The following is a 1,153,433-nucleotide window of genomic DNA, read 5'->3' as shown; positions in this document are numbered from 1 at the left end:
ACGAGATATTTCCTTTTAGATTCAGGAAATACTGCATGAGCTAATTAACTGTGCTGGGTGCCTTGCAATTGGGATTCTGGCCAACCAGTTACAGATTAGAGGTTCCAGAGACTGAAACTTGGGTCAGGACTGCTGACAGAACTCTGAAAAACATTTTACTTATTTAGATGACTGGTTCATTATCAAAGGAACAGCCAGATGGAAGAGGTGCATAGGACGAGGTACTGGGAAAGGGCGGAAGCTTCCATGCCCTCAGAGAGCTCCACCCTGCAATCCCCATGGCTCACCAATCTGAAGCTCGCAGAACCCCAGTCTGGGGTTTTATAGAATCTCCGTTATGTTGATATGATGATTAAATCATTGGTCGTTGGTGACTGAACTCAGTCTTGGGCCCCTCTCCCCTACTGGGAGGTCTAGGGGGTAGAGCTAAAAGTTCCTATCCTTTTCACATAGTTGGCCTCCCTGGGTACCAGCCCCCATCCTTAGTTTACCAGGGGCTTTCTAAAAGTCACTTTATTAACATAACAGAAGACATTTTTTTACTCTTATGTCAGGAAATTCCAAGAGTTTTTGAGCTTTGTTTCAAGAAAGAATTGGAAGACTAAATCTTATTGCAAGTCACAATATCAGGGCTGTTACTCTGATTGGTTCAATTTTGAAGCAAGTCCATTGTTGTGATTGGACCTTCTTCAAGTGTAAGCAACCATAAAAGGATAAAATAAAATTAAAATCATTAAATGTAATGGGTTTATTGAAGAATCTTTGCACTTTGTGGTATAAACAATTTTATAAATTACTTAATTTCAGGAACTTTTTTTAAGTTTGTAATTATCTTTAGCTTGCCTGAGGCTTTGATTTTTTTTTTTGGTCAATAGTCAGATCTGGGCAGTCTTTTGTTGCCTCTGCAGTTGCTGATTATCTGGGGGAAAGGCTAAGTCTCTGAGGAATGGATAGATGATAGATAGATAGATAGATAGATGATAGATAGATAGATAGATAGAGGAATATTATTTCTAAAGCTAGGATTTAAAGACAAATTTAACCAAAGTCAGAAGGACCATTAATTTACTTACCTACTGGCCAGAGGTAAGTAAAATTCAGTGAGAATAGAGGTTAGTATAGTGACCTTCCACCGATGTAATGTCCAAGCCCATTCCAGCCCCTCCTCTAAGTTCTATACTTTATGTGGATCCAGAGGCATTGCTGAGTCCCTCTTCTGTGAACACTGAGGACCACAGGGAACTGGAAAATAAGTGAGGATTTGTCCTCACCTTCTTTGCAGGCACCACATTCCTTTCAAGCCCTGCTGTCAAGTCCTGCCTTGCAAGAAAGAGCCTTCCCATCTTCAGTCTTTTTGTTAATTTATGCCTTCACATCTCAGGGACATATCAAAGCTCTCCTAAGAAACTTCTCATTGCACTCAGTTACAGAAGCAATGACACCACCCAGGAACGATAGGTTTCTGCAGTTTAGCAAGCATCAGCTGGCCAGTGAGTTGCTACTAATGTCCTTATAATTATCCCTGACTCTTATGAGAGATTGTCTTGAAACGCCCCTCTCTCACTTGGCTTCCGCTGGATGAAAGTGGAGATGTACATAGAAAGCGTTTTCTTCAAAAAGCTGCATTCTCTATATTTCTTTCTCTCCTCTTACACATTAATCTACTCTATGCTGTTGAGAAGAGGGATTGAAGAGAGTGAGGCCAATAGTACTACCTTCTAGAAATTCCAAGGCTTTCTTTAGATTATGGAAACATATGGGAAATACTGATTTCAGCCTCTGTTCTCATTCATAAATCCAGCCAATAGAAAAAAAAATTCTTTTCAACATTATATCTGCCTTAGGTTGCATTCTGTTTGAGAGAATAAGATTAAAACCAACTGTGATGATTAATATTATGTGTCAACTTGACTAGTCTAAGAAATGACCAGGTATGTGGTAAAATAATTAATTCTGGATATGTCTGTGAGGGTGTTTGTGGAAGAAATTAGCATGTAACTCCGTAGACAAGAAAGTAAAGATCACTCTCATTAAGGCAGTTGGGCTTCATCCAATCCATTAGGGCCTGAATTGAACAAAAAGGCAGAGGAAGGGTGAATTTGCTCCCTGAAAGTGTCAGGCCGGATCCCCAACCCACCAGACTGCTAATGACCTAGTCAGGCCAGTTTCCTGAACTTGGTCATTCAGCCCACTGGACTGCCCATGACTCAGTTGTCCTGACTCACTAGGTAGCCTTCAGCTTAATCAAAACTCTCTCCCACGGAGCACAATAGACACCCGACACCAGCCACACTGGCCGGTGGTCAGACTGACCCTCCGGTACCTGGTACCTGGGAACAGCCCGCCCTTTACCTAACCCACGTCCGGGCTCATATACTGGAACCCTGAGGCATCCACCCAAAAGATCAGGAAACTAACCACTCCCCATCCCACCACAGTCCCCACCTGAGCTTTTTCTTTTGAAAACTCCAATCCTGCCTTCCCCTGTGCTGAAGTCGACCCTGACACACCCTGCCATAAGTACAGCATCGAATAAAGGAATTTGGATCAGATCACCCCATTCCCCCCTCCTCTATTTCTCTTGAGTTTCTACCACTCCCTTTTCTTAATCTAGGACCTCCATTTTTTCTATTGCTGATTCTAGAGAGTCCTCAGGGCCTCAGATGTGGCTAAATTACCAGCTCCCTATATGTTTCTCCAGTTTGCAAATGGAAGATTGTGGGACTTATTGGCATCCATAGTCACACGAGCCAGTTCCTATAATAAATCTCATATATGTCTATATCCTGACTAATATATGATGCTATTAACTGTTGCTTTCTACATGGGCAGCTGGGAAGCCAAGCAGCAACTATGCATAGTGTTCTGACTCCTGATGAAAAACAACAGCCAGAATGCAGGGCATTCCTGACCTTGGGCTCAACTATGTTTCCTTTACTTCTATATGCAGGGGAGTCTATTTCTCTGAAACAAAGGATGCTGTAAAAACTAAGTTTCATTAATATACGTGAAGTTATTACAACAGTGCTTGGCACCTAATAAGTACTTAATAAATGTTAACTGTTAACTATAGCTTTGACTATCCATCGAGAAATAGAGACTTTTTGGTCAGTCCTTGAATGTGAGCTGGTAAGCTGACCTTGTGATTTGCTTTGGTCAATAAAAGCACACAGATAAGTTGGGTGTGGCTGAGCCGTAAATAATCACCAGGGTGGGGCAACTCCAGGTTGATGGAGCCTCAGATAAGGTGTTGCTGCCCTGGGGCTCTGTGAGGGGGAGGGCTCAGGAAAGGGACAGGGCTGCTGCCTGGCCTCTAGAGTTTTGTCTAGAAGAAGCTGTTCCCAGTCACTCGCCCTGATGCCAGTCACTTCAACTTCTCCCATATACCACTGGTGCCCTCTCTAGCTGTTGTCCTCTTGCTAGAGCCCAGAGGGAGTGAGTCTGCATAAGTCCTCAGTCCAGTGTGGGCCCTTTGAGAGGAGACTCCTCAGAATACCACAGTTTCTTCCACCACTCCAACCCCCACTGACATTTACAGCCAAAAGTTATGGGGATTTATCTTCCTGGCACTGGAACCCTGGGCTGGATGGTCCGATGTGAAGTTGGGATGCCTCACTCCGAGGTATCCCTCCTGACTTTTATTCGTGACACATGGGTGTGGAACCTCCCATTCCATGTCTCTGTTGAGATATGGGAAATTGAGAACATAGCCTGACCAGAGCAAAACAGGCTGATTGTAATCTGTTTAGTTTTGAATTTTGAAACCCCACCCTGTTCCCACACGCGGTCTTTGTCAGCAAATAGCTAACTGCCACGTCTACTTCCGTTCCACGCTTGCTTGCTTGGCCCTATATAAGGACTTAGCTGTAAGCGCTTGGCATGTCTCTCATCCACAGCCCTTTTGGGCACCGTGTCTCTGGACACCCCGAGAGTTTGCCCCTGCGCAGGTTAAACTTGGCCAATAAAATAAGAGCAAAACCCTGAAAGGTCTTCTAAAATTATTCTTGCGTCCAGTGGATATAACATCTCCACATCTCTCTACACATCTCCTTGTCTCTGCCCTTCCTACCCATCTGGATGAATGTTGATTTCTTTAATTCCTTGGTTGTCAGACTTCCATACAGCTCAATTTTCTGAAAATTCTGGGTGATATTTGTTTTGTAATCTAGTTGTGGTTGTATGAGGAGGCGAAGCATGTTTACCTACACCTCTATCTTCATCAGATGTCAGAAATGCCTGTCTGAGCCAGCCTAGATTGGTGAACTTCAGAATTAAGAATTAAATAAATGGTTCTTGTTTTAATTCAAGATTTGGGGTAATGCTCCTCTTCCAGTCAATGTCTATCTCTGTGCTATTCACGACTCTTTCCTTACCTGCAAAATGCGACTCAATTTTCAACACCCGTTTCAACTGGTATTTCTTCCAAGAAGATTTTTCTTATTTCCTCAATTTATGTGTTATTTCACCTGTAATCAAACACTCATTTTGATATTTGTGTCCCTTTTGTGGTTGTTTTCTTAGTGTGCCTTGTAGAACTGTTGGTGTGGTACTCATCTTGGTTTCCCTATAGCTGGTGAGCGGACACTCACTAGGCACAAGACTGTGACTGGAGCACAGCCAATCACATCACTTTCCTCATAGTGATTTGCCTCAAGAGGTGAGCACCAGAACCAAGCAGGGCCATTCAGAGTCTGCATGTATGACATAGACTCTGAAGAAGAGAGGGTAGCTTTCCCTTTAGATAAAGAGATCTAAGGATGTAGATTGGGTGCTACCTGGGACAAGGAAAGGAATGAAAAAGGGAGAGAAAGCGACTATAGCATAAATGGCCAGAGCCACAAACAAAATGAGGAGACAAGCAGATCTGAGGAAGAGAGAGGTAAGTAGGGGTGGAGATTGTATCAACATTGAGATCCCAGATTTGGAATGCTTTGGTGGTGGTTAATTTTTATTCTTCAAGCTCTATTAAATTTTGTTTTGATTACAAAAAAGAATCCTTCCAATTATATTGTGAATTTAGGCAGGTTAATGTGGACCATCATGCCGGTGCTTTATCACTTTTACTCAGGTTGATACCATAATATGTTGTCTAAACAGAGGCACTTCTGAGAGTTAGAGGGTGCTATTAATAATTATTCTGAGAAGACAGGTGTTAACTGGGACTATCTCTGGGCCTCACAGAAAAAACATGTGAACCTGGATCTATAAATCTGAGGACCAGATGCTGGAAAGTTGTATTTCAAAAAATCCAAGCATAGACCCTCTATGAATCTGCTGTGGCAGCTGGTCAGCCTCTCATTCTTATGGCCCTTTTAGATACAATAATGCAGTTAATAAACAAATAGCGACAGGAAGCAAGATTTATCAGACTTGTATCAATGAAACTCTGGAACTATGTTGTGTTCATGTTGAATATTTCTCGAAGTTCTATTTATAGTTATTCTAACTTAAAGAATAAAAAAAAAGAATAAACCCAAACTTCATCTTAATTTAGAGGTGGGAATTTTCCTTTAAGATACCGTGTTTCCTATCTGTGCTGGGAATCGGAGAAGAACTAAATTAATATCATGTTTATGTTAGTTGTCACATTAGTTGGGCTTATAAATGTCATACTCAGATAAAACTTTGTGTTGGTCACACAGTAGAACACAATGTATGACTAAGGCTGGAGACATATTTTAATTATTTTTAACTTTCTTTCTACATAAGCTAAAGCAGTTGAGATCATAGCAATTAGTTTCCCAATCCCCAGGTTTTGGGGGATGGGTGGTGGGCGGACTTAGGAAGAGCTGACAGGTCAGTGTTCTGATGGAAAGCAGCAAGAGGCAGGACTATTAACACAAGATTGAAATACAACTGGGAGTAGTATTATGTTGCCCATCTTGTTTTTTCAGTTGCTAACTCAACACCCAGTTTTACTCTTTACAGTTTTTCCCATGGAATAAGCAGTCAAATACAGAGGAATAAATCAGCAGTGTGTGTGTGTGTGTAGATGAGGCAGCAATGGTTGTCATCTAAAACATTTACAACAACCTTCACAGTCATCCTCAAAACAAAATGCATATCAGAAAAACCTTGGGTATAAGGTAAGGGTTACCACTTTTATCTTTACATCCTTTTTCTTTCAAAATAAAAATTCAATAATCAAGGCCCTTTTGTCCTTTAAAATGTCGAATGTTGAGTTCTCTATTCAGATGAACTTTGTTGGTGAGCTACAAAGAGCCAAGATAGACCCTAATGTAATTCAGAAGCAATTCTGTGAAATTGAAAAGCGGAAGTTAACTCCATCTAAGAAAAACTAGGCACTTACTCTATACATAATTAGTAACTGAAAGGGAAATTAAGATGATAAGGACACAAATGGGTATACTATAAGACAAGCTAAGAAAAGACCTAAAAAAAGGTTTCAGTTATCACAATGGGGAGTGATGATGGAGTAGATAACATCAGTTCTGGAAAAGTTAGATAAAACTTATTGGAGGAAGAACTATTAGAAATTGGCCTTTAAAGTCGATGATAATTTTCAGGCATAGATAACATAAGAAAAGAGGCATTTCAGAAATAATGAGACTTCCAGCCAAGATAGAGGTGTAGGTAGACACACTGTGCTTCCTTGCACAACCAAAATTAAGGACAACAAAGATTTAGAAATGAAAAAAACAATCAGAACTGACAGAAAATTGAACTGTATGGAAGTCCAACAACCATCCATCCAGACCAGTAAGAGGGGCAGAGTTGGCAGCCTGCAGAGAGGGGTTGAGGCAGGAAAAGTGGTGGCTGGCAACCCGGGCGCACAGGCAGTGGTTGGCAGACCCCAGGCTTGGGGTGGCAACAGGGAGACCAGGTGAAGGGTGCAGGGCGACTGGCTGACCTTGGTCACACATTCTCAGGCAGATAAATGAGGTGAAAATGGGCAGCAAGATTGACTGCACAACCCAGGGTCCCTGTGCTGTGACATAAAGCCTAAAAGCACTGATTGAAAACACTTGTGGGAGTTGAGGTGCCAGGATAGACTCCCAGCTTCACAGAAGAGTTTGTTGGAGAGACCCACAGGGTCCTAAAATGTGCATAGGCCCACCCACCTGGGAACCAGCATTGGAAGAGCCTAATTTGCTTGTGGGAAGTGGCAGAGGGGACTGAAATCCAAGGGAGAGCAGAGCAAGTGCCATTGTTCCCTCTCTGACCCCGCCCCAACATATAGCATCACATCCCATTGACTGGGTTGGCCCACCCTGTTGAACACATAAGGCCCCACCCCTCACTACAGAACAGGCATGACCAGACCAAAATAAATGAATGAATGAATGAATGAATGAATGGCTCAAACGAAAGAACAGATCAAAGCTCCAGAGCCAATAAATCTAAGTGACCAAGAGATAGCAACCTGTCAGATGCACAGTTCAAAGCACTAGTGATCAGGATACTCAAAGAATTGGTTGATTTTGGTTGCAAATTATATGAAAAAGTGAAGGCTACACTAAGTGAAATGAAAGGAAATGCACAGGGAACCAACAGTGATGGGAAGAAAACTGGGACTCAAATCAATGGAGTGGACCATAAGGAAGAAAGAAACAACCAACCAGAAAAGAATGAAGAAACAAGAATTCAACAAAATGAGGAGAGGTTTAGGAACCTCCAGGACATCTTTAAACATTCCAACATCTGAATTATAGGGGTACCAGAAGGGGAAAAGGAACAGCAACAAGTGGAAAACTTATTTGAACTAATAATAAAGGAGAACGTCCCCAATCTGGCAAAGGCAATAAACTTCCAGGAAGTCCAAGAAGCTCAGAGAGTCCCAAAGAAGTTGGATTCAAGGAGGAACATAAGGCACATCATAATTATATTAGCCAAGATTAAAATGAAGGAGAGAATCCTAGAAGCAGCAAGAGATAAGGGGACAGTCACCTACAAAGGAGTTCCCATCAGACTGTCAGCTGATTTCTCAAAAGAGACCTTGCAGGCAAGAAGAAACTGGAAAGAGGTATTTCAAGTCATGAAAGGCAAGGACCTACATCCAAGATTGCTCTATTCAGCAAAGCTTTCATTTAGAATGGAAGGGCAGATAAAGTGCTTCCCAGATAAGGTCAAGTTAAAGGAGTTCATCATCATCAAGCCCTTATTATATGAAATGTTAAAGGGACTTACCTAAGAAAAAGAAGATGAAATTATGAACAGTAAAAAGACAGCAAACTCACAGATATTAACCACCACACCTAAAACAAAAGCAAACTAAGCGAACAACTAGAACAGGAACAGAACCACAGAAATGGAGACCACATGGAGGGTTAACAACAGGGGAATGGGAGGAGGAGAAGGGGGGAGAAGGTACAGAGAATAAGCAGCGTAGATGGTAGATAGAAAATAGATGGAGAAGGGCAGGAATAGTATGGGAAATATAGAATCTAAAGAACTTATGACATATGGACATAAACTAAAGGGGGGAATGAGGGTAGGAGGGGGTGTGCAGGGTAGAGGGGAATGAAGGGGGGGAAATGAGACAACTGTAATAGCATAATCAATAAAATATATTTAAAAAGAAATAAAACCTCAGGGGAGGGAAGTTTGGAACAGTTTCTAGGAATAGGTAGTGGTAAACTGAAACTGCACGATAGAACTGGAAGGCTAAAAGAGCAGTGCTGTATAGTCGAGGAACACACGTTGTAAACCGTATCACTTCCTCATGTCAGCACATTAGCTAGCCTATCCTTGTACATTCGCATGCATCTACACACACAAACACACCTCAGGCAAATACTTTGGAATTGGTGGGTCACAATCAGATGGGGTCTTGGTAGATATCTTCGCCACACACCACTGCTATTCTCTTTATATTTAATTTCATTCTGAAGAACTTGTGATATTTTAATTGTCAAGGAACCTCATGACATGTTTCACAGTCCAATGGTCAGATTTCAATGTCACCACATTGCATGTTCTCTATGTCGTATTTATAGATGGGAGGGCACTATAATGTCCTCCTTGCCCAATTCCATGCAAGTGTTTTGGTTCAGAGACTCTTGACTAATAATCAGATGTGTGTGTGTGCATGTATGCGTATGTGCAGGTGATGGGCAACTCACTTGCAAGATTTTGAATAAAGGAACAGCTTCAGGTGCATTTATCTACATATTAATATATAGAAAAAATGGGAAGACAAAGTAATTGGGAAAATAGTTAAAAGCTTACAAAAGTATTAGTAGGCTCTAAGCATAGGTAGGAATAGCGAGAATGAATGAGAAGACAGTTTCAACAGACTTTGTCAAGGTAAAATCAGTAGAAATGCTGTCAAAGGGAGGCAGAGAGAAGGTAACAAGTATGATTTTGAACATAAGGCATTTACATTTTTCCACTGGTGTTTTATGTTTAAAGCTAAACTTCCAAGGATGTTATTTAGAAGGAACTAAGTGGTAGTAGGAAAGAATGAGATAAAAAGTTTTAAGAAGAGTCTTTGCTTCCGTCCAGATGGACCAGCATTTAGGTTGCATCACGTGCCCAGTTAACAGGGAGGGGCAGAGAGAGAACAAATTGAAAGAATGCACGTGACTGCTGTTTGTGAATGAGATGGGAGCCGTGAGTTTACTGTTCCCGCAGAAGGTGTCAGCTCCCGCTAGCCTGTAGAAGTGTGGACAAGAAGTGAGACTGATCTGACTGTGGCCAGACCGATCTCAAATTTGCCCTTCGTATTGGCCTTAGAACCTAAGCACTCAAAAGTATGATTCCACTCTGTGGTTTGGAAGAGAGAAACACACATGGCACTTGGTGTCCAAATATTCAGGTGCCTTCAGCATCTAAACATCTAAAAATGCTTCTATATCCATGCTTTAAAAGAACTTAAAGTCATTTGACAATGAAGACAACACTTCCAGTCTGGTGTTTAATATTTTTACTTCCCAGCAGCATAATACCACTTTGGTCAAGTTGAACCACTGCACAATTTTGCAGCTCTTTCAGAAAAATAATAGAGACAATTGGAAAGACAATCACATGCAATGGTGAGAAAATAGTACTACTGCCCAATTTCTTCCTATAAATGTGAGATATCCTTGGTTCATCTCCACACTGTGTATTTATTATAAGCCCTTACAGCAAGGGTTTTTCTTTCAGTTGTTGTTGTTTTTTTAGCACCAAATAGACACAGTGGCTTACAACAAATAATTCTGAAAAGTCATCAAAATGTTTATCACATGTCAAATTTTCTGGATCTGTACTTTCATCCACATCCCTGGCTTGAGTGTTCTTCATGAGAGAGAGCTACAATACAGATTGCGTCCTGTTTCTGCCACTGCTGTGGTTTGTTGACTGTTAACACTGTATACTACTTTATACTTTCAAAGTAATTTTATATACTGTCATTCATTTATTTCAATATAATGGTGTCTCCCAAGCCACAGATGATGGTTAGACATATGAGCTCTTGCGTTAGTGCATGGGTTCAAATCTTAGTTCCACCTGCCAGCTGTGTGACCTTGAACAAGTCACGTATATATCACTGCTTCAGTTTTCTTGTCTGTGAAATGGAACCTACTGAGTTGTTGAAGGGATTCAATGAGATAGTCTTTGAAAGTACTGAGCATAGTAGAACCTAGTAAGAGCTAAATGTTAGTTCTGAGTAAGTTATTACTTATGTACCTTGTTGGGGTATAACTACGGTGTGTGGATAAACTAAGCAGCATTTTTGAGTGGTGTGTTTAGAAAAGCTCATAAATTTGTGCATGGGGTCTTTGTGATTTCCATGGGGTTAGGGATTTTATTTCCTTTATCAGCTGTGAAAAGGGACCCGATAAACAGGAAACTCTCTAGTTATGGCTGGTGTAGCGTCGAGGAGGTCCTCTGAGTAAGCTCTGGGAGGGCACTCTGTCTGTTTGCCACTGTATTTCCAGACCTAGTACATATCAGGTATGCAATATTTGTTAACTGAATAAACACATGGAAAAGTCTTCATAGCAATGTCATTCATCTTAAACCCAGGTACATTCTAGGAGTCAAATATGAGAGTAATCTTTTCAAAGCAAGGCAAGTTTTGGAGATGGTAACTCCAATTAGTATAAGCTCCTTAGAAAAAAGTTAATACAGATGGAGGGGGATATTAATAATATGCTTAATGATGTGACATCATTTTTTAAGATAAAAATATAGTTTATAACATTTATTAATGGAGTTCCATGTTTGGATTATCCTTGCCAAGGAGCTTTTATAAAGAACTAGAAAGTTTGAGTTTTACTGCTTGTAAAACCTCTGAATCCCCAAAACACGATTCCTATCTAAATGTCCTCAAACCCTTGAAGCCTTTGAAGTAACTGATTCCAAACTCATGCGTCTAGCAAGTATTTGTAAGGAGTAAATTCTAGTCCTCACTATAAAATTCAGAAATTGTAGTCCTAATTAGTATAAGTTGGTAAAATATTCGTTATCCGAAGGCAAGTTTATTTGGGTCTCCACCTGTTCTGTCATTCATTCATTTAACAAACATTGACCACTTACATTGTGCCAGACATTAAATCAGGAGCTAAGGATACACCAGCCCACAAGCCAGTCACATTTAGCTTGTGACCTAGAGAGGGTCAAGGTGCGTAGGACTATCACAAGTTTGGGGCGATTCTGCCTTCTGAACCTTTAGAGCATATATTTCTACTTCACAATGCTGCCTAAGGCTAATCGAACAGGCTGTGTGTGTGTATGATAAACACAAACTAGCTAGAAGAAATCCAGGCATTATTCACTTATCCACAAATATCTACGGAGGTTTAAAATGTCGACAAAATATTACGTCTTGGAGCCCTACAGGCACATTGGAGTAAAATGAACTGACATTGGACCGGTTTGATTGGCCATGGTCAAAAACTGCATCTGTAAATTGATGCGATTAATCTCTAGGCAAGTTCTTCAGAGACAGCCTGTAAACTCCTAACACTGGATTTTGTACTTAGACCCTAGCATTGTCTTACAAAATAGTGGTAATTCACAGAGAAAATTTCCTATGGATTACAGGATGAAGCAGAGAAAGCGTGCTATTCTTTCCAAAGTCAATGGTAATTTAAGTTTATTATCTCCCCAGGGATCTTCTATTTCTATTTGAAATGGTACCGAAATCAAAATACAAATGCCCAATAAAAAAGGTTCTGGTACGTGTATTTGCCTTGAAAATCATAGCAGCAAAGAGTTGAGAAAACTCCGGCCACCAATTTGATTAAGAGAAAGAGCAAAAATTCACCAGAATCACTGAATATTCACAACTGTTTTTCCCCCATGATTTTAATATCGAGTTTGTTTATTATGTTAGAGATTGCGCTTCATGTAAGAGCAATTGACAGGTCTTTAGTATGGTTTTGGACGTGTGACTGGTTCTAATATCATCATTACTAAGAAAGAGTGCTAAAATAAGTTGTGGTATTTTCTTCTGTTACCTCTGGATTCAGGGAAGCCAGAGAACCACAGGGACCCTTTCTAAGTCTTTGGAATGGTTATTTTTTTTTATTAAAACTTTAGGGGAAGACTTACATTTTAAGAACTGGATTTCACTGAAGAAAACTGGCCACTGGACCGGTCACCTGTATGTAGGACCACTGACAGGAGTGATCTGTCTTAGATGCTTTAGGTGTAACAGGTTGTTCTTTCACTGTGACAAATGGCCTGGCGTACATTTATTAGCACTTGACATTATGCAAATGAAGCATAAAGATACAAAGACTTCTAGAAAACACAAATGTAAGGTATGTGCTCATTTGATAACTGTTCTGTAATTCTGTGACAATGTTTCTATTGATGTGAATACATGACAACTTAACATTAACCAAACACAGCTAAATAAAAACATACCTTAAGCTCCAAATTTATACAATGTATTAAAATGTGTTGAAATGACCCTTTTCTCATTACAAGGGTTCAGTGATCTCCCTTTCTGAGAATCTGTGGCATTGCCCAAATAGCTTTAATATTTCTTTGTCAAATGATAACTAAAATATATGTCTTATTAAATTTTTCTTATAAAAATGAGAACTACCTCTTATAAACTGAATGTACTCAAGCAGTCCCAGTCGTCCCCTTTAGCCGTGCTTGTCTCTTCTGTAAACCTATGTTTACATCACAGTCAGGGTCCTCACCCTTTCCCTGCCCCCCATTATCTAGTAAAAAAACAGTGTTTTCAAGGATGAGACTCTGTCACCATAGCAGGACCTTGTTGAAATTGGTGTATCTCCTTCCTGGTTTCCTGGCTGTTTATTCTCTGTTGGGTGATGGGAGTGTGAAGAGTAGGTAGAACTTGGCATTGACAATACCACCTGAGGGGGCAAACTAAAATGTGCTGGGTAATTTCTGATTAGTTTTATTTTATTTTCAAGGGAACAGTTCCTAAACTGAGCTTTATACATTTTTAATTTGGAGGACTATCTGCAATGCAAAATTTACTGTATCTTGGGAAATCAATTTCTGCATTTGAGAAAAAAGAATATTCAAATACTTGCCTCAGTTTCAATGATCTATCTAGAAAGTTGCAACTGGACGTTTATTCTTTTTTCAGGTATGCTTCTGTGCTTCAGCTATTTAAGTGTGCGAATAATTATTGCTTCCTATTCATTCCATAGAGTAAAATCAGACTAATGTGTCTAGATTTACCATAAGTCAAAAGTTATGATCTATGCATGTGGCTTTAACAGGTCATTTTCCAGTAAATGGTACTTTCTGAAAGATGAGTTGCTCATTGTCTATTTACCTACATGAATCTATGTAATGAAGTAAGTATCTTCACCCTCTAGGAGCAGCAGTATTTTTTCATTCACAATATTAATACAACTGGTTTACACATGCTTAATCTTAAAAGGGATAATACTTTGAACCTTAGATTGCCAAAAATACCCTTTAGGGAAAACTGATCTAAACTTTGTATCACATACAAAAATATGCACATGTTTGATAATTTAGGTTCTTTTTTTAAAGCCATCAGCTTTAAAATATCAAACAGCCTTCTAGGACAGCACATCAGTGTAAGTGGGAAGAGCTTAGGTTTCTGTTGAGTTTATCAATTGAAAATATAAAACAAAAGGTATTGAGAGCAGGGTTATATATAAATATCATATGAAGATCAGTTCATGAAGCTAGGTCTTTTGCTAATTATTCTCTTACCAGGTTCATAACACTTGGTAAGAAAAGACTTAGGTTGGAAACAAATATACTCTGATAATATATATTTTGTGGAATAAATATACATTATATTCTGTTAGAATTAATAATAGATACAAGCAATACTTAAGTTAAAAAAAATACAGTACTCGAGTTCTGCATCCTTGCTTCTAGCAAACTAAAATTGAGCCCATTGCTCCACTCTACTAATACATAATAAAACTCATGGAAACATAAAATAAAAGCCAACTGCTTCAAGAACCTGAAAAGAGTATAAATATATAGTATAATTACTTGTTTTCGAGAGGGGAAAAGATGTTGACTTTGCAAGTCACTGAATTTCTAATTCTGACAGCTCAGCAATATGGATATGAAACAGGTCAGGGCAGGGGGCAATGTGTAGGTTTAAGTGGAGACAATATTGGACTGATGCAGTTTGAACTACAGCCTAATGAGGGATTTCTTAATCTCTGGAAAAGCTATAGACCCAAGATTTGCTTAATCCTGGCCCTGGTGATTTATCTGAAGGTTGTGGGCTTTATTCTGGTATTGTTTCAGTCTGCAGCCTGGAAAGCCTCTCAGCGGACATGGAGAGTCTCCACTGCAGTGAATGGAAGGTCTGTGTATGAAAAGGGCGGTGAGCGGTGGGGGCGCAGCCCCGGAGACAGAAGGTGTTGAGTTGCCTTGGTAAAGAATTTATATACCACGAGTTCACAGCTTCTTGACAGGTATAATTATCAGTGTTGTCTTCTTTTTACTGTGTGCTGGGATTCAGAAGCATGGTTTCAAATCTGTGACTACCAGATGTTTGATCAAGTAGCTTTTCTTCAAGGACCTGAAAGGGAGAAATGAGTGAAGGGAAAATCGGTGATTAGCATTCATCAACTACAATATGCTAAAAATACCAAAAGAGCATGTGCTGTGTGAGAATAGTAAGGATTATTTTGGGTGCTATCATTCATGCACGATCTTCCACATGTGAAAAATTTGTTTGATGTTTGCAAAGGAAGTAATTTTCAAATGAGGGCGGAAAAGACACCAGTTGTTCCCTAAAATGAAATAATGAATACCAGTTTGGAAACATTTCAAATGTAAAACACTTCTCCTCCCGGATAACCCTGTTTGTCTACAGGAAGGCAAAGAATGGACGACCTTTACATTACGAAGCTCAGGGCAGTCAGGGACGCTCTTGTTGAAGTACAGCCTGCGAAGTCTCTCTCTCGGACAGGCATGGAGCACTGACATTTCTTCTCTGAAGCAGATGTTAGGCCCATTCCTTCTCTCACGAGATCAGCCTGACAGTTACAACAGACCAGGCAGCTGCCCGTCTGGTCAGATTTGGGGGAGCAGCCTCCCCACACGCTTTCCCAAGACCTGTCACTCTTTCACCATTATGGAGTCATTTCTTTCAGAGAGAACAGTGATGTTCAATCCTTGCTTTTAAAGCTGCAGATATGTTTATTTCAATGAATGCAGAGCACCATACACAAAACAGATTTTAAGAAATTGTTCTAGTTGATGTGAAAGTGGGAGTGAGGGTGGGCGGCAAGGGACTCACATGCTCCTGCCACCATGCCTTCTACAGACGTGCCTAAAAGCCCATGTGGCCTACAGAGTGCACCTGAAAGCCATGCATGAGGCCACTGTGCTTCTTCAGGAGACACCTAAGTAGACATTGCATATTACTTACCTCTGCCGTTAACACTCTACCAACTACAAGATGATGATGACTACTGCTACTATTACTACTACTACTATTACTACTGACCGCTCACTAATTGCCACATGTTAACGTTTAAAATTTTTTTTTAAATTTATTGAATTATTGTTCAAGTACAGTACAGTTTTCTGTTTTTTACTCCCATCCCAGCCCACCCACTCCCGTGCCCCCCACCTCCCTCCCATTTCCACCCCCCTTAGATGTTGTCCATGTGTCCTTTATACTTGTTCCTGTAAATACTTCCCCTTTTTCCCCTGAAATTCCCTTCCCTCTCCCCTCTGGTCACTGTCCCCCTGTTCTCTACTTCAGTGTCATTGTTTTTATTTTGCTTGCTTGTTTGTGTTGTTGTTTAGGTTCCTGTTAAAGGTGAGATCATATGGTATTTGTCTTTCAACACCTGGCTTATTTCACTCAGCACAATACTTTTGCTTCCAGTTCTTGGCTATTGTAAATTGTGCTGCTATGAACATTGGGGTGCATAGGTTGTTTTGTTAAGTTTTATATGCTTTTTCTTATTTAATCTCAACAAACTCTTTTATTAAACCTTAGATTCAATGATTTTGTATCAGTCCTATGTGACAGTGATCTAGAGTTCTGTTTTTAACAAGTTTATTTTATTATATCTGTATTTACATGTCCCAAAAGAATGGGTCTCAGAACAAGTCAATTTTAGTAAGAGTCATGGATCTCCTCATTCATCAAGAGAGGGAGGAGGCCAGAGGGACATGCCAGCAGCTGAGAGAGCACAGGCCTCCAAACTGTGGGTCACCGCAACACCCACAGAGAAGAACTATCTGCCTCAAGTGCTCTCATTATTTTCCTCATTCCCATGATTTATAATGCAACAGGCTGGTGTTATTTTTTAAAAATAAAAGCCATTTACCCGTACTTGTGCAAATTTTACTGATCAAATTGCTTTGCTAACTTTCTAATGAGCCATTGTGGGAGGCAGAATAATGGATCCCCAAAATGTCTACATCCTAATCTCCAGAACCTGTGAATAGGTTAGAGTCCACAGTCAAGAAAAGCTGAAGTTGTGGATGGAATTAGGGTTGCTCAACAGCTGATGCTAAAATAGGGGGATTGTCCTGGATCGTCCAGGTTGGTCCAGTGTAACAAAAAGTGGAGCGAGAAGGAGCGAGTCAGGGAGGGAGATGTGAGGATGGAAGTGGCAGTCAGAGCAATGCAGCACAAAGACAGGGCCACTGTTTCTGGTTTCAAAGACGGATGATGGGACCACAGGGCAAGGACTGTGTGCAGCCTCTAGGAACTGCAAAAGGCAAGGAAATGAATTTTCCCCTAGAGTCTCCTGGAACCCAGAGAGACTATGATGGACTTCTGTCCTACAAAATTACAAGATAGTAAATTTGTGTTCTTTTAAGTTACAAAATTTGTGTTAATTTTTCAGGCATATAGGCAACTGATACAGCTGTAATAATGAAGTACTTGGAAGGTAGGATACTGTTCTGGAAGTGAGTGGTGAGGGTGAGTTAGATAACTCCACCTCTAAACAGCGAGGGGATGACTCTCTGGAAAGCTGGTGTGGATGTGTCTGTGAGGAGGGACAAAGGAATATAAGGGGGCAAGTGCCACTGAAGAAAGAGGTGGAGTAGCCTAGTAGTTAAGAGAAAGAGGCTCTGAAGCCCATGGTCCTGGGTTTGAATCACTGCCCCACCACTTACGAGCTATGTAAAACTTGTGTCAAGTTATAAAAATCTTACATGACTTACTTTCTTTAAAGTGAAATTAAAAATAGTACCTAATATTCATATAATTACTAGGAAGATTAAGCAATTTTATGTATATGTACACACATATATACATTATATATATATACACACATATACACACATATATAAATTATATACATATATTTTTTTTCTTAAAAGACTTCTTGGCACATACTATTTAATAAATTTTATCCAGCATGATGATGATTATTTCTGGTCCACTGTCCAGCTCGGTAACTCTGGATTCCTGGGCTTCAGTTTCAGAGTCACCCTCAGGGACCTGGTCCTCTCTGTGACTGGCAGTTCTGGCACAGCTCCCTGGGTCTGAGCATTAGGCTGTGGCTGTGGCCATAGCAGTGGGAAGTATAGAATAATCAGTAGTGGACAAAATAAGGAAGGAGAGGGCCTGAAGAGCAGGAGGAGAAAGAAGTCAGTGATGCCTCTGGGAAACGCCAGCTGCTTTGTAAATCTGCTAAGATTTAGCCTGGTTTTGAATGTAAATGAACTCTCCATCCTTGTGCCAACAATAGGAGGTCAGAAAAGCTAAAGAGGCTTCTGGCCAATTTCCTCAGAATGCTGACATCTCAGAAAGTATTCCTTATTCTTTCCACTTTTATTCTTTAGAAATTTAGGTGACAGATGAAATATGTATTTCCATACTTTATGAATGTATATTAAGTCAGACTATAAAAAACCAAGATGCTTAGCCCTGATTGGTGTGGTTCAGTTGGTTGGGGTAGAGCCACAAGGTGAAAGGTCACAGGTTCCAGACTGATCAGGGCACATGCCTGGGTTGTGGGTTCCCCCAGTCCAGGCACATATGAGAAGCCACCAGTCAATGTTTCTCTCTCACACTGATGTTTCTCTCCATATTTTTCTTCCACTCCTCCCCTTTCTCTAAAAATAAATAAATAAATGAAGTCTTAAAAAACAAAAAAACAAAAAAAAAAACCAAAACTGAGATGCTTAAAGCTAAATAAATGTCAACTCCCAAAATACTAATTCTAAGAATATATGCATCTCTATGTTCATTGCAGCAATATATATAATAGCCAAAAAATGGAAGCAACCTAAGTGCCCATTAATAGACCACTGGATTAAAAAAAAAAAGCTGTGGTCTATATATACAATAGACTATTACTCAGCCATAAAAAATAAAATTTTACCATTTGTGACAGCTTAAATGGACCTATGGTATCATATTAAGTGAAATAAATAAGTCATATAGAGAAGATAAATACCATATGATTTCAACTTATATGTGAAATCTAAAGAAGATAATTAATGAACAAAATAACCAGAAATAGACTCATAGATATAGAAAAAAGACTGATGTTTGCCAGATGGGAGGATTGGAGGACTAAGAGATCAAATTGAAAGGATATGGGCGTACAGACTGGCAGTTATAAAATAGTCCTGGGGATGTAAAGTACAGCATAGAGAATACAGTCAATAATATTGTAATAACTATCTATGGAACCAGCTGGGTACTCGAAATATGGGGGGGGGCACTTTGTAAAAGATATGATTGTCTAACCACTATGTTGTATACCTGAAACTAATACAAAGTAACATGGAATGTAAACTGTAATTGAAAAATGAAATTTCCAAAAGTAGACATAATGCCCTGGCAGGTGTGGCTCAGTGGATTGAGCACCAGCCTGCAAAACAAAAGGTTACTGCTTGGATTTCGGGTCAGGGCACATGCCTGGATCGCAGGCCAGATCCCCAGCTGGGAGCATTCGAGAGGCAACTGATTGATGTATCTCTCATGTATTGATGTTTCTCTCCCTCGCTTTCTTCATCTTCCCCTTCTCTAAAAATAAATAAATAAAACTTTTAAAAAAGTGGGTATAGCATAAAAACCTATATTCACATTCCTTGTTTAAGCTTCTGTAATATAATAGTATAGTGATCATTTGTACTACATTTTAGAAAATATAATCTATTCTTCCTGATTATCAAACATGGAAATTGGAAAAAAACAACAACTGCATTTTACTTCAAGAGTTTAACATTAGAAGTAGGTATGAGATGCTCTCCACATACTGCCTGCATTTGACATATTTTTCCATTTGTACCCAGCTGTTAGTATTTCTGATTACTCCATAATTTATATAATGTTAGACTTTTAAAAAGTTCTTTCTAATTTAAAGGACAGAGATTATATTTTGTGTGATAAACAGTAAGATAATATTTGATATATATTTTGCTTTGCCTGGTCTTTTGACTTGTCAAATTTTAAAAAAAAATCAGAGATCTGCTCAAAGTAAATAGCTTTGGTCAAATTAGCTTTGAATCTCTGAAAAAGCAACCACAGCATCAGTTACTAAGTGTAACAAAATCCCATGTCATTCTCAAAAATCTTAATTAATTAATAGTTGAACAAGAGCTGTTGTAGGTCTCTGACTGCAAAAATCACCACAAAATCCGAGGGTGACCTGACTTGGTTGTATTCTGCTTGTACTTGAAATTGTCACTACGGTTTCATCTCCAGGGGCCCTGACTGTGTTGACTGAAAGTGCTGTCTTGGCAGGTGTGAATATACATTTCATGTTCACTCAAATAGAGCTTTACCATAGCCTGTAAAAGAAAGAACATAGCTTGCAAATGCCTTTCATTAAAAATGCGAGTCTTTGGTGATGACAATAGGAAATTCTGAAGTGATTTAATGAAGGGTGATGGAACAGTAAAATGGAATCCAGTATATGGCCCAGAAAACATTTATGGCCAAGCTGTATATTTCTAAAGATGACTGAATGAGCATAATGTTGTAATTTTTAGAAGTCAGAATGGCAACATATTTCTTTCAAAATACTACAGAAAAATTTTACTATGGGCCAGTGACGTATCAATGAGCAGAATTGGTATAAATCTATAATATTGAGGATGGAAGAAAAAAATGAGTTAGTGGAAAGAGTGTCAATGTTTGAGTAAAAAGTACTGAATTGTTGCTATTAGCCAAAGACCTCTGAAAGGATGCTGAAAGGAGAAATGTAGAGACCTTCACATCCGGAATGGGTAGGAGAAGGATATGGACAAAATGACTTGTCCATTTGCATCCATGTCACTCCCTGTCAATGGTGTCACCCTGGTCCAAGCCACCACATCTCCTGCCTGGACTACTAAATAATAGCCTCCTAATTGGCCTCTGTTTCCACTCTGACCCTGCAATAACCTACTCTCGCTACAGCAGCTAGAGTGACCTTTTCAATACCTAAATGAGATCATGTCACTTTCTTGCTGAAATACCTCAGCAATAAGGTATTTTTTTTGTTGCAATGAGAATCCAACTTCCCTCAGTGGTTTAAAAAGCTTTCTGTGACCTGGCCCCCATCTACTTCACTGTCCTTCTCACTCATTATTCCCCGACCCCCCTGGCTTGCTTTCTGCTCCTCAGATGTCAAGCAGCTCGGGTCAGGCCTTTTCCTTCTCTTCTGCTTGTTTCCAGGCTTCTCCTTATCATTTCAGTCTTGGCTTTAATATCATCTCCTTTGGGAAGTTTTCCCTGATTGCCTGATTGAAAGCCATCACCTAGCCAGTTTCTATCCAAGCCCCTACCTGTCTTAGCTCTGCAAAGTGCTGGCCCCTACTGGATATTTTAATTGACTTGTTTATTCATTATCTCCTGTAACCAGAATGTAAGCACTGTGAGAACAAGTGCTTTGCTTTGCTTGTGCTGGTTCTACAGCTCATCGAACAGTGGCTGGTCCATCGTCGTGCTAAATATTTATTGTTGAATAAATGTAGCTTTTAGAATGGAATGGAGTTTTATATAAATACACCAAAGTAAGGTGTACATATAATAACACTAGCAGGCTATAAAAGAAAGACAGATAGTTGAGTTCTAAGACTCTCTGGGGACATACCCCATGCTCTGTATTTCTGCATGTGGCTTCTGCTTTTCATTAAGTGTCATAGAAAATTGAAAGTTTCATGTTGTATTCAATGTTTTTGGTTGTGCAAATAATAATCTGACTTTGAAGGAGTTAAAATCACCATTGCCCATTGTTATTTTCCCACGAACTTTTGATCCTCATTTCAAACACACTTGCAGACATCATTGTGTAGAGATATCTGACCATAGGAACTGTGGCTTTCAAAGGTGGCTTTTAACAGCAAGAAAAATTCGTATGTCTGCAGACTATTGGATGTTGGCAGATGAAATACCTGGAAAAAATATGAAGGACACAGGGACAAGAACTAAGGGGGGTGGAAATGGGAGGGAGGTGGGGAGTACGGGGTGGGGTAGGGCTGGGATGGGAGAAATAGTCAAAAAACTGTACTTGAAAAATAACTAAATAAAATTATTTAAAAAAAGAAATACCTGGTAGAGTAAGAAAAAATAATTCTGCGCTACTTGTAAGTATGGTTGTGGGGAACTCACTAAAAGTTATTGCATCTTCATCTAAAAAATGGGGTTTTACTGATGCTTACCTTGAAGGGTTCTTCTAAGGGTGAGGGATAAACCTGTGAGAAGGGCCCAGCACATAAGCAGGCACCTCAAAGATGGTGATTCTTACTCTTAAGATTTTTCTTGAATTTTCTTAAAATATATAGCAAAATCTGATTTAGCATTCTTTGCCACAAAGTGGAATTTGGAAAAAAGCAGGTGCATCTTAGATACATTGTAAGTGAACATCCAAAGAGGATTTCAAAATCTCTCATAGCGTGGAACACTGGCAGGCCTCTACCTCTTTGTTTTCAGTGAAGCAGTCTCTAATAAACTGGACTTCAGTATTCTAAAGGGGATCCTCCCAAGATCAGCACTATGTGGTTGTTTAGTCTGTACACTGTGCCGAGGCAATGGGCCAAGAGAATGAGCAGGGAGATGGATTTCAGCCCCCGCTCTCATTGTCTAGCTTTGTGCCTGAGGATCTGGGTTTGCTCAGAGGTTAGATTTTTCTAATTTGTATAAAAGCATCCAGTGGTCTGTACCTGGCCCTTCCAAAGTATACTATTTTCCAAATTAGCTTACATTTGCAAGGAATATGGCTGAAGGACACACAATGCAAGCAACTATTGTGTTTACATTTTCTGAGATTATTTATATTTATGGGATTTTGTTTTGGTGGGGAGATATCTGATAATTTTGTTCCAGCTAAGAAATTATGTTAAAAAAACAAACAAACTAGACTACGTAATGAACTTTCCCTGTGTAGAAGAAGGTACTTCTCACCTATGACATGTGGTTTTGCTGTGTTTGTTGCTGCTGCTGCTGTTGCTGCTGCTGAATTAGCAGTTGCTGCTGCTGTCGACGCCGGGCCGTTCGCAGCTTTTCAAAGCGGGCCTCCATTTCTTCCAGGACCTTCGGGGTGTACCGCACCACCAGCTTGACGCTGTCCTTAGCAGCCTTGAGGAGCTCCACGGCCTTCTCATGGTGTTCGCCTTCCACACTCTAAAAAGACAGTGACATTTCTTAAAGGGGAGGGCTTTCATGTTGTTTTTCCTGAGCGACAAATCTAAAATGAGTATTATAAAATCCCAAAGATTGAAATTTCAAGAAGGCATGGCAAATACCACTTATTGCATTATTATCACTTGTTAGTACTTTTGTGGTTGAACTATAATCAGCTTAGGATGCACTAGAGCACAGAATGGATTGACTGGGGCTTCAAGTTAAGAGGGTGAGAAATAATGAAGACCTAAAATATGATGCTATCATCGTATTTAGCACAATGGAAATGAGATTCCTAAGTTTTTTCTGGAAGAATAAATACATCAGTCAGGAAAATCTTGAAAAAAATTTAAAAATAGTCATGAAGGGTGACTTTTCTATCAAATATTAAAATTTATTAAGAATGTACAATGAGTAGAGTTGAGTCTTACTGGTGTAATAAGAGATAGAAGAGAACAGAGAACCCAGAAGCAGATCTACCATACGTAAATTTTATTATATGATAAATGTGGAATTTAGATCAAAGGGGAAAAAGACTATTAAGTAATGATGCTGGAACAAATAATAATTAAATGACCCCAATTTCATAGTCAATGCTAAATATAACAGATTGATTACAAATTGAAATGTAAAATTAAAACAATAAAACAACTAAAATGCGATGTAGGTGAACACTCATTATCTTGAAATGAAAAAGTAATTTTTAAGTAAAAATAACAAAGATAAAAATCATGAAATCAGATTTAAAATTTATAAGTTTCTATTTCTCACATACCATAAAAAGGTTAAAAACAGACCAGAAAAAAAGATATTTTCAATATATGGCAGTTTATTAATATCCTTCATATGAAAAGCCCTCACGAGTCAATAATGATCTAAGCAAAATGGGCAAGTGAACCCATGGACAAGTAATAATTAAAAAAAACCCCATATGTTCAACAAAACTATGAAAAAATATTTAAGCTCCCTAGTAATCAAATATAAACCCAAAATATTTCATTTTTAATTTAAAAATGGTAAATGTGTATTTTCCAAATATAATATATTGACAAGACTGTAGGAAAAAGGGACTCTTATACACTGATAATTGAATAAAAACTGGCACAATTTTTTTGGACTCCACTATTGTTATGCATTGAATAAACATTTTATAATAAATATAAGTTTAGTTTTAGTTTCACAGAAATTTATGAAGGATATAAGCACAGATGCACACACACCTACAAAGTAGTTATAATATAACAGAAAGCAAAAAAAAATACAAATCAATTCTTGGCTTTTGAGTCTCAGAATAATCATTGGAACGCAATGGCATATACAATAGTTAGGGAAACTACATGTCTCTAGGTTAATACAGAGACTGCTTCTCTCCAACCTACTAATGCTTCTCCAGGTTGGAATTAGGGAGAAGCAAGATAGGGAAGGAAGTGATGAGACATGATAGGCCCCTGACGAAAGGAGTCAACGTCCTCCCCTCTCACCTGATTCCCCAGGGCAGGTGACACAACGCCTAATTTACAAGACCAAGGTACAAAGGCCTTTCTGCTTTGCTTCCAGGATAAAGCTCAGAGAAGAAATGTGTGTGTGGCGAGACAAACAGGGACTGAGATGGGCTTAAAGACTGCCCCGAACCTGAGAGTGGCACTGAAGTGGCAGAGGAGGACACCCCCCACTGGTGACATTACATTTTCACAGCCCAAGTGGAAGAACTATAAAGTAGATACAATATTGTGACAAAAATTATTTGTATTTCAAGCCCACTTCAATTATATCTTGAGATTCATATTTCTACTGTGATACAGATTAGAGGTGAAGATTTAAAGTGTCAGGTCCCATTCTGTGGTCTGCTTCAGCAAAGTGCATGGGGACTGAGATAAAAAAAAAAAGGTTTGCATTTAGCAATGAGGCAGTCATCGGTGGCCTGTAAGGGCACTGCTCCAGTCATTTGTCCAGGAAGCCAGGCAGATAGTAAGGATTCAAGTAATAACCATTACTAGCCCTGCAGACACCTTATGTTACTGCTCCTTTGCCAAGTCTGGGTAACACAGAATTATAAATAGCTGATGGACAGAATAAAATTTTATCTGTGGCTGAATCCTAGGAAAACAGGCTTGTTTATTCATTAATTCATTCTTTTAATTGTCCACCCTGTCACTGACTTGTTCACTGAACAGATGCTCATTAAGCACTTATTTTACTAGTTATATTTGTAGTTCTTTGGAAGAACATGAAGGACATGAGACACTCTGTACAATATAAACTCTAATTTTCAATATGCATGTAATTTCTTTGTAACTTGTCTCAATAAGAATTGTTAATGTACGGAATTCTCCTTTAAAAGGAAAACTGGATGATTTGACTGTCCATTCCCTTCTCTCATTTCTTTTTTTATATTAAAACTTAGATGTTTATATGGTTCAATAACTACGGTTCACCAATTTCCAGGCTTGATGATTAGTCTCCAGGTTTCTTTTTGGGTTTTGTTCTATCTGCTTTCATGTAATAGGGCTGGAAATTCTAGGCCAGACCTGTGGAGGCCCATTATCCCAGTTTAGGCACTATGCCTGCCATTTAAAGTTGCCACAGGAGGGCTGTGGTACTAATACCTGGGACCATTAGGCTCTCAGCACCGTGAAGAGCTGAGAGATACATGGCTGTATATATTTAGGAGGAGATTATGTACCTAATTCCTGATTCAGGAATTTTCCTTTATAACAATTGGCTCAGTCTGAGGAGTCACTGAAAACTTGCAACACCAGCCTTTCAACAGAGCATGAAACTATAGCCCTTAAGTGACTTGAGGAGACCTAAGAAGGCTTCTGATTTTAAAGTGAAATCCCTTCCTCCGTTTAAAACCTGAAAGTCTATACTTTCTGTAAAACAATTTTATACTTCCTAAAAAAACTTCTAGACTTTTAGATTTCATTCTCTTGCTTTCAGGGGCTTGCTGTACATATCGCAATCTGAGGAAGTCACTGGCATGGATTAATTTAACAAGACTTTCCAACGGGCATCTGGTCACCGCTGGATGTTACTACAGAGGTAAGAGCTGGTGAAGAAGGAATACGGATGTACAAGGTACCCAGCAAATACTCAGACCAAAAAGAAGTGTGGTCCTGCAAGAGAAAAGCCCCCCTCCCAAAAATATCTGCCTCACAGTTACGCTTATTTTGGCCATGAGCATTCACTGAAATAAACTAAAATGCACTAAGAACAGACATTCCTATCATGAAAATATTTCTATCTGTACCTGCTACATTAAAAAAAAGAAACATAGACATCAATCTGGAAAGGAGAATTCAAATAATTTTATAATCATTTCCAAATGCATTAATACAAGCTAACGAAATACTAAACTGCTGTAAAACCATAAGAATGGGATCTTCTGTAATGATACTATAAAAAGGGATATATTTTCATTCAGGAAGCTGAGGGAAAAAATAGCTTGGTAAATAACCAGATGCATACTTGTTTCATTAGCAATCTCATGCATTAGCAAGCCTAGGAAGCCTTAAAATTAGTTACCTTGACAGAAGTTTAGCAAATCAGCGACTGGGAAATTGAACATGGCTGCATTCTGATCTTTCATTCCTATTCTATCTCCACGCACTGTGAGACACCAAAATGAGTGATATTTCTAGGTACACCCAATTTCCTGGTTGATTACAAATCTTCTCTAGCAAGAGAGAATTTTGGATTGCACTGCATATGTGAATTTGCTCTCTCCCCCTTTGATGGTGGATAAATTCTGACGCATGTGAGACTCCTGACAGAGCAGGTGCCAGCTCTGGGGAGGAATACTGGTCTCTGTACACGGTCACTACATGATGTGCAGGTCTTTCTCTGTAGAGATTACACCAACATAATCCTGATCCAACTTGTTGATAAAACTACTTAAATACTTTGGTGGATAACTAAGAGTTGGCTACACTATCGGTTATTCTAGGTATATCTAATTTAGGTTTATGTATAGGCTCCCAAATGATAACAGTCATTCCTTTGGATTCAGAGCCAAATGGTGTTTTCAGGGAATAAATGTTTTCAAGGCTATTGGATTATATTATTTTACTGCAAATAAGGAGCTCAAAAACTCAGAACACTATATCTGTATAGGCCCTTAGAGATAATCTTGTTCATCTCCTTGCAACTTAAAAATAAAGACCAAGAATGGCTGTGACCTGGTCCATTTTATAAATTTGCTAGCTGCAGGGCTGAACCAGAACTCATGATTCGTGTTGATGCTCTTTCAACAACCTCATTCTGCTCTTCTAGATTGACTAATGTAGACCATGGTAGGTTGGTTTTTGTGTGATGTGAAGAATAAGAACTAACAGAAGACGAGGATAATACCTGTCAACTCCTTACTCTAAACGGTATGAGCTGGCCAATGGAAGAGCAGGGTGAGGCTACAAGAAGGTCTCACTGTTAGTGGGTTATGATCCTCAGCTTTGAAAAGGCCCCAAAGAGCCAAAGACAGACCTACTTCTCTCCCTCAAAGGCGATTGATTATTTTGTTTTTACAATAGTTTTGCTTTTAGTTCCTTAAGGTATTTTGATATTATTTTAAGTATGTGTGTATAAACATATACATGTGTGTATATACTCTAATGTTTATTAAGCACTGATTAAGTGCAAGGCACTGCTAGCTGCTACATGTGCATTTTATCTGATCCTCATAACAACTCTATAAGAAATTTATCCTAGACCCTAGGTAGTAAGTAGAACAGATAGAACTGAACCAGAGTCTAGGCTAGTACCTACCAATCCAGAGCCTTGAACAAGTTAATAATGAGAAGTAAATATGGTGGCTTTTCCTATTCTTTTTTTTTTTCTTTTTTTGAGAGCAGAAAGAGGGCTGGGTAGGTAAGAAAATCTTATAATTTTGCCTTGGTGTAGCTCTATAGCAGCATTTTTGGTAATTGAAATTGAAAAAAACCTTATATTGATTGGATGTTTCATTAAGAACGAAATATCTCTGCACAAGCTGCAGGATATATTCAGAAAAAACCTTTATTGCTCCTTGATCCTTTTCTTTTGTCAAATATGTTAATTTTCCATTCTAAATGTACTGTATTATCTTTTGATGAAGAAACATGGCAAGCATATAAAAAAACACATTTATCCCTTGAAAAAAATATGCTAATGCTCTTTCATAGTAATTTGTGCCTGCCTAAATGGTAATATCAATTTTGGTGCATAGTAGTTTATCAGTTTATAACCATTCTGCTGCCATTAGAGTGGCTATGGGCAGGATAAGTCTTATTGTTGTGTGCTCAGTAAACAGTTACTGAATAAACTCACTCTCTTTCTCTTTACTTCGAATAAGCAGCTAGTACTGGGTTTGGTTTGAGCTTCTTCACTTATCAGCTTCATGAGTCAGACAAGGTGCTTAGTATCCCCAAGCCTCAATTTGCCTATCTGTAAAATGGGTATCACAGAGTATCTACCTAACAGGATTATGGTAGGCATTAAATTTAAAATACATCTTTGGAAGAGCATCTGGCCCTTAAATAGTCTTCAACAAATGCTAAGTCTATACTGAACAATTTCCTCTGTGATAATCTCGAGGTAAGGCTTCAGGTACTTAAAGACAAGGGCAACAACAAAATACAATTTGCCTTTGCTGCAGTATGAGTGTCCTTTATATTATCTAGGAAGCAAAGTTTACTAAATAAATTAATAGTGTAAGGAGTTCATGGGAAGAATGTTTAAAACGACTTAGGTAACTCAACTGCTTCTAATCCCAGTCAGGTAATTTAGAAGCACTATTTCCATGCATACAATTGATATGCTAATTACAAGCCATCATCTTTTTGTTTGTAAAACTGTTCCTGCCAGTCTCCCCACGGCATCCCACTCGGTGAAAGAAAGGAAGTGTGTACAGGAGATTCACCTGATAGTTCATGCAGAACGTGAGTGAGCCTGAGAGGGAAATCATCAAACAGCTAAACAGTGTGAAAGAGCAAAAAGAAGTCAATGGGGGTGGGGGTGAAGCATATATATTTACACATTTGTTTTTATCCTGTGAGAGTAGTTACAAATATAAAAAAAATTTGAAACATGAAAGCGAAGAGGAGCAGACTCAGGGGAAGAAAACCTAAAGGGAGCAAAAGCTTAAAAAAAAAGTCAGTGCCAAGAAAAAACAAATCTAACATTCGGTTGATCTCAGCCCACTTTTCTGATCTGGAGACTAAAACTGCAAACATGCAGCTACTACATCTCAGTTTTAATGCTTTACAGTAACTCTACTCCACTCTTGACGTTCTAGCTCCAAAAGAATGAAAAAATATACCTCATGATCGTGGGTGAAGAGTAGACACATACAAATATATATACACATATATACACATAATACAAACACACACGTACACATACATACTTGCATTTACACAAGCACACATGTACACATGTATGCATACACATACACACACAACCATCTTCAGTAGTACAAATGTGCTCACGTTTGTACTACTGAGAACAAAACAAAGAATCATGGGAAAATATTCCTAGAAAGTGAGATCTTTAAATCAGTCTGTTAATTTTGCTTCATCTAGAAAGTCAGGAATGGAGGTACTCTTCCCAATCATGATTCACACTGATTTGTGCTTCTAAAATGCATGCGGTGCCTTCCTACACTCTGCCACCCATGACTCTCCGTGACGCTAAATCCCCAAGGACAAGAGCCTCTTGCAAATAAAGGTTCAGAAGCAGGAATGTCAACATTGCCAGTTTTCAGTATCTGCTTCCAGGTCTGGTTTGGCATAAGCGAGGGACTGTGGGGGGTAAGAACCCCCACCCTGACACACCCTCGGGGGACCGTCTCCCCGTGCTAACCCCTTCTACAGCTCCACTGAAACCTGCACCTACATCTCGGTCACTGAAATTTAGTGTCACTCCAAAGTCAAGTCCATTGCCAAACCAAGCCTCAGCAGAGCCAGGGCAGAAAGCCAGAGATCAGGGTCAGGAAGGTCCACGTGGGAACTGGTGACAAATCACTAAGAGTGTGACCTCTGGAACATGACCTCCGCATTTGCGCCTCAGTCCCCTGACGGAGACACTGCCAGGTTTAGCACTGAAAGTCCTGGGAAATGCCTCATTCCCAGACAAACTGAGACAGTTGGTCCCCTATTAAGACACAGGAAGATGTTACAAAGATTAAAGAGTGCAGAGAAATGCTAGGTACATGGTATTTCTCCAATAAATGTTTGTGTTTTTTAAAAGTCAGCAGCCCCTGTGGAATTTGAATTTTCAGTGGGCATGAAGGGAAGGAATTTATCAAAGGATGGATCCGTTGAACACTGAAGGGCAGCAAGAAGGGAAAGGCAAGAATAGATCCGAGTTAAGAGAAAGGTTTGAAAGAGTAGGTTTGAAGGCACCTGGCACCATGTTTGCTCACTACAGTTCTGCCAAGAAGGCAGACCCAGTACCGTGGAGCATTACCTCCTACCACTGTGGGATCCCAAGGATGATGGTGCTGGGCTTAAAATGGCAAAGCTAGTTTAGAAGAAGTACCCAGACTCAGGCGAGGGCTTTTAAGTGTTGATGAACCAGTGCTGCAAACCTGGGCCCTGGAAGCCCACCCTTCCACAGTCCCCACTGATCTTTACGGCAGGTGGGCTGTTACGGTGGGGAGGGAAGGGCTAGTGCCAGAAAGGTCTACGACATTTTTCAACTTCCAACCCCCCCGCTACGCTCAGCCCAAAAGAAGTTTCTGGGGAATGTTATTTTACTAATAAGCATGGAATTCATCACCCTACCTCCTCTCTCTAGTTGACAGCATGTATTATGCTGCAGGAACACCAGAATTCTGTCAACCAGAAGAGTTGTTTTGTTCCTCTTCAGCATTTATTCTAGTGATCTAGAGACCACTGTTTTCTAAGGGTGTCACAGAGACAATAATAGGTTCCTGAATTATTCAACCAAACCCTTCAAAGATACACTGTTTCATTTGACCTGTTTTAGAATCCTAGGTTCTCAGGCAATTAATATAAAAGAATATGGGAGAAACCAAAATATCTAGGCAGAAGTTGCCTGAGACCAGACCTGTCAAATGGGTTTCCTTTGAAATGTAAAGCAGCAGGGATCTTTAACTTGTCAGGTGCCATAAATAAGAAAACATTGGTAATAGCTATAACATTTAATTAAATTGCAGAGACTCGACATTACAGATGCCTCCTTGCAGGAGAAGAAGTGAAATTTTTTTAAAAAATGCAGGTTTATTATTCAATATCTCTCTGGCTGTGCATATAAATCTCTTTCCCAATTAAAAGCACACCCACAGAATATTCTTGAGATTTGTCACCAGTGACTTATACTGAGATTTTCAGGTAGGCCTACAAAATAAAACTTACTTCAAATGCTCTGACTGGATCTAACCTCCAAAGATTCTTGCCAAGCCTTCTCTCTGGTTCCTGCTTTCATTATCCAGGCAGCCCCCCAACCAGACACCCTGGGGACACCTTTAACTCTCCTCTCAACCCATACCCGACTAACCTCCAATACAGGTTGACATTCATTCTGCATTCACCATCTCATTCTCTTTTCCCTCTTATCTCTTGTAACTTCTTGTCTGGATTTTTAAAGTGTTACGTGGTTCCTCTCTTTTCTAAACTCTTCTCTGGATTTTGGTCGGAGTCACTTGGTGTTCCCATGCCCTGGCCTGCAATCTAGTGGTTTGCAGAGCTGCGGCAGACTGTCACAGAGGGCGGGCACTGGGCCGCACTGACGGCTTCTCCCCAGGACCCGTCACAGGGCACGGTGCTTTCCCAACGTCTGTTTAATTCATCTGGGAGAGCCAGCTGGCTTTGAGGCGCAGGCCCAAAGACTGCCTGCTCAGTGGTTTAGGACAAGTTATTGCATCTGCCTGAGCCTCAGTTCCCACACATGCCAAACAGTGAAGCAACATTTTCTTCAAAGGTGTCATTTAAGATTTGATGAAATGCCCACGTATAGTGCCAAGTACTAAAACTGGCCCACAGAACGCACCCAATAAATGCAAAGCACTTCCCTCAAAGAGGTTCAATTCTAGTTCTTTATATGCATCTTCAGTATATGAACAACACCATGCGTTTGATTTTACCGCCTATCTCAATGTTTCCATCATTTCTCAGTTTTATTCCCTCTGCCTAGAAGGCCCTTCCTCAATTCTCCTTAGTAAGCCTCCCCCATCACTCAAATTCCATTCCAAATAGCACATATTATCTGGTATGTCATTTTCGTGCTCAAAATACAGTGCGAACACCTGACAACGGCCTACAAGGACTTCAAGACCTTCACTCTCTCCTACCAGCTGGCCTCTCCAACTTCATTTTCTGAGTCTTTCCTTCCCTCTCATTCACACCCGAAATTAGACTGGAGCCCTCTCCTCCCCTCTCCTTTCTTGCTTTCTATATGGTGCAGGCCCGGGTCATTTCTGGCAGAATTTTGTAACACTAGCTCCCACTCATAAAGTTCTCTTGGGCAAAGATGCTCAACTTTATTCTCAGGGACATACAGATTAAATTCCAAAAGGGATAAAAATCATTCACTTATTTTTTAAATGAGAACGGATTTGTAAAAACAAATTAGGAAGGATTTGTAAAAACGTATTATCATACAAAATGAAATAGAAATCAGAGGTCGATTTGGCGGTATCTGTTAAAACAAAAAAGAATATGCCCACATCCGTCTTCACCTGGCTTGCCACATTTTAGAATTCACCCTAGAAAAATAGCTATTCTTACACATAAAGATTTTCAATGCAGCAGTGTTCACAGTAACAAAACGCAACCCAAAACCAACTGGGTAACAAACTAAATGTCCAGCGATAGGAAAAGGGTTAAATTAACTAGGGTGTCCACATATTATAGGATACTATTATACACAGCGGATCACAAAACCTAAGCAATGACAAGGCATAATATCCAATACTTCTGAAAATGCGAGTTATAGCATAAGTATACAGAAATGTAAGTGTTATTTTAAAACTTACTTAAAAGAATAACAACAACAAGTAATGTGTCTTGAGTGTATCCTATCGGGTACTCTTATATCTGCTTTACACTTACCAAAATAGTTATTCTTCCTGACGACCCGGTGCGTATGTTCCAGCCCAGCTTTGTATATGAGGAAACTGAGACACAGTGTCAATGAGCACACCAGTAAGAGGTAACAAATCTGTCTCCACGGGTGGCCTCTTAATCACTGCTACATCATATGTCCATCTCTAAAAATTAATATATAATTGACTAAGTGTATGTGTGAGAGTGTGTGTGTGCACTTGAGTGCAAAAGGTTTTGATAAATGCACATCACCATAGTGATTCTTCACGGAGAAGGTGAGACAAAGGGTAATTTTCCTTAAAAAGTGTGTTGAGGCACAGCTTTGAAGTAATGTGAGCGAAAATCAATTATAACTGTAATGGCCCAGATAATTTAGGTGAAATGAAGTAATTTTTAGCTGCAGTAACTCAGAAATTATGAATGTAGAAGTCTGTTCTGTGAGCACTTCAAAACCCCAATAATAAGGGAACACCACGGACACTGAACAATCACGCCCGAATGCCATTTCTGCTGGTAGTCTTAATCTGTTGAAATATGACTTTTCCTTTTCTCCATTTTCTGTTTTTTTCCTCTTTCTTTATCCATGCTGGCATTTCAAGTATATGGCCTGGTAGATCATTCATGTTTAAGTGTGAGTGCCATAAATCCAGCTTTTCAGAGAATGATGTTTAACTGAGAAATAGGGAGAAATAATTATGAAATACTGCATGTTTAAATGTTTGCTTTTCATCTAATGGCTCCTCCGATGAAAAACTGCAGAGATTTCAAGCTTGATAAATGAGAGATCCCAGGGAGAGTTACAAATCAGTCAGCCTAGGAGTGTTTTTGAAAATGAAATGAGTTGGTTTTATACTTCTCCTTTGCTATGATTATTATTGATCCTCTCCCTCCTTCGTCCCAAATAAGTGTGCTCTAACAACAAAGAAACAGCTATTCCCTACATAATGAGATCTGCTTCTAATTCTGGCCCCTTCTAAACCACTCTTCACACTGCAATCACAGTAATCATTCTAAAATGCAAATTTGATCATGTCAGTCTCTTGCTCAAAATCCTTCTGAGTCCCCACATTGGTCAGATACAGCTCAAAGTCTTCAGCCCAGCACGCTTCATTACAATCTGGCCCCTGCTTAGATTTTCGGCCTCATTTGCCAACGTTTATGTCTCCAAACGGAAGAATTTGCAATTTTCTCTAATATCTGGACTCTAATATTGTTCCTTCCTGATGTGCCTCTTGCACCTCCCTCACTGCCTCCCATCACCCATCCAACGCCTCCTTGTCTATGAGTTTCCTCCACAGGGGGAACCAGCTCTGGCCACCCTGTGCCTGGGCTGGGTGCCCCTTCCATGATCTGAGGGAACCCCATACTTATTTATAAAATAGCTTATGTGGCAAAGATGATCTTCTCCCTTGCCTCTTTCTTCTCCACACCTATAAGCATACAATCAGGGGTACCGTTTTTGCCAGTGACTACGGCAACGCCCAGCCCAATAATATTTTACCAAACGAGTGAATAAATATCTAAGTTTAATGCATTGGGTAATGTTTGTTCATCAACAAATTTGTACCTTAACTATGTTGTCACTTCTCTGAGAAAACAATTTTTTATTTAACCCCATGGCTGATGCCTTAATTATGAACTAGTAACAATGATCACAACTAACACTTATTAGTACTTACTATGTGTTAGGAAGTATGTTATACCACAAACACGAGATAGCTACTAATATCATCGCTTAGCACTGTGGAAACTACGATTCACAGAAGTTACCAAATTACCTGTCCATCTCCACAAATTACAGTGAATTAGTTTTTGAGAATGAAATGGCACAGGGCATTTAGAACGCTTAGCAAATTTCTGGCTGGTTGGCTCTCAAAGGAAATCTCTGCTGCTTTGGTTATCAGTTTTGTTACTACACTTGGACTCTGCTTTATTTCTAAACCACAGTTAGTGTGGATTTATAAATGACCATTTCAATGTAATTTAAATAGGTTTTTTAATTACAACTTTTTTAATTAGCAGGAACTTTAAAAATTAAAAAAAAAAGTAAGCAACTACCACTGAACTCTCATGTCTAGCTTCCTTGCTGCTTCTCCAGTATGACAGCAGTTCCCAGCGTAGAGACTCTGACTCTTTCCTTGGATGGAATGTGCCTCCCCAGGCACTCACGTGGCTCACCCCCTTACCTGCTTTAGTCCTCTCCTCAGGTCTCACCTCCTCACCAAGGCTCCTCTGCCCAGAACCACAGCCTCTCCTTTTATTCCCTGGCCTGCCTGTCTTCCTTACACTCTACTGATTTCTCTCTCTCTCTCTCCCTTTTTTCTTTAATATTTGCCACCATCTAACATTATATGTATTTCCTTATTTGTTTTGTTTGTTGCTAATCTACTCTACTGGAATATAAACTCCATGAAGGAAAGAATATTTCTTTTTCTTTTTTTCCATCAAAGATTCTTCACTGCTTTGAATAGTGCTTGGTACACTATAGATGCTTAATAAATACTTGTTGGCTGAATAAATGAGTATTAAGACTATGTCCAGGAAATGTTATATGAACTTGTTTGGTCACATATATGCTCTAGATACAGGGCATTCATGTATGTGTTCTTAATTTACTTCCCTATTTAATATCTCTTAAATTAAGGGTTTGGTGGAGCAAATGAGCAGCTAATCTCTTAGAGAAAGCCAGCGATGGTAGTCAGATCCAGGCAGAATAGTTCCACAAACATAGTTCCAGTTACAAGTCTGACTCAGGTCCCTGCATTCCTTTGAATAATCGCAAGTTCATCACAGGAATTTTAATGACTGTATTCGGCTTGTTTTACTAACAGAATAATCAAACATGCCCACTAAAATTAAATGCTTGATGATTTTCTTAAAAAATAAATAAATTCATTAAAACCCAAGCAGGTTAAAATGACTGGGTTTCTTGTTGGAACACTCCAAATGTGTGTAAAATCATATTCAATACAGCTGGAGAAAATCATATTTTTAAGACACCATAAAATGACTGATGTGTAATCTGACAACCAGCATCACACAGTTTTGCGTTATCCCTCCTGCCAATTAATAAAAAAGGACCCATGTGAAATGGTGTGTGCAATGGGTTCCTTTGGTAATGGGCTCTAAATTGCTATAGCATGGGCAGTGATGTTTAAAGTTGCTTCCTATACTACTTAACCATCAATAGCAACAAAATAACATTTAATATGAACTTTAAACAGATTATGGACACAAAAATAAAGAGAACTTCAGGGTTAACAGCTGTCTCCATCTATCCTGGCGCCAGCCTCATTTCAGATACATTTGTAAAACTTGGAGGGTTCTCCGGTCCCCTGCAGACCCCAGGCACAGACTCCGAGTGGTCAGACAGGTGCCGTGCCTTTTATACTGAGGTGGAAGAGAAAAGTGGTGAGGCTTGGCATATTTCTGTTTGTGGTACCGGCACAATATTTCTACAAATCATCCACAGCTAAAACTAAGGCAAATAATAAGTGATGCAGCTATTTCTATTTACAAAATAACTTAACTAGATGTTTCTAGGAAAATTAGATAAAACTTAACTCCTGTAGAATATGATTTGTGTTTTGTTTACTGTTCCCCCCTCAGTGCTAAGGCACATGGCACATTGATAATTTTTTTGGCAGTTGATTAAAGACTTTAAGTTGATATTCTTAATGTACTGTTTGCCTGCAGAGATAGATTCAATAGTGATGGGCTGTTAGTCTTTTGGCCTTTGTCATCCACGGTGTTAAGGTCAACACCATGGCAGGTGTTCTGCCAGGGGCTCCTTTTCACAGACTCTTTTATTCAGTGACAAGCCTTGGACGCAGTCTTTTCCAAAATGATCCTCACCTTTGAAATTCCCTACATGCTACAACTGGGTGGAAATCAATTCTGTTCACATACACCATGCAAGGCATGTGACAGTGGGAAATTGTAACCCGTTCCACCATTCTTTTGTCTTTGTTTCTGTAAATGCTGACTTTTACTAATACGTAGCTTGTAGATAAATACCATGCTTGTATAGGAATCCCAGATACTAACTTCCAAAGATACAGACTTGGACCTTCAGGCATCCCAGCTCCAAGAGACTTACTGACCTCCAAACTGAACGCCCAGACGATGTGAAGCCAGGATGACACACACAGTAGACCATCATTGGCCTTACAGCGCTCCTCCCGTGTAGAGGACTTTTCACCCCCCACCCTTGATCTTTTTGTTCTGCTTCCCCTCCTCCCTTCTTATAAAAACCTTTGCTTGGGCTGATATGTGGGATGGGCTTTGAGACATGAGTCCCCCACCTTCCAGGTGGCTGGCACCTGAAAATAAACCACTTTCCTTTACATCAGCATGTCTCTCGAGTATTGGCTTTCGAAATGGCAGGCAGCTGGACCAGCACTTAGCTACATTCATAATGTATGCAATTCAAATTTTAATAGTGCAGCTCCTCAGTCTTCATGAAATTGGACTAATTTAGTTAAAACAATGGTTCTTAAGCAGGCATGATTTTTGTGCCCCAGAGGTCAGCTGACAGTGTTTGGAGATGGTCACCCGGGAGAGGGGAGTGATACTGGCCAGGTATCCTGCTAAACAACCCACAATGCACAGAACAGCCTCCTCAAGAAAAGATTATCCTGTTCAAAATGTTAACTGTTCCAAGGATAAAAAACTCTGATTAAGACAAATGAAATTTAGTAGGTAGGAAAGTGATGCAGTAGGAATTAAAAAAAAGTTTTCTACATTGTTACAATACTGTGAGTTTGCTAGAACTCCGCTAATTCATTTTAAATTAACACCTGTAAAACTAAATGAAAACCTGTGCCCTTCCCTAAAACCGCATTTTGTACACTTTCGCTGGGATGGCCCGCAGGTACCACAAACTTCTGGGTGCTAAGCTCCTCACCTCCTCACACAACTGCTCTTTTCTTCCACATCCATGCCAGGAACCTGGGACTTCTTCATAATTCCCTTTCCTTTATCCCACATCCAACCAGTCATGAGTTCTGGATTATAACACCATAACCTCCTAAATAGTTTTCAAGTCTTTCCTTTCTCTCTACCCTAACTCCTCTTCTTTTAGTTAAGACCTTCATCATGTCTGCAAAACCCCTCAGAGAACCCTCATTTCCCTCCACTTCTACACTGACCCCATTCACCACAGAAAAACCATGTTATGTTTTCCATTTCCTAACACCTTCAAATGCTACACCCAGGCTTCTCATTATGGCACAGGGGACCTGCTGCAACAGGGCCTTGACCCATTGTTCCAACCCCAGTACCACCACGCCTTGCCTTACTCTTTAGTTATACACATCATGCTGTTTCTCTTACATGTTTGTGCATGTGTTGTCCCTGCTGCTGGAGTATTCCCCCCCAATCCTCTCACTGTGGCATTTCCATGGATGGCTACTATTTAACTTTTAAGATCCTACATATCCTATCGTCTCCTCTACAAACCCAGAAGGCTTATTGTTTTCCTTTTTAAATTCTGAATTATCTGCCAATACTGTTCACATTCCCCAATGGCAATAACTGGCTGGAACTGCAATGGGGCCTTTCTTCCCTAGACTGGCACAGTCCCAAGCAGTCATCTCCACTCATTTGTATAATCTCCTCTTGGACTCAAAGCAGTCAAATTTGTTACTCCTACTTCAAGGACAGCCTTTTGCAAAACCAAATGTAGTGCAACATTATGCTTCCTTGTCTTTCAGAGGTAGCTCAGAGACAGTCTAGAATCTTCAGTTTCTCTAATATCACATTTTACTATTTATCTGAATGTTAATGACTAACACACATGTGCTAATAAGTTCAGAATAAAAAAGCTGAGTTGAGATGCAGGTGCTGGGTGATAGATAAACTAAGCTAGGGCAATGCTAGGAGATTAAATCTGATGCATACCAGCCTTGTAATCATTTAAATTCATGCTCTATCAAAAATATAATTACAACATACGCAGACTTTACCTTCAGGATGTAAAGTCTCCCACCTAAGTTCGCAGTCAAAGTTGCATTCTTAAATCTTAAGCCACGCTACATTTACATATTTGTGGTGATAATAGGCATACCTATGAATAGAAACATTACTTTTCCTGAGAAGTGTTAGGTGCCACTGAAGGGCTGGAATGTAATTTTAACTCTGAGTAAAGCTGACAGTGATAAAAACCGCTAACTAGTGATCCTGTATTTATGAGAGTAGGCAGTGAACTGAGGCCGGATGGCCTATGGTTCAAAATGACACACTATGCAAACTCTTTCTTTTTTTAAACTTTGATTTAGATTTTATTTTGTTATTTTTAAACAAGTTTTTAGTCATTTGGGTATTTTTTAAAGATCAAAAGTATTTAATTTTTCCATTTTATATCATCTTGTATCAGTACCATGCCGCTCCTTTAAAACTGGCCATGCTCTCTGGCCGAACTAAGAAAGGTGAGGTTCTGCCATGCAACTGACAAGACTCTTTCATTGCATTTCCCAAATCAGAGGCTCAGCAACTTACAGCTGAGTTAGAGTTCGGGCATCTCACACGAACTTCCCAGTAGCACACATAGGATGACTTATGACATGTTTGAGTCTCATCTGTCTTCCTTTGAGAAAAGTCAAGAAAAGGACAAGATCAAAACCCATTACAGAAAACTGTACAAACCTGGAGACCGAACTTGGTTGCATTTCATTAGGTGTACTCATGTGACTGTGGTGTATTAACAACACTCCAGCTCTGCTTTGGGTGGGTGCCGGAAGTCTATAGACCCACATTGAATAAGACAGAAGAATGTTCCTTCTCAAGCACATCAGGCATAAATTGAATCATAAAATGTAGCATTTAGGCAATAGAAACTGGTTTTTCTACCAATGATTAAAACAATAACTAGTAATTGGATGTGGTGAGTTCCACAAAGCGTAAATGATGCCAGAACTTGACCCAGCCAAGAATTTGGAGGCAAACACAGTATTCCTGAGATGAACCACATACTTCTCAGCCAAGAGGAAAAGGATGATCACTGTATTTACAGTTTCTGTTTTGTAAGTTGAAACTCTGTTGTGATAGTAGACATGGAGAGTTCCACTTAGAAGTTTGACAAAAAAGCTATTTAATAATAATATGGCAACGATGCTGTGTTTTGTGGAAAAATAAGGTCTTATTTTTGCCAACGCTATATTTATTCATTCTCTCTTTTATCCTCATGACTATGGGGAATGATAGAACAGGGGTCACCCAGGGGTCACAGGGGTCCCACATGTAAGAACTGCCCCAAAATCCAAGGACTTGTCCATACCTTCCAATAAGTGGGATACAACTGCCTCCGGAATTGGAATATTCGATTGGTGACTTTTACTGCCTCTTAAACAGAGAACAGAGGAAGTGACTTAGTCTGAGCTGAGAATGTAAATGTATATGCAGGCAAAATGTATATGCAGGATAGGAAGGGACTATTATCTGCCTTAGAGGAAAGGAATTTACATTAACAGTTAATAATAATTAGTAGTCAATAATAATGAACAGTTACTATGTTTTCAAAAAGTAGCCGCCACAGTGGCAGACACTTTCCCACAGTCTTTTGGTTAATCTTCAGATCCACACTTTGAGAAAGGTATTGTTATTTCTGCTTTACAAATGATAAATGACCAAACAATGGTTAGAATATCTTAAATTTCTAAAAAATTATAAAAACTTGAAATGTGATGTTTTATTTGAAATGTTCAAAATGTCAATTAACAATAAAGTGAAAATTTTCTGATGTCTATTAAATGCAACAACAGAAAGATGAAAATGGCTTCTAAAGTTGTTAGTAGATGCCAGAACTTAGTGATGTGGTTTAGAGTATGAAGAGAAAATTTCAATATAATAATAATAATGCCCTAGAATAGGCAAAAAGTATTTTTTATTTCTGAGTGAATATTCATAGAAGGTATCAGAAATCCTTAGTGCATCACCAGAGCTAAGATCTGATGGACACTGAGATTCTGTTTGCACTTAAAACAAAACAGACATTTTGGTAGCACTGTATGAATGTGCCTCATCTGGTTCCCAACCAACTCTTTGGCTAGCTTATCCAACTCTCCGTGCTGCAGTCCCTGCTTTTTTTTTTTAAGATTTTATTTATTTATATTTAAAGGGGAAGGAAAGGAGACAGGGAGAGAAATATTAATGTATGGTTGCCTCTTGTGTGTCCCCTGCTGGGAACTGGCCTGCAACCCAGGCATGTGCCCTGACTGGGAATCGAACCGCGATTGTGTGGTTCACAGGCCCATGCTCAATCCACTGAGCTATACCAGCCAGGTCTGTAGTCCCTGTTTTTTGTTCAGCCACTCCTACCAGACAAGTCATGGACTTTCTTACCTGGGGATCTTCTCATAGGCTCTTTTCTCTGATGGTGACTGACTCTTCTTTCTCACCCTTAGTCTTAGCTTAAATGTCACCCCTGAAAAAGGCCATTCCTAACACTATGAATGGTAGCGCCTCTTATTCTTTTACATGGCATCTCATTTCCTTCTCCTTTCCTGCCTTTAACATTTGTCATAGCATTTAATTATAAGGCAGTGCTGTATCCTAAAGTGTACATTTGTGATTGTTGTGCATTTCCTCTCCTCCTTTTCTTCCCTTGGCCCACATCTAGGGAGAAAAATAAAAAGGACTCAAAATTAGTTGAAAGCCCCTGGCTGTAAGGTAGAAAAAAGATGTTTGCATTTTTTCACCATCTAAAGATCAGACAGGACTGGGGCTGGAGGAGTAGGGGGAAGAGGAGTCTGAGGGACTTCATTGACTATAAAACATACCCGAGGTGAGAGGAAGAGAAGAAACTTGCACTGTCAGTACCAGGAGTAGAGCTGAAATACTCAGCACATTCTGTCCTGAGTGGGAACCCAATGTGTCCATGGCCTGTGGGCAACCGATCCCATTCCTTGCCCTGGACGTTTCTAAGCCCCCTGGATTCAGGACATGAGCACACCGTGGAAGGCTGGTTAATGGTTCTCACACACATCAGTTCTTATTCCCCAGAACCTACAAATGATGCCTTATGTGGGAAAAGGGTCTCTGTCAACATGATTAAGTTAAGGATTTTAAGGAGATTACACTGCATGGTGTTGATGGGCCTCACAAGCATCCTTTCAGGAAGGAAGTAGAGGGACATTTGACAGAAAAGAAGGTGATATTCCCATGGAGGCAGAGATCTGAGTGGGGTGGCCACAAGTCAAGGACAGCAGGCAGCCACCTGCTGCAACTGGAAGAAGCAAGAAAGGGGTCTCCTCTAGAACCTCTTGAAGGAGCACAGTCCTGCTCACAACTTGGGTTTGGCTCATTCAAACTGATTTCTGACTTCTGGCCTCCAGGACTGTGAGAGAATACATTTTTTATTGTTTAAGCCACTGAGTTTGTGGTAATTTGTTACAAGAACCACGAGAAACTAATCGGCACAGGCACATTTCACTACATTGACCAATGTGGAACTGAACCAAATCCCTGGGAAAATTTCCTTTAGGCTAGGACACAGGGAGGATATATCACCACTTACATATACATCCATGTGCATATGTTTATTATTAGCATCATTATTTTCTTACCTTCAACTGGGCAGAAAGTTCCAAGAGGATTATAACCTTTTTCTGTTTTGTTCACCATTTATACCCAGGGCTTAGCTCAGAAGCTGTCATATAATAATAATTGGTCTACAGATAATTGTTGAATGAACAAAAAACTCTGTGAAATAGCACAAAATGAGGAAAACACAAACAACAAGTGGTAAGAAAATGAGGCTAACAACTATGAGGAAAACTGCACCAGTAACTGAACTTAATAGTCAAATATCCATTATCAGCAATCTAAACAGAGATTTGGGTCAGCGTGACCCCCGTGTGTGAAAGCTCTCTAGTAGCTGGAGATCTGCACTTTAACAGTGGCCAGATGCCAGTGTGTTCTGGCACTGATACACTTTCAATCAATTTTTTTCAACACAATCTCAGTGTGTTGCTCTCAGGTCAAGCTGGTATAGCAATGTCCGAGAGCCAACGGACCTGGTGCCCGTTCCTGCTGGCTGAAATCACAGGGTGAGAATGTAGCCCTTCGAGCCAGTAAGTTATTGTTACTTATTCAACTGGGACAGCACCATATCTCCCTGTTCCACTTTTTAAATGAAAGGAACTCTTATCATGAGCCAACTCAAAACGAAGGCGGCTGAATGCCACCTGCTCATTGTGGCAAAATATACTAGATGAGCACCATCTCATCTAGTGCTGCCTTATTGGTGCATTCTGTTGGTGAATGGAATAAAATTTGAGGAGGGAGCCACCCGACTGTACTTCTCTTCGCTCCTTCACAATTGTGAGTGGAATGTCACAAGATGCCATTCACTAACAAAAATTTTCAACACTTAACTGAAATTCCAGTTTGCACTTCTAGTTAATTACAACCCAAACAACCTCGTTCTCAGATGCCAAGAAAGGCAAAGGGTCTGGAATGGACTCCTAGGCAGAGACAGAATGTGAGAGAATTGTGCTACTTGGGGCCTCCTCAATCAAGGACTGAGGTGGGGACGCTCGCCCCAGGCCTTTGCGGCAACCGAAGGCTGGCACTCTGCCTTCCCCCTGTGTGTCTGCCTGGGCTCCCTTCAGACTATCGAGTGGACCCAGGGAGCGATGTGGGTCATCGGGGCTATACCTGGCTGTGTGGGCCACACGCTCTGGGCCCCCAGTGTTTCTGTGCCTGGCACAAAGGGGAGCGAGGAATTAGGCAGACTGAATAATTCAAATGCATTCAAACCAAACTCTTCCTGCCTCTCTGTATTCTGTGCCATTTGAATTCAAGTAATCTCCTTTTTCAAAATGTTACCATTTTTAAGATTAGGTCTTCTCAACTTTTCAAAGGTCAAAGCCTCTTATGAGAATTTGAGAAAAACAAATATACCCTCTCCAGACCAAAAATGATCTTTTTTATGCAAACACATAAAGGTGAAGACACCTTGATCTTTTCTACACCATACATGAAAATACTAATTTTCGAATGGCTGAGATACTTATTTACCTTTAAATCATGATGAATAAGGCCAGACTGCCTGGGTTAGAATTTCCAGCTGTGCCATTCAGTAGCCGTGTGCCCTTGGGAAAGCTACTCAATCTCCATCTTCCTCAGTTTCCTCATTTGTAAAGTGAGTGCTAGTGAGAGCGCCCACTGAAGATAATTGTGGGGAACTAATAAAGTCATTATGTAAAGTACTTAGTGTTCCTTAAGTATAAGAAAATGTATATGGGACTTCAACTATGTGCTGAGACTATTCTAAGACTAAAGACAAGGCAATGAACACAAAGTTACTGCTCTCGGTGGGGCAGGCATTTTAATCTGCAGCTTCAATTTTCATAAAGTATGTATTTCATAAAGAATGACATGTATTTCAGAGTAATATAAATTTTTTTTATTTGTGTCTTTTCTTTGTTCAGATAACAGAAAATAAGATTTTAAGACACATTTTCTCTCTAGAATGCTGTAGCTTCTTAGCACTTAACTCTGAAGTTCTAATTTTTTCTATCCTCATTCCATACCTGACAAACAGTATTTCTGCATAAATAATTTGGGCTGTGAGTATCATTTTTAACTTGGCATAGATATTTATAAAATGGGAAATGACTAGATGTTCCAGGGAAACAATTTATTCTGTTTCATCCCTAAATTTTTACTCATTCGTCTGTTAGGCTTAAAAATCAATTAGCACCATGCATGCACTGTATCGATAGCTTTATTTAGCAGTAACGACAGAGCCAGGTGAATTTAGCTGCAAAATTTTCCCACCAATGATACTCTAAAACAGTGCTTGGATTTCAGATGCTAATGAAGGCCTTTCCTCTATGTCTTTCCTCTATGACATATTTTTAAAGTTCTTGTGATTTTATTTTATCTTTCTTTCCTCTGCTTCCTGCTTACCACCTGCCCTCTCCCCCATCAGTACCAGTAGGCTATCAGCTTTCAGCTTGATTTTTTAAGGCTTTCCTCCTTTGAAGAAATATCAGGAAATAATTATAGATATACAGGAAGTTGAAAATAAGTGTACAGGGAGGTCCCAAGCACCATTTACACACCTTCCCCAATATGAACATCTTGTAAAACTATTGTGTAATATTAAAACCAGAACACTGACCTTGGCACAATCCAAAGAACTTAAAGATTTCCATAGAACTGACTTTTAAAATGATAAATTATTATATTTGCTAAGCATTAGTTATAATCATGGTAAAAGTTGAGATTTACTTCATGTGTATATACTTGGGTGTGGGTCTGTGTGTGCATCTGTGTGTATTGACGTGTGTGTGTGTGAGAGAGAGAGAACAGAAAGAAATGGGGTCCTACCCATTTCATGAGACTGTTTTGAGGAACAAATAGGAGAATCTCTTGTGAATACTGCTCATAAACTATAATATACTGACTAAATAGAAAGTGTTGTATTGTGTCACAGTATATTTATAACCTTTGTGTTCAGAGAAAACGTCTCAGCAGTGTGCACAGAGACAGTTGGAGCCTGACCCATGTGAACACCTGCAGGAGCGGGTGTGTAGGAACATATGGCAGTCTCATTCAAATTTCATCTCAAGACAGAATTAGAGTCACAGTTAAAAGGGACCTTGGGCCCACTGTTCCAAGTTCCCATATTTTGAAATGCTCTTGCCAGTGGCCTTCTAATCTCTGATTAAAACCTCAAACAATGATCTCACCATCGACAGGAAGCTAAATAACAAAACAAACAAGCAAGCAAAGTAAAAACAATGACACTGAAATTGAGAACAGGGGGACAGCGACTAGAGGGGAGAAGGGAGGGAATTTCAGGGGAAAAAAGGAAGGATTTACAGGAACTAGTAGAAAGGGCACATGGACAAAAATTAAGGGGGTGGAAATGGGAGGGAGGTGGGGGGCATGGGGGGAGTCGGCTGGGGAGGGAGTAAAAGAAAGAATACTATAGTTGAAAAATAATTTAAAAATAAATTTTAAAAAGGGGAAAAAACCCTCAAACAATGGACACATACTATTTCATGACTCAGTCTTTCTCTATTTAGAGAGCTCTACCTCGTGACTTTTACTCACTGGTCTGGGCTCTGTCATCTGGTGCCTCACACACTGGAGGGCAATGGAAGGCAACGATCATTCCCCGGTGCTTTCTTCTCCGTCTTAAACAGTCAAGTCCTTCTCTAACATGTTCATTATATGCAAAACTGCTCATCTCTGAATTAGCTTATTGTTCTTTTTTTAAAAGTATTTTTAATAATAACCCAAGGATATGCTGATTAATTTCAGAGGGAGGAAGAAGGAGAGAGGGAAACATCAGTGAGAGAGAGGAGCATTGATGGGTCACCTCCCGAACCTGTCCCGACCAGAGACTGAACCCACAACCTGAACCAGTTAGTGTTCTTCACACAAGGATGAAACAGGGTCAGGCACACACAGCGGGCTGCCTCACGCAAGCGATGGACCAATCTCCCTCCACATCTGTGCGTAATATTTGTATTCATGGGCACTACAACCACTTTAACATGTTTTTGTTTTTCTTTTTCCCAAGTTGCTTCATACAATATTCCTCTTAATTTCAACAAAAATCCCCCAGGCTTTTTCTCTGTTCCACAGTTTGATGGTTAGCCATTCCCCTAATTCTGCACGCAGGTAGACAGTTTTCCAGGTATGTGAGCAGGACCTGGTGTAAATTCTTGTTAAATTAGGTCTACTGTACCATGCTACTGAAATTTTTTACATGTGGACTCGATCACCACACGTATTTACTTCCCCGCTGGCTCTATATTGGCTGCTGCCTTTATAAGGAATTCTTTAGTCTTTTCTCAAAATTGTTGATGAGACACTTGGGGGTAAAACAGTGAAAAGGGGATCATTAAAAAGCTATAAATTCTATCTGTAACATTTTGACCTCCTGTAAAAAATTTTAATTGACTCAGCTCTAAGTTTTTACTGAGGGTTGACTTAAGAAGCAGCCATACACAAAAAACCTCTGTATTTTCTATAAAACTGCATTAGGTGATTCAATGTCTCATTTATAAAAATTTCATGGGAAATTTCTTTTGGAACTCAGGAATAGAAAAATTGCAAACTGGTACAACCACTATGGAAAACAGGATGGAATTTTCTAAGAAAACTAAAAATGGATCTGCTTTTTGACTCAGCAATTCCACTGTTAGGATTATATCCTAAGAACCCTGAAACACCAATCCAAAGGAACCTATGCAGTCCAATGTTCATAGCAGCATAATTTACAATAGCCAAGTGCTGGAAGCAATCTAGGTGCCCATCAGTAAATGAATGGATCAAAAAATTATGGTACACTTACACAATGGAATTCTATGCAGCAGAAAGAAAGAAGGAGCTTCTACCCTTTGCAACAGCATGGATGGAACTGGAAAGCATTATGCTGAGTGAAATAAACCAGGCGGTGAAAGACAAATACCATACGATCTCACCTTTAACAGGAACCTAAACAACAACACAAACAAGCAAGCAAAATATAACCAAAGACACTGAAATAGAGAACAGGGGGAAAGTGACCAGAGGGGAGAGGGAAGGGAATTTCAGGGGAAAAGGGGAAGGATTCACAGGAACAAGTATAAAGGACACATGGACAAAAACTAACAGGGGTGGAAATGGGAGGGAGGTAGGGAGCACTGGGGGCGTGGACTGGGATAGGAGTAAAAGACAGAAAACTGTACTTGAACAATAATTACATAAATAAATAAATAAATAAATAAATAAATAAATAAATACATGCCAAAAATTTCTCCCAATGATAGCTGAGTTGATATGAGTTTCCTTCTTTTTGACATCTAAGGTACTAAGATACTTTCAACATCTTTCAGATGTTGAAAGATCCACGATAATTTCTTTACTTTCTAGGTAAGGCATTAGGAAGTTTTTCCTAGAGTACTGAAGTAGTTAAGGTTTGCTTAAACCCTACAAATCATGTTCTTCCAAAATTTGTTCTCAGTTTAGAATGGCATGTTCTGAAAATCTTCCATATTAATTTCCTTAAATGGTACTTTAAGTGTAAACAGTAATAATTTGACACTTGCTAATCTTTTCTTTTTTGGCCCTTTCATTACAAAGTAAACCTTTTCATTAAATACTTTGGTCTGACTAAAGTTATTTATATAAAAAAGACTTCTGGATTGGGTGTTAGAAGCCCAAGGTCTTGGCCTTGGATCGACTACTCTGAGTGACTACAGGAAAACCACTGGGTCATGCAGTTTCTCATTCACAGAAGGAAAACTACCTCTTGATGATCATCTGATAAATATTAAGATACTTAAAATGTACACAGCTTACTTTTAAATACTTTAAAATAGGTCATTTATAATATATAGTTTGATTATATGGATGTGCAATATTTTAAATATCAAATTTAGGAGCTTTGTAAACTGATCCAAAGTGGTCAGAAAGTAGTATGTCAGGAAGGCTTTAGAGACTGGCCACTATATAAGCATTTGTTATACCCATTTCAATGAATAAATGATGCTTTGCTTATTAGCAATAATATGGGAAAAATGGATTCTCGCTGACAAGATTAGTGACTCATCAACCAGCATGCTAAATGGAACTTAATTAATATGGAATATTAAAGACTTTTGGAGACATTCCCTACCTTTACATGAACAGGGTACAGGAATCTTAAAGAGGCCCATGGCCTGTGCCTTAGGATTAGTAGCACAAGTTTGATCTCTAAACCTTCCTATTTCCAACGGTCAGTCTAATAGATTTCTGGTTGTCTGATGCTGAATATAGAGGTGCCAGAATCCTGGTCTTGGAATATTGTTTCATCTGCCTCAAGCGAGCCCTTTTTCTAAGGTACTGATTGTAACATCTGAATGGACACAGAACTATGATTACACCAAACTTATAGAGAGGTTGCATGAATCTATTAATGACTCTTTTGTTAATAAACATTTGCCAAAATTTTGCCTATGAGTACAGGAGAAGTTGCTGTAAGACTTACGTGTAACATAACCAGCTTTAGCACTATCATAAGAGGATCGCTAACCCTCCTCAGCCTGCTTCAGTAACCATCCTTACCTATTCAAGATGTGTATCATCAAATTATTACCGGACAGTTCTCCACAGACATTTTGCCTTATTTTAATCTTTATCAACACCCTTCAAGTTCCTACTGCCCTTATCCAGATTAGAAAATTTACGTTTAGGGGATATTAATCTACAATCATATGAAAATTGAGTGGTAGAGTCTTATATGTCCTATTCATCTCTCCAATTCCCACCCCATCAAAAGCCTCCCGTATAAACGCACATCGTCATTGCAAGGAATGGATGAGTAATTATGAAATGCCTACAAACTGTGTTGTTCCTGCAAACACATGGGCTAAATCAAGACTCTCTGGCTCCCTTGACAAACAGTTAAAAGTGCACTGCCTATTAAAGTGATTCACATATATTTATTATGCTTTACATAATTACAATTACTATTAATATAATTTTGGTTCTTTTTGTACTTTTCACGTTTTGAATTCTATATGTTCTTGTGACCTACCCAATATATTCAGAAAAATTGGAAATTCATACACTAAAGCACAAATGATTACTCTGAGACCTAATTAATTATATGACCTAGCTCTAGAGCAGTGTCCTAGAAAGTTTGACTCCAAAATTACTATTTTCATACTTTGAAAAAGTCACAGTTACCTAAAGGTCAATAAAGCACTCATCTCAAAGCATTGTTACATGGACAAAAGTAAACAAAATGGTAATTTTAGAATTGGAATGCTGAAGTAATGGAAAGCATTCACGGGTTGGTGATTTTGATGTACACGAGGGATTAGCAGAGGTGAAGGGGTAGTTTTGGGCTCTACGGAACTATTAGTCAGGCAAAAGATAAAAATATATAAAATGCAAGATATAAGTACAAAACAATTTACCCCATAGTTACCAATAAAATAATACATTTTAAATGCATTTTAATCTGGATAGTCTAAGCAGAAATCATATGTCTGCAGAAAAACCCCAAATCTAGTTTATTAAAATCTTAAGTTTCCAGGAAATAAAAAGGTAATCATTGACATGATCTTATTTACGCTTCTGAAATGTGTGTTTTAGGTATTTATTTATTTAAAGACTTTATTTATTTTTAGAGCCAGGGAGAGGGAGAAGGGAGAGAGAGAAATATCGGTGTAAAAGAGAGGCATTGCTCAGTCACTTCTCCAACTGGGGACCTGCCCAGGGCACATGCTCAGGGCACAACCTAGGCACATGCCCTGACCAGGAATTGAACCAGTGACCTTTTGGTTCGCAGGATGGCACCCAACCCACTGAGCCACACCAGCCAGGGTGGTTATTTATTTTTGATGTAAGTAAAAATTATGGGAAGAAAACTATTCATTTTACAGTAATCTATTTCTTCAGCAACTCCTCACTACATGTGGTGCTAATGGCATCCAGAGGATATGAGGTTATGACAAAAAGTATGTTCCTCTTTCTAAAAAATGTAATATATTTTAATCTGCTTTAAGCTCATGTGAAAATTAAAATATCGATATTGAATAATAGATAATGTAATCAAACATTTTTGTGGGGGAGGCTGACATTTTTAGTAAACAGTAGCTGTACACTTGCCTTAAAGAATGATCTGAGAATTATCCTTTTCCATGTGCATTTTCATACATGCTAAAATTATCCCTCCTCTTTAACTAAATAAAGAATGTAGGGTGAAGAGTTCTATCTTTATTTTTAAAATATATTTGCTTATCAACTTTGAATAAAAAGTACCTGGAAATTATTATGTTCTCTAAACATTAATTCAATTAGAGTGTTAAATGAGAAAAATTCTATCAGTTGGGATGATTTTCCAACTAGTTCGTACATATATCATATCAGAACAAGATGAATGGAGGCACAAAAACTGCAAGTTACTGCTTTTGTTGGTTTAATATCCATCAACTCTTAGGAAGCTATTTGGACACCAAGTTATTATTTGTTCTAGGACTTCAACACTGGCTTCAGTAACAACAGGGGGAAAAAAAAGAATGTGTTTAAGGAGAAAACCTCTAGTTACTTTATGAACATACCACTCCGTTCACTGACAGCAGCTGGTCTCCTCTTTTGAGGCCTCCATGTCTTTCGGCCACGCCTCCAGGAATGATGCGAGAGATATAAATGGGGGAATTTTGCTCCTTTCCTCCCATCACGTTAAAACCAAGGCCTTCATCAGTCTTTGGCAGTTCGACTACCCGAGGATGGGAGTGGCCTTCACTAGCAGCAAAAGCTGCAACTGTTGCCTGCAAGAAAAGATGGTCATTTGGTAATACAACAAGGAAAGCATGGCTAGTCATATGCTTTGCAGGGGGGCGATCAGGCAACTCCTCATATTTGTATAGCCTTCTCCTGTGAAGAAAGAACACAAAAGGGAGGGCTGTTCTGCACGCAGATATCACCTAAGGTTCAGTTTCTTTGGTCAAGTCCAGTCCAGCTATTTCCAACTTTCTAGACCTTGTCCACTATGATAAAAACTTCTCTTTTACAGAAAACATTTTCCCCAGTTATCTATTAGATGGAATTACTCTTATTCTTATACTCCAAATAGGTTTGGTCCATATGCTACCTACATATGGCACATATACTGTAATCATTATGTACATATGGTGACTGTGGGCACCCAAAGGGCAGAGCTGGTAGCTGACACTTCTCTGTATGACACACAGTGTAGCCTGGTGCTTACACACACATCTTCATAATAATTTATTTAATACACTGAGAAGCACTTATATGTATATGGGTATGTGCTAGCAAATACATCTATAATTTTCTGACTGCAAAAGACCACTGACTTGGCAAATTTGGTTCTTTTTTTTTTTTGTGAATGCCTAAAAGAAAATAAGAGTTATAATAAAATAATAGATTCGAACAGATTACTATTTCTGATCAATATTCCACATTTTTTAAGATACCCTCTTTTCTGGCACACGCCTTTTTTTCCCCTGAAATTTTACATTGACATTAACTACTACAGCAATGTAGGTATAATGAGCAGTCTATGGTTTTATACCTAGTTATACAAAATATCATTTAACATGGACATGATTTTACTTTAAAATTCATATAATAAGTTAAAAAATAAATCATATGAAAAAACTTACCATTAGTCCCCACCCCTCATGGAAATAAAATTACGGCATAATAAAATTAAGCAATTTCTAACAAGAAAATATTCTTTGCCTGCTTCTTATTTTCCACCTCCATTAACCTTTCTTAATCAGTTAATTAGATGCCTATTATAAAGTGATTCACTAAACACTGTAAAAATATTGGTTCCCAACTACTGTACATTCTTCTCCACACACAGCATTATCGCATCAATTTAGCATTAGCTACCGTCTGCATTTAATGAATGAAGGTGAATGATATGGAAATAATGGCTTGTTTTTAGCTACATGCATTTGCTCATGCAAACCTTGTCATCATGCATAGTAATGGCTGACATGGATGCAATGCAGACAGCCCAGAAACAACCAGAAAATATTGTGCTATTGCAACATTATGCTGCTATCCTGCTGTTCTACATGAATAAGAAATGAGAACGGTAAAACACTACATAATTCTCTTTCCCCTTAATTAAACCATGTAGGGATCATTTTTTCTCTGTGTGTTCCACTTCAGTACAAGCAAAGCATGATGTAATGATAATAATACCCTTTTTTTGCTTGGGTTAAAAAAATACTCACAAATCTACAGTGTTCAGTTACAGGACAAAACTAAGAAATCTGGAGAGAAACCAAACAAAAAGTGATATAACACAAAAAGAATTAAATGAAAAAGTTTGGTTATTTTCACCAGTTCTTATTTCTTATATATTACTAAAAACATAAAAAGCCTTTAAAGAACAAGTGTGTATGAATTACAATATTTCTGTATTTGTAATTTAAGAACAGCATTGGCGATTTTAGTTTAAAACTGTTATTTCCTAATGGTCTATTTTCCAGATACTTGTGTGATTCTATCACTGTAACATTCCCATTGGTAGGGTCTCTGCAATATTCAGATTTAAGTTTTTAAGGAGCAAATGTGGTCACCACCACAAAAGGTGACACGGTGGCCCGTTAAGTCAGTATCACATTCTTTCAGCAGAATACCCGCTGCTCCACAGCTTACGTGCAAGATTCCTACATTGCTGGGTGTCAGGTGAGTTCTCCTAATGACTAACTGAAATCAAATCTGTAGACTTGTGCGAATAAATCTTCATGCACTGAGTAGGGAACAGGTTCTTTCAGATCAGAGGAATGTGTCAGAAAAGCAAGTAGTACTTCATACAATGAATCAGTAGATTTGCTTGTGCCAAATGGACATTTAGTGAGTTTAATGAAATCATTCTCCTTTCTTAAGCTACAGAAGCAGCAGAAACGTTCAATTTTCCATTAGGATTTTTACCTGGGAAGTAGTACTGGTTCTAGACTCTGGGCTGCCACTGATGTCTAAATTCTCTTACAGTGTACACACGAGAATACCTGAAACACACACGCGCACAATCAATTACTAGATCACTGGGGTTAAGTATATTTTTAAAGTTACTCAAGTCTTACCTTTGCTGTGGCCCTGGCACGAAATTCGGGACAGCCATTAACAGTTATTGTTTCATGCATATATTGATATACCTGAAATGTTCACATAAAAAAAATGTGTAAGAACATGAAGAATATTCATTCTTTCATTGCAGAGGGGACAGTATATTTTCATTGCAATACAAAAGTTCCCTAACACAAAGTGGACTAGGTCTGAATCAATTATCCTGATGACTTGGGCCCAAAATTCCTCTTATTTTTGGGGGGGGTGAGGGGGGAGAGGTGGGACAGAGAAGGTAATCACTTTTATTCATAATTTTTAAATTTGGCTGTTCATGTTTATCAAATAAAAGAATTCATTTATTTTTTCATATATACTATAAAAACTACTTTGTCAGTAAAAATTGTCACCGTTATATATAGCTCTATCTGTCAAATGTGTGATAAAAATTTTATATATACATACTTTTATATATAGTTACTTCCTGAATCTAAGTAACACTTTAAAAATAGTTTTCTAAATTAATATTACACAAAACTGGAATAACTATCTTTTCTTTCCATGTTGGAGGATATGTTACTGTTCATGACACACTTGTAATTCACAGATAAAAAAGTACTCAGGAGCAAAGATAAGTAAGAGACGCATATAACTAGTAACAGAGCAACATATCAACTATGTGTTCACATCAATATGTAAAGAAAACAGTAAGAATGCACGGTAAAATCTAGACCCAGAATGATGTTGTGGAAAGCATAAAAGTTTTGCTGACTAATAGAGCTAAGTTGGAGCCTTACATTAATATAGTTGGGCTAATTACTATTATTATTAAATGGTTCTCACATTTTTTGACCCCAATCTTTCAAGAAGAAATCTCTTATGACTAAAAGTTCATCAACACTTTTTAAGAAGAATTAATCAAAAACTGTAGTTTTCAACTGGGACAAATCTCCCCCTCCCCCACCACCAAGGAAGGAGACATTGGCAATGTCTGGGAACATTTTGTATTGTTGCCAATGGGGAAAGGACAGTGTTTCAGCATGCTCCTGGCAGCCACCCACAGCAAGGAATTATCTACCAAAACCTCAATCACGCTGAGATTGAGAAACCAGGAACTAAGGAATCAAGCTATAGCTTTTCTTTTTATATGCTAAAATTAGTAAGCCATAAAAACACACTTGCATAGCGCCAAGTAAAGGGGCTCGAAAATTTTCCATAAATAATTTTTGGAGTAAATTATGATTCTGGTGTGCACTTAATGAGAGCTTAAGCTGAGTGTATTGCTAAGCATTTTATATCTATGAATTCATGCAAGTCTCACAATTAAGGATCAGGCAATCTACCCCTGAGCAAACAGCCACGGACATGCCGACATGCTGATCTGCCTTCCAGGATCGCATAGCGAGTCAGGGGCAGATTTACCCAAGATGGTACTTAACTGCCTCGAAAACCTCTCCTCTTTCAATCACACTGGGCTTTCTTCTATTAAGAGAACATCAGACCACTACTGTTTTGGCAGCATGAATGGGAACAAAACCTTGCAGATATCACAAGTACTTATTTCTATTTTTAATGAAGGCATCCAGGTTGTATATAGTACCTACCATTATAGAAGTGGTGGCTACAAATGTATAATAAAACAATTTTGAAAATGATAAATTCCTCACTCAAAATGAAAGTGAAATAGCATCCTCCATTATGCTTATAATATACTAAGATTAAGTGAGACAATCCCAATATTATTGCCCATCTTTTTGTTGTTGTTCAATAAAATAGTAGATTCTGATTCTTTGACTTTCAAAAATGGGCTGAAGAGGGCATGGTTTGATTCTAGAGTCAAGTCAAATGTTGGAGATACCAATTTTATTTTTATTAGTTATGTCACCTTATGAAAGTTTCTTATCCTCTCAATTCCTAAGGGATAAAATGTATCTTTGACTATCTTGCTTTTCAAGGATAATTATAAAAGTATTTGTGAAATTATGAAGAAAGTTGCTCTGGAAAGCTAAAGTATCTTACCAGATACCCTGAGAGATTTCTTAAAGGGAAAGCAAAAAATGGTTGTATGCGCTTTGAGAAGGGGCAGTGGGGCTCAGATCTCCAGAGCCCCTGGGTGCCCAGACTTTTGGCAAACATCAGTGGCAGCATTTTGAAGCACAGTCTATTGCTTAAGATGGGTTTAATTCCTGGCGAGAGTCAAACACTTGACAGAAACTCTCGTAGAGTTTTACCTTTTTGTGTCAGTGATTTCCTAACCATGAGTGCTTAGCACAGATTCAACAGCATTTTGCATATTTAGAACATATTTGAAGCTCTTACAAATTTATAAATATAGATTGATTTAGAAAAGGCAATAGAAATTGCCTGGTAGTGAGCTGGTTCAGCAGATTCATTTATTCATTTGTTCTGCTAATATTCTGGTAAGGATGTTTGGTACTTAAACCAAAATTTGAGAGAAAAAATTAATGGCTACCTGTAGAACTCTGAATTAACATTAATGTTCATTATAGGTCTTGTCAATTTTTTTTGAAGAGTTTAAATTTTACTTTTTATATTCAAAAGCAAATAGGCTCCTTTTACTGGATGGAAATTTTATCACTGAGAAAATAACAAACACTAATGAAGTAAAAGCTTCACTTTAACTTCAATTTATTTACCAAGTTTATAACAGAATCCCCATTTAGATAGAGTTTAAGACAAACAGCTGAAATTCTAGCACAAAAGGATTTTTGCTTTTGAGATTTTGTGTATACACGTATATGCAGACTCTGTAGACAATGCCACAATATAAACTACTCTGAACCACTCTTGATTTTAAAAACCCTGACTGCTACAAATAAGTCAGTAAGGCGTGATCAAGCTACACCATAAATTGCTTATCCTGGATTCCTCTTCAACGTGACCTTAAGCAACGACCTACTACCTGCGCATCTTACTTTTCTGCTACGTGAAACCTTCCCTTCAAGAAGCAGTCAAAGAAGATAAAGTATGTAGCCCCATAAGCCATAACCTATTATCCTTATAATAGCTACTATATTTCTATTATTACTTTTATATTCACGACTAAGAGACAATTGGAATGATGCCGTTAGAATTTAGCTGTTTGACCAGCCAAGTATGAAAAAAAGGCCTTGAGTTCAAAACTAGATTTTGATTATGTCTTAGTTTTATTACTTCTCATATTTTGATGTTATTTAAAAAGTGCCATGCGAACCAGACACTAGGTGGGCCTGCCTAACCCAATCCGCTCCGCTGAGCATTGTCTGACCCTATGACCCAGTTCCGTCCAGTGAGAATTCAGTTGGAAGCTCCAGAGGTTTCTGGAAAAGTGTTGCTCTCTTGGTACATGTTCTGTTCTCCTCCCTTTTCTACCTTCTCATCCTAAGTGTGGATATAATGAAACCCGCAAGCAGTTGCCTTTCTCTCAAAATGTAATAAGGAAAAATAGTCCTATTTGTTTAAATCACTGAAATTGCATTTTTCTGTTACATTCAGCCAAGAGAATTCCTGATTCCTGATTGTTAGATTATTCAAGTAAATGTTACACAGAATTGTGCTTTCTTTAAAGCTGGTTATCTTCTAGTCCCAAATTCCAAAAGTTATAGTATAATTAGTTTATTAGGAATTTGTGTAAATTTATTAACATGAGGGCTTAGAAACTGAAAGAAGACAGATTAAAACTGTAGTTTAAAACAGGGTGGGGCAAGAGACTAAGTCTTTGGAAAACACTGTTAAGAAAATGAAAAGACAGGTTGATTGAAAGAAAATAACTGCAAAACATATATGATAAAGGCCTCATATCCAGAATATTGAAAGAACTCTCAAAAGTCAATAATAACAACACTACCCAATTAAAGATCAGGTAAAGTATTTGAACAAACAGGTCATCAAAAATGATATATGGGTGTCAAATATGAAAAGATACTGAATTTACTCACTGGGGAACAATTAAAATTGAAACCATAATTAGGTCCATCGACACACTTCAGAGATTGTCTGGATTTAAAACAAATACTGACAGTACCTAGTAAGGGCAGGAATGTCGAACAACTAGACCTCTTGTACACTGCTGGGTGAAATGGAAAGTGGCACAGCCACCTGAGAAAACAAGATAACAGTTTTCTACAAGGTATATATATGTACACTGAATATAAAATTCACTTATCTATATCTAGCTATTAGCCAAGAGAAATACAAGTGTATATTCATACAAAAATGAGATGCAAACACTTCCAGTAGCTTTATTTATAATTGCCACAAACCAGAAACAACTCAAATAGCTTTGAATGATCAAGTGGAAGTAAACCCATACAATAAAATAATGAAATAAAAAGGAACAAACTACTCATATTGCAAGTGTGGATGAATTGCAAATGCACGTTTGCTAAGTGAAAAAACCACACTCGATGATGACTGCATTTATGTGACACTCTGAAAAAGGGAACTAATAGGGCCAGCAAAAGATCAAAGGTTACCAGAAGCTAGGGGTGGAGATGAGCTGACTACCAGGAATGGGGGACTTTTGGGGAGTGTTTGAACTGTTCTGCATCTTAATAATGGTGATGGTTACAAGATTGTATGTGGTTATTAAAGCTCAGAGAAGTAAACACTGAAAAGGGGAAATATAACACTATGTAAATTATACTCCAATAAATCTGACTTTTAAAAAAGCAGAAAATACTTTTAAGAGATGAAACTATTTAACATATTTAATCTTGATTTTTAGAAACTAAAAATAAAGGCTTTGAAATCCAAAGACCTACAAACATTTAAGAAAGTGTTTAATATAATAAAAAGATAACCTCAGCTCTCATTCCTCAAAGCATGTAAGTGTGCAGAGCAACAGATATAGTTCAGTGATGGTAACATCTCTTTCAAACACAGGATTCTCCAGAGATTTCATGGTGCCTCATCATGAACAGGCTTGTGGCTAAAATATCAGTAGCATTACAATCAGGATTAAATAAACCCCTCTATATTAGTGACTAGCAAAAAGAATAAACCTTTCAGCAACATTGTGAAAAATGAAAATGACATTAGACCAAGTTACTTCAAGAGAGAAAAAAGAGAAAAGACATAACCCTAGAATTATTACAGACAATGAATGAAAAACTGGAAAGTCCAACTGGAAAATGACATGGTCCAAATCCTACCACATTATTGTTTATTAACTCTTATTAAATGTATGGATTTTACTAAAAAGCATGCAAGAATGTACTTTTTGTTAATAAAAAACTATGTAAGTATTAAAACTGATATTTATATCTATATTTATCTATAATTTTTAATAGGTTTCTTGTTTTTCAGATTTTCAAACTCAGGGAAGGGTAAAAAAAAGTTACTTGATGTAGTTTTTTACTTTAAAATATTTAAATATTTTCATAACAAAAGTAAAGATTGAGCTCCTCCCATCCTTTTACAATTACAGTCAACCTGAATGGTTGGATAAGATTCACAATATTGTTCCACAATAATTTTTATTATACTATAATAAAAACATGGCAGGTTTTATGAAAGCAGGTTTTAGGACAAGGAAATTACCTAAAATGAATTTGTGGTTCTAAATTTAATTGCATTTAGTGGAGTGAAGAGCAGTCATGCAAAAATTGAGTGCCCTGATATAAATGAGCATTCTGCATTTAATATGATTAGAATAAAATATAAATAGAGCTTAAGTCACAGAATATGTGGTCTACTTATATTAAGAGGTTTTGTAGAAAAAAATTCCAGATCAATTAAAAATTGGTTCACCTATTAAGGAAGACATATTACAAAAACCTCAATTTTTTGTCTTGAGTTTTTCTGCCATTTTGGAAAAACAGCAGCTATAAATTTTTTAATTTATTTAAAGCTATAACTATCCATGTATTTATCATATACAGCTTGTATATGCTTTTGTGACTATGGAAACATAGTGTTCAAAACTGCAGTGTTAGAATTTCTATAAACTAATGAATTTAGTATATGAAATTTAACATCTAGAACCAACTATTATTTGTAAAAAAAAAGAAAAGAAATTACTGGTTACAAGTCATGTCTGCTACAGTAAGACCATCAAGGATCAAACCAATCCTTTGAAAATCGAAGAAGGTAAGATTTCCAGAGGAACGTCTTTTCCTACAACTCTTTATATGGCTATCAACTTTGAGGACAACATGCCACCCAGTGGATAAGGAATATAGTGATGGGAAGCCCAGGAACTCCAACCCGCAGCGGCGGGGACACCGAATTCTGACCTCACCCCCCACTGCCTTACCCTCAGTGCTGGCCTGTGGGATCTGTAAACAGAACCTTTGTCGGCCACCAGAGCCAGGCAATCAAGGGGCATCCTCTGGGTGGCAGATGCAAAAACCACTGTGCCAGGCATGTGCACGAATTCCATTTGCTCTTCAAGCTGAAACTTTTAAGAAGGTATTGTGACAGCATTAAAATATATCCACAGATTCCCTGATGCTCTTCCATTTAGGAAGTATTCCCTCGAGGCTTCCAGTCCAGATGGCTATGTAGGCAGACATGGCTTGCCTTTGCACAACCACAGCAAAATTACAACTAAAATGTACAACAACCGTCACTCAGAATGGTCAAAAATCAAGTTGAATGGAGTTTGACAACTACAGAATTAAAGAAACCACATCCAACCAGACTGGTAGTAGGGGGCACAGACACAGAACAGGCAGGTCCCTCACCCATGTGCGGTAGATAAAAATTCAGGAGGAATATCTTAGTAGTGAGCAGATCAAGCCCCACACCAGGCCTCCCAGCCCAGGGTTCCAGTGCCAGAAAGGTAAGTCTCCACAACTTCTGGTTGCAAAAACCAGTGGGGATTGAGTCCCTGGAAGAAACTTCTGCAGCCCCAAGCAGTTCCTCTTGAAGAACCCACACATGTACTCATGTACTCAGGCTCACTCCCTCTGCACTCCAGTGCTGTAGTGGCAGCTTGAAGGGCACCAGCAGGATACTGGCAGAAGCCGAAGTGTCTAGCATCGGGGCAAGAAGATACCATTGTCCCTTTTCTGAGCCGTCCTCCTACAGAGCCATAGAGTCAGCCGGCTGGTACCATATTTGACTCCATGAACCTGGCTAACATGGTTGACACACCTTGGAGATCCCCACCCAACTTACAGGCCCACCCAAGCTGCTTTTCCATATGAATGGCTGGTCTTGGCTTATGCTTCACAACTTCCTAAATCCTATCAAATAAACAGCTGCCTCAGTGAGCTCCAGGTCAGGCACTAGCAGCAGCCACATTAGTTTCACAGTATGGCTTTACCTGGTAATCTCCAAGCCCAGCACAAGTAGCAGCCATCTCAGATTGCTTTATAGCTCAGGAAGGATGGCCCCAGGCCAAAAGGGGATAGGGGATGACCTATCCAGCACCACCCAGGACACCCCATGGGCCAGTGTACCCAGTGGACATCTACAGATTACCTCAGAGCACTGTCACCCTGCCCATGCACAGCTGTTCCTCCAAATAGAACGGAGGTTAGTGGTAAGTAGTCACAGCCTGTCCTTATAGTTGACTGGCCTGGGTAATCCCTCCCATTCATTGCCAACAGCAACCAAGCCTCAACTGCAAGAGGAGAGTGCACTCAGCCCACATGAAGGGCAAACCTTGAAAACCTAGCTTGGGTGATAGGGGAGACTGTGCCACTGGACCCTGCAGGACACCTACTACATTAGGTCACACTACCAAGACACACAGTCAGAGAAGTACTACCTAATACATAGAGGAAAAAAAAAACCAGGGAGGCTACCAAAACAAGGAGACGAGAAACATGGCCCAAACTAAATAACAGAACAAAACTCCAGAAAAAGAGCTAAATGAAATGGAGGTAAGCAATCCATCAGATGCAGAGTTCCAAACAATGGTAATGAGGATGCTCAAGGAACTTAGGGAAGACCTCAGCAGCATAAAAAAGACCCAGTCAGAAATGAAGGATACATTAATTGAAATAAAGAACAATTTATGGGGACACAACAGGACACCCACTGAATAAAGAAAGTATTGATGGGAAGTATCGAGTGGATGAAGCTGAGAATCAAATCAGTGACTTGGAAAACAAGAAAGCAAAAAGCAGCAAATCAGAACAAGAAGAAAAAAAAATCCAAAAAAATGATGATAGTGTAAACAGCCTCTGGGACAACTTCAAGAGGTCCAACATTCTCACCACAGGGGTGCCAGAAGGAAAAGAGAAAGAGAAGAATTTGGAAATCTACTTGAAAAAATAATGAAAGAAACGTCCCCTATTTGGTGAAGGAAACAGACATGCAAGTCCAGGAAACACTGTGAGTCTTAATCAAGCTGGACCCAAAGAGGCCCATCCCAACACACATCATAATTAAAATGCCAAAGGTTAAAGATAAAGAGAGAATCTTACAAACAGCAAGAGAACAGCAGAGAGTTACCTACAAAGGAGTTCCCATAAGACTGTCAACTGATTTCTCAAAAGAAACTGCAGGCAAGAAGGGGCTGGAAAGCACTATTCAATGTGATGAAAAGTGCAGACCTATATCCAAGATTACTCTGTCCAGCGAAGCTATCATTTAGGATGGTAGGATAGATAAAGTGCTTCCAAGATAAGGTAAAGCTAAGGAACTCATCATCCCCAAGCACTTCTTATTCCATGAAATGTTAAAGGGACTTATGTAAGAGAAAGATTAAAAACTATGGACATTAAAATGACAACAAACTCACAACTATCAACAACTGAATCTAAAAAATAAAAAACAAAACAAAACAAAATGAACTAAGCAAATAATTAGAACAGGAACAGAATGATAGAAATGGAGATCACATGGAGGGTTATCAGCAGGAATGGGGAGAGGGAAGAAAGGGGACAATGGTGCAGGGTTCAAGAAGCATAGCTGGTCGGAACAAAATAGACAGGGAAGAATAGCATAGGAAAGCGAGAAGCCAAAGGGAGAAGCCAATTCCCCTGTATCATGTACATGAACTACGGGCATGCGGGGGAATTGCTGGAGGGAAGAAGGGTATCAAGCAGAAAAGGGTAAAGAGAGAAAAAAACTGGAAGAACTGCAACACCATAAGGAATAAATTATACTTAAAAAAAAAAGAAAACTACTGACTCTGCAATTTTTAGTTGTAAAGGACCCCAAACGCCTTCATTTCCAGAGGTGTCCAACCTCTGGCCTGGCCACATGCAGCCCAGGATGGCTATGAATGTCGTCCAATGCGAAATTTTTAATTTACTTAAAACGTTTTTTTATCACTTTATGTTAGTGTTTGTATATTTAACGTGTGGCCCAAAACAACTCTTCTTCCAGTGTGGGCTAGAGATGCCAAAAGGTTGGACACCCCTATTTAGGCAGTTTGCCTCATTGCTTCATTACCATTATTTCAACCATGCTTTTGCAGAATATAGTAAATACCTTTGACCAGATACCACTTCCTCGTAGCAATGAAGAAGAAACTTCAGTGAACATTTGTTGATACATCTATTGTTTTCAAGAAATAAAATTAAGCCTTACTACAGTCTCCTACTTCAGTTGTACCCAGGCAATATATCTGACAACCAAGTCATTGTAGTAAAATGGCTTTTTGTTTTTTAATTTATTTTTTTACTTTAAATAATTTTTTATTTTTCACATACAATATTATATTAGTCTCAGGCATATAACTCTGTGATTAGACATTACGTAACTTACTAAGTAATCACCCTGAAGAATCGAGGAATCATGAGACATCATACATAGTTATTACAATATTATTATCTATATTCCATATGCTATACTTTACATCCCCATGACTATTCTATAACTATTAATTTGTACCTCTTAATCCCTTTACCTTTCTTACCCATCCCCTTTAGTCCCCTTCCATCTGCCAATTGTCAAAATGTTCTCTGTCTCAGTGAGTTTTGTTTTTTTAGATTCCACATATAAGTGAAATCATATGACATCTGTCTTCCTTTGACTGACTTATGGCACCCAGCATAATGCCCTCTATGTCCAACCATGTTGTTGCAGATGACAGGATTTCACTCTTTTTTATGGCTGAGTCATATTCCATTGAACATATATATCATTTCTTCTTTATTCATTCATCTATTGATGGACACTTAGGTTGTTTCCATATCTTGCCTATTGTAAATAATGCTTCAATGAACATGTGCATGTATATGTGTTTTCAGTTTCATGAAATCAACACCCAGAAGTGGAATTGCTAGGTCCTTCTTTGACTCTTGTTATACGCCTTTTGTTTGAAAGTCTATTTTGTCTGATATAAGTATTGCTACCCCAGCTTTTTGTTTGTTGGTTTCCAATTCCATGAAATATCTTTTTCCACCCCTTTACTTTCAGTTTGTGTGTGCTTTTGATCTGAAGTGAGTCTCTTGTAGACAGCATATGTAAGGGGTTTGTATTGTTATCCAATCAGAGGATGGCATTATTTATCATCAAAAACAAACAAATAATAAAACCACTGCTGATTTAGAAGACTGAAAACAAATGTGTAATGCTGAGACTAGAAGTTTCTAGCTCTCCCTCTTGCATGTTAGCCTCTGTACACTTTCTTACTTATTGTCCTGATACCTCCATGGTCAGCAGCCAGGAGCCGTGTTAAGCCATAGTTTACTAGTGATACTAATAGTGTCTTTTGAAGGTTTGCAGCCATGAGATTGCTGCAACTTGTGACACCTTCTCTTTCTGCAACATGGTCACGAGAACTCAGGTAGAGGTTACCTGCTTTGAAGCAGATATAGCTGGTCCTCTCATTTTATATTCTACCTTCTTAGGCCAAATAAACATCTCAGGGCAGACTGGAGGAAAGGTGGTGGGGGAGGGTGTTCACTTAGGCATATGGGCCCAAATTTCATTCTCTAATCTATACTAGATTTGGGTGCTTCCCATGCTAATATCACAGTGGCCATTTGTTCCCTATTTGGTTATGGTCCTTTCACCTAGCGTCCTTGGTTGATAACTAACTGAGAAGGAAAGAGGGAATGAAGAAGAGGATTTGGGCACTTCTGGACCTCTTGCTATCTATGATACCATTTTTGCTGTTTATGTAATTTTATTATTTTTTCTTTTTATTAAATTTACTGGGGTGACAACAGTTAAAAGATTAACCTACAGGTTTCAAGTGTATATTTCCATGATACGTGATCTTCATACTGCATTGCATGCCCACTACCGAAAGTCAAATCCTCTTCTGTCGCCATATTTACCCTTGACCACTTACCCTTTACTAACACACGACCCCCACCACCCTTACAACCCCTACCTCCCTTTGGCAAGCACCGTACTATTGTCTGCATCTATGAGTTTTTGTTTGTTTTCTCGTTTCTTCATTTGTTGCTTGCAGTTTTATACCCCACATATGGGTGAAATCACATGGTTCTTAACTTTTTCTGTCTAACTTATTTTGCTTAGCACAGTATTCTCAAGATGCATCCATGTTTTCACCAATGAGAGTATTTTGTCTCTTTTTATGGCTGAGTAGTATTTCATTATATATTTGTACCACATCTTCCTTATCCAATTATCTAAATCCCAATGACATTCTTTAAAGAAATAGAACAAAAATTATCAGATTTGTATGGAAACACAAAAGACTCTGAGTAGCAAAAGCAATCCTGAGAAAAAAGAACGAAGCTGGAGGTATCACATTCCCTGACTTCAAATTCTACTATAAAGTGACAATAATCATAACAGCATGGTATTGGCAGAAATACACACACACAGAGATAACAGTGGAACACAATTGAGAGTCCAGAAATATAGCTACATGAATATCAGCAAATAACTTTCAATAAAGGAGCCAAAACATACAATGGAGAAAAGAAAGCCTCTTCAATGAATGGTGCTGGGAAAACTGGAAGGACACGTGCAAAATAATGAAACTTGACTACTGTTTGTCCCAAGGTACAAAAATGAACTCAAAGTGAATCAAAGTCCTAAATATAAGAATTGAAACAATAAATTGCATAGAAAAAATATAGGCACTAAACTTATGGACCTTCACTTTAGAGAAGACTTTATGAATCTGACCCAAAAGGCAAGGGAAGTAAAGGCAAAAATAAATAAATGGGACTCTATCAAACTAAAAGGCTTCTGCACAGCAAAAGAAACTGACAACAAAACAAAAGGGCGACCAACTGAATGAGAGAAGATATTTGCAAATAATAGCGCTGACAAGGGGCTAACATTCAAAATACATAAAGATCTCATACAACTTGCCCCTAAACAGACAAACGATCCATTTAAAAATTGAACAAAGGACCTGAACAAACACTTCTTCCAAGAAAACATACAAATATCCAACAAATTTATGAAAGGATGTTCAGCTTTCCTATTAGAGAAATGCAGATCAAAACTACAACCAGACACCACCTCATTCCTGTTAGAATGCCCGTGATCAACAAAACAAGTATGGAAGAGGGTGTGGAGGAAAAGAAACTGGTACAGGCAGTATGAAAAACAGTATGGAAGCTCCTCGACACATGAAGAATACAGCTACCATCAACTCTTCTTGTGGATCTCTACTTGGAAAATTTGAAAACATTTGTTTGCAAAGACACATGTGCCCCTATGTTCATTGCAACTTATCCAGTGGCCAAGACATGGACACAACTGAGGGTGTCCTTTAATACCATCTTAATAGCACTGAAACTTCAGTCCACCTCTCACAGCTCACATGTATTTTCAAGATCAACTACATGAATCACACCTTCTGCTGCAATGTGATAAATGCCATTTATGATTTACTTTAAAGGATATTAAGTAGATGACAACAGTAGAACAGATGAATTGAAATGGTCCCTAATTTTAGACTAATCTTCTGCTATTACTAGACAGAAGAAAAATATAGTTTCAAATTGCAAATGATCTCCCATGCTTAGATAAAGATCAAGATGAACATTTTGGACAAAGCGATGCCTTTAAATATCTACACATCTGCTTGAGCCAAGTTACAAAGAAAGTGGAACTTTTTCTGAAATGATGTTTATAGGTAAATTTTTATAAAAAGGACATGTTAGGAAAGTTCTGTATTACTCTACTTCCTAAATGATGTGGGAGGGATGAGAGGACCCTCAAGGAATTTATTCTGGAGTCAAAGTGGATTTAATGTCCCTCCTGAATGACAGTAAATTGGACATCCTTTCATTTGTTTCTGGTTCTGTAGGATCTCAGTGGGGAAGTGTCAGGACTATTGGTAGGTTACATTAACAGTCCTAAGAATTTTGATTAATTTGGAAACTTCCAGAAGTTATTTTTTCATCACTTGTTTTACATGAATTAAAATGACTATGGCATATACTTAATTTTCCAAAGGGAACAGAAATTATTTTGTTCAGTTTTATAGTTTTACAATTATTCTACTATATAAAAACAGAATAATTAGTTGTGAAGCTATAAAACTGAAGAATGACTATAATTTTTAAAAGTCTGCCATTAAGCAATTTCTCTACTTACTTTAATTGGGTTCTATTAATTAGGGGTTTACGTATATAGCTCTCATAAGACAGTACAAATGAAATATTTTGCGCAAATCATTTAACAACTGCAAGGAAAAAGTGAGATCACAAATAAGAGAGCGCTTCCACAGGGCCCACATGGCAGGAGGCCGAGCTACCAGGGAGAAATCTCTTTCCTTACGATTTTCTGAAAAGAATTCCCGTAAGGCAGCTCTTCCAGTCCTGTCCTTGTCACACAGCCAGAGTCCCCTGTGACAGGAAATCCCCAAGCCAAATTTGTGGAAGATGTCATTTCCAACTAGTTTTGCACCATTCCAAGGGACTGGATTATCTGTCTTTGTTTATTTTGTGTGAAGCTCAAAGTGTGGGACCTTTTTACTGATTAGATTAAGATGATGTGGAATCTCATGAAGGATCCCAATGTGCTAGGATATTGGCTCAGTGGAATGATATTACCAGTAGAGTTTTTTGTTTGTAAGAGTTGTAAAATCAGTTTCTATTTCTTAAAATAAGTCTTTATCTGAAAGACAAATGAATAGTTTTGGATCAATTAGGTGTATAATGTCATTGTCCTATGAATCATATCAGTCATATGACTCAAAAATGAACACTACAGAAAAATTTTAGCTTATTAAGAACCAATCTGAATATTACATTGAATTAAAATTATTACAGCTAATAATAAGGTTGCCAAAGTAGCAGTGAAAATATGGGATGCATAATTAAATTTGAACTGCAGAGAAAAAATTATAACTTTTCCGTTTTAGTATGTCCCACACAGTACTTGGTATATCATGAATGAAATATGGCTGAATGTACACTATGATAGTTTGGTAGGCAGGAGAGGCTAGATACAATTCAGAGTAGAATAGTGAATTTGATCGGGGAGTAAACTGAATGGAACTTGGTGATGGTAATCTTTGGGTGAGAATAGATGGGAAGAGGTTCAGTTTGGTCTTGTGGGCAGAAATGAGGGATGATAACTTTGACTTTAGATGATGTTGTTTGAGCTGTCTTGTGAGAGATGTTATATAAGTCTAAAGATCAGAAGAACATAGTCTGGAAGATATAATTTGTGAGTTATCTATCTAGTTGGCACACAAAGCCTACTGTGTATATGTTACCCTCTAGGAGAAATTTGGAGTGAGAATAAAGAGATTCTTGATGGGCTCCAACATCTATTTATGTAACTTATAAGCCAAGACTTAGTTTTATATTTAACCTACACAGCTAAGGCATATTTTTTTTAATTTAAATAACTCAGACATACTATTTTTTAAATAAATTACATTCAGGATAAAGGGTATACCAAGCAGTAAGGTTTAAAAATTCATTTGATAATAAAAGTAATTCATATACACTACAGAAAATGTGTATGATATAAAATTGTTCAAGCAAGAAATACAAAAAATGCGTAACACAGTCAACAATACTTCCGATAAATATGTATCATGCCAGGTGGGTAATGAAATATTTTGTAAAATAACATTGGAAGTTAAAAAGAAAAAAAGAATAAAGTACTTTTGGCTGATGTGGCTCCGTGAATTGAGCACCAGCCAGTCTGCAAACTGTAAGGGTGCAAGTTCAATTCTCAGTCAGGGCATAGGACTGGGTGGTGGGCCAGGTTCCCAGTTGTGGGTGTGTGAGAGGCAAATATTTGATTTCACACATGTTTCTCTCCCTCTCTTTCTCCTTTTCTTCCCCTCTCTCTAAAAATAAATTAAAAAAATCTTTTTAAAAAAGACTAGGGTAAATGCTAATATCTCTTCAAGATCCTGATTTCAATTCTTTTAGATAAATACCCAGAAGTTGCCTCAAATTTTGGAAACGCCAAAGTTTTGTATAACAGCTGCAACATTTTGCACTCCCACCAGCAGTGGGCAAGGGTTCCAATTTCTCCATATCCTCATTGACATTTGCCTCTTGCTTATACTCAGTGAAATAAGCCAGTAAGACAAACACTGCATGATTCCACTTACACGAGGTATCTAATATAATCAAACTGAAATAATCAGGGTGGAATGGTGGTTGCTTGGGGTTGGGGGAGTGGGGAAATGGGCAGTTACTAAAGACTGGGCATAAAGTATCATTTAAGCAAGGTAAATAATTTCTAGAGTTCTATTGAACAACACTGTACCTGTATTCAAAAATATTGCATTGCACACTTAAAATTTTGTTAAAAAATTTTATGTTAAGTGTTCTTACTACAACATATTAAACACTGGGGTAAGTACATCTCTTGTCCATATCAACTGGGAATTCTTTTTTAAAAGCTAAATGATAAAAGGCTTGTTTTGGAGTATATTAAAACAAACATTCTCTTAACCCCAAAGTATACACGGAGTTTAGTTTTATAAAAATCTCAACTGCACTTTTGCCAAATTTCACATTAATAAAATCACTTGTTAAACATGTCAACTATACCACAATTAAAATGGTTGTTAAATATTATTTACACAGATCTTTCATTATTTCCATATCTGTAAATCTCAAGAGACAATATTACATTCATAAGTTTAAAGGCATAATACTTATAACAACATATTTATTCCTCTGTTGAAAGCAATTTGGCTTACCTAGACATCTGATTCCAGATGACATGGCAAACCAGTTTCATGAGTCACTTCACAAGGCTGGATCCTTCTGCTCTAATTATAATCCTACTGCTCTGAGTATCCCAATTGCACTTAGACCTGCTTAAGATTTTGTGAAAGCTACTTTAATTTCAAGACTAGAAAGAAAAAGTAAAAGAAAAGGATCACTTTACTGCTGCAACAGAACACAGCAAAAATGCTGTGGAGAAAATAATGGACTGTTTACACTTGCCATCTTAGGGTAAAAGCATTTGAATTTTTTGTTTTCAAAAATGATTAATTTTATTTGCCAGGAAACAGGCGTGAGTTTTCATTAGGGTTATTATTGGAAGATCCCTGGCAAAGGAAAACATCTGCATTATTATCCCAACTGTCAGAAAAATTATGTGGCGTGCAAAGCAGTCAATGCCACTTGTCTCAGGCAGCAGAGATGCTAACTCACTAAAAAGCCCAGACCTGAGAATGAGCTAAACTTTATTTAACTTCTGAAAGTGATATGCTGGGTTTAATCATAGAATGTAGGAAGACATAAAAATTGCAGCATTTTTATATGAAAATATTTCATAAGACATTTTCTTTCTGGAAGAAAAAGTAGGTCAGTTTTATCCACATGGAAGATAATATGAACCTGGATGCATTATCAACCTGTCCTTGGGCACAACAAAAACCTGCCTTTGTATTTCCATATCCTTCAAATTCAATCCAATAAGAACCTCACTTTTGCAGCCAGGGGAGCTCAGAAAGTTTTAATGAGGTTGAAGTGCTTCATTACTATCTACCCTCAGTCAGGTAAATGCTATCAATTCAGATGGATGCAAAGACTCTCTCTCAGCCAAGGATTATTCCTGTCACAGTGCCCATTCACTTTTATCAAAGGTAACTGTCCCCATAACTCAGCATTACAGAAAAGCAATCTTCTGATCTCATTCCTATAACTCTATAGCGTCCTCTTTATGTTCTTACTGCTTATGTAGATGCATATTTTAAAAAGTCTTTTAATGTAAAAAAAAAACAGGATTCGATAATCGCTTTTCTCATCTATTAAGCAAATTATCTCTCTGTATTATAATATTAAGGAAATTCTACACTGATATGACAAATGAAATACAAAACCCACTCCTCTGTCAATTTCCCAGACTTGGTTTTTAAACTCAGTGGCCTACCCTGCTGTCTATAAGAAAAGGGATGGCTACTTATGCTGCACCTGTCCAGTTTTTATTACATCACTCGAAGACAAATAGGGAATCAAAGTCCCAGTCCAGTGACTGAGCAGTGGAGAAGAGGGATGAATGGGATCAGGAGAACGGTGCAATATCAGGTACATTTCCCCCCCAAACTGGAAGTCTTCTCTGGCAGCCGTCATATTAGATCATGATACAGTGTGATCACAAACAGCATTAGGACTGAGGGGACCAAAAATAGCCCCTCTCGGACTGCAAGGTAACTGAGATTCTCAGCAAGATCTGGAGTCCAGCACATTGTATTTTTGTGGAAGTGTGACAAGAGAAACAGGCCGCTCCCCTCTGGCTCTTAGAGAAGAGGAGGGACTGGTGAGTCACTGCTCTGTGACCACGACCCTTAAGAGATAGGGGACGGGAAGGTCCCCTTCTCAAAATGAGAGCAGAAAATGCTTCTTCTGTGAATTGGTTACATGTTAGAAATGTTGCCAGGATTCACAGTGAGCTATTAGGCTTGTTGTCCTTATTTCCACAAGTGAAATATAAAGTCACCGTGCATCATTTCACAAACTGTTTCTTAAATTCAAATTACAATAACCATGGACCATGCAAAAGATAAGGTATCAGAGGGTCTAAATCTTTGATTCACCTGTGGTTAAAAAAATTTGTGTCTGTGTGTGTGTTTGGGGGATTTGCAACAGCTGATGAGGATAACAAATCTTCCTTAATATTATGCCTAAGAGAAACCAATATTTGTTTCTATTATGTCAACACATTCTTCAAGGAACAAACGTAATAACGATAGAAAGATTCTCTCACTTTTAATTATTTTACATGAATTAAAATTTAGGTTATTGAATAGATACAAAGCTTGATAAAAGGAAATAATCGGTAAGACTTTGAAGTGTAGCAGGTACATTGACTGCATCAGAATATGGCTGGTTCAGTTTGATGGCTAAGTTCCTCTGAGAATCATGAAAGCATTTTCCTCACTCTTCCTTGTTTGTTTTTTTAATCCAGTGTACACACTCAAATGAATAATGCTTTTAGTGTTTTTTTTTTTACTTTAAATTGTTTTTTCAGTTAGGAAGCACTCAGATGGAAATAACAAAAAACAAAATTCAAAATGGCTCCTACCAGATGGTTCACAGATGTTGCTGCACAATGGAATCACCTGGGGCTCCTTAAAATATACTGACGGCTGGTTCCCACCCGACATTCTGATCAAATTGCAGTAGGGTAAGAGCTGGGCATCAGGATCTTTCAAAGCACTCCGGGTGACTCTCAGGTGCAATAAAGTTTGGAAACCACTGACTCATGCACTGAGAATAGCTAATAACAAGAAAATTAAAGGTAAGGTGAATCTAGAGAATTAGTGTAGGGATTTAATCTTGTCATCAAGGCCCCAGGCCTTTCCTCCTCTGGAATGCTCAGAAAGTGAGCTTTCTCTGTGGAGGCTTGTTCTCTGTGTGGTACTCAAAGACTTCCAAAAATCACATCCAGACAAGACAATATCCAGTAGAAGTATGGGAACTATCTGTTTCCATGTCTCTTTCAAAAACTATATTTCTCAGAAACCTGTCATTGGACATTCACTCTTGGTACATTAGCAAGATCAAAGTCATGTCCCCCCACCCTGCTGAACTAATTGCTCACAAGGGGCTCAACACTGGGGCATGCCTCTTGCATTAAGGCCATCAGATTTAGCTGAGATTAGGGTCTCCCTTTCCTAAATTATGTGGAATGTAGGGATGAAGAGGTAAGGGGTATAGGCACCTGAATACAATCATATTTCTTCTGGTTAGAAAGTAAAAGATGCTGTTTGGTAGGAAATCTAAAGTATCCGTCTGCTCTATCCTTCTCCGCATATTCTACCCCATTCCCTAGCTCGCCATCTATTTGTGAGTCTTCTGTAAGACTTCCGTGAACTTTTTCCTTATACTCCTCTCTTCATTTGAACATTATACTCCCTAAAAGGAGAATCATGATGATGTCAGGGCTCAGAAGAATACCAACGGGAAACAATCCCATTCTTGAAACATGTCTCCATAGTGTATGGGCTTCTAATAAATTTCAAAGGTTTTTAATTTACAGATTGCTAGTATTTGCAATCCACCCCCTCAGGCTCAGAAGTGTGTAAAAAATTCTTTTGCAAGTGTTTTATATTACAAATTTAATGCATAAGCAGTATTTTGATTTACATTTAAGTATACTTCAGAGTTTCAGTCCACACAAAAATACTCATTCCTTAAGTGTTACTACACTGATAGCAAAAACAAAGAGAAAGCTGGAAGCAGCTATTTTAAGCCTCCAATAATGAAATGATGAATGGTTACCAAGATGGCTACCTTGGTCGAGTTTCTTCTCTCTGATAGTAAAGCTGCCTCCTTGGGAGTGCAACAGGAATCACAGGAGGTCGTCTGCCTAGCATCAGGGTAAGCATTCACAAAGTTCTTCCAGCATGTCAGTGTTTGCCCGCTTTGGACATCGACCATGCTGGTAAGAGAGGAAACTGACAGGAGTTATACCTCTCTTTTCATAGCTACATGTTATTTGTCTTCTGGTATAATTTAGGTCAAAGTTCCTGGGAACTAATTAATTCAGAAGCCAGGAAGTAGCTAGAATCTCATTTGACTGTCCCCTAACAGAAAGGTCTGAAATGCTGCCTGCCAAATTGCTCAGCAGACCCATCGCTCAGCTCTCACTGACTAAGTGAGCACACAGAACCTCTGGATAACATCACTGGAGGCCAGTAGTTGCCTCCGGGTTGGTTTCACAAAGGGTTCCCATGAGTCATAATCACTACCAGGGAGCAGGACAGGCTTACCCTTGAGGAAATCCTGAGCAGAGACTGTTCTTCAGTGTCAAAACCCAGACCCCCTGCATCTCAACTGCTCTGCACTTGACACTTAAAAAAGGTGGAAAACAACATGATACCCAGTCTAAACAATGAAACCATTGCCAGCAAGAAGACACAAGGTACAGCACAACATGAAGTTAAGGTGGCCTGAGTTTTGGTTTGGATGGACAAAAATCCATGGCATTTAGCAATTAAAACCAAGGTATATTAAACTTTACAAAGAAAAAAAACCTCATGTGGTTCATGAGACAAGTGAGCTGAAGCCAGGAAGCTAAAGTGAAGGTTTCATAGGAACTGAATTTGGTATTTAACAGGCGTATGTTTTTTAGTCACACATAAATATGAGGGGGAACCCCCCAAAACCTGGAATTATCTTCCCCAGGGTGGGCCTCTTGTAGTACACGCCTTCCCAGCTAGGTGAGTGTTCTAGGAAGCCATCGGGATCAGTGCACCAGCTGGCATTGTTGTGAGAGGCTGCATTTGGCTTCAGTGAATTTTTTTTGAAGACTCTTTCAAGGCATTTGCCCATTTCACGATGGGTGATTTATGAGCGCACCTGCCCACACCAGGCTCAGTGTTCAGCAGTTTTTGACCAAAAATGGCATGACCTGTGCCCTACTCTCTCTATTCACCCAACCTTGCCCCAAGCAATTTTTTCGTTTGTTTCTCTGGATGAAAAGGGCCCTCAAATGGAAACATTTCACCAGTATGGAAGAGGTGAGACAAAAATGGCAGAAGCACTAAAAGGCATCAAAATTGATGAATCCAAAAACTGTTTTTAGCCCTGGCTGGTGTGGCTCAGTGGGTTCAGCGCAGGTCTGAGAACCAAACGATTGCAGGTTCAATTCCCAGTCAGGGCCCATGCCTGGGTTGCAGGCCACATCCCCCACAGGGAGTGCATGACAAGCAACCACCCGCTGATGTTTCTCTCACTCTCTTTCTCCTTCCCTTCCCCCCTCTCTAAAACTAAATAAATAAAAAAGAAAAATCTTCAAAAAACTGTTTTTAGCAATGGAAAAAAATGCCTTGATTGCTGCATTACATCAAAGGGTGAATACTTTGAAGGTGACTGAAGTTTAAACATATAAGAATAAATACCCAACTTTTAATAAATAAATTCTGTGGTTCTTATTTGGTCCCTCCTTGTAGAGCATTCCAATCTGCATTAGAGAATTCCTTGGGGCCAGGGAGCACTCTGTGGACTCCCAGACAACTCTGTCCTTCCTACTCAATTCAATACCTAGAGGTTTGGGCTGAAAACACTGTCTATTAGCACTTTCAGATTTTTTAAAAATCACATTAAAGGCATCCTTAGAATAGACATATCCTTAATATTTAAAATGTTGGAAGTCATTTCACTAAATAACATATTTTTGAAGATTCTAAGAAGTAGATGGCCATATAATCATATATACTCATATAGTTAGAAACTTAAATGACTATACAGCCACTAAAAGCATAACTTAACTGAATTATGTCTACGGTAATATGTTTTTGCAAGCTGTCTTCAGTCCAAAAGAAAGCTACACTTGAATGCTCTCAAATCTGGCCCATGGGGTACTGGGAGTAGGTGGACCTGAATTATAGAACAGGGTTGCCTGTAAATCAATGTTCTAAAGTAAAAAAATTACAGAATCAAATATTTCCAGTGAACATTTCTCACCAACTTTGGAATTTGTGAAGAGGTAAATAGATGATTTAAAGAATAAGAAACCCTGCTGTATGAAGAAAATGAAAGGATATGAAAATGATTAAGTTAGAGAGAGGAAAGTTGATAAACTGATAGACGCCAAGAACTTTTGCTAACTCCTAATAGATTTGAGATCTCTCTTAGAATTTCAGTGTATAAAGTATTGCCCGTCAGTTATAAATGTACAAATGAAAAAGAATACATTATGGAAATCCAGTCCTATACTTGGGACAATCGGTACCTCTCTGCATGATAGAAAAAGCTGCCCCTTCCTCAAAGTAGGATCATCTGTCAGGAAACTGCCATCAACATCCAGATCCAGATGACCATGAAAAAAGTGGCATTCCTGAAGTGTGCAGTGTACAATCTTGCTTGGTGCCCCTGAGAAGCTCCAGGGGAATTGCTGAAGTAACATTTACCTCTTCAATAAAAGAGGTAAATCCTGCCAGTCCAGGTGATCTGAACTCATGCTACGTACAAATCCTGAACAAGACTTGGTCTGGGGCTGGAGGATAAGCAGTGCCTAAAATGAGCAGAAAGAGCAAAGCAAGAATGGAGGCCTGAGGAAACATCCCAAAGATGCACGAAATCACGACTGTCATCACAAACACCTACTAAGTGTTCAGACCCATCAGCTATGGCCTACTGGGAGATCACAAAGGGCCATGAAGTCTCTTGTAACTAGACACGATGAGGAGAATAGTTGTTGAGCCAAGACCAGGGCCAGACTATGTATATCAGAGTCGTGCAATTCCCTGAGGGCTCTTCCAGGTGCTAGCTGCCAATTGAAAATTAGTATTTCTTTACACAGGGAAAATATTTTTTGTTGCACTATCATAGGCACATTCAGATTCACTAATTATGCACATAATGTATCTTTGTGCATAATGACTATAAATATTATATGTTTGTACTATTTTCAGCAACCAACAGGATTCTAAAATATTATTCATATACCTTAGGAAAGGTCAATGAAAAATTCTGCTATGGGAAAAGCATTCACATAGAAATAACCTAAGCCCCTAGGTCATTTAACTAGTAACTGCAACATTTTTAAAAGAAACAATATCACAGATTTAAAGAATGTTAGGCTAAAAAAGGGGGGGGAGTGCACCCATCTCACTCAGCTTCTTTCCTGCTTCCAGACAGCACAAACCTAAGGCAGTGGAATGAGAAAACATAAAGAGAATATAACAGCAGTTACTTGGTTTTTAAGGGCCACATGAAAGAGAATGGAAGGGGGGACAGTGGGAAACAGGAGATGTTTCTCACAGGTAGCACACAACATAGAGTAAATTTATTTCCTAAATAACTTACTACATTAAAGTAAAATTATATATATATATATTGGATTGCAGTATCTGAATGATATCTAAGAAAGTTCATATCTGTTAGCAGAGGAAGTCAGCAAGCTTAATTACAATGCAATGTCTTTTAAATCCAATGAAAGTTTTATATATTCAAATTAGCTATTGTATTGAGGAAAAACTCTCCTTTCACTCTTTTTTAAAGCTGCCAGTATGTACATCAATATAAAATACACTGAATATAGCTCAATAAGCATATGTTTTCTAACAATTATATATACTGCTTTTCTAAAAGGAAATCATTATTTGTACACACCTAAACATTGCAGTAAGTAAACAAAATAGCCAGATAAATAATTAACTTATAAATATTTTTCGTATAAGCTCATGTTTAATTAAGTACCCGCTGTAAAAGATTTTCAACATTAAATGTAAATATATTATGGTCAAAAACTTTCTGGAATCTTATTATAAATGAAGAAATATAATTTTTTATCATTGGAAAGTGAATGAAAGCAAATTATCATTTTATCTTCAACCAAATAAAAATGTTTAAAAAATTATTCAATATTTATTTTTCTGATTACTAAATCGTTATAACTATTTAGCTAACTAAACTAAAAACAGAATAAATGTTCTAAGATTTTTTTTTACTAAGCCATAACTTAACAGGACCCAATTTTTATTATATAGAAATTCAATTCAGACTTCTTGTCAATATGGTGCCACAGGCAGTCATGGTTCACCTATTTGCACAACCACATCAAAATTACAACTAAAATATAGAACGACCACACTCAGAACCATCAGAAATCAAGTTGAGTGGAAGTCTGACAACTACACAATTAAAGAAACCATATCCATCCAGACTGGTAGGAGGGGTACAGATGTGAAACAGGCTGGTCCCTCACCCACGTGTGATAAAAATTCAGGAGGGATATCTCAGGAGCACACCAGGCCTCCTAGCCCAGGATTCCAGTGGCAGGGAGATAAGTACCTACAACTTCTGGCTTTAAAAACCAGCAGGGATTGAGTTGGTGGAAGAAACTGCTGGAACCCCAAGCAGTTTCCCTTAAGGAACCCACATGGCCTCACCTATTCAGACTCAGTCCCTCTGACCTCCAGCACTGGAGTAGCAGCTTGAAAGGCACCAGTAGCATACAGGGTGAAACTGAATGTCTAGTATCAAGGCTAGTAGAGGCCACTGTACCTTTTCTAAGGTACACCATGGGGCCTGCAGGCTGGTGCAATATCTGAGACTCCATCGACCTGGCTAACACTATTTGACTCACCTTGGAGATCCCCAGAGACTCTGCCCCACCCAATTTACAGGTCCACCCAAGCTGGTTTTCCTCATGAATAGCTGGTCTTAGCTCATCCTTTACAATTTCCTAAATCCTCTCAAACAAGCAACAGTTGTCCTCAGTGAGACCCAGGCCTTGCCTGCGAATCTCCAAGCCCAGCATAAATATCAGCCAGCTGAAGATAACTTTGTAGCTCAGGCAGGGTGGCCTCAGGCAAAACACAGGTAGAGCCTGATCTTGACCTGCACCACCCAGGAAACCCCAGGCCAGCACAACCAGTGGACAGCTACAGACCACTTTGGAGCAGCACCACCCTGCCTCTGTACAGTTGATCCCTCATGGAGGGTGGACGTTGGTGGTGACATGGTCACAGCCAGTTCTTGCTGCTGACTGGCCTGGGTAAATCGCTCCCATTGACCTGCCAATAGTAACCAAGGCTCAACTACAAGCAGAGGGTATACTCCGCTCTGCTTGTAGTTGCAAGGCAAACATGAAGGGCAAACCTTGAGTACCCAGCTTGGATGATAAAGGAGGCTATGCCACTGGACCCTTCAGGACACTTAACTGCATTAGGTCACACTACCGAGATGTGGAGTCAAAGCAGCTCTACCTAATACATAGAAATAAAGATAGGAAGGCTGTCAAAATAAGGAGACAAAGTAATATGGCTCCAATGAATGAAAAGATCAACACTCCAGAAAAAGAGCTAAACAAAATGGAGATAAGCAATCTATCAGAGGCAGAGTTCAAAACAATGGTTATGAGGATGCTCAAGGAACTTAGTGAGGATCTCAACGGAATAAAAAAGATCCAGTCAGAAAGAAAGGATACACTAATTGAAATAAAGAACAATTTACAGGCAAACAATAGTAGAGTGGATGAAGTTGAGAATCAATTCAGTGATTTGGAACATAAGAAAAAATAAAACAACCAATCAGAACAAAAAGAAGAAAAAAGAATCCAAAAAAATGAGGACAGTATAAGCAGCCTGTGGGACAACTTCAAGAGATACAACACTTGCATCATAGGGGTGCCAGAGGAGAAGAGAAAGCAAGAAATTGGAAATCTACGTGAAAAAATAATGAAATAAAAATATCCCTGATTTGGTGAAGGAAACAGACATGCAAGTCCAGGAAAAACCAAGAGTCCCAATCAAGCTGGACCCAAAGAGGCCCACCCCAAGACACATCATAACTAAAATGCAAAATGTTAAGGACAAAGGGAGAATCTTAAAAGCAGCAAGAGGAAAGCAGGTAGTTACCTACAGGGGAGTTTCCATAAAACTGTCAGCTAATTTCTCAAAAGAAAGTTGGAGGCTAAAAGGGATTGTCAAGAAATATTCAATGTCATGAAAAGCTGGGGCCTACATCTAAGATTGCTCTCTACCTAGCAAAGCTATCATTTAGAATTGCAGAGCAGATAAAGAGCTTCCCAGATAAGAAAAAAAATTAAAGGAGTTCATCATCACCAAGCCATTATTATACAAAATGTTAAAGGGATTTATTTAAGAAAAGGAAGATCAAAACTATGAAGAATAAAATGGCAAAAACACATATCAACAATTTAATCTAAAAAACATACTAAGCAAATAAGAACAGAGACAGAACCATGGATATGCAGAGTGTATTGACAGATGGAAGATGAGTGTAGGGGAAAGGGTGAAGAGGTGAGGGGATTAAGAAATACAAATAGTAACAGAATAGCCATGGGGAGGTAAAGTACAATATAGAAAATGGAGAAGCCAAAGAACTTACACACATGACTCATGGACATGAACAATGGTAGAGGGGTGGCCTGAGAGAGTGGGGGTGTTGTGGGTAAAGGGAGCAAAGGGGAAACAATCAGGACAACTATAAGAGCATAATTAATAAAAAATAATTTAAAAAATGACTAAGGACAAAAATATGAAATGAAATAAACTATACATAGAAAAAAAGGAATTCAAATTGGGGAAAATTCATTTGCATAGTCACATGTTCTAATGTGCATATACTTCAATTTGTCTTTGTACTTGGCAAATCAAATATTATAAAGCCATAATGATCATGATAATCAATTCCTTTTGTTTTTATTTTTATACTGTGAAGATTAAATGAATATTTGTAATGGACTCTTTACTCCCCAAGTTTATCTTTTCTAAAATGAAAATCTAACTCTTAAGTATAATTCAGTGGTTCTATTACTTTCAGCCCATAAGTCTTGAGGATCTTGAACATTTCTGCCTCAGCTGTAATAGAGTGCCAAAATTAATTAAGGTAAATGCACATTCTAAATGATTCTCTTCCTCTGAATCACTGAGTGATCGCCTATGCTTGACAAGGTATTTTGCATGAAGTTCAGAATGTGATTTGAATCAAACTCATTATAAAATCTTCAAGCATAATAATTAATAAATTATTGTCTTCTCATGAAACTATCTTCAAACATTGAAAATATTTATTACTGGCGAAAGAGGAGAAAAAGATGGTGGCAGAGAAGGAGGATATACATGTACATCCTCCCAGAACCAAATTGAAAATAAAATTAAAGAAAAGACTGGACACCTAAAATTAACGAATGACTGCTTGAAAAAGAGGTTTGTAACCAAGGACAAGAAAACAAACAAACAAAACACTAAGACCTGTAGGCAGGGTGAGGTCCTTAAAGAGGCCTGCTCCCGAGGGCAGTGGGCTGAGGTGGTGGTGCAGCTGTGGGAGTTTCCCCCTGAAAGGAGAGAAGCAGGGACCACAAACTGGGTTCCTAAGCACAGAGTGCCAGTGCTGGGATCAGCAGACCACATAGCACCCAGTGGTGAAAGGCCGCAGTGTTTGTCTCTGCTGAGGGAAGATGACCTGCTGAACACAAATCCAATATTATTCTTTTTTTTTTTCTTAATTCTTAAAGGAGCCATAGCACAGGTCTTGTGTCCACAACCACTCATCTTGGGTCCCAGCAAAGGGAAGATTGGTGTGGACTGCAGTCTGGAGAGGAGGTGCTGGGGGGTAACATGGGGGACTGACCATGGGGCTCCCTGTGCCACAATATACCTGGATTCTGCAGCAGCCATCCTGATTGAGAAGGGCAAGCCCCTCCTAAAGAGAAAGCAATTTCCTTTCCCTGTGGGATATCGCTCATCCCACTCACCCTCTCTGCAACCCTGCTGCCTCCATCCTGATCTTTTTTCCCCTTACTTTTATGTAGTTCGTTCAGTTTTTGTTTTGTTTTGCTGTGTGTGGGTGTGTGTGTTTTTCCTTTCTTTCTTTTCTCCCATCCTGCATCTTAGCCCCTGCTGAGAAAAGAGCAATATATGCAGACTCAAGGGGTGTCACAGGCTGCAGGGAGCTGCCATACCACATATCCTCCCAGGAAAGCCAAAGAAACACCCTCCAGGTTTCCGGCAGACCCAAAAACCTGGACTCTGAAGTCCCCACCCAATAGCCTACAAGGGGCCCCACCCAAATGAGTGTAGGGAAATAATCCAGAACAGATTCAGACTAGTGGTGTGGGGGTGGGAGACACACTAACCACCTTCCCTGAAGGCTGAAAGGCACCTTCCCTGGGAGATCCAGGAGTCCCGTCCTCCCCAATCCCATGGAAACCCTCTCAGAAACAGTTGGGTCTACGACTAGTCTTAAGGCAGTGACATCAAAGGTGAATCTTTGTATGTCAAGGATACCAAGGATATAGCAGCATTAAGCAAAAAACTAAATAAAATGTATTTAATTGATACGTACATAACATTTCACCACAATGAAGCAAAATATACATTCTTCTCAAATGCACATGGATCATTCTCAAAGCTAGATCACCTGGTAGGACACAAAATAAGCCCTACCCTATTCAAGAAAATTAAAGTCATATCAAGAATTTTCTCAGACCACAATGGCCTAAAACCAGAAATCAACATCTAGGAAAAAAAACAACCCAAAACATTCAAATACATGGAGACAGAATAACATGTTATTAAATAATTAATAGGTTAACAAATGAGATTAAGGAAGAAATAAAAAAGTACCTGGAAACATGAAAATGAACACAGAACAATCTAAAATCTATGGGACATAGTGAAGGCAGAACTGAGAGGGAAGTTCATAGCACTTCAAGCCTACCTAAAGGGGATAGAAAAGTCTCAAATAACCTAACCCTACATCTAAAAGAACTAGAAAAACAACAACAAAGAAAGACCAGAGAGAGCAAAAGGAAGGAAATGATTAAGATTAGGGCAGAAATAAATGACATAAAGACTAAAAATACAACTCAAAAGATCAACAAATCCAGGAGCTGGTTCTTTGAAAAGATAAACAAAGTTGACAAACCTTTAACCAGACTCATCAAGAAAAATGAGAGAGGCTGTGAATAAATAAATCAGACATAAAAGGAGAGAAACAACAACTGTTAGCACAGAAATACAAAGGACTGGAAGAAACTACTATGAACAACTATGTGCCAAGAAATTGGACAACCTGGGAGAAACTGATAAATTTTAGAAACATACAACCTTCCAAAACAGAATCAGGAAGAAGGAAAAGAAAACTTGAATAGACCAATAACAACTAGTGAAATTGAAGCAGTGATCAAGAAATTCCCAGAACAAAAACCCTGGACCAGATGGCTTCACAGGCAATTTTTACCAATCAAAGAACTAACACCTATCTTTTTCAAACTATTCCAAAAGTTTCAAAAAGAGGGAAGACTTCCAAACTCTCTTTATGAGGCCAGTAGTATCTTAGTACCAAAACCAGGTAAAGAAAACAAAGAAAATTATGGGCCAATATCTCTGACGAACTCTTAACACAACATTAGCAAATCAGATCCAGCAATACATTGAAAATATCATACACTATGATCAAGTGGGTTTTATTCTAGGGATGCAAGATCGGCACAACATCTGCAAATCAACAAGCATAATACATAATAGAAACAAAAGACAAAAATCACACGGCTATATCAATAGATGTGAAAAAAGCATTTGATAAAATCCAGTGTACATTTACGATAAAAAACACTCAGCAAAGTGGGAATAGAGAGTGCATAATTCAGCATAATAAAGGTCATATATGAAAAACCTACTGCCAACATCATATTCAATGAGCAACAAGTAAAAGCATTTCCCTTAAGATCAGGAAAAAGGCAGGGGTGTCTGCTATCACCACTCTTATTCAACATGGTACTGGACATCCTAGCCACAGCTACCAGACAATAAGAAATAAAAGACATACAAGTAGGAAAAGAGGAGCTTGTTATTTGCAGATGACGAGATATTCTATATAGGAAGCCCTATAGAGACCACCCAAAAAATTCACCTAATAAATGAATTCAGCAAAGTAATTGAATACAAACTCAATACTCAGAAATCAGTGGTATTTATATATACCAATAATGAGCTATCAGAAAAAGAAGGAAAATAATCCCATTTACTATTTCAAGAAAATAATTAAAGTACCTAAGAATAAATTTAACCAAAGAGGTAAAAGACCTGTACTCAGAAAACTGTAAGACACTAAGAAAGAAACTGTGGAAGAATCAAATAAGTGGAAGCATCTGTGTTCATGGATTAGAAGAATCAATATCATTAAAATGTCCATACTACCCAAAGCAATATAAAGATTCAATGCAATTCCTGTTAAGATACCAATGGCATAATTCACAGATATAGAACAATATGTCAAAAATTATATGGAACACAAAAAGACCCTTTCCAAATCTTAAGAAAAGAATTGGAGGGATCACAATACCTGATATACAAACCACACTACAAGTCCACTGTAATCAAAACAGCCTGGTACTGGCATAAAAAGAGACACATAGATCAGTGGAACAGAATAGAGAGTCCAGAAACAAACACAGCTCTTTATGGTCAATTAATATTTGACAAAGGAGGCCAGAGCATACAACGCAGTAAAGAAAGTCTCAATAAATTCTGTTGGGAGGACTGAACTTGTACACGCAAAGAAAAACTCCAACAAAAACCGAAACTAGGTTACCCATCTTACACCATACACCAATAAACTCAAAATGGATAAAAGACTTAAATATAAGTTGTGATACCATAAAAATCCTAGAGGAAAAAATGGGCAGTAAAATTTTGGAGATCTCGCATAGCAATACTTTTGCTAATATATCTCCTATGACAAGGGAAGTAAAGAAAAATATAACCAATGGGACTACATCAAATCCAAAAGCTTCTGCACAGCAAAGCAACCATCATCAAAATGAAAACAGAACCAACTGTATTGGAGAACATATTTGCCAATGCTACATTGGACAAGGGTTCAACTTAAAAATATATAAAGAACTTGTAAGACTCAAACCAGGAAGACAAATAACCCAATTAAAAATGGGCAAAGAATCTGAATAGTTTCCCAAGGAGGACATATAGATGGCCCGCAGACATAAAAAATGTTCAACATCACTAGCCATCAAAGAGATGCAACTTAAAACCATCATGAGCTATTACCACATACCTGTCAGAATGGCCATCATTAATAAATCAACAAACAACAAGTGCTGAAGAGAATGTGGAGTAAAGGGAACCCTTGTGCACTGTTGCTAGGAAGGCACATTGGTGCAGCCACTGTGGAAAACAGTATGCAATTTCTTCAAAAAACTAAAAATGGAAGTGTTTTTTTTAAACAATTCCATTGCTGGGTATATATACCTGAAGAATCCTGAAACACGAAGTTTTTAAAAAAATGTATAGACCTCTATGTTCACAGCAGTGTTATTTACAATAGCCTAGATTTGGAAACAGCCTAGTACCCATCAGCACATGAGTGGATAAAAAAAATCTACGGTACATCTATGCAATGTGGCAGAAAGAAAGAATTTCTACCTTTTGCAGTAGCATGGATGAAACAAAAGACTATTATGCTAAGTGAAATAAGACAGTTGAGGATGTGAGGGTGATCTGGCTGCAACATCTGTCACCCCATTGATCCCCAGGGTTGAAATAAGCCAGTTGGTGAAATAAAATATCCTATAGTCTCATTTATAAAAGGAATCTACTGAACAATAGCAAAACAGAATGACAGGCATAGAATCATGAAACAGACTGACACTTGCAAAAGGGGAGGGAGGCGGTGAGGACTGATTGAAAAAAGATGAAGGGATTAGTCAAAGAACATATATGAAGGGACACATGGACATGGATAAAGGTGAGGGGACTGATTATGGAGTTAGGGTGCATGATAGGTGGAGTTGGGTGAAGGGGAAAATGTTGGACAATGGTGATAGCATAAACAATAAAATATTTATTTTTAAAAAATGAGGTGACTTCTGGTCAAGATGGAGGCATAGGTAGATATACTTTGCCTCCATGCACAACCAAAAGGACAACAAATTTAAAGACAAAAAACAGCGAGAACTGCCAGAAAATCAAACTGTATGGAAGTCAACCAAGGAGTTAAATAAACATTCATTCAGACCTGTAGGAAGGGCGGAGAGGATGCACAGCCAGACTTTGGCTGGTGGATTGGGCAGTCCCACATTTGTGCAAATAAACCAGGAGGAACAACTGGGGAGCAAGACAGACCACACAACCCAGGGTTCTAGTGCAGGAAAAGAAAGCCTCCACACTTCTGGCCATGAAAACCTGTGGGGATTGCAGTGGCAGCAGAAACTACAAGCCTCACGGGAGAGTTCACTGGAAAGACTCACAGGGTCCTAGAACATACACAAACCTACTCACCCAGAAATCAGCAGCAGAAAGGCTCAGTTTGCTTGTGGGTAGCAGGGAAAGTGACTGAAAGCCGGTCAAAAGCTGAGAAGGTGGCATTGTTTTCTCTCAGACCCCTCCTCCACATACAGCAACACAACCCAGCATTGTGGGTTGTGCTATCCTGGCAAAAGTCTATTTAAATGAACACTTCTCCTCTGAGAAACTGGCCACCTCTCTTCACCAAGCAGATCATGCCTCGGTAGACTTATTCTCGTCTGCACTAGGGGGAGCTCTGCAGGTGGAGCCCCGCCCCAACATGTCCTTGAGTGCTTTTTCCTTTTTGCTCAGTTCCTCCACACCCAAACTCCACACCAGAGCTGTCAGCCTCCTCTCTATGAATCTGTCTGGATTTAGCTGTTAGCTAAATCAGTTAGTTCATTCGCTTCCACATATTAAGTGAAATCGTTCTCTCTGATTGGCTAATTTTACTTAGCATAATGTTCTCCTGGTCCATTTATTCTGTGGCAAAGGGTAAAATTTTCTTATTTTTTATAGCCAAATAGTGTTCCACTGTGTATATGTCCCATAGTTGTTTTATCCACTTATCAACTGATGGACACTTAGGCTGCTTCCAGATCTTGGCGACTGTAAATAACACTGCAGTGAATATAGGTGCTTATATTTTTTTGAATTAGTGTTTCTGGTTTATTCGAATAAGTTCCCAGAAGTAGATTACTGTTTCATAAGGTAGTTCCATTTTTAATTCTTTGGGAAATCCCCACACTGCTTTCCACAATGGCTGAACTAATGCGAATTCCCACCAACAGTGAAAAAGCGTTTCTTTGTCTCCACATCCTCACCACCACTTGTTTGTTGATCTACAGATGATGGCCATTCTGACAGGTGTGAGGTAATATCCCATTGCGATTTTAATTTGCATCTCTTTGATGGTTACTGATGTTCTCTTTTCACGTATCTATTGGCCATCTGTATGTTCTATTTGGAGAAGTGTCTATTCAGTTCCCTAGCCCATTTTTAGTTGGATTTTTTGGGGGTATTGAGTTTTATATGTTCTTTATAAATTTTGGATATTAACCCTTATCAGACATATTAGCAAATATGTTCTCCCATTCAGTGGTGTCCTTTAATTTTGATGATGATTTCTTTTACTGTGAAAAACCCTTTTAGTTTAATATAGTCTCATTGGTTTATTTATTTTTTCTATTGTTTCCCTTGCTTGATGAGATATATTAGAAAAAAAATACTGCTAAGAGCAAGATCTGAGATTTTATGTTCTATATTTCCTTCTAGTATTTATATGGTTTCAGGTCTAACATTTAAGTCTGTAATCCACATTTAATTTATTCTTGTGTGTTATAAGAAGCTGTTCTAGTTTAATTTTTCTGCACATATCTGTACAATTTTCCCAACACCATTTATTGAATAAACTATCTTTAGCCCACTGCATGTGCCTGCTTCCTCTTGCAAATATTAATGGACTATAAAGATGTGGGTTTACTTCTGGGCTCTTTATTATGTTCCATTGGTCTATATGTCTGTTTTTATGCCAGTACTACCGTGTTTTGATGACTATGGCATTATAGTATGGTTTGATATTATGTAGCATGAGTTCTTTCTCAAGATCAGTGTTGCTATTCAGGGCTTTGGGGGTTTCATATAAATATTTGAAATATTTGTTCTAGTTCTGTGAAATAGATTATTGGCATCTTGATAGAAATTGTGTTTAATCTATAGATTGCTTTGGGTAAACTTGTAGAGGGAAAAAAGGAGAAGAGAGTGGGGGATCGAAACCTATTTAGAATATGTCTTCTGTGAGAGATGAACATTTTAATGTTGTTAATTCTTCCTATCCACATACATGGTATGTGTTTTGCCTTATTTGTATCTTCTTTATTGCTTTCTTCAGTGTCTTATAATTTTTCAAGGACAGGTCTTTTACATCTTTGGTTAGATTATTCCTAGGTATTTTATTCTTTTTGAAGCAACTGTAAATGGGATTGTTCTCTTAATTCCCCTTTCTGATAGTTCACTATCGCCATATAAAAATGCAACTGATTTCTGGATATTAACTTTTTATCTTACTACTTTACTGAATCAATTTATCAATTCTACTAGTTTCTTGGTTGAATTTTTAGGGTTCTCTCTACATATCACATAATGTCATCTGTAAGTAAGGACAATTTTACTTCTTTCCTTCCAATTCAGATGCCTTTTATTTCATTTCCAGGTCTGACTTCTATGGCTAGACTTCTAGTACTATGTTGAATAAGAGAGGTAAAGGTGGACATCCCTGTCGTATTCCTGATCTTAAGGGGAACACCTGCAGCTTTTTCCCATTGAGTATGAGGCTGACAGTGAATTTGTCATATACGGTCTTTGATTATGGTGTATGATCTTTTCGATGTATTGTATTCAGTTTGCTAGTATTTTGTTGACAATTTTAGCATTTACATTTACCAGGGATATTGCTTATAATTGTCTTTCTTTGTAGTATTTTATCTGGTTTTGGAATTGGGATTCATAAAATGAATTTGGGAGTCTTCCTTCCTCTTGCATTTTTTTGGAATAGTTTGAGAAGGAGAGGTGTAAGTTCATCTTTAAATGACTAGTAAAATTCACATTTGAAGCCATCCAGTCCAGGGCTTTAGTTTCTTGGTAGTTATTTTTATTACTGCTTCAATTTTACTAGGTGTAATCTGTCTGTTCAGATTCTCTGATTCTTCCTGATTTAGTTTTGGAAGGTTGTATGTTTCTAGGAATTTTTCCATTTCATCTAGGTTGTCCAATTTGTTGGCATATTATTGTTCATAACATTTTCTTACAATCTTTTGTATTTCTTTGGTGTCAGTTGTTATTTCTCTTCTTTCGTTTCTGATTTTATTTCTTTGGGTCCTCCTTCTTTATTTCTTGATGAGGCTGGTTAAAAGTTTGTCAGTCTTGTTTATCTTTCCAAAGTACCAGCTCTCGGATTCATTGATATTTTGAATCATTTTTTAAAACTCTATTTTTTGTTTATTTCTGCTTTTATCTTTATTATTTCCTTCCTTCCACTCACTATGGCCTCTGTTCTTTTCCAAGTTCCATTAAGTATAAAGTTAGATTTTTTTAAATTTTTTTCTTATTTCTAGATATAGGCCTATAATGCTATGAATTTCCCCTCTTAGGATTGCTTTCCCAATGTCTCACAGATTTTGGATTGTTGTGTTCTCATTTTCATTTGCTTCAAGTTATATCTTTTGATTTCTTCCTTTACCTCATTGTTGACTCGTTCATTGTTTAACAATATGTTATTTAGCTTCCATGTCTTTGTGTATTTTTCAGTTTTCTTTTTTGACTGATTTCTGGTTTCATAGCATTATGGTCAAAGAAGATGATTGATATGATTTCCATTTTCTTAAACTTATTAAGATTTGTTTTGTGCCCTAACATGTAGTCTCTCCTAGAAAATATTCCATGTGCACTTGAAAAGAACACATATTCTACTGCTTTGGGATGAAATGCTCTGAAGATATCAATTAAATATGTTTGATCTAGTGTCTTGTTGATTTTCTGTCTGGAAGATCTATCCACTGAACTCAGTGGGGTGTTAAAATCCACAACTATGTATTTCTGTTTATCTCTCCCTTTATGTCCATCACAATTTGTTTAATATGTTTAGGTGCTCCTCTGTTGGGTGCATAAATGTTTACTAGGGTTATATCCTCTTGTATTTTCTATCATTATGTAGCATGTTTCTTTGTCTCTTACTATAGCCTTTGTTTTAAAGTCTATTTTGTCAGATATAAGTATTGCCATCCAGCTTTTTATCCCTTCTATTTTCATGGAATATCATTTCCCATCCTTTTACTTTTAGTCTGTGTGTCTTTTAATCTCAGGTGGGTATCTTGGAGATAGCACATATACAGATCTTGTTGTCTTATCCATGCAATTACTCTATGGTTTTTGATTGGAGCATTTAAGCCATGTACTTGATAGATACAATTTATTGCCATTTTATTTTTTAACTATTTTCCTCTGTTTTTTTCTTCTTTTCTTCTTAAAGCAAGGTCTTTAACATTTGTTGCAATACTAGTTTGTTGTTAACAAACTCCTTTTTCTTGTCTGGGAAGTTCTTTACTGCTCCTTCAATTTTAATTGATAGCCTTTCTGGGTAATGTAGCCTTGGTTGTAGGTGCTTGCTGTTCGTTGCCTTGAATATTTCATGCCAATCCCTTCTGGCATGAAGTGTTTCTGTTGAGGAATCAGCTATAGTCTATTGGGAGCTCCCTTTTAGGCAACTGACTGCTTTTCTCTTGTGGCTTTTAATTATGATGTGTCTTGTTGTAGACCTCTTTAGCCCCATCTTTTTTGGGACTCTGCACTTCCTGGGCTTGTGTGTCTTTTTCCTTCACCAGGTTAGGGAAGTTTTCTATCATTATTTCTTCAAATAGGTTTTCGATCCCTTGCTCACTCTCTTCTCCTTGTGGTATTCCCATGCTACAGAAGTTGTTACACTTCATGTTGTCCATAGGTTTCTTAAACTCCCCTAATTTTTGAAAATTGCTTCCTTTATGCTGCTTTGCTTGTGTATTTTTTCTACCTTGTCTTCCAAACTGCTGATTCAGTTCTCTGCTTCATCTAAACTACTGTTTATTCCTTGCAGTGTACTGTTTATTTTAGATATTGCATGCTTAATTTCTGACTGGTCCTTTTTTATTGCTCCTATGTCTCTTTCATGCTCTGAATTTCCTTATAATCATTACTCTAAACTCTATCTAACAAATTGCTTCCTTCCATTTTGTTTAGTTCTTCTGGAGAATTCTCTTTTTCTTTTATTTGGGTCCTGTTTCTTTCTTTTCCCACTTTGGCTCCTTCTTTGTCTTAGTTTCTATGTTTTAGGTAGATGTGCAAAGAGTCTGGTCCAGACCTATGTTGGATGATGCCTGTGACCAGCCCTGGGCAACTTGTTTGTAGCTCTCAGCAATCCCCAGCTCGTGGCTCCCTCTGCTGGGCCAGTCTCATTATGGTGATGTTTCGTCTGTCTGTCCTTGGTTACAAGGCTTCTCTCCAGCTACTGTTCAGCTGGTTATTCAGGATGACTTTTCTATGATTTAGTTGTAATCCCAGTTTGGTCCTGAAAGGAGTTTAGTGTAGCTTCCACCTACTCTCCTGCCATCTTGGCAAAATATTTATTATTGAAAAGTTCTTTGGACTGCTATGAGATCTTCATAATTGTCTAAGGCATTGAATTTCTTCCACCATTATTTGGCTATTTTAATTTTTATTGAAATAAAATTGATACTCTTTGTCATGTATGTAAAAATTGATATTCTTTGTCATATTTTATAAGCTTGGTTAGGAATGTCTCATTTACTTAGTGATGTCAATTCCCTCAATGTATAGTGGTAGTTGGTTATTCTCTATCCTGGACACTGAAGTAACTACTGCCCCATCTGTCAGAAAACTGAATTATTTTTCATGAAATTTTAGTAGACTTTTCTCACAGTTCACTTTCTGAAATAAATGTCACAAATATCTGTCATTCAAGCAGGTGCTATTAATCAAGTTGAAAGGAATATAGTTTCAATCAGAAACTCTTAGAGATAGGATTCTTTAATACTGTTACATGATCACTACCCATTCCCACATTGACTCCATACAGGTTTATATTCCTCAGAACAGTCAGCCCTGAAAATTCTTTATGTGTGTGGCACTGTCCTTCTTGTATGGTTGCATGCCTGCTGGTATTCAGGGTGGGACCTGAAATATGTTTAGAAAAGTATGTGAAGAAAATGATGTTAAAGAAATCAGTAAAAGAGAAATTAGCTATTCAGTTGGGCCTTCCAGAAAGACTAATATCTTTCTCCTTTCCTGACCTTAAAGAAAGAAGAACATTATTGCAGTTAACATGGAAAATGCACATCTGTAACTCTCATCAATGTGATGCTCCTGTGGACTATCCAGTCCTCCATGTTATTCTTTTTACTAATGTCCCTGGTCACTGGCCCCGTCTTTCCGGAAGCAAGACTGAGGAGAGGAGGACTATGTATCTCTCTTGGCCTCTAACCCCTCAGTTGTTGACTCTAAGGTGAATGAATGGTTTGTTGTGTTGTTTTTGTTGTTGGTTGGTCAGTTCTTTATCTGATTTTTCTATTTGCTTATTTCTTTGCATAGCCCTTTGCAAAGCCCTTTGAAAGATTCCTTTCAAAATGACCTGCTGCCTCTTGCCTATCAACTGGCAGGTCTACGTGCTCTGACTGTACCTCCAGGTGCTAGCAAATGAGAAATGGACAGCAATGTGATTTAGGGCTGAACTTTAGAAAGTGGGGCAAGTCTGGGATCAACCAGTGCTGACTTATAAGAAACAAAAGCATGGATAAAAGGCAGTCAAAAAGTTTCCAATTATCAGGCTTAATAAATATTTGGGATCCCTCATATGGTCAATAAGTAGACATGGAAGGATAGGCAGTTTAAGAAGACAGGGTTACCTGTAACCTTTATCTTTATCCAGCAGAGTAGACCTTCTCCCTAACTCATGGTTGTTGGTTTTAAAAAAGTTTCCTCCTGTGTAAAATGTGATAGAAAAGGATGGGATTTGAACCCACGTGTGCAAAGCACAATGGATTAGCAGTCCATCGCCTTAACATTCAGCCACCTCGTGCATCCACTGTGGAAAACAGTATGGAATTTCTTCAAAAATCTGAAAATAGAACTACCTTTTGACCAGGCAATTCCATTGTGAGGATTATACCCTAAGAATCCTGAAACACCAATTCAAAAAAACCTGTGCACCCCAATGTTAATAGCAACACAATTTACAATCATCAAGTGCCCATCAGTAAATGAGTGGATAAAATAACTATGGTACATTTACACAACGGAATACTATGCAGCAGAAAGAAGGAGCTCCTACCCTTTGCAACAGCATGGATAAAACTGGAGAGCATTATGCTAAGTGAAATAGGCCAGGTGGTGAAAGGTGAATGCCACATGAGCTCACTTATAAGTGAAACCTAATCAACAAAATAAACAAACAAGAAAAATATAACCAGAGACAAAGAAATAAAGAACAAATTGACAATAACCAGAAGGGAGTGAGGAGGGGGATAATAGGGGAAAGAATGGGGAAGGGTCATCAATGAATATGTATAAAGGATCCATGGACAAAGCCAAGGAGGGATAGGATTGAGGTGGGTGATGGGTGGGACAGGAGAGAGTGGTAGGGAGAAAAGGAAGACAACTGTACTTGAACAACAATTTTAAAAAAGTTTTCTTGGCTCTAGTGCTAACTTACTAAGGAAAGGACTAAGGATACTTTTAAATAGACATGCATATCTCTGGTAGATCCTGAAACACACCTGCTAAAAGTTGGTCTTAAAAATACTAGATATTTCAGAAGGGATGCTGTAACTGTCATAACTTGTTTTGATGATACAATGCCAGTTATACAAAATTAGTAACTATTTTTTTTACTTGCCTCCTAGAAATCTGAGTAACCACATATGAGGGAATATATTACTAAACACATTACACTGTCTTATATTAAATGAGACAAAAAACAAACTAGAGACCAAAAATTCAAAAAATGTCATTGATACGCATGGAACATGATATGAATAGGACTTATGAAAGTGGGGATTATGATGAAATTTTCCTGATTATTTTAGTTCATCACTGGTAAGTAGTGAAATGACGTTTCACTGTCTCCACATTTCAGAATGACCTGTTTTTGCCACTGTCCACAGCAAGTGAAACTAGAACCAGGATCAGGACTCGGGAGACTGTTCTGGCCCCAACACAGGCACTCACTAGCTGGATGGACAGCTTGTATCCTCCAGATCTTATTTTCTCATTAGTAAATTTAAGAGGTTATAAGTCAAGATGCCAAATGGATCAGTTTCATTTACCAACCCCCTAAATTAAAAAATATATATGCACATATATATATTCCAGGAAAATAGGCCATAATTTAACCTGGTTTGTTATCATTAGATTCACAAAGAAGTTTATGACCCCTTAAAGTCTAAGAACTACAGAACTAGGTGCTTTCTAAGGTTCCTTTTTTTCACCCTTTACATATTACTAAATTTCATCTCAAGTACAATTTTTTTACATTTACTACCTGAAAACCCATGTGCTAACATATTTGCACATTCATACAAATGTATACAAATACATAAAAAACTTAACATTTTAATTCTAGTTACAGATCAGTTGTAAGAGTAAGAAACAACTTTTTAAATGTAAAAAAATTGACAATACTTACATATTATCTTTCAATGTTGGGAGCCATTTTAATGTAACTAAAATCTCATCCCAAACTAGATATGTCATCATGTTTTGACTGGGATTTGTAAGAGCTCAGAATCCCATTAAAAATTCAAGGCTTATGGAAAAAGTATATGTCTACTACTGAAGATGGGCCATCTTAATGAATGTCTTTATATATATATCCAACACATTTATTAAATGCTCATTATTTAACAGACACTATGCTAGGTGCTAATTTTGCTGTGATGACTGAAATTCTCTCTACCTTCAGTCAAGTAAGACAGATGACTCCACTTAAAACATTAATTAACTTTCATGAAAGAGACCCACAAATCATGAATGAAAAACTATTCTCTACTTGAGATCATCAGACTATGTTCCTTTTTTTTCTTTTTTCCTGATTGGACCTCGGGTGGAAAAAACAGAATTGGAATTATTGTGACCTTTAATTTATAGCACATGTTCATCACTGTCCATGAATTTATGTATGCTTGCTTTTGTTAATTTACTTTTACACACACAATAAACATTCACAAACCTCCTAATGAGAGAAAAGCTAAGATCACAGCTTAGCTAGGATTAAAATCATGCTGCCACCGCTCTGCAACTCAACACTCATTGCCTTGGCTCTCCCAAAAGGTATAAGCAGGGCAATAATAAAGAAATACATAAATGGGCCGCACTTATCAGAAAACCCAGAACACACCCATGTGCATGGTCTTTGGTGTATAATAATGTGACAGATCAGGGAGAAAGTTATGGATCAGTCAATAAATAGAACTGGAAATAGTTACCCTTATAAACAAAAGCCAAAACTGAATCCCTACTTCACACTATGTACAAAATTCACTCTTGGTGGAGTAAGAACAAAACTATCCAAAATAAAGTTTTTACATGTAGTAGGAAACATAGATGAATATCTTACAGGCATTGGGGTAGAAAAATATTTCTTAAGTGATACACCAGAAAACCCCTGATTATTTAAAAAACAATGTGAATATTTAAAATTAAGAACTATATTTATAAAAGACATTTGAAAGACAAGTCACAAAGCAGAAGAATATATTAACTACATCACCAGTAAAGAATTAGTAACAATACATAAAAGAAATATAAAAGTATAAAAAGCACAAACCAGCAGAAAAATACATCAACAGATGTTTCACAGAAAAATAAATATATATGAATAATAATTACAAGATATTCAACAATTTAATCATTTAAATGCAAACAATGACTACAATCAGAAACTCTTTTAGTATATTTCATTGGTAAAAGATTAAATGTTTCATACACCAAGTGTCAGAGGTAATGGGGACACACAACTTCTGTACTACTTGTTGGAGTATAAAATGGAATGGTTGAGTTTGTTTCAGAACTGTTTGACAGTATCTCTTAAAGTTGAACATCTTTACACTGAATGATCCAGAAATTCCACGTCTACATATATACCAAAGAGAAGTCTTTGCCACCTAACGGGAAATGCATGTATCTTACTAGCAGCTGTGATGATCATAGGGAAAACCTGAAAACATCTCAAACACTTATCAGTGGCAGAGTGAAATAATACTGTGATATATGTAGGCAATGGAATATCACCCTACAGTCTAAACAAATGAACTACAGCAATACAAAAAATATAATGGAATCTTAGCAGTATATTAACTGTAAAAGCATATCTGCAAAAATTTCATCAGCATGATACCTTTTTATAACATTCTAAACAAATTAAATTAAAATAGTATATCTGAGTAAAATAAATGAGCACATAAGCTATATAAAAAGCAAGGAAATGATGAATACATATGTAGAGGTCAGTTTTCAGCTCTAAATCTTGTATTTAAAAAAGGGAGAAAGGAAGGGAAGAAGGCAGAAAGTTAATAATTGCCTTTCATATACTTGAATTATGGGTGAAATTTCATTTCCTTTTCTATGCACACATCACACTGAGGGATAATAGCAAGCTTGTTAAAAATGACTATCTGCAACTTAAGATTCATTTTAAACGGCTTGTATAAATGGATTTGTTTCCATATATGTCGGCAATACTGAAGCAAGAAAAGGTTAAATGACTTGCTCATTGGGGAAAAAAAAACAGAGTTGTCATGCATGTACTGAAAATAGTTCTGATTTTCAGTTCTATGATGTCAACAGAAGACAGAATGTTCACTTTATTTGACTGATATAAAATTCAACTTCTCTGAGAACTCTATTATTTTAAACAACTGTGTAAGTACATGTAATTACAAGCTTCTGGAAAGATCTACTGTTTGTTTTATCATTTGTAATAGCAAATAGAAAAGCTCGAGTGGAGTATTTACCCAACAGCGATGCTAACAGCCTTCAGAGTCATTATGACTATTTGTGAAGCTTTGTTTAGATATCTTTAAGATCAATGACCCATTAGTGCAATTACAGTCTAAGATGGTTCATGCTACCAGACCCTGTTCTTGCTACCAGAAAGTGACATGCTGATGATATAAACATGCCCCGCATTATAAAAATGCGTCTTTTCTCTGAAAAAGCTGCTGAAATAGAACTGTATAGTATAAAAATTCTGTTTTCAGTGAATGATATAGTCATTTTGTTTTTGTGATTTTCTGCCATGCAATTATAAATTATATTCTCCAAAAGCTCAATGCAATGACCATGTTCATTTTTTGTTATTATTTTTATCAGTATAAAAATAATATCAGTTCTTCCCTTCCCATTCTACACGTCTCACATGGCGTCATATTCCTATCACCCATACATGCTCAGTCGTACATAATGACATGTAATCTACACACACAAACCCCACATAGATTACTTGCTATGTAACTACAGATTCACGAGACTTGAAAGGACCTTAGAGATAGAAAGCAACTATTCAAGTAATTCCAACTGATACTAGAATCCCTTATTAGGGAGTAGTCTTCATTTTGGGGGTTGGAGGTAAAATGGGAAAAGATATCATGGACTTAATTGAGAATCTAATGAAGTCATAGTGTTATTTCAAAAAAAAACATAGTTGCGTGCAATTATTGATGACATTTTTTGCCATTGACATTTAGCTACTCCACATATTACAAAGGATTATATAACCTTTTTTTTTGTAAACATTAATGACTGCTTCCTGGAAAAAATAATTCCAAATTAACTTAATCATATGAAAAGAAAACCGTGTCTGCTTAAAACACATTTCAATAAAAAGGTTGCTTTATTTGGTTTGGAAAAAATTAAAATTTAGAATGATCTCTTACATGAAAATATTAATGTCATTTTTAGTGCCCAATCAATTTTGAGTCTATTTTAATAACAGCCAGTGTTCAAAGTTGTAGTTCACATCATTTCAGTAGCAAACGGAATTAAATTCCCTATCAGAGCAGAGTACACTCGTGTCAAGGTGCCTGAGTTTTCTGCAAGATACTTCAAGTTGAATTCAGATTTCACTAAAAGTCAAATGAAGTTATTTTCGGAAAGGTTGGCATCAACAATACAGCCTGTGTCAGCAAGGAAAGACATTTGAATCCTGTTTCAATTTTAAATCATCTAAGCAGAAGTAACGTTTATAAGAGTTTTATCGTCTTTCCCGCTGTAGATACTTCCCATGGATAAATTGACAAGGCTTTCTCCTTTTCAACCCCCTTTCCCCACAGACATCCACCTTTCAGCACTGGACAGGCACTTTGATCTGTAATGTCTCCCTTCACATCTGCAATGCTTTCCAGCAGCAACCACACAAGATCAGCGAACCTGGAATCTATCCGCTAGTCTTCTAACCTCTGCAGGAAAGTGAAGCCACTGATAAACTTCTCTTGTCAAACTGTTCAAAGATACAGCAATCCTTTACTTAAAAAAATAAATAATTAAAGTAAAATTTCCTACCCAAGTTCACCCAAGCACATTAGCACATGCTCTTGGAAAACCAAGAAACATTTGACAGTAAAAAGAACAGATTTTGCTCCATTTCTAAATAAAAACTTGAAAATACAGGTTCCAGGCTCTGGCTGTAAAATTACCAGACCACTTTCCACAGAGCAGGCAAGGCATCTTTTCACGTAATTTTCAGAGACTTTGCCACTAATGCAGGCTGAAAGTTTTAAGTATCTATGAAAAGCAGAACCCCTGTCTTCACCATCGTAATCAAGCTGGATGTTGGACCCAGAAACTCCATGCACGTATAGTATCAAAATTGTCCTTCCACTTGGAGTTTTGTCTGACAAAACTACTTTTCACTGTTAGAACTTGGCCCTTAAAGTATCCATGGGGCGTGCATGCTCTTGTGCTCTGTCTCTCTCTCCCTCTCTCTCAAATGCACATAGTAAGACATAAGCATTCACATAGTAGATAAAAATCAGAGTTTTACTAAAACAATCGTATTTTTCATCAAATTTCATGCCGAGTGGGAATAGCACGGCTGTTATTTTGACTATAACTGGCTTCAAAACATGAGCAAAATGTCAGAGTTCAGAAGTAGGTTATATCAAGTGAACAGAGCCACTCTTTTATTTTTGTGTTGCTGCTGTTCTGAGCCATGAACCAGTGCAAACGTTTCTACAGTACATTATTCAATCAGGTTTCCTCCATGGTACCTTTGCTGAAAAATGTCTCAAGACATGTTGGGGCAAATGTAAGTTGTGGTAAATTTCTACTCATTTAACATTGGACTTTTTCTCCAGAAAACAAAAATTCTATATTGTATGGTGTATTTTCAGGAATGTCAGAAATAAGCTTTTTTGACTTCCTGCTGGCAGGAAACCTAGCACAAAAGAAACAGTCCGGCTTTTGTGTCCAATCACATTTAGCAATGCGAATAAAATCAAAGGAAATGTTAAGAGCCATCAAGCTTTCCCTTTTTTGTCATCTCCCAGCTTAAGCTAAATTCAATCTGCATAGAAAGAGATATACATAAACATAATGCCTGATACATTACTGTTAATTGTGATGACCGCAACGCTATTCCAGATGTCTCTATACAAAGAGCAGATGATAATTTTACATGACGGATCCATGCCACTCTGTTCAAGTTTAAAGTAAAACATTAAAAACATATTTTGCTATGAAATTTTTTGCATGCAAAGGCAAGAAAAGAAAAATAATACAAATATGTATCTATGCTTTATATATAAACATATATATTTGCTCGTGTATATATATTTGCTTATACTCTGCCTACAACATGAAGCCTCTATATGACCTTAAGTTGAAAACTCTTGCTCTTAGAGAGTTGTCCTACCTGAAACAAAGAACAAAAGGTCACAAAACTATGATAGGAGCAGAATATTACAACCTTTTTTTAGAATAGAGAACTATACACTTGAATATTGCATAAAGGCTAAAGGAGGTAATAGCATTAAGAAAGAGGAAGCAAACGATAGCTACTGCAATTTGGAAATGAACTCACAGCATAAATAGGGATAATTTGTGACAACAAAAAACATGGGAGGGAGTAAAAGTTTGAATTTGCAAAGGGGGATGAAGGTTAGCTGCATTCAGAAGAAAAAGGAGTACTGTGTATATGAAAGTTTCTTTTACATAAACCTAATGGTGATTACACACACACACACACACACACACACACACACACACACACAAAGATATATAACTTTAAAAAAAGACAATACAGAGGAAACACAATACAGACAGAAACATAAAGGGAAAAAAACCCAATAGATTCACAGAGCTACCAGAAAACAGAAGATAAAATAACTATAGGAAATCTTTATACATCAATAATTACCCTACATGTAAAAGAACCGAAACCACCAATAAAAAGGCACAGAGTGGAAGACGGGATCCAGAAACAAAACTCATTATCCACTGCCTTCAGGAGACATATCAAAGCTGCAAAGACAAATATAGACTCAAAGTGAAAGGGTGGAAAACAATTCTCCAAGCAAACGGCAACCACAGAAAAGTATGTAGCCACACTTGTATTAGAGAAAATAGATTTCAAGATAAAACAGGTTAGCAACAAGAGACAAAGATGGTCATTTTATAATGATAAAGGGTATACTACACCAAGAAAACAATACTTCTTAGTGGACATGCACCACTCAAGGAGCTGAAATATATGAAGATCTACTAACAGACTAAAGGGAGAAACTGACAAAAACAAAACCACAGTAGGGGACCTAACACCCAATGACAGCTCTAGATAGATCATACGAACAGAAAATCAATAAAGAAATACCAGCCTTAAATGACACATTAGATCAAATGGTCATAATTGACATTTACAGAGTCTTTCATCCCCAACCATCATATTACACATTCTTCTCTAGTACACGTAAATCAGTCTCAAGGATAGACTATATGTCTGGACACAAAACTAGCCTCAACAAATCTAAGAAGGCTGAAATCATTCTAAGCATATTCTCTGACCACAATGTTTTCAAAATAGAAATCAATTGCAAAAAAGAAGCAGAAAACCCCACAAATACATGGAGATAAAAAAGCACTCTGAAAAAACTATTGGGTCAAAGAACAAATAAAAGGTGAAATCAAAAGTTATACCGAGACAAATAAGAATGACAATACAACATAAAAAAACCTGTTGGGATGCACCAAAAGTAATATTATAACAGGCCTATCTAAAGAAACAAGAAAAATCCCAAGTAAACAACCTAACATTCTATCTCAAAGAAGTAGAAAAAGAAGAACAAAAACAGCCCAAAGTCAGCAGAAAAATAGGAGTAAGAAAAATTAGAGCAGAATTAAGTGAAATAGAGAACAAAAAAGACTACACAAAAAATTAATGCAACAGAGAGCTGGTTCTTTGAAAAGATCAATAAACTTGACAACCTTCTGGCTATGTTGGGTTAGGTTAGGGTTAGGTTAGGCCGGAATTAGATAAAATTAGCAGGGAGGACTAGGCAGGCACCAGACTGTCTCAGCAAGGGAGATAGAAAAGTAAAAAAAAAGTACAAAGAGTGCTGCACAAGATAAACCGCCCATGTATGACCTTGTCATTGCATGGCCTTGTCTTTGCAGAAAAGTATCCATTGTAGTAAGCAGAGATGTGTGTGTGTCCTCTCAAAATAGCCAATTGCTAAGAGCTACGTCTGCTTCTGTATTTGCTGCTTGCTTGCTTGTTTGCTCACCCCAATAAAAACCCCAGGCTGTAAGCGCCAGGCGCGACTCTCATCTGCAGCCATTTTGGCACCGTGTCTCCGGAGACACCCCGAGAGCTCACCCCTGCGCAGGTAAAACTTTGAAACTTTGGCCAATAAAGTTCCATCTTAAACTCCTGAATGCTTCCGACATTTGCTCACGTTGGGGTATGTTACAGCTACACTCACAAGAAGCAAAGAGAAAGAACTCAAACGAAATTAGAAAAAGAGTTTATAGACTGATCAACAGTGGGGAAACTGAAACAACCATCAAAAACTTCTAAAACGTGAAAGTCCAAGACCAAACATTTATGGAAGATTTGATACTTATCTTTCCCAACCTCTTCCAAAAAATTTAAAGAGGCAACACTTCATAACACATGTTATAAGGCCAACATAAACCTGGTAACAAAACCTGGCAAGGACAACACACAAAAAAGAAAACTACAGACCAACATCTCTGATGGATACAGATGCAAAAGTCCTAAATAAAGTACTAGCAAACAAAATACAAATATATTTTAAAATAATACACTATGGCCCTGGCTGGTGTAGTTCAGTGGACTGAGCGCAAGCCTGCAAACCAGAGGATCACAGTTCAATTCCCAGTCAGGGCACATGCCTGGGTTGCAGGCCAGTTCCCAGCAGGGGACCCACAAGAGGCAACCACACATTGGTATTTCTCTCCTTCTCTCCTTCCCTTCCCCTCTAAAGATAAATAAATAAAATATTTAAAAAATAATAATATACCATGTTCAAGTGGGGTTCAGTCCAGCGGTTCAAGGATAGTTCAACATATGCATATCAATCAACATAATATACCACAGCAGCACAATAAAGAATAAAAAAATTGTACGATCATATCAGCCCTGGCTCGTATGGCTCAGTGGATTGACTGTGGGCCTACAAATCAAACCAGAGTTGCTGATTCGATCCCTAGTAAGGGCACACACCTAGGTTGTGGGCCAGATCCACAGTAGGGGGCACATGACAGGCAACCACACATTGATGTTTCTCTCCCTGTCTTTCTCCCACCCTTCGCCTCTCTCTAGAAATAAATAAAATCTTAAAAAATAAAAATCATATGATCATATTGATAGATGAAGAAAAAGCATTCGATAAGATACAACATCCATTTATATTAAAACACTCAGTAAAATGGGTATAGAAGAACAGTACCTTAACATAATAAAGGTCATATAGGACAAACCCTCAGCAATGTCATACTCAGTGGTAAAAAACTAAAAGCTTTCCCTTTAAGATCAGCAACAAGACAAAGATGTCCACTCTCATCAGTCCTATTCAACATATGACTGGAAGTCCTAGTCAGAGCAGTAAGGCAAGAGAAAGAAATAAAAGGCAACCACATTGGGAAGAAAGACGTGAAAGTGTCCCTTTTTGTAGGTTATGTGATTCTTTACGTAGAAAACCCCATGCCCTATCCAGGTGGCTCGGTTGGTTGGAGCATAATTCTGTACAACAAAGGGTTGCAGGTTCAATTCCCAGTCAGGGAACATACTTTGATTGTGGGTTTGATTCTTGGTTGGGGCCCATATGGGGGCAACCAACTGATGTTTCTCTCTCACACCACTGTTTTCTCTCTTCCTCTTCTCTAAAATCGATAAACTTATCCTCAGGTGAGGATTAAGAAAAAAAAGAGAAAACCTCTAAGATTCCACCAAAAAACTATTAGAAACAATAACTAAATACAGTAAAGTTGCAGTATACAAAATCAATGTACAAACATTCACTGTATTGCTATACACTAACAAAATTTTATCAAAAGAAATAGAAAAAAATTATTTTGCAATTGCAACAAAAAGAATAAAATACCTAGGAATAAACTTAACAAAGAATGTGAAGGGCTTATGTCCTAAAAACCACACAGCATCATTAGAAGAGACTAAAAAAGAAATATCCAAATTGAAAAATATTCTGTATTCATGAATCCCAGAATGTTATTTAAAATCCTAATGATGTTATTTAAAGAAATAGAACAAAAAATGCCCCCACCAGATTTGTACAGAACCACAAAAGACCCCAAATAGACAAACCAAACCCGAGAACAGAGAACAAATCTGGAGGTATCACACTGCCTTACTCCTGACTACAAATTATACTACAAAGTGACAATAATCAAAACAGCATGGTATTGACAGAAAACAGACAGACACACAGACTAATGGAACAAAACTGAGAGCCTAAATTAAACCCACATTTATGGGCAAAACAAATTTGATAAATGAGCCAAAAACATACAATAAAGAAGAGAAAGCCTTTTCAAAAATGATGACAGGAAAATTGGAAAGCACACACAAAAGAATGAAACCAGACAAGCAATAGTCAACTGGTTTGCCATGGCACACTCGTGTGCTGCAAGAATTTTAAAAATGTGCAATATTTGGCTATTTAGTCAGGGATACTAACCTCTTTTCCTTTAGATTACCAAATTAAAAGCAAAGGACAATGGTCAATACAACACTTGCTATCTGGTGTGAATGAATCAAAGTTATACATATTTTTTGTCAGAATTATAGTAATTAGTTTGTGTGTGCCATGAGATAAGAGGCTGTAAATTGCTGAACTAGACTATCGTTTGTCCCCATGTACAAAAATAAACTCAAAATAGATCAAAGATCTAAATATAAGGACTGAAACAATACATTATATAGGAGAAAACACAGGTGCTAGACTTATTATGGACCTTGGTCATAGAGTATTTTTTGAATTTGACCCCAAAGGTAAGGAAAGTAAAGGCAAAAATAAACGAATGGGATTATATCAAAGTAAAATGCTCTGCACAGCAAAAGAAACTGACAACAAAACAAAAAAAGCAACCAGCCACATGGGAGTTGATATTTGCAAACATCAGCCCCAATAAGGAGTTAATATTCAAAGTGTATCAAAAACTCATACAACTCAAAACCCAATAAACAAATAACCCATTGAAAAAATGAGCAGAGGAACTGAACACGCACTTCTCCCAAGAAGACACACAAATGGCTAACATATATGAAAAGATGCTCAACTTCAGTAGCTATTATGGAAATAAAAATCAAAAGTACAATGAGCTACCACCTCACACCTGTTAGAATGGCTAGTGTCAGCAAGACAAGCAATAACAAGTGCTGGAGAGGTTGTGGAGAAAAAGCAGCCCTCAATCACTGCTGGTGGGAATGAAAACTAGTACAACCACCATGGAAAACAGTATGGAGGCTCCTCAAAAAATTAAAACTAGAGTTATCAGCAACCCCTTTTGTGGGTATGTACACGAAAGATTTGAAAACATTTATTCACGGTTTTATGTAGCCCTATGTTCAATGCAGCATTATTCACAGTGTCCAAGACATGGAAACAACTGAGGTGTCCTTCACTAGATGACTGGACGAAGAAGACGTGGTGCATATATACAATAGAATACTACTCAGCCACAAGAAAAAGTGAAATACTATCATCTGCGACCATATGGATATATCTCGAAAATATCATGCTAAGTGAAATGTCACAGAGAAAAAGTTAAGAGTCATTATGATTTCACTCATATGTGGGTCATAAAACTGAAAACATCAAATGAACAAACAAGAAAAATAAACAACTCACGGACACAGACAACAATATGGTGGTTACCAGAGGGAAGAGGGGATAGTAAAGGGTAAAGGGGCCAAATACAAGAGATGGAAGGAGACTTGATGACTCTGGGTGGTGGGCACACAATATAATAGACAGATAATGTATCATAGAAATGAGTACTTGAAACTTATATACTCTTATTAACCATTGTCATCCAGTAAATTTAATTACAAATAAAATGTAAAAAAGTTCCCCAAAACACTTGCTCTAAAGTGATCTGAACTATGAGCATTGAACCTCTACCGTGGTCATGGGAAACCTTCTACGTTACAAGTGAGCTCATTCCTGGGTGTTGCTAATTATCTGCATTCTTCTATTTATTATCTAGTGGTCTACCATGGTTACTTCCCTTTCCCACTACCCTACCAAATAGTAAATGACAAGTACCATATTAAACACTACTTTTCTCTTTTTGTGGCTAACTATCTCCAAGTCCTTAACTTCTCATCTTATGACCGGTTTCCAGATTCTTTCCTATGCTGGTTTACTTTGAACCAACCCACACTGTCAAAATCATCATTAAAGTATGGAGTCTCCTCAGAGAGAAAAAAGATAAGAGAAGGAGCAAATGGGAGCTAATCTAGAAGCAAACAAAATCTGTCATCCAAGTGTCTCAAAATTTAAAAATTTATGAACCATCTAATGGGCATGGGTATTTACATTGGTTACCAATTTCATGTAGTTTTTAAAAAATTTATCACAGCTTACCAAACATCCAACATAGGTTTTTAAAAATTAACTTTGTTTTACAGCAATTACAGCATGATATTGCTTATAGCCTTTATCCAAGGTAAATCTGGCTTGATGTTTGTGTATTGTCACTCAGAATAGCTTAGGTTATGCTGTGGTACAATAACCCCAGTATCTTGGAGGCTTAGGTTAACAAAAGTTTACTTTTTGCTCAGGCAACATGTTAGCAAAAGACTGGCTAAAGCCTATAGTTCTCATTTTCTCACTCTGCAACCCAAGCTAATTGATTTTTTTTTCTTATAAAACATCACTAGTCTCACAGCAAAGGGAAAGAAATTGGGAATTCATGCCCTGATTCAAAGGCTTCTATGATAAAATGGCTCAGATCACTTCCACTTGTACTTCCTTAGCAACAGCACTGCCATGACCATCTGCAGCTTTAAGGAGGGCAGAGAGACCCGATGGTGACATGTGCTGACAAGAAGAGAAATAGAATATTTCTCAACAATCCTACTATTGTAGAATTACAGATTCCAAATTGAGTTTATTGATTTTCTTATTTTACAGTTCTACTAGATGAAAAAATACTGACATACATCTGGTCCTTCCCCAAGGAAGGCAGTCTTTGGTGACTGTTATTCGGTTCTGGATTTGGGGGTCAAATGTGCATATGAGAGTCTTAAGTGTGGGAATAAGTCCTGCCCACAACCTGCCACCTCACACACCAGATCAATGAGCACATAACCCTGGAAAGCAGAAAGCCCAGATGTTTTAAAAGTTGGAATATGATGATAGTAAATAGATTGTTATTTCTCTTTTAATTATTGTAGTTTCAGAAAAACCTTTATATTCTGTTGCAGAAATTGGATATGATCTTAAAATGTGACCACTCATACACTACTGATATTTTTTTTAAATCTGAGGCCCAAAGAATATAGATGTTGGGGAAAAGTTCATCTCTTAGCATATTGAGCTATCTAAACAGCAATTTAATTCTTTAAGAAAATTCTTTTATCCAAAATCAACATCTTATCATCTGTATACTTCAACCCTTATATTTCCTATGTTTAATGAGTAAGTTTAGTTCATTCAAGCTAATTGATACAGTGCTGAACAAAAAAATCACAAAAACAGTCTTTACTGAAACTATCAGCACCATAAAAGTTTCATCTTTCATTCAAAAATTTGTGTGCATTTTCTCTTGCCAGTCAGTACCTCTCGCTATGTAAAAGCAGCATTGTGCATCAGCCTGTTTATCTGAAAGGGTCTCTGAAATTATTTGCACAAATTGGGTGCAACTTAATTATTAATTGGGCCCTTTCAAGCTCCTGCAGTAATAAAACACAAGCAAGATTGTTGGGGCAACTTTGCCAGCAAGTGCCCCCATCCGCCAGGAATGAAAATAACACTACCAAGACATGGTCTGCTTGGGGAGGAGAGGTGGTCAGTTTCTCACTGGAGAAGGGCCAAGAGCCCCTTCCTAAATGGCTTTTATTGGGTTCTAATGCATAGGAATACAGGCGATAAGGATCAAACAGTAGATAACATTTCAAAGAAATCTGAGGGCTTAATCTGAGTCAGTGTCTGTCAGGTAAGGGGGTTGCAAAATCTTTGCAGGGGACCCACTCCTTTGCAGGAGACATACTCATTTCCTGTTCAGACCCTTATCATATGAATGAAAGCACTCTTAGCAAAGCAGGCTTCACAGGACTTTAGGAACTCTTTCTTATGCTCAGTTACCCCACTCTAGCTAGCAAGGGGCTGAACCGCCTTCCCCATCATAGGTTTTTAGGCTTAAGTGGATTAGAGCCAGGAATCGCTTCTCTCAGATGGAAATGGGGACTCAGGCTATGTCAGAATAGCTAGGGGGCGAGGGTCTATCACTTCCTCATTGTTGCAGCCCCCCTGAGTCCTTCTTTGAGGGCCTCCCAAGTGATTGTGTCTGGCTTAGGTTGCCCCCCTCTCTGAGGGGGGGGGTCTTACCTGTCTCTGCCTAACCAACCAAGCTTTGGGGGCAGGGGATGAAGCAGAAGCAGCACTGCTGTCAGAGACAAGCTTTGTCTCCTTAGTGGCTCACGGCCCCGGAGGTCACTCACTCAGCCTTAGCCATGGGGGGCAGTTACAACTCCTGAAACCAGGCAGAGCGATTCCCAACACAAGATCAGTACTGCCTGCAACTGTCTGTATTCTATGAGTAAAGCTCTATGTGGACTGGCATTTAAGTGCAACACATTTATTAATAGATCAATGTCTTCCTTAGTTATATATGTAGATGTCATGCTTCAGGACTGATCCCAGCAAAGCATTTTCAGTCTTTATTGCAGATTACAGAAAAATAGTTAAGGAGAGAAAACATCTAATCTCTTTTAATCATCCATTTTTACTGAAAAACAGCAAAATTTCATTAAACTATTCTTCCCATATAAAAGCTGTACACATGCCAAGAGCAGATTAAGTGGTTGCATCAAAATGTAAAACAAAATATGGGATTGCTTCAACATGTAACAATAACTACTGTTGTGCTTGTGTGAGGCAATTAGAAACATTGGCACTAGACTGCCCTACTTCCTTTTCAAGCATAACCTGGGTTTTGTATCTTGTTGGCAATGCATGACCCGTGCCTGGTCTTGGTCTGGTGAATGCAACAAAGAATGATGCCCCTGAGCTTCCTGTCCTCTTCTCCTGCTGTCATAACAAAATTCACAACTTTTCCACCAGACAGTATCAAGTAGCAAATAATTTGGGAAAACTCAAATAATTTAACCACAGAGACTCAGGGCGCCTTTTGAATAAGAAAGCAAAATTTCAAAAGTTTAAGGCCAGCATAATGGCCAGCGTCCAAGAGACTTGGAATGAAGTTTCATTTTCAGATATTCACCATTGTACAATGTCATTCTCCCTACTTGCTCTTTTCTTGTTCTCTTTTTACATTTTTATTGAATTTTTTGAGGTGACATTGACTATTAAATTATATAGGTTTCAAGTGTACAGTTCTAAAATACATCATGCCCTGGCTGGTGTGGCTCAGTAGACTGCTGTCCTGTGAACTGAAAGGTGGCCAGTTCAATTCCTGGTCAGGGCACATGCCTAGATAGTGGGCCAGGTCCCCCATTGGCGGCGCGCAAGAGGCAACTAATTGATGTATTTTTTGCACAGTGATGTTTCTCTATCTCCCTTTCTCCCTCCCTTCCCTTCTCTATAAAAAGTATATAAGTAAAATCTTTAAAAAATAAAGATAAAATACATCAGCTGTATATCGTATTATATATACCCAAAGTCAAGTTTTTTTGTCATCATTTATCCCCGCTTTACAATCTTGACAATCTTGAGCTGTTTCCAAATCTTGACTATTGTAAATAACACTGCAATGAACATAAGGGTGAATATAGTCTTTCAACTTAGTGTTTCGGGTTTCTTCAGATAGATTCCCAGAAGTGCAATTTCTGAATCATAAGGCAGTTCCATTTTTAATTTTTAGAGGAAAGCATACTGCTTTCCGCAGTGGCTGCACCAGTCTGCATTCCCACCAACAGTGCACAATGGTTCTCTTTTCTCCACATCCTCTCCAACACTTGTTTGTTGACTGATTCTGACAGATGTGAAGTGGTATCTTATCGTGGTTTTAATGTGCATGTCTCTGATGTTTGGTAACACTGACCATCTTTCATATGCCTATTGGCCACCTGTATGTCATCTTTGAAGAAGTGTCTCTGCAGGCTCTTTGCCCATTTTTAAATTAGATTGTTTGTTTTGGGATGTTAAGGTATATAAATTCCTTATAAATTTTGAATATTAACCTCTAATCAGATGTATCATTGGCAAATATGTTCTCCCATTCAGTGGGTTATCTTTTCATTTTGTTGATAGTTTCCTTTGCTGTGCAAAAAACTTTTTAGTTTGATGTAGTTCCATTTGTTTGTTTTTTATTTCGGTCTCCCTTGCTCAAGAAGATATATAAGAAAAAATATTGCTATAAGAAATGTCTGAGGTTTCACTGCCTATGTTTTCTTCCAAGATTTTTCTGGCTTTAAGTCTTATATTTGAGTCTTTAATCTATTTTGAATTTATTTTTGGGTATGATGAATAGACTGTCCATTACCCATTGTATGTTCTTGTCTCCTTTGTTAAATATTAATAGACCATAAAAACATGGATTTATTCTCAGACTCTCTATTCTGTTCTATTCATTGATCTATATGCCAGATCTGTTTTTATGCCAGTACCACCATGATGTTTTATTATGGACTTGTAGTAGAGTTTGGTATAAGGTATCATATATAATCCTTCCAGTTTTGTTCTTCTTTCTTAAGACTGCTGTGGGTATTTGGGGTCATTTGTAGTTCCATATACATTTTTGGAATATATGTTCCAATTCTTGAAATATGCCATTGGTATCTTCATAGAAATTGCATTGAATCTACAGATTGATTTGAGTAGTATCAGCATTTTAATGATGTTAATTCTTCTTACCCATGGACATGGAATATGCTTCCACCTATTTGTATCTTCTTCAGTTTCTTTCTTCAATGTCTTATTATTTTCTGGGTATAGGTCTTTTACATCCTTGGTTAAATTTATTTCTAGGTACCTTATTTTGTTTTGTTGTAATAGCAAATGGGATTGTTTTCCCCGATAGTTTATACACTATTGGTGTATAAAATGCAACTGATTTCTGAATATTTATTTTATATGCTGCTACTTAAATGGATTCATTAATCAGTTCTTGTAGCTTTTTTGTTAAATCTTTGAGGTTTTCTATATACAGTACCATGTCATCTGCAACAACATTGTACCTATTCCTTTCCAATTGGGGTTTATTTATTTATTTATTTATTTACTCGACTGAGGACATGCTTATTGATTTTAGAAAGACTAGGATGGAGGGAGAAAGAGAAGGAGGGAAACACTGATGTGAATGAGATACATCGACTGGTAGCCTCTCATACGTGCCCCTACTGGGGACCAAACCTGGAACCCAGGCATCTGCCCTGACCAAGACTCAAACTCATGACCTTTCAGTTTACAGGACAATGCCCAAACACCTGAGCCACACTGGCCAGGGCCTTTTTATTTTTTTTATCTTTTCTGATCACTGTGGCTAGGACTTCTAGCACTACATCGAATAAGAGTGGTGAAAGCAGACATTCCTGTCTTGTTTCTGATCTTAAGGGAAACACTTCTAGTTTTTGCTCATTGAGTATGATGTTGACTATGAGTGTACTTTTCTTTACTGGCCTGTGGATTCACCTGCCTGACAACATATATTCATATTTTATGCTTTATTGAAAAACTTTTAACTAGATTGATTCACATTATTATTTTGTGATTCAGAACTGTTGTATCATATTGTTATTTTTACCATTACTGTCCACAGTTAATATAAAGTAACACAAAAAGAACAATAAAAAATTCCAGCCCTGGCTGGTGAGACTCAGTAGATTGAGTGCTGGCCTGTGGACTAAAACATCGCGGTTCAGTTCCTAGTCAGGGCACATGCCTGGGTTGCTGGCCCAGGTCCCTGGATGGGGCCCTACAAGAGGCAATCAATCAATGTTTCTCTGCCTGTCTTACTTTCTCTTTTCCCCTCTCTCTATAAGTAAGTAAGTAAGTAAGTAAATAAATAAATAAAATTTTAAAGAAAGAAAATTCCAACTTAACAAAGGTATTATATAGACAATACCTTACAACTTGTGTGAAATATTAGCCAAGATGAAGTCACCAAAGTAATTTTATACATAATGCATTGCCTTTAAAACAAAATTATTATAAGGATATTACATAGTTCAGTTACAGATTTCCCCTACCACTAATGATGCACATACCACCCTTTAGCACTGAAAAGGTTTATAAGGTGTATTTATAATTCCTGAACTTCCTGTCAAGATGGAGGCATAAGTAAACATGGCTTGCTTCCTTGCACAACCACAGAAAAAATTACAACTAGACTATAAAACAAATTTCACTCAGAATTGTAAGAAAATCCAGCTGTACGGAAGTCTGACAACAAGGAATTAAAGAAGTCACATTCATACAGACGGGCAGGAGGGGCAGAGATACGGAGATGCAGAGATGTGAAATAGGTGGTCCCACATCCGTGTGTAGTGGATAAAAATCAGGAGAGACACCTCAGGATCGAGTGACCCCAGCCCCTCACCAGACCACAGAGCCCAGGGTTCCAGTGCCAGAAGATAAATCCCCATAATTTCTGGCTATAAAAACTGGTGGGGAGGGTTGAGGCAGAGGAAGAAACTGTGGGATTCTCAGCTGTCTCTTCTTAAAGGGCCCCAAACAGACTTAGGACTTATATAGACTCACTCCCTCTGGGCTTCAGCACCGGGGCAGCAGCTGAAAGAGCACCAGTGGCATATAGGGAGAAACCGAAATGTCAGGCATCGGGGTGAGTGTTGGGGGACAGCTTCCTCCTGGATAAAACTCCAGAGGCCAGGCAGCAGTACCGTCTCCTTCCTGAGCCCTCCCCCACACACAGCCCCAGAACAGCAACACCTTATCCGAGACTCCATCAGTCTGGTTCATGGGGGTTGGCCCACCCTGGTGATTACCTGTGGCTCTGTCCCATCCAACTTACTTGTGTGCTTATCTACAATAGGCCATGTTACTAACACAGGAAGTCAAAGTAGCTCTGTCTAATATATAGAAACAAACACAGGGAGGCCACCAAAAATGAGGAGACAAACAAATTTGACCCAAATGAAAGAAAAAAAAAACTCCAGAAAAAGAATTAAACAAAATGGAGATAAGTAATCTATCAAACACAGAGTTTAAAGCACTGGTTATTAGGATGCTCAAAGAACTCAGTGGGTACTTCCACAGCATAAGAAAGATCCAGACCGACATGAAAGTTTCACTATGTGAAATAGAGAAACATTTACAGGGAATAAATAGTGGAGTGCATAAAGCTGAGAATCAAATCAATGATTTGGAATACAAGGAAGAAAAAGACATTCAATCAAGGAAGAAAAAGACATTTCAATCTTCTTGGAATAACAAGAAGAAAAAAGAATCCAAAGTAAAAAGGATAGGGTAAGGAGCCTCTGGGACAACTTCAAACATACCAACATTTAAATCATAGGAGTGCCAGAAGGAGAAGAGAAAGAAAAAAAATTGAAAACTTATTTGAAAAAATAATGAAAGAAAACTCTCCTGACTTGGTGAAGGAAATAGACATACTAGTCCAGAAAGCATAGAAAGTCCCAAAGAAGATGGACACAGAGACAACCACACCAAGACACATCATAATTAAAATGCCAAAGATTAACAATAAGGAGAGAATCATAAAAGCAGCAAGCAAGAGAAAAGCAGGTAGTTACCTACAAAGGAGTTCCCATAAGAATCATTTTTCAAAAGAAACTTTGCAAAGTAAAAAGGATTGGCAAGAAAAGTGCCAATCCTTCATTCAAAGTGATGAAAAGCAAGGACCTACAACCTAGATTACTTTATGTGGCATTTAGAATTGAGGAGCAGATAAACTACTTCCCAGACAATGTAAACCTAAAGGAGTTCATCATCACCAAGCCATTATTATGTGAAATGTTAAAGGGACTTATTTAAGAGAAAGATCAAAACCATGAACATTAAAATGGCAATAAACTCACAACAAATGAATCTAAAAAAACTAAGTAAATAAGCAGAACAGAAGCAGGATCATAGATATGGAGATGATTTGCAGGGTTATCAGTTGGGAGGGCGAAGGGGGTGATTGATGGAAAAGGTGCAGGGATTAAGAAGTACAAAAGATTGGTAGGCACAAAACAGACAGGGGGTTGTTAAAAACAGTATAGAAAATGGAGTAGCCAAAAAACTTATATGCATGACCCATGGACATGAACTAAGAGGGGCTGGACTGCCAGAGGAAATGCGGAATACCAGGTAGAAGAAGGCAGCAGAAGAAAAATTGGGACAACTGTAATAGCATAGTCTATAAAATACATTAAAATAATAATTTCTATATAGTGTCTCCATATTTATTTTATTTTACTCTCATTCTCTTTTTCCTTAACAAACACTTTGAAGAAAACGTCCTGTGTGATGGTTTGAACAGATATCTATACTACAATTACATCTCCAGACCCAACTTCTCCTCCAACCTGCACATTTAGGTGCCAGCTAGACACTTCTATTTGGATGTCTGAAATTCATTCATTATGTCCCAATTGAAACTCTGGATAGTCTTCTCCATACCTGATCTTCAGTAACGATTCCCATTGGTTATATCACCACTCATTTAGTTGTTTAAGCCTAAACCTAACAACCAGTTGAGAATTCTCTCATCCTTCGAACCAATACATCAGATATTTCTGCTGACTCTATTCTAAAAAAAATATGTATTGAGTCTGACAACTTCCCACTACCTGCACTGTTGCCACCTTCACCCGGGCTGCCATCCTCTCATCTCTCACTTGATCTACTCATCCCTTTATTACTGAATTCTGTTATTTCCACTCCTGCACACACACTTGTACTTTCACAGCAGTCCGAGACCTTTTAAAACCTAATCAAGTCAGGTCAAAACTCTCCAAGGGTTTCCCAGCATGATTAGAATGAAATCCAATGCTCTTCCCACAGCCTGCTACACCTTACATTAGCAGCTCGCCAGCTGCTTCTAGGTTGTCTATCTTTGCTTATTTCACTGCAGACATTCTGAGTTTGGGGATGTTCCTTCCGTGGACTAAGATCATTCCTGCTTCTGGGTTTTGCAGTTGTGGCTTCCTGTGCTCAATACACTATAACCCCTGACATTTGTGACTCGTTCCATTACTGCAAACAGGTTATTTTCTTATCACCCTGATTTACAGCACCTTACTCCTACTCCCCTAATCCTGCTTTACTCATAAGTACAGTCTCAGTACTCCCTGACCTTGTACTGCACATTTGTTTATCATCATTTTCTCACTGGAATGTAAGTTCCATGTAGGTACAGATTTTGCATTGATCATAAGCCAAATTCCCAGTGAGCAGAGACATACGTTTCAATGTGCCCTATCCTTTAGTTAGTCCTGTGGAAAGTAAAAGAAGTGATAGAATATCTAAAAATGAGAAGTTGTCCGCTAAATCTCGTAGACATGGCACTCTGTGAAGGAAGAAAAGCATGTACAGGGGATTCTACCTTGACCTACAGAGTGACTACTGGAGTTTAACCATGAGGAGGCCTACGGCGTTTCCACATATCTTAGTCCTTTTCCCACAGAGCAGCTGGTGGCCAAGAATTCATACACTTGGAGATGTTTCCTTGCAGCCTTTGTCCAAATTTATATTAGGTTGAAACTTGGAAATACTACTATGGTTATTCACTCAAGCTGTGTTCATTATGAACAAAAATTAAATAGTCAACAACTTCAGATGATAAATACATAGCACAGGTACGGTCTAAATCAAACCTTATCAAAATCCAAATGTAACCACATTGGGCAGGCTACAGTTTAAATCTATAGCAAGCCCTGGCTGGTGTAGTTCAGTGGATTGAGAGCAGGCCTATGAACCAAAAAATCACAGTTCAACTCCCAGTCAGGGCACATGCCTGGGTTGCAGGCCAATTCCCAGCAGAGGATGCATGAAAGGCAACCATACATTGTCATTTCTCTACCTCTCTCCTTCCCTTCCCCTCTAAACATAAATAAATAAGATTAAAAATAAATCTATACTGAGAGCAGTTTTGCATGTTTCTGTCTTAGTGACCTGAGTTTTTCCCACCTAATGACTACCCATCGACTAGCATTGTCAAAGCAAAAGAATGTGCATTGGCCCCAAGCAGAGTTGCACAAAGGGAGGTTGACCAAACGTTCCTGGAGAGGTGTTTGCCCTCTGGTAACATATGCTGTCCGGGTAGTCATTAGGTTAAGACCTAATGACATCCACTCTTTAAGAGGATGATGGCAGGTAATTCATTACTGGGGACTTCTAGCAAGGCAAGTATATTGAATATATGGACTTTAGGTTCTAATTAAGAAATAATTTTTTAGTATCTGATGGGGAAGGCGTGATGGGCTTACTGAATATCATTTTATTCAAAAAGCGTACAGTCTGTATCCCTCAAGTGAATGCTCTTGTAAAAGACGAAAGATTTATATGATCTAAAGAGAAACCAGAGTATGAACTCTCTTGTAAACAAATTCATTAGCTGGCAAGTCAATTCCACCACATGTCAATATAAGATTCAAATAATCATTACTACACACTTGTTTCACCTTAAGAATCTTAAAACTGTTAGTCAAGAAAGCATTACGAAGATTTGTTAGAAGGGCCTACAGCCTGTTCAGAGATTTTCCATTATTGCCCAAGACCAGTGATTTTCAACCCATGTACCATGAGAATTTTTAAAACAAACACGCAATACCTGAGTATTTAGTCAGGGACACTGACCTCTTTTGCCTTAGATTGTCGAATTAAAAAATGACAACAGCCAACACAACAATAGCCATGCAGTGTAAATGCCCTGTCTTGAACCATAAACGTATAGGTTATATAATAAAGTTGCATCTTATTGGTCACTTTTCATAATAAGGTTATGTATGATTGGTTAATTCCTGGTACCAGAAATTCTTATATATAAGTACAGGCACCTGACTTTTTTAAGTCACTTTGGAGCTGAAAAAGTAGGTAATTACTAATTTTTTTTGTAAATCAACAAAAAATGTACCTATTTTTCTCTCAGATTGGCAAAAAAACATATTTTTGGGTGTGCAGCAGAATTTTCATAATTAGTTTATGCATGCCAGGAGATGAAAAGGGTTGAAAATTGCTGCATGAGACAGTACTGTCTAGTTTGGAAAACTGTAACTTTAGTCAGCCAGAAGCTACTCTTTTGGATTTGCCTATGAAAGATTTGGCTGAATGATTTTTAAAGAAAATCTCAGCCCTCATTAATTATGATTATTTCCAACTGAATTTCCAGATGACTTTATGTGACCACTAGTTAGTTTAAACTACATGTAAAAGTTACCTGCTAATAAGGCAGTCACTTTACTGGTACCATAAGACCAACATTTGGTTTTACATGACTGTATAAATCCAGACTGGATCTAATTTAAGAATTTAGCACACTAAATTATATTTTATCATCTGTCCAAGGAGCTAAAAAAAGAAGGCAAAGATGTAGCTCCAGTCTTAACTACTTCAACTATTCGTGTGGAAGAGTCCTATTTTCCATTCAGAAGATGTAGGTGTGGCTGGCACAGTTATTAGAATCTTGGGGTCGTACCTCTCGAATAGCAGTACAAAACTCACTCTGAAGCACTTTTTTAAGGGACTGTAGCTTGTGCACTGGTACTTCTCCAGATTCCTGTAGTTTTTCCAGTAATTCAATGGCTCTGGCAACATCTAAATGGAAAAAAAAATCAAAATGGAAAGATCTAGAGTGAACTGTGTCTCATCAGCAAAGTATCCTTATTCCAACTGAATGGTAACAATGAAAATCAAGTGGAATTAACTGCAAAATCGGAATTTACAATTTATAGTTTATTGATCTAATCTTTCACACAACTTTTCACTGAATGCATCTTCTTCGATAGTTCATAGATGATACTTCTGTCACATAAATTAGTTTGAATATTCTTTCAGAAAAAAAATCAAGGAACATGTCTTTTATATATTCTGACACCTCAATAACCAAATGACTCTTGTCAATTTAACTTCTGAGATTTTTTTCAGTTTGATTTTTCCAGAACTATATCACATTTATCATATCTATAATTTTATATATATTAGTATAATAATTTGATTAATGTGCATCCCTTAAACTTGTCTATAAAATCCTAGAGGGTATGAATTTATCTGGTTTCACCATCACTTCATCTTGAGTCTGGTATCATATGGTGGATAAATATTTAAAAATGAATGAATGAATTAATGCGCTTTCTCCAATGAACAGACATGGTGCTATTCCAGCCCTAGGACAGTACCAAGCAAAATAGCTTTTAATAACAATTAATTTAAATGTGTCCCTTTCACTCAACAATATCAAAGGTTAATGTATAAAGAAACGTAGTTTTTTTACAGCCATAGCTTTAAAATTCCCAGGTTGGTTCCAGAGAACATGATACAATGAAATGCCACTTTAAAAATGCCTATAGTAATCTTTTCTACATGTGTTGCAGCATATAGTCAATAACTCACTGAAAAGTCACGTAGGCATTTATGTATAGAATAACTTTTCAATTCCTAAGTGCTTAGTTCCAGAAAGTATTCTATATCACTGCCATTAGATTATAAATTCATCCACCCATCTACTAATATGTGTTCCTATTAGATATGGTATTAAGTTTAACAAGAATAAGACACTTCCTTTCTGACCTCACTACTAAAAGAGAAAGGAATATACTGCATAGCCACCTAAAATAAAATCGTTACCACCTCAGAATTGAGGTGGGGTTTTTATAGCCATCTATGTATCTAAACAAAGAATATAACCAGTAAGTGACTTAACTGAAGGTTTTCCCTTGATGTACTGCCAATTGTGGCCCCCAAAAAAGCACAAACCATGAAATCAATATGACACTGCCAGTTTCAAAAATCTGTCTTTTTGTACATAAACTAGAAGTCAGCATAGTCAGCTGGACAATACCAGCCATATCCACAATCAATAAGGTACCAAGCTAAGAATTTTATGCTTTTCTAACAGCACAAGACTATACCTAGACATCCTCGGATATATGAAACTCTCAGTGTTTTCTCTTCTCTTCCTAGACTCCATGCTACAGCACCCCCAGCCTGTCTGCCATGCCAGGCCATAGTATCACCTCTCACATTCACATCACCCTCCGGGTGATGCTCAAGTTCAGCCGTGAGTCAGCAAGGACTGTGGGTTTTTTCTCAAAAATGCTTTTTGAATGGCGCCCCTTTACTTCCTTACTCAAGGAGGCCTTTATTATTATTTTTTACCTGTAGTACTGAACATCTTCTAATTGTTCTTTAAAGTAACTTTTTCTTTTTCAGTCCATCCTCCACACTGCTTCCAGAATGATTGTTCTGGATGTAAATGTCTGTTACACTCCCCCTCATAAAACCTTTCCTGGCTTCCCACCGCCTACAGGGTGAAGTTCAGATCACCTAGGGGTACACACAAGCCTCTTAACAACTGGCCTCTTCTGACTCATCTCTAGAAACCTTCTCCTGCCCGTCTGGTATTTTAGCCATCCAAAATCTTTGTTATTCTAGGACATGCCATAGAATTCATGCCTCCGTGGCTCTGCACATCATCACCTCCTATCCCTGGAATGTCTAGGAGTGCTGGGAACTCTGCTGTGCATGGGACATACAGTGGTAAAGGAGACAGCAGGCTGCTCTAGCTTCTGTAAAAGTTACAGATTTGAGGGATCGCGGACATGCAAGAAAGTGGGCATGTGCTGTAAAAGAAATACTACAAGTCAGTGCATGAATGTATGGCAAAGACATTTATCACCATTCATAAAGTCAAGAGAAGACTGCTTTGTGGCAGTAACAACAGCTAAATAGTGTGTAGGTAGGGAAGTGCAGGTGGGAAAAATGGGTAGACTATTCCAGGAAAAGAAATGCAGATTGAAGTCTTCTCAAAAGAGTGTGGGCATTCGGAAACAGAGAGGAGCTCGGTTTGGCTGAGACTGAAACCAGGGCCAAAAGAGCAAGAGATGAAGTGGAGAGAAGAGATGAAGTATAGAGGGTGATTTTTAGTCACATAGGGAAGACTTGGCTTAAATAGCATCTCCGTAGACACGTCTTCCCTGATTCTCTATGGCATATTTAGTTGCTATGATATCTGTATCCCTACAGGTCTCTTTCTGCTTATCTATTATAATAATTACTACTCTCTGAAATGCCTGTTTGCAAAATAAAAGATACTCTTGCAAATCTATAAGCTTCTTGACCTGTCAGGGGCAATATTTTATTTGTCATTGTATCCATAGTTCAGTGCAGAGTATTTAACAACAACAACATATATATATCATCATATATATATGATGATACATTAAGGAATGAGCCTGGCTCAGAAAGTCAGGGATTAGAGTTTCACCTCTATCTAGGTGGACGCATTACTCTCGTGAGACCAGACCAGCAGCCTCGGTCAAAACTGGTTTGGATCTGGTGTGGGACAAGCCTGAATCTGCAGACTAAAGGGCATTAGGTAATTACACTGGGGGAAGTTCAGAAAAGCTGCAAATCTGATATTCACAACTTTTCAACCTTGGCTGCACAGTAAAATGATCTGGAGTACATTTAAAAATATTTAATGCCTGAAACTCACCCCAAACAAATTGAACCAGAATATTCAGAACAGTGGTTCTCATGCTTGGCTACAGATTAGCATCACCTGGAGAGCCTTAACAACCACAGGTGACTGGGTCCCACCCCCAGAGCCTCTGATGTGATTGGCACAGAGTGGTGTCTGGGCATGAGGTGCTTTAAAGACCTCCAGGTGATGCTCAAGTTCAACCAAGGTTAAGAACCACTGGCCTAGTTGGCATGGCTATTTTTATAGACTCTATGTGATTTTAATGTGCAGTCACAGTTGAGAAGCTCTGGTAGAGATTGATGGTTCTAAATCCTGAGTGTGCCCAAGAATAATCTAGGTGAACTAATTAAAATGTAGGTTCCTAATGCCTCATCTCCAGTTTAAAGATATTGATTTGGGAGGTGGGAAAATAAGGCTCAAAAATTTACCTCTTAAACAAATACCTGGTGCTCTGGCTGCTGTGGCTCAGTGGATTGAGTGCTGGCCTGCGAAGCAAAGGGGGTCACTCCATTCCCAGTCAGGGCACATGCCTGGGTTGTGGACCAGGTGCCCAGGAGGGGGCACCGGAGAGGCAAACACACATTGATGTCTCTCTCCCTCTCGTTCTCCCTCCCTTCCTCTCTAAAAATGAATACATAAAATCTTTAAAAAAAATAAACAAATGCTTGGTGATTCTGAAGTTGCTGGTTCACAGACCCCATTCGAAAAGAAAGTAAAATGACCTTTGAGGGTTCTTTCAGCCCTGGCATTACAGGACCTCTGGAATTTTCTGTTATTCTTTAATTCCTCCTTGTAGCAGGATGCTGAGTGAGATGCCTCCCGGAATCTTGGAATTATTAGTAAAAGTCCATGAATAAAAGTAATTAGTATTGGTAGAATACTACTACATTCTAAAGCAGTATTCTTTAGCAAAGGCTTCTCAAGAGAATCCCTTATGGAGGTTTTGAACCAGCCTGCTACTCCAGACCAATTAAGTCAAAATTTGTAAAAGTGGGATCTCTTCATCATGTTTTTTAAGAGCTTCCAGATGATTTCCACAACCATCCAAAGTTGAGAAATACTGCTCAAAAAGGAGCCATCGAAGAATCCAGACACACCCCATTAAGACATTAAAAGCTGGGCCAGCCCAGTTACAATACACCATAGGCCATTTCCAATTCTTATTACGACATACTTGTGAGATGAAGGAGAATTCACAGGGAATTGTTAAATCATTAACTTGGGACAATGTGCCAGGTCTTTTGCTTCCCTTTCATTAAATAAATGAGAAGTGTTCCAACAGAACCAAATGTAGCCGTTGGGGGTGCCTGCAAGAAGGGAGACAAGAATCTTTCCTGGACGCACAGGCAATGGACTTGGTGACCTGCCTGCCGCCTCTGCCTATCTAATCAGAGGCACAGAACAGAGGACCAGTGCTTACCTGGGCCTGAATCAACTTGCTCATACTCACACAAGAAAACGTAGCATTATGAGGTTGTGAGAGGTACAGCAGTTGCTGAAGGCCAAAAAAAGTCTAAAAACCAGAAGTGGGGAAAAAAAAGTGATGTTTAGGTCCCTCCAGCCCAGACCTGGCTGGTGCTGCAAACAAAGAGGTGGTGAGTGACAAACTGGACGCAAGACAGAAGTTCTAAATGGAATTCTGATTCCCTTCTGCTCTGTAAAAGTACCAGAAACCTTCAAGGCCTGGCTCTGGAAGGCTGCAAAAGAAGCCTTTGAGTCAGCGAAATACTTGTTCTTAAAACTATTGTACTAAAGTGTGTGTAGTTTATTTGTGAGTTCCCTTAAGGCTCTTATTCAGAACTTCCTTACAGTTATTTTATGAAACTATTCTACCAAATTCAGTTACTACTGTAGAAGTCTGGGCTTACTAGTACAGCTCAGATGAGGAGAAATATTAGACAGGGAGATGAGGGAGGCTGATTTACAAACACAACAAAAGCATGAAGATCTAAGAAACCAACTCGTCTTGTCTGCCAGCTCTCCGGTTCATACCTCCACCATTTACCCCATAATCTAAACAAAATAGTTAGGTGTTACCCTTGACTCCTCACTCTTTCTTGCATTCTGAATGCCATTAATTCCCACTTCTAAAAGCATCAGTAAGCTTTTACTTGATGTACTCCATACAGCAGGGGCCACTGTATGCTAACAGCTTCATCTTTTAACCCATTTTATCCTTATAGCAACCTTGTGGGTGTTAGAGTCGAGGAGGAAATAAGTTGTTTCTGCTAAGCTGTTTGCTCACTCAAGCCTGAGTAGAAACCGCACCCACCCCCAGGCAGGTGTTCCAGAGAGTTAGGAATTGGTCAAAACGTATAGAGGGCTTCCATGTGTCAGGAGTTGTTGTTAAGTGCTTCACACCTGAGCTCCTTTAGCCTATCGCTAACTGCCACCTTTGCTTCTGGAAACCCGCTTGCTTGCCCACTTCTATAAGAACCCTAGCCTGTAAGCGTTAGGCGCGACTCTCATTTGCACCCATTTTGGCACCGTGTCTCCGGACACCCCGAGAGTTCGCCCCTGCGGAGGTAAAACTTTGAAACTTTGGCCAATAAAACATCTTTGACTGCCCGACCGTCTCCAACCCTTCTTGCTTGTGAGAGCGGAATGTAACATGGGTTAGTAAAAATCCACATTATGCAATGGAAAAAATGAAGACTTATAGAGAATTTAAGTATCTCATTAACAAATAGGAGATCTGGGTTGGGAATCTGAACCTAAGTGATTCTAAACCCTGTGCCTTTTATTTTTATTCCAGCCATAGCTTTTCTTTCAGCAGCCTTGTCCTTTACCATTTAGTACTTTTATAACAGCTCTGAGCTCTGCAGGCTTCCTTGGTCAGAAGCTGAATTTTAACCTTCCTTCCCTCAATAAACACTGACCCCTACCCACTTGCCAGCATAAGCATACCTTGCACATGGGTTCCAGACCACTACAGGAAAGCAAGCGTCACAATAAAGAGTCATAATCTTTTCACTGGTGGAGGGCCTTGCCTTCAGTTTGTAGGGGAAAAAAGCAACATCTGCGAAGCTCAATAAAGTGAAGTGCAAGAAAACAAGGGATGTCTGTAAACCTCTCTCAGTTTTTACTGATCATCAGAACCACCCGGAGAGCTTTTAAATGCTATGGAGGAATGGTTCTCAGCCTTGTCCATCCATTGGAATCACCTGGAGGCACTGGGGAAAATAAAGCTAAAACCCAGGTACCTAGATCCTTCCCATATATGTTTTTGATTTCATTGCTCTGGGGTACGGCCTGAACATCAGGGTCTTCAGAGCTCCCACTGGTTGTAATGTGTGGTTATGGTGAGAATCACTGATATGGACTCTCAAGGTACACCCTGGAGATTCTAACAGCAATGTTACTCATTATACTAACTGCTGTCATATATAGTGTTTAGTGTGGCATTGTTCTGAACACTTTCCTTCTCTTAACAGCACCATGAGGTAGGAACTATTATCCTCCCCATTTTACAGAAAAACAAAGTAAGACCCATGGTATACAAAAGTACTTCTCCAGGGAGCTAGTAAGTTGTAGAGTCAGGGTTTTGAATCATGGCAATATAGCTCTAGAATCTGGGCTACATTTGAGATGTGGCTCAGAAATCCATACTCTTAAAATCATTTCCGGCACCTGTTCTCCAAAGCTGTTCACTCAGAGGTTAAGCTAACCTGACCAACAAATCCTTGCTTGAAGGCTAAAGTAGTGGTTCTCAAATTTTAGTTAACGTAAACATTTAACTGTGGACCATTTACTAAAAGTTGAAATAAAAAAAATGATCTGGCTGATGTGGCTCACTGGATTGAGCACTGACCTGGAAACCAAAGGGTCACAAGTTCAACTCCCAGTCAGGGCACGTGCCTGGGTTGCAGACCAGGTCCCCAGTAAAGAGCACTCAAGAAGCAACTGCACATTGCTATCTCTCTCTCCCTTTCTCCCTCACTTCTCCTCTAAAACAAATAAATAAAATCTTTTTAAAAAAGTAATCATTTAAACAAAATGAGGCCAACAGTGGAGCCTGGAAATCTGCCCTTTTTGTCAGCACCTCAGACGGTGCTAGTACAGGCAGTGGCTCAGAAAGGTACTTCACAGGTATGTGTGACCGGAGGGAAGGAAGTGGATGGCCACAATTTAGTCACTGCTTTCTTAGATCACCTTATAACATTTTCACAAGTCTATGATAGGATGACTGCTATTTCCATGATGTAGTTGAAGAATGGAAAAAAGAATAAAAACAACGACTAAGGCTCAGAAAGGTGAATTGTCTGGCCCGAGGCCATACAAGTAGTATAAACAGCAGCACCAGGACTCAACAAGAGATGTGCTGGACGCCAGTCCCATGTTCTGTTTATTTCTCTGTTCTCTCACAGAGAAAGGATTAAAAATAAAACCATGAAGGGATGGCAAATTAATTTTTTTAAATATAACATCATGGACCACTGTAAGCTGGGACAAATAGTCTTAACAGTGCCCAAAGTCCCAGAAGGTAACCCTTCAATACATTATGGTATAATCAATGTGTTCATATTGATAACATATTAAAAATGATCAACTCATCATCGATTGCCTATGATGGTGAGAAAATATTTGGAAAGATTTACTTTCAGATAGGTTGAACACTGTAACCAGAAACAACCACAAACTATTGCAACATAGATGAGATGAGCTTCCAGAGATCTAGCATAGTCCAATTATCATCTCTTTCCTGAATGATGAATTTTGTTTAGCTTGATTGACATTTCTACTGCCAAACTGAACCTGTGACTCATCCGAATCTGGCACTTGGATGAAGATGGAGCTGGATCACTTAAAGCACATTAGTCACTAATTCTATAAAAATGTATTGGATAGTATGGCAAACAGATAAATTATTTGACCCAAAGCCACCTAAAACCACAGTATTCCTTTATTTCTTCCACTGTAAAAGCTATAGAAAGCAAATACACTTCTTTTTCTAGACTTTTTGCAATTTGGCCAAGTTGTTGCAAATGTAAAAAGTCACTGAGTATGGCTTCCAAAAAAGCTTTGTTTCCTCCATTTTACTTGAATTTATTGAGGTGACATTGGTTAATAAAATTATATAGGTTTCAGGTGTACAACTCCATAATACATCATCTGTATATTGTACTGTGTGTTCACCACCCCAGGTCAAAGTCTCCTTCCAGAAAAGCTTTTAAAATAGACAAACTGCTGGCATATGCCTTCAGCATTTTGGCCTTTGTACCCTTCCTACTTCCCCATTCTCTTACCAGCTATAATATCCCAAGGTGCCCAAAGGTAAAAGAGCCATTTTTTGATAATGACAATGACCATTACATACCTAGAAAGGTGGAGTAGAAAGAAGGAAGGGACTTAGCCTTTGATGTCATCACTGAGCTGTGTACTAGCCTTGACCTGTGCAATCCCATGATTCTTTTCCGTGAGACAAACACATGTCCTACTATTTGGTTTTCTGTGGCATGCAACCAAATACAAGCTGATCCAAGAGCGCATCGTTCTAGGCTGCAGGGATAAGGCTGATGTTATAGAGAAACTAGAGTCACAAATGGCAGTCCGTCAGTTAAGGTAGTCATGGGAAGCCTCTTGAGAAGAAGACATTTAGACTTAGACTTGAATGTCAAAAAGGAGCCAGAGTCATCTGAAAGTCTAAAGGAGGAGGATCCAAAGAGAACAGCAGAGGCAAAGACCCCACAGTGAAGGGGAGCAAGACTAGCTGTTAGAAGAAGAGACAAAACCAGGGTAAGTGACACATGGTGAGTAAGGCAGAGAGCAAGAACAACAGTGGTGTGCTGGTAACTAATTAACAACCACGTCTCCCAAATAAATAAAATTTTAAAAAAGCAGTGCTCTCGTTTGTAGCATTTGCTGATTTCTGTGAACACTCCTGCCATGGTCTGTTTCAAGCTACCCACATGACATCACTGGCTAGCAAAGTTCTTGACTATTTAACAGTCCAGAAAGTATCAGTCCCAGAACACCACTGGATAGGAGACAAAATTTGAGAAGTAAACAGGAGCCACATTTTGTGCAAATATTTCCTAAGTAGGTTACATTTTAGTAAAGTTGCTAAAGAAAGCCATTGGAGAATTTTGGGCAGAAAGATGATATAATTGACTCACATTTTATAAGTATTGCCATGACTGTTGTTTGATTAATTGTAGTGGACCAAAGGTATATGTACAGGAAACCAATCAGGAAGAAGGCTATTACGCTGGCCTGGCAAGCAACGGCGGAAGCAATGGCAAGCTCTTTTGTTAAGTTGACTAGATGTCTTCTTTAAAAAGGCATACTCTTTAAATATTTTTTTGATTACAGTTTACATTCAATATTATTTTGTATTAGCTTCAGGTGTACAGCAGAGTGATTAGACAGCCATATACTTTACAAAATGTTCCCTCTAATATTTTTCAGTGCCAACTGGCACCACACATAGTTATTACAATACTATTGACCATATTCTCTATGCTGCACTTTACATCCCCGTGACTGTTTTGTAACTGCCAATCTGTACTTCTCAATCCCTTCACCTTTTTCACTCGGCCCCCCAATCTCCCCTCCCACCTGGCAACCCTTAGTCTGTTCTCTGTACCTATGAGTCTATTTTGTTTGTTCATTTATATTGTTCTTTAGCTATCACATACAAGAGAAACCATAAGCTACTTGTCTTTCTATGTCTGACTTATTTCCCTTAGCATAATCCCCTCTAGGTATATCCGTGCTGTCACAAATGCTTAAGACTTTGTTAAAAGTCATACTCTTGAGCAACCAAATTTTAAGCAGAATGGCTATAAACAATAAATGTATAGTAAATACTATATAAGTCATTATTAAGAGTACAGTTTAAATAGAGTACATGATTTCTGTACATCCAAAAATTGGGCCAAAGATTGCTCAGTTTAAAAATCTAATGCTGTACAGCACAGCATGTGCACCGACAAAATAAAATAAATGACCACGCCGCTTCCCACCCCACTGCTGTTATATGAAAGGACGCTGTCAATTTACAGGTTACTGATGAGACAGAAAAAGCAGCGTGTCCCCCTCATCAGACACTCATCGATCTCTGCTTCAATCCACCAATGACTTGTCATGATCTTTAAATGCAGGCTAATTGGTAAAGACTAAGAGGAATGGCTCAATTGAAACGTGCTCAAAAAACTTTACTTACGAAGATGTTAAAATGATCTCTTTTAACACTTATCCAAAGCTGAATGAACTTTCCTTCATGGGATTTGGGATGAGTCTGATGTATATCACAAAAATGTTTGACAACACTAGAATTTTTAAATCATGAATTTATAGAATGACAAAATCCTGGCCCAGGCTCCACTTAAAGTATTTGCAAATGCACAGCAACTAGGGGAACAATTTGTTACAAAAGGAAAGGCTGTGGACCTTTAGGTACACAAAGCTTAAGCTATGGCTTTGTTAAACAATCCCTGTTATGTGGCTGGAATGAGTAGTATGTTCCCAGTTTTTCTAGGAACCCTATTCAGCATTTTGTTTGTTTTCTTCTTTCAAAAAAAATCATCTAATTTTCCCAAACAGCTAAAATTTAAGCTTGACTTGCCAACCATTACCTGAGACTTCAAGAAATCAAAAGTTTCACCTTTATTTTTGTTTGAACTTTCTCTTATCTCTGTTATATTTGATATCTTTCCTTTTACTCTATAGTTTCACCTCACTTTTCTATTTAATCTTGCGTCCATATTTTTATGTCATGATAGCCAACTATAATCTTCCTAATCAACGTGAAATGAGCTCATTCCATTTCTCTTGTTTCCAGGCCTGCTGTATTCCATGACAATTGTGTGTTGTTGGGAGTCTATGGGGAATGAGCCCTGGCCAGAATGTGATCTGTTTTCGCATGTTTAAAGTAAGTTGAGCAACCTACTGCTGTTTTGTTTTTTGCTACATACTAGAATACCTGTGTCCTAATAATTTTTTGTATGTGCCACTATATCCAATACAGAATAGTGACAACGATAGGGACTTAAAAATTATTTGTCCAATAGAATTGATTGCATGGAATATATTTTCTTGTTATATTTATGTAAGTATTTGCATTCACTAGTTAACAATGATATTTGTGCTAACATCTATTTGATAAGATTTAGGTGTCTTACAAAATCTGAATTCCAAGAAAGTGAGAATTTAATGGACTGTACTTTATCTTTCTGTAATGATCAAGTTTTATGTACAAATGGGAGGAGTAAGAACTAATTGGTGTGAATTGGAAGTGGAATCAGTTCATTTTAGCACTTGTGAATATTTTTAAGGAAGTGTTATTTTAAGCCCTCTGGGGAGGTATTTTAAAGTACATTGTCAAGAACTACAAAAATGTGTATGCATACAAATTGCTTCTAAAGTTTCCTGACAGAAATGCACACAATGAGCACTTACGCATTAGCCAATTAAGTATGCTGGAGGTATTTCTGTAGAACTACAATAAAACTACCATGTAGTGAGTAACAATATGATACCTCGATAGTACATCACCAGCTACGCAACCCTTTCCATCCAAAGGATTCCTTATTTACATTTCATCTATGACTTCCCTTGATTTTAGGTGCAGCCAGACATAAAAACAGAACATATTGCACAAAGCTTTAAGTCTAAACCGAAGTCCATGTATTTTATCTTTCCTTTCATGACTCCCTATCTAAAGAAGTGTCACTACGGGTTAGTTAAATAATTATGGCCTGGCATCTTAACATACTAGGCATGAAAAGACCCGTTCCCTTAGGCTCTATGAGTGGTAATATTTCCCTAGCTTAAAAACAACTAAGGTTTTATATCAGTAGTGATACCACCTGTGCATATCATAAAAATGGAAGTTTTTCCTTGTAATTATTATTAGCAAATCCCAATTCCCTTTCTCATAGTGCTCGGGAAATTGGAAGAGAAAGACTTCATGAGGAAATTGCTGGAGAGACATCAAATCAAGTTGGGTGTTTCTAGAGTTACAGAGAAACCTGACAAATTTAACTTTTTCACATCCTCAAATATCTCCTATACAAGGAAATGGATGAATATTTTTCTATAAACTGACATTTTGATATATTATTCTGCTATCAAGCCACTTAATAATATGCTTCCTCATTTCCCTTATCACTACTGTATCATACTGTCATCCAGTTTCTTAGCTACTTAGAGAGAACTGTTTGGTGAAGTGAGCGCGGTGCTTTCTACATCTTTAAATGAGGATTAAAGGACAAAGGGAAGCGTGGTGTTTGCAGAAACTGTTTTGGCGAACAGCGTATGTATTTTGTTGAGAACACGATTACTATCAAGCTGAATAACAGATGATTTGAAATTCCAAGTACAAATCATGAAATGAGTTTCTCCTCGTTATGTTAGATTCCTCAGGGCTGCTTTCTCAGACGTTCTATTGATGTTTCTTTTATAAACTGAATGTTGGGAATAGAAAAAGAGGAAAAATAATTGTTTAGTAACTTACTGCATCTGCATAGCAAACTATTAGTAACTAATGAAGTGTTATTTGGTCATAAGTATAGTTATATAGCAGATTGAATAAATTTAAAGATCACTGAAAACAAACTTGAGTACTTTTTTTTTAATCATAAAGAAAAATTGCAGCTTGGCAAGTTTATAGGGTAAGTATGAATCCCAATCATATGCTTTAGATAATTTTCTTTTGCTTAAAAAAACTTTTACCAGAAAATAAAGAAAAGAAAAATCTTAAACATTTCATCATAACTTTACTAATCATTTTTCTAAATTAAAAAAAAATTTCAAAGATGATTCAAAATAATTTAATGAAGTGAGTTACTTTAGCTTAAAATTAAAGTAGCTATTTTATTTTCTCTAAGTCTCAAAATTCATTATTTTACTAAGAATCATAATCATGCATATATGGTGATTCCATTTCTCTGAAATTTTCACTTTATGATAAACATGTTCTTTGTTATCACATTATTCTTTATATTAGAATTAATAGAATTCTGACTTATTTACTGTTACCATATATTTTTCTATTCATTTTAACAAATACTGTGGAACAATTGAAATATTTTAGAAGTATCTGCTCTTTTAAGAACAGATTCGTGTAAATTCACCTGGACCTGGGGCCTTTGTTAGGGATAAGTTCAGCTTTTCTCTACTGTTTTTGTTACTGGGCTTGCCCCATTCACCACTTCCCAGTCAATTTCTTCAGTGTTGGAATGTCCATTTCATCTCAACTTTCATTTTTTTGCTCTAAAGTAGTATACAGGGATTTATACTTTTAAAAAACCTCTTCTATATCTACAGCTGTGTTCTATTTCTCATTTCAAAGTTGTTTATTTTAACCAGTGCTCATTTTCTTGGTTAGACATGAGAAATATTTATTCCTTTTATTGGTCTTTTCAAAAACCCAACTTTAAGTTTTACGATATATATTTTGTTTCATTACCATGAAACAAATTTCATGGTAGTTTATATCAGTTTATTTGCTAGTATCTGCTTTTATCCTTATTGCTTTCTTCTTTGTAGTTTGCTTAGGTTTTACGTGTGTGTATAAATGACCCTACAATTTCCTCAGAATCCCACTGTAGATACATCTAATGGGTCATTTCTTTCTACTCTACCATTTAATTTTTTATTTCTTAAAGCAAATGTTATTTAGAGCAAAAAAAGATTCCAAGGGAATGGTTTTAAGAGGATTGTACTTTATAATATATTTGACTAGAAAAATTACTGTGTGATTTCTCATTTTGGACTTTTACATTTTTTAACTCATATATGGTAAACATTCCACAGATGTTTGAAAATAATAGGAAATAGATACAAACATATATGAGTGTTCAAGCTTGTTAAGTGATTTATTAAAATCCTAGTGTTATTTTTTATCATCTATTTGAGCTGTCGCTCTGAGAAATCGTGTGAATTACTAAGATTCACCACTAAAAGGTTTTCCCTCATGCACATATATTTCTAACTACCGTGCTAGGTACATAAAGGTTTGGGATCCTAATAGATTCTTGATGGTTTTTCTCTATATTAAATGGCACCCTTTGTTTCCAAATCTTGGCTATTATAAATAACACTGCAATGAACATAGGGGTGCAAATATCCTTTTGAATTAATGCTTGGGTTTCTTAGGATATATTCTCAGAAGTGGGATCACTGGGTTAAAGGCAGATCCATTTTTGATTTTCTGAAGAAACTCCATACTGTTTTCCACAGTGTCTGTACCAGTCTGCATTCCCACCAACAGTGTGTGAAGGTTCCCTTTCCTCTGCTGCTGAGTTGTACACTTGAAACCTGCATGGCTTTGCGAACCAATGTCATTCTAATAATTTCAATTAAAAAAATCACTCTTTGTCACCTTTAATTTTGGCTTCAGTTCTATTTTTTATTGATGTTTTAATACTATTCTACTTTTGTGCTAACTTTTCCCTGGCATTTCATCTCTTTATTTTCAAACTTGATCTTCATGACTGTCTCTTTTTCATAACACCTTATTATTTTCTTTGATATGTTTTTCAAAGCATGTACTCTGCTCTACTAATTCTCTTTGCTCTGAGAGAACTTTTTGAGGTAGGTACCTTTATAAATATGCTCATTCTAAAAAAATGTTAGGTTTTTTGTTTTTAATTTAATATTTCTACTTAAGGATTTAGACTAGATGTATGCTTCCATAACCTAATAGGAATTCCCGTCCAGCGGTCAGTAACAGTTTCTAACCCTAAGAGCCTACTTCCAAGACAAGGAGGTGGGCAAGTGGCAGAGGCACAGCCGCTTCAGCACAGAGGAGTAAGGAGGTGCTTTGTCACTGGCTGTGATGGTTCAGTCCCTCCTGGTCTTGAGCATTTCTCAGTAGTCTGGGATGGCACTAATGCAGCCAGAACTGGGAGTATGATACCGTAAATCCCAGACCAGGTCATTTTCCACCACACTACTCCATGCTTACTTGAAATTGTTCACACTTGCTTTTGTCCTCTGGTCCTAATTAAAAATAGCTTGCTGTATACACAAATGTGTATCATTATGGTTCCAACATATTAAAAATCAACGTTCACAGATCGACTATGTCAATGCTGATTTTTTATGAAATTCAATTATGCTAGTATATAATAAGTTACAATACAATTTTGACTCAGGAGAAAGTGTAATGGAAATTATCACCATAAATGCTATAGTTTTCATATGCACCATTGTAAGGGCAGTATGTCTCATCAGGACAGACACGTGTATGCATCTAGGGGAGGCACAGAGGAGTCAAACGTAAGAGAAAGATGCTGATTTTTATTAAAAAGCTGTCAAATGTAGCAGAGTGCCTGGCATGAAAAGTAGGAAGGGACTTTCGTTCCAGCCTCTACTTTTTAAGTAAGGAAACTGAGCACAAAGGACATCAAATGATTCTCCTGAGATTTTGATCACCAGAGACAACTTGGGGAGGATGAACGTTTATTCTCAAAGTAATCCCTGGAGAGAGAAGACTGAAGCACTGACACGAGGCAGGAGATCCTGTATGAGAAAGAAGCCATTCTACACTGTTCTGTACTTGACACAGTAGTGATGTAGAATGAAGTTTGCTTTTTAAAAAATCGTATGCAGAAATAAGGGCTTTAAAACCATTTTCTATGCATTTTTGATTTGCTTTTCCATAAATGCTAATGGTATGAATATCTCTTCATATGTTTACTTACCTTCTGTACATTTCTTTGGTGGAGTATCTATTCAAATATTTATTTTTTAATTGGGTCATTTATTTTGTTTAATTGTTGTTTTAATAAGTTCTTCAAATATCCCAGATACAAATCCTTTATCAGTTATGTTTCACAAATACTTTCTCTTTGTCCTTGTCTTCTAATTTTATTAACAATACCTTTCAAAGACCAATAATTTTAAATTTATGATCATTTTTTATTATGGTTCATGCTTTTCATATTCAGTCTAAGAAATCTTGGATTAATCCAAGGCATCAGAGATTTTCTACTATATAGGCACTTTCTTTTAAAAGAATATACTTTTAAGTCTTTTAGATTTAGATTAATCACCCATTTTGAGTTGATTTTTGAGTATGTGTGAATGCTTGAGGTTCAGTGTTTGTGCATATGAACATCCCATTTTTACAGCACTATTTACTGTTTCCCAGCACAGCTGTTGCCCATCCATTGACTACATACTTGTGAACCTATTTCTGAACTCTGTTCAGCTTCTTTGCTCTGTATGCCCATACTGTTCCTAATATCACACTTTCTTGATTGCTATCTTTATAGTAAGTACATTTTGAAATATAGTACTGTAAATCCTCCAAATTTGTTCTTGTTTTTCAATTTTGCTATTCTACATCCTTTGCATTCATTTGCTTGCCAATTTTTACCAAAAAAAAAAAGACTGCTTACTTTTTTTAACTGGGATTGTGTTGAACTATGTCATAATTTGGAAAAAATTGACACCTTTACAATATTGACTTTTCCAATCCCATGAACATAGTATATACCATTCCATTTATTTAAATCTGTAATTTCTCTCTGCAATGTTTTCTACTTTTTGGTATATGATTTTTGTGCATTGTTTTTGCAAAATGTGACTCTAAATATTTCATGATTTTGATGCTATTGCAAATATTACTGTCTTTTTATTTTAGTTTCCAATTGTTCGTTGCTATTTTATAGAAATATAATTGATATTTTTATGTTAACCTTATATTTTCTCACCTTACCAAAGTCACTTATTAGTTTTAGTAGCTTTTTTGGTATGTTTTGTAGAATATTCTACATAGGAAATCATTTCATTAAGAAAGATCAACCACTCCAGCTTCCTCTGGCAACTGGTTGTATATCGAACTCTTAATACAGGCTCACTTTTTTTTCATGTTCTACCTTGACATAAAGCCTTGTTTTTCTTTTTGTTTGAGACCTATTCCCAACACTTTTTACCAACTAATTGTTTATTTATGCTTCAGATCTCAGGTCAAACATCACTTCCTCAGGGAAGCTTTTGCTAGAACAATTCTTCACGTTCTACTTTTTACTACCATTTTTCATTAATCCAGCCAACAAATGCCTACTGCCTACGACTGAATGTCTACTATGTGCCATGGTTCTTTCTTACCACAATCTATCTGTGCGTCCTAGTACTTACTACTATTGTAATTATACACTTATCTCCATGATTTTTTGACTATTGTCTCTCTCCTGTAGATTGTAAGTTTCTTGAGAACAGAGTCATGATTACTTTCTGTTCTCCTCTGATGTCCATGCCCATGAAGGCCCTAACATGGGCATGTCCTCATTAAGCACTGAATAAATAATGAGCCGAAACAAAATACCTGTCCAGAAGATAGAGAAAATATTCTGTGCTTGCTTTGGTAGCACATATATTAAAACTAGAACAATTCATAGAAAATTAGCATGGCCCTTGTACAAGGATGACATGCAAATTTGTGAAGAAAATATTTTGCAGTAGCATTGGCTGGCTCAATGCTATTCAATGTACACTGCTCAAAAGACTTTCACTAAGTTTAAAATCACAATTCAATCTCCATACATAAAAATGTATCAGAAATACTTTATAATGTATTTTTTTTTAAGTTCTAGGAGATGAAGTTTGGAGCTCGGCTTGTAGACTCGAAGCACAAGGAGTTAATTTTAAAACTCACAAATGAGACATTTATTTGGGTAAAAGATACTATAACTTCATATTAGACTTAAATATAATTTTATATTTTGTCAGATAAAAAATATTTAATCCTACAGACCACTACACGTCCTTAAAATTATACTCGTACTTTTTCTAGTTCATGAGTCATTGGGATCTAATTGACTCAGGTAAACAGGGAAATGTGATAAATTTGAAATGACTTGTTGATCAAGGTCTTGATTTTATTGTAAATGGTTTGGTTTTGTTCCATTTTAAAGAAGATTAAATAAAATAAGCTTAGTTTTGTTTATCTTTTAACATGAGAAGATCCAAATGCTTAAATCTAAGTATAAATTCACATTTTTAAATGCAAGACAAATTACCCACACATAAACAAGTTTAATTTGGGAGGCATTATTTTTCAAGTGGTATTAACCTAAACCATTCTTGCTATAACTTACTGAGTAGTTTTATCTTATCTTTAATTACACATTCACTGAACACCTTTTCTCAGGTAAAAGTACTCCATCACTTTTTATTAATGCTTTAGACACATTTATTTTTTCTGTTACATTTATCAAGGTCACCTATAATAGCTAAGAAAAAAAATTAGTATGTCTCATTTAGGAATCTCTTTTCTTCTACATGCATCTCAATGTCAACACTTATTAATGAATACAAACAATGCAAAAGAAAGAAATTATTGTGCTGATTTATTAAACAGGGATTGAAGTAGCCTTACTTTTTTTCCTGACACTTCAAGAACAGAGTGCCAGTTCAAGTGCCATAGAAGTTCAAAAGCAGTCAGAGAAAAAGGCACACTGTTTACCTGAAAACTATTGTTTATTTAAAGACACTGTTCTTCTCATGTATGGACGTAGATGATGAACCTAACATGTGACAATTACCTTCAAAGAACATTTTAAATTGAAGTAGATATGAAATCAACATGACTATTCTTATCAGAAGTCTTAGCCTCCTTTCAAAAATAAGTTATAGAAAATGTGTAATTTACATATTTTAAAATTTAATGGGTCTTAAAAGTTACTCAAGCCAGTGTCCTGAAAAGTGCAAAAAGAAATCCTTTATGTAAATTGAACCACTATCCTTCTGTTTTATCATCACAATAACCAGTAAACTGTAAAATTCAAATAAGCATTTTAGGAATCTCGAAATATGAATAAGTGCTAGTGCATTCCAGGTAAAAATAAGAGTAAAAACATAGATTTTTCTGGTTAAAAAAAAGGAAGATTCATTGCTTTTGTTTGCAACTAAAATGTCAAATGCAAGAATTCACATGGCAGGAAGTGAGCCGAAGAAAAATACAGGTGCCTAATTCACAAGATACAAAAAACCGTATAAAGGTGACCATCTGGGGAGAGCTGGCTGACTTAATTTTCCTACAAGCTTACCGTCTGCTCTATATTTTTCTTCCAAACTCCATATTCTGACCTCAAAAATGCATCTACATGTTTTGTTACATGCATTTCCTTATAAACATAAATGCGTGCAGACCTAATTATACAAAGAATATTAATACAACGAAGGACATATTGTGTCGTATTTTACTTAATCTCAGTTTGCCGATTTTTAAAAAAGGTTTTGTTTCCAATGGTGATGCCTTTTGAGCCTTTCAGCTGTTCTGTAAATGACAAGCACAGTTCTAAGAAACAAAGACATCTCTGAGAATGGTGGTTCACAAGAAGGCCTAAAAGGAGGCCCAGAAGGCAGACCTCTAGAATGTCAAAGACAGGAGATGGGAACCTAGGATTATAAGCCTGATGCGGACACAATGGATCATCGTGAAGTAGCAACAAAGCTAAAGCGGTGAGGGTCTCCGGCTTGTCACAAAGCACTGATCGCCCAAATATCCTGAGTATGTCAGGACTTCTGAAAGAGCCATCACACTTTCCTGCCATGGTGAATTAATATGCTGAGCAGAAAAACACTTTTTACATGAGTCTTCTTTTTATATCTGAGCTGAATGCTGAAAATTATGCTTCTCATACTAACAAAAAAGTACTTATTTTCAAGTACTTGTTTCCATTATTATTTCCAAAACTAATCTTTTTTTCAATCCTGACTTTTATTATAAAATATCTGTAGGGATTACTTCTTCCATATCCCCATTTCACGTTCTAATCATTGGAAGATTATTCTCTAGCACTATATCCTATATAGTGTCTGTGCTTCAGAAAGTTTTTCCAATTTTCAATACTTTTCCCAAGTCAAAGCCTCTCAATTTTTACTTGTTCACCAGCCCCCGCCAGCATCCTGGAGCTCATTAAGTAAGTGCTAAGGTTAAACTCATTGGCTTCTTGAACCAACATGCTTCCCCTTTGACTTTTTTCTTTACATATTTCTCTGCTTATTAGTCCATAAGGCATGACTATTATTATCTCTTTCTTCCTTCCCATTCCCATAACTCCTCCTCAAGTCCAGGTCAGGTCATCTGGATTACAACATTAATACAGTTCCAAACTGTCAAACTCTTCCAAAGAATAACAGGGTCCTTTGAACAAAGAGTTTCGTATTCCACAGGACTTGGAAATTCAAGTACATCATAGACTACATTTAGGGACATTTTAAGTTTGTTTCGCCCAACACTGGGAAAGTCGATATTTCCTCCTTCATTTACCATGGATACTTTTTCAAGGAGCACCCAATAAACTCTCCCAGATTAATGTTTGTAAAACACGGATCTTCAGCATCCAATCAATTCCGCAACCAATTTTCGTATTAATTAACAGACCTTTCCACTTTTCTGCTCAAAATTTTCAAATACTCTCAATTACCCATCAAAGAAAGCTAAGCACCTCTCTCTGCAACCTACATGTTTCATCTTATCTTTCACAACTTCAGCTCTGTAGTTTAGGATCTGCTGTACGGCAACTGCTCATCTCCACATCAAATAAATGTGTTGCATCAAATAAATGTATGCCATCACTCAGCAATGAATCAACCATTCACACACAACTATGGTACTATCAGCATCTCTTTAAAGACTTAATGGTTTCCCGATGCTCGCCAAACTTAAATCAAGGTGCACTTTGCTGAAGAAAAATGTATTTACTTTCTTTTCTCCATGGTTTGAAAAACTCTGCTATAGACAATTAAAGCTACCTACACTGAGTATTTTTAGCAAATTAATTTGTCATACTGCATGTTTTTTTCTGAAATAAAGGTGGGATGTGGCGCTTACTTAGCATAACTGAGTCAGTTGGAGAGTAGATGTGGACTGATCATATTACCTGCGATCACTTTGTGTTTACCAGTATGAAAATACATATTCTCGTTCAATTTAAAAGAAAAACTAACATCTGTTGAAAGTAGTTATAGCCCATTACAAACTTTAGGTTATAAATTTAACCACAATACTTATTTGTTCAAGAAATATTTAATTGTGCATCTGCTTTGGGTCGAGCATTATACTTGGTAAAAAGTAGTCAACAAGATGGACATAATTGTTACCACAGCATATAGTTCTTACTATTCTCACAGACATAGGAGTTTCAAGCATGTTGAGAATTTTATTTCCCTTCAGCTACTATACAATTTCTATACTTCTTTTGAAAGCAAAAGTTCTTGGGAAAGTTGTTTATTCTGTCTCTAAAATATCTGTTTTTATCCGCTGTTGCACCTACTCCAATGAAGCTTTCACCTGCTATTTCAACAACATGCCAGAACCAACAAGGACCTCCATCCACACTGCTACATACAATGGACAATTCCCAGATGACATCTTACCTCACCATTAGCATTTCACAAAGATGGCCCTTCCCATCTTCTTAAAAGGCTCTTTTACTTGGCTTCTTATCACCATTCTCCTTTGGTTTTCCTCCCTGAATGGTGCTTCCTCATCTTCTCTATCTTTAAATGTTAGAATTACCCAAGGCTGAGTCACCAAACATCATCCTCCAGATGGCTTTAAATACCATCTATATGCTGATAATTTCCCTATTTATATCTCCATCCTGGACTTTTCTCTTGAGCTCCAGAAGTTTATCTAGAGCTTCTAACTCAAACTCTCCATGTGGGTGTCTAGCAGCTATGACCCAAATCCATAATCCTCCTGGATTAGCCTGTTCCCCTTTGCTCCACTATAATCTTTCCAATCTCAGTAAAGTGAAGCTTCACCTTTTCAGATACTCAGGCCAGATACTTCATTTCTCTCAAATGCTGTATTCAGTTCAGTCTCTCATCAAATCCTGATAGCTAAATCTTCAAATGTATCGAGAATTTGACCAGCTATCACTACCTTTCCTGCTACTACTGCCCAGATTCCAACCACCTTGACTTCTGATCTGGATTTTTTTCATTACTTTCTCATCTTCCTGTCTACCCTTTACCCCTTGGTCAACATAGCAAAGAAAGTCTGCTCCAACTAACATCTCTCTTGTGGGGACTTGCGGCCAAGATGGAGGCATAGGTAGATATGCTTTGCTTCCACACACAACCAAAAGAAGGACAACAACAAATTAAAAAACAGAAAACAACCAAAACTGCCAGAAAATAGAACTACATGGAAGTCTGACAACCAAGGAGTTAAAGAAGAAATATTCACCCAGACTGGTAAAAAGGGCATACACATGCACCAGGCAGGCAGAGAGGATGCGAGACAAGCTGGTGGCTGGTGGACCCGGCCAGTGAGACCGGGTGGTCCCATATTCACTTATGGATAAACTGGGAGGAATAATTGGGGAGCATGCAAACCAGGGTTCCATCGTAAAAGAACTAAAGCCTCAAAACCTGTGGCTGTAAAAATCAGTGGGGGTTGCAATGTTAGGAGAAACCCCCAGTCTCACAGGTTAGTCTGTTGGAGGGACCCACCAGGTCCTAGAACATACACCAACTGACTCGCCCTGGAATCAGCACCAGAAGGGCCCAATTTGCTTGTGGGTAGTGGGGGAAATGACTGAAAAGTAGGGCGATGGCCAAGCAAGCAGCACTGTATCCTCTGTGACCCCTCCTGCTACATGTAGCACCACAACGTCAGGAAGTGGGTGGCCCCACCCTGGCAAATACCTAAGGCTCCACCTCTTACAATGTAAAAGGTGCCCCAAAACAAAAAAACATGGCCCAAGTGAAAAAAAACAGATCAAAACTCCAGAAAAAGACTAAGTGAAACAGAAAGTTCCAAACTATCAGATGCACAGTTCAAAACACTGGTAGTCAGGATGCTCACAGAAATGATTAAGTGTGGTTGCAAAATAAAACAAAGATGGGAAGGTTATACAAAGTGAAATAAAGAAAATATACAGGGTACCAACAGTGAAGGGAAGGAAACCTGGACTCAAATCAACAATTTGGAACAGAAGGAAGACATCAACATTTGACTGGAACAGAATGAAGAAACAGGAATTCAAAAAAATGAGGACAGGTTTAGGAATCTCTGGGACAACTTTAAATATTCCAACAACCGAATGATAGGGGTGCCAGAAGAAGAAGAGAAAGAACAAGAAATTGAAAACTTATTTGAAAAATAATGAAGGAGAACTTCCCTAATCTGGTGAAGGGAATAGACCTGCAAGTCCAGGAAGCTCAGAGAGTCCCAAACAAGTGGGACCCAAGGAAGCACACACCAAGGTACATCATAATTACATTAGCCAAGGTTAAAAAGAAAGAGAGAATATTAAAAGCAGCAAGAGAAAAGGAGAGAGTTACCTACAAAGGAGTTCCCATAAGACTATCAGCTGATTTCTCAAAAGAAACCTTGCAGGCAAGAAGGGGCTGGGAAGAAGTATTCAAAGCTATGAAAGGCAAGGACCTACATCCAAGATTACTCTATCCAGCAAAGCTCTCATTTAGAGTGGAAGGGCAGGTCAAGTACTTCCCAAATAAGGTAAAGCTAGAGGAGTTCATCATCACCAAGCCCTTATGATATGAAATGTTAAAGGGACTAATCTAAGAAAAAGAAGATCAAAATTATGAACAGTAAAACAACAAACCCACAACTATCAACAACTGATTCTAAAAACAAAAAAACAAGCTAAGCAAACAACTAGAACAGGAACAGAATCATAGAAATGGAGATCACGTGGAGGATAATCAGCAGGGAGAGGGAGGGGACAGAATGGGGGAAAAGGTACAAGGAATTAGAAACATAAATGGTAGGTAGAAAATGGACCAGAGGTGGGGGAGGTTAAGAATAGTATAGGAAATGGAGAAGCCAAAGACCTTTAATGTACAACCCATGGGCGTGAATTAACAGAGTGGGGGATGCTGGTGGGAGGGCGGTGAAGGACAGAGGGGAATAAAGGGAGAAAGAAAATGGGACAATTGTACTGGTGTAATCAATAAAATATACTTTAAAAAATTAAAACATATAAAAAATAAAATCCCTCTTGTGGCTTTAGTATCTTAGCATAAACGCCAAAGTCCCTAAAATAGCAAGCCCCAGCCTCATCCAGTCAGGGGGTGCAGTGGCCTACCCTGAGTGCTCAGGTCAGTTCCATGAAAAGGTCCTCACCATCTTTCAAGAGGCCCCAAGGTGGCCTTCAGCAGCCACTGCCAAAACTTCTGGAGGTAGATTAGCCACGACTTTTGCACGGTGACCTCACTGTTTGGAACCCTCCCTGCCAGACCACCCCAGCAGTGCAGAAGAGAGCTATGAGCTGACCTTCCACCAAGGTGACAAGGGATGGACCTAACTCCAGCCCTGGACCGCACTCCTGGAAGCCGTCATGTAGCCTGGCTTGTTCCTGGGGCTGCACCTTCAGGACCTGGGCTCCCTAGAACCATCCTGCCTGAGCCTGCAATCTGCCCCTTCCCTTCTCCCCCTGTTCATCCCAGTGGTAACTGTAAGAACTAAAATGTCATAGCTTGTCAAAGAGTAAGCTTTCAGGAAGCCTGTCTTTGACTTTACCTGTTACTACCTACCATTTTCCTTGTTCACTCTGCTCCACCCACTGGGCCCAATCCTGTTCCTACAACACTTTTAGAGCACTATTGAGCCCGACGTTTAGACTTGCTGCTTCCTCTGGGCCACTTTCCCCCAGTTATCACCAGGGCCAACCCCTCATTTCCTCACAGTTCCTTTTTTACAATATCTAATACGTGGTCCTCCATGTAAAAGAGCTACTCCTCATTTCCTTGGCTCTCACACCCCACAGTGCTGCTTCAAGTTTTCTTACACATTTATAATTATATAAAGTGCTAGGTACCTGTTTATTTCCCTTTTGTCTGCCCTCCACCTCCGTCCCACTAGAACAGAACCTTCAGGAGACGTGAGATTGTGTCTGTTGTGTGCACTGCTGCTCCCCAGGGCCTAGAGCAGGGGCTGGCCCAGGGGAACCAATAATATTTGTGGGGTGTATGCTTCAGTGAATTTTAAGTAAATTCACTCGAGTGAATTTACTTGAAGTAAAAAGGTCATTATAAAGTGCTACAGAAGCACAAAACAAAAGTATCTAACCCAGGCCAAGGCAACAAGGAAAGATTTCTTGAGGAACTAGCAACCTGAATGTTAAGAAGACTTTTGCCAGGAAAAGGAGTTTGCCAGGAAAACGGAGGAAGAGGAAGGGCAGGTGTTCCCCACAAAAGGAACAACATTGCCAAGATCCTGAGTTTATTGGTTCATTCAACAAATATTTACTCGACACCTGCAACGGTCAAGGCTATGTTCTTGGCACTTTGGCATAAGGACTAAAGGGGAAAGACCACATACAAATAAATATTGGATAAATGGTTAGTTTATTAAAAAGCTATAGAAACAAATCTGGACCTATACGATCTTGTTAAGATCAATATATTTCATAAAAACTTAATTGATTTTTAAAAATCTGGGATAGATAACAGAAAATGATAGAAGTAGGGGAAGAAGACTATTTAAATGTGGTCGATAATATTTCCAAGGAGGTAAAGTTTGAGCACAAAACAAATGAAGTTCAGGATGTGTCATTATTTGAGGAAAAATCATTCCAGGCAAAGGAACAGAAAATCCAGGAAGATATGTTTACAAATGGAAAGAACAGTAAAACATTGGCCATACAGACTGGGAAAGAGGGAGGCTAAGAAGAAAATGTTAGAATCCTACTCTAGAAACCCCAGCAAGCCAATATGGAGAATGCTGGACAACAGGAAGCCACTGAAGAGTTTAATTTACTGAATGGCATCATCAGATTAATATCTCAAAAAACCAAAGCCAAACATAAGGCTCATGCCCATTACTGGATATTTTAAGATGTAACCCACAACAGGTTCCTTTCAGGTTTGACGGTCATTTCCAGTGTAAGCCTATTGCATCAGATAAAGTGAAAATGGTGTTAAGTAATTTTTCCTGTAACGGTTTGTAAAAAGAAGTTTTTAAGCTTTTCAAAATGTTAATATAATTTAATGTCTTTCTATATTTTAGAAGAATCTTTTATTTATTTTTTATTAAATTCATTGGTGATATTGGTTAGTAATAGGATCATATAGGTTCCAAGTGCACATTTCTATGACACACGCTCTGTACATTGCATTGTGTGCCCACCACCCAAAGTCAAATTTATCTTCTGTCACCACATCTTTGGCTCCCTCTACCCTTTACCACCCACTCCCATGCCCTTCCCCCTGGTAACCACCGCAGTGTTCGCCTCTATGAGTTTCAGTTTTATACCCCACATAGAGTGAAAGCATGTGGTTCTTAGCTGTTTCTGATGGATTCATTTCGGTTAGCTTAATATTCTCGAGCTCCATCCATGATGTCATCACCACAAATGGCAGTGTACCCTTTTTCTCATGGCTGAGTAGTGTTCCATTGGGTAAATGTAGCACAGATTTTTTTTATTTTTGAATTCTAAAGGTACATTTCCTTCTTTTTAAAAGATTTTATTTATTTATTTTTAGAGAGAGGGGAAGGGGGCAGAAAGAGAGGGAGAGAAACAGCAATGTGTGGTTGCATCTCACGCGGCCCCCCACTGGGGACCTGGCCCACAACCCAAGCATGTGCCCTGACGGGGAATCAAACCAGAGACCCTTTGGTTTGGAGGCCAGCACTTAGTCCACTGAGTCAAGGCTGTACCACATCTTCCTTATCCAATCCTCTATCAAAGGACACCTTGGTTATCACATGTCTTGGCCACCATGAATTGTTGGGAGACGGACAGCAACCGTCCCTTGACAAGGTCAGGACAGTTGAGATGCATCTGCAAGGCAGAGGCAACTGTGGCTTGATTTCCTGTCTGTCTCTCCTTACAAGTTTGTTTTGGCGATCAAAAGGTGGTGGACACCTGTATTTCAGGTTCATTAATTTGCATAATTCCAATGAAGTTGTACAAAATAATTTCTTGACCAGAGAACAAAGTTCCCTCTAATGAAATAGCCCGCGAATGTTTAAAAGTTGTTGGAGTAACAGCCTCTCCTTTACCTTGAATAAGAATATATATCAATTAGACAGGCAAAGAAATAAAAAAAAGGCTGGTTAACTGTTACAAACTAAACACGTAGAAACAGTTACTAGAGAGTCAGTTTAAAGTACACAGAGAAACATTTTAGACAGAAAAGGATAGATAGCTAAGTTAGACATCACAAAGGCCTTATAATAAATCTCCTATTACCTCTACTCAATCTAGCATATCCTTTTGCCCTATGACAAATTCTGAGAAAGTTTAATATGCAATAAGACATTCAAATTCTGTACATACAGCTATTTCTAATTGCATGACTTATGGCTCTCCTGGTCAAAATAATCTTTGTTTATGATAACTGAATCTATGGGAACTTTCGTATTTTTCCTGGTTACCTTTGTATTGTTTTTTTCTGCTTAACTGATCATGCTATACTGCAAACGTTAATCACTACCTAAAATGAAAATATAAAAACCTTCTTGTACTTGCAATAAACAGAACAGAGCTTCGCTGTCCTTTGAGGTGTGTTGTTGTCTGTTGCCCATCGCCAACGCCTTACCCACCTTTGGGGATCCCTGGACTCTAGTGCGGCTGGTCTGCAGCAATGAATGATGTTGCAAGACCATTGGGATGCATATATTTTTGGAATAAATGTCTTCAAATTTTTCAGGTCGATACCCAGAAGAGGAATTGCTGGATCATAGAGTAACTATTCTTAATTAAATCCTAATGTTATTTTTTTAAAAAGAAGAATCATTAGTTTGGTATAGAACCACAAAATATTCTGACTATCCAAAGCACAAAAAGAACAAAACTGTAGGAATTAGTTTAACTGACTTCAAATTATATTACAGAGCTACGATAATCAAAACAGCATGGTATTGTCAGAAAACCACACACAGAGACCGATGGAGCAGAATTGAGAACCCAGAAATATAAAAATAGGTATGTGGGCAAATGATTTTTGAGAAAGGAGCCAAAAACACACAAAGGAGAAAAGACAGCCTCTCCAATCAATGGTGCTGGGAAAATTGGAAAGCCACATGCAAAAGTATGAAACGAGATTACAGTTTGTCCCAACGTACAAAAATTAATTCAAAATGTTTCAAAACCAAAATATAAGATCTGAAACAATAAATTACATAGAAGAAAACATAGTTACTAAACATATAGACCTTGGTTGTAAAAAAATCTTAGCATTCTTTCCTCACAGTTTTGAGTAATCTTTTAAAATTTTACCTATTTTTGTGTGTCACAGTCTTTTCTTATAGTTTCTATTCTCTTGAAATATATTTTAATAATTATAAATATGCTTGTTTTATAGTCTCTTTCTGAATTCTTTTGTGTCAAGATTTAGTTTTTCAGACATACCTTCTCCTCCCTGAGTTTCTCTCCCCTCTGCCAGAAACACAGGGCTAATTGAGACTCTAGCTCATTGTGAGCCCTTCAATCAGTGTTCTACCTCTTTCTGTTTCTGATGGGTTATTGATTGTGAGCGCGCCTTTGTCAGGAATTGTATATTCTAAGAGAATCCAATGTAGCTGGATGTTTCTGAAGGGTGCTGTCTTTTCATTTTACTTCTTTTAGTTTATCCGAGCTTAGGATTCATTTTACCTAAGATTCTTGAGAGTTTTCCTGAACCAACTCTGGCATGGAGTCAGACTCCAAGCTATATAACGCAGTTTGGGGTGTGGTGATAGTGCAGGTCTCACCCCCTGTTCCTGCCCGGCCCTCAGCCATGTGCTTATTCCTAAATCTGAGACCACCTGACACCCTTCTTATCTCCCTCCCTCCACTTCTACCAGGTGTCGCTCCATACCACTACCAGTACGGTCTATACTTCCCTTTTCATTTCTGGCACCAGGAGATTACACTTTTCCATTTGCAATGTAAAACAACAGTTTTTTAAAAAAATTTAAATCTTATCTAGCACATCTTAATGTTTGTAATGAGAGAGGCTCTGTGTTAGCTTAGCCTGCCATATTACAGACTCACTCAAATTAGTCTCTGAATTGGAATTTAATTTGAAATATGAGCAACAACATAAAGACAGTTTGCCTGACCAAACAGTTGCTCAGATGTGCAAATAAGTAGCAAAAATTAGCCAGGCTGCAAAAATGCTTTCAAAGTCTGTCTTCCCAACTGGGAACAAAATATCTTACTCAACCAGGGTAGAGTGAATTAGCTCACACAGGATGAGTGAATGTCCCAAAACAGTAATAGTAAGGGGTATAGAAACCCATTAAAGCAGAAAGGGGAGCAAGCACGTGGCAGAGCGTGGGCAGAGGAGACACGAGGTGCCGCACAAGCTTGTATGAATTCAGCCAAAATTGTAAACAAATTAATGAAAGTCCAAATGTGAGCTAGCCTGAGAGTGGGGAACCTCTGTAAGTAGTTTTTACAGGATTTTTTCCACAGACTTTCACTGGAAGATCATGAGAAAGAATGGGTCAGGATGAATATACTGGAGATGAAGACTCATTACAACTGGGAGAAAGTATAACCCTCTGTTCCAAGGGGAGGTACAGAAAACAGACCTATTTCCAGGATCCTGTACCAACGCTATTAGTGGTCCCCCGCCACTGGGCAGGAAACTGCCCCACACAAAACTCTCCAAGCACGAGGACAGAGCTTAGTCTCGTGGGCCAAAGAGAGGCAGGATCACGAAAGCCCCATCCTTGTGTCCCAGACACAGAGACTGAGGTTGGGGCAGGACGACAGGGAAGCCCTTTTGTCCCCCACCCCCAGGCTAGTAAGCACCGAGCAATAAGCAACAACAGCCGACCCTACCCTCGCGGGAAGCAGGAGAGCAGAGAGAGAGCACCATGGGGGACCTAGGTCCCCAAGGAAGGCTGAGAGCTGACCGTGCAGCTCCTCAGATAGTTAAATTAAGGATAAATAGAAAAGACATTTTCTTTTCTCATATTTGAGTGCTCTAAAAAGAAAAAAGCAGAGGTCAGTAAGAAGCATTTTCAGTGAGAGTCAGACAGTGATGAGTTTAAGCTTCAGAGAACAAATGGTCTCTGTCGCAACTACTCAACTCCACTGCTGCGGCACAAAACAAGCCGCAGACGACACGTGGATGAAATGAGTGCAGCCATGTTCCAATTAAGCTTTACTTATGAACACTGAACTTTGACTTTAACGTAATTTTTATGTATCACAAAATAGTCGTCTTCTTTTTGGTTTTTCAACCATTCATTTAAAATGTGGAAATTAGTCTTAACTCAAGGATGGAGCTAGCCTGGGGGGTACAGCTCATGACTTCTGCTTAAAAGCAAAATTAATAGCAATGAATTATGGGTTTACTGCAACAATGAGAAAAAGCAAGCAGTTTATTGTTGGGTATAAGTCATATAATTTGAAAGAACATTGTGATAATTTCAACATATGTACCATATTTTTTTGACTATAAGATGCACATTTTTCTCCCTAAATTTGGGAGGAAAATGAGGGTGAGTCTTATAATCTGAATGTAGCTTACCTGGCTCACTGAGCAGAGGGGGAAGATGGGGGTAATGGTTTATGTTATTTATGTTATTAATATTGTACCATATTTTTTGCTTCAAAATTTTTTTTCCTATTTTCCTCCTCTAAAACCTTGGTGGGTCTTACGGTCTGGTATGTCTTACAGTCCGAAAAATTTGGTACTCTCCACCCTAGGGCCACCACTGCAAATGATTTAATTAAAAAAAAAGACAAAGCAAGATTAGCAGAGTTCTACATCAAGATTAGGCCAGGAAAATATTATCTGAATATAAAACAACCAGTTAGAGCTGTATCACATGACAATTTACAAAAACAACATCTCACCTTGAAAAAAATGTCAGGAAAAATTTTTAAGAAAAAAAAGAAATGCATTTTCTTTTAAAGCTCTGAAAATAATGGAGAACAATCCAAGTAAAGAATGCCTGAAAACTTGTTAGTATATATAAGATGGACATTTGCAAACCCGCAGGTGGCCTTTGGCTGGGAAAACAAAACTGAGCAGGAAATTAGGCATACCTTGTATCTGTGTACCACAAATCTTGTTTATGGCTAATTTCAACTACTTAACTACTCAGTTAAGTAGTTAAGTAGTAGTTAACTACTCAGTAGTTAACTGAGTAACTGGTTCAACTACTTAAGATTGCAAAGGCCAACAATATGTGATGATTGCTATAACAAATACCACAGACTAAGTGGCTTGAAAAACAGTTATTTCTCACAATTCTAGAAGCTGGGAAGTCCAAGACTAAGGAGCCAGTAGGTTGAGCTTCTGGGGACAATCTTTGTCCTGAACTGCAGACTTCTGCTTCCTGGAAGTGTCTTGATATGATGGACAGACAGCTCATTCTGGTTTCTTTTTTCTCTAAAGATACTAGTCTCATCCTAAGGGCCCACCCTCATGACCTTACCCCATGGCCCCGCCTCCAAATTCTATCACATTGGGACTTATGCTTCAGCATATGGATTTTGGTGAGACACAAACATTCAGACAATATATACACCCAGTCTTTGCTAGTCCCAGTTTTAATTTGGATGCCAAACTGGGAATACTTAGAAAATGTGTGACATCAGAGAAATGAGTGTCTGCATGTCAGAGAATGCCTTGTTTATGCAGAGGCATCTATCTGTCAATCTCGAGTAACTGAAATAGGTCTGAGAAGCTGGAGTGATGCAGAATTTCCCTCTCAGCAATCAAAACAAGTATCTTAGCATTCCTTGAGCAATATGTGTTAAGTTTCACTGCCTTATTTGTCTTAATGTCCACCGTTCCTTTACAAAGCCCCATTTTCTAGAGAATATAAGCTGCACCAAAGGAGGAAATGAGTCCTCCATTTTTAGGTTAAATGTTTTAAAATTAGTAACTTTTGGCTTAAAGGGGTAAGCTTTAATTATCTGTAAGTTTTACTTAAAAGGAACATCTCTTCTACATTCAATGCTAGACAAATATGGAATTACTTTACCTGGTCCACTGAAATCTATTTGAAAACATCTCAAGGCATTTTAATGACGATGGGTAGGCAGAGAGTGATTATGTCCTTCAGGACACTTAGTCCGAGTCTTAAAGTGAAAATAGAAGTCACAGGCCCTGGCCAGGTTACTCAGTTGGTTACATCATTGTCCTGATATGCCAAGATTGCTGGTTCGATCCTTGGTCAGAGCACATAAAAGAATCAATCAATGAATGCATCAATAAGTGGAACAAACCATTATTTTTTTCTCTCCCTCTCTCTCCCCCTGCCTCTCAAAAATCAATCAATAAAAAATTTTTAAAAAGAAGTCACAAATTTCTCTTCATACCTGAGATTCAGGTTCTGCTACATTCTCATATCCATATCTCACTTATACTAACTGAATGCAATTACTGTAGGGAAAGGGGTTTGGAGGTACAATATATTATCACTTTTCCACTCCCTATGTGAGCCTGTCAAAAGTCCTGGTGTGTGAAGGAGTTCTGCCTGTGCATTGCAGATCATTGACATCTGAATGCCACAGTCATTACCACTTCAGTCACTGGCACAGCATGGGAAGAAAGAAAAAATATTGCTACTACTTTTTTATAATTCTATCTATGGGCATTTTGACTTTTAGTACTAAGAAATTAATAACTGCCATGAATAGTAAGCACAACCATTTGTTAAACACCTATTTTATAATAATTCTACTCGACTTTTCAAATTCATCGCTTAATCTTTACTATGTACATTCCTTTTATAAGCATTGTACAAAGTTCTCTCCCTTTTGTCCTTGGCAGCCAGCTGTCCTGTTGTGTCTCTTACCTGACTGCCTGTTCTTTGAAGCTTTTGCAAGCACTTCTGTGTCTGTTTCCCCTTTCAAGTTCAAGTTCTTCAAGGCTTATTATAGACCCTGCTACACACCTATGCACTTGATCTACACGGCCTCAAGAATTAACCGACCTCAGCTCCAAGTGCTTTATTTATCCTCTTTCTGCCTCAGTTCCCACATCTTCAAAATACTAATGGCATCTGCTTCAAAGGTTTGTTGTGAGGAGTAATTGAAATGAAACATGGAACGTGCTAAGCACGATGCCTGGCATGCAGTCTATGCTCATTATGTGAGAGCTGTTGCTAAAATACTCAAACTATGTTGCTCATAAATTATCTGTTGAATGGCTATCTTCCCTAGACCGCAATTCAGGCCTTAGCGTAGGCCTATCTACCCTTAGGCCTTGATCTGGGCCCTTGCACATAGTAGATTTTCATTCACTTTCCCCTGGCTGGCTAGTTGAAGGACGAATTAAAGCAATGTATCACCACGCTAAGTGGGTGTCTTTATTCCCATATTAAGAATGAAAGAAATACAATTTGGAGAGATTTAGCAATATTCTAAGCTCCCATAGATAGTAAGCGGTAGAACTGCAATTCAAATCCATGTCTGTCTATCGCACTTTCCATGTCTCACACTGGGCAAAGTGCATGCTCTGGGAGAAGAGTTGAGGATAATCACTCATTACTGAGGACTTACTGTGGACCTGGCAGTGTCCCTAAGCACTTGCACGTGTCTTCTCAGTTCATTTTTATAGCAACGTTAAGAGGTGCAGACCACTATTACATTCAGTTTTGCAGTTGAAAACAAAAGAACAAAGAAGATAGTAACGGGTCAAAGTTAAATAGCTAGTAAGAGACAGGTGTAAGCAGGCTTTGACCCCAGACGGCTGCCTCCAAAAACTCACCTCCCTGCCCGGCCTGGAACACATGTATCTATTTCAGAGTCTCGTGATGCTTTATAATTGAACAGCACCAAAAAGGATCAAAAAGTCACTGTTGGTTATATTTCCCCCAGTAACTATTTAGTACACTTTGATATCTGCATATAAATGGAATATAAGCACTAAAATCTCCATAAATTCTAATCCTAGTCCTAAACAATGACTGAATATTAAAGTCTATCTGTAACAACTTTCCCAATTTGTGGCTCAACTTTTGCCTGGTTCCAGTAATCCAGTAATAGGATATTCACTAATTCCCAGAAGGTACTCATTCTAATTTTGAAGAGAATAAATGTAGGGGATATTTTTCTTAAATAAGAATCAGTCATCTTGTATCTTCTGCTCACTTCCCTGGTTTTAACCCTGAAATGTTGCAATATTTGAAGACAAAACACTAATATATTAGCACACATTTGAGCACTTAAATCTCAGTGTTAGGCAATGGGAACACAAAGATGAACATAAATAACTTACAGTGTTAGGGTGACAACAGTATAAAAGAAAAATTCAATCTTGTGTAGTAAGTGTTCTCCTGGAATTATGAAATTGGAAAAAAAAGCATTATTGGAGCACCAAGAAAGAAGTGATTTGGAGAAAGGGCTGGCAAATTCAGTGTGTGCACACAGAGGAAACTTTTTGTTTTGACCTCCAGGCATCTCCAAATGCTTCCTGCTTCTAGAGGATACTAAATAAACAGGTTCCCTGCCTCTTACTATAGTCTGAAGGCAACAAGCTTCATCTGTTCCTGCCCTCTGGCAGTAGGGTGTGCATACATGACTTCCAGGACTCAAGAAAGAAATAACTTTCATTGCTGCGTGGTCACTATGTCAAGCCAATTCTAAGTACTTTATACCATTTAACTTATTTAAAGCCAGCATTCTAGGAGGTCTGTCCTATTTTTATCATTTCCCCTTTTACAAATAAGAAAACAGATTTTAAATAGTCTAGGAACACTGGAAGTTACAGAACTAGTAAATGAAAAGGCTATGATTCAAATCCAGGCAGGTTGACTCAGGTAACACCTGTTGGCCACAGCTCTACCTGCCCCAGCCTAAGACTGAATCCTGATGGCCCGACCTACGTCTAGGGTCCATCCGAGGTTTCCAAGGTGCCTGAATGGAGTCCTGTGGGGCAGTGTTCACTGGTCAGTACAAACAAGGGAAGTGAATAGCCAGGGCTACCCTCTTTCCTTGTGAATGAATGAATGAATGAATGAATGAATGAATGAATGAAGACCACATCCATTTCTACTAAATTTTATCTGTTACTGTAACCTGATGTTACAAAAAAAAAAAAAGGAGGCATTTTTGTTAAGCTATGTCACCAAACACACACTTATTAACCAAACTGCAGTTCAGCTTCTCCTAGGATTGGAACTTTAAACCAACCAATTTGGAAATTCCTGATCGACACGTGTGCAATAATCTGCCTGGCTAAATCTGCCTCGCTTCACTGGAAGCCATCCCTAACTAAAATAATCTACTCGTTTAACTGAGTCACCCTCGTTCTGCCTGTAAAAACCTTCCATCCTGTTCAACTCTTAACCTGCCTTCCTAGTTGCTACATAGGATGCTGCCGGGCTCATGACTCACTTCATAAATCCAATGAGATCTTTAAACTTACCTGGTTGAATTTCGTTCTTTAACACTGTCATCCAAGCTAGGTATAATTTTAGAGTATTGATATGGTTAGTCAAATCATTTGCTATTCCTTCTAGTTCTAGGTTACTTGTAAAAAATTTTTATTGCTCTTGTACAAAATATTTGGTGATAGTGTTGAATAAGACAGAGAACCAAACTGCCTTGGTGTCGTGTTTGAAGCCCGAGACTGCAAACCACTTGAAACCCAAGACTACAAACACCCCCTTCACACACCTACATATTTTCTACGAGGCTTCTATGAGAGTTGTGATGTCAGGAGAATAGCATGGCTATGGAACATACTTAAATTTGGACAAGTACTTGGGATCTCTAAGAATAGAGATCCCAACTACATAGGTTCTGTGGAATCACCCCTTTCTTTTCCAAGTGCCAATATACCACCCCCCCTATTAATATTGATAGGGAAACTAAAGAGTTAACGATTTTTATCCGTATTGATAGGCTTTAAGTGACTACTACTGGTAGAAGGCATTCCACAGGAACTGGAATTCATGACTTATGTGAATCATGGAGGAGGTCTACAAACTGTTCAGCCTTAGTTCCCCAGGGGGCCCTTCACTTCCAGGGAGAGAGGCAATAAAGAATTGTTGATCAGCAGATAAAGAAGTACTAGGAAAATCTGCTGCAAGACTTCAACTCTTATCCAATTAACCTTTTCTCCAAACCCCTTGCCTACCCTTTCTTGTCCTTATAAAAATGTCAACTTCAGATATTAAGTTGTAACAGGAAACACGAACACTGACTTTTCTGGGTTTAATATGCCTTAGCTTTTTCTGCCGGGTAGACTGGACCACAGAGTCCTAAAACAACTTTCTCACCTTTTTGGAAACCAAATTATTTGTCTATCAGCAATTACTGCTCTTCTCCAACATTCCTTAAAAATTGCTTTCAGCAGTCTTTCAGCTCTATTCTCCAAAATTCAGCTGTGATTTGATTTTTTTTTCCATTTAACTTGAGGGTTTAAATCTTAACTGCAATCCTGTGATTGCCATTATTCTATCTTTTGTGGGGAGGAGGGTAAAGAAAATTCTTTGACAGAAAAAAATCAGAATTCATATTGAAGTATCTGAACTATTACCACACTGGGCAAGTAAACAAAAATAGCAGAACCAGTTGAACTTGAAATAGCTACATTGCTTCTAGAGGGAAATTACCACCAGTTTAAATTTTATGTCCTAGATTTCTGTTCAAGACAAATAACTAAGTAAAACTGCAAAATAATCTCCAATTCAACATAATTTTTCCCAAGTCATCTTGTACCATATTTATTTTTACTAGGCAAGTCTTCAAATTCAGCTAGCATATAACTTAGTAAAGCTCAATCATCAATCATTGATGTGATCAATATGACTTTGTTAAGCTTACGCTCACATTTGCAAACACAGAGTGATTTCAAATTAAATCTTCTCTAATCTCTTTATGGGGACATAGCTCTATCGGTCATCCATTTGTGGTTAATAAAATAAGATAGAGGGGGTGGGAGGGGCAGAGGCGAGCAAGGGAGAGGGAAATTTGGGACAACTATAACTGAACAACAATAAGAAAATTTAAAAAAGAAAAGTAATAAATGGGTTTGGATATGGAAAAAACAAGATGTGGCCGTGTAGCTTGTGTGTGTATGTGTGTGTTGGGAAGTGGAATATTCTGTGGGGGCCACACCCAACTTTTTTTTTTAACCTTTTCAGTTGTGTTCTGGCATTAACTTGCCTGGTTTAATTAACGACTTAAGATAGCACCTGCATTCAAGCACTGCAACCAGAGCTATGAATGCCAGCACCAGCCTCTCACCTCTTTTCCTGGCCCTGGCAAGCCTTCCGCTTGTAGAGGTCCACTACTACACACCCACAGAGGCAAAGTGATAGCCAAAGATAGCCACTGCTTTTGCACGGTTGCAAGGTTAAAAGGTATTCTGGGTTTTTTCCCATTAAGAATAAATCTCAGGATCCTAGGTCCAGCTAGAATTAATTTCTTTCATTCATTCAGCCAATGAACAAATTGTCAAGTTTGCCAGCTATATGCCAAACACCGTGTTGGGCTCTACCTCTCTAACCTAATGAAAACTACACCCTAGTAGAAAGATATCAAGGCTTAAAAAAAAAAAAAGAGCTGTGAGAGGTACTGGTTTTGCACCTGTAATACAATCCCTAATATCCAGCATGCATCTTCTCACTTGGTAATACTCAGTAAATGGTCCTTTATTCATACTAAAAAGCTAAGCCCTAGCTGTGATCCCTGAAAAAGCACTCCAAAAGCAAAAGCATTAATTTCATAAATCACCAGACCACACCAAATCCATCTCAGGCCTTGGATGGCTGACACAAATTAGAAGGTATTCATTCACTCAATTTATTTTTCTTTTTCTGGAAGGTCTATCATTAAATTTCTCGGTTTCAAAACTGCGTTATAAGGCTCTCATTAAATGTAAAATAACTTTTTAAAAAAATAATCAAAAGTCTTTGGAAATTTGGGTCCTTCTCTTTCCAATTTTTTATTATCAAAGACAGAAAAAGACAGGTAAATGTGACAGAACTCTGACTTCTCGAAAATGCTCTGGAAGTGCAAAGGGAAAAACTCAAATATTGACTTGTTTAATGTTCACTGATTCCTAGAGAAAACATGAGAAAGCAAGCAAGCACTTAATGTTGGTGAACTAAAATATGTCTGGCTGCGGGTGTGAGAGGCTTTAGGACAGGAGCCGTAAAGTGAAATCATTCCCTTTCCTGCCCGTCACCATCACCAAGGGGCACATCTTTAAACAACGTAACAACTAGCTTAATTTCTACTTTCCTTCTTCCTTAAACTCTCCTCGTTTTATGTATAAATATAAAGAGGAGAGATGAATGAGGCTTTTTGGAATGTGAGTAAAACCAATTTTCAGGCAAATACAGATTTTATAAGAACTGGTGAATACAGCTTATTAGAAAACCTATGGGCTGCCCAAGGCTTGAATTTGCAGATACATAAAGTAATGAGCTCTGCATGTCTCGAAAAGTGAAAAGGGAAGAGAGAAAATTTTTAATGTATCACAAATTCTATGAAAAGGGTGGCACCATGGGATTTGCATTTGCATTCAATTTTTGCTCTCATGTTATTTCTTTTCCATAAGGTTGAAATCTATACAATAAAAGCTTTGGTTTTAGATTAAAAATTTTAAGGAACAAAAGTTGTATTTTTTAAAAAGGGGAAACACATCAAAAGTTACTTAATCAACATTTTAATTTAGGACATTTTGGAGCTAAAAAAAATCAAGATCCATTTATGGAGCTTTTCACACTTATGCAAATTATGAAACCTGACTTCAATTCACAGAAAAGTTGGATAACTGTTGACACTAACAATTTGTTTTATGTAAGCACCAAATACAGATTGTAAGCTACTGATCATTTCATAAGCAAAGTCTCAAATATTTAAGATAAAATATTAATTACTCCTAGAAATTATTTTAATTATCCATTTTCTCCAAGAATTGGTTTTGCATTATTTCTTTATAAGCCATTTTTTTAAAAGCCAGTCTGCTTAAAGTTTAAGGGAAATGCTAGAGGAAGTAAAATTTTGAGGAATTCTCTATTATGTTTTTCTGACCTTGAGCTAGAAAGTGAAGGAGGTTTGGAGCTACTGGACTCAAGAAAGTGCCTAAATCCATGAAGTCTCCTACATCATGAAGTACTCCTGTGTTCTTTGTTATGAAGGTGCTAAGTGTCATAGATTGTACCCTGCTTTGGTCCCTGGAGTTTAACTGAAGGTCATTTCTGATTTTAGAGACTAAAACCTGGGCAAACTAACCACTGCTGGAGGGAAGAATCACTGTGAACATTTTAAATTCTGGAATTGAAGAATCCACACTAATCTCCTTATCAGCATCTTCTCTTTGCCACAATGGTACTTTCATGTGCTACTTTCTACATTACTGTCTAACATGAAATATTAGACTGAAAATGACTATCTCTCCTACTATTACCTGTGGGATTCAATAAGTAAATTCATGCATAGTGATATGTAAATTACAGCACTCACTATATCTTTGAAAATCTAAGTATAATATATAATGTTTTAGCCTAGGAAAAAGAAGCAACAAGCTGATCTGCAGATTTTCTTGGTATGTTTAATAACCAAATTTCTAACCCAGGATAGATTAGTTGGAGTGTTATTGTTTCTTGGTAATTTTTTTCATTTGCATTGGTATAGATGTATTAAGCAGATGGTAGGTGAGTTGTACATGTGGAACTGCTTTTATGTGTATTTTTCCCTCTAGGCAGAATACTTTTTTCCTACGGATCTCATTAATACAGCAGAACTGTTTAATTTTGCTTCCTCAGTGAGCCTTCTTTGACCAACACTATCTAAATCAGTCCTTCCCTATTCTCCTCTGTCCTAGAGTCACCTTTCTTATCTTACATGCACTTCCGGTTTTCAACTAATCTAAATGCTTTGTATAAGTTGCATCATCTAGCCCTTAGCTATCAATTTCTTACATCCCAGTTCCTATGACTTTCCCTTGTGCTCTCTTCAAGCCAATTTCTCTGATGGTTGCAGGATGTACATGGAGGTTGTCTCCTGAGCACATCTGCAAAGTCTGCTTCCTAAGGTGCTTCAGGTCTCTTCTCCAGTGTCACCAAACCAGAGGGCCACCTTTGACTATCATATTTCAAACAGTAGCCCCCGTTACTTTCCTTGATGCAGTCTTACTTTTCACACTAGCACTTACAGTTGGATATGTATGTGTGTAGTGTGAGCCTCTCTCTTAGCATGTAAACTCCAGTAGACAATGTATTTTGTTCATTAGTACTGCCACGTTGCTTAAAACGGTGCTTGCCATAGGCTGTCACTCAATACTTATTTGTTGAACTCATTAATTCCTTACTAGTACCCACTAGACTCTTAAGGGCCATAAAAGTAGGAAAATTGGTTCTGGCATTTCTATAGCATGTTGTATATAGTAGGTGATAAATAAATAATTAAGGAATGAATGGTTTCTGTGTGTATGTGTTTGTGTTTAGACTTCTTTCCAGGTAGACTCTAATTACCACAAAGACTAGAATTATGTATGTTCAGCTTACCAATGTATACCAGTCCCACAGTAGTATCTCACACATAGTAGGCACACAATAAATAAATGAAATCCCCAGGACTGGGATCTGAACAAATAGGAAACTACTCTGCCTACAGTCACCCAGAGGCTTCCATAAAGTTCATCTGAAGTCTTGACTAAGATGCTACAAAAAGAACTTGCTCTCAAATTATATATTAATATTCAGATTTGCTTAGATGTCCAAGGGGGTTTTCGTCCAACATCTTTCCTTCCTCTCCTCAGCCCACCTGCTACAATCCCCCTTAGTTAATAATCACAGTCTTGGTGAGCTATGGTTACTGCTGGGAATCGTCAAGCATGTAGGGAAAAAGAAAGGTTAACAACTACTGGCCTGTGTTCTCACTGCCATCCTTCCCAGGGCCAAACTGTTGTGAACCTATCAACGGTAGGTTCACGATTTTTCTACTGGGACCAGGGAGTACGTCAGGCACTGAGAAGACAAAGATGAGAATACATACAGCTCCCTCAAGGAACTCGATTCAACAAGGAGAGAGATGCCACAGAGTGTGAGAAATGTTCTGATGGGGTTAACACAGCAGGTGACCTCTGAGAACATCAAAAGGCATCAGAACCAGCTGGGAGACTGGGCTGATCTGGAAATGCTTCCAGTAGGTGACCAGAAACTAGTCCTAATTTTCATTAATCAAATTAAAGCTGCACAGTGTCAGAATCACCTAAGCGAAACTCCTTAAGTAGCACAGAGGAAACCTGATGCTCCAGACTACCTGCCTCGTCCGAAGTATCAGAGTTACAGCTAGGACCCAGATAAGTAGTACTGGGCTTTGTTTGAGACTTCCCCCCCTTTTTTGGAGGATATTTTTCAGAACTCTATTTCATCAGTTTAATGATACAATTAATTCATTATATTTTAATAGAGGGAAAATATTTTTATGTAATGATTTATGCACAGCAGTGCTGCCAATAACCATCATCAGTAAATGACAGACTTTGCAGTGAGCTGCTGGTGCATTTATTCAGAGACAATGACTGTCTCTTCTCTCTAGCCTCTTGAGCTATTACTACATGAAACTAATCACTCTGGGAAGAACAGGTACAGTCTGGCTGTGAACAAGAACAAACTTTAAGAGTAGATTGCACTTCCTCTTCACAACTGAGGGAGGCATCTAAGGGTTAAGGTAAAACCAAAAAAGTGAAATATTTTCAGTATGTAGTAGTATATAAAATTGCTCAGGCATGAATTTTCTTGGATTATTTCTTTATTTATTCCTAATGTAGCTGTTTTACTCGTGATATTTAAAGACTGATTTAGTCATGGGACAATGTAAAAGTTCATCCCATTAAAACAAAAATACTTAGGAAACCCATAATTTCTCGTAGCTTGTCATCTGGCTCTTAGTGGCAATGGGTGTATTCTGCTTAGTGCAGATGGTGATGCTGGGTGAAACCATGGATTACACAATAGATTTCTGAGTTCTTTAACCACTGTTATCAATTCACTAGTTTGCAAACCAACATTTCCCAACATAAAATCAATCAGTTTTTTTCAACTCTTACCTCCAAGTAATGTTGCTATGAGCACCACATAACATCTGTCTGGCGCCAAGAGATTGCGTTAAAGTCGCCCACTATCTCTCTAAATTAAAAAACAACCTCACTGGCTTTTTCAATGTACTCGCAGCAGGATGCTCTCTTGCCTTGCCCCACAGCCCGGTTTAATCCGCTATAAAGAATATTTTTAGAGGCACTTCGAACTAAATCATTTTCGTCTGAACACATCATTAATGACCAAATGGCTGTCCGGGGTCCTAAACCCGACCGCCACGGACGGGGACGAGCAGGTGTCCTCCGCTGCAGAGTCGTAGGACTCCAGCGCCTTCACAATTGGGCGTCCGAAGCCAGAAAAGAACCCCAAACACACGGGGGCAGGTATAACCCCTCAGAGGTGCAGCAGACAGGCCCGCATCGCAGAGGAGGTCCCCGACCTCAAGCTTGGAGAGGAAGCAAACAGCGCTTCCCGAGTAAGTCACAGAGCGGGACCCGCTGGGTCGCAGGTCAGAAGTTGAATTTTAACCCGGTCGGCGCTGCGCCCCAGCGCGTTCCGCAGCCCGGACACCGCAGTGGCGCCGGTGGAAGAGAACGACAGTGGCCGGGGCGGGGAAACTGAGAGTTGCAACAGCCGGAGAGCTCACGACAGCGGGGCCAAAACGACCCCCCTTCGTCTTCGAAGCGCAAAGCCAGGGAGAACCGGACTCGGCTGCTCGCGCCCTGCGTTGCCCTTCGGCGGAAGGTGGCTCCCCGCCGCCGGAGCCCAGCCGCCGTGCGCCCGGGCTCCGCTACCCCGGGGTGGCTGCCTGGGCATCCGCCGCCGGACCGACCACCGTCCCCCGGTGCCGGACAAACTTCCTCCTTTCTGAGCCCCCGAGTCTTGGGCTGCAGGCGCCCCCGCCCGGCCCGGCGAGCTTCGTCCCTGCCCCTCCGTAACCCCCGGCCCCGGGCGCGTAGCGGTCGCCGCGCGTCGGCTCCAACAAAGCCCGCAGCCCGGAGGCGACCTGGAGAAGGGCCGGGAGTGGCGGCTGAGGTTGCCCAAGCCCGGCGAAGGCACACCTCGACCGGGCGAGTGCAGCGGGGACGTGGCGGGCAGAGAAAAGGGAAGAAAGTATCTCCTCTCGGCGCGAACGCCCTGCCCTCTTCGCTGGTCCTCGCTCGCTCTGCTCCCCCTGCCCGAGCGCGTCCGCCTGTCCTGGTGGCAGTTGGCAGGGACAGAAGGGGAGGTAGAGGGGACGCGGTGGCCTGGCGGGAGAGCCGCTCCCTTACCTCTGTCCAGAGTGAGCGGCTGGACCACTGTCAATGTCGCCATGTCTGCCGTGGGAGCCGAAGTGACGCTCGGCTTCAGCAGCAGCAACCGCTGGTAGTGAGAAAAAGAGGAGGAGATTGGGGGCGGGGGTGGAGAGGGAGGAAGGAGGGGGAGGAGGAGGGAAGGTGGCGGCGGTGGGGGGAAGAAAGCTTGGGTGGGTCGGCAGCCAGATGGAGACGCTACTGTTTCGCTGCGGGCAGACCGTGAGAGGCGGGGGGAAGCTGAGCAGGTAGCGGGGAGCGACCGCAGCACGGGCTGCGGAAGGGAGGCTCTGCCCGGGAACTTCGCTGTTCCACCCCGAGGAGCGCTGCACGCGGGTGTCGGTGCTGGTGTGTTGCTTCCTTTCAACTTTCCAGTCAAACAAAATGATCAGACCACATGAGGGAAGGAAGTAGAGAGAGGAAATTTTTTCAGATTAAGAGAAATTGTAGTCCCATTCCCCGGAGAGAAAATGCTTCTAGTTCAGAAATGTTGGAATTTAATTACAGTTGCTGTTAATTTCTGTTAAGGCTTTTTTTTTTTTTTTTTTGGAATGTTGACGTTTACAAAGGTTTAAGGTAACTAACTGACTTAAGGCCACGGTTCCATCACCCAGGTCTTTATTAGGGTCCTGACCATATTATACCTTAAGAGCAAACTTCTTAAAAATGGTTTTAAATTTAAAAGAGGGAGAGAAGTTCCATTATTAAGTTTGTAAAACGTGTACCTAGCACGTTTTCAGAGCATTTAGCTGGTAGTTGTTCAGAGTTGCCACTTAACATCTGTGTCAGGCACTGAGTTACAAGTGTAACAGAACATGTGCCATGGCCTGACTTAGGAATTCAGTACAGTTCCTTCTTTCCCGCAGTTTACCAGTCTAGTGGGGCCTGATGTTATTAAAAGGGTGACTTTAGAGTCAGTTAATCAGGATTCAGTTACCAGAATCTTCAGATATTGGCCATGACTCCTTTAATTGCTTTCTCTATCTTGCCACTGTAGGGACTTGTTTCCTGATGAAGAAATTAAGGAGTATATGGCAAAACCGTATAAGCAGAATGGTCACGATCGTGGGTTTAGGATCGTAAAGGGCAAAGCTGCCTCCACTTCCCTATGACAGAGCAGAATTGGTTTGGCTAGCAATGTATCCTGTTTTATAGCTAAATATTGGGGTATGATCTGTGTCATTGTCTTCTGATCACAATATGGATTCCTAGAGATCTTTTTCATCTATGGTCTACACTTTTAAAAAAGGAAGCAAGATTTCACCAATGATTGGAGAAAGTGAGATGATTGGCCAAAACATCCAATGAATCCTAAAGGCACCTCTAAAACAGTAGTTCAATATACCTATATTTTCACTGAATGTATTAGAAAGAACCTGATCTTGAAATTCAAGTCTTAGTTATGTGCTCTTTAGAAATCATGTAATTTCTCACAGATCCCCAGTTTGCCCACCTATCAAACAAGGGAATAATCTTCACTCTTACTAAGAGTCTGTAAAATGAAGAAACTAATTTTACCCCACAGTCTTCTGAGTTTTATGAGGTTCTAAATATGCTTTGAAAACAGTAAGGTATACACAAATTTATTTATACAACAAACGTGCATCCCATCTGAACTGTGCGGCAAGCACTCTGCTAGGTGCTGGGCTTGCGGAGATTAAAGAGTTCTGGCCCTGGCCCTGGCCAGTGCTCCCTCCAGGATGGGAGACAAGGGAGCAAGCTGGGAGAATTCCCAGCGGAAGTGCTCTGAGCACCAGAGACAGGAAGTGTTGTGGGAGTGAGGAAGAAGCAACAATTCCACTTATCATTATTCCCATCCTCTAATCAGGGGCGTCAAACTCATTTTCACCGGGAGCCACATAAGCCTCGAAGTTGCTTTCAAAGGGCTGGATGTAGTTTCACCTCCTTAACAGTTAAGGAGTAGTTACATTTATACACTCCTAACATTATTTTGGCCCTTTGAAGGCAACTGCAAGACTGATGTGGCCCCCAATGAAAATGAGTTTGACACTCCTGCTCTAAATCACAGAAATAAGTTGAATTGTGCATAATAAAAACAGAGTATGTTTCAAGGTTATGCACAAAATATTGAACTCATTCAATAGTTGAGAATGGAAAGAACATACAAATCCCTTGGGCACTAATGTAGCTCTTTTAAGAACACGTTTTATTTTTACTACGTATTTAAGCAGCTTCACTCATAACTCTAAAAGCCATAATTGTACCTATTTCACAAGAAATCTGACATTGTGAGGTCCATGAAGGTAGGCTTGTATCTTTTTGTTTCCTGATGTACTCCCAACAGCAGACATTTAATAACATGTTTCTAGATTTATGCCTCGAGGTCCCTAATTGAAATTTTTCTTTATCATTTTTTCTGCATTAACTCTGTAGGGTTTTTATAAAGATTGAAAGAGAAAGCAAAAGGAAGCATAAATCACTATGTAGTCATTGGTTATTATTTCTAAAAGCATCAACTTCAATGCCTTTAGCTTATTACACATATGTAGAAAATGAATAATAATTCATTATCTGTCAGAATTTGTTTTTTATGAAATTTGAATAACTACTGTCTCTCCAGTAGCATGTATGAATTTCTATACATTTGAGACCTGCAGAGACAGAATGAAATGTTCGTAATCTCTGCTGTTGCTTGGATAGAGGTGCCCACACTTAGGTTTCTCAAATAATCACCTGTATCACTCCTGTGACGTCCATTAGGTGTCAAGGTCAATATGCTTGATCCACTAATGTGTGTGTCGCTTTGTTGATTGTGTATTAATCAGAGAATTGTTAAAACACCTGGGATTATACTTTTAGCTATTCAGTTACACAGTCACTAAAATTTCTCATTAAATAATACACAGTGGTTTAGTTCATTGGCACCTGTATTTTTAATGGAATCAGTCGATTCAATATATGCTTACAAAGCAGTTTTTATGTGCCTGGGTTGGTGCTAGGTTGTTTTCCCTTCTCTTCTGTTTTCAGCCCAGAAAAAGTAGGTATCGTTATTTCATTTTATAGATAAGCAAACTGAGACTAGGAGGTTAAGCAATTTGCTTAAGAAGAGTAACACCTGTGTAGTAGTGCTTGCGCTATTAATTAAGAAGTAGACTTCATTTTGTACTTTGGAAGATTTAGTGATTTTAGCATTCTATTTCAGAGTTCCAGATATGTAGCTGTATCCTTTCTCTTTTTTGTTATGTTTGAAATGTATTGAAAAGAAAAGGAATACATAGAGAAAATAAAGTCAAAGCAGAAAAAGACTATGATTCTGGTTCCATTTTATGGACATATATAGGTTAACATTGAAATGACTGCCTACTTTGAATATAAAAATCTCTTCTTGTTAAAAAAATTATTCAAAGCTACATTAAGATCTGTTTCCCTTAATTGAGTCTTTTTTAATTATGTGACAAAATCAAGAGAGGGTTTTCATAAAGCATTAGCATACCAAGAATCTGTGTTTAGTTAGATTATAAATGGAGTATAATAAGTACAGTTCCATGTGAGAAAAATAGCACCTTCAAACTGGAATTCTTTCAGCCTTTAGTGTTAGAAATCATCCTTCACTGATTCAAAATATCACTTTATCTTTCTTAATTCTCACAGCTTTGTCAAAATAGCACTAGATTAAGATGAAGTGCCAGCCTATATCTTGGAACATAAAAGTTTGTGGGTTTTTAAAAAATAGAGAATCTTACTCTATTTATTTTATCCTTAGGTTGTTTTGGTAATTAATGTGTCTGCTCATGCAATGTACTTACTACATGCTAGGCACTGTTTCTGGCTCTGGGATTGCAGTGAACAAGAAAAGGTCCTGATTTTGTGAGGGGGAAAGAGACAGTAAAGAAAGTAATAAACAAACAAGAAAGAGATTAACTAGTGACTACGTACTAGTCAAAGAATGAGTAATTTGATGTTTGAATTGGGTCTATGGTAATTTCAGAATTACAGAAGACAGAGGCAAGAAGAAGGGTGGTTGGTCCCAGCAGCAGGAGAGCAGAACCAGGGATGGGAGGGCAAGCCCCGTGCGTTTGGGTAAAACAGGCAGTTCAATTTGGAGTGCAAGAAAAACAAGCCTAAAGATGGCCCTTAAAAGTCAGGTTGGGAAAGATAATGTCATTAACAGAAAGATAACAAACCCTTTTCATGAATGACTTTGTGTCCATCCTACAATGATAAGTGCAATCTGAGCTAAGGAAAAAAAAAACGGTTGTAGCATCTACATTAAATTACTATGTTACTGTTATAATATCAGAATGAAATGAAGAGTTACTAATTCAGAGTTGGATGTTAGAAAACTAAAGATGAAATATAGACATTAAAAGTCGATTCAAATTATTTTTTATTTCTTTCAAAAGCAATAGAAAAGAACTTTGAGAGAAGAAAATCCATAAAATCTGTAACCTGAACAATTCCTCAGTCGTAGTGTCTTATTTGCATTATTTTACATTGCCAGTTATCATGCACATCATAAGTATAATAATTAATTCTTACTTTGATTCTGCCATAGGCAATAACACATATTAATCTAATAAGTGCAAAGTCTTTCTGATACTAGTGTGTATTATTTGTGCCTATGTAACTCAATATAAAATGGTGTTTTTGTTTTTGTTTGAAAGGTACATTTTTCTATTTTCACAGTTGGAAGTTATGATAGATCTTTTTATAATGAAATTTAAATTTAAAGCATAGAATGTCCTTCTCTTTCTTTATGAATCTCAACCTCGTATCGACAGCATTGTGAAAGCCTAAGTAATACAAGAGAGGTAAGATAAATGATTTTAAAAAGTGGTACTGGAACCCATCTTCTTTCTCACATATACTCAGGAGATATTTCCAGATTTTTAAAATTCACAACCTATAATGGCTTAAAATATTTTCATTGCCACTGTACATTAAAAATTGAAGAAGTTCAATTTTGAATAAAAAATTATGGTTTTATCCAACAAATGTTTATTGCCCACCTGTTATATGCCAGATGCTCTACAGTTTCTGGGGAGATTCAGTGTTAAACACAGAGAGAGTGCCTGTTCTCATGGAGCTTAGTTTCTTATGAAGGGAAACATAAAGTATAGGTAGTACTAAGGACCACAAACTAATATACTGAAGCCTGTCACAGTGATTCAAAGCCCAATCATGTGCATCTTGTCCCAACATCACTTTCAGTAACATCACATTGATATCTTTGGATTGGCCGTGATGATGGTAGTATTTACACCAAAGGTATTGGCAAATACTATATATTGAATATTCGGCATTGCCCCCCCAACCCCTGCAAATCTGAAAGCCAGTTGTTAAACATTTACCAGCACATCAAAAAGTCTACAAACAAATAGGAAGTTGTGATGAAATATGCATCAAGGGAGAGGAGGCTACTTTAGAATGGTCATGAGTCACATTTCACTTAATAGAAAAAGTTTTAAAAACAAATCTACACTGTATTTGATGAAGTACTGACTAGGGTGCTGGACCTGAGATGGAGTTAGAAGAAGTAGATAGAGGCAGGCATATTTTGTTTTGTGGAGTTTACAAAATATTTGGAAAGGACATAGAAGAATCAATGCAAGGGCATAGAATTAATTACAAATTATGTATTAATAAAAATAAGTGATATTATAAATTGTATGTATTAAAGATAAACAGAAAAAGTAGATTCTGTAAATACTTGCTGGAGGCAGTTTATGTTGACTTTCAGAAGAAACTCGGAGATATTTCTTTCCTACATCTAGATAATAAAATATTAAACCTTTGAACAGAAAGCCACTCTTTGCAGTTTTGAATTGAAAGATTGCTACCAGGCAAACCAGGATCTTCAAAGAGATGGCATGAGAAACTAAAGAAAAGGCGGGGCCATGATCATTGTAACTGAGTATCTGTGTTGCTAGAGAATCTTAACCATGGTGAAGTGAGAACTCTGTTAATTTGATCTTAAAAAACACACTGATGATGGCCATTGCCCATTTGTTTGGGACTTGAACTTCATTTACACTATGTCTTAAGTGGCTTTTTCTTGAAAATCACTTCAGCTTCTGACTTTTTAAAAAATTCAGTTGAACTTATTTATCTCTAATTCTGATACTATGGAATTAATTAAGAATATTTGGGAGAAACAGGTGAAAAAGTCGTTTTTGAATTCTTCCCATATTGTGACCCAGGACAAAAATTGAGGCTAATAACAGAATTTAGACATGCTGAGGGGCCTGCATGCCAGTAACTAGCAAGTGTAAGAGCAAAATGCATCACTAGCATGGACAACACATTCAGAAGAGAATTCCAAACTCTTATGTGTCCTCCAATGCTCTAAAGAAAAAAATCACTACAATTTTAATTACAGTGATCCCTCACCTATCGGCGGGAGTTACATGCCAGAGACCCCTGTGATAGGTGAAAATTCGCAAAGTAGCTGTGTTATATTTATTTTATTATTTATATATATATTAAGGCTTTATAAACCCTTCCCACACTCCTATAAACCTTTCCCACACTCTTACGAACACTTCTTATGCTCTTAAACACTTTCTACACTCTTAAACCTATGTAATTTTAACAACATATAAAATTCTATATGGGTACTCACCGGTGAAGTATACATTGCCCCTCCTATAGAGCAGTGAGGGACGACTGTACTTTGTATTTAAATATGATCGCTGGGTGCAACCTAAAGCATAAAGTATCTTTTTCTTGAAAGTTATCAGTGAGATCAAATTATGCTCTGTTAGTTAGACTAAGTTCCTCCCTCTCAGCTTCTCGCCCTTTCCTGCCCTTCTGGTCCTGAATGAACTCATCCCCTTGCCCATGCAGGTGGACCTTTGTGATGTTTATAATCTAGTATTGCCACTCACCAAGTCTGCAGTTATACAAAGTATATCTGCTTCCTGAAGTATGTTGTCTCTGAGATATTTCCTCTTTCAAAGATTTCTTAATTTTACTTCTTGCTCAAAGCATTTACCTACATAATAAAAATATGGCTTTATTTTGGCCTCTTGAGAATTTAACTAGAATGAGAAAACTTGAGACAAATGAGGATGGTTTTAACTCTGCATATCTTCAGATTCTTGTTACCTGGAATTTTGCATTAATAAGCAGTGGTAAATCAAGCCAAACAAACACTTTTGTCTAACCCCCAAATCAAAGCAGTCTCAAACAAATGGAGAAAGTATGCAAATCTTTGCTATTTTTATCTAGGATAGGCAAGTAAATCATTCTATTAAAATTTCTATAAGCTTATGTATTCCCTTGTTAACAGAATTTTTGTTTTGAAATTTTAAGTGTAAAATATTGGGCGTGGGAAACAATTCTCAAAGGGCATTACAAAAGCCTGCTCACTGCAAGTAATCAGTGTGAGTAGGGTGTTTATATATGTGTGTGTATTCTTCTGGAAAATATGCACACACACATGCACATAACTTTTTAAAACTCAACTAGCATTACACCACATTTTATACCTTAATTATTTTATCTAGTGATATTTTCATGTCAATATATATAGATTAAATAATCCCTCTTAACTTTATAAAGTTCCATCAGAATAGTTTCATATAGATGTAGTTCCAGGTGGTTTTTAGGTTTGTGCCATCTCATACAGTGCTACAGGTGGATTTTTCCCTGTTTTTATTATCTTTAAAAGCATGAATAACACTCAGTTATAGCCTTCTACTTTTGTATAATATAGTGCTAGTATGGCCATTTTCAGTGATATGCTCCCAGATTATAGTACGGTGACCCTTTTATTTCTCTTTAATCGTATGCATTCTCTCACATACTAATTAATAACTCCATAGAAATGAATATTTAATTGAGTTTCTCAAACCTAGAATGCCAGAGTGATTAAGAAAGAACTAGTTGCCACAGACCATGCTATTCTGTTTAGAATGAATGGTATGATACACCATCCAGCGCCCCATTTAGTCAACAATAATTATTATATTTTTCAGCGACAAAGCCAACAGTATATACGTCTAAAGCAAGTTGACATTTAAAAAAAAACTAAAGTATATTTTTTGATATTGTATTAAACAGACTTTTCACCAAATGAAATAAGATAGGAACACACGTGCACACACAAAACAACACAAGGAGGTGTTTAACTACTCTATTTTTTAAATAAAATAATGCATCTATTATTAATTGGTGAAAAGCATATGTAAAAATTAAAGCGAGAAAGATTTTTTTCATTAAATGTAACTAGTTAGTATTTCAAAGAATATTTTAAAAGTCAATGCATGCAGTGCTCTCTACTGGTCTTCTCTTTATTGCAACTACAGTCAATGCCAAATGCGTATTTACAAAGAGGGTCATGAAAATCATCTCTATCCTGAAAGACTACTACTATTTTTATTCTAATTTCTATTTGACTTCTACTTAAATGTGTGCACACAAGTATTCATTCTTGAATTTCTATACAGAAGTCAGTTTTGAACTCTGCAAATGAATTGTTGCAATGTGTCATCGCAAATATTGAATTACATAATAAAGTGATAGTACAAAAAGATGGATTTAGATCTATAATGTAAGGCATACCGTTTTTCCTTTCGGTTACAAGCAGTGGCAGCATGCGAGGTGCTTGCTTTCCCTGGGCCCTGCAGATGACAAGTGAAGGCTTCCCAGGAGGAGAATGGGTGGCTGTGTGTATCTTGCAATTCATAGGTGACAGTGGCCACCACTGTGGGCTCTTTTCTTTCTTTTTTTCCTCTGCCAGTCCTTTCTACATCACTCCTCTAATAATAAAATATCAGCTTATTATTGCTTTTTCTTGTAAAGCTTAGGAGAAAATTCTGTTACCAATAGTTACAAAAGCAATTTGTTTTAGAAAAGTTTGTGTGGAGAAGGGGAAGGGAGAGAGAGAGAGAAAGAATATACACTCATTTATTCTGTGTTTTATGTCGAGTGGCTACTGTGCACTGAAGATAGAACAGTATCAAGGCCATCAGTACCTTCCTGGAATTATTGGTGTTTGTGGAATCATTTCTCAATTAAAGCAGTTACAATGAATAATACTAAGGAAGTGCATGATGAATGTAACTGGCGTACCTACACCAAATCTGGGAATTCAGAAAGACTTCTCCAAAAATGGGACATTTATGGTGTATTTAAGGACAGTCTGGAGCATGTTTAAATACTGGGGAGAGGTAGCTAGCAGAGATGGAGGGCTGAAGATCGAGTAGAAGAAGTCACAGGTAGCATGTGGTTACAAAGAGGGCAGGTGAGAGCATAGGTGGCAAACTAGGCCTTGGTAAGTAAGAGAAGGGTGCTTCTTCCTTGGAACCAGAAGCTGAGATAATGAACATAATTGCAGGGAGGTTTGTACAATAGAATCTGTGAAGAGATTGAGGGAGGTTCTGTTGGAAGGCTTCTATAATTTGGGTAATGTCTTACTCGTGCTAGAACCAAAGGTCTGAGAAGAGTAGAGCATTTTGACATAACTATAGCATGGAGTTGGTCAAAGTCCAGGTCTAGTCGGTCCTTCAGGGATTTTCTCCCCCCAAGGTGGTTGATAATGCTTCAGTCCTGTGACCTCTGCTCTGGAATCCCTTAAGTACTAAACCGTGGACTTTGTGAGTGAGTTGGTGAATACATCTTAATATTCCTTAAAGGAAAAATGACACTATAGTGTAGCATTATGTAGTTTCTGCCAAGAGCACTGAACTGATCTGTGCTCTGTGAAAAGTCACCTTTCCCATCACAGAGCCTGACTGAGTGAACACGGATAGAGGGGGCACTCGCAAGTCTGGGGAAATCCTGGCCTAGGTTTTCCCATATAACCATCACTTATCTAAAACATGACATAATGATCCTATGTTTTTATTATTAACTTTCAGTACGTTATACTTGGCCTACTAAAATATATACTTGCTTAGAGCTTATTTCTAGTTCTTTATGACTATTGATATTAAATAGTAAATGCCTGCATGTGCTATGACTGCTGTATTTGGTCTGCACACAGAGAAAGCCATTTAATTCTTTTTAAAAAGATTTTATTTATTTATTTTTAGAGAGGGGGGAAGGGAGGAAGAAGGGGAGGGGAGAAACGTGGATTGGTTGTTTCTCGCACACCCCAAACCAAGAACCTGGCCTGAAACCCAGGCATGTGTTCTGACCAGGAATCTGACTGGCAGTGTTTCAGCTTGTGGGACGGTGCCCAACCCACCAAGCCATAGCAGTCAGAACACAATTTAATTAAAAAAAAAAAACATTGTTATTGACTGATTTTATATATATATATATATATATATATATATATACACACACACACACATATATATCCACTAAATATATGTACTATATATAATATAAATACATTTTATTTATATGTATACATATACATACATTTTAACAAGTTGCATGTACCCAAATACATTTTTTTAGAGTGAGGAACGGCTCAAACCCAGGTGATAATCATTCCAGTGCTTTATATGTTACTACATTATTACACTAGATTATAAATGTCGTGAGCAGAGTGACAGTGTTGGTTTGCCACTACATATTCATTGCCTGGCATGTAATTGATATTTAGTAAACATGAGTGAATTAAGGAATGAGTAAAAGAACCACACTACCTAACTGGCATATAATATTCATTATAAATACATTTTACAATGGAAACTCACTTCAACCATATTGACTGATTGCTTACTTTGTACAACATATTTCTCTAGTATGTTTTATTGAGATTTACCATAAAAGGATAAATAAAATGTGGGCCCAGACCTACAGGAATTTATAGCTGCCACAACCATCTGCATAACAGGGTAAGGCATGGTAAATTCCCTGACACACAAGAGTTATGAACAAAGTGTTACACGGAATATGGAAGCCATCATGAAAAAGATGGCATTTATGCTGCATGTTTAAAAACAAGATGATATTTTATGTGAAGGTAAGCTTAAAAGACATTTCAGTTGAACTAAACAGAATGTGTAATTTTATGGGTATTTTATAGTGTTAATGGTTTTATTTTCTTCTTAAACAGTCCATTGGACTGAGAAGTGGAAGGAAGTAACAAAATATTAACACTAAAAAGAAGCTGGTAAATAAGGGAATGGCAAGTAGGGTTTACTCAACAGGCTTCTCTGGACAGGAAGGTGACAGAATGTTTTTGTTTTTTAAAATGGTATATTAAAATCTATTATAGAAAAATGATTATAACTTCTAAATGTATATTAACAGGTCAAAATTATTCATATCCACTGGTGATGTTCTAATCACATCTGAAGAAATCAGATCTTTCAGAAGCCCTAGAAACAAAGATTTGGTTCATTGGTCAGAGGGCATCATTTTCTCTCATGTTTATCCTGCTAGAAATGAAAAGGCATAGTACTGTTTTGAGAGCTGATGAATTTGGCTGTAAAAAAATTGCTAGCATACAAAGAAAAAGTATATGGTGCCTTAAGGTTGAAGTTCTGAGGAGTCAAAGTTTCTTAACACCCCACATTCTCTTTAAAATGTCACCTATGTATGCTCAAATACTTCTCATTTCTGAGCTGATAATTGTAGTAGTTTATTGTACCTCAAAGTAGTCTAAAAAGAACAACAGTGAAATAATGGAGAAAATGAGAGGTTTCTGTGTGTCTAGGATATAAACAAATCCTGGTATTGCCTTAAGGATGAGATGTTCCTTAGGGGAGGCTTTTGGGAATCATTGAGGAAACCTCTTCATTCCAAGATGACTTTTGAAATAATGTTAATTTGTTAACTCAGTTGAAATGTTTTAAGGAAAATGAACTGAATGAGGACAAAGAGTGACTACAGAGATTAAAATCGTGGTGCACTGAATAATTTATATCATTTCTACTATAATTACTATTATCATCAATTTTAAAATTAGAGATAAAGCTTGGGAAAAGTGGAAAATGTCACTGCGCCCATAGAAATTGTACAGGAGTAGGCAAAAGTAGGTTTAGAGTTGTGAGTACATAAAACAGAATTTATTCTTATGTTATTACTTATTAAGTATCATATTACTTACTTGTATTACAGCTGTAAACCTATTTTTGCCCACCCTGTATTATCAGGTGGGAAGAATCTTTCTCTCTTTACCTCAAGTCTTTATGTAGACAATATTCCCACCATACATTTTTGGCATAATAATATGTTTGTACATAGTGACTGATACTTTTATTCAGACTAGCAGATATACAAGAAAGATTCACATGTGTAAGACATTTTACTCATAAGATTTATCTTTCGTTCTTATATGGGATGAATATAAATGTTATAACTCTCAAGACAGAGTATTCGCATTTGATGTCGGTGGAACTTTCACATTAGTAGATAAGATAAAATATTTAGGGAATAGGAGAGATGGGAAATGAGCACATTAACAATTTTGTGTTATATGCAGCTCATAATTGTAGCTCTGTGAAGAGCTCCCACTGAGTCGATGGGAACTGTGGGTGGAGTTAGTGCCAGGTTAATTGTTGCATTCAACATCATGCAGAAGAGAAAGTGGAGATAAAATTGCAGCATTTATATTCCTGCCCTCTAATTTCTCTTCATCTGTGTACTTGTTATATTTTTCTTTACTCGTTATTACTTATATTTCATGTCTGGTATTTTTCCTCCCCTGACTCCTTGGGTTATTGAAGACATATTATAAAGCTGACTTCCAAGGCATTTTAAAAATAAAGAAAATACCACCCATCTATAGTGGTATTTTCACATTTTCAATAGAGAGTGAAAATATAGTTCCAAGGAAAATACTACCAAGTGACCTCACTGAAAAATAGATTTTGTGAGGAGAGGCATTTTACTAAATGCCTCCATGGCATGCTAGAGATTGTGGCGTACCACCAACGCCAAGCCTGCAGGTAATTTTAATTATCATCTGACTGGTCATTTTTCTTTTTTAGTAGGTTTCTAGTCCATTGAGAGCCACCTACTCAATGACTATAGAAGTTTCTTCTATGTAAGGAAAGAACCTCTGGGTTCAAATATTCAGCTTCAATACTTTGGTTTCCGTATTTCCCAGGTCCTCATCTTTACCCCGTGGTCTCCATCTGGGTTGCAGTATAATAATACGTCAAGGGTGGTACTACCTACCTAACATCAGCTCCAGGTTTAAATTCTCTTTAACTTTGAGATTTCAGAATGTTGTCAATGCTTTTTCAGTACTTCATTCATTCAGTTTTTTCTGAAATTTCTGATATTTGTCTAAATTAAGGAATGCCTATATTTTGCTTCTCATCTACTGATGTAGTCTTTATGATTTCACTCTTCAAATTTTCTGCTTGTCTGTTTTCTTTTATTTTCATTATTTTTATCAATATTAATATTGCCTTTCCCAAAATCTTATTTTGTGAGATATCCCTTTGCTAAGGAAAGCATTTACACAAATCCTAAGGGAACTGAAGGTATTGAAAAGCAATATCAAACAACCTTTTGTGGACTGCAAATCGTAATGCTGATTAAATGCAAAAATCCTTTCTAAAGGGAAATAAACAAAGTTTTCTTTTTTGTCTTCATCTTTCAAGGAGAGTTCAGGAAAAACAACCTTCATCAGGTCACAAATTTTGTTGAAGCGTTTAGTGAAAAACAAATTAAATTGGTAAGCTATCATCACATATGTTTACTTTTTATTTTTATTACATTTTTTGTTCTATTATAGTTCTCCCAATTTTCCCCCCTTTGCTCTCCTCCACTCAGCTCACACCCCCCACCGTCAGCCCCCACCCTGTTGTCCATGTCCATGGGTCACTCATACGAGTTCCTTGCCCTGTTCCTTTCCCTTCTTTCCACCCTTCCCCCGCCCCCTCTATTTAAGTTTAAAATTGCCATTGCCTTGCTTACCTCACAAAGTTTTTTGACAGAGGAAAACTTATTCTGATTCTAAAAAATCACTTAAAAATCTTAACTTTTACAAACCCAAGCACATTCTTTTTTAATTAATTTTTTGCAGAGATTATATATCTTTTTAAAATAATAGTTTATTTTATTGTATATTTTTCCGTTACCATCATCCCCTTTGTGCCCTCTTCTACCTCCTCCGCTGCAGTTTCCGCCCTGTTGTCCACGTCTGCAAGTCTTTCCATTTTTGCTCCGTCCCTGCACCCCAAGCACCAACCAGCCCAGCCGTCAGCCTGCTCTCTCTCTCGAGTCTGTCTCAGTTTGGCTTATTATTGAGTTTGTTCATTAAATTCCACGTATGAATGAAATCCTATGATAATTGCCTTTCTCTGACTGTCTTATTTTACTTAACATAATATTTTCCATGGCCATCCATGTAAAATTTTGTTTTTTTTAACGGTCAAGTAGTATTCCATTACTTGAACGGTCAAGCGTACCACAGCTTTTTTATCCACTTGTCTACTGATGAACACTCGGTCTGCTTCCAAATCTTGGTAATTGTAAATAATGCTGCCTAGAAAATACTAGAAGAAAACATAGGCAATAAAATCTTGGATATTGCTGGTGGCAATATTTTTTCTGATATCTCATCAGGCAAGGGAAGCAAGAGAAAAAAATAAGCAAATGGGACTACATCAAACTAAACAGTTTTTGCACGAAGAAAAGCATCAACAAAATGAAAAGTCAACCCACTATATGAGAGAACACATTCACTGATATGTCTGGTAAGGGATTAACTTACAAAATTTATAAAGAACTTATAAAACTCAACACCAAAAAAATAAATAAAATAAACAATCCAATAAAAAAGTGGGCAAAGGACCAAAATAGTCATTTCTCTAAAGAGGACATACACATGACCAGTAGACACATGAAAAGATGTTCACTGTCACTAATCATTAGAGAAACACAAATGAAAACTACAATAAGATATTACCTCCCACCTGTCAGATGGCTATATGAACAAATCAACGAACAACGAATGTTAGTGAGGATGTGGAGAAAGGGGAACCCTAGTGCACTGTTGGTGGGAAGGCAGACTGGTGCAGCCACTGTGGAAAGCAATATGAAGATTCATCAAAAAATTAAAAATGAAACTGCCTTATGACCCAGTGATTCCATGTCTGGGAATTTATCCAAAGAACCCAAAACACTAATTCAAAAGAATATATGCACCCCACGCACACTCTGTGGTTAAAAGGCTTATATAATTATGTTGTTCTTAGGCTTATTGATGATTTTGATTTTTCTTTTATGTACATGGACACTATGACTCTTATATTCATTTTCTTGAATAGACAAAAAAATTAATAATGTTTAAACTAATTAAAATATGTTAAAGATGCCTTTCTAAAACTTGACGACATCCTTATCTCCATCCGATGAACTCTTCTCAGTGGGCACTGGCTTACTCATCGAAGGAATGTAAATGTGTTTCCTTCAGGATGAGAGGTCGCTGACCTTCTTTATCTTCTTGGCCTGCAATCCCTACCCACTGCAGGATTCATTTAATAATATTCTGGTGATACTTGTGACTTTGAAGTTTTCATTTGGACACAATAGTGCTTAGGTGAACTATTGTATAATTCAATTTGTATCATTGGATCATTTAAAAGTTGCAATCCAGGGATTCTTTTAAAAAATTATAAGTGCAGAAATATAAAAATAGACTCAGACGACTGCAGTTGATCCCCCAGCTTTTATCTAGCATTAACATAAAGTATCTCCATGGCAAACAAATGCATTTACCAAGTTCAAATAAGATTTTTATAATCCTCATCTTGTGCCAGAATTTTTTATCCATTAGGTTTCTAAAATGTAAATATCAAGACATAATTCTATGCATCTTTAATTTTTCAAGGTTTTAGGCAAATGGCCTAGTTCCACTAATTAATATTGGGCATGTTGCTGAGAGTTAAACCAACCCTGGGAAATGTGGAAGTTCCTTACTCATTTAAAGGACAAAAGCTGAACATTGACAAAACCATATTTTGGTTTAGCTTTTTTGTTTTGTTTTTTATCCTCACATCTAACACATGAAAAGTGATTAGGGCTTGTCTGAATAGGCAACCGTACTAACAAAAATATATTTCTAAATATTTATATTTTATAAAAGATTTTATTTATTTTTACAGGGAGGGGAAGGGAGGAAGAGAAAAATCCCTGTGAAAGAGATACATTGATCAGTTGCTTCTTGCACACACCCCCTACTGGGGACCTGGCTCACAACCCAGGCTGTACTAGGAATCGAACTGGTGACCTTTGGGTTTGTAGGCTGGCACTCAATTCACTGAGCCACACCAGACAGGGCTCTAAGTATTTATACCTTAAATTTTGTGTACTAAACACCTGCTATATCTGTGCAATATAGCAGGTGGATTTGTTCCACCTAAAAATTTCTGAAACCTAATGAACAGATAAGTTATCTGTATTTGGCACATTTCAGCACTGTTAGGGAGGGCTGACTTCTGCTTACATTGCATTTGCTTTACAAGCTGGCTGTGATTTTGCAAATTACAGTGAGATTGCTTCTTCCCAGGGTTAAGTTCCAAAGTCCTCTGCTAAGGCAAAATTGCCCTTGAAATCCTTTATGTCACTCATAAAACTTGATTTAGGGTCTATACTTTTATATAGTAATTTGTAAGTGCATTAAACTTTGAGGAGTACTGTGCTAAAATTCAAACAAATTCTAAACCCTTGGTGGTGAATGACCCAGTGCTCAGTGACAATGTGGTTTGGAAATTCAGAGTTCCTGCTCTGAAATCAGTCTGGACTTTGACTCCTAGATCCATTGCCTACTACCTGTGTGTCCTCAGCTGAAGGACTCAGTATCACTCGCTCTGTTTCTGCATCTGTAAAATTGGATTATAATTGCACCTACGGAACAGGTCGTTGTTAACATCAAATGAGACCATCTATGTAAACTGTTTGAAACAGTGTCCGGAATGCAGTCATTGTGTTTGCTGTGCCTCCTGACTTTATGTTAACTGTGAAGCTCCTAATGGAGAACAAATGATGGATGAGAATGATAAACTATTGCTGTTTGCCTGAAGGATTTACTCCATTCTTTTTTAGTAAATCAGTTTCTGTAAACTTAATAAATATAAAGAAATTGTTCCCTGGGAGGAGGTAACAAGATAAAATGTCACCTGGCACCAAGTAGGTAATGTGTGCTGGATTTTAATCCAAATTGTGTATGAGCAGATGGAGGCGTGTACTATTCTTGGGAAAGGCATGGAGATGACCTTGACTGCCTGTGTCTATCGTTTTCGCCTGTCAGTATATTCTGAGGCCCCAAATGAGCAGGAATCAGTCTCATGCTCCTAAACACTAAATGCAGATTAAATAAGGGTTAGTTTCTAAATCCAACTGAAAAGTTAAATGTATGTACAGTGTAAGTCCACGGTGCTTATATCTCTCAGTTCACTTATACTGCATACAATTGTTTTCACTACTTCGCCAAAAAGCATCCCTGTCCATTATACCTAGCCAGGTTTCAATCTCATATCCACCCCAGATAAGGCAGAATTCCCCCCAAAATGCTTTCTCCAAGTACTCTGCCTTAGAGCCACTGGTTCTATGATCTACCCCACATTTCCCTAAGACACACAAACACATGGACCTTCTGTAACTGCAATTACTTAAACTTCTGCCCCTCTGTCACCAGCCCATCCACTGAGCATTGTCTGGTACGGACATCAGATATATGGGGGAGTCCCTGTGTCTGCTTGTGTGAGGACAAGTTGTATCTTTTCCTACCAGAAAGTGGTGGCAGGGGGATCCTCACATAACCCATCTGAATGTATCAGTCATTCAACCAGTATGTATCCAGTAGTGGGCATATCAGAGGCTGTGTGGTGCATTTAGGATGCCAATAAATGAAAAAGATCCACTGATTTTGTTACACTTCTGAGATGGTAGAAAAGAATGGAAACTATATTCATGAAAATTCGCTATAGTATATGTCACCAGTGCAACCCTGTAGATGGCCAGACCAGAATGTTTCCTACATAAATATGAAAGACTACTGAGCATTCAGGTGTATGAACTATTTGTATTTGAATGGCGAGTATAGCTACTTGAAAAATATAATATTTTCCCTGTTCTACTTTTCATCTATGAAGGAGAAAAGGTGCAAAAGTCTCACATTTTTGCTTCATTTTTCTCATTCTACCAAGTTTCCAAATGTGAAGTGAGTCTTTCATTTATATTTTAAATTAGAAAATGAGGAAAACACTTATGGATACTGCATCTCTGTGCCATATTTAAGTACAGATCATTATTTTTTTAATCACCTTTCACTGTGTTGGTCAAAGCTTATTACAATGATTTATAAATATCTGGACATTTTTTAATGTCATAACAATGTTGTCATAACAATGTTGTTAGCCACTGTGGCTGACAAATGATGATGGCTACAGTGGTTGAGGGCCTATTATATGCCAGGTAAACACAGAATATTCACGAACATTTTAAAATTTAGTCTCCCTTGTGTCTCTATCAAGAAGATGTTAATACTATTTATATACAGATAAGAAAATCAATACACAGAGAAGCTAAGGAATATACCATATTTTTCAAACTATGATGTGTCTGGAGTCTGCATCATAAGACACACTTAGGTTTTAGAGGAGGAAAATAGGAAAAAAAATTTGAAGCAAAAAATGTGGTAAAAAAAAAAGTGCCTTATAGTCCAAAAAATACGATAACCACTCTCTCTCATAACCCTGATTTCAAAACCACCTTCCTTTTCCTCTGCCCTACCCATACCTCTCAAAAAACTATATTTAAAAAACCACTATAATGAAAGAAAAATACCATATGATCTCACTTATAAGAGGGATCTAACGAACAAAATAATGAGCAAAATAGAACCAGGCACAGAAACAGCGAATAGACTTAACAGCTGTAAGAGGGGACTGATTGAAAGAAGGGGAAGGGACTAGACAAAGAACATACATGAAGGACTCATGGAGGTGGACAATAGTGCAGGGACTGACAGTGGAACTGGGGGGTGGGATGGGTGGAGGTAGGTGAAGGGAGAAAAAGTGGGACAACTGTAATATATAAACAATAAAATATTTTTAAAGCCCTGGCTGGTGTAGCTCAGTGGATTGAGCATGGGCTTGCAAACCAGAGTATTGCAGTTCAATTCCCAGTCAGGGCACATGCCTGGATTGCCGGCCAGTTCCCAGCAGGGGACACACAAGAGGCAACCATTGATATTTCTCTCCCTCTCTCCTTCCCTTCCCCTCTGAAGATAAATAAAATCTAAAAAAAAACCAAACAAACAAAAACACTTGCGCTGTTTTAAATATATATATATATATATATTTTTTTAAACCCCACCCTGGATTGTATCAGCTTTTCATCCACTGTTGGAAAGCCAGCTCCCCTATCGCTAGCCCAGTCTGTCCCTTGTTGATAGTTCTGATGTTAGTGTTCAAGTTTGGCAGCCATTTAAATGTCAGTGGGCCAAGATCACTTGTTTGAATAAGGCTCTAATGTGGACAAAGTAGAGAGAGAAACTATAATTATATAGAACAATGAGAATCAGTGAAGAGATTGATTTCTTTGGTGCTACAATATATTTCTTGTAAAAACTAACACACCCAAAATGTTTGATTTAGTTTCTTACAAATGTATATAATTGGCTCTAAGAATTGAGTAGTGATTTTAATGGACCACATGTGTGTAGTGAAGTGTTTCTTTTTCCTTTAAATCTCTTTTAATTACTCGTATAAACTGTGCCCATCTCTAGCTCCTCTTGAAAAAACTTCAAGCCTTCTCAAGGCACAGAACCAATGTCTTGAAAACAATTTACATTTGGCTATTTCAATCACTATGAATGGCTCCTTTTAGTTTTTGGTGTCTTAATGCTTTGTTCTGTTATTCAAATGTCTTCGAAAAGTTAATAGTTTGGGAAACAGCAAAGGACCATATGCTATAATCATCTTAGCTGGTGGCTTTTTTCTTAATAATGTTTCTTGAGTGGTTTAAGTGCATATTTATGTTCTCTAATGTAAGAACTTCAAGCCAGTGTAAACCAGGGACATGTATGTCATACTTCCAGGATGTCTCTGGCAATCATTTCTTCATAGAATCCCAGATTTCATACCTTTCCTACTTCATTTCTTTTAAAGATTTTATTTATTTACTTTTAGAGAGGGGGGAGAAGGAGAGAGAAAGAGGGAGAGGAACATCTATGTGTGGTGGCCTCTTGCACGCCCTCTACTGGGGATTTGGCCCACAACCCAGGCAGGTGCCCTGACTGGGAATCAAAAGGATGACCCCTTTGCTTCCCACACCAGCACTCAGTCCACTGAGCAACAGCAGCCAGGGCTTTTATTTTTTATATGAGTTTTTAAAACTGTACTAGAAACTTTATTACTGCTATGAGTATGCCTCCCCCAAATTTATCTGTTGAGATCCTGACCCCCAGTGTGATGGTATTTGGATGTGGGGCCTTTGGGGGGTGATTGGGTTATGATGATGGAGCCCTCAAGGATGAGATTAGTGCCCTTATAAAGAAGACCTCAGAGAGTTCCCTCACCCCTTCCACCATGTGAGGGCAGAGCAGGAAGATGGCCATCTGAGAACCAGGGAGCAGGCCCTCGCCACCCGTAGAATCTGCCAGTGCCTTGGACTTCCCCACTTCAGAACTATGAGAAATGTATGTCTGTTATTTGTAAGTTACCCCTTGATGGTAATTCATTACAGCAGCCTGAACGCAGACAATTATGAAACCTTTTATTTCTGAACATACTTAAAATATTGACCGAAACCTTTCTAACTTACATTCAAAGTTAATATCTTTCCATAAACACAAATATTCAAGTTTGTCATTTCATCCTTTTTATTTTTCTAATAGCTTAATTAAGATATAATTGGCATGCCATAAAATCCGCCCACTTAAAGCACACACTTAAGATATATTTACAGCCATCACCAGTATATAATTTTACAATTTATCACTGTAGCATCCACCAACGCGAGCAACAAATGGTCGGAAACTTTCAGGAGTTTAAGATGGAACTTTATTGGCCAAAGCTTTACCTGCACAGGGGCGAACTCTCGGGGTGTCCGGAGACACGGTGCCCAGAGGGCTGCAAATGAGAGTCGTGCCTGGCGCTTACAGCCTAGGGTTTTTATCGGGGTGAGCAAATAAGCAAGCAAGCAAGCAAACACAGAAGCAGACGTGGCCATTAGCGATTGGCTATCTCGAGGGAACACACATGGCTATGCTTTCTGCTTGCAGCAGTGGAAGACTTTCTGCAAAGACAAGGTCATGCACAGGCGGTTATCTTGTTTGTTCAACACTCTTTTTATTTTCTATCTTCCTTGCTGGGTCTGGAGCCTGCCTCAGGTTCCTTGTTCCTCTTGGCTACTTTTATCTAATTCCTGGCCTAACATCACCACCCCAAAGAAAACACCATGCCCTGTAGCAGTCACTCCCCATTCCTACTTCCTTGAATTCCTAGCAACCTTCTATGTCTCTAGATTACATATTCTGAGCAATTAATATAATAAAATCATATGTGACCATTTGTGTCTATATTTTTTGTTCTCTTACCATGATGTGTCAAAGTTCACCCATGTTGTAGCACATATTAGTGCTCCATTCCTTCTTTTACAGATAAATAGTAGTCCCATATACAGGGTGTATGATTATTTCCCTTAGGCATATACCCAGGAGTGGAATTGCTGGATCTTCTGGTGAATTTATGATTAACAAATTTAGGAACTGCTAATGTGTTCTCTATAATGACTGTACCACTTTAAAATTCCACCAGCAAAGTGACTTTCTTGTACTTATTCAGTGTGTTCTTTGTTCTGTACAACCAGTGAAATCTCTTCTCAGTTGACTTAGTGATCAGCTAATGATTAGAGAAAGATTTTCTTAAAGGTCCTAAACCAATCAGTCTCCCAGTCTTTGCTGAGGGGCCTGTTTGGATGTCAGAGTATGCCTTCAATACTCCCACACACAGTTAAAACTCCACCCTAGTCTTTCCTTTCTGCTTGGACACAGCACCCATGAAAGGCAAGAGATTAGGGCCTTCTCAAGTCATTTCAGGGCATATGCATTTCTCTGCATATGAGTATGGGCTTCTAGATTTTTAGAAATAAAAATCTAGCTGAACCTTTACAAACCCCATAATGGATATCTCATTCTTCCATTTCCCTTTCTAAGATTTTTGATCAACCACTTGTTAGGTGCAACTAATATCCCTGCCTCGGGAAGCTGCAATGTTAAACAGTTACCACTAATTGTTTTTCACAAATACACTACAGATAAGAAACAGGTGGGAGCTTTGAGAGTTTTAAAGGCAAGTTGTAAGAATGTAGCTTTACTTTTAGCAGCTGCTAGGAAGTTCAAATAATAGCACTTCTCTGAAGATGGCGCTTTGGGGAACTCAGTGGCTGCTAGGCTGCTGCTCGTTACAGCTGCATAGTTGTGAGCCTGGTGTCTTCAGTGCTGTTATGGAGCTGGGAAGAGGGGGACAGAAGGAAGGTAGGTTAAATGCCACAGAGCTCATTGTACTTACTGAAATTTAGCCTTTTTTTTTTCATAAAGTCTGTGATTGTTATAAGCCTTTGGTTATTTTCCAGTTTTAAAGGTTGATTTTTTAAACAACTATGGCCATTATTCCTGTTGATTTTATAGAGAGCAGATGTTCAGAGATTTTACTCGGCTATTCTGGTAGTGCTACTTGGGTCATCCCTTCTCGTATATCTCAGTAATGTCTTTTTTTATCCTCACTCAAGGATATTTTTTCACTGCTTTGAGACAGACAGACATTGATGTGAGAAAGAGACATCAATTGGTTGCCTCCTTTACACACCCTGACCAGGGATCAAACCCTCAACCTAAGTATGTGACCTGACTGGGAATTGAACCCGCAACCTTTTGGTGCACAGGATGATGCACCAACCAACTGAACCACAACAGACAACAGCCAGGGCATTAGTAACATCTCAAAGTCAGCATCCCACAACAAACTCATTCAACTCTACATAATCTTTCTCCACATTGAAATCTTCTTTTCTAGATTGCCTCAATGGGTAGCCCCAATACCCTTCAGGCTGCACTAGCCAGAAATCCAGAGGCTAACCTTTATACCTTCTCTTTCTTTCTTTTATCTCCTACCCCATGTTCAGTGTGTATTATTTTCTAAATGACTCTCAAATTTACCTACCTTTTAGCACCTCTAGGAAAAACACCAGTTTTCAAAATCTGCCTTATGTATTGTATAATAACCTTTTAACTAATCTACCTGCATCAGACCTGTCTGATCATTTATCCACGTAGACTGCATGATAATTTTAAATGGAAAAGTGGTTACATCACTTTCAGTTAAAACTTTTAAATGCTTTCCTACTGTTTTAAGATAAAAAGGCAGACCTTCTCACTATGATCTTCAAAGCTCATCCACGGTCCAAACGATGCTGCACCGTGAGGTAGTAGCACATGTTCTTTCCTCTACCTGGGAAATTCTCCCTCTTCTCTTGGTCTAGTAAACATTTACTTACCCTTTAGATTTGATCTTATCTATGACTCCCAGAGAAGATTTTTACAACTCTCTGGTTAAATCACATAGCAGCACACACTTGTCTTTGCCAGCAATTATGACAAGAACAATTTCACATTTGTTTATATGATTATTTAATATTTGTCTCTTCTATCAGCCTGTAAGTTATTTAAGGACAGAGGTCCTTTCTGATTTTGCTCAGTTTTATCTCCAGACTTTTAGCACAAAATCTGGTGCAAATGTTGTGATCCATAAACTTTTGTTAAATAAATGAACCCCGATAAATGATCTGTGCTAAGGATATAATGGGGAAAGCAAAATTAATTCCTTACCTTTTAGCCAAGAAGTTAAACAGGATAACTATCAAGCAATCAAAGGACTCAGTCTGTTTGTCTGTTTTCTCTTTAATATTTTACTATTTATTAAAAGACACATTGTTTGTTTTGAAAAAATATGTAGAAACTGTGAACATCAGGCCAAAGGAAACATGTATGGAATTTATATACTCAACTTGGACATAATCAGTATAATCAGATTTTGAACATTATTTTGACAATGAAGTTTCTAATAACACATTGTATTGATTTTCTTAACACAAAGTACCAATAAGCTAATAGATATTTTTCTATTTAACAGATATTCTCTGATCTGGCATCATGGAGTAGATAATTTAAATTTATTATCAACACTTGTTTGAGGACTATCTAGTTTTTAAAAAATTATTTTCTGCACAAATGGGTGATTCTTAAATTTTTTCTTATTACATCAGGGTAAACTATTAAAATAATTGATTTGTGGTCAATTATGTTCAAAATAATATATCTTTTGAAGGTAATATCATTATTCTTCTAAAAGATTGCATTGCTCCCTTAAATTTCGAATAGATTGAGAAAGATATTTCCTGAGGGTTGAATCAGGGTCTATCGATTGACTTCTATCATCAGAGGCCCAGTGTATCAACGATAACTTATTCCAACACGACCTAACCCAGCCCTTGTGAAATGTCAGTTTTTATTTCAGAAAGATTTCCAGTACTGCTTAATTTGGCTTAGAACCATCATTTTATAACGAAGTATGTCATCACAGATTTAAAATGCTTCAGATGACAGCTTTGGATTTCTTTTTTTTTTTTTTAATACAATACTCTTTATTGTAAATTCCATATAGCCCATTGGGTTTCACAGAATGTTGATGGTTTTTTGCAGAAGTCTTTTATCCAAAGCCTACCTGTGATACAATTGATAAAGAGGTGTAACTCACACATAAACATTGGCTGATAGTTTTCTTAACGTTAGACAAAGGTGAAACAGCAAAGTCACATGTCAGAACTGTATACATCTATTAAAAATATGAATGACTTCTTCACTGAACCAGATAATGGTTTTTTAATACTGTAAGGATATTTTCTTAAATGTGCTATTCACAGTGGATTTCTTTGTTTACCTATTTAGAGCATCGAAATTTAACAACCTCTAAAAAAAAAACTATGTCAATTTTAATGTATTTTTGGCATAGAATTGCCCTTGAAATACAAGCTACACTTCATAAGCTGCACATTTTCTACCTAGACATGGTTTATTTTTTTGGAAATGTGTTTGTGGTTAAGAATATTTTTTCCTTAGAATGTCAGAAAAACTCGTTTTCTTAAATGCTGATTTTTCCCTCCAAGTATACAAATGAACTGCCATTCTATTGTGTTGCTCACTCTAATTTTCCAAACATCCTGCTAACTCGCTTACTGTTTTGGGTTAGTTTCCAAAATACAGTGCTTGAATTAAATATGTCTCCAGCAGATTTTACCCTTTAACTGTATTCTCTTCTCTCCTTTGTGCTGCTAGTACATAGAACATCTGAATGACTTTATTATATTTCAGAGCATGGCTGTTATTTCCTGCTATTTTTGTCTTTCTTCTTGAAATAAGGCTTCTTATTTCTCTAGCGTTTTTCGGATCAGAGCCCATTAGTTACAAATGCAGAAGCTGCAAAAATAGTCAAGTAAAAGTACAGTATATTGTTTTAAGAGAATAAACATACTTGGAGATCTTTGTTCATTTTATTCTGCTTTGGATCCACATGGTGAAATAATTCCTGCATCTAAATGTGTAAGAAATGGCCATCTAAATACAATGAATTTGCAAGTGTTTTCTGCCAGATCTTTAAATAAGCATTTAGTTTTACAGAAAAGTTACTAAAATAGAAGAGAGTTCATATATTCCTCATACCTAGTTTTTCTTATTATTAACAGTTTATGTTAGTATATTTATTATATTTAATGTGGCAATAATCTGATGCATTTTCATGGACTTAAGTCCATAATTATTTCACACTCCCTTAATTTTTACCTAATGTCCTGTTTTAAACTTTGTTCCAGAACTCCTTCCAAAAATTTACTTCGTATTTAATCTACTTCGTAGTTATGTCTTCTTAGCCTTCTCTTGCCTGCTACAGTTTCTCAGATTTCCCTTGTTTTTGATGGCCTTGACAGTTTTGAGGAGTACTGGTCAGATATTTTGTGAAATGTTCCTCAATTGGTCTTTTTTTAAATGTTTTTCTTGTGATTAAACCTGGTGTATATTATTTGCGGAGGAAGATCACAAAGTAATTTTCTCATCACATCACATCAAAGCTACATACTCTCAACCTGAATTATCGCTGTTGACCTTGACCTTAGCACCAGGACAAGGTACTGCTGCCAGGTTTCTCCACTATAATGTTACTCTTTTCTCCCGTTTTCCCATTTTGAAGGCAGTCACCATACACAGTCCAACTTCAGAAGTGGACAGATATGTTCCACCTCCTTGAGGGCAGAATATCCACATCACTTATTTGGAATTCGTCTCTACTAGAGATTATTCTATTCTCTTTTGTTATTTATCAATTCAATCAGTTATGCATATTAGTTTAGACTCATGGAGGTTTATTTTAGACTTCGAATTATAACCCAGTGCAATTGTTTATTTATTCAAATTGTTTTAGCTTTAGTGATTGGAAGCATATTTTTTTAGCACTTCTTTACTTTCTAGCACTATAGATGCTCCAGGCTCATTCTGTATACTTCCTGCCACAGCCCTAGAATCAAGCCATTTCTTCAAAACGTCCTGGTTCCTTTTGCTGGAAAGTGGTAACAGAAACCAAGATCTGGGCACTAGACGCTCTGTCATATTTTTTCAAGATAAAGGCATGAAACTAATATTTCTTGAGCTTCTACTATAAGTCAGAGATTAGCAAAAGTGTTCTGTGAAAGGCCAGATAGTAAATATTTTACATTTTTGCAACTATAGGGTCTCTGTCACAACTATTAAATTGCCTTTGAAGTGAAAAAGCAGTCATAGACAATATGTAAGCAAATAGGTAGAGCTGTTTTCCAATAAAACTTTATTTACAAAAATAGGCAACAGAGTAAATTTGGCTGGCCTTTGATATAAGTCATAGGTATGGCTCATGTGTATGGGAAACAGTGAAGAGGAACGAGAGAGAGAGAGAGAGAACAAGCTATGAATTAAATGAGTTATCCTTCGAGTGAAAGAGTCAGGGACTGAACTAAAGTGATCTGACTATATAAAGTCAGTGTTCTTTTTGTTTCATCCTATGTTCTTTTAATTGGCTCTGCAAATTATATCTTAGCAGTTCTTTGTATTTTCTTTTTTCCAGCTTTCAGTCGTAGCCTGTGGGGGAATAAACTAATCAGTTGTCACAAGCAATATAACTGAGACAAAGATGTTGGTTCTCCATGTTGTACTTGGATACTAATCTTATTTACTTCTAGTCACATGTTGTATACTTCTAAACTATAGGTTATTAGTTCATAGATCAACTTAGCTAACAAAGCTGTTTGCTCAAATATGCTGTGGAAAAGAGTTGTTCAAAGTAAAAACATTTTCCAGCTAACATGGTTTTGGCTGGCTATATATCTGTGTAACCATGTAATGAGGCACCTCCTGTTCACCCGCAAAAACCAGCATGCGAAGATGATAAATTCAACAATAGTTTTCTCCGGAGACTAGCAGAGGAAGACAATGAAAAAAGATGGATTTGACAATTTCAAGGTAGGATTAAACCATCAAAGAAAGGGAAGAGAGAGAACCAATGAAGACTGAAGTTACCCTAATGTGAGACCAATTGATGTCTTAGAATATTTTAAATCCATTGCTGAGCCAGATACTTTCCCTGCATATCAGTTATGTCATTTCCAGATCAGTTTTGAATTATTCTCCAGTGGTAAGCTCTCACATTCACAAATCCCTCCATGAATTTATAATTCTAGATGCTAAGTTCATTGATCAAACTTTCTCTTGCCAAGGCAGTCCAACTATTGGAAATACACTGCGTTTGCTTCATTGTGAAACAAAATCACCAGTGTGGCACCTATTTATTCTCTCAAACTACTATTAGTCATAAGTAATCAATAAAGAGGTAGAGAAAGATAATGAATTATAGGTTAATCACACAATATTTCTAGATGCATTTGCCTTATGCAGTGCATAAAAAGTCTCCTCTTATTGATTATACATTTTTCTGATTGTTCAAGATCTGTTCTCCAAAATACCAATAATTTTTTCTTAGACTGGTATCAAATGAAACAAATTTCTCCTCCCACTAGGCCATTAATCAGTGATAGATATCAACTTATAGTGGTGTGTTTAAATAAGACACCAGTTCATATAACTTTTGATCTTTCATTATGAATACCTCTGGGGCAAGGACAAAGTCTGTGGGGAAAAGGACTGGAGTAGGAGACTAGAAAAGCTAAGTAGGAAGTTCACAGTGTTAGACTTTTTTTGATTCCTAGATAATGTTTCCTAGGATATTAATAATAATAATATGAAAATTGATATTAATGATAGAAATATTACAACACATAAATTATAATGAAATGGTAATAGTTGTGTTCACCAATCAGAAAAACATAAGCCACTCTAGACATTCCAAGTGCAAAGGGATTTGTACAGAGAATTAGTTACGAAGTTCTTGGACTGGCTGGGCGAACAAAAGAGTACGAAGTTTTACCCACTGACCCAGAGTCCGTACCACTCCTGTGTTGACACCCTTTCTTGCCGTAACTCTGTTGGAGGCTCTGTCCCTGGAGGTACTGCAACTGAGTGGGACCCTGGGAGCCACGCTGCCAAAGAGAGCCTCTATGACCCTGCTGCTACCCCTCTTGCTTTCCGATCTTCTGAACCCAATGAGCAGGGAAAATGAGTTTGAAGGCTACCACTTCTACAGTTCAAAAATGAGTGTAGGAAGGCAAAACAAGAGCTTATGCCAATGATAGACAACAGTTTAAGTATTTCGGTAAATAGGTAAAGATAAAAAGGTAAATAGGTAGATAGATGATTTAGTTCTCATAACAGCCCTGTGTGGTAGGCATGCTTTATTTCACCTATTTCACCAAGGAGGAAACTGAGGCATAAATAGGCAAAGTGCTATCAAATTCGCACAACTATTCCGAGGTGAAATTTAGATTTAAACCCAGGTAATATGATTCTAGAGTTCATACCTGTGATCATTCTACTACAAATCAACAAGCACAGGTGCTCTGGACCATCATTCATCTGTCCAAAGGAAATAAACTAGTTTTTTCCAGGGGCCCCTTTCTGAAAATTTCTGAATCATACCTGTCCAGGTATTGCATTATGACCCGATCTTCATGTGCCCACTGGTATTGATCAAGTTTGATATGTATAGCTCACCCACTTTGTACAACCAACAATTTCAATAATAAGTAATTTCACAGAGATTCTCTGGCCGGGTCACCTCCCCTTGAGCCCCTGCTGCTGCTACTGCACCAATTTCAGCCTGAGGAAGAATCCTGTTCTTCCCTTCCCCACACCTAATGTGACACAAATACCTCACCCAAACGTGGGACGGTCCCTTCTTTTAACTTCTCACAAAACAGCTAAAGATGAGGCTATCACTTGGCAGGGTTTTATTGAAGGCTGGAGATAAAGAAAGGCTGTCAACGCACAGGATAAATTACAATTGCAGTGAAATGAGGCTACTTTCGGAGTGCACCAGCCCAGGCTTATCCTTAACAAGTGCTTGTCACCGGGCACCGCTTGCCCTGGTTTCTGACCTGCATCTAAATGGCCAGAGCTAAGCCATTCTTTTCCACATGTCACATGTTTGAGGCTGTTTGTCTCCATCCGTGTCTTGGCCCCCTGCCTAAGCTTCAGTTAGAGAGGGAATCCCTCTCTCACCCAAATTCAAGACTGAATTTGCCAGATTTTTTATCTTTTCCCTTTCTGAGAAAAAAGTATCCAAAATTTGGGTCAAAGGGACAACTGCATGGCCTGTCGTGACCAACTTGAGCACTGTCCAGCAGGTCTGCGCAAAGCTTAATTCTCTAAGAGGATTCAATTTGCTTGATTTACTATTGACGAAGGTCCATTCTCTCTGCAGTTAGCTATTAACCTTTAGAACATTGTTAAAGTGCAAATGACTTTTGTCCAGTTAACACTATAAATGATTTCTGTCGGATAGAAAAGATCACCCCACAGGTTGTGTTTTGTGGTCCTGGAAGATAGTAAACAGTTTGGTACTTGACAACGCCATGTCAGCATTTCTTTGTTTCTGAGCCTATACACACTTTGGCCTTTCCTATATTCTACTGAACCAGTACACCCTCTGGCTTAATCCTTAATTAAGGCTTTCAACACGAGTTTGTTTTATATTTTTAACTTTTAGAAAACTATACTTTGATACTCTGATTGACTTCTTCACATAATTAGTTAAAATAGAAGTGTCCACTTCCCTGAGCAAATCTTACCACCAGGTTTATGCTTAGTTTTGTGGAACCTGGAAAACATTACACATATAGGTTCATGTATGATAAGACTAAATATTTAAAGATTGTAAATCAAGATTACAGACTATGAAGTGAAATATATTCTACCTTTCTACCTTGACAAGTGCCCTTTCATAATGATTACACTGAAAAGGATGAATTAAGCTCCAGTAATTTTTATATTAAAGGTGAGTAAAATATCAAAAATGAGCAAATTTAATTATTCTAGCACATGATTTATTGTTCCATTGAAAAGAAAAAAATTATTTGGGTAATAGAGCAAAACATACCTAAAATATAAATTATTATATATTTATTTCAAATGTATATTTTAGCTTATATGTCAGCAAAATTATTCATTATGTTGTAATAGAAGTTTTCACATAATTTGTATTCTATTGACAATAATGCCAACCCCTGCTGAGTCATCATAATGTTATGTTAAATAGGGTTTATATGACTTAGAACTTCAATTTGGAGAAATTTGTCTGGAATTGTTCATAAATTTATAATGTAATATTTATGTTTGGGATTATTATATAAAGTTATCTGTTCAAATGTTATAATGGGGGTAATATTTGAAAATTTCACATATCACAGGAACTATACAAACTAATTTAATATAAAATTTTATTACTTATATCAAGAATTTTAGCATTTCATAAGGCAACATCCAGAGCCATACATGTTTCTTGACTTCCTTCAATGTTACTATATTATAAAGAACATTTAAAGTACTATTATATGGCTCACTCAATTTGCTCAACTCTCTATTCCACCCAGACCAGACCTTGAATTTATTAGTAGTCAATGAACAGTCTCTAGAGAAACTGATTTCAGTATTATTTGTGTGTGAATCTTCTTTACAGTCATGCAAATATTTTACTTCTTTAATTTCTTTATATTTTACTAGAAATTCAGTCTCACTGGATACTTTACATGCACTGTATTTAACTCAGGAAAATAATTTCTTGCTCCAGTGGAGGTTTGCAGGGACACCATCCCCTCCTACTGTAGTGGAAGTTACTGAGCATACACTCCTTCACCTTTTCTTTCTTTTTCTTGTCTCTCTCTCTTTTTAGCTCACACTACCAAACTCAACTTTCTCATGATAGTCTTTTTTGTTATAGTAAATGTTGTTTTTCACTTACTCAATCAACATAATGGCACACCTACAGTGTATCCAGCCCTGGGATTAAAGAGATCAAAGCCACATTTCTTGATTTGATGAAATTCGGTACTGTATACAGAGTCCTTGAAAATGTGACTAGACCATGCCAAACAAATCATGAGTGCTGGAGTTTTTAAAAACCTTGGTTTGAATGAATATAGTGACTTCTTGCAGGAGATTATGGGTAGCTTCCAGATTAATCTTTGTAAAACTCAGCTTTCATTAGCTCATGGCTCCAGCTCAAGAAAATAAAATAAACCACTATTGTCTAAGAAGAAACCACCAAATCATTTCTCTAAATTTTGACATAGCATATTTTAAAATGTCTAAAGCTAAAACATCCAACCTGACTTTTGTTTACCTAGTTAAGTATTTGCAAACATTATTAAGCAAAAGTTTATATTAAACAGTTGTAGATAGCACAAATTCAAAATTGATTTTATTTTCTATCAAAGACCATATTTTTATTGTTAGTATTTAAAAGATTGTTTTACAAATGGTGTTGGGAGAACTGGACAGCTATGTGCAAAAAATAAAATAAAATGAGCACAAACTTACGCCATACACCAAAATAAATTCAAGGTGGATAAAAGACTTAAATAGAAGCCGTGACACCATTAAAGTCCTAGAGGAGAACATCGGCAAGAAAAATCTCAGAGATTTCACGCAGCAACTTTTTTACCAACATGTCCCCTAGAGCAAGGAATATAAAGGAAAGAATAAACAAATGGGATCTCATCAAAATAAAAAGCTTCTGCGTGGCTAAAGAGAACAGTATTAAATTAGCAAGACAACCAACTGTATGGGAAAACATATTTGCCAACTATACCTCAGACACAGATTTAATCTCCAAAATATACAAAGAATTTACACGACTCCACTCTAAGAAGACATCTAACCCAATTAAAAAATGGGAAAAGGACTTGAACAGACACTTCTCCAAGGAGGACATACAGAATATCCAGAGACACATGAAGAGATGCTCAATATCGTTAGCTATCAGAGAGATGCAAATTAAAACCACAATGAGATACCACTTTACAATGGTCAGGATGGCTGTCATAAACAAAGCAACAAACAACAAATGTTGGATAGGGTGTGGGGAAAAGGGGACCTTAGTTCATTGTTGGTGGGATTGCACACTGGTACAACCATTATGGAAAACAGTATGGAATTTTCTCAGAAAAATAAAAATAGACCTGCCTTTTGACCTAGCAATTCCACTACTAGGATTATATCCTAAGAATCCTAAAACATCAATTTCAAAGAACCTATGCACCCCAATGTTCATAGCAGCACAATTTACAATATACAAGAGTTGGAAGCAACCTAGGTGCCCGTCAGTAAATGAATGGATCAAAAAATTGTGGTGCATATACACAATGGAATTCTATGCAGCAGAGAGAAAGAAGGAGCTACTACCCTTTGCAACAACATGGATGGAACTGGAAAGCATTATGCTGAGTGAAATAGGCCAGGTGTTGAAAGACAAATACCATATGATCTCACCTTTAACAGGAAGCTAAACAACAAAACAAACAAGCAAGCAGAGTAAAAACCAAGACACTGAAATAGAGAACAAGGGGACAGTGACCAGAGGGGAGAGGGAAGGGAATTTAAGGGGGGAAAATGGGAGAGATTTGGAGAAGCAAATATAAAGGACACAGGGATGAGGACTGGGGGGGAGGAAATGGGAGGGAGGTGGGGAGCACCGAGGGGGGAGGGCTGGGATGGGAGAAACAGGCAAAAAACTGTACTTGAAAAATAACTAAATAAAATTATTGAGAAAAAATAAAATAAAAGATTGTTTTAATACTTCAATGTCATATCCAATTATTTACATCAAGCCCCATGGAGACTTGTAATATATGATAAAACTTTCTATAATTAATTTCTGTAAAGCGAATGCACAACAATTTTTTGCATCACCTGTATAAAATTACAGGTTCTAAAAATGTTGATACATATTGAAACCTCAAATTACCATCACAAAAATATTAAAATTTTATACTATTTCAAGTGCACAATTTTATATTTCTATGATATTCTCAGACCTATTATGGAATTGCTCAAAGATGATAGAATAATTCCATGCCGAAGACTAATTTTTAGTAATTTGGATTTTCAAAGGCAGGTTGTAGACTAACTCCATTTGAGAGGATAATAGCTTGGTATAATATTTGGATATGTGAAATACAGATTGCCCAAATTATCCAAAAATAGAGCAAGATCTCCACGCATTCTTTCTTAGCACTCCTTGAGTTTAAGGTGTGGTTTCATCATTTTCTTCTTATTTGAGAACCTCATTGTTTTCCTTAACTTCTCTAGTATCAATATATCTTGTTTTAACAGCATGTAAAATGTAGATTCCTCATGTGCTACAGCCACCATATAATTCCTGGTTAAAGATCATATACTCATAATTATAAATGACTGAGATTCAACTTTTTTATTTATGAGTAACTTTCCAAAGAAGAGAGTACATAATCTTTACCAAGGCTAATTCTTTGCCATGGCAGGGCATCCTTCATGTATATTCCAGCCATTGTTAATATTCCTCAGAAAAATTCTAGCCATTGTTAATATAACAAGAACAGTTTGCATGACATTGAAGTGACCTGGCAGGCAAGGAGAGTGGACTGGAATGTACATGCATGAACAATGATGACTTCACTGTACTAGTCAGTGGGGGGTGGTAGATGCCATTGAGTGAGTATGTGTACTGTGTAGCTGCTACACTCAAAATGGCTGAGCTAGTAGAGCAATTAATCTGCATCAAATTTTGCATCAAGCAAACTTCCTACCAAGATGGAGGCGTAGGTGGAAACATTGTGCTTCCTTGCACAACCAAGTTTAAAGACAACACAGTTTTAGTAACAAAAACGCAGCCAAAACACAGAATATTGAACTACATGGAAGTTCAACAACAACAAACCATTCAGCCAGACGGGTAAGAGGGGTGGAGCCAGCAGCAGAGCAGGGTCAGGCAGGAAAGATCCCCTGACCCAGGTGCCCAGGCAGCCGTTGGTAGATCCCAGGTGTGGGGTAGCAACGGGCGGACCCAGTGAAGGCGCAAGGCGGCAGGCTGACCATGGTCCCACATTTGTGTGTAGATAAACCAGTGAAGGAGCGATCAATGAGAGAGACCACACAGGTCCCAGCGGTGGGAAGCAGCAGAGGGGACCACTATTGCCCCTCTTTGACCCCACCCCCACATACAGCATCACAACCCAGCGACTGAGTTGCCCCACCCTGGTGAACATCTAAGGCTCCACTCCTCGTACATAACAGGTGCGAACAGACCAAAATATGGCTCAAGAAGAACTCAAAGCCCCAGAGCCAATAACTCTTAAGTGATCAAGAAATAGCCAACCCATCAGATGCACAGTTCAAAGCACTGGTGATGAGGATGCTCACAGAACTGGTTGATTTCAGTCACAAGTTAGATGAAAAAATGAAGGTTACACTAAGTGAAATGAAGCAAAATGCACAGGGAACCAATAGTGATGGGAAGAAAACTGGGACTCAAATAAATCAAGTGGACCAGAAGGAAGAAAAAATGACCAAACAGAAAAGAGTGAAGAAACAAGAATTCCAAAAAATGAGGAGAGGCTTAGGAACCTCCAGGACATTTTTAAATGCTCCAACATCCGAATTATAGGGGTACCAGATGGGGGAAAGGAACAGCCACCAGTGGAAAACTTATTTGAACAAATAATAAAGGAGAATTTCCCCAATCTGGCAAAGGAAATAGGCTTCCAGGAAATCCAGGAAGCTCGGAGAGTCCCAAAGAAGTTAGACCCAAAGAGGGACACACCAAGGCACATCATAATTACATTAGCCAAGATTAAAATGAAGGAGAGAATCCTAGAAGCAGCAAGAGATAAGGGGACAGTCAGCTATAAAGGAGTTCCCATCAGACTGTCAGCTGATTTCTCAAAAGAGACCTTACAGGCAAGAAGGGGCTGGAAAGAAGTATTCCAAGTCATGAAATCCAAAGGCCTACATCCAAGATTGCACTCTCCAGCAAAGCTTTCATTTAGAATGGAAGGACAGATAAAGTGCTTCTCAGATAAGATCAAATTCAATGAGTTCATCATCACCAAGCCTTTATTATATGAAATGTTAAAGGAACTTATCTAAGAAAAAGAAGATAAAAATACGAACAGTGAAAGGACAGCAAACTCACAGTTATTAACAACCACACCTAAAACAAAAGCAAACTAAGAGGACAGTTAGATCAGGAGCATAACCATAGAAATGGAGATCACATGGAGGGTTAGCAACAGGGGAGTGGGAGGAGGAGAAGGGGGGAGAAGGTACAGAAAATAAGTAGCATAGAAGGTAGGTAGAAAATAGATAGGGGGGAGGGCAAGAATAGTAGGGGAGACATAGAATCTAAAGAACTTGAGACACGTGGTCATAAACTAAAGGGGGGAACGGTGGGGGAGGGAGTACACAGGGTGGAGGGGAATGTAGGGGGGAACAGAACAACTGTAATGGCATAATCAATAAAATATATTTAAAAACTTTGCATCAAGCTTGAACATACCTCTGTGGAAACGATTTGGTTGACTCAGAAGGCCATAGTATGGGCAACTGGTGATTGGCAGCTTCATCACAACAACATGCTTGTTCATGCACCACATCTCTTGCAGTTTTTTTGTGAAACATCAAATTACCCAGGTGACTCAAACCCCCTACAGCCCAGATTTGGTGCCCTGCAACTTGTGGCTTTTCCAAAAACTAAAATCACCTTTGAAAGGGAAGAGATTTGAGACTATTGATACAACAGGGCAGCAAAATACAACAGGGCAGCCGATGACAATTGGGAAAACTGTGTGAGGTCCCAAGGTGACTACTGTGAAGGGGACTGAGGCATCATTGTCCCACGTTTCTTATATTTTCTTCAATAAATGTCTTTATTTTTGATAACACATGGCTGGAAACTTTCTGGAGATATCTATCATCTACTTATATCTTTCTCTCCATATATATGTATGTACATGTATATATATAAAGTATACATGGCTGGATACTTTCTGGAGAGATTATCTATATCTATATATCTATATCTATATCTATATCTATATCTATATCTATATCTATATCTATCTATCTATCTATCTATCTATCTATCTATCTATCTATCTGGAGAGAGAGAGAAGAGACAAGATATTTTGAACAAAGAAACAAGTATTCAGAAGTAGAGATTTTAAAAGTCCAAATCATTATCCCAGTCTCTATCAAGAACAAAGAGGAGATGGAGCACTTGCTTTGTTTGTGTTTAAGTAGTCTAATAAGGTGTTCCCCACTTCCTAACAGAGCAGCCTGTGTTTTGAAGGATTATTCAAATTTCACCATTTGCTTCCAAGTTCCATTCTAGGACTGTTTTTCTAATTTTATCCTACCTCAGAATATGGGTAACATTTTTCAATATTGAGATCTAAAATAGTTAATGTGTATTTTTTCAAATTGTTCATTTATTCATGTTAAGTATAATTTACAGTAGATTTGTTCCACTTTGGCCACTATTTCAGTTTCTGAGGATAAAAGTACACAATTCATGGTTTTGGCTTTCTAAAAGATACATGCAATTGTCTGGTATTTATTTGTCCATGTAAAAATATTTCTGTAGGCAAGGTGCCTTGGGATCACAGGAGAAAGATCTATTTGACAAGCAGGCATAGCATCCATTCCCAGTGCTATTTCTCCAGAGTAATGAGAATTAAATTCAATTCCCAATATTAATCTACATTCATTTTCTGACTGTTGATGACCTTGAAACCACCATGAATAGCCACAATTTAAATCGGGGGCAGGAGAGCCCAGCTGTGGCTCCCCTCTAGCAATATACCAAAGCCATAGAAAGAATAAATTTGACCCGGTTACAACCATATTTTTCAATGGCCATGACTGTCCCCACTGCACACAACACAGTTTATTCTGCTGGAGGGATCAGTGGATTATCTATTGTCTCTAAGATGCTGTATCGAAAACAGCACTATTAAGATTGACGGTAACACAACAGCTTTTAGAAATCAATGTGAAAAATATAATTTGTTAATTCCAGATAGCCATTAACTGTTTATCGTTGTAACACAGAGTAGGAAGTTACAGATGTGTTTCTTTTCCTCTTTTGATGTGTTTCTGCGTTTAGTATCAACAGACCAAAAATATGCCAATGAGCGCTGGCTCATGAGGAGTTACCAGAGTGATCACACATAACAAAGTCAAGAGCAAAAAATCAATAGCACTCATTTTAAATCGCCTAAATCATAGGATGTGGTAAATCACTGATTCCTGTATTGAAAGTATATGAAATATATTTATGAAATTGTACATGAATTAAAGTATAAAATATAATTAAATATTCATTATACAGTTCCTTAAAAATAATTAATGTTAGCCACATATTTATATATACATATAAAATCTTTCAAGTCTCTCTTACAAGTAGCCCAAAGCATGCTCACAGATATTACCACATTTATCTTCATAATAGCCCCTATGAGATACAGAGGGGTTATTATTATTACCTCCTTGGAAATAGAGAAGTGAGGGAGCAATAGGTTAATGAATAGAGAAAGGTATAAAATGATTTATAGCTTCAAAGCCCTGCAAAATAAAACCATGCTTAATTTACAATTTATTTTTTTAAACTATGGTTTCCCAGGTGTTTTAAAAGTAATGTTTTCCTTTTACCTTATACTTTATCTGACAATTGTAAAATCTAGTGGTTTTTCAATTACCCTCAATGCTCACATTTTATTTCCAAGGTTATGTTCCACATAACAAAATGATGTCTGGTGATGTGCATCTAAATATTAATAAGATTTTTGTCAATAACTAATATATGAAGAAAATTCAACAATTTCTACTTATGCATGATTACTTGAGTAGTTACTTTATGGATAAATGTAAAAAAATGCAACATAGGTTTCCCAATATGGGCTTTACTATTCTAAATATACCTCAGATAATCATTCATTTTCAAATGTGTCATATTGAGAGATTTCATGAGGATGTAAAATGGCTAACATATGACTCAGATCACTTTTATAAGCTTTGTTCAAATGAAAATTTGGGGGGAAAGTCCAATATACTTTAGTTACAAAAAGAACAAGAAAAACCCAGACAATAAGAGTCTCTAAACCTGACGTTAATAGACAGTCTGCTCTTGTATACCAACCATGGGGGATGGTTTAATTTATGTTCTAGCCTAAGGGGGAACTCCACAGAGGCACTCAACTTGTGTTCCACCATTTGGCTCACTTCTTCATCTCCTTCCAGTATTGATATCATTACTTTGCTGATCTTATCTCACACACACACACACACACACACACACACACACACACACAGCTTTAAAGGAAAAATCAGAGGCAAGAGGTTAGAATACTTTATTTATTTTCTTTGTTCTTTCTTTTCTATTTTTTAATGAAAGAAGCATAGACAGCAGATAGAAAATAGAGGGGGGGCAAGAATAGCATGGGAAATATAGAATCTAAAAAACTTGAGACACATGGTCATAAACTAAAGGGGGGTAATGGTGGGGATGGGGGGGTAGGGTGGAGGGGAATGAAGGGGGGGAATAGAACAACTGTAACAGCATAATCAATAAAAAATTTAAAAAAAAGAAAGAAGCTATGTATGTGTAATTCAAATATGGTGATAGCATAGGATTATCCATCTCCTGACTATAGTTTCTAGAAGGGGATTCAGTAAATACTCACAGCTTGTGTTTACTTCTTTTGTGGGGATATGCATCCAGCTCCCTTGTACTGATAGACTACAGCCATTGGGCCACAGTGTCTATTCCATGGTAAATGCTGCAGAATTACTTGAACATAACTGAAGTGTATATATCAATGTCAGAGGTTATGCCCTGGTGAAGTATTCCAATTGGAAATGAAGGGCACCTGCAGTGAGGAAATACATGTAGAGGAGCCAGCATATTGCCTGAGCAACCGTCGAAGCTACTAAATGAAACTTGTTTACCTTTTCTTCCTCCCTTTCAGATTGTAGGTGGCAGCTAGGCCATCGTCTAGGGCTTCTTCATTAGCATGTGTGAAAATCTCAGATGGAGAATTGTTAGCTCTGTGCACTGACACTCAGTGACGGCTCTTCTTGATGGCAACTAGAGACTCAAATCCACTCTGTATTAAGTCTTGTTGATCACTCAAATCACGTGGTATTGGTTTCTCTAAATGACTATTTCAGTATAACAAAGTGTCTTTGGTACTACAAGGCACTTGACCTTCTTCTCATTGGCTCTTTTTAAAATGTGTTGTTGATAAGAAGAATTCTCCTTTTCATATCTGTCAATAAAGGCACTTTGATAAAAAAAATAAAGCTATTTAGTGAATATAATAGTGATGATACTTTTGGGTCTGAAGTGAATTGGCTCTACATCTCTTCATGCCTGGACCTCGCTCAGTGCCAAATGCAGAGTCAGACGGCGATGTGATTCACAACATTCTAACTTGCTTTACTCTGATAGAAATGTTTTGGCTGGATTTGGACCAGGCTTGAATACTAGACAGGGGTATGGTGTGAATGGCAAAAAAGAGAGGTTTGATCAGGTCCTCTGAAGCAATTGTGTCCTCTTTCTTCCAAAATTCACTAATGTTTTTTTGGACAATTTCCAGTTTTCTGCTACTTTTGGTTTTGTTTTGCACAGCACTTAGGGCACTGTGAGTTCAGCTGGAAGAGCACACCACGCTCGAACGAATGAGATAAGGAGTCTCCCCTGACCACCTAATCTAAAGTGACCCTCTTTCCCCAGCACTGCGCAGTCCATTGTCCTGTTTAATTTTATTTTTTGTCCCTTATTACAACCTCACATTTTCTTGTTCACCTAGCTTTCTGTTTATTATCTGGCATCTACACAAAGGTAGGGCCACCAACATGTCGAAAAGTGCCTGAACTGCTATCATCATAAAATACATATTTGTTCAATGAATATATAGATGAATAATACTAAGATTTTTAAAGGTTTCCTCTTCAAGAAAGTAATTATTGTTGTCAGGCTCATCTATTTAATTTAGTTTAGAACTACACACACATCCCTGGGAAATAATGAAACAGTTTTGCCCCTACCATCCTTAATTCACTGGAACAAGAAAAAGGAAGCCAAAATAATCCACCCTCCTTCATTTCTTAAAATCGATGAGTAACCCCAGCTACTCTTCAGCACCATGAAACCGAAAACAAAGGAGCTCTGGCCTGTCTCAGATCTTAGGCTGGAACTGAGTCAAATTAGGAACATAATGAGCCGAACAAAATTCTATTACTTTTTTTGAAGAGGTAGAACTTATTTGTAAGAATGGTGCTGGACAAGGAAAGATTTGTATCTTTAGAATCCACCTATTATCAGTGTAAAAGTCAAATAGATAGAAATTGTGGTTATTGAATTTGTTATAGCCATATATTGTAAGCCAGAGATTTTTCTGCATTACTGCTTCACCTGGGACATACAACCTGGCAGCTCTTCCTTTCCATTCGCGAGTATAGAGGTTGATAAACAGTTTCTGCCAAGACACTGAGATACAGAGCAGTAACTCTCTGGGGTCAGCCTGCACCTCAGTGCAGCCAATGCCTGTATAGCCCAAGTGGTCCATCTTAGGAGAAAAAAATGTACATCTAGTAAGTTCCCTTTTTCTGTGGTTAAGTTAGTATAAAGGGATCTTTTATTAAACCAAAAGGAGTGATGTCTATTTCCATGTGTATAAAGAAAATGTCTGTTTGTATTATTCAGAATACCAAGGTTATGTTGCTGTAGTAAATAAAACTAAAATCTTAAGCCCTTAAAATAACACTTACTCCTTGGTTGTAGGTGAACATGGTGCATCACATGCATAACATGGGGACATGGGATCCAGACTGGAAGACGTTCCACCCCCTGAGAGGTAAAGTTGCTCTTTCAATGCGATGCTTCCACATTTGCCTCGGTAGGGGAGCAGGCATGAGCATTTGCTCTCCACCCTAAAATGCTTCTGTCCAAAAGAGAGAAAGACACTTCTTACTGTTGCTCGCATTTAATGCACCTAAGCCAGTCACATGGTCATTGCTAACTTTAATAGGATATATTTTCTTCTTGTCCATCCAGGAAAACTTTAGTTATGTCTTCCACAACAGCTCTGAGTACAAAAGAATGGTTACAATAGAAAGTGGTGGCAGCTGGGCAAGGCCCAAAGGTGTGGGGAAAATCCTTTATAGTGGGAAAAAATAATAGGCAGCAGGAAAGTGAAAAATGGGTATGATCTAGTCAGTAAAAATGGAATGTGTTACCTTCTTTTTGCTTTCTTTTCCTTTTACTTCTTTCTCCCCTTGCTTCTCCCTTCCTTTACCTATTCATCCTCTCTCTCTCCCCTTCCTCTGCCTCTCTTTTTCTTTTTCTTTCTTTCCTTTGATCCTTGACCCAATGTCTGGTATGGGACAATAATATTGCTAATAATTTGTGGTTGTAAAAATGAAAAGATGGCACATTACTAACACCCGAGGATGTCACTCGGGCCATAGGCTTGACTCCATGTCTGTCTTGAGTTCTTTTTTTTTTAATCCTCACCTGAGGAATGTTTATTGGAGAAAGAGAGAGAGAGGAGAAAAAGAAACACTGATTGGTGACCTCCTGCATACAACCCGAATAGACACTGAAAGTGGAACCTAGGTACGTGCCCTGCTCAGAAATTGACACAGAAGCATTTTGGGTATTTGGGTCTATGCTTCAACCAGCTGAGCCACCCAGCCAGGGTTATATCCTCACTTTTAGTTTTAGAACATGAGACCATTTTATTGTTGAGGTCACACTGCATGAGCTCCCCGAAAAGAAGGAATAGAAATTAGAAATATATTTTAACAGTCTGTAAGTCCTCATTGTATTGCCTTCCTCCTGTCAGTGAAGAGATGGCATCTTCATGAGCAGGGGCAACCAATAGTGCAGGCACAGAGTTTCTGGTTCCAAGCTACCTTTAAGTGGAGGCCTAGCACCACCAACTTTTAAGTAGCTGAGCAACTGAAACTATAAGCCTTCTCTGTCATTACTAGATGCTCATCTGGTTGCTTTGAATTCTTCGTAACCAATCACACTATTTAAATATAAACCAACATGTACATCATCATAAAAAATAATTTTTATTTCTGGGCCTAAAAAGTTTCAGATTTGTTCAGTTACCAACTAAACAGATTCAGACTACAATATTCCTAGAATTTTCTCTGGTCATAAGCACAAACACTATGTAAAGAATTTATAATATAAAATAAAACAATAAAAAATGGAAAGCTATAATAAAAATAAATAAAATTATAATGTACCAAGTTTATATACTTGGATAATGCTTAGTAATACAAGTGAAAAATAATAGCTAACAATTTGATGAGTATTTTCTGTGTGCTAGGCAGTCTGTTGAGTCTTTTGCAAGGATAATCTTATTTGATTTTCACTATACATCTGTGATGGAGGCAGACTTTGCTAACACAAAGATGCAAGAAGCAATGAGAGTAGAGTCCAAGGTCTTTCCAAGTATTCTTGAAGAAATAAAATCAACAGAACCTTCATACATGGTGATGTTTGCAAGTAAAACTTGAAAAAATGATTAGGAGTTTGCCAGGTATATAAGCATTCCAGGCAGAAGGAAAAAAACAAGTAGAAGTACAAAGACTCAGTCGGTTTAATTGATCAAATCACAGAGTGCATTTTGAGCCATGATAAAAAGTATGGACTGTATAGTGTAGGAAACCATCGAGGAATTATAAGCCAAAGTGACTGTGTTATTTGCTTTTATATATTGGCCTCTGGTAATAGAGGATGGATTAGAATAATATGGAAGAGAACTATAAACTTCTTTAATATATGCACAAGTAAAGGTCACAGAGTTGATGGGTATAAAAAATATGGGCTTCAGAGTCACACAGAACTGGGTTTGACACCTAGCTGTGTTACCCAGCCAACTCTGTGACCATGAGAATATTATTTGCCTTATTCTGAGTCTATTTTTATCAGTAAAATAGAAATGATACCAGTGTCTACTGCATAGACTTCTTTAATGATTTAACAAGAGAATGGTTATAAACTCCTTAACATAATGCCTTGAACATAGTATGCACTAAGAAATATTAGCTCTTATTATTGTGCAAAATGCATCGTACAATATCTTACACATAGTTGGTTCTCAGAAAATTGTTGTCTCTGCATATGCATTTAGATATTGATATCTTTATCAGTTTATTTATCTATGTCATAGTAGATAAATAGTTATAGTACCTCAGTTATAGTGCCTCAGTTATAGTACCAAAATGTATTATAAAAGAAAGAAATGGACAATGGGGTGAAAACAAAATGAATAGAAAATAGCACTCTGGGAACTCTTTTTCTAAGTTGAGAAGTAGAAACTAGAACTCTTTTCTCCATGCACTCCCACAAAGGCTCAGCCCCCCCATGAGAAATCAGAGAAAGCCACACATATTGTTCATGAAGAGACATCTGGTGAAAGCAGAAGAAAATTTTGTGGGCTGTGGTTTTGCAAAAAATAGAAAGTAGAGTCCAGTTTGCCATAGGCACTAAGATGGTGATTCTCAACAAGGAGCACAAGTAAGAGATTTTCCATCTTTTGTTGGTATCCCAGCAGTACCAAGGCAAGGGAGATGGCAGCATGAGAAATCTGCTTGTAATAATTAGCGTCTCAGTAGAAAAATCTCTTAAATGTGTGAATGCAGTTCTGATTCCATAGTACTTGAAAATATGTGTGTGGCATATCTGCCAACAGAAATATAATATATCAGTTAGATTTTAAAAGAGAAAATAAAAACTATTCTAAATAATCTAAAAAGGAAGAGATTTAATACCAGGAATTATAGATGAATGGATCAAAAAGCTATGGCGCATTTATACAACAGAATACTACACAGCCATAAAAAAGGAAGGAAATCTTACCTTTTGGATGGATAGACCTGGATTTTATTATGCTAAATTAAATAAGCCAGTCAGAGAGAGACAAATACCACATGATCTCACTTATATGTGGAATGTAATAAACAAAATAAACTGATGAACAAAGCAAAACCAGAGGCATAGATACCTGGAACAGACTACAGCTGTCAGAGAGGAAGGAGGAACTGGTGAAGGGATTGGTCAAAGGTCACAGACACAGATAAAGGTGTGGTCATGGCCAGAGGTAAGGGAGGGAAAGAGCGGAGGCTGGGTGGACGGGGACAAAGGAAGGGAAAAGGGGAACATCTGTAATAGCATAAGCAATAAAAATAAAGTTAAAAAATTAAAAAAATAATTCCTAGTAATGAGAACCAGAGGCCTGTAATCAAGGTTACTTTACCCAGCAAGGCTCTCAATCAAGACAGAAGGCCAAATAAGGAGCTTCCCAGAGAAAATTATACACCTCCACCAAACCAGCTCTGCAAGAGATGCTAAAGGAACTTCTTTAAGGAAAGGAAGGAAAAGAGAGAGAAGAGAGAGGAACACAGCTACAAAAATGGCAATGAGTAAGTACCTATCAATAATAACCTTAAATGTAAATGGATTAAATGCTTTAATCAAAAGACATAGAATAGCTGGATGGATAAGAAAGCATGATCCACACATTTGCTGCCTGCAGGAGACCCACCTCAGGACAAAAGACCCACACAGACTGAAAGTGAAGGGCTAGAAACAAATTTTCCAAGCAAAGAGGAATAGACAAACCAGGGTAGTAATACTCATATAAGACAAAATAGACTTAAAAAAAAAAAAAACAGAGCCATAAAGAGAGACCCAGAAGGCCACTTCATAATACTCAAGAGAAGAATGCACCAAGAAGACATAAATATTGTAAATATATATGCACCCAACATAGGAGCATTCAAACACATAAAGAAAATTTTAGAGGACTTCAAGAAAGATATTGACAGCAACACAATTATAGTAGGGGATTTTAATAACCCACTGTCAAAATGGACACACCTTCCGAACAAAATATCAACAAAGATATTGTGGCATTGAACAATGCCCTAGATGAAATGGACTTAACAGATATATATAGAGCCCTCCATCCCAAAGAAGATTAAATATGCATTTTTTGAAATGCACATGGGACTTTTTCAAAGATAGACTATATGATAGAACACAAAACGAGCCTCAACAAATTCAAGAAAATTGAAATTATACCAAGCATTTTTCTCTGACCACAAGGGACTGAAACTAGAAACCAACCCCAAGAAAAAAAACCCAAAACACTAAAAATAATGGAGGTTGAATAGCATGCTATTAAACAATGAATGGGTCAAGAATGAAATTAGGGAAGAAATCAAAAAGTTTCTGGAAACAAACAAAAATGAACTCACAACAGCCCAAAATTTATGGGACACAGCGAAGGCAGTCCCGAGAGGAAAGTTCATAGTGATACAGGCCTACCTAAAAAAGATAGAAACATTTCAAACAAACAACCTAACTCTACACCTACAGGAACAACAACAAAGACAGCCCAGAGCAAGTAGAAGGAAGAAAATAACCAAGATCAGATCAGAACTAAATGACATAGAGATAAAAAGCACAATTCTAAGGATCATGAATCCAGGAGCTGGTTCTTTGAAAAGATAAACAAAATAGACAAGCCTTTAAGCAGGCACATCAAGAAAAAAAGACAGAGGACCCAAATAAACACAATCAGAAATGAAAGAGGAGAGATTACAACTGACACCACAGAAATACAAAAGATTGTAAAGCGTTACTACAAACAATTATATGCCAAGAAATTTGAAAGCCTAGGCGAAATGGACAAATTTCTAGAAAAAATGCAATTTTCCAAAACTCAAGGAAGAAGTAGAAAGCCTGAACAGACCAATAACAGCAGATGAAATTGAAACAGTAATAAAAAAAAAACTCCTGATACACAAAAGCCCTGGACCAGATGGTTTCACAGGAAAATTCTACAAAGCATTTAAGGAAGAGCTGACCCCTATCCTTCACACACTATTCCAAAAAATCCAAAATGATGGAAGACTCCCAAACTTTTTTTATTAAGCCAAAATCATCCTAACCAAAACCAGATAAAGACACAACAAAGAAAGAAAACTTCAGGCCAATATCACTGATGAACATGGATGCTCAAATCCTCAACATAATATTGGCAAAACGCATCCAATAATACATTAAAAAGATCATACACCATGACCAAGTGGGATTCATTCCAGGGATGCAAGGATGGTTCGATATTCACGAATGAGTAAATGTGATACATCACATAAACAGAAACAAAGGCAAAAATCACATGATCATATCCACAGATATGGAAAAAACATTTGATAAGGTACAGCACTAATTTATGATGAAAACACTCAGCAAAGTGGGAATAGAGGGAGCATTCCTTAACATAATAAAGACCATGTATGAGAGACTTACAGCCGACATCATACTTAACTAAAAGTTTTTTCACTAAGATTAGGAACAAGACAAGGTTGTCCCCCTTCACACTTCTATTCAACACAGTATTGGAAGTTTTAGCCACAGTGATCAGACAAGAAAATAAAATAAAAGGTGTTCAAATTGGAAAGGAGGAAACAAAACTGTCATTATTTGCAGATGACATAATAGTGTACATAGAAAATCCTATAGACTCCACCAAAAAACTGCTTGACCTAATAAATGAATAGGGCAAAACAGCTGGTTACAAAGTCATTATCCAGAAATCAAAGGCATTTTTGTATACCAAGAATAAAACAGCAGAAGCAGAAATCAAGAAAAAAATTCCATTTGATATAGCAAAAAGAAAAATGAAATACCTAGGAATAAACTTAACCAAGGAGGTAAAAGACCTGTATTCAGAAAACTACACAACACTGAAGAAAGAAATCCAGGAAGACACAAACAAATGGAAACATATACCATGTTCATGGACTGGAAGAATAAACATCATCAAAATGTCCATACTACACTACCCAAAGCAATTTACAGATTCAATGCAATACCTATTAAAGTCAAATGGCATATTTCACAGACATAGAACAAACACTTCAAAAATTTATATGGAACCATAAATGACCCTGAATAGCTGCTGCGATTTTGAGAAAGAAGAGTAAAGTAGGAGAAATCAAATACTTGATACCAAACTATATTACAAGGCCACTATAATCAAAATAGCCTGGTACTGGCATAAAAACAGTCACATGGACAAATGGAACAGAATAGGGGGCTCAGAAACAAACCCAAGTCTCTAAGGCCAATTAATATTTGACAAAGGGGGCAGTAACATAAAAATGGAGTAAAAATAGCCCTTCAACAAATGGTGTAGGGAGAACCAGACAGCTACATGCAAAAAAAAATCAAACTCGATCACCAACTTACACCATACACAAAAATAAATTCAAGGTGGATAAAAGATTTAAATATAACTCCTGACACCATTAAAGTCCTAAAGGAGAACATAGGCAGGAAAATCTCAGATATTTCATGCAGCAACATTTTTACTGATATGTCCCCAAGAACAAGGTACATAAAGAAAAGAATAAACAAATGGGATCTCTTCAAAATAAAAAGCTACTGCACAGCTAAAGAAAACAGTATTAAAATAAAAAGAGAACCAACTGTATGGGAAAACATATTTGCCAATCATACCTCAGATAAGGGTCTAATCTCCAAAATATACAAAGAACTTACACGACTTCACTCTAAGAAGACAAATAACCCAATTAAAAAGTGGGCAAAAGACTTGAACAGACACTTTTCTGAGAAGGACATACAGAGTGTCCAGAGACACATGAAAGAATGCTCAACATCACTAGCCATCAGAGAGATGCAAATAAAACCACAATGAGATACCACTTCATACCAGTCAGAATGGCCATCATAAACAAAGCAACAACCAACAAGTGTTGGAGAGGTTGTAGAGAAAAGGGAATCCTAGTGTACTGTTGGTGGGATTGCAGACTGGTACACCCACTATGGAAAATAGTATGGAATTTTCTAAGGAAACTATAAATGAATCTAGCTTTTGACCCAGCAATTCCACTGCTAGTATTATATCCTAAGAATCCTGAAACACCAATCCAAAAGAACCTATGCATCCCAATGTTCATACCAGCACAATTTACAATAACCAAGGGTTGCAAGCAACCTAGGTGCTCATCAGTAAATGAATGGATCAAAAAAAATATGGTACATATACACAATGAAATTCTATGCAGCATAAAGAAAGAAGGAGCTACTAACCTTTGCAACAGTGTGGATGGAACTGGAAAGCATTATGTTAAGCAAAATAAGCTGGGGGGTGAAAGACAAATACCATATGATCTCACTTTTAACAGGAACGTAAACAACAAAACAAACAAGCAAAACATAACCAAAGACACTGAAATAGAGAATAAGCTGACAGTGTCCAGAGGGGAAAGAGGAGGGAATTTCAGGGGAAATGGGGTATGATTTGCAGGAACAAGTATAAAGGACACATGGACAAAAACTAGGAAGGGTGAAAACGGGAAGGAGGTAAGAGGGCTGGGGTTGGCTGGGATGGGAGTAAAAGAAAACTGTACTTGAACAACAATAAAATAAAATAAAATCTCTTAAAAATTAATAATTTTAAAAAAGCAGTTACTTAAAAAAAAAGCACGAAAACCATTGGGTATATTGAAAGAGTAAAGATTGGGAAAAAGCACCATAACTCTCAGGTTCAGTGCCAGCTTTCTGAGACTCAGTCAACTTGAGGAAATGTAAGGATCCACTTATGTGTAGCCACCTTATTTATAGCATTTATTTATAGCTAACTATGAGCCCAAAGCAGACAACTTGGAGGGGAATACTCAGAGGCTATTGCAAAATTTGCCATCTGCTAAAGCTCAAGAGATGTCCCCAAAGTAGATAAACAAATGAAAACTTATATAAATGAAAAGAGACTCAACACTAAAAGTCATCAGGAATATACAAACCAAAACTACAATTAAATATCACTTCACAAATACCAAAAAATGGGTAAAACAAAACAAATATATAGCACCAAGTATTTGTTAGGATGTGGAAAAATAGGAAACTATTGAGAATTTAAAATTGTGAAACCCACTGGAAAATACTTTGTCATTTTCTCAAAATGTTAAACACAGAGATACCATATGACACAGCAAATTCAATTCTAAGTATATACTAAAGACACCTGAAAACTTATGTCCTCACAAAAACTTGTATGTGAATATTTACAGAAGCATTATTCATAATAGCCAAACTTTGGAAACAACTTAAATATTGATCAACTGATGAGCATATAAAAATATGGTATATCCACGCCATCCTCCATGTCTATAAGAGATTAAAGTACTGATTATATTGTGTTATAACATAGATGATTAAAATATCATTGTAAATGAATGAACTAGACAATGAACACCACATATTGTATGATTCCCTTCATATACAATGAACGGAGTAGGCAAATCCATAGAAACATTACGTAGATAATGACTTCTAAGGATTGAAGTCAAGGAGGAATGAATAATGATTGTTATGGGGTTGCTTTTGAGGGTAATAAAATGTTTTAAAATTAGATAGTAATGAATGTACTGAAAACTGAATTGTACACCTCAAATGGATAAATTTTTGATAGCATATTATATCTCAATAAAACTATAATTCAAATAATTGCAGAGCTTAAATTTGAAACAAAAATGAATACTAAAATGCTAGTTATTTAATCTTTTATATTAACACTTAGAAGTATAAGTTATAAAATACAAAACAAACTATAAAAAAATCATATGAGATTAAATTTTTTATTCACAGGTTATAAAATAAGGAGGGATTACAGGTGGTTTAAGAAATTAGATTATAAAATACCAGATGGCACCAACTATTTGAGCTTTTGTACTGCAGTAATATGATGTCAATTTGTGCACATGGTGAGGGCCTAATACATACTTTTAATAATATGTCTCTATCCATTACCTTCCAGCATTACAATATTAAGAATGTGTAATGCTTCTGGCCAAGATGGAGGCGTAGGTGAAAATACTGTACCTCCTCACACGACCAAAATTAAGGACAACAAAGATTTAGAAAAAAAACACAACCAGAACAGACAGAAAATTGAACTGTGTAGAAGTCTGAAAATCATTGATCCAGACTGGCAAGCGGGGCACAGTCTGTGGTCAGTTGGACAGGGGTCATGACAGGAAAAGGCAGTTGCTGGCAGACCCCGAGCACAGGGAGGCAACAGGCAGATCCACTGAGGTGTGCAAGGTGGTTAGCTGACTGCAGTCACACATTTGTGCACAGATAAACTAGGCAAATATGGGCAGTGAGACAGACCGTGCAACTCAGGGCCCCAGCACCAGAAAATAAAGCCTAAAATCACTGAATGAAAAGGGGCCAGGAGAGACTCCCAGCCTCACAGGAGAGTTCATTGGAGAGACCCACAGGGTCCTAGAATGTGCACAAGCCCACCCACCTGGGAACCAGCATCAGAAGGGCCCAATTTGCTTGTGGGAAGTGGCAGAGGGGACTGAAATCCGAGAGAGAGCAGAGCAAGTGCCATTGTTCCCTCTCTGATCCTGCCCCCACATAAAGAGTCACAACCCAGCAACTGGGTTGCCCCACCCTGGTGAACACCTAAGGCTCTGCCTCTCATACATAACAGGTGCAACCTGACCAAAAAATTGTAACTCAAACAGAAGAACAAATCAAAGCCCTAAAGCCAATACTTTTAAGTGAACAAGAGATAGTCAACCTATCAGATGCACAGTTCAAAACACTGGTGATCAGGATGCTCACAGAACTGGTTGATTTTGGTCGCAAATTAGATGAAAAAAATGAAGACTACACTAAGTGAAATGAAGCAAAATGCACAGGGAACCAATAGTGATGGAAAGAAAACTGGGACTCAAATCAATGGAGTGGACCAGAAGGAAGAAAAAAATGACCAAACAGAAAAGTATGAAGAAACAAGAATTCAAAAAAAATGAGGAGAGACTTAGGAACATCCAGGACATCTTTAAATGTTCCAACATCCGAATTATAAGGGTACCGGAAGGGGAAGAGGAAGAGCAACAAGTGGAAAACTTAAACAAATAATAAAGGAGAATTTCCCCAATCTGGCAAAGGAAATAGACTTTCAGGAAGTCCAGGAATCTCAGAGAGTCCCAAAGAAGTTGGACCCAAAGAGGAACATACCAAGGAACATCATAATTATATTAGCCAAGATGAAAATTGAAGGAGAGAATCGTAAAAGCAGCAAGAGATAAGGGGACAGTCACCTACAAAGGAGTTCCCATCAGACTGTCAGCTGATTTCTCAAAAGAGACCTTGCAGGCAAGAAAGGACTGGAAAGAAGTATTCCAAGTCATGAAATGCAAGGACCTACATCCAAGATTGCTCTCTCCAGCAAAGCTTTCATTTAGAATGGAAGGGCAGATAAAGAGCTTCTCAGATAAGGTCAGGATTAAGAAGTTCATCATCACCAAGCCCTTATTATATGAAATGTTAAAGGGAATTATCTAAGGAAAAAAAAGATAAAAAATAAGAACAGTGAAAGGACAGCAAACTCACAATTATTACAACCACACCTAAAACAACAGCAAACTAAGAGGACAGCTAGAACAGGAGCAGAGCCACAGAAATGGAGATCACATGGAGGGTTAGCAACAGGGCAGTGGAAGGAGGAGAAGTGGGGAGAAAGTAAAGAGAATAAGTAGAATAAACAGTGGGGAAAAATAGACAGGGGGAGAGTAAGAGTAGTGTGGGAAATGTAGAAGCTAAAGACCTTATGACACATGGACATGAACTAAAGGGTGGGAATGTGGGGGGGAGTGGGTGTGCAGGGTGGAGGGGAATAAAGCGGGGAATGGGACAACTGTAATAGCATAATCAGTAAAATATGTGAAATTTAAAATGCTAAAAGAATTAGTAAATGTTAAATGATAAACATTTTGGGAAAAACATAAGTGTTTTATAAACACTATGTGTCTATTGAAGTCAAGAAAATTATTTTAAATGAACAATTTAAAAATTATTTAAAATAAAATAAAATGGATCAATCTGAGGTCTGTGGAACAAACACTGCATGTGGATTTTGCTTCCTAGTCCCATAAACTTTTCCCAGCAGCATCAGTCTTGGGCTCACTGCCATAAGATCCCAAACACTGTTTCTAACCAAGAAATCAGTTACTGTGCTACCAGTGAGGGAATAAACTAATATCCATGGGAATCCCCCATGTTATCAGATATCCAAACATCTAGATGTATCATGAGAACACGAGTCTGAAATTAACCAGAGTGGTTCATCCTATCACTAATGTCGGAATTCTTTTCCTAACAATTTTGGCTTCCTAGTTCCTGAAGGAGGAATGGTTCTACCGAAGGACAAAATGAAATATCTATGAAATGAGAAGCTGAGATTTCAAATGAAACAGCAGGCAAAGAAGGGATTTATTAAAGAGTTCGGAGTGAATGCCTCTGCTAAATAGTGTACCACCAGGTGAAGGAGAAAAAAATTTAATGGGCAACTCTTGCTGCATCCATTTATGGAGGGAGGAATTAATGGAGGAGTCAAATTCAGGAATAAACCAGGTAAATTCAGGAATAAACCAGGTAAAGAATTACAAGCCAACTGAGGACAAGGATGATCTTAAACAGTTACCAGAAAAAGTTACCAATGATATCAAGTATTGGTTTCTATTGGTTGGTTTTTATTTAAGTTTAGAAATACTATAGCGTCCAGGCATACTTTCCTGCTTAATTTGTTATAAGCATACAAGGTGGGGCAAAAGTAGGTTGATAGTTATTTGTGTGGAAATAGTATAATAATTAATAAATAATAATACAAGAATAAACTGCGTTTCATGTACTCACAACTGCAAAACTGCTTTTGTCTCACCTTGTGTATATTAACTTAAATAATTTTTTCTTTCCCCTACTATTTTATGTAAAGTATTTTGCTGGTGCAAACCTTTATAACTGGTTGTTCAGGATAAAGTTTAATAAAAAAAGTTGTGACCAAACTGTAAAGATAGGTAACATCATCCTAATTTAGATAAAGTAACTAATGGAATTTGTGATCACTCTTTTATAGGGAGAGAGTGATCACATCTGATTTGTATAAGAAATAATTACAGTTTGTTAGATTTAAGAATGTTCTCATTTCTAGTGTTTTTTTTTATTTTATTTATTTATCTTTAGAGGGGAAGGGAAGGAGAGAGCAGAGAAACATCAATGTGTGGTTGCTTTTCATGCATCCCCTGCTGGGAATTGGCCTGCAGGGAACTGGCCTGCAACCCAGGAATGTGCCCTGACTGGGAATCGAACCGCAAAATTCTGGTTCACAGGCCCAAGCTCAATCCACTGAGCTACACCAGCCAGGGCTTCTAGTGTTGTTTTTAAGTTTAAGTTTAGGTAGATGGTCTATATGAATGCTGAGTGGCCAAGGGAATGATTGTATTGCATATTGTTATTTCAAGAGCAGCAAGTATGCACCTCTGTTTTCTTCTCATTGTGTCCTCATATCACAGTGACTGGAGGTTTAGGAGACAGACTTCCCAGAATTTTTGGCAGCAGGTTCTGGTTTAGAATCCACTAAGTAGAGGCCACAAAATCTGAAAGAAGCAGAAACCGTTATTCTCCATCCAGTAAGGATTGACTCATGATCTTCAACAGATTCACATCCTTTGGATCCTTTGGAACTTGTTTCTCTGGTGCAGAGTTGAGCTGAAATCGTTAGTGCAAGTTTCCTGTGATTCCTGGAACTTCCTTTCGTCTCCACTCCCATGTGGCAAACATGAAAACATTCTCTGAATCTATGAGTCTGTTTCCGTTCTGCTTGTTCGTTTGTTTGTTTTGTTTTTTAGATTCGATTATCAATAGATATGTATTTATTGCCATATTATTGTTCATAGTTTTCATCTTTTTCTTAAAGAAGACCCTTTAACATTTTATATAATAGCGCTTTGGTGATGATGAGCTCCTTTAGCTTTTTCTTGTCTGAGAAGTTCTTTGTCTGCCCTTTCTAAATGATAGATTTTAAGGATAGATTTAGAAAGGATAGACTCTCCTTTCTAAAATGATTCTAAATGATAGATTTACTGGGTAGAGCAATCTTGGTTGTAGGTCCTTGATTTTCTTTAAAAATCGTTATTGCATTTTTTCCATTACGATTTAACCTCCTTCCTTACTTGTCATTACTTTGAATATTTCCTTCCTATCCCTTCTAGTCTGCAAAGTTTCTTTTTGAGAAATCAGCTGATAATGGGAGCACCCTTGTAAGTAATTTATTGCTTTTCTCTTGCTGCTTTTAAGATTCTGTCCTTGTTTTTAACCTTTGGCATTTTAATTATGATGTATCTTAGTGTGGGCCTCTTTGGGTTCATTTGTGACTCTGCACTTCTTGGACGTGTAAGTCTATTTCCTTCAGCAAGTTAGGGAAGTTTTCTGTCATTATTTTTTCAAGTAAGTTTCAATTTCTTGTGCTCTCTCTTCTCCTTTCAGCACCACGTTGATGTGAATGTTGGTATGTTTGAAGTTGTCACAGAGGTTCCTTACACTACCCTCAATTTGGGGATTCCTTTTTCTTCTTGTGATTCTGGTTGGGTGTTTTTTGTTTCCTTATATACTAAAGCACTGATTTGGTTGTCAGCTTCATTGATTCTACTGTTGATTCCCTGTAAATTGTTCTTAATTTTGGTTAGTGTAGCCTTATTTCTGACTGGTTCTTTTTATGTTGCTTCTATGACCTTTTCTTTATGCTGTTCTCCCTAATTTCACTGACCATCCTTATAATAAATGTTTTGAACTCTGTATCCAGCAGACTGCTTGTCTCCATTTGGTTTAGTTCTTTGTCTGGAGTTTTGTTCTGTTCTTTTATTTGGGCCATGTTTCTTTGTCTCCTTATTTTGGCAGCCTCCCTGTGTTTGTTACTATGTATTAGGTAGAACTGCTACAACTCCCTGTCTCAGAAGAGTGGCCTGATATAGCGGGTGTCTTGTAGGGTCCAGTGGTGCAGTCTTTCCTATTACCCAAGCTGGGTACTCAAGGTGTGTCCACTGTTTAGGCTGTGTAAATCCTCCTCTTGTAGTTGAGTCTTGATTTCTCTTGGCAGGTCAATGGGAGGGATTAGCCCAAGCTGGTTAGTTGCAAGGACTGGCTGTGATTACTGACCACTAACTTCCAACCACCATAGAGGATCAGTTGTGCAGGGGCCTACTCCACAGAGCAGAACTTACTTCAGCAGGGCCATGGTCTGCCCTGCTGAGTCTGCCCTTTGAGTGTGTTGCTTGTGGAGGTGGTTGGATGGTAGTGCTGCAACGTGGTCTATAGCTATCCACTGGGTGCTTTGGCTCTGGGGCCTCCAGGAGGTGCAGGCAATGGACGTCCACTGCCTGTGTTCCGACCAGGACCACCCAGCATAAGCTACAAAGCAATCAGCAGTTTGCTGCTACTTGTGCTGGGTTTGGAGGTTCCCAAGATAGCCCAAGCTGTGAACCAAGGCCAATTGCTGCCAGTACTGGGCCTGGAACTACATAGCAAGAGGTGCAGGGCACACTGAGACCAGATGCATCTTATGTGAAAGAATGTAGGAAAATCTGAAGAATGGGTCAAGACATTTGTATGGAAAAGCCACTGGAAACAGCGTGGGTGGGCCCAAAAGTTGGTGGGATGGAGCCTCAGGGAATCATAAGCGTGGGGCAAACAGTATGAGCCAGGTTGATGGAGACTCAGTTATAGTGCTCACCTATCAGCTCTGTGGCTCTATGGGGGAGGGCTCAGAAAAGCTACAGTGGCCTCTTCCAGGACTTTTGTCTGAGAGAAAGCTGCCCCCTAGCTCTCACCCCGCGGCAAGACACTTCAGTTCCTCCTTGTGTGCCTCTGGTGTCTTTCAATCTGCTGCATCCATGCTGGAGCTCAGAGGGAGTGGAGTAAGTCTGTGTGCAGACCCTTTAAGAGGAACTGCCCGGGACCCTGGCACTTCATCTTCCACAGCCTCAATCCCTTCTGGTTTTTACAGCCAGAAGTTATGGAGACTTATCTTCCTGGCATTGGAACCCTGGACTTGGGGTGCCTGGTGTGGATCTGGGTCTGGTGTGGGTCTGAGATCCCAGTTTTTATCCACCACATGTGGGTATGAGATTAACCCATTCTTTGTCTCTACACCTCCTTTCAGTCTCAGTGTGGTTTCTTCTTTAATTCTGTAGTTGTGGGATATCCATCCAGCTCTACATCTGAGTGGTTGTGAATAATGGTTGTTCTATAGTTTAGTTATAATTTTAATATGGTTGTGTGAGGAGGCAAGCCATGTTTACCTACACTGCCATCTTGACTAGAAGTCTACTATTACACATATTTTAAAGATGCAAAAACAGAAGCTCAGAGAGGTGACATGCCTGCATTGTATGGCTCAAAAATGGTCAACATTGCATTTGTACCCAGGCATTCTGATTTCAGTGACTTTATTCTTAAACATTGCAATGTACTGCTTTGTGATGCAATAAATAAAGGTCAACCTGAAGACACATAGTCAATAAAATTGGTTAAAATGAATAATGTAGGTGAGCATAGGTTTTATATAGATTGCAGTGTTTTCAGAGGCTTCCTGTATGACATGATTATGCCCCTTTCCTCGTCTATCTTTCTGGGCCCCCAGTGTCCATTGCTATTCTGGTATTTGCTACTTGTTCGAAATAGGATGATGGCCATGTTGATAGCTAACCTTTAATGAGCACATACTGGCCAGGCACTGTGCCAAACATTTCACAAATGTATGAAGGGGCAATAAAAAAAAAAACCCGGAATTTATTTGCAAAAAAATTGTGTATATATTCTTACATATTTGAACTTTATTCACCTTCAAAGTACTCTCCATTTGATGTAATACATTTATCGAGATGTTTTTTTCCACTGCTCAAAACAGTTTTTGAACTTGTTGATTTTGATGCCTTTTAGTGTTTCTGCAGTTTTCTGTTTCACCTCTTCCCTAACAGTAAACACTCCCCTTTGAGGACTTTGTATCTGGGGGAAAAAAAGGCACTTGGGGCTAGATTGGGTAAATAGGGAGGGTGGGGCACAAGGGTCATTACATTTTTAAAAAATTATTTTATTGTTGTTCAATTACAGTTGCCTGCATTTCCCCCCTATCCCAGCCAAACTGACCTCCTTCCCTTTCTTCCACCCGCCCCCCTTGGTTTTATCCATGTGTCCTTTATAGTAGTTCCTGAAAAGGCTTCCCCTAGTTGTCCCTCCCTCCTCCCCTCTGGTTATTGTTAGATTGTTCTTAATTTCAATGTCTCTGGTTGTATTTTGTTTGCTTTTTTCTTTTGTTGATTATGTTCCAGTTAAAGGTGAGATCATATGGTATTTGTCATGACATTTCGGTCAGAAACTGCTGAACGTCAGCGTGGTGTGGGCAGGTGTGCTTGTAAATCATCCATCATGAAATGGGCAAACACATTGAAAAGAGTCTCCAAAAAATGTCACCGAAGTTGGACACAGCCTCTCACAACCATTCCAGCTGGTACATTGATAGAGATGATCTCCCAGAACACCCCCCTAGTGGGGGAAGCCTGTACTACAGGGGCCTGCCCTCCAGGAGATAATTCCAGTTTTGGGGGTCCCCTCTTGTATTTCATACACTGATTACCAGAATCTTATTATTGCCCACATTTTATAGACTGGAAATTTGAGGTCTAGATGATTAAGTGATTTTCTTATGTAGGTAACAATATAAATACTAACCAAGCCTGCTGGCTGCAGAGCCTGGCACTTAGCCACCGGGCTCTCGTGTTTGGGAAGCAGGCTCTAGGACCGAAATGCATTCAGGTTCCATAGGGAAATTCCTGATACCTTGAAGGCATTGGAGAAATTCAAATCTAATCTTCTCTGTCTTTCCTTCTCTCTATAAATATCTCTGTGAAAATAAACTCCTGCTCAGGACCTAAATTAAAATAAAGTGGCCAAGAAAATGAGGCCATTAGTCTAAAACAAAATCTTCTCCCTGTTTTGTGGACAGTGGATTTTTGTGCAACCTGCTTCTCAAGGCAAAGTCTGAGTTGATTTCCTGCACATGGAAATTTTCTTCTCTTAGTTTAAAAGAAAATGGAACTAATGAGGAGAAGAAAAGGCTGTGTGCTTGTAAGGAGGTCTTGCAGATATCTTTATGTGTGAAGTATCCAGAAGGCAATAATTTGCTTTCTCATTAATTTCTTTCTCAAGTGACATGAACATCTACTTTGGACTGGTGAGGGGAGGAAACCTGGATCCAAGTCCTTTGAGGTTTCAGGCTCCAGAACTCCAAGGATTAATAAAGCATTCTGATGTCAGTTGGCTGACACACCACACTTTACCCTGTGCTTCGGTTTGATCTGCTTTAAACACATCAGCTGGAGAACAGCCCTGTGCCCGTCAGCTGCCAGGCTTAATGTGATCCAGGTTCCATCTCTAAACACAACCCTGAAAAATACATTGCTTCTCTCAGAGGCAGTTATCTGCCAAGTGTCTTGTTATGTGTTCTCACAGTGCCCAATTAAACTTTGTGGTGATAAACACAGTGGTGATATATTTGTAAAATTATTCTTTTTCTATTTCTCTTCCTCTTTGGCCTGAAGATTGTGCTGTGTTATAGACTAAAGAGGTTGGCTTAGTTGTAACTGTTGTAAATTGACAATCAAAAGTTACAGCCACATGGTTTAAAGAAAATAGTAAGAAGCACTTTTTCAGGAGATACACTAGTGAATGTAGTTTTATGTTTTAGAACTTTGGTAGATAGATAGATCACTGAGAAGGGAAAAAGACCTCAGGTTGAGAGCAGGCTTTGTCAATAATTCTACTTCTCTTGACATATGATATTTAGACTGGGAACTGTCAAACCACTGGGTTAAATATACATTTAGTTTGGAGGCACTTACTACATATATATATGTATATATACATAGTAAGCATATCTATATGTTTAGTTATGCTATAAATAACCAAAACAATAATCAAATATCCTAATTTAATAATGAAAGCATATAGGTGATCAAAGTCACACACTTATTTCACTTCAAAGGCTGAATTAAAAATAGGCATATTCTAATTAAGATCAGTACTCCTTCCAATAAATGGAAGACATTACTAAGTTTCATAAATATGTATCAGCCAATGAGAGCTCTCTTTTGTGAGTAATAAAAGTGAACTCTGGTTAACTTCAGTGGCAATGAGATTTACAGAATAAATTCAGGAACTGTGAAATCAAAATCAGTGTAATTAGGCTTCCATTGGGCCAACCAAGAGGCTGATTTTGGTCAAAACTCCACCAGCTTCCTGACTGCAGTATCCTCTCCAGGCTGCAGGGCCACCGTGGGATACTGGCAATTCACTGGACTTGCCACAGCAATTCCCTGAAAGGTGCGGATAAGTTATGTGGGTAAGAAGTCACAAGTCACTTGAGGAAAGCAGGTAACTAGACTCATGTCAGTTGGGTGAGCTAACACACTGAATCAGGATTCTGTGGGAGGTATGCTCACATTGTTACCTACAGCCCAGTTGCAAAACTGTAGCACCCCCTCTTGTGTTGAGCAGCCTCAGAGTCTATTTTCACTCATGTTCCCACACTTTCACTGACATAAATATCAAAGTTCTGAATTTAGTTGAGCTTGTAGGAATCATGCTGATGTGTAGTTCTAAATGGAAGTCTGGAGACCACCGTACAGGAGGATGAATCACTGGGTATGAAGGAAATGGACTTGTCTATGTAACACTCTCATGCAAGAAAGTTATAGTGTTTTAAGCAAATGGGAAGGGGTTTCTTTATCTGGCAAGAGAAGTTTCGTGGGACTGGAGAACGAGGGCATTTCCCATCCTCCCAAATGTTATCTGCATAGACTTCCCTGCTGTGTCCTCAGTCTTTTTCAACCAATGCCATAACTGGTGAGCCACAAATGGGAATCTCATGCAATTTAATTTTTTCCCAGTAGTCACATTTTAAAAGTTCAAAAGAATCTATGGAATTCTTTTTATATTTTATCTAACCCAATATATCCACATATATTATAATTTTAACATACAAACACCATAAATATTAATAATGAGATTTTTCGTTCTTTTTATTTTAAAGCACTTAGTCTTTAATATTCAGAGTTTATTTAGCTATTGGGACTAGTGGTACCATAGTGAACAGCACAAGTCTTATTCTCTTTCTCTTTTATTTAAGCTTTCCAAGTATAATTATAAGTAGTCACCCCACCGTACAGTCTAGAAATCTTTATGCCTTGCATACGTGTGTTGCCAGATTTCTAACTATTATAGTAAAAGGAGATTTTCTTTCCCCTTCATTCGTCTTTAGACCGTAACCAATCCAAGAATTCTCATTTCTCTAAGCATCTGCTATCGACAGTCTAGTCCCAAATACCAATTTCTTCACCAAAGCTTTTGTTGTAAACAACATCAACTCTGGAGAACCTAAGAAGAAATTACTTTCCTGAATGAATGCTAACTAGTTCCAGAATGTATAGAAAAGATGGAGAATAAGTATCAGGAAATAAGCAGGCCCTATAACGTTAGGGATCGCTGAATACAGTCAAGCTTATCCTAAGGATACCATTCTTGGAACTTCTTCAAGACTCTCAATACTGTTCCACTAAAGTCTTTATCTGTACCTGCATCTTTGCCGATTCAAGATCAAAGCTGAAGAATTTCACTGGTTCAGTATCATGAGATGGCATTCTAGGGAGCCTGAGAGGGGTGATATTTGAATCCTTCATCTTCTGTGGTAGAAGATAAAATTCTTTTATCGGTTGACTCAAGAAAATTCTTCCCAAATAAGGAGGGTGATAGATAATAAATGGTAGAATAATAGTGGTAGAATAAAGAAGTCAGCTGTCCACTACATAAACACTCAAGAATAAACACAGGGGAATAAATGCATTTTCATTTGTGTCAAACAAATTTATGACTGTCATAAATGTGCTCAACAAAAACTAAGGGCTTACTTTACTATTTAAATGAGAATTTATTATCTTTTGTGATCCAATTTTTATTAAATAGTTTAAATTTCAAAACATAATATTTTTTGTTTTAACAAGTCAAAAATTTTTTAAAGGCACAATTATTCCGAAGTAGCCATTTTCAATAATTTGAAGTTTTTTCTCTTGTCCCCGGAGTAAGGTTTTAGAGGCTTTTCTAAACTACTTTGAAATGATAGTCTCCATCAACTCTTTATATTTTGATTTTGATGTTGTCAGCATCTTAAAGTCCCTAAGAAAATAAATCGCTTGTTTTGAGAACAGCTTTTAAAGAGCATGAGAAATCTTTGTTTTGGTATTGTGGCAGTAGTGTTCAACATTTATTTTTTATAGAAGAGAAAGTCACAGAACTCACCATTTACGTTAATTTCAATAACACTACACTAGGATTTAAAATGCATTTTGGTTGCCATTTGCCATGTCATCAATTGCAAAGGTTAGAAAAACGATGTGCACTGTGCCCTGATCATGCCTGTGTATCATTTTCTCCATGCAATGAAATGTGAAAATGGCAAGACAGTGAACTCTCTGGGATCAAGGGACTGTGTAAGACCTCATCACAACCAACCGATAACTCCACTTAATGAAGAGGAATGCATGCAGGACACAGTGCAGCTGAATGTGATCCAGGCGCTGGCAGATACCTAGCAATGGAGAACTACAGAAATTTAAAAATAAGGTGTAATCTAATTTTGATTGACTCTAAAGGGAGAATGACACAAGGAAATTCATCTGCTGAATGTTACAAGTTGCGGTCTATTTTTCTTAATTTTCTAGGCTGATACCTCAGTACAGATTTTAGGCTAATCAGAAACATCCATTGATAACTAATAGACTTTATGATTAAGACAATATTTCAGGGTTATACTGTAAAGATACATTAATATTATAAAAAATCAGCTATACTTTTATTTGTTCTGTTTTACCCTCCATATATAGTAATTAACATTTTTATTAGGTGCCTACTATCAGCACATTCAGAACATGTAATAGTAAGCCATATAACTAGGTAATTAATTCAACTTTTTTATAATGATTGAAATGCCAGTTTGGTAAATGTGTCCCAGCTGATTATATTGGAAGCAATTTGATGTAATCAGCCAGCTAAGTGACTTATCTCCACCTGGCATATTGCTACTTTCTTCATCCTACATTAGGCACCAGTGCCAAAATGAGCTATGATTTCAGCTGCTTGATTATTGATACCCATACCTACTCAGTTATAGAATACTTTGCTCTATTAGACCCATAAAAGCACCCCACCTAGTAGAGAAACCAACTATATTGGGAGTCTTTGTTTCCCAGACTACTGTGTGTGCCAGTCAAAAGATAGGAACAAACATTGATGGAGACAGAGCTGTCTACTATTTTACAAGCAGAGTATTCTTGGCAGTAAAAACAAGTCACAGTGAGGAGGACTGAATGAGACACAGCATCTGAGGGGAAATGGAGAGGCAATCTGTCACTAGCATATCTGATTCAGTTTTTTAGCTTCTACCATATTCCCACTCCTCATAGAGTATGCTCAGCTCATCAGGTACTATCTTCATTGTAAACATGAATCCAGAGTACTGAGAACTTCATTCTTATTTCCTGTCTCAAGATTCTGCCACGTATGGCTCCATACAACTGTATACATATTATAAGGCAGTACAGAAACTCATATAAACTGACTTTTATTAGCAAATCTTATTAAGAATATTAAATACCATATTACATAATATAATAAAATGTTTTACTCAAAGACATTCTCCATTACTTCCTGTAACACCTGACACTTTATATATACCTTCCTTTATAATGTCCTTAGCATTCTGGGTGTTGTTTTTGTTTACTCAACAAATATTTATTGAGAACCCAGTACATTCCAAGAACTATTCTGGTAGTAGTGACTAGAGCATGAACAAGGGTATAAGCATCCCTGACATCGTGCAGCTTAAATTCTGGGGAGGGGAGGCAGACCACAAACAATAAAATACAAAATATCAGAAGGTAATGAGTGCTACGAACCATTGGAGGTATATTTTCAGACGAGGTCGGGCACATTCAGGGTGGTATGGTCATAGCCTGCAGGTGTATTTTCAAATAGGATGACCAGAAAAGGCCTTGCCAAGAAGATAACATTTGAGGTAAAACCTGAGCGAGGACAAGGATTAAACTTTGTAGGCAACAGAATTAAGTTATTAATAAAGAAATGGGTTTGTGTGACTAGAAGTAAATTACAGGAAAATACATTAATGTAGGTATTAGAAACTATTAATACAATAACCACAATGCTGTTGACAGAAGTACTCAGTTTACTATTAGACGCAGATTCCATATACTGTCTGTATACTGTTTAATCATATAACAATGGAACTTTAAATTAAAGCTGTGAAATGAGTGTGAAAAAACACACAACATGCTGAGTACAAAATTAAAACCAAAATTAAGCAAACAGAAGGTAGCAACATGTAATGGTAATGAGGTATGATAGTACGAAAGGTACATAATATACAATCAGTATAGTGTTATGAGACAGGTCAGGCCTCATTATAAATCTACCACTAGAATTTTTAGAGACCATTTTGTTAGTTGGAGGAGAGACTGTGCTTATTTTTAATTATAAATTTAAGCCCTGATTGGTGTGGCTCAGTGGATCGAGTGCTGCCTTGCACTCAAAGGGTCGTGGTTTGGTTCCCAGTCAGGGCACATGCCTGGGTTGTAGGCCAGGTCCCCAGTGGGGCGTATGAGAAGCAACCACACACTGATTTTTCTCTCCCTCACTTTCTCTTTCCATTCCCCTCTCTATAAAAATAAATAAATAAAATCTTAAAAAAATAATAAGCTTAAATGTAGAAGGCTATTGTCTAGTTTGGGTAAGAATGGATCTTATGTTATTATTTAAAGCTTATTACCAAAAACATGAAAATTAGAAACTTGCTAATATATTTTTATGCTTCCATTAATAGATGTTAATTTCCTTCCTCATTTAAAAAAACTGAACAGGCTTTCATTTTATCTTTAAAAAATAAAGACGCCCAATAAACAATTTTGATTTTATCATGTCATTCATACAAATTAATTAGATCAAATTCATAAAAAGTCAGAATAGTTCACTAGGTTATATGAATAATAAGCCCATAAAAATAGGTCATTCTAGTGATTTGCTTAGTTTTCTATATATTGAAGATATTCCAATGGATAGCACATGTGTTTTTCTTTGGATTTATTTTATTTTTATTAGTATCCTACAAAATACCTTTAATCCAGCTACCACTGTTGGTACAATTCCCGAGGTATAAACTCAATTTAGCTTTTAAAATGTTAATCACTCATTCTTTGAAAATACACAGGATACCTGAACATTAATTAACTTAAACTTAGATTAGTTGATGAAAAAGTTTAATTTAATATTAACTTTAGCAGTGATGAGATGTTATAAAAAGTACATTTATATATTCAATGAGCACAGCCTTTAGTGGAGAGAAAGGATCCTTTTTGCCAAGGAGATTTATTCAGTTGCATCGTAAATATTTTATAAATTCAGTCTCCCAAAAAAGGGCACTGGCTTATTACTGATCTTCTCATTGCTCTCCTAGAAACCATACAAAGAATCGAGGGGAGTGAGGAAGGAAAGGGGAAGTTCACACACCACCTATCCTACAAAATTAGAAAACATGGAGATTTTGGAAATCGTGCATATATAGCAAAAACATATGAGAGTGTGGAACTTGCAGGAGACACTGTGGTTGCAGGGTGTTGGGGAAAACTGGGGTGTTCTGACGGGCAAGCACCAGACATCGCTAGGAGATAATCGTTCTCAGGAGGAGTCTTACATGGGGTAAGGATATAAAACCCTAATTTAAAAAAAAATCCCCAAAGTAACTATTTATTGAAATAGAAAATAAAATTTCCCTTAATAAAATTATTGGATATAAAGCAAAGAAAAATGAGAATATCCCTGTGGGATACAACCAAATGTATACTCAGGTAGAGTGACATGCGTCACAGAGGGCATTCTTCTTCTGCTGCTGCTGCTTCTTCTTTTTCTTCTTCTTCTTATTCACTGCTATACACAGTAATATTTATTAATCTTACAAACACAACTTTCAGGGAATGAGGCCAGAAACACAAGCAAACATCAACTATAATGTTCAATGTATATAAAAGTATTAAAACAAAATAAAAATTAATCTTTGATGATAGAGCTAGGGAAAATTACTTTCAGGAAAGAGGGTAGAGTTAGTGGCTTGAAGGACTTCTGACCTGCTGGTAATATCCTGTAATATCATAATTGGTGTGGTGGATGCACGAATACACCCAACATTAATCTAAGACTTGGGTTTTGTGCACCTTTCTGTATGTATTTTCTATTGAAATATGTGAAGATGACACAACCAGGGTGAAGCACATGCATAGGAGGGTAAAATTATATCCAAAATAATCCTGAAAAATTCAGACCCAGTATTTTATGGTTCAATATTTTAAAAATCACATTTAATATAAATAAATAGACGGTCTGTACTTGGTTCAAAATACATTCTGAACCAGTCTCGGCAAAGAGCAATATAAGTAGAAACAAGTATTGTCTTTGATTAGGTTGTTGAAAGTAGACATTTAGAACAAGTTTGAAATACAAAATGTTCATTCAAGATCAACGTATGTGAAAGGCAGGGTGGAGAGGGGAAGGGGGCATTGTTTTAAAAAGAAAGAAAAAATGAATAATTATTCAAATAAAGACTACAGAAGGGGTAGAAATAGTTAGCAGAATATATCAGAATAGAAGTAAATGGGATCACATTAGAAAATTTGTGTTTATAAATTTTTAAGAGAGAAACCATAATTTATAAGTCCAAACATTGTTTCTATTTTGTTTTTGTTTTTTGCATGTGTGTGGAGTATGAGGATGTGGGTGTGTGTGTTCGATAAAATAAAATGTAAACTTTATGATAAATGTGATAAATTTTAGGCATAAAACAGGAGAGCAATTAAAATATTAATTAGTTTTTGAAGACTACTTTTCATAGACCTACTAATAAATTTTAAAATATTATTAAAATAAAAAGCTTTCTAAAAAATTACCAATATTGACTCTAGAAGTAAAAATGTAAATTCTGAAAAAACTAATAACCATGAAGAAAAATAAAATAAGTGGCTAAATTTATTAAATTACTTATTAAATTCATTAGGGAATTCTTCCTTTAGTGGTCATAAATACAGATGCAACCATGCTGTATAAATTGCCACAAAATAGGAAAATGGATTTTTTTGTATCATTTTGAAGTTAACATACTCCCGAGATCAAAGCATATTACAGTTCTAACCTTATGCACATGTGCTTATGAATACATCAAATTAATATCCTTTGAAAATAATAAAAATCATAATAAATAATCCTCTTCAACCACATAGCTATTCATGAGAATTAAGAGATATATTAATATCAAGAAACATACTAATATTAAGGAATTTCATCAGTGTATTATTAAAAAAAACAACTATTATTTCAACAAATGGCCAAAAAGGTATATAATAAAATCACACACCTAGAAACTGATGATCTAGGAGAAAAATGAGACATGTGGTAACATAGAAAAATAGATTTAAAGAGCTTAAATACCAGTTTACATAATGTTGGTAGTAAGAATTGGAATATGATGAGGATAAATATAAAGTCAATGTATTAAGTAAGAGGATGTTATTGTGATCTTTATAAGTGAAGTTTTAATGGAGTATGAGAAGAAAAAGAAAGATTAGACAGAAAAAGTATACACTTGTGGTGATTGGCTATGATGTCAACACCTCATAAGTAATCATGGTGTTTTGCTGTGTATAGTGAGCACCCATGTTTTGTGCACATTACACATGGGATTATTATACCCATGATATCACTATAGTAATCACTATATCTATATATAATGTGCATCTTCATTTATCGCTCAAAAATTTGGGCTAATAAGTGTACATTATGCACAGCAAAATATAGTAGATTGTGTGGCAAATGATCCAGTTTCTTGAATACCAATTTTGGAATAACTGGAATTTAAAAAATCATATGCCAAAGTAATGACTCTATTATTTATAAAATTCATTAATTCTTTCTTTCATTCCCAGTAGATGAGCAGCTATTAGTTAGAAAGCACAGTACCAAAGGTTCCAAGAAGAACCGAATTCCATTCTGTTGAACCATAAACAACCCCATACAGCTGCAGCAATTTTGAGAAAAAAGAACAAAGTAGGAGGGATCACAATACCTGATATCAAATTGTATTACAAGGCCACAGTATCCAAAACAGCCTGGTACTGCCATAAGAACAGACACATGGACCAGAACAGAGAGCCCAGAATAAACCCAATTCTCTATGGCCAATTAATATTTGACAAAGGGGGCAGTAACAGAAAATGAAGTAAAAATAGCCTTTTCAACAAATGGTGTTGGGAAAACTGGACAGCTACGTGCAAAAAAATGAAACTTGAGCACCAACTTACACCATACACCAAAATAAATTCAGGATGGATAAAAGACTTAAATATAAGTTGTGACACCATTAAAGTCCTAGAGGAGAACATAGGCAGGAAAATTTCAGACATTCCATGCAGCAACATCTTCACTGATATGTCCCCTAGAGCAAGGGACATAAAGGAAAGAATAAACAAATAGGACCTCATCAAAAGAAAAGGCTTCTTTATGGCTAAAGAAATCAGCATTAAAATGAAAAGAGAGTCAACTATACGGGAAAACATATTTGCCACTGATACCCCAGACAAGGGTTTGATCTCCAAAGTATGGAAAGAACTCACATGACTCCTTTCCAGGAAGACAAAGAACCCAATTAAAAACTGGGCAAAAGATTCGAACAGACTCTTCTCCAAGGAAGACATACAGAGTGTCCAGAGACATATGAAAGGATGCTCAGCATTGCTAGCCATCAGAGAGATGCAAATTAAAACAACAATGAGATGCCGCTTCACACCATTGAGAATGGCCATCATAAATAAAGTAACAAGTTTTTGAGAGAATGTGGAAAAAAGGAACTCTAGTGCACTGCTGGTGGGAATGCAGACTAGTGTAGCCACTTTGGAAAGCAGTATGGAATTTCCTCAAAAAACTAAAAATGAAACTGCCTTTTGACCCTGCAATTCCATGGCTTGGATTATACCCTAAGGACCCTAAAACACCAATCCAAAAGAACCTATGCATCCCAATGTTCATAGCAGCACAATTTACAATAACCAAGTGCTGGAAGCAACCTAAGTGACCATCAATAAATTAGTGGATTGAAAAACTGTGGTACATTTACACAATGGAATACTATGTAGCAGAGAGAAAGAAGGAGCTCCTACCCTTTGCAACAGCATGGGTGGAACTGGAAAGCATTATGCTGAGTGAAATAAATCAGGGGGTGAAAGACAAATACCATATAATCTCACCTTTAACAGGAACCTAAACAACAAAACAAACAAGCAAGCAAAATATAACCAAAGACACTGAAATAGAGAACAGGCTGACAGGGACCAGAGGGGAGAGGGGAGGGAATTTCAGGGGGAAAGGGGAAGGATTCACAGGAACAAGTATAAAGGACACATAGACAAAAAACTAAGGGAGGTGGAAATGGGAGGGAGGTGGGGAGCACTGGGGGGTGGATTGGGATGGGAGTAAAAGACAGAAAACTGTACTTGAACAATAATTAAATAAATGGGAAAAAAAGAAAGAAAAAGAACTTATGCACTCCAATGTTCATAGCAGCACAATTTACAATAGCCAAGTGCTGGAAGCAACCTAAGTGCCCATCAATAAATGAGTGGATTGAAAAACTATGGTACATTTACACAATGGAATTCTATGCAGCAGAGAGAAAGAAAGAGCTCCTACCCTTTGTGACAACATAGATGCAACTGGAGAGCATTATGCTGAGTGAAATAAGCCAGGGGGTGAAAGACAAATACCATATGATCTCACCTTTAACTGGAACATAATCAACAAAAGAAACAAGCAAGCAAACTATAATCAGAGACAATGAAAGTAAGAACAATCTGACAGTAACCAGAGGGGAGGTGGGAGGGGATAATGGGGAAAGGGTTTTCAGGAACTACTATAAAAGACATATAGACAAAACCAAGGGAGAGGGTGGAAGCAAGGGAGGGAGAGAGCTTCGGCTGGGCTGAGAGGGAGGGAGCTTTGGTTGGGGTGGGAAGGAGTGGTGGGAGGGGGGAAATGCACAGATCTGTAACTGAACAACAATAAAATATAAAAAAATAGCAAACTTTAAAAATTTTATTCTGTTCACAAGAAGTTTGCATTCTAATTTTGGGAATTAAGACAATTAAAATACAGAATAGAATATTTGTGTCTAAAATAATTTTTTATCCTTGCAAAAAAAAACACCCAAAAACGAAAAGCAAAAACAAACAAAACAAAACAGCCCCAGAATATCTCTGTTTCTTGCAGTCTATAGCTTAAAGCATATCCCAGAAAAATGCAAGTTATTACTTTTTAAATTATATCATGTCTTGAAAATAAAGGTAGCAATGGTTAAACACAAGGTCTGTCCAGAAGGTATCCAGCCACACAATATGAAAAATAGAGACATTTATTGAAGAAGATACAAGATAAAGAAAACATTGTATCTAGGACAATGATGCTTCATTCCCCTTAAAGTTAGGCACCTTGGGACCTCACACAGTTCTCCCAATTGCCATCAGCTGCCCCATCATATTTTCCTGAATGCCATCAATGGTCTGAAATCTCTTCTCCTTGAAAGGTGATTTTAGTTTGGGGAAAAGCCAGAAGTTGCAGGGTGCCAAATCTGGGCTGTAGGGGGGCTGAGTCACCTGGCTGGTTTGATGTTTTGCCAAAAAACTGCATGAGACATGATCCATGAGCGAGCACGTTCTTACAACGAAGCTTCCAATCACCGGTTACCCATAGCTTCAGCCTTCTGAATTATCCAAATAGTTTCCACAGAGGAATGTTCAGCTAAATGCAAAATTTGATGGAGATTGCTCTGCTAGCTCAGTCAGGCACTTTGAATGTGATGGTCATGCAGTACATATGTTCACTCAGTGTCTACTGTCCCCACTGACTAGTACAGTGAAGTTGTCACTGTTCACTCATGGGCATTCCTGTCCCTTCTCCTTGGCTGCCAGGTTACATCGATGTCACGAAAACCATTCTTGTTGTGTTCATAATGGTTGGACTTTTTACAGACAGACCTCATCATATGTTAAGCCATGATAATGTTTAATGTTTCCCAAAGAAAGGCAATTACTTGGGCACCTCAGGCAGTAACAAAATTAAATCATAACTCTTTCAAGGAAAATAGTTGGTTATTCAGAATTTCTGTTTGTACACAATAAGTCTCATTCTCTTTCTAAATACTGACCAAATTTAGTTCAGTTCTGGAGAGTATAGGTTATCTTCCATCAGAATGTTCAATTGCCAGGAGAAACAGGGTAGGACTAGGTAAACAAAAATTGCAAAAGTTGGAGAGTGAGGTATTGATGGGTTAGATAATTTGCCCCAAAGTACATTTTAATGTTAATTAATTACAAACATAGATTTTGAAAAAAACATTTTATTGAGCACTCATACTCATTTTGCATAAGGTACTATGATGTGCAAAGGGGCAAATACATAAAGGAACAAGGACAGTGTACCCAGTTGCAGTTTATAATCCATCTTCATCATTTCTTGAAATGCACATCTTTGGGATAAATTATTTCAGTTTTGGCTTATCTAAAAATGCCTTCTATTTTATCTTTATTGTTAAAGAATATTTTTGCAAGACATAGAATTCGGATATCTTTTAATACATTAGAGTTGCCATTCCATTTTATTTATTTTTGCCTAGTGAGAAAACAGGCCACTTAATTCATATTGCTGTTCCCCTGAATGCAATGCATCTATTTCTCCCTCTTGCTGGTTAAGATACTGTATGTGTCTTTTATCTTCATTATGATGGTGCTGTCCCTCAGTGGACTTTCTCTGCATTTACCCTGTGTGGTTAGCTGAATTTCCTGTTATTCATCAAATTTGTAAAAAAATTCTCCAAATATTTTCTGCTCTATTCTTTCTCTTCTTCTAGAACTCCATTCACAAGTATGACAGACCACATTTTAATTTTTTATCACAGTTCGCTAAATGTCTGCTCACTATTTTTACACATTTTCCCTATCTTCAGATTGCATAATTTTGACTGATGTATGTACAAGTTCACTGACGCAGTTCTCTTGTCTCCAGTCTGCGTTTTACAGCACAAAACGTATTCTGTAACAGCTTCTTTAAAGCCTTTGTCTGTTATTCCCGATATCTCAGCCACCTCAGGGCTATTTCTGTGGAACAGTTGTTTTTTTTCCTAGTGTTTTGACAACGGGTCATATGTTCCTACTTCTTTGAAGTCTAGTAGTACTTTTTGTTACATGTTAGACATTGTAAACAAAATTTGTAAAAACTGCATTCTGTTATTTTCCTCTGAAAGTGTCCAACAGTTAAATTATGGGTCATTCTTCTTGATTTTGTGGAGACTTGGTTTCATACCTTGCTATCTAGTTTAAACATCTGAAATTTATTACTTTAGTAGCTGATATTTCACTAAATCTAGCTGCAATATTGTTGGGAGCAAATATAATGACAACAATAACAAAAAGCAAAACTCTAATAAATTCATACACTTTTAGAAGGTAGACTTAAACAGCCAGAGAGAAAAGAAGCAAGCCCACTGTTTTCCCATTGCCCACAGGATTTAATGCAATCTCCTGTGACTGAGACACATTCCCCTTAACAGTGGCATCCCACATAAACTTACCAGTCTTCTCATCTCTGTGTATTCTACTAACACCTAACTCAGTAGAACTTAACTCAGTTCAATACTCAGAGATTTTGCAAATGCTGTCTTATATACCAGGAATACTCCATGGCTACTATTTTTTAAACACTGTTCACATGCTACTCATAAAACCTGTCCTAATTCTATCCAGCAAGATTAGGCCTTGCATCCTGAAACCTTCCACAATACTTCTTTTCAAGTCTCAATTACAGATTCTATCTCAGCATATCACTTCACTAGAGGGATTCTTCTGGAGCAGTCACTCATTTATTCAGCAACAGCTACTCTGTACATAAAATGTACCAGGCATCCATTTGGGTGAGCAGGATGCAGAGATAAAAGCAACAAAAATTATTTTTGTCCTAAGAGTTTAGTGGATGCTGTATCTGGATTTTATCTTGAGAAACAGTACTAGACAGTGATTAAGGAGAAAGATTTTGGAACTAGATTGCATTGCTGGAAGCCCGTCTCTACCATTTACGAGCTGTATACACTTGAGCATGTTACTTAACTTCTCTGAATCTCATTTTCACCATTTGTTAACTGTAGATTATATTTCAGAGCTTTTGTGTGAGCATAAAATGAATTAAAGTGTGTAAAACATTTACAATGATATCTAGCATATAATGACTCAATAAATATTTAACATTATTATATTCATATTTCATACATAGTGTGATATCAAAAAATAATAGATACAAACCACATACTATTGAATGAATAAATGAATGAATATCTGTGCTTCTGGAGTCAAAATATATCATACATAAAAGAAATTTTATTTTGATTTTTTTCTTTCCTAACTGTGTTTTATATAGAAAGTTCTGGTAAGGAAATTTTACTAGTGTTAATGCAATAACCGTGTTTGCCCCTTCCATATGGTTACTTTCATTTGCTCATTCATTCCTTCCACAATTTTTATGTTCTTGTTTATTAAAAGCAAATAATGTTACATTCCTTTTTTCTTAAGTTTTTATTAGCTAGATGATGTACATATAACAAAATTTAGTATACAATGAGTATGTGAAGGAATTAGTTAAATTAATCACACATGCGAAAGTGTACACAAACTAGTTGGCAAGTGTTAATTTAAATTGTGTGAAATAGCCAATATTTTAATGGTTTTCATTATTCAGATGGAAATTTCCTATAAGTCAAAATAATAGCAGATAATAAAAACATATATTCCATGTATCAGAATGATATGGAAGTTCATGCCCTGGCTGGTGTGGCTCTGTGGGTCGAGTGCTGGCTGGCCTGCGAACCAAAAAGTCACTGGTTCGATTCCCAGTCAGGGCACATGCCTGGGTTGTGGGCCAGGTCCCCAGTAGGGGGCAGGTGAGAGGCAACCACACATTGATGTTTCTCTCCATCTTTTTCTTCTTCCTTTCACCTCTAAAAATAAATAAATAAAATATTTTAAAAAAAGGAAAGAAAAGAATAATTTGTCAGTTCTGAAGAGGAGAAAACTTTCACTCAGGTTGGCCAAATAAAACTTTAAAAAATGAGGTGAATATAATTTGAAGAAAAGGTAGAGGAGAGTCAAGTTGTTCAAAGCAGTGATTCTCAAAATTTGGTCCCGCAATTTTAGATGAGCATAGAAATTAATGAGCAAAATACAGCTTACCCAAAAGAATGGCAGTGATGTATTTTTAAAAGTTACTTCATTTACTTTATATTTTGTGTATATCCCATTTCCTGAGTTGGAAAGTTTAGAGAATTGCTCAAGACAGAGCATCTCTAATGAATAAACATTCTTATAATTAAATTTTACAGATGCAATTTGATAGATCTAATAATTTTTTAAAGATTTATGTATTTATTTATTTATTTATAGACAGAGGGGATGGGAGGGAAAAAGAGAGGGAGAGAAACATTAATGTGTGGTTGCCTCTTGTGCACCCTGCACTGGGGACCTGGCCTGCAACCCAGGCTTGTGCCCTGACCAGGAATTGAACCAGTGACCCTTTGGTTCACAGGCCAGCACTCAATCCACTGAGCCGCACCAGCCAGGGCTCATAAATGTAATAATTTTAACCATCTGAGCCTATATACAATATAATAATACTTCCCCAACATAATTTTTATCTAATATAACTTTTAAAATTCCTAGTGACTAAGCTGGTTTCAATTCTCTATTTTGTAGCACTGAAATATTCCTGGTTAATAAAAAATTGTTTTTTTAAAGATTTTATTTATTTATCTTTAGAGGGGAAGGAAAGGAGAGAGGGAGAGAAATATCAATGTATGGTTGCCTCTCCTGTGTCCCCTGCTGGGAACTGGCCTACAATCCAGGCATATGCCCTGACTGGGAATTGAACCATGCTCCTGTGGTTCACAGGCCCGTGCTCAATCCACTGAGCTACACCAGCTAGGACTAAAAAAATTGTTTTTGATCTCCTTAGACATTTATTTAGTAAAATGCAGCAACATACATTTAAAGGAGTCAGCTCTTTGTTCAAAACAACTCATTTAATCAACAGGACACCAAACTGCTGGCCACTCAATACTGAAAGCACAACATAAAATTTAAAACACCGTGTGACTTTTAAAAAGGGATTTTCAGTAAAGTTTCATGTTTTCAAAAGTTCTTAAGTAATTTAAACTAAAATTAATGATACACTGTTGATATTTCTCATTTGAAAACCTGAGTTTATGTTTTTAAAGAAGAAAATTTCAAATTGCCTGTGTGTGTTCTTTGCAATAACTCTCCTTAGGCAAGGGAGAAATTTGAATAAATTTCATATGAATTTTTATGCTTTTAAATATGGGTAATGTTATTTCAGTATCTCTGCATGCCATGAAAATAAACAACATAGCTTTTCAGTTTTTGAATAAAATATTATATTACTAAAACAATGTGTTTTGTCTAAAGTACTTATTCAAAATTACTATGCTAACTAATTCAAGCATTATTCCCTTATACGTATCAGTTTTATTTCTGAAATAGTTATTAATCAAATGAATATATAAGGAGACAATGGCATTTTAATGTTGTGGAATCGACTTTGAATTGGGATTTAGATATTTGTTCATTACATAATAGGTAAATTAAATTGTCTTTATCAGCTCTGAAGCTCATTGTACAATACTAATACCAGATTCACAAAGAATTCTGAAATTACTGTAATAATGGCTTAGAAAATGCAAAGTGTTTGTCAGAAGATAAGCTATTGTCTTGTCTTTTTCTTTCCCATAGTTTAATCATAGTCTGTACTCATCTCATGTTTAGGAAAAAAAATTTTTCTATACCTAGGAGAGAGATTTGTTTACCAAAAACCTTTCCCAATACAGAAGAAAAAAAGAGATAACTCGTCTCTGCATTTAAATAATCTATATAAAAGGATTAAAATACAGTCTTTGACTTTGATAAAATTATTTTTCAGTTGATCCTACTTGAAAAATAAATATGGTTTTACAGAATCAGCCATAAGAAAATATGTCAGGAATCTAAAGGCAGACATCTTCCTGCATCCCAAACATTTCATCTTCATGCCAGACCGTCCTTCCATTATTCTGGTATCTTTTCTAATTTGGGCAGTTGTTCTTTTCCTCACCACTGCTGAGACTAGTTTTCACAATGATTCTTCCCTGTAAGGCAAGCAGTTTAAGGTATGTCCATGTAAGAAACATCCAAACCTGTAGAGAAATTTTGAACCAAACTGATAACAATTGCTGGGAAGCAAAATTTCAAGAGATTAAGAAAATGCTCCAGAGAATGGCCATTTTACAGCTTATTTTATATATTATAATGAAAGGAGGAGACATAGCGGAGTTACATGAAATCCATTAGTGGTAAAATAAGGGAGCTGGAAAAAACAAGAAGGGAAATCTCCGAGGCCGAATAAAAGTAAAACAGAGCGACATACCTCTTTTATGTTGGCAGGTACAGGATAGTTAGTGACTAACATGTACAGCACATAGAGATGCTATGCATCTCAGAACAAAATGATACTGAGGAATTCTGTAGTAGTCTTGGGCTCTGGTGTGATGCATGTGCCATGAGGAGCTGGGAAAAGAACATCCCTCTGACACTTCAAAGGTATGTTGTCTCAGATGCAGAAAGACAATAGATAGTCTCCCTTAAGATAAAGACTGAAACTTTATCAAGGGAGCTACAGGCCAAGGACATTACTACCCACCGTGGCCTGCTTTTAGTCTTGAGATGGTAGTGCCAGTCTTGCTGGCCTCCCCTGAACTTGCAAGTTTTAGTAAGTGGCCACTTTTTCATCCGCAGATATGACCCTACCTAGTGAAAAATACATGAATTTTAATACGGAGAACCCAGAGAAGAGAATATCTAAATGGTGAAATCTCAGTATCATAGTATATTTAAGCCAGGTTCTCTTCCATTACACTATCAAGCAGATACCTCCAGGGAGAGCTGGTTGTATATGTGTACCTTTGTACTAAATACTTATAGATCTATTTTCTTGGGTGGTGGGTACAAATTAACTCTTATTGGCATAAGAAAAATAAATGTTTTACAAGTTAAAATTATGGATGAGAGAACTGAGGTCTAGGGAGATGATACCAAAGGAATATTTGGCTGTAGGAAGAAAGCATTTGTCATGCCAATAAGCATTTAATAGAAACCTCCCCAAGCAGAGAGCGGGGGAAGCATCAAAAGGCAGGAGGGGCAGCTGGATATCTGGTGCGTTAAGCACTAGTGATTCTTATCAAGCTGTAACACATACTGCAGAATCTTCAACTTATATTTACGGAAGACAGTCCTTGTCTGAGCACGCATGCCCTCCATTTGACTCCTCACTAACCCCTCCCGTAACTTCCTGCACCCTCCCACGGGTGCTCAAAACAAGGCAAGAGAGTGAAAACACCAATAAACCAACAAACACAAACAGGGAGACAATTTTTATTTGCCTGACTTTTTCATCGCTTTATAGATTGGTGTAAAGTGGAAATCTTATTTCTTTACATGTAAATAAAATAAGTAATCTTTGGTTGATTAGACAAAAAAATGACAGTATTTCTAAGATTAGTTTTCAAAAGTAACGATTTTAAGTGTTGGTAATAGGTAAAAGCTATCTAAAATTATCTTTATTATATCTAAATATAATAAAGAAATAACAGTCAAAATCTCCAAATGTTTAGTCTAGTATTGCCATTTTGCAAATATATGCATCATTCCCAATATCTTCCTAAAATGTTTAAATAGTATGTGTATTTTATATAAGCATTATTTAACTCTATTGTAATTAACTTCTTATTTCTTGAAACTGAGGTATATTTACTAACATCTTAGTACTGATATATTGAAGCATCTTCAAAACTAAAAAATATATATCCACATAAAAAACAAAAAAAAACCCATGTATTTTAGGTGCAAGATATCAAAAGCCAGATGTTTACTTGGATTTTTCACACTATATGAGGAGGTTTTGACATTATAAAGTTATGAAAAAACTTTCATTTTTATTAAACCATATATCCGCATTATGCCACATTAATGACTTATTGAGGTGGAGTTTAGATAACCAATTAGTGACTATGTTACAAGGAATGGAGTAACATGAGACAAACAGTCCTCAGTCATTTCAAATTTTCCACTTGCTCTCTCATCTCAGTTAATGAGACTTCACTAACAAAATGTATAGAAATAAAAACTTTTATAAAAAAACACAAACTACAAAAAAACTTTTAAATTGATTATTGAGTAGGGTTGATTGGTTAAGAGAAATATATAGAAATCTATCAAATATCTCACTTATTTATAGTTGGTAAACTTACCTAAAAGCTTTAAAAATATTTATGTCAATGATTAACAAGCTCCGTCATTGATAGTTGAGTGAGGATGGGAATTCTGGAATCTGGAACTGAGAATATGACACAACAAACATAGAAGGAAGACAAGATAAATGACAGGAAGCATTCTTTAAGACAATTTACCAAGCCCTGGCCAGGTGGGTCAGTTGATTGGAGTGTAAACCCCACACTCCAAGGTTGTGGTTTGGTTCCTGGTCAGAGCACATACCTAAGATGCAAGTTTGATTTCCAGCTGGGGCGCGTATGGGAAGCAGCCAGTCAATAATTATCTCTCATATGGATGTTTCTCTCTTTCTCTTCCCACTTCCTCTCCCTCTAAAATCGATAAATATATCCTCAGATGATGATTTAAAAAAAGAGACAATTTATCAAAAGCAACATAAAGAATATTGTCTGAACAGTCCTGTATCTATTGAAGAAATTGAATTTGTAACTTTAAATATTCACAAAAAATAAAATGTCAGCCATTACCAGTGAGTTTTTCTAAATATATCAGGAAGAAATAATACCAATTAAAAAATTTTATTGGTAGGTAAACATGGCTCGCCTCGCTGCACAGCCACAATACAATAATCAACTAAATTGCAAAACAACGTTCACCCAAATTGTCAAAAATTGAGCTGTATGGAATTCTGACAATTAAGGAATTAAAGGAGTCACATTCATCCGGACAGGTATGGGGGTGGAGATGTGGAACAGGCAGTTTCACACACACATTTGGTGGATAAAAATCAAGATGGACACCTCAGGAGAAAGGGAACCCGGAGTCCACACCAGACCACAGAGCCCAGGGTTCCAGTGCCAGGAATATAAGTCCCCATAACTTCTGGCTGTAAAAAAACAATGGGATTGGGGTGATTGAAGCTACTGCAGTATTCCCAGGTGTCTCCTCTTAACAGGCCAGCAATGGGCTTAGGAATTGCGTTCCCTCTGGGCTCCAGCATCAAAACAGCAGCTAGAAAGGCACCAGTGGCATACAGATAGATACTGAACTGTCTGCCATCAGGGTGAGTGCTGGGGGACAGCTTCCTCCTGGACAAATTCCAGAGTCCAGGCAGTGACCAATGTCCATTTTCCGAGCCCTCCCCACACAGAGCCACAGAACAGTGATACCGTATCTGAGACTCCATGAACCTGGTTCATATGAGTTGCCCTGCCCTGGCAATTACCTAAGGCTCCACCCCATCCAACTTAGAGGTGTGCTTTTCCACAACAGGCCATGCTACTAAGACAGGGAGTCAAAGCAGCTCTGCCTAATACACAGGAAAAGAAAAAAAACACACAGGGAGGCTATGAAAATGTAGAGGCAAAAAAATATGCCCAAATGAAAGAAGAACAAAACTGTAGAAAAAGAACTAAACAAAAAGGAGATAAGCAATCTATCAAACACAGAGTTCAAAGCAATGGTTATTAGGATGCTCAAGGAACTCATTGGGTACTTCAACAGCAAAAATAAAAAATAAAAACCCAGGCAGAAATAAAGATACACTAAGTGAAATAAATAAAAAATTGCAGGGAACCAACAGTGGAATGGATGAAGCCAAGAATCAAATCAATGATTTGGAACATAAGGAAGCAAAAACACCAATCATAACAAGAAGAAGAAACACACTTAGCCTATCCTTTAAAACACTCTTTACTTTTTTCTTTTTTATAAATCCAATTATAGTTATTTTTTTATTTTTTAATTGTTGTTCAAGTACAGTTTTCTGCCTTTCCCCCAACCCCTCCCCACCAACCCAGCCCTTCCCGCCTTCTTCCCATTTCCAACCCTTCTTGTTATTATCCATGTGTCCTTCATAATTGTCCCTGTAAACCCTTCAGCCTCTTCCTCCATTATCCCCTCCCCACTCCCCTCTGGTCACTATCAGCCCATTCTCAATTTTAATGTCTTTGGTTATATTTTGCTTGCTTGTTCATTTTGTAGATTAGGTTCCAGTTAAAGGTGAGATTATATGGTATTTGTCTTTCACTGCCTGGCTTATTTCACTAAACATAATGCTCTCCAGTTCCATCCATGCTGGATGGGTAGGCACTTGCAAAGGGTAGGAGCTCTTTCTTTCTTTCTGTTATGTAGAATTCCACTGTGTAAATGTACTATAGTTTTTTGATCCATTCCTTTACTTATGGGCACTAAGGTTGCCTCCAGCACTTGGCTATTGTAAATTGTGCTGTTATGAACTTTGGGGTGCATAGGTTCTTTTGGATTGGTGTTTCAGGGCTCTTAGGATATAATCTTAGCAGTGGAATTGCCAGGTCAAAAGGCAGTTCCATTTTTAGTTTTCTGAGGAAACTCCATACTGTTTTCCACAGTGGTTGTACCAGTCTGCATTCCCACCAACAGTGCACTAGGGTTCCCTTTTCTCCACATTCTCCCCAACACTTGTTTGTTGCTTTGCTTATGATGGCCATTCTCAATCGTGTGAAGTGGTATCTCATTGTGGTTCTAATGTGCATCTCTCTTATGGCTAGTGATGCTAAGTATCTTTTCATATGTCTCTAGGCCCTCTCTATGTCCTCTTTGGAGAAGTGTGGGTTCACGTCCTTTGCTCACTTTTTAATTGGATTGTTTGTCTTCTTGGGGAGGGGTCATGTGAGTTCTTTCTATACTTTGGAGATCAAACCCTTGTCTGAGGTACCAATGGCAAATATGTTTTCCCATACAGTTGGTTCTTTTTATTTTAATGCTGTTTTATTTAGCTGTGCAGAAGCTTTTTATTTTGATGAGGTCCCATTTGTTTATTCTTTCTTTTATGTACCTTGTTCTAGGGGACTTATCCATGAAAATATTGCTGTGTGGAATATCTGAGATTTTCCTGCCTATGTTCTCCTCTAGGACTTTTATGATGTCACAACTTATATTTAAGTCTTTTATCCATTCTGAATTTATTTTTGTGCATGGTGTAAGTTGGTGATCAAGTTTCATTTTTTTGCATGTAGCTATCCAGCTCTCTCAACATCATTTGTTGAAGAGGCTATCTTTGCTCTATTTTATACTTCTTCTCCCTTAGTCAAATATTAATTGACCATAGAGACTTGGGTTTATTTATGGGTAAATAAATAAATTTATTTATTTATTTTTGTTCCATTGGTCTATGTGTCTCTTCTTATGCCAGTACCAGGCTGTTTTGATTACAGTGGCCTTGAAATACACGTTGATATCAGGTATTGTGATCTCTCCTACTTTGCTCTTTTTTCCTGAAAATCACTGCAGCTCTTTGGGGTCATTTATGGTTCCATATAAATTTCTGACATGTTTGTTCTATATCTGTGAAATATGTCATCAGCACTTTAATAGGGATTTCATCGAATCTATAAATTGCTTTGGGTAGTATGGACATTTTGATGATGTTAATTCTTCTGATCCATGAACACGGTATATGTTTCCATTTGTTTGTGTCTTCCTTGATTTTTTTCCTCAGTGTTGTGTAGTTTTGTGAGTACAGGTTTTTTACCTCCTTGGTTAGGTTTATTCCTAGGTATTTTATTTTTCTTGTTGTTATATCAAATGGGATTTTTTTCCTGATTTCTGTTTCTGATACTAGAAAAACATTTTTAAAAGAATAGTATAATGATAGAATACTTCCAGATAGCAATATCTTATTTCTGAAGTATTCTATAAAACTTGCTAATTAAAATTGTCTGCTCTCTCTGAGTATAAAAATCTTAACTACAATTTCTGATGGAAGTTCCTATTGCCATAATTATATTAGAAAGCTTTCTTTGACTCAATTATGAGAAATTGAATGAGGATGATTCAGCTCACACTACGGAGAAATCCAAATGTTCTATGCAGTTAAATACAATTAAATAACTATAAATAATTCATAATTTTTCGTTTTTATCACTAAAGCACTTGCTCAGACCCTTAGACATAAAGCCAAAAAACTGCCCCTGTAAAGTATCCTTTCTTTTTCTTTGTCCAGCTTCTACTGATCTCTGAATGTCCCAATGTCCTCCAATTCTATTAAGCACCGATATAATGCTGTTTCCTCTTATTGGGAAGATTACTATTCATAGTGAAAGCTGATCAGTTTATGATTTACACTATTCCCTCTCTCACTCCTCGTGCTTTTCCTTCTTTTAAACCAGAAGGTTCTCCCTCCTGGATATAGATGAATGAATCATTTTTGGACATTTAACCCTAGCTGGGCCAATCAGATTCTCCCTTCCAGGAACTTGAAAGGATGATTCAGAGACAGGTGGGCAGTCATTATGCGTACATAATTATGAAGCTGCAAACTCAGGAGTTGTAGAGTCCCCGGGCTTGAGAACTCATGCTAATTGAAGAGCTCTAGATTTCTCCCATAGCAGTGGTGTGTATATATGTGTGTGTTGGGGATGGCAATATAAGCATTCTTTCTTATAGTGACTTACTCAAACTATAAAAATAACTCCTTCAGTCATGGACTGCTATAAAAGAGACTTACAGAGGGGTTCACCATAATAAGTGCTACTACAATAAAGGACTATAACAACCTTTCACAATGAAAGTCACTATTTGGAGGATGAAAAGAGTTAATATATATAACAAATTTAGAATGGTCCCTGGGAAATAATAAGGACTCAATAAATTTTACCTATTACTATAATTATGAAAAACTGGGTTGGTGAAATGATACAGAATCTCTTACAATTAAAAGTGAGGTATGGTGGAAAAGTGAAGAAAAGAGGAATGACAAGTTTATCAGCATATGTGAAAATTCTGTCTTGAGAGTTCATGAGACTGATCAGAAAGGAAAATAAAACTATTGTACTTAGTGGCTCAGTTCTATAGAGGATTGATGAATATACAATGAGGAGTTTTATTACCTTCAATTTTCTCAAATGTGTTTTTAAAAATTTACTCATTTTCTTTTAATACTTTTAAGTATTCAGCCAAAATTGGTCCATTTGAAAGTGTATCACAAATAAATGCAGCTTGAGATCCAATAAACTAGTTAATGAAATTAATGTAGTTTTTGTTGCCAAGTCAACCATTGCTGAATGATTAATTTAATTTATAAATATTTTTCATGGAAAAAATTATGGAGGGTAAGAGCAAAGACTTGTTTGAACCAAGTTATATTATTTGGCTGTCTGTACAGGCAAATTCAGCAAATAAAAATAACAACTGTCCAATCCAATTATGTATTCCAGAAAAATAATTTCTAAGACACTATATATAATCTTGCCTTCTATATTTTAGTGTCCATTAATAAAATGATCAAATAAAATGAATATAAAATACTTAAAGCATTACAATACTATTACCTAATGTTTATGTATATTTTACTGTGTGTCAGATTTTTGCTGGGCACGTTGCCAAAAAGTTCATTTATTTTTCCATACAATGTCTCTCATAGTGCTTAGTTGACTTTTATTTCATTCGAAACAATTCTGTTAGATTGCATTGTGACGGCTATCATATCAGCATGCATTTAATAAAAACATCAAAATTGGTGAATTTTTGTGTAGCCATTTTGATATTGAAGATGAAAGAAAATAAGCCACATTTTTGTCACATTATGCCTTATTCTTTCAAGGTAAAAACACACCTGAAAAGCAAACAAAACAAAACAAAAAAAAACAACAGAAAAAAGATTCGTGCAGTGTATGAAGAAGGTGCTGTGACTTATCGAATGTGTTCAGTGTGGTTTGCAAAGTTTTGCACTGGGGATTTCTCACTGGTCAATACTTCATGGTTGCCTGAGCTAATTAAAGTTGATGGTGATCAAATTGGGACATTAACTGAGAAGAATCAATGTTATACCATGCAGAAGGTAGCCCACATACTCAAAATATCCAAATCAATAAAGTTATTGGTGAAAATGAAAAATGTGTCTCTTATTCTATGGGAAAAAATCAGACTTTCTGGCCAATCACAAACATAGGTGGTTTCTTTTGATTTTTCAGCCACACTATAGGGCAGGCTACTCAGGACATTGATTCTGGCATCCCCAGCCTGTCTCTTTCCTCACTGTGAAGTCACTATGTGGCCTGTTTAAAACTGAGCCTACCCCCAGATCAATGCATTGTCCTAAATCAGTAACAGTACTCCTTCCCATTATTTGTACTGTAGAAACATATTTTTTTTTAAAGAGAGGAGGGGAAACACCAATGTGTAGTTGCTTCTGTGTGCCCTCTACTGGGGACGCAGCCTGCAACCCGGGTATGTGCCCTGACTGGGAATCGAACCGGTTATCTTTTGGTTCACAGGCCAGCACTCAATCCACTGAGCCACACCAGACAGGGCTATAGGTATAATTTTAATGGCTAGGCAGGGGCCCCAATTCAATTAAATCAGGATGTAGCTTGAGGGGCTTGTAATTTGACGGATATGAGGAGAGAAAAACTCTCTTACTCTGGAATGAACAGTGTGAGATGGGAGAGGCTCAGAACTAAAGCAGTCATATGGCTAACCCAAAGTAAGCCAACATTGGCAAAAACCTTAGAAAAATGGATCCAAAGCTGTGATTAAAGCATTCCTGTAGCCGATGGACTCTTAATTACATGAGCCACTAAACTGTGGTTTTTAAGTTTGTTTTGAGTAGTTTTGTGAAACTTATAGTCAGACATGCTAAATTATTCATTACATGGGGAAAATTAGATTCAGAAATATTACATCATTGTCTAAAAAATATTTTCTAGAACTAGGATTTGGATTCTGGAAGTCAGAACTCCAGAGCTGTGAGTGTTTAACAGGTAAGACAGATGGCCTTCCTAAATGGTTATTGGAAGCATTGCATTCACTATCAACACATTCAAGGAATTTTAAAGTGTGTTTCTTTCTTATTTCTTCTAATTGAAACGTTATTCATGGTGAGTTTTTTCTTTCAATTAATTTCTTTGGACAAAGTGAAATGATTGAGGTAATTATTTTTATGTTTTGGAATCCAAATGCTTGAAATGCTCTGTATAAAAGAATTTTGGAAGATTGAATAATCACAATAATTTTTCCATTTTTATATCTCTAAATCACTGTTGGGATCTTTAGAGTCTTCTGTCTATGATGTATTGAACAGTTTGCCTGGGATATTGGGAAGAATAAGAATTTAGGAAATTAGAAGTTTGAAGACCTTTTATTAAATTCAGGAAGTCCCTGAAGGCTCTATGATACCGGTCAGTCTTTAAATCTCAGTGTCTTCTTCTAAAAAATTGGTTAATAATACTTCCCTTGCTGTTTCTTGAACAGATGAAATGTGATAATAAAATAATCTATTATTGCAGGAAATAAACCCTCAGAAAAGGATAGCTAAATCAAAATATTTTTGTAAATTCTATAGCATAATAGAACCAATTAATAGTAAAATCCAATATTTTTACATTTCCCCCTCAATTTGGCTTCCTTACATTAATCGTGTTGGCAATACATTAATTCCTCCTTTACAACATAGAAGAGCACTAAGAGTAAACTCATGATTTTATTGGACACATTTGCACAACTTATCACCCTTAGTTAAAAGTCTCTTATCACCCTTCAGGTTCATTCTGTTTTGGACAGGATATTGACTTTGTAGTCATAGAGATTATAAAGTCAGGGTCAAATCCTGACCCTGATTCTGTAATTATGCAAGTTGATGTTAACATCTCTCAGGTCATTTGGCAAAAAAAAAAAAAGAACTTTAAAAAAATGAAATACATGAGTGCATTACAAGCGCTAGCATCAACTACAATAATAATATAAATAACATATGTAAAATGCCTATATAAGTTAGTCATTAGTTTAAGATTCCTTGCCATTTGTGTCTCTTGCTTATACCCTTCCTCATTGTCATTTGAGCACTACTATTTCAGGATGGTTTTTCTGCGTGTTCAAGGACCAGTACCTTCCCCTTTAATGACTAAAATTTATTCTCTTTGAAATCTGAGTAAATAAAGCAATTTAGAAAATAGCCATCAGACAGTGCTGAATATGCTTTCTTTTATTTTATTGTATTGTATTTTTAAATATATTTTATTAATTATGCTATTACAATTGTCCCATTATTTTTCTCCTATTTTTACCCTCTGTTCAGCAGCCCCCTTCCTACCAGCATGCTCCCCCTTAGTTCAGGTTCATGGGTCATACATATAACTTCTTCAGCTTCTTTATGTCCTAGACTATTCTAATCCTCCCCCTGTCTACTATGTACCTACCATTCATGCTTATTCTCTATAACTTTTCCCACATTCTGATAACCCTCCATGTAATCTCCATTTCTGTAGTTCTGATCCTGCTCTAGTTGTTTGCTTAGTTTGTTTTTGTTTTGCTTTGTTTTTAGGTTCAGTTGTTGATAGTTGTGAATTTGTTGTCATTTTACTGTTCACATTTTTGGTCATCTTTTTCTTAGATAAGTCCCTTTAATATTTCACGTAATATGGTAATGATGAACTCCTTTATCTTTACCTTAATTTGGAAGCACTTTTCCTGCCCTTACATTCTAAATGATAGCTTTGCTGGATAGAGTAATCTTGGATGTAGGTCCTTGGCTTTCATGATTTAGAATACTTCTTTACAGCCCCTTCTTGATTATAAGGTCTCTTTTGAGAAATCAGCTGATAGTCTTATCAGAACGCCTTTGCACATAGTTCTCTCCTTTCCTTTTGCTATTTTTAAGATTCTCTCCTTCTCTTTAATTTTAGGTAATGTAATTATGATGTGCCTTGGTATGTACTTCCTCAGGTCCAATTTCTTTGGGACTCTGAGCTTCCTGGACTTCGTGGAAGTCTATTTCCTCTGCCAGATTGGGGACATTCTCCTTCATTATGTTTTCAAGTAAATTTTCCATTTCTCACTCTTTCTCTCTCATTCGGCACCCCTATCATTTGGATGTTGGAACATTTAAAGTTGTCCAAGGCCTAAAGAATTTCCTACGCCTCTCCTCATTTTTTTGAATTTTTGTTTCTTCATTCTGTTCTGGTTGAATGTTTCTGTCTTCCTTCTGCTCCAAACCATTTACTTGAGCCCCAGTTTCTGGTTTCCTTCCTTTTACTGTTCGTTCCCTATATATTTTCTTTTATTTCACTTTTCATAGACTTCGCTTTTTCCTGTATTCAACCATACTCAACCATTTCTGTGAATGTTCTAATCACCACTGTTTTGAACTCTGCATCTGGTAGGTTGGCTATTTCTTCATCATTTAGTTCTATTTTTGGAGCTTTGTTTTTCAGTTGGGCCACATTTTTGCCTCTACACACCTGTTATGTAGTAAGGGACAGGGCCTTAGGTATTCATCAGGGCAGGAAACCCACATTCCTGGGGTGTGGCACTGTATGTGGGGGAGGGATGTGAGAGGGAACAATGCCACTGGCTCAGCTCTCAGTTGGCTTTCAGTCACTTCCCCTGCTACCCACAAGCAAATTGGGCCCTTCTGGTGCTGATTCTCAGGTGGATAGGGTGGGCTTGTGTATACTCTAGGAACCTGTGGGTCTCTCCAGTGAACTCTCCTGTGAGGCTGGGAGTTTCTCCCACTGGTTTCTCAACTCCCACAGATGTTTTCAGTCACAGGTTTTGAGGCTTTATTTCCCTGCGCTGGGGCCCTGGGTTCTTTAGTCTCTCTTGCTCTCCAGTTGTTCCTCCTGGTTTATCCACATGCAAATGTGGGACCACCTGCTCTGCTAGCTGCTGCCTTGTCCACCCGGGTCCTCCAGCCTCTGCCTAGCTGCACATCATTTCTGCCCAGCTGCCCACCTCTGCCCCTCCTACTGGTCTGAATAAACAGAATGTTTCTTCTTTAACTCCTTGGTTGTCACACTTCCTTACAGTTTGATTTTCTGGCAGTTCTGGTTGGTTTTTGTTTTTAAATTTTTTGTTCTTTTGCTTGTGAAAATAGGCAAAGTATATCTACCTACATCTCCATCTTTTCCAGAAGTCCCTAAATATAGTGTAAAGTGAGGCTTAGAAGTAAGCCAAACAATATTTTTTGTGTTTCAGACAAGTTAATAAAATTCTTCTAAATACCATTTGAAAATATTGCTTCAGAAACTTCACATGGCTGAAGAAATGTAGGGTCCTTCAGAAGTGTTCGTTTAATTTTTACCGGAAAACAAAGACCAAACTTGTCATGAACATTAGAATGTCTTATACTTCCATGGATTTGCTACACATACATGCACACACATTTGGAAACCACACACAAATTAATGTATCTAAATTATACAGATTCAAAATCTTTCCTCTATTTATATATATAAAATGAAATTTTTAATCTTCAGAGCATGAACAATTGTTTTAGCTCTCAATTTTTCATGTACTTTATAGATCAACTTTAAATTTCACTGTTTTAAGTTAACTTTGCTTGCTTTCCCAACAGACTAACACTACATAGCATATATAAAACATGTTTTTTAAAAGGTGCTTTATAATGCATTATCTTCGCTAAAGTAAATTAAGGGTTTCTCTCAAAGGAAAAGAATGTCTGTATAGAATGTTAATAAGTTAAATGTTCGTTTTCATGACACCCCATTTCTATTACAAACAACACTGGTTCTTAAAAAAAGAAGAAGAAAAAGAAGAAAGAGAAGCAGAACAAAGCAATAATCTAAAATAAAACTGAGCCAGTGCAGAGTAAGTCAGTATTCAGGGCAGAGTGATGGCAACCTCTCCCTCTGCATATTTGTCATTAATATGCTTTGCACTTCTCAGTGTCCACAGGAGATTAACCTATACAAAGTAAACCACATTGGAAGTACAAGCCTCTCTAAAGGAGACATATATTGTATAGGGTCTATCATCCTGTGGTCCGGAAATCGGTGCCAACAAGGGGATATATTAGTATGCAGGCACTTATGTTATATTCTTTTTCCAGTTTTTGTTCTTGGAATGAGGTGTCCCCATAAAACTTATTAAAGCTCCTATTTCTGCAGCTGACACTCTATGAGGATTGAATAATCTAAGGGGTAAACTGAAAGTTGATATAACTATGCAGGCATTTTTGATGAAACATTAAATAATAGGTAACTGAGGAACTGAAAGTCAACATAAGAATTTTTTACTACTTGGCACTCTAATCTGAGTTTTAAATACTTGTTAAAATTCTTTAAAATTGTCATGTTCATACAAATATAAGGTATTAGTAGTCTAATGAGTATTTAAACACAGAGATGAGAAAATTCAAATGAGAATTGTACATTTCTTTTCCTTGATCATCTTTAAGATAATGTGTTACATACTAGGCAACAATGGGGAAAAGGGATCATTATTTAATAAGTTATTTGTGGATATCTGCTTATTACTTTGAAAGACACACTGTATTTTGTCATGTATAATGCATGCTTTTTTGCCCAAATTTTTTAAGGAAAAATAAGAATGCACATTATACATGGGTATAATGATTACATACCATGGCATAATAATTGCGTGTATAATGAGCACAAAAACTATGGGTGCACATTTTACATGGCAAAATATGGTACCCTGGGATTCACAAATAATGCAAACTCACAAAATAGATCATCCACTTTCAACAAGTAATTGTGCAATATATCCCAAATAACCAAAAGGTAAAAAAAATCTTTGTGAACTGACCACTGATAGAACAATTAATATTCATCAGATTGGTATAATTAGTCTTTGAGGATATTTGTAGGGAAGTAGAACTCATACCTAACTGATGATAGTGCCAATTTGAAAGTTTCTTAGAAGAATAATTTGATGATAGGTAATGAATACAAAAATGAGCAAACTCTTTACCCTGGTACCTGCACGCCTCGGTGCCACCTTAGAGAGACAAATGCTCATGTGCACACAAGGATGCCTTCTGCTGTATTGTTTGTATTACCGAAAATTGGCTTCACTGTGGTTATTGATGGAGTGAAAATAATTAGAACCATATCTCACATCATACCTCATAAAACTGATTCCACAGGGATTAATGACTCAAATATAAAGGCAAAACCGTGTAAAATGTTAAGGAATGTGTAGAACATTTATTTTTTTTATTGGGACAGGAGAGAAGAGAACACAAAAACATAATATTGCAAGTCATATATAAAAACTTGCTGAGATATATACTACATTAAAATGGCAAGTTGTTTTTAAAAGACACTGATATCTACAAAGGCATATCTTAAACTTAAAAGGACATTTAAAAATGCATATATAACAGGGTGTTTTTGGAATATATAAAATAATTATTACGATCAACAAGGAAAAGAAAAATAACCCAGAAGGAAGTAGGTAGAGGATATAAGTAGGTAATTCAAAGAAAATATGATAAAATTATACTTAAAGTGCTAAACCTGTTCCCTTTCAGCTAAGATGAAGGCATAGGTAGATACACTTTGCCTCCTTGCACAACCAAAAGAAAGACAACTAATTTAAAAAGAAAAAACAACCGTAACTGACAGAAAATCAAACTGTATGGAAATGTGACAACCAAGGAGTTAAAGAAGAAACATGCATCCAGACCAGTAGCCAGGGACAGAGGTGGGTAGCGGGATGGAGAGGATTGTGGTATGGTGTTGGCTGGTGGACCTGGAGGTCCTGCATTGCATGTGGATAGACCTGGAGGAATAAGAGGGAAGTTAGAGACACCACACAAACTAGGGTTTCAGCACGGAGAAATAAAGCCTCAAAACCTGTGACTAAAAAACACATGTGGGGGTTGAGGAGCCAGTGGGAGAAACTCCCAGACTCACAGGAGAGTTCACTGGAGAGACCCACAGGATCCTAGAATGTATACAAAACAGCCCACCTGGTAATCAGCATTGGAAGGGACCGATCTGCTTGTGGGAAGTTGGGGAAGTGACTGAAAGCTGACCAAGAGCTGAGTGAGTGGCATTGTTCCCTCTTACACCCCTCCTCCACATCCAGCATCACAAAGGAGCGATGTGAGTTTCCCCGTCCAGGTGAATACACAAGGCTCAGTCCCGTACTATGTAACAGCTGCACCAAGACAAAGAAATATGGCTCAAATGGGAGAATAAAGCTCCAAAAATAGAATTAAGCGATGAAAAGATAGCCAACCTATCAGATGCACAGTTCAAAATACTGGTCATCAGGATGCTCACAGAAATGGTTGAGTATGGTTGTAAAATAGAGGAAATAAGTGAAGGCTATAAAAAGTGAAATAAAGGAAAATGTGAAGAAAAGCAACAGTGAAGGGAAAAAAATGACTCAAATCAACAGTTAGGAGCAGAAGAAAGAAATAAACATTCAATCAGAACAGAATGAAGAAATAAGATCTTCAAAAAGATGAGGAGAGGCTTAGGAACCTCTGGGACAACATTAAGCATTCCAACATTCAAATCATAGGGGTGTCAGAAGGAGAAGAGGAAGAGCAATAAATTGAAAACATAATGAAGGAGAACTTCCATGATCTGGGAAAAGAGTTCAGGAAGCTCTGAGAGTCCCAAAGAAGTTGGACCCAAGGAAGCACACACCAAGTCACATCATAATTACACTACCCAAGCCTAAAGAGATGGAGAGAATCTTAAAAGCAGCAAGAGAAAAGGAAACAGTTATCTACAAAAAAGTTCCCATAAGACTATCAGTGTATTTCTCAAAAGAAACCTTACAGGGAAAAGGGGCTGTAAAGAAATATTTGAAGTCATGAAAGCCAAGGTCCTACATCCAAGATTACTCTACCCGGCAAAGCTTTCATTTAGAATGGGAGTGCAGAAAAAGTGCTTCCCAAGTAAGGTCAAGTTAAAGGAGTTCCTCATCACCAAGCTGTTATTATATGAAATATTAAAGTTACTTATATAAGAAATAGAAGAAAATCAAAAATATGAACAGTGAAATGACAACAAATTCACGGCTATCAACAACTGAACCTAGAAAAACAAAACAAAAATGAACTAAGGAAACAACTAGAACAGGATCAGAATCACAGAAATAGAAATCACATGGAGGGTTATCAGCAGGGAGAGGGAGGGGGGAAAAGGCACAGGAAATAAGAAGCATAAATGGGAGGTACATAATAGACAGGGGGAGATTAAGAATAGTATGGGAAATGGAGAAGCCAAATATCTTATATGTATGACCCATGGACATGAACTAAGGTGGAAAATGCAGGTGGGGCAGGGCAGAGGGGAATAAAGGGGACAGAAAATGGTGCAACTCTAATAGCATAATCAATATAATATATTTTTTAAATGCTAAACCTCACTAGTAATCACAGAGATAAAAAATTTACATAATATCTTGACATCGTTTTGCAGAAAATAGTTTGACAAAATTGTTAGAATCTGATAAATATAGGGGTAAATATAGGTGAACTGCTGAATCTCCTAAAATATTGGCCTGAATGCAAATTGGCATAACCACTGTAAATAGCAACTTGTCAATTTGAATTAGTAAATTTAGAAATGTGCACACATTTTGATAAAGCAATTTTATATCTAGTCATATATGTCAGTGAAACTCTAGCACATACGTTCCATGTTAGAAGCACAAAATATTCATAACAGCATTAAAATAAAATATGATTGTTTTTAGTTCTATCATCTCATTTCTGAATTTTTTGAAGTCTGATTTTATACGAATTTTATGTATTTATTTCTGATGTAATTTTCCTGATACCTCTTATCTCATTTTTAGGTAGGTATGCTTTTTTATATCTATCTTTCTATTGGATGGCTTCTCCGAGGTCTTTCCACTATATGGGTGTGCCTTTATTCTTGGTTTTCTTTTTACTTATGGGATTCAACCTTGATATTTTTCTCATGCTCATTTTTTGTGTGAAATTAGTTGCCCTTACCTTTTGAAGGGAGATTTGATTCAGAGGTATTCTCTAATTTCACAGAGCTTCTTCTGTGGCTCTCTGTAGTAGCTTGCTTCCTGTTATTCCGACTTTGCTCCCCCCACCCCCCTCCCCCACACACTTTTACCTGGGCATTCCCTTTCCTTCCTCTCTCTTACCTATGTCATGCTGAGTCTGGTTTCCATTGCCAGGGGTGCCCAGGGGTGTGTGACTAGAAACTGGGCTTGGCAGATCAGTTTTGAACCTTGTTAGAACTAGAATGTCCCCATTCCTTTACGTTTCCTTACAGCAAGCCCTTGCATTTATCTACATTTGGAACATGCCAAAGCTTCTTCTACTGCCAGCTCCAGTTGTTCCTGTCTCACAGAGCTTTCTAGTGAACTTCTGTTGGCTGCTCATGTGTTCTCTTTTCAGGCTGAGGCATGTCCCTCTATTGTTTTACTTCTTCTTTGTAGCTCTCTGGGTATATTGCATTCCTTGTCTCATAGAGGCCTTGCTGTGGGAGAAGCAAACTGCCATATTGTGAGCTGCCCTATGGAGAGGCCCATCTGGCAAGGAAGCAAGGAAGGCCTCCAGCCAACATTTCGTGAAATGGAACATGATGCCACACTAAGAAAGGATAAAGGATGCTCTTTATGCACTGATATGAAAAGGATATCAATTATAAGTTTAAATAAAGCAATGTACAGAAGAGTGCATAGCATGCTACTATTTATTTAAAATATTTCTGGAGAGATACACAAGAAACAAGTAACAATGGGTACCTATTTGGGGTGACTGAGGTGAGTGGGTGAGGACTGGGTGGCTAAAGCACAGAGGTGGGAGGGAGACATTTAACTCTGTATTAGGGTTCTATGCTTATGGACTTTGGAGCCAGGGGAATGGATTAGCTATTCCATAAATTAGGTAGTTGTTTAAATGCTTAAAGGGAAAAATAAAATACATATCAGAAATGCATTTACTTTTTTGAGAACAAAACGAAACATAATGTTTAATAACAAAAAGCAAGTTGAATAAGAAAAACCAAAGGAATTCTGTGTGGTGACTATATATGTTTTTATAGCAGGTAAGTCAAGAATATATAACTTATTGATAGTTCCTTATATTGTAATATTTCAAATATATGCATAGTAAAATAGATTATAAATTGAGGCTAATGGTTCTTTCTGGAAAAAGGAAGAGATGAATAGAATTGGGAAAGAGAAAGCTAGGTGACTTCAAATGTATCTTTTACATAGTTAGTTCACATTAGGTCACATGGGCTTAAAAATTTCAGAGCAAGGAATTATTTTAGGAAATTCATTTAAATATATTTTAGTGATATTAACATTAACTAGACTTCTGTAAAAAGAATTGCATAAAATTGAAAGATGGCTATAAATTGATAGCCATTAGACTTATTTAAAAAGGTTTCTGTAAAGAAACATGAAAGCTCATGTATCTATCTTCAATATTAGGAGCTATAAAAGTAAACATGCTAGTATTATTAATATCTCTTAATTATTGATTACTTTACCAAGGCAATTTTCTTCTACATTTATAACAACCAATCAATCTGTAACATGACTAAAGCCTACTTTGAAAAAACAAAGTGTTGTAAGCTCACTGTAACAATAAAAGTTAAACCAAAACAAAACAAAACAAATATAATACTTCAAGGATAACAGAGCCACTCACATGTAAAATGAGTAATTTTTATAGAACCACCTTAATACAACCCAAGAGTTTACCTGAAATTCAGAGGTCTTCTAGTTCAACCTATTAACTTGATGTAAGAACAGTCTCCATAACGTCCTGGAAGGTTGATTTTTCAGTTTGCATTTTTATCCAGTTGATCCTAATATGTCCTCCAGAGAAATGTGGAGCAAACTCAAATCCTCACTGCATAAACCCTTTCAAATACTTGGAAATTGTTTAATGTATATTTTAAATAACCATTTATAAGTTGTATATTCATATTTTTTCAATTAAAAAATTATAAGTAATCTAGGCCTTGGTAAATTAATTTCTAAGTGCATCAATTTGTCAAATTGCTTTTAAATTTAGTTCTAAAAATTACTATATTACTACTCTGGATGCACAATTAGAGTCAAAAAGTCAACTCCTCACCAGAATTAGGAAGATAAGTCAGGCTTGGTGGAGATCATGGTGAATTAGGCTGCCTACCACTGTTTAAAGTGGGTGTATTACTCAGGTTAGGTTAAATGATGTAACCAATAATCCCCAACTCCTCATAGTTTAAAACAATAAAAGTCTATTTCTCATTTACATTACAGTAGAGATTAGCTCCGTCCTACTCCATCGCCATCTTGAAAGCCCCCCGCTGGCTTCTCCTCCTCTGATCGGACACGTTTCTCTCCCTTTTGTACTAGGAACTGGTATCTGCTCTGTCCTTACAGTGGAGATTAGCAATGGGTACTCTACTCCCTGTAATATCCAGGGACCTGGGCTTCTTTCATGCAGTGTGTCCATCATCTCTTGTGGCCTCGAAGTCTTCCGACTGTGTCCTCTGCATCAGTCAGACATCTGTAAGCACTTGGGCATTAAGCATCATATCGACAATTTTTTTTGGCAGCCATTCCTTAAAGTTAATTATATTATTATTAACTATATTTGATTTGTTGAACTCAATTAAACACACATACTTAATTTGTTAAGAGATGTGACTTGGTTATATGCAAAGGAAAGAAGGAAGGAAGGAAGGAAGGAAGGAAGGAAGGAAGGAAGGAAGGAAGGAAGGAAGGAAGAAAAGATTGATTGATTTAGTGAACACATAGCATTGTGTCTTCCAGAAGGATGACAGATACTCAGCTCATGACTATTAATGATGTGTGGGCATGTTGGCCCAAGTTGCTAGATCTTTGAATTTTTTAGGAGAATCTACAAATTAAATTTTTTAACATGACATCTCCTGATTTTTAACATTGGCTACTAAATCACTCTTTTAATGACTCTGTATGAACCAAACAAAATATGTCTGAACCCAGATCCAGTCTGAAGGCCAACAGTCTACAAACTCTGACTATATTAAAATAGCACACAATTGAGCACTGAGGAGAGGATCAAAACTCAAGATTTCTTCTCCTGTGCATCGTGGCTGCATAGTGTTCTAACACTAACATGTTAGTCATCATGCATAAGAGGAATTGGTATGTGGTTCCACAGGAGACAGAGGGTGGGATGAGTTTTCGTAAACAACACTGTGTAACAAAATTACACCCAGTAAACTAGGATGGAGACTTAAAGACCATTGCACCTAGTAAATCAAAAGCCAGGTCCAGCTTCCACCCTGTAGTAAAGTGCTCCTTAGCCTCTTGAAATCTGCAATGCAGGTGCAGAAAGACTGCACATAAATGCAAGTCAGGGTCTGCAACGTAATGCAAGCCTGACTTTGTGGTTTAGACTGAATTCATCACAATTCTAAGAGGTATGGTATACCTCTGAATAAATAAATCATCATTCTGAGGTATGGTAGCGAGGAAAATTTTGTGAAGCAGGGAAGACGAAGTAAGGCATTGCAAATTTAATAATGGAGAACTTGTGAATATTCACATGAGTGGAAATGAGATAAAGAAAAATGGATTTAATTAAAACAATGAATAAAGCCTTCCCCCGCCCCAAACTGGACAGGAATTTTAAAGAGCTGAACTAACTTTTAAGTTCAGCCTTAACTGGTTTCCTGGGTGGCAGAGGCTTCTAATTTTGTTCTAATCACTATTCTCACTTCTTTCTCAATTTTTAGCTGGGCACATAACTTAGTTCCTTGCCTTTAGGTTTGGTCATATGTCTAAATTCTAGCTAATGAATATAAGGAGAATAGGGTGTGCAACTTCCAGAAAATGCTCTTAAAGAGCACCCTTTTCATCCCTCTCTCCTTGTTGCTGGTTAGAACCAGCTCCTAAATGCTGAAACGACAGTAGCTATTAAGGGACCATGAGGTGGCCTAGGGGGATTTTAGCATGTCAATAAGACAGAAGCCTGAGCTAGAGATCTTAGAGCTTCCTGAATAGGAGAGATAAATAAATTTGTCTCTTATTTCTGCCTCAGGTATTCTCTTTATTATTTTTATCTTAATTTTTGCTTTCCCCCCAATACTAAAGCTTGAATATATTACTTTACCTCCTTGAGCCAAAATTTTCTTAAAATGAGGTAGGTAAATTTATTAAGTGGTCTCATTGACACCTTCATACTTTAATATTTTAATACTTTAATATTTTGTATGATTTAGAAGGGAATTTTTTAATAATCTATTTAAACAATTGTACTATATCAGAATTTGCATCAATATGCATCAATAAATAATACAAATATTTAAACATTTAGTCATTTACTCAGGTATTTTTTAAATGCACAGGCATTTGTCTTTGAGAAAGTGTGGTGATACACATCACACCTAAAATGGAATAGACTATTTTCTAATGGGAATTGGAATAAAAAATTCCAAATCAGCTCATTCATTAACATGAAACTCAAAACGAAAGCATACACCATTAGCAATCATATTAAAATATTCATAATCGAGTCTTTAAAACAAGTGAGCAACATTAGTGTCTACTAAGCCTACATTTCCAAAGTACATTCAATTGAAATAAGTTTTTATAAGAAATCAACAAAGTACATATGCTGGAATTAACAGTTTTTCCTGCTTTTATACATATTTTCTTTTGAGATATTCACCAAATACATTAGAATGGGAAAAGCCCTGAGCTGTCTCAAACAAGTAGATAAACAAAAAACATTTATTTTTGTTTAATCAGTTATTTCTGCAACATATTTGACCACAACAATATTTTTCTTCTGAAGAAGGCTTGAGAAAGAGTTCTAGATGGTATTCTTTTCTAGATTCTTATATCCTGCTGCTTCACCATTTAGGAAAGTAAACAAAGCCCCAAGGTAACAGACAAGTCAAAATCAGTTTGTTATTTCACAGCACTTTCTGCAGGAAAACTGGTTGTAAGCCACAGCTTGACATTCTTGGAGGAAAACATGAATGATTGGTGAACTCAGTTTTAAGACACTGCACACACAATTTTGCCTTTTATGCTGTGCCTTTTGTAGCAATGCTCAGCTTTGAATCCTGAGACCCATTGTCAATCCTATTATGAACAAGGGTCAGACAATTGACATACAGCCCTGGACTTTATATGCTTGGAAAAAGATCTTAAGAGAATTTCAGTGGTTGCTTCTAGGCCTTGTCGTGGTCATAAACATTATAGTTCACATAGGCGATAAATATTTGAGGTTTTTTTATATTGGAAAAACGGAAACAAGGAACTAGCTTAAATGACAAAAGTAAAATACAAAAATAAACAATTAGTACTTGGAAACATCTCGTTTTTGGGTACAGAATAATTTTTTTTTGTTCTTTTAAATGTTTCGTCTACCAAGAGTACAGAAATCTTCTCAGGGACTAGGAGACTCCATCTGGTGACTTTGTATAATATTACTGTTAAAAGGCTCTATTTTTCCCAATTATAAAACATCTAAAGACTGATTCTTTCGAGTTTTGTGATTGTGCTGAGGAAAACAGATTTTTCTTTAATTTCTTTAAAGCATTCAAGAAAAGTCTGAAAGCTATTTTCATCATTTATAACACCTCCATAGATTTGTAATACAAAAGTAAAAAATGGAAAGAAAAACTGGTGAATATCAAGAATACCAAATCCATAAAGTTACTAAGAGTCCAAAATATTTTGAGAAGTGCTATCAAAACTTACCTTAATATATTTCTCCTGGAATTGTAACTATTAAAAGGCCACAGAGGACTGTATTATAAACAATTGGATTTTGAATAATAGAAGAGATGATAGGTTTTCATTTATTCAATTGCTTACAAATGGATGAATCAAACACTTGGTCGAACTTTAATTTGTATTACATTTGCACTTATAAATCTAATTACATAAAATGGTGTGCTAAGAACAGTTAATCAAATGCTATTATAGATATGTAATATTGACTTAAAACTGTCATTCTGGGAAGAGCCCAGAAATCAGTAAATTCCAAGTAGAACATGAAACAATGATTGCCTTCACATTTAAAAGTATATGAATGCTCACACATAGCTCTTTTGGGTAGTGATTAGCATCGATGTATGTTGATAGGTTAAAACAAAGGATAGATTGTACAGGAAAGAGAGAACATCTGTAGGAGATCAGATGAAAGCCTGCCAATTTTAGTTTTTAGCCAAATTGAGTTTCACTGGGCTGTTAATAACTTTATTGGAGGTGACCATTTGTGCTTGGTTTTGGAACCTGTTATTTTATGTGATAGCAAAATGTAATAGTCCATATGCAGCTCAGAGAGAAAAACACGTTCAGTCATAGAGGGTTGTATTTTTAAATTTGATCGAAATGTTTATTTGCCCACAGCAATATTTCACAAAGCCCTTGAACTTATGAACCCATGCTATTCTACATGGATGGTTTAACATATACAATGTTTGATGGTTTTTCTGATAACAACTAATATTAGTGTACGAAATTCACAATATTCTATTTTAAAATCCAGCATAACATTTTATTTCAAACACGAATTTAGTTCTCTAGGGAGGACAGAGACTATTAAATTTTCAAAGCTTCTCAGTGCTATTCCTGTATCTAATAGAAATAGCCAATTGAAAATAACCAATGTGGTTTCTCCAGGGACTCTTGCTCTACCTTATTACACAATGTCCATTTTCTGAGACATAATGTAATTCATAATTAATCTCCAGCTTATTAAATTGCTATCCTGACCTTTAGAGATGACTATTTTTATGTGAATAAATTTTAAAAGTTTCTAAAGAAACAGAGGCACTGCCTGCTATTATTGTTGTATGCCTGTTTCTCTTGTAAAATATGTTGCTTCAATAAATAAATTGCAGATAAGTTGTTTCTTTAAGTATCAAAGACATTATTTTTAACAATAGGTATTTAAGTTATAGCCCTACTAAAGTGAAAATGAAACAAAAAACCTACTAAAATAAATACACTTACCTACTTGCATTAAGAAACAGCAAATATCAGGCATAATTAACTTTTCTTTGAACATGTAAGAGCCATTTTCATGGCCATCAATGTCGTTATTGGTTTTAATATATTTCCAGGTCCTCCCTTACTATTATTTAGTTATTATATAACATTTTAGTTTTCCAGTCAGTGCTGCGCAAATGGGAAGTTTTCCTATTAAAAAAACAACTTGGGAAATGAACGCATGCATCCTCAAATGAAGCTCTCAACTCTTCTCTTTCTAATTTGATGTAGACTGAGAAAAAGATATCCAAACTTGTTGGAAAAGTGCATTCGTGACATCTAAGATTGAATCCTGGGTCTAGCCAATGATTATTATCCAGGAATCATAGAATACCAGATATTTCAATAGACCAGAACTTTTCCCACTTATTATCAGGTTCTCAAACTTGTTACAGATGTTGAAGTTGCCAGAAGATTGACCGCTGGTATAAAATAAATGTATTATCAATGAACAAATGACATAATAATAAAGTGTTGTGCTCTTTGGCAATACTATTATGTTAACAAATATGAGCTCTGCCTTAAGTGTTTTTATTTTTATTTATTTCTTTTTAGAGAGAGGGGAAGGGAGGGAGAGAGAGGGAGAGAAACAGCTATGTGAGAAACATGGATCGGTTGCCTCTCGTACCCACACCAACTGGGGACCAAACCTGCAACCTAGGCAGGTATCTAGACCGAGCATTGAACTGGAGACCCTTTGCTTTATGGGACCATTCCTAACCAACTGAGCCACACCAGTCAAGGCACTTTAATTGGTTTTATATTTATTTATAATATAAAGGAAGAGTCACACACAAACTTTAGAATCTGCTGTTTTTTCCACATATAAGGCCAGAATCAGTCTTAAATAATAGTACCCCGAGAAGATAATAATTGAAAACTACAAGATTAGTGAACATTCCCTTGGGAACGAACTCTCTGGGGTTTGTTTTATGATCCCAAACTGTCATCTGTACTTCTATTCTTATCAGTATTTCCTGGGCTGACTATATTGATACTTTGTCTCTGTTACATCTACATTATAGAGAACTAAGATTGTCTCTAAAATTCATCTGTTTTTATATACTCTGAGTCTATTCCCAGCCCCCTAAGATGTTGACTTGATAAGGTCAGTGATAAATTAGAGAATGGTGATCACAAAGAAACAATGTTGTTAGATAATCATTTTAGAGACTATCTGGATACTGGGGCAATAGTCTTTACATCCAGATCGTTTAAGTCTTTGTAAAAATATGATTTCATTGGTACAATTATTATGTTTCTTTTCCTGTGTTTTTTTTCTTCTAGTTTTGGTACCTTTATTCTGTAATAAAGTTTAAAAAAATGGATACTAAAGTACTAAAATTGTTCATTTTAACCTACAATGCTGATTGTAATAATCTTTATTTTATTTCATGAATTTTCCTGAAATTTCTAATAAAATGACAGGTAATTTAGAAGTGGATATATATATATTTTGGTTTTAAGTGGGTCTCAGTGAAATTTGTTTTATGAAGCATATACTATAGACATTCTGTGGTACTGGCATAATCTCCAGGTGAGAGGCTGTTGTGGATTTAGATGGCACCTAAAAGCTAGAAAGCATTCTGCTTAGAGAATGATTTCCTTATTTTGGTGTCTGTGGCTCTATGAATCTGAGCATGTTTTCTGCCATTTTTACAAAATTTGTGCTTCATTTTGTGTGTGGGTAGTAAGTGTCAATTTACTTATAGTATTCAATTCAGCAACTAAAAACTCAAAACCAAGAAAAAGGGGGGAATCCATTTTCTACATTCTAAAGATTGCTAAAAATAATTAAGAAGCCATGCTCTCTGACAGCTTATTACTAACCAAAGAGCTCAGCCATTCCAGATCATTGCCCTAGTATTTACCCCAACTGCAAAGCCTTTTAAGCAGAAACTTAAGGAGTAGCAAGGCTGGAAATTATCTAAGTTATGAATTATTAACCCAGGGAAGAAATTCTGGTTTTCATTTCTTTGCTTTAAGAGTAGAGAAATGGTGCTTTCCAAATTTAAGAGAGAAGGTCTCAAGGGGTGCCACCCCAGGGGTTAGAAGACGTCAACACTGGTATCTTACTCCTCAGTTGGACATTTTCTAACGAGGCATACTTATTGATTCATGCCTATCTGTTCAGACTCAAGAGAACTTGATTATGGATATGAATTCAATTTGATTTATTAAAAATTTCCAATAATTTTCTGTTCTTCATATGTATTTTTTGAACTGAGTCATTTCTTCCTTTTGTCTTCTTTTTAAATCATCACCTGAGGATTTATGTTCTCATTGATTCTAGAGAAAGAGGGGGAGAGAAACATCAATGTGAAAGAGAAACATTGATTGGTTACCTCTTGTAAGTGCCCAACCAGGGACTGAATCCACAACCCAGGCAAGTGCCCTAACTGGGAACTGACCCATGATCTTTTAGTTTGCAGGATGACACTCCAGCTAACGGAGTCATACCTACCAGGGGGTTGAGTTATTTCAGAATGATGTGCATTCATTAAAAGCAACATATTCAATAAACATTATCTAAAAAAGTAACAGTAAACTTTTGTTAGAAATATCAAACTATTTAATATAATCTTATAATGAGGTTAATCTATTTTAAAATATGATGGGGGTCCTACAATGGAATTTATTTATAAAAATTATGTATTAATTCTTATATGTTTAAATATCCATCACTTTCAAACTACTCTCCATTTGATGCAATACACCTATGGAGACATTTTTTCCATTACTCAAAACAGTTTTTGAACTTGTCGCTTTTGATGCCTTTTAGTGCTTCTGCCATTTTTTCTTTCACCTCTTCCACATCAGCAAAACATTTCACTTTGAGGAAATGTTTTTCATCTGGGGAAACAAAAAAAAGTCTCTCAGGGCAAGATCAGGTGAGAAGAGAGGGTGGGCCATAAGGAGGTCATGCTGTTTTTGGTCAAAAACTGCTGAACACTCAACACGGTGGGGCAGGTGTGCTCATAAATCACCCATCATGAAATGGACAAACGCATTGAAAAAGTCTTCAAAAAATTTTACTAAAGTAAAACGCAGTCTCTCATAATGCCAGCTGCTACACTGATGCGGATGGGTTTCTAGAACACTCACCTAGTGGGAGAAGCCTGTACTACAAGAGACCTGCCCTCGGGAAGATAATTTTGGTTTTGGGGGATTCTACCTTCATGTTAATGTATGCAGAGGTGTATATTACTTAATGTTAGAATGCAACAAGTTCATTTTTATAGTTGTACAGGCCCAAAAAATGCTTTCATGAATATGTTGATAGGAATGACAGTATTTTAAAATATAACTCAATTATTTGAATTATTTCTGTTATAAGTAAAAACATAGTAATTTATCATCAAAACTCATGATTAATAACCTATAGCAAAGTTCAATGAAGTCCTCCTTCAATTTTGTCAAAAGCAAAGAATTTGAAAACCACTGACTTGCAAAATCATTTGTTACCTAGTGGTCAAAATAATTTAATTTCCTTATTTCTGGTAATGCCATTTCAGAATACTAAGCAACTATTATCTGTAACTATTACCTTTATTAATGGATTTAGTTTAACTGAACAATAACTAATAAATATACAGTACAGTTTTCCCATATGCCAGGTACCATTTGTTCTAAGAACTTTCTGTATCAGGTTAAACCATATGAAGCTGCTGTCTCTATAGCTCAAAAGTGGTTGAGTACAGAAGCTTCATGCAGTTTAACCTATTTATTAGTCACTCAGCCCTCATCATGATGTTATGGCTCAGTTCTATCGGCAGCCCATTTTAAAGATGAAAATAAAAGCACAAAATTCAAGTCACTTGATTGGTAAAGTCAGGATTTGAAATTTTTTCTGTACTGAAAATAAAAACATTCTCAATTTCAACTCAAATTTGCCAATATCATATTTTAAATGTTTTTATCTTGCCATGCACCCAAATAAACTTTATAAAAACTTTGGAGTTGCAGATTTATCTAAATTTAAACCCTATGCAACTTAATTGGTAAAGCCAGTTCTCATTGTCAAGTAGAAAAACTATTATCAAAAATACTCTCTGACAAAAACAACAAGTGTTGGAGAGGTTGTAGAGAAAAGGGGACCCTAGTTCACTGTTGGTGGGATTGCAGACTGGTACAACCACTATGAAAAATAGTATGGAATTTTCTAAGGAAACTAAAAATGAATCTGCCTTTTGATCCAGCAATTCCACTGCTAGGATTATATCCTAAGAACCCTGAAATACCAATCCAAAGGAACCTATGCACCCCAATGTTCATAGCAGCATAATTTACAATAGCCAAGTGCTGGAAGCAACCTAGGTGCCCATCAGTAAATGAGTGGATCAAGAATCTATGGTACATTTACACAATGAAATTCTATGCAGCAGAAAGAAGGAAGGAGCTACTACCCATTGCAACAACATGGATGGAACTGGAAAGTATTATGCTGAGTGAAATAAGCCAGGTGGTGAAAGATAAATACCACATGATCTCACCTTTAACAGGAACCTAAACAACAAAACAAACAAACAAGCAAGCACAGTACAACTAAAGACACTGAAATAGAGAACAGGCTGGCCGTGACCAGAGGGGACAGGGGAAGAAATTTCAGGGAAAAAGGGGAAGGGTTTACAGGAATAAGTATAAAAGACACATGGACAAAAACTAAGGGAGGTGGAAATGGGAGGGAGGGGAGAGGGCTGGGATGGGAGTAAAAGACAGAAAACTGAACTTGAACAACAATTAAAATAAATAAATAAAAAATAACTCTCAAAGAAAGTCTAACTTCATTTTTCTACTTAAATAAACATGATAATACTTGTTTTGAAAATTATTACAAAAACCACTGAGAAATCTTATATGAGACATGTCTTTTTTTTGAATCCTCACCTGAGACTATGTCCCCTAATTTTGAAAGAAAGAGACATCAATGTGGGAAACATTGATTACCTGCCTTTCTTAGCGCCCCATCCAGGGATCCAACCTACAACCTAAGTGTGCGCCCTGACCAGGAATCAAAACTGTGACCTCTTGGAATACAGGATGACACTCTAATCGAGTCACACCAGCCAGGGCTAAAACATGTTCTTTTTTTAGAATATGTTTTCTTAATAAGAGGATATAATGAGTCCTCTTAATGAAGATGTGATTCATACAATTTTATAATAACATAAAACAATGATAAATCATTATGCTATTTCTCATTACTTAGCTTTAATAATGGAATGTAATACATAACTCAGATCATAAATCATTTATTTACACAGAAGTAATTTCCTTAAATGTGTGTACATACCTGTATCAAACTCTAATGCTTGCTCATTGGGAGCAATTAAATTAAAATCATATATAAAGTCAGGAAGAATTTTATTAATTTTACTAGGCATGATGATTAAATTTTTCTTATATATACATAAACAGAAGCTTCCCTATTGCTGAAAACTGAACATTCTAGCAGCTAGCACACATTTTAATTTTTGTTAATAAAAAGTACAGAATAGCCATCTTATAAAATAAGAGGAAGATTAATTAATTAGAATATTTCATAGTATGACTTGATAAAAGTTGTTAACTATGTTGTTGAATAATACATGCCAAATCTGAAAGAAATCATTAAAAATTTATTTATAGGTTTTACCCAATGTACCATGACATTTTGGGTGATCTCAAAATATTCCAGTTATATTAAAATTATATAATTTATTAACCTATACTACTTCAAGTCTTCAAATTTTTTTCTTTAGATAATGACATATTCCAAACATGATTTTCAGAATGGCTAAAAGGAACTGCTTGTATTTAAGTAATATTTAAATTTATTAAAAATTGTTTTAAATATTTAGTATTTCTTATATTTTACTGGCTTTTCTCTCATGGAACTTCCTCAAAATTGATACATTCTTTCACAGTAGTGGGAAGATGGAAGAAGTGAGATCTTTAAACCACAATTATCAATACCAATCTTTTAAAAATTTATTTCTATTATATTTTTTCAATACCAATTTTTTTTAAATACCAGTTTTTCACTGTCAACAAAAATATCCATAAGAAATATCTATAAGACACAAGTCTTTTTTTAGATTTTATTTATTTATCTTTAGAGGGGAAGGGAAGGAGAGAGGGAGAGAAATATCAATGTATGGTTGTCTCTTGTGTGTCCCCTGCTGGAAACTGGCCTGCAAGCTAGGCATGTGCCCTGACTGGGAATCGAACTGTGGTTGTTTGGTTCCTAGGCCCACACTCAATCCACTGAGCTATACCAGCCAGGGCAAGACACAAGTCTTAAGATGGTTTGTACTGCCTTCATTATTTGCTGACAGTGATTTGTTTTCTTATACCAATATTTTAAAGCCTCTTTGTTTGATGACCAGTTTTTGATGAGAGATTTTTGAGGTGTGTGCTCTTCTGTGAATCAGGACAGAACACATAGGGAGATGGAGGTGGAATGGGAGAAAGTGCTTTTAAATTTCTTCCCCAAAGAAAGGAAATTATAGGCCAGTCTCTTTAAAGAACAGAGATGCTAAAATCCTCAACAAAATACTAGCAAATTGGATCCAGCAATACATCAAAAAGATCATACCATGAACAAATAGGTTTCATTCCAGGGACATAAGGATGGTCAATAAACCTTAGAGTCTTCCAGTCAAGATGGAGATATAGGTAAATGTGGTTCTCTCCCTCCCGCAATCATAGCAAAATTACAGCCACACTACAGAATAAGTATCATTCAGAGCCATCAGAAAATTGAGCTATATGGAAGTTCAACAGCTAAGGAATTAAAGAAACTACATTCATCCAGACTGGTAGAAGGAGCGGTGTATGGCCACACAGAGACACAAAGCAGGCTGATCCCAAACCCTTGTGTGGTGGATATAAAACAGAGGGCTATCTCAGGAGTGAGGGATGCCAAACATACACCAGAACACCCACCCCAGGGTTGTAGTGCCAGGAAGATAAGTCCCCAAAACTTCTGGCTGCAAAAACCAGCAGGGATTGGGTTCGTGAAAAAGCTGCAGGATTCTCAGCTGTCACTTCTTGGAGGGCCCTGCACACAGACTTATTCAGACTCTCTCTCTCTGGGCCCCAGCACCAGGGCAGCTCCTTGAAGGGCACCAGTGGCATAAGGGGAGGAACTGAAGTGTCTGCCATTGGGACAAGAGCTGTTTGACAGCTTCCTCCAGGACAGAACTGAGACAGTGGCCATTGTTTCTTCTCTGAGCTCTCCCCAACACAGAGCCACAGTCTTGTGGCTCCATATGTGAGTCTCCATCAACCTAGCTCACATAATTAGCCTTGCCCTAATGGTTACCTAAGGCTCTGTCCCATCCAATTTATGGATCCATCAAAACTGGTAACAGTGGCTTTTCCATATGATAGCTGGGCTAGGTGCAGGCTTTCAGACCTCCCTAAATCTGCTCAAACAAGCAACAGTTGAAGTTGGGGTACCAGGCTGGGTACCTCTTGCTGAGTCGCCACAGGCCCAGCACTAGCAGCAGCAATCTGCACATGACTTCATAGCTAATATGCCAAGGATCCCCAGAAAGAACACAGGTGGTGGCTGACCTCAGCCTGCACTACCTGGGAAACCCCAGAGCCTGGGCACCCAGTGAACAGTTACAGACCACACCAGAGCACCACTGCCCTACCACCTCCACAAGTGACAGACAAAAATGGTTGCTGACCAGTGGTCATAGACAGTCCTACCAACTGTCTGGCCCGGGTAAATCCCTCCCATTGACCTGCTGACAGCAATCAAGGCTCAGCTACAAGAGGAATGTGTACTCAGCCCACACAAAGGGTGGACCTCAAGTACCCAGCTTGGGAATAGTGGAGACTGTGCTGCTGGCCCATATAGGACACCTACCACATTAGCCATGCTACCAAGACACAGAGTCACAGCAACTCTACCTAATACATAGAAACAAACACAGGGAAACTGCCAAAATGAGGAGACAAAGAAACATGGCCCAAATGAAAGAACAGAACAAAACTACGGAAAAAGAATTAAGCAAAATGGAAATAAGCAATCTATCAGATGCACAGTTCAAAACACTGGTCATAAGGATTCTCAAGAAACTTAATGAGGACATCAACAACATAAAAAAGAGCCAATCAGCAATAAAGGAGACACAATTGATATAAAGAATAATTTATAGGGAATCAACAGCAGAATTGTTGAAGCCAAAAATCAAATCAATGATTTGGAACATAATGAAGAAAAAGACATCGAATTGGTACAGCAAGAAGAAAAAAGAATCCAAAAAATTGAAGAGGGTGTAAGGAGCCTGTGGGAAAACTTCAAGCATTCCAATACTCACATCACAGGGTTGCCAGAGGGGAAGAGAAAGAACAAGAAATTGGAAACCTATTTGAAAAAATAATAAAAGCAAACTTTCTTAATTTGGTGAAGGAAGTAGACATATAAGTCCAGGGAGCAGAGAGTACCAAACAAGATGGACACAGAAGACCATAACAAGACACATCATAATTAAAATGCTAAAGATAAAGACAGAATCTTAAAAGCAGCAAGAGAAAAGCTGAGCATTATCTACAACAGAGTTCCCATAAGACTGTCAGCTGATTTCTCAAAAGAAACTTTGCAGGCTAGAAGGGATTGGCAAGAAGTATTCAAAGTGGCAAAAACCAAGGACCTACAACCTAATTTACTCTATCCAGCAAAGCTATCATCTGGAAGTGAAGGGCAGACAAGGTGCTTCCTAGACAAGGTAATGTTAAAGGAGTACATCATCACCAAACCATTATTATATGAAATGTTAAAGGGACTTATTTAAGAAAAGAAGATCAAAACTGTGGACTTTACAATGGTAATAAATACATAATGATCATCAATTGAATCTATAAAAACAAGCTAAGCAAAAAAGCAGACCAAGAGATTCATAGATATGGATAATGTTGGAATGATGGCCAGTTGGGAGGGGTTTGTAGGGGAATAGGAGAAAAAGTGAAAAGATTAAGAAGTACAAATTTGTAGTTACAGAATAGCCACGGGGAGGTTCAGAATAGTATAGCAAATGGTGTAGCCAAAGAACTTATACCTGTGATCCATGGACATGGATAAAGTTGGGGGATTGCCAGAGGGAAGGGGGGAGCGGGGCAGAAGAGGTCAAAAGGGAAAAATTAGGACAACTGTAATAGCATAATGAATAAAATAAAAATATTTAACTTTAAAAAATAAATGTGATACATAAGCAAAGAACAAACAGCACATAATCATATAAATAAATGAGAAAAAACATTTGATAAAATCCAGCATCCATTTATGATAAAAACACTCAGCAAAGTAGTAGAAGAGGCATACCTCGACATAATGAAGGCCATGTATAAGAAACCTGCTGTCAACATCCTATTCAATGGGCAAAAACTGAAAGCATTTCCCTTAAGATCAGGAACAAGATGGAGGTGTCTGCTACCTCTGCTCTTGTTCAACTTAGTATTGGAAGTCCTAGGCACAATGATCAGACAAGAAGAAGAAATAGAAGGCATCCAAACTGGAAAAGACCTGTCATTATTCGCAGATGATGTGATATTATACAAAAAAACATACTGGCTAAAGCAGAAAATTACTCAACCTAATAAACGAACTAGGCAAAATAGTGGATGAAAAGTCAATATTCAGAAATTGATGGCATTTTTCTACACCAATAATGAACTATCACAAAGAGAAACCAAGAAAACAACCTCGTTTTCTATCACAACAACAACAATAACAAAATAAAGTACTTAGGAGTAAATTTAACTAAGGAGGTGAACTTGGAAAACTATAAAACACTGAAGAAAGAAATTAAGTAAGGTACAAGTAAGTGGAAGCATATACCATGTTCATGGATTGGAAGAATTAACATAATTAAAATGTCCATACTGCCCAAAACCATCAACAGATTTAATACAATTTCTATTAAGATACCAATGGCACAATTTACATATCTAGAACAAATATTCCAAAAATGTATATGGAACCAAAAAAAGGCTCTGAATAGTCTCAACAATCTTGAGAAAGAAGAACAAAGCTGGAAGGATCACAATACCTGATATCAAATTATACTATAAGGCCACTGTAATCAAAACAGTGTGGTACTGGCATAAGAAGAGACACATAGATTAATGGACCAGAATAGAGAGCCCAGAAATAAACCCATGTCTTTATGGTCAATTCATATTTGACGAAAGGCAAGAACATAAAATGGAGTAAAGATAGTCTCTTAAATAAATGGTGTTGGAAGAACTGGACTGGTACATGCAAAAAAAACAAAAAAACAAAAAACTAGACAACCTCCTTATACCATATACCAGAATAAACTCAAAATGGATAAAATATTTAAATGTAAGTCATGATACCATAAAAATCCTAAGGGAAACACAGGCAGTAAAATTCTAGATATCTCTTGTAGCAATATTTTTGCCAAGGGAAATAAAAAATAAACAAATAGGCTACATCAAATTAAAAAGCTTCTGCACAGCTAAAGAAACCATCATCAAAATGACAATGGAACCCACTGTATGGGAGAACATATTTACTAATGATACATTGGACAAGGGTTTAATCTTGAAAATACATAAAGAACTCATAGTACTCAACAACAGGAAGACAAACAATCCAATTAAAAAATGGACAAAGGGCCTGAACAGACATTTCTCCAAGGAGGACATACGAACGGGCCATAGATGTATCAAAAGATGCTGAACATCACTACCCATCAGAGAGATGCAAATTAAAACCATGATGAGATATTACCACACACCTGATAGAGTGGCTATAGTTAATGGATCCACAAATTGTGGTACATATACACAATGGAATTCTATGCTGCAGAGAGAAAGAAGGAACTACTACCATTTGCAACAACATGGATGGAACTGGAAAGCATTATGCTGAGTGAAATAGGCCAGGTGCTGAAAGACAAATACCATATGATCTCACCTTTAACAGGAAGCTAAACAACAAAACAAACAAGCAAGCAGAAAAAAAAACAACAACAAAGACACTGAAATAGAGAACAAGGGGATAGTGACCAGAGGGGAGAAGGAAGAGAAGTTAAGGGGAAAAAAGGGGAGGGATTTGGAGGAACAAATAGGAAGGACACAGGGATGAGAACTAAGGGGGGTGGAAATGGGAGGGAGGTGGGGAGCAAGGGGCGGGGGAGGCTGGGATGGGAAAAATAGACAAAAAACTGTACTTGAAAAATAACTAAATAAAATTAAAAAAAATAAATCCACAAACAAGTACTGGTGAGGATGCAGAGAAAAGGGAACTCTAGTGCACTGTTGGTGGGGACGCAGACTGGTGCAGCCACTGTGGAAAACAGTATGGAATTTCCTCTAAAAACTAAAAATGGGATTGCCTTTTGACCCAGCAATTCTATTGCTGGTAATATACCTGAAGCATCGCAAAACACCAATTCAAAAAAATTTATGCATCCCTGTTTATAGCAGCACTATTTATAATAGCCAATATTTGGAAACAGCTTAAGTACTCATCAGTAGATGAGTGGATCAAAAAACTATGGTACATTTACACAGTGCAATAGTACACAGCAGAAAGAAAGGAATTCCTATCTTTTGCAACAGCATGGATGGAACTGGAGACTATTATGCTAAGTGAAATAAATCAGTCAGTGTAAGACAAATACCATATGTTCTCATTTATGAGGGATTTTATGAACAAAATAAATTAATGAGCAAAATAGAACCATAGGCATAGAATCATGGAATAGGCTGACAGCTATAAGGTGGGGGGAAGAGGGGGCTGATTGAAAGCAGGTGAAGGAATTAGTCAAACAACACACATGAAGGACCCATGGACATGAACAATGGTGTGGGGACTGATTCTGACAGGAAGGTGAGGTGGTGGGGTGCAAAAGGGGAAAAATAGAACAACTGTAGTATCATAAACAATACAATATTTAAAAACACAATAAATTTCTTGTACAGATTCACTCTCATCTAGATCAATCTTAGGAAAGAACACATATGAAAGTGAGTAAATGGTAATTGATACTCTTTAAATTATCCTTGCTCTTTATTCCTTTTGAAGTCTCCGTGTTATAATGCTTTGTATACATACCTAGGTTTAAAGACTGCTCCAAAGAGCATTGTAAAGGCTCTGTTTAAAGAGAACTAAAACTCTCTATTTGTACCCAGCCAAGTCCAGACTCTTCAATAACTAAGTAAATAGATGAATAAGAAAATATACATGTGTGTATAAACATATTTTAGATAATCTGATAGATTCTTTTATCATCAATTAACTTTTAATTAATCATCACATAATTTCTATGTAAATTTGTTCATGGTTTTATTAGACTAAATATAACATAGTAAGATTGTGTTCTGTCATTAAGTATTTCTCGGTCTAGGGCCTATAGATCCTTAGGGATCCACAGATCCACTCTCAACAATGTATAAGCTCTCAGGTCTGAGAAAGTCTGATGAACAGACTTGGTCATTAAGTGTTTATGTCATCAGAGCTCCTCTTATCTTGGTCAAATTACAGCTTCCCACTTACTAGCTATGGATCCCTGGGCAAGTTACCTTCCATCTCTGAATCCCAATAGTTTCTTCTGTAAAATGAGATACATAACGTGCTATAAAATGCCCACTTCCTCTTTGGTTGAATTAAGAGAAACACTTCATTCACCCACAAAATCAGTAAGTCAAGAATATTATTTCAGAATAACAGAGAATCCTTGTAATCCTAATGTTTGGATTCTGGGTACAATTAAATAAATATGATGTATAATACTTCAGACATAATTATTCTACTTTAATTATTCCTTTAGTCACCAGGATCAAACTTTTTCTGTGATTTAAAGAATGAGAAAATTTTATTGCTAAAAGCAAATTAGTCTGGTAACTAGAATATAACTTTGTTTTTTTTTTAAGTAGAAGAAATATATTTACTTTTATGGTGAAATTTAATGAAGGTTAACTTTAATTGGAGTGAGTAGTTCATGATATGATTTGACAAAATGGATTTTAACTATCAATATGGATTTTTATTAAATCAAACTTCCTAGAAGTTCAAAATGTTCTAATGATAGAAAATTTTCCAGAAGAAATACCTTAGCAAAAAATATGGAGCACATGGGGGAAGAAAATATTAAAGTGTTAATAAAAGTGTGTTTTGTGGGGAAAATGGAGAATATTTGGGCTCTATGGTAAACACTGTGTACTTCTAATTTAGACTCAGTTCTTATTGTACAAAGGCTGCAAGCAATTGATAAATAGATTTCCTACCAATATCCAGGTCAAAATCATCTTTCTCTAGGCCAGTTGGCATGCAAGTAATGCAAATTTAACATACAGCAAGGTAGAGCATGCTGAATGATATTTAAGAGAGGGAAGCACGAAATAAATTTGGGGTTTTTCTCATATCCTCTGTATTCTCTAGGTATCTGTCTACTGTAACAAACTCTCTCTGAATCTCACTGGCTTAACACATTTGTTTCTCATTCACATCACGTCTCACCAGAGAGTGGTAGACTCTGCTCTTTATGGTTTATCAGGGACCTATGCTCCTGACATGTAGCTCTACCATCTTCTAGGTCCTGGAATTTTCCACAGGATTTTTCTGCAGTCATTTATCAGAGAAATAGAGAAAAGGATCTGCAGTATCTTTTCCAAGGGCTTAGGGGCCAGCCTAGGACAGCACACATCACTTAGGCCCACAGTGATAGGCCAGAACTTGAACTATTCGCCCAACTTCATAAGGAGTTAGAAACGTAGTCCAGCAGTGCACCAAAAAAAGAAGAGAACATACGCATCAGGCAACAACTGTTTGGGCTCTGCTGATGCTCCACAGAAATGCAAAAGACTGGGTCCAGTTCCACATATTCTTGCTGTTGTGTTAATGATGTTACTTTTGCAAATGTTTCTACTAGATTCACACACTACTTTTATTTAATCATAATTGACATTCATTAATTTTTAACTCTGTGAAACTGAGTAATCTTATAAACATGGTGACTTAATTCTATTGCAAAGAAATTGAGTTACTTATAATAGAACCAATTAAATAATTGCCAACATGATAAATTTGAATGTTTTTAATTTCAATTTCCAAAAAAATTCCACAAAGAGTAAACCGTTTTACAGAGCACCCAAGTAAACAAATATCAAAATCTTGATGTTAATAATAAAAACTACGATAATAAAACAAAAATTACATAGGTCTTCTCACCAACAAATTACTAATTTATAGCTAATAAGATATACATTTTATCATGATAAGAACTAACAACAAAGAAACATCACCCAAACCCTGGTAATATAATATTGTACTGTCTTAAAATGGTACTGACTTGTAAATATTCTTCAACCTTCTATTCTATTATTTATTATATGTTAAAGTCTGGCCTATTGTTTTGTATTTTCAAAACACCCATATCAAGAATTTTAAGTTTCTTATTATCTCAAAACTCTAGCTACCAAAGCTTGGATAATGTCACTTCTATTTTAATTGATGCTGCATTATAAACATTTGAGATTTAAATTATTAAATTTCCACTCTTAATAATATTTTTTTCTCTGAGAGAGATTGGGCAAATGCTGTTTGCCAAAAATGCTAATATATGTTTATTAGAAGATCCAGGATGTCTGGAGCTGAAGTTTGAGATCTCAGCTTTCCCAAAGTGAAATAATCATGACCATGTGTCCTAAGCAGAAAAGTATATGCTTTACTCAAGGTTCAAACATTAGTTAGGCCATAGACCTTTCTACCCAGAAATTTTCAAGCATTAAAATAATGTAACTATTATCTCATGTCAATAAAACTGATGAACATCAGTAATGTTTATACTGACATTAAAGGTGCCCATATTATTTCACTGCAAACATCAATACCAGTGCATTTATCCTGTAATCTATCTCAACCCTTTAAATATTTTTCTGTAGTTGCACTCTACCCTCTAAGTACAGTCTTACAGTTTCTGATTTGGTTCTAATTGGAACTCTTCCACATACTATCAATTTAGTCCTAAACAAGACATCACTAGTAATTTGGATTAGCATTAAATTTATTGCCTATAGGATTTCCGCCAAGGTGGAGGTGTAGGTGGAAACACCTTGTGTCCACTCACAACCAAATCTAAAAACAATAAAGTTTTAACAACGATAAATGCAACCAAACCACATAGAAAATTGACAAACCGGAGTCCGAAAACAATGAAATGCTCAGCTAAACCGGTAAGAGGGGTGAAGCCAGCAGCAGAGCGGTTGGCCAAAAAGATCCCCGACTGAGGTGGTGCACAAGCAGCTGAAGGCGTGGATCCCAGGTGCGGGCTAGCTATGGGCAGACACAGGGAAGAGGCCCGGCTGGCTAACTACAGTCGGTCAAGCATTTGTGGACAGATAAACTAGTGAAGAGGCGAGCATTGAGACCGTAAGGTGCAGGGCAGGGGGTCTCGCACATTTCCGGATAAACAGGCGGGGGGGGGGTGGACTGGGCAAGCGGAGAGGACCGCCATTGCTCCCTCTCTGACCCTGCCCCCACATACAGCATCACAACCCAGAGACCTGGGTGGCCCCGCTCTGGTAAACAACTAAGGCTCCACTCCTCATACTTAATGGCCAGAACAGACCAAAAAAGGCTCAAGAACAACTCAGAGCCCTAGAGCTGATAAATCTAAGCGACCAAGAAATAGCCAAACTTTCAGATGCACAGTTCAAAACACTGGTGATCAGAATGCTCACAGAACTGGTTAATTTTAGTCACAAATTAGAGGAACATATGAAGGCTAAACTAATTGAAATGAATGGAAATGCACAGGAAACCAATAGTGATGGAAAGGAGACTGGGACTCAAATCAAGGGAGTGAACCAGAAAGAGGAAAAAAATGACCAAACAGAAAAGGATGAAGAAACAAGAATTCAAAAAAATGAGGAGAGGCTTAGGAAACTCCAGGACATCTTTAAACACTCCAACATCCGAATTATAGGGGTACCAGAAGGGGAAGAGGAATAGTCACGAGTGGAAACCTTATCTGAACAAATAATAAAAGAGAACTTCCCCATTCTGGCAAAGGAAATAGACTTCCAGGAAATTCAGGAAGCTCAGAGAGTCCCAAAGAAGTTGGACCCAAGAAGGAACACACCAAGGCACATCATCATTACATTATCCAAAATTAAAATGAAGGAGAGAATCCTAGAAGCAGCAAGAGATAAGGGGAATGTCACCTACAAAGGAGTTCCCATCAGACTGTCAGCAGATTTCTCAAAAGAGACATTACAGGCAAGAAGGGTCTGGAAAGAGGTATTCCAAGTCATGAAAACCAAAGACCTACAACCAAGATGGCTCTATCCAGCAAAGTTTTCATTTAGAATGGAAGGACAGATAAAGTGCTTCTCAGATAAGACCAAATTTAAGGAGTTCGTCATCACTAAGCCCTTATTATATGAAATGTTAAAGGGGCTTACCTAAGAAAAAAGATAAAAAAGATGAACAGTGAAAGGACAGCAAACTTACAGTTATCAACAACCACACCTAAAACAAAAGCAAATTAAGAGGACAGCTAGATCAGGAGTGAACCATAGAAATGAAGATCACGTGGAAGGTTAGCAACAGGGGAGTGGGAGAAGGAGAAGGGGGGAGAAGGGTACAGAAAGTAAGTAGCATAGACAGATAGAAAATAGATAGGGGGGAAGGAAAGAATAGAATGGGAAATACAGAATCTAAAGAACTTGAGACACGTGTTCATGAACTAAAAGGGGGGAAATGATGGGGGAGGGGTGTGCAGGGTGGAGGGGAATGGAGGGGGGTGAAATAGAATGAATGTAATGGCATAATCAATAAAAATGTTAAAAAATAAATTTATTGCCTATAAAACAGGGATAATTAGATTTAATTTAGTTTTTACTATAATAGTCTTGGCTTTGCTGTATATTATAATTATTTTGACCTTCATAGAAATTTAAGAATTCCATTACATCTCTTCACTACAACTTAATTATAACAGTTTTGTCTTTTTGATAACCAAAAATGCATTTTTGATGTCGAGGTTTAAATTTATCTCCCTTCTGTAGAGTCTTATAGACTGCTATCACATGTAACACTGTCCAAATCAATGGGCAATGCACACAAGGTAGATCATAAAGAAGCATATGGGGCAAAAGTTAGCCCCTTTCCTATTAGCGCTTATCTAATCCTGACCAGAATAAATTGTTCATGTGTAAGAAAATTTTGGTATTTGCAGTCACATCTTTAATCCATATATTGATCATGGGCTGTCAGTATTGAAGTCCCATGAGACAGTGCACCATTAGCAAACCCAGGCCACTTCTCCATCTGGATGTGTTGCCGGCCTTTTGTCACGGATGTCAGATTCAGGAGCATAGTCCGGTCCAGAGCAGGAGGGTCAAACTCCAAAGCTATATAAGCATAAATCAGGTATCATTTCTGTTTCTGAAACTCATCCAATAGCTCTCAACCGCATTTACAGTAACACTAAACTCCTTTCCATAGTTTCTGAGGTCCTTCATGACGTAACTCTTCCTATCTTGCATTCTCAATCTCTCAACCTTCTAATATGCTTCCACATCCCTTGTTAACTTTCTGACTGCCATGTATGCCAAGCTTGTTCCAACAACAGGGACCCTGCCCTTGTCGGTCCCTCTTGTCCTCTATCTAAAGTTCTTTTCCCACAGATATTCACATGGTGGTCTTCCCAAAATTTAGGTCTTAGTTTAAATATCACCTCTTTAGAGCAATTACTTACCCACTCTTTATTTTTTCATTATAGCCTGAATCCTTATAAAAATATTTCTTTATTGTTATAATGTGCTAGAATGTACATGTTTATTTTAAAAAGCCATTCTGAAATGTGAATTGTTATGTGAAAGTGGATTCGTGCCTTATTTCATAATAATGGAACAAGCAGAGTCTGGGTTCAAACAGAGCAGATCAAGATTGTACAGTCTACAATTCTCCCCTAACTGGCACCATCCTCATGCACTCACGTTCACAAACACAGACAAATGCCACTAGTTTGGTTATTCAGTCAACTAACTTGTATTAAGAAGTGTTTACTATGTGTAGAGACTGTGTAAAGTGTGGGACAGTGAGATTAAACTAAGATTATAAAATATAGTTGTTCAGGGGCTCATCGCCTTCTGAGGGAGGAGGATTGGTAAAGGAGTAATTATAGCAGCATAATAGAGCTATAGCAAGGATGTGAATTGGGCAGAGAAAAGCAAGGGCTCATCTGCTTAATGTGATCAGGGAATGCATCCAAGAGATGAAGATATTTGTATAAAATCCTAAAGAGAGTGTTTGAAAGATTGCCAAGGCGAGAAAGGCACTGAAGCCGGAAGGGAGGTTTTGTGAGGATCAAAAGAAATTGTATTTTTCAAGAACTTGCAAGAAGCCAGACACAGATAGAGCACAGGTGTGTGTGTGTAGGAAAAGACAGAGTGCTCAAGTGTAGAAGAGCCATTTGTCAACACTGATGGTCACTTAGTGAGGGGCTGCAATTCTTTCTTGTACAAGACTTTAATATCCTTGGGCCCTGCTCATGTTAGTAGCAATCTTCAGTCCTTATGACAAACCAAAAGCATCCTCACTCTTGGTAGCCAGTTTTCAATGTGGTGGTGGATCATCCAGACTCGCTATTCATACCTTTGTATAATGTCATTCTACACTGTACATGAGTTTATGTGACCAACAGCATAAAGCAGAAATGATAAATTGCCCTTTGGAGTTTGGATTATAAGAGATTATGGAGTCTGTCTTGGTCTCTCTCTCTCTCTCTTTCTCACACAGACACACACACAATTCAATCACTCACAGCCCTGTAGAACTTGAAGCCTTTTCAACAGCCACATGAGTAACCTTGAACCAGATTCTTCTGCCCATTCAGATAACAGTAGTCCTGACCAACAGCCTGAGTGTCCTCATTAGAGCCAGAACCACCCAGCTAAGCCATTCTGATTCTTGTTCCGTTGCAGCTCATATGAGATAATGAACATGTGTTATTTTAAGCTGCTAAATTAAGGTATAATTTATTAGCTAACAATAGATAGGAATGCATCATTCACTTCCAAATGGCCCCTAGGGGAACAGTGTGGATACCAAGTGAAACCAAAGGTCTATGCTAAGGGCTTAAGACTTTTTACTGTAGGAAGTGAGGAATCATGGATAGATTTTAAGCAAGAGATTTTGATTTATGCTTTAGGAGTTTGGAATTATGCTTTTTGCCTTGAACAGAATGTCTTCCATTCCCTTCTTTGGTCCTTCATTATTGCATTTTTATCTACCTCTAAAATGCCTAACAAACTACATGGTATTTGTTGTCTTGTTTCCCTTCTGCCTAGACCATGAGCTTCCTGCAAACAGAAATGGATTCTTACTTATTTATAAACCATCTTTTGTGTTCTTGGAAACCTGCGGAGCATGGTGATAGGCACTCAGTACCTGCTTGCGATTCACTGAATGATAGGAGGTAGGCAAACCTGAAGAAAGGGGGTTGGCCTGGCAGCCTATTACTTTAAGTCATTGGAGAAGTAAGAAAGGCATGTACTTCAGAGACAATAGAGAATAAGAAAGCAGAAATCAGTCTCTTTATACATTTATAGTTAGTTTTGCAGGTGTAATCATCTACTGAGAAACATAAACCTTTGTACTGCCTATTTGCCCTGTTGCAGCTCTTAAGCAGATACAAAAGGGGGAGATTTCAGTAGCTGGTGTAGTTTGGCAGGGTCCAGTACTATTAATAGAAGTTTGTTGTTAAAAACAACAATAAAAATGACAAATAATAAAATTAAGTGACTAATAACAATTTTTTTACTCTTTCAAATGTGATGAGTTGATTTACACTAGATGGATATAAGCCATTTGATGCTATACAGAAATAAACTCTGTGTCTACATAGAGTGATAAGTACATAACTACAAAGAAAGAAACTTTATATTCACTTCAAGGTATCACAGTGGCTGAATTAAACACCAATGAAAGTGTAAGCAAATAACAAAGAGATGTCAATTGAAATCCTTTTTATACACAATGTATCTTTACCAGAAATTCTGAATACATTCTGGAGCATTTGATAAAATGTACAAAAATCTGTTTTAAAATAAATATCCTAAGAGAGTGGAAATATTTACTCATTCAAATCTAAAAGCAGATAGGAAATTGTATCAACACATAGAACATCTAAGCATCTCATCATTCAAAACAATGGTTGCCAAAAGATGTCTAAGTACCCAAAATGTATTCCGTGCTTTTTCTTCTTCTTCTTTGTTTGTCTGCAGTGCTTCTGATAAATAAATGAGACACCTGGTTTCACAATCTACCTAATGTCTTTACCTGTATATTTTCTTCCATTTTAAAACAGTACTTCAGTTGAAATCCTTCTTTTGTCTTTAAAATCCCCAAATTAATGCTCACTTCCTTGTTACATAAAAGCAGCTCTTGTTTTGGCAACTTGGCCTTGAGTTTCATTTTCTAGTTTAATTTTGTATACACAGACACACACAGAAAAACTGGCATTAATAGTTGATATTAAGCAATTGACTACACTTTGAAAAAATATTATTGCGAAGAATATTTCTTTTCATTTTTGTTCTCTAATAAATATAAATTTCATACTTATTAATATAAATATATCGACATAATTTGTTACATTTAAAGTATCATTACAAATATTTAAATACTCTATAATGGTTTTAGTTTAGTAATATGAGAGAGAAATGGTAATTTCTTAGAAATTATCTATGCAGAAGAATTAAAGTGATCTTTCAAGGATTTTGATGGTATGATTAAAATATTAGTTACTTGAATTGTATTTTTCATCAGAACTTTGTGGATGAGATACTTTTTCCTCAATGCTAAATTGCTATGCAGATGCAGAGAGAAAAAAAGAATTTGAAAACATGATTGGAAATCTTTGTTTAGGTTGTTCCTTTCAAGTTTTTTTTTTCAAAGTAGAAGCAGCTAAATACTTTTTCTAACTAGAAATAAATTCTAGTTGCCTTTTTTTCAGAAATTACAATAAAGTTTATGGATGAATCCCATGCCTTATTTTATTGCTGGAATGAACTGGAATTGTACAGGGCCATCCCATTAATGAGAATTAATTAATTAATGAGAATTAATTAATTAATGAGAATTTGTTTTATTTTATTAAAAATATTTTAAACACATGCAATTCAATTCATTTACTTTTACAACAAATAATTCCAAAGGCTTAACTTGTTTGTTGGTATAACATCTTTATTATTTCAAATCAAAACATCACATGTTCTAGCCCAATATGATGATGCAGCATAATTTAGCTCCTCTTTGTAGCTGCAATTCAGTAACTTGTTTCATTCCAATGATTCCTGAGACATCTCTTAGGTTCCGGTTCCTCCTGCTTGCCCATGGTATGTTCTATGTGGAACCTGCTATAAGTGATTTCACAGCCCTCTTCCTCTTCAAGTTGCAAATCAAAGAGATGTTCTCATATTCGGCATACTTACTATTGTTGTTCTTATTTCTGTGGGGACAGAAGAATTGGGGATTGTGGGGGTAGAGAGAGCTAGCTCTCTGACAACCTAGTTGCCCTGTGCGCCTTATCATGGACGTTTGCTTTAGAACTCAGAGGACTAACGTCTTCAAAGAGCCATTCTACCCCCATACAGTTCCTGTTCCAACTCACAGCTGTTGGAGTCGCTGGGAAGGCTAATGTTCAAGGTAGCATTTTTTTTTCCAAATACACTGTCTTACGATTTAAGAAAAATGCTTTCAGGCATGGTCACCTGTGTTTAATTTCCAATTTTTGGCCTTTTTCCTACACCTCTTTGTTGTGCACTCTGGTGACGACTCTTCATTTACCAAGGGCATTTTGCTCAGGAGACCTCTGGAGCTGACACCAGCTCCTGTCACACCGGATGCCTTCATCAACTTGGTTAACCAGAGCCAACCAGGCGGCAGGGAGAATAGCCCTCTTGGAGTAGCTGTTCTGCTCTCACTTCCTCTTCATCCAGCTTCCTACTCTGTGCCCACTTTTTCACTGTTCCCTTTCTATTTCCTTCTGGTGGTGACTCAGGGGACTGCTCCAACTCTGCGTCCTGCCACCAGCCCGCTTCGCACTGGATGGCTTCGTCAACTTTGTTAAGCCGCAGCGGAGGGATGGCAGCGGTCTCGCTCTCCCACTGTCCCAATTCCTCTTTGTGTTCTTTCTCAGGGGAGCGGGCTTCACCCCCATGAGGGTTATGGAACACCCACCTACTGTCACAGGAACTCTGTGAAATCCCACGCGGCTGCACCTGTCGAAGTTCCATTGGAGTCCCTTTGGCTCTCATTGGTTTCCCTATAGCTACTGTAGTGCCAAAATCATGCTGGATTATGACACGCAGGGAATACAGGGCTTCGCTTATAGTGGGCAAAGGCGGCTGGGGCACGAGGAGGCCAGGATACTCACTGGGCACCACTGAATGGCGAGCACAGATTTCCATCTCTGGATCCTACCCTAGGAACTGAGGAAGGATTATAGGCAGGATTCTGGTACCAGAAAATTGGGTAAGGCTGTTTTATTACTATGTGGGCAAAAAGAAAGTATGCACCATATCACTTTAGAAGCTGTAAAAATATTTTTAAAGCTGTGAAAATCAGCATAGTTTCCAGAAACCCTTTGCTGAATCAGAATAAATGTAGAGTGTTTCTGCAGGCTCAAGTCAGCTCAGCATGTCTTTGCTGCAGACATCAACTGTGTACTTTGCCCAAATGTTTCCATGTTTAACTTGTCAAATTTTTGTACTAACCATGAAATGGATGTATAGGAACCTTCTTGTTTGTGTGATAAGCAAAATCTCAATAGCTCTAATATTTACCTACTTACCCAAAGTTAGACATTTGACTCTTAACACATTTATGTGAAGATATAAATTGGATGGCCAGCAAAATACATGACCAGGGTAATCTACAATTATTTTAAAATTGTGTACTCTTTAATAACTTTTCTTCTCTCTGGTAAAAGGGTTTGTTTTTACTAGAGATGACCAAACCGAGCTAAAAATTGTAAAGTGGGAAAATATAAACTGTAGGATTTCTGTGTCTTTTCCCCCTTTCAATTATAATTTCACTCTGCTTTCCTCTTATTTATTATTATTTTTTAGCATCTTTCCCTTAGGAATTAAGTTTTCTTGCTCCAGGCTCCTTTCCCTTGTTCTTTCTTTTGAAAAAATATTTTATTTATTTAGTCTTAGACAGAGAGCAAGGGTGGGAGAAAGGGAGGAAAAGAAACATCAGTGTGTGGTTGCCTCTCATGCGCCCCCTACTGGGGGCCTGGCCTGCAACACAAGTATGTGCCCTGACTGGGAATGGAACCGGCAACCCTTCAGTTCACAGCCTGCACTGAATCCATTGAGCCATACCAACTAGGGCTACAAATGTAACTTTATTTTTTTAATGCATGCTTAAATTAAAATAATTTATTTAGAAATTGTTTGATTGTACATTTTTTAGTATTGGTACAAAGCTGAAGGTTTCGAGTGTTGATTGTTTGGACCGGTCGGTTGTTCACAGGCTTTGCTGCTGTCCTAAGTTCATTTGGTTTGCTCCTGCCCTGATGCTAAGCAATTCACACATATTTAAAATTTGCAGCAACCCTATGAGATAAGCATCAACCTCAGAATACAGATACTAAAATTGCAGTGTAGGAAAGTTGATATATTTTCCAAGTTTTTCTACTTATTAGTTACTAGGATTCAAGTGAATAGTCAAGAGATAATGATTTTAAGCTATTCGCATGCTTAGTGACCAGTCAATAAGCTTTTAGTGTCTTACTTTAAAGGCCAATGATTTACCCCCGGGGCCCTGGGCTGCATTTGACACTACTTGGCACCGCCCTGTCTAACTCCAGTAGAGGTGTTTAGTCTCCCGGGCCACTCCCACTCTACCTGTACACTACCTGTGCACTACACTCCTGGCCTTCGCTTACCGTGCCTTCCTTGGACTCGTGCTCTTCCTTGGACTGCATGAAACTTATGTTAGTCGTCTATGTTGTACAATTACTTAAAACAAGACAATGTGAGCAGCCGTCACCCCTAACTCAAAATCGTGATTTTGCATTCTGCATTTTGTTACTCGTGGTTAGCTGTAGTCCAGAAATACCTCATGGAAAATTACAGAAATGAACCATTTACAAGTTTTAAGTTGTGGGCTCTTTTGATGAAATCTCACACTGTCATGTCTGTCCTGCCTGGACTACGAATCAGCTCTTCATCCAGAGTATCCAGGCTGTATAAGCTACCTGCCTATTAGGTACTTAGTTTCCACCTTGGTTATCAATCAGGATTGTCTGGGTATCACTTGTGTTCCAGTAACCCTCACTTTACTTAATAATAGCCCCAATGCATAAGAACAGTGATTCTGGCAATTCAGATATGCCAAAGAGAAGCCGGAGAGGGATTCCTTTAAGTGAAAAGATATGTATGTCCGTGTTGCAAAAATGTCGCCTACATAGGTTTCAGTACTTTCCAAGGTTTCAGGCCTTCCCTGTGGACTACGTACTGCTGAGTTCAGAGAAAATGGTTTCATCTGCAATGGGGGGGAGTGTCTAACTTTACCTTACACAATCCTTTGATTAGTCCTTTTGTTTTTAAGCCCTTACCTTTCATTTTGAGCCTTGACAGGAACCCAGGGCCTCTAAATTCTGAGACATTCCAGGTTTCTGATGAGAAAATATTTTTTTTCCTCTAACAGCAGTTAAATTCAGCTCCCAGCTCACCTTCTAAGTCATAGACTACAAATCTACCCTCTTTCCAACCTCTCATTTGGTTTCTCCTCTTCTGTTCCCCTTGTCTTTGTGGGCCTTTACTGCCACCACCGCCACCACCACCTCCTTGATTCAGTGGGGTTTCTAGATGAACAGAAGTCATCTGGATATTTAAATTGTCATATTTTATTGGAAGTCTAAAATTCTTCTTCTTCTTCTTCTTCCTCTTCTTCTTCTAGTAGAAAGTTAATCAGCTTAGTGGGAAAAACCCTGGACATTGGAGTCAGATTCCCCATCTTATTCAAGTCAGGGAACAGAGAAAATGGAGACATTTGTATAGGACACTGGGGTAAGCAGCAAGACTGAAGTAGACTGTCCCTAAGCCAGCCCTCTCCTGCACGCAGTGCCATCAATATCATAGCACACAGAGCCCACAGAGTGGCTGGGCTGCCGAGCTCTGAGTATCAACAAGGTTTGAATCCTGTTTTGCTTGGTAGCTTCATGGCCTTGATCAGGTTAACCTCTCTTAAGCTTCATTTGTAAACACGGGAATTATAATTCCCACTTCTCAGTATTCCTTTGAGAATCACAGGGGCTAACATACTTGAAAGTGAGAGCGCAATGTGTACACACAGTAAGGCAACAATTGTCTGCTTCCTTCCATCATAATTCCCCCAACAAACCACATCTTGCAGTACAGGTACTCACATATTTGTTAAGCAAATGCCTGAGGTGGACATCATTGTAATTCCATAGGGAATGATTTAGAGTCAGGGGATCTTGTATACCAGAGAGCACCATTAAGCACCTGGGCAGAGGGAAGGAGGGAGCCAATAGGTTAAATGATCTTGTAACTTTCTCTGGATTCAAGTAGGGGCAAGCATCTTTTGCTATTGGAAATCTTTTGATTTGAGGCCTTCGGAAGGAATAAAATAGGCTGCAGGTGTCAGGGAAAAGTCTAGTGCCTTGTTTCTCAGCTGAAAGGAAATAGCTGAGGCGGTTAGTTACAGAAATTTTCTTTGTTTTGCAATAGATTTACTTCTGTTCTGCTTAACCTTTACCTCTACATTATTCTTTTCTTGAAGAATAATCTGTTTACAACTTCTCAAGCTTACAATTCTTCCCAGGACCAGGGATATTACACTATTTCTCACTTACGATTTGGGGTGCACGTTTTTACACTTAAAGCTGCAAATACTGTCACACCAAAACGGAGTGTGTTTCACATAATCCAAAGGCCAATGAAATCGCTCCTGAATTTCACCATGATGTAAAAAAAAAAAAAAAAAAAACTGGGAAGGAGCTTGAAGAATGTTAAATTCATGTAGCTAGTAATTTATACCGCCTTTCTCTTAATTTTCCCAACTTCCTCTTTTCCTCATTGGTTCATTTGATCTCCATGAAACTCTTCTTTCTTGCTTTTGTTTTGTTTTGTTTGTTTGTTTGTTTTTGCATTAAAAAAGCCACAGAAACTCAAAAGAGGCAAATTAGAAGGGAGGACATGCAACAAGTCAGTTCTTTTTGCCTCTAATCCTGTGGGGAGTCCAGACAGCAGATGAACCCCTTATCTCCATGGATTACCTACCCCCCACCCCGGGGAAGCCTTTCCCAATTCTGCCAGTGAAACCTCCTTCCACTTCTACAGCTGTCAGGAAATCCTGGAGCAGTTTTGCCCCAGGAGCCGTATGTGTTTTTAATAACCAGAGACTGAGCTGAGTTTTAGTTTTTTAAACTTTTATTTATGTATTTTACAACTACTTTAGGGGCCTGCCGCAAAACCCAGGTTGACAGATTTCCGCTCTGGGCAGGCCCAAAGCGATGCGGCTTCCACCAGTTCGCTCTCCAAACAATAACCCAGAGAGGCTGTGCCTAACTTGCCGGCTTAAAAACAGAGCGGGACCGGCCCGTGCGCCTCATCCTAGGGGCACCTGTGTGTGGGAGAAGGGAGGGCGTTCTGAGCTCCAGGGCACTTTCCCTGGGAACCGTGGGGTGGGCGTTGCACCGAGGGGTTAGATTTCTTGCAGGGCCGCAGTCGCCACCCGCAAGGGCGCTGTGACACCGCCCCCTCTTCTCCAGCCTGTTGCTTCCCGGGTGGCTCCAGGTCGGTTTTTCCCGGCGACTCTAGTGTGACTTCCAAACTCCGAGGCTCCGCGCTCTACCCGAAATCTGCCCCCGCCTCCCGCCGGCTCCCCCGGGCCCAGGAAGCCTCCAGCACCCAACCAAGCCCAGTCGTGGTCTGGAAAGTCCACCCCAGGGCCGCAGGTCGCAGAGCCTGCGAGGGGCGGGTGGGGGCAGCTGTGGGCGATGAAGCCGTCTTGGCTGCAGTGCCGCAAAGTCACTGGTGCCGGAGGACTCGGGGGACCCCTGCCCGGGTCCTCACCCGCTCGGGGCGCCGGCACGGCCCGCAGGGCTTACGCGGCCCCCGGCCCGCGGGGCGCTCTCGGGGGCCGGGGCTGCCGCGCGCTGTCTTCGGGCGGCGGCGGCGAGTACAAGACCCACTTCGCGGCCTCGGTGGCCGACCCGGAGAGGTTCTGGGGCAAAGCCGCGGAGCAGATCAGCTGGTACAAGCCCTGGACCAAAACCCTAGAGAACAGACACCCTTCCACCAGCTGGTGAGTGACTCCTTCGCCAACCGCGATCGATCTCTGGGCTTGACGCTCCCTGCATCAGGAGCCTGGAGTTCTATTGGAAACGAAAATCGAGACTGGAGATGTGTGTTCAGATCTTTCAGTTTGTGTTTAATTTCAGTTTCATAGATCTGTTGCCTTCTATTGAGGGGCTCAGTTATATTGTGAGTCCAGTTTCCTATAGACAGAGATTTACTTGTATGTCAGGGCTCTACTTGGCCCTGGGGATGTTAAACCAACCAAAATAAAGGCCTGTGCACAGTCCAGGGTGGGTGAAAGCCATGCAAACTAATGCAACCAGTTTCTTTCACTCGGGAAGCGTTGCTAAGTAGCCCTGGGGAAGAAGAGGGTAGAGGAAAGACTTCAGTAAAATCACAGCGAAGCACGGTTTGGGCGGATAGGCAGGTCGTCTCCAAGCCCAGGTGGACCTAATTATTGCAGAGCAGGAGATGGAAAACAGGTTGAAATTGGATAGTTGCTGTGGTTGCGAATAATAACGGGTGTTAGCGAGGGAGGTGGAAGGGGCGCTGCCAGTCAGAAGCTGGATCCAGAAGGGTTTTCTGTGTCAGGGTAAGTAGCTTGGATTAGGCCCAGAACCCTGCTTTGCATAGGAGGTTGCGGAATGGAGTGCCCAGAAGGAATGCACCTATAGGTCAGGGGTGCTAGAAATCATGGTAGAAATAACAGGTTTTCTCCTAGAGCTGCCATAATAAGTAGTTATAGACACTCTTTGTATATTACAACAGAGATACATTATAGAATAAACACCAAAGTTACTAGACTATTAAGGGTGAGGCGCAGTCTTGAGAACTGAGTTGTGGCTGATATTTTTGGCTCTGTGCCTAGCTTTTAAGAGTGTGGTTGCTCTCATCTCCCAGCCATGAGGGAGAGATGTTTTCTGTAAAAGCTGAAGAAATACTGCAGTAAGGTTCACCATTCCCATTTCTAAGTACCCAGCAGTGAGACGGGGGGAAATGACATGGTCCGGTTCACATCTGACACATGCCCCCTTGTTGAGCAGAGAACCGGGAAGGGGAAGGACAGGTTGACCAGAGTCTGATCTGTGTTGCCGCCATACCCTGTTCTGTCCTGTCTGAAAATGTTTACATGTTTTTCCCTTTAGAATCTGAGTGCCTTTCCTCTCCCAGTTCTTTTTACACCAGTAGTGTTTGACTCACCCTCTCTTACATGCCTGGCAGTTCCCAGGCACTAGGTATACACCAATGAGCAACAGAAAGCCCCTGCTCTCGGGGGAGTCATCATAACTGAGAGCTGGAACCAGAACCCTACGTGTGAGTCTTGGCTTTCATAGTTACTGGCTGTGTGTTCACATGCATGTTACTTAATCTCTCCGTGCTTCCATTTTCATTTATAGAAATGTAGAAATGGTATGAAGATTAACTGAGTTAAGAATTAAGACCATGTCATGAATGAAATAGGCCCTATAAATATCAGAAGAAGAACGACTAACTTTTAATTCTTATACCACAATTATTTTAGAAGCAGGACACCCTCTTAGTATTTCTTAGATCAAAACACAGATTAGTTCCTCTCCTAGCTGTGTGTTCTAAAAGTTCTGTGTCCACATTTCTGTCACAAAATTATGGTACTGAAATGATTTATGTGACTGTCCCTCCCCATAAACCTGTGTGCAAAGAACTTAATTAAAAAGTCACTGAGACATTCCAAGTAAAAACCAATGAGGGCCAAACAAGGCAGAGACCAGACATCCATGGAAGAGAAGGAACGAGTTGCTGGTGGGTTAGTCTGGGTTAGGAGGGCCCGGGGGAATGGAGTGGGTGAGGAAGACAAGACCAAGCGTCAAATAGACATTGAAGACCTGGAGATTTTCACTCTACCTTCTTTTTTTTTGCTTAATATCTAGTTGCTTGCTTAAATTTTCTAAAATTGTGTGTAGAAAATGTTTTTAATGAAGCATTTTGCCACAGAATCCTTGCATTTTCAAAATTCAGTACGTTGTAAATTAGTGAAATCTGATTAGTGAAATGTGATTCAAACACTACTAACAATTGAACTGAAAAATTCAGTCAATTTGAATTTTTTATCTCTGCAATCTTGGAATCTTGCAGTCATACCTGTTTAATAGCAGGCCAAGAGATCAAAGTGAGTAAGAGATAAATCTTGGGTCCGTATTTATTTCAGCAGTGTGACGCAATTTTACTCAGAAGTTTGTTTGGCAGAGTAGAGTTGGGAAGAGAAGTGGAGGTAGGGGCCGGACGTCTAATCTTACACTTCATTCAGTAAGTAGTTTCAGTTTGAATCCATTACTGTGTTGGAGACATATTTGTAGATACTCATCATTAGTTAAAATTTTTCTACAAAGCTAAACCCAAGGGCAGGGTGAATTTTTGTTGTTGTTGTTGTCTTTATATCCCTAGGGTCTACAGCAAAGATGACATGCCTTTTAACATGATAGTCAAATAATAGTATACATATGTTGGATGATCTTCTCTAGGTCTTTGGAAAGTGCTAAGTTGGTGTGAACACAATATGATGAGGAGCTTTGCTTATTTTCTTTGAAGCTGGGGTCTGGGAAGAGATGTTGACAACCAAGTCCTTAAGTAAAATGAGGAGGGGTTGCTGCAGCTAATTGTTCTCTCCTAGATGGAACTGACATGCATATGGTCAAGATCCAGGATGCCCTTTGGATACCCAGAGGCAAGAGGAACTTTTGTTTTTTGTTACTATCTGGTCTGTCTTTAATGAGAGTAAGCTCCCTTCGGAACATATAGGCCTTTCAAAACCCCCAACACATAAAGAGTAAATGCACATCAGCTTCCAAAAAGGCATAGATTTCTCAGTAGCAGTTTACATATGCAGTAGCATGAAGATGCAAGTCTTTAAAGGTGATGTACTGAAGGGTCTGTCCATTACAGTGAATAATCCTATGAAATCCATTTCTGCTATTATAATCTCTGAGATATTTGAATCCCAGTCACTGTAGGTTCCTTAGCAACTTATGAAGAAATGCCCTTCTTCATAGTTTGGTGGCTAATTCACATTGTTGACACCTGGCTTTTGGGGTAAGAAAGTTTATTAAGGAAACTTCAGCAACTGCAATGCAAGGTGAAGCAATTAGAACTCCTAGTAATTTCTGTAATCCTGGAAGAATGGAAAGGATGATTTGGTTGTTTTCTCCGGATTAGACACCTTGCTCTCTATCTGAAGCTGGAGTCCAGCTGCCAGCCCCTGAGGGACAAGCAATGCACTTGCCTCATGCATGGCAGTTGACTCTTCTGCTGGGTCAGCAGTTTATCCCTTTCCATGGAACCTCTGTCATCCACTTTAGTTCACATTTATTTGAACAACATTCAAGGATAAAGCTCTTGTATACTAGTTAATTTAGATTTTAACGTATATTAACAGTGACCATAAAAAAGAAAAATGATTTCAGCTTCGTTAACATTTATGTAATGGAAATAGTGTTCGTCAATATGCAAAATTGCAATTATTCACTAGCTATGAGGTAAATGTTTGATTCCATCAAGTCTTAAAATGAATCATGAGAGTTAAAGACATCAGTCATTCACTCACTGGGTGTACAGTAAAGAAAAATGATGCCAGAGAAATGTGGTGATAGAGAAAGAAGTCACCACACAGCAGTATGGGAAACACATTAAGTAAATATTACCAAACTATTTTGAGTTGCAGAAGGTTCTATAAAATACCATGGTTAATGGGGGATTTAACATCGCTTTCTCTAGAAGAATGACAGGAGTCTTGAGGAATTGTTTAGAATGAGATTATAATGAATAGGGATTGGATGTGAGAAGAGGGGAGGAACATCTCAGGCAATGAAAACAGTATCTGCAAAGGCTTTGAGTTATGTAGTAGCTCAGTAAATTCTAGAAACTGAAAGAAAGCTAATGTGGCTGAGGCTTAAGGAATGACTGGGAAATCATCAAGAAATGAAAGAAAAGAGCTATGTTGTGAGGGGTCTTATGAGTCATGTTAAGGATTTGAATTTTTTCCTGGCACATGTTATATAATACCTGATTAAAACATGAGTATCTTACTCTTTTTGCACGGGAACAAGACAGGTGTGCGTTCAACCCTGTTACCAGAATAAGTGGGCCTCTCTGTCTGGGTGCATGAAATTGGAATCACATGCAAGCAAGAGGTAGTTGAGGAAATGGTGCGGAGCCCGGAGTCCCAGGTAAACTAATGCTCAAAGACCTGGCTCCCAGTGGCTTCCAGGGGATGGGTTATGCAGGGGGAAAAGTCATTAATCTTGGTGGTGGAAGGACTTAGTGCCTTGGGTTCTATGAATTGATTAGGGCCAAGATAGGGGCTAGTTGATCACTGTATGGGGGCCCTGATGTCAGCCTGGATGTTGTTGTGTCTGATCACCTGAGGGTGTGGTCTAAGGGTATAGTTAGGATAGGGTCTTTCTGCTTTCTTTCTTAGAGCTGGGGCTGAAATACAGCCAAAGTCAAGATGTTATCTTGAGCTTCAGGGAAATCTGTTTTGTGCTGAACAGGCCTGAAGCTTTGTTCTTAAGTTTGATGCTGACCAGAATCTGATGTCCTAAGGAGTTAACGATTGAGGAAGGGAGTGGAAGGACAGAAAGGAGAAAAGGTCACGTTAAAGGAATGGGGTTTCTTCATGTTTACAACCTCGGGTCTTCCATTTATCTTGAAGGATCTTCGATATTCTCATTTGCAAAATGACAATAATGGTAGTATCAGTTTCTTAGGATTATATGGCTGGGGGGTAGTGGAGGAAGGAGCTTATGAAACATCCAGAACTGTGTCTGACATACAGGACTGGAAAGAAATATTCTCATAAACTAATGGGGTTTAGGAAGTTTTCAGAGATGTGATAGAATTTGAACTGGATCATAAAGTAGGACCTAGGGGTAAAAAAACATTTTAAGTGGGGAACACATGTAACAATGGCATGGAAGTAAGAAAGAACCACATGTGCTTGGAGGATTGGTATAGCTGAACAATTGGCTTGTAGCGGTTATTTTGAATTACTGGAATTGGGATTCAGAAGATAGTTTCAGGCTGGTTTTAGGAGGCTTGGAATCACAAGGTAAAGCATTTGCATTCACTTGTAAGTCACAATCTCACTGAAAGACTGCAGATAGGTGTTGTTTGACCCAGTTGCCATTTTTTGAAAAATAAAAGTTATCAGTATTTAAACTGATAACTGTGGAACATTGAAAGATTTCACCTAAAATATAAATTTTCTTTAGCAATTCAGTTTTTGGGCTTCTCCTGAAAAAGGAAAAAAAGCAGAATACATGTCAGCAATGGGTCATCATCCTTTCATGGCTGGAACTCAGTGGCTGCTGTCCCAGGCAAAGTTAAATGTAGGGACTACCTGGTCACAAGGTGCAGAGAAGGAGGTTATGGTGACTGCAAGGATATGAGTCAAATGTCCAAGTGGAGGGATTGATTGTGAAGTTAAAGATAATGGGCTGAAAATGTGAGAGGGCTCGATGTAGAATTTAGCTATAAACTGCAAAGAGGTGGGAGTTGAAGCCTGGTGAATGTTGAGTGAATGGATGGGGAGAGGAAGGAAAAGGAGGAAGAGAGAAGGAGACAGAAGGGAAAAGAGAAAATACTAAGAACTAAACTTCAGAAAGAAGTGGAAGAGGAAAACAAGTGAGAACGGTTGGGACTTGTTCAAAGAAGTAGGAAAAGGAAGAGTGGAATACTTCAGTGTCATGGAGAAAGAGAACAGAAAATATGGGGAAAGTCAATGGAAATTAAGGGCTCTGGAGATATATATTTTGAGGCTATTGAGGATTGAAAGAGCAGTTTGACTGAGATATCCTCCGTGACTTCTAATTGTGTGATGTCAGTGGAGAGAGGACGGCCAGAGCCAGCACAGTGCATTTCAGAGTGAACCCATTGGAGGCAAAAACATTCCATGGATACATGTGATCGTGACTGAAGGGGAGACAAGAGACAGCATGCCAAGGTACCAAGGTCACATAAAAGATATTCCCCACTCTTTACTATCCCCTTAGCTCCCCTTAGGAGAAACCCATGTTTAAAGGCAGTAGCGAAGAAGTCTGTGGAACAGGAATAAAGGGAATTTTCCTATTTGAAACCTATTCTTCATCAGCAAGACTCCCTGTTTTTGCAAGTTTAACTTTGTGTGGCTTATCTTTTTTTTTCTTTAGATATAGATACTGGAAGTTCACAAAAGAAAAGTGTGAGAAAAATTTAAAACATGGAATAAAGAGCTACTCAGCAGGTCTGGATGTTTCTGTTTATACTATTCAGCTAGGTATCTAAACATTTGATTGTAAGGTTGACAGGGAAGATAAGGAGACAGTTGAAAGGGGATGAAAAAATATTTGTTCACCTGTTCTGGGGTTATCAGGCATCATGCTGGTAAGTTGTTCAGAGGGGGGAAAGTTCTCTATTTTGTACTGGCAACTTTTTTATGAATTGACATGGTTTCAAAGAAAAATATAATGGGAATATTATATAATCAGAAAGTAATTTAACTTCCCTATGGAATTTTGGTTTTTGGCAAATAATTAGGCACATAAAACTGTTTGGAAAATGTAATGTTTGTTTGTTTTCTAACTTATTAAGAGTCTGTGAAATTTCCTTTATATTCCTCATATTTTACAATTATATTTAATTCTGGTTTGAAGGTGAGAGTTTTGTCTAAAAATGAAAAATTTGTCCCCTTTGACAAACTCTAAAGGAAATGAATTTATTCATAATATTGTGTACAGTACAGGCATATTTAAATTTAAATTCTATTTTATACATATAAAAATATATTTTAAGAAGATACATGGTCAGCATGAAAACTGCCTGTTGGAAATACGGTTCCTCAAAATAACCTCATTGAAAAGACCAATTTTACAAGATGGGCTTTATTTTATATTCTGAAGGTCAGCAGCTTGTTGCTGTGCTGTATCTAATTTTCTCAGTCTGTCACACAGCTGAGTCTTCAGGACAGAACAGAGTGAACTACAGGAATGCTGCAATTACATAAGCAAGGATGGATTGCCCGACACATGGCGCAATCAATGAACAATAGAAATTCGAGCAGCTGCTACCAATCCACTACCAGGTGTGGGGGGAAATCCAAGATCTGAGCACCTCTGGAAGTGACTTACTTTTCCTTTGTTTATCCCATACTGTTATTGAAGGGGAAAAAACAAACCATGGTTTTAAATTATTGCCTCCCCTTCTCCCCCCTTCTCCTTAAAAAAACAATTACCACCGTTATAAACTACAAGTAGTAACTTCATGAAGAGATAATTACTTTTCATTGTAGTGTTACATTCACAAGAGAAATGTGCAGGAAGCTAAGGCATTCTTGTGAAAATATGTATGAATGCTGTGATACCCACCTAAATTACATTTTTAGGAAGCACATCTTAATGTGGAACTCAAATTCTTGATCTAAACTATGTGGATAGAGGGCTTGTTGTAAAAGGTATTAGTTATATTTGCTTTTGCTGGTATTGTAACTAAATGCGGTAAGGGGCCAGTGCTTAGAAAGAAGAGATAATATTCTTATAATACCTAGAAAAATTGAAGTCGAAGAATTTTGAATTTGAAATAGTCCAGTTGACAGTCTTAGAATAGCTTTTATTGAAAAGAAACTTAAATTCTAAGTTAGATAGAGTTTAATTTAAACTCTGAAGTAAATAGTGAGTTTTACTAATTCAAAATACAAATTGCTCTAAATGGGAGAAAAGCACTTAAAGTCCTGTAGGTGTTTGACTTAAGAGCTAACTCTGGACAATAGGAACACCTTTTCCTTAGGCTTTGATATTAGAATAACAACATTTACCAAGTATAAGCTTTTAAGATTTCTCTCCTAAGTTGCTTCCAGCACTTGGCTATTGTAAATTGTGCTGCTATGAACATTGGGGTACATAGATTCTTTTGGATTGGTGTTTCAGGGTTCTTAGAGTATAATCTTAGCAGCGGAATTGATGGGTCAAATGGCAAATCCATTTTTAGTTTTCTGAGAAAATTCCATACTGTATTCCATAGTGGTTGTACCAACCTAGGTGCCCATCAGTAAATGAATGGATCAAAAAACTATGCTACATTTACACAATAGAATTCTATGCAGCAGAATGAAAAAAGAAGCTCCTGCCCTTTGTGACAGCATGGATGGAACTGGAGATCATTATGCTAAGCAAAATAAGCCGGGTAGTGAAAGACAGATACCACAAGATCTCACCTAGACAGGAACCTAAACAACAGTCAAACAAGCAAAATATAACCAAAGACACTGAAATAGAGAACATGCTGATAGTGTCCGGAGGGTAGAGGGAATTTCAGGGGGGAAAGTAAAGGTTTTACAGGATCAAGTATAAAAGACACCTGGTTAAAAACTAGGGGGTATGGAAATGGGAGGGAGGAGGGAGGGCTCAGTGGGAGGGTTTGGATAGGAGTAGAAGACAGAAAACTGTACCTGAACAACAATTAAAATTTAAAAAAAAGATTTCTCTCCTAAATGGATATATCAGTTATGTAAAATAAATTTTGGAAGATTGAGAAAAAAGAAAGTATGCTAAGTATCTCCTGTGGACATGTCCAATATAGATATTTGTAAAAAAAATTTAGTATACAGAAAAAAAATTTAGTAGATAAAGGGACATAAAATCAGTATTATTGACTATTAGCTAAATAACTGTAAGTACAAGCATTGCAGCTTAGAAAAATCTACTTTTGCACTAATCCCACTTTGCTTTCTCTGTACACTTTTTCTTATTTTTATAGAGCTTCATTGATTCTCATTTGAGAGTTAAGTGCTTTCCTAAACCACAAATGCTCTGACTTTGCCTTCCTCCCAGCAATCCCTCTCAGTCAAGGCCGAATGAAGTTTGCCACTATTACCAATGGAAATTTGTCAGATACCCTATTTTGGTGAGTGGAAGAAAAAGCAGAGGATCATTATTTGTGAAGAAAACAAACCGATATCTGGGTTACAATGTTGGCTCCACTCTTTGAACATTACTTGCCCTCAAAAAGTCATAAGCTAGGGGGAATTAGAAAGGGCAGATGTGATGGGCATTATTGTTAAGCAATATCTATTCTCCTCTACCTCTGAGCACACAGGGATTGGATTTCCCCACATAAGTATGGTTATGTGATTAAGGTTGTGGCTCTTGCAGTGAGAGGAGTAAGGCGTGCCAGCAAGCTCCCACCCTTGCTGCTCTCTGCTCTGTGAGACGCTGTGGAAGCACAGGTAGGATAGAAGTCGTCTGGATGGCTGAGCAGAAATGAGTAGATGACAGTGCTTTGGGAAGTGCACCTGAACCCACAGTGAAGTTGCATAAGTGAGAAATAGACACTTATTTTTGTGAGTTACAGAGAGTTTACAGTTATTATTGTGGTGAATCCAGGCCCTTCCTTACTGATTGAGATTTACAGGGTGGGGCAAAAGTAGGTTTACAGTTGAGTACATCAAATGCAGAGTTAATAAAGCTACTGTAATAATCATAAGCTGTGTCTCTTTTTCCATAGTACAACTGTAAACCTACTTTTGTCCCATCTTATAGAATATTTGAAAAGATTAAGTGTGCTAATATACATAAGTAGAGCCCATTTTATAGTTAAAATAGCTTCATTTGTATTCATGCTATGAGCCGGGTACAGTACTAAGGGCTTTGATTTACTTTAATATTTATAGTAATACTTTCAGTTTGGGTCCATTTTTATTCTCATGTAACAGTGGTAGAAATGAAGATGCAGAGAGTTTAGGAAACTTGCCTAATTTTTTAAAACTATTGAGTAGCATATCTAGAATTTGAACCCAGGCAATCTGAATTTAACATCTATAATCTGTCTAAATACCATATTGTTTCTATAATAATAGTCTTAGTTAATTTTAGTTTATTTTCTTACCCCTTTACCACCGAAACAACTAAAAGTAACTTTAAAAATCTCAGATAAGGTCAAATTCAAGGAGTTCATCATCATTAAGCCCTTATTATATGAAATGTTAAAGGGACTTATCTAAGAAAAAGAAGATAAAAAATATGAACTGTGAAAAAACAGCAAATTCACAGTTATTAACAACCACACCTGAAATAAAAGCAAACTAAGAGGATAGCTAGCTAGATCAGGAGCAGAACCATAGAAATGGAGATCACATGGAGGGTTAGCAACAGGGGAGTGGGAGAAGGAGAAGGGAGGAGAAGGTACAGAAAATAAGTAGCATAGATGGTGGGTAGAAAATAGACAGGGGGGAGGGCAAGAATAGTATGGGAAATATAGAATCTAAAGAACTTGTTACACATGGACATAAACTAAAGGGGGGATTGGTGGGGGAAGGGGTGTATAGGGTGGAGGGGAATGAAGGAGGGGAAATGGGACAACTATAACAGCATAATCAATAAAATATATTTAAAAAATCTAGATCTACATCTAAGTAACATTTGGAAAATATTCCTATTAAATATATTATAGAATAATATATTGATGTTCTGTGAAAAAACTATATACGTAAAATATTTAAAATGTGTACAACAGTCCCAAAGGTAAGGAAAGGATAGGAAGGCTTCATTACATCGTTACCTACTGTAGAAGTATTTCCTAGACAGTAGAAGGCAATATTAATCTCCTCTTGTAAAAATGCTCTGTTCATTTTTTGGCTTAAAGAAAATCTGTAATGAGCACATTACTCATTGCTTACAGTATGATTTAATATTATCGTTATAAAAATGATGATAAATAACCTAACTAATTAAGCTAATTACGTATATTTGAAAAACTTCCTTTCCTCCAACCTCTTAATAAAAGACAAGTACTAGGACTTGTTGCATGTTTGCAGTTGTGAAAGTTGCTGATTTTCTTTACTTTTTTATGCATTCAGGCATCGTATCCTTTCCTGTTTTTCTTTCTGCTCTTCATCTTAATCCTAGTGCGGGCTTACAGACCTGCATATGTGAAGTGCGGAGATAAGTTTCTCAGGAAACATATTGCACGCAACTTTCTTACTTCAAATATGATATGTCACTTTTCGAAATTCAGTAGAAGGACAATGAGTTGTGGGCTCTCTCGCTGTTCTGTTATTCCGTAAGTGTCGCCAAAGCCCGGGGAACAAATGACCTAAAAATGTTCAGTACTTCCTTTGAGTGTTTACAAGGTCCGCCACAGTAAGACTTGGGATATTTGCACGGCCTGTATAGGACTGAGCAGGGAATTCGGATGTGATTATTTTCTAGCTTTGGACTGAGTGATTCCTTTCTTTAAAGCTGATGTGTTATCTCTCAGTAAGGATAGCGACAACAACTACAACAATAAACAACCGTAGCAATGACAACAGCAGTTGATAATTACTGAGCACTGGCTCTGGGTTAAGCCCTATGCTAAGATTATGTGCATATGTTTCTTTCAATTCTTCCAACACCTTATGAGATGGGTGTAGTTAAAATGCATTTTTATAATTGTGTAAACTAAAACACAGGGAAATTAAGTGACGTGTCAAACAATGGTGGGCTTAATTTTTCAACCCAGTCGGGTCATACTGTATTGCTTAATTTTTGTACTGAGTCATAACTACACTTTTAACTTCTGCCTGGAAGTCATCTGAGTGTTTAGATGTCAGGACCTAGAGAGTACAGAAGAATGAGAGCAGTGTTAGAATTCTAAAAATATTAAATCAGATGTAACTTCCTTTCTCCTCATTTGTTGTCTGTGTTTCTCTGTGTCTTCCACTTTCTCCTCATTTTACAGGAATATGTCTTCATTGTTTTCCCGGAGTCAACTTGCACATGTCTTACTGACAAATGGTTCTTACCTGCAAAGCATATCACCTTGAATCTTATTTCCCTCTAAGCTAGTTTGGCAAAGAAGGCTCAACGCTCATCTCCATTTTGTCACTGTACATTCACTATAAAAGCTTGCACTCCAGAAATGTTTTGTTCATACCAGTAATTTAACAAATCACCATGAGGCAGTGGAAGGGCAGGAATCAGGCCTCAGTCACCTTTGTTATATCCATAGTGGAATGCACAAAACTGTGTCTGTGCATTGAACTGACTTTAAAACTTTAACATTTCTTAGTCTAGCTTCTTAGTCTGCATGTGTACCTGAATTGCAGCTAGATATTATTTGACTTACCCATCCTACCTGAACCCAGAATGACCCATGAATCTTTGTTCTATCAAGGCATCAAAGAGTTGAAAATTATCTTGTCTTCATGGTTCTAAATTTTATTAAGGGGCAGTTGGATCCCTTTGCTCCTCTTTAGCTCCTCTACCTTCAACTTGTGGCAGAGAATATTTTACATCAGCATGGGTTTCTAGTCAACAAGCCGGAGACACCCAAACTGCAAGGAGGGAAATACGTACCCATTTGAGTGTAGCCGGAAACGGCTGTATCTTTGGCACACATCAGATTCTAAGAATTTCAGATTTAAGAACTGGATCAACATTATGTTACTAGATTGTCATTTTGTAGTAAATTTGTTAACCAAATGTATCATTTTATTAACCAAATAAAAATCCCTGTTTAAAAGTGATAAAAGATATACACACCATATGACTTCAATTTTAAGTGGAATTAAAAAAAAAAGAAAGAACCCCCCCAAAAAGTAAAACAAAACAAAAAACAGGTTTATAGATAGAACTGGTTGCTGTTTTGCAGAGGGGAAGAAGGATCTGGGGTGGATGAGTTGAGAGAAAGGGGTCAAAAGGTTGAAACTTCTAATTAGGAAATAAATGAGTCATGGGAATGTAATATACAACATGATGAGTATAGCTAATAGTGTCGTATTGCATATTTGAAAGTTGCTAAGAGAATAAATCTTTAAAGTACTTATCACAAGAATAAAAAAGAAAAATTGTAACTAGGTATGGTGATGAGTGGTAACTGGACTTATCGTGCTGATGATTTAGCAATTATACAAATGTTAAATTGTTATGTTTTACACCTGAAACTAACATAATGTTATATGTAAATGATGGGTCTTCCAGGCAAGATGGAGGCGTAGGTGGAAACAATGTGCCTCCTTGCACAACCAAGTTTAAAGACAACACAGTTTTAGTAATCAAAACGCAACTAAGACACAGAAAATTGAACTGTATGGAAGTCCAACAACAATGAACCATTCAGCCAGACCGACCCAGGTATCAGGTCGGTAAGAGGGGTGGAGCCAGCGACTGGCAGAGGAGGGGTTGTGCAGGAAAACTCAGCCAGGCTGACCCAGGTGCCTGCGGCGGTTGGCAGATCCCAGGCGTGGGGTTGTGACGGGCAGACCAGCGAGAGTGCGAGGTGGCTGGCTGACTGAGGTCACACATTCACGTGCAGATAAACCAGGTGAAGGAGCAAGCAGTGAGACAGACCACGAAGGCCTCAGCGGCAGGAAGCAGCAGAGGGGACTACTATTGCCCCTCTTTGACCCCACCCCACATACAGCTTCACAAACCAGCGACTGAGTTGCCCCACCCTGGTGAACACCTAGGACTCTTTCCCTCATAAGTAACAGGCGCAAACAGACCAAAACATTATGGCTCAAGAAGAACTCAAAGCCACAGAGCCAATAACTCTAAGCAACCAAGAGATAGCCAACCTATCAGATGCACAGTTCAAAACGCTGGTGATCAGAATGCTCACAGAACTGGTTGATTTTGGTCACAAATTAGAGGAACAAATGAAGGCTACACAAAATGAAATGAAGGGAAATGCACAGGAAACCAATAGTGATAGAAAGGAAACTGGGACTCAAATCAAGGGAGTGGACCAGAAGGAAGAAAAAAATGACTAAACAGAAAAGGATGAAGAAACAAGAATTCAAAAAAATGAAGAGAGGCTTAGGAACCTTCAAGACATCTTTAAACATTCCAATATCCGAATTTTAGGGGTACCAGAAGGGGAAGAGGAACAGCCAGGAGTGGAAAACTTATTTGAACACATAATAAAGGAGAACTTCCCCAATCTGGCAAAGGAAATAGACTTTCAGGAAATCTAGGAAGCTTAGAGAGTCCCAAAGAAGTTGGACTCAAGAAGTAACACACCAAGGCACATCATAATTACATTAGCCAAGATTAAAATGAAGGAGAGAATCCTAGAAGCAGTAAGAGATAAGGGGACAGTCACCCACAAAGGAGTGCCCATCAGACTGTCAGCGGATTTCTCAAAAGAGACCTTACAGGCAAGAAGGGGCTGGAAAGAAGTATTCCAAGTCATGAAATCCAAAGACCTACATCCAAGATTGCTCTATCCAGCAAAGCTTTCATTTAGAATGGAAGGACAGATAAAGTGCTTCTCAGATAAGATCAAATTCTAGAAGTTCATTATCATGAATCCCTTATTATATAAAATGTTAAAGGGACTCATCTAAGAAAAAGAAGATAAAAAAGATGAACAGTAAAAGGACAGCAAACTCACAGTTATTAACCACATCTAAGACAAAAGCAAACTAAGAAGACAGCTAGATCAGGAGCAAAACCATAGAAATGAAGATCTCATGGAAGGTTAGCAACAGGGGAGTGGGAGGTGGAGAAGGAGGGAGAAGGTGCAGAAAATAAGTAGCATAGACAGTAGGTAGAAAATAGATAGGGGGGAGGGCAAGAATAAGTATGGGAAATATAGAATCTAAAGAACTTGAGACATGTGGACATGAACTAAAGGGGGGGAATGGTGGGGGAGGGGGTTTGCAGGGTGGAGGGGAATGAAGGGGGGAATAGGACAATTGTAATGGCATAATCAATAAAATATATTTAAAAAAACATAATGTTATATGTAAATGATGCTTCAATAAAAATAGTGTTAACAGTCAGAACAGAAATACTATTTCCCTTAGAACATGTTTGTGGTATTGCCACAAATGACAACAATCTTAATATTTATATTATTGGAGTAAAAGCTGACCTTAATGTAACAAATGCTTGAATTAAAATATAAAGCTGATTTTATTATTAGTTTAAAATGTTGGGCCCTGACTCCTCAAAATTTCATACATATTTGACTCCTCAAAATCTGCTACAAAGATTTCATTATTTACATAGTTTAAGAACTACTGGAAATATGATTGGTAATTACAGGCTTAGTAGATCTAATTTGATGAAATCTCCTGTTAATTTGATGAATTTATAAAAGGATAATTTTAATATTCAATATAAGTTTTATATTAATATATTTTAACATTTAACATTAATATGTTTTAATATTTAATATAAAAATTTAAATTAGTAAAATATACTTTTAATCAGGAAGATTTTCTTTTTCTCACTAAATATCTAGTTATTTCAAAGGCCATAATTAATAGCAATAATAACACTCAAAATCTCTTAAATCCTAATGGACAATCTCACTTTATATGTGTGAGTTTGTGTGTGTGTTTATTTGTGTGTTCGTGAGAATGAAAGTGTTACAGGATACAAAAATATTATTATGTTAATAATAACTACAATAATACCCCTTACCATGTTTTTTAACTTCTCAAGGACATACATTTTTAAAGAAGAATTTGGGGAAGAGTAAGTAATTTGTGCATGTTCACTTGGCATGCAGGTAGGAGATTTGGCATGAAAAACCACATCTGTTAGGGTACTACTGTAGCTCCTTTTTGTATCATATTTCCTTTCTAATTAATCCTATTTTATCTTCCTAATACCAGTGTTACAGATTTAAAATCAAGCCAGGTGCTTTTATTTACACACACACACACACACACACACACACACGTAGGTGTGTGTTTTCTGACTTGTTATATTTATAAAAGTGAAATTTTTTGGTTCTAGAATTTATTCATTAATTAACTAATTTGTTCCCTCATTCATTCTTTCCTCTTTCTCTTGTCCATTCAGCAAATGTTTATTGAATGTCTTCTGTGAGGCAGGTGCTAAACCAAGTGCTGAATGAGAATTTAGATAGTGTGTAACTTTAAAGTGTGAGTCTAGAACAGTGTGCAACATTAAAGGGGAAAAATTGTTCTTATTATAAATGTTTGCTTGCAATAAGATAGCTTTTATTTTTCTGTTTAATGACAGAGCAGTAATCACGAGTGATATGGACTACTTAGTTATTATTCTTTGAATAATAGAATTATTAAAATGGCAATAAAATTAGTTTTATTTTACCATCAACTCTACTCAGAATTGCTGTTGTTGAGTTGTGAATGATAGAGCACACCACCTTACATTTTGGTGAACAATGGCTGTTCTCCAACTAATGAATCCCTTAATACATAAAAGACTCAGCCGATTTAATTTTATCCTTTTGTGGAGCCTCTCCTCTTCTTGTAGAAGTGCTAGCACTCAGGAAGGCGAGGGAAAGAGAAGTAACAAACATGCAAAAAGGAATAAAAGGAGCTAATGGGCTTCGTTGACATTAGCTAGATAATGAGTTTTGGGATAATTGCGCAAGCCATACTGTATTCAAGTTTCAAATTATTGAATGCTAATGGAAAATGCTTTGTTTATGAATGTGATGTGTAGATAGTGGGGGAATTGGAAAAGGGAGCAGAGATGTAGTACGTGATATTATTCCCATATTATTCTGAGGATAAAGCTAGGAAAAAAGTCATACTAAAAATTATATCTATTTTGCTTCACATTTTAAGTTATGCTCAATAGTAAGTATATAGTCAGTTAAGTTAGTGTTATCTTTGTAGTTATATCTGTGTTGTGTCTGTATCTGTAAGGCTTCACCTGGGAGAGGTGAAGGTGGTAAGTTAGATGAAAGATATCACGTGGTTTAATTAAAAGAGCAGAGGTTTTATGCTCACAAGACTTAGGTTTGAGACTTAGGCTTGAATTACTTTTCCTTGACATTTCTTTATTCAAAAATAATTCCATAATTTAGGTTACTGTTTTTGTTTGGCGAGAAGCACTATTACTTTACATTTTAATTGGGTAAACTTAGGCAAACCAAAATAGACAGAAAAATCAGCTTAATATCTAAATACATTTTCAATATATAATCTCATGTATATCTTGGTATATTTATCTTCAATCTTTCATTTCTTTCTTTGTAAATTTTATTTTGGAATAGTTGCAGACTCACAAGAAGTTGCAAAACTAGTACAAAGATTTTCTTTGTACCCACTATTCAGCTTCCCCCAAGGGTAATATCTCACAGGACTAGAGTACCTTATCAAAACCAAACTTGACAATTGGCAATAAACTTCACTAGACTACAAACTTTGTTCAGATTTACCACTTTTTTGTATGCACCTGTGTTTTTGACACACACACACACACACACACACACACATATATATATATATGTTTGACTTTTTAAAATCTATAATCTGTGCTTGTGTGTCTGTTTGACTTTCTATTTTTGTTCTTAGAAAAATGGAATTATAATGCTCACACCACTTGATACCTCATTTTTTCCACTGGTAAAACATTGTTATTTTTCCATATATCTCTTCTATTTCATGATCTTTAATGTCTGCAGGCTATTTTAACACATCATTTGGTGAAAGTAAATTATTTCACAATCTCATTATGTTGAAATTTAAGTGGTTTCTTTTTATCAGCTCTTATGAACAGGAAGAAACTTGCATCTTTGGATACGGAATTCCAAAGATTTCTCTCTGTGTGTCTCTTCCTCTCACTGTGTGTCATTTTTCCTTCCTTCCTCTGATTAATTCTTAGATTTTTGGGTCAAATACAATTTATATACTTTCTGAGGTACATTGTCAATTTTTTCTCCAAAAAGATAAATAAATATTGTGAAAAGGTCCCACCACTTTTGTCCCTATGAATTATTTAGAGAATAAACAAAGGTAACAATTTAGTGGACACTGAACACTAGGCTCTGTACAATCTTAACATTGTGTCATATTTGCTTCAGACCTTTTCATTTTAAGCAATAAACCAAAATTCATGCTCTCTTTGTATGTTCCCCAATTATGTAGCCTTTACAGAAATAATCTCTGAAGGATTTAAAAGGCTCAATGGGAAGAAAAAGTTCTTCGATATTCTAAAATGATTTATTGTATTCCTCCTCTTTAATAAGAGCTTGTATTAAACATTTCTCTGTGGACACAAGCTAAGTGTTGTGCAGAGTAAGTTAATGAATGTGGTGCCTGCCTTCTGGGAGACTCAGCTATAAAGGAGTTTCATCAGAATATTGTAGTATGTCATTCTGCACGAGTTACAGCCTTAAAGAGAATGAAACAGATAGCTAAGACAAAGATGTAAGAGAGAGACAGAAAAATATGCAGTCCTAAAGGCTAAGGTTTAGAGCACATTAATTTCAACCTTTACGTATTTCTCTTCTTTCTTCTTCCCATTTGTCTTTAGCCAGCGTAAGATAACACTCTGAAAAAATTAGCTTCCTCTTCCCCTGCCTGATGCTGGGGTTGGGCTCTCTTTTCCTTTCTCCCTTTTCCCCTTTCATTTTTGATCTTTCTCCATCATGTCATTATTATCATTAGGATTAAATGCTGATAGACATCCTCGCTCCCCTCCAACAAACACCAGTCGACAGTAGAGAGTGTGCCCCCTCCTCTTTCTCTGGATTGCTTTGAGGTTTGCAGGGTTATGTTCTCGGGCCTCTGTGGGCATCCAGGTCCGGAGGTCTGGTTTTCTAAGAATCTGCTCTTGCCTGGAGTTTAGTTTCTTCTTGAGCTCATCATTACTGATTTCTAGGTTGTATGATTGACAGCCACTACTCCTAAGAGAGTCTTAAGTGCTGTTTTGAAAAGGGCCGACTAATGAAACCTACTCTCAGTGAAAACATACTTTTCAGTTTACATTTATTTAGGATTATCTTTAAATTTTAATAAGTTATGCTTTGACGTTTAAATGTGCTTTGGTAGTATCTTTTACATTGACCTTTAATATTAATGTAATTAATTATAATTTTATATTTTAAAAAACACTTTATTATTTTTTTATCCTCACCCAAGGACATTTTTCCCTCATTGCTTTCAGAGAGAGAAGAAGGTAGAGAGGGGGAGGGAGAAAGAAGAGGGAAAGGGAAAGAAACATTGATTTTTTTTTTTTTTGCCTTCCTGTATGCAGCCTGACCAGGGTATTTGCTCTGACTGAGCATCAAACCCACGACTTTTAGGACCTTTTGGTCTACAGGATGACTCTCCAACCAACTGAGCCATAGTGGGACCAGGCCATTTATCTTTTTCTTTTCTTATGTTAAATCAAGTCCTGTTTCCTTTTGCTTCAATTCTCTGTTTCCTGCATTTTTCTCTAGAATAAAAATAAAAAAATAAAATGACGTCCTCGCCTTCTGCTTTGAATTTAACTGTCAAGCATGACACACAATGGGTGGGTCTTTAAGATGATTCATTTATGCCTTTTCTCTTCATTGACAGTGGATCCAGTTCAGTTAGCAGGTGTTGATTTCTTGAAAGCCTTTCATTCCATTCTTTTTCCTTTTGGCTGCATGTCTCACCATTGGCAATTCACTCAGTTTTAACCTGAGATGATCTGGCCAGGCTGCAGACTTCTGGGCTGTCCTTTCATGTCGAGATGGAGCAAACTGTGGCCGCAGCTGGGGGGCTGGGGCCAGGGTCTAAGTGCATATACTCCTGTATAAAGGATTAGTAAGGCTAAAGGAGTCTCTCTCTTTGTGTTAGGTTTCTCTGTTAAAATAATTGTCCTATATAGAGATGTGCTTTCCAAGTACTTTTTTCAAAAACAAAATCCCTAGTGGTTAAATTACCATAAGGTTATTGTGCTGCCCCAAGTAAGCAATTACCCCAATTTGGAGGGTTTCCTGGAACAGTCAGTTGATACTGCCCAAGGCCAAGTATCTAATTTAGATGGGATGTCACTGTGTGAATAAAGCAATATGATGCCCTCTTAAAAATACTTAAAGCCTTCTCTGTTTGTGGGCAATAGTAGTCTTTGGAACTAGTCATTGTGTTTCATGAGTGTTTACCTCATTAGACTTTATTCGTGTTAATGTGTCAAAAGAGTACTATGTCAATTCACACTCATTCACACTTGCAGACATTTATTTATAAATAATTATTGAGCATTTGCTGTATGCTATTAATGAGCTAGTGCATGGTCTCTGGCCACAGAAAATGGTATCCAGTGAAGGTACAAGAGTTACTCAAATAAGCCCACAGACATAAAATGGGAGACTCATGACATTTTTCTTGGAGTTAGAATGCACTAGATTTCATTCTGCTCTCTGTTGGTTTAATAATTCTGCAAAGTTACTCGTTTGGGGAATAACCTATTTTCCTCAAGGGGTAGTCTGTAAAGCAAAGGATTTGATGTATATAAATCATTTTTATCAAACTCAGAACCTGGCACATTATTGGTGATTTAAAAATGTTAGTTTCCTCTTCTACTTCAAAACAGTTTTTTTTTTTTGTCTTATTCTAAATTTCCTTTAAAAAAACATACACTTGATTATCAGAGATGGAAAAATCTCAGTTTTCTTTGATGCCACTTTCCTTCTACTTTGAGTTCCCTTTGATTTGTTTCCCAAAAAGTCCCCCCACCCTGTTTCATTACTTACCTTCACTTCCTTGGTTTGTCAATAGGTACTAACTGATTCCATTTCCTTGATCTCCTCTCAGTTGCTTCTCCAGTCTGACCTGAAATCCATTTCTGGGCAGGTCATTCCCCCGCTCAAAACCCTTTAATGGCCTCCCCCTAAGAAGGCATTCAAGGCTTTTAAGATAAAGACTTCGCTGGTCGTTCTTGCTTTAAGCTCATGTTATGCTTCACCTCAAACACACTCCCTTATTTCAACTACACTAATGCACCTGCACTTCCAAAGCAGAACCTGAATTTCGCCCTATTTTTGTACCTGTCTCACTTGACATTGCCATTGAAAAAACAAGCAATATTGTCATTAATTTGCCATCTCTCTCCTTATGTACCTTTACTTTTCACATTTTTTTTAAATTAAAAAAAAAGGTTGAAAGATTTGCACAAGCTAAAGAGAAATCAGAGCATCCTCCTTCTCCCTCTATCCTAACTTCTTGGCCATGTTGTCTATACTCTGGGTCCTCCTCTCCCTTATGCACCTGACTCCGCTGCCAGGTGGCCTCAGTCCTCACCACTCCATCCAAATTGCCTCCGACTGATCATCAGTATCTATTTGTTGCTTACTCAGTGGATTGACTTAAAGTCCTTACCTTAAGTGGTCTCTCTTTAGAACTTGACTATCTGAACAATCTCTGTCTCTTTGAACTTCCATGAATTGTATTCACTGTGTAGTATGGTAGCTGGTAATGAATGTGGCTATTTATGTTTAATTGAATGAGACTTAAATAAAGTGTAAAATTCACTTCTGAAGTCACACTAGTCAAATGTGGCTATCGAACACTTGAAAGGTGGCTAGTGTGACCGAGGAACTAAATTTTAAATTGTATTTACTTTCAATTAATCTAAATATAAACTTAACCAGCTGCCTGTGGCTAATGGCTACCTCGTGAGCATGAAAATATAGAACATTTCCATGATCACAGAAATTTCTATTGGACAGGCCTCTTGAGCAAGGTTTGGCAAAGTTTTTAAGGGCCAATTAGTACATATTTTTGCCTTTGCAAGCCAGGTAGTTTCCATTGCAAACTCTGAATTCTGCTGTTATTGAGCAAAAGCAGCCGCAGAAAACAGGTGAACAGCTGAGAGTGGCTGTGTTTCCGTGCAGGTGGTGGGCCAGGTTTCTCACATGGCTGCAGTTTGCTGGCCCCTCGTACAACCCTGGTTTTCAAAATGCATTTGTTTTCATTTTCTTCCTCTTTTTCTGTAAAATGCTACCTTTTTAGTCTTCCCATTTCTCCAATCTCTCCCTCCTTTTCATCTTTACCTCACTTCACTGTTGCGAAGACTCTATAAAGACACCCTCTCCTAGTGTCCTGCTCCAGCCCACCATACCCATTGCTTTCAGAACTTATCTAGGCCAGTTCCTTCATTTGTAAATATGTGTAAAAATATTATTGCCTGATAGAGTTATTGCATAGGTTATGCCTATCAGGAGCACAATTTTATAAACAATGAAGTACACATTTGTACACATTTCATGATGCATAAAATTGTGTTCATGGTAAGTGTAAGTACTCTCACACTAACTCATCAGCACTAAATAGGGGTTCAGACTTGGAGCCTGACTGGCTGACGTCCAATCCCAGCTTGTCACACACCGTTGTGGTCCTCGGGTAGGCTACTAACCACTCTGTACCTCAGTTTCCTCATCTGTAAAATGAGGATGCTATTAGTATAAATGCAATGCGGTTACGAGAATGAAATGAATGAATTTATGTTCAATGCTTATAGTATTATCATGGTGCAAAGTGCTACGTTGCTGGCTTTCATTTTATTTTGCTGACTTTATGAGGGAAGAAAGGCCTGGGTATGTTAATTTGCCTGCAGTCTTCCTGCTAATAAATGACATGTCTGAGATTCGAATTCTGCCCCTTTGACCTTAGAGTCCAGGCCTTTACCCTCCACTACATTCCTTTCGACAGCTACTGGCTCCTTTCCATAGTCTCTTCATTGGAATTAATCTCATCTCTGCCCTGCACTTTCATTATATTTAGTTTACACTTCCATCAGGAAATCGGCCACATTTTCCTCCTTATTATAATTATCACAAATCAGTCTATCTTTTGAGAGTGAAGAACATGTTCCCAGTTATGTTTTTCTCTATTTCTTCATAGTCCTAAGTCTAGTCAACAATAAATTATTAAATTTGTTAAATAGAAAAACTTGTAAAGAGAAAACCATTATTGATAATAAATGTATCAATAAATAGAGGTTTGTAATCTGCTAACGTCTCCTTATAAAACAGTGAGTTATTTCTAATAAACATTATATATTCATCACTGGTATATAGATTTAGTATTTTAGTGTGTAGATAACCAAATGTATTCATCATCTTTGGACTTGATTCATTTAACTTTTAAAAAAGAACTTGACATTCGTTTTTGTTTTTTTATGAAATTGTGATGAAATGAAGACCCAAATAGTAGGTCACCAATAAAAGAAATTAAAATATGATCCAAAGAAGGAAGATCATATCAGAAGGTAAATTATGTGTTGGACTTTCCAGTGGTTTAATAATGAATCTTTGCAGATGACAGAAGTCAGTAGCTGAGACTACAGAAAGGGCTACAACACGGTGGTTGTGCTGGAGGGAGGAAGCTTTCGACAGTTATTTCAAATTGAAACATGGTCGTTTGTGAGTTACATGTGCCACACCATTCAGAGTACATTACATTTTGTTCTTGGAATTGGAGGGACTGGTGAAATTGAGAGGAACATTTTATACTTATTAATTCAACTTTCCAGAGCTGGGTAATCAGATTCACAGAGTAAATGCTATCAATTTCCTCCTCTAAAAGAAGTAATTTTTTTGTATGTCAGAGTTTTTTCCTTTTATAATGTTTAAAAATGGAATAAATACATGCTAAATAAAAAGAAATTAACTCTTAGCAAGGGGAAATTGGTGGTGATGGAAATTCATGGAAATAAGAATGACGTGAACATTTGCTACCAGCTCCTCTGGGAGCTGTGGAGATCAAGGCCGTGGAACTTGTCAGGCTCCCGATCTCTTCTTACAGATCCTTCAGACATTGACCATGTTCATTGACCTAGCCCAGTGTGTGGGCTAAGTACACACTCCAGTGTAACTTCTTTGATGAACGAGGCCAGAGTGAAATACAGGGTGGGCTAAAGTCTGGTGTTAGGTATTAAAAAGTCTGATTCAGGGTAGGCTAGGGTGAAGAAGAGAAGAAATCAAAGTCAAATAGGATTCCCTGCAAATAGCTGAGTCTTTTTGTGCTAGATGTAAGCTGGCAGCAGTTAGAAAGGAAAGGGCAAGGGAAAGTAGACAATTACGAACAAGGAGAAATCCATAAGGAATTTCAAGAACTTTTTTCTTTACGGAGCTTCTTCTGATGACCCTGAGGAGTGCCTTTGTGAGCTTGGACACTGATGATGTCCACCTTGACAACTTTTCACGGACGTCTAAGATTGCTGTAGTGACTATATAGTTGCACTAGTGGCAATTCCTCCCATTTCATTTGCCCTGGGATGTATCCTGCTGTTTTTTTAAATTATGAAATATGGCAGCTTTAAAGTTTGTTTCAATTTGCTAAAATTGACAAATCTTAAGACTTTTCGTTTATCGGTCAGGATAAACTAAATTTTGCTGCAGGGATAAACAACCCTCAACTCTCCCTGGTTTAAAAAACCCAGGTATGTGTCACTCATACAAGTTTATCTTGGGTTACCTGGGAGATTTGCTCCACATTGTCCATCTTCACTGAAGGATACAGGCTCATAGTTACCCCTTGGAATGTCACTTGTTTTTGTGGCAGAAGAAAGAGTGAAGAAAATGTGAATATGCATTGGATCTTAAAGATGTCTTTGATGACTTCTGTGGCCATGGCACAGGCCAGAGCAGGCTTCTTGGTCCTGCCTCATTTTATGGGTATGAAAGTGCAATCTTGTAAGTACCTGAAGTGAGGACAGCGGAAATCATAGTGGACAGCAGGAATGGTGATCACAGATTTATAGCAAATCTCTGTGTGATTAGAAGGTTCTATGTAGCCCTGTATTATAACTGTTCAGCAGCTTGAGGTTGATTTTGATGAGAAAAAATGAATAAAAGCAAGCAAAAATTTTATGGTCTAATTTTTAGTTTCCGAAGTATGAGTTTAGATATTGTCATAACTATAAGAAATGCTTCTTTTTACTAAGTAAAAATTAAAAAGACATTTTCAGCCCTGGATGGTGTAGCTCAGGGGATTGAGTCCTGGCCTGTGAACCAAATGGTTGCTGGTTCAATTCCCAGTCAGGGCACATGCCTGGGTTGAGGGCTGGGTCTTCCGTTGGGGATGTGCAAGAGTCAACCACACATTGATGTTTCTTTCCTCTTCCCTTCTCCCTTCCCCTTTCTCTAAAAATAAATAAATAAAATCTTTAAAAAAGATGTTTTCGTTTAATGAAAAATTTTTTATTAATATTAGTTATACTGATTATAAAGTTGATAATTTAGTAAGACAAAGAACCAACCAATTTTGACCATTTTAATTTATACTTTATTTATATACATTTAAATCACTTATTCAATACATAAATACATGTTCATAAAAATTAAGCAGCACAGAAATAATTTATTAGATAAAAATATAGACTATCCCTTTTCCATGCTGTCCCTCAAATTCTTCTTTACCCAGAATTTAGCACTATTAACATTTTCTTGTCCATTTGTCTAGAATCCTTCTTGTTCTTTTACACAACAGAGATTAACACCCAAGCAACTTCCTTTAAGAAGTCCTCTTGGAGTTATATATCTTCTCCTAAGTTGCTGAACTCTGTACTTTATGTGGTCATCAACATGATATGAGAAGGCTGGTTTCTCTCCACTCTTACCACACCGGTTATTTTACCTTTCTATCCATCCAGTGGGGAAAAGGGCTTCTCATGGTTTTTTTGTTCATCCACTTGATTGTTGTTAGGGCTGAACATGATTTTTTGTTGTTGCTTATTGGCCATTATTGTCTTTTTCCTCTATGGATAGTCTCCTGAGATTCTTTGTCTATTGGATGTATTTTCTTATTGATTTTTAGGTATGCTTTAAATATCACTGAAATTGCAAATGAATCTTTCCCCTTGGTATTGATGTTGAAAATATGCCCTCCCCATAGCTTTATGTTGTTTTCTATTCTGTCTGTCTGTCTATCTATCATCTATCTACATTTATATCACCATCTATCTATTATCTATCATCTATCTACTTTCCCAGTTGTTTACCTGTCTATTTACCTGTACACACAAACACACACACACACACAACTGAGTTTGAGCAGGTGCTGAGTGGTGTAGATTTCAGAATCCAAGTAAGGATCTCTGTTTACTCATTAATGCTGATTTTGGTTACTGGAGTCCTTCTTCTTACAGCCTAATTTTTAGGGACCATTTAAGGGAGAAGTGGGTTTTTCAGGTGGTAATGGTACATAGGGTTTTTAGGACCCAAGACATTATGCAGAACCTGTTTCCATTCTACGGGCCTTGAAACTCCTAGAGGGTCATCTGTGCAGAGGCACATCCTGTTTCAGAAAGTTAGGCAGCAGGCTGTTAACTATTTGTCTGATGTGTATGTGTGTGTGAGGGGGTTGCTTATGTCTTAATTATAGATCCAAACATCCCTGGTCCATCTTTTATTTCTACCTGCCTCTGATCTTGAAGTTATTTCAGAGTTTTATTGACCGATTTTTTTTATTACACAGCCATTTTATTACATGCTTTATTAGGATTTATAGGTTTCTCATGAATGTATTCTGTAGTATGATTGTATAAATTCTTCTACATCTCTATATTCTTTTATTTTGATTTAACAGTGTGTAAAATGTCACGGAAATGTTTCTGGGCCTTGAGAGCTTGTTTGGAGGTTCGAGCAGGGGGGCGTGGCTATTGTGTACTCTGGACCGAAGACCCTCCTCTCCTCTAATTGGGAGGGTCATCCTCTTCCACCAGGTGCAGGGCTTCAGGAGTGATGCATCTGGACCAGTGAGGGAGGAAGGGGACCCCCCTAGTCAGCCAGATCAGCCCGATCAATGCTGGAGATCAATGGGGTGACAGATGTCGCTGCCAGATCGCCCTCACATCCTGTTTCTGTATTAATATACTCAGATCTACCATGTTTCTCATGACTTCTGGACTCAGTCATTCTGCTCCTGTCTGCTTTATATATTCCCCCAAATTTGCCACTGTTCTTCTGACGAGTGGTAGCGCCATTTCTAGTGGTTCCACTATTTTTATCAATTTAACTTCAGTTTTGTGGTTTTTTTTTCTGTTTCTCAAGTGGGCTATATGATATATTTTAGGTTGCTTACAAGTTTCTGCAGAAGAAATTTGAGGCAAGAGTGGGGTGGGATAAAGAATATGAAATGTTTTCTTTCTTTCCTCAATGGAATTAAAAGCTGAGTTTAAAGAGTTATTTACAAGACCCTATTGATGTAACATTCCAAGAGTTATATATAGAACTTCTTTGGCCCTGACGTAGACTCTATTACCTGTCTCTTTATCTATCTGTCTATATCTATAAATATAAAATGCTAATACATATGGGACAAATGGAGTAGCACAAACGAATGAGGACAGTAAGCATTAGTCAAAAAAACGATGCCTGAAAAGTTGATAAACACATACAATTGTACTGCCACATTACAATATGTATACACATGCATACCATGCAGTACATGTGTAATAGAGGTATATATCATGTTGCACATATATACATGAATAAATTAATGACACCTTGAAGAGATCAATGAAAAAAACAAGAGTAGAATTTCCTCTAAGCTATTATCTTAGAGGCAAAACTTGCAAAAGAAAATAAGTTTATGTGACAACATAAAAATTTTAATTTTTTACGTCTTGAACACTATAGTTTAAAATTAGTGAAACAATTTAGAAAATAACTTGTAACAATGTCAGACTTAAGTTTAATGTCCTGTATAAAGTGCTTTAAAATATTGAGAAGACCTTGTACTTAGTAGTAGTAATAGAAAGAAACTAAAATGGAAACTGTTTTTTACTTCTCAAGTTGGAGAAGACTGAGGATAATTTGTTTTTGGAGGACTGTGATGAAATGGGTTTTCAGGTACTGCTGATGGTTATACACACCGATTCACTATTTCCAAATAGCAATTTGGTTGTTTTGTTTGTGTGCACATGTGTTGTTTGATTGTAGGAACCGAGCCTGCAAATATAATGAAAACAATGTGACCAATATGTCTCTACAAGACACATCATTCCGGGATAATTTAAAATAATGACAATAGTGTGAAGGCAGTTTGAAACAATGGAGGATTAAGTCAAATGTTAGAAATTCATTGCAAATTTAGATCATTTCCAAATAAGATAAAATACTGAGACATTAATTACCAAACATAAATTTATCCACTTTTTGCTTTCTTTTACAGAGCGATTAAATCTATTTTGGTCTATTAATAACACATGTTTTGTGCAATACTAAGAGATTTTTTTTTGTCAAAAAGCATGTGCTGTTAGAACTCATGAAAAAATATTTATGTCAGCTAATCCATAGAATGTTAAAGACATTTAAAAAACAGCTCATGATCGCTTAATTCTTGGTTTTCACTAGAAGTGTGGTTCCTGAGGGTTAAACATTCTACTGCTTAACCCTCACGAACCTATTTATATAATTAGGTTTATATAATTTATATCATTAAACCTATTCATAATAATAAGAGGAACATCTTTGTGTGTAAGGAAAGTAAAATGTATGTTGCAGTAAAAGAAGCTATGAGGAATGAAATACATGTTGTTCAGGGAAAATAAAGTAATTTTCTCCTAAAGAGAGACCAAAAGCAAAAACTGGACAAAATTTGAATATAAAAAAAAAAGAAAGTTGTAGAGGTTTATAAAAAAGAATCTTTGGAGAGGAATTTATGTTTGGTCAAGCTGACACAAACATAAATGGCACAAAATTAGAATTGGTCTTCTTTTTGTTGGAAGGACATGTTTTGTTAGACTTCTGATCTGATTTTGATAATGAATTGAAAGTCTCTTTATCTTTCAAGTAGCCTACCTAGAAACAGAGTGGTTGTGCTTTGTCAGCATAATTTCTGTGTTTCATATTATCTCTGCGATCAAGTCTTTGATTATTTAAGTAAAGCTAGTCTCTTCAGTATTAAAGGAGCTAAGTTTTGCCAGCAATTATGTAATCTTCTGTATCCACTTTTGAAATCTTTTATTGTCAGTTTGGTTGAATAGATGATTAGGTACTGATTCACAATGACCTATGACCCTGTTTAGTCAAGTGGCCAGTCCTTCTCATATTCTTGACGAACTTCCCCAAATCAAATTCTAAATGAAGTCCTTCTAATTCTTAGCTAACTTGGATATTTTTAACAGGGACCAGAAGATTTGTTCCCTCATGTAGAGAAGAGAAATATTAAACCAATTAGGCTTTCTTTATATGTTAGATTTCATGGCGAGCATTGTCAAAGAAATGGTAACTGACCTTCCTAGGTTCTGTTGAATGGATGAATATTATCAATATGTTAATGTATTGTAGAAATTATATAAAATTTATGTCAACAAGGGGGAAAATTTCCCCTTATCCCTCTTGAGTTAATATGGCTAAACTAATAAAATTGACTTAAAACAGATGAAAAGGGGAAAAGCTGATTTAATTTTGTGCATACAGGAAGATAAGTGGATACTCAGAGAGGAACTAAGAAAGCAGGAAGATTTTATATCTTTTAATCCAAAGTAACAAAAATTTGTTGAAGGGTCAAAAAAAAAACCCAGCTTAGGTTTAGGGGCTCATTTGTGAGGAATCTAAGCAAAGGATGCGCTTGAGTAGTACATTAGTTTAAAAAAAGTAGAATAGTTTATACCTGCTTCTCCTCAGCCTTGAATTCTCTGATTCTGATGATAAGGATGTTTCTCTCAGTCTCCAGGTGCAGGGAGGGCACCTTGCACAGGGATTTCTCACTTCCTGGAGACAAAGGATGGTTAAGGTGTCCTTGCATTGCCTGGTTTTCAATTAATTTTAATTCAGAATAATCAGTATTCCAAAGTGGCATATTTTGGAGTTGCCTGCCCTATGCCTCACCATTCTAAAATTCTGGCTAATAATATCAGTCATAATTCCAGTTATCTTCTTATAATGAGTATGTTATAGAAATAAAATTTGTCAATTTATTGTGATAAATGCTTATCAGATCTTTTAAAATGGGCATTTTTAAGTTTTGTCATTTATAGAGAGTTACTGTTTTACTTTGATGCTTCATTTTTAGAGAAATTCATGGAAAGGACTCTGACAAATATTTTAGAATACAAGTTTCTGGTAACTTTCAGACCATACCACTGAATTGGATGTAAGGAAACTCGTTCTCTTAAGCTGTCTATGACTTACGGCAATTTGGTAAAGTACATCTTTGTGAACAAAGATGAAACAATCACTTTTTCACTCTACCCGATCCCTCTGGAATTCAGAATATATCAAATAGCATTCTTTATTTTCAGAGCAATATTACGTATTATTTGAGTTCAGTAAGAATCTGTCCTCCTTGTAGAGAGGCTACTGCTTCTTCTGCGGCTAAAATTCTGTTACAGAAAATAAATTATGCTGACCTGGGAATCCCTTTTGAACTTTAGTCATACGACTCGGGCACTCATTTCACCGGTCAGGGGATTCAACAGGTCTCCGATGGTTCTCAAACATTGTCCCTGTGCCTACTACCTTCAGATCTTTGGCTCAGCGAGTCTCATTATCATAACTCATGACCTGTGCCCACTGGGATTCATTTTCACTTGCACTTGGCAGAAAAATCTATATGGGAGTTGCTTAAAATATTATCTACTCAGAACGTATTGCACAATCAGATTATTGGGTACATCTATTGCATTACCTAGTCAATCAGAGACTCAGCATTGATTATCACCCTTAAATTTACACATTGCAGAATAAAACTAGAGATGGCAGGTGATGTGTCTGACAGTGAAGGGATAAGATTTTCAAGAATTTTGTTTCCACATTGGAGTCTTGCTGCAAATGAATATATGGTCAGAGATTTATTTAAAACTTTAGGGGCTATTGCTGAATCTATTGCCAAAGCCATCGCTGCACTGGAAAAATCCTTCCATTTACTTGTTCAAGTTATTTCAGAGAACTGAATTGCTTTTGACTATATTCTAGCAGAACAAGGTTATATCTGTGTCACTGCCATGTACTTGAATAAATTCTTCAGGACTGATAGAAACACAATTATGCAAAAACCAGAGAACAAGCCCACTGGTTATAGCTACCTCTGCAGGGCTTTTGGGCTTTTGACCTGTTTAGATGGGACGGCCTCATGGTTCAGAATTATCCTACAATGTGGAATCAGTGTCCTGTTTTTGAGTTTTAGGACTAATTGCTGTTGTTAAACCCTAAATCAACTGTCTTTCACAATGCTGTAAGAACTTCACAAGAGTGATGGCAGCGCAGCATTTTGAATTGATTTCTAATACATATAGGCCCTTAGATGGACATTTAAAAGACAAGATGGAAAATGATTTGAACACCAGTGCTGAACCTTGCTAGCTTTTGCTTCTTTCATAGGACTGGATGACAAGCCTTCCTCTGCTTTGCATGCTTGTTGCTCAGAGGTGTCTTTGAGGCTTGCAAGAACACCACTTCCCCTCCTATGTGGGGTATGGCATACCCGGACCGAGCATTCCTGACAATAGGGGATCACGATGTGAAAAGAGGAGAAAATGGAGAAAATCTACTCCGATTGATAAGTGATCCTTTTGACAAAAATACCGTGATCAAAAGGGAAAAATGTGAAAGTTGACATAAGTGGAGCCATTTTAAAATGGAACCGGAGCAGCTATTTCAGAGGAACAGCCTTCCATGTCCTGTTTCTGAACCTTTGAACTGGGCCAGACCACCCACATTCCATGACACCAAGAATGAGAATTTCCTGTTGACAGGACCGATAAAAATGAAATGTTACCTAGTGACCACATCACCTGACCAATCAATGAAGTACAAATATGAAATATTTTAAAAACAACTTACCTCATCCTCCTTTTTTATTTCATAAAAACCATGATTCCTCTTCTGTAATCCAGAAACTATTTGGATTTTTACCTAAATCTGTTTACCCCCAAACTTGCAATTTTGGGATCCCAAATAAATACTTTGCCTCATAAACTGGTTCTTGTATTTTAAGCTGACAAGGTAGGCTGTGGGTTGGAGGTTGGCTGAAAATGATAATAATTTTGGACTTATTTTTTCCAGTATAAATGTCCAGGGGACTGTGGGCTATAAGTTATGGAACTCAAAAAGAAGATTAGGGCTAAAGCCAATGGTGGAGGTTGAAACCATAGGAGTGTAGTGATCACTTAGAGAAAGTATGTAGTGGATAAAGGAGTGGATATAGAATGTTAAAGCTTACTGTCAATTAAAAATTTGGCAAAGGAAGAAGATTCCATGAAAGATATTGTTGGTTTGCAGACCAACCCCCGTGCAGAGAAGGCAAGAAGAAACCAAGAAAGAGGCAGGCCATTCCAGATTGGTAGGTAGCAGATTTAACAAGCAAGGCAACTTCCATTCCAGATTTGTCTTCAGTGGCTGCAAGATGAGTAGATCTCTGCACCTATCCACTAGAATCTTAGACATTTATATAGAGGTCTTAACTGGATTCAGTCATATATTCAATCCGCATGGTCTCAACAACACCTTACTCTCTCAAGATTATGTCTTTGGAAAGGCTGCTAGTTTGGGAATAGTAGGTGTGATATACATTGCAAGGACCGGAGCAGGGTGAGAAGCCTCCAATTGTCTGGGTTAAGCTGAAGGTGAATTATAAAGTAAAATTTCCATGACTATTTGGAATCGAAAGGGCCCCTTTCTGTGACATGTCAAAACATGATTGAATATTGTGCACAAAATGTGGTAGAGTAGAAGTTGTAGATAAAGAGTAAGAGAAAAATGGCATCAAGACATGTTCCAGCAACTCAACCTTCATGTGACTCAATTGCAGTCTTTTCAGAAACAAAAGCAAATGTAACAACAAAAAATACACAGGGATATCTTATAGGAAAATTTTATATAACATCTTTCCTTATTTTTGCTACAGATGTTGAGTGAACTGTACCTTTTTCTTGATGTATTGGTTAATTATGGCTATAGTTACGCTGCAAATCAAGTAACCATAAAATCTCTCAATCATGAAAAGCAGTTATGTCCATGTATCTTCAGATCGTCATGGGATCAGCTGATCTGGGGTGTGTGTAACTGGAAACGTTGCCCCAAGACATATCAGGCTGGGTTGAGCTTTCTGCTTCTTGTGGGCTCTGTCCCGACCTGCAAATATTTTTTTTTCTGAGCTCCAGGCTGAGAAGGAGGCAGCAGTAATACTTGGAGGCTCTTCTGGAGAAAGCAGAGGTGAGGAAGAGCAAGTCTAGTGTCCAAGTGCTTTTAGGCCTCTGCTTGCATTGTGTCTGCCGATTAAATAAAGCAAGTCACCTGGATAAGCCAAAACCAAGGGAATTATTCTTCACTGCAGGAGGTGGGGGTGTGGGGGGAAGAGACAATGTTTTTGAACAAATATTGAATCTCTCACCCTGGGTAATTCAGAATCATTATGTTAATTACTTCTTGTGCTATGCTGTGAGGTAGTCATAGCCAGTGTTATTGAAGTATGTAGTGTCGTTTGATTGTGATGAAATGATCTCTCCTCCTGCTGCCGTCTGAATCTATTACTACTTACTGCTGCCGCTGTGTCTACAGCTGTTCTTAACTCCCTGCTTAATCTCACTCAAGACTCTTTGAGTGAAGACCTGACAGTGATACTCAGCTACTTAACAGGAATTTTCTTTCTTTTTTTTTTTTTAAAGATTTTATTTATTTATCTTTAGAGGGGAAGGGAAGGAGAGAGGAGAGAAAATAATGTATGGTTCTTTTTTTCGGAATTTTCTTGTTTCTTCAATATTTTTCCTGTTATTTGGTGTTATAATGTTTGTTTGTCTGACAAATGGACCATTGTTGTGCTTGTATTTTTACTCTAACCACCTCCTCTTCAAAAAGTGGTAAAAGCTTAGTCTTTTCTTTTCATAAAAATAAGTTATATTTTCTTAAAAATGTATTTCCATCCATCTACATGATGTCTGTATTTTCAAAGGAAGGCATTGATCTATTAAGAGGTGAAAAGTACTGAATCACAAAATTTCATAAAAATTAAAAATTTTATATGCAACACATTATTAAAATTACAAAGCATTTCCAACATGTGGAAAGAGGTTATATATTTTTTATGTAATTGCAGATATCATATTTAATTGAAACTAATATAGCATCTGTCTGTCTGTCCATATAGATATCTTTCAAAGGAGACTTGAATTTACCAGTAAGTCTAGTTTTTCCTTTTTTGCAGCAGCTACCCAAGCTTCAGCCATACATCTATCATTTGCTCTCTCAGCCAATTGCAACTGTGCTGCACTTCCATCTAACTCATTGTCTCGATGTAGATTATTTTATTGCTCTATACTCTAGTTTCATCCTACACAGTAAAATCCACAAAGATGTCACTTAGAAGAGTGAGGCTTTATTTTTTTTAGTGTACGTAAAAGTAAATACATAATCATTAAAATCAAAATGTCCCTTGTGTACCATTTTACGCATCTAGTTTATGCAATCGTTGCCTGGCATAACAAACACGGGAAAGCACTGTTGTAAGGGCAGTGCTGCCAACTAGAAATGTGCAAGGCTAGTTAAGTATCGGTGTCTTTTGAAAAGAGTTATTCATTCTTACTTTCCAAATATTTTTCAGGTTTGTGGAAGGAATGCTTAACATTTGTTATAACGCCGTTGATCGTCATATTGAAAATGGTCAAGGAGATAAGATTGCGATCATCTACGACAGTCCGGTCACAAACACTAAGGAGACTATCACCTACAAGGAAGTCCTGGAGCAGGTAATACCAAGAGTTTTCCGGACATGTCATTTGGCAGTCACACAAAAATTCTTTACAGAGCATACATTATCATTGTCAAACCTTTAATTTTCTTAATACATGGACATGTTACCGTATTTTTGATGCAAATCAAAAATATATTTGGTTGCAAATAGAGGTGTGCTAACTCATTGGAAGTGTTTTTATCCCTTAAATTTATATTTTATGGTACTGGGACTCTCTGAGAATATGTTTCAGTCCTTTCTGGCCTTTGTTTTCCATCCCTCTTGCCATCACCTCTTCCAGCCATTCTAAATTTAGCTTTTATACTGTCGAAGCTATCGCCCAGCATACTTCTTACTCATGTCAGATCATCACTTAAACTGACACCAGAGGGTTTTTTTTTCCTTAAGAAACAACATATTATTCTACCCTACCTAGATTTTTTTTCTTAAAAATCGCTGTTACTCAGAGAGTAAAATGGGGACCACTGTGACATATAAGATGCTTTGAATTCCGATCATGGCATCCCTCAGTTTTATTTCCCAATGTCTGTGGTCATGAACACAACAATGTTTTCACCCGGGGTGTCCTGTCACTCCCTCAGACACTCTTGGCCCTTTGTAGCTCTTTGCCCATGTTCATTCCTTACGCTTATTTACTCTTTCTTTGTCTTTTTTCCCCACCTGTGTAGTTTGTATGGGAATCATGATATTGACAAATGAATTATGAGATTTTCTTTTAACATGAGGGTAAGAAGGGGGTTTCAGAAACAATTATAACAACGTTTGAGCATTGTGGACTGCGGGAGAGCTGTTGTAGCTGTGTGGGGCATTTATCATATTTTGCCAGGTATAATGTGCAACCTTATTTTTCCCTAAAGAAATTGCACAAAAGGTGCGCTTTATACGTGGTAAAGTATGGCATCTACATCTGACTTAAGGGGAGATGTTAGTGTAGACCAGGGTTTCTGAACCTTGACACTACTGACATTCAAGTGAGGGAATTCTTAGTAGTGTTACAGCAGCATCGCCCTGCTCCACTGTCTAGATGCCAACAGCAGCACGGCCCTCCCAACTGTGATTGTTAATGACACCAGATGTTGCTCAATGTCCCCTGGGTGGCACAATCACCATTAGCTGAGAACTACTGGTTGAACAGAGTCTGTCCCACTAGGATTTGCAAGCCCTTGCCCTTAAATTAAGGCTCTTTGAATCACATTTTTTCCTTTGCTTTTTAAATAAATTTTTAGAGTTTGTTCAACTCTCCATGACTCTCTGAAATTAATATCCTTTTGCAATGGCCATGTTCCTGTTGAACCTTCTAAGAGAATATGAGAAAGGCAACTGAGACAAAACAATGAGCTTCCCCAATCCTGAGTTCTTGCACATGATTATGAGAGAAAGCAGAAGCCAGTTTTGCTCAGGCTGGATAACAATCCCAGCCCCAGCTGATTTAAATGTTGAAGGATTTATGAACAGGGAAGACTGAACAACCAGACTCAGAAAAATGGTACACCCCGAAGAAGAGGCAGCAGTGGTGGGTTAGGAGAACCCACACATTTTCTAGTAACTAGACTTGCTGACTTGAATCAATATCCTATGGATTGACGAAGGAGGAATACCTAATTAGCCCGATTTAGGTTACATGTCTAAGGTACCAGGCAGTGGGGAAAAAATGTCTTTCTCTCAACTTCATCACAGGAACCGGGGCCCTGCTTACTTCTGGGACTCTAGTTCGGGAAATCCAACCTAATAAGGGACAGCCCAAGACAGAACAAAACAAAACAATTTTGAAAATATATTATTGGTAATTTATATTGTTCTGGAGATAAGAGCTCTGTGTTTTCTCAATAATTTATATTGAGAACTCATATTGGGGCTGAGGAAGATAGGCAGGCACTCCGTTACTGAGTGACTTTGCTGTCATCTGAAGCCCTGCCTTAATTAGAAAGCGTGAATTTCTTGATAACCTGTTATACTCCATGTTTTATTTCAGGCTTGCATTTTCAGCTTTTAGACAATGTTTATTCTTTCATTAAAAACTTGTTCTTAGTTAAGCATATCCTCACACTTTCATTTTATTAATATTAAGGCCCAAGATGCTGGGAAATCTTAACTGATATACAGATTAGGAAGCTAATTTGCATGTTATAAAAATGTTCTCTATATCCACATATTATATTTGATACATAACCAAACAGCAGAGTCAAAGAAAAAGCTTTAGAGAAACCTAAAATCTGGAGAGTTAAGTAATGGTTATTGTTCTTCTCATTTTCTGTTTCCTTTTTAATTAAGTACATAACCATATGGATACAAATCAAGTACATAAAAATGTGGCTGCAAATACACATTTGGCTTAGAAGCCGTTTTGCTTCTCATCTTGATTTTCTAATATTAAGTGTGGACTCAGACCCTTTTGAGGTTTGTACTGGTTCATTGGTTTCAGTGTAGCTTGTCATCAAAGTACTTAAAAGGTCTGTTTCTCTCACCTGCTGACAGCGTCTGATTCCCCAGGCTTTTCTTCTCTAAAGTAAAGGAAGAACTGTTAGGAAAGAGAGAGGCATTGTGTTCCACTTTGATTACTTTGGTTCCCTGTGGCCTTTATTTCATTAAGTAGAGAAGACAAAGAAAGATTTTATGGGTAACGCCTTTGTGAACAAACAGAAAGAAGCGCCTTTGTACTTTGCTTGTTTTAATCTCCTGCCTCCTTTCTACTGGGAGTTTCTGGCTAGGTAAAACTTTAGTTAGCATTTCTTATTTAATTAGTGAGCCAACTAATTTTAAGCTAAATTGTTTTACTGACATGAAAGAACTGGAGGTTTTGCAGAACGATTCAGAAGTGGAGCTTTTTCACAAATTGCCATCTTTCGTGTGGTCCTGATAAAATGAATAACTATAATTTTTGTAGAGAGGTTTGAGCCTGGTTTAAGATCAATCATTCATGCCACAAATATTTGTTTTATATGCCAAACCCTGTTGGGAACATGGGATACCAGGTAAATGGTCCCACCCCTGATTTTCAAGGGACTAAACTACCATGTAAACATAGTAAAGAACAGGATAGGGGTGGTGTTATATTCTGTGAACACATGGGGAAGCACTCAGCTAGCCAGAGGTTGATGACATAGGAAAGCTTTCTGGAAGAGTTAATACCAGAAATTAGTCCAAATGGCCGAAAGTGGGAAGGGAAAACTGGGGAGAGGGGGGTCTCGCAGAGAGAAGGAGCAGGTCCTGCACAGATACTGAGGGAGGCCCGAAGCTAGTGCCCCCACAGTGACTTTGATGAGAAGTGTCACACAAGGGGTTAGGGAGAGCTAGGGCTAGACTGAGCCAGACTGGAGGACTGAGAGTGCCACACTATGTGTTTGTATCTTATTCTGAGGGCCATGGAGAGAAAAAAACAACATCCAACTCTGTGACCTGTGGCTCACTGTGACCTTTCCGTGACCTACTCCCGTGACCTCTGCAGTGCTCTGCACTCCGCAGCTGCCCTGCCTCCCACAGTCAACTCCTAGGGCCCGCTCCACCCCGACCCCAGACCCTTTGTGCTCCCCTGCCCTCTGCTTGAAGTAGTTTAATGCTGTTTCTCTTGTAGAATAGTAAGTTCCATGAGGGCAGGGTTTTTTGTTTTGTTCACAGAGACGGTGCTTGGTACACAGGCAACATCTGTTGGATGATTGAGGAATGGATGAATGAAATACCATTTAAAATTTCTAGGTGACTCTGGTTTCCTGTATTACAGAAACTTATCTTTTGAACTGTATCCATAATGGAACTCAATCTTCTCTCCAAGTAAATTCTAACTTACTATCTGTCAAGGATTTTAGCTCATTTATATTTGGCTTGGTAGTTCAAAATAAATATCTCCTCCTTGAATTTTTCACAAACACAACTCAGATCGGCATTCCAGGAGATACGTGTGTGTTCATGGTGTCCCTCTTCTTAGCTTCTTTCAAGTTAGTAACCTCAGTGAAATAAAAGGTGTGTGTGTGAGAGTTTGTATGTGTATACATAATATACATACAGTGTTTATCATTCTTAGAAATTCCTACATTGACTTTATTTTCTCCACTTCTAATTTTACTTAGAATTTACCTTTATATATGGTAAATTTGTTTTATTTGTATGTAACAATTATATATACATACATATATATATGTATATATATATATATTTGTATCTATTCACTAAATAAGAACATGATCCTCTAAAGGGCATTTGAGAAATTTTCATGAATATATACAGGAAAAATTGATGAAACCCAGTCTATGCTGAATTTTTCTGATTTAATTTAAACTGAAAATGCCTATTATCTCTATGAAAGGTAATTTTTGGAAATATAATTATGGCAGTGGTTGTAATTATGAAGGTTGAATAATTTAGAGGGGAAAATTACTCTGAAATCTAGGGTCATGTCCCATAAGTTCTTCTGAACTCTGCCCTTTAGAATGCTCTCTTCAAAGTGTGAATTTCACTGTCTCGGAAACATGTCAGGGTGAGATAATATGATATTCGCTTGTCAGTCACATCATTAGTATTTCCTCAAGCAAAAACCTGAAACAAAAACCAGATGATGCAGGAGGTCAGTCCTGCCAGTGGTTGCCTTGTTGAAGGGAAAGGATTCCACAGTGCCTCTTAAGAGTTTCCTTTTCTTAAACTTCCTAAATAAGCAATGCAAAGTGCACTTGGGTTACAGTCAGCTCCATTAAACACTATCTCTGTAAGGTAAGTTACACTTTTCCTGTCTGGTAAATAAGTGAATGATGCTAGTATGAGAATGAACTTCCAATAGTTCATGTATGTGTTTTCCTAATGTGTAAATTTTATAAACTTGTATTGAAGTGTAATATATTCAGATTAATGCATAGCTCATAAGTACAAAGTTTGTTGGATTTTCACAGATAGAACATGCCATGTGACAAGATCTGTCATATAACCAGAGACAGAATATTCCCAGCCCCCTAAAACCCCTAATTCTACCTTCCTTCAGTCATTTTCTCCCCACACTCACATGATTATATTTAGACATCAGAAGACCACTCACGATGGAGTTTACCTGCTTGAACTTTGAATAACTTGAATAATAGAATGTACTCTTTCCATCTGGCTTTTTTTCACTCAACATTTTGTGTATAAGATTCTTTCATCTCATTGCAAGAGGCTGTAGTCTGATCACTTGGGTTGTGACCAGTTTGGGCTACCAGAAATGATGCTGTGCACTGGTGTTTGTGACCATATATATGCATTTGCTTGGGGAGTGTGCTTAGGAGTAAGATAGCCACCTCATGGAATGTGAACAGGTTCAGTTTGTGTAGATAGTGCCAAATAACTTTCCAGAGTGGTTGTCCCCATTTATATCCTTCTTCTGGTACATGAACATGCTAGTTGTCGACCCTTGGGATTGAGAATCTCAACTTTTAATTTTGGCCTTTCCAGCGAATGTGTCATGATACTACACTGTGGTTTAAGGTTGCATTTTCCTAATGACTAATGAAGTTGAGCTCCTTTTGCTGTGCTTCTTTGCCATTTTTTGTTGTGCTTTTCTCAAGGGCCCATTCAGATTTTTATCCATTTACTTTTCTATTGCAGTTGTTACCATGTTAGCAAGCTGTGGGTGGAACTTTCTCACATTTCAATAAAATACCATATTATTCTCTGAAAACCTTAAAAAAATAAAGATGTTTTAATGCAAGTGTTGATTAAGTAGTTTTAAGAATCTAAAGCTGAGAAAAGAGTCTTCCCGGTTTTAAACATAATTAATGATAAAATTTGCATTTACTCATCCCTACTAGTCTTTCTTTGGAAGGATGTTTGGAAGCAGATGTCCTCTGGTAGAATAACTTAAAGCAGGAGGCATGAGCCCAGCATTGAAGGCTGGAAATGATCTACTGAAGAGGAGGCTGGACTACTACCTTTAACAATAAAAGGCTCTAGATATATTTATTTTGGGTGGTCTTTCTCAACCTTGTTTTCCCATAAGCCTCACTATTTCTGTGATTTATTTTGTGTAATGCAAGGTTGTATCATGAGTGTTAGCAGAAACACTTGTATTTAATTTGAAATGAAAGATGAGTATATATCAACTAATGATTTAATTTTTTAAATTGAGATTGTAACTGGAACCTTATTTTGAATTACTTTTAGAGTTAATAAAATTTAAGTTAGATTCTGAGAGTACTCCATATAAAGAATATAAATATTAGATCAATTTAATAAATAACATAGGAAGAAATTAATTAAATAAAAGTCATTTTAGTATTTCCTAGCTTCCTTTTTTTGTTACAGCCACGTATTCGAAGCTAAAAATGTCTAAAGATAATTTTTACGTCAACTCAAAACAACAACAATGTAACTGACTCTTTAGAATTTGAGATCTCAGCCAGATTTTTAGAAATTATGTGGTTTCTGAAATTGAGATAACTGCTTGAAGTGGAAACTCACTTCTTTTCATTGCTCCCTATTCCAGAAGCTATTTAATCATGCTTTGAAGTCCAGAAGTCTTTACTTGTACCTTTCATATGTAGTTTACTTTTGCTTTTTATTTTATTTGTTAGTGTACTTACATTATTAGTGCGCCTATTTATTAGTATATCTCTCAACTGGAGTAAATACATCTTGAGAAGAGGTAATATTATATTAGACTTATTTATTTTACCTCCACAGTGACTGATATAGGCCTTGTAGTATAAGTTCATGTTATATATTGAGTTTATAAGAAGAGCATTCACTAACTCATTCATTAAAAATTGAATAAAGATATAACTTTTGTTTACAGGAAATCATTATTTCCAAATATATCACTGATGCCCTCTACACTGTGATAATTTTTTACATGGTGAAATTTTTATTTAATTTTTATTATTATTTTAATCTTCACCCAAGGATATACTTATTTATTTTTTTATAGAGAGAGGATGGGAGGGAGAAAGAGAGAGAGAGAGAACACTGATGTGAGAGAGAAACATTAATTGGGCGCCTCCTGTACTTGTCCCAACCAGGGATTGGACTCAAAACCTAGGCATATGCCCTGACTAGGAATTGAACCCTCAACTTTTCAGTGTATGAGACCTCACTCCAGCCAACCTAGCTACCCAGCCAGGGCAGGAAATTTTTATTTTTTAATAGGGTGAGAATCTTTCTTGTTTTAATGCATTAGGTTCATACAATATGCATACAATAAAGTTGTATGCAATACAAACTTTGTTGCAAATCCAACAAACTTTGTACTTATTCATACAATAATGCATACAATAAAGGTTCATATCCTGCCTTACCTAAAGCTCTGCTAAAATTAGCTTACTTTTCCAATCTTAGAAACCTGGAAATCCGGTCCATGGCTTTTATTCTTACACATGTTTAATTAATTGGTTATCATTCATGAATAGGTATTTATTAGATGACTTGTCTTCAAGTTGGCTAGATGGTAACATTTACAAAATTAACACAATGAATTCAGTAGATCATCTGGCTTTGAATTTGTTGGACTGGAATGATGATGATATTAAATTTTTTTATTCAAAGCATACTGTTAGTGTTACAGAACAAAAGTGGGGTTTAGCTGTCTGTTGTCGAACTCAGGCATACTCCATTGGTGGGGAAGGAAAAAGGTCTATTAAAATATTGCATAATTTGGGGATTGGGAGACTCCCAGGCTCCAGGCTCATTTCTTCAGCAAAATATAGAAAAACCCATTTGTTTCCCCCAAAACTGAAACGCAAAAACCATGCCCAGAAATCCTACACCATCCTTATCTGCCCTTTTTGGAGCCCAAGGCTGCTAAGCAGGCGCCTTTCCAGGCTCAGGCTTCTTTCTGGAGTGTGCGTGCAGGACTGGAGCTCCTGTCTCAGTGCTGTGGCTGCCTGGCTTCCTGCCCTGGGGCCTGGGGCCTGGGGCCTGCCACCTGGCCACACAGCTTTCAGGGCCCACTGGCCATGACTGCTCTAGCTCCTGGCAGGGAAAGCAAGGGTAAGAAAAGGATGAGTGTTTTCCCTGTTCCTCCATTTAAATCTCGTGACCCCAAATTTCATGCACTTTGGAAGAGGTCAGCTCCCCAGCCATCCTTTCCTTTTCCCAGGCTAGAGCTGGCAGGTCAACACCTCCCCCTGCCACCATGTTCTGAAAGGGAGTAGGAGGGCTTTTTCCTCTATCAGACACCCTTGCCAGCCTCCTGCAGACTCTGTGCACATCTCTCTCCTGTGGCGTCTCTGCCTGAGGCCAGGGAAATCTGCTCTCACGTACCACACTAACAGCTGCTCTCCCCCTGCCCCCCAGACCCCGCCTTGTCTGTTTCCTGTGAAGCTTCCCTCACTCTGGGGCCTGGCCAGGCACCAGTATCATTAGGACACCTAAGGTGTATCTGGTACTACTGTGGGTACCAGGGATCACAGTAGGAGATAATATAGTCTTTGCTCACAGGAAAGTTACATTTTAACTGGGGAGGTATAAGTAAAAACATAATACAATGTAACTGAAAAAAAGTACAATGTAAGTGAAAAATACATGTAAGGCTACAGAGTGACTGGGGTGCCATTTTAACTAGGTTTGTCAGAGAACACTACTTGCCTTTGAAGAGATGACCCAGTGAAATAATGACTGGGAGCGAACCATTTGATCATTTTAGTGAACATTTTAGCGGAAGTTGTTGATAATGCTGGCGGGTAAAATATTGTTGAAGGGTAAAGGCAGTTTTTAAACTCAAGGAGGAACAGAATAGGAAAAAGAATTGTTCCTATAAGTAGAAGTGGAAGGAATTGGTAACTATTATTCTTTTATCTGTTGACTAGCACCTGTACCTGTTACATAGGTAGCAATTTTAGGACAGCTGAATGCATCAACACTTTTAGTTTCTGACTTTGATAATGTATGAAATTGTGAGATTTGACCTGACATATTTTTATAGCTAGTAGAGGATAAAGCTAATTAACATAAATTAAAGACATTGGTTCAAGTGATGTAATAAAGATATGAAGATAGATTCATATTTTGAGTCTATGAAACAAAATATTTTCTTTTTTAAAAATTAATTTATTGTTGGCACTATTGAAACGAAATGTTTTTCATGTAAAACTTTTGAAATCAGTGAATATGTAGATATTTATTGTGATGCTGTAACATTATTTTAATTCATTTGGCAGTTTTATGCTCACATATGGGCATTTGTAATAGTTAAGTAAAATAAATTTAAATAAATCAATGAAAGGTTACATTTGATAGAATTGTTGTCAAGATTAGAGAACATGGAAAGTTGATTATTCATTTTTTCATGCCATACTTGATTTAAGATAATTTCGTTTCCATTACACAACTGAATTACATTAACTTCATTACGTATAGTTTTTTTGGGAAATTTGATCTACTTATGAATATTTATGATAAATTCTTGGTATACATAATTTATGTTTGCTTTGCTTATTAGTTACTAGTGGATGCATTATTTCTGTGAATTTTTCATTTTTAAAAATGTGTGTGGCTCCTTTTGTTGAGTGACGTTAATGCCATTGGAACAAACTCAACTACTGCAGTGATCTCACGTCCTTGTGCCCTTCCTGGGCATTTGTCATGTTCTCTCCGAGCTCTTTGTACAGACTGATTGACTTTCAGGATATACTGGCCAACAGCCCCATAAAGGTTAACAGGAGCACAGCCAAATAAATGCTGGGAAGTGGGGCTGATGCAGCCAGAATAGTTGTTATGTTTTACTGTCTGTAAAAATGCCAGAGGTGTTTGTTTAATTAAAGCTTTGATTAAATAATCAGTGCAGAATTAATCTAAGTGATGCAGGTTCCGGTTGATGTCTCATGCATTTTCATATTTGTCTTACATTGTGAGGAAAAACTCAAAGAAACCAATTTTTTTCTCCAAAATTGTGAGATTTATCAACACTTTATAGAGGAAAAACATTCTTACATAGTTTTTGTACTGACTTAAGTTATTTTTATTTTACTGTATAGTTAAAAGTAGGCCTTTATACTATCTTTAAACTCAGTACATATACAAAATCATGTCTGATTTATGAACAGGTTCAAAGCAAATCAAGAAAGTCAGTAAAGCTCAAATTGGCAATATTCATTTTATATAACGAGTGACATTTGCTGGAATAAATGACATTGCCAAGTGCTTATGGTTTTGAGTACCGGGTCCCTATGTCCTTTAAATTTGGAAACATGTGTCTGTGATGCCTCAAATCTCTGTTTGTAGGAATACTTGGATTTTCAAGCCTTTTCCTATACAATGCACCATGACATCATCTGGACTTTACATGAGATTACATGAGATTATAAAAACAAATACAAAAATACAGTGGAATTGTATGTGTGCCAAATAAATCAGAATATGTTGTGTTTGTTTTTTAAATTGGCATCAAAATGAAAACACAAAGTTTAAAAGTTCTCACTGAGAACCCATAAGCCCTGAAAATATCTCCACAGACCCCAGATTCAGACACATTACATCAAACAATTTATTAGATAAAGTGTAAGGTTTCAATTGACAGCATGAGTTAATGCTACTTTGAAAAGAATATTCTCCATAAGCCATTTGATGTGGGTTTATAGCAGCCATAATGTAATTGTTTTAAAATAATAACTGTTTTACATTTTGTATAAAATACTTTACACTTTATTACTGTATAAGTAAGTATGTAGGGAAATAATGACCGCAGTCTTTATGTTTAGTGAAGGAATACAGCCATATCTAGATGATTGATATGAGCTCGTCCTGAACTGAATGTCCTTTACTAGTAGTTTGTAGTAGATTCTGTAACTCTTGAAACATAAATTTGGAAAAATTTCGTGTTAACTGTATTATGCTTGATTTTTAAAGTATCTATATAAACATATTTGAATGCAAAATTGTGAAAAGTGACTTCTTCGGTAGTTGAATTTTCTGTTTTATTTTAGTTCAGGTGGGTTATTATATATTTTTTAAATAATAAAACTTGCTTCAGGAGTTGGAATATTTTATTTAGAAACACTCTAGGAAGCATACAGAAAGTAATCAATTTTGAACTGAGCTGTGTTTTAAAAATTCATTTGAGAACTGTTTAATTGGAATTTGTACTATATTTCCCATCTATCTATGAATAGAACTTTGCTGAGTGGGACTTTGTTTCTAATCTAGCCACCAAACTGCTTAACACATATTTGAAACACAGTGCATTAACAGTGAAAAGTAATAAAGTTAATATTCCTGCAATGCTCATATTAAGGGAGGGAAATAAAACAAATTCAAATGATGAATTATTTGGAAATACTGCTGCTAGAGAAAACCAAGTTCAATTAGAGGGAGGTGCTGATAGATAGAGACCAATGAAGACGTTTTGAGAGGTCTTCCCAAGTGTTTCAAAGAGCATAGAGACTGTGGAGGAGGCAAGTGGAGGTGGTCTGTGGGCAGGAGGTTGCTTGAGGTGGGGTAAGGTGAGTGGCGTAAACAGAGAAGGGAAAGCAGCGTACCACAGTGTGGTTTCCCGGTGAGGAAAGGAGGGCATTGTGAGGATCAGATGGACACAGATGCATGAAGTAACCATGGAGTTTGGCTTTTCTCGTAGATGGAGGTGGGGAAAGAGTAAACAATGTATTTGAATTGGAGCTTATAACTTTCAGAATATCAATTTTATCTGGTATTCTTGCACAGTGTAACAAAACTACATTATCAGACAGTTTGCGAGTTTAGACATAATATCCACTTAAATACTATAGTTTTAAATGATCCTGACTTTGTGTAGTCAGCCGCAAAGGGTCCCTTCTGTTTTCGCCTCTCTGCTTACACTGGTTAAATTCTTCAGTTTGACAACACAACTCTCTTGCTAATAGCCTCACTCATCTTGCAGTTATTCAACTTACCTGCATGGCAGGACTCCAGACCTGGATCCACCCAGTTCTTACTGTCTTCCCTCCTTTATCTCCCATCTGCTGAATCCTGTTTTAGAAAATAACCACACTCCAGATATAGGTTTACTGGTTTCCAGTATTCACTGTTTTCCAGTATTCAATCATGCATTTTAATTTTTTCTTTAACATTTCCTTAATATGTTTTTGTCTGCCCTCCAGAGATTATTTTGAACTTCTGACCTTTTTCACCTCCTTGCCTCAAGCTTAACAGGGAACATTAATTCAAACCAAGGAACCAACTTCGTGAATGGCATCACCTTCCAACCAGTTGCTAACACCAAAAACCTGGATCCATTCTTACACTTCCCTTCCTCCCAATGCTTCCCTGCCTCCATCAGTCACCCATCCCTGCACAGTGGGCACTAGGTAGTTCTCAAATCATGTCATTGCTTTTTTCTCCCTTGTCACAGTTCTGCGTCTTGCAGTAATCATTGCATTGTAAGATATGGAAAGTGACTGCCTCTAAAAAGGATTCAACACTTTAAAATTATTACACGTCGTTCTTAGGATAAATCTATACTTAACAGGGCTTACCGAAGTTCTAAGTGATATGTGATAGTGCGCCTCTTTAGACTTCTCTGGCCCAGCTCGCAAACTGCTTCTCCAGGATTCTTGCTCTAGCCATTCTGAACTTCCTTTATTTTCTCAGGCAAATGCCTGATTTAAATTACAAATCCCACAAGAATTAGGAATTTGGCAGAAACTATCAAAAGAGTAAAAGCAGGAGGAAGTCATTATTACTTGACCATTCATGCCTAGAATACAAAGATGTTAAAATTGCACAAAGGGAGGTGATCATTAATTATTTTCTATCCTTTTTATTACATGCACTCAGCCATTGTCATGTGTTAACGATAGGCATCAATTATACTTCCCATTCTCTTAGACCTTGGACTTGTCCTTGGTGCAGGGTTATTTTCTCTGTCAACGATGGCTAGACTGTTAAGTAGAAGTACAATTTTGAAATTAACAAGATGCCCCTTTTAAGATTTGATAAATTCCGATGACCTATTTTAAATCACAACATATGAATATTAAAGAAATGGAAGAGCACATTCTTTATCAAGTCTATGAGCTCATATACATAGAGAAATGTAGGATTGAACTACTTTTCTGTGAAATAGAGTCTGAAAATCACATTAGTCTTGAAACCATACAGATTATTGAGATTGTGGTTATTTTGAGCCTGAACTAAGTGAATTAATAATTCTCTTTCATTTTGCTTGCAAATACAGTCATAAATGACCAAGTATTTACAGAAACCCACTTGTAAAGAAAATGAAAATGAGAAAAATGATTATTCTGAGTAAAGATATTTACCCCTTAATTTGGAGAAAATTATTTGAGAAGAAGTACGTTAGTGAATTATTCTAGCCCAGTGACAGATAACTGTTTTGAACATAAGATTTTACAATTTTTTCTTCCAAAGCTTAATAGAGTTCCGTTTTAAATATGAAATAGGTTTTTCTCTGTGTTTTAGATAGTAATAATTAATTTCACTCTCAAATGTAGATGGTACAATTTTATCTTTTGAGGAAAGATTTCTCTTCTTTTAGTAACACCAACTCTATTTTTCTGCTATTATGAGACATTTCAAAATTGAACTGACTTAGTATAGTATCACACGTAAATGAAAATGATCTCAATATCATACCTAGTAAATTATCCCTGTCTCCAAAAGTTACATTTCTAGGAGCTTCACTCTAAATTTCTGTCTTTTTTTGTAGTTTCTCTGTGTGTGTCCAGGTGAAAAAGCAAAAACGTGTGATGTGTGAGTGTCCTGCTTACAGCACCGATTGTTGCAGGAGAGCCCCAAAGTCTAAGTTCAGGATCAGTTCAGAAGAGCTGACATACAGCCTTATTCCAATTCACACACATGGGGGAAGCTTACAAATGTGGGCAAAGCAGCTGCTCCTAGGGGTGGCCAGCTGGGACAAAAATCCACACCCCTCCCAGGAGAAGGTCTCTTTATTATAGGGGGTTAGTAGTGAAACCATGCAGCGGGCAGTCATGCAGACCACTGGAAAGAACATTGGGTTTCTAAGTTAACAGATAACATTGGGCGGTTATCACAGTCTGTACACTCATTCCCCGCCTTCCTGGGGACTCTCCTGCTTTCTGGGTAGTTGGGCCAAGCCTGAGGCTACAGAGAGTTCAATAGTCACAAAAGTTTACAGTCCAGCATTTCCCAGATGTCTTTATTGCTGAAGCCATATTGCATCTCTGATTTTCCCTACACTGTGTACACATAAATATGTGATTAACTTAATATATTTAAAAGTAAAATGCAGATATTTTAAGTAATCATCTCTCTCTATGGGAAATTATATATATTCTGAAGAATAGGTCAGATAGATATTTATTTCCAATATTAGTAAACTTTTTTCTCAAATATCATTACTGGTTTTTACATTACTTCTGTTTGCTGTGACTAGACCAGGGTTTGCTGAGTAAATCATTGTAGTTTGAAAAGATGCCTTCTCTCGTCCTTTCTCTCATGTCACTTTCTTTGACATGGCACTGCGGTTTCTCAGGATAGTTGTCTGTTTGCTAGAGTTTGGACCCAACCCTGTCCTTGTCACACAAACATGATTTTCTCTGAATGCACACATTTGCTGTTTGTGAGGCCAGTGCTAATACACTCTTCATAGACTTTAGTCAGCTTATAATGTTTTTATTTGTATTATGGGCATCTGGTCATGAAATTATACTACCTCATAGACTGCTTTAGAATGAAGGTTTTTCCAAATGAATAGATAAAACAATTATTGAAATCTTTTTAAAATTATTTACACTTTATAATTCTAAGTTTTAAAGTGTTACTTTGTATCTAAACCAAATATATGCATATACCATTTAACATTACATGAATATCTCTTGTTGCATTTTCTTATTTTATCATTACTTTTTTTTGCATGCTATTGTCAATGTAAGAAACATCTAGACCTGTAGGAATTGTATGAGTTCCTTTGAGTCAAACTGTTGACAGTCACCAGGGAGCAAGACTTCCATGGATTGAGAAAACTCTCTGGAGAATGGCAGTTTCACATCTTATTTTATGTATCAGAATCAAAGGAGAAGACATAGGGGGTTACATGAATTTCACTGGTGGTGTTTCAGGGAGGTGGGAGAAAGCAAAGTGGGGAAATCTCTGAGACTGGATAAAAAGTGAAATGAAGAGAAACATGCTTCTTTGACATTGGTGGGTATAGGAAGGTTAACAACATTTCCAGCACATGGAGATGGTTCATAGGGAACAAGATAATAATGAGGGGATTTGTGATCTGCTGCTCTGGTGGGGAATTGTGCCCTGAGGATCTGGAATCAGGGGGATTGATTACTCTGACATTTCAGAGGAGTATTATCCTTGATGCGCAAAGACCATGGACAGGTTCAGTGAAAGTAAAGACTGACCTTTGTCAAGAAAGATACCTAGCAAATCACTACCCACCTTGATTAGCTTTTTGTCAGGTTTAGTGTGTAGACTGCGAATTTCTTTGCTTTAAGGATCATGTGTTTCTTATTTTTGCATCTGCAGACTTGACTTCAGTGTAGGACACATAGCAGATACCGTATAAAAAACTGAGCCAATGACAGGATACTTCATACATCTTTAGCAGGAAGGAGCAGACAATGCTGCATCTAAGTGCAGATGTACGTTTGTCCCCTTTCTCCTGGCTGCCTGCGCAGCTCGGTTCCGCTCGCTCTAGCAGAGCAGCATGGCCTGGCCCTTGCTGAGTGGGGTGTGTATTGTCCTTGATGTCAGAACAAAAACCAAATTTAGTGGTGTGTGCCAAATACAAAACTATTACATTGTTCATAAATTAAAACACAGTTTTAAAGAGGTGCAAAGGGGACTATGAATTGGGTGAATTGCAGATGATTTAACTTCTTCAGTTGAAAAACAATAGGTTGCACAAGATATGTGGTAAAATATTTTACCTTTGGAAAATAATAAAAATGATAAGTCTATACTGGGATATCTCGGGTAAGAGATATAGATATCCCAGTATAGACTTATCATTTCTATTATTTGATAGAAATATATGTGGATAAAATGATATCTATTTTCCTTCTCTGATCATTTTTCATCTGAAATCCAATAAAAACGAAATACACCCTAAAGAGTAATCATCAAACTGCCCTTTGTGTTGAAATTTCATAGCACTTTATTTGAGTTGTTATGAACTCTTAGGTAACTGGCATTTCCAGATTTTTCCTCTTAACACCCATTGTTGCCTAACCTTATCTTCAAAGTGGTTATATTTGCATCTGAAACAAGACTATTACGTATTCTGCTCTGGGGCTCTCATTAACAACCAACTCTAGATTTAATATTATTAAGGAACATTTTAATGAAACATTATTAAATATTTTAATGTTAAATCAATGTCCATTTATTTTTTACTTGCTCTGAGCTAATGCTTTGTTTTTTATAAGCCTATTTAGTAGAAGTTTCATTGGAAACATATTTTCCCATACATTTTCACACGTACACACACACGCACACACACACATACATATTTTAAATTTAAAAGTTACAGTGGATAATTTTACTGGAGTGACATTCAGTTCTAAAAAGTACTACAAAATACATTTTCTCCGTTGATCATATGAAACTCCTGTCTTTAGGTTGTCTGTGCTGTGGTTAGCAAAGTATCAAAACCTTGAGGAATAGCTGCTAGCAGCAAGGTTAACTAGGCCAAATGCCCGCCACCTAGTGGTTGTGTAGTTCCAGTGCGGCCTAATTTGACAAGGTTGTCTTCAAGGGCAATGGTTAAGATGCCTACAGGAGCCAAGCAGATAATATAAATGGGAGAAGTGGGCGGTAGAAAAAATCAATTCTTGGCATATATCTCATTCCGTGGTTATGAAGCTATGCTGTAACCACATAACATGAACAGGCTATAAAGAAATTATTTTAAATTCAGAATGGAAAGGAAAATGCAGGCTGTGCGATAAACAGTCTCGGAGTGGGGAGTGCATGACAAACTGAGCAGCCCATCACCAGGTTTAGTTGACAGCTGTCGTGCAAGAACGCAAACCCAGTGTCGAGGGACCTCCTGGTTTCTCAAGAGAAACTGGAAATCTGGATTTGCATGTGAAATCGTTTAATATTAATACGTTGTTTCATTTTTTAAGGATGTGCTATGGCCCTACGTTACATGCATTTTGGAGTGACCTTTAGCCATTTTGAGGTCTTTCTTTCGAAAAAGAGCTTGAATTTGTTATTTTTATTTCAGAGGACAGAAAAAGTTTCTACCATCTTTCAGCAGCATTGTGAAGGGGGACTGCAATATAAAGTTACTGAATCAACTGCTAGCTCGGGTCTTGTTGAGATATTTTAAATTCACCAGCAGACACTACCAAGATGCTAAGGTTATAGCTGTAAATAGGACAAGCTCTTCTCTTTGATCGCTCCCACTGCTGTATCTTAAATGGGGTCCCCAGTAATGTGATCACGGAGCACGGCCACTTTCTGTGGAGATTGCACACTGAGATGTTTGCGTAAAACTTCACAGTGTTTATCTTGGTTCTGAGCACCATACAGAATTTAAGTCTGCAATTTATAATACTTTGATGTATTTTTCTTGTAACTTTCTGCGGGGGCAGCTTTGGGTTCTTAAAAAGCACTAAATTACAGTTTGCAATATGGAGGAGAATAAAACACTGATAGTTGGTTGTTGCTTTCTTTTGCCAGCATTCTTAACCTTGACCATATCTTTCCCCATCTGCACAGAGGAAGTGAATAAAAAGAAAAAGTAATAAGAATGGTCAGGATGTAGGTCCTTTAAGCTTGTTCAAAATATGAGAGGCAGAGTGAAATGAAAGGAACCACAAATAGCCGTGTGGCACAGTTCCTTCTCTCAGGCCTCCTCTGTTCATTATCTCGAACGGTCACATTTAAAGGCAGCCCATAGTCCCTCCGGTTGTCCACCCGATCCTGACCGGGCCCTTTAGCTCTCTCACCTGACCTACCACAACTTTTTACTTGTTTTGTTTTGTTTTTCTGTTTCATATCCCTTAGATTTCCTGCTGTTCCTTCTTCACATCACATATGATAGCCCTTACACCTTTGTACTAGTGTTCTCTCTGCTGGAGACAGTAGACTCACAGATAGCTACTTATTCTTAAACTGCTACAGGTCTTTGCTAAAACATCACTTTCTTAGTGAGGTCTACCCTATTTGTCCCATTGAAAATTATATATTCCCTGTTCTTCTAATCTCCTCTGTTTCACTCTACTCAATAGCAGTGATTACGGTAATCATGATTCATTATTCACTTATTATGCTTATTACAAGTATTCCTTCTGCTAAAACATGAGCACTCTAAGGAGAGAGGCCTTTGCTTACTGGTGTTTCAGAAAACAGTGTCTGGCATATACAGGTACTCTATGTCTCTCTACATGTGTTTTTAAAGATTTTATTTATTTATTTTTAGAAAGAGGGGAAGGGAGGGAAAAAGAAAGGGATGGAAACATCGATATGAGAGAGAAACATTGATCAGTTGCCTCTCACACACCTCCAACCTGGGACCGAACACACAACTCAGACATGTGCCCTGACCAGGAATCGAACTGCTGACCTTTCATTTTGCAGGGTGACGCCCAACCAACTGAGCCACACCAAAATGAGCAAAAGTTGAAGTTCTTATCCACTTAGGTCTGGGCATAGTTCTCACAGCTTGTTATAATTGTACATGGAAAGGTTTCTTGCAATAAATCATAGCATGTGTGGGCTCATGATCTATTTTGTCTTTATTACTAGCAATTGAAAAAACACACTCAGAGAATAAAGACATTTGTATGTTTTGTCTTAAAATATGTTAAAAGTAAAAAGAGGATGGTGACTTTGTATAGATATAATAATATGTATAAAAAACTATAAGGAAAAAAATGATTGTCTTACTGCAGTAGAAAGAGCAAAGAACACAAAGTCAAAAAAATTGTGATGATATCTTGGCCACACCAGTTTCCAGCTTTCTCGCTCTGCTTAGCCGTTTATTATTTCTGCATCTCAGTTACCATATCTTTAAAGTAGGACAATAATAATAATAGACTCCATCTTTTTACCTTATAAGGGTATAACATGTTTTCTTTCATAACATATATCTGTTCAACAATTAACTGAACGTATATCTAAATCTATAATCATCTTATTTTTCTGTTCATGTGACAGACTCACCCTTTAGAATAAAAGCTCCACAGGGACATGTCCATTTTCAATGTCATGTTCCCAGCTCTAAACACAACGTATGTAATAATTGCTCAGTAACTATGTTGTCAAATAGGTAATTCAGCAAATTTAAGCCATGTAGTTTAACAGGTATAATAAATAATAACAGTAAATTGGTTTGTAGTCAATTGTTAAAATACAGATGTCTGTTATTGTCACTATCCAAATCTTGTAATCACTGCCATCATCTTCATCAAATGTATGTTACTTAAGCTGCTTTAATTTGCTACCAAGAGGGTGATCATCTTCTTGCATTACTGACTTAACCTTTTGTGGAGTAGCATGGAAAACATTTCGCTGATCTGATGACTTTGTTACAGGTCTCTAAGCTGGCTGGCGTTTTGGTCAAGCATGGTGTCAAGAAAAGCGACACTGTGGTCATCTACATGCCCATGATCCCACAGGCGATATACACCATGCTGGCGTGCGCAAGGATAGGAGCCATCCACAGTCTCATATTTGGGGGATTCGCATCCAAAGAACTAAGTAGCCGCATTGATCATGCAAAGGTAAGGCTTTATCTAAAGAAATCAAGTAGTAGCTCTAGGTAGTGCGGCCACATCTGCAGATGAGTCATCAAGCAGTGATCTGTACTCGTTAGACCCCCCTTTCAAACAGGATACTCAACGCTTACTTTTCCTTTGGCATATATCTATTAACCAAAAATTTATTTTTGAGTCCTATGTGAATGACATCTTTCTAGACGCTATGAGAAATATAAAAGTTAGTTTGCCATATGTTAGGTATCTAAGGCAAGTAAAATAACTAATTTATTTATTCAACATATATATTTTTAAACTTCCACTGTGTGCCTGCTCCCATCCTTGGAATAGGATAGTAAATGATACTGATCAGATGGTTGGGGCACATAGCTAGTTTTATAGTCTACATACTTCCTGGGAGAGAGCAGAGGTTAAGAGAGGGTGTCACTGGGGAGTGGGGTTACGTGTTTAAATGGGGTGCTAAAGTAACCACCTTGTTATGGCTGTAATGAAACATCGTTGAGATGTGGAATTTAAAACACTTAACATAGTGCCTGGCATGCAAGACCCATTAAAAAGACAAGGCTAGCTACTATTATTCTATGAAGTGAGAGCAGGGATCAGCACGCTTTTTTTCTGCATATTAACAGGCAATAAATATTTTAGGCATTGTGGGTAATGTGGTGTCTATTTCCGCTACTCAGCTGTGCTGCTGTAGCACAAAAGCAGCCTTAGAAGCTACCTACACTAAGGTCATGGCAGTGTCGCTGTAGAACCACACAGAAATGTGCTGTGGTCAGGGTGCGGCTCTCAGCCAGTTTGCACACCCCTGAACTGGAGGAAGGAGAGATTTATTTTAGAAGAGTGGCCAAAGAAAACTTCCCAAAGGATGTGAGATTTGAATTAGATCCTGGCTAAAATTCAGCTAGTTGAAGGGAATAATGTCATGAGACCCCAAAGGAGAGAAAACCAATGTTAAGTTTTGCATTAAAGTTAGGAATGGGTGAAATTCATGTGGAGGCCAGTGAATAGACTGATGTGACTGAAGAGGGACAGAAGAGGAGCTTACCAAGGCAGTTTAGTCTGAACCAGATCCTGGGGACCTTGGCCAGTTAGTTTTTGAGCAGATGAGTTTTATCTTTTAAGCAATGTTAAGAGGAGGCAAATCTTTCAATATGATATCAGTGGGGCAGAAGCTAGAGGCTGGAATAAGAACCTTTGGTGGGCGGTCTGTTTGTGAAGCAATGGATGATGTGCAGGAAAGTAATAGGAAGTGAAGTAATAGGAAGTAATAGGAAGTGTCACTTCCTAGTAGTAGGAAGTGAAGGAAGGTTGTTATAAGAGTAAGAGATGAGTGACTTTTAGAATTTTACAAGCCCAACATGAGACATTCTCAATGATGAAGGGAACCAATATATATTGAGGTTCCACTGGGTGTTAGGCATAATGTAATGTTTGCATGTCTGACTTCATTTGGCATAGATCACTATGGAACGACTAGTAGAAGCTGGTTTGTAGACTAACTGCTTAGGCTGTTTTTTCCCCTCCCTTTTTAAACATGTTGAGTTAGGACGTGTGAAGGGAAATCTTGAGGGAAATATCAGTCAGTCATTGACCTGTGACATGGTGGGCAGCTGGAAACTTCTCTGAGGAAGTTATAGATGCCAGTTTTTTACCTCCAGAAATCAAAACACCATTTGGGTAAAGGTATGAGATATATTATTTCCTTTTTGTAAAATTTTATATGATGTGGGGAAATTAAGGTATCTAAAAAATAAGTATAAGTGGAGGAGTTTTCATCTGTAACACATACACACTCTTTTTAAGGGGCTTAGGCAATAAGCACATTATTTTATGGGCAAGACCATTAACCGTGTCAAATTAAAGGCAAGGAGATGGAAATAGAGATATATATCAGAGATGTTTGGATACAATTAATAGCTGAAATCAGGGATGGTTTTGGTGTCATGATTTTCAAATAAATAGTTGAAGAAAACATTTCATTTTAACAGAAAATAGGAGGAACAAATTGTAACAAGTCAAGACCAAATACAACTGTTACCAGCAATGTCAGCTCTTGGTTCTTGAGTTTGGCAAAGAAAGAATTCAGAGCCAACAACTCTAGTGCAACAGGAACTTTATTTAGCCATGTAAAGCCAAAGTACATGAGGGGAGAACACCTAAAAACACCTGAATTGTCTTCTGGAAGACAGAAGAACACTCTGGGTGAGTGTTCTAGAAATCCGTCTGTATGAGCGTCCCAGCTGGCATTGTTGTGAGAGGCTGTGTTTGGCTTTAGTGAATTTTTTGAAAACTCGGTGCATTTGCCCATTTCATGATGGGTGATTTATGTGCACACCTGTCCACACCAGGCTAAATTTTCAGCAGTTTATGACCAAAACCAGCATGACCTCAGTGCCCTATTCACCTTTCCTATTCACCTGATCTCACCCTGAGTGATATTTTGTTTTGTTTTGATCCCTACATGAAAAAAAAAGTCCTCAAAGGGAAATGTTTTGCCCCTGTGGAAGAGGTGAAACAAAAACTGTCAGAAGCACTAAAAGACATCAAAATTGGACAAGTTCAAAAAGAGTTCTCAGTAGTGGAAGAAAAAGTTTCAATAGGAGTATTGCATCAAATAGAGAATACCTTGGAGGTGAATTAAATTTAAATGCGTAATAATGAATACACAATTTTTTATAAATAAATTTCAGGGGTTTTTGGGTCCCTCCTTGTACTTAAAGAGAAGATGTGAGCTGGCTGCTCAGAGAGCTGCCTCGGCCTTTTAGAATGAAAGTCACAGAGGCAGAGGAAGTGAGCCAATTGGGCTGTATGGTCTCAGGGAAGCTACAGAGGCAAAAGAAAGGCCCTTGGAGATGTGTTTAGTGGGTTAGCTCTGGACAAGCTGCCACTGCCTGCCACTCCCCTGGATGCAAGTCTCAGGAGGACCTTTACAGAGTAGGAAAAAAAATGGAAAGATACACATCTGAAAAAGGAAGTTGTGGGCATGCTTAAGAGAAAGCACAAAGGAGATCCTTTATCGTAAGGGTTTTTATCTGTTTTCCAAAGATGGGAATTTTAGGGGAGGTCTTAGGAGAGGATTTCAATAGAATATTTATCAGGTTTTCAGGTGTATTCTTCATTATGCTGATGCATCAAAATGAGCGTATAGATCATTTTCTGGTTAGTTTCACATTCAAAGAGTGTCACCAAAGAAGAACTGGGACCATGGCAGGTCTGTCCCAGCATGGTCTGGAATGTGCATGACCTTGCGATTTATTAGCTGCCAGTAAATTGCTCGGCCAGTTTGTTCAGGTATTTGTGTCACTTTCCCCATTCTGCTTGCCGAGGCACTTTCCTAGCTTCTTCCCACCCTGCCTCAAAGCTTCCAATAAAAGGCTAAGGGAAATATGAGAAGAAATTATTTTTTGTAAAGGAAGAGTCTAATTTTGACTTAATTAAATTATTCAAGTTTTGATATATTCTATGTTTTTAATTTGATATGCAACTTTTATTTATTTAGGATTCTAGTCTTATAGAATGCTACTCAGAGTTATTTTTGTAAGTATTGCATATATTAAAATGTGAATTATATTCAAATGTGTGACCTTTAAAAATATAATAAAAAGAAATGAGCCTTTCTTTCTTTCTTTCTATTTTTCCTTTTAAATGGCAGCTTGGTAGAGCAGAAAGAGAAAGTTTCTGGAATCAGACACAATGGGCCTTTTGTTCTGCCACTTGTAACCTGGGCAGGCTTTGTACCTGCACTGAGCCTCAGCTCCATGAATATTAAATGGTATTCAGAAAGCAGGAAGTGCTATATATGCATATATTTAGTGTAATATGAACCTTCCCTAGATGAAATGTATTGTAACCAGAAATCAGAATTCAGGAATAGATGCACTATCTCGGATTGATTATTTCTCTCCTGAATAATTTAGTATGTTTGCTTTGCTTTGGATTTCTTGGGGAAGAAGTAGTGTGCTTGAAAGAATAATGACATATTTGTTTCTGCAAATTAATGAAAATTTTGGTTCAGCTCAAATATTTATTGAAAGCTTGTGATCTGACAAGCAGTATACCAGGCCTCAGAGACATGGAGGTGAATGGCATCCAGGGTTAGCATTGGAGAGCTTCCGGTGCAGTGGTGGGGATGAAGGAACGTTGACTATATGGCCAGGCATCCGAGGCTTGCCCAGGGTATACCGAGGAAGGGAGATTAATCCTAACTTCTGTGGCCCCTTTCCGGGGTGTCTTTTGGCTAAATCTGTGGACATCTTGAATAACTAGCAAGCTGTCTAATAAAGAAAAGTGCCAAGTGGTTCTTAATGACAGAGGAAGGTTCAGGCTTTGTGGGGCTGAAAACCTAAATCATTTGGGTATCCTTTTCAGAAAATTAAGACAGAATTGCACATATTTGGTGAAAATGAATATATATTTAGAATGAAAAAGAATCATTAAAGAATTATCAGAAATTTGGGTACCTTCCTTCTGTGGTCTCTAGACATTTAAGTGGAGATGTTTACCTAAAAATAAAACCTTAAAAATCCTTCCTGAGAGCAACGAGCCTGCCCCCACCCACACCTCGGGAAATGCTCCACAGCAGCCACCTGTTCCGGGGCCTCTGTGAGTGAGGGGTCCCTAGCTTGCATTCCACTGATTCACGGCAAAACTGCAGGCTTAATGAACTCTTTGGAAAGTATTTTTTGGCTGCTCATACCTATTAGCCAAAAGCATGTTGACATGTAATTTTGAATAGGTAAGTGAGATTTATGTGGAACTGGTTAGGTTTATCACACTTAAAAAAGGCTTATTGGTTTTCGGGTCATTTATTCAATAGAGAACAGAATTATTCAGACATTTCTTTAGAAGTGTTAAAGTGCTTGCCAGCCCCTGAAATACTATGATTACCTTAATTAGGATTGTTAAGCTTTCTCTTTTTTTTTTTTTATTGTAGCCCAAGGTGGTTGTTACAGCATCATTTGGCATTGAACCTGGAAGGAAAGTAGAATACATACCACTTCTAGAAGAAGCGCTGAGAATAGGACAACACAAACCAGATAAAGTTCTCATTTATAATCGTCCAAATATGGTAATCTGAATATTGAATTTGGTTCTTGCTTATAGTGATGTGCTAAGTGTGACTCTGGTTTTGGCCATTTCACATAAACCCTTGATTTATGAACTGTTCAATGTACTTCCTGAATGTCACTCTTTTTGGCAAAAAAGAGATATTAGATACGAATGATATTTTCTCTCTTTACAAAAAAACTAGCTTAAAATAGAAAGACCGACACACAGCCCTGGCCGGGTGGCTCAGGCGGCTGGAACTTCGGTTCCCAGTCAGGACGCACACCGAGGGTGTTGGTGTGGTCCCGGAGGGGCCGCCTCCTGGGGGCGACCAATCGATGCTGCTTTCTCACATCCGTGTTTCTCTCTCTCTCTCAAATCAGTAAGTATATCCTCAGGTGAGGAGTAATAAAAAAGAGATAAAAAAATAGCTGTAATATCAATGAATCGATTCTCTGTGTAGTCTATTATTATATCATTTATTAATTTAAATTATAACAATAAAAATAGTACTAGCAAACACTGACTACCAACTATAGGATTTTTAATACATTCTACTAGTGAATCATTTTAAACAAGGGAAGGGTCATCAAGGAACATGTATAAAGAACCCAGGGACCCAAAGCGGGGTAGGATCGAGGGTGGAAAGTAGGGGTGGGTGGGCAGGGGAAAGTGGTGGCAGGGAAATAGAGACAACTGTACTTGAACAACAGTTTAAAAAACTTCCAGATAACTCTGTGTTCTAGATGATAGACAGCATTAATCTAATGAACAACAATAACAACAAAAACTTGTGCAGCCAATAAGAGTCAGGGTCCTGATTTGAATGCATGAACTTTGACTGCCTGCTTAATCCCTGAGCGGTCCCGTCTTGTGGACAAGTGTGATTAATTTGAATGTAAAATATCCTAATGTAAAAAACTTTAGTAAAGATATTTAGTTCAGAGATAAAAACTACGTTCAGGAAAGCAAAATTTGAATACTCTAAACAGATACAGTGTTCTGTGATCCATGAAGGAAGACAAAGCAGTGTGCTACGTAAGAGATACATTTTACAACTGTGTTGCCTAGTAAATTGGACCTGATGGTCACCTTCTTCCTGCATTCAAGCAAGTATCCAGGTATTTTTATAGTGGAACCAGCTTGGATTTCTTGCTGATTAAAATTTTTTTTACAGAAGAAAAATGATAAGAGTAGAAATAATCATGTATGATTTTGTGGAACTCTTGAGAGCTTATCTGCAGAAAATGCCTAAATGACAAGATATAAGAATAGAGAGCATTAAAGCTATGCCATTTTGATTACCACCTAGCGATTCCCATTACCACATTAAATTATCATGTAAAGTTTTAGTAGACTGTGGTTCATGAACTGCTGCACTTACTGATTTTAATGCTCTTCCTGTCTCAAAGAATTTTAAGTTTATTTCAGATGACCTCAAGCATATTTTTAAAAAGGTTGGTTGCTATTAAACCAGGGAATGCAAAGTCAGCAGTAAGGAAGGCTTTGGGGACAGAGGGTTATAGGAGGGTAAGAACACACACACACAAAAGACTTTTTGTGGATATGTGTGTGCTATTCACACATACATGAATTCAGGTAGAATTTATAAAGAACTTACAGCAGGCTCAATGCAAAGTACTTTTGAAATACTTCTTGTCTAATTCTCTTAAACCCATAAAATAGATGTTATTACTGGCCCCGTGTTGTGGGTAAAGAAACTGAGTCATGGAGAAATCATGACCCACAGTCACAGCTAGTAAGTAGTGGAGTCAAGATTTGAACTCCAGCTGAATGCCTTTTAACCAACATATTTCTTTTACTTTATAGCACACTGGCGATGGATAGGAATGTTTCCTATTCAGATTTTTCTAATGCAAATCTCTTCTCTTTCCTCTTAATAGGTAGAGATATACTTTCCCTCTCCTCTTCCCATATAAAACTGGCTCACTTTTTCTCCCTCTGCCTTTTCCTTAAGAGCTTTCCTTCTATTTTGACTTATCTTTGCTTTAGATGAGAGCTTTGGATGTCACTTGTCCTTCATATTAGTACTGCTGTTCGGGCAGTAATTAAGTCCATTGGACTGGCTTTTTTTGACTTTAGAGAAAAACAAATTGAAGCTTAGTGAAGTCTTTCATTAACCAGATTTGCATTTCTGCCAGTAAAAACTTGGCAGGCACTCTTAAACCTCAGGGAGGCAATGACAAATCAAAGGAATAGCACATCAGCCAACTCCAGTGCTTGTCCCCATTACTGCCTTTTAAGAATAACAACTAGGGAGGACTTATTTATAGAAGTAAGTGTATATATGTAAAAGCTAATGTTGAATTTTTCCCTTTCTTTCTTTCATCAAATCTTCTTTACACATGGCTGTATTTCTTAGCCTAGAGAACAACCATTCATTCAATTTTTCATTTTCTTTGATCTATAATTATTTTTGTGATGACTCAATTGATATTTTTAATTGTGTAGTGTGATGATTTTTTATAGGTCTATAATACAGATGTCAAAGCCTTGACACTTTGAAATTAGTATGTCTGTCTAATGCATAAAAGTAAGTGAAAATATACAATTTGGTCACAGTAACTATTTTCATTTATCTCAGGGTCATATCTAGGGCTTATCAAAGTAAGGATGGAGGTGCATGAAACTTCACCTTTATGAAAGTAAATTCAGACTGTTATCTATTAATGTATATATTCATATAGGTGTTATGTTTGTGATGTTATATTGAAATAATTTGTAAATGTATACACTTAAAATATGACCATTTTTCTATAGTTAGAGTCTAGTTACCTATACTCTCTAGGTGGTAGATCGTACTAACATTCACTGAGGTGTGTGTAATCTTGCCTTGTGCCTATACTAACAAGTTCAACAACTATAAGCTTCCTGATGTGTCATCTTGAGCTTAGTTATCACCGAAGAAAATAACTAGACATGTACTGAGTCTTAATTCTACCTAAACAGATTGTATCTCTCCATTAGAACAATTTTTCCATAAGCCGCTTAATTACTCTTCACTTATCTGACATATTTTACTAGCAAGTTATAAAGAGGTGTGCCTACCTTCTTTTAAAGTGTACCTGTCCAACTCATGACTCTATTATCATAATGTTTACAATATAAATCTTGGTTCTAGGAACAAGAAGAAAGCAAACCATTTCTATTATATTAATCAATGACCTAGATCAAGGAAAATTTGCATAGCATTTTAGATATGTCACATACTGTTATTAATTTTTAAAACTGATTTTTCTTCTTGAAAAAATAAAGGTAGATTTTTCCATCACCCCTAAAAATAACTTAATATTCTCTTATTTGGAAAGATGGCCACAATATTACTCCTAAAAGGCCCCTGTATAAAGAGAAATTTTAATGGGTTAGTTGAGATTTGATTGCAAAGATGATTATTCCAAAGTAAAGTAAATTGGTAACAAAAAGTAGAAATTAGTTTATAAAGTTAACAGTGTATGTACGTTTATGAAGACATGAACCACTGTTAGGTAAGCTCTGATGGCTGATGAAAACATGACTGTATCACCTGGGATTTCTTAAGGAGAGCCCTAGATTTGAATAAAACATGTTCTTTTGTCAGTTCAGTTGAGGCCAACGTCAAACTGTTAGACTTTCTTATGAACATTTATCTGAGATATTTATAAATCTGATATTTAGTGCTATAGAGGTAGCCTAGATTTTAAGTCCCATACTCAGCCTAACATTGTTCTTTGAATTTAATCTCCTTTGTTCAGTGCATATTCCTCTATTTTTGCTCTCTAGGAGACAGTTCCTTTGGCTCCAGGTCGTGACCTTGATTGGGATGAAGAGATGGCAAAAGCACAGTCGCATGAGTGTGTCCCTGTTCTTTCAGAACACCCACTGTATATTCTTTACACATCTGGAACGACGGGTTTGCCGAAGGTATTCATTCACTCTCTCAGCGATGAGCATTGAGGGGCAGATTTCTTTTGCACTGAAAGTGTTTGGTTACTGACTGACAACACTTGCAGATTGTACTTTGAGGTATAGACTTAGGTACTTTATATCTTAAAGAAGCGCTGTGTTTAAATATAGAAAAGTATTGATTACATTTAAGGTCAGGGACTTTGCCCCAATTTCTTTCAAAATCTTCATATATATCAGCAATATGCAATTGTTGAAGTATTAAAATTAATAGATGTTTGACCAAATAGCAGTTCATTTAATAAAATTTTATAAAGATATATCTTAAGGGAAATGTTTTATAATATTGAGGCCTGACTTTCATACAGTATGGGGTGGATTGATTTTTGAACTAGGGCAATTCAATTCTTTGTTATAAATACAAGTTTGAGAACTGGTCTAGACAGTTTGAACAACAAGCAATTTATCCTGAGTATTGAACTCTTTGATTTGCAGCACTGAAGACATTCAGAATCTTAAAATCTGCTTACCATGCATAAACGTGTTTTCACAGAACAAAGTTAAAAGCATCAACATTTGTGGAGGTGTCAGATAACAAACAAATTCCACTTTTGCCTGGTATCTCCAAATAATACTGTTTCATCATCTAATTTCATAAAGACTTGCAATATTGTCTTCCTATTCATCTTCATTCGAGTGTTCATTATTCACCAAATCGCAGAATTTTAGTGGGAGAAGGGACTGTCCCAATCGCTCACATCCTAGAGGGCAGTGACCTCTGTTTTAATATTAGATCTCTGTGGCATCAGAGTTCTGAAGACATAATCAGTTAATAATTTTTTTAAAAGTAACATTAAGGTGTTCCATATGATACTCGCTGACTTTGAAAAAAGAAAACATTTGGCAGGGGAATATAATCTTGTGAGGAGTGAGACCGTGTTTTATGACATTTTAGTCTACCATCGAGACTACTGTGCTGTGAGTGTGGCCGGTGCTCGTACATTTCTGTTGACTGCAAAATAAATAAATAAATGCCTGTACATAAGGCTGTTTGTGTCATTGTAGAATCAAAGTCTCATGATTTTATTAAAAAACAGCTTTGACCATCTGAAAAGTAAATATTGGTTATACTGAAAACTCTTAAGGCTTGTTAAAGCAATCCCAGTGATCTGCCGCATGTCCTCTTTACCCCCCACTTTTTGCAATTTTGCATCATACACCAGTCACACAGAGTCTATCTGAACACTTGGCTATAAAATAAAAGCAAGTTTTGATCTAATATAAAAGTATTCACATGAAAGAAAAACCTTGGCCCTGAAAACATAGTGTAACCTAACCAAAAGAAAAAGAAGTCATTTAAGCTCCTTAAAAGCCTGAAGGAACCTTATAAAAGCATTTGTACCATCTCAAGATTTTCAATCACTCTATAGTTCACTGTGGCCTGGAGCAGAATCTCTATGGGAGGGTCAGAACGGCTTGTCAGAAACACAAAACTGACCCAGCCAGTGTAGTAGAAAGAAAGTAAAATAGTATAGAGAGCATTACATCTAAAAAAGTGGTGATTCCAAATGAGGAAATACCCTAGCTGCTCCAGGTTTTCTCTTGGTCAAGAGTTTCTCTGCTAGATTCCTAAGAGTTCAGAATGAAGATTATTTGAAGTTTTTATTATTCCCATTCTCGCTTATTATCTCCTATACTGAAGACAATCTATTTCAATAGATTGGAGATGGCTTTGTTTGGAGTCATGTTGAATTTAGCTCAATATCCATTCATTGAGTGTTCATTCTGTGCTAAAAGATAAAAATATGAGTAGAACACAATCCCTTCAGTCTAGTCAGGTTGGTGCGCACACACACATGCCGATAATGCAAAATAGGCTGTGACCTTGCTCTAAGAGAGTGAAGCTGTTTCTCTTGAGGAAAAGATGAGATTCAATGGTATCCAAATAATTAAATATTCAATGAACTCATCAAATATTATTGAGCACACAAATATGTGTCTTGCTCTATTTTTAGAAGTTTTTCTCCATAGCTGGGACTCAGGCACTAAACAGATAAAAGAGTTATGTAATATGTGATGTTTTATGAAGAAAAGTAAAGCAGGGTCAGGAGGCAGAGTGATGGGAGGAGTCAGGGTGCAGCTCTACCAGGGAAAGCTCTTGGTGAGGTGACACTGGAAAGAGGAGTAGAACTTCTTCAGAGTGGGACCTCACAGGAAGTGGGTCAACCCTGGCAGAGGGGATCAGCATTGCACAGGTGCAAGTGTGTGAGAGGTTGTTTCCAGGATGGCTAATATGGTGCAAGGCAAGAAGAAATGGCTAGATATATAGACAAGAGCCAAACAACAATTTAACTAAGAAGTTTTGGTCAGTGTTCTGTATGTAGAGGTTGGAGGGCACTAGTACTTTTTAAGCAAGAGAAAAAAATATGAAGGAAGGTGATACTTGCAACATTTTATTGGAAATATAAACACATTTCAACAGTGGAGGCAGGAATATTTGAGGTTGTTTGATTAGTTTAGGACTTAGGACAGCAAACTTAATAGAGAGGAATCAAATTTGATCCGAGGATAAGAAAAAGGCAAGAGAGGAATCCAAATCTTTGAACCTGAGAACATGGGAGAATATTTGAATATTTACTGAAATAGAAACACAGGAGAAAGGGTTAGGGCTGGGGAAGTGGAGAGTTTTTGAACATGTGGAGTATGATGTGTCTTGGGGACATTAACAGGGTGATGCCTCCTCAGTAGTTGGAGGTGAGGATCTGGGTCCGAGAAGCACCCCTGGGTTTGTAGATGGAGCCCTGTGGGTCATCAGTGTGGGTTCTGGGGTTTACATTATGGGAGTAGGTAGCTTTTGCAGAGTACGACATGTTGAATGGCAAGAGAAAATAGTCATCTCATAAGATCCCTCAGCAATACTGCTCTCATCCCTATAGCGAACTTCAGAATTTCAATTGTCTCAAAATGATACATTGCCAAAAAACCTGTATGAAACATTTTATCCTACATTCTACATACTAGTTTTTATTTACTGTCTTCTTAACATTGCATGTTCTGTGAGGTCCTACAATATGTTTCATATATCTTTGATTCCACTATGTAACTAACCTTAAAATCAGGCCTTGGAAAATCCTGAGTATTTGCTAAATGATCTCTTACTTTTCCAGTTAGCTCCCAGCATCTGCTTTATTCTTAAGATCCTCATTTCAGTTTCAGTAAGTATAATCAGGATTAATGGCATTTGAAAATTTAGGATTGCGATTTCCAGAAGAAAAGTATAGGAAAGATGAGTATGTGTTCATTTATGAAGCATTTAAATATAAATTTTATGTCATCAGGTGGGTTGTTTTCTCTTTAAACTTCATGATGAAAAATAATATTAGTCTATAAAAATATAATGCTTAAAAATACTCATTTTTCATAAGCACATGTAAGACACACATAAGGCAATCTTTTCTTTGGTTAGAATTTGCAGACATATTTAGAGCATATTTACATCTCTGCATCTGCCAGGCCTGGATTTGTCAGGTTGCTGTATGACAGGCTAATCTGTTAGCTGCTGCGAATACTCCGGCAACCACAGCCGAGCCGCTTGTTGCCTTCTTGTGGGCTTCTACCCTGTTTGGTTTGGGTGCCAGCATTCAAGATACTTCAAAGTGCTTTGTGATAGAAGAATCCCTCACCTGGATGGAGTGTCCTTTTGGGAAGGGGGGGTTTAGTGACGGTCATGTTAATCTTCTTCCTGCTTGATATGTAGAGATAGTGAAACCCACCTGCTCTTGAAAAAGAAAAAAAATATTAAGTGCCAAAGGAAAACAGGAGAAAAGAAGCCCAACAAGAAAAGATTGAAAGGAAGGTATAACAGACAGGTATAGATAAGGCCTTTGTTCTGATGTGAATTTATACAATTTATGTCACTTATCCCTGCACTTAGGTGACTTAGTCATATTCCTTCCCTAAGAAAAAAAATAAAAGAAGGCCAAATAAAAAGGCCATGATTTTTAAATCTGTGTTACTGTTTTTGCCATTAGAATGCTGGACTTGCTACACCTTTGCCCCTTATCTCACAGTCATTCGGATCAATAAAAATTTGCACGGCTGCTAAAGTATCCTCTGCAGAGGTGATAGCAGAGCTTGAAGCAAGAGATTTTATGTTTGATAAAATACTCTAAATAGAACCATTCCGTTTCTACTAATATGCTTCAGTAAATTCTACAAGCTTCAAAGGTTTCTCCTGAACAAAGAAGAGTATTTTTAAAAAGAATATTTTCCAAACATGTGCTTATTCAGTTAACTGTTCATTTAATCTGTCAACAAATGTTGACAGTGCTGAAGAGACAAAGGTTCTCCTCACAGCACCGAAGTGGCAGAGACGCACCCAGCACTAGGTCGGCTGTCAGTGCTTGGAGGAGGTGGGCAGTCCCAGGGGCCATGGAAGAGGAAGAGACCGCGCGTTCCCAATGCTGTGAAGGGGGTGTGATGAAATAGGAGCTAACCAAGTTCAGAAAAGGGGTTGGGGTGGGGAATCATTCTAGGAAGAGGGAATCAATCTGTCACGCCATTGTAAGACTATAATATTGTTTATGTGTTGGACTTTTTAAGTTATCAGAACCAACTCACTGATTTCTCAACTCTCTGACTTCAGCCATTGTTTAGTGATGGATTTTTTCTTCTTCAGACAAAATATTTATTTCTTCTTTCTTCTTTAATTTTTTCTCAACTTGTTAGCATGAAATGCATATATATATGAAACACACAAATATATAAATATATGTAAGTTAAAACATTTATAAACATGCACATGTGGAGACAGATAAACATATTTACATATATGTATGTGAATAAATATATATATATCTCATGTATATAAATATGTATTATGTCTTGGATAAACCTTCATCAGAGAATTGGATGGCAGAGGGACTCAATTTAAGAAGCGTAATGCTTTGTCACATACTCCAAACTTCTCTTACCTGAGTATTTTGAGATTTGCCTTTCATATTTTTAGGTCAATTTGAAAAGCATTTTTAGGATAAGGAATTCCAAACTCATCACACACATCAGTCTTACTTCCTCTTTTGCTCAACCCATTTTGTTCATATTGTTCTAACTGTATTTATTTTAAGTTGTAGCAACCCAAACTGAACGTCACACTTGACAATGACCTGTTTTCTGTTTCACTTTAATGGCCCCATTTATGATTGTTGGTGGCTTTCCTTGTCTTCAAAGACAGCTCATTAAACTGGACGTCGTAAAGAGCCATCTGTGATGACTCTGTGTCCCAGTCCTGGGTAATTAATGATCAGCCTTTTATTTTATTTGAACAAATTGAAATTTAAAAAAATACCCTTATATGTCAAAAGGGGATGTTTGGTCTTGTTATTTTTTTTTAAGAGTACCTTCACATTGTCTCCTTTCCCGTTTCCGAGGTAGAGTTCACTTTTATGTACGCTTTTCTTTGTAGCATGGAGTGTTACTCCCACCTGGATGTCTTTCCAGCTCTCCAGAAGATTTTAAGTATAATGACTGATTCCACAAAAACAAGAACAGTGTATTGGCAGGTTACAGGGCTTTTCTGAGAATTTATAAGGTCATCTAATGTCTTTACTTTTAAGGTAGATATTGTGTGAGTATATAAAAAAATAATAACAGATTCAAAAAATGAAAAGGCAGTATGCTTGTGTTTTAGAGTAAGCATTGATATCGAATAAGTATTTTCCTTCATAATCAACTTTTAAATATATTTTAAGATACCAGTTTTAGTTTCTGATTAATTTGGTGTACTTATAATATAATGATATTTTAAAGCATGATTTATGTGTTTTCAGAGGCTGAGCAAGATTTCTCATTTACATTTTAATTATGATTACTTGGAAAATAGGATTATAAATAAGAAAAAAATGAGTTACTTTTAGTCACACATTAATATTAATGTTATAATAAATAAGCCCTTTTAAAATATAATCTATTTTTTTACTTTCAAATTTCTTGTAAAAGATCTACATGGAGAATATGAAAGGATGCAGTTTTTTATTTCTGCATCAGATCAAATACTCAGAAAATTAATGACTATCCTCTGAATACTTTGAAGGCAATACCAAATTTCAGATCTAGAGTTCAGATTAATGAATAGTGAAATAATGCTCTATGGAAATTTTTATACTCTTATTTAAAAAAAGTAAAAATAAGTGGATCTCAAAGATTGATGAAAACAGATATTATGGAGTTTTTCTCATCTTTAGTCCATTTTTAATTGTTTTTAATGAACTTCTAGCCAACATGGAGGCATAGGGATACTTGCCTCTTGCAAACAAGATAAAATTAAAGAATGGCAACTGGAGTCCGGGAGTGAAAAAAAGACCAGTGGGAGGGGTGGAGACAGGCAGCGAGGGTGGAGAGGACTCTCAGCAAGTTGGTGGCTGGCAGACTGGGTGGCCCCACATTTGTGTGTGGATAAACCAAGAGGAGCAACTGCGGAGTGAGACAGACTCTGCAACCCAGGGTTCCAGGGCAGGGAAATAAAGCCTCAAAACCTCTGACTGAAAACACCTGTGAGGGTTGAGGCAGCAGGAGAAACTCACAGCCTCACAGGAAAGACCTCCAGGGTCCTAGAATGTACACAAAACCACCCGCCTAGAATCAGCACCAGAAGGGCCCAATTTACATGTGGGTAGTGGGGGAAGTGACAGAAAGCTGACCAAGAGCTGAGCAAGCAGCATTGTTCCCTTTGGACCTCTCCCGCACATACAGGACCACAAAGCAGCAATGTGGCTTGCCCTGCCTTGGTGAATACCTAAGGCTCTTACCCTTATAACATAACTGGTGCACCAAGACAAAGAAATATGGCTCAAATAGAAGAACAAAGGTCTAAGAATAGAACTAAGTGATGAAGAGATAGCCAATCTATCAGATGCAGAGTTCAAAACACTGGTGATCAGTATGCTCACAGAAATGGTTGAGTATGGCTGCAAAATAGAGGAAAGAGTGAAGGCTATGAAAAGTCAAATGAAGGAAAATATACAGGGAGCCAAGAGTAGAGGGAAGGAAATTGGGATGTAAATCAATGGTTTGGAGCAGAAGGAAGAAATAAACATTCATCCAGAACAGAATGAAGAAACAAGAATTTTAAAAAATGAGAAGAGGCTCAGGAACATGTGAGACAACTTTAAATGTTCTCACATTTGAATCATTGGTGCCAGAAGTAGAAGAGGAACAGCAAGGAATTGAAAACTTATTCCAAAAATAATGAAGGAGAATTTCCCTAATATGGCAAATGAAATAGACTTCCAAGAAGTCCAGGAAGCTCAAAGAGTCCCAAAGAAATTGGAACCAAGGAAGCACATACCAAAGCACATCATAATTACATTACCCAAAATTAAAGATAAGAGGAGAATCTCAAAAGCAGCAAGAGAAAAGGAGACAGTTACTTACAAAGGCGTTCCCATAAGGCTATCAGCCGATTACTCAAAAGAAATGTTGCAGGCAAGAAGGGGTTGGAAAGAAGTATTCCAAGTCATGAAAGGCAAGGACCTACATCCAAGATGAATCTATCCAGCAAAGCTATCATTTAGAATGGAAAGGCAGATAAAGAGCTTCCCAGATAAATTCAAGTTGAAGGAGTTCATCATCACCAAACCCTTATTATATGAAATGTTAAAGGGATTTACCTGAGAAATAGAAGAAGATCAAAACTATGAGTAGTAAAATTACAAAAAACTCCCAGCTATCAACAACCAAACATAAAAAACAAAAACAAAAATGAACTAAGAAAACAATTAAAACAAGAACAGAGTCACAGACATGGAAATCACATGGAGGGTTAGCAGCCAGAAAAAAGAGGGTGGTGAAAGGGGAAAAGGTACAAGGAATAGAAGCATAATTTGTAGGTACAAAATAGACAGGGGAGGTTAAGAATGGTGCAGGAAATGGAGAAGCAAAGAACTTATAGGTATGACCCACGGGCATGAACTAAGGTGGGGAAATGCTGGTGATCAGGGGGATACAGGGTGGAAGGGAAATAAAGGGGAGAAAAAATGGGATGACTGTAATGGCATCATCAATAAAATATATTAAAAACAATTGTTTTAATGAGAATCTTTGATATCCTTAATGATGTTTACATTTCTGCCTTTTGGGTAGTATTAGCACAGGGAAAATAAAATATCAATAATTGCTAGAACTAAGGAAATAATTTTGTTAATAAGATTTAAAATTTTAGCCTTTATAATTTTAATTGCTTTCCCATGCATGGCCTCATTTTTAAACCTCAATTTTTGAGGGTCAAATGAGTTTAAGTTCTCCCACTTCTCAGACAGAGCGGCATTGGTAAATATACTTGAACGGAGTATCTTTTCCTCTATTTACCTCTTCACTTGGGAGGTAAATAGAAAGTTGGTAACCTGTCCTTTAAATTATCTTCTAAGTTTTACAAATGAATTGCTACTTATGTTCTCCCCAGCCTGCAATTCCTTTCTATCACTTTCTATTAATTTACCTTATACTTTGTACCACATCATCTAACACTTGACCCTGTTATAATAATATTTTTAATTACTGATAAAAACGAGCTCTAAATTCAGGGACAGGAGGTGGAGAGAAAATTCTAAAACATCTTGGGTGAAATTGTTACTGACATTATCACTGTCTATCATAATATATGGATATCAAATGAAAAAAATTTCTAGTGCCTGCAAATTAATTAATAGCATATTCATCAAGGTATTAAATCATAGAAAAAGACCTTCTCAAATGGACAAAGGAATTAGCCAAGTACCTGAAAGATAATACTCAATATACTAGGAAAAAGCCACCCCACTCACATGGAAAGATGCATGTGTGAAACTTACTGGCAGCAGACTCATTTCTACTGCTCCCAAAGTGATCAAGAGAGCCAGCTGCATGCTAACTATGTCATACAACCCAGAAAGTGGCTGTCAAATGCCAGCGAAGCTGTGTGGGGTGTTTGCTAAGGGACCAGGTGTTGCTGCTGGTAGATAAAATGTGTTCCGCAGCTTGATATCCATGTTTTATCAGTGGTACCCGAGGAGAGAAGAAATTTTAGTAACTAGCAGAAAGTCAATTTCTTTTTTATTCCACTGATTTGTGTATGTTACAGTTGCAGAGCTATGCCAAGGAGGTACAACTGCTAGCACATTTAGTCACTAGGGCTGTGTTTGCCCTTTTAGGTAAAATAATTATTTTCTGCACAATAATTATTCTCTATTAAAATAATGCTTCAAAATATATTTGAGTGACATATTGAATATTTCTTAGCAAGAATTCACCTTCCTCCTTTAAGTAAGGATATCAAGTCTTTTCGAGCCAATGCTGATTAATGTTTATAGTGAAGCAATAAAGAAAATTAATTATTATATTTGCCATCAGTTCTTATTTATCATGACTTTTTGTGCAGTTTTCAAGTATGAATCCTGCATTGAAGTTGAATATGTTCAATGTTGTAGATAGCTGCTAGAAACTGATTCATGGAAGCTGTAGTAATGTGATGTAACAATTCCTACTTGTTTTTAATCCTTACCCAAGGATATGTTTATTGATTTTAGAGAGTGAGGACAGGAGAGAAAGAGAGAAACACTGAAACATCAATGTGAGAGAGAAACATTAATCTGTTGCCTCCCCCACGCACCCTGACCAGAGGTCGAATCGAATCTGCAACCTACATATGTGCCCTGACCAGGAATCAAACTACCAATGTATGGGTGTCTGGGGTGATGCTCCAACAGATTGAGCCACCCAGCTGGGGTAACAATCTCTACTTTTGCCCAAAACGTAATATAAGGCAAATCTGTCAGCCTTAGATCCAACGCATCAGGACTGATTCCTCAGGGTTGCATAATTCGTCAGTGCAGAATTGCTCAGCTCAGGAACTGGACTAGCATGACTCCCAGGGCAGCATTGTAATGAGGCTCCAGTTAGAATATGACTTTGTTTCTTCTAAGCATACTAATATGTAAAAATATTAAGGAATAGACAACCTTATGTTAGTCTGTATAACATACAGCTACCTTTGACCTTTCTATGTACTTAATTTTGTGTTTCCATTTTTGTTCTGGAAATATGTCTGAAAATGTAATGCTGTTAATTTATGTTACCACTGGAACAAGTTTTTATTGCATGTGATTCTGTGAAATTATAAGTTTTCCACAGAAGGTCAAGAGCCATCTGTGAGAATGGGTTCTGCAACGGGGTTGATGTGGGCACGTTATTTTGTGTTTATTCCTGGAGGAGCCAAAGAAATAATGATTCTGATATAATTATATAGAAGTAATGTGTAGTTTATAAAATATAAGATACTTTAAACAGAAACTTCTTCATGTAGATAGTTGGAAGGCAGAGAATCTTCTAACACATTGTGTAATGACTTTAGCTTTACTTTCCTCTCCTCTAGGGTGTGGTTAGACCCACTGGGGGCTACGCCGTAATGCTGAACTGGACAATGTCTTCTATATATGGACTTAAACCTGGAGAGGTAATCATGGCTTTAAATCCACTTTACATGACATTTCTCTGACTCAGATGTACGCATTTTATTATCCTCTTATTTTCCAGGTGTGGTGGGCCGCTTCTGACTTAGGCTGGGTTGTTGGACATTCCTATATCTGTTATGGACCTCTTCTTCATGGGAACACAACAGTTTTATATGAGGTAATAAAATAAAATTAATACAGCATATAAATAATAGTTATTTAACTGGAACAGTTTGGGAAGTAGTTCTAAGTAAGAATAGAAAAATGAGAATGGGAAGAAGGGACATTTTTATATATTTTTCTTTTCCCAGTTAAAAATATGATTTCAAAGAGAAGGGAATATATAGAAAATAACAGCCAGCTGAGTAAATTTGTTGAACATGCCACAAAAATTATATTCTGAGAAGCACGCACTAAATGTTTGATGTGTATCCCTAACAGATTTCTAGAAAATATCACACTGATACTGATTTTAGAATCTTAATAAAGAAAATCGTTATCATAAAACAACATAGATTGGCCTTTTCGTGTTCTTATGGAATTAATGAGTTTCCAAATGTATGTCGTGTTGAGTTTAGCTGGATGTTTTTGGTGGTTTCTGATGATGGTATATGTATAGGGAAGGGAATTGCGGGCTGATTAAAGTCTCCCAGGAATAAATTTCTGTGTGTGTGCTAGAAAGTTTTGCGCACGTGCTCCTTCTGTTTAACTTTACCAATGTCCTGTGTGAATACTTAAAACACACCTATCAGAGTTGTCGGAGGCCAAAATTTTAGAGGGGCAGCAAACAGTAGTTTACCAAACTAATGCTGAAAACAAAATCAGACTTTTGGTACAAAAAGCATAAGATAGAAAAATATAAAAATATTTAATCTCATTTTTATGTTAAAAATAATTGCAGAAATGAAGTGTGGGGAACTTGAATTAGTTGCAGTTTATGTGGTTAAGCCCCTGTATATTATAATTGTCCATAGTTCAAACATAAAATGTTGGTAGGTTAGGATTGCTTAAAAAAACATATACAATGTTATAACCTTATTTTATTCTTTCACATTTGGAAATTTGTGTTCAGTTTCATGGGGAGGAGGAAAAATAATTAACTTATTAGAAAGCATCTGGAATAAGGGGACTAGTCGTGTGAGCAAGGAATGAATTTGTGAATGGTTAGTCTGAAAGATAATACATTTTGTATGCATATGTGTTTAGTATTTTTTGGTGTTTAAATCATTGCAAACTTTGAGAATATTGTGCTAAGAGAAATAAGTCAGTCAGGAAAAGCTAAGTACCATATGATTTCACTCGTGTGTGGGCTATAAAACTGAAACTCGTGGACACAGATAGCAGTGTGGTGGTTACCAGAGGAAAGGGGGTAGGGAAGTGGTAAGGGGTGGAGGGGCCAAATACATGGGACAAAAGATGGTTTGACTTTGTGGGCACACAGTGCAATATATAGATTGCATATCACAGAAATGTGCACTTGAAACTACATGATCCTATCAACCAACGTCACCCCAATAAGTTTAATAAAAAATTTAAAAAACAATTGTTACGTATAAAGGAAATAGTGTAGTAATGCACAGTTACAGAGACCAATATTGGGGGAATAGTCAGAGACAAATGTAACTATCCAGAGGTCAAATAGGCAACCTCCCAAAGAAAAGGCTCTCTTTCATTAAAGTTTCTCGACATCAGGCAAGGGATGTGAAAAAAGGGAATTTTACGTCTGGGGGGTGGGTAACAGTATTAGACAATGTCAAAGTTCTTTACGCCATTAAAATTCTGCAACGTATATGATTTTGAAAAAAATTAGAGACTATTGTCTACCTTGGTGGAGTTCTCCCAGTTACCCTTTGAAGACACGAGTGTTCCTTCATTTTTACCTGCTGATTTTCTGTTTCTGAATGGTTTCAGATATTAAGTCAGACTTTGACACCATAAGCCACCTCACAGTACTTTGTATCTTGTACTTAGGTTTGTACTTTGCAGACTTAATATGCATTGTGTATAATAATTAAAACATAAAATAATCTCAACAAATCTGTTCCATGCTGAAGTTATACAAAGAATGTTTATTAAAATAATCATTTCCCCTGAAGTAAAAAAACAAAAGCAAAAACAAAAACTTCTACACCAAATGCTTATAATGACTTGTGGTATCGCTAACATAAGTGTGGCAGCCAAAGGTGTCATTACATTTATAAGCATTAAGCTACCTTTAGATCTGAAGTGCATGTAATTTTTTTGCATATACTATTGTTCTTTTATTATTTCTCAAGTTTATTTAAAACATGATCTTAACACAATGAAAGGGGCTTGGTATGTGTCATTATCTTAGAATGATGTGCTCAAGAACAGGGTATTTAAGTATTTGTTTTGCAGAAGAATGAATGAAGTGAGCTACATTCATAAACCCTTTCTCTGCACTCTGATTTCTTTCCTATGACTTGTAAACATACTAAATTCTCTGTGATCACAAATCCAAGCCTTTTAGACCCTTTCCCACTTCTAGCTATCTCATCTTTATTTTCTTCTTCACTAAGCTTCTTGGAAAAACATTCTACCTACACTGTCTAAACACACCCTTCCAGGTACTCTTCATTCCACTGTAGCCCAATTTCTGTCCACCTCACTTCATAGAGGCTGCTGTAGCAGAAGCCAACAGTGACTTCATAAGTCAAAGGGCCTCTTCGATCTGATTTTCTTTCCTCTCAGTGTCATCAACCCTAACTGTCTTGCAGGTAGTTTTTGTCCTCTTGTACTCCGTGCCCTTTTGCTATTGTTCATGCTGTTTCTTTTGTCTTACATGACTTTCCCTGGTTTTTTTTTTTCTTATTTAATTCTTACTCTCCTTGAAGACTCTGTATGTTATCATTTCTCAAAAGGTTCCTCTCACAGTCTTTGGCTGTACTCAGTGCCCAATTCCATGGTTCAATTTTCCCCTGAGCATACATCTGCTGCTGAGTGGACCACACTGTACTGAAATTATCTGTTTATATATCATAGAGGGTGAAGGCCTCAAAAACTAGTTGCTTAGCACACTGCATGGCACACACTAAGTGCTTGTGGAACCAAATTGGACTCTAACTTTTTGACAGCTTGTCCTCCTTTCGCTGTCTTGCTTTTTCTTACTTTGGTCCTAAACATTGGGGTTTAGTAGCATCTGGTTCTTCATCTACTTTTCTCCATCTACTTATATGTCCTTGTTAATCTTCATGCAGTCGGACATGAGCATTACTAATAACCAAGGCTCCAACCCATCTGTGTCTGACCTTTCTGCTGAGAACCAACTCGTTAGATGTCTTCAGAAGGTTCAAATTGATATGCACTGAACTCATCACCTCCACTCTTCCCTGCAATGCATTTTTAAAATGTATTCTGTAGTTTAGTTAATGTCACCTGTATCCACTCCGACCTGCAAAATAAGAATCTGGTAATGATTTTAACTTTATTATCTTAATATATCATACTCTACTGGTCATTACATGCTGTTGAATCTCCATTTTAATACCTATAAAATGTTCTGTTTTTTCATCCCTCCCTCCATATAGTCAAGGCTGATATTAAGCTGGTACGTACAAGTATGTTATGTTAATTGGTGGTTCATTCCATGTTTGGGTGTCTGATCTGATTTGTGTGTTCTTGATTGTCATCAGATAACTGGTCTAGAGCACATTCTAACAAATGCCTCTACCTTTTATGTCACTCCCCCCGGAACCATTTCTACCCTAACTGCAGTTTCTTAGCTCTCCTCATGTACAGTTATCTGTCCAAAATGCAAAGACCCACATAGAACTCTGTTATTTAAAATCTTTCAGAGGGTTGAGTTCTGCTTGCAGGAAGATAGATAGTGATGACATACATTTTCTTATTCCTTTCTCAGGTAGAACTAAATATCTCAAGCATTATGTCTAAAACAAATAGAAGACCAAAACATGGAGTGAAGAAGGAAAACTAGCTTTAGGGACCTTGGGGGCCAATGAAAAGCTTGGCAATGAGACCCTGGGTTTTATTTTCTCCTCATTTATCCTGGATTTGTTACTGAAGAAGCTGACAATCTAGAAATGCCAACAAATGCAGTCAAAAGTAAATATGAAAAACCCTTTATCTTTTAGGCCAAAGGAGTTGAAAGAAAGAAGCCTAAGCAAGATGTAACTTTTAGATCATTCTTCTCCAGACAGACATCACAAAAAAATCCATGGACCTACTCCCAGTCCCAACAGCAAAGGTCAAGTGGGTAGATTAGATTTCCACAATTGTCAGGCAGTAAGAAGACACCATGACCCTCCTCTTCCCACAAAGGTTGTGGCAGAACAGGTGGACTAGGGAGCCGAGACTTTCATCTCTGTTAGGTGATACTGAGGACCCTCAGAATCTATAGCTACAGTAGAGCTCATATAAGGAGCTGGACTCCTATGCCCACTCTTGAGTAATGACACACCCTTCCAACTCTGCACTGGAGTAGTGTCAGTAGAGGCCCAGTAGAGTTAGCATTTTCGTTGTCGATAACAAGGCCACCTACTCCTTCCTTGTGGTGTCAGTGGAGGCCATCTGGGCAGCAGTAACAAGACAGTCTTACTTCACCCAGCCAGGGAGGTATCAGTTGGAGCTGGAACCCACTGAGCAGTAATAAGGAACATCCTTCCAAATGGGCATCAATGGAGGCCAAATGAGGAACCTGTTTTTTTTTCTGTATCTCTTTCTTGGTAGAGTACAATCAACTTAAATAATCGGAAACAGAAGACTTACATATGAGACCATCTCATAATATAATACACAAAATGGCTAAGATTTGATGAAAAATATTTAAGATTTGCCCCTCACACCAAGACCTAGAAGAATTTCAAGCTGCCTGAGAAAAGACAATTGATAGATGCCAACACTGAGATGACAAAGATGTTAGACTTACCTGACAAAAATGTTAAAGCAGGTATGTTAACAACCTGTCAACAATTTGTCATGAATGTTTTTGAAACAAAGGGAGAAATAGAAAGTCCTACCAAGGACAGAGAAGCTCTAAAGAAAACCATATGGAAATTTTTAAAATGAAAGTTAGAATGACCCAAATAAAAATCTCATCAGTAGGCTCAGTAACAGAACGGAAGGAACAGAAGAAAGGACAGTGAATTGGATGTTTCTCTCCCTCTCTTTCTCCCTCCCTTTACCTCTCTAAAATAAGTAAAATCTTTAAAAAAACTAATCTTGAAAGTAGAAAGAGAGAAAAGATACCTAATCTGTTAAAGGGGAAAAAAACATTTGTGAGAGAATTTTTCATTGGAGGCTAGGGAGATTGGAGGCAAGTGACATATTTTTCAAATGTAGTAGGAAAAGAACTATCAATTCGGAATCTTATATCTAGCCAAATTATGCTTCAGGGATGTAGGAGATGTAAAGATATTCTCAAGATGAAGAAAAGCTTAGATAATATGTTACTAGTAGGTCTCCAATAAAAGAATGGCTGTTGGCTAACACTTGTTGGTGAAAGACTAATACTTCTCTCCATGTCTGAGAATGGGACAAGGATGTCTGCTCAGCACTCTTTTTCACTTATTTCTAGATCTTCTAGCCAGTTTGATAAAGCAATGTGTAGAAACAAAAACAGAAACGAAAACTTACAAAAAGAAAATAAAATTGTCTCTATTTGAAGATGAACATAATAACCTGTGTAGAACATTATGGAACATACAACAGTTCTATAGTAAATTAGTTCACGCAGATCTTGGGATACAAGATAAACACACACATTGCAATTGTATTTCTATATACTAGCAATAAACTGTGACTGAAAATAGGCAACATGAGGGATTTTTGTGGAAATGGAATTGTTCTGTAGGTTGACTATATCAATATCCTGATTATGATATTAAGCTATAGTTTTGCAAGATGAAAAACTGGGTAAAGGAGGGGGTGTAAAGTACAGCATATGGAATGCAGTCAGTAATATTGTAATAACTATGCATGGTGCCACTGGGTACTAGAAATATCAGGGGGAACACTTTGTAAATTGCCTAACCACTATGTTGTGCACCTGAAACTAATACAGAATTATATTGAATATAAACTGTAATTCAAAAATAAAAACTTTTAAAGAACTGGGTAAAGGGTATATGGTTTATTGGTGTTATTTCTTACAATTGCCTGTAAATTGACAATTGCCTCATATAGAACATTTAATTAAGAAATAAAAACCCTTCAAGGAATTCCTGTCTCTTAAGGAACATAATTCAAACTCATTTGAATTATGATACAAATGATCCAAAATCTCCTGTGTCTTGCCCACACTTAACATTTTGTCTCTGGCTCCTGGTCTCTGACTCAGCTTCCAAACCTAACATCCCTGTCATTCCGGCACTTAATGAACAGAACTGCAAGTGATTAAATTGTTCCTGCTACTAAAATTCCACTTCTGTTCTAATCACAAAGCAGAGTGATCTTTTTTCTTAAGGGGCCAACTTAAATTTGCTTCCTCTCTGATACTTTCTTTGCTTTCTTCAGGCTGATTGAAGTGTTCTTTATACTTCCATTATATCATCTAGACTCTTCTCATCTTGCACATACAGTGCTGAGGTACTGTGAAATAGTTGAGAGCAGACAATGGTTGTGATTTGTGTGCCCCCCGTGCCTGTCACAGTGTCTTCCAGGAGGTAGATAAAACTGGTTGTGTAAATGAACCATTCCTAAGAGGGTTAATTGACAACTTGAGCATGCAAAATAGAAGAGGAAAATGTGCCTGATTGTTTAATTAAAACAAAACTAAACTAAATGTTCTAACTTGTCACTAGGCCAGCAAGTGAAAAAAAACATATTCTCCACAAAATAACTGTCCTACTTGTGCCCCAACTATAGGTGAATTACAAAATTAACATTTATTAATATTTTTTGTATTATAGTATTTATTATTTAGGAAGCTAAAGCTTTCTATAAAGTAATAAAATTTATATTCTTTATATAGTGAAAAGAATAATTTAGCAAATCATGTTCACATTAGCTTTTCTAAAGAGAAATAAAGTTATATGCATCTCAGTGTGGTCAAAATTTTATTTTCATATTATAAACTATAACATTTTAACCTATAATGTGAGGTAGATGGTAAATTGGTGTCTATAATTTTATATATATATTTAAAGTCTTGCTGGAGTTTTGATAGGAATTCTTTTTTTTAGTGAGTGTGAACAGGTTTTATTTTTTGTTGTTGTTTTGCTTTTTATTTTATACATATATATTTTTTAATTTATTTAATTATTGTTCAAGTACAGTTTTCTGTCTTATACTCCTATCTGAGCCCACCCCCCCAGTGCTTCCCACCTCCCTCCCATTTCTCCCCCCCACCTTAGTTTTTGTCCATGTGTCCTTCATACTTGTTCCTGTGAATCCTTCCTCTTTTCCCCTTAAATTCTCTCCCTTCTCCCCTCTGGTCCCTGTCAGCCTGTTCTGTATTTCAGCGTCTTTGGTCATATTTTGCTTGCTTGTTTGTTTTGTTGTTTAGCTTCCTGTTAAAGGTGAGATCATATGGTATTTGTCTTTCAACACCTGGCCTATTTAACTCAGCATAATGCTTTCCAGTTCCATCCATGCTGTTGCAAAGGGTAGGAGCTCCTTCTTTCTTTCTGCTGCATAGAATTCCATTGTGTATATGTATCACAGTTTTTGAATCCATTCATTTATTGATGGACATCTAGGTTGCTTCTAACTCTTGGCTATTGTAAATTATGCTGCTATGAACATTGGTGTGCATATAAGCCATGACACCATTAAAATCCTAGAGGAGAACATTGGCAGGAAAATCTCAGATATTTCACACAGCAACATTTTTACTGATATGTCCCCTAGAGCAAGGGACATAAAGGAAAGAATAAACAAATGGGATCTCATCAAAATAAAAAGCTTCTGCATGGCTAAAGAAAACAGTATTAGGATAAAAAGAGAACCAACTGTTTGGGAAAACATATTTGCCAATGATACCTCATACAATGGTTTAATCTCCAAAATATACAGAGAACTCACACAACTTTGCTCTAAGAAGACAAGCAACCCAATTAAAAAATGGGAAAAGGACTTGAACAGACACTTCTCCACGGAGGACATACAGAGGATCCAGAGACACATGAAAAGATGCTCAATATCGCTAGCTATCAGAGAGACGCAAATTAATTATATATTTTTTCTTAATGATGAATTTTGAATCACTTAACAAAAGTTGATGTTCTGAAGTGCTAGGAGATTAGCATTTCATTTATGTGTTAAAACCACCTGGAGTGCAACATAAGTTAATAAAATATATCTTTTATTGAATGTAAATGGATGATGGCATATTACAAATAAGTAAGAAATTAATCTTTTTCCTCTGCAAAAGTAAAATATTTATATTCTCTAATTTCATACAAATCTATAACTTGAAAAAACTTTGAAGATGGTTGTAACAAAGTTGGATATTCAGTTTAACTTCTAGATACACAAAAGGTAGCCACTTAAAACAATCTATGTTTCAACATGAAAGCATACAATGAATATTTAAATAAGGGTTTTTTTCTGCCCTAAGAGGACATATGTCACTACATCTGCATGGTAAAATATATTGGAAATCTTAATTGTCTGCTTTGTCTTTAGCTTCCTGATAATTACCAGATTTTAAGCATATTTCTATTTCTCTCATTAAAACAATGACAACTTTAAAAAAACACAAAAATCTTTGATTCCCTCCTCCCCTGTAGTTACAACTCCTGAGGGCATGCCCGCACCCAGTAGCTCTGTTTCTAATGTGGAGCCCTGCATTCCCCTTCAACTGGCCTCTATCACAGTCAGTCCATAATAACAGCTTTTGCTGGTACCCCCAGTGAGCGCTAGTTTTCCAAATCCATGAACATTTTCAGACCTTATCTCCACACTTGGTTCCTCCACCTTTGAAAGTTGACCATTTTCTCCCTCTTAATCATTCACTTCCCTTCTAGAAGACACACCAGAATCCTATTTTTCTGAAGTTATTCTTAATGCTCATCCCTGCTACGGGAATGTGCCCACTTATTGCCTGAAATGTATTCCTCTTATTTTTTAGATCTCAGCTCAATGTCGCTTTCCCAAGGAAGCCCTCCTTGACCTCTCTGAGTAGGTCAAATATCCTCATAGTGTCTCACTGTATCTCTTAAGCACTTTGGCTTTTTCCTTCTTAGTTCCATCACTGTTCTAGTTGCACGTTTGTTTGTAGGATGCCTCGTTTGCTTATTTGTCTCTCCCTGCTCTGAACTCTGCAAGGGAAGGAAACAAGTTAATTTTTGCTCAGTATTAGTTATCAGCCTCTATGCTTCTTGTTGATTTTGATGTAAAGACATTACATAAAAAGTAACTCAATTTTCTCTTTACCAGAGAACTTCATGAACAACTTAAGTAATAGTTTAATAGTTTATATATTTTTATAAGCAAAGATTTACTTTTGGTTTTGACAAAGAGGAGGAATGCAACAATACTTTAATATAGGAACCTTACTGTCTATACAAATTTGGGAAAGTGGCAGGTATGTGTGGGCACTTATGTGTGTTGGTGTGTGATCATATACAGATATGCCTTCTGGCTTCTCTCTTCTATTTTGTGTTTTTCAATAACCCTCCTTTTTCAATAACCCTGCCAAATAGAGTCAAAATGTAACATGCCAAAGGTGAACAAATCCTCCTGGGCCCCAGCTTTCTTCTTATCTTCACTTGGTTGCCAATGTACAAATGTATATCTTGTTTCAATTTCATGATACTGGAACCCAGGCTCCCATAATGGCAATGGTGTGGTGAGCAAAATAAACAAGTAAAATTCAGTTTACTTGCCAAACTTCTTCTTACTGTAATCCCTTATGATCTTTTCATTTTATTTCTGAGGTATCCATTATATTGTCCTTTCATTTATCTTTGATATTATTTTTTGAGGCTTTTCTCTTCTTTCCTAGTTAGTCTAGGTAATGGTTTGCAGATTTTATTTTCTTAAGAAAACAACTCAGTTTGAATTTTTTCCATTGGTTTTTATTCTCTGATTTATTTCTCATCTAATGTTTATTATTTTCTTCTTTCTGCAAACTTTGGTCTTAGTTGTCTTTCTAGTTCCTTGAGGTATAAAATTAGTTCATTTATTTGAGATAATTTTTTAATGTTAGCATTTATTGGTATCAACTTTCCTTTCTGTATTGCTTTTGTTGCATCCCCTAGTTTTGGTATGTTGTATTTTCATTTTAATGTCTTGAGGTACTTTTAAAATTCCCCTGTGATTTCCTTATTGACCCAATAGTTTTTAAAGAGTGTGTTCATTTTCACATGCATATGAATTTTTCTGTTTTCCTACTATGACTGATTTCTTGTCTAACTGCATGTGGTCAGAAGAGATAGTTGGAATTATTTTTATTTTCTAAAATTTAGGACTTGTTTCATGATCTAACATGTAATCTATCCTGGAAAATGTTTTATATGCTCTTGAGAAGAATGTGCACTTTTCTGATTCTTTTGCTGTTGGCTGGAAAGATATTGGCCAAAATATATGAAGTTTCAGTTATTCCAGGTGAATAAATTATGAAGATCTAATGTATGGTAATGTGATATAGTTAACAATAGTGTATCATATAGTTGAAATTTTCTAAGGGTAGATTGTGAGTGTTCTCATCACACACAAAAAGAAAAAAAACAGTAACTATGTGGTGATGAATGCATTAACTAAACTTGATTGTGGTGATTATTTCACAAGGTACATATATTAGCAAATACACCTAAATACAGCCAATTATATCTAAATACACCCAATTTTTATTTGCTCATTATTCCTCAGTAAGAGCCTGGGTAAAAATGATGTAAAACTGCTTGTATATAAAAATAACACAAAAAGAAAATAGATTTTATGTTAAATTTATAAAAGAAATCAGCTTACTGTTGTTTGGTTAAGTTATTGCCTAGAATGAAATGAATTAGTTGCCTGTCACCTTCAGTCTAGCTTGACATCAAGTCATAAACTGGTTGGGATACTTGATCTTGATATGGTAGATATCATTTTTTATGTAACAATAATCTCTTTGAAAGTCCTCAAGGAATGAAAGCATGCTCTCATTTTATTAATACATTTATTTGCATTTCACAAATTGTTAATTTCATAGTAGCAGAGCATTTTAATAATCTCTTCAGAGTATGCTGACTAGATTAACTAGGGCAGATGGCTGTCTGTTAATAATTCAACAATTACCTTTGAAGACATGTACTGCAGTCTGCCTTCTTGGGCAATAAATTAGCTAAAGGAAGTAGAAGATTTGAGATTCTGAACTGTGGTGTAGGAGTATAGTCACTGGACCAGAAAGGAGAATATACATGTTACTTATCTTGCTTTGCCTTTACCTCCCTATATAACCTTAGGCAAACCAACTCAACCTCTTCTGGAATCCATTTCTTCACTGGAAACCAGAGGGGTGTTCTCCCAGTTCTGTAATTCTGTGAAACTGCTCCGAGTCCATTGTTCTATTTCTAGAATAAATACATTATTTGATAACATGCTTTAATTTTTTTAACTCTGAAATTTCTTCCAATTTCCTTTCATAGTGACTGCAGCTGACTCTTCAAATGCATTTAGTGAAGAAAGTTTTCATTCTAATTAGTGAAAATTTTAATGTCTGAGAGGAAGAATAGCATTTAAGACTTCTATACTGTGATTGCTGAAATGTCTACATGTTGTTTGGCCTCAGACAAGGTACTTAATTGCTCTCAACCTCAGTTTTCTCATTTATAAATATCAGTATTAATTGTACTTCTCTTATGTGGCATTAAATTGGTTAATCCATGAAATTCTTTAGAATAGTTGCAAGAATATAATAATGCAATAAATATTATTATACGCTGTTATTTAAAAGTATGGATTTATTTTTTTAAGAATAAAATTCTACAATAGAAACCACTCATTCCCATGTGATCCAGTCACTGTAAAGGCTGAACTTTCAGGTACTTGACATTTCTTCTTTCAAAGTCTGTTTGTCTTCACAACTCAGAAGCAGCCATAGCAGCACTAGAGAGGCTCCCTTTGGAGCCCATTCATTCTTTCTGAAGCATCGGGCAAAGGAATGGGCACACAGGGATGTGTTGATCCTGCTGCTACCAACTTTGAAGAATTTGGAGCAGCAAATGTAGAAAATAACTCGGTGGTCTCTTCCCTAATGAATCTGTTCCTTTACAGTAGAACTTGTGAATGAAATAAGAGTGGTCTTATATAGCACGATATATTTCATGGCTCACCATTATCCAAACATTCCTAACTCCTTATTTATTTATGTATTTCCTCATCCAAGGAGGATGTGTTTTATTAATTTAAGAGAGAGAGAGAAAGGCATCGAGTGGTTGCCTCCCATATGTGCCCTGACCTGGGATGGAACCTGCAACTTTTCAGTGTGTGTGGTGCGCCAACCATCTCAGCCTCCCAGCTCGGACTTACTTTTATTTTTTGATGGGCTCTATCATTTAGAGTTTTTACACTGTATATGTATACACACAAATATATTTTGACCCAGCATTCTCACTTCTAAGAATATATCCAAAGAAACTGAAAATTTTAATTCCATAGAAGCTAAACACCGTATGTTCATGGCAGCCAAGACACAGAAGCAGCCCGAATGTTGATCAGTAGATGAGTGGATAAAACGACTCAGGGGCATTGACACAGTGGAATACTACTCAGCTCTAACAAAGAAGAAAATTTTACCCTTCCTGACAATATGGATGGGTCTGGAGAACATTATGCTAAGTAAAGTAAGCCAACCAGAAAAAGACAAATATAACCCTGTCTTTTCTCTCCTTATAAACAATTAGTGTAAAAATTAGCTCTACTCTCCTCTATTGAATAGGAGTCAGATAAGATAATGTATGTGACATTAGTCTGAACTCTGAAGAAATATATTTGTGTATATTTATTAAAATATGACAGCATTATTTATATACACATATTATATATATATTTGCAGAACGTGAGTAATTAGTATCATTTTATATTCACAGACATAACTTTAAACCATTCCTATGCATGAAAATCCCATGTTTCGGAATACTGAGGATAAAGCCTGCTTCCACATTGTTTTGTACTGGACACTCCTGTTAAATTATCCCTGATGTATCTTTAGTGCCCATGTCACCCCCTTCTGTGGATGCTGCTGCGCGTGCTGCACCAAATCTGTCATCTCCATGAAGTCGCCCTACAGCGTATTTTCCACACAAGGGCCCTCTGACTTCTTTGCTACTCCCAGGCTTCATTTTAACATCATAATTTTATCTGTCTGTATTGTAGTTGTTTTGCAATATCATTTATGGTGACCTGTTTTGTTTAATTTGATTATCTGTTTTTCAAGGACAGAAGTTTGCTTTTCTCAAGCAGAGGGACATGTTACTTCATTTTAAGAGTAGTAGTCACAGTGTGTGTAACTAGTAAACTCAGTGGGCACATATGGTAGTCCTTTGTTTTCCCCTTTGTGCAATGGAAAATGATTTTTTAAAAAACCTAGTATATCAGCAATGTTCTTTTCTGTATGTATAAAATGAAAAAAATGACGACTCAGTTTTTTCTCTCTTTTAGGCTATATAATGTGATCTTCTCAATTGGGAAACATTGTAAAGCTGATGCCAGCATTTTTTAGATTTCTTTTTCACACAACCAGTTGTTCAAAGATATCTACTTTTTAGTTTATTTTTATCTATGTGCCTGTGTTTTATGTTGGAGCAAGCAAGTTCAGCTATTGTCACAGCTCCATCAATAATATTTACTGGTGCCTATTGTAGCTCAACATTTTGCTAGGGGCTGATATGGAAACAGAATAAATATCAGATACATTCCTTGCAGTGAAAATGCAGACAATATATCTAATAATTAAGATCAATGTAGAGGATAGAAAGCAAACAAATCAAGACTAAGAGATTTTTTTACTCTGTATAGAAGATACTAAAAAATTTCAGAAATTACAGTGAGTTATGGCTTATGATAAACACTGTAGTTTCAATTTTTGTGCCTCCTTGGATGCAATTTTTTTATGATGAAACTAAATGAGGATGAAATAAATTAAGTGAGTTGCTTAAGATCATACCCCTTGTAAATGGCAAAGTTGGGTTGCCACCCTGGCCAAAAATATGTCCACTAGTTCCTTAAGATTAGGAAGGTTAGGATTAGGTAGGCAGAGGATACTTTGTGGATAAGACAGTACAAGTCATGAAAACATCTACTACTGATAGAATATTTGGCAACAGGAACTCTTCTAAGCACTTGTACACGGGTCTTAATTTTCACCACAAAGCCATAGGGTCAGCATTTTGAGTCCCTACTTACAGCTGTAGAAACTGATGATCGGAGACAGTAAATAACTTTACAAGTGGCCCAAGAGTGATAGAGCTAGGATTTGAAACAAGGTTTTCTGGCTCCAAAGTTCATGGTCTCTTGCTATACTTTAGGAACAAACAGTTGGGAAGCTGTTAAGTGCAAACTACATGGTCAGAACCAGTGATCTGACCAGTAAAGGGGAAGGCAGGATGTTTAGAGTTTCAGGTGGATATTGTAAGATAAAGGTAAAGAGGAAGTTGAACATAGCTGTGATGCCTTCAGCTATGACAACTGATATAATGGCAGTTATCAACTGAAGTATTACAGTAGGGCAGCAATTATTGTGGTGGGGCAAATAGTACTTTGATTTTGGTAACATTGATTTTAAAGGTGCTCCTCAGACATTTGCATGATGCTAGGAACTAGGTTTGAAGCTCATAAAAACTTTTAGAATTAAAGATGTAAAAAAGTTCACAATTTCAGTCCACTACAGAGATGATACAGAGAAAGGTGGAGGTTGAGAAAGGGATACTGTATAAGTTGGGAATGAGACATGGGAGAGGCAGTAGGAGAATCAGAAAAGCCAGGTGCCTGGAGCCCCAGAGGAGGGGAGGAGTTCGAAGTTGAGAGTTCAGCAGTGCTGAGTGCTGCCGAGGGAGGTCTCATCCGGCAACAACTGAGGAGAGGCTTGAACATTAGGTGTCATTAGCTACCTTTATGAGATCAATTTTATAGGAAGGTTTATTGCATTTGCTTTGTCTTTTTTAAAATATTTTATTTATTTATTTTTCAAGAAAGGGGAAGGGAAGGAGAAAGAGTGGGAGAGAAATATCAATGTATGGTTGCCTCTTATGTGTCCCCTGCTGGGAACTGGCCTGCAACCCAGGCATGTGCCCTGACTGGGAATCGAACCGTGATACTCTGGTTCACAGGCCCGCACTCAATCCACTGAGCTACACCAGCCAGGGCTGCTTTGTCTTTTAAAATGGGGAAATGGGTGTGTTTGAAGACTGTTTTACGTAAAGGATTCATTTGATGGTATGGAGGAGCCAGGCTTTGGACATCCTCAGGTTGAATTGCAGCATGCATATGGAATAGCCCATGCTAGTTTCTGGGCAGAAATCTGGGATTATAATAAAACAAGAAGCCATTTAATTTCTCTGCTGACAGCCAGGTCTCATTATTCATTATGAATAAAGAAAACGTTAATTTGTCCTTCTAGTACAGGGTAGAGGAGTTATTGTACATCAGCATGAAGGAATTCAGAGATGAAAGCTAGAAGCCATGAGCTACCCACTCTCTTAGTGATAAATGCTCTCTGTGACTGCTGAGACTGGTAAATATGTCAGAGCCTCTAATTAGCCCAGTGCCGGCTCTGCAGAATTACCAGTTCCAGTGCTCTGCTTCATTTACTTGTCATCCATACTTCGGACTTCAGCATCTCTTCAGTGGGCAGGTAGACTCTTGTGACTGAGGTGGAAGCAATGGCCTGTCCACTGGGAGAGGCCTCATCATGAGGCCCAATATGATCAACTCACAGCAGGGAAAGAACCAAAGCAAAAGGGCTAGATCTGTTTTTCTTAAAATGTTTTCAGCTTTATTGAGGTATAATTTACAAGTAAAATTGTAGGATATTAAAAGAGTACACCGTGATGATTTTATACATATATATATTTTAATAGCATTTCTCCTGTCTAGTTAATTAAAACATCAGTCATCCCACTTGTTTATATGATGATTTACTTTTGGTGAGAATATTCACGTTCTACTCTGTGAGAAGGTTTGAATTATATAATGCAGTGTTATCAACTATTTTCACCATGTTATATATTAGATGCTCAGATCTTATTCATCTTATCACTGAACGTTTGTACCAAAGAGGTAGATCTAGAGTTTATTAAAGATAAACTCATCTTTAATATATAAATATCTGTGAAAGGATCTTGGTGCTGTAGCCTTGGAGAAGTCTTACCTCATCAGGTCAGGAAGCCAAAGCATGTTCTTTATGGAAGAAAGGGAAGGACTCTTGCATCAGGAATTACAACTCTGGTATTTACTACAGAAGACAGTAAAAAGAAATTGTCAAAGTAGAAAGCTTATAGAAAGTATTCATTCAAACCATGTGAAATTACTGATATTTGACCAGTTTTAATTTACAAAAATGACCATTTCGTGTAATCAACTAGCAGGAGGGAGAAGAAGATAGGTCAGTCGGGGACCCCAGCTTGACCACTGGGTTTTTGGTTGAGTCTATTTGGTAGCCCTTTGATGGAAGTGGGTTAAAAGGGTTGTACTAAGGAGTCATCCATCTTATAGAGGAAAAAACATAACATATTATGATCTGCCTATCCATCTGCATTTTTTTGAAGAAGATTTTTTGGCCTGTTCGCGCCTGGGTCTGCGTCTACCGGCTCCATCTGCATTTTAGCATCATCCAAGTTGTTTCTTAGAGCTAAACACTAAAGAGAATTCTGTGTTTTGGTAGGCTCTCATATTCCTAGAAACTTTTAGGTTATGAAATACTCTCCAGATCTGACAACAGCTATTGACTTCTCTCAGTAGGAAAATGAATATGTATTCACATAACAATTTTTCAGAATATTCATGAACTCCCCTGAAGATCAGGTCAGGAATCTGCCATCTAAAAGGTTAAGATAAAATTCTCTTGAGCAGTGATGACCACCCCCCACCCCGATGAGCATGATAGCTTTAAAAGGCGTTTGGGAAATACAGAAAGAGCTCCTAGACCAGGCAAAGATGTCCAAACAGCACTTTAATTCGGGACTCTACATCCTGTGATTCATGATGTGTATTGTATGTCCAGTCTTGGGTCTGGCTTATAAATCAAGGCATAAAGAATGAGAGACAATGAGGTACTTCTCCCAAATTATTTTCTCAGTGTATGCCCACCCTATAATCAAATTGCAATTATTAGTATATTGTTATTAATATTTAGATTGGTTCATTTATTTGTAACAGATAGAGAAAACCAGTGAAGGCTAGTGTTAAATTTTAGGCTCATCCACTAGGGCAACCAGGCAGCAAGGTATCAGAAAATTATGTAGCAGTGGGTAGTGTCTAGGGTTTAAGGACACATTGGCGCTCAATCCTGGCTGCAGATTGGAGTTATTTGGGGCACACATAAGCCATAATGGTGCCCAGCCTCAACTCAAGGCCAGTTAGATTAGAATCTCTGGGAGTGGGGACTAGGCATTGATACCTTTCAAAAGCATCCTAAGAAGTTCTAATGTATATCCAGGGTTGATCATCACTGGATTAGATGGTGGCATGGATAGGATGAAGGGAGGGAGGAAGCACCATATCCACACAGGCGAGGCCAGTGGAATGTTGGGAAATCTCTAGCAAATAGTCAAGGAAGCCAGTCTGTTAGAAATTCTTAGTCATCATATTATATTTGCAAATAAGCTTTCCTCCCTAAAAGGGAGCCTGCTTTAGTAACACAAAGTCTAGGTCTGGGAGTCCTAGGGCACAGGGCCATCACCCCTTCTAGCCTTACACCGGCAGTAATGTTTTCAAAGTGGTACAAGTTAATGCGAATGATAGAGAGAGGAATTTCAGCAAGCAAAAACCCTATTCTACTTTTGAAAGAGGTTATATACATGCTTGGTTCATATTTCAAAACTCACAAATAAGTAAATAATGCAAATTTTGCTCTCCTGTTCTCTGCTGTTCAGTTTCACTTACTGGGGAGAAGTCAGTCTTATGTGTACAATAGTTAATTCATGTTTGAGCAGGGTCATTTCCCTGTTGTTTTATACAAAGGGCAGTGTACAACTGTTAAGCACACTATTTGCATTTTTCTTTTTTTTTTCACTAAATAAATATCCTCAAGATTAGATGTTGTATACCCAACCATTGATAAAGGCAGGAGTCCTGTTGTAGGAGTTTAACAAATGCCATTGTCAGTTTTATCCTTCTTCCAGAAGAAACAAGCTGACCCTGCGGCCCCTGTCTGCTGAAATGAAATTTAGGACTAGTCCCTAAGGGATGTTGCTGTCTTCACTTTAAAACTGTGTGGAAACGTGCCTGCGGTAACATTCTCAGAAGCGTTCTAAACAACAAAACACAACACAAGAAAACAAAAAACAAAACAAGGTATACTTTTTAATCCCACCACAAAAAAGGCAAAAACTGCAGTTCACTCAAAAGTTTTTATGTCAAAATTTGAGAATCCATATGTAGCTTTGACTTCAAGCCTTAGGTAAACTGAAATCATAGGTTTAATAATACAGCAAATCATTTTTTCTCAATGGTTTAGCTCTAGTGTTGTAGGTCATTTTGCTGAGCTGCTGTTTCTACTACTTTCCTGTTGAAAACTTGACCTCATTGGGAATTATGTGAGCAGTCAAACATTACCTGGTTCTTTAACTCAGGATTTCTCATCTGCGGTCCCTTAGTATTAACACATTGAATGGTAAGTAGTAGAAAATTGTAAGTGGAAGTTAATTTTAAGGTTTTTGGTAACTGTATTGTTTTCTGTGTTTGTAACACCACCGACCACATTATAAATATTGGCAACTGATGTTTTATAAGTCTCTGATGGTAAAAATTCATGGTTTATAATAACCAAAAGCCTGCAGTCTCTGCTTCACCATTGTAGGGATTGCTTTCTGCCTTTGTTTTCTGGGCTGTAGCCCACTGGATAGACTTTAGTTTAGGGGAAGGACATAAAAGCAAATAGTAAGGACATGAACTTGAGTTTTGAAGAATTTTTAAATTATCTTTACCTTTTGGGTACATTACTACTTTTGGTATATATGTTATTTGTTAAAAATCCCTACAATCTTAAGATTTTCTCATTTTTTATGATAGAATAGAATTTGGGCCCCTGCTTCTTACTGAACATACAAGTTCTGAAATTAATGTCATTTTTTTCCAGGCAGCTCAACATAGTAATTACTATGCCACTGGTTACTTTAAAAAAGGCATCAGCACTGGATGGCATTGTTTATGTGTGCATGTCTGTCTGTGAGTGTATACAATCCTGTGTGTGTGCAGTAGAACAGGAGAGAAGAATATTAAAAAATCAGTAAGTCATCGAGTCACTTTCGTTTAAAGTACATAATCAAAGAGGCTTAGAGGCTTCGTTTCACTTTTCTAAAGCTACTTGTGGTGATAGTTGTTGAGAACATATGGGTCCTATGTTTAGACACAACTGACTGGCAACATCTTCTATGTAACCTTTAATAATATTGTATCACACAAACACCTATAATTACTAGAATATGAGATTCATAAGAGCAGAACCTTAACTGGCTTGTTCACAGAATTATTCCCAGAATTTAGAACAGTGCCACTAGCCCATAGTAGATGTTAAATAAATATTTATTAAGTGAATAACTATATTAGCATCACCTGACTTACTATGATATGTTTTGATGTGAATGATGGTTTCTGATGAAAGATTTTTTTTCTGCACTGCATAGTATTACCTGAAGTGTTTATATCATTCAGAACCTAATGTTGTGTTAATCAGCATCTAGTTGGGGGGAACAATAATTTCTTTAATATATCATCAGATTTGAGATTGAGCAGAAGTCCTTAAGAAAATAAGATGATTAAGAATGTAATTCGTTAAGTAATTCTAAAATAGGGATACATCACACTCATAGCCTTGAATGATCATCTGTGGAATGGACAATAAAATGCAACAACTGAGCCTTCCTGAGATCAACTAGCTTTCAAAGAACATTGTAAGCCTTTACATATCACATCCTTCAATATCTTGGTAGTAATAATATGTTATTGGATTTCTATGCTCAGTAAATAGAATATTGATGAACATTTATTTAGTGCAGTATTATAAGTACAACATTGGTTGTAATTTTATATTATTTATTAAAAGTATGGTAACATTTTAAACTAATATTTCTCATTCTTAAAGTATCATTACGGTTATCATTACACATCATTCATTGAAGGAACTGTAAAATACATCAAATTGTGCCTTCTATGTAGTAATTGTTATGGGATAATGTTTTCATTATGATGCTCATATCATCTCTCAGTGAGTGTATTGTCATTGCTCCATGACGCTGGCCCTGGAATTCAACTCCAATTGGCTATAAAATGTCTTTCGTTATGGGGGGGTCAAACTACTTTAAAATATATTCTCAGTGCTTTTAGCTTATCGAGGAAATATTGGAAAAGTGATTTATTCTTATTTAGCAGGCAAGAAAATGGCAAGTCAATTGCATAAGGTCAGTTGACAAATCATTTTTATGTGATTGAGGTCAAGTTTCCCAAAGTCACAATCTAGTACACCAGGGGCTGATCAGAGCCTAAAACAGATCAAAGAAATAGAAGTCAAGTGTTTACCTTGCTTGGTTAGAAAGAATAAAGTTGCTGAGTCATTTTTAGAATGATGTGCTTAAGGCTTAAAAATTTGTTAGTCAAACTATGTACATGAGTTGCCAGATTGTATACTATGTCAATGTGTTGATCTGTAGGAGGTGGTAATGAATAAATTGTAATCAAGTGTTTGGGATCATTGGAATAATAAAAAATGAAATTCTAGTTGCAATAGATTCTTTGATATTAAAAGAGCAAGAGAAGAGGCAATAGAACATAGAGTCCTAACAAAGTTTTTTTGTATTTTTATGAATATAATTACATTAAGGACTATTAAGAGTAACCATGAAAACATAAAAGTAAAATTGATATCATGCCCTATCAAAAATCCAATTAGAAGTGGATATTGAATCTAAATTTTTAGACAGTTATGGTCTGCCTCATATTATTATCCATTCATTTATTATTCTCTATGGGGAGAAGTCCAAGTTTACCGCTAGCAAATTTTTCCTCTTCTCACCTTAATTCAGTGTTACCCAAATGTGTTTTCCAGAATGTAAGATCCATGGGATGCTTGGATGGGAGATGTGATTAGAGATATTTAAAAAATGGTACATATATAACATATATTACCATTTCAGGCAACTTGCCTTAGAAATACAGGGAGAAGTAGCAGCAATGAGAATGGATTGAAGAGTGAGAGGATATGGCTGAGCCAAGATATTTTTGTAGGTCACTTCAAAATTTTGCAAAATTATTGATTTATTTAAATGCCATGTTCATTTTCTACTGTGCAGGAACATCCATTAGAATGTCCTTTTATATTACATAGTCTGTCAAGATTGTTAGATATTTATGCTTGACTTTCCCATTGGACATGTGTAACGTCATTTTGAGGCTGTGGAAAACATGCTCTCGGGGATATCATCATATTGGATTTTTTTTCTTTGATTCATGAAAGTTGCTTTCCATGGAGTGAGACATTTAATTTAAAAAGTCACTGCTCAGAAATCACTGTGATTCCAGATTTTTCTGTGTTCTCAAATATTTTGAGAGCTATTATTGTCACATTTAATAGTAATCATGAAAAAAAGATTAAAGTCAGAAATCAGTTAGTGAGTGTTATTTTCATTTAGCCCACCATACAAAACCACTTATTTTAATTTATTGTAAAATAGAAGATTGTTGGGTACAATTAATTTGAGTGAGGTGCACATTTTCTGTTTTTATCTTCCCAAACTTGAGAAAGGAAACATTGCAATGAGAAAAGCTCTTAGGATGCTGTAATGGGACAAAGCTTCTCTGATGCCTGAGCATTTATTTGGCTTGTTTTATTTATGACAGAACGTGGAATATTTTAAAACTAAGACTTGTTGAGAATCCCACTTTATTAAACATTTCTGTGTTAAATGTGTAAGTATTGAACCGTCCCTGAAACATGAGCCACTTCGCCCAGTGACATTTTAAATGATTCTCGTTGCAGGGGAAGCCTGTGGGTACACCAGATGCTGGTGCTTATTTCCGGGTGCTGGCGGAGCACGGAGTAGCTGCCTTGTTTACAGCGCCGACTGCAATTAGAGCCATCCGTCAGCAGGACCCTGGGGCGGCCTTGGGGAGGCAGTACCCACTGACAAGGTGAACTGATGCACAAGGCAAATTATATGAAAAACTGCAATCAGAGTGAATAACTGAATGTTGTAATTTTTTCTGGCACTGCAAGATCTCCTCTGGAAGAACCAAGATATTCTGAGTGTTATTAAGGATGATTGTTCTAAACATATCTTTGAAACACTTGGAATATTAACTATACTGTAGGTATTTTTCAATACTGTATCATGTTTCTTTTAGTTCAAATGCTACCCAAATATTTCTCTTTTTAATCTACCCTGCTTATATTTTTCTTAAACTAAAATGCTATGAATTAAAATGCATACATATGTGCATTTTATATATTTATGCATATATAACTGTTTTTTGAAAATGAAGAATGGTTTAAATAGAGGAAAAATATGATTTGGTTTCACATATACAGTAAAACATGAATTTTAAAGTCCAAATTACATTGGCTGAAAGAGTGCAGGAAATTATTTTTTTCTGTTTGCTTTATAATAATGTGCTCTGAGTAGTTTAGATATTTTTGTGCTGGCTTATAGACATAATTTTAGTTTAATGATATGTATATTCAAAGATAACTGTAGCAATTTGTATCTTCATGGCAGTTGAGGTTTATGTTGCTGTGGCCCAAAGGAATTAAAAATAGAAATCACAGACCAATTGCTGATGTAAGCAAGACGCTTTCAATTTGGGCAGGGTCGGTGGTTGTATTTGTTTCTTTTTCCTCTCTTTTCTATTTCATTAAAAAATAGATCTGGATTTATATGTAAATTTAGCTATAATCTAAAAAATACTATCTTATTAAAATAAAGGGTATTCATAAAATGAATCATATATTATAATTTTTATTCACCCTCTATTTGTTCCTTCATTTACGGCATTTCAACTGTTCCCCTCATTTTAGTCAAAAGGATAGAGACATAGATTTTGGTAAGTACATTGAGGGTGTGTATAGTCTTCGTGTCTTCAGACAGTTGCAGCTCTTTTGAAGGATCAGTGATTGCAGTTTGTTTTACAGTATGTCATTTCTGACACATGCATTCAGATTGCAGGGCATGAAGTATGTGACCAACTAGCCAAGGTCACTTATTTTGCTGTATCACCTTATTTTCCCCCCTGTATATGGATTTTAGATGCTACCTTTTCTGTGAAGGCAGGAAATGTTTCTAATTTGCCTAATGTATAAAGCATCAAACAATATTAAATGGCTTTTAAACCATCACTTTTCAAATGAATGCATAAAGACATGGAGTCAGATTTTAGCATAAAAGAAACTGCAGTACATTCTCCCTGATCATGCTGCTTTGTCTTTAGGCACCTAAATTATTTATGATGATGTGTATACATGTTTTAATAGATGTTTAGGAATGAGGACTCTACAAACACCCTCAATTATTCAAATTACTGCTGTACTTACTGAGAATCTACTATGTGCCAGGCATAAGCAGGTTATCTTGCTTGATCATCGAAATAAGTAGGAATTTTGTTTATCATTTTACAAATGAGTAACATCAGTCCCAGAGAGTTTAAATAAGTCTTTAGAAAGAAACTAACTCAGGCAATTTGAGTAGGATCCACACTTTTAACTAAATATCTCAGACATTATTTTACGATGAGAGGTCAATTAGGAATCTAACAAAACCCAGGGATTTTGTCATTTGTACTTTTCATTTGTTTTTAGTTTATTCAGTTGATACCTTCACTGAACTACTTTGATGGATTCTCACTTGTGGACTAAGAGAATGTTAGAACAGAAAGGAGCTCAGAAACGCAACAATCTTATTTAAGAACAAGGAGACCGAGGCCCCAAAAAGTTAAGTTTGGTTCAGAGACAGAATAAGGACCAGAACTCAACTCTTCTCATACAGTTATACTTTTATATATTATATTTATGTTCAAGACATTTCGTACTTACATACTGAACTGACATTCACTAGATATTATAATTGCACATTCACGATTTATATGGAGAATTTATTTGTCTCTCCTTTTCTTATAGAACACTGCAAATGATGAACTTTTCTCTTTAAATGTATTATATATCTCAGTAAAGATTGTTTTAAAATAAATTTAGAGATTTTCTAAGAATTTTGGCTCTCAAAACAAATTTAATAGGGCACCGTAAAATAAGAAACTAACCAGATTGGTTAACTATAAATTCATTTGATCATGGATGAGAGTTTGGAAAAATAGATTAGAAGTCATCTAATATAATCATTTCATTTCAAATTTCAGAACATTTTGTCACAGAGAGGTGAAATAGCATGCCCAGGATTGCAAAACTACTCTGGGCCAAAGCTGGAACAAGGCAGTACAGTGTAGTAGTTAAGATTCCGACTCGAGTAGACTAGCTGGGTTCAATCTACCATTTACTAGCTGGGTGAGACCTTGGGAATGTTGCACAGCCTCTGCTTCTTTTCACCTCCCCCTCCCCTATCCCTACCCTCTTCTCACCCTCTTTCTCCTCCTCCTCTTCCTTCTACTTTGTGGACTATAAAGCAAGTAATAGTATAAGAATATAATGAAAATAAAAGGTGCCTAATTCATGCAAAGCACTCGAAACAGTTCTTAACATAAACTAAGTCTTAATTATTATTACTATCTTTTGCTTTCTAATTCACTGCTCTTTTACATCACATTGTAGTGGTTAATTTTCCCATGATTTTCTAGTTCATTCTTAATCAAGTTAGAAAATATTTACTTCTGGGATTTGCATTCAAGATATCATAGTACCTCATACTTGATTTAGCCTTTCTTTTCCAACTACATAGCAATGAGAACTTAATACAAAAGAGAAAAGGCAGAGTGTCAGAGATGAGCTAAAGAAATTATGTAGGCTGCAAATAAAATAGATTTGCAAACTGGTAAGGTTGGCTGTAGTCAGGCGGATCACAGATGGAAGTGCTGCGCAAGCACTAGGCAGGTTAAATGTAAGTAAATTCTCATTGGACGTATCATTTGGATATTGTAGCATGGAAGTTGAGACTATGATAAAATCTGTAAACTACCAGAGAAGATCAACAGAGCACGAAAGAAAAAAATCAAACTAATGCCAAGAGATGTCAGATGACAACTGTGAAGATCTTCAAAGTGCTGAGAGAGAATTGTCAAACTAAAAAAAAAATTTGTTAAGGACTCAGGACAAAATAGACAAAAGTTCATATGAACAAAGCTAAAAGAACTTAAGGTCCAAAGACTTCTATAAAATGAAAAATAGCCTTAGGGGAATGGTGTGGGATATAAAAAAACAAGCAGCTGACCAAACTGATGAAATATTTTGTTGAATTTATATAGTTGTTATTATAATCATAATGGGATATTGTACTTAAACTGAAGCCAAAATTTATGTGGTAAATAACAGGAACAAAAGAGCGGAGAGTTTTTTTTCAAGAGGTAATTTGCGTTCTCCAGTGGGGACCAGTGGGAGAAAGTAGAACCAAGGAAAGATGGAGATAACCACAGGGACAGTGAGAGCAGGAAATAATGTTGTTCTGTCATGTGAATGAGAAGTTGATGAGGCATCGCTGAAATGATCTTTTTATTTATCTTCTGTTGGCACAAGTACAAAGCAATTTTCACTTGTTTGGTAGTTTATGGACCTTGAATAAAATATTCATTTTAGTATTCTTCTGTCTCTGCTTTATTACCTGAAAGTTATTCCCCAGAATTTATCTTTAGCTCTTTATCCATTTCTGTGCAGCTTCTCCCCCATTTTGAACTAAGATTAATTTGATAATACTACCACTTTCCTGTTTCCTCTTTGCTTACTTTTGAATTCTATTGCAGTCTTGAATTGCTCAGTTTTATATAAAATTAGGGAAAGGTATATAGGTCTCTTCCTCGCTGATGTCCTCCCTATCCCATTTTTTCCTCCTCTGAATATTATATGTTATCTTTTTGTATATCTTTGAGTATTATACATTGGATGTAGATTCATTTTTGTATGTGTTACCATCATCAGAATATCATCCAGATATTTAATCCATTTATAATAATCTAGGGTAACTCTATCCAGTAAAACTGAGCTCTACAATGTGGTAGGCACTAGCCAAGTGTCACTACTGAACTCTTGGCTAAGGAGTGGTATTACTAAGAAACTGATACCTTTACTTCCGCATTTGCCCTGTAAGTGTATCATTACTCTTAATCATGGAAGTTTTATAAAATATCAAGGAACCTGTTTTCATATGATATAGTTGAAAATATGTTCATATGGTTCAGTCATACCATTAACAATATGGTATATTTTTAATTTTGCCTTTTTGCATGGCATCTGAAACTCTGGATGTGGCAACCTCATTTTAAACTTTAAAACTTTACAGTAATCTCTGTTTAACCTATTTTTATAAATTAATATATTGATGTTTCACTCTGCTAAAATTGTTCCATCAGATCAGGACATAACTGATAATCCAAATTTTAATTTCATGTAAGTTATAAACAAATACATGTTTGATTATTTAAATTTTACCTCAAATTGCACATATATGTACAAATTATCTGACATTTTTCCTAGTCTCTGCCTCTAATTAATACCCCCTTTTGGTGTTCCATTCTCATCCTTTTCATCTGCCTACTTTCCTTTTTCTCAAAGATTTAAACATTGCCCTATCAGCCTTGCACGCGCACCAAAGTGTTTGAGCTACTTTATTCAAACAGTTTCATAACAAAGACTACTATTGGATTATTTCCAATCTGAAATTTAAAATTATACGTCACTGTCTTTACCAGGAAATTTAAATTTTACCTTTGTGACTTATTTTATTAATAAGTTTGGGTATGTAGTTGGAAAATATGCCACTAGGCAGCTACTCAAACATTATTTTTGACAGTTCCTTGCAGCATTATATGAAGTCCTACATCTACATCAAATTGTTAAATCAAACCAAACCCAATCCAAAGTTCTGCAAAGCTGTTGCGATGGCAGTCTTCTTATAGAGTCATTAAGGAACAAGCTATCTTTGTTGCATTTATTGGCACTTGCAAATCCATATATGTACAGGCATACAGAGCCAAGTCAAAAAAGGTTTTGACCTAATGGTTTAAGGGGGAATTATGTATACAGCATAATTACAATTTTTTTTATCATCCTAGCTAATGTCCATTTGGTAGCCATGAGCCACCATAGCTGTTGAGTACTCAAAATGCCCAAATTGAGATTATATATGGAAAAAGACTTTGATATATCACTAGTAATTTTTTATGTTCATTACATGTTGAAATAATATTTTTGTTTATTTGGTTTAATAAAATGTATTTTTTAAAAATAATCTTTTTACTTTTCTAAATGTAGCTACTAGAAAATTTTAAACTACATCTATTTCTTGCATTTGCAGCTCACATTATATTTCAGGTGGATAATACTGATTTAGGTAATTATTATGGATTCAATTACATCATTAAAAAAATAAGATGTTGCAATAGGGTAATTTTATTCCCTGAATGTCTTTATATTTGCAGATGGTGGTCCTTTTTTCCCTCAGAAAACATGTTGAACAGTAACATTACATTGAGTATTTTAGACAAATTTACCACAGCCTCCTTTGACATCCTTATGAATAAACACCCTCATCTAGAGATGAAATTATCACAAGTAATCTTCAAGCATAGACTCCATTTATCAGTTATTCATTTATACTTAAATTTTAATTAATGCATTTGCAACAGTGTATGCAACCAGATTTTTTCATGGAATTATTAAACTCATTTTTTCTACTTTTGAGGCCACACTTTACTCTCAGGGTCATGATTATTTATAAAAATCCAGGAGGAGATTAAAGTTGATCCCATGAGAGTTTGATCATTTTGTTTGTTTAATTGCTCAGTTTCTATTCAAATTCATGCCCCAGTGTGACACCTTCTCCTTGGAGCTCTCTTCAGCCGCCATCACGTCATGAACTTCCTCTCTCCTCTGGACTGCTACCATCCTTGAGTAATTTTTAGTATCTTAATGATAAATTCCTCTGTCAATACACTCACGTTTTCTAATGTCTTTCAATGTTAGCTTCTTTCTGCTGCCATAAACACTAGCATCCTTCAGAACAGACACATTTTAAAGATTTCAAAGTTTGGAATTGCCCTCTCACAACTGTATTCTTCTTCTTCTTCTTTTTTTTTTTTTTTTTTTTTTTTTTTTTTTTTTTTTTTTTTTTTTTTTTTTTTTTTTTTTTCTTCTTCCTTTTTTTTTTTTTTTTTTGATTCTACAGTGCCTTTGTTTTCACTGATCTTTTAAAATTTCCTCTGTGAGTCCATTATTATTTTTTTCAATTCTCCTTGTCTTTTACCCAACTATTTTTTCTGGTAATTATCTTCATCATGATTATTCCTACTTTGCTTCCCCATTTCCCTTGCCTTGCCTAGATTCCTCAGACATCTCTATTAGCTTTGATTTGCCATCCCTTCTTTTCTTTTTACTTCTTTATTGAATTTATTTAGGTGACATCAGTTAATAAAATTATATGTCTTATTTGTACAATTCTACAGCACATCATTTGTATATCGTGTTGTGTTCACCATCTCAAGTGAAGTCTCCTTCCATCACCATTTATTTCCCCTTTACCCTCTGCTACCTCCCTGCTAACCCCTTTCCTCTGGGAATCACCACACTGTTATCTCTGTCTATGAGTTGTTGTTATTGTTTTTGCTTAAACCCTTCATCTTTTTCACCTAGGCCCCCAACCCCCCTTTAATAGCCATCAATCTGTTTGTGTGTTAGTTTATTTTGCTCATTAGCTTCCACATTGAGTGACCACCCCTTCTTTTCTGTCCTATACCTAACCCGTGCTATCTTGATCTAGCCTTTTAGATTACTGGTTGAGTTTATGAAAACAACATGCCTCCTTTTTTACTCTATAGACTGAATCAAGCTGACATAAATTTTGCCATCTCCCCAGTTCTGTACCTCATCTTTCTAAGCTTCTAGAAAGATTTCAGTACCAAAGGTTCGCAGGTGTTTTGACTGATATTGAGGTATCAAGATGAATGCTCCTAAGGAGCTCAGAGTCAAAATATACAAGAAACAAGTAAGTATAGAATGAGACACATCTTTATAGCAGAGATAGAAAATACATGTTAGGAAATGAAGGTTGGAATATTTCAGCCTCCATGAATCTTCATTAGATGATATAAGTGAAGAGAATGGTAATAAATCTTCTGTGACTGTATTGCATTGTTGGGAGGTAGGCAGTTTTAATCAGTCTGTTCTTTTACTTTGATGATGATGAATTAACTCTTTATATACACATTCCCTTTTTTGACAGGTCATGGGCATTGAGAATGGAAGACAAACAGCCATTCACTCAATGAACCACTGATTGTGTCTAACCAATTCTATTCCTATTTCATTCTTTTTATTCCATGGAATGGTACTCCTGGCCGAGGATTCTTCATCTTTAGTAACCTTGTACTCCTTTTAATAAGAGACTTTTAAACCTTGGAGGCCATAATGGCATTTACTCTTGAGTCACTTGTCTTTCCTATATATGTCCTTGGAATGCAGGAAACACATGCATCAAATCAGAGTAATCTTTTCCAAAGGAATTCATGAGAAGATACAAGTGCATCATGTTTATGAGAGCATCTGTTGTCTTAGCTAATACTTGAGAGTGTATTTTGTCTTGTGTATAGACCTAAGCAGAGCATAGCATTTAAACTTAGAGTTAAAATTAGCAGAGATTATGTGTCAAACAGGAAAAGGCTTGCCATCTTTGATCATTTGGTGAATGAGAAAGATCAACTTGGTTGTTCTTTTTAGAACTGAGAAGGTGTAGCTGTGGATTCTACTTTTGAAATACCTCATTTCAATGCAATGATGTGTATTTAGTTACATTTGGGTCAAAACAAATCATGCTTCTCACCATTCTGCTGTATGATATACTGGTAATATGACTGCCTTCTGCTCAGAGAATAAATGTGGTTAGATTCTACAATGTTTAAAAGAAAGTAGACAGGATTATTTAAATTTATTTTCAAGAAATGATCTGAACTCACTCTCCCTCTTATATTTAGGTTTAAAACATTATTTGTGGCTGGAGAACGGTGTGATGTGGAGACCCTGGAATGGTCCAAAAAGGTCTTCAGAGTACCCGTCTTAGACCATTGGTGGCAAACCGGTGAGCATTTTTTAGGCATGTACATAAATATTGCAGAAATGCTCAAATACACTGCAAGGGTTGGAGAAAACTCTGAACTCTGACCATCAGGCGCAAACTCAGGATTTGTGAGGTTCAGGTTTCAGTAGAAATAAGCAATTCTTTGATGACTGATAAAAATGTTTTCATAAATGATATTGATGCCACCAGTCTCTTGGGCCCTAGGTGTAAAACACCAAAAATCTCTTTTGCTTCTCCTCCTCTTTATTTTCTGTCTCTAGTAAGTCACTAAATCTCAAACTTTTCTTTGAAGTATCTGTTGGATTCATCCCACCTTCAGTACTCCATTGCCTTTGAGCTGTGGAAGCCTCATTATCATCCGTCCTGATCTAAATTATTCTCATCATTCATTGCTGTTCTCTCTGCTTTCCTATACACCTGCACACTCCTCCAGAGTAATTTTTTACAAGCACTGTTTATTTACAAGATGTCTTGTGGTTCTCTGGCTCCTTCCTTGAGTTCTATAAAATTGAATATGTCTGCCTATCATTCAAGGCCAAAAAAAAAAAGTGTTTTTCTCTCCAAAACACACACACACATTCACAAATATATAATATATAATTATTTATTTACCTATTTGGTTTATTCCCTATTTTCCACCCACTAAGTGATCCTTGTGAAACAAATCGTCATATTAAGTGGATAGAATATATTCTTTCATAAAACTAATAATGATAAAAAATTTTCTGCTGCTTCTTTTGAGGAATGATTGTGTACATATGTGAAAATAACTAGATTATGTGGAATCAGTTTTCCTCCTCACTAAGTGTAGAGACTTGGTGGGGTTTCCTTCTGAACCACTAAGAGTAGCTATGAGTTTTGAGAACCCTGTAGCTTTGATATGTACATTATTTTAATTCAATTATATGTGGATTAACACATCAAATCAACCCTTTTATACAACTGCTTTCAGAATCCCCATCTTATGAGCAACTAGAAAACAGTATCAAATTTGAATTAAGAACTAATAAAGTTTCTTAGCAAAAGCTAGGTCTGGGTTAAAAAATGATATAATCTAGAAGATCAAATAAGTGAGTAAATATTTTAGAACTCTTTGATTTTGATGAATTGTACTTTTTATATTATCTTGGTGAATATTACTCTGTGAAAAAGCATGTTTTCTGTATTCTTTGTAATATGTGATAAGAAGTAAATGACCACAGCAGAATATGCATTCCTTAAAGAACATGAAAATCAGAGAGAATTGCTATTCCTTCTAGTCTGATTTGCTGACTGAAGGAGAAATTTCTTAGCTAAATTATATTTGTAACTATTTAGTAAATAAAACAGTTAACACTGACTTTGGAGAAAGAGCAATGCTATGTACAGAAATACATAAAAACAAATAAAGAATTATTGCCTCTGTAAAGAAGAATGTTTATTGAATTGGTGCATCCCTTATTTATCAGGAAGCTTCAAACGGTTATTTTTCTACACTGAAGGAGAAAAACATCTAGTCACCATTTATTTTATTTTATTTTTTTAAGTTCTATGAATTTTTTTCCTTTTTTAAAAATTTTATTTAGTTATTTTTCAAGTACAGTTTTTTGTCTATTTCTCCCATCCCAGCCTCCCCTGCCCCATGCTCCCCACCTCCCTTCCATTTCCACCCCTCCTTAGTTCTTGTCCCTGTGTCCTTCCTATTTGTTGCTCCAAATCCCTCCCCCTTCTTCCCCTTAAATTCCCTTTCCTCTCCCCTCTGGTCACTGTCCCCTTGTTCTCTATTTCAGTGTCTTGGTTTTTATTCTGCTTACTTGTTTGTTTTGATATTTAGCTTCCTGTTAACGGTGCGATCATATGGTATTTGTCTTTCAACACCTGGCCTATTTCACTCAGCATAATGCTTTCCAGTTCCATTCATGTTGTTGCAAAGGGTAGTAGCTCCTTCTTTCTCTCTGCTGCATAGAATTCCATTGTGTATATGTACCACAATTTTTTGATCCATTCATTTACTGACGGGCGCCTAGGTTGCTTCCAACTCTTGGCTATTGTAAATTGTGCTGCTATGAACATTGTGGTGCATAGGTTCTTTGATATTGATGTTTTAGGATTCTTAGGATATAATCCTAGCAGTGGAATTGTTGGGTCAAAAGGCAGGTCGATTTTTATTTTTCTGAGAAAATTCCATATTGTTTTCCATAATGGTTGTACCAGTCTGCAATCCCACCAACAGTGAACTAAGGACCCCTTTTCCCATCTAGTCACCATTTAGACGGTTGTCCTTTCCTGGTCAGATGGAAGGGTTGTTTCCATCACAGAAGTGGCCTTACACAAATGCTTGTGAAGAGTTTTTTCTTTCCTCTTTAAAGTTGACTGTGCCAAAGCTTGCTGAAGTAAAGCAGCACATTAATATTTTTTTTACTTTTTATTGATATATTTGTGTATAATAGCCTCTGCAGATGTATGTAGTTAGTGCACTCAGGCTTACAGAAAAGCTCATTGGAGCCTGAGAAACAAGCATATAAGGTCCCTGGTGGGTACTAAGTTTCATGTGAATTCACAATTTTTCTTTAATGTATTGTTCAGGGGAAATTAATAGCATATTATGTCAGTGAGCTGTCACTTTAATCAGGTTTGACTGGCTGCTCATTACTGTGGAAAACAGAGTGGGTTTCTACTAATAATGACTGATTCTTTTTATTCCCCACCCCCTATTCAACTGTACAGCATTTGATATTGTGTCCAATTAAAGCACACAAATACACACATATGGGCAGGTAGGTAGTAGCTTGCTAACTAGCTAGGGCAGTTTTGTACTTCATAAAAGAAATTCACCCGAGATGATGCAGCTATCAGCTACTAACAAAATCTAGTTAGAATCTTCATTCATTTGCACTGGAAAAATTATTTCTTTTCAAAGTTATATGTGGTGGTGAACAATTGGGAAGTGATACTGAAGTTTCCATTTACAACTATTCACCCTTTCCTAAGAGGATATCAAATATGTTTTATTGTGGCCTCAATTTAATGTTAGAGCATCAGAGGGGAAAGATAACTGCTTTGTGGGTTACTGTTAACTGTTAGGGAAAGGAAAGAAAAATTCAGTATTTCTAGCATATTCATGAATTTCCTAATGTGTTATATATCAAGCAGATGGCAGAATACTTCCCCAAGAGGTACGCCAGGAAAAACTGGACAACAGTTGAGGAAATATTAAGCTTTGCCCATAGGATTCCAAATTTCAAGTTTTTCACAAGGTCTCTCTTGTTACTGACTTACAAATTGAGTTTTTTATATAGTTGCACACTCTTACGAATCTTCAATACAATGTATTATTAATGAATTTGCTCTTTGATTACATTAACGTATGTGTACACATGAGCTGTTTAGAAACTGTGATATGTAATTGAAATGATTAAGGGATATGTTAAGTAACTAAGATGTATGAATAAAATTTGATTAGTTTCTGTGACTTGGGTTATAAGAAGGCACACTGCAGTCAATCCATTTTATTACCATGTTGGTTTTGTTACCCGTGTGCAATTTGTATTAGCAACAACGCATTTCCAGTGACTAACATCCTCTTTTGGCCCATTAGTATCAACTTCAATATCTGATTTGAATAATATTCAGATTCTAAATTGAGAACTAATCTATGAAAAATTCAAGAGCAGATCAATTCCTTATAGGGGTATTTAATAAAGAATCGCTGCTGTTCAGCACCACTGAAGCATTAAGCCCTTGTTTTGAATTATAATAATGTAAACGTTTAATGCTCTCATGAAGGAAATCAGTCTTGTTAAATGTAGATAAGTGGGTTCTATCTATTAGATTTATAAATCTGCATAAAAGGTGATTTTTGTCATTCACTCAGATCTTCTATCTTCACAGTAACTTATAGATAAGGTGATTGAAAGCATCTGGATTATTGACTAAAATTTTTATTTTGTTTTTGACATAAAGATTGAGAGACAGAAATGTTATAATTATAATTAAAATGAGAAAATTAGGTAAACGGATACTTGTTCCATCGTGATATAGAAATTCACATGCCAAAAAAATAAACAGAACTTCATCATCCTCTGGTGAACACTGCACTGTTGTACATCATTTCAGTACTAAGAGCAGCTTTTCTTAAAATCAGACAGGAAGCACAATTTTATAGAGGAAAAACTGTCAGTTTGGTGCACAGTGTCCTTCATAAGAATTTTTTTCACTTAAAAAGTTATAGTCACTTAAGATGACTATAAAGGAATTGTTTTTCTTATAAATGAATGACCAAGCACAAAAAAATGAATTTTAGAGACTACTATAACCAAAAACATATTAGAATTTATTCCTTTTAAGGTTTCTTCTTTCTCCTGTTCCTCCTTTCTCTCTCTCTCTCTATCTGTCCCTCTTTCCTTTTCTTCCTTCTCTCCCTCCCTCCTTTCTTCCTTCCTTCTTTTCAATTTGTTATATGACATGGCACAGGTTTAGAAATTATTATAACAAAACAGTTTGACATCCCACTTTTCAATGTTATATAATCCTAGGTGGAAACTCTTTATTCATTCACTTGCTTTCAGTTAAAGAAGACAATGGCTACAAAGTTAGAATATTCAAGTTTCATAATGGCATTTATAAAAGACAATTTGGTAAATGGGTTAGATTAAAAGAAAACATGATTCTTCCCATCTGCTAGCAGCACATACCTGTGTGGTTTCTGTGAGAAGATATAGATTTCATGTTGAAAGTGTTTCAAATGCCCTTATGCTCAGGAGATGCAAAGCAATTGAAATGATCACCAACTTGAGCAGCACTAGATGACTTTGTTGTTGGTTTACTTGTCTTGTTTTCATCACTTCAATGGATGACCAAACTTCATAGAATTTTTAAAAACCTATGCAGGGATTTCAGTGAGAAAGCATAGTCATTTAATGGATTGAGATGTTGGTGACAATTGAAGTTATCTATCTTACTTTTTTCCTTGGGCCATTCTTTGCTATGTTCTTATATCTTGAAGTAATCACAGTAATTCAATCCCTGTTTGATTGAACTGTTGCAGTTTTAATTGCAATTGCCAGTTCTGAAGTAAATATATTTTATACACTAAATCTTTCTGGAAAAATTCCAGTCATTGTTGCTATGAGAATGCTTTGTACAACATCCTGGCAGCCAAGGAGAGTGGACTAGAAGGCACATGCATGAACAATGCCAATTTCTCTGTACTAGTCTGTGGGGGTGATAGACACCATTGAGTGAGCATGTGTACTGTGTGACCATTGCATTCAAAATGACCCAGTGAGTAGAGCAACAAATTGGTATCAAATTTTGTTTTAGTTTGAACATTCCTCTGCAAAAACTATTTGGATGATTCAGAAGGCTTTCTGGGATGATGCAATGAGTGCAGCACAAATAAAAGTGTGGCACAAACACTTTTCAAAGATGGTTGAGAATCTGTTGAAAGTGTCCACATTCTGGAAGGCCTGAAACAAGCCAACCACCTGTGCATGTTGAACATGTACGAGCTGCAGTCAACAAAGATCATCAACCTAGATCAGTGAGATCTAAAAGATGATCTGCAGATTCCAAAAACCATTGTGTCCAAGATTTTGGTATAAGATCTTGGATGTCATGACAAAATTTGTTTTGTGGCTTCTGCTATGAGAGCAGAAAGAACATTGTGTTGGAGTTGCTAATGATTTTATTCAAACTGCTACCAATGGACCAACTTTCCTCAAGAAGGTCATAACTGGAATGAATCATGGGTCTATGGCTATGATCCAGAAATGAAGGTCCATCCATCCTAATGGAAGTTGCCTGGTTCTCCCTGTCCAAAGAAGGTGCAGCAAAGTTGCAGCAAGATGAAGATCATGTTAACTGTGTTTTTTGATTGGGAAGGTGTTGTCCATCACAAGTATACCCCCAGGCCCAGTAATTAATAAGTAGTACAACCTCAATGTTCTTTGTCAGTTGGGAGTTGCAGTATGATAAAAACAGCCAGAGCTATGGGCAGCTGGTGATGGGCAGCTGGCAATTGGCAGCTTCATCATGACCAGGCACCACTCATGCATCACATCTTGTGCAGACTTTTTGGCAAAACATCAAATCATGCAGGTGACTCCGACCCCCTACAGCCCAGATTTGATGACCCGTGTCTCCTGGCTTTTCCTACAACTAAAATCACCTTTGAAAGGGAAGAGATTTCAGATCACTCATGAGATTGAAGAAGATATGACAGGGCAGTTGATGGTGACTGGGAGAACTTGTGTGAGGTCCCAAGGTGCCTGCTTTGAAGGGGACCAAAGCATCATTGTCCTATGTACAATCTTTCTTGCATCTTATATCTTCTTCAGTAAATGTCTCTATCTTTCATATCACATGGCTGGATCCCTTTTGGACAGACTGTATGCCCTAAATCTTCCTCCTTTTTAATAGGTATCTGACAATTCTTGATTTTATTAAAGTAGACCCAAAGGCTCCAGCAAATTCCAGTATGCTGCTGTTTAAATCAAAATCATTGTTCCTAAAAGCGTACACATCCTAAAACCATGTTATTAAAGTGTGTCAAGTTTACTTGACATGATAATCTTTATTTTGTTTTCAGTTTGGTAGGATATATTTCCTAAGAACAGACAACTAGGACAATAGTTTTAAACTCAAAAATTGGTTAGGCTGGCCCAATTTACTCTTCATCCTTTTGTTGATCTGGAGAGATCCATTAGCACAGAAATTTTTAAAAGACAGCAATACATTTTATTTACAAGAGTCAAACTCACAAAATGGAATAAGTAATTGTAGTTTTAAAATAATTAGCCTACCTAAGCAGAGAGCTTCATAGGACATGGTACAAGTTCAAATTTGGTACTGTCTCATTTCTCCTAAGTAGACTGACTAATTGTGAACATGTAGCCAAGATTTGAAGATGTTATAGTTAGGGTATCAGAGTTTAAGCCACTGTTTCTTTCCTAAATCATCCTTTTCCTTTGTTACCCTTGCTTCTCTGACATTTTATTTTTGTGCATCTCATTTGATATACTTATAGCAGAAAGGTTTCACTCTTTCAGTTTGTTGTTTGAAGTTTAGTCTATAATAGAGAATCTTCATCCCAGGAATTCATCCCTGGAAGCTTTATGATTCTTGTTATTTCTGTCTTTTAAGAAACTTTTTACAACTACATGCTAGCTATGTGACTTTATTTTAACTGAAATGTATTTAGCTTGTGTCTCCTGCAAAATCCTATATATTTTCTGGAAAATGCCTTCCTAGGGCTAACACATACGAGGCTCTGTATGAGTGGCAAGACAATAAGAAAAACATTTTCTTGGTGACTTTACCTTGAAGACTCTATCTTTAATCATTAAAAACCTTTTCTCTGTGGTTTGGGGCAAGTTGTCACTAACAACTATCCCTCTGGCTGCAGATCTTGGAGTGAAATGTTTCTTATATAATTAAATGCTGCCTTCCTAAGTTTGACTCTTCAACTCTGTCATTCCTGCTTCTGGAGTTTACTCAATCATTTCCAAGTCCACCCAATTTGGGCTGTGGTGATTGGTTTTCATCAAAGTACATGCTATATTTTCAAATACAATGGGTCAAACTAGCCTCTTGAAGTACACACTCTGGGACTCAAAATGGTGGGTTGGACTGGACCGGCAATGCCATTGCCCATGAACTTGTTCAGCTGTACATTATGCTGCTTTCAAAGAGCAGAACGTAAGAGTCTTTAGCAGTATGAATGAATCACTACTGTCTGCTGCATTTTTTCTTTTTCTCAATGTAATGGTCAAAAATAAATATATATCTCTTTTTTCATTTATGGAAAAGAAAATTGATGTAGTTTAGCCTGGGAAGTTGTGAGTGAGAGAGAAACAGTGATGTAGATGCAGTGTCATTTCAGCAATGTTCAGCTAGTGATGCTGACAGCATCCATCTGGTGAGAGAGCAGAAAGACCTGATGTCATCTTTGTTGCCTAGCAACCACATTTTTTCTCATTTAGAGCAGTCTTTGTTAGTTTAAAGTAGGCACTTTTTACCCACAATTTGAGAAGTAGGAGCTTAGAGCTAAGCTATGTGAATTTGGTTTGTAGAAGGAATAATCTTTTGTTAAATGTAAGGCAGGCTTGATGAGGCTTTTTCTCTTTGAAAGTGAATAACTGTTTACAAATTGTTAATCCACCTGAAAATGAATTCCCTGAGTCAAATAGCAGGCACTGAATGAGACATTTTCATCTTCGTAGCGTTACGATGTAGGAATGACTTCAACTTAGGTATTTTTTCAAATGCGATTACTATGCATGGATTCATTAGAATAGGTATAATAATTGCTTTTAAGAATCTCTATTCATGCTCATTATATCAGATAATGCTTTGACAAGAGAATAAACGCTGGAAAATAGATTAATATTGTAAAGTTGGTTTGGTCTTTGCAATATCAAGTATTCTAATTCTCTTGCCCTTGGCAAAAATCACACTTAATCCACTCTAGAAAGATGAAAATGTGTCATATTTTTCTGGATCTTTTAACAGGAAAAGAGTTCCTAAACTCTTCCTTGAAAACCTTACTGTCTGAAAATGTGGTTTCCTCCCATTGCATATGAACTCTAGCACTGTGGGTCTATTGGCCCCACAAAAGAGTTCCCAGTTCTCATTTGGAAAATAACATGTGACTATTGTTGGAAAAGCAGTGTGGATAGTAAAAATCGATTCTGAATCCTAATAGGATTGTGCTTAAAACCTGATTCCATCACTTACTCTGCAGCTACTGGCAAGTTTTTGATCTCCTCAGGCTTTTACACATGGGTCTGTAGGAAGCTTGAAATGAAGTGAAATATGTACGAATGATGCAGCAGAACTCCTGGTCTATGATAACGCTCAATAAATATTTTCCTTTTCCTTTCCTTTCAATGAATAGTGCTTGATGGTTATAAAGGCAATTTTAGAGCATCCTGGTTTGTTGGTAATTCAGACTCATGAAAACTTGGAACATAAGAGTTGCATTTATAGATGAGAAAAAGTAATCACAATGTAATTTCCCAAAGTCGACTAGTTAAGATAGAACCAGAGCTGTCATTGTTTTGTGTTGTTCAGAGTTTTCTCTTCATGCATCTTATCTTATGCCTTTCTAAATTCAGTACGCTTCTCTAATTCAGCCGCAGGTTGTTTATGAGTTTCTCCCTGGGTAGAGGCATGTGCTGGTAAGGGAGCAAGCAGGATGAGACCCATGTCTCGCAGTTTGAATTAATGGTCTGCTTCCAGTATGAAAAGGTAGGCTGCTTTGAATTAAGTATTTTAAACTGTAATCGTACCATCTCCTGAACACAAAGATTAAATTGATTTTCTTTCACTGGTATATCTCACTGTTTCTGCTTTCTCCCCTTTATTACCATTCAAGTTATTTATAGCTCATGGTATAGATTCAGAGGCGGAGAGAATGGTTTCTTTACAAATTGCTGCTCTGCCCACCACGATGCTGTGATTATTATGACTCAGTGGTACCAGGTTGCTGAATTGATTTCTTTCCAGGGCTTCAGTTCTCTGCATGGGCTATGAGCTTCTGAGTGCATACTGCTTAAAGGTAGTGTCTCCCGAACTACAGCGGGGGCAGAAGAGCAGATTTCCAGGTGCAGCAGGAGCTCTTTACAGCTGGACTTGTGACCCTGCCCCCACCTTCTTCTCCTTAACCCTCACTCACATCTCCTCTTCTTTCTCTGTGAATTCTAATTTGTAAGCCAAAACTTGGGGCTCTTTTTCCCCATACCCAAACAGTCACCAAGACCTTTTGATTCTGAGTATGACTCACAAGGAGTCTCATCTTCTACTATCTGCATAAGAACCTCAACCTCTAACTGATTTCCTGCATTTGGCTGTGAACCGGAGTTTAGAACTCCACCTTCCCACTAAAGAGATATCTCTCAAATGCAATACTGAGCAAACTGTGTCTGCTAAAAATCCCTCATGTCTCCCAGTGTTCCTGGAATTATATCCAGATTCATTAATATTTTACAGAAGGTGCCCCAGGGTCTGCCTCTGTTCATTTCTTTCACTTTGTTTCTTGTTATCGCCCCTAGTCCACCCACCGCCCCCAAGGTTAGCTCTGCTGAATAACTGGAAGTCACTCCCTCAATGGGCTAAGTTATCTGCCTTTGAACATGCTGCTATCCTGTTTAAAATATCTTTTCACCCTGAGCACTTCCTTCCTCCCACAAAATGCCTTTCAGCAAGTAGAATGTATTTAATGAATATTTATTGGCGGACTCACCTTTGAATATCATTCTTGGAATAAGAAAGAAGATTGTAACAAATGTAGCAGTAACATACAATATGTTTCTTTTTCTTGAGTCCTCTGTTTCATTTGCTCTCTGGTTCATTATGGGATTGCATTCTGTGATTTGCCATTATTTTTTTAAGAATCCCGACTGCAATGGTGGAAACTGGAACCAAAAATCATGTAAAAAATACATATTACTTGTCAGAAAACATTTCCTGAGCATTAAATGTCAGGGACTGAACTGTGTTTGGTCCTGCTGATACAAATGATTTTCAGGCACACTAGAAAAATCTGATTCCAACTATAGGCTGGGAAATATTTTCACATACTGATATGCATAACTCATTTTGATAATTGCACTTATTCTTTTCTGAAAGATTTTATTGAGATTTTTGATGGCAAGTGTTCCAAGTATCTGTTACTGTTTAAAAGGAGATTCAACAGCCTAGTGGCTTAAAACAGCAGCCACATCTCATGATGTTCTGTATCAGGGCTAGAGGCAGACGGAGATCAGCTGGGGAAGCTGTGCTGTCGGTACCGTTGGTGGAGGCGATTCGGACCCACTGAGTGGTGAATGGGCTGCTCTGGTGTGCCCAGCACGGCTTCAGTCTCCTGCCTGGAAATGGCCGAGGGCTGGACTCAGGATTGTTGATGGAAATACCTGCAAATGGCATTTTTATCTTGAATTCTGAGTAGGGGGCCCTCTTACCTGTGGCTTAGTGGTTCCAGGAAGAGTGTTTTAAAGGTCTGAAGGCCTGTGCTTAGAAATAAAGTATCACTTCCATTATTTTTTATTAGGCAGAACCGTCAAAATGTGGCCTGAATTAAAAGAGAGCACCTAGGTCCCACATGTTGGGGAAAAGAGTGACCCATAGACCTGGAAAACAGCGTGGGGTTTGACAGAGGTAGGGGGAATGGGCTGGGCGGAGGAGGGCGAAGGGAGAGAAATTGGGACAGCTGTAATAGAATAATAATAAAAACATGATTAAAAAACCCAAACAAACTGCAGTCTCTTTAATCCCCACTGTGGACAAATTTCAATGTTCTGGATCTAGCCTTTTGGCCCCTTCATCATAACATCACTTTTGCTTACCATTCAGAAGTGACTTCTGTCAAAACTTTAATGTGTGTCTTGTCCAGCTGTTAACTTTTGCTCAACATATATATATATTTTTTAATTATTAGATTGGGTATTTTGTTTTACAGATTTTCTGAACAACATTTTTTTGAGAATTATTTCCAAATCAGATTTTTATGGTGTTCGTATGATTTTGTATTACTACGTAATATAAAATATTTCCTATTTGGGGGCAACGATTTAAACTTTAATATAGATAATACTGTGATAAATGTCCTCGAGGCTTAGTATTTATAAACTCTTACAAATATTTCTCAGTATCTATCCCTTAAAGTGGAATAACTGAGTTAAAGGGTGTGTGCCTTTTTAGCAATTTTTATAATTGCCCAGTCGCCATTCAGCAACGTTGTGTTGATCCAAATGCACACTAACACTTATGCCACAAAAGTGATCGTCTCTGGTTTGTGTGGGCCATCTCCCATGTACCATCTAACTGGGCCTTAGTGGCTTCTGGTGTGAATCGGTTCCTGTTGCTGAGGAAGCCACCATTAATCAACTATTTTAATATAGCTTCTGTCTGTCCGTGCATGTCTGTCCCGTGCATCTCTCTCAAAACGCCAAGTAAAATAAACCTGGTCATAGTACCTAAATGATGTGCAAATGTTTAAGTAAATCTTACTTGCATAGTTGTGATTCATTAGCTTCTTTGTTTAAAAGCCCTAATTAACTTGCAACATCACTCAGACTAAAAGCTGAAAGTCTTACAAGGGCTTTGAAATAGTTTTTCATGCTCTGTCTCCTCATTACCTCTCTGAGCTTATTTCCTGTTAATGCTTTTCTCATTCATTCTGCCTCAGTCACACAGGCTACCCTACTGTTCTTCAAACCCTGTAGGAATAAACCTGCCTCAGGACCTTTGCACTTGTTCCTTCCTCTTGGATTCTTTGACTCTAGATATGTACATGGCACGTCTGCATTGTTCTTCAGGTCTTTGCTCAGATGTCACCTCCCCAAGGAAGTCTTTCCTGACTGCTGCCTCTAAAACTGCCGTTCCTCTCATTATATCCCATACCCCGTTTATGCCTTCTTTACCTTCTTAATGCTTCTCACTCTTTCGCAGGCCATATGTTTTGCTTTAGTTTAGTTCTTATTGCTTCTCTCTCCAACTGGAATGTGGACCCCCTGAAATAGTCAATTTGGTCATTTTTGTTTAGTGCTGTATCCACAGTTCTAATGATAGCACCTAACATATAGTAGTTGCTCAATAAGTATTTGCTAACAAATGGTATGTACCACCATTACTTTTATTTGCAAACATGAGAGAGTAAGCTCACTTTCTGTCACAACTATTTTTCTTCCTCTGAGGCACAGTCTGGGTGATTTTTGTTCTCTTCTAATTCTCTTTCTTCTACACGAGAACCTCATGAGATACACTTGTCTGTCCCATGCTTTTCTCAGGGCAAATGGTTTAAATTTTCTAGGTTAGCTTTCTCTCTCTCTCTCTCTCTCTCTCTCTCTCTCTATATATATATATATATATATATATATGCACTTTATATTACATAATTCATATTTGAAAGATAGCATATATATTAGTTCCCTTTCCTTTGTTAAGGAAAATTTATATAGGTAACATCTCAGTAAAGCAATAAGATAGAGTGAGGCAGCAAAGACACATGCAAAAGAGTGTAGTGTCTGTGTTAGCTGCTACTACAGCATGAATAGAAATGTACCAAGGTACTTTATCTGTCATGTTCTTCAATTCCCTGCCACTTTCTTCCTGGTTATCTCTTATCTAAAGAACTTGTGCTGGTACATTGCTAAGCATTGTGTGTTTCTAAGGTGACGTATCTTTGGAAAGATTTCTCCAAGTGTAGTACTCTGTTCTCTTCTTCAGAGAGGATGTCCTCTTTTGTTTAATGTAGCTATTTCCCAGGCACAATGTCACATCTGGATTTCTGTCTCCCTGGATAAATGCGAAGCTGTTAATTGTAGCCGACAGTGTGAAGCAGAGGTTTTTAGAACATCTTTAAAATGGGGCATTTGGAGGCCTTCAGAGTTTAGTTAAGGGCTGCAGCATGCCTGAGTGCTTTTGCTTTTTCTTTTTTATTGTTGTTCAAGTACAATTGTCTCCATTTTCCTTCCACCACTCCATCCACCCCAGCCATCTCCACCTCCCACCCTCGATCCCACCGCACTTTGGTTTTGTCCATGTGTCCTTTACACATGTTCCTATTAACCCTTCCCTATTTGTTTTGTTGATTAGGTTCCACTTATAGGTGAAATCATATGGAATTTGTCCCTCACCGTCTGGCTCACTTCACTTAGCCTAATGCTCTCCACTTCCGTCCATACTATTGCAAAGGGTAGGAACTCCATCTTTCTTTCTGCTGCATAGTATTCCATTGTGTAAATGTACCACAGTTTTTTGATCCACTCATTTGCTGGTGGGCACTTAGGTTGCTTCCAGCACTTGGCTATTGTAAATTGTGCTGCTATGAACATTGGGGTGCATAGATTCTTTTGGATTGGTGTTTCAGGATTCTTAGGGTATAATCCCAGCAGTGAAATTGCTGGGTCAAAAGGCACATCCATTTTTACTTTTCTGGGAAAATTTCATACTGTTTTCCACAGTGGCTGCACCAGTCTGCATTCCCACCAACAGTGCACTAGGGTTCCCTTTTCTCCACAACCTCACCAGCACTTGTATTTTGTTGATTAGTTTATGATGGACATTCTGCTGGTATGAAGTGGTATCTCATTGTGGTTTTATTTGCATCTCTCTGTTGGCTAGTGATGTTGAGGATTCTTTCATGTGTCTCTGGGCCTCTGTCCTTGGAGAAGTGTGTGTTTAAGTCCTTTGCCCATTTTTTAATTGGATTGTTTGTCTTCCTGGTCTGGAGTCATGTGAGTTTTTTATGTATTTTGGAGATGGACATATGGACCAGCCACAGAGCCAGGGTGGCCATGAAGTCCACATTATGAATGTCTGAGCCCACAGGTGTGTGCTTGCATTAGGGGTAGCTCAGTTTTGGGGCCTCAGGACATTCAAAGGTATAAAGACAGAAAACCAAAGTTTCTATAACAACCATTATGGTCTTTCTAGTGTGACTTTTTCCCTAAGAGTGGCTCTTCATTGTGTTTGGAGTCTTAGGAATGCCATTTTTTTATAGTATCCTTTGCATGTGACTAAAAGTTTTTTTCTAATCCCTTAAATGAATATCAAAGTAAGGCCAATGAGATATTCAAATTGTTAATCTTTGGAGCATAAACTAGTATTATATACATTAACTGACTGGATAATGCTTTTCACTGTCGATAAAATTCAGTCAAAATAATCACATAAAGATGTGCTTTTCATAGTTCCTTTACAATCATAAACTATGACAACACAGCTGAAGGCTAAAAGATTATAAATATGTAAGCATTATACAAATAAGCTTAAGATTTGCAGGAAGTATGTGTGATGTCAGCTGACTTAGGCAGTCAATACTGACAGTGCTTCACTAACCCTCTCTTGTCTTTGTTTAAGACGAGGTTTTGTCCCCACTTCTACGTCCCCTGCGCCCTTCCTCCCAGTCTTACAGGAGCAGCCGAGTGCTGCCATCTTTCATGAGAATACACGGTAAGACGAGCTGAAGCAGGGAGCAGTTAGACTTTTGTTGTTTGGGTTCTTTGTTTTTCTTTAAAGCAGGCGGTACCAGAGCCATTGGAAGTTATATCTGTAGGGTCTGGAGTCTAAGGTGACGGATTGCCAAGAAGCCTCTTGTTGTTAGGGAGTGTAGTGAGTTCGAGCCTGGCCAGTGTGGCTCAGTTGGTCGGAGTGTCACCCTGTAACTGAGGCTCCGGGCTGAGGTTTCGATTCCTGGTTGGGGCACGTGCCTGGGTTGTGGGTTTGATCCCCAGTTTGTGTGCCTGTGGCGGGTGGCCAGTTGATGTTGATCTCTCATATTGATATTTTTTTTCCTCTCTCTCTAAAATCAGTAAACTTTTTTAAAGAAATGTAGTGAATGTGAACTTGAGATGATTGGAGTACCCCTACTGATAAACTAAACTTGATAAGATTTACTTTTATAATAGCAGCTTTACTTTAGCAGCTGCTTCCCACCAGGGTGGGAGGGGGGATAGAAGTATCTTGAAGGGGAAAGCTCCTCTCCTAAGGTGACCTCGCCTAGCTTCTGTTCCTGTTGTCACCTTGCTCTGTCTGCGGACCTTCCCTTAGAGACCTCACGCTGCAGCGTTGCTTCCTGTCTCACCACAGTTTTTGGAGGATAGCTGAAATGAGCGCTCAGGCAGTTGTAAAAGGCAAAGGGGAAAGTGCTGTTCACCCTTCTAAACACGTGCATTTCCTCGCACGCTTTGGCTGTGCTGGAGGGAGAAAGGCCAGGGTATGTCACAGCCGATGAAGTGCCATTTCACAAAATACATTCCCATTTTTCTTCTTGCTCTGAAAATATTTGTGAATTTGTTGTTAAACATCAACGATGTCTGCTGTGGGTACTCAGTGCTTCTCCTTGGCAGTGATCACATGGCCTAGCACCTTAAGCGCTGGGCTGTGAGTTAGGGACTGTGTTTTAATTTTCAGGAGTCCATCTTCTGTTATTGATGCCAGCTGAGCCACCATCCATAAAATGTGAATAATAAATTAAATGATGCTGGAAAGTAAAGAACAGTAATAAATTCTTCCCATCCTTCTAAAGTGATATAACTGTGTGATAAATTATGGTAGAGACCATAGGAGAAGGAATACATTTTGAGTTCTTAGGAAGATAGATGTTTTTATAAGTTTGGATTACTTTGGATCTGATCGTTTGGGCAAGGAATCCCTTGGGTGTACGTGTGTGTACAATACTAAGCCAACAGTTTTGAAACTTTTCACTATCAACACTCTTTTATCCTGCTCTCCACAGTTATGAATCTCATACCTAAAAGATTTTGTTAAGTTTACACTTATATTTATTAATAATAACAAATGCATTCTTCCATAAAAATATTCACTTATAGAACTATGGCTATTATGTAATAACTGCTATTTTTCTGATTGCTAAGACTGGAGATAGAGAAAAGGAAAATTAACATTTCTGTTAATCAGTGCTGGCTAATTGTGGGTAAGTCTCTGGTCTAGCTGAAATAATCAGCATAGTATAAATATATTTTCTCCTATGTTTTGGGACTTCTGGAAGTCCAGGAAATAGAGATGGAGAGCAACTTGATAAAACATTGGTAAATTCAGCTTCAGATGCCAGGGTCTCTAGGCTGGTATTGTTCTTAAAAATATTAGAATATGATCATTGTTTTTAAACTTGTTATGTTACTTATTCCAGAGGCTAAGCTATAAATACTCCACACAAAGCCATTAGTTACCATGGTAAAATAACATTAGGTGAGTTAAGAGAGACTTTTCTAGAGATCTGTGTGGTTTGAACCTGTGTGTGTAAACCTCTTCTGGTCTCACAATTCTCCATCCTTCACACCAGCGATCCACAACCGAGAACGCCAGGGAAGACTCTTTTTTCTTTAAGAGAATCACTGCTATATATAGTATTCTAACTGTGTGTCCTTCAGTTTTAAAATGTTGATATGACATAAATCACTGGGTTTTTAAATTTTTAAACGATGCATTTGCACTATTTATCTATTCCTCGTGCATTTTAATTCTATGACAAACCTGGTGGAGAGGGGCAGTGTACTCAGTGAAGAAGTCCTGAGCTCAGGTTGAAACATTGAATGATAAATAACATTTCTTTTTCCAGAGACTGGATCCCCAATCACAGCGTCATGTATTGGATTAGGTAATTCTAAAACACCCCCTCCGGGACAAGCAGGAAAATGTGTTCCAGGATACAATGGTGAGAAATGACCCTGAATTTTTAAAATATCTGAGACTGATAAATTTGGTATTTTAGTGTATGTGTATGTGTAAATCACATCACATGAAACATGCTAGGTGCTTAGTAAGTATTTGATCAAAGGAACACCTGTATTAATAAGAAATGCCTTAGTTATTATTAGCCAATTTGGTCAAAAGTAAGATCGTAAACTTCCAAGGATATGTTCTTGGTTAGGACATCATAACCAAGATGGTTATGATGGTTGCCAAGCAGGGGAGGGCGGGGGAACTGGGTGGAAAAGGTGAAGGGATTGAGGAGCACAAATTGGCCATTACAGAATAGTCACAGGATATAAAGTACAGCTCAGGGAATGTAGTCAATAATGTTGTCGTGACTGTGTGTGGTGCCAGAAATATCAGGGGAACACTTTGTAAAGTAAATGACTGTCTAACCACTATGCTGTACACCTGAAACTAACAAAAATAATATCAAATGTAAACAGGAATTGAAAAAATAAAATTTAAATTAAAATATGGGTGTGAAATTAGTATGTAAGAAACCTGTTAGGAACCAAGTAATTTGGGTATATTATTTCACTTCATGCTGAATTGCCGGTATTTTTAATTCAGAGATATTATTATCATTTTAGAGATAAACTAACTGGTGCCCAGACAGACAAAATGACTACCCTAAGGTAACTCAGGTCCTGAAGATAATACAAATCATGTGTTTTACTTGTTTTGTTTGCTTGTTTTTGTTACAAAAGCTGCAGTTTTTCCCTTTTTTTTTTCATTATCCTGCCTTTTAATTTAAGAATGATGATAAGGCTTTTGAAGCTTTTGGGTAAAAATAAACTTAAAGAGTGAGGGTTCTAAAAACAAAAATTATTTCATCCATGTTGGCAATATATGACAGAGATAAAATACCCTTCAGTGTTTGTTGTTAAATTGTTGATAGTGATTATAGAAGTTCAGTAGTTACCCTTGGACTGCATGCATTTCCTAGTTGCATTTAATTATAGAAGTCATCCACCTTTTCAAGCCTTCAAATTCCTTACGCCACGTGCTTCCTAGGGCTGCCGTATTGTGATGTAGCACAATGAAGCATGAACACACGTGACAACCAGTAGGACGTCTGGACTAAGTCTAAGCTAGCAATGTGACTGATACTCCAGAGAGGCCAGTTGGACTGACTTGATTTAGACTCACACTTTAATTTTATGGACAAGGAAAGTGAGACACAGAAGTTGTACTATTTGTATAAGGTCACACGATTAAACAATATGTTTATGGGGAAAACCCAGCTTTGTGAGGCAGAAAAATATTTCTACATATAGTTCCTATTTGCATGTAAATTACAAAATTTAGAGCTTCGTCTTTTGCTTCTCTAACATAGGAACATTGTATTTTTCTCCTAGCACAATGACTAGTTAAGAAAATGTGGTTCATTTGGTTTAACCCAGCAGATATATTTATAAAGACACTTAGGGTTTTTTTTTTAAGGGCAGAAATAGATATTCCATGAAGTCGGTGACATTTCCGGGCCTGGAAAGGTGAATCCAGTTTTAGTAAAATCCTCCCTTTGAGCAGTTCTGCCACCCATACTCCTTTTACCAGAAAAACTGCCTTTGTTTTGCCCCTAAAAACTGTCGCTTTTACGGGCTGACGGTTGTAGGAGATGTTGACCACGTCTCCCTTTCGGTAGTTTAGTGCCATTTTTGTGTCTGGTGGTCAGAAAGCATTAAGCTTTGATGTCTTCTGGAATTTCAATACAGAAGTATCTCATTGTCTGAAAGCCATTGGCTTACAGACAGCGCAGGTTAAACATTAGAACTAAAGTATTTATAGCCGAGGAAATAGTGACTTCATGACTCATGATCTTTATGTGTCCTGTGGCTTTTCAGAGATTCAAACACATAATGTAACATTCAATACTAGAGTAAAAAAAGCAGTAGTGCTCTTTTAAGAAAGGAAAGAAAGCCATTTTTTGTGTTTGAAAAACATTCAATACAATGTAACACAGCTTCACGTTTATGGAACACTTTATGCACGTGTGTCACTTTATTTTTTTTTTTCAGGTAATTCTTATACTAACACTATGCGAAAGGAATTACGCTCACTTTTTAGATAGGGAATTGAGGGGGCTAATAGAATGTGCTCAGAGGCACGTAGTATATCGGCCCCTGCACTGAGATTTGGGGAAACAAACATGAATGAGGCATGGCCTCCACCCTTAATGAATTCACAATCTAGTGAGAGAAAGACAGTTACTCTGCTAATAATCCTCAGAATAGAATTTTAAAACAAAGTGCTCTAGGCACACAAAGAAGGCAGTGATTCATTTTTTTTCTGGGGATAATGTCTTTCTTTTCTCGTAGCTTCTTTCAGCAGAATAAACTGGATGGATGAGCCACATAAAGAATCTATTAAAGCTTAAAACATGATGATATATCCTCATTTTGTTTCCACTAAGGGTTACTGAATATGGGTGTAAGGCTTTGACCTCATAATATCTTTCAGGATGTTAACAGTGTAACACAGAAAGCATTGGGATAATGTTTGGGAAGGTTAAGTTGACCTGTGAGGCTTGTAAGTGCAAATGAAACCTTAAATCAGAAAAAATGATGTTTCCAGGCTTTTTAATACTTTATTTTTATTGCTTAAAATATTTTTAGTGTATTTTAAAACCTGACTTGTTTCCTTTAATTTTGGAAAAGCAACATATTTTTAATGTTTTGATGGAATGGAAGAATACGTTTAAATGGATAGGAATATAGACTATGAAATCACCAGCATGTTCAAAATATAGTATCTTTATTTAAGGGAGATTCTAAGGAAAATTTATGTTCTTGTTAGAAATTGAAAGCATGTACTCTTTAAATTTTTTGTGAGACATTTTAGTTTACTTATATATGTTTAAGTCTCACAGAACTTAAAAGATGGCTTTTTCAGGCTAGAGTGGAAATATTGTGGAAATATTTATACTTTAAGGTCATGTAATTTTATTCAAAGTACTTATTTATTTATTTCTATTTTACTTTGAAGTTATGATTTTGGATGACAACATGCAAAAACTGAAGGCTCGGCGTTTAGGAAATATTGTGGTAAAGTAAGTAAAATTTGCAATATAACTATTTAAAAGAGTAGACATTAATATTTAGTTTTAAGAAAAGGAAATGATTTCAACAAATGACATTACTCGTGAGGAGGTTGCAGAATGAGCTCGTATATAGTTTGAGAACACACAGTGCCAGCTCTTGTGAGATATATATGTAAGTGTCATACAGTGGAATACATTTAGGTACAATTTAAAAAAGATAAATGTTGCATCTCTTTAATGATGTTTTTTTCTGATTATACAAGTAATGCATGGATGATAAAAGTAACTTAAATACCAAAGACACAAAGAAGTAAATAAAGTTGTGTCCTCCTATCCTTCAACAATACACCATTCACTTTGTAATATATATGATTTTTCTCCTTTTCACAAGCATTTTAGGTTGTTGAAACAATTTGGCTTATTCTTATGTATTGCTGTTTTTCTTAACCCTGTTTCATAAGCATTTTAAGCTTTTACTCTGCTTCTTAAAAATGCTTATCCCCATTATAAGCCTCTTAGTCTTTTTTTAATACTTATGATTATCAATAATTCTGTATCTAACTTTCTGTTGTATTCTCTACTTTTCTGATAATTATTATAGTATTGAATAAATTTCTGAAAGTGTAACTACTGAGCCAAATAGTAGCATAATATAAAATCCCTAACTCATCAAGTATAATTTTTGTTAATGTGCATTTGATAGGCAAAGTGGTAAAATTTGAAAATATTTAAATATACTTTGATTAAACTGATACTTTGACATTGTTATGCTGATGGGGGCTGACTAAGTTGGGAGACACACAGAACTGGCGAAGGTGGCTTTCGTGCCTCTGGTTTTTGAATTTTCACTGAATGATTTAAATAGTAGAATTTACTGATATGATTGAAGTAGAATGAGCTGCTATATAACTACAGGACATTGCGTGTCAAGTCTTATAAGTTTGTTTTCCTATTTATTTTAAGTAGTTTTTATTACCTGGCATTCTCGCATTGATAGAAGGTCATCTTAGATTAATAAAACATTTTAAATTCTGTGAAAGTTAATGAAAAATAGTAATTTTTTTAAAAACATCTTTCTTCAGGTAGAGATACTTCAACTTAACAAAAAGCTGATAGAAGAGACACACTTTCTAATGCAGTTCTTTTCAGATTCTTATGTTATCACCACATACGTAACTATGGTATCACTTTTTAAAAGTTTAAATTGTAAGACATCTTTTGGAAAAATGGAACAGTTAAATATTAAATATACCATTTGTTGTCATATTTTTCCGAATCCAAATCCATAGTAACATAGAGTTAATTGAAATTTGACCTGTAAGGGGAACATGTTGGGACTGGGTGGAGGGTTTCCTGAAGAATTAATCTGAACAAGATGCTGAGTAGACCTTGAGCCTGCTGAGGGAAGCGCAGGGCTGTTAGGAACCCAACTCTCAGTGAGTCATCGATTTCCTACAGCGGCTGGGGCAGGATCTCAGTGGCGGCAGCTGATACCAGCACAGTTTTAAACCCCTCACATGCTCTGCCCTCTAATTATTGGTGGTTTTGCCTCCCATCTGTTTAAAAATAATAAAATATGATAGTAGCCTATATAAACTATTACTTTTCTTGTAGCCATTGATGCTACTACAGCTAATTGAAAGTAGCACTACTATTGCCAAAAACATTCACCATTCAGACTGTCACCAGTTCAGGATGATTTTCCCCTCTCTCTATTCCTAACAGGGAATTCTATTGTCCAGCTCTGGGATTTTGAGATTTCATTAGAAATTATTTGAACATTCAATAAATTATGACATGCAGTGGACTTTGATTCCTCCTTAAGTCAAGAGTGAAATAAGCTATTTGAAACTTTCATCCATTGTATATACATGTAATTTATATAATATATAATTGTATTTAAAAGGTAAGATAGAAATATCAAGGAAAATATTATTACTAAGATGTCTCTTATTTTAGTGGAGCAGCACTTGAAACCTTATTTCAGGAACTCATTTTCATTGGTGGAAGCAAGGATTTCCTTCTGGAACCCACACATCCGGTATTCATTTCACTCTAACTCACTGGCCTGACAATTATTTCTGAATCCCAAAGACTGCCTGCAATATTCATAAGATGTTTTCATATTTAATATCTATCAAGAAGACTTGTTTGTATCAGTTTATTAGCTGTTTGGTGTGCCTTGAGGGGATGTATCATTCATCCAGGATGGAAAATGATCAATGAATTTTTTAAAAGCACATAATAAATAAATGCTTAATTGAAGTTAAATGAAAGGAAAAGCATATCTTCTTGACTTGATAAAAATTACTGTGATTTAAAAACACAGTCTGTAATTTGAGAGATAATCGTTGTTTCTCTGTGGGCCACGTTTTAAAGGAGATTGATGATCTGGAAGCATCTGGAAGCATGTCCTTTGCAGAGACCAGCTGCATGGCCCCAAAATACTTGGTGGCCTGTAAATGGTGTTTGATTAGGTATTATGTACAGTGACTGAGGTTCACAAAATATTTGAGACTCTATACTTTAAGAAATGTATTGATCCCCAAATTTGAGAAATGTGTGATCAGAATAAATATATGTTTCATTAGATATGTATAAAATTTCATGTTATATCAACTTCATGGTCAATTTAACATTCATAATTTTTTCATTTTATTTGTGAACAATTTTTAGGTCATAATTTCTCACTTCCCATGATTCCTGTATGTATACAACGACCGCTAGGAAATAATAACCAATGGTAAACTATATGTGAGGCTTCTTGTCAAACGATTTCAAAACCAAAATTGGAAGCTTTTATTTTTTTCAAAAAATGCTCTAGCTTATATAATATACTGCTATATTTTCTTTTCATGTCATGGATAAGGGGTGTGGCCACTAGTAATCAGGATGACTTGGTGCATGAGGGGTTTAATGCTGAGCTGCCATTAAAGTTATGATTAGGCGGGCTCTGTATAATAATTAGGTAGAATAGTCTTTGAAAGAACAATATTCCCTAACACCATTTATAGTCACTAAAAGTATTTATGGTTATCATAAAGAACAGAGGGAATAGTCTGCATGGAATATTTGAAAAATAAGGAGTTCAAAGTATGTTAAAATAAATCAGTAAAAAATCATAACTCATTGTTTTAATCCCAAATTTGTTTGACTTTTGTAAGTACAGCTATAGCTTCTTGTCTTACTGTAAAATCTGTTATAAATAGTATAAATAACATTGGAAATTCTCTCTGGCAGTTTCCTTCAAATCTGAAGTTATAGTCATATTTCCATGCTTTATAAGCTGCTAAATGAAATAATTTGTTTTATTATATTAAGATGACTCATTCCAAATTAGAAAAATGATATGTACTAATTTTTAAGAAAAAACTCTTAATTCACTCTGTTTTTTCAAACTCCTTTGTTAAGACCTTCTAGAAATCCTGGCTTTGCCCTCCTGGGGATTCCCTCCGTGGAAGGTCAGCATTTTAGTGATTCCGAAACCACTGCAGACATTGGGGTGTGATAAACATGAATCCTGCAGTTTTCATAGAGTACTTGCATTCGTAAGATTAATGTTTCTAGTAGAAAGCTACACATCTGCATGGATGTTAGAAAACGCTTTGATTTTGAAACTTACTCCAGGCAGTTAATTTAGTGGGAAAGTTTGATATCTGAGCTATGAATACAAAGTGTTCATGAATTTTAAAAGGTGCTCTTGCAGTTTCATCCAGGACTATAACTTTCAAAACTAAAACCAGGAGTCAGTCAACACAGAGTGGGGCATGAGAGAAGATTTCAACTGCAGTTGCTACAGTGCTCACTGTTATTAAAGCCACAGGTCTCCCTCCAGCAGTTGCTATGGGAAGTGTGGCTTGTCTGTTTCATGTAGTTTCAGGGACCTGTGTTCTGCAGGCAGTGACGGGGTACCAGGGGGCTGTATTGCATTACCTGAACCCATTTCACTCTGGTGTCTGCCAATTGCTCAGTCTCCAGGTACTGAGCTCTTGGCTTGTAACGGTGTTTATTTACATCTTTACAGCTTGGGAGGGTCATTCGGTCACTGTGCTGCCGTCTCGGGAGAGGGTCCTGACACCTTTTCTTTCCATCAGTGTGTCCTTTGAGTGAAACCAAGAATGTCGTATAATTGTAATGCCATTCTTTTCTAAGTCACATATACAGAGTTTAGTATGATCTTTTAAAACCTTATAACACTGAGGCGGGCAGTGGGACAGATATTATCCTCATTTTAGACATCAGAATCTAAGCATCATTAGTAGTATCAGCTACTAATCATCATTATACAGCTAAAACTCATATTTATTACCTCCTTGTTTGTCTGCTCAGAGAGAAAGAAATCATGGCCTAGTTAGCTTCTGCCAGGGAGATAAAAAGTAGCCTCGTATGAAAACCTCAAGTAAAGCCTGAAGACACCATGGGAAACACTGTGATTCCCCAGGGAACAGGAGTTATGTCTTCAATTTATTTCTGTTACCACGGGGGTTCCCGACGGAGCCATGAATGTATAGATATCACCTTTTATCTGGCATTGCCAGCATCTGGGGCTCATATTTAAAACTGGTCAGGGATGTGTTACCCTTTACAGTGGTGAGCATTCTCCTTCCTTAATTATTTAAGGATTTCTCTGCATTCTCATGCATGTACACACACATCACCACTGCCTCAGTTCTTCCTCTTTTCCCCTTATGAGTGGTCTCTTTGGAAGAAACATACTCTAAGAGGACCTCCTGATTCACTGTTGGATGGGTTGTAACAAAACTCCCCTTTCACTCTGCTTGGAAGGTGGAAAGAGTTGGGCTGGTAACATTTGAGATTTGAAGGATGAGTCTAGACATTAAGCAGCATATTTCTCGGTACTTTCATAACTTTCCCTTCCTTCTGTCAGTCAATGTATTTTTTGTTATTGTAACTACAGAAGAAAAAGTTCTTTTTCTATCACTTCATAAAAAGAGCTCCACTGCACCCATTATTTGAGAAAGAAGACCTGCATATAAAATAAAATCAGGATTAGGGTGGCAATAAGGAAAGCATTACTTTGGAATAGTCCCCAAAAAGTTCCGCTCTCTGCTCTATAGCTCGCGCACACCTAACTTCTGTCTGAAGCTTATTGCTTCTCTCCTCACATTTTTTCTTTATTTCATTTATATATATTCACAAATACTTTCATTCTGGAAGTCTCTCTTTTCTGCCTTAAAATTGAAGGGCTTCTCTATGCCATCTTTCAAAATTCTTTCTTTAGAGTCCCTTTTCAATACTAAAATAACAACATCTGGATTTTTTAAAATACCAAAATTTTTAGTGAAGAACATGTAGTATTCCTTTATTTTATCCTGCTAATTATCAAGAGCAGTTTCACATCTTGCTTTCCAGCCTGTTTCTCAGTTATATTTGGGGATCATGAAATAGTATTCTAGGGGCATCTTAAAAATGACTTGGGACCTACAGATAGAGGCATTTCCAGCAGGTAATGTCCATTACCTTGGACAGTGGTAAAAATCTTTTCTTCCAAGAGCTCCTGGCAATATAGGGTTTAACCTCCTGCTGTGAAACTTGTCCAGGCACATTTTAAATGTTTACATTTTTGTCATTATTTCACTAACTTGATGAGTAGAGATGATTCATGACAGTTTTTCTTCCTATCTATATTCAAAAGAATGTGTATTTCTTTGTAGAATACAATATGCCAGGATCTGCTTGGGTCTGAAGCCAGAGATTTTTGTCTTTGTATCATCCATGTCAACAGAGTGACTGAGGAATATCAAGCACCTGACATTGACTGACTGAAGAAAATAAATGCATGGGTTAATGCATGCATGCATGTATGCATGAATGAATGAAACAACTGAATAATTCCTTTCCTGCTTTCTTCCCTAACTTTAATACTTTTATTCTCTTTCCAGTGGGTTCTTCCACTCAAATCTTTGTTGTCCTAAACCAGCCTACCTGTCTGCATTAAACCACTGCTTTTCTAAAAAAGAGGCTTTTTTCTTGTTCCCTCTCTTCCCCTCTCTCTAAAAATAAATAAATGAATAAACTTCCTATCAAAGAAGAACCAGTCAACTTCCCAAACTTTTGTGGGCTGTAGGCAGGTCCACCAGCCCTGGTTAGACAGACAGGCTTCTGTGTGTGAAGCTGTGGCTTCCTGGGGAAGCAAACAGGCTTACTCTTCCCCGCTTCGTTAAACTCAAAGTCTAAGTCCCTTTGCTCTTCCTTTCTAGCTAAATACTGATGGTGACACTTCTTTAACACTAATATTTGACCTTTGATTTCTCCTTCTTTTTAAAAAGATTTTATTTATTTACTTTCAGAGGGGAAAGAAGGGAGAAGGAAAGGGAGAGAAGCATCAATGTGCAAGAGCAACATTGATTGGTTGCCCCTTGCAGGCCCCTCACTGGGAACCTGGCCTGCAATCAAGGCATGCGCCCTGATTGGGAATTGAACTGGTGACCCTTTGTTTCATAGGCCAGCGCTCAATCCTCTGAGCCACACCAGCGAGGGTGGATTTCTCATTGTTCTGCTCCCTTTTCCTGGATCATACCCTTGGTGTGTTATTCTTAATATTCATGGTCTATAGGCATATATAACCTTATGCAGGCCTTTCTCACCAGAATGAGGGATGGCATAAAAACCTATATTCTTCCTGTTCTTCAGAAAACTTATGCAGATATTTAAAGTTTTATGCAATTGCTGAGAAAGCCTATGTCCTTAAAGCTTGTATTTTCTGAGGATGAATACCTATACTTTTTATTCTCACACTTTTATTAATTATAGGAATATAATTAACAATTATATCTGTTACCAGTTTTTAATACTGTAGCATAGGAGCTCCAAACTCAAACTGGGAGCTGCTTCAGTATTCATGATATTCCAGGAAAACCACTCAGAGGGCTAGCAGATGTGGACATGCCACTTATTACTCACATGACAGGGGAGGGCACCAACAGCAGTGGGTCCATGTGAGAGAGACCATGCCTTCTCTAGTGAGGCTTGTTAAAAGGGGCCCAAAACGAAGGATGTCTCAGGTGTGACTCTAAACTACAATGCCTCAATGTATAAAAGGTCAAGAAGCAGTTACAGGACAAGAAGCTGCTCCCAAAAAGAGATAAGGAGGGAGTTACAATCCATTCTCAAAACAATGCACATTCCTTATAGCCAGTAAACTTTGACCAGCCCCCTGTCATGGGAGGAAGAAGGACCATGTCCATCAATCCCTCAAGTACCGTATTTTCCTCAGATTATCAGGCATCTTATTTGAAAAATAGAGATTGCAGATATTTCCAGCTTCTGGGAAGTATGAGATATCCTCTTTCTTGCCAATAACATTTGTACTGGAAAATGTTAAACTCTTAGTCCCATGTATACTCACTGAATTAGGTACATACTGAACCACTAGGAAACTCTGATGATATTCAGTACACTAAGTACTAACTCATTTGCATAATTATTGCAAGTTCTTAAGTATTTCCATGTACTGTGAGGTGGCAGTGTGTGAATGCTGGTGGACTACAATCTTGAAGTTTTGGTAGATAAAATGAAAGAGATGCTTGTTTAACCACACGTCCTTCTATACGCATAGTTCTTAGTATGGGCAATGTTTCATGTTTAAGGATTTGGATCAGAATTTCTGCATATCAGCAATCAGGTGGAACTACAGATTAAACCTGACATGCATTCTGATTTGCCCCCACTACTCTCTGTTGTCCCCAATCCAGTCTGAATCTCAGTTGTCATTCATTATCGCAGTTACTTTTAATTTTTCTTATTGTAGGGAGATACTTTCTTATACCCATGTGTCTGTTAAAAAAAATGTCACCAAGAAAGACAGAAAGGACTATATATCATGATGTATTTCTTGGGAACAGCTGAAAAATATTTATCATTTAATGTGCAAGCAGAAAGCATCTCCATCAGGTTTATTATTGCTTACATACAATTGGCCTTGCTTGTTAATGATGTTTCTTTTGGTCCATATTGGATTATGATTGGTCACCTTGTAACCAAGGAAACTGGGGCTTGGCCATGCAGTGCCTTGACACATGACCCAACAACTAGTGTTGAAGCAGATAGGTTTTTATTAATAGGATTCCAACCCAGGGGGTGCTGAGAGCATTCCTGTTCAGAGCCCTGTTCTCCCAGGAAACTCAGTATTTTCCTTGCCTCCTGAAAGGCCATAAGCCAAAACCACGCCAGAAGCTCCTCACGTCCTCATCTGCCCATCAGCCAGTCACACAAACAGAGGTCTATCCTCCCTGGAAGGTGCGCATGTGTGTTTCAGAGTCTCTGTCCAATCACAGCAGCTCTCTCCCCGAGGGTCTGGGGTATATTGCTCTCAGCCTCCATGCAGTGGTTCAGGAAAACACGTGCAGTTTTACACTGGGTCGGGTGGAGTTGAGGGAGGCACAGTCCCGGGAGAGCGACTTCTCTATCCATCCTTCAGAGAAGCAGAAGTCAATAGCTCAGTGCTCCCCTTCCCAGTTCAGCTCCAAGCACCTCTCACAAATCAGGCCCCCTCAGAGCTCCATCAGCTCTGCCGTAGTCTGCTCCTTCTTACTACAGACCTTCCCCCTATACACCAGACCTCACAGCTGAGTTCCATCTCCACCCTTTCAGCCTGCATGACTTCTTTCTCCTTTTGTCTCAGCCCACCCTTATTTTAAACGCTTGGCCCAGAACGTACTATGTGACCTCATAGCCGGCCCTTCCTATGATGTGCCAATTTTGCCAGTTCCCGCGTATCTTTTACCTTCTTTTGGCTGCCATCTTCTAATCAGGGCAAGAATTCCCCACGACACAGGGCCATCTGCCTCCTCTGGCTATGTCACAAGTCATTCTAGGCTCTTGAAGTCACACACACCTTTGGCCCTGGGAGGCAGCTTTCTTCATCCAAAAAAGGCACAGCTCTTAACTTGCCATTGTTGTGCCAAGTGTCTTGTATCATTCACTTGCCCCTCCTCCCCGCCAAGGTTGATGTGGGTTTTCCCCTATTTTCTGGGGACCCTCACTCTACACCCCTTTACAGCCTCTTCTTAGTGTCCTCTTCACTTCTTTAACCTCACACCCTGAACATGTTGCTAATAAATTGAAAATGATTTGTCGTGGTTGCCATATTCTTATTTTAGTTTCATGTTTCATAATCAATGATTTTACACTGGTTTATAAAATATTCACAAACTCATGGAGTGAAATTATTTGCATGGTGAATTGGAAGGGTGAACACAAGCAAGTTAAAAGGACCTGAGCTTCCTCCTGCTGCCTTCCTGCAGCTTTCTCCGTGAACAGTAACAGTAACAACTGCAGGAGCGACATGGCAGCATCCCTGCAGGTTTTTTTTAAGGTATCAAGATGCTTTCTCATATGTTTTATGTAACTATATGAGGTTCAGAAATGCAAATGTATCCTTTTTCTTTCATCTTAAAATATTACAAAAAGAAGATCTAACAAGGGAGGCCCTACAGGGAGGCTGGCCATGGTGAAAATAGGCAAGTGCAGCTGGGCTGTGGATCCCACTTGCTAACCTTATCCCATTTTTTGCTGACGGAAAGTGAAAACAGAATTCAGTGCCTCCCAGGTCTAACGCTGGCCTGCCAGGTCCACGAAGTTGCCTCATGCAAGCAATGGCCATGTCTGCTCTGTTTTCAATTTTCTCAGCATCAGCGCTGCGAACTAACTCCTTTACTTAGTGTTTTTGTGGTGTGAGTACAGGAGGTCAGATTTTTGAAAATCCTTAAGTTTTATAGTACCTAAACTTCCAAACTATAGAGCATCTAAAAGATTCCTTTGTCCAGAGAACACATTGGATTGTTATGTGGTACTTCCTACAAGGAATCAATGTAAGAATGTATTCATTTATTTGTAGATACTGTAATGCAGGAGCTCCAGACCGGAGAGCTACTTAAGTGTTTGTGGTATTCTGGGAAGAAACCCCACCTGGTAGATTAGCAGAGGTGCATGTGCCATTTAGTACTCCCATTACAGGGGAGCGCAGCGGCGGCGGCAGGTCGGTGTAAGAGAGACCACAGCTCCTTCAGTCCGAGGCTCATTATAAGGGGTCCCCGGCAAAGGCAGCATGGGTCCAGGTTGTACAAACCTACGTGTGGCCTGGAGCTACATTGTCTCAGTGTGTACAGGCAGCAAGAAGCAGTCACAGGACAGGAATCCACACCCAAAAGGATATAAGGAGGGAGTTACAAACCAGTCCCAAAACAATACACATTTCCTCTGGCGCTCCCCCTCCCCCACCAGCCCTCATCACGGGGGGTGGAAGAGGCCATGTCTTTAGCTACCTCACAGATGGAAATGTACAAGGAAATGGGTTAAAAAGAGGAGACGTATACTGCCTTCTGTTTTGTTCATAGGAGTGAGAAATAACATAGGTCTGCGTGGTCATGAAAAGAAAAACTTGAGGAGGGAGCAGTGGGAGGGAATTCTCAGAGTGGGGAGGCACATTGATTGTGAAGATAAGATAGTTCATGGGATGTTTAATCGGAGCATTTAATTACACAGAGACGGGAAGTTGGTACCTTGATACTTAAAAAAAGGAATTGATTTGCCTATGATAGAAGGATATCTCTCTTAAATATTAATTCAGGGATGCATTTGGGATTCTTTCTGCAGATGTTAAGTTTCTCTTTGAAACCAGGATTACTGCTGCTGACTATCGGAACATTAATGCGTGGGCCTCGTATGCACACACAGCAACTGCAGTCATCCCCCAGCGACTCTGCTGTGTGGAGGTCAACGACTCAGTGAGACGGGGGCTATCCCGCAGATTTAGGGCTTACATTTTGTTATGGGATTTGAGTTGTAATTATACTGGAAAGTTATTAGTTCTCATCATCCTGTCTTTGTTACCACATCCATCATGATTCTAACTCTTCTGTTTTTATATAAGGTTGCCATTACCACCTGGGGCTTTTTCAGGACTCTGGAAGAATCAGGAAGCATTCAAGCATTTATACTTTGAAAAATTTCCTGTAAGAATTTTATTATGCTTTTGTTTTTAAACCTTCTTATTATGTCTCTATAGTTCTTGGCTATTCTGTGGAGCAACTTGACCACAAAGGAACTTTTAAAGGTTATGTGGACCAGTTCCCAGGCTTCAACAATAATAACGTCCAAACCACATAAACAAGTGATTTTTATAATTATTTTTATTATTCTCAGGATGAAAAATTTCTCAGTTTGATTTAGTAGCTCTTTCTGGAATTTCACCGCCTTCAGTATTAGAAACATTATTGTGAAGGTAAACTTTTCGGGACTTCCTTTGTTATTTCCTCCACTGGCCTTTTTCACAGACTGAGGCCCTGACCAGAACACCACTGCCAGGAAAACCCCTTCCCCTCCTGGGCTCCTGGTTACGTGAGCAAACTCACTGGTGGGTTCGTCCGAAGTTGTAGTTTTCTATACCTGTAGCTATTTTCGATGTCTTCCCTGAGTGTTCTCTGAGCTTTTCATTTTAAAATAACATTTTAAAGTACAAATACAGGATAGAGACCGTGTTCTCAACACACAACATCCAATCACCTGGTAACAGACAGCGCCTTCCTATTTATTGTCTGTTTTATCCTTTATCTGTTCACGCCTGCCGTGGTTGTGCGATTTGTGTTTACAGCAGAACTTCATTGATGAGATAACACCCAGTAGGGCCCTGCCATCATCTTCTTGCTGTCTTTTCCTTGTCTCTCCTTGAGAGATACCTGGTCCCATTATTCCCTAGGGGAAACGAATAATCAGAATTTGTTTAAAAAGAAAAAAAAGTACGTTTGAGTATTTAGCATTCTACCTTTTTCATTTGTGAGTGAAGAATAGCTAACCTAATCGACTAGACAGATGACAAGAATTAAAATAACTTCCATTAGAAAGAGATCTCATAGTTAAATAATCTCTGTAGCCAAGAGGAAAGAAGCCCCTGGGGGACAGTGGCAGGAAAGATTTGTCAGCGGAGTTGCCTTTAGTCGGCTCAGTCTAAAGCTTGATGGGCCACCGTTAAATCATCAGAATATTGGCATGGTTAATTACAACCTGACAAGGGCAAATAATATATGCATGTGGTTATAATATGGTCACCTTTAACACTGAAAGTTTCTTCCATGTCCCAGTATATGTTTAAGCTATCGGTAGCGAATCTGTACTCTGCCCTGTTACCCTTACCTCAAAGCTTTCATTTAAGGGGTTAATAAGAGCACAGACAAATTGAGTTACTTGACCATAGCTTAAAGGTAACAAAGTTAACATTTGAACCCATATAGTCTGGCTCCAGAGTCCATGTTCTTGAATTAATACTCTAGATTGTCCCTCTAATAGTAATTGCAAGAATTGCAATGAGTGTTAATTATTGAGGGCTCATACTGTGCTTGTGTCTGCCCTCTTTATGCACACCATTTAATGTATGCATCACAAAAGCCTTATAAGGCATAGTTTGTTACCTCATTTAATTGGTGTGCACAGTGAGTGTTGAACACAAATAGTGACTCATCAGGATTTGTCCCAAAGTCCATGCTCACAAACATAGGTATCAAGGTAACTCAGAGGTCTTGGGGAAGTTATATTTCTTTCTTTTTACTTCTTCTTGATTCTTCATTCTATTATGACTTGTGGACCAATGAAGATGTGCTACTCCTTTGAGTTGATTAAAATTTTAATTTCATGCTTAATACCTAACTACGTTTCACTGAAGCTCGAGTTTAATCCAAATCCGTGTTAATAAACTGTGCTCTATTTTGCAATTATTCATAGAGAGCTTTAAAGCTTTTAAATATTAACACAATTAAAGAATAAATCTACCAAAAAATTACTTTGAAATACCAAATTATATTGGAAATATTGGAGCTATTACTTTTCAATTAAAAAAAGGAATTGGGTTCATAAACTTTACAACTCCAAGTTTAAAAGCTTTACTCAAATATATATATGCACACATATATATACATATACATTATGTACATCTATATACAAGTATATACACATATTTAAATATATGCATAAATTTATTCCTGGTTATTAGAGGAGTCAATAGTTTCTAGTAAGCTTTCAAAATCAAAAGTAGTTTAATTCTATAGGCTTAGCTATAAAAAAGCCAAATGCATACAGTACATTTATTCCTGTGACATTTATATTTTACCAAGCTTAAAAATGATTATATTACCTAATAGTATATGCGAATTAGACATTACCTATTCTTATTTACAGGGATATTATGACACCATGGATGCCGGTTACATGGATGAAGAAGGCTATTTGTATGTTATGTCTCGAGTTGACGACGTGATAAATGTTGCGGGTCACAGGATTTCTGCAGGTGCCATTGAAGAGGTATTGATGAACTTTGGCCTTCTACCTTGGTAATGTTTAGGAACAGAGCTGAGCTGATATCACTACTGAGCTTGAGTCATTCAACCTGCACAATCACTACACTCTTCATCTGAAGCAGAGGCCAGGTGACTCCAGTATCCCACCTCACTTCCCCTCCTGCCTGCCCTCCACACACTCCCCCATTCCCATCCCGGTGATAGTACAGAATTTTAAGCACTTACATATATTTATTTTTTTATAGGACAGTCTGTGTATGTTTGCTTCTGGATACTTGCTACTTGATTGCTTCTAGCTTCTTGATTTGTTCCTACTTGATAACCAGGTTTGCATATAGTCTTTTTAAAAAGATTTTATTCATTTTTAGACAGAGGGGAAGAGGAGGAGAAAGAGTGGGACAGAAATATCAATGTGTGGTTGCCTCTCATGCATTGCTTACTGGGGACCTGGCCTGCAACCCAGGCATGTGCCCTGACTGGGAATCGAACTGGCGACCCTTTGGTTCATAGCCCGCACTATACCCGTTGAGCTACACCAGTTAGGGCTACATATAGTCTTTAAGTGGTGTAAACTTAAACATTTTATTGTACTCTCAAATCCTGAGAATTTTCTGCCATCATATGTTAGTCCCCAAAGAGTTTTTGAAATTGTTTTATATTTTTCACTTTTACATAGAGTAAAATCTACTTTTTTCACTGTTTGGTACTATGATTTTTTTTACTCGTATAGATTCTTATAACCATCATCGCATAAAGAATACAGAAAAATTTCAACACTGTCAAAGAATTTCTGCACTGGCTGGTGTGGCTCAGTGGCTGAGTGCCAGTCTGCTAACCAAAGTGTTGCTGGTTTGATTCCCAGTCTAAGGCACATGCCTGGAGCGCAGGCCAAGCCTCCAGCAGGGGGTGCACAAGAGGCAACCATACATTGATGTTTCTCTCCCTGTCTCCTCCCTCCTTTCCCCTCTCTCAAAATAAATAAATAAATAAATAAATAAATAAAATCTTTAAAAAAAAGTTTTCTCATAATGTCATCTTTGTATCTGACTTTCTATATCTCTGACCCTTGGTAACCACTGAATTTTCTCTGTTCCTTTCCCATGCTTTCTCTAGAGTGTCACATAAAGAAATAATATAGTATGTAACTTTTGAAGTATGGCTTATTTTATTTAATAAAATGTATTTGAGGTCCATCCAAGTAGCTGTGCATATCAATAACCTGTCATTTCATACTGCTGTGTAGTAATCCATTGTGTGGATATGCTAATTGGTTTATGTAACTTTTCAGCCATTAGTGGGTACTTGGATTGCCTCTAGTATGAGGCATTTATAAATAATGCTGGTATACTTGTTCAAGTACAGGTTTTTATGCAAAAAATTACTTTTTATTTCTCTACGACAAATACATGTAGTTAGTTTACTGGGTTATATGGTAAGTGTATGTTTAAGTTTATAAGAAATTGCCAAATTCTTTTCCAGAGTGGCTATACCATTTTACATTTTACTGCTATGGTTCCCATTTCTTTCCGTGATTATAAGCACTTGGAATTGTTATTTTTTATTTTTGCTATTTTAATAGATATGTAATGGTATTCATTGTGCTTTTAGTTTCCTTGTCTGTAGTGACTAATACATTGGACATCCTTTTATATGCTTATTTGCCATCCATGTATCTTTTTTGATGAACTATTTATCAAATTTTTCTACCCATTTAAAAAAATTGGGTTGTTTTCTTATTCAATTTTGAGGGTTCTTTAGATATTCTGGATACGAGTCCTTTGTCTGATATAAGATGTACAAATATTTTCTTCCAATCTATGATTGGTCTTTTTATTCTTTTAAAAGTGTTCTTAAAAGAGAAAAAAGTGTTTTTCATATTGATATGGCCTAATTTATCAATTTTTTTCTTTTATAAGTTATGATTTTGATATTGTATGTAAGAATTATTTCCAAACCCAATGTCGTAAATATTTTCTTTTCCTTTTTACACGTAGTTTTATTGATTTACATTTTATGTTAGTTTACATTGACATTTTGGGGTTTTTTTGTATATGATGCCAGATGTAAGTAAAAAAAAAAATTTAAATAAGGACACCAGTGGTTTCAAGCATCATTAGTTGCAAACACTGGCCTTTCTCCATTGAATTACCTTTGCACCTTTGTTAAAATTCAGCTGACAATATTTAAGTGGGTGTATATTTAGAGTACCTCTTCTGTTTCATTAATCTACATGCTCATCTTTATGGTCAATACTGTTCTTTCTTTTCCTTCTTCTTTTTTTAATTTAATCTTTTTTGTACTTTTCCATTATTATTTAGTCCCCTTATACTCTCTGCCCTCCAGCAATCACCACACTGTTGTCCATGTCTATCAGTCCTTTCCCCACATGGCTCACTTCCTCCACCCCTTGAACTACCCGCTACTAGCTGTCATCCTGCTCTCCATCTATGAGTCTGTCCCTATTTTCCTTGTTAGTTCAGTTTGTTCATTAGATTTCACATCTGAGTTAAATCATATGGTATTTGGCTTTCTCTGACTGGACTATTTCACTTAGCATAATATTCTCCAGGTCCATCCATACTGTTGCTAAGGGTAAAATTTTCTTTTTCTTTTTTTTTTACTGCCAAGTACTATCCCATTGTGTAAAGGTTCCATACTTGTTTTATCCATTCATCTACTGGAGGGCAGTTGGGCTACTTCCATATGTTGGCGATTGTAAATAATGCTGCAATGAACACAGGGGTCCTTATGTTCTTTTGAATTAGTGTTTTGGGCTCCTTGATATATATTCACAGAAGTGGGATTGCTGGGTCAAAAGGCAGATCCATTTTTAATGTTTTGAGGTATCTCCATACTGCTTTCCACAGTGGCTACACCAATCCCCATTCCCACCAACAGTACAAAAGGTTCCTTTCTCCACATCCTCATCAGTACTTGTTTGTTGGTTTATTCAAATTAGTCATTCTGACAGCTGTGAGATGATATCTTATCATAGTTTTAATTTGCATGTCTCTGATGATTAGTAACTTAGTGACAAACATCTTTTTATATATATACTGGCCATCTGTCTGTCCTCTTTGGAGAGGTGTTTATTCAGGTCCTTTGCACATGTGGCAATTGCGTAGTTTGGGTTTGTTTTTTTTTTAACATTGAGTTTTGTAAGTTCTATATAAATTTTGGACATTAACCCCTTATCACATATATTGACAAATATATTCTCCAATTTGATGGGTTGTCTTTTTATTTTGTTGATGACTTCTTTTGCTATGCAAAAATATTTAGTTTGAGACAGTCCCATTTGTTTATTTCTTCTTTTGTTCCTCTTGCCTGGGGAGTTATAGTAGATGAAATATTGCTATGAGCAATGTCCAAGATTTTGCTACCTATATTTTCTTCTAGTATTTTTATGGTTTGGGGGTCTAACATTTAAGTCTTTGATTTATTTTGAATTTATTCTTGCATGTGGTATAAGAAGATGGTCTAGTTTCATTTTTCAGTACATATCTGTCCAATTTTCCCAACACCATTTATTGAATAGACTATTTTTAGCCCATTGTATCTGTTTGCTTCTTCTGTTAAATATTCGTTGACTGTAATGGTGTGGGTTTATTTCTGGGCTCTCTGTTCTGTTTCCTTGATCTATGTGTCTATTTTTATGCCAGTATCATGCTGTTTTGATTACTGTGGCCTTATAGTGTTGTTTCACATCAGGCATTGTGATTCCTCCAACTTTGTTCCTTTTTCTCAGGATCACTGTTGCTATGTGGGGCCTTTCAAGGTTCCATATAAATTTTGAAATATTGTTCTAGTTCTATGAAACACATAATTGGAATCTTGATGGTAATTTCATTAATCTATATATTTCTTTGGTAGTGTGGACATTTTAATTCTTCCTATCCATGAACATAGCATGTGCTTCCAATTATTTGTATCTGCTTCTGTTTCTTTCTTCAATGTCTTATAACCTTCTGAGTACAGGTATTTTACCTCCTTGGTTATGTTTATTCCTAGATATTTTATTCCCTTTGAATCAATTTTGAGTGGGATTCATTACTGGTATATAAAAAATGCAACTGATTTCTGCATATTAATTTTGTATCTTGTGCTTTGCTGAATACATTTATCAGTGCTAGTACTTTCTTGGTGGAATCTTTGGGGTTTTCTATGTACAGTATCATGTCATCTTTGAATAATGACAATTTTACCTCTTCCTGTCCAGTTTGGATGCCTTTTATTTCTTCTTCTTGTCTGATTGCTGTGGCTAGGCCTTCCAATATCACATTGAATAAGAGAGGTGAAAATGGACATCCCTGTCTCATTCCTGATCTTAAGGGGAATGCTTGTAGTTTTTGCCCATTGAGTATGATGTTGGCTGTCAGTTTGTCACGCATGGCCTTTATTATGTCTAGGTATGTTCCCTCTGATTCTACTTTGCTGAGTTTATAAAGTCATGCTGGATTTTATGAAATGCTTGTTCTGCATCTATTGATATGATTATGTGGTTTCTATCCTTCATTTTGTTTATGTGGTGAATCATATTGCAACCGTTGTACTGACCTTGCACTCCCAGAGTAAATCCCACCTGATCATGCATTACCATATTTTGATGCATTACCATATTCAGTTTGCTAATATTTTGTTGAGAATGTTAGATGTATGTTCATCACAGATATTGGCCTATACTTTTTTCTTTGTAGTATCTTTATCTGGTTTTGAAATTAGACTAATGCTAGCTTGGTAAAATGAGTTTGGGAGACTTCCCTTCTCTTGAATTTTATAAAACAGTTTGAGGAACAGAGGTGTTATTTCTTCTCAGAATGTTTTGTAAAATTCACCTGTGAAGTCACCTGGTCCAGGACTTTTGTTTGCCAGTTTTTTCATTATTGCTTCAGTTGCACTGGTGGTATAATATGTCTATTCAAATTCTCTAATTCTTCCCAATTTAGTTTTGGAAGATTGTACATTTCAAGGAATTTATTCATTTAGTCCATGTTATTTAGGTCATTGGCATATAGTTGTTCATAATATTTTCTTACAATCCTTTGCATTTCTTTGGTGTCAGTTGTTATTCCTCCTCTTTCATCTCTGATTTTGTTTATTTTGGTCTTTCCTTTCTTGATGAGTCTGCTTAGAGATTTGAAGGTTTGTCAGTCTTGTTTACCTTTTCAAAGAACCAGCTCTTGGACTCATTGATCTTTTGCATCCTTTTGGGGGGGGGTCCTATGTTGTTTATTTCTGCTATGATCTTTAATATTTCCTTCATTCTACTCACTGTGGGCTTAGTTGTTCTTTTTCAAGTTCCTTTAAGTATAAAGTTAGATGGTTTATTTGAGCTTTTCTTGTTGTTGTTGTTGTTTGAGATAGGCCTGCAATGCTATGAATTTTTCTCTCTCAGGATTGCTTTCCCGGTCTTCCACAGATTCTGGATTGTTGTGTCGTCACTTTATTTGTTTCAAGGTACATTTTGATTTTTCCCTTGGTCTCATTGTTGATCCATTCCTTGTTTAAAAGCATGTGATTTAGCTTTCATGCCTTTGCATGTTTTTCAGTGCTCTTCTTATGACTGATTTCTAGTTTCATAGCATTGTGGTCAGAGAAGATGCTTGATATGATTTCAGTCTTAAATTTATTGAGATTTGTTTCTTATCTAACATGTGGTCTCTCCTAGAAAACATTTCATATGCATTTGAAAATTTTTCATATTCTGCTGCTTTGGGGTGAAATACTCTGAAAATATCAATTAAATCCATTTGATCTAGTGTGTTGTTTAAAGCTACTGTCTGTTGATTTTCTGCCTGGAAGATCTATCCATTGAAGTCAATGGGGTGTTAAAATCCTGGCTATGATTATATTTCTGTCTATCTCCCCTTTTATATCCATCAAGATTTGCTTTACATATTAAGGTGCTCCTATTTTCACTAGGGTTATATCCTCTTGTTGAATTGTTCCATTTATCATTATGTAGTGCCCTCCTTTGTCTCTTATATCAGCTTTGGTTTTAAAGTCCATTTTTTCAGATACAAGTACTGCTACTACAGCTTTTTATTCCTTCCATTTGCATGAAATATTTTTTTCCAACCCTTTTAGTTTGTGTGTATCTTTCAGTCTTGGGTGGGTCTCTAGGAGGCAGCATATATATGGATTTTGTTTTCTTACCCGTTCAACTACTTTATGTCTTTTGCTTGGATCACTTAAAGTATTTACATTTAAGATAATTATTAATAGATACATAGTACCATTTTATTGTTGGAGTATTTTCCTCTGCTTTGTTTTCTTTCTCTTTATTCTTTCAAGCAAGTCCTTTAACATTTGTTGCAGTATTGGTTTTGTGTCAACAAACTCCTTTAGCTTTTTCTTATCAGGAAGTTCCTTATTCCTCCTTCAATTTTATGTGATAACCTTGCTGGGTAAATTAGCCTTGGTTGTAGGTCCTTGCTTTTCATCACCTTGGATATTTCATGCCACTCCCTTCTAGCCTAAAATGTTTCTGTTGAGTAATTAGATACCAGTATAATTGGTGTTTCCTTACAGGTAACTACCTGCTTTTCTCTTGCAGCATTTAAGATTCTCTTCTTATCTTTAAGCCTTGCCATTTTAAGTATTTTGTGTCTTGGTGTAGGCCTCTTTGGGTCCAACATTTTTAGTATTCTGTGGACTTGTGTGACTTTCTCATTCACCAGATTAGGGAGGTTTTCAGTCATGATTTTTTCAAGTAGGTTCTCTATCCCTTGCTCTCTCTTCTCCTTCTAGTGTTCTTTTGATGTGGATGTTGGTATGCTTCATGTTGTCCAAAATGTTTTTTAAGCTCTCCTCATTTAAAAAAATTCTTATTGTTTTTGCTGCTCTGTCTTGGTGGGTTTTTTTCTACCTTGTCTTCCAAATCACTGATATGATCCTCTGCTTCATGTAACCTACTGTTTATCCCTTCCAGTGTATTATTTATTTCAGATTATGCATTCTTTATTTCTGACTGGTCCTTTTTTTATGCTTTCTAAGTCTTTTTTCCTATTGTTGAGTATCTTTATAATCATTATTATAAACTCTCTGTCTGATCAATTGCTTGCCTCCATTTTATCTAGTTTTTCTTCTGGAGAATTCCTTCATTCTTTCATTTTAGGATTGTTCCTTTGTCTTCCCATTTTGGCTGATTCTTTGTATTTTCTGCCTTAGTTGTTAAAATAATCAATGATATAACTTTAAGCTGTAGTCCATAGCGGAGCCTCAGCACCACAAGGTAGAACAGGGTAATTCCTGTGGGTGGGCCTGTTGCTTCTCAGGCTGTTGCCACTTGGAGAGGAGTGCTCTGGCCTTAGAAAGATGGCTTCTGCAGTGTGGAGGATAACACAGCACACGGATCCTGGCATCTGTTCCTTCAGTTCTCTCCCCAGAGTCACAAACCCCAGACTCACCTCAAGCATCTCTAGTCCACTCTGCCCTTCCCTTGCCAGAGCCCAGGGTAAGTGGCTGCAAATGAAATTTTGTGCGTTGGCCCTTTAAGAGGCTCTCTGCATCTCCAGCCATCTCTCTCTGGCAGACAGAAACTCTGCTGCTTTTCACAGTTGAATGCTATCTGAGTTCCTTTCTGGTTCTGGTGCTGTAGGCTGGGAAGCCCATCTTGGGATTTAGACCCCACACTTCTAAGGGGAAACCCCTGCTGACTGAAATATCCCTCTGGAACTTCAGCTGCCACTTGTGGGAGCCCAGCCAGGCCTCTTGCATCTCTTCCTCATTTCCTACCGGTCTCATTGTGGTGAAGTGGTGTTTCCTGTCTGTCCTTAGTTATAAGGCACCTCTCCAGGTAGTGTTTAGTAGGTCATTCAGGATGATTTCTCTACACTTTAGTTATAATTCCAGATTGGTCCTGGGAGGAAGTTAGTGTAGCTTCCACTTACTCCTCCACCATCTTGGGGGGATCAAGGCTATTCTTTCTTGATACTGTAGCTTTATAAGATGTCTTATAGTTGAATAGTGTCTATATTAGCTTTTTTCACAAATATTTTGGGTGTTCTTTTAAATTTTATGTATATATTTTAGAATAAGTTTTTGATTGTTACAATAATTTCAGCGTGGATTTTGATTGGGATTATGTAAACTATATAGATTGTTGTGGCAAAAATTGTTGTTATTTGAACTGTACTAATTTATGCAACTTTGTATGTTGCATAAGCTTTGTATATCTCCCCATTTATTTAGGTCTTTTTGATATGTTTTGTCAACATTTTGTACTTTTTAGTTTATAGAGTCTGGTCTTTTGATTAGTTAGGTTTATACCAAAGTATTTAATATTTTTAGCTATTATAAATGGATTTAAAATTTGGAGGTTTCAAATTTTCATAGCTAATCAATAGAAATACTGTTGACTCTAATAAACTGACATGTATTCCATGATTTTTTGGCACTTTATTTATTTTTTTGATTTTATTGATTATGCCATTACAGTTGTTCTATCCCCCCTTCATTCCCCTCCACCCCGCACACTCCCTCCCTCACCATTTCCCCCTTTAGTTTATGACCACGTGTCTCAAGTTCTTTAGAGTCTATATTTCCCCTACTATTCTTGCCCTCCCCCCATCTATTTTCTACTTACTGTCTATGCTACTTATTTTCTGTACCTTCTCCCCCCTTCTCCTCCTCCCATTCCCCTGTTGCTAACCCTCCATGTGATCTTCATTTCTATGATTCGCTCCTGAACTAGCTGTCCTTTTAGTTTGCTTTTGTTTTAGGTGTGGTTGTTGATAACTGTGTTTGCTATCCTTTCACTGTTCATCTTTTTTATCTTCTTTTTCTTAGATAAGTCCCTTTAACATTTCATATAATAAGGACTTGGTGATGATGAACTCCTTGAATTTGATCTTATCTGAGAAGCACTTTATCTGTCCCTCCATTCTAAATGAAAACTTTGCTGGGTAGAGCAATCTTGGTTGTAGGTCTTTGGATTTCATGACTTGGAATACTTCTTTCCAGCCCCTTCTTGCCTGTAAGGTCTCTTTTGAGAAATCCTCTGACAGTCTGATGGGAACTCCTTTGTAGGTGACTGTCCTCTTATCTCTTGCTGCTTCTAGGATTCTCTCCTTCATTTTAATCTTGGCTAATGTAATTATGATGTGCCTTGGTGTGTTCCTTCTTGGGCCCAACTTCTTTGGGACTCTCTAAGCTTCCTGGATTTCCTGGAAGTCTATTTCCTTTGCTAGATTGGGGAAATTCTCCTTTATTATTTGTTCAAATAAGTTTTCCACTCATGGCTGTTCCTCTGCCCCTTCTGGTACCCCTATAATTCAGATGTTGGAGCGTTTAAAGATGTCCTGGAGGTTCCTAAGTCTCCCCTCATTTTTTTGAATTCTTGTTTCTTCATATTTTTCTGTTTGGTCATTTTTTTCCTCTTTCTGGTCCACTCCCTTGATTTGAGTCCCAGTCTCCTTTCCATTACTATTGGTTTCCTATGCAATTCCCTTCATTTCAGTTAGTTTAGCCTTCATGTGTTCCTCTAATTTGTGACTAAAATCAACCAGTTCTGTGAGCATCCTGATCACCAGTGTTTTGAACTGTGCATCTGAAAGTTTGGCTATTTCTTGGTTGCTTAGAGTTATGAGCTCTGGGGCTTTGAGATCTTCTTGAGCCATTTTTGGTCTGTTCACACCTGTTAATTATGAGGAGCAGAGCCTTAGGTGTTCACCAGGGCAGGGCCACACAGGTCACTGGGTTGTGATGCCGTATGTGGTGGAGGGGTCAGAGCAGGGCAATAGTTGGCCTCCTCTGCTGCTTCCAGCTACTGGGGACTGCTCAGTCCGTCTCACTGCTCACTCCTTTGCGGGTCTATCTGCCCACGAATGTGTGACTGCTGTCAGCCTGCTGCTCTGTGCCCTTGCTGGGTTCGCCCGTTGCAACCCCACGCCTGGGATCAATACCCCTGAGTCCGTCTGACTGAGTTTTCCTGTGCAACCCCGCTCCACCAGTTGCTGGCTTCGCTCCTCTTACCAGTCCGGCTGAAGAATTCGTTGTTATCAGACTTCCAAGAAGTTCAATTTTCTGTGTTTTGGCTGTGTTTTCTGTTGCTAAAATTTTGTTGTCTCTAAACTTGGTTGTCTGATAATGTACAGCGTTTCCACCTATGGCTCCATCTTGGCAGAGTCCATGATTTTATTAAAGTCATTATTTTTAGGGTTTTTTGTTTGTTGTATTTGTATATATCTTCCATGATATGTTCTATTTAGACAATAATGTTTCTGAATAGAGATAGTTTTAGGGTTTTCTTTGCAATCTAAATGTCTTTTTTTCTCTTGCCTTCTAGAAATGGCTGGAAGCTCATTATGATAGTAAATAAGATAACTTGCTCATTATCTTAGTGTAAAAAAATTTACTATCTTAACATTAAGAATAATGCAGTTTATAGGTGTTGCTATAGGTTATGTTTATCAAATGAGGAAGTTGAATTCTATTAGTAATTTGCTGATTTTTAAAAAAATATCTTAACTCAATGTAAAATTTGTCAAATGCTTTTTATGAATCTATCGACATGATCATATGACTTTTACTTTTAAGCCTGTTAACCTGGTGAATTATATGAATTTATTTTCAACTGTTGAGTTAGTCTTTGGTTGCTGGGATACACCTCACTTGGTTGCAATTCATTATGTTTTTGTATATTGATTTTCTTTTTAAGTGGCAGTTTTTCTTGTTCTGAAGTCAGCTTTGTATGGTAATTATATAGCAATTCTTTTATGGATTATCCATGTTTTATGGATAATATTCAATCATCTACTAATATCTTTTTCTATTCATTCATTTTTAATCTATCTGGATAATTATGCTTCCTGTGCATTTTCTGTAGATAGGAAATAGTTGGGTCTTGCTTTTATTTTCATCCAATTTAATAATTTGTCTTTTAACTGGTGTTTTTAGATCATTTACATTAAAATTAATTATTGATATACTTACATTTGTCTACTAGTTTATTAGGTTTTTTTCTTTTTTCTTTTTTATTCTTCCTAATATCTTCTCTTTTAAGTCATTTGTGTTTGGGGGTTTTTTTTGTAACTTCTGTTTTTATTTTCCTGAGAAATTCTGTTTCCACTTATTTTAAAAGTGTTTGCCTATACTTTCTGGGCCATTTATTGGTCTTATTTTGAATGTGCAAAAATGTGCTCTGGGTAAAAGACAGGTTTCTTAACAATAATTGTGTCATCGCCCCCTTACCCCAGGTCTTATTGCTAGGTGACCCGTGAGAGCCTTTGGGAAATTTCCCTACATCAGCAGCCAGACCCTCCATAGATGAGGAACAAGGAAAATGGTTTTTCTCTGCTCATAAAGAGGAAGGAGGCAGCTGTCTTTCACCCCTAATGAAAGAGGCTCCTTGGAAACCTGACTGCCTGAATCCAGACTTCAGCTGTTTGATATGTAAATAAAATCTTCCCAGGAGCCAGATAACTCCACCTGTTCAAATTTTACAACTTAGAAATGTTTCCAAGTTCTGAGGCTTTATCTTTTTGACTTGTGATACCCAGGAAAATGGTGAGCCAACCTCCCTGGCACATTGGGAGTTTAACTTAAGGATCTACTCTAATCGTTTGGCTCTCTCAGGGACACTAGAAAAGTTTTATTATCTTGTTAGAGAAGCGTAATTAACTAGACAAATAACTATATCTCTAATTCTCATGGTATTTGAAATTTCTGAGGAAGCTAGGACTTTGTATAGGAGAGAATTAGGAATGCTTAATTCCCCATAGTTGGAATAGTTGCGTTAAAATATTTGTCCAGTGATTCTAATATTTGGGTCATCTTGGGTTTGCTTCTGCTGATTAATTGTCTTTTTTCTTAATTGGTATTTAGTTTTTTCTCACTTTTTAAATGTCCAGTAATTTGATATTTTGTCCTGGATATTTTGATTATATTATGAGATTCTGGATTCTGTTTAAACCATTTGAATTTGTGTTCTTACAATTGTTTATTTTAGCATGTGGCCAACTTAGTTAAGATCAGACCACATCTCCTTACCCCCTTTCTGTGGACTTGTTTCAATGTCAGTTTAGTTTTCAAAGCCTTTCCAGCACTACTCTGGTTCATCTCACGTGCGTCTCTCCCAAAGGTCAATCTGAAACTCAGTTAAGTGTTCACAGCCTTCTCTGTGCTGATTCTGTTACTGAACTAAAGAGGCTTATTTGCCTGAGTGCTTCAAAGCCAAATCAAGTGTGAATAGAAGTTTGCAGCTAAGAAAGTAAAGGTTTATTTTAAGGAAATGCTGCCACACCTGGAGTCCCAGGTAAGCCCTTGCTAAAAGACCTGGCTCTCTGATGGCTTCCCTGAGATGGGTTATATAGGTGAAAACCATTAATCATGGTGACTAAGAGAGTTAGGGTCATGGTCAGGGCCATGATCTCTACTGTTTGGTTGGTGCTAGGGTAGGAGTAGTTGATCATTTTGCTTCTGGTCCTGATATCAATCTTGGTGTCACCTCATCTAATTTTGGAAGGATCTGGTCAGTGGAGCCATTCACTTTTCTGGGTTTGGAGCTGAATTACAACCGAGGCCTAGATAGTATCTTCTTTTTAATTGAAATTTTATCTTATTTTTTTGTATTTTTAATTTATTGTCTTTTTCCATTACCACTAGTCTCCTTATACCTTCTCTCCCCCCTACAATCACCACACTGTTGTTCATGTCATGAGTCCTTTCTCCTTTTTGCTCAATCCTTCCACCTCTAACACTTCCCCGCCCCCTGCAACTTAACCCTGGAAGGGTTAATATTCAAAATTTATAAAGAACTTAGAGAACTCAGCACATAAAAAAACCAAAATGAACAACATAATTAAAAAATTGGCAAAGGGCCTGAATAGACACTTCTCCAAAGAGGGCTTACAGAGGGCCAATAGATATACAAAAAGATGCTCAAAGTCACTAATCATCAGAGAAATGTGAATTAAAACCACAATTAGATACCAGCTCACAAATGTCAGAAAGAATATCATCAATAAATTGGCAAACAATAAATGCTGGTGAGGGTGTGGAGAAAGGGAAACCCTTTTGAACTGTTGGTGGGAATGCAGACTGGTGCAGCTGCTGTGGAAAGTAGTATGGATGTATCCTCAAAAGATTAAAAATGGAACTATTTATTGTCCCAGCAATCCCACTTTTGGGAATATATCTGAAGGAACCCAAGACACTAATTCAAAAGAACATAAGCACCCCTTTGTTCACTGCAGAGTTATTTATTTAGATGTTCTCTTTAGTTTGATTGAAGCTCTGTCTCTGTGGTAAATAAACCTGAGGCTTTGTTCCTAAGATTGTTTAATGCTGATCAGGGCCTCATTGTCCAAGAGCGTAATGATTAAAGTAGTGGAAGACCAAGGGAGAGTGCAGGTATGTCAGCGTGTTGGACAAGGCCAGTTTGAGTCCAAAGGAAATGAGAAAAGGTCATATTAAAGAAATGAAGTTTCTGCGTGTTTATAGTTCTGGCTGGATGCATGCATGCACAAATTCAGGTTGGGGCAGGACTTCACACATAGGTATGAAGTACCCCTTTCTGTAGCTCCTGTATCACAACCTGTTTCTTAGTTTTTGATCCCCAAGGGTCCCCTTTCTGCTCTTTTGGAAAGAAAGCTAGGGCTTTAGTGCTCAGTCCTACAAGGTCCACTGGTACAGTGTATCTGGGGAGAGAAAGGAACTCCGTCTCCTTGATAGCACTCACTGGTACAGGGTGAATCAAGCCCACAGGGATGCACTCTCAGGGCATGGACAGCTGCTGGTGGGGAGGGCGACTGGGTCAGCACCTTTCCAGGCTCTCTTGCTGCAGGATGTGGAGGGTCAGCAAGGTTGCTGCAGTCCTGTAGGGAGGAAGCAGAGCACTGCTTCTTTGCTGGTGTTTATCTGGAGTAGGAAGGACAAAAACAAAATAACTCTGTGACACAATTCCTCTGCTTCTTTTTCCTGGACCCCTGGCTAGATAGTGTATGCCTTTCTTGGGGCTTTTCTGTGTGCACTCATTGGCAGTTCCACATTTTGGGTTACTCTAGCACCCGGGCCAGTATATTTTAGAGGCAAAACCAACCAACAAAGAAACCATAGCAAGGACAAAAATTAAAAAATTTCCAAACCAACCAACCAAAAACCCAACCAACCAACCAACAAAACAGAAGACTCATGATCAGATTGTGATTGTGCCTATGTTCTGAAGTTCAGACAGAATCTTCTGGTCTGTAATTTAGCCCAGAGTTTCTCACTGCAAATAGTGGAAGTGATCTGGTGGAATGTATTTATTCCATCTTTTTCAGAACCAAACCCAGGATGGTTTAAACAGAGTGGGGCAGACTGCATTTTAAATGAAAGCAAATGTTTAAAGTAGTGTTATTAAAAGTTCAGTGGGATCACTATATGCAGAATGCAAGTTTAGTTCCCTTTTCCTCTTTTTCATTTTTTATTGTTGTTTGAGTACAGTTGTCTCCATTTGCCCCCACCATGCCCCCAAAAGATGCTCACCTTAGTTAAGGACACACTTATATTCAGCCTAAATTTAACAGCTTAACACATATTGTCATGTGGCTTTTTAAAAAGTGACACTGAGATGTTATTTGAGTAAAAGGAAAGAAGTTTATAAAACGTTTTCAAATATGTGACCTTTATGTGCAATCATATTATCTTTTAACTGAGAGAATTGAGAGTCAGTTTTTAACTGACTCTGGAGCTTGTGATAAGCTGAAATTGAAATTTGTGCTTCGTGCATTGTAGCGTAGTTTCTGTCAGGAAAAGGTGGTTCTGGTTGCATGAACTTTTAATTTTTTGCTTGTAGGAGAGTGCTTCTAATATTTACTTGCATTTCCGACAAACTCAGCTAATCAAAATATGGAGGTTACATATGCACAGACCTTAATATCAGTCAAAATTCTTTGCTCTTCTATTTTTATTTATTTTTTATGACATCGTATTTATCATCAATTATATTTTATTCTAAATCATATTTTCCTTCTATTTACTAGAAGGAGATAGAACCGTGAGCATACAGACAGAGACAAGGTTTCAATAAAGGAAGAGTCAAAAGATCCAGGATATTGCCCAGCTTCTGGTGGCGACTTGGCTATCATAGTTACCAAGAACACCTGATCTTAAACTTCTCATGGACCTATTAGATTGTCCTGTAGTCCTTCCAGGAAGGCTGAAATGGAAAGTCATAAAAAGATGTGCTTAGAATCTGTATCCCAGTAAAACCTGATGAATTCCAAGAGTCAACTCTATGGACAAGATTTTCACATCTCCCTCTTAGTCTGTTTCTCTTATTTCTTAAACACTGAAAAACTCATTCTCTTAACTGATACATTTAATGAATACTAAGATCTTGCTTCTGAAATTATGAATTGTGAATATATATTAATGTTTTCATTATTAAACCTGCATCTATATTCTGTAGTTAAATATGTATCTATTCCAGAGTATAATTCAGAGGTCTAATTAAAAATATTCAGACTCCAGATAATATATATTGCATATGACAATTTAGGAAACATATTTTTCATGATTAGTAAGAAAGGGAAATAATTACCTACACAAAACTTTATCTTTGTCAGTTGCTATTTATATTTTTTAAAGTTTAGGGGTATTTAGAATGAAAGGAGAAATATCAACCTATTTGTTTTTTATATCTTTTTTTTAAAGATTTTATTTATTTATCTTTAGAGGGGAAGGAGAAAGGGAGAGAAATATCAATGTATGGTTGCCTCTCATGAGTCCCCTGCTGGGAACTGGCCTGCAACCCAGGCATGTGCCCTGACTGGGTATCGAACCGCGATCATGTGGTTCGCAGGAGCGCTCAATCTACTGAGCTACACTAGCCAGGGCTCAACCTATTTAAATATATACTATACTTTAATATGTTTCTGCTGACATTATTATCACAATTTGTATCAGCAAAGTGAGGTAGGCAAAAGGTAGGCAGTTAAATGGCAAAATTGAAAAACTGTGCTAAAATCGATGGCATTTAACAGGAATTTTATCACTAAGTGTTGGAGTACTTACAGAACATAACAGGACACCTCTCAGCCTTCAAGACTTTGTATTGCTATTCTATTACAGTTGTCCCAATTTGCCCCCCTTTGTCCTCTCTGCCCAGCCCACCCCCTGCTCACACAGTCTCCACACCGTTGTCCATGTCCATGGATCACTCACACATGTTCTTTGACTAGTCCCTTCCCCTTCTTTCCACCATTACCCCCTCCTTCTCTCCTCTATGAATTAAGTGATTAACTATTTATTATATATGATATCTTATAAGAAAATAGTATCTCAATTCATATTAGGTTTGTCTCTTCTATATTGGAATCCACTAGATATAGTTGGAAACTAGCATTCTTTATTGGCTTCTTCTCAGTTCTTAGCACAATTGCTTAACAAAGTGATAATTAATATTCATGTAAAATGTTTATATTGGTGCCATAACCAGCTTTTATTCAAGTACCAAAATCTTACTTGATATTTCAGTGCTTTTCCAGGATTCTTAATAGTGAATGCTAGATATTATTTTGACTTTGAGTGTCTTAATCTGTTGGAAGTCTCATTTGTATAAATTAAAAGTAGACGGAATGTTGTTTTATATATAACTATAAAATATATTATATTTTATAAAACATATAAAATATGTAAAAACATGTTTTATAGTTATATATAACTGCATATAACTATATAATATCTATGCCTTTTTAGTTTCTCAAGTAAAATTCAACAAACGTATTACCTTTTATAAGACTTAATCAAACAGAAATTCTATTAAAATTACTACATCAAAAACATTTCAAGAAACCCTGTGTAATTCTCTGTTCTCATCATAAGAAAACAGAGTCCTAGAACAGCTTTTCTAAGTTTAAGAGGACATTATCCTTGGAGATGACACACATGAGGAGGAGCCTTTGTAACTGTTTGAACAGTTGATTAATCTTTAAAAGCCTAGCATCTTGCTAGACATTTGGGATGCTTTGATGGAAGTTCAAGGAAATTGGATCAAAAATTTGCTAGTTCAGGTCTTCTGAGCCAGAACTACTGGGTGTCAACGTGGCCCTTTATGCTTGGTTCTCTTTCACAGTTCTGGGTAGACCTTTTCACTCAAAGACTTGTCTTTGGGGAGCAAATTGGGCTTCCTGTTTCATTCTTTCTCGGGTAGCTTAAGTTTCAGGTTGTTAAGTAGTCCTTGCAGTACCTTTAGAAACTTGGAAATCTGATGTTAAAATATTGCACTTAAAGTAATGTGCACATATAATTTGCCCTTTGACGTTTGTTGTGACCAATGTGTCATTGTTTGTTTTCCCAGGTATCTGTTTTGTTCACTAGTTTAGGAATGATTTCTTCAAAGTTGAATATATTTCCATAAAGTGCATATTCAACAAAGATGCCATGCAATTTCAATTCCACCCAGCATTAAGGAATGCCTGCATTTAAATAGTTGTAAAATACTCAATATTCTCTGCAGTACATCAGTATGACTATGATGAAGATGTGGAATTGGGCAGTTTTCTAGATGACTCCAATGTCACAGAATGAAAAAGCATCCCTCTTCTTCAGCTCCTTATATTTCATGAGGCTGCATGATTTAAATTATGTTTTTTAATGGAAATACTTAAAAACAGAATTGAGAAGCCTAAGTAATATAGCTCACTAAAGACACAACCTTTTAAATTCATTAAAATGTACACAAAAGTGGCAGCACACCAGTAACAATGAATGACAGACATTTATCAGACCTGTTAACATAACCTTTATATACTCACTTTGGGTGAGATGATTACCATTTAAGTTATATCTTCTTCTGAGGGGGGGGCGTATCTACCTATTACTCAAAGATGCTTCATAGAATTTATACAGAAGGAATGAATGAACGTGGCTTTTGATTGTTTACCCACAGGATATTTGGCTGGCTTCTGTCCCTGTTGCCAACAAGTATTTCGATGCTTTCGTTTTTAATGATTCAGGAGTTGAAATCAGTATTTGCATGTCAGTGTCATTGCTGGGGCCAACACAGAAAGCTGCCTCCTTTCCTTTGTGGTATCTTTCTAATGCTGATAGGTGAATATAACATTTTATCCACTATAATAATGAACCTCATTTGCATGCAATTATGAAAAAGGATCATTTCTCAGATATTTTTAAGTATTTATGTACAGTTGGTGAAAGTGGGAAACTTTGATATTTAGAGAACAATGTCAGGTATTATTTCTGGTTTTAAAATACTCCCTGCCCTTAGAGAAAACCAGTCAACATTTTCCCATCCATGTCTAAAAATGCTAAGAGTGGGGATGAAAACATGGTGAACTGAAAATAGCAAAATGAACAAACAGCAAACTAAAAGTTTTGACATTTAATTTAGTTTAAATTACAATCACATTGTTCAGACAACAAAACATCTGGATTACTGCTTTTTTTACAGTGCTTTGAACTGATATCTTGGCATTTCAAAAACTCGGGCATGTGATGCCAGTGAACACTTTAATGAATGCTTTTGACAATTATAACTCTGGTTAGCCAGGTAAAAGTTTTTCTCATTAAAAGGTGAGTAGTCAATCAGAACTATAGGATTGAGCCTACCCCATCTATATTCCATCTACTATAGACAAAATATATATTCTCTTCCATGAAATGGTGACTGACTATACTAACTATCAAAACAAATCTTTGGCCATGAGATTTGTTTGTACTCTCAGTGCACAGGCCTAAAAAGTAAATAACACCGTAACAGATTGGAAAGCTGTTCGGAGCATTTTGAGCCTTGAGCCTGGCACAGTGGGAGAGCATCGCAGTGCATGGTGGGGATAGCATGCATCTTAGAAGCTTTTTAGTCGCCCCAACTAATGGAAAGAGGGTATGAAAGTCTTTTTTTTAAAGATTTTTACTTATTTTTAGTGAGATGAGACAGGAAGGATGAATAAAAGGAAAGAAACATCAATGTGCAAGAGAAACATGGATCCGTTGCTTCTCACACACCCCCATTTGGAAACATGGCCCGCAACCCAGGCATGTGCCCTGACCAGGAATCAAACTGATGACCTTTTGGTTTGTGGAACAACATCCAACCTACTGAGCCACACCAGCAAGGGCTGGACATCTTCACATTAGCAATAAAGTTAATAAAACACGTAGTAAAAAGTTATTTATTTAACACATGCTACCCTCAGCCCTGTGGAAATAAACAGCTAAGTGGATGAGAACTCTGACAACTCAGTACTCAAAGTGGGTGCTAACAATAAGATATAGGAGAATGTTGATTTGTATGTTTAATTAGGGCCATGTGAGGCACACAGGCTTTGTTCCAAACATTCTAGCAGTTCATTGAGTTTTCCAGGAGTTCAGGGGAGGGAAAGTTCATTTTCGACTTGGCTTAATCAAAAGAAAAAAAGTATCTTCATGCAAAGTTTGGGACTAGAAAGTGAAATGTCCCAGACTTGTTTATTTTTCTCCTACCTATCTGTCTGTGCCTAGTTAGTCTAGTTGACCAGCTTCTTCTTCATGTAATCTAAGCTGCTGGAGTTCCTTAAGGCTCTCCCACTTTTCTTCACTGCTTTCTCCCTAATCACATCCATGCCCACAGCTCTCCTTAGCATGTATACATAATGGCATTCAAATACACAGCTCTAGATCGATACTCTCCCCAGCGCCAACTGCTTTGACTGGTATGTTTCAAAGTTACTTCAATAAAACATCTCTAAGATGTATTATGTGCTCTTCCTTCTCAAGCCTAGCCCTCACTAGCATTTTCTTTCTTAGAAAATGACACCACTGTCCAACTCCTGCTCAGCCAAACACACAGAATCATTCTTAACCCTTCTGCCTTCTCTGTGCTCCATATCCAGTTTATTATCGAGTTGTATCCACTTCACTTCTACATGAACTCTATAGTCTTTACTCCCACTACACATTCTTAGTCTACTGTAGTGGCCTCTCAGGTGGTTTCAGCACACAAACTGTGATACTCACTCTTAACTGTCCTCCATTTATTCTCCACAATGAGACAAGTTTGGGTTTTCCAAAATTCACTGTGACGTGAAAGAAGCCATTCTGAAAGACTATGTAACACTCTGGAAAGTGACTTAGGAGACAGTGAGAAGATCATGGGCTACTGGAGGTTAGCGGGAAGTGACAGATGAATAGGCAGAGCACAGGGAATTTTTTAGGGCAGGGAAGCCATTCTGTTAACTATTATAATGGTGGCTACAGGACATAGAATGTACGACACCAAGAGCAAACTCTAAACTACAGGCTGGAGCGATCATGATGTGTGGATGTTGGTTCGTGGGTTAATACCAAACACCGCCGCACTGAGGGATTTCGATGGTGGAGAAGGCTGTTTAGAGGAGAAGGTATATGGGGACTTTCTGTACTTTTTTCTGCACATCTGAAAGTACTCTAAAAATAAAGTTAATTTAAAAATTCATTTGATCTTGCTTGCGTCTCTTCCTCGCCTCCTGAAAGTGCTTTATTACCTTCCCAGTGCAGCTAAAATTACAACTGGACGTCATTCGCACAGCCTCTCTCTCCCTCTGCAGCTTCACTTCCTCTTGCTCCCTTCTCACCCTCGCTCTGGTTTCCAGCCACTCGGGTTCCGCTCAGGGATGAATGTTCATGTGCAGTTCTTCCCCGGGGCTCTCTCCTTCCGCCAAGCCAATGTCTGTGAATCCTTTAGACCCGAGCCTGTCCTTTCCTAAGGGTAGGCTTCTCTGAGATCAATATCCTTCTGCCGAGTTGGTACGTTTTGCTCTATTTTGCATACCAAAACCCAAGTTATTTCCTCAAAGCCCTTACCACTTTTACATTTAGACATTTATCATAATTAAATACTTATGATATTATTGCTCTCCCCAGTAAAGCATAAGCACCAGGAGCAAGTGCTCAGTCTATTTTTGCTCACCACTGAGCCTAGTGCAGTGGCGGGAGCCCACGAAGTAGTCAGTAGATATTCGTTCAGTGGGTGACTTGAAGAGAGAATAACTGCCAAATGAGGTATTGGTATGTTGCTGTTTTCTCTAGCCATTAGAGGTTTGCAATCACTAAATATGTATTACTCTGTCCTCTCTGGTTGGGTGGTCACTCAAGAAAAGAAACATTCTATTCTCTGCTTAGTACCAGATGCAAAAATAAAGTCACGGTGTGTTTAGCCATGGGGCTGCCGTGGACTCCTCCACTAGGTGCACTGGTGGTAGCCAGCACCACACGGCCATTTATTTTCAGAGGCCTGTTGCAATTTATTTACATGGGGTGTCCACTGCACATTTTCCCTGACTTCATTAATGATGACTGAGATGAAGAAACAATTCCCATACTTTCCAGGTAACCTACGCAATTTGTCTTAATTATTGTCAGCCTTAGACAAGTAACCACTGTGGGGATCCTAACCACTCACCCCAGTAGTAATGATGTAGATTGTGAATTAATAGCTATGGGTTTTTTGGTTCTTTGACATGCACTTCTTTTCCCAGTTGAAATAATTTACACATACACACTAAATGATTGCTTTTCCTTATTGCAGTCGGTCCTTTCCCATGGCACTGTGGCTGACTGCGCTGTTGTTGGCAAGGAGGATCCTTTGAAAGGTCATGTTCCCTTAGCCCTCTGCGTGTTGAGAAAAGGTGAGAGAGCTTTGTCCTCCCTGCCTGTCTGGATCCTGAAGGATTAACTAAGGTTAAATCCAGTGCTTACCATCTGAACTTTCTCCCTAGGTATAGATGCAACTGAGGAACAAGTGTTGGAAGAAATTGTGAAACATGTTAGACAGAGCATCGGCCCTGTGGCTGCTTTTCGAAATGCAGTTTTTGTCAAACAATTACCCAAAACTAGATCTGGCAAAATTCCCCGGTCGGCTCTGTGTGCCCTTGTCAATGGCAAGCCTTATAAGGTAAGTTTTCAAGGATGTTTAGTGCTGGGTTCTGACATGGTTTTTCCCCATTTCTTTGACATCAGCAAAGATCTTAAAAGTGGTTTTCAAGCATGAATTGTATCCCTACAACACACATAATAGCACTTTTTAAAATAGTAAGTGAGAAGTCACATAGTCACTCTTTCTTTAGGAATAAAGGTTTGGGAAAACACAGATTAATTAAAACCATATGCTTTGAGAATACAAGAATTCGTGTGTGAAACTATTTTTACTGTGAGTAAATATGTGAGTTAAATGCAAATAAACTTGTGGAAACTCAATCTTAGTGAATTAAAGGTACATTTTCCTTCATTGTAGTCAATAGTGGCCATTAGTGAGAAAGCAAGTAACCGAGGCTGGCTGTACATGTTTACACTCTTCTAAGTGATACATATGCTACTTGTATTGAGTTAAAATTATTTTAGAAAATTTTAGGCTAATTCAAGCATATATATTTTTTAAAATTTGTATGTTATACATGCACAGATATACATATTTTAATAGTAGAGTAGTTGTATGAGCAAATGCAAAAAGAATTTCTTTTCTTTTTATAGAGGCACATAGAAAGCCCCATAACAGGAATTCTGGAGAAAACAGTATGAAGGACCAATAGTTTTGCTAATAGAACAGTTTATTTTATCACTCTGGAAACTGTAGCTGTTTAAAATACATTTAAAAATATTAGGTTCAAAGTTTCCTATTTTTGAACATTTCCATATGAGTATCATAAGATAATGGGAAATACAACATTGCACCTGATTGGTTAATCACAGGGATGGTGAAAGGGGTGCAAGGAAGTGCATTCATGTCTTCCCCCCCTTTTTTCCCCCAGATAACACCTACTATTGAAGACCCCAGCATTTTCGGGCACATAGAGGAAGTGCTGAAGCAGGCATCATGACTTTTTGAGTCAATTTTTCTAATTGAGGTTGACTTTTTAAAAATTATGTCCCAGAAATAAATATTTAAGTAGAAATTACTAGCCATCCGGAATGGGACTTGTGAAGCTTGGTCTAAAAGAAGACACTGGAAACTCTAGTGAAAGATCAGTGCCTTGTGTTTGATTAGACTCAATGAGCGTTGCTATCAATTACCTGTAATGTGACTCATTATAGTTTGTCTAGCACTTTAATTTTAGAAAAATATATCTAATGTATGATTTTTAAAAAGTGTTCTTCCCACCAAAAGCATTTTAGTTGAAGATGACATTAATATAGAGCTGTTTCCTAAAATCAGAAATCTGCAGCTTTGACCCAAAACCTAAAACTCAAGTCAAAGTCAGAAAATAATTACAATTTTTCTTATGGAAATTTGCAATGTTTTCTAATATTTTTGACATGACCACATGCATGATCATCATCTAATTAGGTGATTTTCTAGGTAGGGAGGCCTGTTTAGTCATTTCTTGAGGGAAGGCTGATAATGACCATTATAAGATACTGACTTCCAGGGCACAGCTCTGGGGTCAGGTCATTTGTTATTCAGTCAAGGGAAATCCCCTGCCTGGGTCCTCCATCCTTTCTCTTTGTCATGGAGACAAGGGCTCCCAGGAGCCCCGCCTCCTGGCTCCTGTTCTTAGTTGACTGTCCACCTAATGATTCCGGCTTTTATGGAAACAAGAAAATGATGTAGAAATGAGGTGGGCTAGCTAAGAAAGCTCTTCAGGAGGACATGTAAATTACATTATGCTAAGAGAAACAAATAAGTACAGATTTTCATGCAAAATTTATAATTGAAATAACCCACTAAAACAATATTATGACACCAAAGTATATCCATTTTAAGCTTCTATAAAACTATTGAGAATTATTGTTTTTTAATTAAAAGAGTTTTGTTAATAAGCTTATGGTAGTGTGCCAATTAACCTGAATGGACATATACAGATAATTCAATATGTGGTTTACATAGGGGTGGACATGTTATCCGTAATCAAAGAATACATTTAAACACAAAAAAATACACCATGCCCACTGAGTCTTTGATGGTACTCAAACACTACTTAACCCTTCAGTCCAACAGGGACGTTATTTTCAAAGAGCAGCTGTCCTAACATAATAGCCTGCCTACATCAAGTATATGTCAGAGGTAATAAGTAAAGGGCTTATTTACTTGTTTGTTTTATACAAAATGCTTACAAACTGTATAAAGACATTTTGACATAAAATATTGATGACTTCTCAAGTCAATTCCTATTAGCTTAAGCTGGCTTCCTGATTGCTACACATGGAAACAATACATTTATCTAGTCATTCCCACTAATTTTTTAATAGCCTGAGTTAAACCAACTAGATAGACAATCAGTTTATAATTTGACGCCATTGGGCTCCTTAAACTGTAGCTTCTATTGGGTACATTTAGTCCATTATCACATCTGTAATCTTAACAAATAATCCATGTTTAATGTCTTAGCATTTAATTTTATTGCCTAACGCTTTCATATGAGATTCAGTTAATTTGAAATGGCAGCTTCTTTATCTGAAAATGTATTAGGTGCAAGGTACAAACACAAAGTGTATTGTACTGACGCAAGCAGTGAGTGAAGGTGCACCTTTGGTCATTCCTGGGAGTCAGAGTCTGTTCTTCCTGGGAGTCACAGCTGGAGCACACTTCCCCAGGCAGTGTGGGCTGTTTTCCAGTGGGGTGGGAGGAGAACAGTGCGAAAAACTGGGAAAGTGGCTTTTTCTTGTATGCGATTGAGGAAATTTATCTCCTTTGCAGGGTCAGAGAAAATAATGTTACTTTCATATTAATAAATGTGGGGCAAGAGAGACAAGTCATCAGACTGTTTAATTTTGGAAGGAAAGGTAAATTTTCTATTTTAATAGTTTAATCATAAAACACTTTTACTACCCAGTTCCTAAAATATTTAGAATGAAATGTATCTTTAAAAATAACGATGTAATGTTACTAAAAATCCAATCACATTTAAATCTGCTGAAATAAATTCTCTGTGATCTTCTTTCGTATTTCCGTAATTGTTTTTTACTGTAAGACATCGGAAAAATTAAAATATAAATATTTTCTTTTAAAATCTATAGAGTGTTCTTCAATTGGGCTATTTTGCTCAAGAAAATATATTGGGTATATACAATCAAGACCTGTTTTATATTTAAAAAGCAGCTCAATTCATATAAAATTATATTTGTAAAGGTTTCAATCGCTAAAAATGTGAAAATTCATAATGTTGCTAGATGGTCATTAAATGGATTTTACAATCTGACAGACACTATTCTGTACATTGAAGAGTACTTTATGCTTATTTGAAACAAATAACTGCATCTTTTTTATCCCTATATATTGGAGTGCATTATAAATGATTAATATTTCTCGATGGTGATGACCTCTCTCTTGTATGAGTAGATGCAGATCTAGTTTACATTGTTGCAATATTATAGTTTCTAGTTATATTTCATTTTTGTAAGTCAACATCCCCATGTTCGTTTGAGCTACAAAAGCTCTTTCCCATTGTTTTTGCCCTGATAGTGTTTCCAGAAAATTTAAAATCACTCTCATTAGCAGGTTTAGGTCTCCCTCTTGTGGCCAGCTCACTTTTGAGGAGAGGCCCTAAAAACAATTTTAAGTCAATTGTTAAACTTTATGTGACCAGAAAACAAAGCTTAAACAAAGAACTGGAAGTATTCTTTTTTTTTTTTTATTGACAATGGAGAGGGTTCTGTTACCATTACCTTTTGACTGAATCTGCTTAAACAAAAATAGACATCAAAACAAATGTAATGTACGTGCAAACATAGCAAATTAAATACAAAAATGGAATTACTCATGACAGGTCTTGCGCTTCATAAGATCAAACAGCAGAAAATCAGCAGTTAGATAAATGTATTTTTAAATAGGTTTTACTTTGAAATCTCCCATATAAACAAAGAATAAACAACAGTAACACCACCAAATAAAGCCACAGGGAAGAGATTACTCTTCTATACTTTATACACTATATATGTTAGTCATTCTGTCTCTCGTTTATTTCCTCTGATAAGATTGACTTCAGGGAAGTCAAAACAAGGCTATCTTGGCTAAAAGCTTATAATATTAGACACGAGTCCGGCTGCTGCCCTGTTACACGGACAGAAGGGAGGGGGTCTGGGTTTTGTTTTCTCCAGTGGAAACGAGCTCAGACCCTGCAGTGGCACGTTCACTAAGCAGTGCTGGCTGGCGGGCGGGCGGTTCGAGACCATCTGAATGAGCATGTGGTTCTCAGTAAAGGAAATTTTTTTATTGGTCCACAGGTAACAAGAGAAGATAATGGTTTTTTTATTTATAAATTTTTTAAATAATTGTTTTGACTCTTGTAAACAGTTTGGCTTTGTTTTCTATTGAAAAGGAGATCGAGCCATCACAGTGCTATTTCTAAGGATAGAGGACGTCCCTGATTGCCTTTAAAGGTCTATTTTTGGCTCCAGTTCCAGGTTAAATCATTCTTTTTTACATGATCAGAGGCAGGTTTTCAGCTTTAAGTATTGACAGACTTGAAGGTGAAGCGTGGAAGCATGAAACATGCTTCCAGGAAATGTCGGTCTGACTGTTAGAATTCAAAAACTGTAAAAATGGTGGAATGGTAAAATACAAACAGTATAGAGTATTGTCAAATGTTTGTACTCAAGACTCCATGAACCATAGATTTCATTTTTTAGAAAATCATATTTATATCCATTTACATAAGACTTACACATTTAAAAAGAAATACATACACAGTCATACATAAATGCCTAGTATATTACAATAAAACATGAAAAACAAGTGGCTCCATTTCATAAAAGCATCTCTTGTACAGAATTTATGATGTGGATGATGTTTATTATTCAAATGACAGAAGCATTTTCTTACACTTGTCATAAACTAATCAAACTTAATATGTGACTTCCCCCCAAATCACATTTTCAGTTTAATAAACCATTACTTGTGGTTATTTCCTTAGCCTTCAGTCTTCGCGAAGGTGTTCGCTGCTCCTCTTCTTAGGTGGTAGTGCACTTTAGGTAGGGTAGACTGAAAAGACGACATCTAGAATATTCAATGGACAGCGTCAGGTCACCGGAGGGCCCCGGGCTGGGGAGCCCACCCCGCTCCCCTTGGTGTCCCTGCATGCAGCCTGCCTCCTTCTGCCCTGAGAGGTAATGAGCAGGGTGTCATCTAGGATGTAACCAACAGGTGTGTGTAATGAACATTTGCTCTTCTCCAATTTTGTGCAGGCAATGTCAATAAATAATATTTGCTCAATTCCGTGGGAAGTATGGCAGTAATATTTTCAGAAAGGTGTTAACACAAAATATTAGCAGTTCTTCTGACAAATGTATGGCTTGGTCATCAATAAATTGGGTGTCGTTGACCTATTCTATGGAATATATTTGTATTCTGGCTCATATTTTAGAGCTCTTATAAAGATACTTTAATTTCAACAAAACATAATGATAATAAATAACATATTTAAAGAATCTGGGTCAGTGATGAGGCATCATTGATATCTCTTTCTCATAATATATTTAGAAAAAGTTCATGATTACTTTTCCTGACAAAAAATAATAAATTTGTTCTTAATTTAATAACAAAAGTGCTAATGTCTCATCAAAATAAAAAATCGGTTGTCCTAGGTTAACTTAATGTAAATAAATACCTTTCTCCCATTTAATGGTAAAAACTAGGAAATATAAACTTGAATGCCGTGCACAAAATACAGATTGCAAATAAAAAATTATTCTACCCATCAGTCAAGAGCTTAGAAGCAAATACTACTCAACATATTAAATAAGTCATTTGTAAGATAGTGAATTATTCATTTCTGGGAAAATTATCATGTGTAGAAGGTATTACAAAGAGCATTTTGGAAAGCCTCTTGTTTAGCCGAATTAGCCAAATTATTTTATCCTTTAGATCATGCCTAATTAGATGCCAAATTGCATGCCATAATTAAAATTTTCGTGTTAGGGTTTTATATTCCAAAATGAAATATCTTATCTGAAGGCTTTTTGTTTTATCATCAGCACCTTCAAACAGTGACCTGAGAGAGGCAGCGTGGCAGCTCCCATCCTAGGCCCCAAAGACCAACAACAAATTGTGTGGTGCTTTTAGTTCAAGGCAATGAATAAACAGCACAAGATGAGCTGTTCCTCTGCCTATAACTGCTTCCTCGTTCCTTCTCTGCACATACATTTTGTTCTAATATTTGCCCTATAAAATATGTTTCCAAAATATTAATTCATTGTAGATGGTAAAATATTTTGGTAAAACAAGGTTTTAGGTTAAAAAAAATGTTCTATGAGAACTTGCCATCTTTAATCTAGGAGACCACAGTTTTACTAAGACTGCCAATAGAACCCCATTTTGGTATAGATTTGGAATCTCATCAGTTAATATTTCTGTAAAAGAAAAATGTCTCGTATCTCATGGTATGTATCAAGGTTTGCTGTTAGTCCTGTCTGTCCTTCTTACAGAGTAATTTAACTTTGTTCTCATGCTGCTAGCCCAAGGCACTTAAAATTCATATTTATTTTCAACAAATATAAATCATATTGATGAAAAACCACATATTAAAAATTCAAAATTTCCAGTTATTCTTTTTTAAAAGATATAAAATCACCTGCAAATCTTTTTCCACCTCTGCCATTATTTGACTCTGAAAATCACTGTTTATTTCAGCTTCCCCTATATAAAATAATCAAAGTGTCTTATTCTTTAATTGCCACACTCTCACCAGTAAATATTGCCATGTGCATCAGTATGAAATGTACTACACAGTAGGAGAGTGTGGCAGCAACCCGCTGACACGTGCTAAAGTGGTGCCAGGCCTCCAGCAGACAGGCCTCAAAGGACAGCAGACAGACGGTGATAGGAAATCCTAGAGTAAGAGTTAAAACATGAAGATTCCTTTCCACCCTCTAGGAAGACAGGTGTTACCTCCCTTCTGTACTGCTAGGCCATACCAAAGACTACGGTGTATATTGTGTAGTCTGTGCAGGTTTCGATTTTTGTGGGCATTTGTTTTTTGTCAGCCAAGGAAAACTACTCACAGCAAGTCAGTGCTGCCTCCTTTGAGTGGCTGGTCAACATGAGTATGTGCGAACAGTGGAGTTGTCTAACCTCTGCAGCCTGGAAGAAGCAACTGCAAACGGAGAAAAGGGCTTTAGAGGGACTTGGATGATGGAGTACAAACTTTCAGATGAGAAGGATTATGTTCCCTGCATAAAGGGATCCTGAACACCTTAGGTGTTCTTTCTCTCAGGTATAAGCCACTCCTATTCCTCTTCTCTAGACCAAGTTATTAATGAAAGTTTATTCCAAAGTGATTTCACGGAGCTTTGGAGCTGTGTATCCTTCTTAGATGAAACCGGTAACAAGAGCAGCTCCCCAGGGGGCTTCTGGTTTTCAAGCAAAAGTTGCTGTTGGAGAATTTATTAGGGTGGATGTTTTCCCCTCCAAGTATTGAAGAGCTTCTGCACTAATTTTAATCATGTTAAAGTCCTCATAAATTTTGCTAGCATGTCCTATAATATTAACAAGTTAGAAGAAATGTAAATCAAAGACCACAGTTTATATCAGAATGAATTATAAGGGCCATAATAACTATAAAACTTAAAAAGAATGATTCTAGGTGATTGTCTTAATAAGGAGAGTGGGCTATTTGTTTTTTAAATGCTTACCAAACAGAAACAGCTCTGTGACTAGCAAGTCTAACTGTCTCTCCTCCAGAATGGCTGGTTTCTTTGTGAAGTGTGTAGCAGAAATCTAATGTCCACAGAAGGAAATGCTCATTGGGAAATGACTGTTGGTTTTGTGTTTGTTTAATTCTCTTCTCATGGTTGTGCTTGTTTATTTAAGGCCTACTACCTTGCTCAAAGCTGGGGATTTCTGATGAGTCTGGGTTTCTAAGATTAAGTATAGAACTTGAAATATTCAAACATGTGGGATGAGAGTGGAGTTCATTTCCATTTACTAGATCTAACTAAATGAATTATTTACTTAGGAATAGAAGAGTAAAGAAACACAAAGCATGCAGGTGTTTATCATTGTTCCTAGATGTGGACATTAGCCAAAACTGTCCTTTTTGAAATATTATAAATCATCTTTAAAATGTGCATAAAGGGCCATGAATTCATGCATTAGCTGTTTACAAAAGAGTGTGGTCTGATGAAAGCAAAGTAAACTTCAAGCAGAGCAAACCAACTCAAGAAGACAATTCCAAAAAGCTATGCAAGGTCAGAGAAGATGCTAGCATTTGCTAAACAAGCTTTTCACTTTATAAGCAGAAATGCAAAACTGCTGTACCATCCGTTGTCATTTTCCTCGACTGCCCAGATGTGGTGGTTAACCTAAATCCGGCCGGCAGGGTTTCCGAGGACCCCGGCATCATGCTGATCCCGTGCACCTCGCGGGCAGGAAACTGCCGCCTCCAGGTCGACCCGCGCCTGAAGTTCTTGTCATCGCTCTGCTGGTACAGAGTTAAAAACAGGTAACACTGTTTATTTACATTCAGCTTGTCAAATATACATGTAGAATATTATGCTTTATTTTGAGAGTTCTATTGATTACAAAATGAAAATGTAGGAAATTCAAAACAAATGTTTTACTAAAAAAGTTTTCATACAATTTCAAATCTAAGGTTTGTTACCTTGTACGTGAAACATCTTTGGAAACATAAAATAAAACTCCAACTTTTTTCCAAAAAGTGTACACTGAGGATGGTCTGCTGTACTATATAGAAATTGGTTTTATGGTATCAAATGATACACTTAGTGGAATAAATATTGGCTTATACACTCAGAAAACCATTCATGAATTTTGCTTTTATGTGTCCAAAAGATACATGCTATAAGGAGTCTATTTTTCATATAGTCTGGCTCATGCGGGCTACTATAACCTATAGTCTGTGTAAGAAACTCAGTTTGTCACATGCTAGATTTTAGCCGATATGGAATTGACTTAATTTGTTGACAAATGTGAGCAGCCTGGACACTATCTTTGTAATGAAGACATGTGCTCTTGAGATGCCACTAAACACATAAAGTAACTCCGGCTGCTGATTCTATTACATATTGATGATAAAACTTTCCCCACTCTGTGTATACACAAAATTCCTACACAGATACATTTATTTTGCTATTCAATTACATTGATAACCAGCAATCTGTAATTTAGTATTCAACTAATATTATTCTTTGCATCTAATTCTAAGGAAAATATTAATCATTCCACATAGATCTTACCTTTTTATATTACTAAATCTCCCATCCAGGGAAGGACCGTCTATGCCCTATGAATGTGTGGTTCTCCCTACTAACTCAGGTGGCTTCCTTTAAGCATGCATAATTATTGATATGCAGTGCAAATTTATTACTGTCATAAATAGGGAACACTCTAAGGGACTCTTCATCATAGATTGCTAATTTAATTATATAACACACAAGGTCACTTTGGGAAAAATAAAATAATGTATGTGATTGTATCTATCCACTGTTCTTGTAGAATTCTTATTATCAGTATCTACATTTTGTTCAGACTTGCTAGACATTTTGCAGTTTAAGAAATGTCTGCTATTCTTCAACTGTTGGGTTTTACATTGCCTAGATCTCCAAATGTTTATTTATACACAGAGGAAGCAAAATCTCACAAGTGTGGGCTCTCTGACTTCTTGGATCTTAGAGAAGTTGTTGCATAAACTTAAATATTCTTCAGTTCTATACATTGTTACATTACGTTGTAAGAACATACAACTTTTATAATGTATGCATTAAGGGCTCAAAAATAAGTCAGGAATTTAAGAACTAAAATCATGATTCCTTACATCTGCTCATTCGACTTAGTTACAAAAGCAGGAGACTATTGTATTTAAAAGTCTGTATGGGTATATGTAGACCTTGATTCAACAATTAAGAATAAGGATTAAAAAGATTATCAAACAATTTACAAAATTAAGATTAGTTAACTATTAACTGGTCCTTAAAAATATTACCCATTACCCTGATTGCACAGGAGGATGAATTTCAAGGAAGTTAGCCGAGGTCAAGACTGGAGAGTTTCTCTGTTAGACCTTCCTCTACAAAGGACAGATTAGAATCTATAAAACCAAGATCATCTGCCCTGCCCGTTTGAATGGGGAATTATTGCCTCATTTTAGTATTTCCTGGGTTCATTCACAAAACTATGTTAATCAGCTTTTCTTTATAGCCCAGAAACAGCTGCATTTTGCAACACAAAATTATGCATCTCTTCATGCTCAGGTTTCCACTCCCTGCTTCCAGAAAGACCCCGTAAAAACTCGGGAGGACTATTGAAGCCCACAGTGTTGGTCAGCGCAGAGTTTACTCCTGTGCCTCTGGCCTCCTCCTCTCAGGGTGCTGCTAACCTGTTCATTGTTTTCCAAGTCACATACACACGTGTATATGATGGGGAGGGATTCTTATGCTCCACATAATCCTCAAAAATTCTACATAAAATAATGAAAAGCTTCCCACTTATTGAAAGCAAGTTTTTCTTCTTCATTTTAATATCCTAAAACTTCCTGTGAAGATATACTGATATTGAAGAGATAATCAGTTCTTATTAAAAAGCTGAATTTATTAGGATTAGTTGTTATCATTACTTATAACTGAAAAAAACTGCTTTCAACATTATTTTCCATTCTCAGTCCATGGAAAAAACGGTCTGTTTTTAAATTACTTCTTAGCATTTCTAACTGCTGATGTGATCATATTTATGAATTCATGAATCTCTTTCAAAACTGAAATGAGTAATAAAATGTAATATTTAGGAACAATACTGGATTCTAGATTGTATCCATAAAGCAAGCATCTGATTAATTTCTGAGTCCTATTCCTTGAAGCCGTTTTGCTTGTCCTCCCGAGATCCCTTTGAGTGATAGAGCAGGACTCACTTCGTCCAGCCGCCGCTCCGTCCCCAGGGCCAGGAGGTTATTGTACTCCCTTTCAAGAATCTGCCTCGCCTGTTGACATCAAGTAACAGTTACCAGCACCGAAATCACATTTTCTTGAAAAGAAAATAGAGATTATATTTATCTGAGAAAGCATTACAAACCCTGTTTTATTTACGGTGTCTTAAGTTTTTAGTCTTCCATATCTACAAGCCCTTGTAAATGTATCCTACAAATAAAAGGCAGGGCAATTTCCTCTCATCTGTGAACAGCTGAGAAATGGCCTCCCATAAATGCCTGAGGTCTAGGGGCTTTCACTGCCCTCACTTTTCTGCTTTGTTCAAACTGAACATTTTCTATAAAATTTGAAACATAAACACAAAATATACAGCGAAGTTAGACTGCCAAATTTTGAATAAGTCTACGTACATAGTTCTCAAACTTAATCAATGATTATCATTTGGGGAAACTTTAGAGAATTAGGATTCTTGTGTTTTGTCTCTGGATACCTGATTTCTTAGGCCTGTGATACAGTTTGCAGATTTTATTTAAAAATTTTAAAGAACTTTGGGGATTCAAATAATTACCCAGATGTGGGAATTGATGGCATGCATACCCAGTGCTAAGTGTCTGTATAATTCAGATATGTGAATAGAAATGACTCTTGCAGAGGCAGAAATTGAAGACCATCTGTCAGGGATATTGTCTCAGGGAATCTGGCATTCAGGTGGGAGGTTGGACCACATAACCTCTAAATCCCTTCCTGCTTAATTTTATGATTTTGTTTTGGCTAGAAATTCAGTAGCTTGACATTATAGCCCCAATAACATATTTCAAAGGTTGGGCTAACTCTCATTAGGAATTATTAATACACAGCCAAATTCCCCCCGTAAAAGTTTAGCTTGTCATTATATAAATTAGGACACAGTGCAGCTGCAGCACAGCGGGGCTTGCCTGGGTGTTCTGTGTTGGAATCTGCAGTAATAAAGCTAGGCTGCTGTAGTCAAAGTTCTCATCCAGGGCTATGAGAGAGCCATGCACGCCACTTTCAAGAATATTATTTGCATATTCTCGAAGTCCAATTGCCTGGATCCAGCGAATAACTCGATCGTTGCTCCACACCAACACATCTAGGAAAAGAGATGCATTATTTTGGGCTGCAGTATCTTGCAGAGTAAACAAAAGTACCCGTTGGAAGGGGCCAAAGGCACCTGGTCAGGTCAGCACTGACGCCGATTTCTTTATCCACTCCCTAATGCACCTGGGCCCCATGTGCCAAGTATTTACTGTCCTAATAACTAACCTCGTCTACTTTTGCCCTGGAAGAAACAGTTGTCATTTTAAGGGTGTTTGTTATCATCTAAAGGAGAGCACTTCCATCACGTGAAACACAATGTCTCAAAGTGTTTCTTGTTTTCATTTAAAAGCTTGGGGAATCTGTCTAAAATGTGATACTTTTACCACCAGATGGGGATATTTCTTAATACACAGCTTCTGTAAAGAAAGCAAAAGGAGACTCTAGAAGGGGTCTTCATCAGTTTTTTTTAACCACTATTGAAATGTTTCACATAGACTAGAAGAGGCTTTTTTTTTTTTTTCATCTCAAGTAACAAACCAGAGACCAGAACAGTAAGGTAAAACAAGGACTGAATAGTTTGATACTTCTCTACCACTTTGGAAATTCATTCTTTTAAATCTCACGCTAATGCAAAAATCAAGCACTCAGTCAAATCACAAGCTGATTTTCTGATTAGCCTGCAAAGCAGTATTTTATGGAGGTATAAAACATTAATTAAACTTTACTTTCTGAAACTAAAACCTTTAGAGAAAAACATCATAATGCTTTTATTAGATGAGAACATATCAAAGTATATTTTATTATTTTCCCACTTTTTCCTGTTATTAGTTGACAGAAGGCTACATAACAAGTAAAATAGGGCCAGAATGTTCCATGGTAAAGAAAGAATTTTAAGGAACTTAAGGGGGAACAAGAAAAATATGGAAACATTTTTTTCTAACCTTATAGAAAGGGAAATGAAACTCATAATTTATGATTACAGTAAAAGTATATATTTCTGTTATTTTTTTTCTAAATAAAATTTACACCTTTTCCAGAAAAAGTATAAAGAATATCTTGGGAGTTATTCTACAACCATAACTGTTTATTTTCCCCCATTTATCTATAAGAAACAAGGTAGTATTTGGGTGGGGGAGGTGAAGAAGTATATTTACACACTGTTTTTCAAAAGCAATATTAATTTGTCGTCATGCATTCATTTTAACCAAGTGAGGTTTTCTGATGTATAACTTACAGCAGTAAAGTGACGGCCCTGCCCCACAGAGGGCTTGTCCTGTCCTTTCTCCCTCTCTATCCTCACTGTAGCAATAGTCAGTGTGACCAATACACTGACTATTCTCTTCACAGATTAGTTTTGCTTGATCTTTTTTTTTAGGTTTTGATAAGTAAAATAATATGAACTTTTGTGCCTGTGTCTTTCACTCAATATAAGATTTATCCAGGCTATGGCAAATAGCAGTAGCTTATTCATTTTCATTGGTATTAAGTATTTCATTATAGGATTATGCCACAATTTAGCCATTGTATTGATGGGTATTTGGGTGGATTCTACTGTGAGTTATTAAGAAAAATGCTGCTTTGAATATTCTTATGTAACTATTTTCTTATATTGCTTCTGTTGAGTAAATAATAAGAAATAGAATTGGTGAGTCATTTTTATACATATATTTAACAGGAGCAGATATTGCTAAATAAATTCCACTCCCACAATTTAAATCCTGGAAGCAGTGTATGAAAGTCTGCATCTTTACGAATACTTTTTTTTAATTTAGTTATTGTTCAAGTACTTTTTTTGTTTTTTAAGGTTAACAGTTTTTTAAGGTTAACAGTTTTTTGTGTTATGTATAAGAAATATTTGCCTATTTCAAAAATATGAAGATATTTCTCTATGTTAACTTTAGAAGCTTAATTTTTATTTCATTTTACTTTATTTTTTACTTTTCATATTTAAATCTACATTCCAGTTTGAATTAATGTCTGTATAGCAGAAGGTAGGGTCAGTGCTCTTTAAAAAGAAAGTGAATGTCCAGGTGACTCAGCGCTGTAAGCTGTAAAGACCACGCCCACGCTGCCACCTGTCATGAACTAAGAGTTCATGTGAGTGTGAGTCTGTTTCTGGGTTTTCAATTCCACTCCACTGTTTTATTACTTATGCCACCAAGATTATTCTGTCTTATTTACTGTAGCCTATTTACTGTTTCTAGTTTGCTAAGGTATTAATTTTAATAAATTATCTTTTTTAATCTATTTGAGAAAAATCTTGATTTTTTTCTTTATGCTGTTAGTTTAGTCAGTTACACTGATGAGATTATCAAATGGTAATCATAAAATACTTATATGCAGTAGTTTAAATCTTTTACTTAAATTATATATTTTTTCCCTCAAGATTGTCTTTTCTATTCTTGGGCTTTGAATCTCAATATACATTTTAAAGCCTGATATAGTAAATTTAAATCTCCCTTCTCATACATACCCTCTTGGGTTTTTATTGAAGACTGCACTGAATCTATAGATCCATTTTAAGGTTTTATTTAATTTCCCTCAATAACTTGTTTTAATTTTTTGTATAGGAGTCTCATAGATCTTTCCTTTTATTTGATGTTTGACTGTCCTGTTATAGTTGTTGTGAATATCTTGTATACTAGAAATATATTTGATTTTGTATTGGTATTTTAAAGTAGTCTTTGTTTTTTAGAGTATTTGTAAGTTCATAGCAAAATTGGGCAGGAAGTAAAAAGTTCCTATGTTCTCCCTACCCCCCAACATGCCCTGCCTCCCTCACTATAAAATCCCTTACCCAGCAAGACGTCTGTTACAACCGAAGACGCTTACACTGATGCAAAGCCCATAGTTCACAATGAGGTTCACTCTTGGTGGTGTACGTTCTATGGGTTTAGACAAATGTCTAATGGCATGATCCATCATTATAGCATCACACGGGATAGCTTCCCTCCCCTAAAAATCCCCTGTGCTCTGTCTCTGCATCCCTCCTTCCCCCCTAACTGCAGGCAACCACTGATCTTTTTACTGTCTCCTATAGAATGTAGACTTCTAATATAGGCTTGTTTCATTTAGTAATATTCATTTAAGTTTCTTGCACGTCTTTTCAGGGTTTGGTAGTGCATTTCTTTTCAGCTATATTGACATTTCACCTATAGATCTTGCTAAAATCAAATAGTAGTTCAAATTGCCTATCATTGGATTATTCAGATTCTCTATATAACTTTTTTATGATATAGCCAAATTTAGTTAATTAATTTTGTGCTCTATTTATTACTAAAAGGATATAATACGAAAATATTTTGTCAGTACACAGGTAGAGTTTATTCAGTAAAATCTTTAGGACATAATGAGAATCACCCTCATGTATGAATCTCAGAAATATTACATTTGAAGTAATAATTTTAAACATATCTAAAGTTATATAATCATAGTTCAACATTATATCTATTACATCATATGTGTGTATGAGTATAGAATATTGTTGTGCATAAGTATATATAGGCATATTCCTCAAAAATTACCATAGATAAAAAGTTGTAAGAGACTGTCAAAAAATAATTTGAGATACAATTAAATATATTTATTCTATTCTAGGTGATACATATATTTTATACAAACTAATAAACATGTTGTATATAAAATATCTCCAAGAATATGTTTCTTTGGTCAAGGAATCTTATTCTTATTTTTCAGGAAGAATTTTTGGTGGAACTGATGCCTCTCGGAACATCCTCAAATGTTACGGTCCTGAAGAAGTATGGAGAGTTCCAGACTTTTCTCATTCTTATGCAACTTAAAAAATTTACCTGTTTGCTTTTCTTTTTTTATTGCACTGATTGGGACTTTTCGTTCAATCTTAAATAAAAGTTGTGGTAAAGCTCTCAATATTATGTGAGAGTGTGTGTGTGTATGGTTTTTAAATTTATTTTTAGAGAGAGGGGATGGGAGGGAGAAAGAGAGGGAGAGAAACATCTACGAGAGAGAGAAGCATCAACTGGTTGCCTCACACCCCATTCTGGACCAGAACCCACAGCCCAGCACATGCCCGACCAGGAATCCAACTGGTGATCTTTCACTTTGTGCGATGATGACCAACCAACTGGTCAGGGCTGATGTTTATATATTTTTAACAGATACTCATTATTAGATCAAAAAAGTCATTTCTGTTTCTAGTTTGCTAAGGTATTTATTTTTAATAAATTAGCTCTCTTAATCTGTTTGAGGAAATCTTGATTTTTTTCTTTATGCTGTTAATTCGGTCAATTGCATTGATGAAGTTATCAAATGTTAACCATAAAATTCCTGGAATTAAACCATCTTCACCAGAATGTATTATCCTTTTTATTTATTGTTATAATCTGTTCGTCTGAAATTATCTCTTTTTAATGTCCTTGTTAGTTTTTGCTATCAAGGTTTTGCTGGTCCCAGAAAATGAAGGTGAAAGTGTTTGTTTGTTTTTTCTAATCCCTGAAAGAATACATATAAGATTTATGTTACTCTTTCCCTTAAATATTTGGAAGAATTCAATAATAAAGTCATCTGGACATGACATTTTTTCAAGAGATTTTTAAAATATGAATTTAATATTTGTGTAATAGTTATAGAACTATTGTATTAACATTTTTCTCTTAAGTAATGTGTCTTTGTAGAAATTTGCCTATTTATAATTTTAAAATATTTTGTCATAAAGTATCCCTAAAATCCTCTAACCATTTTATACGCAAAGGACTTGTAGCTACATGCCTTTTTATTTCTTGTATTAGTTATTTTTATGTTTTTTCTTAACTTCGACAGGAGATTGACAATTTTATTAGTCTTTTCATAAAACCAACTTTGGTAGTGTTTATTTGCTCCATTTTGTTGGTTTTATATACAATAACTTCTTTTTTATTATTTCCTTCCTCCTACCTTCTTGAACTTAATTTGTTTTTTTTAAAACTTCTTGAGATAAATAGTTGGATAATTAATGTGTACATATTTTCTAATAAATGTAGTCAGGGCTATCATAGCATTAGCTCTAGCTCCTGAGTTTTGATATTTCAGTTTTATTATCATTTAGTCAAAATAGTTCCCAATTTCTCTGTGATTTCTTCTTTGATTCATGGGTAACTTTAATTACCAAATGTTAAAAAATTTTCTAATTTTTGATTTCTGATTTTTAATTTAATTTTACTATATACCCACAGAGACATAAATCTGTATGTTTTTATGTATTTTGGAATTGATATTATGTCTCACTCCATTGTGGTAAATAGTTTATGTGTCCTTGAAAAGAATATGTTTGCTTCAGATGTTGGGCAGAAGAAGCCTATAAATGTCAATTAGGTTTAAATTTTTAATCATACTTTTCAAATCATCTATATCTTTATGAATTTATTTACTCATCAATTTCTAAGTTTATAGTATCTCTCACTATGATTTTGAAAATACCTACTTTTATGTTTAGATCTGTTTGTTTTTCTTTTCATATTTTAAGTCTATATTTACATACATACAAATTTGCCATATTTTCCCTGCTATTATAAAATACCTATTTATTTTTAGTAATGTTTCCTGCCTAAAAGTCTATTTTCTAATATTAGAAAAACCAAAGCAGTTTCCTTAGTTTTTATTTCTTTTACTTCCAATTTTTCTATGTCCTTATAGTAATTGGTGGAAAGGGCAATATAACTGTTTTTATTTTTTAAATTTACCTTTTAAGTTGAATTAGTTCACTCCCATTTAATATTATTGCTCAGATGATTAAGTTTAAATCTACTCTCTTTCCATTTGTCTTCCCTGTCTTTTCTTCCTGTTCTCTCCTTTCTTGCCTTTTAAAAAATTATGGTTTTTAAAAATTATTTTATTCTACCGTTCTGTTAGCTTTTAATTTTACATTTTATATTATTTAGCAGTCACACTTAAAGCTTATAATATGCTTCTTTAATAATCTCCTTCAAGTTAATGCTTCTATCATTCCTAGATAATGCAGACCTCCAATTGATTCCATTCATTCATTTCCTGCATTTTGCATTATAATTGTCTTATATTTTATTTCTATGTGAAATTTAAACCCCACAGGCAGTATTACTACTTTTATTGTCATTATTAAAATTTCCTACACATTCCTTCCCTTCTGTTTACACTGTATGCATTTAAAATTTTTTTTGCCTGAATAATTCATTTCTAATGTTCCTTTTCTTTTTGAACTTCCTGGTAAAGTAATTTTCCAGATTTTGTTTATGAACCTGTATTAATTTTGTCCTTAATGTTGATGGACATATAGACTTTTAGGTAAGGATTAGTTTTAAGAAACATTTAAGGATGTCACTTCATGTTCTTCTGGCATTATTTTAGTTGCCAAGTCAGGTATCTCTACAACTTCTTGGAAAGTAATGTGATGTTTTCTCTGGCAGATTCTAACTTTTTTTTTGGTTTTTGGGTTTTTTTTTTTGTCTTTTGGCAGTCATGATTTTCAGCACCTGTTTACAATGTGTCTCGAGGTGTTCCCACCTCACCCCTTTTCTTTCTGATCTTGTGAGGCATGCATTGAGTATTGTGGATCTGCAGCTTGTTCTCACCCCCCCCCCCCCAAATCTCCACTGCTTCTTCCTCATTCTCTCTCATCTCTGTCTGGGATTCCAAGGATATCTATGTTAGATTCCTCACTAATGGTCTGTTTTATATTATTCACCCTTTTGTATCTTTTCCCATTTCAGGTTTCAGGTCACATGTTTTCAACAATGGGTCTTTTATTTCATTGAACTTCTCTTTTACTGTTAAACCACCTATTAAATTTTTAATTTCAGTTTTCCACTTTCTGCTTCTGCACATTCCCATTTGGTTAGTTTTTAACATTTGCTTCTAGCAATACACTAAATTTTTCCATTTTGTTATTTATTTTTCTTAACACAATAATCGCAATTGTTTGAAAGTCTATTTCTGAACAACAACAAAAAAGATTCAAGTTCACCTGTGGGCATGTTTCTGTTTTCTTTCTTGGTTTTCTTATTTTTCCCACATATACATTTATGATCGAAATGTCTAGAGACAAAAGTTGTGTAAAATGTCAGGCTTATTTATTTCCTTTTTCTCCAGGATCGTGGTTCCCCAAGGCCTGGCTGCATTGGCACTTCTCAATTATATTTTTCCCCTGCTCTGCGAGACAAGGACAAGCGGTGGAGAAAGACAGGCTTACTTCCACACACCTCTCTTTTTTCCAGGATCTTAACCTTTTAAGCCTGAGGTGTTTTATTGCTTTCTGCTGCCTTTAAACAGCTGTTTATTGATTTATCTAGCCTTTGACTTGTTCCTGTTGAAGATTTAATGCACTCCATTGTAGTCGGAAGTATAAGTTCCTCACATTAGTCTATGCTCTTTCTGTCTCTGCCAATTCACAGTGAGGGTACAGCATACATGTATGTTCATCTGGAAGCTGCATCTGTCTTACTTCTCTCTCAACTCTTATTGTGACTTGAACCATCTTATTGAAGATGGACATAAACCCTAAGTCTCTCTTTGGACTTAGTTAATGAAGAACATGTAGGGCAAGACTCAAAATGTTTACCTCCCATAGTCCTATTACTATTTCTTGCTTCAGCCAAAGCAACATGAATTTCTTTTGGAAGTAGGAGAGTTATTGTCGACCTCAGAGTTTTGGCTGTTTCTTTTGCCATGTCTTCAGCAAAGCAAAGATTTCCCTTATGATCTTTACTATATCTGAGAATTTTATATTATATATACTTACTAGGTTTTCCTGGGTCAGCCCTAGAGTATACACTTGCCTCTGAGATTTCATTAGCTTTTCCATTAAGGAACAAAGATCTCAACACATAAAATGTAAGTTGGTTAGTATTATGCTCTGGTTATGTTAATCACTTGCACTTCAGTTGGGCAAGTCTGTATAGCTCAGAACAATGGTTATCTAATTGTTTGCACTAAATGCAACATTTAAAAAAATAATGGGATAATAATTTCCTAATAAAAAACCCAATGAAACTGTCTACTTTTCTTTGTACTATGTAGATTTGTGAATAGGAACTGTTTGTTCATTTCTAGAGCTAGGTTTATCTTTTGATAGTCTAAGACATTATATAGTTACCATTTTTTTCTGCAAATATATTGCATTTCTGCAAAATGGTTGTAACCGATAAAGGCTACAAGGACAATTACAAACATAGTAAGACTAACCCCTAAGAGATTTTGTCTTAGAACTGGCAGAAGACCAGCCCAACCCAACATGGTGACTAATTTCACATTTTGGTAGCCCCTAAACTTATTATTTGCTCATTTGAATATATTAGCATAGGAAACAATACACCTGGAGCCAGTATTATGAGAGGCAGAAAGCCCATATAAGGACATGAAATGGTTGACAGCATCCTTCTGAGAAGTCTCCGCCCCTTTCTTGCAAAAATCATGAATATTCTTCCCCCTTACTGAATGACTACCCCTTGATTAAATGATCCTCAATAAAAGAGGTAAATCCCACTAGGGAGTGGCTGCTCCGTAGCTAAGGGTTATCAAATACATAAAATCCGTTTATTTGTAGTGTTAAGGGAAATCTGGCACTAACCCAAACTTTTCTTTTTCAGAACAGCAACATATCTTTTTTTCCCATTTTTAAAATCAGATTCCTTTCTATAAATCTGTTTCCAAGCAAAATTTATACCCTGATTTTAAAGCTTTGTAGAAATCCTCTGAACCTGAACAATAAATGGCTAGAGATCAGTGTTGGCTGTTTCCTAGCAACAAATTAAATGTGAGTACATTCTTGATATTCACGTGGTCTCCTCGCTTTAGAAAGCTGTTTATTAAGGTTAAGGTTAATTAACACTTCAGATAATAATAGAGATCCCCTAGTCACAGTCAAGAAATATTCCTGTAAATGTCATCAAATCAATTATAGGAAATACTGGCTATTTATGATCTCACTCCCAGCTACTTACTTACCATGAGAAGCTGTTTGTGTTTAGTCTTAGTGAATCATGTAAGTTTTTTTCTTAGAGCTACATTGTAACTAGCAACTGCCAAATACTAATACAATACTTGATGGAGGACCAAATGGGTAATTCTTTTCCTTTATATCTATTTATATATGACATATTCCATGTGGTGATACCAAGCATAGTAAAATCTAATTTGAAAAAATATTTCAGAAAGAAAATTAGAAAGTGGTAACCCCTAAATTCAAATGTTAAGACAAAGACGAACTACCAGGAAAACATGATATACCATATTTCTTTGAATCATAATGAAAATATTCTATTAAAAATTTGACAAAAATATCTACATGGAGGCATCTTTAGAACAAACTGGATATATAATGAATAGGTTCAGAGAAATACATTTCAATTTAGAAGATCAAGAATAAGCCCCAAATGAGATATTTATCTTGCAAGTGTTACATCCTTTTTTTGTGTTTTAATCAGAAAAATAATGAAAGAGAAATAATGACACTGTGCTATCCAAATACTTATGTCACTCAATGATCATTGTAATACATAGAACATTTTAGGTTCATAAAAGTGAAAGCTAAAAATCCTAGAGAAAAGGTATTTGATATGAAAGAATGTTACCTTTTATTTCATGTTGGCTTGCTTCTCGTCTTCTTTCCAGTTCTTTTCTGTCATAATTCAACCTTTTTAAGCACATAATTCCATACTGTAAACTTGTTCTGTTATTTAAAAAAAAACATTAAATTTACTCAGCAGGTGAATGTTCTTTGATTAAGGATAGTTAACACTTTGTACTACCTTTTAAGGCAACAGATTAATAAATTATATTTGTACTTAAATTCTTTATGTTATTTTATTTATGTATTTAAATGTATTGGGGTGCATTGGTTAATCAGATCATATAGGTAATAAGTGTACATTTCTATGATACGTGATCTGTGTGTTGCACAGTGTGCTCACAATACTTTAGTATTGGTGGAAAATAAAATTATAGTTATTCCAACTAAACACATAGTGTTTCCAAAGAGTTAAAAATCATTATTTGCAAAGTGAGGAAATAATAGTCTTGAAAATATCATGGATTATGTTGTTTATCCAAATGTCTTTATCTTCCATTAGGCTATTTTGACATAATCTGCACACAAATGAATATTTTATTCTTTTGAAAATAATTTAAAGAGTCACTATTATAGAGACAGGAAGGAACTGATACTCTCTTTTAAAGCTGATGAGAACAATCATATGATAACATAAATAAGTTAAGCAATGAGATAGAGAGCCAAATACTAAGATGAATAGCCAGCAACTGTAAGTGATACAGAAGTATGTGAAAGGAACAAGTCCACGGACATTGAAACTCTGGAAAGGATATTGGGAAGAGAAGAAAATGACTGATCCTTTAAGGATCAAGTGCAAACGAAGGGTTATTGAAGAAAATAGAGCATCATGAACATGGGATTGCAAATGAAAGTATAAATGTGTGGTGACCTTGAAATACAATGTCTGGGTTTGAAATCCTTGTTAGGAAATCAGGAGGAATAAGATTACATATAGAGACTGGAGTAATACTAAAGAAAGCTTTACATTCATTGTGAGTATGGAACACATCCAGGTGAGAGAGAATTATTAGGCAATTTTAACAAGAGAAAGGCAACAAAAATTTCTGGTTTAAGGAAGAATAATTGGGTAGCAAAGTAGGAGAGTGGGAAAATGGTTAAACCTAGGGGACAAGGAAATCAACCAAAGGGGTTGCCCAAATAATGGGCACCGTAAGGACAATTGCCATAAGTGTGAAAAGAAAGCTCAGAAACCAGAGACATTCAGGGAGAGGAAAGAAGGTTTGGTGATATTAGCTATAAGGGATGTGGAAGACTGCAGTAAGAAATCTTTACACTTCAAGAGTAGAGAACATTGATTATTAGAGATTTCTTAGGTGTTTAGAAATACACACAAATTTAGAAATACACACTGGCCAGGTTACACGTAAGTGTTAAATGCAACTCTAAAGCCTGCACTTTTAATAAAGACATGTTGAGCTCGATATTTCAGAATTAGAAGGAAATGAAAATAAATCTACATTAAGTGGGTGTTATAGACTGAATTATGTCCCCCCAAATTCATATTTAAATCCTAACCCTCAGTACTTTATAATGTGAGTGTATTTGGAGATAGGGTCTTAAAAGACCCTGGATGAAATTATTAGGGGCCTTTGGATTAAACCTTAATCCAGTCTTGCTGGGGTCCTCACAGGAACTGGAAATCTGGACACACAGACAGAGATAGGTGGACACACAGAGAGAAGACAACACGAGGACGCAGTGAGAAGGTGGTCATCTGCAAAGCAAGAAGAAGCCAATCTCTCTGGCACCTTCATGTTGGATTTTATGACTCCTGAACTGTGAGGCAATAAATATCTGTTGTGTGAGCCACCAGTCCGTGGCATTTTGTCACGGCAGCCCCAGCACACTAATTCCATGGGATACCAGGTAATGTTGATATAATAAGCATTATAGACATTGAGCTGCTTGAGGTTAAACCAATGGCTCTTGGCAAATTTCTGCTAAGCTTTTATATTATTACAACGATGTCTGTCCGATTTCCATTCATGGGCTGTAAAGACAATGAGGTGCAGTAGGTAGTCAGATGCTACCTGCTTTGAGCCAGAGCTGAGCATGGCTTAAGGATGAAGCTTGTGTATTTTCCAGAACAAACAAGAACCCTGCCGGTAGACTAATTTTATTTTTTAAAGAAAAAATTATTTGTAATAATCATTTCTAATGTAATATTAGAATGATTAAAAGTAGATCTAGTGAAGGATGGGAAGAACATGAGTGTGTTATATAAAATTCTAGTATTCAAAAGTCTAATGAAACCACTCAAAACTTGAGGGCCTAAATGTTCAGTGACAGGGAACTCATTACTTCACAGCGTGTGTGCTGTAGAGCAATTGATACAAAGTTCTACTAAACAAAAATCACTCACCTTAGTATCTACACCTATGTGTACTAGGCAAGGATTCATTACAAGCTCAACAGAGCAAATATGATTCTCTCATCACATAATTATACTAAAACACAAGAAACTTACCTGAAGTCTTCTCTTATCCAAGCTAAATGCCTTTAACTTCATCAACCTTTCCACCAGACTTTTACCACTTTATCAGTAACAATTTAATATGTACAAATTATTTTCATTTGAACTGTTTTTCAATCATGGATTGCCCATCCAGCATTTTAATGGTTTTTAAAAACTATGCTATATTTTTCTATACTAAATGTAACCCAACAGTGTTAAAAAAAACTATATTAGAATTCAAAATATCTCTTTATAAGTTTGATTAAAGAGCCCTAATTATTATTGTTTTATACTAATACTTTATCATCATTATATCTGATTTTAATACCATTTTAATTTTAGTCCCTAATTTAATGTTGGACACGATGTGACCAAATATAGTTTCCTAGGCCAAAATCATCTAAATTTACATTCATTAATTTATAATCACGATCAACTATATATAAAACAACCACAATCCAACTGACAATTTTCATATATGACATGGTCTTATAACAAGCATTTTTTCACCATCTGATGGTGAACAACTTGAAAAAGGAGTTGTATTTTATTCATCTGTGTGCTTACAGCTGCCTCACAACCCATTCAGTTTTTTTTTCTGAAAATTAATATACAAATAAGCAAAATCACTAAAATATTTATACAGAAACAAAAACACAAAGCATTCTTCAAAGCAGAATTCCTTCTCAAATCTTTTCTAGTTTTTTTCCTGTTATATAATTTATAATCACATATATTTACACTTGAAACTGGTTTTATTTTATTTTTAAAAAGCAATTTTTAGTATAAAAACATACACAGGTACATATCACAAAATGGGATTTCCTAAAGTTACAGTGAAAAAGACTTATGCTGTAGAAAATGAATGAATGTATCATTTTATAAGCTTTGGACACATAATATGAACACAGCTCTACATTAGATAGGCCCTGTAATTTTCTGCACAAAAATATTTTGCCCAGTAGATGTTCACAGGTGTTTTAAATAGCACATATTCTCTATTTCCTAAACAGCTCTTCTCGATTTAGTTATATGTACATGATTTATTGTTTACTTTAATGATTCTTTGGAAGACACTTACCGATGGAAACTATCCACCATTTTTAAATGGACACGGAGATCCTTTTTGGTTAGGTGATCTAACATTCTTGCATCTACCAAACATTCCATAAAATAGCTTCTGTACTGCGGTAACCCCAGGCTGGGAAGCCATTCATTTCCAATCCACTCGTGGTTCATATCTCCATAGGCCAGGGTCTGCAGAAAAACCGGACACTAGAATTGTTTTATAGCAGTCAAGTTTCTTTGCCAATAAAATGAGATGGTAATTGGGGGACACTGCCTATTGCTATAACTGATATTTAATTACTATGACATATGGAAACAAAGCAGAAATCATATTTAGCTTCTAAAATCTGATTTACTTTGGTACAGCCTGGAACTCTGTGTGTGCGAATTCAAGTACTTGTCTATAGGAAATGATGGTGTTTGTTTTGTATTCTCAAAAAATTACATTTTATACAAATATGCACCTTAATAAAAATTAGAAAGAATGGTATAATACAAATGCTGAGCTTAAAGATTCTTTATGTAGGTAGGTTTATTTATTTTATTTTTATTAGTTAGCTGATACCCCACCATTTCTTCTCTTCAATGGTATGACGTTGCTATGGCCTAGTGGCAACACTTGATGTGAAACTAGAAATCTCAGAAAATGAATAAAGAAAGGAACAACAAGGCTACAGACAGAATGCTGAATTTTATGTGGACAATTTACCTAGTGAAGCATGCAGCCATATTTCATAAAGATTATTGGAAAGAGTCTTTTTTAGAAATTAATATATACTTGAAGAAGCAAGTCATGATCAAAAACTAAGAATGATAGTCTAATTTTTTAATGTCACAGAATGAACTGATCTTATCAGATGCTGTTTATAATAGCCCAAATAAAAAGTGGCATCAACTATCACCTCTAAGCCAATTTTTTAGAAGGATTATTACTCTCTATTAATTGTATAGTATTTGTCCTTATCGAATGGCAAGTGTGATTATAACATATGATTCTAATAAAAATCTAGATGATTCCCTTTTTGTGTGTTTTTTTAAAATGATGAAATTCTTACCATATCAGAACCTAAAAGCAATGCTAATTTACTGAATGTTTAAATATAGCTCTTAGTATTAACTACTGAAATTTTCATTATAGTCAAATTTTTGAATCACATTAACTATAACACGTGTTAGACTCAGTGCTAGGTGATTTCCTCACTGTGCAAACATCACAGTGTGTACTTATACAAACCCACTGTATAGCCTGCCAGACACCTAGGCCATGTCATGCAAGTGGTACGTCACTGACTGAAACGTCCTTATGTGGTGCATGACTGCAATTCTTCCAGTTATATGACATGTGGAAATGCAACCAAGGTGCAACTTCCTTGCAAACATAGATTTGCTCCAAGTACATACGTTTGTCCTATATTGTCATCTCAATTAATGGGAGTAAGTTTCCACTTGCCATCTCAATGCTTACAATATCTCTCCAACCCCAATCCTTACACCCTTTCCAATATACTTTAAAGCAAATGTGATGCCAAATACATTTTTAATTCTCCCCCTTCCTGATATCCAACTTGAATGAATCATGATTAAATATATTCAGAGCTGATTTCAGAGAAACTTAAGTTACAGTTGATTCTTCTGAAGAGGGAAGGAGATTCCCTATTAAAAGAGACCAGTATGAAATGGTAATTACTTTCTTTGCAAAATATGGTGATTTAAAACATACATATATATATATATATATATATATATATATATATAAATCAAATATACATACTAGCCTTTATCTTAAGCTAAGGGAAGGTTTATAATATTGTGACATGCAACGGTTTCTTACTTTATATCCTGATAATGTACTAAGGATATTGTTTTAAAGGATTTGAATTTCCTACCTGGGCCCAGCTTCCTTCCTCAGATTCTTTCTGTGTTAGCAGCAGGGAGTGATTAATAAAGCAGATAAGTATAAATTAATTCTAAATGAATATAGTGAAATTTTTCTAGCAGAAGCAAAATTGTTATGAAAGTGTTAATTATGACAGAAAACTAAACAGAAAACTAAACTAAACTAAATATGACAGATTCTTATTCTGATCCACAGTAATCAATTTAGCAGTTCAAAAGCAACTATATACTGTATTTTGCTCTGTATAATGTGTAGTTTTTGCCCAAATTTTTGAGGAAAAAATAAGGATGTGCATTATACATGGATATAGTGCTTATATACCATGTGTAAAATAATGGGTATAATAATCCCATATATAATATGTACAAAAAGGTGAGTGTGCAGTGCACACAGAAGCACACTATACATGGCAAAATACAGGTAGTTCCTAGTTAATTCTAATTAAATGCATATATTACACATGAGATTTCCATGACACATTTGATTTGGTAATTCTAAACCTTTTTTAACCCTTAAACGTGTGTAATTTTTCAAATTATAGTAAAAATTTACTATAGTAAAAATTTCTGACCATATACATAAACCATATAATACACAAATGTGTATATATACACATATATTATAAATTATATACTCGTATAATACCTATTATACCCCTAGGCTATATAATATCCCATGTCATATTTGAGGTTCTTTGCTACACTCACGCACATAATATGTATGATGGAAATATTTTATACAAAGTAAATTAATAATGTGGAAAAGTACCTACATTCTTCTAAGATAGTTTTGTGATAATTAAGTAGATTTCAACAACAGCCCAAAACAAGTAAAACAAACAAATAAAAAAGACAAAAAGCTACACAACAAACTAAACCAGAAATGTAATTAGTACAAGACATTGGCATTTCTATTCATCATAAACTAGATATTTATATTTTCAAATAGTGATAAACCTAAGAGAACATTAGATTTGAAAAAAGGTTGCTAAGAATAAAATGCATGCAGTGCTCAACTTTGCATCTTTAAATGAAGAAATGACTATACGTAATACTGTATTTTTAAAAGTGGACAATTATAGTCAGAGTCACCAAGAATTTTTGTAAACCTGTTCTTTGAATACCAAATGAACAGAATGTTTTTAAGGGGGTGAGGGAGACAGATGATCAAATGCTGTATCTGAAATGGTGAAGTACAAAAAATGAAAGTATTTTATTAAGAATGAGTATTCAGTCTGAACTTTTCTATTACAAGTTTAATGGGGTTTGGTAATATGTATTACCTGTGAATGTGCCCAATATGAAGTAATATTTATTACTAAAGTTGTAAAATAGATGCATAAGTTATTATTATTAATTATTGTTAGCTCACTGCTTCATTTAAAAATGCCCAAGTGCACTACACTAAAACTATAACAAAAATATTAGTTATTATTGCAAAACACTACACAAATGACCTCGTTACTTCAAACTATTGTAAACAAAATAGTTTTACCATCCAAATAACAACTTTTCTTCATGTTTAACAGAGCCGTACAGACTAACCGTTTTCGCTGGAGCTGCAAGATTTTCCATTTCTTCATGGGTCACCCAGACGTTGCCTGAAGGCTGTGGGGAGCCCCCCAGGGAAGCGGAAGCGGCAGGGTCCGGGGAGGGCAGCAGTGGCAAAGGAGAAAGGCAGCGCCAGGGTCAGTGAACCGCACCACGGCAACAGTACAGAGCTCCTGCCTCTACAGCATGCACGAGAGAGACAGCATTGCTCCTGGCTCATGGCCCCCTTTCCTTCTACTTAAAAAAAGATTAAATAGAAAGAAGCATTCTGTGAAGTTCATGTGAGATAGATTTAAAATGATACTTCTGCGTTTATTAATTAGAAAAAGGTTTAATTAAAATTTCCATTTCAAAGGTATGTGGCCGTTGGGTCCGTGGAGGACAGATTAAATTTGAATTGTAGAAGAATGTATTTTTTAGTTTTTTCTTCAGAAAACAAAGGTATGTGTGTTTTGCTGTGTTATTACTAACATTGTGTTCACAGAGTTTTGATTCTTCAGTGTCCTTGGGAAGAGAAAACTGGTTGTTAACACAAAGCTGAAAGCACAGTTATAACCTGCCTGGGGAGCAATGCCAGCTTTGCCCAAGGGTGCCTTTCCCTTCACGTTTCAGTAAATGCGTTGTTTTCCTTTATTCTCAGAGGAGAAGAGAAAGTGAAATCCTGTTTTTGACTTAACAAGAGGTGTTTTTCAGCCTCACTAAATACCATCAGAAATTACAAAACCCATTTCCTAACTTTTCAGCAGTCTCCTACGTCATTATAGAGAAGAACATGATGTAAAAATTTCCCTCCATCAGGTATATTCTATTATCACGTATCATTTACTTTCTAAATCAAATCACCTATGATATTTGTTCTATACTCTGAATTATGAACAATCTCAAAGCCTAAGCCCACTTAGTAACACAAAGGATCTGGCATGTCATCGATGATAATGGCCATTGGAAACCACTTCTCTTCAAATTCCACCATTTCATGGGGAAGTCCTCACAGGCATTGCAAATTTGTCCAAGTACAGCACTCCTCTAGTTCCGATGGAACTTACATTCTACCTGTTGCTTGTGACGTGTTCTGGGAGATGTCTAGTTTTACAGAAATGGAAGTAGCAAAACTGATACTCTAACATAAGTCACCAACATAATTCCCTCTAGCCTTTGCTACCATTTACACAAGTGCCATGTTTGAATTTCCTTCTATTATAAATCATGCAATTTAACATAATTTTTAAAGTAGCTAAATATAAACTAAAGTTATATAATTTGATAAAAATAAATTTTATATATAAAAGAATTACTCATACATGCAAATTGAGTAATACAAGGGAGTTGAATAGTATTTGTAATTGTAAGTAAATCATATGTAATTGTAAGTAAATCAAAAAATCCCCAAATAGCCATAATATATATGCATAGAATTCTCACTCTCCTACCATTTGGAAATTAGAGTATGTCTGATTTTCTTCTATAGGATAAAACTGCACACACCTGTAAAATACACTTAAAATACAAGAGGTATCCATGACATTAGAAGTCCTTCCCTTAAGTGGGGAGGGTATCATCCCTCCTTGGTTACTGGGAATGATCTTTATTATAAACAGGAAATTCATATCACTATATGAATCATTGAATCATTTGGAAGAAATTTCTCTTATTGACTTTATGAGGAGTACTATACTAAAAAGAATTTTACACTCATCTGTAATATTTTTCACACTCAGTGGTCACAGAGCTTTGCTTAGTGCTTGCTGCATCTTCAAAGTGAGCTTCAGCAATGATTACCTGATAGGAAATTCATTTAAGTGAGTATGTATTTACAATGATTTCTGTAGCCTCTAACTTGATTGTGAATTCAAATAATGAAGCTTTCCCTCCTCATTTAAGAAAGTTGACCTGCTTTGCTCTTCTTTCTCAAAATACTGCAGCTATTTAGGGTTGTTTATGGTTCCATATAAATGTTTTAAGTGTTTGTTCTCTATCTGTGGAATATGCCATTGGTACTTTAATAGATATTGCATTGAATCTATAAATTGCTTTGGGTAGTATGGACATTTTGATGATGTTAATTCTTCTGATCCATGAACACAGTATGTGGTTCCATTTGTGTTTTCCTTAATTTCTTTCTTCAGTGTCACGTAGTGGGGTAGAGGGAAAAAGAGAGAAAACTACTTGAACAGCAATAAAAAATGTAAAAAAAAAAAACCCCCAGAAAGTTGACCTGTATTATCTTATTCTTTTTTATCTTTATTTTATTTATTTATTTATTTTTTAAATTTTATTTAGTTATTTTTCAAGTACAGTTTTTTGTCTATTTCTCCCATCCCAGCCTCCCCTGCCCCGTGCTCCCCACCTCCCTCCCATTTCCACCCCTCTTAGTTATTGTCCCTGTGTCCTTCATACTTGTTCCTCTAAATCCCTCCCATTTTTCCCCTTAAATTCCCTCTCCTCTCTCCTCTGGTCGCTGTCACCCTGTTCTCTATTTCAGTGTCTTTGTTTTTATTTTGCTTGCTTGTCTGTTTTGTTGTTTAGCTTCCTGTTAAAGGTGAGATCATATGGTATTTGTCTTTCAACACCTGGCTTATTTCTCTCAGCATAATGCTTTCCAGTTCCATCCATGTTCTTGCAAAGGGTAGTAGCTCCTTCTTTCTCTCTGCTGCATAGAATTCCATTGTGTATATGCACCACAATTTTTTGATCCATTCATTTACTGATGGGCACCTAGGTTGCTTCTGGCTCTTGGCTATTGTAAATTGTGATGTTATGAACATTGTGGTGCATAGGTTCTTTGAAATTGATGTTTTGGGGTTCTTAGGATATAATCCTAGCAGTGGAATTGCTGGATCAAAAGGCAGGTCAATTTTTATTTTTTTGAGAAAATTCCATACTGTTTTCCATAATGGTTGTACCAGTCTGCAGTCCCACCAACAGTGAACTAAGGACCCCTTTTCCCCACAACCTCTCCAACATTTGTTGTTGGTTGCTTTGTTTATGATAGCCATCCTGACTGGTGTAAAGTGGTATCTCACTGTGGTTTTAATTTGCATCTCTCTGATAGCTAGCGATATTGAGCATTTCTTCATGTGTCTCTGGATCCTCTGTATGTCCTCCTTGGTGAAGTGTCTGTTCAAGTCCTTTTCCCATTTTTTAATTGGGTTGGTTGTTTTCTTAGAGTGGAGTCGTGTAAGTTCTTTGTATATTTTGGAGATTAAACCTTTGTCTGAGGTATCATTGGCAAATATGTTTTCCCATACAGTTGGTTGTCTTTTTAATTTAATATTGTTTTCTTTAGCCACGCAGAAGCTTTTTATTTTGATGAGATCCCATTTGTTTATTCTTTCCTTTATATTCCTTGCTCTAGGGGACATATCAGTAAAAATGTTGCTGCGTGAAATATCTGAGATTTTCTTGCCGATGTTCTCCTCTAGGACTTTAATGGTGTCACGGCATACCAAAATAAATTCAAGGTGGATAAAAGACTTAAATCTTATTCTGTTCATCATATATGTGTAACCCCGCTCACTTTTCCTGAAAGTCTATATTTGCCCATCTGCTACTATATTCCAGGATGGGCAAGGTGCTGGAAGCTATGGTTTGAATCTGTATCTCTATATGCAAAATGAGTACATATCCAGGGCAATTTTCTAAAGTATAGTTGGCAAACTTTCTGAAATTATGTTAGTTGCTCTCCCTTAATCTGTAATTTTACTTGTGAAAGGGCGCTGTCCCTCTAGAATCTTGTACAGTTACTCATAACATAGCTTCGACACAGCTGAATTAATTAGCCATTAGACAAGGTGTTAACAAGTTTGTTTTATAAGCAAGCCCACATATAGGAAGTTATTCATATTTCTTCCTTCTCACCACGCATTTAAGGGATGGAACTTTTGTCTAGCTGATTCATAGAGTGGTGATTTAGAGCACTGGAGTTTCAGCAAAGAGCTTGTCCTAGAGAAGAGCTAGAGTGGGGGTGGCTTGGAGCAACCAAAGGAGATGAGGACACTGGTGCATTGGTCTGAACTGGTCTGAACTGGATAAAGAAAGTACAAAAAATAGGTTGGAAAAGCATAAAGTACAAACATCATATAGCTTGGTTGGGGGTCTCTGAGAGCCACTAAAAATCATCTCACCGCCCTTGGCTGTCTGTGCTGCAACCGCCAACATCTGAGCTGGAGAATGCAAACCATTAGTCATATTTTGTGGCTAATAACACCTGTGTCTTAACAGGTAGTTTATAAAATTCCAATTATCTGGTAATTTAACAAATTATAATCAGGGGACATGAGTTCTACCAGTTCCACTTTTAACTACCCTAGGACATTTCCTAAACTTCTGAATTTTAGGTTCCGTTTATGTAAAGCGGGCTAAAACTACATACTTCATACTAGAAAAACTCTGAAAAGTTTACATTATGATATCCTATATTCTGTTACATGCTGGGACTAGGATGAGACAGGTGAGGTGCCAACTGGCCTAAAGTTAAGGAAGCCCACTTTCAGGCTTTTGCAAGTACAGGGTTGGCACCTGACAATATTTCCTTAAATTTTGCCTCCCCTTAGTCCAGACAGGGTAGACTATTTAAATAGTATTATCAAATGAGAACTGGGAGAAAAATCCCTAATGGATGGGAAGTATTAAAGTACTCACCTAATTAAATCATTCAGAAGAAAGTTATGACATAAAAATAAATTTTAAAATAAGCTTAAGAAATATAATTAAGGGGAAATAATTCATTCTCCTGCTGCCAGAAAAATAAAATAAGTAAAGTAGCCAGACCTCAGAATAATCCTAAAGCTTACCTAGCAGGAAGTAAATTCTGTTACCACCTATGTCTTTTTGATTTTTTTTTTTTTTTTTTACTTTATGGTTGAATTACAAAGTACATTGACTTGAAATTTACTTCTCACACTCAAATGTGAATCTATGGCCTAGATTTACATTTTCCCTTTTACCAATCCATGTGTCTCATTAAAAGAAGAGAAGGAAAACAGATAAGAATACAGGAAGCAGGAGATGTACTTGTTGGGATTACAGACTCTGAGTCAAAACCACCTAGGAGTGTGACCTTGGACAAGTCACTCAACCTGGCTGTACATTAGTTTTTCCATTTGTAAAACAGATATAATAAAATTACCTACCTCAGTGTTATCATGAGGTGTTGTTACATGTAAAGCACTTAGAATAGGGACTCACACTTAGTAACTACTCCCCTAATGTTGGTTATTACCACAGTGTGGTTAGAAATTTTGTTAAGTAATCTCTACCCAAGTAATAAATGATAATAAATGGTGTCTATTTCCCCATAAGACAGACTCATGTCTATCTCATGCCTTACATATCTGCTCAAATTTGCTGAATTTTGTTTTCACCAAAAATGATTTATATTTGTTCCTAATCCTGTTTCTTTCCATTGCACTTCTAAAAATTAGATAATTTAAATATTACATGAACTAAAACACAAGAGAAATTTGGCTCACATATAAAGGCTGGTTTGAATTATTTGGAAAGACTAGGCATAGGCAAATCTTAATCTCACACACAGGGGTGTGTGAGAGGCAAACACACTATTAATGAGATACAGCTCTGTGAGAGTCCAGGAAGAAATTGTAAATGTCCAGGAGGAGTTTGTACTCAGATAGGCTTCAGATGTCATGAAGTTATTACTTTAAAAAGAAATTTAAACTTCAATTTCTATTGAAATTGAATATGTTTATGGATGAGGTTATCAAAGAGTGACAATTGGGACTCCAGGCATTGGAATCATATTCAAAGAAATTCTTAGGTATTTCATCTAAATTTGAAACTTTCTTAACTTAATATATTTTCACTTAAAATAAAATATTTTTAAAAATGTGTCCTGGCTGGATAGCTTCTTTGGTGTCTCTTTTTTTCCTCTTTCTCTAAATTCAATGAACATATACACAGGTGAGGATTTAAAAATATGTAATTTATTTTCTCAGACATCCTTTTTAACCAAATATTTCCATTAACTGCTATCTCCATCACTATTCTATTGGGTCAGAGGCCTTCCACAGTAACAACAACTAGGAAGAAAAAAGAAAGCTGGAAAATTAGGAGTGGACCAAAGAAACAATGAATATAAACTTTAGATTTTTCCTTTCCATGTATTGTGGACCGCTCTGCCTGGTTCTAGGAATTGTAACTCAACCCCCTGTGGCTAAGGGTGAGAGACGATCTCTGGAATGTGAGCCTCAGGAGACAAAGCTTGTCTCTGGTAGCAAACAATGCCTCAGTTTCCCTTCTCTGCCCCCAAAGCTTGGTCGGAAGTCAATGACAGGTAAGACCCCTCACAGTGGGGGGTCAACCTAAACCAGACTCGATCACCTGGGGGGCCATCATGGAAGAACTCGGGGGCCTGCAACAAAGAAAGAGCAATGGACTTTCACGCCCTCCCTGTTTTGACAAAGCCTGAGTTCCCATGTCCTCTGGGAGAAGCGCTTCCTGGCTCTAATCCCTTGAAGCCTGAATACCTGATGGGCAGAGGTGCAGCTCCTTGCCTTGCTAGAGCATGTCCTGGGGAAAAATCTGGCACCACAAAGACTTCCTGATAAACCTTGAAACCTGCTCTGCTAAGAGTGCTTTCATTCATATGTTAAGGGTTCGAGCAGGAAACTCTAAAACTCTCTAACAGACTCTGACTCAGACTATCTACTGTTTGATCCTTGCTGCCCTGTACTCCTGTGTATTACAACCCAATAAAAGCCCCTGAAGGAAGGGGCTCAAGACCTTTTTCCCCTGAGAAACTGGCCACCTCTCCTCCCCAGGTAGATCACATCATGTCTCAGTCATGTTTACTCTCATCCATGGCACACAGGGGGGACTTACGAGGAAAGTTGCCCTCACATTGATGATGTAGTCCATTTTTATCTAGACAAAAAAGGAGGCGGAATAGGCAGACATTCTGTTTAGTTAAACAAAAAAGCCTAAGTACCTTGTCTTTTCCACTTGAGAGCTTGACTGAACACACAAGATACAACTGGCTGAGGAGCCCAAGCCCAAACCCAACCTTAACGTACAATGAACTTGTATGATCTGGACTAATTATAGCCTTCTGGAAGACATGATAACATTTCTTTAAAAAAAACACTTCTGTATGTTTGCATCTTGGTGCAGTGGATTCATTAATATTTCTTTTTTCAAAGCAAATCACATTTAAAATATGCTAGAGATGAGTAAATAAGTAATTCATTTAAATATTAATGAGCATATGAAAAATTTAACTTCAGTTATTTTGAAAAAAATTTAAGCAATGTGATAATGTTAACAAAGTGGGGGGATGAGTACACAATACAATTTGGTAATCAAGGTTTAAAAGTAATAAGAATATACACTGGTTTTTCTTCAGATCACACAATTCTTTTTTTTAAATTTTATTTAGTTATTTTTCAAGTACAGTTTTTTGTCTATTTCTCCCATCCCAGCACCCCCAACCCCGTGCTCCCCACCTCCCTCTCATTTCCTCTCCCCCCAGTCCTCATCCCTGTGTCCTTCATACTTGTTCCTCCAAATCCCCTTTTCCCCTTAAATTCCCTTCCCTCTCCCCTCTGGTCACTATCCCCTTGTTCTCTATTTCAGTGTCTTTGTTTTTATTCTGCTTGCTTGTTTGTTTTATTGTTTAGCTTCCTGTTAAAGGTGAGATCATATGGTATTTGTCTTTCAACACCTGGCCTATTTCACTCAGCATAATGCTTTACCTTTTACTAAAAGTAATTAGAACATAAATGCCCAATGCTCAAATATTGCTTTGGCAATAACTATAGTTTATGCAACAACATAACTATGTGCATATCCACTATGGTTTTGTAAACACAATTAAAGTTGTTAAATAAGCAAGATGTCCACTATTAGGGATTTAGTTAAATAAATTATAGTATTTCCATGAAGGAGGTATGTAACAATTAAAAATTATATTAGAATTTTGTATTTATTAAATTGAAGAAAATATTTATGTTCTATTACTACATTTTAAAAGTACAAAATAATTCATCTTTATAAAAGAGAAAATAGACTAGCAAGGTCTCTATAAAAAATAAACTGAAAAAAGTAATAATTAATAATACATGACCAGTCTTTCAAACATTGATTCCTCTTTGAAGCCTATTCAATCAGAATCAATTTCTCCTTTCATGGAATGCCACAGCACTTTGCTTCTATCTCACATTTACAAGTTAAAATACATCATCTCCTACTAAACCTACTGGTAAGAACATCTTACTTTCATCACCATAGCTGTCCTCTATGAACCAGGGCCATGTATATTTCAGACCTTTTTGTAATGGTGGGTAGGGTAACTTACACAATCATTATTTTTTGTTGAGTAATTACTGATTATCCACAATTTACCTGGCACTGAATTAAGGCTTGGGGGCCATAGATAACCCGATGTTATTCTTACCTGGCCTAGTGTAGGTTAAATCAAGGAGAGAAAATTATAAGATGGTTTTTACAAGTATCCAGAGTGGTAATGAAGGAAGGGAAGCAGACCCAGACTTGAAATCTTAGTGAAAACTTTGTAGAAAAAGGACAGTCAGGAATCATTGGCTCCAGGAGGAGCGGGAGAAGGATGGTAATTCTGGAATGGGATGGATATTCCAGGTAGAAGAAAGATCAATTAGAAAGGCCAATGATCTGCCTTGCCTGGTGTGGCTCAGTAGCTGAGTGCTGGGCCTGCAAATTAAAGGGTTGCTGGTTGGATTCCCAGTCAGAGCACATGCCTGGGCTGCAGACCAGGTCCCCAGTCAGGGGTGTGTGAGAGGCAAGCACACATTGATGTTTCCCTCCCTCTCTTCCTTTCTGTCTATAAATAAACAAACAAACAAACAAATAAATAAATAAAATCTTTTAAAAAAGAAAAGAAAAGCCAATAATCAACCAAGAACATAAAGTTTAGGAAACTGCAAGTGGTCTGTGTTGTGGGGATCCTGACCTGGGGAAGTAGAACCTTGGAGATGAACTGAGTGAAGTGTCTCCTAAGCTCTTTTCACATTCGACTGTTTTTTAAACAATTGAGTATTACTTATTATTTACTGTTAATAAATGTTTAATGATATTTTATTGTTTCTGCCGTCACAGTTATCCCCAGTTTTTCCTCATTTTTCCACTCCACCCAGGCCTCCCACCCCACTCCCTCAGGCAATCACCACACCACTGTCCACGTCCATGGGTTATGCATGTGTGTTCTCTGGCTAATCCCTTCACCCTTAATAGCTCGTCAAGTTCCTTTAGGTTGCTTAGAACTTTTTAGAGAAATAGTGCTTCACTATTGTATTTTTCATTAAGAAATGAATTAGGATGTTAAATAGATATGATAAAGTATATTCTATTTTTCCACTTGAAGTTGGAATTTAAATGCTCTTAATATTGCAAGGCTAGAAATGTTTAATAACTTTGCATGGCATGCTTCTGACAGGAGAATCTTGGTGTAAAACAGTTGTGATGCTCCTCTCTCAGTTCGAAATTGCTCAGGAAACCATCAGATTTCAATTTAGTTTACAAGAACTGTTTTAGTGGTCTGCTCAGTTTTTGTTTTGGATTGTTTTCTAACTTGAGTACTTCAGCTACAGTGTACAGCATTTATGTATAGATGAAAATGTTACACATGAGTTTGTTAAATTATCTATTTTTCTTTCTGTTATTTAGAAAGAAGTTAATATGGAACTATGAGAGAAAGGTAAAAGGCTTTTAAATTCAACATTGTATTTCTGGCATTAGAATTCAGTATACTGGGAAAGAATATGAGGGTAGATAGAATAAAAATGGAGTGAATTCTCTAAAACTGTTTAAGACCACATATAAAAACTGCAATAATAGATCACCTTTCTGTCTTTTATTCATTACTCGAATGTATCTCCTTCTTCAATATATTACTTTTCTGAGTAACACATGGGACCAGAGAAGTCCAGTTAACATCAGAAATTATATCCTTTATCAGCAAAATATATAATTCAGGAAAAGATGAAGAAAAACATGAGTATCATTTGGGAGTTTTTCTTAATATTTAAATTTGTTATCTGGTATGCATTTTTAGACATTTTGTTCTTTTCTAATATTAGGATGTGGTAAAATTATGAAGAGAATAGGGGCTTATAAATGAGAAGCAAACAGATTTTTGAAGGCATTTCATGTGGTATTTATAAGACATCAAGTATCTTTGTACTTTCATCAACATGAAAGATGCTTCAGAATCAGTGAGTTAAGCACTGCATTTTCAGGAAGCACTAATGCCAACAGCCAATCACTTGAAATGCTGAATTACATTGAAAAAAAAAAGGGACATCCTGAAAAAGTTTGGAGTCTTGTTGCTTGGGAGAAAAAAAAATTAAACTTTAGTCTAGAGACTACTTCAAAAATCTATCTTGGTTGCAGCCTTCAAATCTGATAAAAACCATAGCTCAGTTGAAAACCTATTGGAAGTAGCAGCAAGGTTAATGAAGAGCAAGCTAAATCTCTTCAGAATAATTCACACCGACGTGGAAATGGCACTGACACCACTTTACTCTGTGAACTCAGAGATGCCATTATTTGCCCAGGCCTGCAAGAGGGTAGGAGCAGAGACTGACTCACAGTTCGGGATGTGGGAGGAGCTGAAGGGCTTGTGAGGGAAACCATCTCCTGGATTGCTAATCGGAGCTTTAAGCGATGCAGAGGATTGCTGATTCCAATCTCTCTCTGGATCTCCGTGTCTGACAGCGCAGACATGATGGCCCCGCTCTTCACGTTGGCTCGGCAGGCTGCCACGTACCAGGCAGGCATTCCCAGCCAGAGCTGTTGAATGGAAAGCACATACACACAGATTACAGCCATAACTGACACTTAGTTTCTCTTACATGCCAGGCATTATTCTACGTATTTAACACGTATGAACCCTTTTATTGCCATCATCCCATTCAATAGATGCTATTATTATATTCCCCAACGGAAACGGGTGCACAGGGATTGTTAAATAATTTATTTAAAAATACCAGGCAAGCAATGAGGAAAATGAAGATTTGACCTTTAATTTCCACAGTCTACAATTTAACAACTAATTCTTATTATTAGGGATAAAATTAATAGTTGCTCAACACCAAATTTCCCTTTGGAGTTAGGACAAGAAAGCTACAAGCTGTATTTGATAAAGGCTCAGTCAATATTTGTTTAATGAGTGACTTCAGTTTATAGTTCTCCTTTGGAATTCTGAATGCAGAGAAATTCTGTCACAGAAAGAGCCAGCTCTGCCACCTCCAGCCACACGATTTCAGTCAAAGCCCACAAGGTTGCTAAGCCACAGTCTTCATGTAACAACTTTCACCATGTGACAGTTGTGTAAACTTAATTAGGTAATCTCTATGAATACATTTTTGGAGAATGAAATGTGCTAATGAAAGATGATCACATTATAAACATTTAGAAAACTTTAGCAAAAGAGAGTAACAACATGAATAATGAATAAGAAACTAGGAATTTCAGTTTTTCAAATTTGCTGTGATGATCTTGAGAGACAAATGAGTCAATAGTACAATGAGCACAGCACAGTACCTGACACACATCTTAGGCACTGGGTGAATGCCAATTTACATGCCTGTTGCAGCATCTGAATTACATATACTTGAAAAAGGAGTGTTCTCTGCACCTCCCTTCATCATGACTTTTAGGTAAGAGGACGGACTTCTTACTTAGCTATGAGGAGAAAGGGTGACTCGTGCAAGTGAGCAGTTTAAACCTTGGTTTTCCCATATCACAAATACTGCAGGGCTATTTTATTCATTGATATGAACAGATTGAGCAAAAGGAGAGCATGGGAGTGAGAAAAGTGAGAAGAGGAAAAAGAAAAACTATCAATCAGCGGAATACAATGCCAAGAATCAGAAGGCCTGGGCTGCATAGAATTCCTTTCCTGTCATTTGTGAGTTATTTACCCCTCTAAACCTCAGCTTTATTTTTCTCCTTTGTTAACATGAAGGAATTCAGCTTTGTTATTCTAAGACTTCTAAGATACATCCCAATGAGCAACTCCTCCTCCTGATGTTTCTGCCCTTGTAAAAGCTTGTTCCTTTGAGTTTGCCCTAGACTCAGTGACTTTTAAAAATATTATTTTAATGCTCATCTGAGGATATTTTAATTATTGATTTTAGAGACACAAAAAAGGGAGGGAGAAAGAGAGAAAGAAGCATCGATGTGAGAGAAACATAGATCAGTTACCTCCCATATGAGCCCTGACCAGGGATTAACCCACAATTGAGATATGGGCCCTGACTGGGGATCAAACCCACAAACTTTTGCTGCGGGAGATGATGCTCCAACCAACTGAGCAACCTGGCCAGGGCCTCAGTGGTTTCTTTTTTTAAAGAACAGACTATGGTAAAAGTGATGGGATCACACTTTCTGAATTAGATTACGAAAAGGCTGTGGCTTCATTCCTGCTAGTCCTCTACCCCTTCATTCCTCTTGCAGATCTCATCCAGGGGGAAGCCAGCTGCCCTGTGAAGAAACCCTGTGAATATGCCTATATAACAAAGAACAGATGTTTCTGGACAACAGCAATCAAGAAGTGAATCACAGCTGTGAAAACATGAGTCAGCTTCAAAGCATAGCTCCCTAAGTTAAGCCTTGAGAAGGGCTTTTCATAGCTAAGTTGTGTCCAGATTCCTGACTCACAGAAATATGAGAAAAATAAATGGTAAATATAGGGATAATTTGTTACATGGTAATAGATAACTAATACAGATGCTATCCTTTATTTTTAAAAACTTTTGGTATATTGGAAGGTTACTTGTCTCTATAGGGAAAACAAATGAACAAAAAGTCAAATCTTGGGGTCAATGTGGACTGGGCTGTGACTGAGGTCAAAGGAAGCAGAGAGGGGGAATCTAAGTACAGTGCATGACTGAACCATTCACAGACTCTTCCAGCAGGTTAGACATGAGGAACAGGCCTTACCCTGACAGGCATGATTGGATATGACCGAAGGTGGGACTTGACCTCTTAAGTTTACAAACTCAACTTGTTCAGTATAACTAAAGGTCCAACTATATCCTCACTGGACATTAATTATTTCCTACCTCCTCTCTTCTAAGTAAGATATTTAGATTTATACAAAAACTCATGGGTGTATTTGGATTGACCCAAAAGCTTGCCATACATTGTTATCATGTCATCCCTGGTTAAACTTTTAAAAGTTTTTGATGTGGATAAATGGTGTATGAAGAAGCATCAGATTTATGTCATTCTTAGCAGGCTATATGCACTAGAGTTAAGTGGTCTCATTCATTGGATCACCTGCCTCACTCAGCATATTTCATTTCATAATTTCAGTCATGAAGCACATTATGAACAATTTTTGTATGCTCAGGATAGGTTTAATTAGCACGAACTTTACTGCCTGACATTTGCCAGCCCCTTAATGTCAGTATATCTGTTTCTTTCATTAATTAAACTGATTGTTCCAAAGGGAGAGTTAGCTGCTATTTTGGCAAGCGATGAACTCATCACTTGCCAAAATAGCTCACTTCAGTGGAGTGAAACTGAACAAAAAAGTGCTATCAAATTTGAGGTATACTTCCTTAAGCATTTTGTCTTATAATTAATTTTTAAAATATAGAAATTTTAAAGGCATGTTTGGAAGTAGCAGCTCTGATTACTAAAAACCTCCTGATTGATTTGAGAGAATATAGTAAGATACAGCTTCTTCCTCCCAGTACAAGAAAAAAGGGCAAAACGTGTTTTTATATCTACTTATATAGGACAAATTTTATTTTATTTTATTTTTTAATCATTTTTATTGCTATTCTACTACAGCCATCTCAGTTTTCCCCTTTTTCCTCCCCTGCCTATCCCACCCCCCACTCCCACAGTCCATCCCCGCACTGTTGTCCATGTCCGTGGGTCACTCATACATGTTTCTTGTCTAGTTTCCTCACTTATAAGAGGAAGCTAATGAAAAAAATAAACTAATGAATAAAATAGAACTACAGGCATGAAAACATGGAACAGACTGACTGACCAGAGGGGAGGGGAAAGGGAAATCATGGTGGAAAGAAAAGGTAGGACAAATTTTAAAACTCATATGGCTTTTATTTTTCCACATTAATTCTTTAGCTTTGAATATGATATGATAATGAATATAAATGGTTTATAATCCCAAACCATTTAAAACAATGAGCTCTCATTGATGCTGCCAGGCAGGAAAAGCCTGTGTTCTTTGTCCTGACGTTGGCATATTCCAGCAGCTTCTAGAAGTCCTCTTTAGAGAACTGAATGGAAAGGGGAGTGAACACTACTGATAAGTAGCACGATGGTTCCTTTGTGGTAAATAAGAACTTCCTTCCTAGTCAGCTCCTGATGCCCTCCACCCTGCTCAGGTGTTACCAAATTTTTCCAGACCCCTGTGTTGTGCACAAAATGCTGAATATAGTTCTTGTTTCATTATAACACTCTGTTTAGACACAGAAGGGAGCAAGGTGACATGTCTTCTGCTTTATTCTAAGTGTTTGAGCCTAGCTGGCTCCTAGGCCTTCGATAATCAGGTTCAGGAATTATACTATAAGCAAAGGGACAGTGTGTGGTTAGGTGGCAACGGTATCTCAGAAAACACAAAAATGTTAAATATGGAAATAGCTCTTCTCTGTAACTTGTATGAGCTACTCCAAGCTCTTGGAAAGCTATGCCTTCAGAAATATGCTTTTACCTCTTCTCTAAAAGAAAAAAGCTATCAAATGCGTAGCAATTAAATTAAGAGCTTTCTGGTTTAATTCTCTTACCTCTAGCCATGCGACTACAGTGGGCCCATCCCACTGGGCAAAAGGTAATCCCTTCCTTCGAGCCTCTTCTAGAAGTTCATGCCTGAAGTATATGACAAAGATTATTAGTCAGGTAATATGGAAAAATGTGTCTGTGATTATTTTTAAGTACATTATTTAAATAAAATCAAATAATCCTTTATAAGCTTTTCATGACAAAATTACAGAAGTCCTCCTTCCTTTGAGTAATACATGAAAATCACTCATTGACTTTATTAGAAATGAAACATATCTAAAACTAATTTTCCCTAACATTTATTCACTAAACTTCAACCATTAAATGCTAATACTAAGAAGCTGAATTATATTATCAGCAAATGTCATATTCCTTTAACAAGAATATGCATATTCAAGCATACATGCTAGGATATAAATGTGGCTTCTTCCATCTGCCTTGCTCACATTCTTTTATAATTTTAATGGTAGAGGAAATGCCTGTCTATAGAGCCAGAAGATATATTTGATCATTTTAGCCACTTCAAATGATGTCCTTAATTTTAGTATTTTTTCTGGGTCCAGGTGGCTACCTTAGAAAGTTTTTTTTTTTTTGTCTAGACTACAGAATCATTTCTCATTTGAAGAGAGCTCCGAGGTACATTGATTTTGATCACAACAATGCAATATAAGATGTGAAATTCAATAGTACATTTATTTCCATTCATAATCACTTTTGTTATTAAAGAAAGTAAAATACCTTAACAACAACAAATGTTTGTTTGTGACAATAAAATGTTGTAAACAGCCTTAAAAAATGCATCTATAATCATTCTCCCTACTATGGAGCCTTTAGAATTGACATCCATTTACAAAAACAATTTGAGTTTGCTCATTATTGAAATAGCAAGCTCGTTTTCTTGCTATATATATCTGACCAGGGCCATATTAAAAAATGCATTCTCTGTTCCTTGGTATGCTTTGATCTCAGACACAAATAATTAAAAATGTATAGAATAATTGTTTTTTGAATATGTGTATTCTGTTTTAGAACCCCAAATTAACATCATATATAAGCTCTAAAGTGTATCATTTTATCATATCTTACTATCAATCAATTTTTTATTATGGTGGATTATAATATGTTAAAAGGCATAATCAAAAGTGTCTTTCAACACAATAGCTTTTTCTATTTGCAAAAAATGTTATCACCAAAAATGCAGTGTGAAAAATAGGCAAGGAGACAAAACAAAAATTCAATTTATAGTTGCCGAAAAGACATAAAAATCAGTTGCTGTTTCCTTTGAAGGGATAGCAAGAAAACATGGGTAATCTCTGCAAGTGAGATATTCAGCACCAGGGAAAGGGAACAGCGACACTGATGCCAGGAATCCAACAAACTACAACGGCTTCCTCAAGGGGCTTGCTCTGCCATCACCATTTCCTTGGGCTTCCTCATGCCATTCCTTAATGGAAAACCAGATTCAAATAGCTTGGTGTCACTGTGACAGATGTATTTATAAAAATGGGTTGAAGGCTCAACCAACCAGCCATCAGGTAGTTTTTGAACACATGTTGTGAAATAGACATTGACCCAGTCTTCCAGGAGATCCCTGGCTAACTAGCAAAACTAAAGACATAAAACCGAAAACATAATGAAGTATACAAATAGATGATAAAAATCAGTAATTCACATTATGAATGTGAGGATTTTGGAAAGGGGGCTAATAGCAATGGCAACAATTGTTGAAGACTTTGTAGCAACTGGGCTTTGGAGAGCAGGTAGGAAGGACATGAGGGTGGAGTTTCAAGCTGGATATGTAGTAAAAGCACTGAGAGGCAGAGGCAGGACTGAGTGCAGAATTCATGCAAGAAGGTATAGAGTAGACCTCCTTTGGAGTTGATCTCTACAGAGGTAAAGAGCATTATTAAGAGTTTTAATGTTATGTCCATTATGGAAAGGAACAATTTTGATTATGTGACTGATGAGTGGCATTAAAGTGGAAGAAACAAGCAGACATTTATAACTATTTTTTCTATATTTAGTAAAAAAGCAAGTAAATAGACACTATGAACCTAGAAAGCACATGTCATTTTCACAAGTGAATTATGAGTTGTTTAAAAGCTATTTTTAATCAGAACATTTTAATTGTGAAGTTCTGCTTAGTTCCCTAATAAAAAAATGCACCACACAAGCTAGAGTGATCCTGTTGAAACTTAAGCCAGATGACAACTTTTCTGTCCATAAATTCTCAATTAATCACTGTATCACTGAGAATAAAAGCCAAAGCAGCTCTTAAAAGCCACCCCATTTTTTTTCATCTCTGACTCAAGTGTCATGTCACCTAGCAACCTCAGTTTCCTTGCTATTACTTGAAAACAGCCTGGGCCTCTTTCTACCTCAGGGACTTTGTGCCTGCTGTTTCCTATCTTAAATTCTTGTCCCCCATCTCCACATGGCTTAGTTCCTTACCTACTTTAAATCTTTACTCAAATGTCACCTTCTTTCTGAATGTCTCTTACCCTCCCTCCCATAACTTCCACCAAAGACTCCTTATCCCCATTCCTTGCTTTATTGTTCTTATCTTATCATTTAACACAGAGTGGTATTTATTCCTCTCTGTCATCTTCCAATAGAACATAAGTTCAAAGAGGAGCAATGCTTCATATATTCTGCTCAGAGGTAAATTTGAAGCATCTACAACAAGGTCAGGCACAAAAGGGGTGTTCAGTAAATAGTTGTGAATGCTGACATGTCAGCCAGTGCTTACATTCAGGTACTTTTGTTTAAGTAAATTGCATCCTATAATGCATTTTCGTAGTACATTTTTGGAACCACTTTGTCAGAATAGTACCCATACCACATGATCCACAAGTCTGACCTGGTTTGGGATTTGTGATGAGAATTCTGGTTAATTCACATTCCAATGTGCTCAAATAATTCTATTTTCTTTCTGAACAAAAATGTAACTGCAATTTTTTGAAAAATCATTGAACATTGTGGCCCTTCAAAAATGTTTTGTTTGTTGCATTTAAATCATAGCTTCTCATTATATAACTTTAGTAAGATTATGCACTTCACTTTTCCTTTTAACATCTGCAAGCTAAAAATGTATTATCTTAATTAACATAATTATTCTAAACAGAAATATATTACAAATCCCAATCAGTTGCTTCAGAACATCGATTACCTAAATATACAATTTAGCTCCATAACATTAAGAGTTTCAAATCCAACATTAATGTTTGACCTGATTTGGAAAGTGCAGCACACTGTGATTTTGTGTATGGCAAGTGTATGCATTTGTGAATCCCATTATGGCACATTTTCAAAGCAACTCATGTAAAAGCCCATCACATATTTAAGTGGTGTTTTACTTAGAGTCTAAGAACACATGATAGGTTGTTCAGAACTGAAGTGATTTTCTTATATTAAAACCAAAGATCATTTCTACTGAAACCTTTTTTCCTCAAGCTCTTTGAAATAGAGAGCATAGTCTCTGACAAGACATGTAATTTACTTGTGAATTTGATTTGGGATTTACATAATTTCTTTCCTCACTTTATCATGAATTTAATCAAAACCATTAAAAGGGTATAAACACACTTTCACAACTGTGATGGAACAATACAATTACTCCTGTTGTTTTGAAAACTAGAGGGGCTTTCATTATGTTTCAGTAAACAATTTCAGTTTTACAAGACACTGTGGCCTGTTCACCCCAATCACTTTTTGGTAGTAAAGTGGGGACTTACTGAGGAACATTGCTAATTTTTCAGGTTATTTGCATACCATTCAGACTGGATTATGTTAGTACTTCACCTAATTTTGAGCATTCTTTAATTCAGATTTGAAGTCTATAGTTCTCATACTTCTGAGGTCATTCATATTTTCTCATACTGAAATGAGGATGGGAAGTGGAAAGTAATGTTAGTAAGTACAGAGAATATAAGTCAGTTACTCAAGGGTACCCAGCAAACAAGCGGGAAATTTGAGGCTTAAACTCTTGTCTTCTGATATCTAATTTAATGTTCTTTCCATCCCAAATTTTTGCACATCTTCACTGTTTGTTCTGTCTTCTCCTGTCATTTTAACCACCTAAGCTTCCTTTTAGCAGTTGTACTATGAAAATGATCTTGAGGCTCAAAATATTTAAGTTCCAGAAGCATAAGTGAGACAACAAGAAATTGCATTTTAGAATTAAAGCAATTATATTGGTTCCTTGGACTTCATAAATGACAGTGCATTATGCATTTATGATTTTTTCAATATTTCATTCAAGAGAGATATAGAAATAAAGTGTTATTTTTTAGGATTCTTTTCCCCATGAAACTTAAAAGTAATTAAAAAGCAGAAGACAAACATTGTGTGATGATATGGAAACAGAGCTTTAAAATCTAATGTCATAATATTCATTATTTAAAAAATGTAAGTTTTACAACTTACAATTAGCCAGCAGTGTGGAACACTACTACACCCAGATCCTGCTTTGCATTTTTAAGGACACTTATTAGAGCTTCCATTAATATTATGAACTTTCCTAAGTGGAAGAAATATTGCATTGTTAAATAGTTAGCAGTATAACTATAATTCAAAATTATAGTGGGGAAAATAAACATCCATAGAGTCAATTACTGACACTCTCCATAGCTTCCTGGATAATTGTATCTCACTGGGGCCATTTAAAATTTTTTATATTATTTTATTTTATTTTATTTTTAGAGGCGGGGAGGAAAGGAAAAAGAGAGGGAAAGAAACATGATGTGAGAGAGAAACATCGATCAGTTGCCTCTTGTACACACACTGACTGGGAACCAAACCTACAAACCAGGTGCAGTGTTCCAACTGGGAGTAGAACCAGCGAACTTTCACTTTGTGAGGCGACAACCAACCAGGCTTCACTGGTCAAGTTGTCACTGGAGCCATTTTATTTCCCACCCCTCAACGTTTGGCTTTGAATTTAAGAGCAGTATATCTCCCCATCTAAAGTGTTTTGAATAGTTCACCATGTTACCAATGCAAAAGTTTACACCAATGGAAATATTTTATAAAAATTAGGCTAGGTTAAATAAGACAGAGAAAGACAAGTACCATATGATTTCACTTATATGTGGACTCTGATGAACAAAAAAAAAACCAAACAAGCAAAATAGAGAGACTCATAGATGGAGAGCAGGCTGATAGCTCTGGTGGGGACCAGTAGTAGGTGGGCAAAAAAGAAAAAAAATTACAATAAACATGGACAAGGGTGTGGCAAGATTTGAAATTTGAAGCTGTAATCTGAATAGTACACATTTTTAAATCTTAAAAAATTAATCCATGTACTGGAAATAATGGGAAAAACACAAAACAAAAGGGTTCAACCAAAACCAAAGATGACTTTGGAATCTGAGTGTATAGGCTCTACAGAGGAAGATCCAGCATTTTACCCTCTTGAGCTAAGTGCAGTTCTAGTCATTGACAAAAAGTTGTCTCTTGACTCCAGGGGCAGTGCAAAACCACGAAGCACCAGGTTAAGTCATGCAGCGCAGCCAGAAGCACCCAGCAGGCCTGCAGCTGTGACTTAGGCCTCCCTGACTGCCACACTGACTCCTGGAGAATGCCTTGACAGCCAGGGGAAATGATGTCTGCAATGTCTGCTGACATGTGTCTAATAGAACTGAAAAAAGACCCAGAAGTGCCTGGAAGGCCACATAAGTAATTCAAATAGAAACATTTCTCTGAACCAATGATTCCTTTTGTGATGTGGAAATAAATACACTCTACGATTTTTGTTTTAGGTCAGAGGCAGTGCAGCTTGTGTTACAACCGAAAAGAGAAACACTAAAGAGAAAAAAAAAGAGGATGGTGCTGAAAATAAACATGTTCAGCAGCCACTGTGATTCAACTTACCCAGATGTGCTTTTCATGAGATGGACAAGGGTAGATGGAAAAGAAAAGCACAGAAATGTTAACGGATACATTTCAATCCAAAGAAAGCCATGGAATAAAACAAGAGCATTATTTCAGATGTGCAAAAGGTCAGATATGAGAAAAAATATGGTGTCTCATTGTTTTTCACCATGACACACATACTCACTGCGTCCAAAACCATGATCAGGCTGAGGGTAGTTCTAACAGTTGACCTGTAAGTCTGGCTCTTAAAAATGAGTCACTCTGAAACATGCATGACCACATTTTTCCCGGCCTCTAGTATACCCCGGAAGGAAATCGGGCACCTTGTTAATAACAAGAACATGCTTTACCTCGTGGCACTCCTAGGTTATTCTACAAATAGAAGCCAATAACTTAATAAATGGCATGTAGATTCACGTACAGCTATAATCGCCTACTGGTATAGCTCACGAAAAAGTACAGTAGACTTCTGGAGAGGCAGCAACTGGAAGAAAGTACTGGTTTGAGCATCAGAATATCTTATCTAGTTCTCATACATGATTCAGTCAAAATTACTAGCAGGTTCTGATCTTGAATTTCCTCAATTTGACTAGGGGCAGAAAGAAATTTGTGCATTCCAGGTCCAAAAACTTATTATTCTATCAGGTGCTATGATAATAATTAGTACATTTATTTCTGTAAATATGTATGTGCCCACACTCAGAACATGAGGAAGTATAAAAAAATTCTGTCACTTTTCTTCCCTTGTCACACTACTTCTTCCTGTATTTGAACTGGTAAGATAAGTGTTGAGTTTGTGCCAGTTGATTCTTTTTCATTAGAAACAGTTACGAGAATGGACCTTTATGAATGTTGCTATGAAGAATGATAATGAATAAGATTGGTTCACCAACATTGTCAGAAATCATCACAAAACCAACAATGATTTAAATGTGGTATTGAAGGAGCCCACTTGCTCCCTGATATAGTAGAGGCACCGGGAGAATATGGAAAAAATAATTGAACAAAAAGCCATGGAAATATTATCTTACAGTTTCTAGGCAAGCATAAAAGAATAAACCTTAGGAAAATAAAACTTTCACTACAACTCATAAAATACATTCAATGTAACAAAATATGAAGCAGAAATTTCTATCTCAGTCATAAGGCAAATCATTAAGTTTTTTTTATGGCAGAATCATTATAAAGAAAAGCTGGATGTGGCTACGGAACACCCTGCACATGCCTCCTCTAACCGCATTCATTCAGAGAAACCTTGTATTATTTTATTAAGCAGGCATCACAAGGAAATACGTATCCTTTGACAATAGCACCAGAACAGCTATGGCAAGCTCTTTAAATCTTCAAATAAACAAAAGCGTAATTGTCCATACAAGTTGGCATCACAATGTCTGAAGAAATTTAATGCATATTTTATATCATACATGCAACATTACGTAAAGTAAGACCAAAAAGAGATGGCTTCTAGGTGATTACGATGGTTTTCCTGTCAACATACCTGTGATCTTTTTTTGAGATTCAATAGAGAATTCATTTCTTATATTCAGAAATATCTAGACTCTAGTCTTGTTAGCAATGGCAAGGAAAGTCCTCTCATTTTCTCTAGGACAAATAACAAGCCACTGTGCATAAACACACAAAACCTGCTCCCTTGTATGGCTCAAAACATTGAAACATGGTGACATTTCAGGGCTTCTTTGTTTTCTAGCAGAAATGTTCATTTCCTGAAATGGCAATTCTGAGAAATTAAAGACATGGATGATTGAAAGGACATTTCCATTTTTGCTCACATACTACCATTTCTGACTCATTGGATATCTCTATTTTCCCTGTACTCCTTCCCGAAGCTCTGAGTGGGTCTGAAAGAATGTGAACTGACATATTGAACACATCCTGAGACACAGTCTGGACCCATGATAGTAACTCTTCAGTGTCCACAAGCCCTTACAGCATCTTTCTTGCTCCCTGGCTACTTTGTCTTTTCTCCTTTTTTACTGAATTTATCAGGGTGACACTGGTTAACAAAATTATACAGGTGTCATGTACACAACCTGTGGAATTTTTCATGAGCTTTGAGAAGTGATTTCTGAGCTTTACATAAAAATTGCCAAAAGAATTTAGCCAGTTATTACTATGGACAAAATTATCTTCTGCAGCCTACCAGTTACCTAAGAACAGCTCTCCAATAAAGCAAGCAAATTAAATCTGCACAAAGTAGAATGTTAATATTCCTCACGTCTTCATTTACAGTTTTTTGAAAATAGGAAACTTGCACTAATAAAACACCTTAAACATAAAACATGAGAAATGATGAAAATAAACAGAAAACACACAAAAAAAGAATCACTCAAAAAGTATTGCTTAAAGTTCTAATATGTTTGTTGTCAGTTTGTGTAAGTTATCTGATCTCTCATAGAATTCATGAACTTTCTTCTCCTCTATTATCAATTAATTTAAAAGCCTCTTTGAGCAGGTATCTCAGTTAAAAATATTAAGTATTTCAGCTCATGACTTTCTAAAGCAGAGGTGGCAATCACAAGGCCCGCGGGCCGAATCCAGCCCTCCACCTTGTTTTATCTGGCCTGGCACCTTGTTTCTAGCTGGTGGCGGCACCGAGCTCCTTACCCCCAGTTAAGGAGCAGTTACATTTGTACAGTCCTAAAATTACATTTGGCCCTTTGAAGGCAACTGTGAGGCTGATGTGGCCCCCAGTGAAAATGAGTTTGACACCCCTGTTCTAAAATATGTTCTGCAACAAAGAAAAAAGCTATAGCCCTAAGTAACTTGGAGATTTTGTGGTAATATAAATTCATATCAAAGATGTATGTATGCAATGATATATTTTTTTAGTTTGGATAAACTGTTTCATTTACATTATAAAAATTTAGTACATTCTTTCCTACAAGCAGTTATTTATAGTCATATATAACCTCATAATTCTTTTTCTCTCCTCTCCAAATTGTCAAGGTTATGATAGTAGTGAGAGAGATTCTGTCAAGAATAAATGTTCTTTAGTTAAAGACCACTGTAAGTAATAGGCTAATAACAAATTTTCATTCATATAGAGAAGATCAAGGTAAGTTACCATCTAATGAATAAGATCAAATCAAGTTACTGACACAGTATTTTCCTTGGAAACATCAGCATACATCCAGACACAACAAGAAGACATTACCTACTAACACATGTCATATTGCCTTAAAGTTTTCAGTTGTCTTATTTTAATCTTCTAGATCTCCTATGAAATGACTGGGCCTTCACTTATTTACCAAGTAGTCAACTATGGATATAAAACCTCACATAAAATAATTCACTAAATGAACTTTATGTGTAGACTATAATTGCCTCTTGCTTTAGAAGGTTCAAGTTGATAACTCAGAAATATTCTTCAATTGGTTATTAGCACCAGGTTGAGAAGTGGATGGGTAGTAATTGGAGTGGAAAAGTGGGATGAACACAGACTTTCTTTTAATAGGATAAACTTGACAATGTTTAAATGGTGATGGTCATAACACAAAAGGGAGCAGAATCTGAAATATAGGAGCAAGTGGGAAATCAGCACAACGTAACTGAGAAAATGAGAAGGATGGTCTTAAGTGAGAAGACAAAAGCCTGGTTCTCTGTAATAATAAAAAGGCAGGATGGGGGCAAGTGTTAGTGTGTGTTAGCAAATAACTGAGAGTACTCAGTTGTCTTCTTCATTCTCTCCCTCTATGGTACAGTGTGAGCTCATCTGCAGATGGCGCAGGTTTGAGGACAGTGGAGTTCTCTAACAAAGGTTGCAGAGAGAAGAAAGATTGGTGAGAGGAAAATATTGAGATTACTGGGCAGTGTTGACATTTCAAATGAAGCAGGTGCTAATTTGCCTACTGTAATTTTCTCTACTGCACAGAGGTGCCCAAACATAGACATGGAGAATGAAAATTCATTGGTGGCTGTGGTTGTGACACTTGGGTATGAGCAAAGAAAAGTGGGTAAAGGAATTTAGGAATTTTTGATTGTGTTGACATTATGGACATGGAATCTAAAGTAAAAAGGAAGAGAGGACAGAAAAAGGGCTTCTGTAGTGAAAAAGGATAGTAACTTTTAAAAATATGATAGTGAAAGAAATTGATGAGGAGAGGACTCCTGTTAGGAAGGAACAACATGCATAAGTCAGTAATTTTGGACCGGAATGACTTGGCAGTGATGACAAAGTTCAGAATATGACTATGGGAGGCGTCTGAGTTGGAGAGGAGGGAACGATACGGAAAATGAGGAAGCTCTGAAACTTAAAGGTCAGGCTGTGATGGGGTGAGCCACGTGGATGTAAGAGCTCCCCAGGGTAATTGCGGGAATTGCTTTATAGATAAAGTGATACAGATACAAATATACAGTCAACCACATTTTTACCAATCCTTATAAATGAAAACGAATGTCTCAAAACTTGTAAGTATGCTTCATCATGATACTAATTAAAAAATAACTTTTCTTTATAGTTAATATTCATTTCAAAAAGCTTTTGAAGACATTTTTAAAAGAGGTTAAGAATTTTCTTCTTCTAAGAACTTTGTTATTCACTTGCCTAGCAAACTTAATCAAGCCCAAATTTAAGGTTTTGATCATGCAGATTCTGAAAGAAACACATTTAGTTGTATGTTTGTATATACATATGCATAAAATACACACACACACACACACACACATATATAGTTTGAAAGAAATGTCTTTTGGTGAAGACTATTTTTTAAAGTAAAACCCCAGCAATAGGATACGGATGGTCACTGTCCTTCTTAGAAATGTGGGGACACAGAGGAGAACTTGCTTCATGAATGGCTAATTTTAAATGACTGTGGAAATAAACCAAATCTTCATGGTCTGATAACAAACATGACACAAGTGAGGATGGCTGGGGGGGGCGGCTAGTGGAGGGGGGAAAATGGAGACAACTGTACTTGAACAATAATAAAAAATGTGAAAAAATACAAGCTAATGCAACACTCTATATTTGTGGAAGCAAATATGGAGAATTCTTTCTAGACTAAGATGTCAGCACTATATAAAAATGTACCTTAATTAGTGATATGTTTTTCTTTTTAGAAAAGGAACTAAATCATCTTTTTTTATTAGACACTAACTCGGTGAGTTTTAATGGAATAAATAGTGTTTGATTTTAGCACACATTGTAATTTTTATATTGCTTACTTACTAGTGATCATGACCATTGTTATATCAAACTTTGAAATGTTATGTAGGGCTAATTATATCAGAAAAAGTCAATTTCAGAACATGGCTACATCTTGTGCTTTGAAATTACTTACCCCTTTCAGTCACAAAAAAGATACTTGGTTTTAATATATTTGTTGCTCATTTTGAAGGAAGGAATGGGTAGAAAACTATTCTTTGGAGGAAAATATATGCTACTTTTTTTCAGAATATGAAGAGAATGAGTTTTTTTTTTTTAATTTCCTGCATAGACCATTTAAAATTATGTAGGGCCTTCAAGGTGCAGCTGAGAGATTGGGCTACATACTGTGCCCCTGCACTGGAACCCTAAATAATTCAGACATGATCTGGACTAAGGGAACCTGAACTTCTGTATGCCCCAGTGCCTGGAAAGCTATGTTTCCTCATGTGTGGAAGGAAACAGCAGTTTCTACTTCAAAGGCTTTGTGAAAATTAAAAATTATAACAACACAAAATGTGTAGCACAGCTGCTAGCATATCATAACTGCTCAAGGTGGTTATTAAATATTTATTACATATCAGTAGATTACTATCATTACTATACAGAGAACGAGCAGGAAAATGGAACTAAATACAGGCACACTAGGATATAGGAGTAATCATGAACAATGAATAGGTATGAAATATATTTAGACCATAATGTGTATGATGAGAAATAGAGGAACAGAGCTGGTGAGGTGAATAGGGACCAGATAATGTAGGAATTTTAGGCCATCTAAAGGCATTTGGAACATATCCTAGGGCTGCTAGCGAATGACTGAGGGATTTCATGTAGGTACCAGAATGTGATTTAGGTAGATCTCTTTAGCTGAAGTGTGAAGGGTGGACTATAAGAAGGCAAGACTGAAAGTATGAAGATTGTTTTAGTATAATGGTCTGAAAAAAGAAAGAAGAAACTCAACACACTTGAGAGATTTTTCAAGAGCTAGTATGTGGAGTGATGGTATACAAAGGTGACAGGTATACACAGGTGAGAGAGGTAGTGTATAGAGGAAGTAGAGTATGGCAGTGAGAGTGATAGAACACAGAGATGATGAGGGTGGCATAAGGAGGTGATAATGATAGTATATGGAAGTGATAGGGATCGTATAGGGAGGTGATGGTGACTTTACATGAAAGTGATAGCAATGGCATGTGGAAGTGATAGTAGTACACAAAGGTGCCTTGAAGAAGAAGAAAAAGGGAGAATAAGGGCAAAGATGAAACTCAGGTTTCTGGTTTGGTCTTCTGGGGAGAGGTCACTGCACTAGTTCTTGTTCCATTTTCTTAGGTTTTCTTCTTCACCCCAGAGTTCTTTCCCTGTCCTAATTATGCATTCAGTTTTCCAGAAAATATATTATGAGCACCTACAACATGCCAGCACTGCAAGTGCTTAAAAAGGCAGAGGTTCTCCTGGGCCCGGTCCTCAAGCTATACAGAGAATCATAGAATCCCAGGGCAGAAATAATTTAAAGAGCATGTAATACAGTCTCACAGCTGAGATTTGAATTTCCTATATCACGACCTTACCACATACATATGCTTGAAAGGGCTGTATTGAAAAGAATCATGAGAAACAATTCTCTTTCCAGGTGGTCAAGTTTTTCTTCTCAGATCTGTGATCACTAACAGTTCTCAATTAGACATGGATCAAATTTATTTGTAACAACCTCTGCTTTTGGTCCAAGCTCTTATCACAGCCATAAAGAGCACATCTGATTGCCCTTTTCCTTGGCAGCATGTGGACCTTTGTTGTCTACACGCCACAGAGCCCTAATTATTTCTAACACTCCTTGAAGAAATGGTTTTGTGTCATTTGTAATACAGGTCATGATCCTCTGAATATATGCTGCTTTAAATATACCTGCTTCAAGCTTATTTCCCAGAAATTAACATAATATCCAGCTATATGCTGGTCAGTGCATAGAAATTTGGCCTTAAAAATTGCTTTTATGGATATTGAAAATCATTAACTTATTTGTCAGACTTTGCTAATTTTCCCTTTTTGCAGAAACGTTTTTCTTAGGCACTAAAGTTAAATTATACCTATCCATATCCTCCTATATACAAATTATATATAGTAATAAAGTTGGATGCAGAATTATAAAAATGCCTTTATTGAATTTCACCCTATTAGATTTGGATCTCTCTATAAAGCTCTTCCTTAACCAAAAGTATTTATCTAAAAATCTAACCATGCCTCCTGGCTTCTTGCTTTAACAAACCTGTTATTATTTTAATCATCTGTAAAAGTACTGAGCTGGCCGCCTTCCATTTCATTCAGTCATCATCACCCACTCCTTTCTTCAGCCCTTTTGATTACATTGGTCCCATCGGGTACAAATAAATGCATTGTGTTAGTCTCCTTCCAACAGAAGTATCTTTTAAGAAGTATATGAGATACATTGCTGAACTCAATATATGATATTTCTACAGCATTTTTTTCTTCATCTGCATGTCTAGAAAATGTTTTAAAAATTTAAGGGCACAGCTTATTGTTGAGGAACTCCATTTACTCTTGGTGATCATCTAATGAGTGTGTACACTTATATTTATACCTCACTAATGAAACTAACAGTGAGGTGACTAGTCTTTAACCTGCAGAACGTATTTTAAGTAAGAATATTAGGTAGCTGTAGGCCGTGACACTTCTCATTCTGTTCAAAGGTGAGTGGCTTAGAGAAGGAAAAATGTCCCTGAAATACTTAAGTGCAATATTTGTCTTCATGTCTGCTTCTCTAATACCAACCATGACAAACAATATAAATTTATTTAGAAAAGGAGGTCTTTCTTGTAGTGTATGTAACTACCCTGAGTTTTAGAATCCTATTACTAGTCCATATTTTACATTTTCCATGGACAAAAAATATCAATACTTTTTAGGGCTTCTGTTCTACGCACTCTGTATTAATATTGTACTGTGGGTTCAAAACAGCAAAACTATTCCTTGCATGTTCTTTCCTTCCTTCCTCCAAATAGATCGAACATATAGAGAGAGCACTTTGGTTTTCCTTAGCTTTATTTTTCCTCATAAATTGCAATGCATCTTGGCCTTTAGTGTTTGGATATCATTATTTTTTAGGTGCAGGGAAGTCTTACAATTGCCCATGGTTGGGGCTAGGCAGGACTATCCATGATCAAGGTGACAGAACTCTAGCTCAGTGCAGGCAGAGAATTCGCACTTCCAGAGCCCCATGCAGGACCCTGGGACACATTTTCTGAGAGAGGAGTGTTGAGTACCTTGTGTTTTGGTTCTGAAATATTCTACACTATTTGATCCTTTCAAATCTGTTGGTCAGGAGTGTTGCCTTATAGCCATGTCTGTAACTAAATGAACTCTTGACTATAACTAATTGATCCGAGTTCAAATATCTTTTTTACATTAGGCCAACCAGATGCTTTCACCTGGAAATTTGCAAATGTGAATAGAAAACATGAGTTACTGACACTTTAGAGAAATATTTCATCATTTGTTACTATTGAAATTTTGAAGTTGTCCTGGCTCTGCTTCTCTGCAACCTCTGAGATCTCTAATATGCTACCAGTGAATTCTCCCTTTCGCTTAATCTAGCAAGACTTAGTTGCTTCAGCATGCTTACAAAATAGGTATTTGTGGGGGAAGCAAAGGCATTCACTTCCCATATATACAGCATTACTTAGGTGGGAAAATGTATTTAAAGCTTCTAACATATGTCTCTTACAAGTTAACCTCTGAAATACAACTTGTTTTTAAATTTAACTTGGCATGTAGGCCCTTATTAAATATTTATTAAATGAATAACTGTTGTAGAATTTATGTGATATTTTAATGAGGTATATTTTCTGTGACATTTATTTTGCTTGGAGATAGGCAATCTCTGAACCTTCCAAATGCTAAAGATTAAAAATGCAGAGTTTTAAAACACATTACAGATTACGCACTGAAGGAGGCCCTCAGGATTGCAATGGAAATAAATTAATGAAATCTACAGAGCTTCATTTTTATGTCTTTGAAGTTCTGACATAAAGATTCATTTCTAGTGATGAACTGTGACTGCCCTGCTCCATGGGTAAAACTCTCCTCCAGAGGAGGATGCTGGTAGCTGAGTTGGAATGTTAATTTCATTTTAATGATGTTGAAAAATTGATTTCAAATATAAAATCCATTTTCATTTAGCAGCAATATCCATTCAGGAGAACATAACAAATAAAACATATAAAATATATTACTCATATTACAATTAAAATAAAAAATGATAAATTTGTCAATATATTAAGATTTGTATTATATATAGTTTAATTCATCTCAAGATACAGATTTTTAGCATGAATCTATATCTTAGTAAAAAATTATACAGTGTTAAAAATGCAGGAGGAAAATATTAGCAAACAAGAATTTATTTCAAAATTTCAGAATTTATATTCCTGGAGATAAGTAACCACTTACTGGGTAGTCATGAATTTTAATATGTGCACTGCCTGTCAAGGACTGTCACCAGTGTTAGACAAATGTAATGCTCCTAAAACAGACAGCTTCATATTTAATACCATAGTAGCTATAAAAATTAGCTTCTTGGAAACAAAGTTGAGTGTAAAAATAAAAGTCCTTTCGGTCAATACATAAGACAGTTCAGTCTAAAAAATCTTCAGATGAAAAGTATAAAGTAGAAAAATGAAACATTAAAACACTGACTGGAAACACACCTAACATTTATGAAGCCCAAAGATACAAAGAAAAATCTTAGACTTTCAGAGCGAGGAAGAAAGAGATGTTAAACCCTCCCTGTCTCACATGAAAGAATGACAATCACTGACGGTAGACATGACTGGAAGCAGGAAGGGTAGTACTCTCAAAGTTTTGAGAGAAAACTATTTTAAACCAATAGTTTTATACTCGGCAATTATCAAGTCATTTTAGATGTAAAATATATTTTCAGATCTGTAAGTATTTTGTGAGTTTGCCAAACACCCTATCATCACATTTCTGGAGAGGTGATATAGGTAATGGGAAGTTAAATATAGTCCAGGAGAAAAAAAGAAGGAGGGAAGTCTGGTGAGACATTAGTACAAACACATGTAACACTGATATTTCAAAACTTCTTCTTCAGGCTAAGACACTACAGACATAAAATTTTCATTTCCTTCCTTGTGGGATTATGGTCCTTGATTCCAGAGTAACATTGTTATGGAGTAATAATGTCGTTGACGCTATTTTTAAGGAGAGGTGGGGCTTACACGTCTGCATCTTGGGAGCCTGTGACTATCCAGCTCTTTCTGTGTCTGGTAAGTTTTTCTAATTTGGGAATCCAGTTTTAGGAAAACCCCTTTTTGTCCATATACCTAACTAATAATTTAAATAGTTTAGAAAACATAAGAATAAGTGGCCGAGGTTGCATAATAATTAATAATAAACATTTAATATACTTAGAAACTCTATAATTTGAAAATGATTTATCTTGTCTATCTGACAAAAGTCATTATGTGAAGACACTTCACACTTAGTAACCCAGAAGCCCCAAGGAAGTGTCACCCGAGCCCTGAGGGAGTGCTAGCACTATCTGTCCATTCTCACAAATCCTGGTTACACGTCTATGCTCATGGGGCTTTGGCTACAGGATAGACAATAAAGAAGAAAAGACTCTTCTTCTATTAACTAACTTTGTTGGATTCACTTGAACCCAAATACTACTAATGTATTGAGAAATGTTAGCTTTTATTATATTAAAGAATGTTCTTAACATTTTCTTATAGTAAATGGAAATTATTCTATCTGATACATTTTAAAATCATATTTTGCCAGAACATATTGCAAAATAAAACTCAAAAGTCAAGCGTAGTAAGATTTTCAAATTATATCCAGAATTAAAATTGGCTTCTGACTGTGAGGGTGCTTAGGATTTGAAAAATAATTCCATAAAATTGATATCAAATCAATCCAACCTCATGTAAAGTTAATAACAGCTAAACTTTAAATGTTTTGTTTTAAAAATCATTGTATAATTGGGATGTTTAACTTTAGTAGCTGTCAAAGGACATTTAACTGGGCACCGTAAACAACCAATGAACTATGGTGATGCAGTGCCTCAATATCAGCCGTGTATGCAATGCGGAAGCTGGTCACATCGCCATCACAGACATACCTCAGTACTCGTCAGTTTCAGAACTCGTCACATTTTGATGAGAGAAAATGTTTCAGCACTTGAGGCACTTGCTTGGGACATTGCACTTGCTAGAACTTGTATGAGTCACGACACTGACCCACAAGAGAAAATCCTTCACTGTTACTCATTGGTTTTGGCACTTGTCATGAGCGCCAGAATATATTAATCACAAGTACTGAGGTACCACTGTATATGTAAATATTTCATTGTGGAAAAAATAAAAATTAACTATTAAGAGAAATAAACACAGTCCATTAGCCAGGCTTGGCTTTGACTATTCTTACTACTTGAGACATAAAGTAATTTTCATTGTCTAAAATTGAAAATATTTTAGCTGTGAAATAAATTTTTAATAAATCTATCAAAGGAGAAGATTTAAATATTTTCTCAATAAATAACCACAACATTGAATAAAACAATCTTTGATAGGAATAAATGAAATTAAGAGATTTCAAGCATATTACAGTAATATTTAAATATGCATTTTGACTGATAATTACTAAAAACATTTCACTGTATTTAAAAAATAATTATCCAGTGTTATTTCTATTTTCTGCACAGTATGTGTCTTCTGAATTTGGGTAAATACCTAATTTTTATAAGTGGCAAATAAACGAAACAATTGGGTGAGTGAATTGCTCTGCAACTTATAAGTAATATTTTCTCCTTATTAGTACACAATTGCAATGCAAGTCAGATGGCAAAATATCATTACTGTAAGAGAGATGCTCTCATAGTTATAACATTCAGACTAATCAATTTACTTCATGACTACAGCCAAGAACATTTGAGAGAGAGGAAAAGGTGTTACCAGCCACCAGATTCTGGAATAAGAGAAATCCATTGGTTTTTTAAGGACATGTTATAAACGTGCTATTTCACCACTAAAAATGTTACTATGTATTCAAAAAAAGTTATTTATGGATTCACTTGCTTTCCAATTGCTGCTGAGAATCAAAATTTGCCAATTTTGCAAGTCATGTAAATGTTCCATATTATATGTGAATGAAAAGATTCACTATCAGTTTCCTGACAGATGTAAAACAATCTGCTATGAGTCTAAAATAAATTCACTTCAATCACTCAGAGGAATGCTCTGCTTTGAAAAACCTCACTTTAAGAAGGGGTACTTGTCATAAGAAGAAACACAAAGAGGAATAGTTTATTCTCTCATTTTATCATAGCGATTCATTACCAAATTTAACATCAAATAGATATTTGTAGGCCTACATTCAAATATATTAAATATGTTTGTGTTTTGAAATAACATGAGTATATTTAGAGAAACTTCATTTCTACTCTAGGTGAACTATACTCATTTCAAACTGCAGCCTATTAGAATCAGGAAACGTGATCACTGAATAGTTTTAAGGAATTCCAGGGCAATATATGCTTCTGTCTGTTGGTTTCTTTCTAACTAGTCTCTTTCTAAATTCCCCACAAGTGATGACAAAGTATAAATTAAAGTTAGGAAAAGGAGGAAAAAATCTGCAAACCTACTTTTTCTTCAGTCTTCTGTCCTTCTCAGCTTGAGTTCCAAGTTTGCCTAAACCCAGGGACTCCTGAGCGGCGGCTTCCGTCTCCATGAAGCCTCCTGTGGGGAAGTAACTGTCCGCATTAGCTCCAATACATTGTGTCAGGTCTGAAACAAAATTCTTATACACTTATTTGAGCAATGAGTTAGTATCATATTTCTCCACTTTATTTTTTCATTGCCTTTATATTTCCAAACCAACATGCATAAAATGTCATGGGCACACACACAAACATACACTGAGATTGTGAAAAATGACCTACTCTTGGACTAGACAGTGGCACCCGGTAGCAGTGTAATGCATGTGGCCCGTGCACTGACAAACACGTGAGTCTACAGTTTGCAAGTCTTGGGTCTCTCTTACTATTTTTCCAATGAAACATAAGAGCCAATATCTGTGTTGTATTGAGGTTTTCCAACATTTCAAAAAATTTTAAATATTATATCTATAATGGGATAATTGATAATCCAATGTGTGAATATCTTCAATTCCATGCTGAGAGAATGGAGAGGCATTTCCTGACTTCTAGAGTCATTCCATGTGTAGCTTATGGAACACTTACTCCCCTGCATGACCCCTATGTCCAGTATACACCTAACGTCCAGAATTTTCTATGTTCTTGCAGGTTTTGTTTTGTTAATTTCATTATAATACCTTCAAAAAATTCTAAGTCTGTTTTGAAAAAGACCTTTGTAAAAACTGTTTTTACCAGTAAGTCAAAAATTATTGGGTTTAGTGGCAATTTTATTGGCTTTGGAATCTATTTGGTATGTGTGTGTGTGTGTGTGTGTGTGTGTGTGTGTAATGTATATATTATATACATACATAATATAATGTATATCTCCTTGGAGTGAAAAGAGAAAGAAATATGTTAAGCATCAAACACAGAATCACACATTTTCTAGTGTAATTATTTAATGCAGAATCCCTGTACATAGATTAATTCATATATATTTGTTATAGCTAAAAAATGAGAACTTAATTCTGGGCTCTGTTTTCTCTTTGGTATCGTAAGAACATGAAATATGCTCATTATATTGAAGCAGATTAAGGTATTATTATACCATGTATAGTATGAAATATATATATATATATATATACATCATTTATATATCATTCCGTATACATAAAATGAAAGTGGATTTAAGCTCCAATTTAGCTCAAGATCAGATACAAATATTTAAGTTAATATTAATGCTTACAAAGACTACATAAGAAATTATACCAATATATCAGTAAATAAGAACTCTTAAAGACAACTTTTATTCTCTGTCATTAAAATAGGTATTTCTTGACTTAATATTTGTAGGACTTGACCAGGAACAAATTTTGTTGGTACTGTTTTTCATAATTTATTTTAGCAAATAATTTATAATACTCAATGCTATTAATTTTGGGTCATTAATGTAACAAGTTATTCTTATAAGCTGTAAGAAAGTTCTATTTGACTAAAAACACATTGATGGCTATCTAGATCTTATGCAGGAATTCATAGTTTGGGGATCAAAATTTATTTTATTCAATTATGCACATGTAATTAATACCTAAAGTTTTTTTATTATAAAAGGTTTTTATTATTGGTATCATTAGGAAAGTCATCCAATAGTTAACTAAATCACCCTTGGGGATCATTTTTAAATATGGGATTTTTCCACTATGTACCATGAGTGAATATTTTCATTTTATTTCTCTCATTGGTACACTTGCCTTACTGTATATCTATAAATTATTGTTCACAATCTGCAATTAATAATAAAATTGTACTCTTTAAATATAAATGGAAGTGACTGATTCATTTTAAAGCTATGAAATTTTTCAGCCATACAGCTGAGGAGGGCCATGGAGATGGATGAGACGAACCCATTCAAAACAGTGAGATATTTTCAGCCAGCATGTGGTTGGATTAGACTTTTTATTCTTCAGAACAAACAGTAACAACTAAATTTTGATGCAAATTTGATCAAGAGTCAAAGATTTCAATTACAGAAAAAAAAAATTTTAAATAAAAACTCTGGAAGAGAAGCAACAAATGCTCTAGAAGAATTTTATAAGTCAAAACTAGACCCAGAAAAAACAAGCATTTGAATTTGCTTTTTATAAATAAAATTATAAAAATAGAAAGCATGAGGAGCTTGAAAATACTATAAATACTTCAAAATCAATATCCTTTGAACGAAGAATTTAATAGAGATTGTGGATGCATCCAGTTTGAAAATGCCAATAGAAAGTGACACTTTAATAGAGTAGGTAAAATTATTTTTATGTAACATATATAGGAATATACCCTTAAGCAGGGTCAAAAGTATAAATACATTCATTTTTTAGCCCAATTAAACTATTTCTAGATGAAAAGAACATTCTTTCATAGAACTGATCCAGCTGCCCCGCAGATCCCAAGTTTATCTTTCCACATGCCTGATCAGCTAGCTAACTTGTAAGGTGAGTCTGCTTCATTTTGTCCAGGTATCAGCAAGCTCCTATGGCTGTGTGGACTTTAGGAATATCTATTCATCTATGCTGATACTTTATTCACTATTCATGTGTGGCTATTGAGCACCTGAATTGTGGTTAGTCCAAAGGAAATACAGTAGTATAAAATATGCACAATATTTTGAAAACTCAGTACAAATATATATATGCATATATATACACAATAGATAATAATTTTATCTCATTACATGTTCAAATGATAAACTTTTTATATATTGGTTTAAATAAAATATATTATTAAAATTCATCTCACTTATCTCACTTTTCTTAATGTGGTTATTAGAAAAATAAAAAATGTGACTCACATTTGTGGCTTGCATTATATTTCTGTTGGCAGGGCTATATACAAGTGTCTCTTACACTGGAGATAGCATCAGTCCCTCAGGGAGAGAGTGCAAATATTTACTTATGTTGATGGAAAGAGGTCACTACATTTTTAGATGTCGCAATGACTACAAAGTGAAACTAATATACGTTAAGCAGGGGATAAGGATTCTAAACGTCCTCAATGGGTAGAGAATACCTTGTCTTTCTGAAAATGTCAGGAGTGCCCCTGATGAGAAACACTGGCTTGTGGGTGACTCCTCAGGAGATTCACTGGGAGAGAACAGCATTAATTCCATCCATCTCATGGAAAAAGGAACTTAGGCATAAAGGGCTTGAGTCTTATGATTCAGTGGACGCTCAGATAATAAATTACATGTCGCCTTGTCCATAGCCCCGTGGCAGTTGCACATACTAAGTCCCAAGCCAAAATTCTTGTCCTCAAAGTTCTCTGGTCTATTTATCTTCAAGTATACTTTTATAAGGACTTTGGGGATTTGGAAGTGATAAAGACCACTCCCAAAGTGTGACCCAATTCAGTATTTTTTCCAGTCCTTTTTCTATATAAACATGGTAACCTCAAATCAGTGGGGCAACAATCCAGTGGTCCAATCTTACACAATATCATTCTGGCCAGCAGAAGTGAATGGTTCAGTTGTTAGACTACTCTTCTGGAACCAGGCACAGGCCATTGGTCCAGAACAACCCCATAGGTGAAAGTCTCTGAGCTCAGCAGGACATGGAGTAGAGAATAAGGGAGCACCCTGATGGGTAGAAACAGGTCCATATGGTTTAGTTAGATTAGATGATACTGCCTCCCTGGCTGGTCCCAGGCTCTGAAATGTAACAGCAAATTTCAGTGCTTCCAGCAACTGGACCCACACAGGTCTACCTATTTTTTGCTGAGGATGCCCTTCCCTGATGGCAATTCCAGCCTCAGCCTCTCTCAGGCACTAGAGGAAAGCTCTTGGAGAATTTCAATAAAGCTGCTGCAAAGTGTGAGGCCCCCTAGGATCCAGGTTGAGGAATTCAAGGAGAGACCCTCTTATGACTGAATCTATAGCTGGTACTGGTTGAAGATATTTGTCCACTTGGATTATGAGAGCAAATATCTCAATATTGCCTGGGTTTTAGACTCTATTCAAAATTTCTTTCCTGTGGCCCTTGACATACAGGTGTGAAGAAATCTCTGGCACAAATCTGCATTTGAAGGTCTCTGCCTTTCAATTTTTCTAGCAGAAGTCCCTGCTATTGTATAAAAAAAGAACACCTCTAACTCCAGAGGGACTGTGACTGAAACTGCTGCTGGCCAGTAGCTTCATCACTCTTTTATCCGACTTCTCTTTAGTATTATTTCAAACCACTCATTCTATATTTACGCTTGAATTCAAAACTGTCTCCTTAATTGTTTCTGGTCTGTTAGCTCTCTGGAGGATGCACCTGGGCAGTGCCTGGCCCACAAAGAGTGTGTAAAACAATGCACTCATAACTGAAGCTGAATACTGCTTTTTCCAAAGAAAGGCTCTTTAGCCCTGAAGAGAATGAGTCATCTTTAATTGATACTTTGTGGAATTTATATATCTGTTAGTTCCATAGAATCTAGGAAAAACCTAATTTGGGGGTGGGGGAGAAGCCAGCATAGCCATCCAAGTTTTATGTGTAGAATGGCACTTGGTAAATAGTGCTGGTGCAATGCTGATTCTGTTTTTGGCATGATGCAATTGTTTTCTTTTTTATACTCATTATATAGTAGGTCAATGAGCTCAGAGAGTTATAATACATTTGTCAGATGACCATAAACTAAGGGATATGCAGTTTAGTAGGCAAGAAATCTCTTCGAAATGCATTGCTTCTCAGGTGTATTAAAAGGAAATTTGTAAAAGTAGCTCTTTAAACAATCAATAATATGCCCTGGCTGGTGTAGCTCGGTGGATTGAGGGAGGGCCTGTGAAGCAGAGGATCCTGGTTTGATTACCAGTCAGGGCACATGCCTAGGTTGCAGGCCAGTTCCCACTGGGGGACACATGAGAGGCAACCACACATTGATATTTCTCTCCCTCTCTCCTTCCCTTCTCCTCTCTCTGAAAAGAAATAAGTAAAATATTTTTTAAAAAGTCAATAATGTATCCACTTTACATGTATTTAATTGGGGATTCTGCCTGTTCAAAATTAATATATTTTCTTCTTTCTATTATCTTTTCAGAGCTTTGCTGTATGTGGTTCTATTTGTTCAATTCTCCATTCTTGAAGATCTTTTTGTTTTTGATTTTGGTTTCCTCTCTTGCAAAACCTGTCAATGCCATCTTTTCTTTCTCCTCACCATTCACTGTTAACATCAGCTCGGCTGGTCATGTGTGTTCTGTTTTTTATTTTTTATAGTTGTTATTATCAGGGCTCTCTGAAGACCTGGGAGAGCTGGTGTTTCCCAGGTAGTAAACGAATTAACATTAAAACCATCTGGGGCAGATGATTCCCCCAGAGGCAGCACATTTTTTTAACATCTCTACCTTTCCTCCACACTCTATCACCACTTGTGTAAGTGGTAGGGAAACTGCCTCCTAGCATGGAACTTGATTCCTTTAACTTCTAACTTCTACTTCGATACTTGACCCTGGAACTTCAATCATTTCACTTTATGTACTTATCTCTGCTTCAAGCTGCAGCCTCTGAGCTCTGAATTTCCAGTCTCTCCACAGTCAGCTAACTTGCCTGAGTTCTGATCATTTCCTTTGCTTGACAGTTTGGTTTCACATTTCTGATGCCAGCCAATAACCCACTTTCTAACTAACCAAGGAAAAGACCCAAGTTCCTTTCCATCACATTCTCCTTGCCAGTTTGTTCTTTCATGTGGCTTCAGTTCTCGGGCATAAGTCCTGTTTGAAACTCTCGCTTTACACCTACCTCTTCAATTCTGTAGGAAAAGTGCACTTAGATATTCCTTGTAGAATCAAATGTATCCAGGGAGAAAAAAAATACTAGTTCAAATAAAAAACTGAACTCCTTACTTATATCTGTATCCTGCATAAGAAAATTTATACTGTATTCTGTGATTTTTAATATTGCCTTGAATTTATTTAATTTTTATGCATTTATGTGTAATATCCTAAAAAAGTTATAAGCTTGGTAAAATAATCACATTTTAAATTTTGTTAAGTGACCAGACTTGTTCTACGGGGACTAGGAGCTCAATGAGGCATTTTTTAAATTTATTTTTTTTAATATATTTTACTAATTATGCCATTACAGTTGTTCTATTTCCCCCCTTCATTCCCCTCCATCCTGCAATGAGGCATTTTTGATTGAAAGAGTTCCCGGAGTGTATTGTCTGGAGCACGAGACCAGGAAATGAGGGCTGGGAACCCAGACCGACGCTCCTACCAAGCATCTGCAAGCAGCTGCTTTACCTTGATCATCATTCAACTCACATCTGTTTTCTTACAGCACCGAATGTAGGCCACTATGCTATTTTTAGATATTGTCTAAGTCTAAAATTCTGTGATTTAAAAATACAAATACATTCTTTTTTTAGAGGATATTTAGAAGTTGTACTACAGTATTCCTTTAAAAAGCTATATCATCAGCCTCATGCATTTAATATAGGATTTTTAGAATATGTCTTAAGTATATTTTATTGATTATGCTATATTTTTTCCGTTTTTTTCTCCTCTATCTCCCTCCACCACCCTGTGCCTCCCCATCCACCAGCATTCCCTTCCCCCTTAGTTCATGTCCACAGGTCGTACATATAAGTTCTTTGGTTTCTCTGTTTCTTTTATTATTCTTAACATCCCCCCCATACATGTTCTGCCTACCATATATGCTTCTTATTCCCTGAACCTGCCCCCATTCTATCCCTCCCCCTCCACACTGAAAACCCTCCATGTGATCTCCCATTTCACTGGTTCTGTTTCTGTTCTAGTTGTTTGCTTAGATTTTGTTTTTATTTTTTAGATTCAGTTGTTGATAGATTTGAGTTTGTTACCATTTTACTATTCATAGTTTTTGTTCTTCTGTTTCTTAGGTAAGTCTCTTTAATGTTTCATATAATATGGGCATGGTGATGATGAACTCCTTAAGTTTACTTTATCTGGGAAGCACTTTATCTGCCCTCCCATTCTAAATGCTAGCTTTGCTGGGTAGAGTAATTAATCTTGGATGTATGTCCTTGCCTTTTAGAATAGTTCTTTCCAGCCCCTTCTTGCCTGTAAAGTTTCTTTTGAGAAATCAGCTGATACTCTTATAGGAACTCCTTTGTAGGTAACTATCTCCTTTCCTCTTGCTGCTTTTAAGATTCTCTCTTTATCTTTAATCTTGAGTAACTTAATTATGATGTGCCTTGGTATATTCCTCCTTGCATCTAATTTCTTTGTGTGACTCTTTGGGCTTCCTGGACTTCCTGGAAGTCTATTTCCTTCACCATATTGGTGAGGTTTTCCTTTATTATTTGTTCAAACAAGTTTTCAATTTCTTGCTCTTTTTCTTCACCTTCTGACACCTCTATGATTCTGATGTTATATTGCTTAAAGTTGTCCCATAGGTTCCTAAGCCTCTCCTCATTTTTTTAAAATTGTTTCTTCATTCTGTTTAGGTTGGATGTTTATTTTTTCCTTTTGTTCCAAATTGTTGTTTTGAGTACTGGTTTCCTTCCCTTCTCTGTTGGTTCCCTGCATATTTTGCTTTATTTCACTTTGGGTAGCTTTAATTTCTTCCTTCATTTTGTGACCCAGCTCAATCAGTTCTGTGGTATTTCTGATTACCAGTGTTTTGAACTCTGCATAGGATAGGTTGTCTATCTTCTCATAGCTTAGCTCTTTTTCTGGAGTTTTGATCTGTTCTTTCATTTGGGCCATATTTCTTTCCCTCTGAGCACCTGTTATGTTGTAAGGGGCAGAGCCTTAGGTATTCACGGGGCAGGCCAACCCTCTTTGCTGCATTATGATGCTGTCTGTGGGAGAGGGATCAGAGAGGGAACAATGCCACTTGCTTGTCCCACTCTAGGCCCACTTTCCAATAAATTTTCCTGTGACTCTTGAAACTTCTCCCACTGTCACAACCCCCACGGTATCTTACAGCTAGTTTTGAGTTTTTAGTTTCCTGTTTAGTCAGGCCCAATTCGCCCATGCTGTCTGCCCCCTTGCTGTGCATCCTCTCTGCTCTGTTGCCCATCTCCCAGCTTTGCCCCTCCTACTGGTCTAGGTGACTCTTTCTTTAACTCCTTGGTTGTCAGAATTCCATGCAGTTTGGTTTTCTGGCAGTTCTGGTTGTTTATTGTTTTTAAATTGGTTGTCATATGTCTTTTGGTTGTGTGAGGAAGTGAAGCATTTTTATCTACTCCTTCATCTTGGCCAGAACTCCACAAGTACATTCTTATAGTAAATAATTAATGACATATATTTTATTGAAAAAAGAGTTGCTTAACATAGACTTAAATGTTAAAGTTTCATACATTCAGTGTTATTAGGGCTGAAGTAGGCATTTAATGATCATCCAGTCTATCTTTCCAATGCTTGCATCCCCTCCACAACAGATCTTCCTAGTATTTACCTAGTTTTTGTTTTAAACTTACCTAGTTTTTCAATGACAAAGAAGGCATTACCTCAGAAGGCAATTCTTTGTATATAATTCTGACACTTCTGTGTTCTTTTTTACATTAAGATGAAGTCAATCTTTTTACAACTTTAACATTTTGGTTTTAGTTTTATATCCTTACTCAGCAATGAAAAAGCCTAGAGCTCTTTCACATAATAGCTCTTCAAATATTGTAATCAGCTATATCAGTGCATCAGCAAGAAGTATAAACACACTCATCTACTTACCTACTCCTCACCTGAGCTCAGTTCTCTATATCAGCTTAATTATCCCTTTTACCCTTCCTCCAAGGTTATGATATGGCTCTAAAAGTGCAGTAAATGGAAATGGATACTATTCCTTGGCTGTTATCTTATTACAGTGGAGTAGAATGAAAAGTCTTCTCTTATCCCAATATTATGTCTATTAATGTAGCCTACATTTATTGATTAATATATTGACTTTAGTGTCACATGAAATTTCTAATGTTATCTTATAAAAATAAGAATGGGGTATTTTGGAACTTCCGTATCTCACCTTTTAAAAATAGTAATTAGGAATAAGACTATTTTTTATTTGTGATTCTTACCCATATCACTAATCCATAAATCAGATACCTGTGTTGCTGAAATGTTCATGTCCAAGTGATTGGGGGGGGGGGTGTTGGCCAAGGAGAGGGTGAGTCTTAAATATGCCACTAGAGACCTTGAGTCACATCTCTCGATTCATTAGCATTTTTATGGCAGTATTGTTCAACTGATTATAACCCCCGCCCAAAATTGCCATGACTGCAGCTCCACTGTGACATCTGTCCACAGGGATGTCATGAGCCATCCACTAGCTTTCTTATTCTGTCACTGGGTACTTTGTCAATGAAACAAATGAGCTTCATTTCACATGGCTATTTTTAAGCACAGCTTAATTTGTGTTGTTTCAAAATAGGTTGATGCTTTCTGATAAAATTAAAAATAAAGCCAGTCAGGACTCTAATTATTGATGCATAGTCATGGATCCTGGGTTTCAAAGCCCTGTTCCTAGCTGTTTGGATAGGACAGACAACAGCAGGTAAAATTTTCTGGGCCAGAAACATACTGAAAGTTTGGTTTGGTGTTAAATGAAAGGCTGTACATGTTTATGTATTGCTGCTGTTAGTAACACATTTATAGAAATATATTATATGTAGTATATTGAATTTGGTTCTGCAGTTGGGGTTATTGATTCAGTCACATTGACTGAACTAGCACAATTGAAGTTTATGTTATTAACCTAGATTTTTCAGAATGCTATTTAAGGCAGATAACACCCCCTTTACAAATATTCTGCTCTGTGAATTATTAAAATTTCTTTCCTGTTGTTTATCATTTCTGATGGAACCAAGTAGACATTTTAATAGTTTTAATTGCACAGTTTTATTCATTCCTCCAAACCACATTTCATTTAAAGGCATCCAGCATAGCTACTCTCAGGTTAACTTATATTTCTCTGTCTTCTTAAAAAAATATTTTATTTATTTATTTTTAGAGAGAGGGGAAAGGAAGGAGAAAGAGTGGGAGAGAAACATCAATGTGTGGTTGCCTCTCCTGTGTCCCCTACTGGAGACCTAGCCTGTAACCCAGGCATGTGCCCTGACTGGGAATCAAACTGGCAACCCTTTGCTTCATAGGCCCGTGCTCAATCCACTGAGCTACACCAGCTAGGGCTATTTCTCTGTCTGTATAAAATAAATTCTTTAACTAAGAGTTCCAAGTTTTAGGACATGATTCAGAATTTCAGTTTGGTTCTTTGACACCATCGTTCTTTTACCATATTACTTTCCATGCCATTCTTTCTTATCTCTTATTTTCAATGGTAAAAGAAAGAACACTGGCATGCTGCTGTGTCTGAGTTTTCAGATCGAGATATTAGAAATCAGAGTCATTAGAGATTCTTCCCCAGTTTCTACTGAGGCATAAGTCAGCAGCACGAGGTGGCAGTCCCTGAGGTTGGTAAGTTTTCACGGTCTTTTGCTCACAACCTGGATCCACCTTCCAGGCTAAAAGTAGACCTGAGTCCATACTTCTTAAGCAAAGTGCCAGTGGTACCATGCATCTTTTTGGGGGGGGGGGTAGAAATATGGTTTCTTGGGACCTGCTTGTGCCTGTGTTGTTTATGTTCAGTCAAATTTTATTTTGAATAAAGACTTTATATTCTTGGTTTCTCTGAGAACTTTGATTCACCTTCAGTGTAGCATATATACCGCTCCAGAGGTTCCTATTTGTCATTGTCTTCCTCACCCATACTGTAGCCCTTGCCATGCTGCTGATTCTGATCTTGTTTATACTCTGCCGCTATTGTTCTATTGAGTGAAACAAACTTTCAGAGCCCAGAAATCTTATAACTATGGTTAGTTTCTGACTTAGATGGAGTTGATATGAATATAATTGTAATTATTTCCCATCTCTTCTGTTCTGTTGTGTGTCATAGAGACACACAACCCTGAAAATGGGTAAGAATATCTAGGTTTCTAGATGGGCCTACATTTTTCTAACTTTTAACTGTACCTTGGATGCCCTGATTTTGACACAATATTGTTGGTGAAACTTCTAGTGATTCAGGAACTACTCATCTAAGTGAAGAATAAAATAAAAATAGGAAAATCTGAGTGAAGTGAAAAGGCAATTATGCACATTTTTTAAACAGCAAAAGTAAAGTATGGGATCTAAAATGAATATGTAATGTTGGAATATAAATATATAAGATGACTAGCATGTTAGAAAATTAAATATTCAAAAATAATTAACTATCAACACCATTGTGGGTTAGACTATAATATATTGGGAATGACAAATAATTTGCTAAGACTATGAGCAGTTGTCAAGTAAGATAAAAAAAATTAAAACAATTTTGAAATAGACATTTTGTAACCAAAAATAATCATCTTCCCTTTTCTTTGATTATGCCATAATATTTTTGATAGTTTAAGGGGGTCCTTTTATGACAAATGGAAATCTGAGGATTTAATTCTCCTGCTGAGTAACATTTAATCACACAGATAGCTGAAATATTAATTTCCATTGGTTTCTGATGTTTTGAGTGGGTTTCACATTGTGGAAGTTGGGAAAGGCATTTTTGAATAATACTACAATTGTATATTGGAAAAGATTAAAATAATTCTCGGAAGTTATTTTGGTGCCCAGACAGGAAACTAAGCCTGGTAGTTGAGGCATTACTTGTTAATAACCATTTCTTTAAAAAAACAAATGCAGTGTTTAGAAATTTTATCATTTTGTTTAGCACTTACTACTGCAGATAGGGACTAAATTCATTCTCAATAATTTAATTCTAGTCTAAGTATAAGGAGAAGAGGAAAGAATAGAATACACAATCATGACTTAACGGATGATGAATAGAAATTTTAGAAGAAAAAATAAACATATAGGAAGACACCAAAAATAGCTAAGTATATATATCATCACTTCAGAAAATATATTTCACATATTATGTTTGTTTCAATTATATATGTATCTCTCTCTCTATCCAGTCATTCATCCATCCATCGATCAATCGATGTATATGTTTATATAATATCCTAAAGTCATTTCCAGTGATTTTTGTTCAATTAGTCATTGACAATAACTAATTCCAATACAATACCTATTCCCCTATTCCTTCCACCCCCCCCCCCACCTACATGCTGTAGAGTTTGATAGTGGGAAGCTGTCATAGCTTTAAACAAAGAAGCTTTAAACAAAATATAAAACATAGCTTTATATTTTATGCCTCACATGTCATATGCTTTATTTTGACCTAACAATCCTTTTGGTCTTTTGTAGGTTTCTGCTTTTTTCCAAAAAAAAATAGCTGTTAAGTTAAATTCACACAGCTAAGCTTTTATACACATCTATGCTCCAAGTGGCAGAATACGCAATGGTTTTAAGGGGGTTCTGAAATCTATTTCAGTTTTGCAAATTACTAAGACAATGTTTACTTATCAGTAAATGAGAATAACAGTAATAGCACTTTGCTCAGAGGGTTTTTTGTGTCTGTCAGAGAGGCAGCATTAAATAAATGTTAGCTATGCCTATTAATGGAGAGACTGGAAGTACTAAAAGTTCTGCAGTAGAGTATTCTTTTCTTGTAAGTTTTGTCAAACATTTGTTCAGCTACATTGGTTTTATAAAAGTGGTTAAGATGGAGAGTTTGTCTGATAAGAAAAATAAAAAATGAAAAAACAGAAATGAAATGAAATGAAAAACAGAAGGACACTCGTAAGTGACGGGAAGAGAAAAAGAATGTCAGACATGCATACTTACGGAGCTGTCCGAGTCGGGCTTTCTCCTTTTTCCCAAACAAACGTCCTATTGAAGACTTGATTCCCTTCTTCTTGGGGGCTTTGTGGAGAGAGTCTTGGCTGCTGTTGGCACTGCCAAGCCCGAGGCTTTCTGGCTCAAGAGAGGCAGATAAACTAATGCAAAACACAAAGGAGGGCAAATGCTTGTTTGATGGAATATCCAAAAGGTACATAAGATTTGTTTCCTTTATAAAGATATGAAAGGAGGAACAAGTAGACCTTGGAAGTAATTTTCTCCCATTCTGCTCACCTTTCCTCTTAAGCATATGGAAGTGTGGCTTGCTTATCCTTAGGGCCCTGAGTCTCAAAAGTTTCTCTAGAAAAATTTCTTTTTACTCCAAATGATTTTTTTTCTTTATTTTCCACACAACCTCAAACTAAGCAAGGAACGTAAGTGGGCTTATTAACTACATGTTAAATTATCTTCTATTATTTAGCACTTGACCTTTTATCTATTTCTTTCTTGGAGTGCTTTTAAATCTTAAACATAATGAATGACCCATGATAACAAATTTAAATATAACTTTAAATAATATTTAAATAATAAAGTGTAGTCTATGGTTTCACTGAATTTTCATCTAGCCCCCTTTCTCTGTATTGGTGCCTAATTTACTCCATTTAAAATCATCTGGTTGGGACTCAGAAGGAACAATTTGCATACACTAGTGATCACCGTATACTTTTTCTTCAGGTATTCTCGATAGGCTGAAATGACTTTCAAGTAGTTGGTATAGGTTCATTCCTGGCCAATGTATCTGACAGTATATTAATAGGAGAGGTTCAATAGATATTGGCATCCTTCTTTTTTTCTACAACCATTAAACTGACAATATCATAATGAATTATTTATGTTCATTTCTTACTTTTCCTAATTAATTTGAAGTCACATTTTGTAAATTCCAAAAGCTATCACTTTTCATTTGTTACAATATAATTCACTCTTTTTTGAGATAGTGAAGGAAATATATATTTTGAAGCTGGAGTAATTGGTGTTTTTCCCACATTAGAAATTAAAAATAAACAAAACAGAAAGTGCTTGCCAGAACAAAAAGCTCTGTTTTCAAAAATATATGTTGTAAAACATAATTTTTAGAAGACAGATTCTTATTTAAAGTATTAATCATTGTTATTATGTTCAGTTATATCAATTATGTGTCTAGAGATGCTGCAATTGATGACAATAAAAGGACATACACTTAAGATTAAATTATATGCTTAGATTTATTTATGTCATTAATTATTAGAGATCTGCTTGCAATTTTTTTAGGTAGATGGGAAACACAGTATTATAATGAAAATAGGTCAGACCTGAGCTTCCCAGAGAACGAGTGAGACATCAGGCCTCGAGTCCCCCCAACCAGCATAGAGACCACTCCCGCCTTGGTAGGAAATGCAGGGGGTGGGAAGAGTAATGAGGTAGCAGAACAGAGAACCTGCCTTCTCCAAAGGGAGGGACTGCCTGAAAAAGGGGAATTGCCGCAGGCCAGAGGCTAGTATTAACACAATGCAGTTGGCAGGAGGAGGGGCAGAGAGTGCCCAGGACTGAAACCAGACTTGGGGCTTAGTAGCCCAAGCTTTGAGGCTACTTGCTCATGAGAAAGGTGGGAGCGGATTGTCCTAACCAAGGTGACTGGAGACTTCTGCCCATGCCTGGAAAGAGGGGCAAAGACAAAAAGGCCATTGGCTGAAAAGCTGGACACTCCCACTAGTTTTCTGCATGTGTGGGATATTAGGAGGACCTTTTTTAAAAGCAAAGGAGTGGAGAAGTGATGCTCTTTCCTTTGCTCTGGACCTTGGTACAAGTTCTTCTTGGCTCTCTCTAGGCTTTTGGCACTGCGGGCAAGCTCTTCATTTAGGGTTGTCTTGCTTTGGCACTTGGATACTCCGGGTTTCTGGCCCTTGCCCTTTACATAGATAGGAGAGCTCTGGGACCAAACAGATGCCAAGTCCCCCCAAGGGGGGCTTAGGCCCCACATGGTTGGAAGTGCGCTGCTCCTGGAGGGAGGGTCCCACCCCAGGATGTGTGCCTTCCTGGGCTCCAGCCTCTGAGACACTAAGATCTAGCACAGCAAGGCACATGGATTCTGGTCTGCTACAAGGAGACTGAGAGCAGCGCATCCCAGAACTCGAATGGAGAAAGAGCTGCTGCAAGAAGATGGCGACTCTGAAACCCATGAGCTCACATTCCAGGGAGGATGGAGCTGATGAACAGATAAGAAAACGGGCAACTTCTGGGCATGGTTTCGGCTTGCGGTCTTTTGGGGAGCAAAAGAAGTTTTGGGTCTTGTGAGAGAGAAGAGCTCAGAGCAGGAATGCTTTAGTCCCTGCAAGGTTGGGAACTTGTGAATAAAAACCTATTTCACTTCCCACAAATCTTTGGGTCATGTGGATTAAGGGTGACAAGCGTCCAAAGCCCATGCCACACAGTTACAGTGTGAAGAGTCACTATGACATATGGGACATTTCCTAATCTAACTTTATCTGGTCCTTCAAGATTTTGTAAATGTGCTTTTTTTTTCCCCCTTTCTAAGAACTTTCTGCCCAAGAAGCAGCAGCAACCAAAAGATGGCTTACCTTCCAGTCAGCCAAAGGTAAATGAGGCACAATCAGGGAATTCTCTGACCTTAATTACTCTTACACTATAAGCCAAATTTACAATCTTGTCTTTGGAGGGAAAAAGAATACACAACCTCAGCCTGTGCTACTTTGGCATGTGAATTATTTTAAGTTGAAGAGAATCTGAGTCCAGCACTCTCAGGAAAAGCTTTTTGCTGCCACCCCTGCCTTAAATGCCTAAAAGAAGTTACATAGAGACCTGTATGAGGAAGAGAGCTATTAAGAGAAGGGTATTTTTATATCAGAAGGCAATGCTGCAAGCACAGCCAGCATTTATCTACCAAACAGATAATCTCATTTCTCTGTGAATTATCTTCCTCCCCTGTGAACCCCCCAGTCCTTAACCTCTTCCCTTAGCACAGGAGAGTATATAAGCCTCACTACATAATTTAATGAGGCTCCCATATAAATAAAACGTGTTTCCTTTGTCAATGTGTCTTATTTCAATTTAATTTAGACCAGTCAAAAAATCTAAAATGGAAGGTGGGAAAAGATTTCTGCCCCTACATCCTAGAATCCCTTTAGTTTTTGTTGCTATTCCTAATAAGTTCTTCCTTTAGCCTGATTCCATTTATAGAAAATACACACCAAAAATAGAAGAGCTATTCCTATAAATATGGCTAGCAACAAGACCACAAATATAATGTTAATTTTAAAACAAGAAATTGGATCTCAGAATGAAAATTTACTTTTTTCACAAGTGGTATGTCTTTTATTTATTTCACAAGTTGAACTAAAATTTTTTATGTAAAATTTAAACAGTCTACTTGACCGCACTGAAAGGAAGAAGAACGTTTTCCCAGGGGGCAGCATCCATTGCACAGTGTGGCGGGGGAACCTACCTTCTTGCCTCATTGTGGTAGGAGGAAGGGAGGGTGTGAGTCATCCGGATGGCTCTGGGGGTGGGGGGAGGGGAAGTTTCACATTTAATGGTCGCTTTATCTTCCCGACCATCCTCTTCCACCACCGCGATCTAGAAGTAAAAACAATACATTCAGATGAACTCTTTCAAATTTCAACTGAAATGAATAAAAATGGAGAATCATCAAAACAAGGCTATCTGAGTAAGTCTAATACAAAAACGAAAACAAAAAAACTTGGGGCATATAGGTTTTACACACACAAAGTCACATTATTAAAGAATGTGAATTCGATAAATCTTTAGAAGTGAAGACACTCCAGTTAAAGTAAACAAGGTCCAACTAGAAAAAGTATTTAGGAATAAATAAATACCATAGATCACTATGCAGAGACCATGAAAAAGCTACTTTGAAATCTGTTTTAATATACCAGAAAATAAATGCTTTTAAAAAATTGGAGCAAATTTACTAAGAAAATGCATAGTCAGGTTATCGCAAAACAGACATCTTTTAAGTGGGGGATTTTTGAAGTGAGAAGACAAGTTGTCAATCTATAACTTTATTGGAGAAAGTTTATGTCTTAAATTAGCCATGCTAAAGAAATCTATTTCAGGTGTTTTAAAAATGAGTTGCCACTTATATGTGAGCATATAAAAACTTTTTAAAATCACAATAATAAAATGTAAGAACATACTTCTTGCAAACTATTTTATTTCACTACCTGTCATGTGAAAAGGCACACATAGAACCCTAAGAAGGCAAGACAAGGGATTTCCTTAATGAACAATCATTTCAGAATCCAGAACAATTCTGGATAGCATAAATTTTGCCAGGGATAGGGAGATATAGGTGTATTAAAGTAAGACCTTTCAAAAATCAAAGCTAATTCTAAAGACATATTTTCACAATGATGTTTAGAATTTATTCATAGCATTGTTGTACATAAATATATATATATATAAAACAAGAGAAAAACTGGAAAATCACAGCTTGAAGTAGTTGCAGAAGTTCTAAAGAACTTCCAAGCTTGGCTATAGCAAAATTTTTAAAGTTTGTGTTCTCATTTTATGTCTATGCAATATCTTGCTTGTTTCTGTTATAAGGTATTATGCTTAAATGTGTTTATATATGAAAAAGACTTCATTCATTGGAGAAACTTAACGAAAATATCTGCTTGTGCTCTCGTTATACAAGCCTAGATTACTCTTAACAGTTCAGGCAAGTATCTTAATAGAATTTTCTCTCTCTGTTTCAACTAGCATAGTGCCACTAAAATAATCATTTTCTAGAATTGTTTTCAGCATGGTATCAATGCCATGGAAAACCCTTTCTAAACCCACATCCCTTTTAAACGCATGAAGTGTGCCTCCATACTCTTCCCAATAAACGTAAATGCTTACATTTTCACAGGTCATGATCTAACCATGATTGTTTTTGCTAAACATGATGATTTCTGCTTCCAGATTTTTTTCCTGAAACACCCTCTTACAATAAATACCCTTCTCTCTTTGCTCTGACAGTTAAACTATGCCAATTTTTCAAATATCAGCTTTTAAGAAAACTATACACAAATTGTTCCCTTGAACAATGCTGAACGCTCACACTATATTAACATAATTGAAGAAGATGACTTTGGAATCAGAGATGGATTTGAATACTGGTTTCTCTTATTTATGCTAATTCCTTACCTGTTGAGAGAATACATTTCTTCATTAGTAAAATGGAAGCCAGGGTACTTATCTTAATATTTTCTTTTGAAGTGTAAATGGAATCATGCATGTGACTCCTCAGTCTGATATGCAACAATTTTTAGCTTTGCGGTCTTCCATAATCTACTTTTTTTTTTTTTAACCAATCAATTATGTCATTCTCTGAATTCCTTGAGGCTGCATTTCTGACAAGAACTTTCTTTGTGACTTTTTCTTTCTCCTATGCACTGAAAGTCTACTCAGATTTTCTCCTGTGTTCCCAGGACTGGAGTCCATTTGGTTTCCTATATTCAATATTTATGCTCTTGATTTCATTCTGAACAGGAAAGTAGTATATTAGCTCTGTTTTCATATTTTCTATATTTTTGATGCTCTGGCATCTGAGGCAGGAGAGACTGCTGTTCCAGGGCCAGCTAATTCCTATGGAAAGCAAACCACGTACCCAGAGAGTGTGCCTGCCATGGGAAAATCAATCAGTCAAGACCTCTATCCCATACCATCTTATCCACCTGGCTCTTACACTCCACAAAGCAATATTCCTCTGCCGTAATCACTCCAGGCCAGTTATTGGAGACAATCCTAAAACCTAGAACCCACTAAAATTATTCAAAACGGCCAATCCTAATTTTACTTACCTTGCCTTGTCTTTCCCTCAGAAACTATGATAAAATCTGCCCACACTTGCCCCTCACTCTCTCTGTCTCCTCACACACACTGGCTTCCCTGTGGCCCTGCACAGTGTGGTGAGCCCAGTCCTGCACAAGGATAACCTGGGAAAGAGATCACCAGGGAATTTGACTGGTTTTCTTTCCATTGCGTTGTCTCCTGATCTGTTGGCCTCCCTGTAACTGAATAATGGTGAAATCTACATTTTAAAACAGGAAGCATTATTCTAGTATAGATAGTAAGTCATCTAATTCTTTGTTATCAACAGCGCTGTAAGTGTTGTGTTGAAAATCAAAATATTTAGTCCCTGTGATCTAATCATTGTTCCAATAAGCATCAATTTTTTTTGTTTTTAGGTAATTTGCTCTGATGATCATATTTAAAGAATTCAATTAATACTTAAACACTTCTAATATTTCACTTTTTAGGTTGATAAAATATTTAACTAGAGGGAATACAATTTTAAAGCTCTCATAAGAAAAAACAGTATTCAGCTAGTAATCACATACAACTCATTACAGTACCTTTCTCCGGTGCTTCCTTAGATCACTGGGCTGCGGTTGGCAGTGATGAAAGCAACATAAAACAGAACTAGTTAATGATTGTCATTACCATTGTACAAGTTTACATAGTGTCTATAACTTGTTTTTTTTTTAATTTTTTTTCTAAATAAATTGTGCTCATATGCATTTGTTAATCATTATAAAGATGCTCCTCCAGGCAGTTACTTCAGAGAGGGGACTTCCTCAATGGCCTGGGGGGCGTGTCGCCATGAAGGAGCCCATGTACACGCCGGAGAGGTGAGGTATGAGGCCCCAGGGAATATAAAGCACACCTGCAATGAGGTGGCCAGAAATCAGATGGAACGAACTCCTCATCTTTTCCCCACCTCTGCCGAGCCTTGCACCTCCTTGGGGCAAATATGTACATCAAAATCTCTGTGCCCAGTGTATCTCAGACGGCTGCTTTCCTGTCAGTAACCTTACAGAATTTTTTTTACAAAGCTAATTCTTTATGATTCCATGTCAACCTTATTCACTTAATTCTTTGTTTATTTTTCTTATGTAAATAAAATACTTTTTGTTAAAATGTTTCATTATATTTTCATTGTACCAGAAAATGAATGGGTTGATTTACCCCATCCAGTATTCTAACTAGATATTTCAAGAATGTTATTTAAGCTTATGTATTTGTGGTGAGGTAACAGTGAATACAACCAGTAAATAAACCAAAAAATAAAAACTTAAAGCATATAAACATATACAGCCCAAACAACATCTTTACAATATATATTTTCTGTCTCCCAAATTTCTAATGTTCTCTGAATGCTCAATCATGAATTATACCCAACAAAATTATTTTTCTTCCAGTATGTTCTAATGTAAAAGAAAATCTACCTGTTTCACTATAACAATAGTGAATTTGAGGAAAAAATTCTATTAGGTGATTAGTACTTCATGTTAAACACTTTAAAACACTCAGAGCATGTTATAAATATTTTAAGGACTCTAATTATAAAGCAATAATGTGCATTTACCACTGATTTATTTATGGCTGACCACTCAAGGCAATGCACGGAAGCACTGGCAACATTGTCACACACGAAAACATCCCATCTAAATATTATGCACGTTTCATTTTATTAATATAAAATAATAACACTGTCAAGATTTATGATGATGATAGTTGTGAAAACACTTGAAGGTTCAAAAACACTCGTATTGTAAAAATGGAAGGAACTAATAGTAGTACAGAGATAATAAAGTTCTCTGGCCTTGAGTGCTGACAGAACTGCTCTGTGGATGAAGATTCTTACTTTGCTTTAGTAAAAAGTAGGTGATCAGTATATGTAGCACATATTAAATATGTAGAAACTAAGCCAAAGATAATATCATTTTAGTTAGTAAGACCAAATGATGGTTTCTAGATTTCTAAAATAAGTAGATCATAACATAGCTGTTATTGTCTTAGTATTTCCTAGTACGATGGCTAAAATTTTGTGCTGTACTGAGGGGCATGAGCTCTGATTAGTTTTTCTGATTGGCCATTGCTTGTGCTGTTTATTTCAAAAACATTTTTAATACCAAGCCTAGAAATTAGCAGAGTCTAGAAGACTCAATGGCTTACCAGCTTAAAGAGATATATTTTCTTTAACTTCACCACTTCTCTTACATAGACTTTATTGCATGGAAGTCGCATAAGTATAAAGTTTGCTGTGGGAAATGTCGCCTCACCATGTAAATAGTTTCTGTTTCAGTTCTCAATTCATAATCAAAGCAAGAGATACCTAAACTTATACGCATAAGAGAAATTTTGTGAAGATAAAATATAAACCTATGATAATTACTATTTATAAGGTAGTTTTCCTCTTAGGTGAGAGCACATACACATATATATGAGCACCGTATATATACCTGTGTATGTGTGTGTATGTATATATTATTTGTTAGCCATATCACAAATTATTGTAACATATTTATTTTAAAATGTCATTTGGAAAATGAATTAAACTTTTTGTTCAGCTATTACACACACACAGACAATGTGAACTTTTATAGAAGCTTTACAACCTTCTTGCTGGAAATATAATATACACTTCATATTTTTCTGTAGTATTATTAATTTCCCCTCCATTTGTCATGTTTGTGCTAGAGTTTACAGTGTGTCAACTATTGTTTTATCTATTTGCATTTTAATTAAGCTCTATCCCCAAATGCTTTCATTTTAATAAAAATTTATTGTTTTAATAATATAGTTTTAATATTCATTATAAAAACAGAATTTTACCTCTACAAATAGTCTAGAATATTTAAATCTTCACTATTATTTTTAATTCAACATATTTCCATGTAATCACAGAACAGAAAGATAGTATAATATGTGCTTTTGAGTTAGCAAATCTAAGGAAAAATCTAGCTCTGCCCACTAGCTGTTTTGGACACGGGCAATGTACTCATACTCTCAAAGTCTTATTATCTTGCTCTCTATTAATGTAATATCCTCAGAATTTCAAATGTTAACATAAGAATTAAATGTGCAAACACTATGGCATTAAATAGTTATTACAACCTGATTTTCCAGAGGTTTCCTGTATTATTTTTAGCAAGGGTACTTAGATCCCTACCAGTTCATGCTTTCAACATTTAATTCCAAACATAAAGCTAAATGAAATAAAGAATTAAATGATTAAAATTTTGACATGAAAATCAAAACAAAATTAGGAAATTACTGGTATTGCTCTTGATGTTTCTTCTTTTAAAATTATTTTACATTATGCATACATCAAATTTTAACATTCTATGTTGGTGTACTGAAGCAATTATAAAATAATTTTTGTTATTTATTGTTTTAAAGAAGTCCCAATTTACTTCATCAAGATGTCAAAATGTACTTAATCATTTGAGTCACTCTGGTTTCTAATAACTAGTTAGATTCCTACTCTTCTGTTTACTTATCATACGAGCTTGGGAAAGTTGCACCTATGCAGATTACATCTCTTCCTCTGGTAAGGGGATTACTATCTGTACCTACCACAGAGGGTTGTGGTGAAATGAAGAAGAAAGGAACAATGAAACACAGAGAGAGCCCTTAGTCTGGAATAAACACCTGATCAATGTCAATAATGTATCCTTAACCCTAGTGGCAGTAAAGTATCTCCGGACTCATCATTTTACCAGTGTCATGACTCCCATCCGATCCATTTCCCTGGCAGGACTTCGCGGGGTGAGCTTTGGCGTCGAGTGTCCACTGGGGGGAGATGAACTGGCCAGTGAAGAAGCTGTAACCGAGGCAGTGATGGAGGTACCTGGGTGGACTCTCGCTAAATTCAGGCCTTCCAGGCTCACACTAGCTACTCTGTTCTCAATCTCTTCAGCACGTAACTCTGTAGATTCTTTTTCTTCCTGAATTAGCCTGAAAGATAGTTTAATTTTGATCCATTATATGGTCCGGGAATACTAATAAGTCAATAAAAACTTCTCTGTGAAATGAACATTTTATAACAAACTTGGTATTTTAATCTTTTTTTCTTCTAGGAAATATAACTATCAATAAATTCCAGGGACTTCCTGCCTGAAATTTAGAAAATCTCTCTTTCCAAGTAATATATGATTCCTCTCCACTTTTAGTTTGATTCTTTCTATACTATAACTTACAAAAACTCCTTGCCTGCCTAATTAATTTTTGCTATTAATCCTGAACTTACACTTGAACTCAGAGAATGATAAATGAGAGTTTTAGAAATTCAGATTCCAATAAAGTTATTGAATCTTACCTCTGACTTAATAACAAAGTATAACTAATAAAATCCTCAATAAATAAATCAATTGGAATCTTTTAAAAACATTAATACCTATTTAGCCAAGTCTTCTTTAAATAAGCATTATACAATTTAATAATGTGGGAAAAATAGATGATAGATGGATATAGATAATAAAAAATTAAACTGTTACTACAAAATTTTTTGAGAAAAAAAAGCACCAACTCTCTCTCTTTTTTTAATAGAAACAGGCTCCAAGAATGTGTATACATCACTATTAGGTATTGAAAGACACAGAAATAGAGCTTTAGCTGGGTTGCATAAAGTTCCTATTTGAGTTGAATCTATACATATTTTACGTATTAGAATGAAACTATGTATAAGAAGAGTTTGTTTGAAAAAAGAGGGACAGGAACCTACTGACATATTTCCATAACTAAAAAATGGCTTATTGGGAACTCTGAGGGCATATACTCCTTAACCTCAGGTCATGATCACTGCAAAGTTGTCTTTTCATATTTATTTTGTTTTTTTTAAGATTTCATTTATTTATTTTTAGAGAGAGGGGAAGGGAAGGAGAAAGAGAGGGAGAGAAACATCAATGTGTGGTTGCCTCTCACATGCTCCCTACTGGGGACCTGGCCCGCAACCCAGGCATGTGTCCCTACTGGGAATCCAACCAGCAACCCTTTGGTTTGCAAGCCAGCACTCAGTCCACTGAGTCACACCAGCCAGGGAACTTTTCATATTTATTTTGGAAGACAGTTTCTTACAAAATTACACATACACTTACCATATGATCCAGAGATCATGTTCCTTGGTGTTTACACAAAAGAGCTGAAAATTTATGTACTTACAAAAACCTGCACATGGATGTTTCTAGCAGCTTTATTTAAAATTGCCAAAACTTTAAAGCAACCAGGATACCCTTAAGTGGGAAAATGGATAAACTGGAATGTTATTCAGCAATAAACAAAAGAGCTATCAAGCTATGAAAAGATATGGGACATTAAATGCATATGATTAAATAAAAGAAGCCAATCTAAATAGGCAACATATTATCTGGTTATAATTATATGACACTTTATATGAAATAAAGTGTCATATTGCTTTAATAAAAAGCAAAACTATTGAGGCAGTAAAAAGGTCAGTGTCTGCCAGGGGTTGGGATGGGAAGAAGATGAACAGGCAAAGCATGACACATTTTTAGAGCAGAGAAAATACTGTTTGATACCATATTGCTAAATGCATAGAATGCACAACACCAAGAGTAAATAATAATGTAAACTATGGACTTTGGGTGATTATAAAGTGTTAATCTAGGTTCATTGGTTGTAACAAACACACTACTGTGGTGGAGGATGTTGTTGTGGGGGAGGATACACATGTGTAGAGATCAGGTGGTATATGGGAAAATCTCTGTACTTCCCCTCAGTGAAATTAGCTGTGAATCCTAAACTGCTCTAAAAAATAAAGTCAATAAAAATATTAAGAAGCACATCTAATCTTAATTATAAGTTTTTACTTACACAAAGTATTTATAGTCTGCTATTTTGGAGTTTATTTCATGGATGCATTTTAATTTGAGCAAAGATCAGATTCCCAAAGGAAGGCTTTATCAAGTATCAAGTATAGTATCATTAATGCTTTAAACACATGCTAATGGAAAACTTTCTCTTCTTCAAAAGAATATTTTTGTACATTTAAAATGATTGGTAGAAAATTATTCCAGAAAATTCTGGCAACGTGGTTCTTTTGTACAAAGAATTTGTCCTTATTAACTCTAATATTCTATTAATTGTATAAGAGTCAAACCTAGAGGGACAAGTCAAGTAAGAGGTCAATCAAAGATTAATCCAAAAGAAAATCCAATGTTACCCAGATGCTCAATGTATTTGGAAAAAAAAATAATAGTCCATTGATCTTTTGAATCCTTATGTATATGTGGAAAGCAAAGAAAGTAACAACAAAACAGAGTTCTTTTAGGATGCCCCAGTGTGTTGGGGAGGGATTCCCATAGAAATCATAAAGAAGGCTTGAAAAAATAAAACTACAAAAGTAAATTAGGCAAATCATAGCTAACTATAGATGAATAGATTATTGAATGTTGCAGTGACAAATGAGTTTGAAGTATTTGATCTCTCCCTGTAAGAGAATCAGTGAGCTGTAAGATGCCAGAGGAGAGGAATTTTTTTAAAAATTATTTTTCAGGAACTTCCACTCAAGATGGAGGCATAAATAAACATGGCTTGCCTCCTTGTATAACCACAGCAAAAATTACAACTAAACTACAAAACAACTATCACCCAGAATCATCAGAAAATGGAGCTGTATGGAAGTCTGACAACCAAGGAATTAAAGAAGTCACATTGATCCAGATGGATAGTAGGGGTGGAGATGCAGAGATACACAGACATGGTGATGTGAAATATGGAGTATGGAATGGGTGGTCCCACATCCATGTGTGGTGGGTAAAAATTGGGAGGGATACCTCAGGAGTGGACTCACTCCTTCTGGGCTTTAGCACCAGGACAGCAGTTTGAAGGGCACTAGTGAAATATGGGGAAAAACTTAAGTGTCCAGCTCAGGGCTAGTATCAGGGGGCAGCTTCCTTTTGGACAAAGCTTCAGAGGCCAGGCTGTGGCCATTGTGCATTTTCTGGGCCCTCCCCCAAACAGACCCACAGAATGGCAACACCACATCTGAGGCTCCGTTAACCTAGATCACATGAGTTGCCCCACCATGGCTATTACCTAAGGATCTGCCCCATCCAACTTACCATGTGCTTTTCTACAATATGCCATGCTACTGAAACAGGGAGTCAAAGCAACTCTACCTAGTATATAGAAACAAACACAGGGAGGTTGCCAAAATATGGCCCAAATGAAAGAATAGAACAAAACTCCAGAAAAAGAAGGAAAGAAAATGGAGATAAGCAATCTGTCAGATGCAAAGTTCAAAACACTGGTTATTAGGAGGTTCAAGTGGGTAATTGAATAGCATAAAAATGATCCAATCAGAACTGAACGGGACACTAACTGAAATAAACAAAAATTTATAGGAAATCAATAGTGGAATGAATGAATTAGAACCAAATCAATAAATTAGAAAATAAGAAAGAAAAACATTCAATCAGAACAGCAAGAAGAAATAAAAAAAAGAATAGGCTAAGGAGCCTCTAGGACAACTTCAAATGTACTAACATTTGAATCATGGGGTACCAGAGGAGAAGAGAAGGAACAAGAAATTGAAAACTTATTTGAAAAAATAATAAAAGAAAACACGCATAATTTGGTGAAAGAAATAGATATACAAGTCCAGGAAGCATAGAGTCCCAAACAAGATGGATACAAAGAATATCACTCATCATAGTTAAAATGCCAAAGGTTAAAGATAAAGAATCTTAAAAGCAGCAAGAAAAAAGCAGATAGTGTCCTACAAAGAAGTTCCCATAAGACTGTCAGCTGATTTCTCAAAAGAAAATTTGCAAGCAAGAAAGGACTGGCAGGAATTGTTCAAAATGTTGAAAAGCAGGGACTTAAACTCTAGATTACTCTATCCAGCAAAGCTATCATTTAGAATACAAGGCAGACAAAGTGCTTCCCAGAGAAAGTAAAGCTAAAGGAGTTCATCATCAAACCATTATTACATGAAATGTTAAAGAGACTTATTTAAGAAAAAGATCAAAACTATGAACATTAAAATGGAAACAAATTCACAACTATCAACAACTGCACCAAAAAAAAAAAAACCCAACTAAAAAAACAAGCAGAACAGAAACAGAATGATAGATGTGGAGATCATTTGGGGAATTATCCATTAGGAGGGGGGAAGGGTGAGATTGGAAACAAGGTACAGGAATTAGGAAGTACAAACTGGTAGGTACAAAATAGACAGGGGAATCTTAAGAACATTAAAGGAAATGGAGTTGCCAAAAAACCTATATGCATGACCATGGACATGAAATAAGGGTGAAGGAGATTGCCAAACAGAATGCGAGGTACAGGGTAGAGGGACAAAGGAAGAAAAATTGGGATAACTGTAATATAGTAATCAGTAAAATATATGTAAAATTAAAAAAATAATTAATTTACAAAAGAAAAATTTTAACTAGTGATAAATTCTGGTTGGTGTTAGCATATTACCACAGTTTATATGAAAGTGTCCATTTCTTTTAAATGTTGCTATGTACTTGAATTTTATGTATTAATTTCTTACAATTACCTACTATTTTAATCTACTTTAAGGGGGTCAGTAATGTTTAATATCAAAAGACAACATATTGAATTTATTATTTGGATATCAATGTGTTGGGGTCAATAATTAATCTAGGCCAAGACTGTTACTAGGAATTATTACCCTAATTCAAGAGAGCTAAGAGTCCCTGGAAAGATATGGGTTGTTATAGAGGGTATGTGTATATTTTTTTGGTGAAAACAAAATCATAAGAGGGGATTCTGCCAAGATGGAGGCATAGGTGGAGATGCTGTGCTTTCTCTCACAACCAAGTTTAGAGACAACTAAATATTAGCAACAGAAAACATAGCCAGAACACAGAAAACTGAACTTTTCGGAAGTCTGATAACAACAAATTCTTCAGCCTGACCGGTAAGAGAGGCGAAACCAGCAGCTGGTGGAGCGGGGCTGCACAGGAAAACTCGTCAGACGGACTCAGGCGTGGACCTAGTAAGCGACTCAGCGAGCGACCTCGGGGGAAACAGCGAGGGAACAGGGCTGCAGATTGACTGTAGTTGCCCATTCATGCGCAGATAGACAAGCGAGGGAGTGGGCAGTGAGACTACGGGACTGAGCAGGCTCCAAGGAGAGAGGCAGCAGAGGGTGCCGCCATTTCCCCACTCTGACCCCGCCTCCACATACAGCGTCATAACCCAGCGACTTGAGTAGCCCCGCCCTGGTGAACCACCGGCTCTGCCCTCACCCGGGGCGCAGAGGGGGCTGCCATTTCCCCTGGAACCCAGCGACTTGAGTAGCCCCGCCCTGGTGAACCACCTAAGGCTCTGCTCCTCACCCAGCGGCGTGAAACAGCAGAGGGGGCTGCCATTTCCCCACTCTGACCACGCCCCCACATACAGTGGCACAACCCAGTGACCTGGGAGTCCAAGGCTCCGCTCCTCATACTTAATGAGCGTGAACAGACCAAAAATGGCTCAAGAAGATCTCAAAGCCCCAGAGCCTATAAATCTAAGTGATGAAGAAATAGCAAAACTCTCAGACGCACAGTTTAAAATCATAAGAGTGTGTACTTGATTTGAAATCTATTTAGTGAGTCCAACTATTAGCTGCACAGCATCAGAAAGAGTTATGCAGCTGAATTAATGTTGTATATTCTTTTTTCTGTTTATAGGAATCAAATACTTATAAAGCACTTTCTATTTATCAAGCAAAGTGCTAAGTTCTGGAAATAAGAACCAGTGAGCAAAACCAGATACACTTTCTAACTCTTATATGACTTACAATCTAGTGATTTAGACAAAGAACTGAAGGACAGTGAAATAAACTGAGAGGTGGAAGAAGTGATACTGAAGCTCTTTTGGGGAGTAAGTATAAAGTGGGTGAAGAGTTAAGGCAGAAGAATGTGGATTTCAGAGAATGTTCCATAAGGAAAAGAAATCAGCAGCAACAAAGGGGGTAGCTTGGATCATTTAAAGAATGCAAGTCACGTATAATGGAACTTGGACTATGCCAGGTGAAGGTTAAGAGAACATTGAAGTAAGTGACACATTGCAGACCATCAAAGGATCTTGATCTATATTTTAGGAAAAACTGAAAGGCTTGAAAAGGGAACGTATACAAATACATTTGGGTTTTTAAAAGTCTGTTTTGGCTGCAGTGTCAGCTTGGACTAGCTTGGGATTCCAAATGCTACAAAGAAACTAGAAAGTATTATAATGTGCAACATGGTGACGATAGTGGAGAGCTAGGTAGATTTGAATCAAAATAGGAGGTCCACAGATTAAAGCTACAGGCAGAAAGAACAAATAAAAGCATTGTTCAAAATAGTAAAAACTGCTGGCTGGTTGAAACAACAGCTTAAGAACAATTCCTGATGTTTGCAGAAAACAAATCCACCTGACACAGTAGGGTTCTTCACTGAGGTTAGTCAAATTCGTGATAGAAAAAGACTGTGAATGTCATTGGAATTCCAGAAAATACATAAAATTAAAATTTAAGCTACCACAGTGTCAACATTTCTCAATATTTAAAATGCTAAGTCGCACAAATTCTATTCTATAATGTTATCTGCTCTTTGGAAACCATCTACTTCTAGATACTGTGTGGTGATAGTTCCATTTTTCATATCTAGTTTCAAATAATTCAGTCATAGTTTAATTTCACTCCAGTGTCTAAATACTTTTAAGGAGCTGGCTGCACATTAATTTGTATGCTAGTTAGTACCTTTACTGCAGTGTTAAATGTACCTTTACGGTGTATCTTATCACCACACATACCATTTAAACAGTAGATTTTAATTTTAAAATGCTTTAAAATTTGTTGGAAAAGATTTTATCTTTACCTCATTCTTTTACATTCCCTTCATATCATTTCTGTATGTTTCATGTATGTCCCTTACAAAGATTATCCTAATTTTGTATAGGAGATAATCAGATATCTAGGGAATTCTGTGAAAATGCACACTCTGAATCAGTAGGTGTAGGGTGAGGTATGAAATGCTGTAGTTCCAACACCCTTCCAGGTGGTGCCAATGCTTTTGATTTGAAGATCCTATTTTTAGTATCGAGGTCTTCTTATACCTTGAAACCATCAGTAATAGTTGAACTCACCTGATTTCTTTGTTGATGGCGTCCAATTGTTCCTGAAGCATCATGGCTAGAGTCTGGGCATCAGAATGACCACTTGGAGAAAGGAGATCCATGGAGCTAAAAATTGTTTCTCGGTCATCATCATCAATATCAGAAATTTCTGTGTCACTTTCAAAAGGGTGACTGCTTAGCATGCCAATTTGCTGAGTCCTGTTCCACTCATGATCTCCAAGAGATTTTACCTGAATGGCGAGTGAGCAATTATATTATCTATCACATTATTTATTTTCAAAGCAATATTCCAAAAAGCAATAGAAAAAGTACATATGATTTAATAGATTACTTGGCAAAAGATGAACTGATTATTAACTTTTTAATGTATTGGTTCAATAAAATAGTTCCCTGGCATTTTATGTTATGGAAAGTATTGTCAGCATAAATATCAAGATTTTCATAGAAATAAAAATAATAAATGATAAACATCATGATTTCTAGCTCAACTCCAAATCGAGGTAACAGTTATGTTAAAGCATTGTGTTTGCAACATTTCTCCTTATTTGCAAATTAATCCTTTCTATCCACTTATACTCAAGCATTCCCATTTATTGTACTAATCAGTCTTATCTACACCTTGTATTGTAGACTCCAACTACAAATTATATAAGAATTCTCACAACAAATTAGATAAGAATTATCTCAATAGTCATTTACATAAATCTAACTAAGTATTATTTACAAATATTGTGAAGTTATTTAATTTCATTTTCACTGCTCTGGTCCTTTAAATGTCTGATTGATTTTTTTTTTTAAGCTCAAGGCACACTAACTTACATGGCTATGTTTTAACTGATACAATAAATACTCATGTTAATGAAAGTCTTGAGTAACCAATAGACCAATGTTTTTCAAGTTGTAATATCAAGGTATGAGTGGTTTGGGAGTAAAAGGGAGGATTCAGAGTTTTCTTCTACTTAAAAAATTGTTTTTCATTTTTGTGATGGTATAAAATAACTTTTTTGGAGGGACAATATAAGATTGTCTTGAGTATTATTTAAGATTTGAAAAACTGAATCAGCTTTTGTGTTACAAATTGTTTTGGTACCAAGCGTACTAATCTATTTTCTTTTTTTTAAATATATTTTATTGATCATGCCATTACAGTTGTTCTATTTCCCCCTTCATTCCCCTGTACCCTACATACCCCTCCCCCACCATTCCCCCCTTTAGTTTATGACCACGTGTCTCACGTTCTTTAGATTCTATATCTCCCCTACTATTCTTGCCCTCCCCCCATCTATTTTCTACCTACCGTCTATGCTAGTTATTTTCTGTACCTTCTCCCCCCTTCTCCTCCTCCCACTCCCCTGTTGCTAACTCTCCATGTGATCTTCATTTCTATGTTTCCACTCCTGATCTAGCTGTCCTCTTAGTTTGCTTTTGTTTTAGGTGTGGTTCTTAATAACTGTGAGTTTGCATGAGAAAGGAACTGAGACAAACTCAATTTATTCATTTATCTTATATTCAACAGGTGTTGAATGCCTACTGTCCGGGATTAACTTGTACATGACACATAGGTCTATCAATTAAAAACAAAAGTCTTATTAAAAAAAAAACCAAAGGGTTTGTATAAGTAGCTTATATAGTACCTTGGACACATAAAAGTGGTTAGGGAGAACAAACTATTCTTAGGGCACACAGAAACTATATTCTCTATAAAATGCAAGTATATATTTACTGAACATGCATAGCTTACAAATTTTAAGTTACTGAGTGAATGAAAGGTTGGCACTGCAGTTGATGGTGGACAGTTTTCTACAAACACCTTTAATGTTTACAGACATTTTCCTCAAAGTGTTTTTAAAATAGAAATTATAATTAAAATATTTAATTGATTTTAATTAACAGAATGAATGCCACTGCTTAGGTGCCCAAGCAAACCACAAAATACATTTGTTTGGCAAAACAGCATAATGGATAAAAGCATGGAATTTGAAAACACAAACACAGCAACATAGGCTCAGATTCTGATTCAAGCACTTTGAAGGATGTATAGGTCTGGTCTGGGGCCTGTTAAAGAATCACCAGGCAGCAAGCAGAGCTTGCCTGAATGCCGCCACCTGTCTCCCCCACCCTCATCCACAGCCTGTGAGCAAGGAAAGCTTACCTGAGCTCTGCCTCTCCTGTCCTCCTGTCTTCCCCTGCCCCCATTCCACAGCTGGGTGAGGGAAGCTGGAAGCTCATCACCTCCTAAGCTCTCCCTGCCCCACCCCAACCCGCCTGTATTCCACGAAACTGGCCCGTGGTGCCAAAAAGGTTAGGGATCTCTGGTGTGTTTGAACACTTAAAATTTCTGAGCTTCAATATTTTCATATCTGTGATTATAATAGTATAAAAATAGTACCCAATTCATAAGGTGATGTGGATAAATACATAGGAAATACTTAGTTGAATGTCTGGCATACAGTAAGGGTTTTATGTTAGTCATAGTTTTTAAAATACATCACACTTCACACTTGAAACTAATAAGAATACTAGCATTTTGAATCTAACCGAAATGTAATAGTGTATTTACTTAAAGCCCTCAGAGACTTGAAATAAAAATTTAACCTTGGGCTCATCTCTTCGCACACCCATGCGGCCTCTCCGTGGTCTTCTTATTACTTTCGTGGTTCTGTAGTCAGACTGGCTGTCCACGAGGGAGCCGACTGAATAGCGCAATTCGGCCGACGTGTCCAGATGAGTCCTGGGAGAAGGAAAATATGAAGTGTAGCCACTCTTTAAAATTAAATTTACCTTCAAATCACCATCCACCTCTTAGCTGGCATTAAAACATTAGCCCTCAAGGAAATAAACTTCAAGACAGAAAACCAATGAATTATCATGACTCCCTGAGGCCTCCTAGGAAGCTGTGTCAGAAATTCCAGCCTCAGGTTCTTTCCTGAAGGTTTGGCACGTGTTCTCTTTGTGGAATATAAAAAGCCCTTCTGTTCATTAATTACTATTTTCAACTGTGGTAGTACAAGAAAACATTTTACCATGGACAACCAACGATCCAGAGGCTTAAATTCTGTCACTTCTATTGAGTTTGAACTGTTTAGTGGATATCCCAATATATCCTATTTGTTACTGTATTTGTTTGAAACATTCCTTATTAATCTAACAAAATAATGTGTAAAGTTTGGGAGTTCCAGAGTTTTCTGTTTTTTCAACATTCTATTTTTCAATTTAGAAAAATCGAGAAAGTGGTTAAAATCAGATGGACCCAAGTTTAATAAAGTTATTTTTAATAAAATAGAATATGCCAACAAAATAATTTTAAAATCCTCACCCGAGGATGTATTTATTGATTTTAGAGAGAGCTATGACTGGGGGAGAGAGAGATGTGAAAGAGCAACACCAATCAGTTGCCCCGTTCCTCTCCCCACCATGGTCCCCTGCAACCCAGGTGTGCGCCCTGACCAGGGATCGACCTGCAACTTTTGGGTGCACAAGGCAATGTTGCAACCAACTGAGCAACCCAGCCAGGGCCAAAATAATTTTTTAGCTTATAAGAAGGCATTGATTAAATAATTTAAGTCTTTTGACAAGCACATCTAATTTTGAAATCTACTTAGTAATGCAATAGTAGGAACATTCTGATTGGAAAATATTGTCACCATATTTTACAATAAGTGTGGTAATAAAGTACACTAAAAGTAAAGTGAGATAAAAGTTTTTCCAGGAACATTATTTATATAGAGATTTACAGCAAATTCAGTTTATTGCTACAGTAATAATGGTATCAGTTGGCAGCATGCTGTCCTAAAAATGATTTATTATCAGTAGCAAACATACTTAAAACTGTGTTTACTCTTGAATTTGGGGTTCCTGCTGATCTACTTTCTCACCCTTAGTTCCCTTTGTGAAAGAAGCATTTCCAAATATTTGGCCAGATTAAATGAAAGAGGTCAGGTGAGGTCAGTGTATACAACAGCAGAAGATACTGACCTAAGTGCTGCCGGTCCTAATTTTGCCAAATAGGACATTAAAGCAAATGAACTAAGGAATTGTCCCAGAGAGAGATGACAGTGATTGTTTTTTAGATCAGTGACCTTGACACTTAATCAGTCAAACTGATTTTTTTAAAAATGTTGATTAATCATATATAAAAACTAACCAACAAGGCCATGGTTGTAAATGGCACAAATCTTAAGTCTTTAACTATTAGGCAGAGGGTATACGTTTCAAGAAGACAAATATATTTTCATCTCCATTATATGTTCAAGGAGTTATTCCTAAGCATATATTAAGCACTTAAAAAATATCTGGTAAGATAATGAATTAATGAAATTGATTGTAATACATTCTAAACTATCTACCTCGGAACATTCTGTGTTCCTTTTGTCTATGGCTATTTAGGGTAATGTTTCTTTGAGCATCAGAGTAGATTTTCTAATATGACAACTTATCCTAGGAGTCGTGTTTTCCTGTTTAACACTCAACTCTAGGTAATTTATAGAAACATGAAGCAAAACATGGATTGGTCCGAATGACAACATGCTTAAAGATCTTCAGTGTCCTTAAAGGCCCTCCACAGTATTTTGGGCCCTTCCTACTTCCGAGTCCACTTCTAGTTACTCTGTATCTAGGCATGGAGCTACATTGACTTTCATCCTTCAATAACTCACTTTCTTTTACTTCTGAACCTTTAAAACAGTCTCTTCATACATTTACATGATTAGCATTCTTAAAGGCTCAGTTTGAAAGTCCCATTGTCATATATAATACTATGGTAGCTCCTCATATTCCTTCCATTAAAATAGTCCTCAAACTATTATTCCTCTATTTTCCATCTGGAACAAGTCCTCTTCATCACCATTGCCACTGTATCTCTAGTGCCATGTCTGGCAAGTAGAAAGTACTTAACTGATCTTGTAATAACAAAAGACCCAAGAGAACAGCAATTGTAGAAGAGCCCTCTGCTTATACTTCATCTACAAATATTACTGGTCACCTCTTTCCTTTTACTCAACTCTGTGAGCTAGCTCTTTAACAAGAGAAGTCAAAGGCTATATTTATGTACATTTGACATTGTAATCATTTTGGTTACAATTTCATGTAAAATATATGCAGAATTAGAATCTTGTTATGGAAATGGGTTTTCCAAGATCAAACAGCTAGTACTTATATGTCTGAAACCCAGGAACGTCAGTCTTATCACGCTCGGTGTAGTGTCGTTTCTACTACAGTCTGCTGCCGAGAAAATTGTCCTGTGTATAGTTCCATTATTGTGGATAAATGTCACACTGCTAGCTGGCCCACGATGACAACATGTCTAGAACTCTGCATTTCTAAGGCTGAAGGTCAAAATGACAACAAAAGGGACATTTGGTCCTATGAAAATATCTTTAATTTGTAACTTTAGTAAGTCTCACTCTATGTATTTAGAATCTCCTTGGATATTTTATCAGCTCTTTTTCTCCTCCCCCATCATCATCATCATCATCACCACCATATAAACACATGAAACTGAATTAATAATTTCAGTTCAGATATATGTGAGAATAAAAATTTGTTAAAAATCAGCATGATTTTCTAAGTTAAAGAACTACCTATTAAAATTTTTGGTAATGCCCTGGCTGGTGTGGCTCAGTGGGTTGAGTGATGGCCTGTGAACCAAAGGGTTGCTGGTACAATTCCCAGTCAGGGTACATGCCTCAGTTTTGGGCCAGGTCCCCAGTAGGGGGCACGCAAGAAGCAACTACACATTGATGTTTCTCTCCTCTTTCTCTCTCCCTTCCCTGCTCTTGAAAATTAAATAAATAATTTAAAAAGTAAAAAAAAAACTGGATGTATTTGTGCCTGCAGAAATCTGTTTTTATACTCAGCTGAAGAAAGAAATACTCAAAATACTGAATGTTTTATCAATACCTATACTGAAAAATATAAGATCCTTTAGAATTTTTTTATTTGGATCTTTTTCATTTGAATGTCTGAAAAATGCTTTACCAGATATTCATTCAACAATATTGTTTGAGAGCATACTACATGCCAGGATGTTTTTAAGGTGCTAAGATTATAGTAATTAACTAGACAAAAATTCTATCCCTTATGGAGCTATTATTCTACACATAAGCATAAGATCATGAAAAGTGAACTTCTAGAAATCTGTGGTGGCCAATAGTTTCAAATAGCTAATATCACTGCATTGCTTAATAAATACATGATCAAGTGAGTGAGTTTTCTAGGGTTTCCTATCACATTTGAATAAAAGGCTCTACACAAAAAAAATATGTGAATTACTGAAGTTCATCTAGAGAGAAAAACAATGGGCTCATTACTTCTTTCATTTAAGATGAGGTATTGAATCAAAGTAGATGAGTATGGCTAAATTTATTTAAGTTTCTAAACAAGTATAATTTATTTTTACCTCTTTATTTGCAATTACTTTACCAAAATAGCTAAATGCTCCTTGAATATGAATGTTCATAATCATTGAAATTTCTTTAGTAACAATAAGCATTGAAAACATTTTTGTATGTAGAGAAAAGGGCTCACATTTCTTGCTGGAATAAGATGTAATCTTATGCCTCATTCCATCTCTTCATTTAAGATTCTTATTACATATTTTATCTATATAATTAAATGCAGAATATGAAAGGTAGGGATTTCAATTTTTATTGTATATCTGCTGAAAGGATTTCTAAATTAGAGAATTATTTTTGAGTATAACTAAAAATATAAATAAAATAAACTAAATTGGTAAGAAGTCAAAATAAGGCAATGATGGTTAGCAATAGGAAGTACTTGTTTATTTTATTGTAGGAGATATTAATCATAAGGAAATTCATATTGATCACTGGTCAGTTGCAGATAAGCTTTTAATTTAATTACCTTGATATTGTGGGTTCAATTAAAGAGCCAGTTCTCATTTTCAATTGGTCAAGTTCAGATCTCAGCTTTTCAATTTCTTCTGCTAATCTTTCCTAAAAACCAAAGAAGTGTTACTCAGATAATATACAAATAACAATAATACCAAAACTCAACCATGATAAACCAAACCACCAATTTTGCTGGCTTTTTAAAAGCAAAAAATGGATGAATATGATTTTATTAAAGGTTATTGGTTATGACAGAAAAGCATGCCTTATTTTTCTCCTTGTAACGAATATGTGAACAGCAGAAATCAATTAAAATCTATCTATACTCCCTGGAATTTGGTAATCCTAAATTTTGCAAAAACATGAGAATAAAAAGATCATAACCAGCTATCTATACATCACTTAGAAATGTAGAGTAGTAATCATAGCCAGTTTAAAAAACAAAGAAAAGGCCTTATTTATGCAGGAAGTTAAGGATTTCTGTTATGGTATAAGGATTGAAAAATACATGGGTGAAGGAGAAAGAAGATTGAATTAAAAGGATGAGGGAAAAATCATCATCTCATATGAATTAAAACTATTATTTTGATATTGCTACAATTGTTTGTATGACTAAAACTTTCTCAGATTGGGCACTGTCAATTTCAGCCTATAAATTTATGAAGATAAATTAAGTCTTGAGCATTTAAAGACTATAATTATAAAGATAATTATAGTCTTTAAATGCTCATGGGAGCACTTAATTTTGTTTTCATAATTATAATTTTTATAATATCATAAAGTTTTCAGTACATCTTTCTGGATTTTCCATTGCTGTTTTTTGCTCTCCAGGTAGCCTATGCTTGGCACTTTACTTGTCTCATACTTCTTTACTCCCTACACTTCTTTTGTGTGTCAATATGGCCTTTGCAATACTTCTCTTATCTGCCCTTTTTTATTCTTGCTACAACCATCCTACTCTACATCCATTTTTCCTCTTTCCCAAATTATTTTACCAGCTTCCACAGAGGTGATGCACTATTCAAAATTTTCTACACATATTCTTCACTTAGATGTATCATTTTAAAAAATGTATAATTAGATGAGTCCTTTGCTTAAAAATACTCAAGTTTTTATTGTAGTTATTAATTCATTCATTTGTTATTTTCACAAATATTGATTAAGCACCTCTTGTGTGCTAGATACATAAAACAGTAATAAACTAACAAATTTCCTGTTCTTATGTAACTTACAATTTGGTAGAAAACATGATAAACAAATGCTGTCTTAAAGATATTGGTAGGAAGGAGACAACAGGAGAATCATGGAAAGGCTCTTGAATAAAGTAATATCTGAGTAAAGGTGGAAGAGAAAGAGGAAGTTACAAAAACTAAGATATCTAGGAAAAGGCGTGGCAGATAGAAGGAACAGCAGGTGCAAATGCCCCTGAGTGGGAGTATGTTCAGTGAGCTAGAGAACAAATAGTCCAGCGAGCCTGGATTGGAGAAGTTAACAACAAAGTCAGATAAGGGATGGATTTACAAAAATACGATTGCAGGGTTGAAGAAGGATAGTTCTGAAAGTCCTTGTAAACCATTTTAAAGCCTTTGGCTTTTGCTCTGAGTAAGACAGGAAGTGGCTAGAGGATTTTTGAGTTGAGACGTGGCATGACTATTCTGGTGGCTATAAAACGAACTGTTGAATGGGATTGGGGAGAAGGAAAAAATAAAATTATCAGTGTTCTTCCAAAAGATAGGCAAGAGAATTACAGCTTGGACAATGATGGTGTTAGGAAGATGATGGCTAGGATTTGGTCATATTTTAGAGATATAACCAACAGAATTTGTGGTTGGAGTGAATATGGAGTATGTAATAAAAGAGGCATTAAGAACAACTCCAAAGCTTTCAACCTGGGTAACTAAGAGAAAGAAGTGGTGATTTACTGAGAAGACTACTGTTGGTGGTATTTTGGATGGATTGACTTGTTAAGTCTGAGATGCCTATGTGTCCAAACAGAGATAGGACCCTGGTTCTTGAATACATGAACTCCCTCAGGGTAGAGAGCCCCGTAGGAGATCTAAATTTGGAAGTGCTCAATTTATACATGTTATTTAAGACCATGAGACCAGATGAATTCACTACAGACTAAATATAGAGAAGAAACACAAGGACAGGCCCCAAAACTTCAAATTATAGAGATTAAGATGATCAAGAGAAACACTGACAGAAGAGGTTGAGGATACAGAGGATTTTGCTGATGGATAATGCATATAGACAAGTGAGTGGAAATTTGAGAAGTTATAGGAAATGTTGTTATATTAGGAAATGCATTATTCTGTATGAGATGATATCCACAAATGAAGCATGACCTGAGACTTGCTTCCTCTGGCAACTGACATGCACGAGAATGTGAAGTGTGGAATGATTAGTACTGCTGGTTGCTTAGGCAGATTGTTGATGCTGCAAGGCTTGGGTAGGTAGGTGGTGGGGGAGTGGGTTCTGGGGATCTTGCCAGGAATGCACAGAATTTTGGATAACATAACATTGCATAACAGGATCAAATCCAAAATTCACAATCTGGTCAAAACCTAGTTCTTTACATACATGCCAGTCTCAAGCAAACTTCTCGTGATGTAACAAGTCAACCATCTATATTTTCTCTGTGCTGTTGCATATGCTCTGTCCTATGTCCCAAGCTTCTATATTGAAGAACACATCTATCTGCCTTCAAGAGCCTGAAGAAGTAGCCTCTCCTCCATGTAGACATCCTGGGCTACTTCAAAGAGAGTTTGAAATAGGCACCCTATCATATTTTTCTAGTAGATTTCCCTTTTGAGAAATTTTGGTACACACTTACTGTGGGACCAAATAGTTACATTTGAAATTAACATCATAATATATAGCATTCAATAGGGTTGAAGGTATAATTGTTCACTCTTATCTTCATTTTCTTATCATCTCAAATACCTTTCATATGCCACACTTTTCCCTTCCTTCCTTCCTTTCTCTTTTCCTTCACACTCTCTCTCCCTCTCTTTCCCTTCTCTCTATTTTTCCATCATTTGTTCAACACATTTATAGGTCACTTCATAAGTTAGTAGTTTTAAATGATTGCATTTGCCTATACCAAACAAAATGAAATGAAAACGAAATTGTTAAAAATCATTTTACAAGCTAATAAAGGAAGACAAATATATTAGCAACCACGGCTTTTAACATTTCATAATGTGGTCTCAATTTGCCTCTTCTACCACATATTCTACAACAGGAGTAACTGATTCCAGCCAAACCATTATGCTCATTAATATTTAAGTTATCAAACTCACTTCTCAGACTCTTCCCCAACCAAGTAGCTGCAATCATGCTACATGTACTGTATTTGAAAGGCTTGTAACATGGTCCTACCTTTTCTTAAAGTTTTAGTCAATTCCCAACACCCTGATGACTTCTTTATAGCAGTAACACATGGTGATCTCTCCTACCTGTAGTTCTCATTGTTTCACTCATTTGATGCTTGATTGGCATTTGCTAATTTGTAACTCATTGCTTTGTCAAAAGTGTGCTGTTTCTCTTCAACTAGATTGTTCAGCTACTTTGCAAGTAGGATTAGGTTTGAAAATATATAACTTAACAATTTTTATGCATAATAGGTATTTAATACATTTTTGTTAAAAGGATATCTCAAACTAGACACAAATTTGTGTATGCATTTTAAATTTCATTTATATAAAGCACAAAGAAGTCAAAACCATTTTTTTCTGTAAGAAGTCAAACTAGAGATTGCCCTTTAGTGCAAGAGTGTTGCATAAGTTAACAGAAGTGGGGATCCCAGAGTGTTGATTTTTAGTGTGTTCCATCACAGTTTGATGAAAATGTGGTGAAAGTCTGATAAAAAAATTTATCAGGCTTTCCCTGTATATGTACAGTTTTGTAGGTATAATATAAAAAAAAAAGACATCTTAAAATTATTTCTCATGATATTTATTTTACAAAACATTCCCAATATAAAATTTAAAAAATGGGCAAAGTGTAAGTTTTCATGATACCTTATCATGTAAAGATTCTTCCAGATTTTTTCTGAAAGTTTCTGATTCTTGAATTAAGACATTCTGCAAAAGAGGACAAAACAGAAATAATTAATAAATTAAACAGAAAATAAGAAAATATGGACATTATTATTTTATCCCTCCAGATCTTAACTGATTTCTTCCTTGATGCATCTATGTATTGGTTTGATAGAAACCATGCTTCAGTGGAATCTGGAAACGTGACACTTTAACATTTTGAGAAATACATAATTTAAATATTTTGTTATTTTGTAACATTTGAGTTGACGAATGGCCTCAATATTATCTTTACATTTCTATTTGCCTTCTCTTGGCCTAAAGCTATGAATAATTAGGCTACTTTCAAATAAGAAAGAGTGAGTTACAAGCTTAATATTAGCCAGATATATTATTGATAAAGAATTCAGATGAACTAATTACTATTATCCAATACAAAAAGAAATAGTAAGATTATGTTTTTTAAACATTTAATTACTGGACTTATATTTCAAATACAGAATTAGCAATTTCTATGCTAATTAAGTTTTTAGAGAAATAAAAATGAAATTTTATCAATTAAAAAAAACTAATGTTACACATCATGACATAGGAAAATAAGTTGCAACATAGATATTTTTAAAGACCTTTACCATAAAAATATTATTGTTGTAAAAGATTTATAATTTTCTCATAGTACTATGAAGCATAATTTTGAAACAATACATTGTTTTCAAGTTTACAAAGTAAAGTTGAACTAAGATTATAGTAATTGGCATAATGGCTGTGAATTTAGAGTTGAATGGAAAGTAGTCAAGCCTTATGATGTCTTAATGGGTAAATTAATCAAAATATTTCTAACATTTTATCAAAACATTTTTCCTATGTTGGTTTATTGGATGAGGCAGGGGAAAATGTCTAACTTAAGTAGTGACTGGTATTCAATCTAAACTTCCAAAATGATTTGTACACCTAGGTTTTAGACTTCTCTTTATTTATAAACTATAATGGTCAAACAGCTCACAGAACTTGCTAGTTTGGTAGCTGCCAGCTCTCAATGATATGTATGTAATTATGAATAAAATAGCAGACTGTGCAGAAACACTTTTTAAAAAAAACAATACAGCTAAAAATATTGCATGCCTAAATTCTACAGTGGAATTCACATCACTGGTGATATAAACTCAATCAGATTTTGGATTTTAGATCAGTAATAGATCCAGTTCCTTGAAACATTTGGACAGTTCAAAACAAGCCTCTAAGTACACCCCAACATAATTATTTTTGTCTTATCACTTTTCTTTTTTGAATACCACACCAAAGATAAATGAAATATTTTTATTACAAAAACACAGCATATTTTAATACACTTGCCTCATATGATCATGTTGATATGCAAGATTTATAGACTATGAAGAATATTTATTTAAAATGGATCTCATACATTTTTACAAAAACTGTTCATTCACCTCAAGGAATATCAGTCATATGTTTGCTATTAAGGAAAGCCAGTGACTCATTTGACCAATATAATGATTACAGCAGGTACACAACAAATGTGTAAGAACACCACTGTTCATGGGCCCCTTCTGCTGTTTTACCTTCTCTTCCAGAGCGGCCATTCTTTCCTTTAAGTGCAACTGTAAGCGCTCATTGGATTCAGTCAGAAGTCTGTCCACAGTGTCGGATAGCCTTTTGTTGTGCTCCTCATTCATTTTCTCTCTTTGCCTAGCCTGAAGTTCAAGAATAACAATAAATAAATTTGACATAATTTAAAAAATATCTGGGTTTGTTTTTATACTTTTTCTAGTTTGAAAATTGAATTTACTTTTATGTTTTATTTTGATTAAATTGTTAGAATTTTTTTCTTTAAAATGCACAGGGCATACTCATATCATTTTATAAATATAATCCATAATCAAGAAAGATGTCCATTTCTTACATGTATAATATAAATTTGTAAACAGATCATTGAGGGGGGTTCTTAATGTACGTACTCTCTGAAGTTCTTGATTTTTCTCTTCAAGTTGACCTTCTAGATGTCTCATACGTTCTTCAATGTTTCCATGTCTCTCTTCAGCCTGTTAAGAAATATGAAGAATGTACCTGACATGTAAGATTTGATGAATACTTTTCCTCTAAATAAATTGAAATAAAATGTAAAGCAAGCTACTACCAACTGCAAATGTAATTTTCAAAAAAGAAACTTTATTTAAACAGGCAGCTGAACAGCATTGCTTGAAATGTGTCAGCTACAAAGGCCTGTTACATCCAAGCATCAGCAAAACATCGGAGTTATTTATGAGCAATGAAGTCAGCCAAATGTAACATGCAGACTGTGCATGGTTTGAAAACAAACCTGCCATTGTCCAATCTTAAGCTCCTGAAGCACTGAACTGCACGGATGGTCGATTATCAATAAATAAAAGTAACATAATTTTTATAAAAGAAAATAAAAACTTAGATGGATTCTATTTAGCAATAGAAAGTAAAGTCCAGTAGGACTACCTTCCTACGTATGGAGATCATTTCTTGTAGTTTAGCTTCCATAACATATTGATAATCATCAGATGAGGTAGAAGAGGTTGGATCAGACTAACGAGTCAAGGAAAAGGAGAGGGACAAAATTGAAAAATCAGAACTAAAGACACTGACGCTGAACAGAACACAGCACAGAATGCTTAAAAGAAAAGTGTGACAGCAAATTTAATACTTCAATAGACAAAATCTCATGTGGAAAAAGTTACACCGATATCTGGTGAACATGATGCAGTTGATGGTTATAATCGAAAAACAATGATATGTTCAAATAAAAAGCTACCATCCTAAGGTATGGAAGGTTAGTGATGGCGGGCAATGAAAGACCACTACAGAATTAATTAAAGCAACTCTGAAAGAGTCATGTAATAATTGGAATTATGAGAAACCAAACACTAGAATATGTCTCTGATAGGTTGTTAAAAGGTTTGTATTTTGGTTTGCTTGTTTGTTCATCATATTACCTAAAAATAATGGAAACAATGTTGAAGAATATACTAATGCAATGACTCAGGTGAAATAAATTTGGAATAAAATTTATTATAAACTCAACTCTGTAGAAATCAGAGGAAAAGCTAAGCCGCAGGGTTAATTATTAGTAGTATCATCTAATTCAAGCAGGATTCAGTTTCCTCAGCAACAGCAGCAAACACAAAATGACTTTTTGGCTTTGAACACACATTGTGGCTCTAGTTCTAGAACCTTAGCACCTATTCTCAGATATTGTCTGAATCTGAACTTTTAAGTGAATATTATTAAAAGTCTTCAAATTATTAAAGTGATAATAATGCTGTGAGAAATTATCTGTGGACTGTCCTGAAAGATACTAGTGACTACTCCAAAATTGTTTCTGCATTGATGTGTTGTTGTGGAAACAAAACAGTGCCCTGAAGTGTACAGGTAGCATCTTGCCTTAGTGAGCTAGTTTCTCCAGTGCCAAGGTTAGTTACATGTCTCAGGGATGGCTGTCAGGTTACCACAGATGCAGACTGTTTAACACATGTGACATTGCTGATAGCGGAACCACATTAGTATGTTATACGTAAGTTACATGTAAAGTTACAGAAACATTTTCATCATCATTACAAGTAACATTATAATTATAACATCAAAAGTATCCTATGTCAGGACTACAGAATTTAACTCCAGAGCATATTCTATTATTACATTTCATATGTTTATAAGTTTATGCTAAAACAGTGAAACTTTTCTATGCAAATATAGAACTATATTTAAATACATCACGCAGTACCTGAAAAGAAATGGTAACCTATTAATGTATTGGTTCATATATATTTGTACTATTTTATGCAAGAAATTTCATTTGAATCTATGAAATAACACTTAATATTTGACTGGTGTGCTAATGCAAGTTATAGTTCAACATTTACTGTTTTTAATTTTTCTTCTGATATTCTCATATCATAAATAGGGAAAATAAAGAAATAATAATAAAATTATCTCCTCAAATTTTCAAGTATAAAAAACATGAAAAGCTATCATTGTCGCCAAATGCCATAAAATGGTTTTATAATAGCATTTGAAACTTAGAATTAAATTAAGAATACAGTAGGTGGGTCGAGCTGTTGTTGATATTACATAATCTAAATTCATAGTTATCTGTAATCTCTCAAAAGTATAATTTAACAGTGGTATGCAAATTAATTAGGTGACTGATTCAAGGTAGTCAAGACATAACTGTTTCAGTTTCTAAAATTGTATCTCCAAAAATGCAAGTAACATCCAGTAAATCTTTCAAGGTACTTAAAACTTCTACCTGCTTCCATGTTAACTACTCAAAAGACACCAAAATATTGTGGAAATTCATGTCAGAGAATGAGCAAGAATTCAATCATGTTTAAATTACTATGTTATTGCTGAGCTTTTTATTCATGCTAAAAATAAATAAAATACCTTATGAAATTTAAGATGAATCATGTCTTTGCTGAGGGAATATGAATTTTAATTAAAGAAGTAAACATGATAAATTATAAGATTGGGAACCCCAAATTTTTATTAATTAATTGTATATATACCTGCAAAAGCTATAGTTTTTGTTTTATCCATAGTCACACTTCTGATTTTCTAAAACTAATGAGGTTTACCTACCTATCTACATGAACGCACACACACATACACGAAGAAAAAGAGATAGTCTTAACCAAAGAATAGATTCAGACATCACTTCTAAAAACACTGGGATCAACTGTCTACCACCATCAGTTTATGATCACTTTATCCTTGTAAAGAATGCAGTGTAAGCAACTGCTAAAAACAAGAGGTCACACAAGTACAACCTGCTATTTTTTATACTCCTTCGTGGGACATAGGGTTTATCTTGTGCTCACTCTTTAATGTAACACACAATTCCAAGTGAGCTACAGTTTTGGAAAAAAATTGCATAGGCAGAAATACCTTTGAAAAGAGTGCGGAGGTATTTGGAAATGGGCAAGAAACTAAAGAGAGAATAGCCAAAGAAAAGAAAACATAAGCAGGTGACAATAAAAATTATATATGCATGTATGTATGTATATATATATTTATATTTATTTGGTATATACATACATACCAAATAAAATGTCTTAGGGATCGCTAAGAATGCTATTCAAAATATAGGAGAGAGGAAACTTGGTTAGAAATAGGCAGAAATCTTTTAACTTTTTTTAATAGTCAAAAATATTAAGTAGAAAAAGACAATGATGATCAATAATGAGATATTAAAATTACTTGAAATTCAAAAAATAAATAAATAAAGCAGATCTGGAGGCATTCCCTAAAGGATGAGCAGAGGGCAAAAATATATATATATGATTATTGCAGCCATAAAACTTGGGAGAACAAATGAAAGAGTGATCTTCAAATGTTATAAAAATGGTACAGGCAGAGGGAGGGTTGACATCTAAGCACTGGAGGACTGCGTACAATGACTTACACACAGCATTCTTTTGAAAACTGCATGTCTGAGATGCTGTCATGGATATACAGCCAGACAGAAAAGAAATCGGTAAGAATGAGAAGCAGAATAAATTCTAGCATTTAAAAAGCTTTTTTAAAAGAAAAAAATTCTACTGAAAAATGAAGAAATCAAAGGGTCCAGATGAAGTACATTTCAGCAATATACTATTAGGTATATTACGTATATTAGGAGTAAACTGAGGAAATTATTTTGGGTACACAAGTGAAGATATGTATCACAATAAGAGCCTCAGAGGATAAAACAAAAGGCAAAAAAGCCCAGACAGCTATCAAGTTTTTAAAAAAAAAAAAGTTCTGAATTGTAGGGGACTGGTTTGTTTTGATCTGACAAATGTGACTCAGCTCTGTATGGAAAACCTACAGAAGCCAAGTGGTGGGCAGGAGCCAGACCTTCAAATCGAGTTTTCCTGTAGGAATCAGTCCTAGAAAATGCATACAGACTGTTATGGCTTGCTCTTGCTAAAACTCCCTCACCCTGGTCTAAAGCAACAGATGTATATTGTCTATCTTCAAGGCAATTCCCAAAGCCTGTGTGAATTTTCACAAAGACAGAGCTAATCAGCTCATTGCCATTCCCCTCTGTGTGTTATTTTCATTTCCTTAATTGTACCTAAAATGTAGACAATAATATTCTATATCTATGTAAAATGTAGACAATAATATTCTATTATCTGATAATAAAAGATTTATTATCAGATAATAAATCTTTCTCTGATGTAAGACCCCAGGAAAACAATAAAAGCCTGTCTAGGCAAGGGTTGGGGTGCTCCCCTCTTGAGGGAGTGGCCGAGGCACCTTAGACACTCTCCCCTTGAGAGAGTAGTCGTGCCTGTTCCCTTTTTCCCCACAGGGTTGTTGTCACCTGTACATGGATTCTCGTCATCAGCTACAACAGGTGGACTCTGCTGGACAGGGTCTACCACACTAAATTAAGAATTCTCATGAATGTTAAAGCCTCATAAGTAAAGTATGACATTTTAAATTATGTTTTCTTCTCAGTCTATCAGAGGTTAATTTGGGCCAATTCTTTGCAGAAGTTTAAACCATGTTTCTCTGGAAAAGATTCTAAACTTTCCCGTATTTTACTCAGTATAATATTGATGATTATTTTACACTAAAATTTTACAAAAGTTATTTTTTACTATTTAGCCACCTAACTCCCCCTAAAATAATTCAATTCAGTAAAATAACTATAAAAGCTTTTATGTTCCTCAGATAAAAAGACTAAATGTACATATCTTAATCCATACTGTAGTAATTTAAAATATCTTCAAAAGAAAAAATAGAATATTATTAACAATGTTTCTCTTTGTGGGATGACACCCACCCAACTGAGCCACACCAGTTGGGTCTAAAATTATACATTTATTTTTATCTTAGCAATTAGACATTCTTGGAATTGCTGGAGGGGTTTAGTGAATGATCTGTGACTACAGAAGAATTGAGTTCATAACAACACTCTAATCAGACTGATGTTTATTCAGCTAGTTACTCCTATACTCTATAGATAACCAACCATTCCAATATTTTCTAACCTGGAAGTACATTGTCAAATGTTTGCCTTTTTACTACCTGATTAACTTCCCTATCTTAACTAACAGGCATCAGTCTACTCTTCTTGTTCTTCAATTAACTACTTTTTCAGGAATGCAAGTATGTATGCCTACTTTTATACTGTCAAATTTGTAATTTACAGTTCATATATCTTTCTCATCCACTTACTGCAGTGGAGTGGAAAACTTAGCTCTTAGTAACAATTGTGTGCTTTGAATTAATATTAAAAGTGAAACATGCTGCCAGTAACAAAATCTGAACTTTTATTCTAGTGACACGCACACACACTTTGAAGTAATGCCATTTCCACTTGAGTGTTAAAGGTAATAACAGTTTTTTAAACACTGTAATGGTTGCAAAACCTAAAATATGTAGATAATTGCAGAATATAATGGCTGTATCATGACAGATACTATTGAGCATTTTTCACACTATGGATTTTAACTGACTCACAAGAAATTACATCTACTAAAATAACTTTCTGACTTTTTAATGGCTATAGACTTTAGACTTCTACAAATCTAACTTTCAACTTCTAAAATTTTTTCCTACTATAATCAGAAAGGAATCAACTCTTTATGATATTTCATACATTGCTAATACCAATTTATGTTAAGCCTATTAGATTACTATCTTCATGTATATACATATTAAATATTATTATGTGTTTATATTAAATAATTACTCTTGTATATAAATACTACCATGGAAAATTAGTAAAAGGACTAAAAGGACATGGAATTTTGTTTGTTTTTGTTAATGTTTAAATAGGCAAGGGAATCATATACTCATATATGAATCATTCATGTCAGAATAAATAAGATATGTACAATATGAAAAATTCACCTAAATAAGAAACCAATTAATAAAGATGAAATAAACAATGTTCATAGAGCCTAAAGAAAATCTTCATAGAATCCATTTTGATTACTAGTCATTTCCATGAACGCATCTGGGCTGACCAACTGTTTTGTGGCCGTACCTTTGTCAGGGCTGCAATTCTCTGCGCCAGCTCAGCCTCTACTTCGGGTAAGGTCTCAGCTTTTCTCATCGTCTGCTGCAACTTTTGCTCAGCGAGCTCAAGACGCTCTTGTAACTGTCTGTTCTTCTCTTCCATCTGAAATAGGGATGGAAAGGAGACACTTAAAGAGTCACAGTTAGGACAGCAAACACCAGGCACTAGGAGATTTGGACTTCAGCCATGATCCTAGACTTAAAATCAGCTACCACACCTACCATGCAAAAAGATGACTGTCCTCGTGTTTTTAGATATCATTTATCCACATGCCTTAATACAATCCGGCACATTAAAAAGAGAAGAGATCTTACCAATGGCAGCAAAAAGAAAATTAGTTAATAGTGAATATATATTTGGACAAATGGAATACCACTTAGTACTAACACTTCAGATATACCATGAGAGCAAAATATTGAAAATCACAGTGTTAGCAGGAGAGGAAGAGATAATGAATCATGATGGTTAAGAGGTAAGGCTCTAGAGATGGAGTTGGCAGACTTTTTCTGTGAAGGGCCAAGTAATAAATATTTTAGACTTTGTATATCATACAGTTTCTATTCTGACAATTTGATTCTACTGTTGTAGCAGTAGACAATAATTAAATAAATGGGCATGACTATGTTTCAATAAAACTTTATTTGTAAAACAGAGCCATAGTTTTGATACATGGGCCACAGCTCGCCCACTCCTGCTCTGGAGTGGAATAGACTTAGGCTTCTACTGTAGACCCTGGCAAGTGCCAATTTTGTGGTCTTGGGAAAGTGTTTATGTCCCTGAACCTTACTGTTCTTAGGATATCGAAGGTGCTTAACTCACAGGTGGTGGTTAGATTGAAATGAGGTAATATATGTAAACTGTTCAGCATCATTTCTGGTTTGTGTTTAGATCCAAAGTAAATATTAGTCATTAGTTTTATTATTATGAAAACAAATTTCTAAATTACATACTGAAAAGCATATCTGTTTAGTTCACCTCACTCTAAATTTTAGAGAATGAGATTGACTGTCAAGAAATAACATATTTTATTCACTTCAGACTTTGTGAGAATGGAGAGAACACACACATGAACCAGAACAAAACCAACATAGAGATACCGAACCTGCCGTAGGATGGCCTCTTTATTTGCTAACTCATTTTCTAGTTTATCATTCATGTCGTGTATGGAGGTAGATTCTCTCTGAGCACTGAGGTAACGCTTCTCAAGGGTTGTGATCCTTTCTTCCATATCTTCTTTCTGTGCCATGGCCTACAATTAAAATAACAAAAATTTTCAACTCAGATTCTCAGATAGCTTGATGTATTATCTTTATCTTTAAATAAAATAGTAATATATAAAAAACATTGCTTTCTTGAGGTATCTGTCAATTATTTATTTTCATGGAAGAAATGTAAGATTTCCCAATTCATGTGAGTTTTCCCAATTCATCTGTCGGAATTATCTCTACATCTTGGATTAACCAAAGACTATCTTTCTCTGAGAATGCATCAGAGTATATTCGAAACCACCTACCTTAGAGTTTGCATTCTTAGAAAAGATGGGGCAGATAAACTAGTTCATTACACAGTAGAGGTAAGTACAATTTTAGGTAGAGTTACATGTCATAAAATTGGTGAAGTGGTAGATACAGTATAAAACTGCAAAGCAAACTTCAAATAAGGATTTTCATCTTCATAAATAAGAAGAGTAACTCAATAGTTTAAAAAGGAGGCAAAAAAAAGGTAAAATTGAATCTTATGCATAAATAAATTGACCTTTTGACTTTGGAACTTAATCATTTCTCTTGTTACACATATTCCAAATAGAGAAAATTTAAACTACTAAATGAACACAAAACTCTGTCAAAAAAAAGTTAAGTGTTGGTGCAAATGCAGTAAAAGTGTTGCATTGATAATATTTAAAACTATCTAATTCATAAATAATTTGGAGATAATTTTGTCCTCCTAAAAGATTACATGGGAATTTATTAGTAGGTATATAACCTACCTTTTAAGGTGATGTTGGCAAAAGTCAGCTGCAGAAGTGAGCCTCAGTGGGCTTGGTGTGGTACCCTGACAGTGTGGGGAGCTGCTTTGCATAAACAGCCTGAAATCAAGGGATGTTGGTGGTTTCCACAGGTCACTATCCAGATCCTTTGATTAGATTCCTAATCTCTCTGTTATCTCCTCCAGAATCCAGGGCCAATCCTGTCACACCCACCAGTAGACAAATTTTCTTCTAATATTCCAAAAGAAATAGAAGATCCGAAACAGAGAGTCCTTCAACTTCCCAATCTCCCTCACCACCATGTGGGAATTATTTTATAACAGGTATCCCCTTTTCTCAAAGTTGAATAACTATCTGTGATCTCAGTTTTATGCTTTTTCTTCTTTAGGGAACTTGATTATTCTTTTCTCCTGGATTTCCCAGGAGACAGTAGAGGCAAATCCCTCAAAAATGAAAACAGGCTTACAAAGAGGCTGGTATAGAGCAGAGAGAAAAGGCAGAGGAAAAGGGATTATTTGGAGAAAATAAAAATATGAATGATAAATGATCTGTTTCACCATTGACCATAATTTGAAATTATGAAATTATGCCAAGCTATCAGAGTTGGTGAGATTTTCCAGAGGGTTCAAGATTAATAAGCAAGTTAATATATCATAATTAATAAAATGCTGGAAAGCAGAAAGCTGTATAACAAAAGGAAATACTATCATAGGAAACTCCTACTTGGATCAGTTTTGGAGATTATTTGCATAATCGTACTAATGGTAACAATGTGATTCTGAGATAATTATAGTGAAAGGATGGGAAGAGATAGTAAGGGAGAGAATATGAGACCAAAAATTTCCATATAATATGATCCAAATACATGGATTAAACTTAAATAATAGAGAAAACACAAGAAATAATGGTTAAAAAGATTAAAATTAAGACTCTCAGGAAAAGAGATGGAGGTAGGTGGAGGTATTTATGTGTGCGCATATTTGTGTGTGTATGCATTTGTGTGTGTTTTAGTTAAATATTATTTGACTTAAGTCATTAATATATCATAACAAAATTGAATATAAGTAATATATCTACCTTACAACTCGACATGTAGTCCTTAGTCACCCTGTCTATCCACAAGTCAGCTCTTCTTGGACCACTTGGCTATGGAATGACAGCCGGCACTCTCCACAGAAATTCAGGGTCATTCTCGGAAATTTCTTCACGCTAACTCTCACTTCATAACCCAACCGGTCATCTTCCTCTCGGTCTTTTTTCCTGCTTACTGATTCTCTATCTTACTTACCAAAAGACCATTCTAAATGTCAATCTGATCATATTGCATCTTGGCTTAATGTGCTCCTCTGCATTTTTGATATAAAATCTGAGCTACAAAACCTAGAAAAGAAGTAGCTGTTTAACCTGATACTTCTTTATTTCTATGTACTGGAATGAATCATGTCCTCTCCTCTCGAGTTCTACCTAGGATATATAAATTTGGCTTTATTTGCAAAGAAGTTTCTGCAGAAGTAATCAAGTTAAGATGATGTCATACAGGATTACTGTGGGCCTTAAATCCAAGGACTAGTATTCTTATAAGGAGACGGAGACCTGGGGACACAGAGATACACAGAGGAAGGGCGAGGTGAAGAGGGAGACAGGGATTGTAGTTATACTGTTATGAGCTAAGAACACAAGGGAATCCCAGTAACCACAAGAAGCTAGAAGTGGCAAACAAAGGTTCTTTACTAGAGTCTTCAGAGGAAATACCGCCCTATTGGCATCCTGATTTTGAACTTATAGCCTCCAAAACTACAAGAGAATAAATTACTGTTGTTTTAAGCCCCCTAGTTTATGGTAATTATTAGTTACAACAGCCCCAGTAAACTAATATACTCTGTGACTTCATTCCCATCCGGAATGCATTTTTGTTGTCTTCTTTGTCTAGCTTAATCTTGCTGACCTTCAAAGCCCAATTAAAGATTACTTGCTTAATTACTTTATTATTAAGTTCAAATGTATAAAATCTTATTAACTGATCAATTTGGCAGTAAAACATTCATATTAATATATTTTTCACATTAGGTACCCAGCACTAGATTTTAGCCATCCCCCAAAATAATTTCTATTCAAAAAGCTCTTATTTTACAGTTTGACTTTTTCTATTTAATATTAATTTTTAGTATAATAATGGTAGAGTATTTATCTTAGAGGATCTCTTCAGAATGCATATAATTGTTAATATTGCATTTTTAATATCTTTTTCATATAGAACCCTGAATATTTTGTCAATTAAAATAATTTTTAAAAATGTCTTGCTTTTTAGAGAGAGAGCAATGAGAGAGACAGAAATAAGGATTTGTTCCACTTGTTTATGCTCCATTGGTTGATTTCTGACTGTGCTCTGACTGGGGATCAGACCCACAACCTTGCCATATCAGCGTGATGTTCTAAGCAGCCAAGCTATCTAGCCAGGACATATTTTGCCAATTTCTTAGCTCAAAGAGAAGTCTGAATCTAGCCTGCGTATATAAGATTCTTGGTAAATTATAATAGCAATAAATTCAGTTAAAGGCATACGTAGTCTTCTTCAGAACATGAATCCTGAAGTAGTACATACTCGCTCCAAACCTAGTTTTTCATACATATTATCTGTTGTTATGTAAATGCTACAATGTTAACAACACCCCTTTTCTTTGTATGAGATATTGTTACCACATAACATTGTTGAGGTATGTTTGTAACAGTGTTTAAATGTTTCGCATTATATTTCATGCAGAAAACTCACTCAATAAATCACATCTACCTTTTATTATTAATTAATATTATGCCTACAATTAGTTGATATGACTCTATGCCATACATTAAACACAGGAGTCATTGTAGGTGACTTTGGTACTGCATTTTCAAGTCAGTGATTCATGCGGGAGATTCAATTTTTAACTACAGGCTGTGTTGACAAAAATAAATTTTGAATTTACAAGTTGAAAAAATATCTTTTCCCTATGTGTCACTTGGAATTTCTAAAAATGGATGCTATTTTAGTCCCTGAAAATTGCTGTTTAAAAAGGGGAAAACAGAGGAGTGATTCAATTATCTCTTGACCTGACATTTATGTATAAACTGAATTTTATTATATCAAATAAATATAACTATAGAGCTGGCACAGTGAAGATATAACTCTATGTTTCAATAATAGAAAAGACAAGTTCATTTAACCAATTAACAATCTTCTAAGGAGCTTTTAATAGGAAGTTGGAAAGATTAATTGGTTGTATTCATAAAACAAACTTAATTTAAATAACTCATAGGATATTCTAACTATTTGCATATCTACATATTTACTGAAATATTATTTCCAAAACGTGATTAGTAGCCTTCTCGATAAGAAGTGGAGAGCTAAACTTCTGTCATGGAGCTGTCTATGTTTACTATTTTTTCTGGGGGTTTTTTTGTTTATTTTTCTTTTTTACTTTTGAAAACTAAGGCTTTAACACATAACTTTCCTACATTGTTGCATGTTAGTAGCTTTCTAGATTTGTTCTTCTTTAAAAAAGATTTTATTTAATTTTAGAGAGAGGGGAAGGGAGGGAGAAAGAGAGGGAGAGAAACCTCAATGTGAGGCTGCCTCTCGCACACCCCGAACTGAGGACCTGGCCCGCAACCCAGGCACTGACTGGGAATCAAATCAGCGACCCTTTGGTTCGCAGGCCAGTGCTCAGTCCACCGAGCCACACCAGCCAGAGCTCTGGATTTGTCCTGAACATTTTCTGTTTAAATATTGCAAGACAAACAGGTTTTAGTTGAACCCTCTGACTGTACTTTTGTATCAAACACCTGAAGATATCCAGCAATAGCTGCTCTTAAAAACGCCTTCCCAACACTAAGGATGGAGCTCGTCTACGTCTTCTAACAGGTATGCTGTGTCTAGACTCCATCCAGCCTCCTTCCTCTAGAAGGCCACAATCACTTTATGGAGCAACTAAAACGAAACTTCATATGAAAATAAATTTTGGACAGATTTATTTATTGACAAAGAATAATTTCAAAACTATCATTTAAAACCCTTAATGAAACATACTTACATAATTTATTTTAGGTATAATTATATTCATTCTTTTAGAATAATTAAATTATATTTATTTTATATTATATGTGACAGTGTTCTCACATATAAAGTACAATACATATCGATTTTTAGTTATATGGTTAGTTTTTCCTATTTTATGATTTTTCTTAATTCAATAAATATTTATTGCTTATTTATTATATAAATCATATATTTTCTTGCTACAAGGGTAGCAAGAAAAATCATGTTAATTTTTTTCTACTAAAATACTTGCAATCTAGCAGATTTTGTGTGACCACAGCCCATTATTATTCAGGAAAACAAAAGCTAAGTTTAGGGCTTTGAATGCGAGTAAATGATACCTTTTTTAAGTATGTGATTTTTATATCTTCTTATTTATTGGGAAAAGTGACCAAAAGATTGATTATATTACTGCTACATTTTTTGTGACAGTTTCTATCACTTAAGTAATGACTGTATCTCTCTGATTTGGGAAGCTTCTCAGTGTGGAAAAAGTACAGGTTTCCAAGCCAGGCCTGTCCTGCATTTTTCTAGTACTGGGGCCTGAGGGCATGGGAAGGGCTGTGCATAGGCCTTGGACAGGTCACTTCACTTCACTAAGCCTTAGATTCGTCTCCTGAGAAAAATGAGGGTAATGACAAGAATCTTCTCTATTGAACAGTTGTAAGGAGTTAGAGAAATTAGATATAGTAAACCTAGAATATTTTTCATGGTTGGTATTCAAGACATTCTTAGCAGCAAACCAGGAGCTTATGGCTTGTGTCTTGAAACTTTTTGAAAATATTTTATTTGACCTTCACTGTGTCCTTAACACACACACACACACACACACACACACACACACACACACACACGCACACATGATGCTACCAGAAAGACAGGCAGAGTATAGGATGTCTGCCCTGGTTGAATGAACTTGATCACTTTTCTCTATTCCACACTGGGCATTTCACTCATTTATACTGCCTGCCTGACTCTGAAAGCATTGGTGTTTGCAACCTCCTTTCAAAGGTGAGTGATGAGAGATATTCTTTTCTTATGAGACTCTTCTAAAGTACAAATACATAGAAGTTATAGTGCTGATAAGAGTAGTTATTATATTTTAAAAGAATTCGTGTGAAGGCCGAACACCTTCTGCCAGTACGAGGGATTCCCAGTAACAGAACACCAGGTGTCAGATAATTGAATTTTTTGTTACCTACATGCAAAGACCATTAGAATCAAATGATTATTTTTACATCAGCAATGAGAATGGGGGAGCTGGGGATACTGGGCTCCACCCATGACCCTTGATTAAATAAGCATGAGTAAAATAGATGAGTGTTAAATGAAAGGAAAAAGGCTAAATCTCTAGGACTAAGAGAATAAAGAAACACAGAATGAGCAAGAGGTCAAGAAATGCCTTTGGTGGTTTACTAGCCAGAAATCTTGGTATTCCTTAACAGTGATATAGAAGAGAGGTTAAATTTATTTACTTTATAAATTCTGAGTTTCACCTGTGAGGAAGAATGGAGATAAGGGACATATCTAAAAACTGGTAATTCACATAAGGGTGTAGAGAGCATACTCTTTATCAGTGCGGTGCCAGAGCAATCTCCCCCTTCATGAGTCATGTGTCTTTTTTTGACAGAGCAGACATTGTTTTAGGATATATTCTAATCCTATCCATGCCTTTTGATGTTTACATCAAACATCTATAAATACTCACTTTCTCAACAAAGATTTTTTTGAACATGACAGAAGAGGTCTGGCTTGTTTAGGAGGTCGCCTTAGCTGAATAGAGTGGGATAAAATGAAAGACAAGGACATGAGTTCCAGAGTGCCAGTAGGATGGTAGTGGTGGTAGCACGTGGCTTGTTGGCCCCTGCAAGGACTTCAGTTTTAATGCAAGCAGGATAGAAAAATGACTTTAGCTGACACATTTTAACAGATTACTCAGGCTACTGTGTTGATTAGAAACTATTACAACAATCCTTTGAAGGATCATGGTTCTGTGGAATAAGGAAGAGCCATGGAAGATGTGAGAAGAGTTCACATTACAGAGATATAGTGAGGTTGCAAGTTAATTGGATTTACAACTGAACTGAATGCAGTGTGTGGGTGAGACGGTACCAAGGACAGCTCCAAGGGTTTTTTGAGCAATAATAATGGGCTGCCATCAGCTGAGATGTGTAAAACTGCAAGTAAGTCTGGCTTCCTGAGGTAATATCAGGAAAATAATCTTGAGGAATCTGATTTTGAGATACCCAATTGGAGATTTAGATACAGGCATCTGAACGTCAGGAGAGAAAGATAGGCTGGAGATTTAAATAAGTCAATGGGTGACATGAGACTTCACAAACATAGGGAGCACAGGTAGGTTGAGAAAGGAAGGCACTCCAAGACTGGGCAGGAAGCTGGTCAAGCACAGGTGACTGAAATGGGAGTAGTATGTAAACTGGAAGAAAATCAGGAGCATGTAGTATGCTAATAGTTAAGTGAAAAAGTGTTCCAGGGAGTGCTGGCTGGTCAAGTGCCTGAAAGAACTGAGAAGTGACCCCTACACTCAACAACATGAGTTCAGTGACAACTTGGATAAGAACAGTTTTGATAAGACAATGAATAAAAAATATGATAAGGCAGGCTCAAGAAAAAATACAAAGAAAAGAAATGGGTACATAGAGTAGGGTCAACACCAATAACAACTAGCTAATTATATACAAAAAATGTAAAGAGATAAATACATACAATTTAAAGAAATGTATAAAATAGAGACTTCACAAAATAAAATTTTCATAAATAAATTTTTCTTTTTAATTGAATAAACTGAAAAAATCTAAACTTTTTATCTTAGCTGGTAAGATGATTTAACAATGTCACTAATAAATGATCTCATTGTGTCTTTTGTAGTAACTTCCCAGTGCTCTCTTTTTACAATATATAACATGATGTTAAGTCTAGCAAGAATAGAATATATAGAAAGAGTAAGGTTCTCACAAACTTACACATCCACACTCATAGACACAAACTCAAAATGAAAAGGAAAAATTTTAAATAATGTCTTTAAGTAGCCCCATATCTGAGAGCATAGCAATTCATTATATATACATCTGGTGTTGTGTAAAATGAATAGCTCAATGTTTTCTTAAATCTTTACAAACTGTAGATACTTTTTATTATATGAGACTTGATATCAAAATTTCTTTCCATATATATTTAAAGTAAACAATTTTTGCCTTAATGAGCGAGTTTCATAATTAACATAATAGATCCCACATAATGGTCTTTTGAGATGTAAAGAGTGTCGTCACTAGGGGCGATTCTGGACAAAGCGTCTCAGAGAGAGCATTTGGGAAGACTGAAGGTGTTATGAATCACTTACCTCCCTAATGTCCCTTTGATATTTAGTGTTCATTTCTTCTGTTTTAATGAGATCCTTCCTTGCTGTCTCTGCTTCTTGTTCTACCTCTCCCACTCGGGAAGAAAGGGCCGCCAAACGCTCTTTCATTTGGGCCATTTCATAGTTTTGCTTTTCAAGCAATTCTTGTAGTTCAACTATTTGACTGGTTTCATCAGTTGAGTCTATAGAACCATTGGATAAACGCTGCAGAAAAATAAGGAGAAACGAGACAGGATTTTCTTTATCTTTAAAGTTCACAAACTTAAAGAAATGAAACTAATACAGCTTTCACATTGTAGAATTCTTCACAGAGAAAGAACTCTAAGAGTTAATTTGAATTAAACAAAATTTCTGGGAAAAACTCTTAATTGACATTAGAATAGAACGGTAGATCTGTAACTTTCAAGCAGGTTAACAGAGGCATTTGAACTGAGAGGTATATATTTATTATACACAGCTTCACATGAAACACCAGTGCATTCTAAACATTTATTAAATGGTAGCTATTATGTTATCAATTATATATAAAATTTATTATAAATAATGCTATGTTTCTGTAACAAAGTATTTTAAAATTAAATAATAGTAAAGGCACAGAAACTGTGTAATATTTTCTATTTTTATTCAAGACTGTGCATCTGCAAGTTCTATTTTCAATGACATTCAGATAAAGAACTGATAAACCACTTTTTTTTTTTGGTTCCCACTGTGGATGTGAGCCAGCTGGAACAAAGTCATGGCATAGAAAAGTTTTGATCTCTATATTGCTAGCAACATAAAGGTCACGAGTGCACATGACCCGTGGAAGGGAGACTGAAATTACTGAGTACTTTGAGACTGACTTTTCCCCTTTCTCAAAGGGCTTCCGGGAAGCCAGGGTGACCCAGGTCTTCAAAAGCCTGGCCTACAGCCCAGCTGCACTGAAGGAGTTTTGTGGTAAACACGGAGCAACAACTGAAGGAAAATAAGTGCCAAGAGAAAAAGAGAACAACCATGTAGAAAATATGAATTTGTTCCAACACAAAAGACATATTAAAACAATTTGAACATACATAAATTTTGTTTCTTATGTGTTATTTCAGTTTGAAAATCACTGGCTAAATACAGAAAACTGCACCTACCTGAACCAAGCCATGGAGGAATACACAGAATGCGCACGCACATTCCTCGATATCTAACATTGACCTCAGTTCATCGTGTGCTTTGACACAAACAGACCAGGTCTGTGTTACAGCTTTCTGATTTCAGATACCCCTCCTTCTACCACCTCAACTAACTCACAGCTGTAACCTTTGTGACATGGATTCCATAGCAAACTTCAGGTCTTTTTCAAGGTAAAGAGTTGTATTTATCATAATATTTATGCTGTTCTTGACTGTGTAAGATATTAAACTGTGCTAATCTTTTTATTAGTTTTACATCTTTTATTTTAAATGACAATGTCTTAATGTATGTCCGGTGAAATATGTGATGCTTAGAATATATTTATACTAAGAAATTATTAATTATTTTATCATATAAAATTCCAGTTAACTGGATATTCTTTATTTTTATTTTCCCTCCTTAGGAAAATAAATGAATATTTACTAAATATTCATCAATATGATAACTTTTGCATTACAACCATAATGTTTTACATTACAATTTTTCAGCTTGTTGTTTTTCTTTTAGGCCTAGGTTCGGTCTTTTTCTTTTTTTATTACATAATTTTTTATTGTTATTCTATTAGAGTTGTCCCAAGTTTTCCCCCTTTGCCCTCCTCTACCCACCCCACTCCCTGCTCACACAGTCAGTCCCCACACCATTGTCCATGTCCATGGGTCACTCATATATGTTCTTCGTCTAGTCCCTTTCCTTTCTTTCCACCATTATCCCTTCCCTCTCCTCCTCTGCTCACTGTCAGTGTTTCATTTTTGCATTCCTGTGGTTCTGTTTTATTCATTAGTTTATTTTGTCCATTAGATTCTTCTTATAGTTGACATCATACAGTACTTGTCTTTCACCAATTGACTTATTTCACTTAGTGTAACAGTTTCCAGTTCCATTCATGCTGTTGCAAAAGGTAGGAGCTCCTTCTTTCTTTCTGTTGCATAGTATTCCATTGTGTAAATGGACCACAGTTTTTTGATCCACTCATTTACTGATGGGCACTTAGGTTGCTTCCAGTACTTGGATATTGTAAATAGCACTGCTATGAACATCGGGATGCATAGGTTCTTTTGGATTGGTGTTTCAGGGTTCTTAGGGTATAATCCCAGCCATGGAATCAGTCAAAAGGCAGTTCCATTTTTAGTTTTTTAAGAAGATTTCATACTGTTTTCCACAATGGCTGCACCAAGTTTTATATCTCTTTTTCATGTCATTGATAAAGTTTTTAGTGTGTGCCCCAAACCCCTTTTCCTTCATAAGCCCTGCATTTTTTATTGTGCAATTTTATATAGCTCATGATTTTTAATAATGAGTAAAAGGCACACAGGATGTCTCTGTATTATTTCTTTCAACTACATGTAAATGTACACTACCTCAAAATAAAAAGGTTAATTGAAAATGTTCGAGCCACTGATGACAGGAAGGAAGGGGTGGGGAGTAGAAAGCATCCTGAGAGCACTGAGAAAGATGTGCAGGAAAAGACTGAGTCATACTTAGGAGAGTATCTAAAGATGCCAGTCAGACCTGAGGACCTAATACTTTGCAGGTATAACTTAACTTCTGTATTGTAGGTACCAAACCTCTAATTATGTAGGAAAACAATCCAAGATATTACAAATACATAGGAATGTTGGAGAGAACTCTGTCATAGAGGAGAATAGATTCCCCTTCAACATGTCTATCCTGTCTGCTGAGATGGTTGGTAGTGGAGGGATCACAGCTGAGAATGTTCCCAGGAATTGCTTGTTGCACAAGGGAAGGGAACCTCCTTTCCAAAGTTAATAAAAACAAACTTTTTAGACAGGTCTTATGGACACGAAACCTCAAAAACATTGATAGTGACCTTTATGCAGGCCACAGCTGTACACTGAATTGAGAAAAACCAGTTTCCAATCATTAAGCAGCAATTGAGAACTGGTTTAGGAAAAAAAGGCAAGAGTCAATTCCCAGTCAGTTATGTCCAAATTTGAGATAACTAAGGTATAATATTATAGGGTTTTTTTGACATACTAGCAAATATCTCCTAACTCTATATACTACTTGCAAGTAAGTAGGCAAGCTTAAAGTATACTAAAATTTCTACCTCCTCACATTGAGAAATTTCTATAGTCAACATAAAAAAGGCAATTTTTAGAAACTACAAAAATTATTGAAAACCAAAATTTTACTTTAAAAAATGTTTTATATAATTAAAAATTTACATTTAGGATTTTAGTATGCTAAAAACTTTAGAGAAATTGAAACTCATGTAATCACACAGAACTGATCTAAATTAAAATGCAAAACTTTGAATTCTTAATTTTCATCTACCTGTTACCATGTTGCATTTAATCAGAACATATAAAGCAACATGATAAAGTTATATATACTGTATGGTATAGACAAGTACCAAGAAAGTAGCATGTGTTTGTATGCATATACATACATATGTGTACATATACACACATACATATTTAACAAATGTTTCCTCAGTGCAACTGAATGATGTTAATCTTCTAATTAGAAAAAAATGATTATTTCAATTCTGGGCACCTGAGGTCCATTAAAATCTTGTCAAAAATTGCATATTTTTTAATGGGCTCAAAGTAAGAAAAATTTTAACCAAATATAAACAGTAATTAGGCAACTAAAACAAAACACTTTTAAAATGTTAACCTTCTTAATTTATTTAAGGAGGAGATGTGTACTCCATAGTTCTTATACTACTTTGAAATTGTGGACTATCTATGGAAAATTTTCAAACTCAATTTTTTCTGAAGTGTTTATGAATCTTTTATGATTAAAATTGTGTAATATTTCATTTGTTCAAATCATCTTAAATAGATTTTATGGTGAGATTGATATGTTTTCATAATTTCAGACTAGGAAGGCCCTATAAAAATAGATATTTATCTTAGAAAAAGATTATATAACTTCCATTCCAAATTATTGTTACATAGAATTAACTTTAAAATAAATTATGACACTTAAACCTAAATGACAAATGATTGAATTAGAGGAAAACCCAGTGATTATGTAAAATAGCTTTACTGAAATGTAATTTATATACCATAAAATTCAACCATTTAAAGTATAAACATCAATGGTGTTTAGTGATTAATTAAAGAGTTGCACACCTATCGAGATAATCTAATTCGAGAACACTTCCATCATCACGATAGAAACATCATACTGATCAATAGTCACTTATAGCTGCACCCTAACTCTAAGCACCACTAATCTACTTTTTATAATTATTCATTTTCCTACTTGGCACCTTTCAGTTAAGTGGAATCACAGAATAGGCAGTCTTTTAGACTGACTTTATTCACTGAACATAATGTTTTTTGAGAATCATTCATGTTGTTGCACATAATCAATATTTCTTCTACCGCAGAGTAGAATTGTGTCATGTGGATATACATGTTATCTGCACATTCATCAGGTAATGGGCATTTAGATTGCCTCCACATTTTGGCTGCTGGGAATTACGATACTATGAACATTTGTGTATGTCTTTGTGTGGACATGTTTTCCATTCTCTCAGGTAGATTCCTAGAAATAGAATTGCTGGATTATATGGTATTTCTAAGTTTAACATTTTGAATAGCTCTTTCCCAAAGTGGCCACACCATTTTACATTCCTGCTTGCAATGATGAGAGTTCCAATTTCCCACATGCTCACCAGAACTTATTATTATATGTTTTTTATATATATTCTTGTGGTTACAAAGTGGAATTTCCTTTATGTTTTTTAAAGGTAGCTCAAAGTATATTTATACAGTTGTTTTAAAGAGTACAAAAGATTCACTGTTTCCATTTGCTCACGTCTGCACACTGGGTTAAGAAAATAGGAATTGAAATCTAAAAAGGTGCCAAAGCTTCCCTAAGCTTGATCTGAGAATTAGCTGCTTAGAGAGGCACACATACCACATCAGTATCTCTCACTGACCTGAAAGCTTCATATGAATCCCTTATATTCTTTGTTAATAAAATTGCTGTAATTATACTTCCAATAAGATGCAAAACCAATTAGAAAAATACTGTAACATTTTACTGGCAGTAGAGATTAAACATGAGTTCAGTAATCCGCTCCCGCAAACATGCATAAACTAATGACAGGAAAAAACCTGTCATCCCTGTCTGCTCAGCTCTGGGTGGGCAGTTGAAGTCAAGGTAAAAGCAGTGTGAACGAACAAAATTGCATTAGAAAAAAGCATCTCCTGAGGTTTTTTCAAGGTGAGTTGACAAAGGCAGATATAAGTAAATATTTCCCATATTCCCCAGCTGTTACATGTTTCAATGACCTCCAAATAGCTCGAGGCCACCTGGTTGACTTTTGCCTTGGACTTGTCCAAAAAAGCATTGTTTACCCTCGTGTGCTCAGCCTGGTGGGTATTCTTTCTTTCTTTCCCCTGTTGCTATTGCTTAAATCCAGTAATTCACTCTTCTGATGTTGGTCCTTTTTTTATCTTTTACAATTTTTTTATTTTCTTCTTTTTCTTCTTCCTTTAGAGAGAATTCTTAGAAGCCTGGCATCTGGCCCAAGCTGAAAACTGTGGGTCACCAAGAGCCATGCGACTGGTACTTCTGTTAGATAACTCTGCATCCAGTCTGCTCAAGAGCCTGGCAGTATTGCATTTTGATGCTCTCTAAATGCTTCTCCTCTGAGGTTTCCTTGGCGTCTTTTTTTTTCCTCTAGGTGTTTTTTTTCCCTCTTCTCTCTCTTAATTGCCTAAGTTTTTGGATTTCAGCTTCTTAATCTTCTTGATTCTTTCAGCTTCTCTTCTGAGAAGATTGCATCAGTTGGAATAGTTATTTCTGTCTGATTTCAGCCTGATGGGCTCCCACCTAGTTGCCTTGGCACTAGGTTAAGTATCTTCACTCTACCTTGCTCCTTCCACTTCTCCAGGTTCTCCAGATCTTCCTCAGCAATCTTTTCATCTGATTTATTTGGTTTTCATTTAGTGCTATCAAGGTGTATGTGCCTATGAGTCTCTGGCTGGTATGATCCAGGCTCCCCCAGGAAGGGACCTCAGAAGTTGCCTCCAAACCCAGCCTGGGGCCATGCAGCTGGCTTAGTCCTGGCGTACCCAGTAGGGTCAAGGGCCCGATGGAAGGCGAACGAGGTACCCCACCCAGATCCTACCACCCTACTGCAAGTGTACATCTGTGAGATAGATAGGGGCTCACTGGTTCTGATTTACATCTGCTAATGGCCAAAAATGTTGAACATATTTTAATGTGCCTCTAAGTTACTTGTATAACTCCTTTGAGAAAATGTCTATTCAGATTCTTTTCCCATTTACTAATTGGCCTATTCATCTTTTTATTATTGATGAATATAAAAATTTCTTATATTCATTTTGGATAGGAGTCCCCTTTATCACATATATGACTTGCAAATAGTTCTTCCCAATCTGTAGATTATCTTCACTTTCTCAGTGGTGCTGGTTTATACAAATGTATTTAATTTTAATGAAGTCCAATTCATCAAAATTTTTCTTTATGGCTTTCATAAAGTTTATGAAAAATAGTTTTAATAAAAATCTAATATGAAAGAGAATAGGACTTTTTCTCATGTTTCAGAAACAATATGTAGATATATTATCTTTATGGTAGAAAATTTGAAGTAAGCAGGAAATCATTATTATAAATACACATATGAACAAATAATATGGTAGAAATTATGAAGCCTACACATAAGACCAAGTACAGAGATTGAAACACCAGAAGCCTCACTATGTCAGTTACACCTACTTCTTCCAATATGAAGCCAGGATTTGAACACATTCTTGCATTTTCTACCGGGTAAACAATGGAAACAGAATTTCTTTTTTATTTGATAGTTTCAAGCAAAATGACCTCACCATTAATATTCTCCTATTTGTAGCTTTAGTATTTATTTTAAAATACTCCAACATATTTTTACAATTAACTTTAAAAGTGCTAATACAATCATTTTCTTTCTGAGTTTTGTCGTGCTTTAATGGTTATTGCTTGTTTTGAGTATATGTTAGTGGCTATTCATTGCTCTTCTACTCTGCCAAAGAATAGCAGTTTATTAAACATAATAATTAATAACTTTCACCTTTCTTATTATTGAGTGATAAAATGATGCCTGTTAAATGTACAGAACAAAAGGCATTTACATTGGTATATTAATATAAAACTTAATAATATCTGCTTGGATAGATATTTCTGGGCAAGGTATTCCAGAGAATTTAGGAGGTAAGTTAATTATGTTTTTAGAATTACATGGACGCTACTATGCAGAATAAATATTTGGTTGAGTTCCCCCCTCTCACCTACCCCAAGGAGCTATAATTCTTGCAGCTAATAATTTCCCCCCAGATTTACTGCGATATAATTGAGTGATAACTGTATAAGTTTAAGATGTACAACATGATTTTATTTATGTATTTATTGTGAAAAGATTACCAGAAAGTTAGCTAATGCATCCATTACCTTATATAGATACTATTTCCTTATGAAGATACCATTTTTTTTGTAAGAAAACATTGAAAATCTACTCTTTGAGCAATTTCAAAATATATAATACAGTATTGTTAACTACAGTCATCCTGACGGCTGATAATTTAATTTTTATTATGAATGTTTTCTCAACTCAATGTGTACATTCTGACAACTCTCTTCCCATGTTTTCATATATATATTATAAATCTTTGATTCTCTCCTAATGAATTTTTTATTATAATAAATTTTATTTTCTATTCTTAAAACTTTTTTGGAAGTTGCTAACCCTAACTCATAGGTGAAACAGAGTTTATTGCTTTAGTCAAATCAAGTTAACCATGTTCTAAAATGGGAAATCAATACTCCCAGAACATTCACAACTTCTAGGAGAGAATTCGAAAATTATCTGACAAAAAAATTAACTAACTGTAATCCATTGCAAAGAAAAGAAAATCAACAGAAGCCAATCTTAAGATGATGTAAATGTTGAAATTATCAGATAAGAACCTTTCAGCAGCTATTATAACTATGCTCATTGATGTAAAGAAAATTATACTTGCAATGAATAAAACGAGAAAATATTTCAGGAAATAACCTGACAATATGAAAAAAGTCTAAACAAAAACTCTAGAATATAAACATAGAATAAAAATTCACTGGATGGACTTATAATAAAGGAGAAAAAAGAAAGGGTAAGTGAACTTGAAGGCAGACCAAGAAAATTAACATATCTTTAGAAGAAAAACAGTTGACAAAAAACAAAGAGCCACGGGGATCAATATCATCAGTTAAGATCCCAGGAGTCAAAGAGCCAACTGGGGAGTAAGAGATATTTGAAGAGCTTACTTCAGAGCAAATAGAAAATTCCATTTCTGATAGTGAGTCTTTATAAATAGATTTATAATTGTTCCCAGTTTATATTTTTTAAAAGGGTCAACTGGAATAGTGTGAATTATCTGCATAATTATTTCATGTCTCTGGAGTTTGTGCAGTGATAAATACTTCATGATTAAGAAAGAGTGACAGAATAAAAATGGTAGAGCCAGAAAAAGAAAAAGATATTTGAAGAAATAATGCCCCCAAACTTTCCAAATATGGTGAAATATCTGCCTTCAAGTTCAATTACCCTTTCTCTTAGCTTGAACTTCAGTCTGTCCTGAAAGAGTCCCTAAAAATATGTTCATATCATTATAGTTTTTTTGTAAAATTTGCCAAAGAAACATTATTTTCCTTAAGGAGCTTTCCCCTAATCAAAATTATGTATGTGTCTGGACCAACAAAATCTGAATCCATATTGGATATTCAAACAAAACTAAGTAGCATAAAATGGCATATTAGAAATGAAAATTACCAGCTAGTTAATAAATCTTCTTCAGCATTTACAATAATAATAAATATTTCTTGAATGATGAGTGTCATTTAAAGAGCACTTCCACAAATGAAATTAGTAACATTTAGACTAACATTCTCTAAATCCACAATCTTGATTAATGTATAGTATGTTAAAAACCTTATAATTATGTGTATATCAGTGATGAAATATGTCATGAATACTATTTAAACTCATTTACTTCCTGGGAGTGATTTCTGAAGGTAAGATAAAGCAAGAGGCTCTCTGGTTCTCTCCTAATTAATTCTAGATAGATATATTTTGTAAATGCGGTACCAATGGAGCTGTAGAACATTATGCAAAGTGAAATAAGCCAGGTAGTAAAAGACAAATACCATACGATCTCACCTAATTCATTTTAAATAGATTTTTTTGTCTTATGTGTCTTAATTTTTATGGTTTATTAATCTTTCTATAGGAGATAGGAAAAAGTGGGGCCAAAAAGTAGAAGTTAGGGATTTTTCTCACTGTTAATTAAATTCAGAGGGACTTCCGCCAAGATGGAGAAGTAGGTGGAGGTTCCACCTCACCTCTGTGCACAACCAAATCTAAGAACAACTATTTTTAACAGCAGTCACAACCAAGCCACACAGAAAATCGACAATACGGAGTCCAAAGGACAACTAGATACTCGGCTGGACCGGTACGAGGAGGGAGGCCAGCAGCGGAGCAGGTTAGCAAGAAAAAATTCCCGGGGTGGTGCGCGCAGGCAACCGAGGGCGCTGATCGCCAGTGAGCTGGCTGCCGGAGCGCACAGGGAAGAGGCGCGGTCGCGCGCATTTACGTGCGGAGAAACCAGTGAGAAGGGAAACCCGCGCGGTGCAGCAGGCTCACAAAATTAGGATCGGATAAGCAAGCCCGAGGCGTTTGAGTGACTGGATGCGCTGGGCTAGCGGAGAGGAACGCCATTGCTCCCTCTCTGACCCCGCCCCCACACACAGCGTCACAAACCAGCGACCTGGGTCGCCCCGTCCTGGTAAACAACTAAGGCTTCGCTCCGCTCACTTAACAGCACGAATAGACCAAAAATGGCTCTAGGACAACTCAGAGCCCCAGAACCGATAGACCTAAGTGATGAAGAAATAGCCAGTCTTTCAGATGCACAGTTCAAAACACTGGTTATAAAGATCCTTACAGAACTGGTGGATTTTAGTTACAAATTAGAGAAACATATGGAAGCTAAATTAATTGAAATGAATGCTGATACAAAAGATACCAATAGTAATGGAAAGAAAATTGGGATTCAAATCAAGGGAGAGGACCAGATGGAAGAAAAAAATGATCAAACAGAAAGGAATGAAGAAATAAGAATTCAGAAAAATGCGGAGAAGCTTAGGAACCTCCAGGACATCTTTAAACGTTCCAACATCCGAATTATAGGGGTACCAGAATGGGGAAAGGCACAACCACCAGTTGAAAAATTATTTGAACAAATAATAAAGGAGAATTTCCCCAAGATGGCAAAGGAAATAGACTTCCGAGAAATCCAGGAAGCTCAGAGAGTCCCAAAGAAGTTGGACCCAAGAAGGAACACACCAAGGCACATCATAATTACATTAGCCAAGATTAAAATGAAGGAGAGAATCCTAGAAGCAGCAAGAGCTAAGGGGACAGTCACCTACAACGGAGTTCCCATCAGACTGTCAGCGGATTTCTCCAAAGAGACCTTACAGGCAAGAAGGGGCTGGAAAGAAGTATTCCAAGTCATGAAAACCAAAGATCTACAACCAAGATTGCTCTACCCAGCAAAACTTTCATTTAGAATGGAAGGACAGATAAAGTGTTTCTCAGATAAGACCAAATTCAAGGAGTTCATCATCACCAAGCCCTTACTATATGAAATGTTAAAGGGACTTACCTAAGAAAAAGAAGATAAAAAAGATGAACAGTGAAAGGACAGCAAACTCAGTTATTAAGAACCACACCTAAAACAAAAGCAAACTAAGAGGATAGCTAGATCAGGAGCAGAACCATAGAAATGAAGATCTCATGGAGGGTTAGCAACAGGGGAGTGGGAGGAGGGGAAGGGGGGAGAAGGTACAGAAAATAAGTAGTATAGACAGTAGATAGAAAATAGATAGGGGGGAGGGTAAGAATAGTAGGGGAAATACAGAATTTAAAGAATTTGAGACACATGTTCATGAACTAAAGGGGGAAATGGTGGGGGAGGGGTATGCAGGGTGGAGGGGAAAGGAGGGGGGAATAGAGCAAATGTAATGGCATAATCAATAAAAAAAAAAAGAAAAAAAATTCAGATATTAAAGGCACAGATATATGTAAGACTTCTCAGCATTTAAGCAGTAAATACTGAGCACTTTAAGTCCATATTTGAAAATAGTTCTATATAATTTTATGTTTAAAGATGAATTATTGATTATCTGATCAAATAACATGCTAATATTTGCAATCATTAATATAAGAAATCTAGCAATAATTCTTTGGAGGATTCAGACAGATCTATAAAGTGGGAACATCTAATAAAATATATTTTATTCTGTGAGAAGAGAAATGTAGTACTAAAGAATGTAGAACTAAGAAAAATAACAAATTGAGATAGGAAAGGTATTTACAGGCATAAAAATAATAAGAAAAATGAAAAACTAGAGTTGATCATTCCAAATTTCATGAGTGTCAACAATGTATCAGAGTTAAAGAAATGTACGTATAGAATGAATAACCAAATCAATTAAAAATTTCATAGGCCAATAATAATGTCTGTTTATGATTATATCAGTAAATCTTAGATAAGGCACTGATCCAGAGAGGGATTTTGGAAGACTTCAGTGAGTCTGATGCTCTAAAAAATATTCCCTACTCCTGGATGGTGTGGCCCGTTGGATTGAGTGCTGGCCTGTGAAGCAAGGGGTTGTTGGTTTGAGTCCTGTCAGGGCACATGCCTGGGTATGGGCCATGTCCTCAGTAGGGGGCATGGAAGTGGCCACCACACACTGATGTTTATCTCCCTCTTTTTCTTTCCCTTACTCTTTACAAAGAAATAAATTTAAAAAAATATTTCCCTTTATTTCATGAGATTGTTATGCTCCTCATTTTACTTCAATTTCTTAAATTTGAACTTACCTCCAAATCCCCCAAAATGAGCTCATACCCTTTGAGGCAGTACCAATGGATCTGGAGAGCATTATGCAAAGTGAAATAAGCTAGGTAGTAAAAGACAAATACCATATGATCTCACCTATAAGTGGAACTTAATCAACAAGACAAATAAAAGCAAAATATAATCAGAGACATTGAAATAAAGAACAAACTGACAGTAACCAGAGGGGAGATGGGAGGGGAGATGACAGGGGGGAAAGGGGAAGGGTTAGCAAGGAACATATAAAAAGGACACGGGGACAAGGTCAATAGGGGTGGCCTCCAGGGTGGGAGGTGGGTATGGGTGGGGCAGTGGGTGTGGTGGGGGAAAATGGAGACAGCTGTACTTGAACAATAAAGAAAGGGGAAAAAATGAAATACACTTAAAAAAAAAAGAGAAAGCAATAACAATAAATGTATGCAAAACAATACCTCAGAATACAATGATCAGTTTTGTTTCTAAATATAAATAAATAAATAAATAATTGAATTAAAAAAAAACAGATTCCCCCCAAATGACTGTATATTTCATTAGAATAACAAGTAATAATAATAGATAACAACTTTTGAGTATTTGCTTACCCAAGAATATATAGCTGATAAATTTTCAGCTTTCAGCATGCATGAGTTCATAAGTTACTTCATTTTGTTAACCTTTATTCAGTTCTATGTTTTAGGCACTCTTCTAAGTGCATTATAGGTATAAACTCTTATATGTCTATAACAACCTACTTGATACACAAAAGAATACTGAAGCACAGAGTGTATTTTGCTCAATGTCTCACTACTAAAAGTACTACAGCTAAGGTACCTTCTGAACCCAGGCATTATTATTATTCCAGTGTCATATTGCTAAGAGTCTTCTTTCTCTCTCCCCTCCTTTGTTCATTCATTGTTTTATTTAGTCATTTTAGTCACCAAAACTCTATTGTCTGGCCTCTACTATAATTCACACACTAGGTGGGATGCTTAGAATATGAAATTTCCTGCCTGAAAGTAACATAATGTGGAAAAAAAGAATCAGCCAAATCAATTAACCAAACAATTAACAAAATGAGGTTGAGAAAACATGTAAGCACTGGGTAGTTCATAGGCTTCACGTTATGACTTTTGGACATTTTGGGTCTATCTATACTGCTTCTTAATCTCCACACTGCTTTCCAGCTCTCAGAAATCAGAACTGACTTCAGATATCAATTCTAGTTCTATGAATAACTGCATTTTCTCTTTGACTTGAGATTCTCCTGTACAGAATTCATAGCTGTTATTTTAATTCCACAGTGGTTTAAATTTGTTTTATCATATATAAACTATCTGTTTATAGTCACCATAAATAGAAGAAAACAGAAGTTATATTTGAACTCCATATGAGTTACTCTCAGCCATGACCACACATTAGAATCCTTGGCAGAGTTTAATAAAACTATAAAATGGCGCCTACTCTAGACCATATCCATAGTGAGGTCCAGACATGCATTTGATTTTACTCCCTAAGTAATTGCAATGCTTAGTTGGAGTTAAGAACCAAAGATGTATATTTTCCAGGTACTTCTATAACCATTATACCTAATTTAGTCATCAAACATGAAAGATTGTCAAAAAGTAAAAGTTTAAAGAAAATAATAAAATGATTGTTGAAATGAAGATATTAAATATGTAATAGACCCCAAGTTAGTATTCTTTATTCTAGCATTAACTAATTATATTTTGTAGATTAATGTTTCAAACTGAAAGACCTGATTTTATCTCATTTCTGACAAATTAGAAGAAACAGAATCTTTAACAGACTTGACCATGTCATGGCCTCCGTGAATAATGCTGCAATGAACACAGGAATGCATATATTTTTGTGAATCAAGGTTTTCAAATTTTTCAGGTACTCAGAAAAGTTGGACCATATGGTATTTAACTCTATTCTTAATTTTTTGAGAAACCTCCATACTGTTTTCCATAGTGGCTATAATAGTTTACATTCCCACCAACAGTGAATGAGGGTTCTTTATTCTGCACAACCTCTCCAACACTTGTTATTGCTTGTCTTGTTGACAATAGCCATTCTAGCAGGTGTGAGATAGTATGTCATTGTAGTTTCGATTTGAATTTTCCAAATAGTTAGTGAAGCTGAAATATTTTCATATAGTATATTTTGTACTCCTATGTTCATTGCAGAATTATTCACAGTGACCAAGACATGAAAACGACTGAAATGTTTTTTGATAGATGATGTGTATATATATATAAAATGGAATACTACTCAGCCATAAGAAAAGATGAACTACTGCCATTAGTAACAAGACAGCTGGACTTTGAGAACATCAGGCTAAGCAAAACAAGTCAGACAGAAAATGTTAAGAACCACATGTTTTCACTCATGTGGGATATAAAACTGAAAGCAACAAATGAACAAACAAGGAAAACAAATGATCCAAAGCTTATAGACACAGATAACTTTATGGTCGTTACCAGAAGGAAGGGGTTTGAGAGTACTTGTAAAGGGTTTCAAATATATTTTTACACATTTACATGCAATATATGTCATATATCATAGAAATGCACACTAGAAATCTATACAATCTTATTACCCACTGTCACACCAATAGAAAAAGGAGCACAAACAAAACAAAACAAAAATAATAATAGAGTTGACCAAATATTAACCTGCTTGGAAAATGCCTAGACCAGATGATTTCTTATAGTTACTTCTCTAGGCTGACAGAGACCAGAGGGGAGAGGGGAGGGAATTTCAGGAGAAAAGGGGAAGGATTCACAGGAACAAGTATAAAGGACACATGGACAAAAACTAGGGGGGTGGAAATGAAAAGGAGTGGGAGGGCTGAGGAGATGGGAGTAAAAGACAGAAAACTGTACTTGAACAACAATTAAAAATTTTTTAATTACAAAAATTAATTTTATTATTTAACACTGAGATTTTCAAAGTCATTAGGAAGCAGTAAATTCTTAATAATTTTATTTAATGGAAATATCCCCCTGATAGACATTTACTTCACAGTTATTTAGTTTAATGTGGTCAACAGTGTTTTGTTAATAAATATAAAATACTTATCATTTTCACAGAAATTATAAATCATTTTTAATTTCTACCATCTCCAGAGCAAGAATATTTTCATCAGAAGACTAGCTGTCATTTTGAAGCTCTGATGTTCTCATAATGTCGACATTAAAATACAGCTCACTCACTACATCCTGTGCATGTGGTTTGATAGAAATATATTTTATAGTATCTTAACTCTAAATAATTAAACACAAAAATGATGATTTAATGTTAATGTTAATTTTGATTCTTGATCAATGTTAATAATACCCAGAAATGTAAAAAATTAAAAAACATTACTATATTACAACATGAAATAAATATACTGAATGATTAATGTGGGAGAACATTCATTGGTAACAGGTTTAAATGATCTATATAGTTAGAAGATAGAAGGAGGTGAAGTATGTATAGTGAGGGATATGTTTTTGTTTCTAATTTTTGTTTTCAATTGCAAATCTTCTAATGTTTCTGACTTCCAGTCAAGATGGCTGCATAGGTAAACACAGCTCACCTCCTCGAACAACCACACCATAATTACTACTAAACTACAGCACAACCATCACTAAGAACCATCGGAAATCTATTGAATGGAAGTCTGACTACTATGGAATTAAAGAAACTACATCCGTCCAGGATGGTAGGAAGGGCAGAGATGCAGAACAGGCTGGTCCCACAACCATACTTCATGGATAAAAATTTGGGAGGGATATCTTGGGAGTGAGAGGTCACATCACCACACCAGGCTCCACAGCCCAGGGTTCCAGTGCCAAAAAGATAATTCCCCATAACTTTTGGCTGCAAAAACCAATGAGGACCGAATTGGTAGAATAAACTTCAGGAGTTCCAAGCAGTTCCTCTTAAAGAACCTACACATGGACTTACTCACATTCACTCCCTGTAAGCTCCAGTACCAGGGTAGCAGCTTGAAAGGCACGAGTGGTATACAGAGAGAAACTGAGGTGTCTGACATCATGGTGAGAGCTGGGGGACAGCTTTCTTCCACCAGAAAAATGGACAGAGGCCATTGTCTCTTTACCAAATCCTCCCCACACACCCCACAAAGCTAGCAAGCAAGTACCATGTCTGAGACTCCAACAACCTGGCTAACATTGTTTGCTGATATTACCCTGAGACTCTGTCCCATCCAACTTATGGGCTCACCCAAGTTGTTAACAGTTCTTTTTCCACATGAATGGCTGGCCTTGGCTAATGCATCACAACTTCCTAACTCCTCTCAAACAAGCAACAGCCAACCTCAGTGAGTCCCCAGCCCCCATACCACTTGCTAAGTGGCTCAAGGCCCAGGAGCAGCACCAGCCAGCCTAGACCACAGCTTGGCTTTACCTAAAAACCTCCAAGCCCAGTGCAAGTAGCAGCCATCTCAGAGTGCTTTATAGCCCAGGCAGTGTGGCTCGAGGCAAAACATAGATAGGAATTACCTTGGCCTGTACCACTTGGGAAACCCAGAGCTTGTGTACCCAGTGAACAGTTACAGATCATGTCAGAGCACCCCCACCCTTCCTCCACAGTGAATCCTCCACAGAGGCTAAAGGTTGGTGGTCAGTGGTCACAGCCAGTCTTTGTAGCTGACTGGCATGGTTAAATCCCTTCCATTGACCTGCCAAAAGTAATCAAGTCTCAATTACAAGAGGAGGGTGTTAGTCAGCCCATAAGGTAGGCACACCTCAAATACCCAGCTTGGATGGTAGCCCATGCTGTGCCACTGGACCCTACAGGACACATACTACATTAGGGCACACTACCAAGACAGGGAGTCATAGCAGCTCTACCTAATACATACAGAAAAATCACAAGGAGGTAGCCAAAATGAGGAGACAAAGAAACATGGCCCAAATGAAAGGACAGATCAAAACTCCAGAAAAACAACTGAACAAAAGGGATGTTAAGAAATCTATCACACACAGAGTTCAAAAAACTGATTATAAGGATGCTCAAGGAGCTTAGTAGGGACCTCAACAGCATAATAAACAACCCAGACAGAAATGAAGAATTCACTAACTAAAATAAAGAACAATTTATAGGAAATCAACAATAGAGTGTCTGAAGTTGAGAATCAAATCAATGATTTGGAACAGAGGGAAGCAGAAAACAAGCAATCAGAACAATGAGAAGAAAAAAGAATCTTAAAAAAACAGGATAGTGTAAGTAGCTTTTGGGCCAGTTTCAAGCTTTTCCACATTTGCAACATAGGGGTACCAGAAGGAGAAGAGAAAGAGCAAGAAACTGGAAATCTAGTTGAAAAAATAATGAAAGAAAACTTCCCTAATTTGGTGAAGGAAATAAACATGCAAGTCCAGGAAACACAGAGAGTCCAAACAAGATGGATGCTAAGAGGTCCACTCCAAGACACATCATAAGTAAAATGTCAAATGTTGAAGATAAAAAAAGAATTAAAAGCAAGAGGAAAGCAGTTATTTACAGGAGAATGCCCATAAGACTGTCAGCTGATTTCTCAACAGAAACTTTGCAGGCTAGAAAGGATTGGCAAGAAATATTCAAAGCGGTGAAAAGTGGGGACCTATAGCCAGGATTGCTCTACTCAGCAAAGCTATCATTTAGGATTGAAGAGCAGATAAAGAACTTCCCAGACAAAAAAAAAAACAAAGGAGCTCATCATCTCCAAAGCATTATTATATGAAATTTTAAAGGGACTTATTTAAGAAAAAGAAGATCTAAACTAAGAACCATAAGATAGCAGTAAATGCATATCAACAACTGAATCTAACAAACAAACTAAGCAAACAGGAAGAACAGAGACAGAGTCTTGGATATGCTGAGTGTTTTGATGGTTGCCAAATGGCATCAGTGTTTAGGGGAATGAGTAAAGAGGTGAAGGAATTAAGAAGTACAAATAGGTAGTTGCAGGGTAGCCATGGGGAGGTAAAGTACAATATAAGAAATGGAGTAGCCAAAGAATATGTGTGTAATCCATGGACATGAACAATGGTGTGGGGATTGCCTCAGGGAGTGGGGGATGCTGGGTGAAGAGGTCAAAGGAGGAAAAATTGGGACAACTGTAATAGCATAATCAATAAAATATAATTTTAAATGTTTCTTGTTCAGCTATAAAATTAAAAGTAATATTGAAAAGGATCTTCTTTCTTCCTAAAATAATACTAAGCAGTTCTTTTTGATATGTAAATACTAGATAAGTAAGCACTCTTGCTTCAGAGGAAAACTATTTCATGGAACCTGACAAATGTCTCTTGCACTGTGGAGAACAATTTGCTTAATTACAAGAAAACCTCAGGAGAGTGAGGAAAAACAAGGCTGGTCTCCATTCTATTCTGAAGTTCAATGTTATTCCTAATTCTTCTACAGACTGATACATTTGACTAGGTCAGAAAGTTCTCCAAGAGTTCACAAATAGAACTCACCATGAGGAAAGTAGGACTATGGACTGAGACCTGTGTCCAATACCTGGCTTTTGGGGTTCCAGCACAAAGTCTGGAAGGCCTTCCTAGATTAGTCATCTTGATGAGTTGTGGGACCTGATTGTGAAACTAAGCCTCAAACTATCATAACCTGGAGAAGGGGAAGTCCTCCCCAAGGAACCACGGTGATAGGGGGTGACATTTCTGCTGGTGGAACTTGAAACCAGGTCAGTGGTTGTATGGCATGGATTTATTTAGCCCGAACATCAGTGGGTCACTGCACTGACATGTGGAGGGTGTCTGATTTTGAGGAGCCCACTATCAAATGATGCTCTGAAGACTCAAGAGAAGCAATTGCAGTTTAAAAATGGTTGCCCACCTTTCATCTTATCACATTTCCCAGTTCTTTCACAAACTGGTTAAAAGAAGAACTGTCCCTTTGGCCTGATTAAACTTTTGGTTTTTCTTGTTGTTATTATTGTTCTTTTGATACTTCAGGCAAAAAAAGAAAGGCTTCAAGAGAGTGCTACCGGGTTTACTCTTAATGGGTCACTTGGATCCTCTGATATTCCTGTTAAATAGTCAGAAGTGGACTCAACGTAAAAGTTATCAGTATAGACATAAGAATAATATATATGAACCAAGTATGAATGTTTTGTTTTTCTAGTGTTCTATTTTTTAAATTTACTTTCTGTCTGAGAAACATGAAGATAGTTAAAATACAAAAATCAAAATTTTATTTCTAGTAAAATCCAATGATTTTTTTATCCCCAATAAAACCTACCACTTTAAGAAATGAATGTATCTTAATTATTAATAATAATTAATAGTAAGCTTGTGATAGAAGGGAAATGATCATTTTAGTTACTATGGCAATCATTACAGTTAATATTTAAACTTGAGCAGTATTATAATTAACGTCTATATCTTTATAGCTTCTGAAAAGCATTATAAAGCTTTTTAAAAGCTTTATGAAGTTGAGTATGCTATTCTGACCCATGCTAATATATACTGTATTGAAGTTTTGAACACTGTCTATAACACTAAAGTCTTGGATAAAACATAAAAATAAAGAAAGATTTTCAGAGTTCTGACAGATGACTGACACATTCAGATTTATGTTTTAAAATGTCAGTCTGATTCATGCTATGTTGGAAATAGACTGTAGGAAGCCCATGGGAGATGCAGAAGGATTGGGTAGGAGGTGATTACAATAATCCAGGTGAGAGATAATAAATAGTTGTTAGTGAGAAGTGGCCAGATTCCCCATATATTTTGAGGGTAGAACAAACAGAACTTTTGTATAGTTTGATGTGGGTTGTGAGAAGTAGGGAAGACTTCAGGATGACTCCAAATTCTTTACCTTGAGCAACTGGAAAGGCAAGGTTTTCATCTTCTGAGATGAAAAACATGTAGCAAGTTTTGGGGGAAAATTAAGTGGAGATGCTCAATAAGCAGTTGGTTATATGCATTTGGTTGTAGGGTTTGAACTGGAGGTAAGGATTTGTAAGTCATTACCATACAAATAATATTTAAAGCTCTGAGACTGACTGAAATCACTGAAAGAAGATATTGAGGACTGAGCCTTGGGTCGCTTGAATGTTAATAAATCAGGAAGATTCAATTCCTTGTCAGGGCACATGCCTGGGTTGCAGGCCAGTTCCCCAGTGTGGGGCATGGGAGAGGCAACCACCCTTTGATGTTTCTCTCCCTCTCTCCTTTCCCCTCTCTCCAAAAGATAAATTAATAAAATCTTTTTTAAAAAAGAAGTCAGGAATAAGAATATGATTCAAGAAAGGAGACTGAGACAGAACTACTGGTAAAGTAAGAGAAAGGGAGTACGATTTACTGTAACGTAAGTGGGGAAAAAAGTGAATCAAATAGGAAACCATGATCAACTGTATCAAACACCATTCAGACATCAATACAACAGGGACTGAAGATCGTCCATTGTATTCAGCAGTATGCCTGTATGATAATGACAGGAGCAGTTTCTGTGTTGTGGTGGGACAACGACCTAACTGGAATTGGTTTAAAAAAGAATGCAATAAAAGTGATTGGAGACAGTGAGTAGACAACCTTTTCTGAGGAGCATTGCTGCAAAGGGGAATAGAACATAGAGTAGGGTCAAGAGAGAATTTTTTTAATTGAAATAATTTTGTATGTTAGACAGAAAAGAAAAAGAAAAATTGATGAATTTTTAATTGAAGAAAAGAAGAATGCAGTAGTTAAATGGTGAGGAAAGGAGGCTTGACTTGGAGTGTTAAACACACAATACAGAGTACAGATGATGTGTTGTGCAGTTGTATACCTGAAACCTGTATAATTGTTATTAACCAATGTCATCCCAGTAAATTCAATTAAAATTGCTGAGTTTTACTTTACTTGGTATACATTACTAGATGACTGCTGAAGACATCAACACAGGTGTAACAAAGCTTGCTTTGTCTAAGGTTTATTTTTGAAAAATTTAAAATCTCATGCCTAGTCTAATAAGCTTTTTCATCCTCTAAGACACTTAGGCATATTTAAGACTTTCCTTAAAGTAAATAATCTTATATTTTTAAATTCATGAAATAAGGCAGTTTATATATTGCTCTTTTTATACCCATATTCACTTTTAAAAAAAGACTTACTCATTTATTCATTTTTAGACAGAGGAGAAGGGAGAAAGAAAGAGAGGGGGAGAAACATCAATGTGTGGTTGCCTCTTTTGTGCCCCCTACTAGGGACCTGGCCCACAACCCAGGCATGTGCTCTGACTGGAAGTCAAACTGGCAACCCTTTGGTGCACAGGCCAATGCTCAATCCACTGAGCCACAACAGCCATGGCTACCCATATTCACTTTTAATATTTGTATATTTGATACACTATTTATTTCCGCCCCTGCTGTTCATAAGCTAGATGACTTTCAGCCTGGAATCTTTGCACTACAAAGTTCATGGGATTATTCTAGGGATCAACTAAAACATCTTACATAACAACACTTTAAAAATTGTAAAGAAATTTCTACCAGTTATTTATCTTATTTTTATTCGTGTATAGCCCCTTTGTTAAATGAGGTTTTTTGGCTCCTATAAAATTGATATGGGATAACTTCATGTACATAGGGATGAACTATGGAACAGCTTAATCTGGTCTCTTCTGGGCCCTTCTCTAGCCACAGATGTTCAGGCCACTTCAGCTATGTGTATCTAGGACTATACTGGTATCTTCTCTTTCCTGGAAGGTGTACCAACCCCTACATGGAAAATTCATAGACCTCACTCTCTTGTTTAATTTCACTGCTTGGGAACTGAGTTAAAGATTAAAAGAGAAGTGTATACTTTATTAAGTTATTATGAGAAATTAGATCACAATATATAGGATCAATGCATAGAACGAAATATTGTTAGCACTATTCAGAGGTAAGTAAGTTCGAATGATAACTATCTCTGATACAGAGAAGACAAGGGCTTAATCAATAATGCATAAAAAAAGCTACACTTGACAAAGACTGAATTTTTGTAAGAACAGTTTTTGGCGGTAATTGACACGTGGTGAGAAAGGCATACAAATGTGGTTAATACACTGGAGACATCCCCATGGATGATGGCTTTAAGCTAGAACTTCGCAGAGGTCTTTAAAATAATAGTGTCTTATTCTTAAGTCATACATTTAAGTGTATAGCTAACATAATTTTATTACATAAGCCCATAAAAGCCCTGGAGACCAGCTAAGGTCTGTCTGGTCAGAGAGCCTTGGCTTTCGGATACCTGGCTTGTGGTAAGAAATGGTGGTGGTGTTGGTCATAGGTGTGTAATTTTTGTCCCATTAACTCCTCACCTGGTGGAGAGAAGCACACAGGGCTTATGCAAGACTTTATAAACTATGGACTCAGAACACAGGCCCTTCATGCCCAGGTTCAAGAGCCATATTCATAGTGATCAGACATTTTGAATGACACTGACTTGGAGAACTGGTTCAGAATAAAAGTTAACTGTAAGAATTTGTGGGGAAAAAATTAAAGAACAGGCAAAGGACTTAAACAGATACTTCTCAAAGGAGGATGCACGGAGGGCCCAGAGACATATGAAAGGATGCTCAGCATCACTAGCCATCAGAGAGGTGCAAATTAGAACCACAATGAGATACCACTTAAAGAATTTTCTTAAAAAACTTATTCTTGATAAAAGAATATTTATTATTTTATTAAAAATAAAAATATGAATATAAATAATGTGCTTTTTCTTAAAATACATATTCTTGATAAAAAGAATATTCATTATTTTATTACTGAACATATTCAGTAATAAAATAATCAACTCTAGGAAACAGATATGTATAATTATGAAAGAATAAATAATTAGAAAAAATAATTCTGGGTTAGCATGGATTTTTAAACATTACCAAAACACCTAGAGAAATCATACTGGCATGAAGAAATATAAACACACGATATTCTCTTTTCTGGAGGTTAAAAGACAAAGGTTCTGGTCCTGCTTTGGCCAAATAAGTCATTTAATCTTCTTAAGTCTCCATTTCATTACCCATAAAATTAAAAGAAAAATCTCTACGTACTTTGAAATTCTGATACATGAAAGAAAAAGACTAATCCATTAGCTATAATGCAAATGAGTGTTTAAAAAGTATCTAATCAATGCGCTTCCATGTTTAAAACACTACTGACTACATCTTCTCACTGCTCTGAGGATGAAATCGGACTTCCAGCATAGCCTACAGGACGTTAACCGATCTGGCCCCTCTCACAGTTGGGTCCTGTCCCCCGCTGCTCTCTCCCTTGGCCACGAGGCTTCAGTGTCCCTCTCACCTTTCCTTCCAGAAAATGTACCAGAGAAGCTCTTCCCTGTCCTTGGGGCACCTTGGGACACCTTGGTACACTTAGTGTTTCCTTTGCCTCAGAAACTCTAAGCTGTTCTATGTGGTTGACTTTTTGTATCCTTCAGGTCCCAGGTCAAACTCTGACTCCTAAAGAAGGCCTTCCCTTGCCTTGTCTATCAGTCTTTCTCCCACCTGCCTTGGACCTACCTCTTGGTCACATCCTCTCCTTTTAAATACATTTTTTGTTGTTTTTCTTTTTTCAAGTAATCCAAGTCATTGATTTTGTTGATTGTCATAAAATATATGTAACATAAAATGTAGTATTTTAAGCATTTTAATTGTACAGTTTGGTGGCATTAAATATATTCACACTGTGGTGCATCTGCCACCACTGGCCATCTCCAGAACTTTATCACCCCACACTGAAACCCTGTATCCTCACATTGACTTGTGGGTAACCAGTGTAACCAGACAATTTACAAAATACTCCTACTAGTTTCAATAGCTTTACAGGAGACTTTTTGAGATATATACTTGCCTTTTGGCTCCCTTTTCTCATTTATGTGGGCGTGCCCTCACCTGTCTTGTTCATTACTCTGACCTAACCTATAACAGGACGTATTTCCTGGTACATTAGTAAGATCATCAGTAAATATTTATTTTAGAATGATGAACATGAAAGCCCATATTAAGAAATATTATAACCACACTATTTAATATTTGTAATCAATGTGCCAAGATTTTTTTCATGCATAGTCAGTGCTTCTATTCCTTGTAACAAAGCTGTAAGATAAGAGTATTTCCCTGTAACTGATGTTCAGGGAGGTTGAAGCCCAAGGTCACACACTACTAGTAATCATCAGAAACAGAATTTGCATAAAGGTCCACTGACTTCGAACAACTCATTATTCCACACTGCCTCTCTGACACTTCCAATCAGAAATAATTTATCTCTTCTTTAATCTCTAGTATCATTTTGACTCCACTTTATCATTTTTTGCAGTTATTAATTTGGGCATGTTTATTTCTCACTCCAGTTTTCTAGTGAATTTATTACAGAGACTATGTCTCCTGAGTCTCCACCACTGTTTAACATTATATTTATTCACATCACCTAGTAAATATTTACAGCTGGAAAAAATAATTGTAAGTGCATAATATACAAGTTAGGAGCATTATTATTTCTTTTACTGGAGTAGCATGTTTACTGAAAAAAAATTTACAAATTAACTATCCTCTAGAAAGTAACACAAAGTTACCAAGCTCAGTTCTGAATTCTTAGTGAGATAAAATTTTGGGTTCTAAAAATTTTTATTAACCTAGGAATATTTATGCTTTTCTAGAATAAATGATTCAATTTATGGTATATAGTAACATTTAAACTTGATTTATTTCTGCCTATATTTTTTCATGTTTTGTTTGTAAAATGTCAATAATTACGCAACTTTTCTATGAGTAAAAAGGCCTGTTTTAGAGTGTGCTTTTGTGAGACTATTTTTGTCAACTATTTTGTCAGCAGACTTCTCAAGCCACTGATATAACACATCTCCTGTTGGCTAATAACCCACCCAGACTATGTAATTTAAGTGACTCGACTGCTGTAAACAAAGGGTAATCTATGTGACTAGGGTTCATGAATCACTTTCTGATGGCTCACAGCACCTAACTACAGTGTGGTGTTTTTTCCTCTAAAACCACTTGCAATTTACACACTAATACGACAGTCATCCTACGCTGGTGACTTTTATCACACAGACACTCCCAAAATTAATGTGCTCCTTGTCTCCGTTTGAATATACCTTTTAAGAATTTCTCAATAAAATCTATATGTTAAGATTTAAATTACAATCCAGTGATATTTGTTATACTTGATACACTTTAAATAATCCTGTTATGGGGTAATTTTGAAAATATATTTTATAATGTTATATGTGTATATTTGAGGAATATCTACATAAGGATGATAAAGTGCTAATTAGAATGTTATTTCATATTTTATCAGGAAATGGCAGCAGTAGGGAGATGAAATAGCTCCGGGGGTCTAATGTGCATCATGGTGATCATAGTTAAAGGAACGTGTCGTATGTTTGAGAATTGCTGAGAGTAGGTCTTTAATATCCTTCAGCCTTCCCCACATAAATGATAATTACGTGAGGTGATGAATGTGTTAATTAACCTTACTGTAGTAATCACTTAGGATTTATCCATGCACCCAATTGTCACATTGTAGATCTTAAATTTACACAATTTTCTATGTAAATTATATCACAATAAACCTGGAAAAATGTCAGGTAAAGAGTTGTGTTATAAATAAATATTTTGAAGTACTTTTGTGAATCATCTCAGGTGTAATATGAGATGAAACACAATTTACTTCCTTTTACATTTAAAATATACAAATACATATATATATGCATGGCATATTTTAGGTTCAGTTTGAGGATAAAGGCATAATGTATCAAACAATATTAGCACATCATTATTCCAAAGCATTTGGAAATCACCATTCCTATAATTATGGAAAGTTGAAAAAAAGAATATCAAGAATTATAATTTTTAAAAATCTGTAGTTGCAACCCTAAAAAAGGGTGAGTAAGATAGCAATGTCACGATTGTTCTACTCTGGCTGGAATGCCTTCACCAAGAAATGGGAGGCAAAGAAAGTTAGTTAAAGACAAGTATTTTAGGTCACCAACTCTCCCTGGAGTCCAAAGGACACAAACGTCAATTATACACAGACCCATTGTCCTAATTCTGTAAATGGTTTCTGAAAATTAATCTGACATGAGTTCTTACATTCTACAAGGTCTGGATATTTAGGATTTATTTTAAAGAAATGATATTGGAAAAAAAAATTTGTATGAGTATTCATCCTTCCCAGAAGTATTAGAAGAATTCTTTAGCATCAGATAGATTTTTTAGAAAATAAACAAGATCTGAAGTTTTTGTGCCTTTGAAAGCCATATTTCTTTCATTCTAGTCTGGATGAGCATAAATACAACATTGTTATACAAATAATATTTTGTAGACTTCTAACAAAAAAGACAGAATGACTGTAAAGTCCACTTCATACCAAATGAATGTGATTCTATAATGAAAATAAAATGGTAATAAAATGAAATGAAATAAAATAAATATAATATAAAATAAATGTAAAAGAAATAAATGTAATGCTCAGAAAATAAAATGAAACTGTAATAATAAATTCATGTTAGTTTTCTACACTGACTTTCTTGTGCAAATGCCTTATTCTAAAGTGGTTGGTAGCTTATTTACTGAATTAATGTCAGTTTACTTCCCTGAAAGAAATACTGTTTATTTAGATTTTAAATACAGCTCATGAAATTTAGCTGTCAGATTATATTTTGTTTTTAATACTTAGTTTAAGATTTCTATAAAATACATGGATAAAAATTAGGATAAGGAAGCCTTAAACAAAGAGGTATTTGCTTCTTAGCCACCAGAACTGATGGCGGTCTCAAGAATCAGTCTGGTTCATTTGGCTTCCTTTGCTTTTTTACCTGAATTTGGAAACATAAGAAGCCTCTCCATTTGTTTCACCTGGGTGAGAGAGAAAGTGCTCAATTTATTTTCTAGTAAAAGCTCTTGTGCTGTTTGTTTTGTGGCTTCTTAATCTCTATGTTTTAAAACCTCTTGACATTTATGATGCCATTTACCTATCTGACTCATGTGATCTTGGTAATTAAAGAGTTCAACCGCCCAAAGGTAAAATTTGTTAAAATCAGATATCCAGGAGAGTGTCGAAGCCTCTGGCAGAGCACGTGCACGTGACTGTAATCTGTAATCGGATTCCAGACCGACCAGCAATGAGCCTTCTTCCCCTTGTGCCAAGCAAGTGGTTGGAGCAGAGAAAAGGGCTCAACAAACTGCTGGTTTCCTCCGCCTGCGACTAAGCCCCACTGAAAAGACAATCACTCCATTCCAAAAACACCAGCAAAAATAGCACGACCTTAAATATTCTTTTATGTAATTTATCATTAACAGCAGTATTGCCAAAGCCTTCTCAAATAGAAAATTCTAAGTCACATAAGAAATTATCAAAAAATTTTTGATGTGATGTCACAGATTATTTGACAATTCTGTATAATACCATTTATAAATAAAAATTATTATTCTTGTACTTTGAATAGTCCAGGCTATAAATTATTGATATATTTACTTCTATATGGATACATTTAAACAGTGATATATATTCCATGAGTTATATAGTTGAATTATTTTAAGAGAATCAAGTTAACAGTAAGTAATGAGAAATTCAAATATCTATATGCATAAACACACATTTTTAAGAGGATCAAATTGAGAGCAATAAAAGAAATCGTCATTTACTTTGACAAATAAAAGTATATTTATTACATAGATTTCATATTTCATATCCTTATAAAATCATATAGTAAGTAAACGTTTTCATGTAAGATCCTGTCATATGGGTCATACCTTTTCATGGACTTTCTGGCCAGGTTCCATCCCTTCAAGATGTTCTGATTCTGTGGATCCCTCACTTGATGCCATTTTTCTTTGTATATGAACATTTTGTTCACGCAAGGCAACAATCTGTAAAATAAAAGCACTATGCTTTTAAAATCTAAAGTAGAGCAAAAAGTATAAAACTATTAAATTTACTTGATTGTGGTTAAGAACTAATAGACACAATCAGGAAATAAACATTAAATTTTAGTCATACTTATTTCAAAAATATTTTAAAAATTAGGTTAGTTTTTAAATAATATTTATAATGTTTATGGGAATGTGAAACCTACTCTAAAAATTTTTCTAGCTGGAAATGTATCTAAATCAATAGCAAGACCTATGTGTTTTTAAATCAGATATTACCTTAAAAATTAATTTATGAAATGTAATAAAATTTGCATTGGTCTATACTTTCAAAGGATAAAAGAAACACGAATAAAAAGATTGAAAATGGAAGGCTAATTATTAGCACATTCATTTACCCCCCAAAATGGTGTATCTGCCATTTAAAAATTAGGAAACATATAAAAGTTAGAAATAAATAACTGGCACTATCATGGATACTTATAATGAGATGGATCTCATTATCATTATTTAAATGGCTATTACCTTAGCACAGCTAGTCCAAATATAGTCGTTAATTTACAAAAAAACTTTTCCAAAGGTTATTCATTCCTGTAAATAGCTCAATTTTAAAGACATAATACTTCCAACTAAGCAAGATTCTCAGATAATTGTAGTTTAACTGATCTTGTTAATATACAAAGTGAAAAATAACATTCTAGCATTTTAATGGTATTTTAAAATACACAGTTGACCCTTGAATACCATGGATTTGAGCTGCATGAGCCCTCATATGCATATTTTGAATAAATACTGTAAATATATTTTCTTAATAACATTTTTTTATTTCCTTTTAAATTAAATTTTATTGACTATGCTACTACAATTGTCCTAATTTTTCCCACTTTTCCCTCCCCTCCCAACACCTCCCACTCCCTCGGGCAACCCCTATCCCTTTTTTCATATCCACAGGTCCCGAGTATAAGTTCTTTGGCTACTCCATTTCCTGTACTGTACTTTACATCCACGGGGATGTAAAGTACATCTATGACTACCTCTTTGTATTTCTTAATCCCCTCACCTCTTCACACACTACCTCACCCCCCCCCCGCCCTTTCATCTGGCAATGGTTAAAAACTCCCTCTGTATCCATGACTCCATTTATGTTCTTCCTGTTTGCTTAGTTTGTTTTTAACATTCAGTTGTTGATATGTATGTGTTTATTACCATTTTATTGCTCAAAGTTTTGTCTTCTTTTTCTTACATAAGTCTCTTTAACATTTCATATAATCACAGTTTGGAGATAATAAACTCCTTTGGTTTTTTCTATTTTATTGTCTGAGAAGCTCTTTATCTGTCCTATTCTAAATGATAGCTTTGGCCAAGATGGAGGCATAGGTGGAGACGCCGTGCTTCCTCACACAACCAAGTTTAGAGGCAACTAAATAATAGCAACAGAAAACACAGCCAGAAAACAGAAAATTGAACTTTTTGGAAGTCTGATAACAACAAATTCTTCAGCCTGACCTGGTAAGAGGGGCGAAACCAGCGGCTGGCAGAGCGGGGTAGCACAGGAAAACTCGGTCAGAGGGACTCAGGCTCACAGAATCCAGGCGCAGGGTTGGACCTGGTGGGCAACTCAGCAAGCAATTGCGGGGAAACAGCAGGGGAGCAGGGCTGCGGGTTGACTGTGGTCGCGCATTCGTGTGTGGATAGACAAGCCAGGGAGTGGGCGATTAGAGAGAGCCAGCAGCCGCAGCCGCAAGAGATGGCGGAGGGCGCCACCATTTCCCAGCTCTAACCCCGCCTCCACGTACAGCGTCATAATCCAGCGACCTAAGTGGCCCTGCCCCAGTGAACAACCTAAGGCTCTGATCTTCACCCAGCTGCATGAAACAGCAGAGGGGGTCGCCATTTTCCCACTCTGACCCTGCCTCCACATACTGAGTCACAATCCAGTGACCTGGGAGTCCAAGGCTCCGCTCCTCATACTTACTGGGCGCCAACAGACCAAAAATGGCTCAAAAAGATCTCAAAGCCCCAGAGCCTGTAAATCTAAGCGATGAAGAAATAGCAAAACTCTCAGATGCACAGTTTAAAACACTGGTCATCAGGATCCTCACAGAACTGGTTGATTATAGCCACAAATTAGAGAAACATATGAAGGAGAAACTAATTGAAATGAATGGAATTGCACAAGAAACCAATAGCAATGAAAAGGAAACTGGGACTCAAATCAATGGAGTGGACCAGAAGAAAGCAAATAATGGCCAAACAGAAAAGAGTCAAGAAGCAAGAATTCAAAAAAATGAGGAGAGTCTTAGGAACCTCCAGGACATCTTTAAACGCTCCAACATCCGAATTATAGGGGTACCAGAAGGGGGAAAGGCACAGCCACCAGTGGAAAACTTATTTGAACAAATAATAAAGGAGAATTTCCCCAATCTGGCAAAGGAAATAGACTTCCAGGAAATCCAGGAAGCTCAGAAAGTCCCAAAGAAGTTGGACCCAAGAAGAAACACACCAAGGCACATCATAATTACATTAGCCAAGATTAAAATGAAGGAGAGAATCATAGAAGCAGCAAGAGATAAGGGGACAGTCACCTACAAAGGAGTCCCCATCAGACTGTCAGCGGATTTCTCAAAAGAGACCTTACAGGCAAGAAGGGGCTGGAAAGAGGTATTCCAAGTCATGAAATCCAAAGACCTACAACCAAGACTGCTCTATCCAGCAAAACTTTCATTTAGAATGGAAGGACAGATAAAGAGCTTCTCAGATAAGGTCAAGTTGAAGGAGTTCATCATCACCAAGCCCCTATTATATGAAATGTTAAAGGGACTTATCTAAGAAAAAGAAGAAAAAAAAACATGAACAGTGAAAGGACAACAAACTCACAGTTATTAACAACCACACCTAAAACAAAAGCAAACTAAAAGGACAGCTAGATCAGGAGTGGAAACATAGAAATGAAGATCTCAAGGAGGATTAGCAACAGGGGAGTGGGAGGAGGAGAAGGGGGGAGAAGGTACAGAAAACAAGTAGCATAGACAGTAGATAGAAAATAGATGGGGGGGCAAGAATAGTATGGGAAATATAGAATCTAAAGAACTTGAGACACATGGTCATAAACTAAAGGGGGGGTAATGGTGGGGACAGGGGGGTTGGATGGAGGGGAATGAAGGGGGGGAATAGAACAACTGTAACAGCATAATCAATAAAAAATAAATTAAAAAAATAAATAAATGATAGCTTTGCTGAGTAGAGCAATCCTGGCTATAGGTCCCCACTTTTCTATACTTGGAATATTTCTTGCCAGTTCCTTCTAACCTGCAAAGTTTATGTTGAGAAACCAGCTGACAGTCTTACAAGAATCCCCTGTAGGTAACTAACTGCTTTTCCCTTGCTGTGTTTAATTCTCTCTTTATCTTTACTCTTTGGCATTTTAATTATTATGTGTCTTGAAGTGGGCCTCTTTGCAACCATCATGTTTGCATGGCTGCAAACATGTGCTTCCTGGACTTGCACGTTTATTTCCTTTACCAAATTAGGGAAGTTTTTTTTTTCATCACTTTATCAAATAGATTTCCATTTTTTGGCTCTTACTCTTCTCCTTCTGGCACCCCTATGATGCAAATGTTGGGATACCTGAAGTTGTCCCAGAGGCTGCTTACATGGTCCTGGTTTTGGGGGATTCTTTTTTCTTCTTGTTCTGATTGCTTGTTTTTTGCTTCCCTATGTTCCAAATCATTGACTTGATTCTTGACTTCATCCACTCTACTGTTGATTTCCTGTAAATTGTTCTTTATTTTAGTTAGTGAATCCTTCATTTCTGTCTGGGTCTTTTTTATGCTGTTGAGATCCTTACTAAGTTCCTCAATCATCCTTATAATCAGTTTTGAATTCCACATTTGAAAGATTTCTTAATATCCCTTTTGTTTAGTTGTTTTTCTGGAGTTTTGATCTGTTCTTTCATATGAGTCATGTTTCTTTGTCTTCTCATTCTGGCTGCCTCCTTGTGTTTGTGTCTATGTATCAGATAAAGCTGCTATTCTTTCCTATTTTGGTAGTGTGCCCTAATGTAGTAGGTGTTCTGTACGATCCAGTGGCACGGCCTCCCCTATCATCCAAGCAGGATACTCAAGATGCATCCTCTGCGTGGGCTTTGTACACCCTCCTCTTATAGTTGAGCCTTGGTTGTGCTTGGCAGGTCAGTGGGAGGGATTCAGCCATGCCAGTCAACTGCAAGGACTGGCTGTGTCCACTGACCACAAACCTCCATCCTTCGTGGAAGACTGGCTGTGCAGAGGCGGGGTGGTGGTGTTCCAATGTGGTCTGTAGCTGTCCACTGGGTGTGCAGGCTCTGGCATCTCCCAGGTGTTGCAGACTGAGGTTAGCTCCCATCTGTGTTTTGCCCAGGGCCACTCATGAGTTTTAAATAATCTTCAGATGACTGTTAACTTGTGCTGGTCTTAGAGGTTCCAGGTGGGCCAAACTGTGATCTGAAGCTGGCTGCTGGTAGTGCTGGACCTGAGGCTGAGTAGGATTATAGAGGCTGGGGACTCACTAAGGCATGTTTTTACTTATTTGAGAGGATTTAGAAAGATGTGTACCCCGAGCTGAGGCCAGCCATTCATGTGGAAAAGCCACTGACAACAGCTTGTGTTGCCATAGGCTGGATGAGCAGAGACTCAGGGATTCCCCAAGATGGAGCAAACCATGTGAGCCAGATTGAAAAGGTCTTAAATTGGCCCATGCCTATTGGCTCTGTGGCCCTGCTGGAAAAAAATTCAAGAAAGGAACCATGGCCTCTGCCTTCTTTTCTCATTTGAAAAAACTGTCCCCCAGCTCTCACTCTGATGCCAGACACTTCAGTTCCTTCCCTTATGCCACCAGTGCTTTTCAAGCTACTATCCCAGTGCTGGAGCTCAAATGGAGTGAGTCTGGGTAAGTCCACGTGCGGGCTCTTTAAAAGGCACTGCTCGAGACTCCAGCAGTACCTTTCACTGACTCAAACCCCACTTGTTTTTACAGCCAGAAGTTATGGGGACTTGTTTTCCTGGCACTGGAATCCTGGGCTGGGTGGCCTAGTGTCGGGCTGGGACTCCTTGCTTCCTAGACATCTTTCCTGAAATTTTATCCACCACACATGGGTGTGGGACCATCCCGTTCTGCATCCCCACGTCTCTGAGTTTCCTACCAGTCTGGATGGATGTGGTTTCTTCAGTTCCACAGTTATCAGACTTCCATTCAACTTGATTTCTGACAGTTCTGAGTGATGGTTGTTCTGTATGTAGTTTAGTTGTAATTTTGATGTGGTTGTGCCAGGAGGCAAGCTATATTAACTTATACCTCCATCTTGACTTGAAGTTAATAACATTTTCTTTTCTCTAGTTTACTGTGTTCTAAAAATTCAGTATATGATCATATAACATACACAATATGTATTTATCAAATGTGTATGTTTTTAGTAAGGCTTCTGTTCAAAAATAGGTTATTCGTATTAAGTTCTTGGGGAGTCAAAAGTTATATGCTGATTTTTGATTGCATAGGGGTTGACACCTCTCCTCTTGAGTATTCAAGGGTCAACTGTATTATCTACTCATATACTGAGTCAGTACTGCTTCTAGGAGAAGTCAATGTCCATAGTATTTAATACACAAAACTACTGAATCATATAACACTTGTGTGTTGAAATTATGAGACCGGTATATCATACAAACCAATAATTATCACATAAACAAAAGACATCAGTTAGCTGGGTGTTTGTCTTGCTGCTTGCCACTGCTTCAATGCCCAGATGGACCATGATGGGTTCACAAGTTCAAGTGATCTTGCATATGAGCTCCAGCACTTGAACATATGGCATGCCATTTTGTGAGGGCATATCACCATATAATGAATAACAACTATGTAAAAGCTCTTCTGCCTTGTAGTACTGCAGTCACCAGATAATTAGTTCCCTTTCTGCCATTCTTGCCCATCTACACTCTATTATCCACAACACGTCCAGTTTCCTCTTTTAAACCTATGTTATATTGAGTCATTCCTCAGCTTTCTAAAGAAATTCAAAGCCTTCACAACTTATTCAGTATACTTTGAAACATCTTAACAAGGTCTGTAACATCCTACATGATCCCTTTGACCACAATGACTTCCTTTCTGTCTCCTAAACATAGCTGGTTCTTTCTTACCCAGAACTGAGAAACCCAATCTTCTGCCTGAAACCTTCTTTTCTAGCTCAGCTCAGGCTGATACAATCCCAGCTTCCAAAACTCAGCTGTACTAGCACTTGTCAGAGAAAATGTGCCTTGCTGTCAAACACTTATAATATAGCCCTATTTATATTTGTATGAGCTTCACTTATTAAAATACAATGTTGTATTCCTTATTTACTTACTTCGCTTGTTTATTTAGCTCACAGAATTACTAATAATACTCATGGGAAAATAATTTTCAAAGGAATGCCTTGTTGGAAAAATTTTCATATAAAGGAGCGCATCATATTTTTCCGTAAAAAACGTGTTGAGGTAAATAACAAATGGATATGGAAAGACAAAGAGTATAAACCTAATTCATTGGGAAAGAACAAAAGATCAAGATTTAAAGTGCTCAGGAAACTCCTTCAGGGACATTCCTTTTTTATTAGTACAGAAATGTATCAAATCAAAGGAAAAACAAAAGCAAAATAGTCCTTCTATCATTTTTATATTACATTCTTAAAATCTGTCTTTTGCATAAAGCAATATTATGTTATTACCAGTACATCATGAAATTGTATTATGAGTTTTTAAAAATTTAAGTGTTGTATGCTGACATCCACTAAACTAACATCTATGCTTTAACAGATATGTTGAGACAAAGGTAACTGTGAATTTTGAAATTTTATGCATATTATTCCATCATTAATCTATTTAGAAGAGAAACCTTTTTAGAAAGAATTAAACATGAAACTTTACTCCTACGTTAGAGATTAACTTCCAATTGTTTAGTAAGCCATATAAATGTCAAATATGTCCTAGTCCTAAAATAAAGCAAGCCATCTATAAAGGTATACTGAATGAATCAGTGAAAGGATTAATTAATATTAATAAAAATTTAAAATATCAAATTCATATGAAAAACACTGAATGCAAACATATATTTAGAGTGACAAATATCAAGCTTTAGAAAGTATGTACATGACATTCAATTCTATGAAAGACAACATTTTCAACTAAAATATGCAAACTTTACATTTTTAAAATATGAAGCCCACAAATCGGATTTTTGAAATAGGAGAGTGAATGTATGTAAGATATTCTATATTCTCTGTTACTCTAATGTGATTTTATTCTATTCTATTTTTGCCTACTAACAAATTATTCTGGGTAGTTATGAAAGCAAAGCTTCAGCATCCGATTTAACTGTACGTGCTAATAAGCTTGATTCTCCCTTTCACACCAGGGAAAGTGAGAACTTCTCTCCCAGGGAAGCCACTCTGGGGGTTGGGCCCTGCTTTCCATGTGTTCAAAGGAGCAGTGAAGGTCACCTAGAAATCACTGGGACTGAAGGTGGCACAGGCCTCTTTAGGAACTTCTCCCAGCTAGCTTGTACAGACAACGCAGGAGATGGCTTGAGAAGCAGCTTGCAATAGCAGGCAGAAGAAAAGCAGCTGATTTTCTAAAACATTCTCTGGGCTCTCACTGAGGGGGAATTCTGGCCAAGTGAGGGCCTAGCAACTTGTCTAGAATGCCAAGGGACACCTGCATGTCTTTCTGATGAGTAGCATGAAGTGCCACAAACAGGACGACATGGCAACTCGGTGGAATCACTTCTGGGTCGTCTATTTCTTACCCAGTTTCTTACATGACCACAAGGAAGTACTAGAAATGCTGTACATGACAAGCATTGTGCAAAGTTATTTTAAACTGCCAAGTAGGTCTTATGATCCGTGTTTAATGAGTGATTAATCAAGATAAGGAGAGTTTAATGAGAACTAAGTGTAAATCAAATCTTTATGTTTTCTACTGTCACATCGACTCTCACAGCTTAGCATTTGGGCTCTGTGAAGTCAGGGGAAGTTAATGGGGGGTGAGGATGAGGGGGATGCATTTCCTTTCCAAGTACTGCTACCCTCTCTCCTTGGAATCTCTGTACTTCATTAAGGGATGGATCTCTTTCTGGATTGATTCACCTACAGGCAAGCTGTGCATACATATTCAATCCACTGAAGTCTGATGGAACTATAGTCGAGAGACATTTCCAGTCACTTTAGCTGATTAATCATGAGCGTTCGTTGACATTTGTTTCTAAATGCCTGTCATCCCTTCATATTCCCTTTGGTAACAACACCTTATATTTTCATTCGAAAAATTTTTAACTTCCTTTTCCTACACTAATCCCTGAGGGACCATCAATCAAGGGGCCAGAACTGATGGCAACATGGTAGGCACATGATCCAAGCCAGGACAAGTAGCATATTTCTCGAGCTGTTTCTGGCAGAGGGATGGGGGGAGATTCTCTTATGGAAGATGAGCTGGTGCATATGATCAGGGTGCTGTTTACCATTACTGTAGTTCTGCCTCATGGAGAAAGCACAGCGATGAGGTAGAGCCCTGATGAATTGCTTCTGCTCCTTATTCTATCCTGGTACTAGTCATTTCTTTTACTTCTTTTGCCATTTCTTTATAGTCATGTTTTCTCCCAACTTTGGTTTTAATTGTATTTTTAATTAGTTTATGGTCAATATTATTTTGTATTAGTTTCAGGTATACAGCATAGCGGTTAGATAATCATACATTTTACAAAGTGTCCCCCTAATATTTCCAGTACCCACCCACACCATACACAATTATTACAATAGTATTGACTATAGTCATTTCTACCTCTGGCACTTCATTAACATAAGCCCAAAATGTCCCTTTGCGCTCAAACTAGTTTGGATTAGTTTTCTGTCATTTGCAACTAAAAGTGCCCTTGCAAATATAGCAGGAAACATGGAAGGCAACACAGCACTGCAATTGCTAAGTGGAGATTTTAGAAAATGACTAAGAATTTACTAGACAAGGGGAGAACATTTTTCAGGTAGCTAGAAGAGCACTGACTGCTCTTTATGTTCCTATGGTTACAGGTTGTTGCCTATTTTTGTGCAAAAAGTATTTGGAGGAAGATGGAAGTATGACAAGAAACTGAAAAAACAAAACCCAAAACAAACAAACAAAAAATTCCTAAAACCACTCAGTTAAAGCTCTGGCCTGTGTGTGTGTCCGTCTTACTGGAGTTTGGCTTTGTCTTGACCCTTGTTTATGTTTCCTCATTGCTCATTAAGCTTCTGACAGCCTGACCCACTGCTTCGACACACTTCCAAATGCATTATATTTACCAGCCAATCTTCCAAGTTTGTTTCTTGCTTTTGCTTCTGCCAGGTCCTTTTCAGCTCTTATCAATATCTGACAAGCTCTGACCCCATAAAATTGACCTCAGATGGTCTCTCCAGTCTGGAACATTCACCAGCTTTCATTCCTTTTTTTCTACCAAACTTGTTTCCAACAGACCCTCTCCTGTCCCCTTGCTTCTGAGCAACTGTTTTCCCTGCTATCTTGGAGAAATTAATCAGTTTCACAAATATTCATTGAACACAGGCATTAGGGAAATACAAATGGAGGGAAGAGAAGTTCTTGCCCTAGAAAAACTTTCATTCTTATTGGAGGACAGAAGCTATGCACAAAAATAAGTAGTGTACAGGATTAAATGGTGATAATAGCAAAATGTAAATGAAAGCAAAAGAGAGATGCAGAGAGGTATAGTTTAATTAGGAATTAGGGGCTTTCTTAGTTTATACCTGAAGATGGGACAAAGAAAGCAACATGAATATCTGAAAGAAGAACTTTGAAGGCAGAGGTTGGGGAAGATATAAATCCTTATTGAAAACAGAGTTTGAAATGGATCAAAATGTTTCAGTGATTTCTTTAAATAATGTAAAATGTCCTCTTTAAAAGAAAGCTAAAATGTCAGTGAAAATTGATGCCTTGGAAATTTGAAGTGTCAGGAAACATACAAAAATGTAATTCTTAGGAGAAATGTAATTTTAGACAAAATAAGAGTCTATTCAATATCTTTATATTTCCAAATTTGAGAATGTGTATAAATCCATTTATTGAACAAATTCTCATTAATCACTGGTCTAAGTATCAGACATCATGGGGGTAAATGCAGATAAAGCAACAAGATTGCATTCTAGCAAAAGAATAAAAAATAAAGAGAAGGAAGTAGTAAGATAACTACAGAATAGCAGTGATTTTTTAAGGTCTTAAAATACACTTGAAATTGTGTTAAGCACATCATACAAATTCACATCTTTACAACTATTTATCTGTACTATGTTTTATAACCAAGTTTGAGACTTCTTCAAAGCGGACCTTGAGATAACTAATAATGCATAAGTAGTTTATTTATCCTTAAATGATTTTGAAAGGTCTAGGTTGAGTTTTGGCCCCTTTAGATGTAATGGGTTGTATGACCTTGAACTACTTAACCTCAAGTTCATGTTCCTCTGCTGTAAAATGAGGAATAATAATGTCTACTTTTGGTGTTTGTACTGTAAAGTACTTAGCCAAATATGATGTACATTAAACATTCATTATGTGATGACAACCAAAAACCTCCATTCACCTCTTTAACTTCATTTTCCTACTCACACTTTGTGTTCTAGATTATTAAAGGGTTCACAGTCACGTACACACACACACACAATGCCATCTTGGATGAGTTTTTTATTCACTTGGGTTGTGCTTTGTGAGATGATAAAAAATACACATATTGGTCTCTGCCTCCCGTGTTTTGCAAAAAGTTGCTAAAACCCTTGTACATTCCTAAATGATAAGAGCACTAGGAGCATTTTTTATCCTTTTGAGGTGACTCTGGGTAGGCTCTTGGGTGGAGGTTGGTCACCACAAGAAACAAGCTCTCCTGGGATGCTTGGAATTTTCTGTCCATCCTCCATTCTCCAGAGAGGGGAGAACGGGTAGAAATGGAGTTGATTGATCATGCTTACGTGACGAAGCCTTCTTAAAAATCCCAAAGTACAAGCTGTCAGAGAACTTTCAGGTTGGTGATTACATCCATGTTTGGGGAGGGTGATGCACTCACATTTCACAGGGACAGAAGTTCTTGCACTTGGGATGCTTCTAAATATTACCCTGTATATCTCTTCATCTGGGTGTTCATGTGCATCATTTATCACATTCTTTAATAAACTTGTAAACATAGGTTGCAACTGTTTTCTTGTCTTCTGTGAGCCCCTCTAACACAGTCATCAGACCCATGAAGGAGGCTATGGGAACCTCTGTTTTACAGCTGATCAGTCAGAAAGAATCACAGGTGACAAGCTGGACTTGCCATTGGCACATGACACGCTGGGGGAGGAATTTGTGTGACTGAGCCTTCCCCTATGGGATCTGATGCTGCCGCCAAGTAGATGGGGTCAGAATTGAGTTACATTGTAGCACAGCCAGTTGTTGGCTTAATGAATTGCTTGGTGGAAGAAAACTCACACATAGCTGGTATCAGAAGTACTGTGAATACAGTAGTAGTGTGAGAATAAAGGAGAAACACAGAGGGTAGCTTGGGGTTTTGCTCTACATACCTTTCCTCCTTTAACTGCCTTTTAGCCATCTTTTAGGTCTTAGCATATATATAACTCACTTGGGAATGGGTTCCAGGACCATCCTACCTTTCAGAGACTTAAGTTATATAATTCCTTAGAATTCTCCAAGACCTTATGGTATACAATTCAATACTCTTTATCACAATTGGCTGTTAGTTTTCTGACCACCCATTTTTACACTGAGTGCTTTGATATCAGAAGCTGTATCTGATTATTTATTCCCTGTTCTTAGGATACTGGCTGATAAGGAGGAGGTACTCTAGAAATATTACAAACTGTTGGATGACAGCAGAATCTATGAATGAAAAAGACTTGTAGGGAGTTGTATAAATTAGATGGAAAAGTGCTCAAAAATTTATACATAGAGGGGAAAATTAGTCATCCATGTAGAAGACCATACATACTTGAAGTATTCCCCAAAGTTCATATTACGTAATTCAAGGTTAAAAGGGAGCTCTGAGCATGGAAAAGATTCACCGGAGAAATAAAGAAAAGAACATAGCCTTGTAGGATCATGGAAGAGCAGCTTAAGGAAAGTCAGCAAGAGATGTGATACAAATATAAAGCAGTAGGCAAGTTTATTGTGTCTTAAAATCTTACAAAATATTTAGAAGTATACTGTAGCCTGGATAATGTGTTTCAGGGAATTGAACTATGTGCTGTGTTTATATACTTTAGACCTGACAATAGATGTAAAAATTGAACCCCAAGGCTATCTTGGAATTTACTTCTGTTGAAATCATTTTAAAGTGAGAAAAACAATGTAAATTGGTTTAGTTTTTACTTGTGTTTTTCCTCTTCTTCATTTTTTAAAATATTAATGTGCAGGACATTTCATGAAGTTAATTAAGGAAGAAAGACAAATCAGAGAAAAAAGTTTAGAAAATAAATTTGTAATTAAGAACTAGTGGCAATATTAATAGCTGTCATATGTTGACCATCTGTGGTATGCTACATACATGAAAAGTGATTTACACTCATTGTCTCATTTAGTCCTCCTGATCCCCCCCGAAATTGAGTATTATTATATTTCCCGAATGAGGGTAGAGGTCATAAAAAAAAAGAAATTATTGAGACAGATTTCTAAATCAGGTCTGATACCTTCAAAATTTATGTTTTTAAGCATTGCACTATAATACTATTTAAAAATTAATAAACTAAGTCAAAGAATACACAACACAAATATTTATCTAAGTCAAGACTGCAGTGCTATGGTCTGATAGCAGGTGAATTCACTTGCCCTGATTTGGCAAAACAATTTAGAAACAGAAAATGTCTTCAATTATTCTTAGGAATAAAATCATCCTGTTTACATTATCCATCATTTTTATTTATAATTCTTATGTGGCACAGGCATTTCAATTTACCTTGAAATTTTCCCAACTACTTTTAAAAATAAATCATGTCTAGCCCTCATGTTAATTCTCCAGGGACCTTCATTTTGAGATCTTCAAATTCATACTTGCCTTCACCTATTTAGACTTCCAGACAGTGCCCACATCTAATTTACAAAGATTCTTTTCATCTATTTTTACCTCAAGTTCAATTAACAATTCCAAGAGTGAGACTCACAGAAGTCTCACTACACTAGCACATAACTTGCTTTTGCATGCATACTTAGCTTCATTTCGCTGAGTTCCATGCTTAGGTTACACTGAGGTGGCAATTAGGGGGGAGAAAAACAACTAGTAGAACAGTAGTGATTTACAATTTCCACTTAAGTAACTCTTCAGCCATGCTAGTTTGGATTTGTGTTGTTACATATTAATTGGGAAACTAAAAAAATTGAGACACTTATTCAAACAATATTAAGGGCCCCGAGGCAGTAGCTATCTCACTTTCCGGCTCTGGCTGTTGGACATAGGATAACCACCATGTATAAGCACCATGGCAGCATATTAGAACCGGTGTAAGACAACTTTAGGTAGTCCACCTATTGCAGTGTGATCAGCTCACATGGAATCTTCTCTTGCAGTGCTTTCTAGTGACCACAGATACATTTGAAAATTTGTGACACTGAGCTGATCCAATGAATGATCAAATTGTTTTGAGGTGAGAATTAGAGGTTTGCATTATAAGACTTCATCTGTTGTCAAATTAAAAAAAGTTATTTAACTAATGGTTTAATGAATGAATAAATCCATTTATTCTGATGAATGATCAAATAGCTTGGATGTGGGAAACATAGGTTCACTTAGTGCTTTTTTTAGAATTCTTATCACTACACTATATTCAGCAAATAAATATTTATTGGAAGAATGTGAATGTACTACCAACCTTTATTTTTAACCTCCCGCTTTTGTGTGAACACCTTTCCCAGTTTGCATTAGATGAACTGACTGGGTGCTAAATTTTAAAAGCACCAGTAATTTTCTGGTGACCCTTTGATGGAAAATGCAGTGGATCAATAATAGTACACGAATTGTGACTAATTCCAAATTTTGCATTGGAACCAATTTTGCTTATACCTAAAAATGTAAGGATACCTTGTCTTACCAGGGAATCTAAGCTGACTTTTTAATGGTGAAAACCATCCTTCAAAAATAATATTAAAGATTTTTAAAGACTCTTCTTAAAATTCTAAGTAGCATGCAAAACTGTTATTTTTAGTTTTAAATTTAGGACAATAATTGCAATAGTAATAAAATCTCAAATGTTCAAATGCTTTCTTAGGAATGTTTGTTTTTTTCAGTAAATATTTGTGATATACATTTTCAACATTATACTATTCAATAGTAGTGAATTCAACAGTTACTATATTTTAAACATAGCAATTGATATGTAATTCTAATATAAATTATAACTGTCTACCAAACTTTATTCTGTTAATCTAATTGGTATTTTGGTAATTACATTTTTTATATTCAGTTATTTCATTTATTTCCCATATTTAAATAGCTCCTTAACATTTAAAATGATTTTAAAAAAACCCTTAAATTGGACAGACAAATTAGGTGGACATTGTTAAGGCATAGGACTGCTCTTACAGTAGGTTAGCAGGTAAGAGTGGCCTAATTGGAAGAATAGTAATAAAAATGACCAAGGGCACTGTTAATGTGGTGAAGTACAAGAATTAATCCAGGGAACAAAAGTGAAAATAAATCTTAAAGAATTTTCCAAAAGTACCAATAATAGGAAAACGCATTCTGGACAAATTATATTTATAACATAATATAAAGATAATTTATTTTCACTGCAAGAAAACAAGACTTGATTTAAAACGTAAATAAGCAAATAAATAAACGAGGGGAGGAAAATGTTCATTGTGGTAAAATAATGACACTGAGAAATGCAGCACAAAGTGTAAAACACCTGCAATAATTCAGTGTTGAGTGCAGAGAAAGTTGGCAGTGATTTAGTTGAAAGTTCTGAATTTTGGCTAAAAAAATACGCTAAAATTTCCATTACCCAGGAAGATGTCATTGCTAAAAACTTTCCTCTCCCTGAAGAAGACAGAAAAATCTTATTTAAAAAATAACTTGGTATCTGTTAAATTAATTAAATAGGACTTCAGATTGAAATGGCTCTAATGTCAGGGTCAAACCCAAATCTTAAACCTAAATGCCTCAAGTTTACAAAAATCAAATGGCTAAGAACAAGCAATCACAAATGGCCAACTAGGATTTAAGCTATAGGCAAATAATTTTCTGTCTTTGCTTCTGAACTCTCTATTCTGGCATCCCCTTCATTCCTGAAAAAGCTTCTGTTAGGTCATTCCACTTTTATGAAAGACCTACATTAATATGGTAACAGCTTTTTTCCATAAGAGTGAAAATCCTTTTTGTATTTCTTTCAGTTAGCACAAACCAGTACTACTGTAGGTCTTTCCTAAAAACAAGGTGCATAAGGTAAACTATTAAAAAGTGGGAATACTCTTTGCTCTCTGTCATTTGGCTTAGAAAAGGTTCCATAGGAATGCTCTCCTTTTGGTTAGTGGGGAAGCCTGTGAAAATTCCCAGCTCCTATCATGAAGGGGTGGTCAGGACCACTTCTGGTTGGACTCCACTGGATGTGAACCCATTTTTGTTCAAATACACTCTTAAGCATTTTAATATGCTTCCATTTATCTTTTAACATATCTCACAGTAAAAAAAAAAAAAGTAGGACTTCTAAAAGGCATTGATTAGTATGAATGACATCTTGGCATAGAACAGCCTTCCTTCATGATACTCCCCACAGTCACTCCCACTAGGCCCCTAACCCTCTAATTTGCACTGGCCTTCAGCTAAGGGCAGAACAATTGGCTGCAGTAATGATCTTGCCTCCTCAAATAAAAAAAGAGTCCAGGTTATGCCAAAGAGAGAGTCACCATAGTCCGATGGATTCAGAAATGATCAGTTCAAAGTGAGTTCCTGTCTTCAAATGTCTCAATAAATGTTTGGGTTTTTTTTTTAAATATGTCAAGACATGAACAGAAGTTTCTACTTTAGTTACTTTATGTATACTGAGAAGTATTAAAATGCTTTGAGTAAGTACAGATTATTAAATTAATATAGGTAAATCTCTATAATACTAATCATGCCTTTATCATTTGTTTATTCAGATGTGATTCACCCACTGTCAGGAATTTTGGGATGTTTTAGAATAAAAATTCCACTTTAATAATTCAAACATGCTATATTTCCATTAATAAATATTTTATTTTTTAAAATGTCATATTAAAATTAATCTCTCAGTTTCTGCTTAGCTTCTGACATCAGACGAGAGATTTGTTCCGTGTGGGGGCTGAGGTGAGTGGGAAGTGGAGAGTGGATGCTCGACGGGTGTGAGGTTTCAGACCTGCAAGACGAGTAAATCCTACAGGTCTGCTGTGCAGCGTAACAGCCAGTTAACAACACGGAATTGCATGCTTTAAATATGTTAAGAGGATAAATATTATATTAAGTACTCTACCATGACAAGAAAAAAACAAAAACCAACCAACCAAGAGAACACGACCCTTTTGGAGGTGATGAATATGTTTAGTACTTTGACTGTGGTGATGGTATAACGAATGCATGCATATGTCCAAAATCACCAAAATGTACATATTACACATGTGTAATTTTATATATCAGTCATACCTCAATATACTTCAAAAAGAGATGGCCAAAAACATATAAAAATAATGACTAAAATTAATCTCTTTGAAGACAGACTATATTCCCCTTTCAGCACTAAGAGATTTGACCTTCTCAGTCAGGCATGGCTAACACTGTATGTATATGCTTGAGTTTTTTCCTGGCTTTCTTTTTCCCTTTCCAGTCAGGACTGAGTGACAAAATTATAGGCTGTGTCTTGAAAGAGTTCTTTTTATCTCAGTGTGTTAAGGGAAAGAATCTTAAGGGGGAAAAAGGCATTTCAAAGTACTTGAAATGTACTTGAGAAAGTGTAGAAGGCAGAAACAATATCCATAAGTCATTCTTGCATATAAAAAAAGCAAGTCAGGGAAATAAAAGGGATTTATCTATTTAGTCCCTTTCTTAGAAATAATAACAACAACAACAACAACACACTCTAAAACTATTATTCTGAACAATTCCTTTAAAATAACCAATTTTCTTGTGTTTTAATGGTGTGTTGTATTCTTTTGCATGAATTTTGATTTTATTTTTATGAGGTCTTTATATGTATACATATTACAAATTTGCAGAATGGGAAGGAATCAGAAATTATGTGGTCTTTATACTTTACTTATGGGTAAAGAGAAGTTCACAGAGAATGAATGAACGATAAACCTCTTCCTGTCCCCAACCAACTGCCACCTACTAAGCCCCACTGTGGGACGCCCACTCCAGCTCTCAGATTTCCATTCAGACGTCTTTAAAAAGAGTTAGACGGGATCATGGCTACAAAGATTAACATTAACATCAATAATGATAACATTTACAGAAAGATACTCTCTGTCAAGCACATCTTTAAGCACATCTTTAAGCACTTGGCATGTATTAATTCATTTAAACCTTACAATGACCTTACAGGTAGTTCTATTATTAGAACTGAGCTAACTAAGGCAAGGGGGATGTCAGGAAATTGCCTGTAGTCACAGAGGCAGTAAATGGCAGAACCACTCAGAGAGAAATCAAACTCTCCCAGCTGGAAATTACAGCCGTGGTTTGTGATGTGTTTGGTCCTTTCCCTCCCAGCCCTCAGGCTTTGCTTCTCAGCCAGGGTAGACTTTAGTCACAGCATCCAATTATACATTCCACATAGAATGAAGGTTTTAGACCTGCCACTTTCACTCAGTTGTCCCATTAACTCCTAACTACTCCTTAATATCTACTTTACACAGAAAATTTCAAATTCTTTTGCTCTTTATTTCTGTTGTGATACTTACCTCACTGCTTTGTAATCTCCAGTTTATGGGTTACATGCTCTATGTTTATGATTTATTTAGGTCACAGTTCTTATTAGTGGTTGAAAGTCACTTGCATCAAAATTATTGTTTGTTATAAATGTGGAAACCATTTTAATGAATCCGAAATTTAGTATACTTCCAGGTGACCCTTATGGGCCATTTAACCTGGGGACTAATGCACGTGAATTCCCCAAGTGCAGTTTTTCTCTTGTCCCTCTGTTGGAGGTAGAGGTGTTAGGTAGGACAGATAGCAAACCAGGGCAGGGAGGCGGAGGGAGACAGGTCTCACTCACTAACTCAGCAGCCCTGAGCCTGGTCTAGTAATATTGCCAGGTGTTCCATTATCACCAGAAACGCCATGCTAGCATGCGGGGGAGGGTAGTCCTTGAAGTTCTATGCATCATCTCCACTCTCTGGGGAAGAAAGCCTTTGAAACTATGCTTTCATCCCAAGGCCTGAAAGGTCAGAAAGGGCCCATAGTGCCCAAAGGAAGAAGCCCATTAACACCTTTGGGTATTCACACCGCCCCCAGCTGGCACCACCTTTACCCTTCAACCAATAAGTAACTCTTCACCTACATCCCACCAACAATGTAAGTCCTCAGAACAAAGGACTCTCACTCTGACTCTCTGGCCACCTGGTCCCTGGCTTCTTTGGCTCCTGCTCTTCCTCGGTAAGGCCTGTTCTGTTGCATGAGAACACATTACCAAAAAACCCTGCTTGCATGCTAATAGGCTTGTTGATTTGTAATTATTTATTGCATCAGTCAGAAGAACCGAGTTTCTTCTCATCATTTAACAGAGGCAGCAGCCCAGTGAAAGCTGCTGAAGGCGTATGACAGACTGAGACTCTAGGACATAAACCTAAGTGATCGATCACCGAGTGCAGGGGTGACGCAGCTGCCAATTTTTGCCAGGCCTGTACAAGATAAAAATGATTGTGCATTATTGGATGCTTAATAATAATTGAAAAAAGGAGAATGTTTTGTGACACATAAAAATTATAAGAAGTTTAAATCCCAGTCTCCATAAATTTATTTTTATTGGAAAATGGCCAAGCTCATTTGTTTACATAACTGTTAATGATTGCTTTTGCTCTACATCACAGAGCAGGTATGACAGAGATTTAATGGCCACTGAGCCTACAGTATTTATTTGATTGCCCTTCAGAGAGAAGTTTGCTGATCCCCAGTGTAGTAGTTCATGTTCATCTCAAAAACAAACAAACAAACAAACAAAACTTGTTCAAATGGATCCAGTGAAAGTCAGAATTTTAACTCTATTTCTTTAATTTTAGATTGTGCTCTCTGTTCACTTGAACACATTGTTTGTAATTTCATTTACATCAATCGAAACATAAACTAAGTAATCCCTGGAAATGTAATACTTGACAGAATGAATGCATTTTTCATATACAATGTGATATGCTTGTGTCTAAATATGAATATTTTGGATGACATGATGACATTGATAATATTACAAAAGTAAGAACTAAAAGAATACAGGGAAAAAACACACTTATTTAAAAAATAAGTGCAGATTAAATTTGCAATACTCTATCCATAGGTGTGTAATTCATTTCACAAAGTTATCACTACCTAACATTTTTTATAAGTTTATGTTTCTAATATAAGGTCTTTGAGGACTGGTGTTGCTGTTGTGCCCTCAAGGGCCCAAGCAGTGCTTGGCGCCTGATGCCTGGCAGGTACCACAGAGCACCGACTGAGAGTATGAACCACGAAGTGATGCTGGCTCCACACTTTTTGACACTGCGGACTTGCTTTCCCTCTCTGTGCCTCAGTTTCCTTCCTCTCACTCCCCCTCCAGAAATGGTGACAGTTGCAATACCATCTCAGAGGTTACCAATGTGGAGGTAAAATGAGTTGAAATACATGAAACACTTAGAACAGGCCTCTTATATTTCAGATACTTTATTAATTATTAATGTTTTGATAAATGCTTGTCGAAGAAATGTTTCTGCTAAATATAAATATGGCCTTGAATTAATATTCTTGTGTATTTTTTTTATTAAACTTTTTTCATGGCCTTTAGTTTTTACTAGTTTGGCTTTGCTGCTTTTATTTCTATTTATTTAGCACCAGTAGGGGAATGCTACTGATAGTTACAGGTATATTTTATGTGACTTCATTAAATTCACTCATGAATTCTAAGAATTCTTTTTTGCAGATTTTTTCAGCCTTATTGAGCTATAATTTACAAGTAAAATTTTAAGTATTTAAAATTTCAAAGTGTGGTTTTGATACACATGTGCTTTGTGACCAAGCATTCTTATATTCTGTGTGTTCTATCTAGATGCTACTTGTTGCACTGTAATATTTGTTTCCTTACTCCTTAGCAATAGAAATCCTTCATATGGCCATGTAAGTAGAGATTGTACTTTCTGGTTCCTTTTCTAGCTTAGAGTGATTGTGAGAACAAGTTTTAATCAATGGAAGTATGCAAAAATCGTTTGTGCTACTTCCTTATCTTCCTCTAAAAGTTATGTTATTTCTCCATGTTTCTTGGTCCCCTTCCATATCCTGCTGGCTAGAAGTAGTGACAATCATGGCAGGCACTTCAACCCAAAGATAGAAGTTGTGTGTGTGTGTGTGTGTGTGTGTGTGTGTAGCCCATAAAAATTCTGATAAACTATCAGTAAGAAAGGATGAAAGCAAGTTGTACAAATGTATTTTATGCTTTAGAACCAGCTACATATTTACGAAGCATCTTGTTGAGTTTGTGTGCAGATAAAATTAATTACTTGGGTTGTTACAGGAAGTACTGTACATGTGTTACGTGAATAATTCTGATATAAATAGAATGTGCTTCCTTAAATTTCAAGGGGTCACAGCCCTCAGCAGTAAGTTCAATAACCATTACAGTTTCTGTCACCATGGTGGGAAGTCTGCAAAGACAGTTGAGAACCTCTGGCTTGAGCACCATGTTTAGCTGGGGGCTTTGCTGCGAGGCAGTCATGTTGGATAGATGGAGCTTAATATTCTACCAAAAATACCTAGTAAGGCACAGTGACACAGGGTTATGTGTTAGATCAGCCATGCATGAGACATATATCACAGTCTTTTGGAAATATGGATTATGACCAGAATGGCTAAAGCCAGGAAATGGGACTAGAATGTAACTTGGTCCAAATATTTAAATTATCAGTGTCCTCCTGACTTGGTGGTGCCTTCACAGGTGCTTCCATATTAACCTTAAAGATGTCCTCTCCTGAACCTTGTGTCTGAGCTGAAAAAGAGTATGTTAATTTTATTTGCATAGAAAAATTTCTGGTGGAACTCAATTCTACTTTCCAAACCATATCCCAGGAGTGCTAAGGAGCATTGGGCAGAAAGCTCCTGAACACTTGTATATTTTAATCACCCTTTCATGAAAAAAGTTTTATGTGTCTCAAAAATTATTTATATTAGAGAAGAATCATCAACACTGTTTTGACTAGTAGCATGATATTTATCATTCCCTGCAGTTGTTATACTCTCAGTGCTAGATGTTTAATTTGCATTATTTAATGTTATTTTAATAGATTTATAGGCATTTTTAAAAGATTTTATTTATTTATTTTTAGAGAGAGGGGAAAGGAGGGAGGTAGAGAAGGAGAGAAACATCAATGTGTGGTTGTTTCTCCTGCACCCCTTCTGGGGACCTGGCCCGCAACCCAGGTACGTACCCTGACCGGGAATCCAACTGGCAATACTTTGGTTCACAGGCTGGCACTCAATCCACTGAGCCATGCTAGCCAGGGTCTTATAGGTAAGTATTGATCTTATCCATATTCTACTGATAGAAATTTACAGGTTTAAAATGTAAATTGGCTTATCTAAAGTCATACATCTTATAAGTGGCAAGCCAGAGACCCCAACCTGTATCTGCTTCAAAGTCCATGGTTTTTCTCTACCACATGCCCTCTCTAGTTCTCAACTATAGGCTCATTTTGAATCAACTACATAACTTTTTTCTTTTATTTTTTAAAGTTCAGATAGCCAAGCCACATGCCAATGATGAATCTGAATTTCTGGATGCATCTGTATTTTTCAAATGCTATACAGGTGATGCTGGTATACAGCCAGGATTGAGTACTCCATAGTGACATGTCCCTCTCAGTCTATATCTCTTCTTCCATGACAGCCTTCCATGTTATCAGAAGGAATTTTTTTAAGTACACCAGAGAGATTTAGTGGATTGCTCTTCTTCTAATATTGAAATAATAACTTGTTTTCCTCCTTCAGTCCCTGTGTTCAGGACACAACAGAAACATCAGTGAGGGTACAAATCCATCCAATCCCTTGGGCAGATAAGAGCTACAGTTCTGAGAATCAGTGGATAATAATCCAAACCTAGTGAAGAGATTTTAAAAGAAGAAATTCAAAGAAATGAATAGACCAGAGACAAGGGCAGTGGGACAGTTATTTACTAGCCGTGTATTTTGAGTGAGTTGCTTCAAGCTTCAGAACCATGTTTTCCACATGTTTAAAATGGTTGTAGTATGTCCTGCTTTATAAATTCTTACTGTTAATAATAGTAATTATCTCATGATGTGGGGGTTGTAGACCTGATGGTCAGAGAGGCAAGTGATTAAAGTGGCCTGGCAGAGTGTGAAAAAGCAGCACTTAGTATTTGACCCAGTCCAGCACATTGAAGTAGCAGATCTCCCAGAACTATTTCTAATGATCCTATAATGTAATCAACTGTATTGTATTTTCCTTTTTTTTTAAAAAAAACTGCATTTTTCCTTCCCTTCCCTCTACTTTACCTCTTGTGTTTTATTAAAACTGATTTTCTAAAACCTCCTCGATATTCTGAGATTACTCATAGTTTTTTCCCTACTATTTCCCAATTATAATATTATTTTGGGGGTAGAAAAATAACATTGGTTTTTATCAACACATTGTTATAAATGGAGATATTCCCAACATTAAGTGTTCATAAAAACATCTTCGACAGGGGAGGGAAATGGGGGAAAAATTGGGATGACTATAACCAAACAACATCAACAACGAAGGTTTATAAAGAAAGTTAAGATGATTTACAGCTGTGTAGCAAAGAATTTAGCTTTCTCCAAAGAGAGATCAGGCCTTTCTCCTCAATTTGGGGTAAGTAGTCTATATTGCACCTACTAGGAATATCTTTGTTCTGTTTGAGAACTGACCACGGTGGATTTTAGTATGGGGCAGGCCACTCTTCATAGTCTTACCTTAGGGATAGGTTACCTAACCTTAGGGATAGGTCAGAAAGATCTATCAGATGATTTAGGAGGCTTTGTGTCTTAAACTGGAGGCTGAGTTTAACTGCTTGGACAAACCATGGTTCTTCCTTAATTAAACCTAAATAAAAACTAGACACTCAAAGGTTTGGTGAGCTTCCCAGGTTGGCAGTGCTCTGTGTGTGTTATCACACATCAGTTCTAGGAGATAAATGCATCCTAAGGACAACAGAAGTTTGAAACCCGCCCAGGACTCTGCCCTCTGTGTTTCTTTCCTTGGTTAATTTTGGTCCATATCATTTCCTTATAATAAGCTATAACTGTAGATATAACAGCTTTCAGTGAGTTTTGTTAGTCTTTCTAGTGGATTACATAAAATGAGAGTAGATGAGGGAACCCTTGAACTCACACTTGGTATTGGAAGAGACACCAGTCTTGTGAGGGATTGTGGCCTCAGACTTGGCAGGTTGGCTCAGTGCTGGTAACGGTGTTGAATGTTTCTGTCTCCCCAATATTTTTATGATGGATCCTAACCCCCAATGTGACGGCAATAGGACGTGAGGCCTGTGGGATGTGCAGTCCACAGGAATTGGATTTAGGGTCCTTATAAAAGAGACCCCAGAGATCTGTCACTCATTCTGCTCTGGAGGACACATGGAGAAGGTTCTGGGAAGCAGGCTCTCACCAGACATGGAACTTGCCAGCACCTTGATATTTGACTTCCCAGCTTCCCAGAACTGGGAAGCTGGGAAGTTTCCAAGAGGTAAATATTTACTGCTTAAGCCATTATGGGAGTTTGTTACAGCAGCACCTCCCAAAAAGGCTAAGACAAGCAAATAACATATGGTAGATACCAGCTGATCAAATCTGTAATGTTTTCTGCTATGGAGTTTCCAAAAGTTAAAATGATGAGCAAAGTACTATTTACAAAAATAATAAAAAAAGACAAAAGCCAAAGAGAAAACATTAAAGCAATTCTTGCATCCTTTTTGTCCACCCATTTCCTTTTAGCATCCAAAACATTAATCTATTTGGAACTTCCAAATTTCTCTACATTTGAGATCATTTGTTCATTTCTTTCAAAATGAAATGTAAATAAAGAAATGCTGTAGAAATCCTCGGATCTTGTTTAGTATAACTTGTGATCTCCCACTTTCCATACTGAAAGTATAAAGACCAATACAAAATGCTCTCATGCTGTCTACTTCAGAAAACTAGTCAGAGCCACTGACACCGAAATCTATACCAAGGGAAAACATTTAGATACAAAGTTTAAAATCAAGTGATTTAATGTACCCAAATAACTTCACCTATTAGATGTTTTAATGTTTCTTTCTATGGAGCTGAATGTTTTATTTCAACCCAATATTTGGCAATTTAAAAACAAGTTTAACTTAACTAACTGATTTAACACATGTTTTATTAAAAAATAACAATTGTTTTTTTTTCCCCTCTGTCAATATAATGAGCTATGAACCTTGAAATAATCTGTGGAAAAATATAAAGATACCACGATGAAGTTACATAACTGGTAGAAGGTGAACTGTGAATTTAGAAACACAGTTTTCTGATATAAATATTCTTAGTAAGAGAAAAGCCAGACATATTAGTGGCTACTCTTAAACACTCACATTTGGAGTCAGATATCCTGGCTTTTGATACTTGCTGAATAGTGATAATATGCAAAGCATTTCACTCAACTCCTCTACTCCTCAGTTTCTTCATCTGCAAAGTGTTAGTAGTAATTACACTTTTCTCACAGGTTAACTGTGAAGATTAGGTGGAAAGTGTGAGAATGTGTACATGCATGTGCATGTTGGGGATTGGTATAGTACTTAGCATAGTTCATGGCATAGAATAATCTCACCTTCAAAATTGTAAATGCTATAATTATTACCAGTTGCATAAATAAGTAAATTGCAGATCATTTATGAAATTCAGGTTGTGCTACAGAACCTTCCTATGAACAAATAATGTACAGCATTAGGATTATATCCTAAGAATCCTAAAACATCAATTTCAAAGAACCTATGCATAACAATGTTCATAGCAGCACAATTTACAATAGCCAAGAGTTGGAAGCAACCTAGGTGCCCGTCAGTAAATGAATGGATCAAAAAATTGTGGTACATATACACAGTGGAATTCTATGCAGCAGAGAGAAAGAAGGAGCTCCTACCCTTTGCAACAACATGGATGGAACTGGAAAGCATTATGCTGAGTGAAATAGGCCAGGGGTTGAAAGACAGATACCATATCTCACCTTTAACAGGAAGCTAAACAACAAAACGAACAAGCAAGCAGAAAAAAAAACAAAGACACTGAAATAGAGAACAAGGGGATAGTGACCAGAGGGGAGAAGGAAGGGAAGTTAGGGGGAAAAAGGGGGAGGGATTTGGAGGAACTAATAGGAAGGACACAGGGACGAGAACTAAGGGGGGTGGAAATGGGAGGGAGGTGGGGAGCACGGGGTGGGGGAGGCTGGGATGGGAGAAATAGACAAAAAACTGTACTTGAAAAATAACTAAATAAAATTTTTTAAAATGACTTGAAAAAATAATAAATAAATAAACGAAATATACTTTAAAAATTTCAAAAAATAATGTACACCATTTATTAATTGAACAATAATTAAGTGGATAAAAAAATTATGGTACATTTATACAATGGAATCCTATACAGCAAAAAGGAAAAAAGAAGGAGCTCCTTCCCTTTATGACAGCATGGATGGATCTGGAGAGTATCATGCTAAGTGAAATAAGTCAGGCGGTGAAAGGCAAAAACCAAATAATCTTACCTATAAGTGGAACCTAATCAACAAAACAAATAAGAGTACGAAATAGAACCAGAGACATTGAAATAAAGAACAAACTGACAGTAACCAGAGGGGCGAGGGGAGAGGGATAATGGGGAAAAATAGGTGAAGGGCCATCAAGGACACATGGACAAAGCCAAAGGGAGTAAGTTGGAGAGTGGGAGGTGGTGGTGGGTGGGGCAGGGGGTGTGGTGGGGGAAAAATGGAAACCATTGTACTGGAACAACAATAAAAAATATTAAAATTAAACAAACAAATAAATAAATAAATATAAGGCAATTTAGGCCTCAGAATAAAATGAAGTACTGTTATTTTGTTTATTTCCAAGTTCAAATTGTCAACAGAAAAAAGTTTTTGTCTACTTAATTACTAACTAGCTGACATTGACCTTTGAGCTTAATAATACAACTTTAGTACTTCAAGTTTACAGTGTGCTTCCTTGTATATTGTTTTATCCAAATATCGTGAAATTTGAAAGATAAACTGTTCTAAGATTTATTGGTATTTTATTTTACCAGTGAGAAAACTGAGGCACAGAGAAGGTAAATAAATTACCAGGGGTCACCTAATTAGTAAGTGATAGATATAAGATTCAAACTGCAACCTTTTAATTTCAAGTTAAATTTCAAGTTACTTTCAAGTTACTTTGAAACTTCTCTTACTAAACTTTATTAAAATGTATTACATTTAATTTTTAAAATAAAATTTTAAAAATCCTTAATGATATGCTCATTGATTTTAGAGAGAGAGGAAGGGGGAGAAAGAGACAGAAACACTGATGTGAGAAACACTGATCGGTTGCCTCCCGTACACACAGGATCAGAGCTCCAGCCTGTTCAGTGTACAGAATGGCACTCTAATCAACTAACCACTTGGCCAGGGCCATTTCAGTTTTTTTTTTTTAAATAATTAATCTGTTTTATAAGAATACTCTAGGAAACACATGGATAAACTAAAATGGATCAATTTATGTTGCTTATGAACAAAATATCAATATCAAACATGACCTTGTAATTAATATGAAGAGAAAAAAGCAGTTCATAATCTCCACGTACAAAGATAAAGCAACCACATCTGCTATCACAGAAGAGCAAATCCTCTGCTTTTACTGAAGAAGAAATGTATTCAAAACAGTCTCTTGAGATTGGCAATAGATTTCAAATGTCTCACACACAACAGGAGACAATTTTAACCTATATTTTAAATGATTTCTTCACATAGGTTTTAGGAATAGTAAAAATAGGACATAGCAAGCAGCAATTTTTTTAACTCTCTTTTCGTTATTGGGTTTTAACATAGTTATCGTAACACATCTTGATTTCCTTTTATTGAAAAAGATTCTTTGTACTGGAACAGCAAAAGTATGAACAGCAAACAAGACATTTTCTATTGATGATAAAAACTTAGGTAATTTACTTGTTACTGTTAGACTGCAGTATTATTAAGAAAAATAATCTAGAAGTATAATAAAGAATCATAGGCATTTATGAGTAACTGCCAGTTTGACAATGCTGACAACTTGAGTGGCCCACATAAAGCACACAAAAAAAGGATGTTGTTCAAGTATCATAAACTCTTACATGAAATAAAATAAATTAAGAACTAGATAAGTTTCTAACGCAAATGATACAATTTCAACAGGAAGAATAGGTTCCCACTAAATGGGTCCTGCCACATCAAAGAATTTTACATGGCCTTCTAGGGATGCATGTTCAGACTGCAAGGATGCCAGTGCCTTATTTATGCCAACACTGCTGTCATTAAACAAAGGCTATTTTCTGGGAAGTTTTTCATGATGACTTGCTTCAAATACTAAACTAAAAACTTATATTTGACTTTCTGTTAAAGTGTGAATTCAAAGTTAGTCATGGGATTTACTAACAATAAAAATAGTTCCATACATTTACTAATGATGAAAGTAAACTAATCAGCTGAATTAGGATCTGTAGTATATATAAACGTAAGGAATTAGAAAGTTCTAAGGTTAATCATTTTATAAAGGCAGTGATAAACAAAAAATTATGTTTGTTTTTATCTTGGAAACAAACAAAGAGATAGAATTAAAAGAAACAAAAAATGAGTAATTGGCACAGGGTCTACCAAGATAAATAACCTCAATACTGGGATTCTGAAATAATTGAATAACATCTGATGAGTATTTCTATTGGTTAATAGAAATAACCAAGGCTAATTCCTTTAATAAGTACTGATCAGCAACTCTCCCCCATTCAACAGGATTTTCTGGATCACCTTCAGCTACTAAATTTCTTTTTCACTAAATATAGCTGAGTTACTTATAGGTTTCAGAAACATCTTGATTTTTACCTCTGTTAAATTTTAGGGAAACATTTCACCTCTGTATTTATTCCAAGGGATTAGAGTCATCTAAGACAACTTTAATATTTGTATCTCTTACTTTCAAATTACTATGAATTAAAAGAACATCATAGATTTAGACAAGGAAATACTGTAGTAGAATTCTCATTGTTTTAGTTGGTAAATGCTATGGAAACTTAATTTGTTTAATTTGCTGGGGTAACTTAATGAGACCTTTCTTTGAGTCTACCATCCCACATCAAAATTTCTTTGCATAGTTTTATTGGCTCCTTACTAAATTCTACCTTATCTTATCTTCAGTTTTCTTAACTCATAAAGTAACTCTACTTCACTTCCCTTAGCAGGTAATCCTTGTTTCATTGGGAAGACTCTGATAAAATTCCTGTGTCTTCTTTCCTCTCCAAATCAAAATCCTTATTCATTGCTATTCTCTACACCCCATTCTCCTTCCTCTATTTCTCAGAGGAAGCACTTCCATACTTGCTATTTATTTTGGAACCATGCTTTTCTTCTACTGTGCTGCCCACAAATAATTCCTTCTCCTATGTGTCTTCCTTCTTTCTTTCCATTGGTTGTAAGCTTTTAGGACAGGCTATCTCTTATTATTGCCTATACATTCAGCTTTTACTCTCCCCTTGTCTCTGTTGCAAACTTCTCTCAGAAAAGTATTACTCACTATGTCCCACTTAAAAATTTCTAATTGATTCAATTTCCTTTCATCACAACCTCTCTTTTTGCATTACAGTTTATTGAAACTCTTTGCAAGTCATTTTTACTGACCTAATGGTAAGTCTAATCACCTAATATTAGGCGTAATCCCACATGCCTTCATGAAACTTTTGACAGTGTTGATCAACTCAGTGCCTCCGCATAAAACTCTCTCTTCTCCCTCTCCTACCTTTATCTCCATATTTCTACTTCTATCTTCATTTGTTTTAAAGATTTTTGAGTCACTTGAGTTTCCAGCATTCATCACTCCTTCCCAGCCTCTTACTGGCTTTTTAAGGTAGGTTCCACCTTTGCCCGTATCTATTCACCTTTTCCATGTTTCCATTCATTTCTATTAATTCAACTTAATACTTATTTTTAACCCAAGTAAAAGGATTGTTAAGATCATTAATAGTGAAGGATGTTTAAAGCAATAGCCATGGTCCATCTGTGGTCCTAAAAACCCCTCAAACAGATTTGCTGCCTCTAATTCTTCCCACTATCCTAATCCAATATTGTTCTAATGTGTGAAGTACTTTATTTGCCCTTGAAAATTCTTAATTTTTTTTCTTAAGAAATTAGACTTCAGGGATAAGGTTAGTTGTAGATGAGGTAAAATGAAATCTTAAGAAAATTTTTATGAAATTTGGTTGTTGGAATAAACTAATATAGAATATACAAATAGAGTTCAGCCTACAACTATATATGCCAGTTCTTTTTATATATAATGCAACCATGTAGAAAAGTTTTAAAAATAAGCACTCCTTTGTATTCACTGAAAATTAGTCTGTCAATTGATTTTTTACTGTAGTTTCTGAATCATCCATTTGTCTGGCTTAATTAAATACTTTTAAAGTATACAGTCTTCTTCTAAAGGAGAACTCATTGTTAGAATATAATCTATTCATTCTTCTTTTCATTTCTTTCAATTGCACATTTTTTTGTGGTTTCCAATTTTAAACAGCAACAAAAATACTTTGTGAGGAATAAAGACGTTATTGTATTTTCTGTGTCTAAATAATCTGTGCTCACATTTTTTAGGATGATGACCTGTAGAAATGTATTTAGTGCTAACAATACAATCTGCCTGTGTATTTAAAGAGGCAAAAAAGAAAAGCAAATTTTGATTATGTATATATATATATTTTTTTGTTTATTTACAGTACTACTTTGATTCTTTCATTTATATCTGTATTTTCCATTATTAAAAGAACATAAAGAATGCCAGAAAGGATAATAGCTCTATTCTATGTTCAGTACTTTCTCACACTAGCCCTTGTTACTTTCAAGAAATTTTAAAAATCTGAATTATAAACACTGTCCCTTTACTATCATATATACTTTCTACCTTTAACTTTTGGATTACCATTGATCTGTAAAATTAAAAGATAGGATCATATCGCTTCCCTCTTTAACTTAGTTGGGACACCACATTATACGGGACGAGGCCCACGCCCTAGCGTCTCTCACTCAGATTAGCCTGTCTGCCATCTCTTCCCTCTCCCTACTCCTGTCTGCTTTCCTTTGTTCCATCCAAGTCCGCGTGGTAATCTCTTTTTAGTCACCCTCCATATTGTAGGTAATTTTTTTCTCTAGGAAAACTTAAAAAATATTTTTATCATGATCTAATTAACAAATACTGTTGCGTAAGTTTAAGGTGTAAAATGTGGTGATGTCATATACCTCTATGTTCCAAAATGATTATCGCAAAAGGTTCACTAACACAGAGATTGCCTTACATTGTTACTTACCATTTTGTGAGAACATTTAAGATCTACTCCCAGCAGATTTTAAGTATGCAATATAATATGGTTAACTATAGTCACTATGCTGTACATTCGATCTCCTAACCTGATTCATCTTGTAACTGAAAGTTTGTATCCCTTGACCACTATCTCCCTATTTCCCTCAACCTCCCCGTCCCTGACAACCACAAACCTACTCTGTTTCAATGGGTTTTACATCTTTACACTCCACATTGAGGTGACACCATACAATGTCTTTGTCTGCTTTACTTATTTCCCCTAGTATAAGATTCCTCCACGTTGTTGCAAATGGCATAATTTCTCTAGGAAGATGTTCTTTAACACCTTCTGCTTTCCCTCATTCATTACTCTATTTTGTAATACTAAAAAAAGTAAGTAAACTTTTTTCTTTATTTTTTATTTTATTTTTTTTTAATTTTTATTTAGTTATTTTTCAAGTACAGTTTTCTGTTTATTTCTCCCATCCCAGCCCACCCCTCCCCCATGCACCCCACCTCCCTCCCATTTCCACCCCCCTTAGTTATTGTCCCTGTGTCCTTTATACTTGTTCCTCTAAATCCTTCCCATTTTTCCCCTTAAATTCTCTCCCCTCTCCCCTCTGGTCGCTGTCCCCCTGTTCTCTATTTCAGTGTATTTGTTTTTATTTTGCTTGCTTGTCTGTTTTGTTGCTTAGCTTACTGTTAAAGGTGAGATCATATGGTATTTGTCTTTCAACACCTGGCTTATTTCACTCAGCATAATGCTTTCCAGTTCCATCCACGTCGTTGCAAAGGGTAGTAGTTCCTTCTTTCTCTCTGCTGCACAGAATTCTGTTGTGTATATGTACCACAATTTTTTGATCCATTCATTTACTGACGGGCACCTAGGTTTCTTCCACCTCTTGGATATTGTAAATTGTGCTGCTATGAACATCGTGGTGCATAGGTTCTTTGAAACTGATGTTTTGAGGTTCTTAGGATATAATTCTAGCAGTGGAATTGCTGGGTCAAAAGGCAGGTTGATTTTTATTTTTTTGAGAAAATTCCATACTGTTTTCCATAATGGTTGTACCAGTCTGCAATCCCACCAACAGTGAACTAAGGTTCCCTTTTCCCCACAACCTCTCCAACATTTGTTGTTGGTTCCTTTGTTTATGATAGCCATTCTGACTGGTGTAAATTGGTATCTTATTGTGGTTTTGATTTGCATCTCTCTGATAGCTAGCAATATTGAGCATTTCTTCATGTGTCTCTGGATCTTCTGTATGTCCTCCTTGAGAAAGTGTCTGTTCAAGTCCTTTTCCCATTTTTTAATTGGGTTGCTTGTCTTCTTAGAGTGGAGTCATGTAAGTTCCTTGTATATTTTGGAGATTAAACCTTTGTTTGAGGTATCATTGGCAAATATGTTTTCCCATACAGTTGGTTGTCTTTTCAATTTAATACTGTTTTCTTTAGCCACGCAGAAACTTTTTATTTTGATGAGATCCCATTTGTTTATTCTTTCCTTTATATTCCTTGCTCTAGGGAACATATCATTAAAAATGTTGCTGCGTGAAATATCTGAGATTTTCCTGCCAATGTTCTCCTCTAGGACTTTAATGGTTTCAAGGCTTATATTTAAGTCTTTTATCCACCTTGAATTTATTGTGGTGTATGGTGTAAGTTGGTGCTCAAGTTTCATTTTTTTTGCATGTAGCTGTCCAGTTCTCCCAACACTATTTGTTGAGGAAGCTATCTTTACTTCATTTTATGATACTGCTCCCTTTGTCGAATATTAATTGACTGTAGAGAATTGGGTTTATTTCTGGGCTCTCTGTTCTGTTCCATTGGTCTATGTGCCTGTTTGTATGCCAATACCAGGCTGTTTTGATTACAGTGGCCTTGTAATACAGTTTGATATCAGGTATTGTGATCTCTCCTACTTTGTTCTTCTTTCTCAAAAGAGCAGCTGCTATTCGGGCTCATTTATGGTTCCATATAAATTTTTGAAGTGTTTGTTCTATGTCTGTGAAATATGCCATTGGTACTTTAATAGGTATTGCATTGAATCTGTAAATTGCTTTGGGTAGTATGGACATTTTGATGATGATAATTCTTCCAATCCATGAACAAGGTATATGTTTCCATTTGTTTGTGTCTTCCTTGATTTCAAAAAGTAAGTAAACTTTGTACTTATTAAACCTTGTGCTTCCTTTCATTTTCATAATAGTCATGTTGTATTATAATTATTTTTTATTATGGTAAAGTGTACATAACATAAAATTTACTATTTTAATCATTTTAAGGAGTGGTATGCACCTTCATGTTCTGCAAAATCGCTACCATCAGTTTTCACAAATGTTCTCATCTTCCTAAACTGAAACATTGGTCATTAAATAACTCACCATTTTACTTACTTTTTACCATGTCTGTCTCCCATACCAAACTTAACAGATGAATGGTTGCTTTATTAATATGAAGTTTATTATTACATATTTATACCCAGTACTGATCATAATGTCTGATTAAAAGAATATGCTCCATAAGTGTTTGTTGAAATGTCATGATCAAAATAACATATCATATCATCACATTGACCAGCCATATCATATTATGTCAACTTTCCAGCTGGATGGATCTGGGTACTATTATGCTAAGTAAAATAAGCCAGTCCAAAAAAAGACAAATACCACATTATGTCACTCATATGTGGAATCCGATGAATTAAATAAACTGACAAAATAAAACCAGAAGCATCGGCATATGGAATAGACTGGATAGATCTCAGAGGGGAGGGAGGTAAGGGGGATGTCAAGAGATTAGCCAAAAAATGTACAAAAACATACAAAGCTCACAGACACAAACACCAATGTGGTGAAGGCTGGGGTTGGGTGAGGAGGGGCTTGGGAGAAACAGGGGATATCTGTAAGCGTGTCAACAATCAAAACAAACAAACATTCTTTTAGTGGTGTTCACCTTACAGAACAAAAACAAACTAAAGCAAAACTACATCTTCAGTGCTTTCTCATTTCACAAAGTATTAATTACAAAATTTGATCATGGCATGCAGGGCTCACTAAAGTCTGAGCCCTATCAATCTCTCCACCATCCACTTCTACATCTTTTCATAACTTGGTTCTACCAACACAGCAGCATTCATTATTATTGACATAACCAAGTTCAGGTTTTCTTAATCATACTGGTTCCTCGGCTTAAAACATTTTCTACAAATTTTGAAGTCAGTCATAGTCTTCCTTCAAAGGTGACACTTCTCTAATCCTTTGGTTTAGAGTATACCCTTCTCCTCTCTGCTCTTTTGCACTTTGTTTGGGCTCCAATTTTGCATTTAGTTAGTTTTGCACTAAATTATATTTTATGTATCTGTTTATATGTTCACCTTCATCACATGAGGGCAAGTTACATAAAAATTTGCATAATTCTTCACTTATATTATGTTTTCCTGTTCCTTATGTCAGATACTCACAGAATTTTCTGAATATGATAGTTGCTCAATAATTATATTTTTAAAGAACATCTTATTAAATGTGATGCATATAAATCAACGTATTGCTGTTTATTTAGCATGCCTAAGGTTGTTCAAACTCGATTAATAGGTAACAAACCATGTGAAAACACCAGTCACAACAAACTCTATACAATGAAAGTTGACAAATATATATGGACCACAAAGTTCATATCACTGTACTGATGAAACAAATACAGATGAGAAAGATGTAGTCTATTTTCTCAGGGAACTAACAACCTAGGGTTAGACAGGTATTTAATTAACCCTAATGCTTGTTGAACAGTTGTACTAAGTGCTGAAGCAATAAGCGTTAGCTATTTAAACTGAGGAGCAATGACTGTTGGCAAGAAATAATAAAATATTTCATTAAAATTATGATGTTATCTGAACATGAGTTTCAATAGGAAAGTATAATTTTAATGGGTGAGCTGGAGTTGTGGAAACATCCTAAGACAGACATTAGCATAAAATTTAGAGGCAGGACAAATGTTGGCTGCTTTCAAAAACAGTGAATACAATAATTTATCAAGAACTTAGTCAGATCCTGCAGGGGTAATGGGACTTAAAACTGGATTCACAGGTAAGACCATTGAAGAGATTCTTGAGTGTGTATTACAGGTTTATGTAATATATATTGTTATACATATGTTAATATAGTACATTATATTACATGATTAACATATTAATATGGTATATATTATATACATTACATATCAGAATGTTATAAAATAGTGAATATGATTGAGGCTTTACTTAATAAGTTTAATTTTGAAGGATAAAAGAAGAAAGGGATAGGAGATAAGAACAGACAGAACTTTATTATAAAATCCCAGGTGTGAAATAACAAATACTTGAATTATGGTGGTTTTAATGTATGTAGAAGAAGATAAGAGTAAATGGATTGGGAGGGTAGACTGTGGAAACAGTTAAATATATGTTGGAACTGCCTGAATAAAGAGAGTTATAACAAATTCAAAGACAAGCGCATTTTCATGTAGGAGAGAATAGTGTCACTTTAGGAGAAATAACCTCTCTGGGCTTATCTGCAGTGGTATATAACTTCCAGTATTATTTTGCTGATATATATGTATTTAGTACAGTTCCTTGAGGTTTAAGGTACTCAGTAAATAATAGCTATTGTTATTGTTAAATGATTAACAGAATGACCAAGTAAGGAAAATAACATTTTACTCTAAAATGTTCATTGTTTTGTTTATAACAAAAATTCAAATGCTACAAAAATAGTATATATACTTGCAAACACCTGAGACAACCAATAATGACAGGTTTGTATTTATATATAAAATTTGTCTTCTAACCTCATAATAATGTATTATCATTATTTGTACTTGTACAAAATTAGGATCATACTATTCAACTTCTTTCTTTTTGTAAAGTTGACTGTTTGGAGTCCTTTCCCAATATAGTTGTCTGACATTCCGTTTCAGAATGCTACTTATTTCATTGCATCCCTGTGCCATAGAGATTCTAAGGCACCCTTGGGAAAACTAGGCAGAGATTCAGGTCTAACAGTGCATATGGTTCATTTGTATTTATTAGAAAAAATTGATCCCAGTAGGTGGTTACAGCCCTGCAGGTATATTTTTTGATTAGCAAACCCTGAACTGAATTTTAGTCTCTCCCCTTAGTCCCATCCTGAACACCTGTGGCAGAGAACAATCCATGGAAGCATCAGCAAAGCTGGGTAGGAATGCCAACCCAGTGTTTAAAATCTGTGCAGCTCAGAAAAGAAAATGAACTTTGAGCCGCAGATTTGGTTGCCTTTCCATACAAGTCATGGTTGAAGCCTTGGATGGATGAGAAATGCATGAGGCCTCCACAGGAGAGATTGTGTAAAGAAAAGGTATTAAGGGAGATAACTCCCAAACCATCTGTGAGAATGGGGTAGGGGAGAAAGGACAAGAGACACAGAGAGACTGAGGGACTCAGATAATGGAATAGACTCTATTAATGTAATGATGATAACCTCTACTATCTTTTAGACTCTGCGTATGCATTTACATATATACTGTTATATGCAGTATGTATCAAGGTAACACTTGCAGTCTGAAGCCCCACAGTTATTTCTCCTTCTGAATGCAGGAAGTGAAATAATTAAGAAAATGTTTGGATAAATCTTTGGCTATCTGAACTGTCATTATCACTACTAGAAATTCAGGAACCAGACAGGTTCTGATAATGTGGCATCCTTACTCTCCAAGCTTACTCTATGAACCCAGGAAACAAACAGATTTGACTTACGAGGGATACTTATACATAGATAATCATTTTAATCTAAAACCTGAAGCATTAAATAAAGTTTTCCTCCAACTCTGGTTCATTTAGTCATTTTCAGGAATTTTTTTCTAATAACTGATTATTTTTGTCTATCTTACATATTTTTATTTGGCTCTTAAGAATGTGCTCTTAATAAGTTTTTCTTTTTTAAATAAGAAAAATTTTCTATTTATTTTCCAAAATACCTTCTTCAATTACTTCTTCTAATATCAAAACTTTATCTAGTATTCCTTTCTAATGCTGCCAATAGCATGAATTTTTCTAAACTGATTTTGTAAGGCTTCTAAATGTATCTTGTTATCATCAGTAAATGATGCTCTACTTACAGAAATTTCTTTTTCAGTTTGCTGTTACTATAGAGAATCAAGAAGCCAAACTGTGTCTTCTGATTTCTTTTAGTATTTCATTATGAAGTAAATAATGGCATTATTATGAAGAGGTGAGTTTTTCCTATGTACTTTCTTTAAAAGTCACTAATAATTTTTTAATGACTTATCATTAGAAAACTAAGAGACTTTTATTTTATTTTATTTTATTGCTGGATCTGTGCCATTCTAAGTAAGAATTCAGGTGAAGCCCCATGGGAATGAATTATAACGGACAACAATGACAAAATATATTGAAGTTAAGAAGTTAATGAGTATACAATTACTCTCCTTTTATTTATATAAATAATTTTTAAAAAGCATTCAGAAAGGCTATAGTATTTTAAGGGTAATTTTAATGATTCAAAATTTATTTAATCTATGTGCAAGCAATCTCTATCACACTGCCTACAGGAGACTATAGTAAGAGTTGAGGACTAAAACTGCATTAAATACAACAGTCTACAATCTTTTCTCCTCTTTCGTTCTCAACTGCTGTTTTCCCTTGGTATGAGCAGCTGGACTATTGAGCTGCCATTTCTGGAGCGGTTTCAGAGCCTCACTTGAATGTATGGAACATTTTCATTCAGCATAAATACTTCAGTCAAGAAGTCCCACTCCACCTTTGTTAATGATGAATAGAAACTTTTTCACTGCCATATCAGGCAAGACTTTCAAATTAGTAGTCACCATCCCTTTCGTTTGTTTACCCTTATCAATAAAGTATTTTTGATTCATCCAAAATAAACATACACACACATAAAAGTCAAAATTAACAATGATAAAATACAAACACTTAATACTTTCTTCTCGTGCATTCTAAGAATGAGCACAGGTATACGCATAGTCTCTCTCATAGAAGGACTGAGTTTCTCTTGTCATTACCCATTATGTCACAGGCTCTTTACTGGGCTCTTCCTTTTGTTTAAACCATCCGGTGCATCTTAAACCACTGTGCCACCATTTATGCTTTTACCACCACTAGCCTTCAATTCACATGGAACTAATTCTTCCTGTAGTTAAATCAATTATTTCTAAAGTTTGAATTCTTAACCTGGAACAAACAAAAGCATATGTAAACTTTCTCAATTGCCTCATCTTATTTTAAGGAACAGAGAGATTGTACTGGGTAAAAGTTTCAGCTTGTTTGAAAAATGTGTGCATTTGTTCATGTCTATAGTATGAATATAAATATTACTTTGTTAAGAATTCATTTATAATACACAATTAATTATATTAAGCTCCCACTTCTTTAGTTATTTACTAAGTAATTCAATAATTACTGAATTATTTTAGTATGTCCATTACTAGTAGTGATATTTATATTACTAGAATAAACTGGAAAAATCACCTTACTAATAAAATGTGTGTGTGTGTGTGTGTGTGTGTGTGTGTGTGTGTGTGAGTCAGAGAGAGAAAAAGAGAGAGAGAGGATATTTTAGTGGCCTACACAGATTAAATTTGTTATATATATTTATAAATTTGTTATATATTCTAATGTCCAAGTTTATTGATGCACTAATAACCAAAAAAGAAAAATCTTCTAAAGAAAATGACTCTTTAAATCTGAGATGATAAATAAAATACTTTTCTTAGAGTCATGAATGAGATAAAAAGAAATGGGTTCAATAACGCCTCTAAACACAGACACCATGCTTTTAGAAGACAAGAATAACAAGGACCTGAGGGAAAATATATTTATATCTCCAAGGAATCAACTTTATTTGTAACATTTTCTAAGTCTACCAGACATTGTACGTGTTTTCCAACTTGGGAGCTGTGTTTTCCTTCCCAGAAGGACTGCATTCTGACTGCAGACCTTCAGAATCCCCAGGGCACTGGCTCACAGGTCACTAGCTTTTCCCAAATTTCCTTTCACCTCTCCCTGGCAGATCTGAACACCAGAAATGAGGACACATGACTGTGGCATCAGTGTCAAGAGGCCTTGTCCAGTGGCATATATAGAATGTAATTTACTTTTTTGTGACAGTTTTGATAAACATGACACACAACACGAGAGATATTATGTTAGCTATATTGCACCTCAAAAGAGGAGAAAGTTTAGTATGTTACCTCCTGATTAGCAGCAGCTAGTTCTTCTTCCAGTGCAGAGACTCTTTCTAAAGAAACCCTCAGTCGTTCCCTTACCTAGAAGAAAAACCGAAATATAATATGTGTCATAACGTACAACCAATGCATGTTAAGCTGTTAATCCACCATTAGTGTTATCAGAGACAGTCACGGTGGGCTATTATTCAACTATTTATAGTCCTAAGTGCTCAGCAATACATTGTCACCTCATAGTTTCACTGTATCAAGAGATTTCCTTGTAAGTCAGTCCTTTTAGTAGCTCAAGGATAGATTTTCCCGTGGAGTTGAAGTAGACTCATCTTGTTCTCAATTCTGATTCATGATAAGTGGAGGCAAAGTTCAAAAGTGTATAATAAATTCATCTGAAAAATGGTCACTGATTAAGCATAAAAAGTAGGCAAGAAAACTTTCTATTTCTCTAAAATAATAAATCAGTTTTCATGTGGCATTTACTAGCTTCAAAACTGATTTTTCCAAGAGGAAGTGATGCTTAGACTCTGAAATACACTGTCAGTGGCTCATACACTCATGTGTATTGATTAGAGGTCTATTGTGTTATGAAGGAATTCAAAAGTACCTCGTTCTGGAATTTCTAGCTAGCTTCCAGGTACCAAAGGTCAAAACTTATATTTTATAGAACTAAAGACTTTGCACATTTAGTTTGGAAACAATTATGATTTACAAATGTTTCATAAACAAAATTCAGTGTTTGTTTTATTTGCTTTCTTAGAACTTCTAAAATTATTGTATTTATTACATGTTCATATATATTCTCTATATTTATTCCATTTATTCAAAAGTATAAATATTTTTATCATGTAAAAGTACTACATTTATAAAAATTTAGAAAATAAATTTTACTGAATTCAAATAAATGACTACAGCAGCTTAATTTTCCTTTAGAAAAAAAAATCAACAAAATTTATAGCTTCAAATTAAGATGTAATTCATGGTGAGTTTTTGAGTATTTATGAATTAACAAAGATTTTTCCATGGGGATGTTATAGTATTTGAATAATCAATATGCATTTTAGTATATAATTATATTTGTAAACTTTAAATTTATTATAATTTTGGTAATTCATTGTGTGTTTTAATGAATGGTATTTTTCTCTTTTTGTAGATTTAATGGAGAATATAAATTAAACATTATATGAAACATATAAAAACATACATAACAATTTTAAGTTGGAGTTATAACATTATTTTCTAATTAGCAAACAAATAAAGGGCACTAGATAAATCCAGAATATAATTTGAAATTCTTTAAAAATATCAATTACATATCTGTACTGTCTAATGATATTTGTTACATATTAAGGTGACTGGGTGCACTTAACTCCTGAAATAATCTTGAGTAATAAGAAATAAGTGTCTGAGTGGAGTTCAACTTTAATTGTATTTCATTATTCTCAAATTCTCCACAAACTGTTAATGTAAATACATAAACGGATATTTGACATCAAAGGCAATTATGCAGATTCTTCCATGACACCCTGGTGTGCTAGACCGACTGCCAGGTACCAGTGCTGCTGGACGAATATCCAACTGTACATTAAAAAACATAAAACGAACTCTTATTAATGACTGAACAAGAGCTACTTGAAAGAACTTTTTAATGGTTTGACTTGGGGAATACTTTTTAATGAACATCTTGGATAGATGCCAAAAAACCAAATCTTCCTATTTCCCCAAGGCAGGTAAATGAGTAGGACTGCTGATATGTGGAATGCAGATATGAATAAAAATGCTAGGAGAGGTGCTCGATATTTAACGAGGATGGTTGTAAAGTTTTATGTGCAATTCCTAAAATACCGACTATTAGGGGTGGGTATTCTGATAAAGGCTTAGAAATCCCAGTTGATGAAAATAGCAATTTGAAATGGTTAAATATAAGTAAAGGATCTCACTACATGCAACACTGGTCAGATCACATTTAGATTGTTGTGAAGGTACCATAGTTTAAAAGATACACTAATGCGCTGGAATGTTTCTAAAAGAGTCATTCAAGTTATATAAGAAATGGCTGAAACCAGGCTATCTTGTAGGTTACAATAGTTTCCTGACTTTCTTTGCTCAGCTAAAAATCATAGAAACTGTTTGAGACGGTCTCCTATTTACCACAAATTAAATATGTATATTTTCATTATATTGAGCCTTTAAGAAAATTGAGTTACCCCTCAATAAATTTATAATAGAATTTACAACTTGAGATTATATCATTCACAAAGTAATGAATCAAGCTGCTTTGACAAGAAAATAAAAAAGTATTCATATATTTGAATTAATATTATAAATATAAAATTGCTGGTGTATTGATATTATGTAATATCAATATGATAGGGATTTTATATGAGAATGCATTTAATTATTTAATAAATTATTCATATATTTTGAATTAATATTATAATATAAAATTGCTGGTGTATTGATATTATGTAAATCAATATAATATGAATTTTTACTCACATTTATATGAGAATGCATTTAATTCATTATGCACTAATTTCAGCTAAACTTAGTAAGAAAAAATGGGTAGGACAAGAGGGTAACTTTTCCATGGTTTAAAGAAACCTTATAGTTTATCCCGTGTTCGTAGCTGGAACTCCACTGACACAGAAAAAAATAGTATCTCTGACCAGCCTTTTAACTTATTGTTCTACTCTGAACATAGCATCAGTGGAATGCCATAATTATCTTTATATTTCTTCTTAGATTTGCTTTCTTCCCCTAAATGTAAGTACACAGTTGACAGTTTTGTCTCGATACTTAATTTTTTTCTGTTTTTTACTATTTAATCATGTTCAATTAATCAATTTTCTGCATAGTCTTTAAGGAATATCGAGTACTTATTTGTATAGCTATAGTGGAACCCCCTCAAATACTTTATGTACATCTAGAATATTTGATATATAATTTTATGTTATATCTATTTTCTTCAAAATTGTATAAAAATAAAGATAAGTAATTTTCTTCCCAAAAGATGTTTCAAGACTACAGAAATTTTATTCCTGGGAATGAAAATATGTCCCTAAACATGACAAATCTGTTTCAGAATGAAAGGAAACTTTCGTGGGATAAGCATATATTTGAAATAAAAATTAAATCATTGACAGGGTTTCATTTTGGAATTTTCAATCTTGTAATAACACCACTTGTGAAAATATCTCTGAACACCAGAAGTTCAAATACAGTTTTGGCATTGTGATATTAGATCACAGGAAAAAGGGGAAGTGTATACATATTTAATATTTTTGCTATAGTTCCCATATATATCTTATATATATTTAAAAAATAGTCAGTGATATCTGAGTGATAGCAAAGCAACATATATTTCTCATTTCTTCCAGCACACAGAACTGGTGCTCTCAAAATTACTGTTGGTCTTAGCTAATTGGGAAACTTCCACCCTACAACTCAGTAGATGTATAAATAAGAGCATCAGCAATGAAGACTGCCAGTCATTGTGTTGTCTGGAACACACTCGGATTTTTTTAACGTATTTAGCTCTTCAGGTGTTCTAAGCCCTGTGTAATTAAGTTGGTAGTTTCTTGCCCTCAAGATATGGCTAACGGCATCTTCATTTGATCTTCTATTTAAATTTAAATATATTATCCATAACTTAAATTAGAATTTATATGTTTTATACTTGTTTCCTCTCCTATTCTTATCCTCATGAGACGCTGTGAACTATTCTTAGGAAACTTATCTATGAAGTTGCTTAGGCACATAGTAATTCCTCAGTGACTAAATGAAATACTATTTAAGACAAGCATGAGAATCAACAGCAATAACAGTATCTTTACATAGTTTAAAAGTTTTGTCAATATTGAAACATGCATGTTAATAGTAATATTCATTAACACTCACTGAGCATTTGACATATACTAAGCTCAGGCTAAGAGCTTTACATGTCAGGTCATACCTAATCCTCATAACAACTCAATGAGGTAGGTGCTATTATTCTCTCCTCATTCAGAAGAAGATGCTTAGAGAAGCCACTCATACACGTCCATCCAAGGTCAGAGCCCAAAGTCGCAAAAGTTTTTCTTTAGGCTGTTCATCATTACTTAGTTGATGATCAGTTCAGTTGCTCCTAAACTCACTGGTATTCAAGGCACCACTGATAAGTAATTATACCTTGTTTCAGCTTCTGTGGCCATAGTAAAAAAATATTTCTTTTAATTATGATATGCTCACTGAACTGATAGCAATTATCTCTACATACTAAGTTGTACAACAACCATTTTCTTCCTAAATGTACTCATATCCATCAGGTTATTTCTCTTAAAAGCTGTTTATTGCTTTTTCTTCATTCCTTCATAAAGGTATTCCTTACTTAAATAGGTGCTCCTAGGGAGCATCCCAAACCGCACATTCTCAAGTACTTTCTTCATTCAAGTCATGTTAAATTTTTTTCTGAACAGGCCATGCTCTTCTCATAGCTCCGGGTTATTTTATATATTGGTCATATTGTTTAGAGTATCTTGATTTCTCTGCTCAAAAAAACCTGACACATTTTTAATACCCAGATCAAATGTCCCCTCTGTGAGTACATCCTTGACTTTCTTGTCACTTTTTCTGTAACTACATATCACATTGTATACCTCTTCTTAGCAGTGCCAGTTATTGAAATGTGAATGTCCAACACTAATTATAAACTCCTCAGCTGTAAGAACAATGTATTATTTATCTTTGTGTGCCAAATGCTTGCCAAGTTATTTGGCACATAACAGATATTCTATAAAGGCTTGAAAAATCTTAACAATGTACTTTTGTAATAAGAAAAGGGATATAGTATAAAACAACATTAAGTATATTAAATGATTATTTGATAAGCCATATTAGTTAATATTATATTTATCAGGAGTCTTTATATAATTTTCATTTGGCTTCATTCAAAACTATAAACTAGTTGCCTCATAGCTAAAATGAAAAATAAAATAATTTCCTCAACAATATGGAAGATAGAATTATAGTTGTCATTATGTACACACTCCACATAATCCCCTACTCAAAGAACAGCTGAAAGACCAATGATAAAAATATACATGCAAATAAATATTAAATAGAGCTACAGTGTCTGCATGTCAAAACCTATCAGTTGGTAATAATCGGTGCTTTGGATTTTAATGCTCGGAGCTTGTCAGATGTTTTACAATGAAGTGACCCAATTCCCACTCTACAAAATCCTAAAGTTGTATTAATTCTAAAATTTTCATTCCTTAAAATTTACAAAATGGAAATCATGTCATAAGCCTTACTAATCTGCAAAGGGTATTACCATCCTATTGGCTTATTTATGTCAGTAAAACATAACTGAAGAACAGCTGAGAGAACTTTATAGCTGTTTTTAAGACCTAAAGCAGGTTTTTCTACTAATACTTTATGCTGTTAACATGCAGAGACTTAAAAATGTGAATTCATAACTCTGATATTAGAGACTAAAAAAATGTTTTGTTCTAATATACACCTTGAGATATGTTTAATTGCTCCTTAATAGTATCCAATGTTGGCATCTATATACACGCATTACAGAGACAGGTAGAGGAAGAGAAAATGAGAGAGAAAGAGAGAGAGAAGCTGAACGACAGCATTAAATTCCAATTTACTATCTGGAATAGGACTATAATGTACCATAATAGAAGTCTAATTTGATAAGCCATAGATTCAGTGATATTACAAAAACATAGGTATGAATATTACCAATATACACACAATAATCCTGTTGCATTTATTAAAAATGACTCTCCTATAACTCAAATGTGTTCCCCTGAGCTGACTGACATCAGGAGTCGTGCACACTGTGGCTGAAGACGAGGAGCACAGCTGCAGCCATCCTCAGCAAAAACAGTTAAGCTGAAAACTTTTGCCGATACTCCACCTTTTTCCATTTAGTAGATAAAATTTTTAATTAGTTTTTCTGAAGTAGAATTGACATATAAAATTGTAAGAACCCTTTTACAATACTGCACCTTTTCATCCAAGGCCTTGTGGTGCTCAAACAAAGATTTCAGTGCCTTGAGAACCTCAACTTCGCTGGAGACTCCCGAGGGGGACTGGGCCTGCCGTTTCACCACCGTCATTCTCAGGGACCTTTCATGCCTGGACACAAGGCACTCCAAATGCTCCAGTAACAGCTGTGGGGTTAACAGAAAATGTGTATGGTATAGATAAATACAAGCCACTAATACTTGTAAGTGACTTCGACCTTAACAGAGTGAAGGTTAAATAATATCTAATGATAACCTCAGATTATAACAAGGTAAGCAGCATAGAAATACAAACCTGTATCTAACCCAATGTTCATAAAATACATTAAAAGTAAATTTCATTTCTATCTTATAACAAGTTACTGAGTTTAAAAATATAGTGTAAATTTTATGCACTCATTTAGAAAATGTAGTCAGTATGAATTCAGTCGAAGTAGAATGCAACATAATATGTGTGATCCAATATGAAAATTATTTAAAAAACATTGTACGATGCATGATCATCTTGTTAACAGTGTTTAAAGCCAAATTAATTTCATTTATATTTGGTTATTTAAAAAATGTTTAATAGAAGGAAATGAGCATAATCATCACCTGGCTTTAAATGTGATTATACTGATAAATAATCACATGCTGCTCTAGTAACTATGGTCATTATCACTAATAATTATATGTTCAATTATTCTTTAATTATGTCATTGAAAAATATATACAATCAACTGGAATACAGTAACTGACATTTGCAATAGTCATTTTGGAAAACAAAGGTTAGAGGACAATTTTTACATCCTTTTTATTTTTCAGTGAAGGTTGAAATATGATATTATATTAGTTTTAGTGTACATCATTTTTAAATTAAGTAGTCTAGAACCTGCATTTACCCAGAGTAGTCACGGGGGCTGATTTAGGCCAGGAATAGATAGAAGCCCAGTGAATAGTGTTCAATTATGTTCCAGACTCTATGTTCTGGCCTTCCTGGAGAAATTTTGCCTTGAAATGTTTCGTGACTTGGGATTCACTTTTGTTTTGTTTTATAAGAGATCTGCCACTAAAAAGAAAGACACATATAAAGAAAATAATAATAATAAAACTACTGGGTTATCAGTATTAAAATGTTACTACAGAAGAGCAATACATGACCAGTCTGTTTTGTAGGAGAGCTTTTCAGAAGGATGGTGGAATCACAGTCTAACAAATGGTGTTTATGCAAAAAAAAAAAAAAAAAAAAAAAGGCAGAAATTACTCAAACAAGAAGAAAAAGCAAATGTAAGATACCAGGGTGGAAAGAAATAAAGAGAACAATATATTTTTCAGGATTTTTTCCTAAAGCTTACGCTGTAATGAAAAAAATTTTTAGAAGATTTTATTTATTTTTAGAAATATGGGAAGGGAGGAAGAAAGAGAAGGTGAGAATCAAAGGGAAGGTGATATGTGAGAGAAACATCAACGGGCTGCCTCTCACACACCCTCAACCAGGACCTGGCCTGTACCCACGCACGTGCCCTGACCTGGAATTGAACCAACAATTTTTTACTTTGCAGGACAATGCCCAATTAACTGAGCCATGCCAGCCAGGGCTGTGATGAAAACTTTTGGTTTTTACAATGTCACTATTAGATTTAGTGTCACGTATTAGTATTACATTCCTTAGTGCTTAGTAAGTTAATTTCTCTACATTTAGTGTTTCTAATTATGGTTCAAAGTGTCAGAAAACTTGGCCATGACATTAATACAAAAGAACACAAATGCCTGAGATTTTATTATTATATAGATCAGTAGAGAAAAGTCATAATTAAGGGTCAAAATGGTAATAGAAATCCCATATGAAGATGATACAATTATTAACATTTCAAGGAGTTTTCCTTTTATTCATCAACCTCTAATTTTATTCATGGTTTTCTCCTCTTGAATTATATAAATACATGCCTGTGTTGGTCAAATCCAAGCTGTTTCATGTCAGTTATGTGGAATTATATGAACTTACTCTATTTTTCTAGCATCATTCGGTGTGCATCTTTTTCTGACAAAGTATGCTCTGACCACACCAGCCTACTTTTGGTTCCTCGACATGCCAAGCCTTTGGACATGCTGAATCCTCTGCCTGGAATTCTCTGCCTTTGCTCCTCAGTTGGCCAGCTTTTCTCATTCTTTAATCTCAGTTTAAACATCAACCTCTCAGAGAAGCTTTTGCTCACTACTCTATGTAAAGTAGGTCTCTCCTCTTCCCAGCCTTTGTAATTCTCTACTTGATTCCTCTTGCTTCATTTCTTCATAACATATCATGTGTAATTTCTTAAGAACAGTTTCACTAAATCTTTTTCTGTTTCCTCACTGAAATATAAACTTTATGAGGGTAGGTACCATTTCTGTCATGATCATTTTGATAATTGTATTTGAATATTGGCTTAGTTCCTGGAATCTACAGATGTGCAATAAATATTTGTTAGGTTGATGCATGTCAGTATTACTATTGTTTAGACTTTTAATATGGAAAAGCATATGATAAAAGTTGGATTGTAGTTTCTACTCGACACTTGTGGTTGCCCCCAATTTTTTAAACATGCCTACCATACTTAATAATTTCCCACATTCTGAATGCTATTGTCTAGTAATATAGGATCCAAGAAACATTTCTCAGTCATCTTTGCCACTAGATGGCAGATACGTGACTTAAGAGTCAGCCAACCAGAACCACACGCACAGGACAGATTCTGAGGTGGTCAAATGAGGAAACACGCTGGGTATGGGGTGTCCATCTATTTTACAGGCACAGGAAGTAGCAGAGGCTACATATTACTGGGACTGGGGATGTGGGAAACACTCACAAGATCAAGAAATGTGGTCCTAGCATTGTGCGTGGAAGCTCAGTTTAGAGATTTCTTATACACCTTAATTAATATTTTGATGAAAACAGCTAAGCTGTACTGTTATGTGCAACTTGGAATGCTCACCTATACACACAAAACCAAATGTATTTCATTAATATAAAACAGACTCCTTAAAGGATTAATTTAACTTATCTTGACTACTCTTCAATACCTAAGAAAAAATTCCATATAATATATACTTAGTACTTAAGAACCTAACTTAATGAGAAATGTAAATTAGCTGGGAGCACGTGGCTTAAAATTTATACTGCAGCAGGTATCTGTGGCTTTTAAGCCTACAAATGAAAATAAATGAAAAATAAAGTGAAAATCATCTAAGATAACACTAACAATCTGCTAAATGTATTTTTTTCTGAGAGCTACACTTTAGTCTAATTTAAACCCTGCAGAGGTTCACTCAAAAAATTGCAGGGAATTTATAAATGGTGACTAATCTTATGTTGGAATTCCCTTGAAATACCATCAATATATGTACACAAAGAAACATACACTATACAGGCATACAGACATATGGCATCACTGGAAATTTTTGAACTAAATTTCTTTTTACAAATAATCTTTTTAAAAAGTACATTGTATTGATTATGCTATTACAGTTGTCTTATTTTTTTCTCCCCTTTTTCTCTCTGCCCTGTAACCCCCTTCACCAGCATTCCCCTCCCCTTAATTCATGTCCATGGGTTGTACATATAAGTTCTTTGGCTTCTCCATTTTCTATACTATTCTTAACCTCCCCCTGTCTATTTTATGTCTGCCAATTATACTTAATCCCTGTACCTTTCCCCCCATTCTTCCCCTCTTCCTCCCTATGATAACCCTTCATGAGATCTCCATTTCTATGATTTTATTCCATTCTAGTTGTTTGCTTAGTTTGTTTTTGTTTAGGTTTAGTTGTTGATAGTTGTGAGTATGCTATCATTTTACTGTTCATATTTTTTATCTTCTTTTTCTTAGATAAGTCCCTTTAACATTTCATATAATAAGAACTGGTGATAAAGAACTCCTTTCACTTGACCTTATCTGGGAAGCACTTTATCTGCCCTTACATTCTAAAGCTTTGATGGAAAGAGTAATCCTCCATATAGGTCTTTGCCTTTCATAACTTTGAATACTTCCTTCCAGCTTCTTCTTACCTAAAAGATTTCTTTTGAGAAATCAGCTCATAGTCTTTTGGGAACTCCTTTGTAGGTATCTTTCTTTTTTTTCTGTTGCTGCTTTTACGATTCTCTATTTTAATCTTGGGCAATGTAATTATGATGTGCCTTGGTGTGTGTTTTCTTGGGTCCAACTTCTTTGGGACTCTCTGAGCTTCCTGGACTTCCTGGAACTCTATTTCCTTTGCCAGATTGGGAAAGATGTCCTTCATTATTTTTTTAAATAAGTTTTCAATTTCTTGCTCTCCTTCTTCTTTTTCTGGTACCCCTCTGATTCAGATATGGAACATTTAAAGTTGTCCCTGAGGTCCCTAAGCTTCTCCTAATTGTTTTGAATTCTTGTTTCTTCATTCTGTTCTGGTTGAATGTTTATTTCTTCCTTGTGGTCCAAACTATTGATTTGAGTGCCAGTTTCCTTCCCTTCACTGTCAGTTCCCTGTGTATTTTTCTTTATTTCACTTTTCATAGCCTTCACTTCTTCCTCTATTTTGTGACTATACTCTACCATTTCTGTGAGCATCCTGATTACCAGTGTTCTGAACTCTGCATCTGATAGGTTGACTATCTCTTTGTTGCTTAGTTCTTTTTCTGGAGCTTTGATCTGTTCATTTTGGCCTTTTTTTTTTTTTTTTGTCTCAGTGTACCTGTTACATAATAAGGGGTGGAGCCTTAGGTGTTTACCAGGGTGGGACAACCTACCTCACTGCATCGCGGTGCTGTATGTGGGGGAGGGGTCAGAGAGGGAACAAAGCCTCTTGCTCAGCTCTGGGCGGCTTTCAGTCACTTCCACCCACAAGCAATTTGGGCCCTTCAGGTGCTGATTCCCACGTGGGTGGGTTTGTGTACATTCTAGGACCCTTTGGGTCTCTCTAATGAACTCTCTAGTGAGGCTGGGAGTTTCTCCTGCCACCTCAACACCCACAGGTTTTTTTCAGTCAGAGATTTGAGGCTTTATTTCCCTGCACTGGAACCCTGAGTTCTGCAGTCTGTATCACTCCCCAGTTGTTCCTCCTGATTTAGCTGCACACAAATGTGGGACCACCCAGTCCTCCAGCCTCCACCTCACCCTCCTTGGTCCACCGTCTGCCACCTAGCCACTTGTCCTTTTTGCCCCTCTGCCCATCTCTGCCCTTCCTACCAGTCTTTATGAGTGTTTCTTCTTTAACTCCTTGGTTGTCAGACTTCCATACTGCTCAATTTTCTGTCAGTTCTGGTTGTTTTTTTCTTTTTAAATTTGTTGTTGTCCTTTATTGGTTGTGTGAGGAGGCAAAGTGTGTCTACCTATGCTGCCATCTTGGCTTGTTGAACAAAATTTCTAAAACTAATCAGAGAAGCCAAAGAACTTATATATACAACCCATGGACAAGATCTAAAATGGAGGGGATTTCTGCAGGGCTGCAGGGTGCAGGGCAGAGTGGGGAGAAAGGGGAGAAAAAATTGGGAAAACTGTAATAGCATAATCAATAAAATATACTTTAAAAACTTTACATCTTCCTATTAAATCTGAATTTGACATAACTTTGTGCACAGTTATTTTGAATCACAAATGGTGTTCAAGCAGAAATACATTCTTCCCTATAGACCAATTTGCCTTCTATAATCTAGTCATTTAACTCAATATTAACACCTGGAAAACAAAACAAAACAAAACTTCAAACTAGTTCCTTTCTTGCTCAGGCCACTCAACCTGCCTCAATCTCGAATACTGTTTACAGTCCCCTATGTTTCTTAGGTACATGTTTGAGTCCTACATTGAAGTCTCAGTGCTTTGGGGAGGGCATATGTCCTGTCTTATTCACTAGTGTATTTATTTTACAGCATTATAGTCCATTCACAAGTGTGTGTACATGCATCCATGTATGTATACACATGTATCTTTACCTGGTTTTCACTGCTAGGGTCTTTTTTGTTCCCCTCAATTGGATTGTATTCTCTACACATTGAGGAAATATATTTGGAGGAAGTTTATTAACTTGTGTCAATAGGTTGTCAAGAATGAGAAGCTTTTCTTTAGTAATGACAAGTGTCTTTGAACATTTATATAATTCCTTTAGATCAAAATAAAAGTAAGGGTATTATAAAATAGGTTTTGAATTAAGTCTTTAATTTGAATTAACAACAATTAAGTCTTCAAGTTTGTGGCCCATGAGATGAAATTATAGCTATATTGTTTCTTACTGACTCTTGAAATCAAAACTTCTTTTTCAAAGTTATGCAATAGTTACATTCTTAAACATTGTCAGTAATATAACCATCTTTTGATCTTCAGCCACAAAAACAATTGAAACAGTTCCAAAACAACAACAAAAAATTTCTACTCTGATATTAAAAGATAGTAACTATGTTAACATTTTTGGTTTTCCTTCACTTTTTCATTAATTCAAATAATTCTGAAAAATAAAAACTTGCTAAATTTTAGTAATCAATTTGAATAAGTTGAAATAATAGCTGGAATAAGTTATCTTCTGTAAATATAACTTGTCTAAGTATGATCAGAGAAATTTTAGGAATAACAAATTTTGTTTAATCACTTTTTCTATATTTGATCATGTAGAAATATTAAATAATAAATCTTGCTTAAATGTTTATGTAAATACCCACTATAATTTTTGTACAATCAAGAATAACATTAAGAGTATTTTACTTGGATGTCCTCAATTTAATTACTTGAAGCAGCTAGATTTAAGAGCAACTCCAGTGATTTCTTTGATTCACTCATATTTCTTGTTCATTCACTCATATTTCAGGGCAGGAAATCAGGTATTTCTTTAGTGACAAAGTAATAAATGGCCACAACTTTCAGCTTGGTCATCACAATAAATACCTAGTACATTATTTTCCACATAACTGATACAAAAATAAATTACTGAAAAGATTAGGAATGAATTACAAAAAAGAAAAAGAAAAACTTTGCTCTTCCCTAACACAATTTGTTCTATCACATATGATTCATGAATGACATGGGAAAGAGAAATGTGGTTTCTTAAATACACAGCTTGTGGTTAGGCTGAGCAGTGTATTCCCCCGATGTGTCACTTACAAGTCATGCAGCCAGAGGAAAGTTACTGTATTTTTCAGACTATAAGATACATCCCCAACTTTGGGATGAAAAGGGGGTGCATCTTATAGTCCAAATGTAGCTTTACATTGGTGAAATGTTGTGTTATTTGTGTTATTAAATGTTTACCACAATTTTTGCTTCAAAAATTTTTTCTATTTTTGTCTTCTAAAACTTAGGTGCGTTTTATGGTCTAAAAAATATGGTACTTACTATGTTAGTTTTCCCATCAGTGAAATGGGGAAACTGCAATTACCATAAGAATAAATTGAGTTAAACACGTGAATGACTTAAAAAACACTCTGCACATAATTAATTTAGCTATTATGTAATTATCATTATTATTACTTGACATATTAAATAAACTCTATTCAATCAACTCCATTTGCAACTTCTGCTTTCTATTTGGAAGAAAGATATAATTAATTCATATCTCAAATAGGAGTGCCCTTTCTAATCTATTGCTTTTGATGACATTCAAAATTAACACATAACTGTATCCACTTACAATTTCTCTTTGTGGGCTGTTTTTGTGTGTGTGTGTGTTATTTCAATCCATATGTTAACTACTCAAGGTAGAAAGAGAAGAGTCACAATTTATGAAAACCCTGGAAATTAAAACATGGAATTCTGCTTTAAACTTTCTCACAATCTAACACCAATCAAATATTCTGCAGGTGTGAGAAGAAAATACTAGCTTGTTACTTTCTCTCCATGACTAAAATGTAGGTGTTTATGGCAAGAAGAAAAAGACAACACGTAGAAGAAAAAAAATATTTAAAATATATAAAACTGTTGTATTTAGCAACATTTAATAGGAAATTATGGGGAAGAGAGAATATATGTCTAATTTTTCAGCCCTGGATATTTTGGGGGTTGGTGAAGGAGATGAGAGATGGTTATATAAGTTAGGTAGTTGTCATACAATCAGTACTCTGAACAAAAAAAGTTTCTTAAATTTTTTGACATAATCAACAACAAAAATGTTCCATGTAACTGCTTTTAAGGAAGGTAGAAAAATTGTTTCTAGGTGGAAGATGGGCAAAAAAGGTAAAGAGGATGAAGAAGTACAAATTATCAATTATAAAAATGGTCACGGAGCTGTAAAGCAACACAGCACAGGGAATATAGTCACTAGTATTGTAATAACCATGAATGGTGGCACATGAGCACTACCTGGATTGTGGTGCTGACTTCATGAGGTACATAAATGTCTAATCACTATTTTTGCAGCCAGTCAAAAATTACCTGAAATTAACATATTATTGTATATCAATAATGATTTTTAAATAAATTTAAAAAGAAAAATATTTTACAGGTTTATTCACACTTTCAAAGGAATTATTATGACGTTTAAAACCAATTTCTGTTATCCTAATAGAACTAAATATTTGTATTTTGCTCATTTTGATGCCTGAACGGGTATTTTAATATAGCTTGCCTTAGTTCTTTCATTACCTGAGGTTCCTTTGCAGGCACAATAGCCACATGTACTTTTGCATCTCTTGGAATGTAATTTCATGAAAAGAACTGTGGATGCTGTCCCCAAATCTCCTAGTTCTCTGAAATTAGTCACAATCAAGAAAAAACAACACACTCTGCACTGCATTGGTCTACGCTTAGGTAATGTCTCCTTTAAGCTGTAGTAAATCTTGGAGCTGTTTTCATGGATGTAACTTGAATAATTGGGCTTAGAGATAAGGGTCTGGGCTCTGGAGTTATTCTTCCCTCGTTTCAAATCCTTTCCCTGCTATTTATTATGGCAGAACTTTGGGCAAGTTATCTGCCCTTTTCTGAGCTCAGCTGCCCATCTGTAAAATGGGGATGATTATAATACCTCCCAAAAAGGGTTGCAGAAGGCAGTAAGGGGACTGTGGAAAGAAAGGCTGTATAAAGCAGAAATACACAGCTAGTACAAGAGTTTGTGCATTCTAAATATGCGGAATACTTGAAAGCTACCTGGAGGCTTGCATCTCCTTCCATTTTCAGATTCCCGCTCACACTTTTATATTTGGCATATTGTACTACATCAGGGAAGGTAGCCAAAAGTGTTAAAATAGAAAACAATGAAGTGGGGCAGAATAAATATCATGGTAGAAATAAACTTTAAATTTGGTTTTTAAAAAAGTGTACTTAAAAAATTAAGGGTGAGAAAACATATAGAGGAAGAAAGAAACAGAAAAATTAATCTGACTACTCTGACATGATCTAAAACATGATCTAATAACATGAACTAAAGACTGTTCGCTATGTCCTGTTTGAGGCAGTCCGTAAGACGGGCTCAGTAAAAACCCATTCCTGTGTGCACACTGAATGAATTCTCTTTACCATGAAATAAGCCCCCGATGAATAAGGACACAGACTGGGTTGGATCCTGTATTCATTGTTTATGTGATGGCACCTCTCATTAGAAGCATATGCTGCATATGTGCTGGTGAAGCCATCCTTTGTATATTGCTCTCGAAGACCAAGCATAAAATGAATGAATACGTTCACTCTACATTATTTTCTCAGCATACATTTGTTAGAGCTCTAACATTTAAAATATTTTTCACCTACTTCATGTAAAATTGAACTCTATTCACCCCAAAGTGGTTTTTCTCAATGTTCTTTAGTACAAAACTGCTCTCATTTATGGGTTCTATGGCAATTTATATACTTTATGAAAGTTAGTGACTTCATAACTAAAAATACAGAATCACTGATCAAATTCTAAACTTTAATGTTAAATGTCATGAGACTGAAACAACACATAGGTTTCCAAGTGCAGCACAGAGTAAATTCCATCAGTTTCATAAAGTCAGAATTGTCTCCATGACAATCTTCTGAAACAGAAAAGATACACCTCCTCTACCTAGAAGATTTCTGTTCCAGTGGTTTTACATTTTAACACTTAAAAAGTTTTTTTAAATAAATACTTTGCTGGCAGAGGGGAATACCAATGGCATGACACTCCCTGCTAATGCCTCATAACCGAAACTCTGGTCCTCTCTCAAACCTCTCCTGTGACCCATCTCCAGAAGTGGGGTATAGGTCTCCCACTCCAGCACAACTGTTCAAAAGTTTGAAATTCTGTATTGAAATCTAGCCTGCCCTTTTAAAACTGAAAAAAGCAAAGGCTGAAAGGAATAAGAACATTTTCTAAGGCAACATAGTGATTTAGTAGCCAAGACTATAATTTAGGATCCCTGTCTTCTTATTTTGAGCTTTGTAGTATATTGTCCTTTACTTTAAGCAACAGACTCTAAGTGATGTCTACTTATAAAGTCTTTCTGAAGTTTTTAAATGTTTATTTTCATTCACATATAAGAGATAAGGCACTGAACCATATATGGAATCCATTTCAAGCAGAGGTAGTTTTATACTTACTCTTGTATTGTTTCTTTCAGCTTTAAGTTCAGAAATTTCTTCTTCCTTTTCTAGAAGTTGTTCCCTACAGGCATTTAATTCTTTCGTCAGTGCAGCAAATTCCTGAAGGGGAATAAAAATATTTGAAGACACACTTTAGATATAAAAAATGTATTCCAGCAGAAATTTAAAACAATTAAAAGCTAAATGTAAATATAAAGAATGAAAAAAATGACTCAATTGCTTGATGCTATATATTATATATATAATATATAGCTGTTATTAAATTACTTGATTCTAATATTCAAAAATGCTAATCTATAATATTTAACATATACATTTTATTATAATATGCTGTTTAGATGAATGGATAAAAAATTATTTCAAAATGTATCAGATATATCACACTAAACATTAGTGTAATAATATAGAATAATTTGAATTTGGCTAATTGTGTTAACTACTCAACAAATCTTATACTTTTATTTCTATAGAGCAATGTCCTGACTATATATACTAGATTATTAAACAAACAAGCAAACAAACAGTAAATACCATCAACTCCAAGCAAAAAAAATCTTACTCAAAATGCTACTTACATGAAGAATTTTATTTATTTGTGAAGTACATGAAGAGAATGTACCTCTTACGAAAATTATAAATGGACATAAGACTTGGTAACATTATCCAATTGTCTTTTAATTTATGCATAGCTTTTCTTCTCAAATGTAAACTTCATGTGAAATGGAACTTTGACTTCATTACTACACTCTCAATTTCTAAGACGTAATGAGTTTTCAATTAATACTTATTTTCAACCAATATAAACAGGTCATATTGTTGTAAAAAACTGGAAGTTTTGGAGTATTCCTCTACGTGAGAAATGACACTTTGGGGGAATCTTCAATGGCTTTCCTTCTGCAGACGGAGTCAAATGTTACAGGATGGCGCAAAAGCAGCTTTACAGTTGTTAGTACAAAAACACAGAGTTTATTCTTGTCTTACTGATTCATTATTATGTTGTTTTCCGAACTAACAACTCTACACTTACTTTTTCCCCACTGTGTGTACCATATGTGTAATTTTACCACTAGGCAGAGTTTAGAAACAGTAAAAATTCCTTTAAAAGCAGATCAAGAAACAATTTGAATATTCTGCTACTTTCATAAGTAAATACCATCTTAAAATAGTTTTGAAAAATAATAAACAGATCCATATTATCATTAAATCATTTAGTGTAGTCCTTAGTAATAAAACTGATGCTTGTCAAATATTTAAGTATTTGAGAAAACTCAACTGCAGACTGAGAAGCCACTGTCAGAAGATAAAAAATAAAAAACCCAAAACTGGGGGGACAAGTTTGGTTAACCTAACCTCCACAATGGCAAATTTAGTATAAAGTGAATGAATATGATGATTATGCAAGGCTGGGAAAAGTTGAGGCTTTATATTTTTGTTTGCTTCAAACCACTTATTTTGCTGAATTTCTCTGAGTGGCTTCAGCTCAAATGAGTACTTCAAAGGCCTGGAATAGACTTAGAGCTTAAAATCCTGATGACAGAGCCCATTGCTGGAATCACAGATAAGGGCTTTATTCCTTAATCACTGCCAGCTTAAATGCTATTGATATTCCCTGATATATTATTTAAGTTTTGCATGGAAATAAATAAATAGAAAACAATAAACATTTCCACAAAAATGAAACCTTAGATAAACCCCATAGTTTTGATAGAGAAAAAAAGAAAATCAACAAAGATTTTGTATTGTGTGTTATTAATATATAATCACTAAAACATAAACCAATACTTATGAATATTATAAGATGAAACATAAATATGCATACTTAACATACCAATTTTAAGAAACATATATCTGGGTTGACCTTTATGGATATTTAACTTGCTTTGGACACAAAGATAAAAAAATCAAAAAGAATTGGATATTTCCTGGTGGTGAAATAATGTGAATTTTTTGCTTCTCTTGTGTATTTCTATTGTCAAACTCTCTACATTAGAGAAAAATGCTTTTATGCCTAGACAATAAGAGAAAATGTAACTCTGTATGTGCAATTAGGTATTCAAAACTGAGTGATGGTGTGTCCATGTAGATTCATCCACTGTAAGAAATGAACCGCTTGACGGAAATTAGTCAAGATGCTACCGAGGCCAAATGACTTTGCATGTTTTATTTATTATTATGGCACTGATTATGAGCAAGCTATTCAGTGACTCTATGTATTAAAATTAGACTTACACTTACTGACTTCTTGCAAATTTCAGGCATTTCTTGCACACTCATTATCTCATCTTGCTATCTAAAGCATGAGGGAGACTCACTCCCATTTTATGGGGAGCAAACTGAATTAGTAAGAATTTAGTCCACATTCCCAAGCAAGCCACAGAGTGAGTTAGACTGTGAACATGGTTCTCCAGACTGTCTACAGCTTTTCCTCTGTACCATTTTGACCTTAACTGTTGATCAGGTTTATCTGATTTGGATTTAGAGTGCATTTAGCAATAGTCTTCTTTTATTACCTAAAGAATTAGAAACCATTACTTACAATTATTACCCTGCATAATCTTTCTTAGTTAGTCCAAAGCCAGGGTGGGGAACTAGGAGGCCCAACCCAGGGCACTTCTTCCATCCTGAGCAACAAGTATTAGACAAGCACATGCAGCATCTCTGGGACTGCAATAGACGCAGACGCCTCACACGGAGTTATGTATCCAATTATTTTACACTTTTCCTCTGACATTTCTCTCTTCTGCACCTACTTTTTAAGTCTTACTGTAAATAACAGAGTTCTATATCATCTTTCATGAGATAAGAACAGCAAATATAATTGACTTTGACTGAGCCCTTACAATACGCCAGTCACTCTGTGAAGCAATTTATATTGATTATCTAATTAATCCTAATAAAACTCTGAAAAACACAACACCTCACGTAAAAAAAACAACTACTATATACTCTTACCATATAATCCAGCCATCTTACTCATTGGTATTTGCCCCAAAGAGTTGAGAAATATTTACACAAAAACCTTCACATGGGTGTTTATCGCAGATTTACATCATAATTGCCCAAACTTGGAAGCAACCAAGGTGCCCTTCACTAGGTTAACAAATAAATAAACCATGCTATATCTGTAACAGGGAGCAGCCAAAGTGGGGGCCCCAAATGGGGATTTGTAATGGGGTCCAGAACTCAGGGTATCCAGGAAATATTAGAGAAAAATATATATATGATGTCCTCACCCCCACCAGTCTGAGCTGGGGGAAGGGACACATGGAGCAGGGCCATTGGGAGCTGTTTTGCATAGCAACAACTTTGTAGCTAACCTCTCCCAGTGTTGTTTAACATATCTATAACCTTTAACTGGTTTCATAGATATGTTAAATAACTGTGGCCATTGCTTTGAGCCAGGGTGATGGGAGTGACTTCTACCCAGGATGTAACTAGGAAGCAACTCCCCCTGGTTACAGCTCCTGCATGAGTGAGAGCTTGAAGATGGTTGACTCCATGCCATGGGGCCATCCTTACTCAGACTTACTATGGCAGCCCAGTAAAGATGAAGAATATAGGAATGCTGGCAGGCATAACTGATTGTGGGAGGAGTTAGAAATGGGGCTGCAGAGAAAGGTTCACCCAGGGATTTAAACCAAGGGGCAGCAGCTGTACCAGGAGACGACCGCGCAGCTTTGGCGGAGTTGCTTGGGACCCCGCGGCTTGGGTGAGAGTAGGACTGTGAGGCTTTGGGATGCTCCCTTTTGCCACGTGACTTAGGAAGCAGGAGAGGCTTTGCCTGGAAGAAAGAGGGTGAACGGACTCTTGCTGGTGGGCTATGAGAAGGTGCCACATGACTTTAGATTAACTTCAGATCATGGCGGTGACACAGCTGATGGTGACAGGAGCCTAAATCATGGACTCCTACTTCTTTTCCTGAGATCCAGTACCCAGGCTGGGCAAAGGGGAGAAGGACTGTGTGCATTTGTGGGTATTCTAAAGAACTTTAGTATTTTAATGAAGACATTAAGTCATTGTTCTAAGTCTGTGTAACTTTTAAATAAATAATCCCTTTCCTTTTTACCAATCTCTGGCATTGAGAGACATCTTTCCTCTGGCAGTGGGCAAAGTGAACCTAGTACAGGGGAGGAACCCCCAGAGAAAAAGGGGGGGTCATTTTGGTAATAGTATATCATACACTGCCACCCCCAGGTCTGTTCTGTAACATATCCACTGAAAAGAAGATTATTAAGTGCTAAAAAGGAATGAGCTATCCAGCCAGGAAAGAAACATGGAGGAACTTTAAATGCATATTGCTAAGTGAAAGCAACCACACTGAAAAAAAGCCTATATTCTGTGTGATTCCAACTACATGACATTCTGAAAAAAATAATGGAACTACAAAGACAGTAAAAAGATCCACGGTTGTCAGGAGTGCTGTGGGGGGGTCAAGTGATAAGAGGACCCAGCACAGAAGATTTTAGGACAGTGGAATACTCTGTGTGATATCACAATACATAGAGTCTTATACATTTTAAAAACAGATAGAACGTACAACACCAAGAGTGAACCATGCTATAAACTATGGACTTAGGGTGATGACGTCTCAATGTAGATTCATCAACTATTAGAAATGTACCACTCCGATGGGGGGATGATTTAATGAGGGAGGCTAGGCATGTGTGGTTACAGGGTACCTTCATCTAAAAGGCTCCATACCTGCCTTTCACTTTTGTTGTGAACTTAAAACTGCTCTAAGAATATACATTTTATTATTTTAATTTCAGAAGTTATTTCCTGTAGGCCTACAGAGGCCTACAAAAGTTATTTCCCCAAAGTTCAGCACAATAGATGGTCCAGCAGCCCTGAGCTTAGCATTTTGTATGAATTACTTAATCTCTTTTTTTACTTTGAAGATAAAGATACTGAAGCTTAGCATGGATGAATAAATTGCTCAAGGTCACACAGTTTCAAATAATCCACCTTATTCCAAAACTCTTTAATTCCTAAAACACTGTCTCCTTCTCGCTGAAAATGAAAAATCATCAAATTCCTTAACTGCACAAATTATATAAATTTATCATTCCTCTAATTACCCATCCACCCATACAATATTTATTAATTTATTAATTAATTAAGCGCCTACTACATACCAGATCCTTGCTAGGTGCTGAAGATACAGAGATAACTTAGACATGGTTGTTGTACTTGACCCCAAAGAGCTTTCATAATTCGCATTTGAGACACATTAGGGATTTCCATCACCAACAAGCACTCAAAACTCACCACCAAAGTACTGCACCCAGAGAAATATTGTATGTTTAAAAAACACTGTTGATATACTGACCGTCTAAAACCTCTTTTTTTAAAGGTGTATCTTCTGCATCTACCAAAGATTTTTCTTCCTGTTTTTATTTCCCCCTTTCCATTTTTTTCATCTCTTGATTTCATTTTCTTTCACAAATTATTTCCTTTACCTAGAATATTCTTACCCGTCAACCACCTTGCCTAATTGATTCTGAAAGCACCAGCTTAGCTTGTTAATGCTCTATAATCCTGTTCAAAATCTAGCAATGCACTCATGGTATTGCTTTTATTTAAACGGAGTTATGTGTTCATCTCCTCCAAGTAAACATTATAGTTCTTTAAGGCAAGGTTGCTGTCTCATTTATTTTTATATCCTCAGGACTTTATATAGTTCCTGACAAATTATATATACTCAACAAAGCTTTGTTGTAACAGTTAGTGAATGGTTCACTTTCCCTAAACTTTTTTATTTTAATACCAAAGCAATTTTTAAAAGATGTAATTAAGTAGAGTTATTGTTTTTCTGAGTGACATTATTAAAATTTGCTCAATATATAACATGTCTGATATTCGTTTTATTTTGTAGTTGTTACTTTTGTTTATATCTGCAATATTCTATACTATATTCTACACAACAATGACATTACTATCTGCTAGGTTTTATTTGCATGTATATAAAGTGATATTATTGCTCCTAATGCCTTGTGAATTTGGATTTATCATTTGTTTGTTGGATATACTATATTGGTCTTAAATCTTTTTGAAAGTAAAAATACACATTTAACCCCTATGTTATTTCTCTAGTCTTTTTTCCCTCAAAATATAATCTATAGAACAGTATTTCCACAGGATACCCAGAAAAAAATTCAGAGTCAAATGGATTTGGAAAATAATATTTGCTAACTTTTGCTCTTGTATATCTACTACAGGTATCAGAATATAAGAGAATATGAGTAAAGTTGGTTTTGTTGTCAAGAATTGGGAACAACTGAATTTCCATCTACCATAAAATAGTTGAATAAAATGTACTAAGTACACATAAGGAATACTAATAAGTAGCCTAGATCTTCATATAACAGCATCAAAAGATTTCAAAAATATAACTTATAGTAAAAATGGTATGAAACATAAAACAGTGTGCACAACACAGAGTATTGTAAGAAGCTGAAAACAGTGCGAGACAAACGATAGAAGAAAACTTCATTTGGACCTCACCATGTCTGAATTCAAAGGAGCTGAGTTTGCTTTGACTCACTGAGACAGGAGTCGTACGTAGATCAGTTACCAACAACAAATTATACTCAGTAACATTTTGGGCTAATCATGTTGTTCCCCAACCATAGTCTGCCAAAATTCTTACTTTGCCCAAGGACCAAAATTACTTTCCCTACTCTGTATTTTTTCCTTGGAATTTTAAAGAGTGGTCAGGACACACAGTACCCACAGACCAAAGGGAATGTCCTGTTCCTTCTCAACATGCACTTGTGCACACCACACACACATTCACATGAGCAGTCCCCGTGTATTGGGCACTACTGTAAGTGCAAGGGAGGTGGTGGTAAAGGAAGCAAGTTAAAGTCCCTGAACTCAGTAAGTTCTTAGTAAATGGTAAATGTGCTCAGGCATTCACCACTCAAACTTTTTACTCAGGAGTGGATCATTTTTAGCTACATCAATCCCTCTCAATTCTAACTCAACTCACGTTGTAGAGCACTCTTTCCTTAAAAAATAGAACAAAATAAAATGGCTATTTTTCAATAGTCATCTAATCGTCTTATGCTCCTGATTATACAAGTCTCTTAAATTATATAAAATCTAACGTTGCTCAATTCCAGCTACATTTTTAGTATTACTGCTATTCTCCCCTGCCCTTCTTAAGGTGAGTTAGGTGTTGTTTACTGAGCATTTTTTATAGGCCAGGGATGTTGGTAGAAACTTGACATCAGTTATATGATTTAGTCCTCATGGCATCCTTATTATTCACAGTGCAGAGATGAGAAAACTTAGATAAAAGGGTTTAACTGTAACAAGGATCATGCTAGTTCTTGGCAATGTCAGGGCTCCTGTCAACATCGCTCAGGTTTTCAAGTTCTACCTAGGGCACAAGTAACCTCTTTATCGCTATGGTGATTTCATTTCTGCATGCTAACTGTGAACTATGTGTGAATCCAAGCTAAGGTGAACTTGAGTAATTAAAGTGGCTAAACTGCTAATTCTCCAAATAATAGCCTTTAGGTCAGTGGGTTATTCTCAGTGGTTTACATAAACATTCTTTTGCCTTGGTCCCCATGTGTTATTCTCAAAGAGAAAAACAAAAGGGCAAAGTAAAGACTCACTCGGTTCCTGTGCTTATTTAGATTTTGTAGAAGTCACCTGGTCAGAAGAGTGTATGGACTCAGAGCTTCGTCTGGCCATCCTTCCTCTTCTCCTCATGCCTCTCTGTACCCAGTAAATCACTACAGCCTACCAGGCCGCCCATCTTGGCACAGATGTAGAACACTCTATTTTTATACATGCTTACCATTAAGTCCATTTTCTGATATTTAATATTAAATATAGAAGAACTAAAAGGGACTGTTGATTTCCCTGACTCTTTACAGAATGGTGTGCTAACTCGAGGTTTATTTGAGGGTGGGGGGATATATTTCTCATTAATGAAAGGTTTGAAAGGCCTTGATTTAATAGGTGAGTCCACACCTCAGAAAAGCAGGTCAGGAAAAGCTGCATGACAGGAGGGAAAATCGACCTTTTAATTCCAAGTCATTGACACCAGATAGCAGCTTCCAGAGAAATCTATGCCAGTTCACTCATCATAATTACAGTTGTAACACTCTTTACCTAGCAAAACAATCTGCGTTCTCTAATCTTGTGGGTCACTAAACCGATAAACTGACAAGGCCTTGCATCTGCAGCCATACACCTCAGTGAGTCCTGGATGAAGCCTCAGGAGGGCAAACCAGCCTGAGAGAGAAGAGAAAAAACGAAGGGTGAGCTGGCATTCAGCTTCACTGAGCACCACCAACACCCTCACCAACCACAAAAAAGCATCTTTTAAGTTTATTCTCTAACCATCTAACATTTGTGCAAGTCAAAAATAGCTCCGAGGAAAGCATATGGCATGGAAGCATGCTGACTTGACCATCCAGCGCTCAACTCAGACAAAATTAACTACTTCAAAATGTTTTTATGATGACTTCCCTGTGCTATGCTCCAAACTATATTTTGGTGTCTCCTCTTTCAAAAATTGAAAATTCTTCCACCAATTCTATTTGTAATACTCAGTAGAAAAATTTAGATTTTAAATCGATATATTTTTGGATGAAATGGCACACAAAAAAATTTCCATGTATAAAATATGAACACCAATCCCCACACCCCAGGACATTACTTCCTAGAACAAATTAATAACAGAAGTAATACATTGAAGAGATGAAAACAAAACAAAAGATATATATTCCTTACATTTTATATGTGTATATATCTCAGGATATTAGTTTATAAATTCACAAGAGACTTAAGAAACTTAGTTTAGAAATCATTTAGTTTGGAAACAAAGCAGCATTTGTTTCAAAACCCCATCATGTGTGTGTATGTAATTTGTGCTATATCATGTTATGTAATCTAATGCAGTGTTAATGACCTCTGGTCTTATAATTGCCTCCCAGATTTGCATGAGTTCAGGATAAACTGTCATCCAAAATTACTGTGTGACACAGCCATGTCTCATGGTCAGCCCTGGGCTAGACAGCTCCTAGGCAGAACCACCTGCATAGCTAATACAATCTGACAGCCACAACTGGACTCCTAGAGTTGCACCAAAATTGTCGAATAAGGATGCTCAATTTTAAAGGAAAATGAGATTTAAAATTGATGCAAATAATACTTTGTGCCCCCTTGATTTTCTATATATCCATATTCTAATGAGAATTGTTCTTCCTCTAAGACTGCACAGTAGAAGATGATCTTAGTGCATTAGTAATGACCTGAAACATGGAAGTCTGTTTAAAATCGAACATGTTATGATGATCATTTTATGGTATGTGAACATAGGTATTGAGTAACTTGTTTTAAAATATCTCTAGTCAAGGTAACTGGAATCAAAAGTCCCCCCCCCAAAATATGGACGCTTGTTGAACTCAAACATGGGTGCTGCCAGGCAGCCTCAGGCTGTCTGACCTCCGCCCCCCCCCATTTGTGTCCCTAGCAGGCTTCATTCACTGCCCTCCCATGGAAATGTGCCCCTTTTACATCTCAGCCCCACTCTGCTTTCCGGCTTGAATTTGTCAATATGTGTTCAGAGCGGCACCACGTATCAGGTGCTCTTTAACAGCAACTGTTAGAGAAGATTCGTCTTTGTTGCTGAATACTGCAGGGCAGGAAATGCTGTCACAAAGTTTGTGGGAACATATGTAGAGGCAAGTTAATTTTTCAGTATCCCCAAATCAACATCATGACTTCTGCAGGTCCTGGGTATTTTTTGCCTTGTGGGTCCCTTCATTCATAGGAAATATTAGAAACTTTATTTTATTACTCTACTGATAAAGAGATAAATGTAATCCAGACTGGTTTCTATTCATTTTCTTGTTTTAATTTTAAAGCTGACTGAAACATTTGATGGTACTTGAAAAGTAGTATGAGCCCTAAACAGTGCTTTCACTGTACCTAATGGGTAAATTGGCCTTAAACTCTGCCTCCTCCAGGAAGTCACATGCATTGTGGTCCAAACAGCACCGATTTCAGGATGAAACAGAGCCGGGTTCCCATCTAGCTTCAGCTGTTAAGTCCAGTTGTCTTTCTGGGAAAGTTTTCTTACTGGATGGATGCAGGTAAAGAGTCAGTAGTCATACTTCTTGGTATTTACCCCCAAAATTGAAAACATATCCATAAAAAACCTGTACATAGATGTTATAGCAACTTATTCATAGTTGCCAAAATCTGGAAGTAACCAAGATGTCCTTCAATAGGTAAGTGGGTAAATAAACTGTGATACATCTATAAAACGGGATATTATTCAGTGTTAAAAGGAAATAAGCTACCAAGCCATGAGAAAACATGGAGGAACCCAAAATGCATGGTACTAAGTGAAAGAAGCCAATCTGAAAAGGCTTCACTGCATGATTTCAATTATGTTACATTCTGGAAAAGTTAAAACTATGGAGACATAGTGGTTGTCAGGGGTTGAGTCAGAGGGGTTTGGGATGAATAGGTGAAATGCAGAGGATCTTTTAAAGGATTTTATTTATTCTCAGAGTAGAAGGAAAGGAGAAAGAGAGGGACAGAAACATCAAAATGTGGTTGCCTCTCACACACCCCCCACTGGGGACCTGGTCTGAAACCCAGGCATGTGCCCTGACTGTGAACCGAACTGGTGACCATTTGGTTTGCAGGCCTGTGCTCAATCCACTGAGCCACACCAGCTAGGACAGAGTGCAAAGGATTTTTAAGGCAATGAAAATACTTTGTATGATACTATAATGATAGATACACTCCATTATACATTTTTCTGTGCCCATAGAATATGTAACACTGAGAGTGAACCATAATGAAAACTATGGACTTCGGCTTGTAAAGATATATCAATGCAGGCCCGTAAGTTGTAGGAAGTATATCATCTGGTGGGGGATGTTCATAATGAAGGAGGCTATGCATGTGTGAGGGCAGTTGGTACGTAGAAAATCTATGCAGCTTCCTCCCAATATTGCTGTAAATCTAAACTGCTCTAAAAAAATAAAGTCTTAAAGTACAAAAAATGAGATCCTTAGTATAAATGTGACTAGCATAGTTGCTGATTATAATAGATCCAATAGATACACACTGAATAATTTTTTTACCTACTTATAGTTATTCCACATACAATTTTGTTTTCTTCCAACATCCATTTTCCCATATGAGGATAATATATTTCATTAGGTGCTTCAAAAAATACAAACATGCACTTTTTTCATTAATAGTAACTGAAATCTAACTCTAGAGTCGCATAACTGACTTAAATAAATAACGTATCATAAACCTCATTGTGAAGTATCTCTCACTTTGAAGGAGAAGATCTTAATATAACTCCTAATAATAAATCAGGGACAGTACGTTTGCTCTGAAGAGTAATGATAAAGAAAGAAGGGTCCTACTGTAACATTAGTAGACTAGCATGTTTAAAATGATTAACATTAATATACTAGAGTAAAAATACTCAGCACATTTGATAAGAGAAAATGGCTTATTGTACTCCTTTGCTCCTTTGTACTTAGTAAATTCTTACTGATCAATTAATTAGGTTTATATTACTTAGAAAACATAAAATAACACTCCATATTCTTTTACAAAAAGAAGGCATCATATTAATGTCAATAAAGATAGAAATTATGGGAAAATTCTCTGGACATCATAACACTGTTCTTAAAGGTCCCTCTAGAGCACATGTCTCCAACCTTACCTGCTATTATTCCCTCCACATGTGTCTGATTGCATCTATTACTAGCCTGGGGCTCACACAGCTCTAAAGCTTTTGTCTATAATTTGAAATAAAATGGCAGGATAAAACACATTGGACAAGTTTTCAGTGAACTCTTATATGGGTTGTTATGAGATGGCCTTGGAGAGGAGCCCAGCTGCCCATTCTGCCCAGAATCCAGGGTTATAACCTGGAGCCTACCCAGGGGAGTAGGATGGACAATGTTGAATGAAGACTCCTCTCCTTTGGGCCTCTGGCCTTTTGTTTGAGTAGCATCTCAAATCCTAAATTTGAGCAGCTCCTCTAATTTCTAAATCTTGTCACTGTGTATGTGAATACTAGATTGAGAAAGACAAACTCAGTGGCCTAGACTCAATACTGAAGTTATTCACTTCAAGTATTCTATCCTTTTAACCTGCTCCAGCTTCCCCTATGCTTTTCTCCAAAAGAGAGAAGCCATTAGGCCCAATCTTATGGTATCAGACATAGGAAATAAGAGAGGAAGATTCTAAAAAGAAATAACTAACAGAGCAACCATGCCCTCTAGTTCTGTAACCCAGTTAAAGATATTGTCCTTAATCTTGACTCTTTATAAAGAGATGAAAAATATCTGTTATCTCTACCAATGGCCAAAAGATATTTTTTGCTTTTTTAATGGTTGAAGCATTTAAAAAAAATTTAAAGTCAACATTCTAATACATTAGTAAAGTCACCTGGCTCAGTAAACACTGTAGCTGAAGCATGCCAGGGCTGAGCCACTGCCAACCGAAAAGTCTGTTGGCAGATAAAGCCAATTCTCAACAGCTCTGACAGTGTAAAGCAGGAGGCATGTTTGACAAGATGCTGCATATTAATTTCAAAGGCTTTAGCATCTGTTTAGGTAACACCTGCTGTGGCGAACACTCCCAGGCACACAAAATAGCATCCAAATAAAATATTTAAATCTCCCAACAAAGCCCAACAAGGCTCAAACTCTAAACAAAACGAAATCTTGTCTCTCTAGCAATCATCAGACATATAACCAAAAATACTTGGGCTAGGCCATTGTTTGCTATTCACTGAGTTATAATGTTGTCATGGGTGCCACGGAAGTTGTAAAGTCTATCAGAATACGCTGTCCCACCGTGGAGAATTTTACTGTGTATAGTAGAGTCTAGAAGAGTTGAACACGGATCAGAGGGTAACATTTTGTGTTCCATTACTTCATATTACCATTAGAATTAAAGCATAATTTGTCAATGGGGAGAGGGGATTGTATCAAATAACAGAAAATCAAGTGATAGAAAAGGAAGAGCTGGCGGGGCTCCTCTAAACAGGCTCTGTCAGAAGGGGAGTCCAGTCTCAATGATTGTGGTCATCTGGGAAGAGGGGTAGAAACAAGTGTATGTGTGCTCTGGAATTGTGAGGACACACTAACATGACACTGTGCCATCACATGTTCCAATAATGTAATATGTTCTGAGTCTTTAAATACTGAGGAATGTTTTTAGAATAATTTAATTTTTTGGTGGAGTTTTCTTCAGAGAAGAAACTTGTCCTTGTCAGCCCAGTCCAGATGCCAGTTCAGCTCGACAATTCTATGACTTACTATAAGTTAACAAATTGACATTCTGATCACTTTGTTTCCTGATTCCCTGAAATATCCAGTGCTAACATGTAGAAGATCCTGTAATATTTTCAGACATTATAATGTATATAAGGATGAAAATACATAGTAAATAAAGGAAACTGAAAAATTAAAATAAAACATTCTAATGTGTTCATGGAGCCGTGTACAGGGTGCTCAGAAAGCACAGCACAGGTTAACTAACCCATATAGTGGGCGTGTGTGTGCAGGGGGCACCTAACATTAAGGGAACAACGGCATGAACGACTTCTGAACAAGCCTAAGTACACTAAAATTGTAACGCTCTTACTAAAAACCATAAAGGTAAGTTGTAACCTTGCATTAGATAATGGTCTCTTAGATATGAATCTAAAAGCCCAAGAAACACAAGAAGAAATAGATCAAATGGATACCATTTATTATATATAGCCTGAATTGTGCTTCAACAAATTCATGTGTTTAAACCTTGACTTCCAATGTAATGGTATTTGGAGGTGGGGCCTTGGAGAGGGATTTAAGTTTAGATAAAGTGATAAGGGTGGGGTCCTCGTGATGGGATTATTGCCTTTAAAAGTAGAGGAAAAGACACCAGATTGCTCTCTGCCACATGAGGACATGGACAGAATGTAGCACTCCACAAAGCAGTGGCATGGGTATACAAGCCCATTCACTGGCAAACCAGCACCTGAAAGGGCACAATGTGCTTTTACATAGCAGGGGAAGTGACTGAAAGTTGGCCAAGAGCCGAGCAAGCAGCATTGTTCCCTCCAGGACCTGTTCCCCACATATAGTGCCCAAACCCAGCCCCTTGGTTGCCCTGCCCTGGCAAACACCTAAGGCTCTGCTCCTTAAAATGTAACAGGCACACTGAGACAAATTGATGTGACCCAAATGAAAGAACAGAGCCAAGCTCCAGAAAAAAATAAAACTAAATAATGAAGAGATAGCCAACCTATCAGACGCAGAGTTCAAAACACTGGTAACCAGGTTGTTCATAGAAATGGTTGAGCATGGTTGCAAGATAGAGGGAAAAAATCAAAGCTATGCAAAGTGAAATAAAAAATATATATACAGGAAATCAATGGTGAAAGGAAGGAAATAGGATGCAAACTTGATCACTAACTCTGCATGATGTTGCAGAAGTGAAGGGAACCAGGTTTGCTAAAGTAATTGTGGTGATAGAAATGTATTGGCCTCAGAAGCTACTGAAGTGGTCCATTCTATCCTAGGACAGTGTAAAAATAAATAAATAAAATAAATAAAAAAGAAAAAAAAGAAAATCAGGACTCAAATCAATGATTTGGAGCAGAAAGAAGAAATAAACATTTAACCAGAACAGAATGAAGAAATAAGAACTTTAAAAAATAAGGAGAGGCTTAGAGACCTTGAAGACAACTTTAAATATTCCAACATCTGAATCACAGGGGTGCCAGAAGGAGAAGAGGAAGAGCAAGAAATTGAAAACTTATTTCAAAAAATAATGAAGGGAACTTCCCCAATCTGGCAAAGGAAATAGAGTTCCAGGAAGTCCAGGACGCTCAGAGAGTCCCAAAGAAGTTGGACCCAAGGAAGTACACACCAAGGCACATCATAATTACATTACCCAAGATTAAAGATAAAGAGAGAATCTTAAAGGTAGAAAGAGGAAAGTAGTCAATTATCTACAAAGGAGTTCCCAAAAGACTAGCAGCTGATTTCTCCAAAGAAACCTTGCAGGTAAGAAGGGGCTAGAAAGAAATATTCAAAATCATGGAAGGCAAGGATCTATATCCAAGATTACTCTATTCAGCAAAGCTTTCATTTAGAATGGAAGGGTGGATAAAGTGCTTCCCACATGAGATCAAATTCAAAAAGTTCATCATCCCCAAGTCCATATTATATGAAATGTTAAAGGGACTTATCTAAGAAAAAAGGTGATAAAAATATAAACAGTAAAATGACAACAAACTCACAATCATTAGCAACTGAATCTAAAAACAACAAAATCAAAACAAACTAAGCAAACAACTAGAATGGGATAGAATCACAGAAATGGAGATCACATGGAGGGTTATCAGCATGGATTGGGAGAAGGGAGAGGGTGGAAAAGTAATAGGGAATAAGAAGTATAAATGGTAGGGACAAAATAGACAGGAGGAGGTTAATAGTAAGGAAATGGAGAAGCCAAAGAACTTACATGTATAACCCATGGGCATGAACTAAGAAGGGGGAATGCTGGTGGGAGGGGGCATAAGGTACAGGGGAATAAAGGGGAGAAAAAAATGAGACAATTGCAATAGTATAATCAATGAAATATACTTAAAAAAGTAGCAGTGTATAAGCCATGATGAGGACTTGGCCAGGGTGACATACTGAATACAGACTTTCGGCCACCAGAACTGTGAGAAAATAGATCTGTTTAAGCCAATCAGTCTATGGTATTTTGTTATGAAAGCCTGAGATGACTAATGCACCATCAAAATGGATAATCTTTGCACTTCAATGACCCAGAAAGTAAAAACACAACCCATAGAATGAGAGAAAAAGTTTTCCAATCATATATCTTATAATAAGAATTTGTTTGTAGACTATGTAAATACCTCTTACAACTAACTAATAAAAAGGCAAATAACCCAATTCAAAATAATCAAAAGACCTGAATAGATAATTTTGCAAAGATATATAAATTGCCAACAAGCAAATAACATTTTCAATATCACTAAGCATCAGAGAAATAACAAATCAAAATGACAGTGAGATATGACTACATTATGACCTCATTATATGATGCTCTAATGATGAAGATAAAGAATGTGTTGGTAAGAACATGAAGAAGCCCCTGCACTGCTGCTGGGAATGGAAAGTGACACAACTGCTTTGAAAAAGCATCCTGCAGTGCCTCAAATGGTACAAATAGAGTTATCATATGACCTAGCAATTTCACTATTAGGAATAAATCCAAGAAAATTGAAAGCATGTCCACACAGAAACTTGCATACGGATGTTCATGTCAATGTTTTTCCTTAAAGCTAAAGTTGAAGACAATTGAAGAATGGTTTAAAACATGTAGTATATATAATGGAATACTATTCAGAAACAAAAGAACTAAAGTCTTGATACATGCTATAGCCTACATGAGACTTGAAAATATTATACTGCTGAAGGAGCCAGTCACAAAGGACAATGTATTATATAATTCCATTAGTATGAAATGTACAGAATGGGTAAATATGTAGGAACAGAAAGTAAATTAGTGGTAGCTAGGGCTATAAGGGAAGATGGTAGATTGGAGCAGGTGACAGTTAAGGGGTATGATATTTCTTTTGGATGAATAAAATGGCATGTGGATGATATTTCAATAAAGCTATTTTTAAAAGGCAATTTCACCCTGGCTGGTGTGGCTAAGTTGTTTGGAGCATTGTCTGTAAACCAAAAGGTCACAGGTTCAGTTTCCAGTCTGGGCACATGCCTGGGATATGGGTTCAGTCCCTGGTTGTGGCATGTATGAGAGTCAACCGATCGATGTCTCTCTCTCACATCAATGTTTCTCTCCATCTCTCTCCCTCCCTTCCCTTCTCTCTGGAATCAATGAGCATGTCCTCAAGTAAGGATAAATACATACACACATACATACATATATACATACATATATACATACATACATATTTGAAGGACAGTTTAGTATAGATGCAGCAAGTGTAAGCAATGCTAACTATTGTGGTTTTGATAAAGGACAATGGGAACCATGGAAATGATTTAAGAAAATGAAGATTTTTAACTGTATTGTTCTTGTAAATTCATCAACCCCTCAGAGACACTGAAAACACCAGATTTCTGACTTGGTAAGCTAAGAGGCGAATTCTGCACCTTGCTAAACTTGTCAAGATAGTGCCACCCTGGCACTCCGTCTTCTCGTGGACCCCCAGTTCTTTCAACTTCAACAGCATTTGTTTCTTGTTACCACAGGAATTTTCATTCCTATTCTCACCATCCCTCCCCCAGCAACAAAAGATATTAAAAGCAACTCTTTACATAAGAAATATGCATTTTCCCACTTGCCTTTCCCCCTTCCTCTCCCAGGGCACGTTCTCTGAGTTCTGAGTATCTTTTTGGTCTGCAGAAGCAGAGAATTTCAGAACACTCTGGTTTCTTGGGACTCACGGAAAATTTATCAAGAAAAATACTTGTAAGATCTCTCACAAATATTCTTAACCTTTTTAACTGTTCATAAGAATTCTGTGAAGACATCAAAATTAAGAAAAACTCTTGACTTCCCTCTATCCTATAGATATTTATTCACGTAAAATAAGTCTGTCAATAATGAATTGCTACACAAACATACACATGCACACAATCAGGCACATAATAGACTGATATTTGCTATTTTATACCGTTTTTCTGCAGCTTCATGCAATGAATTACTTGTGTTCTCACCCTATCTTCCCTTGCCTGAGACAACATGAAATAATCACCTTTCTAAGCAGGTCCATAACATTCCTTGATTTTGCACTTTAAGCAGCAACTACTTAATAACCCAAAATGGCATCCAACATAAGTCCTATTTGCAATCCTGTTGTAAGTGGTAATTTTTTTGGTTACATCTCCTTTAAAAATATATTGCAAATAGTCCGAGTTAAAAACTCTACTGTTGTCCTGGCTTGAGTGGCTCATTTGGTTGGAGTGTCATCCTATGGTCTAAAGGTTTTAGGTTCAATTCCCTCTCAAGGCACATACCTAGATTGTGGGTTCATTCCCTGGTCTGAGTGCTTACAGGAGGCAACCAATCAATGCTTCTTTCTCAAATTGATGTCTCTCTCTCTTTCTCTCTCTCTCTCTCTCTCTCTTTCCCTTCCTTCCTCCTTCCTTCTCTACAAAGCAATGAAAAACTCTCCTCAGGTAAGGATTAAAAAAAAAACAACTTCTACTGTAAAAAATTCTTGAACTGAAGAACCATGACTTCATTATCATTATTTGTTTACCTGCATAAATTGCATTAAAATGACTGTCTACATTATGCAGAGAAATGAACATAGAGAGCTACTTTATTTGTTGGAGGGTCCATAGCACTTCTTACTCCTTTTTTATTTACTTAAGCTAATATTGGGAGAATGAAATGTAGTTACGAGTGAATGTATATAATCAGATGTTCTTCCTGCCCAATTTTATCTTTGGTGCTAATAGAATTTATTGAATGATATATCACACTGCAAGAGAAAGAACATAGTCCATTAGCAAGAAAATATTTTACAGAAAAAAGTAAAAGAAGATTATAATTTTCAGGGAAGAAAACATTTTCAACACTTCCTTCATGTTGAGTTTTTACATTCTCTTTTAAACAACCCTACACTTAAATATAGTAACACCCAGTCCATTTTGAAATAGGTTAATCACTATGAAATGTATTGTCCTTTGATTAACAGTGTTTTTTAAAAACCATCTCTATTTCAGAAGTAAGCAAAAATCTAATGAGTGTTTCTAAATCTGCGTTTAAGGTATAAAGAAGTTCTATCTTTCTAGTCGGTCATAAATTTGCTGATTGTGCTCTGTTGGCTTTGACAAGGTCACTCACAGGATCCCTGGGTTGAGGAGTCAGTGAATGGGACATACAAAAGGTGGACCTGATGGCTTGAAAAATGTTAACAAATGCTGAAATGTGAATTTTTTAGAACAAAACGATACATAATACATAAAAATAAAATGGACCTTGAAAAGTAATGAGATTTCAGGTGAGTTAACTCTCATTTTAAATTATTCATGCCACTTTTCCTTCGATTTTTGTTAATCTAGTGTAGTAAACTTCCAGATCCCGGTAATGCAGAACTGGAATTTCTCATTTAACCCAATCTGACAGTCTCTGCCTCCAGAGGGTAAACTCTGTGAGGGCCAGAACTAAGAATTTCTTGCCTTAGTTACATTGCCAGCTGCTCACCCTGGGCCTGTGGTAGAGATATTACATTTGTTAAATAAGGGCAATGTTAAATTTACTGCTCACATTTAGTGATGAAAACTTTTTATGGCAGATTAGTAAACATTTTTTAAAGAGAACTAAAATCTTGTTTCTGACAATTAAAACGTGGTACATCATTCTTCTGAAAGTGTTATTCTTTAAACATTTTAAACTTGATATTATGGGTATTATAATTTTAATAAGTAACAGTTTTGAGAAGAGAATTTGATTTTTATTGTTTCTACTGACCATAGCACAAGACAACTTAGTAATCAAGATTTAAAACAATGATCGCAACATCATATTTAGTTATTTTAATCTGTGGGAATTCTGTAAGATCTCACTGAAAGAACTTCCTTAAGAGAGAATATATTTTTCCTTCCACTAGGCACTATGAAGAAGAGACTACTATGAGTTTAAATAATTAATAAAAATTTGAACTCCAATTATTTTCAAAGGCAGCATTGTGACAATCCTTGTTTTTTTCTTAGACCTTAACTCGAATTTATATTGATAGCCTTCCTGACATCCTTTTGCTGATAGAAGGTTTCCTTCAGGCCACCCTCTCTCTAAGGTGGTTCAGGATTTATGCAGGGCTTTAGTTCCAACTCTTTTTTCTGGGTCCAAGGCCTTGTTTCCTTCCTTGCTCCCAACATACCCCATTGACATTAAACCCCAAGTTTCTGGGGATCAGCAAATATCTTCAAGATCTTCAAGTCTTCAGAAAACACTGTATGGTTTTTCTGTGGCCTATTTGTTGCATTTTATCTTAGTCTTTGTACTGGGAAGGCACTTCAGACTTACATTTTTTTCCACATTGGAAAAAAGTAGAAGTTAAACCCAATAATATATTTATAGATGTTGAGTACCTATGTTGAATTAACATACATGATTCAACTCATCAGGGAAACATCCTTAGGAAATTTGTTTTTTCTCTGCCAGAGACACATGATTTGTGAGACACATGATTAAATATGACATAAAAATTAATGAGTTCATAAAAGATAAACACAGAAAACAAATCCACTTTTATATTACATAAAACATGAACTGTATTTAAAATAATCCAGTCAGCTAAAACACTGCCATTTCAACAGTGCAGTGCTTTCTGTTTGGTCTGAAGAAAGTAAGTAAAACCTCAGGACTGGGAGGAGAGGAGATGACAGCTATCTTCAATTATCTGAAAGACTTTCACTTTGAAGAGTTGCTTCACAGTCAACAGGGAATGATTGTAAGGGAATCGCAAAGGCATTTTTATTAAGTGATAAGTCCACATCACATTTATTCGACATTTTAGAAGTGAATATCAGGAGTCAAAATTGTGCTGGCATCACAAAGGTGGATAAAATAGGGTCCGAATCTAAAGTTCTGCTTATAGTTGATGGAGGAGACAGATCTGTTCCAGATACACTGTGATATATACCCTATTGTGTTAAAATTTATTCTGTAAAAGTGAAGATAGAATTCTTCTGCAACTGAACTACGTGTCATGGAAGTTTTAACTTCATTGTTTTAGTGGTATGGAAAAATGGTGCAATCGTTTTGGAAAACAGTTTGGCACTTTCTCAAAATGTGAACTATAGTTACAATAAAGCCCCCAAATTCCATATATATGCCAGCCAAGTCCACGTCCTTTTTATAGTCGGATAGTGAATCATGTAAACTCCTGAATATACATGCATACATATATATTCAACTCTATTTTTATTGTTGACATTATTACAGATGTCCCCATGTCCCCTTCGTTTGCCTACCTCTACCCAGCCCCTGCTCCCTCTTTCCTCTGGTCATCTCCACACTGTTGACTGTGTCCATGGGTCATGCATATGTGTTCTTTGGCTATTCCCTTCACTTTCTTTCATCCAGTCCTCCCCACACTCTGACAGCTGTCAGTCTGTTCCTTGTATCCATGTCACTGGTTCTATTTTGTTCTTTAGATTTTATGCATAAGTGAGATCATATGGTACTTGTCTTTCTCTGACTGGCTTATTTCAGTTAGCAAAAGATATATATAAATAACTTTTAATTTACTCAATGGCTATTCATATTTCACAAAACATAATTTGATCCTGCCCTTAGGGAGCTTCCCTTAGGAATGAAAATCATGTGAACATGCACAGCACCCTAGGTTAAGCTTGAAGTCTGGTGCAGAAGGCTGGGGTGAGTTTGCCATTGGTCTAGTTATGTTTGGCAGCCAGGTGGCCTATGGGAAAGTAAAGTAGCGCAGTGGCTCAAACCCCTAGCTCCAGAGGTAGAGGTGTTTGAATTCCTCCATCTTTTAGTAGCTGTGTATCCTTGGGAGATTTTCTTTACTTTTTTTGTGCTTTACCTTGTACACCTTTAAAAACAAGATAAATCATAGAACCAAATGCAGTCTCATTAGGCTGCTGTGATACTTAGCTAAGTTATCCATGTAAAGTGCTTAGACAAGTGTAAGTACTTGCTAAGTATTAACCATTTATTATTATTAACTTTATTATTGGAACAAACACACTTCCCATCTTTAGGGGTAGGAAGCTCATGTCACAGGTAATTCTAGGAGTGAGCTGTATGTCCCCAAATGCCACCAAACCATAGATACTCACATTGTTATATTAAACATTAGCTTGCATGGCTGGTATTTCACATTCATGCCCTCAAGTTCACTACCAGAATTCTACCATAGTCAATTTCAGTTATTTCTGTTATGGCAAAAGAAACACAGTGGCGTTTAGACCTCATATCACAATAATAACAGCTGTCTGCTGGCCAGGCTGAGATTCAAAGAATCTGGAGGGAACTGAAGAAAACGAGTCATTTATATAAATTACCACAGCAAACAAAAGATAAAAAATATATACATACTCACAAATCATTTACAATATGTGTGAGGCTAATAAGTCTCACAATCTGATTTTATGATTGATATTTCCATTTCCATTTTCACATTTAAATTGGTGATTTAAAGACATGTAATAGAGTTAAATATTTTGTGAATACACTAATCATTGCTGAGAATTCCAGCACTTATCAAAGAAAAGCTCTTATGCAACAGTACTATACAAAATAAATTAGAGTTTTGAGGTCTCTCACTGTATTTCCCTGTTGTTTTATTATTCTAGCTTTTAAAATAAGTGCATTTGGAGAACATAGTCAGACTATATTTTTGCTATCTTTTGTATCTGTGGATGCCCTTATTCACTACTATTGTCTTAGTTAAGATTTTTTGCCAGACTCATCAACTTTTCCTGCACCCAGTGCCTTTTCCCTCCACATCACACCCAAGTGATCTTTCAAAAACACATCTATCAACCTGTAGCTCTTCTACACAAAATCTCTGTGTGACCTGGCTCTTCATGCCATTTGAGGGAGTGTTGCCAGTCACGCCAAAGCCCCACTGCCTTACGGTGTCTTCTGAAGGGACCATGATCTCTGATGTTGCACAGTGTTTTTTTCTCTGCTCTGGTTGCTCTTGCTTGCTTTCTTTACCTGGAAAACTGCCTCCCATTCTCTAACTCTCAGAGGGCATATCTTCTGTTCTAAGAAGCCTATCTTCCGCAGAAAAGATGATTTGGAAATCTGTTCTGAGGTTCCCCATCGACTAGAGTTATCCATTCATGGCGTTGTAATTATTTGTGCAGTTGTTTAAAGACCCACACAAGACCACAGGACTCTACAAAACAAGAATTGTGCTCTTCTTTATCTGGGTGTCCCTCTCACAATAAGGTATTTAAGCAGAGTGGGATCTCAGTGTGTTTGAACGAACAAATTACCTAATAAAACAGAAATATACAACTGAGCACAGCACAGTGATTCTAAGATTGCAGGGTTCAGCTACCTAAATAAAGTACCTGTGCTCTTTTTGCAATGATCAGAGCAGGTCACCAGTGCCCAACTTTTTTTGGATCACATATACTGTTCACCATATTCTCAGTGTATTTTAATTTGATAACACTGAGAGTTATAAAATGTACAAACTATAGTAAAGGGCATTGCTGACTAATCAGGTAGTTCATGAATTTTCAGGTATTCAAAGTGTTAAAGTGTTAGAGAAAAAAATTTAAAATGGTTCACTAGTAGCTGAGTACTTTAAAAATAACATATAGAGAAATCATTAATACAATAAAATATTTATAACATAATTATTTTTAAATTATTTTACCATATGTTCTGGAGTTCTGTTTATTTGGATGCTTGCATCTATAAATGTTTCAAATTGCCAGTTTAAAGCAATCAAAGCAACACAGAGAAAAAGAATTAAATACTTTTGATCATTGACCAGAGGAATTAAAAAGAAAAAACCTTTTAAAATTATTATTTTAATTTTCTTCTAAATAGTCACTATACTCAATTATCACTCAATTGTGAAAAAACAATTTCAAACCTGTTTTTGACAAATGCTTAATTTTCACATAATTTCAAAAAATTGAACTGTTAGTTATTACTCTCTAGAGAGCTTTTTGTGTGAAATAGTTTCTATAAGCATAATCTTAAAGACTTTATAGTATTTAAGCTACATATAAGAACTGGAAAAAAAGTACCCTGTATTCTTTGAATTTTGCCTATGCATCATATTTAACAATTCAAAACATTGCTCAAGTGGAGGTTGACAAAAATGTCTTTCTAACTCTTATTGTGTAACTTCCTATTGATATGCTACCCATCTTTCAAGATTCATTTTGTATTTCACCACTATAGAGAAGGGTACTTGGATATCCTCCAGTTAAAATGACCTCTCTCTCTCATCTATCTATCTATCAATTTATTGATTTATTATCTGTGTTATATCACTTGTTCTCACTTATTATTTCAGTCTTTCTCTTGTACATATGTCCAGGGTTCCCATGATAAGATCTTCCCCTTATAAGACCAAATATTCATCTTGGTATCATGAATAAACACCTTAGCAATGTTGAGCACATGGGAGATACCTTAAAAATTCATGTTAAATTAAAGTAACTATATAATTTGGAAATACCCAATTCAAACTTACAATGTCTACTAATTCATAGATGGCTCTACGCAGAGAATTTTGGCAGCTATAAGGTCATCCTGCAGAAAATTCTGATTTTTTGTAGATGTTAATTCTTACCTGGGTACATCGCTTTGTAGGATATTTCTAGAAATGCAACCCACTAAAAATTGTAAATGCAAGCTTAGCATATGCATGAACACCTGCCTCAGTGGAAGTTCATAATGGCCAAATAAATAGAAAGAAAATGCATTCAGGCTATCGGCATCATCCTATCCCACGGTTGTCTCTACCACCACTTCCCATCACTAATGCTTCTAAACGAGCAACATGCTATTTCTTTGAAACTGGGTGCTTGTGTCTGAGAAAATGGAAAAGTAAGAGCACTAAATGTAATTAGAGGTTTGCTGAAGTTTGTATATTTAGATCGGAAAGGAATTCTGGGTGTCAAATTCACATTCATCAAATATAAGTAAAAGTTGTTAAGTAGCTTTGACTATGCAGGGGGAAAATCAACAACAGAAATTACTTCAGACCTCCAACGTTTCCACACTGCAGGTTCTCAATTCCAGGCCCCCCTCTGCCTTCCCCACGTGCCATTTTCCCTCCGTCTTCTCCTGCTTGGTTCTCATTTTACACAGCTGCTTCTGGCATGTAGGCATTTGCTTCTGAATGTGCCATTCACTTTCCTCATGTTTAACATTCTCAGTCATTCAACTTTCTTTGAAGCATAAATCCTCTACTAAGTATCCTTCAGTGAAGGAATATGACCCCTTACTTTTGTACTAGAGGCTATTACCTGACTCCATTTCTTCAAGGCCTCTCTTTATTTCTGGCCTCATCTCCTGACATTTTCTGTCAGGAGCATAATGTTACTTCTACCAGTTCCTGTATAGCACTAAACTCTCACCTACAGGTGGACTCTGTGTTTGCTTTTCATTACGCCAGCAGTGCTCTCTCCTCTTCAATACCATCTCCTGAGAGAGGTCATCCCTTTTCGTTCTCTGTAAGTTACCTTTCTGCAATCTCTTCTTTCCAGTTACTAGCTCTCTCCATTCTATCGTGCTTTAGGAAAAGTAACTTCTGATCATTGCCCTGAATTAACCATTACTTTTTTTCTTAATCCCCACTCTACTGAAGTAATTTTTAATCCAGTTTTCCACATTCAGTTTTATGTTTAATTCATCTTACAGTTAGAACGCCACTTATTCCAATGCCTTGTTTGGGCATTTCATTCCCCCATTCCCTTCCCTCGGTATGTCACCTGAACATTTGAAAAATACCTGTGCTTACAGGATAAAAAAGAAAGGTCCTTAGCCCTTTGTTCAAGATCAGCATGTGCTAGCCTCCCCCTGTAGCCCTAAGCCACAACTTCCCACACTCCTTTGAAAAGAGTGCTCTGTCTCAGGGTAAAAAAAGCAAGTTTACTTGCAGTCCCTCCTGTTCAGTTTAGTTTCACACCAGTTCTCTTGCCTGGGTCATTCACTTATTTACTTTCCTACACCTTAAACACTATGTTTGTTTGTTTGTTTGTTTGAGGTTTAGGTCGAATCTCTATTTGTCACTGAACACTTCTCCACCTGTCCAGAATTTAAAGAGTCCGTTTTTCTTCATATCTAAGCTGAAAGAGTTTTGTGTTCCTGATTGTAAACACAGTTTAAAATTGTCTTACAAATTGTTTTACGAAAAGAAGTATCATGTAGTATATTGGTTATGTTTGATGTAATAAAATCTGCAAAAAAGGCCAGAAAATCTATCAATTATCTATTTTTTTAAAAACTCACCACATTTATTCTTGCATTTATTCACTCAAAAACACTGACAGGTTTCCTACTAAGAGGAACAATCGCTTTGCCAGAAAATAGAAATGTAAGAGCAGACCCTCTTCAAGTCAAAGCGGACAACAGCCCGTGCCCTTACGAAGCCTGCTTCTGTGTAGGGATGGTGGTGAGAGCTGGAAGACATATTAATGAAAAAAATAAACAAACACATAAGGACCATAACAGGCGGTGGTAAGTGCTAAGGAACAAAACAAAATGGGAGCGCAGAGCCGCAGTTTCAATAGGCTGGGCAGAAAACACCGGAGGAAAGTGCAGCATTTCACTAAAGGCCTGGAGGAAGTGGGAGGGTAAGTCGTGTGGTGGGTGGAATGCTTTTCATATGATGGGAGGGGGAGTATTTTGAGCAGAGTGATCAAGGAAAAGAACGCCAGATCCTAGAGGTAACTCCAGACTCAAGTGTGAGCTACTTTCTATAGCTCATTGGGAGACTCGTCTATTTGGAAGCACACTTTGTCAGCTTTTATACACATGGTCGGAGTTCAATGTTTCTAGCTTATAACCTTCTGATATAGGATGAGTTGATTCAACATTTAAGAATAAAACCAAAGGGATATGCTGAAAAAATACATGTGTGTTTATACTAGTAAGACTTAGAAGGTTGATTTACTATATGGAAAGGGAGTCAGTCCTCTTTGTATAAAAATAAATCTGAGAAGGTGGATATCTAATGTCATGTATCACAGCTTACTGTTTTTCTTCACTGTGATGTGCCTCAGAGCAAATGGATTTTAAACTGGCTTTACCCCTTCTGAAGTTCCACATCCCTGCTGAGTTGGGGTTACAGATGATTTTTTAAATTCAACAATCAGTAACACAAATTTGTCATAACTAGTAGTCGTGAATCATACAGTTCAAAATATACGTCTCTACCCATGCTTAGTTCCGTGTCATGTGGGTGTTTGGCAGTGGTTCCACTTCCCTTTGTTCACCGATACAGTGTGACTACAAAAATAATCCTCTTAGAGGTCATTCTTTGTGATTAATAAAAGTAAGAAGTGAAGAATTGCACCAAGACCACACTTTTAGGTCATTTCATGATTATTTTTGCCTCAATAATATTGAAAATTAAAGATTAAAAATGAGATGCCTTTGAATTCCTAGATGAGACCAGTGACTTAATATCTGTTCTTCCCAAGATTATTTGTAAATTAAGCTTTGTGAATTAATTTTCTCTTTATTAGAGCACAGGTTTCCTCATATAATTTTGGAATGAATTACCTAACAAAACATAATAGAAATGAACCACAAAAAGTTTCTACTCTCTCCCCTCATGTTGGCTATGCATCTAAATACTTTCCTATATCTCATAGTTATGTCCTTTTTTGGTGCTCTTAAAAACTACCTAAAGTTCTAGTGCTAAAGAGTTGTCTTCTCCCTCCACCAGCAGAGCTTAATTTCCTTTCTCCACGATTTTTGCTTTCTTAGGCTCTTCCATAAAAATGGTTTGGGAAAAAGATGAGGAGGAGGGCAGTGTCCCAACTGCTGATACAACAAACAAAGAAAAAATACTAATGGCTGCAGTTCTCACAAAGTCATGAAAAGTAGGCATGACTCGAGAGCACACTGTGTTATGTGCCATAGTGAATTTTTAAAATTTAGTTTGAGATAGTTTTAGATTGACAGAAGAGTTACAGAGATAGTACAAAGATTTTCCATACACCCTTCATGAGCTCCATCTTCTGTTAGCATCTGACATAACCACAGAACATTTATGAAAACTAAGACCATTATACTAAGTGAAATAAGTCAGGTGGTAAGTGACAAATACCATATGATCTCAGCTTTAACTGTAACCTAATTATCAAAACAAGCAAGCAAGCAAAATATAACCAGAAACATTGAAATGAAGATCAATCTGACAGTAACCAGAGGGGAGGTGGGAGGAGATAATGGGGGGAAGGGTTTTCAGAACAACTATAAAGGACACATGGACAAAACTAAGGAGGCAGTGGAAGCAGTGGAGGGAAGTGAGGATGACTGCAGTTGGGGGGACTGTTGAGGGGGTAAATGTGGACACCTGTAATTGAACCACAATAAAATAATTAAAGAGAAATTAGCATTGGTGCAAAACTATTAACTAAACTATTCGCACTCCCCAAGTTTTTTCAGTAATAGTCTTATTCTGTCACAGTATCTAATCCAAGATACCATCACCCCATGTTGTAGTCAGTCATCATGTCTTCTTAGTCTTATCTAATCTGTGACAGTTTCTCAGTCTTCCGTGACCTTGGTATTTTTGAGGAATATTGGTCACATAGTTTGTAGAGTCATCCTCAATTTGGGTTGATTTGATATTTTCCCATGATTACACGGAGTTTGTAAGTTTTGAGCAAACATACCACAGAAGTAACGTGCCCTTCTTTTTGTGCCCTCTCAGGAGGTTCAGGTCGCAGGTATTTAAAAATGCACATTGCTCTGGAGGGAAGTAAAGAAAAGTAGTGCAAATCAAGCCATGAAAGAAAATTATGAGCCTCTTTCTATGTGGGCATTTTGGCTGTTGGCCATAAGCCAGCATTATAAGCTCACTGGTAGGGGCTGCAAGAACTCCAGTATTTCTGTGACATCAACCATTGCCAGTTCTGGCCCTCTGAAGTGAACTCATGGAACATTCTCCCTGCCTGGACACACATCCTGTCTTTGAACCATGCCTTCGTGCTGCCTCTTCAAAGGTACACCATTCAGCATCTGCTTTTTATCTCTGTTACTAACAACTATGACAACTAGCAGTAGACCTTGTGTGTTATTTTTTTTCTTTTGTTCTGCCCAACAATTGCTGAAACCCTCAAAGAAAAGCCATTAACTCTCATTCTCTCTTTCATTGCTCTCTCGCTCCTCTCTTTAATTTTACACTTGATCAGAGTCTCAGTTTAACTCATCTCCCAAGGGAGTCCATACTCTCCTCAGTTAATTCTTACCTTGGAAGTAGAATTTCATCTAATACTAATGATATTTTTGAGGAACAGGGAAAAGGGGAGAAGGGAAGACAAATCACCCTTTTTGTAACATACTTTCCATTTCCATTTATATTAAATTTACATTTCCCTTAACTCTGAGAAGCCTGTGAGGTAAATATTACCATTCTTATTTTATAGTGAGAAGAGTGGAGTCCAATACAATTTAAAAAGTTCTTCAAAGTCAGCCAGGTAGTAAGTGTAACGACAGGGGTAAAGACATGGAGTTGTAGCATGCCCCTTTCTCCCTCACCTGAAGGTAAGAAGTCACATGCTTTCTGAGTGTGTGGTTCAAAAACACACACTTTTCCTGATATCACCAATCAAATTCAACCCTGTTCTCGTTCTCCTGCAGAGTAGATTCCTTGGTAATTGCCCTGAGATCGTTGGTAATGGTATGTGTGTTTCTCTGACCCCTTTTTGAAAGTCAGAAATGATGTGGACATTAAGGTCCACAGCACACAGGATTTCAAAAAATTCTTTTTAAATATGATTTAGTTGTAAACAAATTGGACCCTAATCACATGTCTAGTCCTACTTCAGTACAAATGAATAGTTAGAGGTCATGTATGTAATCTTAAAGTGAAATCAAAACTTGTTTCTCTATGTCTGATTTCATGTTTCATGGTTCCATGACTCACACTCAACAATAACTAAGCATTCCTTGTAGGAATGTTAGCAAAATTAGAAACTAAACAAAAAGACTCTGACCTTTACCCTTGGCTTTAACGTTATATGTTCAAAGATCTTGAACTTACAGAAGAAATTTCTCCATGCCCAAGATATTAGGGCTCCCTATTAAGAAGTGAAAGGTCCAGCTGATAACATCACTCAGATGGAGGTGTGGGCAGTGCAGCACTTCCTGGAAGAGCCTTTTCATTCCACAGGAGACTCCATGCCTAAGCGCCTACTTGACTATCTCCCCAGATACCACTCTTCCAATACTCTGCATCCCTGTTCCAGCTCGGGCTTGACAGTAGCCCTTAAACCAAAGGACACGATCCTCCTACACTGACTGACTTCAGCCAACTCAACTGTGACCAGTCCCTCAAGGCAAGGAGTCATCTGTGGTTGTCATCAGAGATGTTCACTAATATCCCAGGTCTCTGTTCCTTTCTGCACATACCAACATGAATTTTCTTTCTCACTTTGAAGTTTAGCTGTGGCCATGTTCAAATGCTAATTCTTCCCTTTGCTAGTTATGTGACCTAAACCTAAGCTTCCTCATCAGTCAGTGAGGAAACATACTTAGTTCAGAAGGCTGTTGTGAGGTTTAAGTGGGTATATAAAGCATTTAGAACGGATACTTGCAGGATTTTCATTTCATTTGCCGTCTCTCATTACTGCAAACAGAATCAGTCTTTTTAGTTCCTTTTTACTCTCAGGGCATATAGCTTACAGACAGGTTTAGGACACAAATATTCATGTAGGATAACAGTTGATTCTAACAAATTGTTCTTTGCCATTATAGTAGACAAGGGGTATTTCTTATAAGTGTGTTCCCAGTTACTGGCACAGTTTAAGAAGATAGTATACAAAAAATGTGTATTAATTAAGTGACTGGAATGAATGCATGCATGAATGAAGAATGACTCATGGCCTTTACCTGGAAACTTAAATTAATTCTTCAAAATCCATTTTATTTGCTTCCTCACTTAGCTCTGTGACATTTTTCTTGATTCTACCAGATAGCTTTACTGGCTTTCTTTTTGTAGTACATGAAACCATCTATCTGTCATCTATTTATTTTATATGCTACCAATCTGTTTAAAACATATAACATTGCAAATGTAGCATTTGCTACTCTAACCTGTAAATAATTAAACTCAGATAAAAGCAGCAACAGAGGAACTACTATTATTAACTGAGTCCTTATTACATGCCCAGCTCTCTCTCTGTTAAGCATTTTATATAATTATTTCATTTAATCTTCCATCAGTCCTATGAAGCAGATACTGCAATCACCATTTACACTTGAGAAACTGACGTTTAGAAAGATTAAATTACTCGATGTCACAAAGCTAGCAAGAAATGCCTAGAATTCTCTTTCCTCTTGTTCAGTGTTAGCAGAGAATTGGCCAGAAGCCTGACCTCCAAAGCACTGCAGTACACGCCCTCCCCGTCTTATGTGCCCCGAACCATCAGCCCCTGGCCAGCCCTGGCTTGTAGTAAAGTGCTTGGAACACAAGGAGCATTCTATCAGCTTTATTGAATTTGAATTAAATAAAATCCATGAGCTTTTATTCATTTTGAGTTCATTTGCACATTCTACACAGATTCCTAGATACTGCGGATTGGAAAGCTTTCAGGTCAAAGATTGCAATTCACACACAATGCTACTTTGGGCACAAAGCATCCAGCATCTCGTCAATCTAACAACATGCCTCCACTGATGCATAATAGAAACTGCCCAATTTCTATTTTTAAAAAAATACCACAAATTCCTTTTACAATATATTTTAAACTGACATAATCAGATTGTATGTTACTAGTATATTATGTTATATGAAATAACATTTAGGTTGTCAAATTCTCATTCATTCATTTGTGCTAGTGGTTGTTCATATCTCAACCTGTTTATGAGTCATCATATCTTTGAACCCTAGGATTTTGTGAATTGTATCTGTTTATTTGACTCTGATTTCTGGACTGCTGTTTTTATTTGTCTATGGCTTTAACTCTTGTATTCCTGAACTCTGCTCCTTATAATCAGATTAGCACAGATAAAGCTGCTTCAGGGAAGAGGTCAAAGCCATTGCTAATAATAGTAGTTGCCCTACTTCAGTCTATTTTCAACACAGTAGCCAGGAGATCTTGTCCACACCAAAGGCAGACCAGCCCCACCACCCCCTCACAATCCTCCAGGTCCTTTTTACCTCACTCACAATAAAAGCCAGTCATTGTGCCTACAATGTTCCACAATATCTGCACTGATTTCACGAATGATTATTTTTATTATAACACAGTCTTTTGTAGCAGAATTGTATTCTTTGCTCAAACATGCCAAGATACTTCCGCCTCGGGGCCGTTTTACTTGCTATTTTCTTCTTTTCCCAGACAGTTTCTCCCTCATCTCAGTCAAATCTTTATTCAAATGCCCCCTTTCGTCAAGGTGTTCTCTGACCACCTTACTTCAATTTGTAATACTCCTGCTTAATCATTACCTAACAAACTGTGTATTTGCTTAAACTGTTTCATTTATTGTCTGTCCCCTCTGACCACTGTATGCTCCATGACACAGGCATGTTACTCTGTTTCAACCATTGTTACACAATATTATGAGACCTAGAGACCTACCTGGCACCTAATCGTTTCCCCAACACATTTATTAAATGACTGAATAAATAAGTGAATAGACACAGCATTATTGGCTTTTGCAAATGTTTCAGATATGGATTATTAACACTAAATAATACTAGTCAGTATATAAAAGATAATATGTGATTATATTTTGCTATCTCTTTATACATATTGTTAAAAGTTTATTATTCAAATTTTTATTTTTAAATAAAATTTTAAAAAGAATATGCTAAAGGCAATGTTATTTCCAAGGTGCAGATCAGCTCTGAAGTATATGTAGGGCTTTTATTTTTCATTTTCTGCTAACGTAGATCTAAAAACAAGAAACCGAAAGCCAAGAATGCATAGAGCTATAGACATTCTGAGGTGTTGAAGAGGAAGAGCTCTGGGCCTTGCCATTGACAGAAAACTAGACAGTAAGAAACATTTTGTAGTAGAGGAAACAAGTTCCTCTACTACAAGCAGCCTTCCTTGGGCCGTACGGTCCTTGGGGTGAACATGTCAGAGATTAGGTTGACAGATAAAGGAAGAGAGAGAGGTCCATTCAGTGAGACGTTTAGATGAGTGGATGATGGAGATTCAGGTAGTGCCCCTTCACAATTGTACATATCAGATAGCACACAGAAATTTAAACATGGTAAGGGAAAAGAAGGGTTTTCAACTAGTCCTCCTGTTGATGAGGGAAGACCTTCAAATTATATTACCAGGAGTACTTATTCCATCCTCCTCTTTGCCCATCTTTGGTCTGAGATAATATATCAGGGTCAAGTATCAGATGTAGAGCCAGGCAGGGTAAAGAAGCTTTTAATTGCAAGAATTTGCATGAAATCTTCTCAGTCCCAAAGATCTTAGGGCCCTTAATAGCTCCCTCCTCTTCACCATGTCCTCTCACTTCATGGAATACTTCCAGTCCTTACTTTTGAACCTGCTCACTACACCTAATCCTTTTTAAGAACCCTTTATTTCAATTTTAGCTCTTGATTCCTAACTTTCTCTTTAAACTCGAAAATATAAAGTCTTATGTGAAATTCAGTCTGCTTCCTCACTGCCCCAAATTCAAAGTTGTGGGTCACCTCTCCTCACTCCCACAATCAAAATTGGCTTCCGTGACCCATGGCAGATCAGGGTGCTGAAAACCTGTCTTGAACAAGAGAAGAAGACAGATACCACCTTTAAAGGAAATAGTCTTTTCCCCCGACAACAAAGGACTCAAGATCTTTTCTGTGAGAGCTCCACCTTGTCTTTCTTCAACGTTAAGTAACGTGAACATTTATAAAAGTTTAGAACCATTCTATTATACCTGTTAGATGCTAAGGGAGACTGAAAGAAGAAAAGAGGAAGGCATATATTTCACAGAAAAAGAACAACCTGACTAGTCCAATCACCTACTAATTGCCAATGCAAACACAGTACATAGAATCAGTGCACTGAGAGGAAAATGTCTTCTCTCCTGTAGGCCCAACGCACATGTACAAATTAACAGATGCTAACATTTAAAATAGTTAACCTCCCCTTACCCTAGGAGCAGACTTATTTAAGTGATATGCAACATTTAGAATGAAGGCCTTGATTTTTACATCATATAATAGTAATTCACATACTGGGTTGCTGAATTATGATAAATACCCGTACCTTTCCTTTTGCAATCAAATGAAAAAAATGAATAAATTGTAAGTTAGGATATTTTATTTTAATCCTTTTAGAAGTATTTGTATGAGCATTTTTTGTCATACAAACAATTTTTTGGAGTTCTGTGCACTCTTATAATTTATTCACATGTAAGTAAACTCTTTATTAAGACCACGCAATTAGGAAAAAAAAACTAGAAAGGTACCACGGTACTTTTTAAATTGAACTTATGGAGTGACAGTGGTTAATAAAATTATACAGGTTTCAGGTGTACAATTCGGTAACACATCTCTATATTGTATTGTGTATTCACCACCCCAAGTTTCCTTCCATCATCATTTATCTCCCCTTTACTATCTTTCACCTCCCTGCCCCATACCATGGTATTGTGATGCAAACTAAATAATACATTTTTGATACAGCTGGAAATTCAAAATTACTACTTTTATACAATAATAAATTTGCTTCTGTTTCTTTTTTTAAAGTGCATTTTTTAAAGATTTTACTTATTTGTTTTTTAGAGAGAGGGAAGGGAGAGAGAAAGAGGAAAAGAAACATCAATGTGTGGTTGCCTTTCATATGGCTCCCACTGGGGACCTGGCCTGCAATCCAGGCATGTGCCCTGACTCTGAATCAAACTGGGGACCCTTTGGTTCACAGCTTACGCTCAATCCATTGATCTACACCAACTAGGCCATAATTCTTAAAATGAATATACCAAACTATCCTGCTTGGTTTATCTTTTCTATTTTCTTCAATCTACTGTTCTTTCCTTGATAACATATTGTAGAAATAAATAAATTCATTTGTTATTTTATGACATTTTACCATTTAAGCTGTCACAATTTTATTTTAAAGAGGACTTGCTTGTGGATTCTTAGTGTCTGTCTTCTGATACTTTTTTCTTCATTTATTCAGCATTGTTTCCTGCTATTAACTTTAATCTGTAAGATTCTACATGTGAAAACTAAAAGAAATTTAATAAAAAAGTATAACATGTTCCTATTACTGACACCTCCATGAATTTTAAAACACTCGTTTGCTTTTAACACACTATAAAAATTAACTGACAATTAAAATTATACTTTATCTTTAATAAATAACACTTGGCACCTGAAAAATAAAAGAATGCTAACTCAACAGCAATGAAATCTACAATAAGATTACACTTCTTCCTACCAGCTGAATGCAATAAATGTTGGTACAGGATAAATCAGAAGAAAATGTATTATAGGATAAAACCAGTTATTTCTCAGAAATCTTGAGAATTATCCAATGTTTTTTAAAGTATTATTTTATTGATTATGCTATTACAATTGTCCCAATTTTTCTCACTTTTCCCCTTCCACCCAGTATCCCCATTCCTTCCAACAACCCCTGCCTCCTCACCTTAATTTATGTCCATGGGTTATACATATAAGTTCTTTGGTTTCTCCATTTCCTATACTATTCTTAACCTCCCCCTATGCATTTTGTACCTACCTATTATGCTTCCTTACCTTTGTATCTTTTCTCCCATTACCAACATTCCCCCCAACTAACAACCCCCCAAAAGATCTCCATATCTATGCTTCTAATACTGTTCTAATTGTTTGCTTACTTTGTTTTGTTTTTTAGATTCAGTTGTTGATAGTTGTTTGCTATCATTTTAATGTTCATAGTTTTGATCTTATTTTTCTTATGTAAGTCCTTTTAACATTTCATATAATAAGGGCTTGGTGATGACAAACTCCTTTAGCTTTACCTTGTCTGGGAAATACTTTATCTGCCCTTCACTTCCAAATGATAGCTTTGCTGGATAATCTTGGTTATAGGTCCTTGCTTTTCATGACTTTGAATATTTCTTGTCAGTCCCTTCTTGCCTAAAAAGTTTATTTTGAGAAATCAGCTAATGGTCTTATGGGAACGCCTTTGTAGGTAACTATCTGCTTTTTTCTTGCTGCTTTTGAGTCTCTCTTTATATTTAACCTTTACCATTTTAATTATGCTGTATCTTGGTGTGGTCCTCTCTGGGTCCAACTTATTTGGGAATCTGTGCTTTCTGGACTTGCATGTCTATTTCCTTCACCAAATTAGAGAACTTTTCCTTCATTATTTTTCCAAATAAGGTTTTGATTTCTTGCTCTTCCTCTACTCCTTCTGGCACCCCTATGAATGTGGATGTCGTCACTTTTGGAGATGTCTCAGAGTCTTCTTATTCTCTCCTCACTTTTTGGAATTCTTGATTCTTCATTCTGTTTTGGTTGATTATTTATTTCTTCCTTATGTTCCAAATCACTGATGTGAACCCCAGCTTCCTGGTCTTCACTGTTGGTTTCCTGTGGATTTGTCTTTATTTCACTGAGTATAGCCTTCATTTCTTCCCTTATGTTTCTGATGTACTCAGTGAGTTCTCTCAGCATCCTTGTCACCAGTGTTTTGAATCTGCATCTGATAGGTTGGCTATTTCCTTTTTTCTTTTTCTGGGGTTTCATTCTTTTCTTTCATTTGGGGCATATTTCTTTGTCTCCTCAATTTGGCAGCCACTCTATCTTTGTTTCTGTGTATTAGATAGAGCTGCTTTGACTGCCTATCATAGCATACCTGTTAAGTTGTATAGGATAGATCCTTAGGTATTTGCCAGGGTAGGTCAACATGCTTCATTGCTTTGTGGCTCTGTTTTGAGGGTAAGGGTCAGAGAGGGGATAGTACTGTTGCCTGGCTGCTGGAGGCTTGCTCAGCACTCACCTTGCTTCCAGTTTCCGCATCTACTTCCCATATGTGACCGGCACCCCTCTAGCTGTTGCCCTGGTGTTGGTTTCCAGAGTGGGTTGGTTTTTACATTTTAGGACCACGTGGGCCCTTTAAATTAACTTGAGAGACTGGCAGGTTCTTCTGTGGCCCCAACACACACTGGTTTTTACAGTCGGAAGTACTGGGGCTTTATTCCTGGTGCTGGAACCAGGGCTGTATGGTCTGGCCTGGGGCTCCAACACGTTTATAAACACACTCTGATGAATGCAAATAATACTAACAGTTAAATGCATATTATTTGTATTGATCAACATGCTGTTTACATAATTAAATTAATAAAATGTAAATAGTCAATAATTCTAAATATTGTGCCATGATTATTTTAGTTTTGTTTTCAATTTGTCTGATTTCTGACTCATGTTTGTATCCGGCTGCTCTTCAACATTTCCTCTGGTGTTCAGTCCAGGCTTCTCTCATCAGCTCAGATTCTCATATTTGAACTTCTTAGTGCACATTGTCTGGATGTTTCACTCACCTCACACTCAGTGTCCTAACAACTTATGTTTTATATATTTTCCTTTTTGAGTATTTTTGTATATTTATGTGTGTGCTTTTTGTAATGACCTCTTTTTCCAAACCAGAAATATGGGAGCTATTCTAAACTCTTCTTTTCTCATTATTAACATCCAATAAATCATCAACACTTACACATTCTACCCCAAATATATTTCTGGGATCTCATTCCTTCTCTCCTTTCACACAGTCCTCATCATCTCTTACCAAAACTCTTACCAAAGCTTCCAGGGGATGTACCTGAAAGGTCCTTAAATTCCTAGCATACCAAATTTTCTGTTCCTCACAATTAAAATGGTTATTATAATGTTATTCTTAGAAAATAGTTTTTAAAATAAAAATATTTCCTTGATTGTGAAAAGCAAAGAAAATACTTTCTAGATTTATAACTCTTAAGTAGCTTTTTTGGGGTGGGGGTGGGAAACAGTGTAGAAGAATGAAAAAGCACACTGAATTAGTTTCAAATAGATTTGTTTTAGAATTTCAGAGATCAAATACTGTGTGTATGCTCATTTATACTTGGCCAAATTATGCAATTACACAGAGACTACTCACTGCTAAAATAAGAATATTTCCTGGTAGAGTTGTTATTGAGATTAAATAAGTAAATTAGTTACAATGTGCAGTCTTCTCATCTCTATTTATCAGCTCTACTAACCACCGAACTTTTAGTTACTAGACATTTATACTTTTATTTGGTTGTTGTTATGGGTTGAATTATGTTCCCCCAAAGCTGATGAAGCCTTGCTCCCCAGTACCTGTGTGTGACCTAATTTGGAAATAAGGTCTTTGCAGATGATCACATTAAGGTGAGGTTATTTGGTTTGGGTCCTAACTCAATATAATCATATCATTATAAACAGGGGAAATTTGGACAGAGAGGCAGACACATAGCGAGGGCAAACAAGGTCAAGACACAGGCAGCACACTATCTATAAGGAGTCCCTGAGACAACCAGAGGGAGGCAGCCAGAGGCATGGAACCAATGCCCCCTCACAGATCACAAAATGAACTGACCCTGCTAACACCTTGATTTCAGACTTTGAGCATCCATAACTATGAGACAATCAATTTCTGTTGTGGAAGCCACTCAGCTTGTAATACTTTATTATAGCAGCATCAGAAAACTAATATTGTCGCTTTCATTGTTTTACATAAATTTGTCTATTCTTGTGTCAATTATTTTAGAAGGTTAATTAAGAAAACATATGCAGCTGAAATATGTAGATCATTTGTCATATTATTTAACAAAGTCCCATGGGTAAGTAGATAATTAATAAAAGATATTGATGATGCTAGCATGAAAGTCTTCTGAACCTAGATGAAAACATAATAAATAAATTGTCCTTACTTTCTACAGAGCTAAAAGAAGGGCTTCATGGGCAAAAAAAGAAGCTTAATCACTTATGTAACACTTGTCCTTAACTTCTCCCTGTATGTCTGTCTACCATATGGGACACTATGCAGCTCTTTCTGACTGTTCTATATTGCTCAGTTTCTATTAGAGAAACTAGATTTCATTCTAGCTTGTGGGGAATCTGTCAGAGCATATTAAATGATTGAATCACTGGAAGGACTGAAGAAATAGGCTATAGGTTAAATATGTGGTAACTGACCCCACAGACAAGGATCCAGGGGAACCGGAAGTCCCCGGCATCTAGCACCACAGCCCTGAGCAGGATCTCAGGCAGTGGCATTTCCAAACCACAGCTGATCTGCTACAGCCTGTGCCAGAGAGGTCTAGGCCATGTGGCTGGCCTCTAGGGGTCCACAGAACGGCTGACAAGACGCTGGGACCTCTGCTAAGGCTGCCACGGACCTATCCGTTGTACTTGTTAGCCAACAGAGCAGAGGTCGCAGAGAGAGAGGTTTTCAAGAGAACAAGATTGACTGAACCTCAATCACACCAGGAACCCTGGCTGCAAAAGAATCTTGAAAATGCAGGTTGTAGCTTCCCACATTCTTCTCTTCATCAAGATCCATTGCAAAGGATGCAGGATGTTTTGAACATGCACCCTACCCTATCAAACTAGTAAGGCTGGTTTGTTATGGAAGTACCTTAGGTGCCCAGTGAAGTTTCTAGTATAGCAGTCTTTACTTTTCATTGCAACTTCCAAACTATGCCCTTCCTGAAAACTTCCACTTTTCAAGTCCAAACTCTCAGACGACACTGCCTGCTACTTTTCTTTGTTGCAGTAATTTAAAGAGAGAATTTAATTTATTTCCTTTATTCCTTAAAGATTTTTAATACCTGGTTTACCACAACTTTTTCTTCCAGTTCAAATTTTTGATCATTCAATATTCATGCAAAAGAATTTTAACTTTGTCTTTTTCAATTACTCAATCCTCAGTCATATCTTAGACTCCCACTTTCAAGGTCATGCCATGTCCTACTAACAATAGCTACACCCTGCTTCCCATAATCTCAATTTTAAATATATTCTCTCTATGTCATCATCTAATTTCTAACTACTTCCTCAAACACCTCAAATTCAGTAATTCTTCAAAAGTAGGACTCACATCCTCTGTATATCATCTCTTCATTCATTCTCATGTCCCCACAACCCTAGCTATTCATCTTAAATGTCTCAAACCATCACCATAACCATTATTATCATCTTGCAGACTCCCACACCTTTCCAAGCATCTTCTCTTCTGCAAGCCCATCTAAACTACTTTTCTGCCTTGTAGTTTTCCATAACATTTATCATCTTTATTTATCTGCCTTTTTTTCCTACTCAACTATAATTTCCATGATTCCAAAGACACTTTTGTTCACTACTGTTGCCCCAGAATGTACAGTAATGTCTGGTGTATAGTAAGAGCTCAGTAAATATTTACCAAGAAAATTAGTGACATAATTATCTTGTCATAATTCTTTGTTTAACTAGAACACTGATTGCCATGTTGTAAATGAGTCATACAGTATTGCAATTCTAAGATGAAGCAAACCCTTAAAATTCTACTTGAACTACCCATTAAAGTTAAACGGAAAAGTCCATTTTGTAAATAATATACAAGACATACAATTTTTGTTATATATCATGAAATTTGAATATATAATCTTTGAAAATTTTAAATTTTTCCTCATAAAATCCCATACCTTTTTTAATGATAATTATTTCAACTAGAGTAACAGTATACTTTTCTAACATTAAAAATATATGAGATAACTAATTGAAGAAATTCTTTAGTGAATATATCTATAGGTTTCATTAATGTTGTACTAAAACTATTATTCTTTTCAAATTGATTTTACTCTCTTCAATCTATCCTTCAGGAAGGAAGTTAAATAGCTTGAAAATATTTAAAGAGTCACTTTAATGATGCTTTTTCAGCAGTCATAATGTAGTTCCCAAGTTATTAATTACATCAGGTAAATCAACCATAAGAATCTGTTAATAAGAAATGGAGAAGAAAATTAAATTAGTACAAACTATTTAAACTGATTAGCTAATTAAAGAAAGACCCACATTGCATAAGCATGCAATAGGAAAGCCTTATCTATACACTAACATGCATATAATTTTGACTGTTTACAGAAATGCTGTTTTTATTGCTATAATAAGTCATCCAGAGATCTACAGTATATCTAATAGCATGAAGTAGTATACTTAAGAAATGTTTAAAATCTTGCATAATTAACATGCTCTTAAAACCTGCAGTCTTTAAATGTAGAAACATATTACACAAAATGTTATTTAGAGCTTATCATAATAATATTTATGATGCATTAGTTTTAAAATGAAATTATCTGGGTTTATGTGTTTGTAGGTCCACATAGTATGCAATAAACAGTATGAAAGACAATTGTTATTTTCTTCCCTTTTTCCTTTCTTCCTTCTTTCTTTCTTTCCTTCAACAAACATTTTTTTTGTCACCTAGATGAGCCTGGCACTTCGTCAACTTTGGAAGGATAACAAATAACAAACAAACAAGGTGACTGAGATCTGAAAGATACAAAGCAGTCCCTGAGAAGAGGTGTGAGGGAGGGCGTCAGGAGGTGGTGATTATCCTTCCTGAGAGCATCCACAACTTTTCTCTGGAGGGAAAAGCACACCAGGTTCTAAGAGCCAGCGTATTGGGAGCAGAATGGCTGACAGTGGTGTTAAGAGAAGACAGAGCATAGGTAGGCAGGATTTATACCATGCAGTGCCTGGGTAGCCCAGGAAGGGAGTGTGGCTTCTATTGGAAGTGCCAGGGGAAGCCACTATGGCGGTTTTTTTGGAAGACAGGGAAGGTGGGGAGCATCAAATTAGGAAAGTATTGTAAAGGATAATAGTAGAAAATTTTTGTCATTTATATGCTGCTCTAGTTTGTATGTAATGCTAGAAAATAACATACACCCCAAAATTACAGGACATTTTTAAAAAAAGAATGGTGCTAAAATTTTATAGAAGAATTACTAGAGTATACGTTGCTAAATGATTAGCACTAATAAAAATGTATTTTTGACACTTATAAATTTAAGGAGTCACAAGAAAGAAGGTGTTGTCTAATGATCACTAATAGAAGATAGAAGTGAGTCTGGAGCCCCCTGCCTACCCTAGATAACAGCCCTTAATAAATGTTATCTAATACAGTAACTCTGGTGAGTGGTAATTTGACATATTACTCATCTAAATGAGTGGGTGAAGGTCTATTCTGATCTCTACTAATCACTGATCATTGGAAATGAGCGAATACAAGCACCTGCAATGTACGACTGACAATAGCGTGTGCAGTCTATTGCAGCAGGTGCATGTCAGAACTGTGTTCTTCATTGAAGTATGATTTTAGTACTTCTTTTTTAAAATATATTTTATTGATTATGCTATTACAGTTGCTCCATTTCTTTTCTTCCCTTTATTCCCCTCCACCCTATGCCTCCCCTCCCACTATCACTCTCCTCCTTAGTTCATGCCCATGGGTCGTTAAGACAGTAATAGGTTAGCCAAATGAAGAGGTTTTGAAATGCTAATATATTTGTGTTGAAATCATTGCACATTTGTATGTACAAATCAAATCTTTTATTTTATGAAAAAGTTAAATTGCACCCAGCATCGCCTGAGTTTGTACTATAAGGTTTACATTATAGGTTGTTATATAATAATAAGAGCAAGACTTGATTTTTGCAATTGTTCTTATTTTAACCAAATATAATTAGATAATTTATTTAGGGGAATAAATTAAGATAAATAAAGGAAAATACTAAAAATGGGGCTTTTTATAGGTGTTTGTCTTATAATAACCTTTTGAAAACATTAAGTCTATAGAATTAAAAAAGAAAGAAATGTTTAAAAATTTGAACTGGGTTGCAGACATTCTTTAATTGCTTCAAAGTAATTTGTTGCAGCTCTAATTTTCTCTGGACTCCACTTTCTACACTTTCCCAAAGAATGAATAAGTACTGTCATATGTATACAAAGACCTTATTTTTCAGAAATATGCATTAACAATCTAGTGTGGGTTCTATACATATAATACAATATAAGCAAATTCAATGTAACTCTTTATGTCTTCTATGTTCAGAAACATGGTACATTAAAGTAGAGTATACCTACCTGAAGACTAGCTTTCTGAATAAAATGTTTTAAAAGTTCTTATGTAGAATTTTTTAGATATAAAACTTGAATCAATAATCAGTATTATATCTCTTTAAGTATACAATAGAAATATTCTGAACAGGAAATCATCCAAATTTTCTGCCTATAGGCTTCTGCTAGTTCAGTACTACAACCCTTTCTACATACAGATGCATGATTTATCTTTGTAAAAATTATATCACTTCATCATTTTATCCCATTTTTTTCTTCATGATTTAACTTTTAAAGTCTTTTACACATAAAACAGAATGCAATCTCTGGTACAGGAGAGAATTTATTTTCTGTGGAAGCTTTCCTTAGAAGTAAATTATTCCCACACATTGTCTGACTTTACTTATTAACTGTGTTCGATTATTTGGATTTTGACACCTGTTTTTACAATCTGAGGGTAACTGATAATAGATTATGGAACACAGTAATGAAAAGGAAAATTTTCTTATAATAAATGGAAGTCATATATACATATCAAATGGGTATAAATGTTATAGTATTTATTCATTAAAATGCTCATTGAGTAATTAGTTACGAAGTGTTCAGAATTCATTAGGCACTACATATTCAGAGATAAAAGATAATGCCCCTTATTTTCAGAAAACCACACATAGTATAGCAGAAAAGAGAGTCAATTAAATAACAATACTAGAGAAGAAAACTGATGATAGTGTAAGTACAATGTACCATAAAATCATAGGAAAGGGAAACAAAATGCAACATCAAGAGAGCTTTGGGGTGAGTTAATGATTGTATGACAGTTTGAATAATGAAGAGTTGCCTAGGCTATGAATGGAGACGTTTTAGAGTGCAGAAAAACAAAACAAAGTAATGATGAAGAAGGAGAAAACAATAACTGGCAATCAGAATGTGATCGGGAAGATTGACATATTGGCATAGGAGGATATGACAAGATATAAGCTAAGAAGATCCACATTCCCAGGTGCCTTGTAGAATATGAGAATGAAAGAAGATTTGCTTCTAAGGGTACTGGGAAGTTGTTAGAGATTTTTCTCCCCAAAAAGGAGAATGACACAGGAGGTTATACTAAAATGGAATAAGACTGGAGCCAAGATGAATTTAGGGTATAATAACAACAAAATTGCTCAGATATAATGAGAACAACAGAATCTGAAAATTATAAATAAATTTAGAGATCAACTGCCAGGTTTATGAAATCACTTCTGGAAATAACTGAGAAAATTAAGTAAATACATATTAATTAAATAAATGTACTGAACACATATTGTGATGACTGAGCTGCTCAGTTTCCTAAAAGGTCAGCATTATCTTTAATGCAATCCTGTCTCCCCAACCACAACATTTGGTCTCAGTTAGCTGGGTCAAAAATAGTCCTCTGAAATAAAAGCAGCCATGACATTTGCTAGAAGAAATTTACAACTTGGGTGTCTGGCGTTAACAGATGAACTAATCCACTCAAGTGAGAAATTTCGAGATTGTTGCTAGTGAGCTGGCGACTTTACAGCTGATTATGTACCCTTAGGTTCTGGAGTAGATATTTTCGGGCTTGTGCAAACTGATGACTAAGGCAATTTGTAAAGAAAGAAGGGTAGAGAAGACAGGAAAACATCAGTAAGATAAGAATCATGCAGTACCAGAGCAGCTAGCTCCCAAAGACCTGCCAGTTTTCATGAAATCAGGTAGTCCATTTAGTCCATTTTTGGATAGCTTTTCAAACTTTTTAATTAAGACTCCCTGTTCTTGTTCTTGTTCACATATGTCTGTTGCTTGCAACTGAAGGAGCAGTGGGTGGATAAATGCAATAATAAATCATAACAATCAAACCAACAAATAAGAAATTATGCAGTCAAGATTTGTTTTTTACTCTATAAAACAAAAAAATATAAATATATGATAGATGATAGATACATAGACATAGATAAAGCTATTTAGGTTCTCTATAAATATCTAGCTACCAGAAACTCATCTCTCTTAGATCTAGTCTATTCCATTTTCAGTAATTTTGGTACTAATTATTAGCTAGTCTTTGACATTATGGTAAAATCTATTTTGATCCTTATTTTATTATTAAATCAAGAATTATGTCTACTGTTTGTTTTTTCCCATCTCATAACTTCCTTCTTTTTAACAGGGTGCCTAGAACGGTTTCTACCTTTGATATTAGCATTTCACTCTTTCTCAGCAAATGGGATTAGCTTCTCACTGATAGAAGCAAAAGTCCCTTTATCTCAACTAATAGTTCCTCTGCATTTGTCAGAGAACACTTGAGTTTTCTATTAATAGTGTGCTCCTCATGTATCTGTTTTTTGTTTTTTTTTGCTGAAATTTAGCTGACATTCCAACTTTATCATAACATTGATATGAAATACTGTGAAGGAGCACTTAGCCTTCTGAGAATAGTTGGGTTCGGTTTCATATCCAATGTCTCCAATACCCTGCCTGAAAAAGGGGACTTATATAGTGAAGTGTTGTAACAGTGATGAAAGGGCACTGGTTAAAATGTTCAAAATGCTTACAGGTATTCAAGTACAGTACTGTTATAAATAATGCTATAACAGTTTAATATAAAAGGGTATTCTATAAACACACTAATCTTCTCCAAAGATCATCTATAATTTTAGATTCTACCGAATTTATACATATATTCTTTAAGTGGTGTGTGCCTTCAATACCCCTTTTATTCTACTCTTTAAAGCCAAGTTATTTTTTTAAGTGCTACTGAAAAGACCTCAAAATCTATAGCAAATAAGTGCTCATAGGCTGTACTCAGCTGCAGACTTTGCATAGTGATTTGCCATTGCTTTTAAGTTTTTTAAACTTGTAATGTTTTGGGGTAGTAATGAAACTAGATGCAAAGTTTGCCCTGAATTAGAATAGTCCTAGTGATAAATGTAAAAAAAATATATATTAGAACGTGTCAGAGTTATGGCAAAGATGTTCTTCAATTATCGTGGTTCCTAAAGTCATATTTTGTTGCTTTGGGTCATTGTCTTAACCTAGCAACCTTGTAAAATAACATCATATTTATCTTCCAATCAGTACTACCTTGCTGGAGTTTTTACGAAGTAAAAGAAGGGATATGGTGAAGGAGGCCTATGTTTTGAAATATTCTTAATGCATTTTTTTCTTCTTGTAATTATTTTCTTGTTACTTTTTATTGTTTAAGAATCCTTTCAGAAAAGGCCATGAGTCATCAATGACTGAGAACACATTATTAAACTTTGAGTTTTAAACTCAAGAATTCATAGAAAGGCAGACTTTCCAAATAGAGAGTAAAAGTTTTTCTACAAACAACCACAGAGTTGACATCTATCAAGAACCAAAGCTAAGAAGACAAACCACAAGGTCAGAAGTAAGAGCAGATAAAGTAACTGACATACACATACATTTAAATAACTGAACTAATTCAAGTAGATTGGAGAACTGATCATCTTGGGGATATTTCCTGCTTCCCCCTGTGTAGGTCCAGCAAAGCCCAAGTGCTCTCAGAGAAGCTCCCATTCTGACAGCTGCTATGCCCACCTTGATACGAGAAGGTAATGACTGAAGTTGTCTAAATGAATAAACATAAGAGCAGCTTCAGGAGATCTGGAACACTCCAGCCCAGAGTATGAAATATGTAGTTGAAATCTCCAAGACAGTGTGGCTACACAGGCTGTATAAAAATTCTGAGGGTGCTATGGATTTCAAAGGGCTTCATCATAGGAGAGTCTCAGAGATTGGGAACTCTTGACTACAGGCAAAGGCTAGGTACACAGTCATCAGCACTGGGGTTCATAACAATAATTGAAAGATCATTTGGGGCTGGACACACTTCAGTGGACACCAGATCATGATGCCCAGTGTCCTAGAAGGTAAAATCTCACTGCAGATGATGCCATGAGATCATGGTGAGGCAACTGAACTGAGAAAATCTAACTCAGTACCAGAAAACTACCTAGCTCTTCCTCTCTATCCTGATACCACCTGGGCAAGGAGGGAAGGAAGAAAGTTCATGAGCATGGATAGAAAGCCTGCTCTCCATAAAAGAAAGAACTGACTAATTGTGTAAAATTTAGACAATTTTCAACTGAAAGAGACTGATATCTCATTCATATACCATGTCATCCTTCTTCATATGAGGAAATGAAGGCTCAGTAACAAGAAGCTATCTGCTGGGAACTACCCTGACTGGTTTCAGAAGCTGTAACCCCCATGGCTAAGGCTGAGTGAGAGACCTTGGGACCCTAAGGAGACAAAGCTTATATCCCTGGCAGGAGCACTGCCTCTGCCAACTTTACTTCACTCTCTCTGGCCCCCCAGTGCATGACTGGTTAGCCAACAACAGGTAAGGTTCCTCAAGGGAGGAACGACCTAAGACAGGCATAGTCATGAGGGGGCCCTCAGGGAAGGATGTGGGGGGCTACAGAAAAAATAATGATGGACCCTCACCCCTCAGCTTTGACATAGCCTGAGTCCTCATTCTGTCTTCAAGAAGTCTTCAGATCTCTTGGCTGCCTTACTTCCCCTACCTGACTTAAGCCTGAAACAATGTTGGAGGTGGATGCAGCACTGTGCTGGAAAGGGCTGGTTCCTGGGGCAATCGGGCCTAAGAAAGAATGCATAAAATCCTGTGAGACCTACTTTGCTAATACCCTCAATTTAAATGATAAGGGTCCAAGAATGGAATGAGTTTGTTCCCCAAAGTTTTATGGTTCTTTAGCTCTCGGACCGTGACTCAGAATAAGCCCTCGTAGTTCTTTGTATATTATCTATTGTGTGATCCTTATTGCCTGACAATGATTAATGAGCTTTACCTGTATTCCTGTGCCAACTGAACCCAATAAAAGCCCGTAGAAGAAAAGACTCTTGGCCCTTCTCCTTTGAGAGATCAGCCACCTTTCCTCACCAAGCAGATCATGTCTTGGTAGACTTTTCTCATCTGTGGCAGCTGGAGAGGGCCTGTGAACAGAGGCCCCCTCCCCACAGCTATCCATTGCAGAAAATAAATACATTTTATTTTTATATTTAGAAATTGTGTGAAGGTTTCATTTTTATTATAAGTCTTATAACTTGGAAACCTTTCCATTCATGCTTCCCTTGTTGTAGCTGAGTACAAATCCACTTTTTACATAGGAAACCAGAATAAAATTCAAGGTAAAAACTAAAAAAAAAAGCATTAGCAAATTGTTCTATTACTTACTTTACTACATATATCAAGTCATAAAATATAAGCAAAGCCAGATTTTCTTTCACATTTGTTCCCTGAATTCATTTTGACACACCATCAAAGCTAAGTCTTCAATGAATAAGTGATATAAAAATAGTCACATCTCAGCATACAGAGAATTCACTAGAAAAATTAACTATCAAAGCACTTAAAATTCATCAATCACAACAAAGCTGACAACTATTATTTACTTCCCTATCATATTAGCTGAAGACAAACATGTAATGAGATAAATGTATCATCTGTTCTGAACTATCAACACAGTAATCTTCATTGGCTCAGCATAAATTCCAAATCTTACTGTAACATACTCATGAATACTGAATAGTGCATAAAAACTGCATTTTTATCTGACTCTCATTATGCTTAACAAATAAAACTTTTAATTATATTTTCTAAACTATTTAAGTATCATACAGAAAGTATCAAAAACTTTATTTTGGATACCAGCTAAAGATGTCTTTTCCTACCATGAGTTTATCAAAGAAAACCAAAAGTAAAAACTGTTTCGAAATTTAAAATTTTTTAAATTTTATACTGAAAGAATAAAGTTACTCAGAATTTCTAAGGAATAATAAAAAGATGTGAATAACATATTAGCTACTGCAGATCACCTAATTAATAATACATAGTATGAAATATATGTTTCATGTGAAATGCAAACATTGTTTAAAGACTTTATTTTCAGACAGAGGAGAAGGGATGGAGGAAGAGAGGAGAGAAACATAATTGTGTCATTGCCTCTTACGTACTGCTTACTGAGGACCTGGCCTGAAACCCAGGCATGTGCCCTGACTGGGAATAGAACTGGCAACCTTTTTATTCACAGGCTGGCACTCAGTTCACTGAGCCACATCAGCCAGGGGAAAGGTAAACATTTTTAAAAGCCATGAATGGCTGCCTGCCATTGCCTGACATATTCGTGTTTTAAATGGAGTACACAAGAGTTGGAAAATTTTAGTTTTAGGTAATAGCTAATAAATTTAGTAATCAATGCATGCAAAAAGCTATTGTTCCAGGGACTGAAGGGATGCCCCACTCTGACTCAGGCATCCACAAGCAATTTGCCCTTTCTGCTCCTGAAGACACCGTAAGCAATCAACATGGTATCTGAGCCATTATACTCCAGGGTGAGACTTCCACTGCCCAGGACACAGATGAAAGAATGCTGCAGCTTTTTATCTCATTAACCTTTTCCTTAAATTGCAACCCCCTTACCTATACTTTTTTCTTATAAAAAGGGGTCTGTTTAAAATGGAAAGTAAGATCACCAGTTAGAGTACATAACCCACCATCTTCTCAGAGAGCCGCCATCAAAATAAAGCGCCATCTGCATAAAGATTCAATCCCTGTCTCTGCTCAGTGGTTCTGGTAGTGACAGGCAGAATGAACATCAGTTTTTCCAGTTTCCATTTTATATCAGTAAATATCTATTTACCAAGTACACACTATTTGTTCAATGCAGCCCTAAAACCTAAGTGGGAAGGAGAAGGATAATGAATTAAAAATAAGTATTGCCTATGCAGCATTTAAATACATGTGCATTTTATAGATGAAACAAAAAATCTGATCTGGAACAATCATAGAAAAACCAGGCAACAGAGGATTTATTTGATGTGATATATAAGATTTTTAGAAAATCTCTGCTGGGACAATAACACAGTAGATAAAATCCAATACTTGAAAATTTTACTTACTTTTCTCATTCTTTCACAAATCCTTCCCATTGGCAATACAGACACTGCACCCAAACCCCTTTTCCTAACCTAGAAGGAGAAATAAAGAAATAAAGGGAGAGGGAGGGAGGGAGAGAGAGAGGGAGAGGGAGAGAGGAAGGAAGGAAGGAAGGAAGGAAGGAAGGAAGGAAGGAAGGAAGGAAGGAAGGAAGGAAGGAAGGAAGGAAGGAAGGAAGGAAGGAAGGAAGGAAGGAAGGAAGGGCAGTAGGGGCAGGAGAGAGAAGAGCACAGTGTGGCGTCCAAGGACAACACATTGGCTTGCTCACATCAGTGCCTTCACCCTTGCAGTGCCCTTTGTTGGATTCTCTCCCTGCTTTCCACCAATGTTTTGTGAATAGTTTACTTCCCCAACCCGGATCCCTGAGATGGTTCCCTACACCTGGTAAACTCAGATGCTCTTTGTGGAAGAAAAGGGGCCACACGTGAAACCAGACAAGCTCAAAAGAGGCCTGCACGGCAGCCTTCCAAACTCAGAGACCTAAAGTAACCACACAGGATGGTCTAACATTAAAACTTTCTAAGTAAATGCAGGTCTTGGTGGGGTAGTCACATCTTAGGCCTGAACTAAGGGAAAGTGTTATCTACCATAACGCTTTGGAATGTTAAATTTCCTTTTCCTGGCCCCTCAAAGCTCTGGCAGGCACTGCGCAAGGGGGAGATCACAAATCCCCTCATTGGTATTATGTTCACTGTTGACTGTTAACTATCCTGTACCCATCTATGTAAAAGATGTGTCTACCACTTTACTTTTTATCCAATCCAGAGATTTCTCTGCTTTGCTTCCTCCCACCTCCTTAATCCATGACTGGTAAATTTCTTGTAACCCACTTAAGACTCCTCTTTTGATTGTAATGTATACAATAAGGTGTAAAACTTCCATTTTCTAGAGCATTTTCTCAATTCATTGAGGTTTTGCTTCCCGGCAATTATCTTCAGTTTGTCTCAAATAAAGTCATGAAAATTCTCTACAGGTTTGAATGTTTCTTACCTTGACATCTTGATCGACAATTTATTCTACTGTCAGCACACGTCTACTAGAGTGCAGATTACAAATTATTTTAGGAATCCATTCTTCCCATTAGACTGTGAGTGAGCTGCTTGTTCCAGCAATGTTTTCCAGGGCCTGGCACAGTGCCTGGCCTGTGCAGATATGTAATCAGAAGAAGAGACCTGGAGGTCTGAGGGAGAAGACAGTTGACTGGCCATCAGGGATCTCAAAGCGTGACCTCTATTTATTGAATTTTCCCTAGGTAAGTACCCTCCTCACAATCTTCTAAAGTTAAAAATTTGATTTTGGACAGCACCTCAACAGTGAATCCACATCTTAAACTGACTTGCAGCACCCATGTCCATAATCTGGTGATAAGCACAAGTCAAAATGAGTGAAGAGCAGGCATCACAGCACGATGGTTAAGGCTACAGCTCTTGGATCAGCGTTTATTGAATCACATGCTCTCATCCCCACTAGACGGTAGCGTTAGACAGTTACTACATCCCAATTAGCCTCATTTGTAAAACAAGCATAATATTAGCCACTTCAAAAGTTGGTTTTGAGTATTAAAAAAGACAAAGCATGATAAAATATATATAGCACAATCACTGAATGTTCACAATAAGCAGTGATATTATCATGACAGTAACTGAGGCAAACAAGGAAGATGAAGTTGTGGGTCTGGATGATTAATTAATTCCTTTGTTAAACACTCTTCCTGAGTGCTGCCTGGGCGTTTGGGTATTTGCATGTAGAAAGGATTACTACAGGGTTTATATTCTGGTGAGGGAAGACATATGTTTTAAAATTCAATAAATATGTATTTTATATAATAAGAGAGAAGATGATAAGTACTTTGGAAAAAATAGAGAAGGGTACAGGGATACTGGAAATGCTGCAAATGAGGGAGGGTGAGAGGGGTTTTGATTTTAAATTGGGAAATCACAGTAGATCTCATTAAGTAGGTGCTATTTGGACAAAGATGTAAAGGAGAAAAACATGTGGATTTCAGGCATAAAAGCATTCTAGTGTAAACTGCAAGTGAAGCAGGAGACAGGAGAGAGGAAACTCAGGAGGCACCCCAGGGCTAAGACAAAGGACCTCAATACAGGACAGAGCCCTGTCCAAAGACCAGTTGTTCCCGCTCTCTGGAAAAGCACTGAATCATGGTAAATCGTGAATGTGCTTGCACAGAAGATGCTACATTACTCCTGCTTCATTATAATAGCATTATAATAAATTAACATTGTGGGACCCCCTCCCCGGTGGCCAGTCAAGGAAAATCATAGGAGACCACACAGGCAGTAGCTTTAAAGTAATATAACAACTTGTACATGTGCAATAAAAGCCTGCCAAAACTAGCCATGAAATATCTGCCCTGTTAGAATCCCTCTAGCCCCTGAGGTCAATCTTTGCTTGGAGTTGGCCTGCTCCCATGTTCTGTAGGGTACTATCACTTAATAAATCTGCTCTCTCTCTGCTATAAACTCTCTATGTGTTCAGCTCAATTCTTTGTCCCCAGTTTCCAAGAACTTGGTTACCTGCGTCACCTGCGACACAAGTAGACAGATTCTTAGATATAAAGTTCTGCTTTGTGGGTGTGTGAGGGGAACAGAATGGAGACCAGAATAGCCAGAATGGAATGAACTAGGGAGCAGATAATACGGGGTGAAGTTAGAGTGTGAATTTTGATTTGCAGGTCATTTAAGGTTTTGAGGTTTTATTTGAAGTGGGATGGTGAGCTTTTGGAGAGTTTTGAGCAAAAGAATGAAAAGAGCTGACAGCTTTAACATTACTCTAACTTCCCTGTTGAGAATAAGTCATAGAGGGTCAAGAGCAGAGGCTAGGTTTAATGTGTATAGTTAGAAAGTTATTATAATAATTCAGATGAGAAATGACTGCTCAGACCAAGGTGGTAACAATGTAAATGATGAAATGTGCTCAGGTTAATGACTGGATTGTATTGTGTAAAAGAGATCAATCAAAAGTGATTTAAATTTTTATAAATAATCCATTAGAAGAATTGAATAGTCATCAGCTAATAAAGGGGAAGTCTCTGGGTAGAGCAGATTGGAGGCAAAGTTCAAGAGTTCTATTTTTAGACAGGTCAAGCACCAGAAATCTATGAGAAATAGAAATGGAGAGGTTGGGTAGGCATTTGAATATATGTGTCTGAAGTTCCGGAGAGAAATCTGGGCAGAAAATGACACATTTGAGAATCTTTGGTTTGCAAATAGTATTTAAAGCCATGAGACTGGGTAACATCTGATGAGTTCAACAAGCGACCATGGACTGGACTCTGTAGCATTACAAGTATTAGGATGTCTGCAGAGGGGAAATAGCAGTAGAGGAAATTGAGAAGGAAGAATCAGTGAAGGAGGAGAAAAACCTAGTATGGCTTTACTCCAACCAGCATCAACAACATCGCAAGGAAAATGCAAGTTTTTGACCCCACCCAGCCTTAAGAAATCCGTACCTTCCCAGCAGTGCCCAGCAATTTAAAAACAGTGTTTTAATAACTCCCCCAGATGATTTTGATGCATGCTTACATTAAAGAACTGCTGTCATAGAGGGACAATTGGACTTGGAATACAAGTAGACGAATTTATATTGATCCTCTTAAATGTTAATAAACTTTTATTGAGCCTCTGAAGAACCAGACACTCTACTATACATAGTAATAAATGGTCACTCAGGGAGCTCACACAAGAGTGCTTCCAGATGCTACTACCCTTAGATTAGTCATTTCACATACTTTTACATTCCCTATTTTCTTATTTTCCATTTCCTTCAGACATGATTGCTTAGAGTAGGTTTTATCCTCCTGAGCTGATTTCACTAATTTCAACTGATTTCCATTAAATGTAATTAAAGCAACTAAAATTTAACTAAGGTTCTACCCATCTAGGGACAATTAGAATTCCAAAAGAGGAGCTTGTCTACCCAGATGAATTCCCATAGTGGGTGGGGTGAGAGGAGAGGACAAATGGGGAGGGAGGGATGAGAGAGAGAACCAGTAGATGTTTATGTTAGTCGCCTATGTCAGGTGGACTCTCTGCTTCTTCCCAGCTCCCACTCCTACCTTACCAAATCAAACAAACCAATAAAATTAAAAAAAGCAAAAGGATAAACACATAAATCAGGGAGTAAATGCATGACAGACCTTTTGAAGTTCTACTTAATATTAAAGGAAGGTAAAATGATTTATCATAAGAGTAAGCAATTAAAATGGAAAGAACTACATTTTATGCTAACTCAACAACTAATTTAGGGAAATCAGAACCTTCTCATGTTCAACAATAAATATATATACAACTAGAAAATCTTCCTTGTAAACTCACCATGAGGGCTGAGATTGATCTATCATGTGACAATGCTTTTCAAACCAAATGGTAAGCAAAGATTAAATTACTATTAAAATAGTCGGAAGAAATTCTCTCTCATTAAAAGAAAGAACTTTGAAAGCCCTGGCTGGTGTAGCTCTGTGGATGGAGAGCAGGCCTGTGAACCAAAGGATCACAATTCGATTCCCAGTCAGAGCACATGCCTGGGTTGCAGACCAGTTCCCAGCAGGGGACACACAAGAGGCAACCACACATTGATATTTCTCTCCCTCTCTCCTTCCCTTCCCCACTAAAGATAAGTAAATAAAATTAAAAAAAAAACAGAACTTTTGGACTGAAGGAATTTATCAATCATTTACCTTAAAAGAAATATAGCTCTTAGGACTTTAAAATATTTTAAGGACAGATTGCTTGTGTCTATATATTCTTTTGTGTTATGGATAAAATGGGGAATGTTCAAAACAAAAATGTATATACTCAAATAATTTATTTTTACTATTCATATATTCTTCCAGCTTAGAATTCTAAGGTATTTTGGTGCATTTCAATAAGAATAACAGACAGAAAAGTACAGAAATATTATGACATACATCTTGTACCTAAGCAAGATTTTAGAGTTGTTTTATATTTCCACATTAATTTTGATTCTTTCAAAAAAATTACATTTCACAGATGCAGTTCAAGCCTGTACCTCCTCATTGAGCCCTCCTTTATTTCTTTTTCCAGGGATGTGTGCTATCCTGAATATATTATCCCCATATGATTTCTTGCATATATTAAATATGTGTATATATCCATATAAAACATATAATATATTTTTAAGAATTTGTATAAATAACTCAGCTTTTTCCTAAGATAAGGCTTTGCAATTTATCAGTATGTATACATCTATGCGTAGTTCATATTTTTTAATCACGAGTCTTCTCTAACAAAGGAAAAAAACAGTTTGTTTATTCTCTTAGAGAGAACCACGTAATTTCCTTTTTTTTCTTGCATTACTAACAGGCTATTGGCAGGCATTTAAAAAAAATAAGTGCTATTCAAATTAATTCAGCTGTAGGAAATTGTCTGTGGCATAGTCAAATCTGGCAATCCTGCCCATGAGCCCTGCCCCAGCATCTGGCCACACCAATGCAAGATTTTTTGGAAAAAATTGGTGTCATACAAGAAGTTGTCTTTTGTTGTGGAAAATCAAGTACCAAAACAAAATCACAACACCAAGAGAAATACAACAAAGTAAGTCCATTTTTGTAGTTTCCTGCGTGATCTTAACAGTATCTGTGACAATTTGGAAAAGGCTTTCTTTTCTTTTGTGAAAAATAAACTTGTGAAAACAACTGTTACTGCTCAACAGATAGTTCTCTTTCTTTATGTTAATCAGATAGATGATGTCTTTAAAGTGATCAATACACAAAAGACTACTCGTTTTTTGAGTAGGATACCTGAGACCAGGCTTCTGGAATGAAAAGTAATTTTTTCTTGACTTGCTCAGGAGTTGACTTGCCCTGGGCTACAAGTTAACGATTTTGAAATCACTATAGGATGTATATTGGAATTGAACAGTCAAGTAAACAGAAGGCTGATGGTGACAGCCAAGTTCCTCTCTTGGAGTGACAGGTTACAAACAAGCAAGGGGTGAAGACTACAATGAACAAGGTCTACCGAACTGCGGTTAGGGACGGTGGTATGAATTCATGCTTAGTTTGATATAAAATACAGAGGAATACTGTAGTGAGCTGGTTAATGATCCCTAAAAAGATGCACCTGTCCTAATCCCTGGACCCTATAACTATTACCTTGCATGGCAAAAGTGAATTTTACCTTATTTGGTAAAGTATGTGATTAAATTAAGGAGTTTGAGAGAAACCAATTTAGTTTATCGTAGTGATGCCTGACGGCAATCAAGTGTATTCTTCTAAGAGAGAGGCAGAGGAGTTTTGGGACCGAAGAGGAGGAGGCAATGGGGCCACAGCAGCAGAGATCAAAGTGATGCGGCAGGAAGCCAAGGACTGCCTGGAGTCCCCTCCAGTTGGAAAAGGCAAGGAGTGGGTTCTCCTCTAGAGCCTTGGGAAGGAGTATAGCTCTGCCTACATCTGTTCTGGAATCCTTTCCAGAGTATGAAAAAATTTATTTGCGTTTTTTTTATGCCAGCCAGTTTGCAGCAAATTTGTACAGCAGCCATAGAAAACTCATAAAGACCGATTCATCTATTATCTCTCTCTTTTTATATATATAATTGTTCTGCCCACTGAGAGGACCTAGAAGTAATGAGACCCCAGTAGTAAAGGGAATATTGACCAGACTATTTTATTTGAAAATATTTTGGAAAGCCCTGCTACCAATAACTCGAGTTGCCAATGTGTGATATGCACATACTTCAACTGTCACATTCACAGGAATCACGTATATAAACAATAGCATCTAACTGATTGTGTCTGGATATGCTTGGTCATTTACATATTAAAATATACATCATTTATTATGCATCAAATTTCTTTGATACCTCCTTTATACTCAGAGTAGTATATTGACTTTTATATATTCAAATGGATCATATTTTATATGGATTTTACTTTGGGAAATGTAAAACAGCATCCCACTGGAAATCACTGGATTTATTGTAAGTCAGGGTTAGGATCTGGAGGTTTGACCCTGTGGTCGTTTTCTTCTCCAGTATGGAAAGAGGTGGCAGGTTGTGACTTCTCAGTTCCCAGTCGTGCCCTACGCCTGGCAGTGAGAAGTGTGGCAGATGCTGGGGGTGGGTGTGCTGGAAATGGAGAGGAAATACTGTTTTCCAGCACCTAGGATTTGGTGTTGGCAACAAAATTATTTGTCCGTGACAAATTTCAGTTATCATTTATGAAACTGTGCTCATTTTATGGAATTATGGTCACTTTAAATTAACTACAAACCTAAGTCATATAAGTTTCATTTGCATTCCTATTTTATTGTCAAAAATTCTATAGATCAATTACATATTTTTGAATGACACTTAACCCAGGTATCAAAAGTTGACTTCTGAGCCTCGGTCTGACATAAAATTCTGTATTCTTCACTTTGGTAACTACTAACTTGTTGACCAACTTGTACATGTGTTGGGAACCACCCTGCCTGGTTTCAGGAGCTGTAACCACCATCCTCCCCCATGGCTAAGGCTGAGTGAGCGACCTTCAGACCTTAAGCCACTAGGGAAACAAAGCTTATCTTCCTGGCAGGAGCACCACTTCTGCTCCTTTTTTCATAACTGGCCTCCAGTGCTTGGTCTGTTAGCCAATGACGGGTAAGATTCCTCAAGGGAGGATTGACCTAAGACAGGCATGATCACGTGGAGGCCCCAGGGAAGGCCTTGGGGGGCTATGAAAAAAGGGGTGATGGACCCTCGCCCCTCGGCTTTGACAAAGCCTGCTCCCCTGAGTTTGAGAGAAGTCTCTGAAAATTCCTTGGCTATCTGCCTCCCCTCTCTGACCTAAGCCTGAAACAAGGACAGAGGGCGGTGCAGCCCTGTGCTGGAAAGGGAGGGCTCCCTGGTGATCAGGCCTGAGAAAGGATGTATAAAATCCTGTGAAGCCTGCTTTTCTAAGAATGCTCTTAGTTAAATGATAAAGGTCCAAACAGGAAATGAGTTTGTTTCCCAAAGTTTTGTAGCTCTTAAGCTAACTGACCCTGACTCAGAAGAAGCCCTAATAGTTCTTTGTATGCTATCTATCATTTGATCCTTACTGCCTGACAATGATTAATGAGCTGTACCTGTATTCCTGTGCAAATTAAACCCAATAAAAGCCTGTCTAGGCAAGGCCACCCTTGAGAGGGTGGCTGAGCCACTCCAAGGAGCTCCCCGCCTTGAGGGAGTAGCCCTGTGGTCCCTTTTCCTCCTCAGGACTCGGTAGTCCATGTGAATTTGTCTCATGTCTCATCCATGAGGCTGAGGACACCGTAAGCTGGTGCACATGTCATACATGGACCAGTGATATATTTATTTGAAAGGCCAACAGAGAATTAGAGAAAGAACAGAGAATTGCAGACTGGAGCTTAATTCCACCATGATATATATAAGGCTCTTTCACAATCTATGTAAATCCCAGGTGACTAATATTTTAATTAAAAATAGGGAGCACTGGGGGGTTGGGCTGGGATGGAAGGAAAAGACAGAAAACTGTACTTGAACAATTAAAATTAATTAATCAAAAAATAAAAACAGGAATGATTAGTGTTCTCTAATTAGAGCAATAACAAGCACCTAGAGAATAATGTAATGACAAAAGAAATCAGAACTTTACTGAGTTTTTTCTGGCAAAGAACTGTTCTTACTTTAAAAAAGTGAGAAGACAATTAGAATACACACTCTCTTTTAGACAATGACATGAATCCATGACTCCTGTAGCCGCAGTTGGGAATCATGAGGGCAGTCATTAAACTAATGTTACGACGGACACTCTGATTTTACATAAGGAGGCCGCAGGTGCTTATTATGGAGCTGTACATCTAAATTTGCAAAAAAATGTTTGTGTTCCTCCCAAGCTTTACTTGGTTACTTTTCACTAGCAGAGATATAAGGGAGCTTAGTCTCCCACAAGAGAAATAAATAGTAGGAATCAGTGTCTTTGAGCCGTAGCATCCCTCCACACAGGCAGTGAATCATACTCTCCCATCTGTCCCAACCCAACTGTATCCTTTAGTAACACATGCCTCTCTGGAAAGAGCGTCGGCACATGTGTTTATTATTACTTTTATTCATATATAGTTCAAGCAGTGTCTCTATTTTCCTAGAACCTCTGTTTTTTCATAATTTGAGAGTTACATACTTTATTGAAAAGATATCAGTACGCCTACCATTCATAATTGGAAATAGTATTTCAATTAACAAGTAAAAAATTAATGTATATTCTAAGAAAAAATCCACTTTTAAAATATCTAATAATGAACATTAGAGAAACTTTAACTTCTATAAAAATATGATCTAGATGTTAACAGAGGTCTCCTTCATTTTGAGATTTAAATAATATTGACTGCTACCCCCATATCAGGTCCTGTGTGAAGTCTCACGCATTCCCCCTTGGTGTTTTTAAAAATATAGGAGGGTTCATTCTCATAACAACCTCTTTACTCCGAAGTTTTTATCTCACTGAATTTTTTAATATAGTCTTTTCCCCTAAATATTTTCAAACCATTTTTCACATGTCATTGCATGTTTAATAGATAAGAATAGTAATCTCAGAATGAATTCTAATGCATAAAAACAGCAGAATAAAAAAAAGTAACCTGAATATAAGGCATTCTAATTTTAAAGTTATTTAGTCACTGCTTCTTCACGTCACTGTTAATGCTGCTGTCCTGCTGACCATTTTCCTGCTGGGGCCCACACTCACAGATCTCCATTAACTTATTGTGTAAGGTAGTTTACTTGTCTCTGTCATTCAAAAAGCAGCCCTAGAGCATTTATCTTAATTTTTTTAAAATGCCAGACTCATTAAGATTCATGCCAATGCAAAGACAGTTTTCTTCTTGAGAAGAGTTTGTGAACTTTTAGTTATAAGAGGTTTTTGCTCTAAAATTTATTTTTGTCTTTAATCTCAAGTAGATAGACCAATTAGCACTAGAAAAGGAGATGCAGAGTAAACAGCAAAATTGTTGCCCTTTCAAAATTCACAGTCTAGGCAGGAAAATAGATGAGTGAAAAAAGTTACATACAATGCACTAACCGCTATAACAGAACCATGTAAGGTGTTTAAGAAGCAGGGAAAATCCAGATCTTATAGAGCTCGTGGCTTGGGGGAGAATTCATACAGAAGGAAACCGCTGATCTGAGCTAAATCTGCAAGGACAGGTAGGAATTTGCTAGGCACTTGGGAAGTTAAGGCCTTACAGACCCTGGAAAGAACATAAATAAAAACATGGATATAATTTATTTGGAAGAGAGTCATGAGACCTCTTTGACAGGGCATATACAGAATGATCTGATAGAGTTATACAGAAAGTAGAGTATTACAGTGACGTACTTTGAAGCAGGTGGGCTGGGGCTGGGGGGAAAAGGTGTAGGGATTAAGAAGTACAAACTGATTGTTAGAAAATAGTCGTGGGGATGGAAAGTGCAGCATAGCGCACATAGTCCATGATATTGCAGTAACTATGTATGGTGCCAGGGAGTACTAGAAACATTGGGCGAGGGGGCACTTTGTAAAGCATATAATTGTCTAACCACCATGCTGTACACCTGAAACTAATACAAAACAATACTGAATGTGAGCTATAATTGAAAATTTAAAATACAGCTCTCCTAAGAAGCCATCTTTAATACACAGTCTGACAGAGACTTCACATGACTCCAAACCCAGCTGCTTTCCAACTGCAACTTCATGAGACTCCACGTGAGAACCATCCAGTCAGCTCTCAGATAATGAGAAGTAGTGATAAATTGCTGGTTTAAGCCACTGTCTTTGGGAGTTTTTGTTCAGCAACGGTGGGTAACTGAGTTATAGAATGGTGTTTTTGTGGTGAGGATAGGGTAGGTGGTATGAAACTGAGCTGGGTGAGTGGCTGGGAACCAGGTTAGGTATGGTCTTTATGGCATTTAAAGATTTTTGGTTTTATCTTAAGGGCAGTGGTAAGACAGGAAAATTTTAATTGATTTGATACTTTGTTAGAAATTGACTTGATATAATTTACATGTTACATATTGCAACTTAAATTTTAAAAGGCTATCAGTAGAATCAGAGGAGCAGGTAGAAGGGTGCTTCACTGATGGAAGTCAGAATAGTGAGCCTCAACTGAAATGGCAGCAGTGAGGACAGTGGGCTGAGATACCCACAGGAGAAACAATCTGTAAGACTTCATCAGGTGAATGGGACATATAACTTTGAGTATTCAAATAGTCAAAAGTGACGGCAACCCAAATTAAATTTTCTTAAGCCAGAGTGGGACACAATTCCAGGACGGAGAGTCATCACCAGAAACTCCCAGGTTGGCATGTGTCTGAGTCTCTGACACAATGGGAACTAGAACCCTTCTTCTACTCCCTCTGGACCTTCTTTATGTTCTTCCTCTGTACAACAGCTAGCTTCTCTCAGTTTTTTCAGGTTGGTGGAGGAAAATATGGCCTCCAAATTGGCTACGGTTTCATTTAATAGTCCAAAAACTAGTATTAATAGAAAGCTTACTTTCTCTTCCTCAGATTCAAGAACAAAATGTTTGAGAAATCTGGGCAGATATTAGAGAAAGAATTAACTCCATAATGCTCATTTTCTCATCAGTGAGAGTTTTTTTTCTGGTGTGGTTAACAGTCTTACAGAAGAAAATGATTATGTTCAAGTAAAAGGGAAATAGATCCAGTAGAAGTTACTACTTCTATTATTTGAAATAAATATTTTCTGAACAAAAAAGCTATACAGTTTTTCAGCACAATAACTCAAAGCTATTTGAAATGTATGTCTTGGTTCTTCTTGTTCAGTATTATGTGAGTTCATTTCCTACTCAGTGATAGGACTGGGTGGATATTTTGGTAACTATGCTCTTTGTTGTTGTTGATGGGTTTTTTTTGTTTGTTTTGTTAAGGTCTAAGGTCTTTTGAGAATAAGGTCACAGAGTGTAGTTTGTGAGCAAATCCTAAAGAATTTTATAGGATTTAGTTGCCCAAAAAGTGCTCCTTTAAATACTTTAAAAACATAAGGTTTTATGGTCATATAAATTTTGGAAGGGCTATAATTTATGTCTGTCTCTTAGGAATTCGCTACATAAATTAGCAGATTGAAAACTCAGAAAGAAAACTTCTCCAAATATATATCTCTATACATATAAACATATAGTAATTTAAAATGTATTTAACAATTTTTTTCAAGTAATCTTTCTAATACTCTGACTACATCTTGTGGGAAATGCATATAAGGTAGAGGTGATTTAAAAATCAATTTCTGAACTTCCAGCCAAGATGGAGGCATAGGTGGAAACATTGTACCTTCCCGTACAACCAAGTTTAAAGACAACAAAGATTTAGTAACAAAAACACAACCAAAACAGACAGAAAATTGAACTGTATGGAAGTCCTACAACAAAGAACCGTTCATCCAGACCAGTAAGAGGGGCAGAGTCCTTGGCTGGCAGAGTGGGTCGTGCAGGAAAAAGCAGCTGAACCGACCCAGGTGGCGGTTGGCAGATCCCAGGCATGGTGTGGCAGTGGGTGGACCCAGTAAGGGCACAAGGTAGCTGGCTGACTGTGGTCACACAGTCACATGCAGATAAACCAGGCAAAGGAGCGAGCAGTGAGTCAGACCATGTAAACCAGGGCCCCAGCCATGGGAATTAAAGCCTAAAAGCACCAATTGAAAAAACTTTCAGGGGTCAAGGTGCCAGGAGAAGTTCCCAGGCTCACAGAGAGTTTGTTGGAGAGACCCACAGGAACCTGGAGGGTACACAAGCCCACACACCTGGGAACCAGTACCAGAAGGGCCCAATTTGCTTGTGAAAAGCAGCAGAGGGCATTGAAATCCGAGAGCAACCAGAAAAAGCACAATTGCCCCTCTCTGATCCCACCCCCACATATAGTGTCACAATCCAATGACCTGGGTTGGCTCACCCTGGTGAACATATAAGGCTCCACCCCTCATACATAACAGGCACAAACAGACCAAAACATTATGGCTCAAGAAGAACAGCTCAAAGCCCCAGAGCCAATACTTCTAAGTGACCAAGAGATAGCCAACCTATCAGATGCACAGTTCAAAACACTGGTGATCAGGATGCTCACAGAACTGGTTGATTTTAGTCACAAATTGATAAAAAAAATGAAGGCTACATTAAGTGAAATGAAGCAAAATGCACAATAGTGATGGAAAGGAAACTGGGACTAAAATCAATCAAGTGAACCAGAAGAAAGAAAAAAAATGACCTAAAAGAAAAGAATGAAGAAACAAGAATTCAAAAAAATGAGGAGAGGCTTAGGAACCTCCAGGACATCTTTAAACGTTCCAACATCTGAATTATAGGGGTACCAGAAGGGGAAGGGTAAGAGCAGCAAGTGAAAAACTTATTTGAACAAATAATAAATCATAACTTCCCCAATCTGGCAAAGGAAATAGACTTCCAGGAAGTCCAGGAAGCTCAGAGAGTCCCAAAGAAGTTGGACCCAAGAAGGAACACACCAAGGCACATCATTATTACATTAGCCAAGATTAAAATGAAAGAGAGAATCCTAGAAGCAGCAAGAGATAAGGGGACAGTCACCTACAAAGGAGTTCCCATCAGACTGTCAGCAGATTTCTCAAAAGAGACCTTGCAGGCAAGAAGGGGCTGGAAAGAACTATTCCAAGTCATGAAATCCAAAGACCTACAGCCAAGATTGATCTATCCAGCAAAGCTTTCATTTAGAATGGAAGGACAGATAAAGTGCTTCTCAGATAAGGTCAAGTTGAAGGAGTTCATCATCACCAAGCCCTTATTATAATTATATGAAATGTTAAAGAGACTTATCTAAGAAAAAGAAGATAAAAAATATGAACAGTGAAAGGACAGCAAACTCATAGTTATTAACAACCATATCTAAAGCAAAAGCAAACTAAGTGAACAGCTAGATCAGGAGCAGAACCATAGAAATAGAGATCATATGGAGGGTTAGCAACAGGGGAATGGGAGGAGGAGAAGGGGGGAGAAGGTACAGAAAATAAGTAGCATAGGAGGTAGGTAGAAAATAGGGGGGAGGGCAAGAGTAGTATTGGAAATATAGAATCTAAAGAACTTGAGACACATGGTCATAAACTAAAGGGGGGATAATGGGGGAGGAGGTGTGCAGGGTGGAGGGGAATGAAGGGGGGAAATAGAACAAATGTAATGGCATAATCAATAAAATATATTTAAAAAAATTTTAAATCAATTTCTGTGATTTAAAAATGGAAAGTTTTTCATTGTAATTCCAATTCGAACCATATGGTGAGACAGTATATTATGATATACATAAAACCATTGTTACATATATAATTAGCTAAATAAAATCTCATAAATATGGTAGCTATGAATAAGGGATAATGTTGGCATAAACTCTTATCCTATTTTTCCCAAATGTAATTATACCTTATTAACCTGAGATTCTTTGATAATCTGTAAATTTTCACAGGCACAATTTTCAGATGGTGACAGACTTTCATTAAGAGAAAATAAATAGTTCTTCAGTCATGGTTTTTTCTTAACTAATGTTTTCTGTCACGGTTTTTTGTTAACTAATTTTTTACTTGTATTTTGGATGGCAATACACGAAACATTACAATTAATTCCATAAAGGACAAGAATAAAATTAGAGCACAAGTTAGTAAATCAGTAAATTGATGAAGTTAATGTACTTTTCAAAATAACTTTTAATTGCAAAGGAGAAAATATCAGAGCCCTAAGTCATGACTGCAGAACAAAGACCTTGAGGCCCAGAGATGTACATACTAGTGACACTTTTTCTGGGTGTTCGAATAGTGTCCTTACAAAATGTAATATGACAGAGTCAAATTCAGTGGTTCATGCTCCTTGTTGCCCACTGGGATAATTCAAATAGTTTTTAGAAGTAACCCCCTCCAGGGTGTAACCTGAAATACAATGAATAAAAAGAATAACAAGTTTTTGACATGGGACCAAGAAATATTTATCTCTGGAAGCAGTCCTGGTGACCCTGATACACCCAGTCTGTGAGTAGCCATGGTGTGTGAGAGTCACTGGACTGGGGGACTCCTAAGTCACCTGGTAAATATTGGGTTGGCCAGAAGAACCATTACTTTTTTCCCATAAAATAAAAAACACATTTTTCTCATTTTTACCAATAACTTTATTGATTTGTATGTTTTGAGTATGTCAGCTGTCTTCTTCTATTTGCTTCTACTGAGTAGAGGCAAGGGGTGCTCCTAAACATCTTCCAATGCTTAAGACAGCTCCACAGCAAAGAATTATTTAGCCAATATACCAATAGTACCAAGAAACTTTGCAAACCGTTTTTGACATGTTTGATCAGTCACAGCACCTTGTCCATACACTGAACAACTATTTTTTTTGCATTTCAGATGCATTTATACCTTTCTTGAAATAAAAAGCATAACACACCAAAATGTTGCATATCTTCTTCCATCTTCAATATTAAAATGGTGGCACAAATTTCATCAATTTTAGTAATTTTTAAATGCACACTGATTTGATAGCTGTCACTACACAATCTAACAAAATTGTTTAGAATGAAGTTAAAGACAACTAAGCACCTCTAGAGCCATTGTATTGAAAAAACATAATGGACTTTCGGCCAACCCAATATTTCTAAAAACTCTTATAATATACATTATATCTTCACACTTTCTATTCATCATTACTTATTGATCATAATGAAAACTTACCAATTTGATCAAATAATACGGTGGTGCTAGTCCAACAATTATTCATTGATAAATGCACTGTGATTATTTTACCAAAATTAAGCCAATGAATAGACAAGAGAAGGCTACTATGAGAGAGGAACAAACTTTCCTCTACCCTCAAGTTTCTTCTGGCTGGTCTCACACTCAGACATGAGACAGATGAGCAAGAGAAAATATCAAAATTTAATTCATACGTATGTATGGAAATTCTGCATACATGAGACAACCAGAGATCCCATATGCACAAGAGGTTCAGAGTCAAAAGGGGGATTGAGGTACATAAGTCATCCTGAGCTAGGAATAAGATAATGCACCTTCTTGGTCATTGCGGGATGATAAGGAGAGCAGATGTTTAGTAAAAAGAAGTTTGCCTATCCTGTAGGTGGGTGAGAATAAGTTATCTCTGATAACTCTTACTATGAGCAAGGCCCCTAATTCAAGTTCTTCTAGTTAGTTAAAAGGACAGAAGTTTCTCTTGATCCTGAAACTAAAATTGCCTTTAACTCAAAGTAATCTGCACACCCCAAAAGGCATATCTTGGGGTGGCTCATTCTGAACTGCCCTCATACTACGAAATTAATAACATGTCTCATGAAGAATAAGGTTGGATTACTAAGATTCTAACATTTTTAATTATTTCATTACTCAACTTGATTAACTGTTTTGTGGTTGCCCAGAGAATATTTTTCACAATTTTCTATGCATATTAAATTATGCAAAGATTTTCACAAACTAAGTGTAAAATGTGTTGATTGGATTTAGGTGACTATGAGTGAAAGCTTGCTGCTGAAGGTGAGATTAGGTATCCAATGAAGTGGGGTTTCTCATCAAACAGAAGTGGGCCAGCTTTTGATGTGTGCTTTGTTAGGTTCTTTGAGTTCAACCTGTCTACCCAGTACATTAACTTATGCTGCTGGTGAGACACCAGACGAAAAGATTGTCAATGACAATAAACCAATTTAAAAAGGAAATTGCACCTATAGCATGAAGCATGAGAACTACCCATTGCTGGGGTCCTTATTACCAAAATTGATGATAAAACTAAGAGAAGTTTAAAATATAAGATATATATCACATCTGTAAATCTTATATTTACAGTATTTTTTATTTTTAGCAAGAATGTGGCAGCTTATCTAATTTTCAAATTTACCATAAATTTTAACTAGCAGCCCTTAATTTATTTAACTACTGAAAACAATTATTTATATTTATGTAAATGGTGCTATCTTGATAGCCCCTACTTTTATGTTTTCCTCAATGACACTGTCAAAAGAAAAAGAAGAAATTAAATAAGAAGTGGTTTATTGGGTCTGTTTCATTCCAGACTCAGACATACACACACAAATACAATAGTAGTCTCACAAAATGAAGTTACAATTATCTAACTAATACAATAGAAGTTCTACCAAGCATCTTGAAATCTTGGTTACTCCAATTGATAAAATCTCCATCCCCATTCATATTTAGATCTGAGTCATTGATAATATTAATTCAGTTTACCTCAAAATTGTGATTACAGAGACTGATAGAAAATTATGAGGTACCAGATTTAAGATAAAAAAAGCAAATTAGAAACAAACTCAAAGATGCAGAAAACAGACTGATAGCTGTCAGATGTGGGTATGTTATGGGGCTGGAGGAAATAGGTGAAGGAATGAAACCAAAAAAAATACTCTTAGACACAGTCATCAGTATGGTAATTACCAGAGGGTGGGGGAGGGTAAAGGGTGATGGAGACCAGACTTTGAGTCGTGAACACAATACAGTATACACAAGATGAATTACAGAACTGTACACCTAAAACCTACATAATTTATTAACCAGTATAACCTCAATAAGGTCAATAAAATATGAAAAAGTAAAAGGAATATAATTATACGCACCTATGAAAACCTTTTTATCTCCTCCTTCAAATTAAAGGCAAGTCATATTTATATGCTTTTTTAGTACTGTGTACCTTTCCTTGATCTATAGCTATATTACCTAGAGTGACTGTTTGGTTAATATTTGACTGTCGACTGGAATGAAGCTCCAAGAGTGGAGGGATCAGGTCTGCTTTCATTCATAATGATATTCCCAGAGTAGCAGTTTCTTGCACAGGATAGGTTTTCAAAATTTCCAATTTAAGGAATATTTTAAATCCTTTAGGTATACATCAAACTCACTCTTTTTAGAATTCCTGCATATTTTATTTCTTATCTGAGTAGAAGAATCTTTATTAGCTCTGCTGGTTACAGTGTCACCCCAAAGTGTCGCGGGCCTGATCCCCAGTTGGAGGGCACACGAGAGGGCAACCAATGTCTCTCTCTCACATGGATGACTCTCTTTCTCTCTCCCTCCCTCCCTTTCTCTATAAAAGCAATGAAAAAATGTCCTCAGGTGGTGACTAAAAAAAAATTGATCAATCAGAAGAATTTACATAATTGTTAGAGTTAATGCTTTCTTATTGAAATCTTACTATAAAGGTTATCAATTATTCTGGGAATAAGCATTATTTTTGTAATTTCCATCAGCTCTACTTAAAGTTAGTCACTCTTTGAATAGCTGTAGTAATTTCATCTCTCTATTATTTAAGCTAATTGCTGAAACTACAGTAAGTCCAGGTCATTACTCAGATTTAAATAATTTCAGATCATAACTGAACCATCTCAGATTAAATAGCATTTAGCTCACTAAATGGGTAATTTACTTAAAGTATTAATGGTCTGAGATAATTAATGCTTAAGCTAAATGTACTTACAAACTCCTTGGCCATATATTATATCTCTAATATCATCTGAGACTCAGGAAAGGTGTCTTTAGGAAAGCCATGCCTATTTGTGTAAACATTTATATGATCAATTTATAAATGCACTAGCCTTTGAGATGTGATTAGCATATTATGTTTCTAGGAAAAGGGATCAAAAAGTTTTTTGATGAATGGTGGGTTTCTAGTTACAAATCAGTGATCCTAGATGGTAATTTTTTAATTATATCATAATTTTCTTCTAATTTTATTAATTTGGTCTATATAATATGGCTGGGTGTAAAATGTAACATTTTCTTTTATTTCATGAGACATAAAACATTTTAATGATATTCTTTAAAAATATGTCCAAATATGTGTTTTTAATAATTCTACATAGTTAATAGAAACAATATACAATATACATCCTGTCTTCCTATCTTATTAGTCAAAAGGTGGCACACAAATTTTCTGCTTGCATTCTTTAAAATCTGAAAGATAAGAATGTGGAACTGTACCCGAGTCAAAATTACAGCCAATACATCACTCTCTTAATTGAAGTATTTGCTATATTATTACAATTCAATTTTTTTAAAGCAATAATATGTAGTAATATAATAACACAACCTTTTGCTATATTTTGAATAGTAAAATAAATGGCTTTCACTGGATGAAAAATATATTTATTTAATTATCTGATGCATCTAAATTTATCTAGATTTGAAAGTTATCAGCATTATAATGAAAATTATGTTGCAAAGGGTTAAGCAAAGCAAAGGAGAGAGAAAAAAACAGACACAGACAAAAAAACAGTATGGTAATCACCAGAGGGAAGGGAGGTGAGAGGAGGTAGAAGAGGGTAAAAGGAGATAAATGATGATGGAAGGAGATTTTGTTAGCATAGGTAGCTAGTAAGTACTAAAAAGAAAAGGAGCAAATGGATTCAGACATTAAGCCTAATAAACTAGAGAGCTGCATAGGATATTAAGCCTGATTTCCTGGGAAGCAATAAGATTCACAGTCTCCCCAGGGGACTGCAACATCCTCTGCCCTCAGGACATAATCCCCAAGCAAACCCTGAGAAGGCAGAAAACATCTCCTCAGGGAACCAGTGGTTTGGCAATGGGATTATCTGGAGTCGTGGAAGTAAATTCCTTTGCTAGGTTAAGGCACTGTAGAAACAGAGAAGGTGACTATAAAGGGGAGATGCATAGCCTAGGAAAAGGATTGGATTGGATAAGGGGAGGACCCAACATAAACCCCCAAAGGATTAAGAAAGAGATTGATTAGTTGGAAAGAAAGCTACCTCTTTCCCCAAGCCTGAGGTAATATAATCAAAGCACATGTTAGTTCATGTTCTCACCTGTTTGTCCCCATTCTCTATTCACATCAGCCTTGTGAGCCTGGAGGATGTGTGGGCTGGGGCACAGGCTGCGAGTGCAAACCTGGGTGCAACAGCACAGCACCAGCTGGAGCAGAGCCAGGAACAGACATTAAACTAGCTGGATGGGAACAGAGATTGAGCCGGACTTAACTTCAGCGTGGATTCAACTAAATCACGGCAGCTTCGGATGCCCTGCCAAAGCTGAGTAATGGCACATCTCTGGACCCTAATCCTTCTTCTGGGCTTGAAAAAACAAGGCTTCACTATTGCCACAGCCGGACGGAACTGAGCCACCTGGTTGTGGATGAGACATTGGGCACCTGGGAGCAATCTTTCGGTATGATTCCAATAAATCTTACTACTACACCTCATCTTTCCATGCATGCATCCCTGAAATGCTTTTCTCATCACTATGTGGAAGATCCCTATTTCCACTAGCAACAACTTGACACAATACAATATACAGATGATATATTATAGAATTATACACCTGAAACCTATACAATTTTATTAATATCACCCTCCAAATTGAATACAAATTATGTTGCACATTTTATTGATGCTATCTGACGTAACATGAAAATAAAATGTTTTAATATAAAATCCACATTGTATTTTTTAATTTTTTATTGTTTTAGAGAAAGGAAGAGAGAGAGAAACATCAATTTGTTTTTCCACTTACTCATGCACTTATTGATTCTTGTATATGGCCTGACTAGGGATCGAACCTGCAACCTTCGCATATCAGAATGATGTTCTCACCAACTGAGCAGCCCATCCAGGGCCACACTGTTTTTAAAATAGAGAAACAGAATGTTATAAGTTTTAAAATTACATAACATACTTTGAATAATAAAGAATATTGAATAATAAAGAAATATTGAATAATTGAGAAATATTTGAATATCGAATAATAAAGAAAAAAGTCACAGAAGCTAATACTCTTGCTGTAAAGAAATATACCTATTCTGACAAACTATAGAAAATCTTATATCAAAGCAACAGGATGGCACAACATAGGATTCTCCCTGGCGCCAGGCAGTCTTGTTTGAAATCTGCAATTCTGGTAAGAATAGCAGTTTTTGGAATATTGTTGAGTCATTTTCTTGTTATTCTGAAGGTATCTTATTTATATACAAATCAGCTTAAAAAGATTAGAATTTATCAGGTTTATCAAATATAACTTCTTGGGGCCCACAGATTGTGGCTTATTTCTCAAAGGAGATATTTGATTCACTCTGCTTTGTATATAAGAAATATTATTATATCATGCCTGGTTCTTCTCCTGGCCAAGTTGAAACATACAGAGAATCATATTCATGTTTTTCCAAATGTTCTCTGGACTTCTTAGTTAACTGAGTTTTGACCTTAAATTAGTATTTAGAAGGAATAGAAGATTCATTCATTGTTACTATAATGCATATTTCCTTACCCTAAGGCAAATGTATTCTCATATACAGTTTGATATAAAATCACTGAGAAAAATTAGGAAATACAGAGAAGCAGCATCCAAAAAAATCACCAATAACTGTTTCCCACACGTCAGCATAGAATATAGTAGAACCTGGCATACTGGTGGCAGTGAAGACTAGCCCATCCTAGTGTGACCACGGAGCTGTAGAACAATGCACATCAAAGAGGCCAGGAAGTCAAAGAAGCCAGGGCAGACAATGAGGATAATGGTAGCTGAAATGATTTGTTTAGGAGGACTCCTGAGACATTTCTGAAGACTTGTAAAATATTATACTTGAAGATATGGCCAGCCTTTTGCTAAGTACAATATTTCAAATCCTACAAAGGCAAATGTGGACTAGCAAGTAAAAATTGGTTTACTATAGATTACTCCTGTACTTGCCAATTTACACTCTGGTAAGAATGGACTTGGAAAGCATGCACCGTAATATGAATTCATGCATATTTCCATTTTAGATCACACAATGAAGTTAGTGTTATTTCTTGATGATTATGTTTTATACTTAAAAAGTTAAAATATAATCCTTTTGCACTAGACAGGCCATATAACCTGTTTTTCTTCTTAAATAACAACACAGGACTATTTGGCTAACTTAACTAACTTTATCCCAGAGTTAACAGTCTTGGGATAAATAAATAAATAAAAATTAAAAAACATTGAACCTTCTGAAAATAATATAGTTTATGCAATAATTTTAAATATCTTAGCCCTGGCTGGTGTGGCTCGGTGGATTGAGCACAGGCCTGTGAAACAAAGCTTCACCGGTTTGATTCCCAGTCTGGAAACATGCCTGGATTGCAGGCCAGGTCCCCAGTAGGGGTACTAGAGAGGCAACCACAGATTGATGTTTCTCTCCCTCTCTTTCTCCTTCCCTTCCCCTCTCTAAAAATAAATAAATAAAATCTTTAAAAATATATCTTAAAACACATGGAGAAAATGTCATCCTTCATTTCCCTAAGAAATAAAGAATTGCTTCAGGACACTCTAACTGTTGAAACTCAGGTAATAACATTACAATAATAAGTGTTAAAGATCCCTGTTCCTCTTTTTTTAGAAAAGAAATGTCGGCTGGCAACAGCAGCGTGTGAGCATGTGCACGTATTTTAGGTGATAAGCAAATTAGAGGGCAAGAAAAGAAGATACAAGATTGGAATTCCATGGAGTTGTGTGTTGTGGGTTCTCCAGTGTTTTATTCACTTGGGAGAAAAATTAATTTTAGCCTGAAGTTACATTAGTGCTTTTCTGTTGCAATCTAAAGGAATTTTATGCACACATATTATTAAAAATTATACCTAACAAGACATTAAACTTTGCCCTTTTTTCTAGGCAAAGTAATTCTAAACTTATGAATGAGTTCAAGTGCTAATGTATCAAAGAGTTTACAAAAACATTAAAAACTCTTTATATTTTGAAATGTGAGATGTTGTAAATCTCTTTAAATTGCAAAGTAAAGATAATTAATAAATAATTTTACATTTTATTTATTTTTCTTATCCAGTGCCTTCCATAATGCTAACTTTTTTTGCAGACTTCTGGCTCATGGTTTTCCCCAGAGTGATGTAGACATACACCTGCTCAAGTTAATTAACATCCTAACTTTGGGACTCCTTTGCCCTGAATAGAAAGTTCAAAAGCTGATTTATGGGATTACCTATGTGACCTCCTCCATCAAAAACATAACACATGTTATTATTATACTTCAGAGGCAGAAGAGCTGTGAGCCTCTTTCTTGTTTTTTTCTTTTAAACTGACACTTATTGGGCTATACCTGGGATCCTGAGGAAAATGAGTGCAAGTACTAGTAACCAGTGTGTGAGGAGGCAAAATATGGTTGAAGTGGTACAAAAACTAGAGGTAGTTTGGTTAAGTTGAAGTGGTACAAAAACTAGAGGTAGTTTGGTTAAGATGTTTAAAGTATTGTCAAAAATATTGGCATTTCCTTTTGTAAAACAAAAACATGAGTGTCTATGTGTGTGTGTGAGAAAGAAAATCCTTTAGCACTAGATGTAGAATTATATGTAAAAATCAATAATCTATCATACATTATTAGTTGCAAGTATTGATTGACATGACCTCATAATTTGACTGTTCTTATATTAGCAGAGAGTCATATGTAAAAGATCCAGAAGATTTATCAGGATGTCTTAGTTCATTCCTAAATAAAAACTGTATTGACTTATTTAAAATCCTACTATTTGCCAGGCAAAAAACTGGGCTCTCTCTCACAGAAGACTTTTCCGGATCTTAAATTTATGCCTCTAAATATTTTAATTTAGCTTAATCATGTAAAAATTGGACTTTACTATGTTTTAACATCCATGCAACCTTAGATTGGTAAGCAGGAGAAAGCATAGGAGAGGAGAAAGAGGTCATATTTGGAATCACAGAGACCTAGAATTAATTTTAGCTCTAGTACAAGTACCTCAGATTCTGTTATGATGGGAATGATATTGGTGAACACAGAAGCATAAATTTAGAAAAATTAACAGAAAGTGTCAATGTGAAAATAGCTAATACATTTTCTATATTGAAACTTTCGATTAGGGAAGAATAGATATCAATAAACACCTTTTATGTAAAAGACATTATGCCCAAATTATGATAAATGAGCACTGATTCTAAATAAAAAGTTAATTGCTCATTTCTATTTCTATATATCTTAGCTATTTTAATAAAATAATTTAAGAAAATTGATAATAAATTTAAAAGTATAATAGCATGCTAAAATTATTCTTATGATTCATTTAGAATGAGAATATATTTTTATTGTGACTTACAAAATAAGAGATGTATATGTTACATGGCAAAGAACAAAATATATGATCATAATATGCTATTTCCTACAACCCATTTTTTCTTATGATATAGAAACTAATTTAATTTCACTAATTTGAGGCATAACATGTAAATTAGAATATAAGATAATAATTCATAAAATAGTTTTGAGTGCTTACTATGTGACAGGCAACTATAATAGAATAAGCGAGAATAAATTAGACACAGTTCATACTTCAAAAGTTTACAATTTCTCTGGTACAGCAAGTAGAAATAGTAAATTATTGGGATATGATGTATATACCAAGACTGAGATATGTATACCAAGAAAAACACTTAAATGAATCGATTATCCAGGGGCCTATTCAACCACCACCCGACTCTTTGACCTCCTCTAACTTGCTAAAGCCAAGTTTTATTTTTACCTCTTGACTTCCTCAGGGGAGGTTTCTCAGAAACTCATCCCTTTAATTTATAGCTATTAAAGTTTTATATTCATATTTAAGTATTTGATAAATATTTGCTTCTTCAGTAGACAGGAGGCTCTAAGACAGCTATAATGATTCTACTTTATCATAATTAGTAGCTTCTCAATAAAAAAACACCTGTTTTATTAATGAATAGAGAGGTGAAATCTGAAAAGTTGTAAAAGGCTAAGTAGAGTTTTCCTGGTGAAGGTGAAATAAATTCATAAAAAAAAACAGGAATAAGAAGCAGGTTGTAATGTTTCTAGCAGGAGAACTAACTAAACAAAAATGCAATAAAACAGCAAGAATAATGCCCAAAATGACTCTAGGATCCTCTAGGGTCTTTTAATTGTGTTAGGAAGAATGAAGTCTTCTTTTAGCAAAATTAGGAGCCATTGAGGGATTTTTAAACTGACAAGCGTGAAAGGGCAAGTTTTGCTTCACAAAGAGTCAACCCTGGAAACTTCTCCAAGAACAATTGTAGGCAGGCTAGGTTTCGTGCACAAGTTACCACAGTGAAAGATGGAAAAGAGTGCTCTTAAGGAAAAAAAATCACCATAAATGCTGAAAGCCAAAGACAGTTACTATTAATATTTGGGTGTTGATACCTGATAATTATAAGGTAGAAATTTTGAGCATCTTCGAATTGACAAATTAACAAATGCCTATTTCACACAAACTGCTATAGAAAACAGGTTAATTTTATGTGAAAATGACATCTTTGGAGAAATGACAATTTCACAATCATACTACTAAGCTTGTACTTAGGGGAAACTTTGACAGGAGGTTTACTTATAGCGTGATGCCCATGGGGGATACATGGCTTACCGAAATGTGGCTCAGGAGAAAACTACCAGTGTGTGCAACACTGCTGAAGGTACTCAAGGGTTCCTGAACTGCATAAATGAAAGATCTGTCTTCCATTGAATCATTTTTATATTCTCTGGAGCACGGACCAAGAGATTTTAATGAATCACTTTGTTGCAATTACAACATGGAGTTACTAATCTAATTAACAACAAATGAAAGCCACCAACTTCCATTTTCTATGTAAAAGCCATCACTTTCCAAAGTCTCTCCATTTTTTACAAAAACATTTAATACAAAACACATCATAAAACATCACCCATTTGGTGTATGATTTGGTTAACATCAAATAAACATTTCAGCCTTTAGATATTCATGTACTTCATCAAAGGGAGTGTTGTATTTATTGAGCACCTAAAATATGTCAATTATTTTACAAGTTCTATTTAATTTCTGTAGGGGACTGGTTTGTTTTAGTCTGGCAAATGTGACTCAGCCCTTTATGGAAAACCTACAGAAGTGAAGTGGCAGGCAGGAGCCAGACCTTCGAACCAAGTTTTCCCGTGGGAATCAGGCCTAGAAAATGCATACAGACTGTTAGGGCTTGTCTTGCTAAAACTCCATCACCCTGGTCTAAAACAACAGATGTGTATTGTCTATCTTAAAGGTAATTTCCAAAGCCTGTATGAGTTCTCCTAAGGACAGAGTTAATCAGCTCACCTCCATTCCCCTCTGCATGTTATTTTCATTTCCTTAATTGTACCTAAAATGTAGACAATGATATTCTATGTAACAGATAATAAATCCTTCTTTGATGTAAGACCAAAGAAAAACAATAAAATTCTGTCTAGGCAAGGGTCGGGGCACTCTCCTCTTGAGAGTTGCCGTAGCATTCACAGAAACTCTCCCCTTGAGAGAGTAGCAGTGCCATTCCCTTTTTCTACACAGGATTTCTGTCTCCTGTGCATTTATTCTCATCTTCAGTCACAACAGGCGGACTCGGCTGGCCAGAGTCCACCACATCTGGCGCCCAGGAACAGGGACCCAGAGGCTATCAGCCGTCGTTGTGGACAACACACCACTGTCGTTGGAATGCAGGCAACATCCCAGGTAACATCATAGGGTGTGTTGTATTTCAGGGTAAAAGGGTATTTTTCCAAGGTCACCCACTCTTGTGGCCACACTCTCTTTAGTAAGCAGAAGCCTTGCTCTCTTTCTCTGGCAATCGCCACACCTCGCAGTCAGGGGTCAAGCATTTAAAAGCTGCAAAGACGCTCGCTGCAACAAAGGTACCTGTGACAGGATGAGTCAGTCGTGGGTAAGGAATGAACACTAGGTTTCCTGCCAACTGCAAGCAAAAGCCCATGCAATCAGAGGCGCACTGTAAAAACATTCACAACCTCATCCCCAAGGCACAATTCCCAATCAGGTTTTAGGCTTGGGAGAGAGGGCAGTGAATTTTCCTTTCAATTAGCTTTTTTTCCCCCTACAATCACCTCTGCACATTCTTTCTTTTTTTAACATTTTTTTATTGATTATGCCATTACATTTGTTCTATTCCCCCCTCCTTTCCCCTCCACCCTGCACACCCCTCTCCCACCATTCCCCCCCTTTAGTTCATGAATACGTGTCTCAAGTTCTTTAGATTCTGTATTTCCCCTACTATTCTTACCCTCCCCCTATCTATTTTCTATCTACCATCTATGCTACTTATTTTCTGTACCTTCTCCCCCCTTCTCCTCCCACTCCCCTGTTGCTAACCCTCCATGAGATCTTCATTTCTATGGTTCACTCCCGATCTAGCTGACCTCTTAATTTGCTTTTGTTTTAGGTGTGGTTCTTAGTTACTGTGAGTTTGCTGTCCTTTCACTGTTCATCTTTTTTATCTTCTTTTTCTTAGGTAAGTCCCTTTAACATTTCATATAATAAGAGCTTGGTGATGATGAACTCCTTGAATTTGATCTCATCTGAGAAGCACTTTATCTGTCCTTCCATTCTAAATGAAAACTTTGCTTTAAAAGTTGTGTTTTGCAGCCCTTTTGATTCTGCCTTTTCCCTCCACCCACCTGTAAACAGAAAAGCAGATATAAATGAGTGTTTTGGTTTCAACTGGACTTTGAAGATTGCTTTGAGAACTCAGAGTCAGTTACAAGGTTGTTTATGAGTGTCTGGGCTCTTGCTGAAGCACAGAATATAAGAGGCATCTCCTCCCTCCAGCTTGAGATCTCAGGCCTTCCTGTGGTGAGTAGGGGCCTTGCGGAGGTGTCTGGGGTCAATGCCTGAAATGTACAGGAGCCTTGTAGGGAATTTCAATCACAGTAATTTAACTCTCATCTAGGTCAGGGGGCATGATATAAAGGTTGGTCACCTGGCACTTCGAGCCCCCCCTTGCGTTTTAAATGTGTGGAAAAAACCTGAAACCCATAATTGGGGTTAGGGTACCCTGGATGACAGGCAGCCCTCCTCTATTGTCTCCCACCAACAGTACATTTCTGACCCACCACACTATACTCCCTAATAGCTAACTAGTTAAGGTTGAGTACAACTGCCAAATGTGAAAGGGCAGAAATCAAAAGTAAAAACGAAAACTTTTAACAACAAGAACGAGCTCTCTAAAGAACAAGAGCAATGTTTTATGCTAATTTAGCAGTTTTTTAAAGCTGGTACATGTCTCCCTGATAAGGAATCTTTAGACTTAGTTATTTAGGAAAAAAATGGCAAAAGGTTGAAACAGCATCAGATGGTGTGAGATAAAGACTAGCGTCTCACTCCCTCTTTTAGAGGATTTAATTTAAAAATACTGGTTTGCTTGAATTTTACTTTTGTTTCTGTTTTAAAAGTAACATTTAGTCTCAAAATGTTTTAGTAAATAGAATGAGATCTCTAATATTGTTACATCATAAGAATTCTACTCAGAAAGAATTTAAATTGATTATTAGAAAGAAAGAAAGAAAGAAAGAAAGAAAGAAAGAAAGAAAGAAAGAAAGAAAGAAAGAAAGAAAGAAAAAAGATCTCACTTTCCTCAGACAGTAAAAAGCTCAGGAAGAAAAAGAATGAGAAAATGTGTCTTTTAACCATTCTGAATCCTCTTTCTGAAAGCCCAGGGACTGCTTTGGTTCTGGGAACAAACTTAGCATCCTCCCTCCCTCTTCTCCAGCCTCGCTAAAGTTGTCAAGGGCACTAGATAATAAGACAGCTCACTTTTAATCACACTCAAAAAATGCAGTAATCACCAAGAACAGAAAAAAAAAAAGTAAATATATTTGACAGTGGGGGAAAAAACTGTTTCTGAGAGTTATGAAATGTGTTCACAAATTTGTCAGTCTAAAGCATGCTAATTACTTACTTTTAGTTGTCACTAAAAGTTGAGAATTTTAATTAAATCAGAAAAAAAGTTTTGGTTTTGATAATGAAATGTATAAATTATAGCATTTAATCTTGAAAAAATAGGATTGAATGGGGATTATTCTAAAGTAGGTTATGTCTGAATGAGTTAAAAGGGCAAACTAAAATGGTCTAGAATAGTTGAAGAAGGACTGTGTAGGTTTGCATTTCATGTTTGCATTAACCCTTTTGAGATAGATATTAGCAGATTACACAAGGAAAGGAGAGTACAGAGGGGGGAGGGATAATCAGGGATGACTCAGAGGAGGTAAGAGGATGTGAAACTCAGATAAGTGGGATGGTGTGGCAGGAAAAGAAGGGTTTGACTGTATAAAGAAGTAACCCATAGAGGTTGAAATAGGCACTCGCTGAGCTGATAAATGTGAAGTCATCGATCTGATTGAAATAAAGTTCCATATGGAGACTTTTCAACAATTAAAAATGAATAAATATGGTCAAATATTATAGTTTAAAGAATTTAAAGATATCTACTCTTCTGATTACATGAGAGTTCTGTCTGGAAAAAGCTCAACCATTGTGAACATAATGAGAATGGTTTGCTCAAGGACAGTGGACTGGAAAGCACAGGCCTGAACAATGACAACTTCACTGAACTAGTCAGTGGGGGAGGTAGACGCTACTGAGTGAACATGTGTACAGTGTGGCCAGTGCATTCAAAATGACTGAGTGAGTAGCCCAGTGGATCTGCCTCATATTTTGTGTTAAGCTTGAATATTTCTCCATGGGAACTATTTAGATAATTCAGAAGGCCGCGGCTATGGGTGACTGGTGATTGGCAGCTTCATCACAACAATGTGCCCACTCATGCATCACATCTTGTACAGAGTTTTTGGTGAAACATCAAACCACCCAGAGAGGCTCAGCCCTCCTACAGCCCAGATTTGGTGCCCCATGACTTTTGGCTTTTCCCAAAACTAAATCACCTTTGGAAGAGAAGAGATGTCAGATCATCGATGTGATTCAGGAAAATATGACAGGACAGCTGATGGCAATTGTGACAAAGGATGCTTCAGAATGTTTTGAACAATGGAAGAGATGTTGGGAGAACTGTGTGAGGTCCTTTGGTGCCTACTTTGAAGGGGACAAAGGCATCATTGTCCTATGTACAATGTTTCTTGTATATTGTATCTTCTTCAATAAATGTCTCTAATTTTCATATTACATGGCTATATACTTTATGGACAGACCTCAATAAATAAAAAAAACAATAACTGATAAAAATAATTATCATGCTAATAATTCAGCAATTGTGATTACAATTCAGAAATATAATCCAGAAACTATTGCATCTTTTGTAAATACTAGCCTTTATATATCTAGAATCAAGAAGATATAGAAAACATACATGCATTTTGACATAAAAATTATGTAACTACAAACTTCTGCTATCGGTACTATTATTAAGTAAATTGTATTAATTGGGACAGATGTTTTGAAAAGCTCTTAAAAAGAAGGCCACTAAAACCTAGATGTTCCAGTGTGGTTAACTGAAAATTTTAATATGCTACATAGGAAAACTTTCAACTTGAACCTTAAGAGAATTTTAGATTCTTTGTATTGTGAATGTAGACATAATAAGGTAATATATTTTCCAAAACAAAAATTCACTCAGGTAAGCAATTATTTTCCATTTGTTGAAACTGAAATAACATTATTTGTAAGTTAGAATGTCAAAGGCTGATTCTGTTTGTAAGCAAAAAAATGTGTTTTTCAAAGATATAATTTCTTTGTTTCCTCTCCTTTTAATAAGACTTTTATATTATTGTAACCTATATGGCATTATTTATGATAGAGGTTATTGCATAATAAGTTCTAAATGTCAAACATTATATAAGTATTTGACAATCTCATTCACATCAAATCCTACCATATTTTATTTCATTTTAACTGGCCTGCAAATAAAGGACATATTTATAGCAACCATAGTTAACAGATAAATAACTCAAATTAAGTAAGAAGCATAAATCATTATAAGGAAAGGAGGTGTCTCATAAAAGTCAGGGGCAGGAATAAAACTGGGACTCAAGAATGAAGAAAAGAAAGAGTACTCGATAGATGTGTTAATTGTCATTTTCTTGTTCATATTTTTACCTTCCTCTTTTTCTTCTTAAAAAAGACCCCTTAGTACTTCATATAATACTGGTATGGTGATGATGAACTCCTTTAGTTTTTCTTGTCTGCCTGATTCTAAATGATAGGTTTGCTGGGTAGTGTAATCTCGGTTGTATGTCCTTCCTTTTCATGACTTTTAGAATATTTCTTGCCAATTCCTTCTAGACTACAAAGATTCTTTTGAGAAATCAGCTGACAGTCTTATGGGGGCTGCTGTGTAGGTAACTAACTGCTTTTCTCATGATGATTTTAAGATTCTCTCTTTGTATTTAACCTTTGGCACTTTATTATGATGTGTTTTGGTGTGGTCCTCTTTGTGTCCATCTTGTTTAAGACTCTCTGTGCTTCCTGGACTTGTATGTATATTTCCTTCACCACTTTAGCTACCAACAATTGACTCTAAAAAATGAAACAAGCAGAAAAAAAAAGAATCATAGATATAGAGAATGTTCTGATGGTTGCCAGATAAGAGGGTAGTCAGGAGGTGAGTGAAAACAGTGAAGGGATTAAGCAGCACAAATTGGTAATTACAGAATAGTCACATGGATGTAAAGGACAGCATAGGGAATAGAGTAGCCAAAGAACATATATTCAGGACCCATGGACATAGACAATGGTGTGAGGTTCCCTAAAGAACTTGGGGTGGTAGCTGGGTGGAGGGGAACTAAGGGGGAAAATTGGGGACAATGGTAGTAGGACAAACAAAACGTAATTTAAAAATAGAAAGAGTACTTGAATATCAGCACTCATTCTCTTATCTGTACCCCACTCTTTTAATCTTCTTGGTTCTTTCCTACTTCAGCCCTCTGAAGTTCCACTTCTATCTTTTAGGTCCCATGGTTAAAAAATTGGACTTTATGCAGCTCCCAAACTTTATGCATACAAGTATAAATCTTCTTCATTTTCTGTTTCTACTAAAATTTTCTAGAAATACCGCACTGGCAAGTTTAGATAAGTTGGTCATCTCTTGAACTAAGTAAGTGAGTTGGGGAAGGGAGTGGTAGAGGGTTGGATGGGTGGGTCTCAGGGGAAGAAAACATCTCTATTTCACTGGTAAAAACTAGATGCTTACCCTGATCCTTAGCACCTATACATTCAGTTACTTGAATGCTTCTACCTGCAGTTTATAATCTGAAACCTGATAAACAGCAACATGAACAAAGTCAATTCATTTCACCAAACTGAAGGCAGTTACATTCAGCATCCAGTGACAGCCCTTTATATCCAATGAATTCTAGCTAGACATTCTCTGAACTGTAACACAGACTCTGTGTTCATATTTTTTTGCTAGTGATGGAATACAAATATATTATCAAAAATAAAAATCAATAAGTTGATATGGATGGGAGGTCTTTACTTATAAAGTTTTCTTATCTCTTAAAAAAATAATGGGCCTGAACGTTTTTCAGACCTAATTTTAGAGCAGTTGTCTGTTGCCTAGCATTGCATAAAAATAAATATAACTTGTAGTATATAAAGAGAAAATTATGAAAACCCAGTGGAAAAAACCTAAAAATTGAATGAATCTAAAAGTGGTGACTAAGAAAAATAATATATGCTAATCTAAAAATATAGATTAACATATATCATTTCTCTGATCATAAATTTTTGACTTAAGTAAAAAGTAATTAAACCAGCACATAAAATAAAAATAATTTAAAGAATGTTACTGCATTGTTTTTATTGACAATCAATCGTTTGTTTTCATTATACAGATAATTGCAGGAAAAATACGATTAGGAAAAACAGTGAAAATTCTCGTATAGTTAGGACCAAAGAAGGTAACTGAATGGAGTTCCCTGAGGAATACTGTAAGAGTGTGTAGCCATTTTGTAAGAATTTGTGTTGACAGTACAACAACCACTTGCTCTGGAGAATTCCAACATGGGAAGACAAATATCATGGCAGGGTAGAAGGCGTGAAAAGCTTTCTTGCAAGTCATTACATATGTCAGTGGGCAATAAATGTGGTCTGCACACAGAAGGCACAGCCTCCATTTTTCGTCTTTCTTATTTAGGAGTGAATCTCTTCATCTTCTCTTTTCTATAATGCATTCATTTAAAAAGTGATCTTTTTCAAAACAGCCATCTATTTCTTTATAAAGATATGTTTGCCTATGCCCTTGCTTTCATCTTCTACTCCAATGAGTCACTCCACTGCTCTCCTGGGTCTCCTCCTCCTGCAGCATCTCCACCAAATCCTTCAGCATGACTTTCAAATGCTGCACAGCACAGACATATCTAACGATTTAAAACAGCATCTTTACTACATTCACAACCTCTATTCTAGTACCTTAGATTTCTCCTTATTACAACTCTGCTTAAGTGGTCTCACTTCACTGCTTCCACTGGTTTTAATTTGTTCATTGCAATCTGGCTTTATTTATGATGAAATATATCCAATAGTCATTTCAGTCCACATCTAATCTGCCTGGTAGTACTTGACACAATTTATGACTCCTTTCTTTCAACCTGTCTCCACTCTTGGCTTCTCTAATGACATATTTAATCACTATTCATCAATTTGTTCACTTAACAGACACCAAAACATATCAAACCATTATCATTTGGCAGGCATCAGTCATTGGAGATGCCTATTATAAGCCTCAGTAAAATATGGGCCCTGAACTTTTGAAAAGGAAAAATACACAGATAATAGTTATAAAATGTGATGAATACTATAATAGTAATATTTATAGCATCATGCCATGAAAGAAGACTTATTAAAAAATGTTTAATACATATCACTCTTTTCATGCAAGTATGTAAAGTCAATAAGAATACTCTACATAAATCTCTTCCTTTAAGTGAAAATAAACCAAAATGGTTTTGAAAGAATTCAGTGTGAATGACATAAAACATTACTCATTTTGTAAAACAGACCTAAGTATGACAGGTAGTTATTTTGAAGATTATTAGTTCTGATTAACATTGCAAATAGAAAACATTCATCTTCACTAAATACTTATGAAAGTAACCATTAATCAAATTCTACTTAAAGATGGTTTATTTAACCTAAGATAATGTATACAGCTGTAGACTTTTAAGGGGGGAGAAAACTTAGAGATCATTTGGTAGCCATTGATTATTTTATAGAGAAGGAACTGACTTTCTGGAAGACACTTGCTCCAAAACACCAAGAGTCATAGGTACATGACTGAGCCAGAACACAGGATGCTCTGTACAAAATGATCTTTCTAGAAAAAGGCAAACTGAGCACCCTGGTAAGGCTATACCGTGAAGCACACACACCCCTTTCTAAAAGTATTCATAACAGTCTAAAAATATTTTAATGAGTGTTATATGTGTCATCCTATCCTCTCATTTACTTCAATGATAAAGTGATAGACCAACTCCAAAACATAATGTTGTACCTCCTGCAATCCTCAAATGGAGGTTACTTAACAAAGCTGAGACTCTGTTGCTCTAAAAAACAAGAATAAGGAAATCAGATTTCTGGAAATGTCTTTCATATCTTATAAAAAATTATAATCTGAGCCTCAAAAGATGCCATCAAAAATGAAACATGCCTTTTATTTGTCATCTGATTACTTCATTTTAGGATGAATCTACAACTATTTACTTCCTTTAGATAAAATTAGCCCTGGCTGGTGTGGATCAGTTGATTCACTGCTGGCATGCAAACCAAAAGTTTGCAGGTTCAATTCCCAGTCAAGGCATATACCTGGGTTGTGGGCCAGGTCCCCAGTAGGGGTGTGTGAGAGGCAACCAATTGATGTATCACCCACACATCAGTGTTTCTCTCCCTCTCTTTCTTCTTTCCTTCCCCTCTTTCTAAAAATAAATAAATAAAATCTTAAACAAAATTACTTGCCAAAGGCAGCTCTGTATCTGAAACCTAACTCAAACTTGTCACATATAAATATTTACAGAGAAATCATATTTTCTTGGTAGAAGGTTAGGTCTTAAAAATCAGTTCATGAGACAGAATCCCATTTATTCAGATCCCCTCCAGACAACCCCTCAGGGAGTCATCCCGCTGTTGTTGACCAACATACCAAGTCCCTCTAAGTGCACTCAAGGCAGTGTTTCCCTCCAGTAAGAACACGTCACTCCGTCTGGGTGAGAGTCCCAGATGGACAACCTGCCCTGACACAACAGCTTTCCTGTATGAAAGATCAACCACATGATTAAAGGGTTGGGGGTTTGAGCCACGTGAAATTAGACTGACCCCTGACTTCCAATGAGTGGAGAGGACTACAGGCAGAATTCAATCACTGTGCCAGTGATTTGATTAATGATACCTTCATAATAAAACCTCAAGAAAAACTCTGGACATCTGAAGTTTGACACATTTCCTGATTGGTAATGCACATCACTGCGCCAGGGGTGTGAGGCCAGGGAAGCTTTACATGGGGGACCCTCCCAGATCTCTCCTCATGTGTCTCTGCATGTGGCTTGTCTTGATTGTATCCTTTACAGTGAAACTTTAATTGTAAGGATAGCCTCTCCCTGAGTTCTTTGAGTCATTCTAGTAAATTACTGATCCTGAGCAGGTAGTGAAAACTATCTACTTCATTAGAAGTTCATTAGAAGTCTGGGTCACCAGGGAACCTTGAACTTGCCGTAGGTGTCAGAATGTAGGGAGTTTTATGCAGGACTATGTCTGCAATCTGAGAAAGCTGTGCTAACTCTGGATGGTCATGTCTGGATTGCATTGCAATAACCATGACATAAGTGTGACTAACACTAACTATGTTTGAAGTTGTTTGTTTCATATGGAAGTCATCTAATCTTCCTCTAGAAGGTATACACACTGGATGGAAGGTAAGAAATTAATTCATTCAAGCCTGACAATTTAAACAGTCCCATTCAATAAATCTCTTACTCTCCAAGAGTTCTGTATCTTGTGCCACAGCTACTCCCTGAGATGTCGGATTCAGGTGGTGGGGCTTATACAAACTTACAAAAAAGCACAAGAGTCCGAGGCCTCGAAGGACACTGTCCTCTACCTCCTTCATCCCCTGTCTGTCTGGTAGTGGGTCTTTCTTCTTATATTCACAAACTGTCTGTGGCTCATGTGTCTAGAAACCTCTGTTGGAGCCTGGTCACCATTTCCAGCCAGCTTACCCCTACCTGAGCCCCAAGCTCCATTGAGTTTCCAGGGATGGATGGTCCATTCCCCTGCCATTCCCACTGGATCATAGTGCTTTTTCCCATTGCTAGCCAAATGGCAAGCCCACGGAAATTCAAATCAGCTGCCTCTAGCATGTCCTCTCAGTAAGATTTTACTTGAGAACTCACACGTCTGTCCACCCTACAGGGAAAACAGGGTGTCTAGGAAGCCAACCTCCCTTCTAGCGGTGGTTGAAGGAGTCTCATTTCAGAGTACTAAACAGAAACCCATTGTGGTCAAATGTTCTGTCCTCTTTATATACCTCTATTTTATCCAATATATCTTTAACCTGCTCAATTCTTGTCCTTGCTTCCTTTCATTTCCCTTCTTGATAGAGAGAGTAAGGCTTTACCACATTCTCTGCATAGTGTCTGAGGTCAGAAGGTACAAGTGAAACCATGGTTTAATGAGGAAATTTAAAAAAATAAGTTTAATTCTTCAAAACATCATTTGTTGAACAAAAGTATACATTTACCATTATTTATCTAAAGTAAAAAATATATATGTGTATATGGCCAAATAGAAAATCACAGCTTAGCTAAAACTAAACTAGGTAATTATTTTTACTTTTCTCCATAATGATATTGAAATACAGTTGCTGAAGACAAAACAATCTTCAACTATTTAATCGTTATGAATATGCATTCATCTTGAATTACACATTTTTAACGAATTGCTGAAAATGTACATACACGGTAATGTGATTTGTATAAACCACGTCATCTTTCTATGCTTTTTTAGATTTATTCAGGTCAGGGCCAAATGATAAACAAGCTCACAATAGTTTTATTTATACCAAAGGAATGGTAAAGGTGTTTAAAGGCAAGTCTATCTGTAGTGCAGCTCCATGCTTAAATTTGGAGTTTAAATTGCATTCCCCTAGTAAAACAAAATTCTTGGGAAAATAAGCCTATCAGCTCTCTCACCAATTCTCCAAATCAAACACGTGTTAGCTAGTTATCCCACATGGTTTCAAACCTCAGCAAAGCAACTATTCATTTTCCCTCCTCCTTGTTTTTGACTTATTCCTATCACTACTTCTTATTTCTCAAATATATGATGATCTATATGGTTAACATCAGGAGCAAAAATGTAACCTGTTAATGAACAAGACTGTTTTGACTAAATTCAGTAAAAATACAATGAGAGATGCTATTTTTTAACTTCACAATTACATTTAATATTGGTTTGTATGTTATTCTAAAATGGTAAAATTTTAGATGAGAATTTTTAAAATTTTTCCCTTCATTTCTTGCCAACTTAAATTTAGAGAAAGACAACTGCTGTTGCCACATCATGAAATATGCTCAGGCAGGGGGACAGAAGTTGGATTATGAGCAATAAAAGATGCTACTATTTTTGACAAGACAAATACAGTATGCATGATTCATTAAGAATAATCTATTGTGCTTCTTTATGCTATCTTGTTTTGTAAAACTGATTCATTTTTAACACTCATGAATAATATAGATGCTCTTGTTTAAAATGGAGAAAAACTTTTGACCCATTCTATCAAAAAGTTTGTATATCTTAATGTAAGTTAAAGATACAAAGTTATTTATTAATTACAAGATAATAAAATGCAGTGCAGATTATAAAAATAGCTCCACAATGCCTAGCAGGAGATATTATTCCATCATAGAAAGACAGTTTGAAATTCATTGAAGGTAAATTTCCCTTATAGTTTTTATTCTTCTAATACTTTGCTGTACAAATGTATATTCACAAAGTATCAGGTACATAGCCAAGTGTAAGCTTCATCTTCTAGTTTTAAAAAATCTCCTAGAAAAGAACATTCATGGTATTCAAAATATAGAATATTTCTTTGTGTTTTCTTTTATATTGAAAATGTATTCATTCACCCTTGGCTACACTGTGATTACTCAAACTAGCTATGATACCCACATTCACAGAACTTAGAGTAGTCTGCATTGAGGATGACTCCAGGCTTGAAAATTTCTTGGGTTAAGAGCTATAAAATATTCTTTCACATAACCCCAGATTTACAGTTTCATGTGGTGATCAATTACTGCAATTAACATTTCTCAACTGCATTCTGAGCATTCAGCACGGCATCGGGTTAGAGAAAACTAAAGGAAAAAACCTAATAATAATATAATAAACACATAAAGGCAAAATGCTAGAAGAAAAATATATTCATATATACTGCCAACTCCCTCTCCCCACTTCACCTTGTGACATAGCAGCCCAGCTTACTTAGAGGAAGTCTAGCATATTGGTTCAGGGACTCAGAGGCGGGCAGCTTGGGTTGAAATCACAGCTCTTCCACTTGTGAGCAGTGGAACCTTGAGCAAGTTACTCATCTGCAAAGAGAATAATAGCACTACCTACTGAATTGTTGTTCAGGTCAATGAGTTAATATGTGAGTGAACTGCTTTGGACAGATCACAGACTGTGCACTCTGTATGTGTTTGTAAAACACACTTACCTGCTTCCGCAAATGATAATTGTATACATTTAATAATTTATCCATTCGCTTACCCCAAAGATATTTACAGAATACTATAATTATTTCCTCTATTAAAACCCTGGGCCTAGAAAATGTTTCGTTCAAGGTGATACAAAATAATATTTACTGATGTTGAGAAATCCAATGTGGTCTATCTACTTCTTTAATATAGAAAAGTGGCATTCCAACAAAAAATATTCTCTATTATCTGAGCCAACAGAAAAAGCCAGTACTAGATTCTGAGTCACGACAGCTATGGAAGCTGAGGAAAGAATCTGTTTGAACGTCTCCCTCAGACCATGTGCGCTGTGCAACTCTCTCTGACCCTTGGGCACTCTGGCTCCAGCCACACTGGTCTCCTTGCTTCCTATGGACACACCAGTCTTCCACTTCAGATTTACATTTGTTTCTCTTTCTGTCTAGAGCCCTCTGCTTCCCAACCCTACCTCTACCCCTAATGCATGACCTTAATTTAAAAGTATTTACACATCCCTGGCTGGTGTGGCTCATCGGATTGAACACCAGCCTGTGAACCAAAAAGTTGCCACTTCAATTCCCAGTGGGCCACCCCCAGTTCGGGCCATGAAAGACAACCAACTGATGTTTCTCTCATACATCAATGTTTCTCTCCCTCTCTTTCTCCCTCCTTACTCATTTCTCTAAAAGAAAATAAGTAAAATCTTTTTAAAAAGTAGATATACAATATATAATGGGAACTAATATAGTTTAGCTGGTATCACAAGAAGGCAAAAATACATTCAATAAATAAATAAATACACTAGCAGTAAATTTAATTAAACATTGTGCTCCAAATGTCAATATGACTATCAAGATTTTAAGAATGTGTTGTGGGTTGGTGGAAAGGGACAGCACAGGTGTGTTTGATATAAAGTTCCCAATGTATATGGTGATGGTTACAGACCTTAAAAAAAGAGGACCACACAAACAGTAGAATATCTTGGTCTGCCTTCACAGCATCTGCAGCAGTAAGAAAACAGCCAATTCCTTGCTAATAATAACACACAAGTGTTTTATATGTAGAGCTTAGATCACCATTTCGGAACACTAAAAGTCTATGCATGTCCATTTAGAAAACATTTACAAACATCCACTTCTCTAATTTTTAAACCACATATGGCATTAGCAAGACTGAATGCTCCAAGGGGGGAAAGCGGAGTAACCTACGGTAGGTTCCAAAGCTGTCTCTATTTCTAGACTTCTCTCTGGTGAACTTGAACCCACTCATTTTACCATCTGCCTCTGATTTCAGTGTTTTCACTGGCTGCTTCTGATCTTGCCTTAGGTCTGACTACCACCATCACAAGTCTTTCTTCACCTCCCCAGCTAAGAATTTGTAACTTCCCATCAAGAAGACAGAAAAAGAGCATCATGGGTTCAATCATGGGTGCCAGCAGATTCAAAACTGTTATGTAAAATGCTCCTTTGGAATAGCTATTAACTATTGTCCTTAACTATGCTAAATTATTTTTGAATATCTAGTGCTGTTAAAGAAGTTTTGGTTGACTTAAAATCACAGAGAGGTCAATATTTCTAACTAAAAAACACTCTAATGTCTTCACTGAAAACAACACACACACACACACACACACACACAATAATCCAGTGCTTTCTAGGCTGAGAATATTCTCAATAGGATCCTACTTCTTACTTTCACCCTCTCATTAGAGCTTTAGTTAATATGTCAGATCTGTGATCATGATTTTTGGCCTGCAACTAAACAGATGGTACTCAACTGCACATTTAATGTTACATTTTCTAATACCACACTACAGAAATAGCTATCATGGGCTGCATATCCATTTTCTGTAGACACTCAGGAAAAATAACTTTCACATTTCCTCTTTTCTCCTCTACTTCTGTGCAGCCAGAGCTTGAATGCCATACCTTACAATCTGTTGATGTATTGCTTCCTAATATTTTTTGTTTTAATCAGGGAATTAATGGAAAATGCTAGATAATATAACATTTTGTTCATAGCAATGAAAGATCAGCTTTTAAAGAATTAGATATATCTAAAACCAAAACTAAAATGACCATTACTGAGTGTTTTTGATGGTTCAGAATTTTGAAATTACTTCTATTAAAACCAAAACTTGCCCTGGCTGGCATAGCTCAGTGGATTGAGCGCGGGCCTGCGAACCAGAGTATCGAGGTTTGATTCCCAGTCAGGGCACATGCCTGGGTTCCAGGCCAGTTCCCAGCAGGGGATGCATGAGAGGCAACCATACATTGATGTTTCTCTCCCACTCTTTCTCCTTCCCTTCCCCTCTCTCAAAAAATAAATAAATAAAATATTTTAAAAAAAACTTATCTAAATACCATTAAATAGAAAATGGTCAGGATTAGAGGAGGCGATTTTTACTCAATGTTCAGCTTTTCAGGCATAAGAGTTTTCATTATGACTAAATGAATGCAATGACAAGTTGCACAACATATAATTACCTCTCAGCCACATCATTCTGGAATACCCTTTGGCTTCCCAGTTCCCTCGAACAAAATATGTGCAAGTGTATTTTTACCTGTAGCAATCATGGTGCCCCTACAGATATTTTTTGTTTTCCTTGGAAAAATCCTCCATTATCCTGAAAGGGTTTGCATTCAGTGAGTCACATGTCCATTTATAGAAACAGAGGCCTGATTTAATTGATGCTTTTGTAGTTCACACTGCACTTACATTTGCCAAGTTTAATTGTTTGCTGTGGCGAGGCTTTGTGTTACCTAAGGTTACATGACATGCAACCAAAAAAGATTTTGATACTTTCTCTTATTTTATAGAATTGTATTAAGACTAATTTGAATGCTAAATACAGTGTTTCTTTTGGTTCTGAAAACTGGCAGAACACTCTATTATGAAGCAAAAAAGATTAATATATGTATTTAATTTTTTCAAGTTATATGGGAAGTTGAAGAATAATCATTTCAAAAGGGTGTCCTTCTAAATTAAAAAATGCAGTATCCACCAGACTACTGATTTTAAAATCACCTTAAAATTGTTAACTTTCTATCTCACTGTAGATTTGTGAGGATATATTTAATAATTACTTTTCAATGCCTCCGTAACCACAATGGAAATAGTTCCTGAAATTAAAAATAAATTTTAGTAAACACCTAAAACTGTGGATTTCATCATAGAGTAATGAGGACACTGAATTTAATAATTCTACCAAATAATCCTACCAGAACAGAGTATTTTTCACATCATTCCTCTTACCACTTATGTCCTATGACAAAGTAAATAGTTACATCTTCTGAACATACAACCAGGGCAAACCCGGGCCCAGAAAGTCATCATTATTCACATTGTTTCATGAAAAATTTAAAGTCCCACTTGAGTTTATCAATCTCAACTCTTACATATAGACCTTGTAATCATTCCTCATTGGATAAATACTTATGAAATATTAACTTTGTGGTCAGCACTTTGATAGACCACAGTGAATCAAAATGTGTAAAGACACACATGGGTCCTGCTGTCTGGAATTTCCATTGAAAATTTTAAAAAGCTAGTGTATAAAAATATATGATTATGTACTGAAATAACCAGTATGAAACAATATTAGTACAGTGCCATAAACCTACCAAATAGAAGAACTTGAGCTTATCTAATGGGTCAGCAAAGGTTTTTATATTAGGATAAGATTCAGTTGAATACAAAGTTTGTAAATGAAAAGTGACAGAAACAGGAGAAAAGTTTACTACCCTCTCATATAAAAAACTATTGGATATACGTGGCCCAAGGCTATTTGTGAAAGAAGCTGTAAGTTGACAGGGGCTGATATTCCTTCTCTTTTGTTTCTGCCAGTTTAAGCATGTGCATTTATCTCATTATGAAAGGTGGCTGTTTAAGATTTAGCAACCAGCTTTGCATTCCAACTAGAGAAAAGAGTAAAGTGGGCAGCTTCTATCTCTTTCAAAGGGCTTCCTAGAACTTCTACACAACTTGTCTTACATCAGCAAGTGAGAACTAGTTGTAAGAGAAGATGGTATACTCACATGAAATAGACTGAATCAAGAATTTGGAACCTTATAATAAAGAAGAAAAAATGGGTGTTTAATGCCTGGCCAGAGAAAACAACTTTTAGATATGAGGTCGGAAGGGTGAATAGATCTTCACTAGATGGTGGGAGGCAGGGGAAGTAAAGGGCATTCCAGCCAAAAGCACAAGCCCTGTGGCTAACCAGCCTCCCTCCTAGCTAGACACGGACCAGTTGTGTCTGGTGGTATTTTATGTGGGAAATAAACTTCTCCTTTATTTTAGCCGATGTTGGATTGAGATTGTTTAAATATACAATTCAACCTTACCTTAACTAATCTTATCTAATATACCAGCATTTGTTAACCCCTTGGAGATAATGTCTAATTTCTCTCTCCTACCATTTTTCTTGAGTCTGCTGTATGATTAATTTTTTTGTTTATTAGTATTATATGTTTACATTTACAATTAGTTTACATGAGTTTTCAGCATTATCACAGACACAGATGTGAATAAATCTCTCCTGTTCAGATCATATAAATGTCATTAGAATATATAAATAATATGTATACATATTTTATAAAAGCTGCTTTGTATTGCTGAGCTAATGAAAGGTTTTGAAAATATTTAGATAAGTCTTATATTTTAAAAATATTTCTCTAAAAATATTTAAAAATAACTCCATTTAACTGCTACACTTTGATGTGATATATTCTCTGAAAATATCTCCTACCTATTTTCTGTCGCTCCTGTTTGTTTGTTTCACTCTCATGAATGGCAATTTAGTGTTGGCAGTTGGCTGGGGCATGAGTGCCTCTTTGTGTGAGCATGGGCACAGGACTTCTGGGGCACACTCACAGCACAGCCACTGACTTGTGAGCAATTCCAAAGAGATAGGAGGAAGCTGCAGTGCCTTCATGATCTCATTTCAGAAGGCATGCTCTTTTCTTTGCACCTTATGTTAGCAGTCAGTTCTAATTTAATGAAGGAGGAATTTACATAAAGGTGTGAATTTTAAGAAGTGAGGTTCATTGGCAGTTGTCTTGGAGGTTAGAAATTAAGTCAGGTATTAATAATATCACTATTATTATTATTTTATTATCACATCATTTTATTATAAAAAGCATACGATATATTTGGTAGTTTACTCATTCATTTTTTTATTTTTTATTTTTACATATTGATTTTTCAGAGAGAGGAAGGAGGAGAAGAAAGAGAGAAAATATGGATTTGTTGTTCTGCTTATGTATGCATTCATTGCTTGATTTTGACCTGTGCCCTGACTGGCTGCAATATTGGCCAGGGTCTCATTTCTAATCTTTATAAAATTCCTTTACTTCATTTCTAATTTTCACAAAATTCCTATGAAGTAGGTCTTATTATTTTCATTGTGTAGTGAAAGAACTAAAATTCAAAGTAGTTACACAGTGGACCAAAGTCATAAAAGTAGTAAGTGGCATGATGTATGTTGATCTTTTTCCAATCTTATATTCTTTCATTCATAACATGATCCTTTTCAGAAAATATTGTCAGCTCTGGGCTAATCCTGCTAGATATCAAAAATGTTTGTATAATGACCATTGTACCTCTTAAATATAGCACAAAGTATAGGAGATAGAGATATTAATCATCACTAATAATACTTGTACTTTAATTTCTTCTAGGTAAAACATATTTAATATCAAATCTTAGTTTTGCTATATTAGAATAAGATTTCGAATTTTCTTCTTGTTGAAGATAAATTCAAAATATTGAGATAAGTAATTCGCATATTTATAACCAATTAATAGTAGGGACCTCTCATGAATGTTTTAATATTACAATTTCCTTTTGAACCTGTAGTTTTGAATTTGTAAATGTATCTTGGCATATGGGCAGATATTTTATGAAACCACAGTCACAATTTGTAGGCCTTAACATTGAGATTCAGTGGAAGGCCTAAAGATCATGACCAAACACACATGGACACCTTATTCCTCATATTTAAAAATTGTCTACTACAGGAATAGCAGCTACATAACACCCCTCTTCTAAGGAACATGAATTATTTTAATCAAGATCTAATTTGAAATCAGAATTTTAAAACTCGTTATTTACTATTAGATAATTGAAAGATTTTGTTTCGTTTCATACAGTCTCCAGGTGACAGGTAAATCATTAATTAACACCAGATGAACTTTATTCTTGACATGGTAATATATTAAGTCTGAATTTGGAAATTTCATGACAATCATATGCCCCACAGAAGGGATAAGTTCAAGGTCATCATTACTAAGGACTCATCCTCAATTTCATCAGCTTATTTTAGCTGTAGTTTGGAATCCTAACAATTCATCCATCAATTGGATTTAATAATTGGTCCATGAAAGAAATAACATGACTTCATCACAACAAATCAAAGCATGTCTTTGTAAAATAAAATAATTATTTAAAAATAAAGGAAGGCATTTTGGATATTTAACCTCTGCTCATCAGTTATCTTTTAAACAGAAAGTACCTTTCATACTGCTAAACTTTCTCTATCTCTTGCCTGCTGTTTCCAAATTTGTGACATTTCTGCATAAACATTACCTGGAATCTGGTTTAAATGAAGATTTGTTGGCTATTACTAGATTTTCTGAACCATCTTTGGGGGTGCCAAACCTTCATTTTGGATAGTTATGTTTTCTGAAGCTTGAGAATCTTTATAAAAATTCAAAGAATGTTTTATTCCAATCCACAAGAAAGGAGAGATAAATTCTGAAAATCCAGTTTCAATTTCAAAAGACAATGTGCATTAACGGTAAGAAGTAAATATAATCTTGGGTAATAAATTATTTCATTCAAACACTTAATATTTTAATAAGAACATTAATAAAGAGAATGTTGTAGGTTTTGTATTTCTTCATATTGAGACCCATGGTAAATACCTCAGCTGGCCTTAATGACTGTTCTTTGAAGTTGGTAATTCCATTTACCCCATTTCACAGATGAAAAAAGTGAAGCTAAAGAGAATGACTAACATTCAGGTGTGTGTGGCTTCTAGCTGCTATACTATGTCATTACAGATTAAAGAAGATGTATTCCCTAGTTTCTCTTTCTGATAGCTCATTGTTGTATAAGAATGTGAGAAGCTAGGGGGAAAATTTCATTTACTGTAGCAATAAGAAAAAAGAAAGTACCTAAGAATAAATTTAACCAGTGATGTAAAAGACCTATACTCAGAAAACTATAGAACATTGAAGAAAGAAATTGAGGAAGATACAAATAAATGGAAGCATATACCATGTTTATGGACAGGAAAAACTGACATTATTAAAATGTCCATACTACCCAAAGCAATCTGTAGACTCAATGCGATTCCTATTAAAATTCCAATGGCATATTTCACAGATCTATAGCAAATATTTCAAAAATTTATATGGAACCAAAAAAGAGCCCAATTATTAATAGTGATCTTGAGAAAAAAGAACAAAGTGGGAGGGATCATAATACCTGATATCAAATTATACTATAAGGCCACTGTTATCAAAACAGTCTGGTATTGGCATGAGAACAGACACATAGATCAACAAAACAGAATAGACAGCCCTAAAATAAACTCATGTTTCTATGGTAAATTGATATTCACAAAGAAGGCATAAGTATACAACAGTGTAAAGAACTTACAAAACTCAACACCAAAAAAATAAGCAACCAAATATTAAAAAATGGGCAAAAGACCTGAATAAACACTTCTCCAAAGAGAACATAAAGATGGCTGACAGACATATAAAATGATGCTGAATGTCACTAATCATCAGAGAAATTCAAATTAAAACCACAATAAGATATCATCTCACACCTGTCAGAATGCTTATCATGAATAAATCAACAAACAAGTGCTGACGAGGTTGCAGAGAAAGAGGAATGCTTTTGCACCATTGGTGGGAATGCAGACTGGGGCAGCCACTGTGGAAAACAGTATGGAGATACCTCACAAACTTAAAAATGGAATTGCCTCTTGACCCAGTGATTCCACTGCTGGGAATGTACCTGAATAATCCCAAATTGCCAATTCAAAAGAACCTATGCACCCCTATGTTTATAGCAGTACTATTTATAACAGCCAAGTGCTGGAAACAGCCTAAGTGCCAATCAGTAAATGAGTGCCTAAAAAATCCGTGGTACATTTACACAATGCAATACTATACAGCAGAAAGAAGGAACTCTACTTTATGCAACAGTACGAATGAAACTGGAGGCTAGTATGCTAAGTGAAATAAGCCATACTTGATGAAAGACAAATACCACATGATGTCATTTATAAGACGAATCTAATGAACAAAATAAACTAAGGAGCAAAACAGAACCAGAGTCGTAGAATCATGGAATAGACTGAGAGTGGTAAGAGGTGAGGAGGGAAAGAAATGATAGTGGAAAGAAGGGGAAGAGACTAGTTAAAGAACACGTATGAGTGACCCATGGACATAGACAACAGTGTGGGGATGGACTGTGGAAGCAGGGGGTAGGCTGGACAAAGGAGGGCAAAGGGGGGAAAATTTGGAAAACTGTAATAGAATAGCAATAAAAATTTTTTAAATAATAAACAAAAATAAAAATAAATATTTAGTATTTAGCAGTGATAACTTCAGGAAAAATATTTGATAAGAAAATTGAAACTGATTTCTATAGCTAGGTATTGCAGAGTTTCAAACAGATTGAAATAGAACATCTAAGTTTTATATTGAGTTCCTATTAAGTGTATAGATCCTGATATATTTTAGTAGGCATTAAATTTTAACAAATATATTTATTTAAAATTTATGAATATTTAATTAAAATTCTTATAATTTATTACCTTAATAAGTAAACAAAAAATCAATAATCATACACATACATATACACAAAATGATAAGATAATGAAGCTAATCAACTGTCTTCTGTCAGATAATTAGTATTTTACAGTCACAATGTTAATTTTAATCTACATATTCTCAACATAAAAATGGATATTGTGACTTTTGGGATAATTGCAGGCATCCTTTATATATGTAGACATTAGTGGGCACTCAGTTTGTTCTCCTAATAAATATATACTGTGTCCTTAAGGAACATATAGTATAACAGGGAAACAAATACGCATACTTAAATTAGACGTGGTAATTATTATAATTGAGATAAAGAAATCTTTTAATGAGATCTTAGCAACGAGAGTAGATGAACCTATCTAAGGACTGTAACACATTCATAAAAGACATATATTACACTGAACTCTAAAGAATTAGTGAGATTTGTCCTGGCCAGAGTGGCTCAGTAGATTGAGTGCCAGACTGCGAACCAAAGGGCCGTTGGTTCAATTCCCAGTTAGGGCACATGCCTGGGTTGCAGGTCTGGTCCCCAGTGGGGTGTGCACGAGAGGCAACCACACATTGATGTTCCTCTCCCTCTCTTCCTTCCTCCCTTCACCGTCCCTAAAAATAAATAAATAAAATCTTTAAAGAAAGAATATTAAAAAAAGAAGAATTCGTGAGATTTGGGAGCAAAAAGGAATTGAAGAAATGATGGGATATGAAGGAAGTTCTTCAGATAAGACCAAATTCAAGGAGTTCATCATCACCAAGCCCTTATTATATGAAATGTTAAAGGGACTTACCTAAGAAAAAGAAGATAAAAAAGATGAACAGTGAAAGGACAGCAAACTCACAGTTATTAAGAACCACACCTAAAACAAAAGCAAACTAAGAGGATAGCTAGATCAGGAGCAGAACCATAGAAATGAAGATCTCATGGAGGGTTAGCAACAGGGGAGTGGGAGGAGGGAAGGGGGAGAAGGTACAGAAAATAAGTAGCATAGACAGTAGATAGAAAATACATAGGGGAGAGGGTAAGAATAGTAGGGGGAAATACAGAATCTAAAGAATTTGAGACACATGTTCATGAACTAAAGGGGGAAATGGTGGGGGAGGGGTATGCAGGGTGGAGGGGAAGGGAGGGGGGAATAGAGCAAATGTAATGGCATAATAAATAAAAAAAATCTTTAAAAAAATGGGCAAAGGACCCAAACAGACACTTCTCCAAAGAGAACATACAGATGGCCAATCCACATATGAAAAGATACTCAATGTCAATAATCATCAGAGAAATGCAAATTAAAACCACAATAAGATATCATTTCTCACCTGTCAGAGATAAATCTGACACACAACAAATGCTGGTGAGGATGTGGAGAAAGGGGAGCCTTTTTGCACTGCTGGTGGGAGCTCATATTGGTGTATCCACTGTGGAAAGCAGTATGGAGATACCTCAAAAATTAGCAATAGATCTGTGTTTTAACCCAGCAACACCACTCCTGGGATTATCCTAAGAACCCTGAAACACCAATCCAAAAGAACCTATGCACCCCTATGTTCATAGCAGCACAATTTACAACAGCCAAGTGCTGGAAGCAGCCTAAGAGCCCACCAGTAAATGAGTGGACAAAAAAAAATCTATGATACAAAATAAGTTTTTATAAAAGGAATCCAAGTATACCTCTATAATATCAGTGCTCTGAAAATTTTTATTCTATAAGCACAAAAGTATTCTATATAAAATTAAGACCTTGAAAAGTTAATTAAATATATTTTAATAAGTTCCCTTATGTATGAAGTATTTAAAAGGAAGTACTTAAAGTGGTAAGTGTGCTGTGAGCATTTTCTCTACATTAATATTAAGTTAAAAAAGCAGGGGGAAAAGGTACAGGGAATAAGTGTATTTGGTAGGTACAAAACAGACAGGGGGAGGTTAAGAAGAGTATAAGAAATGGAGAAGCCAAAGAACTTATATGTACAACCCATGGACATGAACTAAGAAGGGCGGGGGGGGGCAGGTGGAAGGGGCAATACAGGGCTGAGGGGGAGAAAAGGGAGGAAAATGGGACAATTGTAATAGCATAATCAATAAAATCGACGTACTTAAAAAATTTAAAGAAATCACTTGTGGGTGTTTTAAACATTACTTATAAATTATGTTATTTTTTAGAAAGTACATTTATTGTTAAAACAACATGAGCTAATTTTGATTGAGTGCCATTTTTACTGGAAGAAAATACTTTAGATATAATTCCATAAATAATCCTTCTAGTGTTTGTGATGACTTCATGACCTACTCTCATTCCTTCACAACAGTCAAGGGAAGTAAAAGTACAGAAACAATCACAATTGCTCATAGCCCCTTTGTCCCCTTGAACCATGTGTTTAATTCCGAAGGGGATGCTCTTAACCAATATGCAATCTTATTGTGACCGATAGGGTAACATTGGAAAAGGTAACTGTGAACTGGAATTAAAAGTAGATTTGAAAATAAACTTATTTGATTAAACTTACCACATTATAATAATAATTATCTATATGTGCCTTTAAAGTCAAACTAAATAATGTGCTAGTGTGACTTTTAAATAATTTTCCTTGAGTTGACTCTAAGATTTTGTGCAGAAACCAAGTGTTTTTGCTCACCATTGTTAAAGTCTGACATAATGGGGATGCTCAACAAAGTGTGCTGAATGATTTTTGCAAATTAATAGAAAAGAATTAATTTTAGGTAGTCTTCAAGGTGAACATGAATTCATTCATGCAACCTAAAAGCACAGGCAACTTCTATTTGACAAGCACTAATCTAGGTGTCAATAAGCAGATATAAGTATTGATAATTAAGTAAAATAAACTTTATGCTCTCCAGAAGTTCACAAACTGGGGTTAAAGAGATACAAGCGAGAACCAAATGTAGTATAATAAACAGTAAAGTGCATCACTGAAGTCCAAGGACAGGAGGATTTAACTTACATTAAAGTTCAAGGATGATATTCATGGAGTGGGTGGAAAGGGAATGTGAGTTTTCAAAACAGATTTACAAAATAAAGCATATCCACACATAACGAGGCAGAAGCATCTAACCTGAGTTAGTTCTGGGTAAATATTCAAGGAGAGGTGATAAGGAAAAAGCCTTTGAAACATGTTTGCAAAATCAACCAAGCACACGTGCTCAAAATGAGAATCAGTGTGTCCAAGGATTTTATGTCCCATCCCACCTGCCCCATTTTCCTCATTCTTTGCCAAGGTCACTTTATCTATGTCTATAGTGTTCCCTACCCCATAAGCAGATGCCTCCCACATTTGCATTTAGTACTCACAGACCTCTCTCCTGAGAGACAAACCTGTGTTTCCAACTGTCTATTCAATCTGCCCAAAACTGAACTCAATAATTGTTTTCCAAAGCTGCTCCTGCTCCATATTGCTCTCTCCCTCATGAGAAACCTTAGAGGTTCTTACCTTTTTCTCTTTATGTCCTTTTTCAGTAAGTTAAATTCTTTTGAATGTATCTTTTCATGACTTTCCTCACCTCTGTAACTGTTTTAGCTCACATTCTTGCTGCCTCTATTGTGGTCTACAGACCCGACTCTGGCTGCTTCCAGTGTTGCAGCAGCTGCTTATTGAACTCTTACCACCAGGTGCTGTGCTCAGTGCATCAGATCCTTTACCTTAAGAATCTCCTCCATCATTTCTCTATATCCAACTTTCCTGCTCTCGAAGCATTACCGGTAATATAGAGCTATTCTAGTTAGGGATAGGTGAAATACATGAAATATATTTGTGGACTCCAGCCTGGGAATATTACAACCATTTATGTGTTCCTGTGGGAAGGCCATTCTAGTAACAAACTATAGAAATGATCCCTCAAAGTATAGTCTTAGAGAAGGTCATTCTAAATCAGGTTATCACTAAGGCCTATATGATGCAGAGCAAGACATTCATATTTTCAATTTGTAATTCAAATCAACGTGTATTTCCTCATGGATATATGCCAGGCACTCTGCTTGATGCTGATGGTTTAACAGTAAAAACAAGGACACGGCACCTGTCCTCACAGAACATACAGCCTGCCTAGCATGTTTCTGTTAAGCAGAAACCGCTGCACATGGAAGAGTCATCATGTCCTACATGGAGCCCCAGGGGCTATTCATTGGTTTCTAGGGTTGGCCTCACTGATGTAAAGAGCATCATTAAATTAATAAAGGTGTGCATTTAGGAAAGGCTTTTCCCTTCAATGTACCTTTTTTTCTTTCAGTACATTAGCAGGATATACGTTTATTAACAATTTGGTTACTATAAAGATGTAATTCTGTCCTGGCCGGTGTGCTCAGTGGATTGAGCATCAGCCTGTGAACCAAAAACTGTAATTCCAACTAGGAGAATATTGGGTCAATAAAAACAGAATGAAGAGGTGTAGCTAATGAGAAAGTCTGAAGTTTAAAAACCTGAGGAGTCTGTATAGTACAATGCTTTGAAGTAGCAGAACCAAACTTCTATAAATTTCAGAATTAATAGATAATTTAAATTAGTTATTAGGTAGCTTGGAAAAACTTTTGCAGCTGTACTTCATCAACACTTGAGCCAGTAGAATATAGAAGAAAGAGTACAAATTTTGGATTCTGTAACCTTGGATTCAGACAGGAACTACATCACTTACTCTCTATATTATTAACAACTACATGGGTTCCTTTTGTGAGTATCAGTTTTATTTTATTTTATTTTATTTTATTATTTTATTACATTTCATTTCATTTCATTTGTAAAGCAGGGAAATCTTGACAATTCATTTGGACATTGTGGAAAGCTACTGACTTGTTTTCTCTGACCCGGTCCTATCACCTGCCAAGGTACAATCCATATTCTAACTAAATAGAAAATATAAGACTGTGAGTCCTCACCAAAATTCCTGAAACCTCAAGTCCAAGACCTTGAAGATGACATTTAAATTTACCTTTATATTCTGGAGTTCGCACATTGTACTTTTAGCCTCCCCCCCACACCAGTAAGTACCAATGAACATGGTGGCCCCACCTACTTCAAACACCTGTTGTGTTATCTCTGCCACTCATAATCAATGGCTGCATACGATTGGGTAACAGAGGAAAACCTCAATTCTCTCATTTAGCTGGGGACCTCTGCCTCTTCTACTATGCAACCCTGGAGCTGCCAAGGGACCGGTCATTCTTAGCATCTATGCCTTAACTCCACCTATTGTGCTAGATATATCCAATGCATTTTTAAATGATCAACAACAAGAAGTTATAATGTACTCCAAATAATAGAAAAATAATAGTGGATTTCTAGTAGTACCAAAATGACCGAATATAAAAAAGTCTGTTTTTGCCCTGGCTGGTATAGTGTGGGTACTGAGGATGGACCAAAAGGAACATACATTGATGTTTCTCTCCCTCTCTCCTCTTTGATTTTTTTTTAAAAAGTCTGTTTTTTTGCTGAATAGCCAGAATTACCTCAATCCCTTTGCTCACAAAGACATGGTTTCTCATACTAATCACCAGTAATGATTTTGAGTGAAATTCTTCATGCAATTAAGATTTCCAGCTTGCCTATTAATCTTCTATACATTTCAAGTGCTAACCCTATCTGCTAAATTAGAAAGTATATACTAATCAAATTTTAAATTTCTCTTGATAAAATGTGAAAAATGCCAAGTAATCAAAAACAGTAAAGAGATATAAAAAAAGGTCTAAAAATTTTTGTCAATCATAGAAATATGCCATATTTTTCAGACCATAAGACACACCTAGGTTTTAGAGGAGGAAAATAGAAAAAATTTTGAAGCAAAAAATGGGGTAAAATATCTAATAACATAAATAACATAGGCTGTCTCCCCCCCTTGCCCCCAGTGAGCCAGGTAAGCTACATTCAGACTATATAATGCATGCCCATTTTCCTCCCAAATTTGGGGAAAAAAGAGAGTGTCTTATAGTCTGAAGAATATGCTATATTTTAAATTGTTTATTTTTTATTAATGTTCAATTACAGTTTATACTCAGTATTATTTTACATTAGTTCCAAGTGTACAGCACAGTGGTTAGACAATCATACTCTACAAGATGTTCCCCCTGATATTTCTAGTACCCACCTGTACCATACATAGTTATTCCAATATTACTGACTATTTTTCCTATGCTATACTTTACATCCCCATGACTATTTTATAACTACCAATGTGTACTTCTCAATCTAGAAATATACATTTTAAAATGATAAAATTAAAGCATTTCATTAATTATTCAGGGAACTTACCTATTTTGAATAATCCAACCATGGTAGACAGAAGCTAAGTATTAAATTTACCTTTATATATCTTTAGATATTTTCTTTAATAATATATAGTTATGCTTCATAGCCTGCCCATATATAGTTAAAAAATTATTGTCTGTTGTGTTAAATATTTATAATAATCACTTGACTGTTAACTATATGTCCCAGTTTATTTAATAGAGATATCAGCAGTATCTATGTGCTAGAGACACAGAATAATACAATGTTCTCAGGGATTAAAACACAGCCTAAGTGTTTTAATAGAGGCAGAAAAGTGGGAATGATCAAAGAAAATGCACTCAATAAGGAATGTAGAAATGAGGGGAATGAGTGGTCTTCGTGAGGGAGGTGGCATTTAAGACGAGTCTTTATCTTTACCTAAAGATAAAAACAAACCTCTGATGGGCAGGCCGTGAAGAGGCAAAGCCAGCAGAAGCCCACTGACAGCTTTCTGGGGAAGCAGAGCTCAGGAAGCAGAGAGTGTTGCATGGGTTCCAACCAGACCACAAAGGGCTTTTTGTGCCAGGTTGGGGAAATGAAGTCTATTCTTTAAGGACAGGGGTTACATGAAGTAGTTTAAACAGGAAAATGGCAGATTAGTATGTTTTCATATTTTGTGATAAAGTGTCATTCTCTAATTTTCAGTGGGTTCTAGGGGGCAGCACAGTCAGCTTCTACACACAACGTTGGCAGTTAATGTTGTTAATGCTGGAGTGAATGGCAAAAAAAAATGTACTGTAAACAGAAATAATTCCTCTGTGGGTTCAGTAAATAAAAGTGCTCCTGTCAGAAATAAATTCCTTTGATTTGAGGAAGTAATCTGCAAACTTTGTTTTTGTAAATTTGGGATATTAACCTCTTATCAGATGTATCATCGATGAATATGTCCTGTTCAGGGGTTGGTTGTCTCTTCATTTGTCCATGGTTTCCTTTGCTACGTAAAAACTTTGTAGCTTGATGTAGTCCCATTTATTTATTTTGCTTTTGTTGCCCTTGCCTGAGGCAATATGTAAGAAAAAAACATTGCTACAAGAAATGCCCAAGATTTTACTTTGTTTTCTCATAGATAGGATTATTATGGTTTTACAACTTACATTTAAATATTTAATCCACTTGAGTTCATTCTTGCATCTTATGTAAGAAGGTGGTCTAGTTTCATTTTTTTGCACATATCTGTCCAATTTTCCCAACACCATTTAATGCATACTATCTTAACCTCACTGTATGTTTTTGCCTTCTTTGTTAAATATCATTTTTGATAGAGTAACTATTTGCTATTGTACATGAAAGCTTGCATAGAGCAGGTAAATGTAGGATAAGGAAACATTAAGGGTCTCAAAAAAGTGTATTCCTCTTTCCTACTATCTCTAGCAGACACTGACACACTCCTATGAAACCTCAGGGCTGTGCAGTTTGAAAATCACTAAGTTAAGAGAGTTAATCTACAGCAAATGAGGAGGAGCATCAGTCATCAATACCTCTCGGAAGATTAACACATTAAGTGATAATTAACCAATCTACAGATTTAGTACAGCATGTAAATGGTTTTACTTGCAAAAACAGAGTTAAATGTAAAATCATTTGGGGACATAATTTTTTGAGACATAAAATTAAGAAGTTACTGCATTCATATGTACTATATTATATGTTGTGTATGTATCCATTTAATTTTGCTTCAAAGTTTGCTTTCCATTTGTATTTATTTGAGCCCCATAATTGACAGTTCTAATGCATACAAATATTATAATCAATATTTTATAATAGCATTTAATCTTAATTTTTTTGTCAATCAAAGGGCATTCTAGTCAACTACAATGCAGAACTTAATTTTGGTGATAAATAATCACCAAACATACTAAACATACACTGCAAATTGGGTGTTGGCATCATCCATGGTTCAGGCTCCTCTGAATAGGAAAATGCTGACAAAAGTATATTCATAGTAATATATGGGACCTCACACATGAGGAAACTAACATTTAAGTTAAAGTAAATGTTAGATGAACTAGACTAAAATAGCATGTACATGTGTGTAGAAGTATGAAGGTATTGGACTACATTAAAATGCAATGAGAAAGAAAATCTTGTAATTAAAAAATCCCTGAACTGCTTATTTGTTGCCTTTTTAGCTTGGAACTATTCAGGTCAAATACATTGTAAATCTTTCTTTTAAAATTTGATAATGTACAACTTTAGCAAAAGTGGCAGGATGGTTTGAATATTTGATGAGAAGATGAAACTAAAACTCAATATTATTCATGCTAAGCTATCTTCCATTTTTTTGCATATGTTAACTCTTGCAATTTTAAGAAAGTAAGCATTAAAATCCCAACTCCTTGATGCAGTACCATTTCAGAAATGTATTTATGCCATTCCATAATGAGAACCACTTTTGAAAATTTAACTAATCACTTTCAAAAGGTACATTTTTTGAGCCTGATCTATTACTTTCATAGCATCTCATTTCTTATATAAACAAAGAAAATATATTGTCTCGAAATAGGTGAAAACATATAAATAAGAAAAATATTCATGTTTAATTCTGTTCCTTTGAAAATGAAAGCAGAGTCAACTTTTATACATCTTTACTATTATGCTTTGAAGTCATCTTTCTTTCCTTCAATGATACAAACAAACATTTACTGGTATTATAAATGTAAAAATCAAGTATCATTTTGTAAATTAAAAATGTAGAATGGAGTTTGTAACATTTCAATTTCATCTGCAATCCTAGAGTTTTTACACAAATTGTTATAACATCAACAAAATAGAAGCATGGTTAAAAATCATTCCAGTGTGTTTTCAAAGAAAATCTCCTGCCCAGAAGGCTGTCAGCAAGATCTTGACTGAAGGAATTGTAGAAAGCCTGTGTGATGACCGAGCATATGAAATTTACTGACCCTTAAACTTTAAGGGGCTGAAGTAGAATACCTAATGTCAAAAGCTGCCCCAAAGAGCCAGGTACAGGATATTGTAAAGAGTGTTTATATGAGTCCACGGAGAAAGAAAAAAAAAGGTCATAATTCTGGAGAGGAGCCCCAGGGCACTTGCATTTTGAGTCACTGGCACAATAAGAAATCGCCACTGGGAAGCGAATATATTCTCTAAGAGCACAGACGTGCACTATCAGTAGACATCAGTGTAAAGCAGACAAGGCGACAGGATTAAAAATAGAAGTATAAAATGGGAGAAAGAGAGTAATTATACCCACTGCTTATAGTTTGCAAAGGCAAGAGACTTTAACAAACAAGATGTGCATTTATCCAGAGCCACCTTTTAAAAGAATTCAGACTACCGCTGCTATATTAATTCACTAGGTCTTTCTAGTTTTTTTATAACATTATAACTATGTAGTAAAAGAATTAAATGCTAGGATGTTTATATTCCTTCCCACAGTGTACCATATACAGGGGGAAGAGGTTCACTTTCCCTTTTCATGTAAAGATGACATGACTGAATTACAAAGTAAACCTTAGTACTGAAAAATGCAATTTGAAGATAAAAATGAGGTGGAATCTGATTTAGTTTAGACTTAACCATTTTCTAGATGGACGACTGATTTATTCTCAGGCAGTTGAAATACATTCAGTAGGTAACACCTTTGTGACTCACTATTATATGTAATTATAAATCATTTTGACTTTTTGATAACACAGAAAATCTTCCATCTTAATGAGGTTTCACTTTATCTCAATTTGAAAAGCATATTAAATGTGATACTTAAATCTTCTGTATTATAGATTGCTCCTATAATGCACACATAAGAATTAAAACATAAGAATTATGTTAAACTATGTATATAAAATACAAAACACTTTTCTAAGCCCAGAGGACACAGTTTGCAAAGTTCCACAAAATGTCATTTAATCCTACTCTCTCTGTGATATATAAGGGAAGTAAATCTATAATGTCCACCATATTATAGCCATAAATAACAGTATCAGTAGACATATCTCATAAACCCTCAAGGATGACACTGTAGAAAATTTTTAAATTCTTGTGAAAATTAAGTATTCACTACTATTTTGCTTGAATTCACAGAGAATCTTACTGCCATCTTATTTTCATATTTACAGCACAGATTAAACTGACATACCCATTTCTTACATTTTCTTTAATACTTCCACACTTTGCAGTTTTCTTTTTTCTCATTTTCCCTTTATTTTAACTTTGACTACATATTAACTTCTTAAGTAGTGAAGCCATTTAAAGCACACTTACTTGAAAAGTGTAAAACCGGGTCCCATTAGGAGGATGCACTTTAGGGGAGCCAGAAACGGTGTTCATATCCGAGAAAATCATTTCTGATCACAGACAATATAATCCACAAGGAGCTACAGATGCAGAGCAGAGAGCTTAGCGTACAGATAAATCCATGCATGCATTGAGGGAGGCTAGAGGGTAAAATGAAATCTGCCCCATCCTTCATAGATACACAGTGATAGCATTTTGAATCTTTCTCCTACGTTTGAAATCTAAGCTGAAAGATCATCAGCCACTGACCTTTTGTGCAGCTAGTTCTTTAGAACATACAATGTTTAAAAAAATTTTTTAATACAGAAAGAAAAAAGCAAGAACCAACAATAAATGGAGCATGTGCAGGATCTGGCAGTGCTGTGGACCTGCCCATCTGTTCTCAGTGATAATCACCCCCCTCCACACAGTCTAGCAGAGTGATTATGCTAAATATCCTGGTTAACCAATAACACACAGTTTCATTTCAGGGTAGTGTGCACAGTGTAATTCAGAGGACCTCTTCTGACTAACCTGAAGTGTGTTTCTCGTACTGTTTAAAGCTGTATTCGGTAACAAATTATTTGTCTATCACTCTTATTTCTATGTTTCCAAATCTGTACAGTATTTTCAAAAAGACTTTCAATTTTTGTACAAAGCCCTTTATTTTAAAGTAAAGAGTCATTTTAAAATGTATAGATAAAATCTGGCCAGGGCACCCAGGCACAAGGCATAGAACTCAGTAAAGCTATATAATACCAGGGATATTATCAAACAAATTACACTAAAATATTTCTATTTTTCTGAACTCCGAAAGAGCATCATAATGTGAATGTAAATAATCATTATTCTATTTCTCCACCTTAACTCAAAAATTATTAAATTTCACAGTCAAAGCCTAAAAAGTACATTTAAAAAAATCAAACTCTGTTATATAGAGAAAACAATTAATAATGTGTCTTTTAGATACATTATTGATTTTTGACACATCCAAAAATATTAATTGTAAACATCTAGGCTACATTGCAAAGCATAATCATTTTTCTGTATCTTTTAAGCAAATTATTCATTCTGCATAAAAGATCATATTCAGATGACTTTACACATTTTAGAGGTAAAAATAAATGTTCCATTTACACATGGTTCCAAGGTGGAGACTTTGGGAGGACAGAGACAAAATGAGCCAAAAGAGGTGTGTTTGTGAATTTATCCAGGATGAAATAGTTATACATAATCAAGAACTGGAAACTACCTGCTTTGAATCTGAGGGTACAGACAAAGTACAGGGTCTGACACAAATAACTCCCTTTTTTATTATGAAATCTTTTATTAAAAAATCCTAAGGATGTAATTCTATAACATTACACTATCATACTCAAGCACACCATATGAAGTTTTAGGTGAAGTGTTACAATTAAAACTATAAATTCCTGCACCCCTATTATTATCCTACCAACCACACTCAAGCAGGCGTTACTTCTGCTGGACCCTGTACAATGGTGATGGGCTCTTCAAACCTAACTTATTATTCATATGTACTTCGATTCTTCAATTATGATTGAAATTTATAATGTCAATAAGGAGGAAGCAGAGGAAATTATTCTTAATTTCTTAGATGGTATCCCTACATTCTTGCAAATTTTGCAAATAGGTAATTATTTATCTAGTGAACTACTAAATAGATGAGATTTTTAAAAATATTTTATTTATATATTTTCAGAGAGAAGGGAAAATAAGGAGAAAGAGAGAGGGAAACATCAATGTGTGGTTGTCTCTCATGTGCCCTTTACTGGGGATCTGGCCTGCAACCCAGGCATGTGCTCTGACTGGGAATCGAACTGGTGACCCTTTGGTTCCTAGCCCACGCTCAATCCACTGAGCTACACTAGCCAGGGCTAGGAGATATTTTTAACTCAGTCAATTTTTTAATTTTAAAATTTTTACTACCGACACTATTACAGATATCCCCGTTTTCCCCTCCTTGCCTGCTTCCACCCAAACTCTTGCCCTCTTCCCTCTGACAGCTGTCAGTCTGCTCCATGTCTCCATGCCTCTGTTTTCCTTTTGTTAATCAGTTTACTTTGTTCATCAGGTCCCATATACAAATCATATGGTATTTGTCATTCTTTGACTGGCTTATTTCACTTAGCGTAATGTTCTCCAGGTCCATCCACGCTGTTGCAAAGGTAAAAGTTCCTTCTCTTTTACCCTCTCATAGTATTCCATTGTGAAATTGTACCACAGCTTTTTTTATCCACTCATCTACTCATGGGCTGTTTTCAGATCTTGGCTATTTTAAGTAATGTTGCTATGAACATAAAGGTGCATATTTTCTTTCAAATTGGTGTTTCAGGATTCTTAGGATATATTACAAGAAGTGAGATCACTGGGTCAAAAGGCAGTTCCATTTTTATGTTTTTGAGAAAACCCCAAACTGTTCTCCACAGTGACCGTACTGGTCTGCATTCCCACCAACAGTGCACAAGGTTCCAATTTCTCCACATCCTCACCAGCATTTGTTGTTTGTTGATTTATGGATGATGGCCATTCTGACAGGTATGAGATGATATCTCATTGTGGTTTTAATTTGCATTTCTCTGATGATTAGTGACATTGACCATCTTTTAATATGTCTATTGACCTCTGTATGTCCTCTTTGGAGTACTGTCTGTTCAGGTTCTTGCCCTTTTTTAAAACTGTATTGTTTGTCTGTCTGATGTTGAGTTGTGTAAGTTCTTTATACATCGGATATGTCATGGCCGAATGTGCTCTCCCATACAGTGTGTTCCCTTTTCGTTTTGTTGAATTTGGGAATAATTTTAGATTTATAGAAAAGTTGCAAAAGTAGTACAAGAGGTACCTGGAGAACATGATGCTAAGTGAAGTAAGCCAGTCGGAGAAAGATAAATACCATATGATTTCACTCATATGTGGAATCTAGTGAACGAACTGAACTAACAAGCAAAATGGGGACAGACTCATAGATGGAGAGCAGGATGAGAGCTGGTGGGGGTGGTAGGAGGTACAGGGACTGAGCAAAAATGAAAAAGGACTCACGGACATGGACAGCAGTGTGCTGATTGCTAGCATGAGAGGCATATAAGGGCACTAAAAGGTAATATAAAAAATACAATAAAAGTTAAGTTAAAATGTTAAAAAATGGAGTTCCCATATATTCCTTACCCAGTTTCCCCAATTAACATCTTACATTGCTGTGATGCATTTATCAAAACTAAAAAACTGATACTGGTACCTTATTATTAACTAAATGTTAGACTTTATTTGGACTTCACTAGTCTTTCCTGTTCTGGGTTCCAACCTAGGGTACCACATTTACTTATTTTCCATGTCTCCCCAGCTTCATCTGATCTGTGATAGCTTCTGCTTATTTTTTTATGACTATCAAGAAGTACTTTTCAAGTATCCTATAGAATATCCCTTGCTCTGATGCTTATATTAATTTTGTTTAATGATTCTCTCATACTAAACTAGGGCTATGGATTTGTGATTTGTATTCACCAGAGAGGTGAAGTGATCTAATCACATCATATGGGGGGGGTGCATAATATACAAACATCACTAGTAATTTTAACCTTCACACTAGGTTAAGGTAGTGTTTGGTTTTTCTATTGCAAATTTATTTTTCTCTTTCCATACCCTATTCTTTAGAAGTTAGTCACTAAATGTAGTGCATTATCAAATGGGTGGTAGTGAGGGATAAGTTAAGATTTACTTCTTGGAGAGGCTAGTATTGACATATATTAAATGGAATTTTCCTGTATAGAGAGTTTGCCTCTTCTCTAATTATTTTTTAATTATTTATTTTTATCAGTATAAACTATGGTCTGTTTACTTTATAATTTGGGTTATAACACAATACAATTTATTTTATTGCTCAATTGTCATTTCTGTTTACCTTTAAAATGCTCTCATTTTTTGTTTCTTTTTTTTTGAACAAGGGATGATTTTTTTTTTAACATGTCTTTTTTTCTCCTGTGTCAATTGCCTGTTCGCAAAAAGTGTTGGTCTCCTTAACTATAATTGCCCACATGTCAACTTGAAAAATTGTTTTATATTTTCCAGAATTATTTAAGCAGCCATATTAGTTTATTTTTAAGTGATCTATTTTCATTCATTTTGATTTATTAGCCCTCATAGAATCCATTCAAATGATTCTCAAATTAAATAAACTATATAAATATACCAGTTGTGGTACTCAGCCACGTATATAAGACATTTTTGTTCTCCTTTGAAAATACCTGTTGGGACCGCACTTTCTCCTGTGGCCAGTGGGGCCCCATAACTCACACTTACCAAAAAGCTGTCAGTGGAAACAACGTCTCCAAAACAAAAGTGAGGCTTCTTGGAAACCCAGGTTTTACAGGAAAAATTTGTTTGCCAAATAAGTTGTTATGGTTTAAGTGTATCCTTCACATACTTTTATGCTTACCTATATAAATTGGTTTGGATATAATTTAGACCAGACAATTTACTAGATTTCCATTAGTAGTGTAGGGAAGCTGATAAATGAAATATTCCTTTATTATAGGACATATTCCTGATTTAATCTCATATATTTTACTGAATTTGCATCAAAGAGCAAATTATTTAAGTTAGGAATTCTAAAGCTTTTTGGTCAATAAAAATATGTCTTTTTCATATTTCTAGTGTGAGAAGGAAGAGCGAGCAGTAGGAATTAATGTTAAAAGAGGCAGGAAGAAGAAACACTAATATACAATTACTATGTAAGCACTCCTCTGTTTTAAATGTTGTTGAAAATTTCCAGAACATACATTCTTTAAAAAAAATTTTATGTAGACTATTTATGATAACGACACTATTTCACTTTTCTGATGGCCTATTTGTAGAAAACTCCATTTTCCCTCTCTGCCTAATAGATATAGGAAAAGTGGTGTCCAGGCCTGAGAACTGAGAAGGATCTAGAATCCTGTCTTGTGCATTGTGGTTGTAGAGAACTGGTATGGTTTCCAGGCCCTGGAAGCAAAATTATAAAATATATGGTCTCTGTCCTCAAGACACTTACAATTTCATGGGAGGGGCACCATCTAATGAGGGAGATAATAAGTATGACAATTAAAATGAAGTCTAATGAATGCTAAAGATGGACTTAACCTAACGAAGTTCTTCCTAAATGAGTTTATCTGAAAAGCACCTACTCAAGGGATTGGTAGGAGTGACCCTGGAGAGAGCAGGGGCTTAAAGGCTTTCCCCGAGAGAAGGGAAAGCCCTTCCCATTGATATGTGTGAAAAGATATAAGATGACATGGAATGTTCGGGGAGATATAGCAGAAAACACTTCAGGGCATAAAAAGCAACTGTGCTAGATGTGCTTTTTCATTTATAAACATTTTCTCAAGTGAAATTAGTAAAGAGACTTAATCTGGTCAACACTCTATTTATGATATCAAGTAAATTTAAAACATTCTTGTCTCAAAAAGATATGAAATATAGCATCATATTTTCATACTTTGGGTTAGTTATACTTTGGTTTTGTTTTTAATTTTCCAAATAACTTTCCAAGATTATTTTAGCTTGTCAAGAAATTTCATTCTTTATCTGATTGCTTTTCATTTATACTAAGATGATTTTAGGTATTAACTTGAAAGTATATAGTACAGTATTACTATATGAAACAAAATTTAATATGTTTATGGTAGCAGTTTCCAGACAATGTCTACCACTTGAAGGGTAAATGATATATCCACTTTAATTGTTACATTTAGAACAGGACCCAAATCTCTCCAGTGTACCTTTCACAAAGAGAAGTCGATTAAGAGTGTGATGAACTCTAGCCCTAACTGGTGTGGCTCAGTGGAATGAGTGCTGGACTATGATTCAAAGGGTCGCTGATTTGGTTCCCAGTCAGGGCACATGCCTGGGTTGCAGGCCAGGTCCCCAGTAGTGGGCATTCAAGAGGCAACCACACGTTGATGTTCCTCTCCCTTTCTTTCCCCCTCACTTCCCCACCTTCTAAAAAGAAATAAAGAAGAAATAAACTCTAGAAAGTTTAATACCAGCTATTTCAACCACTTGAATGTTTATGGGCAGTAATTGTGAATGAAGAAGCAAAAGGATGACTAAATTGCACTTTCTTAAAAATGGGTAAAATAAAATCCTAAATCCTGACATTGTTTCTAATACACTAAGAGAAAAGATTTCCACAAATTATCTAATATACTCTTATGCCTCTGGGAACAATTAATTACTCATTCGCCTTCTGAAATGTATGTTATCAGTTTGATTTTGTAAAAAGTTCAAAAAATATTTTAGAGCCTACCATTTCAAATTTTGGAAGATTCAGCTCAAACATTTTTTTCTACCACTTCAAAATAATTTTCACTCAAATAACTGTAGATATATTTGGCTTCAAGACAATAAATTCAGTATAATTTTCTTTTATTACTTTACTGATACTGGATAAAAAGCTAAACATTTTATAGAGTGATAAGAATTAGGTGAGTTAAAGGAACACACTGAAAAGAACTTGTCTGCTGTTAGTTTCTGGTAAATAATCAGGGGATAAAAATGCCATACTGGACAAAATAGGAGGGGCGGGTGATGGGAAAGAGAGGAGAAAGAGAGGAGGAGCAAGAGAAGGGGAGTGGAGAGGTATCATCACAATTTACACCATATTACACAGTAGCACTACAGGATAACAAAGGATTTCATAGCCAAGTATTCTGTTAGAAGTCATTCCAGATGGAGTGAAATTTGCAGACCGGATGGGCAATACATCTTAGAGAAGTCATATGGATGGCATATCAAAGTTAGTTAAGCATATCCTGCCCACTAAGTTATCTACCTATTATCTAAATATATATTCACATTTATATATTCTCAAATATATATTCTCTATTTATGTGTGTATTCTTATTCTTGTATCATAAGTTTTACAAAATGCAGCAAAGATAACCCTCCATAGACAGCCAAAACTGTTTACTTTTACATTCTGCTTCTGAGTTACCTGCTTCCTAGCTGTCACAGCTGAAGTTACACAAGTTTGTAGAATTTGTTCATTCATTCATTCATTCATTCATTCATTCATTCATCACTCACTCATGTGCTCAACAGTCCTTACTGAGGAGTGATGTTGTGCCAGACCCTGGTACATTTAGAACAGAAATGAAGGGCCAGGGGAGCTCGTGGTGAACACCTTGCATTTAGTCATAAGCCAGTGAGAAGCTCCCTCACACAGGCATAGTCAGTCCTAGAAATGAGCTCTTTTGGGAGGACAAACAAACAAACAGGAAAAAAACCTCCTTATGCCTTAAGAATTTTCTTCCAAGTTCAAGTGATTTCTTTGCTAGCAAACCATTCATTGAGATGCCCCAAATAAATTAAAACAACATTTAGAATTTGTTGGGAACCCTCAAGTTTTGCAGCCATGTAGAAAAATATAAGCATATTGAAATTTAAATTTATAAGCTCCCATTTATAATACCAAAAAATATTAAATTGGGCTTAAAGTCAATCTTGATGATCTTGATGGTAATGTGTTGACATTTTACATAATCTATATATGTATAGATTTCAGAGCATCTCTGACAAAAGAAAATAGGAAGTATAATAGAACAATCTCTCCCAAGCCTTGAAACATGCCCAGCATTTCAAAACACCACCTACGGCCTAGGAAAGTAGGGTACTACTACCCACATCCCCTCCCACTTCCCGCATGACTGAACCACACACATCCCCCTTAACCACACTTACAAAAAGTGTCTACTCAGTCAAAAAGCTTAGTTTTCCTAACGTCAGCAAACATAATATACTATGCAAATAGGTTCTTCTGATGCTGAAATGGTTTTTCGAAACTAAGAGTTAAAATGTATGTTTTACACAGATTATAAATGTTTTCTTAATTAATAAACAAGAACATTCTTCACATAATATATGCTAAATAAATGTCTCCTGAATAAACTGAAAATTTACATAATCATGAAGAAGTCCCACTAAGATCATAATATTCAATTATACGAGAGGCCAAAACTGATGGTGATCTGGACAATACTCCGCCCTGCTGTGAGCCATTTAAAAACTGATGTCAGGCTGCTTTTGAAGGAAGCAGATAATCCCAGAGCATCCTATCCCAACGGCAATTCTTTGCAACCATTTTTACCTGGTAGTGCTCACTTTATACTAAACTATCAGGAACTATTAGTTATTTTTTTATTTGAGTTTAGAGGAAGCTCAGCTATGACTGATGATCCTTGAATGTGAACATAATTGTATATTGAAATGTATGGATATATGTATATACATATAGCCAGCCATAGGTGTGCGTGTATTTCTGTGTGCATTATGCACACATAGATCAAACACATGCATGTGTGTGTAGTTACACATGTACATACATATGTATACACACATCTACATACATACTGTCTTTGGAACTGAAATCAGAAATTTTTTAAATAGTGTCTTATTTCCACATTCCTTCTTTTATTTTACTTCAGTGTCTTTTTGCTCAAAGCACATTTTTCACAAATGTTTACATGTATTATGATAGCCCATGAACATATTTGTGAAACTTAAAAATACTAAATTATATAAAATTCAGGATTGTTTTGTTTTATTTTGTTTCCTTAAAGATGTTAATTGATTAGAACTCTATAATTTTACAACTCAATGATTTTATATTTTGTTAAATTTGTCATATTCTGAAATATGTCATCAGCCTGATGTTACAAAAACCACATTAAAATTCTATGACAGGCTGTTATTTCCTCATCTACCACTCTGAATGCCAGATGTTCAGATAGTTCAAGGTTTTATAACATCTACAGCAATTTCTGAGTTCTGACTTTTTATAAAATAAATAAAATTAGATGAGAAATATTGGGTCCATTTGATGGCATGGGAACTACATGTGGAGTATTATATGTTGAACTTAAACTTGGATGTGCCCTACATGCTCTATTGTATAGTACAGGTTTGAAGTTAAGTTTCACTCTTCCCCAGAAATTGGTCAAATTCCTAGCCATATATGAACAAGCAAAATATTTCCACTCTGGGTAAGTTTGTATTCTCTATTTTACTTACTGTCCATCTTCAATACATGTTCTCTAATCCTTTGCACAAGAATTATTGTATCAAAATACAAAGAATTCTCTATTACTTATACAGCATTTGGATTTTATTTTTTTAAATCAGGAAGCAGAATTTCTGGCTAAACTTTCATACAAAATATGCTTCCTTGGGAGAAAAGTTATGCCTTATATAGAAATTCTTGTCTATCATTGAAAAGAACCAGCACAATGGATGATATAGAATAGGCATCGCTTAATATTTGGGAAATAATTGAAACATCTTCCTCTGGCTGTGTTTCTTTCTCTCTCTCTCTCTCTCTCTCTCTCTCTCTCTCCCTCCCTCCCTCCCTCCCTCCCTCTCCCTCTTCCCATGGTAATATAAATTATCTCATTTTTACTTGCTGACCAGTTCTTAGAGTTCAAAAAATATTTATTCTCCAAACATACATGCACTCACCCACCCAACAGCTAAATTGATCTCCATGCACCCATTTACAGAGCACTGAAATAAATATCACATTAAAGGGGGAAATGGTATGTTCCAAGCAAACAAATCATATGTTCCAATGTTTTTCATCTAGTTTACTTTACTTTAAATATTTTGTTTATACAATCCCAGAAGAAACAGATTCAACTGATGGAAGAGGAAAAGATTAATGATGGTAACTGATTTTATGTGAGTACTTTTAGGGTAACACTACCACGTGTAGCTTGAAATAATGGAATGAATTTTTAAAAAATAATTAATATATGTAGATGGATACTCCATAACAGCACCATGTTTAAAAATAAAAAGATTGCAAGATTTTGGGAGTAAGGGCAACATTAGGCAGAACTATGGAGTAGTACTTTTCAAAACCTTTTTTACCACAGTTGCCATGGTAGAAAGTACATTATTTTCTCCTGAATTTTATTTTTTCCAACAATGTTTATTGGAAGACAAAGCCAATCACTGTTTCTTTTTTTTAAGAACAAAAACAGTGGCTCAATAATTACCATTTATTGAATTATATTTTATGGCGGCCACAGTGCTTCCATTTATAAAGCCCTCTAAAGAATGTATTTATTCCTCAATTGCATATAATAAAACTTAGTCTTAGAAAGATTATAACCTGTCTAAGATCACAGGAGTTATGAGTGGAAAAAGTCACCTGAAATCAGGTCTATCTGATTACAAAGCCACACTATGAATCAAAATTGCATCTAGGCACTGATTTATCTGCCAATAATTTTAATTCCAAATAGAGTATGAAGAAGAAATTAATAAATACCTGATTGATTAATTGATTTCATACACCAAAATACTTTTAGGTGACTGATTATTTGGTGGAATATGTATTTTTACTTGCTGGACATATTCACATTTTCCTCATGGATCAGACGTGGTCTGTGGAAGACAGAAAGGAACACAGAACCACTGAAAAGCTGTTGGTCCAGCAGTTGTTCAAGTTTCTGGCCTGAACAGGGGAAGGGTGAAGTCACCACCAAATGAGATGGAGAAGGCAGCAAGAGAATCAGGTCTGGGGGAAATTCAGTTGCTCAGTGTGATACATGTTGAGTTTAAGTTTTCTTTTAGTCAGCCAAATAGAGATGTCACACTGGCAGCTGAATTTACAGATTTGAAAACTGCATTAGCATCAGGCTAAAATCTCTCCAAAACAAAACAAAACAAAACTGGAATGAAGTCATAAGGAAGTGAATGCAAATACAGGAGAGAAAGAGAAAAGAGTTCCAGGTTCAAGACCTGGTGCACAATAAGTGTCCCAGGAGACCGGAGACAGACAATAAGTAAGAACAATCAGTGAGGCATGGGGAAGACCAAAAGAGGGGTGCATCCTTAGAGTCCAGTGATTAACGTGAATTAAGTAGGCAAGAATGATCATCTGTATCAAATGCTGCAGAGAGTTCAAAAGCTGAGGACTGAAGATAAGGCACTGGATTTAGTCATGTAAAGGCTGGTTCCAGTAGGTATTTGGGAGAAAAACTCAATATTACTGAATTCAAGTAAGTTTATGATGAAATAGGGGGAGAGAATTTGGAAACACCATTCTTATACAACATTATTAAAGCATATTGTTGCGAAGAGAGCCAAAGTAATGAGAGTGTCTGGCAAGGAAAAGGGAGAGAAATAAGAACAGGTTGTTGACCTAAGGAAAATGCTTCAGGAGAAAAATCAATGATTTAGGATGGAAAGAGGCATGTCTAGAGCAATGTCCTTCAGCAGGAGAAAGGACGTAGAATCTACAAGAGAAGAGATTGGCTTTAGAGAGGAAGAGGACAGCATCTTTGATAGCAGAGCATGTGGATTGCCGTGCTTGTAGTTGTGATGGTAGGAGTTTATGCCAGGAGAACTTAGCAAGGAAAACAGGTGAGAGTCAGGTTAGGGAGACAGTTGTGAATGTCTGAGCAGTTAAGGAACAGTATGAAACTGTTATGCAAGAGAAAAGCAGAATATAAATAATACTATATTACAGAACATAGCTTAAACATACAAGCAAATCAGTTGAGTTTACCTTCTTAAATTAAAAGCTTTTGCTAAGGACGAATGGGTTGCAAAGAACTGTACAGTTTTTACAGCGTGGCAGAGAGCAGTTTAGAACATGTGCTCTGTCTGCAGAGGTAGGCAGTCCCAAAGATTGGAAACAAGGACAGAAACGGCTGAGCCACCGGTATTTAGCTCATTCTCTCAAACTTGCTTAGCAAAGAAAACCACTTCTTCCTGGGGGAGTGGAAATTATGTATGCCCATAATTTTTCATGACATAATAAACTCTTAATGGGAGTCTTTATTCCTAACTAAAAATCCATGATCTATTTTTTCTTCCATTATCTTATCTATCCCTCAATCTTAATTTCCTAATATACTTTGAACTGTTCAGTAAAAAATTATATTAATCCAATTGTCCAGCTTCTCTGCTACAACCTGAGTTGGCGTGTGCTGCAGCCAACAACCACCGCATCAGACAACCACTGCACCGACCAGCTCCCATCCTCAACCCCAGCCGTGCGCTCCACACTGCCTGGCCCTCACTAACTCCCACTTCCTTTTCACAGCAGCTCAATAAACCTTTTACAGTCTGTTTACTGCCTTTCTCCATTGATTCTCACTCACTCTCCACAGATTAGTAGTTCACAGTTTGATAGTGAAATCTCCCCTCTTTGTTTTTTGGTATGTTTGTTTGTTTTACAAACTTACATGTATTTGTTCCTTTTCTTTTTTCTCTCATCTCAAAGTCTGGAACTGGTACTTGATTCTGATACTTCCTCTTGAATTATGTCACAAGGAGAAAGAGAAATTTCCTGGCAATTTTAAGTCCACATGGGGATCTTTTTATGTATTATTAGCAATGGCTTGCATTCCCTTTTCTGGAACAGTCTCTTTTACAGGTTTTCCTTGCTTGTCTCTTTAAAGCACTCACATAGTCATTCTCTAAACTGAGGTTGCTATAAAATACCTCCTGACATTACTTAAAATCCAAGATGGTTAGAGATACAGAATACCCTGGAGACCACCTAGCACAGTAGAACCTCAGAATCCTCTAGGGTGATTTGAAAAATAGCAATGTTTACGCTTCCCCTCTAATGATGTTATATTAATTAGTTTAAGGATGCCAAATGGGTACTTTTCTAAACCTCCCCAGGTGTTTTTCAATGTGCAAACAGGATGGAGTCACTGATGCACCGCAGTTCTTTTATTTTATACTGAAACCAAGCATAAGAGAGATTAGAATGTGCTGCTCTTCTTGGTCATACAATGAATCATCCTGAGCTAACTAGGGCAGCGCTTTCAACCAGTGCTGCAAATAGGTTATAGGCGTGCTGAGACATCAGTCTCTCGGCATCAGGTGATGCCGTAAATCCTGGGACCTCCAGAGTTCCTGTGGTATTCAGTTCTAGGTTGGAGCATGCTCCTCTGTCTCCATGGCTGTGATGTAGAAATAGAATACTTTTCTATTTGTGCCATACTGTGAAAAAGTTTGAGAAACACTGGTATGACTTATTCTTTTACTAAAAAAATCTCTGGCCCATATTTGTCTTTGAGAAGTTTATCTTTTCACCTTTTTCTGCATTAAATTCCATTCTTTATGTTGCCACTCTCTGCTACATCCAGGTCACATGACCAGTTCTGTGTTTTTAGTATATGCTTCAGTCCAATAGCTAAATAAGGAATGAAAAGGGGAAATACCACTTAGGGTATGACCACAGCAAAACTTCATTTTGGACATACTGACAGTGAATTATTAAAAATGTCCGAGGTCACAACCTTTACGATGGGAATGTAGACACCGGAACCACTAGGGTCAAGTCACAGCTCTGCAGCTTGCGGAAGAGGCCATGCAGACACACAATTAAGAGTTTATTATGTCATGAGAAACTATGGGCATACATTAGTTTCCTCAATTTATCTGCCTTGTACTTGACATTCACCACACACAAATAAATGAAAGGAAGCTAAATATTAACATTTCACAACAAAGGCAGAAGTTTTTATTATAGCTGTTTTCCTTCATTAGCAAAAGGTCACATAATCAGTAACATGATTACAATGCCTGGGACAGATTTATACCGGAAGCCCCAGACATGCAAAATAAATATTAATTAGATTACACTGATTAGATACTTCTTTCAATTCTGATTGTGTTATTATTAATTCATCAACTCAGTACATGGGCTTTATGGGCAAACAGACCCAAGTTCAAATCCCCTTGCTTCTACTTTCTGGGTGAAGAAAGCTTTGATTTAGTTTTTCAGAGCTTCAGTTTCCTTCTCAGAGAACTGAGGGTTAACACAGGTTTTACCTCAATGGGGTGTTGTGAAAATTAAGTCAGACAATGTAGTAAAATACTTACAGTCATTATTACCCTCTATGTCACTCAGAATTAAATTTAATTTCTAAATTTCTTTTTTTTCACAAATAGATTGTGTTGCATTTATCCATTTCTCAATTGTTTTCTGTTGCCCAGTATTCATTTTTCACTTGTACTCACGATCCAGCTCTTGCGACCCCTCTTCTATCAATTCTCACCTGTCTGAAATCATTTCATTCTCCCTCAACTCATCTGTGGTTCAGTGGTAGGCCTTATTAAGGTCTGTGATGATGTGCCTATCTAGTCGACTGTGAGCTCCTGGAGAATGTCGATGGCGTTGTCCACACAGTAAATACAATAATCAGACCATTTCCTTCTCTTATTCCCAACCCTCCCATAGCTTCCTATCACCCACTGGAGAAAATCCAGTTTTTCCCATGGCCTATAAAGCTCTACAAACATTTAATCCTGTCCCTCTTTGTCCTCACTTTATGTCACCATGCTCCTACACACTGTTCACTGGCCACACCGTCTCCTTGCTGTTCCCAGAATATAATGTAGATCAATACAGTGCAGATTTACTGAGCACCAACTGTAAACGGAATGCTGTTCTAGGCATTTAGGATACATTGGTGAACACAGCAGACCAACATGCTTCCTTGTAGAGCTTTCACTATAGTGAGAAGTACAGAAACCATCAACATTATAGTAATTATGTGCAATGAAAAGAAGTAAGCCAGGGAGTGGGACAGGAACTAGAGTGAGGGAAGAAGGGATCAGTGAGTGGTGATTTCTAATCCCATTGTGGGCATATTCTCCCCTCGGCACATGTGATGGCTGTTCCTTTTGCCTGGCGCTCTCCCCAGCCACCCCAACATTCATATCGTTCTTTCCATCAGTTATTTAGGTGTCAGCCCAAATGTCACTGCTTCTGGAAGTCCTTAACCGAAGCCAGTGTGACATGTGTGTTTCTGCTCCCACACTGCCACTCTCTATTCTCCTAATCAGCTTTATTTTAACTCACTGCATTTTCACTATATATAATATCTAATCATTTTTATGAGGAAAGAGATTTTTTCCTATTTTGTTAATGTTGTATTCCCAAGGCTTAGGGCAATGTTTGGCATAACGTTGTTAATAAATATTTATTGAGTAAATAAATGCAGGCAATAATTATCTTCAGCTTATGGTTATTAAACATAAAAGTAGAGCCATCCAAACTGAACTTTAATCAATATATTATTTCTCAGTAATTGGGAAAATTCTCTTATTTAAAAATTCTGCTTTTGATGCTCATGACATTTCTATAGATAACAATGACCTGCCAAACTCCTCTAAATGAGACCCCTCATTCATTAACTGCACAATTATTGAATGTTTATACTGTTCTAAACTTTGTACTAAGCATTTGAGGGTACATTTGAAACATAGATATCATTATTTTTTAAAAAGTAGTTCTAATTATTAAAAACCTTGCACATATATTCTTATAAAAGTTAAAACAAAAAGATTGTGAAGATCATTACTCTGCTTTTTTTGAGTTAAATCATTATTCAATAATAGTCACAGAAGCTTGATTTTTGTCACCTATGCTATTTATTATATTCTTTTCTTTGACTTTAAAGTGAAGCAAAATGTGTCCCTGTTAAAAAAAAAAAAAAAAAAAAAACTAGGCACATCCAAACTGGTCAGTGCTCTTTCCATTCTTAGGAGCTTTGGTGTTGATGACAAGGATGCTTAAGAGGTTAGTGAAATAGACGTGTATAGCATTGTTAATAATATATGCTGGATAAATAACTTTATAATCCCAAGTGGTCATGGAAGTCAGCAAAGCAGTTCACCTAAATGCCACAGAGTCTATTCATCAGGGGGTTTTTCCCCTTCACCCTCTAAATTTCTACCTGGATATGGCCTGGTTTAGGAAAAAAATATATACATGATCTATATGTGAATAAGACTAGCTAATAATATTAAGAAAATGGTATTTGCTTCTTGGGACTAGAAAAAATTACTTTTGCAGAATAAGAAATTTAAGTAAGATCCTTATTATTTTTATAACTCAAATGTTAAACAGTTTTTCTGAAAACTTTAGAGTTTCTCCCAGAGGTATAAAAGGCAAACACATTGTAAAATCCATGTCTTAGTTACTTTGTTGTTAAAGTTTAATATTCATAGCACAAAATATAATTTCCCCTATGGCCATTAACAACATAAAGCTAAGCATTTAAAAAAGAAACAGCCTAGCAGTAAAAAATAAATATTGATCAGAAAAATGCAAAAAAGATTTTTAAAAAGATGATAAAACAGATACATCAAAAGTAAAATATCATACAACTAAATCTATAATTTATATTTCAAAGGAAAAACCATTTATTTATGAAAGTGCCAAACAAGAAAGCTTCATATGGTTCAATTTTGTCCTCTGGATCCAAGATAGATATAGAAACAATCAAAACTACCTGAATAATGTTTATAATCTATAAGTTTTAATGTACCAACTTTTGGAGTTTGATAATTAGATGATAACGAAAATTGAGAATTATAAAGATATAAACAAATACCCAAAGCTTCAGGTGAGAGGCATAAAGAAAGACATAATCTGAGGCAGAAGATGCCCAATAAATCTTATGAACCATTATGTCTAATATTGATTTTAAACTGCTTTTTTTGTGATGTAATCTTTTTTATCTTATAATTACCCATAAAAACCTTCATTAATGACCCGTGGGGGAAGGAGAATGCTGGGGGTGTGCATCAGTGCGAGTCAAGGGAGTTTTCGCAGGGGCAGACTCTGGTGGGAAGTCAAGGGACTAGAGCCCGCAGCCTGAAACCAAAGTAAGATGTTTAAGGCAGGTGGCAGGTGAATTTAAAACCCCCTCTGAAATCTTCAGAAATGTTAAAGGCATGGGAACACCTATAGTAAAGTGGGTAGATTATTTAGATAATAAAGGAAAGAACTTAAGGAAAGATCATTAATTTATTTAAAAAATAGTTTTCATTTCCCAAAGCTGTTTAAACTGCTAAAGATTTCACTGTGAACAAAACAGAAAAAATTTTTTTCTTTCCTCATGGACTTTATCTCCCTGTGGAATAAATAAGACATTTGTAGAGCATATTAGAAGGTGATAAGTGTTATTTGGGGGGAAGGGAAAGAAAAGTTGGAAGGAATAGGGAACTAAAATTTTATAGATAAAGAAGACTTCAGAGAGAAAATAACATTTGAACAGAAATAGACTCAAGGTAAGGGCATGGGGGACACAGATAACAAAGAAAGAGGGCCCCCGGAAGAGCCGAAAAGATACACAAAGGTGCCGGAGTGGCAGCATGGTTAGAGGCTGACTGAAAGACATGGAGGGTGGTGCAACCAAGCTGCGTGTACGAGCAGAAGTGTAGCAGATGTTGAAATCAGAGAGAGAGAGAAAGACACTAGATTATGTTGAATGTTATGGCATTAAATATGCATTGACTTTTATCCTGAGGAAGATGAGGAAGAAGGGTAGGGGAGGCTTTGGAAGGTTTTGTGGGAGGAGTGACAATTAGATGATTCAACAACATTGTAAAAATATTCTGGCTTCTGGATTGAGAATAAAGCATGGGAGGGGTGGTGAGAGGAGGAAAAGGGAAACAAGCTAGAAAGCTGTGTGGGTAAAAGCTAGAAGCAGCTCAGACCCAGGTGGCAGTGGTGGAAGTGATGAGACATAGCTGGACACTAACTATATTTTGAAGATAGATGTGGATGTGAGGGAAATAGGAAATAGGCATAACTCCAAGAGTCTTACCTACACAAATGAAGGATGAAGTTGCTGTAAACCATGACGGAGAAGGCTGCGGTTGCATCAGGTTTGGGAGGGACATCTAGAGCTCAGTTTTCAACATGTTGAGTTTTAGGTACATATTAGACATTCACATGGAGGTATGAAGTAGGTAGCTGGACATATGAGCTTGGATATTAGTGTAGAGTCCAGGAAGGCATTATAAATTTGGGAGTCTTTGGTGTATATGTGTAAGGGGTATAATATAGGGAGATCTGAGGAGAGGTTCAATGACAGAACCCTCCAGCATCCCAATATTAAAAATGTCTGGTGAACTTCCGCCAAGATGGAGGCATAGGTGGATGTGCCGTGCCTTCTCACACAACCAAGTATAGAGACAACTAAATATTAGCAACAGAAAACACAGCCAGAACATGGAAAATTGTACTTTTCGGAAGTCCGTTAACAACAAATTCTTCAGCCTGACCGGTAAGGGGCGAAACCAGCAGCTGGTGAAGCGGGGTTGCACAGGAGGACTCGGTCAGACGGACTCAGGCGCGGAATCCAGATGGGGCGGAATCCAGGCGCAGGGTTGGACCTAGTGAGCGACCCAGCAAGCGACCAGGCGAGCAACCGCAGGGTGGGGGACAGCCGGGGAGCGGGGCTGCGTGTTGACTGTGGTCGCGCATTTGTGCACGGGTGGACATGTGAGGGAATGGGCAGTTGAACCGGTACCCGGCGGGTCCCCGCAGCAAGCGGCAGTGGAGGGCGCCGCCATTTCCCTGCTCTGACCCCACCTCCACATGCAGCGTCATAACCCAGCGACTCTGAGTGGCCCGGCCCAGGTGAACCACCTAAGGCGCTGCTCCTCAGCACCCAGCTGTACAGAACCGCAGAGGGGGACGCCATTTCCCCGCTCTGGCCACGCCCCCACACGCAGCTTCACAACCCAGCGACATGGGAATCCAAGGTGCCGCTTCTCACACTTAAAGGGCATGAACAGACCAAGAATGGCGCAGTAGGATCTCAGAGCCCCAGAGCCAATAGATCTAAGCAATGAAGAAATAGCAAAACTCACACATGCACAGTTTAAAACACTGGTGATCAGGATGCTCACAGAACTGGTTGATTATAGCCACAAATTAGACAAATATATGAAGGCGAAACTAATTGAAATGAATGGAATTGCACAGGAAACCAATAGCAATGAAAAGGAAACTGGGACTCAAATCAATGGAGTGGACCTGAAGAAAGCAAATAATGGCCAAACAGAAAAGAGTGAAGAAGCAAGAATTCAAAAAAAATGAGGAGAGTCTTAGGAACCTCCAGGACATCTTTAAACGTTCCAACATCCGAATTATAGGGGTACCAGAAGGGGGAAAGGCACAGCCACCAGTGGAAAACTTATTTGAACAAATAATAAAGGAGAATTTCCCCAATCTGGCAAAGGAAATAGACTTCCAGGATATCCAGGAAGCTCAGAGAGTCCCAAAGAAGTTGGACCCAAGAAGGAACACACCAAGGCACATCATAATTACATTAGCCAAGATTAAAATGAAGGAGAGAATCCTAGAAGCAGCAAGAGATAAGGGGACAGTCACCTACAAAGGAGTCCCCATCAGACTGTCAGCAGATTTCTCAGAAGAGACCTTACAGGCAAGAAGGGGCTGGAAAGAGGTATTCCAAGTCATGAAATCCAAAGACCTACAACCGAGATTGCTCTATCCAGCAAAACTTTCCATTAGAATGGAAGGACAGATAAGGTGCTCCTCAGATAAGATCAAATTCAAGGAGTTCATCATCACCAAGCCCTTATTATATGAAATGTTAAAGGGATTTATCTAGAAGTTAAAGAAACATGAACAGTGAAAGGAAAACAAACTCACAGTTATTAACAACCACACCTAAAATGAAAGCAAACTAAAAGGACAGCTAGATCAGGAGTGGAAACATAGAAATGAAGATCTCAAGGAGAGTTAGCAACAGGGGAGTGGGAGGAGGAGAAGTGGGGAGAAGGTACAGAAAATAAGTAGCATAGACAGTAGATAGAAAATAGAAAGGGGGGCAAGAATAGCATGGGAAATATAGAATCTAAAGGACTTGAGACACATGGTCATAAACTAAAGCGGGGGTAATGGTGGGGATGGGGGGTAGGGTGGAGGGGAATGAAAGGGGGAATAGAACAACTGTAACAGCATAATCAATAAAAAAATAAAAAATAAATAAAAAAATTAAAATTAAAATAAAAAAAAAGAAAGATAGAATTTATGGTTTAAAGACAATTATTTCAGAAATGATACAGTAATTCTAAGATAAAGGGGTAAAAGATGCATTTAAAAGGTTGTTTCTGGACTTCCGCCAAGATGGAGGCATAGGTGGAGACGCTGTGCTTTCTCACACAACCAAGTTTAGAGACAAGTAAATATTAGCAACAGAAAACACAGTCAGAACACAGAAAGTTGAACTTTTCGGAAGTCTGATAACAACAAATTCTTCAGCCTGACCTGGTAAGAGGGGCGAAACCAGCAGCTAGCGGAGCGGGATTCCACAGGAAAACTCGGTCAGACGGACTCATGCGTTAGGAATCCAGGCGCAGGGTTGGACATAGTGAGAGACACAGCGAGTGACCTCGGGGAAACAGCAAGGGAGTAGGGCTGCGGGTTGACTGTGGTCGCAATTAGACGGGACCCAGAGCAGCAGTGGAGGGCGCCTCCATTCCCCGCTCTGACCCCGCCTCCACATACAGCGTCACAACCCAGCGACTTGAGTAGCCCCGCCCTGGCGAACCACCTAAGCCTCTGCTCCTCACCCAGCGGCGTGAAACAGCAGAGGGGGCTGCCATTTCCCCACTCTGACCACGCCCCCACATACAGCTTCACAACCCAGCGACCTGGGAGTCCAAGGCTCTGCTCCTCACACTTTTGGCATGAACAGACCAAAAGTGGCTCAAGAAAATCTCAAAGCCCCAGAGCCTATAAATCTAAGTGATGAAGAAATAACAAAACTCTCAGACACACAGTTTAAAACACTGGTGATCAGGATGCTCACAGAACTGGTTGATTATAGCCACAAATTAGACAAACATATGAAGGCGAAACTAATTGAAATGAATGGAATTGCACAGGAAACCAATAGCAATGAAAAGGAAACTGGGACTCAAATCAATGGAGTGGACCTGAAGAAAGCAAATAATGGCCAAACAGAAAAGAGTGAAGAAGCAAGAATTCAAAAAAATGAGGAGAGTCTTAGGAACCTCCAGGACATCTTTAAACGCTCCAACATCCGAATTATAGGGGTACCAGAAGGGGAAAAGGCACAGCCACCAGTGGAAAACTTATTTGAACAAATAATAAAGGAGAATTTCCCCAATCTGGCAAAGGAAATAAACTTCTAGGATATCCAGAAAGCTCAGAGAGTCCCAAAGAAGTTGGACCCAAGAAGGAACACACCAAGGCACATCATAATTACATTAGCCAAGATTAAAATGAAGGAGAGAATCCTAGAAGCAGCAAGAGATAAGGGGACAGTCACCTACAAAGGAGTCCCCATCAGACTGTCAGCGGATTTCTCAGAAGAGACCTTACAGGCAAGAAGGGGCTGGAAAGAGGTATTCCAAGTCATGAAATCCAAAGACCTACAACCGAGATTGCTCTATCCAGCAAAACTTTCATTTAGAATGGAAAGACAGATAAAGTGCTCCTCAGATAAGATCAAATTCAAGGAGTTCATCATCACCAAGCCCTTATTATATGAAATGTTAAAGGGACTTATCTAGAAGTTAAAGAAACATGAACAGTGAAAGGACAGCAAACTCACAGTTATTAACAACCACACCTAAAACAAAAGCAAACTAAAAGGACAGCTAGATCAGGAGTGGAAACATAGAAATGAAGATCCCAAGGAGGGTTAGCAACAGAGGAGTGGGAGGAGGAGAAGGGGGGAGAAGGTACAGCAAATAAGTAGCATAGACAGTAGATAGAAAATAGATGGGGGGCAAGAATAGTATGGGAAATATAGAATCTAAAGAACCTTAGACACATGGTCATAAACTAAAGGGGGGTAATGGTGGGGATGGGGGGTTAGGGTGGAGGGGAATGAAGGGGGGAATAGAACAACTGTATTGGCATAATCAATAAAAAAATTAAAAAATAAAAGATAAAAAAGGTTGTTTCTTTTTAAATATGAAAAACAAGATAGTGAATATGCTCTTTCACAACTACCTTGGGGAAGAAGAAGTTGCAATGAAGAGCAGGCATGATAATGAGCCTACAATTGCATTCAATATCAGTCTTTTCCCGTCAATTGAAAGATTAGCCTTCCAGCCAGCAGCAAGGGGAAGTGTGGATATTAAAGTGATCTTCTGAGGTCCCTCAAGAGGAATACTCCAGCTTATTTAGAGACATGAGACTTGCAGGAGGTATTCAAAACAGTGAAAATAGAGATGCTCAATATGTATGAAACTAATTTAAAAGAGTAAATAACTGTCATGAGAAATACAAGCTGGTATTTATAAACACTCATTAAAGTGATTGGTATCTTAGGCAACTATAATGACCTAAAACAATACATCATTAACTTCATTAATCTACTATATAGAACTGACACATTAATTCTTCTAAGGCTAAAAGATGTGTCACTAGTTTACAAATGTAAGCAGTTAAATAATCTGCCAAAGATGCCAGAGTGAGTTACATTTACAATATAGGACTTCAGCTACCACCTGTCTTTAGACTGCCTATGTATTACATCTGCAATTGTATCCTATGAGTCCAGTTTCCAAAGCCAGGCACTGGCTTTAAAATGTCCTAGGTCAAAAGAACAAATGTTCTAAGGACCTAGATACATTTCTGGACCCTTTCTTATACAAATCTAATGTAAAAAATATCAGATGTGGAATGAAATTAATGTTCCTCCTACTAGAATTATGTAATTTTTAAAAAATTATTTATTTAATTGTTGTTCAAGTGCAGTTTTCTGTCTTTTACTCCCATCCCAGCCCACCACCCCCAGCCCTCCCCACCTCCCTCCCATTTTCACCCCTGTTAGCTTTTGTCCATGTGTCCTTTATACTTGTTCCTGTAAACCCTTCCCCTTTTCCCCTGAAATTCCCTCCCCTCTCCCCTCTGGTCACTGTCAGCCTGTTCTCTATTTGAGTGTCTTTCGTTATATTTCGCTTGCTTGTTATGATAGGTGATTTTGTTTGGTCATTGCTATAAGTTCCATGCTCAGAACCTTAAAAGTGCCTTAAAAGATACTGGGTTGGCCAAAAAGTCCATATGGATTTTACATAAAATAAAAGACATATTTTTCATTTTCACCAGCAATATTATTGATTTGGATATTTTGAATATGTCAGCTATCTCACACATGATATATCGTTAATTTTCTCAATTTATGTCTTGATTCGATTGCTATTAACTTCAATTGGTCTACCCAACCCTGGAGCATCATCCAGTGAGAAATCTCCAGCAGGAAACCTTGCAAACCACTTTTGACACGTTGAATCGGTCACGGCACCTTCCCCACATACTGCACAAACCTTTCCTTCTTCTTCTTCTTCTTCTTCTTCTTCTTCTTCTTCTTCTTCTTCTTCTTCTTCTTTTTTGCATTTTAGTGGTGTTTTTAACTTTCTTGAAATAATAAAGCATAATATGATGAAAATGTTATATATTTTCTTCCATCTTCTACATGAAAATGGCTACACAGAAATTTACCAATATTGATGTTTTTTTAAATGCACACTGATGTGACAGCTATCACATACAATTTAGCACAATTGTTTCAAATGAAGTTAAAGACAACTAAGTGCTACTAGAGCCATCTTACAAAAAAAATACAAACTAACATTTTGGCCAAGCCAATAGCTACTCAATAAATATTTGCTGAAAGAATGAACACCATTTGCCATACACAAGCCGAAGTGCCACATCAGTTGCTGGACTAGTCAGTACAATGTCTACTTTAAACAATCTGCTTTGCACAGCAGAACTGTAGACTTGAATAAGTAGGAGGCCCAAAACTCTACATTCACTTTTTTAGAAAAAAACATTAATTATTCCCAAATTATAGGTAGTATACTGTGCTTTTTGTCAAAATAGAAACATAATATTTTGTAATCAAAACACACTTGGGAGTTAAGGAACTCATTTTTCTAATTTTACCTAAGCCAGTAGTCAGCAGGGTGATTCGGAAAAGAGAAAAGCTTAAGACATGGTTAAGCAGCATTAGGTTTTTCTGTTCTGATTAAAAGTGTACAAAATCAGGTTAAAATGAAACAAGATAAAAAGCATACAAGCAAAAAAAAACAGTATGCAGGGGACTCAAAACAGAAATGTTATTTACCTTTAAAATTTTTTTAATCATTTTTTAAAATTGTTATTCTATTACATGTCCAATTTTGGCAAATTATATTCCTCTTTCTTGCTTTGACACTGTTTTTCCTCTTTTTACATCCTTTCTCTTACTGCCTCTTCTCTATATGAGACATTATAAATATCTAGAAAATCCTCAAGTGTTCTGGTGGTTTAGTTGGAATGGAACAGTATGAGTTGAATTCTGGTTTTGCTGCTTTAAGTTGTGGCTATTAGGTGACCCTGGGAGAGATACTTAACTTTTAACATTATGGTTTCCAGGGCTGTAACTAGTGATAATAACATACCTGAGAGAGTTCTTATGAAAATTATATTTGGAGATGTTATTTGAAAATAAGGAGCACTATAGATAGTTAAATAAAACATTAATTTTATTTATGTGTTATTTCTATTACTCTCTGGCATTTTTCTAAATGTTATTGCTATTTCCTGATTTTTCTCCTTTCTTCTGGTTTTACTCCCCACAATTATTTCATGTGCATAGCCAATCTGTCTCTGATAAAAGGAAAAATGCACAAGTCACAGAAAGAGGAATAGAGAATCTCCACTGCAATCGTTAGATTTCACTTAAAGCCCAACCACAGACCATACTTAGTTGATAGAGACGACCAGTTTCCAGAGAAGAATATGAAAGCTTGTTTTCCTTACTACTTTTCAAAGTGAGTATTGTCTCATGTTGATATCACTTATAGTAAGTTTATAAATGTAATTGGCACATCCTAACCTAATTGCAGAAACATTAAAGGCAGTAGAGAGGACTCCTCCCAGGTCAAAAAAGGGACTATAAAGATACCTGGAAGAAATTTTCTCCATGAGTTGAAAAGAAGCTATTTTCAGTTTTTTCCACTGCACATTAAAGAGATATTTCCTACTAACGTAGCCTATTTTAACTTATAAAATCTTAAATTAAGACTAATTATATGATCTTAAGCACCACCAAAAAATGTAAATCTATAAATATTTAATCCAGTATTACATTTACATCCTTATTAAATTAAAAATGGCATAATAGTAAAATTAAGCAATGTCACTAAAAAGATACAATATTGGATATAAATAGAAACTCTTTCCTGAGCCGTTTGAATCACCCTGCAATATGCCTGGCAGAATGGCCAGAGTAGAGTGCAAGCAATAATCAGATTAATAAAACTGAAATTTTGTGCTGAACATTATGTTCTTGGCAGGAATTAGGTGATGCTATCATACAGGACACCTGCTTCCAAAAGTTCGCTTGGAAGACTCTACTGCATTATTTCCTTTAGAACAAAAGCATTTTAGATGATATGCATTATTTTGGGAATTGTTGGGGTGGGAGTTTAGGATGAGCAGAGATTTTGCAGTGATTGGTATGTCAAGTCATTCTTTGTCATCTAAACATCTTCCCTCTTTGACTCAGTAAAATGTGATTATTTTAATGCTATTTACCTTGAGTCATAGGGATAGAGACAAAATTAATAAGTCTACTTTTATCTATCAAAAGAGATTTTCATTTATAACTATCCTTTTTCACCCTAAGTCTTATGTGATGTGTTCAAAGCAGGTAATGGACATTGTCAATAATTAGGCAATGGTCATTAAGACCCAGGTTGATCTTTAAAAATGAGAGTCATCTCAGTCATTGGAAAATTGTCACTCTCCTGGGATAGTATCGACATTATAATTTGTTTGTTTTGGGATAGTATTGACATTACAATTTGTTTGCTTGTTTGTTTGTTTGCTTGTTTTGCAGACTACCTCACTACCAGGAGGTAATCCCACTCAGGTGTCGCACACGGGATGCATTTACTGCATCACGGTCAACATCACAACCTACGGGAAAAGTTAAAGCTTCATTTGTCTTAATTAGAAAAAATTAAATGCTATGTAGTTAAAATAGATTTCTTTTATATATTCTGACAGTAGTACTAAATTCATGATCATGATACCACGTTACAGCCACATATTACATGTTGCTCAAGTTTTCGTTGAAATTTCAATTATTTTCATATATCGCCCTCTTGTGGCCATATATATATGATGATGATACATATATATATGATGATGATACTAAAGACTAAATGACATTTTATCATTTTTTTCTTTGTAGTAAATCCTTTGAGGACTAATACGTATCTTAAAATTTACCTTAAAATATTTCAAGAAAAAAATCCTCATGACTAGTCATCAATGTGAATTGTAAGCAAAATCTGGATTTCTGAAAATTTAGTATTGATTGCAATATAATCATTGAAGAAATACAATAAATAAGAAGTAAATGGAGGTTTGCTAGGGTTATTTATTAGCTTTAAACCATGGACATTCACTGATCAATAAAATTAATATAATTATTTAATTTCATAAAATTAAGTTCTAGAGCTACCTTTGATATGATTTTCAGAATAAAGATAAATTTTAGGATATAATAATATCTTCTATTAAAAAATAGTATTAATTTTACAATAGGCTTTATTTTTGGTAACCTAACATAATAAATTAAGTGCTTTTATTTTCAAAGATAGCTTAAGAAATACTACAATTACAATCATACAATTGAGCTATTAAAAATGTATTGATCCTGAGCTAGCTATTTGAGTTTTCTAGTCCTCAGTTTCTTCATTTTTAAAATGAGAAGTTTGAGCCAAGTGATCTTGATTAATAATCGTTTTACAGGTGTCCTATTAGCAAGAACTATGAGCAATCAAGAGCTGCAATCTTGTTTTTTCATTTTCTCTACCTGATTTCTAAAATGCAAGTCAAAATATCTATTAAGTCCTCTGTTTTTGAAGCTGCTGCCTCCTGGCCACATTTGCGAGCTTCAGGGGTAGTTTTTTTAGAGCAAAGGGACAGAGTGACACATGCTGTTTATAGTCTTCTGTTGTTTTCAGTGTAAGAATAGCAAGGGGGTGGCTCAGAGCCAATAGAATGGACAAAAAGGACCCGCAGGTAGAGAGATGCTGAGTAAGCTTCCCTGGGGAAATGAAACGAGTTGACCTTTCTGTCTTCCAGAAAGAAGAAAATTAAAGCAGTCTCTGCGGTCACCACACAATACAAAATGTACATAAGTTAGATTACGCAATGTTTGTAAATGTTTGTGTTGCATAGAAATAACAAGATATATATGGATTGATTTTATAATGTATTGATTAGTAAAATTTATATTGCATAGGATGAGCTTCCATAGTATGATTTAACTAGATAGCTACTTAAAATATAGGAGTCATAAAATATAGGGTGGGGCAAAAGTAGGTTTATAGTTGTATGTGCAAGTTTATTCTTTTATTATTATTTAATTATTGTATTATTTTTCATATGAACAACTGTAAACCTACTTTTGCTGCCTCACCCTGTATTTTATATATGAAAAGCCTTTAATATCAAAAATAACTAATTAATCACTGCATTTATTCAGTAAATCGATAAGTATCCTTTTGAACAGTTGGCAACTTTGTTTTGGGGTATGTGGGTGTTTTGGGGGTGGGGGACCCTGTATCCTCAAACATCATGTATCTTATCTATTCCCTCTGCACAGTCTGCACTCATCCCTCTCTTCCGCATCCTCAGGGTTCAAACTAACTTAACCAACTAGAGCACAGGTGACAGACATAAGGCCCTTGGCCCGAATCCGGCCCTTTACCTGGTCTTATCTGGCCCAGCACCTTGTTTCTACCTGGTGGCAGTGCTGAGCTCCTTGCCCCTCGTTAAGGAGTGCTTATATTTATAGTCCTAAAATTGTATTTGGCCCTTTGAAGGCAACTGCGAGGCTGATGTGGCCCCCAGTGAAAATGAGTTTGACACCGGTGAAAAAAAAGAAATTATGGGATGGGTACTTAATAGCTCATAAAACAAAACCAAAAACAACACCCAAACCTGAGGCACCTAGCACCTGGAAAATGCAAAGAGAAGGCTTCAGAGTTAATGAGGATCACACCAAATACTAAATTTCTACCTCAGGACCCATCAAATAAAGACACTGTTGTCACAGAACACTGAATGCCACTAAATTGACAGCTTCCACTGGGCTCTGGGTGTCCCTTCTAGGATCTAGGTCACCGTTGCTCCTATGAAATAATATCACTGCTGCAGGTAAGCCCCCAGAAAGGATTCTTGTGAGAGACAGAATAATGGCTGCTCAAAGATGTCCACACTTTTTTTTTTAAAGATTTTATTTATTTACCTTTAGAGGGGAGGGGAAGGGAAGGAGAGAGGGAGAGAAACATCAATGTATGGTTGCCTTTCGTGCGTCCCCTGCTGGGAACTGGCCTGCAACCCTGGCATGTGCCCTGACTGGGAATTGAACCATGTTGTCTGGTTCGCAGGCCTGTGCTCAATCCACTGAGCTTCACCAGCCAGGGCAGATGTCCACATCTTAATGACTGAAATGTATAAATGTGTTGCCTTACATGGCAAAAGGACTTTACAGTTATGATTAATGATCTTGAAAGGGAAAGATTAGCCTGTTTCACTTAGTGGCCCCAAATGCAATTACATAGGTCCTTAAAAGAGGAAGTTAGAGTGCAAAGATGGGAGTGATTTGAACATCATACACTGTTGGTGTTTAGATGGAGACAGGGGCCAGAAGCCAAGGAATGCAGGTGGACTTTAAACCCCAGAAAAGACAAACAACAAAACAACCCCCCGAAAAATGAAAAACCAGATTCTTCCTTAGTACTTCCAGAAAGGAATACAGACTGGCTGACTTTTTGGTTTTAGCACAGTGAGGTCAATTTCAGATTTCTGACCTCTAGAAAAGTAAGGTAATTAATTTGTAATATTTTAATGTACCAAACGTGTAGTAATTTGTTATAGTAATAGGAGAAAACAAATTAACTTCCCCAATGCAGATGCTAATTATACTACTAGCTCTCAATTCCAACCCTGGGTGGGTATATCAGACTTGCCAAGTTAAGGGAGTACATCTACTGCACAGTCACATGGGAGCCTAAAATTCCAGCATTTTCGTGGCTTCTACAGGGAACACAGGCTCCACCTCCTGTGTGATATATAGTGAGACAAGCAGCAGAAGCAAAAATGGGAAGTGGGGCTACATCGAACTAAAAGCTTCTGCACAGAAAAGAGCAAGCCAACAAAATGAATAGGCAACGTACAGAATAGAAAAAAATATTTGCAAACCACATATCTGATAAGGAGTGAATATCCAAAAAATATAAGGAACTCTTACAACTCAAAAATAAAAAAATAAATAATAATCCAATTTTTAAAAAGGGGCAAAGGGCCTGAATAGACATTTCTCCAGAGAAGATTTCTACATGGCCAACATGAAAATTATTCAGTATGACTAGTCATCAGGAAAATGCAAAATAAAACCCTAATGAGACACAACTGACCCCCATTAGAAGGGCTATTATCAAAAAGACAAGCGATAACAAGTGTTGGTGAGAATGCGGAGATAAGGGAACACTTGTGCACAGGGAATGTAAATTGGCGCAGCCACCATGAAAAACAGTATGGAGGTTCCTCAAAAATTAAATATAAATCTTCCATAAGGTCCAGCAATTTCTCTCTGGGAATATCTCTGACAGAAATGAAATCACTATTTCAGAGATATTTCCCCCCACGCTCATTGCAACACTGTTTACAATAGCCAAGATATTGAAACAACCTAAGTGTCTTTTGATGGATGGATACAGAAATTGTGATGCACACACATACAACAGAATATAAGGCACTCATAAAAAGGACATTCTGCCATTTTTGACAACTTGAATGAAACTTGAGAGCATTATACTAAATGGCATAAGACCGACAGAAGAGAGACAAATACTATATGATCTCACTTATACATAGATTCTTTTGAAAAATGAATTCACAGGTACAGAGAACAGATTGGTCGTTGCCAAAGGCAAAGCTGAGAAGTGAAAGAAATAAATGAAGGTGACCAAAGGGTATAAAATCCAGGTATAAGACAAATATATTCTGGGGATGTAATGTACAGCATGGTGACTATAGTTAACAACAGTGTATTGTATATTTGAAAGTTGCTTAGAGAGATCTTAAAAGTTTTCATTAAGAGAAAACGCAACTATGATATGTGACAGATGTTAACTACAGACACTTTGGTAGCCATTTCACAATGTATACATAAATGATTCTATTGTACAACTTAAACTTATACAGTGCTACATGTCAGTTACATTTCAATGAAACTGGCATGGGCGGAGAAGCACATGATGAAGGATTCCCCAGGCATAGGGAAGAGTTCCAGGTTCTAAGAAATCTGAAGAAACAACAAGTTTCTCCTCTTACCATATTTTAATATTTTTATTATTCTTTAGACTATGTCATCATCAAATTGTTTTTGGAAGCCTGATCTCCTAGTCCTGATGACTATCTGATTCATTATCTCCATTCTTTTCTAAATCACAACCTTCAAAAGCTCAAAGATACATCATAAACTTAAAAAAACTAAGATTTTTGACCTGGCTCATCTGGCTCAACGGATAGAGTGCTGGCCTGCAAATCAAAGGATTGCTGGTCTGATTCCCAGTCAGGGCACATGCCTGGGTTGCAGGCAAGGTCCCCAGCTGTGGGGTCATGCCAGGCAACCTCACATTGATGTTTCTCCCTCTCTTTCTCCCTTTCTCCCCCTTTCTAAAAATGAATAAATAAAATCTTAAAAATGCTATGACATTTACTTATCTATCAGAAATAAAACACATCCCTAGAGTACCTCCACCTATAGATATTTTAGACATATCATGAAAGAGAAAAATATTTTCTATATAAATACACAATGCCTGTTAAAAAATTGTGGTGTTACATTTCATCACATTCTTATATAAATACTGTTATAGAAAGGCTATAGAAAATTATAACCTGATTCAAATGATAGATTCTGATTTCAATGCTACTAGCAATGTTTACTCTAAAACATACATTGCTAGTTATTGTAGTGAATAAAAAGTTTGGATTATATAGTTAAAAGTGTAAACATTGTTTGGTGAAAATCATGCTGACTTAAAAGTACGGATATATTCCATATGCTGTCTTTAAAATAAAATTCTTTTTTCCATATTTTTTTTGTTGTTCAGATACAGTTGTCTCCCTTTTCCCCCTCACTACTCCCCTGCCCACAATCCTCATGCCCCACATTTGATCCTATCCCACAGTCTAGTACTGGCATTAAAACAGACACACAGATCAATGGAACAGAATAGAGAGCCCAGAAATAAACCCAAGTCTCTATGGTCAATTAATATTCAACAAAGGGGACAGAACCATAAAGTGGAGTAAAAATAGCCTCTTCAACAAGTGGTGTTGACATCTGGACAGCTACATGCAAAAAAAAAGAAAGTCAACCACCAACTTACACCATACACAAAAAATAAACTCAAAATGGATAAAAGATTTATAAGTTGCAACACCACAAAACTTCTAGAGGAGAACATAGGCAGGAATATCTCAGATATCTCACTCAGTAATATTTTCACCAATATGTCCCCTAGCATAAGCAACATAAAGAAAAGAATAAACAAATAGGATCTTATCAAAATAAAAAAGCCTCTGCATGCCTAAAGACAACATCAGCAAAATAAAAAAGGAACCAAATGTGTGGGAAAATATATTTGTAAATGATACCTTGGACAAGGGTTTGTTTGATCTCCAAAATATATAAAGAACTCACATGACTCCACTCCAGGAAGACATACAACCCAATTAAAAAATGGGCAAAGGACAAGAACAGGCATTTCTCCAAGGAGGACATTCAGAAGCCCAGAGACATATGAAAGGATGCTCAGCATTACTAGCCATCAGAGAGATGCAAATTTAAACCACAATGAGATACCACTTCACACCAGTCACAATGTCGATCATAACCAAATCAATAAACAAGTGCTGGCAAGGTTGTGGAGAAAAGGGAACCTTCATTCACTGTAAGTGGGGATGCAGACTGGTGCAGCCACTGTGGAAAACAGTATGGAATTTCCTCAAAAAACTAAAAATGGAACTGTCTTTTGACCCAGTGGAACTGATGGGAATTTACCCTAAGAATACTGAAACACCAATTCGAAAGAACCTATGCACCTCAATGTTCATAAGCAGAACAGAATAGTTTACAATAGCCTCATGCTGGAAGCAACCTAAGTGCCCATCAGTAAATGAGTGAATCAGAAAACTATGGTACATTTACACAATGAAATACTACACAGCAGAAAGAAGGAGCTCTACCCTTCACGGCAGCATGAATAAAACTGGAGAGCATTATGGTAAGTGAAATAAGCCAGGTGGGGAAAGAAAATATCACATGATCTCACCTATAAGTGAAACCTAATCAGCAAAACAAATAAGCAAGCAAAATATAACCAGAGACTTGAAATAAGGAACAAACTGACAGCGACCAAGGGGAGGGGCGAAAGGGATAATCAGGGAAAATAGGGGGAGGGTTGTCAGGGAACATGCATAAAGGACATAATAAAATTCTTATTGAATAAATAACTGGCCTTGTGAAAATAATTCTTTCTGACTTCAATTTATTTGGTTAATCCTCTACCTAACCAAACCCAAAGATCTGATAATGCATTAAAACGAGGAGAAAATAATTGACAATGTTGTGTATAGTTATAGATTTGTTGAGTATAAATACAGAAGCAAAGTGCAAATTTTAAAATTAAGTTTTCATCCTTTTCAACATTTTTCTGCTAATAAACACAGATCTAACTCATGAATTCCTGAACCTTAAATTTGGAAGATACTTTATCAACCACACTACCACATAACTACCACGACGACTACAGTTCAGTGTTTATGCTTCTGTGAAAACTTTCATCCTAATATCACTTTACGGTGGTCCCTAAACATTTAAGCAATGTAGAACTGTGTTAAAGAGCAAAGTCTTTATTTCCAATAGGCCTGATTTCCAGTTTGGGTTCTAACCTGTTCTAGTCACAATCTCCAAACAATCCTCTTCATGCCCAAAATAGTAGTAATCATAGTAGTTACCTCATAGGTTAGTAATGTGGCTGAGAGGCATAACATAATACCTAGTGATAGGCACATTATCTGGCACAAAATAACTCCTCAGTACATGTAAGTTATTAACATCAGTAATGATAAGTTGAGGACAAGTTGAATATGTACCTGGTGCATATTTGTCTTCATTTTTAAGGACACGTACTATATACCTAGTTCACATGTTTGTACAGTTGTAAACCATTAAAATGTACAAATACTAAGTGTTTTTAAAAACATAATAAATTTTTATACACACACACACACACACACACACACACACACACACGGTCTGTCTGGAAAAAGTCCAGCCATTGTTAATATAAAGAGGATGCTTTACACAACATCAATGTAACGTGGCAGCCAAAGAGAGTGGATGACTTCACTGTACTAGTCAGTGAGGGAACTAGATGCCACTGAGTGAGCATGTGTACTGTGTGGCCATCACATTCAAAATGACTGAGCAAGGACAGCAATGAATATGCGTCAAATTTTGCATTAAGCTTGAATATTCTTCCATGAAACTATTTGGATGATTCAGAAGGCCACGGATATGGGCAACCAGTGATTAGCAACAACGTGCTCACAACAACCTGCTCACAACCTGCTCACTCATGAATCATGTCTTGCGCAGAGTTTTTTGGTGAAATATCAAATCACCCAGGTGACTCAGCCCCCTACAGCCCAGATATGGTGCCCTATGACGTCTGGCTTTTCCCAAAACTAAAATCACTTTCAGAAGAAAAAAGATTTCAGACCACCGATGAGATTCATAAAAATAAAATGGGGCAGTTGATGGCAATTGGGAGAAATGTATGAGGTCCCAAGGTGCCTATTTTGAAGGGGACTGAGGCATCATTGTCCTGTGTGCAATGTTTCTTGTATCTTCTTCACTGAATGTCTCTACCTTTCACATTCCATGGCTGTATACTCTCTGGACTGTGTGTGTCAGTGTATGTGTAAATGTGTATATATATACATATATATATATATATACACAATATTGTATATATACATATACACACAAATGTATGTGTATATGTACAATATTATCTATCTGGAAGTGTTCAAGTGTACATTGCAATAAAATCACTTAAAATGCAGAAATAACAAATTGAGGCAATACAAAAAAGCAATTGGTAGATGGAAAAGAAAATACTACCTTATTCTTAAATTCTTTGCTACTTCATTCTTGCTCTTTGCCTTCCCCATTCTCTTGCTTTAACATTGGCTTTCTTTAATTGATCATAGGAATTACATAGCAAGTTTAACTTCTCACCTGTCACAGGGATAAGAAAGGCAATCTCAAAGCTGCAATGCAGTCTCTCCTAGTCTCTGAGGCACACACTATGTGGGTGGCTGTACCCGGGGTCCTGTTTTTACAGACAGAGGCTGTCTCTTGTGCCCTGAGGGCCTGCATGGCCCGTGGATGCTCTGACCTGCTGCACTCTTCCTTTCTGGTCCCAGCCATTCGGGGCCCTGGACGACTGATAAGTTTCTCTCCGGTTTGGGGCACCCTCATTTTCATTGGCACTGGAGCCCTAATGAGAATCTCAGTTTTTGTCTGACTAGGAAATATGGTGATTGCTTATGCTGTATGAGGAACTCTAAATATTACATTTATTTGGTTCACCATATTTTATATTCATGACAACTCATTTGCAGTAGTTAATATATTAATAAGGAAAGCTAACTCTTACAGAGGTTAGAAAATTTGATCATGATCACATGTCTACTAAGTCATAAATGTGGTGTTTGACTTCAAAATCTGGGGGCATTGCTATTTTTAATATATAACCCTCTGCCTCAATATAATTATCAGAAAAGAAAACACATTCCAATTTTATATATTCGATATACATCTGGGATTTCTTTTTTAATATGAAAGATAACAAAAATTACCTCTGGAATAGCCGAAGGTGATTAAACAGAAAGAAAGTTTATTCTCCCTTAGGAAATATTTAATAAACCAAACGCTGGGGTGAGGTACTACATCTGGGTTACATATAGGAGCTTTGATGATAAATTTCTTATTGTGCCCACCTTTCAGTTTCCGACAACCTTGTGGATACGGATATATAAATAACTCTAAACAATGTAATACAGGATATTCTGGAGAATCACCTGGGAACTCAGGTTAGAGAAATATTGCTGTAATCACAATTAGGGTTCCCCTCAGGACAAACAAAACAAAACAAAACAAAACATACCTGTGGAGATTTCCCAGAGGTGACGCTTTAAATTTGTTCTTGAAAGCTAAAAAGGAGCTTGCCAGTAAAGAAGTACACAGCAGATACAGGAATAGAGCACTCAGGCCACAAGTGCTCTGTTGCACTTGTGAGTGCAATATGTTATGAGTGAAGGAAAGAAATCTTAATAAAGATTGCACATTTATTCAGATAAAATCGTAAAATTTAATATAAGAAGATAATGAGAATAGATGGAAACATTATACGAGATAGGAGAGTATAAAATTAGTCATGCCTCATGAGGGTGGTAGCTAAGGTAATTTTCCTTTTTTTAAAATTATATTTTATTGATTATGCTATTACAATTGTCCCAATTTTTCCCCTTTGCCCTTCTCCACCCAGCATCCCTCACTCTTCTCAGGAAATCCCCACACCATTGTTCACGTCATGGGTCATTTTTGGTTCTTTAACAACTCCATTACCTAGCCTGTGCTTTACATCTCCATGGTTATTCTGTAACTACATATTTATACTTCTTAATCCCCTCACCTTTTCAGCAATTACCCGAAATCCCCCTCTCCTCTGGCAACCATCAAAATGTTCTCTGTATCCATGATTCTGTCTCTATTCTTCTTGTTTGCTTACTTTTTTAAGTTTCAGTTGTTGGTAGATATGTATTTATTGCCATTCTACTCTTCATAGTTTTGATCTTCTTTTTATTAAATAAGTCCCTTTAATGTTTGGTATGATAATGGTTTGGAGATAATAAACTCCTTTAGTTTTTTTCTTGTCTGGGAAGCTCGGTATCCGCCCTTCAATTCTAAATGATACCTTTACTGGGTAGAGCAATCTTGGCTATAGGCCCCTGCTTCTCATGACTTTGAATATTTCTTGCCAGTCCCTTCTAGCCTGCAAAGTTTCTTTTGAAAAATCAGCTGACGGTCTTATGGGAACTCCCCTATAGGTACATAACTGCTTTTCTCTTATTGTTTTTAACATTCTCTCTTTATCTTTAACCTTTGGCACATTAATTATGATGTGTCTTGGAGTGGGACTCTTTGCATCCATCTTGTTTGGGATTCTCTGTGCTTCCTGGACTTGCATGTCTACTTTCTTTACCAAATTGGGTAAGTTTTCTTTCATTATTTTTTCAAATAGATTTCCAATTTCTTGCTTTTTCTCTTCTTCTCCTGTCACTCCTAAGATGCAAATGTTAGAATGCTTGAAGTTGTCCCAGAAATTGCTTACATTATCCTTGTGGGGTTTTTTGCTTTTTATTCTTTTTTCTTCTTGTTGTTCTGATTGCTTGTTTTTTGCTTCCATATGTTCCAAATCATTGATTTGATTCTCAGCTTCATCCAATCTACTGTTGTTTCCCTGTAAATTGTTCTTTGTTTTAAGTAATATATCCTTTGTTTATGACTGGACTCTTTTTATGCTGTTAAGGTTCTCACCAAGTTCCTTGAGCATCCTTATACTCAGTGTTTTGACTTCTGCATCTGGTATATTGCTGTTGGGAACCGCCCGGCCTGGATTCTGGAGCTGTAGCTTCCCAAAGGCTAAGGCTGAGTGAGCCACCTTCAGACCATAAGCCGCTAAAGAGATAAAGCTTATCTCCCTGGCAGGACCGCCATTTCTGCTCCTTTTCCCATAACTGGCCCCCAGTGCTTGACCAGTTAGCCAATGACAAGTAAGATTCCCCAAGGGGGGAACCACCTAAGAAAGGCATGATCACGTGGAATCCCCAGGGAAGGACTTGGGCGGCTATGGAGAAAGGGGATGATGGACGCTCACTCCTTCTTCAAAGCCCGACTCTCCTGAGTCTGCGAGAAGTCTCTGAAAATTTCTTGGCCAGCTCGCCTCCTCTGCCTGACTGAAGCCTGAAAACAATGACAGAGGGTGGTGCGGCCCTGTGCTGGAATGGGTGGGCTTCCTGGGTGATCAGGCCTGAGAAAGAATATGTAAAATCCTGTGAAATTTGCCTTGGTAAGAATGCTCTCAATTAAATGATAAGGGTCCAAGCAGGAAATCAGTTTGTTTCCCAAAGTTTTGTAGCCCTTTAGCTAACAGACCCTGACTCAGAATAGGCCCTCGTAGTTCTTTGTATGCTATCTATTGTTTGATCCTTACTGCCTGACAATGACCAATGAACTTTACCTGTATTTCTGTGCTAACTGAACCCAGTAAAAGCCTGTCCAGGCAAGGGTCAACACACTCTCCCCTTGAGAGAGTGGCCAGGCCACTCCAAGAAGCTCTCCCCTTCAGGGAGTAGCTGTGCCGTCCCTTTTCCTCCACAGGACTCAGGAGTCTGTGTGAATTTGTCTCATGTCTCATCCACAATGCTGTGGACACTGAGGGCCAGTGTCTGTGTCAGATTGCTTATCTCCATTTTTGTTTAGTTGTTTTTCTGGAGTTTTGATCTGTTCTTTCATTTGGGCCACATTTCTTTGTCTCCTCATTTTGGCAGCCTCCTGTATTTGAGTCTATGTATTAAGTAGAACTGCTATGATTCCCTGTCTTTGTAGTGTGGTCTAATGTAGCAGGTGTTATGTAGGGTCCAGTGGCACAGCCTCCCCTATCATCCCAGCTGGGTACCCAAGGTGGCCCACCATTTGGGCTTTGTACATCCTCCTCTTGTAGTTGAGCCTTGGCAGCTATTGGAAGGCGAATGGGAAGGATTTCACCATTCTGCCAGCTGCTTGGACTGACTATGAGCACTGGCCACCAATCTGCACCCTCCATGGAGGATCAGCTGTAGAGGGGTAGGGTGCTGGTTCTCTAACGAGGTGTTCACTGGGTGTGTAGGCTCGGGTGTTTCCCAGAACCTGTTGGCCTAGGTCAGCCCCTACCTGTGTTTTGCCTGGGGCCACATTGCCTGGGCTATAAAGCAATCTGAGATGGATGCTACTTGTGCTGGGTTTGGAAGTGTCTAGGTAAAGCCAAGCTGTGAATCTAGGCTGGCTGCTGCTAGTACCGGGCCTGGGGCCACTTAACAAAACGTATGGGAGCTGAGAATTCACTGAAGCTGGCTACTGCTTGTTTGAGAGGATTTAGGAAGTTTTAAAGCATGAGGCAAGACTACCCATTCATATGGAAAAGCAGTTGTGTGGGCCTGTAAGTTGGGTGGGACAGAGTCTCAGGGGATGTTCAGGGTGAGTCAGCAGTGTTAGCCAGGGTGATGGAGTCTCAGATATGGCACCAGCTTGCCAGCTCTGTGGCTCTGTGCAGGGGAAAGTTCAGAAAAAGGACAATGGCCTCTGCCTACCTTTTTCTTTGGGAGAAAGTTGCCCCCCAGCTCTCTTCCTGATCCCAGACACTTTAGTTTCTCCCTGCATGCAACTGGTATATTTCAAGCTGCTACCCAAGTGCTGGATTTCAGAAGGAGTGAGTCTGAATAGGTAAGTCCATGTGTGGGTTCTTTAAAAGGAATTGCTTGGGACTCTAGAAGTTTCTTCCACCAACTTAATCCCCATTGGTATCAGGAGTCAGAAGTTATGGGAGCTTATCTCCTGGCACTGGGACCCTGGGCTGGGGCGCCTGGTCCATGTCTCCATCCCTCCTGCCTGTCTGAATGGATGTGGTTTCTTTAATTTTATAGTTGTCAGATATCCATTCAACTCAATTTCTGAGGGTTCTGAGTGATGGTTGTTCTATATTTGGGTTGTAATTTTGATGTTGTTGTGCAAGGAAGTGAGTCATATTTACCTATGCTGCCATCTTGACCGGAAGTCCCTAGTTTTCTTTTGTGTGAGAAAAGGGTAATAAAGAGGTGGTTTATATTTTTATTGGGAACTCAGAGAAATATAAGCTAAAATGAGGACCTAGTACTTAAAACGGTGTAGGACTTTTTGGCAAATATTGCAAGTAAAAAATCTGCTTAAGGTTATTCTCTGTGTTAAGCAGCTGTTCATTTCAGAACGGCTTGGAATATAAGCAAAATGTTACTGTTTGATTTTTTTCAGTAAATCAGTTTTTAATGTCCTGTCCCACCAAATATAGATGCAAATAGAGTTGGAGATTCTGCCCTAGCTGATTTGGCTCAGTGGATTGAGCACCAGCCTGTGAACCAAATGGTTGCTGGTTCAATTCCCAGTTACGGCACATGCCTGGGTTGCAGGCCAGGTCCCCAGTAGGGTGCATGCGAAAGGCAACCACACATTAATGTTTCTCTCCCTCTCTTTTCCCCTCCATTTCCCTCTAAAAAAATAAATAAAATCTTTTTTATTTTATTTTTTCCAAAAAAAGTTGGAGATTCTTTCATTTCTAGATATTTCTGTAACTTTGCAATAGTGTTTTTTTTTCTTATGGGCTGCTCTACCTAAACTGTTTATTGGAAAGTTGGCACCTTTTTGTGCCTTGCAATATGAATTTTACAGCTAAGGGTGTAAAACTGTGAATAAGGCAAGAAGTTTTCATTCTCTCAGAATATTCCTGCTTCAAATGAATAATCCCCCTTTTCATAGAACCAGAATTATTTCTGTAAGCTTACTGTGTAAAATGAAAAAAATGTTTAAGCTTTTTGTTTTATATTCTTTAGAGCATCAGGCTCATTTCAGGCCCTCAGATGAATTAATAAAGCCCAATCCAATTCTAATCATGCTATTCCCCAGCAGTGGGAAGACTGTTAATAACCTTCTGCAACTGAGTCATTTTAGTGTGTCACACATTAATTCTCCATTGTTAAAACCAGTTCTTTTCTCCAGAGGCCTTTGCATTATTCTCTTGTGAAGAAAAGTGGATTATTTTTCCTTGAATGAACATACTGCACATTATAATACAATTTTCATAGACAACACTTGTCATCAGAATTATTTCTGAGAACCACATTAGACAGTGTAATAACTTTTGTTGCAACCATTAAACATAATTTTGAAAACTTGAGGAGAAGAAAAGTTTATATTTTTATCATTTCTATTTTTTATCTCTTCCTGAAATTCCAAGTTTCCTTCTTTTATCATTTCCTTTCCATTTAGAGAATTTTCTTTTGACAATCTTTTAGAGTAGGACTTTGGTGCCAAATTCTCTTATTTTGCTCTCAGATGAGAATGTCTTAATATCCCCCGAACTGTAAAAGATATTGGCAGTGCATATAAGAGTGTGTGTTGACAGTGCTTTTCTTTCAGCACTTAATGCTGCACCATCCTTTCTGACGTCTAAAGTGTTTGATAAAGTCCTACTGCCAACTGAGTAAGTTTTCTCTTGGAGATAAGGCGTCATTTTTCTCTGGTTCCTTGTAAAATTTTTTTCTTTGTCTTTGTTTTTGGAAATTTGATTATGATATGTCTTGGTGGGGATTTGTTCAAATTTATCCCACTTGGGATCTCAAAAATGAGAATTTTTCAGTCATTATTTCTTAGAATACTGGTCTAGCCTGCACCCTTCTGCCTTTCCTTTTTGGACTCTAATGATACAAATGGTAGAAATTTTGTTTCAGTTACATATGTGTGTGAGACTCTGTTCAGCTTTCTTTGGTTTATTTACTCTTTGTTTTTCAGATTAGGTAATCTCTTATTTTTTTTAAGTTTCTAAAATAATATACATTAAAAAAATTAACATGTGAATATAACAGGAAACTGAAAAACACAAGAAACAAAGAACAAAGTCATCCATAATCATAAGCAGTTTACAATCTGACCTCTCTTTGTACATCCCCTGTGTGTATCTACACAAGGAAGCTTCTGTTTTTATGTAACTGAGACCATACGGTTACAACTCATACTTTCCACACAACATGAATATTCACCAGTTCACGGTCCCAAAGCTATTTTGTCTCCACCTTCAATGATTCTTTCCTCTGTCTTCCCCATTCTGCTGTTGAGCCGAGCCATTGAGTTTTTATTTTTGTTATTGTACATTTTTTTTCCTGAAATTACCATTTGGTTCCCTTCATATCTTCTATTACTTTACTGGAATGCTCTATTTCTTTGCCGAGACTTTATTTTTGATTCATTTCACGCATGTGTGCAGTCGCACAATGACGCATTTTTACAATGACTGCTGCTGCCGCAGGGCTGATGTCTGTTGATTGTCATCTCTCATTTGGTGTGGGCCCGCCCTGGTTCTTTGCATATTAGAAATTTCCTACTGAAATCCAGTCATTTTGTGTATTGTGTTATGAATCCTGGATCTTATTAAATCTTACATTTTATCAGCCCTCCTTTGACTACCTCAGTGTATGAGGAGGGGTGCTGTCTTCTTAATTCCAGGTGGGGGTAGAAGTCCAGGTTCTCTGCCTCGATCATAAATATTTAATGACTTGAAAAATCAAAGGAAATTCATTCAACAAGTGCTTTTTTAGTTTTTTAGTCTCTTTGCTTTATTTAGCTCATCTCTGACACCCATGGTCATGCCTATATTTTTATCTTATGATCAGTGACAGCCTGATCTTCTAAAGCTCAGCTTTAGGTAACTAATCATTTGCCCTTTCCTGCGCTCTAGTTTACCCCTCCAGTACTCTGCTGCAGCAACGTGCGATCAGATTTACACGTTACAGGGCCACTTACTGCAGAACTCAGGGCATACTTGGAAGCAGTGAAGGTGTGTGTGAGGAACCTACTGTGGAGGCCGAAGCAGAAGTCCAACTGAGAGACAGCAGTGATCGGTCCCAAGGTTGTGACTGAGAAAAGCAGATGTTTGGGTTGGACACATATTTTAGAAATTGAATTGGTGAAAATTGAAGATTGCATTGATGGAAGTGTTCAAGAATAAAAAAGGAAGATTCAAGAAGGACATCAAAGTTTTGAACTAGACCATCTACCTCTGTAGTTGAACCAGTTACTAAAATATAATATACAGGCGAAAAAATGAGGGTAATACTAAATTTGTGCTTCAAGTATTTATATGACACCCAATTTATAAAGTGGTTCTAAAACTTAGGAAAACACAAGTAACAAATAGTATAAGTTTTTGTATGTTAACAGATAAGTTTATCTTTAAAGTGACAGATAATTTTTACAGATATATTTGGAGTTACAAGTTTAGATGATTTTGCTGGGAGAGAGAAGTAGAAGCATCTTGGAGCAATGTTTATTTTGTTGATTTTTATCCACATAAGATTGATGCAGAATGATAATCATTTTATAAATTTGAAGCTTCTATAGGAGGATTTCTTAGGGGTCCATATTTATTGTAAAATGGAGAAGGCAATTCAAGTTTTCTCATTTTGTGTCTTAAATTTTCTTTCTCATTTTAATATATTTTGGAGATGCCTTCCATATTTCTTCTCTAGTTTTCTCTGCTTGCCTACCTCTCTTTTCAGAGAACTACTTGTCACTTGGGGAATTGTCAAAGCCTTTAGTGTGTCAAACATGAAAGCCAACATCCTTGTTCATCACTATTTGTCTCACAAAGAAACTAATAACTACAAGAGCAATAACAACGACCAGATGAGAGTGTAGGAGTATGCTCGACTGGCATCTATTTCCCCCCCACTCTTTTTCTGTTAAAACATACTTCTCTGGATGAAATTTCCACATACCACCTGCAACAAAAAACAACATTCAGAGTATCTTTGACAATAGAAAATAGAAACTACAATAGAACAATCACTCCCAGGCCTTGAAATGTGCCCAGCATTTCAAAACACCACCTACAGCCTGGAAAAATAAGATACAACTACCCACATCTCCTCCCACATCCCCTCCCACCTCCAGTGTGACTGAACCCCACTCATTCCCCTTAACCACACTTACTCTACTGAGTCGAAAAGCTTAATTTTCCTAACGTCAGCAAACATAATATACTATGCAGTCAAATAGGTTCTTCTGATGCTGAAATGGTTTTTCGAAACTGAGTTAAAATGTATGTTTTACACAGATTATAAATGTTTTCTTAATTAATAAGCAAGAACATTCTTCGCATAATATATGCTAAGTAAATGTCTACTGAATAAATTGAAAATTTACATCATCATGAAGAAGTCACACTAAGATCATAATATTCACTTATACAACAGAGGGCAAAACTGATGGTAATCCTGACAATACTCTGCCCTGCTGTGAGCCTTTTAAAAACTGATGTCAGGCTGCTTTTGAAGGAACCAGATAATCCTAGAGCATCCTATCCCAATGGCAATTCTTTATAGCCATTTTTGCCTGGTAGTGCTCACTTTACACTGAGCTACCAGAAATTATCATTTCCTGTTTTTTAAAAAATATATAAGTTTAAAAGAAGCTTAGCTATAATTAATGATCCTTGAATGTGAACATGATTGTATATAAATATATATGTGGCTATGTATATTTAAATTTAATGTTTATGTAATAATACAAAGATTATAATTAAATTTTGAAATCATATTTATATTATGAATCTTACATCTACTTTTTATTCGATTAAAATATTCCTTGAACTATTATTTTTTGCCTACACTACACTTCAGGATGAAACCATTAGTCACAGAGAGCAGGGGGTGTATGAAAAGTCTTTGAAGGGGAACAGGATTGTAACAGTTGGTGATTATGGTAGTGATTGAAAAGAGAATGAACAAAAATTTAGTGCCAGAAAAGCAAACAAAAAATACCGTATTATCTTATATATTTGATTAAACATGGCAAATTAATCGATTTTGGTTCTTGCTCTTTTTCTTAGATTTTTTGCTCTGTGTTTCCTTCATTTGCATGTTTTTAACTATCATCTTTATATGACCATCTCTGCTTCTGATTTCCACTTAGCAGTTCAGTTTTAAGTTTTCAATGACCCAACAAAGGTTTCCACTGACAATGCAATTAAACCTTGCCCCAAATAGAATTACTTTCAAATGAGGTTTTTTCTGATTTACGTTTTATTGTAAGCAGAAGACTATTCATACTACTACTAAGAAAAATACAAATTCTGCAAATAATAAACTATTGACAGTTTTGTACCCTTCCCATATCAAACATACAGTTATGCATTTTATTTGCAGGATTTTTATCTAATTCTCTCAATCACCTAGTAAGGTAGTTGTTACAATATTCAGGGCTTTTTGTTTGTTTGCTTGTTTTTGCCAAGAAAGAAACAAATGGGTACTTAAAGAGAAAAAAAATGGCTAAGTGCCTAAGGCCAGTTTTTAGAGAAAGGAATTAGTGGTTAAATTGAATGGATTTTTAATCCAGGTAAACATTACTACAATATTAAACCATAAATATTATGTTGCTTTTCATTAACTAAGTCACCTAGTTCAAACAATTTGATCTTCTCTCTTCTTCATTTATGTCTCTGATTACAAGTTCTATTGATTATAATCTCACAGTATACACCATTGCCATTTCCACAGCTAAGTCCTGGTTGTCAGAGATTCCAAAAGTGACCACAATCCTTTGCAGATCGGCCCACTAACAAGTGGAATAAAGTTACCCACTCCTGGAATCTGGGCTGGCTTGTGATTTATTGTGGACCGAAGAATGTTCCTGAAATTAAGTTGTGTGACTTCTGAATTAAAGCTTTAAGAGACATTTTATTCTTCCGCTCTTTCTCTCAAGACCTCTGCCAAATGGCCCAACCTGCTGCAGGATGAGAGACAACACAAGGTGATCCACCCAAGCTGAACAACTTTAAATCAGCCGGCCTTCTTGATCTGACAACTGACCACAGTCATGTGAACAAGTCCAGCCAAGCTCCATGCACACAGCACGCACACATCAACAGAGCTGCCTTGTGAGCCCATCCCAAACTGCCACCCGGTAGGAACACTGAGCTCACTAGATGGTTACTGTTTCAAAACACTAAGTGTCAGTGTGGGTTATGCATCAGAATGTAGCCTGTTCACCTATGACAACTCTGCTCAAGTCAAACTGGTCTACTTACTATTCCTCCACTTTAATTCTTGCATAATACATCTTAAAGTTTCATATTATTTTCTTGTAATAATGTCATATTGCTTAAACTCATTGACATATATTACCTGTTAAGACATTAAGATTGTAATTTCAAATACTGGAAATGATTTATATATATATATTATATATAACATATATAACATATAATCACATATTCTTTTATAGTAAGACTAAAATGAACAATGCTTATATAACAAAGAGTTAAAGTGATACAACCAAAAATGGGAAAATAGAATATTAGCCCCAGTTATAGAATAATTTCTATACAGAATTATATCAGAATTTATATAGTATTTTTTTTATATCCTTGGCCTTAGTTTTCACATCTGTACAATAATTACAGCCTTGTGATCCTTCTATTTGCTATAAGACTTTCCTGGGATCTAATAATGGTAATGTTAATAACAGCTGCATAAATATTCAGCTCCTTCTACGTGCCAGACACTCTACTAAATTTTTATATACATTCGTTCATTTGATTCTTGAAACATACACATCCAAATTATTTAAAATGTCACCATAAAAATACAGTATACTATCATTCAGCACTCTATTCAGACTGGCTAAAAAAGCAAAGGAATTATGATTTGAAATTTATTCAACATGATGTATCACCACATGTCATCTCTCTGGACAGGTTTCTGATAAATATACCATATGGAGGATATAGATATAAAAATTAAAACATTAACATTAAAGAGCCTTCAACCACTAAAATACTTGTACAGATTCCTGTCTCAAAGTTTCTATCAAAGGCCTGTATGATTTCTGAAAATTATGCAAAATCCAATAAATTCGTGAACATTATTTCTTCAGAGTTATACTTTTATAAAATGCAATAAATTTTTTAGCTTGTTTTATTGTTGTTCAAGCACAGTTGTCTGCATTTCCCCCACTCCACTCCCCCCACCTCAGCCATCCCCACTTCCCACCTTTGATCCTACCCTCCTTTAGTTTTGTCTACATGTCCTTCAAATCATTAATAAAAATAGCTGTGAGCACAAGATTTACTTGAATTATATTTGGTTCTGGGAATACAGACAGAAAATACTGCTAAAGCCCAATAATACTGACGATATAATTATCTGAGTTGCGGCCGTAGGAGAAAAGAGAAGGACCCGTGAGCTGGGTGATGTAGTGGTGAGAAGGTTTCCATCAGAATGAGTAACTGGACTGGAGTCACCCAAATGTAAGTTAACAGAAGCAAAACTCAGATTTCTGTTATTCACTCTGTATAATTCATTCTTGCATATGAAGACACAAAGGCAAATTTACAAATTGTATTTATCATTCAAAGTTAGAGAAACAAGAAACAGAGAACAGAATCTGGATTCATAAAGATTCCAACCACCAGAAGAATCAAAGACAAATCATTTGACCTTATTGGAAATAATTGCCTAACTCAAACATGTTAGAAAAACCTGGAAAAAAACTGGCTTAAGAAAAGTTCATGTTTAAACAATGAACAATTACCAAGAACAGAAAAAGAATAGAATTTATTCTTCTGCAATTTCAATGTAGAACAGTGATATAATTTGCTATTGGAAAGTATTAGTGATTTGGCATTCCAAAGCATAAGCACAGTGTTTAATTTTGCAGGAGGATGAAACCTACTTTCCCTTGGTATTTGGGAGGAAGACCTTTTCTAGGCTGGGCTCCCGGGTGTAACAGGAACATCAAGAAACTGTAGCCCAACCTCTAGTTGGGATGAAACAATGTATAACATGGAATTTTTTAAAGAATCAACAACTCTTTAATCATAAAAATGTTAAGATTTTTCAAATCTAATTCCGTGAAACACTACATGCATTTATTACCTGCCTTTTAAAAAATATGTTTCTAGAAAAAGTAAATATTTTTAAGCAGACAATAGTCTATATACTGCATTATTTTGTTATGATAGCAAAACTTACTTTTGTTAAATAATCTATTCCCCAGTACAGGACAATGAAGCATTGGTATATTCCAATGTCTGACGATTGATTTTAAAAAACTAGTCAAACAGGAATGATGTTTCTATGAACATACTTAGCCCACCATTTGTTATACGTAAGTTCATGGACACACTAAATACACCCTCAATGCTGGTTTACTTATATTTAAAGTAAGGTGCTTTTTTTTGATTAGGTAATAGTAATAGTTCCTTAAGGTGCTATTTATTGTTTTAAACCAAAAATTAATTCTAACAGAATGCTTGTGTAGAAGAAGTCATTATAAATTACAATTTTGCAGAGGATATTTTTTATTGTTTCCTGACAGAACAATAAAAAATTATAATCCCATCTGTCTTTTTCTAAATTTTTTTCTTGGGAAAAAAGTATGATAGTTGTATCTATACTAATAATTTAGTATAAATTTAAAATATTTTAAAATAAATTATTCCTTTAATATTCCTGTCTTCCATTTCATGTAAGCATATACTCCCACAAGGTGGTGCTCTTCGCTTAAAAGTAATGGCAGAAAGCAGTTCTGTTTTTGCAAGTTCTCAATGACATGATACAGGTATCAGCATGTTGTAAAGGATCAAGTAAATGAATACTAAAAGTCCATTTGTCACTTAAAATTTATCTTTATTTATCATCCTATTTCACTTACTGAATTAAAGTTAGATTTTTATCTTAAAAATGCCAATTGTACAAATAAATTTTGTAGCAATTCAGTCACTGAAAATGTGGAGGTTTTAAAAATTCAGAGTTAAAATCTAAATAAGAAAACCCACTGGATATTCACAAGCAAAGACATGGAACAAAGACAGTGAGAAGGTAAGTTTGTCTGGGGCAGATGTTCTTTGGAAATAGAGGGAAACTAGGTTACCATAGAAAGAAGGAAGTAAATAAAAGAAAGAAGAAATTAAATAATGATGGTGACTTTTATCCACTATTTCTTTCAAGGTTATTATTTCCTTGGTATGACTATTCAAAGTTTAAATGTGCTATTTCTTTAACACCCTCAGCTCCTTCAAGTCTCTCAGAGTGCTGCATCTCACCTTCCTAAAGCTTGTTCTACTGTTTACAATTTTATTTGGTTCATATCACTCCTTAGCACAGGTCAAAGAGTTTATCTAGTAACCAACCAAAGGAAGAATAATATATTATTCATTTACCTAGTACTGGAAAAAATAAATTAAATGAGAAGTTCTATTTCTGTTTAGGATATAGAAAGTGTTAAAAAGAACATATTTCCCTTGCTAACAATGAAGAAGAACAAAGTGATCTAAAAAAAAAAGAACAAAAATTTGTATTTAATAATTAGAGCCCTGAGGATGCCAGACACCCAGATGGACCAAGTTCCCAATGGTAACAAGGAAAGCCAAGATACATAAACAGTTTAACTATTAGTAGAACGTGGGACACAATGAAAGCAGCCATAAAAGTTGGTAAGAAATAAACTCACAAGTTAACTAATACTTAAAAGCTTACTGTGGCTATTATGAAAGGTCAGAATTCCTTGGAGCTCCATGCCCAAGAGGTATCTACACCTGCTTGACTAACAGCTCTTTTGCAAGATGTGATCAACTACTGCTTAGAGATAGGCATGAAAAGAGAAAAAGACATCTGTTCCTGGTGTAAGGGCAGACAATTCTTCTGGCATCTAACATCTGGTCTTACCTTGATAAGAATTGGCATCTGTCTGAGAGAGGAAGGAAGCCCTTCCATAAGTGCCAGATGAAGGTTGGCTGCCACCAGGGATGTGGCAGAGAATCTTTTCACCCCTTACCCCCAAGCTAAGGTCCGCTGCTACTGGGAGGGAACAGAAATCCCCTTCCTCTAACCAGAACTCCCAAGAGGTTAAAAATATCTGCCTTTGAGAGAAGTGCAAGAAACCTAGTACTCTTCGATGACTAAACAAGAGGTCTGTTACAGTGGGAAAAGGGCAGGAGATTAGCTTGTAAAAACACCCACTGACTAAAACAGAGATCTGCTGCCTTGGAGAAAAGGTAGAAAACCTGAAATCCCCGGAGAAAGGGCAGGAAAATGGAAAAAGGCCAAGACCTGAGGCTTGGTGCACAGAGCCAGCTTCAGATTGAAGCTGGACAAGGAGAGCTATGAAGCCCTAGTTTCCCCTTCCCCTGACTCCTCCCATGAGTCTTGCAGAATAATAAGCAACAGGGGTCTACTGTGCAGTAAAGCACAAGAAAGCACAGAGTCGTCCCTGCCTCCTTTCAGCACAGGTACGCAGAGTCTTCTGAAAGTTGAGGGTGGAACTGGAACACTAGACAAACTCTCTGGCATTTAAGGACTCACACAACACACAATGTAGATGTAGTTGAAAATAAAGGAATTTTAAGTGTGTGTTGCACTAAAATTGTCATTAATGCCCAAGTCACCCTCAACTGCTAACTACCAGCTAAACCCACTAAAATAATAGCCTGATAAAGACAGGTGACCATTTATGAATACATATGGGTATACATAATTTACTTCAGTGCTTCCTTCTATCCACACAATGTTTCATATTTAATCATAACTGCAATACATACAGAAATAAATTACAAGTCTCATAGAATCAGGCACAGAGAAGTGCAACTTGTTCAAATGTTGGAACTTTCAGAAAGAAATAAATCACTCTGAGTTCTGGATGCCAGGGTCTGAAATCAGGTTGTCAGTAGGTTCGTTTCTTTGTGGAAACTCGGAGGGAGAATCTCCTCCACATTTCTCTCGTAGTTTCTGGTAGTTCTTAGGAATCTTTGGCATTCTTCAGAATGTCGGGGCATGACTCCAATCTGTCTCCATTTTCACACTGCATTCTCCTCTGCATGTCTCCCATGTGTTAGCCTCACCTTATGAAGGTGCCAATCATTAGATTAAAAGCCCAACTACACCCAGAATGATTTGTTTCAAGATCCTCATAATTGCATCTACAAAGACTATATTTTCAAATAAGGTCACATCTGAAGATTACGGATCAACACGAATCTGCAGTAGACATCATTATCTCACCACCCTCTTCATGTTATTACACCTGCCCAGGTCACTTGCCACCTCTTCTAAAGGGTTATTTTTTTAAAGACACTTTCTCAGGGAGAGCTTCTTTGACCTTGTCTTCCACTCTTAATAACAGTTCCTCTTTGTTCCCTTGACATGAAAGGTGTATAATTTTAGTGGCATATTTTAGATGTAGCATATGATATAGATAGATAGATAGACAATAAATGTAAATATATAAACATAAAAGAAAACATACAGTAAGATGTGTTTGTGTAATCCCTGCACACAGTCTATGTAATCGCTGGAGAACTTGGGACTATGTCTTAATTTAACCTTGTCAGGGCATGTGCTCAAAGGGTGTTAGCAAGAAACAATGGGAGTATCTAAGAAATGGAGAAGATTAATAAAAACAGCTGAAGAATGAAAAGTACAAGTGAGGAGGAAAAGGAAATAAACAAATATCTGCAAATCTAAATAGGTATTAATGACAAAATATGAGAAAAGAATGAAAAGGGAAAAGGAAGGCACAAGGCAGTGATACTGTGTATGACATGAGCTGTGGAGAAATGTTCTAAAAAAATTAAATGTAACACAGTTAGTCTATTAATTGAAGTGTAGGATTATAGAGTTATCTGTTAGGATGAGAAAAAAACATAAAATAAAAGCAATTTTTTTAGCTTAAAAAAAAAAGCCTAGTCTGCCAGAAGCAATAAGAAGTGAGAAGGAAGGAAAGTAGTCTTCTCAGTCATTCCTGTTCAATCCAACGTTGACAGCAAAAAATAAAAGACTTATATGACTGGCTATGGATATTCTGCTCGATGTGATAGCTACACAAAAACCTCCATACACTTTAGCAAAACGTGTTTCCAGCTACATCTTAGAAACAGTATAATTGAATTCTTGGCACATCTGCAATATTAATATACATGGGACTTTTTAAGTATCTTGAAAATGAAAAATACTTTATGTCCAAATAAATACTTAAAGTTCTTTGAAAAGCATTGAAAGATATGAATTTAATGTTTTGACAATTTTATAATTAGATCTCTTAAGGGTTAGAACATGGCATTCTTTCCATGTGTCTTATGACATCCAATATCATCTAGTTTTGATGAGCAAATCAAGACTTATTTTAATGAGCAAAGAGTTGATTAATGCTCCAAAGGAGATCAATCCATACATAGGTAAAGGATATGAATAGAGGATTCATGGGCACAGACGTCTGGCAGGGGACTGACTGTGAAAGTGGGAGGACAGAGTAGGGGTGAGGAGTGGGGATAAAAGGTGGGACAACTGTAACTGAAAGACAATAAAGGGGAAAGACTTTTAGGAAAGAAGGGAGGAAGGAGGGGAGGAAGGAGGAAAGGAAGGAAGGAAGGAAGGAAGGAAGGAAGGAAGGAAGGAAGGAAGGAAGGAAGGAAGGAAGGAAGGAAGGAAGGAAGGAAGGCCCACCATATGACCCAAGATATCACTTGTATTCTTTAGCTTAATACTAAAAACAATACCAGATAAAGGCTATGTTATACCTGAATATTTGGGGGATGAGAGAGATTAAATTCTGATATTAAAAACATAAGATAAATAAAACATAATTACAAAAAACAAGTTACAGACATGTATCAATATTTTACTTTTTGATGTATATGCTTTTATTTTTTCTTTATTTACATTGTATTTTTTCATTACCATTTAGTCACCTTATACCGACCCTTTCCCCCAGTCACCCCCACACTATTGTCCATATGCATGAGTTCTTTTTCCTTTTTGCTCAGTCTCTCCCCCTCGAACTACTCCCCCTTTACATCAGCCCTTAGCTGTCATCTGCTCTCCATCTATGAGTCTGTCTCTATTTTGCTCTTAGTTCAGTTTGTTCATATACGAGTGAAATTGTTACAGAACAGAGGTCTGGGGCGGCAATATTTGGCCCACTGAGGGATGCCAAAAACTGTTACAGAAAACAGGGGCCCCTCCCAAGGACGGTATACTAATACCTAGTGGGCTCGTCTGACCGCCACCAGAGGAAAGACATTTCTCAATGCCAGAGATTTGTGAAAAGGAAAGGAAAGGTTTAGTCAAAGCTATATAGACTTAAAGTAGTGACCCAATGTCCCATTATATATCAAAGTCCTTTAAGATAACCACAGGTGCCCACAGCACTTCCTTCCCCCTGCCCTAATTCGGGGTACCATATCTCAGAAAAAGAAGCAAATGTCCGTGTTTCAGGCGGCTGGCACCATCAGCTGTGTCGCCATCCAGGCAGAATCTCCAGTTAATCCAATGTCATGTGGCACCTTCTCATGGCTTACTCACAAAGAGTTCTTTCACCCTCCTTCCAGGCAAAGTCTCTCCTGCATCCAAGGCCACGCGGCCAAAGGGAGCATCCCAAAGCCATGTGCGCCTCTTCTACCAAAGCTGCAGGGGTCCGCACTCTGCCAAAAGCATGTGGCTTTCTTCTGCACCTGGCTGCAGAAACCGCGTGGCTCTTTCCTCAATGGCTGCCGCGTCTGTGTTTAAATCCCCACACCAGTCCTCCTCTGCAGCCCCATTTCCGACTCCTTCCACAATCGGTTATACCTGCCAGGACTCCCGTATCCTCCCAGTTTTACTGGGCTGCCATAGTGAGTCTGGGCAGGTGCAGCCCCATGGCATGAAGCCAATCAACTCCAAGCTACATGCAGGCGCTGTAACTCGGGGGACCAGCCCCCAGTTATATCCTCAGTAGAAGTCACTCCCATCCCCCTGGCTCAAAGCATGGCCACAGCTATTTAACATATCTATGAAACCAGTTAAAGGCTATAGATATGTTAAATGACCATTCCAGAGGTTAGCTGCAAAACTGTTACTATGCAAAACAGCTCTCAATGGCTCTGCTCCATTTGTCCCTTCCCCCAACTGACACCTGGGGGGTGGGGTGAGAACATCTTAATATTTCCTGGACACCCTGAGCTCTGGACCCCATCCGAAATCCTTTTCTGAGGCCCACCTCTTGGCTGAGCCCTGTTACAAAATCACATATTTGTCTTTCTCTGACTGGTTTCACTTACAATAATGCTCTCTAGGTCAATCCAAACTGTTGCAAAGGGTAAGATTTTCTTCTTTATTATGGCCACGTAGTATTGTGTAAATGTCCCATAGTTGCTTTATCCACTCATCTACTGTTGGACACTTGGGCTGCTTCCATATCTTGATGACTGTAAATAACACTGCAATGAACATAGGGGTGCTTATGTTCTTTTAAATTAGTGTTTTGGGTTCCTTCTGCTATATTCCCAGAAGTGGGATCACTGGGTCAAAAGGAATTTATCGGTATTCTAAAATCATAGTAACCTAAATTCTACACCTAATTATTAGTAATAATGAATACATTTTGGTGATATTTTTGCTCATTTTCTTTTTCTTAATATGTTTTGTTGATCATGCCATTATAGTTGCCTCCTTTTTTCTCCCCTTTATTCCCCTCTACCCTGCACACCCCCCCCCACCAACATCTCCCCCCACCCCTTAGTTCAGGTCCATGGGTCATACACGTAAGTTCTTTGGCTTTTCCATTTCCTATACTATTCTTAACCTCCCCGTCTATTTTCTACCCACCATTTATGTTTCTTATTCCCTGTACCTTTTTCCCTTTCTCCCCCCACGCTTTGCTGATAGCCCTCGATGTGATCTCTATCTCTTTGATTCTGTTCCTATTCTAGTTGTTTGCTTAGTTTGTTTTTGTTTTTTGGTTTTTTTAAGGTTTAGTTGTTATTTCTGAGTTGTCGTTTTATTGTTCATATTTTTATCATCTTCATTCTCTTAGATAAGTCTCTTTAACATTATATTTAATAAGGGCTTAGAGATGATGAACTTCTTTAACTTGACCTTATCTGGGAAGCACTTTATCTGCCTTTCATTCTAAATAAGGGCTTTGGTGGGTAGAGTAATCTTGGATGTAGATCCTTACCTCTCATGACTTGGAATACTTCTTTCCAGCCCCTTCTTGCCTCTAAGATTTCTTTTGAGAAATCAGCTGATAGCCCTATGGGAACTTCCTTGTGGGTAACTCTCCTTTCCTCTTGATACTTTTAAGATTCTCTCCTTATCTTTAATATTGGGTAATGGAATTATGATGTGCCTTGGTATGTGCTTCCTTGGGTCCAAATTTTTTGGGACTCTCTGAGCTTCCTGAACTTCCTGGAAGTGTATTTCCTTTGCCAGATTGGGAAAGTTCTCCTTTATTATTTTTTCAAATAAGTTTTCAATTTCTTGCTCTTGGTTTTCCTTTTCTCCTTCTAGCACCCCTATGATTCAGATGTTGGAATGTTTAAAGTTGTCCCACATGTTTCTAAGCCTTACCTCATTTTTTTTAATTCCTGTTTCTTCATTCTGTTCTGGTTGAATGTTTATTTCTTCCTTCTGCTCCAAATGGTTAATTTGAGTCCTAATTTCCTTCCCTTTACCATTGGTTCCCTCTATATTTCTCTTCATTTCACTTTGCATAGCCGTTGTCCTCCATTTTGTGACCACACTCAAGCATTTCTGTGAGCATCCTGATTACCAGTGTTTTGAACTATGCATCTGATTGGTTGGCTATCTCTTTATTGTTTAGCTCTATTTCTGGAGCTTTGATTTGTTCTTTCATTTGGGCTGTATTTTTTTTGTCTCACCATGCCTGTTACATAGTAAGGGGTGGAGCCTTAGGTATTCACCAGAGTGCTGTAACCCATGTTGCTACACTGTGGTGCTGTATGTGGGGGAGGGGTCCAAGAGGGAACAATGCCACTGCTCTGCTCTCACCCAGCTTTCAGTCACTTCCCCTGCCACCCACAAGGAAATCAGGCCCTTCTAGAGCTGATTCCTGGGTGGGTGGTTTTGTGTGTGTTCTAGGACCCTGTGTGTCCCTCCAATGAACAATCCTTTGAGGCTGGGAGATTCTCCCACCACCACAACCCCCATAGGTCTTTACAACCAGAGGTATTGAGGCTTTCTTTTCCTATGCTGGAACCCTCGGTTGTGTGGTCTTTCTTGCTCCCCAGTTGTTCCTCCCAGTTTATCTGAATGCAAATGCGGGACCACCAGGTCCACCAGCTGCTGCTTCACCCAGTCCTTCAGCCACCACCTGGCCTTGAGTCCTCTCCCCACTGGCTCTCTGTCTCCACCCCTCCTACTTGTCTGAATGAATGTTTCTTCTTTAACTCCTTGTCAGACTTCCATACACTTTGATTTTCTGGAAGTTCTGGTTATTTTTTGTTTTTAAATTTGTTGTTATCCTGCTTTTTGTTGTGCGAGAAGGCAAAGTATATTTACCTATGTCCCCATCTTGGCCAGAAGTCCTGGTGATTTGTTTTTAGAATTAAAGTTCTGCACAGATTAGCAAAATAAATGAATATTACTTTTTAAATCTTAATTCTCACTCCTGTCATCTTTTACATAATAGGTGTGACACTTTTTAATACTTTTTCATAACATTTTAAATACTACTCATTTAAATATTACTCAAAAGTATACTCATTTTTGCAAATATTTTTTATTCTCCTAATATCCAGGAAATATAATATCCAGTATACTTACTTATTATATCCAGTAAGTATAATGTACTTATAATAATCCATCTTTTCTTTTTCACATTCAAAAAAGTCAAACTAGGATAAAAGTCTTTATTTCATTTAGTATGGTTGGCCAATAAATAAGTTATATGATGCAGTAATTATATTAAATTAATTTTAAAAATGAGATACAACTCCAGCTGTTAAATTAGAAAGATCTGGAAGAACTATTATGTTTGCTTAAATAAAAAAGAAGAAAAGAGAGAAGGAAGAGTAAAAATATTTATTATTAAATAGAAATAAATCCAGCTATATATTTTCACAAGTGTAGAGTACTCTGTGAATACTGATGTGTAAATACTTTGATGTATAAATAATTTAATAAATATGGAGTAATATTTTCTTTATAGTGAATGTCTATGAAGAGCTGCCAATATTTTAACAGAAGAGATCCTCATGAGTGCACATGAACAGAGAAAACAGTTGAGTTCCTGGCAAATGTTAGTTAATAAATATTTGGATAACATAAAGACATTAGCTAATTAATTAACAAGGAAGTTCACTTCTATTGTTAGATGTGGAAAATTACCATTAGAAATAATTACTGTTTCAATATATAACACTATTAAACCATTACATTTTCTAATCATTATGTGATCAATATATAACATAAAATATGTCATTATAAATGTCAAATATTTGTCTATATTTTGTCTGCATCTATGTAGATAATCATATCATTTTCCTCATTAATCAATATGTCAATTACATCTATTGAATTGTAAACATTAAATAAATGTTTTTAAATTATTAATTTTTACATTTTTTCCAATTGGAAAGGAAGAAGTAAAATTGTCATTATCTGCAGATGACATGATACTGTATATACAGAACCCTAAAAATTCTACCAAAAAATTACTAGAAATGATAAACAAATTCAGTACAGTAGCATGATACAAAATATCCAGAAATCAGTTGCATTTTTATACACCAATAATGAACTATCAGAATGTGAAAGTAAGAAAACAATCACATTCACAATTGCTTCAAAAAAAATTTAGGACAAAAATAAGTGGAAGCACAGACTGTGTTCATGGATGGGAAGAATTACAGCATTAAAATGTCCATACTTCCCAAAATAATCTATAGAATCAGCACAACTCCTATTAAGATACTAATGCTGTATTTCACAGAACTAGAATAAATATTTCAAAGATATGTATGGAACCACAAAAGAACCCAAATAGCAACAGCGATCTTGAGAAAGAACAAATATGGAGGAATCATGCTACCTGATGTCAAATTAAAATACAAGGCCACAGTAATCAAAACAGCATGGTACTGGCATAAAAACAGACACATAGATCAATGGAACATACTAGAGAGCCCAGAAATAAACCCAAACTTTTACAGTAAATTAATATTTGACAAAGGAGGCAAAAACATAAAATTTTTAAATTTAATTTATAATTTTTCTGGCCTCATGTGTCAGACGGAAGTGGTTCTTATGTTCATGTGATTTGCTTCTAAATAATTAGAATGTGCTAAAGGCAACCGGATGTCATTCTCATCATTACATAGGTATGTTTATATAATAGGGGTGTACACATACACATACACACAGTGTGAGTGTGTGTGAGTGTATGTGTGTATATATATATATACATATATATATATATACATATATATAATCAGATTTCTTTTTGAAGTATCTATAGTGGTTACATTCACTACTATCAGATGGGAAAAAAGAATATGCATGCAATATCAAGCATTCACATTTTGCTGTTTCATGTTTCCCAGATTGTATGCATTTGTAAGAAACAATCTATTATAGTTACTGAGAGGTAGCAAAAGCAAGTTGTTTTCCTTCCAGATAAATGTTCCTTCCCATAGAGACAAGTTCTAAGGGCAAGGAAGCTCTAAATGCTGCCTCCTCTGGAAGCTCAATGAGCAAAGTGGAGGATGCGAAGACAAAGAAGTCTGTAGTTTCTTACCCAGCCAAGCTATCTTGAATGAATACTAATAGTGAAAAGGAGGCAAATTCTCAGGAAACTTTCTCATCTTGCTGAAGGAGATAAAGAATCAATGACCACATTGGGATCCCTGAAAAAGCAACAGCGGCAGCCCTGGATCCACGGGTATTCTGTTGCTTCATCCTATGCTGGAATTGCCCGTCAGACCCTCCTTAGAGGGTCAGCTGGGTGCAAGCATACCCAGTAGCTGAAACTCATTGAGCCTTATGAATACACAAGCACATGGAGGGTGCCTAGGACTCCCTATAAAAATATCTCATATGTAATTTGAAAAAGATATTAAAAACAAGATTTAATTTTATATTCTAAAAAAACTTTGGCAATTAAATTTTAAAAGATGTACCGTAAACAAGTGGCAGCCAGCAGCTTTATTAGTTGCTAAAGACTGTAGAGCCCTGATGGGTGTGGCTTAGTGGGATGGGTGACTTCCCACAAACCAAAACATCTCTGGACCAATTCCCAGTCAGGGCATAAGTGTGAGCTGCAGGCCAGGTCCCCTGTTGGGAGTGTGAGAGAGGCAACCAATCAATATTTCTCTGGCACATGGAAGTTTCTCTCTATCTCTCTCTCTCCCTCCCTTCCCCTCTCTCTAAAAATAAATAAGGAAATAAAAATCTTAAAGCCTATCAAATTGAACTACTTTGGGATACCAAGAGAAGAAAGACCCTTGATTTACTTTTATTCAAAAAAGACTTTAACTTGATGCAAATTAGTTCTTCAAGACGTGGTTCGACGTTTACTGTTAAAATAAGTCTTTCCACTCTGGCTGATATAGCTCAGTGGATTGAGTGTTGGCCTGTGAATCGAAAGATCATGCTTCAATCCCTAGCCAGGGCATGTGCCTGGGTTGTGGGCCAGGTCCCCAGTTGGGGACATGTGAGAGGCAACTGACTGATGTATTTTTCACACATTGATGCTTCTCTCCCTCTCTCTAAAAATGAGTAAATAAAATATTTTTAAAATAAAATAAAATGTCTCCCCAGAAAATAAAAATAAGATCCCCTAAAATATACTGTCATTATTATTTCCCTATACATAAAAGTATTTTTTGTATACCTCTGTGTTATTTACTTCTGTGCACCCTATTTTACACTTATGGATCATGTTTTTAAAAGAAACAGTTGTTAACCAGATAGAGTGCAAATAGTTACAGCACTGAGTTGTTATCTTTTATTTTCCCTGTGCCCAGAAATAGTCCTGAGCACACACAAGGCATTACAAACATGCTTTCTAATTAAACCTTTATTTTTAGTTTATATTTTTCACATTTTAATGAGCAATTATGTGTAGAAAGCTGTATTCACCCATCTGTTTTTTCAGCTAAACATCCTAAATTATATGCATCTTTGATCAAGAATATAAATAGTCCCACTTATTGTGTTAGAGAAGAACAGTTTAATTAGAAACCACTCTTTTGTTTAGTCAAGGACTCAAGAAACTAAAATATCTGTCCTTTTTTGAAAGAGGAAATACATATATATATGTGTGTGTTATATGTTTTATATATTCATGTGTTTATATATACTATATATAAGTATATGAACACGTATATACAGATAAATTTATGTATAATATAATTAAACAGAAATAGAAAGGAAAGTAGAAAAATTAAATACAAATATGCATAATATCTGTAGTTGAAATTATATTATTATTTTGACAGAATTATGATGGGTATTCTGGGAAGCAAGAAGAAGTAAATTAAAATAATTCATATCACACTTTATTTTTTATGATCAGGAAACTAAGTATATCTTTATATATGTCAATGTTTTATTATTAACAAAAATAATGTATCCTGCCCATAATGCAAGTTCCTGAATTATTTATTTATCCTTTTTCATCAACATATTGGCTTTCCTTCAAAAAATTTCAAGTAAATTTATTCTTACAGATTAATTAGAAATTAACAGTAGGTAACAAGTAAGAATCTATTTCCAATAAGAAGTTGTTTTATTACTCTTAGCTTCCCGAATACCTTGACCGATACTGAAGAAGTCATTTCTAAAATGCTTCCCATGACATTAATCATCAGTGAAATGATCTGTTGGCAGATCTCAAACATGCTCCCCACATGCAGTGTTATTTCAGACCTAGCTTTCAGGTGTTAGCTTATAATGCATATCTTTGCTCCTTTTCATATTTAACATAATTTAAATTTCTGAATATAGGAGCCCACATTCTAATGTGCCCTCCAATTGAGTATTTTGACTGTGTTAAAATGTAGATGTTTAAATAGTTCTAATCAGTAATACATTCATGAATAGGAAATTACCAACTATGGAGATCTGGTATCATATATGCTAAGCCTTACATATCTCTCATGATAAAATTCTTGTGTATTATTTTGACTAGATCTGACTATTTTCACTCATGACACTAACATATTAAGTACCTATTTTGACAAGCTGAAATAATCAATTAATTAGTTTTTTTTCCCTTTTTTTTTTAAATTTATTTTTTTAAATTGATTATGCTGTTACAGTTGTTCTATTCCCCCCTTCATTCCCCTCCCCCCTGCCCCCCCATCCCCACCATTACCCCCCTTTAGTTTATGTCCATGTGTCTCAAGTCCTTTAGGTTCTATATTTCCCATGCTATTCTTGCCCCCCATCTATTTTCTATCTACTGTCTATGCTACTTATTTTCTGTACCTTCTCCCCCCATCTCCTCCTCCCACTCCCCTGTTGCTAACCCTCCTTGAGATCTTCATTTCTATTTTTCCACTCCTGATCTAGCTGTTCTTTTAGTTTGCTTTCGTTTTAGGTGTGGTTGTTAATAACTGTGAGCTTGTTGTTCTTTCACTGTTCATGTTTCTTTAACTTCTTTTTCTTAGATAAGTCCCTTTAACATTTCATATAATAAGGGCTTGGTGATGATGAACTCCTTGAATTTGATCTTATCTGAGAAGCACCTTATCTGTCCTTCCATTCTAAATGAAAGTTTTGCTGGATAGAGCAATCTTGGTTGTAGGTCTTTAGATTTCAGGACTTGGAATATTTCTTTCCAGCCCCTCTTGCCTGTAAGGTCTCTTTTGAGAAATCTGCTGACAGTCTGATGGGGACTCCTTTGTAGGTGATTGTCCCCTTAGCTCTTGCTGCTTCTAGGATTCTCTCCTTCATTTTAATTTTGGCTAATGTAATTATGATATGCCTTGGTGTGTTTCTTCTTGAGTCCAACTTTTTTGGTACTCTCTGAGCTTCTTGGATTTCTTGGAAGTCTATTTCCTTTGCCAGATTGGGGAAATTTTCTTTTATTATTTGTTCAAATAATTTTTCCACTGGTGGTTGTGTCTTTCCCCCCTTCTGGTACCCCTATAATTCGGATATTGGAGCGTTTAAAGCTGTCCTGGAGGTTCCTAAGACTCTCCCTCATTTCTTTGAATTCTTGCTCCTTGACTCTTTTCTGTTTGGCCATTATTTGTTTTCTTCTGGGCCACTCCATTGATTTGAGTCCCAGTTTCCTTTTCATCTCTATGGGTTTTCTGTGGAATTCCATTCATTTCCCTTAGTTTAGCCTTCATATGTTTCTCTAATTTGTGGCTATAATCAACCAGATCTGTGAGCATCCTGATCACCAGTGTTTTAAACTGTGCGTCTGAGAGTTTTGCTATTTCTTCGTCGCTTAGATTTATCTCTGGGGCTTTGAGGTCTTCCTGCGACATTTTTGGTTGGTTCTGGCCCTTTAAATGTGAGAAGCGGCGCCTTGGACTCCCAGGTCGCTGGGTTGTGACGCTGCGTGTGGGGGCGTGGTCAGAGCGGGGATATGGCGGCGCCCTCTACTGCCACAAGCCACCGGGACCACCGGCCCGGGTCCAAGCGCCCACTCCCTCGCCTGTCCGCTCGCCCACAGATAGGCAACCGCAGTCAACACGCAGCACCGCCTCCCCACTGTCTCCTCAGCAGTCGCTCACCCGGTGGGTTGCTCGGTCGCTCACTAGGTCCAATCCTGGGTTTGGAACCCGCGCGTCTGGATTCCGTGCCTGGGTCCGTCCGACCGGAGTTCTGTGCAACCCCTCACGAGACGCCGGTTTCACCCCTTACCGGTCGGGCTAAAGAATTTGTTGTTACCGGACTTCCGAAAAGTTCAATTTTCCGTGTTCTGGTTGTGTTTTCTGATGCTAATATTTAGTTGTCCCTAAACTTGGTTGTGTGAGAAGGCACGGCACATCCACCTATACCTCCATCTTGGCGGAAGTCCTCATCAATTAATTAGTTAATTAGTTAATGATGTCATTGATTTCTTTCTTTCCAGCCTATATCTATAATGGCATACAGAAACCTCTGATTCAGTTTTATGTATTCCATAAATACACATGGAATTTATGTGGAATACACATTAATTTGTTTATGCCCTCACGTCTATTCTATGGAATCACATGCTGATTTAGCTGCCGAATAAATATACCCCCAAACAGAGAGATCATGTATATTAAGTCATTGCTTTGTGTCCACCCTCATTTGGCTTTGGAGAAGCAAACCCTTGTTTTCTTCAGAAGTAAAAGCCTTGCAAGGACTCTCTACCAGCGGAAACTCTGCTAATTAGTCCTTTCTCATTGTTTTTGAGAGGCAAAAGGTGATGGTTTACACTTTCAGGACTCTTACTACTCTAGAAATTATGAAGTTTGTGGTTAGTATGTCTAGCACTTCTCCATAGAATGTGGGGATACTTATTAGCAATGGTACTACGTTCTGAGTATTTAAATAAAATTCCAAATCAACAACGGATGCTCCACTTCACATATATTTATTTATTAAAGTTTGCAAATGCTCATTCACATTTTTTCATCTTCGGACTTACTGGTATTATCATGCTTGGTTCATTAATTTGCTCATTAAATATTTACTGAAGGTCTACTACGTGCCAGTCATGTTCCGAGCATTAGAGTTGCAGCTGTGAATCAGACAGAAATTTCTGCTTTCAAGACACTGATATACAGTGATAATTGAAAGGGATGAATAAGTAAGATATACAGTATACAAACTATATCTTTCTGATTTAATATTATTCCCAGTGGCCAGCATTTGACATTATCCTTCAGTCCTACTTTTTTCCCCACTCCACTATAAGGTTCTACTTATAGTGTTCTGGTAAAATTTTATTCTCTGCAATTTTAATTCTTACTACCACTACCACAGTCTGAAGTACATTTATATAATCTCACTCCAGAATTATTATAACGGCTTCAATCTCTTTCATGCAGTATTTTGCTAATGCTATCGTTTTTTTAAATTGACTTTAGAGAGACAGGGAGAGAGAAAGACACCAATTTGCTGTTTCACTTATTTATGCATTCACTGGTTGCTTCTTGCATTTGCCCTGAGTGGGGATTGAACCCACAACCTTGGCATAATGGGACAATGCTCCAACCAACTAAGCTACCCAACCAGAGCATAGTCTTATCATCTTAAGACACAAATATGATCATACAGGAATTCATAAAATGGGCATTATTTCACACTTTTGGAATATAATAGTGAAAAGAGACAGAGCCTCTAGTTATATAGAGTGTATATTCTAGTAAAACAAAACAATAAACATGTAGAAGCAGAGAAAAGAACATTGAGTGTTCATGATGATCTCTCTGTCAAAGTAGCATGAAACCTAAAGAAAGTTAAGGGTATAAGCCACAGGGATATCTGTGGAGCCGGCATGGAAGGCAGAAGGAATAATAGCATGTGCTTACCTCAGGAGAGGGACAGCGACGTTATTAGTGCAGCCCAAGTGAAATGAGTTAGGAGTGAAAGGTACTAGATGCAATCCTAGAAGCACTGCAAGGAAAAACGTCATGAAGGATCTTAGAAACTACCCCATAGACTTGGGGACTTTTTTATCAGATAGAAAGCCAACAAAGATTTAAATCTAGATGTGACATAATCTGATCTATATTTTAAGAAAATTTTCCTGCTTGGTTCACTGAAAAATGGACATGTGAGAAAGAATGATGGAATTGATCAGGGTGATAATTTTGTAAGGGTGGTGAGAATCGGCTAGATTCTGGATAAATTATGAAGATAGAACCTACAGGATGACTCTAAAATTTTGACTCCTGGAAACAGAATCATGAAGTAGCTATTAACTGATACAGGGAAAACTGCGGATTTGTGAAGAGTGACAAGATCAGCTCACTTTTGAACTTGTTATGCTTTAAATTCTTACTGGATATGCAAGTGGATGTGCCAAATATATATTTAGCTGGATACAAAATTCCAAAGTTTAGGAGAGAGATCCAGTACAGAGATGTAAATTTTTCAGTTATCAGTGTCTAGATGGTACTTAAGTTGTAAGACAGGTTTTGATCATCAGGGGAGTCGATTATGGGTAGGAAAGATTGCAGGGCCCACATATACGATCCCTCCAACACTGACCCCTAAGTTCCTTTACATCATCGGTCTCAGAGTTTCACTTTTTCTGTCCTTCAGCATTTCCATGACCACAGCCTGGATCCTATAGAACCTGGAATTGTTTGGGTCCTCAAATACTTAAATGAAGCATCCCACTCTCTCACCGAAATCTTTTATCCTTCTTACTTTACCCACTGCTCCTGTTTTTTTTCAAATTCATTCAGACTTTAATTTTCTGCTTTATCGATCCCTTTCCACCTTCACTGTAATTTTTATTCAGCTTAGACTTCAGGACATTATTGCTAATAAAATTCTGTTATCTTGTCCCATTGGACTTCCACAGCAATGGTCTAGCAGACAACAACCTGAAATCAAAATGGCTGTGGGCATTCTCCCCTCCCCCCACACCCGAGCTACACAGCACTGTTATAGGGGCAAACACCTTTGAGTGATTTATGACCACTACTATTTGACGACCACAAGTGAACCTCAAACACTTGCCACTAATCCATCTATGGTTTACTTGGTTCTCCTACAATCCATCATGCTAGGTAAATCTTCGTATTTCTACAATACCAGATCCCATCATGTCCCCTGCCGTTGTCAGCTAACTGGCTTTTTTACTTGTGAGAAAAATAGAAATTGTTAAATGGAAACTTTCAACTTGGTGAGATCCCCATCTACAAATATGTTTGCATCAGCTTCCATCCTTTTTTCTACCCTCATTTCAAATTTGAAGACATTGCTCTTTCTGTATAACACGTCCTGGGGACCCATCTTTTTCTGCATCATCTACTGCCCTATCAGTTACCTTATCTTCTCTCAGTAAATTCTTCTTCCTCTGTGTGTGCTTTCCACATGTTTCAACACACTCAAATGTTCTCTGTTTAAAATAATTGCCCCCCGACCTCATGTTCTATGTTGGCTGTTATTCTCTCCCACTTCTTTTATAATTAACTACTTTGAAATTATTTTTATGGCCACTGAATCCAATTCTTGCCTTCCATTAGTCTTTCAGGACACTGGAAGCTTGATTCTACCTAAATTACTCCACTAGAATTACTCTTACCTAGATTCTCTTTATCTTCATGTTGCTGATTTCGATGGGTACTTTGTTCTTGAACTCTTGACACCACGAAACTGCCAATAAGTCCTTTCGCTGTCCTCTCTTGACATTGTCATTCATGATTCCACATCTGCTTGGTGTTCCTTCCTTGTATTCATCTCTGTTTTATCTTTTTTTCGAGGCATACATGTCCTCCTATTTTCCCCTTTAGTCTGATTTTTATTTAATGTTTTTATTTCTAAGGAAAGAACTCTTACCTTCTCACTCAGGATACAGTTTGGAGAGATGATTTCATATTCTCCAATAGTTTCTATTAACTACTCAATGTGGCTATAAATGAGATATCACCTTTGAATTTCAAAATCGTTTAGGGGTTGCCAAATCTGTCAGCTCAATTTAATGTGTCCAAAACTGAACTCATCATCATCCTTCCAAAAATTCTCCAGTTCTTGGGATTCTTACCCTCCCAATTGACAAATCAAAAAGTTCAAAAGTCACGCTCAACTTCTCCATAAGTCTCATTCTCCTCCCTCCAAGCAACCATCAATTCTTGTGTACTCATTATGTTCTTAATATCTCAAATATCAGTCCATTCCTCTCTATTCTGTAACTATATGGACTCATATTGATAATTTAGTGCTCTACCCAAATAAAATGCTGACTTTCTCCTGAGATATTACCCTCAATTAGTTTTATAACAGTAAGATAGACACCCTCAAAAGTTACCATTATCATTTTCATCATCTCTGTTTTGGATGACTATAAGAGTCTTTACACTGGTCTCTCTGCTTTAGCCTTTTCTCTAAATCACTCTCTAACCAGAGCCAAGAAAATGTTTCTAAAGGAGAAGGTTAATTAAGTGATTTGCACATTTGAATTTTTTTATGGGTCCTCATGACCCTTAATATAGAATTCAGATTCTTTCTACGACATGTCTTAGTTCTGGCCCTGCCAACCTTCTACCTTCTATCTCACCACCACTACTTTCTATCCTCTAGCTTACATCACACTCTAGGCCTACTGTTATGTTCTCATTTTTTGATCTATGCAGGCACTATTTCTTCTGCTTAAAATGCCATGCTCCACCTTCTCCAGTGGGCAAGTTCAAATCATCCTGCAGTTATCAAGTTATTTCCTTTTACTTACCTTCCTTTATTCTCCAGCCCCTTTTCATTTCCACCAATTGGATTACATAATCCTTTGCTTTCATCTGATCCTTCACTTACATTATATTGTAATTGGTTTTTACTAACCTCTCTGCTTCACTGTATTGTATGATTCTGAAATATAAAGCTATTCATTTTTGCCTTTGTTTTACCAAAACATTACCAAAATCTAGCACACGTGAAGCAGGTAAGTAGAGCATTGGCCTTTTCTGAATGATTAAATTAAAATCAGTTTTGGAGACTTGTACATTTTAAGATCATCTAAAATTTGAAAAATATATATCCTGGTCTAAACAGCATCCTTAGAAAATTAAATTCCTTTCAAATTCTGTGGAGTGTTTACTCAAATCGCTATGAACCATCAGGAAGACCATTAAAATGAGAACAGAAAGTACAAAAATATGGAATGTACAATTCTGGCTCCTCAGTCGGGAAAAAATTTAATAGAGCTGGAGAATGTTCAAGACAGTATACACATCAAGCCCAAGGATAAGAATTAGACTGGGAATAGCTTTTTAAGCACACTTTAGAAATAAAGAGGACCATTAGCATTTGGATAAAGGAAACTTAGAACAATTAAAAGTACCAAGTTGTGAAGGAAGCGAATTTACAGATCTTATTACCCCAAGGTAACAAATAAAAAGAAATACAAGGGAAGAGCTGAATACCCCGAGTGGCACTCTTGCCATAAACTGTAAATGAAGTAATGAGGTGAACCGCAGTCAAGCACAGATGAAGGCGCGCTCACATGTCACACTTCCACATGTGACCAACACAGAATGTTTCATGAAGTCCAGGGTCCCCATCACTGCTCATTAGATTTCGTTTCTATTAACTCTTAAAAAGAGACCAAAAATTATAAGAAAATAAATAGATACTTAAAAATCAGTGTATTTCTTGAACAAAATTAAAAAGAGAAACTGGGGTCCTCTGACCATTTTTATTTAGTTATTTATTTGTTATTAAGTTATATGCATTCTTCATATACTTGGGATATCAGCCCCTCATCAGAGATAATGTTTGCAAATATTTCCTTCCATTCAGTTGGTTGCCTTTTTATTTTGTCGATCATTTCTTTTTTAAATATTTTATTTATTTGTTTTTAGAGAAAGGGAAAAGGAAGGAGAAAGAATGGGAGAAAAACTTCAATGTGTGGTTGCCTCTCCTGTGTCTCCTGCTGGGGACCTGGCCTGCAACCCAGGTATGTGCCCTGACTGGTAATCAAACTGGCAACCCTTTGACTCACAGGCCTGTGCTCAATCCACTGAGCTACGCCAGCCAGGGCTGTTGATCATTTCTTTAGATATTTATTCCAATATACACAAATGACCCAAAGATACATGAAAAGATGATCAACTCCACTAGCTATAAGAGAAATGCAAATCAAAACCACAGTGAGATAACACATTATACCTGTCAGAATGGTTACCATCCCTAATCAAGTGGAAATAACAAGGGCTGGAGAGGTTGTGGAGAAGATGGAACCCTCAAAAACTGCTGGGGGGACTGTAAACGGGTACAGCAGCTGTGGAGAATATAAGGGAGGTTCCTCAAAAAATTAACAATCAAGCTACCATATGACTCAGCAATACCTTTTCTGGATATCTGCCTTAAAAAATTGAAAACATTTACTAGTAAAGACATATGTACCCCATGCTCACTGCAGCATTATTTTTGGTAGCTAAGACATCCAGTGTCCTTCAGTGAATGATTGGATAAAGATGGGGTACACATAAAATGGAATACTATTCAGCCATTAGAAAGATTAAATACTGCCATTTGCAACAACAGGAATAGATCTTGCAACTATCATGCTAAGTGAAATAAGTCATACAGAAAAAGATAAACATATGATGCACTCATATATGGAACATAAAACAGGAAGCAGCAAATGAACAAAAACAAATAAAAAACACATAGACACAGACAACAGTATAGAGGTTACCAAAGTGGAAGGAGGTGGGGAAGGCAGAGGAGGTTAAAAGGGGTCAAGTGTAATGTGACAGAAGGAGACTTGAATTTGGATGGTGAATGCACAATGCAATATTCAGATGATGCATTATAGAATTGTACACTTGCAGCTTATATAATCCTATTACCCAATGTAACCCCAATACATTTAATAAAATTAAAAAAGAGAGAGAAACTCCCCTCATTGTGTAAATGAGTTTGCTTGGGTCTATATCACTAAACTTAATATTTGTGGGCAAGCTGAGCTACTAATCCCACCTTACACCTAGCCCACAGCCAGGGACAGGGGCTGGCCTACGCCTCCAAGTCACTGGCTCACTGGCTCAAGGCAGGAAAAGAATCTGTCGAAGTACTTCCACATGGAAGTGCATATCTGCAGCTTCCCAAATACCAGGTACAGCTGGTACCGGTGAGTCAAAGTGTTCCCACTTTGTGCCCCAGGATTTCAGTATCCAAAACCCCTGATGGTTGTATGAAGCTAAGTTGCTCAGGCCTTACCCTGGTCTTCCTAAGGCCTGGATGACAATTTGATCATGCAGAACACCTTGATACCTTAGAGTTCACAAGTTTTTTACATTTTAATACTGTTAGTATTTAAAACTCAAAACATTGTGGCAAAATGGTTTATTTTTTAATAAAATGCCACTTAATATTTTACCTGTTAGATTTTAATTACCTATTTTCATTCCCTTTATTTTTGTGCATAGATGTATGCTATGTTTTTTTTTTTTTTTGCTGAAGGTTAATCTCTGATCTAATTTTTTTGTAAATAAAAACACATGCCAAATGTAGAATATCTGATACAATTTGTCAAAGAAAATTCTAAGTTAACATTTAACATATAATATTTTTCTGACTGAGAGAAGAATTTATTTTCTATAACTGTGTGATTTAGAAAAATCTGCAAGTTTTATTTCTTGCAGCAAGTAATTTCCAGTTTCTGAATTTAAAGACAGGCTTTTGAAATCTTTTTCAGAAGAAAGCCATCTGGAAGCCCCTAAAAATCATGAATGAGTTATTCTTTCATTATGAGCATTAAAACTGAGACTACTTTAATTTTTAAAATACCTGCTTAGCATTTATTGTTCAAAATATTAGTGCAAACTAGATTTCTGGACTTCCTCAAATTTATTCTTACTAGGTATGCAATATGCAGATTTATTTATAATGACATTTGCAAATTTTGACACAACTTTTATACATGCTTGGTATTATAAAAAAGTGCACAATTCACTTTTTTCTTATGATTCAGAAATAATATTTATGTCTACCAACAGAAAAAAAATGCAATTTTTCAATATACCATTTACATTTAAAAATGTATCTAAGATTTTATTATACTGGTAAAGAAATGAGACCATTCATTCAGCAATTTTTACATTTTATACAATAAGTAAAAATTATAGAATGCTCAATTTCTTACCAATGAAAATTTCATAGAAAAGGTTTAGAAATACACTATAAATATTTATACAAAAGGCATAATTTTACAAATATATAATGGATAGTATTATTTAGATGATCTACTGCAATGTCACTTTTAAAGAAAGAAAAAAATAATATAAAACTTCAAACAGATTTAGATTAGGTATAATTTAATACAACTTTTAGGGTTTTCTTATCTTGGAGGGAAACAATACATTTATTAAAAGCCTTATTTTTAAATGACTAAAGTGTTCAAAGAATACTATTACCATTTCAACCCCATGCTTAAGATCATTCTATATGAGCTTTAGGGAGCACTAAAAATGATTTTATTACATAGCTCCTGGTAATATACTCCAGACTGTTCCTTAACAATGGGAGACATTACATTTGTGTGTACTTTCACCACCCCCCTCCAGACTGCCTACACTCTATGTACTCTGAAATTTGCACCATGTTCTTATCTCTACAAAACATTATAAAATAAGCACAATCACTGATTTTCAGAAAATGCAGGTAGCAGTATAAAACACCCACCATCACAGAAGGGCAAAACCAAGAGAAAACATGTATCTTCACAATATTACAAATTGAATCTAAAGAAAAAAATATACATATAGTGTAAATATACATACCCATACAGAATTCACATTTGGCTAATGGGAAAGTTGATTAAGTTTGACTTCAGGATACCATCTTGCCTTTCTGGGTCCTTCTTCCCCTGTCAGGAGCTTCTTTCAATAACTAGGCTTTATGTCCACCCAATCTTTCATTTTTGGAAAAGATGCTTTCTTGACAGGACATGATAAACTAAATTATTTTACCATGTAAATAATGGGTAAGAGTTTTATCACCACTTGCAGAAGAGAGGTGTTGAGTTTTGTTTTCAACAAGAGCCAAATTCTTTTAAAAGTGATTGATCTTAATTGCAGTAATCTTTCCAGAAGCAGTAAACACATGAAAAAGATATTTTGAAGGAAATGAACTGACTTTTCTGATAAACGTCAGATGCTACGTAGAAACACTGTGCAAGGGAGCAGGGTGAAACTACGTCACGTAAGCAGGTGTCTACACTCCTTATCTGCAGGGTTGCCCGCGTGCCCGGTTGCCGTGTACCTGCTAGGCTGACTGGCATTTCATCTTGTCTTATACTGAAATCTATTAGGTTCAGGGACTAAATACAAGCAGCTCTCTGAAGACAATACCTTTTTTAAAATTCTTGCATAGACTAAGACAATAAATGCAGGAAAAGAACTAAAATATGTTGTGTAGTCTACTTTAGGAGCAATTTAATAAAGATTAGATAACATCAAGAGACACTTGAGAGGGAGACAGAAGAGAAAACCTACAACTGACAGTTATTTTTTAATGTAATATCCACACAGACACCTAGATGAAGCATAGCTAAATGTGGGTGACATTGGGTTCTGTGTAATTCACATTAAACCTCAGAATTCTAAGTAAAAAAGCAGTGATAAAAATGAATATGTTCTATTTGTTGAAATAAGTTGAATCTTATTATTTTAGACTTACAGCGTGAGTTCATGTTTGTACTTCAAACATGAAGTCCTAGAAATATTATATTAATTAATGTTTTCTGAAATCATACATCACAGGAAGGATCAAGATGTTCTAACACTAGACTACTGTTTAAAAATAATAATTCTCTAAAACTTTTTAATATTTTTCTAATTTCCTAGAAGCTTCCTAGGTAAAGTAGGAAAGAAACAATGATACCGAGAATCAATACTGTTGGTTAAATGGGTTGAAAAAATAATTTTCTCAGTAACTTCAAAGTTTATTGCAACCCAGATCACGCCTTCACATTGAGAATGATAAGTTCTCAAATTCCAAAGGTTCTGACTTGTGATACAGCCCATCAATAGAACATAAAAGTATTTATGTATTCTAATGAAGCCTTTATTCTTATTTTTAGAGTTAATACATGGAAATGGATTTTATAAGTTACTAAAACTTTTAAAAATACCCAATGACATCACAAGCAAGTTTACACTTTTGTATTAGTTACTGCAATAACTACATATTTCAAAAAGTTACCTATAGGACAAATTACATACAAGTAACTGTCTGTTGATCTGGTGTGTACATAATTCAATCCGTCAATAATTAAATTTAATGAAGAAGCTAACTTACCGGTGGATCAGCCCCCTTAGAACCAGTCAGACCTCCTGTTAAGGATTCGATATCCTGAAAAGGGGGAGAGTGTTGATTGGAAAATGCTACTCAAAGGCACGGAGAATTCCCCAGTCCCACAGTGTAATACTTTCTTTAAACTACAAACTTAGGGCACTCAGCTATATTTGTTTTGTTTCATTTTGTTTTGTTTTGACCACCTTGCTAAACAAATGCTATACAAATAACCTGTATCTAAAAATGTAGATTATTTTCTCCAACTCTGTACAATCTGTAAAAACAAAAATATATAAATACACTAATCGCTCCTGAAATATGCAAAGAAGAGGCTCTGGGAGAGAGAGCAGATGTTCTGTTCTCTGAGACGCAGAAGTAAGTGCAGAAAAGATGAGAGAAAATTTAATAAAATTGCATTGCAACGCTTGCAAGAATATTAATCCCACAGAAAATGCTGAACCTACAGAAATTGTTCAATTACTCATAGTCCATCTGTTACTATACATAAGTGAAAACATAAACAGATGTAGATAAATTCTTCTTTACAAGGATCAGTTTCTAACCTTGACTCAGTAAGCACAAAAGACTGCGCGTAAGTAGCGATTTTAGCTGTCACAGAGGCCACCAGTGGAGAAGTGATGCTGAGACAAGGCAGAGAACATGCGTGCTGTTTACAGGGGCAGGGACAGCTCAGCCTGATCATTATGGGGCTCAGTTCAGGACTACTAACCACATGACTGGCGAAAGAAGCCACACTTCCAGAGTTTTAAGTAAAATCTCTCAGGATTTTAATGTTTGCCACTATTTTCATTTTTAAGTCATGTTCCCAAACCTCCAAAATGAAAAAAAAAGGAAAAAACCTGTATGTTCAAAGGCTGCTGGATAGGAGTTTGGGACTACGTTGAAGAGTCACACTATTTGCTAAAAAGTTTCTTTTGTGTGGCACTGGTCACTTGTATGTATGCTCTTCTTATATGTCCTGGTAAGTATAGGATTGAAGAGCCTGGGGAAATATCATTATTGTAGTGAAAAATCAAATATAAAATATAACTGAGTAAAGATAGAAAGAAAAGAAAATTACATACTTATGAGAAACACCTTGATATCATTAAAAAGATTTATGTTAACAGTTCACTTGGGACTTAATCACATCATTTCCCTGGTTATCTTAAAAATGGGGAATCTTAGCAGTGAATATGGGGTTCAAATGAGCATGTGAAGAAAACATCAAAGTCAGGGCAGGAGACGAGGAAGGATGATGGGATGAGTTTCCATTTGAAGAAGCTGACTTTCAATGGGAACTCAATGGGTGATGAGTTTCTACATACATGTTTTATTAGGGCCATAAATGACACAAAAATTACAAAAAATGAATTATCTTCTCTGTAATGGATATATTGTATATAATATCTTTACCTATCAAGCACCTCTTTGAAGAACTTCTCTTTCCACTCCCCAACTCTAGCTCCCAAAAAGGTACATAAAAATTGCTTCAAATGTAGGAGCCTGACAGAGAATTTAGGCAATTAAGATTCCGGAAGGTACAATGCTAAGTCCTTGATTTTATTGCTTGAGCAATGTTCAAAACTAAATGTTCTTCCTGCCTTCAACTGCAAGAGTTCCTGGCTCTCAACAACTAAAAGATCCTAATTAATATGCCTGCATTCTGTTAGAATTCTTTATTCCAACATCATGCACATATAAACAACCAAACCACCCAAATTATTTGATATTATGTGTTCTTTAACATTCCTATTAAGTCATCTAGTAAATTATGTCCTTAAAAGTAAAGTATAAAACATATTCCTAAGTTGAATCCAAAGATAAAATACAATTTTAAAAATTATTTTAGAGTTTTCTGAAATGAATTGACAAGATTTGGTCATAAAATGGCTAAAATATTAGATTAATAGGTAAAAGAAACACACAGCCCATTTTGCTGTCATGACCGTGGTGAAAACCACAGTTGTGCTATTTCTGTGAAAGGATTCTTGCAATTACATTGAGTGAATACCTTCTGTTCTTCATAGAAAGGCATATATATTATATTAGCAATAGAATTTTAGATGGTAATATTAGAGAGATAATAGAGAACTTGATTCAGATAAAAAAGGATTTTAGCAATTTAGTTTATGTATTTTATCATAGTGTTAAATATTCTTTCATGAATTTCTTGGTATCATGGATAAGTTTTGGCAAATTTTTAGGTTTCTAAAATCTTAAGTCTTTCTCAATAGTCATGATCCTAAGAAAAATGAAGCAAAAGTAGAATTTAGAAAGCGAGTGAAAATGGCATTGATATTTATGACTTTTAACATGTTGAATTACAGCAAACTACAAACTCATGGCTCTAAACAGAGTACAGATGTACATTTTATTACATTCATTTGTTTAATTGAAAAAGTTTTTGAGCTTATATTGAGTATGAGTTGAAAAAGAACGTCATACTTAGATACCCATGTTAAACACGTCATCTTCTGATATAAAAGGAAAATGTTCAAGTATGAATGAATGAATGTAATGTGCATAAATAAAGTTATGTGGTAAAATTAATAGGTGAAATAAATAAATCCTTTGAGAAACTGAACATAATTAAAAGTGAGTTAATCTTTTGGATGGTATTGAATATTTTACCTACAAACAATTGAAATCCTCATAAAATGTATCTACTGTATTTAATTTTTAAATATTATTTAAATGTTTTATATAGAAAACAACAAAAGAGGACATAAAAAAGTAAATACATTAATATCCTAGAAAAATTTTAAACTAACTAGTATAATATTTGATTATAAAAATTCAAAACAAACAGATTTTTTCTAGGTTACAGAATTTGTTTAACTATATTATACATCATGCTTATATAGTCTCAATAGCTAATAAACTAGTTACTATTTACTGAGTATCACTGCATGCCAGGCACTCTTTAAATGCTTTATACACATTATAAATAGCCTTATAAGGTGGTTATAGAAGCCTTGTGAGTTAGTTATTTCTTTTCTCACTTGACACATTAAAAGTTTATATAATTTACCCATTATTGTTACTGTTGGTGTTTAACTAATTATTAATAAGAAAAGTGGAGTAAAGGGAACCAGACATTGAGTGTAATATACTGGGGAGCATGAGCCTGTTTCCTTAGTCAGAAAGCCACAGCTTCACACCCCAGGTATTACACATCACTCCATCAAGGGGATTAACACTCCTCCTTTCCCCCATTCAGTATCAGATTGTTGGGGGGGGGGGGTGGTTTATGAGGAAGTGATGGACCATAGAGTTCTGGCAGTCTAACTTGGGGGTGTGGACCCATTTGAAGCCCATGAAAACTTGGAAACTCTATTAAGATCATTGGCCAATTTGAAAAAGCTTCTGGTCTTTTCGAAGCCCAAGATCTATCATCCCAGGGGAACAAAGTAGTTGTCTCTCACTCTCTCTTGCCCACCTGGTGATGCACCTGCCCCATGCACTCATGTGTTTTCTCTCCATGGCCCTGTGGCTCGTGGCCATGTAGGCTCCAGACACAGGCTCCAGGAAAGAGCCCTAATACTGCAGCACAGCAATGCACTGCAGCTGTAAACACATGCTAAACTAGCTGGATGTTAGACTGGATTGTACTTGAACATGGAGCAGAAACTTTGGGCAGTAGCTTTTGCCTTGACCCTATTGAGAACAAGACTGGACCTTTTCCATGGTGAGATGGATGGAGGTGGGACAGTGGGAAGTGAGGAGGGGAACACCATCCTCCCATGTGGGTTAGAAAATTATTTTCCTCATCATTCAGCAAGAACTTGTTTACTGCCAATAACGGTATCATGCAGCTATGAAGAAGTGTGGTAACAGAACATACTTGTGTGACACCTCACCTGTGTTACTGATACTAGCTGTAAAGAAACAGCTTCACCCTGGCATTCTGGTGACCCTGCAGATATCTGTACAGGCCCAGCCAAGGCTGCACCATAGGATGGTACAATATCCTCTAAGCCACCAAGAGCATGACAAGGTAAGCAGTCTTATGAAGAGCTTTCACATGGCTGTTTATCATTCTCCTCCTGGGCACCAATGAGGCATGGAACTTTCTACCTCACCTTTCCCCAACCCAGATCCATCTGCAGGCTACAAACCTGCTTAAGTGCAATATGGAATTGGCTCTTGCCAAAAGAGCACCCTATCACTCTTATCATTTATTATCTGATCCATCCAATTCAAAGTAGTCCTGTGGAACCAGGGACCAGGGCCAGGATTAGAGTGAGACAAGTGATGTGCTGAAGGTATAAAATTTAAGGAGGCACTCATTCTGAGGTCATACCGTGCTAACCCTGCACTGGCAAGATCCTGAGAGTTAGTGCCTCCTTATATGCTGCACCCTTGCAATCTCATTCTTAAGAGTCTTGCACAAACAGGTTTGGTAGTTGTACAATCCTACCAAGGAGTGAGTGACTCCTTAAACTTTGTTCCCTAAGCCCCTTACTTAGCTCATATTAGTCCTGGCTTTTTAGAGATGTGGAGAGCTGATACCATGGTGACTTTTAATGCTGTGTTTGTAATAAACTCTTTAAATCCATTTGGACTCATTGTCTTCCTCCCAATCAAATTTACAGATGTGTGGCAACACAACCTGCAACCTGACCACATGCTGCTGCTCACAGACTGCTTACTACCAGCAATACTTAGCCTCCATGATATGACTTGTTATCACCTACACAAAAACAAAGTAGGACCTATTAATTATGTAATCAACTTTATTTCTTGAAAAGAAACTTCAAGTAATGAAACTTTCACTTCTCTTTCCAAGGTCTCAAATACCTAAGGGAGATTAGCCAATCCTTGACACGAACTATATAGCATCGGTCTCTTTTAGTGTTAGGCAGCTCTGCTCCTGGGAAGGAAGCCTGGTCATCCAAGGCTGGCCTGTGAATCAAGTCTTAAAGCTTGGAAAGGTTGCCCTGCAGAAGAAGTGAGGCAATCAGTGGCAGAGCTCCAATCAGAGTGAGATTTGAGAGCATCCGGGAGCATGGGTATAAACTCCACTCTATGCTGCACTGACGCTGCTGGTTTTCCAACAGCACCCTCTCCCCATGGTCCTCTGCTGCAAGAGTTGACATACTTTTCCCTGACAGATCATTTGAATGATGGAGGTAGAGGGATTAATCATGTGGTTTTTAGAGCAAGTCATTAAGTGCAGATGTAAATCCTGCTTCCTCTGTGTAGAGGTGGGAAGAAGAGAATATTGGGATTTGAGGTCTCCTTCAAGGCTATTTCTGGATCTTAATTTTTATCCCCAAAGAGTAGAATCAGCCAGTTATTGTCAAGAAAAAAATGTTAAAATAGCCTGTGTCAAATACATTAAAAATTAAGAAAATAAAATTTTAAATATTCAATTTAATCAACATTGCTCACTCCATAAAACCCAAAACATGTTTAAACCTGTAAGTAACATTTAAAATTACTACTGAGTTTTTAGTATTACTTTTTCAGAAAGTCACTTTATATAACATGAAAACACTTTGGAGCATAACAATCTTGTTGCCAACTAGGAGTATGTTAAAATTTGATTTATGTATAACTATAATTTGGGACTATTTTGGAAAACTTTTGGAGGAAAGTGATTATATTTCAATTAGAGTACATTTCAGTGCATTAGACAACCTATCAAAAAAGATATCAGTATAGTGAAATTAGTATAAAATAATAAAATATCGACCATTTTTATCAAATGATTCTTTTCAAAATTTGTGTCAAGGGCTTTAAAGATATTTCATAAGGTAGTTAATGTTTATAGAGAAGTTTACATAATTCATATGTTCAAAATATCAAAATCAAGCATTTCTCTCATCCCTTTTGCAGAAAAGCTCTTCAGAATAGTCCTCCTCTGCCATTTCTCTTGCACCAGGCCTTTTCCTCACTGCATCACTGCAACCTTTCCTATCATGGTTGCCAACAGTACCAATTCGGTTGAATCAGTTGTCACTGTTCCATTATCATTTTTCTTGATCTTTTAGCCAAATTTGACACAGTGGACCACTCCATCCTCCTTGAAATACTTTTCTTCTCCTGGTTTCACCTCTATATCACTTATTTAATACCAGGGCTCTAAATACCATGAATGGTGATGAATTGTAAATTTAAATCATCAGCCTCATCTTCTCCTGTGCAATCCACACTGCCCACTCCAATCTTCACTTGCAAAATTAAACTTGATTTCCACCTCAATCACTCCTCCAAATTAGGTTCCTGTCTCACTGCTCTTTATGGTGACATCACCATTCACGTACTTTCTCAGGTCCAAGTCCATCAGCAATTCCTGCCACTTCTATCTCTGGAATAGGGCTTGAATTTACTATTTCTTACCACCTACATTCATACCATCCTAATCACTTGGACCCTATTGATGATATTTCTTCTTGGTTCTGTTTCTGTTGACCCTGCATCCATCCTTGTCTCCCCTACCCCCACACGTTCTCCTCACAGCAGTCAGAACTATCCATTCAAATACATATTAGATCAAATTACTACCCTGACACAAACCTTCCAATGGTTTCTCATTATTCGTAGAATAAAATGCAAACATTACTACATCCTACAATGCTCTGTGGTGATTGGGCTTTACCCATAACACTGATCCCATTTATTGCCATTAACCATCTCTCATGCCACCCAGTCACACTGGCCCCACTGCTGTTTCAAAAGCAGCCCAAACATGGCTCCTGTCTCAGGGCCTTTGCACATTCTTTTCCTGCTGCTTAGCGTGATCATTCCCTAGACATCTTCCAAGTCAGTTCACTTCATTCAGATCTCTCAGCTTAAGTAACAAAATCTCAGACACACTTTCTCTAGTTAGCTAAGTCAGTAAGGGTTTCACCCAGAAACAAACAGCAAAGAAAACAATCTAGAAGGGTGTTTAATAAAAGGACATTTTATTAATTTTTATAATCATTTTATTAATAATATTTTATTATTTTATTAAGTATGGATGGGTAGATCAAAAGGAATGCTGAGGCACAGGGAGTAGCAACAGCGAGAGGTCATCACCACCCTGAATCCCAGGGAACTAAGGCAAAGAACAATATTGTCAAGAGTCCAACAAAAGGTGAACTGCTTGCCAGAGTGGAACCTCAGTAACAGTTTTTGAATGGATGAGTGATTGACAATGAACAAAACACATGATGCCATTTTTATACCTAAAAAAAGCTGAAGCTCAGTTATATAAATGATGAGATAGTTCTTATTTTTATATAAATGTATCACGTCAAAAGCATAGCTCGAGGAAATAGTGTTTGCACAACAAATCTTTGTAGAATGCCCGAGTGAACAAACTAATGAATGAGTTGCCCATGATCACACAGCTGGTGGATGCGAGAAAGAAACTTTGAAATCCTCAAGCCCAGTGTATATTCCATTATATTATGCATCATTAATGAAACTTCCTTCTAAAGAAAAATGCACTCAACTCTCTCATCTTTTTACTTTTAAAAATACTTTATTGATTATGCCATTACAGTTGTCCAATATCCCTCTGCTTCATTCCCCTCCACCCTGCACACCCCGTCCCTTGCCATTCCCCCTTTAAGTTTATGTCCATGTGTCACAGTACTTTAGATTCTATATTTCCCATACTATTCTTGCCCTCCCCCTATCTATTTTCTACCTACTGTCTATGCTATTTATTTTCTGTACCTTCTCCCGCCTTCTCCTTCTCCCACTCCCCTGTTGCTAACCCTCCATGTAATCTCCATTTCTATGGTTCTGCTCCTGATCTAGCTGTCCTCTTAGTTTGCTTTTGTTTTAGGTGTGGTTGTTAATAACTGAGTTTGCTGTCCTTTCACTGTTCATATTTTTATCTTCTCTTTCTTAGATAAGTCCCTTTAACATTTCATATAATAACGGCCTGGTGGTGATGAACTTCTTGAATTTGATCTTATCTGAGAAGCACTTTATCTGTCCTTCCATTCTAAATGAAAGCTTTGCTGGATAGATCAATCTTGGTTGTAGGTCTTTGGATTTCATGACTTGGGATACTTCTTTCCAGCCCCTTCTTGCCTGTAAGGTCTCTTTTGAGAAATCAGCTGACAGTCTGATGGGAACTCCTTTGTAGGTGACTGTCCCCTTATCTCTTGCTGCTTCTAGGATTCTCTCCTTCATTTTAACCTTGGTTAATGTAATGATGATGTGCTTTGGTGTGTTCCTTCTTAGGTCCAACTTCTTTGGGATTCTCTGAGTTTCCTGGATTTTCTGAAAGTCTATTTCCTTTGCCAGATTGTGGAAGTTCTCCTTTATTATTTGTTCAAATAAGCTTTCACTTGTTGCTGTTCCTCTTCCCCTTCCGGTACCCCTATAATTTGGATGTTGGAACATTTAAAGATGTCCTGGAGGTTCCTAAGCCTCTCATTTTTTTTAATTCTTATTTCTTCCTTCTTTTCTGTTTGGTCATTTTTTTCTTCCTTCTGGTCCACTCCCTTGATTTGAGTCCCAGTTTCCTTTCTGTTACTATTGGTTTCCTGTGCATTTGCCTTCATTTCAATTAGTTTAGCCTTTATTTGTTCCTCTAATTTGTGACTAAAATCAACCAGTTCTGTGAGCATCCTCATCACCAGTGTTTTGAACTGTGCATTTGATAGGTTAGCTATTTCTTGGTCACTTAGAAGTTTTGACTCTGGGGCTTCAAGGTGTTCTTCTTAAGCCATAATGTTTTTGTCTGTTTGCACCTGTTATATATGAGGGGTGGAGCCTTCTTAGGTGCTCACCAGAGTGGGGTTACCCAGTCTCTGGGTTGTGATGCTGTATGTGGGGGTGGGGTCAGAGAGGAGCGCTGGCACTTTTCCTGCTCACTTTTGGATTTCGGTCCCCTCTGCAAGCAAACAGGGCCCCTCTGGTGCCGGCTCCTGGGTGTGTGGGCTTGTGTACCCTCCAGGACCCTGTAGGTCTCTCCAACAAACTCTCTGTGAGCCTGAGAGCTTCTCCCAACACCTCGACCTCAAAAGTTTTTCCAGTTGGTGCTTTTAGGCTTTAACTCCAGTTGCTGAGGCCCTAGCCCGCACGATCTATCTCACTGCTTGCTCCTTTGCCTGGTTTATCTGAGCGAGAATGTGTGACCACAGTCAGCCAGCTGCCTTGCCCCCTCACTGGGGCTGCTTCTTGCCACCCCACACCTGGGATCCGCCAACTGCTGCCTGTGCGCCTGGGTTGGTCCAGCCACTTTTTCCTGCATGACCCCGCTCTACCAGTCACCGACTCCGCCCCTCTTACCAGTGGGGCTGAATGGTTCATTGTTGTCAGACTTCCATACAGTTCAATTTTCTGTGTTTTGGTTGTGTTTTTATTACTAAAATTTTGTTGTCTTTAAACTTGGTTGTGTGAGGAGGCACAGTATTTCCACCTATGCCTCCATCTTGGCCAGAAGTCAACTCTCTCATCTTAAGGCAATATTTTTTTAGGTATTCCAAGGTTTGTAGTTCATAAGAAGAAAAATATACAGAATAATTCAGGAGGCAATAAGTAATACATTAAATGTATTTTCTGGCAAATCACTATCCATACTTCATATTAATGACCTGCTATCTTAATCATTATACAATGAATAAATCAAGGCTTAAAAACTTTGTGCTTAGTATTAATATAGTTCAAATACATTAAAAATCAATAGTTTATTTTTATGTAACATCTCATAGTGAGTAGTTTCACAGTACTGGGAATGAGTAACAGTCAGTAGACCAAATTTCTTTTAAAAAATCATTCAGCTTTTCACATAATACTTAATGGAAACAATCTTTCATCACAGAGCACCAGCTCCTTGAGGCAAGCATCCAAATAACGAAGCTGAGTTTGTTAATGAGGCATCTTCCTACTCTACCAGACTTAAGCTGTCACTGTTTCCTTGGCAACTTTACAAAATAAATTTCCTGGGAGACAGAGAAACAGGAAACACACACAACAAATTTTATAAATCTTCTTTTCTGTGGAAGCCAAAAGGAGCTCTAGTTAGTCGTTCTTTAAACATTTTTTAAAGTGAAAAATATGCTTCTACTTTCAGCATAATCCAGTCAAAATTCAAATTTTCCCTGAGCCACATAATTCCTTCAAAAAAGAATGACCGAGCATCTGCTGTGACTGAGTCACTGTGCTGGACATTGAGAACATGATGAGGAATAAGTCAAGGTCACAGCTTTCACACCGTTCAGGGTCTGGTACAGCCTTGGAATGGCAAAGTGAGTTTAGTCAACAAGCATATAGTGTGTACACCATAAGTGCAAGTTAGCACACCCAACCTGGTGGAACCCAGACTCTAAGACATGCTTTCTAACTTCAGGGACCTTTTGGTCGAAGTATGTCAATCTGTAGAACAACATGAAGAATTCTGAGAAATAAGTGTTGTAACAGGGGATGCAGGGGTAAATCTTCTAAGGTGAAAACAAGTTTGAATATTTCACATTTTTCACATTGCCAGAATTTTACTTCAGTTTTGAATACATACTGGGTAAGTTTGTCCTCAGAACTTGGCTGGGTAACATAAATAATAATGAATATTTATTGAGCATTTACCATACCAGTTACCAGGCTAAGAGCTCTACTGCTCTACTGCCTCATCAAATAGCATCTTAAGTTTTTATAGTTTATTATTTGTACCATTTTGAAGATGATAAAACTGAGCTTTTAAGAGTTTAAATGATTTGACAAAAATGACACAGTTAATAGTTGTCCAAATTTAGACAGACTGACTCCATAGAGGATTATTTTTAACAATTGTGCTCTCTTGCATAAGTTGAAGTATAAAAAAGGGGGATTTCATTATATGTCACGTAGCGACTTGAGAGAAAACATACTCATTTATCACTTTTATAAGGAATGAATGAAGTTGCAAGCAGAATTTTCCTGGTGGAATAAAGAATATCCTTGTTTGACCTACTGATATGAATGAATGCTATTGAAATTAGCAAAAAGTAACATTCCAAAGATTTTTGCTATACTCCAACCTAAACTGGAAATCTAACAGGTATGAAAGGTACAATTGTGTCAGTGTTCCACAGAATAGGGTTTTCTGAAGAAAGTGCCAGAGATTCAAGGCTCTATCTTTTCCATGGAGTGCCCTCTTTGAAGCACTTTTCTTGATGACATTTTTGAACTGCTTTCATCTGGTCTGTTTCTATTCATGTGGCTGAAGTGATAAAGGGAACTTTTTGCTAAACCTTGACTCGGTCTCATTCAGTTTCTCTTTGTCAACTTTTACGTATTGATGCTTTCTTGTTATCTCAAACTCAATGCATCCAAATCAGACATCATCTCTTCCGCTTCTACTGGGGCCAGCTGCCTCCCAGCTAATTTCTTCCTCCAGCACTTGCCTCTGTTGGTATTTCCGAAGGACAGTCAGTCAAGCACGACAGATTTCTGTAGATCAGTGGAGACTTATCTCAATCTGGTATCCATACATCACACCAAGACAGTTAATTTTTCCTTCTAAATGTCTGCTCTGCCCCATCTACTTCCTTTTTGTAGCAACCACTGTATTCACTACCTTAGTTCAAAGCCTCATTTTATTTTTCTTCATCCTTGGATTTCTCAAAAATAATGTCTCTGTGAGTCATTTTTGCACCGTTTTTTCCACTCTCACCCTCATACAGAAAAATGGTCCTCAGAATCTTTCCTGGGGGCCAGTAGCACCAGTATCATCTGGGGACCTAGAAATGCAATTTTCTTTGGTTAAAAACCATGTACTGGTTTCATGTTTACAGCTCAGTAGTTAGACAATCATATACTTCATATAGTGTTCCCCTCGATATTTCCTTACCCAAGTCCTGCTGAATCAGAAACTGTGTTTAACAAGTCCTCCAAGTGAGTCTGATGTAGGCTAAAGGTTGAGAAGCACTGCTCCAGAATGCTGTGTTTCAAATGCAAATATGTATAGGTTACTCCTGTACTCACGATTCTTAATAAGGTGCCCATTCTTCTTAGGAAGGAAAAATATCATGGCTCTTTATGCACGAGGTCTTTCATTATATATTTTGAACTACTCTTCTCATCATAACAAACCCTATACCTGTATTTTTAATTTTTTTCATCTGTGCTTTTGCACCACAGATCCTTCTGCCTAGAAAGTCACTCTTCTCCTCTGCATAAATCTCAGTCACCCTTTGAGAATTATCCCAGGCACTACCTCCTCTCAGGAGACTTTCTCGAGTCCATCAGGCTGGGGTAATGGTTCTGACTACCTTTACTTCCATAGCATCTTGAACTTAATTCTATCATGTCTCTTGGTACACCATTTTAATTCTCATTTTACTAATTTGTCTTTTCCAATCATTTAAAGGCTAAACAACTCAGTGATACACTTATTGTCTCTGAATCCTGAAGTTGTTAAAGAAATTAAATTAATGTTGAATATAGCTTCCCATAAAGTCCTACAAGGAAAGAATGAGCTGAGTTGGCTGACATTACCACTTTGAAATGTGCATTTTTTCTATATTAACAGCTTTCATTCCATTTATCTATTGGTTTTGTTAGTGTAAACCAGCCATTGAAAAGCTGATTATCTCTGAGTGTACTGTAGAAACTGAAATTCTAAATGGCAAGACAAATGGTCAGATATATTTTTTAACATTACTAAGGTCTGCCTGAGGGGTAACTGGCAGCCCTTTAATTCTGCTCAAGCCTGCAAGATACAGCACATGCAAGAAAGAAGTATTCTAGTGATCAGGACAGCAGGTTCAAACTGGCTCCACTATTACTAACTGTGTGACCTTGAGCAAATTTGTCTATAGCCTTCACATTAAAGAAGTTAATCTATGTCCCGGTACCTATTTTAGGAGGACCTTACAATATTAATTATGATAGTTCATGGAAATCTACTTATTGATAACTTAAGTAGATTTCCATGAACTATCATAATTTTCAGTTAATATTAGCTATTATTATCTATGGAATCATACACAGACACAACTTAGATTATACATTTATGGAAAGAAGCCAGGATATGGGCACAAATTACATATGTGTTGAACCAGGTATGCAATGGAATGCATGCACATAAATCCCAGATATAGATTAAAATGAGGTATAATCTCTATTGTATTTCTACAGTGTAGTCTTTCCTGAAAGTCAAAATATCCTGTATTGTATCTTACCTCATCAATTAGCCCTATGATTTTCAAGTGTTTGTATGACACTGTTTCTATAAATTTTTTCACTGTCATTTTAAAATACATAATTTTTATTCTTTCCAGTAAAAATTGAGCAATCGTTTTGCTTCAGAGTAAAAACTATTTATTGGATAAAATTCATACCGTGCACTGATATACATTTTATTCCTCTTGCACTGTGTATCTGACATCATATGTCTATGTACCATGGTGGGCCGCTTTGAGGCTCTTTGCAATGTGCTATGGCAACTGAGAGGAAGCACCCAACATCTAAAGGAGGCTATCAGTGTTACTGTCCTAGGTACACATCATCTATGGGAGTGCTATCTACCAGCCTTTGTTTCTTGAGAGTTGAGAGAAGCTTAATTATTATGACCTGAATTTACAATTATACCTCCAGTTAATTAATGATGGTTGATCTTTCCCTATCTGACAAAAAAAAAGTAAATAACAAGAAAAAAATACAATACCCTACTCTTTCTTTTAAAAATCCTGTTTTATTTCTAACTCAGTAAATAATAGCTTAAAATATTTACTCAGTTATAGAAAAAGGTTATCCTAAGGTAATTTTTTAAATTGAGAACAGAATATAATATGTATCTTTCCAACTGTTTTTATCTGCATTTCCACTGAATATAGTACCTTAGAGTCATTTATCCTTTGGTTTATAAATAAATACAAGGAAGAACTGCTTGTTAACTGAAAACAAAAGCAGAGCAAATAATTATATAGTGTATATATAGTATGTATATATATATACACACACACTATCTCTAATAAATATTCTCTTTCTCTCTCACTGGACTTTAAGTATTAAGCCAATAAACATGAATAGCTTTTAATGTGGTCATGAGAAACTGGTAAAAAAAAAGATAAAATATTTTTAAAATCATTAATTTCACACTTTCAGAAAAATTGGGCATGAGATTTTCACATAAATATTAAGTGCTTCATGCTCATACCTTAATTTCAGAAATAACAGCCATGGAGGAATCAGATGGAGTTGGGAAAGAGGCGAAAACTTGAAAAACAGCCATTAGCAGCCCTGTCTAAAATCAGACATGCAAAATTTTCAGAAAGATGTGTAATTTGGCCCTGACCACAGTGGCTCAATTGGTTGGGTGTCGTCCAGCAAAGCTAGCAGTTGCCTTTTGGAATCCCAGTCAGGAACGTGCCTGGGTTTGGGGGTTTGGTCTTGGTCAGGGGGTGCATGAGAGCAACCAATAGATGTTTCTCTCTCACACCAATGTTTCTCTTCCTCTTTTACTCCCTCCCTTACCCTTTCTCTAAGAATAAGTAAATAAATCTCTTTTAAAAGGTCTAATTTGAATGTAAAAAATATGCAAGTTCCCCTTGCCTTGCTATTTCTTTGAGCAAAACACATTTACCAAGTTTAAAATCACAAGAATTAAATTTAAAATTCATTTCTACTTCCTCTGTTATTTCAATGAATAATGAAGATTATAATGGTAACCAGAAATAGCAATAGGACATATAACTTCTCTATCTCTCTCTGGGAGGTTTCATTTGAATTGATTCTACCAGGATTCTGATATCAATATCACATTCTCAAAGTACTATTAAATGAAAGGAAATAAAACGGACTAAAATCAGGGCATAAAATGCACTGATGTTCTGCTGCTGAACTAATTGAGACTAAAGCATGTTGGGAGAGTCTTCCACACTAGAGATTGAGATTGAGAGTGAGACTGCCACACTAAGTGGCAGAAGGTTCAGTAGTCAGTGCTCATTGTATAGACGGCCTTGCTTTCTTTTACTCCTCTGGTCAAGTTTCAAAAAAAAAAAAAACTCAACAAAGACCAAGCTTTAATTTACTAAAATTATTTTAGAACATTTCATATTTAGATTACTCCTTTCCTTAATATTTCTGGAACATATTTTTCATAATTTATTATTCCTCCCAAGTATAACTGAAAGCATTAGTTGAGCCACATAGCCAGGTAATAATTCCAAAGTGCAGGGAATGCTAAGGCTGTTTAAGTTAGTGCAATGGCAATGAAGTTTGAATATTTGTGTTGCTTAAAGCCACCCAGGCAGAAAAATGTACAGCCCTCACTTTGCACAGTATAGTATTAAGTGAAACTGGCGAATGTAAGAACCAGGTCCTGGTGTTGCATTGCTACGTGGTAACTCGTTTACTGTGCAAACCAAGGACACAGGCCCTCTGATTCTGGCACTGCTGGTTTCAGTTAATGCAGTACCACACAAAGCAAGGACTGGCCAAAGTTACTCTTCTTAATATACTCAGTCTTCACTCTTTTCCTCCACATCCTCTAAACTAGATTGTGAATTCTGAATGCACAATACAGTAGCTATATATAACCCAATGTTGAAATTGGAAACTTTCTCAACTTGGCCCTAAGGCCAAGAACAAAGCTATGATGACAAGTATCCCCACATTCTCAAGGAAGAACCTATAAGAGACCATGATAAAATCCCACAGGAAAAGTTCTGCCAGAATTGATAAGCATCTATTCTTATTGGAAGATTGGGTAAGAAATCTATATAGATGTATAATTACATATATATATATATATATGTGTGTGTGTGTGTGTGTGTGTGTGTGTGTGAGTGTATGTGTATACAGACATGTATACATTTAATATATTATGGTGGAATGTTCAGTAGTTAGTATATGAGGTTTGTCTGGAAATGGTCTAGCCATTGTTAATATAAGAATGGTTTGCACAACATTGATGTAACCTGGCAGCCAAGGAGAATGGACTGGAATGTACATGCGTGAACAACGACAACTTCACTGTACTAGTAGTCATTGGGGGCAGTCGGTGCTGTTGAATAAGTATGTATACTGAGTGGCCTGGCCGTCGCATACAAAATGACTGAGCAACTAGAGCAATTAATCTGCATCATATTTATCAAATTTTGTGTTAAGCTTGAACATTTCTCCACAGAAACTATTTTGATGATTCAGAAGGCCATAGTTATTAGCAACTGGTGACTGGCAGCTTCATCATGACAATGCGCCCACTCACGCATCATGTCTCATGCAGTTTTTTGGCAAAACATCGAATCACCCAGGTGACTCAGCCCCCCTACAGCCCATATTTGTCACCCTGAAACTTCTGGCTTTTCCCAAAACTAAAATCACCTTTGAAAGGGAAGAGATTTCAGACTATTGATGAGATTCAGGAAAATATGACAGGGCAGCTGATGGCGATTAGGAGAACTGTGTGAGGTCCCAAGGTGCCTATTTTTAAAGGGACTGAGGTATCATTGTCCTATGTACAATGTTTCTTTTATCTTGTATCTTCTTCAATAAATGTCTCTATTTTTCATAGTGCATAGCTGGATACCTTCTGAACAGACCTTGTATGTTGTATATACAGCCTTGTTTTCTTTAATTCATCTAATCAGTTTTACAAAAAACTCAACCAAATACCTAGGTAAGGAAAGTGTGGGAGGTAACTCACACAACACTATGCACACCATACATGTGCTGTAATATTATACAGTTTTAATAAGAAGGAAATTCTGCCAAATGCAATGATATGTGAAATAAGCCAGTCACAGAAGGGCTAATTTTGCATGATTCCATTTATCTGAGGTATCTAAAATAGTCAAAATTATAGAAGCAGAGAATATGCATATCATTGCAGTTGGCAGGATTTCCTCATTTTAAAGCCTGTATAATATTCCAGCACGTGTAGTGTGTGTGTGTGTGTGTGTGTGTGTGTGTGTGTGTGGTGTTATGTGCGTACATTCCACATTTACCTTACCCAGTCATCCATTTAGGTCTTTTCCACATCTTGGCGGCTGTGAACAGTGGTGCTGCAATTAATATGTAAGTGCTAATATATTTTTGAGATCCCGATTTCAATTTTTTTAAGTTTTTTTAAAAGATTTTATTTATTTATCTTTAGAGGGGGAGGGAAGAAGAGAGGGAGAGAAATATCAGTGTATGGTTGCCTCTCATGTGTCCCTTTCTGGGAACTGGCCTGCAACCCAGGCATGTGCCCTGACTGGGAATCGCACTGCGATCCTTTGGTTCACAGGCCCATGCTCAATCCACTGAGCTACACCAGCCAGGGTGATTTCAATTCTTATAAAAAATTCCCAGAAGTAGGACTGCTGGATCATATGGTACTTCTAACACACCCTGTCCCCCAAACACACCACATGCATGCACCAGATTTGGGCTACACAGGAGGGAGTGCATCCTGAAAGGTAGTTGACCTAAGAGAACTGCTTTGAAGGGTTAATCAACCTAGCCTGGAGTTGAATTAGTAGAAACCCAATAGATTAGGAGTGTATTAAATTTTCATAGTTGCTTTAACCAATTACTACAAATTTAGTGGCTTAAAATACGACAAATTTATTCTCTTTCCTCTCTGGAGATCAGAATTCTAAAAATTAAGCTGTTGGCAGGCCTCTATTCCTTTTGGAGACTTCAGGAGAGAACCTATCTCCTTGCCCTTGCCTTATTCTAGAGAGGCCACCAGCAGTCCTGTGTCATGGCCCCGCTGTCCTTCAAGGAGCATCACTTCAATGTATGGTTCCGTGTTCACATCTTTTTCTGACTCCATGCCCCTGGCCTCCCTTCTTATAAGGACCCTTATGATTACATTGGATCACCCAGGTAATTGAGAACAATCTGCTCATCTCAAGATCCTTAAACATACCTGCAAAGTCCCTTTACCATGTTAGGTACCCAAAAATTAAGACGTGGACATCTTCGATGGATCATTTATTTCAGCCTCCTCCAGAGGGATATTAAAAATGTAAGCCAGAGTAATCTTAAGCCTGAATCACAAGAACTATAAGGATACCTCAGATTGAAAACAACATTCTTTTGATCAGCTTGTGACTTCTAGCCACTAAATGTGTATTTTATTTATTTTTATTATATATTGGCTTATATTATCATTCTATGTGTTTTTTCCATATAAATCCTAACACCCTTTGCCAAGATTTATCTATAACTCTCTGTGATCTGTGGGCTCTCAATAAATATGTTGACTCAAAAAGCCCCAAACCACAGAAGTATGCCTGAAGTAGGCAGGTGCCATTGCCTGCATGGTGGAACCAAGGCCTTCCTAGCACCTATGCCAAAAAGTATCTCCTTTCAAGTCCTAGAATCTAAAATCTTCCCATTATATGTCATTCTTCTTTTCCAAGGCATTGAAAACTTAGGCATTATTAACAAATAACACATACTAAAATTAGTCACTAACATAACTAAATCATTTCAGCAGGTTCTATACAGTCTTAAGCTCCCCCAGTGTGAACTCATTGGAAGGAAGTACATTAAGTTATTCTTTTACTGTCTGCATTTGCATTGGCCAAATGTTTTGCATGTAAGATAACTTCAGCAAATACCTACTGATGGATAATATTTAATCAGTCATAGAAAGTTAAAAGTAATTTCAGAACAAAGGTAACATCCAGGGAGAAAATTCCCTAAGAATAAAAACTATTAAAGAGAAAAAAGAAGAAAAAGATACATCTCATTTATTTTACAATATTGTTTACGATGCCTTTGAAAACTGAGGTTGGAAAACTCTAAAATGCCCCTCACTGATTCCATTCCCTGGAATTCATGCTTGTGTGTAATACTCCAGACCTTGCTTGGAGGCTGGACCTGATAGAAATATGGCAAAAAGCCAGCAAGTTTTGAGGTTTACAACACTATATAGTTGTTTACAAAGAAAAGAATAATTAATACAAGCACCAAACTCAAATTTCATACATTTCTAATCATTCCATTTTGTACATTCACCATATAAGGGTTCTATGTAAAATTAAAATATTTGACAGTGTTAAACATTTTTTACCAATATAGCCATAAAAATAATCATTTTTCTTGTTATGATTTTCATGCATTTGTACAACTCTAATTATATTTTAATTATATTTGTAAAAGAGAAGCAATGTTGGGGAAAAACAGTAAATGATCAATTGATTATCTGGATTGTTGATAATTATCAGTATAAATCATTAAAGAAAGTTCACATAACTCACAGTATATTTTTTCCAACACACATTTTGATTGTCTTGGCCATTTCTGAATATGTAAGTATCCTTAAATTTCTAAGAAAACATTTTTGTGGTAATCACTGTGAGATTGAGTTTGAAACATCAGAGCCACATAACCATTAGTTATTATGTCAAATCCTATGAAAAAAAAACAATTTCTTTTCAATTATGTGTGAATGACTTGGTAAAACTGACACAGAAGAATGTGTAAAAAGCACTGTGATTTTTACCTGCTGAATATACCATCATAGCAGATGACTCATACTTTATTTTTAAGCTGAGATATTTTATAACATAGATTAAAATAGTCTCCATTCAATGTCTGACCACATAATAAAAATATGAACTTAGTCATCCAATTCATGTCTACCTAGTGCTTTAGTAATAAAAAGGTAATTTAAAAGCATCCTTTTGAGGAGTCATGTATATAAGATATCCTTAAATTCCACATTAGAATTCCCCTTTATATGGGCATTTATGAGTGATCCAGCCTCATGCACATATATACACACACCAGCCAAAAAATAAATATATCTCCTTTGGAAACCTTAGCCTTCTGTTCGAATGATCACCACTACGCATCGGTTGATTTCTGCTTCTTCTAAATGGTTCTGCAGTTTACAGTCTCCAAATCTAGTATCCTTAGGCAACATTCTGACCTCATTCCTAATTCCCAGTGCTGATATATAATTGTCTCAACAAGCAAGGTCCCCACAAATGAGAGAAGAACTTATCTATAATTTTGCACTCAGAAAATCAACAAAGAAGCTAATTTAATTTCAACATATTGTGGTTTTGTCATGTAGTTTAGTGTTAGTATTAACACACAGGCTAATAGCTGAATTAGAAATATTACCTTTAGAGACATGTTACCTAGGTTCGAATTCTGTCTTTGCCATTGATTAGATATGTAACAGTTACATAACATTTCTGTGCTTACCGCATCGTATTTTAAAATAATAATACATGTCTCACATAGTTGTTGGGAGAGTAAATGACTCTATGTAGCAAATGCAAACAAGGGTTAGCAGACAGCAGCGTAAGCAACAAGAATAGTAGCAATAGTAGTTATTGCAAAGTTGTTTCAATGTGTTTTGCTTTGAATTTTAAACTACATACTGAAGGGGGAAAAAATCTAGCATTTCAGTTTTTCTACCAGGTGTATGGCCTGCAGCTTCACCGTTCAAATACTCCAATCACAAAAAGATGTGGTAGCCCAATTTCATCAGGAGACATTGTGACTGAGTGAATAGTAAGAAAAATGTCTGACACCTTGTATATTTGCATATTCAAACCTTGCATATTTGACTTACACAACCATGAAGTAACCAGGCTTCCCTTATGAAGGAGAGACACAAACCAAGGTTAACAGATCATATTTGTACAGATTTAATTGGGATCTATTAACAACCAGGGTCTCTCAAAGTATTCTTGTATATCATGGCTTCAGCGAAACTTTTCATTTATAACATATATTACTGTACTTCCATTTCTTCTGCTTATTTTTGATCAAGCAATTTCTCAAGCCATGTCATAAATGCTTCTCTCAGAAAAGGAATGAAAGATTTCATGGGAAGTGTTTTTGAAAATAGGCAATAAAATGGGATCCAATTAGTCCTGACCTGTTTGATCTCCTGCTATGTTTCTCTCGACCAGATGGAAAAAAAATGATTCTCTTTTATCTTTAAACCTCATACATTTAAAGGGAAAGAGAGTTCTACCTTTGACCTTGATTTCTGTCTCTTGAGAAATTTAAAAAAAATTTGCATATTAAACTACAATATTTCAATCTTAAACCTGGATTTATTATGAATCCAGTATTATTTTGTTGTTGTTGAAATGAATCATAGATAGGTATTATCTAACAAGAAAAGTGGAAGGTTTACATAGAAAATGTTGATTTCCCCCAAATTTCTAAATTTAATGAATATGTTTTAATTGAATAATAAAGTAAATATCAAAAGAAAGATATCTTTCCATGCCTTCCCCATTTGGGAGATCTTGTCAGAAAGTGTGCACTCCATATGAGATAAATTCTCAGTGGCCATTTTTAAGGCCTTAGGCTATTCTGATTCACTAAATGCTGTACCATATAAGAAATTATGATAAACTATTCTAAATTATTTAAAAACTGATTTAAAAATATTATTATTTACTCTAGTGACAAATTTTTCCCTTGTAACAAATTTTCAACTCAGACTATTAATTTGAAAAGGAAAGGAAAGCAGAGAAATTCAATGATTCATATTTATAATTATGAAGAGTTTTATAGGCCACTATAGCTAAAAACATCTGTTCATAAGTATATAACACTATTGTATGTAGATTTACATTATTCAGAGGAGGAACACTTATAGTACTTCTTAGCAATCACAGTGACCTAGCAACTGCAAGACAACATGGATTCTCTTTGATGAGATGAAAATCAATCAACAGAAAAACTTCCAGAATGTTACAAATGCATTTATGTTGCCTTTCTCCCTTACAATTCATCATGTTTCCTCATGGCCAAGACTTTGTTTTGTTTACTATCAATTTTCAGTCACGTGAATCAATTTCTACATATGATGGGCACTCAATAAACACAACTGAATGACTAGATGAATAAACTCCATTTAAATCAGGCCAGAATGACCAATCAAGAATGTGACATTATTTTTTTAATAAAAATTTGTATATGGTGTTTGGAATCTGAAATACAGAATACTATCACCAATGTGATAAAAGCAGTCGTACTCAAATAAGTTTGTGGAATGACATTTTAATAAGCCATGTAAATATATCCACAGAAATGCCCCCACAGGTCCTACGGATCCAGAAGAGAAAAGTGCACAGAAGTACAGATTCCACGCCTTATTCGGAGAGTTTCTGATTCAGTAAGCCCAGGACTGAAAATAATAATTTCTAAGAAAGGAGATTTGTGAATAAAGTATCAGAAAAAGGAATATGATATAAGACCCTGAGAGGAAAAAAAACTTTGTTTATAATTTGGGGCAAATTCTTTTAAAAATGAATGAATTAATTAATTAATTAAAATTAAGTTGTGTGACATCACTTCTTATGCCTGTGGAGGGTATGTGTCATGCAGAGCACAGAAGTGTTACTAATTTCAATTTACCTACTCATTTCCATATATATGTGTTAAATACACACACACATATATATACACACACAACATATACATGTATACACACATATATACACATAAACAGACACATACTTTTGCAGAACTATTTTCTTCTTGATTTCAAGTTTTTAAAAATATTTTATTTATTTATTTTTAGAGAGAGGGGAAGGGAAGGAGAAAGGGGGAGTGAAACATCAATGAAACCCAGGCATGTGCCCTGACTGGGAATCAAACCGGTGACCCTTTGCTTCACAGGTCCATGTTCAATCCACTGAGCTACACCAGCCAGGGCAATGATTTCAAGTTTTTAAAAAACATTTATCATGACTACTTCATGGAAGAAAAATTGTGCAGTGGTGAAATTATTTTATTCATATTAGTATTATAGGTACTTGTCAAGAATATGTAGCCTTAAAAACATAAAACATACCCTAAAGCAAAAGTTAGCATCTTCCTTGAATGTTAGAATTGACGTAGGTTAAAAGTAAACACACAAATAATTATTGGAATATAAGATGATTCTATAAACATAAAAGTTTTCTTTTAGTGGCCCTGGCTGATGTGGCTCAGTGGATTGAGCACCAGCCTGTAGACCAAAGGGTCACTGGTTCGATTCCCAGTCAAGGTACATGCCTGGGTTGCAGGCTAGGTCCCCACTGGGGGGCATGTGAGAGCCAACCACACATTGATGTTTCTCTCCCTCTCTTTCTCCTTCCCTTCCCTTCTCTCGAAAAATAAATAAAATCTCTTTTAAAGTTTTCTTTAAGTGGATTTTATACCATGCTTTTTCTGTATCTTATAATACTAAACAATATTAATTATTGTCTGTGAATATGCAGTTCTTAGCCCTGAATCGCCCTCCAGGTATCTCCCTATCTGTCCTCTTTTTAATATACTTTCTAGGAGGAGTAGTGCATTTTCCTCTCCCCGTACTTTCACTTATCACTCATCTTCAAACCTATTTCTGCCTTCACAATTCTACTGAATACTATCTTGCTAAGAGCACAATGATCTCAATAAGTCGCTAAATTAAATTCTTATTATCTAATAATAGGAAGTGACATAATAAGTAGTGACATCTAAGTCACTACTACTATAACATGGTTGAATCTTCCCTCAGTGAAATTTTAATTCATGAAACTCTTTCATGATATATTGGACTTTCTCCTCTCCTAGTTCTATGCCTTCTCCCATAACCACCCCTCAGATTTCTTTTTTAAATGTCATTAAATGTATTGGGTCGACTTTGATTAATAAGATGATACAAGTTTCTCATGTAAAGTTCTATAGTATATCATCTATATATTGCTCTGTGTGTTACGGATGCCTCTCTACCTGAGCTCCCCTGAAACTGGTATTCCTCAGGGATCAATCTTTGACCCATCTGACTTCTTACTCTGTGATTCCCTTGGATAAGCTCATTCATTCATAGAGTTACAACCACCAACAATATACAAGGATAGAGTTGTATGTGTAACACTTTTTCTTGTATATTAATTATTGTATTATTTTCCATGTCAACAACTCTAATCTCCTTTCGCCCACCCCTGTAAACTGATGATCCCTAAAGGTTTGTCCTGGTGCTTATTATCTCTGAGAAGTCTCAAATATACTGCTTTTCTTCTCAACTGTCCCTCATACCTCAATTACTACTCATTGATCATTCAGATAGACTTTGAGAAAATCCTGGATGATGCCTTTCTCCTTCGCATCTAATCAATCACCAGACCTGCTAACTTTACCTTTTAAATAAGTGTCCAATTTCTGTGCACGTACAGTAACCTGTAAAGTTGATAAACATGCAGCTCCCATAACTCATCTGAGGCTTGTGATTCAGTGGGTCTGGGAATAAAAATCTGCATTTCTAGAAAAGGATGTTTGTTTTTAATAGGCTGGGCAAGATCTGAGCGTTTAAAAACAGTGCACAGGCTGTGGATAAGGAGTCACCAAAGAAGAAAATAGGGAACTAATAATGTTGTTGGGCACGTAGACACCCGTTTGTTGTAAAATCAGTCCTGTAACATTGCAACACCCCCAGTCCCACCCCCACCCATGGGGAGTGGACAAGCATGGAAGACTACGCATGCCCCTGTTGTCCTAGCAACCAGGAGGATGCACACAAGACTGAGCAGAAAAGAAGCTGCCAAGGGCTGATGCTGGAGCTACGGGGTCTTTAAAAGTGGAGCATATGGAAAAACTCGTGTTTTTGTTCTCCCCTCCCCCGCCTGGCTGGTCAGCAGCTGGGGGCGCAGATTCGAGAACTGGCTGGCCAAGGGGGAACCACCTCATCGGGGAGTATTCCCCACCGCCCTCCCAGTGCTCTTGCGCCTGTCTGGACAGAAGCGCTGCTGCCCCTGCTCTCTTCTAGAGGCAGCATTTGGTGGGGTGGCTTGAGGGGAATTGGTACATCAACAGTGGCCACCCACCCACCTGCAGTGGGAGACCCCCAACAACAGTAGTTACGCCATGGCTGCTGCTCGGCCTCCTCCAGCCTGGGATGAACCTTGTGCCCAAGGCAGTAACTTTCGGGACAGTGGAGGCAGGCCATTGGAGGGCATTGGACAGAGGAGAAGACAGCCCACTGCAAGTAGGACACCTGGACCCATGAACTCCAGGTGGTACTTGGGGTGGGAGGAGAAATCCCTGGTGCAGCTTAGAACGCGGGTGGCAGAGTTATTTATTTATTTATTTTTGAGGCGTCTGAAAGGAAATGGACTTTGAGGCAGAAGCCTGTCATTATTTTGAGCTCTATATACTCTAAATCACGGGTGGCAAACACAAGGCCACTGCCTTGTGGCCCTCCGCCTTGTTTTATCCAGCAGGCACCTTGATTCTACTCAGGGCAGCATGCAGCTCTTGCCGGTAGTTAAGGAGTAGTTACATTTATACAGTCCTAAAATTACATTCGGCCCTTTGAAGAGAACAGCACGAGGCTGACGTGACCTGGGTAAAAATGAGTTTGACACCCCTGCTCTGAATGACTCCTTTTTCTTTCCACCAGCCTCTGTCTGCAGAGTGTCTGCCTATGGGTGGCGAGTGGTGGGACCCCACTGGTGGTTCTGGAACAGCACAAGGCTGTCCCGTAACATTTGTAACACACTTTGGTAGTGGGGAAGATGTACTGAAAGATCCCAATCTTTCACTCTATCTTGTCCCTTCTTGGTTGTATGAGTCAGAAAAATATGATTTCTTCTGCTTCTTTTGTGAAAAGCTTCTTGTATTTTATATTCATTAGAAAAAATTCTTCCTTCTGGGTCTCTCTTTACAGCCTTTTTTTTGAAGTCTATTTTGTCTGATATGAGAATATCATTAGCTATCAGAGAGATGCAAATTAAAACCACAATGAGATACCACTTTACACCAGTCAGGATGGCTGTCATAAACAAAGCAACAAACAACAAATGTTGGAGGGGTTGTGGGGAAACGGGGTCCTTAGTTCACTGTTGGTGGGAGTGCAGACTGGTACAACCATTATGGAAAACAGTATGGATTTTTTCTCAGAAAAATAAAAATCGACCTGCCTTTTGACCCAGCAATTCCACTGCTAGGATTATATCCAAAGAATCCTAAAACATCAATATCAAAGAACCTATGCACCACAATGTTCATAGCAGCACAATTTACAATAGCCAAGAGTTGGAAGCAACCTAGGTGCCCATCAGTAAATGAATGGATCCAAAAATTGTGGTACATATACACAATGGAATTCTATGCTGCAGAGAGAAAGAAGGAGCTACTACCCTTTGCAACAACATGGATGGAACTGGAAAGCATTATGCTGAGTGAAATAGGCCAGGTGCTGAAAGACAAATACCATATGATCTCACCTTTAACAGGAAAAAAAAAAAAAAAAAAAAAAAGAAAAGGGAAAGAAGGGGGGGGAAGGGGGGGAAAAAGGGGGGGGACATATATAATAAAAAAAAAAAAAAAAAAAAAAAAAGAAAGGAAGAAAAAAAAAAAAACTTTTTTTTTTTGTTTTTTTCCTTTTTTTTTTCAAAATTTTTTTTTTTAAGAATTGACATCCTTTGTTAAAAATGAGACAATAAGGCTCGATCCACTTTTGCGAAGCCCCACATCACCAAACCAAGACCTGATGTCCCAGTTTCTTCTCTGTCACAGCTGCAGCCCGGAACCAACCAGCCGCAGATTACTGATCAGCACTGTTCTGGTAATCTGCCTCATAGACCCCTGCCAGCCCCTAAGGTCCCCTTGCCGTAGCCAACCCGCCCTTTTGTCTAGTTTAGTTTCTTTGTTACTGCTCCCTTCTGCCTACAAAACTCTTATTTTGAACAGCTTCTCAGAGCTCCTTTCTATCTTCTATATTGGCTGCTGACCAATTCAAATCAATTTTTTTCTTAAATAACATCTAATATTTTAAATATGCCTCAGGTTATCTATTAACAGTTCTTGTGTAAGAAGACGGAGCCTAAGGAGACCCCAACAGCCCCCAGGAGCAACAAGCAACGAGCAACCAGCAACCAGACCCGGGTATCTGCGGAGCCCCCGGAACTCACTGCTCTCTTATTGCCATAGGAGGTGCTAAGTCTGTCGCAGCTTCACAGCTTTTGCCCTGCGAGCTTTCTGACTTTATCTGAGCATTTCTTTTTTGAACTGGGTCCAAAAACCACTGGAGAGAGACTGGCCCTACCTGAAAACCAGGGCAGGTCCAGGTTCAGACTAAATCTGACTCAAAAGCTGGACTGGCTCCGGGTCAGACTAGGTCTGACTTAAACTGACCTGGGGCCAGTGCGAGGCCTCGGGTGAAAAAAAACTTTGCAAGAGCAAGCACGTTAACTTTACCAAGTTAATGGTGAATGACAGCGGCCACAGTTCAGAACTTTTAACCCAGGTAAGCTCACCCATCTATGAGGTGCCCTAGGAAAAACAGTGTTAGCCAAGCACTCACTATTAAAGGTGGAGGGAAATGGTTTCCTCTTCTACAATCTCTCATTACCAGGATGAGACCCCCTGGGAAACCCCACTGGCTCCAGAGGCTCAAGACTGGTTCTGGCCAGAAGAGTAAGAATTCTTACCAAAGTCAGATCTATCTGTGGTGCCTGGTGGAGAAAGGAAAGTAAAATTTCACATTGTCCCTTCCTATCCCAATTTAGATTAGCAACCACAAAAATTATTTGTAAGAATTAGATCTTTGAATCGTGACCCACAGATGTGTTTTCAGGTAGTTGCTCGTTGTCAGCCATTTCTTTCCTAGAGACAGTTATTTCCCTCTCATTTCTCTCCTTTTCTGGCCTTTGAAAACTTACCATGGCAAATGTCAGGTTGGGGGGGGGTCCCAAAAATATGGGTGGACAGAAATATGGGTAGTACCCTACATGAGGCTGAATCTGACCAGACAGAAATGAAAGTTGCACCCCATTTGTGAGTAGGGTCCAACTGATGCAGCTCTCAGGTACACAGCCTGAATCTTTCTTTTGGTTATCTTAGGGAGTGGCTGTGGATCTGGGGAAGGTAGAATCTTTTCCACTTATTTGGGGGATGCCTCTTGCACCCAAGCAGTTGTTCTACACTGTCAGTAAAGTCCCTAAGTCCGGGTCAAAATGATTAAAAAAAAAAAAGTGAATGCTCTTGCCTGACATCTATGCTATGTCTGGCCTTGCTACATAAAATTATTTGGCGGTCTGGGGCTAGTCTCTGAGGACGGCAGTTGCCTCATTTGGAAAGCACAGATAAACATACCTAATTATAAAAGCAACAACAAAGATCATGTTTGATATATAAATACTGTGAAAATTACAGTTGTTAATCAAATACAAAGTTCTACCAATAGCATGTCTAGCACTTTCAAAATTAATAAAATTAAAATTCCTGTTCTTATGCCTTTTGAAGATACTTTCTTCTGATGAATATAAAACCTCTGTTATATAGCTTGTGAAAAAAATAAATGATGAGATTTTAAGAATAAAACATAACCTGGAAAACCTTCTCTGCCCAGAGGATTTTCCTTGTTGGTACGTTACAAAGCATAGGTTTCTGGGACGTGTGTTTCAAAACCATTTGATGTTACTATAGAAGATTACTAGTTCTACTTCTAGCATTGTGTATTATGTGTGAATTTACATTTCAACTGCACACAGTATTGAAAATGATATAAAAATACATCAATGGCTGACAATTACCACAGAAATATTTAAAAAGATAATTACCAATAAAGGCAACAGAGGAGGGAAAAATATGTGAAATCCAAGTAGATTAGTTGTGTATAAAAGTTGATTTAAAATTTTTCTTTAATATATTTTATTGGTCATGCTATCACAGTTGTCCCATTTTCTGCCTTTTATTCCCCTCCACCCTGCACACTGCCTCCTACCCACATTCTCCCCCTTTACTTCATGTCCATGAGTCATACGTATAAGTTCTTTGGCTTCTCCATTTTCTATACTATTTGAATGGAAATAAACATCACTGAGAATGCTCAAAGTTTGGGTTTCCTGTATTAGATATCAATAAAATGTCACCTACAACTTGCTCCTAAATTGGTATAAAAAGGTTTGGAAGATGAAGCAGAAGTAGACTATGAAAAAATGGTTAAACTGCACCCAAATTCTGAACAAGTACAACTGTTCAAGATTTTGAGATTGACAGCCTAAACTCCAGAGTAACGCCGCTGCCTCCTGTACAAATGGGCTACAAGGTAAACTACTCAGCCACTGTGAATCACATTCTCCTCATCTGTGAGATGAGGACTGTCACGCACAGCGTTGTTAGGAAGATTAAATAAAATGCTCAAGTGAAGTAGCTGGCACAGTGCCTGGCATTCAGTCACCATTCAGCACAGGTCATCTCTTTACTAAGTGAGGCTGCTGTGGTGCTGCTGTTACTACTGCTCACAGGAGTTAGTAAAGGTGTGGTACTCTCCTTTCCGGCCTTGGGTCAAAGTGAGCCATACATTCAGAGGGAGTTAAAAGGGTACCGACTCCAAGGAACCACATGATGCTGGAACTCTATTAGGGCATTATCTGCACCATTTATTTGGTGCCTCCAGGAGTAGAAATATTAGAGGTTAGAGCTTAGACTCTGTCGCACTACTTGGGCTCAAATACTGTCTACAGGACTTTCAAAATGCTTGATCTTAATTGAGTTGTTTAACTTTTTTATCTATAAAGTGAGGAATAAAAAATAATAGCTGACTAAATGGGTTGTGTGAAATTTACATGGCACATTTCACATTAAAGTACTTACACAGTTTACGAAACACGGTCAGTGCTCAGTAAGTAAATATCCATCACTGCTTAATATTCTACAATTCTCTCCTTCAGTATGTTGTAAAAATGGCCATGTGGTTCTCCATTAAGACTATTTAAACAGAGGCATATTATTGGATATGCTTTATTTTATTGGTCACATTACTGCTCTGATAAACCCTGAACTAAACTCTTATTTCATTTCAATTAACCTTGTAAGTGTAAGCAATACATGGCATGGGAAGGTAAAAAGAAAGTAGCTGGAAGCTTAGATATACAGGTGTTGGGTAAATAAGGAAAAAGAAAGGGAAAGCAGAGCAGACTGGTAACTGGAGAAAGTGAGATAAAATGTGGAATGTGAGCAGGAGTTTCCTACTACTTGCTCCTAGCAACTGGTTGCTGATTAGGAAAAGGAAAAGGGAAGTGGCAAACACCTAGGGTGTGGCTTTCTGAGACCCACCCCACCACAAATGGCCACTGTGGTCTAGTGCCACACTCCAGCACAGACTTTGCAAGCTGATGTAGTTCTGCACGCACACCTCCCTTTCAAATACCAATGTGCTATAGCACGTCCCCAACTAAACGTATCTTTGATTGTACCATTTTCCCCCGATCTACCACTGTTTCTCTCTTGCCGCTGACAGCCAACTTTTAATGTAGCCTCTCCTAGTTTCCTCCACTCCAATCTGGCTCCCAAAAGCACCAGTGCAGGACAGCCAATCTGTTGACACCACTCAATTATTCAAAGGCTTTTTACTACATGTCAGTAGCATTTCCTGGAGTTCACTTTTTACAAAACACTGGGATTTAGATCTGACAGTAACAATTTGGGGTTTTATCCTAAGTGTCATAGGAAGCCACAACACGTTATTTTTGTGGGGAGGGAAGGCTCCAGGGACACTACAGATGCTGGGTTTTACTCCTAATTCTCTAGTATGTCCTCCAAAAATAAAACTCTGTAAGTGGCAGTTGTATGGATTTAATGTTTGTGTCTCCTCCAAATTCATGTGTTGAAGTCATAATACCCATAGTATTTCTTAGTCTTACCAATCTTCAAAAAAAGTCCTGACACCCACAAGTTATAAAGCAGAAAAACTACGGGTCATTCATTCTTGATTCTTCATCCTCCATCAATCCTCACCTACTAGCCCTCAGTAAGTATTCTCCAAATCAACCCAAATACATCATCTTCTCTTTATCACCTTGGCCCTGACTCTGGCTCAAGCCACCATCTTCTATCGTAGGAACTCCTACAATGTGCCTGACATTCTGGTTCCATATGCCCTCTATGAGGCATTTGCATCTGTAGATTCATCTGTTAAGTATGATTCTTTCCCTTGGTTATTCAAAATCTTTTAAGTAAAACCCAAATTCCTTATTGTGGCCTACAAATTTCAGCTTCATCCTGCACCTTGCCTACCTCTCTACCTTTATTTCCTGCCATTCCCACTGGCTCATCCGCTTCTAGCTGCACTGGATAAATTTTAAATCCAGTGCACCCTGTTCTGTCTTACACATGCTGTTCCCTCTCCGAGAGTGCTCTTCCACCCACTCTTCACATACATACCAATTAGACATTTATACAATTAATAAAGTGATTGTTCCAGAAAGATCTAGAAAGACCTGACACCATATATAGTTCTTACAATATTACTGACTATTTTCCCTATGTTGTACTTTATATCTCTGTGACTATTTTGTAACTGCCAATGTGTACATCGTAATCTCTTCACCTTTTTCCCCCAGACTCCCAACCCCCATCCCACATGACCACCGTTAGTTTGTTCCCTGTATCTATGAGCTTGTTTCTGATTTTGTCATTTATTTCATTCTTTAGATTCTACACATATGTTAACTCATATGGCATTTATCTTTCTCTGACTTACTTTACTTAGCATAATACCGAATAGCTCCATCTACATTGTCGCAAATGGTAAGATTTCACAAATGGTAAGACTTCATTCTTTTTTTAGAGATGAGTAATATTTCACTGTATGTGTATACCACATCTTCTTTATTGAATCATCCATCAGTGGAAACTAGACCACTTTCTTACACCATGTACAAAAATTAAAAAATGTACTAAAGACTTAAGTGTAAGTCCCCAAAGCACAAAGCTTATAAACAATAAACTCTCTGTCATTATTCTTAGTAATATAGATTTTTGGCCATATATCCACCAGCAAGGAAAACAAACAAACACATGGGACTACATCAAACTGAACAGTTTTTGCAGAGTAAAGCAAACTATCAATGAAATGAAAAGACAACCTGCTGAGTGGGAGAGCGTATTTGCCAAGATACATCCAATAAGGGGTTAGTAACCAAAGGTTATAAAGAACTCATACAACTTAACACCTCCCAAAAATCTAGTTTAAAAATGGACAGAGGACCTGAATAGACCCCTACAAAGAGGACACACAGATCATCAATAAACACATGAAAAGGTACTCAATCTCACTCATCATCAGAGAAAGGGAAATTAAAATGACAGTGAGTTATCAGCTGACACTTGTCAGAATGGCTAACATTAATAAATGAGTAAAACAACTGTTGGTGAGTGTGTGTGGAAAAGGAAAGCCTTGTGCACTGTTGGTGAGATTGAAAATTGGTGCAGCAGCTACTCTGGGAAACAGTATGGAGCTTCCTCAAAAAGTTAAAAATAGAACTATCATATGACCTAGCAATCCCATGTCTGGGTATCTATCCAAAGAAATCCAAAACACTAATTGAAAAAGATATACCCATGTTATGTTCATTTTGGCATTATTTATAATAACCAAGATATGAAAATAATTCTATTTTAATATTTCAAATCTGTTTATATGTTTCCTATTCATTATAGTAGCCCTATCTGCTTCAACTATGTGAAGTTCCTTGTTATTCTGTTTGTCAACTAGAACATTTCTACATATAGATAATTTATTTATTTATATTTATTTGCTTATTTATTTGCTATCAGTATTTCTCATTACATGGTATACAAGGAATTGTGTTACATGGAATCTTGTCTCGTGTTCATTAATTCATACTCAGTAACTAGCATATTTGCTGAGTTTGTGATACTCAATATGCTGAATGACTGACTGAACTCCAGTATGACACAGGTACTCAATATACATTTAAGTAAGTTAGGGTTTATTACAAATTATATAATAAATAAGATTAAATATGTTGCTATTAATTTATTTATATTACATATAATCGTTAAACAGAAATATTGTGGGCTCATCAAGTTTTTATTGAACATAGAACTTTTTCTATGCTCAGAACACTGCTTGGTTGTAAGAAAAGTTGAGTAAAAATAAATATAGTCTTCACTCTTTAAAGTGAAAGTTAAAATTTTCAGAATCTAAAGTTTAAATACATGAAGCAATATAAAAATAATATACAAAATGATTTCATGTTCTCAACATCACTGTAAAATATTTTATAAAACTTAATGATAAAATGAAGGAGAGAATCCTAGAAGCAGCAAGAGCTAAGGGGACAGTCACCTACAAAGGAGTCCCCATCAGGCTGTCAGCGGATTTCTCAAAAGAGACCTTACAGGCAAGAAGGGGCTGGAAAGAGGTATTCCAAGTCATGAAATCCAAAGACCTACATCCAAGATTGCTCTATCCAGCAAAACTTTCATTTAGAATGGAAGGACAGATAAAGTGCTTCTCAGATAAGATCAAATTCAAGGAGTTCATCATCACCAAGCCCGTATTATATGAAATGTTAAAGGGACTTATCTAAGAAAAAGAAGTTAAAGAAACATGAACAGTGAAAGGACAACAAACACAGTTATTAACAACCACACCTAAAACAAAAGCAAACTAAAAGGACAGCTAGATCAGGAGTGGAAACATAGAAATGAAGATCCCAAGGAGGGTTAGTAACAGGGGAGTGGGAGCAGAAGGGGGGAGAAGGTACAGAAAATAAGTAGCATAGACAGTAGATAGAAAATAGATGGGGGGGCAAGAATAGCATGGGAAATATACAATCTAAAGAACTTGAGACACATGGTCACAAACTAAAGGGGGGGGTAATGGTGGGGATGGGGGTAGGGCAGAGGGGAATAAGGGGGGAATATAACAACTGTAACAGCATAATCAATAAAAAATTTTTAAAAAAATGGGCACCCTGATGAAAGTGACCTCAGATTCCACGGCCCTGCAAAAATGGGATGAGATGAGATGAGATGAACTAAATGACAACAGACAATCCCACTAAAGTAGCAGAATCAAATTATAGGTATACGTGCACATGCAAGGTTTGTGAGCCTCGGGAATTTTAAGTAATCACAGATATCAGGTAAGACAAAATCAGAATTGGCTACCTAAAAAAATTCAGAGTGCATAATACTTTGAGGTAGCAATGTAAATGTAACATATAGATATTTATTGAGAACCTAGTTTGTGTCTCTCCTCTAGCTGCTGCCAGATTGTCAAAAGTGAGTAATGCATAGTACCTACTCACAGTGTCCGTGACACAGTTGGAGGGAAAGTGAAGGAAGATAACCCTATAAATGCCAAATCAATACACACTTCAACAAGTGGTAGAGACAACATAGAAACACAATGCCATAGAAACCCCAATATTGAAGAGTCAATTGTTTTGCTTTGTGGATTCTAAGATGGATGTATAGAGTTTGTGCCATTTGAGTTGGGCCTTGAGTTTAGGTCGAGTTTTGGATGCTCCTAATAAGAGAGAAGCTTATTCTGGATAGAAGGGACAACCTGTTCAAAGTCATAGGCCTCAGAAATCAACAGGGTGTCTGTGAAATGTGGAATGCAGAGTGGGCTCAGTGCACTAATACAACAACACAGTTTCTGGGGGGCATATAAGACATCCTGCTTGAAAGGCAAAAATGCAAAAACCCAAACCAAATAAGGTGACACAGTACGTGGTTTTGTCATGAGGCAATGCTGTCTTATCACTTGTTTAACTTTTTTTCCATTGTGTCAACCATTTTGTTAATTGAAAAGTATTTTGTCTTTTGCAGAAACTATAGTCACTTTTAAGTCATAGAGAGTCCTAGCATAGGTGGCAACTGAGCGCTTGATATGTGGCTACTATCACATGTTGATATGACAATATTGTAAATATATTGGCTTAAGTAAAATGTATTGTTAATATCATTTATATTTTCTTTTTTAGAAGATTAAATTATTTAATGCTGAGTCCATAAAATTATCTCTAAAATATGTGGTTTCAATGAAAACCATAAAAGTTGAACATTACATAACACAGAAGTATTTTCATATACCTGTGAAAAAGTGTTAAAATGGGGTTTCACCTAAGGAAACAATATTTTGTAATTTTAATTAAATGTGAAAAGCTTCTACAGTATTGTGCTGCTCTAGTGGAGAGATTCATAACAACCTTTATTTTTAATGAGGCTATTTATTATATAACTTTTGTTGTTTCCACAACCCTAGAAAATTAGCTTATAAAAATTATATTTATGATTCATGAATAATACCCTTCAATTGAATCTATTGGTTTCCAATAGGACTTTGTATATGTTAAAACTAAGAATAAAACCAAAATATAAACATCAGGTAGAAATGCACACAGCAACATACTTATTGTGATTATCTTTTTTAAATTTTTGAGAAATATAAAAATACAGGATGACAGCATAATCTAGAATTATATTGAAAATAACTTTAAATAGTTAATACCTATATGTCAAAACTAAAGATTTAGAGATCTATCTACCATCCATAGTAAACTTAAGACGAATACATTTAGAAATTACTTGTAAGTCAATGAACATCATATGAAAAGCTTCTGAAGTAATTTTGATAAAATTATTACTTATATAAGAATTACAACTAATATTTATTTAGCTGAGTTACCATGAAGCAATAGTGACATTTAATAACATTAAACTAGCTACATAGTTCTAATTTCTGTGAAGTGTCTTAAAATAACATGGTACTGTCGACGGTGCTTAGCGCATCTCTGCTAATGTAAGAGCCTCGGTTTACAGCCTTCTTCACATGATTGGGAGTCACGCGGCAGTTAAAATGCACGAGATTGCACTGTAATAGCATTCTGTCCCTACTCACAAATCAGGCCACAAACACTAATAAACACTGATAATCTCATAAGCACTGATCCATTAATGGAAGATTTTTGCTAATTTCGAAAGCTTTACAATTAACTGTGATTCAAGGAACCTGATTACCTGTTAAATTAAACTGTTAGGGAAGGCAGTGTTGTTTTAGGAAGTCAATACTGAAGACTCTATCTGAACTTTCACTTTTCAAGGCAAGGTCATTCTAAAAATAGAATTGTCTCATTATTTTTATAAAGATGAAATGAAGACCTGCTTAATTCAACACTGCACTAAGACAAAAAAAGTTTTATTTATTTTATTAGTACATTTATTTTATTTATTATAAAATAGTATATGATATATTTATTTTATTATACTGTGTATTAATTAATTATATTTTTAATACTCACGATCCACCCGGGCCCTGAGTCTACTAGTATCGCAGACTTTCTTTCACCCTGTGCACATCACACAGGTGCTTCCATCACATAGGTCTTCACCTGGCTCCAGCCCTGCAACCCTGCTCTGGCCCAACACTTGGTTAATGCTGCCCCCTCTCCCTGGAAGGCTGTATTTCTCACTCCTCTCACAACCAGCTCCTTCTTTTCATATAGGTCTCAGTTCAAACATCGTTACCTTAAAATCGTCTTTCCCAAGTTCCTTTTCTAAGTGCTCATCATTCCCTCTATTGAAAAAAAATTACTCCATTCTTTTCCTGAGAACCACCATCATATTTGAATATATCTTGTTAATTTATGTGCTTAGTGGCGTATGAACTCCATGAGACAGAAAGCTATTTGCTTGAACACCTGCATTAACAAACTGATGGTATATTCACTTTCAAAGTCCATAAGCATATCTCTGCAGCACCTTTTTTAATGGTTACAGGGTGGTCTACCATTTGAATATACTAGACTTTGTTATCAAACCCCATATTATTGGATACTTAGACTAGCACTATTTTGTATTATTATAAATAATATTTTCATCCACATTCTTGTACTTAGATTTTGACCACTTATTTGGCTATTTCCTTCAGATATTCCCCTAAGTTAAAATACTAAGTAAATTAAAATATACACATTTTAAAATGAAGCTCATGCTTGCATACTATTCTCAGAAATGTTTAACCAGTTTCTACTTATATCAACACTCAGTGTAAGTGTCTTGCCAATTCAGTAGGAGAGCATATATTACTCCTTTTTGAATAAATTATTTATTGCCTTTGGCATGTTTTTCTATTAGAAACTTTATCTTTTTTGTTGATTTCTAAGATCTATTCATATATTAAAATATTTAATATATGTGGTCAAATAATTCAGTTGCAAATATTTTTCCAATTTTCATATGTATTTTAGCTCTTTTGTATATTTTATCTTTAGCTGTTTTTATTTTTAATCATATTTTAATTAACATTAGAATACAGTTGTCTCCATTTTCCCACCACCACTTTCCCCTGCCCCACCCACCCCCACCTCCCACCCTGGATCCTACCCCCCTTTGGGTCCATGGGTCCTTTATGCATGTTCCTTGATGACCCTTTCTCTTCTTTCCCCTATTATCTCCCTCTCCTCTCCCCTCTGGTTACTGTCAGTGTATTCTTAATTTTAATGTCTCTGGTTATATTTTGCTTGGTTGTTTGTTTTATTAATTAGGTTCCACTTATAGGTAAGATTATATAGTATTTGTCTTTTACTACCTGGTTTATTTCACTTAGCATTATGCTCTCCAGTTCCACCCATGCTGTTGAGAAGGGTAAGAGCTCCTTCTTTCTTTCTGCTGTGTAGTATTCCATTGTGAAAATGTACCACAGTTTTTTGATACACTTATTTACTGATTGGCACCTAGGCTGCTTCCAGCACTTGGCTATTGTATATTGTGCTGCTATGAACATTGGGGTGTATGGGTTCTTTTGAATTAGTGTTTCAGGATTCTTAGGATATAATCCCAGCAGTGGGATTGCTGGGTGAAAAGGCAGTTCCACTTTTAGTTTTTTGAGGAAATTCCATACTGTTTCCCACAGTGGCTGCACCAGTCTGCATTCCCACCAACAGTGCACTAGGGTTCCCTTTTCTCCACAACCCCACCAGCATTTGTTGTTTGTTGATTTGTTTATGATGGCTGTTCTGACCAGTGTGAAGTTGTATCCCAGTGTGGTTTTAATTTGCATGTCTCTGATGCCCAGTGATGCTGAGCATCCTTTCATATGTCTCTGGATGTTCTGTATGTCCTCCTTGGAGAAGTGTTGGTTCAAGTCCTTTGCCCATTTTTTAATTGGATTGTTTGTCTTCCTAGTGTGGAGTCGTGTGAGTTTTTTGTACATTTTGGAAATCAAACCCCTTGTCCGAGATATCATTGGCAAATATATTTTCCTATATAGTTGGTTCCCTTTTAATTTTGCTAATTTTTTTTAGCTATGCAGAAGCTTTTTATTTTGATGAGGTCCCATTTGTTTATTCTTTCCTTTATGTCCATTGCTCTAGGGCACATATCGGTGAAAATATTGCTGCGTGAAATATCTGAGATTTTTCTGCCTACATTCTCCTCTAGGACTTTCATGGTATCATGACTTATATTTAAGTCTTTTATCCATCTTGAGCTTATTTTTGTGTAAGTTTGTGACTGAGTTTTAATTTTTTGCATGTAGCTGTCCAGATCTCCCAACACCATTTGTTAAAGAGGCTGTTTTTATTCCATTTTATGTTACTGCCCCCTTTGTCGAATATTAATTGACTGTAGAGAGTTGGGTTTATTTCTGGGCTCTCTGCCCTGTTCCATTGGTCTATGTGCCTGTTTTTATGCCAGTACCAGGCTGTTTTGATTACAGTGGCTTTGTAATACAGTTTGATATCAGGTATTGTGATCCCTCCTACTTTGTTCTTTTTTTCTCAAAACTGCTGTGGCTATTCAGGGTTGTTTATGGTCCGATACAAATTTTTGAAATGTTTGTGCTATATCTGAAATATGTCATTGTTACTTTAATAGGGATTGCATTGAATCTATAAATTACTTTGGGTAGTATGGACATTTTGATGATGTTAATTCTTCCAATCCATGAACATGGTATATGCTTCCACTTTATTTGTATCTTCCTTAATTTCTTTCTTCAGTGTTGAGTACTTTTCTGAGTATAAGTCTTTTACCTCCTTGGTTAGGTTTATACCTAGGTACTTTATTTTTCCTGTTGCTATCACAAATGGGATATTTTCCATGATTTCTATTTCTGCTATATTTCATTGTTGGTATTTTTAGCTGTTTTATAGAGAATCTGTTTTTCACTTAGAACTTTTATTTTTAGTATCAAGTTTTAATAGGTCCCACTTTATCCCAAGACTCAAAATTAGACACATAAATATATATACGCTGTATATGCTATGCATGCATATGCTATATATTAGTCTCACTTTCATCTTTAATATTCAAAAAAGCCTGCAAACAATATCAGAGAAATTGTAAGTTTGAATATGTTGAGACTTATATCAATGAGCCATTATAATAGTTTGATACACAGTACTTAGTATGTTTAGGATTTTATTTACTTATTTTTAAATAAATAAATAAAGGAAAGGACAGGAAGGAAAAAGAGAGGGAAAGAAACATTAGTGTGTGGTTACCTCTCACACACCCCCAACTGGGGACACGCCAGCAACCCAGGCATGTGCCTTGACTGGGAATCAAACAGCTACCCTTTGGTTTGCAGGCCCATGCTCAGTGCACTGAGCTACACCAACTAGGGCAAAAGTGCTTAGTATTTTTTTATTAATAGATCTTAAAAAGAACCTCCCAAATAATATTACTTCTATATAGGATAAAAATGTTAAAATCCCATCACTGATAATGTGTCTTACCCATCTGACTTTAATTTTGGTTTATAAGGATGTTCATTAAAAGCAGGACTGACTAATCTTCTCGGCATACTTAGAGTAGGGATTTAGTAATAAGTTATCATCAGTTATAGAGATTTTGTGATTAGGTTGCATTTCAGTACCACATGTTTCAGTTATGATAAATGAACAACTCACTTTCACATACATCCTGAAGGTAGATAGTTTGTTGAAACATGATTTAACAGGTGACTTACTGGTGACTCAGCCCTTCACTCTGGCTTAACAATGAAACAGAGGGATTTTTAGTGGGGTATCACTGCTTTTATATTTCCAATGGAGCTTCCATCCTGTCAGTGCTTCAGACTTCCTTAAATGTTTTATTTTTCCATCTGCATTGCCAAGGAGATGACAAAGTGTTGGTGTGGCTAAGTCCCACAGAGTAGTCTGTTTTTATCAAAATCATTATTTTTCAAGGTAAGAAGTAGAGCCTATTTCTGGAAGTCTAAAGTACTATGATTAACTGTTTTCATTTTCTTGATCTTTTTTGTTTGTAATAGAACCTAACAGGTCAAATTTCACCTGCATGTGATATGACCATGATTAGTATTTCTATAGTTCCCTTAGATATTTTAGTACAAATTTATGATAAAATATAATAAATAATAACAGCTGTTTTGAGGACTGACTATATGCTAAAAGTTTTAAGGGTTCTAATTCATTAAATATTCATAGCAAAACTATGACATTAGCATTATATGCATTCCCATTTGACAGACAAGAAAATTGACACATCATAAAATTAAGATACTTGCTCCAGGTCCCACCACTAGGAGCAGCAGAACAAAGACACAAAGCCAGGCCATCTGCTTCTACAGTATATTCTCTACTGCTTCATATAACTTACACTTTTCTCCAATTCCATGGTCTGAAGTTACAACAGGATCATAATGAAAGTAATAGAGACAGCATTTCCTTGATTCAGCAAGACCAAGTTCTACAGTTCTATAGCATTCCAATTTAAATTACTCCTACCAAGTTCTAAAAATCCTGTGTTGGCTGTGTCATGAGCTGGCCAATATATTTATCCTATAGTGTATTTCCCATATCATTGTCATGAAGTTTCCTGCTGTCTAATTTAATGCCCAGGTCAGCCTGACTGATTTATTGGTCACATTTATTGAGTGATTAACCATGTGTTTCTTACTGTTCCAGCCATTGGGAAAATAGCAGAAAACAAAACAAAATCCCTGCTCTTTTGAAGCTGATATTTGAGATAAGAGTGACAAATGATAAAATATTTGTTAGTAAGAGATAAATGATGTAGAGGAAAAAAATCAAAGATAATGGAAGTCATTTTATATAGGATGGTGGGGGTAGACCTTAACAATAAGATGACATTTAAGTAAGGCCTTAAATGAGGTGAAGGTGTGATCCATGTAGATTTGGGGGGGAAAATTAAATATAGGGTGATTTCAAATTTTTGGCCTAAGCATGTGAAAGAATGGAGTATATTACAAAGATATGCAAGGCAGCTGCATGAACAATTTTGGAGTGTCTAAGGGTAGAAATCAGGGTTTTGAGTTATAGCTATGTTATATTTCAGATTCATATTCAAAGTCAAATGGAAACTATTGACTAACCAGTTGCAAATGTTAGTCAACCTTGAGGAAGAATTACTAGCTGGAAACGCAATCTGGAAGCTGTCACACTGTGAACTGTATTTAATGCCATGGGACTGGATGAGTTCTCCCTGAATCTGTGTAGAAAGAGAAGACACAATAATAGCTGAATCTGGTACATGTTCTTACACTCACACGGGTACCCTGAGTTTTATACACAGATCACTTTTTATTTTTTTTAAATAGAGGATAACAAATAAGACTACATTTTCTCAAATGATTTAATATTCAAGCCTTAAGTGAAGAAAATCTGGTGAAAATAAGGTGATTAGAAGATGATCCAATATTGTGTGTGTTTTCTTTCTTTAGTATATTTTACTGATTATGCTATTACAGTTGTCCCATTTTTTTCTCTCCTTTATCCCCCCTCTGTCCCGTATCGCTCCCCACCCTCCACCATTCATCCCCTTAGTTCATGTCCATGGTTCGTACACATAAGTTCTTTGGCTTCTCCATTTCCTATACTTAAAAAAAATAACATTAACGTAAAAGCAATAACATTAATGAGAAGAATGCCACAATGGCTCAAAGAATTTATGAGCACAAACTTTAATGCTAGGATGAATAATTTTAAAAATGTTTATATTTTCAGTATAATGCTTTACAAGCAGATGTACACAATATAAGCAAGGAAATAGAAATTCTATAAAACAAATGAACAATTACTGACAAAATAACACAATGCACAGGAATTTAAGAGAAGCTAATGACCTATGTACCCCTGACCTCATTTTACCTGTTAGTTTTGGCTTTATTATTTTTTGAGATATAATAAATATGCCATAAAATTCACCCTTTTGAAGTATAAAACTCAGAAGTTTTTGGCATATTCACAAAGTTTTGCAACTATTACCATTATCTATTTTCAGAAATGCTGTATCATCCCTGCAAAAACCCATTACCCATTAGCCTTCAATTTCTCTTTTCATTCTCTTATTTCTATTTTGACATATTTCATTTTATTTACTTTTTATTTAATTAATTGGGGGTGATTATGGTTAATAAACTTATATAGCTTTGAAGTATACAATTCTATAACAGTTTGTATTTTTATTAATTAAAAATAAAATGTATCATATTAGTAACAAGTTATAGCTCATTACATATGACTGACCTTGATATATATACAAATTTTACTTTTTTTCAGCCTTCTGAAAGTCTAGTTGACAGATAATATTATGTGAGTTTGAGGTATATGATGTGACTGTATATGTGTGTATATATATATATATACATATATATATACATACATATATATACACACTCATATATAAATGATTACCACAATAAAGTCAGTTAAAACATTCATCACTTCACATGGTTACCTTTTTTATTGGTGAAAAACATTTTAAGACTATTCTCTCAGGAAATTTTAGTTATATAATACAGTGTCAGTAATTATAGTTGCCATGGTATATATTAGATCTCCAGAATTTGTTTTTAATGAAAAGTTTGTACCCTTCGACCAACACCTCCTATTTCCCCCATCTTTAGTCCCTGATAACCACCAATATACTCTCAGTTTCTAGAAATACAATCTTTTAGATTCTACTCATGTTAGTGAGATCACGTAGTATTGTTTCTCTGAGTTATTTTACTTAGCATAATGCCCTCAGGGTTCATCTATGTTATCACAAATGTCAGGACTTCTTTTTTATTGCTGAATAATATTGCATTCTCTGTCTTTCTGTGTATGTGTGTGTTATCTAAGCAATGCAAGTTAGAAAGAATGCGGCTAAAAGTAGTTTCTTCTGGAATGCAGGATTGTGAGGCTTGCACCTGCTAAGTAATAAAGACTTCTTAGAGAAAATTGCCACGAGTGGGAGTCTTTTGTTATGTTTTCATGTATTCTATTTATTTCCCTTGTTTCTGCTAGCAAGACATATGCTGGGAATGTTTTTCTGGGTAAGACAGCAAATGTACTGAGTTGTGGATGCTTTGGGGAACTAAGAAAGATTACTAGCAGGACTAGTACCAGCTAGTAACCAGGAAAAGATTGAACTCCCCATCAGAAAAACAACAGTCTGTCCTAAATTGAAGAGGTCAGAAAACAATGGCATGGTGAGGTATGGCATTGTAGACCTTGCTGGACTAAAGGCATTCGTTGATCTGAAGTGATGCTTGTAAGAATCCAAAGACAGTAGGACAAACTGAGGGCTTAAAGTCTGATATCAGCAAACGTTTTTTGCAGTGGGCTAGATTAAAAAATTGTAGGCTTTGTAGGCCATATACTGGGGTGAGCAAATACAGGTTTACAAAGGTATCTTTGCAGTTGCTTGCAAGTGAGAAAGGTAAAGGTGGTAGATAAACTGTTTTTATTTGTTTGTCTTTTATTTATCTTCATTCAATACAGAATGAGGCCTCAAATAGCCTAGAGTGTTGCTCCACCAAAATTATTAGGGCCTTAAAGACTAAGACAGTCATTCAAAATTACTTAAGCACCTACATATGTCAGGCATGGTCCTGGTGCTGGAAATACAGCAGTGAATAAAGGAGATACATTGTCTAACCTCAGGGAGCTTACATTTCAGAGTGGTGTCTTGAGTCAAGTTCCATACAAGCAGAGACTGAGGTGTAAATTCTTGAGTAAGCAATTCAACAGGGAAGTGCTCTCAAGAAGAAGGAAATGAAAGAAGAATTTGGTAGGAGAGGTGAACTGAGCAAAAATGTAGTCTTAACTGGAGACAGGCTTCAAATTGATCCCATTAAGAAAATAGAAGTAGAAATTGCAGCGCAGTTGGCTGCACCTTGAGGGAAGGGACTAGACTTCTGTACTCCTGGCTTGAGGCAGACATGGCCTCAATGGAGAAGCAGCTCCTTTTTGGCCTGAGGACAATATTCCGAAGACAGGGAGACAGGAGCACTGGATGGTGGTCAGTAGAAGAATCAAGACAAGGAACAAACATTATGCATTACCAGGAGAGATAAACATTAAGGCCATAAACATTTAATATTTCAGGTGATGACATGACTGTGTGGGTGGAGAATGGCATTGGTGAAGGAAATGCTGTTTTACATAAAGTTAACAAGGAAGGCATCTCTGATAATGTGAAGTGTGAGGGGATGCCTGAGGGAATTAAGAGTCCCGGTCATGCAGTTATCTGAGGAAAGAGAAACTTAAAATCAAGACAGAACTAGCATTGGAATATTTTCGGAAGAGGGAGAAGGTGGATGTGACTGAAGTGTGGGTAGAGAAGCAAGAGCTGAGGCTGGAAATGGAAGGGGTAGTGACAGATTATATGGAGCCTTGAAGATCACCGCCAGGTGTTGAGCTCTTAATCTAAGAAAACAAAAGCACCAGTTTCCACAAGATATCTACATCACAGTTTTAGAACCAGAAAGGCTCTCAAATGCCATCTGGTCTAACTGTTATATTTTAAAGCATTTCTACAATGGAAAAAAATATATCATTAAAATTAAAAAAACAAGGCAAGAATTATAAAATGTATGGAAAGTGACTTCCCAATGAACAGATCTGAAAGAAATTTTGCTAGAAATTTCTGAACAGTTTCTGCATATTAGGTTCCATTTGTTTAAGTCCCAAATCTTAATGTGATCTCACCAATGACAAAACTGTGAAAGGATAAGATCTAGCTGGCTGATGTGCAAAGAATGCATGCTCACAGTCTGGCATTGGCTTGGCATTTACTAGTTGTAACTTCATCATCTTAAGGAAGAGAAATAGTGATAATGATTTAAAGCAAGTGAGCCACATTTTCCTTATATGCAATTGCCAGGATAAACTATCCTCCACAAATTGTCCATTTCACTACAGCCAATGAGAAGTATTTTATGTTCAAGTTCATGACTGGAGAACACCAGACCATTCTTGATGAATAATCAGTAAAAAAAAATCATAAAGTAATATGAAAATAACTATACGTGAATAACCAAAACACTAAAGATATCCTATTACTCCCATTACTTTGAAAGAAATACTCCATTTCATATTATTATTTGCCTTCAGAGAAATATTTTTAATGGTTTCAACCTTCTGTTGTGGTTATTGTTTAGCATGGAGTAACTGTATACTTTGCTTCTATTAGAACAAAATACTTTGATGTTGTCATACCTTGTTTGTTTTGTTGAAACAATTTGGCAAGTTTCTGGCTTTACCTTAAAGAGCCCGTATCTTACTCTAATGTCAGTTCTCCCATATGCAGTTTTCTGACCCTAATATTGCTTCCTATTTATTTGTCATTAAAAACTTTGCAGTGTGGTGATTACCCCATTACTGAAGAGATGGCCTTGAAGTAGAAGTCTAATTTTCATCTCTGTGTCATACTTCTTCCATTTTTAAAACATGCTGACATACTAATGATATAAAAAAAAAAAGGTCTAATGGATATATCTCCCTAAACATCAATGAGTGGATCTTCCAGACAGATAATTGATAAGGAAGCAGCAGCCTTAAATAACACACAAAGTTGGGTGTGTTTAATTGATAATTTCAGAGCATTTTATCCCAAAGCAGCAGAATATACATTCCTCTCAAGTGCACATAAAATATTTTCTAGGCTAGACCACATGTTAGGCCACAAAACAAGTCTCAGTGAATTTAATAAGATAGAAACCATACCAAGCACCTTCTCTGGCCATCATGCTGTGAAACTAGAAGTCAATCACAGAAAAAAAAACCCTGAAAAACACACAGAGACATAGAGGCTAAATGACATGTTATTAAACAACAAATGGGTTAACAATGAGATCAAGGAAGAAATCAAAAGATGACCTTTAAAAAAATGAAAATGAGAGCACAACCCCAAATCTATGGGACACAGCAAAAGCAGTACTAAGAGGGAAATTAATAGCATTAGAGACCTACCTCAATACCTATACCTCAAGTAACAAGAAAAATCTGAAGTAAACAATTTACTTTACATTTAAAGGAACTTGAAAAAAGAACAACAAACAAAACCCAAACTGAGAAGAAAGGAAATAATGAAGATCAGAGCAGAAATAAACAAAATAGAAAAGTCTGAAAAACAATGCAAAAGATGAATGAAACCAAGAGCTGGTTCTTTGAAAAGATAAACAAAATTGGCAAACCTTTTACCAGGTCTCATCAAGGGAAAAAGAAAGAGGACTAGAATAAATAAAATCAGAAATGAGAGGAGAAGTAACAACCAACACCAGAGAAATACAAAGGATTGGGAGGAAATATTATGAACAACTGAATGCCAACAAATCAGACACACTGGACAAAATAGATATATTTCTAGAAACATAAAATCTTTTAAAACTGAATCAGGGAAATCAGAAAATCTAAAAATATTACAACTACTGAAATTAAAACAGTAATCCAAAGACTCCCAGCAAACAAAGGTCCTGGGCTAGATGGCTTCACATGTAAATTTTACCAAATATTCAAAGATGAACAAACACCTTTCCATGTTAAACTATTTCAAAAAATTTAAGAGGAGGGAAGGCTCCTAACCTCATTTTACAAGGCCAGCATTATCTTAATTCTAAAATCAGATAAAGACACTATGAAAAAGAAAATTATAGGCCAACATCCTTGATGAAAGTAGATGCTAAATCCTCAATAACATATTAGCAAATCAGACCTGGCAATACATTAAAAAGATCATACTCTGTGACCAAGTAGGATTTTTTTCGGGAATGTAAGGTTGGTACAATGTCCACAAATCAATAAACAGGATAGATCATATAAACAAAATAAAGGATAAGAACCACATGATTGTATCAATAAGTGTAAAAAAGCATTTGATAAAATCCAGCACACATTTATGATAAAAACTCTAAACAGAGTGGAAATAGAGAAAATGTACCTCACTCAACATAGTAAGTCCATATATGACAACCCCACAGCCAACATTATACACTATGGGCAAAAACTACAAGCATTTCTCTTAAGATCGTGAACACAACCAGGATGTCCACTATTGCCACTCTTATTCAGCATAGTACTGGAAGTCCTAGCCATAGCAATCATACGAGAAGAAATAAAAGGCATCTAAATTGGAAAGAAAGAGAACAATATGCTAAGTGAAATAAGCCAGGTGGTAAAAGACAAATACCATATGATCTCTCCTATAAGTGGAGCCTAATCAACAAAACAAACAAATGAGCAAAATAGCACTAGAGACTTGGAAATAAAGTACAAACCAACAGTGACCAGAGGGGAGGGGAGAAGGGAATAACCAAGGAAAGAAGGGGAAGGGACAAGAAAAGGAACATAAATAGAGGACACAGGGGCATGGACAAGGGGGGAGGGGATGGACTGTGGGAGTCGGGGGGGATAAGGTTGGGGTGAGTAATGGGAAAAAAGGTGGGAAAACTATAACTGAACAACGATATATAAATAAAAAAGAAGTAAACCTGTCATAATTTTCAGATTACCCAATATTATGATAAAAACTTTTAAGATTCCACCAAAAGATTATTAAAACTTCTAAATAATTCAGTAATGTAGCAAAATACAAAATAAATATCCATAAATCAGTTGCATTTTTATATACCAATGATGAAATGTCAGAAAGGAAAACTAAGAAAACAATCACATTCACAATTGCATCAAAAATAACAAAATACCAGGCCCTGGCTGGTGTAGCTCAGGGGATTGAGTGCGGGCCTGCAAACCAGAGGATCGTGGTTCGATTCCCAGTCAGGGCACATGCTGGGGTTGTGGGCCAGTTCCCAGCGGGGGACACATGATAGGCAACCATACATTGATATTTCTCTCCCTCTCTCCTTCCCCTCTAAAAATAAATGAATAAAGTGTTTCTAAAAAAATAACAAAATACCTAAGAATAATTTTAACCAACAATGTAAAAGACCTATACTCAGAAAATCATAAAACCCCAAAGAAAGAAATCAAAGAAGATACAAATAAGTAGAAGCATACACCACAATCATGGATAGAAAGAATTAACATCATTAAAATGCCCAGAGTACTGAAAGCAACCTATAGATTTGATGCAATTCCTATCAACATACCAATGACATATTTCACAGAACTAGAACAAATATTTCAAAAATGTATATGGCACCACAAAAGACCTCTATTCAGAGACAGCAATCTTGGGGGGAAAAAAATGAAGTTGGAAGAACCACTACCTGATATCGAACTATACTACAAGTCCTCAGTAATCAAAACAGTATGGCACTGGCTTAAAAAACAGACATATAGATCAATGAACAGACTAGAAAACCCTAAAATAAACTCACACCTTCATGGTCAATTAATATTTAATAAAAAAGGTAAAAACATACAATGGGGTAAGGATGGTCTATTTCAATTAATGATGCTGGCAATATTGGGCAGATATGTGCAAAAAAAAACCCCAAAACTACATCACTAACTCTCACCAAACGTAAGAATAAATTAAAGATGGATTAAAGACTTAAATGTTAGGCTTGAAACAACACGCATCCTGGAAGAAAACATAGGCAGCAAAATCTTGGACATTGCTTATAGCAATATTTCACCTCGGGCAAGTGGAATAAAAGGAAAAAATATACAAATGGGACTACACCAAATTAAAAAGTGTTTACACAGCAAAGGAAACCAACAAAATGAAAAGACAACTCACTGAATGGGAGAACACATTCAGATACATCTAACATGGGACTAACATCCAACATTTATAAAGAGCTTTTAAAACTCAACAATAATAAAACAAACAATCCAATTAAAAAATGGGCAAAGGACCTGAATAGACACTTCTGCAAAGAGGACATACAGATGGCCAATCGACATATGAAAAGATGCCGAAAGTCACTAATCATCAGAGAAATGCAAATGAAAACCACCATGAGATATCACCTCACACCTCTCAGAATGGCCGTCATCAATAAATCAACAAACAAGTGATGGTGAGAATGATGAGAAAGGAGAGAGACCCCTTCTGTACAATTTTCAGGAATGTAGACTGATGCAGCCACTGTGGGGAGCAGTGTGGAGTTACCTTAAAAATTTTTTAAAAATTAATTTTTATGACCCACAGATTCCACTTTTAGGAAAATACCCATAGAAACCCAAAACACTAATTTGAAAGATATGTACACCCCTGTGTTCATTGTAGTATTATTTGTAATAGCCAAGATTTTGAAGCAGCTCAAGTGTCCATCAGTAGATGAGTGGATAAAAAGCTATGGTACATTTACACAATGGAATACTACTTGGCCATAAAGAAAGAACATCTTACCTTTTGTGATATCAAAAATGGACCTGGAAAGTATTATGTTAAGTGAAATAAGCCAGTCAGGAAAAGACAAGTACCATATGACTTCACTCATATGAAGGACTGAATGAACAAAATACACTAACAAACAAAATAGAAACAGACTCATAGATAAAGAAAACAGACTGACAGCTGTCAGAGGGGAAGGAGTGGTTATGGAGTTGAGTAAAAAGGTGAAGGGATTAAGCAAAGGAAAAAACCTCACAGACACAGACAGCATTATGGTGATTACCAGGTGGAAGGGAGTAGGGGGGAGGTAACAGAGGGTAAAGGGGGGATAAATGGTGATGGAAGGAGGCTTGACTTGGGGTGGTAAATATACAATACAATATACAGATGCTATGTTATAGAACTGTATACCTGAAACCCACATAATTTTATTAACCAATATCACCCCAATTCAATAAAAATTTAAATGACATACATATATATATATAAGCAAAAAAAAAGAAAAAGAGAGAGAAATCTAAGTAAAAAAAGAAAAATCTAAGTCAAAGTGATTCATTTGGTAGAGTTAGAGCTTGAAGCTGAGCATCTCTATCTATCAGAGTTTAATTAAGTTTATATAATTTTTCTAGTAAAAGTCATACTATTTATTTAGAAAATGAAACATGCAAAATGCAAAGTTTTAAAAAAGTTATCAATATACAATTTTACACTTGGCTTTTTCACTCCAAATACCATGGACGTTTTTTCCTTTTTTTTGTATATTTTATTGATTATGCTATTACAGTTGTCCCATTTTTCCCCCTTCTCTCCCCTCCACCCTGCACACCCCCTCCCACCCACATCCCCCCCTTTAGTTCATGTCTATGTGTCATACTTATAAGTTCTTTGGCTTGTACATTTCCCATACTATTCTTACCCTCCCCCTGTCAATTTTCTACCTACCATCTATGCTACTTATTCTCTGTGCCTTTTCCCCCTCTTTCCTCCTCCCACTGTTGCTAACCCTTCATGTGATCTCCATTTCTGTGTTTCTGTTCCTATTCTACTTGTTTGCTTGTTTGCTCACTTTGTTTTTATTTTAGGTGTGGTTGTTAATAACTGTGAGTTTGCTGTCCTTTCGCTGTTCATCTTTTTTATCTTCTTTTTCTTAGATAAGTCTCTTTAACATTTCATATAATAAGGGCTTGGTGATGATGAACTCCTCTAACTTGACCTTATCCAGGAAGTACTTTATCTGCCCTTCCATTCTAAATGAAAGCTTTGCTGATAGAGCAATCTTGGATGTAGGTCCTTGCCTTTCATGACTTGAAATACTTCTTTCCAGCCCCTTCTTGCCTGTAAGTTTCTTTTGTGAAATCAGCTGATAGTCTTATGGGAACTCCTTTATAGGTAACTGTCTCTTTCTCTTGCTGCTTTTAAGAGTCTCTCCTTCTATTTCATCTTGGGTAATGTAATTATGATGTGCCTTGGTGTGTGCTTCCTTGGGTCCAACTTTTTTGGGACTCCCTGAACTTCCTGGACTTCCTGGAAGTCTATTTCTTTTGCCAGATTGGGGAAGTTCTCCATTATTTTTTCAAATAATTTTTTCATTTTTTCCTCTTCCTCGTCTCCTTCTGGCACCCCTATGATTCAAATGTTGGAATGTTTAAAGTTGTCCAGAAGGTTCCTAAGCCCCTCCCCCATTGTTCTGAATTCTTGTTTCTTCATTCTATTCTGATTGAATATATATTTCTTCCTTCTACTCGAAACCGTTGATTTGAGTCCCATTTTCCTTCCCATCAGTTTGTTCCTTATACATTTTTCTTTATTTTACTTTTCATAGCCTTCACTTTTTCCTCTATTGTGCAACTATACTCAAGCACTTCTGTGAGCACCCTGATTACCAGTGTTTTGAACTGTGCATCTGATAGGTTGGCTATCTCTTCATCACTTAGTTGTGTTTTTTCTGGAGCTTTGATCTGTTCTTTCATTTGGGTCATTATTTTTTCTCAGCACACTTGTTGCCTATTAAGGGGCAGAGCTTCAGGTACTCACCAGGGTGGGGCAACCCAATCTGTATGTGGTGACACTGTATGTGGGGAAGGGGTCAGAGATGGAACAAGTGCTGCTTGCTTAGGCGTGGGTGGGCTTTCACTCACTTCCCCCACTACCCACAAGCAAATTGGGCCCTTCTGGTCCTGATTCCCAGGTGGGCGGGTTTGTGTACATTCTAGGACCCTGTGGGTTTCTCCAAGGAACTCTCCTGTGAGGCTGGGAGTTCCTCCTGCCTCCTCAACCCCCACAGGTTTTTCAGTCAGAGGTTTTGAGGCTTTATCTCCCTATGCTGGAATCTTGAGTTGCATAGTCTGTCTCACTCTGTTGTTCTTCCCGGTTTATCTGCAAGTGAATGTGGGACCACCTAGGTGCTCCACAAGCCACACCCTCATTGGCCCCAGTCCTCCAGCTGCCGCCTAGCCATAGAGGGAGGTAACATGAGTCCTGTCTGACCCAGCTACCCATATCTTCCCCTCCCTCCAGTCTGGATTAATGTTTCTTCTTTAACACCTTCATTGTCAGACTTCCATACAGTTTGATTTTGTCAGTTCTAGTTGTTATTTTTAAATTGTTGTCGTCCTTCTTTGGTTGTGTGAGGAGGCACAGTGTGTTTACCTACACCTCCATCTTGGCCAGAAATCTCAAATTTATATAATACTTAAAACAGCATTCAACCATAGATCTTAAAAGGATCACTTATAGCACAGGTGGCAAACACAAGGCCCACAGGCCGAATTCAGTCTGGCACCTTATTTCTACCCGGTGGCAGCGCCAAGCTCCTTGCCCCTAGTTAAGGAGTAGTGACATTTATACAGTCCTAGAATTACATTCTGCCTTTTGAAGGCAACTGTGAGGCTGATGTGGCCTCTGGTGAAAATGAGTTTGAAACCCATGACTTAGAGAAATTTATTTCATTTCTACAATTATATTCATGTATTTTTGTAACTTAGTGGGAACAAGTCATTTCTAAATACTGTGCATACCTACTGACTTTTAAAATAGGATATTTTTGATAAATAACCTCATGGAATACTTAACGTACTTTACTTAAATATCCTTGTCTTTAATATATAGACTGGGTGTGAAAGCATTTATTTAATTTGCTTAAAGCGTGATGTTTATTTTGTTAACAAATCATATCCATTCTAAATGTATTTAGTGTTAGTAAGTCTCAGGAAAATGTAATGCCATTTAGAAATAGTCTGACACTTCTCCACATTAACAGGTCAAGTATGATTCTTGTGACATAACCTGTGATATACTTGGTGAGGAACCATGGCCTGCATGTTCCCAAGTCTTAAATTTTAAATATAGTCAAAACTCTATGTTATTTTCTTTTTTACAGACAGAATTTTTGCTCTCAATGGGGTTCTTTAATTAGGAAGAGAAATGGTTCTTGTAAAACACTTCATTGATTATAAAATTGGGGGGTGGGGTAGAACTGACTGAAATTCCTGACACTGAATATATTTGGTCTTCATGTCAAATACACATACTAACCTCCTTTTTGTATGGTCAAGAGCTACACACATGTCAGAGAACCTAAAACGGACAAAAATTGAGATGTCACCTCTTGGTTTTCCTGCACAGCATTTATCCCTCCTTTCTGTTAATGAGATGTCAACTTCTGGAACAACGTTTCTCCCTATCACATTTGCACTGTCCATTGTACTGCCCCCCGCTGGCGAAGGTGTGGGCTATGATTAAACTTAGGCTGCTTCACATTTCTTACCTCAGAATAAGAATTTTGAACAGCAAGCTATGAAGACGAAAAAATTGGAGGTGATTTAGCTCCTATGCACACACCCCGCTGATGTACCTTAGGTTTCTGCTCATATCCCCAAGTTTTCCCTGGCTCCTGTTCTTTCTGAGACTTAATTTGTCTTTTCTGAGACTCTAAGCTGTCTTACATACTTTTAATAAATTCATGTTTGGCTTTAGTTAGCTGGAATCAACTTCTGATACCTACAAAGATTCCTGACCAATGAAAGCTCATAAAAATGATAAAATATTATACGTTCAAAGAAAATGAAATGTTTCCATATAGTCGTAATACCAAATAAATTAGAATTGAAACACAAAATGTACCTTAAATCTCAAGGTGGAAAAGGAAACAGAAAGGCAAGTGATTATGTGATGGATAAACCGTAATACCCTAGCAAGACAAAAAAAAAATGACAGTTTTTATTACCCTGCTGCAGCTATGAGGACACATTAGTGCTACAATAAAGGGGAAAAGTACAGGGCCTCTAATGAAATGGGGAAGCAGATGTAGATGGGGCCAAGACTGGAGAGTCTTTCATGTTGATCTCAAGATTATTCTAGAATTCCTCTCATCAATTTTGCTTAGCCATGGTTTGCCCTCAAGGACAGTATATTTTGCTTAGCCTGTATTCTAAAATCTATTGAATTCCTCAAAGCATTTACAAGCTCCAATTAGACAGGTTACTATGTTTTTTTATATCTGGTATAGTGAATTGTGCAGAATATTTATTTTATTAATACATGTTGACTTCACGTTCATACATACACACACAAGAATTTGATCTCAAGGGCTCCCTGGCAATTATTAGGTAGCTGCTATGGGACATGATTTCAAATGAACTGGGGCATCTCAGAAAGCATTTCCCACCAATTTTACCATAGAAAAATACTATTTTGCTGTAAGTCTTTTCTAAAAACAACTCTACCTCTTTCTTTATAATCTCATAACATAGCACTGGTGCCATACCAACCACACAATTTTTTAGTTACATAAACTTGATATAGTGATAGAAAACACAGATGAACTATGGAAACTCTAAGACTCTCCCATGGACATGCATTTAATTCCTTTACAACAAAATTTATGTCTATTTAAAAACCAACTTATTTACACAATCACAGAAGAGATTTTTAGCACAACAATTGCATAAAACACCCTACAAAGACTGACATGCCTAAAAAGAAATGCATTCAATAAAACAGTGAACTATAAAGATTAAAAGGGAAAAAATTACTAGTCAGTCACAAAAGTAGTTCTGAATACACTGGTGGTTAAGACAAAAAGGAGAATGTGTCCAGGGGTTCTGCATGGCAGCAGTTTGTGACCCTGTGTGGTAGAAGAACACTAGAACCCCCACCTCTAAAATACGTCTAACAGGTCAATTACTATTCAGCTAAAACTCATTTTTTCTATGAAGAAATACAAGCTTGTAGTCACCAGGTTTCCAAAGTTTTAAAATAAACTGAAATTGTAGATTTTATACAAAATATACCAAGTTTGAAACTTAGAAATTAAATCATAGTTGAGAGGTTAAAAAAACAATGTCTCAAATAAGCCTGCCTGAGTTTATGTCTTGGCTTCGTCATTTACTATTGTTTGACCTTGGATATGACAATCACCAAATAATAATAGTTTCAACTTTATAAAAGTGTTGTGAGGATTTCAATGGGTAACAGAATGTCTGATATAAGTACTTAATAAATATTAGCTATTATCTCTATTTAAAACAATGTTTTGTAAAACCGAAATATATCTCTAGTAACATATGTAGGTCAGTGGTTTAGGCCGGTGATTTATAGTTTTCCTACTGTCCAGAAAGAAAAACCCATCAATTTTTTGGAGAAGCTTTTTCTATAAAATTTATCTTTAAGATAATATTTTCCATGTAAAACTTCATATAGATGATGCAGTATATAGAGTAGGTATAACTCAGACAGAAGTCTGCAGTATGACATACTTTTCAGTGTCTTTCAACTTCCACTTTCCAGCCAAGTTTAATTTTAACCAAAAATTAAGTGGTCTTGAGCCACACAGTAATATTAGAAGACTGTACATAACAACCAACAATGAGAATATGATGATGTGTGTATCAACCTGCCTCTGATATAATTTTTTCTTTAAACAAGATATACTGTCCATCAAATCATGTTACATATCACACAGAATTTATTCCCAAAGCTAAATTGGCTAGAGCTGAGAATGACCTTTGTAATATATCTGTAAGGGTAACAGTGCCTCTGAAATTTCTTCAAAACTTTAAAAAATAATTCTCCATTTATCAGCAAGGTACCGCCCAACCTCATAGAACACCATGAAAGTGCACCCCTCTCACTTCCTGTATTAAGCTTCAGCTTCCCACCATAAAGTTCCTTGAGGAAGTTTATATATTTTCTTCTCCAAGCCCTCTTGCATGCAAATCAGGACACCACCTCAAGCAAGCTTCAGCTTCAGCACAGGAAGATTTTTTTATTATGCAAAATTCAGGTCTTAAGATTGGTTTTCCAGATCACCTCTTTCTATACCTACTGTTTTGAAAAACCTGTCCAATGGAAGTTTATCTAAACTGGTCTTGCTGTCTTGCCATGACATTATTTATTTTCAAATTTCTCTTCTGAGATTTCATGAGGGTGCACCTGTCAAGCATAAAGGATACTAATTACCTCTTCAACTTACAGGTTTCTGAAATACATAAATTATACACCAACTGGCAATATATAACACCAAACTGAGCCTGAGATACAACCTTTTTGACCTGTGCCTCGCCTCAATTAAACCTGTACAGGTTTAAGCATATAGGCAAACATGTTCAGGAACATAAAGTTTATAAATATATTTGGCCTTCACTTCGCTGCCTCAAGTTCACTGCTCCACTAATGCCATGCAACTGTTTTGAAACCTATCATTAACGTCTCAAAATACTGACTCACCATGCCCTTTCTGTTTGCAGGTGAATATAAAACACATTCTGTGTTTCATCAGTCCACAGAGATTGCACAGCCAAGACTATACAACACGCCACATAATTTATGGTGACAATTAATTGAAATGGTATAGGCAAACATACAATTTTGTTTTAAATATATGAAGTTAAAAGAATGCTGATAAACGTTAATAAATGTTTTAGTTTCTTAAAAACAGTGAGCAAAGAGTATCAGCTATACAAAACTGCCTACGCTGAGGTGCTTGGGGAATCAAGGAGATATAATCTTATATATCATAACAGTCATCTATTCTGTCCAGGTATTCCAACTCTGACACACCCCCAAGTGTCCAAGAAAATAATTACTCTTCATAAAGAAGACTGTGGCATCACTTAACAGAATACAATTCCCTATATACTGAAAATCTTCTAGTTGAGCACATTAAGTTCTTGAAAAAACATCTATTGTAATGCAAATTATGAAATATCAAGACACGAATTTCTGTCTATTAAGCAGGATCATTGAGAAAGTTCTCCGTATTACAATACGATAATTCTCCCACTTAAGGTGCTTTATTTCTGAAAGCACAAATTAGAGGGTAAAACTAATAGACATTTCTCCTTCAAGACTGTAAATGAGATACATTATGTAAGATATTCTGTTAACTTTATCTAAATTGTCCAAAGTTTAACTAGCTAATTTAGATATTAGCTAACTTTAACTAATATCTCCAAAATTGAAACACACTCTAAAGGATTTCAAACTAGTATTACTTTGCTCATCTCAAATAATAGAGCTATCTGCAAATGAAAAAGGAAAAAACAGAAAATCTCATTGTTTCACATGAGAGTATTTCCAGTTATCTTTTGGCTTGGCTACAACTGTTTATCTGTAAATTTGAATAATGTTGAAAATAACACTAAAAGTTTTGTGGGATATGTTCTTTAAATAGGTTGTATTTGACTTGTCTTAGTGATGGATAATTATTCCACTTATTATAAGTTGCAAAATGACATTGTTTTATGCCTGGCTGATAACTTGAAAGCTCTGTAATTATAAGGAATGACAAAATGTTATTAAATTGCCTCTATAATTAATTCAGGTTTTTTTCAGTTCATGTGAGATGAAGTAACAAAAATTAAATAACAAATTAGAACTTAATAATATAATAGCATAGGTCTATGAGATATATACATTACATTCTACAAATTGAAATACAAAGAATATTTTTCCAAATTCTTTTAGAAAGCTCCCCAAATTTTATTATCTTAATACACAAGAAAATCAATACTTTGGAAGTAAGGGCCACATTTTTGTTCACAATTTATTAAAGATAGAAATACCAATAAAATTAGAAAATAAACCCATCCCCTGAAAATCAAACTATTTAACCAATTATTTATTTTTAAAAAACTGCAGAATATTTTAAACACAGAATACCAGAATCTATTGAAGAGAAACCAATTTAAACATGAAAGTCATAAAGTAAGAAAAAATAATAGATAATTCTACAGAATATAGAATAAAATGTTGTAAAATGGTAAAAAATAAATTGATAAATAGAGAAACAAATATTAAAGGGTTGACAAACCAAATAGTGTTAAAAATAGGTAACCTTTTGATGACACTAATCAAGAAAAAATGGGGGATGAATAAGCATAGGTACACAAAATAAAAATAAAATGATAACATAAATAACAGCTACATTAACAAATCTTCACAGGATCCTTAATGCTTTCTAGCAACCATATTCCACATCCTCAGTCACTTTCTTTCACTCTTAGAAAACTGTTGGACATTTTCTACCCTCAAACTTCCCACTACTATCATAGAAAAAACTGTATTCTCTTCCTGAAGCCATTGTCACTACCCTTCCTGTCAGCCTCCTCAAAGACAAAAAACTCCAGGAGGTCTTCCCTCTTCATACACTGCAAATTTTTTAATCATTCCCATCAATATCCACCAGCAGAACACATCCTGTTATTCTATCTAGGAGAAAGAAAAAAGAGGACTTCTGCCAAGATGGAGGCGTAGGTGGAAACACTGCATCTTCTCGCACAACCAAGTTTAAAAACAACAAAGTTTCAGCAACAAAAATGCAGCCAAACCACAGAAAATTGAACTATATGGAAGTCTGACAACAACGAACCCTTCAGCCAAACCGGTAAGAGGGGCAAAGCCAGGAGAGGAGCAGGTCGGGCAGGAAAGATCCACCATACCAACCCGGGCGCACGACCCAGGCAGCCGGCAGCCGTGGGCAGATCCCAGGTGTAGAGTAGCGGGAGGACCCACTGAGGGCTGACCACAGTCACACATTTGTGCACAGATAAACCGGTGAAGGAGCAAGCAGTGAGAAGGACTGCCCAGGCCCCAGTGGCAGGAAGCAGTCAGAGAGGGAACCGCCATTGTCCCTCTTTGACCCCGCCCCCACATGTAGCGTCACAAACCAGCGACTTGGGTGGCCCCGCCCTGGTGAACATCTAAGGCTCCACTCTCATACCCAACAGGTGCGGACAGAGCAAAACATGGCTCAAGAACAACTCAGAGCCCCAAAGCCGATAAATCTAAGCAATGAAGAAATAGCCAAACTTTCAGATGCACAGTTCAAAACACTGGTGGTCAGGATGCTCACAGAACTGGTTGATTTTAATCACAAATTAGAGGAACATATGAAGGCTAAATGAATTGAAATTAATGGAAATACACAGGAAACCACAGTAATGGAAAGGAAACTGGGACTCAAATCATAGGAGTGGACCAGAAGGAGGAAAAAAATGACCAAACAGAAAAGAATGAAGAAACAAGAATTCGAAAAAAGGAGGAGAGGCTTAGGTACCTTCAGGACATCTTTAAACGTTCCAACATCCGAATTATAGGGGTACCATAAGGGGAAGAGGAACAGCCATGAGTGGAAACCTTATTTGAACAAATAATAAAGGAGAACTTCCCCAATCTGGCAAAGGAAATAGACTTCCAGGAAGTTCAGGAAGCTCAGAGAGTCCCAAAGAAGTTGGACCCAAGAAGGAACACACCAAGGCACATCATAATTACATTAGCCAAGATTAAAATGAAGGAGAGAATCCTAGAAGTAGCAAGAGCTAAGGGGACAGTCACCTACAAAGGAGTTCCCAGCACAATGTCAGTTGATTTCTCAAAAGAGACCTTACAGGCAAAAAGGGGCTGGGAAGTAGTATTCCAAGTCATGAAATCCAAAGACCTATATCCAAGATTGCTCTATCCAGCAAAGCTTTCATTTAGAATGGAAGTCCAGATAAAGTGCTTCCCGGATAAGGTCAAGTTAGGGGAGTTCATCATCACCAAGCCCTTATTATATGAAATGTTAAAGGGACTCATCTAAGAAAAAGAAGATAAAAAAGATGAACAGTGAAAGGACAGCAAACTCACAGTTATTAAGAACCACACCTAAAACAAAAGCAAACTAAGAGGACAGCTAGATCAGGAGCAGAAACATAGAAATGAAGATCACGTGGAGGGTTAGCAACAGGGCAGTGGGAAGAGGAGAAGGGGGGAGAAGGTACAGAAAATAAGTAGCCTGGTAGGTAGAAAATAGATAGGGGGAGGGCAAGAACAGTATGAGAAATATAGAATCTAAAGAACTTGAGACACGTGGACATAAACTAAAGGGGGGAATGGTGGGGGAGGGGTGTGCAGGGTGGAGGGGAATGAAGGGGGAAACAGAACAACTGTAATGGCATAATCAATAAAATATATTTTTAAAAAGAAAAATATTTCTCAATTTCACTTTACCCATCAGCTACCACATATATATATATCCCTATTTGTAGCAAAATTCCTTGAGACATCTCTTAAATACTTGAAATCTCTAATTTTACTCAATAAAGTTTCTCTTAAATTCACTGAAACTGGCTTTTGCCCAACCTGCTTTACAAAAAAATTGCACAAAAAAAAGTTTCAATATGCTAGATGATGTATAGTGTTGGGCATACTCAAACTTTGCGTCTGAGAAGAGTCTAATGTAAAATAGTCATTGCTTTTCCTAGGATTACAAACAAGATAAAAAATAGAAGCCGTCAACTATAGAAAGATTTCTAAAAAAACAGCGAAAATTATAAGCACTCAAATAGTACTGTTTAATGACAGCAAGAAAGAGTCAATAATCTCTGCTTATCATCACACCTCTGTGGCTCCTGCCATCCTTTGTATTACTACTCAGATTGCAACTACCACCGCTTCCACACACCAACCTCACTGTTGCCACCACTGCACAATTCAGTTGAAATGCAACCTTTGCCTTTGGTAATCTTGCTCTGTCTTGATGCAGCCTGGTGCTGGCCACTCAAAAAATGTTTTCTTTCATCCCTTTTCCCCTTTTTTTCTTATCAAACCCAGCAGTTAAATGAATGTTATCTCTGGTCTGTCTGGGAGGATTGAGATTGGAACTGAGACCCCAGTGCATCTTCCCACTTCCTTACGTAACAATGTGAAATACTCGAATCTGTAGGTAAGTCCCTTTGCTGATGAATACATGAAAACCCTGAACCACAGAGAGGTTCGAGATTGACATAACTTGAAATCTAAACAACAAATTTCACAGGCAATGTTTTTTCTTTGTACGTCAAGACAATATGCCTTGGAGTAAAAGGCTAGAAAAGTATGTGAAAGTAAATGTCAATTCATATTAACACAGAGAGGGAGTTCAGAATGAGAAAACAGTAAGAACAGAGAAGTTCTTCCTCTTTATAGGCTTTACAAAAATGACGCAATTACATTCCTAACTTTGCTAAATAAAATAATAGGGGTAACAATTTCTTCAAAGAAAACAAGATACACTAGTTTAATTAAAAATAATTTTTTATTTCTTACATATATTGCAGAGAGAAAAATAAATCCAGTTAACAGTAAAGAAAAGGCAACTTCAAAGAAAAGTTAATGACATAAAAACTTGTTCATGATATGATAAATGAAAAAAAGCAGTATATAAAATTGCATGTAGTATGATTTTAATTTTGAGGAAAGTATTTCTCCCTTAGTGTACCAGATGATAAAGATCTACTTAAACTGAACTTTAAGTAATTGTAGATACAGATACCAGAACATATACTGCAAAGCAAAAAAAAAAAAGCAATGCAAGACAATAATTTCCAAGAAAAGGTTAAAATTGAACAAGGTCTGTATGTGACATGTGACTCAAAGTGGAAATCAGCAAGATGTGTCTCATAACCTCTGTTGAAAATCAGCTCAGAGCATCAGAAAAGAATTCTCTTACTTATGTCTGGTCTGATGTTTTTGACAAATAAATCTTTTACTGATATCGTAGTGGCCTGCCCAGGAGGGGAGCTAGCCGCTGAATCAATGGGATGAATGTAATGGCTAATAACCTGCCCCGGAGTGAGCTCGCAGCTGAGTCAACAGGATCAGGGAGAGCAAGTAACTAAGTAACTGAGGAGTAAGAACAAAGAAATTCGTATCAACTGTTATCAGCAGTTCCTGCTTTCTTGCTTTCACGCCTGAAGCAGCGGTTTGACTGGCAGACCGCCCCTCACCCTATATAGACAATTATTCCCCACTGACTGGGGCCAAAATTTGGAGACTGACTCCTCTGGATCCGTCAGCGTAAAATAAAGTTCCACCCCATACACCCAAAAGCAGCTGAGTTGTTTTCTGTAACAAGATCTTTAATACAGTAATCTCTTTGTGGTCTACTATATAGACACCAATATCTAAATATATATTATATGTAAGTTTACGATGATTAAATACATATAATTCTAGTTCTTGTTCTAACATATGAGTTCTAACATTGTTAAGAATGTTTTCTTTTACTTTACTTTAATCAAGTTTCAGGTTAAATAATTCCTCTAGAAATATAAAACTATAGCTATCATGTATTAAACATGTTCTTGGCTATCTTTGCCTTTACTCTAACATCTTGAGTGCTTTAAGGGAGGTTATATCTCAAAGGTGTAATGGTATAAAGTTTCAGTATGTAAGATGAATAAGTTCTAGAGATTGCTGTACAACAAATTTTGTGCCTATAATTAATAATACTGTATATTGTTCACTTAAAAATTTTTAAAGGAATATATTTCATGTTAAATATTCTTACCAATAAGAAAAATAAAATAATATGATAAATCAGGAAAACTTGTATTTAAATCCTGTTTCTGACACTGGTAATGTGGGAATAGAAAATAAACTTTTCTGAGACTTTATCTTACTATATATAAAATAGAATTAAAGGGATTGCTTTCAGGACCCCAGTGAGGATAAAATATTTGAAGGAGTCAACGAACGTAGTACTTGGGACTACAATACGTGACCAACAGATGCTGTTCCTCCCCCACCAGGCCACTACTCTGCACACTTTATCCTTATTATCTACATGCTTCTACCACTGTCGTTCTTTTACCACATATCATCGTAAATACATGGGCTTCATCGTCAGTCAGCTCAAATAAGCTAAGCATTTCTTGATGAGGAGGCATGCATTTTTCATTTGTCTTTTCCATTTCTGTAAGCCCAGTCCAATGACCCCTATACCCCAAGATAATGTAAATGCCCATTCTATGTGTTCCCTTATTAGTAGTCATATGCCTATCCATTACATACCCATTATACAGGGAGGGGCAAAAGTAGGTTTATAGTTGTGAGTATGCAAAAGTTTATTCATTCATTATTATTTATAAATATTGTATTATTTTCCACATGAACAACTGTAAACCTACTTATGCCCCACCCTATTGTAGACCATTCTGCATGGCATGGGCCCAGCCCCCAGTGGCAAACATTTATTGCAAAGTAACTTCCTAAAATCCATGCTAAACTTTCCAGGGACAAGTGTAACCAGTTTAACCACTTTTGCCCTTTTCATTTGCAAATATCCCTCTTTTGTGATGTGATTAGCGGAATTGGCTCCTTTGTTTTCTGTAAAAGGTAACCACCTAAAGCAACCTGTGCATAGCAAATGAGGACCATCTTGTAATGTGCTGAGAAACCCAATAAAGGGTGGTCACAGCAAGGGCCATGGCTTTTGCTCACTTTGACAGAAAAGCCATGCTGTCCCTTTCCCTCTACCGGACTCTGTAGTCCATGCGAATGTCTCAGTTCATCCATAATGTAACAGGGTGCAGCCAAGAGGGGGCCCCAGAAAAGGATTTGGGATGGGGTCCAGGGTTCAGGGTGTCCAGGAAATATTAAGATGTCCTCACCACCCCGTCACCCCGCAGGGGGAAGGCACAAATGGAGCAGGGCCATTGAGAGCTGTTTTGCACAGCAACAGTTTTGCAGCTAACCTGTGGAATGGTCATTTAACATATCTATAACCTTTAACTGGTTTCATAGATATGTTAAATAGCTGTGGCCAAGTTTTCAGCCAGGAAGAAGGGAGTGGCTTCTACCCAGGATGTAACTGGGGGCTGGTCCCCTGAGTTACAGCACCTGCGTGAGAGCTTGGAGTTGATCGGCTCCACGCCATGGGGCCATATCTGCCCAGACTAATGATGGGGGCCCAGCAGAGCTGGGAGGGTATGAGAGTCCTGGCAAGTGTAACTGATTGTAGGAGGAGTTGGAAATGGGGCTGCAAAGGAGGATGGGTGCGGAGATTTAAACCGAGAGGCAGCAGCCTTTGAAAAGAGAGCCACGTGGTTTTAGAAAAATAAGGGACCCCCTCTTGGTGAGGTGAGAGAGGGAGCCACGTGGCTTTGGCAGAGTGCAGAACCCCTCTTTCCCAGGTGAAAGGGAGAGAGCCACATAGCTTTGCCAGAATGGAGATCCCTGCAGCCAGGTGAAGAAGAAAGACACATGCTTTCGGTGGAGTGTGGACCCCTGCAGCTTTGGTAGAAGAGGCCCGTAGGGCTTGGGGTGCCCCCTTTGGCCGCGTGGCCTGGAAAGCTGGAGAGACTTTGACTGGAACTGGGTACAAAGGACTCTTGCCAGTGGATTGTGAGAGGGTGCCACATAACTTTGGTTTAACTAGAGAGAGATCCTGCCTGCACAGTGATACAACTGACAGTGCCAGCGGCATGAAGAACAGATGTGTCCCTTTCCTGATTTACGGTACCCGGAGTTGGGACAGTGGGAGAAGGGAGCGCTGTGTGGGTGTAGGTGTATACCCTAAAGGACTTTGATATTTTAGTAGAGGCATTAGGCCTGAATAGCATTAAATAAACATTTTGTTTCCTTTTCACAAATCTCTGGCATTGAGAGATGTCTTTCCAATTGGCGGCAGACAGAAGAGCCCAGTAAATATTAGTATTCTGTCCTTGGGAAGGACCCCTGTTCTGTAGCAGTTTTTTGGTGTCCCTAGGTGGGCCAAATATGGCCCCCCCCAGACCTCTTGTTCTGTAACAATAATGATACAGACACTGAGGACCAATGTCCGCATCACCCTATATTATAATCTGATTGGGGATTTTCATCTTCTGAAAATATGTAAAATTATTGACAGCAGGAATGCAGCTTTAAGATGATCAATTTATGACCTACATAAAACCATGGTCTCATGTGACCACCGATTTTTATTTGAGGGGTGCACACAGTGCCCAAATCTGGGAACACTCTGATGAAAATGGCAGGTGCTCTCCCTAGGACAGTGCAGCTCACAGCTGGAGTTGAACCTCTTCAAACATCTAACAATTGTTCATTGTTCACTACTGCACCAGTAGTTTGGACAGTAATTTGGTGATAAAAGATAAAATCTCCATATTTGCAGGGATTATATTGTATTTGGAGAAAAAATTGTGAAATAACTTAGAACAAGACAGCATTAATAAGGAAGTTTAACTTCTTAAGTTATGAGGCAAGAGTGGGTGATTTGAGGTACGGAGAGGCAGGTTAGGTCTCTAAGGCAGATTAGAAATCAGATTTAAGAGATGTAGTAAGTTTAATGGTGTATATTCCCGATTAGTGTTTTTCGGATCTAATTATGTAAATTATCCAAGATGCCTGTCAAGTATATGAAATCAAAATCCCCAGAGGAAATGATGTCATTGTCAACAAGCACTGTAATTCCTGTCTTTGGTCAAGTTTGTGAAAACTGTCTTAGGTGACAGGGAGCCAGGAAAAAGTGTTCATTTCACACCTTAATTGAGAAATAATTTAAATACCATAAAATTCACCTGCTTTAAGTGTACAGTAGCATGATTTTAATAGATTTACAGAGTTGTGTAATTATCACAATATAATTTTAGAATGTTTCCATGACCCCCCCAAATATCCCTGGTGCTTAGCTGAAGTCACTTCATATCCTTCTCTATACCTAGGCGACCACTGATATACTTTCCATCACTATAGCTTTGCCTTTTCTAGACATTTCACATGCATAAAAAGTTGTACAATTTGTGAGTGGCTTCTTTCACTTAGGATAATGCTTTTGAGTTTCATTTAAGCTATAGTATCAGTAGTTTGTGATTGGTGTTGTTCAATAGCATTTCACTGCATGAATACACAATATTTGGTTTATCCATTTGCCAGTTGAGGGGGTTTTATGCTGCTGCCATTTTTGGCTATCATGAATAATGTTGCTACAACCATCTGGAATCAGGATGTATGTGGACACATGTTTTAATTTCTCTTGAGTAAATTTCTGAAAATAGAATTTATGCTTAACTATTTTAGCAAACTGCCAAAATGTTTTTGATGGTGTTTGTGCCATATTCCATGTCAATTAACAATTTATGGGAGTTCTAGCATCTCTACAACATCATTAACACTTATTACTGTATGTCTTTTTGTTTATAAATGTGAAGTGTAAACTCATCGTGCTTTTAATTTGAATTCCTAATGCCTAGAAGTGTTGAATGTCTTTACATGTGCTTATTGACATCCATTTTTAATTACTGGAAAAACGTTTCTTAACACTGTTGTTCATTTTTTAATGTTCCAATATTTTTATTTGTTTCCAGTTTTACTGAGATATAATTGACATATAATATTGTATAGGTCTAAGGTGTACAACAGGATGATTTGATACACTTATACATTGTAAAATAATTATCACAGTAGGGTTAGTGAACACCTCCATTATCTCAATTATTATAATTTATAATTATAACTTAATAAAATAATTGTAATAAAAATTATAATGTATTTGTTGTGATGAAAACATTTAATCTACTCTCTTGACTTTCAACTATACAATATCACATTATTAACCATAGTCACAATGCTGTACATTAAATCCCCAGAAATTATTTACCTTATAGCTCAAAGTTTGTACCTTTGGACCAGTGTCTCCCCATTCTCCCCTGAACCCCCCACCACCCTACATCCCTAACCCTGGCAACAACCATTCTACAAACTGATAATTATGGCTTTTTTAGACTCTGCCTATAAGTAATATTAGACAGTGTTTGTCTTTCTATGTCTGATTTATCAGCATAATGCTCTCAAGTTCCATCCATGTTGTTGCGAAGCATCAAGACTTCTTTCTTTATCATGACTGAATATATTCCACTGTGTGTATGTGTATGTGTGTGTGGGTATACACATCTTCTTTACCTTTCATCCATTGGCAGACACTTAGATTATTTCCATATTTTGGCTACTGTGAGTAATTCTGCAATGAACATGGAAGTGCAGATAGCTCTTCAAAGTCCTGATTTCATTTGCTTTAACTATATACCCAGAAGTGGAATTGCTGGATCATATGGTAGTTCTATTTGTCTTTCTTTTGAGGAACCTCCATACCCTTCCATAGCGGCTGTATCAATTTTGTTGGGGCTCCAACTTCACTGGAAACCTGGACTCCAGAAAGACTTCCCTTACCATGGGTGTTGATCTAAGACAGTGCTCTCTATGAGCTCCTGGACCACAGCTAAGAGGGGCTAGAGCCAGCTCATGAGCCATGCAGACAGAGTTCACAGCTCGGTGCTAGGTCTATTACCTGACACACAACTGAGGGAAACTCCCCGCAGGCCCCTCTGCACATGGTGCTGGATCTCACAGCTCCCACAAAGGCTCTTTGTCCATGAATGGATGCCACATTGTCGGCGAGCAGGAAATAAGAGTGGGAGACTATTATCTGGCTGTGTTCCTGCTTATCAATGTTTCAACCAAGTTACTTTCTAATTTTTTCTTATTATTCAGTTGTGAGAGTTCTTTATATATTTTGAATATCAGACTTTTATCAAATAAATGATTTGGAAATATTTTCTCCTAGGTCTCTTTGTCTTTTCATTTTCTTAATGGCATTTTTTGAAGTATAGAAGTTTTTTAATTTTGATGAAGTTGAATTTATCAATTATTCATAAATTATGTTTTATGAATAGTGCCATGTATCTTTGCCTAATCCAAAGTCTCAGAGATCTTACTTTATTTTTCCTTCTAATATGTATATGGTTTTGCTCTTGCATTTCAGTCTCTGGGCCATACTGAACTAATTTTTGTTTGTGATTATGTGTAAAGATCTAAAGTAATCTTTTTGTATATGTGAATATTCAATCATCCCAGCATCATTTGTTGAAAAGACTATCTTTTCCACAATGAACACTCTTAGTATATTTGTTGAAAATCACTTGACCATAAACCAAAGATTATTTTTGTATTCATTATTGTTTTCCATTGTTCTATCCTTATGTCTATTCTTAAACTACCTTAAGAATGGGCTATATTTCAGCTTCTTTGATCAGTGCAATATTAAATAAGTTGTGAAATAAGTAGTTTAAGTCTTCCAACTTTGTCATTATTTTTCAATACTGTTTTGGCTATTTGGGGGTTTTTCCCTTTTCATATAAATTTTACAATCACTTTCTCCCAGGCTGAAAAAGAGCCACCTGATATTTTAATAGGAATGGGGCTCTATCGATACATCAGTTTGTGCCTGTGTGCTTCCTTAATGACTTTGACTCTTCTAAACCATGAACATGGAATGTCTCTCCATCTGTTTAGAATCTTTCATTTTTCTTAGTAACATATTGTCATTGTCAGTGCATAAGCCTTGCATGTATTTTGTTAGATTTAGTTCTATTTTATTATTTTCGATTAAATTATTTTCATTTTAATTACTTATTCATACTACAAAGAAACAATTGGTTTGTTTATCTTATTCTTTTATTCTGTGACTTTGATGAATTAGTTATTGGTTTTAGCAGTTTTGTTTTTTTTCTTCTTGTGAACATGGAAGCATTTTAAGGGAGTGGTATACTTAAATTTTCATTTTAAATTTATAATTTTGCAGCTGTGAGGAAGGTGTATGTGAAGGAGGAAGTGCCAGAGAAAGGTGATTATTTTTTAACACTGTTGAAATAGTTACTGACATCCAAAATCCTAGCAGGAATATATAACAAAACCAGGAGTAGACCAGAAAATGAATTAAGAAAGATAATTGCTTTTTTTTCCACAGAAATTGACCTGTTTATCATAAGAAAATTGCTTTAAGCTGTCTTTTTGATTAATTACATTTATTGTACTTATTAAAGCTTATAGACTTCTGCTCCCAGAAATGGCAGACTGTGCATGATGGACCACCTCTGTTGATATGGAAAACTAAAAATGTTGAGTATTTTTTATTCACTTATGACCTAATACAAAAAGAAGAATAGTGAAGAATTGAGAGTTTGAAAATGAGAGAAAGTTAGGTCTCAGATATGAAGGCCTTTACCTCCCCTAGTTTTGGAGGGGCTGGCTCTGAATATTTGGCAGCTTCACTGGACTTGCAGCAATTTTCAACTGGTAAGCCACAAGAATTTTAAAAACATGCAATATCTGACTATTTAGTCAGGGGCACTGATCTCTTTCCCCTTAGACTGTCAAGTGAAAAAAGAACAGCAATATAGCAGTAGCCATTGGGTGTGAACAAATTAAAATTATACCTATTTTTGTCAGATAGGCAAAATATATATTTTGGGGGATGCCTCAGAATTTTAGTAATTAGTTTATATGTTCCATGAGATGAAAAAGGTTGAAACTCACTAGACTAACAGGGACAGTGTTATCCCTTATAAAATGGTGTGGATCAGGAAAAGCCCCTTCACTTGGAGTTGAAACTCTCTGAAGGGTCACATTCTTGAAGAAATAACCCCTGGATGATGGATCTTCCCAGAAATTATTGGAATAGAAGCAGTTGAGAATTTCTATTTTTCTAGTCACATGACCAAAGCAAGTAAGTATTCCCTCTGGAAGAAGATAATAATATAACCCTAGAACTAAAATGACTTCCACTATTAATTTTATGAATAAAATGACACACATACAAAAATAATCATGTACATGAGATGACAATAAGAATAAACAATTACACAATTAAAACAACAGTAACAGGTCATAGGAGTTCCAGATATTAAAGTTATCTAAAAAAACTTAAAATAATTATGCTTACAGTGGTCCAGGTGATAAAAGGCAAGATGGTAAATTCTCCCAGGAAACTGGAAATTAAAAAATAAGATAAAACAAATGGAAATTGTAGAATTAAAAAAGACAATAAACACAATAGGGAATTGAATAAGTGGGTTCAACAAATGCCCATCAGTAAATGAATGGATCAAAAAACCATGGTACATCTACACAATGGAATACTACACAGCAGAAAGAAAGAAGGAGCTCCTACTCTTTGCAACAGCTTGGATGGAACTGGAAAGCATTATGCTGAGTGAAATAAGCCAGGTGTTGAAAGACAAATACCACATGATCTCACCATTAACAGGAACCTAATCAACAAAATGAACAAGCAAGCAAAGTATAGCCAAAGACATTTAAATTGAGAATAGGCTGACAGTGATCAGAAGGGAGAGGTGAGGTATAAAGGGGGAAAAGGGTGAAGGGTTTACATGAACAAGTATAAAGGACACATGGACAACAACAAGGGCAGGGTGGAAATGGGGGAGGGTGGCAGGAAGGGTTGGGTGGTGGAAGGGGTGGGGCGAAAAGGCAGAAAATTACTTGAACAACAATAAAAAATTTTATAAGATAATAAAAAAATAAGTGGGTTCAATAGCAAATTAGATACAGCAAAGAAAATTAGTGCACCAAAAGGTGGGTATAAAAGAAAAAAATGCCGAATGAATCATAAAGAGACAAAGAGAAAGCACAGAACAGGATGTGAGAGGCATAGAAGATAAAATAAGAAGAACAAGCATATGGGAAGAAGATTCCAGAATTAAAGGAGAAAAATGCGACAGCATTTCTTTTTAAATTAGTAAAAATTTCCCCAAATTAATAAAACAGGAAAAATTAAAATACATTTTAAGTATATCATAGCAAAACTTCTAAAAAATTATTTACGGCAGCCAAAAAGGAAAACAAGCAAATGAAAAGACAAATTAACCCTCAAAGAGGCAATGTTTAATTGACAACTGCCTTCTCAATAGCAAAACTGAAGGTTAGAATAAAATATGTTAAGAGTGACAAGACAAAATAATCAGTAACCTAGGTTCTACATCCAGTGAAAACAGCCTTCAGAAATAAAGGTGAGGCAAAGACATATTCAAAAAGCCGTTCAGCTGAGAAACTATTCATTTATATATTTATACTAAGAGAGATACGAAGGCTGTTTTTCAGGAGGAATAAAAGTTATCTCAGACAGAAGATTCAAGATCCAAAAAGAATAATTAGTAACTCAAATAGTAAATGCGTAAATAATTTGAAAGGGATATTGCATGTATAAAACTACAAAATAATATATTTCACATTACAGGCATGAGAATAAAAAGCAGGAAAAGTATACATTAACATTATACTTTGTTATGCTAAGAATGCACATATATATATGCAATATATATGTTAAATGATAAAAAGATAGCAAAAGAATATAAAACTGCCAGAGCAATAGAGGGGAAATTGATTTTTTTTATAAAGTATATTCAATCACTTCGAAAGGAGGCACTGAATGTTAATAAAAAGGAACACAAAACAGGGAAATAGAAAGCCCTTAGTTAGGCAATAGATTAAGCACAAATATACGGGCAATTACAGAAAATGTAAGGAGACCAATACTTAAATAAGAAAGATTGACAGACTGCATAAAAATAAAATCCAGAAACTTCTGTGGGTCATCAATGCAAAGACAGAGAGACATTGGAAGTAAAAGGATAGAGGGAAGGTGCACAGTGCAAACACTCACAAAAAATAAATTCACTGTAATGCTATTAAAGCAGACCATGCAGAATTTGGAAGTGGACACTTCACTGATGACAGAGGTTACAATGGCCATGGAGATATAACAATGATGTGGTCAAATGCAACCTATAACAGCCTCAAACATATATAAAAATTAATAGAATTGCAAGGAAAATACATCTATAATAGTGGGGGAACATTAAAGCTTGTGATTATACCAGCACTAAACTTTAGACTTGGAATTGTAAAATAAAGTTATATTTTTATAAGAAAAATTAAATTTACCTAATAATATTACTAAACAAATGTGATTTCAAAGGTCAAATCTCCTCTACAAAAAATCCTGCCTAATAGATAAGTTTCTTCTAACTCTGGCAATGTCAACTCTCATGTATTATTTTGTACAGGTTGAATATATTTCATAGGACCATATTCTAAATGATGGAGTATATCAGACAACTGGCTATCAGATTTTTAAATGACACTTTTATGAATATTTTTCAATAATATTTCTCATATGCAAAACTAACAAAGATAAAATAATCTTGCTATTAAACTTGGTCCATTAAAAATCTACTGTAAGTCACCAATATATGTACCTTCTAAACTCTCATAAGTATAGATATATTACATATCAAAATTGAAGCTGATTACCCTGAAAGTGGGCATAAAAAATAGAGAATCATAGGTCAGAATAATCAGGAAAATTAGTTTATTATAGAATAATGCAGTGTCAAATTCTAATCACATCCAATCTTGAACAATTCTAATTAATATCAAAATTAACATGGATTTTTAGGAATATTTCAAAGCAAAAATCTTCTTTTGCCAAATACTTTAGAAATAAATATGAATCCTTACACCTGCCTTGTAAGGCAACCTGGGACCTCTTGACCACCTCCTGGTAGGGAAGGGGAGGAAGAATCAAGAGGGGTGAGATCTACATTCCAAATTCTAATATCGAAGATCTCACTTCTTGAATGGTAAAAAAATAAAATATAATATAAAAGGATTAGAAATTTTATTTTGGGAAAAACTCAAAATACACGAAAGAAATTAACTATCATTCAGAATCTCAATCAATAAATTCTGTCATATTTAGGAAAAATTCCTCAATCTTTATGTAAAAATAAAAAATCACTAGACTTACAAATGAAACTTGGATTGCAATGCAAAATGTAATTTAAAATTCAGGACCTATGTAACTTGGCCTACTAGTCTTCAATAAGATTAAATTACAAAATCTTTATGAAATAAAGAGATAAGAAATAATCAGACAAGAAATATTAAGTGCTTACTAATGGCTTTAGTAATACAGACCTACTGTTTTATAAGCTAAATTGCAGAGATCAATGCAAAGCTTTATGGTGTAAATAACAAAATGTGATAATCATGTTTTAAAGGAATTTCACAATTATAGTTCTAAACTCTGGTTTTGTACACTAGAGCACTGTGGCGGTCGCTACTGAGCTTTGACCCGTAAGGCCCTGAAATGAAATAGCCAGGAAAAGTAAAACGTGAATTTCAACTTCTCTGTTACTGAATCTAGAATTTTTCTTCAAACATTAACAAAAATAAATAAATCATATGTATGCAAATGTTCAGTATACCAGATTAAACTTTGAAATTTAGTGGAAAACAGGTTAGACATTCATCTAATGGCTGTTTTTCTGTTGAAATTATTCCTTCTGAGAGAATTAGAGCAAGTAAAAAAATTAATAATTATAACAATGATTCAAAAATAAAAAACAACCAAAACATTCTTTTACTTTTGTCCTTCTGCAAAATGAAAGTCAGACATAGATATCAAACAGTGGTAGTAGTATTATAACATCACAAAATAATCCCTATCACTTCTTTTGTAAAAATTGTATTAATTGAGGCAATAAACTCCTTAGTAAAAGAGCATAACAAATGGGAAAATGACTGAAATTTAAATTCAATAATACTCAGATTAATATCGCTTATGCATATCATCAAAGCAAATGATTTTTATCCTGATCTTTTTTGCTTTGATTTGTAAAATATTCAAAATGTCATCCTCTCTTGATATAAAACCACTTCATCCTAGAAGAGGCTTCAAGGCACAACATCAACACCAGCCTTACATATACTATGACTTTGTATATACAAAGACTCTATAAATTGCATTTGTCTCTTGTTTTATCAAAATATTATCTATATATTACCAACATATTAAACATTTGATAAAATATTAATAATCACGGTACTGTGTATGTAATAAATAGTATCTTGATAAGTATCTAGAGCATTGTGATATATACATGCATGTATATGTAAAGAGATGCTGTCTAATTATTCAGATTATATGGATTGCCAAGTAATCACCAAGTAAATATCATGAAAATGTGTTCAATATGCAACAGAATGATTTTTATTTCATTTTATTACTTAATATTTTTGAGCAGCTACCAAATGCCAGATACCTTGGTAGGTAGAAATTACAGCTGTGAGTCACTGGGAAAGAATCCCCTGGCTTCATGAAACAGAATCTATCAGAGGGAGGAATTAATAAACAGGACAAAGAAATATAATATGCACCATGTTGGATGGTTATGTGCTGTGGAGTGAAACCTGAGAATAGGGATTGGTTATATCAAGTGGGGGCTATTGCAATTTTAAATAGGATGATTTGTCGGGGCCTCAATAAGAAGTTGATATTTGAGTAAAGCCTTGAATGAGTTGAGAAACCAAGTCCCATGGTAGAAAGGCAACTTTCCCAGGCACGTGAAAGAGCCACTGCAAAATCCCTAAGGCAGTTGAACACCTGACATGTTGAACAGCAAGAACACCAGAGGGGTGGGAATAGAGTGAGTGAGCTAGAAAATAGCAGGGGGTGTTATGAGACAGATGAAAAGGAGGGAACAAGTGTTAGACCCTGGGCAGGTCAAAGACCTGGGCTTGCACTTTGAGATGGGTAGGCATTTCAGAGATCTGAGTAGATGTAAAACAAACATGATGCACCTTTTATCAGAATCAGGGTGTCACTTGCTATTGTTTTGGCAACAGCTAATGAGATACAAGGACCCAAACAAGGAGACTATTTAGGAAAATGCTGTGTAATCCCCAGATATGAGATGGTGACTCTGACTAGGGTGGAGTTGAAGAGGTGATTACAGTGGTTCAATCCTACAGCAGTTTGAAGATAAAACTGAGAGATTTAGCTGCTAGCTTAAATACAGAATGAGAAAAAACTTAGACATTAAGGTTTTGACCTAAGATGATGAAATAATGATATTGCTATTATTAATTGACATGCAAAAGACTAAATAAAGATCACAAACTCAGGTTTAGACATATTAAATTTCTGTATTTCACAATATGAGTCTGAAGGTCATGGAAATGTCTGGACTAAAAATGTACATTTGCCACCATCAACATTCAGATAATATTTAAAGCCAGGAGATGGGAATGGTCAGCCATGGTGTCAGTAGAAGCTTAAGAAAACGTATGTATGGGGACTAAATCCTGGAATAATCCAATATCAATGAGACAGGAGGGTGAGGGGTAGCTAACAATAAAGACTGAGGAGTGAGCAATGAAGTAGGATAAACCAAACAAGTGAGATGCCTTTAACAGGGGTGTCCAACCTTTTGGAGTCTCTGGGCCATACTGGGAGGAGAAGAGTTGTCTTGGGCCATACATTAAATACATTGCAACACATAATCACAAATAAATCTCATAATGTTTTAAGTAAATTTATGATTTTGTGTTCGGCTGCATTCTGAGTTGCATGCAGCCCACAGGCTGCAGGTTGAACACCCCTGCCAAGAGCCAAATGAAAATTCTTAAGAAAAGAGAAACCCACTGTGTATAATGATGAACAGGAAAAACAATAGAATTGATCATTGCATGTAGCAATATGGGGGTTATAGATAATGTTTACAAAAGCAGGTTAAATAAAGTGGATTCAGTGAGTATCCGACTGAAGTGGATTCAAGAGAAATTAGAAAAAACGTGTGTGCAATTAAAACGATGTCTTTTGCTATACTGGGAAAGATAAATGGGGTGGTAGCTTGGTAAGGTGGGGTCATTAATAAATGTTTTTAATGGGAGAAACATAAGAATATTTAATGCTGTTGGTTATAATCCATTGGAGATAGAAACACCAATGATGCAGGAAAAAAAAGGAGGAAAGTTTTTGTCCCAGAAGAGCAAGACAGGATGAGATCTAGGACGCAACAGAGTAGGTCTTTTCCAGGGACACACACAGTTCATCACAGTAGAGGATTAAAGGCAATGACATGACTAGAAATAACAATCAGTTTCAAAAACTTAGAAATACATGTGGTATTCACTGCTTTATAGGCATTGCCTTCTTGTTGGCATGATGTATTTCTAGGAGCCATAATTGGCCAAGGTCTTAAGATAAAATAAAGAATAGATATCAGCAACATTATACTGAACCTGATACAGAACCTGATACAGAGTAGGCCCTAAACTACTTGTTAAATAAATAGCAATTGTTTGGGTTTTTTGAGGGGAAGGGAAGGGAGGGGGAGAACATCTGTTGGTTGCCGGGTCTGCTGTGGTGGGGAAGTGCTGGCTGGTGGGGGGGTGGGGCCTGATGCCAGGGCTTAGCAATTGTTTATTAAATGGCTCTAATTAAACTAATAAAGCTAATGTGCATGCTCTTTATAATCCTTTGAAATTAACAAAGTATACAAAATAGTAGAGAGAGAATTTGAATTCCCTCACTTATATGTAAATAAACACTATCAAACCCACTATCAAAGGGTTTGGCAAAGTTAAAAGTAAAATCTAGATATTATACTTCCTAGTTAAATACTTTTCCATGGGACCCACACACTCTTGTTTATTAAAAGGACATGATGGGCTAAGGACAAAGTATGCTAAGTCCATAAAAAGGCAAATTATTAATATCATAACTGAAAATTTGGGATCCTTGAATATTTGTGCTCAGTATAATTATACTAACCCTAATAATCACTTCACATTTCATTAATAGTAATTTTGTTTGCCTTATTAGAACTTAGGAGTAGTTATGAGAAATGTTTTCCATGGTCCATGTCTCTTCAAGAAAGTTTCCAGAGAAGTTTAATATTTCTCTAAATCTAGACAAATATAATGAAATGAAGGAGATGGCTCATAGTTACACAAACATAAGCCATGAATGGAATCCTGATGAGTACCACTTACCCACAGTGTGGTGTTGAACAAGTTACTTAACCTCTCTTTGCCTTGGCATTATCATCTGTAAAATGGGAATAATAATCATAACGACCTCATTGGAAAGTTTTGAGGATTCACTGAAATGATACATCTAGCAATTTAATGAATGATCTAGATTCAGAAATCAGCATTATTATCTCTTCTAATTCCCTCAGATGAAGAAATGAACCTCAAATAAAATTTCAGACAGTGATCTCAGCTTTTCTGCTCATGCTTAGAGAGTAAATTATCTGTCGTTTTTTTTTGGAAGTTAAAAGTCTATTTCATAATTCTAGTTCAGAATAGGACTGTATAATATAAAAAGCTCTGATCTCCTACCCAACCTGAAGCTTCCACTCTTGTACTAAGTTCAGACTTGTTTCAAGCTTTGAAGCCCACAATGAAGGCCAGGGGCATGGTGGTCTGTCTTTGATATTCTTCATTCACATCGACTGTTTCTGACTCTGTCAGAGTCAGGGCCTGATAAAGAGAAACTGGAAAAATCACAGTGCTATGTGACTTACCCAGGTATCATCCATGGTCAGCCAGGGCCTTCTGAAGGGAAAATATATAATCAGTGACCCTCCTTCTGGAGTATGTTTGTGGCTGTGCCAAGTAAAACTTCTTCTTCCCCAGTTTTACATGACCTGCTTAGAGTAGAGTCTCTTCTCTGATACGAAACTCCCAATTCATCACGCACTGATCACCATTTAGGAGTCAGGACTTCTGACACCTAAATCCACCTAAACCCTAACAAGGTACTCACTCTGTGGGTTTACACCCTAAGCAAACATCCCTTTTGAGGGTCCCATTTGCTTTTCAAAAAAATCACCACCTTTCATCTTGGCATTGGAGGGTTATAGCTTGCCTGAGGAATGCTATATCATAGCTCAGGGCATCTCAAGTCACAGCTGACTTCAGACTCTACATCCCTCAGCTTCTGGAGGAAACAAACACATCAAGCTCTCCGAATGCTTTTCTTGAAGCCCTTCTCACTCAGCTAAGTTGAATGGGAACCACTCAGCCCTCACACGGGGAGTGGTAGATTACATACAGCAAACCAACAGCTCTCCAAGACACTCTGTCTCTCTTTGAGTTTTACCACCTCAAACTCTGTAGAATCTTAAAATGGAGTTTGAGCTAATTCTGGACTTACTAGTTGGACTATATCTTAGCACCTCCTGCAAGTAAGGTTTTGTACTTCACTTATGTAGCCTCCCCTCAAACAGAAAGATTCCTTTTTAATATGTGGATGCTTAAATAAAACATTGCCTGGGATAGTGGGAGTGTTCAGAAATACTAGCTATGGCTATTATTTATCTAACTTTATTATTTAATATTTAAAGAGTGGTCAGATGAGGAGTTGCTCATATTTAAAAAAATAGAGGAAAAAGTCTAAATGATTTAAAAACCAAGACAGTTTGGTGTCATAAGAGACAAGAGAGTAGGTATTTTGTTTTGTTGAGAAGGGACTAATCCCACTGCTGGATTTTGCAGTGAATTTTAGTAAAACAAAACAACTGCACTCATCATCAATTGATTCCTGGTGACTTGATTTCGAGCAGTGAGTTAGAGGGAAAGCCAGACCACATTTGTTTTAAAGAGTGAATAAAAGCGGAAAAAATTGAGACAGTGAAGACAGACAAGCTGGGAAATAAGTTTATTGGAAAAGAAAGGTTAGATTGGTAGCTATGAGGAGATAGTGTTTTGTTTTTGTTGTTGTTATTGGTTTGTATTTGTCATCATTTTACTTTTAAGAAATAGATTTTAATGTTACTCACCAAAAAAACAGTCTGTGTGTGTGGGGGGGTAGGGAGAGGGAGAGAGAGAAATTGAAGATACTAGAGACAGAGAAAAAATTATTGGAGGAGATGAAAATGAGGGATCAAGGATTTAGAATGGCGTATTAGTTCTAAGCCGGAAAGGCAATACTTAAGATCGAAGGCAATGCTCAAGACTGGAGAATGTAAGTGAATAAAGACAATGTGGGTCTAAATAAGTGTACAGTGGTACATAAGCAAAGAATGTATATTGAAGGACAACATACCTAGTAGCCTATGAAAGGGATGGTTATGAAGAATTAAGGACATGGGAATTTCAAGATAAAATAATTAATGGCATTGTTTGGCACAAAGATTCAAGGGACGTGAAGAACAAAAGAATATCAATAGATTTGCAAAATATGCATCCATTGGTAGGATACAGAAATGTATTTTTAGAAGAATGATGATAAAAGAAGTCTGATTGAAAGGGTTAAGAAAAAGAGATATAAATAAGGAGAAATAAAGAGATATACATAATGAAAAATAAAAGCTGCAAGTGAATACAATTTCATTTGGCCAGGGGTTAAATAACTAACCAGTAGAAAGAAAAGCACATTAAGAAAATAGAATGAATGGCTACAGTAAAAGGTAGCAAAAGATGCAGCATCTTTCTCTGAGAGGAACAAAAAAGCAAATGCGCAGTATGACGGCTTAGGTTTCCTTGAAAAGTAAGAAGCTCAATCTAAATGTTATCTTCTCATCACAAGAGAGAGGGTTGTTGTTTGACTAATCAAGGGTCATGTGAGAGTGGCCTTTGTAGAAGTGGGAAATTTGGAAAAAGTAATTAGAAGAGTGTAGTTAAGAAATGCTTTAATATAAATAAATAGATAAATAAATAAACTTGCAAGTTTGAGAAAGATTTTTGAGAGTAAAAATTTTCATTCTTTTGATGTGTGCTAGTGTTCATTATTACCCAGTAAAATTGTGCAGTTAAGGTTGGCTAAGAATAATGATGATAATATCTATGGTAATAACAACATCAATAGCTGAATTTAACATTTATTGAGCATGTACTATCTATGAGTCACTGGATTAATCATTTGACATGCTCCAGCTCATTTATTGCTCATAATGATCCTAAATGGCAGGGTCTATTATCATTTGAATTAACTACTTTAACCAAGGTTATTGAGTTAGTAAGTAGCAAGCCAAAAAGATACCTAGGTAGTGCGCCTCCAGAGTAAAAGCGACTTATGTCCTCTCTGCAAGTTTCACTTAAATATTTTGCATGTTTTAAATATCAAAATATAATTATATTCCTCTTCTCCACCAGTAGCCTCTTTTATTTAATTCCTCTTCTAAGTGTACACTAGCACATCCCAGTTTATGAAAATACCTCCTGACGTTTTATAATGTTCAGGGTTTCTGAAGTACACATATACATCTCTTTTCAACCACTATTTCAGGAAGATATCATTCCTTCTTCCGATTAAGGAAAGAGAGTTTCAGAGAAGTCAAGTTATTTACCAATGGTTCCTCAACCAGTAAGTGGAAGAACCCCATTTCATATTCAGATCTTCTGACTCAAGTCCAAAGCCTTAGCCATGAAATTCATTATCAGTTCTTGTTTCTTCTTTCTCTTCAATATTCTTTCTGTTTATTGTCTCTGTTAGATTCAAGGTTCACTGTCCTATTTTAAATTCCTACATTTCACCAAAACTACATTACGTTATCATGATAAACTTTCCCTAACATAACGATGACCCAAGTGACTCTTAGCTTAGATTACACTGCATTATTTTAGCAATACATTGATTGCACTTATGGTCCAGTACTTCATCCCTCCTCATAATTTTGCCATGTGATTTCATACTACTTTCCACTTTGTCCCTGGTCTTGGCTAAGTAATAGTACAAAAAGAAAAAAATAACAAGAAGAAGCTTAAAGAACATGTGATTGTTTCTGCTTTATTCCTACACCTGTGCCATAACCATGAATAACCCCACCTATTGCAGCATTAGACACATGCACAGCACTGAGTGACACCAGTTGGTCTAGCCAAGGCCATTCATACCAGACTATGGCCAGTACAACTAACTGAGTCAACCTTCAGCTAGCCAGTGGCACAAGTGAGCACAGTCAAACCAACCAATCCATGACACAGAGCTTTCGTGTTGTTTGCCACACAGCATTATTTTAGCAATAGATAGCTAATGCATGAGTACTATGCAATCTATCCTAAATCAACTGTCAGAGTAATACCTCTTCATTATTACTGTATCATGTCACCAGTTCAAAGTTCTACTGATTATCCTGTATACAAACTCCTGTTCTTAGCAGTCACCACTCATGAGCAGGCCACACTCCTGCACTGCCTCTGTATAAAACTTCATTCCTACCCTAAAGCTCCTCAGTAAACAAAACTGTTAGTTATTCTCTTTATTTAATTCCTATTTAGTCTTCTTCAAGAAAAGAAAAGATACTGCTAGCTCATTGGTCTTCCTGTGAAAATCAGAAAGCCCCAAGCCTAACCTGGAAAGCAGAGAATAGGCTGAATTTCTAGCCCCCAAATGCCCTTGAACAGGGTCCTGTGCAAAACTCTACTGCCCCACAGGAAATACCTTTCAATTAGTTACAACCTTTCCTTTCCTTTCCTTTCCTTTCCTTTCTAAAACCTCCTCCTACATGAAATTTTCTGTAGTTAATAACAACTAATATTATATCCCAAATATTTTAGTACATTTATAATTTTTTCAATACTATGTTAATTGAGATCCATTTATATAATTTTTGCTAACCAACTCTATTCCTTAAGTTGTCTGGGAGCCAAATTATATTATTTTCCCATATTTCCTTTACAAACATATGTAACTATTTAATCACACACCGGAAGCACTCAATATATGTAAAATGAGGTAATAAAAAGAAATTTTAAACTTTTATATACGACTTTTTGCAATAAAAATCTTGCTGCCTTCAATTTTTCTTTAAATAATCTTAATAACCATATTAGTAATTAACAAATATTTGCCCTGATTTAAAAAATGTGGAACTATTTATTTTATCAATATACCCAGTAAATTTTTCTAATACTTAGTAATATGTATATATCTGAGCATCAGAACCATATGTGTATATATTTATATATAATTAAATTAGTTAAGACAAATATAATTATTGTCATATTTAAGGCTTCATAAATTAATTAGTTCTTACTTATATTACTACTTACATTATTTTCTTCAATTAGCATAAACTACCCTTTAAGGTATCATCAGTATTAGCAACCTGATATAGCATGGAGTCTGAAGACTGGACTCAAGTTGATGATGTATGGTAGAATAACAATATAAACCAGATCTTCCTGTTTCAAGTTTATTGCTCTTTTTACATCAAAACACGTATACATTTAGTTCTGGTTTTGTTTTAAGAGCCCTTACTACTGGTACTCTACTGGTTGAGACGGTTGTAGATGATTAACATGCTCCTGTTCTCAAGGACTTTATAATGTAGGTTGCTAAACAGGCACATAATCAAGTAACAGCAATAATATGGTAAATGATAAAGGTAAAGAACACGGAGGAAATGTGCTCGGTGCAGAGAAGTCTTCTGGGAAGATAGAGAATCTTGGCTGGGATGAAAAGTGAATCAGACAAAGATACTGAGGAGGAACATTATGGGCAGAGAAATAAATATGCATTAAAAAAAGACTAGACGAGATGAAGTTTGTGGGGACATTGCAAACAGTGAACTGTTATTCAATCATACAACTTTACACATTTGCAAAAATGAAAATGTTAGGTGATAGAATAATGAAGCAGTTCAACACCACATGTAGCAGAAAAACAGAAAATAAGAAATAACAGAGATATTTGAGGGTTATTTAATAGATTATAAACAGTATGGCCCAAAGAGGACTGAATTCAGAGAAGAGGGAGAAAGCATTATCTGTGAGGACTCTTGGGTGTCTGGGTGAAGAACTCAAGTAGATTTGTTTGAGGAATGGGAGACAAATGACTGAGTTGGGGGCACATCGAATCTGAGGTCCTGTGGCATATTTAACTGGGTCTATGGAAGGTACGAAATTGACAGTCTAGCCTGGAGATATGGAATAATTTAAATTTATCAGCACTGTTTAACATATTTACACCTAATCACATAATGAAGAACTAAACACTATGGCTACTACACCTTTTATACAGTTAGGGTTGTTAAAATCACTGCTACATTTGTTTGTAAAGTAATGATAGGAGAGAAAGTGACTAAAGCAAAGTACCAAATCATCAACACCTGATAGTATTATACAGGCAATTTTTACAATGACATGTCATTGAGTTTGACTCTTGGAATTCTTTCCCATGTTTGCTGAAATAATTTTCATTATTTATGTTATTTCAGTAGTGTTCAATTTTACATGCTATTTCTGCCTTAAAACTCACATGTACAGTAATCATTTCATCCTCCAAGCTAAATGGCAAATGCAGTGCCAACAAACACAGTGGGTACATTGTTAACGAAATACTCAAAAGATTCAAAGGTACCACTTAAAGACCATAGTCCTCTGTTACATACAGAAAACCTATCGCCCATAAGGCACAGACTCGGTTATTAAAAATCTGCTTTGAAAAAATGGCAAGACCATCACTATTTTAAGAACCTATGGATTACTAGGAGCATTCAATGTTTATAATGGTGAAATACAAAACAATGTTGAAAATGTGTGTCCAAGTATTTGTAAAAGAGATCGGAACCATATGCATCTAAACGTAGAAGTTCATAGTCCCTAGTATATAATTTCCAAACCTATACACTCTATAAACAGGTAATTTGTTTACAAGTGTGTTGCAACCTTGACTGGTGGCAAAACCAGACCTGTACTAACATGAGACATTTATAGTTTTTATTTTTTCCAAGCAATAAAAGTGTTCATAGACATGAAAATGTATAATTATGGGGTGCTATTGAGAATCTTTCTAGAGGGGTGTTCTATAACATATATTACATAACTACAAAAAACTCAAAAAACCTCTGAACTGTAAAACACAGCTGGCCCCAAGGGATTCGGATAATAGACTGACTAAAATTCAACACTTGAAATTTCAGGTCATGTTATAAACTTGATATTCAATATATCAGAATTTCTAGAAGGAAAATTTTTCATTCTTGTATCCTAAAGAGAGATTTATCTACCCACTATCATTATATAGGAACACAATTCCAGTTTTTTTGTTTTTGCCTTAAAATATTTTGTTGTAGTAATTTGTATTTACAGTATCCTTATGAAATAATCACTCAGTTTTGTAAAGACAGAGAAAAAATTTAAAAACCCAGTTATTCTAGAATCACTTTGATAGAGTTAGGATCTAAATTGATATCCTCAAGCTTGGATGAGATATAAAAAGATAAATGTAGGAAAGGTACTTGCATATTTTCATACTTAGTACCAAAGAGTCGACTTCGGAGAAGGGAAAATAGGAACACATGTAGCATTTATGCAACTCAGTTATAAACTTCATTTGACTACTTCTCCAGGACACAATGAAACTTATACCCAAATATAATACAGTCCTGGGTTTTTTCATGGAACATTCTATCCAGAAAGAGAAATGATTGTCAAATTCTACACTTGTCACAGAACAGCATGACTGGTTAAGGGGTGCACTTGAACAACAGCATTGACCAACTCAAGTCCTAGTGAAGAGTAAGCATGATGGTGATCAGTTTAGAAATTACCTTCTGAAGAACAATTGCAAAGACTGAAATATCTAGCTTGAAAAATAAAAATTTTGGTTAAGATATTTGAAATGAATCAACTCGTTCTTTGCAATTAAACAAACCAGTGTACCAAGTGGAGAGAGTTACTAGAAACACTGTATCTTAAAACAAGGCAAACTGAAAATGAAAACAAAAAGGACCAGGACAGGAATTACCCACTGAGGGTTATGGGATTACTTAATGGGGTTGTGACAAAAGGTTCCTTTCCATTTTGAAAGTGATAAAAATCTCAGCACTACTGTCCAAGTTGAGCTGGGTTTAGAATTTTATCATCTTTGATTATATGATTTTAATATTTATGAAAACATAATGTTTACAAGATATAACATCACGGAGAGAAATCAACTCTTCAACATTTGCTATTGTACTTAGAGCAGAGGGCCAATCAAATATGCATTTACAAGAAAAATATAGTTTATTGGAGGTGATTATTAAAAATCTCATTTATATTCTAAGCTTTTTCTCATACATAGAAAAAACACAATTATGCTATTCTTAAATAAGAAAACTGACTTATTATTAACTGGAAATTCTTAAAATATTATATTCTTTTTCACAAAATAATATTCTTGACAAAAATATACTAAAAATAACTCATCTAACAATTTTAAGTTGGTGAAAATAGGTCTGAACTTTTGCCTTTTTTTCTAATTTCCAAAATAATTTATTTAAATAGAAAACTACTTAAAACTTTCTTTTTTTGAGTGGAGAGGGTAGGTAATACATGAATAACTCCAAGATTTTTTAAGCAGGTACTTAAAAATCTTAAAAAGATTTTTAAAGCATTTTTAAAGAAGGACATGTAAAAAGTTGATTTCCAAACTACTGTTGCTTCTGAAGACAGAACACACAACTGAAAAAGAAAAGTACATACTTTTACATGCCAGGATTATGTTTAAGATGCAAGGAAAGAAGAGAAAATCAACTATTCCTACATCCAGGTGACAGGTAGCTGATCAACAGGTGATTTTCTAACCTCACCAAAACATACAAAAACTTTTTTAAAAGACCAGATAGAAACTCAGTGCTTCACACTTCCAATCACCAACGCACCTCATTTTCCTTTGAGGCAAGTTTTATGTGAATCAATGATCTACTCTTAAATTTTTCTCACCAAAACATGCATATCATGTATTTTAAGGAAAAAAGTAATTATAAGAATGGGAATAAAGCAAAGCTTACTCAAGTCACATTTTCTATTGCAATAGGAAGGGCAAATGCTACCAGAAGGCATACCTGTGGCAGGGCTGAATTGAGCTGTCTCTGGAGCGAATCTCTGTCATAGATGACATCCTGCAGTCTTTGCTGGGCAAGTGAAAGACTTTCTTGTGTCTCTCGAAGGGTGTCTAGAAGACGGTCCCTTTCATCTAGCATATTCACCATCAGCTGCTCAAAATGGGAGTCTGAGTCCGAGCCACTGCTTTGGGACCCCCTTTGGCTCATTGGGGTGTCCTCATTAATCGTGGGCATCACTTCACACATCATTGCTTAAACAAAGTAAAAAGGAGGGAAGTCTTAGTAAAGAAATGGTTGCCAATAATGCCGCCTGGCCCTCAACTCACCAAATGCTTAGCAGCTCATTAGCCTAATGTCCCTTTATTCCTTACCCACTGCCCCAACTCCAAGCAAACTAAATATTTTGACCACAGTGAAAAACAATTAATTGACCTTCCAACAACCAACATGCTCGCTTTTAATGAAACAGCTTGGCTTTACCTACTACTTAAAGTTTTTTTCATGACTTATGCCACCTAATTAAATTTACAGTCATTTGTTTCTATACTTATTAATTGATCATTTTTCTTTCCCTGCAAGTTTACAAATCCCTTATTGTTAATACTTCCATGTTACCTTTATTTGTTACATTGTTCACGACAAGCACAGTGCCTGGCACTTAGTGGGCGGGCAGCAAATTATTTTTAAATGACTTAAATAATTCAATGAACTAATGTTCATCCCTTTGTTTAGGGAAATCCACAAATAAGTGAGTATTCTGTTTATATAATAATCAGTTTTCCCTTTTTAATTTTATCAACCGATTTTTTCACACCAGTTTAAAGCTTCTTGACTTTACAACTCCCAGTATTTTAATTCTATATGCTCTCTTCCCAAATTCCTGCAGTGGCCTAGCGATTGAATTAGATATAAGCTTTATGAAATAGACTGAGGTACATAAATGTGTTGAGGTTAATGTATTACTAATTGCACTTCATATTCCTTTGTTTCCTGTGAGCTGCCTTGTCTGGTTTTCCTCCAAACATTACAAACTAACACTCTTTCAGATATTCCACAAAACAGATGCCATAAATCACATTAGCTAATGTAGTAACTTCACATCTTAGCTGCTAACCAGAGGCTCCCAACCATGAAATAAACGAACTGCTCGGGGTATTTTTTAAATCATTTATTAATTTGATTTAAAATAGACAACACACATATTAGGATATAATATCAGTCTACTATGTGGCATTTTAATAATCAGAAATCATCTCATTTTATCTTTTATCCTCTACCTTATATTTGAGAAAGAATCAAACCCATCTCAGTTTCAGTTCTTGTACAGAGGCCAGTGGCTATTAATTAGAGGGCTTGGTTTCGGAGAAGGCTGATTTGGAGAAAGGCTGGTTTGGCTGTTGATCCTAAAGCATTCTTCGGTTTTGTAATACAAGATCAATTCATTTTTCTGCCTACATATACCTGTCTTTGGGAAAAATGTTTATGGTGATATTTTCAAATAAAAGGCCAAGACTCACTAACTCAACAGCTAATTACTTTATACGTGATTTTTCATATAAAATGAGTTATTAAGAAGAGAAATTAAATTATCTATGAATAATTTGGCCAGGGCTCACTGAAAACGATGGGACACTTCCAGAAAGACGAGAAGAAAGTACTTTTCTGACTGATATCCTATGTAAAAAAATTAAGGAGGATAATTTTTAGAATAACTCAAGACAATGCTTTGAATTATTGCCCATCATTCAAAACAGTGGGCTACCTGAAGGTAAGAATTTGACTTGTTCAATTCCTTAATGACCCTAAAATAAATAACAGAGTAGATACACAAAGATGTACTAATGCACATGTATGCATGCACATACAGACATAATTACTATCATTAAATACTTAATGATGAAAATATAATATTTGCTGTATTATTTCAATTTGAATGCTATTCAAACACTAAAACAAATGTGGAAAACGAGACTCTCTTCTAAGTGCTACAAATTGTCTTTACCTTGACTGAAAAGAAATTGCAAAACAAATAAAGTGTTCCAACACAGTGAAATACTTCAAACAATTAGCTCTCTTGCCATGCATGAAATATACACACTGAGCAGCTGTGTCATTCTGAGAAATCATTACCAGGAACCAATGTGGGATTTTTGGTTTGTTTGATTTTGGTTTTTTGTTTGTTTGTTTGTTTGTTTGTTTGGGTTTTTTGTTTTTTTGTTTTTTGACATTCAAGGTTACAACAAAATAATGGCAGAGGAAACAGCAGCAATGTGATAATTTGTGCCAAAACATTTGCAGGATTTAAATTTGGGGGTTACTTAAATATTATTAAATTAGTATTTTAAATATTTTATATTTCTTGAAAGAAAGCTAATAGCCCATCTTCACTTGGAATAACTTATAAAAACTTTATATTCCGAGAAAAAATATAACTTCAGTAATTACCTCCACTAAAATTTTCTCCTCAATATACTAGCCTAATTCCAACAAAGCCTTTTTGTCACCGTGAGACATTAGACATTCACAAACTTTAGGCTCTTATAGATCAATATAAAGCTGGTCTTAGATTTAGTCCAGAGATGCTATGATGAGAAGCACCTTAGGGACTTAGAAAGTCTATTAAATCTACACTCAAGAGAACTTGATTCAACTTCACTTCTATAGCATGTGAACAAGGGAGAGTCACTTCACCTGTCAAAACTTTAGTTTTCTCTTTTGTAGAGTTAATAATCTATGCTTTTTTTAAAGCCTGTTTTAAGGCTCTTATAATATATCTGACTGAGATCACATAATAAAATACTAAAGTGTTATTACAAATTTAAGTATTTATTTCTATTATATAGTGACCAACATTCATTGTTGTAGGAAGAATATTTTGCTTTTATGATTCATTCTGCTTCCATGCCTAAAGGTTTAATTCCAGTGGGTACTCTGAACTCTCCAAATTCAATTAAAAAAAAAATCAAACGATGCAAAAGTTACCTAGGAAACATGCTGCTTTTCTTTACCAACAGTGAATCCAAATAAGTAAATCTAAACTCTTCTCAACAAAACTAGGAGAAAAGGTTTCTACCAAAAATAAGGCCACTTTCATAAACTACCTTAGCTTCTTATAATAGAGCTCAGATTCTAACATAAATCAAAAAATACTTATATAATCCTTAAAATATAATATAACCTATTTCTCAAAGGCACATTTTAAATATTAAAAGCAATGAAAAATCTTGTGAGAGTTAAACACCTTCTTATAGATGACATCTGAAGCCAACTTGCACAATCCAGAAGCCCATGGTTATTCAACCTCTAGGATATTTCATCCTCATACACCACTTAAAACTTTTGTAATCATTTTCAGAACTAAAACTGCCTTGCATGTCATAATTTATGAAAAACAAGGAAGGGACTACTCCTAGTTTGCTTTGACATTTGCCTTTTCATCTCCTCCTCCCCAAAGTCAATTGGATACATGAATTGTTATCCTCCTCGGGATGATGACGCCTTGTTCATTAAATTACTGAAGGTTACCAAACCTAGTAGAGATTATTTTATTATAGAAGGGAAAAAATAATAATAAAGTTGATTGGTGTAATTATCCCAGTGCTTAGCTTGAATAATTTTATACAAGGAAAACCAACTCCCTCATTCTTACTTAGCACATAACCTTGACTGTCTTCTAAATCTCTCTGATTTCAAAATAAAAGTTTGAATGCCCACTGGAGTCATCACCCAAAAGCTTTCAAGATCCTATGTGTTTCTTAGCAATATATTCCCTTCAAGCAGTACCTATTCAAATATAATAGTGCTACAAAAGGCTTTCTTTTTTTCTGTCAGTGAATCACTTTACCCAGGCAGACCACAAGGATTTAGACCCCAATAGTGGCAAAGATGACATTATTTTTGATAGTTTCTTTTGCAAAGATTTAGTCTAAACTACCCCAGCTCCATCCCGGTTAACCCACAAAAAAAGTAATTTGGTGAGAGAAATCCTAGCCATTGTCTGATTGATTACATTATATGAATATTCCTCCTCCTATTTAACTCTTCGAAATCCCCTGTCCTCAGGAAATATTATCACCTCTAAAGGAAGCATTTTACACTTTCTTCACCCCAGAGGGTTTACAGATGGTCAAAGAGCCGGCACACCTACGTGGCCGGGTAGTTATCTCCCGGCCACACCCCCCCACCCCCGTGAAGAAGTTGACTTCATAATTTCCACACCGAAAATTCTTCATTAAGCCCAACAGGCGAGAACCCAGCAGGAAGGGGGCAGAGAAGGGGGAGGAGGGATGGGGCGGGGGGAGAAGGCACAGGAAGGTTCGGAGCAGTAACTGGCAAGAGGAATTTGCGTCTCATTTTCCCCGGGGGCGGGGTGGGGCCGCGGGCGGGGAGGAGGCAAAGTAAATAAACGAATAAAGCGGTAAGGAAAGCGCGTCACTCCAATACAGTGTTTGTACCTAAGGTCGGTAATTTCGGTCCCGCTGCTTCGGTGGATCAATGACGACCGCAGTCTCCGGCTCCACTCGAGGGGCGGCTCACGCCGGGCGCTCCTGGACCATCTCCCTAGCAACGGGAGGAGAGAGGCCGCTGAGACCCCCGCGAGCCCCGGCGCCCGCCCGGAACGCGCCCCGGCTCCGCGGCGCGGCGGCGGCTCCGCATCGTCCCGCGGCGCCGTCAGCCGCGCGGAGGAGAAGCGTCCATCGGAAAAATGGCATATTACAAATTTTGCTTTGGGAAGCAGAGCTCGGTTCAGACCATTGTCAAAGGGAGGAGAGGGGGAGGCGGCTCTTAAAGCAGCCGCGGCCCCTTTGCCGGAGCCGCCGCAGCCCCGCGCGTGCAGCTGGAGACCCGGGCGGGGAGCCGCGAGCGGGGGGCTGGGCTGGGCTCGCGGAAACTTAACCCGGCGGCGCCGCTCCCGCCGAGTCCGGGCCACCTGCAAGGTCCCCACCCACCCCACCCCCGCCAGCCCACACGCACGGCACGGGAAACGGAGTGACGAGTGTCTGGGAGAGAAGTTTCCCACCCCGTCCCCCACCCGGAGCCCTGCGGAGTTTGGGGCCGACGCCGGGAGTGGGAAAGCCGAAGGGAAGAGAGTCCCAGGGAAGGGAGAAGCAGGACAGGTCCCCTCCTGGCTCCCGGCTGCGCCTCGGCGTCTCATTTCACCTAAGAGAGGTGCCTCTCCTCCGGAAAGGGCGCCGTCAGTCACCCCCTTACACCCGGTTTCTCCTCCCAGCCTCTTTGCAAGCCTCCGCGCTGCTCCAGCAACCACCCTGCTGAGACCCGCTTTGGAGGCTACATCTCCGCTCCCCACTTGCCTCGCGCTGTCGCTGCTGCTGCTGCTGCTGCTGCTCCTCCTCCGTCTCTCCCCACTCCTCCTCCTTGGCAGCCGCCACCTCCTCTTCCCCTGGAACAAGGGCTTCCCCTGGAAGCTGCTGCAGTGGTTTCCACCGGCCCTTAAATAAATTCTGAAGTAATCACGTCTTTGCTCTCCTCCTCACGCACACGCGCTCGCGGATGTACACCACTACCCCGGAGCGGCTGCCGGGCTGCTGGGGCTCGCGCTGGTCCCAGTGCCTCCCGCGAGGGGCCCAGGCCGGAGCTGGGGATGGGCAGGTGTGGGAAGTGGGGACGCTCTTCCACGCCCGACCTTCCCTCCTACACAATGGTCTTTGCAGGAGAGCGCGTGGCGGCCCGCGCTGCTGGGGAGGGGAATGGGCTTGGGCACCGACTGGCTCTCAGGTCTTCCCTGCCTGTCATTTCTTTAAGCAGCTTCCTTTTCCCAGGGTTGTAAAGACCTGAGTCAATCCAGGGTGTGGCGGCGTCTGTCACTTCTCATTACCTCTCCAGCTCCTCTTCCTTCATTGCTTTGGCAATAAGAATTGTACACTAAGTACTCCCTACCCTAGGACATTCCAGCTTGGAGCCCAGTCTGGTTTCCATCGTGTTTCAGTTCCTCTGTACCTAAACACCCCTTTACCTAGTCTCCTCTCCTTCATTCGTACAAACCCATCTCGTCAAGGGGTAGGGAGGAAGCAGAAGACAAAACCAGTATCTACTCTCATCAAAAAAGAAATAATTTCAGTGAGAGAAATTCACATACCCTAGTTTCAGTGAAAAGAAAGAGGGTGTTCAGAGGGAATTGGGAGAAGGGTTAAATGTTAGGAATAATTTGGGACTTAGTGCAAGTACCCTTAGGACATAGTGCAAGAAATCAAAAAGGTATATTTTACTTTTGTTTAAAGCAAAGAGTCACAAGCTAACTAAAGAAACAGTATTCAAATACCAGCTCCCTTAAATTAGGTACAATATTAAAAAACATCTTTCATTTTTAGGGTAGGATTTAATTCATGTAGCGAATCCACAGAGAAATGTTAAGTCAAATAAATGTATTTACCTTCTTCTCTTCCAGATTGTTACTCAAATTCTGCACCACAAGACAATCCTATAAGAATTAAGTGTAAAGATATGAAAAGCGAAATGAAAGGTAAGAATAATATAAGGACTCATTAGATGTCAACCAGAACACACTCTCAAATATAATGTACATATAGATCATTCATGGATCTTCTTAAGTTGTGAATTCTGATTCGCTAGGATTGGGGTGGACCCTGAGTTTCTGCACTTTTACCAGCTCCCAGATAGGACCACCTCTTGAGCAGCCAAGATCTGGACCACTCAATCAACTTCTCCCTCTCCGCTGCTTAAATACCCTTAACCATAAGGAACCCATTAACACAAAAGGTGGCCCAGTCCATTTTCAAATAGATCTGATTGTATAATAGCTTTATTTTGTTAACCAGACATTAGTACTCTTATAATTTTCATTCTCTGGAATTCCCCTGAAGACATAGTCCTTATACACAACAGATCTTCATATTTTTAAAGACAGTTAATGTGTATGTGTCTTTGTCCAAGAATTCCTCCCTTAGGCAAAGAATTGGTTCTAATTTTCTTGATAATCAATAGTCATCAAAAGTGGTCTCAGATGTTCTTAGCATTTCTAAGAAGAGTCTTGATTTGCATGATTACCATTCACATATCAAATAAAGATTTCAATTCTAAGTATAATCCCCCACATTCATTTGACACAACAGCACTGAAAGGCTACCCTATAGTTGGTATCACAGAAAGGAAGAATTTGGCAATGGAAGGCAGAGAGAAAAGGCTATTTTATTAAGGAGACAGAATCTGCATGGTTCCTCTCAGCCTAGGAACCACCCCAACGCCACTGCCAAGAGTATAAATAACATATTCTATCAAACTGAGAGACCTTTTTAAGAAACAATTTTGCAGAAAACATCAGGTGAACCAATTCATAAGAGAGGAGTCACTCTCTGTACCTTTAGTAATCTTTAACTTAGCATTCAAGAGAATCTCCAAAACATTTCTGGGCCTGTCCCCAGAGTTAGAGATTCAGTAGGTCTGTGGTGTGGCCAAAGATTTTGCATTCCTAATAAATTCCTAAGTAATGCTAATAATACTGTTAGGTCAGAAATCCCACTTTGAGAACAATTAACGACTGCTTAAGTTAATCTGGAGAAACTTGGAAAGGCATAAGTACAGAACATAAAAAAATAGCTGATAAATATTTTGCACTCAAAGCAAAAATCTCTCACACAAATACAAAACCAGCTATTTTGCTGAAGTTATCATCTGTTCCTGAGTTTGATAGCCTAGAATCAGTGATTGAGATGAAATAGTCAACTAGGTTTAGGCAGAGGTAGTAGAAGCCACCTCTTTCTTTAGTCTTAGTACCTGACATTAATGAAACCATTTGAGCCATAAAGACGTATAATATTGCCAGCCACACTTACTAATGCTTCCACAGCACATTTTATTTCAAATATGAGTTTTTTATCTTTATACTCTCTTAGGTGCAGAATGTCATACAGCCACTCTCATTTTTACTACAGTAGCTAGTCTTTCCATCTCTTTAGATATTCTGAATAGTGCATGGTTTATTAATAATCTCATAATAGTAATAATAAGAAGCATTTGTTTTATTTAAATCAAAGATAGTTTTGTTTGTAAAGATAAAATTTACTTTAATCAGCACCAAACAAAATGGGTAGTTAAGCATGGGCCATAACAATAACAAAGATTTAATAAATGGCATAATTTGTCTTTTTAAGTGCAAGGATAATTTTCATGCAGAATGAAAGCAAGTAATGTTAGTTGTAACAGACATGTTGATATCACTATCACCTAATTTCAACAATATAGTTACCCATTTATGAAAACATTTTCTATACTCACAATAGTTCACATTAACATATTAAAATACTTAGATGATATTTTCTGCACTTCCAGTTATTGGCGAGTTTAAAATTTAAGATGGATTTGACAGTAGGAGTAGTTCCCACCATACACTTTTAATCTTGTGTGAACATAAATTTTATTTTATTTTCGTTAAACAATTAGGCCATGAACTATTATTACTTTATTACTTTATTTATTTATTTATTTAGAGTAAGCAACAAATAAGCCCAAATATATAATGTATCAAATGCAATTGAAGTTCATTTTTCACTCTCTCAGTATTCCAAGTGAGAATTGGTTAGTGAGCTACTTCATTCTACACAGTAATTTAGACTTCTTTCTTGTCTGAATTCTGTCATCTATCTCCCGGAATTTTGGGTCCAGGTGATGGGAAGATAAGGAGAGGCTGGAGAAGACACATGAATTCTAAACTCCTTGGTCCAAAAGTAACACACACTTTTCTCACATTCAGTTGATGAAAACAACTCACAGGGCAATATCCATTACAAGAGAGTTTTGAATAGTCTAGATTTAAGGCCAGAAGACAAAGAAGCTTTGGTAAAAATTTAGCCAGTTCCTCCCACATATTATTTGCAAAAGTGATCATGGAAATAAAAGGTATGTAAAAAATATGTTATATTTAAATGTTCTACTTTTCATATATTTATAAATAGATTAAATTTAATTAATTGGATTAACAATCATGACATTAATAACAAATTGTAGCACAAATAGTAAGCATTATTTATTATGTAAGTTTTATGCTTTTTTTTTTATACTACACGTTACTTTGCTTACCTGACAAAAAAGGCAAACTACAGAATATGAAAGCTCTCCTAAGCACATGGTTGCTGACTCTTGTGCCTTCACATAAACATATAAGCATCAATTCTCACAAGATAAATTGTAAAATGTGACATTAATCAACCTTTATGCACTTATATGGGGTTACTGTAAAATGTAGCAATATGACAAATAGTCACTGAGATTTCAACTCATAACTAAAAATAACTTAGTATTGTAGAAGAGAAAACTCAGTTATTTTTGAAGTCAAGGTGTGATAAGAGAAGACAATGTTTATTACATATTCAATGTCATTGAATATCACTCTAAGAGCAATAGAAGGGCACTGAAAAATAAAATAATGATGACTTGTGAAATAAATTTTTATTCTTTGTAAAGGAAAGAAATAACATCATAGGAAAGAATATTTTCTTTCTAGCCCCCTATGTGATGAAATATTAAGAGAAAAATTTTAATTATATTCTTACTTTGTTTTTACTTAAAGAGGAGATATATTCTAATATAAATTCTCATGATAAAGGTTTCTATTTTTGCCTTGGCTCCAATGCAGGGACCCTCACTTTGTAACTAAAGAACCATAGAATTTTATGCTGAGTGTTCAAATCGAATTCCAGTCTTACAGATAAACAAAATAAAACTCGACAATATTAATTCCTGGATTTTCCAACTGAACTATATGAAGAAGCTAATCAGGTACTGCTTGATTTTAGATATCTACTTTTTAACTTCCATCAAATATAAATCTTCCAGAATTTGACTCAAAATTATTAATGATACCTAATTATTTTGATCATTGACATCACTGGTACTTTCCAATATATTTGTTTGAATCAATTGGCAACACAAAGTGAATGAAATTGAGGTAAATGATTATTGCTGCTCTTCAGATAAGAAATCATTAGAGGGAAAAGAGTCACCAACATAAAAATTAGTTTTTCCTCAGTGTTCACTATTCAAAGACATGTGTAAGCAGTCATGAATAGTAAATTAAACAAGAATAACTGATGTAGATAATCTTTATTTTAGACATAGTTTAAAGATTCATAGAACAATAAAGAATATAAATAAATACTTCAGAAAAGCTGAGTAGAAGACACATCTTCAATATTAAAATAAGAAGAATAATTTAATAAGTTTTAGACAGTTGATGTCATGTAGAGAACTCTCTTCAAAATAACAATTATACTCATATATAACGTCTTTAGTAACTGGCTCTTGCCTTCTCTTCATTTTTAAATGGGGTGGACTCAAGTTTACTTCTCATGAGTACAGAGGAGTGAGACATGGAAGGGAGATCAAGACCAAGTGAGGAAGTGTCAGGTGTCCTGGCATGCACTGCATGGAGTAAAAGAAAAAAAGTATTGCCAAACTTAGTAGCTGAAAACAGCAATCCGTTTCCTATTTATCATAGTACCACTGGGTCAAGAATTTAATAATAGTTTGCCTGGATAATTCTGACTTGTAACCTCCTAGATGGCTTATATGTATAACAGTGGCTAGACCCTGAGACTGGGGGTGGGGACAGCTAAAGCAGCTGGGGCTGACCAGGAGAGGTCTCGCTGTCTGTCTCTCTGTGTCTCTGTGTCTCTCTCTCTCTCTCTCTCTCTCTCTCTCTCTCTCTCTCGTCTTTTGGCTTCACTGTCTGATATTGCTCAATGGGATACTTTGGCCTTTCCCACAACATGGCAGCTCAAGAGCAGTCAGAATGGCAGCAGAAGTCACAGGCAAGTAGTGAACAAGGCAGAGCTGCTTCACATTTTTAAAAAGTACTTATTTATTTATGTTTAGAGGGGAAGGAGAGAGGGAGAGAAACATCAATGTATGGTTGCCTCTAGTGCATCCCCTGCAGGGAACTGGCTTGCAACCCAGGCATGTGCCCTGACTGGGAATTGAACCATGGTCATCTGGTTCGCAGACCTGTGCTCAATCCACTGAGCTACACCAGCCAGAGCTCTGCTTCACATTTTTATGACCTAGCTTTGAAAGTCACGTAGTGTCACTTCCACCATACTCATTTATTGGAGAACAGTCACAAGCTCTCTTGGTTTCAAGGGGAAAAAGCATACCCCCCAACCTACCTCTTAGTGGGAGGAGCATCAAAATCACATAATAATAAGAGTATTATTGAAGCCACTTTTAGCAAATAAAATCAGCCATAACAGCCTACTTTTCTGAAATACTGATTTGCTATTAAAAATATTCAATTTTATTAGGTGAATAAGTTTACAGTTTTAAAACTATAGGCAAACTAATTTTAAAAAATATAAGTAGCTAATAAAATGTTTGTTAGACATGGGCAGAATTCATAGGAATTGGGTATAGGATAAGCAGTTAGAAAACAGATCATGGATGTGTCAAACAGAAAGAGATGTAAAGATCAGAGATAGATACCCAATATTTATGAGTCACCTGGGTACTATATATTTATAATATGTAAATATACCTAAGAATAAATATACAAGAGCCTGTAAATGTTCAGGTAACACTAGATACACAAGAAAAAAATTCATTCACAGTCTTTTTTTGACCATCTATTGGTGACCTCAATTATAACCCTATATGTCCTCTGCTAAGCAACATAAAGGAAACTCATTACTGTTCATTAGGCTAATCAGAGAGTTATATCAGTTGGCCAGGTGTATTCGTTCCTGCATCTCTCTAGTAGGACAAGTATTTGTTGTTGGCCCTGAGCGTCTTCTGCTTGTTGACCCCCAGCTCAAACTTCAACTCTGGCCCTGGTAACCATGCCATCCGTGTGGAAGGTTGGTGAGGCAGAGAGAGGAATAGGACATTTGAGCATTGCATGCCCCAGAGTTCAGGTGGTATTGTCCTTCTATACTGTGCCTTTTCCTATATATGTTAATTTATCTTATCTCTTTTCTCTTGCTTCTATGTGTTTCAAATAAACAATAAAATGTGTAATTTGAGTATTTTAATTTGTTCTGTGAGCTTCCTTATTTCATGACCTCTGATATACCTTGCTGACAATATATTTGGAGGCCACCAGAGTATCAAGGTGATGTTCCATATGATACTTTATCTTGAAAAGTGAAGAAGTAAACTGACTTTTTTTATAACTTCAAATATCTTCCCAGTGTTATCTCCATGAACTGTATAGAAAACACAGCAAATAAACAACAAAAACCTGATACTAACCAACCAGGTGCCAGCCAACGGGATGTTCCCTGGAATCTTTGAATTCCCATTCAGCCACAGAAACTAAAACAGTCTCATAGACATTTTGTGACAGATGACTATCACCAAATGGTGTCAAACTGCAACCAGGTCCAGGTTTGATTTGTGTAGAAGAACCAGAAGCTGGATTCCTGGCAAGCTGGAGATAAAGGCTCAATATGATTCTTTGATTAATCTTGAAAGTATGCAAACCTGCATATTACGTAATTAAATTTATTATGGCAAACATTTGACCATAGTTAGTTAACAATTGTTATAGTATACATCTGTGTTTTATTTTCTTTTCATCTACTTTCCCCAGCAATTATAGAGTTTTGGAGTTATAAAACTGGTCTTTGGGTATTGAAATTTATTTTACAATTTATATATTTGCAAATACGGTCTTTACTTATAATTCTAGATGTCCATGAATCATCTAGAAATCAGCTGTGTAGGGGGTCAGGAGTCACACAATGTGATGAGATATAATGAAGGTGATATTGAAGCACAGACAAGAACCACTGAAACTATTGATGGGAAATTAGAGCTGAGGATGAGAAGGGTTTACTAAGTAAATCTGGGAATGAAGGGTGTCAAAGTGTAACAGCAACAGCAAGTAACCAGGGGCAGATAAACTGTAGCCTTCATAAGGACCCTGGATGGTGCCAATTTGGCTACAGCATGTAGGTGAGAGAGACTTAGAATGAAAGAAGAGAATGAAAATCTAAGAAAGACATGAAGGATGTAAACCTTCTTTAAGAGCTTAAAATGTATCCTGAGGGTAATAGGAAGCCTAGGAAACTTTAAAATTAAAAAAAGGTAGAATATATTTTGGAAAAGATAAACGTTGGGAGATAAGAAAGTTAAAAGTAAGATATGAAGACTGAACCACACTTTGATGGGGTATGAAACAGGCAGGATTATGTTTAGGTTCAAACAAAATGAGTTTGTTTGGTCATGTTGAATATTATCATCTGACTGTGAGCCATCCACTTAGAGGTATTCAAAAGGAGTTGATGCTGTTAATTTATCCAATGAGAAATCTGGACTGAAGATAAATATTTGTATATTATCATTGCATTTGAAACCATAGAACTACAGTCATCCCTCACTATATTGTGGTTAATTTATTGTAGCTTCCCTGTATTGCAGGTTTAAAAAACATATATATATGTATATAATTCTGTATCATGGAGTTTTTGCTATATTGTGGGATTTTGCAGTATATAGGTATTTATATAATATTTATGAGTTTAATTATTTTTCCCTAAAAATTTCAAAATAATATAAAATTATTAATTCAAACATATTAAAAGACTATTAAATCAAAATAAAACACAGTATGTATTTTATCTGTGTTTGAATAAATGAAGACCGTACTATACACCATGGAAAAGCATTACGCCAGTATTGCTTGCGCAAGTTTACCAACGTGATATTGTACACAGCACACTATTGGCTGACAGAATGAAAGGCGACCAACCACAGCACTGTGTTTTGTGTCCTGGGTGCTGATTGGCTCAGTGACCATAGCAGCGGTCTGTTTGTTCTGTACCGTGTCCACCTGCTCAGCATCTCTCCTCTCCACTTCACATTGACATCTGACTGTTGGGTGTAGTGTTGCTCTGCAGTGTTGGGTTTTTGTGAAATTTTCATAAAAGTTTGAATTTATTTCAAGCCCTGTGATGCCACCCAAATGTTCTGCCCCTTCTAAGGCTTCTGGCAGTGAACCCAAGCACCAGAGAAATATGCTTACCATCAAAGAAAAGGTGGAACTTCTCAACTTGTTAAAGGAAGGCAAAAGCTACTCTGCTGTAGGCCGCACATTACAGGATCAACAAATCTACTGTTTGCTGCATAGAGAAAGATGAGAAGAATATTAGGTCTACAGCAACAATGACTTTTAACAAGACTGCAAAGAGGGTGGTCACTTCCCACAATAAGGCCATTGTGAGGATGGAGTCTGCCTTGGCCCTGTGCATAAATGACTGCAGGGAGAAGAATATCTCTCTAGATACCAACACCATCTGGACGAAGACCAAGAAAGTTTATGATAGTTTTGGGGAAAGCACGGATGTTCACAAAGGTGACGAGGATGAAGACAAGGATGACAATGCAGGAGCAGGACCGTCGAGTGCTTCTCCCACCAGACCAACCCCGTTCAGTGCCAGCAAGGGCTGGTTTGACAACTTTCAGAGACACCTTGGACTCAAGAGTGTTTCTCTGCATGGAGAAGCTGCCTCTCTGGAAAAAATCATTGCCAGCAACTCCCCATAACTATGTTCATCACTCTGATGAAGAGATCAGTTACGTCTATGCCTTTAGCAGAAATAGAAGTTACAGCCCAGGGCGAAGATACTGCACCACCTGGTGAAGTGCCTGATGAAGTGGTGCCTTCAGAAGAGCTGAAATGCTCTTCTTGGCTGTGCAGTACATTCACCTCATCGTCATCACCTTCATCGCCATCAGTACTGCACAGCTACATACTTCATGATCTTCATCATTCAAGTTGTAGTATACTTCACTAGTGAGTACCCATATAGAATTTTATGTTGTTAAAATTATGTAGGTTTAAGAGTGTAAAAAGTGTTTAAGAGCATATGAAGTGTTTATAAGAGTGTGGGAAAGGTTAATAAGAGAGTGGGAAGGGTTTATAGGAGTGTGGGAAGGGTTTATAAAGCTTTAAAATATATATGAACAATAAAATAAGTATAACGCCGCTACTTCAAGGATTTTCACCTGTCAGTGGAACATAACTCTGGGGGGTCTCTGGAACATAACTCCCAGGATACGTGAGGGATCACTGACAATGAGTGTGGGGTTACAGAACCTCGGTGAACACTAGCATTTAAGGCATGGTTCTAGCAAGAAATAGGCAGACAAGGGAAGGAAATTTGGAGGGCCTGTCACAGATACATGCCAATAAAGAGAATAAACATTGCAAGAATTGGTAGGGTGGGTAACCACTATAGGATATTCCTGAAAAAATCAAGCAAGATAAAAACTGGAAAGCATCCCATGGATTTAGCAACAAGATATTTCTAGAATATTTAGCAAAGGAAGTTTCCCCAAAGTGATAATTACAGAAGACAAATCATATTGGGTTAAGAAGATTACAGGTTGAAACTGTGGCTGTTCAAGAAATGGGGTTGCTAATGGTGTGAAAAAGACAAAAGCAAACTGAAAAGACATAACAGAGTTCTTGTCTTGGAAGTCAGTTGAGTGCTAAGTGGTCCATAGGGGACATTTAGAAATTCCAGAACCCCCTGAAATTATAATGCAAAATTTACATATATATTCATAAGAGCATTTCTTTGAGATGAGTAGCTATAGTGTGAGATTCTCAAGTCAGAGATCAACATATTAGTAACCAGAACTGTATATAATATATTAAATACCCATTAGTATTATACACTAGGTATATAATCTTTATGATTTGCATAGACCCGAACTTATATACAGTAACAACACATTATTGTGACTGGTTTTGTTTGGAACAGGAAAACAAATCTTATCACTTTATTATCATGCATACTGTGGTATATTTTATCACTATCTGCTATCATTCACAATATTCTCTGAAAAAGATCATAAACTCCCCCTTGTTGCAATGCCCATTGCGCTGCCTTCTGTGGGAGGGGTATGCATCCCTTCTGTATCGACACAGACCAGGTCATGTTACCTTGTGGTGCAAGCGGCTGTGCCAAGGTGTAGTGGAAATGTGAAGACTCATCACAGTTTTGCTTTGGCTCTTTTTCTTTTCCACAAATCCAATAGACTCTCTAGTCCTTCAGCCTTTCTAACACATACTCATCAAAATCCCACCTTGTCTAATATGGTCATAGATCACTATTGTTAATATCGTTGCCATTTGTAGCCATTCCCCCTCTTTTCATTCCATATAAACACTGGAAAGGAAGGACTGAACGAAGAATTTTATATTTTTCATAGAACATGTATATATTGGGTGTTGAAAGTATAGTAATTAATATGAACCCTGTAAAAATAAAACAGGCTGCACTTTTTGATGCCTTAATGAATAAATAAAACAAAATCACAAGAGACTTTAGCATAAAAAGTAAACGTGTACTCCAGTGTAATTTTGTACAAATCAAACCACGAATGTTATTAAAGAAGGTAAAAGTGAATTTGGCTTTAAATGTTCTTTGTGAATTACATTAGGAAGTAAAAGTATGAGTAAATGGCTTGAACAAATATACAAAATTTATTTTGGAGATGAGGGGAGTGCAGAAAAAATTAAGTAAGAAAATGATCATCTGTTTAGAGAAGATATCTTAGGTAGAGAGGAGTAAGACATCTAAATAATCAGACACAAGATTCACTTGCTCCAATAAGTGACACTAAAATTTTAGTGAAAGAAGAAACTAGAGGGCATTGGAAGTAAATAACAGGAAGAGAAAGAACAAAGAGCTAACCACCTATTACATAGTACTGAGACTTACTGAGCTACTATATCTCAGTATGAGATATTTTAAAAGTAAAAAAATATGGTATCATGAGTAATGATCAAACAAACATGTGGATATGGTGATATCAAGATATATCTCTGTGTGTTTCTTCTTTGCCTATAGACAAAATTGCAATTCTTCTTATCTATAACTCTTCTCAGTGTGCATTTTCTCTGTATGACACATCCATCCTCCCAGTAACTAAGGCTCATAATTTTTTTTTGGGGGGGGGAGCAGAGGAGAGCTCAAACAGTCTCTGAATACCACAAATCACAGTCAAGTTTTCCACATTTGGGGAAATCGCAGGAGTCAAGCACATCCAGAGTGCAGTGGATAAGTCTCACCCTGGGAAAACCACCTTCATGAATATGGTATCTCTCCTGCCAGGTAAGTATGAGGCTCGTAATTTTGGAATCTCCATTTAATCCATTCTAAAGTTGGACATTGCATCTGATATGATACTGAGATTTGTTGAGTTTTAACTACAAAATATTTCTGTTTTCCTTTCTGTCTCCCATTGTAATTCAGTATCTCATGCCACATTATTGTAGAAGTTCTTTAACTGACCTTCTTTAATAAATCTTGAAGGATTCAGCAAGCATAAGAGAAAGTCAGGATATAAAGAGAGTCTGGGGGCAAAAAAAAACAGGCAGGGAGATGTAAGGTGTAGTGATAAATAACAGGAATATATTTCATTGGGCAAAGCATCTAAATCCTCATGTCCATACACAACAGGCAATAAGCCAGCAGTCAAGTAGGGGCAAATGGAACACTTGCTCAGGAGCCTGTGAGGTTTACTCAGGTGTAGACAGAAGCAGAATTTCCAGCACCTGAGAACTTGCAAGAGCAAGCGAGGACACCTGCCCTAAGTAAGGGAATCAAATGTAGTATTGAAAGTACTAATTAAGCAGACTGCCTGGTGTCAAGGCCTGTCATATGCTAGCTGACCTGAGGCAGATTATTTAAACTTTCTGTATTTCCCATTTCATCATGTGTAAAATAGGGATAAAATAGCACCTACATCATAGAATTAAAAGATCATTTATACACACAGCTAAACAAATGCCAGCTATTGTTAGCATCAGTAATTCCAGACCTGAGAAATGAGGCAAAACCTAGTATTTGCAGTTGAGATAAAAATTAGAGGGCACAGTAGACCCAATTTGTATAAGCAGATGAAAGTCAGGAATGGTTTTGATAGATAAATATATCTTCCTTACTCTCTTAAGTTTGAAGTTTCATCTAGATAATATATAACTAAATTGTATAGATTTGTGTTAATGTTTATGCCATCAACCTACCATTTAGTTTATTGATGAATTTATATGATCATTTCTAATATAGTTATCTTCATTACCTCTTTACAAAAATATAAACATATGGTTAGACTAGATTACTAAAGTATGAGAAACCTTTTTTATGCACTCATTTTAGAAGAAAATGTTTTGGAAATGCACCGTTCTGGACTTTAAATTGTCATCCTAAATCACATGGTATGGAGCTAAGACAACATATGAAAAGGAAGCACTAGAAATCATTTCCTCAGGTAATAGTGATCTGTTGACAAGACTATCTGAGAACACTTTAAAAAGGATAAAAACATATGGTAAAATATTAATAATACAATTATTTTAAAGTTATATATGTTTTAGGTATGTAGAAAAATATCCCTGTTTAAAACAGTAAATTACTCATTCATCCAACAAGTATTTATTGTGCCAGACACAGTAGATACAATAACATGGCATGCTCTTTTTGAGCAATTTCCATAAAGATTGTTAAATTCAGATGAACAATCTGTCAAAACAAGCAATAAATATCTACTTCAACGGTTCTAAGGCAGTGATTTTCAAGCTTTATCATCTCATGGCCAACATAAACTCATTGCTAAAATTCTGCAGCACACCCAAAAATATGTATTTTGCCAATCTGACAAAAAATATCTATAATTTTTATTTATTCACATTGGATAGCTATTGTGTTGGCTGTTGTCATTTTTTTAATGTGAGAATCTAAGGGAAAAGAGGTCCCTGCCCTTGACTTTGTAGTCAAGTACCACCCATTTAAAAATTCTTATGGCACACGAGTGTGCCTGCTGCAGCACACCCACTGAAAATCACATTTAAGGTATTATTTTTACTTTAAAAATGAAAGAAGTCGTATGTGCTTAAATAGCACTATAATTATGTATACAGTAGCTCACAAACTGGACTTTTCAAGAAAAGAAAAAAATATTTTTTAAATGTTAAACTAAAATATGCAAACATAGATTGTTCAGTTGAATAAATTTTCATACATCAGATTCAATTTTCTCTATTTGTTTATTCCTCCTACCTTACCAATATGTCATCAATTTGATGGAGTATAATATCCTCAAGCTAACTTCTGATATGATCAAGCGTAGTAGTTATAAGAAAATATTTTAAAATTCAAGTGTTTGGATTTTGTAGTTTCTTAGGAAAAACATTTTTGAAATCTTATATAAATTTAGACTACTAAAATAATTACTCCCCCCACATAGTACTTTAATGGTAAAATGTGACAAAATTTCCGAGCAGAAGGCGTACTGTGGGAAGATCTTTTAAGTACTCTAAGGTAATTTGAATATTTAAGTGCCTAATATCAAAAATGAAATATTAAAATTATATTGATATTAAACCTGAGAATTTGTTTTCATTATTTGGGAAAATGGAATTTAATTTTTGTTTTTAATTTTACTTCAGGAATAAACTCAATACTCCTGTCTGACAGTGTTTATGAATATTTTATCCTATTATATTTACTGCCATAAACATTACATTTTAAAACTTTAAACATGTAATTTATATTTTAGTTCATTTTAGAAGACATTACTTTATAGTTACATCGAAAGCTTTAATTTTAGTAAATAACATAATATTTTATATATAGATACTCTAAATATAAATGCAAGCTGTACCGAAGGATTATGCACATTTAAAATTGGACCAATAATTGAAGATAAGACTAATAAAAGAAGTACTATCAAAACATTATAAAATAAGTATGCAACTAAGGCATACTTCTTATTTATCAATTACCATCTCTATAAAATGTTTTATGCCAAGTCACTCCATTAACAGTTGCTGTTTCCATACAGTTTTTCTCCCTCGCTTCCTCCCTCCCTCCATTTTTTCTTTCTCCCCCATTCCTTTCTATCTTTATTATTTATATTTATATATTTTTATAATTCATTTTTTATTGATTATGCCATTACAGTTGTTCTATTCCCCCCTTCATTCCCCTCCACCCTACCCCCATCCCCACCGTTACCCCCCCTTTAGTTTATGACCATGTGTCTCAAATATAAACAAGAGTGCCATTTCTTTCGTGAACTTCATATTAGGTATTTAAATTTTAATATTGCTTTATATTATCTTACAAACCCACATGAAAAATTCTCAAATTATATTTGTACTTACTTATTTTCCTATCTTTTACTGGAATAGTATAAATTGAAGGCTGCATCTCTACCTAAAATTCCTTCAGATGATTTGATTAATTGCTTTTCTGTGACCAGAAATTATGTTTAACTTACTCAGGTGGGAAAACTAAAGGTTCCAGGTTTGCAGAGAACACACCTAGTTGAAAAATTTTTTAAAAACCTAAAATGAATGAAGGAATGGCACATTTTATCCATTTTCACCACATTGGTCAACCTGGTTAGAATTGATAAAGCACGACAACTAGTGTATTAGCCTGCAAATTTTTGTGAGCCAGGCACCACGTTGGTATCAGTAAGAGTAATCCAATATTTCATTTCTTTGTCATTTACCTATCATAGAACAAAAGAACTTGACAGATGCATGAACTGATTTAGTGCAAGCTTACAATTTTTACTTTGTGATCACTTAGTGGGTATCAAAAGAAGTAGTTTTTCCTTTAGAAATTAGATCAAGATATTCAGGATAACCTTCAGATGGTGACCTTTGTTCTTGTCAACTTTGGCTAATTATAGGTCTTGGTTTCAAGGTTAATGATGTTATATCCATTATGCTGTTAGTTTTCTTGGATAAATCAGATTGTGAATGATATCATTGTAGTGCAAGTTTTTCACATCAGGAATCATTCTGGCTATGTACTTCATCATTTAATTACTGTGAAAAAAATATATTAAAGAATAGTCATATTAAATGACACTTTTAAACTAAGTGCTACCACTACACATTAATTTAGAGCTTTGAAAATAAAGTCACTTTCAAAGCTAATGTAAAAAGACAAAAAGAAACAGAGTAAAACAAATCATTGGCTTATCTTTGTGTGATAGGTTGAAAAATATTCTATGTATTTATCTAGATATAGTATATCTATCTATATAGATGTACTATTGAGATCACAGGTGGCAAACACAAGGCCCACAGGCCAAATCTGGCCCTCCACCTTGTTTCATCCAGCCTGTCACCTTACTTCTACCCAGAGGCAGTGTTGAGCTTTTGCTTAACTGTTAAGGAGTAGTTACATTTACACAGTCCTAAAATTACATTCGGCTCTTTGAAGGCAACCACAAGGCTGATGTGGCCCCCAGTGAAAATGAACCTGACACCCCTGATCTAGATAAATATATATATATTTGGAATATATATATATATGGAAGATGATAAAACTCATTATACTACCTTCCTCCAAAGAATTTCACATAATAGTCAGTTCAAATGGTAAGTAGAAGTTGTGCTGGGTGGAGCTTAAAATGCATTTCTAAGTTTCTAAGTCCTTTTTGTATAATTAATAAATTCACATGTAAGAAACTTGACAGTAATATATAATTTTCATAATAAGGCTAATTCTTCTCTTCCATGACATATGACAATGTTCTGTGAACTAAAAAGAATCAATCCTTACTAATAATATTAATATAAACAATAATAAAACATTTCCTGTAAGAAAATCAGGCCATAAGTATTAGAGTCCATTTTCTGTTTCATACAGCAGTTTCGAATCAAAGCTAAAACTAAAGTACAATATTTACTCTTACACTCTGCATTTCTGATTAGTTAGGAAATAAAATGTTTTCTAATATTAGACAGTAAAAATAATGAGTATAGAAAATCCATAGTAGTTAAAAACGAGGCAAATTTTTAAAATGCCACCATGAACTTGTATGTCTATTTCCTTTGCCAACTTCGGGAAGTTTCTTTCATTATTCTTTCAAATAAATTTTCAATTTCTTGCTCTTTCTCTTCTCCTTGTGGCACCCCTATGATCTGCATGTTGACACTTGTAGAGATGTTTCAGTGTCTTCTTATTCTCTCATTTAAAAAAAAATTATTGTTTCTTCATTCTGTTCTGGTTGATTGTTTCTTTCTTCCTTATGTTCCAAATCATTAATTTGAACCCTATATTTTTTCCTTTCACTGTTGGCTCTCTGTGGATTTTTTAAAATTTCACTTAGTGTAAAAAGCACAGAGAGTCCCAAATAAGTTGGACCCAAAGAGGACCACACCAAGACACATTGTAACTAAAATGCCAGATGTTAAAGATAAGTAGAGAATTTTAAAAGCAGCCAGAGAAAAGTATAGAGTTAACTACAAAGGAGTTCCCATAAGATGATCAGCTGATTTCTCAAAATTTTACAGGCAACTTTACAGGCAAGAAGTATTCAAAGTGATGAAAAGCAAGGACCTACATCCAAGATTCCTCTATTCAGCAAAGCTATCATGTAGAATTGAAGGGCAGATAAAGTTCTTCCCAGATTAGGTAAAGCTAAGTCAGTTCATTATCATCAAGCCCTTATTATATAAAATGTTAAAGGGACTTAAAAATAAGATCAAAACTATGAACATTGACAACAAACACAACTATCAATAACTGAATCTAAAAAATAAAATAAAAACAAACTAAGCAAACAACCAGAACAGGAAGAGAATTATAGCTATGAAGATCATTTGGAAAGTTATCAGAGGGGAGGAGTGTGGGGGAAAGAGAGAATGGGGGAAAAGGTACAGGGATTAAGAAGAATAATTAATGGGTAGGTACAAAGTAGAAAGGAGGAGGTTAAGATAAGTACAGGAAATGGAGAAGCCAAAGAACTTACATACAGGACCCATGAACAGGAGGAACTAAGGGGGGATTGCTGGAGGTAAGGGTTACAACAAGTAGGGGGAGATAAAGGGAAAAATTGGGACAACTGTAATAGTATAATCAATAAGTTATACTTTAAAATGCCACTTGGAGATCTACTTCAAGAAATTATTTATCTAAGAAGGTCATTAGATCATCATTATGATATCTCAGTTTAAAGAATGTATGAGTTTTTTTTTTTAATCTGCCAAAACCTAACAAAAAACTATGATGCCATGGTCTAAAGAATGAGGTAAGAGGTTTTTCTTTATTTGAACACAATTTGATGAAACTAAGGAGAAAATTATAAAAATACAATTATTTTCTCCTTTATGTCCATCAGTGTTTGGCTACAGGTCAAAGGAAGGTTAATTTATTATCTTTATGGTTTTGTTCTGGGAGCTTTTAAATTTAAACTTTACACTACAACTGTTAATGTAATAAATTATGTCACAGACCTATTGATCAATATAAATGAGGAATAATGTAACTTCATTATCACATAAAATTGTTCAATATTATTTATCAAAGGAGTTAATGTCTCTTATTATTTTAACCTCTTTAAAGAACATTTAGTCTCCTCCAATGATGAGAAAGGTAAAACCATAAGAAGCTGGTGCATGCCTTGAAATTCCCTGTCATTGAGTGAATTAAAAGCATATTCTGCAATTTGCATCTTTTACATGTTTCCCACTGGTATGCCCTCTTTGTTTGTATATAGCAACCTGACAATGAAAATATCTATAACAGATGCATAAATCATAAGTCTATTGATTGTAGCTATCCATTTTATATCACATTTTAGGGACTATATTATTTGAACAGTAAAATTACAAGCATGGAACTCAGAAAAGTGATCTCTGCCCTCAAATTGCAACTGTAGTCACAACGTTTAAGCATCTGTCCTCACAGTTTGCCTTAATGTTTCATCATGCACTTCAGCCTTCACAATAAATTGAAGTTTAAATGAGAGACATGGCTTTGGCATAGGAATTCATATTACCTTTTAGAAATTAAGATATGTATTTAATTCAATACTCACATAAAGCTCAGTTATCTTCCTTTTACATTATAATCTGTCATTTTACATTCAAATTATCTTGATATCAAAAGTCCTGCTGTTTTGCTTTTCTCCACTAGAATAGGAAACTAACAATAGAAATGTTCACTGATGAAACCATGGTTACACTAGAAGTTCTGCATTAGTCAGATATGCTATTAATTTGTTTTATGTCCATCACTTTAGTATTTTAAAATAGGTTCTATTCATGAGAAAGGTACAGTAAGAGAAAAGGTTTTAAAATATCAACTAGTATTAAACAATATCAAAGGCTCACAAATAAAATGGAAATAAACTATATACTCTTTCATTTAATATGTGTGAAATACACTATATTGATAAGAATCATCATTATAAAAGTTTATATTAGGTTTTGAAATAAAATTAATGTCTTGCAATGTTTTAAAAGAATGTGATATGAAAAGGATATTTTGGATATTGTCCATTTGCCCTTTCAGATTTACTACCTATTTCTTCCTACTAAGTTTGTGTTACTTAGAATGGGAATTAGTTTTAATAATTAAACTGAAGTCACATGTTAAAATTTTTTGAGTTCAATTAATAATCATGTTTTTGATATGTTTGCAGATATGGTATCTTTCATGTGTATTATTTAACTACATGACAAAAATACTATCTTCTAAGCCATATTATAAGTTTCTTACCAATACAAAAATCTGTTAAATTGTTTTGACTTACTCTGAGAGCAAGTGAGCTATTTTGTTAAAAAATATTCAAGCACACTGAATGAAATAAATAGTATCATGGAATGAAATATGCTTTTGATAACCATAATATTGTTAAAATACTGTGGAAGATGGGAGAGCTATATCTTATGGAATTTCTTCTCTTGAAAATATGTAGAAAATTATCTCATTCAGTTTCTCTTGTAGCAGTGAAATATAAAAAAAGATAGACTGATGTTTATATTTTTAGACAATGAAAAAGTCATATTCTTATAATAGAATATATGTTTTCTCATTTTTAAGTTTTTACTAGTCACTATATTATGTACCTTAATAATAAAAAAATCTTATTTTTATCAGTGGTAGCATAAACAGATATTGATTTCTTTCCAATAGTGGCATAAATAATAAAAAGAATGACACATCCCAATTTAGGCAATAAACTGAACCTTAACAAGTTACACTGTTATGTGAGAAGTGATGCAGTGACTGAATTGAACCAAAGTTTTTAAACAGATCAATTATTTAATTATATCTCTATATAGCTGTTCCATTGGTTTTCAGCTCTTAAAAATTGTTTTTCAACCTTAGAAAAGTTTCAGAAATTTTCACCCAGAACTGTAAAAACTATTATATAGAATTTTCATTTCCATAAAAACAACTGGAGCTAAATTTTATTGAGATTCTGGATGATACTGAAAACTTACTATCTTGAGCCAGAATTATGTTTATCTGAATACTTTATTAACATCCTTGTTATAGGTACCATGAATATTTTGCATCTCTAAAGTTGACCCATCAATCTCCACTTGAAAATTCTGACCTAATTATCACATTTCATAAAAATTTGAACCCATTACTGCCATGGATACCATCTTAATATTTTCTCTTTTATTTAATGTATTTTAAAATGAAACTCACTTCAAACTACTAAAGACTTTGTCTCCACAACTTATTATTTTAATAGTAAGTGTAATTTTTTCTATTATTTATGTCGGATCTACTTCACTTTAGGCTTGCTTCACATAAGTACAAATGAACTTTTTATAGCATGTTCAAGATTCACTGAAATTGGTTTTCAGTATATGCCTGTGCTCTGGAGCTCTCTCCATGTTTTGTTCTATAGATTCTCTTTTTTTATTATAAATCTCTCCCTTTCTTTTGACTCATTATTATGAAAAACATATAAACCTATTCAAGTCTCATCTATCTTTTAAAACCCTCCAAGGACCCATCTATGCTATCAATTACTGCTCTGGATCTCTTCCCATTTACAGTCAATCTTCTTGACATAGTCATCTATTATCTCTCCATTTCATTTGCTCCCATTCATTCTGCAACATACACCAAAATTCACTAACTAAGGTCAACTTTGAGCTTCTTACTGCTAACCCAAATAGGCACTTGCCAGGCTTCATCTAACCTGAGATCCCAGAAACAAGAGACCATGTTGACGATTCTGTTTCTCAAAACTCTTTCTTCCCCTCAGCTTTCCTAAAACTATCTTCCCCAATTTAGCTCCTAACCAGAATAACACTATTTCTTGGTTTGCTCAAAAAAACCTTGGATTATGCTTACTGTAGTAGAGTAATATTCATTTTTATATTTGTCCAAGATTTTTTTTAAATAAAATTTTACTATGAACTCTTGTATTAAGTATGTCAGATATATTTGGTGAACGGCTACTTCAAAATGTCCAACTTCTGCTATCATCTTGCTTAGAATGTGAAAAACATAATCACTATGTAGAATTCTCATTATTATAATAGTTTAAACATTATTATTATGAGATTGTCATTAAAATGTCCTTGGACATGATGATCTCATACAGCCTGTAGATTGAGTTCACATCACAATGCATTTGAACTGAGCAAAAGTTAGAGATAGCATGATTAGTCTTTATTTATTTCTGTGCCTTCTCCAAATAGGATGCTTAAACTCTTAAAAAAACATAGTGCTAAGTGAACCCTCAGAATCATTTATTTGAAATACACAATCTTTTACAGAATTAAAAAACCTATATATTGCTAACATTTTTTATCTGAAATTTCTATCCACACTAGATGCTTTTCTTTTTCTTCTATGCACACCCACTCACAGTAAAGGCTCTCCTATTATTTGACTTATGTTTGCACTTATTATGTCTTACCAACGATTTCTTACAGTAGAAGAGTGGAATCATCCTCTCAGGGCACTTTTAAGAAATATACATACATTTCTTGTTATGGACATTGGTAGACAGATTGCAGCAGGCAACACTCACATTCATTAGTGTTGATGATAAGCAATACATGGATTTCAACTGGGGCACTTGTCCTTGAGCACACTGCATTTGAGTCAAAGAATACTGCATTTGAGTCAGAGAATACTTGCCATTCTCAATGTCTGAGTTTAGGGGTTTTGGAAATGTAGTCTCTAAAGATGTATTTAACCATATTAATGCTAAACTAATGCACTCAAGAAGCTTGATTGGGGTATAGGAGAAAAAGTTACTGTTTTTCTATTGCTCAGCATCTTCAATGTCCTATTTCAAATAATTCATTTTGGTTTCTTGAACAATATCTATATTTGTCATACTTCCATTTCCTTTTCTACCAAGAGACATAATTATTCTGAACAAACTTCTCATATTTCTACTTATCTAATATCTCTAAAGTAATTTTAAAATAGGAACATATTAGAAGATTTTCTTTAACAATTCACAGACCAAGCTCCAATAATATGAATATTCTGCAATTTTTGAGAAGACAAAATATATTTTTAAAAATATATTTATAAATTTAGGGAAAAAAAGCCAATAAAAACTGCTGAAGATGTATGTGATTTCACTGTGAAAATTCTAAAAAATTACTAAGTCGATATAGGGTAATAGTTATTACTATTACTTTATTGGACTGTAGAAGTTATATCTTTTTTACATCTATATGTAAGAGGCCAAGAGTGAGGGGATGATGAGAAATTTGGAAGTGAGCAAATCCTGAGGTGCTTGCTATAGACTGCGTCTTTGTGAAATGGTCTGGATAAAGCCTTGTGTTCCCTCCTTCAGCCCTGCGGTGAACCTACATGCTTCAATTGCTGCAGCTTCTTTGGCCCTGGATGATTAAATTCAACACTAGCACCAGGGTGTGAAGTTGCTAGGGAGAAAATTTGAGAAGATGCTTATACATAGCTGCAATTGGTGTTCTCTGGATTAATAAGGAGCCCAATGTAATTAATTCATTTCAAGTCAATGATGCTACCAATCTACCTGTGGAAGAAAATTATGCCTATCTCTGTTTGACATTTAGGAGGGAATTACCTATTTGTGCTGCTTGCTCCCCTCAGTCCTGAATTACATTGGAATTTAATTCCAATGTAAACAGAAGTGTCTGTCTGTACAATTCCATCCTTCAGCACATTGTTAAATTTTTGCAACAGCTTTGTAGTCTCCTGTGGGCCCTTCTCGTGTATTGAAGCATCTGCTGTCAAGAGACCTGCCCAAGACAATGATTTGATGGCGGTGCTCTTGGCTCAGAAATGGCCACAAGCTTATGAATGTCATGGAATCTTTCACGTGAGGACTTCTCTAATTCTGTGGTCATGATTACCCCAATGAATGATCTGACAAAATCATATGCTGTACTGTGATACTGATTGTTTGTATGTATAAAATGTATCTCCAATTATATTCTAAGCTGCTTAAGGACAGAGACCTTGGATTTTACTTTTGATATGTAGCTATCATTTAAATCACACCTATGTTCTAAGAACGTAATTTGTCTCATATCTTTAATTAAGCCACACATCCTGCTAGGTATTGTCATTTTTATTATATATCAGGGAAACCATATCACAGGAGACATGTGGTTTGTGTAATTCCACATTGCTGAGTAAGTGACAAAGCCATGATTCAAACTGAAGACCCTTGGCTCCAAAGCCCTCTCTCCAAACCTCACAACATGCTGCCTCCTAGTAAATTATGTTTGTTCTGATGCTATTTGGCCTCAAGGAAACAAATATCAAGGGGATACAGGCTGGATGTAAGAAAAACTACTGAGATTGCTGCTACCTTCTGTTTGCTTAATTATTACAGATGAGTAGGAGAAGCAAAGTGAAGCATCATGAAGCAGATGGCAGGAAAAACATCCAGCAGGACTGGGGACACTCATATGGCTCTGTATGACCCATTTTCCCTTATTCAGTAAAATATACAGACATAGTAATAGTAACAACCCTGCCTTTTTTAGACAACAATTTGCAAAGCATTTAAGAGGAAAAAACACAGAGAATTGACGCCTGATCATTAATATTCTCCCCAGGGAAATGAGAGAAGCAAAATAATCTTTAGGCCATCCTCCTTGAGCATTGAAATTCATGCAGAGTAACTTGCCAACAGGAGGTGCCACTGGCTGTTGGTGTTGTGGACCACTCCGCCTGGCTCTAGGAATTGTAACTCTACCCCCTGTGGCTAAGGATGAATGAGTGACCTTTGGAATTCGAGCTGCAGAAGACAAAGCTTGTCTCTGGTAGCAAATGCTGCCTCAGTTTCCTCCCTGCCCCCAAAGCATGGTCAGAAGTCCTTGATCAGTAAGACCTCTGCAGGGGTGCAACCTAAGTCAGACTCGACCACTTGGGAGGCCATCATGGAAGGACTTGGGGAGCTGCAGCAAAGAGGGAGCAATGGACTCTGCCCCCGCCCCCGGCTTTGACAAAGCCTGAGTCCCCATGTACTGTGGGAGAAGCACTTCTTGGCTCTAATCCCCTTAAGCCTGAATACCTGATGGGGAGGAATGCTGCTACTTGCCTTGCTAGAGCATGTCCTGGGGAATAATCTGGCATCACAAGGACTTCCTGATAAACCTGTGAAATCTGCTCTACTAAGAGTGCTTTCATTCATATGATAAGGGTCCGAGCAGGAAATGAGTATGTCTCCCCAAAGTTTCTGCAAAACCCCTTTTCCTGACAGACACTGACTCAGACTAAGCCCTCAGATTTCTTCGAAATGTTATCTACTGTTTGATCCTTGCCGCCCTGTATTCCTGTGTATTACAACCCAATAAAAGCCCCTGGAGGAAGGCTTGATGTGTTTTTCCCAAGAAACTGGCCACTGCTCAAGGCCTTTTTCCTCTGGGAAAATGTCCACCTCTCCTCCCCAAGCAGATCACATCATGTCTCTGTCAGGTTTACTCTCATCTGTGGCACATGGGGGGACTTGTGAGGAAAGTTGCCCCCACATGCTGGGAATTTGGGGTGGTCTTTGTTCATAAACATGTGGAAAGCACTACAAATAAAACATAGGACTTTTCTGAAGTCCTGTGCTCGTACCATGCAAAGGAGGCACTCAACAAATACTTCCTACACATCTATTGAACGTTTTGCTTTATATCACGTGTAATCTATTATTTAAAAAATTTCTTTATCTTTCTGGAAACAGAAAAAATCATTTTTGTTCTAGCAGTTTGTATACATGAATTCTTTAACTTAAAAAGAAGTCTTTTAATATTCAGCTTCTGTGCTATCTAATCAGCCATTGGCAGTCAAAGACAAAAAGGTTTTTTCTTTGATAGATGATATAACACAAAATGAGTTGTCTGTCAGAATTAACAACATCAAACTTTATAATTTTGAAAATCTCTGTTGACAGTCTAAACAAAATATCCCACCAGGACTCTAGTTTTGACACTCAGGTTCCCTGTAGAAATTATCTTTCTCCTTTTCCACCTGCAGGGGATCAGCATTCCTCCCCATTTGATCTGCTCTCACCAGTAATAATTTTAGCAGTATGAAGGGCTTTTGTGAATATAGATGTTACATGGAGTTTGCACGCATACAAAACTGTACAAGTCTGGAAATTACTTTGATGGGATTTTATGTGAAAACTTCTTTTGTGTGAAGTAAGGCAGGAGTTATCTATTATCAGTTCCTAATACTATAAAAATTAGAGAATTGGTGGAAAAGGAATTTTAGTGGTGCACTATAAATAAAATATGCTACATATACATGAGTGATATCACTAATAGTACCTTCTGGGGGTGCGGCATTCATTTTCATTCAAAAAGAAAAGTCAATTTGAAAATTTGGCAAATATTACTATTGTTATTTATTGTTGTTAATAGTATATTTTTTGTGGGACACACTAAAACCAAATTTCCCTAAAATGATATAATTAAGATTGTTACAGATCCCTGGCTGGTGTAGCTCAGTGGATTGAGCACGGGCCTGGGAATCAGAGGATTGTAGTACGACTCCCAATCAGGGCACATGCCTGGGTTGCAGGCCAGTTCCTGGCAGGGGGCACACGAAAGGCATTGATATTTCTCTCCTTCTATCCTTCCCTTCCCCTTTAAAGATAAATAAATAAAATTTTAAAAAGATTGTTACAGAACAGGGACGTGGGGGGGGCACAATATACTATTTACCAAAAGTATCCCCACTAGGTTCGCATTGTCCGCTGCCGAAGGAAAGATGTCCTTCACTGCCAGAGATTTGTGAAAAAGTAAGGAAATGTTTATTTTAAGCTATACAGACTTAAAGTAGTGACCTAATGTCTTCATAAAGATCCCAAAGTCCCTTAAAACATCTACAAATGCACACAGTCCTTCCTTCTGCCTCTGCCCTTATCTGGGGTACCGTATCTCAGGAAAAGTTGCAGTCCATGATTCGGGCTCCCACACCATCAGCTGTGTCTCCAATTAACCCAAAGTCATGTGGCACCTTCTCATAGCCCACCAACAAAATTCCTTGCACCCTTTTTCTTCCCAGAAAAGTCTCTCCTGTTTCCTAAGCCACGTGGCAAGAGGGAGCACCCCAAAGCCACGTAGTCCTTACTCTCACCAAAGCGCATGGTTCTCCTGCACTGCCACAGCTGTGTGGTGATTCCCATGTCAATCTTCCTCTGCACCCCCATTTCCAACTCCTCCTACAATCAGTTACATCTGACAGCATTCCTGTGTTATTCCAAGTTTACTGGACTGCCATCGTGAGTCTGGGCAGGTGTGGCCCCATGTCAAACAGCCAATCTTCTCCAAGCTCTCATGCAGGCACTGTAACCAGGGGGACCTGCCCCCCAGTTACATCTCGGGTGGAAGTCACTTCCATCCCCCTGGCTCAAAGCATGGCCACTACTATTTAACATATCTATGCAACCAGTTAAAGGTTATAGATATGTTCAATGATCATGCCAGAGGTTAGCTGCAAAGTTGTTGCTGTTCAATACAGCCCTGCATGTTCCTGCTCTATGTGTCCCTTCCCCAGCTCACACCTGTGGGGAGAAGGGGTGAGGACATCCTTTATATCTTTCTAATATTTCTTGGACACCCTGAGATCTGGACCTCATTCTAAATCCCTATTTGGGGCCCCCCTCTTGGCTGCACCCTGTAACAAGATGGCAAGTGGTCGTCTACGTTACCAATGTATATTTGATTAACAATATAAATATAATGTAGTGAACCAAAATTCAGCTAATTTTCAAAGACAAGCCCAATATAGATATATTCTGATATAATTCTCACATGTCCACAATTTAGAAGACTATAAAAAACTGGAAATATAATTTTAGTGCTTATAAACACTGGGCCCAGCAGAAGCAAGGCTTGCTTGAGTGTAGTTGGTGGGGTACGTGACTGTCTCCCACAACATGGACAGCAATATGAACATTTCACCTAAAATGTCATATGTTGTGCTTGAGTGTGATGTTGCGATGTTACAGAATTGCATGCTTATGATTTTGTAATAGAAAAGGGGCATTATTTGTTCCATACCTTGTACATTGCTGCAGGATCATATAAAGCATTTTTCTATTGTTAATTGAAAACTCAACTTAAAAACATCAAAACAGAATGAAGTATACTGGGCAAATGCTAAGTTAGAACTTTGGGTAACTGATGTATGATGGGGTTCTCTTGATCAGCTTGTCACTTACTTGTGTCCATTCTGAATGAGAACTTCTTACCTACTCTCCCCAAAGTAGATAAAACTCTTGAAAGCTACAGTTTGCCATGAAGATTTTACAGAAAATGGAGATTTGCAGCCACATACCAGAACTTAAGAAAAATCTTTCCAAGTACCTTCATTCCATTCCCCTCCTCTCATACTCTCTTTCCACACAGGCCTCTTCAGCCTCCCGGCTACAGTTTCAACCTGTGGACTGTGTCCTCGTGATCTCTTCATTCCACCTGGTACTGCTTTAGCAGAATTCGGTTATCCCTCACCCTTCTAAATCTTGTAAATGTCCTCATTCTTATCACCCAACTCATAAGCAAAGCATGCTTCTTATAAAGCTTTGGGAGCTTAAAATATTAATTTTTTTCTTGTTACAAATAATGTTTTTATTCACAAGTGAAATAGATATCTGAAAATAAAAGATGTTTAAGGATTGAGCCCTGGCTGGTGTGGCTCAGTGGACTGAGTGCTGGCCTGCAAATCAGGGGGTGGCAAGTTCCATTCCCAGTCAGGGCACATGCCTGGGTTGCAGGCCAGGTCCCCAGTGGGGGACATGTAAGAAGCAATCATACATTGATGTTTCTCTCTCTCTTTTTCTTTCTCCCTTCCCCTCTCTAAAAATAAATAAATAAAATCTTTCAAAAAAGGTATTTAAAAATTGAAAAAAGAGAGAAAAAGGAATTTATAGACTCTATTTCTACAAATTCATGGCAGAAATTAAATATGCAAAAGAAAGAAAGAAAAGAAAATACTGATGAATAACACAGCAAAAGTCTTATAGAAATTTTGTTAGGTTCTGATGTATAGCACAATGTTCCTACATTTGCAATTAAATGTTGTAGTATTTATCAAAAGACACTGTTTAAAGAGTATAAAGTCAAAGTTCAGAGAGATAAGATTTGCAATACTTATATCTAAAAAGAATCTTTATTCAGGATATTTTAAATTCAAACAATCCCAAAATACAAAGATAGATAACCCTTAAGAAAAGGATAAATTAAAAATAAAAAACAAATTTCTTCTTTTATGAACAAGAAATGCATAAAAGAGGAAATCCAATGGCCTTATATATATGAAGAGGTATTGCATATTCTTAATTGTCAGGAAAAAGCAAATTTAAAACCAATGATGAGCTACAACTCTATACCCAAAAGAATGCCTTCAAAAAGAACTGATGATTCCATTATTTGGTAAGGGATAAAGAGCAATTTGAACTCTCTCACACAGTTGCTGGGTTTTAAGTTGGCACAGCCTTCTTGAAAAACTGTTTTGTAGTATCAGACAGAGCTAACTATATAAATAGCTCCAGTCCAAGATATATGTACAGAAGAAATGTGAAGAGAAATGTGTAATACGAGCACAATGCTGCACATTCATAACAGCATTCTTCATCATAACTCTAAGCCAGAAACAACCCAAATAATCATCAGCAGTAAAATAAGTGAGTAGTATTCCATTTGAATGGAATATCATACAACAGTGAAAAAATCACTTCTACATACAACAACAGGGATAAATCTCAGATGCATTGTTAGACAAAATTGTCCAAGCAAGAAAGAACATAGACTCTAAGGTCCCACTCATGTCAGACAGGAAAAAAATAGCAGCAAAGCTAGTTTATGTTGATGTAAGTCAGAAGGGCAATTATTGTGGGGAGCAATGTTCGAAGGAGGTGTGAGGGAGACTTCTCAAGGCTCAGGTCTTTATTATATTTTGATACCGGCAGAGGTGACCCAGGTATGTTTGTTTTAATAATCAAGCAGTAGAGTTATGATTTGTATAGTGTTATGAATATACATTATAGTTTAGTTTTAAAGGCTTAAAAATAAATGCAGTAAATTTCTTTTCAGTTTTTGCATTTCAATAAAAGCAAGTATAAAGTGTTTACTACTTCATTTTTCTCACGATCAAGATGTAGATGCTTCAATTAACTTATTTGTTACCGTTGGCTCTATTTATCCATGCATCAGTATTCATTTGAAATTGTAAGTAATTATAAGAGAGGAAGCAGAATCTTTTTTTCCTTTTTTTTCTCCTTTCTTCAAAAAAGTGCAAGCACAGTAGCATGTGGGAGTTTGTCCAAGCTATGGAATAAGAAGCTGTGTCTTGAGAGACATGAAATATTATGCATTTTAAGTCATTACATTGGAGATGAAAAGATAGATACCCACAGAGACAAGTAAAGGGCTATTTCTATCTTTAATATCTGTGATTAATATGCAAGTTCAAGATGGAGGTATTGGGGATGGAAGATGTATCAAAATCCCATTTTATTTTATTGAAAATAGTGAAATACAGATGAGGGGTCAGGAAAATTGATCTACTTATTGTACAAAATCATAGCTCTTCCCTACTAAGACTTTCCTTTGTGCGGCCACCTATGTGGTACATTAAACCTTTGTCCATGCTGGTGAAAGAAACAACACTATTAAAACTTTGAGAAGTAACATGTCATTGATGAGGATGTATGAGGTGTCAGGTTTGTCTCAAAGTAGTGACTTAGGAAAGACATAAAATGTTCGAAGATCAAGGAGACAGCTTGTGCTCAGGTGTTGGAATACCTAAGTAAAATAGTCATTAAGGATGTACTTTTGGGTTTTTTGTTTTTGTTTTTGTTTTTGTTTTAAGTGAGAGAGGCACTTAATGATGTGGACAGTTTAGGATACTTACTGTGATATATGAAAAGTTAACTTGGTTGGAAAAAAGAAAGACTAGCCTAAAAATCACATATTTTTGTGGAAAAGCTAGAAGCTATAATTTCCCCCCCAAATAATGCTTTCTTAGAAAAGACATACCACTACATTTTCAAAGCAAACTGACTTGTAAATAGATATTGACATCCTGAGAGCAATTAGTTAATGATGAAACATTGAAGTTGATATTTTCTCTCCAACGCTATAGCATTTGGCAATCCAAAACCTAACTTCTAATGATAAGAAGATCCCATCAGGAGTTTAGAGAGACACTTAAAGGGAGAGGAAGCACTAATATCACTAGTGCACACAACTGTTCTGAGGTTTGTCTGAAAGACTGAAGGTTTGTCTCCGCACAACCCCAAACAACCAAAATCTTTTCAACTCTCACTCCTCGTGGTGGATCTCATGTCTTGATACATTGGACATAGTTTATTTCAGACTTGCATGAAAATAAAAACTTTACTACTAGTCATAGAGATACGTAGATACAGATATATAAATTAAATATATGTATTAAATTTATACCATACACATTTAATAATATATTTAATTCATATACATGTATTAAACCCAAATCTTTCTAATGTCAGAAAAGAAAAATATATATCTCAAAAGTATGTGATGATATATTAAACTGATCCTGCCAAAAGATAAAATTTCTTCATATTATTGTGAAGTTTATCTAAAAGTTCATGTTTTTATATTCTACTGCATAGTACATGTCCATGTTTTTTTAAATATAAACTTTAATATTCTAAATTATTTAAAATGTGTTTACCAAAAGTTTTAAGTAAATATTTTAAATTTCTTAAAATTGAGTAAATTTGATGCTCCATTAGACTGCACTATTGTCTACACAATTGTGATTCTTCCCTTCTGTCTTACATACCATCATTCCAATTTTGTTTGTAGCAGCAATTTCTAATTACAAATATAGTGGTACCATGGTACTCATTGTTAATTCATCCCAACAAGTGCTGAGCAAGCAATGACTGATGAAACATTTTCTCTTGTGGGGCAGCATTGTAACTCACACAAGTTTTATCAAGTGTGAGTAGTGGCAAGGAAGCTCTAAGTCCTGAAACACATTTTCTTGTCAAAATACAAGTACCAGGTTTGAGGAGTTCTGAAGCCAATGCGCATTGAGGTATGATTGCACCCCTTACACCAGGCCTTCTCCCAGTCCGAGGAGGCCATTGACCCACTTCAGTTTCCTGGGCTATAAAGTTTCTTGTGGATGAGGATTCTAGAAAAGCTATTATTTTTCTGAAAATCAAAAAGTGGGGAGAGAATCAGATGTAATAAGCTTTTTAGTTCTTGATTTTTCCTATTTTCCTTCCCAGAGCATTGAAGCAGGCCTGGAGGTGGAATAGTCACTTTAAGCTACGGACTGATGGACAACTATGTATAACAAATAGCCTAGTAAGAATCTAGAAGAGCCTGAGAGGCACCAGCACCATGGCTGTGCAATACAAGAGTTGCTAGTCACATGTACTTACAGAGCATTTGAAATGCAGCTCGTGAGACTGCGAAATGCATTTTTAATACATGCATATTTATTGTATGTTTTCCATGACCATTCTACATGTGGCCACATATTTTTTTTTTTTTTTTAGCGGTAAAAAAGAAAAGCATGTCGTTTTTCTTTTTTTTTTTTTTTTAATTTTTTTAAATTTTTTTTTATTGATTATGCTGTTACAGTTGTTCTATTCTCCCTTTATTCCCCTCCGCCCTACCCCCATCCCCACCATCACCCCCCCTTTAGTTTATGACCATGTGTCTCAAGTCCTTTAGATTCTATATTTCCCATGCTATTCTTGCCCCCCCATCTATTTTCTATCTACTGTCTATGCTACTTATTTTCTGTACCTTCTCCCCCCTTCTCCTCCTCCCACTCCCCTGTTGCTAACCCTCCTTGAGATCTTCATTTCTATGTTTCCACTCCTGATCTAGCTGTCCTTTTAGTTTGCTTTCGTTTTAGGTGTGGTTGTTAATAACTGAGTTTGTTGTCCTTTCACTGTTCATGTTTCTTTAACTTCTTTCTCTTAGATAAGTCCCTTTAACATTTCATATAATAAGGGCTTGGTGATGATGAACTCCTTGAATTTGATCTTATCTGAGAAGCACCTTATCTGTCCTTCCATTTTAAATGAAAGTTTTGCTGGATAGAGCAATCTTGGTTGTAGGTCTTTGGATTTCATGACTTGGAATACCTCTTTCCAGCCCCTTCTTGCCTGTAAGGTCTCTTTTGAGAAATCAGCTGACAGTCTGATGGGGACTCCTTTGTAGGTGACTGTCCCCTTAGCTCTTGCTGCTTCTAGGATTCTCTCCTTCATTTTAATCTTGGCTAATGTAATTATGATGTGTCTTGGTGTGTTCCTTCTTGGATCCAACTTCTTTGGGACTCTCTGAGCTTCCTGGATTTCCTGGAAGTCTATTTCCTTTGCCATATTGGGGAAATTCTCCTTTATTATTTGTTCAAATAAGTTTTCCACTGGTGGCTGTGCCTTTCCCCCTTCTGGTACCCCTATAATTCGGATGTTGGAGCGTTTAAAGATGTCCTGGAGGTTCCTAAGACTCTCCTCATTTCTTTGAATTCTTGCTTCTTGACTCTTTTCTGTTTGGCCATTATTTGCTTTCTTCTGGTCCACATATTGAATAGAACTAGACCTATACCTCTGTTTAGACAGCTCTTTTTATCTGCGATTCACTGCCCTCTTAACTAAAAATACTATGTTTATACCGAGGCTTCACCCTTTCTCCTTACCTTTTTTTTCCACACACGTGCACACACACACGCACACCCCTACTCTGAAAACCTTTCCTTTGAATCACTATCAGATCATACCTTGGTGGGAGTGACCGATGGATAACTGTGAATCTCTTTACAGTGAAACACAGGATGAAGCAAAAGAATGGAAACACGGAGCACTGAAAATTGATAGATTTACTGCAGACAAGCTCCAAACATAATCAAGCTTCTCCATCTGCATTTCTCAGTGCAGGCAACTAAATAGTGCAGAAGAATGTGTGTTCCAGGTGAGTTCAGTCTTTCCTTCACCAAGAAAACTGTGTTCTGCTTCCCCATCAAAAGATATGTCACATCCTGCATGTTTTCCGGTGCTGATTTCTTCATTTCATATTCAGACATGGTATCTCTTCTGATGCAAGTTTGTATTGTGTTGGGTCGGAAGAGGACAATGACTGGGCAGGAAGCCCTGACTGATGGTAAGCAATACACATATGTTCAGTTTCTTCTTGTCTCCAGATCATTCACACAGATCGGAGGATACATGGAAGGAAAAGGAGGCTAACTTTGGACAATTGAAAGAATTAGCTACTGCTGCCATCCTGTAAGCCAGAAACAATGTTAAAAAAACAGTCTTGTCTTTGAGTACAGTGAAAGAAACTGTGTCCTAGAATTTCAATCATAACCATAAATATAACTCTATGAACACAATGTATTAAGGATGTTGCTGTGCTGGTGATTTTCACCCTCTGTTGCTAAGGGCGATACAGCCCAATGGCATATCATACAGAGAAATTGTTAGGCATCCTTTGAAAAAAGTCCTTAGTGTATTTATGAAATGGATTATTACTGTCTTTCATCTTAAACATTAGAGGATTTAAAAGCTATCCATATCCAACTATGGCATTAATGTCTATCTGATACTAACTGAAGCCATGTTATTAAGTTGAAATTGTTTATTTTCAATCAACAAGATTTTATTTTATATGCTCATTGTATAAAAATATTAAAGCATAAAAACATTTTAAGGTTTTAAAAAAATTGTTTTTAAAGTAGAAATTATGGCAAAGCATTAAAAACAGATGTATGAGAGGATGTTTCTTTCCAGAAAACACAGTTCTGGACCTGGGCATTTCACTGCAGCATAGAACGGAAGGCACTTAGATGAAGAAAACCACTACTCCCTGACATGTGAATTCTAATCATACTGAGCTTTAAATTATACTGGAAATAATAGTGTGTGGATATGATAAACCCAAGGAAAATACCAAAACCTGAAAAAATCCAGATAAATAAATAATTTTCTTCAAAGCCTTCCTTAGCTATAAAGTAAGTACCAGCTCATTTGGAACCTATTAGCCACTTAATAAAGAAAAATAGGGAGGACTTGTTGAACACTTACTATGTGCCGGCCACTCTGCTAACCACTTTATATTTGTTATATCATTTACTCCCTTTAATGCATTATTATAAAATTGAATATGACCGAAGCAACATTTTATTAGCTTTTTAAAAGATTTGCACCCTCGCTGGTGTAGCTCAGTGGATTGAGCGCGGGCCTGCAAACCAGACAATCGTGATTCGATTCCCAGTCAGGGCACATGCCTGGGTTGCAGGCCGGTTCCCTGCAGGCCAGTTCCCAGCAGGGGACGCACTAAAGGCAACCATACATTGATGTTTCTCTCCCTCTCTCCATCCCTTCCCCTCTAAAGATAAATAAAATAAATCTGAAAAAAAAGTTTCTCTTTAAAAAAGAGATTTGCTTTATGTCATAGTTCAGTAAAGATATATTTCATATTAGTTTGCCATTATTACCTATAAGATGAGTAATAATCTCCAGTGAGGAAATGAATATATTAGAAAGACTTTTAAACTATAAATCCATTAGATTAACATCTTTTCACCCACTTAGGGCTCTACCACTGATTCATCCATGGCTCTGAGCAAACCACTAAAAATATCCCTAACAATTTGCCTTATGAGTTTTGAGAAATTGTTTCAAGTAAAAAATAATAGCTAAGTGAGGAGGAAAAAAAATAGATGGTACTCCTTAACGAAAAGTTTTTGATTCAAGAAAATAAGAACAAGACTTTGTTATATGTGTTTCCTAAAGATAATGAAGTAAAACCAGGGATAAAATTATTCAGAGGTTTGCCAGAGTCGATGTAGCTTTAATTTAAAATTTTATATACCAAAGCATAGCAGCTAAGTAGGGGTGGATGAAACAATGAAGCAAAATGTTAAGAGGAGAAAATTTAGTCAGAATCTACTTACAACCACTTACGTGTCTCAAGATTGTTCACAGTGCTGGGTTCTGTGAAGAGGAATAGATAGGAAAAAGCAGGAAGAAATAGGCAGAACTTTCCCATTAGCTTGCCTGATTTCTTGAAGTACATGCTAGGTTGAAATGACGTGTTACAAGTCCATACATCATGTACTTTGTGTGATGTTAGAATTCCTAAACTAGGTTATGGCTTTCGTCTTAGGTTGGTGACTAACACTTCTCACTGATTAACTCATCCACCTCTTCTGCTTTCTCCTCAATTACCCATGAAATCAACAGTGTCCGAGTTCCCATGGCCTGGAGGGACTACTAACCCTGATTTGCCACATTTGGAGAGGACTTCCCTCTGCCTCACAACAGATGTGCCAGATTCTGGAAATACTCACAGTTACTCTATATTTTGATGAGTGAAACAAACATAACCACATAGGAAGGTCAGGACGAGGAGGTTCGGGTACAGTCATGGTGTAGTGAGTGCCCTTGGAGAAAGAGGATCTCCATCAAAACTCTGAACTTGCTTTCTTCACTTTCAGGTGCTCCCTCCATCCATTTAGCATTTGCCTTGGAGACCAAGCACCCAGTAATGTAGCTTGGCCAGGTGAGAGCATTTCCAAACAGGGAAACCAGACTCAGCATCAGAACACAACTATATGCTGAGGCGGTCATTCTGTGGCTGGCAAAAGAGCTACCATTTTTGTTTTTTCAAAATGTCAGGAGAAAAAACATCCCATCCTTTAGAGTTGAAACCAGGCAAAATGAGAGGCACATCATGTCTTAGTGTTGCAGAACCACACTGGCCAAGATCTGTCAGAAAGTGGAAATTTGGCTAAGACTTTGCACATTGAACTGTCCTCAAGCTGAAGATCTGAGAGGAGTGTTCTGGGAACATGCAGATGGACCGGAGAGATGCCAGGAGAAAATTTTGCATGCTATCTGTGTTGAATAGCAAACTCCTGGGGTAGAGTGCTCATTATTCAAGAATGGGGAAACTGGAAGAAGTTTAAAATAGAAGAAATGGCCTTAAGCTAATAAAATGACTAGTCAAGACACAATGGGAACATTGCCTTAAAATATAGTAGAGTTGACTTTTCAAATGTAGTACAAGAAATGTAAGAAAATGTTAAATGCGTATGCTATGTGCTATCACTAAAACATAAGAAAAACATACGCTATCTGCAATAGAGGGGGAAAAAGGACCAGAAACAAAATAGAGGCAGATCAGCATGATAATAAATTTAGTGATGGCTTGCATCGAATACAGCTTTGTCAAATACAGCTTCATTATGCCACTTATCAACTCTGATTTTGTTATTTAATTTTGTATAATAAGATTCTTTACAAATAATGAAGACAAACTGAAATAATGCTAAAATTTATAAAGACAGTTCAAAATACAAAAAGGAAAGTATGGAATAATATCTATTGAAGGAACCAGAATTGTGCCACCCTAAGCTTCTTTTTGGCATATTGAACTTAAGCTGTTCATTAAGAAACAAAAGACTCAGAAAGAAACTGTGACCTTTCCATCTTTCATGCCCAACAGATTCAGAGAAATCTTCTTCAGGAAGGTGACCTAGGGATGTTTGCTACAGCCCAATTTGAATTAAGTGTGGTAAATAGAGGGCTTCAAGAAGGAAGACCCCAAGCCTGTTTGCTATATATGCTCTGTTTTGTACTGTTTCTGAGTTGTTATATATCCCCTGTTCCTTATTGTCTCTGAAATACATTTTCCTGCCATGTATGTTCTGGCTCTTACTCAACTAGCTGTAAATGGCCCATTCTCCTTCTGAAATCTAATACTCATTCTCCCTCTTTTTTCCTTTGTCCAAAATGTCTTTTATACCCAATGATGCCTCACTGTCTTTGGAATTTTCATGCCCATGTGAATTACCCATGTGTATGAATTAAAACTTTGCTAATCCTCCTGTTAATCTGTCTCTGTTAATTTGATTTATTAGTCCAGCTAGAATAATCTAGAAGGTGGAAAACAGTATTATTTTCTTTTAGCTCCCACACTATAATTTAGGTATAAGAGCTCTAATAAAAACCACTAAGAATAAATCAATATATGACACAGCTACATATTTTTTGCTATTTGAGAAAAAATAAAGTCATATCCTAAGCTTACACCATATACAATAATAATGCCAAGCAGTTGGAAGAATTTTATGTAAAGCATACAATTGTAACTGGATAAGATGGAAATATAGCTGAAGATGGGTGTGTGATATAGGGGAGGGAGATAATAATGATTTTCTAGCACAAAATCATGAAGTAAGTGTAAAGAAAAATTACTTTGAGAATATTATTATTAGACATGTTTAAAAAAGACAACAACAGTCCCTTAATGGAGTCGCTCGTGTGAAATCTCATGTCACCAAACTGAGACATAAACTTAATTATATTTTTAACCTCTTCCAGAAGTAGAATCTCAAACCAGTTAATCAGAAATTACCTGGTTAGCACTAGTGAGGTAGTTTGTCCTTAAATGAAGGGGATCTTACCACAAATAATCTGCTCTTTACTGGCATAACCTCTTTGTCCTATCTTCATATGCCTAGTCTCTCATTTTATAAAGTTTTTTTTTTTTGGATAGGATGCTGCCCAACTCATAAAGACTGAATAAACCAATAAGATTTTTCAAGTTTACCATTAAAATTTTTAATCCTCACTTACGGATATATTTATTGATTTTAGAGGGAGGAGAAGAGAGAGAGGGAGAGACATCGATATGAGAGAGAAACAGAGATCAGTTGATTCCTGCACACGCCCTGACCAGGGATCCAACCTGAAATCTTTGGGTGTATGGGACCAAAAGATTCTCACCTGACCAGAGGTGAATTTTGTTTTGCAGTAGACATAATTACCTATTAGAAAACAATAAAACCACCATAAACAAAATTGTAAGTAAAAACTTACCATGGGAAATATACAAGAACCAAAAAGATAATTTCCCAGAAGTCAATTTCTAAAATGCTATTAATACTTCAGTGTTTTTTAAAGATATGAGTAGATAATTCACAGAAGAAATATGAATAGCTAAGAAGCATACAATAATTTTCAAGAGGTTAATTTCTAAACTATATATAGAATTTACACTATTCCACATGAAGAGGACAAACAACCCAATTTAAAAAACGGGCCAAGGACCTGAATAGACACTTCTCCGAAAAGTACATACAGATGGCCAATAGACATGTGAAAAGATGCTCAAAGTCACTACTCATCAGAGAAATGCAAATTAAAAGTATGATGAGGTATCACCTTACACTTGTCAGAATGGCTACATTCAATAAATCAACAAACAACCAGTGCCGGTGCGGATGCAAAGAAAAGGAAACTTTTTTGCACTGTTGGTGGGAATGCAGACTGGTGCAGCCACTGTGGAAAACAGTATGGAATTTCCTCAAAAAATTGAAAATTGAAAATGGAACTTCCTTTTGACCCAGTGATCCCATTTTGGGGAATGTTTCCTAGAAATCCTGAAACTCTAATTCAAAAGAATATATGTACTCCTATGTTCAATGCAGTGATATCTATAGTCACAAAGAACTGGAAATAACCCAAGGTGCCCATCAGTAGGTGAGTAGGTAAAAGAGCTGTGACACATTTACACAATAATACTACTCACCTGTAAAAAAGAAGGAAATCCTACCTTTTGTGACAGCATGGAGGGACCTGGAGATCATCATGCTCAGTGAAATAAGCCTGTCACAGAAAGACAAATACCATATAATTGTACTTACATGAGGGATCTAATGAACAAAATTAACTGAATAAAAAAATAGGAACAGAGGCATGGACACATGGAACAGACTGACAGCTCTCAGAAGGGAAAGGGGTTGGGGGCCTGGATGACAAAAGGTGAAGACATTAAGCAAAAAGCTATATATTCATATGTAGTTTATATATATAGTTTATATATATATGTAGTTTGTATATATATATATACATATACATATGTGTGTATACAAACTACATATATATAAACCCAGACTACAGTGTGGTGTTAGCCAGAGGGAAAGTGGGGTGGAGGTTGGTGGAGGTTAGCAAATGGGGCAAAAATGGGGATGGAAAGAGACTTTGCTTAAGGCAATAGGTGCACAATGCAGTGTGCAGATGAGTTTTTGTTTTAGTTATATATCTGAAACCTGTATGTTTTGTGAGCCAACGTCACCTCAATAAATTCGATAGAAATAAATAAATGAAATGAAATAAAAATATATGAGTAGACAATTCATAACATATGTATAGCTAATAAGCATCCCATAATTTTCCATCTAATTGTTAATTACATAAATTAATATTCTATGTCACCTATTAAATTCACAATGATAGTTTGGGTGAAAGTGCACAAACTGGGCATTCCTACTTCTGCAGGCAATAAGGCCCAGAATGACCTTTCTGGGAAGTAATCTCTTGTACTTAAAAAAAATCTTTAAGAAAATATTAAAAACCCTTCAACCCAATGTCTTACTTTCTACTATTCTATCCAGTGGTAATAAAAAATCTGACAAAGATTAATGTACAGTTATATTCATTGTGGCATTACTTTTAATAGCAAGATAATGGAAAAAACCTACATGTTCAACATTTGGAAAATGATTAAAAACATATTGCCACATCCATCTGCTTTTGGGTGAATAGGTAGACATAGATTTAAATCCTGATTCTCTCTCTTCTCCCCATATGACTGTTTGTAAATTAGCTGTCATGTGTTATGCTTCATTTCCTCAAATGCAAAACAGGGTTAATAGTACCTATCCCAAGGTATCAGTGTCAGAAGTAAATGTTATGATACATTTAAAGTGCCTATCACCTATGGAACAAAGAAATGTTGTGCTTCAGAAAAGTCATTACAATAATGTTTGTGCAAATCAAGTTGTATGAATTGGTCTGAATATTTTTTAACAAAATTCATACATAAAATTCAGGATATTATTTTGTGTGCTTCCTTTTTGCCTTAATTCTTGCATGCCTGTGCTGGGTGATTGCACCTTCCCCATACCTGATCTGAATTTGGAGTCGGATCTGCAAGCTGAGGTGCCAGTGGGATTTGCCTGGGAGCTGTCATGGCAAACAAGGCTCCTCTCCTACAAGTGGAAACACATTTGTACACGAGTGCAGGACTGGGGATGTTGCCCTCTAGGGAAGCTTTCAGAATTAGAAGCCTCTTTGGTGATCAAGTACTGTGACAGGGGTTGAGTAAATGGGCCACTTAATAGGAGATTTTCCCCACTGGTTTATGGAATCTAGGCAACACTGTCTGGTGTGAATTGTGTGACAAATGGGGTGTGACAGGCAAGAAGACAATTACAAAAACAGAGTACCAAATTATTTAAGTGTCCTCTACATACATATAAACAAATATAACTCCACAAACTGAAAAAGGGAGACCTTCAGATGCAGTAATTTAGAGGATTGAAAGCAATTTTTTCATTAATAATATTAAGATTTATTGAACTTCTAGGTTCTAGGCATGACTCTTCGATGATTCTATTCATGAAATTATCCAGTAGTTATGACATCTCTGTGACTTCATTTTATTATGAAAACCATTTCAAAAAGAAAGAAACTGAGACACAGAGATAATAAATGACTTACTCAGGATCATGCACCTAATATTTGTCTGAGCTGGGACCCAGATTAAGGGACTCTGACTTCAGCATCTGAGCTCTTCATAAATATGCAGCTGTCACTCATTGGTAACTTTGTAAACAATAATAATAAAACAAAGAAAGGCCACTTTTGAATGTCTATTATACATTAGGCTCTGTGTTATTTTATAAGTTTATCACTTTTAATCCTTGCAATACAAACTCTGATGTTTATGCACTGTAATTTCTAGCACAACTTGTGACTATATGAAGTACAAGTTTGGGGCCAGGGTAATTATGAACTGCTACTCTATCCCTAAGAGTACCGTTCCAATTTTAAAACCTTTAAATGTTTACCTTGTGCAAAATTAGAGCCCTCATATACTGCTTATAGAATATAAAGTGTTATAACAGTTTTGAAAAGTCTGGCAGTTCCTCAAAAAGTTAAACTAGAGTTATTACATGACCTAGTAATTCCAGTCCTAGGTATGTGCATAGGACCAGCTAAAACATATCAACACAAAAACATGTATGAATGCTCATAACTGCCTTGATTTACAACTGGCAAGAGTAAAAACAAGTCAAATGTCAATCAACTGGTAAATGGATAAGTAGGTGTATCCATTCAATGGAATACTACGTGGCAATAAATTAAATGGAATACTGATAAATTTTGTAACATAGATGAACCTTGAAAGCATTAGGCTAAGTGAAAGAAACCAATCACAAAAAATCAGACATTATATGTTTTTATTTCTAATAAATGCCTAGAATACACAAGTCCATGGAGAGAAAAAGTTGATTGGTGGTTGCCTGGCACTAGAAGTGGAGGGATTTGGGGGGGAGTGGAGAAAGACTGCTAATAAGTACAGGGCTTCTTTGGGGAATGATAAAAAACATTCTAAAACTGATTATGATGATGGTTGCATGACTACAAATATACTAGAAATAATTGAATTGTACACCATAAATGGGTAAATTGTAATTTATGTGAATTGTATCTCAATAAAATGCTTATTAAAGTGTTTTCCTTGACCTTCATTAATATCAAAGCCTAGAAGTTCAAAATTGCCTAGAATATTTAGAATAATAATCACCTATATTTTAGATTTGAAAAAGGCATGAGATACTTTCTATTCCAATGTCAGTTTATATATCATAAAGGACAAAATAGTCTCTGTCTTATTCTAGGTCATACAAATAGATGATAAAACTTTCTCTAGAATTTAGGACTCTTCGCTCCTGCCTTGTATTCATTTTGCATAGTTAGCAGACACATAGTTCCAACAGCCCTGGTTTATGTTCACTCTGGGAAAACGGGCTCCCAAATCCTGATGATACCTGACAAGGCTCTATGCTGATGTAATTTTTAAAACTTGCTTCAGTCCATTTCATTCAGGTCTTGGTTCCATCCTCATCTGCTAAGGCACATTCTGCGACCACTCTGTAAAACAGTGTCGTGGTGCAACACGTGGTATATTTATTTGTGTGCTGCTGTCCATCTCTCTTACCAGGACATAAGCTTCACAGAATGGGGGAAATTTTTGTTATCTCACCTACTTTGATTTGGCCATGCATGAAGTTTTAAACTTTTATTCTTTTAGTTTTGTATTACGGCAGTTTCCAAAGAGGTGTGAGGTAGCATGGCCATGCTCTGTAGCCGTCCTTTTCCTCCTCAGTTTTACTGTTACGTAAGAATGTAAATTACCTAAGACCAATTTTGTTACATGTCAGACATCACTCAACATACAGTCTTTAGCAAGCTGGCGCAAAACAATTCACACAAACTATTCTGTAAATCAAAACATTGCAGCTCTCTCTTTTTTTAGTTACCCCAACCACGCTTGGCCCAAAGAGCAGATAAAGTGATCTGTTTTGTTACACTTATGGTCATCTTCAGGCAATGGCCATAACCCTGCCTGAGGCTGACTGGAAGTTACAAGATAAAGGATTTTCCGGATTCATGTCCTTTGTCTTGCAAAAACAGGGAGTATTTTGAAAACACTTTAGCCAATGGATGTTTCTTGAATGTTCTCCACTGAAAATTCAAATGTTGTATTCATCATAATACTCAAGAGCCACTGCTTCACTAGTATAAACCCATTTCTGATGGCCAGTATGTTAATTAGAAAACAATTGGTAGTTCAGTTTAAAGTTTTCACTGAAGTTATCGCTAGAGGGCTGGTCTTCTGAAATGATGGGAATGACCACCCAAACTGCATTCTTGATTACAGAAGCTAGTGGCTCCTACTTACTGGTCCTTAAACTAAACTGTGCATGGAAATCTCATTCTGCCTAAGCTGAACTAGTTAACGTATGGTTCAAACATCTTAACATTCATCTTGTTTCTAACTGTAGTCACATCACTAGAACTGTGCTTTAGCATAGTGTATCCGCTCTGTGGATCTTTCCCAAATAGATAGTTTTTGTATTTTTAGGTGAAAGTTCTCAAAACTGTCCACTGAATCTTATTTTAAGATACTTATTTGCTTATTAAAATGTCAGTTGAATTGGTTTTAAAAATTGGTTTTATGATTTTTCTGCCATTACATTATATTGAATCTAGTGAATGTAATTCCTGAAATTACACTAAGTACACATTTCCCCATTTATGTACATTAATTTTCTTATTTATAAACATGTACTGAGTGATTATTATTGTACAATAAATTAACAAAAACTCAAATAATGGATCTGAACCTTATCCTCAAATTTCTCATCCTGCAATAGTTATAGTACATAATCAGAAATAGTATAATTAGAACTGTAGATACAATAAAGAACTTTACAAATCCAGAAAGCCCAGAGAGTCCCAAAGAAGCTGGACCTAAGAAGAAACACACCAAGGCACATCATAATTACATTAGCCAAGATTAAAATGAAGAAGAGAATCCTAGAAGCAGAAAGAGATAAGGGGACTGTCACCTACAAAGGAGTTCCCATCAGACTGTCAGCAGATTTCTCAAAAGAGACCTTACAGGCAAGAAGGAACTGGAAACAAGTATTCCAAGTCATGAAATGTGAGGACCTACATCCAAGATTGTTCTATCCGGCAAAGCTTTCATTTAGAATGGAAGGACAGATAAAGTGCTTCTCAGGTAAGGTCAAATTCAAGGAGTTCATCATCACCAAGCCCTTATTATATGAAATGTTAAAGGGACTTACCTAAGAAAAAGAAGATAAAAAAGATGAACAGTGAAAGGACAGAAAACTCACAGTTACTAAGAACCATACCTAAATCAAAAACAAACTAAGAGGACAGCTAGATCAGGAGCAGAACCATAGAAATGAAGATCTCATGGAGGGTTAGCAACAGGGGAGTGGGAGGAGGAGAAGGGGGGAGAAGGTACAGAAAATAAGCAGCACAGACCGTAGGTAGAAAATAGGGGGAGGGCAAGAATAGTATGGGAAATATAGACTCTAAAGTACTTGAGACATGTGTTCATGAACTAAAGGGGGAAATAGTGGGGGAGGGGCTGTGCAGGGTGGAGGGGAATGAAGGGGGGAATAGAACAACTGTAATGACATAATCAATAAAATCAAATAAAATTTAACTAAAAAAGAGCTAAATATAATGTTATTTTGAATCAAGTTCATTCTCATTCATGGGTTTTTCCTTTTTCTTTTTGTGTTCTTTTGGATGTGCTGACAAAAATTTTTTTTACTGAATTTTAAGCAGAATTTCAATTGAAAATCAATTCCCTTTGTTTCCTGGGGAAAAATTAATGTTGCACACAATGGCTTCTTATTATACTTGAAAATACTGTCCATTTGCTATGGTTTTGACTACGAATTATGGTCTCAATCATGAATAGAGTTTTGTAATAATAGATCAGGAAGAATATTTAATTATAGTAGATGCTAAAAAGTTTATAAATGGTACAGCACTAGATAATATACTTATTACCCTACATCCTAAACATTTACTATAAATAAAGCTTTATAACTAAAACATAATTTATAATTTTGAACATAGAAAGGTAAGAGTAGTTTCAAAGTTCATTTGACTTTGAACTAATGTCAAAAGGTAGCCGCATGTCAGTGTGGCAGATGCAGGCTCACTCACAACTCACTGGAAACCTCTCTGCCTTCCTCCACTCTAGAGACCAGTAAGCAAAACACTCTGTACTCCAGTCACTTCAGTGTCGTTAACAATCGTCTTCCATAGTTGGTCAGGATGTAAAGTCTTGGCCAGTAGAATGTGGAAGGATATCACAGGTTTTACATCCTGAGTGAAAAGTTAAAATCTTTTGGAAAACGGGCTTTTACATTTGACCTTCCCCATTCCCCTTCCTCCTCCCTTAGCATGTGAACATGGTAATCAGAAGTGTAGCAGTTTTCTTAAGACCAGGAAGGGAACAAAGGTGTATGTTAAAGATGGAAGGAAAGGAAGAGAGAAGAAGCGTGGGTCACTGAAGACATCCTTGAGTAGTTTTGCTAGTCCTGGACCATGTAATCTCCGTATCCTTGACAATTAAGTAAATTAACTGCCTTATTATCCTAATGGATCAAATATATAATAGAAGTAAACAAGTTGGAAATTATTTTGGTGATTAAAAATTCAAGAGATTAGCCAAAGAACACATATGCATAACCCATAGACACAGACGACAGTGTGTAGTGTGGTGAGGGCCAGAGGGAAGAAAAGGCAGGTGGAGGGTGGGGACAGGCAAAGAGGGAAAAAATGGGGACATCTGTAATAATGTCAACAATACAAATGAAGAAAACAAAGATAAGATAGAACCCTTACCTTTCTTCCTATCATAGAAAATGTGATAGACTTAAGGATGTTATTAATGTTTTACTTTTAGGTAAAAATCAAAGTGACAGCAAGCTTTTGTAAGATAAATTTGGGTTCTATTGTCATTTGGTAGTATAACCCCACATAATTTAAACTCATTTGTGTTAAATATATATTAAAAATAAAATAAATCACAGATTCAATTTGAGAGTTAAGCTGTAAATTATACAAAGCACAGATAAAAAATTGATTTCTCATTATTTTTATTCATATGCATTAAAGTTTCAGTACTCTTAGGTAGAAATGACTTCTTGACCTTTTTGTTATGAAGTTCTTTTATCCAAAGAAAATAAAATTCATACTTTCAAGGACATTAACAATTAATGGAGCAGAACTTCTTATTTTTTCAGTTAAGAATATCAATTTTCTATACTTTTAAGATGTTTCAGAATTTGTTTACCTCACTTTTCTGCATTCCACTGTGGAAACACAAGTTTTAAACAAGGTTAGGTAAAAAGAAAAACTACTGAAAGACAGAAACTCATATACCTTGATTAATATTTTGTAAATGGTGACAGAAATGCATTTAAATTTCCCCGTAAATCTTGCTTGATTTTTTCCATCTCCCACCTTGAAAGACAAACTGGGAGTTTTGTTATTGTTGTTTTGTTTTGTTTTTATTGTTGTTCAATTAGGAGTTGTCCCCATTTCTCCCCACCCCCCATTACTGGGTTAGGATCTTTCTTTAAGAAGACATTGAACTTAAAGAAGAAGCTCTGTGCAGAGAGGAAAAATTGTCAGACTGTTTCAACTCCCATTTAATGTTTTGAAGGGCAATAATAAAGGGGACGGGCATAGTACAGAAAAGACATCTCTTCTTCCTTTTAAAGCTAGGCCTTAAGGCTTTTTGTTCTTAAGAAAGAAATTAGAACAAAGAGGAGCCAGTTTTCTCTGTCCCATGGGATTATGGAAACAAGGAAAAGAGAAAAAGTGAAATTGGTGACGCATGTCACCATGATCTTTCCTTTCTAGGCCTTGACATGGAAAAAAGAGTCAGATGAGAGTGAGAGAATGTTCTGCCCCATTTCCTTTTGGATTATGGGGGAAAAAGGTGTCTCAGGTGTTACCTTCCCCCCTGTCAATTTTATGTCGTCCATGCCAGAGTAAGTGGTCATATGACATATTAGGCAAGTTTGACTCCCCAAGGTACTTGCATGTGTTATGGTGGGGGCCAAAAGATATTGAGGGTCCTCCTGGATACTGAGCTTTCTGAGAGCGTTTGGGAATTCACATAGGTAGGTGAACCACTGAAATGGGGGGGTAACAAAAAGACCTGATGTGAGACCAGCTCTGTCCAGGAGCACCATCACGCTTTGACCAAACTAGAAGGAAACAGATGATGAGTTTCTCTGGTCCCTGATTTTTTATCTAATTCAGTAGTACTGATAATGATTTGTGCCATACAAAACAGAAATTCTGACCAATTCTGTTTGGGCAATTCCATGGTACATATTGAGAGAAACAGAGAGAGTGGGGATGGAAACGTGAAGGAGAAATAGACAATGTGAGGCAGAGAGAGCGACAGGGAGAGAAAGACAAAGGGAGACAGAGAAGTGCCCCCTGCAGTTTTACATAGTTGAAAATTGGAAGAGCCCTCACTTTCATAGCACATATACTGAACTAATTGGTAGAATGTCTTCATAGATTAGCTTTGGGCCTGTATCTTTTCATATGTTTTAGACCCTTTTTAAATTTTGCTCCATAACATCCCACATACTTCTGGTTTCTGATGCCACAAAACCTGTTTATATTTTAAATCCTCTCACCTTGTATTTCCATGGATGAAGTAGGGTGAGTTGTCACAGTGGACAGCAAGGGCCGTCCTGGGAGGCCATTCCTATACTCAAATTACTAGCAGGAACAGAATTCTACAGGGGAGTAAAGGTGACCTTCAAAAATCCATCTCACAACTCAAAGTAAATATAACCTGAACTCCAATTGTCCTGCTTTCGGTGGAACCTCAGACCCAGCAGCCACTCTGCTTTTACTCAACTGAGGAAAAGTGTGAGGAGGGTACTGCCTGAGTGGAAAAGTACAGTGCTCTTCACTAATGAAAATGAAGTATATTACTTTTGACATTTTTTTATTAAAAATAGACCATATTAAAACATTGCAAACACTTCAATAAATACACTGCAATAATGTATCAGTATTTCGAATGAATTATTTTAATGGGAGAAAGCTAACACTGGATAGAACAAAAAGTAAAATTTTCCCCACTGAATAGTGGGTGCAGGCTCAGTCAGAAAGCCAGATTTATTATAGAAAAAACACATTTTAAATCTACACTCAGCCCTGGCTGGTGTAGCTCAGTGGATTGAGTGCAGGCCTGTGAAGCAAAGGATCACGATTCGATTCCCAGTCAGGGCACATGCCTGGGTTGCAGGCCAGTTCCCAGTGGGGGCCATGTGAGAGGCAACCACATGGTGATGTTTCTCTCCCTCTCTTTCTCCTTCCCTTCCCCTCTCTCTGAAAATAAATAAATAAAATATTTTAAAAAACTCCTTTCCCTTTAAAAAAAAATCTACACTCAAACTTTAACGTAGTTCTTTACATTAAGTATATACATATTTTGAATCAACTGCCTGCCCTCCAGCTCTACTGAAATGTTCCTCTATTTGTAAGTATGTGACATAACTGCCACCCCTGCTTTGAAGCCTTCCCTGATCACCAGAAAGAATGAACTCACACAGAATGAATTTTAATGGTATTTGCGTTGCACTTATTTCCTGATAGTCATTTCTTGCCACTCTATATTTTAGTTAGATGTTTATAAGCATTATCTGTGGGGAGAGTACATCATTCACTGCCCTAACAAAGCCACCTCTGGAAATGAAAGGGAGCATTGTATTAATTAAGCCTAGAGCACAGTGTGAACTCAGACTACCCTGAGGGAACTGGAAAGGTTGGTGCTTTTTATCTCCTTGTTCTGAATGAGAGCTTTTGAAGCACTTGGATTGGAGCTTTGATTTTTGTTCCTCTATGGTACTTAATAATATTCATTGAATTCAAAATAGAGGTGTTTAATTTGTTAGATGATTGCTTTACTGGCTAATTTTAGAAATTTTTCTTTATTGAATTTTAGAGAGTTCCTCTTTTTGGTGTATGGATATCAAATCATGACTTGCACACAATTCATAGAAATTCACAAGAATTTCATATATGCTATAAATTAATAAAAGTTGTTCAATGATTTATTCAATAAATACATACATAAAGACACCTATATAAGATGTGCAGACACTTATTATGAGCAAAGGTCACTCTGAATCATGAACAAATATTTCTTATTTTTAATTTGATTGGCTACATGCCAAATTTGAAAGATTTGGATTTCAAAAAAAATAAATGAATAAAATTAATTAAACTGATTAAACTGATGAATATTGAGGAAAATCAGAATGGCCCACCACATTCCAGAAAGTTGATTATTAATTTTATTATATGGGTTATTTATTATCTAATTTATATACTTAAACATATTTTATACTTTTGCTATTATAAACATTGGTAACATTTTTGTGTGTTTCAAATCTCTAAAAGATTATATAAAAAAATTCAAGAATTTTCAACAATCTCACATTGAACACATTATCCCATCATTTAAAAGTCAGCTGTAGCTTTGTTTAAGGTTGTGATATGAATTCTTGGATTCATTATGTGATATTTCAGTAGGATTTTATAAACTAGGTTTTCATTGATTTGATAAATATTTATAGTTGATTTTAATTCATGAAAACTAGGTCATTCACTGTGGTATAACCTGATATAAAACAGTGAAGATGAAATATTTAATCAGAAAGAAACACCATCTTACTTACATGTTTAAAATATTTGAGTTGGGATCTAGTTTTATATTGGTAATGTAAAATTTATTAATGGATGTGTTAGTTTTTAAAATAGTATTCTAAGCTAAATACTGTTAAGGTAGGTTAGGTATAGACATGATTTTTATCTGTATATGATTATAAATATGCAAATGTAGAAAAAAATATTTAAATATTTGTTCATCAATGGAATAGTATGTAAATTACTATAAAGTTTCTAAAAACAAACTTGGATTTCCCTGGAATGACATTATAGTCTATTATGGCAGATTTTATCATGTCAGAATATATTCAGTATTTTCTAAGGCAGCAATTAATTTCAAAGCCTGAAGACTCAGAACATTTTCTGTGGCCCAAAATACTTCTTCACTTAGTTTTATGTTAAATATAATGCTATAGGTCATATGACTAACATAGATATATAATACTGAAATTAGACCCATGTAAACAAAAATATATCATAGTTCATATATAAATCAAGGTCCGAGCAGGACACAGACAGTATATTCAATCAGGATAAATCAAGGATAGTTTATTACAGTGATTACTTTAAAAGTTAGTAATGTGACAATCTTTGTTGACAGAACCCCATAGAGAAAGGACCCATGCACTGAATACGCAATGTGTCTGTCTGCCTTCCTCCTGATCATCTCTCAAAAATCCATTATTGGCTAATTTCAGTTGGGGTCAGAGAACAAGACAGCCTGCTGAGGCAGACTGTCCAGGTAGGTGATCAGGGTGAAGAGTGAATCTCAAAGGACAAAAGAGGATATATAGCACCGTTCATCCTTTTGTTTCTCAGCAGACACCATTGTCTTAGTCTGGGTGATGGGTGCCTTCCAAATACAAGAGACGGTGTTCCACAGCATGTTCATTCAATCATACTCCTGAATCCCAAAATCACTAATCACAACCACTAGCATCTCTTTCTTCAAAGGCCAGGGTGTCAATGTGGAGTCACTCCTACAGTCAAACATACTAATTCCAATTGTATGCCCAGGAATTGAGAAAATGGACATTGAATGGGTGTGTGGGTAACCATGAATTCACCATAAGCCATACTTTTGCCAAAACTCCATTTATTATCTGACCTCCATATGTTTCCACTTGATGAGGGAGAAAGAAAGAGGGCGTGATAGTACTTTGAGTCTCTTTGCATTGATGTCAACTCAAATTCTGTTTGCAATGATTCTTGAACTGTTTGTGTAAGAAGAAATAGAGAAGGAGCTATGAACGGGAAAGTTGTCACACTGTGATATAAATAAAAGAGAGAGAGGGAGGAGTTTGGATGGAGTTTAACATAGGTTCAGTAAACCTGGAGCCAAAGTTGGTCGATAGGATACCGTGTCTCCTAGAAAAGATCTGCCTTAATATTTCTTACTCAATGGAAGGGAACAGCCTGTGAAAAGTATGGCCTCAGTCCAAACGTGAGAATGAATTTCAAAGAGCAGCATATTGTCAGTTATCCTTGGTCTGTTTTCCTCCCTTTAGTAAGACCCTACCTGCAGCAAGGTACCAGGCACCTTGCATTTCTATTACATTATCATAGTGTGAACATAATAGACCATGTCTGTGGGATGAGAAATGGGATTCCAAATAAAACCAAGCTGGGGCAGCCTCTGAAATCTTATTTCTTCAAATTTTTACATTTTGAACTCATGAGTTAAGAAAGAGACCTAAGAGTGGCACTTATGTGATAAATCTAAGAAGAATAGGATAGAGAGCTGGGTGAAGGAGCCTGAAATAAGGAGCCAATTCTGTTTCCTTCTAAGCCTCAGGAAGAACCCTCTTTCTCATCCCCTAGGTTCACGTTATTCTTCAGCCCACAGCCTATTTAGTGTAAAATGTGGTAGAACAAACCAAAACATATGCTTAAAACAGATTTATTAACTGTTTGAGGTCATGGTTCTCATGGATCCTGAGATTAGAAGGACTTTCCAGTACAATCTTGAAAACGAAAGCATTTGGTGGCAGGCAGCCTTGAGGAGGTTAAATAACTCTTGTAGTTATCAATCTATTCATATACATTTCCTCCCCTTTTATACCAAAAAAGGCAACAAAACTAAAAACAAATCAAAGTTATGTCTACTTAAATTTCTCTTTCATTCTCTCCTCAGGCCAGCATCTAATTGAGTTTTTCCAAAACCAAAACTATTATTTCAAAGTCACCAGTTGCTTTATCTCATGGTCAATTCTTATTTCTTATCTTGCTTGACCTCTCAGCCACATTTACATAATTGCTCATTTCTACCTTGAGAGATTTTATTTCCTTGGCTTCCAGGATACCATATATGTTGGGTTTCTTCCCTTCATAGTGGCTCTCAGTCTCTTTTGCTGACTCTTAGGACTCAGGACTGGGGTCACCATCTTCTCTGCCCAGTGTTTCCTGAGAGATCTAATTCATAAATAATAAATATACTGTGATGACTCCCAAATGCAGATCTCATACTTGGTCTTTCTCCTTGCATGTCATTCTCACGTATTTAATTGCATTCTCAACCTCTCCATCTGAATGTCTAATGGTCATTCCAAAATTAGCATGGATCTAATGATCTCTGCGTTTTACCTCCCCAACACCTCACCCTATGTCAGTTAAAGGAAACTCATCCTTCCAGTTACTTATCTAATAAAATGATTGAAGTTATCCTTGACACCTCTTTTTTCTCTCCTATGCACACCCAGTCCCCATCTACTTTTCACATCTACTTTTCAAACATATCCAGACATTGACCATTTATCAATACTTCATACCAACCACTGTCATTTCTTGCTTATACTATTGCAATAACCTTCCAACAAGTCTCCCTGCTTTCAGCCTTGCCCTCTTAAAATTGATTCTTAAAATAAAAATGGATTCTTAACATAAAAATAAGAGTAATTGTTTTAAAATGTAACACATCAAGCTACTTCTCTGAACAAAATCCTGCAGTAAATACCTATGCATAATATGAAAATCAAAGGAAAAGTTTTTTAATTGCCTACATAGCTCAGCGTGAACCTGGTAACTCTCATACTTCACTTTATCCTATTCTTTTTCTCATTCACTTCTCCCTAGACACACTGGCCTTCCTGTTGTTTTCAAACACATTAGGCATGTACTTACCTGAGACCTACCTCAGGGCCTTTGCAAGGTCTTCTCCCTCTGCTTAAAATGTACTTCTCTTAAATATTTATCTGCAAAGTTTATTTCACTTTCTCCTTCAACGGTAGGCTAAAATGTTCCCTGTTCAAAGAGATTCTCCAAGGCCATCATTTTAAAAATTGCAACCTCCACCAAGGCATCCCATTTCCCTCGTCCTGTTTTATTTTTCTGCATAGCACTTACAACCTCACGGAATACTATATGTTTATTTGTTGTTTCTCTTTTGTCCCTGTCTCTTCATACTACAATATAAAATTCATAGCTGCAACTTTTCTTTCATTTCATTTACTGCTGTAGCTCTAGTTCTTGAAATAGATCCTGTCATATGAGAGGCATTTAATAAATGTCTACTGAATGAATAAATGAATGTATAAATGAGTTTACATTTGTATTTTTAATACCATATTGTCATACTATTGCTTAAAAAATTAGTTAACAGGCTGACCCCTGCTTTTATACATTCATTAGGAAACTTTCTTGCAAGTCAAATAATCATGCTGTCATTTTATAACTTTATGAAAGCAAAAATAATATCAAAATTAGATCACTTTAGTAGCCGTTTCCTAGATTCATTAAAAAAAAACTTTAAAATGACTTTTAGAAATAGTGAATTAAATTCCTAGCTAATGAAATTATTCTTTTTTGGTCTTTGTCTGAAGGACAGCAATGATGACCACTTCTTGTTACATAGACGTTATCATTAGTTATCATAAGTGAGTTGTATACCTGTAAAGTACACATAGTGAAGAAATATACATAAAGAAGGAAAGAAGAGTGTGGTGAGAGGACAAAAAATGAGTAGTTCAACATTCAGAATTCTTAGAAAAAAATAGTCAGCAAGAAAGGTGAACTAGTCAGTAAAGCAGAAAGAAACCAGAAAAAATTGCTTTTATGTAAATATGCAAAAAACAGTATTTTCACGAGGTCAAATGTGTCAAATGATACTAAATTGTTGAATATAATCTTTTTCTTAGGCAAAAGAGAAGCAAGACTTGTGACTCAGGCATGACCTTTAATAAAATCTGTGTTTAAAAGGCAATAGAATTTTTAAGGTCTCCAAATGTACCTATTCAATGGATTAGAACTAGAGGTCATGCAAGGATTTTGGACCCAAATCTTAATACGTGATGTATCATTGGGCTGAGTACATGTGGCTTGTGATATGGGCCCTAGGTTATTCTGCAGATCAAATAAAATGCTCATGAAGCAACAATGTTGACAAGCAGACTGTTCTGGCTGGCAACTAATAGTATAAAAGAAGAGGAAATGATACTCTGCAAACACTAAATTGCATCAGGAGTCAAGTAATAAGAACCCTGTGAAATTTCGTAAGAAGCCAAGACAGATATCTTAGAGACAAAAATTATAATCAACTGCAATTGCATGCAAAGAAGGACTGATAATAGGTAGGGCTATTCACCCACATAATTATACAAGCCCCTCTTTTTAAATAGCTTTAATGAGACATAATTTACCCATTTAATGTGCACAATTCAGTGGTTTTAATGCATTCACAAAGGTGGGCAACAGTTATCAAAACCAATTGCAGAGCATTTTCTCACTCCAAAAGGAAGTGCAGTACCCACTAGCAGGGACTCTGTTCTCACTCAAGCCCTCCCCCATATCCTAGGTGATCAAGGCAGCCTTTTCCCCTCACCTTGACTGAACTTTAGATGGGTTTCTTTCTAACTGTAGACCCTTAACACCACCGCCACCCTTTTTCTTCAAATATTTACTTTAGAAAACTTACCATTACACATTCTTTCTCTGCCGCTTTGAAATATAGATAAATATTCCTTCAGACAGTTACCAGCTCTAAAATACAATTGTCAAAGGAGATAGTGGTACTATCTCCCTGTCTCTGTGGGAGAGTAGGAGCCTAACTACATTAGTGAATATATATGGTCTAATCACACCTACTGATTTCCCCAGCTCACTGAGCGTTTAACAATTCTTTCACTTTTTGTTTCAGAGGAGTGGAGCTCAGTCTCTCCTATATTGCAGTAGTCTTCAATAACATCTTCCTTGCCTGTTAACTTGGCTGGTGCGCTTTTCCTTTGAGATAGGCAATACCAATCCATTTTCTATCTTCATATATTTGCCTATGTGGAACATTTTATTTTAATGACATCATATAATATGCGGTCTTTTATTCAGCTTAATGCTTTCCAGTTCCATGCATGTTGTAGCATGTATTGGGACTTCATTCTTTTTTACTGCAGAATAATATTTCATTGTATGGATATACCATATTTGGTTATTAATTCAGCAGCTGATAGACATTTGGGTTGTTTCTGTTGTAATTTTTGGCTGTTATGAATAATGTTGCTATGAGCATTCACCTACAAATTTTTGGATGGACTTATTCATTTCCTTAGATGTATTCCTAAGAGTAAATATAGCTTCATTATATAGTAACTCCATGTATCATATTTTGAGCAAATGCTAAACTGTTTCCCAACATTACTGCACAGTTTTACATTTCCACCAAAATATAAGGATTCAAATGTCACCACACCCTTGCCAACACTTGTTATTATCTATTTTAGCACTGCAATACTGTTGGGTGTATAGTGGCACCTCACTGTGGTTTTGATTTGTATTTCCCAATGACTGATAAAATTGAGCATCTTCTCATGTGATTATCATCTTTTGAGAAATATTTGTTAAAATTTTTTACATGGATTTAAATTTAAAATGCACTTGTCTTGATTTTTTAGATTTTGAAGAAATGTTATAGGGATATTTCAACTGTCATTTAAGTGTTGTTACAGTATAGCAAAAGCAAAATCATTTCATGTGAGTGATGAGAAAATAGAAACAATCTTTCCTTTTTATCTACTTATTTTTATTGTATATGCTACTTCTTCATTAGTGATGCTACTTATTTTTGGATCTCGGCCATTATTTGTTTATATAAAACATTAAACCATGAGCCATTATCTTCAAAGTTTGAAATTGTTTTCTAAAATATAGAGTTGAAGTGTGGATATTCAATTTCTTGATCATTTAACATTATATGATAAATTTTCCTTTTTTATAATTTCAGGTATGCTTCACTTTAGAAAAATAAAACTGAAATAACATAATATATTTATAAACAAAAATTAGGGTGAAATCACATACACATTATATAGTATTATTTTATTTTGTCAGAAAAAAGTAAGAAAAATGACTACAGGATTTTTTAAAGAATGCTAGTTCACTGCATTTAGTCATTTAATGAATATTGTCTAGACAAAATATTTGTAAAGCATTGAAGGAAAAAATCCTGTATCTATCTTCTCATGTTCAAATAACAATGTACAGAAATAAACACAATCCAAGATTTCTGGTATAATTAAATTAATCTCACTAAGAGTATATTACTATTCTCCTTGTGGTATACTGGAAATAGCACTAGAATTAGAATCAAAGGAATTGAATTTACATTGTAATTATGCAACATAACAGATGCATGAATTTGAGCAAAAGAAGATAAACATACTTGGTAAATTTCAAAGTTTATGTAAATGTAAGTTACCACTATTCTAAACCTGATAATTAAAAGAATATAAAAAAGAGTAAATAGTAGGTAAACTCAAGCATTTTATAATAAGAAATATATATACAGTCTGTCCAGAAGGTATCCAGCCATGTAATATGCAAGAGAGAGACATTTATTAAATAAGATACAAGATACAAGAAACATTGTACATAGGACAATGATGCCTCAGGCTCCTTCAGAGTAGGCACCTTGGGACCTCACACAGTTCTCCCAATAGCCATCTGCTGCCCCATCATATTTTACTGAATGTCATTGATGGTAAAACAATAATACTTCCAGAAAAGAATATGAGTGTATCTATGTTCACCACTTTAGACAAAACACAAAAATTCACTAAAAATTACTGACTGTAGGACATTAATGTAATAATATTATAGTATCAAAAATTATAATTAAGAGATTAAATAAGTAAGACATACTAGAAGAAAATATTCACAATAAATTACCTGACAAAGAACCTATATCCAGGATATATAAAAAACTCTCAGCTAAAGAATAGTAAAAAATAAATAACTCATTTTTTTAAAAAAGGCCAAAAGACTGACCAAGCCCTTTAAAAAAAAACTTGCTCACATGGTTAATAAATATTACTATCAAATAAATTCAAATTAAAACCATAACACACCCACCAAAGTGTATAAAATTAAGGTGAGAAAATATTCTAAGTATTCAAGTAAAGATGTGGTAAGGAAAACCCCGATGCTGGTGGTGGTGTAAATTGATTCAGCCACCTCAGCAAACTTTTCAGTAGTGTGTATGACAGACTCACACTTACCCTAGACCTATCACTTCCACTTTTAAATTCCTAAGAGTGCATGTGTGTACAAAATGATTTGTTTACAGCAATTTTATTTACAATACTCAAGTACTTGAAACAACTTAAATGGCAATACACAATAGAATGAATATATAGATTATGTATATGCATGCATAGCAATTAAAAGAACAAATTATTGGTAACTACAATGGCATAAATAGATGTCACAGACATCATTTTGATTGAAAGAAGTCGTGCATACTGCATGTCTCAATTTGTATTAGCTGCAAGAATAGATGAAACAAATTTATGGTTATAGATATCAGAATATGGATTACCTCCAGAGAAAGGTACTCTGGGATGAAACACAATAAAGGTGGAAACTCATGGAGTTCAATGTGTTCGATCTTGGTAGTGGTTAGATAGATGTATTAATATGTACAATCATGTGAAAATTCCTCCAGTCATACACTTAAAATGAGTGCAATTAACTTTATAAATGTGTACTTAAATCTAAAATAAACTCACATGACCACACATACAAAAATTGGTACGATCAGATATTTTGAAAATGTGGGGAGAAAGCCATTACTTTCAGCTGTTGAAACAGGTTAGCTCAGCTGAAGTGGTGCCCAGCTGCATATCCCTCCCTCTCACATCATGGTTTTAAGAAAAATGTTTCTTTCTTCAAAATAATTAGTAATTTTATCCCGTAATACTAGTATTCTTAAGTTGTTACTTCCTTTTCCCTTCAAATACTGAGGCACATAATTTTTAACCTGATTGTGGTTTTCAAATAAGAACTGAATACAGAGCTTGCCTCTTCAGTAACCTAAACTTTTTGTTATGCCTACCACTCTCCCATCTACACACATATTTTTGACATCTCTTAAAAAATGCTTATAATAGCTTAATTAGTTACATATTGATTGTATAGTACTAATAGACTCCTAATTAACTTGTACAGCTAGGTTAATTACATATATTTTACATAATACTTGAGGTCAAAATCAGACGGAATCTATGTAACAAAGTGGAAATGAAAACACATAATTTATTAATCTGTATAAGATTCTACTTATTTCTCTAAGCACAGTTCAATAAGAAAATCTTTTAACACTATGAATGTCAATTATCAGGTTAATTGAGTTAAATTTCTTAGCTATATGTAAAATCCATATCTTATGTCTCATATAAAATGTAGAACTTAATCCCTTCTTCTCTGAGACTATCAAAGCAGTTTTGCATAGAAACAATTTTAAGAAAATAATTAAAACCATAAGCGTAATTTAAAAGATAATTATTCTTTTTTATAAATTAGTTCTATCAGATCATAAGATACATGAGATGAGTAGAAGAGTAAGCAATAAATTTGTAATTTGCAAGTTTCTTCAAGAATGATAAATTCTATGTGAATACCAAAAATAATATGATTAAGTTTAGCAAGAAATAATTAATCAACTGGAATATAATTTATCTTCTGCTTTGAGAGCCAACATAAAAATCTGCACATCCAAAATATTTTTCAGGATTATCATTTAAAAACAATTTTTCTTACTATTTGTCATATTTGTCTACTTAACTCTTCAAACTGTTTCCTCTTCCAGTCAAAAGTTTAAAATATGATATTAATATAGTATTTATTCCTAACATTTATCATACTGGTCTAGACTAAGCCAAAGATCTTGCCAAAAAACAGAAATTAAGTGAAACCGATGTGAGCAATTGATGTGAGCAGTGATTTCGAAGAATCTAGGCTTCGAAACATTCACTGTCTACCAGTTTGTCTTGCCATTCCTTGCTCCCTTTGGCTATGGCCCAACTGTAACTCCTGTTCCCCCTGCTGAAAGCCTGCTTCTTGTTTCTCCTCTGATGTTCTTTTATATGCTGATATTGATGCATGTAAGTGAAGAAGTGATTCAGGATTCTCTGCTTAAATTTCACAATCAATAGGAGGAAAAAACAGTAGGCTGAATCTTAATGCTGAACTTCAGCTCACTATTATTATTGTTCAAGTACAGTTTTCTGTCTTTTACTCCCATCCTAGTCCACCCCCCCAGTGCTCCCCACCTCCCTCCCATTCTCACCCCTGTTAGTTTTTGTCCATGTGTCCTTTATGCTTGTTCCTGTGAATCCTTCCCTTTTTTCCCTGAAATTCCCTCCCCTCTCTCCTCTGGTCATTGTCAACCTGTTCTGTGTTTCAGTGTCTTTCTTTATATTTTGTTTGCTTGTTTGTTTTGTTGTCTAGGTTCCTATTAAAGGTGAGATCATATGGTATTTGTCTTTCAATGCCTGGCTTATTTCACTCAGCATAATGCTTTGCAGTTCCGACCATGCTATTGCAAAGGGTAGGAGCTCCTTCTTTCTCTCTGCTTCATAGAATTCCATTGTGTATATGTACCATAATTTTTTGATCCATTTGTTTACTGATGGGCACCTTGGTTGCTTCACACTCTTGGCTATTGTAAATTGTGCTGCTATGAACATTGGGGTGCATAGGTTCTTTTGGATTGGAGTTTCAGGGTTCTTAGGATATACTCCTAGCAGTGGAGCTGCTGGATCAAAAGGCAGATCCATTTTTTAGTTTTCTTAGAAAATTCCATACTGTTTTCCATAATGGTTGTACCAGTCTGCAATCCCACCAACATTGAACTAGGGTTCCCTTTTCCCCACAACCTCTCCAACATTTGTTGTTTGTTGCTTTATTTATGATGGTCATTCTGACCGGTGTAGAGTGGTATCTTATTGTGGTTTTAATCTGCATCCCTCTGATGGCTAGCAATATTGAGCATCTTTTCATGTGTCTCTGGATCCTCTGTATGTCCTCCTTGGAGAAGTGTCTGTTCAAGTCCTTTGCCCATTTTTTAATTGGGTTAGTTGACTTCTTAGAGTGCAGTCGTGTGAGTTCTTTGTATATTTTGGAGGTTAAACCCTTGTCTGAGATATCATTGGCAAATATGTTTTCCCATACAGATGGTTCTCTTTTTACTTTAATACTGTTTTCTTTAGCCATGCAGAAGCTAAAGAAAACGGAATCTCATTTTGATGAGATCCCATTTGTTTATTCTTTCCTTTATGTCCCTTGCTCTAGGGGACATATCAGTAAAAATGTTGCTGCATGAACTGCCTGAGATTTTCCTGCCAAAGTTCTCCTCTAGGATTTTAATGGTGTCACGGCTTATGTTTAAGTCTTTTATCAACCTTGAATTTATTTTGGTGTATGGTGTAAGTTGGTGGTCAAGTTTCATTTTTTTGCACATAGCTGTTCTCACCATTTGTTGAAGAGCCTATTTTTACTTCATTTTATGTTACTGTCCCCTTTGTCAAATATTAATTGCCCACAGAGACCTGGGTTTATTTCTGGGCTCTCTGTTTTGTTCCATTGGTCTATGTGCCTGTGTTTATGCTAGTACCAGGCTATTTTGATTACAGTGGTCTTGTAATACAGTTTGATATCTGGTATTGTGATCCCTCCTACTTTGTTCTTCTTTCTCAAAATTGCAGCTGCTATTCGGGTTCATCTATGGTTTCAAATAAATTTTTGAAGTGTTTGTTCTATGTCTGTGAAATATGCCATTGGTACTTTAATAGGTATTGCATTGAATCTGTAAATTGCTTTGTGTAGTACGGACATTTTGATGATATTAATTCTTCCAATCCATGAGCACGGTATATGTTTCCATTTTTTTGTGTCTTCCTTCATTTCTTTCTTTCATGTTGTGTAGTTTTCTGCATACAGGTCTTTTTACCTCCTTGGTTAGGTTTATTTCCAGATATTTTATGTTTCGTTTTGCTATATCAAATGGGATTTTTCCCTTGATTTCTGCTTCTGCTGTTTCATTGTTAGTATACAAAAATGCCTTTGATTTGTGGATATTGACTTCGTATCCTGCTGTTTTGCCAAATTTATTTATTAGGTCGAGCAATTTTTGGATAGAGTCTATAGGATTTTCCATGTACACTATCATGTCATCTGCAAACAATGACAGTTTTGTTTCCTCCTTTCCAATTTGGATGCCTTTTATTTCCTTTTCTCGTCCGATCACTGTGGATAAAACTTCCAATACTATATTGAATAGAAGTGGTGAAAATTGACAACCTTGTCTTGTTCCTGATGTTAGTGGGAAAGATTTTAGTTTTTGCCCATTGAGTATGATGTTGGCTGTAGGTCTCTCATATATGGCCTTTATTATGTTGAGGAATGCTCTCTCTATTCCCACTTTGCTGAGTGTTTTTATCATAAATGGGTGTTGTATCTTATCAAAAGCTTTTTCCACATCTGTTGATATGATCATATGATGTTTGTCTTTGCTTTTTTTAATGTGATGTATACATTTACTGATTTGCAAATATTGAACCATCCTTGCATCCCTGGGATGAATCCCACTTGGTCATGGTGTATGATCTTTTTAATGTATTGTTGGATGCGATTCACCAAAATTTTGTTGAGGATTTTAGGGTCTATGTTCATCAGCAATATTGGCCTAAAATTTTCTTTCTTTGTTGTGTCTTTATCTGGTTATGGAATTAGGAAGATGCTGGCTTCATAAAGAGTATGGGAGTCTTCCATCCTTCTGGATTCTTTGGAATAGTCTGTGAAGAAAAGGGGTTAGCTCTTCCTTAAATGCTTTGTAGAATTCTCCTGTGAAACCATCTGGTCCAGGGCTTTTGTGTGATGGGAGTTTTTTGATTACTGCTTCAATTTCATCTGCTGTTATTGGTCTGTTTAGGCTTTCTGCTTCTTCTTCATTGAGTTTTGAAAGATTATATTCTTCTAGAAATGTGTCCATTTCACCTAGGTTTTCAAATTTCTTGGAATATACTTCTTCATAGTAATTTCTTAAAATTTTTCTATTTCTGTGGTGTTCGTTGTAATCTCTCATCTTTCATTTCTGATTGTGTTTATTTGGGTCCTCTCTCTTCTTTTCTTGATGAGCCTACTTAAAGGCTTGCCTATTTTGTTTATCTTTTCAGAAAACCAGTTCCTGGATTTATTGATTCTTACAATTGTGCTTATAGTCTATATGTCATTTAATTCTGCTCTGATCTTGGTTATTTCTTTCCTTCTACTTGCTTTGGGCTGTCTTTGTTATTGTTCCTCGAGTTCATGTAGGCGTAGGGTTAGGTTGTTTGTTTGAAATGTTTCTATTTTTTTTAGATAGGTCTGTATTGCTATGAACTTCCCTCTCAGGATTGATTTCACTGTGTCCCATAAGTTTTGGGTTGTTGTGAGTTCATTTTCATTTGTTTCCAGAAACTTTTTTATTTCTTTCATGATTTCATTCTTGACCCATTTGTTGTTTAATCATATGCCACTAGTCTCCATGATTTTGTGTGTTTTGGGTTTTTTCCTTTGGGGTTGGTTTCCAGTTTTAGTCCCTTGTGGTCAGAGAAAATGCTTGGTATGACTTCAATTTTCTTGAATTTGTTGAGGCTCGTTTTGTGTCCTATCATGTGATCTATCTTTGAAAATTTTCCATGTGCATTTGAAAAGAATGTGTATTTAGTTTCTTTGGGATGAAAGGCTCTATATGTATCAGTTAAGTTCATTTCATCTAGGGCATTGTTTAATGCCACAATCTTTGCTAATATTTTGTTTGGAAGATCTGTCCATTTTTGATAGTGGGGTGTTAAGATTCCCTACTATAATTGTGTTGCTGTCAATATCTTTCTTGAAGTCCTCTAAATTTTTTTTATATATTTGGGTGCTTCCATGTTGGGTGCATATATATGTATGCTGTTAATGTCTTCTTGGTGGATTCTTCCCTTGAGTATTATAAAGTGTCCTTCTGGGTCATTCTTTAGGGCCCTTTTTTTTAAGTCTATTTTGTCTGATATGAGTATTGCTACCCCGACTTTTTTTCTTGTCCATTTGCTTAGAAAATTTGTTTCCAGCCCTTCACTTTTAGTCTGTCTAGGTCTTTTGTCCTGAGGTGGGTCTCTTGTAGGCAGCATATGTGAGGGTCATGCTTTCTTATCCATTCAGCTATTCTGTGTCTTTTGATTGGAGCATTTAATCCATGTACATTTAAGGTTATTGTTGATAGGTACTTATTCATTGCCATTTTTGTACCTGTGTTCCTCTCTGTCTCTCTGTTTCCCTTCCTTTCCTTAAAGCAGTTATTTTAGCATCTCTTGCATAGCTGGTTCAGTGGAGGCATATTCTTGTAGACTCCTTTTGTCTTGGAAGCTCTTTATTTGGCCTTCTTTTGTCTTGGAAGCTCTTTATTTGGCTTCCTTTTTTTAAGATTTTATTTATTTATCTTTAGAGGGGAAAGGAAGGAGATAGGGAGACAAATTATCAATGTATGGTTTCCTCTCATGTGTCTCCTGAACCGGCCTGCAACCCAGGCATGTGCCCTGACTGGGAATTGAACTGCCATACTCTGGTTCACAGGCTTGCACTCAATCCACTGAGCTACACCAGCCAGGTGGCCTTCTATCTTGATTGAGAGTCTTGCTGGATAAAGTAGCCTTGGTTGCAGGCATCTGGTTTTCATTACTTGGAATATTTCTTGCCATTCTCTTCTTGCTTGGAGTGTTTCCATTGAGAAGTCAGTACCCAACCTTATTTGGGCTTCCTTGTACGTTACTTTCCTTTTCTCCCTTGCTTCATTTAAGATTGTCTCTTTACCTTGAATTTTTGCCATTTTAATTATGATGCATCTTGAAGTGGGTCTCTTTGTGTTCCTCTTGATTGAGACTCTCTGTGATTCCTGGATTTGTGTGACTTTTTCTCTCATCAAATTAAGGAAGTTTTCCCTCATTATTTTTTCAAATAGGTTTGCTACCTCTTGTTCTTCTTCTTCTGGTATACAATATTATACCATATTGTTTTACATTTCTCTTAATCCCTCTTCATTCTTTCTGAGTCTCTTTTCCTTTTCTTGCTCTTTCTGGGAGTTTTTTTCTACTTTGTCCTCCAACTCGCTGATCCGATCTTCTGCTTCATCGATTCTGCTTTTGATTCGTTCCTTCTACTGTGTTCTTCAGTTCAGAAATTGTATTCTTCATTTCCTCCTGGCCCTTGCTGATAGTTTCTGTTTTCTTTTTCATGTTTATATAGTTTGTGGTGAGTTCATTGTAGCTCCCCTGTAGTTTCTGGTAGCTCATTTTGAGCTCTTTGAATTTCCTGGTAACCAGTGCTTTGAATTCAACATCTGATAGGTGACTTGCCTCTATTTCATCTAACATTCTTTCTGAGGCTTCCTCCTTTTCTTTAATTTGGAGATTGTTTCTTTGCCTTCCCATTGTTTGTGAGACTCTTCTTGTTAGCCTCAGCTTCTTAAAGTGATCTGTTCTGACTCCCTGGGTTTATGGTGTGAACTTCTGTGGTAGAAAACCTGTGAAATTCAGTGGTGCAGTCTCCTTTGGGTATCCTGGTGTTCTCCGCTTCCACCTACTCCTTTTTTGTATGTGTAATCAGTTGGAGGGGGAGGCAAAATGGTTTATGACAGCAGGAGAGTATTTTATGATATTTACAGTATCTGCTGGTAGAGAAGAGATCGAAGATCTTTAGGCTATATAGAGTGTTATATGTAATCTTCAACCCAACTTGCCACTTTTAAGAAAGGATGGACAAAAGATAAGTCTTTTGTTGGGGAGGGAAGGCTTGTGAGTTGGATCTAGAAAGCAGTGAGGTTGTGGGAGGTCAGATTCTGAGGTAAGATGAGAGTAAAGGATAGTAAATAGGTGTAGTGTGTGAGGAAATAGAGTTAACCACTCCAGTAATAGAATTCAGGAACCTGTAAAGTGGGCTAAGATGCAGGAGATGTGTTGTAGAGTATTTACAGTTGTATAGAACAGCTATTATTTACAATAATATTAGAGCAACAATCATATGACAGACTCTACGTGATCTGGATAACATGAATAGGGGGTATAGAACTTTGGGTAGTTTGCTAAAGGAAAATTAGTGGCGTGAAGTATAGAAAATTAGCAATACACTGTGGAAGAGAGAACAGGGGAAACCTGTCAAATGATACAATATAACCCACCAAGGCAAAGAAGCCTATACAGAAAGAGGAGGAATAAATACAAAGATATAATTGATATATAAAAGAAGTGAGAATAATGAAAAATAATAATAATACAAATATGCAGCAACTTGTGGCTTCTCTGCTACAGCAAAGTGAAATTTGTCTTTCTATCTCTACTGTTGGGATGCCCCCTCTTTGGGTCCAACTCTGGTCTTTTCGCAGTTCCAAGTTGTTTGTGTCACTTGTGGCTAAAAGAAAAAAAAGGCAGGAGAAGAGAGGAAAAAGTGGTAAGTGTGGAAAGAAAAGAAGAAGGAATAAAACAGGAAAGAAGAAAAAAGAGAGGAAAAAAGTATCGAAAGATAAAACAATAATACAATTAAAAAAATAAAAGGTTACTTAAAACAAACAAACAAAAAGAAAATATCTCTTGTTGGTTTCAAACTGGCCAAACCAGTTTTTCTGGCTGCAGTAGGCTGAGGGGCAACTGTGAGGTCTTTCTGAAAGCATTCTCCCAAGAGCTAACCTGGTGAATCTCCCCAGTGCCCTATGAAGGGGATGTAGGTTTTTTTCAGAGCACTTTCCCCGGGGGTCCTCACTGTGGGCTGGGGTGTGGGTACATGCATGCCAGCCAGGCTGCCTGGGTTCCACAGGATCTGGCTTGGACCTTCTCAGTTCTGTTGGGGAAATCCAGGCCCTGCGTCCAACCTGGGGTTCACTGCCAGGCTGGGTGGGGAGCAGGCCAAGTGGCTGTTGCTGGAGAATACTTCAGTTTACTTTCCAAAAACTTTCTCCTTCAGAAAGCCTGCTTCTCAGCACAGCCTAATCCCCCAGCCAGACAGGTGACTATTGGAGTCAAAGCCTGGCACTGGGCCTCTCAATTCTCCCAAGCTGGCGACCACAGACTTCGCGGTTGATGATGGCTCTTTGTTCTTATCACCCTCTCTGTAAACTCCAGCAAACAGGTCTCTCCCTGATGTTGCCCAACCTTGCTTGGCTGGGGAGGGAGGGAGCAGATGATCCAGCTCTCTCCCAAGGACCCTTCGGCATGTCCGGGCTCCCAAAGAGTCTGTGGTAGGCTGCTGCTGCTCCTGTCTTTGCTCTGGTCCCTGAGACCCTACTGTCCTGCAGCCGTCTCCTTACCATCTGGTTTTTCAGTGTCTGTTACAATTTCTGGTCTCTTATTTTCATATATGCTGGGGAACTGTTGGCTGTTTGTGCTGTTCCTCCATAGATTGGCCAGGATTTTCTCCCATGTGTACGGAGAAATGGATTCTACTCTGTCCTACTCCATTGCCATCTTCCCTCCTTCTAGTTGGCATTTCTCTTCTTCCTATATTTTTTTCATTTAAAAAAAAAAAGTATTTAGTTATTTTTCTCTTCTTCCTTTAACTCTGTCTAATCCTCCCGGGCTTCTGAAATTAAAATGTATTGAGCATAGGAAATGTATTATGACTGTGCAAACCTCCTCATAAACAAATGATAAAAAATTCTTTAAACTAATTTTAAAACAAGACATATTTAAAAGTACTAATAAATCATTGATACTCTTTTTCATAAAATATTCCACTTTCAAATAATAATTTTAAATGTAAATATATAAATACATCTGTACACATTTATTTCTTTAATATATATTTATACAATATATATGTGTATTTATTTAATATAAAAATAATTTTCTCAGGCCACCCTTCCCTGTTCCTTGTAATAGAAGTATCCAAGACTTAAGAGATAAACATAGCACTAAACGACATCTCATGATATTTGTTCATGTGACCTATTAGTAAATATTAATGACTTAAGTAAAATTCATTCAAGATTAAGGAGTTATTTTTTTCTCCCAGATATATTCTGAGATGTACCTTTAGATATTCTACTGTGACTAAAATTTTCAAATCTCTTTTCAATGTTTGATGATATAGAGATATTTTCAAACATCTTTAAAGAACATGTCTCAAATGCATTACATAAGTTTACAAGTTTTCTATGGGTTTTAATAGGTGTTCCATTATTTTTTAAAAAGTCCAATGTAAAATACTCTTGGAAAATTCTGAGTAATTCTATCACTCAGTTTTCTCATCAGTAAAATGTGAATCACATTAACACATATTAGGCAGGTAGATCAGCTGTTCACTCTCTCCACTTTTTTACTAGGCTTTTTGGGAAATATCTGCCCATTCATATACTCCACTTCTCAGCTCCTGATGCAGACAGGTGTGGCCATATTACTAGTGCTTACTGATGGAATTCTGAACAGAATATTTGTCTGTCCTGGGCCAAGGTTATTAAAAAGAGAAAGTTTTTCCTCCAAGCTTTCTTTCTCATTAAACTAACTGATAGCAGATGAATCACTACAAGGAGAACAGCTGCCCACCTACCAGGAATAACCCCACCACCACCACTTTTGACTCTTTTTTTTTTGTTATTGACATTATTAGAGATGTCCCCCATCCTCCCTTTGCTTCTCTCTACTCACCTTTCCCTCCTTCTCTTTCCCACATTGTTGTCCGTGGCCATGGGGTATGCACAGATGCATACATATTCTTTGCCTAATCTCTTCAGTCAATTTTGACTATTTAACTGAACAATTGGGTTTGAGCCATTTGAAAGTAGTTTATTTATTTTAACTAATTCAAGTGACCAAGGATTGTTTTGAGGAACAATTTAACACATAGCCTCATCCATAATAAAAGCTTAGTAAATGTTACCAGTAGTGCTTTTACTGCAAAATACTCCTCGATATTGGCTTAGTTGCCTTATCAATCAGTTCTTTCCATAAGATAGTTGAAAAACTGTTGATCAACTCTAACTTGAAAAGATTTAATGATAAACCCAACTTATTAAGTCCATATTATTATTATGCCATTCAAATCATAAAGTATTTCATATTATCTGAAGAGACAAGTTATTGTCTATACTGAGTCTCCAGGATTTTGCATGATGAATGCCTGCTTCCTTGATATTTATTATTATAATTATTGATAAGTGAATGAGTAAATTATCCAAATTGAGAATCATCTTTAAAACCAGCCTGTAGCAAACCTGTATATTGGCTGCAGATAATGTACTAAAAATTATTTGATATGGGTTTGGCAATTTTTTTCCAGCATTCATTCATGTTGAAAAGGGTCAGTACCTAAAATAACTCAAGGGTTAATTTGATAAAGTGGCAACACTACATTTTTCTCATGGTCTTTTTAATGGAGTCTAACCAAATCTTCAGAAATATATTCAATAATTAACAAGCTATCAATTTTTCTTTATGTATAAATCCAATCTTATACAGAAGTTACTATTTGACAGCCACTATCAGACATGTTATTTCTTAGGACTTCTCTTTGCTTTGGCTGTCATTTTCTTAGTCACTTTCATAATATCTGTAATTAGTTTCTTGTTTTTACAGTAGCATGCTCTTATGACAAACCATCATCTTTCAGCTTTTTACAATCACATAGGGTTTCTGTCATCCACAAATCACCTTTCCACTATTCAGAGTATTTCACAACCAATTAAATACAAATGGTCTCTATTTTCTGTGTTATTCTACAGAAAGTATTATAAATCCAAGCCAGTAAAACTGATTCTGAATTTAATTTAAGGATCTATTTTACCACTTTGACACTTTATATGATTTAAAAATATACATTAAAACATTTCCTACAAGTACACTCATGGAAGATAATAGTCTGAGGAAATATAGACTAAAAATAAGCATTGAAAAATTTTTGTACTGTGACAAGATTTGAGAATATAGGAGATTATTGTGTTTTCTACAAATTATCAAAATGAATCTGTAGATATTCCAAAAAGACTAATTTTAAGAGGTCTATGTTTAGAACTGGATAACAATGTAAACTAAATGCCAATATACATCAGCAATACTTTTCAAAATCCTTTTGTAATCAATTTATACATGAAGAAAAGTCATAAATACCTTGATAATTTAGCATCCTGAAATAAATAATCAACTTTTTTCAAATTTTTAAAATATGTTTTATTGATTTTTCTATTACAGTTGTCCCAACTTTTCCTCTCCCCCCCTCTACCTGATACTACCATTCCTTCCAGCAGTCCTTTCCCTTAGTTTATGTCCATGGTCATGCATATAAATTCTTTGGCTTCTCCATTTCCTATAGTGTTCTTAACATCCCATATTAATTCTGTACCTACCAATTCATACTTCTTAATCCCTGGCCTCTTTCCCCCATTCTCCCTTCTCCCCTTCACAGCTGGTAACCCTCCAGATGATCTCCATATCTATGACTCAGTTCATGTTCTGCTTGTTTGCTTAGTTTGTTTTTTAGGTTCAGTTGTTGATTTTTGTGCAGTTGTCCCTATTTTAATGTTCATAGTTTCAGTGTTCTTTTTCTTACACAGTTCCATTTCATATAATACTGGTGTGGTGATGATGCACTCCTTTAGGTCTTTCTTTTCTGGGAAGCACTTTATCTGCCCTTCAATTCTAAATGACAGCTTTGCTGGATAGATTAACCAGGTTGTAGGTACTTGCTTTTCATCACTTTGAATACTTCTTGCCAGTCCCTTCTAGCCTGCAAAGTATGCTTTGATAAATCAGCTGACAGTTTCATGGGAACTCCTTTGTAGGTAACTTCTGCTTTTCTTTCACCACTTTTAAGTTTCTCTCTTTATCTTTAATCTTTGGCATATTAATTCTGATGTGTCTTGGTATGTTCCTCTTTGGGTCCAACTTGTTTAGAATTCTCTGTGCTTCCTGGACTTGTACGTCTATTTCCTTCACCAAATTAGGAAAGTTTTCTTTCCTTATTTTTCAAATAAGTTTTCAGTTTTTTACTCTTCTTCTCTTCTGGCACCCCTATCATTCATTGGTACGTTTGGAGGTGACCAAGAGGATCCTCAGGCTATTCTCATTTTTTAAAATTCTTTTTTCACCTTGCTGTTCTGATTGAATGCTTTTATCTTCCTTGTGTTCCAAATCATTGATCTAAATCTCAGTTTCATCCCTTCCACCATTGGTTCTCTGTGGATTTTTCTTTATTATATTTAATGCAATCTTCATTTCTGCCTGGGTCTTTTTTTATACTGTTGCAGCACCCAGTGATTTCTTTGAGTATCCCAATAGCCAGTGTTTTGTACTATGCATCTAATAGGTTGCTTATCTTCATTTCATTTAGTTCTTTTCTTAGAGTTTTCTTCTATTCTTTCATTTTGGCCGTATTTATCCATCTCCTCATGTTGGCAGCCTCCCTGTGTTTGTTTCTGTGCATTAGGTAGAGCTGTTTTGACTCTCTGTCTTAGCAGCATGGCCCCTGTCTGGGTAAATGCGGCTTCTTTAAATCTTTGGTTGTCAGACCAAGGATTTGTATGGAAATACAGCTCAATTTTCTGATGAATCTGGGTGATGCTTGTTTGGTAGTTTAGTTGTAATTTTGGCTATAGTTGTGCACAGAGGTGAAGTGTGTTTAGCTATGGCCAGAGGTCCCTTAATCTGACTGTAGGCAGCCAGATCATCCACATGGTGGCCCCTCATACATGCCACGCCAGAGACATAACGGCCTTTCACACAGACCAATTTAAAAGTAAGAATGTCCTGACCAAATTCTGTTTCCACTACTAGGGATGTTTCCACTACTGGGGATGTTTTCTATAAAATTTAAATAAATTGCCTCATATTTAATAGGGTTGAAATCTCCAAGGAAAAACTGAAAGACAAAATTGTACTTATTTTAAATAAAAATAAAGAGAGTTCTGTTTCTTAAATATTACTATCTTAAAGATCACAAAGAAAAAAATCCAAAATTCTTTTTTATCATAAAATACCAGACGATGTTCCTCAACACATGAATAGTAATTTCTTTGGTGTTGGTTGGATATATAACATATACATACCTGCATTTCAGTTGTGGGTCTATTATACCTGAAACTGATTTATTTAATAAGGTTTTATGCTGAAACTGGAGGCCTAAAAGAGTATGTTAATTAAAACACAATACCTTTAATCAAACAGATTATCTCAGTATTCCAAGTTCCTATACTCTCCAAAGTCTAATTCTTTCCCCACATGAAAAGAAAATTGTATTTTTGTACTATTTTTAACCAAATAATGTCTGTATGTTATATATTTTTCAGTCTTTTATTCAACATAACCTTTTTCTAGTGGATCAATGCCAGAATAATACATGTACAAGGAGGCCATTATTTCAGAGAATTGTGCTGGTCTGGTGGTTATTTGGTTTCATTTACATAGAGAAATCAAGGAACTTGAAAATATCTGGTGAAAATCATACACCGCTAAATAGGGAAAGGTATCTATGATGAGGTAGTACTTCTAGATTCACTAAATGCTTTCATTCTACCTAAAGGAGCAGCTTTTGCTGGTCTATCCCTTCCATAGGACCTAAGTAATGAGAGCTAATATTTATTTCATATGAACCTTATGCCAGACACCTTTCTAAGCACATTACATATGCTAAAGTATTTAATCCTGACAGCAACCTATAAAAGTACATATTATTATTTTTCTCATAACTTGACAAACAATGCTACCAAAGTTAATATAGCCTATAGTTATAGTAAACATTCAACTTGCTGCCCATTTGGGGATACTGTGAGAGTAAAAGTATGAATAATTAAGATAAGAGAGCAGACATAACCTAGGATATCTCAGGCAAACAAAACCATTTGGTCATCTGACTTATATTTCATAATGAATTTAAGAAAATAGAAGTTACGTACATATTAATTTTTGTTTTTACAGCCCTTAAAATCAGCACAATGCTAAATTTTTATTTCACTAGTTCCAAAGACTTGGGACTGACTGTACAGTTCCTAAGTAGAAGCACCAAAATGATTTTCAGCAGTGTTTGCTTTGTACTCAAATAAGCAGGGAAATGACTTGGCAGAAGAGCTAGGCTGAAAAAAATAAAAATTTTATGTTCCCTTTGAGCATGAAGAAATTGCAAACTTTAAATTACTTAAGTTATTTCTTTAAAAGGGGTAATTTTAAATCAAGTTAGAGTACTGTACATAAACCTAAACCTATTTGCAGAGGTTAATTGTTCATCTTGGGAATATCAACACAAAATAGTTACTAAAAGACATTGTCCATCTAACACATTTGTCAGGACATACGTGGAGGCTAATATTGTAGAATTAGTTTAAGTACTTCATGATAAATTCTCAACTATTTACATAAATTTATTTAAATGGCATTTATTGACCACCTACTCTGTGCCAGGCATGTTCAGAAAAAAAAACAGTCAAATGCCCCCTTAAGGTTGTATTGGGGGAAAGAAAAATAACCTTACAATGTAAATAATTATAAATAACCACAATGTATCAAACAATGAATGCTATTAAATCTACTATTTAAATAGTAGCTGTAGGGTACAAGAGTAATTTTGATTGAGTTATTAAGAAATTCCTTTCTTAGGAATGTTACTCTCAGGAGTAATATTTGAGCTGAGATTTTAATTATAGAAACAAATCAATCATGAGACTGCTGGGGGAAGTATTTGATGAAGACGAAAGAGCGGAATCAAAGGCCTGAGAAGGGAATGAACTTGGTAGGTGGAGAGAAGAAACCAGTCGACTAGAGTTCAAGCACAGCAGGAATGCAGAGTATCAGACGAGATTGAGGAAGTCAGCCAGGGCCAGAGCACCAGTCCTGTGGACTCTGGTACTTGCAGGTTTAATGTTAAGTGCAGTAAAATGCCTTTGGAGTCTCAGTAAGTGGGTAGTGTGACTTGGTACACCTTTTAGACACATCACGCTGACTGTAGTGTAGAAAACAGATTCTAGGAAGGCAGAATGGGAACACTGAGTCTTGTTAGCCAAACAGTGACTCTGGGCTGGGACGGGGCTTTGGAATTTGGAAAAGTTTGATTTATTTGGAATGTATTTTGAATTTGAACAAATGAGAGTTATTGATAGAATTCTGGCAAAGAAATCATAGCTTTCTTTACTATTTTAATTTAGCTTAATTAATGAGATCAGATTTTGTTGTTATTTTTCTTTGTTTTATTTACCTGTTATAGAATTCAGGGAGTCAACAGATTTGAGGTGTTCAGTGAACTCACTAAAATTGTATGCAAATTAATTGACTGCATACACACACACACTCACACTTACATGGACACAATTTAGAGAAGTGAGTTAATTGCCTTCATCAGATAATCAGGGGTCCATAACTGAAAGAGAGCTTATTTTCCTAAATATTGCACATATGTGTTCCCATGAACTGGCTGTCTTTCTGACATCAACTCTTGCTACTCTTGTTTGGTAATTTACATTATATTAATACTGAATGGTCTCTTCCCTATATAAGTCAACTACAATATTTCTTCCTTTAATATCTCTTTATACTCTATTCTCTCCCTCTTCACATTTTTGGTTTAGCAAACTTTCCTCATCCTTAAAGATTTAGCTAAAAGAGCAAATCTCCCACAGTGTGTTTTCCAAGCCCCTAAACTAAGCTAACTTTTCTCTCTGGACCCAAAATTATTGAAAGGACAGTCTACGTTTTAAATTGGTACCCCTTGTGTGTAGTATAATGGCTGATTTGTGATAGACACTAAAGGGAGGTAACTACCATTCTTTTTTTATAAAGTTTCAAAAAAGTAAAAGCTTATTTTACATTATTTATTGTTTACATATATGATATATAGATATCTTATTATTCTTTTCTCATTCCTCTACTTTTAGCCCCTATGGAAGCCCTGTATTTCTTCTTAATATATTTAAATTTAAATTATAAATTTTATACTTAAATATAGAACAAAATGCTGGTGCTTTTAATTTGTCATTGTTTTAAGGTTTCAAAAATGAATCCTCAGACAATTCTGGTATATTTCCTTTTTGGTCTGCCACAGAGATTTCTCAATGTAACTTTCCAATCTAGACAATGTAAATAATTGCAAATTTTTAACATCATTTGTATTGTATGATATATATTTTAAACTTTTAAAAATTATTAAGTATTGTAACCACATTACAGAATATGGAAAGAGAAAAAAAGTCACTCAAAATGCCATGAATGTAATACAATTACATGATGTTATGTTGTACTTCAATCTAGAGTTTATTTCATCTTTTTTATATCCTTATAATTTCTGCACCTTTTTTTACTTAAAGCTCCAAGAATTTTCCTTTCTTGTACAAACTATATTGTATATTTTTAACTATGCAACATTTTTATGTAAACTATTTTTATATAAGAATTTCCTTACTTTGTATTTTTATTTTTATGTCAGGGTTATTTCATCAGATAAGATCCACAGGACTGACATTACTAGGTCAAAGATTATTAAAATAAAGATGTCTATTGGTAAATATTGCAAAACACATTTCTGATACAATTGTATAATTGTATCACTATCAATGAATGATAAAACTACTTTATTTCATTTATCTTTTTCATTACCATTTACTCCCTTATATCTCCCTCCCTCTGTAGTCACCACGCTGTTGTCCATGTCTGTGTGTCCTTTTTGTTTTTACTCAATTATTTCACCCCCTCCCTTCCCCTCCAGAGCTGTCCACCTACTTTCTATGAGTCTGTATCTATTTTGCTTGTTAGTTCAGTTTGTTCATTAAACTCCACATACGTGTGGAATCATATGGTATTTGTATTTCTCTGACTAGCTTATTTCGCCTAGCATAATGTTCTCCAGGCCCATCCATTAAGTTGCAGAGGCTAAAATGTTCTTCTTTTTATGGCCAAGTAATATTCCATTGTATAAATGTCACATAGTTGTTTTATCCACTCATCTACTGATGAACACTTGTGCTTCCATATCTTGGTGATTATAAATAATGCAGTAATGAACAGAGGGGTGCTTATGTTCTTTTGAATTAATGTTTTGGGTTTCTTCAAATAAATTCCCAGAAGTGGGATCTATGGGTCAAAAAGCAGATCCATTTTTAATTTTTTGAGATATTTACATACTGATGTCCACAGTGGCTGCACCAATCTGCATTCCTGCCAACAGTGCAAAAGGGTTCCCTTTTCTCCACAACCTTGCCAGCACTTGTTGTTTGTTGATTATTTATGAGAGCTATTCTCATAAGTGCGAGATAGTATCTCATTGTGGTTTTAATTTGCATCTCTGATGGTTAGTGATGTTGAGCATCTTTCTGTATGTCTATTGGCCATCTGTATATCCCCTTTAGAGACGTGTCTATTCAGGTCCTTTGCCCATTTTTTAATTGGATTTTATGATTTTTCAATGTCAGTGAAGGAAAAAACTATTTTATTCTTTCTCTTTGATATGTGTCATTTTTTTAAATTATTTTATTGTTGTTCAAGTATAGTTGTCTGCATTTACCCCAACCACTCCCCTTGCACCACAACCATCCTCACCTCCCTCCCCTGATTCCACTCCCGTTTGATTTTGTCCACGTGTCCTTTATAGTAGTTCCTGAAAACCCTTCTCCCTTTCCCCCCATTATCCCCCATCACCTCCCCTCTGGTTACTGTCAGATTGTTCTGAATTTCAGTGCCTCTGTTTATATTTTGCTTGCTTATTTGTTTTGTTGATTAGGTTCCTGTTAAGGGTGAGATCATATGGTATTTGCCTTTCACCACCTGGCTTATTTCACTCAGCATAATGCTCTCCAGTTCCATCCATGCTGTTGCAAAGGTTAGGAGCTCCCCTATTCTTTCTACTGCATAGAATCCCATTGTGTAAATATGCCATAGTTGGGAGATCTGGACAGCTACATACAAAAAAATGAAACTTGATCACCAACTTATACCATACACAAAAGCAAATTCAAGGTGGATAAGAGACTTAACTATAAGTCACGGCACCATAAAAGTCCTAGAGGAAAACATAGGCAGAAAATTTCAGACAGCGCAGACAGCAATATTTTCACCAATATGTCCCCTAAAGCAAAGGACATAAAGGAAAGAATAAAAAAAAATGGGACCTCATCAGAATAAAAAACTTCTCCATGGCGAAGGAAAACAGCATTAAAATAAAAAGAGAACCAACTGTATGGGAAAACATATTTGCCGATGATGCCTCAGACAAGGGTTTGGTCTCCAAAACATATAAAGAACTCACATGATTCCACTCCAGGAAGACAAACAACCCAGTTAGAAAATGGGCCAAACTATTTTAAATCACATTCTCAATTATAAATATTCATTCTGTTTTGTTTATAGAATGCATAATAAATTTTGCCTCATTTTTATTTTGTTTAACTTTGCATTAGTTTATGATTGAAGTTTAGTTTTTATAAATATACATTTAGTTATTAATTATATCTTCTCTTTGCCTATTTCTATTGTAGTCACAATTTCTTTTATTTTTCTCATTAATTTGCAAAAATTGTATATAAAGCAACCAATGATTTCTGTCACATTTGCAATTTTCTTATTAAACTAATTTATACTTTTTAAATGCTAATTGAACTATTCCTTGAAACAAGCACTGTTCCATGGGGTTTCCATACACTAGCTCACCATATTCTAAATTCTCAAAACTAAGACAGGTGCTAATGTTACCCTCACTTTATAGACAGGAAACGGAGGTATAAAATTGTTCAGTAAATTCTAGTAAGGAAAACCAACTTCACATTCAAGTAGATTGACTCCAGAGCTCCTACCACTTTCCTAAAAATACTTAACCTCTTACAATTGACATATTGTTTTGGTCTATCTTTGAAAGTGGATATTTAAGGTTCTGACTACATAGAATTATGTTGCATTTAATTTGTATTTCTGTCCCTTGATTACAGAAGGAAAAATACTAATTCCTGGTCATTTCCTGCTTAGTAAAATGCATACAAAAGAAATGTGTTCCAGTGTTAGCACTTTGAAATCAAAACTCTACAAATTACTGGAAGCATTTATACAGATGTTATATATATATATCATTTAATAGTGCATCTCAGTTACAGAGTCAGCAGCATGAATAGTGCCCACAAGTTGAGTATGCACATCACCACACTGTAGCCCTGAGTTGCTAAATCTTTGTATCCAACTACTAACTTATAAAATCTGATAAAACAAATATTTTAACATATTTGCAAGGTACTTTTGGTGCTGTGTTTTGGAATATTAGGGCCTTAAATATTTATGGTCTAGTGTGATTGCAGCTGCTATGCTATATGAAGACATAAAAATTTATTTGTTTCTTTTTAAAATAATTTTTAAACCAAATATGCAATCTACATATTAATCTCTCAATGTAAATTGTGGGTCTAATAATGAGCCCATAAGAAGTCACTATCACATGTAGTAAAAAATTTCAGGGTCTGAATCAGAAAGACTGTCGAAATGCAAGATCAGCTGCTTACTGTGTGACCTTAGGCAAGTGGATACTTTGCAGTTTCTTTACATCTGAAATAGGGATAATAGTAGCATCAACTTTCTCCCAAGTATATTTGGGGGATTAAGCATATTTAATGTAACAGGAAAGCAAGTTAGAGATTAAGTGTTCAATAATATTCATACAAAATAATTAATATAAAATAAGCTCAGAAATGAATAGTGATCTCAAAACAGTGCCTTTAATGTATGAAATTGACTGAATATAGACCTTTTTTAGTTTAATTCTTGGAACTCTCCATTATGAGGTCCTATGAGGTCCATTAAGACCTAAGAGGTCTTCTTCCCTTCAGTGGACATGCGTATCAGCAGATCAGGCCGTTATAAAAAATACACACATGACCTGGTGTCAGTGAACCACAGCTTTTCTTTTCAGTTTGGAGAATATTTGTTCCCCTCTCAGTAACTGTTTTCCAGTTAAATCAAAACTGAAAACATAATTACTTCAGTTTATTTTCCAGATTGCTGAAAGCAGTAGCTTCATTTATTATTAAGCACAGCATCTGGTAACATGTCAGCCCATGCAGATCATCTAACCCACCATCATTCGGTTTTCTTCTCTGTTTCACACGGAGTTACAGCCTTGTTATTGATACAAAAAGACATTATCTTTAATACAAGAAATAATCAGCAGATTAAATCATTATTTAGAAATTTGACTAAGTCTTCAGTGATGGTATTTATATTTTCACCACCAGAGACAATATCTTCATGCATATTTTATCTAGTCCATTTACAGAGTAAAGAACCAGTAAAGTGGTAAATTTTCTATTCCATTCTGAAAAGATTGGGTATTTCCTAGTCAAAAATGTTGTTTTCCACTGTATCATGTGTCCTTTGATTATAAAATAATTGTAATTGTTATTATATAATTATAAGCATAATACTAGTCATATATTGCTAACATATTTGGAAAGCAAAACTTTTACTATTCTCCTAGATGAATATTATAATGTATACATTTTAAGTTTTTCCAGTAATAAAAATATGACTAAAAATAAAGATGAAAACTCTAGACTCTTTTCTAGATAATGTCAATTATTTGATCTGGATTTTACTTTTTAATAATTTTCATTGGCTTTCTAGTACAAACATTCATAATAATATTATTTCTAAAAATCCTTATTTCAGAAATTTCATAAGTAAAGAGTGTATTATCTTCATACATTTTGGAGATCAAACCCTTGTCCAAAGTATCACTGGCAAATATATTTTCCCAATAATTGGTTTCCTTTTCATTTTGCTGATGTTTTCTTTAGCTATGCAGAAGCATTTTAATTTGAGGTAGTTCCATTTACTTATTCTTTCCTTTATATCCCTTGTTCTAGTAAATATATTGGCAAAAAAACTGCTGCGTGGGTTGTCTGAAATTTTCTGCCTATGTTTTCCTCTAGGACTTTTATAGTGTCATGACTTATATTTCAGTCTTTTTTTATCCATCTTGACTTTATTTTGGTGGATGTCAGAAAACAGTATGGGATTTCCTCAAAAAACTAAAAATAGAACTGTTTTTTGACCCGGTGATCCCACTGCTGGGATTATACCTAAGAATCCTGAAATACCAATTCAAAAGAACCTATGCACCCCAGTATTCATAGCAGTGTTATTTATAGTAGCTAAGTGCTGGACACAGCCTGTGTCCATCAGTAAATGAGTGGATCAAAAACTGTGATGCATTTACACAATGGAATATTATACAGCAGAAAGAAAGAAAGAACCCCTACTTTTCGTGACAGCATGGATGGAACTGGAGAGTGTTATGCTAAGTCAAGGAACCTGTATAAAAGACCCATGGACATGAACAACAGGGTAGGGATTGATGTGGTAGTGGCAGGGGGTCGAGGTTAGGAAGAGCAATGGAGGAAAAATCGGGACAACTGTAATTGAAAAACAATAAAAATAAATAAAATTTTAAAAAGGCAAAAAAGTGTATGTTATCTTCATCATCATCATATTTATTAAATCTATAACATAAAATAAAATTCAGAAATTAAGAGAGCACTTAAATTTAAAAGGCACATAAATATTTTTAAAAACACAAAAATGAGAATTTTCATTTAGAAAGCCAAGTGAGAGTTAACTGTGGCCAAAATATCCCAAACAAAGTTTGACAATGTTTCAAAGAAATTGATTTTAAGGATCATTCCACCACATTGCTGGCTATTTTGATTTTAATTCATGCTTGTAGTTGATTACTTCTATTTCTAAATTACTTAAAAACAAGAGAATCTGGTGTCATTAAAGTTAAACTACTTGTGCATTTAACTACATTTAAGATTGTTAGTTGCTGAACCAGCTACTCCTACTGTGGTATCTATATTCTGAGAATAAATTTCCACTGTTTGAAACGACATGAAATAGGTGATATTTGACCTCTTGGTGTTCTGCATCACACTCGAAGATTTCTTCATTTCATATCAACATAACTTGACTAATGTTGCTTACTGAGCATTCTTCCATAAGACCCAGGATGCACAGGACAGGGAAATGGAAAGCGATTGCCCTGACCACTGCTAGGCATGCAGATGAGAAGAGGGAGAAAGGAGGTTGAAGCACAACCAGAGAGAATCTAAACATTTCTTCCTAGATTCCATATATTTTTCTTCTTCTTTCCTTTTTGGAACTTATGTACAAAGAATTAGATATATTACAAAATAGTGTATCATTCATGGTACACTATTAGCATTGGTCCATTTGTGGGTTATTATTTTTTTTTGCTGTCATGTTTTGCTTCTTCATAAAAACAAAAAGTTCTAAATACCCACTACCCAATAAAAATTAAAACACTAACCCTAGTTTATATTTACTATAGATTTTCTTCTTATCAAATCTATAATCTTAACATTATATCTACCATTACTATCTGCATTTTCACTCAACATTGTTATTAAGATTTATTACATATTGTCCTGTACTTGATGTTTGCAAAACTATTCATATTTATTGACTGTTTTAGATACCTCATACAAGTGCAATCATGCAGTTTGCCCTTCTGTTACTGGCTCATTTCACTTAGCATAATGCCCTCCAACATATTCATCCATATTGTTGCAAATGGCAAGATTACCTTCTTACTTAAAGCTGAATATTCCACTGAGTGTATATACCATGTTTTCCTTATTCATATATGGATGAGCACTTGTATTGTTTCTATATCTTGGCTGTTGTGAATAATTCTGCTGTGACACAGGAGTTCAGATATGTCTTCAAGATCTTGATGTCAGTTCTTTTGGATATATACCCGTAAGTGTTATTGCTAATCATAGCAATTGGTAGTTTCATTTTTAAGTTTTTGAGGAACATGCATACAGTTCCCCAGAGCAGCTGCACCATTTGACAGTCCCACCAACAGCACACAGCTTCCAGTGTCTCCACATTCTCAACAGTACTTGTTATCTTTCATTTTTTAAATAAAAGCCATTTGAACAGGTGTGAGATAATATGTCATTGTGGTTTTATTTTCATGTCCATAATGATTAGTGATGTTGAACACCTTTTCCTATACCTATTGACCACTTGAACATCTTCTCTGGTGAAATCTCTATTCAAGTTCTTTCCCATTTTTAGAATTAAATCATTTGGTTTTGTGTTATTGAGTTGTAGGAGTTCCTTATATATTTTGAATTGCATATGTCTCTTAGTACAGTGTACTAAAGTTTTTTGTGGAGTATATATACCTTGAAATGAAATTACTGGAAAGTATGCTAATGTTGAATGTCATAATACATTGTCAAATTGAGAAATGGTTTATTCATTCAGCAAGTATTTGTTGAAAAAATCTTTTTGTATTCATGATTTATTATGAATACAAACACACCAACAAATTAAAATAAAGAACTGCCTTCATGGTGTTTACATTTAGATAAAGAATACAGACAACATATATAAAAAAGCAAATTATATAGTGTGTTAGAGAGTGATAAGCACAATGAAAAAAATTAAAAGTATAATATTATTAGGAGAATTGGTAGAACTATTGACCAGGGGTGCCCTGCAATTTAATTCCACTGAAAACATATTGGATCAAGAAGTTGAAGGAGTTGAGGGAGTTAGCCGTACAGTTATCTAGTGGAAGAATATTCAAACAAAAGAAATATCTTTCCAAAATATGTTGTGAAAAAATGTTCTTGCAGCTGGACTAGTTAAGTAGGAAATAAAATCAGAAAGATAACAGAGTCTGTGGTAACATAGATTATGTTGGAAATGTTGGAGCATCTTAGATAAAACTATAAAGAAGTGGCTGTGTATAAAGAAAAATAGAACCTAGGACCAAGTCTTTTGACATTCAAACATTGAAAGGTCAATAAAAGAGGAAGAACTAGCAACAATGAAAATGAGTAACTTGATGGGAAAGAAAAAAAATCAAGAGCATATTGTCCAGAAAACCACTGGCAAAAGTATATTATGGAACACATAATGATCACCATTGATAAATGCTGCTATTCTCATGTTATGTTCACATGTTAATTGTTTTCATGTTAGGTTCACATAACATGTTATGTTCTCATGTAAACATAACATGAGAACAGAATGGGCCTAAGGTTTGGCTGCATGCAAGTCATAGGTGACCTTGAAAAAGAGGTCTTTTACTGGACTAGTGAAAGTGTGGTCCTGATTGAAATGATGTAAGAGTAACTAGAAAGAAGTATTCATTTATAATTCCACCAACAATATATGAGATCCTGCATGGAATGATAGAAATAGTCATGTCATTTACCAGCCCTTGCTCAAGTTATAAACATCCTCCACTTCTATTAATATCTTCCACATTTAGTCAGCAAGTTTTCCTTGGTAACTAATTTTTAAATTTCTCCCCTACACTCTATCCTCAATTAACTTCTCTCATTTATATTATTGAAATAGCATCCTCCATAGTCTTTCTGCCTCCCATCTCTATCAAACTACTGCACAATCACTATGCTTTTTATAAAACAAATCCAATTTTTTGTAGCTATTTTGACCTTACATACCACAGACATATAATTTTTAATTGTTGCTCTTGCTCTCCCTCATTCAGTTGAGCAATTTAAATTATGTGGAAAGTTGCCACTGAATCTTGTAGGAATAAACTTAAAGTATATGTGAAGGATCTATATATGGGGAGATCCTAGGGGATGAAGGGATTGAGCAAAAGAAAAAAGAGAAAAAACTCATGAACACAGACAACAGTGTGTTGATTGAGGTGGGGAGGGGGGTGGGTGGAAGGGGAAGAAGATGTGGGGGGATAAATGGTAATGGAAAAATAAGAAAAGGAGGATAAAAATGACTGAAAAAAACACAATGAAATGGAAAAATATTTTGTGTTCATAGATTGGAAGACTACATAATTAAAATTAAAATGTCCATATTACCCAAAGCAAAATACAGATTTATCCAATCCCCATCAAAATCCCAATGGCATTTTTTAAAGAAATAGAACAAAAAAAATCAGATTTATATGGAACAAAAGGCCCCAAATAGCCAAAGCAATTCTGAGAAAATGGAACAGAGCCACAGGTGTCACACTACCTGACTTCGAATCATGCTGCACAGCATCCTGGCCAGTGCATCAGTTGGTTGGAGCATCTACCTATAAACCAAAAGGTTGCAGGTTAGATCCCCTGTCAGGGCACACACCTAGGACCTAGGTTGCAGGTTTGACCCCCTTTTGGGGCATGTACAGGAGGCAATGTATTGATGTTTCTCTCTCTTTTTCTCTCTCTCTCTTTCTCAAATTAGTAATCATATACTATGGTGAGGATTACAAAGTATACCATGGAGCAATGATAATCCAAACAGTTCACAGAAACAGAGACACACAGACCAATGGAACAGAACTGAGAGCCCAGAAATAACCAATTGTATATAAACAAATAACTTTTGAAAAAGAAACCAAAAACACAAAATGTATAAAAAGAAAGCCTCTTCAATAAATGGTGCTAAGAGAATTGGAGAGCCATGTGCAAAGAGTAAAACTAGACTACAGTTAGTCCCCACATACAAAAATCAATTAGAAATGGATTAAAGACCTAAATATAAGATCTGAAATAATAAATTACATAGAAGAAAACATAGTTAGTAAACTAATGGAACTTGGTATTAAAGAACATTTTATGAATTTGACCCCACTGAATAGGATATTTGCAAACAAGAACTAAGAGAGAAGGTTAATACCCAAAATATGTAAAGAACTCATACAGCTCAACACAAAACAACCAATGCAATTAAAAAATGGGCAGAGGACCTGAACAGACACTTCTTCCTGGAAGACATACAAATGGCCAACAGACATATGAAAAGATACTCAACTTCACTGGTTGTTAAAGAATTGCAAATCAAAACCACAAAAGGAAAGAGTTTACTCAAAGAACCTATATGAGTGACCCATGGACATGGACAGTGATGTGGGGACTGACTGTGGGAGCAGGGGGTGGGCTGCACCGAGGAGGGCAGAGGGGGAGAAATTGGGACAACCGTAATAGAATAGCAATAAAAAACCACAATGAAATAGCACCTCACACCTGTTAAAATTGTTATTGTCAACAAACATAAGTAATAGATGTTGGAGCGTTGTGGAGAAAAAGAAAAACTCTCATTCACTGCTGGTGGATGAATGTAAACTGGTACATCCACTATGCAAAACAGGAGGAATATTTCTCAAAAAATTAAGAATTGGGTTACCATATGACTCACCAACACTTCATCTGAGTATACACTTGAAAAATTTGAAAATATTTATTGCAAAGATATATGCACCACTAATTTCATTGCAGCATTATTTATAGTGGCCAAGATATGAAAACTACCAGTGTCCTTTGACACAGGACTGGATAAAGAAGATGTGGTACATACATCCAATGGAATGTAACTTAGCCATAAGAAAAAATGAAATAGTGCTTTGTGATAACATGAAAGGATCTTGAGAATAACATTCTAAGTCAAAAAATCAGTCAGATAAACCTAAGAACCATATGACTGCACGCATATGTGGGATATAAAACTGAAACTCGTAGACACAGACAACGGTAGAGTGGTTACCAGAGGGGAGGGGGCATGAGAGAGTAAAGGCGAAAGGGGGAAAAATACATGGTGGCAGATGAATTGACTTCGGATGGTGGGCACATGATGCAATATACACAAGCCCTGTGTCACAGAAATGTACACTTGACACCTGTGCAGTCTTCTTAACCAATGTCACCCCAATGCATTTAATTTAAAAAAAACTTATTTGAGCTAGTATTATAGGAGTTGAAGGGGTTAACCATACAGATACCTAGTGGAAGAACTTTGAAACAAACAGATAAGGAGAACATTTCTAGGTATAGGTTGTGGAAGACTCTGACTTTGACGAAAGAGAGTAAGAGAATTTGCATGACCAGTGACAGAGGATAGAAGATTTCCTGAGACTTCTCACCAGTGAGAACAACATACAAATCCAGTCAAGATAAAATGTCAAGGGTTTGTCAGTTCATACGTTTGAGGTGGGAAGTCAAGGAAAGGATAATAATGATGATCTGTAGCACAACATGATCTACGAGTGGAGGCTCATAAATGTTTGGGTGAGGAGTCTGAAGGTGGTTTTTTTAAAAAGGGAAGACTAATATAGGTAAGTTTTATTTTCTGTATCTTGCCTCATCTAGATTAAGTATAACAGCTATCAATAAACTAATATAGACAAGGTATTTGTTCATTTTTTATTTGCTAACTCAAATTTCATAATATTTTGGTGTATTAACTTGCCATGATCTTAGGTTATTTCTACGAGGAGAAGCATGGAAATTTGAAACTGTTACTCTTCTACTTAAACACTTTCAGTGGCCCCTCTGATTATGAGATAAAGTCTTTAGTGAAGCAAATCCTTTACATTCAGTAGCTTCCTTTCCTTTTTTACTTACTAAACACTCTTTTTCAGCTGTGGTCCATCAGGAAACACTCACACTGGGTAGGCACAGAGGGTTTAATAAAACTGTCAAATACATGTTAAATATCATAGTAAAAGTAATTCAGGAAAATTATTGCCAAAACAGCATCATATAAACACTATTTGTAATTGGTTTATGAGATTTCTTTTATTATTTTTAAAAAACTGCTTAGTTGAGACACAAACACAATTCAGGGAAAGTCATAAATATCCAATTAAAATGCAAGCAATCAGATAATAAAGTAGAAGGCATATCAAAGATGAACAATAGAATTAACAAAATTGTTAAGATTTGTAAATTATGCTGAAAACTAATAGACATAGCCCCATTCTTATCTTTGGTGCCTTTTCTTGTCTCAAATTGGTTCTATAGAAAAGAGTATCAGTTAACATAGTGGGCACAAATTTACTTTGTTTTTGTTTTTATGGAAAAAAGAAGTGCAAAGAGGACTATGTACCACTGAAGGCTGACCTTATAAAATCTGGGCCCCATAGTTTAGTGGAGAGTGTCTGGCTTAGGTAGAAAATATGTAATTCGAAAAGAATCAACGCATATATAGTAAACAATGCATTTCTATTCATTTTGTTGCACCGACTAGACCTATGAGGTCAGCATGGCAGAGCATGCTGTGAACCCCACGTGACAGCTCAGCAATTAGAGCTTTAGAGTGCTTGCAACCAGCTCAGCCACTCACAGAGTGTTAACAGTAGAGCTACAATGAGCTACAATACGATTCTAAATCTCCCCAAATCAGACTTCAGGAGTCTTCAATGAATTCAATGTTAGTCAATCAAGTACCAAGTACTGAATAATGATCATTCAGAATTAGATAAAGAGGGGTTATATTATGTAGAAACTTACAGTATGGCTTGGGAGTTTGGTGGGATGACTGCTGAGCGAGGTAGGGGGACCGCAATTTGCGAGAGAGGCCGCAGCGCCCCGAGAAGGGAGGGGCCGTAGGAAAAGGAGGCTGCCTGAGGTTACATTAAACAACCTAGTGCGTTGCCCCAGCAATCGAACAGCACACCATGATATATCAGAAGGAAACTTGTACAGAGTATGGACCTGTGCTAGTAAGATGTTGGAATAGAGGAACAGACCCTCCTACTTACTTCCATAGAGTGCAGGATCTGGGGCTGAGACTTGAAAAATGGAGCACGTGTGGAAACTCGTTCACTTTCCTTCCCCTTCGCTAGCCTATGTGGGTGTTGGAGGCCGAAGTGTTCCTGGGCCGGGTTCGCCAGGCAACAAGCCCTGCGCTCCAACTTGTGCCAGAAGCGGTGGCTGCAACTGGCGACCCGTGCTGCGCTGCGTGGCCCTGCCCAGCCAGGCACACACAGGCTTGAGAAAGGTGCTTGAAACCAGGCTGTGATCCGGAACCTCCAAGCCTCCTGAATAATTAATTATGTTGCAATCACCTGTGTATCACAAAGAACGGTATTTTAAAATGGGAGAAGGGATTCCAGGCGCAGCGTTGAACTGAGCTGGCAGAGGGTGAGGAGTTACTTGCCTTTGAATGTTTTAAAGGAAATAAGCTTTGAGGCAGAAGCCCATTATTCTTCCAAAATTGTATAGCCTTTAAATAAGACTCCTTTTCCTTTTTCACCAAACCTCTAACTCTGGCATTCACGGGCAGCAAGCAGCAGAGCCCCATGCAGCTGAAAAGTAACAGGAAGAAGAACCTAATAATTTGATAACATAATTCAGAAACTCATAATGAGACAAAAAATTTTGAGTATTTAAGTCATTTATATATAGAAACATTGGAAAACCACTGTGATTACTGTGTGCTGATAGGGATTGCGTGCAGTTAATGTGTCATAAGCCCTTTCTAAACTGTTTTTTTTTCATATTTTTTAGCAAGCTTTTTACAAAATATGTTATAAAACACTGATTAAAACATTCTGTATTTTATAAGCACTTCCTCTGACATGTAAAGTAATATAAATGCAAAAATAAAAGTGGTTATATAAATATTGAGAAGGAACATATAATTATTCATGTTAGTTGGGTTTAGTATTTAATTACAAATTATATGAAAATTAGATATATCTCTATAGTGCGGTAAAATTACCTTTGCTATTTTAAGCCTTATATACCAATTGTTATGTCCTTCAGTGTATTTATGGTACAAATGGACAGTGCCATGTCTTAAATACATGTGCAGATGTGCAAATATTTTTAAAACTGAATTACTCAATTAAGAAAATCATCCCCACCTCCCAAAAATTACTTAACTATTATGTTAGAGCAAAAGCTGATTATTAGGTATATCATAGTATTTTTTAGAAAAAGCATGAATACATACTTATATCTTTTTCTAATGGTTATTGGAATTCCAGTGACATTTTTTAATGTAATTAGAACAAATGATCCTAATTTTATATGGAACCACAAAAGACCGCAAATAGCTAAAGCAATATTGAAACAGAACAAAGAAGGTTGGAGGTATCATGCAACCTGATATCAAACTATACTACCAGCTAATAGCAATCAAGACAGCATGGTAGTGGCATAAAAATAGATATATAGATGTATCAAACAGAATAGAGAACCCAGAAATAAACCCATGCCTATATGGTCAAATAATCTATGACAAAGCTGAAAAGAACATACAGTGGGATAAAGACAGTTTATGCAATAAAAGGTGTTGGGAAAACTGATAGATGCATGCAAAAAAATGTTACTGGATCACTTTTTTACATTATACATAAGAATAAACTCAAAATGGATTGAAGACTAAAATCCCCAAACCATAAAACTGCTAGAAGAAAAGATAGGCAGTAAACTCTTTAATATCACTCTTAGTAATACTTTTTGGCTTTGTCTCCTAGGGTGCAGGAAACAAACTAAAAAATAAACAAATGGGACTGTATCAAACTAAAAAGTTTTTGCCCAGTGAGGGAAATCATCAGCAAAACAAACCAAACAAAACAACCCTACTGAATGGAAAAAGATATTCACCAATGATATATCTGATAAGGAGTTAATATCCAAAATAGGAGGTCTATCCAGAAAAAGTCTAGCCGTTGTTAATATAACAAGAATGGTGCTCCGGCCCGCGGAGCAGTCAACTGGGGCTCGACCACCTACCTAGAACAAATGAGTTGGGGGGACAAGAGGTGCGAAGAATGGCAGCAAGACAAAAGATTCTGATCAAGCTGCAAACTTTATTTTTCCGAACTGGGTATATATATGGGGGGAGGGAGAGGAAGGAGATTAGGTTGCTTGCTATTGGCTAGCTTGAGACAAAGAAGGGCCCGCTTATTGATTACTTGGGTGCAACTGGTACTCGTGGACACCTCATGTGCCTGTAGCTGATTGGCTTGTGGAGCGCATGCACACCTCATGTACTGTAGCCGATTGGCGTGGAGCATGTAGTACCTGTAGCCGGTTGGCTTGTGGAGCGCACAGGTTCCTGTAATCAATGCAATGTTTTTAGCTAGAAGCCAGGTGTAAGGTTCCCAACAGAATGGTTTGTGCCACATCGATGTAACCTGGAAGGCAAGGAGAAAGGACTGGAATGCACATGTGTGAACAATGATGACTTCACTGTACTAGTAAGTGGGGGCAGAAGACCGTGTTGAATGAGCATGTGTACTGTGTGGCCGTCATATTTAAAATGACTGAGGGGGGAGAGCAATGAATCTGCATCAGTTTAAATGTACTCTTAAAAAGCAAATTTCAACTGAGTAAATTTCAAAGATCTGATTGTATTTATTCATGAATTGGGCAGTATCCCATTTAGCACATGTAAAGAAACTCTGATGAGCTGTATAAAATGAAAACAATTTATTGGCAGAAGGGAGAAGAAACAATAAAGTTATAATAGCAAAGAGAGAATTGTTTGTGGCAAAGAAATGTTATACCTTCCTTCAGAGACTGGTAGGGTAGTGTCAGACAGATTACCTGGTGATTCTTGATAGACTGGACCTGGAGAGCATTATGTTAAGTGAAATAAGCCAGTCAGAGAAAGACAAGTACCATATGATTTTACTCCTATGTGAACTGTAATGAACAAATGAACTAACAAGCAAAATAAGGACAGAATCATAGAGAGCAGACTGAAAGCTGTTTGGTGGGGGTGAGGGTTTGGGGGACTGAGTGGGTGGGATGCAGGGATTGACCGAAAAAGAGAAAGATTGCCAGGAGGAGGGGTGTGGAGGAGAGTATAGGGAGGATAAATGGTGATGGAAAGAGACTTAACTTGGGGTGGTAAAGACACAATACAGTGTACAGGTGCTGTGTTGTGGAATTGTGCACCTGGAACCTGTATAATTTCTTAAACCAGTGTCACCCCACTAAATTCAATAAAAAGGAAAATAAAAATAAAATTCTGACAAGGGATTTATCAACATTTGGTAGATTACACATGCAATTAGATTTAATCAAAGTTAGTAAAACATAACGTCCTTTCTAAAAAAATAAAAGACAAAGTTACCATTTCTGGGGCAGGCCAATAGTATAAATAAACTTCAAGTTAATGACATGAGCTTAGCCTATGTGAATTTATTTTGAGCCTATTGTCTTGTTCTTAATAGTAAAAATGGAAATGAAAACTGTATTTTTTTCTGAAGCGTCTCTTATTGATCTTCTGATCAATAATGAATTAACCCAACAAAAGAAATATAATTATAAAGTCACTTATATACTTAATTATATTGAGTATAACACTGACTGCAGAGAGAAAAAAGAGAAATAAGTATAATGAGAACATTTATTGATTGCTTATCATCAGCAACACACAGTGTTTCTTAGGGGTATCACATATATCTCATTTATTACATACAACTAACTTTTTCAATTTTGCAACTGAGAAAACTGGGGTTTACAGAAGTTAAGTAGTATACCTAATATGTATGCAGTGGGTAAAGGAAGAAAAGTCAAATTTTTTATTCTCTGTACTTCACTCCTTCATAATAGCAGAGTGATTGCCTTTAACATTGCAAAAACATAATTTTTAAGAGTGTTTCTGTCTTTACAATGCTGAAATTAACATGGACCAATAGATGACACAAACATTTTTTACTAGCCATGTTTCTTGGATTACTTTTGGCTAATAGAGATCATTTCATTTCATTTTACACATTTAAATAACAAAATTCCCAGTTTAAGTTTAAAAACATCATTTTTACATGAATGCATAACAATTCTTTTTGCTGTTTGATAGGTTTTAAGTTGTCTTCTGACCATTCCTTTAAACTTAATCTTCTGTAAGAAAACACCTGCTCTCCATAAAGCATTGCTATAACAAAAGGACAATATGATTAGTTCCGGGAAATTATATTTAAAAGCTTAGTTCTTATTCCAGCTTACTGTACAAACTATTTTATAGGACATTCACTAAGAAATAAATATCTAATCCATTATTCCATATAAAATTCTAGGACCCCTTATAGTTAAATGACCAAACCTGGAAGATAGATGTAAGAAGTATTTTTAGGTAAAGTTTTCAAATCCTTTATACATTAATATAAAATATTATTTAAAAGGAAAATTGTATTTTTTCTTACTATTCTAGGAAATATAAAATAGATAAAATGAAAACCATATGAACTGGAATTTTTTTCAGAGTGGTTAAATATTTTGCTAATCTATTTTAACAAAGAAAACTATCTATTGAAGTGTTCTAGGAATACATTTAGCTTATTTCTCCTTTCTTTTACAGATATTTGGTGGAAATCACATTCATGACAGTTCAAGTTATCATGCTTCAGGATTTTCTTAGAACAAACTTCTGTTCACCATCCTACATTTTTTCTTTTTTTGTCTCTAAGTTTTGTATTTTTTAACTATAGTTGTCATACAATATTACAATACCGTGATTAGATTAGATATCATATAACTTGCTAAGTGATCAACCAGATAAATCTTATATCCATCTGATACTATACATAGTTGTTAAAATATTATTATACTATATTCCCTGTGCTATGCTTCTATCTCGGTGACTATTCGGTAACTACCAATTTGTACTTCTTAATCCTTTCACCTTTTTTACCCATTCCCCCAAACACCCTCACCTCTGACAACCATCAAAATGTTCTCTAAATCTATGCGTTTCTTTCTGTTTCGCTTGTTCATTTATTTTGTTTTTTAGATTTAAACATTGATACATATGCATGTATTGCCATTTTATTATTCATATTTTTTACCTCTTTTTTTACTCTTCTTCTTGAAGAAGACCCTTTAACATTTCATGTAATATGGTTTGGAGGTGATGAACTCCTCTAGCTTTTTATTGTCTGGGAAACTCTTTATCTGACCTTTGAATTTAAATGATAGCTTTGCTGAGTAGATAAATCTTGTTTGTAGGTCCTTGCTTCTCATCACTTTGAATATTTCTTGCCAGTCAGTCCTGGCCTGCACAGTTCGCTGTAGTAGACCGCTCTGCCTAGTTTTAGGAATTGTATCTCTACCCCTTGTGGCTAAGGGCAAGAGACAACCTTTGGAATGCCAGCTGCAGGAGACAAAGCCTGTCTCTGGTAGCAAACGCTGCCTCAGTTCCTCTCCCAGCCCCCAAAGCTTGGTCAATGATGGGTAAGACCCCTCACAGTGGGGGGCAACCTAAGCCAAACTCGATCACTTGGGAGGCCTTCATGGAGTCCTCAGGGGGCTGCAACAAAGAGCAATGGACTCTCACCCCCCCCCCCGCCCCCCGGGCTTTGACAAAGCCCGAGTCCCCAAGTCCTCTGGGAGAAGCACTTCCTGGCTCTAATCCCCTTAAGCCTGAATATCTGATGGGCAGAGGTGCAGCTCCTTGTCCTGACCAGAGCATGTCCTGGGGAAAAATCTGGCATCACAAACACTTCCTGATAAACCTGTGAAATCTTCTCTGCTAAGAGTGCTTTCATTCATATGATAAGGGTCTGAGAGGAAATGAGTGCCTCTCCCAAAGTTCTGCAACTCTCTTCCTGACAGACACTGACTCAGACTCTGAAACCCTCAGATTTCTTTGAAATGTTATCTACTGTTTGATCCTTGCCACCCTTTATTCCTGTGTATTACAACCCAATAAAAGGCTATGGAAGAGGGCGCTCCGGGCCTTTTTCTCCTCGGAGAAACTGGCCGCTTCTGGCCTTTGTCTCCCCTGAGAAACTGGCCACAGCCCACGCCTCCATCCCCAAAAAGATCTCATCTTGTCTCCACCATATTTACTCATTCACGCATGTCCGTGGCACCGGGGGGGGGGGGGGGACTCGCAGAGAAGTCGCCCCCACAGTTCGCATTGAGAAATCAGGTGACAGTCTTATAGCTCCCTTATAGATAAACAACTGCTTTTTTCTTGCTGTTTTTTAAATTTTATCTTTGACCTTTGGGATTTTAATTATGATGTGTCTGGTGTGGGACCCCTTAGATTCAACTTGTTTGGGACTCTCTTCACTTCCTGAACTTGTATGTCTATTTCCTTCACCATTTTAGGAGCATTTTCTGTCATTATTTTTTCAAGTAGGGTTTTCTTTCTCTCTCTCCTCTTTTTATTATCCTCATGATGCAAATGCTGATATGCTTAAGGTTGTCTCAGAAGCTCCTTATACCATCCTCATTTTTCTGGATTCTTTTTTTTTTTTGCTCTTTTGATTGTGTGTTTTCCGCTTCCTTATCTTCCAAATTTCTGATTTGATCCTTTGCTTCATCTATTCCACTGTCGATTCCATTTAAATATTCTTCATTTTAGTTCATGTATTCTTAATTTCTGACTGGTTCTTTTTTATGCTTTCTAGTTTTTTTACATTTCCTATCTCTTTGCTGAAGTTCTCATTAAATTCATGAGAACTATACTCTTCCCCTAAGTTCATTGAGAATACTTATCACCAGGGTTTTGAAATCTGCATCTGGTAAGTTGCTCGTTTCCATTTTGCTTAGTTCTTTTTGGAGTTTTGTTCTGTTCTTTCACTTGGTTTGTTTCTCTCCTCACTTTAGCCACCTCCCTGTGTTTGTTTCTATGTATTAGGTAGATCTGCTACATCTCCTATGGTTGGTAGAGTGGCCTTCTGTAGTTGGTATTCTGTAGGGCCCAGTGGTATAGCCTCCCTGATCACCCAAGCTGAACACTTGAGGTATGTTCCCCCACCTCAGCATGTAAGCTGTACAGCCTCCTGTTGTAGTTGAGCCTTGATTGCTGTTGGCACATCAGTGAGCTACAAGGCCTGGGTACACCCACTGTGAAGGGGCCCCGCATGTGGAGAAGGATCTACTTAACAGGGCTTTGGTGCCCATTGAGTTTCCCCCTTAAGTGTGTCACGTGTGGAGGTGGTCGGGTGGCGTTCTGGTGCGGCCTGAAGCTGGTCAGCAATTGTGTTGATTCTGGGCTCCTTTGGAATGTCCAGGTCAAAGACAACTGCTGCCTGTGCCATGCACGGAGCCACCTGGTATGAGCTGCAAAGTGATCTGCAGATGGCTGCTACTTGTGCTGGGCTTGGAGTTGCCCTCAAAAGGCCAAGCTGCAAATCAAGGCCAGCTGTCACTACTCCAAGCCTGGGAACAATTAAGGAGAGCTACAGGTCATGCCAAGGCCGGATACTTCTTGTCTGGCAGATTTTAGGAAGATCAGAAGCGTGAGACAGGTTCATATGGAAACGCCACTGGAAACAGCTTGTGTGATCCTGAAAATTAAGTGGCGTGGTATCTCAGGGAATCACCAGGAGAGAACAATGATTAGCCAGGTTGATGGAGATGCAGATATGGTGCCTGCCTGTCAGCTCTACTTGGTGAGGGCTCAGAAGAAGAACAATGGCCTCTGCCAACACTTTTGTCTGGCAAAATGCTGCTTCTCCAGCTCTTACCTGACACTAGATAATTGGGTTTCTCCTTGTATGTTCCTGGTGTCTTTTGAGCTGTTGCCCCAGTGCTGGAGTTTAGAGAAAGCGAGTCCAAGTTAAGTCTGTGTACCGACCCTTTCAGGGGACTCCTGGGGCTGCAGGAGTCCACCATCTCGTTAAGTCACAATCCCCACTGGTTTTTATAGCCAGAAACTATGATTTCTCTTCCTGGCCACTGGAACCCTATGCTAGGAACCAGGTGGGAGGCTGGGACCCCCTTGTTGCTCACGGGGGACCAATGCAGCAGGGACATTCTTCCCAATTTTTATCTGCCACACATGGTGTGGGACCAACCCGTTCTGTGTCTCCATCTCTCCTAAGGGTCTAGACGTGGCTTGTTCTTTAAATATTTCGCTGTAGGACTTCTGTTCAACTCATTTTCAGGTGATTCTGAATGGTGTTTTTTCTGTAATTTAGTTGTAATTTTGATGTGGTTGTGGGAGGATGTGAATACAGCAATTACCTATGTTACCATCTTAACTGGAAGCTAGACTAAGATTGTTAAATGTACATAAGGAATCAGGTCAGGAGAAATAAGTCAAATAATCTCAGAAACTATTTAATATTTGCATCTTTTTTTATTGATGAGACCAGTTACTTTGCTTTACCATACATGGTAAGCTCCTACTGCTTTTAAAGCAGAACTTTAAGTTCTTTCTTAATTTCAAAATTATACCTTCATTGAAAATACTACTGTAAATTACTATAGCAGGGTAGGAGTTACTAAATCTTACAAAACCTGAAAAGGTAGGCAAAAGAAGGCAACCAAGGTTAATTGGGCACTGTGCTAGAATCCTTAAAATAATTTTTTCATATGCAGTGGGCATTATTTTCCCCATTTCTTACATGAGGAAACTAAGTCTTTGGAAACACCATCTAGAAAAAAATAGCAAATATTCTCTTTTCTCAAAAAGAGATAGCATCATGCTCTCCATTAGTAATATATACATTGTAATTTTTATAACTTCCTTTCGAACCTTTAATGTATCCTGCAAGTCTTTCACTGAATTTCTTCTAACTTTTAAATTTGGATTCTTGACCACATCTTGACTTCACTTTTTTTAGTCTCCTAGGTGTCTCTGCCATCATCAGGTAAATAGGGACATGATTACATATTAATTTTATTATACTAAGTTTCAAAAGACATCAGAAAGTCTCTGAGATTCTATAATGCATTCATTATATTGTGCAAACATTTTTAACATATTAAATTTTACAGTTGGCTCTTTGTTTCCAATGTCATGAAGTCTGCTACAAAGAGACAGGGATTCCTGCAGAGATTTGACCACAAGAGCCCATATTTTCAGGATGCATGGCTCCCTATGTCACTCGCTGTTCCCCTTACGCTTCAGTGCCTTGTGTGCCTTTATGGGAATGACAAGAATGAAGTGATTTTACTGGATGATTTGAATTTAAGAAATAATATGACCAGTAAAGAAAATCTCTTTTGTTGAAGGTACATTAAACATCTCTTTCCATTTCACTCATAGCTTTTTGAAGATATCTATTCTCTTTATTTTCTCTATACACTTTTGGCATTTGCTCACATATGAAACAGTCAACTAATTGTTAATGCAATCCAATTTCATATCGGTAACTAATAGGATAGTTCAAAAATGATTTATCATCTTTAAAAGATGTTTGTAATGTTATTTAGAATAAATAATGACAGTTTTATTAGTTACTATAGCAACATGAAATTCTATTTTAAAATGTGACAATCTATTTTCTCAAAAGGCATTTTAATTAAAAGATACTGAAGTGGGGGATGGGAGGGAAGTGGGGAGACGGGGCGGAGGGGGGGTTGGGATGGGAGAAATTGACAAAAGAAAACTGTACTTGAAAAATAACTATATTAATTTATGGTTTTACCAAAATGAATATCTAATCTCACCATCATCGCAGGAGGGCATACAATATAATTATTTCTGAAATAAATTTGGAAAATGTCTTTTTATTTGCTTAATTTTTTCATTAATTGGACCTATTTACTTCTACCATCACTACCTACAACTTAATACTATTACACGCTTGACTTACTTAATCTGTTGAATTTGCTATTACTTGAATACCAGATATTTCAGATTTTTTTCCCCTCACTGAGTCTTATAAAGACACAAGGTAAACAGACATCTTTTCTTTATTAAGACTCAACACAGATGTCTACTTCAAGATTTTTAAGCCATTTTCATCTCTAAGAAAAATTGCCCACTCCTCTAAGCACCCCCAGTGTTTTCTATCTAGGTCACCAGTATGTTTTATACGTGTTTAATTCTTTTTCCTCTTCACTAAGTCGGTATGTCTCAAGGGCAGAGATGCATTTGTTTCTCAGCATCTAGTTCTAAAATAATGGGCTCTCAATAGGAGAATTGATACCTAATGTATACATGCATGAAGAAATGAATGAGAACAAATCAAGTCACAGAAGGTAATAATTCATAAAGGCAGATCTCAAGAAAGAATGAGAATGAATGTTATATATTTAAACTCTCACTGCTGTGTCCCAACTAAACTATTCTCTTGAGCTTTATTTCAATTTTTCTTAGAAATTGCTCCTGTTCAGTTTAGAGTTTGCTGTTAAGTTAAAAGGGTACTTACAGAACAGCATGAATAACATGATATTATGAAATATGCTGTGTATGTGCACTTTAGAATCTTGAAAGGGTTCATTAAAATACTAGTAGAGGTTTTATCAGAGTATTAACATTTTATAATATAATTTTTTATTTCAATTTTTAAATTTTATTTGAACTTTAAATTTGATTATATAAATTTTTCTTTAAAATGTTTCCTAAATAAAAATATATTAGCAAATATTCATAGTAAGTGAAAATATAGTAGTAAAAAAATTACATAAATGCAGGGATTGACTAATTCAAAATGATAATAGTATTTTCTTAGGTAAAGGGATTATAGTTGTCATAATTTCTCTTTTTAAAATATATTTTTCAAATAATTATTCAGGCATAGACTTTTTTTTACAATGAGAAAAATATAAGTTTAAAAATTAACAACAACAAAAAAACAGAGACAAAATACCTCATGATGTTTGAAAAGTCACTAATTGGTGACTTCTCAGAGTTTTAACAAGATGATTTACAAGAATTTAAAAAGGGCCAAGAGTAACATCAGGTAAAAGAGGAGGCATAGCACACCCATATTCCAGTTGATTTTGTAGATTCTAACAATAAAGTCTTCAGTGGGTCAGGACAAACATCTATAGATAGTTTACATGAGGTCTGTTTTGTACATTATAAGTGACTAAGAGTATCGCTAGACTATTCTCACTACAATTTAACTATATTCAAAGTAGAACACTATCCATGGGCATAGTTGCTTCACAAGAGGTAAAGAGGTCTTTAATCATTCTTCTCATAATTTAAAAAAGCAGTAATCTGGTCCTGGAAGAGTACATGGCCCCAATAAAATGGGTTGCTTGCTCTGAGAACATTTTCCAACGACACTGCTTTGAAGATGTTCAGTCTTCAATGGGAGGAAGCAGAGAAGCAGAGTCTGTGAGTTCCTCACTGACTGTGATCATCAGAGGCTGCGATAATCTCGATTTGGATAATAGTAAATGCGGGGCTAATCCTCCCTGGAAGAAAGATTTCCCAATTTGTTTGCTAGATTTTCAAGAATAAGGTAAAGAAATAAAGTCAATCAGCAATTACCATATGTGAAGAAAGTCAAACCACTATAAATATGTCAGATGAAACCATAAAGGAAAAATATTTAGATATTCAGATATTAAGATACCTACTGAGTTGCAGATACCTATTAGAATTGCAGTTACTTATTAGAACAGCTACTTATGAATTTTTTTAACCAGTTAGCCCATATCATATATATATAAGCAAAAAATAACATAATTAGAAATTACCTTCTAGAAATAATTACATATAATTTTGAAATTAAAAAATATTGGATATATTAATTAGTGGATAAAAAAGCGAAAAGAAGAATAAATTGAAATACATATTCCAAGAAATGACTAAAATGCATCACAGAGACAAAGAGATGAATGTAATTTTAAAACACAAAGAATTATGGAGGGTAGAAAAAAGATCTTATAAGCACCCCATTAGAGTCTTAGAAGCAGAGAAATTGTTTTAAGTTAAAGTAAAATAATTCAAAAGATATATCTAACACATATTAATTAAAATATTTGAAGAGATAATGCTTGTGAGCTTCCAATCAATATTTCTCTTCCTCCCTTCCTTTCTCTCTAAGAATAAATAAAATCTTTAAAAAACAAAGCCTCACAAGTGGAATTTTCATTTTTTGCTTTAGTACTCAATAAATTATAAATATGAGACAATGCCTTAACCTTATCTTGATGCTACACATAAAAATATTCTCTCCCCCTGCTATTAAGAGCAAATCAAGAGGTGCCATTCTCTCCTATTTAAAACGTAACTGATATTTGTGCAAATTAGGTTATTGTTGTTACCTACATTTTACTACCTTTTGTCTTTAAAAGAATGATTCCAGATCACAGCATTCACTCCACCCTTCCCCTACAACTATTTCTGGAGTTTAGCAATGTGCGTTTTATATGATCTGAAAAAAAGCCTCTCAAGTTCTACTCATTTCCATCTAGATGTGAAGCTCTCTTGGACACTAATGATGTTTTAGGTCTCATTGTGTCAGACCTGCAATGTGATTCTAACAGAAATTGAGTAAGACTACTGACCACTCAAGATCACCCTAAGCCCTGATGACAGCACTATATACATATTCCCTGTATTTCTTAAACCTCTTTCAAAATGCTTACCAAGACTTTTTAATTCAGCCCTCTTTTTAGAGATTTCAAAACTCGTCAATGGAGGCAAGTTTGAGCATAAACCATCTCTGCTCTCCTTGTCCCCATCTAATCCATCACTGCTCACAAAATCTCTCTCCCTGACATTTGTACATTCCCTGGTTCCTTACCAAATATTATTTTAAAAGCAAGAAAATTACTTTTAAACAATGATATTCAATATTTTTTGCAATGTGTATGCCATGAGAACCCAGTGGTATGCTATGCTGGTACACACCCGGTAAGTCACAACACTGATACAGTGATGCACTGCTTAACGACAGAAGTACGGTCTGCAAAATCCACCCTCAGTGGATTTGGTCATTGTGTGAACATCATAGGGTGCACATAAACTAACCTAGATGGTATAGCCTACTACACATCTAGATGATATGCTATAACATATCACTCTTTGTCTATAGGCCTGTACAGCATGTTACATACAAAACAACATGAGATTAAGCAAGAGAGATTAACAACAAGAGACAAGTAAAACAATCAAGAGATGCAGTAAATATGAGTGGTGTGAGGCTATTGCCTTATTTTATTTAAAAGCTAATTTTTATAGGTAGAAAGAGTACACTCTAAAATAATAAAAAGTATAGCAAATAAACTGGTAACATAGTCATTTTCATCAAGTATTATGTACCATACATAACTGTATATGCCACACTTGCATATGACTGGCATTGCAGTAGGTTTGTCTGCACCAGCGTCACTTCAGTAATGTGTTGTGCTGTGATGTTAGGAAGGCTGCGATGTCACTAGGTATTAGGAATATTTCAGCTCCATTACGATCTCATGAGACAACCATCGTATGTGCAGTCTGTTGTTGATAGTAACATCATTATGCAGCCCATCACTATACTACAGCCATTAACGGAGTTGGATTTCATCTTATGGTGGCTTGAGTAGGTTGTCAATGTCTTACCCTGTACAGTTTTCTTCTTGTCATTTTTGGTGGTTCAATATCTATCTCCCAGGGTGCTGTGGAAATGGAAACTCAGAAGTCTTTGAAAATTTAATGGTAAAGTTATATATAGTCCTAAGTTTTTTAAAGTTACGGTTTTAGAGTATCTGCAGAAGCAGAAGGCTTTATCAGTTGAGTAAATTTTATACATATGTGTGTGTGTATGTGTGTATACTTTTTTTTGTAGAAACAAACAGCTGACACTCAAAATGGCCACTGGTCATTTATTCATTGTTAGTTGACTGCGTGTTCTTTTTGAAAGACTTTTAAAATTTATTTTAGAGAAAGGGGGAGGGATGGAGAAAGAGAAATATCGATGTGAAAGAGAAACATCAACTGGTTGCCTCTCATATGTGCCCCAACCAGGGACCTAACCCACAACCCAAGCATGTGCCCTGACTGGGAATCAAATCAGTGACTTTTCACTTTGCAGGACAACGCCCAACTAACTGAGCCACACTGGTTAGGGCAGCCCACTGTATTTAAAAATGACTTTTCAATTCCTAACAATCGTGAAGGATGATAAAGTTATATAATGTCTGAACATCATCAGGCATGAAAAGTCTGACATAGGTTATTGCCACTGTTAAGTTGATTTGTGCTATAAGCAACTGTAGGAAGTAGGCATTTAAGATGCAAATATCACTCTAAAGACAGAATAGAGGACTGATACAACCATGTTGTTTTGTTTTGAGATTTCCTCATCTCTTTGAACTAAAAAACCTGTATTGTGTTACAAAGACAAAATTGAAAATACCAAGATATCTGTGTGTGTGCATATGTACACATCCATATCTGCACTTGCTGAGAATTTGAAACTGCCCTTGGGGACTAATACATCTCTGCATACCACTTTATGCAAACTGACTTGGAGGCTGGCAGGAAATAGGCACAAGCCTCTCATATTGCAGCATTTCAAATCTTAATATAGGCTCGATTAAAATACCAGCTACTCTCATGCCTCCATTTTTTCTTGTTTATTAAAATAAATTCACTCCTCTATCACCCAAATGTATCTAGTTTTATGATTAAACAAGAATGTAGAAAAAGACAACATAAAGCATTTTCTATTTGCATTTTTGCATATTCATATTCTAATAACTAAAAATTGGCTGTTGCTTAAGTTTAAAGGCAAGTGAAATAAGCCAGAGAAAAATAAATGCCATGCAATTTCACTTATATGTGGAATCTAAAAAACATAATAAACAAAACAGAAACAGACTCAGGTACAGAGAATGAACTGATGGTTGTCAGAGAAGAGGAAGGTTAGGGGATGGGTGAAAAGGTGAAGGGTTAAGAAGTGCAATTTGGTAGCTATAAAATAGTCATGAGAATATAAAGTGCAGCATGTGGATTATAGTCAATAACATTGTATAACTACGTATGGTGCCAGGTACATACTAGACTTCTCTGGGGGATCACTTGGTAAATTATATAAATGTGTAATGGTAATGGTGCAAAGTGGGCTTTGGCTGGTTGGCATCTTTACATATGACCAAATGATTTGTGTTGAAGGAAGCGGGTTTTTATTCACAGGGCTGCAACCTTGCAGAGGCTGAGGGCACTTCTGCTCTGAGCCCTTCCCTCCCATGAGACCCAGAACTTCTCTTGCTCCCCCCAAAACTACAAACCAAAACCACGCCCAGAAATTTCTTTGTTCTTAAGCTAGTCACAAACAGATCTTCATCCTCTCTGGAATGTGGATTTCTGGGTTTCAGAGTCACCACCTTCTTGTAGAAGCTCTCTTTCAGGTTCTGGGACGTGCTGCTCCCAGCCTCCATTCAGTGGTGCAGGAACTGGTTTGCCTTGCTACGTTGGATCCCAGTGTCCCAGAGGCTGGAGCCCAGGGAGGCACACGTTCCAGCATGGGACCCTGCCTCCAGAGTGGGCTTCCTTCCATGTGGGAAGGAAGCCCCTGGTGGGCCTGGAATCTTCTGGTCCCATAGTGCTCCCATCTGTGCAAGGAGCAGCTACAGAGGCCCAGAATGTCCAAAAGCCAAAAGCTCAGGGACAGAGCTTTCACCAAGCTCCAAAGCACCCTACCAAGAGAGTGACTTCTCCGGACCAAGCTCCCTTACCAAGACAGCCAGAGCAAGTGAGTCTTTCCATGCCTCTGTTGTTTAAAGACACTGCTGAAATGTCATTTGCATAAGAAGCCAGTGCGAGTGTCCAGCTTTTCCTTTAGTGTGTCAGTGTCCACCATTTTTGCCAGCTTCTTGGGGTCTTTGACTTTTTTTAGTCAGGGCAAAAGTTTCCCAGCCACACATGCACAGGTGCACATACATTTGTTCATACAGGCTTGGGCATCCCACCCCCAAATCTTCCTCAGGCACTGAGTTTTGCTCAGCCCTAACCCCCACTGGCTCACATTCTCTGAGTTCCTGTTCTCTTTGTTTACACGTTGCCTGGGGCAGGGCAACAGCCTTCTTCTGCAGCCCCTCCCTTCTGGAAGACCTGGGCTGCCTTAATCTGCATTTGTTGTACAATGTGTCCTAAACTCTTTGCCTGCTGCTTCTGCTCCATTTGCTCTCCCCTGCTTTGGAGAAGGTGGGGCATTTTTAATCTGCTGCCTAGGCACCCTTTCCAACCCTGCCTCCCATCCTACTCCGCCCCGCCTTTTTGCAGGATTGGAGGCTGGGTGCCCTAGACCTGGGTTCTCCCTTGTTTTCCAGGGAATTTGGGGGACGACCTAACCTGTTATATAACCACTATGCCATATGCCTAAAACTATTATAAAATAATATTGAATGTCAACTGTAATTTAAATATGAAAATAAGAAAAAGAATAAAGAAAAAAGTCAATCTAATATTTTACTATAAGGTTAGGAAAATAAATAAAAGAGATTGCAAGTGGTATATGGAAAATGTGCAGATACATACAGCATTTAATATGATTTATTAAATTTGCTTTAAAACATTTATACAAAAAATGTCTGTCAGCTTAAATATAAGCCATGACACCATTAAAGTCCTAGAGGAGAACATTGGCAAGAAAATCTCAGATATTTCAGACAGCAACATTTTTACTGATATGTCCCCTAGAGCAAGGGACATAAAGAAAAGAAATAAACAAATGGGATCTCATCAAAATTACAAGCTTTTGCATGGCTAAAGAAAACAGTATCAAAATAGAAAGAGAACCAACTATATGGAAAAACGTATTTGCCAATGATACCTCAGACAAGGGTTTAATCTCCAAAATATGCAAAGAACTTACATGATTCCACTCTAAGAAGACAAGCAACCCAATTAAAAAATGGGCAAAGGACTTGAACAGACACTTCACCAAGGAGGACATAGAGAAGATCCAGAGACACATAAAAAGATGCTCAATATCACTAGCTATCAGAGAGATGCAAATTAAAACCTCAGTGAGATACCACTTTACACCAGTCAGAATGGCCATCATAAACAAAGCAACAAACAACAAGTGTTGGAGAGGTTGTGGGGAAAAGGGGACCCTAGTTAACTGTTGGTAGGATTGCAGACTGGTACAACCGCCATGGAAAACAGTATGGAATTTTCTCAGAAAACTAAAAATGGACCTGTCTTTTGACTCAGCAATTCCACTACTAGGATTATATCCTAAGAACCCTGAAACACCAATCCAAAAGAACCTATGCACCACAATGTTAATAGCAGCACAATTTACGATATCCAAGAGCTGGAAGCAACCTGGGTGCCCATCAGCAAATGAATCAATCAAAAAATTACGGTACATATACACAATGGAATTCTATGCAGCAGAAAGAAAGAAGGAGCTCCTACCCTTTGCAACAGCATGGATGGAAATGGAAAACATTATGCTGAGTGAAATAAGCCAGGCAGTGAAAGACAAATACCATATAATCTCACCTTTAACAGGAAGCTAAACAACAAAATGAACAAGCAAGCAAAATATAACCAAAGACACTGAAATAGAGAACAGGCAGACAGTAACAAGAGGGGAGAGGGGAGGGAATTTCAGGGGGAAAAGGGGAAGGATTTACAGGAACAAGTATAAAAGACACATGGACAACATCTAAGGGGGGTGGGAATGGGAGGGAGGTGGGGAGCACTGGGGGGTGGGCTGGGATGGGAGTAAAAGAAAACTGTATTTGAACAACAATTAAATTTTTTAAAAATTTCACACACAAAAAAAATGTCTGTCAAGAAGATAAGTAAAATAGAATATTAGCATATTTATATAAGTGCAAATATATAATTGAAGTTGGGCAATGGGTACATGGAGTTTATTTTATTACTCTATTTGAGAATGTTTGAAAATTTTCCATAATAAAATATCTTGAAGTAGCACAAATCTATGCCAATGAACTAGGAAAAGCTTAAGTAAAAATGACCAATTTTCTAAAACACCTTATCAAAACTAATTTTTAAGAAAAAAATTGTAATAGATATATAACCATTAAAGAAATTGAATCCATAGTTAAAAATCTATGCACACCCTTGAATTTGCTGGTTTCATGTTTTTTTTTTTTTCCCAGCTGAGGCTTGTATATTCAAGAAACACAGTTTCAATTAAAGACTCTTTCAAAGAGGAGAAGTGGGTATGCTCTCCGCTCACTTCACAAAGCCAGTATAGCATTGATACCAAAGCCAAGTAAGGACAATATGGCAAAGAAAATTTACAACTAATCTCATATATTATCATAGGTGAAAAGTTCCTAGTAAAAATAGAAGCAAATCTTACTTAGCAATGCATAAATACAAGTAATGTAAAAGAGTTTATCATCACATCTTTTATATGTTTTGCTTTAGTCATGATAAAAGGAAGATATGATCATCTTAAAAAATGAAAGAAGCATTAAACATGATTAAATGTGCATTCACAGTAAACGATAAAATGAGGTGTGCCAGTATATAGAAAATAAAAACACACTACCACTATCAACACTTTACTCAATATTTGTGAAAGTCCTAATAAAATACAGTAAACTAAAGGAAGCAATTTTATGACAACTAAAAAGAAAAGTGAAACTGTCCCATATCATAGATGGCACAATTGCCTAACTAAAAATATCACACACATCTATAAAATCATTACATTTGAAAATAGAGTTTGGCAACTGTGCTATAGTTTAAATGAAGAATCAGCAAATTAGAGCCTGCAGACCAAATCCATTTTGCTGCCTCTCTTTTTTAGGACCTATGAGAAAAAATGATTTTACACGTGAGAGGCTGTTAGCATTTTGGTGAACACAGTCACTGGATTTTGCCCCTTGGTATTCAAAGCCCAGAGTGATTACTAATTGCTCTTATATAGAAAAAGTATGGCAATTTCTGACTTAGTTTTCCAAGTAAAATCCTCTCATAACCACAAAAAATTAGAAAGTGTAATTTATAAATCTCATTTTAAAAAATTACTGTATAAAGACTAATATATAAAAAGTGTTAAGAGTTTGTAGGGAAAATTATAAAAACTATGATACACATTTTTAATTATATAGAGAAAATTATAAGACTAGCATGCAAAAAACATAAAGAACTCATACCAATCTGTACTAATATTCCAGTAGAAAATGGGCAAGAGCACTGGAAACACAACTGGCCTATGAACACTAAAAATAAAAATAAAAAAGCTTGCATATCTGTAGTAATTAGAGAATTGCCTATTAAAGCCATGTGGAGATACTATTCCATATCGATCAGACTGGTAAAATTTATACTTGACAATGTCAAGTATTGGTGAAGCTATAGATAACTAGCATTCTAATAATCTATTACAAATTTTGTGGGAAAATTTTTGACAATCTCTATTGATGTAAATGTATGAATAATCAACCCCTCAACAATTTCACCAGTTGCTGGGAGTTTATGCTAAAGGAACACATATAAAAGAAGATGAATTTGTAAAATGCTTAAGTAATCTTCACGAGAATGAGGGGTTCACTTTCTTCTTATATCCTTAATGACTGATAAATATTTGTTAAATGAATTAAATAAAATCATTTATCAACTAAATGTCCACCAACAGGACAAGGGATGCATTTGGGCACAGTCATAAACAAAAGGCCATACAAAAAGGAAGATAAATAAACCAGAGCTACAGCAGCGTGGTGAGTACCAAAGGTATAATACTGAATAATAACAGGTTGCTGAAGGATACATACAGCATGAATATAAAATACTGCATGTTAAAATAATTCTCTAAATTACTTAGAGATGGAAACACAGTGCAATTATAAAGACATTTATGCAGCTGATTTTCTCTGAAGTCTTTTTAAGATGGGAGATTAGATTGTAGAGGAGCATATACTGAACTTCCGAGGTATATTTTTAATGCTCTATATTTATTTCTGGGTAATGATAATGTGAGTATTGATCATATTATTTCATAATTTTCATAAATATGATATACTTATTAAAAATAAAAATAATAAAGTGAAGTATTCTGGAGATAAAATAAAGGACTATTTATAAGAAAATTGAGTCACAGTATTTGTTTGGCACCAGGTGAAATGCAATAACAGAAGACTTTCTTTTGCTATGTTCCTGCCCCTGAGAATAACTGCTAAAGTAAAGCAACATAATGGTAGTAGAATATGAATATGGGAAATAAAATGGCTGCTTAATCATAAAGGGTCTTAAATGTCAAGTTGCACAGCTTAAATCAGTTTCTGAAAACTGTGTATTTTCTAGCATGAGGATGGCGTATTCAAAAATGCATTTCATGATAATGTGTTGAGCACCAGTGCATAAAATATACAGGAAAGACCACGGAAACTGCTAAGATCATCTAAATGTTATGAAAATCTGAGCAGACATACACACAAAGATTTTGTGGCCAGTCATGAAGGATATTAAAAAGACAAAGATGTGTTAAAGTTTTTATATCAAATTGAAAGGCGAAAAAAAGATGGCAGAATTCCTTGGAAAGGGGACAGTTTAAAGGAAAAGTTGGAGGTGTTTCTTCTAAATATTTCATTTATTTATTTTTACACAGAGGAGAGGGAGAGATACATCAGTGTGTGGTTGCCTCTTGCACGCCCCCAACTGGGGACCTGGCCTGCAACCCAGGCTTGTGTCCTGACTAGGAATTGAAACAGCAACCCTTTGGTTTGCAGGCCAGCAGTCAATCCACTGAGCCACACCAACCAGGAAAAAAGTTGAAATTTTTAAAAACATTAAATGAAAATTGAAAAAAATTAAGTTGGATTTTTTAAAGTGTCAAGTTGGTTAATAGGAGTTGAGTCTGAATTGTTTGAATTTACCTACTTAATGGAGAGTAGAATAGATGGAACTGGATATACAATTCAGTAGTACTAGAAAGAACACTGTATCCATACCTTATTTTTCTTTTAGTTGATAGCTGAAAATGTTAGCTTATGTAAGAAAAATTATTTTATAAGCTTTACATTTGATTTTCTCAATTGTCCTAGAGGGTATCAGTTTGTTCGGGCTGCCTTAGAAAAGGGCCACTGTCTGGGTAGTTTAAACAAGAGAAATGTATTGTGTCACAGCTCAGGGTCAAAATGTCACGGGTTTGTTTCCTCTGATGGCTGCGAGGGAGACTGTTCTGTGCCTCTTTCCTAGCTTCCGGGGTAAGTAAATTGCCAAGGGTCATCCAGATAAAGGCCTAATTTGCATTCAAGCATCCTGGCTTTGTGCGCTATTCTTTATTTTAGCAGTTAAGAGTGAATTTAAAAACTGCCTTTGATAAGAGGTTATCTTACCTTGTGAATACTGGGCATATTAAGAATGTTTAAAGAAAAGTGATTAAATTGGCTTCAAGGAGTATAAATAAAGCATATAAACAGGAGGTACTGAGGGATGAGAACAAAGAGGTATACAAGTGCAGTAACCTGGATGTCCAGAGGCTCAGTCTGTCAACCAGCCATTTCCCCCAGGACTTCTCTGAGTCCACTAGTTTCTTTACAAGTCATTAAAATCAAAGGGAAATTGTAAATGGGGATATGAGAAATGGTATGTCTTGAGAGATTAGAGATGTTGGAACTCAGTTGGCTTTAACTATAAAATCTTATCCTTACAAACCAAAATGTAGGTAATTCTAAAGATCTGTTCTAAAAGTCTGCCTCTGCTTTAGGCCCCTACTGTTACTCATTTCAGATATCTTCAAATTTTTGTTTTCTATACGATGCTGTGAGGAACATCCTTGTCTAGTCCACATTATTTTCTTAGAATAACTCCTAAACATGGAATTGTGCAAAGTATATATAACTTCCAAGACTTTTGCTATGATTCCCAGTTATACTCAGTTTCCTTTGGACAGTGCCTCAACGTAAAATACTTTGCCATCTGGGCCCAATATCCTTTAGCTGCCTTATCGCTCATCAAAGCTATTTTCCAGTTGTGTAAGACATGTTTCTCTGAACCCACCACGTGCTTTAGTAGATCCCTTCCCTATGAGATAAAATCCTACCATTCTTTCTAAATCCAATCCACTGTTATTGCTTTGGGGGGAAACTCTGATTCTCATGGCAACATTCATTTATCCTCCCCATGAGCTCCCTTTGCATTTGCCTCTTATCACTGTCATGGTTTTCACAAGGTAGTTAGCTGTCTTTTAGCCTGGCTGTGTTACCAGCTCCTCAGAAACAGGAACCATGTCCTCTGCTCTTTATAGTCTCAGCAAGGATTAGTGAGAGTAACGCATAATGGGATTTTGGTCAATGTGTTTGAATGAGTAAGAAGAGCGTACACCCTATTTCCCCAAATTGAACCTAAATCTGTGACCCAAGTTTTACCATCCCTTAAGGCAGCAAACCACTCTGACACCTGCTGATGGTGGTAAATCTCAATTCCAACTTACCCGAGACAAAAATCACAAAGTTGAATAGGGTTACAGAAAGAACCATGTGGAGCTTTAAAGTATGGATTTAACTCGCATTCTATTAAGGGTTGTATGAATGGTCTCATTAGATGTTTACTCTTACAGCAATGTCAAAAGTAGACTAATTGCATGTGTTCAAAAGAGAAAACAGCAGATTTCAAGGTTGTTTTTCATGAAAATCTAGAAAAGTATGAGAATTAAAAAGCATTTCTTAAATCAAACTACTATAAGATAGTACATATATTATATGTTTGTCTCCTCCTATAAGAAAGATGTATATTTAAGCTCTAAGTTCAAAAGTCTGTGATTAACTCAGAATTGTTCAGAGTCAATGGGAGCAGCGTTTTAACCTGCTATGTTCATCACAGGGCAGGGACGTTTACACACTAACTTCAAAAGTAAAGGAACTCTGTTGCTTTCTGGACTGTTTCAGTTCTCCTCTGTGAAGCCTAACTGCTCAGAGTTGCATAGATGTTTGGTATCAAGAGCTTCTAAATTCAAGCCCATGAACATTTATGTACCCTATACATCACCTTTCCTTGGAATGCTGCTCCCTAGTAGAAGTACTAGGAGCTAGTCCCTAGTCAGGCAATCTTGGTTAACATAAGAATGAAATTATTACTTTTTTAATGATATACATCAGCTCTCTGCCTAGAAATAATGTAGAACTCATAAACAAACAAAAAACACCTTTATTTATAGGAATTGGTTGGCCTAGCAGTCATTTTGGGAAATCATTTTCTGTTAGGCAACAATTTAGATATAACTTAATGAAATGACCATAAGTTCAAAGTCTGCAAAGGGGCTGGGCAAGTACTATATAAGAGCAATGTCGTCTCGTGTGGCAAACTTTAGTGCAGAGGCTCCATCTAGGCGGCCTTGCAGGTGCCCTATTTCAGAAAAAATTTGCCATGCAGAATAGCCCAGAAGCCCAAATTTCAGTTTGCTATGAACTCAAGCATTTTTAAATTATTGTTAAATAATTCAATATTATTAAGCCTTCTGTGGGCCCATGAACATGCCTTCAGGTATATGTGACACGTGGGCGTGCAGTTTGCAGTTTGCCCCTGGAATTACTGGCTCTGATTCCCGATCCAAAGTGTCTCTGGGGCTCAGAAAAGTTCCCAGTGAGGCTTTCACATGGAGAATCTGATCCAGCACCAGACCAGATTATTTCTGCTATCCAGCAATAGGCACTTTGAGTTTGCCATGCAAATTTTTTGGAAAAATTCAAAGTTTGTTTTAAGTGGAAAAAGAGGTTTTTACTTGAGAAATTTTAAAACAGTAGTGTAAAACATAAAAAAAATGATACAAATTTAGCATGATCGATATCATTATTCTCCTAGTCCCTGCTTAGATTATGTTATATTAGCCTTTTCCAAGTTATATAGTTATACTTTAATTACAAAATATGCACAAGTGTTATTTAATATTCTTATGTGTCTACACCAATTTAATTATCAGTGATATCATTTCTTAATACTGGCAACTGTTGCAAATTTACTTGTTCTTTCAGTATTTTTAAATATTTTATTTTTTTAAAGATTTTATTTATTTATCTTTAGAGGGCGAAGGGAAGGAGAAAGGGAGAGAAATATCAATGTATGGTTGCCTCTCATGCGTTCCCTGCTGGGACCTGGCCAGCAACCCAGGCATGTGCCCTGACTGGGAATCGAACCGTGGTTGCTTGGTTCCCAGGCCCGCTCTCAATCCACTGAGCTACACCAGCCAGGGCTTTTTAAATATTTTAATGTTATAATAATAAATAAAACCTCATTGCAGAAAACATAGAAATAAATAAATTAATAAAGAAAGTTTAAAAGTAATGATGACAATACTATCTTTAGAAACTTCCAAGTGGATTGTAGATACACACACACACACACACACACAATATATATGTATATGTATATATATGTATATATACATATACCAGTATTATTTTAGGTCAATGAATATGGAGATAGATAATTTTTGGAAAAGGAAAATATCTAGGTGTAGCAATATTTTTAAACCAATCTCCCAAGTCATATACATTCAGGAATTTTCTGATTTTTTAAAATAATTTTTAAATTTAATTATTTTTCAACTACAGTTTTCTGTCTTTTACTCCCATCCCAGCCCACCAACCCCCATGCCCCCCACCTCCCTACCTTTTCCACCACCCCTTAGTTGTTGTCCATGTGTCCTTTATACTAGTTCCTGTAAATCCTTCCTCTTTTCCCCATGAAATTCCCTTCCCTCTCCCCTCTGGTCGCTGTCCCCTGTTCTCTATTTCAGTGTCTTTGTTTTTGTTTTGCTTGCTTGTTTGTTTTGTTGTTTAGCTTCCTGTTAAAGGTGAGATCATATGGTATTTGTCTTTCACTGCCTGGCTTATTTCACTTAGCATAAAGAACCACTTTACTGAAAATGTTTATCATAAATGGATGCTGGATTTTATCAAATGCTTTTTCTGCATCTATTGATATGATCATGTTTTTATCCTTTATTTTGTTTAGGTGGTGAATCACATGGATTGATTTGTGAATGTTGCACCAACCTTGCATTCCCAGAATAAATCCCACTTGATCACAGTGTGTGATCTTTTGGATAAATTTGCTAATATTTTGTTGAGGATTTTAGCATCTATGTTTATCCAGAATATTGGCCTATAATTTTTTCTTTCTTTCTTTCTTTCTTTCTTTCTTTCTTTCTTTCTTTCTTTCTTTCTTTCTTTCTTTCTTTCTTTCTTTCTTTCTTTCTTTCTTTCTTTCTTTCTTTCTTTCTTTCTTTCTCTCTCTTTCTTTTTCTTTTTTTTTGTTATGTCTTTATCTGGTTTTAGAATTAAGATAATGCCAACCTCATAGAATGAGCTTGGCAGCTTTCCCTGCTCTTGGATTTTTAAAAAAATAGTTTGAAAAGGAGAGGTGTTAGTTCTTGGAATATTTGCTAGAATTCACCTATGAAGCCATCTGGTTTGGGGCTTTTGTTGGAAGTTTTTGAGCACTGCTTCAGTTTCATTATATGTAATCTGTCTATTAAGATTCTCTTATTCTTTCTGATTCAGTTGTGGAAGATTGTATGTTTCTGGGAACTTATACATTTCCTTCAGGTTGTCTAATTTGTTGGCATGTAGTTGTTCAAATATTTTCTAAAATTCTTTGTCATTCTTTGGTATCAATTGCCATTTCACTTTCTTTGTTTCTGATTTTATTTATTTGGGTCCTTTTTCTTTTTTTCTTGAGAAGTCTGGTTAAAGTATTTTCAATATTGTTTATCTATTCAAAGAACCATCTCTCGGATTCATTGATTTTATATAATTCTTTTAGACTCTATTTCATTTATTTCTGCTCTGATCTTTATTATTTCCTTCTTTCTACTCACTTTAGGCTTTATTTGCTGTTCTATTTCAAGTTCCCTTAAGTGTAAAGTTACGTTGTTTATTTGAGCTTTTTCTTGTTTTTTGAGATAGGCCTGTAATGCCATGAATTTTGCTCTAAAGATTGCACTCCTTGTATCCTACAGATTTTGGATTGTTGTGTTCTTATTTTCATTTATTTTAAGGTAAATTTTGATTTCTCGTTGCTGGCCAATTCATTGTTTAATATATTGTGGGAACAGAGGGAGCATGCCCACACATAATAAGACCATTTATGACAAACCCGCTGCTAGCATCACACTCAACAGGCAAAAGTTACAAGCATTCCCCTTAAGATAGGGAACAAAACAGAGTTGTCCACTTTTACTCTCTTACTCAACATAGTCCTGGAAGTCCTAGCCAGGGCAATAAGAAAAGAAGAAATAAAAGACATCCAAATTGAAAAGGAAGAAGTAAAACTGTATTTATTTTTGTGTGATATGACACTGTATCTAGAGAACCCTAAACATTCCACCGAGAAACTACTATACCTGATAAATTAATTCAGCAAAGTAGTAGGATACAAAATTAATACCCAGAATTCAGTTGCATTTTTATATGCCAATAATGGACTAACAGTCAGAGAAATAAAGAAAAACAACTGCTTCAAAAAAAACAACTAGGAATAAATCTAACCAGAGATGTAAAAGACATGTACTTAAAAATTATAAGACACTAAAGAAAGAAATTGAAGAAGATACAGATAAGTGGAAGCATATACCATGTTCATGGATAGGAAGAATTAACATCATTAAAATGTCCTGCTCCCCAGAGCGATCTATAGATTCAATGCAATTCCTATCAAGATTCCAATGTCATAGTTCACAGAACTAGAACAAATGTTTCAAAAATTTATATGGAACCACAAAAGGCTCTGCATAGCAACAGCAATCTTGAGAAAGAAGAACAAAGTTGGAGGAATCATGCTTCCTAATATAAAACTATGCTATAAGGCCATAGTATTTAAAAGAGCATGATATAGACACAGGGTTGATAGAACAGAATAGAGAGCTCAGAAAATACAAGGTCTGTCCAGAAAGTATCTCCTCATGTAATATTAAAAACAAAGACATTTATTAAAGAAAATACATGATACAAGAAACATTATACATGGGACAATAACACTTCAGTCCCCTTCAAAGTAGACACCCATGATTCATCTCTGGTTATGAGCTTCTTGAGGAAATCTGGTTCATTGCTAGTGGTTTAAGTCAAGTCATTAGCAACTATAGCACGATGTTCCTTCTGTTCTGGCAGCAGAAACTACAGAATGAATTTTCCCACAACACTTTTCACACCAAGGTCCTTTGTCGAAATCTTGGACACGGTAGTTTTTGGAATACCCAGATCAGGTTTTAGTTCTCACTCTGTCTGTCAACCACCATCTTTGTTGATTGTGGCCTATACACACACGTTCAGCATTCTCAGGGGTTGTGCTTGTTGCAGGCCTTCCAGGACATGGATCACTTTCAACAGATTCTTGACCTTCTTTAAAGCATTTGTGCCACACTTTTACATGCACTGCACTCATTGCCTCATCCCCAAAAGCCTCTGAATCATTGAATAATTTCTGCAAAGAATATTCAAACTTAATGTAAAATTTGATGTAGAGTCATTGCTCTCTTTGCTCAGTCATTTTGAATGTGACAGCTACACAGTATACATGGTCATGCAAGGGTGTCTACGGCCCCACTCGCTGGCACAGTGAAGTTCTCATTGTTCACACATACGCATTCCAGTTCACTCTTGTGGGCTGCCACTTTACATTGATGTTGCACAAACCATTCTCATTATATTAACAATGGCTGGACTTTTTCCAGACAGACCTTGTAAACCCACTCCTTTATAATCAGTTAGTGTTTGACAGAGGAAACAAGCACATAGAATGGGCTAAAGATAGTTTATTCAATAAATGGTGTTGGGAACATTGGAGAGATACAGAAAGAAAAATGAAACTAGACCACCTTCTTACACCACACACAAGAATAAATTCCAAATGGATTAAGGCTTAAATATTAGACACAAAACCATAAAAATTCTAGAAGAAAACATAGGCAGTAAAATCTCAGACATTACTCATAGCAATATTTTATCAGATATATGTATATATATATCCCCAGTAAGGGAAATAAAAGAAAAATAAACAAATGGGCATACATCAAACTAAAAATTTTTTGAATAGTAAAGGAAACCATCAACAAAATAAAAAGACAACCTTGTAATTGGGGAAAATATTCACCAATATTTCCGATAAAAGGGGTTAATATCCAAAATTTTAAAGAGCTTACAAAGCTCAAGACCAAAAAATCCAATAATCCAATTAAAAAATGGGCAAATAACCTAAATGGATATTTCTCCAAAGAGGACATACAGATGGTCAATGTGCATATTAAAAGATGCTTAACATCACTAATCATCAGAGATGCAAATTAAAACCACAATAAAATATTACCTTACACCTGTCAGAATGGTTATCATCAATAAATCAATAAAGTGTTGGCGAGGATGTGGAGAAAGGGGAACCCTTTTGCACTGTTTGTGGGAATGCAGATTGGTGCAGCCACTATGGAAAGCAGTATGGAGATATCTAAAAAAAATTAAAAATGGATCTGCCTTTCAAACCAGTGACCCCCACCTCTAAGAATATATCCGAAGAAACCCAAAACACTAATTCAAAAGAACATAAGTATCTCTCTATTTATTGCAGCATTATTTACAATCACCAAGATATGAAAGCAGCCCAAGTATACATCAGTAGATGAGTGCGTAATACAACTATGGCACATTTACTCAGTGGAATACTACACAACCATAAAAAAGAAGAAAATTCTATCCTTTACAACAGCATGGATAGACCTGGAGAACATTATGCTATGTGAATAAAATAAGCTGGTCAGAGAAAGACAAATACCATATGATTTCATTTATAAGTGGAATCTAATGAACAAACTGAACTAACAAGAAAAATAGAGGCAGACTCATAGATAGAGAATATGATGACAGCTATAGTGGGGGAGGTTAGGGAGTGGAGGGATTGAGTAAAAAGGTTAAAGGACTCATGGAAAAGGACAAAGATTTTGGGGAGGCAAGAGTATAAGGGTGTTAAATGGTAATGGAAAAATACAATAAAAATTTTCACAAGTAAAATAAAAATAGAACTTTATGTATAAACTTATTTATGTAACGTGTTTTATCATTTATTTGAGATAAAATATGGTAAACTGAATTTCTGGGAATTCATGTGGGCATTTTGAATCCTTATTGATACATAACAAAATTTTCTCCAGAAAATTCTACAAATTTAATCACCCAACAATGGTGCACTATATTAGAGCTTATTTCCCCACATTTACATTCATCTTTTAACAAAGTCTATGTGTTATGTGAAAAACAGGATCTCAATGTTTTTTAGTGTATGCATGTTTCATTTTGTAACAAAACTTTTTGATATATTGGCTATTTTTTTCTGCTTTTTCAAATCTTTCTTAGACTTGAGTCATCTTAGGCTGCTTGTCCTTTTATTGATTTATAGGACTTCTATATATATTCTTTGATTATTTATCTTACGTGTATAAGCTGTAAATATTTTCCAGGGGTTATAATTTGTCTTTTACTGTTTATGTGCTCTTTTAATTAGACCCATCTTCTTAGTACATGTGATAAAATTAAACTTCTCATTAAATTACCATCTTTGCAGGACTATTAGAAAATATTTCATTCCAAAATTCAAAACTATTTAACTGTATTTGTATAACATTTTTGCCTTTCATTATATTTACAGTTCAATATTTACCCTCTCTACAATTGTCTAGGAAATTGTAAGGTAAACGTGTAACTTTAAGCACTTGCAAACTATTAACTAGTTATCAAAACTTTATTCTAATCATTTTATTTCACCTCAAATTTTATTATTTAATGAACTGGAATTTAAATGCTCTTTAAACATATAATCAGTTTTCACATCAGTATTTGAAATGAATTTTCCATTTCCTCCTGTTTTAAAATACTCTATCATAAAAATACTCTTGTACAATCGTTAGACTACATCCAGGTTGTCTAATATGGCTCAAATGTTTATCTGCAGAATTCCTCACAAGATTATTGCAAAAATTTTTTATTATAGTTGACATACAATATTGTATTAGTTGCAGGTGTAGGATATAGTAATTCAACAATTATCCCTTATGAGGTGGGCGATGTCCACACTAAGTCTAGTAACCACCTGTCACCATACGAAGTTATTACTATATTATTGGCTGCATTCCCTTTGCTATACACTACATTACAGTGTCTTATTTATTTTGTAAATATAGGTTTATATCTTTTGTTCCTCATTACCATTTTTACCCTTCACTCCACTGCCCTCCCCCCTGGCAGCCATCAGTTTGTTCTCTGTATCTATGAGTCTGTTTCTGTTTTGTTTGTTTGTTCTCTAGTATTGAATTTTAGACTTCAAATATAAGTGAGATCATAGAGTATTTTTCTTTCTCTGAGTTATTCCACATAGAATAATATCCTCTAGGTCCATCCGTATTGTCTCAAATGGCAGCATTTTATTGTTTTTTAATGGCTGAGTAATATACCATTGTATATATGCAGCATATTCTTTACCCATTCATCTATCGATAAACATCTAGATTGCTTCTACATCTTAGCAATTATAAATAATGCTGTAATGATTATAGAGGTGCATGTTTCTTTTCAAATTGGTGTTTTTGTTTCCTTTAGATTGTTGCAGACCCTGTCCAGCAGAGTCTGCCTGTTGTGGCTGATGACGAGAATCAATGCACAGGTGACAACAACCCGGTGTGGAAAAAGGGAACAGGCACGACTGCTCTCTCAAGGGGAGAGTACCTATGGTGCCTGGGCCACTCCCTCAAGAGGGGAGCGCCCCAACCCTTGCCTAGACAGGCTTTTATTGTTTTCCTGAGGTCTCACATCATAGAAAGATTTATTATCTATCACACAGAATATTATTGTCTACATTCTAAGTACAATCAAGGAAATAAAAATAACATGCAAAAGGGAATGGCAATGAGCTCATTAGCTCTGTCCTTGGGAGAACTCATACAGGCTTTAGATATTACCTTGAAGATAGACAATACACATTTGTTGTTTTAGACCAGGGTAGTGGAGTTTTAGCAAGAGCAAGCCATAACAGTCTGTATGCATTTTCTAGGCCTGATTCCCACGGGAAAAATCGGTTTGAAGGTCTGGCTCCTGCCCACCACTTGGCTTCTGTAGGTTTTCGATACAGAGTTGAGTCACATTTGCCAGGCCAAGATAAACCGGTCCTCTACATTAGATAAATGCCCAGAAGTGGAATTGCTGGGTTGTTTTATAGTTCCATTTTTATTTATTTAAAAAAATTTTTAATTTAATCTGTATTGTATTTTCCCTGTACCATTTACTCCCTCACCCCAGCAATCACACACTGTTGTCCATGGTAGTTCTATTTTCAAATGTTTTAGGAACCTCTGTACTGTCTCCCATAGTGGCTGGGCCAATTATAATCCCACCAGCAGTGCAGGAGGATTCTCTTTCCCCCATATCCTTACCAGTACTTATTTTTTGCCTTTTTTATAATAACCATTCTGACAGGTGTGAGGTGATATCTCTTTTTGCTTTTGATTTGAATTTCCCTGGTGATTAGTGATGATGAGCATCCTTTTGTGTCTCTTGGCTATTGATATGTCTTCTCTGTAGAATTTTCTATTTAGGTCTCCTGCCTATCTTTTCATTGTATTGTTTTTTGCATGTGTGTGATAATTTGTATGAGCTCTTTATGTGTTTTGGATTTTAACCCCTTGTCAGATATATTAATTGCAAATATCCTCTCCCATTCAGTAGGTTGCCCTTTTACTTTGTTGATAGTTACCTTCACTGTGGTAAACCTTTTCAGTTGGAGGTAGTCCCATGAGTTTATTTTTTTATTTCCCCCTTGCCTAGGGACACATATCCAAAATTATTGCAAAGACAAATGTCAAGGAGTTCACTGCCTATGTTTTCTTCTAGGAGTTTTATGATTTCAGGTCTTACATATAAGTTTTAATCCATTTTGAATTTATTTTTATATTTGGTATAAAATATTGGTATGGCTTCATTTTTTTTTGCATATATCTGTTCAGTTTTCCAAACATCATTTATTAAGAGATTGTTTTTTTACAATTGTACATTCCTGCTTCCTTTGTTGTAGATTAATTGACCATACAGATATAGGTTAATTCTGTGCCTTCTATTCTGTTCCATTGAGCTTTGTGTCTGTTTTGTTTTGCCGGCACCACGCTGTTTTGATAACTATATCTTTGTATTATAATTTAAAGTCAGGGAGCATGATACTTCCGATTTTGTTCTTTCTCAGGATTGTTTTTGGTATTTGGGGTCTTTTGTGGTTTCATATAAATTTTAGGATTATTTCCAGTAGTTCTGTGAGAAATGTCATTGATAATTTGCTAGGGATTGCATTGAATCTATAGATTGCATTAAGTAAGTTGAATGAACATTTTAACTATATTGATTCTTTGGACCGATGAGCACAGTACATCTTTCCTTTCTTTGTGTCTTCTTATTTCATCATTGTCCTCCAAAGTATAAGTTTCTTACCTCATTGATTAAGTTTATTTCTGGGTATTTTATTCCTTTTTCTCAATTGTCAATAAAATTGTTTTTTAAATTTCTCTTTCTGATCATTGGTTATTAATGTATAGCAACACAACATATTTCTGTACATTAATTTTTTATCCCTCAACCTTATAGAAATCATTTATTCTAGTAATTGTTGGTGGTGTGGTTACAGTTTTCTACATATCTACCTATATTATTTGCTTATAAAACTTAATCGGGATGCCAATTATTTGTTTATTTGCCTATTTATTTCTTTTTCTTTTTTGTCTGACAGCTGTAGCTAGAACTTCCAATACTATGTTGAATAAAAGTGATGACAATGGGCATATGACCTTGTCTTATTTCTGGTTTACAGGAAAACTTTTTAGCTTTTCACCACTGAGTATGATATTTGCTGTAGGTTTGTCATATATGGCTTTACTTATGTTGAGGTGTGTTTTTTCTGTATCCACTTTGTTGAGAGTTTCCATGATAAATGGATGTTGAATTTTATCATATGCTTTTCCTGTATCTATTGAAATAATCTCATGATTTTTATTTTTTCATTAATGTAGTATTGATTGATTTGCAGATATTGAGCCATACTTTATTCCTAAAATAAACCCTAATTGATTATAGTGTATGATCTTTTTAATGTGTTTTTAAATTTGGTTTGCTAATTTTTTTAGAATTTTTGTTTCTGTGTTTATCAGGAATATTGGTCCGTAATTCTCCTATTTTTGAAGTATCTTATCTGGGTTTTGTACCAAGGTAATGCTGTCATTGTAGAATGTGTTTGGAAGTGTTCCTTTCTCTTCAATTTTTTGGAATAGTTTGAGAAGGATCTTTAAATATTTGGCGGAATTCACCTATGAAGCTTTCTGGTTTCATTTGTTAGGAGTTTGTTTTGTTTTGTTTTTACTATATTCAATTTTACCACTTAGTGGCTGTTCTGTTTAGACTTTCAAATTATTTTTTTCATAATTTGGTTTAAAAAGATTGTGTATTTCTAAGACTTTATTTCTTCTAGGTTGTCCAATTTGTTGGCATCTAATTGTTCATAATATTCTCTTATGAGCTTTTGCATTTTTATGGCATTGGTTGTAACTTCTTGTTGTTCATTTCTAATATTGTTTATTTGTACTTTTACTCTTTTTTTCTGATGAATCTGACTAGAGATATATCACTTTTGTTTCTCTCTTCACATAATCACTTCTTAGTATTACTGATCATTCTAATTTTTATTAGTATCTATTTTATTTGTTTCCAGGAAGTTTGGAAAGATTTTGATTTATGACACATTAAGAGCTAAAGACAGTACCTGCCATATGGTCAGTGGTCAATAAATGTTAGCTATGGTCATGACCACGATATAAGTGATGTGTCTATTTCTGTGCTGTCTCTTTGATTCCATTTGCCACTATTTATTTGTAGTTTTATAAATAGCAAATTGAGTGCAGCACTGTTATTGTTATCAACCTATATTTTCTTGCTTATGTTATCCCTTTATTTGTCCAGAAAAAATTAAGAATCATTATTTTTAAATGTCGTAATTAATGGTTTCCTAGGGTAACTAATATTTCTCTAGAAAATTATCTATTATGTGAAGTATTTCTAATTTATGAAAATGCTATTGAAATAATAATCTCATAACAAAAGTATTTTTTATAATTATATGTCTTTCTGAGCCTAAATTTTCTGAGTCAAAATCTGTATTTTTTTTCTCTTCAACATATATATTTCTTCATTAGGTATTCTTCATTTAATATTCTTTTTTAAATATTTTACTTATTTATCTTTAGAGGGAAAGGAGAGAGGGAGAGAAGCATCACTGTATGGTTGCCTTTTATGCGTCCCCTGCAGGGAACTGGCCTGCAGGGAACCTGCCTGCAACCCAGACATGTGCCCTGACTGGGAATCGAACCGCGATTCTCTGGTTCACAGGCCCGTGCTCAATCCACTGAGCTACACCAGCCAGGGCTCTCATTTAATATTCTGAGTATATTTAAGGTCTAGATTTTATGATTTATTTAATAATTATACATAAAAGTATCTTTTAGAATAGATACATTTTTATTTTAACATTATTCTGTATGCTGATTAACTGTTGTGGGCAATTTAGATAGTGCAAATGTAATAATAGGTAAAACTGTTGGTGCCTTAGCATGAATCAAGGCAGTGTCCCAAACTGTACTAATTATATGCATTGTTCCATGCAATGTACTTGCAGAAAAAAAAAAGTGTTTCACTTAAGAATATCCTTAAGAAAACAGTAAAAATTATTAATTTTATTTAAAAATTGATTAAGCTTTTAATATGCTGTGTGATTAAATGGAAAGTATGCATAAAAACTGGCTAACACTATTTCACCTGTCCTGGTAATTTCCTGAGACCTCACCCCACCCAGCTTTTGGGGTCACCCAAGCCACTTCCAGAAGCTTTTCCATATAAATGGCTCATCTTTATTCGCCCTATGGACTTTCCTAAAATCCCTCAAAGGTTCACCAACTCCCAAAAAGCAGAAACAAGCAGTGTGTGCCATGCCATACATCTTTCCTTAAGTGTCATCAAACCCAAAACTAGTGGCAGCCAGGTTGGATATATAGCTTAGCCTCTCCCAGGTGCCTCCAAGCCCAGGACAGAAGGCAACCACCTGTAGAACACTCTGTAGCTCCTATCAGGTGACACTGGCCTGCATCAGAACCCTTCCAAAGAGGTCTCAGAACTAACAGACCCAACAACCAGTTTTAGATTACACTACCCAACCATCTCTACAAATGATATACCCAAAGGGCAAATCCCACAGGTACCAGAACACCACTAATGTGAAACCTGTTTGGGGGGTTAACTTCTGCACAGTGCTCCTCTAATGTAGTCACAGCCATTTCTCACAGCCAATCAGTCTGATGGTTCGTTCATCTTTCCCATTGATATGCCAATAGCATCCAAAGCTCAACTAAATAGGAGGGCAGACGTAACCCACATAAGGAACACACCTGAAATAACAGCTTAGGCGACAAGGATGACTGTACCACTGGGCCCCACAGGGCATCTACTACATAAGACCTCTCTATAAAGACTAGGAGAGGTAGCAGATTTAATGCATAGAAATAAATACAAGGATTCAGCCAAAATGAGGAGACAAAGAAATGTGCCCCTCCAAAACAAACAAAACTCCACAAAAAGAACTAAACAAAGTTGAAACAATCTGTCAGATGCCTGAATAGAATAAAAAGATTGGCCTCTCTGTTCATTAGGTTCCACTTAAAGGTCAGGTCATATGGTATTTGTCCCTCACCACCTGGCTTATTTCACTTAGCATAATATTCTCTAGTTCCATTCATACTGTTACAAAGGGTAGGAGCTCCTTTCTTTCTGCTGTGTAGTATTCTATAAATGCATCATATGTTTTTTTGATCCATTCATTTATTTATGGGTGCTTAGGTTGCTTCCAGCTCTTGGCTATTATAAATTGTGCTGCTCTGAACATTGGGATACCTAATCAACAAAACAAACAAGCAAGCAAAATACAACCAGAGACATTGAAATTAATAACAAACAGACAATAATGAGAGGGAGGTGGGAAGGGACAAAGGGGAAGAAGCGAGGAAGGGTTTTAAGGAAAACCTATAAAGAACACATGGACAAAACCAAGGGGGTGGAAGCAGGGGAGGGAGGTGGGGATGGCTGGGGTTAGGGGGAGTGGTAGGGGGAAAATGCAGACAACTGTATATGAACAACAATTAAAAAAAAAAAAAGATTGGCTTCTCTGAGCAGGAGGGACTTCTCCAGCAGACCACCTTTGGATTTACCCTGTGCCATTGGCTCTCTTGGGTCTTCCTGCTGGCTTTTGGACTGACACCCCACCACTGACTCTCCTGGGTGTTGAACTTGCTGGCCCACCTTGCAGACTGCCAGTCTCCATAGTTGTGGGAGCCAATTCCTTTATTTATATATAACTGATTCTGTTCCCCTTGGGAACTCCAATACATACACTTTTAAAATTTAAAATTTCCTTTGTGTCTTTAACATTACTCTTTCATATTCTTCTATCACCTTTGTGACTATAGAGTTTCACCAGAAAAATCTATGATAACATGTTTATGGAAAAAGATTATTAATTTTATTAAAATATATTCAAGTAAGCAAATATAAATCACAGTACACTGAACAATGGATAACATTTAAATAGCCATGATGATCTAAACACTGATTACTGATTTAATTAAAAATTATAATTTCCATATTAAGTGGAATAAAGAGAATAGCAAAAACATAAGGAGACTAAATCTTTGTCTACCACAAAAGAAAGTCAATATATATGCACAAAGATACAAAGAGCTAATGGCGTTAACACATTACCTAGAAAAATGTAGGTAAATATCTGGAGATAGAGAGAGAAGTGATTATTATTGGGGATTAGCAATGGTGTGATTTTCAATGCAGTGGATTTTTAAACTGCATGCTCATATTACTGTGATGAAAATTTTTATATGAAATGAAAAGTGGGGGATGTAGCCAATGGTGAGAAAAGATGGCAGTCTATAAATCCAATAAAACAATTTGAATAAAATGTGCCTAATGTGGCAATTATTTCAAAACTTAATTTTATCATAATTGCTCCATATATATACTGAATATATATGTAAAGAGCTCAGTTTAGGCAGACATGGAATTAAATGAGTAATTCAGATTCATATAAGCCCCAGACTCCTGGGGCCGGAAGGCACCACCGATGTCATCTGCACACTCCTATGACTCTTTCCAGTCCATCTACCATTCCCTTCCTGTCACAAAGAGGCGTGGGTATGAGGATGTCACAGCACAGTGAAGGACTGTGCTGCAGCTGCAGTGTCAGGTGCAACTAACAAAAGGAGGGAATCTTAACTTTATGGAAGAAATATCAAATGACCTGATTAATAAAGTGTTAGAGAAGTAAAAACAAAGGTCAGATCTTCCTATTGACTACCTTGTTAAACATAATTAAAATTTGATTACCTTTAAAAAAATTTTCCATAGGTTTTTATTGAACTTGGACTTTTTAGGTCTTAAATGTGTAGCTAGAGAAATTAGGATCAACACAGTTAGCATTCAGTTAAGTTGAACTGTTAAGATGAACACAGTTAAGATAACAACAGTTAGCATAGGAATGTTTATTTTACTCTAGAGCGGTAAATGTTCAGAACTGACTTTCTAGAATGAGGAGGCACTTCCTTATCCTAAGTGATCTGTAAACTAATTGTACTTTTGGCCATTTTATTATTAGACTGGGCGACTATAACAGCCTTTCACTTCCCAGAAGCATTTTTCTGTGGTGTGAGATTATGGATATTCATTTGGCTTTGTAGTAAAGACACCGATAAATCTTTTCAGGTGAGATGTCACTGAGCCAAAAGCCTTGGAAGGGATAAAGACTGAAAACAGCTGGCCTGGCTCTGTGTGCCAGGAGTGAAGAAATGTCCAACAGATTGCTTACCTATAAATCTGGAAGACAGATGTCACAGGTAGCTGACACAGAATTTGAATTATAGGAATTTTAAAAAGTTGGGGGATATGAAGCTTTACTGCCTTTCATAGTTATAGCGGATATAAATGCAAAAATAGAGATTCAAAATGGATTGATCTGATATACTTCCAAGGATGTTTGGCCTTTAACGAAATCAGATTTATAGGTAAGCAATCTGTTGGACACTTCGGATTTGGTATTACATATTTTTACTATCAGTCACTAAGTTACTAAAACTAAAATTACTAATTATGTAATTTAAGATTATAATTACAGGATGAAGTAAATTATATAATGTGCTATCGAAGTAAAAATTCCTAATTTTCTTTTGGAGTTTATATGTTGACCAAAGGCTGTAGTCCTACCAGTTTGTGAATTTTGTTTTCTTGGCAAAGAAGGAGATTGCAAGCATCCCTGTAGACGTTCAAGTAATTCTAATCCCAGTCATTCTGCCTGAGCTCATTAAGGCTCTTCTGAGATCTCATGCAGTGTAATGGTGACTATGTAACGCTCAGGTAGGAGCTTAAGAGCAATTCCAAATAAAAGATTGTGATGTTGATTTCTTCACCAGCAAAGAATTTTATAAAGTCATTATGGCATCATGTATATTTACCTTTTTAAAAATTATACATAAACATTAATTAGAAGAACATAGAACTTAAAACCTAGCTTTAAATTAATTATGGAGTACTCCACAGCTTTACATTTAGCCATTCAGATTTTGTGGTTATTGTCTGAATGAAGTAGAAGTGAGTCACATTTGAAACTCAGGGAGTTGACAGGTAATCACTGGCTATTGCTAGAACCTTGTTCTATTATTTATATTCTTGCCTGCATTGTAAATTGAGCTGTATTTGAACTACACTATTGTACACGAGGAATCACCCAGTTGACATAAAGCAAAGTAAATGCTTCTGCTACCACAGTAGCGTTGGAGGATGCACTTGCATTTTTATAAAATGACAATAAATTAATCATGAAGACCCACATTTTAACAATGTTATTACTATACCACTCTAATTTTTAATAAAATATTTTAACCTGGGAAAATGCAGATGGATTTAGTAAAATGCTGTTATGTGCTATACTGTGTGCTAAAATGCAATACTATACACGAAATGCTATACAAAATTTATTAACATGCCTCATATTATTTCACTCACATGTGGAAACTAATGAACAAACTGAACTAACAAGGAAAATGGGGACAGACTCAGAGAGCAGGCTGACAGCTCTGTTGTGGGGAGGTGAGGGGTTGGATGGATTGAGCTAAAAGGAAAAAGGACTCATGGACATGGACAACAGTGTGGTGATTGTGGGGGCTGAGTATAAGTGGGGTAAATGATAATAGGAAAAATACAATAAAAATCAATTAAAAATTTGTAAGTTTAACTTTATTACTTGCACTTGAATGCCTTGAGGACATTGAGTGCAAAGTACAGAACTGTTTAATGAAATCTTTATAATTAGAATATTAATATAGTTGACTAAGATGGCCTTTCCTTAATATTCCCCACAACTTGGCTAAACTTTAGGCATTTCTCCCTGATTATAGGCCTCTAAACTCCCTTCTCAAAACATTTACTTTAGAAACTTGAATTGTAAATCATTTCTCAGCCCCTTTTAGGTGTAAATCTTCTGCAGTCCAACAATGTCTTTCTCAAGGACCTGAGAGTCATACTTTCAAAATGCAATTTTTAAAAATGATAGCACCCCTAGACCCTGGTTTTTGTGACAAGGTAGGAACCTAACTCTGTAAGCGCCAGTTAGCAAACAGAGATGGCCTCATCACATTATCCAAACCCACCCTCTACCAATGTCCTTCAGAGCTTTTCCGTTCTTCCATCTCTTGTTTAGTGGCACTGAGTTGAATCTTTTTCTCCTTTTATAATAGTCTCTCTCTTCTATTGCAATAGTGTTGAAGGAAGTCTTTCTTGCCTGTTTAACTGGTCTGGTATACACTCTTTTTTAGTTTAAACTATAGGAATATTTGGGCCAAAGGGACAGAGACTTAATCCTGGCTTGTAGGGGAGAAAGTACATGTTGGGAATAAGGACACATTTTTGTAGTCTTAAACACAAATATAGTGATTGAATATAATTAAAATATAACTTTTAAGTATTTCATTTAAAATAACAAACTTTTTTTAATCACTGGGGCGTAATTGACAAAGTTGTAAGAGACTTAAAGTACATTGTGATGATTTTATATACTAGGCCTGTCCAATACATACTCAGCCATGTAATATGAAAAATAGAAACATTGGTTGAAAAATATACAAAAAACGTACATAGGACAGTGACACCTCAGTCCCCTTCAAAGTAGGCTCTTTGAGACTTCATGCAGTTCTTCCACTGTTCAAAAGATTCTGTGAAATTCTTTCTTAGAATTTCTATCAGCTACTGTGTCATATTTTCCTAAATCTCATTGATGATCTGAAATTTTGTGCCTTTCCAAGGTGATTTTAGTTTTGGGTAAAGCTAGAAGTTGCAGGGTGCCAAATTTGGGCTGTAGGGGGATGAGTCACCTGGGTGATTTGATGTTTCACTGGAGAACTCTACTCAAGACATGATGTATGGGTGGGTACGTTGTCATGATGAAGCTGCCACTCACCAGCTGCATGTAGCTGTGACCTTCTGAATCATCTAAGTAGTTTCTGTGGAGTAATGTTCAAGCTTGATGCAAACTTTGATGCAGATTCATTGCTATACTTGTTTAGTCATTTTTTTCTCTTTTAAAAATTTTTAATATATTTTATTGATTATGCCATTACAGTTATCCCATTTTCCCCCTTCATTCCCCTCCACCCTGCACACCCCTTCCTCCACCATCTCCCCTTTAGTTTCTGTCCATGTGTCCAAAGTTTTTTAGATTCTATATTTTTCATACTATTCTTGCCCTTCCCCCTGTCTATTTTCTACCTACTGTCTATGCTACTTATTTTCTGTACCTTCTTCCCACTTCTCCTCCTCCCACTCCCCTGTTGCTAACCCTACATATGACAACCATTTATATGGTTCCACTCCTGATCTAGCTGTCCTCTTGGTTTGCTTTTGTTTTAGGTGTGATTGTTAATATGTGCCAGCCACACAATACATATGCTCACTCAATGGCATCTGTCATTCCCCACCAACTGGTACAATAAAGTCATCATTGTTCATGCATATGTGCACTCCAGTCCACCCTCCTTGGCTGCCAGGTTACATTGATGTCACACAAATTTTCTTGTTATATTAACAATTACTGGACTTTTTCTGGACAGACCTCATATACATACATAATGAAAGGATTCCTCCCTCTAATTAACTAACACATGCATAATTCCACATATTTTTTGCAAGAGTATTTAAGTTCTACTCTTTTAGCAAAATTCAGTTACGCAATATGTATTATCAACTATAGTCATCATGCTGTACATTACATCCTAGAACTTTATTCATATTATAGCTGAAATTTATTACCCTTTTACCCTCTTCTCCTATTTCCCATACCCTGACCCCTCAGCCCCTGGGTTCTCTCTGTTTCTATGAGTTTGACTCTCTATATAGATTCCATATATAAGTAATACCATGAAGTATTCGTCTTCTCTGTCTGGCTTATTTAACTTAGCATAATACCCTCAAGCTCCATCTATGTCATCACATTATTCAAAATAGCTAAGATATGGAATTAATTCAATTGATGAATTATAAAAACAGAAATTTGACATCTATTATCCATATTATGAAACCTTTGAGGACCTAACAAAACTTTACATTACTTGAACTTATTCCAAATCTGAACCATATATTTGCTGGAATACACATTTAGATTAATAATTTTCCCCACTGCACTCCTCACCTATCCTGACCACCAGCCATTCTGCAGCCACATCTGTGCTTCTCGATCTGACCTTTGTGGACTGCAGACTCTTGCTTCTGACTTTCAGCTGGACTATGGGAATAGTCCAACTGACTCTCAGTTGGGGAAAGAAAACACCAGCAAGGGATTAGAAGGTGATGCTTTTCCTGCATATGCCCTGTCTCCTCAGCTCTGAATTCTGTCCTGGCACCACTCCCAAGATTCTATCTCTCACAGGTTTTAGTGACACCATTTCCTGCTCTTGTCTCAACAGATGTAAGGTAATACTGGCTACATAAGTCCCTTAAGCTCCACCATGCCTTGGTTTCCGTCACCCTGAACTCACCTCCGTAAATAGTTCAGCCATCAGATTTTCATCAGTTAACATTTTTGAGGGCACCTTCTGTTTCCTGCATGATATAGTTTGTATCATATCAATGTTGCATATGAACTGAGTACAAGTTCCTATCTTGGATAATTAAGGAACTAACATTACATTTTTAAATGAGACCAGTTTTAATTCTTTTTTTTAAAGAGGATAAAATATGACTTACAAGTATCTTCATTTTTTCAATAAATTTGCATTAATAAAATTTCTAAACATACAAATAGTAAAGTAAATAAATAAATTTTTACTGCTCTCCTCACCCAGTTTAAAAAATCATTAATATTTTGCGGTATTTGTTTCAACCCATTCTTCTTGCCTTTTGGGGGATGAAGAAGGTGGTGGGGGTGAGAGTAGGGCTGAAGTATTTTAAATTAATCTTAGGCACCATATCATCTCATTTATTTCAGTATATAGCAAAGGCAAAGACAGATTTTTCTTACAAAAGAATGCCATTATCACTGTGAATAACTAAAAACATTAACAATAATTTCCTACCATCTAACATGCCCTCCATTGTCTCAGTTCTTTTTACATTTGCTTTGTTTAAATTAGGATCCAATCTAAATAGTTCAGTTATTATATATTTCTTCTCCCTCGTTCTCTATTTTTTTAAAAAAATATATAGAGCAAAAGAAACGAAGAAGGAAAATATAACCAAAGACACTGAAATAGAGAACAGGCTGACAGTACCCAGAGGGGAGAGGGGAGGGAATTTCAGGGGAAAAGGGGAAGGGTTTACAGGAACAAGTGTAAAGGACACATGGACAAAAACTAGTGGGGGTGGAAATGGGAGGCAGGTCGGGAGCACTGTGGGGGTAGGCTGGAATGGGAGTAAAAAACAGAAAACTGTACTTGAACAATTAAAATAAAAAACATATAGAGCAGTCTCTCATCCTCTCACTATATTCTTCATGTCATGATCTTTTTGAAAAAATTAGATCAGTTACCCCATAGATGATCCGCAATCTAGATTTAGCTGATTATTTCTTGTGGCGTTTCATGATATATTTTGTTAGTTCTTAAAGATTTGAGTCAATTCAGATAGTTTTTTCCTTTTTCACAAAATCATTCTATGGTGATGCTTAGTACTTTATGATGCATCATTTCAGAGGCACACATTGTCTAATTCTCTCGGTTCAGTGATACTAACTGACACATAGTTTTAGATGGTGGTTCCTGATTTCTTCACTTCAAAGTTCTGCATCACATTTCACCTAATGATTTTTTTCATGCATTACTGACCAGTGCCCAAATCAGTCCTTTTGTTCACGGTAACAAAACAGTGATTTTTCTAATTACGTCATTCCTTCCAGATGTATTACCTGGAATTCTTCTCTATAAAAGAACTTTTCTTCATTCATTAGTCTCTTTATTATCATGGATTACACTTTATGTTGGTAAGGTGGACACATTGCTTAATTCTTTCAATATTATCAATTATTAGAGTAATTAGTCTACTAGTTAGTAATTTGTATACTATTATACCTTATTTTAAGTGCTATGGTAAACTCATGGCTTTTAATACTAATGATGTTTTAATCAAATTCCATCTTTTTTTTTTCTTCTAGGCTCACACTGTTCCATTTTGAGTCAGCAGGGCTCCTGGGAAGCTTTGACATCACACCATCACACCAGTTAGTTTCTGTGGCTTACTTTCGAGCCCAGGGCAGTGCCCAGGCTCCTTGTACACATCCTCTGACCCAGACTTGAAAGGAGCCGTGTTTTCAAGGAGGCTTCCTTCCCATTAGGAGAAAGGATATTTAGAGACAATATTACTATGTTGTCATTGTTTTTAGCCCCTTTTAATTGATGGACTTGGGGAATAGGTAAATTTTTAAAAAAGAAAAATAAAAAGTGGTTGTACTGCTATTTCTCATGAATTATACAATTTTTTTTTACTTAGCTGCTTTGCTTTAATTTCTGTATTGTTTTACTTCATGCTGGAAATTTTATTTACCAACCAATAGCATAAGTTACAAAAAGTAACATTTATTTGACTCCTCCAATATACATTCAGTGTTCATCATTTAAAGGCGAATGTGAGTGTTCATCATACACATTCAGTGTATACCCTTCAGGAAAGAAAAGAGTTCTTAGGAGAATAAAAGAAACCTTATTCTAGTTAGGTGAACAACTTATTTATAGAACTTTCACTTCCAACTTTAATGGAGTAATTGGTACTAGGCCTATTCTCTACCATGAATAAGTATAAAACTAAACAACAGCATGGCCTCCCCGAACTAAGGATCACAGATTAAAGTTGGGAATGCTGAAGTGGCTAATAATTTCAAAGCTGATGATGATGATCCAGAAGTCTATGTGAGGGTGTCTTGCAATTCTTTGATCAGTGGCTGGACTGCAATTGCAAAGGTCAAGACATTTTGTGGCTGAACGATGAGACCAGAAGTCACACCATGATAGTCCTGCTTGACCAGAGTGAAGGAAACTCCCCCAGCAGGCCATTAGGTGGAACACCTAATTGCCCAAATCCTAAGAGTAGGTACCATGCACAGAGCAAGACCATAATCTATAAGTAAAAATAAAACTGAGTTAGAATGCCCAAACAAGGAAAATAAGCCCAACGGGCTCAAAAGTTCTACCTAATTCCTGTCCAGCTCAGAGCTCAATACTCTTTTTTTTAAATCAACATAATTCAGATTCCCTTTAATTTATCACCATAATATTCAGCATAAAATAACTTATCTAAATATTTCTCATTGTTATGACTTGTGTTAAAAAACCAACTCAATCCTCATTTTCTATATCCCTATATATTCTAAAGAACACTTTTTCTGAAAACTTTCTTCTTGAGTAAACTTAACATTTTAAATATTTCAAAGGCCTTATCTGTCTGAGTTACTTGTTTCCAACACTGAAAAGGATGGGAAAGGTGAAGTTTGTATAATATTAGTATGCTTTTTTATGTTTTTGTTTTGACTTTCAATGAAATCATTCTGCATTCAGCTGACTATATAGGACAATCTCTTTTGATGCTCTACATGTTTTTAATTTAATTTTTTATAGATTCATAAATACTAATAATTAGGCAAAGTAGAATAGAGGTTTATTTTATCCAATTTATAAGGAATTTTCAAGCATTCATGAATCTCCCATTTATGAATAGCATAGAATATTTTCTAACACTACAGAAAATAGAGCAGAGAAGCTTAATGTGTTGTTTACTTAAAAGGAAAAAATTAATCATTCAGAGTCAATAATCTTTGTTAAAGTTAACATGTTGATTTATAAATGACAGTGTGCACTAATAGAATGGCAGAACAGAGAATTGCTTTTCCTGCAAATAACAAATAAAAAAGGAATTCCAGGTATTCATCACCTTTTGAGAAACTGCTTTATGACACTGCTCTGTTTCTCAAGGCACGATATTTTGCCTGGAATTCAAAACTTTGTAAAGATATGTTTGAGTTTTTGACATTAAACATATAGTATGTTATCGATTTCAAATATATATATATATATACATACACACAAATAATTATTGGGCATCAGAATTATACAGCAAAGAGGAGTTAGAAAATTGAGACAAATTTTGAACTGTAAATATATATATATTAACTTCTAAATAAACTCTCATGAATTGACTGAAGTACTACCAGAGAGCCAATGAGGACTTAAGTCTTTTAAAAAACTGAAAATAAAGGGAACTTATAATAATTGCTTCAAAACATTATCATAAAACTCACATGCTGGAAAAGATTTTAAAAACACATGAGAATTAATTTTTCATTAAAGTGAAATTTCAATTATTTAGGCAATGATGAGTCATTGAAAAAGCATGGGCTCTAAAGTTATCCAGACCTTTGTTCTAACTGCTGACTTTCTCACTTCTACCAGTGGGGTCAGCCAAGCAAATAGCTTCATCTTTCTGATTCTTAGTTTAGTTATCTGTGAAATAATCACAGTAATTTATTTACCTTGGGAGTTTTATGAGCATAAACTGTCATAAGTAAACTTTCTTGAGAGTGCCTGGAAGTGTCACACATTTTCTGTATGTGTTGGTATCATTTCTGTTCTTTCTTTTCTTTTTAACTTTTCTCTCATAAAACAAATTCAAAAATCAGACTTTTTCAAAATTTACAGGAGAATAGGAAGTTAAGATATTCTCAGAATGCTTTTGTTCTTGCACCATGACATACCTCAGTCTAGTGCATTACACTTGCTTGGTCTGCCTCACCTCACACGACCAGAAATGAGCAAATGGCACTTCCGTCAGAGATGCAGCTGCCACTTGACAAATGCAACCCACCTACTTTTTCACAGTATACGGTTTTGTTCCCACAATTTCCCTATCATTTCTTCTCTATGTTTCCCTTTTCTCCTGAATTATCTTTCTTAACATGTAGTCATACTCATTTTTTTAGCTTAAGCAGCAAAATATGAATTCTCTTGCTTCACCGTCTCTGTGCCATTTCTGTTTTTCCTTTAAGCAAAACAAAAAATTTGCTATACTTGCATATGTACTTTCTATGCTCTAATTCCAGACCTCATCTAACTGAGGAATCACTTTTATATTGGACCTTCAGATATCTACTGTGACATAAATTACTGATTTTGATCCCAATGTTGGATGACTGGCTACTAAAAAAGTTTTCCACAAAGAAACCTAGAATTTGTCTTTTGATAATTTACACGAATTTCTCTTTCAAAAGAATACTCTGGATGAAAGTTCTCAAATCTTTGATGACAGTTATTATGTGTGCTTTTATTAATTTCTCCCCTAGACTAAACAGCTATACTCATTTTTTAAATATTATTTCTATAAAATAATGCCTCCAAAACTTTCTGTATATAACACTGTCTATATCCAGTCACACTCGTCAGTCCTCTAATGATGCATTTTTGCTAAGCCCATTTAAGAAAGAATATGTTTTAAATTTAATTAAAATTAAACTTTTTATGAACATCATTAGAAAGAGAAATAAATTACATAATATTATATTATTTTATGCTAAGCTTAGCCTAGGGAGGAACAAAATCCTACTCAGAAATTTGATACGCAGAATTCATTTTACTTATCTCCCAAAATGCTAAGTATTAATTGTTTAAGTAATGAAATTCAGGTAAACACTGAAGAACTCATGCTTTAGACTTTTTCAGGGAAAACAGAATAGAAATATGAATCCAGTAAGTTGGTTTTATATTTACCAGTATGTTTTATGTGCATTAAATTTCTTCCATATAAAATTTTAACCAAAGTATTGATCAAATCTAGTAATAAAATATGCATGCCTAATATACATGATTAAAAATAGTTTATTTTGAAGAATGAAGGCACAACTGAAGAAAGAAATAGAATAAAAAAAGAAGTCAATTCAAGGTTTTTCATAGTGCTTATCAGGATTTACTCTGTGGGATGATACAGTCCAATTACCAAATTGACTAATTGGTCAAAGGCTGTATATACAGAAAATCTTTTAGGAGATTAGGAATTCAAATAAGCCAAATTTATTTGAAGTAACAAATATTTTTTGAGCCAGTAATCTCGGATTGCTTTTTTATTTACAGATGATCTAAGGATTTGATTAAAGAGAAGAACTGTTTTTCTTTCTTTAATCACTCCCTTTGTACTTCATTTAATTCTTTCTATTCACAATATAATTATATAGTGGTCATTTTTATCACTTTTGTAGCAAAGTATGGAAATAGGCCATTTTGTGGCTTAGATCTGAAGCTGCCAGGGGTATAACAACTTCCTTTTGCCAGCCGGTGGCTGCTGCAGCACACCGCTGAAGGGACTTCTCGGTCAACAGTGGTCTTCTCTCCATACATTCCATTTAATTAATTCATTTTCTTTTGACTTTTGATTTTAAGTAGAAAAGTGTACTCTTCAAAAATAACCATCTGTAGTACTTGATCTAACTTTTCCCTCCAGCTGATTTTAAGATGTCTGTTGTTGTTTATCCTCAGGAAAACACTGTGCTTCTCAAAGGTGCAGAGTTGTGTCCTTCATCAATACCAGGGGAGAGTAAGCCTTTATACCTTCAAATATTGCTGCTTCTCATCTCGTTTACTTTCCAGTCATGTAATTCTTGCTCCGTATTTGTGGAATCCTCTCTCTATGTTACTTTTTCAAATTTTTTTCTTTTTTTCAGAATTTTTTCTCTTTCATTCTCAGGGCTGCATTTTATGCAATTTCCTTCAATCTATGTTTCATTTTACTAAATTTATCTAAAATTTAGTAAAAATTTAGTTGTATCTAAATGGCTATTTAGCTCATCTATTGGGCTTTTTAAAAAGATTTTATTTATCTTTTAGAGGGGAAGGGAAGGAGAGAGGGAGAGAAATATTAATGTATGGTTGCCTCTCGTGCATCCCCCTGCTGGGAACTGGCCTGCAACCCAGGCATGTGCCCTGACTGGGAATCGAACTGGTTCACAGGCCTGCACTCAATCCACTGAGCTACACCAGCCAGGGCTCTATTGGGCTTTTAATTTCAATAACTATATACTTTAATTTTATGTCTTATTTTATTCTTGTTAAATTCCATCCATTTTCATAAAACATTGTCAGTTCTTATATTTTGACTTTTTATTTTATTCTTTATTTTAAACATGTTTAATAGGTACTTCTTTGTGTATTTAATAATAAGAGAGTATTTTTCTTCCCAGAGTCCAAGCTTGATAAACAAACTTCCTTGTCATCTTCTTATCCTGGATGAATATTTTCTCATTTAAGTTTCTGATCATTCCCAGCTATAAACAGCTATCTCACTTCACTTCCACACCGAGACTCTAACTCCTTTTCCTACTTGAAATTTAAAAGCCTTACCTCCACTGTTAGGCTAGTGGCCTAAAATTTGTTGGTCAATCAGTATATTCTGTCTTCCTTACTCAAAGTTTAAGATCAGGGTTAGGCTTATTATCCAAATATAAGAAATAAAACAATTCTCCTAAAATCAGAATACTTGCTATGCAGATTGTTGTCTTGGTCATCGTTAGCGCGCCTGCATGACTGAGGCTTATGAAATCCAGAGCAGTCTAGGCCATACCACCCTGAATGCGCCCGATCTCGTCTGAAATCCAGAGCAGTGGAGAAGCCAGCAAGTGGTGAGAAGGTTATTGAGTCCACTGTACTGAAGAAGACTCCCACATTCAGGATGAAGAATCGCACTCAAGCAGTCTTCAACTGACCTAGTGAAAGGTGTGGGGGCAGTGCTAGCTTCGGGTGTTGCTGAGCCCACGAATTTGAAAAAAAGATAAATATTTGGATGTTCACCCTTTATCTTTCACCTCTGCTTTCAATTGGATTAATCACTATTCCCATTTTACCCATCTTTCTCTGTCTGGTATGTGGCAGTAAGTATGAATTTGAATATAAAAGTAGAGAACAAGAAATAATTCAACTAGCCCATCGTGAACACTCTGATGTCCAACTTAAATATCCCTTATGGGCTGAAGGATCAGTCATCCAGCTACTGGGCATTCTGTTAGTAGAAATTTTTCAGCTGACAGCCTGTATCAGTCAAGGTTCAGAAAAAAAGAACCAGTAGGAAATATACATGAAGAGAATTATTACAAGAAAATGGATTGCACAATTATTGGAGCTGACAAGGTATGTCTGAAATCTGTAGAGCTGGCTACAATCCTCTTCTGGGCACAATCCTCAGATGCTATTCTCAGGTAGAATTTCTTCTTTCTCAAGGAAGTCATAATCCTTTTCTTAAGGCCTTTCAATGTACTGAATCAGGGTCAGTTTATCTAGATTTATCTAGGATAATCTTCTTTACTTAAACTCAACCAAAATTACCTTCACAACACCCACATTAGTGTTTGATACATAATTGAGGACTATATTTTAGTCAAGGGGATGCATGAAACTTACTGTCATGTAGACTTATTTTGAAGAGAGTCTGCTCACCCACACCCATGGCACTTGCCCAGAGTACCCCGCATTGAAGACTGGTCAGTGCAAAACTGTTAAAGCTGGCACCCCTGCCCCAACTCAGAGCTAAGTTCTGAAGAGTCATATCACCTTCAGCTTTTCTTTTGGCAGAAGCCTTTGTCAAGAGTACATCAGAGCTCAGCTTCCTTTTGACCAACCCCCTTCTGTGCTTTACTTCTGTAGGTGTGACATAAATCTTAATAGGCTTCACATGCAAATCCCATCTCAGAATCTCCTTCTCAAGGAGCGCAACATGTTCCAACATCCCCTTTACTCGTCTTCTTAAAACACACATTGAAAGTTGTTTTTTTTAAAACCTATTATAAAATAGTAAGACTAACTCTCCAAAGTATTCTCATTCGGAGACTGTATCCATAGGTTATCACTTTACTTCAAGGACACACACAACATCTAGCATATAATGTGCTCAAGAAATGAAAATAAAGCATCACAGTTGGTTACCACAAATTGTTAAAATCTCTATGAATAGTCCTGGAAGGGTGGCTGGTTGGTTGGAACACAGTCCATAAAAATGTTGCATGTTCTATTCTCCATTGGGGCACATACCTAGGTTACAAGTTCAATCCCCAGTTGAGGTGTGTACAGGAGACAACCAATCAATGTTTCTCTCTCACATTGATGTTTCTCTCTCTCTCCCCCCGACTTTCTCTCTCTCTAATATCAATGAACATATCTTCAAGTGAAGATTTTTAAGAAGAATTTAAAACACTTACTATGTTGAAGGATCTCCAGAGAAATAGCATCAAGAGGAAATATACAGACATGAACATTGTCAGTTTATTTTGAGAAATTGGCTCATGTGGTTATCCAAGCTGGCAAATATAAATTCTGTAGGGCAGGCCAGCAGTCTAAACTTCAGGCAAGAATTCAAACTGCAGTCTTGAGTTGAAATTCGGAAGACAGAACAGAAACTAACGCAGAAGTTAGTGTTTAAGGCTTAAGAGAGATTTTTCCCCCCAGGAAACCTTAGTTTTAGCTCATGGTTCTCTGCCTGGCAGATGACCAAAACCTTCATTCCTGAAAGAACTGGGCCATTAAGAGTCCAGCCAAAACTGGGTAATTGTAGCTTTCCATTGACCTTAATCATAGGGCATGGTAGTAACAAGAGAAGTCTTTAGGGATGTCTTGTATTCCAGACATACTCTTCCTTACCTTCATTGTGTAGTAGTGGTTCAACTTCCCCTTGGTAATTAGGATCAGTCAGCCCAGCCATAACAGTAACTGCTCTCTTGGCTTATTGATTCAGAGGCATGGGAAGCCCCAAATTTTGTAACTAGAGGTAATAGGGAGTGGTGCAACTTCCATTTCCACATCTTGATTCCTGGACTTATGAATTATGGTTATGGGAAAAACAGAACCATATTTGGTTCTGCTGATTCTGAGCAGATACACCCTTCTGGAAAACATTGCCCCAGCCCTAAATAATACTGCTGCCTAGGTAGAACTATAACTATGCCTTCAAAAGGCTACTCCACTGTTCTGTCAAGCCATTTGCTTCTAGATGATGGGGACATGGTAAGGCCAGTGAATTCTGTGGACATAGGCCCACACTTAATTTGTTATGAAGTGATTCCTTGGTCAAAAGCAGTGTGTATAGAATACCATGGCCATGAATAAGGCATTCCGTAAAGCCCTGGATGGTAGTTATGACAGAAGTATTGTGTGTAAGAGGGAAAAGTCCATATCCAAAGTATGAAAGCGTTTATTCCAGCAAAAACAAAGTACTCACTCTTCCACAATAAAAGGAGTCCATTGTAAGCAGCCTACCACCAGGTAGCTGGCTGATCACCTGGGGAATGGTGCCATACCGGGGACCTGGTGTTGGTCTCTGACATTTGAAGATTGAACACTTATAAGTTGAATAACAAATGGCTGGGTGGTAATACTATTTTTTATTTTTGAGGGACCTCCACATTGGTTTCCATAATGGCTTTCACACCACCTGTATTCAAAGATTCAAATTTCTTCACAAACTTACCAACATTTACAGCCATCCTAACAAGTGTGGGGTGGTATGTCTTTGAGGTTTTCATTTGCATTTCCTCGATTATTAGTAATAGTCACCATCTTTTCATGTACCATATTCTTTGTATCTATCTTATACATATTCTTTGGCTATCTGTATATATTCTTTAGAGAAATGTGTGTCTGAATGTAACTTCAGTGAGAATATTATACTTTCCAGTATAATTTTTATATCAATATATCTATTTTAACTCTCAAAATATATCTAAAGTTTAGAGGCAATTATCCCTGGGTCATAGAACTATGGGTAACATTTTCTTGTTTATATATGCCTACACTATAAATATCAAATGTAGAGATTATGTTTTACACTTTTATAGAAAACACCAAAAAAACAGTAAATATTATGATTAGCATAAAATTTTAGTACATATGACATAACATAGTTAGCTAACTTCTAGGAAAATTTAATAATAAACAGATACATTTTAAGCCACAAACTTAACAAATAATAACCTCACATAAAAATAACATGCTAACTTGATTTGAGAAAAATCTAAAGCTGATCTAAGCAAACTTGATGTGAGCCTGTGTGAAAGACAATGAATATGTCACAGAATTTTGTAGAAAATTAATTTGACTCAAAAAACTCTCCCTCAAGAGAGCAAAAAGGAGATTCCAAGAGAATTTTATAGCAATGTTGATAGTCAGTGTTAAATAATAGTACAGAGTAAATCATACATATAAAATTGATAAAATTATTTTTTGGGGATGTAGAAAGTCTTAACTATTTCCTCAACCTGTATATACTCACTAATCTTTTGAAGATCTCATTAAAGAATGTAGAAATTAAAGCCTTGCATAATGTGTTCAAGCACTGTAAGAATAAATTATGAAAATTCCTTTTTTGACCTTGATGATAGTCTCATAAATATTTGACAGAACAGAAATTGTTCATTATTAATAATTCTGTACAAGCTGACATATCTCAATATTACATAATATATAATGATAAAATTGTATTATAAGTATTATATAATCCAGATATCCAGAACAAAAAAGAAAATTTTTATAATCTAAATGATTTAAATTATTAAAGTAAAAAACTACTATATTGCATTTTTGATGATGCAATGCAATCTAATTTCACTACCCTGAGTGCTGAATCCCACTTATAAACTTCAAAAACATTTACTCAGAAAATACCTATGAAGTTATGAGAAATTCCAAGTGAATAAAAATTTTACTAGAACAAATATATAAAAGAAAAGAGGCATTAGTCATCTCAAGAATGAAGAGGAAGAGCAACAAGTAGAAAACTTATTTGAACAAATAATGAATCATAACTTCCCCAATCTGGCAAAGGAAATTGACTTTCAGGAAGTCCAGGAAGCTCAGAGAGTCCCAAAGAAGGTGGACCCAAAGAGGAACACACCAAGACACATCATAATTACATTAGCCAAGATTAAAATGAAGGAGAGAATCCTAGAAGCAGCAAGAGATTAGGAGACAGTTACCTACAAAGGACTTCCCATCAGACTGTCAGCTGATTTTTCAAAAGACACCTTATAGGCAAGAAGCAGCTGTAAAGAAGTATTCCAAGTCATTGAAGACAAGTACCTACATCCAAGATTGCTCTATCCAGCAAAACTCATTTAGAATGGAGGGAAGATAAAGTGCTTCTCAGATAAGGTCAAGTTGAAGGAGTTCATCATCACCAAGCCCTTATTTTATGAGATGTTAAAGAGACTTATCTAAGAAAAAGAAGATAAAAAACATGTACAGCAAAATTACAGCAAACTCACAATTATTAATAATCAAACCTTAAAAACTAAAATAAAAACAAACTAAGCAAACAACTAGAACAGGAACACAACCATAGAAATGGAGATCACATGGAGGGTTAGCAACAGGGGAGTGGGAGGAGGAGAGAGGGGGAAAAGGAACAGAGAATAAGTAGCATAGACAGTAGGCAGAAAATAGACAGGGGGAGGGCAAGAATAGTATGGGAAATGTAAAAGCTAAAGAACTTAAGACACAAGGACATGAACTAAAGGGGGGAATGTGGGTGGGAGAGGGTGTGCAGGGTAGAGGGAAATAAAGGAAGGGAAATGGGACAACTGTAATTGCATAATCAAAATATATTTAAAAAAGAATGCATTTCTAAACTTATAAGGTAAAAGTCAAAATAAAAAATTGGGTTAGTATTCCAAAAAGATTTACATTTCTTTATGTTTTCTTTCTTTCCATCTTGAGGGTTCCAGCCACCCTGTTCATGGAACAAAGTCTTTGTTGTTCAAATCAGTCTTTGTTTCTCAAAGTATTTCTTAATATTATATTTAATGTTTAGGTTCTAAATTAGTTGTCTCTAACAACATTTTAAAACCCTGATTTCTGGATTATCCAGTTTTGTTATTTCTTGCTTTCAAACCAACAAATTTTATTTTTGAGCTCATCTATTTCTGTAATTCCTGAGCAAATGCAATAAACAACAACCAGCATACATATTGGCCTTTTATTTTCTGACTTCTTTTCCTAAAATTGAGCTCATTGTGTACACGATTGTCCTCCATATTACCACAGCAGATATGTTTCCTAATATTCTGCCATAGCATAACATGGCTTGCCTTCTATCTAAGCACCAGCTGCTAAACTAACAGGTAAACTGTTAGGTAAACTAACATCATATACTTTTGTTTGCCTATGCAAGAAATGCCCAAACCTATAGAGAATTTTATAAGAGTGCACTTGAGTCAAACATAGGATATGGTTGGAAACAAGATCTCAGCATAGAAAAATGCTGAGAAAAATGTTCAGCATAGAAAACTGCAAAAGCAAGTTTGCAGCTTCTTTTAAGCTTTTGACATTAGGAGGAGAGGTAAGGAAGATTATGGGAAGGGGAGGGAAAGCAAGATGGGGATTGCATTACCTCTTGCATGCTTTGAAAGGAGGGACCTGAAAGAGTGGTCCAGGTATTAGAAGGAGCGGTGTGAGTGGGATAATTCAAAGCTGTGTTAATTCAGATGCAGAGAAACAATGGACAGGACTTGCTTAAGGTAAAGAATCCAATTTTAGTAAAGAAGTTTTTTGTCTGCGGTATGAGTACCAGCCATGACCTGCCTAGTTAGGAATTTATGATCAGATGACTCTATGAGGTTATTTTTTCTTGACCCCCTTTTTTATCCATATACCTTTATGGGGCACACCCTCTACTGATGATAATCTCTTGTATTAGCAAAAATAAAGTAGGGTTTTTTAAGAATCCCATACTTTACTAAATATTAAATTATCTCCAACTCTTTATAATCTGAAAAGAAATTTCTGAGGGATTCGAACTTGTTCATTCATCAGAAAGGATCTATCAAACAGAAAGTGTCCCAGAGTGGTTTAGAAATAACAGGAGGCAATCCTAGACAGTATAAAAAAAATTCAGGACTAGAGTAACCTACTAGATATACGCTAAAAATAAAGCTCATTCTAGATCATTGTTTCTGTGTGGCTTAAATTAATTTTCCAAGAAAATAAGGGAATAGAAATTGTTCATGCCTATTTTGAAGAAAAAAGGTGCAGAAAGCCAAAGACTAACATTTACAAACCATGTTTATACGTATTTTTTCTTTAAAAAATACCCAAAGGTGTTGATCAAACAGAGCCATATTAATTGTTGCGATATAAACAAACTGCTTTGTTTTCAAACTCAATAGTCATGCTTTAATAGCCATGCTTATTTAAAAACTTGCAGCTGTTAAATCCATGATAACTTGCTTTAATAATACCCACTGTTCCAAAATAAGAAAATTTATCAAACTACTTCAATTAACTCACTTGGAAATGAAAATTAGAGGTAAACATTTAAACATATTCCCAATCATTATAATTCTTTAATCACACAGGACACCATTCAGAGAATTAAAAATAACATCAAACACCTATTACCTGATTTTATTTGTCATGTGTGAGAGAAAATCACACAATAAATCACACGAAAGAGTTCCTCTTTCCTAAAATTTATTCTTCCTTTTGTTCTCTGGACCTTGGCTTCTCCCAACGTATACAAGTTATTTATCTGTTCATTAATTTATTTATTCATTGACATATTCTGCAAAATTGCATTGTGATTCTGTTGTGTATTGAGCATTATGCTGGCCATTGAGGATAAAATAACCTCAGAGAGAGTGTTTGAGAAGACAAAGAAATTTGACATTTAGTAAAACCTGACAATAGGCTCTTTTTTTAATGTATACTACATTTATTGGGATGATCACTTCCTAAGTTATATAATATCTAATCACTGGACTGTACACCTAAAACTAATATAATATTCTATGTCAACTATAAGTTAAAAATTAAAACATCATATAAAAATATTGTGTAGAAAAAATAAAACATTTCTAGTTCCTTATTTCTGCCTTTCTCTTTTAAATAGTATTGTTGATTCTATTGGGCCCACTTGGATGACCCAATATCATCTTCTCATCTCAAGGGCCCTCACTGAATCACATCTGCAAATTTCCTTTTGCTATATAAAGTAACATATACACATGTTTTGCAGATTATGACATAAATATCTTGGGGTCTTGTTGCCCATCCAGCCCCCATCTCGAACTGGGACAGATCAAAGCTTTTGTCTCCTGGAAGAAAGAGTATATATCAAAGGGGGCTGGAGCCAGGCAGGAAGACTAGAAGACTAGACTGCAGGTACTGCAAGAGATTTTTGTTATCAGTATTTTTTCCTCCTCATCACCCAACGGCAAAATAACTAGGAATATTCCTGGAATTGCAAGTGCTAGAAGTCACAGCCAACTTTAGGTCCTAGAATCATCTTCATACATATTTAAACCGGAGTGGAAAGCAGTTATCATAAGTGCCAAACATGGGCCAGAACAAATTGGATTTGAATCTTGCAGACAGGCCCCTGGAACTCAGGATGGGTAGTTGCACAGGCGCAGACTTCATTTTATTAATCCTGCAATAAAGTCACCCCCACATGTTGTCATTTAATTTTTGGATCCTACTACATAATATTATGGTGAGATAATTTACCAGTGAGGTACTTCTGTGCATTGTGGCATGGTACAAAGAAGGACAAAGGAACCAATGCAGATAGTCTGCAGCTGTAGTGGCGATGAAGTGAGGAATTTCCTGTCTAGTGGATTCTATTTTCTCTGTGATTTAAGAAGCAAGTTCATCTGATGAGAATGGTGAGGTAAGCACATGAAAACAAACTCAAGTCTTTAACAACTTAAAACCAAACTGTAAAAATGTTCCCAGTTCCCACGCATACCTTTCTCAGTCTTCCCAACAGTATTTTTTTCCTTCTGCTGCTGAGACTCTATAAAACTCCTGGAGCAAATCAGGCTTGCAGATTCTGTGGCTCTAAGTTCTAACTTTCAGTTTCTTAGAAACTGAAAAGTTTCTAGAAACAAGATGCCAATTTACCAGCTTGGTTCATTTGGACCCACAACATTCAGCTGTGGCCAGGAGTCAATCACATGATCCTGGTGGCCATTTCTGAGTATAGACTTTCTGGAAAAGCAGAAGTTGTTATGTCATGATAGCCCGGCAATGATTATCTATAACACATCCAAGCTTTCTCATGGCCTCTGTATTCCTAGTATTCTTCATTTTCATGTGGTTCCTTCTCAGTATTCTTGTTGTGCTCTTCTTTCATTGACCCTAAATACTCATGTCTGTCAAGATTCTCTTCAGGGTCCTCTTCTCTTCTCACTGTAGGACCCTCCAGTGGGTGATTTCATCCTTTCCCAAGGATACGATGGACAGTTTTTGGGTGATGAAGTCTATACTTCTTCCGCAGATCTCATTCCTGAGTGGCAGGTTGGTAAAACACCACCGAGAACAGAGGAGACAAAGGGAGAGAAAAATTTTCACGGCACCAGAAGAGTCACAGCCTTAGATTGAGCTGGTCTGAAACTAGATCTGCCTCTAGTATGTTCTTTTATAAGAATTCTTGCTGAAGCCAGACTGAGCTGGATCTCTGTTACTTACAATCAAAAACATATTTGACTGATTCAGGAATTTTCCTCAATGCTTTCTACTGTCATCAGTCCTGAATTCCTTTCCTGGTCAACTTTTCTGTTCTCTCCATGTTGGGTGAATTGCAGCCCCTGAAACACACTTATGCTCTGGTAGAAACATTCTCAGCCTCCCTGTCTGCAGGGGCGACTTTCCTCCCAAGTCCCCCAGTCTGCAATGGATGAAAGTAAACATGACATGACATGATCTGCTTGGGGAGGAAAGGTGGCCAGCTTCCCAGAAGAAAAAGGCCAGCAGCAGCCAGTTTCTTCGAGGAGAAAAAGGCCTTGAGCCCCCTCCTCCAAGGCTTTTATTGGGTTGTAATACACAGGAATAGGAGGGGTCAAGGATCAAACAGTAGATAACATTTCAAAGAAATCTGAGGGCTTGGTATGAGTCAGAGTCTGTCAGGAACAGAGTTTCTTGCTCGAACCCTTAACATATGAATGAAAAAACACTCTTAGCAGAGCAGATTTCACAGGTTTATCGGGAATTCTTTGTAATGTCAGATTCTACCCCCCACACAAACTCTAGCAAGGCAAGGAGCTGCACCCCTCCCCATCAGGTATTCAGGCTTAAGGGGATTAAAGACACGAAGGGCTTCTCCCAGAGCACATGTGGACTCCGGCTATGTCATAGAGCCTGCAGGCACGGGTCTATTGCTCACTGTTGCAGCCTCCCCCGGGCCCAGTCCTTCCATGAAGGCCTCCCAAGTGGTTGAGACTGGCTTAGGTTGCTCCCTCGCTATGAGGGGTCTTACCCATCATTGCCTTCTGACCAAGCTTTGGGGGCAGGGAGAGGAAACGGAGGCAGCGTTTGCTACCTGAGACAAGCCTTGTCTCCCGTCACTTGCATTTCGAAGGTCACTCACAGCCTTCGCCACAGGGGTGTAGAGTTACAATTCCTGAAACCAGGCAGAGTGGTCCACAACATCTGTCATCACCCTCCTCCTTTCCCAACTCAACACACACACTGAAATTAAAATGCTACCTATCAGACTACCGGCCAAGATGGAGGCGCGTAGGTGGAAACACTGTGCCTCCTTGCACAACCAAGTTTAAATACAACAAAGTTTTAGTAAAAAAAAAAAAAAATGCAACCAAACCACAGAAAATTGAACTACATGGAAGTCCAACAACAACTAACCCTTCAGCCAGACCGGTACGAGGGGTGGAGCCAGCAGCGGAGCGGGAAGGGCAGAAGAGATCCGTCGGACCAACCCAGGCATAGGCGGCAGCTGGCAGATCCCAGGTATGGGGTAGCAATGGGCAGACCCACTGAGGGTGCAAGGCGTCAAGCTGACTGCGGTCACACATTCACCCGTGCAGATAAACCAGGTGAAGGAGCAAGCAGTGAGACAGACCACACAGGTCTCAGCAGCGGGAAGCAGCAGAGGGGACAGCTATTGCCCCTCTCTGACCACGCCCCCGCATACAGCATCATTATCCAGCGACTGAGTTGCCCCGCCCTGGTGAACAACTATGGCTCTGCCCCTCATACGTAAAAGGCGTGAACAGACCAAAACATTATGACTCAAGAACTCAAAGCCCCAGAGCCAATAACTCTAAGCGACCAAAAAATAGCCAAACTATTAGATGCACAGTTCAAAACACTGGTGATCAGGATGCTCACAGAACTGGTTGATTTTAGTCACAAATTAGAGGAACAAATAAAGGCTAAACTAATTTAGATGAAGGCAAATGCACAGGAAACCAATAGTGATGGAAAGGAAACTGGGACTCAAATCAAGGGAGTGGACCAGAAGGAAGAAAAAAATGACCAAACAGAAAAATATGAAGAAACAAGAATTCAAAAAATGAGGAGAGGCTTAGGAACTTCCAGGACATCTTTAAATGCTCCAACATCTAAATTATAGGGGGTACCAGAAGGGGAACAGGAAGAGCAAGAAGTGGGAAATTTATTTGAACAAATAATAAAGGAGAACTTCCCCAATCTGGCAAAGGAAATAGACTTCCAGGAAGTCCAGGAAGCTCAGAGGGTCCCAAAGAAGTTGGACCCAAAGAGGAACACACCAAGGCACATCATAATTACATTAGCCAAGATTAAAATGAAGGAGAGAATCCTAGAAGCAGCAAGAGATAAGGGGACAGTCACCTACAAAGCAGTTCCCATCAGACTGTCAGCTGATTTTTCAAAAGATCTTACCTTACAGGCAAGAAGGGGCTGGAAAGAAGTATTCCAACTCACGAAATCTAAATACCTACATCCAAGATTGCTCTATCCAGCAAAGCTTTCATTTAGAATGGAAGGGCAGATAAAGTGCTTCTCAGATAAGATCAAATTCAAGGAGTTCATCATCACCAAGCCATTATTATATGAAATATTAAAGGGACTTATCTAGGAAAAAGAAGATAAAAAAGATGAACAGTGAAAGGACAGCAAACTCACAGTTATTAACAACCACACCTAAAACAAAAGCAAACTAAGAGGACAGCTAGATCAGGAGTGGAACCATAGAAATGGAGATCACGTGGAGGGTTAGCAACAGGGGAGTGGGAGGAGGAGAAGGGGGGAGAAGGTATAGAGAATAAGTAGCATAGACAGTAGGTAGAAAATAGATAGGGGGAAGGGCAAGAATAGTATGGAAAATATAGAATCTAAAGAACTTGAGACACGTGGACATGAACTATAGGAGGGGAATGCTGGGGGAGGGGATGTGCAGGGTGGAGGGGAATGAAGGGGGGAATAGGACAACTGTAATGGCATAAACAATAAAATATATTTTAAAAAATAAAATAAAATAAAGAGGATCCCAACTTAGGACTTAAAAAAATGCTAGTTATCATTTTGCTCTTAATTAATAAACTTTTACTTCAAACATGTGTAGCTATCAAAGTGAATCCAAAAACAAAGTGTGTCCTGTTTGCACTAGAAAAAGAAATAAGGTTTCAGTATGACCCTTAGTAGAACAAAACTCAAGAAAGCTAAGATCTAGTCTCACCTATTTTGACAATACTGGCTGAGAAAACACATGTTTCTAGAATCTATTTCTGCCTTTTTATTTCTTTTCTAAAACAAATGATAATATCTAACTATTCCCCATAATGTTTTTCAAAAGTCTAATTAACAAGAGCTGTGAAAGGCTTGGAAGAATGAGAAATCTTTTTGACAATGAGAACTTAATAGAGGTAGATACACAAATAAAGTGAAGAAAAATTACGTGATACCAGTGAGAACTTAAAAGAAATACACACATGAATAGTCACATATATACAATTGTAATCTTGACATGTACTGGAATACTTGTATTTTTGTTCATCAAGGCCATGATTGTGTAAATAAAACTTTGCATTTAAAAAATATATTTACAGCCCTGGCTGGTGTGGCTCAGTGTATTGAGTAGCAGCCTGTGAACCAAAGTGTCGGTGGTTCAATTCCCGGTCAGGACACATGCCTGTGTTACAGGCCAGTACCCATTGGGAGGCATGTGAGAGGCAACCACACACTGATGTTTTACTCCCTCTCTCTCTTTCCTTTCCCCTGTCTCTAAATAAATAAATAAATAAAATTTTAAAAATAAATAAATGAAGATATATTTACGAAAAGCAGGAATATATGTAATGTATATAGGAATCCACATACGTTACAGTACCTCAACACATGTAAAAAGTTTTTAATTAAAAAAAAGGAACTCAATCATTATTTAATACTATACAGATATATTTGTATCTTAATTGCATGAATAATGATCTTGCCAGATTGCAGAATTGGACTGATCATAAATAAAGTAAATTTCTGTATGTAGATTTATATTAAAGTCTGAGGTTAGTGTAAGATGTTGTAAGGATGTATAAGCAATGCTTTAGAATACTCCCAAACAATTGCTGGCATCACATAAAGATTAATTTAAATACAAATTAAATATGCACTATATATTCTATTTCTAGCATATCTTGCCTATAGTATATATGTCAAAATGACCTGAATAAGAGTTATAATTTTCATAGAAACATTAAGTATTAATTTATTTTTGTTTATATAAAATAGCATTTAAAAGATAGCTTTACGACATTAGAACTGAAAATAATTGTCTTGCATCTTTAAACAAATGCAACTTAAAGCCAATTTTATTAAGCTAAAAATTTCACTCCTTTTAAAATGGATAGCCACATTTAAAACAATTTGTTATAAATAAGCCTTCAGAAGGACAACACCAAAAGTACAAGTAGAGTGAAAGCTGTAGAAGAACAGAAAGGAAAGAAATGGAAGTCCCATAACCTAGTTCCATTCATACATTAGATGGCTGTATGACCTTGTGCTAGTCAATGTTTCTTTAGGCCTCGTTTTTTTCACCTAGATAAAGAGAATGCCAATTTTAATCAAGAAAAGTCCTACACATCCTAAGTGCATTTAGTATGTCAGCTCTTATTAGTACACTAAGGGGAAATAATTGGTCTTAATATTAATTAATTGATAATGAAAGCACATGTTCCATATTAGGTAACCTTACAGAGAAAAATATACATAATTTTCTTCCAGAAATAAGTCCATCCATCTTGCGAAATTATCAGATATATTTATGAAATGGTTAGCTCCAGTTTACTCCTAAGAAACAGGAAAATGTCATTGTTCATATATTATGGATCACTGATGATGTTCTGCCATTTTTCTTTATTAAATTGGGTGCCTTTTTGGTCACTCTTTTTGTAAGTAGTTACGAATTTGAAAAATTAGGTTATAGTTGGGAAGTAAGGAAAAGTGCTAGGTGACCTAAAATTGTTTAGAATGCTTTGTATTACATTGTAAAGAAAACAACAACATTAAATCAAAGCAGAGTAAGGAAAAAGTTGCTTGGGGCTGCTTTAACTTATGCACAAATGGCACACACAGGATTCACGGGGTGCCTGTATAACGACCATTCTTTTCTTTCTATTAAAAAACAAATGCAGCAGAACTCACTAAACATTGGTCTCATCAAATTGATGCTGGATATCTCTTCTTTCCTGAAGGCACTTACTCTAACACAATATTGTTATTATAAGAGAAAACCTGAAACTGGCTGTGTGCTCAAGATGCCAAAATAATGTAGCCACTACCAAGTGAATTGTCCAAACACAGCTTTACTTGGACTCGTCTGTTTCTTTGAGATTGTTCAGAAATAAAGCAAAAGTCACCTGCTCAATCAACACAAGCAATCAAAGAGAAGTGAAGTCAAGCTTCATTGCAAAAGGAGGTTAGGACAGTAGTCCTCTGGGAATAGAGTAGCTCCAAGCGCACTACTGAGAATTATTTTAAGCACAGAGAAAGGCAATTTAGCCCATTTAGTGGAAGAACACTCTAATGATACTTTAATAACAGAAGAAATACATATCCCCAGGCTTAAATGGGGTATTCCATTAAACTCCTGGCAATGAATTTTAAAGCTACCCTTCCTCCACACCTGCCATCTTGTCTTTATTCATTTCCATAGTGATTATAAAGCATCTACTGTGTGTCAGACACTTTACTGGTCGTATGTAGATGAGAGATACAGCCCCTGCTCCATAGCTTGATAATTGTTCTGACAGGCTTATATATAGTATGATAGGAGTGACATTTGGCTAAGGCTGGAATATCAAGAAGGATGTCCCAGAGTTGGAAATTATTGACCTAAGTCTTAAAGACATGTAGGATTCCTCCAGGTGAAGGAGGATATGTGGGTAATCCAGAAAAAAGAAAAGTTTTTATTCAAATATGATAGATTCAGAAAACTGCTGGGAGACAGGTTACCTGTAGAGAAAAATCACAGACAGAGTGTCAGAGGCAGGAGTCAGATCATGGATAGCCGTACAGGTTCAGCTAAAATGCTTAAAGTTTATTATGAACACTGCGAGGAGCCACTAGATTAACAAGATTTGGATTTTCTAATATCTCCTTTGTATGCAGAGTTTAATATTCTCTTCACACCTTCAACAAGTATTTGTGGAGCATTTACTGTGAGCAATATGCAGTATCAGGAGATGAGTATGCAACTATAGATAAGAACATAAGTATCCCCCACCCTCATGGGGTTTACAGTTTTCCAAAGGGACAACCTATGTCTATTACTCAAGAGCTTATTTCAATAACCATGGTGAGGAGTGATAAAGGTTACAATTCAGTCAATACTAAGAGAGGTAAGGAAGAAGAAATACAAGACAAGAGTACAAGTAACAGGATTTAGTTATCCTGCTGATCCAAAGACAGGTAACATTTCTGATGATAGCTATGCAGCTGATAAAGAGCTCTCTATTGAGTGACTACTCTAGGCCAGGCACTAAAACAAGTGCTGTATTTTACTCAATGCCCATGAAAACTCTGTAAAGTCTATATTATTTGTCATTTGTATCAGAAACTGAGGATGTATAGATTTCAGAAATGACCTCAATATGTTGCCACTCCTCCCACCAAGTGCTGGAGCCTCTCCCCCACAAGACTTGGTGCTGTGGCTTGCTTCACCCAGTAGAACACAGTGAGATTGACATTGCACCATTTCAGAGCTGGGCCCCTGTCTCATGGGCACTTGCCTCCATTTGCCCACAACACAAAGAAAACATTAAAGACAACATGACCAATGAACGCAACTGAAAATGGACCCTAACCCAGAAGATTTCCTAAACTTGAGGGAACTTATTTTCAGATTTTTCAAAAAAGATTCTATGCTGCACAAGTTTCAAATCTCATATCTCTTGTCTCCAGGAACACAGGCCACCCCCTTATCTTTACCACCACAGCATTCTGATTTTTCAGGCAAACTCAGAGGTCATTTGGATCAGTAGCAAATGTTCCTGTATGTGAATAAATCAAAATATGAGGGGGACTCTAAAAATGGAATATATTTATTTAAAATTTTTGTACTTATTTTTGCATGTTTAAACTTCAGTCACCTTCAAAATACTCTCCATTTGATATAATACACCCATCGAGACATCTTTTTCTCATTGCTCAAAACAGTTTTTGAACCTGTGGATTTTAATAAATTTTAAAAGTGCTTCTGCCATTTTTTATTTCACTTTTTCCACATAGGGAAAACGTTTCCATTGAAGGACTTTTTTTTTCATCTAGGGAAACAATGAAAAGTTACTCAGGGCAAGATCAGGTGAATAGGGGGGAGGTTGAGGTATGGGGGTCATGCTGCCTTTGGTCAACCTTCAGAACACTCAGCATGGAGTAGGCAGGTGTACTTGTAAGTCACTCATCATGAAATAAGCAAATGCACTGAAAGTCTTCAAAAAAATTCACTGAAGCTGAATGCAGCCTCTCACAACAACACTGGCTAGCACACTGAATCAGATAGGTTTGTAGAACACTCATCTAGCAGGGAAAGCCTGTACTAGAAGTGGCCTGTCCTCCAGAAGATAATTCCAATTTTTGGAGGGTCCCTCCTCCTACACTAGCACCTTTTAGAATTTTTGTTAAGTTTTTGTGGTACAACATTGTCTCACTGGCAGTGAAATTCTTGTGGTATTTCCTAGACATTTTCAAATATTATTTTCAGATCATACAATTGTTTACCATAGTATCTGTAAACCAAGAATAATTCCACAGAGCCATTCATAAAACACTATACCAGAGCTAGAAGGAAAATTAGAGAAAATATACTCTAACTCTCTCTCTTCACGGATGAGAAAACTGAGGTTCAGAAATCTCACCTGCTCAAGGTCATATAGTTTATTAGTTAGAGAGCTGCAGTCAAACACACATCTTCCAAAATGCTATCCAATGTTTCTTCTATTTAAAACAAGCATCTCCTCAATAATTGCTAAATGGAATGGGAAACCAAAATATATACTTTTGTATCCCTTGGGAACTCCCAAGTCCTACAACGTTAAAGTACATCTAAATGAAAGGATCTAAACAATGAAAACACAAGAGTATGTAAAGGATTAACAAAAGAAGGAACAATCTTTCCTACAGCTACATTTTCAACACTCCTTAAAAAGCAAAAATCAATTTTTATACAGTTCACTAGAGAGGTGAAATTCAGCAGACTACTTTAAAACAAAATTAAATATTCAAGAGTACAGTTAAAACATTTTGAAGCATTTTTTAAAATAAATGTTTTAGAGCAATAATTAGTGCCTAAGGAAAGAATCATTATAAAAGTAAAATGATTGTGATTTTTATTTTCTCAAGGTAGTACAAACTCCAATAGTCATTTTATATTTAAAGAAATAGTAACAGCTTTTGAAGTTTAAACAGCTATTCCTATTTCACCTGAATTTTAATGTATACAATGAACTACCTACAATATGGTGAATTAGCTTTTTATATCCTCAGAATGGTGCATATCATTGTCTTATTTATTCTCACAATACAATTTTTGATAATTGTGCAATTATAAGAGAAAAGGTTCTGATGGCTTGCTGAAAGCTAACATAGCAGACCCAGCAGAAATATAAAAACAGAAAAAAGCTGCTAATTCTACAGATACACTGTGGGATGCCACTCCAGGCAGTGCTTCCTGGAGAAGCATTTTCAGACCCAGACCCAGACGAAGGGGCCGCCTGCCCTCTTACACACCTGTTACTTCCCTGCAAGCACAGTTGATGGGAGCAAATGTGGGCATGTGTTCCAGCGAAACCTCTCTTGGCACATTGGTGTGTTTTCTGATTCAGGGACTTTGTATTGGTCCTGGGGGTTACACAGTATTGTTCAGTTGTTGTTTGAACCAGTGTCATGGAAACCTAGACTCGCCATGAGTTCTAAGAGACTCACAGACGAGCGTGTCTGAAGAAAGAGAATGAAGCTGACATGTACACAGCATGCAGCCCCAGAGAAACTGCTGCAGTTCAGAGGGAACTACAGCATCAAAAAGAGAGGATGGAGGCTGCTTTTCAACCTTCCAAAGTATGTGCAATCAGCTGTATTTCTGCGTTCATTAAGATTACCCTGGTTCCTAAGTGCTTCACAGATGTCATATCTATTAGGATTCTACAGGGCTAATAAATTAGGTCCCTAGTTTGGAACCAATTGAGAGACAAATTTGGAAATGTACCAGAAATCAAATTGTCAGCTTTAATTAATTACTAAGTCTAAGTTGGTGAAGGGCAATCTTCTAATAACTTACTCTGAATTTGTCAGATTTACCTACCCAGTCACAAACTTTGAAGGAATACTGGATGTCTCACCCACGAAGTCCTGTCCCTCAAAAACCCACAGCACAGAGGCACAGGCACATGCATTTCTCTGCACTCAGGAAGGTTTCGAAATGAAAGCAGAAAGGAACAGGTGATCTGTACACATTCATCATGTTAGTCCACTTTCGCCAGACAGTATCGTGATACTTAATTTGTGATGTTGTCTCAACCCAGATATCCTCACTTAATTAGGCTGGTTGTTATCAGGGCATTGAGGGTTTTTTTATAGGTCCCTAGGTAACCCATCCGGAGAACTTCCTCTCTGGGGAAGACTTGGAAGAGAAGAGTGGCTTTTGCAGTCTTTGCTCTCGGATTTGATCACCTGTCTTACGGTCAAACTAGACTGTGATTGTCTTCAGATAAGCATATCAGCCTCTTTCTCAGGACTATACTACCCTCTTACTCAATATGCTCCAACCTAAGTTTCAGTGATTGCTTTTTGTACTATCTTTGCTCCACTGATGGGTTGGGTATATCCCACAGAAAGCTGCATGACCCACCAAAAACTATTTTAATATATCAATTAAATTAACTCCAAGAGCTGCTAAATCTGAAGTTATAACTTTACTATTCCCAACCCAAATTATATCAATTCATGTTTATTATAGTTCATCAGTGTTTCTGCAGTAAGATTAAATAATTTTAAGATATACCAATGACAAAAATAACATCTAAAATATGCTTTATATTTTAATATAAATTTCTTCCATTAATATTTCACTGAAAGATATGTAAAAAAGCCTAAATAAATTTTATGTTCAAAGTCAAAGTATGCTATTCAGATAAAAGAATCTAAGACCTAATGAATTTCAAGTTTTCTCTAATTTCTTATTTCATTAATCTTATTTCATTATTTCAGGTCTTGATGCTTGCTGCTATCGTGTCAGCTTTTATCTGTTGGAAAATGTATAAACCCCATAGCACCAATAAGGTTGAATTTACCCAAGCCAAAATCTCTAATGTGCCTCATTTTTTAAAAATCAAAGTATTTATATATGTATATATATTTTTATTGTTGTTTAAGTACAGTTGTCTCCATTTCCCCCACACACTCCCACCTCCTGCCTCCCACCCTCAAACCTACCCTCAAAGCCTCGGCCTTGTCCATGGATCCTTTATATACATTTTCCTTGATGGCCCTTCCCCTATTTTCCCTCGTTATCCCCCTCCCCCCCATTTCAACGTCTCTGCTTACATTTTGCTTGCTTGTTTGTTTTGTTGATTAGGTTTCACTTACAAGTGAGATCATACTAATGGGACATATTATTATCATAGCACTGGATTATCCCTGACAAATTTAGAAACCAAGACAAACCACAATACCTCGATATTTCCTGGTAGAATTATGCAACAAAATGGACTTGGGCCCTGACCCCTGTGGCTCAATTGGTTTCACGCTTTTCTGTCATCATCCCACAAATTGAAAGGTGTTGCCGGTTCAGTTCCTGGTCAGGAGGTTACCATAAAGGTCATTCGGAGCACCAGGGGGAATCCCTGCTTATTGGCTAAGATGGTGGCAGGAGGAAGTGCTTACCCTGAGCGCACAGAAAGCTACAAAGATGAATGCGTTAGGAAAAAAGCCCTCTCCTTCCTATCCCTGTAAGAACTGCAGGTTTGAGCAGGAGGATTGAGATGATCTTTGAGATGGGAGTCCACCATTTTCCTAGGTTGTGCAGCACCTGAATAAACCTCTTTCCTTTTTGCACCAACACCTGCCTCACAAATTTGGCTTTTTGTGGCAACAGGTACTGAACCTCTGTTTTAGTTCAGTAACAAGTACATGCGCCTGGGCTGCAGATTCCATCACCAGTTGGGGTGTGTGCAAGAGGCAGCCAGCTTATTGATGTTTCTTTCTCACATTGATGTTTCTCCCCTTTTCTCCCTTCTTTCCCCTCTCTCTAAAAATTAATAAATAAAACCTTTAAAAATAAATCTGATATTGTCATCAACCAGTAGTTCTCAATCCTAGATGTATATTATAATCACCTAGTATACACGTAAAAATCTTTGATATCTCACTCAAGAACAATCGAATCATCATCCTTGAAGAATGAACTTGATCTGATCCATATTATTTTTTAAAGATTTTATTTATTTATTTTTAGAGAGAGGGGAAAGGAAAGTGAGAGAGACGAAACAAAACATGTATCAGATTATGGGGGTGACTTCTTTTGCAAGGTCCCCCCCCAGTGCCACGGACATGCGTGAGTGAATAAATATGGCTGAGACATGCTGGGATCTGCTTGGGGATGGAGGAGTGGGCTGTGGCCAGTTTTTCAGGGGAGACAAAGGCCCTGAGCGCCCTCTTCCATAGCCTTTTATTGGGTTGTAATACACAGGAATATAGGGCAGCAAGGATCAAACAGTAGATAACATTACAAAGAGATCTGAGGGCTTAGTGACTGTCAGGAAGAGAGTTGCAGAAGCTTTGGGAGACATACTCATTTCCTCTTGGACCTTTGTCATATGAATGAAAGCATTCTTAGCAGAGCAGATTTCACAGGCTTATCAGGAAGTCTTTGTGGTGCCAGATTTTTCCCCAGGACATGCTCTGGCCAGGCAAGGAGCTGCACCTCTCCCCATCAGGTATTCAGGCTTAAGGGGATTGGAGCCAGGAAGCGCTTCTCCCAGAGAACATGGGGACTCGGGCTTTGACAAAGCTGGGGGGAGAGAGTCCATTGCTCTTTGTTGCAGCCCCCTGAGTCCTTCCATGAAGGCCTCCCAGGTGATCGAGTCTGGCTTAGGTTGCCCCCCACTGTGAGGGGTCTTACCCATCATTGACTTCTGACCAAGCTCTGGGGGCAGGGAGAGGAACTGAGGCAGCGTTTGCTGCCAGAGACAGGCTTTGTCTCCTGTGGCTGGCATTCCAGAGGTCATCTCTCATCCTTAGCTACAAGGGGTAGAGATACAATTCCTAAAACTAGGCAGAGCAGTCTACAACACCAGGTCAATTGGTTGCCTCTCATACAACCTCAACTGGGGACCTGGCCCACAATCCAGGCATGTGCCCAACCAGGAATGGAACCTGCAACCTTCCAGTTCTCAGACCAGTTCTCAATCCACTGAGCCACGCCAGCCAGGGCAAGCTGATCCATATTTTTAAATCTCCCTATATATGTTTCCCTTTTTTAAAAATAGATTTTTAAAGCAAATGGGTTTACAGAACAACTGAGCAGAAGTACAGAATTCCCATATACTTCATCAGTCATCACCCCCCAGTTTCCTTCAATATTGACATTGGTTCATTTGCCATGCTGATTACTCAATATTGATACATAGCTATTAGGTAAAATCTATAGTTTACATTAGAGTTTACTTTCAGTGTTGCAATGTACATCCTACAGGTTTTAACAAATGTGTTACGATACATTTCCACAATTATATATCACAGAATAGCTTCACTGCCTCCCAAATCTCCTGTGCTTTATACCTTTTCATCTTCTTCCCTCTACCTGAAACCCTGATACCACCGACTTTTTTTGTCTCCATAATTTTGTCTTTCTGCCTAAATTCCCTTGTTGGAATCATAGAATAATATAGCCTTTTCAGACTGACTTCTTTCACTTAGCACTATAGACTTCAGGTTTCTCCATGTCCTTTCATGACTTAACAGCTCACTTTTTAAACTTTTTTGAAATTATAGATATACCATGGCTTTTTTATCCATTCATCTACTGAGGAACATCTTGACCCAGAGTATTTTAATGTTTCACCAGAGTTAAAAATCACCACCACAGATCACAGCAGAGACTCAGTGGTTTCTTGAGGGAAGGAGAAGAAATGCACAAAGCACTTATTTTAGCCATTGGTAGAATGTCATTCCTCCATGCCACCCTATATTTAAACATACATTTAAGAAACAAAGTGGGAGAAAATTCTCATTGAGCGGCTAGTATTTTTCGCTACGCAATATTCATTTTGCAGGGGAAGCCACCTAGTCATGTTGTCTTATTGACATTTGAACTGTAGTTGCCTTCTTACAAAGTCTTGAAATTTGCAGTGCTAGCAGCTCCACTCACCATCTTATTTTACCCCCCCTCCCCAATGTAGCCTGTAAATTTAATCCAGTCCTTCCTAGTCCATTTATTTTGGGGGGCTTGTGCTTTCACACTTCCCTGTCAGCAAGTTTCAATGCTGTGATTTTGTCATTTAATAGGGGTACTTAGTTGAAATCTGTGGTTTCCCCTACTCATCTCATTTGTTTCAACTGGAAAAATCACCCTTAGCATATTTATAGGGGGAAAAAAAGCACTGCCCTTGTTTGTTTTCTCTGTTTATCACTTTTGACTCCAGAGGCCTAGGATGGACCAACTTCTACACAAACTTTGGAAGGTTACTGATCTCATGTGTCATTTCTCTTTTTGTTGTTTTTGTTTTCTAATAGCTCCACTGAGGTCTACAATTTGTCCATTAAAGTGGACGAGTCAACATTTTTAGTATATATGATGCGTTGTGCAACCATCATGACAATCTAATTTTAGAACATTTTTTTTTGTTAGAGGTAAATCTATATTTTTCATTTTTCAATGACAGTTGACATTCAACATTATTTTATATTAGTATGGTGCTAGGTGGGTACTAGAATCATCTGGGGGATCACTTTGTAAAATATATAATCATCTAACCCCTATGCTGAAACTAATATAAAGTAACATTGAATGTCTACTATAATAGAATATTTTTGACTCTTCTAAAAAAAAAACCTGTTTCCATAAATAAGCAATTAATAGTTTTCAATGAGCAGTCAGCTTAATGTTTTACTTCCCTTTTATTTTCTCTTGTCAAGATTTACTATTTGACTTTCAAAGTTTTGTCTACAATTGTTCTGGGTTTGTACTTGTCTTACATGTAGTTTGTTGAGGTTCCTGATTTTTCATCAAATTTGGAGACATTTTCAGGCTTTATTTTCTTGAGTATTTATTCTGTCCCTTACTTTCTTCTTCTTCTGGTAGTCCCATTGCATGGGGTCCACCTTTCTTTGAGACTCTTAATCTTTCCTCATTCTTTATTGTTTCAGATTAGTTAATCTCTTTTGATCTATCCTCAAGTTCACTGATATTTTTCTTCTGTAAGTTGAAATCTACTGTTGAGCTATTCTAATGACTATTTCAATTCAGTTACTGTCCTTTTGAACCACAGAATTTTAATTTGGTTCTTTTAAAATAATTTCTGTCTGATCACTGATATTTAATATTTGATAAGATAATGTCATACCTTCCTTTAATTCTTTATGCATGGTTTCCTTTAATTCTTTCATCATATTAATAATAGCTGCTTTGAAGTCTTTGTGTTTCTAACTTTACCACCTGGGTCACTTCAAAGATATATTCTATTGCCATTTTTGTTCCTTGTGTATGGTTACCCTTTTCTCTTTGTCATTATATCCCATTTTTTTGTTGAAAACTGGACATGTTTGATAATATACAGAAATCCCTTTTTATCATGGTTCACTTTATTGCACTTCACAAAAGTTGTGGGATGTTTTGTTCTTCACAAATTAAAGGCAAGACTTTCCACCAGAAAAAAATTACAACTCCCTTTATCATGATACTTTACTGATGTGGTCCAGAACTGAATTTACAATATCTCCAAGGTTTCCCTGCATTGTATAAATTCTGGATGCTACACAGCCCTGGAAGTTGTTACTTTCTTGGTCAATAGTTTATTTAATGATTTAGTTGAAATTATTCTAAAAGGCATATTTCCTTTACAGTGTGTAACCTCTGATAATGATGCTCACATATTTCTCCTCTTTTGGAGGTTATTGTTGGTTTGTTTTGACCCTGGCTACTTCTGGGTTGGCATGATCCACTTATTGGTCAAAGGTTAGACATAAGTCTCCTTAGCCAGTTAGACTTTAACCCTTTATCATTGAATATATGTGTATGTTTTATAGATTGCTATCACAATTCAGAGATTTTTACATTTTTTCCCATGTTCAGCCAAGAATAGTAGCTCAGAGGTCCTCTTTCTGATCTCTCCTGAGAGAATACAGCCTTGGCATCCACATGCCTTTGAGGCTGCCAGGGATGACTGTGATATTATTTTAAGACACGGTTCATAGACACCACCACACCATTGGTCATAGTGGCTTATTGTTTTGTCATTGTTCAGACAGAGGTTGTGTTTAAGCCACTTTTCTGTGAAGCTTCAGACATTGTTGATCTGTGTGAGGTTCAGATAATGCTTTCAAGTCTACCCCACATCTTGCTTTGACTACTCCTGAGTGAGTTCAGCCTAGTAATATTATATATGTGAGGAGCTTTTGCCAACTGTAGAGTTGCCTGTGATCCCAGGAGGGCTTTTACTGACTATATCTTTTTCTGATTCTCTTTACTAAGCTTCTGCTATGCTGCCATTGTGTGTGTATGAGGTCTACCAGTGTCTTAGCCTTAAGGCTTGCAACAATGCCGTTTGTTTGTTTTCTTCACTACCACAATTCTTATAGGCAAATTATTATTTTCTCATTTTTTATTTGTTTACAAATAACATCTACCCCTCTATTGTGAGTGAAATGGCACATTGAGACTGAGACAACTAAAGCTACATTCAGAATTAGTAATTAACCATTCCAGAGAAGGTTGATGAAAGGTCATGCTTGACTTTTATTATTTATGTATTTATTTTATAGAGGAGAGAAACATTGATGTGAGAGAGAAACCCAATCACTTGTCTCTAGTATGTGCCCCAACCGAGGACCCAACTTGCAACCCAAGCATGTGCTCTGACCAGGAATCTAACCAGCAACTTTTCACTTTGTGGGATGATGCCCAACCAACTCAGCCACACTTTCCGACAGCCCATAAAGTACTCTATGCTTGGCATGAATAATTTTAATGTAAAAAAGCATTAATGTAAATAGCATTTAATGTAAAATAGCATCAGCATGTAGAATGCCAGCCTATTCCTTGATAAAAGACCATGTTTCAATTTATAAAGCTACCTGAGAGCCTTAAAACTTAAGCAGCTAAAAAATTATTTCTGACCTAATATCTAAAGACCTTTTGGGGAAAATTTCCCTGAGGTAGGCAGAATTGATAAAAATAAGATGATCCCTTCTCCTGTCCCCCAATTTCCAGTCTTTGGTGTATACACTCTCTGCTAGTTATTCAAGTGCTAGTATAAATGCTACTATTAAGGAATTGAGCAGGTGTAATTAAAATGCCTCTAAATTGACTTTAAATTGGGGAGATTAACCTAGGTGACTCTGACTTAATCAGGCAGGTCCTTTAAAACCGAGTTGCAGGATTTCCTTTCCATTACATGTACATAACCAGATTTTCTTTATTGTTCAACCTGTTGATAACCATTTAGGTTGTTTCCATATCTTGGCTATTGTGATAAAGCTACAGTGAACATGCGAATGTGATGTCTCTTCAAGATTCTGATTTCTTTTGGACAGCTATCCAGAAGGGAGTGCTGGACCATACAGTACAATAGCACTATTTTTAATTTTTTGAAGCACGTGGTTTGCGTAGTGTCTGCACCATTCTACATTACACTAATAGCATGTAAGGATTCCAGTTTCCCCACAATCTTACCAACACTTATTCTCTTTTTTTAATAACCATCCTGAGAAGTATGAAGTAATAGTTCACTGGGATTTGGTTTGCATTTCTCCAAAGATTAGTGATGGTGAGCACCTTTTCATATACCCTTTGTTGTAATCTTCTTTGGAGAAGTGTCTATTCAAGTCCTTTGCCCACTTTTTAAATTGAGCTATTTGTTTTTTAGGTGTGTTTTTTCCTCTTGTTGATTTGTAGGAGTTCCTTATACATTTTGGAAATTAACCCCTATCAGATATATAATTTGGAAATATTTCCTTCCATTCTGTAGGTTGCCTTTCCACTTTGTTGATGGTTCTCTTTGCTGTTCAGAAGCCTTTTAGTTTGATGGAGTCTTACTATAATTTTGATGCTCTTCCCTTTGCTTTTGGTGTCATATCCAAGATACCATTACCAATGTCATCATGCTTTTCCTGTGTTTCTTTTTTTTAGGATTTTTGTAGTTGCATGCCTTATGTTTTAGTCTTTAATCCATTTGAGTTGATTTTGTGTGGTATAACAGAAGCGTCCAATCTAATTCTTTCGTATGTGGATATCCAGTTTTCTAAACATGATTCAACAACATGGATAAGCCTGCAGGACATTATCCTGAGTGAAATAAGGCAGGCACAGAATGATAAATACTATGGTGTCACTTATGTTAGTATCAAAAAAGTCAAGCTCATAGAAACAAAGGATAGAATGGTATTTTCCAGGGACTTGGAAGAAAGATGAACAGGGAGTTGCTATTCAACTGGTGTAAAGTTTTAGTTATTCAAGATAAATAAATCATAGAGATCTGCTGTACAACATTATGCCCATAGTTAATAATAATGTATTATGTACTTCAGACTTTGTTAGGCAGATAGATCTCGTGTTAAATGTTTTTGCCATAACAGATAAATAGATGGATAGGTAGGTAGGTAATTAAATAGATAAAATAAAGTGAAGTATGAGAAAGTATGATGTATTCTCTTATTGTCCTAGAAAAAATGGGAGTTGCCATGCATTTTACAGCTGCAAAGATATTAATTGTGCCAACAAACTGAAAGAGTTTGGGAGATGTCTTCCTGCTTCAGGTAAGAGTGCAACTCTAGCCAATACCTTGACTGTGGCCATGTGAGACTTGAGCAGAAAATCCGGCCATCCCTTGCGTGGAATTCTGACTGTGGAGACTGTACAATAGTAAATTTGTATTGTTTTAAGGTACTAAGGTTGTGAAAATGTGTTACACAGCCACGGAAAACTAATACACTCTCTTTCTCTATAATTAACCTCATGCCTCTGCTGTACCTGATTATTAAGGGCGTGGCTGAGTTATCCTTTGAAAGACTTTGTAAGACGCATTTGTAAGACTTATGCTGCAGTCCTTCTGATTTAAAAATAGCCACTGGCCTCATCAAAGTCATTCACCTAAATACATAGTATTACCAGCAGTGAATAAAAACTCCATAAAGTGTGGTAAACTGGCAAGTTCATAAACTCATGTGGCCTTAGGTTATAAAGGCTAAGTTCAAAGCAGCCTCCTAGGGCTGCATGGTAAAAAGTCAACTGCAAAACTGGAAACACTAACTTTAAGAAACACACAGGCTGCTGAATACAGCCAAGGTCAAACCTACCACAGCTCTGACTTGCTAACCTAAGGCTTAAAATGGCTGTCAGTGCCCAACCAGAGTATGCCCATGTAGGAAATGTGAAAATCTCGGGCCTAATAATATGATAGAAAACCAGATCTATGCAATTCCCAAAGACCGAGTTATCAGTTTGAAGCACAATTACTTCGCATGTATGTATGTGTGTTCACATGTGCCTGCATGTGTATATATATCAGCAAACTCACTGGGGAGGACATAACCACTGTATGTAAATAGGTAGCAATCCCAAATCTTGAGACCAGACATCTTGTTATGCCAGAAGAATACCCATCAGATTTGGAACTGACCTCTGAAAAAACCGTGTTATTCAGCTTAAATACAAAAAATCATTTGACAAATAATACTTTTGACTTTTCTATAATGTAAAAATGCACACCATTTGTTTTGAGAAAATAGTCCAATTTTGTATATAAAAATATTGTCTATACATTATCAAACCATAAAAATTAAAAATATGAGACATTTAAACTTATCTTTCTATACTTCTTTAGAAATTTGTGGTATCTTTTCTTTCTCAATAATGTTCACATTATTAACTGGAGCACAAATTAAGCTACTATAACAAAGACATCCAAAAATATAGAAAATTAAAGAAAATAGATGTTTATTATTACTCTCATGAATCCTTATTTCTCCAGAGAAATTAGAGTAAGGAGTCTGAAATTAGAAGGCAGCTCTGTAGTCCCGAACACGTGATTTCTGTCTCTGTGTTCAAAGGCACTGTTTCAGTACATGTTACTTGCCACAGCAAGGAATAAGAAGGCAAGGATCCAATTAAAAAATGGGAAAAGGACTTGAACAGACACTTCCCCAAGGAGGACATACAGAGGATCCAGAGACACATGAAGAAATGCTCAATATCACTAGCCATCAGAGGGATGCAAATTAAAACCACAATAAGATACCACTTTACACCAGTCAGGATGGCTATCATAAACAAAGCAACAAACAACAAGTGTTGGAGAGGGTGTGGAGAAGAGGGGAGTCTAATCCATTGTTGGTGGGATTGCAGACTGGTACAACCATTATAGAAAACAGTATAGAATTTTCTCAGAAAAATAAAAATAGACCTGCCTTTTGTTCCAGCAATTCCACTGCTAGGATTATATCCTAAGAACCCCAAAACTTCAATTTCAAAGAACCTATGCACCACAATATTCATAGCAGCACAATTTACAATAGCCAAGAGTTGGAAGCAACCTAGGTGCCCGTCAGTAAATGAATGGATCAAAAAATTGTGGTACATATACACAATGGAATTCTATGCAGCAGAGAGAAAGAAGGAGCTACTACCTTTTGCAACAACATGGATGGAACTGGAAAGCATTATGCTGAGGCCAGGTGCTGAAAGACAAATACCATATGATCTCACCTTTAACAGGAAGCTAAACAACAAAACAAACAAGCAAGCAAAATAAAAACAAATACACTGAAATAAAGAACAGGGGGACAGCGACCAGAGGAGAGAGGGGAGGGAATTTAAGGGAGAAAAATGGGAGGGATTTAGAGGAACAAGTATAAAGGACACAGGGACAATAACCAAGGGGGTGGAAATGGGAGGGAGGTGGGGTGCATGGGCAAGGGGTAGGCTGGGATGGGAGAAATAAACAGAAAACTGTACTTGAAAAATAACTAAATAAAAATTTAAAAAAGAAGGCAAGGATGCACAGGTGCATTTATTTTTATAAACATAATTACAAGTGGCATTCTTTTTATCCAATTATTGGCAAGAACTTAGTTATATAGTTACATCAATAGCAGAGAACTCTAGGAATGTAGCCTATATATATATGATAACCATATACTCAGCTAAAACTTGGAAGCTCTAACACTAAAGAATGAGATAATGGACACATATAGTGGGAATTCTAGTACTTGTCTTTTTCTTTTAAATTTTTTTGGTTTATTTTTAGAGAGAAGGGAAGGGAAGGAGAAAGAGAGGGTGAGAAACGTAAAAGTGTGGTTGCCCCCACTGGTACTCTTGCATATCCCCCACTGGGAACCTGGCTCACAACCCAGGCATGCGTCCTGACTGGGGATCCAACCAGCGACCCTTTGGTTTACAGACCTGTACTCAATCCACTGATCTGCACCAGCCAGGACCTAGTACTTATCCTTAATTCTTTCCCATATCTTACCAAATAGTAATGTGTTTTGTTTGTCTCCTTCTGTTTTCAGTGACTACATTTCAAAATTACTTTTCCTTTGTTCACATCAAACCCAATTTACCTTAATGGTCAAGTCTAAGTTTGGCAAGAGAAAATATTTTGAACAAGTTAACTTCAATTGTAAAATGTGAAGATTCATATCATATTATACTTTTCAGGATAGTTTATTTTTTAAAAGTGAGTATCAATTCTCCTTATTCTATTGTAGCATACTAAAGATTCTAAGACAGCAAAGACAGGGGCAGTAAACAGAAATACACAAATCAAACATAAGAAAATTGAGTCCAGTTCTCATTAATATCATCAGGAATGCCACCTCTAAGAATGGACAGAATCCGTATGTCATAAATCTTGTCCTTTCTCTGTCTTTAGCAGTGGGAGACTGAACATTATTTGGGGATAAACCCTCCTGCCTTGGAGATTAGCATCTGCCCTTCGTGAGTAATAGAGATAAAGCAAGGAACATAATAATCGCTACAAAAAGAGCATTATATAAAAAGTAATTACTTAGGCCTCTTAGGAACACACCAGTACTTTTCCAATAACACAGTTTCACTCCAAGGATGTTAATTTAATGCCCCAAATAACAAAAAACACAATAATGAGTCCCCAATTATAAAGATGGACCATTACTTACATGCCATTTTTTTTGACTTATGTGCAAATGAAGTTCATCCAACCTGGAGCTTAAATCTACAATAATCTTTACCCTAAGCTATTTTAAAGTGGCCTAAATATAAGGTGACTTGGCAGAAGCAATTATTATGTAACAAAAAAGAAATTTAATACTGCAAAGGGCTGTTCTAATTATGACCTCACCACCAGTGAGGACTCCATTATCTCAGTATACCACGATTTGTTGTGAGATGGGTAGCAAATTGTTTGCTAATCTTAGTGAAGTGCCATAATCTGCAAGCCATTCAAAATAAATTATATTGTTGCTTCTTTAAGTATCCCTCATATGAGTGAAATCATATGGTTCTTGTCTTTCTCCATCTACCTTATTTCACTTAGAGTAATACTTTCCAGAGCCACCTACATTGTTGCAGATGGCAGCATTTCATCATTTTTATGGCTAAGTAGCAGTCCATTGTGTATGTGTGGATATATCTCACATCTTCTTTGTTCAATCATTAAACAAACAAACAAAGATAGGTATGGACAACAGAATGGAGTGAGGAAGATGAAGAAGGTTAAAGGGGTCAAACACATGGTGACAGAAGGGGATTAGATTTTGAGTTGTGAGCACACAGTGGAATATATAGATGCTGTATTATAAAGTTGTATAACTGAAATTTATATAATTTTATTAACCAGTATTACCCCAATACATTTAATGTAAAAGATAAGAGTGCAAAGATTGAAATGTCTGCTTTTCAAAGGATAACTCATTTGTAAAGAGCATATAAATGTAAAGAAAATTAAAAGCCATAGACTTAAGGAATATGAGTTATGTATCTGACAAAGATACATGTTTATAATATATAAAAATTCTTAGGACTTAGCCATTGGAAAACAAAACCCCCAGATTTTAAGTGAAGATGGTTAAAAGATTTTAACAGACATATTAGCAGAGATAAAAACAAAAAATGCTCAGCATCATTAATAATTAAAGAAATGAAAGTTCACCACAATGATATACCACCACATCTGTTACAATGACTAAAATTAAAATGATGGACAGTAATGCTGATGAAGGTGTGGATGTCCTGAAACTATCAGACACTACTACTAGGAATGTAACATAGTATATATAAGTCGTTTGGCAAAGAATTTAGTAGTTTTTTAAAAGTTAAACATATACCTGCCATATGAGCTGATCATTCCACTCCTAGGTGTTTACCCAAGGTAAATGAAAGCACACATCCCTACAAGTCATATACACAAATGTTCACAAGTGGCTTTATTTTCTAATAACCAAAAACTTGAAGCAAATGTCCATGAGCCAGGTAATGGAATAACTAATGTGGGATACTCATACAATAAAATTTGACTTCATAATAAAAAGTGATCGATGATGACCTATTGATAGCTACAATATAAAATATAAATATGAATACAAAAAGCCAACTCCCAGATCCCCCTAAAATAGTATCTTCTTATTCCATGAGTTTATTTGTTTAAGATTTTAGAAAACTCAAACTAAACCAGATCAGTAGTAGCTGGAGATGAAAAAATATGGTGGGCCAGTAGAAGGGTAGAATTACAAATAAGCTCAAGGAAATTGGTATACTTGGTAGATATGTTCATTGTGTTGTGATAATTTTACCTGTCTATACATATGCCAACACATTAAATAATGCACCATAAGTATGTGCAATTTATATATATATATGCATATTTACATATATGTGTGTGTGTGTGTGTGTATATATATATATACCTAAATAAAGATGCTTAAATAAGTGACAAGAGTAGATTCAATAGTATCACTGGACTTGAGTATGACAGAGAAGGGATAAAGGTTCCAATATGGACATGTCATAGCTCATGATCCCTGGTGCTCCTTTGAATGTGTGTATAAGTGTGACTGTCATGTGTCATTTATGTCTCAGCGGGAAAAAGAATGGACCCTCTGTTTCAAGTTATGCTTGGACTTGGGCACAGAGAGAGAATAAGACATGGTCCCAGTGCTACAAACAGTATAGGAATTGCAGGCAATGCCCCTCTTCCCGGTCCCCATCTCAATTCAGTTGCAAATTCCTAAAGGCACAGAGTCCTAGACTCAGGAAAACATTGGAGATAAAAGCAATTTAAGTTCATGTAATCAAGTCTAACTATTTTCAGAAGATGGAATTGAACTGAAATGTATTGGCACAGTTAATGCTAAAGCCCACCTGTTCTGGCTCTCTGTCCAGGGGTTGCACCAGCACATCATTACATCAGTTTTGTTTTGCTGAGCACTGTACTCTGAGCATAGTCAGTGATCAATAAATTCGCTTACCAGCAGATGACACCAACTGACAAAATGGACAGAAAGAGTGCTTCCACAGCTGTATTCTATTCAGAGGTTTCAGGAACAAAGTATTCCCAATAATAAGAAATAGCATAAGCCCTGGCTGGTGTAGCTCAGTGGATTGAGCGCGGGCCTGTGAACATGCCTGGGTTGCAGGCCAGTTCCCGGTGGGAGACGTGGGAGAGGCAACGATACATTGATATTCCTCTCCCTAACTCCTTCCCTTTCCCTCTAAAGATAAATAAATAAAATCTTTTAAAAATCATTAAAAAAAGAAATAGCATAAATTTGTGAATTTTCCTTTTAATTCTTTTCCCCCTCTTTCTTTAAGATTATATATATATATATATAAATATATATATATATAAAATATTAAATTTACATATTATAAGTGCTCTAAAACAAATACTTAGGGGTCAATTCTCCACAAACAGTAAGAAAAATTAATTGGTGGTCTGGTGAAAAAATCCAGAAAGGACCACCTAAATTGTCAATTTATTAATTAAAACTATTAGTAGGGATTGAATCAGTCTGGAAAACAATCATTGGGGGACCTTTGAGAAACCCCACACTATTTATAGTGAATGCTCTGAAGCTGTTTTGTTCATTTATATTAGGTAACAAAATTACTACTGCATCAGAAACACTGTAGAATCTATGGCGCTTGGCAGGGAAAGAGAATTGATTTCAAGCCAAGGAAATGACAGTACTGTATAGCTGCTGCTGACTTGAAGGAATAGGAGGAAAAAAAAAAGATAATAATAGAGGAGAATTACAAGTCAGCTCAGATTAATTATAAGCCTAATACCTATGCAGGAGACAGATTTTGAAGAAGACCAAGATAAAAGGGGATAAGCTTTTAAGGTGGCTCTAGGGAACTGATACATTCAGGAAGGATGAAGACTGCATTTACAACAGCTGATACAAAAGATCTGTCACAAAAAGGTGCCACAAATGACTTTTTAAGCGGGAAGAAGGAACCACAGGACCTGGAACATGGAGACACATTTAATTCACTTGAGGGAACTACTGTTAGTTCTCGTCAACACGTGATGTGCATTTTCCTCAGATCTTTTTGGGACCTGTGTCATGGTAAATAGGAGTTATTAAGACAACAAATGCTGGAAAATATCAATAAAACCATAAGCTAATTCTAATTGCATCATAGTATCACATTTCAAGGTCACGTATTCAATAAATCACCCATATATGTCATCACACGCAGTTATGAATATGAAGAAAACGAAACCAACAAAACCTCCTTGTCCAAAAGAGGTACCACAAAATCCACCAATTTTGATAATCTGAGATACCCTCACTTACAACATGGCTCTGCATCTTAGGTTTAATTTCACAAGATTATGTTCTCCAACAGCAGACATAGTAGCAAGTTCTAGAGGAGAGGAGCTGCTATAAATATGTTACCAGTGGAAAAATGTATGCAAAACCATGCAAGTTAAGAGGTGGGGTTCATAAAAATTATAGGAATAGAAAAAAGTAAATCTTAATAATCAGAGGTCAATAAATGTAGAAACATACATTTCTACACCTCTATTCATCATACCAACATATTTTATAAGATGATTTATGTTCAAAGCAATGACTACAAATCATTAAAAAAATAAAAAATCACTTTCTGTACACTCCACAACAAAGATGTAAAAGCAAAAGGTACATTCTATAAATGCCTCCATACAAAATTATTAAAATGAAAACAAAAAAATATTGCCTTGAGTGCGGAAGTTATCTGGAAAATTTTCTTATGTGCAATACTGCATTAGTCATGAGACATTTTTAGACATGGCACAGTAAACCCACTGACAAAGAAAAGAAGTCTCTATTTGCCATATGTTTCTTGCTCAGAAGTGAGAGAAACCCAACTAAAATGATTAGAGAATTTTCAAATCACGTATTTGAAAAGCCTGATGGTAGGTTTGTGTTCAAATATAGCTGGGTAGACGTTGATAAAGTTGCTAGGAGCCTTTTGCTCTTAATATCTTGACTCAGTTTATTCCTTTTTTTCACTTTCATCTTTAAAATAATTTTAAATTTACAGAAAAATGGAAAGAATATTACAAAGAGTTCACCCCAACTCAGTTCTTCTAATGTTAAACATTTAGATAGTCATAATACAATTTTCAAAACAAGGAAATCAACTTTGGTACAATATTAATTACACTACAGATCTCATTTGGATTTCACCAGGGGTTCAGCCCCACCTAAGGTCTTTTTTTGTTTTTCTTTTCCAAGATACAATCCAGACTGCTACACTGCATTTAGCTGTCATGCCTCTTTAGTCTCTTCCCATTTGTGACAATTCTACAGTGTTCCCTTGTCTTTCAATGACCTTGATACTTTTGATGAGTACTGGTCACTAATTTTGTACATGTGTCTCAATTTGAGTTTGATACTTTTTTCTTTTTGTCTGCTGATTGAGGTTTTGCACTTTTGGCATGAATTCTACAGAATTAGTGATTTTTTTTCTGTAAGTGCATAATACTAAGGGAATACAACACCAATAGATCTTATTTCTCGTGATATTGACCTTGTTTGCTTCCTTCAGGTTTCATTGCCAGGTTTCTTTTTTGTAAAGTTAACATTTCTCTCTGGGGAATTGATAACTAGGAGAACACACTTTGAGACTATGTTAATATATTGTTTCTTCTGTAGTATTTCCCTAAATGATTTTAGCATCCATTGATGGATATTGTCTGGAACAATTACTCTGTGATGTTTTCTTTGGCACTGTTTCTTCTTCATTAATTTATGAAGGGACCTCAAAGGGATGTGACCTCAGCGTTCCCTCAAAGGGACACTGCAAAATAAATGCTCACCACAGGTAGCTCTAGACTTAAGTCCAACCAGCTCAGTAATCCCAATGAAAAGAGCATGCTTCTTTCCCCAGTTGCAACTAAAAAGAGCTATCAATTGCTTTCTATGTTTGGGTCATGTATTCATTTCTGAATTGATTACCAAAGGAATAGCTAAAGGAAAGGGCACTATACTGTCACAGAGTAGTGTTATGTTTCCAACCCTTGAGGTAGTGGATGGGGCGGTCCCACTGTTACTATGTGAACTGAGACTGAAAGAGAGGAGAGTCCCCAAGGAAAACAGGTATGTTATTACCACGAGAGACAATAGATGATGAACGCACTAAATCAGTGTATTTCCACTACACTAAGGTATAGCCAATTATTCCTGGTGTGTCTTGAGATCTAAGTTTGTGAATAACAATTATTAACTCCATCAATACAAACATTTCAGTTTACCTATTTACCACATTATGGAAGACTGAAAATTCTTAATAATCTGTTTTAGTGTTTCCCAACTCCTACTGCCAGTATAAGATTTTCCTCTCTGTCCTTGATATAAACAACAAAAAATCACCACATTTGTTTCTACAACCCAAGTAGAGCACTTGGTGTAGTACATGACATGTAAGTAACTGCTCAAAAATATCATTGTCATTGTGATTACTGCTACTATTAAAATATTTTACTTTACACATATTTATGGGGTGCCTGTAATATACAAAATACTATTAGATAATAGGAACTCACATACGAATAAGGGTTATGATTTTGAAAAGCAGAGACTACTGTGAAATATAAAATATATACCAAACTTCAACTCTGGGCAGAGTGCTATGAGTATAATACACATTTATGTGTTTTAAATATTAAATACCTACTTAATCTCTTTCTCAAGCAACACAAAAACAGAAAACAAAGGACCACATTTTCATGCAGCTTTTTCCTAAAAGATTAAGCTCTCCATAAACACTTAACCTATTGGATGTAAATTGGCTATCACATTAACTTGGAACAGAACAGAGTGAAGAACAACCAATTTCATTGTTATCTGTGCATTATATAAAAAGACTAAAATAAATATGGCAACAAATAATTTAGTCAAAATGTTAGTTTTCAGCACGTAATACTATAGTTGCTTTGCGTAACCTTCTCTAAATTTGTTCTGTACATAAAAAAGGCTGTTTAATTTAGAAATTGCTTTTGAATTAAATGACCAGGCTGTTGCTAAGCAACAGTGTAAACCAATTCTTAAATATAAAGACATGAACATATAAAGTCTATGTTAATATGTCTAATATTTTTGTATAGTCAGTCCATATTATTTTAAAAAGAAATATTTTCAATATTCTCTTTACGAATGAATTATGTATGTGTGTAAGTATGTGTATTCAGAGAAAGTGGATAGATTGTGAAAAAGAAAGCAAAATCTCAACTAAATTGGGTTAATTTTAAATAATAACTTTTCAGTTCTGCATTGATCCTGTTAGCCTGCCAAGGCAGAGTTTTTATAAGTATTTTTTAGTTCTTTGCACTTCCAAACTGACAACCATTCAGATGTTCTGAACCAATGATTCTTCTCCGCAAATAGGGCATTTCTGGAAAAATCCAAGACAGGAAGATGTTACCTGATTTGACAACATGTTACCAAATGAAAATGAGGGTTCGGCTGCCCACTGACACCAGTAGACGAATTCCAGAGGCAGAGGTGAGCAAGGAAAGAGGCCTTTATTCAAATGCTGCACAATCTGGTAGAAGGCAGACTCTTGTCTCAAAAGCCCATTCCCTCCAGAAACTCAGAGAAAAACCCAGCCAGAAAAAAAACAAAGGCAGCAAGCAGAGTTCCTTCTGTTTAAAATACCATCTCTGGGGAACCACAGGCAGCTGTCACACAGTCATCTAGGTGGCTCAACTTGCTTCTGGTCGTTGTCCAGCTTCAGGCTCCCTCCTTGGAACCCATGTGTGGGGCCAACACAGCCACTGGCCACATGGCTTCCAAGGCCAAAAAGTCCCACAAACACATCAGCTAGCACATTCGTGAAGTGGGCAAACCAACCCATCCCTTTCTTCCCCTGGGATCCATTAGTTTCTCACATGAGCCAGACTAGGTGTTTTTCTTAGCCTGAAGTTCTGCATGCTCCAGGAGGGTCCAGCCACCAACACATCCCTTCTCTTCTCCAGACTAGACTGACAAGTTTCTTCGACATTGCATCTGCCCCTACCACCATCTTGACTATGGCACATGTACCTGCCTCCCCCAGGTCCCACCCCCAATCAGGTACTGGAAGTGGTTAGGAGGGCTTTTTCCCCAATCCAGTTATTTTTGGTAGCTTTCCATATGCTCAGTTCAATGTTTCCTCCTGCCATCATTTTGCCCAGGGGTGGGGGATCTGTCACCAGGAGCAGGACAAGCTACTCCAAGGTGGAGTGTTCACAAGGCACTAGCTTGATTACCAGGACAAACCGGTCTCACCCGCTGCCTCAGGCAGTTCACAATCTTCTCCTGCATCTCCTCCTTCTTCCTCCATGATCTGGTCATGCTATTGGTATCAAACTTACATTCTAATTTTTAAAAACATTACATAATAATGTTCTGTCCAGTGTGGCTCAGTTGGTTGGAGCAACACCCAGTAGACTGAAAGGTCACTATGTTCATTTTCCAGTCAGAGCACACACCCAGGTTACAGGTTTGATTCCAGGTCAGGGTACACACAGAAGGCAACCAGTCAGTGTTTCTCATATCAGTGTTTCTCTCTCTCTCTGTCTCCCTCCACCCCTTTCCCTCTTTCTATCTTTATAAAAGCAATAAAACAATGTCCTTGGGTGAGGATAAAAAATACAAAATAAGAATAAAGAATTATGTAATTAATTTAATGTTATTATGAGGGCACAACACTAAAAATCTAGCAATAAATTACTTAATAAATGTAAGTTTTCACTGATATCGCAAAGGCTATGAATATACTTGTCACTCTTAAACAAAAAGAGACTTACTTTCCATTGAAAGATATCAATGTTAAGTCTGGTCGTTCACAGCCAGAGGAAGAGGCTTGAGAATTATTTCCCTACGAAAATATTGCTTTGGCTTTATAGAAATAGCTGTTCCACAGGGAGAACTCAGTGACCGAAAAAGCCATCACTCTGTGAGGAGCTGAGTTGTCACCAGTCTCAAGACAACCCCTGCACTTCAAACTAGGGAGCACCAAAACCTCAGCTATTAACGAGTGAACCATTTTTGCTTCATTTACATAACATTTCATTCCCAAAAGCCATACGTATTAATGTAAGAAATGTCCAAACCGGTAACAATTTTTATGAGTTTATTTGAGCCAAACTGACAACAATGACCAGGAAGCAAAATCTCAATGGATTGATAAAATGCAACAGAAAATGTCACTTTTGTACTTTATTTTATACAACAGAATCAAGGAGGAGGCATAAGGAAGATTACATGAAACCCACTGGTGTTAGATTAGGGAGGTGGGAGAGAGCAAAGTGGAGGAAATCTGTGGATTGGAAAAAGAGTTAAATGAAGAGACAAATACTTCTTTTACATTGGTGGGCAGAGGATAGATAACAAATAACATTCACAGCACATGGAGATGTGAGGGAGTAAAATAACAATGGCGATTCTGTAATGGTCTTGCCTTCTGGTGGAAGATTGTGCCCTGAGGGGTCTAGAAAAAGGGATCACTCAGACTTTCCAAAGGCATGTGACCATAGATGTAAAATGACCACAGACAGGCTCAGTTAAAGTAAAGACTGACCTTTGTCAGGAAGATACTGGCCTAGGACATGACTGTCAGCCATGAATTGCTCTTAGTTAGAAAGCTTTAATGTATGTGGTCACTTCAGGTCTCTGAGTTTGTAAGGCCACCATGCAGGCCTTGCTTAGCTCATCAGGATTCGTATGTGGCCCCTTTATTGTCCACATATGGAACATGGCCAAAACAAAAACTTACCCTAGAAAAGAAATGTCTTTGCATGATTATTTCACTAAGCTAGACTCTATAGAGGTTTAGTCCTAATGGCCATATTACCAGGAAATAAAAATAAAAATAAAAAAACAGGATAAAATGAGTTTTGACTAAACTTTTCTGTAAAAGACAAGAGTAGAAAATTGTCTTTCCCTTATGATAGCAGTGTACTCCCGGCATAGTGCCTGGGCAGCAGCGGAAGGGCCACAGGAGGAGGTTGCTAGAGACCGCGGTAAACAAAGCAGCACAATCTCCCTACCGCAGGGTGGAGACATGGCAAAAGGAGACTTTGCCTGAAGTTCACACAGGCTGAAGCGTGTAATCGACAGAGGAGAAAACCCTGCTACCCCTTCCAGAACATGGTGGCAGGGGGAAGTGAGACCGGCTGGGCTAGCATGAAAATGGGTGGGATTGGCTGGAAAGTTGGATGCATCCAGAAAGCATGGAATTATGGGCCAGAAGATTTAAATGGAGGGAGGGCAGAGACTCAGGCTTTTACTCTTCCTTGGGGATCTGCTTGGATGATCCCCCAGCAACTGCTTACAGTTTCCCAAAGGATGGTATTTTTAAATGGGAGAAGGAACTCTGGAGCAGTGCTGAACTGGTCTGGCAGAGAGTGGAGTGGTTTTTCTCTGCATGTTCTAGAGGGGACAGGCTCTGAGGCACAAGCCTGCCATTATTCCAAAGTTGTGTAGCTTTTGAATAAAAGACTCCTTTCCTTTTTCACCAAAACTCCGACTCTGGAATTTGCCTATGGGCATCAGGCAACAGGACCAATCTCTTATTGGTAACAGGTATACCAAGACAAAGCACAAAAAGAGTGTCAGAAGAACCAGAGATGGTGTGTGGTAGGAATACCTACAGGAAGTAGCCAATGATCTACTTTCCAGTTAATTCTGTTGCTTCAATGTACCGCCTCTCCTCTCCCAACTCTAGCATCCCATTATAATATGCTTCCCAATCAGCATTTTATAGAAGAATCTAATTACAAATGATTTTTGTGGGGTATTTTTCCTGAAACATTGTGAATAGGTCTAAGTTTCACTTCTGAATTGTATGAGGTAAAACAGCATTAGCCAGTGGCAGAGGAATCAAAATGAGAGAAGCTCCAGTAAATTCTCACACTGTCAGAGAAAGGGCTTAGGTTTATAAAAACCATGTTTGGAAGTTTGAGCCTTCCTTAAATTATTTCAAAGGAGCAGGAGACTCCACCCAGAAGAAACCTGGCTTACTGATATAATATAAATGAGTTTGGTGTCCGGAGTTTATTTTATCTGTTGAATATGTTGAATAGCCATTTAAAAAATTATGTAGGTCAGAATCAACCTAAGTCCCCACCAGTAAATGAGTCCATCAAAAAACTATGGTACACTTACACAGTGGAATACTACCCAGTAGAGAGAAAGAAGGAGCTCCTACCCTTTGCAACAGCGTGGATAGAACTGGAGAGCATTATGCTAAGTGAAATAAGCCAGGCAGAGAGCAACAAATACCATATGATCTCACCTTTAACTGGAACATAATCAACAGAAGAAAAAAGCAAACAAAATATGACCAGAGACATTGAAATAAAGAACAATCTAACAATAGCTAGAAGAGACCAGGGAAAGGACAGTGGGAGGAAGGGTTTTCAGGAACTACTATAAGGGACACATGGACAAAACCAAAGGGAAGGGTGGAAGCAAGGGAGGGAGGTGGGTTTGGCTGGGATGTGGGGAAGGTGGTGGGAGGAAAATGCAGACAACTGTAATTGAACAATAATAAAATAATGTTTAAAATATATTTTAAAATCTTAAATCTAAAAACAAGAAATATATTTACACATTCACCAAAATGGGTGATAGAGTGTAAAAAATTATGTAGATCAAATAAAACTTGTCGCTATCATCTTAAATACAAAACAGGCCATATTATGTTTGCCATGGGAATGTTTTATGCTTTCTGCATCCTTGAGATGTGAATGACTGCCTGACCACATGAAATAAAACCAACCAGAGCTCTAATTATATAGTTAAATGATTCTCTAATTAAACCCAACTCTAATTGCATAATTAAATAATCCTCTAATTATATTAAGGTTATACATAGATTGTTTTTTACACCAACAATCTTGGTACTAGTTACTAGGATACTTTGTACAAATATAAACCAATTGGAGTAGTGCTTAGAGACTAATAATAAAATAACATAATTAGAACCATGGCAAAAAAATCAATCAGTAAAAAAGAAGAGGACATTTTGGTATCATTAAAAAAGACAAAATCAGCACACTTTTGAATAGCACAGCTTACTCTAGTCATGCATTCCCTACTATGGCATATTCCTTTGCTTTTACTCTTATCAGATCCAAATATATCCTCACTCAAAAAGCAAAATGATATAGCAAAGATTACTTTTACTAATAAACCTTTGCCTCTGAAATCACCTTCAAAGTTGAAGATAAATTATAAGGAGAAATAATTAACTGAAATGTCTTGTCAAAGTACTAAGAGAATACTCACAGCTTCATAGATTATACATCATTAACTGTGTAGTCTAGCAACCAAATCATGTGAGAAAAGATGTGAGAATTTTTAGTATTTTAGATAATATAACTAATTATGAGGTAGACTATTTCTTTTTAAACCGGAAGCAAGTATACATCTCAGGGTACATTTTTTTACAAGTAAGTTAGTGTAAACTATATTCATAAAGCAAAATTTTCTACTTGGCTCAGTTCAACATCTACAAATTTACTGTGGTTTCTGGAAACATTTAAAAATACAATGCGTTCCCAGGTAACTAACTGCTGTGAACGTGCTATATGCATTATTGTACAGAGCACTGTAAAGTTGTCCCAGTGATATTGTCCTTGAGTTTTGTGACATGAAAAATAATGCGTGTTCTTGCTTGAATGTATTTATTGGATATTGCTAAAGGTCTTGGGAATAAACTTTTGTATGACTATATTAAATCTATTTTGGGAAAGAACAGACATTTCCTCATGAGGACTAACAATTTAATACAGAACAATAGTTCAGTAGGAACCCCAGTAAATGCACAGTGTAAGACAAGGAACCAGACATACAGGGCAGAGTAAAGGCTTATTCTCAAAAACGTGTGTGCATACGCACTGCACCAGTCAGTGCCTTTCAACAGAAGAATTTTAGTAAGTGCAAAAATAATAGTGATACATTAAAAGATTAAAATGTCTTTGGTAAGTGATGAACAAAAATTTTCATCACTGAAAATTATTTATTATTTTATAAATATCTTCCCAAATTAGAGCATATCATAGAAATTGTCTATAACTCAGAACTTAAGAGAATAACTGTTAGAAAAATTACCCAGGTCCCTTTTCTGCAGGTCATGAATTCAGTTTGAACTGTATTCATGGCATGGACTAGATTTCTTTGCTTTGTTTTAATGTTTGTGCTTTCAGCTAGCTATACGTATATGACAATGCCCATTCTTGCTCACCCTATTAGTAAGATTTATCTTCACTATGTGTATCAGCTGAGTAAAACAACACATACCCTGGGCAGTTGTTCCTCCTACTATGCTATTCTTCTAGACTGTGCAAATGATAATGGAGTTAAAGTAGATGCACAGGCCCCAGAAGCTGCCTCCAAAAGTGTAACAAATATCTTACCTTGACACCTGAAGTGAAACTCTGACAATGAAGCCATTAATCTATAATCTCTTTAAGAGTGGAACTAATACCTATCTTTTTCATTCTTTTATCCCCACCACCTATTAGAGTAAACACATTGTAGGTACAAAATAAAATTTGCAGAATTATTTAGAAATATATCTTCTGGCTCAGGATGTTAACCCCAAATAAGCAGAAAATTATTTTCTTATGCATTTCTTTTAAGATAAAAAACCCTCTATCAGATTCACATTTATTCATACTAAATGTCTAATGAATGAACCATAAAAAGACATTCAAGACAATTCTACTTTCTAGCTTTGGCAAAGTCAACAAAATAACTTTTGGAACTGAAAGCAAAATTAAGTTTTCCACAGCTTACTAGAAGCTCCAATGGCTGAGATATTATATTAATCATCTCCTTCTTAGTACTGTTAATGTAAATATTCAGATGCTTAATAAGAATTGAGAGGAGAATGCTTTCTATTATAATTTTATAGTTAACTCATTTAAAATAATTCCAATTCTTCCAGAGTCACCTACCTAATAAACAATAAGATAATACAGTGTGGGAGCCTTGAAAATCTTCCACTCTCTGAAATCTGCTGTGCAGAGCATAATGGACTCATGCATCCAGATACTACATCTCTGAGTTTCTTTCCTGTCAGCAACCATATCAGTCTGCTCTGGCTGCCATAGCACAATACCACATATTGGTGGCTTAAACTTATTTTCCTACAGTTATGAAGGCTAAAAATCCAAGATTAATGTACCTGATAGGGTTGGTTTCTGGTGCAGTATGAGAGTGGCCTCACCAGGCTACTAGATGTAACCTTTTCTCTGTGTGCTTACATGGTCTTTTTCTTTGCACATGGGACAAAGAAAGATCTAGTGTTACTTCTTCTGTTTATAAAGACACTGGTCCTATTGAATCAAGACCCTACCGTTATTACTTCACCTAACCTTAATTTACCTCTGTCAAAGCTTTATCTCCAAATATAGTCACCATGAGGGCTGAGACTTTGATATTCTCTCTAAATGCTCTTTACTTCAATGGACATTTACACATGGAAAAGTAGAACAATGCAATAGTATATTTATTAAGTGGTACTAATTCTAAGGGAGGAATGAGGATAAGAGAGGTGTAGAGGGGTGTGCAGGAAAAACATTTGCTTCCCCGAATTCCTATTATTGGTGGCCGAGAGAGGTATGGCTCTGAATCAGAGAGCAGGAAAAACACGCAAATGATGGTTCAGCACCTACCTTCCCTTCACATCAATAGCAAAGAACAAAAATGTTCATTTATATTTTTGTGTCAAACACTCCTTCAAGATTCAGATAAAAACTATGTACCCTCTCACTGAAACAACAAAACACATTCTAATGTAGCAAACCTCAGTTCTAGTTCTAGTTCTAGTTTTAGAAAGACTTTGACACTGAAGATCTATCTCAATGAGAAGTATTTCCAGAAATTTTTATTTTCTTAGTTTGCCAATCTGCAAAATAAGAAGAGAGGTGGCAAGTTACAGGTATATACCCGGGGAAAGCATTTTGTCTGAAGAAAAGAGTGTAACAGTGTAAAAGTCACTAACGGTTTGAGTTGAAATGGTGACAGATACACAGTAATGAAAGTAGGTCTGGGAAGGGTATGGGAAAGGGACAAAGAAAAACTCCACAAAGTGCATCAGTGACAACCAGAGGAGAAGTGCTGAGGCATCCTTGGCAGTGACCATGATATTGGCATAGCACAGTGGGGCGGGGCGCGAATTTGCCTTTATGGGCTATCTTAAGCCTCTGCCTTTGTGCAGTAAGGCCAAAAATTCAAGTACCAGAGGCACAGGAAAATAAGGATAAGCAATGGAGTTATCTCATCTTACATTTGAGAGTACAGAATGATGGGTCTGGATTGTAGCATTCTCCCTGGGATATGTAAACTAAAAGTAGGGTAAGAAGAATGGATCCTCCATTAAGATAGTTAAGTGGAGGAACATACATTTATAGTATTTAAGTTGGAATCAATGTCTTCTTTTATGCTTGCCCAATAGGTTTTTAAAAATTTCTTTTCAGTATTGTGGCAGCCATGGGAATGCACCTTGCAGACCTTCAGCTCTAGGGAATTTAATTGGCCAGAGTATATTATGCTGTACTTTGAACCCACCACCACATTTTCACCACCACCAACTTCTTACTGGCTGCTCCCAGCCAATGACTGAGCCTGTAGGAATTCTAAAATATACTACAGGACTCCCTGGCTGAATCCTCTAAGTTTGCAGGATGCAACAGGATGCTTCCATCTGGCCTTTCTTTCTTTACAAGGGGTCAGACTTGCCTCCCTTGGGTTTCTTCATCTTCCTCCCATTTTTTGGTCACAGAAGCATTTATTCTAATAAAATTATAGCTAATTAAGGCCATCTTACTGTTTATGTCTTGCTAAACCTAGATCAATAGAACTGATATTGGAAGTAGAATGATCTGAAGTAGGCAGTAAGATGTGGATTTGGGACTGGCTCACCACCACACCAAAGGTAAAGAGAATGTCATTCTGCTTGACAAATGAGACATAGGTATTCTCTGACACAAAATGACACTGTAATTACTAACAATATCACATGCTTTATCAAGAGTGCCAGAATGTAAAACTGAATAAGCAAGAATCCATCCACTTGAGGAGGCAGGAAATTTTACTGGGACATAGGATTTAATACCGCTACCCCAAACAACATCAGATAAATCAAAGTTGTTGCTGGGGTGCTTGTCATAAGCCTGGAAATAAAGTGTTAGCCAAGTCTAAGTGAAGTATTAATGTCTCCGTTAACCTGGCAGATGATTGAGAAAGGAATTCAGAGGCTAAGAGCAGTGGGTATGCTGGAACAGATATACTATGAAAGGATAAAAGGCCCAGAAGAGAACTGTGAGTCATGAGGAGGTTCAGAGCACACACCATTCACTAAGTCCTTTAGGAGTGTGTGAGGAGAGGAGTGCCATCATTAAGAAGGTCTTTGGTGGATCTCCTCAATAGTTCAGGAAGGATGGTAGAAGAGATGATTAGTGAGGTACTGTCATTAACATTCACGGGATGATGGAGGCCTCAATGTAATAAATGCTAGAGGTAGTACTTAGCTGCTAGAAACCAAGAGGCATTGATTACTATAACTACTATTAAGGTCAGGGAACAGACGGGGACTCGAGCAGATAACAAAGACAAAAAAAGCAAGCAGAAAAAATAGAAAAGCAGAAGGCCAAGTCACAATAAAAATTATAATCCCTTGCTCAGTTTCCAGGCCAGAACCCATATTCAGATCCAGAGACCACTAATTAAAGAGGTGTTTGAATCTCTAGGAAGAGTGACCTGGCCACACCATGACAAATGACTAACTTCATAACTGTCTAAGTGGTACCTGCATATGACCATTTACACAGGTGACCATGGCCTAGTTAAAAGGGGAAGAACACAAAACTTTATTGATTTGCTTACTTTATTATTATTATTATTATTATTATTATTATTTAATAGCCATAATTTTACCACAGTCCTTTTGTTAGAATGGATGTCTATGGAAAACAGGAAATGAATGATGTCCTGGCTAAATTCCAACACAGACTGTGCCCAGTTAGCAAAGCGGACCAACCCAGTGGTCATTTTCCCAGTCTTTCTGGGAATATTTGAAATTTGTATACTTGTTGGTAGGAGTCCCTAGCCTATAGAAGAAGAGCTATCATATTGGGAAAGGCCAAAGGGAAATCTCTGACACCATCTACCTTCCAATCATCAATTCCCTGCCAAGAGAGTAAATTAAAAACATCATATTCCAGGAGTTGCAGCAGAGATTATTACTATCATTAAAGACTAAAGAGGCAAAGTTGGTGCCGCATGTTATATCTCCATTTAATTCACAGTCCAGTCCCTGAAAAAATGGGATGGATACTGACAATGGCTATAGGCAATCTCAGATTTAACAAAGGAGCATCGCTGAGAGCAGCAGCTATTCTGTTCATGGTCTCATAGCTAGAGCAGATTATTAAAACCACAAATATGTGACTGGTGGTTGTTAATTTGGTGAAGGTTTATTTTATCATTCTGATTAGAAAAGAAGGTTAGAATCGCTGCTGTTCTAACTGGACAATTTTCATTTGCCTGTTTGCCTTAGGTATTTTAATATTCCTATCCTCTGTCATAATATAGTCATAATGTAGAAGAAACCTGTATCACCTAGACACCTCACAAAACAACTCATTCTTTCATCACATTGATAGACATCATGTTGATTGGATAGGATGAACAAAAGACAGTATTCTAGAGGCTGTGGTAAAACACATGTGTTCCACAGCATAAGAAATAAGACCTGGGAAGTTTCAGAGACCACATATACACAGCAGTAAAATTTTCAGGGGTCCAGTAGTCAAAGATGTGCTATGCTTCCCCACAAATTAAAATAAAAATCGCTGCATTTTAAATATCCTGTATGTTGAATGAAGTATAATACTAATAGGCTTCTTTGGGATCTGGAGCCAACATATTCCACAGCTAAGAATTTTGCCATGGTCCAGATACTGGGTGAAACGTAGGCTACCTGCGCAGAGTAAGTAGGGCCTAAAGCATGAGGTGCTGCTGTAGCAGGTCCAGTCCTTGGTGCAGTAAGCTCTGTAGCTTGCATCTTGTGATCTGGTAGACCTTATGGATTTAGAATTGTCAGTAAGGGGAAAATATGCAAGCTCTGCTGGGGGGAATCACATGTAAAACCTTGGGGTTCTGAAAATACACTTAAGAAGATATAATTTATGCCTTTTGAAAAGTAAGTCTAGGCATGTTATTGTGACCTGGTAGAAAGGAAATATTTGACCCGTGGGACTCCCAGTGAGCATGTGTCCAGACTACTCATTATGAGTCGGCTGCCAAGAAATAAAGTTAGGCATGACTGGTAGGAGTCTTTCATGAGATGGAGATAGTGCATCTTGGATCAAGCTTAACTTGAACTAGAGTGGCCAGTGTGGCAGACATGAAAAGCACATATAGATGCCAAATTTATGGACTTGACTTCTCAAGGCAAATCTACCCATTAATTAATACCTCTGATTAACTTGTCAAAAAAGAAACCAACACAGAGCTTCCAATATGGCATTATTTCCTGTGAAGATTAACCAGCCAATTGGTGGAGAATTGGCTACACCAGTCCCCTTCCATCCTAGAAGGGTCAGTGGCTTGTCCTTAGAGGTGACACATTGTAGGTAGAATTTACATTTCCTTCCTGCAGAGCCACTACTCACAAGGGCATATGGAATGTCAAATTCATAGGCGTGGATTCCCACATAGCATAGCATCTGGCCAGAGCACTCACTTCATAGTAGGGGAGGAGTGAGATTGGCCCCATGGCCATGGAATCCACTGGTCCAATCTTGTACCACACCATCCAGAAGCAGCTAGTCTCAAACAATGCTACAAGTCTTCTAAGTATGTACTAATAAAAGTGTTCTAAAAAGATGATGTGTTATTATTCAAGATATAGTGTATTCATTATTCAGAAACCATGTTATAGTTCTGTATCCTCAATAGGAAAGATACAGGATCCTTCTGGGAAACAGTTGTTATCCTACTTATCACCTTTTCCAATTATACACTGGAGAGTTTTTTGTACTTCCTGGCTCCATCACTGTGGGCTTGTTGGTGCTGGAGATCTCAGTACCCAAAGGAGGTACACTTTTGTCAGAAGACACCACAAGGGTCCTATTGAATTACAAATTCAAGCTGCTATGAGAGCTTTAGACTTCTTGTGTCAAGAAACCAGCTGGCAAAGAGTTTACCACCCTCCCTGTGTACTGACTCTGATCAGTAAGAGATAGGTCTGCTTTTACACAACAAGATCTGGAAAGAATCTGTATGGAAATCCAGTGATCCAGAAGGGTGCCTTCTAGTGCTCCCCGGTCCCGATGTTACTGAGAACACACACACACACCTGGCAATCTTAAACTGTATGTATGGTCATCAAGGGCTCAAAACCTTCACTGATGTAAAGAAAAAGCAAAGTATAGTAATGATGCCAGATGGGCGATTTCCTAGTAGGGGCTATAGCTCGGTTTTTGGCTTCAAGAAAGAAATAATTCAAAAGGGAGCCTTGGAGTAAAATTGAAAAGCAGGATTTATAGAGCAGGGAGGACAAGTAAGAAAAGCCACTCCACAGACAGAGTAACGGAGAAGAGAAGGAGTGTTGTTACCGAACAAGAGGAGGTCCGAGGGAGGGGCAATACAATATTTGGCCCACCTAGGGATGCCCAAAACTGCTATACAACAGGGGCCCCTCCCAAAAACAAAATACTAAAATCTACTGGGCCCTTCTGTCCGCCGCCAATTGGAAAGACATTTCTCAATGCCAGAGATTTGTGAAAAGGAAACAAAATGTTTATTTAATGCTATTCAGGCCTAATGCCTCTACTAAAATATCAAAGTCCTTTAGGTTGTACACCTACACCCACACAGCGCTCCCTTCTCCCACTGTCCCAACTCCGGGTACCGTAAATCAGGAAAAGAGCACACGTCTGTGTTTCAGGCCGCTGGCACCATCAGCTGTGTCACTGTGCAAGCAGGATCTCTAGTTAATCCAAAGTACTGTGGTACCCTCTCATGGTTCACTGGCAAGAGTCCTTTGTACCCAGTTCCAATCAAAGTCTCTCTTGCTTTTCAGGCCTCGCGGCCAAAGGGAGCACCCCAAAGCCGCGTGGGCCTCTTCTGCCAAAGCTGCAGGAGTCCGCACTCCACCAAAAGCATGTGGCTTTCTTCTTCACCTGGCTGCAGGGATCTTCATTCTGGCAAAGCTGCGTGGTTTTCCCCCTCACCTGGGAAAGAGGGGGTCCTCACTCTGCTGAAACCGCGTGGCTCTCCCCCCATCTGGCCAAGCGGGGACCCTTCATGTCTCGGAGCCAGTCTTTTCCAAGCTCCCACCCAGGCCATCTCACTCAGGAGCGCAGCCCCTAGTTCCATCCTGAGTCCAAGCCCTTCTCACTCAGGAGAGCAGCCCCTAGTTACATTCTATGTCCCAGCCACTACCTTCTCCCTCAGGATCCAAACTTGGCCACTGCTATTTAACATATCTATGAAACCAGTTAAAGGTTATAGATATGTTAAATAACCACTCCAGAGGTTAGCTGCAAAACTGTTGCTATGCAAAACAGCTCTCAATGGCCTGGCTCCATTTGTTCCTTCCCCCTGGGGGGAGGTGTGAGGACATCTTGTATTTCTCTCCAATATTTCTATACACTTTGAATTCTGGACACCATTCCAAATCTTTTTTTGGGCCCCCCCCCCCCGGCTGCACCCTGTATCAGTGTTACTGCACAAGAGGTCCGAGGGATGGGCAATACAATATTTGGCCCACCTAGGAATGCCAAATATTGCTACACAACAGGGGCCCCTCCCAAGGACAGAATACTAATATCTACTGGGCCCTTCTGTCCGCCGCCAATTGGAAAGACATCTCTCAATGCCAGAGATTTGTGAAAAGAAAACAAAATGTTTATTTAATGCTATTCAGACCTAACGCCACCACTAAAATATCGAAGTCCTTTAGGGTATACACCTACATCCACACAGCGCTCCCTTCTCCCACTGTCCCAACTCCAGGTACTGTAAATCAGGAAAGGAACACGCGTCTGTGTTTCAGGCCGCTGGCACCGTCAGCTGTGTCACCATGCAGGCAGGATCTCGAGTTAATCCAAAGTACTGTGGTACCCTCTCATGGTCCACTGGCAAGAGTTCTTTGTACCCAGTTCCAGTCAAAGTCTCTCTTGCTTTCTAGACCACGCAGCCAAAGGAGGCACCCCAAAGCCACATGGGCCTCTTCTGCCAAAGCTGCAGGGGTTCTCACTCCACCAAAAGCATGTGGCTTTCTTCTTCACCTGGCTGCAGGGATCTCCATTCTGGCAAAGCTGCGTGGTTTTCCCTTTCACCTGGACAGTTATCACCTCACATCCTGGAGCCCATCTTTTCCAAGCTCTCTCGCAGGCACTCCTCACTCAGGAGTGTAGCCCTAGTTTCATCCTGAGTCCTCGCTACTCCCTTCTCCCTGGCTCCAAACTTAGCCACAGCTATTTAACATATCTATGAAACCAGTTAAAGGTTATAGATATGTTAAATAATCATTCCAGAGGTTAGCTGCAAAACTATTGCTATGCAAAACAGCTCTCAATGGCCTGGCTCCATTCATTTCTTCCCCCTGGGGGGAGGTGTGAGGACATCTTATATGTCTCTCCAATATTCCTATACACCTTGAATTCTGGACACCATTCCAAATCTTTTTTTGGGGGCCCCCCTGGCTGCACCCTGTAGCAGAAGGAGAGACCCCAACCATCCCTGGAGGTTGAGCTTATATATGGTTGTAGTTTCTGTGGAAAGTTGTTTGCATGGGGAAATAGAGAATGGGGGAAAAGTGTAGCATTTGACTGTAACCTTCACAAGGTATATTTTATGGTATGAGTAAACATTTGTGGTATGGGCAAGCTATGGATAGTAGTAATCTTATCTCACGACTGATTAACCAAGTTTTGAATCTGATGGCATGTAGCTGGCTCAGAGTCCAACAAGGCTTCACTTTGGTCTATTTGTTTAATTCTCCTGTCCCTTCCCTATACTAGTAATGACATATATCATAGTGGAATTACTCTCTAGCCACATCTTGATCCCTATAATCCTCTGACCTTATTATGATCTCACACTGAGTATTTGCTCAGCACCTGAAATGCTCTTTCCTAGAAAATTGGCACGAGTGTTTTGTAATCTTTTTTTTGTCTTTGTTCAAATATCACCTTCTTAGTAGGAATTTCCCAGCTGCCCTATTTAAAACTTCACCATTTCTTCTCAGTTATCTGTGCTCTATTCCTGCTTTATTTTTCTTGATAGCACTTATCATCACCTACAATACAACATAATTCACTTTTTATTTGTGTATTATCTATTGCCCCTCAACTCAAATGTGAACTTCCAAAAGACTGGGATTTTTAATCTTTTGCAGTTGTGTCTCCACGGTGCCTCCGTGCTAAAGCCCAGGACACCAAACCTAAACTTAAAACTTGATCTAACTGCAGTTTCAGCCTATTTCAGCAATGTAATCTTGATCAGTCAGTCTGGAATTTTAGCACCAATGAGGTAATCTGTCATTTGACCTCTCCCCCACACTCTTTCCACAAAGGAAGCTGAGGCGAGGTGACCCTCTGGATGAAGACGCCTGGCTTCCCCTAAGGGAAAGTAACCGTGCCTGCAACAATCATTTCTTTTGTTTTGTTAATAACTATCTTGTCCCACCTAGTTTCTGCCTGTAAAAGCCTTCCAAATTATGCATCTTCTCAGACCACCTCTCTGCTAGATGACATGATGCTTGACTCACTAATCATTCAGTAAAGCCAATTAAATTTTCAAATTTGCACAATTGATTTTTTCTTTTTTAACAGCAGCAATTATTAGAGTGTGAAGTGACATAGGTAGAAGTCGGATTACCAAGGTGTTACAGTGTAAATGGACACAGAAAAATAGCATCATTATTGGGAACCAAAGTTCTGCCACCCTGAAGCTGCCTTTCTGGGATATTGATTTTAAGCTGTTTATTAAGTAACAAGGCTCAGAAAAAAATCTTCTTACATTTCCTCCTTTTCTGCCCAAGTTTTGTGGACAGAAGGGGCCACACACCAAACCTGACAAGCTCAGGGGAGGCCTGAATGATAACCTTACAAACTTAAAGACCTAAAGTAATCACATAGTATGGTCTAAAATTAAAAACTGTCTAACTAAAAGCAGGTCATAGCAGGAAGTCATTGTCCTAGTCTAGAATCTTCCATGACAAAAGTCAGTCTTTACCTTAATTGAGCCTGTCTCTTGGTTTTTTGCATCTATGATAACACACCTTTGGAATGTCAAGGTAACTTCCCTTTTCTTAAAACCACTGGAGTACAACCACCACCCCAAAGCAGAGACCACAAATACCTCTGTTTGTTATCATCATATTGTTATTATCATCATATTAATTGTTAACCGTTAACTATCCTGTAAAAAAGTATGGCTATCATTTTGTCCTTTTTTCCAGTCGCAGAGGTTTCCCCACTTTGCCCTCTTCTGCCTTCCTCATCTATCACCAGTGTATACATAACCCACTTATGTCTTCTCTTTTGACTGTAATGTATAAAATAAGGTGCAAAATTGCCATTTTGGGGAGCATTTTCTCAATCCATTGAGGTTTTGCTTCCATGTAATTTCATCAGTTTTGCTCAAATAAACTAAAAAATTCTTTCAGGTTTGAACATCTCTTACATCGAAAAGATTCAGACAGCAAAACCTACTTCAGGAAGGGAGCCTTGGACAAATCACCTTAAGAATATTCACCCTATCGTTAGTCAGGAAGACTCCCAGCCTGTTAACTGTTTACCCAGTGTCCCATTGTTTCTGAGTTGCCTCACAAAAATTTGCCTGCCACGAATGTCTCTCTTCCTCAGCTACCTATAGATCATGGATTCTCACTTCTGAAATCTAATACCGTGTCCTTCCACTTTCTCTTTTGTCCAATAATGTCATTTATACTCAATGTTTTCTCACTGTCTTTGGAATTTTTATGCTTATGTGAATTCTCCATGCACATGTATTGACATTTGATTTTCTCCCATTGATACAGGGTGCAGCCAGGGGGGGCCCCAAAAAAAGATTTGGAATGGTGTCCAGAATTCAAAGTGTATAGGAATATTGGAGAGACATATAAGATGTCCTCACTGCCCCCCCCACAGGGGGAAGAAAGAATGGAGCCAGGGTCATTGAGAGCTATTTTGCATAGCAACAGTTTTGGAGCTAACCTCTGGAGGAATGGTTATTTAACATATCTATAACCTTTAACTGGTTTCATAGATATGTTAAATAGCAGTGGCCAAGTTTGGAGCCAAGAAGGAGAGAGCAGCTTGGGGACTCCTGAGTAGGATGGAACTAGGATCAGCACTCCTGAGTGAGAAGGGCTTGGACTCAGAATGTAACTAGGGGCTGCGCTCCTGAGCGAGATGGCCTGGGTGGGAGCTTGGAAAAGACTGGCTCCAGGACATGAAGGGTCCCCGCTTGGCCAGATGGAGAGAGAGCCACGCGGTTTCAGCAGAGTGAGGACCCCTTCTTGGTGAGATGAAAGAGGGAGCCACGTGGTTTTGGCAGGGTGCGGACCCCCTCTTTCCCAGGTGAAAGGGAAAACCACGCAGCTTTGCCAGAATGGAGATCCCTGCAGCCAGGTGAAGAAGACAGCCACATGCTTTTGGTGGAGTGCGGACTCCTGCAGCTTTGGTAGAAGAGGCCCACGCGGCTTTGGGGTGCCCCCTTTGGCTGTGGGGCCTGAAAAGCAAGAGAGACTTTGACTGGAACTGGGTGCAAAGGACTCTTGCCAGTGGACCATGAGAGGGTACCACAGTACTTTGGATTAACTAGAGAGAGATCCTGCCTGCACGGTGACACAGCTGACGGTGCCAGCGGCCTGCAACACAGACGTGTGCTCTTTTCCTGATTTACGGTACCCGGAGTTGGGACAGTGGGAGAAGGGAGCGCTGTGTGGGTGTAGGTGTACAACCTAAAGGACTTGATATTTTAGTAGTGGTGTTAGGCCTGAATAGCATTAAATAAACATTTTGTTTCCTTTTCACAAATCTCTGGCATTAAGAGATGTCTTTCCAATTGGCGGCGGACAGAAGGGCCCAGTAGATTTTAGTATTTTGGTTTTCGGGAGGGGCCCCTGTTGTATAGCAGTTTTGGGCATCCCTGGATGGGCCAAATATTGTATTGCCCCTCCCTCAGACCTCCTCCTCTTGTTCGGTAACACCATCAATCTTTCTCTACTTATTGAATTAGCTCAGGTAGATGAACTTAGAAGATGAAAGGAGAAGTGTTAATTTTTTCAGCTCCCACATCATCATCATTATCCCAACAACTGATATTTATTGAGTGCTTATTATATGCTAGGTATTTTGCAATCTGTTTCACATGCATTATCTTTTTTAATATTCCCAACACTATGACATAGTTTCTAGTATTATTTATATTTTTTCTACAGCTTAGAAAGTCTAAGTATCCTAATTAAGATAGAAATAATTGGCAGAACTATTGTTTCAAACCGGATCTGACACCAAAGCTTCATTTTTTACTTGAACTCTGGTGAACACAGAAATCACAGAGGACAGTGCTAGAACTTTGTAGTCCACCCAGGAAATAGGAAAGCACTAAGAAATATTAAAGTAATTCAGCAATAAAACATGCAAACCTTTTTGCATCAAAAGTATACTTTGATAAAAATGTGAACATTTTAAAAGAGAAAAGTACCAAAATCTAAAAAAAAAAAAGCTTTGTGCTGTACCCTAGACTTATATCATTGCTTTTATTTGTAGAAAGTAGACAATGACTGTGTTATTTCATCAGACTTTAAAATCAATCTGAATGGCAAGTTAATTAAAAGATATTACAATAATAGAGCAGAATCATCATGAAAACAAACAATAGCAATATTTTAATTCAAGTAAAGAAAAATAGAGATTTTATGGAGACAAAAATAATAATACATGTTCTATAGCACCACGCTGAATTTTCAAATCATTAGTTTTAGTCCATACTGTTTAAATATACACTCATGCACCAAATGGAAATGTATTGTGCCTTTCTGTTTTGTCTTTTGAGGTGTAATTGAAACCCAGGTGTGAAATATCACAAAAAAGTCAGTTATCTTAGAAGCAAACAGCTAAACAGCCTCATTACTTTAAAACATTCAAATATCAAGGACAGTTCTTTGATTTGAATGAAAAGCAAGTGAAAACTCTACAGAAAAATAGCAAATTATAAAAGAACCACAGACGTGGAAGACATTTAAGTCAAGGCTAAGAAACAATGGTCAATATATGAGAATAATCTCAGTTAATATGAAAATAGAGGACACATTTCCTTTGAAAATTCACACAGCATTTGTTGTTTTATGTATACTTCTACATTTTTTGAAACCAATTTTTGCTACATGAAAAATTAGAGGGAACATTGACTATGCTTTGATGCACACATATTAAAATTTTAATTTTACCACCCTGCTAGCTTACTCATTTATTTATTCATGCACACACACAAACACGAACATTAATTGAAAACCTCTCTTGAGTACTATGTATTTTTAGGATTTATGCCAAACATAAATCAAATTTTTTTAAGACCTGGTATTTATTGAAATCACTTTCTTTACATTCTTCATAACCAAAACAGGGAGATGCATTATTTTAGACCAAAGGCCTTCAACGTTATGCCAGAAACACACAGAAATTTCACGTGATATTGACACACATGCCACACACTTACACATGCAAGTGTACAACAAATTTTCATGAAATACCTTTACAACCCACAATGCTCACCGACTTTTTTTAAATTTTTTTATTGATTATGCTGTTACAGTTGTTCTATTCCCCCCTTCATTCCCCTCCACCCTACCCCCTCATCCCCACCATTACCCCCCCTTATGTCCATGTGTCTCAAGTTCTTTAGATTCTATATTTCCCATGCTATTCTTGCCCCCCATCTATTTTCTATCTACTGTCTATGCTACTTATTTTCTGTACCTTCTCCCCCCTTCTCCTCCTCCCACTCCCCTGTTGCTAACCCTCCTTGAGATCTTCATTTCTATGTTACCACTCCTGATCTAGCTGTCCTTTTAGTTTGCTTTTGACCTTAAAGTCAAGTACCAGAAACATACACATACACTGAAAACTATAATACAGTGTGAGAAGTGGTACGAGTATATGTAGAACCAGGTTTCTGATGAAAAACAGCAAATTAAAAAAAAAATTTGTAAACAATGTAAATATTGGGGAGTGGGGGAAATTAAAGGGTAGATGTTGGTCTTGAAAACTCTTGAGAGACCGAAAGGGCTCAGGGAGACATTTAGTGTGGGTGGAGCATGGGCCCCTGCTGTGAGGCCAGAGGTAGAAGATGGTATTGGAAAATGATGTTTGAATCAAGTAACAAAGGGAAGGTAAAGGACATTTTAAATAGGAAAATTATGTAATCAGTGTGGATATCTAGGAGACCAGTACAGGGTGGAAAGCAGAGATAGCACACACTAAACAAGATGTTAAACAAAGTGAAGATGTGGTCTAAACCAAAATTGTCAAAATTATTCTTTTAAACCAAGGTGTGACCTGTGTGGGCTGTTATTTATAAGCAGCAGTGAAATTAGGCAGATGCTATGCATGGGATTCATAAACATATTCATTATCTGATATCCTTTTTTATTTACCCTTCTAAAAGAAATGTGCAATTTCCTTATGCATTTAAGTTTGAGTCCTGGTCTACATTTAGGAGCAACAGAAGAGGTGGAGAAAAGGTGTCAGAAGTATGTCCTTTGCTGTGTCAGGTAAAGCTGATTTTTCAACAGCATATTTGTGGTGCTCTCTTTCATCACAATAAACACATTACTGTTTTCCATAATTTGGACAATTTTTGAGCAATGTTAGAGTTATGAATGTCTATGACTATTAGGCTATTTTCAATTATATGGGTGTCAATGGAAATTGCTAGTTCACAGTGTTACATGTTTTTGAAGATTATCAATATTTTGTGATAGACCATGTGTCTTATTCTTAGGTTCAATATTGATGTCTACTGATCCTACACAAACTATTTAGTATTTAATGTGTAAGTCACATTCTCTAGTGAAAAAAAATGACTGAGAGATGTATCACAATCAATAAGCCTATTTCAGGTCAGGCAGTGAAATCCGAGTATGAGAAATCAGTTCACAATTTGAAGACAACGATGAAAGCCTGATGCAAGCTCATTTTATGATAACTACTTAGAACTTCACAGTGAGAAATAGTTGGGCACTGTGGAGGTCATCATTAAAGGCCCAGAATTTCATTCATCATGAACACATTTTTACACATATTGGTTTTGATGGAAAAAATTCCATAGAGTATTTTGAAACCAAAATCTTCCCCAAATAGCTTATCCTCTCAATTTAAGACATGGAGTGAAATGAAGGAAATGCAGTTCTGTTTGAGATCTCCAAACTGAGAAAACAATTACCTTGTTATTTTCTGCTGTAAAGTCCTCTGTGATTGAAAATGCCAAAAAAGTCTTTAGTTTTTGTTTTTGTTTTTTGGTCTTTTCTGCTGTTGAATTGGATGAGAAAATAACTCCATATATCCATTAATATTTCTACCTTTAACAAATATTTATTTTGATATATTAGTAAGAAAAAACTTAATATTTTTAGAAAAAGTTGTGTTTATTCACCAAACACAAAATGAAAACATTATTTCAACCTAAATTAAGTTGTTAATTATACACATTATTTGTTCTAATTGCAAACTCCTTAATATGGGGACTACGTAATAAATGTAATTTGAAAGAAAAGGCTAAGGTAGGTGGGGACTAAGACAACTTAACATACAATATAACAATACGTGTGGCATATGTAAATGATTTTTAAAGGGAGGTTTAATTAGATTGACTTATTAAAGTTAACAAAAGTAATTACTCGGTCAACTGTTGATATACAACAGTCCCATACAATTTGCTCTTTTTTAATTAAATTTTTATTATGCTTTTTCATAACCATTTAGTTCCCTTATACCTCCCTTCCCTCAGCAATCACCACACTGCTGTCCACCCCCATGAGTCCCTTTTCCTTGTTGCTCAATCTCTCCATGCCCTACCTGCACCTCCCAGCTCTCATCCAGTGATTCTTCTCTGTTCACTGAATAAAAATTCTCCAACTAACTGAGCCATACTGGCCAGGGCTGTTAATGCCTTTTTAAAAAATTTAAGTTAATTTACACAGTTACCCAAGTGTGAGATACAAAAATTTTATAAATGAGGCAATGTTTCCCACATATATTCAATTATTATTGGATCTTCTGAGTCATAAGGCCCAAGGGGTAGGGGAGTGGGCACAAGACACACTTTCAATAGAATGCTCACTTGATGGATTCCCACTCAAAGCTTATGGGTTTATTCAGCGGAAGGTAAAGAAGGACAGTGAAATGAGGCTTTTATTTCCACCTAAATGCAGACAGATGCCGCAGGTGTCGTGCCACTTTGTTCATGACTGAGTTGTGTAAGCTTAGACATTGCTTTGTTCTTTAAGTGCCCTGACAGGCTGCTGACTTCTGGGCCGCCTGCCAGATATGGCAGGCTTCTAAGTTGTAGGAAGTTTACCTCTCATTCTCTGGCCCTCATGTTTTACTAATCATTTGGATGCTCCCTACATTCTACTTACAAATCCAGTAAACCTATGGGTGAAGAGGAAATAGAGAAAAGACAGCAGGCTCTACTGGACTACTCTCGTGGAGATAATAAAAATATAAGAAAAAATAAAAAGGGGACTGTCATGGTATTAATTTTACTACAGAGAAAGAGATCAGCAATTGATTTGCTATCTCACCTTAACTGGTTTTCATCCTTGTCTAAAACCAGGATGAATATTGGCCACTTGTGAGCCCTGGCTGATGTGGCTCAGTGGATTGAGCACTGACCTGTGAACCAAATGGTTGCCAGTTCGATCCCCAGTCAGGGCACGTGCCTGCATTGCAGGCCAGTTCCCCAGTACGGGGTGCACAGAGGCAACCACACATTGATGTTTCTTTCCCTCTGTTTTTCCCTCCCTTCCAATCTCTAAAAATAAATGAGTAAAGTCTTTAAAAAATGTATTGTCCAGTTGTCAGAGAAATAATATCAGTGTTCGTGCACTGGCCTTCTAGACAATGAAAATCAATAGATAATGCTTGTAGCTAATCCATGTCTTGTGGACCAATGGTAGATTGAGAAGAACTCTGAAAATGACATAATTGATGAGTGGATTCTGATCTAAGCTATATTTATATTATACGTGAGTCAATTTTTTATGTGTAACACTCTTCCCTAATAAGTTTTTCCCTGTTATTCCCCTAAGGTAATGTAGAGCATAGATTAGTAAAATTTGATGGGAACTTTACTTTAATATATGAAATGAAACTTTTTTGTGTGCTTAATTTTTTTTTCCTTTAAACTGATATGAACTAAAGGTTACCAGACTGATACTTCATAGTGCTGTTTGGACTCTAAAAATATGGGTATGATTTCAACTACATTTCAGTTATATATAAAGTCTCATAATAATTATCTTATAATTCATAAATTTGACTCTTAAAAACAATTCCAAAAATGGGCTTTAAAATATTTAAATATCATAAATATATAGTCACCAATGGTGGTTATTTTTAAGAGAAAATTCACCTACTGTAGCCATGTTATTTCATTTTTAAAAGTTTTATAACTTCACCTTCTCAACTTGTCTATTTCTCCAGAAGAAAAAAATCAAGATCACAAATAAAACTGTACGTGATTGTTGAAGAAGTCTGATGATGCTTACAATGAGTTGAGTCATAAGAGTTTGCTATAAGACTGTAGATATGTGTGTGTGTGTGTGTATATGTGTATGTGTATATATATGTATATGTATATATATAATATATATAAAATACACAATTTTCAAAATACATATAAAAATGTAGAAACCAGTGAAGGGAAGTAAATTATTTTCTAGGTAAAACATATATATATATCTAGTGACTAGAAGCAAGGATTACTATAATTGTGGTACTGTTTTTGTAAATTAAATATTGTAAAAAACACATGTAAAATATGGAGAATAATCTATAATAACAGGCACAAAACTCACATAGACAGCCCTGGCTTGTGTGGCTCAGTGGATTGAGTGGTGGCCTGGGAACCAAAGGGTTGCTGGTTTGATTCCTAGTCAGGGCACATGCCTGGGTTGTGGGCCAGGTCCCCAGTGTGGGGGGCACACAAGAGGCAACCACACATTGATGTTTCTCTCCCTCTCTTAAAAATAAATAAATAAATACATCTTTAAAAACTTCAAATAAACACAGCAATAATCTCCCATTAATATTATGCAGTAAGAATTGCCCATTCTGTTATTTTCTTACAATTTCCACATTTAGTTTCCAAGTTAATTGGGCTCTATTTTGAGCTAGCCAAACATAATTTTGAGTTATATATAGAATAAGCTGGCACATGACTTAAATGAGATATTTCCTACTGATAGAATAATGTATACCATTTATAGTTCTTCTTAAGATCAACTTCCCTTTTGTGTCTAACAAAGTTCTTCAATAATGGTATATGGATCAATTTGGAGCACATTATATATAGCATTATGTCTTTTTTCTATAAAGGACATGTGAAGACAGAAATAACAATGACAATAAAATAACAATGGGAACAAGACACTGTTTACAGTGTCTTGACAAATTTTTTGAAGAGTATTTTTAATCAGGTAAATCTGCAACTTCAAGTTTATCGATTATTTTATGGGATAGTAATTCATTTCCTAATAGGAAATCAAGGTATAAAAATAGTTTTTTATGTAAGAAACTATAAAATTTAAAAATAAGTAGGAGCTAAAATATGTAAATATGTGGCTAAATCTGGGACATATAGTACTATAAAAGAAATTAATTTGAAATAGTGAATTTTTCTCAGCTTTATTAAGGTATAATCTAAAAAAGTGCATGTATTTAAAACACACAACATGATGATTTAATATACATACACATTGTGAAATAATTACTATAATCACCTTCATTAACACATCCATTGTTTCACATATTTTGTGTGTGCATGTGTGTGTGTTGAGAACACAAGATCTACTCTCAGAAAATTTCAAGCACAAAATACAGTGCTATGAACTGCAGTACATTAGATCCTCAGAATTTATTAATCTGGCAACTGAGAGTACATGACCATTGACCAACATGTCCCCATTTCTCCCATCCACATAGTAGCCACCATTCTGTTCTCTGTTTCTGTAAGCTTGGGAGTTTCCTGTGAGATTTTTTTTGTCTAGATTTCACTTTTATGTGATATAGTACAGTACTTATATTTCTGTGTCTGACTTATCTTATTTCACATAATACCCTCCAAATTCATGTTGTCACAGATGGCAGGGTTTCCTTGTTACATAAAGTTGAGTAATATTCTATTATGTATATATACAAAATATTTGCTTTATCTACTCATCTGTTGACAAGCATTTAATTATTTTCATGTCTTGGCTATTGTGAATAATGCTTCATTGAACATGTGAGTGTAGATATCTCTTAAAGACAGTGATTTTGGAGTTCCAGCCAAGATGGAGGCGTAGGTAGAAACCCTTTGCTTCCTCACACAACCAAAACAAGAAAAACAACCTATCTAAAATCAATAAACAACCAGAAGTGCCAGAAAATCAAACTGCATGGAACTCCGACAACCACAGAATTAAAGAAACAGTCAAGCAGAACAACCAGACTGGTAAGGTGGTGGACAGAGAGAGCCCACGGCGAGGTGGCGGATTGTGGGGACGGGGCTGGCTGCTGCAGGCTGTGTAGACAGGGCTGACTTCAGAGAAAACTGAGACTCAGAGATAGCTGCGGACAACAGCAGTTGCCACAGTGGGAGAAAATCCCAGTCTCACACAAGAGTTCATTGAAAAGTGTGCTAGAGATAAGCAGGTGAGCTGCATTGTTCCCTCTCTGGCCCCTCCCCCATAGGCAGTGCCACAGTGCAGCAAGCAGGATTGCCCTGTCCAGCCCCCTTACAACTTATCAGGGGCCCTGAGCAAAGAAATAGGGCCAAAATGAAAGAACAGAACAAAACCTTAGAAAGAGAACTAAGCAAGGAGGAGATCGCCAGCCTCTCTGATGGAGAATTTAAAGCCCTGGTAATCAAAATGCTCACAGAACTGATTGAGCTTGGTTAAAAAATGCAAGAACAAGTGAAAGATACCCAAAATGAAATAAAGCAAAATATTCAGGGAACCAAGAGTGACAGGAAGGAAACCAGGACTCAAGTCAATGATTTGGAACAAAAGGAAGAAATAAACATCCAACTGAAACAGAATGAAGAAACAAGAATCAAAAAAAGTGAAGAGAGGCTGAGGACTCTCTGGGACAACCTGAAACTTCCAATTTCTGAATTATAGTGGTGCCAGAAGGAGAAGAACAACAGCAATAAATCAAAAACTTATCTGAACAAGTAATGATGTAGCGAAAGAAATAGACTTCCAGGAAGTCCAGGAAGCCCAGAGTCCCAAAGAAGTTGGACCCAAAGAGGAACAAAGGCACATCACCATTAACTTACCCAAGATTAAAAACAAAGAGAAAAATCTTAAAAGAAGCAAGAGGAAAGGAAAGAGTTACCTACAAAGGAGTGTCCATAAGGCTATCAGCTAATTTCTCAGAAGAAACCTTGCAGGCAAGAAGGGGCTGAAAAGAAGTATTTCGAGTCATGAAAGGCAAGGACCTATATCCAAGATTACTCTATCCAGCAAAGGATAGAGTAATTATTATTACTCTATTACTTCTATTATTTATAATGGAAGGGCAGATAAAGTGCTTCCCAGATACAGTCAAGTTAAAGGAGTTCATCATCACCAAGCCCTTACTATATGAAATGTTAAAGGGTCTTATCTAAGAAAAGGAAGATAGAAAATATGAACAGTAAAATGACAACAAATTCACAACTATCAACAAATGAACCTAAAAAAGTAAAAGGAAGAAAAACAACAAAAACAAAAACTAAACAAACAACTAGAACAGGAACAGAATCAGAGAAATGGACATCACATGGAGGGTTTTCAGTGGGTACACAGAGGGGAGGAATAGTAGGAGGAAAGTACAGGAAGAAGAAGCATGATTAGTAGGCATTAAATAGACAGAGAGAAGTCAAAAATAGTATAGGAAGCAGAGAACTCAAAGAACTTATGTACAACCCATGGACATGAACTAAGGGGGAGATGCTGGAGGGTTCAGGGGTACAGGGTGGGGGGCATAAAAAGGGAAAAATTGGGAAAACTGTAATAGCATAAACAATAAAATATAATTTTAAAAAGATAGTGATTTTGTTTCTTTGGGATATACACCCAGAAGTGGGATTACTGGATGATATGGTAGTGACAGAGGACTTAACAATATATTTGCATAGCAAACCAGTAGCAAGTAGAAAAATCATTTTGGAGAAAAGAGGTTTCCTGGAACAATGATATTGAGTAAGTGACAAGAAATGGAATCCAGTATGTGAATGCAGGGGTTGTCTCTGTAGAAACATTATGAATTAATATATGGCAACAAAGAGGAAATTAGACTATGAATGTTGGTAGGTGGTTAGATGTAGTAGTGGCTTTCTGTGAAGGTTCACTAATGATTGTTATAATTTCTCAATGAAGTATTAAGTAAAGTGAGGATGAAGGAATTTTTTAAAATTTTTATTTAGTTATTTTTCAAGTACAGTTTTTTTGTCTATTTCTCCCATCCCAGCCTCCCCTGCCCCTTGCTCCCCACCTCCCTCCCATTTCCACCCCCCTTAGTTCTCGTCCCTGTGTCTTTCCTATTTGTTCCTCCAAATCCCTCCCCCTTTTTCCCCTTAACTTCCCTTCCCTCTCCCCTCTGGTCACTGTCTCCTTGTTCTCTATTTCAGTGTCTTTGTGTTGTTTTTTTTCTACTTGCTTGTTTGTTTTGTTGTTTAGCTTCCTGTTAAAGGATGAAGGAATATTGAGAGGCTAAGGAGGAAAGAAAAAAGGTCATTGGAAAAAATGAAATATGAAGTGATTAGGTATACAGAGAATGATATTGCTGGGAAAAATGAAGGTTCTACCTGTGATTCAATCTCATGAATTGAAAGTGAGACAAATTAGCACAGTTGTGTTTTTTTATGAGCCTTACGTCACAAGCTTGGAAGCTTGTGGAAGCTTGGTATCAGAGAATTGTTTAATTAAACATGTATGTGTTCTACTAAGCACATAAAATAAAGCAAGAGTGGTATAACAAAAAGAGAGTAGAGGGCATATACAAAGTATGAAAATCAAAGATTATGATTTTAAGCCGAATGGAAGAAAAAGACTTAAGGAGGATGAAGAACAGTAAAATAATAGCCATATGAATGGAGTGGAGGTATTTGTTCAATTGAAGGAGACTTGAGGTCTGGGTACTTGTGGTAAAAAAAAAATTTAAAGAAAGGAATATGTGGTTACAGAATGTGGTACATAAATTTGAAATTTGGTGTCATAATTATAGTAAGAATGAGGTCTTTAGGGTATCCTCCTGGAAATGTGAGGCTGAGGTAGGATGGACAAGATAAATGGAAGAAAGGGGGGTTTGAATCAAAGCCAGAGAGAGTAGGATGATGGAAAGATTGTCTACATGTATATCTTGATTACTTTTAAGTGCTCAAAATAAAGGCACAAGAAAGTGATTGAAGTAAAGAAGATAAAAATTCTTGAGAAATGAATGTCATTTATAATGTATTGGATTGGCAAAAAGTTTAGATGTTCCGTAAAATGGTTCTAGTAGTGCTTAGCTGTTTTTAACTTCATTCAAAACAATTTGTTAGATCTTATTGTGACACCTGTCATATCAGCATGCATTTTAAAAATTTATCAAAATTGGTGAATTTTTGGTAGCCATTTTAATATTGAAGATGGAAGAAAATATGCAATATTTTGGCATATTATGTTTTATTATTTCAAGAAATGTAAAAATGCAACTATCATGCAAAAGATTTGTGCAGTGTATGGAGAAGGTGCCATAATTGATGGAACATGTCAAGAGCAGTTTGTGAAATAACGTGCTGGAGATTTCTTGTTGGAGGATGCTCCACAGTTGGGTAGACCAGTTGAAGTTGATAGGGCTGAAATCAAGACATTAACTAAAAACAATCAACATTATACCATGCAGGACATAACTGACATACTTGAAATATTCAGATCAATAAAGTTGGTGAAAATAAAAAATATGTCTTTTATTTTATCAAAAAAACCCAAAATTCTAAATGTACTTTTTGGCCCGTCCAATATATTTTAATGATGGAAAGTAATTGTAAAATTGATGTTTCTCCATATTCAGCTTAATTCAAAGCTTTGTTGTTGAATACAAGGCCAACTTGGTTACAGTTAAATGCTAAGCTATGTGACTTTGTGAAATTAGTCTTGAAAAGAATATATTTATAGAGTCATTATTGCCAGCTGAAATGAAACAGGATCTTCCCCTACGTTATAAGAGGAAGAAGGGAAAAACTGCTCTTGTAGTACATGAGGTCAGACCAGTTTCTTGAGACTGATACATCCTTGCAATACAAACACTGATATAAGTAGGTGTCATGTGCACCAATATATGCAAAATATTCATTAATTTTATGAGTAAAACCTATGATCAGTGGAGATTCCTCTTAATGTTAATTGCTAAGGTCGTGTGACAATACAGCAACAAATAAAATCAGGGAGGATATGAATGTGATACAAAAAAAGAAAAGGGGTGACATGGAGAACTAGGTATGATTTCTTGCATAAAAATAGGATGAGAATTGTGACTAATATAAATTAATGATACAAAAATATATGATGATCGGAATAACAAAACTAATGTGCTCCAATAAGAAATATGAATAGACATTCTAACAACATATATGTCATTATGGGTCCATAGAGATATATTCAAAAGAGAGAAATAATGTGTACTAGGATAGGCAAGGCTGGGTAGGCTATGCTGCAGTAACGAATGATCCCCATAGCTCAGTGGATTGAGACAATAATAATTTCTTTCTCTCCTGCACTAAATATCCAATGCAGATTAGCAGAGAGGCTGGTCATGGAAGTCACTCAAGGACCCAGGCTGATAGAGTCTCTGTCCAACACTGGCATGCTGACATCTGGAACAGTTATACATATGACATCTGTTCATAATTTGTCAGCCAAAGCAATAAAGGCAGAAAAATGAAATATTTGTGAATAGCCCTAATGACCACAACAGAATTATAATAAAGCAAACCAAATAAATAACAACAAAATTATTCAAAAACAAATATGCATATACACATTTTTGAGAAGGGTAAAGATTTAACTCAATTGAGCAGTTAAAAATTCTAGTTCCTAACAGATTTTTAATATCTTCTTATGCTAAAAAAAATCTAGAAATAAACACCAAAGAGGCCTAATCTTCTAGCTCATCATTCTCAAAGGATGAAAATTGCCCCTTGTATAAAATTGAATGTAAAATGCAATATATAGGTTTTTATTTTGTCAGTCAGGCAAGAAGGACTAAATCAGGCTTCTAGGCAAATATTCTTAGAATAAATTTGAAAACATCTTCCTTACTCTGCACCCGCATTTTTTCTCTCAGATGAGTCTTAATTCTTTATTAGATGTAATCTGATGGTTTCATAATTTGAGATATAGGACTTAAAAATAAATATCTACTTAGAGTGATAAGAACTGAATGTGATTTCAGGGGGAAAAGCTGAGATCTTCTCAAAAAAGGCCTTCAAAGTACTAATCAATTTTCTTTCCAGCACCATGGTTTAGCTTCTGCTATATGAGGACAAGTGGAAACTGTGTAGGGAAGTATTTTGGTCATGCACAGCTGTACTCAGAAACAGTTAGCAGAATGTTGCTACTGAGGAAGATCATGTGGGTCAACACTTCCAGACTGATGAGGACCCCTTTTGTAAAAGCATGATTACCCCCTGTAAAATGTGGATTGATTCCAGGAGAGTTAACATATCACAGAAAGATATTTTTGATTTGATGGGAGTGACAGAGAAGGTAAGAGAGAAGGTAAGGCAAGAAGAAGAGCTCAATAGCTTTCCAAGTGTCACACAGCTAAGACATACAATGACAGATAGAGGCAGGAAGTCAAACTCCAGATGGATCTACATGAAACCAAAAGCTTGAGGCCATAATGTCAGATAAAATGAATCCAGCACCCTGTGCTGTCGAGACAGTTTCATGCAAAGTGTGTTTCTGAGAATTCTCTTGGAAAGAATTAGGAATGACAGCAATATAGATTGTGGGAAGCAATGCCTAGAGAATATATTATGATAAAAAGAGACATCTTTGTCATTTGTGTTATAAATTTCCTTTATAAATTTTCTTTAAAAGCTATATATTTTCAGATAAAGAGCAAAAATTAGTTCTTATGAAATACTGATAGCTAATAATAGCAGAATATATAAGAACATGACTCAGAATATCTGGATTAAAACTCAGCCTTTGCTATTAATAGTTTGTGTGAGTTTTCACAGGTTATTTTTCTGTGATCCAGTTTCTTCATTTCTAAAACAGAATAAAATTAGTAGGCTTTGGTTGTAATGATTAAATAAGTTAATATGAGTAAATCACTTAAAAGAGAGTCTGGTACACAGTGAGCACTCAACTTTATTCATTATTGTTACTATTCAAGTTACTGTCTTATTTGAATAATATGTTCCCCCTAGGAATCCGGTAATGTATTAAAATGACTTACAGGCAATGTTGAATTATTCTCAATAAATTGACTCTAGAGAGAAATTAGCTAATGAAAGTAAAATATTTTAAATATATCCTTTGGAAATATGTCTGCTTGTACTATTTATATTAATACTACTATATGGAATATTAATTAAAAAGTATCTCATGAGTTATGCACATAATTTGCTTTAAATACATATATATTTTATACATATTTATATTGTACACACATATGTATATATTTGTCTATATATATACATGTATATATTTATATATGAATATATATACAAGGTTATTTATATATAAATACATATATTTTGATTTATGTTTGCAAAACCAGAATGTTATTTCAGGCAAGATAGAAAAATCTGTTCATGCTGATTACATCTGAGGAAGAGTTGTAGGTATGCAATGAAGAGAGAAAAATTTTGCTTTATTGTCTTGTGTGTTGTTTTTTTTAATGTTTGCTTCTCATAGCATGTTAATTAAAATATATAAAAATATTTTTCTTCATACAGAGAAACCTTTTTGCCTTATAAGATGTATTTTCTTTTTCTGTGATTTTTCTCTTTTGCTACAGTAGGCACAGTCTGTAGAAATCATAATGCATGTGTTGAATTATGCATGAATGTTAAGGGAACTTTTTAACTCTGGCATTAAGAGTACTTCCTCCTGGGGAAGGGCCCGAAAACACCCTGTTCATTGACGACTTGCCAGAGCAAGACTAATACCAGTGCACCTTGCCAAGAGGAGTACTCTCTGTTCCAGATTATTTCAAAATATGTAGTCTTCCCAGTGAGAAATATATTGGTATCCAGGTATGATTTTTAAGTCTTACATAAATGAGTCAAAGAATGTCTGGTACAAGTGCAAGTGACACATCGTAAGATTATGGTGGAAGGTTGTGGCTCAAGGAGGCAGGGGATCCTTAAATGAAGAGTACAGTTTGATTCAGCAGAGAAAGAACACCAAAATATCAGTTTATCCCATGCAATTTCCAGGAAAGTTGTTACATAGCTTCCTTTTTATAAAGTGTTGAAACTGTTGACTATGTATATTAGGGGCACGCACTTTTTTCTACCTTTTATTTTTAATGTCTTTGTATGAGTCACTATCTAATTTTCACCTTGTCATGCAAAGTCTCTTCAAGGTTAGCTATTTTATATCATTAGAATTAGCACTAACATTTGGGGATATTTTTGCTTTTATTTATGGCCAATAAAAAAAGAGATGTAAATTGCAATTTGGATAAATTCATTAGCCAAAACATTTTGCAGAAACTATGTGTGGAATTAATTGCTTTGCCTTCTTCAAAACAATCAAGCCATGCTTGTTCATGAAAAATTTAATGAAATTCTTGCAGTAATTTTACAAATATGACAATGCTTAAAAGATATTGCTTTCTGATTATATAGAAAATTAAATGGTCTTATTCATATTTTTCCATACTTGTAAGGAAATAAAATTTAGTTTGAAACAAACTACTTTGTAATAAGTACAGATGATGGTTGAGCTGTAATGATTTTATTTACCTTTTTGTAAAAGACTATTATTAGAGCCTTTTTAGGTTTACAGCAAAATTAAGACAAAGACACAGATGTTTCCCATACCCCCTGTTCCCACACATGTCTAGCCTCCAGCATCATCAACATGTCCCGTCAGCGCTGTACCTTAGCTACAATTGATAAACCTACAGTGGTACATCATAACTACACCAAATCCATACTTTATGGTAGAGTTTGCTCTCAGTGTTGTACATCCTATGGGTCCAGAAAAGTGAATGATATCATGTGCCTATCACTATGGAATCATACAGGGTATTTTCACTACCCTATGGTAACACTATTTTATGTCCTCTGCAAAGCTGAGTCCTGAAAAACACCCATCTGACAATGCTATTTGAAATACACATTCCAAACTATTATTTAATTAATCAGTGTCCTTCTCTAACACAGTAATAGAAATACTACCAAATGAAATTAAATATTAAAGTCTCTGAAAGATTGCTTCTGGACAATAATTATTGGTGTTATACAAGAAACCTCAACCAACTGTGTAATCTAAGTCCATGTTCAACTCAAGCTTCAAAAAGAACATTATATTCTTCCTTCCAAAAACAGTTTTAAGTAATTCTTTGACCACTAGAGTCTGCATAATGATAATCACTGATGACATACCAATTAGGTCAGAGGAATAATACCAGTTACTAAGTGTACCCAGAAAAGGATACTGATATATTAATGGTGCAGCTACTGGGGATAACAAGTAAAGCAGGCTATTATTATTTTTGCTTAGACTATTGGAGGCATGTCACATTTCTATGAAGTCTGTGCACTTTAAGCACCTGCCACAGGAAAAAACAGTTAGTTATTGCCTCTTGAGGAATAATAACTCCACCATGGCACCCTGCTTACCCTGCACAGATCCATATGGGCAGAGATTTGCATCACAGCTGATCTGAGTTTTGGCAGAATGCCTTATCATTCCATGTGGCTCTTACCAAACTATTCCCACTCCCCACAACCCCCAGGAAGTTGTCATAAAACATTCTCATGGCCTCTGGATTCTAATGAGGAATGGCGCTTTCAACATTCCCCCCCTGAGAGTAGTATCACAATATAAACCGCTTAGCTACAGTCTGTATTTGGTTTCTCAGCAATGGCATGCCCAACAGATCTCATCGCAATCATCCAGCCCCTTTTGCTTCATTATCATCCTTTTTGAAATGTGAAACACTTACCTTGGAGAACTGACACCTTTCACTTAATCCCTTTTTCACTGTCTATGTAAGCAATGAACTGTTTAATCTGTAAGTGGCTCATTGTATCTTTACAGCTGCATCAGGCCTGGAGCTTAGCCTTGCCTATCTTGTGTATTTGCTTGATAATAACAGGATTTCCAAACTGAGTATACGTCAGTAGCATACTGTAACATTTTATGTCTTCAAAAATAAAATAAATAATTTTAAAATTTTATGAAGCAACAGAAGACCCTGAATAATCAATCTTGAGAAAGAAAATCAAAGCCAAAGGCATCACACTTCTCGATTTCAAATTATATTGCAAAGCTATAATACTCAAAATAGTTTGTTACTGGCATAAAAACAGACGCAGTGGAACAAAATAAAGAGCTCAGAAGTAAACCCACACATACACGGTCAATTAATTTGTGATAAAGGAGGTGTGAATATACAATGTAGAAAGGACAGTTTCTTCAATAAATGATGTTGGGAAAACTGGGCAGCCACATGCAAAAAATGAAACCAGACTCCTATCATATGCAAGTACTATACACAAAAATCAACTCAAAATGGATTAAAGCCTTAAATGTAAGACTTAAGAAACTCCTAAAGGAAAACATGTGGTGAGCTCCTTGACATTGGTCTTGGTGATTATTTTTTGGATCTGGCTCCAAAAGCAAAGGCAACGAAATTAAAAATAAGCACATGGGAGTACATCAAAAAGTTTTTCAACAACAGAAGAGATCTTGATATCGTTATGCCAAGTGAAATAAGTCAGACAAAGACAAATACCATATGATCTCACTTATATATATATAGAATGAGAAATTAAAAAAACAAATTCATACATACCCCATGCCAAAGAGGAGTGGAATAGGAGTAAGCAAAATGGGTAATGGGACTCAAAAGGTAAAAACTTCTAGTTTTAATATAAATGAATCATGGCAATATAACATAAAACATGATAATTCTAGTTAATAATACTGTTTTGCATATTTAAAAGTTGCTAAGAGAGTAAATCTTAAGAATCTTCATCACAAGAAAAATATCTGTAACTAAGTATGGAAAGAATGTTAACTAAACTTATTATAGTGATCATTTGGTAATATGTGCAAATATTGAACCATTTTGTTGTACACCTGAAACCAATGTAATGGTATATACCAGTTACTACTGACACATATCATTAAAAAAAAGAAGAAAATTATTTAGCTTACAATTTGGTGGGTTGGCTGGAGTTTGCTTATTTTTGTCTAAGCCCCACCGAGTGCCTCTGCTGGTCATTCACTGGAAAGGTGGGGTTGGCTGATCCAGGGTCACCGTGGCTCAGTTGGCTCTGCCCCCTGTATCTGTCATCCTCCTGCTGTGACCAGCATGCTGGGCCAGCATGCTCTTCCTCTGTCAGCAGCTGAAACACAAGAAAACAGGCATAACCACACATGTGATTTTATGCCTGTTTGTATTATATCTGCTAATATCTAGACAAAACAAGGTACTTGCTGAAACCAGAGCCAAGGGATGAGGAAAAACAGTTGTCAGACGGTGGAATGGCACTGAAACAGTGCATAGTGAAATGTGTGGATGTGTGATCCTATTACAGAAAAGTAAGTGAAGATTTGGAACAATAATCCAATCGGCCACATTCTCTCTAGTTGAAGTTTCCTTATCTGAATAATATGATTTAATGGAATACAATAATGTGTATTCAAAATTCTGTATCCAAAGCAAAAAGCACTATAATTAATCTATATACCTGTGCTAATAAGATAATAAATTGCCTGTAAGTCTGAGAAGAAAAAGTAAAATGATCTTGTCATCACATTTTAGCATTTCTTCCAACAGATTCATGCTTTGTACTTTTGTCATTTAAATATATTATGTATCATGGTTATAATCTCACCACACTAAGTTAAAATGTCTTCAAAAATGGGTAAATGGCTTTAATATGGTAATTAAATTAAGAGCCATAAAAAAGTTAATGTGGTACACGTGTTACTGTACCACAGTTTCTTGATCCACTCGTGAAATTGGAGAGCATTATGCTAAGTGAAATAAGCCAAGCAGTGAAAGACAAATATTATATAATCTCATCTATAAGTGGAACCTAATCAGCAAAACCAAGAAATGAGCAAAATACAGCCAGAGTCCTGGAAATAAAGAACAAACCAACAGTGAGCAGGGAGGAGGGGGGAGGGGATTTTGCTTGTATTTTACAAAATACAAACCGTACTTTTTAACACAGTTTGATGTCAGGTATGGCGAGCCCTCCTCCTTTGTTCTTTCTCAGAAATGCTGTGGCTCTTTGGGGTTGTTTATGGTTCCATATAAATTTTTGAAATGTTTGTTCTGTATCTGTGAAATGTGTCATTCGTATTTTAATAGGGATTACATTGCATCTATCAATTGCTTTGGGTAGTATGACATTTTGATGATGTTAATTCTTCCAATCCATAAACATGGTATATGCTTCCATTTTTTAATGTCTCCCTTAATTTCTTTCTTCAGCATTGAATAGTTTTCTGAGTACAGGTCTTTTACGTCCTTGATTAGGTTTATCCTTAGGTACTTTTTATTTTTCTTGTTGCTATAGGAAATGGGACTTTTTTCCTGATTTATGTTTGTGATATTTTGTTGTTAGTGTACAAAAATGCCTTCAATTTCTGAATATTGATTTTGCATCCTATTGTTTTGCCAAATTCACTTAAATGGTCAAGTAGTTTTTTTGGTGGAGTCTATAGAGTTTTCTATGTACACTATTATGTCATCTGCAAACAACGACAGTTTTACTTCATCCTTTCCAATTTGGATGCCTTTTATTTCTTCTTATGTCTGATTGCTGTGGCTAGGACTTCTGATGCTATGTTGAATAGAAGTGGTGAAAGCGGACAACCTTGTCTAGTTCCTGATCTTAGTGGAAAAGCTTTTAGTTTTTGCCCATTGAGTATGATGCTGGCTGTAGGTCTCTCATATATGGCCTTTATTATGCTGAGGAATGGTCCCTCTATTCCCACTTTGCTGAGTGTTTTTATCATAAATGGGTGCTGTACCTTATCAAATGCTTTTTCTGCATCTATTGATATGATCCTGTGATTTTTGTCTTTCTCTTTTTAATGTGGTGTATTACATTCATTGATTTGTGAATTTTTAACATCTTTGCATCCCTGGGATGAATCCCATTTGATCATGGTGTATGATCTTTTTCATGTATTGTTGGGTGTGGTTTGCCAATGTTTTGTTGAGGATTTTAGTGTCTATGTTCACCAGCAATAGTGGCCTGTAGTTCTCTTTCTTTGTTGTGTCTTTATCTGGTTTTGGGATTAGGATGATGCTACCTTCATGAAAAGAGTTTGGGAGACTTCCCTCTTCTTGGATTTTTTTTGAGTAGTCTGTAAAGGATAAGGGTTAGTTCTTCCTTAAATATTTCTGTAAAATTCTCATGTGAAACTATTCAGTCCAAGGCTTTTGTGTGCCAGCAATTTTTTGATTACTCCTTTGTTTTCACCAGCTATTATCAGTCTATTCAGGCTTTCTGCTTATTCTTCATTCAGCTTTGAAGATTACATTTTTCTAGAAATTTGTCCATTTCACCCAGGTTTTCAGATTTCTTAGCATGTAGTTGTTTATAGTAATTTCATACAATTCTTTGCATTGCTAGGGTATCAGTTGTAATCTCTACTTTTTCATTTCTGATTATGTTTATTTGTGTCCTCTCTCTCCTTTTCTTGATGCGCCTACTTAAATGCTTGTCGATTTTGTTTATCTTTTCAAAGAACCAGCTCTTCTATTTATTGATCCTTGAAATTGTTATTTTAGTCTCTATGTTGTTTAATTCTGACTTGATCTTGGTTATTTCCTTCCTTCTATTTGCTCTGGGCTTTGTTTGCTGTTGTTCCTCCAGTTCTTGTAGATGTTGTGTTAGGTTGTTTGAAATGTTTCTTTTTTTAGGTAGGTATGTATCATTGTGAACTTCCCTCTCAGGACTACCTTCTCTGTGTCCCATAAGTTTTGGACTGTTGTGAGTTCATTTTCATTTGTTTCCAGAAACTTTTTAATTTCTTCCTTGATCTTATTATTAACTGATTCATTGTTTACTAGCATGCTATTTAATCTCTACGAATTTGAATGTTTTTGAGTTTTTTCCTTGATATTGGTTTCTAGTTTCAGTTCCTTGTGGTCTGAGAAAATGCTTGGTATGATTTCAATTTTCTTGAATTTGTTGAAGCTTTTTTGGTGTCCTCTCATGTGGTCTATCTTTGAAGATGTTCCATGTGCATTTGAAAAGATTGTATATTTTGCTTCTTTGGGTTGAAAGTTTCTATAAATGCATCAGTTAAGTCCATTAGAGCTAGGGCATCATTCAATACCGCAGTATCCTTGTTGATAATTTGTTGGAAGATCTATCCATTTTTGACAGTGTGGTGTTAAAATCTCCTAGTATAGGTACTGCTGTCTACAACTTTCTTGAAGTCCTCCAAGACGTTTTTTATATATTTGGGTGCTCCTGTATTGAGTGCATATATGTTTACAATGTTTATATCTTCTTGATAGATTCTCCTTTTGAGTATTATGAAGTGTCCTTCTGTGTTTCTTTTTATGGCTTTTGTTTTAAAGTCTATTTTGTCTCATATAAGTATTGCTACCCCAGCTTTTTTTCTCCTGTCCACTTTCTTCAAATATTTTTTCCAACCCTTTACTTTCAGTCTGTGTAGGTCTTTTGCTCTAAGGTGGATCTCTTGTAGGCAGCATATTGCAGGTAATGTTTTGTTATCCATTCAGCTACTCTATGTTTTTTGATTAGAGCTTTAATCCATTTACATTTAAGGTTATTATTGATAGGTATTTATTCATTGTTATTTACTCTCTTTGTATCTATATTCCTCTCTCTCTTACTCTTTTTCTTCCTTTTCTTAAAGTCCCTTTAGCAAATCTTGCAGTGCTAGTTTGGTGGAGGTGTATTCTTTCAGCCTTCTTTCAAACTCCTTATTTCACTTTCCTTTTTAATTGAGAGCCTTGCTGGGTAGAATAGTCTTGGTGGCAGACTTTTGCTTTTCATTACTTGGAAGATTTCTCGCTATTCCCTTCTGGCTTGTAATGTTTCTGTTGAGATGTTAGCTGCTAGCAATATTGGGGCCCCCTTGAATGTCACTCCTTATTTCTCCTTTGCTGCTGTTAAGATTCTCTCTTTGTCTTTGAATTTTGCCGTTTTAATGATGATGTGTCTTGCAGTGGGCCTCTTCGTGTTCCTCTTGTTTAACACCCTCTCTGCTTCCTAGACTAGTGTGACTTTTTTTCTCATCAAATTAGGAAAGTTTCCCATCATTATTTTTTCAAACAGGTTTTCTATTCCATGCTCCTCTCCTTCTCATTCTGGTATTTCTATTATATGGATTTTATCTCATTTCATCTTGTCTTGCATCCCTTAACCCTCTTTGTTCTTTTTGAGTCTTTTTTTTTCCTTTTCTTGCTCTTTTTGGGAGCTTTTTTTTCTACTTTGTCCTCCAGCTCACTGACTCCATCCTCTGCTTCACTGAGTCTGCTTATGACTCCTTCTACTGTGTTCCTCAGTTCAGAAATTGTATTCTTTATTTCCTCTTGGCTTTTGTTGATTGTTTCTATGTCTTTTTCATGCTGGCATAAATTGCAGAAAGTTCCTTGTAGCTTCCCTGTAGTTTTTGGTAATTCTCATTGAGCTCATTGAACTTCCTTATCACCATTGTTTTGAACTCCATATCTGATAGTTGACTTGCCTCTATTTCATTTAGCATTCTTCCTGAGGAGTCCTCTTCCCTTTCATTTGGGGGTTGTTTCTTTGTCTTCCCATTGTTCCTGAGATTCTTCCTGTTTGCCTCTCCTTCTTAAATTACTCTGTTTTGACTCTTTAAGTTTGTTGTGTAAACTTCTATGGTAGGAGGCCTATGAGATTCAGTGCTACAGTCTCTTTGATCCCTTGAGCTTGATGCTTTTGTGGTGCCCTTAATGTCATTTATGTTTGTTCTCTGAATTTAACTGGGTTTTGACTGTTGTTGGGTCATTCTGTTATAGGTCCTTCCTCCAGCAAGTTGACTGAGTGTCACTCTACCCACCATGTCCTGTATGCTGTTGTGCAGTTGCTACCAGAAAAAAATTTCTGACTTTATTTATTTGGGTTCTCTCTCTTTTTTCTTGACAAGTCTGGTTAAAGTATTTTCAATCTTGTTTATCTATTTCAAGAACCATCTTTTGGATTGATTGATGTTTTGTATAATTCTTTTAGACTATTTTATTTATTTATGGTTGAATCTTTATTATTTCCTTGCTTGTATTCACTTTAGGCATTCTTTGTTTTCCTATTTCCAGTTCCTTTAAATATAAAGTTAAAGTTAGTTTGTTTATTTGGGCTTTTTCCTTGTTTCTTGAAATAGGCCTGTAATGCTATGAAATTCCCACTAATGATTATTTTCACTACTTCCCACAAATTTTGGGTTACTTTCTTTTGTTTCAATATAAATTTGATTTATTCCTTGATCTTGTTGTTGAATCATTCATTGTTTAATAATACTATTTATTTTCCATGTATTTGTATATTTTTTAGCTTTCTTCTTGAGATTCATTTGTAGTCTTATAGCTTTATGATCAGAGAAGACACTTGATATGCTTTCAAATTTCTTAAATTTATTGAGACTTGTTTTCTGTCCTAACATGTGGTCTATCCTAGAAAATGTTTCATGTGTAACTAAAAAGAATGCATATGCCACTGCTTTGGGATGAAATGCTGTGTAGATATCAATTAAATCCATTTGATCTACTGTGTCATTTAATGCCACTATTATCTTATTGATTTTCTATCTGGAAGATGTATTCTTTAAAGTCATTAGGTTGTTGAAATCCCCTACAATAACTGTATTCTTGTCGATCTATTCCTTGATGTCTATCAAGATTTGCTTTACATATTTTGGTGCTCCTATATTGGGTGCATACATTTTTACTAGGGTTATATCTCCTTGCTGAAATGTTCCATTGATCATTATCTGGTGCCCTTCTTTGTGTCATACTATAGCCTTGGTTTCAAAGCCTATTTTGTCAGATGTAAGTACTGCTACCCCAGCTATTTTTTCCTTTTCATTTGCATGAAATATCTTTTTCCATCCCTTGACTTTTAGTCTTTTTTTAAATTTATTTATTTAATTGTTGTTCAAGTACAGTTTTTCATTTTTTACTCCCATCTCAGCCCACTCCCCCAGGGCTCCCCACCTCCCTCCCATTTCCACCCCCCTTAGATGTTGTCCCTGTGTCCTTTATACTTGTTCCTGTAAATCCTTCCCCTTTACCCCTGGAATACCCTCCCCTCTCCCCTCTGGTCACTGTCACCCTGTTCTCTATTTCACTGTCTTTGGTTATATTTTGCTTGCTTGTTTGTTTTGTTGTTTAGGTTCCTGTTAAAGGTGAGATCATATGGTATTTGTCTTTCAATGCCTGGCTTATTTCACTCAGCATAATGCTTTGCAGTTTCATCCATGCTGTTGCAAAGGGTAGGAGCTCCTCCTTTCTTTCTGCTGCATAGAATTCCATTGTGTAAATGTACCATAGTTTTTGGATCCATTCATTTACTGATGGGCACCTAGGTTGTTTCCATCTCTTGGCTATTGTAAATTGGGCTGCTATGAACATTGGGGTGCATAGGTTCTTTTGGATTGGTGTTTCAGACCTATATGCAGAAAACTACACAACATTGAAGAAAGAAGTCAAGGAAGACACAAACAAATGGAAACATATACTGTGTTCATGGATTGGAAGAATTAACATCATCAAAATGTCCATACTACCCAAAGCAATTTATAGATTCAATGAAATGCATTTAAAGTACCAATGACATATTTCACAGAAATAGAACAAACATTTCAAAAATATTTATGGAACCATAAACGACCCAGAATAGCAGCTGCACTTTTGAGAAAGAAGAACAAAGTAGGAGGGATCACAATACCTGATACCAAACTGTATTACAAGGCTACTGTAATAAAAACAGCCTGGTACTGGCATAAAAACAGGCACATAGACCAATGGAACAGAACAGAGATCATATGATATTAGTCTTTCAACACCTGGCTTATTTCACTCAGCATAAATCTTTCCAGTTCCATCCATGCTGTTGCAAAGGGTAGGAGCTCATTCTTTCTTTCTGCTGCACAGAATTCCACTGTGTAAATGTACCATAGTTTTTGCATCCATTCATTTACTGATGGGCACCTAGGTTGCTCCCAGCACTTGGCTATTGTAAATTGTGCTGCTATGAACATTGGGGTGCATAGGTTCTTTTGGATTGGTGTTTCAGGGTTCTTACGGTATAATCCCAACAGTGGAATTGCCGGGTCAAAAGGCAGATCCATTTTTAGTTTTCTGAGAAAATTCCATACTGGTTTCCATAGTCGTTGTACCAGGCTGCAATCCCACCAACAGTGAGCTCACCTTTAACAGGAAGCTAAACAACAAAACAAACAAGCAAGCAAAATAAAAACAAAGACACTGAAATAAAGAACAGGGAGACAGTGACCAGAGGGGAGAGGGGAGAGAATTTCAGGGGGAAAGGGGGAGGGATTTAGAGGAACTATTATAAAGGACACATGGACAACAGCTAAGGTGGGTGGAAATGGGAGGGAGATGGGGAGCACAGGGGGTGGGCTGGGAAGGGAGTAAAAGGCAGAAAACTATACTTGAAAAATAATTAAATTTAAAAAAGAAAGAATGTATGAATAGAAAGAAAAAATCCTCGTAGACAAAAAGAAATGTATAATGATCAAAGAAGGGAAGGGGTAGACTAGGGAAAATGAGTATTGATAGAAAAAGATTTGACTTTGGATAATAAAAACACAATAACGTAGACCAATAACGTGTAATAAAATTGTACACTTGAAACCTTTATTGATTTAGTATGCCATATCAACTGTATAAACTCAATACACAATAAATAAAAAACACCTCCAAAAAAACAAAGAACAGAGAGCCCAGAAATAAACCCAAATGTCTACTTTTGGTCTTTATACATCTTTCATTCTGAGGTGAGCCTCTTGGAGACAGCCTGCCAGCAAAAGCAGATCTCTGCGAGCTGTGAGAGTTTAGCTGACCCTCCCCCAGCCTAGGGCTGGTAAAAGCCAGCCTTGGTGTGCAGCTGATGTATATAGGGGTCCTGTTTTCTTATCCATTCACCTACTCTGTGCCTTTTGATTGGAATATTTAAGCTATTTACATTTAAAGTTATCATTGATAGACTTATTGCTGATTAGTTTTTAACTATTTTACCCTGTTTTTTTTTCTTCTTGTTTTTAGAGCAAGCTGTTTCACATTTGGTGTGATGGTGATTTGGAGGAAACAAATTCCTTTAGTTTTTTTCTTGTCTGGGAAGTTCTTTATTTTTCCTTCGATTTTAAATGATAGCCTTACTGGGTAAAGTAGCCTTGGTTATAGATTTTTGCTTTTCATCACCTTGAATATTTCATGCCAGTCCTTTCTAGCTTGAAATGTTTCTTTTGAGAAATCAGATGACAGTGTGATGGGAGCTTCCTTGTAGGTATTTAAATGCTTTTTTATTTCAGCATTTAAGATTTTCCTCTGGTATTTAAGCTTTGCCATGTTAATTATGCTATGTTTTGGCATGGGCCTCTTTGAGTCCCTATTCTTTGGGACTCTTTGTGCTTCCTAGACTTGTGTGTCTTTTACCTTCACCGGGATATGGAAGTTTTTAGTCATTATATCTTCAAATATGTTCTCGATCTCTTGCTCACTCCCTTCTTCTGTTATCCCTTTTGTGGATATTGTTAGGCTTCATATTGTCCCAAAGGTTTCTTAAGCTCTCCTCATTCCAATTCTTTTTTCTTTTTGCTGCTACGTTTGAGTGTTTTTTCTACCTTGTCTTCAGAATCACTGATTCAATCCTATGTTTTCTAACAACCTGTTTATTTCTTCCAGTGTATTATTTATTTCAAATATTGCATTCTCTATTTCTGAGTGGTCATATTTTATGGTTTACATGTCTTCATGAGGTTGAGCATCCTTATAATCATTACTCTGAACTCTATATCTGATAAATATCTTGCCTTCACTTCATTTAGTTCTCCTGAACAACTTTCTTGTTCTTTCATTTGGTGCTTGTTTCTTTGTCTTCCCATTTTAGTTGCCTCTTTGTGTTTATTTCTATGTATTAGGTAGATATGCAAAAACTCTGATGCAAAACTATGTCAGACACTACCTCTGACTGGTCCTGGGCAACTGGTTTGGAGCTGTCACTGACTCACCACAGTTGGCTCCCTCTGACGGGCTTGGGTGTGTGCAATAAGCACCCAGCTGCATACCAAGGCTGGCCTTTACCAGCACTGGGCCCAGGGAGGGTTGGCTAAAGTCTTACAACTCTCAGAGATCCGCTTTTGCCTGCAGGTTTTCTGTTAGGCTTAATCATTGAAATTGCCCCCACCTGTACACCTCAGTGGCCCAGCTTAACTTTATAGGGTAGAGTGAGAGGGATTCCTGTAGGTGGGGCTATTGCTTCCCCACAGGATGATGTGGGGAAGCAATAGGGAAGTGTTCTGCCTGATAAAGATGACATCTGTAATAGGGGGGATGGCTGAGCACACAGATCCTGGTTGCTAACCCTTAGCTCTCTCCCCAGAGCCAACTCCAGACTCCCATCATGTGACTCTAGTCTGCTTTGCCAAAAGCCAGGATAAGTGTCCGAAAATTAAATTTTGTATGTTTGCCCTTTTTAAAATCTGAGTTTTTAGCTTTCTCTCCCTGGTGAACAGAAACTCCATTTCTTTTCACAGCTGAATGTTATTTGGGTTCCTTTCCCTGTTCTGATGGTTTAGGCTGGGAACCTAGCTTGGGGTGTAGACCCCACAGTTCTCAGGGGGAAGCCCCAAAGTCACTGAAATATCCCTCCAGAACTTTGGGGGCCACCTATGGGAGTTCAGCCAGCCTTCTTGTGCCCCTGTACTTCCCACCAGTCTCATTGTGGTGATGTGGTTTCTTCCATACATCCTTGGTTATAAGGCTTCTCTCCATCTAGTGTTCAGTTGATTATTCAGGGTGATTTTTCTATAATTTAGTTGTAATTCTGGTTTGTCTTAGTAGGAGATTAGTATAGCTTCCATCTACTCCTCCACCATCTTGGATCTGCTAAATAAATTCTTAATGGAACTTTAATTTTTTTACATGATATATAAACAGTAGATTTGTTATATATTTATTTGAGTTATTTGTTTTAATATGTGACAAAATTTGAGGAGACTTTTTGTGGGATGAGTAATCATTACAATTTTTAGATAGTAAACACATTAAAAATTATATTAAACATATTTTAAGGAATGGGCTAGATGCTGGTAATAAGAGATGCCTTTTGTGTGTGTGTGTACTTAATCATGTGAATAGCTACCCAAAAAGTTTGGAAGCTGTTAGTTTGTTCTTTTACTCAAGCATCACAAAAGAGGTACTAACTCAAGTCTCTAAAAATTGGGAGAGGGTATAATCCATATTGAATTACATGATCTCTTAATTGCATTTTATCCAAAAATTACAAGTGCATCTTTTTCTCAGAAGCAGGGGAAAATAAATAAATAAATAAAGCATTTATTAGATATTATTGAAATGTTGTATTTAGTAGTCTAAATACTCAGATATTCAAGGCAATGAAATAGCCAACAGAAACCAGGGAGTGCTCTGTGGCCAGGAACCCAATGACAAGTAATCTCAAAATTAGAGTTTTGAGAGTCCTCCATATGAGATTATAAATAGAATCATCATACTTGTATGTAGTTTCTTTATACTTTGCAGAATCATGCTTACACAGACTTTTCCCCTATATGATTTGCTTAAAAGTAAATGTTAAGAAAACACAGTTTATGTAATTCTACCTTGTATATAAGATTGGATTTGTAGCCCTGCCTTGTGTAGCTCAGTGGACTGAGTGCAGGCCTGCAAACCAAAGGATTGTGGTTTGATTCCCAGTCAGGGCACATACCTGGGTTGCCAGCCAGTTCCTGTCAGGGGACACACGAAAGGCAACCACATTGATATTTCTCTCCTTCTCTTCTTCCCTTCTCCTCTAAAGATAAATAAATAAAATCTGTAAAAAAAAAGTGGGAGGTAGTTATTAATAATTTAAAATTGGATTTTTAAATATTTGGGGCTCTTTGTTCATTTTATACTGTCTTAGAATCTTCAGAAAATAAAAGGTACTCTGGCCTCTCTCGCCTGTTGGCATCTCTTGCTTAGGAGTTGTAATTACCCAACATCACAGGAAAGGAAGAGACAAAGGGGTTAGTCACCAAGAAAGAAGTGACACAGCTCTTAAGCAAGGGATGTATGATTCAAAAACAGGGGGTTCTATTTCTAAAACCCTCACATTTCTCATTATAACCCACTTAAAATCAATTTTTCATGTGCTAGAGCTTTTATTAATTTTGGTCATTTGGAAAACTTTTTTGTTGTTGTAGTAATACTTTTATAGCTTAAGAAATCAATAAAACTGTTGCATTGGAACAGGTCTTTATAGAACAAAAGAGTAATAAATACAAATGATATATATATATAAATAATACTGTGAATTTATTTTTCAGCTCCAATAAAAAGTGTCATAACTTTCTATTTGTATCCAAATGCAAAGACAATAGAAAGTTTTTTTTCATCCGAGTCAAGAAACAGTGAAACACAAACTTTTCCTCAATATATCTTTAACTTAAATTTAAGCCCACATTTTCACTAAACATGTTGTTAGTTAGTCTTCATAAAACTTTACTTCTCCTCACATTTACTTAGGCATTCGGTGACTCATAAATATAATAGAAAAGACTCTGGCCATTTTCATGAAGGACCTCCATGAAGCTTGGGGCCTCTGAAGCCCCAAGGGGCCTCTAACTCCTCTAAGATTGCACAACTGTACAATTGTACAGCTCGTAACAAAATGCACTATTATCTTTGGATCAATAGTTTCTCTATTTTTGTGCATTTTGTACAAGAGTAATAAGAATGATTAAGATTAATCTATTAATATTTCCCCAAACATAGCCCCTTTAGTGACCAAACTCAGGCAGTCTACTCAGCCATCGTGAGCAGTACAAGATTACTTTTCCCCACTAGCTAATGCTCCCAAATCCTCTGTCCACCTAAAACAGGACATTCCTGAATAATCGAGGGACTACATTCTTTTAAAATTTATCACCATGTATAGGTTCTCTACTCAGAATGTAAAATAAGAGTTTCCTCTTTGATTCAATAACTCAGAATTTATGTGGCAGTTTCATGAAGGTTCTTTATTCATCAGATTCTTCGTGCTCACACACAGTCAGGTCTTCAGTAGCCTTGAAGAGTTAAACCAATTCTAGCAGAATCTTGGCAACAGATAACAATAAGAACTAATGTCGAAAATAGGGCCACTCTAGACTTCCGCCAAGATGGAGGTTTAGGTGGATGTGCCGTGCCTCCTCACACAACCAAGTTTAGGGACAACTAAATATTAGCATCAGAAAACACAACCAGAACACGGAAAACTGAACTTTTCGGAAGTCCGCTAACAACAAATTCTTCAGCCCGACCGGTAAGGGCGAAACCGGCGTCTGGTGAGGAGTTGCAAACGGGCGCGGAATCCAGACGCACGAATCCAGACGCACGGGTTCCAAACCCAGGATTGGACTTAGTGAGCGACCGAGCAACCCACCTGGTGAGCGACCGCAGAGGAGACAGTGGGGAGGCGGTGCAGCGTGTTGACTGTGGTTGCCTAATTGCAAGCGAGCGAGGGAGTGGGCGGTTGGACCGGCCGCGGCGCCGCCATTTCCCCGCTCTGACCACGCCCCCACATACAGCATCACAACCCAGCGACCTGGGACTCCAAGGCGCAGTTTCTCACATTTAAAGGGCCAGAACAGACCAAAAATGTCGCAGGAAGACCTCAAAGCCCCAGAGATAAATCTAAGCGACGAAGAAATAGCAAAACTCTCAGACGCACAGTTTAAAACACTGGTCATCAGCTTCCTCACAGATCTGGTGGATTATAGCCACAAATTAGAGAAACATATGAAGGCTAAATTAAGGGAAATGAATGGAATTCCACAGGAAACCCATAGCGATGAAAAGGAAACTGGGACTCAAATCAATGGAGTGGACCAGAAGAAACCAAATAATGGCCAAACAGAAAAGAGTCAAGGAGCAAGAATTCAAAGAACTGAGGAGAGTCTTAGGAACCTCCAGGACATCTTTAAACGCTCCAATATCCGAATTATAGGGGTACCAGAAGGGGGAAAGACACAACCACCAGTGGAAAAACTATTTAAACAAATAATAAAAGAAAATTTCCCCAATCTGGCAAAGGAAATAGACTTCCAAGAAATCCAAGAAGCCCAGAGAGTACCAAAAAAGTTGGACTCAAGAAGAAACACACCAAGGCATATCATAATTACATTAGCCAAAATTAAAATGAAGGAGAGAATCCTAGAAGCAGCAAGAGCTAAGGGGACAATCACCTACAAAGGAGTCCCCATCAGACTGTCAGCAGATTTCTCAAAAGAGACCTTACAGGCAAGAAGGGGCTGGAAAGAAATATTCCAAGTCATGAAATCTAAAGACCTACAACCAAGATTGCTCTATCCAGCAAAACTTTCATTTAGAATGGAAGGACAGATAAGGTGCTTCTCAGATAAGACCAAATTCAAGGAGTTCATCATCACCAAGCCCTTATTATATGAAATGTTAAAGGGACTTATCTAAGAAAAAGAAGTTAAAGAAACATGAACAGTGAAAGAACAACAAGCTCACAGTTATTAACAACCACACCTAAAACGAAAGCAAACTAAAAGAACAGCTAGATCAGGAGTGGAAATATAGAAATGAAGATCTCAAGGAGGGTTAGCAACAGGGAAGTGGGAGGAGGAGATGGGGGGAGAAGGTACAGAAAATAAGTAGCATAGACAGTAGATAGAAAATAGATGGGGGGGGGGGCAAGAATAGCATGGGAAATATAGAACCTAAAGGACTTGAGACACATGGACATAAACTAAAGGGGGGTAATGGTGGGGTTGGGGGGCAGGGTGGAGGGGAATGAAGGGGGGAATAGAACAACTGTAACAGCATAATCAATTTAAAAAAATAAATTAATTAAAAAAAAAAAAAAGAACTAATGTCCCTAAGATCAGCAAGCACTTTTTTCCTCTCTCTCTGGCTATAAACAGAAGTAAATAGAAAAAAATTCTATGAATAAATCTTCAAGCATGTTAAATTGTTTACTTTCCCAAAGTAATTTCATTTGATCATTTGTCAATTGATCAAATAGAGCATCATAATTTGTATTTGATCATTTACTGTTCAGGATTTCTACTTATAGTTTATTAACTAATTAATAATCAACTTGCTGTAAGCTGAGAGCATTGTTTTCTCTATTAGGAATCATTTAATTCTCAATAACTGCCTAATAAATTACATTTATACTTGAAAACATGATCTAAACTCACCCAAGACTCAGAATTGTATAATAAAGAAAAATAAATGTAACAAATTTACATTTAAGATTGACCTCCAATTAAAAAAAAAGTCAAAAAGTAATTCTAAAGTCATTATTTCTTTTATGACTACTTTTGAAAAACAAAAAAGTAAGTTCCTGATTTTGTTCATTTCTCCAATTCTGTTCCTGTTCTAGTTGTTTGCTTAGTTTTTGTTTTTGTTGTTTTTCTTTCTTTTTTTTTTAGTCAGAGAAATAGACGCCATGGGAATGGATTTCAGTGGGGAGGGGGAAGGGAGAAATGGGGGGAAAGGTACAGGGAAGAAAAAGGCATAATTAGTAGGCATAAAATAGATGGGGAGAAGTCTAAAATGGTATTGGAAACAGAACTCAAAAGACTTGTATGTACAACCCATGGACATGAACTAAGGTGGAGAAATGCTGGAGGGTTGAGGGTGCAGGGGTGATAAAGGGGAAAATAATTGGAAAAACTGAAATAGCATAATCAAAAATATATACTTTTAAAAAAGTGAGTCCCAGTCCTACTTCAAAAATACTGGTAAGCCACTCCTCAAATTATGTAGATATGAGTTAAAAATATTTTTTCTCCTTATTTGTAAAAGGCAACTTGGAGTCATTTTTCAAGCTGCTCTAAAAGACATACCCTCTTCATTTACACAGAGGTAACTTTAAATGTCGTACTTGGAATATTCCACTATTTCACGTGATATACAGCCATGGGGTGGGCTATGTTGTTTGGCTGAACAAAGCTGTGCAAAAATCAGACAAATGACAGAGGACTATAATTGGCTTTTAATGCTTGTTGGACCCACTGGATTTTTCTTAGTACTAAAAGAAAAAAATCCTTTTTTCATAAAATAGTTTCAAGTGTATATCGTCATCTCCTATCCTGCTGCAAGTATCTAATGAAAACAATCTGGATTGCAATGTATTCTTTGCACTTTTCCTGGTGAATAACATTTCTTTTGCTTTCATTAACTTAATAGAAAATTCTTTACTGAAGAATATACTAACTCAACAGAAATGTAACTCAAATACCATATCCCATCCTTAATTAAAGTTATCCCTATGTAAGAAGAGATGCTGCTATTAGCCTCGGCACTCTGAGCAATGCTGCCCATAATTAGAAGAATCACTTGATCAGCACACAATAAATACCAGTGAAATTGAAAATGAACCGCTACAGCTCATGTTTTGTTTTTCTTTTTAACATGATCATGATACAGAAAAAAAGATCAGATTTAGAGTCAGACATCTAATTTTGAGTGTCAGCTTTGATATTAGCCAGTTTGGTGGTGTCTGAATAGTTACTTAACTTCACTATTTCTCAATTTGTGATTATATAAAATAAAGATTAAATTACTTTTTAAGAGAATTATTGACAGGGCCAAAATAGATAAAACATATGAAAGTATTTTATAGAATTAAACATTCAAATACTCTTGAATGTAGGTAGAATGCAACATCAAAACAAAATTTATGCCATCAATATGAGACAAAAATTCTAATTAGTGGTATTGTACCACTGATGTTTGCCTTCTGTTCTTCCCTGGTATAACCATTACTTCAAATAACAGTAACTTGGATTAAATAACTGTGTAATATTGGTATCATATGAGTGCACTGCAATTAAATAACATAGAAATATTCAGAGTAATCATTTCTCCTCTCATTGCAATTAGCCCATTCATTTCCTCCTTTTTATTGGCAATTCTTCTGTGTAATTTACTTTCATTCTCAGGACATTAGTTTATAACAAGACAAAAGATTTCCATTCATTAGGGAATATGTACTGAGTTATGGTTAAATCAGGTTTCGATTATGTTTAATTTTAGTTTAATTTTCATTTTGTACATTTCACTTACAGGGATAACAGAAGAATCTGAGGGGAAAATTGATAATGTTCATGCAACAATTTGAAGAGATTCAAGGTTTGTAGCAAGGGGAAATGAAAAAAATGAATAATAATGTCTTATATCAGCAAGAATATATAATAGCAATGAAATACATGTATTTAAAAATACCATACCACATTGTACTTTGTCAGGTAAATGTTAACATACGCAGTTAATTGTTTGAACTAGCCAACCCCACAGCATGAAATTGAGAATTGCTGCTGTCCCGAGAATTTTTAGCTAAGTAAATATTGTTTGTAAATTTGTTACTAGGAATGGAAAAAAATGTGGCACTTCCAAAATCTCAAACAGCCTTTATGATCATATCCGAAGGCCACTTCAGCATTTATGTTGCCTACAAATTATTTTTAAACTGTTTATAAAATATATCATTTCTGCTAAGTGACTTATCAGGAAATAATACCTATAATTACAATCATCTTGCATTTCTTATGCTTTAATTTTTTAAATTGTAGCTTCAGATTGCACATGGCTGGTTCCCTGTTTCCAGTCTGCTGCTTTGCCTGAATCTCTGCATTCAGCTGCCACAGAGTCCTGCCAGCTCCCTCTGGTGTCCATTTGTCCACTTACCTAAGCTCTCTGGTTCTGATCTCATCGCCCTCCTCAACACAATGCATTCTCCAAAATGCAGCAGCTAGAGTAAAATAATCTTTCTACTATCCAATTCTGAGCACCACACTTCACTGGGAAGTCTCCTAGTGGTTGCCCACTGACTGCAAGACAGCCTGAACTTTTAAAAGTTGCATAACCATTCCTCTGCGGACAACTCAGACCTTTGCTCTCTCCATTTCCTAGCATGCATTTTCCAGTCCCACCCCATACCAGCACATGTATATATACTATATGTCAGTAATTCTTCATGCTCTTCTAAGTCCCTGAGCTTCTACACATGCTTTTTAAATTCTTTACAATACTCTTTTCCTATTTTTTCTGGTTAATCCTCACCCATCAGGCCTGTCTAGGTGTCATATTCTTCAGGAATACTGAAAACTATGAAGGGTTTCCCTCATCTCTGCCCCACTTATTTACCACCATACCCCCAGCCTGGTGGAGAGAAAGGAAAATAGGGCTGAAATAAACAATGAAGAAAATGAATGTTTTAGACAAGATTGTCATGTATAGCCAATCAAAGTGTGATTCCCACTACATTTTAAACTATAACATTTATGAATTTCTACAGGATCTCCTCATGATAAAATAAGGTGTGTACTGACAAATTCTCAAGGTAAGCAAGGAGATTTTCTTTAAAAAAAACATATTTATACAATATTTGGTAAATAAAGAAATTATTTCAGATGCTGAATAAATGTAGCTAACACATTGACAGAATTTTTAGTGGCAAATGGGCATTAAGGAAATAAAATAATATAATGTTCAATTAGCTTAAAAATATGACATATAAATTAGTATTAATCTGAATGAAAAGGAGGCATGTTGGAAAAGTTTGAACCCCCAAATCAAACAAATTTTAGATCATATTTTAATTCTACAGATTTTTTTAAAAATATTTTATTTATTTATCTTTAGAGGGGAAGGGAAGGAGAGAGGGAGAGAAACATCAATGTATGGTTGCCTTTTGTGCATCCCCTGCTGGGAACTGGCCTGCAGGGAACTGGTTTGCAACCCAGGCTTGTACCCTGACTGGGAATCGAACTGCGATTGTCTGGTTTGCAGGCCCGCGCTCAATCCACTGAGCTACACCAGCCAGGGCCAATTCTACCTATTTTTAATTACATAAATTTGGAGGAAGAAAATTCTTTGAGCCTCTGTTTTCTCATCAGTAAAATGAGAATGATAGTAATATGTCTCCCTGTGTAAAATTTGGGAAATAAACTTTTGAAGCACATACTACAATATTTAGCACATATATTCATTCAATATTGGTAATATAGTTAATATTATAGAATAGTGGGATGGATGAGAACAATAAGAATTATAGCCATGAGAGGAGATATCAAGTAGAAAATGATTTGGATCTAAGCTTTGAAGGTTGGGGAAATGATAGAGAGAGAATGGGAAGGCTGGATTTATATTTCTTTTCTACCTCTGTTATGGAGCATGGATTATGGACTAGCTCGTGCCATTCTTACTTGTGTATGCATAACAAATTTCCTCCACTACACCACAAATTTCTAGTAAAAAAGGAAGCATATTTTTACCAAGTCTGCTATCTATAATACTTGGCAATTAGCACAGTAAGTTCACAGCATTTTATTATTCATTAATAATGATCAATGTTATTTATTTATTTGGCACACAAAGCCCGCAGGCCAAATCCGGCCCTCCACCTTGTTTTATCCAGCTGGCACCTTGTTTCTACCCAGCGGCAGCACTGATCTTTTTGCCCCTAGTTAAGGAGTCCTTTGAAGGCAGAAGCTGAATCCCCCCAGTGAAAATGAGTTTGACTCCCCTGGACTATGTTATTACAGTTGTCCCAATTTTTTCCTTATTACTTCCCTACACCTGGTTCCCCTATTCCCTCCAACAATCCCTCCTTTAGTTCATGTCCATGGGTCATGCACATAAGATCTTCGGCTTCTCCATTTCCTATCCTGTTCTTAACAACCCCCTGTCTATTCTGTACCTACTAATCCATACTTCTTAATCCCTGCATCTTTTCTCCCATTCTCCCCTTTCCCCTCCCAACTGATAACCCTCCAAAAGATCTCCAGATTTATAATTTTTGTTTGTTTAGTTTGTTTTTTACATTCAGTTGTTAATACTTGTGAATTACCATTTTAATGTTCTTAGTTTTGATCTTCTTTTTCTTATATAATTCCCTTTATCATTTTATATAATAATGGCTTGGTGATGATGAACTCCTTTAATTTTACCTAGCCTGGGTAGTACTTTATCTGTCCTTCCACTTGAAATGATAGCTTTGCTGGATATACTAATCTAGGTTGGAGGTCCTTATTCTTGCCAGTCCCTCTAGCCTGCAAAGTTTCTTGTAAGAAATCAGCTGACAGCCCTATGGGAACTTTTTTGTAGGTAAAATGTACGTTTCTCTTGCTATTTTTAAGATTCTCTCTTTACCTTTCCCCTTTGGCATTTTAATTGTGATGTGCCGTGGTGTGGTCCTCTTTGAGTCCATCTTGTTTGGGATTCTCTCTGTGCTTTCTGGAATTGTATGTGTATTTACTTCACCAAATTAAAGAAATTTTTTCTCTTTCTTTATTTGAACAATTAAAATAAAATAAAATAAAGAAATTTTCTTTCGTTATTTTTTCAAATAAGTTTTCAATATCTTGCTCTTCCTCTTCTTCTGCCACCCTTATGATTCAGATCTTGATACAACTGAAGTTGTCCCAGAGGCTCCTTAGCCTATCCTCATTTTTTTAATTCCTTTTTCATCTTGCTGTTCTGGTTGAATCTCTTTTTCTTCCTTCAGTGTTCTGAATCATTGGCTTGATTCTCAGCATCTTCCCCTCTGCTATTGGTTCCCCGCAGATTTTTCTTTATTTCACTTACTGTAACCTGTTTCTGCCCGGGTCTTTTTTATGCTTACGAAGTACCCGATGATTTTCTTGAGCATCCTGATAACCAGCGTTTTGAACTCTTCATCTGATAGATTGCTTTTCTCAATTTTGTTTAGTTCTTTTTCTGAAGTTTTGTTCTGTTTTTGTTTTTTTTTTTTAATTTGGGCCATATTTCTTTGTCTCCTCATTTTGGCAGCCTCCTTGTGTTTGTTTCTGTGTATTAGTTAGAGCTGCTTTGACTCCCTGCCTTAGTAGTGTGGGCTATTGTAGAAAAGCGCACCTATAATTTGTATGGGGGCGGAGCCTCAGGTAATCAGCAGGGTGGAACAACCTGTGTCACTGCTCTGTGACTCTGTGTGAGGGAGGGCTCAGAGAAGGGACAATGCTGTGCCTGTCCTTTGGAGTTTTGCCTGAGTGGAAGCTGTCTCCTAGCATTCACCCTGATGCCAGTCACTTCAATTTCTCCCCATATGCTGCTGGTGCCCTTACAGCTATTACCCTGGTGCTGAATCTCAGAGTGAGTCTCCATAAGTCTTAAATTCATTGTGGATGGAATTCTGTGCAGCAGAGAGAAAGAAGGAGCTACTACCCTTTGCAACAACATGGATGGAACTGGAAAGCATTATGCTGAGTGAAATAGGCCAGGCGTTGAAAGAAAAATACCATATGATCTCACCTTTAACAGGAAGCTAAACAACAAAACAAACAAGCAAACAGAATAAAAACAAAGACACTGAAATAGAGAACAAGTGGGCAGTGAACAGAGAGGAGAGGGAAGGGAATTTAAGGGGGAAAAGGGGAGGGATTTTGAGGAGCAAGTGTGAAAGACACAGGGATGAGGACTAGGGGGTAGGAAATGGGAGGGAGGTGGGGAGACAGGGCAGGGGAGGCTGGGATGGGAGAAATAGACAAAAAACTGTACTTGAAAAATAACTAAATAAAATTTTAAAAAATTCATTGTGGGCCCTTTAGGAGGTGACTCCAGAGAATCCTGCAGTTTCTTCTGCTGCCCCAACTCTCCCTGGTTTCTACAACCACAAGCTGTGGGGACTTATCTTCCTGGCCTGAGAACCCTTGGTACTGCAGTATTCCTCCCAATTTTTACCCACCACATGCGGATATAGTACCACCAGTTCTGTGTCTCCACACCTCTCCACCTCTGTGCAACTCTCTGTGCATCTCTGCCCCTCCTACTCATCTGCATGAATGTGGCTTTTTAAATTGTCAGATGTCCATACAGCCTAATGTTCTGACAATTCTGGAAAGTATTTGTTTAGTAGTCAGGTTGTAATTTTTGCCGTAGTTGTGTGAAGAGTCAAGACATATTTACCTACACATACATCTTGACCAAAAGTCTCTAATGTTATTTGTTTAAATAGCTGTGTGGGTCACTCTAAGAAAGAGTCTGACAGATCACTGAGCCAAAGTTAAATAGTTTGAGTGAGGTTTTATTATGGTAGGCCCTTCAAAACTACGTCGAATATATACTCAACTTTACTAAAAGTATTACTCATCTCGAGTACCTGATGAGTTAAACAATAAAACTCCAAAATTAATATAAAATGTCACATTGAAGAAGAAAAATATAAGGATTAATAGTTCTATTTTTAAAGAAAATTTGAAGAGGAAGTATATACTATAATTTATTAAACGTTGCCATGAAATCAATATAATAAAAATCATAAAACATAGACAGATAGATAGACTAGTCTAAAGCCCAGACACAGATCCAAAAATAAGCTCTTTTATTTTTTATTTATTAATTTTTTTAAGGTTGGCCTTCTTTTTTAAAATTTTTATTTATTTATTTTTAATTTAATTATTTTTCAAGTACAGTTTTCTGCCTTTTACTCCCTTCCCTGACCACCTCCCTCCCATTTCCACCCCCCTTAGCTGTTGTTCATGTGTCCTTTATACTAGTTCCTCTAAATCTCTTCCCTTTTTCCCCTGAAATTCCCTCCCCTTTCCCAAAGATGAGCTCTTTTAGCCACATTCTGAAAGAACTCTGAAGGCCCAGAACTAAGGCAGTTCTCTCAACAAGCAGAATGTTAGCAATATATCTTATTGTCCACTCTGTCTTCAAAGTGGGTGACCCAAAGAAAGGAGTTATACCAATTATTGGACTGTGGCTAATGAACATGGACCAATAATCAAGGACATGCAAGAAACAAGATTAAACACTTGTGACTAAGACCATTAGGCAAGAAATACTCAATAAAAGTACAGTGAAGTAGATCATTCATAATTTGATACATATGTTCACCTGTTCTGGATGTGGGATAGCCTTCCTCCTTGGAACCTAGTAGTTACTCATATACAAGGAGAGCAACTATGGTAGCATGGACACAGAACATGCATGGGAACACCACAGAATTGTCTCTATAAAGACTGATTTATCTACCAACACTGTAACCCATTTCTTCATAAGTGGTGACTAACTCTAGTTCCTAAATATGCTATCATGCTTCGATGAATCAGTCAGATGATTTTGATGAAATCAGTCAAGTTAGAAGATGGATCTCTTCCATCATGAAAAAAGCAGGAAAACATCCTCATAGAAACAGAAACTCATTCTGCTTTATAATTTGCTTCCCTTACTCATTATGCTTCTATCAAAACCACAATTTGTGGGTTTAATAAATGCCTAATACACCAACATTTTGTCTCATACGACACTAATTTCAACCATTAGACAAATGCTCATGGATTTAAAGATCTTATTACCCATAAAATGGTGGAAAGAATTAGTGAAGACTCAATTTTGTCGCTAGCTAGAGGACAAAATATCAAGATGCTGTATCTCAACAACTCAGTAACTACTCACTTAAATTCCTAACAGAATTAGATTCTGGACAGAGGATCCTTAGAAGATTTATTCATGCCTGTCTTATATCAAACCTATATTCCTGATATAGGTTTTACCCTGAGAATTATAGGAAAAAGAAGAATAGCATTTATTGAGTATATGATATGTCCTAAGCATAGTGGTAGATCTATTTTATAGTTAAGGAAACAAGTATGATATATGCTTGAATGAAAATTGGGATCTCAGTGTGTTTTATTCCAAAGCCCATGATTTTCTAGGGTATGTCAGAATAAGGCTAAATAATTCCTTCACTATTTTTTTATTTTGGACACTATTGCAGATGTCCCCCATTTCCCGCCTTTTTTGTCTCCCTCCATCTATCCCCCTTGACCTTCACCCTATTGCCTGTGTCCATGGGTTTTGCATATATGCGTGTAAGTTCTCCGGCTAATCTCTTCAAGTACCCCCACCACCCTCCCCTCTAAGATCTATAGGTCTTCCGTGAAAATCATGCCTCTGGTTTTATTTCGTTCATCAGTTTATTTTGTTCATTAGATTCCATGTACGAGGGAAATCATATGATATTTGTCTTTCTCTGACTAGCTTATTTTGCTCAGCATAATATTCTGTAGGACCATTCATGCTGTTGTAAAGGGTAAGAGTTCCTTCCTTTTTACAGCCACATAGTATTCCATTGTGTACATATACCACTACTTTTTTATTCACTCATCTACTTTGGGCACTTAAGTTGTTTTCGAATCTTGGCTAGTATAAATAACACTGTTATGAATATAGGGGTGCATATGTTCTTTCCAATTCTGGATTCTTAGGATATATTCCTAGATGTGGATTGCTGGGTCAAATGGCAGCTCTATTTTTAGTTTCATATAAACATTTAAAAATACTGAAGTATAACAGATTTTGCATCTACTTCAAAGAATGTGTAGGTTCTCTCAGAGTTAGAAAATTTTACTATAGCAAGATGTTAAGAATGAACATTTTCAGGTAAATACATTTCCTCTTTATTGTTTTGTCTGCTTAATCCTTGTCTTCTCTAAATGTAACTGCCATGACAACATCTGTGTTATACAATATTATAACCCCAGCTCCTCAACAGAATATGGAGTGACCAGGGTGAAATGCTTGATCTCTCTTTGATTCCATTTTGTCCAAGCCTCCAGGCAAATAGTTTCTGCTTGGTTTTGCTTATAGACATGCTAATCATTTAAAAAATTCTGCCTGTGTCTGGAGTCTTAACAAAAATAGCCCCTCACATTTTATCCCTTGAGATTAAAAAAGACTTAACTGTGCTTTCTTAAGATAGATTTGAGGATCAGGTCTCCCATCTTCTCAGTTGGCATGTTCTTGATCAATAAACTTTTCCTTAATCCAAACTCTGTTTTGAGTTTTGGCCTTTCAATGTGTTGAGCACATGAATTTTGCACCTATAACAATGGCACTTGACAAATACTTTTTATATATTTATTATATGAATGAATGAATGAAGCTGAACTCTGATGATTTCCAGTCAACCATCTCCCACACTTCCACAGTTTCCATCCTTCTTCAAATTGTGATTCAAAGAGTAACTAACTACCTAAGGGGCTCTTTGGTGCATAATAGACTGATCTCACCTACATGACATTATATTACGTAACAGTTGAAGGATTTCCTGGTTTGAGTAATGACTATATCTGGATATTTAGGAAAATTAATTTGAGATCATTAGAAAATACTAGTAGGAGCCTGAAATCCTAGTACTGACTGTCCTTGGTAAGCTGTGAAATCTTGAACAGGTAACTCAATGACATGGATTTTGTATTTCTTTATCTGCAAAATTAGTCCATTTAAGAAGTTAATCTCTTAAACCATCTCCGTAATATAAATTCCAATGACCCTAATAATTACACTGTTGTTTTGTTTATTTTTCAGATGTGTGGGATATTTTTGTAAGCTTATAATTTAAAATATAAGTACATTGTGGAATAAGACATATCTATTCACAATTTAGATTTTATTTATAATACATAAGAGTAAAATTTAATTCTATCAGCTATAATAACTAGCTTTTCATTTATCTGATTATATAGTTTAGGTACATGTTGTATAGTTTCCATCCAAGAAATTATTCTGTAACAAAACTACTTAAGACATTCCATTTTCTTTTAAAGATAAACTAAACAGTGTTATGGCATAGTAGCAGGAAGCCAGGTCTTTTCTATGCATCTTAGGAAATAGCATCATACCTTCACTTCTATAGACATAGGTCTTGATTATTATAATTCAATTACTAAATAAATAACAAGTGAAGGTACATGGTATTCGATTTCGTTAAATGAATTAAAAATACATAAAATATCTTTTGCTTTCACTGACTTTAAAAAATTTTCTGATTAACATGTTTGATGCCGCAGATTCTGGAGCCTGATGGAGGCTCCCTGGAGTTAACGTCCTTTCTGGCAGTTGCTGCAAAAAGACTGAAGCAGATTGTACAAGGCTGCATCATATACGAATTTACTCCCGTTGAGAAACTACTGCTACAAGAAAAATAAACTGCCTTAGTAAAAAAAGTGTAAAATAATAAAATATCTATATAATGAAAAAATGTTAATGCAGCTCAGTCATATGGTATCCTTTCACTTTTTAGTTCTGAAGCCTGCATTTCAATTCTTTCTCATTGAAATGAAAATTACATATTTTATCATCATGGAACCAAAAAAGCTCTATAGCAGCCTTCTAAAGAAAAAGATGCTTTGATTGGTCCACGTTGTTTGTATGGATGTTACAGATAAAGATTGAAGATAAATAAAATTAAATTATTTGAGAGGCTTTGGTTTTTTATTGAATTTTCACTCCTTTTAGGTTACATATTCAGTAATTAAAGCTGTCATAAAGATCGGGGGACATGAATCCACCAATAAAGCAGCACATGTGCCCCTGGGACAGGAGAGTCACAGCAACCTATTTCATGTGTCACCTAGATCCAAATGCCTAACTGTGGAGGACACTGTTAATTCTTTGAGGGCATCCACTCTCCCCATCTCCATTGCTAACAGAATCATGACTTTATTTAGGAAGGCAATACTGCACTGTAGTAATGGGTTGTGCTAATCAATCATGACAATATTTTCCCTGATTTCCCATCCTCCTCTGAAGCCAGGATGGCTATGGGATTTGGCACTAGCCAAAGAGACTTTCGAGATCTTCTGAAGGAGTTTCTGGGAATGCTTTTCCTTTCATGATAAAAAGCGACACCTGTACCCAGCTATTTCTCTTCTCCTTTCAGTTATTCTCCTGCATTATTTTGAGTTTAAGAAGGAATAGCATATGATTTCCTAAAAACTACAAAGACATTGGTCTTTATATCACTAAGTTCCTGAACCAACTTCAGCTATCATCTACTTCCAGGAGCCTCTTTGTGAAAATAATAAACTTGGCATTTACCACTGCAAATTGTATTTTCTACTGCTTGCAGCCAAAGCTTTCCTGTTTAATATGCCAACTGTTCAGAAACGCATCCCACCATAACCATTCTCATTAGCAAACCAGCAACTCTGGCCTGGATCAGCCAAGCACTCAATCTCATTGCCTCTGGTTTAATCCATTTGCCATCAGAAAATTGTTCCATAATCCAAATCTTATCCAATTCCCTCCAAGGCCCTTTCAGGGTCCAACAACTCAAGACTAAAATTCAAAGGCCTTATCATAACCTGAATGACTAGCACATAATTGCCTCTTCAGCTTCCTTAATTCATGTGTTAAAGACATATTTGATTCATTTTATAGTTATTAAAGATCTAATCAGGATAGAGCCAACACAATCTTGTCTCTAGTAGTTTCCTTTTTATCCCAACTTTTCACTCTTTGGAAGGGCACAAGCATGAAACATGCCATCAGATCATTCTTCTGTCCATTTTCTGGATCCCATGTTACCAACCAGTTGCTCAGGATCTACTCTCAATTCACATATGTAGGGAAAAAATACAAAATAAATTTCTGGTTTTCAAATCATGGAAGTCAAAATAATTTCAAGATGAATTTTTAAAACATATTTTTATAATGTATAAGGATACGGAATTCTAATCTTTGGCTTATCAAAATTACATAAGTGAGCCAACAAAGCCCTCATTCTCAGGTTTTTAAATTGATTCTTCATTTCCCTAGAAGAAACAAGTAGCTTGCATATGGAATTATTCAGTTGGTTTACTTTCCTATATATACATATACAATTTTTAATCCCTGTTGTTTTATAGAAACATGCAGATTTTTAAAATTAAAATGTATCAGTACTCATTCTACACACAAGAGAATAAAATCTACTTTTGTTCAGCAGTGTTTATTCATGAACAAATATGTACTGAGCACCCACCACTAGACCTATAAAAATCATACCAGGTCTGAAATTACATGATGCTGTGGAACTGGGAAAACTTTGTTGGCACTTGCTTTTTCATGTTATTCTTATGACGAATCTGTCAATAGAAATAATTTCCTCCTTTTTAGAATGGGTTCCCCAAACATTTTAACAGAGGTTTGACTGAACTGGAAAAAAATAGCATCCCCACATTAAGGATTTAAAAGTCTTTGAGGTTTTCATTTAGCAGCATAAAAATATCATTCATTGGAGTCAAGCAGACCCATGTTTGCATTCTGGCTGTAAATGTTTTAGCTGCATGATGACATCTCACTTGTCTAGTTAAAAAAAAGGTTTGCCAAGGTTTGTAGACATGTTTGACAAGATTAAATGATTTGCCCATCACAAGGCCAGATATATAGCAAGCACTCAATATGCTTCCTCTCAATCCTTTCATTTCCTCTCTCCTTCCCTTTCTTCCTCAAAGACAGGTCCATGGGTTTAAGAGAAAGTAAGGCTGAACAAATTAAGTAAGTATTTTCTACTTCACAGAAAAATGGCAATCTTTGTAAGTTTTCCTGAGTTCTTTCTAAGAATAAATTTCAGTTATCAAAAATTCATTGTGCTGAACTCCTAACCTATTTTACAAAAATTGAATAATTTATAGATGTCTTAGTTATTTTTTACTATGTAATGAAATTCTCAGAATCAGTAGCTTAAGATAACAAACTTGTATTATGTCCACACAGTTTATGAGGGAATTCTGGTGGCATTTGCTGGGTGGTTCTGGCTGAAGGTCTCTCATGAGGATACAGTGAAGTAAGCCAGGCTGCAATTGTGTCAAGGAGTTGAAAATCTATTTCCAGATTCACTCATGTGACTACCCATGGAGGCTTGAATACTTCACCTCAAGGGTCCTCCACAGAGCTGCTCTCACACAGGATGTCTTTCCTTGTAGCAAGTGATTCAAGAGAAAGAGAGGTCCCAAGACAGAAGCTGCAGTTTTGTACATCTAAAATTGGAAATGGCATAACATCACTTCTGCTACTTGCTATTGATCACACAGCCAACCTGCTACAATGTGGGGGGGGGACTACACAGAGGTGTGTCTACAAAGAGGACACTGTGATCATCTTGGACGAGGGCTACTGAGGAAGTACTGCTGTTATCCACCTTGTGGAGCTGAGCCCTGCTTGTCCCAGTGGTCCAGACAAGGTGTGCATGGAAGTCAGAAATTTTATAGGCACAGGTTTTAGTCTTAACTAAGATTATAATGCAAAACCAGCAGCGATATCCAAAAGCATCACTGTCATGAAGTTGAAAGAGCAGAATAACACAAAATGTCAG

General features: G+C 36.5%; 4 protein-coding genes and 3 non-coding genes across 11 annotated transcripts; 4 read left to right on the top strand and 3 right to left on the bottom strand.

Annotated features, from left to right (window-relative positions):
* Window positions 1-9,851: 9,851 nt before the first annotated feature.
* Window positions 9,852-159,703, bottom strand: LIN7A (lin-7 homolog A, crumbs cell polarity complex component). 2 transcript variants are annotated; one of them, XM_053658766.1, is made up of 6 exons: window positions 159,614-159,703; window positions 116,476-116,568; window positions 53,565-53,636; window positions 51,057-51,266; window positions 22,748-22,966; window positions 9,852-14,953 (listed from the first exon to the last, which is right to left on the bottom strand). In XM_053658766.1, the coding sequence occupies exons 2-5, from the start codon at window positions 116,566-116,568 to the stop codon at window positions 22,748-22,750; spliced, it is 594 nt and encodes a 197-aa protein (XP_053514741.1). In that variant the 5' UTR covers window positions 159,614-159,703; the 3' UTR covers window positions 9,852-14,953. The 2 variants fall into 2 exon arrangements, with proteins under 2 accessions (XP_053514741.1, XP_037014379.1); XM_037158484.2 differs by lacking the exon at window positions 116,476-116,568 and having other exon boundaries at window positions 159,614-159,697.
* Window positions 133,761-133,863, top strand: LOC119058986 (U6 spliceosomal RNA). The gene has a single exon (XR_005084342.2). It is a non-coding gene; the product is annotated as a U6 spliceosomal RNA (small nuclear RNA).
* Window positions 158,589-173,784, top strand: LOC119058979 (translation initiation factor IF-2). Its single transcript, XM_053658785.1, has 4 exons — window positions 158,589-158,850; window positions 158,965-159,707; window positions 173,110-173,183; window positions 173,631-173,784. Exons 1-4 carry the CDS (start codon window positions 158,589-158,591, stop codon window positions 173,782-173,784), a joined length of 1,233 nt encoding a protein of 410 aa, XP_053514760.1.
* A 112,057-nt stretch (window positions 173,785-285,841) lies between these two features.
* Window positions 285,842-453,952, top strand: ACSS3 (acyl-CoA synthetase short chain family member 3). 4 transcript variants are annotated; one of them, XR_008390354.1, is made up of 17 exons: window positions 285,842-286,506; window positions 320,728-320,872; window positions 340,299-340,487; window positions 345,418-345,552; window positions 349,311-349,451; window positions 359,839-359,919; window positions 360,000-360,095; window positions 382,011-382,162; window positions 390,149-390,252; window positions 407,315-407,410; window positions 410,437-410,500; window positions 421,386-421,467; window positions 423,683-423,805; window positions 445,292-445,391; window positions 445,482-445,657; window positions 448,397-448,482; window positions 453,934-453,952. XR_008390354.1 is itself a non-coding variant. In XM_037158478.2 (16 exons), the coding sequence occupies exons 1-16, from the start codon at window positions 286,199-286,201 to the stop codon at window positions 448,409-448,411; spliced, it is 2,007 nt and encodes a 668-aa protein (XP_037014373.2). In that variant the 5' UTR covers window positions 285,842-286,198; the 3' UTR covers window positions 448,412-448,642. The 4 variants fall into 4 exon arrangements, 2 of the variants coding, with proteins under 2 accessions (XP_037014373.2, XP_037014371.2); XR_005084340.2 differs by lacking the exon at window positions 453,934-453,952 and adding an exon at window positions 452,680-453,907; XM_037158478.2 differs by lacking the exon at window positions 453,934-453,952 and having other exon boundaries at window positions 448,397-448,642.
* PPFIA2 (PTPRF interacting protein alpha 2) lies at window positions 450,403-917,667 on the bottom strand. The gene is made up of 32 exons (XM_053658775.1): window positions 917,543-917,667; window positions 913,089-913,339; window positions 828,187-828,240; window positions 649,110-649,211; window positions 638,623-638,787; window positions 632,630-632,704; window positions 593,488-593,604; window positions 565,652-565,873; window positions 557,334-557,480; window positions 556,199-556,333; window positions 550,146-550,229; window positions 549,750-549,881; window positions 548,152-548,214; window positions 544,140-544,231; window positions 539,874-540,009; window positions 537,288-537,508; window positions 529,901-530,138; window positions 526,751-526,780; window positions 523,834-523,964; window positions 520,338-520,489; window positions 507,629-507,722; window positions 488,915-488,996; window positions 484,740-484,940; window positions 474,156-474,218; window positions 472,601-472,630; window positions 470,728-470,903; window positions 467,193-467,290; window positions 457,509-457,684; window positions 456,558-456,626; window positions 453,953-454,115; window positions 452,698-452,789; window positions 450,403-450,694 (listed from the first exon to the last, which is right to left on the bottom strand). Exons 2-31 carry the CDS (start codon window positions 913,335-913,337, stop codon window positions 452,731-452,733), a joined length of 3,756 nt encoding a protein of 1,251 aa, XP_053514750.1. The 5' UTR covers window positions 913,338-913,339; window positions 917,543-917,667; the 3' UTR covers window positions 450,403-450,694; window positions 452,698-452,730.
* LOC119058987 (small nucleolar RNA SNORA66) lies at window positions 663,559-663,691 on the top strand. Its single transcript, XR_005084343.2, has one exon. It is a non-coding gene; the product is annotated as a small nucleolar RNA SNORA66 (small nucleolar RNA).
* Window positions 917,668-930,024: 12,357 nt separating the features above from the next.
* On the bottom strand, window positions 930,025-930,186 carry LOC119058985 (U1 spliceosomal RNA). Its single transcript, XR_005084341.2, has one exon. It is a non-coding gene; the product is annotated as a U1 spliceosomal RNA (small nuclear RNA).
* Window positions 930,187-1,153,433: the final 223,247 nt, after the last annotated feature.

The sequence above is a fragment of the Artibeus jamaicensis genome, unplaced genomic scaffold, assembly GCF_021234435.1.
Source record: "Artibeus jamaicensis isolate MK-2021 breed Jamaican fruit bat unplaced genomic scaffold, CSHL_Jam_final scaffold_584, whole genome shotgun sequence".
Classification (NCBI taxonomy): domain Eukaryota; kingdom Metazoa; phylum Chordata; class Mammalia; order Chiroptera; family Phyllostomidae; genus Artibeus; species Artibeus jamaicensis.
This window is presented reverse-complemented; position numbering and strand designations above follow the sequence as displayed.

Bases quoted from the DNA above. Each gene is read 5' to 3' on its own strand.
- LIN7A (XM_053658766.1), bottom strand. From the start codon at position 116,568: ATGTTGCCAGAGCCATTGAATTACTGGAAAAACTACAGGAATCTGGAG. The intron at 51,267-53,564 runs GTAAGACTTGAG...CTTTTCTTGCAG, and splicing joins GTGCCAGGGCCACAGCAAAG to GCAACAGTTGCAGCTTTTGC. The intron at 22,967-51,056 runs GTATGTTCATAA...CTGTCTTTTTAG, and splicing joins TGCTGTCAGTGAACGGAGTG to AGTGTGGAAGGCGAACACCA.
- LOC119058979 (XM_053658785.1), top strand. From the start codon at position 158,589: ATGGCTGTCCGGGGTCCTAAACCCGACCGCCACGGACGGGGACGAGCA. The intron at 159,708-173,109 runs GTAGTGAGAAAA...TCATCTTTCAAG, and splicing joins TTCAGCAGCAGCAACCGCTG to GAGAGTTCAGGAAAAACAAC. The intron at 173,184-173,630 runs GTAAGCTATCAT...CCTCCGCTGCAG, and splicing joins GTGAAAAACAAATTAAATTG to TTTCCGCCCTGTTGTCCACG.
- ACSS3 (XM_037158476.2), top strand. From the start codon at position 286,199: ATGAAGCCGTCTTGGCTGCAGTGCCGCAAAGTCACTGGTGCCGGAGGA. The intron at 340,488-345,417 runs GTAAGGCTTTAT...TTTTTATTGTAG, and splicing joins GCCGCATTGATCATGCAAAG to CCCAAGGTGGTTGTTACAGC. The intron at 345,553-349,310 runs GTAATCTGAATA...TTTGCTCTCTAG, and splicing joins TTTATAATCGTCCAAATATG to GAGACAGTTCCTTTGGCTCC.
- PPFIA2 (XM_053658775.1), bottom strand. From the start codon at position 913,337: ATGATGTGTGAAGTGATGCCCACGATTAATGAGGACACCCCAATGAGC. The intron at 632,705-638,622 runs GTGCAGTATTGT...TTTTTCTTCTAG, and splicing joins ACAAGGCCTTGGATGAAAAG to GTAAGGGAACGACTGAGGGT. The intron at 507,723-520,337 runs GTAAGTATGCAT...ACTTCCCCACAG, and splicing joins AGCCCGACTCGGACAGCTCC to GAGGCTTCATGGAGACGGAA.